The sequence below is a fragment of the Peromyscus californicus genome, unplaced genomic scaffold, assembly GCF_007827085.1.
Source record: "Peromyscus californicus insignis strain IS unplaced genomic scaffold, ASM782708v3 Scaffold_10__1_contigs__length_136768540, whole genome shotgun sequence".
In the NCBI taxonomy this organism is placed as follows: Eukaryota; Metazoa; Chordata; class Mammalia; order Rodentia; family Cricetidae; genus Peromyscus; species Peromyscus californicus.
In genome coordinates, this window is record NW_026294391.1 from 93645497 (window position 1) to 94798929 (window position 1153433).

Here is a 1153433-nt window from a genome sequence, read left to right on the forward strand (position 1 = left end):
GGCGTGGGGGGAGGAAGAAAGAAACAAAGAGAAACATGGTGTCTTTGGGTTATTTATTTATTAGAGGCACTATGGATGGACCCTAGAGTCTCCCGCATGCTAGACTCCCACATCTATCAGATAACACGCTATGTTCTCTAACAATCTCTTTGCACTTACAGTGAGACCTGCCCCCAGCCTTCTCTTTTTATTTATTCATTTTTATTTTGAAACAATGTCTTGCTAAAAGGATGAAGCAGACCTTGAACTTATAATCCCTCTGTGTCACTCTCCTGCCACCGTCTCCTAGCCTGCGAGGCTGTAGAAAGTTTTTACAAAGAATAGATTTTTGTCAAGTCATTTTCATTGACTGAAATCATAAAGTGAAGTCAATACAATGTTGGGATGAGTTATAATAGATTTTAATAATCTATTCTTTTAAACTTAAAAGTATAACACAGATTGTAGTGATTCATACAAGAGTGGATATATTATAAGCCACTGAACTATAACTTTAATTGTTATTGTATGACATATACACAGGAACAATATCTTAGTAGTCAGTCCTGAAAACATATACATACAAGTAACATCATACAGACTGAGTAGTTTTTACAATTGTGGTTGAATTTATATGTTTAGGTAAATAACATATATGTATGTAACAACAGTTAATGAAAAAAGAGGCCATGAATTTGAAAGAGAGCAAGGACAGGCATATGGGAGGGTTTGAAGGGAAGGGGAAAATGATACAATTATATTATGATCACAAAAAAAAAACTGCAAAAGAAAAACTTGGGACCTGGAAGATGGCTTAGCAGGTAAATAGGTAAACCAATGACTAATGACTGGAGTTCAGTCCCCAGAATCCACGCAGAAAGACAAATTCAGGGGCTTGCATCTGTAACCCCAGCAATCCTATAGCACAAAGGGAGGCAGATACAGGAAAATCCTCAGGGCCAGCAAGCACAGATCATGCAGTGCAATGGCAGAAACAAGAGACTCAGCCTCACCAAAGAGGAAAGAAATAACTGACTCCCAAAACTTGTCCTCTGACTTCCAAATGTATTCCGGGGGTTAGGAATTTAGCTCAGTGGTAGAGCACTTGCCTAGCAAGTGCAAGGCCCTGGGTTCGGTCCTCAGCTCTGAAAAAAAAGAAAAGAAAAGGGTCATGCCTCTGTTTGCCGCTAGCACTGAGCCTACCCGAGAGATCACAGTCACCAGGCAGCCGTGTTTGACTCCATGTTCCAAATGTATTCCGTAGCACATGGGCACCCATAATCACGTAAAAACATATAAATCGAATTAATTCATAATTAAAATAAATAAATAAAGTAAATAAGATGAATCCATGGAATTACTAAGCTCTGGGACCAGCAACATGGTATGGTATCAGTTGGAACTGATTTTGTTGGTTTTATGAAACTGGGAGCGCCTCAGTATGTAACTCTGGCTGTTCTGGAACTCACTCTTTAGACCAGGTTGGCCTTGAACTCACAGAGATCTACCTGTCTCTGCCTTCTGAGTTATAGAATTAAAGGCATGTGTCACCACACCTGGTTTGGGACCGAATTCTAAAGCACCCACTTTTAAAGGAATTAGATTCTAATTCTCTGGATAAAATGAAGAATGACAGTGGGAGTATTGAGCTTGGCCTTCATCTTTTTGCTGATAAATCTGATGCAGCCCAGATATACAACCAGTAAGCACCTGGTAAGAAAGTGGTCACAACTCTACCATAGAATACAACACAGTCAAGGTCTACACTGAAATGGAGCAGGTATTCTCTTATAAAAATTGTCAAGGGATCCTACATATGAGTTGAGTTTAAATCTGGAACCTTGGGTTTCTGGTGGCATAAACCCCCAAATTTTACATTTGTAATGATAGGCGTGATAGAGGCTTTCAACACACAAAAAGAAATTGTGTCATGAGAGGTACATAATACATGGAAACAAGAGAATATTCTAAAACTATTTGGTGATCTTCAAGGGAATATAGCTTGGAATTATATTCATTAAAAAGAGTAACATACTTTGAAATAAAACAAGGCCACATAGCAAGACTAATCTCAATGTCATCACAGGTTTAATGGCTTAAAACAATAGAAATGTATTCTCTCAAAACTAGGGAGCCTGCATGGGGCTGACCTAGACTCTCTGCATATATGCTACAGTTGTGTAACTTGGTCATCTTGTGGGACTCCTAATAGTGGGAGCAGGGGCTGTCTATGGCTCTGTTGCCTACTTTGGGGATCCATTCCTCATACTGGGTTTCCTCATCCAGCTTTAATATAAAGGGAGGTGCCTAGTCTCACTACAACTTGATATGCCATGGCTGGCTGATATCCATAGGAGGCCTGCCCTTTTCTGAAGAGAAACAGAGGAGAAGTAGATGGGAGAGGAAGAGGAGAGGTGGGGTGTGGCGAGCCACAGGAATAGGAAATAGAAGTCCAGCTGTATATTATAAGCTATACCTTGATAAGGCCAAGGTCAGTCGAGTGGGAAGCCAATCAGCAAGGTCTAGTGGTGTTATGCGGCTTAATATTCAGTTATGCCTTGCTATGAATTCCTTGTGCTCATAATTCTCCTAAAATGTGTTTGTGTGTGTGAACCTCCATTTCAAATAGTCAGGTAGACAGAACCTTCTGCCTCTGAGCTCCAGGCCCCCTCTTTAGCATTTGTTTTGGGTGTCTACCATTTGCAAATACCCTCCTTGAGCTACTTCCTAAGATAGAGTCAACCCCAAACAAAGCCTTAAAAGACAAGCAAGGAACAGACAGCTACCAGGCCATCTGTTAGCCGCCTGAAAACTCCCCGAACTAAGATAAAATGTCCTTTCTGAGACTGCTTGTCTCACAGGCCAAATGCCTACCAACTTGAGGAACAAGCTTTGTTTCTTGTGCAAATCAAGGCCTTCCCTTTCTCTCTCTCACCGCCCCAAAGAATCTCTTAGATCAAAAAGGGCTTTCCTCTTACCAGGTGTTTCAAGCTGTGATGCAGATTGACTAGCTATCAGTACTCTTCCCCCGCCCTGTCAGGAAACTGGCGACAGAGGAAAAAAGTGACAGTTTTAACTTTTAGTGACCTACAGACTTTTCCTACCTTATCACCTGTAAGTTTCTAGTTGAACACTTTTATGATAGACTCATAATATCTTTCACCCAACCACAATAAGGATATATTTCTAGCACACAAATTCCTTTTCTGATTTATTTCAACTGCTAACTGACTCCACTCTTATCTCTCCCCTTTTGGGTTGCAAATAAAATTGCCAGGAAGCCTCAAGTGGGGACCTAGGAGAATTGGAATTAGGGAAACTAAGAGAATTGGAACTAAGGGAATTTAGAGAAATCAGGAACAGAAGGGAACTAAGGAAATGAAGAGATCTGAGAGAGCTGAACTGGTGACTGAATGATGGCGACTGAGGAATAAACGAATTGAACTAAAGAGCTCCAAGCAACTGGATTCATTCCCGCGCCAATGGTAGTGTCTCTCCTGGGCCCCGGATTTGTATAAATTTAAGGCTGGGCCCTTAAATATCATACAAAAGTGGAGGAGGGACTGCGATGAGAGAAGGGAAGGGAAACATTGATTGGAAGGTTAAAAAAAAAAGTATGGGCTCAGCTGGGCAGTGGTAGCACACACCTTTAATCCCAGCACTCAGAAAGCAGAGGCAAGCAGATTTCTGTGAGTTCAAGGCCAGCCTGGTCTACAGAGTGACCAAGATAGGGCTACACAGAGAACAGTTGTCTCAAAAAAAAAAAAAAAGTGTGGGCCCATAGTTGAAAACGAGGCATTAGAAACATTGTTAAAGCTTGTTAAAATCATGAGAGTACCTTGCCTTGCCTCTTCTGGTTTCAGAGTTCCTTGGCTTATAGCTGCATAACTCTGCTTTCCATCACTGTCTTCCATTGGCCTTTTTCCCCTTACCTGGGCCTGTATCTCTCCTGTAGGTGTCTCTTAAATGACTTTTCTTATTGGAAATAGGGCACACCCAGATAACCTGGGATGGTCTTCAGAGATATGATTTCTAAATATGATCATGTTCATAGGTTCTATGTACTGGGACAAGAACATATCTCTGGGAACCACTCTGTAATCCATTACAAGAAGAGACCAAAGAGATAGCACAGAGGAAATATACTTTTAAACAGTATATTTAAATAATATATAATATATTTATGCAAATGTATAATCATATATAATTATCATAATATATAATATATTTACTTAAATACATTTAAATAAAAAGTATTTTTAAAGAGTGGCCATAATTTTTAAGACAAGAAGAAGAAAAAGAAGAAGAAGAAGAGTCCTCATATTGAACGTGCACATCAAGAGGCAAAATGAATAAATTAAAGAATCCTACATCCAGGCACATTGCAGTTAAAATGAAGTAATGTAATAGATTCTTCTTGAAAGAAACAGCCTGCTGGCAGAGGAATAATTAGACTGACAGTAAATTATCACCAGCTATGCCAACTGTAAGATAATACCCTCAAACTGTGAGAGAAAAGAGCTGCCGGCATAGAATTGACATGGAAGAGAAAAGCAATCAGTTTTTGATGTAGAGAAAGTTACCAGTATTTGAACTCTACAGTATTCTTAAAGCATATCAAAATAGGAAGCTGTAGAGGTGGCAGAGTTTAAAAGCACCTATTGGTCTTGCAAAGGATCTGAATTAAGTTCCCAGAACCCATGTCAGGTGGTTTACAACTCAGACTCAAACTCTAGTGGATCCATTACTCTCTTCTGGACTCCATAGATACCTTTGTTCATGCACACACACACACACACACACACACACACACACACACACACACACACACACTTAAAAGATAAAATAAATCTTTTAGGGCTATACAGATGGCTCAATGGTTTGGTTCCCAACACCCTTGTGGCAGCTCACAAAGATCTGTAACTCCAGTTCCAGGGGATCTGATGCCTTCTTCTGACCTCAGCAGGCACTCATATGGTGTACATACATACTTATAGGCAAAATCACATGCATACTTAAAGAAATGTTCAACATCCTTAGCCATGAGGGAAATGCAAATCAAAACAACTTTAAGATCAAAACCACAAGTGACAGCTCGTGCTAGTGAGGATATGGAACAAGGGGAACACTCTTCCACTGTTGGTGGGGTGCAAACTTGTACAGCCACTATGGAAATCAGTATGGTGGTTCCTCAAAAATTTGGGAATCAATCTACCTAAGATTTAGCTACACCACTCTTGGGCATATACTCAAAGGATACTTCATCCTACCACAAGGACGCTTATTCAGCCACATTCACTGCCACTCTATTCATAATAGCCAGAAACAGGAAATAACCTAGATGCCTCCCAATAGAATGGATAAAGAAAATGTAGTACATTTACACAATGGAATATTACTCAGATGTTAAAAGAAACTGATATCATGAAATTTGCAGGCAAATGGTTGGAACTAGAAAAAATCATTTTGAGTGAGGTAACTCTGACACAGAAAGATAAATATGGTATGTATTTGCTTATATGTGGTTATTAGCCATTAAATAAATTATAACCAAGCTACAATCCTTAGTCCCAGAGAGGTCAGGTATAGAGGAAGGGACTAGTAGGGGCACATGAATCTCCCTGCGACGGGGAAATAGGATAGATTCTATGGGTGGACTAGGGACAAGAGGGAATGAGAACAGGAGGATTAGGTGGGAAGGGGGAGGGGAGATAGGGTTGAGGGAGGGGATATAAAGAGAGACAGCTAGAATTAAGGTGCATTTGAAGGGTGGTATGGAAACCTAGTGCAGTGGAAATGCCCTAAAATATATGAAGGCAATCCTAACAAATCCTGTTGCCAAATAATAAGAGAGTCCCAATTTGTGGTGATATTGTATTCCCCAAAATATTGTGCACCCTAATAAACTTATCTGGGGGCAGAGAACAGAACAGCCATAATATTAAACATAGAGGTTAGGCAGTGGTAGCACACGCCTTTAATCCTAGCATTTCAGAGGCAGAGATCTGCCTGGATCTCTGTGAGTTTAAAGCCACACTGGAAACAGCCAGGCATGGTGACTCACGCCTTTAATCCCAGAAAGTGAGCCTTTAATCCCAGGAAGTGATGGCAGAAAGCAGAAAGGTATTTAAGACTTGAGGACCAGGAACTAGAGGCGGTTAAGCTTTTGACTGGTTAAGCTTTCAGGCTTTCGAGAAGCAGTTCAGCTGAGATCCATTTGGATAAGGACACAGAGGCTTCCAGTCTGAGGAAACAGGATCAGCTGAGGAATTTGCTAGGAGGGGAAGCTGTGGCTTGCTCTGCTTATCTGATCTTCCAGCATTCACCCCAATACCTGGTCCAGGTTTGTTTTTATTAATAAGACCTGCTAAGATTCCTGCTACACCAACTGGCCATATCTTGTCACCAGTCAAAGCTTCGAGTACCAGGTCCTGGTTATATTCATTTGAGTTTTTGTCCCAAAGGGATCCCATGGAAATCTCCAAACAACCCAGGCTGTTGCCAAGACAATAGGTTGTTCTCCACAAACTGACAACAAGGCCCTATTTCTGAATACATCACACACACACACACACACACACACACACACACACACACACACACACTCATTGAACATGGAGAGGTTGAGCTTGTGCCTGCATAGAGACTTCACTCCTATGTTCTAGTGTTTTTAGTTTGGGAAGATACTCCATAGCCTACCAAAAGAGAAACATAAACAACCCAGCTTTAAAACCTTTGATCTACAATCTGTTCTGCCTGAAAAATATGCTAGGACAATGGTGGCACAAAGCTTGTGGGAGTAGCCAACCACTGTTTAATTTGATTAAAGGCAATTACTTCCACGAGATGTAACCATCTGACACTGCTTAGGTGACCAAGAACCAGGGATTAGATAGCCCAGAGACCTAGGATAAAACCAAATACTGTAACATGAATCTTAAATGGTCTTATTAATAAAAACTTCTGAGCCAGATATTGGGGTGAAAGCTGAAAGATCAGAGAAGCAGAACAAGCCACAGCCAACTTCACCTCACCAACTCCTCAGCCGATCCTGTTTCCAGGAATCCTCAGACTGAAAGTCTCTGAGTCTTCACCCCTGAGGGTCTCAGTTGAACTGCTGCTAAAAAGCTTCTAGTTCCTAATCCTCATGCCTTATATATCTTTCTGCTTCCTGCCATCACTTCCTGGGATTAAAGCCATGTGTGAAGGGTTCACAACACGCCCCCACGGTTTGGCGTGTTTGCGCATGCCCGGCAGACCTAGACACCTCCGCCTAGCCAGTTCCAGGTCAAGATAGCCATTTCTGGGTCAAGGCGTCTCACGTGACCAGGATCCGTGACTTTGCATGTTTACGTAAGCGCGCAGCGTAGCCATGTGATCTACGCATGAGAGTAGTTATGTCGACCTGTCCATGCCCAGCCTTTATAAGCCGGCACCATATTCCTGGTTCCTTCTTCTCTACACACGTGTCTCCCACAGGCCTGAGCACTCTCTGTCCCTTTTATCTCAATAAAACTCTTATTAGCGGATTCTGTCGTGTTTCGTGACATTTCCTTGCAGGGTAAGAACACAGCGCCGCAAAATAACTAACAATGTGTCCTTCCCAAGCAAAGACAAGAGATCTCAAATCTGAAAGGTATGTGCCACTACTGCCTGGTTCTATTTCCAGTGTGACCTTGAACTCACAGAGATCCAGATGGATCTCTGCCTTCCAAGTGATAGGATTAAGGGTGTATGCCACCACTGTCTGGCCTCTATGTCTATTCTAGTGGCTGGCTCTGTCCTCTGATCCCCAGATAAGTTTTATTGGGGTGCACAAATAAAATATCACCACAAAATACTACTGGTCTAAAAAAATTAACAATAAATGACTCCTAATGATATTCTGTTGTACTCATAGATCAGTGCCTTATTCAGCCATCATCAGAGAAGCTTCCTCTTACAGCAGATAGGAACAAATACAGAGAGCCACAGCCAAACATTGTAGAGAGAGAGAGAGAGAGAGAGAGAGAGAGAGAGAGAGAGAGAGAGAGAGAGAGAGAGAGAGAGAGGAGAGAGACACCTTGGAAAACACAGCTCTAAATGAGATGTCTCCATCAAATCCCTCCCCTAGGAGCTCAGGGCACCCCATGGAGGAGGAGGTGGAAAGAGTGTAAGAGCCAGAAGGGACTGAGGATGTGAGAAGAAGCTCCTCTACATCAGCTGAGTAAAGCTCCTATGAACTCACAGAGACTGGAGCCACAAGCACAGGGCCTGCAGGGGTCTGCATGTCTGCACCAGGTCCTCTGCATATATGTTAAGGCTTTCAGTTTAGTGGTATTATGGGACTCCTGAATATGTAAATGAATGGGTCTCTGATTCGAGTGCCTCCACTTGGGCTCTTTTCCCTTTTTTTTTTTTTTTTTTGGTTTGCTTTGTCCAACTTTGATGTGATGGTTTTTGTTTTATCTTATTTTATTTTATTTTGCCATTATCTCTCAGAAGCCTGTTTTTTTCTAATGAGAGACAGAAAGGGACTGGATCTGGACAGGAGAGGAGGTGGAGAGGAATAAGTTGAGGGAGGGGAAACTGTAATCAGGATATATTTCATGAGAAAAAATCTATTTTATTAAAAGGGAAAAAATAAAATAAAATGAATAATAAATCTTTAAAAATGGTAACAAAATAAAATGATTTATCTATTCATATTATGCCTTCTGTGCTCAATAAATATTATCTTAGCATCCACTATGGACCAGGCACTGTTCTAGGACTAAGTGTCATTAGCAGACAAAAGTGATCATGTTACATGAAAAACAGACAAAGCTGCTATGAAATCCTACAAGGATGTGCCTTTCTATGATTACCAAATTTTCTTTTTCCATTTTTTATGTGTGTGGTGTGCATCTGTGTATCTGTGTTTATACAGATTCTAGCATGTGTATAGGAACATGTGTGTGGGTACAGGTGTACTTGTGCATGTGGAAACCAGAGATCCTGTCAGGAATCATCCTCAGTGGCTCTTCCACCTTATTCATCGAGGCAGGGACTCTCAGTCACACTCAGATCTCGAAGCTATGGCTAGTCTTGCTAGGTAGCTTGCTCTGTGGAATCCCTTGTCTCTGCTTTCCAAACTTGGAATTAAAAAGACAGGTCTCCAGGCCCACCTCACATTTCTCTGGATTTCTGGAGGCCTCAACTCCAGTCCTCATGTTTGAGTAGCAAACAGCTTAACTTCTCCCCAGCTTCTTGTTTCCAAATTTTCCAAAAGGAACATATAATCCTTTTAAAATATAAGACAAATATGAAAACAAAAAAAAATCATACATGTTCCTTTCAAAGATCCTTATTTTCTTTATTCAAGTAGAGGAGAGTCACCTATTAGTCAAAATATACCTAACCAAGATTTCAAATAATTCTTGTGTATTTTGTTGCTTTTCTTATTTATTTGTCTACCAACCTACCCATTTATTTATAGGAGGGAATTATTCTTAGAGCCAAGGAGGGTACAACAGTATTCTATAGGAACATGCCATAAATTTAGCAGCTTAACAAAAAAAAATCTGGTGATTTTCTTGGATTAGTAGCATAGGCATGGGTTAAGTGGGTTTTCTGACCATCGTTTTCTTTAGCTAAAATCCATGCACTCACCAGGACAGTTACCTTTCCCGGGCACTGGTCTTTCTTCCAAGATTAGAAAGAATGATAGAATGGAGCAGAATCAACTACTTTGCAATTTTTGGATACATGCCATCCACCTAATATGCCAGCGTGTCTACCTGGTTTCTCTTTAAAAGACTTTCCTGCTTAAAGCAGACTCACCCAGGATAGTCTCTCCTCTGTCTAATTCAAAAGTAACTGGATGGAAGCTTAATTGCACTAACAGAAGCCTCTTCGCCATCTCACCCACTGCCATAATTTTAAGTGTTGGTCCTCTAACTAAGATTCTCTATGTGGACAATGGGAGAGTTTCAGTTTTCCTCATGAGTTTATTTTCTTCAAATAGGCCTCCGTAACTGACCCCCAATTCTTTTTTCATCTCATAATTCTTGGTGTGGAGAATCTAGCTGTCTGAACTGTTTGTTTATTTATTTACTGAGGCTGAAAGCTAAATTGCCAGGAGAAAGAAATTAAACCAGGTCTATTTTGTTAAGCTGATGCATCCTCACAGGAAAAGAGCAAAGCACTTACAGCTTATAAAATTGGCTGAGCACTTGATTTTTTCAAAAGACCCTGGACCACTTCCTGGCTGACCTCTCTCCTAGCATAATGTAATACTAAATTACAGCGCCATCTGAGTAATACTAATGTACACACCCTTGCCATATACAAGTCACAATCAAAATGTTTCATGTAGTGTTTATTACGGTTTTATGCAGCCGGAAATGTGCATAATATACAGTCACAAATGAAATTGAATATGCTGTTATTTTTTCCAAAATTGATTTGGTTAGTGGAAAGTAACTACAATGTTCCCTAGAAACAATAACATGGCGTGATTTATGAACCGCAGCGTTAGCCAACAACAGAATCAAACAAAGCAGTCCTAATGAAACGTAAGCTGACATAACACCACATTGGTGTGCATCACATTACGAGGATCAAGTAAACAGGACTCATCAAACCATCTATTTTTTCCTAGATGGCTTTTCTTTTTCTTTCATTAGTGGCTGACACTCTGAAACAAAGAACTGAATTAAATTTGGAGTTGCTCTATTTTCAAGGAAGTCTAGCAATGCTTTGAAAACACTTGTCTAGTTATCAACAGCAATTATTCGGGTGTTTATATGTTTAGTTCTTCATTGCTCACAGAAAGTAACTGAAGATATAAAGCTGGATTATGTCCTGTGGATAGAGATGTCTGTGTATCAAATCATGGCCACTTGCCTGAAAAACACACACACACACACACACACACACACACACACACACACACACATCAAACCACCATTTCCATTTGGGAAAGTTTACAATGTATAGAGAAAACAGATGTTTATCAATTTAATTATCCTATAAAATATATAATGCAGACACACAAAATACTTCAGAACAGCAAAGGGCTAATTATGATAAAACAAAGAAAGAGAATGGAAGTTAGAAGAAGGTCTGAGATGATTGTGGGGAGACACAATTTGCTTGTCAGAAAAGGATGGAAGGGGTGTTTCTCCAGAGGAAAGTAGTATAGCTAAATGAATGGCCATCCTCTTTTATGAAGTAGAAAATATGCAAATTTTTTCACTGGCACCCCTTGAGATAAAGTGATGAATTAATTTTTACTTTAGCAGATATGTAAGATGCTACTCTATTTCTGTCTCTCTGTCTCTGTTTCTCTCTCTCTTCCCCCCTCTCTCTCCCTCCCTCCTTCCTTCCCCCACTCTCCACCCTGTGTGTGTGTGGGGGGGGGGGGGAATGCTTAAGTGATTTACATCCTTTGTTTTGTTTTGTTGAAGTGGGGACTCACTTTGCAGTCCAGGCTGGCCTTGACCTTACGGACAATCCTCTTACATAATCCCCCCAAATACTGATATTATAAGCATGAGCCATTATCCTAATTAGCTTTAATTGTCAACCTGATAAAACCTAGAGTCACCTGAGAAGGGAGTTTCAATTGTGGGATTGTTCATATCAGATTGGCAAAAAGGTTGTATCTGTGGTAGACTGTCTTGCTGGGTCATTGATGGAGAAGGGACCAGCACACTTCAGGAAGCATAATTCACCGGACAGGTAGTCCCGGACTATAAAGGAAAGGTAGCTTAGCACTAGCCTGAGTAAACCAACAAGCAGTATTCCTCCATGCTTTCTGTCCATTCAAGTTTCTGCTGGAATTCGTGCCCTGACTTCCCTCAGTGATTGGCTAGGATCTGAAAAGTTTAGCCCAACAAATCCTTTATGCCCTTAAGTTGATTTTTGTCAGAATATTTTATCACATCAACAGAAAGGAAGCTAAAATAGCCACCATGTCTTAGAGGATTGTATTTTGAATATAAGCAAGTAAAGTATTCCAAACCACATCTAATCACAGCTGCCATTAATATTTTGTATACATTGTATAATGTTACATACAGGTTACATACAACAAACCATCACATTACTTCACAAACATGTATGGTGATATTTTATTTGTATTAAAATGTTATTTGTATGTTAATAAAGTTGCCCGGGGGTCAGAGCTATTAGCAAGCCATAGGAAAGCAGGGCAGTGGTGGCGTACGCTTGTAATTCCAGCACTTGGTAGGCAGAGCTGGGTAAGTCTCTGTGTGTTCAGGGATACAGCCATTATTGGATACACATGCCTTTAATCTTAATACCAATCATGGAAAACCTGGAGGCCTATACAGACAGGCCGTGAGGAAGTGGTCATGTGGTTGGGTTTACAACCAATGAGAAGGCAGGACAGGAACTCTATATAAAGACTTTAACACAGGGGTAGCTCTGGTTCGGAGAGGTAGGACCACCGCAGGAGGAAGGGTAAGGTTTTAGCTCTTAGCTCTGACCTCTTGGCTTTCTTCTTTGCATTGGTTCTGTGTTTCCTATTTAATAAGAAGGTTGGATACATCTACAAACGTACAATTTTTGTCTCTCTATACCAATTAGAATGCATTTAAAACATTCATAAATATTCCAAAGTAATATGGCAAGTGTTTACTTTTCCAAAATATTAATCATACACAAACTAATCTGGTATTTCAAGAGGGCATCAAGGAAGGTATAACAAGATGACTTTAAGCCAGTATGACACTAAACACCTAAATCCCTAGCACTTGAGAGGTGAAGTTAGAAAACTCAGAAGTTCAAGGTCATGCTTGGCTACATAGTGAATTTGACAATGCCAGCCTGGGCTACCTCAGACTCTGTCACACACACACACACACACACACACACACACACACACACACACACACGAAGAAAAAAAGACAAATTTAAATTAAGAGATTAGTTTTACTTTCTGAAAGTCTTATCTAAATATATTTAAGATATTTTGGAATTTTACGAACTCACCTGGACCCATAGGGGCTCATAGAGACTGAACCGACAACCAGGGAGCCTTCATGAGGTCGACCAAAGCCCTCTGCATATATGTGACAGTTGTGTAGCTTGGTCTTCTTGTAGGATTCCTAACAGTGAGAGCAGGGGCTGTCTATTGCCTGCTTTTGGACTCTATTGCCTGCTTTTGGAACCCTTTCCTCCTACCGGATTACCCCATCCAGGCTTAATAGAAGAAAAGGTGCCTAGTCTCATTGCAACTGGATATCCCATGACTGGCTGGCTGATAGCCATGGGAGGCCCACCCTTATCCCCCAAGAGAACCAGAGGAGGAGCAGTGGATGGAGTGGGGGTGGGTGGGAGGGACCGAAAGGAAAGGAGGGAGGGAAAACTTCAGTTGCAATGTAAAAAAAAATAAGAAAGATATTTTGAATTTTTAATATGGCTTTTGTAAAGTGTAGCATGTTTAAATCTCACACTTAGGGCAAAAATTTATGCTTGCTGAATTAGAAATGGAAAAGGAAGTAACATTTAGCTATTAACATTTGTATTTAGTTCGGATTCTCTAGATGAACAGAAGTAATAGAATGAAATATATATATATATATATATATATATATATATATATATATATATATATATATATGAAATCCATATAATAGAAGGAATAAAGGGCATTTATTAGATTGGCTTACATGCTACCATCTGGCCAGTCCAACAATCTCTCTCTTTACAGTTGAGATCCTGAAAACCTGATAAGTGTAAATTTAGTTCACAAGGCTGGATGCTTTAAGACTTCCAACCTCGTGTTGAAGGCCTGGAGGATTCACAATTTTCAGTCCAATTGGAAGACAGCAGAATCTGGGTTCTGATGGCAGCAAAGAATGGCAACGGCAAGAAGAGTGTAGATGAACTTGTAAATATGCTCTTTCCATACCTGTACTTACATCTATAGGGAATTTGTAGATAAACTCATCTATAGCTATAACTACAGGTATGGAAAGAGTTAAAACAGGAAAACGTTCACACTTGTTTTATTCTAATTTGTATAAGCATAAAAGCTCACAAGTGTGTACTTACTCAGAACTGCTTATCAAAATTTGCCAATGCAATAGTAGGAAACAGCAGGTTAAAATTATCAGGGATGAAAAGGTTTTGCTTCACCCTCTTGTGTTCAGTCACTGGAAGCAAATGAATAAAATAACAAGCAGATCAGCAGGAGAAAGTAGCTTTTAGTTACATCACAATACACATCTATGTAGGGCTATTTGGTAATGAGTAACTCAAAGGGGGTACAAAGGTACAGCCTATACACCTAACTCCTGAAGAAAAGACGAGGGAGAAGGACTTCTATGGGGAGAAAAAAATTAGGGTTTGGGTTCTTTGTTCTTTGGTTTTTGGTTTTGTTTTGTTTTGTTTGTTGGTTTGTTTGTTTTGAAAACCCAAATGGGGTTCTAGAAGAAAACAATGAGAGACTGAATGATCTGTGACATTGGTTTATTCAGGTGTAAGTAGTCTTCTGCCTCCTGATCATGAAATTCCCTCAAAGAGGTGATTTCTGCTAGGTTTAAGTCTCCTGAGAGTAGAAATCACCTCAAAGACAAAGCTTATGGCAGTCCTCATTTCTCAGAAAGGTCTGTTTTTAGACAGATGAGGGAAGATCCAAGGAGACTTCTTTCTGCATCTGTTCAATCTCAAATATCATCAGCATAAAACAATCCGTAAGCAGCCCTCGGGTTCTCAGTGGAAGCCATTTTGGAATGGAGTGTGTTCAGGTATTGAAAGTTCCAGCATTATCAATTATATATCATTAAAGCTGCAAAAAAAAATTAGATTTTTTTTCCAGAAATTAGGCAAACAGAGCAAGCTATAGAAACAGCTAGGTATGGCACACTGCTTAACAAGAACATAATAGCATAATTTCCTCTTCTTGCATTAAGCATTTCTGAGAACAGCATATTTTTTGAGATGGGATCACATGTAGTCTAGGCTGATCTTAGCCTCAAATTCCTGATCCTCCTTCATCTTCTCCCAAGTGCTAGGCTTACCGATGTATGCCACCACACCAGCAGAATAGGTATGCTTCCCTGTTTCATTTTTAAAATAATACTGACATCAAGCACAGCTTCTTTTTCTTAGACTTGCACTAGGCTTAAATTTTTAGCCACTCTAAGTAATCCTTTCTCTTGAAGAACCAATCAACTAATCAAGATTAATATACTTCAAGATCATTATTGTTACCATGCTCAGCAACCCAAAACTATTATATCATAAACCCTACCCAATCTGTAGCAAGTCCCAGCCTAAAAATCATCTATGCAAGCTCTAACTCCTCCCCAAATGTCCTGTAAACATCCTTTCTCAAATTTCCCAGTTTGAGGCAGTTCAGCACTGTCTTGCCAGAGAATGTTTAATAAACTCAGCATTACTCTAATATCTGTATTAGATATCAACAGATTGCTCTAATGTCTATACAAATTATGAAACACTGAATAGTAGATAAAAGGATACTGGATGTCTTTTTAAAGGCATACTAGATGTTGCTAAGTAGACCCTTCAGGATTCTCTGCTTTTATGAATCTCTATCCTTTTCACTGTCTTTGGGATTTCCTGTATGTTGTTACAAAAATCTGATATATTGCAAAATATTGTATCCACCAATTCATATTTTTTTCCTGATTAAGAATCCAGTCAATTGAAGAAAAGATAATTCCAACATTACATTTTATTTCCTTATTGGTATCTATCAACTGAGCATCTGTGAGGAAGAGGAAATTTGTTTTCTGTGCAGGGTAGGGGGAGGTAACTCAGGCTGGTGGATAATTTGCTATGTAGTGGAGGGATATGGGAGATCTTATCTTTTAAAAAAATTAACTGTCATACAAAGAAACAATAAATGTTTAAAGACATATGTAGCTGAAGTTTTCTCTGGTCCTGCCCAGCCCCACAGACCCCAAAGCTGCTTATAAAATAATCACTCAGAAGCTTATATTAATTAAAACTGCTCAGCCATTAGCTCAGGCCTACCACTGACTAGCTCTTACATTTAAACTAACCCATAATTCTTATTTAGCCATGTTTAGCCATGTGGCTTGGTACCTTTTCTCAGTTCTGCCTTCACATCTTGCTTCCTCTGTGTCTGGCTGGCAACTCCTGACTCAGAATTCTCCTCTCTGCTTATCCTGCCTATACTCTACTTCCTGCCTGGATACTGTCTAATCAGCGTTTTATTTATCAACAAAATCAGAGCAACACACATTCACAGCATACAGAAAGACCTCCCCAGCAGACATAGAAATTCTAATTATCTTTGTTTTTGTTTTTGGAACAGGGTCTCACATAGCCCAGGCTACTCTTAAACTCAATATATAGTTGAAGATGATCTTGACCTTCCTTCTGATCCTGCTGAGATTCTAGATGTATACCTGGATTTGAAATGTTAATTGTATTTATCTGATTATTACATATAATATACATGTATTGAAAAACACACTATAGCATAAATATAAAATAAGTTATAAAAATAAAATATTCCATAGCCCAGAGGGGTTTATGTACATATAGTCGAGGGAAGAAACAGTAACATTCTTGCCAGCATGTGAGACTTTGGTTTGATCCCAAGTACTGCAAAAGAAAAAACCAAATAAACAAAAAGGACAATGTTTTTAGACTAGCATAGTGGTGCATTCCTGTAATTCCAGCAATAGGAAGGTTTAGGCTTAGGCTTAGACTTAGACTTAGGCTTAAAAATGAGTTGGAGGAAAGCCTGGGCTTTCACAGTGAGTTTAAGGTCAGCATGGGATATAATGTGAGGCTTGAGGTTGGACATAACCTATCTCAAATGATACCAATGATATTGGTACTTGGACCATTGTAGATGTATCCAACCTTCCCATCAAACAATAAACACAGAACCAATGCAAAGAAGAAAGCCAAGAGGTCAGAGCCAAGAGCCAAAACCTTACCCTTCCTCCTGCGGTGGTCCTACCTCTCCGAACCAGAGCTACCCCTGTGTTAAAGTCTTTATATAGAGTTCCTGTCCTGCCTTCTCATTGGTTGTAAACCCAACCACATGACCGCCTCCTCACAGCCTGTCTGTATAGCCCTCCAGGTTTTCCATGATTGGTATTAAGATTAAAGGCATGTGTATCCAATAATGGCTGTATCCCTGAACACACAGAGACTTACCTAGCTCTGCCTACTAAGTGCTGGAATTACAAGCGTACGCTACCACTGCCCTGCTTTCCTATGGCTTGCTAATAGCTCTGACCCCCGGGCAACTTTATTTATTAACATACAAATAACATTTTAATACAAATAAAATATCACCATATTTCCCCTTTTCTATTTTAATAAAAAGGAAAAAAAAGAAAAAGCTTATAACTAATATAAGAAAAACTATATACAAAAGGACAATAACTATATACAATATATACAAGTAATAAATACCTAAACAATGTCTAGTCCATTTGTATTTGACAAATTCAGAGAAAATAATTTCATTATCTATCCTATTTTGGTAAGTCCAAAATGTATCCTAATTAATCTTCAACTATAACTAACTAACCTTCAACTATAACTAACTAATCTTCAACTCCCTCAGAGACCCAAGAAGGAAATAATATTAGCTAACAAAAATAAAAACAGGAAGTGCACATAAGCAACCTCCAAAAAATTTGTGAGTTGACAGAAACAGACAGCTGTCTGGACAGTCACCTGAGGTTTCTCCGAAGTGCTGGGGCATCATCTTCAGCCTATAGGCCCAGCATATCCGACAGACTCATTTGTGAAGCAGGATGTACACAAGGTCAACAGTTCAACCTCACATTGAGTGAGAGTAGTCCATGTACCAGAAACACCTGAATTCCACCAGTGTCATGTCATGATTCAGGATTTCAAATTCTGGAAATTGCTGATGGTTTTCCAACTCAGCTGTCCATTCTTCCTGGCTGTGTATATATGGCTTCATCTCAGCATCCCATTCTTCTCCATATCCCTCCATCAAATGCCAGTCTACTATTGAGAGGCGTGAGCTTAGTTACTCTTCAAGAATAACTGTTTCAGCTGCTGTTCCATTGCACATCAGAGGCCATCGGCCCACTGCCTGTTCAGCTGCCTTCGAAGAAAAGGGCACTGTACCTTTTTCGAATTGCGAAGGCCACTTCAGGGATGGTGCCATATTGTCCTGGCCTCTGAAGATGCCTTTTGATAAAGCCATAACCACACTTGTTTTGGCAAGAATCAGTAATCCTTTGTTTTATGTCCTGTTTGTCCATTTTGTCCTGTTGATTCGAGGATACTTTGTTGTCCAGTAGCTAACTTTTGCCACAATGAAAGTTAACTCCATATGCAGTTTCTTCAATGCCCATATTTTCTCTGAAGTAGATTGGTACTGCCAGGAGCCGACATGTCTCATAGTCATAACAAAAAAGAAAAATTTTCTAAGTTATTAAAACATTTTAAATGCCATATTCTGTAGATCTCTGAAGGGTTTGAAGATAACCTGTCTATCTAAAATATATCTACTCAATCTTGAAAACATACCTAATATAACTACAAGTTCTATTATAATATCTAACTACTAACTTTCATTTCTTTATATCCTAATAGTTGGTAATAACATTCAAGGATCAGAAAATTGCATTACATTGTTAGATGAACGGTACAATTAGAAAAATATATATAACATTTTCTAACAATATCAATTTCAATATATATAATTTGTATACAATATAAAACAATCCAATCCAATGTAAAGTATTTACATTTTTCTTTTCTTTCTTTCTTTTTTTTTTTTAAATAAGAACCTTAAATCTAATCTCCTTTGCTTAGCCTTTTTCCTAACCCTTGACAACAACTTGTAACCAACCCCCCTAATCAATGAAAATTATCCCAGACCCAAAACCCATTAAAAGACCAAAAAAACCAACCGCCCCACACCACCTCTTTGGGAATGTGGGCGTCGTATTCTTGAAATTGCTTCCTGCTGGGTATGGGCGAAGGTATCTTTATCCTGAAAGAAAAATTTTAGGTTAATTGTCAAATTCTAGGAAAGGTAAATATATCCTTCGTTATCCAGTCTGTGTATAATGCCAAAATTCAGGGTTTATCTCAAATCCTTATTCAAGTAGTCTTTGAGACTGGATCATCTCAGCTAGCTCTTCTCAAAATTGCTCTGAGCACTTTGTAGTTCAAAGCTGATCTGTAGATGATGTTTGTCAGCTTAGTGATGTTATTATTGTCCACGTGGAATTGTTGTTGTTGTGGGGCCCCATCTTCTTCCTGGAGACTTCAGTTGATGTTAGGCCTAACCGTGATTTCCTGCAAAAAACTGATAAGAGACTCGAACACAAAGACTATATATGCGACTTTTTAGAATTAGTTAGTACTCTATATGACCATTTATATCTTAACAAAGTTTAAAATGTATATATATCTATATATATTGATCTTGTAAATTTTGATATAAAATTCATACTTTAAGAAAAGTTTAAAGAATCAGAATAGAATCAAAGAGTTGAGATTCGTAATAGAATAGTCCCTTAATTAATTTGGCTTTTCTCCTGTCCCATAGCAGAAGATGGCTCTTTTCCTCTGGCATGATACAGGGAGTTTGCATTTTCCTTTTAACAACATGCTTGAGTTTAAAGAAGGAGAGAGCCATTCTCCAACTCCAAAGTCAGCTTTAAATTTTAATTGAACTGGGACTATTAGAAGTTAAATAGTGTTAAATCTTTAAAGAAAAGCAGAAACAAACATTTAGGAAGACATAAAATTTTTTTTAGATAACATACCCATACGCCATTTCACTCTGTTTCTTAGGATAGATGATTTGTTCCTTTTCTTCAGTTGTCTCATTTGTCCAGTGTTCTTCAAATTCGTTGACCTTCATTCTCCTAAAAGACAAAAACAAAAACCTTTCCCCAAGGTTTTTTGGGGATGTTCCTTTTTGACAAGTTATCTGATTAAATGAAAAGGCATGTGTTACTGGTGTAAGTTAGTTTAAATTGGATGTTTACGATAGTTGATGAACTATCACCTCCTCTAATTAAGAGGTCTCTCTTGTTCAAATCGAACCTTTATCAATTTTGATGGTACCCACAGCTTATCTTCTCCTGTAGAAATAAAAGCAAAACCTCGTCCCCAACGTAACACATACCCTGGTTTCCATTCTGAGGTCAGCACATCCTTAAAGTATATAGGTTGATTTAATTCTGTAGTTTTTTCTATTATCCAATGTCTCTCTGCAGCTGTTGTTCCTTTCTCATTGGCATTGAGAAAATTCAAAGTTAATAGAGCATTATGTAGTCTATTTCTGGGGGTTTTTGTTACTCCTTTTTGTTTATTTAGCATATCCTTTAGAGTTCTGTTTGATCTTTCTATAACTGCTTGACCTGTAGGATTATGTGGTATACCTGTAACATGGTTTATATTATAATAAGCAAAAAACTGTTTCATTTTAACAGAGACATATGATGGAGCATTATCAGTTTTGATTTGTGCAGGTATACCCATAATGGCCATAACTTCTAGCAAATGAGTGATTACAGAATCAGCTTTTTCAGAACTCAAAGCAGTTGCCCATTGAAATCCTGAATAAGTATCGATAGTGTGGTGTACATATTTCAGTTTTCCAAATTCTGTAAAGTGAAACACGTCCATCTGCCAGATTTCATTCCTCTGAGTACCCTTTGGGTTACATCCTGCTGGTAATGGTGTTTGATTGTAGAAGGAACAAGTAGGACATTTCTTTACTATTTCTTTGGCTTGTTGCCAGGTTATGGAAAAATCCTTTTTTAAACCTTTACTATTTACATGATGTTTTTTATGAAATTCTGAGGCCTCCAGCACATTTCCTATCAATAATTTATCAATCTCATCATTGCCTTGTGCTAGAGGGCCTGGCAGACCAGTATGGGATCGGATGTGAGTTATATATAAAGGATGACTCCGTTTTCTGATTGTATCTTGTAATTGAATAAATAATGAAGTTAATTCTGAAGCATCGTGGATAAATTCTGCAGTCTCAATATGTAATACTACTCTTTCAGCATACTGAGAGTCAGTTACTATATTGAGAGGTTCTGAAAAATCCATTAATACCAACAGAATAGCATACAATTCTGATTTTTGAACTGAATTATAAGGACTTTGAACCACTTTACTTAAATTTTCTGATTTGTAACCTGCCTTTCCTTGTTTGTTGGCATCTGTATAAAATGTACGAACTCCAGATATGGGTTTTTTCCTCACAATTTGAGGCAAGATCCAATCAGCTCTCTTTATAAGATCAATTCTATTGCTTTTGGGATATTTGCTGTTAATTTCTCCCAAAAAATTACTACAAGCTTTTTGCCAAGCTTCATTTTCTATCCATAATTTTTCAATGTCCTCCTTAGTTAAAGGTACGACAATTTCTGCTGGGTCTATTCCTGCTAATTGACGAAGTCTCAATTTTCCTTTCCAAATCAAGTCAGAGATTTTTTCCACATAAGTTTTTAATTTTTTATTTGGTTTATTTGGTAAAAATATCCATTCCAATATAATATCTTCCCTTTGCATTAATATTCCTGTTGGGGAATGCCTAGAAGGTAAAATAACCAAAATGCAATCCAGCTTTGGATCAATACGATCTACGTGCCCTTCATGTACTTTCTTTTCTACCAAGGCCAATTCTTTCTCAGCTTCAGGTGATAATTCTCTTGGACTATTTAAGTCCTTATCACCTTCTAAGGTTTTAAACAAATTATTCAGTTCATCATTTTTTACCCCAACAATAGTTCTTAGATGAGAAATGTCTCCAAATAATCTTTGAAAGTCATTAAGAGTCTGTAGTCGATCTCTCCTAATTTGCACTTTTTGAGGTCTAATTTTTTGAAGTTCTATTTTATATCCTAAATAATTAATAGAATCTCCTCTTTGTACCTTTTCTAAAGCAATTTGTAATCCCCAGCAAGGCAAAATTTTCTTTACTTTTTCAAACATTCTTTCTAAAGTATCTGCATTTGAATCAGCTAATAAAATGTCATCCATATAATGATAAATTATAGATTTAGGAAATTTTTTACGTACCACTTCTAATGGCTGTTTTACAAAATATTGGCACAAAGTTGGGCTATTCAACATTCCCTGTGGGAGAACCCTCCATTGAAATCTTTTAACCGGTTGAGAATTATTATAAGTAGGCACTGTGAAAGCAAATCTTTCTCTGTCTTTTTCTTGTAAGGGTATTGAAAAGAAACAGTCTTTTAAATCAATAACTATGAGAGGCCAGCCTTTTGGTAACAGAGTAGGTAAAGGAATTCCAGATTGTAAAGAGCCCATTGGCTGAATTACTTTGTTAATTGCTCTAAGGTCTGTTACCATTCTCCATTTACCAGATTTTTTTTTTATAACAAATACAGGAGAATTCCAAGGGCTGGTTGATTCTTCAATATGATGAGCATTTAACTGTTCTTCCACCAGCTCTTGTAAAGCCTGGAGTTTCTCTGTTGTTAAAGGCCATTGCTGAACCCATACAGGCTTGTCTGTTGACCATTTTAAAGGTAGAGCTGTTAATGTTTTTGGAAGATTATCAGTTGTTGTGCCCTGTTCTTGTATGACATGGATGGCTGGTGAGCACTCATTAGAATAATATCTTTTAATATTTCTCTCAGAAACATGTACTAATTTATGATTTGTTTCTGAGATTGGAGGGATATTAATCTGAGTATTCCACTGTTGTAACAAGTCTCGACCCCACAGGTTCATAGCTATGTTAGCCATATATGGTTTTAATTTTCCTTTCTGTCCTTCTGGACCTATACATTCAAGCCATCTTACACTTTGTTTCACTCTAGATAATGTCCCAATTCCTAAGAGTTGAATGTTTACCTCCTGAAGAGGCCAAGTTGGATGCCAAAATTCTGGTGCAATTATGGTAATGTCAGCACCTGTGTCTACCAGACCAGACAACAAAACACCATTTATTTTTATTGTTAGTTTTGGTCTTTGTTCATTAATAGAAGTTTGCCAAAAAATTTTCTTTATGTTTTTTCCTGTATTTCCTATTTTCTCTGTTTCATCATCTCGACTAACATGATTTATTCCAATAGACATTTGGTTATTTAGTTGCTTTGAGTAGGGGTTTCCTCTACAACTGCAGGAAAGGTTTGAACTGGATTTACTGTGGGGGCCTGCCTGAGGCCCCTCTGGGAGTTTCCCGAAGCTCGAGGCAGAGGGTTACCCTGTCTGTCCCTTGTTGATCTACATTCGTTGGTCCAGTGTTTTCCCTTACCACACCTTCTGCATACTCCAGAAGGAAGGGGCATTCTGTTGCCAGTGTTCCTTGAATAAACATTATTTCTAGGAATGACCTGTTTACAATCCCTTTTCAAATGTCCTTGCTTTCCACATCCAAAACATCTAACATTGCTCAAACTTTTTGAAATTGCTTTTCCTACCCACATATCATCATGGTCATAAGCCTCTACATTAACTGTATCTCTAATCCAATCTTCCAAAGGTGCAGATCTTGCCTTTAACGGCCTAATTATTCTTTTGCACGCTGCATTTGCATTCTCAAAGGCTAAAGATTCAATTATTATCTGACTAGCCTCTGAATTCGGGACCATTTTTTGTACTGCTGAAGTCAATCTTTGTAAGAAGTCTGTGAAAGATTCTTTGGGGCCCTGTATAACCTTTGTAAATGACTCAGTTTTTTTTCCTGGTTCTTCAACTCTGTCCCATGCATTCAAAGCTGCCGTTTTACATAGAAGTAGGGTTTGGACATCATATGAACATTGTGTTTGTACTGAAGCATATTGGCCTTCGCCAATAAGCTGATCCTGGCAGACTTGTATTCCGCTATCCCTCCATTGTCTTTCTATATTTTTAGCCTCATTACTGAACCACATTTTCCACTGGAGATTTTGTCCGGGTTCAAGAACAGCCTGTGCCAATTCCCGCCAGTCCTTTGGTATAATCCTATTACAAGTTGACCAGGTGTTTAACATTTGCTTTACATATGGGGAGTGCATGCCATAAGATGCTATTGCCTCCTTAAATCTTCGTAAGTCTAACATTTCAACTGGAACCCAAGTATTTTGTTCATTCTCTTCATCAGGTAGCTGCTGTACGGCTACTGGATAAATTAAGGGTGATTGTGTGAAAACTGGCTTTCTTTCTGTAACCTTACGATCCAATTTTGAAACAACTTCACTATTTATTTCTTCTGTCTGAATTTGAATTTCTCTATAATTCATTTTTACCGGTTTAACAAGTTTTTCTAAGACTGTTATCCTGGCACTTAAGTTGACTATCTTTTTAAATAGTAAAATGAGGATAAGAAAAGTAATAAACTGAATAATTCGATCAATATTAATCTTTTCATATAGTTGTTCCATTGTCAGAGTGCCTAAAATTTCAAACAAAGCCCAATTTTCTTCCAATGTACACATAAAGCCCATTTTTTTTTAATGTAGAAAAAAATTCTCTTTTAAATAGATATGTTAATTGACTTACCAAGTCTGGGTAGAACAGTAGAATCCCAGGGAATTTCACAGCCACCTGGTGTTCGAGGTGTGAATCCAGCGAGAGAGAGAGAGAGAGAGAGAGAGAGAGAGAGAGAGAGAGAGAGAAAGTGTAGCCGCACAGGCAGGGGCCCTGTTCAGCGGGGCAGGTCTGAGTTGTTTGTAGCAGTTCCAGCTGCGGGTCAGTCAGGCCTGGGCCCAAGCTAGGCAGCCGGGCTGCCCAGGCTGGAAACCGGACCTGCCGCCAAGCCAAGCCAATCGGTTTTTAATGAATTCTTCCCCACGTTGGGCGCCAAATGTAGATGTATCCAACCTTCCCATCAAACAATAAACACAGAACCAATGCAAAGAAGAAAGCCAAGAGGTCAGAGCCAAGAGCCAAAACCTTACCCTTCCTCCTGCGGTGGTCCTACCTCTCCGAACCAGAGCTACCCCTGTGTTAAAGTCTTTATATAGAGTTCCTGTCCTGCCTTCTCATTGGTTGTAAACCCAACCACATGACCGCCTCCTCACAGCCTGTCTGTATAGGCCTCCAGGTTTTCCATGATTGGTATTAAGATTAAGGCATGTGTATCCAATAATGGCTGTATCCCTGAACACACAGAGACTTACCTAGCTCTGCCTACTAAGTGCTGGAATTACAAGCGTATGCTACCACTGCCCTGCTTTCCTATGGCTTGCTAATAGCTCTGACCCCCGGGCAACTTTATTTATTAACATACAAATAACATTTTAATACAAATAAAATATCACCATAGACCATGGTTTTGCACAGCAAGGACCTAAAACAAGCACAATAGAATTATTACACAAGCCACAAATACAAACCACATGAGTAATTTTAAATTTTCAGTGGCTACATTACAACTGTGAAAATAAGTGAAACTGATTTTAATGTTATTTAACCCAAAATATAAAAATAGTAACTGTACAGTATTGTAACTAATACAAAGATAATTTAGATTCCTTTTCCTTATAACACATTTTCAGAACCTGTTGTGTATTTTATACATCCACCTTATTTTATACTAGCCACATTTCATGTATTCAATAGCTACATTTATCTAGTGACTTTTATATTAGACAGTGAAGGACTGACCCTTTCACATAGAAGCCATAAAGCAGTGTTTGCTCAAATATTTGAGATATTCAGGTCATGCTTGCCAATAAGCATCCCTACCCATTAGGTCATTTCATCAGCCCAGGTGTCTTCTTTTTTTCCCCCTTGGTGTCTTCTTAAAAATTATTTCCTTTTTTATGACTTCTGAGATTATAATATACTCATACTATTTCTCCCTTCCTTGTCCCTCCCCAAACCCTCCTATATAACCCTTCTTACTTGCTTTCAAATTTGTGGCCTCCTTTTTCATCAATTGCTGTTATATGGTACTTTGGCAATTAATTTAACACTTTAGGAATATTTTCTTGATTTATATGATATTTATAAGTTTCTTCACACTTGTGATAGCATTAAATTAAATATTTGTGAATATCTAGTAATTAGCAGATCCTCAATAAATTATTTTGTCCTCCTTTTGAAATGTTCATAAGTAGAAGAAATTAGTAACACTGGGAAAGCAGGCTCTAAAATATGGATTTTTACACCTTTTTGAGATGGAGACTACTTAAAGATTAAAGATAAATTTCTTTTTCTTTCCTTTCACCTTTCTGTCTTTCTTTCCTTCATTCTTTCTTTTCTTCTTTCTTTCCTCCTTTCTTCCTTTCTTCCTTTCTTTCCTCCTTTCTTTCTCTCTTTCTTTCTTTCTTTCTTTCTTTCTTTCTTTCTTTCTTTCTTTCTTTCTTTCTTCCTTTCAACACAGCGTTTCTCTGTGTGATCCCTGGCAGTCCTGGAACTCACTTTGTAGACCAGGTTGGCCTCGAACTCACAGAGATCCACCTGCCTCTGCCTTCTGAGTGCTGGGATTAAAGGCATGCACCACCACCACCCTGAAAACTTTAAAATAGATTTCATAAAACAAATGTACCACATTCTCAGTTAATGCTAAAAAAATCATATGCCATGTCTAAATGAATGAGATGAATTTATTATTGAGATCAATTCATTTCAGCCAACTAATTTTTATAAATCACAATGGAAACAATCAAGGTATTGTCATCAGCATAAATGAAATGGCCTTATTAATATCTAGTTAAATCATAACATGCTAGTTTTGACAATAGCCTAGGAACTACAGATTATGTTGTCATCTAAATTGTATCAGGAGCAGTCAAATGTTTTCATATAGACAGCAGACTAATGAAAAAAAATAAAAGTGTATTACTCTTTATAAAATAAAGTTCATTTGATCTGCCCAGTACAGAAAATAGATTTTTAAAGATTTCAATTGTGTGCAGCAAAAGCAAGACTCTGCAATGAAACACATCCCTTCATATACTCATCAGTGCTTTTTACTTGCTTCCAGTGTACTTTATCTTTCCCTTAGCCACTATCATGTTAATGTCCTGAATGATGCCTGCTGCATCATATATACATTGAGAAATGTATATATAATAACTAACTGACACTACAAGATACAAAATTTCTATTGGGAAATACTTCTTTATAGATGGAGGGTTCTTTTTCCATTGAGGGAATTATGCCATAATTAGAAAAATGGTGGCCTAAACCCTAGTGGAAAGATTTTACTTTAATTGGTATACATCAGTGACAGACGAGTCCACAGAGAAACATAGGAGCTGGTTTTTATTGAAGTTAAATTGCTAACTGCAGAATGAACAAAATTGCATTCTCACTTAAATATCTGAGATGACATGTCCATTTAATTAAGTTTTTTTAAAAAAAACCATCCGACAATAAGTGAACAAACCATTAGTACAAAAAATTAAAACCCTTCAGATAAAAATACAGGCTCACAAAGTCATTATGAAGCCCACCATATTGCACAATAAATATGTTAATAAAATTTTTGAAAAGGGAAAATATAGGTTCAGGTAAATCTGAAAATGTTAGAGAATAATTTATGAACAGTTCAAATTATGTTCTTCTTGAAAAAATGTATACGTGTAATAACCATAAAACCACAGCAAGCTAAAAAAGAAAAAAATGTATTCACAGTAACCTGAATTTTTGTGTTTAAGCATTTGCTCTTGACCTGTGGTGGAAAAAAAACTACATTCATAGAAAATGAATCAGACAGTTCTATATCATATAGGAAATAATTTTCTACCTGTGATTATGACTACAAAGATCAGTTGTGAGTTTTATGCTCACCTATATAAATCTAATATCTGTATGTAATAAAGAACAAACTGTAAACAAACTTGGTACATTATACATTTGTAAAATACTTATAGGAATATTACCTCAGAAACATCCTTAGAGGACATTCCAGGTTAAATCAATACCAATAGTTAGTGGAACAGCTAGACCATTTCTTAAAAAAACATTTGATTTATTATTACTGTGTATGTGTGTGTAATGGGGTAGGTTGTGCACATGCCATTGTGACTGGGCAACTTTGTGGAGTCTATTCTTTCTTTCAACCTTTATGTAGCACCTGGGAATCAAACTTTGGTTGTCATGCTTGCATCTTTGGATAGCAGGGTGCCTTTACCTGCTCAGACATCTCACCAACTGAAATTACTAGAGTTTGTGAGATGGGATGCAGAGAAAAATTGTGAAGAATAATTTCAAACTTATATCCACTTATTCCTTCTTGTTTCATTTCAATGAAGTATCTATGTCCTTGGTCTTGTGGATGGGAATGGTTTTTGACACTTTAAGGTATACATTGGTGTAGATGTAACCAACCGTCTTATTAAATAAGAAACACAGAGCTGATTCATAGATGAAAGCCAAGAGGTCAGAGCGATATCTAAGAGCTGAGATTAAAAACCTTACCCTTCCTGCCGCTGCTGTCCTACCTCTCCACAAGAGACCTACTTCCTGTGTGTCTGTCTTTATAAAGACTTTCTGTTCTGCCTTCTCATTGGTTGTAAACCCAACCACATGACTGCCTTGTCACTGCCTATCTGTACAGACCTCCAGGTCTTCTATGGTTGGTATTGAGATTAAAGGCATGTGTCTCCATGCTGGCTGTATCCTTGAACACACAGAGATCTACCTAGCTCTGCCTACCAAGTGCTGGGATTAAAGGCGTGCACCACCAACTTTCGCTATGGCTTGCTAATAGCTCTGACCCCCAGGCAACTTTATTTATTAACATACAAATAAAATCACATTTCAGTACAAATAAAATATCACCATACATTGGGGCTGGGAAGACAGATCAGTGAGTAAAGTTCTTCTCACGCAGTAGTGAGTGAAGACCTGAGTGTCATCTGCAGTAGTATCTGGAGGTGGAGACAGGAGATCCCCAAGAGCAAGGTCACTGGCTAGACTAGCTGGATCATTGAGTTCTGGGTTCAACTGAGAGACCCTCCCTCCATAAATAAAGTGAAGAGAGAATGAAGAAGACACCCACCATTAATCTTTGGTCTCCATACACACATATGCATGTAAATGTTCTTATTCACACACCACACACACACACACAAAAGGTATACAAAAGAAGTGTGAAAGTGTATGAAATTGTATTTTGCTACCAAAATAACTAACTTCTGTTTTATGGGGGGAAAAAACCTGGTAGGCAAACAGACTAACGACTACAGCAGGCCAGGCAGTGGTGGTGCACGCCCTTAATCCCAGCACTCAGGAGGCAGAGGCAGGAGGATCTTTGTGAGTTTGAGGCCAGCCTGGGCTACAGAGCGAGATCCAGGACAGGCACCAAAGCTACACAGAAAAACCCTGTCTCGAAAAAACAAAAAAACAAAAAACAAACAAACAAAAAAGAAACCCTACAACAGAAACAATAATAGAGATGAAATAAACCTGCACATGGAAGCTAATGATTTTCTGTTTATGAAGGTGAGAAGACTTTTGTCTTTACAGTTCACAGCATCTGATTATTCCAACATATAGGGGGAAAAGGGAAAGGGATTTTACAAAGGGTTATAGTTGGGGTTTTTTGGTTGTTTTTTTTTGGTGGGGGTTGTTTTGGTTTTTCGAGACAGGGTTTCTCTGTGTAGCTTTGGAGCCTGTCCTGGAACTCACTCTATAGCCCAGGCTGGCTTCGAACTCAGAGATCCTCCTGCCTCCACCTCCCAAGTGCTGGGATTAAAGGCATGAACCACCACTGCTTGGCTGGTTATAGATTTTTTTTAAGGCAATTTGCCAGCGAAGGAGAAGTGGATGACATCTACATGAGCGGACTGGGTGTGTGTGGGGGGGGGTGGCAGAGGGCGAGGAGTCGGGGATGAGAACATAGGGAAATGGGAGGGTCGAGCTGGAACAGGGACAGAGTGGGAGGGCAGGGAGGGAGATACCATGATAGATGAAGACATCATGGGAATAGGAAGAGGCAGGGTGCTGGGGAGGCTCTCAGGAATCCACAAGGATGACCCCACCTTGGAGTGCTGGCAGTGGTCCAGAGGGTGACTGGACTGGTCTACTCTGGTGACTGGTCTAGCAAATAACCTAGCTGTCATCATAGAGCCTTAGTCCAGTGACAGGTGGAGGTGGATGCAGAGATCCATGGCCAGGCACCAGCTGAGCTCCGGGAATCCAACTGATGAGAGAGAAGAGAGATTCTGCAGGCGAAGGATGTTGAGATCATGATGGGAGGACGTGCAGAGATGACTGGCCACATTAGTGGAAGCCCATGAACTGTGGACTGGTGGCTGTGGTGCCCCCATGGGACTGAACTAGGCCCTCTGGATACAGAAGACGGTTATTTGGCTCGAACTGTTTTGGGGGCACCCAAGCAGAGGGATTGGGATCCATCCCTGGTGCGTGGGCAGGCTTTTGGGAATCCAGTGCCTGTGGTGTGACACCTTGTGCAGCCTTGGTGCAGTGGGAAGGGGCTTGGACCTGCCTAGGCTCAGTGTGCTGGGCTCTGCTGACTCCCCATGGGAGACCTTGATTTGGGGGAGGTGGGGATGTGGGGTGGCCTGGGAGAGAGGGCTGGGGGGTGGGAGGAGGGAGGAGGTGGGATCTGTAGGTGGTATGTGGAGTGAGTAGAAAATTTCTTAATAAAGAAAAATGAGCCAGGCGGTGGTTGCACACGCCTTTAATCCCAGCACTCGAGAGGCAGAGCCAGGCGGAAATCTGTGAGTTCGAGGCCAGCCTGGGCTACAAAGCAAGTTCCAGGAAAGGCGCAAAGCTATACAGAGAAACCCTGTCTCGAAAAACCAAAAAAAAAAAAAAAAAAAAAAAAAAAAGGAGAAAGAAAAAGAAAAATGAAAAAAAGGCAATTTTCACTTGCCATTGATTATAATACTAAATCTCAAAAGAAGTAATGAAATGAGCTAATATTTTGCTCAAGTTGCAGCCCCTTCTTATGGAATATTGTCTATAATTTTTAAATGCTTATAAAATTTTACTGCCAATATTATATTAATTCAAAGTTAAAATTCATCTCTCTCTATTAAAATGATAACTTCCAGAGGAATAGACAGATATTTGATCAATGGAATAAAATATAAAATCCCAAAACAGATCTCCATAAACATATACAATTTATTTTTGTCCAAGTTGCAAAAGTAACCTGATAGAGGAAAGACAGCCTTTCAATACATGGTGCTGGATGCTGCAGGCCGCAGGAATATATCCTAAGAACTCAGCTGGTTATGGCAAAGTCACTACCTGGAGGGATCAAGGATGTCCTCCAGAGGAAGCCAAATTCCAAGGAGCTTTTGGGTTATTTGGCTTGTTATATATCAGCTGTATTCTGTTATGAAAATCATGTGTGCCTTTATAGTTTTCCCAATTGACTTTTCCCCAAGAAGGGCCAACAGTGTGGACTGATCACTCTCTGGACATACACATTCCAGGACTTTGGAGAACAGCCTCAGGAAAGGCTTTCTCTGGAATCAGATATCTCCCGTAGCCACTTTCAAGGACTAACAGGAGACAACGCCCAAGTGGGCGCCCAACTTTCAATGATTAACAGTGATAGCAGCCCACACGCAAGTCTCCTGACTTAAGGTAAATTCCACAAGGAAACACCGCCTAGGTCAGGTAGATGTTAAGTAATAGCTTTACACAATTTAGCTCGGACCCTCCCTTCTTATACCGGGACTTCCAGGGCACAGGGGGACAGAGAAGAGAAAAGATTATGGAGGAACTAGATGGGTAAGAACTTGAGAGGAACAAACTGAGATGGGGAAGAACTAGACTGAAGGGCTAAAAGAGAGGACTAGAGGAACGAGATGGAAGATGAGGAAGAGCCAGATGGGGAAGAACAAGATGAGCAAGATGAGAGAGAAGGAGATGGGAGAGGAGCTGATATGGGAAAGAACCTTAAGATAGAACCTAGAAAGGACAGCAGATAAATGTAAGAGAATTTGGGCAAGAAAGGAGCTAAAAATGAAAGCAGAGTATAAGCTTGTAGAGAGAGAACTGACAGAATAATAAAGTGTATGGACTAAGGAATTTTGTGTACATAGATTCATTTCTTTTCTTCAAAGATTAATTATCAGCTGGTTGTAGTTTCTTCCTGGACCCTGGGAGGGGACTGTCGAGGGGCTGGACCCCCACATAGTCCCTGATAGTTGGATAAGTTGGATATCCATCTGCCAAAATATGGACCTTAACCTATATAAATGTCATATACCTAACATAAAAATTAACTAAAAATGGATAGTGAACATGAGTGTAATATGTGAAACTATAAAACTTATAGAAAAAAAGCTTAAGAAAAAGTAATCTCTAGGTAAGATTAGACAAAGCTCTTACAATTGGTATAAAATGAAATGAATGAAGAAATTAAAAGTTGATAAACTACTTCACTAAAATGAGAAAGTTTCTGTTAGGGGAATTAGGAAAATAAATAGCAGTGTGAGGGGGCAATATCCACAATTATATCTCCAAAAAGGCTTTGTAGATATACATAGCTATCAAAATTCAAAACAAAAACAATCCCATTAAAAATGGGACAAGCAGCCTGAAGAAAGGGCTCAGTGGCTAAGAACGCTAACTGCTCTTCCAGAGGTCCTAGATTCAATTCCCAGCACTTTCATGGTACTTCACAGACATCTGTAACTCCAGTTCCAGGCAATCTGACACCATCTTTTGGTCTCCAAGAACACCAGGCTCAGACATGGTACATAGGTAAAACACCAATACACACAAAACAAAACAAAACAAAACAAAACAAATTATATTAGAAAAGAATGAGACAAGCAAGGAAAGATATGATGTCATCTACATGTAGTTTCAGCCCATTTGTAGGCTGAGGTAGGAGCATCATGAGTTCAAGGTCAGCCTCGGCTACATAGTAAGATACCAGAACCCAACTCAAGGGAACAAAAAGTACAAACAAAACAGTACACATAAACATGTCATCAAAGACTCTATACAGATGGCAAGTATATGAAAAGAGGGTGACTAGCATTAGCCATGAAATAAATGCAATGCAGAATTACAATGAGATAGTACTACACATTTATCAAAATTGTTAATGAAAGTGGTGAGAATATTAAATGTACTAAATGCTAGTGAGAATGTGGGGAGACTGAATTCTTTATACATTGCTAGTGGGAATATAAAATGGCACAGCCACCTTGGAAAATAGTTTGACAGTTCCTTTCAAATCTAAAAATAGTTTTAGCCATATGATCAAACAGTTGAAATTTTGGCATTTACTCCATATAGATGAAGACATATTTCAAACAGGAACTTGTACATGAATGCTCACAACCACTTTATTCATAACAGTCAAAAACTGGAAATTAGGGCGGTGGTGGCACATGCCTTTAATCCCAGCACTGGGAGGCAGAGCCAGGCAGATCCCTGTGAGTTCAAGGCCAGCCTGGTCTACAGAGCGGGATCCAGGACAGGCACCAAAACGACACAGAGAAACCCTGTCTCAAAAAAAAAAAAAAATGGAAATTACCCTAATGCCTTTCAATGGGTAGATGGTTGAATTACTCGGAACCAAAAAAAAAAAGAAGAAATTAGTGATATTTAAAACAACATGAGCAGATTTCTAGGGGTTATATTGAGTGAAAAAATAACAATCTGAAAGCTCACATATCACATGATTTTATTTGTGCAGTTTTCATAAAATACAAGATTCATTATTGCTAGGCATTAAGAATGGGAGAGAAGGAGAGTGGACCTGGTGTGAGTACAGATAAGTAACCACAACAGGTCTTTCAATGTGTCGCTGATTAAGTCAATTGCAGTGGTGTGCAAGCCTACACATGTGCAAACACACAGTGTGCATTATTGAAATCTGAATGATTTTATGGCTTATACCAACATCAGTATGTTGGTTTTGATACTGTTCTGAAATTGGGTACATTGTTAATATTGGAGAAGGCTACGAAAGAGTAGCTATGTTTCTTTCTTTATTTGCCATTTCCCGTGAATCCATAATTATATCTAACCTAAAAAATGAGAATTTCAACTTATAAAGGGATAATACAGTATTGTATGTATCTTCTGAACAATTTGCCTAGTAACAGGTTTCACACATCCCAATAATCATTTTTACTGCATGATATTACCTTTATCATGTCCTTAACTCCAAAAACTATATGCATTCCAAGACGCAAGGAACATAGGTGAATAATTAAATTACTTTGTGGCATTTTTGCTTTCCTCTGGTTATTTGAAAACATTTAAGTTGGGCTAGTGATGTAGCTCAGCTGGTAGAATGCTTGCGTAGTATGCACAGGCCCTTAGGTTCCATCCTCAGCACCACATAAACAGGCATGCTGGCACACACCTGTAATCTGTGCACCTACAAGAGAGAGCAAGAGGACTTGAAGTTCAACATTATCCTTGACTACACAGAGAGTTTGAAACCAGCCTGGGCTACATAAGACCCTGTCCAGGGAGAAATGTTTTATTTAAAGTTACTATGGCTATGATGAAACATCATTGCCAGAGGAGCAGCAGAGAGTGGCCGTTGAGGTTCAGGGTGTTAGTCCACTGGGAGGCAGCCCTCTGGAATCTCGGTTGGGCGGGGCTCTGGAACTACAGAACTCGGAATGTCTTTTGACCTGTGGGTTGTTATTGTGAGGATGGCTTTCTCCCTAAGCTGTCCCGCCTGATTGATAGTGGTGGTGGTGGTGGCTTATAGAGAGTTTCCCTGAGTGAAGGTGGAAACAGGGAGGTGTTGCACAGCTGGGACCTATGAGCTTCACTTAGGGAGCTGCATGGATCGTAGCTCAAGTTAATGATTAGGAGAAACAGTTGAGTCCCGGGAGCCAGGCTGGCTCAAATTCCTTTAATCTTAGTGTTGAAAGACACAGTCACAGATTTTGGTGTGCATCATTATCTAAAACAAAGCCTTGTAAGAACTTCAGGTAAAATCAGATGTTTTGACAATAGTCTTAAGATGAAAAACCCCAGAAAAAAAATCTAAAGTTCACCAAGGACACACAGCTGAGAAAAAAATACAAAGCAGCCCAACTGTTACTAGCTAACATATTTTCTTCCTAGGGTTGGTTGATGATCAAAGATGATGATTAATTCCTTGTGCCCATTTCTGCGCTCATTCTCCTGATATTAAAAAGCTATTGATGAATGGCTATGCACCCTAAAGATCTAAAAGGACAGCTGACTGATTATTTTTTATGTCTGAAAGTTTAGGTTTGTGATTCCTTTAAGATTCCTTACAAGATTAACTTTCAAGATAAATAGTAAAATGATTGATTCTTTCTTTATAACTGCAATATGCAGGCTGCCAACAAGAGTTGGATATGAAAAATTACATGTTTTTACATGTACTCTGTGGGAATTTAGCAGAATCACTGCATGAGGTAGATATTAAAATGAACAGCTGTTTTTTAGAAGTACTTTGACCTTGAAGAATCCTTGTGGAAAACAGTGATTGTTTTGCTGAAGGGGCTCTGCAGCCATCCCATGATCATGGTCACAAGACACCTCAGGCACACGATACACAATAAAGGACTAGAGTCATGGAGGCATGTGATGCTCTTCTTCAGTAAGACATATAAATTAAGGTTAGGGACCTTGGTTATGAGGAAATACTTTGTCTAACAATCAATAAATATGCCTTTGTATGGCTGTTCAGGGTCCAGTCCAGTTCAGTTCATTAGAAGAGGCTAGACCTTCCTACTGTCACATGGGTCTTAAAATTTCATCTTGGAGTGCCTTTCTTCTTCAATCAACAATGAAAGAACACAGAAGAATAGAGAATAAAGAAGGAAATCATCAAGAGAGAGTGTTGAGTGTCTTTTTCCCTAACCCCCAAATAGAAAAGTCTCAGTAAGTACTGAGCTGCGGATTCCTTTCGAGCCCTGTGCTACTGGAGGCTGGCCCTCCAGGCAATGATACTTCATGAACAAAAGCAACTTGGGAAGGAAAGGGTTTATTTCGCTTATCATCAAAAGCAGTGAGAGCAGGAGCTCTGAAGCAAGGCAGGAACCTGGAGGCAGGTGCTGATGTGGAGACTGTTATGTCCAGATCATGGAGACTCCAAAAAGACCACCACAGAGACCGAATCCCATATGTAAAAGCAAAGAGCCTTTATTTCAAGTTCAGAGTTTGGAGTCTCTGTGATGCAGCCTTAAGAGCAGAGAGGCCCGAGCCCAGGCAGGGTGGGGTTTTTTATCATAGCAGAGGTTGGGGTGAAGGGATTTCCAGGGTTTAGGACCCTGACTGGCTGACATTTGTCTAGGTGCTGGGAATGTTCGGAATGTCAGGTATTTCCCCTTAGATGCAGGCACTCCCTGAGTGGGGTCAGCTCATGGCTTCTCCTGGATCCAGATGTTGCCTACCAGTAAGCCTGTCACAGAAGCTGTGTTTGGGCCTCTAAGCCTGTCACGGCAGTTGTGTGGTCAAGCTGTTTTGTCCCCCGCCCCTCACCCCAAGAGACCATGGAGGGGTGCTGCTTACTGGCTTGTTTGACATGGCTTGCTTAGCCTGCTTTCTTACAGAACCCAGGAAAATCAGCCAAGGGATGGTCCCACCTACAATGGCCTAGGCCCTCTTACATCAATCACTGATTATGAAAGTGTCCTAAACGTTTGCCTACAGTCCTATCTTATGGAGACATTTTCACAACTGAGGCTCCCTCTTCTCTGATGACACTAGCTTGTTGATGTAAAACTAGCCAGTACAAAAATCATGTCATGTTAGTAAAATAAACATATTTTTCTTTTTTTTATTGAAAATAGATTTTTTTCATACAATATATTCGGATCATTGTCCCCCCCCCCCAACTTCTCCCAGATTCTCCTTACTTCTCCATCCACCCAAATCCACATCCTTTCTTTCTCTTTCTCAGTAGAAAACAAACAGGCAGCCTGCAAGGTGATTCAGCAAACAAACTAGAACAGACCAAAACAAAGTAACAGGAAAAAAAGAGCCAAAGAAAAAGCACGAGAAAGACATACAGACATGGAAACATAGAGACACACATTTGCTCACACAGAAATCCCATAAAAACACAAAATTGGAAACCATAATACATAAAAAAAAAAAGCCAAGGATGACATTGAGTTCATTTTGTTCTTTTGTGTTGGCTATCTACTGCTGGGCATGGGCCTGCCCTTAAGTGTGGTTTGTATGGCCAGTGAGAATCCATTGGAGAAATCTAATTTTTCCTTTGTGAGTGGTTATCAATTGGACACAGCTTCTGAATTTAGGAATAGGGGTGTGCGTCCACTTCTCTCAGAAATGGGACCCCATCTGGCTTAGACCTGAGCAGGCGCTGCACATGCTGCCACAGTCTTTGTGAGTTCATATGTGTGTGAGTTCTGTTGTATCTAGAAGGCCTTGTTTCCTTGGTGTCCTCCATCCCCTCTGGCTCTTACAATCGTTCTGCCTCCTCCTCCACATAGTTCCTTGAGCCCCAAGGGGAAGGGTTTAATGAAGACATCCCATTTAGGACTGAGTGTCCCAAAGTTTCTCACTCTCTGCACATTGTCTGACTGTGGGTCTCTGTATTTGTTTGCATCTACTGCAGGAGGAAGCTACTTTGATGGTGGCTGAACAAGATACTGATCTGTGAGTATAGCAGAATATCATTAGGAGTCAATTTTATTGGTATGTTCCTTTAGCAGAACAACAATGTTAATATTCTGATCCCACTCGTTAGTGCTACCTTGTGTCCTGACCTAAAAGTCTCCTGACCTAAAAGTCTCTTTTTAAGGAAAAACTACGCCCATTTCTCTCTCTCTCTCTCTCTCTCTCTCTCTCTCTCTCTCTCTCTCTCTCTCCCTCTCCCCTCCCCCTTCTGTTCCTCCCCCTCTCTCCTTGTCCACTTCACTCCCACAAGGTGTGCTTGCCTTGAGTCCTCCCCCGGTTCCCTCTTTCTGTCTCTCTGACTCTTTATCCCTGGCCCTCTCTCTATTATAATAAACTCTCCACATGGATGCATCCTCTGGGTTGTATATCTCTGGCCGCCACCGCCGCCATGCCTTGCATGGTGTGCATCTATCTGCCCAGCCCACTGCTGCGTCTGCCCAGCATGTTTCCCTGCACGCGCGGGATACTGCGCCCCCCCATGTAATAATAAATCATAACAAACAGTATTTGGTTTTCCCCTAGGTCCATGGTCTAGTCTCAGGTTCTTGGCCACCTGAACAGTATCAGACACGGGTTCCATCAGGTATTATTTTTTACTCGTTATTCTATCCTCGACTTCTCTTACAAGTTGTTTTTCTTTTTTGTTTGTTTTTACATCCCAATCAAAGCTTCCCCTTCCTCTCCTCTTCCCAGTTCCTTCACCACCACCACCCCCAGTATCCCCCTTATAAGTTGTTTTTGTTAGATCTCAAACTCCAGACAACAGGCTAATTGAGGTACCATTAACATATCAAAGCTGACCTGGCCGCCAGGTTGGGCCAGCATCCTGTTACAGAGTATGGCTGGCATACCTCGCCCACCTGGACTCTAAACTTCTCCAGCCCAGGGGCTGGGCTGCCCTTCCCTCAGCTGCCCTTCCCTATATAATGTAACCATTTTGGTTACTTGGCCCTTTCATCTATCCTGTACCTTCCTGGCCTCTTGGTCTGGCTCTCGCCTTTCCTCTACCCACTCTCCTCAATGTCCTGTCTCAGTCTGGTCATGTCCACTCTGGACTCTCCCAGATGTCCCTGCCTCTGACTGTGCTCTCCCTTTTATCTACAATAAACTTTCTCCTCTACCATAATTAGGAGCAGTCATGTCCTGTCCTTTATTTATTATTTTTTTCCAAGCTAGGATTCCTCAATGCAGAAAAACAGAATAAAATTCAGCATATCTTCATAGTTCATAATAACTCAATATATATGGATGAATGGGAAAAACTGTTAGTTCAGTAGAGACATTGAAAGGACCAAGCAGATGCCATAACAGGCTGCTCAGTCTTCTCTCAGAGATCAGGCCTCAATTTCAGTTTCCTGAGACTTGAGCAAGCAGTTTCTGGGAGGGCCATGAACAAAAGACTGCTCAAAGTTTAGCCAGATGTTTACTTTCTGGGGCCCCTCACCAACTTAGAGTTATGTGCAGTACGTGCTTGACCAGCCAGCCCCCATGGTGGCTCAAGGACAAAGCCTGGGACTTGTGCTGGACTGCCCCCAAAGTAATAAATTGTAACCATCAACCAGTAAATTCAAAGGTTACATACCCTCACCCAATTAAAAGAGAACAGAGATAAAGATAAACCAATCCGAGTTGCACCCGTGCAAAACTCCCCCAACCCCCCTGAAGGGCTTGTGGATTTTGCCTTTAAAAAGCTAGCCACACAAAGAAAAAGCAAGTTCCTCCTGGCCTCACCACTACGAGTGAGTGCTTTGGATCGAGCTTCCCTGTCCGCAGCTTGTAAACAGAAATAAACCATGCTAATTGCATTCTGAACCTAAGGTCTGTGGTGGTTTGTCTTTGGGGTCCCAATCTGGGCATAACAACATTTGCCCATTCCCAGGTCAAATTTGTGTAAATAGCATGGTATTCAGGCAAATACTTCACAAATTACACAATTTGTGGTAAATCGTCAGAAACTTGCCAATGGCTTCATTGGGGAAAACACTGATGAAACTGTTAAGAAATAGTTCTTTGCTGTAGCCAATAGAGGATTTTACTTTGTGCCACTCTAACATTGGTGAGTACAATTATTTAACCATACTTCTTATTCTCATCAAATAGGTATGTGTTTTTTTTTTCTTCTTATTGGTGCATGCCTAAAGTCTCTACTACAAGGAAGGTATTGCCTGAAATTTCTGTTTCCAACAAGGAGGACCAAAGTTGGAGAATATGACTCAGTTGGTTATGAGTACTTGCTGCTCTTGCAGAGGAACTAGCAACCACAGTATGGCTAACGACCGGCTAACTCCAGTTTCATGGAATCTGATGCCATCTTCTGATCTCCACGGGCACCATGCACATAAGTGGTGCACATATGAACATGCAGGTAAAACACTTATACATATAAAAACTCAAAGTAAATAAATCTTTAAAAAAGAGATACTTAAAAAAAAAAGAGATACTTAACTGTGGAGCCAAATCCATGTATTTGTGGCCAGTGAATCCAGATTAAGTTTTCCCTAAATTCTATATTCCAATGGGGTAGTGGTTTCATGAAGTTTTTAATTGCAATAGAAAAAAGAAAGTCAGCCGGGCGGTGGTGGCACACGCCTTTAATCTCAGCACTCGGGAGGCAGAGCCAGGCGGATCTCTGTGAGTTCGAGGCCAGCCTGGACTACCAAGTGAGTTCCAGAAAAGGCGCAAAGCTACACAGAGAAACCCTGTCTCGAAAAACCAGGAAAAAAAAATGTTTCACATAATAGTCACAAGGACATTGGGTCACATATAGAGGTGGGCAATGAATGGCTATTAAAGAAGCTAAAGATGGCCCATGATAACTTGGTCCTGCGTCATTTCAGCTCCTCCATATCACTGAAGTTCTGATCAGTCCACCATGCTTCGGTAGTTGTAGATTTTTTTTATTTTATTATTTACTTTTTTTTTCCGAGACAGGGTTTCTCTGTGTAGTTTGGAGCCTGTCCTGGAACTCACTCTGTAGAACAGGCTGGCCTCGATCTCACGGAGATCCGCCTGCCTCTGCCTCCCCAGTGCTGGGATTAAAGGTGTGCGCCAGGCCTAGTTTTGGGTTTTTTGAGACGGGGTTTCTGTGGGAGCCCACAAAGGTTCCCTAGTGAAATCTGAGCTTGCTTTACCCAGCAGGGCTGCATTAGAGGATTGCTTGACCACGTGCATGGTCACCAGGTGATTGAAAAGGGCATGCACTCAGGGTTGAACAACAATTTGGCAAAGTCGGTTTTCTCCTGCCACCATGTGGATTTCAGGGACAGAACTCAGATCACAGGCCTGGCAGCAAGTGCCCTTACCCACTGAACCATCTTGTCAGCCCTCATTCTTTTCTTCTCTTGATGAATAGCCATTATAACTCATCTACTCTTCGTGCTTGGATCGTTTCTTCGAATGACTTTGTAATTCCTGAAGGAATTTGAAAATACATTTTTATGTGCTATAAAATGGTTCCATAGAATGTCAGTGTTGTATATGTATTAAATTAAAATAATATTTACTAACTCTTATAACATGAGCAACATTGAAGGTTAGATTTGTTAATTTTATTTGAGAAGTTAAATTTTCAACACGCAGTGTAGTGTGAGTCTGTAATCTGTCTAATTCACAAGCAAACCAAAAAAAGTGAGAACAGTATTTTACAATAGGCACATTAGGAACCAAAAATAGATGAGCTACCAAAATTGAGAGCAGCTTTATGTAATGAGGAAAAACATTTAAGCCTAGGTATAACATTCGATTTATTTCATGAGAGGAGAAAGAAATGTTCTTTTGAGTGAGGCCACATCATGCCCATGCATACATATGGAGGTCAAAGGGCAACTTTGAGGTATTGGTTCTCTCCTCGTTCCATGGGTTACAGGGATTGAACTCAGGTCATCGGGCAAGTGCCATTACCAATTGTGGCAACTTGCTGGCCTGAAGCTATACTATTTTAAATATACCCAGTGAACTTTAATTTACTAAAATTCGTTGATTTACACAGTGTTAGAACCCATCCGTTAAAAGCTGCTCCAAGAAGTTGAGAGGCAACTTCCGACCCCTGTAGCCTTTCTCCACTCCCAGCTATCAGGAAAAACCAAATCCTCTCTACCCCACCCTGCATGCTAACAGGGATGTGAGGTGGCCTGCCTGAAGTTACATAGCACAGGTCATATATTAACTAAGCCTGCTTTCTTATGATGCAGGACCTCCCCATTCGTCAGAAACGGCTAAGTGTAGACACCTCACTTTGTCCAGAAGATCTGTCTAACTTCAGATCCCCACCACACTTCCTACTGCAACACGAATAACTTTTCCTGAAGGACAGTCTGACTCAATGTCCAATCTCCATTTCTTGTCTCCCTCTCCCAAACCTAACATACAGCAAATGAATGAATTGTGATATACAATACATGTCTCAATGAAATTATTGTAAAACATACAATACATATCTCAATGAAATTATTGTAAAATATGTAGGAAACAGAAATAGTTGATTTTCCAGTTACAGGAATTTTTAGAAAATGTATACACTCTTCTACTTATGATACTTCAACCTGTGATTTTTGCTTTTGAGATGGGGGTCTCACATAGCAGAATAATCTCCAACTTGCTATGTAGCTAAGGAAGACCTTAAATTTCTAATTATCCTGTCTCCACCTCTCAACTGCTAGGATTACAGGTATGTGCCACCACTCTCAACTTTGGAAATATCAGATATCATTGCAACTAAAGCTACCAAGGAATAGATGTCAACAAACCCATTATTTTTTTTTCTGAAATATTTACTATTACATATACATCTAGTAAAATGCAGCTCATAATAATTTCAGCAATAACTTTTGTCTTGGCCACAAATTTATTTGTGTGGAACAACGCAACACTATTTGATAAATATATGCAATATCTTCCACCTAATTAGTACCTGAGGGCAGGTTGTTTATAAACAGAAAACAAGAAGGGACACATTAAATATCCCCAGCAGTACTCTCTACATACTATCAAGCTCTGACACTAGGAAGCTGGTTTGCTCCTTAAGCAGAGAGCCAGATAACCTTCAGAATACCATTAAGTTCAGCAAGTAACTAGACTAACTGGAGACCCATGAGCTAATAATATTGTCTGCAGCCTCAAACAAGGGAGAAATGAATTTGGTTCGTTTTAGCTTCAAGTTAGAGATGTACTTAGAAGGCAGTAGTAAAATAGAAACTGTATTTTTGCTTTTAGTATTAATAAGAAATATTATTTCACCCTTAGTAACATGTACTAACTGGATCCCTCCTCCACCTTCCAACAATCACTCCCAAGTGACTCCCAGGTATCCATTTACTAGGATCGCTATAGAAATCAACCACTAATCAGGGAATATTTGCCTCAGAGGACCAGTAATAGGTTACCAAGGACTGCATATCACATCATGCTTCAAGTGTAGATGAGGTTGCCATCTGGTGGATTTTCTCTTAACTAAAATCAAAATAACATTTATAAACACAAACACAGCAATCTTTATGGAGATCAGGAAAAAAAACAAAACCTTCCTTTTACCAATAACATAAATTTTTAGAAAACACTTATTGAGTGTTTATTTTATTATTGGTCCTGAATGAGTGTCTGTTGGAAATGAAGTAAGAGAAAAATACCAGGAAAGTATAAGCAGACTGAAGCTTCAGGATCTATAAAAGAAAATAAATGCGATGGATTTTCGCCATGGGGACTCAGGGTTGAATAAGTACAGGAACTATAAACAGTTTAGTCCATAATCTATGACTCATCATTCAACTATCACCACCTACCTTGTCTTCTTCCTTTTCTCTGAACAAGGAAAACAATCGTTAATTCTGTGCTTCCATGCTGACCTCTCACTTAACTGTGTTCCATGGCCATCTCATAACTACCATTTGTTTGTTAATCAGGAAAGGCCGCAAGGAGGGCTGGGGATACTACTTAGGACTAGAGTACTTACTTGCCTGGCTTGTTAAAGGGCCTAGGTTTGATTCCTCGTACCACAAAAATCAGTAATTGAAACAAATACAATCAAGTTTTTTTTTTTTTTTAAAGCATGAAGCTTGAATTACCCTTGAAATAAAATCTTACCTCTCGGGCTAGGAGAATGGTTAAGTAAGTAGCTAAAATCACTTGCCAGACAAGCCTGAAGACTGGAGTTCATTCCCCAGAACCCATATTAAAACAACAACAACAACAACAACCACAACCACAACAAGTAGCTAGAGGAGAGATGACTCAGTGGTTAAGAGCATTGACTGCACTGGAGAGTGGTGGTGTACGCCTTTAATCCCAGGACTCTGGAGGCAGACAATTGGATCTCTGTGAGTTTGAGGCCAGCCTGTTCTACAGAGTGAGTTCCAGGACAGTTTCCAAAGCTACACAGAGAATCCCTGTCTTGAAAAAACAACAAAAAAAGCACTAACTGCTCAACAAGAGGACTCAGGTTCAAATCCCAGGACCCACATAGCAGCTATCATCTGTAATTTCAGTCCATGTGGATCACTGCAAGCATGTGGTACAGACATGTATACAAGTAAAACACCCCTGTACATAAAATAAAAAGAAAATCTTAAAAAAGAAGAAGTTGGATGCTGCAGCACCAATCTCTAATCCCAGCACTCCTACAGCAAGATGGAAGGTGGAGACAGAAGAATCTCTAGAAATAGGCCAGCTATTCTGGAGTGTACACCATCACAGTAATAAACAATGAGGAAGACTCTGCCTCAAGAAACAAGGTGGAAAGCCAAAACAGATTCCCAAAAAACTATTCTCTGACCTCCAAACACCCAGTGCTCATGCCCTGCACAAAATAAATGAATGAATGAATGAATGAATGAATGAATGAATAAATAACAATATTACATATCCTATATTTGCTGCCTTGGGGTTCCTTCTTCATAAGTAAGCATTTTGGGACTCATGTTCTGGCTTTAAGGAAAAGTGGGGAAAATGATAGTATAGATTTGGTGCTTGGCTGATATAAGAATGACAGAACCTATTAAGTTGTAGGGTTTAACCCATATTAGTTAGATGTGAGGAATTTCTTTTGAAAATGATAGATTTTGCTGCATTTATATGGTTGTCATATCAGTTTTTTACTTTTATAAAAATTGGAGCTCTGACTACTTCCTTGTTGTTGCTAGTTTTTTGGATACACCATCATATTTGCATAACATAACTAACACCAAGTCTTATTTACAAATAAATAAACGAGCAAATACATAAAAATACCAACTTTATACAAGCATAGTAAGTATTCTTAGGAGAATGAAATCACAACTGCAAATATGATGTTATACGAATGGTTATTTCTGACCTGTGATTAAATTATTTATTTATGTGTATGTGTGTGCACCTGAGTTTGTGTATGCACACCATATGCATGTAGTTACCAAAGGAGGCCAGCAGAGGGAAACAGATTCCACTGGCTCTGGAGTTACAGGCCCTTGTAAGCTGCCTAATGTGAATATAAGGAACAGAATGTGGGTCCTCTGCAAGTGCTCTTAACTGCTCAGCCATCTCTCTGGCCACAAATTTGTTTTTTAAAGATTTTATAATTTTTAAAAAATATGTGTATATGCAATGGAGTACTACTCAGCAGTAAAAAACAATGACATCATGAAATTTGAAGGCAAATGGATGGAACTAGGAAATATCTTCCTGAGTTAGGTAACCCAGACTCAGGACAAACACAGTATGTACTCACTCATAGTGGATACAAGATGTGAGGGAAGGGATGGCCAGACTGCAATCCACAGCTCCAGAGAGGCTAGCTAACAGGGAAAGAAACTAGGAGGGACACATGGATGGTCCAGTGAAAGAGAAATGGATGAGAACTACATGAGCGGACTGGGAGTGGGAGGGGATCTGGGAGGGCGAGGAGTGGGGCATGAAAACATAGGGAAATGGGAGGGTCGAGCTGGAACAGGGACAGAGTGGGAGGGTAGGGAGGGAGACACCATGATAGATATGGACATCATGGGAATAGGAAGAGGCAGGGTGCTGGGGAGGCTCTCAGGAATCCACAAGGATGACCCCACCTTGGAGTGCTGGCAGTGGTCTAGAGGGTGCCAGGACTGGTCTAATCTGGTGACCAGTCTAGTGAATACCCTAACTGTCATCACAGAGCCTTTGTCCAGTGACTGATGGAGGCAGATACAGAGATCCACAGCCAGGCACCAGCTGAGCTCCGGGAATCCAACTGATGAGAGAGAAGAGAGATTCTGCAGGCGAAGGATGTTGAGATCATGATGGGAGGACGTGCAGAGATGACCGGCCGTACTAGTGGAAGCCCATGAACTGTGGACTGGTGGCTGTGGAGCCTCCATGGGACTGGACTAGGCCCTCTGGATATGGATGATGGTTGTTTGGCTTGAACTGTTTGGGGGGCACCCAGGCAGGGAGATTGGGATCCATCCCTGGTGCGTGGGCAGGCTTTTGGGAATCCAGTGCCTGTGGTGTGACACCTTGTGTAGCCTTGGTGCAGTGGGAAGGGGCTTGGACCTGCCTAGGCTCAGTGTGCTGGGCTCTGCTGACTCCCCATGGGAGATATTGATTTGGGGGAGGTGGGGATGTGGGGTGGCTTGCCCCGAGGAGCAGTGCACTGTTTAACCAACAGGTGGTATGTGGAGTGAGTAGAAAATTTCTTAATAAAGAAAAATGAAAAAAAATGTGTATATGTGTGTATCTGTATACGCTTATGTGAAGATGAGTGCATGTGCCCAAAGAGGCCCAAGAGGGTGTCTATATCCTGGTGCTGGAGGTACAGGCACTTGTGAGCTGTTTGAGTGGATGATAGGAAATGAACTAAGGGTACTTTGCAAGAGCAGCAAGCATTCTTTTTTTAATGAATTAATTTTTAAAATTCATTTTACATACCAACCACAGTTCCTCCTCCTTCCCCTCCTCCTGCTCCCCCCCCCACACCTCCCCAAACCTACCCCCATCCACTCTTCAAAAAGGGTAAGGCCTCCCATAGGGTGTCAACAAGGCCTGGCATGTTCAGTTGAGGCAGGACTCCCCCTCCCAGCATCATGGCTGAGCAAGGTGTCCTACCATATGGAATGGGATTCAAAAAGCCAGCTCATGCACCAGAGATAGATCCTGATCCCACTGTCAGGGGGCCCACAAACAGGTCAGGCTACAAAACTGTCACCTACAAGCAGAGGTCCTAGTTTGGTCCCATGCCAGCTCCCCAACTGTGGGTCTAGTGTCCCTGAGCTCCCACTGAAAGGAGCAAGCAGATGCTGTAACAGGCTGCTCACTCAGTCTTCTCCCAGAGAGCAGGCCTCAGTGTCAGTTTCCTGAGACTTGAGCAAGCAGTTTCTGGGAGGGCCATGAACAAAATACATAGTCCTTGCAGTAGCTCCCTTTCTGCACGTACTCTGACTGTTCAAGGTTCAGCCAGTTGTTTACTGTCTGGGACCCCTCACCAACTTAGAGTGACATGCATGAGTCAAGGACAGAGCCTGCGTCACTGAGCCAGCCCCCACAGTCAGTACGTGCTAGGACAGTGAGCCTCCTCCATGGCAGCTCAGGAACAGAGCCTGGGTCACTGAGCCAGCCCCCACAGTCAGTACGTGCTAGGACAGCCAGCCTCCACAGCAGCTCAAGGACAAAGCCTGGGACTTATCCAGGCCTGCCCCCAAATGGTAACTGTAATCCCCAACTAACCCTAGCCAATTAAAAATTACTAACATGATTGCCACTCGCATAAACCAATCCTGAGTCTGTTCCTATGTAGTCTGTAGACCCCAAGCCCCCTTTGCTTTAAAAACCCTGCCCCATTGCTACTCAGGGTCTCTCCTGCTCTGCCGCTGGGTCAGATGGATGAAGAGTCAGTCCCAAGTTAACTTGTAGTAAAAAGACTGCTTTTGCATCAGATTCCATCTCTTGGTGGTCTTTGGGGGACTCTGGGTCCAACACCACAAGTTTGGGTCATCTGTCTCTGTGGGCTTCCCCATCATAATCTTGAGCCCCCCTTCTCCTATAATCTCTCTTCCCCCTCTTCGACAGGACCCCCCGGAGCTCAGCCTGGTGCTTGGCTATTGATCACTGCATCTGCTTCCTTAGTTACTGGATGAAGAAGGCTCTATGATAAATAGTTAAGGTAGTCACCAATCTGATTACCTGGGTAGGCCAGTTCAGGCACCCTCTTCTGTAGTGGGTGGAATCTTAGCTGGGGTCATCCTTGTGGATTCCTGGGAGTTTCCCTAGCGCCAGGTTTTTTCTCCCTAGCCCCCTAATGGCTCCCTATATGGAGGTATCTCTTTCATTGCTCTCCCACACCAACCCTCCCTCAACACGACCATCCCATGTCCCTCATGTTCTCATTCCCCATACCTTCCCCATTGCCCCCCGACTCCCAGTTTACCCAGAAGATCTCATCTCTTTCCCCTTCCCAGGGTGATCCACGCATCCCTCTTAGGGTCCTCCCTGTTAACTAGCTTCTCTGGACCACAGGTTGTAGTCTGGCTATCCTTTGCTTTACATACAGTATCCACTTATGAGTGAGTACATACCATGTTGTCTTCCTGGGCCTGGGTTACCTCACTCAGGATGTTTTTTTTCTAGTTCCATCCATTGCAGCAAGCACTCTTAATTACTGAGCCATTTCTCTAACCCAAGAATGAATTTCTTTTGACAGAAAGGATTTTCAAATAGTTTTATATGTACCAAAAAAACCCCCAACCCTTAGGAATGTGAACATTGAGCTTGGAAAGACTGTTAGGGAATAGAAATAGAACCTAGTGATGATGCAGATACTTATGCAGAAAAAGTCAACAATGCAATGGAAACTTCTAGGAAGTGGGAAAAAGCAATACAACTATATATAATTAGATAACATCTTACTAAACATTTTACTAAACTAAAAATTTCAATATTGTAGTTAGGTATTAGACTTATTTTTCTATATCCTTTAATATAATCTTTAATAAACAGCTGGGTGTGGTGGCACATACCTTTAGTCCCAGCACTCAGGAGGCCAAGGCAGGCAGATCTATGCGAGTTTGAGCCTAGCTTGGTCTACAGAATGAGTTTCAGGATAGCCAGGGCTACATAGAGAAACCCTGTTGCAACTACATTGTATATACCCAAAAGACACAAAAATAATGTTGTAGATGTAATTCTGAATGGTTTTATTACATAAGAAACACAGAGCCAAATGCAGAGTTAAAAGCCCCAGAGGTCAGGGAGCAGTAGCTAAGAGCTGAGACCAAGACCGCCTTCTTACCACCCACTGCTGTCCTTCCACTGAGAAAGAGACCTACTTCCTGTGTGTCTGTCTTTTTATTGACTTTCTGTTCTGCCTTCTCATTGGTTGTAAACCCAACCACATGACCTCCTTGTCACTGCCTGTCTATACAGACCTCCAGGTTTCTATGGTTGGTATTGAGATTAAAGGCGTGTGTCTCCATGCTGGTGGTATCCTTGAACACATAGAGATCTGCCTGTCATGTGATCGGGATTAAGGGCATGTGCTACCACTGCCAGACTTCTGCTAAATGGCTTGCTATTAGCTCTGACCCCTAGGCACTTTTATTTATTAACATACAAATAAAATCACATTTCAGCACAAATAAAATATCACCATATAATGTTCTATCCTTGATGACCTCTGCTTGAAGAATTAGTCTTGGTTGTTCCCTCATCATTAAAGCCTCAAATTAAGTGTCTACAAAGAAGCTTTCCAGGACTCTACAACATCTGCTATTCTCTTTGCATGCCAGTGATCTATCTTGTACTTTATCACAATTTGGAAATCATACATATAGTATGAAGGACATATACATAGTGAGTGCTTAATGAGTATTTCTGAATTGTTTTTTTCTTACTAATTGTCTTGGGGTTTCTATTGCTGTGAAGAGACATCATGACCCTTTGCAACTCTTATAAAGGAAATCATTTAATTGGATGGCTTACAGTTTCAAAAGTTTAGTCCATTATCATCATGGTGGGACATGGTAGTGGTTGTGCAGGCAATATGGTGCAGAGAAGGATCTGAGAGTTCTACAGCTTGCAGGCAACAGGAAGTGAACGGAGACACTGGGTGTGGCTTGAGCATATATGAGACCTCAAAGCCCACCGCCACAGTGACACACTTCTTCCAACAAGGCCATACCTACTCCAACAAAGCCACACCTCCTAATGAGCTTATGGGGGCCAATTACATTCAAACTACCACATTTAAGTGACACATTCAAGTCTCCAACATTTATAAATAATGATATAAGGTGAAAGTTTTTCTTTTTGATATGGTCACATGTATATCAATCTGCTGTCCATGTATGTAGCTAAGGATGAAGCTGAACTTCTGATCTCCTTTTTGCTGTAGAACATGTGTTTAATGATGTAAAGATGTGTTGCACTCTTCTAGGTTGCATTTGTTTAATCCTGTGAAGCTGTGTTACTTTGCCTGTCTAAAACACCTGATGGTCTAATAAATGGCCAATAGTGAGGCAGAAAGAGGATAGGCTGGTCTGGCAGGCAGAGAGAATAAACAGAAGGAGAAATCTGGGAGGAAAAGAAGAAAGAGCATGAGAACAAGGAGATAAGGATGCTAGGGGCCAGCCACCCAGCCAGCTATGCAGTAAGAGTGAAAATAAGATTACAGAAGTAAGAGAAAGGTAAAAAGCCCAGAGGCAAAAGATAGATGGGATAATTTAAATTTCAGAAAAGCTGACCAGAAACAAGCCAAGCTAAGGCCGGGCATCATTCATAATTAAGAACAAGCCTCCGTGTGTGTGTGTGTGTGTGTGTGTGTGTGTGTGTGTGTGTGTGTATTTATTTGGGAGCAGGATGGTGGGCCCCCCAAAAGAGTGAAAAACAACTAACAACACCCTTTATCTCATAACTGCTGGGATTTGTACCCATTCATTTGGTAGGAATGAAAATATTCTAAAAAGATACTTATGCCTCTCCCTCTAACTATTAGACAATTGAAACATTGGTCCCCAAGGAATTAGAATTCCCTCCAAGAAATCTCATCCTGGGAGAAGGAGAAAGCTGAAGCCTGATGTCAGCCTGAGATGGGATTTGTCTCTCGGGAGGAGATTTAACACAGTTCTAACAACTTGTCAGACCACTGGAGTCTAGACAATGATGGGTCAATGACAGGCTGGATCACAATTGATCAGAACTGCTTAGTTATACATGCCTCTTCCCCTCTATTTAAACCTAAACCTCATGTCAGGCTCCGGAAAGACGAACTTTGTGGGAATGGGGAATCACTGGACCTCCTCGTTCCTCTGATCCGCTTTCTCTGCCACCTGCTTTTATCTCCCCCCACCCCCACCCACCCCAGTCTCCAGAAGCAAACAAGTCAGGCTTCCAGGGGCAGCCTTGGCATCCCTGCCTAAGGGCAATGCTATGGCCACAGGGCTTCAGGCACCAGGGAGCCAGGCCTGATTGCTAGGGCCCCATTGACCCAGTCCCCAGAGCTGGTGACACTCTGAAATTGAGAGAAGGAAGGGGAGTAAATGCTGGTCAGTGGGGATGGAGGAAGAGCTTCCGAAGTGTCCCGGTCACACGAACAGAAAGTGTCTATGATGGGGCATTGCCACACTTTGCACAGCTTGTAATTGACCTGACTGGGACAGTGAGGGAATGAAGAAAAACACAAGGACACACGCAAAATCTGGGATCAGATAGTCTGGGCTCTCTAGCACCATGGAAACTGCATTTATTATGTACAGTTGAACAGGGAGGCAGGGTTATTAGAAAGAGATAAGCAAGGAGGCAAGTTTAGCTAATCTCTGTAGGGGAGTAGACTTCTGACCTTAAATATCTGGGGGAAGAAAGCCACAGTGGACATTTTCTGCACTCACTATCAACAGTCACACTTGGACCAAAGGAAGACTTTGCCATTCCTCTGAGCCTCAAGGGCTGAGGCACTTTTCCCACGGGTTTGAGGTTTTGGTCCTTGACATGGGCCGCTCTTGTCAACAATACACACCCACACAGAACTTCACATACTCAGAGCTTCCTCTTTTCCCCTGGGTGGCAGGGTGCGGGTACTACACTGGATGCTGATGGGGCTCCATATGTCCTACTTTCTGGTTATTTCAAGGCCAAAGCCAGCCAGTACAAACATCCCTCTTCATTTTGAAGTGGCCAGGGAAAGGGAAATTGGGGACTTTCCGTGGCAAGAGAGGGCAGAATCGTTTGGGATCATGGTCCCAAGATGCAGTTGGTTAGGGGAAAATGACAAAGGCATTTCCTCCTCTCCCAGTAACAGGAGCAGTTGACAGTTTGAGATTCCGGGAGAGGAAAGGAGGGAGCCTCAGGTATGACTCCTACTGGCTTTGGGTTTTCCTGCTAGCTAGAGCACACTCCACTGTCTGTGTCCCTAGAGCAAAGCCTCAGGAGGAAACCAGCATTACGTGCATGCGGATCTGGGGTGCCAGAAGAGGGGCGCCAGACACTCTAAGGGCTTCTGGGCATCCTACATGTTTCACAGCTTCATCTGGGTCAGGCCAATGGGCTTGAAGGTTTTCAGGCTGGGGTTGGAGACCTTCTCCAGCCACTCTTTTGCTTGGCTGACATGTCTGCATAGGTCTCACTCCACACTCTGGCAGGCTTTGTGAATGACACCACCTTCTCTTCTTGGGTGGCCATGAAGAGCTCACTGCTGTTGGTGGGAAAGTGGGGATTGCTTCTCCTCTTACCCTTGTAGACAACTCTGAAGAAAGTGGAGCTGCTCATCTTGGGGGTGTGCAATCATACTGCCCTGCCACCAGATGCCTCAGCGACTTTTGGGTCCAGTCTACTCGGCTTTGTAATTGACTTACTGAATACAGGTGGCTTAGCTTAGTTGTTCTGGCCACTGGGCCTGGCCTCTTACCCTACCTTGGGTAACACGATTACAGGTGTGTGCTACCTCACTGAACTGATAAGGAGTAATTTAAAACAAATGCATTACATTTATTTATTTGCGCCTGTATGGGGGTGGGGGTGCACATGCTATGGCAATTGTATTCCAAACGTGGAAGACAGCTTACAGAAGCTGGTTCCTCACTCCTATCATGTGGGCCCTGGGGATTGAACTAAGGTCAGGAGGCTTGGAGGCTGGTGCTTTTACCCAGTCAGCCATCTCCCTGACTCACAAAGTATAATCTTTGGCATGCTAGCAAAATTCGAAGCAGATTGGATAAAAGAAAAATAATACAATTTAAACATTTCTGAAATCTTGAGGTATTATAAAACATCAAAGTTATGACACCTAGGTTCATCTAAACATTAGCCCTTCATAACAGTGGCAAAACAATGTCTGGTAAAATGAGACCAGATTTATCTGCCATAAAACTTGGCCTATTAGAAGTATTAAGTAAAAAAAAAAAATCATTTTTCCTAGCCTTTGATGACCCAAGTAGTGCTACAGCTAGTTATATATTTACTATAATCTATTAAAACACCAATCCCAAAAACTCATAGTTATGACGCAGTACTGTAATCCCAGCATATCAATTCAAGGTCATTCTCAGCTCTATAGGGAGTTCTAAGCCAGCCTAGGCTAGCCAAGATTCTCTCTTTAAAAAAATCAACAACAACAAAAAACAAACCCCCAAATTAACCTGTCAAACAAAACTTCAGTTCCTTACTTGTACAGCAAGGATAAAACAAAAACCAAAAGACTAATGCATCGATTTTTGACATCATTTACTGTAGCTGATTGTTTCTATTGTTTCATTATCTTTTACCCTCTCCAAATCTTGATTATGTTAGAGTTTTTGTGAACTGTTGGTACATGAATCTACCACTATGATCTTGAGGAAACAGCATACAGCCTGGCGGTAAGGCCTCGCATGTGAAAGGCCCTGGGTTTGATCCCATGCACCACAAAAACAGAAAACTTATCCTGAACATTTTGAACATCACTGAAATACAATATAAATTAAGCCACTTTTTTTTTCTCTATGGTTCTCCACCAAAGTAACTCAACTACAGTACTATTTGAACTCAGACTTGACTATTGCAACTAGAAAACAATCATTTTGTTATTGTTAAAAGCAAAAAAATAAAAGTCATCTAAGATAGGCATTTGGAGGAGGAGAAGAGAAATAGCTTGTCCGCTTGTGGCAAGTTGACAAGAACACAAAGATCCACAAAGCTCAGCTGAAAAGCAAATGTGTTAGAATTCACAACTTTTCATCTTTAACAATGCATTTACTGTAGTAACACAGAACAGATACACTGAAAATGGACAAAAAAATCTAAAGGCACCTCATTGATTCTGTTAGGAGCTCTGTTTAAAAGACTAACACGAAACATTTTTGGTTTATCATTGTTTAAAACTTATTTTGCTGTTACTGCTTTATATTATAACCTAGGATCTCACACAAGTGCTTGGCTACTGAGCTATATCCCCTCAGCTCTTACTAATTTTCAACTCAATAAAGATGTATTGAATACCTGGAAAAGTACTCAATACTGGGAGTTAGAGATGCTCTAGTTATACTTTCTAGCTTTGAAGATTTCATAGTCCAAAAGAGAAGAAAAGCATGCAGGAGCGTTAAATACCAAGAATTATGACAAAAAAGAAAGTGATTTTGGGGACCACTCCTTGGTGTTATTCTACTTCTCAATGAAACCTTGCTTGCCCTTCAAAAATTATACCAAAAAGCCATATGTGCACATTATGGTGACACATGCTTATAATTGCTGGCACTCAGATGCTCAGATGCTCGAATCATGAGTTCAAGACCAGCCTACTTAGCAAGACTTTGTATAAGAAAAAGTTACAGTCGAGGCCAGCCTGTTCTCCAGAGTGAGTTCCAGGAAAGGCGCAAAGCTACACAGAGAAACCCTGTCTCGAAAAATCAAAAAAAAAAAAAAAAAAAAAGAAAGGAAAAAAGAAAAGAAAAGGTTACAGAAATATATATATAAAAAACAACCCAAGAACCTAAAATATTAATATAAAACAGAATATTGATGTTTACAATCTAGAATTCGGGGGCTGGAGAGATGGTTCAAGATGTAAGAATGTTTGCTGCACAAGCACAACGACTTGACTTTTTGCACCCCTAGAAGCTGAGTTAAAATTCATGGCCTCCAGCACTTGTAAACAGAGACTTGAAGATCACTGGGGCTTGCTGGGCAGCCAGCCTAGCTCCAGGTTCAGTGAGAGACCACGTCTCCAGGGAGTAGGGCAAAGAGTGATACGAACAGATCCTTGGTATCCTCCTCTGGCTTCCACACTGGCACTTCCACATTTCTCTTCCGGTACATACACCACACTCACACACGCCACAAACATTTAATACCTTAGAATTCCTTCTCTTCCTCCTCTCAACAAGTTTTTGGTGTAGTATTGATGAAACTCAAAAGATTTGTTCACCATTTGAGTAAACTGAAAAATAAAAACCAAACCAAACCAAATAACGGAGGGAAACAGATCCTCTGTGCCTTGTGCTGTTTTGTTGTTATTTCCTTTGCTTGGGAAAAAGTCTTGTCTGGAAGTTATTTTATTATTAATAATAATAGTATTTTGGGTTTTCTCCAGACAGGTTTTCTGTGTAGCTCTGGTTGTCATCGAACTGGCTGTAGACCAGGCTGGCCTCAAACTCATAGAGATGCACATGCCTCTGCCTCCTGAGTGCTGGGATTAAAGGCATGTGCCATCATGCCTGTATAAAAAAAAATTTAATCAACTCGATTATACATGAAATTCACTCAAAACTGTTTAAAACCTTTTCTTTTTTGAGGCAAGGTTTCTCTGTGTAGCCCTGGCTGTCCTGGAACTCACTCTGTAGACCAGGCTGGCTAAAAACATGTACCACCATAGCCCAACCTGTTTCAAACTTTCAATTTTTTTTTTTGAAACAAACTTTAAATAAGCTCTGAACTAGGTCTGGGGCCAAAGTCAGTAGCACAGCAAATGACTCCCTTTCATACCACGCAAACTTTAAAATAAGACATAAAAACTCTAAACTAGAAAAATATTGTTTCTTCTCTAGTAAAAGTCATAACCCTTTTATTTCAAATAAATACTTTATTTTTCATGTATATTTGGCATAGTTATCTTAATTTGAGTAGTTTTATTCAGCTTTTAGAATTTTAGTTCAACATTTCTGAGCCAGAATTCTGTTGGATTCACATGGTGTTTCTATAGGCAGGTGGTGTTGCTCATATCTTTAATCTCAGAAATTGGGAGGTAAGGGCAGGTGGATAGTTTTTTTTCCTTTCCTTTTTAGTTCAAACTATAATACTGATGGTTTTAAAACAACTGCTAGAGACGAAACATATGTAATGTTAATAGATATATTTATTTTAATTGAACCAAAAAATGTATTGAACAAAGTTTACTGAAATCACATAAATTTTGGTCATCGAGATGGCTCAGTGGGTAAAAGCCTGACAACCTAAGCTGTATTTCCTGAACCTATATGGTATAAGAGCACATCTGACTTCTACAGGTTGTCCCTGGGGTTCCACATGTGCACCCCCCACAATAAATAAATAAATAAATAAGTAAAATGTAACAAAATCACATACATTTTAAGACATGTGTTACTTATTGTAAGTGCTTTTAGTTAATTTGGTACCATACAGACAAAACACAAACACCAGTATGGCTATAAATATACATGTTGACACAATAGCACACAAGTTCCTATGTATATATAAATACAACAATAAAACTCAGGTATGTGGTGGTCTGAATGAGCCTATCCCAATAGGCTCATATGTTTGAATGCTTGGTCCCCAGTTAGTGGAGCTGTTTAGGAACCGTTAGGAGGTGAGGCCTTATTGCAGCAGGTATGGCATTGGTGGAGGAGGTGTGTCACTACGGGTAGGCTTCGAGGGTTTAAGCTCATGCCAGGCCCAGTGTCTAATCAAATTGTACTCAAACTACATAAAAATTCCCAAGAAATCACACCACCAAAAATATAGTATATAGAAATGTGAGAAAACAGAAACAAGCACAACTACTACCACCACCACCACCAAAGCAAAACAAACCTCACTAAACCAAATGAAAAAAATCTAATGCCCTTAAAATGCTATCTCAGCAAAATATTTAGTAGCTGCAAATTGGGCTGGTTACTACCCACATTTTTGTTTGGTAATATTTTGAGCCATCTGCTTAAAAATGTTTCATAACCTAGATAATTCCTTAGAGAAATAATAAAAAAAAATTGTCCCGAGTCCAAATAGGACACGAAGAGAAAGCTGTCTGTGTGAGAATAATTACCAATGGGAACTGCAAATTCAAGCATTATACAGATGATTTGAAAATATGTATTTCTCTCTCTCTTTTTGTTTGTTTGTTTGTTTGTTTGTTTTTCGAGACAGAGTTTCTCTGTGTAGCTTTGGAGCCTGTCCTGGAACTCACTGTGTAGCCCAGGCTGGCCTCGAACTCACAGAGATCCGCCTGCCTCAGCCTCCCAGTGCTGGGATTAAAGGCGTGTGCCACCACTCCTGGCATATTTCTCTTTTGAGCCAAAGGGAATTTACTGATTAATGATGGGTTTTAGTAAACACTTTAGTTGTGCACATACTAAATTTAGAATGAAGGAGATTTGTGATGGGTCTATTTACTTGGTTTTGGAAACAGGGCCTCATGAAGCCCAGGCTGACCTGGAAATCCTGATCCTTCTGCCTCAGCTTCCCAAGTGCTGGGATAATGGGGATGAACCACCACCTGATGTTTATTACAGTCTTAAATAAAAGTACGCGCTTTATTTTTATTTACTTATTTAGAGGCAGGATCTCACTATATATCCCATGCTGACTTGGAGTTCCCAACAATCCTTTTGCCTCTTATGAGCTATTATGCCAGGACTAAAAGAAAAGTGCACCTCAAAGATATGGTGAGGTTTGCCTGAGAAAAGCTGTTCTTTCCTAAATGCAAAAGGCATGCATGAACAAAGGGCAGTGGACGTTTATGGTATTACACGAAAATCTCAATCCTATCATGGAAAGATTGGTGGTACTCAAAACAATGCCTTCAGCACAACGTTTAGTTAGGTGTTCAGGTTTTTCTTTTTCTCAGTAGACCCCAATTCCACTTGGCAAGTTCCCACCCCCTTATGGGGGGGGTCCAACCTTTTGATAGAGCCTAAGGGTGTTATCATCTGCAAACGTGTAAACCATTTACAGCTCTGCAGGGAGGTAGCTGGTCCTCAGGACGTAGGCCAGACTCGTCCAGAACGCCGGCGGCAAGGAGGGAACACCCCGCCTACTTGACTTCCCCGGCCCACCCACCCGGAGCCACACCACCCACTGGCCCGATGGACTTCCGCCTCCCTCCGCCCTCCCTGTGGCGTCAGCGTGAACGGCCGACGTCACATCCGCTCACCAATTCGGACTCCGGAGCCCGCGCGATGAAGAGCGCATTTGTGACTGTGGGGACCACCAGCTTCGACGACCTCATTGCGTGTGTGGCCGCTGAAGACAGCCTTCGGGTGAGTGCGCCCGGGCGCCCCTGCCGTCTGAGCTCGGCTGTCCTTCCCCGGCCGCCATGGGCGGGAAGGACGCGTGGCAGCTGCTCGGTCCGTGAGGACCGCGGCGGCCTGCCCGCCTCTCCCCCGTCCCTTCGCCTTCCTTCGCCCTCAGTGCCCTCCCAGCCTCCCTCCGCAACTGCCATGCCCCTCCCAGCCTCTCTCTGCAACCGCCGTGCCTCCCTTTGCTGTCTCCTGTCTCCTCGCAGCCTCTCCGCAACCGCCATACCCCACCCCCTCCGCAGCCTCCCCTCTCGCCCTCCACCCGGTGCTCAGCACCTGTGCAATCTTCCTCACCCCCCCCCACCCCGTGCCCACCCCCTCCGCAGTCTCCCCTCGCCCTCCACCCGGTGCTCAGCACCTGTGCAGTCTTCCTCACCCCCCCCACCCCGTGCCCACCCCCTCCGCAGTCTCCCCTCGCCCCCCACCCCGTGCCCACCCCCTCCGCAATCTCCCCTCGCCCCCCACCCCGTGCCCACCCCCTCCGCAGTCTCCCCTCGCCCTCCACCCGGTGCTCAGCACCTGTGCAGTCTTCCTCACCCCCCCCACCCCGTGCCCACCCCCTCTGCAATCTCCCCTCGCCCCCCACCCCGTGCCCACCCCCTCCGCAATCTCCCCTCGCCCCCCACCCCGTGCCCACCCCCTCCGCAGTTTCCCCTCGCCCTCCACCCAGTGCTCAGCACCTGTGTGCAGTCTTCCTCACCCCCCCCACCCCGTGCCCACCCCCTCCGCAGTCTCCCCTCGCCCCCCACCCCGTGCCCACCCCCTCCGCAGTTTCCCCTCGCCCTCCACCCGGTGCTCAGCACCTGTGTGCAGTCTTCCTCACCCCCCCCCCACCCCGTGCCCACCCCCTCCGCAGTCTCCCCCTCGCCCCCCCTCCATCCCCCACCCCCTCCGCAGTCTCCCCTAGCCCCCCCCCTCCATCCCCCACCCCCATGCCTTCTCTCAGTCCCTCCTTCCCGGCCTTATCTCCTCCACTGTGCAGTCTCTACCAGCATGCCCGCATGGCTTGGGTCCCTCCCCGAAGCCCTATCTGGTCCCTGCCAACGCCTGGGGCCATGACCCCTCACCCCTTCCAAAGGCTTTTCCCTGGGCTCCTCTGTCCGCGGACGCCACGCCCCCACCCTTCAGTCTGGGAACAGGTTGCCCTGAGGCGCCTGGGGCAGCCACCCCTCTTAGGCGGGAGACGCTTTGGGGGTGGGGGTGGGGGATATGGTTTTCTCCGCGGCGTCTCAGTCCTTGATCCGCCCCCCCCCCCCCGCTGGGAATGGTTCCGTCTCAACAGCTCAGTCGGCGACCCCTCCCCCCGCAACGGGTTGCCCTGGCGCCTGGGACCCAGACCCCACCCGACTCCTTGTACAGGTGGAGTGGGTCTTGCCCTCGGGGTGGCGCCCTCAGCCTAGGGCCTCCCGTGGTGCCCCTACTGCTTTGCTGGGTCCCAGCTCAACTGGTGAGACAGAAACAGGCTCTTCCTTTGGTTCCCGCCTAGTTTTCGACTCCTCATACCAGGTATGTTTGTGTCTTCCGGCAGACAGTGAGGTTCCTTGGCGGGACCTGGCCCTTGGCGGGGTGGGTTGGGAAAGGGTTCTTTTTTGAAACAGGCAGGGGTCAGATAGCGCGCCCTTCATCTGAGCAGCGGCTTGGAGGTTGGCTCACTGATTTTCTTGAAGGACTTCATTTAAAAGGACCGCGTTTTCTTATTTCCTGTTTTAGATCCTCAAGAGTCTCGGTTACAACCGACTTGTCCTCCAAATTGGTAGAGGCACAGTGGTCCCTGAACCATTCAGTACTGAGTCATTCACTCTGGATGTTTACAGGTATAAGGATTCTTTGAAAGAAGACCTTCAGCAAGCAGACCTTGTCATCAGCCACGCAGGTAAAGTGTCTCCGGTTTCTGTCTTTGATTTTAAAAAAAAAATTGACACTTTAACCTTTTCAGACTGAATTTACAAGGACTACAGGTATAACTCAGGGTACATGCATGGCATGTGAAAAGCCCTGTGACCAGTTCTTACCACTACAAAAAATAAAGCCAGGCTCCATGTCTCATACCTGTAGTTCTAGCACTTGAGAGGGAGAGGTGGCGGCCAGCTTGGGCTACCTGAGACCTGTCTTAAAAATCTGTAAGTTGCTGGGCGGTGATGGCACACACCTTTAATCCCAGTGCTTGGGAGGCAGAGGCAGGCTGATCTCTGTGAGTTCAAGGCCAGCCTGGTCTACAGGACAGGCACCAAAACTACAGAGACACCCTGTCTCGAAAAACCAACAAAACAAAACAAAACTAAGTTAATTACACAGAATAAATTCATCGCAGCTCTGTTTTAATGTAATTATTTGACTTGAATATATCCATTGAGAATTTTAGTGGAGAGAAGGATATTTCTGGGCAAGAGAAGGATATGAAGTTATTTTAGCCCAGTTTCTATAAGAAACTAAACACAGGGGGAAAGATAATGTATGCAATTATCGTAACAAATTGTGAATTTGAAATTAGTATTTGGGTGTATATCTAAAGGACATTAAGCCTTTTCAGTGGTAGGAGTGGGGTTGTAGAAACTGCCATTTAAAGATTGTCTTTTTAGCATTTCTGTTGAATTTATGTAAAATAGATGCAATAAAATATTTTTATATAGCATATATGGTAAGAAAATTAAAATTTTAGATTTGTAAATTGTATATTCAGAAACATAAACTAATATATTTAGAAAATATATCTTATGTTTTAAATATTTTATATTCATATTTTTAGTAATTTGTAGCCTTGAGAGAATCAAACTAATGGAGTTCCTGAGATTTCTAGTACTTTTTTTTTTTTTAGATTTATTTATTATGTATACAGTGTTCTGTCTGCACATATCCCTGCAGGCCAGAAGAGGGCACCAGATCTCCTTACAGATGGTTGTGAGCCACCATGTGGTTGCTGGGAATTGAACTCAGGACCTTTGGAAGAACAAGCAGTGCTCTTAACCTCTGAGCTATCTCTCCAGCCCTGATTTCTAGTACTTTTATAAAAGCTGTTTTTGGGGAGCAGTGCAGTTTTGACTGCTATGGGTATTGTGGGGGACATGCTGGTTTTTTTCCCCCCGAAGACTAGTTTGAGGAGAGAAGATTCATTAGAAATAGTCATTATTGGCCATGTGGCGGTGGCGCAGGCCTTTAATTCCAGTACTTGGGAGGCAGAAGCAGGCAGGTCTCTGGGAGTTCAAGGCCAGCCTGGTCTACAGAGTGAGATCCAGGACAGGCACCAAAAGTACACGGAGAAACCTTGTTTCGAAAAATATTACTGCTGGGCAGTACTAATGCACTCCTTTAATCCCAGCACAGAGAGATCTCTTGAGTTTAAGACCAGCCTACACAGTGGGTTCTGGGCTAGCCAGGGCTACACAGAGAAATCCTGTCTCCAAAACCAGAAAAACAAGAAAAGGAATAGACATTACTAAAATGTATAGCATAATCTTTATTATATAGTATGTTTATGTGTATGGCATTAGTCTTACTTTGAATTCTTTCTGAATGTTGCTTAATCCTCCTAAACTTGTGAGCAAAGTTATTAACATCTGTCCCCATCTTGTAGGTGAGGTAACTGAGACACATGGATGTTCAGTAATTCATAGTTGTAGATACATAACAATTTGGCAATAGAATTTGTCTTCTTAATTACTGCCCTATCACATTTCAAAAAGGATTTATTTACTCTTAACAGTCCTAAATGCCATTTAAAATATTTGGAGATTAAAAATATTTTTTAGATTTACTTGCCTATGTGTATGGATGCGAGTGTGCCATGGCATGTATGTGACAGTTAGAAGGCAGCTTGTGGGAATTGGTTCTCTTTACCATGTGGTTTCCATGGTGGACATTCAGGTTGTCAGGCTTGGTGACAAGTATCTGCTAAGCCTCCCCAACCCTCTAGGGGATTTCAAATTGCAAAGTTGAAGTGATCATAATGTATATCTGCATATCCATGGTGATCTAGGCTTGGCTATTTTGGGCATGGCACTTTAGGGGTAAATACGGAAGAACTGTTTTCCTGTATTAGTGCCTGTCACTATTATAGGCTAGCCTTTAAAAATTAAAAAAAAAATTCGTGCGTTTATTTGTTCTCTTCCCTCACCCTCCTTTCCTGTGTGTGTGTGTGTGTGTGTGTGTGTGTGTGTGTGTCTGTCTGTCTGTCTGTCAGCCTGTGTCTCTTGTCTTCTACCTTGTGGGCTCTGGGGCCATCTTGAAAACTCTGAAATGTTTTTCTTAAACCACCTCTACTTTTTTTTATGCGTTTCTGATCTGTGCATGTGCATCTATGTGAGCATGTGTGTATGTGTGAGTGATGCATCTGTGTGTGTTGAGGCTAGAGGTAGACGATGGGTGTTTTTTAAGGATCTCACTATGTTGTCTTGGCTTGCCTAGAATTCAGTATGTAGACCAGGCTGGCTTTGAGCTCACAAGGACCTGTCAGCTTCTGCCTCCTGAGTGCTGGCATTAAAGGTATGCTTCACTGTGCTCCCACTATTTTTTAATATTTATTTTTTTAGTTTTGTACATCCTGGAGCTGGAGTTATAGGCAGGTATGAGTGACCCGGTCAAACTTAGGTCCTCTGCATGAAAGCAGTATATGCTCTTGAATTCTAAGCCATCTCTAAGCCTTCTACAATATTTTTTGAAACAGGGTCTCACTGAACCTGGAGTTCATCATTATTCAGTTAAGCTCACCTGACAGGTTAATGAACTCCAGGGATTTCCTGTCTCCCTCCTCCCCTAATTGGTGTTACAGACTGAACTCAGCTTTTAATGTGGGTGTCTTAATTCCTGCAGGGCATAAACCTGTCTTTTCTGTTTGTATTTGGATAGAAGTGAAGTTGTTCAGTGGTGTCAACTAGGGATTTGGTAATCTCAGGGCTCTGGAGGTTGAAACAGGACAATAATGATAATGAGTTCAAGGTCATTCTGAGCTTTGTAGCAAGTATCAGGCAAGATTAGGCTGTAGACCTTCTATCCCCATCCCCCACAAAAACCTGTCAGAGAAAAATAGTTGGTATGGTTTTGTCTTTTTTGTTGTTGATACAGAGTCTGCCTGTGTAACCCATGATCCTTCTGCTTTAATCTCCCACATGATGGGATTTGGGGCATGTGCTACTAAACTTGACCTATGTTTGTCATTTTGAACTTATTATTAAAAGGTTTAGTTTTATATAGTTTTATTGACTAAATTATTCAGTTTTCTTTTTCTTTTTTTCGAGACAGGGTTTCTCTGTGTAGCTTTGCGCCTATCCTGGAACTCACTTTGTAGTCCAGGCTGGCCTCGAACTCACAGAGATCCGCCTCTGCCTCCCAAGTGCTGGGATTAAAGGCGTGCGCCACCACTGCCGGGATCATTATTCAATTTTAGAAATCAAACTATAATGATAGAGTACAATAAGTTTAAAAAAATTGAATTAATAAATACTATTTTTGTAGGTGCAGGAAGCTGTTTGGAGAGTTTGGAAAAAGGCAAGCCACTTGTGGTAGTTGTAAATGAAAAGTTAATGAACAATCATCAATTGGAGTTGGCAAAGCAGTTGCACAAAGAAGGACATCTCTTCTATTGTACCTGCAGGTATACTAGAGACTGACCGGTTGATCTCTTGTCTTAAATTCCTCCCCAGCTGTTATTACTCACCTGCCTAACCTTATGATTTTTACGTTTTTCACACTCATCAATTATACTTTGATTTTTCTCAACTGTAACCTCTAATTTGTCTTTAGCTTTGACTCTGTTCTGTGTTGTGTATTTCCTGTATTATGTATTATATGGGAATTTGAATGTATGAATGTGCATACAGGTGTGCGGATTTCCAAGAATCTTAGGTTTTCAGTATTGGAAGAAGGTGTATGCTTATATTAAGAAATAATTTAGTTTTTTTAAGAGTTCCGTATATGTATATAATGAATTTTAGTTGTTAAAGATTGACTTTTAGTAAATCCATTGGAAGCTCTAAATTAAATATATTCATTTATATATTCTCTTCTACCTATTATAAAGTGCTTGGGTTACAGTAGTAAGCATTGTGTTTATGGTGGTAGAATTTCACATGGTGAACTATGCTACAAATAAAAAGACAGGACACTGTTATAGCTAGACTAAGGAAGAATTAGGTAGACTTCAGGAGAGGCTTGACAGAGGACCTGATTTTGAGGTGGGTCCTGAATTAGAAGGAAGAACCAGACATATGAAGTTTAGAGACAAGGGAACTTGAGTTACAAAAGCCTTAACTTAGGAGTGAACTTGGAGTTTGGAATGCTTGAGGAACAGGGAAGACTGGTATGGTAAAAGCACAGTGACCAGGGAAGAGTGACTGTTAAGCCAGGAGGGCATAGCTCACTTAAGAGTTCTAATTTTATTTTATGTTTAATGAGAAGCCACTGGAGCACTTTAAGCAAAGGGATCTTTGGTAAGGAATATTGTTTTTATCAGCATCGCAGTAGAAGCTTGAAGAAAAATGCTGTTTTTCTGTTAGTTCTTCTTGCCAAAGAAGCTTGCCAAAGGGCCAGGTCAGTAATTCCCAGTTGCTTGATTCTAAAAACTTCTCTAATTTGATATTTTAAAAAACTAAGTAACCTCATAAAGAAATTAATTGTATGTCTATATCTGTATCTTATTGACGTTAAAACATGGGGTGTCTTTGGGTTTTTATTTTATTTTTTGTTTCTTTCAGGCATTTGGTATATACTTGTGTGCATTCATTAAATATGGAACACTTTTGTTATATGCCATGATTCTTTAGGCATTTGGTATACACACACACACACGCACACGCACACACGCACAGAGACAGATATGTGTGTACAAAGCTTGATGTTCCCATTGGGAGAAGACAGATTCAGCCAGTCACTATTCCAACAGTAAAATTGATGGTGTGCTCATCTCTATGATGGAGGAAAGGGAATGTTGTCTTGGTACAGTGACTCAGAAGAAAAGCTAGAAATTATGAATGGTTCAAATAACTGCCCTTAGGTAGTTGATACTGTTAAGTTGACAATACCACTTTAAAACAGGAACAGATCTTATCTTCCTAACTACTATATGCAAGTTAATATTTCTAGGGGCTATTGAAAAGGATTTTCATTCAAAATGTATTTACTTTTATTTTTTTGAAGATGGTCTCTATGTAGCCTAGGCTCATCTTGAACTCCTGATCCTTCAGAGTTTTTGAGATTATAGATAGATAGGTATGGGTCACTGTACCCAGCTATTTAGCTGCTCTGATTTTTTTGTTTTTGTTGTTAGTATTATAAAAGAGAAAACACTGTTTTTTTTGTTTGTTTTTTTATAAAGACATCCTAACTTTTTGTGTAGGATGAAATGACCTGTGTCTCCCTTTTGAAAAAAAATCATTTATGTATATATGTGTGCTATGTTGTGGGCCTAAAAGACAGAGGACAACTTTCACGTGTTCTTCCTCCATGTGGGTTCTTGGGATTGATTTCACTGTTTTCAGGCTTGGTGGCAATCACCTTTACCCTCTGAGCAATTTCTTTTTCCCTCCCCCCCTTTTTAAAACAGTTTCATAAACTATTAATTTCAGAAAAGTCACTCAAATGAAAGTATCAAGGATTGATTATATTTTTCCCAAACCTAGGCTGAACGGTCATCTGTCTTTTTGACTTGTTTAATTAAGTTTCCAAAGTACAGTTATGCTGTTGTTTAGAACCTTATTTCCAACATGCATGGTGACCACGTATTGATTAGTTTTGGATAATTTCCAGTAAAAAAGTTTTCTCACAATCTGCATGCATGATGTATTTAGTGTAGTTATCATAGTATACTTTCTTGTCTGATACCTATTGTTTTGGCTTCATTTATTCTGTTTTCATAAATTAACTTGATTTTATTTTATATTTGTGTGGTACTGAATAGTATTCAAAAGCAGTGTAAACACATTTTCCTTGAAATGACATTTCCAAAACACTTCATTTGACTGAGATAACAATGGCTATTCAATTCATATGACATTTTATAGTACTCCATGTGTTGGCAATAATACTAGTGTATATAACCCCATAATATTAAAATATACAAAAATTCAGTTCATTCATCAAATGGGCATCAAATTCTATGGAATTTTCTCTCATGTTACCTGATATTTTTCTTCTTCTGTTTTAGCACGCTTCCTGGGCTGTTACAGTCAATGGATTTATCAACACTGAAATGTTATCCTCCTGGCCAGCCAGAAAAATTTTCTGCATTTTTGGATAAAGTTGTTGGATTAAAAAAATAAACTCTCAACACTTTAAAATACCCCTAAATCCAGTTTATGGGATGTGATTAAATCAAAATAAATTTATGGCATGTATTTGTAGAGCATTACAGATTAATATCTTTACTATAAAAATAGAATATATAAGGAACTTTGTGGCATAAACATTGCAGTTGGGTCCAAATCCTAATTTCACTAAATTTATGAGATTTCCCTGACATTGAATATGTAGTGAGTCCCTAACATTGAAAATGTAGTCTTCAGTTTTGTCCTAAAATCTTAAATGGTTGATCCCTTAAAAAACAACAACAACAAAAAAAAAACCAAAAACCAAAAAACAAAACAAAGCAAAAAAAACCCAAGCCTGGCAGTGGTGGTGTACACCATTAATTCCAGCCCTTAGGAGGCTGAGGCTTGAGTTCAAGGCCAGCCTGGTCTACAGGGCGAGTTCTAGGACAGCCAGGGCTACAGAGAGAAACCCTGTTTCCAAAAACCTAAGCAAAACAAAAACACAAAACCAAAACAATTTGAAAATGTTACTAAAAATCAGATATTACTTTAGATGTTCCTTTGAAGAAAAAAAAAATGAAATGCTAACAATGTGACATTTGGTGAGAAAGTCAGCATCTGTAGGTTTATAATCTTAAGAGACAGCTTTTTCTGTATTAAGCAGGAAAAAATGGGTTTGCTTTGTGGAAGCTAGTAGTTTTCTGAAAAAGATGATCAAAGTAATTAATCTACTGTACTTGGAGTAACTTTTATCTTGAAGAATAAAGTTCACCTTTTGAACTTCTGATCTTTCAAGTGCTGGGATTACAGGCACATTCTACCATGCCTGGTAATATTTGTTCCTCTGAGAAGGGCTAGAGAGATGGCTCAGTGAAGGAAGTGTACTTGTTGTACAAGTGTGAGGACCTGAGTTTGCATCTTCATAATCAACGTTAATCAGGCATGGTAGTGTGTATGTAGAATCCCTTTGCCTATGATGAGATGGTAGAGACAGAGTCCCTGGAACACAGTGGGTTAGGTAGCCTGCTGTTCACAATAGTGAATGGCAAGAGATCCTGTATCAAACAAGGTAGAAAGTAAAGATTGAGCCTGAGGTTTTCCTCTTAATCTCCTCCAGCTCACCATGGCACACATGCCTACATTCAAATGAATGCATACACACATGTAAGTAGAATGTGATAATCTTTAACAATGCTTTAAAGAATAGAGAATAAATCCAAAGATATAACAGTATGACTTGGTTGTTATTTTTTTGCATTTTTAATTATTTTTTTGCATTTTTAATTTTTGTGTATGTGTGGATATGTGCATGTGGATAGTCAGAAGACAATTGGGATCATTTCTCTCCTTCGGCCATGTTAGTCCCTGGGATCAAATGTGGGTCTCTAGGCTTGCTTGGCAGCAGGACATTTGCTGGTGATCAGTTTCACTAGTCCATTTGTTTGGATAGAGGTAGTGGGGTTTAAACCTAGGACCATGCACATACTAGGTATACGCTCTACCGCTGAGCTACATCCTCTGCCTGCTGTCAGTTTTTACAGTGGCCATCTGGGGCCTAGAGAGCTCAGTGGTTGAGTTGTATTTCAGAGGACATAAATTTGGTTCTTAGAATCTATGTTAACTGCTTGTAACTCCCATCTCCAGGATATCAAATGCTCTCGTCTGGTCTCTGCACATTTATACTCACAGATAAACATAAAAAATAAATCATCTTAAAAAGTTATTAGAAATTGCACCTGAAGCTGGAGAGATGGTTCTGTTTAAGAGTACTTGATGCTCTTTTAGAGGGCCCGGGTTTGATTATCAATATCCATATCGCAGAGTATCTTACCCACTCTGACCTTTGTGGATACCAAGCTTGTGTATGGTGTACAGATACACAGATAAAACACCACACACAGAATTTGGCAGTTTGTGTTCATAAAAATTACTTTTACAAATGTGTCAAATGATATGTATAGTTGCTTAAATACATGATTTTTAAATTACAAGAACTCAATACATTGTGAAATTTCTGAGTTTGGTCTCAGAACTTTTAAGATGTAATAGTTCTTTGGTAGAAATTTTAGATATAGTTTATCCATAAAAGAAATTTAAGAGCTCGGCATTATGGCTGTAATCCCAGCATTCAGGAGAAGTCAGCTGTGCTACATAATGAGTTTCAGGTTATCCTGAGCCTACAGTGCTAAGAAAAAAAAAAAAAAGACATCAGTCAATAGATGGTGACAGTACAGGCATACCTTGTTTCAAACATTTTACTTGTGACGAATTTACATACTTTAGATTTATTTTCCTGATTGTCCTTTACTTGGACTGATGTTAAATTTTTATTGGTGGTAAAAATGAGTTCCTGAGAAAGTACTCTGTAATCAGGAAGAAGCCACTTTGGATTAAAATTTTGGTGAGAATTAGATCTAAGTGTGAGTAGTCCACATCTCCATAGGTGAGAATTAATAGGAAATGTGCCTTTATTGTATTTACTTAATGTTTTAACATGTTTTTTTTATTTTTAATTTTTATTTATGTTTTGGTTTTTTGAGACAGGGTTTTTCTGTGTAACTGTCCTAGCTGTCCTGGAACTCACTGTGTAGACCAGGCTGCCCTCGAACTCACTGAGATCTGCCTGCCTCTGCTTCCAAGTGCTAGGATTAAAGGTATGTGCCACTACTGCCTGGCAGCATTTTTTTTTAATGTTTATTCCGATTTGTATGCATGCCTGTGCCCGAGGACAAACTCGGGGTTTATCCTCAAATACCATCCACCTCTAGGATGGTCTCTCACTGGCCAGTTCATTAACTAGTCTAGAGTGGCTGGCCAGTGAGCCACGGTGATCCTCTTGTTTCCACCTCCTCAGTTCTGAGTTTATAATCTCATTGTACCATGTATAGCATATTTATGTGTTTGGTGGGACACTAACTCAAGTCCTTGCAAGGCAAACACTACTAAGTCATATTCCCAGCCTTTCACCAGCTCTACACTAATATTTTAGAAAAGGTGTTATTCACATCCAGAGATAGAGTTCTAATGTTTAATGTTTCTTTTAAACCACCTTTCTCATTTGAGAAAAAATTGTGATGTAAAGTTTATGTTGGTTACTTAGCCTTTTAAATGACTGTGGCTTGAAGGACCATAGAGAATCAGAAATAGTCTATTCAAATATCATACCTGGAAAAGCACCAGGCTTCCAATTATTTAATACTTAACTGCTAGATCACATAATGTAGACCTAGTTACTCAAAAATTAATCGTTTGTTGTATGTGGTAATATTTCTCACTATACCTTTGTGATTTTATTTTTATTGTGAGGTTTTAAGTCAAGATAGTTTGAATTTTACTTGACAAGGGTTTCTCAAAATTTGTCTAAGTCTTGTAGTTTCTTAACTGAGGAAAGGCAGCAGAGGTGACATTTTGCTTAAGAAAACAACCTTTTGCCAGAAATACTATTAGAAACCTTGAGTAAGTCCTGCATTTTTTCTTACCATACCATAATATTTTTTAAGACTTTTATTTTTGTTTTATAGTTTCTCCACTTACTTTAACCCAGGGACATTTTTTAATTTTTTCTACAGTTGTGCTTTTTTTTCAACAGTAGTAATTTTACACCTGAAGTTTCCTTGGTGTTTGACAACCCTACTTAGAACTCAAACTTGTGATTCGAGTTTTGGAATTTATAAAAAATGCTCTGAACAGGATCAATGCTAGAGGACTGTCTTAATTGACTTAATTCACTTTAATAAGATAATTATATAGACTATTAGAGATAGAAGAGATTTTGAAAATAGTACCATTGTATAAACAGGCAGAAAGGTTTACATGTTACTAGTTCTTATGAAAAAACAATTTTATTTGAAATATTTCTGAATAAAGTTAAGTGTAGTTTAAAGTCACTGGGTAGGCAAAATGCTGTTTCATACTTTTTTATTAGTGTTATTTAGATTTTCAGATATAAGGAGGCAAAAAAAATGGATTGTTGGAAATTGATACCATGGACAGATTCAGAAGTGACTTGACGAATCCTAGAACATTTATAGTGTTTGAGTATCTGAGAGGTGATGTTATAAGATGACATTGGGAATTGGAAATTTTAGATTTGATGCCTATAATTGGGAGAGAGTGAGCTGGAATGGTTGGAAGGTATTGCAATTCTAACCAATGAACTTGTTACAAGGTTCTGGGACATAAAAAAGTAGTCAGGTGTTTGATTTTGATTTTAGATACTTAAAGACTTAAGTCATTGGCACAAAGGACAATGTAAAAAAAGACTAAAGTCAGGAATGACTAAAGGTCCTGTAGGCATTTTCTTTTGTTGTTAGTGTGGTATTAGCATTCAGTCCATGTTGGTCATGTAACAGTTTGCAGAGATGACTATAAAGCTGCATATGGTCTGGTAAATGAGGTATGGGCAGAGTACTTGAAATTGGCTTGTGGAAAATATTTGGAACGGTTAATGGTGATAATCACGTGGCAAGCCAATTTGTGGTGTATAAAATGATACCATATTTTTCTGAGGAGACAAGGGAAGGAAAAACAACAGTTGTGATTAACACTTGCTAAGTGCTGATGTATTGGTACTTATTCAGTGTACTTTACATATGAATGTTTAATCTCTGTAGTAATCTTAGAAAATAGTTTAATATTGTCCCATTTTGTAGATGAAGAAATGAGTCTTTTATCTAAGGGTCCAAGCAATGGAGAATAATCCGGGAATGGTAATTGGAGCACTGAATTCTTAGTGTGTGTTCCTCATTAATTGATATAATAAGAATTAAATTATATCACTATCTCCTAAATTGCACATTTATATTAGTCATAGATACAGGGCCTTGTTGGGGTGTTTTACAGTGTTATTTTAAAGCATCCTGTTATTCATAGAATCCATGGGAAGAAATTCTCCCAATTGGTTTACCTGATTACAAGTAAGTTATATGCTGTTATTTTCCTTAAATATTTGTGTTTTAAAGTTATCTTTTGGTACTATTTCCTTTACACGGTTTTTCTGGGCATTTTCATAATTCCCGGCATTTTCATCATTCCCAGAGTCTTTACTATTATGTATCTTATGACAGCTCACCAAGCATTCCTCAGGAGCCTTTAATATTGCTTAATAGGCATTATGAATCTTAAAGATGGCAGTGTTTATTAAAATTTTGGATTTGCCTTGTAATAACCTTTTAAAGAGTAATAACTTATAGAACACCTTGATTTAGAATGGTGGTTTTTAAAATGAGCTCTGTGGACTAGTAGCCTTAGCATCACGTGTCATCTGGGAACGTCTTAAAAATAACAAATACAAGTCCTCTCCTTGAAGAACCACTATTCTAGAAATATACAGGACAGTAGTTTGTTGTGGAAAACAGCCAGCTGAGATTTCAAGTGCAATATAGTTCAAGGACGGTATACATTTATACCTTGAAGTTGTTTTCTGTTACATGCAAATGAAGTTAAAGACTATAACCTATACTTTACCATTTCTGAGCCTTCCATATCTCTTGTGCTTTATATGCAATTTTTACAATTACACAAATGTGTTAGTTTTAGTTTTCTAGTATTAACTGATTAGATGTGAAAATTGAATAAGTCTTGCAGTTATTCAGAACCCAGTCATCTATAAAGCAAATGGTCTCTTTTTTTTTTTTTTTCTTTAATGGAACGCTTCACGAATTTGCGTGTCATCCTTGCGCAGGGGCCATGCTAATCTTCTCTGTATCGTTCCAATTTTAGTATATGTGCTGCCGAAGCGAGCACGCAAATGGTCTCTTGTGGCTGTAAAATTCTTATTTATTTCTTTACTGAAATTACTGGGCTATTCTGTTTTCTGTTCACTAATGTTTTAAGCTTGACTGTGGTGATATTTTGTTTGTACTCTAACAAAGTTTGCCTGAAGATCAAAGGGCAGAGCCAGCCACTAGATTAACCATAGAGGCTAAGCAGTGGCAGCACACACCTTTAAACCCAGCACTTGGGAAGAGGAAGCAGGAAGATCAGGAGTTCAAGGCCACTCTGGGCTACACAAGATTGAATCTATCTAAAAGAGAGACAGAACCAAGCAGTGGTGGTGGCTCATACCTTTAATCCCAACACTCGGGGAGCTGGAGACAGGAACATAAGGTGAGAGTAGAGACAGAATCTCAGAGCCATTCAGTCTGAGGATTCGGTAGAGGTAAGAAGTCTTTCTAGTGGCTGGCTGCTCTGCTTCTGTGATCTTTCAGCATTTACCCTGATAACTGGCTCTGGGTTTTATTAAGACCAATTAGGATTCATGCTACACTTGACTTTTGTAATTAGGATAATACTTGTAAATCCAAGAACTAAGTAGTTTCTTGGAAACATCATAAGAAATGTATTGTTATGTTCTTCTCCAGTATGCCTGATTCTGCATCTTATATTTTGTGTGTTTTATAAATAGTATGCTCAAGTTTTTACTTTTGAACTTAAATATTGTCTATAGGCCTAAATGGAGAAACTATTAAAATTAATATTCTTAATTGACAAGTTATAATTTATACATTTATAGAGTATAGTGTCATATATTGACCTGCATGCATTGTGGGATGATTAAATCAAGCTAGCATATCCTTTCTTTTACCTATCATTTTATGGTGAAATATTTGAAATGTAATGGTGATAATTTGAAATATATATATATATTATTGACTGTGCTCATCCTGATGTTTACTAAATCTCAGACATGCCTCTTATCTAAAATTTTGTAGCATTTTAATCAACTTCCTAGTCTCCATTAACCACTCAAGGTGCAAGCTCTTTTAACTATTGCTTTACTTCTGTGATTTTATCTTTTTATAGATTCTAGATAGGTCATATGGTAGTGGATTTTCTGTGCCGAATTCTACACTTAAGGTGGATGTTAGAAATTAACCAGGTGTCTTTCCTTCCCCCCCGCCCCAGTTTCTTTGTGTAGCCCTGGTTGTCCTGGAACTAGCTCTGTAGACCAGGCTGGCCTAGAACTGACAGAGGTACACCTGCCTCTGCCTTCCAGTGCTGGGATTAAAGGCGTGTGCCACCACCACCTGGGCAAAATTAACCAGTTTTTAAAGAGAATAATTCAGTAGTTTTTAGTGAAGCCATTAGGAAAGATTTTCAGATTTTTATCTTTCTAAAAAGATTGTTTGTGCTTGTTTGTTGCCAATACCTGTTCCCACCACAGCCCCAGGTAACTAGTAGTCTGATTTTTATCTAGATTTGCCTTTTTGGCATATTTCATATCACACACCTTTGCATCTGGCTTTTTTAGGGCTAGTTTTTTCACACTCGTGTTCACACTTGTATAACCTTCCCAGTAGGTATGTAATTGTCTTATTGTGATTTTAATTTGCATTTTCCTATTGGCTAATCATATTAAACATCATCTAACTACTTATCAGCCGTTTTTACTCTCTTCCTCCCTTTTCAGACAGAGACTCTAGCCCAGCCTGGCTTCAAACTCTGTTTAGTAGAGAATATTCTTAAACATCCCGATCTTCTTGGAGCTAGCTCCTAAAGCTAGGATATTATACACAGCATGTATAATTATACCAACTTAACTACATTGATAACTCTCCCTTCATTTACCTTTAGTAAAACACTGAAATATTTTGCTCATTTAAAAAACTGGATTGTTCATTGCTAACTTTATTTGTGTAGTAGAGACCAACCTCAAACTTACTATGTAGCCACAGGTGGTTGGGAATGTCTGAAAACCTGCCTCTACTCCTGGAGATCATGCCAGATTTGTGTTTTCCTGAGGATTGAACTTAGGGTCGCTAGCATGCTAGGTAAGCACAGTAGCAGCTGAGTTACAGGCTCAGTCCACTTTTAATAGTTTTTCAATACAAATATTTTTTTGTTAGATATGTGAAATGCATGTATTTTACCCTAGTTTGTAACTTCTATTATCACTTGCCTGACAGTTTCATTTGAAGAGCAAAAGTTACTTTTTGTGAAAGTCCAACCTGTATGCCCTTTAACAGCTTTGCCTAACCCAAGGTCTTGAATGTTTTCTCTTAAAACATTTTAGGAACTTTAATTTTATGCATGGATTTCCAAATATTTGTAGTTCAGAAGCTAAAATATACAATACAAAAGGGCACAGGGAGGCTCCCTTGCAGCTTTTCTCTTGCTGCCTTAACCTTCCCTTGGGAGGCAGCTGCTATCAGGATAACACAGAAACTTTTTAGATCTGGTCTGCTTTGCATTAACTAACGAAGTGTGAGATTCAGGTCTAGGGTTAATTTTTGCATTATGAATGGCCAATCCTTGCACTATTTGATATACTTTATTGTATTGCCTTTATTGTATTGCCTTTGTTGCTTTGTCAAAAATAAATTGACTTTTTTATATTTGTCTGTTGCTTGTTTACCTAGTATGTACTTTTCTTTCTCTTCTTGTCTTACTGTTAAGGATTTTTTGGATCTTTCTTTCTTGGTTTCCCCTATATTTTGGTTGTCTTCCTGGCTCCTTCGCTTCCAATTCTTTTCTCAATGGAAGTATATGAATAGGATTTGTTGAGGGTTTTTTTTTTTTTTTTTTTTTTTTTTTTGATTTTTCGAGACAGGGTTTCTCTATGTAGCTTTGCGCCTTTCCTGGAACTCACTCTGTAGCCCAGGCTGGCCTCGAACTCACAGAGATCCGCCTGCCTCTGCCTCCTGAGTGCTGGGATTAAAGGCGTGCGACACCACCGCCTGGATTTGTTGAGGTTTTATACCCATGTTTAATTTAAAGTTCAGTAGATGTAAAGAATTTGTATTTTAGGGGTTGGGGATTTAGCTCAGCGGTAGAGCGCTTGCCTAGCAAGCACAAGGCCCTGGGTTCGGTCCTCAGCTCCGGAAAAAAAAAAAAAAAAGAATTTGTATTTTACCTTTACTTGTAGAATATGACAAAATAAATCAACTTTTTAAATTGTAATCCTTAAGTCTTTCTTAGTAAATTAGTGATCTTAAAAAATGATGGTCCTTTCTATAACCAAACAGTACAGTTCAGAACTTATACAAAGTTCCTGTATTATGGTTTCTTTAGAAAAGAAACAAGGTAATATGTACTTGGTGTGGTAAGGAAAATCAAAATTTCATTTCCTGTCTACCATGATTTTATTTCATACTTAAATTGTAAGTGATGGTCCCTGTTTTTCCTATAGATAGTAGTCATAATTACTGTTGACTCACATATAGAAGAATAACAGTTTTGGTAGCTGTCTTATATTGCAAAGCCTCTAAAGTCAACTCTTTTTTATTTAGAGTACCCATGTAGATAAGACCTTACATATTTAATTTAGTGTGTTACCACTGTACAAATGGGAAAAGTACAACTTTAACATTTCTAGACCAATAGGAAAATGAAGCTTTTGACTTATTTATTCATTTGTTTATTTGTGGTGCTGGTTTTGAATCTAGTGTACAAGAACCTAGTATACAAGGTTTATCATTGAGCTATATGTCCCTAAAACTTACTTTTTAACACTTTGAGTAAGAGGAGGGTTGTATTTTGGCATTTACGTAAAAATAAGATACTTGATGCCAGAATGAAATAATAGAAATGGTGTCCCCCCACCACCCTCAGGATTGGAGTACTTTTTTTTTTCTGGCAAAGTACCCTAATAACATGTTAAAACATGTAATAACATGTCAAACATCAATAATGTGCCATTAAATCTTAAATGTACATTTTTAAAAGTCTCTATGTAAGATATTCATTTTATACTGCTTCCATTGTTTCCACTTGTTAAAGATTTATTTATATTTTTTTTAATTTTTTTAAATTTTTTATTTTTTATTTATTTATTTTTTTTTTGCTTTTTCGAGACAGGGTTTCTCTGTGTAGCTTTGTGCCTTTTCCTGGAACTCACTTGGTAGCCCAGGCTGGCCTCGAACTCACAGAGATCCGCCTGGCTCTGCCTCCCGAGTGCTGGGATTAAAGGCGTGCGCCACCACCGCCCGGCTTTATTTTTATTTTTAATTAAATATATTTGATTGTGTGGGTCTGTGCACTGTGCATGTGAGTGCAGATGCTCATGGATACCAGGGGAATTACAGGTGGTTGTGACCCACTGGGCATGGGTGCTGGGAGTTGAACCCTAGTTCTTTGCAGCATCTGCTTTTAACTGTGAGCCATCTCTAGCTCTCACTGTTTTCAGTTAAATGCTTCTCCGTGTTCTGTTAGTACTATGCAGCAACTTGACATTCCTCAAGAATTATATCGTGATTTCCTAGCATTATTAGTGGATTTATTTTCAGTGGTCGTAGTAGATAATTTTTTATCTTGAATTAAATGAGTTGACTATTCTCATACTTGAAACAATTGCTTTGCATTTTTACTTTGCATGAAGTGTGATGTTCGTCCCAGCAGATGGAGGTCCCTCCCCTTTTCTTTGTCTTTTAAAAAAGTTGTTTTTAATAATAAAGAGAATTAGTTAAATACCCCACCCCTACTTCTCTCAAACTCTGGAGGGCTTCTGAAGGCTAGAAGCTATTTGGAGATTCTGGGCGTGATCTCAAAACTTCGTCGTCCTGGAGTAGGCTGTTTGACACACGTGAGCCTTTTTGTAATCTTTGCAGCCTCCTGAAGTAGCTTCCCCATGCTTAATTGCAGATGAGTTTTCTTTAGATCCCCAGAGTTGCAGCTGCTTAGTCACTTTTTATTCCTTTAGCTGATTTGATAGTCCCAACTTTCTGTAACTGTTTAACTTCTTCTGCCCTTGTCTCTTCAAGTTTCTTACTCTTTGGAGCATCTGCTCTTCGTTTTTGTTTTTCCACAGGGTCCTGTCTTGTCCTGCACCAGTCAGCCTCTTGCTTCTGCTTCTGGGAAGTGCCAAGATTCTGCAGCCCTGCCTCAACTGCCTTCTGCCTAGACCTTGAGCTGTTTGGGATACCTGCCTACACAAGCTCCAGTACTTGCCGCCACTGCCTGTTCCTCCCTGCATTCTGTGTTTTCTTCTTTTTCACCCCTCTGTTCCTTTCTCCTCACCCCATGCACAATGCATAAAGGATGGAAAAAGTACTGCGGCCAGAAGTCTTTGAATGAGGCATCAATGGATGAATATTTAGGCAGTTTAGGGCTGTTTCGAAAGGTGATTGCCAAGGATGCCTCTTGCCTTTTTCGGGCTATTTCCGAGCAGGTAAATATAAGCGTGACAAATGGATAATGTCTTGTTTTTTAAGTTTTCAGAGTAAGATGTGGCATGTTCCAGTTAGTTCAATCTGTAGTATACTGAAAGAAACAGAAATGTTACCTTTTCTGTTTTGTCAGTGATAATACCCAGGCCTGCCTGAAAAGCACAGACAGTGAAATAATGCACTCTTGCTGATTAGAGCAAATACTGTTCTCCTGTGGTTACTTTTCTGCTTTTCATTGCCAGTTTGTAATAGGGGAAGGGTACATTAATGTGGGGTTAAAGAAAACTTTGAAATGAATCTCTCAGTCGTTTGTAAACATGCCCTACTCCCTTTTGTTTTATGCATAAGAGGATTTATAGCTTTTGCCCTTACAGAGTTGAAAGTCCTGGAGAGAGTCATTAATCCTCAATCTCACTAAAGATGACCATATTTAAGATAAGGCCTGGCTTCTTCGCCTTTGGCTAAGATCAGGTGTAGTAGCAGATAGACTTAATTTTACTGCTTCCAACATGTGTTCTAGATTAGGAAACTAAATGTCTTATTCATCTTCTTAATTTAGAAGCTTCTATTTCAAATAACCCGACAGTGAGCTAGTCTTTTCTCTTACAGTTGTTTTACAGCCAGATCCATCATTTGCACATCAGGAGAGTTTGTGTCTCATATATGAAGGAAAATCAACAAGCTTTTGAGTCTGTAAGTAGAATATATGCACTGAAGAGAGTTAATTGGTAATGTATATAGTAAGTAAGCAAATTTCTTAGTACCTAGTACGAAGCCTGAATTGTCATACAGTCTATTTTCTCTATAGCAACTATATAATTCTCAGCTGACTTTCTAGAAATAGCATGCTTTTGTACCGCCTTCACAAATTGAATTTTTTTTATGCTGATTAAAAACTAAGAGACTGGCCTGTTGGTGCATGCTGTAATCCAGCACTGATTTCTCATCCCAGTACTCTGCATGCTGAGTCAGTAGAATCCTGAATCCAGCCAGGCCAGTCTGAGCAATATAAGGAAACAGAACAATGATGACTAAAAGAAGTAACAATCAGTGTCCTTCTCACTTATTCCTCCACAAACAAACAAACAAAAACCCCCAAAACTCTCAATACCATAAAATTTATATTTTTACCACAGTTTTGTATCATTCATACCACTGCTTTCTTGAACAATTTCATGACAGATTTGACTCTGTAATATTGTAGTGTCCATTTTAATCTATACTCAGTAATTCTCAGCCAATTTTTGAATGGTCTTGTAAAAACTCGATTATAAGGAAATGCTTGCTAATCGTAATGTGGCAAATTATGAATATTGAAACTCTACCCCTGTAGTTGACTTTAAAACAACCTTTAGAAAAACGTCTGTACATTCAGTAGTCTAGTTTTTGTTAAAATGAAGTGTTATCAAGGTCTGATCTGAAGCATGCCTTTTCATGTGACTTTTTACTGCTTGCATTCTTTCGACTGTATATTGAGTATTTGCCTTCCTGCCCTTGGAGGTTTGTTTTTGATTTCCTCAACAGTTTTCAGTGAATTGTAAAATACTGTAAAGACGTCCTTAAATCTTGTTGATTATAGTCTTCTCCACACCTGGGAGAAATACTGTTCCTGACATTGAAATGCAAGACCATGGTCTCATGCAGCATATCTCAAGTATTTTGTGCATACACATAACACTGGGGCTTTTGTTAAACTATACATTCTGATGCAGTAGGTTTGAGCTGAGCCTTCAGATTTCTGCATTTTAAACAAACTTGTAAATTAAGGGTGTAGTTGCTTCCTAGACCACATTTTGACTAACAAAAGATGTGTAAAACACTGTTAGAAGCTTGATCTTCCCTCCTCCCCACCTCCTGGAAAAGTTTATACTGTATTTACTTGCTTTTTCAGCGAAAACTAGAAAAAATACCAACCAGTCTTAAGGGCACAAAGACACCTATGAGTGTTGTAGATAAATTCATTATTTTAAATGTCAATTATACATTGGTCAAAATTTGCACTATTTAAATTAACTGTTTAGTATATGCTAATTATGTCAGAATTGTAGAGAAAGTGAATTTAATTCAGTTTTTATGGAGGTGTATTTTACTTACAATGAGATTTTTCATTTTAAGATTAACAGTTTTAATTCTGGCCGTGATAAAAGTCATTGTAGCTGCCATCAAAATCAGGGTGGATCACATTCACCACCTGCAAAAGTTTGTGCTCAGGGCTGTTTTGATATCAGTGAAATCCTTTTTATAAAAACTTCCAGCCGGGCGGTGGTGGCGCACGCCTTTAAACCCAGCACTCGGGAGGCAGAGGCCGGCGGATCTCTGTGAGTTCGAGGCCAGCCTGGGCTACCAAGTGAGTTCCAGGAAAGGTGCAAAGCTACACAGAGAAACCCTGTCTCGAAAAACCAAAAAAAAACAAAAAAAACAAAAAAAACAAAAAAAAAAAAAACAAAAAACTTCCTTAGCTTAACTTTGTATATATGTCTCCTATCAAATTTTTATCCTTAATGATTATTGGTTTTGCTTCATTGATTAAAATTGTCAAGTTAAGTTGACATTTTAAAAGAAACTGGAAGGTGTTAGCATTTGTTGAAATCCACTGGTGGACAGCTTTGAGATACTTTTTTCCACGCAAGACTTCTGTGTAGGTGTAGATCTTAAGGTGCTGTGTGGACTAGTCATTTAATCCCACATACCAACTGAGGAGGTTATACTTAGGAATATATATATCTACATATATAGACCTATATGAATGTGACAACAATTAATGAAAAAAGAGACCATGAATTTGAAAAAAAGAGGGAGGGAGGTATATTAGAGGGTTTGGAGAAAGGAAAGGGAAGGGAGAAATGATGGAAGTATATTATAATCTCAAGAAAAAGCTCATTAGATGCTGATAACTGTAGAATATAATCAAATTGCAATAATGTCATATATTTGGCTAAGTCAAGTTTGTTTTATTTTTTGAAGTATGTGGAAGGATCTTTCGAGAAATATCTGGAACGGTTGGGGGATCCCAAAGTAAGTGCAAATATGAGGATATCATCTTTTCATAGTTGTTTGTAATAGTAACTCAAACATACTTGTGTCTCTATAATTATTCAAAATATTTTAAGTATCTGTGTTTAATGAACCAATTATTAGGCAAGAAGCAATGGCCTGTTTTGTGTTGAATGTTGAGTGTTGTGTTGACAGTTTCTGTAGTCTGCTGAGAGTACACAGTGCTTGGGAAAAGGACAGTGTTGGGGAATACTTAAAGCCTTTTCACCTTAATGGGAAAGAAGGATGGGAAAGTTTATTATTTTTTAAAAATTAAAATTTTCCTGATTGGTAGTTACCTGTTTTGTGGTAGTAAAATCCATAATAATTTAGAAATAATTTTATTTGGTAATAATCAATTTTTACTTAAACATTTACTAAACACCCTGCCACCTTTTTCAAAATAGTAGTTACACTTTTATACATTTTAAATTGTGTAGTTGTTACCTAATGGCTAAGAACTTTGGATCTACTATTTTGATTTGTTTATATTATAGAGTACCCATCTTGATTTTCTCATATTTAGAACAAATCACAGTATGTTATACAAATAATTTACCTGAAACATTAAATAGCTGAAAAATGTTGTAAGCACTACTTAATAGTTCTGAAATGTTTGTCAAAACTCTGTGTTATTTATATTTAGGAGAGTGCTGGCCAACTGGAACTAAGAGCTCTTTCTCTAATTTATAAGTAAGTTGTATCAAAGGGAAAATGAAAGAGGGAATATATGAATATGAGTGAGAAGGACTGCGTATAAGTAAGATTTCTGTCAGAGTCCCTTTAGGACTGGTTAAATTTGAGCATTGGTAAGTTAATAATGTAGAGGAAAACGCCTGAGCAAAGTCCATTTGTTACAGTTCTTGAGTGAAGAACCTTATTACTATTTCTGTCCTACAATTTGTGTCTCTTTGGAAGGAAGAGAAAGGAAGATTAAATGGAAGCCAGGTGTCCTGGGACATGCCTATAATACTAGAACTGAGCAAGGGAGGCTAAGGCAAGACAATCTTGAGTTCAAGATCACCTTAGGATATACAACAAGATCCTGTCTCAAGACAAACTAAGAGACTGAACTGGTAATATTTCCAGTAGGAAATCAGGATAGCTATCTTTTTTTAAAACTTCTAAGTGCTTAACATTTTTGTTATATATTGTCATTAGGGCAATGTCATTTCTATTGTAAAATTATAGCAAATTTTTAGATGCTTCAGTAGTTGGATGATCCTTCAAATGGTCACATTATATTTTAATATTAAAACTTTATGGGGAAGTTAGGAAGAGTCTTAAAGGCTACTTAAGGGCCTTATAGTTATAGCTGTCTTATGTATATACTAAATAATCTCTTCCCACCTACGTTTGTTTTCTACCTGTAGTCGAGATTTCATTCTTTATCGATATCCTGGAAAGCCACCAACACATGTCACAGATAATGGCTTTGAAGACAAGGTAAGAAAATGAAGTTTAATGATGCTGCTGGTTTACCACATTATTAAGAAATAATCCTTTTGACCTAATTATTTGAAACAGTAAACCTAGTCTTGAAGCCCAATGTGGTACCATTGTGCTACTGAGTCACCTAATAAACATTGTATAACTGGTAATTTATGCTGGCATCCTTTTCTTCTCTAGTCTGTCATCCTCATTGATATTAGCTACCTTTTAAACAGATTGTTCTTATCACTCCATAATAAGAGATGTGTCCCACAAGTGGATCAAGCTACACAACTGTCACTTATGTGTAGAGGGCTTAGGTTAATCCCAGGGAGCTGTTCTTATCACTCCATAATAAGAGATGTGTCCCACAAGACCATCAAGCTACACAGCTGTCACTTATGTGTAGAGGGCCTAGGTTAGGTTAGTCCCATGCGGGCTCTCTGGTTGTCAGGTTAGTCTCTGTGAGCCCCTATGAGCCCAGGTTAGTTGTTTCTGTGGGTTTTTTTGTAGTGTCCTTGACTTCTCTGGCTCCTATAATCCATCCTCCCTCCTTTCAGCAGGATTCCCTGAGTTCTGCCCAGTGTTTAGCTGTGGGTCTCTGCATCTGTTTCCTTCACTTTGCTGGATCAAGCCTCTCTGACAATTGGACAAGGCATCAATCTATGATCTAGTGACTATTTTTAACACGTCAAAAATTTGATAGCTGTACCATTGTGGGTTTATTTCTGGGTCTTTTAATCCATCAAGCTATTTATCTTTGTGCCAGTACCATAGAATTTGTGTTATTATGGCTCAGTGTTATATTTTGAGACAAGGAATTGGGGTGAACATTTCCTGTGGTGAACAGGAACAAAGTAAAACACTGCCTTGCTTTCTGTTTTTCTTTTTTCTTTTTCTCTTTTTTTGGATGTGTGTCTGGGAGAAAATGAGAATCATACCTAAGGTCTTACGTATTCTAGTTATGCTGACACTCTAAATTTATTTACTTATTCTTGTGGTTCTGTAGTTGCCAGGTCATCCTACATGGTCAGCAAGAACTGTCCATTTGAGAGACACCTTTAGCCCCAGACTCTGTAAGATTTGTATTTGAGCTTCTTGAGTTTTCCAAAATGAGTTTATTAGAGTTGGGCATTATTTAGGTTTTCTGTTTAGTTTGTTTGTTTATGAGAAAGGATCTCTGTATGTTGCCCTGACTATCCTGGAGCTCAATATGTGGACAAGGTTGGCCTCGAACTCACTGAGATCCTCCTGCCTTTACCTTCTTAGTGTTAGATTATTTAGTTTTCATTTTTTTAAATTTATTATTATTGTGTGTGGTGTGTGTATGTTTGTGAGTGCCGGGGTGTGCGTATATGTGTATTGCATGTTAAGGGGGGGCAGCCTTAAAGGTCAGAGGGCAACTTTTGAGAATCAGTTCAACATCATGGGTTCTAGAGATTGAACTTACATCGTCAAGCTTGCTCTATAAGCACATTTAAACTTTGAGCCATCTCACAGGCACCATAAGGTGGTTTTTGTTTTTGGTTTTTTTTGTTTGTTTTTGGTAGGGTCTCACAGATTTCAAATTCACTATATAGTTGAAGATTGAAGATGACCTTGAACTTCTGATTCTCTTGCCCCCACCTTCCACCTTCTGGGAGTATAGGTATATGTCTTTATACCTGGTCAGTTTTTGTAGTGCTGAGGATCAAACTCAGCTTCATGCATGATTGACATGTATTATACTGACTGAACCACATCCCTAGTCCTGCTAATGGATGTTATTAATGAACCCTTCAAGATATAATTAAGAGCAAACTTTCAAAGATGCCCACTGTTGTTCACCTATATTTTTACCTTTTATGTTGACCTACCTCTGGATTCTATATATTTATTTTCCTTTTCCTAAATGTTCAATATCAAGGTGAATGCTTCTAAAAAGTATCCATGATCACTGACCACACAAGCTCTTTCTAGAAAAAGTAGAATGGCATATATTGAAAACAAAGTAAAATATATCTAGAATATATAGACTTCATTCTTACTCTTCAAATATTAAGTGTATGTATCTTTTTTATCATTCTCTTTGCATTTACATTAATTTTCTACATTTTTCTTTTTGAGACAGGGTCTCTCTGAAGTCCTGACTATCCTTGGACTCACTGTGTAGACCAGGCTGGCCTTGAACTCACAGGTTTGCCTGCCTCTGCCTCTCATGTACTGGGATTAAAGGCATGTGCCACTATGCTAGTTAGGCTCATTTTTAAGATTATTTTTCTTTTCAGTCATGTATTACCAGTAATAGAGATTTATCCTATGCTTTCACTGATTTAAACCAACACATCCTACCTACCCACTCAAAAAACCATACACTATCCAGAAGGCTTATTACGTGAATTGTTTCATTTTGGCCTACAGACCACCAAGAATACAAAAGCTGTCATGACTAGTTTTGTAATAGAAAAATTGGAATCTTCTTTCTATTAGAACTTCTGTTTATTCATCATCAGTTTTTGTTGTCTAGGTTCCTTTACTCCTTAATTGCTTCCAATTATTAACCTTTCTTAGTTGAAAATCTGAGTATTTGTAGACCAAAGTACAAAGGACTTCTGTTAATAAACCTCTTAAATGTATAAATATCCTCTCTGGTCAGTGAACCCATATTCGTAATTCTTTATTGTTACGTTAGCTTGATAGTTGCCCTCAATACCCTGAAATAAATTATACTGACATAGTTGGTATTCTGAGCAAGGAAAAAAAAAAGTATAGGAAAGGCAAATGGCCCTGGGTTCAGAGAACTTACTTATTGGTAGAAGTTATATCAGGGTAGTGTAGCAAGGTAGAAAAACAAAAAGTGCTTAAGAAATTTTTTAAGGAAGCTTGGTGGCAACATTCTCAAAACGTCACAAAATCATCTTTAGTAACTCAGGTTATTTCAGATATGGCTGTGAAAAGAATTACTAAGGATTATATTCATTGTACAAAGTGATGGCTTCAGTAATGTCAATTTTTTTGGTTTTTCTCTGTGTAGCTTTGCACCTTTCCTGAAACTCACTCTGTAGCCCAGGCTGGCCTTGAACTCACAGAGATCCACCTGGCTCTGCCTCCTGAGTGCTGGGACTAAAGTCGTGTGCCACCCCCGCCCAGCTCAATAATGACATTTTTATTTAAGAATATCATCTACATTGACCATTTTTACCTTCATTACTTTCTCTTGCCTTCCCTTTTACTTCCTAAGTAGTCTGTCTATTTTTATGTGCATATATTCATATATGTATATAAACCAGATTCTACATGTAAAAGAGAACATGCGATAATTAGAGTAAGGTTTATTTCACCTAATATCACATCCTATTTTTATCCTTTTTCTTAAAATGATAGTAAATTTGTTCTCTATGGTTGAATAAAAATTGTGTATGTACCACAAGGATGCTTAGATGCAACTAGTTGCAGTAATCATGGATGTACACATATCTCTATTTATGCTTACCTAGATCCCTTCAGGTCTATTCCCAGTAGTGCTAATCTGGTTCATGCTGTGTTTCTTGAAGAGCCTCCATAGTGATTACTGTCTACACTAGTTTACATTCCCACCAATGTTGAGTATAAGGGATCCCTATTCCATCTTGGTCTGTCATCTCTCCTTTTCAGTTTTCTCCATGATTTGTTGTTCGTTCTTTTTAATTACAATTTTATAGACAGACAGACAGACAGACAGACACACACACACAACACACACACACACACACACACACACACACACACACACACACACACACACGGAGAGGGAAGGCGGTAGGGAGAGAGAAACATACACAGACTGACACAGGCTTCTTTTCCTACTGTGTGGATTCTGGGGATTGAACTTGGGTTTGACAGCAAGAGCCTTGTTAAAGATTTATTTATTTATTATGTATATAATGTTCTGCTTGCATGTATGCCTGCAAGCCAGAAGAGGGTACCAGATCTCACTGCAGATGGTTTTGAGCCACCATGTGGTTGGTTGCTGGGATTTGAACTCAGGACTTTGAGCATGCTAGACAAGTGATATAAGACTAAACTGCATCCCTACATGAGATAGTTTTTGGTTTTCACTTGGAATTGCTCTTTCACCAGTGCTTGATTCAAAACAGATTTATGTTTGTTTTTGTTTTGTTTTTCGAGACAGGGTTTCTTTGTAACAGACTTGGCTATCCTGGAACTCACTCTGTAGACCAGTCTGGCCTCAAACTCACAGAGATCCATCTGCCTCTGCCTTCTGAGTGCTGGGATTAAAGCTGCCACAGCCCAGCTGAAAACAGATTTTTGAGCAAAAATTTTAAAAATGTTTATAGCTGTTAAGTGAACAAATTCCATCAAAGGAAATATTTACTGAAAAGTTTTAGTTAATAAACATGGCCCTGAAATTGTTTTCTAAAACACTAAGTTTTTAAGGAATCGGCTAAGAAGTTAACCCTTTGTTTCTGTAGCACTATGCCCTTTCTACATAGTATAGTCTTATATTTCTATTCACCGAAGTGATTTTTTTTTTTTTTAGCCTTTTGAACAAATTGTCTGATATCTGCCCTTTTTCTCCCTCTGTCTAAGTTTTGGATATTTGGATTGCGGGATATTTTATATAATTTCTCCAGTCATTCTGAGACATTAAGATCAGACTTCCAACATTTGTTAGGTTTTCTGTTGTGTTCAGCAATTGAATTTGTGAATGTTCCTATCTTAATACAAATCCATCAGTCAGGACTTATTTAGTGAATTTCAGGGATGTGATTGAGGCTCACAGTGTAACCATAGGTATTTTCAATCTTCATATAGAAAAGTCATAGTTAAAATTTCTGTTTGAGCTACGTAGCTTCTTAATTCTAGATTTGTTAAATGTCTTTTAATAATAAAATTCCCTTCAGTCTATCAACTGCTGATTGCCAACTTAATTTTATGACTGTAAGATATGTTAACAATAACATAATTATTCTATTTGTTTTTCTTCAGATCCTTCTCTGTTATTCAAATAATGGCCATTATGATTCTGTGTACTCAAAAGAATTTCAATCAACTGCAGGAATTTGCCAAGGTATATGAAGGACTTTATAAATGTATGGTTGTGATTTCAGAAGATTTGTTACCTGTCTTTAAACTGCTGGGTTATGAATGTTTTCACATTGTTATGAAGAGTCTTATTTTGACAATTGGGATTTTGGTTCTTTTTCTTCTTTCAGCTATATTATATGAAATTCTTTATAAAGATGTATTTGTTGTGGATGAAGAAACATTGAAAACTGCAGTTAGTTTGTTTCGAAGTGGTTCCAGGAGAAACAGAAACAACGCTTTGACTGGAATTGTAGAAGGGAGCACTGATCAGAAGAGCTCAACTCAGGATAGGTACTCAAAGAAAAGGGTTGTCAACTCTATGATTTTCATATGTCTTTGAGTTTGCATCTGAAAGTAGAAATAGCCGGATTACATATAGGCACATACATGTATGTTAGGGATATATTGTTTTTAATTGGAAGATAAAAGTTTTACCAAATTGTATTGTGAAATGCTCAGACTTAATAGAGTTCAGTTAAAGTTGGAATCTTCTTTTTATTTTCTTTTTTTTTTTTTGGTTTTTCGAGACAGGGTTTCTCTGTGTAGCTTTGCGCCTTTCCTGGAACTCCCTTTGGAGACCAGGCTGGCCTCGAACTCACAGAGATCCGCCTGCCTCTGCCTCCCGAGTGCTGGGATTAAAGGCGTGCGCCACCACCGCCCGGCTTCTTCTTTTTATTTTCTAGAGGAGACTTTAGAATTCACATTTCTCAAAATTTAGTTGTATCTAAGTTAATCATTTTGATTAGACAGATTTCTGGGCCTCCTGTCATAAAATTTGAGGTCAGATTGGGTTTAAGAATCTGCTTTAAGAAGACAATAACACCCAGGTATCAGGCTTAGCAGCTAGTACCTGCACCCACTGAACCATCAGAAGAATATTTTTAAAGCTTATTTGGGAGTATGAGGAGTAGCAACAGTTTTTTCAAAGTTACGATTGCATTCATTCTTTGCTGATTCCTTAAGGGTTTGGGTTTATGGAAGCTACAGTAGTTGAAAGGCAATATACTACAAAATTGCCAGCTTAAAACAACATATTGAAATTATAGTTCATATGGTTTAGAAAACATGCCATGGCTTAGCTTATACTTCTGTTAAGTCTGTTAAGTACGTCACAAGACTGTAATGAAGGAGCTGGTCAAGACTGAGTTCTTAACTGGAACTTTGGGACATACATATTCAAGGTTCATAGCATTTAATTCTTTCCAACTAGCTGGCTGATAGCTTTACTTTTGTTGTTTTGTTGTTGGTTAGTGGGAGGAGTGACCTAACCTCAGCTTGGTAAAAAATGTCTACTTAGCATTCCTACTGGCAGCAGGAGAAAGAGACCATCAAGATGGGTGGGCACTATGGGGTGTGTGCATGTGCGGATATGTTTGTAATGTAATTATATAAGTTCTCTATGATTTAAAGCAATCTCATGGCAGAGGAATCAGAAGCAGAGAAATCAGAAACTGTGAACATTGAGTTAGGATCACAGGACCTTCTTAATAGGAAATGATCTGCTAAGTACTTTTTAACACATACTTAACACAGAAACCCAATGAGGATGTGTTGAAAACTTAACTTGCTTGATTTTTCAGAATTGAGCTACTTAACCACTGAGTGGTGTGACTAGTTGTGAGACATGAGACAAGTAACTGCTGCATTTATATAATGTTATTTTCTCTGAATCTTTCAAATTTAGAATCGAAGAGTTTGGTGCCTGCTCCAGTGTTGAAAGTACACCAGAAGGCAGTAAGCAAGGAACAGAAGAACTAAAGGTTTGATATTTTCTTAGGCAGAAAATGTTCATACACTTTGTCTTAGAGCATCATAATTTAAAATAATTAAAACCAGATAGTCCATTCTCCTTATATAGAGCTGGGAAAGAAGTTCATGTTTTCCTTTGTGGAAATCCTACTTGTCTAAAATGTAAAATATTGTATTTTGTGAGAATTTTTATTCTTTTTTTGGTTTTTCGAGACAGAGTTTCTCTGTGTAGCTTTGCGCCTTTCCTGGATCTTGCTGTGTAGACCAGGCTGGCCTTGAACTCACAAAGATCTATGTGGCTCTGCCTCCCAGTGCTGGGATTAAAGGCGTGTACTACCACCGCCCGGCAAGAATTTTTATTCTTAAGAAGTAATAGAATTTTCAAAACTAACTGTGAACACTTAAGGCATTTGAGAAGCTTTTATTTGAAATTAAAGTAATAATACAAATTTAATAAATATTTAATTTGTAGCCAATATTCTGATGTTGCTTTGTTTTTATCAAGTGGCCTGTAATTATGAAATTTAGTGCTAAATGTCATCTCTTAAAGTTGAAGAAATAGGGGAAATATTTCTATATGTAAAGTCTACTTGATTTTACATCAGTGTTCTTTTAGTCCCTTGATTGTATTTAATAACAAAAGAAAGGGGGAATTACGTACAAGTTTTAAAAGAAAAGAGTTTATAGCATGACTGTTTCAGTTTCCAGAAAATCCATCGAAGATGCTCTTTCCTTATAAAGTGCTGAAAGCTCTGGATCCAGAAATCTATCGCAATATAGAATTTGATGCTTGGTTGGACAGTAGAAAAGGTAATAAAATATCAGCAGGATACCACTGAATCCTGATAGATAAAGGAGATCATATTTTAAGTTATTTCTTAGAAGACATGCTTTCATCAAACAGTTTGTCTTAGGGTTTCTATTGCTGTGAGGAGAAACCATGACCACTGCAACTCCTATAAAGGAAAACATTTAATTGGCATGGCTCACAGTTTATAGATTTAGTCCATTATTGTCATGGTGGTGTGCAGGCAAACATGGTACTGGAGAAGGAGCTGCTACATCTTGATCCAGCAGGCAACAACAGGAAGTGATCTGTCTCACTGGGTGTGCTTTGAGCATATATGAGAACTCAAACCCGCCTCCAACAAGACCACACCTACTCCAACAAGACCACACCTCCTAATAGTGCCACTCCCTATGTGATTATGGGGTCCAATTACATTTCAAACTACCACACTATTGTTTAAAAAAAAATGAGACCAAAGGAACTTACTATTTGCTTTCCTATATGTGATATAATCTGATGAAAAGTAGATTTTAAATGGAGCTACATGTTTACCTGGGACTAAAACTGCAATGATATAGAGAGAGAGTCTGTAGATAACTTCAAGAGTACAGTGGATGTTTAATGAGTAGAATAAACTCATTTGAAATTTAAGTATTATGGTTATGTTGATTGATAAATTGGTCAGAACAATGCATGCAATCTGACTCCTCACCTATTTTTGTTTGGTCCGTGAGCTGAGAATGATCTTTGCATTTTTATTTTTATTATTTATTTATTTTTTAAGAGACAGGTTTTCTCTGTGTTACATCCCTGGCTGTCCTGGAACTCACTCTGTAGACCAGGCTGGCCTTGAACTCAGAGCGATCTGCCTGCCTCTGCCTCCTGAGTGCTGAGTGCACCACCACCTCCACCTGGCAGGTCTTTGCATTTTTAAGTTGCAGGGACAATTACATAATTCAAACCTCAGTGTTCCTTAAATTTTTTAAGAGAATGGAATACTTTTATTAATTACATTTGTTCATTTTTTGTGTCCATATCTGTATACTCTGGTGCTGCGGTGCATTGTGTGGAAAGACAAATTTTGTTCACACTTTTTTTTTGCTTTTTCGAGACAGGGTGTTTCTGTGCAGCCTGGCTGTCCTGAAACTTGCTTTGTACACCAGGCTGGCCTTGAACTCAGAGATTCCCAGCCTCTACCTCAAGAGTGTTGGAACTAAAGGCGTGTACAACCACCACCTAGTCTAGAGGACAAATTTTGAGTGTTCAGTGACAAGTGCCCTCATCTGCTTTTACCTGTGGAGAACTGATTAATTTAGAAAGTTTGGCTCACAGTATCTAAAATTTACTGTTTGGCTCTTTATAGAATATATTTGTAAAAATCACTCTTAGTGTGGATTATTGTTTTTTGTAGATTGTATAACTAAATTCAGCAAGCTAGACTTTAATATACTGCCCACAGGGGATAATGTCTCATATTCAACTCCTTGAACTTTGATGAATTCAGTATAGTTAATTAGAATGAAGTTAAGACCTTGTATAACATAAGTAAAAGAAATACTTATAAATGTATACACACATGTGCATGAGCCTTCTTGGTATTAAATTCAAATTATGACTTTTGTGTTTAACGAAATCTAAAACTACAAATTTCTATTTAACTGTGCTTTAAAGTGCAGAACTATTCTGACAGGTCTGTTTAATAAATTGACCATGGTAAAATATCCCATCAAGGGTGTTAGAATGGCCCTTTGGGACATTTCTTTCTTCTACTGATAGCATCATCAAATACACTGTGTTAAAGTAAATGAGGTAATCAAATAACGTGCAGTAAGAAAGGATTCAATTAAATGAAGCTTTAATCATCTGTTTCTTTTAATAGAACTTCAGAAATCAGAGTGCATGGAGTATGCTGGAAGACATTACTATTTAGGGGACAAGTGTCAGGTTAGTTCCTTCTTTAAAGATGATACTTTGTTTACTTTGTTTCTCCAAGATTGTACTTTTAATCAATTAACATGAGTTGATCATCCTGGGCATAGTGATATGTGTCTGTTATCCTAGCGCTCAGGAAGCTTAGGAGGGAGAATTATACATTCTGGGTTGGCTGAGCTTTTAGCTATACCAAGACCTTGTCTGAATAAAACAAGGGTTGAGGACTCAGTGATAAAATACTTGGCCAGCATGTCTAATGTTCTCCATTGGATACCAACACAACAAAAAAATGCTAAAATAAAGATTTCACAGTTTTTATTGTGTTAAATTTTAATTACAGACTTTGTGATAATTAGATGTAAGCTGATATAGGCCTTACAGACTAGCCATGATCTCAGTTACTTTAAAAAAGTAGACATTGAAATACATTTGGAGAAAAATGGTTGTTTGCCTAAACACAGATTTGTCAGTGGACAAGACCAGATGAATTAATATATGACTATTATTTCCTGTCTTTTAGGTTTGCTTGGAGCCAGATGGAAAATATTATAATGCTCACATTCAAGAAATTGAAAATGATAAAAACTCAGTAATAGTTTTCATTGAGGAATTGGCAGAAAGGTAAGACTGTATAGTAATTAAATTTGATAGATGCTTACTCATAAAATTGGGATTTACCAGGATGCTAGTTGAAGCGAACCAGAATTGTATCTGCTGATCTAATTATATTGATTAATAAAAGTAAATGTTGAAGAGTAAAATATCAAAGCAAAGTCAAGGAATTGGCCAGTTTATTTGATATATCAAGTCCACCAGAATTTTGATATAAAAGTGTTCATGATAATTTGAAAGGTCATTTGTTGGTTTCTGCCCATATGTCTTAGAGTTTCTATTGCTGTGAAGACCACCATGACCGCGGCAACTCTTATAAAGGAAAACATTTAATTGAGGTTGCAGCTTACATTTCAGAGGTTCAGTCCATTATCTTAATGGTGGGGAACATGGCGGCATGCAGACTGACATGATGCTGGAAAAGGACTGCTACATCTTGATCTAGTAGGCAACAGGAAGTGATCAGTGTCACTAAGCTTGACCTGAACATATATGAGACATCAAAGCCCACCTCCACAGTGACACACTTCCAACAAAGACCACACCTACTCAACAAGTCCACACCTCCTAATAGTGCCACTCCATATGAGATTATGGGAGCCAGTTACATTCAAACTACCACACAGTTATTCCGTTCCTTTTCATGATTTGCATCAAAAGCTTTGCAAACAAACTGAGCCCACTCCCGTGTATTTCTCATTTAATAATTTTAAGGTACTGCCTAAGAATTTGAGTTTTCCACTAGCCTCCATGTTACGCTAATGCTAGTGGTTTGGTTTAAGACACATAACTATGGTAAATTGACCTAGCAACAAAATCTCAGCTACTTGAAACAATAAAGTTAATTTCTCCCTCATTTAGCATGTCTGTAATATGTCAGTCAGGTAAGAAAACATAAACCAACCAGTCTTTGCTTTTTGTTTGTTTTGGTACTGTGGATTAAACGTGGGAGCTTGGACTTGCTAGACAAGTACTTTAACTGGCTGTCTTCCCCAGCCCTTGCTATTACTTAAAAAAAAAATTTTTTTTGAGATGACAATATAATTACATAATTTCCCCTTCCCTTTTCTCCCTCTAAACCTTCTCATATACTTTCTCTGCACCTTTTTTCATTAATTGTTGCATGCACATGTGTGTATATATTCCTAAATTTATTACCTGTTCAATATTTGTATGTTACTACTTTTTATTTTGAGACAGAGTCTAACTAGTTGTGCAAGCTGGCCTTCAACTTGTAGTCAGAGTGAGGCTAAAGGCTTTGTTTTGAAACATGCTTTCATGATCACAGATTAGGAAAAACTGAGACCATGACATAATATTTGATACTCGTAATTCACTTTTTAGTTGGTCAAAGTAAGTGTAATTTTTATGTTGAAATCTTATATGAGTCTGGTTAGGAAATACTCTCTTTCATGGAAAGGAAGCAGATTTTTGTGAGTTAATACAATCTACTATAATATTTCTTCTGGATGTGATAGACACTATAAACAGCTGTGAAATTATATAAACTACATTTAGATTATCTAAGCTAAAGGGGAAAAAAACAAATGTATAGGAAGGTAGTGTAACAGATTTAAGGAAAATGCACTTGAGTCAGTGGTGGTGGCACATGTCTTATTTTTAACACTCAGGAGGCTGAAGAGGCAAATCTCTGAGTTTGAAGCCAGCCTGGTCTATGTAGTGAGTTCCAAGCCAGCCAAGGCTACATATTGAGACCTTGTCTCCAAGAAAAACAGAAAAAAGAAATGTGCTTAAAACTGAAATAGGAAGGCTACATTTGTTTACTGAATGAGAGCTAAGTAAGTGTGTGTTATAATGGCTTCATGATACCTTTTACTTCAAGGCATACAATTCCACTGGCTAATGTAAAACCAGTCAACCAAGTGGCACTTCTTCCTTCCTGGAATACTATGCCAACTCGTAAAGGAAGAGGAGGTTACCAGGCTATACGTGGAGGCTATTTCCCGGAAATGGGTTTGTATCCTGAATGTTTTTCTTTCTTTTTTTTTCTATTATAGTTCATTTATATACAGTGTACTTTTTAAAGGTATACCATATGTCCTGTTGTAAAGTAGCATTTCTTGCACACTACTGTATTAGGACAGTTAATGCCTTAATGGAGAGGAGAGGGCTATTCTGTATACTTATTCTAGGTTGATCCTTGGTGCATGCACCATAGATGCTAATAGCCTCTTTTGCCTAGTTGTAACAATAAAATTGTCTTTGGACATTAATAGATGTACTCTGTAGGAGGGAGGTGACAAAATTGTCTTTGATTGTGAAACCACTTTCTAGATGACCCCATATAAATTTAAGCTTAAACAGATTTTAAATATTTTCAAAGAACTAGGAAGACATCTCTTAAGAGCAACCAGATGTATTGAATATAATTTTTTAGAGAAAAATAATGTAGGTGACTAGATAACTCAATTTTTTGATGACCAAGTCTGCCAGTACTAAAGAGAGGGTTGAAATACTGAGTATTTAACACCCATCAATGTAGAAATGAACTGTTTCTTTGGCACTTCCAGTTGGTAGATGAAGTATTCTACCTTATACTTGAAAGTATCTGACAGTTTCAAGGTATGATGAGGGTAAAGGAACATAGCCTTCTACTTTGGTTATAATGGTTATTTACTGTATCTTTTTTCTGAAAGTTATGACAGAGATGACCATGAAGCAACGGAAGAAGATGTTCAAAAAAGTTCGAGGGAAAGAGGTTTATATGACCATGGCTTATAGCAGAGGAGACCCACTTGTCCCACCCAGGATTCAGCACAGTATGCATTTTGGGCATGACCCACTATTGTACTACTCACAGACAGCTGGCCATATTATGTCTAGTGAACATTTCCACCCTCAGCATTCATCTCAAAGACAAGGTCGGGGATATGGGATGCCCAGGTAAGAATTAACTGATTTTTCATGATAATGTATGTCTTTGTTTTGGTTTTTAGAAATAACTCCTATACTGAATTATAGTATAATTGGCAAATACAACTTCTATAGTTTTTGCCAAAAGAGATCATAGAGCTGATACATACGTATCCTTGTCATCTATTGGCGTAATTATATTTTCATTGTCTACAGAAATGTGAAATGCTGAAGAGATGCTTAAGGATAGAATGCCATCAGAAGCAAGTGTCTGTATGAAATATGCCTCTGTCTCCATTAATATTGGATAGGCCCAACACCATTGCAAAAGTCTTTCTAGTGGATTGTTTTCAGAGAACTATGTTAATTCTACTTAATTATTGAGACTTTCAAGAGTTAAATAATTGTTTGTTTTTTTTTATTCTTAGGGATTCGTCTCACTTAATAAACAGGCAAAACATGCCAAATCCTAAAGTTGGGTTTTACCCTGGCCCGGGTAGAAGGTGCTGCCAGAGCTATGATAATGTCTCCTATAGGTCTCGGTAAATATTTGAAGTATTAAAAGTTGAGGAAAATATTGGTGTGTGTGGTTTTATTGCTTAGCAATGATAATGTGCACCATCTTTCTCAAACCTCAGTTTGGGGGCTGGAGAGATAGCTTAGGGAATAAAAACATTGGCTACTCTTTTGAAGAACAGATTTAAGTTCCCAGGACCCACTTGGTAGCTTACAGCCATCTGTAATTCTAGTTCTGGGGGATCTTCTGGTCTCTCGGCAGGCACCAGACACCCACAGTGTACAGACATACATGCAAGCAAAATACCCATGCATGTAAATTAAACCCGAAAACATTTGTTTTGAGATAATTGTCACTGGGAAATTAGAAGCACATTATTGCCATATTTTAACTTATTTCCCCATTTTGATTTCCAAACTTAAGATCTTTTAGGCGTAGCCACCGTCAGATGCATTGCATGAATAAGGAATGCCAGTATGGTTTTGCTCCAGAGAATGGAGTAGAAGAAACTGTTACATTTTATGCACTTGAAGAAGGGAATGAGACTGCTTATTCAACTTTACCTGTAAGTGGGTGAAATGGTCACTGAAAAAGTTGTTTCTTTTTTTTTAAAGGCTGTATGGAGGAATGTTATATATATGATTTCCACCTCAATCCCGCCCCAAGGATTAAAACTAGACCTTGATATGTAAAGTATTCTACCTCTATACTACATCCTCAGCCCTAATTTTAACATCCTCAGAAAATATGAAAGCCATCACCTTGGAGCCTTAAAGTTAAGAAGAGATGTTTTGGAGCTGCTACTGAGAAGATTGATTTATTAGACAGTTTGGTTTATATGTGAACTAACGTTTTCTCTTATTGTTGCACTTGTTTTGGATTCTACAGTATTAAAATAGCCACATAGAGTATTAACTCATAATTTAGTTTTGTTAACTGACTTTCAGAACATCCTTCCAAACTTATCTCTGACTAATAGAGGAAGAATTCCATGTATATGTCTTTCTTTGGTACAGAACAATGGTGTTCCCCCTACAATGGTTCCTGTTACTTCAGGATACTGTGTTGCAAATCAGGGCTATAACTCATGTAAACCAACCTTGAATTCAGAAGACAGCAATGACCAGTGTGAGCATGGTGAGTCCATTAGTGCTTAGTAATATTGGAAAAGATGATTGTTGTGGCATTTGTATATCAGAACTTGGAAATACAATTTTTGTTGTTTCACACCTTTCTGGTAACTTGAAAAAAAGGATAAGATTAGGGATGGTGAGATGCTTCAATCAAACTCGAGGACCTGTGCTCAAATCCCAGAGCCCACATAACCCAAAGAGTTCTTACTTGAATTGAAAACATTTTAAAATTTATTGAATGCTATATAATCCATTCTAGTAAATGATTATAATTTAACAGCAGTCTTTATGGTATTATGGGAAATACAGCATCCCTGTGTTATGTGCAAGGAAATTGAGGTTCAAAATCTGATAATGTGGCAAAGACTATACTCTTGATAATGGCACAGACACATATTTAATGGAGAAAAGTTACATACCAAAATATTTTTTTACTCAAAGTGTACAATTCAGTGTTTCTTTGTGTGTGTGCATTCACATAATGAGTTCTATAATTTCAACATCCCCCAAAGACACCCCATTCCTCATATATACCCAAACTAAGATTTGTCTCTGAAGCTGTCTATACTTAATATAGCTACTTTTCTTGAGCATTTGTTTACTTTTACTGTTTACCAGTCAATGATTCATTATTATTGAAACAATTCTGAACGATTATGTAGGAAGGAAGTGTGAGGCATTTTGAGTGACTTTATTAATAAGATACTTCTAATATTGTCTCTGCTACTTATGGATAGAGGGAAATAGTCTTCACCCCTAAGGGAGTTTTGAGCAGAAATTTGTACTGTTGACAGCTTACCTTGTCCTCTGTTGCCTACTAGGAAGACTCAAATCACTTTCAATCATGTATGCATTTTAGTTTTGAAAAAAGAAAATGCAGTTACCAGCCCTTTTGCTGTGCCAGGTTAAAAAGATATGTGTATATACATTTCTCTTTTCTAGGAGGATATGGAGATTATCTTTATTCTTCAGGTCAGTGAGATTGAGATTTAATTTGATATTCTTCATTGTTTATGGAATATCAGACTAAAATAATGCTCATTTTTTTTTTTTTTTACTTTGGCTATATCCTCTAGAACAAGGCTATGAAACTTCAAGTGTATATACAACAACTGTATCTACAGCAAACCTGGTAGGTAACATACTGTATAGTTTGGGCACAGTGGAGGCCTGTGGGAGGGCTTGCTTAGGGACTCTGATGGGGCCTGCATTCATGACTGCAAGATACTAAGTGATATACTGGCACTGGAGAGGACACTTAACCATTTTCCTTTTCATTTCACTTACCAGAGCAGATCCCACTAGAGCCTGTCTGTGTCTAGAAAGCAGAAAGTTGGAAATACTTTGATAGGACTAAGAATAAGAACTGTGTTCAGTGTTGTTTCCTCCTTTTACTCCAAAAGAGGCAACCTATAAGTGCCACTCATTGAAACCAAATGCAAAGCCCATTATTTCTGGATAATAAGTACATACTGTGTCCATTATATATAAAATCATCTTGGAAGTCTAAAACTAAAAATAAAGTCTTTATACCATGCCTGCAGTCCAGTTTAGTCATGGAGTAGATAAAAAATTGTAATAAAATTCCTGATAAGAATAGGAATATACAAGAAAAAAATTACTGATCTGTAGCATTTCTGAGATTTTGAGGCAATACGTTGTATTGTTGGCCTTTATGCTACATATGGAGACTACCCTGGGACTCTTAATGATTCCAAAGTTTTCTTTCCCTTGGCCATATTTGAAGTAGGAATTGATTGGAAGTCAGAATTGAAGTTTTCCTTAGAAAGTGAGTGGCTTTTGCATCCTACATTGTTTTTGGTTTTCTTATTTGTTTTGAGACAGGGTCTTAATATATAGCTCTGGTGACTTGAAACTCACTGTGTAAAACAGGCTGGCCTGGAACTCACGGAGATCTGTCTGCCTTTGCCTCCTGAGTGCTGGGATTAAAGGCAAGTGATACCATACCTGGTATACATCCTATATCCTAAAGAAAATTGGAGATGCGAGAATTACTAATTTTTTATTTTTGTATTTTTTTAGTTTTTTTGAGCCAGTGTTTCTCTGTGTAGACTTGGCTGTTCAGGAACTCACTCTGTAGAACAGGCTGGGCTCGAACTCACAGAGATCCGCCTGGCTCCGCCTCCCAAGTGCTGGGATTAAAGGCATATGTGCCACCACTGGTTGACCTAAGAATTATTTTATTTACTTGCACAAATTTAGTTTTTGGCTCATGATTTTTTTTCAGCTGAGAGATTATTTAGATTTTGTATATCAGGAGCCATAGTGATTATTCTTTTTTATAGATTAGATGCACTACTTAGATTTGCTTTGCTTTATTCATCTCCTACTTGATTCCAAGTACTTTTTTTTGGGTTTTTCGAGACAAGGTTTCTCTGTGCAGCTTTGCGCCTTTCCTGGAACTCACTTTGGAGACCAGGCTGGCCTCGAACTCACAGAGATCCGCCTGCCTCTGCCTCCCGAGTGCTGAGATTAAAGGCGTGCGCCACCACCGCCCGGCCCAAGTACTTTTAATATATCAAGTCCTGGTGAAGGATCCATAAACTTTTCCATGAAATAATTTCATTCAAACGTGAGATTTAATGCGTTCTATCATTTCAACTCTTGTTTTGAGACATACATCACATATGCACAGATCTTAATTATTCTTATAACAAAGTTAATAAAATCATTTAAAGGAATCTTAATTGATTCATACTATGGAGCGGAATTGTGACTGTTTTTGTCATTCAAAGCTTTTTGTCTTCTGTTGCCGAGGTTTGAAATAGCTGTTTCTTCAACCTTATGATTCCTATATGCAAGAACTGAGCTCTTACTCCCTTTCATTGCAGTCTACACACTGCTAATGTTGGCCTTCATAATTCTGTTAAAACAAAAATCAGAACACTACTGACACTCATTTTTTAAACCACTGTCGCTAATCATAATCTCCTTCCCACTTAGTTTTGCAATACTGCAGCATCCTATTTCTAGTTACCAGTTTCAGTTTTAGTTGAGTTAAATTATGCTTCAGGATTACTCTTCCCCAAATCTCAGTGCACACCTAACTTTTATTTTTCTTTTCATTTTCTTACGATTGTTGCATGTTATTTGTACACATTAATGAGTTTCATTATTATCTTTCTATGCATGGAAGTATCATTTATTGCTTATGTTCATTCTTTCCCATCTCATCCTTTCTTGCCTAGCCCTTTCTTAGTCCCTAATCATCTGTCTTCTACACCCAGGTCTTTTTTATTTTATTTAAAAAATTCGTTTCTTCAGTTTCTATATATGAGAGAGAAAAAGTAATTTTTTTCTGCATATGGCTTTTGTTGTATAATGTGATGTAGGAACAAAACGAGCATTCCTACTATGTATCTTGAAGAACTTGATATTTGAAGAACTTAGATAACAACTATGTTTTTGAATTATTATTAATCTTAACTGGTAGTTTCATGTACTAAATGTTTACTTTTATGTTTTAGGAAATACATCTTAGGAAGGGAATGAAAACCCTATTATTTATATATGTGTGTGTATATATATATATATATATATATATATATATATATATATATATATACTTTTATCCTTTTGCTTTGCTTTCTCCCTTTTAATTAAAAGCTTTCTCCCATCATAAGTATTTGTATATCATAAGCTTTTAAAAATATGATGTCTTGAAATAGCTGAAATGAAAAGGAAATAAAATCCAGCATTGTAGATGACAAGAGTGAGCACTTTCTGTTATTTTAAATTCGATTCTCATGTTCCTTTTTGTTCAGTGTTTATTTTATCACATACCCCCATAGCTGTCAGTGTCTCCATGATATGTTCCACTCTACTTTTTAGTCACCTTGTTTCATACATGAGTCAGAGCCTTTCAGAATTCTCTCTTACAAAGTCAAGATCTTGTGTCAGAGAGCAAGACTATTTGATCTTATTCAATCTGTTACATCCTTCCTGCTTTATCTGATACAAGTGAACAACCAGTCTACACAGTCTTGTTCCAAGCTATAATCTTTAGGTAAAAGCCTTTAATGTTACTGTTTGTCATAGTTTGTTTTTGAAGGTCTTTTTGTTTTGTGGCCAGAAAGGCCACTGAAAAAGTGTTTACATTTCAATCTTGATTTACATTTTAGTACTTAATTATTCTGCAGGAGAATGTAATGACTATAGATTCGAGATCAGCACCTAAATCAGGGGCTAGTATGATCACTTTTGTATTATTTATATTAGTCATTTCCAAACTTGAGTGATTTTATGACAGGTCACTTTTATTTAGTTTTTGACATTGAAACAAATGAGATTTCACTTACATTATTTTTTACCTAAAATATCTACCTCTTTAGAAAACAAGTGGGCAAATAAAAAAAGAATAAAAAAGAAAAGCACGGGCAACACAAATACACACACACACACACACACACACACACACACACACACACACACCCCACTCATAAAAACACAAAAATTAGGAACTACGATAACATAAGGAAAAGACCAGCAAAGTAAATAATGGCCAAACAAAGCAATATGAGAAACCCACCCCCCCCCCAAAGGAAAAAAAAAACTCCAAAAATACCAATGAGTTTGTTCTGTGTTGTGGCAATCTACTAGGGCCTGCCCTTAAATGTGCTTTGCATACCAAGTGAGATTCTATTAGAGAAAATACATGCTTTCTGTGCAAGTAGTTGTCAGTTGGCAGTAGCTTCTGAGTTAGGGGTGGGAGCTCATATCTACTTTCTCACTCAGCACTGAGACCCCATCTGGCTTGGATCTGTGTAGGCCATGTGAGTGCATGTTGCCATTGTCTCTGGTTATATGGATTGTAGCATGCCTATCAAACAAAGGCTAAAGACTAACAGCCAAATATACAAGAATATATACCATACTTACCTTTTTGGGTTTCAGATACCTTTTATTCAGGATAAATTTTTTCTACCTCCATCCATTTTTACCTGCAAATTTCATGATTTTGTGGTTTTTTCTAAATTGCTGAATAATAGTCCATTGTTTAAATATGGCACATTTCCATTATCCATTCATCTGTTGGTGGACATCTAGTCTATTTCTAATTTCTGGGTACTATGACTAGTGCAGCAATGAACATGAATGGCTAAGTGTCTATGTAGTAGGATATAGAGTTCCTTGGGTCTATGCCCCAGAGTGGTATAGCTGGATCTTAAGATAGATTGATTCCCAACTTACTGAGGAACCACCACATTGGTTTCCATAGTAGCTGTACAAGTTTGCAGTCCCAGCAGTGGACTTCATCTTCCCCAACATGAGCTGTCATTTGTTTTATTGATTACAGCCATTTTGACTGGCATACAGTGAAATCTCAAAGTAGTTTTGATTTGCATTTCTGTGATGGCTAAAGATGTTGAACATTTCTTTATGTGATTCTCAGCCATTTGTATTTCATCTTTTGAAACTGTTTAGTTCTGTACCCCATTTTAATGGTGGTGTTTTATTGATGTTCAATTTTTTAAATTCTTCATAATTTTTCGATATTAGCCCTTTATCACATGATAGTTGATGAAGGTCTTTTCCCATTCTGTAGCCTGCTGCTTTGTCTGAATGATGGTGTCCTTTACCGTACAGAGGCTTCTAGGTTTCATGAGATCCCATTTATTAATTGTTCTTAATGTCTGCTAATTGTGTTCTGTTCAGAAAATCTTTTCCTGTACTAATGAGCTCAAGGCTATTCCTCTTATCAGTGCAGGTGTATTTGACTTTATGTTGAGGTGCTTGATCTACTTGGAGTTGTCTTGTGCAGGGTGATAAATATGGACGTATTTGTAATCTTATACATGTAGCCATCCAGTTTGACCAGCACCATTTGTTGAAGATGTCTTTTTCCATTGTGTGTATATTTCTGGCTGCTTTATCAAAAATCAGGTGTCCATAGGTGTGTGGACTTATGTCTGGGTCTGTTTTGTGCCAGTGCTACTCTGTCCTTCTTAGTACAGCTCTGTAATACAATTTGAGATCAGGTATGGTGTGATACTTCCAGCAGTTCTTTTATTATTTAGGATTGTGTTAACTATCCTGGTTTGTTTGTTTGTTTTTGTTTTTGCTTTAAAGATTTATTTATTATGTATACAGTGTTCTGTCTGCATGTATGTCTGCACATCAGAATAGGGCACAGATGTCATTACAGGTGGTTAAGAGCTACCATGTGGTTGCTGGGAATTGAAATCAGGATCTCTGGAAGAGCAGTCAGTGCTCTTAACCTTTGAGCCATCTCTCCAGCCCATTTTTTTTTATGTTTCCATATGAAGCTGAAAATTGCACTTTTGATTTCTGTGAAGAATTGTGTTGGAATTTTGATGAGGATTGTATTGAATCTATAGATTGCTTTTGGTGGGACAGCTATTTTCTCTTAGTCCCACAGATTCATTTTCATAGGAGATCTTTCCATCTTCCGTTGTCATTTTCTTTCCTTAATGTCTTTATTATATGAGTGTTTCATTTGTTTGATTAGAGTTACACCAAGATTTTTTTCTTTTTGAGGCCAGTGTGACAGATACTACTTCCCTGATTTCCCAGTCTGTTTGTCATAGCAAGACTACTGATTTTTCTGTGATAATTTTGTATCCTGCTACTTTGCTTATTATTTATCCCCTATAGAAGTTTTGTGCAGTTTTTAATGCCATTTATGTATAAAATCATATTACCTGTAAATAAAGATGCTTTGACTTCTTCCTTTCCTATTTGTGTCCCCTTGATTTTCAGTTTTATTGCTCTAGCTAAGACTTCAAGTTCTATATTGAATAGATATGGAAAGAGTGAAAATCTTGTTCCAGATTTTAGTGGAATGGCTTTGAGTAGTTCTCCAATTAGGTTGCTTTTGGCTATGGGCTTGCTATAAATTTCTTTTATGTTGAGGTCCCTTGTATTTCTAGTCTCTCAAAGATTTTTACCATAGAAAGGAGTGTTGGAGTTTTTTCAAAGGCCTTTTAATAAGATGATCATGTGGGTTTTTGTCTGAGTCTATATGGTGAATTCCATTTATCTTGACCAGTTTTTATTCAGTAGTAAATTGTTATATTTCTGGTCCATTCTGGATTTCTACAACAACAGAAATTTTTGGTTGCTGAAATCCAGCTTTAAGTTTTGTTTTGTTTTGTTTTTTGAGACAGAGTTTCTCTGTGAATCTCTGGCTATCCTAGAACTCGCTTTGTAGACCAGGCTGGCCTCCAATTCAGAGATCCACCTGCCTCAGCCTCCTGAGTGTTGGGATTAAAGTCATGAGCCAACACCACTTGGTGAAATCTAGCTTTAGTCCAGATTGGATGTAAGATGTTATTTCAGTTTTCACGTATCTATTAAGAGTTGGCTTTGTGTCCAAGTATGTTGTCTATTTTGCTGAGAAGATGGTATATTCTTTTGTGTTTGGGTAAATTTGATTTATGACATTATTTAACTCCAGCATTTCTGTTTAGATTATGTCTGTCTGTTGGTGAGAGTGACGTAATAAAATCTCTTGTTCTCACTGTGTTGAGGGTCAGTATGTGATTAAGCGGTAGCAGTGTTACTATTATGAACTTGGTTGCCCTAGTGTTTATTGCTTAGATGTTAAGAATATCCTCTTGGTTGATCTCCCCCCCCTTGAGTATGTAGTGTCCTTCCCTGTCTCTTCACATTAATTTTAGTTTGATGTCTAATTTGTCAGCTATTTAAATGTTGACACCAGCTTACTTCTTATTTCCATTTGCTTGGAATATCTTTTTCCATCCTTTTACCCTTTTCCTTTATGTTAAGGTGTGTTTCTTGGATGCATCAGAAAGATCCTGTTTTCTAATCAATTCTGTTAGTTGGTGTCTTTAGGGATGTTAGGAGAGTAAGACCATGATGTTGGGCAGTTATCTGTGAGCAGTGTTTGTTGATTACTGTTATTTTCTTGTTATGTTTTTTTCTCCCTCTATTTTTCTGGTCTGGAATTATTTATTCCCTGTGTTTTCTTGACCTCTTTAGGTTGTAGTTTTCCTTCTGGTGCCTTCACAAGAGCTTGATTGGTAGACAGATGCTGCTTAACTTTGGTTTTATTATGGAATGTTTTATTTTGTCTGTGTATTGTGATTGATAGTTTTGCTGAGTATAGTACTCTGGGTTGGCATGTGGTATATGTGTTTGTAGAACATCAGTCCAGATAGGTAGGCCCTTCTGACTTTTAGAGTCTTCATTGGGTGTTATTCTCATGGGTCTGCCTTTATATGTTACTTGTTCTTTTTCCTTGTAGCTTTTAATATTCTTCTGTTTGTTTAGTGTTTTGATTATTATGTGCCATTCAGTAAATTTTTCCTGGTCCAGTCTATTTGTTGTTTTGTATGTTTAAATGGTTTTGTTTGAAGTATTTTCTGTGCCTTTGACCTGCTTCTCTTCTTCCTCTATTCCCAGTTGGTGAAGCTTACCTGTAGCTGGAAGATTTCCTATGTCCCAGCTGGCCGCGACAAATCTTTCCCACTTGCGTCCCCCAGTTAAGCACACAGAGGCTTATATGAATTATAACTGCTTGGCCATTAGTTCAGCCTTATTATTGCCTAGCTCTTAGACTTAATTTAACCTATGATTCTTATCTATGTTTAGCCACGTGGGTTGGTACCTTTTCTTAGTGCTGCCTTGTCACCTTGCTTCCTCTGTGTCCCCCTGGCGATTCTTGATTCAGCCCTTCTTCCCAGAAGTCTCCTTGTGTGCTTGCCCCGCCTATACTTCCTGCGTGGCTACTGGCCAATCAGCATTTTATTCATCAACCAATCAGAACAACACACATTCATAGCATACAGAATGATATCCCATAGCACTTAACCTCTGAGGTTTTGTTTAATTTGCAAAATTTTTATTTCCAGTTTTATCTCAGTTTGGGTTTTTCTTAGTGATTCTATTTTTTACTTTCATTTCTCTTGAACTTTTTCCCACAGACTTCATTAAGGGATTTAGTCATATCCTCTTTGTTCTTGAACATAATAGCTGTTGTGTTTATAATAGCTGTTTTGAAGTCCTTGTTAATGGTTGTGCTTGTGTCTAGTCATCTGGCATTGGCATGATTGAGGTGATTCTAGGTGTTAATATCATGTCTTGTCTTTGTTGGGTGGTTTTTCCATTCCTTGTTTTCTTTGGCCTTCTCTGGGTATCAGAAAAGGGTGGTAGCTGTGGGTTGTCTGCTATTGGGTGCTTTTGCAAGTTGATGGGTGACTGAGAGGAATGGAGGGTTGACTGGGAGAAAAGGCTGAGAGGGAGGGGCTTCAGGAAAGAGAAAAGTATCCTGTCCACATCAAGAGATGGGGTTTCTAGGGAGTTAGTTGGAAGTGTGGTGGGAAGAGATGATCCTGCAAGAAGGTTGAAGACAGACAAAGAATAATGTGGAGAGACAGGGATGAAAGGGTTAGGAGGACCTTGGGTCTGAATTGGAGTCTCCAGTGAATGGAGTTGAGGTGGGAGGAGAGGCATCTGTAAGCAACCTGGCTGAGGATGAGAATGGAATATGGAGATGGTAATGGAGGACAGGAAGGGAAGGTTAGTGTAAATCACCTACTTCGGTCTGCCAGGTATACCTATTTGGAGGAACTGGGTAGAGAGTGTTCCTAAGGTTGAGGCTGACAGAAAAGAATGGGGTTAGGCTGGGGATGGGTGAGAGGGTCCACAAGAAGGAAGAAAGCTGAGTCTGCATCAAGTCCTTGTGTATTCCCCCAGGGATGGGGTTAGTGGGGGAGAGGAGCCACCTGTAAGCAGGCTGATACAGGGCTGGGGATGAGCCTAGAGAGACTATAATGGAAGATAGGAAGGAAAGTGAAAATTGCCTTTGATTTCTTTGTTTCCCTTTATTCAATTATATTTCTGTATTTATTAAAGTCTCTTCAGGACAGTGGACCATGTTCTGTGCCTCAAGACACAGTTACCTCATACAACTATCCCCAGAAGGTAATCTTCATAGTAATACCAAACAGTCATTTACAGTAAGCTAAATATAAGAAAATAAATTCTTTGCCTTCAACATAATTCTGAGCAGCTGCTTATATTCCATTAAGTATTATTGTGCCTTCTGTTCAACCTGTCACAGTGATTGATACATTTATTTAACAAGTCACTTAAATGTCTACTGTTTCAGACACTGTTGTGTGGTCTACTGTGAACTTCTTATGAATAAGTCAATGATAAATTACTTTTCAAGTCTCTTTATTTACTGAAATATAAATTGGAAGTTGGCATTTACAAAGGTAGCTGAATCTGTAGTGCTGAAAAGGAGAGTATGATCCAGTAGATCATCCAGTAGATCACCAAATTTTTGAAATGAGTAGAGAAGAAACGGTTGAAGACAGAGCAAAAGTAGAAGAATGTATGGAGACTCTGGAATGAGAACATTTCCAGGAACAGCAAATATGGCTGTTTCCAAAGAGGTCAATTAATGTAAAGATTAACCAGACTCTAGTAGGCTTTGATTGATGACTTCGTCATTTTAGATGATCTGACTGGGTTAGAGCCATTTTGTGGTACTCAGAAATGGAGACTGCCAGTGAATACAGTGTTTAAGAGGCTGTTATTTTTATTTTATTTTTCCAAGAGAGAGTTTCTCTGAGTAGCCCTGGCTGTTTTGGAATTCACTCTGTAGACCAGGCTGGCCTTGAACTTGGAGATCCTCCTGACTCTGCCTCTCAAGTTCTAGGATTAAAGGCATGCACCATCACTGCTCAGCCTGTTATTTGTTTATTATATTTATACACATTTCTGTATACCATATGTCCTGGGAAAATAGTATGTTCTCTTAAAGAATTTGGCACCCAGATCGGAAAATAAATTAGTTTAAGTCGTCCAGTTAAACTGAAACATCTTTTCTACTTAAATGTTTATGTGGCTAAATATGTGTACATAAATGAAAATGAATATATTGTACAAATCTGTGGAGGAAGAGAAGTTATTGTTTTAGGAAGATGGCAACTAGGCAGATAGAGAATAGGAGTTGGAAGGAAACTTTCCACCATCCCCAACTTTTGGCCTTATTGTTTGATATTAATGTATTATCTTTACAAAAAGAAAGATAGCTCTCAACGTAATCAGAGATCCTGCAAAAGAAGTAACTATATATGGTTTGCATACAGATTGGTTTCTCAATGTTGTGTCACCAGGAAAATTGCAATTTCTTGAAGTTAGGTTCAGAGATGAAACAAATATGATTTGAGAAACCAAACTTAAGAATTTTAATCTTTCTTTCCCTTAATAGATGTTAGAAAAAGAGAAACCAAACTTAAGAATTTTAATCTTTCTTTCCCTTAATAGATGTTAGAAAATTCTACAGCAATTAGAGTTTCCTGGGCCAGCCATGTTCCAGTTCCAGTCTTACCTAACTGTACAGCAGGAGATAATCAAACTATTAGTACCTCTGATGTTTCCTCACAGAATGCCATACAGCCTGTCTTTGTACCTCCACCTGCACAAGACAGTCAAGGTAGGCTATTAGTGTTTATTTGCTTTGGAAACCTTTTTATACTCACAAATATGTACATACTGTTATTCTAGTTATTAGATGGTATTGTAATTTCAGGAAATTATGTTAATTAAAAAGGTGTTATATTACCAAGGAATCTATGAGATTTGAGAATAGGTTTAAATTCTGGTGGTTTTGTTTTTTGTAATAGGGCTCTAATAAGATTTTGCACGTGCCATTTGCTATTCAGTGGATAGTTAGAACTATTGTATTTTCTACAACTTTGAGTTGTTTTGTAAATTTTTCTTAATGTGTACACACACACACACACACACACGCACACACACACACACACGCACACGCACACATATATGGGTCAGGGATGAACGTCTTGAGGTTGGAGGAAACTAATGAAGTAATTCTTTCCTTTCCACTTTTATGTGAATTTCAGGAATCAAACTTGGGTCATTAGCAATTTATTGTACACACTGAGTCATCTTGCTAACCCTATGAGTTATGTTTTATTACTTGAGGATTGACATAGAGATAGTTATTTTATACTATAAATTTTCTAAAAGTTTATTATAAAACCTATACCCATGTAATAACTCCTTGTCCTGTGACTGTCATAATAGATACTAAACTCTGGAATTTAAGAAATTCTAAGAATTTAAGAAATTGAGATACTATAATACTGGTTTTACTACTCACTAGCTGTGTAATTTTAGACAGGTTATGGACACAATTACTGTGACCTTCGGAATGCCAACAGCACCTGTTTATGGAGTAGTAGCTAAATTTTAATGAAGTAATATAATTTAAATTTTTAGAGTTTTAGGAAAGTGGTAGCAACAGCTTACCATCTGAGTCCCTGTATATAAAAATGGAAAAATAAAATCCAGAGCCATAAACAGCTTCTGCAAAAAAAACCCTTAATGACCTGGTTTCCTTAACAGAGTTCTAAAAGAGCTAATAATTCACTTAGAGCCAGATGTGGTGGCTGCATACCTTTAATCCTATCACTAGGGAGGCAGAGGCAGATGGATCTCTGAGTTCCGAGCCATCCTAGTCCACAGAGTGAGTTCCAGACAGCCAGTGACTATACAGAGAAACCTTGTCTCAACAAAATAAAAAGAAGGAAAGCAAAACAACAATAAACTTTCCTTAGAAGGTAGAATGGTCAATTTGGAAGCGTAGGGAGAGGTTTGATCTGTTACTAAGTGAGGTGCATATGGCACTGTGTAGATAGGATTAGAGCAGTTTAGCTTCTAAGAACCCACAGAATGGATTCTATAGGGTTCCCTTTCAAGGGCGCACTTCTCAAAGAAGAGTGCTGCTGGGAGTGGAAGGGTGAAATGCATCCGGATGGGGGAGATTGGCTCTATTCCCAGGGCATTCTGGAAAACATGGTTTTTGAACACTGCACAAAAAAGAAAACTCGAGAGAATTGGGAAAGCCACCTTGTACCTTACCTCATTCTCAATTTTATGAAGAGATATTTCACACAAATGTCAGCATAACTAAAACAAAACATTTCGGTATAAAGTAAAATGATGGAATTTGTAGAATGAGAAGGAGATCATATCAATAATGAAAACTATAAAGAGCTTAGGGAGATAAGTACAGTTAGACAATGCTTCAAGATGAATGAGGATATAAGAAAGGAATCTATAATTAAATAATATCCAGGTGTGGCGGGACACGCCTTTAATCCCAGCACTCAGGAGGCAGAAGCAGCGGTATCTCTGTGAGTTTGAGGCCAGTCTGTTTTAGAAGGTGAGTTCCATGAGAGGGCTGTCTCAAAAATGCCAACAAAACAAAACAAAAAAGGTAATGATTCAAAAGTGACATGTTGCAGTTAGATAAAAGAGATGAAATAATGATAGAAATCCCTGAAGGAGAATACTGAAGGGAACGGAACAAATACTAAAATGTATAATTCAGAAAACTTTGTTGAAACAAACATGAAAACTTTGAAACATGTATAATAGCACCTTGCAGAGAAGAGAATATCAACACAGAACATCCAACATTAGGATAGTCCAGTAAGATTAATTTTCTAGCACCCATATGGCAGCTCACAACTGTCTGTATGTAACTCCAGTTCCAGGGACATCCTCACACTAACATACATGTAGGCAAAACATCAGCAATGAACATAAAATAAAAATAAATCATTAAAGAGAAATTTGCACTAAAATCGCTAGACTTTAAAGAAAAAAATAGTCTTTTGAGAATCTATGTAAAGAGCCTGTGGAATATAAGGAAATACTACAATCAACAAACTTTGACAGTAATACTTTATGTAGGAAGAAAATGAAATGAAATTTATAATACACAAAAAAGGATGACAAGATGGTTCAAACACTTGCTACTAATGCTGATGACCTGAGCTCAATCTCAGGAAACCACATGATAGAAGTGGAGGTCAGACTCCTGAAAATTGTCCCCTGATCTCACCACATGGTATGTATGGCATGTCCATCCTACCTTCCCACCAAAACAAGTAAATGTAAAAGAAAGTCAAAGAACTTGTGAACCAAGACTTTCTAACCTGCTAAAGTAAAAGTTATTTTTCAAACATAAAGGATAGCATGTTAGAATAAAAATATTTTTCCTTTATACCCTTGTTGAAGAATCTTCTGGAGGTGTGTAGTGAAACAAGGTAATGATAAGTTTCATGTGACAATTAGAATTAGTTGGCATTAAATAAACCTTTGGTTCTTCAGTTAGTAGCACCAGTAAGTTGTCAGTAGTTACTGAACTCAACAGCATAGAGAATATTTGTATTATCAAACAATTTTACTGGGGAGCTAGAGAGATGGCTTAGTGGTTAAGGATACTTACTGCTCTTCCAGAGGATCTGGTTTTGATTCCCAGCACCCACACGATGACTACAAGCATTTGTAACTCCAAGGAGATCTGATGCTCTTCTGGCCTTCAAGGGCACTAGGCACACATGTGGTGCACAGACCATGTAGGCAAACACCGATACACATAAAATAATTTTTCAAAAAATTTGGCAATAGTATACTAGAAAATGATGTTTGAGCTTTAGTCTACAAAAAATAAAATATTAGAAGCATTGGTATATGACCTAAGTATTGACTATGTAGTTCCATATAGAATAAAAACAAAATGAAAGCCAGGAGATTGAGAATAGATGTATGCAGAAGCCTTATTTAGCCAAGATATATATAACTTTTTTAAAATGGGAAAATTTTTAATGCTGTCAGTAATTATATCGGGTTCTTTTATCTAGAAACATTAGATTGAACAATTATGCTATATCTAGTTTTATCTATATTTAGGATTCTCAAGCTAAAAGAAAGGTAACAGACTTATGAAAGGCTAATAAATAGAAAGTTTTTATAGTCTTGAACCTGAATCAGAAGCATCAGTATGAACTTTGCTATTGTACTTTTTAAATATACATTTACATTTCCTGATCTGTTCAGTGAAAGTCCTGAAAGTAGTAAATATCCTTAGCACTGAATTTTGGTAGTCTTTTAAAATATTTTTTTTTTTTGGTTTTTCGAGACAGGGTTTCTCTGTGTAGTTTTGGTATCTGCCCTTGATTTCGCTCTGTAGACCAGGCTGGCCTCGAACTCACAGAGATCCAGCTGCCTCTGCCTCCCGAGTGCTGGAATTAAAGGTGTGTGCCACCACTGCCCGGCAATACTTCTTATTTTGAAAAGATAATGTTTTGTAGAGAAATAGCTGCCTCCAGATCTGGACAGTAAATATTCAAGATATGCCTAGAATTTCCTGTAAGAAATAGCAAGAAAGCTATTAAAGAGATCTTAAGGACATGCCAAAGGATCAGGTGCTTGTTTGAGTTGGTTTTCTTTTTTTAAATTTATTTATTAATTATATATACAGTGTTCAGCCTGCATGTGTGCCTGCAGGCTAGAAGAGGGCACCAGATCTCATTAAAGATGGTTGTGAACCACCATGTGGTTGCTGGGAATTGAACTCAGGACCTCTGGATGAACAGCTACTGCTCTTAACCTCTGAGCCATCTCTCCAGCCCCTGAGTTGGTTTTCAATGGCAAAGATGATTTGAATTTCAGTGATAATAACTGTGGTAGTTTGTAATGTAATACGTGAAAATGTCCAGGTTCCTAATAATGCTTTAAAACTTACCTAAAGAAGAGGATGGTATGAAACCAATCTGTTTACTTGAAAATGAGAAAATATGGTGAAAGAATTAAGTATGTATTTTGCCATACTCATGAACTATACCACTAGGTAACCAAATAGTGGATTTGGAGATAAAGTAGGGAATTTGTGCCATTACTATTATATTATATATAACTAGTCAATGAAAGAAAAATGGCAAAATATTTTCCAGTGCCTATTGGATGGATGATAGGCATTAAACATTATTGGATATTAAAATTGCTATAGTTTGAAACTTGAGTATCTCCCAGTTCGTGTGTTGAAGGCTTGTTGGGAAATAATGTCCTAGTGGAATATCTTAGGTTATTATAGCCTACCCTTGAAGGGGATAGCGGCATGCTATCACCTTATCTTTGCTTGTTTTTTATTCCAATCTGCCATAAGATGAACCACTTCCTTTGCCACGTAGTTTGACAACATGCTGCTTCTACCACATGCCCCAAAATTAATGGTACCCTTAGTTTATGGACTGAAACCTCTAAAAGTGTTAATCATAATCAACCTCCTTACAGGAAGCTGACACTAACACAGTGCAAAGACACACTACCTACAGATAACGTCAAAGAAATCATTCCTAAGTTTGATCCAGTTTGCCAGATAAGCTGCCCATTTGCAGGAAGTACCTGAGAGCATGTTGTGCTATATCCTCAGTATGTAATCAACAAAATGTAGACTCTGTGAAGTTTGGAAGGTCAAAGGGCCCAAGTTCTTCAAAAGAAAAACTGTAAGGAAATGGGAAAGGAAAGAGGAAGGAGAAATAGATTGAAATTAAAGTCATAATAAACTTTTAAAGATGAGTAAGATTTTTAAAGTTGTCTGTAGGTGCACATTGGGTAGGAATATTAAGGGGAAAACCATACTGAAGTGATAGTGTTAGAGTCAGAATTATTGTTAATCATGTGAATGAAAGGGCCTGTAACATGGGGTATTTGGAAATGGCTGACAGTTTTACTTCTCAATCTAGGTAGTATATCATCTTAAATCATTAAGCCAAACATTAAATTTATTTTCTCTCAGTCTCATTTGTAAAAAACAAGTAGATGCAATAAATGTTTATGATAGAACTCTTTCTTTCATTGGAAATGTTACTGTGGTACCTTCACTTTACTACTTGCTGCTAAATTTGGAAAAGCATTGCCTGTTTGCCTCCAGCAGAGGTCTGAGCTTAAAGAATTGAAATCATACCTAAGTAAAGGCTTTTATTGCTTTATATAGATGGAATCATACAAAACTTACCCTTGGGGTTAGCAAGATTGCTCAGTGACTAAAGGTATTTGCTACTATGCCTGGTGAACTGAATGGGATCCTTTGGATCCACATGGTGGGAGGAGAGAACTGATTCTTTTTTTTTTTTTTTTTTTAAATATTTATTTATTATGTATACAGTATTCTGCCTGCATGTATCCCTGCAGGCCAGAAGAGGGCACCAGATCTCATTACAGGTGGTTGTGAGCCACCATGTGGTTGCTGGGAATTGAACTCAGGACCTCTGGAAGAGCAGTCAGTGCTCTTAACCTCTGAGCCATCTCTCCAGCCCGAGAACTGATTCTTTAAAGTTGTTAGAGGATTGATCCCCACATGCAAGATGTGTCATGTACTCTCACTGTACACATAACACACACACACACACACACACACACACACACACACACACACACACACACACACACACTCCTCTAAGTTTGAGGCTAGCTAGTCTATATAGCAAGTTGCAGTTCATCCAGGACTGCATAGTAGAGGGAAAAATGGGTGCTTATTGTAGTATTACACATTTATAAGGGATGTCAGTTATGGCAGACTAACACCCTAGTTTCTTTAAACTTGATTGTCTCAGGTTTCTGACAGTTTATTTTGCTACTTCTAGGTCTAGTAGTTGGTTTGTACCCAGTGATCATGAATCACATTTTTGTTTTCAAGTAATTGGCCTTACTTCATTTTCTTGGTAATGGCCATTAAACCTAGAGCCTTGTGCATGCTAGGCAAGCACTTAGTTACCCATCCCTAGCTCTGTTTTCACATTTTATTCTGCTACAAAGTCTCACAAAATTGCTTAGGCAGGCCTTGAATTTGAAATCATTCTGCCTTATCCTCCCAAGTAGCTGAGATTACAAGTTTGTTCTGCCAGACCCATATTCCATTTGCTTTTACAAAAACATAGTATGATTTGTTTTGAGTACTTGTTTAAAAGAGACAAGGAAAGAATTTTGTTGGAAAACCCATTTTATAAATGCATTCAAACATTAGTAGATATTCTAATAATCAAATTACTTTTCTAAAGCTATAAAAGTAGACATTTCTAAATTTATCAAACAACTCCAAAAGACTTATATAAGTTGTTAAAAGTGGCTGTGTAGTTTAGCTTTAATAAAATTCACTTCCTATTGTCCAGTTCTTTGAATTTTTCACAAATGCATTGTTATGTAAGCAACACCACAATCAAGAGGATTGTTTCTTCACCTCCTCCTCCAAAAATTGCTTATGAATTTTTTGCTTTGATGTCATCTGTAGATACATTTCTATTACTGTTAACTGTATAAAAGGTATGAATGTATTATTAGCATTGCCAGTGAATGGAGGTAAAGTAGATCCTTTCTTGCAAAACTTTCAGAGTAAAAAATTCAGCTTGTGGATTGTTTTTAAGCTAAACTCCGTGTCTTAGAGCTCTGAATTTAATCCTTTATTGAATATCGAGATGAAACTTTCTATGCCTTCTAGTGTTAAAAATATTATGTATCTAGCACAGCTTTGTAGTTTGATATCAAATAAATTTGAAGGATTATGTCATTTAGCATTGATCAAAATAACAGATTTTTAACTAGTATATTACATATATGTAGGTATTTTAACTATTTTGGAAACATACTGTTTATCATCATAGAGGTTTAATATGCAAACAATTATATTTCCACTTTGTATTAAAGGTAAAACTCCTAGATGAATCTTTTTAAACTATAGTAATAGATATAGAATGTTACAAGGATAGAATATTGTATCTAGTCCATTTTTAAGGTCTGTGTCTCCTCAGAACTGGAACTTGATAATTTAAAGTTCCCTACATTCTTCTGAGGCTGCCTGGAGAATTTGTGAGGTTGCTAAAATCTCTACTGTGTGCATTTTTTCTTTTGACTTTTGTGTCTTATTATTTGACCAACAGTGACAGGTTACTGGAAACATCTTTCAATTTGCATCCAAGTGTCTCTTTTTAAGTCAACCCATGAGAATGCAGAGTTCTATGATTATATGGGGTGGGGACAAAAAAGCAGGTCAGCTACTGCTTTATAAGGGGCAACAGTGTGCATTGCTATTTCACATTTTATTTCTTTGTTATTGCTGTCTTGTCTGTAGTAATTCTCTGATTTCTACTGCTGCAGCCTATCTTCAGCCTCCAGCAGAAGCGGCAGCGGCAGCGGCAGCGGCAGTGGCAGTGGCAACACCATTACCACAGCTGCCTCCTCCACTTCCTCCTCCTCCAGCTCCTCTTGAAGCAGGAGATGCTTCAGGCTTGTCTCTACCCCCATCACTGCCACCTTATTCCTGTGATCCAAGTGGAAGTGATCTGCCCCAAGGTAGGGTATTTGGAGATGTGGTACAGGTTATTTAGGTTTGAGATCGTTTTTTAATCTAGAATATTTTCTGGATGATTGATGGGTGCAGAACCAAATGAGAGCAATTTGAGCATATAATTCTAGGTGGCTAACAAGGAGCAACTGCAAGTATCTTCTACGGAGTTAACTATAACAGATAATTGGATTGAATCATGACTCTTCCTCTGCTGCCCTCTTGTAGCTCCATGTCCTTCCTGAAATAGATTCACATGGATAGCTTTGTTTTTTTTTTCCCTCAAATATTTTATTTTAAATTGGGAGGTAATAGTAAAAGCTTTCTTGTATTTAAGTTCTTTCCCTAGCTGTATGAAATTGTTAACTTTTTGATACTTGGTATACCAACTGAATTTTGAGGATGTGGAGAAAGCTTCTATTCATCTGATCTGCTTTGAGTATCAACCATGTATTTCTGCTTCCTTCAACAACCAGCAGTGATTTTTTCCATTGGAAATTCTTTGTTACCCTTGAGTTTGGTAGTATTACTCAAAGAGACTTTTAGTTGAAAGTTGTTAGCAACTGGCTTATACTTCTTGCTTACAACATTTTTCTAATTTTTTTCTAGCTGCCGCTTTTTTTTTTTTTCTGAGTTCTTTCTAGCCCTGAACTAGTCAACAGGATTATCTCCAACTCTGTTCTGTTCTTTTTCCATACAGTATGTCTTTGTAGTCTATTCTAAATCTAATTAGCCTTGTGATCAGAAATTTTGGTTACTTACTAGACATTGTCACTTAGCTTTTTAACTGTCCAACTTCAATGGTCTCTAATGAAATTCCTCATCTTTTCCCTCTTGTCTTTCACCAGTCAACACAAAACATTTATTCCTCTTCTTGGTTTCATATTTTGTAAGTATTATTGTTGTTTCTACCTAATTTAACCCAATATCTAAATCCTGACTACTTTATTCTGTTCACCTTTGGTGCCCAAGTAGTATTCAACCATCACATAATGCTGATTTTCTATTTTTCTAGCATTTTATTGGGAAGGTAGATAAACATTATTGATTTTTTTCATTGATAATATAATTGCCAGCAAGATTATGTTGTTGATGTTCGACTGTGTTGTTTTTATCACATGTTGTTTTTATCACATATTTGCTCACTGTTCCTTTTGTCCGTCTGACGGGAAATTAACCCATCTTGTTTTTGATGGCTTTAAAGGTAAATTGTATTTATCAGTAGACCTCCCCAACCATAAAGGATAATGAAAATGAGTATATATACACAATGTACATAAAAGACAAAATCCTATAATTTGTGGATTAATCTAGAAGACATGCATAGTATTTGGTAAAATAAGCCAGGTACAAAATGACAAATACTGCATGTCTCAACTTATTTGTAACGTGTGAAAACATACTTCTTATTTCATAGAAATATAGAGTAGGATAGTAATTCCTAGAAGTTGAGAAGAATATACGAGGGTAAATTAATGAAGACTGATTATTAGGTACAGAATTACATATTATTATATGTGAGGACTGTGTTTTGGTGTTGTATTTGCACAGTTGGATATATATACTATATATTTCAAAATAACTAAGAAAAGATTTTAAATGTTTTCATCACAAGAAAGTGGTGAATATTTGTAGTAAAGAATGTTTATTTAAACATTTCATTATTGTACCATGATTTAATTATTGTATTCATGTATTGAAAGATTCTATAATTTGTTAATATGTGTAGTTATGTATTCATTACAACACACAAAATCAAAAGTTACCTATGTAGCCCATTACCAATTAAATTATAAATATTGTCATTGTCTCAACACTTTGGTTTTTTAATTAAAAAATTTTTTTGTTAACAAATTTTTTCCTGCATGTGCATATTCATATATGTGTAGGAACAACTTCTGTGCTTCCTCACATACTCCTTTTGTTTTTCTTGAGATGAGATATCATTGCCCAAGAAGTTAGCAAGTAGGCTTAGGCTATTCGGCCAGTTAATCCCATTCCTGCCCCAGTTTTTCCAGTGCTGAGGTGACAAGTGTGCATTGCCATGCCCAGTGTTTTTTGCATGAGTTCTAGGGCTTGGATTTATGTCTGCATGACAGATACTTACCTCCCCAGTCCTGTCCCACAGTTTTATGTCACCTCCTTGTCATTTTCCCCTAGATATCATCATTTCTCTGCTCTTTAGTTTTCTACCATGGGTTAGTTTTACATATAAATGTAATCAGTATAGTGTGTAATTTGCTTCTTAAACTGGGCGTGAGTGTTCATCAGTGTTCTTTAAAATTAGTGATTCACTTGTTTTTTTCCCTATGGTTAGTATTTAATTGAATATTCCTTATAAATTCTTACTTCATAAAATGTCTTTTGAACATATTCACCCCACTCAGGTTCTCTCCTTAGCACCTCTCAACTTTCCATCCATTTCCAAACACTCTTGAGATTTCTTTTTTCTTCATTGCTCACAGAATCCAGTTTATGTTACCCAGCTATCCTGGGATTGGGGGCTGCTCTGATGTGTGGTTATCCTCCCAGGGGTCACATCATTACAGGAAAACTGACTGTCCCCCTCCTAGAAGCTATTAGTGCTAATGTTCCTAAATTGGTGGTGGGATTATGTAAATCTACTTTCTCCCTTCTGTGCTGGGATTTTGTAAGGATAGAACTATGAGCTTTTGTATCATCATACCCTATAATATAATGGATTTCATTATGACATTTTTGTACTGTATATCATATTTTGACCATATTCACATTCCCACTATCATCTCCCATACTTGGTGCCTCCACTGGTTCCCTTTTTTCTAGATAGTTCCCTTCTGCTTTCATGTCTTTTTATATATTTATATGTAGTTGTATGTAGCTGAATCTATATTCACATGAGACAAAACATGTGGTAATTGGTTATTCCCAATGCATTACTCTTTATCTTTTTCTTCTTGCCCCGCTTTTAGATCCCTTCTGTCATAGTCATTCCTCTGCTACTTTGATGTTTCATTTTCTAATTTGTTCTTTTAGTGCATCAAATACAGTTGGTATTAGGGTGTTAACCTTGGCATGGATAAATAAAGAGTTCTGGGTTGGGTGTGGTGGTACATGCCTTTAATCCCAGGGAGGCAGAAGCAGGTGAATCTCTTGAGTTTGAGGTCAGCCTGGTCTACAAGAGAGTTGCAGAACCAGGGCTACACAGAGAAACCCTGTCTTGAAACCCCCGCCCCCCAAAAAAGAGTTCTTACAAAAAAAAAAAAAAAACAAAAAACAAAAAAACCTTTAAAACTAGAGTCTTCATATGAAAAGAAACATTTGTCTAAGTCTGGCTTATTTCACATGCTATCTGTAGTGCCATCTATTTTCCAATAGATGTCATGACTTTATTCTTTATTGCTGAATAAGACTATTGTGTATATATACCACTTTTTCTTTATCCATTCATCTATCAATAGGTATTTAGGCTAGTTCCAGATTTTGGCCTTTGTGAATAATAGCGTGTTTGTAAGGTTCATCATTCTTGTATATAGGTACCAATAATTCACACTATGTATAGTTTAATAATGCTCATTGTATGGTTATGCCACATTTATTGTCTATCAGTTGATGGGGATTTGGGTTGTTTCTACCTTTTGACCTTTGATGATAGATACTACCATAAACATTGGTGTGCAGGTTTTTGTATTGATGTTTGTGTGAGCCAGAGATTTAGTTTCTGTTCTTCTCATATTCTTTAGCTTGAGCATCTGGCTTTATATCCCTGTATGTTAGTCAAAATACATACTGATTCTTTTAAAATGGCAATAAATGGATTTCCATAGGGAAGCTTTAGCTTATGAAAGGGACATTTTCCACAAATTCATCTTGTTACTGGAACTTGGGCTATATTAATAATAAAAATATGTGTGGATGCAGGTCAGCCAGGTAAGTGCACTTACGGATACAATTAACATACTCAGAATAGAGATGTTTTTCAGTGGTAGAATTTCTATTTAGTGTTTTCAAGGCCTTCGGTGTCCATTCCAGACATTAAAATAATACAGACAAAAACAAGAATACTGTGAACATTCCCTCTTCTGCTGTACATCTAGTTTTGGCTAATTTATGAACTATTTGAGTTCTATACTTGGAGAAGTTTTATCATTTTAGGCTTTAATTCATTTATGCCTGCCTTGGTTACTGTCTCCTCTCTTTGGAGTTCTGGCGGTGGTGTATTATAGTGTGTTATGATAAATCAAAACAAGATGAATATGCTAAGTTTCTTCCGTGGGCATCACTGCTCAGCATTAGTAGAGCACTTTATACTATGTAGTAGTGCGAGTAACTGAGGTACAGGTGCATAATTTTCATCTTAAGACAAGCAAGAAAATGTCTTTTCTAGCTATTTTCTTAGTAACAGAATGGCATTACAGTAGCATCTGTCTAATACTAAGCAGAAATGAAATTTGTATTGGGTGATTAAACCTTGTGTCACAAAATGATCATAGCTATGCCAAGTGAAAAAATAGTCCTTTAAAGCAGAATTGAGAGTTGTGGTAGTGTGTGAGATGGCTATGACTATATCTACTTTAATAATTTGCAGGGAAAAGCTGTTAAGTAATCTAAATTGCTTATGTCAGTCTTATAAAAGTCTTTTTTTTTTGTTTTAGATACAAAAGTTTTGCAGTACTATTTCAATCTAGGATTGCAGGTAGGAATAATACTAAAATTATTTTTGTTAAGTCCTGTGTTCAAATAATAATCTGTTTTGAGAAATCAGACTCTTGAACTTTTAAAAGCCAGGAATACCGTGAATGTCTCTTATTTTCTCAAGAAATCTCTGAAGCTGATGTTGGTCAGTTTTCTACTTTAGCTTGGCTCAGTGTATTACTATGAAATAGTGTTAAGTTGAAGAGAGTGGTGGCTGGTCTCTAAGCACAACTTCATATATATTAGGTTATGCTTCATACTTTACTATATACCAGCCCTTCAGTGGTATATATCCGGAATGTGAATTATTTGTTTACTTATATCTTAGGGAAATTTCTGTATTCTATGTGAAAATCAGACTTAGTTCAATGACATTTAAATAACTTTTTAAAGCACTAATTTTAGATTCTTGCTAAACACTTCCCTGAGTTTGAAAGGTGTACATACTAGCATACATCTTGTTATCACTGATAGATGTTTTGGTGTGTGAAGCCAGAGATCATTTTTCCACTTTAAATACACTTCACTTATAACTAATATAACCTATAACCAGATAGCATATTTCCTGAAAAAGAATGGTACAGATGAATATTTAGGAAATGATATTAAACTAATAGTCTCTTAGAGATGGCTCAGGTAATTCATAGCCCCTTGCAGTAATTTCCCTGAGATGTTAGATATCAGCAGAAAACCTTTTTCCTCATATAGCACACATCTAAGTTAAGGGTAGTAGGGTAGGTATTTGTTCTTTGATATTATCTTTTTAAATGTAGTTTTAAGAATTGATAATTACTTGTCCCTTCAGTTATTACACTCATGTGGAAACTTGGATATACAATCCACAAGGCTGAGGCATTTAAAAATAATTCTCCTAGCCAGGCATTATGGTACATGTCTGTCGTCCTACCGACTCAAGAAGCTGAGGTGGAAGGATCACTTCAACTCAGGAGTGCAAAAGTAGATTGAATAACATATAGAAACCCCTTCTCAAAAACAAACAAACAAACAACCAAACCTGGCGGTTGTGGCGTACACCTTTAAACCCAGGACAGGGGTAGGTGGATCTCTGAGTTACAGGACAGCCAGGACTACACAGAGAAGCCCTTTCTCGAACCCCCTCTCAAAAACTTAACCTGGACTTTACATTACAGGAAAACTAGGAGATGAATGATAGATAGCTTAACACTTTTTTCCTTTTTTATATTGAAGACAATAGTGTTATATAGTGTTCATTGTAGTATATTTGGGAACTTGTAAGGTATTCAGAATTAGCAGTTTTGATATCTTATAGGTTTTGAATTTTTATTTATTAAAAATCTGTATCACATCTAATTTTCTAATCATTTAACTTAGCATGAGTAGCTTTTATGTCGTTTTTTTTTTTGAAAGATTTATTTATGTATGTATTTTATGTATATGAGTACTCTGTATATCTGTACACCAGAGGAGGGCATCAGATCCCATTATAGGTGATTGTGAGCCACCATTTGGTTGCTGGGAATTGAACTAAGGACCTCTGGAAGAGTGCTCTCAACTGCTGAGTCATCTCCAGCCTGCTTTTTTTTTTTGTCTTTAAATATTTGATAGTATGACTTTTTGCCTGTGTGGTAGTCTGCCATGGATACATAACAATTGTCTCAGCTCCATATTGTTGAATACTTAGGTTTTTCAGTACTTTTTACTTTAAAAAGTAAGGCTACACGTGACATTTTTGTGTACAATTCTGTTTATAACTTTGATTTTTTAAATATATCCCTAGGTGTAAATATGCGCTATAGGTTGTATAAAAGATCTTAAAGTTATCTTTAAAAAAAAATCTTTGTACATATCAGATGTTACAACACCTGATTTTTTTAAGCTAGGAATTAAGAATAGAGAACAATAAGGATTTGCAGGTTTTTACTTGTACTTTTTCTTGCTCCAGTGCTATCATCACAACTACTTGCACCCCATGGTCTATGTGCCACATGGGCAGCAGCAGCAGCAGCAGCAGCAGCAGCAGCAGCAGCAACAACAACAACAACAACAGCAGCAGCAGCAGCAGCAGCAACAGCAACAGCAACAGCTTCATGGAGAGAGTTATTCAGATTGTGCTGAGCAACCTCTTGTAGACCAAAGTGCTCCTCATTTTTACAGTGATGTAGTGAGAGCAGATGACACACAGGCAGAAGTATCAACAAATGGTGAGTATGTAATGAGATTGCTAGTAAGAAAGTCAGTTGGATTTTATTGTGTATAATTTAGTTAGTCTGCAGATAGTTCATTAAATTCATATGCTTTTAGATTATCAGTTCTCAAAATGTATGTAGATGCCTTGTGATCCTTTGGACTCTTTGAAAGGACCCATGCATGAGGCCAGTAGTATTTACAAACAATACTAAGATTTTATTTGTTCTTTCTTTTTGTGGTACTCCAGATTGAACACAGGGCTTCGTGCATTCCAAGCAAGAGTTCTACCACTGAGTTGTAGGCCCATCTCATTCTTTGACTTTCTTAGTTACTTTTCTGTTGCTGTGAAGAGACACCAGAACCAAGGCAACTTAGAGAAGAAAGAATTTGAGAGCTTGCTTAAAATTCCAGAGCATTAGTCTGTGATCATCATGGTTTGGGAAGCATGGTGGCAGGCATTTATGCATGACACTGGAACAGTAGCTAAGGGCTTACATCTGATCCACAAGCACGAGACTCTGTGTGTGTGTGTGTGTGTGTGTGTGTGTAAGTGTGAGAGAGAGAGAGAGAGAGAGAGAGTGTGTGTGTGTGTGTGTGTGTGCGCGCGCGCGCAAGCTTGCACTGACTGGGAATGGCCTGGCCTTTGAAATCTCAAAGCCCAGCCTTCAGAGAAACTCCTCCTTCAACAAGACCACATCCTTCCTAAACAGTTCTACCAACTACTAAGGGGGGCCATTTTCATTCAAACCACCACATCGACTTTGTGGAATTTGCATTCTCGGTACTAAAATCAACAATGAATAAAACTACTGGTACCATATCATGGCAGTGGCATCAAGCTATGCTAATAAACCAGTATGTTTATCACTGCTATACTTTGTATAGAATTGTGGATTTTTTTTGTTTCTTTCTTCAGAGAGGTTCATTTAAAAAAAACAAACAAACTCTAAGTCTTCATTCTTGCTAATTGTATTTAGTTTTCTTCATGATAAATATAGGAACCAGTCATGAAACACTTCTATAAACTGAAGTTTGTTTTTATTTTTAAGATTTATGTATTTTATGTATATGAGTGTTTTGTCTGCATGTATACCAGTACACCAGAATAAGGCACTGGATCCCATTATAGAAAGTTGTAAGGCAACATGTGGTTGCTGGGACATCTAGAAGAGCAGAGCAGCCAGTGCTCTTTACTGCTGAGCCATCTCTCCAGTCTCTCTTTAATTTGTAGCCCAGGATATTTATTCCTTTTTGGTTTTTTGAGACAGGGTTTCACTGTGTAGCTCTAGCTGTCCTGGAACTCACTCTGTAGACCAAGTTGGCCTTGAACTCACAGAGGTCCGACTGCCTCTGCCTCCTGAGTGCTAGGATTAAAGGCATGCGCCACCACCATCTGGCGTCCAGGACTTTAAATGTGGTCTTGAACTCATGATCCTCCTGCTTCCTTCTCCTTTGGCAGATTCTACCTGTGTGTGTGTCAGTCACCACAATCGGCAAGTTTGATTATTAACTTAAGGTATTTATTAGCTGACTGTTAACATGGAACATATTTTTCACCTTGAAAGAATGATAGACAAACATGGTTGGCCTGAGCCACGTTTTCTCAAATGAAAATGTAGGCCTGTCAATTTAGGGAAAAACGCAACTTGTTGAATTTACAGTGAGAGAAAATTCTATGTTTGAAATAAAAATTAGAGGTTTTGCAAACTTGAACTTGTCATTTTAAGTTTAACAGCTTCGCAGTAATTTAAAACTCCTTTAGTAAGCTAGTTGGAGCTATTAGTGAATGTAGTTTCTTAAAAAGTATAAAGAAGTGTGTCTGTGTTTGCAAGATCTTTGTAACTTGGTAAAAGTACTGGATTCCCAGTTACAAACAGATGTTGTTTCCATTCCCGATTTATTTGTATGTATAAGCTCGTGTATATGCAACTTTTTAATACAGAAGATTTCAGACACTCTTTTGGTAACCTTGTAGAAATCATTATTCATCTCTAAAATCTTCCTGCCAGGTATGGTGCACTCCTTTAATCCCAGAACTCAGGAGGCAGAGGCAGGCAGATCTCTTCCAGGCTAGCCTGGTCTACATAGCAAGTTCCAGGACAGCCAAGGCTATGTAGAGAGACATTGTCTCAAAAGAACAATAGAATAAAAATGTTCCTACTTGCAGTTGCTGTAATCTTATCATGTATGATGTTTTTCCTGAGGAGTTCAGAAGAGGGTGTCATGGATCATCTAGAACTGGAGTTATAGATGGTTATGAGCTACCATGTGGGTGTTGACCCTCTGGAAGAGCAGCAAATGGCACTGAAGCACTGAGCCATCTCTCTAGCCTCTGTGGTCTTTAAAAAATGTTTTAATTACAGTGTGTGTGTGTGTGTGTGTGTGTGTGTGTGTGTGTGTGAATGTGTATGTCTGTGCCTTTGTGTATGTGTGCATGCCATGGTTCACATGCAGCACTCAAAGGACAACCCAAGAAAGGAGTCAGCTTTCAACCCTCCAGCATGTGGGTCACTAGAAATGTCAGGCTTGGCAGCAAGCATCCCTACCCACTGAGCAGCCTTGCTGACAGGCCCTGTGTTGTTTCTTATAATTAGTACTATATTTAATTTTTCTTGCATGAGTATTCATTTGCATCTAGTGAGTTTTTACAATTGAGTGTATATATATATGTGTGTGTATATATATTTATCTTTTTCATTTCAGATACTTTCCCCATTGCTGATGCTGTACCTGTCCCTCATGGAGCAGTCTATTATCCAATAATGTCAGATCCCTATGGGTCACCTTTGCCAGGTTTTGATTCCTGCATTCCTGTTGCATCAGATTATCCCAGTGTTGCCATGTGGCATCCAGTTGGCGCAGCATATGGTGGTTCTGCCCAAATCCATGGTGCTATAAATTCTGGGCCAGTTGGCTATATGCTTCTACCTAATTCACCTCATTATACACCTCAGAATTAAGATTTGGCAATATAAAATATTCTTTGCTGCCATTTTTACTTTTATGGTTGATAAATGTCTTATTACTTAAGTGGTTTAGATGATAAGAATGTTCACTATTGTATGTCTTTAAAATTACTTTTGAAGTAAACTATTTCTTTAAAACAAGGGCATATCACTTATGTTATGAATAAGAAAATTGCAATGAATGTACATCTAGTCCGTCCCTATAATGAGCAAGTTCATTGTAGGGAGTTTCCTGTTAGCCAGCTTGTGAACATTGTACTAACTGATGGTGCCAACTGATCAAAGAAGGAAAACATACAAGCTGTTTTCTTACAATGTAATGCATATTAATCAACTATTTAAAATTAATATGATTTCCACTTTTCAAGAAATTTAAGAGAGAGAAAGCTATGCTCCTAGCCATATGTTTATATTAAATGAGACTTCAGGTTTCTTTAAGAATGGTCAGAACTGAATTGCAGTCTGATATTTAGTTTTGAAGTTACATGGTGTTCTGCTTTACATTTGCCACATATGGTATTGTTTAATACTGGATTCACATAAGTGTCCTGCTGCACAGTATTATAGTGTCCTTTGCACAATTTGCAGTAAATAAAAACTAGCATTTAAAATTGCCAAAATGAGTGGAGTTTTCTTTTTGCAACAAAGAGGGTACCAGATGTTTGATTGTTTCAACATGTTTCTCTTGACATTCTGGTTACAAAAGAATGAATTTATAGCTTGAATTGGTGAGGCCACTTGAAATATTATTTGATTTCAGCCCCACTGCAGTGAATACTAGCACTCTTGTTATTTTCTCCTGAGAATGTTCTATTCAGGTTGTATTTTTGTTTTCAATTAAAGTTATTTTAGTTAGCCTACAAAGTATTGTGTTTCCTTATAACGTTTTAAAACATAATTTGTTTTTGTTGGTCCTTCTGTTCCCGTCTTCTCTTCTGTCCCCTCCTGTCTCTCTGGCCCCTTGTACACTCCCACCTCAATAGTCTGCGTTTTGCTTTCACAGCACATACATTCTTTTGTCTTTCTTCCCTTCCTCAACACTGCTAATGTTCTTAAAGCCCAGCCAAGATTTATTGAAGGTATTTTTTTTTTTTTTTTTTTGGTTTTTCGAGACAGGGTTTCTCTGTGCAGCTTTGCACCTTTCCTGGGACTCACTTGGTAGCCCAGGCTGGCCTCGAACTCACAGAGATCCGCCTGGCTCTGCCTCCCGAGTGCTGGGATTAAAGGCGTGCGCCACCACCGCCCGGCTATTGAAGGTATTTTAAAACAGATTTTAAGCGTATGGTCTAAGAGAAAGAGAACAGTGGACATACCTCAGAGCATGGATATGAGTTAGCATATTTCTGTTAACCTCCTTATAAAACTTAGGTTACTTGTTTTATTTTCTGTAAGTCAACATTTGTCATGTCTTGGTACTTTGTATTTTCAGTTGTGTACTATATCTCAAAGCATGCTTGTCTCTGACTATGTGACATACTCCATCATCCCTTTTAGCTTTCTGCCTTTCGTATATCCAAACAAGTTTCCTATTGACCCGGGGCTTAAATTGTTCCAAGTACTTTGTTCACCAGATAAATGGCAACAAAAAAAATCCTTCGTTTACTATAGAACTTATTTACAAATAGTATCTTTTAATTTTTAAGTTTTCTTTAAATTATGCTTACTTTGTGTGTGTGTGTGTGTGTGTGTGTGTGTGTGTGTGTGTGTGTGTGTGTGTTGGGTGAGTGTTGTGCTTGCAGTTGTTGCTATATACATGTGTAGGTTAGAGGATAACTTGTGGGAGTTCTTTTCTTCTAATCTGTGAGTTCCTGGGTTTGAACTCATGGAGACAAATTTGGCAGCAAGTGTTTATCCAGAGTCAACTAATTGGCTCCAAATAACATCTTATTTTTAAGGTTAATTTTGCTTCTGAATAAGTCTTAATCATCCCAGACCCAAACCAAATCAAACAAACAGAACAGCAAAACATTTGAGACATGAAGACGTGAGGTGTGCTAGAATGGGATCCATTACAAAGAAAATACCTTGCCCTAAGTGTCCTGTTCTCAGGATGATGGAAATAATGAGTTCCAAATGGACCCAGTAGTAGTTGGGGGTTTTGATTTAGTTTCTGTAAGAAATAAATCACTTTGGCCAATTTTCAATATGAGGTGTGCTTAGGGCTCATTATAGAGTTACAGATAAGCAGAAGGCATTAGACTCCTCTTCCCCCTTGCTGGCAACTGGCACCTGCTTGTCTGGGAACTCTGAGAGTTGGAAAATTGCAGATGGTCTTCTATGTGTCCAAGCCTCCAATCAGAAAAGGGGGCAATCTCAAGTCCCAGGATATTCATTAGATAAAGCTTTGCTTAAACAATAGGATGGGGAATGTGGGAAGAGGATTATGCTAGAAGAGTGCAAAGGTTGCCACTCTGGACTAGAGTAGCAGTCTATGGAAAAAGGGGCCAGCATTTCTCACAACTGTTGATTTTAAAAACCACTATCTCAGGCCAAATCACTACACCATCCACTTTTGCCTTTGCTCTATGCTGATATCCTTTTCTGTGGAATTGTATTTTAAAAACACTTTCCTGGTCAGGACTGGTCCCTGCATCTTTGAGTGACTGGGTGAGAAATTTCTCACTTTTTTATTCTCAGATACTTAATATGTAACAGGCACCCAGGCCTTAGCACAACTGATGCCATGTTAGAGGCACCAATGCACCATTATGACCTAAGAGCCCAGCACATGGACCTCAACACCTGCCAAAATGAGATCAAAGACCTAATCCATCATAGTCCCTAGTTCTGGTGAAGTCCCTAAATGTACCAATCTTCCTGTTTTGGCTTCTGTATCTCTGTTTATTGCTAACTGTTCTTGCTAATTGAAGTTTGTCAACTTCAACTTCAGGACATGGGTTTTTTTTTTTTTGTGTGTGTGTGTGTGTGTGTGCATAAAAAGCCAAGAATGATAAAGGCTACATGATTTGGGCAAGTTTCCTGTATAGCCTGCTGGCCAGGGAATAAAGACTTTTCTATTGACTTCAAAAAACTTAGGTTTTGCTAATCTCTTGAATTTATTTCAGAGTTTTTGTACTCGATCTTGGTAAAACTATGCATCTGAAACCTTCAGTAAAGAAAATTGAATGAGAACTAAGCAAGGTTGTACACACCTGCAATTCTAGCACTTGGCAAGTGCAGGAGAAAAAATCAGGAGTTTATAGGCCAGACTCAGTTACATAGTTTTAGTCCAGCGTGGACTACACGAGACCCTAAAACAAATCAAAGTCAATTTTTCTGTCATTGGTTCACTAAGGAGCTTCTAAAGAGTATTTTAGAATGTATTAATGTATTTTGAGAACATGGGTCTGGGATTTACTTGGTTATGAGGTAATCACTTCTGCCATAGGATTTTTTTTAATTTAAGATTTTTTTATTTTATTATTTGATTTAATTTTACATAACAGCCACAGATTCCCCTGTCCTCCCTCCCCCCACCCCACCCCCCAGCCCTTCCCCCAGTCCGCTCCCCATTCCCATCTCCTCCAGGGCAAGGACTCCCCTGGGGATTCAGCTCAACCTGGTAGATTCAGTCCAGGCAGGTCCAGTTCCCTCCTCCCGTCACCCAGGGTGAGCAAAGTGTCCCTGCATAGGCCCCAGGTTCCAAACCGCCAGCTCATGCACTAAGGACAGGTCCTGGTCCCACTGCCTGGGTGCCTCCCAAACAGTTCAAGCTAATCAACTGTCTCACTTTTCCAGAGGGCCTGATCCAGTTGGGGGCTCCTCAGCTATTGGTTCATAGTTCATGTGTTTTCCATCCGTTTGGCTATTTGTCCCTGTGCTTTTTCCAATCTTGGTTTCAACAATTCTCGCTCATACAATCCTTCCTCTTTCTCGCCTGTTGGATTCCTGGAGCTCCACCTGGGGCCTGGCTGTGGATCTCTGCATCCGCTTCCATCAGTCACTGGATTAGAGTTCTACCACAACAGGGTGTTTGGCCATCCTATCACCAGAGTAGGTCATTTCAGGCTTTTTCTTGACCATTGCCAGTAGTCTATTGTGGAGGTGTCTTTGTGGATTTCTGGGGACCTCTCTAGCACTTTACTTCTTCCTATTCCCTTCTTCATTTATCATGGTCTCTCTTTCCTTGTTCTCCCTCTCTGTTCTTGATCCAGCTGGGATCTCCTGTTTCTTGACCCTTGCCCTTCATTACCCCACCTCACATCTAATTTGCTTATGTAGATCTCATCCATTTCTCTGTCATTGGGCGATCCCTGTGTCTTTCTTAGTGTCCCGTTTTCTAGGTAGCCTCCCTCGAGTTGTGAGTAGCAGTCTAGTCATCCTTTGTTTTACATCTAGTATCTTCCTATGAGTGAGTACTGTATGCTTTTATTTCAAACTTTAAGTTGTTGCCTTGCCTTAAATTCCATTACCAGTTGATGCAGCATAATTTGATAATTGCCCTTGAAAATTTAAATTTGTTTACTTTAAGCCACATTGCTTACATACTCCAGTCAGGTTTTTTTTCCTTGTTATGGGTGCAGTAGGGTTAGAGTAACCTGTATTGCTGCCAAGTCTGGAGTAATTATTGAAGATAACTACCAGAAAGGAAGCAAGTAACTTGTTAATTAAAAAATTCCAAGACAACAATAGAAACACTGGCAAGACTGCCTCTTTTTTTAGTGGGTTAATAGGTATATATATCCATGGCTGTGCATGCATGTGCAGGCTTAGAGTACAACTTCTAGTAGTAGGCTTCGGAAGCAATCACCTTATTTTCTTTTGAGACAGAGTCTTTAGGACCTGGGACTCAACAATTAGGCTAGGCTGGCTGGCTGGCCAGCAAGCCCCAGGGATCCATCTGTCTCCATCTTCCTGGAAATAGAAATGTACACACAACCATGTCTGGCTCTTTACATGGGTGCTTAAGACTCCAGGTCAGATCCTCAAGCTTCTCTGGCAAGCACTTTGCTGATGGAGCTTTCCCCAGTCTTTTAACATTTTACCTCTTTAGTTGTCCTTGACATTACAAAAGCTAATCCTCTCTTCATTATTAACCAAGTAGCCATTTTGAATTATTAGGAGGAGATAAAATGGTTCTGTGATTGGTTTGGATTCCTTTCCTGATAAAATCTGGTATACTAAAAAAAAAAAAAAAAAAAAATCTGGTATACTAAAGGTAGAAATTGAAGTAATTTCCATAGCAAGAAAAAGAATTCATTGTAAGTTGTGTATATTTATTCTCAAAACTAATTGTGACTCTCTGCCTTAATTAAGAGCAGATAAAAATACTGAGTCTATTTTACTGTTGAAATTTAAGACTTGTGAATTTAATATTATTTTACTGTTGAAATTTAAGACTTGTGAATTTAAAGCATGTTGGAGTCTATAATCAAGTCTATAATCAAGGCATAACCATTTAATTATCTTTGGAAATAAAATGTAAACAAAACAAATCATTTTAATGTGAATACTAGACTTTCAAAACTTAATTCAGATGTAAATCTACATGAATAACAAAATGGTCTGTTGGGGAGGGTGGTAGAGCTTAATCTGAATCTAGGCTTTTCTAAATGTGGGACAGATGTAGTCCATTGTACATGATACATTCTTGAAGCATTTTATATTAACTCTTACAATAAAAGTTTAAGAATGTAAGAGAACTACTGCAGCAAAAGACAAATCTAGTTTCCACCCCCTCCATCTTATAGAATAATGAATTTTGATAGAAGCAACTTGATTTAGAATACATGTCTTAGCTGAAACATCAAAGAGTTTTCCTTATAGGACTTGTCAGGAACATGTGGAAAATATAGTTTCAGGAAAAGATCCACTCAAGTTTAGGTAACTACTATTTGATTAAACTATTTTGGAGTGATTAATCCTTAAAGCTTAGGTCCACTATACTATTTTCTAATTTTACCTTGTGCTAGAAAAAATTCATAATAAAATAAAATGGCTTGGTAACTGGAGAAGGTGTTTGTTTCTGAAGTTAGTAAGAGTTCAGGGCTTTAATGTTTCTCTTTTTGTTGTCTTGTGTGGTTTACAGAGAGAAAGAACAAAGTTGGGTAGGATCCTAGGAAGGATATAGGAGGAATCAGGATAGAGGGAAACGTGATCAAAATATATGTATGAAAAAATTTTTTTTAATGAAATAGTTTTAAATATTGAAAATAACTAAATATATAAGATTTTAGAGTAGTTATCATAAGGTCCAGGCAGATCTTGCCAAGACATCTAGGAGGTTGGGGAAGCCTATCAATAGTTAATTGAGTATTTAAAATTTTATACTTCTCAAGAATATTCACTAGCTCTGTATAAAACTACTTTTGTGAAGTACATAGTCAAAATTTGTAGTTGAAATTGATTGAGGTGAATGAACCATTTTAGGTTTTACTATTTCAGCACTTAATAATGGCTTTTTACATAAGAACTATAAAATTTAAATGATATTGATTCTCAGTCATACTTTTCAAAATATTTTGGACTACAGTTGTCTCCTGTTAGTATTTCTGCTGGTTAAATTATAGTGTGAAACCCAAAGCAGTCCATCAACATTTATTAATAGGTATAAATGATTACATTGGAAAAGGAACAAAACATCTTTATTTCTAAGTAGCCATACATTTTGTGGGAGGGGAAATAAATGCTTTATTTTTCTTTATACTGAAGCTAAAAACACAAAATTATTATACAAGATTGTTTTTCACACATTTCAGGTTGACACTAACTTACAGAAAATATCTAAATAAAAGTAATTACTCAGAGGTTTTAGCTTTTAAAGTAATATGCAGAGCCAAAATGCCATTTACACAAACACTGAAATTTTCCCTTTCATAAATTAAACTCAGGAGATACAACCTTAATTTTGATACAAACATTTTCTGTATGATGATGTGCGAGGGACCACTGACTAGGCTGAGAAAATTTAAGCATAGCGTCTGTTTTCTAGTTGTTCTCTCTTCTGCTATCAGTTGTTAAGTCTATAGCTCCAAATTGCATTCACTGTTTTGACTAGGAAGAAATTCCCTATCCCCATTTTGTAAAACGTTGAAGAAATGGAATCTGTAAGCAGTTAAAATATTTCTCTCTTCTTGAATAGTACCTCTAATATGCACATGAGAAGAAATCAACTTCTCCATGTATTTTCCCTTGGAAAGGCTGTAATTAGTCTTATCTGAATTGAAATGATCTGGACAAGGTCTGTTACTGTTGTGCAATTGAAACAAGAGAAAATGGCCATATTGTATTTAAAGGGAGAATTCAAACAGTTACATCTAAGGTTAGTACTTTATGAAATTATATTCCCTTTAACATTAAGTAAACTAATGTGGTTGATGGCCTGGGTTTGGAACTCTCCTTGTGAACCCACACTGACGTTGATTTTAGTGCCATTGGTTCTAGAAAAACACTTGAATTCTGACTGCCTCTCCTTCCTAAATATGCCAGGTACAGTTGTCACTTGTTCGACTCCAGGCAACTGCCTTGCTTGTTGAAGTATAGTGCTGTTGATGAAGCTGTATTTTAAATAAAACGATTAGATCTCCTATGGAAACATCTACATTGGACATTAGATTTTCAGCTGCTCCGAGCTAGCTGCTTTCGTCTTTCCATTTGAGCCTGGTCTCACTACATCTGCCACTATGAATGTTCAGTCCAAAAGGCTCCCATTATTCTGTAGTATCTTCAGGGGGTTTTGTTTTTCCGGTTACTCCTTGCTAACAACCCACTTGCCATAACCTGTACATAATAAAATGTTTCTTTTGGATCACCTAAGATGTAGAAAGACAGTTGTCAGTTTGTTTAGATCTTAGGCCACAGGAACTCTTCATGTACCTTGTTTAAACACCAGGATTTCAGGGGTTAAATCTTGATTGTTCCTTAATCCGTGGAAGTTCTCTACTTATATATCTTGTCCTTTAAATTTTTCTTAGGAGGCACTATATTTTTGTAAAGCTGCCACTACTCCCAAGAATGTTGAAAGTTGATTTTAAGTTGCAAAGGGAAACAAGTTATCTTTGGGAAATAATAGGATACATTTTGACTAAGTGGTTCTAGGACTGACAACTCACCAATGTGCCTGTTACAGTACTTGAAAATGTTTGCTTTTTAAAAAAAAAAAAACTAAGTAAGTACGTGGGTTGGTTACCCTTCATTTGACCATTTTTGAACCACAACTTATTTTTGAACATTTATAAAAATTTAAATCTTGTAGAATCATGATTTTGTGTTATTAGGTTATTCAGAGAGTGTATTTTAGGTATTGAAAGACTTACAAAGTAGAGGTCTAAAATATGGTAACTAATGGTGGCATCATTAGAATATGGGTGTAGTGTAGGTTCTTTTCTTTCTTTTCTTTTTATTTTTTTTTCCCCTCAAGACACAGTTTCTCTGTGTAGCTCTAGCTGTCCTTGAACTCGCTGTATAGATCAGTCAGGCCTCGCTGGGATTAAAGGTATGTATGTGCCCTACCACACAGCAGGTGCAGATATTTAAGATGATTTGCTTGATGGATGTCATTCATTTTGAAGTATAAGTTCTGGCAAATTTATAGAACTCATTTGTAATCATAGGTTATATACTTAAAACTGTAAATTTATGGGACTAAATATGACAGATGTGTAATCTGGTTTTCTTTCCATATGTACCACCCCCTAGTTTAGCTCTTCTCTTTCATAAAGTTGTAGCAGACTCATTTCTTAGGTAAAATTTAGAGCCAGTCCTCCTCCATATTTGGAAAGGCAATCTTTGACACTGCACAGTTTAAAATAATAATCTTAATATGGATCTTGCCTGATGACTTTATGAATACAGTGATCCTACATGAGAAACTACTGCTTTTTGAAATTCTGCTCTAATATCCAAAATTTGAAAAGAGATTTCCAGAGTTTTTAGAGCTAGTTTTCACACATAAGTTGCATTTCTAGATTTTGTTGGAGAAAAGAGTGATGTAAAATGATCTTTTGGGGGATCAAACCTAGGATCTTGCTTATGTTAGGCGAGGGCTCTTATTAACCACTCACCCAGCCATAAGAAACTACACTACTGTGTGTGTGTGTGTGTTTCTCACATAAGGTCTTACTATCTAGTCCAGGCTGGCCTCAAATTTATCAATGGTTTTCAGTTTAGAATCGTCCCCTTTTTTGCACTTCACTGGGCTTTAACAATGATGTAATTTCTGATATAATTCAGACTTTTGTGTATGCTTACCTTAATATTAAGAAGACTTTAATTATTGTATCAAACAAATGGACCCAAGGTACCTAGAAGTTATAAGAGTTGATTGTAATAGAAGGAAGTCATGGTGTTATATAATGAACAAGTGCTTCTTGTATTTATAGTTATTTTTACTTGGCAGCAGTACATTTTAAATTTACATTTGAGTTCAGCTTTGGAGTTCACAGTATTTTAGACAAATGAAAACAATGGGCACCTGTATAGAGGGCATTTTATTTGAACATCTATATATAACATATGCTAGGTAATGTTTCTATAATCCAGAAATTTTGTGTTTAATGACCAGCTTGGTGCCCTTCTCTGGATACCATGATGCTACCTTTTTAAAAAAAAACAACTTTATGAGGTTGGAATCCAGTTGGTCCTCTCTACAGTTCTCTCTCTCTCTGGCTTACAAATGTACTCTCAAGTTACCTTTGTACCTTCTCAGCAGTGAAAAGACATGCTTAAGAATTTTTATTTCAAATCCTCTCCCTTTAAAAAAAGACTTGCCGGGCGGTGGTGGCGCACGCCTTTAATCCCAGCACTCGGGAGGCAGAGCCAGGCGGATCTCTGTGAGTTCGAGGCCAGCCTGGGCTACCAAGTGAGTTCCAGGACAGGCGCAAAGCTACACAGAGAAACCCTGTCTCGAAAAACCAAAAAAAAATAAATAAAAAATAAATAAAAAATAAATAAAAAAAGACTTATTCACTTTTATGTGTGTAAATGTTTTGCCTGCATATATGTCTGTGTATTACATGTGTGCGTGGTGCCTGGGGAATCTGGAAGAGGGTATTAGATGCCCTGGAACTGGAGTTACAGACAGATTGAGCTGCCCTGTGGGTGCTGGGAATAGAATCTGGTTCATCTGTTAGAGTGAGTGCTTTTAAGCACTGAGCCATCTTTCCAACCTTCCACCCTTTTAAAATTGTACCAGGAACAGAACTCAGGGCTGACTGTCAGGAAAGTTCTCCATCCCTGAAATGTTTGTAAACAGTGGCTGATTGACAGGGTAGAAAGATGTCTTTCTCGTTTCTGCTTGGCATTATCTTAGACTTAATAAAAATGTTGCTATCACCAACATGGAACTTAGGACAATCGCTGTTTAGTTTCAACATTTATCCTAAATGAGGCATCAGCATAGCTAGTGAAATCTTAAGCCCAAGTCACACAGATGATAACCCTAAGGAGATCTGGTATGGAATGTGTTCCCAAGAAATACGGCACTGCTGTCTTTAGATGGCAGAGAATGGCTGTTGTAATGTCTTTCCTCTCTCTTCAGAACGTTACTGAGAGAAGACTGCTTTAGACCATGACTTCGGGGCTTCCTACTGTTTTCTGATCTTTACAACAGTCACACCTAGATTACTAATACTCTGTATATTGGTGAGAAAGATGTTTTGACTATATGGTTATATGTTGGCTTTGGTGGTGGTGGTGTGAGTTAGGGTTGTAGTCTAGGTTGATTTATTAGTAAGAATAAGTTTTACAGTTGGGAAAGTTGAAATTGTGACTTTAGAACTCTTCCTTTTAGAAAGGAATCTGTCCCAGTGTCAGAGGTATTTGTGATGGTCCCTCAGTAGGGCAGCAGTTGGATTTGAACAAATGAGCACTTCAGATAAGACTATTTGGGAACAAACCCTTGCCAAATGCGTGTTGATTCATCTTACTCTCGTCATTCCCTTTTCTGTGTACGGAGTTGTATTCAGCACTACTTCCTGCCTGCCTTGCCCCCAATTTGGCTCCTTTCCACATGAAACACTTTTACCATCATTCACCAATGCTAGGGATAGAGGTGGAAAGTCAGTTTAACATAAACTACACTGTCCAAAGCAAGTTTACAGACACATGTACATTGTTGAACAATTCCTTTCACGTCCAGCAGACTGCACACAAGAATGTAGACGGATTCTTGTTGCTGCTGACACTTAAAAAGAACAGGTGATGTCTAACGAACTTTTTTACTTTTCTGCCATATAAATTGTTAATCTCCACAAGCCAAGCATATGTTGATAAAACTATGCTTGCTCAGCAGGCTATTGTTTGGTGGTTGTCAGTCCTAAAATGATTACCATATGCATCCTAACTTTGTTTTTAACTTGTGTTCTGATTAAGTACTCCTGGGCTATGGGAAAGAGTTTGAATGCATAAATGCAGCTTTCTTTGAAGGCAGAATTTAGTTCTATGAATCCACTAGGATTATTACATTATATATCTAACAGTTCACACATGCAGTTTCCCCTGTCTCCCAGGGGATATTACAGCTGCAACCTGAATTAGGTTATCTGCTAGGTTTTCTTTCCAGAAAGCAATTCATTAAATTAAGGTGCTCTTTTCCCCCTAAATTTAAATACCTCAGTAAAATGTCATTTTTTCTGATAAAAAATATTTCAAATCCAGTCTTTAGGCGTAGAAATGCCTTTATATCAATGATGATTAAAACTATCCACAGTAGATAGGACCCTATAAATATGCCAGCTAATTATATTTTTTTCTTGCCAATGTATGAGATGTAGTAACTATTGGTTAAAGTGCAGTAGAAGATGTTTTGGAAAAAAGTACACATCCTAAATACTAATTTTGATACTCTCAAATTTTAAAATATGTAAGTTAACTGAAATATACAAACACAGGAAAGGAAATCAGCTAACTTATTATATATGACACGCACTGTAGAGTAAATATCTCATTGGCACACGTTAAGAAACTAACACATCTTCAAGAAACGAAACCTCAACAGTCCCCACAATTAGAAGTTATAGTGTTTTAAAACAAAACAGAAAGGCTAGTTCTACCTAGAAACCACAAGCTGCCAATTCTTTGGAGTCTAGTCTCCCTTTCATGCTGTTCATTGAACCAGCATGGGCAGCGTGTAGCACTGAAGAGCAACAAAGACAGGCAGGTTGATTTGCCTTATCTGGTAGCTGGTAGGGACTGCTGACCATATCCCTCAGCTCTGTGGGGAGATGGGTGTGAGATCCCGAGGGAAGTCAGGAATCTGTGCGGCAGCTATGGTAGCAAAGTGGCACCTGGAGCGTCAACGAGGCAAGGGTAAGAACAGCAAAGCAAAGGGGTTAAGCACCCGACTGCACCTCTGCTGACTAGGGGCAATGCCCCTTCAGTTGGTTTCGAGATGGATTTAAGTATTTCGAGATATCAAAAGGCAAATTATAATAACAATAAAACAAAGCATGAGGAATGTGGCTATAAAAGACTGAAGACAATAGGAGTTTCACTCCTTGGAGGGGGGACCGTGAGGGAACCAAAATTGGGGTCACCTCTGAGAATGAGGACATTACAAATTTTCTCTTGAATTCCAGAATAGATGATGGGGATTTGACTTAGAGCCGAGTTGTAACTTGTTCTTCCTGTCCATCACCCCATTTGTGCATGAGCAAGTCACAAGCCTCTCCCCAAGTTTCAAATACATCCTCTGATGAGTCTAAAAGTTTAGAATTTGAGGAGCAAATGCCGGATGCACAGTGAAGAGAGCTGGAACAGGCTAGGGGGCATTCACTGCTCCCAGCAGCACCCCGGATTTCACCTAACTCTACCTCACTGAGGTTCATTTCACTTTGAGAACAGGCCTCTGCCTTGCCTTTCTCCATCTGAGAATATCTGATGTCCTGCCACATATAATGCTGCTGTGCGATCCCATCGGAGATTGTGTACATGGGCTCTGAAGTAGGTTCAGAGGTCTGACCATTAAACTTGGAGAACAGGAGACCCAGTTTCTTGAGAGAGGGACCCATGAAGGACCGTTTGCTTGATGACTCAGCTTTTGACTTTCCTTGAGCATCACTGGCTCTTGGCATGGTTCTGATGAGAGGTGCCCCGTGACAGGCCTTTTTCTTGCAGCCTAAATTGAAAGAGACACTCTTCGATTTGGCCCGAGCCCCACCACTGCCATCATTGGTATCATCTCTTTGAGAGAGTTCAGCGCTGCTAGTGGAAAAGCTTCTTCTCGGATGTTTTCTGTTTCCCAAGAGGTCAAGCACTTCATATCGAAAGCTGGAGATGTCCTGCTTTAATTCCTAGAGAAAGAAAGGAGACATGTTTTGTCAGAAAAATGGTCTTTAGTTTAAAGAAGACATTTGGAATTTTGGATAAGCTAAGTTTTACATAGTAATAAATCATGAAGCACACATTGTACTTTAAAAATCTTTCATTAGTTCAAGCACAGAAAGACTGTTTGTTCTGTGACCAATGGAAAAACTGCAATGGTAAGCTTGATTTCAGAACCTGTGGATCAGAAACATAAGAAACTAATCTCTAAGTGAAAACTAGACTGGAGAAATGGCTTAGGAGTTAGGAACAATGGCTCCTCTCCCAGATGACCTGGGTTCAATTCCCAGCACCCACATGGCATCTCACAACCATCTGTAACTCCAGTTCCAGGGGATCTGACACCCTCTTCTGGCTTTTACCTGCACCAGGCATACACATTGTGCACATACATATATGCAGGCAAATATACATATAGGTAAAACACCCCTCCCCCCAGCACAAAATGTTAAAAATGAAGTGGTAGCTGACAAGCTCTCTGGTTGTAGTACTGGCTCTCATGAGTGTAAATAAAAGGACAACTGAAGAAGACAAGACCTTTAGGACCCAGGAAGGAAATGGAAGAAATGAAGTATCAGGTGATATATCAGACTGCTGCTTTGGGATGGGGCATGGGGTCATTCAACTACATATGACTTGCCTTCTCTCCAGCTGCTTGGATACCATTCACTTGTTCCTTTACAAGTTTTTAAAGCTTAAATCTGATCATGTCATCGTCCTGCTTAAAATGTCTTAGTAATGTCTCTGTCTTAGGAAACACTATAAATGTTGTATCATGGACTACAGGGCTTTTCTGTACCTGCTACCTCTCCATCTCCTTTTTCCTTTCTGCCAACTCTCCCAGCCCCCAGATGCTCCCTGTACCCATGAACTGACACACAATAATAACTTAGCAAAGTGATTGGGACAATGGTCCTCAACAAATAAGTTCCATCTGTGGATTAAGATAATAGAATTCCTGTGTGCCTTATAGGGGTGTGTTATTTATTGTGTGTCTGTGCATGCATCATGCATCCTGGGATAGGGTTTCTTCTTCTAGGCTCTACTGACAGGTCAGGCAGGATAGTTTTTTATGATGGAAAGCTGTCTTGGTAATTGTGGGATGGTTAGTAGCAATGCTCTTTGTACCCACTAGATGCCAGTATGATAACTTAAAACATTTCCAGACAGCCAAATCCCTGTGTGAGAATCACTCTTTTAGGCTGATACCAACAGTGGAAAAATTCTACTATTTAATTGTAGTTTCTTTAGACTTGAAATTTAATATTATATATTTGGGACTTTATTGTCCATCTTTTAAAGAAGGCCTTTAAAGTCTTCAGGCATTTTCTGTTTGCTGCCTTACCCCTTCCCATGCATTGGTGCTACATCAGTTAAGCATGCTATTCTCACACTGGTAATATCAAAGGAAATGATATGCAGGAATGTTCATTTTGGTCATAAGACTGATTGTGACAGACATTGATAAAAACCTCTCAACCCAAAGTTTCATGGGGCCCCAACCCGACACACAGAATTATATATAGGCAATAGTAACTGCTGGTAGGAGAGTAAAGGTTTCCCAGGGATAAGTCCCCCAATTGCTTGTCCAGTGCAAAGTAGTCAGCCCTGAAACCATATAAACAAACGCAAACAGCAAAAACTCAAAAAGTTGTATTTTTATATATTTGTGCACGCACACACACGTATGAGACAGTACAAAATCAAAGAAAAAGAAGTTATCAGCTTGAGAGTTGGGAGATATGGGAGAGATATGAGGGAGTGTAGCTGGAGCAGTAGGAGGAAGGAAGAAAGTCATTTTCTATTTCAATTACAAGCATTATTTTTTTAGAAAAGGAAAAAAATTCCCTCCACCTACTGGATGACAGATAATTCTAAGACAGAATAAGAGTTGCAGGGGGCTAGAGAGATGACTTAGTGGTTAATAGAACTGTGCTCTTCCAGAGGTCCTGCGTTCAGTTCCCACTACCCACATGTTGGATCACAACCACCTGTAACTCCACTCCCAGGAGGATCTGACACCTGCAGGCAACAAACGTGCAGGCAAAACACCCATACACACAAAATAAAGATAGGGGCTGGAGAGATGGCTCAGACATTAAGAGCACTGGCTGCTCTTCCAGAGGTCCTGAGTTCAATTCCCAGCAACCACGTGGTGGTTCACAGCCATCTGTAATGAGAACTGGTGCTCTCTTCTGGCATGGAGGCACACATGCAGGAAGAACACTGTATATATAATAAATCTTAAAAAAAAGATAAACTCAATTTTTTTTAAAACTTTATAAAGAATACTTTTTTTTAAAGAATAAGAAAGAATTGTAATTCATTTTTTTCTGTACTATAGAAAGGTGGAATTCCATAATCAGGATTCTCAGACTCTATGAAGATTAAATTATACCAAGAAATTAGAGCTTGAATGTAGGTTCTGTGGACAGGGGAAAACACAGAGGGGGGAGAGATAGAGAAGGAGAGAGAGAGAGAGAGAGACAGAGAGACAGAGAGACAGAGAGAGAGATTTATCTGCTTCATGATTAAATTACCTTAAAATTTTCTTCTGTTAGCCCCTCATTTGTTTTAGAGTTTCTTATCATTGCAGCCACATATCTCTTGACTAAATTTCTGATAACTTCCTGGAATTGAAAAACCATGAAAAGGTATTCAGTTTCCTTTTCAGACTATCAGGTAAATAAGGAACTTGCTCAGAAAACTCACTTAAATTATCTTTGCAATAGGAAATCCTCACAGTATCTAGCAGTTTGCTGCCCCCCAAAATTAAAGTTCATTGGATTAATAAGTCATTGCATCTCTGAATTTTGGTGGCAGAGTATGCAATACCATTAAATTTACCCCAAAGGAAGAATTTCTATTGAAGCATAAGGTAAGCATGTATTGTGTGTGTGTGTGTGTGTGTGTGTGTGTGTGTGTGTGTGTGTGTGTGTGTGTGTGTGTGTGTGTGTGATGAGAGTACAATAGCCCTTGAATGCTCATATTCAATATCTATTCTTTGGGGATGGATTCATCTTTAGCACTTTTAGTGAAATAAAGGATTTTTCTCTTTATGAAGTTGACTGTCACTAAATGAGCTAGGAATTTTTTTGGTTTGTTTTGTTTTTCGAGACGGGGTCTCTCTGTGTAGCCCTGGCTGTCCTGCAACTCATTCTGTACACCAGGCTGGCCTGGAACTCAAAGAGATCTGCCTGCCTCTGCCTCCCAACTGCCAGGATTAAAGGTGTGCACCATCACCACCCATCATGAGCTAGTAATTTTGTGATCCAGACATTTTTCATAAACTCAATCTACGCTTCACCTTTAGAGGGAATGCCTCTATTAGCCTCAGGAGCGATGAAACATGGAACTGTTGCAAGGTTGGTGTTGATGATCACCGCCACTTACTGCAATGTGTCAGGCAGTGTGCTGGGCACCATCCCCACTGAATTTCCACTACACTGTAATTGAACTTTTACTATTCTTCCTAGTGTACACATGAAGAAGTTGAGGCTTCGTGTTGTTAACTGCCTTCTTCAGGGTCACACTGCCAGGAAATGTAAAGATTAGACTTCAGTTCTCCTTCAAGCTGATTCCAAAGCCTATCGTAACAGCAATGCTGCAGCTACTACTTTTGCTACTCGATGAACTTCTGTCAGTCACTGAGATGCTCAGAGACTGCCTTTTCCTTTTGTTAGGATGTTTGAAGCAGAAGATAAAGATGATGAATCTTGCCTAGGTTTCACCATTTTCTAAAATTATTAGAGTTGGAGGTAGGCGTAGTGAGGGAAGGGTCATTCAGAATATGAAATACTCCAAAAAAAAAAAAAAACAAAAAACAAAAAACAAAGGCCGGGCGGTGGTGGCGCACGCCTTTAATCCCAGCACTCGGGAGGCAGAGCCAGGCGGATCTCTGTGAGTTCGAGGCCAGCCTGGACTACCAAGTGAGTTCCAGGAAAGGCGCAAAGCTACACAGAGAAACCCTGTCTCGAAAAACCAAAAAAAAAAAAAAAAAAAAAAACCAGAATATGAAATACTGTGCTTTGTGTTCCTCTTTGTTATTTACACCTAAGAGGAACAAAATCAGGGAAGCTATTTGTGGAGTAGGGTTGAGTTTCCTTTCCTTTAAACCTTGTAGAATGTTTTTCTGTCTGGGTTTCTTTAGACAAAGTATTGTGTAACCCAAACTGCCCTTTGAACTTGTTACATAGTTGAGGATAACCTTGAACTCTCGACTCTGGCCTCCATTGCATTCAGTTTATGTGGTGTTGGGGATCATACCCAGAACTTCATGTATAGTTTTGAGCACCCTACCAACTGAGATACATCCCCTACTCTGCATTGATTTTGATCTAGAAGGTTAAATATAGTCTCTTATCTGTGATTTTCAATGATTACTTTCAGTTAAAATCTCACATATTTGTGTTTGGCTGTCTTCTGGCTGGTCCCATAAGAAGCACATATCTGCTCCTTTGATTAAAGTCATGTTCATAATTTAAAGAGACCTGTGTCCTGACAGAAGATTTTACTACTACAGAGGAAAGGCGCAAATCTACACAGAGAAACCCTGTCTCAAAAAAACAAAAACAGGGGCTGGAGAGATGGCTCAGTGGTTAAGAGCACCAACTGCTCTTCCAGAGGTCCTGAGTTCAATTTCCAGCAACCACATGGTGGCTCACAACCACCTGTAATGAGATCTGGTGCCCTCTTCTGGCCTGCAGGGACACATGCAGGCAGAATACTGTATACATAACAAATAAATAAATCTTTAAAAAAAAAAGTTCTGGTTTAAAAAAAAAAAACAAAAAAAAAAAAACAAAAAAAAAAACAACAAAAAAAAGATTTTACTTCACTGAAGTTACTGATGACTTCCTCTTATTCTGTATTTGCTATTTATTATGTATTCCCATTGCTGTATGTGCTTTTTTCACAGCAAGTTTTACCCTTCTAACCAGTTAATTTTATTAGTTTTAATGATGTAATATCTCCCATCCCTGAGAGATAATAAGCTTCTAAGGTGTACAAACATTATGTCTTGCTTTTCCATAATGATTTCTCTAATGTGTATCTTAGTGCCTGGTGTGCAGTAGGCACTCATTTACTTGTTGACTGAACAACTGCATGTCTGCTACTGAATTTCAAGGAAGATGGCTTTCTAAGGTATGGATGGCTTACATCCAGATGAGATAGTGTTAAAGGGATATGAACAGGGTTATAGGGTAGGTGACTCTACCCTGATGAATTACTTCACGTCTTGAGTGGATTACAGTCTTTCCAGAGCTCCTACCCAAGTTAAGTCCAGACATAGCTAAAGTAGAGTGTGCTTCTCTACTCCACAGAACTGGCCAAGAACTATTGTGTTTAGCCCCACCCCAGTGCGTAAGCAGTACCTGATAATGTTGATTTTGTATCAGGCTATCAGCATGGCGTTCCTGTAATTCAAAATGGACAGAGAGATTACATCAGTTGACCAGCACCCTACCCATTCACCCACCCTAAGGATTTGGTAAATATTAGGAATGTAGTGAGGCAGTGGCTTCTGACTGACAGATAACAAGAGCATTTAGTTGGAATGATTTTACAGAGTTTAAGATAGGAACTGTCATGAAGAAGGGAAAGGAGCAAACCAGTTTTGTGTAAAGAGAAACAGATTTTTTTTGGTCTTACTGTGAAGCTTCTCAAGTTGTGCCTCCTTCGTCTTCCATCAGGGTCTCTTTTGGGACAGAAGGTGTTGTTGAACCAGTTGCCAAGATAGAGGAATGATTTGGGGCTGGGGATAATGTTGAAAGGAGGTGGCAAGGTACCACCTTCATCAAAGTAACTCATCCAGAGCTTCGTTCTCGCAAACTTCCACTCAATGTCAGCGTGATCCTGTGAAAGACACAAGTGCAAGGTGGGAGAGGCAGGAAACTAGAAAATACAGCTAGATCTCATTTTAGCCCTGTAATAGCTATATAAACTCAAATTACATATACCCTATAAGTGTCAATTACATAGATCTGACAATCCACTTTGAGAAAAAAAATCTTACTGGGTTTCGTGGTGCCTGCCTCTAAACCCAGCTACTCAGGAAGTTGAGGCAGGAGGATCATGAGTTTGAGACTGGCTTGAGCTATGTAGCAAGATCCTACCTTAAAATACAAGAAAAGGTGGTGGGGGTGTGGTTCAGTGGTAGAGCACTTGCTTAGCATGTATGAAACCCTGGGTTCAATAACCAGAACTGAAAAATCAAAAAAACAAGAAGGGGAATGAATGGAAGGAGGCATAGAAGGAGGGGTTTGCAGAAAGATAATACACAGGGCTCTTCACTATAGTATAATAATAACAAATGACTGTAAACAATCTAAATATTCAATAGTAGAAGGCTACTTAAATAAATGTTGTCCCAACAACAAAATGGCATACAATCTAACTTTGACATATGTCATACTTTATGTATAGAATATATATGAATATTTACATCTGTTGGAGACCCTGAGTGTGAAAATAATACAATATGTATTGTGTGCGAAGATCTCACTTAATTCAACTGAAAAAAATCATGTATTTACATGTTCTAGGCAGGTATATACTAAACTATAAATCATGATTATTTCCTTTCTTTATTAGGAGATTTTTTTATTCATTTTACATACCAATCACAGATCCCCCTCTTCCCTCCTCCAGCCCCTCCCGCATTGCCTCCCAAACTATTCCGCATTCCCTCTTACAAGAAGGTAAGGCCTCCCATGTGGAGTCAGCAGAGCCTGGTACATTCAGTAGAGGCAGGTCCAAGCCCCTCCCCACTGCCTCAAGGCTGTGCGAGGTGTCCCCCCATAGGTAGCCTGCTCATGCACCAGGGATGGATCCTGATCCTACTGCCAGGGGGCCCCTTAAGCAGATCAAGCTACACCACTGTCTTGCTTATGCAGGGGGCCTAGTCCAGTCCCATGGAGGCTCCATAGATGTTGGTTTCCACTAGTTTGGTTCGGTTGTCTCTATAGGTTTCCCCATCATGATCTTGATGCCCCTTGCTCATAGAATCCCTTTTCTCTCTCTTCGACTGGATTCCTGGAACTCAGCCTGGTGTTTGGCTGTGGATCTCTGCATCTGCTTCTACTCATGATTATTTTCAAGAGGTAGAGATGGGGTTAAGGAAGTTTTTTAAATTTATATTTTTGGGAGGTTCACGAGAGAGCTGTATGTTTTTATTATTCACCATCTAAAATTATGAGCAAACAGAAAAAAAAAACATTTTTTTTCATCTCCAACTGAAAGTTCTGTAAGTTCTTTGGGGCAACAAGGTATCTGTATGTTATTTTTCCCCAAACCTAATTCTCCACCATTGCATTCTACAACCAACCTCAAGTTGACAGTCACGTGCATGTTGTAGAGTGTGTGCATGTGCTTTTCTTGCACATGTGTGTGCACATGCACGAACAACCCCCACATGCCCTTAAATAAATGGATGTACAAAACAAAATTTCTGTAAATAGATATTTTCCAAGGAGCTGCTGGACATATCAAATGAATTATCTGAAGAGGGCATGGGCAGGAATCCCAAACCTATTTCACCCCCTCCAGTGGCTTCCAGGATATTGTTTTACATATATCATGGACTGCTTGCTTTCAAGGCTAGGGGATAATCTGTGCTAGTAACAGCAAAAGGGCAGCATGACTTTGAATTTAAAACAATGTAAAATGACATGATGGTCAAATGCAATAAGTGATACTTGATTATCTGTAAAGGACATGCTTGAGATAGGAAGGGAATTCTGACAAAGAGGGACTCTAAATTAGTAATTACCAATGTTAAATTTCTCAGCTGTGTTATGGTAATAGAATATGTGCCACAGCATTTTTGAACAAAATGTCATGATATTTGCAACTTTGGAATATTCAAAAAATAATTTAAGGCCTTTCCATTTATTCATTATGTAAAGCTTTATTTATTTCAAGAGCCATGATAGTTTATAATTGATGATTCATACCCATTTACTTTTTTTAATCTTAAAATAATGTTAGATAAAGAGTTCCTATTGTGGGGGTTGGGGTATAGCTCAGTAATAGCAAACATTCTTAACTTCTAAAGGCCTTGCATTCCAGCATTCCTACCAAAACAAAACAAGACAAAAACATGGTTTGTCTGGTATATGGAATAATGGCTTCTTTAAAGTCAGTTTTTTTTTGAGGTAGGGGCTCACTTGCTGTGGAATATTATTTTAAGATGTGTTACATTCATTTATGCTATGGAACATTTGTTTAATGATGCAAAGATGTGTTGCATTCTTTTATGTTGCATTTGTTTAATTCTATGAAGCTGTGTTGCTTTGTCTGTCTAAAACACCTGATTGGTCTAATAAAGAGCTAAATGGCCCATAGTGAGGCAGGAGAAAGGATAGGTGGGGCTGGCAGGCAGAGAGAATACATTGGAGGAGAAATCTGGGAAGAGAAGATCGAGGAGCAAGAAAAGGAGAAGGAGAGGAGGACATCAGGGGCCAGCCACCCAGCTCCACAGCAAGCCATGGAGTAAGAAGTAAAGAAAAGTATATGGAATGGAGAAAGATAAAAGCCCAGAGGCAAAAGATAGATGGATAGTTAGAAAGCTGTCTAGAAACAAGCCAAGCTAAGGCAGGGTATTCATAAGAAAGAAAAACTCTCTGTGTGGTTATTTGAGAGCTGGGTGACGAGCCCCCCTAAGAATAAAGAGTGAAAAAAAAACATAAAAAAAAACCAACTACACTCACTAAATAGCCCTGGCTGCCCTGGAACTCTCTATGCAAACCAGGCTATCCTTGAACTCATAGAGATATTCCTGCCTCTGCCTCTTGGTGCTGGGATTAATTCACGCACCTCCACACCAAGCTTAACATCAGCTTTCAAAATGTTTAATTAACAAATAGGAGTTCTCTATTTTTCTGGAATACAGCATGATGTTTTGATATATGTGTGCATTGTGAACTGATTTAATTAAACTAATTAGCACATCCATCATATCACATAGTCAACAACTGTGGTGAGAACATTTAAGATGCCCCAATTTAAACTTTGGAAACTGTGAATACGCTATAGCACACAAAAAGGGGAAAATTAAAGTTGCCTATGAAATTAAGGCTGCTACTTAAATGACGCTTGAAGAGATTTTTTTCCCGAGATCATCTAGCTAGGTGGGCCAAACATAAACACAAGATTGCTTTTTAGTAAAAGGAGACAGAGAGGGGGTGAAAAATTGACATGATAAGAGAGACTCAGCTAGCTATTCTTGCCTTTGAAGGAAGAAGGATGGTGTTAACCAAAGAATTCAAGAAGTTTCTAGAGGCTGAAAAAGAGACATGGACATGGATTTTCTTCTAGAGCCTTCAGAAAGTTCAGCCAACACCTTGATTTTAGTGGTGGGAAGTGACGGCTGGTAGGCTTCACCTTGCTCACTTGCGTAGTTATCTGCAGTGTTCAGTGTTCCATTGTTGAAGGACTTAGTTGCTTGTTGACTGTTGACTGGACAATTCTCTGTTCCCGGTCACATGTTCCGGGGCAGCTCATAGCATTGTAAGTGTCTTTAACCAGTGAGAGAAGAAAAAAGCCAGTATGTTCATAGCCTAATCTTGCTAATTCTTTTTTTTCTCAATTATACCCAGATTTTGAAGGGTATAATTGACAATTAAATGTTGCATGTTTTTATGGTGTGCAGCATCTTTGAGGTACACATGCACTGTTAAATGAGTTAATTAATCTAATTAATACATCTCTCACTTCATACATCTAAGAGAGAGCACTGAAGATGTACTCTGAGTGACTTCAAACATCCAATCTAGTAATATTACTTGTAGTCACCATACTGTACATCTTAAATGTAATTCCTTAGATCCAGCCCATGCTCAAGGAAAGAAAATTGCATAAGGAAGTGATAGTCAGGGGATTCATCTCTGACACTACCAAACACACACAGGATCATTTCCATAAAGCAAGAAACCAAATGACTGTGATACTAGATAACAAATCCTTTTCTTTTGTTCTCTCTCTCTCTCTCTCTCTCTCTCTCTCTCTCTCTCTCTCTCTCTCTCTCTCTCTCTCTCTCTCTCTGTTTCATGTGGACATCTGTGCATGCATGTGGAGAGTAGAGGTTGATGTTTGGTGTCTTCCTCAATAACCTTATTTTTTGAGACAAAAATCTCTCTGGGCCCTGGAGCTGCCTGGTTTGGCTATGTTGGCTGGACAGCAAGCCCCAGAGATCCTCCTCTTTTGATCTCCCTATCTCTAGTACAGACCATCATGACTTTTATGTGGGTGTTGAAGATTAAACACAGGTTCTCATGCCTGCATGGCAAGAACTTTACCCACCGAGTCATCCTCCTTGGCCTCAACAAATCTTTTCTAAGTCAGATAGTTTCTAAATCTTTTTTTTTATTCTTCTCACATATGTTACATTCCAACCACAGTATCCTCTTTCTCCCCTCCTTCCAATAGGAAGATGGAAAGGCTCCTATGCTCATGGATTGGTAGGATTAACAATAAAAATGACCATTTTACCAAAAGCAATCTACAGATTCAATGCAATCCCCATCAAAATCCCCACACAATTCTTCACAGACCTTGAAAGAACAATACTCAAGTTCATATGAAAAAACAAAAAACCCAGGATAGCTAAAACAATCCTGTACAATAAAGAACCTCCAGAGGTATCACCTTCCCTGATCCTAAGCTGTGCTACAGAGTTGTGGTGATAAAAACTGCATGGTTTCTAATTACCTTTGTTAAAGATTTGAAGCCAACCCAGTCAAGTTGTCAGACGACAGACTGCTAAAAACACTATTTTATGAAAAATTTATTATATGACAATTTGACACAAAACTCTGAATGAATTGACAGTAACATTATAAAACTATCTTACAGATATAAAAACTGTTTCTTAGCATTTACTTTTATTAAAATGAAAGTATAATTGATGCTGACTCCTCTTCCTGAATATTATTCAGTATTCATCCATGAATATAACAACTAGTTGGAATAAAAGCCCCATTTATATCTTTAAGAAATTCATTTTCAATAAAAATATAATTTTTATGTCTAGTGGTTATCAAAATTTATATAATATTTGTGTTTCTTTGAACAGTTTCACATTACTTGAATGATAACTAAATTCAGAAGAATAATTTTAACATTACCTTATGATTACAAGGAGTAAAAGTTAAATTTTAGTTCATATTTTTATTTCATAAAAATAAGAGCCTCTAAATGTAATAAATGTTGTGGTTATATATAATGTAAGTAAGAATTCAAGGAGAAGGGTAATGGAAATTTTTAAACATGTAGTTGATTATGCATAACAAATAACTATGGCATTCTGATTCCACTAGAAATACTTAAATGAGGGATTAAAGAGTTTTATTTTAAATTTGAGTCTACCATATTCCATAATTTATATCCCATATTACTGTTTAAAGTTATTATATAAGGTTTAGATATCAACCCTCAGATTTAAAGGAGATATGTGGTTTTTTTCTTCACATTCATGAATGAGATGAATGTCTGAGAGCTCTTCAGCTGTAACAAACAAAACAACACAAAACAACCTGAAATCATTACATTTGGGGGTGTATAATCTTAAGACTGAGGTGATCAAGTCTCAGAAAGATTAAAAAAAAACCCTCATGCTCTCTCATATGTGGATCCTAACTTACAGTGTTTTGAATACGTAAGTAAGGGGCAGTGAGAGTAAGAGATGGACTGTAAAACTAGATAGTCCATGAAAGGGGGACAAAAGAGGTTAAGATTGGGGAGAGATCACATGTGACATACAAGTAGAAAGGAAATCTACTGGAATTAGAGTACTCAATGCTGCGTGGGAGATGGGAAGAACAAGGAGGAAGAGAAACAACAAAAACTTTTTGAAAATGCTATCATAAAGCCTGATTCTTTCTTAACTAATAAAAAGTGCAAAACAACACACAAACAAGTGCTCCTTATGAGAATTTGAACTGAGAGAGCTTCAATAAATAGACTGTGCATGTACACATGTGCGTGCGCACATGCACTCCCGCACACACACACACACAGAGACACAGACACATACAGACACACACACACACACACACACACACACACACACACACACACACACACCACGACTGTGATAAAATGTGGCTATGGGAGGCTGTGTTAGTGTAGGCACTTTGGGACGCAAAGACAGGAGATAGCAGCAGGATAACAATGAGAAGAACCCTGCTATTGTGAAGTGAGCAAGAGCTTGAGAACCAAACTAGGGTTTGGAATAAAGCTCTGCTACTAACTAGCTGTGTGCTTTCAGACCAATAAACTTAAGTCTTTGAGTTATGGTCTTCTCAACCATTAAAATGGTAGGGAAGAGGTACTAAGCTAGAATGTTGTGGAAGTCAATGTAAAATCCATATGCTACTTACTACCTGGTATGAAGGAAGAGCCATGTCATGTGTTAGTTCTGAGCATCTAACACCAGGAACAAACCTTAAGTTATCATTGTACATTTTGATATCCTGGATTAGAGACCCTGCCAACCTTGGAAAAACATTTATGTATCTGGCATAATTCTTCAAATGAAGAAGGCATTCAATAAGGGTTTCTTCAAGTGAACTGAGTTGTATTTTCAAATGCAAAATTCTATCCCTAGACATCTTCAAAATGGGAGAATATGAGGTGTTGTGGAGATGGCTTAGTGGGTAAAGTGCCTGCCGTACAAGCATGCGGACCCAAGTTTGGATCCCCAGCATTAAAAACTGTGTCATTCCTGTTTGCAATCCCAGTGCTGGATGAGTGGAGACAGGTAGGCCCTGGAGTTCAACGGCTGGGCCAGTCTAGCAGACTCAGTGAGTTGTGTGAGTGACTTTGTCTCAAAAAATAGATGGAGAATGATCAAGAGCTATAGTTGACAGCAACCTCTGGCCTCCACATGTGCTTGTGTACTTTACCTACACATGTGTGCATACACATGAACATATATATTTAAATATATATTTATCACATGTGAGGACAAGAAAGAATGATGCTATGATTCCTGTGCATGTTCAGTTACTTTTTGATATAGTTTGGCTAAACATTCTGATATCTGAAAATCATCTGTTTTACTATTTGTTTGTTTTTATAATTCCCATGTGAGTTCAGCTTTCTTTGGGGGGGGTAGGTGTTTTCTTTTTGTTTATTTATGTGTGTTTTTGTTTTTGTTTTAGTTTGTTTGAAACAGAGTGTCTCTTTGTACCTCAGGATGGCCTCAAACTCCTGATCCAGTACTCTCAGCCTCCTGGGTTTTTGTACATGTTTGAAAATATAAGCAGCTATGTCCTTTAAAAAGTAATTTGCTTAATGAAAAAAGAGGCCATGAATTTGAAAAAGGAGCAAGGAGAATTACATTGGAGGGTTTGGAGGGAGAAGAGGGAAGAGATAAATGATGTAATTATATTATAATCTCAAAATTAAATAGAAAATGTAAAAAAGCAATTTGCTACAGGTCTAGGGAGAAATATATTTGCTTTTGGCAAAGAATGCAAATATGCAACGGACCAAGTTATAAGCCACAGTCAACTTCTCTTGAGTTTTGGAGGCTTTCTGATGTTCCTCATTGTAGCTACTCTTACAATTTTAGCTAAGCATTTTGAAGAAACATCACAGAAGCCCACTCTTATCACTGTCATTCCATTCCCCTAGTGCTTAGGCAAACTCACGCTGGGAATTACCAAAGAAGTTGGGAAGTAGTAGAGAAGTTATTGCAAATAATCCTTGCACTAGTATTTTTCTCATTCATTTATTATAAACCAATTCATACATGTCCACCTAGTCAGTTTTCAGTTCCTGTACTGAGCAAGTAGCATGTGCAGGGCACACTGCTAGGGGTTGTTGGGTAGCCCCTGAATGCTAAATACCGGCAAATAATAGACCATATGGTATGAGCCACTGGTTAATAAGAAGGTGAGTATTCACATACTGATTTTGTGAACAATCTGGGGTATAGATGCTGATTTCATTTCCAACCTTGCTATAAATTGAATTGCAGGATTCTAGATATGGCTTTTGTTGACACTTTTATTTAAACCTTCCCTAAGTATATGATGCCCAAGAGTTTCTCCTTTGATCAGCACAGGACTAGTCTTTCACTTATATGATAGACTAATCATATATTGAGTCTCATCTTACTTACTTCAAGTATCTATTGGTCATGCCCCCTCCTCTCTGCCTTACTCTCTCAACATCACCTCTAAATTTGGAACATTTTGAAAAATCAGCCACACAACCACAAACTTTTTAGGATGTTTGTACTACCATCATGTGGACCCCATGATACTTAACTTTAATAGTGTATTCTAATCCATGTGTGTGCCCTGCTTTCTCTTTGAGATCATGATCTCCTGCAGAGCAGACCAGCATTTCTATTTGCTTTAGCTCCTTTTGCTATGTGCATCCACCATACTCTGACTATAGAACACACCGTCTGAGGTTGCTGACTCACTCAGAGTATAAGCTCATGGAGCTTGGTGGAATGAACATATCCGTTCAATTTCACATTTCTCAGTAAATGCAAGCTCAAAGTTAATTTTCTTACAATCAAAACTATGGGGCCAATTTCTTTACAAGTTCTCGACAGTCTTAAGCACTTCCTCAGATCTCTTGCTAGCAGCCATCTTGCTTAGCAAATTGGAAAAATTTCTAACATAATACAGAGGGAGAAAACCAGCACAAACCTAGGGAGAGCAGAACTAATAATAACCCTTAAAGAGAAAGGCTGTCCCCAGGAATCTTTGGCCCTAGAGACAACTCATCAGAGGGATATTTTGGCATGCTTTGCACTAATTATCAATTGCTTCCTTCATTTGAACATAGGACAAGCTCTGTTTCCCCTTGATGGAAAAAGCAACAAAAATCACTGTGACACACACATCCTAAACAGAAGTGAGAATATTCATTTTCTCTGCTTTCTCAAGGGATGTCATTCTTACTTGGGATGCCTTTTTCTCCTGGTAGAATTGGGGGTTTGTGTCTTAAGTATTGCTGTTCATCAGAATCATGTGGGGCAACTGTTAAAAATGCAAATTGGTAGAACTTAGCAAAAGTTATTTATACATTGCATCATATAGGGTAAAAATGCAATTTAAAAGGTATTTTAAAGATATTGTAATTTTAAATCTCTCCCCCTCTCTATACCTCCTCAGTTCCTTTCTTTTTTTCTGAGATGGAGTCTCCATAACCTAGGCTGGCCTGGAACATAATATGTAGCCCAGGCTGACTTCAAATTTACAGAAATCTTTCTGTCTTAAGTCTTTCAAGTGGTGAGATTACTAGCATGGTGGCCCATGCTGGATTTCCATTTTTGTTTTAATTCATTAAAAGATACTATAATCTTCAAAAATATGGTGTTCAGTATCTTTTAAGCCCAGACTCCCTCCCTTAACTTATCACATGTGTGTAGTAGTCTAGGAAGGGCTTGATTTCTTGTTCCTCAACACTAAGCCAGCCTGTCCTGTCTGGGTTTCTAGGCGGTTAGAATGAACTGTTCATTGTGAAGCCTGCTGGGAATAGTTTGAATGGTTTATTGACCTCAGATGAAGTGCCCATACCCAGCTGCAAAGGTTCAGGGGCAGAAAGCTTTCCAGCTCTCCACTTACTGGTCACTCATTGCCCACAACATCCTTTGCAGTCTAGTACTGATGCACTGTGATAGCCTAGTTTATCCTTTCAAACTACAGGAGTGGTTGTAGCAATGGGTCTAATGGTCTAATAAGTGGCCACTGTGTCTGTGCCTAGACCCCATGAAACTACTGGTGAGCATGTTCCCCAGCTGTCGCCACTAGGTTGTTTTGAGAAAGACTGTCTTGATACATAACTCAGGATGATCTTGAACTCACCTTCCACCCCATTTCACCTCCCTAGTGCTGGGGTTACAGTCATGTGCCATCATGCCCAGAAAGGAGATTTTTAAAAACTAATTGATTCTTTGACAAATTCACTTGTGTGTGTGTGTGTGTGTGTGTGTGTGTGTGTGTGTGTGTGTGTGTATGTGTGTGTGTAATATGTTCTGGTCACAATCATCCCTCCACCCCGTCTTGTTCTTCTCTCACCTCCCACCAAGTTCCCATCCCACTTTCATATCTTTTGTCTTGGTTTTGATTTTTCTTTTGCTTTGCGAGCAAATGGATTTAACTAGAGCTACTTATGTGTGAATGGGCGTGAAGTTATCTAATGGAGCATGGCTAACTCGCCAATGGCCACATCACCAAAGACAACGACTTCTGCTTCATTGGCCCTCATGTGCAATTGTGTGAAGAAGGAAGGAATGAACAAATTTGCCACATGAGCTCAGGCATGTCTCAACATTTACAAGAAGCTTGTTTATCTGAAAGATGAAGATAACATTGCCAAAGACATATGCAAGTGTGTAAGACGAATTGCTAAACGGTCTTATTAGTAAAAAACCTAGAGCCAGATATGGGTGTTAAAACTGAGAGATCAGGGAAGCAGAAAGAAGCCAGCCAAGTTCTTACCACTAGCAAATCCTCAGCCAAAGAGAGACCTACTTCCTGTATACCCACACCTATATGCCTTTCTGTCCTTGCCCTCTTACTTCCTCTCTCTGCTCAGCTATATCACCTCCTGTCTGTCTGAATAGACCTCCAGACCTCCATGGTTAGTGCTGGGATTAAGGGCCTGTGCCACTACCACACCTGGCTCTGTTCCCATTGTGGTCTTGAACTCACAGAGATCTGGATGGATCTCTGCCTCCCGAGTGATAGGATTAAAGGCATATGCTACCATTGCCTGACTTCTATGTTTAATATAGTGGCTGGTTTTTCCTCTGATCTTCAGATAAGCTTTATTGGGGTGCACAAAGAAAATATCACCACACAAGGGTGCTTCACAAAGTGTGCATCATTGTATTAAGTATATATGATTTGTGTATTATTGATGCCAGGGATTAAAAACAGGGATTGTATTAATTATTATCATGAAATCTAAAATTGAGGCAGATTTTTTTCTAGTTAGATAATTCCCCTACCATTGCCATAGGAATTCACTGATCTCCAAGCATGAAACACTTGTAAGGCATATAAATCCACTTACCTATTTTTTAAACAGGGTTGAAAAATTATAAATCAGAGATTGCTCAAAGCATTTTTATATCAATTCAAGAAATGTATTTACTTAGGACCTATTACATGTCCTATTTTTCCTAGGCAGCAGTGGAATATGAAGAAAACATAAACCACAACCTCTAGTCATGGAGCTTTCTTTGGTCTACAAAGGTTGAAAAGACATGTATTTTGAAATCAGCCATGTAGTTGGAAAACTGGCTACTTAGTTTTTGTATATTTCACAAGCTAAGAATATTTGTCTTACATTTTTTTTTTTTCGAGACAGGGATTTTCTGTGTAGTTTTGGTGGCTGTCCTGGATCTTGCTCTGTAGACCAGGCTGGCTTCGAGCTCACAGAGATCCTCTTGGCTCTGCCTCATGAGTGCTGGGATTAAAGGTGTGTGCCACCACTGCCCAGCTGTCTTACATTTTTAATGTAATCAAAAATCAAAAGAATAATGATTTGCCACTGGAGATTTACAGAAATTTCCATGTCCATAAATAAAAATCTACTGACACACAGTCATCCCATTACTTTATGTATTGCCTTTGGCTGCTTTTTGTTATAACAGAAGAACTGAGTAGCTGAGACAGAACTTATGGTCCAGAAAGCTTAAAATATTTACTCACTGGCCCTTTACAGGAACGTTCACTGCAATGGTTAACATTGTCTATTTGATAGGACATAAAGTTATCGATGATACAAGCCTCTGGGTTTGTCTGTAAAAGAATATCTTAGATTAGGTTAATTAAGATGAGAAGACCCAGTTTAATATGGGAAGCACCACTCCTTGGGCTGGGGTCCTAGACTAAATAAAAGGCAAAAGTGAGCTGAGTACCAGCATTCATTGTTCTCTGCTTAGTGACTACAGGTACAGTGTGACTAGCTACCTTAAGTCCCTGTCTCCATGATGGATCCCAAATAAATACTTCCTTAAGTTACTTTTATCAGGTGTGGTAGTTTGAAAGAAAATGGCCCCCAAATGGAGTGGCGCTATTAGGAGATGTGGCCTTATTGAAGTAGGTATGGCATTGTTGGAAGAAGTGTGTCACTGTGGGGGTGGGTTTTGAGGTCTCCTTTGTTCAAGCTTCATTCAGTGTGACACTTAGTCTACTTCTTGTTGCCTGCAAGATGTAGGACTCTCAGCTACTTCTCTAGCACCATGTCTGCCTGCACACTGCCATGCTCTGCCATGATGATAATGGACTGACCCTCTGAACTGTAAGTCAACCCCAATAAAATGTTTTTCTTTATAAGAGTTGCCAGGGTCACAATATCTCTTCACAACAATAGAAACCAGGTATTTTGTCAAAAAATATGGCAAGTAATTAATACAGTCACTAACCCCTGTCAAGAGGATAATGAGTTTTGATTAGCTTTGTCCAAAATGTTCCATGCTTCAAAATATTCTGCTTCTCTATGCACTAAAGTCATTCATTTAGTCATGTTTCAAATACATTTAAATTCTGTTAAGTTTATTTTTATGTGTATTTGAGTGTTTTGCCTGCCATGTGTGTCTGTACACCATGTGAATGCCTGGTGCCTGTGGAGCCCAGACAAGGAGGTCAGATCCCCTGAGACTGGAGTTACAAAAGGTTGTGAGCTGCCATGTGGGTGCTGGGAATTGAACCCAGATCCTCTGGAAGAGCAGTCAGTGTTCTTAACTGCTAAGCCATCTTTCCAGTGCTCAAACACATTTAAAAATGAGAGCCTACAATATTCTAGAACATGTGTTCTGTTTAGAATGGAGACTCTCCACCTTAAAATATCTCTGAAACAATTAGTTTGCCTGTATGAAATGTATGAAAGAGGTATTATGAGCAAAACCCCATTGCATTATCTTCTAGAAGATTCACCAGGCCATCCTCTTTAGATTCAGGCCATGGACACTGGATGTAGTTAGTTGAGAGTGTTTTAAACCCATTCATTCAAATCTTCTTTAATAACTGTTGATTCCTTAATGAATGAAGAAACCTACAACGCTTTCTTTTCTTCCGTTCTTCGAGATTTCTGATGTGCTACAATTATGAGGAGAGACTTTGAGATAACTATGTTTCTCATCGAGTCTTTTTTTCCTAGGGAAATGTGGGAAGGAGAGCAAAAGACAATAGAACTTTGTGATGAAAACAAAGGTATAAAGGGAGAGAGAAGGCTGGGAATGTAGGGGAGAGGGAGACAGGGAGAGAGAGAGACAGAGACAGAGACAGAGACAGAGAGAGGTGTTAGTTTAGTATTCTTTTCTTATTTTGCCCTGATATTTTTCCTAGTTGCTCTTTAAAAGAGCAGATTTATCTTGTGCTATGCTCAGTTCATGTCCCTGGGAGGCCTGCTCTTTTCTTGGAGGAAACAGCGGGTGGAGTGGATCTGGGGGAGAGAGGAGATGAGGGGAGAGACTGAGAAGAGAGGAGGGAGGGGAAGCTGTAGTCGGGATGTATTGTATGAGAGAAGAAGAAATAAAAACAATAAAAAAGTCCAGCAGATTTACCATAACAACTGAGGCAATATAAATCTGTTATATCTTAAGTAAAAGGCAAACAACATCCCTGATGCTCCTCTGGATATTTTGGCTTCTGTGTTGTCAACACCCCCTGCCCGTTTTACTGCCTATGTTGAGGAAGGCTATGTCACTGGCCTCTGGTGACCACAGGAAGAGAAAGACTCTTTTTTTCTGCTTTTTTTTTTTTTCACAATGAGGTTTCTCTATATAGCTTTGACTGTCCTGGAACTCACTCTGTAGACCAGGCTGGCCTTGAACTCACAGAGATCCACCTGCCTCTGCCTCCCAAGTGCTGGGATTAAAGGCATACACCACCACTGCCTGGGCCTGAGAAAGGTTTTCTTAACGTTAACTCAGAACTCACATTTAATGCTTTCTAAATCTGTTTTAAAGAGTGTCTATCCACGGAGGTCAGAAGAGGGCATCATATTCTCTGGAGCTGGAGTCACAGGCCAAAGCAGCAAGACTCCTAGAACTGCTGAACCATGTCTCCAACACCACATTGGCTGTTTAAATCCCAAACAGAAGCTGGATTTGTGACCGCATACCTGTAACCTGAGCACATGGCGGCATACATAGGCAGAGAAGATGAAATGTTCAAGGCCTGTCTGTAGGAGCAACACAGTGAATTCCTGTCTCAGAAATCGAAACAAAAAGCGAGTGGACAAAACAACAACAACAACAACCCCAAAAAACTCAGACCAATCAGAAATAAAAGAATATTTGTATCATTTGTTGTTCTAGTCAAAAGATTTGTGGCATCCAAAACAAGGACTGTGGGAATAGGGGAGAATCTACGAAGAGTTGCACTCCGTGGCAATGGCACTCAGTTTATAACTTATGAAGGGAACATCCTGAGACCAATCTTCAGGGAGGTCTGCTTTTCAACAAGGACCACTTCTTTTAGCCCGGAACTCGTTTGAAATGCCTACTAGTACTTGTTAATTTACATGGAGGCTGCTGGCATCTTTGGCTTGGGAACTGGTGATATTTCCTGCGTCTCCAATCATTTTTTCTTGCTGGTGTCCCTCCCTGTGCTTCCTCCGGCACTCAGGGAGAGGCACTGGGGCTAACTGGTGACTGGCATAGTCAGTCCTCTTTCTGTTAGTTGGACCCAAGATGGAATCTTTCTGAGAACTATTTATGCTTCTGATGAACCGCCCCCGGGACAGGCAACCTATGGGATAATGGAGAAGCAGCTCTGGTATCTACCCTGTTAGGTTGGTTGCCTTTTAACAGCAGGAAAGAAAATGACCTCTGTTGGTGTGTATTCTTCCCATTCCTCCTTGTCCCTCCGTCAGTCACTAAAACCCTTAGCACGCAGCAGCAAGCATCACAGCTTACAACTACAGTTGGAAATGGAGTTTGGAGCTCAACAGAGTCCTGCTACTATGCACTGCGTGAATTTCAAGGTGAATTGCTCTGGTCCCCATGAGATACTCACCCTCCAACTGTTAGCAGACAAAACCTGAAGCCAGGGAGCAGTCAGGGCAAAGAAAATGTTGTTCCTAAGTTCGACCACCAGGGGGAGAGCCAAACCAGGCCCAGGCAGAGAGTGGCAATCGGAGCAGTGAGCCGCTGCTAACTGTACAAACTTTGCGGCAGCAGGTTGGACAGTTCATTGACTAGTGTGGGTATAATTTAAGAGAGACTTTAGGCATGCATGATCTGTTTGGGAAAGAAACAGGCAGAGGGCTGAGGTGTTCCAAGGTAAGATGTGTGAGATAATGAGTCCTTGTCATGAGTTGGTGGTCTGTTTATTTTCTGTGGCTGTAGGCTGTTTTTCTGACAGAATATTTTTTTGAGACAAGGTCTCACTATGCAGCCTTGGTTGGCCAGGAAATTGCTGTGTTGACCAAGTTGGCCTTGAACTCACCAAGATCTGACTGTCTCTGCCACCCGAGGGCTGGGATTAATGGTTTGAGCCACAGACTGGAGAGGCTCAGTCACTACACTAGCAGCAGCACTTCTTGTTTTTTCAGAGGACCCAGGTTCTATTCCTGGCAGTTAACAACTGTCTGTAACTCCACTAACTCCTTTTCCAACCTCTGAGGGCACCAGACATGCATATACTGCACATACATGCATACAGGCAAAACCCATACCCACAAAACCAAAAGAATGTTTCTAAAAAAATAAAGATGCGAGCCATCATAGCTGGCCAGTTGTCTGACAGAAATAAGGACAGAGTGGAAGGGGAAAGTATTTGTTTGACATCTTGCAGATACCTTAAAGGAGAAAAAGAAAGCCAGGGGTGTAGGTGTGGTGCTGAGTATATAGGGGTAGCAAAGATGGCACAGTTTGCAGAAACAAGGCAAGTCTCCCTACAGGATCCCTTTGGTTAGAAGCCTGTAAACAGCGAGTCAGTCAGCCAAGGGGAAAGTGGGGTGAGGTTACATAGAAGCTGAGTGTCCTGTGAGCTCCAGGGTCTTTGAATTAGGATGCAGGCCAAAAGGTGGAGGTATGATATTGTTGTTACTTTGGATCAAGAGACCTTACTGAGAATTTGTCCTTGGCTATTATCAAAATGGAAACTAAAGACAAGAAATAACAAATGCTGGTGTGAAAAAAAGAATTCCCATGCACTGTTGATAGGAATGAAAATTAGCATAGCCATTATGGAGAACAATATGGAGGCTCTTCAACAAAAGAAAAATAGAATTTGTAATATCCAGCTGTCTCACTTCTGGACATACACAAAAAAGAAATGAAATCAGCATACCAAAGGGATATGTGCATCCAGATGTTCATTGTGGCATTATCACAATAGCTGAAATACAGAATCAGCCTAGGTGCCTATCAGCACATGAATGGGTAAGGAAAATGTGGTGAATATGTACAATGGAGTATTATTCTGCCATCAAGAAAATGGAAACCTTTTCTTTCGCAACAAAATGGATGGAAATGTGGAACATTATGTTAGGTGAAATACGGCAGATTCAGAAATACAAGTAGAACATATTCTCTTTCACAAGTGCATGCTTTTAAAGAAAGGTTGACCTAAATGCAGACTAGGGATTGCTAGAGTTGGAGGAAGGGCAGGTTAGATAGAGAGAGGCTGGATTTGTATAGTACATGCTATCTGCATGTAATGAAATATCACCTGAAACTCACTCATGTGTATAACTTAAGCATGTTAATCAGAAATGAAACAGAGTGTGCCTCCTTAGACAAGTTACCTTAGTCTCTTTGCCTCAGTTTCATTTACAAAATGAAATTAATAATAACACCTCATAAAGTGAATGTGATGGTTTAATGAGATAGTGTGCACTGAATGTATTTATATAATGTGTGGTTCATAGGTGAATGGTGGTCATTAGTAATAGTTGTAGTGATAACAGAAAATAATTGGTTCAATGCCTGACAATTGATAAAGGCATGTCCATATGCCAGTTATTCTTATTTATTATATGGTAACTACTGAGTTTTGACATCTTAGAAAAACTCCAACCTCTTAGCTTTGGCTAAAGATGGAAAAATGGGACTAGTTCAGGTCAGGCAGTTAGCTCAGTGTTCTGGGCAGAGTCCCCATAGATGGTAGTAATAGGGCCCAGAAGGAGGGTGTAAAGAGCCAGACAAAGCAAGCTCATCTCCCTTTATTATTGTTGTACAAACAGGACCAAGAGCTTTGATGTAGCCCCTAGGTACATCGCTCCGTGTTTCTCTGCAGTGTGCCAGGATATTCCCTAATGGGGAGAAGAGGACTTCATTCGTGTTTGAAAGATTTCACAGGGAATCAAAGCATGAAGGGCAGAAAGGAGTAAATAAACATCGTGCCACTTTCTGCTGGTATACAAGCTATTTCCTTGCCAGAGAGGAGAGCTCAACCCTGCAGTCACTTTTCTGTCTTTGCAAATTTGAGCCATACTTCAAAGTCAGATTGACATATGCCTTCTGAATATACCTTGTAACAGTGCAGTCACATAGTACTGGCTGGACTACAACGGAACGAATGGCTACCACTCTAAAGTCTTTCAAACCCTGAAGACATATTACAAGTACTGGTTATGCAGCAGATGGAAGAGGTGAGAAGCCAGCTGAACGTGGGACACTGAGGCAAGTCAGTGTTGAGCAACTTCTGCCTCTTGTTCTAGAGTTTGAAGGGCATTCTGAAGAGGTAATGTTAGCAGAGTCTGGGGACTGGGGCTCCTTGACAAGACCTAGATGAAAATGAGGCCAAGGAGAGTGGTGATGCCCTGGAAATCTCTGGGTGTGAGTCCCACAGAAGACACAGCAGTTTCTAGAAGCACCACTGAAAGCGCCACCACCTACTTTTTCATTTGTCAAATCTATCTAAAAGACAAATGGAAAGACATTGTATTTCCTTGATATTTCTCTTGGTGCAGGAAATGGATCAGAATAAGAAGAAAATGAAAAGATGTGTGTGTATATGCATGTGCATATGTGTGTGTGTGTGCGTGTTTCAAGTATTAGAGATTGCCCAAAGCCTCAACTATGCTAGCCAAATGCTCTACTATGACACTATATCCCATGTGAAAAGCCTATATTTTATAAAAGCCAAATGAGGAAGAAAGAGGTCAAATCGGCCTAAGCCACAATACATGGCTGTTCATGTTTCAAACCCAGGTAGTCTGACTATTGTTGGGCCCATGCTTTGGGTACTAACTAATGATATACTCATGATGATAGTTCCATTGTTCTTTTACTTATGTCAGATTTTCCATTCTGAACTCTAGTTCAAGCTCTCCGATGGCATGGACTGTATTTTATGTACCATCTCCAGAACCAACCAGAAAAAATAAATTTCTAATGGAAATGGATTACTAACAGGTATTTACACATTCCACATTACCCAAGGGAGAGAACATTTCCTATGTATTTGATAGATGGGCATATTTGTTTTCTCCTTCACGAAATGTGGCAGTCTCTGATCAGGTCCCTCAGGGTGGTTTGGCGTCATAGGAAAGCAGAAACCAAGGTGAGAAAAAGTCAGTCTTTAGACTGCTTGAGGGCCTCCCAAAGGGAAGAGCCAGCTAGTGCTATCTGAAGTGGCTCTGCCACAACCTCATGCACTTCCTAATGCATTTTGAAATGAACAAGTCCTTCACCTGGAGAAGGGCTACACCGTAGCTGCTTAGATTCAGTCCAGCTCTCAGAGTTGGGACTGTTGGTGGGACTGAAGGCTGGTGGGGAGTATAGTGTCTTCTGCTTTCTTAAGAAACAACTCTTTGGAAGCTGAGCCAGATACAGGATTTTTATCCTGGAAGAAGTCAGGCCAAATAGTAGGTCTTCCATCCCCTGAAGATGACAACAAAAGCTTTTCACTACTGTAACTGGTTAGGCTGAGGAGATTGGATAGTTTGGAGCTGTGATACAATTAGGTAAAAAATGATATTGTGCTATAGTTCTATTTTTTTACATTTCGGATTTATTTATGTGTATGAATGCTTTGCCTACATATATGTATGTGCACCACATGTGTGCCTGGTGCTTATAGTAGTCAGGAGAGGGCATTGGATCTTCTGAAACTGGAATTACAGGCAGATGTCAGTCACTCTGTAGGTGCTGGGAACTCAACTGGACTCCTCTGCGAGAGCAGCCAGTGCTCTTCACCACTCAGCCATTTCTTCAGCCCCAACATGATGCTTCTTGTAGAGCACATGCATCTCAAGGAAGGGACAAGGTGACAGTGTGGTGGATCTAGGTGTGGATTTTAGCGTTTACACTGTCCTAATTAAATTCCAGACTGGCCCAATGACTAGACTACTGTGAACAATGACTGAAAGAATAAGGCAGAAACCAAAATAATCACATTTCTTTATATGACTTCTGGGCCATGGGCACTTGAATTATCCAGAAATACAGTTTCTATCTATAAAGAGAACATCCTGAGACCAATCTTCAGCAAGGCCTAGTTTTCAACAAGGGGCAATTCTTTCTGAATCTCAGCCCAGAAACCTTTAAAAACACAAATATAGCCATTTTAAAAAAAACCTCTAGAATGTCCACTGGTAGTTGTTATTTTATATGGAGGCTGCTGGTATCTTTGACTTGGGAACTGTTGCCCAGATCTGAGCCTTTGCAAAACCATAATGATGGCGACATTTTCTGTGCCTTTAATCTCTTTTTCTTGTTGGTGTTCCTTCTGACTCTTCCTCAGACACACACATTGCTCTCATGGAACCTCTCATTGTTTACTTGGTCTCAGGAAGAGACAGGACCTATACATTTAAACTGTCATAGGTTGCTAACAGCTCAAATCACATTTCTTTTAGAACTGGGAACACAATATTAAGGGAAGAAATGCATGGACCTCATGGCAAAAACTGACCCTGAACGCTGGCATTTTATGATAACTTTATGTATGTTTTCTCATTTGTGCATTTCTTTCTTGTTGAGATTCAACTGTCTATGAAAGCAGACCATCTTGTCAGCATCGCTTAATCCTTCTTGAAGCACTGATAAAGAGCTCAACTTTTCCTGGGATAGCTCTTGGTGCTGCTCTTAACCTTTGAACTAGAATAAACATTGAATAATTTCCCACTGATATTTGCTGACAACCAAATTCCTACCAAGGCTGAGGCATCCTGTGACACCTTTTGAAGGAGAAATGTGTCTCCAGTGATTCCTCTTTCTGAAGCCTTTCCCTGTCTAGCAGAGGCCTTCTAAAGGGACACTTCTGAAGTAGAGATTTTTCTTTTTGTCAGACATGGTTTCTATGTATCCCTGACTGTCCTGGAACAGTCGCTCTAAACCAGGCTGGCCTCGGACTTAGAGTTCCTCTTGCCTCTGCTTCCTGAATGCTGAGGTGAAATATGCGTGCCACCATCACCTGGTTGAAGTAGAAATATTACAAATGGAATGAAATCTACTTTCTATTCTTTATCACTTACAAAAACTCAGGTATTTGTACAATCAGTTTGCCCATTAATAACATCCAACTGGATCCATTTCCAAAGGGTGTAGATATATAACCAGGAAATTCCAGAACAGCAGGAGAATTCAGACTGGTTTGCTCTGACTCCAGACATGTGAGATGGTGTAGGCCCCATTCAGGCCATCTACTCAGACCCTTAGTGACAGGAATCAAGGTATTTTCTTCAGGTGCAGAAGTAGGTAGTATTAAAACTAAACCTGCTACCAGCAGGTGGTGTCAAAAAGAGCTAATGATTCTCCTTCTTGCTAGAAAATGTCGCCCAGCTCAGTGGGGCACACTGAAACCCTATATTAGATGACAAGAAAATTTTACCTTTTTTTTCTGTTGCTAGGAATAGTCAACTGCTAGATACTTAGTGAAAAAACTACAACTGCCTTAGCAGGCAGAAAAAGAAACCTTTTAGATTCCATGTGTGTTTTACCCCTTGTAGAGAACAGACTAGGTGTGAGCATAAATCATCTCAAAGTTCTTTGTCTAGTTGGGTTTGAATGAAGGTGGGGTTGGAGGAGAGAAAGGGAAGAAGGGAGAAGAGGAGAGAGAGAGAGAGAGAGAGAGAGAGAGAGAGAGAGAGAGAGAGAGAGAGAGAGAGAGAGAATGAGAGGCAAGAAATGAAGCTGAACTATATTGTATTATTGTATTTCAACACAACAATGGAATAGAATTTCAGAGCTAGGAAGGACCTTGCTGTGCTATCCTGATCTGTAGGCACGCGATCTATATTAGTCACCACATCACTTTTGGGATGAAGAAACAGAGGCCCAAGAAGGGGAAATAAGTTACCCAAGCTGACTCCATGATAAAAGCCAGTCCCGGGATTAGAGTCCTTGGTTTTTAAATTTTTCTACTATACTTCCATTCCCTTTATAGTCAGTCTCTTAAGCATCTATGACCTAAAGCACTCTAGCAGACAATTTTACATCTTAACAAAATCCCTAATGACAGAAATTCTACAAATTCACCTTTGTGTCACTGTGAGAAAGTACAGGAGGAAAATCAAATTATGAGGAGAAAGATTCATTTTGGTTCATGGCTTCAGTCAATGGTCGCTTGAGTGTTGCTCTCAGCCTGTGGAAGGCCAGCACAGCATGGCAGGCAAGCACGGGAGTGAAGGAGCAAAGAGGAAGAGAAAGGGGGATAGGATCCTATAATCTTTTTCAAGCGTATACTCGCCATGACCTAACTTCCCATTAGGCCCCACCTACTAAAGGTTTCATTACTTCCCAGTAGCACCATGGGCTGGAGACGAAACTTCTAACACATGGGCCTTGGTGGGTACATTTTAGATCTAAGCTATAGCACCCCTTGTGCAAATATGTTCCATTTATGGTTAGAAAGTACTATAGAATAAATAATTCAAAGATCTCTTCCTAGAACATATACTCATTACTGTTTGGTTCTCTCCCTAGTGGAAATGAATATGTTCATTATTACCTACAATATTTGAGAAATGTGGACAGTCTGTGTGTGAGCACATATATCACATATATATGCATATGTAGCCAATAATTTAAGCTCAGATAGGCTAAATGACTCCTCATGACAAACCATACCAGAGAAATAGCATATAGGAGACAGAAAAGACTTAGGTTTTATCTTTGTTTGCCTTGTGCGTGATAGCAACAGACTGGTTCATACATAGAGGCAATCTAGCAACTAAATGTCCAAATCCAGAGATACTCAACTTACGTAGTTCTCAGTTAGCCAGACTCTGTTGCTAATACTCTTCCTAGAAGTGATAATCAGGATATGAGAATATAAGTCAAAACTGGATATTTACTTTGGCAGAGAGAGAGAGATTGAGATAGAGAGATAGAGTGACAGAGAGATAGGAGAGAGGAAGATAAAGGAGAGAGAGAGAGAGAGAGAGAGAGAGAGAGGCAGGCCACAACTAATCCTGTATTCTCTACCTTCATCATTTCTAGTCTAGTGTAACAAGCACTGATGATTGAAATGGTAATATGATGGACAAAAAAAATCAGCAATGCAAGGTTCAAGGTGTCATGGTGTATGCCTACAACTCCAGTACTCTGGAGGCTGAGACAAGAGGATTAAGAATTTGAGGCCAGCCTGGTCTATACAATGAGACTTGTCTTAAAAACAATGAGCTAAAAACAAAACAAAATAATAATGAGCTCAGTCTAAGAAGATCTGGTGGTAGAGTACAGTTACTCATCTCTACTTTAGCAAAAAAATAGCTTCTCATATAAACTGAGCATTATAGTGCACTTCTGTAATTCCAGGACCTGAGATATGAAGACAAGAAGATCAGAAGTTCAGGGTCATTTCTCAGCTACACAGTGAATTTAAGGCCAACTTTGGATACTATGAGACATTGTACAAAAAAACAAAAGAGCCCCTCTCCTTCTCAAAAGCTCATTTTTTCAATGGAATTTCAAATTTAGGGTGGAAGATGTTTGCAGTGTTATCCCTAGAGAAACAGATCGACTGGATTTATCCAGAATGTAAGTGAGGTGCCAAATTGAGTAGACAACTGTGCATATATCCCCTGAGGTTTCCATACCGAGGCAAAAATATTGGCTCAAATATTTTAAAACATTTTCAACAGATAGCAAGAAAGTTATGAAATCCAGTAACCAAATCTAGATTACCGGCTTTCTGTAGACTAAGACTGCAATCAGAATTGTTCTGGAAATAAGTCAGTTGAATAACTGACTAATGTATATTCATTGAGGCAATCAGACTGTTTCGTTGAACTTGCAATGGGCTGCACATCACCGTGACTTCTCCAGAAACCCAGGGAAGCCCCATGGTAAAGCAGTTACTCACGGCAATAAGCTGGTAGGAGTTGTTCATCATGGCAATGAGCATGTTCAGCAGCACTACCAGGGAGATCACGTTGTATGTCCCAAACATAGTAGCTCCCACAAACTCGGTGAACTCGTGTCTGGCCTTCACATTAGTGACGTAGAGATTTAAAAGGCCAAATACAGACCAGAAGAGTGACTGAAGGGTTTCAAAGAGCCTAAAAGAGACGCAGGAGCACGTTAGTTCTCTGAATAGGAGTGTAAGAGAGCAAACAGGAGGTAGTCGATAAGAGGGCAGTCAGGTTTGGGACAGGTAGACTGGCATGCTTGTGCATTTTAGTCTCTTAACACAACAGCATAGCCAGGACATTTCATTTGGACACGTTGCTTCTTCTTCCTTGGATATTATCTCTCCCCTCTCAGTGTGCTGGTAACCTAAAAATGCTCAGAGCCTATTTCATAGGCCACTTCCTCTATTAAACCATCTTCCCCACCTTCAGACCATGTTATCTACTACTTTCCTAATTATTTGGGGTCAGCAAATTCAGAGCTTAAGAATATGGAGCTTTGCAAGTTGGAGGGAGGAGGGCTGGAGAGATAGTTCAGTGGTTAAGAGCACTTGCTGCTTTTCCAGAGGACCCAAATCAGTTCCTAGGACCACACCACAATTGTCTGTAACTCCAACTCCAGGGAATCTGTCTCCTCTGGCCTCCTTAGGCACTTGCACTCATATGCCCACACCGCCATAAAGACACACACACTCTTACATGTAATTAACACGATAAAAAATCTTTTTAAAAAGTAATATAGACCTTGGGCTATACTGCACTATGTTGAAATCTCAACTGACACTTGCTTTCTTTCTTTTTTTTTTTTTTTTGCAAGTTGTCTTCCTTCTCTACCTTTCTTTTGATCCTGGGCATGGAATTTAGGGCCCCATATATGCTAAATATGATCTCTACCACTGAGTTGTAGTCCAGACCAAAATTGCTACTTTGTGATTCTCACAGGGCTCAGATGGTACTAAGCTCAGTGGAAGAGATTGAAGAATCTCAAAATAAGTTATAATTTTTAATGATATATACATTAAGTATTAATAAGAACTCTCTCTATAAGCATATTTTACACGTTCTTTTTAAAAATCTTGACAACACCTCCTGGCTCACCTGGAACTTACTGTACAGACTGGCCTCAAACTCAGAGTTTTGCCTGCCTCTGCCTCCTCATTGCTGGGATCAAAAGTGTGCGCCACCACACCCTGGCATGTTTTCCATTTTTGTGAATAATTGTTCTCACGACTCATAAAACTTTACTGTAAAAAGCAGTGGCTTTCATGTTAGAATATGAGTTACTAATGTATAAAGTGATGTGGCACTGCAAATAAATGGGAAAAACAGGTGATGGGGACCTTGGGGACAAATTCAAGAGAAGATTTTTATATGATAACTAGAGGATTCAAAATCTGTGGAGGAAATATTGACTTTTTAATGAATAAGAAACCAATAAATTAAAGAAAAAGTTTATTATTATTGATGATGTTGCATTCAGAGATTGATTGGCTCAAGGACACTCAGCTAGTAAGTGCTGAGCCAGAATTCAAGGGCAGGTCTTTGTGACCTCGCCAAGCCATTACATCAGTCTCTATTAGATGGCTTTGCAAATTATTGCTTCCTGTTTTAGTTTCCATATCCAAACATGGAACTTCGTAATGATATACTTTTGGCACCTGGGGTTTCATCTATCTTGCATTCAGAAATCTGCCTACAGCAATATGGTGCAGTTAGCTCATGGGTGGCACATAAGTCATTTCCCAAGCACAAAGAATTGTAGATCATAAGAAACACTACTCTAAGAATGAACATAATTTTTCAGTTTGCTCAAAATGTATTGTTCTTCATTTGCAAGGTGGAATCAGGAGTATCAGGAGTTCAATGTTATCCTTGACTACATAGATATTTGGAGGCCAGCCTGGTCTACATGAGATTGTCTCAAATTGGAAAAAGAGAAGTTAGCCCCACACATCTTTTTTGCAGTGCTGAAGATGGAACTTGTACATGTTATGTGAGTGCTTTAACACTGAACTATACCCCTAGCCTAAGAATTTGATTTCTTTGAAAAAAAGGGCTTATCTCTTCGGATTGCTTTAGTTCATTTGTAATATGCATATAATAATTACATAAATTTGTGGGGTAAAGTTTTGGTCCAGGTAGATTCTGTGTGATGACCAAATCAGGTTAATCACCATCTTTACTGCCTCTAGGATCTGCCATTTCTTTGTGGTGAAACATTAAAGTCTGCTCTTCTAGCCAGTTTGGAATATATATTGTCTTTACCTAGAGTCACCCTACTGAGGACAAGAACTCCAGGGCTTTTTGCTCCTATCCTAGTGCAACACTGTTCTCATTGGCCAAGCTTTCCCATGTGTCCCTCCTCCTTTCCTGACCTTTGATAGGTGCCACTCTGTTCTAGTACTAGACTTCTAGAAGCTTACTTTTATCCCCATTTCAAAGCTTACATTTTGTTTGATGCAAGTAAATACTAAAGGATGGGACATTTGAGACTCAACAGTAAGATGGGAGTCTAACGTTCAGGGGCCAGGACATGAGAAGCACAAAGTATGGCAAGCACTGGGATTCCAGGTCTGTGCCACTGTACTGACTTACACAATGCTGGGGAGAGAAGAGAGGGCTTTGTCCTTAGGAGGCACACACTCTACCAACTGAGCCTCATTCTTATCACGTCTTCTGAAATCCCAGGAGACTGGAAGTCAGAGCTAAGCAATACGATGCATCACACAGCCCAGCAGAAGGCTAAATAATAGGGAAGATGGGAGGGGCAGCAATCTAGTTCTGCTAAGAGGGCACAGCTCAAGTGTTTTTTACACATTTGAAGCCAGGACCATCAGGACACCAGTAAGGGAGCAAAAATCTAGCTCAGCAGTTGGATGCTATAAGTTAAGGCAACTAGGGCTCGGAAAAGAAAAGGGAAAGAGCTGTGGTAAATAGAAATGACATCCTGAAGCGCCAAAGCTTATTAGAGACTGAATATACTCAAATACAGAAAACATTGAAGAGCAGATAACAATGCCATGAACAAGGCAAGTATGTTGATAGGGTCTGAGTTATTTGCATCTCCTGCATGGACTATGTTAAATTCCTTCACCCACTTCCATATCTGCAACAAATAAAACATCAGTGGTTAATGTTGATACAGAATTCACTGCCACTTGTTCCATTGGCTCATACAAAGATTCCCTAAAAGTGTACAACTGGGAATTTAAAATCAACCTTATGCATGAAGTTGTACAAGAGGAGGAAAAGGAGGATAGTGAGGAATGTTATTCCTCAATGGTGGAGATCAAGAACTCCCTCAACACGGCACACAAATTGTTTTATTATTCCATAATAAAATCATCCCAGGAATGGGTAAACTCATTAACCAAGTTTTAGAGTTCTAATACCAGTAGGACAGCCTTTCAATTTTAAAGAGATTCTTTTGGAGAGGCCAGTCAGCTCATTTTTATTTAGCAGCAAACAAACGTACAAACAAACGTATGGAAGGAGCTAGCTCAAGAAGGGGCACAGGCTGAGGATACAGAGTCTCTAGGAGACTTGACTGTAGCGTCTACACACCTGATAGTGAAGGAATGGAAGGCAAACCCACACCAGGTGCTTGAGGCAGAAAACTAACATGTGGGGAGCCATCCACAATTAGATCACACAGCTAAGAGGGGCACAGGCAAACAGGGATGGGGGCTGCAGTTCTCTGGACATAGGGAGCAAATCTTAACCTCCTGAGAAGCAAATAATCTTCCAAAGGGAAGGAGTATGGAGAAAATTTACCGGTCTGGACCTAATTCAGACCCGAGAAGAAAAACTAGAAGGTGAACTGGAATAGAATGGCTGCTTGGGAGAAAGAAATGACACCCTCTCATGTTTCACAATTAAACTGGATTTTGCTAGTCCTAATAGAGGAAAGGACGGTTGAGGCCCGTTGTCGTCATCCTTATCCATTCTTCAGTTTGTGGGACCTACTCTTTCTCACTCTCCCATGCCCCTGATAAGCTTCTCTCTCTCTGGAAAGAATGTGCTTTTCCTGTGTTCCACTTGGTCCAACTTTTGTTTGACTTTCTGGGCTTGGATAAAGCCTCATCGCCTTTGAATGACTGCTTTAACTACTTTCCTACAAGGTAGGCTTAGCTGTCCTTCTTTTGTGCTTCAAAGTACTCTAGTATTAGCCTGCAGAGGGACACAACAGAGTGGAGAGCCAGTAGAGGGGAGTGACTAAGGTCAAACTTTACAGCTCTCTACTTACTGGCCATATAACTTTGCTAAAGTTACAGAACCTTTGTAAATGTTAGTTATCCCTAAAATGCTCACTGATTGCTAACATTTGTTGCACTCATCCTGCTATAGCTAATCTTTCTTTTCTTTCCTTTGTTTTTATTTTGAGACAGTGTCTCATTTATCCCAAGCTGATCTCACATTTACGATGTAGCCAAGAATTACCTTGACCTTCTCTATCAGCCTTCTGTCTCCACTTCTCCCATGCTGAGATTACAAGTGTGGATCACTACACCCAGTTGACGTAGTGCTTGGGTAGCAAGCAGTCTACCAATTCAGCGGTATCCCCAGGCCCTCTTGTTAATTTTAAAAGTAGCATAGAAAGTAGTGGGGATCATTATGACATTTTCATACATACACACAATACTTTATACTTATTTGTGTAGTGGTTAATACTGATTATATTGAGAAGCACCTACCAGACCGGTAAGGCACTTGTCTTCTGTGTCTGTATTTTCAGATAGGATTAACTAAGTTGGAAAAGATCTGTCCTGAATGTGGGGAGCACTATCTCATAGGTTGGAGGCTCAAATACAATAAAAGAGGGACGAGGAGAACGCCTGTAAGCACAGATACTCCTTTTCTCTGCTTCTTTGTCTCCATGGTATGGGCTGCTATGCTTATCATGCCCTCCCTGCCATGATGTACTGAAACTATAAGCCCAAAGAAATCTTGCCTCTAGTTGTTTGCCAGATCATTTTCCACAGTGATGGAAAGCTAATGAGTGTACTGTATGCCAAGCATCTTGCTATGTGTTTTGCATATACTAAAGTATTCTATTGTAACCTTATGAAATACTGTCATTCTTCATTGGCCAGCTAAGAAACTGAATACCAAAGAGACCACATGTGTACCAAGAAGCAGAGGTAGAAGATATAACCATCTTCTTTGACTCAGGCCCCAACATTTAATCACCTTACTCTAGTCCCTTTGAGGTTTTATGGAACGCCCTCATCACAATGTTTAGCATATGGTAAATGTGAAAGATGCCATTGACTGGGGTTGGGGTTGTCGCTCAGTCATAGGACACTTGACTAGCATGTGGGAAGCCTTGAGTTCAATACTCAGCAACACACACACACACACACACACACACACACACACACACACACACACACACAAATATGGTAGGTAGTCTAGTTGCTTACTTTTGTTCTCCATTACACTATAAACTTCTTTACTAGAATGAGTCCATCTTATTTAATATCCTCATTGCCTGGTTCATAGCAGTGACTGAATATACATTTTCATAAAATAATTTATAAAAGATTACAGAATGGCATAACCAATGCAAGTTCAAATGAGTGACACCATCTATAACAACAGGAGCTGGGACCATGGGAGGAAAGCAGGGGACAACTAGTAAGAACCCTTAAAACATGATCAGAACAAGAGAAGAGCCTTCAGTCAAGACTAAGTTTGTATCTAGGTGAAGAAGGTGGGAAAATACATGCTAAATGGAGAAATTACCACAGATTAAGTAGGTATAGATGCCAATAAGTGGTCACTTTCTGGTGGAAGGAAGGTGGGACTGGCCTGTAGGTAATATACCTTTATCCTCTTTAGCACCATATCTACCAATGATTATTCTTTGTGTGATGAAACTTTGTCTTTCTTTCTGTTTTTTTTTTTTTTGAAACAGAGACTCAGGATATCACTCAGGATAGCATGGAATGAGTTAGGAAGTCCAGGGTGGTCTTAAACTCACTATCCTCCTGCCAAGCTTTCTAAGTGCTGGGATTAAAAGTGTGCACCACTTTGATGCTCCACAACCAACCTTATATAACTCCATAGAACCAGTTAGATCCCATATCTCTGGACACAAATGCAGATTGCAGCCTGTATGTCTGGATTGGTATCATGGCTCTGCCACTTAGGGTTTATGCATCTGGAAGCAGCCTGCTTAATTGCTTTGGACCCTAGTTTCTTCATCCATAAAATGGGTAAAACTGACTACCTCAGGGCTAGTGTAGGAACCAAGTGTATTTGTTCATGTAAACCTGATTTATAAGAGTAGCTGAGGGCTGGAGAGATGACTCAGAGGTTAAGAGCACTGGCTACTCTTCCAGAAGTCCTGAGTTCAATTCCCAGCAACCACATGACGACTCACAACCATCTATAATGGGATATGATACCCACTTCTGGTGTGTGTACACATAATAAATAAAATTTAAAAAAAAGAGTAGCTGAACCTCAGAGTACTTGGTAAATGTTAGCTATTTTTATTACTATTGTTAATCTCTCTATCTTAATGCTCCTGTGCTCCTTGTAGCTTTTTGGGTCGTTATAGATTATTATTCATTTGTGTCTCTAGTGCTTCATAGTTGTGACCACAGCACAACCATTTTTTTATGTTTTAAAGTTTTTATACTGGCCAATGAGATGGCTCAGCAAGTAAAGGTGCTTGCCGTCAACCCTGATGACCTGAGTTTGACCCTCGGAACACACATGGTGGAGAAAGAGAAGCCACTCCTGTGAGTTATCCTCTGATTTACACACACACACACACACACACACACACACACACACACACACTAAGGTAATCCTCATCCCCCCACATTCGAATAATAAATAGATAAAAAAGAATAAAATAAACTTTACAAATTTTGGATATAGACACCTTTTATGTACAATCTTCATATGTATCATTTATATAGCTGCCCAATAATCCACCTAGCAAAGACAAAGGCTGACAAGATTACCAATGCTTTGGGTGAAAATCAATGGCATGCTTCATAGATTTTCAGATGACACAGGACATTAAAATGAAGAATCAAGATTAAGAAAGAAAGTCATCCTCTGACTTCTACATTCATGCTGTGGCACACGTGCCCCCCTGCAAAATGTAATAAAAAAGATTCAGAAGCATTTCATCAGCTTGAAGCAATGGGCTGAAACTAACAGATGGAATATAATAGAAATCCATGTATCGCTTTGCTCTTAAGCCAAGTGTCCAAGTGCTGGATGAGAGCAACAGGGAATAATGCCAAGGGGTTTTTGCTGAAAGCAATCTTAAAGCAATCAGTAGAGTGACAGAGTTGGACAGACAACTACCCAAGGGGTAGAAATAGAAGCAAGTGATCTACAGTTAATAATAGGATAGCTTCATGTCCATCCATGTTGTAAATGGCGTCCTTGTAGAACTGGTGACTCTAAATAAGGTCACTAGACTCACCAATGTTTATTTTCTGGTTATAGTGTATAATATTTACATGAGATGTTACCACTGGGGAACATCAGATAAAAGCTCCACAGGTTTCTCTTATATTATTTATTATGGTTGCATGCATGTAAATCTATAATTATCTCCAGATTAAAAATGATAGTTATTACCAGTCTTCATTGTTTCAATTATTTGATGCACATTTTGAATACCTTTGTGTTCTGGGCCCCTGTATGGTAAGTACAAGCCTGGTTACGATGGGAATTTCAGTTTGGTGGAGACAGAGACAGATGACTAAAATACAGAAGGTTACATATTACAGCAGATATGTGTTTATAATGCTGTAGGGCAACAGAAGAAATCCACAGCTGAAAGGGGGTAAGAAAAGGTTTTAGAACAGGTTACACTGTTAGATTCTAGAAGGCTGGAAAAGAGTTTGCCAAATTGGCTAGGTGGGTGTGATGGCTAATCTTGGTTGTCCACTTGACACACCTGGGACGAGGGAACCTCAACTGAAGAATTGCCTCCATCAAATTGGCCTGTGGGCTTTTCTGTGAGGACATTTTATTGATTGCTAATGAATGTAGGAGATTCTAGCCCACTGTGTGCAGTATCATCCCACATGAGTGTGGAACCAAGCCAGTAAGTAGCATTCCTCCATAGACCCTGCTTCAGTTCCTGCCTCCAGGTTACTGCCTTGACTTCCTGTCCTGACTTCCCACAATGATGAACTATGTCTTGAAAGTATTAGATGATATAAAGCTTTCCTTCCCCAAGCTGCTTTTGGTCAGAGCCGCTTATTACAGCAGCAGAAATCTAACTTGGACAGTGGGGACAGGCCTTCCAGGCAGAGGGACAAAACCCATGCAACTGAGACAAAAAGCCTTTGTGTATCCAGGGAGCAGAAAATATTGACCATGAAGGAGAAGAGTCAAAGCATGTGGAGACCTGCTGCAAATTTCTAAGACCCTGTATATTATGGTACAGAGGTTGGATTTACAGAGGAGAATAGCATATACTGGATAGGCATGGAGCCAGGGCGTGCTGAGATGATACTGGGATTTAGAAAGAAATTTCCACATGGTGTGTGCAGGCAGGGAGAATAGTTAAGAGGCTGTTGCTGGAGTTCTTAGGATTTAGGCTTGAACCTAAACAGTGTTTCTCTCTGTCTATTCTCTGTCTCTCTGTCTCTGTCTCTGTCTCTCTCTGTCTCTCTGTCTCTGTCTCTGTCTCTCTGTCTCTGTCTCTCTCTCTCTCTCTCTCTCTCTCTCTGTGTGTGTGTGTGTGTGTGTGTGTGTGTGTGTGTGTGTGTGTGTGTGTGTCTGTGTGTGTGTTTTGCAGGAGCTTTAGAAAGTACAACTGACCGGGGTGAGTTGACACACTAGATTCTGGCTGGTGTCATGAATGAGCTGAGGAATTAAAGGGAAAATGAGTTAGAGTGACAACATGGAGATAAGTGTTTTAGTTGTGGACATTCAGTGTCTTGAGTGTCCTGTGGAATAAAGAGGTAGGGGTAGATGAGTGCCTCAACCATTGAAAACAGATGCAGGACTTTCAGGTTAATACCTTTACACTATTACTCTGTAACCTTCACAAATCCTATGCCCACAGAGTGATGATACCTTCGATGATGCCTTCCCAACTGCCTCTTCCAAGAGCAGATGAAGGCCCAGAACTCCCAATGTGGAATGTGGAGCTCAAGTCAACAACAGTGTTGTCACGTTGTTGTCAACAAGTATATCGTGTTCCTCACAAAACACATTTCAAGGAGAAAAGAACTTTTACCCCATTTTAAATAACAATAGCAATGGCATTCCTGGAGAATCATATGGAAGAGGAAAAGTTGTGTATACACCAAACTTTTCATGAGATATCTAAACAACCTCACATTCCCCTTCTGTAAACATCTGTCTTTCTGATGATCTAGCTGAGCAGCATGCGTTTTAATAGGTATTATTATCAATGCCAAAGTTAAAGTGTTTAAAAGAAAACAAATTTGAATCAGGCTTCTATGGAGGCAAGCAATCCAAAGATAGAGGGGAAGTTGAAGTGACATTACTGCTAATTCAGGTCCAACATGACAATGTGTCTTCTTACCTGATACCTCAATGGTACAATTTCATGTATGGCAGATGCCCATTCTTGTTGACAGTCTCTGCTAAGCAAATGATGGGAGCAACATGCCCATTGGCTTCAGGGGTATTAATAATGATTATAAACTTTCAGGGAGGCATTTCATACACTTCCTTGGCAGAGCTCACATGGATGGGGAATTGGTAAGGACCTGGCCTCCTGGAAAGCACCTTGCTTTCAATTGTTCCATCCTTTGGAACACTTTCATGGGAATGATGATGTCTCTTGGTGAAAATGACACTGCAGAATTGCTTTCTTTCTTTCTTTCTTTCTTTCTTTCTTTCTTTCTTTCTTTCTTTCTTTCTTTCTTTCTTTCTTTTTGTTTGGTTTTTTGAGACAGGGTTTCTCTGTGTAGCTTTGGTGCCTGTCCTGGATCTCACTCTGTAGACCAGGTTGGCCTCGAACTCACTGCAATCCGCCTGGCTCTGCCTCCTGAGTGCTGGGATTAAAGGCGTGCGCCACCACCGCCCAGCCAGAATTGCTCTTTCTAATGAACCTAGGTTGATATGAGTCCTGTCTCCAGAGTCATGCTGGAGAAGAAGGCAAAGTTCCTAGTGAAGAGGCATCAGCAAGGTGCTAAGTTACTGTTCGGCACTTGGCTTGGCTTAACAACATAGTGCTAACTCTTGAGCAAGCCATTCTGGACCTTTATCCTCTCACTTTTCTCATCCAAGATTTTGCTCTGACCTATGGGAGGAGAGATGGGTTATCCTTTGGTGGAGGTGAAGAGTGCTGCAGTGTGCGATGGAATGAGCCAACATGCTTCACTCCAACATGTTCACTGGAGAGATCATTTGAAAGATAAGAGGGAGGAAGAATGTCTAGAGACAACACATTTAGGAAGACCTCTTCCTCTTTCTATGATGGAGAGTTACAGCGGAAAGGACTCTGAAACTTCCCACATTTAAGAGAACTTTCAAAATTTTTCCAAACATTTCTGCAACATATCTCACCTCAGACTCTATTTTCATGCCTATTATCAATTCATTGAATTGTGGGATTTATATAACTCACTTTAGGAAATACAACTAGGGTAACTCACATGGGAAGGAAAGAAGGCATTGATTTTTCCTGTGAGTCTGTTTGATCAAGTTAAAATACCTTTGCAAAACTGGGTATGATGGTGAAAACCTGTAATTCTAGCACTTGGGAGGTGGAGACAGGAATCCAAGAATTCAAGGTCATTCTCAGCTACAAAGGGAGTTCAAAGCCATCCTGGAATGATATGAAACCTTGTCCCCAAACAGCAGCAGTAGCAGTAGCAGCAGCAACAGACATCCTTTGTCACTGGCCTTTTGTTGTTCTTCTTGAGATAGAGTGTTGCTATGTAATCTAGACTGGGCTCAAACTTGTAATCTTCCTACCTCATCCTGGGAGTGCTGAGATATTAGGCATAAGCTACCACCCTTGACCTAGCCTTAGTTACTAAAGAATTTTCTAGAATGTCAAAGTACACTGTACTGACTTATTGAGATAAGAAAAAAAAAGTAATTCAGTGAAAGGGCCAGTAAGATGTCTCACTGAGTAAAAGTGCTTGTCACCAAGCCTGATGACCTGAGTTTGAGCCCCAGAACTCGCATAGTGGAAGGAGAGAACCAATGTCTAGAATTATGCAGTGTCATACATGTGATCTCTCTCTCTCTCTCTCTCTCTCTCTCTCTCTCTCTCTCTCTCTCTCTCTCTCACACACACACACACACACACACACACACACACACACACACACACACAAATACATGTTTAAAGGACCCATAAATCCACTGAACTGTTATTTGGCTATAAAATATTGAAATTCTGACATCTGTAGAAACATAAACTAATGCAAAGGACATTTAATGTTAAGTGAAATAAGCTCCATACAAAGACTGCATCATCTCACCAGTATATGGAATGTAAAGGAATTGATATTGTAGAAGTACAGAATGGAATGGTAGTTATTGGAGGTGGAAAGTAGGAGGGATGGGAGAGGTTGGCCAACAAAAACAATGTTGCAGTTAGTTGGATAGGAGCAAGAAGTTCTGGTGATCTGTTATACAATAGGGAGACTACAGATGAGAATAGCACATTGTAAATTTTAAACTGGCTAGAACAGATTCTGCATGTTTCACCACAAAGGAATGAGAAATACTTGAGTTGATGAGGATGCTAATTATCCAGATTTGATCATTGTACTGTGTGTTCATATATCATAACTTAACTTTACACCTCCAAGATTTGTATAATTTTTGTATGTGAAATTATTTTTTTAAAAAAAATTCTAATAGATGAATTCTTAGTTTAATGACTGAGAATCATGAACAAGCTTTGGGTCTCTGTAATGGATCTTGAGACGGACAAAGTAAAGAACACTGATGCCCAATGCAGCTTCTAACCTAAGAAAATTGCATGAATTAATTTATTCTTCCTTCCTTCCTTCCTTCCTTCCTTCCTTCCTTCCTTCCTTCCTTCCTTCCTTCCTTCTTCCTTCCTTCCTTCCCTCCTTCCTTCCTTCTGCCCTTCCTCCGTCCTCTCCCATCCCCTCCCTCCCTTTTGCTTTTGCTCTTTTTAGACAGGGTTTCACTGTGTAGCCAAGGCTATTCTCAAGCTCATGAACCTCCTGCCTAGGCCTCCTGAGTGTGTCACAATATCTAGCTGCTTCTTTTTTTCCTCTTCTCTATTTCCACTATCATTCTAAAGCCATTTAGGGAGTGAAAAAATTCCAAAGAAGGTCTTCACAGTAGGAAGGAAAGGCACAGGCATTACCTGCCCAGAGGCTGTGAACCTCTCATAGGCTTCTTTCTACACCCAAAATTGGAGCAGAGACATTTCCAATCAATCCCCACCTCAATCCCAAAATTGGTCTAGTAGGCCAGCTGACTGTAATCTTGCCTGAAGCCCGTCTACTCTATCCTAGTGTATCCATGTATTAAGACACCTTTGTTGGGCTGGAGAGATGGCTCAGAGGTTAAGAGCACTGATTGCTCTTCTAGAGGACCCGGGTTCAATTCCCAGCAACTGCATGATGGCTCAACAGTTTGTAACTCCAGTTCTAGGGGACCTGACATCTCATACAGACAAAACACCACTGCACATAAAAATAAATAAGTTTTTTAAAAAGACTTTAAAATAAATAAAGAAATCTTAAAAAAAAGACACCTTTGTCTCCTTTGCTTTGAGCGTGACTTACAGTAGTCAAGTTAATTTTGTGGTCATGAGTTCCTAGGAATAGTCACGGGCTTTTACATCCTTTGTGGCTGCCACTCTTTTGAATGCTACAAAAAGTACTGAGAACTACCTTTTTTTCCCCGCAGTCACTGCAAAGCTCTCTCTGTTTCTGTGTCCCTGGTAAATCTTTTTCTCTTTGAATGCTACTTTCCTAGTACTCTATGTTGAAGGAAGAACTTTCTTGTACCCCAGACCCTTTGGGTAGATCTGTAGAGAGCTTTGCTATCCCATCAAGAGATACTGATGAAGCTGTGCATGGAAAATAGAACAAAAAGGAAGGCAGAGAGAAGGTAAAAGAAAGAGAACTGTGAGTCTTACGTGGAGAAGGCATTGTTCTGTTTTTCACACCGGATCCCCTTGCAGTTGTTAGGTTCATCGATAGCTCTGGTCTCATAGTAAAAATAAAGCTGGTTCAGTCCATTGGCAAAAGCCAGCAGTACTAGGCAGTAGATAAAGAGGAATTTGAGGATATCAAGCAGCATGCGTCCCAAAGAGATCTGCAGAGGCCCTAAGTGGGAGTTGGCTGTGAACAAGGATATGAGACGCAAGGAACTTAAAATGTTGGATATTGCGAAGAGTGCCTCTGCAATCAGAGTCGGGTGCCACATTTCCCATTCCTCCCTTGGACGAGAACCATTATACTGAAAAAGAAAAAGAAAAAAACAACAGAAGTGTACAATATGAGAAGTACAGTGAGCATTTCCAAATTTTCCCCTTTGTACCCTTCCACACACAAATTATTCACCCGACACTCAGCTTACATAAAATTCACCGTACATGGTACTATTTGTTTGTCTTTTTGCCCCATTCAATCAGTACACAGTGCTAATAACTGTCTCCCTCCCACTCTTATCCAAATATATACCAAGCATATATACATAGCAGAAGGAATTTCAGAGGCATCATCTGCAGCAGCCACCTGGGGTTTATCAACAGACATTTCTAACTGTGAGTTTACCAGATTGTTGCTGAGTGTTGCTGAAAAGGAGCCATTGGGGTGCTCAAGCTAGTAGGGACCAATTTTTCCACTTCTTGATGAGATTTCAATTCAGATCTATGATCCCTCCACATTGCCTTGAAACACATGGTCGATTTGTAGTTACTGAAGGACTAGACAGCAACCTCCTCAGTGTTCACTCTCCAGGCTCTGCTGCCTACAGTTTAGGGCTGATAGAGAGTCCTTAGGGAGCCTTTCTTAAGAGCTTTCTGCTGCATTTTTAGCAGTTTGTAATATATTCTACACCATTGCAAATGGCATGTCAACCTTCCAGGTAGCAAATTTAGTACTTCTCCACACAGCGGCATATGGATGTATTTTACTGTTTCTTTAACAACCTTACAAGTTAGAAAGGCCTTCCAGTGCAAATGAAGAACCAGGAAGTTGAAGGAGAGGGAATAGCAAGTATTTATAGGGTTTGTTGCCCATTTCCAGCCTCTTTAAGGCCTCTATCTTCTGGAATGTGAGGATTAGCCTCATAGGAAAATGTGAGATGGAGAGGTTTGGACTCCAGTTTGGAAACTTTCACTTAAAACTGCCCATAACTTTTACATTCACAATAAAAGAAGGATAAGGCTATTCCTACCTACTGTATTGTTTGTGATTCTGTATTTAAGTGCAAGAGTCTCTGTACTCCATAAGGGAGGATGGTATGGAAATATAAGGGATTGATTGTTAACCTTCCCAAGATCAGAAGTAGATTTTGCCTGGAATTCAATCTGAAGCACCATTACGTTATACTCTCATTTAAATATCTCAAATTTCTGAGGACTAAATGTAGATGACTTTCCTGAGAAAATGTGTTGGGGTCCAAATGATCTTGCAAGCATTTCTCAAGTGTGCTTCACTTCCAACAACCAATAGAACTGATGGTGTTAAAATCACTTATGTGTGGCCAATATTCTTCATTGTCAGAGGAATCAGAGAGACTGTGCCACATGTATGCTTCTATTTCACATAGATTTTTTTGGTGGCTGATCAATTTTGTGTAATCTTAGCCAAATTTCCCACATTTCCCACATTTTCCTTCAACGAAAAAAGTAAACCAAAAACAGTTCTTGCACATGCCAGTCTCACAAATGAAGGAACTGAAATCCAGAGAGGCAGAGTGACTTGCTAAAGATCACACAGCAAATTTGGTGGTAGAGCCAGAACTCCAGATCTCTCGACATTAAGTCTAGCACAGTTTCAATGAAATGTCACTCACATGGGGGTTGATCTCACAACACATGTTACAAAGGTTGTTACACACTTTGAGATCTATGTGAGTGATGGAGATTCTTTGCTGACAACCAAACAGAACCTATGTTTTAAAATGAGAAATAATCAGATGACATATGTACAGTCTAATTTATTTCACTTTTATTCTGTCTCTCCACCACAGGAAAGCCTGTTACCCACAGGATGGCGAATCTGGATGTGCAGAATACTCAGAAGCATGAAAGACAATTCTCCTGGGACATCTCTAGTTTGCGTCTTATACCTCTGGAGAACAGCACCTCAGCAGGTGGGTGATGGGGAATTAGCTCAGATGACATCTAGCATAGATGTCAACAGTATTTTTCTGTCAAGTGTCAGATAGTGCATAGTTTTGGCTTTGTCAGCTGTGGGTCTCTGTCACAGCTTCTTAACACTCACTTCCTTTGTAGCACTAAAGTGGTCAAAGACAGTACATGGACAAATGTGTGTGACAGTAAGCCAGATTTTGTCCATAGACCATAGCTTAATAATCTATGATCTAATCTTGTAAATTTTAAATTCTATTTTTTAGACCCTCGGGGTTTAATGGAGGCATCTAACAGCTATTGTGCGGTCCAAAGAAGACTAGATGATACATTCCTTACACCAAACTTAGCCCTTTGGGGTATTTTATATACTGCAGTTCTGGGTAAGTCTCTGCTCGATGATGTGTTTCCATGGAATGCAGAGCTTGAAAACCACTAATGAAGTTTAATTTGCTTATTTATCAGCGGCAGTACTGAGGCTCTGAAAGGAAGAGGGATTGGCTGGTTGTGATCTAGCTCACAAGTGTGAGTAAGGCTCAAATCCATGTGTCCAGAAGCTAGATTACTGATACTGGAAAGTAAATGACTTTTTAAAAATATTCTTTGAAATGGATTGTAGTTTGAAACTTGGCCTCACTTTTTTGAAAGAGGTGTGGATTACATTCTGTTAACCTCAAAGCAAAACCTGAAGAGGAATAGTCTAACATGGGGATTATTGATGATGGTATGAACATGAAGAGGTGATTGTATCTATAGTAAAGTAAATGTTGAAGAAATGCCCAGTAAAGTCCAGAATCAGTTTGTGCATGGATCAGGGTGTAGGAGGCATAGACCTAAGTAATATGCTAGAAGATGAAATGCTGACTATTCTCCATTTGAAGGCTTGTCTGTGGACACTGAGGGTCAATCATAAGTATAGCTGTTCTTTTGGGTTATTTTGGTGAATGTCTTCTGGTTCTTGTTGTTTTAAAACCTGTGGGGTGAAGTATGTATTGTTAATGAATTTTTTCACTCCAATAAATAAAGATCTGCATCTGGGGAAATGGTTTAGTGGGTAAAATGCTTACTGTGAAAGCAAGAGAACCAGAGTTCAGATCCCTAGCACCTATGTAAAAGTCAAGTGCAGTGGTACAAGCCCACTGCTTGGGAGGAGGGTAGAAATAGGTAGAACCCAGGGGCTTGCTGGCCAACCTGCTAATTGAAATGGTGAGCTCCAGGGTCAGTGAGACACCCTGTCTCAAAAAACAAGGTAGAGAGCCATTGAGGAAGACGTTCAACAGCACCCTCCCATCTGCCTGCCTCTACCTCCCAAGTGCTGGGATTAAAGGCATGTACCACCACTATCGCGGGTGACTTCAGGCTTAATGGTTGTCTCATTCTGCTCAGGGAATGTCTAACTGGTTGCATTTTTGTGGATGAGAGGACCACACTCTTCCCACTTACAAGTTCTCATTTAAAACATGCAAATTCTGGGGGCTGGAGAGATGGATCAGTGGTTGAGACTGTTTGCTGCTCTTGTAGAGGACTTGCGTTCAATTCCCAACACTCACATTGTGGCTCATAACTAACTGCCTGTAACTCCAAGTTTAAGGAATGGGACCACCTCTTTTGGCCTTTATGGCCACTAAGCATATGCAAAAAATGCCCAAACACATAAATATGATTTAAAAATCCAAATTCTGGCCAGGCATGGTGGCACACGACTTTAATCCAGCATTCAGGAGGCAGAGGCAGATCACTGTGATTCAAGGCCAGCCTGGTCCACGAAGCGAATTCTGGGGCAGCTAGGACTGTTACATAGAAAAAAACCCTGTCTCAAAAAAAAAATACAAATTCTGAATGTGACATGTCTTATTTATGTTTCCTAAGAGTGGTAAGACGCAGAATTTATGATCTTAGCAGAGTGGGTTTATTAAACTTTGTGATGGAGAAGTATTTAGCTCTTTGGAAGCCTCACCAGTGAAATTGGGAAGATCATGTGATTAACTGATGTTAAGTATCTGTAGACACATTTTAATACCCCCAGATAGAAATACTTGTTTTTCATCGTGTATTCTAAACTTTCCTGGCTAAACAAAACCCAGTAACTTCAAGACTGATAAGTTATGGTTTCTCTACTTCTAGGGGAGATTTAAAAAATGTAATATTTTTTCTTAATTTTATACATGCATACAATGCATTTTTAAGGAAAACTGTGTTACTTAACTAGCAGAGTACCCAAGTGCCATGGAGTTAACCCAGGCAGTTTAACCAGAGTCAGACATTTTCTTCACCAGGCTTTTCTTCTAAGAAAGTTGTAAGTTTGTGTTAAACGATCACCACACACATAAGGCATACTCTTGGGCTCCTTTCAAAAATGTTTCATGAATGCATTCAATATTCATGCTCTATATAACTCTCAAGGTCTTGCAATTTATGCAATATGCATATTAGGGATATAAAAATAAACTAAGTTGTTGGAGACTTGGGGGACAGCCATATTCCCATTCTAAAAGTCCTCAAAGTGAAATTTAGTACCAAAAGCATGACTGACTAGACATCTTGGGAAATGAATTGTCAGCCTTTCCTTGTGGGGGGAAAAACTCAACTCTGGGTTTAAGGAGCACAGCCACAAATTCTATTATTATGTACCAGACCTGAACTCAGACCTGTGATTACCCCCAAACACAGGGGCCTGTGAAGAGGTGCCTGGAACTTTCCTTCACACTTGTTTCTTTGGCCTGGGGAAGGTCATCTTACATGGGTTGTATGTCTGTGGATGAGTGAACCAGACTCTACCCACTTATAGATCTCATTAAAACATTGGAAATTGTGCACATTTTAAAATGATTTCCAGGATAATTTAAGGTGCTTGCGCATGGGGAAAGGATCAAAGTGATGGGGGTATGCACCGTGTATACATTTTCTGAATTAATGGAGAGACATAGGTTGAGTGATACTGAAAACTTGGGGTTTTAACTAAATGGTTATCCTGACAGAAGAAGTAACGAAGAAAGCAGAGGTTACTGTAGCCCTACATGCCACACAGCGTCTGGAGTTCTGCTGCTTGTCATATGAAGAACAGTGAGGGAAGTGGTGACGTTTGGCTTTGCGAAACAATGACTCAGACGGTAATGGAGCGCCGATGCTACCTATACCAGAAGAACTACTACAGAGAGGAAATAGTTTTGTTCTATAGACAGGGAGGAGGGGTTGCCAATGGATATGGCATGGGAAAATATTAATCAAATATACAAGAAACGATTTTGCTAAAGTGATAACCGTGAAGATTCTCTTTGGAAGTAATGAATTTAGTGAATTTCCTGTCCCTACTCTGTACTGCATCAGAGCACCATCTTCTTCAAAAGAACATTATTGATGTTTAAGCGCTGAAGGGTGAAGACACCTCTACCATGTAGGTCTGAGAAGCTTAGGGATTCATCTGAAAAAAATGTTCCATTCTCCACTGGCTTTGCTTAAGTAGACACTGCTTACAGACTATTGAAAGGATCTCTGTAGGTAGTATTTTCTAACGTCGATGGAACACTCATTCATTTTTCCCATAAACTTTTCCTGCTCCCAGTTCAAAAGTTTATTGGCATAACCCATCCAAAATAATTGAGGAAGAAAAATGCTGCACATTCCATTTTACCTTGACATAGGCCACAATCTTCAAGGAAATAGTTGCCAGGTAGAGGGAGTTCATTGCGAAATCCATTAAGTTCCACCAATCATGGATGTATTCAGTGAATCCACCATCCCACATTTCCTTTATCTCCCCCCAAATGAAACCTGAAGAATGGAGGCAGTAAGTTCATTACTATATCAAGGCAGCATTGAACATTACAACAGGAGTCCCCCGAATGAATAAAGAGACTCTAGGAACTGGAGATCACTTACCTCTCTTTTTTTTTGGCTACCTAACTACCCAATTTTTAATTTGTCAAACCTAGTATGCTTTTCATTTTTCTTGGCACTCTTCAGTTCTACTTTTCAAAATTTACATACAAAGTATTAGGGTTCATTATGGCATTTTGAAACATAAAGCAGATTTTGTTTCTGTTGTTCCTAACCCCTCTTCTCACCCACCTCTCTTTTTCCTCCTTTACCCTTGTACTCCTGGTAACCTCCTTTCTGCTTTCATGTCACATATTGTATTTCTTTTTCCTCAACACCCCACTCTCTGTCTTCTTTCTATTTTATCACCTATATATTCACACTCATATTTATCTGAGCATTAAAAATAAGGATCTGCATATAAAAGAATATGAGGTATTTATCTTTCTTACTTTAGGTAACCTCATTCAATATAATATTTTATGGATCCACCCATTTTCCTGTATGTTTTACAATTTTATTATTCTTTACAACTGAATAAACTTGCATTGTGTGTATGTACCCTGTTTTCTTATCCATTCATTGGTTGATGGGCATCTAAGCTGGTTCCATTTCCTTGTTATTGTCAAGAGCGCAGCAATAAACATAGAGGTGCAAGTGTCTCTATGGCAGGATAGTGGGTCCTTTGGGTACCTGAGCCAGGAATAGTATAGTTTTATGAGAAACTACCACACTGATTTCCACATTGCCTGCTTAATTCTCTCACCAGCAGCCAATGAGGCTTCTTCTTTTCCCACACCCTTGCCAGTACATGGCATCATGTTCTTTCTTGCCGATAGCCATTATGACTAGGATGAGAGAAAATTTCAAAGTAGTTTTAATTTTCATTTCCCTGATGGCTGAGGATGATGACTACTTCTTAAAATACTTATTGTCCACTTTGTCCTCCTTCTTAATTGGATGCTATTGCAATTTTGTCTTAAATTTTATTTTAGCTACTGAAATTTTAGGCACTGTATTCTACATTTTTCCCATTTTGGAGTGTAATAAATTGACTTCATCAGTATTATTCCATGGTCCTTACTTTCCACGTGGTGCTAAGGAGAAAAGCTCTCCATGGGTTTTGAGGTGAGTAAGCTGAGCAGGGAGCAAATTGCCAAATGTAAGTAGGCATTGTGGCCCAAAATAAATTAGGATACTATTTTCTCTATTTTCCTCTCATTATATTGGGCTTTTGTGGAATTTTGCCCGATGACAGAGATGTTTCAGTTAAAATGTGTGGCTTTGGTCAAGGTCATCCCTTCCCAGACTTTACATGCAAACTGCTTAGGGAATGCTGCTAACTTCTAGACCTAGGGTAGCACTTAAAATGTCTCTGATAAAATCCCAAGTAATGCTCATAATAGTAGCTTTGGGTTCATAGTTTGAGTGATACTTAGAAGATGGCATGTATTGGAGAGTCTAGTGACCTCTAATTATGCCTAGAGACCACAGGTAGATCAATTTTACTACAGCCAGTGTGAATTTCCCAGGTTTTTCTGCTGACTGTGGGATCAGTATCGAAATAGAACATGGAACCTGGACAGGTGCTAGGATTATATGAAGTAGACACAAACACAAGAAATCAGCAGAATCCATGTACCTCCTGGTTATAGGAAAGGGTGCTTTAAAGAGAATGCTCAGTGCTTGCTCTGTCTAGTTTACCGGAAGCCTATGTGGACTGACACAAAGCTTTCTCCCCTAAACTAACTAACAGCCATTTTTTCTTCCATCCTAGAAGCTGTTATGTGAGCAGATGCAAACCCTGACAGCATGCCTGGTTTACAGTGGCCCATGCGTAACTGAATGATCCATACCTAGGATAGAAGGAACCACATTTCTTAGATTATTCTCAACAAAAGGCCTACTGGAGGGGTCCTAGTTCAGAGCTAGCTACTCTGAGTACATGTCCCAGTATTTTTTTTAAAGGAGGACTAGAAGACAGCCCAGTCATTGTTGTTGTTCTGTTTTACACACCTAGAACCCAAGGCAGTATCATCCATTCCACAACAGTTGGGGGAGGTCCTTGTACATGAAGGTCTGTCCTGACAATATGCTGAGAAGCCAGGAGAAGCATGAAGAGGAAGGTCAGATAGGAAGCTGTATGGCAGATGAACTTGATAAAGGGCTTCTTGATGAACAGCCCAAGGTTGCTTCTGGGTGAGATCAGATAGGCTATAGACAGCATAGGAAACAGGAAGCCAATGGTCATGCAGGTCAGAAGCTTGACTACCCAGTGTTTTCTCCGCCATCCAGGGAAGCCATCATACCACAAGGTGGCAAGCAATTGTTGGCAGTTTGGCTGAGCGACAAACTGGGAAAAGAAAAGAACACATTAGGCACCTAAGATGTCCAGGAAAAAGTCAATGTTCATAATACTTCTATTCACAGTCTTCTCCAGCAGAAGACTGTATAACTAATTGACACAGGAGGCTGAGAATCGTTAAAAGTATATTGAAAAATCTAGGTTCCTAGGTACATTCCTGATGGACAGGCTCCTTAAGGTATGGAGGGATAAAGCCCAGACACCAGCTTTCTAATTTTTCCTGAGAATATACATGCCTCTCAGCTGAGAATCATGAGGATTTTCATTTCAGACTGATTTGCTTCTACTCATTCCCTTTGCCTACATGCGGTCACCATCAAGTGTACAGTTGGTTTGGGGAAACACAAACTGCCAGAGAATAAACCGTGCCTGTGGCTACGGTTTGAAATGGAAATTAGTCCTCTTTTTGATTTTGCCTTTTTCCCATTTTGTTTTGAGTATCACTTGGCTGGTTTGCAGTAAATCATGTTGCTACTTTGCTATCTATTTAATACCCTTTCTAGCCTAGACAAACAACACAGGAAAATATTTGGGGGCCAACACTATAATATTGTATACTAACCCAGCTGGGATTTGACTTAAGGCAATTTACAAAGTGTCAGTGATTAATAATTAAGGAATAATCAGCAATGCAAGTCACCCTCCAGCTGCTACTTCCTGGTAAGTGGCTCAATGGGGAGCTCAGCTGTCAACCATGATTTGAAATACTGCCTACATTTGACTACTCAAGCTTCCCGGGGGACAGATTAACATAGCTGCACCATGTAGCATACTAGTTAGAAAGGACAGAAACCTGTTCCATCATTTATCCAACACCTAAGGCAAACTATCCCATCTTTACTATTACATTTACAACGACCAGAAATTCTCAACTGAATCATTCTTTTCCTTGAGCACATGGTCAGACCATTTCTCAGCATCCCTGGCCATGTGACTAAGTTCTCATTAATGGAATGGGAGTGGAAATGATGTGCAACAGTTGAAGGATTGTCCTACAGAAGTTTTTCCATGTGTTCCTCTGTGGTTTTACTGCATTTGGGGGTCTTTTGTGAGCCATGTCCCTCAATATCCATAAGGAAGAGAACTATCCTGCTAACCAGGAATACTTATATTGAAACATTACATGTATGAGAAAATGCTATTCTGTTTAAGCTACCATATGTTTCAGGTTTAAAGTATATGAAAACTATGAAACTATGAAAAATAATCTCTATGACTGAAGAGATGGCTCAGTTAAGCACTTGTTCAGAGGACTTGCTACTCTTGCGGAGGACCTGGGTTCAGGTCCAAGCATCGACATGGCAGCTCACAACCATTTGTAACACTCCAGTTCCAGGGGATCCAATGTCCTCTTCTCACCTCTATTGGCAGCACCCACACATACATACACAAAGGCAAACACTCACACACACAAACTATACCAAATGCTTTCTAATTTCCAAAATATTTTTATCCTCTGACCTCATTTCACCCAAATATGTTCATAATTTCTATTATGTACTCAGAACTCCTTTCCACAAATTCATATATGAAATCATATAGATCACTTTTATTTTTCTAGGCATCATAGACTATGCCAAAGAAGTCCAAGAAGATAGAGGAAAGCTGAAGGGTGAAGCTAGAGCTTCAGATGCAATGGAAAAAACCCACTGAGGGTTTTTAGTCTAGTGAGGAGCACAGACGCATGAAAAGAGTGGGATGCCTTTTTACAGTTTATTAGTCTTCTCCTTAGAAATGTGCCTCATCATAGCAGATTAAATCACCCCAGACTCCTTCGTCATCTTGCTTTTTGCTAGCTCTGATGTTAGCCTTTACAAGCACCCCACCCACAACCTTTTTCAATATGATCTTGTGTGCCTTTCAGTTTTTTTCTTCTTAAATAGACCATGTCTTACAAGTCTGCATTTGGGCACAGTCTACTTGCACAATTAAAGGAATCAATCATGCCAAAGCCAGTTGTCTTGCCATCACCATAATGGGTTCTGAATCCAAATGCAACAATGGCATCTGGTATGGCCTTATGTATTTTGTCTAACTGTAGTCAAATTTCTGTCTTCAGTGCTGTTGCTTTCTCAGAGTGAAGGGCATAGATGACCATTTGTTTCTTCTGAGGTAGATGGTTGGTCATGGATTTCCTGGTCTTGAAAATTATGGTGTCATTCATGATGGTGGCTATCCTCAAGCAGCCAAGGACTTTCTGATGGATAACAATATAAATGTGCAAGGAAAGACCCTGCCCCTAAGACAATTTTACAACTGTGCAGTACAGGAACTGGAAAAGGTGTGAACAAGGCATTAAAGGGAACACAAATGAGCTTACTGGGTGGCGAAATACCTGAGTGGAGTATTAAAGGATGTGTAGATGATGGCTAGATGCAGGAGAAGAGAGGGGATGGAAGTAAACAACACAAGCAAAGAGGATGACATAACTAAAGGTGAGGTGAAGAAGAACATGGTTCATCTTGGGAGCAGTCTTGGTGTGGCTGCAGCTTGTACTATGAGGCTGTAAATGACAAGACATGAGACTAGAGGTAGGAAGGGGTTAAAAGCATATCAAATCATCTAACTTGCAACACCATAAAATAATCCAGACTAGTATTAAAGGGCAATGGAGAAACATAGCAGTATAAGTATGTGTATGTACACACAGGCACGCATGTTTCTATAACAGTTTGTAGAACAGAATACTGGTATTGTATTCATTTTGCAGATGATGTCAATGACACCAAGGTACATTTGTTGGTAGAGGGTAGAACCAGAACTGATACCCTAGTCTGGCTGACTTTATGGGCTAAACTCACAAACACTGTGTTCTCTGACAATCCTTGGGTCTGAAAAACAGAAAACTGGATTTCTTCCCATCTTGCTTGTAGACCTTGCCACACTGATTGAAATGCCCATATCACTTACTGCTGTGGGAGAAGCATTAAAATTTTACTCACATATTTAGGAAGTGGAGTATATGAAGCTATGTAAATACTGTTAACAGTTTCCAGTTAGCATATTGTATTAGCCAGTTAAGGGACCAGCCTGTCAGTAAAGCCCAGAGATGAGTGTAAAGTACAGATAACAGTAGTTTAATATGATAGTATTTATGATAGTGTCCTATAAACTATATTGGTTCAACTCCTGGCTCTGCTATTTATTAGTTGTATAATTTTGAACTTTACTATATTTTTAAGTTAATCAGTATGGAATATCTTTCCATTTATTTGGTTGTTATTTTCTTCCAATAATGTCTTATAGTTTTGAGTTTACAGGGCTTACACTTAATTCTTTAATTCTATTGGTTACTACTTTATTAATTTTGATGCTATTTTCTTTCAAATATAATTTTGGATTTTTTTAGTGATACTGCATAAAAACTATCAAGAGATAAAATTTTAACAAATTTAGTTAAAGCACCGATGAGGTTTTAGTCATGATTCATAAATTGGGACAATCTGTATTGTACAAAATAAAATGAAAGGCTCCCAGTAGACAATAACAGAACAATGAGTTACATAAAGGAGGGAGAAGAAAACAAAACAAGAAGAGAAAACAGCTAATTGTTAACATCAAGTTACTTCTAGTTACCTTTTGTGGGAAGTATCAAAGTAGTGAGAACTTCCAAAATGCTCATCTACTTTGAGTACTATCCAGATCCTTAAAGTGTTGATTTGATTATGTGACAGTCAGTGTAAGTGGCTGTTTTGTTTTGGTCTGGTCTGTTGAAGGCTAGTTTCCGAGCTTAGTTCAAAACAATGTCTCCCCCACAGTTATTGTTTACTGATTTTGCATGTTTCAGTCATTCCCATCTCATTTATTAGAACTAATAGTTTTTGTTTATTCCTTAGGATTTTTTTCTATACAAGATTATGTCATCCATGAGTAGAGTTTTAATTCTTCCTTTCTGAACTGGATGCTGGTTTGTTCTTACCTAACTGAACTCATGATTATCTCTAGTAAAGTGATGAACTGAAGTATTGAGAGTGAACCTATTCGTCTTTTTTACATCTTAGGGCAAAAAGCCTTTTATATTTTTCCATAGTTAGCTTTTATCTGGTTCTCTTCTAGTTACACTTCTCACATGTTTTGATCATGGAAGATTGTCGGATTTTATGAAGTGCTTTTTCTGTGTCAATCAAATGATCTTATGGGTTTTACTCTTCCCTCCACAATTACATTACATCGATTGATTTTATGTTGAATTACTTTCACATTCCTGGGATACATTCCATTTGGTTAGATGTGTGATCCTTTTTATACATTGTTGGGATCAGATTGCTTTTGTTGTTTATTCTATTATTTTCTCCAACTATTATGGTCTGCCTCAGGCAACTTAGATATTAAACAACTGTTGCTTATGCTTTCCAAAATGCCCTTGGAAAAGGGCTGTTGGTGTAGGAAGACAAGGGCTGTGACTGACACTTTTCTTTTTAGAGAGTTGCCTGACAGTCATATACTGACAGTTCTCTGAGGATAGGTTTATTTAGAGTGATCTACAATCATTCTGCTCACTCCGGTGGATGCCAGGTGCTGACTTTTCACAGATACTGTAGCAACAGGGATTTTGGCCTTCAGTGTTGCTGTGGGCTGGGTAAGCAAGATAGGAATAGGATAAAGTTAAAATGCTGCAAAACTTGCTAGTCTTCCTGATATTCAGCTGGTTTACTTGGATAAATTCTTCTCTGATTGTTGGACACTTTTGGTTCATCTCTAGAGTTTTGAAAAAAAAAGTTGATTTTAAGGAAATTCTCAAGGTCTTGGTGCTATTTTGTAAGAGCAGATTTTCAGAAGTCCAGACTCTGTCATTTTGAAAGTGTTTTAGAACTTTTTAACTTGTCATGTGTGAGAATGGGGAAGTGGCACAATTCTTTCCCAAGTCTTCTGCTTGGGTACATCAAAAGAAATAAACCCCAATAATTCTAAGCAGAATGAAGTTTAAGGAACACAGGAGCTTCTGGATAGCTTGTTGGATTTAGAACATATTTTATTCTTCATTAGATTCCCAATATTTCATAAAATGCCTGACATAAGGATGATGCTAAATACGTATTTTAAAATATTCTCTTTTTTTTCTTTGACAATTTCATACACATACACAATGTATTTTGTTTTTATGTGTTCCCTACTTCCCCCCACACACAAATTCTCCTCCCACTTCATGTTCTTTTGTTTTTTTCTCTTTCTTTTAAATTACTGAGCCCAATTAGTGCTGCATGAATGTCCATGGGTTTGAGGTCACCCACATTACCATGTGGAGCATGGGTAACTCACCAGGAGCCAAAGTACTGACGAAAACTGACTCTCCCTTCCCCCAGTTGCCAACAGTTCCTCAGCTAGGGGTGGGGTCATATGAATCCCTCCTCAGTTTATGCTGGAATGTTCACTGGTTTGATTTTGTGCATGTCTTACAAGGCAACCACAGCTGCTGTGATCTTAAGAATACACTTTTTAGAAAAAATAAATGATTGAGTAAATATCTGTGTTGCCAGACCCATCATAGAACCCTCTTTCCAAAGTCGTCATTCCTTAGAATATGAAGGAAGCCATGCTAGGTAGCTAAGATAATTCTCCTAGGAATCACAACTAGGAACAACTCTTAGCATTGGGGTATTACCAAATGCCAGCTCTTATAAAGTGCAAGATACTGAGATTTGTCACACACATCAACTCACAGTAACAGCAGATATTGGTATCACACTCATTTTACAGATGATGCCAATGGTGCTAAGGTACATTTGTTGATAGGTGGTAGAGCCAGAACAGATAGATACCCTAGTCTGGCTGACTCCCTGAGCTAAGCTCACAAACACTGTGTTCTCTGACAATCAATGGGTAGTATGGTCTGAGAAAGACAGAAAGATGAGTTTCTTCACATCTTGCTTGGAAATTTTGTCACACTGATTGAAATGCCCATATCACTTACTGCTGTGAGAGAAGCATCAACGTTTTACTGACATATATAGATAGTATAGATAGTGATCATATATGAGGAATTTAAACAGTGTCAAACATTTCCAGTTAGCATATTATATTAGTCAGTTAAGGGACCCGCCTGCCAGTAAAGCCCAGAAGTGATCAGGCCCCTGAGTATCTTGTAGGAAAGGTGAAAACAGAGGGGCCTACCTAAGGACATAGAAAAGGTACCAAAGAGCTGAGTCACCTCACTTAGCTTGGTGCCAGATTTGCATGCCATCCATCTTTCCAAACGGTGCAAATTTTTTCAGCACAAATATTTTTGGCCTTCACTGCCATTGTCCTCCTGCCCCTTTGGAATGCCTTGTTCCCCAACAAGTTTAGGCAATGGTTGCAATTTATTATACATGTGTCTGATATACTACCACAGAACTCTTAGAAAGTCTTGGCTTTCCCCCTTTGACATTAAGCTCCTCTTGTTCGATTACATTTCTGAGACAGGGTCTCAATATGGAGCTCAAGCCAGCTGGAACTCACCATGGTGACTTTCCTGCCTCTGCTTCTCCCATGCTGGGATTACAGTTGTGAACCATCATGCCTGGCTTAAGTTTGCTTGCTTGCTTCCTTCTTTTTAAAATTTAATTTTACTAGCATACATGTGCAGTCAGTGTCTCCTTACACCTTTACATGGGTTCTGGAGAGCAAACCCAGATGGTCAGGCTTACATGACCAGGGAGCGCTTTGCCAGCTGAGCCATCTCAGCAGCCCTTAGGCTCTGCTTAAGCCAGTGCTTCTCAACCTTCCTGGTGCTTTGACCCTTGAATACAGTTCCTCCTGTTGTGTGACCCCAACCCTACCATGGTTTTCATTGCTACTTCATAATTGTGATTTTGCTACTGTTATGAATTGTAATGTAAATATCTGGGTTTGCCAATCATTTTAGACGACTCCTGAGGAAGGGTCCTTTAACCCACAAAGGGATCACTATCACCAGGTTGAGAACTGCTGCTCTAAGTGGAGTGATGTGATTACTTTTTGCCTTTTGCAGGGGTACTCCTTGGCAGGAAGGATGCAAAATTGGATTGGCAAGAGTTTATCCCTTGCTCAGACAACTGGAAAGTTTCCTGGCTTTCTTTTTAGCAGAATTCCAACTTCGTTTATGAAGGGAGAACCATCTCCCTAGCCCCTTACCAAGCCTCTCGTCTTTGACTTTTGTTTCTCCAGCTGTCTAAATAGTCAGTTGGCTTTAATCGCTCATTTACCTGCTGACCCCATGACACAACAGAATTTGACTTGCTTATTGCAAGAGGTGCATATGGGACTCTCAACAAGTAAATAAACCCGCTCCAGCCCACTGCTGACTAGTGCTTGTGGGAGAAGCATGACCTGGGAGACTTGGGGTGATTTCCAGCCTGCAAGAGCCTAATTACTAGGAGACTATTAACAGGGCAAACACCTGTGTGTTAAGATGCTTGCAGAAGCCACACAGAGGGTAGACAGTCTAGATCCCCAGATGGCTGGCTCTTATAGATCATTAAGGCCTCTCTCCTCTCCAAATTCAAGGATTATTTTGCCAAGTAAAGGTTAGAGAAAAGCTCTTGCATATTTTATCTCCTATTACCATTTTATAAGAGAAAGGGCTAAAATGAAAGACACTTGTTCAATGTGGATCCATATAATGGCTTTGGGAAAATCTCACAGATTTGTCATGGGAACTTAGGACATTCATTAGAAAGGGGAAGATTTATGTAGTATGAATAGGAAACAGTATAGGATATTCCGAAGCAGGAAAAATCAGCAGGCACCAAAGTCCCAAGGAAGGGCTGGAGAAAATCATGAAATTAGAGTATGGCACTTCCTTCTGGAAGCCTTCCTTGATTTCTCCAGCCACATTCCTCCTTAAGCCCAGATCACTTCGCTTCTTCCTGCTGGTCCCCATGCTGTACTTGTTCTGTGACTTGGTCTTTCTATTTGACTGGTAAGCTGCTGAGGGAAGGAGCACTGTCGCATGTGCCATTTCAATCTCAGCATGCTTTGTGGCACTTACGGCACTTGACAATGTGAGGCAGTTTCCCCCCTCTTCTCCCTGTTAAAATTCCGACTCAAATGATCAGAAGGCTTTTCCCCTTGGCCACTCAAGCACATAACTCATAAAGCACATGCCCCTGCCAAGTCCTCCAAAATGCAGACACCATTTCTCTTTTCATCTCAATTCTGTAGTCCCTCAAGGCATTTCTCTATCAGTAGTCATAATAGTCGGAGACAAAACATGCACAGCATTTCCTGTGCTTTGGGTACTTTTAAAAACTCTTTATATGGGCAGATGGTCCCTGATTCATGATGCTTGGACTTCTCATGCTGCAAAAGCAATATGCACTCAGTATAAATTGTACTTCAAATTTAAAACTTTGTTGCTGTGCATTTGAGGCCAGTCTCAGTTAGATTAGCGAAGCAGTTCTCAACCTGTGGGTCGTGACCCCTTTGGGAAGTCAAACAACCCTTTCACAGGGGTCCCATATCAGATATCCTGCATATCAGATGTTTATATCATGATTCATAACAGTAGCAAAATTACAGTGATGAAGTAGCAATGAAAATAATTTTATGGTTGGGGGTCACCACATGATGAACTGTATTAAAGGGTTGCAACATTAGGAAGGTTGAGGACCACTGTGTTAGTGACTTCCATGCCAGTTAGGACCAATGAGTGAGACATTTCCTCACAGAACCAAAATAAATAAAAGAATGAATAAAATGAACTTCAAATCTGAACTTTTTCTTGGGCTAGGCATATGCTATCTGATTCCCTTTGGTGCTAATGGGCAGTGACAGTACCATGAAGGGAAACAATGATTCTCTACAGTGGATGAGGTTGCTAAACTAGGGTGTACAGAAGTTCCAAATACAAGATATTTGCAGTGTACAGCAGACTCACGAGCATGTAAGCCCATTGGAAGTGGAGGCAAAGCTACTATTATACACCTAGGAAGTTGGTACTATTATAACAGCCAGTTACAGATAAGGTAACTGAGGCCCAGAGAGGTGAAATAATAATAATAATAATAATAATAATAGCCATAACTAACATGTCAATGCCTACTGTGCACCACAATGTAGCAAGTGCTGGTTGAAGAAGAAAAGGTTAGGGACAGACTTCTCTGGGTATTCAGTTTCCACCATCTGAAGAGGCAATGGAAAGTGAGGGGAATTTCCTTGTAGAGCAGAGGACCTGGCCTCAGTGGGCTTTTGAGAGGTGAGCCAGGTTGTGAGACAGAACAAGTCAGCAGGCATGGAGCTTACACGGGCTCTGTCAGGAATAGACAGTAACTCCTCAGTCCATCCTGTGGCCTGCCTGCCACAGAGCCTGTAAGAAAGCAAAGAAGAAAGACAAAAGGAAGGAAGGAAGGAAGGAAGGAAGGAAGGAAGGAAGGAAGGAAGGAAGGAAGGAAGGAAAGAAGGAAGGAAAGAAGGAAGGAAGGAAGGAAGGACCAAACCTCTATCTGGATAAAAAATGTTAGTCTCACATTGAACCATCTCACTGGCTGTTTTCAAATGACTTTAAATCATTGGTGATGTACATAAAATGCAATAGAAGAGACTGGAAGGAAGGTTTCTTTGACATGTGTTGAACAGCCAGAAGTTTGTGTAGTGCAGTTGGTATTCCTTGATTCATCTATAAACTGTTTTCTCTTGTTATTCCCTAAACAATTTGGCCTAACAACTATTAAGTAGCACTTACATTGTATTCAGTATGTTTAGCAAACTGAGGATGACTTAAAGTATATATGATATCATGCAAATACTGGAGAACTTTTTGTAGGAGACTTGAACACCCGAGGGGTTGGGTCTCCGAGGAGGATCAGTTGCTAAACAGAGCTCCCTGTTCTCTGCAGTTACTGCGATGAATTGTCTTTGACTGCTTATAAAACAAATGAACCAAGCTGGAAACTTTATAGCAGATACAAATATTTCTTTCTTTACTTTGAAAATAGTAAGATTTGAGAGGGGAGAATTAGTGATCCTCTTCTCCAGGGGGGAAGATGAAGGTCAGCTAGGCGGTGATGGTGCACACCTTTAATCTCAGCACTCAGGAGGCAGAAGCAGACAGATCTCTGAGATTGAGACCAGCCTGGTCTACAGAGCAAGTTCCAGGACAGCCAGAGCTACACATAGAAACCCTGTCTTTTAAAACAAAAACAAACAAACAAACAAACAACAAGAAGAGTAACCTCTTTTTCATCAGTAATTGGCTACATACTAAAATGGGCCAGACTTCCACTGTATCAGAGATCAGCTCTGCAAAAGACAGTTTGTGAACAATGGGGGTGTTTGAAAACCGGCCCAGTGGAAATGATCCAAGATGCAATGACTTTTGTTTGCTTTGTGGCTCCCAACCAAGCTGTGCTCAGGAAGGCAATCAATGACAATGCAAATTGAGAAATACATTCTAGGGCAGTGATTCTCAACCTTCCTAATCCTGTGACCCTATAATACAGTTCTTCATGTTGTGGTGACCCCCAACCATAAAATTCTTTTGTTACTACATCATAACTGTATTTTTGCTACTGTTACGAATCATAACATAAATATCTGTGTTTTCCAATGGTTTTAGGCTACCCTGGGACAGGGTCTTTTTTTAGCTCAGGGGTCATAACCCCCGGGTAGAGAACCACAACTCTAGAACTTTCTTTAACCACAGCAGTGAGCTTACTTAGCTGTATCTTCATTAAACATGGCCCTTCTATCTCCACCAAGGCAGCAGGCATCTGATACCAACAAATACATTTAGTAGGGAGTTTTGGCCCAGCATATGATTGGAAGTCGTCCTTACATTGTACATGTGGTCTCCTTTTAAGGGCATTTTAAAATATTTATTCAGCTACATCCCACATTCTTGGTACATTTTATGCAAAATGGAGATGCCTTCTTATCTCAGCAATGCTGAGATATTTTGTACAAAGCTGGCTGTGTTGTTGCCATTAGCCTGCAGAGTTGATCCTGGATCTGGGCTGCTAGTTTAAAGGGAAAAACAGATGCAGGCTCATAAGAGACATCAATAGGAAAATACACTTCCCATATCAACCTAGAACTGAACCCCACTAATGGAAGAAAGTGGGGTTAGAAGCTGAAAACTATATCCAAACATATTTTTAAGTATATTTTTTGTTTGAAAATAATTACACACAGTGGTCAGTATTAGCTCAATGGCATTCTCTTACAGATACTCTAATTCTCTTGTGTTGGGTATGATAGATGGACTTCGAAAGGAATTGTAACAGCTGGATTACATCCTATACATGGTTTCTGCTAGATATGAGATGGCAAGCAGGGGGTGGTGGGAGTAAATTCCTTCTCTGAAAGGGCCTTCTGAAATGAAAGGGGAGCCTGTATTGGAAAGTTTCTCAGCAGGGAGGGAGTGGGTGACAGTATATGAAAACCAGGGAAGAGGAGAGCCTCACAGTTGAGTAAAGCCATGCAAGAATTCATATAGGGCACATGGTCAGGGTCAGGGTCACCTGGGAATTGCAACCCTACTGGCTTAAGTCGGGAAGCTGGAAGGAGAAATCCTTTGAAGAATAAACATACCAAAGCAGAGAACTGTAAACCAGCGGTCAAGCTAATACCACAGACCCAGCAGGGAGCTGGGAATTGATGAGAACCAAAGTCATAACCGATCCTGGTGGCATGTCTTAGACAGCTGGCTGTTCTTTGAGGACTGCAGCACCAAGCCCAATGCTGGGAGGATACAAGGGCGTCGAGTGCTGAGAAGCCCCATTTCAGTCCCGTTTCTGCCTCTCCCCCAGGACCAGATGCGTTTTAGAACTCTAAAGACTGTTAACTTTTAGAACAATAACATGTTGTTTGTACCATAGGTCAGCTAATTTCCAGTGGTAAGACAGCACTCATCATTACATTTGCCAAGCTTAACATATGCAAATCAGGATGCCCAGTTAAATACAAATTTCAGATGACTGAAAAATAATGATCTTTAATAAATGTATTGATAGTCCTCAATTTATAACTCTCCAAGCCAGGTGTGATGATCTACTCTATAATTCCAGCACCCAGGAGATTGAGGCAGGAAGATTGCCAGGAGTTCAAGGCCAGCCTGGGCTACTTATGAGTTCGAGGTTAGCCTGGCCTACCGACTGAGGCCTTGTATCAACACAAACTCTACAAAACTTCATGTCTAATTTATGAATTTTTACCTATAGGATAGTGTGAAGGCTGTACACATTCAATGGGAAGCATATTTTGAATTTGAAAATTCTGTCTTTCTGGGGCATTCCCTATGTGGTCTGAAACTTTTATGATGCTGAAGAGTAGTGGAACCACAGCTGCCAAGTGATGTTGCTAAGCTGGGATGGGCTACAGGTTAGCTGTAGTAAGTAAATGTAGCTTTGACTTACACTTTGAACTGGCCATGGATTTATCAGGACAACCTATCCTAAGTGGAGGGGCATCTATAGTGAACTTTTAGTCTGACTTGACCTCTGATTTGTAGTAGAACTCAAAAACAAGTCTTTGGGTTTGAGTCTTTTTCTGTGTAACAGTGTTGCCTTCCTCAGAGGACTGTTAGGACAGTCATATAGATTATGGGTGGGAAGCACTTTACAATGTTCTCAGCGTTGGACAGATGGATGCATCTTTGCTCACGTGACAGAATAATACAAGATGCTGGCCTAAAGCATGCTTCTAGTGATACTGTTGCAAAGTTACGGCCATAGTCTTTACTTTACAATCAGATGGAAAGACCTGGGGTTCAAATGATAGCCTCTTTGCAGAATGACCTGGGGCAATTTACTTACTGTTTCTGGCCTTCAGTTTCCCTATCTGCAAAATGAGGATTATAAAGCCACCCATATTAAGAGAGTTAATTCAATTGCCAGGCAGGTAAGAAACAAGTATTTTTTTTTTAAATCATGGATTATTATGAGGATTAAACGAGCCTTTCACTCAATACAGGGTAGTTATTTTCATCATTATGGTTACTGTGAAATAGATGGAGAATTTTTGCTTCCTATATATACATATATACATATATAGTATTGAGGTGATGAGATGTATGATTTAACCAAGTCATGCTTAGACATAATTTGTATGCGCCATGTTTGCTTCCATTATCAGTCCCTCTGTACATTCTGTGGATGTGTCCTCTTATGCTAATTATCGGCTTTGAATTCTGGAAAGGAGTTTTGTGGGGATGGCAAAAGAGAGAAGAGATGGCGAGGTACAAGAGTGCTATTGTACTGGAAAAGTACATCCAATTGGAGTCAGCACACTCCTTATTGTAGTCAGATCCTATGAAAACCCTCTAATAATTGAATTCTGGAATGGAAAGCTGGATTGTTATGCAAGACGCATCATAGAGGATGGCGGCTAACTTGGTAGCTAACAGAGGGAAATTTTTTTGTTGTGAGAGACTGGGAAATCAGGCCGGCAGAAAGGATGGCTTGACAAGCTGGGGTATCTCAGGGCTGATTTAAAGCTGGGATGAAGGACTGCGTGAGTAGGTTTTCCACTCAAAGTAAAAACTAGAGGGCATCTGTCTCTTGGAACCCTTCTTTCTCTTAGGAGTTTTCCTTCCCCTCATTTTTCTTTAACAAATCTAAGTATTCCCTGCTTAAGCAAACCAACAACTTGCAGGGTGGACGGGGTCATCCGTTCAGACTCCTATGGCAGCAGTGGACTGTGGCTCCTGTGTGTTTAGTGCAACCCGGAAACAGCAGGACCTTTGCTCTTTTGTCCTCCCAGCCATCCCACTCACTTCTCCACCGTTTCAGTCACAGTCTCCTTCTCTGCTACAGATAGGAGGGATTTTTTTTTAATTTAAGAAATTTTTTATTCATTTCACATACCAACCACAGATCCCCCTCTCATCCCTCCTCTTACTCCCCCTTAGCCTTACCACCTCCAATCCACCCTCCATGCCCTCCTCTGAAAAGGTAAGGCCTCCCGTGGGGAGTCAGCAAAGCCTGGTACATTCAGTTGAGGCAGGTCCAAGCCCCTTCCCCTTACATCAAGGCTGAGCAAGGTGTCCCACCATAGGTAATGGGCTCCAGAAAGCCAGGTTATGCGCCAGGGAGAGATTCTGTTCACACTGCCAGGGGTTCCACAAACAGATCAAGCTACACAACTGTCTCCTGTATGCAGGCTCCACAGCTGTCGGTCTAAAGTTTGTGAGTTCCTGCGAGCTTGGTTCAGTTGTCACTGTAGATTCAGCTAGGAGAGATTTTTAATGCTTGGAAGGCTTCTGAGAAGCCACTTTCCAGTTTGGAGATGTGGCTGAGGAGTAGTAGTATGCACAAGGCCTTGATTCCAGTCCTCAGCACTGGAAAAAAATAACCTTCCAGTCTGCTTTCTGTCTATGCTATACCAAAAACAGTTCACTTAAGCAAGCAACCTTTATTAAGAACCTACATCACCGAAAACCTATAGTATCCTAATTGCGACACAGTCATCATGACTCATGCGGCCAGAATCTAATTCCTGAAGCAGAGTCCTAACATTGTAACAATCAGACTCCTGCCTCCCAGGATGGGATTCCAGGGGAGGGACAGCACTACAAGGAAGCCAGGAAACTTTCTAACGATTGAAGCAGAAAGGTAAACTCAGCAGAGCCCATTGTCTCTGCAGCTGAAAAGAGAATCCAGTTTTCTGAAATTCCATGGGAGTGATCATTTCTGCTGAGTATGGGGACCATGAGGTCCTTGGTGGCTTGACTTTTTTTTTAAACAGAAAAGAAAGTATCCTAGTCTATGCCTTTTTTCTTCCTTTTAGGGACCTACCTTGTGGTGGGCTTCCTCCTTCCTCCTTCCCTTTTCCCCTTCAGGGCTGATGAATTCTTGAATGCTAGGCTAATGCTCTACCAATCACTTAATTCTCCAGCCTCAGTAGTGGACTTTAAGTAGTAGTGAATTACTGAGAACTTTACCGTGGGCCAGGCGCTTTACAATTATTCACTCCTTTCATTCCTAATTCTCCCAATGATGACTCCAAGAGGACCCATTATTTTAGTTGTTCTAATGAAGAAATTGTGACAGAAACATGTGGCTTGTCTAAGTGCTGAGAACTGAGTCTTTAAACCAAAATTGGCCTCATCACATCATTAATACTCTAACTTAGGGTCATCTGAATATAAGAAGAGCCTGTGGACCAAATCCAGCCTGTTATGATTACTTCTTTTTAAAAGTAAAGTTTGCAGAAGTAAAGCCATGCTCATTTCATTACATTATACCTAAGGTTTCTTTTGTATTATGGTGGCAGAGGTGAGGATCACAAGAGAAAATGTGGCCTACAACATCAAAAATATACTTGTTTTCTGGTCGTGTGATAACCACTATACTACACAGTCTCTAGTGTGTAGGCTCTGAGTGAGACAGACCTGAAGTTAAATTCGGGTTTTGCCCCTTCTTAACAGTATGTGCTTGACATATTCTTTTACATTTTCATGTCTCAGTTTCCTTATTTGTATAATTGTCTCTGAGTTGCTGTATGAGAGTCTACATATGAAAGTTCCTAAGATCCTGCCTGGTTGCCTGGCACATAGTAAATTCTTTCAAATTGACAGTTAAAGTATTTTCAGTAGCAATGAGGACAGATAGAATATAGTTCTGTCCCTGGCACATAATGAATGTTCACTTGAATACCAGTTATCTGTATTTGTCTTTTTCTTGTTAGTGTTTGCTTTTCTAGGGCTGTGGGTTGCTGAGGAAAAGACTGAAGTTTTTTTACAGTTAGAAGTAGAAGTGGAAGAGCAGGGAAGGTAATGGGAGTTTGGTCTGGGTAGGAAATTAGCAGCAGGAATCCTACTGTGGACCAAGCTTTTGAATGCTTTGAGCCTGAGATATATAGGATGGAGGTGTGGTATATATGGGAGGACAGACTCTTCAGCTCAAAGTTCATCATTTTCTTTATTCTTCAGTCCTTGTGTGGCACATGAATGGACTCTGACTCCATCTTGAAAGATGTGAACATTTCAGAAACATTCCAGTGTATGCTGATGTCTCTGCATTCTCTAAGTTCCTGTAGCAACTGCAGAGAACAAATGAGTGGGTTATTTTTGTTCCTAGTTGTGCTTGGTTGGTTTCCCTAATGAGACTCCAGATTTCTTTAGGCTGAGATGCCCTCTATCCCCTCCTGTTTAGAAGAGCTTTACTGGTATTAAATAATATTAAAGAGGGCTAGGAGGGTAACTGAGTGGTGGAGCATGTGTGTGCAAGAAGGCTGTGGGGCTTGATGTCCCGCACCCAAACAAACATTGAAGGGGTGCATGGTTATTTGTGATATGTATTTAGGTGGGTTTCTGTCTGTCAGGGGGGTTACCTAAAATAAAGAGATAATACGTTTGAGAAGTAAGGTCTTTCTGAAATAAAGAGAGTAATTTGATTAAATGACAGAAAAAGCGAGGAAAAGAAAAAAAATACCAAGAGGGAAAAAATGGCAGGACACCGGATAGGGGAGCCTTCTGTGGGGAGGGGGTGTACCTCTTAATTGTTTAGATGGAATGAGCATGATGAAAATCCCCACTGTTATGGAGGCAAATCTTTGGGTGACAGCTATGCTGCTAACAATCCTTTTCTCCTGTCTCTGTGGAAGTCGGCCTTCTAATTTCAAGATGAGTTACTTCACAAACAACTCAATTATTGTCAGTGTCTGAGAAGAGATGGTTTGCTTTTTATTTTATTATATTTGGAGCTCTCCTATATCCAAATGGGGTACGTACTTCCTGTGAGAGAGAACAATGACCCTCAAGTAAACTCTTGGCTTTCCTGACGCTCTGGTATGGAAAGCCTATGGTCTTGCAACAGGAATTCTTGGCAAGTAAGGCTACAAGAGAGTTAAGACCAAGCAACCAAAGGGAGTGAGTGAATTTTCTCTGAAGTTAGCTTTGCTCTGCAGGATGTAACATTGAGTTGAATTTGTTTCAGATGAATATCAGAGGTGTATAAATAACTGCTCTGTACCACCTGGAGTTCCTTGGCATTTGCCTCTTGCCTTGACTGAGGTTGTCCTCTATGACTCTGAAGATGAAATAAGAAGACAGGCAGCTGTACCTGACAAACTTAAAATTCCTGGCTTCTTCGAGGTATTGTATCCCCCCTCCCATTTTGCTTACAGCCCAGATAATTTATTTGGTACATTAAGTCAGTTGTAATGATATTTCTTAATTAGCATGCCATGTAGTCATTGTGCTCAAAGCCTTTAGAAACTTACTTTAATACTGTTCTTGGGGTTCCATCTACATGACCCCCATATTAATGAAATGGTGATCAGCAATGCAGCAGGATCAGATTAGTGTATCAGAAGGCTCACTCTTTAGAGCCTGGAAAATAGGTTGGCCAAACAAGTGAGAGTGAGGTGATGAAGCACCTGGAGGCAGGAGGACTGAGTTCCTTTCAACTGTCCAGGTGACAACCGGGGCTCAAAAGAAGGGATGGGAATGCAATATTGGGAAGTAGAAGATGAAGAGTGGAAGTTTATTCAGAAAGATGATACCTCTGTTAATAAATGATACAGGGGAATCTGGAGATTTGGGAGGCTGAGTTTCAGACTGATATGGATGAGTTCATTTTAGTTATGATGACCTACTGTCCTGAGTAAACTGATATTTAGAGTGCATTCCCAGAACATTGGAATTTCAGCTCTAAAACTTGGAATAACCTGGGAAAAACAGGATGAGCTGGTCATGTAAGCTGAGTACATGTTGAATTTGAGATGTCTCCAGACAGTGCCCATCAGGTGGTCGGGCATATAGATGTGGTGTGTAGGTAGAGGGGACAACAGAGTCGGAGAGGCAGTTTGAGAGTTGCTTGCATAGAGATGGTAGTTGAGACCCCAGAGCTGGGTACCATAATTATGGGAAAATGTGTAATATGACATTGTAACTACCTCAGATCCTTTGTGAAATGAAAAATGGTGCAAAGGAATGAATAAAGTAAGAGGAAAACATAAATGGAAAAACAAGCAGTAGGATGGAGTTTGAGGAATGCCTACCTAGACAGAGGACAAACGGGTAATAGAAAAATGAGAACAGGAGAGGGGCAGTTGAGGGAGGAAAGAAAACAGCAGGAGAGGAACAGAGGCTTGGGGGAGGGGAGTGGGGCAAGCCAACCAACAAAACAATGCATGAAAACTGCATAATGGAATCTATCACTTTGTATATTGACTTATAAAAACTAATTAAAAAAATAAATCTTGTACTGCAGCAGAAGAAATCGAAACAGTTAGGTGCCTGAAAATATAGCTTGGGCTGGAGTGCTATCCTAAGTTTTGGGGCTTTGGGTTTAATCCCCAGCACCATAAACAACAAAGAGAACAATGTATTAGAATATGACGATGTGTCATATTAGTAAGTTTGGGGGTTGATACTGAGGATTGGTGACAGGTTGTTGTGATTAAGAAAATAATATTCTATAGCTTGGGAAGATGGCATAGTTCTATAATCATAAAAATCAGTCTGGGACAGGAAGATGTAGAGTTCAAGAGTGTCTTCAGCTACATAGTAAATTTGAAGGCAGCTTGAGCTATATGAGACCTTGTCTCAAAAAATGTGAAAGCACTGGGGAGGCAAAGGAAGGTGGATCTCTGAGTTCAAGATCTGCCTGTCTATAGAGTGAGTTCCAAGGCAGCCAGAGCCAAACCAACCAACCAACCAACCAACCAACCAAACAAACAAACAAACAAAAAACAAAGAACCATAAAAACAAAGCAATGTATCCAGAGGCTTGACCAAACCACATAGAAGAAAAGATGTAGAAAAAAATATACAGAGAACATAGAGTCCTTGGTACTCATTCATCTGGTTGAACCTGAAATATGAACATTGCAGAAAGGAACAAAAAGAATCAAGGACAGAGGGGGGCTCTGAAATGTGTCCCCGAGACTTTAATATGTCATCTTGCTGGGGGCCTGTGGTTTTCTAAGGTGTTTCTTTGTTATGGCCACAGAGAATGAATGCAAACAAACTGAGCTGGCTTGGGACAAGGACTAGAAAACCCCCAGATCTCCTGTCCTGTTGCATCACATTTTGCAGGCTTTACAAATTCCTTGTTGTTTCCTTGTGAGTCTTCCTACTGCTCTGTGCTAAAGTCCAATAAATCAGTCAACAGCTAAAGAGATTCATGAAAGAAAACATGTGTTTACCTAAAAAGTAAATACAGAAAAACACTCCTAAACCAAATAGTACAGTGGGGATTTGGAACAAATTATCAGTCTTTTATCACTAAGAATCCATGAAACCATTAGATATGGATGACTGCTCATGCTCTGGTCTGGTTTTTATCATCTTGTTCCTTCGAGATCAACAAAAAACTTCAATATCCTATAATAAGCCAAGGCTGTACACATCAGACCGCCCACTTCCTTACAGTGGGACTGATACGCTAACTTCACAGGGTTCATAGGGTTCACAAATCCTAGAGCTTAGCCTTGTAAAAAGTACAGAAACCCCTTTACTGCAATTCTAGTTTATCAGTTATCTTTCTTCTTAACTATGAATTGCACATCCAAGCTGTAGCTAAGTCCTGCATCGATGGGAACACTTCCTTCCATATCTGTTACAAAGTTATTACAAAGTATAAGTGCCTTTGAAGAAGTACAGACCACGTGACTGGACAGGACAAAAATATACTTCCAGGTTGAGTGTCGCAAAGGAAACACATCCCTTGGTTTCTTGAGGGATATCATAACCATAACTGTTTCCTGTGTCGCACTACAATCATGGCTGGGTGCAGTGGAGCTGGATGCAGTCTTCTTTCCTGCGGCAGTGGGGTAAGATGGGGGTTATATTCTTCTTGGCTTTTCTATGATTCCGAGAGCAGCCTGAAACTTCAGACTTGTGGAGGTAAAAGCAGATAAAAATTGTGGGAGTGCAGGGCTAGAAGAAGTGTGGAACTGAATTTATTTTTAATGAAAAGTGACTGCAAGTTAGTCAAAGCCTAAGCAGACTTGAATTAAGGCAAGTTCTCAAACTTGGAAACTCAAAGTACTTAAGCCTAATTAAGGTCTATTTAGCTTACTTAAGAATAAAGTCAAACTGTACTTAAGGTGTAGATATCACAGTTTAAAGTTTAGTTGCCTAGTTTAGTTCTAAATGGATTCTACAATATAGTTAACATTTTAAAAGGTCATAGGGTGAAGCTGGAATGTCAGTGTAATCAAAATATATTTAAATATTATTAATCTGTAGTCAAGATCTATATTTAGTTAAACTGTTTAGCCAGGTGTGGTTTCACACACTTCTGCAATTCCAGCCCCTGGGAGGCTGACAGGGTAAGACTGCTGGAGTCCCATCTAGGATACATACCTAGAACCGGCCAGCCAGGGCTATATAGCAAGATCCTACCTCAAAAACAAAGAGAGAGAGAGAGAAGTTCTCAAGTGTTAGTTCAGTGGTAAATTATCTGCCTAACATATACAAGACTCCGAGTTCCATCTCCAGTACCGCAAAGAGGGGTGGGGGGCACATGCCTTTAATCTCAGCGCAGGGGCAGGGACAGGCAGATCTGTGTTTGAGTCTGGTTTAAGTAGTGAATTCTAGTCTAGAAAGAGCTACATAATGAACCCCTTTCCCAAATGGACAAACAAAAATAAAACAAAAAACCTGAGCGGGGCAGTGGAATGTGCCTTCAATCTGAGCATGCAGGAGGCAGAGGCAGGCAGTTTTTTTTTTTTGGTGTGTGTGTGTGTGTGTGTGTGAGTGTTTGAGCCTGGTCTAGTCCAGCCAGGACTACATAGTGGAATTCTGACACTCCCCGCAAAAATAACAACAACAAAAACAACAAAAGGTGGCCTTTGACTTTAATCTCAGTACTGAGGAGGCTGAGGGAGAGGCAGAAGCAGAATGGGTAGATCTGAATTTGAGCCTGATCTACACAGTGAGCTCTTGTTCACCCCGGGCTACATACGAAAACCCTGTCTCAAAAAGCAAATAAAGCCTGAAAAAAGTAAATCTTAGAGTTTAGATTTTAAGATTGGTTTAGAGCTATTCAGTGCCAATACTAGGGAAGTCTTAGCCAGTGCTTGTTAACTGTCTAGGTAAGTCCTTGCTAGAGTCTTAATGTGATAAGTCTCAGCAAGTTCATAAACATAGTCATAGCTTAGTTAAGACTTGGCTAAGACCCAAGTTGATTAAGATATAATAGAGTCTAGTTAAGGTGTAGCTGGGGATATTGTTGATACCACTACCATATTTTTGATAGTATTTGTTTTATATTTTTAAGTGTGTGTGTGTGTGTGTGTGTGTGTGTGTGTGTGTGTGTGTGTGTGTGTGTAGGCATGTGCACATGTATGCAGAGGCCAGAAAATGGCATTGTATCTCCTGCAGCTAAAGTTACAGGCAGTTGTGAGCCATCTGATGTGGATTCTAGGAACCCAAATTGGGTCCTCTCTAAGAACACAAAGGAATCTTAAGCTCAAGCTGTCACTCCAGCCACTGACTTTATTATATCCTAGTAAAGCTTGGGCGTTCTTTGCAGACCTTATCTAGTCTTAAGGCTTAATAGAGCTCTGGATAGACCTAAACTAGGCTTATGTATTACCTTGACCTTAAATGGACTCTAATACTCTAATTCTAGGTCCAGGTCATGCCTATAATTCAATCAGACTTGATTACATCTTAACCAAGCTTAGGCTTTTATAAGTATTAACAAAGCTTATCATTGCTGTTAGTAAGATTCCTGTTAAGCACTAGTCAGGCTGGTCAGAGCCCAGCTAAACTCTAGCTAATATCTAAGTCGATTTTAGCTTCATTCGGAGTCTAGCTGAGCTCTCATCAGGGTCCAATCCTGGTTCCACACACAGTACAGCCGAATCCTTGCAATGTCATAAGCATGGTAAACTCTAATTAGACTCTAAGACTATGTTGGGTCTAGTAAGAGCCTCATTGCTTCTAGCCAGGCTGGAAGCATAGCTAAACTCAAATGAGTCCATAAAAATCCTAGTTAGGGCCTAAGATTAATTAAGTCTGAGGGACAGTGTACTTAACTCCTAGCAATGATATAAACATTGTTTAGTTCTATTATATATGGCTAAGAGTCAGCAAAGGCCTCAGACTAGTTAATATATAATAAAATCTTGTTGAAGTCTAGGCAGGGCCTAAGCCTATGTACGTATTGTTGATCAGAGCCCCAAAGAATGTCTAGCTAGTACCTAAGTCTAGTTTAGGTTATAGATCACAGTTAAGCCCTGGCCTGGGTCTAAGCCTTATTTAGGTATAGAGAGAGACTGGTTAAACTCTATGCAGGAAATAAGCTTGGTTCAGGTTTATGAATATCTTAGTTAAGACATAGCTTGGGCTTCAGCCTCATTCAGATATAATTAAGTCTAACTTTGGTCTTGGCAGAGACTAAGACTAGTTAAGGGTTGGTTAGAGCACATTTAGCTATTGTAAAGGTTTCATTTGGTCCTAGTTGGAGCCTAGTTCAGATCTTCCCAGGATCTAATCCTGTTTTAGATTCTGTTAAAACACAAGTAGTTCAGGTTTAGTTAGAATGGACATAAGCTCTTTTGTCCATTAGGCTAATTAGGTTTAGCAAGAGCGGAGACAAACCCTCTCCCAGGGAGTAAACCTATCAGTGTTATTCATAGTATAATTAAAGAGCTACAAATTCATAAATGTTCAAGTGTGAATTAGAGTCCTCCTTAGAACCTAGCTGATATTTCAGCCTAGTTTAAACATAATTAGATGCCAGTTATAACAAAAGCAGGACCTAAACTCTGTTCGGTCTAAGTCAGAGCCAAGATAAGCCCTCACCAAAGCCTAAGCCTAGTTAATTTCTAGTTTGAACCAAATTATGTCCTATGAAAGTCACATAGTATTATTGAACTTACTTTAGACTTAACCAGGGTGTAGGTGTAGCTAAGTCTAGTTAATTCCTCAGTATAGTTAAATGTTAGATTTTACTTAACATTTTACTTAAAGCCTAGCTAATGACTGAGCTCAGGTTAAGTCTGGTTAGAGCCCAGTTAAGGCCCACTGAGAGACCAAACCTGGATCAGGCCTAGTCACCTCAGTTAAGACCTAGGCAGAACATTTGCTTACTTAAGTACTGATTAGCTTGGCTGAAATCTTGTCAATGCCACTAAGGCACAGTTGAGACCCTAAACTTCCTTTCAACGTAGTCACTGTATAATTAGCAGGGCCCCAGCACAGTTGAGATCTGTCAAAGCCCTATTAGGGCGTAGTCAAAGCCTTGTTCTAGTTAAAAGCAAACTAGTTTGGTTTAAGACTCAAATTATTTAAGTATTAAAGTTTATTTGTCAACTTTTAGTGTAGTTGAGTCTTGGGTAGCTCCAAATAAATGTCTAGTTTAGTTCAAGCCCAGGCTTGCTGAAGGATTATTTATGGCCTACACTTAGTTTATGTATAGTCAAATCCTAGTAGTGCTTGCATAATTGGAGACTGGTTAAAGACTAAATCTTAAGTTTTAAACAGAAACTATTTATGGCAGGGCCCACACCCATGCCTATCATGAAGACATAGAACACAGTTAAGTCCTATGCAAATCTTTTTTAAGGTACACCCAAAACTTAAGATTACTTCAAGATTATCCATCTTGATAAAGGTCTCTCTGAGTTATGGTTAAATTGTAACATTATTCCTGCCCAACTAAAACCTCAACAGTCCAGTTAAAGCCTAGCCAGGGCCAAAGCCCAGTTAATACCTCCATAGGGACTGAAGCTAAAGTCTAGTCAGAATCTCAGTTTAAATGAAGCCTTGTCACAGTCTTGCTAGAATATAGAAACGATCTAAAACTATTTCAAGAGCTAGTTAAGTAAATTAAGGCCTAGTCAGGCCCCTGAGGGTCTAGTCAGCGCCAAAGTCCAGTAAAAGCATCACAGGTTCTGTTAAGGTCTGGTCAGGCTCAGCTGAAGCTTAATCAGCATTCAGTTTTGTTCTAATCAGAACCTAAGACATTTAAAGCCCTGGCCAGCCCTATTAAAGTTTGACTAGGATGTAAACATAGTTTCGACCTATTCAAAACCCACTTTAATCCCACCCAGGTCTAAATCTCAGTTGAGATCTTGTGAAAAGCTTGTTAGTCCCCAGCTGGGCTATAAATCTAGAGAAGGTGTTGCGGGCATCTCTCTGGAGTAAGCACTCCGCCACCCAATGGGAGTGGAAGAGAGGAGCCGTCTTCACCGGTGAACTGAAGCCAGGATAGTTCCAGAACGGCTTCCGTGCCAGGTCTGTTTGCGTTCTTATTTTATTTTCTAAAGCCACAAGATGGGGTGAGCAAGCAATTGCTATTTTACAGAAGCTGACGTGGCGGTCAGCCTCTTGTTTTTAAGGGCAAATTTTCAAGCTGACAGGTGTAAGCTGTTGTGGCCAGGTTGTTAAGGGCAACAACTCATTGTTTCAGCTATTTCTTCAGGTCATTCTGTTCTAGGTAGCAAGTGAAATCATGCTTGCAAATAAGCAGTACAAATAGTGCTTTAAGTAAATCCAATAATTGGTCTTTTCTGCCTTATTCTACTTCATTTCCGTCTCCGCGGCTTCATAAAGCCTTATGAATCTATCTTGAAGAAATGGGTTGGTACTCCTGATGTATTATTTGTAGTTTTTTTTTTTTAATTTTGCTTTTTTTTTTTTTTTGTTTTCGATTTCGTTCTAGTTCTGATGAACCCGGATGGAAAGGGTGTTCAAGATGCATGGTCCTAATAGACATTCTAGCATTATTCTTATAAGAAGCGCTATTACCAGAGCCAGCCTGGGTCACCATGTTAAAAACCACGGTCCTCATTTAAAACCATGCATATGCCTCCCTTTTCAGTGGTAATCAAATCTAATCCTCTCCAGTGTTGGAGGGTCATTGCTGTCAGCAAATCTACCCGATTTTGAACAGTGACTATGCTTTTCTGAACAAGAGGTAAATCTTCTTTGATCTGACTCGAAAGCTGGCTATGTTGCACTTGATGGATGCCTATTGCAGCAGCTCCGGTGGTCACGGACCCTGTCAGAGCCATTCCCAGCAGGACACATAAAAGTACAGGAGGAATTCTCTTACTGTTTGAATCTAAGGGATGTAAGCATCACTGAACCTTGCTTCCTGGGAACACATCTAAGTCAGGGGCCAGGAATAGCTGCCTGCAACTGTCTTATGCAGAGCAGATGTAAATATTCTAGGAGTCAAAAAGTGTGTACAATCAGGAGCTTCTGCTCTATTAACTAGTCTGGTACAGCCGTTTGTTTGTTTGTTTATTTAGTTTTTTCGAGACAGGGTTTCTCTGTGTAGCCCTGGCTGCTCTGGAACTCTCTCTGCAGACCAGGCTGGCCTTGAGTTCACAGAGATCCGCCTGGCTCTGCCTCCTGAGTGCTGGAATGAAAGGCGTGGACCACCACCGCCCAAGCCCTTTTCATTTTCCACAGATTGGGCTTTTCCTACGACTCGAACAGGTTGTCCTGTTAACATGTCCCATTTGGGTTGTTAGTCGGACTTTGGTAAGTCATTCCTATTCCAGTATAGGCAGCCTGTCCCGCACAAATCATACACAGCAGTCCTGACCTAAAGACGGCTCTGTCAGGCAGAGTAGCTCATGGCTGGCATTTACTATAGTCAGCATTTTGAGAAGGGGTGTATTGGGACAGAATTAGCTGGCTTTGTCCTGTTTACAGATCTGTTCAAGGGCCATGAGGAGGCCCAGGGGCTTAGAATCTGAACTCTGTGAACCTGTACCATCACAATGACTGGTGTAATAACCAACCATAGAGTCCTTACGGTGTTCTTATGCCTATGTCAGACCAACCCATTCTGAGGTCTCCACACAAAGGGCTTTTCTATAGTCAATTTCTGTATTATTCCTCCCAGGTTGTCCCCCTCAAGGCCCTTTACAGCTTTAACTACTTGTTCCTCTATGGGAGTTCCTTTCCAGGCCTAGTGAAGTTAGGTGTAGCTAAGCCAAGCCAAGGTAAGTCCTAATAGAACCCAGTTAGCCTAGTCATAGGTTATGCCTGGTTAACATCTATTCATAGTATTCTTAACATCTTGCCAGGATACGAACCAGAGAGAGACAGCCTATTCAGAATCTAGTTTCAGATACAGAATGTTTGAGCCTGCATAGTGGTTTCTTTTTCTTTTGTTTTATTTTACTTTATTTATTTATTTATTTATTTTTTTGCCAAGAGCTATTCTTAGTTAAACTCTAATTGGAGGCTAGTTAAGGTCTAGCAAGAGTCCAAGAATAGTAAAGGCCTACTCAGGGACAAGGTAAGGCAAAACTAGGACCTATTAAGGCCAGTTACATCCTATCCACAGTCTCAGTCATGTTAAGGTCTAGTGAAGACTAAAGTGTTGAAATTATTCCAGATTGCTCAAGACTTTCTTCATTAAATGACAAGAATCTTGAGTCCTGCAAAAGCTTTAATCCCTGGAAAACCAGATGGAGTTTGTTTTTATTTTTGCCTTGAACTTCCTAACTTACAAAAGATCTCTCAAAAATGATCTCACTTGATGGTGCCCTCACCATCTTCAGTATATAGAAGACAAAACACAAGTTTACAGAAACGAAATTCTTTCCTCAACGAATGTCAGAGAGAAAACGTTTAAGTCTATATCTGAACTGAGATCACACACTTGCATGTTTTCCCTAAATTGTTAGGCTCTCTTCCCACAATTAAAGATTGTCTAAATTAAAAGGATTATAATTGCCCAAAGTGTTATCATCATATTTATTTCTGATAAGCACTGAGAGTCATGGTGAACTTAAGTAAACTGTTAAGGAAACATTTAGGTTTGAACCTAAGTCTCTCTGTCTACCGTGTCCGGATTCCTTAAAAACAAAGTCTTCTTTCTCCACCCTTCCTTCTTCCCCAGTGTCAATGCCTGTGGGACTGAGGGAGTCATGCCTTCATGGCTCAATGATGTTTCTATCTCTGTATTATTAGAAGTCTATCGAGCATTCATCAGTTTGTATTTATATTGATACCTCTAACCTCAGTGTGAGGTTTATAAATGGAACTTCGCTGTTTCACAATGGACATCAGAACTGACATGGCAGTAGACAGAACTTTCAGCCATTTGATTTACTGTGGTTTGGGAAGGGACACAGAAGACAAATCTGGCCTAGTTCAGTAATTCTTGGGACAGTTACTGTATACCTCCCTGTATAGTAATGTTCTGGGACCCAAGAAAAAGATCCAGGCCTTCTTCTATGGATTTAGCTGCCAGAAGGCACTAAAGACTTGGCCTGCCTTTTCCTGGCTGTGCCATTTCTGTCACCTCCTGTGAGCTCACCAGGGGTGACAGGCATTTCTATTAAAGTCTGTACACAAATATAGCTGTATCTTCCACTATGTTATCCCGAGGACAAAATAGTTGCCACCCCTGCAGAATGCAGCCGCTTCTGGATTCGATGCCAATGGTAGCAGTATGCCAAGCATGAAGTATCCTGTTCTCCTCCTGCCAAGTAAATACCAGTTTCCCCCTTTGTGATGCATTTCAAAGGACAGTTTCCACTCTTCTTGTGTGGCAGTGGCAATGGGAAAAGCTTTCAACATGAGCAATTAGTGGCACAGTGGAAGAGGCCGTTGGGATTTCCTTTAGGTCACAGTTACTTAGCTGTACTATAATTTTCTTATTTGTGTTATTGTGTTCCTGTAGAGAACTGTTTGATGTAATGTATCATGCAAGAGGAAGGCAGAGTGGCTTGGAAGAAACAATTGACTCATTCCACTGGATAGCCTGGATACTCAAATCCTATTTTCTTTCTTGGAGAGAGTGACGATGGGAATCCCAGCCTCTGATACTCACTTGGCAGTTCTCTGTATAGGGTCTATAGATGATTTTATGGTTTGATCCCCAGATATTAGTGGAATACATTATTAGATTTTGAAGCATTAGGTAATGGCATACTCAAGGTATGTAATCTGTCCTAACAAGGAATTTGGAAGACTTTTCCTCAAGGATTAGGGACTTTGCAGTATATTATTGGAAGCTATGGGAAGAGCAGCAAATCAGGTTCTAGTTTATGGCACTTTCCAGCCATGCACCATGGACCATTTGGCTTGTGAGGATTTTGATTTTCATAAATACATAGTGGAGACATAGCCCCATGCTACCCTATCAACTTCACAGTAATTTGAAAATCCAATGAGATGTGATGTGAAAGAAGTTTGGGTTTCCATTCCCTCAGTTGTGCAATAAGAATCTTTGTCAGATAGGACTCTTGTAGGTTAATATTTGTGAATGTGCTTGAGGATACGGTTTCCAGAAGGAAGAAACTGTAAAACCCTGGGATGAGCTACTGAGTGGAGTTAGGGAATCACAGTTCAAAGCCACTAAAACCAGAAAGGTGCATTCTTTGGCAGGCGGTGTAAGCACAGTTTCAGGCATAGAGGAGGACTGTATTATCTCTGATCATTCCTGTTGGGTGTGCCCCCTCTTGGCCACCTGGCATTTGCAGAAAGAGAAAGAAGGCCAGAACTCCAGGGCTCAGTCTTGCACTTGAAGCTCAGAACAAACCCCAGACCAGGATGGTAAGGGTAAGAGGTATTGTGTTTCTTCCTCTTGTTACTTAAATGGGCCACTAGTACTAGCCAGGATGCCCCACACATTACTTCCTGGAATTCCCCTAGCACAACTATACAGCTAGCATTTATAAAGTACTTAATAAACTGGGAACCATTTTAAACTCATTCATGAAATAACTCATGCAATTTTCCTGCTATCCCTTTTCTACAGGTAAGGAAATTAAGGCAAAAGTAGCTTAGAAACGTTCTTATTAGTAAAGTTAGAATGAAAATATAAGTCTGCTTGCTACAATATACAACCCTCTTAGTCACTACCATCATTTTGGTGTTTCTCCTAAAGAGACTATTTTTTCCCATCAACTCCCGCCCCCCCCAACTTTTCTTTTTCCCCTCTCAGAAATCTGAGGGGAAAATTAGGAACAGAACCTTTTTTCCTATCACCCTCAGTTATGTTTTTTTTCCTTTCCCTCATTTTCAGCCTTTCTTCTGTACTTGCTACTCTTTCTGGAAGTGTTAACATTTTTTTTTCTGGGCTCTCTGGGAGACTCTTATAGCAGCTAAGCTTCAGGGACAAGCCTGTTTATGTCCCCCCAAGCCAAGATAGGGTGGCTGACCCCATGGTTGGATAGCATTCTGAAAAACTGTGTGCCTAAGAAAATAACTAAGAGACATTTTCAAAATATCATTTCCCAGCGCTGATGAAGTTGGTTTTCTGAAGGGTAAGCGAGAGTTGAAGACCATCTCTTCAGCACCGAACAAATCAGAAAGAGGAGGGGAGAGAGTCAGAAGAACTTGCTTTAAATTGACTGTAAGGGCATTCTACTCCCCCTTGTCTTGTTTTTTTTTGGAATTTTTCATGTAGTTTTCAAGAAGGGGCCATGTTTAGCTCTTCAGCTGCACACTTCTTTCCCTCTTTCTTAATAAATTAAAGATGGTCCATGGACGTTTCAAATGTCAGGTCCTATAGCAGGCAAATGCCTTATTGCGTGCAATTTTTGTAAAGGCAACACTTTCTAACTTTAAAACGTAAGTGTAAGGGGCACAGGGCAGCAACGGGATGTCCAGGAAGAGCCCCAGTGAGGTCCCAGCATTGATAGTGCAGCAGAGCCCAGGGGCCTCACCCCAGACCAACGATTCTTTGCAATGAATGCCTCCTTGTAAAATTGTATGGATAAAGGGATTTACCGAGTGACTCACTGTGTCACACTGCAGCTCCCATGACAAGACTTTCCGCTTCTTCCTCCTCCCTTTTCTCTTACATTTTACCTTGGTTTTTTTTTGGGGGGGGGGAGGGATGGGTGGGATTGGGAGGCATGATGTGAAAGACAAAAAGTCAAAAAATAGGTGTAAGGATAAATCCTGTTGATAATTTTCATTATATCTCCCTAGAGATTCTCCTACTAAATAAAAATGATGGGATCGGTCTTTTTGATGTTTCCCTGGAGGTGGAGAGGGCAAAGAGAAGTTATGCATGTCTAGAAGTGTTTTTTTTAAATAATTTCTTATTCATTCTTTGAGAATTTCATACAATGTATTTTGAACCTATTTACCCTCTTGACTGCTCCCCTTACCACATTCAAAAGCCTCTCCTCCTTTCCTATCCAACTTTGAGATTATTTATTTACTCTCCTTCTTTCCCTACCGAGTGCAGTTTGTGTTGCACAAAACCTGCGTGGACTTTAGATAAAAATCCCAACCCAGAGGGCAGGAGGTGTAATCCCAGCACCAGCTGAGGAACCATTAACACACATGTTGTTTGTTTCAACATTTAAATTAAATGCTTGTATCCAAATGGCACTGCAGCACTACAGAAGGGAGCACAATTAAAAAAAAAATCCTATTTGTGAATGCAGAACTGGCATCTGTACTCACCAAAGGCACGTTTAATCACTCCCATTCCCTTTGGATATGAAGTAATTTACCTTGCCCGATGCAGGGAAGCTTATCGACTATAAACACGGGCCCAGTGGCTTTGGATTCCTTAGCTCCTTTTCTGCCCCACTGTTAGATACTTATTGCCAGATTTCCAGTTGGAAGCAGTGCCAAATAACAGGCTAAGACTTTCAGTTAGAAGGAAATGGTGGGTTTTCCTTAGTCATGTTGACAAAAAGTGAGACAGATGCGAAGAGTCAAGTTATCAGTTAGACAGCATCACCTGTAATCTAGCTCTCTCAGCTGCTTATGAGAGGCAGAATATGTCACGTTGCATCAATTAAAAACTGTCTGGCAATCAAGACCTCTTGCCTTTGCATTGACATGAAGTAGAGATCTACACTGGGCAAAGGGAGGCCTCCTTGAATGTTTACACTTCATTTCCTTAGCGTTAATGACAGGCTGGTCGAACAATGCTGATGACACTCATCGTTATCCTAAATTTCATCTAAATGGAATGATGGGACGTATAATACACTTTTATACTTCTGGTTTCTGTTGACATTCTTTTACATGTATTCTAGTAGATGTTCACACTCTGTAATTTGGATATGTACTTACTAGTAAAACTACAGGTTCATGAGATAGACATAGACTTAGCTTTAGTAGTTACTGTCTAGTATTTTCCAAAGTAGTTGTAACGAGCCAGTACTTTCACCTGCAATGTATGTGAGTTCCAGTGGATCCATTGTTCTGTTTCTTATTATCAGTCCTTTCAGATATACTGTTCTGGTGGGGTTTGATATATCTCAGTGTGGACTGGATTTGCATTTCTCTGATGAGTAATACTGATAAATGCCTATTTGTGTACTTGTAGGTCATATAGATAGCCTCTTCTCTGAAATAGTAGTTAATTTCTTTTGTCTTTTCTTGGCATTTGCATTGTCTTGTTCTTATTGATTTATAGGAATTTAAAATATATGCCTAGAGTGGGTAGGTATAAACCTTCTATTGGGAATACTTTCTGAATATTTTCCTACTCTATTATTGATCTTTTTACTCTCAAGTTATCTTTTGATAGATAAAAGCTCCTATTTTAATGAAAATAATAATTAGCTAATTTGGGGCATATGTGGTAAATCTTTGCTTTTCTAAGATCATGAAGGTTTTCTCTTATGGTTTGAGCTACATATTTGCTTTATCTTTCAGATTTAAGTCTACTATCCATTTCAAATTAGTTTTTAGTATTTGATGTATGATCACGGTCATGGTTCCATTGGTTTGTCTGTCTGCATATCAGTACTATGTCTGTAGCCATAAATTTAGCCTTGATATTTAAAATTTTTTATTTATGTTAACATGTAATACACATATTCATGGTATATGGCATAGTATTTCTGTAATTGCATACAATATGCACTAATAGAATCAGGGTAATTAACATGTGTTTCTTTAAGATTGGCATCTTTGAGTTCCTATCTTCTAGTTACTAAGAAAATATACAGTTTGTTATTGTGAACCTACTGTGTCATAGAAATCCAGAACATAGTCCTCCTATTTAACTTCATTTTGGTACCTATTATCAAACCTCCCTTTATCCTCCTTCCATGTGGCCCTTCCAAGTTTCTAGTAGTCAGTATTCTGCACTCAAATTGACAAATTTTAGCTTCCACATATGAGAGAGAATGTGCAACGTTTGCCTTCCTATGCTTCAGGTTTGATATCTGGTAGTATACATCTTCTAGTCTTGTTCCTTATGAGTTCCGGTTCTTTATATATGTTTATATGTTTTAGAATAATTTTGCTCAACGTGTCCTTCAAAAGTAGTATGGAGCTTATTGATTCATTGGCCTCTTCTATGTCCCTCTAACCTCAAAATCTAGGTGTCTTTTTGAGGAGGAGACCAGCAGTGTGTTTGTGGCAATACCCAGCCCTGTTGTGAGAACTTCCTGCCTAGGGGTCAGCCTGGATCTCAACCAATTTCAGGTAAGAAAAACTGGCCCTGCATACCTCAAGTTTCCATTCCATTCTGTTAATCTCCTACAGCTTCTAACAGCTATGCTGGCATTTCTCATTCCCTGGTAGAGACCTTCTGCCTTTGGACTAGGTTTATTGTCAACCTGTGCCCAGAATTAGCAAATGCCACAGAAAATGCATGCTACCATCAGGTCACATTAGGAAGGTCTCTTTGCATTTTGTTTCCACCCCTTTTTGATATCCTTAAACCTACTGATTTTGTAATTTATCTCCTTTTTCTTTTCTCTGTGTGTACGAATTATATTTTTTTGGTTGTTGCAGGATCATCTGCAGTCTATTTGAAAGCAGAACTTCAGAAATCATTTTCTAGGCACAGCTGTAACCCTTTGGTTCATCTTGGCTCTCTTACAGGTGAGTAGCTTTCAATAGTTTAGATAAATTCAGCACATCAGAGGAGGGGGAGCAAATGGACACATCTCTGAACCTCCATGAAACAATTGATAATGGCATGGGCCCCATAGGAGACTGATCCACTTCTCTCCATCAGTTTGTGTTAGCCACATTCAATTAACAGTTTAACCAGTTTCTAGGGATATCAAGTGTAAGGAACATTCTCAGTTCTATTCCTATTTCGGAGAATGAGATGTCAGCTCTGGACCCATTGAAGCAAACATGTTAGTATAGACACCCAAATGTGTGTCCTTTGACATAGATCTTTGGAAGTTAGTTCTGGGCTGACTTCTATTCTGCACCATGTGGCTGGTCATAAGTAAAATAGTTAATACCTATGATTCTCAATGTTCCCAATCATAACTTCATATAGTTATTTTATTGTAAGTATTAAACACTAAAATGTAAAGTTGATTTCTTGATGTTTTGTATGTAATAGGCCTTCCTTCCACAAATTTGAGAATTTTTTACAATACTAGGGGCATGCCATCTCATCTACTATGTGCTTTTCAGGTAGGGGATTGATTATGTTTGGTTACTTTAGGAGGGGTGACACACAGTGAAAAGCACACTAGTGATCAATGGGATTCAGCAATTTCATATTATTAAATAACCTAAAACTCTGTAAAATGTAACTATTAACACCACCCTAGAGAGTTCACTTATGATTCTCTTAATTACTTCTCATTTCTCTTATTTTTTTTACCATAGATTTTCTAGAATTGTATTTGAATAGTATACCATATATATTCTTTTATGTCTAATTTTTTCACTAAGTATACTATTTTTATATTAATACATGTCTCTATTAGTAGAAAACTTATTTTATATTTATGGTTAGTATCCTACTGTGTCAATAGTCAATAGCTATATAAAGTTTGGCACTTAACACAATTCCCAAATATCATCAATTTTGTAGAACCACTGGCCTCATGCTATAATTGGTCATCATCATAATCAAATTAACATCTTGATTTCTCATCTAAATCAACGAAGTAACCATTGTCAGCTCAACAGGATTCATTATCATCAAGAGACCATTTGCTCTAGCTTTTTAGTAATATTTTATCTATTGAGAAGTCCACTGAGATGTGTAGCCTAATCAATAAAAAAAAAGAAGAGCTTTTACAATTTATTGCACAGTAACATCTGTCCCCAGGATGCAGGACAATTGGAAACTTTAATGAATTAATAACTAAAAACACCAGATATAAATGGCAATGAGGCAAAGATGCTAATATAAACAGTTAAAAACTGAGTGATGGTGTATCTTTTCTCAATGGAGATGTTCAGGAGAGATATGCAAACTACCTATGCTGATTTTATTCTGAAATCCCTGAGCAAAAATATCATGAGACATACAAAGAATAGGTTTTCAAAAAGGAAAAACAGTAGCTAGAGATCTTGTAGCTATAATCTGCAGTATGGATAAAAGGTCAAGGATGCTGATCTTTGTATTTGTCTTTTTCCATTATTAGATCTGATTTGCTGTGTTGTCTTGGATGTGACAATCTGGTGGTGATTATCATAGTAATTCACTACTAGTACAGACATTTTGTGAGAGGTTAAGCAACTAGACTCATTCCATACTTGATCACCATTATAATCACACCAACTACCTCATTTCTCCTTCAAGCCAACAGAAGGACCATTAATCTTCTCCACAAGATCCACTGTTATCAAGAACTCATTTGCTTTTAGTAATATTTTATCTCTTGAGAAGAGGATTAAGCCATGGAGTCTGTGTCAATCCCTTCACTAGTTACTGGCCTTATTGATTGCGTAGCCCAGTTAATAAGAATAGCGGAGGAGCTGTTGCATTTTATCTCACAGGAACAAGCTGCTTTGGCACAACAGAATGGTATGGTGGAGGAGGCAGCAGCAGTTGTGCCTCCTCCTGAGGAAGATTCCTTGCCGGATCTTGCTGATCTTTCCGATTTAGAATCAATACTTTCAGTGAAAGGAGACGAAGACCTAATCCTTGATATGGATGAAGCTATGATAGATGTGAATGACATCTATGAGGAGATACTCCCCGCAATAAAGGATGATACAGAAAGTGAGTAAGATTCAGCATGGGAAGATCATCATTTTTCTATTTCAAATACGTTGTTTTTTCTAGGCTTTAGCAATAAGTGTTTTCTTCTAGTTCTGCATAGTTTCATTATTAAAAACACATAGAATAGGTAAGCCTTGATTTCTTTTTGGCAAAACCATTTTGTTTCTAAGTTTTAATTCAAAGGCTGACTTGAGTTATGTAGTTCTTCCTTTCCTTGTACTATTAGGATTCTTCATAAGATCAAATAATAGCAAAGAAAAGAATCTTCCTAAGAATAGAATGAAGAACTGATGAACTCTGCCACATACAAACACCAATGTCACATTCTGGCATAAGTGGAAATTCTAAGGGTAGTATTCTCTGGCAGGGTATTACAGTGACTATTTTCACATGGACAGTACAATGTTGAGACATTGCATATTAAAGAGAGAGATTTCTATGGCAGAGTAAGACAAATAATTCTGAAAGTGCCACATCTACCAGACAATAAAAGTATGGAATGGTTTTCCAGATTTACTGGGGACAAACCTTTGAGAATTCTGGGGCCAAGATACTCCAATGAAAGACTGCTTCCACAAATGCTGATGCATACTGGAACTCTTTGCAATATTGTTCTCTGAGGAAACTGAAGCTTGTACCAGAAATGAAAGAAAGAAGTTCTAGAACGGCAAGACAAGGCCCACAACAGAAAGTCAAAATCTTATGTCATGGCCTGGAGGTTATGGTCTACAAGGGGAAGTGGACAGTGCATATCTTCTTGTGTCTAACTGAGTTTAAGACAGATAGAAAGCTTATTGTAGTAGGATGGCTACAATATTAACCTAGCAATATTTGTTATTAAGAGGTAAAATATACAAGATGTGGACTTGTATTGAGACACAGTAATCTTCTATGTGTCAGAAGGGTAAAACACAATAGTTTAAGGACCCTCATGCCGAAACAGAGAGCAACTGAGTAAATATGCAAGAAATTCACTGATTATACTAACCTATGGCATACAATCCTTTTACTTCCATGGACATACAGTATGGGCTTCTTACCAATTTATGTAGAGTCCTAAAGCATGTCATAGTTAAAGAGATTAATAGGACATTTAGTACAGATGATTTCAGAACTAACATGACAGATGCGCAGCAAACATACAAGTAGAATAAATGAAAATTATGTTAAAATGCAGTTACCAGGGTTAGTTACATATTATAGTAGGCAGTATAGTGTAAACCTATTGCTACAATACCTTTTTTAAATAAAAAAATTGAATCTTATCTTCCCAATATAAAAAAGATTCTAGGTACGCAAGTACAGCCAAAGAAGCAAATAGGTGATGCACTGAAAAATTAACCTAGACAGATTGGAGAAAGGATGAAGAAATAGTGTAATTTTCTATGCCAGGAGGAAACGTTAATGAATAATTCTAATAATTAGTGAAACAGTTAAGATTCTTTTCACATTTAATAAAATATTTACAAATAATGATAAAAAGAATTGTAGGAAAGTTAGAAAACATAATCTACACTTTAAATAAGGGGCTAGGGACAACTAGGGGAAATATATATTGCCATCAAGAAATTTGCATCTGTAGGATATGGGGTATATTTTCTGTCAAAATAAAACTCAAATCATAAATAACTGAACAAACTCTGGAAACATCCAGAGAGAGGCCATCAGTCTACTATAAATTTTATTTGGTGAGTAATTTACCTGAGAAAGAGCAAACTTGTTGCTCTACAAACATCGTAGACACACTAAAGGGTAGATAGCAATCCAAGTAGAACCCTAGAGTATGGACTAACAATTCGCAATTGATTAATAAAGCACCAATCAACTCAAGCAGGCTATAACAAGAGAAACCTGTAAGGCTACTCTAGACTTTGCAGTAAGACAAAGCCTTATACAAGACTGAACAATAATGAATGGACAGTGTGATTCTTAGATGTCAGAACAAGGAGATGCTGCAAGCTCATAATATGTGGATCTGTTTAGCCCCTTGTTTACCTGTAACACCTGGAAAGATGGAAATACAATGACACCTAAGAACTAAATACGTATTTCAGTATTTGCCTTGATTGTATAATCATATACATTTAGGAACCATTAAGATGTAACTCTATTTCAAGAAATGGACTGTTGTATCAAGTACGTTTGCTATATGGGACAGTATTAGAAACAGAGAGGTGATAAGGAGCAAGGTTAGCAGAAAAAAATATTTAAGAACAAGATCTAGTGGGGAAGGTATTTTCAGTACAGAGAACATTTTAAATTGCCAAGAGTTACACAGTTGTTTGAGATGGGGTTACTTCCTGAGTTTTTAGTTTATCTGTGCCTTATGAAAATTAGCCAACCCTAAGATAGTGCTAGAAGCAGCTAGACAGTAGGTGATATAGATTAAGTAGATAGTTACATTAAAAGGAGAAATACTAATAATATGCTTGTTGGATGCCTCCTATTGAGATGTTGAATCTCCTCCATGAGAGTGGAGTGAGTGGCTGGTCCATTATCCAAGTAGCTTTGTTTTGGATCTTTTTGAGGTTAATGCCCAAATGAGATTTTGTATGGCATAGAGAAATGGAAAGGGAGCAAGGCTATATATTTTGGGACAAATTTAAAGGTGTTAAAATCAAGAGAGATAGGCTGGTAGATGGCACTGAAGTAGACAGTACAAATCTCAATGCTTTAGCTAAAGTAGGAAAGCTGCTGAAACTATATGCCTGCATCCTTATATGTAATGATTTTTTCAAGTTATTATTGTTATAATTGCTTCTGATCTCTATTGACTATTTTTCCAAACTGCTTGCTTTTAACTAATAAACTTTGATTTATAAACCAAAGAACTTGTAGTCTCCTTAAATTACCTAGTAGTAAATTTCTAGGCTACCAAACTGCCATAAAAGGACTTTGTTAAGCAGAAGGCCATGGACTATAATCAATGAGAATGTTGTACCAAGAGCCTGACTGTCTACTTCTGACTTGTCACGTGATCTCTGAGAAGTGAATGAACATGGTGCTTCATCATTTGTAAAATGAAGATTACATTTTTTTCTGCTTACTTTTAATGATAAAAAGGAACAAATGAAAAAATACAGTTTTTAAAGTGTTTGATGTAACTGACAATGGACTAGAATACATGAAATTGTGACATTTCATAAGTCATTCCATACCAACAAATGTCAATATGAAAATACCTGGAGATTTAATTGACATGTAAGGACAATCCAACAGTTTGCACCTGTTACTAAGAGACAAATGTTTCCTCATTCTACTATTTTATGTAAAAAATTATAATTTGGAATTGGCTTTTGTTTAATTCTTTGAAGCACAGTTTTTCACCAAATTAAATTCTTTTGAAGAGCCTATTTGAATCCTAGTAGGAATAATTATGAGAAAAAGCTGCAGTGAAAAAGCCCTTTAGGGAATAATGAATTATCTTCCACTTTATGCTAAGATTTTGTTCCTGAGGGCAATACTGTACTGGTTTCTTTTCTTTTTGCTGTTTCAAAATACATGGCAGAAACATCTTAAGGGATGAAAGGTTTCTATTGGCTCATGGCTCATGGTTTCAGAGGGTTGCAGTTAACCATAATAAGGAAGGCATGATGATAGGAGCAGCTCTGTTTATGGTGTTGGGTGCTCAAATTCCTGGGGACCAAGAAGCAGTGACATGACCAGGATAAGTGGTAAGTAGAACCTCCTAAGGCCTGCTCCTAGTGACAATTAACACTAAGCCCTATTGCCTAAAGGCTCTACAACACTTCAAATAATGTCATGAGCTGGGGACAAAGCACTCAAAACATGATCCTGTGGGGGGAATATATCACCTTCAAGTCATAACATCTGTCTCTGTCTCTCATAGTCTCATGGCCATTTGATAATGCAAAATGCATTAACTCCAAGAGTCCTCATAGTTTTAACAGTTTTAACGATGTTCAAAACATCAAGTTCAGAATCTGCTCTCATATTCAAGATAGTCTTCTAACTATGATCCAATATCAAATAAAATAAAAAAAAATACAGAAGTCCACACTTAAACCCAAAGCCACCGAATGATCATTTCTTAAAAGGAGAAATGTGGACATACCAAGTACAGATCGGAACTGCATTTACAGACATGTACCACCATGCCCAGCTGACTGTTACCTAGTTTTTCCTTTATCTCATTCTTATGTAGAGTCTGTTGCTCTTTGAATACCTTTGGCCTGTGAGATTTTTGCCCATTCTTTCACTAGCCTTCTTTGGGGGTCTTAAGGTTATTAGTAAAGTTATCTTTTAAAAATGTCTCCAAATTGTTTATTGGCTCTCAACACGTGACTCTCAGATTGAATTTCTTCCATCAGATCATGGGATAGGACCCACTTAAATTAATAATTAGGCTGGGGAGGTGGCTCAGTATGTAGGAGCACTTGCTTGTAAGTATGAGGAGCTGAGTGCAAATCTCACAAACACTGGGTATGGTTGTACATGTCTGTAACCACAGTGCTGTGTGTAGAGGGGAGGATATGATAAGTAGGATGATTATCAGAGTTTCTTGGTCACCCACCTAACTTGAAGTTCAGTGGAAGACCCTGTCTCAAGAGTATAAAGCAGACAGTGATGGAGTAGAACACCTATTGTCCTTCTCTGCCACTCGGGCATATGAATGAATGGCTACACCTATAAATACATGTGTATACATCATATATCACAGTTGGGTATACACAAACTCAGAGAGTTATGTGCACACATAAAAATACTACTAAATGTGTAGAAGGGGAAAGGAAGGAACACAAGGGACAAAATAAAAATGAGGTCTAGGCTGGGCAGTGGTAGCACACCCTTTAATCTCAGAACTCAGGAGGCAGAGGCAAGAGGATCTCTGTGGGTTCAAGGCCAGCCTGGGCTACTGAGTGAGTTCCAAGACAAGCCAAGGCTACACAGAGAAAGCCTGTCTCAAAAATGCCCCTCCCCCCAAAATACAACAACAAAACAAGACAAAACAAAAAAGGAACTGCTGAAACTACTGAGCCAGAAGTGGTAGAACGTGTCTGTAAACTTAGTACTTGGGAAGAGGATCAGGTGTCCAAAGAGCTTCCTTCATGAGACCCTGTCTCAAACACTGCAAATGCGTGCTTATATGTGCATGCACACACCACCACCACCACCACAACTAAGGAAAAGAAAATGAATATAAGAATAATAAACCGAAAATCAATACATCTTTTTCTTTAGCTTATTAAGACACATAAACCATATGTCTTTAAGGAATTTTTTTTAAAGTTTTTGAAAGATTTATTTTATGTGTATGGGTGCTTTGCCTGTATATATGAATATGTACCACATGTGTGTTTCGTGTCCACAGAGGTCAGAATCATTAGATCTTCTGGAACTGGAGGTACAGACGGTTGTGAGCTACCACATGGGCACTGGGAACCAAACCTGGGTCCTCTGTAAGAGCAACAAGTGCTCTTAATCATTGAGCCATTTCTCTAGTCCCATTTCCAAGGAATTTAGGAGATTTTGTTTACCATGAAAATGCTAAATTCACTTTCCATAGGTAATACAGTAAAGATAAAGTTAGGCTTCATTTACTTATTTATGTCCAAACTAGAAATTAGCTGTACTGTTTCATAATATCCTACATGAAGGGAGATTTTAATGGTTAAATAATCGGTGATCAAGTGTATTCACATTATAATATAAATTTTGAATATCATTATCTTGACAAATTTTGTCTCCAAACACACTAAATTTAAACTTGTAAAACATCTCCAAACAAGGAGGATCACTATTTATCCTCTGTATTCCAAACACCAAGAACAGTACTTGACAAGTATTTGTTGAATGATAAAATGCTTTCCTTGCAAAGAATAAGGTGACTACTTTTTTGGTCACAAAGGAAATACACAGGAGCTGTCTGCAGATGAATGGGCCTAAGTGTTCTTAAGGCTTATCCAACCACATATGTTTGAAGTCTTAAGTGGTAGAAAAATACTGAGGCTTGCTTTGATGCTGTGGACACTGAGAGCGTTAAGCTTCCCCGGGATTCAGAGATGATCTCAGCTTACCTCTTTCTGGTGATATTTGATTGCCACCTTCAGCTTGGCCAGGTCGTGGTACTTCTGTGGGTCAAGTTCTTCACTGTGGTCGTCTCGATGGTTGAGGATGATCTCCAGTTCTCGGGAGCTCCGAGCTTGGTCCAGCAGGTCCTTGGCAAAGAGCTTACATTGTTGGGAGAGCTCCTCATACTCAGCCTTAAACTCATTTTCCACCTTGCTTAGCTCCTTGAGTTCCCAGCCCAGCCGGAAGGCAGTGAGGATGGGGTCCTCGCTTGATAAGGCAATGAGTGAGGGGCTTGCCAGAGCTTTGTAGATGTTCAGTCGGGACCTTGAATGACGCAGGCTGTCTACCTCTGAACTGGACACACACTCTACGCAGTTGCAGCGGATTTGGTGGGGCCGTGGGATAGTGACCCGCTTTTGGACAAGCAATTTGATGATTTCATAGTTGTTGGTGTGGGCGGCCAACATAATGGGAGTGATATCTGGTGTGAACTCAGAGAACTGGGTGTCCATCATCAGGGTGGGAACCTACACAAGAAATGAGAAGCACAGAGGGGCAGGGTTATAGTTAGGAGCACAAAGGAGCATCCATTGTTAATTCAGAAACTGAAATTTCCATTCTCTTGTGACTTCTCACCCAAACAGGTAATGTTTGTGGGCTGCTGTGTGGCACTTCCCCAAGCACTTTACTTGTATGTACTTATTTAATATTCACAACAACCCTAGTTGGTAAAGTTGGTAAATACTCTTCCCATGGGAAGAAGCTGTGAGAGGCTAGTGGACACACCTGGTTAATGGACACACCTAAGAGTATGCAGTTTTCAGTAGTAGAAGCAAAATTCTGCCCAGGTAGTGCAACTGTGGAACTCAGCAATTAAAATTATCTTACCATTATATGTCTAGTTCTGTCTAACAGAATAAGGGAAACAAAGAAGTAGATGATGTTGTTCTTGGCCTTCTGGCTGAGTTGCACAGATCATAAAGTCCCTAACAGTTCATGGTGGTATATGTTTAGCTTTAATTGAGCTGTTGAGACTGCTGGAATATTGGCTTGAAAGGCCAAAGACAAGCAATCACTTTGAAGACCATGCAACTAAATAAAGTCATAATGACAAAGAAAAGACTCTTCCAAATGTTATTGACTTTGTATGCATACAGGACTTTAGCAGACTAAAGGGCAGACCTGATTAATGCAATTTCTTCTAAGTCCAGGAAGGTAGAAAAAAGTTAGGTATTGTCAGGGAGAAGTAATATTGTAAATGAGGAAGTCCAAGCTTGGGGCAGCATTGCTAATGACAAGGAGGTATTTGATAAAACTGCTGTGTCTAGGATATGATGTATTGTGGAAATGATATCTATAGCTAGAATGTGCAGAGTTCATTATGTATTCAGGAGCACACCTGGAGAAAAGCATAGAACCTGATCAATGAATTAAAGCAGTCTTCCAACTTGAAAATAAATCTTTGGGGACTTAGTCTGTTTTCAGTCCAATAAAGAAAGCGAGAGGGTCTGGGGTCACAGTTGAGTTAGTAGAGTGTTTGTCTAGCATGCACAAGACTTTGGTTTCAATTCCAAGAACCATATAAACTAGACAGGGTTGTGCACACCTGTAATCTTAGCACCTTGGAGGTGGGAAGGCAGGAACATCAGAAGTTCAAGGATATTCTTGGTTCTCTCTCTCTCTTTCCCTATCTATCTATCTATCTATCTATCTATCTATCTATCTATCTATCTATCTCAAGGACACTAGGGATACAGGAGATTCTGTCTCAAAAATGAAAATAAAACAGAAAACTAGGGAGCTCACTAAACTCACATGAAACCTATAAGATGGAGGAGGACAGGGACAGTGAGGGGAAGGGTTTTGGAAGGGAAATCTGTGTGAAGCATGGGTAGCATCCCAGCAGATGGGGAAAATATTGATCTTATTTTATTTGAGGAAAAGAAGAGCACAGTGTCAAAGCTCATTTTTCAATGGGCAGAAAAGAACAGGGACAGTTGGGAGTCTCATAAAATAGAAAAAATATTGTTTTAATCAATACTTTCTTTTTATTTTTTAAAGACAACAACAATAACAATCTGCAGTTACTGGAGACCTTACAAAAGCACGAGTTACTGGTTTTCATCATTTTTACCTCCTTTTAAAAAAATCTCACCTTGTATAAGGGATTTCTAACACAGGGACGTGGCCAGAAAAAGGGGAGAGGGAGGAAAGCTAAGGGGAACAGACAGCAAGAAATCTGCTTTCCTCACTGAGGACCTTCATTGGCCTATGAAGGCTGTCAGTCATCAATTGCTAGGCTAGAGAAGAGAGTAAACATTGTGAAACACTGGGAAAGAGAAGCTACAAACAAAACAGTGGAAAGTGAACAACTTGACTCATAAAATAAATTGGACATAGCAAAGAACCATCTCAGAAATTAACATAAGCCTACAGGCTTAGGAAGAAATAGGTCTGAGTGGGCCTGGAAATGAACATAAACACAACTGGCATAAAGCCGTGGAGTGGGGAGAGATGGCAAGTGAGCAACTTGTCATAGTCTGCCCAGGAAGAAGGGAGCTCAGATCCGGAAAATCTGTCCTCTCCCTAGGTAGGGACATTTTCCCATCTTTGTCATTCTCTAAAATGGTGAGGAGAAGGTGGAGTGGGTGTCAACCTGTTGGACAGTTTTCTCTGGGTGAGGGTGGAGGTACGGTCTGCTTTGTAACATGCTGCTCAGCTTGTCCTCACACCCACTCCTTCCTCGCTCTTTATACTTTTCAGCCTCCTTTCCTTTCCTTTTCTTCTTTTCAGTGCTGACAGGCCTGTCCAAGACCCACAGAAGTACACAAGATTGTTGTTTAACCCTACTTATGTCATGGAGCTGATAGGAGACTGTATGCTTGAAATAGGAAAAGCTCTCTGGAGCTATTTGATTCCCATAAGGAGTATTCTGACACTCCACTTGGTTTTTTGGTTACTTGAGCCCAGAGAGGAAAACTTTTCCAAAGAGTGTAGTCTTCAGTGACCACGTCTTCCCCCAACTGCCTATTCAAATATTGTAGGCTCTAGGTTTCATCTGAGATAGCTACTTTTCTGATGCTCCTTTACATTGTTCTCTATCTCACAATATGCTTCTTTGCAGCCTTGTGAGAATTAGTGTTAATTGTCAACTTGATGGAATCTAGGATCAACTGGGAGGTGGGCCCCTGGGCATGACAAAATAATAAATCATCTAATAAAAATGGACAAATTAGCTGAACAGACAGCTCTCAGAAGAAGTACAAAAGAGCACTGCACAAGTGGCCCAGTGGTCAACACAACTTGCCATTCAATCATGAGGGCTAGCGTTCAGGTCCTAACATTCATGTTGGGTGACTCACAACCACCCGTAACTCCAGCTACAAAGATTCAGTGCCATTTTTTGGCCTCTGTGGGTGTACACACACATGTGCATATACACTCACACAAGACACATATACTCAGACACATACACACACAAAAAAAATAAAATTTACAGAAAATAAGTACAAAGGAGCCAGTGAACACATAGAAAGTTCAAAATGTTTAGCCATCAAGGACATGCAAACCAACACTACTTTGAGATGGTGGGTATAGTGACACATACTTCTAATTCCAGCACTTTGGAGATAGAGGCAGGGGAATCATGCGTTCAGGGTCAACCTGGGATACAAAGACTCTTGAAATATCTACCTTCTCAACTGGGATTGGAGAAAAGGCCTGAAAGAAATGAACTTGTTTGTATCCAAGTTGTGGAAGTCAGGTTTGCAAACAAAAGAGTTCAAGTCTTAATTTTAGAATAGGCTATTTTAATTCCTTTTTGCTAAAGACTGCTGTGTGTCTAGCACTGTGCTCTGTGCTGTTGGGCAACAGAGCAGACTAGGGAAAATCTTCCATACTTACTGAGGAGTGTTAGTTCCTTTTTTGTTGCTGTGACAAAATACAACAACTTAAGGAAGGAAGGGTTTGTTTTAGCTCACAGCTTAGGCACAAGCCATCATTATCATCATTATAGGGCAGCCAAAGCAGGAAGAGCCTGAAGCAGTTGGTCACATGATATCTTTAGTAAGAAGACACTATTAAATGCATGCTGGTGTTCACTACCCTTGGTCTAAGTATATACTCCAGGATCCCTGCCAGGGAATGACACCACTATGAGTGGACATGTCATCCCACATCAGTTAAATAACATCATCAAGATAATCCTCCATAGTCATGCCCAGAGGCCCATCTCCCAGTTGACCCGCTCATTGGAAGTGGCACAATTTCATATGTAGAAGATTCTGAACTGCATAAAAGCAGAGAGCATGCTGAGTACTCTTAAGCATGCATGCACCTATTGCTGTCTCGATCTCTGCTCTTGACTGTGGATGTGATGCAACTTTTCCATGTCCGTACTCCTTGCTTTCTCGACACTTATGAACTGACTGTAACCTGGAATTGTGAAGTAAAAAATCTCTCCTTCCCTAAGTTGATTTTGTTTTCTCAGAGCATTTTATCATAATAAATTGAAATCAAAGAATGAAAGAAATCAGCCTCTGTGAGCTCCTCCACTCCCCCAAGCCCAATGGTTTACCCCAAGAACTCTGCCCAGCCCTACTTTTCAGAGCAGATAAGGAATGAGGGAGGAAAAGTGCAAATCACCATTGTCACCCTCCTCCACTCAAAATCCCAACCGTTGGGGTTTTGCATTAGGGCATCATCTTTATTTTATTAGTGTCTGAATTGACATATCCATACCTGTGCCATAGTGTGTAATAAAAGACTTCACTCTGGATTCGTAGCCTGATATTTTTGGTGAATACACCAGTTAAGAAGCACAAATGTGTCTGTGAAAGGAATGGGATGAAGCTGCAACATGATCATTTTGACTGGGAGCAGGGACCAGGGAGGGTGAGACATTCCAAATAAAGGAAAGTAGGGACTTGTGAATAGTTCAAGGTGCCTGAGGTGATGAGCAGATGGGGTCCAGAACAAAGGATGATCAATGTGTATTTTTAACTTGATCAAGCTGGAAAGTCTAGGAATTTAGTAAAGCACATCTTTGGATATCTATGATGGTGTTTCCAGAGATGGCTAGGGCTCTGAAATATTAAAGAATTAGTCCTTCGATGGATTCATAATATGAGGACATTATTGAGAGATGGTGAAATATGGGGTGGGACCTAGTTTGAGGTAAGTAGGTGGGGAAGAACATTTCTTAGGGACTATGTCTTGCTCTGTCCCCTTTCTGTAAGCCCTTGATCTGATTCCTGGCTGACATGAAGCGAACAACTGTGTTCCACCACACCCCATGCCCCGGCCTTGAACTGAGTTTTCTGAAACTGTGAGCCCTAATAAATCCTGCCTCACTTATGTTATTTGTGTCTGGTATTTTGTAACATGGTTAAAAATATAACTAAAACAGCTGGGTGCAGTATAAATAGAGATTGTGTATATGTGTACTGCTTATGTAGGAACATATGAAGTTTTCAGCAAATGTGGTCTCTGTAACTATCACAACAGATACAAGTATACCAATGAAAACACTCCCCAGAAAAGTAATTTTTAAAAATAAAAAAACTCTATATCTTAATTTTTCGAGAAATGGTTTCACTTTGTAGCCCAGGTTAGCCTCAAAGACAAAATCTTCCTGCCTTGTCCCCATAAATGTTAAGATCACATGTCTGCACCATTATACCTGGTTTATAATTATTTTTCATGTTGTCCTTGGTGTTCTGGATAAAACTTTGATATATGCAAAACTTTAACGATAATCTCATTCTTTTATATATACTTTTACTGATCTTCTTGCTTAATGCAAGTTAACCTAGAGCTTTCATCTCTGCTTTTGTCTGATAACACATCCCTGCCATGTTCAGCAAGCATCACCAGTACTGTCTTCTTGGAGCTGTTCTTATATTTTAGAGTATTTCTGTGCAGGTTTTATTAACCAAAGTTAATACAATTTTCATGGAGGTCCTTAGACCTTGGAATCATTATAGGTGGCTGACTGATCAGCTGGTCTTTGGAGGGAAAAGTCAATATGAAGTCATTAATTATTGACAAACATATCTGGATCATCCCTGATAGAGGTTATTTACATTTTAATTGATAACATTGAGAAAGAACACCTCAGTCTTGTCTGAAAGTTGCAGTTTTCCAGAAATGAGTCATTGGTGTCGTAAGTGTAACTGTGTATTTTCCCAATGCCTTCCAAGTCACAATAGAGTATTTATCCTCCTCATTTATAGATAGAGTAAACTTTGGTACCCATATTAGTTTCTTAGCAATTGGTAAAGGAAGTTGAGAACAACTTTGCATTGTGAAAAACAAGAAACTGGAAGTCCTGCCTACTACATTCTTTTGGATTATTTATGCCTTTAATTAAAAAAAAACATACTGCTCTATAAATTATAAAGCAAATATTTCTTATCTGGTGAGATACATATAATTGTACAGATAATTGATGCTTTGCATACATATATGAATTTATTTCCAGGTTCTTAGCCGTCTATAATAATTTTTTTTCTGTGAAAGACTAGAGAGTGAGTGTTTCAACAATGTGGGACCTTACCATGCTTCCATTGTAGCACAAAAATAGCCATAGGCAATGCTTAAAATGATTGGATGTGGCTGTGCTCCAACAAAATATTACTTGAAAAAGCAGGCAATGACCACAGGATTTCGTTTATGAGCCACAATTTGCAGGGTCCTGTTTACAACTTTCCTTGTGAAATTGATAAATAAGATAAACTCTTTGACATATGTTAATTTTAAATTTGTGTGAGGATCAGAATTTGTTATTGTCCTTTTAAATATCCTGTAACTGCTGTTTTTGTTCAGATAGAGGTCAGGTGCAAAATTCAATTTTATTTTTTCTTACCTAAACTTGCCTTCTCTTTGAACTACAAAATCAGGCTGAATGATCTTAGGCTTCCAGTTAAAAATCATATCTTTTTTTAATGAAATAAAAAAGAAGCTGGCAGGGATTTTGGAAGAAGAGAGGGAAATCATCAGGCTAATAAATTAAATTTGGCTTATATTATCTGCAAGAAACCTGGTACATCAGCCGACTTGATTGAATTTGAGAATTTGCAATGACGTGTGCTAAGGACATGGCCACTAAAGAAGTTACATTGCCTGCCTTCCTCTGAGGTTTTGCGTTTAGACCCTACTGACTTTGTTCCTACCATCCCCCAAGGAATCCTTGTTGAAAGCTAAGTATTATATATTGGGATCCTTCTAGACTAGTCAGCATAGGATAGAATTGCTCAGCTAAGAGCTCATGCCAGCAGTGCAGTGAACAGAGTACGATAAAGTCACCTTTCTTAAAATTTCACCTAAATTTAATGACAAAGGATGGCACAGAGGGATAGGTGATGGTGTAGTCTCCCCACTTCTACGGTTAGCTCAAGCTTTTATAAAGCTACTGTTCACAAGGGACCCATGTGACACATCAACTTCCTCTAATCTCATCCCTGAATAGACTACTTGGCAATTTTCTGAACCTTATTTTTCCAGACTTAGGCAGACATTCTTGGTAGAATTTACCATAGCTTTCTGAAATTTGAATCATCCGTTTGCAATTAATAGGAAGACCCGTTTCAGTAGCCACTTCATTCATACCCACAATACCATCTGTTCACAGACTCACTCTCTCTGATGGCCATTTCCTCACAGAACTAGCCTGATAGCATCATGTTGGAAATTAATCTCCTGCCTTATGCCTAGATTGATCGAAATTGCAATCCCCTCTTTCCACCTGCTATGTCCCCCATCCTAACATGTCAGAGAAAATCAATGTTCAACCTTTTTCAGAAACCATTAGAAAAGAAATGTCATTTTTCCGTATTACACAGAAATGGAGAACACCAATATCTAATCACATCCATTACTATTCTCCTCTGGCTATCAGGAAGGTTAGGTAGCAGTAGTTGTGATGCATGAGCTACCTTGGAGACAGGCATTGGCATCAGGTGGGGAAGAATATGTTTTCCAGATTTGAAAAAACAGAACCATCAAAATTAAAATTTGCTGAATTAGGTCAGCTGATTTTAAGGCTAATGTGTGTAATGATTTGAGGTTGGTAATTTAGATTAGACAACTACAATGGACAAAACAAGAGTCCATCACTCAGATTCATGTTACTACAAAAAATATATGAGATCATTCATTCATAAAGGGAAAAGATTTAGCTAATAGTTTGGAGGCCCAAATCCAGGATCAGATGGCAAATTGGTTTGGCCCCTGGAGAAGGTGACAGATGGCAATGGTATGAGTCCATGTTGGAGCAAGAGAGATAGAGAGTTCTGGTTGTGATGTCAAAACCCCTTTAAAGCATATACCCAATCATGTGAGGACTCCAATTCAACCTCATCACCTAAAGGTTCACAGCACCTCCCATCTTAGAGGTCGATTTTCTAACTTATGGGACTAGGGAGAACGTGCCCTATATTCAAACCACAGCAAGGAAAATGCTACAGAACTCACCTAATTTTTAAAGTGCTAAATAAAAAATCAATAATGTGGGGCTGGAGAGATGGCTCAGTGGGTAAAACAGACTCTGTGGAAACATGAGGAATGGAGTTTGAATAGCTAGTGCCCATGTAAAAAGCTGGTCATAAAGACATGTGCCTGTAACCGCAGTGCTGGTGGGTAGAGACCGGAAGTTCCTTGGACTTCACTGGCTTGCCAACCTAGCCTAACTGGTTCATGGAGAGACCTTGTCTCAAAAAAAAAAATAAGGTAAAGAGTGATAGAAGAAGACACCAGACATCAACACATCTTCTCTACATGGCACGTGCACCCCAAGTACACACATACACACTTGTGCACTCATGTGTGAACATAAATAAAATATAATTAATTAATTCAACAGAGTTAAAACAGATCAACAACATACATAATAGTGGTAAGCATCACCTTAACAAGTATAAGTCTGACATTAATGGTTACCATTTATTGAGCACTTTCTGCATACAATGAACATGCTGAGGAATATAATTAGTCTTCATGATGACTCTATGCTATAGGTATAATAAAGTCTTCATGTTACATCTGAGAACACTCAGCCGAAGACAAGGTAAATGCCTTGAACAAGGTTACATTACTAGAAAGCAGTGAAGTCAGAATTTGAACCCAGGCAACCTGTGATGGGGAAAATTTCAGGAGTGAAAGTCTCACCAATGTATTTCTTGTACTTCAGAATATAATGAAACCATATTTTGCCAGTCTGACTTGAGTTTTAGTTACCAATGCAAGAGGGCTTGGAGCTGAGTTTGATACAAACAGCCTTTCAGGAAGGCCATGGTTCTTGGTTCATTTTCTATAGGTCTCTGTGATTTTTTTTTTTTAAATTAAATCTCTTTGTAGATTCTTTGTGAGAAAGAGGATGGTATTGATCCCTTCTCAGTCTTCTAGTGCAAACTGATTATTTCACATCACTACTCATCACATGGCTTGTGTTAGTAGATTACATAGCAATGGTTTCTGGATAAGGTGGAGAACTCTGGTATAGACATGGGACTATGGTAACCAGTTTGCCATCAACTATATGATAGGATTCAGTATAAATAACCTTTTATTATTTTACAAGTGGTTTTGGCTACAGATCTTGATAAGAACATGCTTGCCAGCAAAATAAAATGAGAATTGAATGGCAAGAGGAGCTTTTGTGTGAATAGAGGAACTAGGAATCTCTATTTTGCTTAGGCAGCTAAGAGGCATACAGTTGAAAGATGGAAATTATCACCAGGTATTCCAGTTCAGGCTTAGAAGAGCTTGGATGATAAACAAAATGAACTATTTGGATGATAGTGTGTGAAAGGAAAGTTATAAAACTATAGTGTTCTCATGATCACTCTCAAAAGCAATGAATAAAGAAAACAAACTAAAATAAACTGTTACTGCCTGTAAGTTATTCTCCTTTCAGAGGGGAGAAACAATTGAAAAGAAAGTAGTTAACCAGCCCCACACATGTCTCAACCACCACAGGATAAATCACAGTCTTAAATGCTAGAATAATCACCATTGACTCCACGTACTCATTCCTGGACATATTGATTAGGGGTTAGACCCTCAAGGCCTTGGAAAGTCACCCCTCACTATAGCGCTACCAGATTGGAGTTGCACCTTGGTAGCCCTGAAGTTCTAGGGTCTCAGTGGCAGCCTTACTTCAGCACCAGTAAGCACTGTCTTCATGGGCTATCTCTGTGACAGCTTTAACCCCACATTCCTGCTCAATATTTATCTAATCAAGGATGTCTGTAATGGCTCTGAATGTGCAACAGTTCTCAGACTGCTTTTCCAAGTTGTCTGAAATATGCTTTGGAATCTAGATGGAGCTCTCTGTGTCTCTGTCCATTGGATTCTGTGCAGCGGCAGAATTAGCACAAGGTAGACGTTGCCAAATACAGCTTGCTCTTTTACAGAAGAAGGTTGAGCCACACCTTGTCCTGCTTGACTCTTAGCTAAGGTGGCTGAGTGTGCATTTCTTCCTTTATTTTGATGGTCCCTCTGTCCTATTTGTATTAATTTCTCCATCAAACAGTTTATCTGTTATGCTCTTGGTTTCTTTTGAAATGTTCTTTTAGTCTCTACCAAATGGCTGGGCTGTGAATTTTCTAAATCTTTCTGCTGTTTCCCTTTTAATTATAAGTTCTATTTTAAGTTATTTCTTTGCTATCCCATTTCACTGCAAACAGTTAAAAGTAGCCATGAATGCTGTAAAAAGCTGTTCTTAGAAGCTGTGGGTTATTAAACAAAATTCTCAGTGCTAGAGGTAGTATATACCTCCTTACGAGTTGTTGTTGCTCAGGGAAGTCCTAGAGCCCTCCCCACAAACAATACACATTCTTTCTATTCCTCTTGATTGTCCATCAGAACTAGATGATAGGACCCTGATGTTGAGAACACACGTCTTAGTTACAAGATAGAGAAATCAAATCAAAGCTGAGCTGGAAGCTTCCTCCCTGCTGACTTTTGTCATCCCAGGAGGTGTTTGGAAAGATAAACGGCACCAACAGTCTTTCCCAGCTGTGAACCCTATGAACTAAGAGATTACTCTGCCATGGGAGCTGTACCCTTTTGTGTAGTAATAGCACTACTGTTATGAGGGTATTCAAATGCTCCCTGATTGGATTTGAGGCCCATTCCATAGGAAGGAATTTCTGTTTAGTACTGTAAACCAAGTCAAAAACCCATGGCATGGGTGGTCATAGGTCTTAGGGAGAAACTAAATGCTGTCATTAAGTTAAATTGATACAGCATCAAACTGCATTCTAAATAATTATGTTTGTACCCATGGACGAAAGATACTCATAGCCTTCATCAGTGAAGCCTCTCTTCTCAGTGAACATTAATGAATGCATAGAGTCATGGCTACAAGTGGTGGATGAGTACTCAGCCCTAAACAAGACGTTTATACCATCTCCAATAAGGTTCAGGGAACACTGTGTGTGAGAGAGGGCAGAAAGAATGTAAGAGACAGATGTTAGAAGGATGGCTGGGAAACGGCATGCTCTGGGCAAGACATATCCATTGCAGTCATAAACTTGGCAGCTGTGAATGCCCACACGCATTGAGTCTGTGTAAGAATGGGCCTGTCAACAGTCAGGCATGGATGGAGGAGAGGCTCAGGGTCTCTACTTCTCACTGCTGCACATTTACTATCAGTAGATCAAAGAGAAGGGGAGTCATTGCCTTGAGTTGTGTACCCACTGGTGACTCCACCAGGCTCCAGTGGATAGTGCTAATCCAATGGTCACATTTAACTAGATGGTCCTTCCTGGTTAAACTAAATGGGTCACACAACAAAACTAAAAGTCATGAACATAAAGGGACTGGTGGCAATGAAGGATCAGAGGGAGATATGAAAGGGTGGGTGGGGGGGGAGAGTAGTCAGAATACATTATATATCTATGTGAAGTTGTCAAAGAACAAAATTAATTAATAATAATAATTTTAAGAGCTCACAAAATGTAGTCATTCACTATCCTGAATGCTTCACTGCTTAGAACTTTCTTCTTTCAGCCTCATTCATTGCTCATTGCTTTAAAAGTCTACATTCCATATAGTCCTAGCCAGTGACATACCATTTTTTAAAAATTGTATAACAACTACAGGCTTTACTCCAGTTTCCAATATTTCCCCCCAGTTCCATCTAGGACCTCGTCAAAATAGCATTTACATTCTATATTTCTATCAGCTTGCATCTCACATTTGTGTTTGATATTGCTTTCATTGGGAGCTCTCTCTGACGGCTCTGACCCTTAGTAGTTCATCAATACTTAATCTCTAGGAAGTTACAGAATTTTCTTATTCTTGTTTTCTGAGCCTTCACCAGAATTACCCTTAATGTTCTGTCTATAGCAATATAGTTCTTTTTCTAGTCTGGATCTTCAAATTCTTCCAGCTTCTGCACATGACCCTGTTCCAAAGCTACATCTATATTCTCAGGTATTCATTGTTAGCAATGGCCTCACTTTTCTATGGCATTTTCTCTCTTAGTGCATTTTAAGTTGCTATAACTGAAAACCACGGAAATTTAGAAATAGTTGTATTTGTCTCTCCATTCTAGAAGCTGAAAAATCCAAGTGCATGGTGCCAGCACCTGCACAACATCTCATGGGACCCCTTTACTGCATAAGATTGTGAAAGATATGACATATCTGTGCAGATAGAACAAGCAAGTCAGAAAGAGTTTGCTTCTATAACAAAGTAAACACAGCATTTGCTTCTACAATAAACCCACTAGTCTATCAATCCATGCATAGGCCAATCCATTGGTGAGGGTAGATCCCTTATGACTCAACCACTCCCCAAGGATCCTACCTTTTAAATACCATTAATACATGACTCCAGGGATTAAGTTTCCAACACATGAAATTTGGGGAGGGGTGCATATTTAAACCATAGCACTAAATACCCCACTGGATGAGGCTAAAATTGCATGTCATTTAGTACATTGAATAGAGTAAAATAAAAACAACACACAAAAAATCAAACAAACAAATAAATAAATAAACTAGAGATTTGATCACACACCAACAAGGTAAGGACTCAGGCATTGGTACCCAAACCTAAGATTCAAAAGAGACTGGAGTCCATGTGGTGCTTCTTGCCTATAGTCCTACAATGTGCGAAGTGGAGACAAGAGGATCAGCTCAAGAGTTCAAGATTATCCTCCACTACAGAGCAAATTAGAGGCCGACCTTGTTGATATGAGACCCTGCCTCAGAAGGGACCAGAAGTTGCTGTCTTGCTGAGCTACTTGTCTCTAGTTCTGATAGTCCTCAAGACTAGGAACAGGACTGGTTCTTTATTATTTATTTATTTGTTTGTTTTTTGAGACAGGGTTTCTCTGTGGAGCCATGGCTGTCCTGGAACTAACTCTGTAGACCAGGCTGGCCTCAAACTCAGGGATCGGCATGCTTCTGCCTCCTGAGTGTTGCGATTAAGGAAGGGCATTTGCTACCACCACCTGGCTACAAGACTGGTTCTTGATCCTGGATCACAAGTGTCATTTCGTGAGAATAGGAGTACGAGTCACTCTCTGGAACTGAAGTGTTTTTGCTGGAGGATAGGGGAAGACTTGGGGCTACAGAGCAATGAGGAGGTCATAATGGAGGTTGCTTTTCTGTGCCAGGATGGTGTTCTCTTCAACCACCATGCAAAGGAGGCAATGGATATGTCAAATACTTCCGTCAACACCTTGTCATTGATTGTCATGTTGGAAACTCCATTCTGGGAAAATCTGAGCCAAAGCTACAATGGCACTGTTAGTGGCAAGAAACATTTTTTGAAATTTATTTTTATTGATTCTTTGGGAATTTCACATCAGGCACCCTGATCATTCTCATTTCCCAGTCCTTCCATGTCCTCCCTGCAGGAAACTTTTTTATTTGTTGGTACCGCCAGAGTCACTTTGGAGCAATTTCGTAAACAGGATCTTTGTGATTTAAGTCTTATCTCAGATATTTCCAAGGGTCTTTTTCTTGTAAAATGTTCCTGGAACTGTAAATTCTTCTCTCTGTAGCAAGACTTGACTAGAGTGAGGAAGTCTTTGAGGAAAGACTCAAGAGCCTGAGCGACGCCAAGAAGCTTAACTCCTTAGCAAGATGTCTCAGTGGGACACATTTCAGAAATATTTGTTTCTTCAGCAGAAATGTGAGAGTTAAACATCTCTGTTTGATGGCCATGACAGCATACATCATGGAAAGTAGCTTGGATTTTGTGAATGTTTCACTGATAAATCAGAATCCCTTTAAAGAACATGTAACTCTGGTGTGTGTGTTTAATTAACTTATTTTTTTTATTTAAAATTGTCTCTATATTTTGATCATATTCTTTCCCTTCCTCCAACTCCTCCCAGATAGTTCCCACATCCCTGACCCTCCAACTTCATTCATTTAGTTTATTTTTTTGTTTTGATTTTTTCTTGTTTATTCTTTTGAGAGAAAGAGCATAGAACTTTTGATGAACAGGAAAAAGTTGTTTAAGTCATTTTGTGATTGAACTGCTGTCTATCCTGTTGACATTATGCGATTGTAAGAAGTCCTTTCTAATCACAGTCATTGACAAGCTAAAGTTTTCTATACTCTGATCACGCATTACCTTTACTTATTATTGGTCAAATATGAAACGTTCCCCCAGAGGATCATATGCTGAATACCTTGTCTCTAACCAGTGATTCTGTTTTGGGAAGTGGTGGTTGAAACGGTAGGAAATATGACATAGCTTGAAAAACTATGTCACTAGAGACATGACTTTGAAAGTTTCATCTGTTCTTCAGTCCTTTCTCTCCCTGATTCCTGTCTTTCCTGAAATGGAGATGCTACTCAGTCACATGCTCCAACACCATGTTTTGTCCTAGTACATGGAGTCAACAACTGTGGACTAAAGCTTCTGAAAACTTGAGGCAAAGTAAATCCTCCCTTGTTTTCTCAGGTGTTTTCTATCACAGCTATGCAAAAAGAACCGATAGCCTTGTGTATATATTGTGTATGTATGTATGTGTGTGTGTGTGTGTGTGTGTGTGTGTTCCTTTATCACAATTTGAGAGGGAATAACACAAAAGTGTCCCTGCCTCATAATCTCTCCCTCTCCCTCCTTTGCCCCCTCTCCCTCCACATTCACTCTCTACCTCCCTCACTCCCTCTTTCTCCCCCCTTCTTTCCCTCTCATCACTTTTAGATGCATCATTGACACTCCTCTCCCAAATTCCAAACACAATGCCTTGATGCCTTCTGTTCTTGTCAGAACCGACTAAGTGTTAAAGGATCAGGAGCTTGTATGGCTCTGGTTAGGGATGGAGAAAGAAAGCTACACTGGCTTCTAACTGATGCTACTGCCTGCTGTGTTTTTCTTCCTCTACACTCCCCACAAGGGGTGTGGGATCCTGTCTCCACCAAGCAAAGGAAGCAAGCTAGGTACCGATTATGACTGAATCAAGAAATTATCAGATGTCTTGCTTGTCCTTATTTCTCTGAAGTCAAACGTGTCCCAATTTGAAACTTGCAAAGGCAAAGTATTTTAAATGCAATGATGACATTTTAGTCACTTGTGAAACATATGCCTCTATCTGAACGGCACATGTATTTAGATACCATACAGCTCAGTGTGCTCTTTCACTCGGCAGCAACGTCTTAGCAATGTAGACCAGTGCTAAGCCAAGGGAGGCCTTCAAAGGGAATTGGGTTCAAAATTAAAAGTACTTAGTGTTTTCTCGGGTTCAAAATTAAACGTACTTAGTGTTTTCTTCTGTTTTCTGTTAATACTGGATAAAGACCATAAAGATGGATGAAAAGTGGGGCTTGAAATACAGCACCCAGTTCTTGGATGGCTTCTTAGCCACAAGGATAGTTTTTCTTTTGTCAGAAAAGGACAGCAAAGGAAGTCAGGTGTATAAGAAAGAAGTTCAGCTTCCTCTGTGGTCATATTCACAAACCTGAGACCCCACGGAGGCCCCAGATATGCATGTGAGAATTCTGAGCAACTGACAGTTGGTACAGAATTGTTGTGCGATTTATTTCACACTCTGCCAAGGTTCTGTTCCATGAAATCAGCATCGGGGTGTCTTCTAAGTCTTTCAGAGGTTAGAGGCCAACATCTTAAAGCGGACTGCAGTGACAGAAGAGACTGCTGGTTTCAGTAGCCAAGCCCCAGGTGTCCCTTGGGCTCTGAAACACGCAAGGAATCCCAGGTGCGTGTCCAGCAGGCTGTCCTGTGGTGCCCGAGTCCTCCAAAAGGATGTTGTGCAGGCCTCCAGAGGATGCATCACGTACCTCTGAGGGGTCAGCTAGAGTTAAGCCTCCTCCCAAGGCTGCTTTGGCGCCTGCTACTGCCAGGCTTTGGGCCCCCCGCTGAGCAGTGCTCTCCTGCCTAGAGACGCTGCTGCTCGGTTCCCACCGCACTAATATTCTGAAGGAGCCCGTGGGCTTAGAAGGAGGTGAACACATCTCTTGTAGTGACTGTAGAAGTGACTGTGTTGGACCAGGATGTTCAGTGCGTTACTCCGCAGCCTGGATCCTAGACCTCAAGACAAACAGACACCTGGACAGCATGATCCAGCTGTATAGTAAGCTTCAAATTTTGCTAGGTGACAATAAACTTTCAGATCCAAAAGAAGACACGTCTAGGGCACATGTATTTGGTTATTCAGAAGGGAAGATGAATTCAATAGAAATGTGGTTTAGTCCACTAAGTCAGGTATGTGGTGAATCAAGTGTCAGTACAAATCCAGCCTCAAAAGGCAAAGGATGGCAAAGTCTGGCAATCCTCAATGTATGAATTTGTTTCACAAGTCTCCATGAAGTTGTTTCTAAGATGGCTAAAACAGCTTCAAGAACATCTGCCAAAGAGCAGCAGAAGAGATCTTCAGCTGAGCTCAACCAGGAGAGGAATTTAATGCCAGAAACAGAAGACAGTAGTTTTGATACCATGGAGGAACTGAAGGAGGAGAGACTTGTCTCCTTCCATAGCTAACTATCACATTGGTAAATGATGAAAACAGCTTATTAACCAGTGGTTCTGTTTCAGAACTGGAATGTTCTGGAAGCTTGATTGAAGTCTCTTTAGCATTGGCTGAGCATATAGTGCCTTCTGACATTGTGAGCAAGTGTGAAGACTTCTGGGAAGAAGGTCTGTGTAAAACCTCTTTGTTCGGTAGGGAAATCATGGAGGCTGCAGGAGGCCTCCCAAGGCAGGTTTCAAGCCCAACATTCCAAGCACTTGCAGAGGTTTAGTTAAACAAACAGTGCTTGCTGAAAACATATTGTTCGTCGACTGTCCTTCCCTGCCTTCTGGCTCATTGCTGCATCAGGGGCCAAGGTCCTCAGGAGATAGCCCAAGAGAAACGTGACATGCCTCAGACCATCAACCCAGGTGCATACCACGCTAAGCCTGATTCCGATCAGCGCTTCTGTACACAATACATCATCTATGAAGATCTGTTTGTCACCCAGGAAGGGTACGGCAGGGCAAAGTCTGGATGGCTCTTTCCACCTAGCTTATCAGCTGTGTAATGGCCTTTGAATTACTTCTTCTTGACAGCTGAATGTCATACCAGGTGAACATTTTAAGTTGAACAGGCATGGTTTGAGAGAACCTAGACACTGTGACATGTTTGATCATTCACATTTTTATAGCTAGGTAGAACCAATCACATTTCCCTCCTTTGAATTGCAAAATAAAATAATTTGTGCTAGATTAGGAATTCATTTAGATGCCTAAACTGTCTTTAAGATTTTTTTTCTTCTCTTGAGGGTGGGGCTATAACTCACTGGTAGAGTCTTCATGAACCATGCATGAGGCACAGGGTTCCACACTGGAAACTGCAAGAAAATTTTCATTTTACAAGTGGCCTGTGGTTTTTGATTGATCCTATCAGTTTTATCATCATCTATCAAAGATTAGCGTGAGATGGCATCAGAACTACTTGTTAAATCTGTAAATGACTTATTAACTTAGCATTCTTTACTAACAGAATCTCATCATGTAATTTGTTCTGCCTTTGTTATGATAATAATCTATCTAAATGTGACACTAAGGTGAAAAGTTCTCTCTGTAATCATCTTTTTCTTACATTGTATTTTGGATGCTTATATTTTCTTGGCCTTCCTTCTTGTTTATTCATTTTTACAATCTTATGTATGCATTAGGAAATCATGATTTGAACCAATGGGTACTTGTGTGCATGCTTTTATTGTGCATATTTGCTATCTGTCTGCTGTGTATCAGTGCACACTTCTGTTTTCTGTAACATATTTTAGTGTCATCATAATCTGAGAAGGTCTTACCAGTTTACAAAGTTGTCAAATTTCAGTTCATTAGATTAGATTGGAAGCAAACTATTTGCGGTAAATATTTCTGGGAATTATTAAAAACAAGTCTCTGTAAGGATTTAATCCCTTCTGCATTCCTTTTTCTCTTTCTTCTTTCCCTCCCTTTTTCCTTTTATTCATGATCCTGGGTATGGAAGTCAGGGTCTTGTGCATGCTAGGCAGATACCCACCACAGAATTATAACCCCAGCCCAGTTTTGATTGTGTGTGTGTGTGTGTGTGTGTGTGTGTGTGTGTGTGTGTGTGTGTGTGTTTTGGGGGAGCCTTGTACATGCCCAGCAACTGAGCCACGTTCCCAAACCTGAGACAGTCTTGCTGAGTTATCCAGGTTGGCCTTGGACTCACTCAGTTTTAATTTCTTTATAAAGTTTTTAGGTTGGTGGGTAGGCAAAAGTTTCTCAGTTGATAACATGTTCACCATATCTTACACAAAGGCCACATCAGTAAATATGGAGGTATGAGTGAGAAGAGCTTCCTCTTGCTATGGGAGCATCCAATGCAGAGAAGTCGGAAGAACACTGACTCAGCATGCCCACCCTGGCAGCTTAGCCTGTCTATCTTGCATGTTCTCACTGTGAATGGACAGGGTCTATACTGTTAAAAACGCTTTTAAAGAAGAGAATTCTTTGATGAGTCTTCCCAGAAATCAAGGTGTTTGAAGCCCTACGGTTTGCAGAAGAAGTTGCTGAAATAACAATCGGTTTTACTGTCAGAAGCGAAGCAGGACAGCTTGACAAACACTGGGTGGAACGGCCCCAGCTCCTTACACCAGGACAGCTTGACAAACACTGGGTGGAACGGCCCCAGCTCCTTACACCAGGACGCTGTGAAGTTCATCATTTCAAGACCCATTTACTAAGAAAGTCTGAGATTCTGCTGATCATTTGAAAAACCGATAAACCCTCCATTGACATACTGCTTTTTCATGTCAACAGGTAAATTATGTGAACAAAATATATGTTCCTGACACTGGCTTTCCAGGATGAACAGTTCTGAAAGTCTTACAGGTCTTACCTGTGTTTGACTTACTTGTCATTCTGAAGCTGGGGGTTGTGGGGAAGCAGATGGATTAAGCCCTTTAAGATCTGGTTGCAGATTTTTTAAAATTTCGATTAGGGTTGCTTTCTATTGCATCTAGGGTCTCATTCCTGGTGAGGTTTGTGTCTGTTTCTTGCTGTAATTCCTGTTTTTAAAAATGCATTTGAGGGTCCCTGTTTATATTTCATTTCTTGTCTTACCCCTCTCTTATTTTTCCCTTTTCCCTATTAGTATTGCCATTTCAGAGTGCTCTAAATGCTGATTTTTATGCAATTGGATTATGTTAAGCTTTTAACACTTGAGATTCTACTTCCTTCTATAGAAATACTTGTAATTTTAATTTTTCCCTAATGGATTTGACGTCACTCTTATTTGCCACAAATCTTTAAAATTATTTGTGCTTGTAAGGAATAGACTGCCACTATTTTCATTAAATCCTAATGATTCTGTAATTAGGTATACTACCGGCAAATAGATATCCCCCAGAATGCTGGAGGTTCTACCCTAGAAAAATGTGTCAAGGCATTTCTGTGTATAGGATTTTAGTGAACTACCAAGAAGGTTTTTATTTAATGTGGCTTTGTACTCTTGCTTCTTTATTAAGACAATTATGTCAGTCAGACCTCTTTATTGGGGGGTTTATCAAGTACATTTAGAGTAATTTGGAAGTCTGCTCATGTTCTCATAGCATTCTTATGAGATCATTTAGCATTATCCTTTAACTTTTCAAACGGAAGAGGTGAAGCTATAGAGAGGTTGAGTAATTTGCTTCTTGCTCCCTAAGGCTTGGAGGAGTAAACATGGAAACACCACCGCTGACTTTGCTCATCATGTCATGTGTCACAGCCTACAAACACATTGCAAAACGGGTTTGAAGAGTCTTCGAGATGACATGGTCTTATCTTATAGTGGATGACTTACCCTTTCGATAACATTCCTAGCCGTAACCACTCTGCCTCTGATATGTTCCTCCATTTCTCGTGCGTTGTGAGATTATTGTTTTGAACGTGTGCAGGCAAGCACACTTCATTTTCCCTATCAAATTCAACACTCTCAGATTCCCCCTCCCATTATAGAACTCTTTTGAAGGAATATTTTCTTAGCAGATATGTTGATGCATGCCTGTATTCACAGTACTTTGGATGTAGAAGCAGGCAGGAGGATTGCAGGTTCAAGACCAGCCTGGGCTACCTACAGAGACACTGTCTTAAAAAGAAACAGAGAGAGGGGTAGGAGGAGGAAGAAGGAGGAGAAGGAAAGAAAAGGAATTTTCTGATCACTACAAATATGTGGTCAGTGCTTAGAGGTAAATGTTATGGTTTTCTGGCTTGTGCTGGGAAAGTGAGAAGTCAGGCTAATAAACTGTCCAAATAGGAAAACAGAGAGGTCGAGGAAATGATAGATGTATCAAGAACTAGGTGCTGTTGCATTACTTCATCAACATTGTATCCACCTTTAATAAGAAGCTCCCCAGTGTTAATTCTTGAGTGCTTTGTAATCGTGAATTTTTATAATAAAGTCAAACCACTTAGTATAGTCTCCTAAATAGTGATAAAGCTTTCCTATCTTGACATTCATTCCCTCTAGGCATGGGATAGCTTCATGCTTTTTAGTTTCTCAGCCTGTGGGATGCTAGGCTCAAGGGTCTTTGAAGAAATAGTTCAGCCTGGTTGAAAGGAAAGAGCTTAGACATTGACTACTAGTTCTGTATTTTATTAGGCCACACATTTTGCCTGTTGTATTCTCTAATCTTGAAGACAAATGGGCTAGAAATGATGATTCCTTTCATTCAGTCTTGCTCCTGGGTGGTTTAAGCAAAAAAGTGGTAGAAATGGCTAAATAATAATTTCCACTGAAGTTTAGCTTCACTCATTTTCTTCAAATTACGTTCCAGGATCCAGAAAACCCTTTCCCCTGATCTGACAAGCAACTATCCAGATGAAGCTCAGCATTGACACTAGAAACTGCAAGCCTACCTCGTGCCATCCCCTGGTTTGTAGATAGGGAATAGATACTTTGGAAATAATGACACTCTGACCTAAGTAAGATAATTTAATGAAGGGAGAAATAAATCATTCTCTCTACAGGGAAGGCAGAAAGATAAAGACACAAAGGCAAAACCACAGCTCCCCACTAGGTACTTCTTTACTAGTTTCAGTCGAAGGAAGGCTGCCTGGTTAGCAAACAATCTGAACTATGAATACTTCTGCACCGTAAATGAAGGACTCTAATTCAATGACAGGAGACATTGGCTATAAATCGAATGGACTTGGCTTTTAAACTTTACAAATGTTTCCTTATTAGAGTACATGTTTTTAATAGTCTTCTGCCCAGACTTCAGTACTGTGGAATCAGCTATATTGTCACTTACATGGCCTTCTAATCGTATGTCCCTAGATCCCTGCCATGTGATTAGAGACTGATTTTACGATGTTGATATCTTTTAGGGCACCATGGAGACCAAAATCTTGCTTTCAGTTTTATTTAAATAAAGTATAAAAATACTGTATTAAAGTAAGGTTTATATATATTTAGAGTGTTTTCTCCTTAAGTACTGAAATAGAGAATATAGTTTAGTTTAGTTTGTAAGATGTAGGATTTGGAGCTGGAGAGATGGCTTAGTGGCTAAGAACACTTGCTGCTCTTAGAGAGTCTGATCCTCTTATAGAAGACCTACTTGATGACTCACAATTGTCTGTAACTCCAGTTCCAGGGGATCCGTCTCCCTCTTCTGGCCCCCAATGGACAGTGCATGCCTGTAGTGCACATTCATAAGGCAAAACATCCATATGCATAAAATAATCTTTTAAAAAAGATGTAGGTTTTAGGTTAGAAACAAGGAAATTATTCGAAGTGATGAGGAGGATGGCATAGACTTCATTCAGAATGGATTTAATTGTACAATAATTTAATTTCAATGTCATGGATATAATACTCAATTCGAAGTCAGAAGTTCTGTATTTCTTCACTCTGCTATAGAAGTTACCACACTGAACCTCGACAGATCACTTATTATCTGTCACCTTTCACAATAGAATTAAGAGATGGGCTAGACAATATTTCCAGGTCTGACATTCTATTAATATCACTTATTCATTCACTCAAAAATGATTTATGGAAAGCCTACCATGTTCTGAAAACTACTGTGGGCACTGGGCGCTCCAAAGTGAAAACAACAGATAAAGAACCTTTGACAGAAGGTGACGCAGGCAGCATATGCCTGGATGTCAGGTGATGACAAAGCCAAGAAGAGCCCTGAAGTACAGCATGATGGTGGGAAGAGAAGGGCGTGTCTGTCTTGTAAGTTACTATTGGAATGCAAATCTAAAGGAGAATGAAGTGCTAGCCTTGCAACTACCTGGATGTGAGCCATTTAATAAAAAACACTTGAGCTACACAATTCCTGAAACAAGTGAGTGTGGCAACTGAGTGGGTAGCTCCATGGTAGATTATTTTCCTAGCATGGAAGTAGCCCTGTGTTCAATTTCCAGAACAACAAATCAACGACAACAACAACAAAAAAATGATTTGTAGAAGTTCTCTGGATATAGTTTACAGGTGGAGCATTTACCTAGCACACATAAGGTTCTAGGTTCCATCTAAATAAAACAAGAACCCAAAGAAGTGAGAATGCTAGACTAAGTTGAGCAAGAGCAAGGCTAGGGAATGGAAGCAGACGATAACAGGTCAAATCATGCAGGGTTTCTTAAGCACTGAAGAACTCTGGTGATCTTTGAGCAGAATGACAGGTTTTCTTATATTTGTGTTGGTACTGGAAGGTACTCTGCATGCTACCTGGGGAGAAAGGTAAACACCAACCCAACTATAAAACCTGCAGTCTACAATGGTGATCTGCCTTCATGATATGCTGGTGCAATTGTAGTATCAAAGTTGTGGGAGTAACCAATCAGTCTCTGCTTGGATTTAAGATCCATTCCACAAGATGAAACCAATGCCTGACACTGCTTGGGTGGCCAAGAACCTGAGACTACATAGGCCATGGGCCTAGGGGAAAAACAAATACTATTATTCTGCTAAAGGACTATAGCAATAAAGTGACCCCTAATAACATTCTGCTATACCCATAGATTAGTGTCTTGTTCAGCCAGCATCAGAAAAACTTCATTCAGTAGATGGAAACTAACACAAAGACCCACAACTGGACAATGTATGGAGAATGAGATATTTTGGAGTACTCATTCCTAAATGGGATGTCTTCATTAAACCCTTTCCCTTGGGGCTCAAGGAACTATTCGGAAGAGGAGGCAGATATAAGAGCCAGAGGGAATGGATAACACTTTGAAAACTGTCATCCAGACACAAGAGGACTGATGCAGATATGAATTTACAGAGATTGTGCCAGGATGCACAGGGTCTGCACAAGTTGAAGCCAGATGGGGCTTCAGCATTGAGAGGGGGAAGTGGACATGCACTCCCATCCCTAAGCAAGAAGCTATCTCCAATTGACCATCTGCTTGCAAAGAAAAAATTATGTTTCTCCAATGGAGTCCCATTGGGTATATTAACCACACTTAAGTGTACTCCCCATGCCCAGCAATACACAGCCAACATAAAATGAACTCAATGGTATTGCTGTAGACTTTTTGTCTCATATTGCTTTGTTTGGGCATTGTTTGTCTTACTGCTGTTTTGCTTGTGGATTATGGTTTCTGATTTTGTGTTTTTACTTGTTTTTTGTGTGTTTCTTGTGCTTTTTCTTTGTCTTGTAAATTTTTATTCTTTTTTTTGTTTACATGTTTGTTCTCTAAAGAGAGAAAGAAGATGTGGAATTGGAAGAGGGGGAGGGGGAGGATCTGGGAGGAGTTGGAGGAGGGGAACTATAATTAGAGTATATTGAATAAAATTCTTTTCAATAAAAATATATATTAAAATGATAAGTGGTTACAGGTTATGGGGAAAACACAGTATGTGAGGGTCGAGTGAAGCAAACAAACAAAAAACCCATTTAGGAGGCTCCTTCACTTTATCAAGTGTGTTGATGATGGTAGTGGTCAGTGGGGAGTGGTGTGAAGTGGTCAGATTCTTAGGCTTTCCTGAATGACTGAAGATCTAAAGATTTTTTGTCATGAATAGCTCATGAATTCCTCCATTCTTTGAGTTCCGTTCAGACTTTATGATTCTATAATTGCTGTTTCTACACTCAAACATAGGGAGCACAATTTATTCCTCTTGTGAATTTCCTAAGTTTCCAAAAGCTCCCCTCAAATCAAAGTAGGAAAAAATAATGATAGTAATAAACAATTGAGGCTGTTGGTAGCATCAATCTAGAGATGACTTCCTCTCTCGAACTTGTTGTGTGCTGTGGCCAAATATTGACTACTGGAGAAAACCTCTCTGTATCACAAAGAATGTTTATAGCCTATTATTAGTCAGGATGTCATGACTGCCCATTTTGACACTGGTGTTGATATACCATCCTAGTGTCCCAAACATCTTATCAGGAAGTACTAAAGATGGAGCCCAGGTATTTGTACATGCTAGGAATGCACCTTACCACTGAACTATATCCCCAGCCTCCAAATGCATTCTTCCTAAATTTTTAAAAGTGTTTTTGTCCTCTTTTTAGGATGTGGATCTTAGTTTCGAATCTTTAGATTTTTGTGTTGAACTTGGAGGACCAGTAGAAGACAGAGTGTTTGAAGACAGAAACTGGTACATTGCCAAGCATTCTTCATCTTGATGATGTATATTTGCATGACATCAAACAAAGAAGGAATTTGGAAATTATCATTTTTATGTGATCAATGCAGACAACTGAAGAACTGAAATGATCTGTCACATCACACACTTTCTCACTCATAAATTTCTCCACTATTCAATATATCAAGGAAAGCCTTTTTTTCTTCAAATTTTCTATCCCTTGACAGCTTTTCTGTTTTTGAAGTAGCAACTGTGCTCCTAATGAAGACAGGAAAAACAATGAGTGAAATGGATTTTTGCTATGCCATTTTGTTAGAACCCATTCTTATACTAAAGACCAACCTCTCTATATATTTCCATGTCATTTTACTTCCCTTTGCCTGAGCATGCAGGCTTATTTGGTCCCCTTCTTTCTTTTGAATCAAGATACTAAAGCACTAAACTGGCAACTTAAAAATAAATGAGCTATTATGCATGAATACTTTTATCCTAGAGAGATATTAAGACATTTTAAATGTCATTTAAGATAGTCTTGCATTTATATGCAGCAAAGTTACACGTCCTAGAATATAATTAGCTTTGCTCTTTGCTCCAGACTTGCTGTGGAACTTGGTTTAAATTCCTGATCTTTAATAAATGAAGGTGAACAGTTTTACAAAATTAGTAAGCTTAATGAGTCTAATATAAAAAGAACTTAGACAAGTCAAAAAATATGACGACTCTAGTAGAAAAAGAGGTAAAACATATAATCAGATGTTCACGGAAGAATAAAACAAATGGCTTATGATATTAAAATACGTTAAATCTTGCTTACAAAAAATAAAATGTAGGGCTGGTGAGATGGCTTGGTGCTGACCAATCAATCACAGGACTGAATGAAGTTCTGATCCTAGCACTCAATAAGAAGCTGGGCTTCCTACAAATCCATGCCATACCAGTTCTGAGGGATCCAATCACAGGACTGAAGTTCTGATCCTAGCACTCAATAAGAAGCTGGGCTTCCTACAAATCCATGCCATGCCAGTTCCGAGGGATCCAATCACCTCTTTTGACCTTTAAATTAAATCTTCAAAAAGTCAAAAGTGAAATTATATTAAGATACTATTTCTTTTTGCCTGTCAGAATGAAAATATAGTTTCTAATGCTGTTTTGATCCATGGTGACAAAAATGTAAGCAACAGCCATGTCTTTGGACTGCAGGTATCCAAATTAAACAACACATATGTTCTATGATTCTATAATCTCATTACTAGGAATTTACTTTATAGATGATAATTTCACAGCTGTTCAGAGAGCTCCTTAAAAAGAGATCCATCACAGCATTGTTTCAAAAAAATAATTTATCCAAACTTGAAAGCACCTAGCTGCTCACTTAATAAAATGTGGGGCAGTAAGCACGACACATTTGTATAAGGCAATATTGATTGAAATAGTGCAGTATGGATTCTCACAGAGAAAGATAGCCAAAATGTACTATTAGAGGTAAATCTTTTTGTAAAGCATTTGTTTAAGAAAGTCTCTCTGTGTTTCTGTTTAAATAAGTCCTAACAATATCCAGGAGGACCCACATAAATTGTTCCTAGTCATGACTTCTAGGAAGTTAACTTTGGGAATGAGAAAAAGGGAATGTTTTCCTTCTTATACTATTATATTGTTATACTTCTTATACTTAACATGTATTACTTTTACACCAAAAGCTCAAATATAAGCAAATGAGGTACACAAGGGTGCTAGGGACCATGAAGCCTGGTAGGTGAAAAGGTTAACATCTTGTATCAGACAGTTAAGAAATCAGGGTGTGGAAGGAGATCTTGAGTAAATTAAATACGATACACATTCATTTTGTTTGAGCGGACAAAGCACAAATTGTTCGAGGCTTTGGCTGTTGGTCTAAGATATTATGTGGTGGAGACACATTGTCTGCTTGGTGGTTGAAGGAGAAAACCCTTTTGATGATAAGGGGATGCATTGGAGTGTCTGCTCATAATTTTTAACCCAGAGTTCCGCCCACTGTTCTGAGATGGACAATGGAGCTCTGATAGTGGCTTCAAAGCTGCCTTGGAAAAGCAGAAAGGGATTTAGAGTTTGTTCTCTCCAGCTTCAGAAAGTTCCAAGTCATCACTCCACATTCCTCGGAGAGAAAGGGAAAGGGAGGAGAGAAGGGAGAGGTGATCTGTCACTGGTACCACCTTTATCTTCCTTCTATTATTCCATTATTTGACTCTCTTTGCTTTAGATGGCCCTTTCTGTATATTTATTTATACTAAAACAGTATTTTATTTATTATTTCAGAATTTCATACACTGTATTTTGATCTTGTTCATTCTCTTTCTCTAACTCCCTACCCACCCAACTCCATACCCTTCCCTTTCTCCGCCTCTCTTTCCCCTCTCTCTCCTCTCTGTCTTCTTCAAAGCTACTGAGTCCGGTTTGCATGGCTGACTCCTCCTGGGAATGGGGCCTGCCCTGGAGTTTGGTCGACAGGCCAGGTGTCGCTCCACTGAGGAAAACTGATTTTTCCTCACCCAGCAGCAATCTAATGCCAATAGTTCCTCAGTTAAGTGGAACTTTGGGCCCACCTCCTGTCTTCCATGCTGGGGTGAGACACGGTCTCATGTAGCCCAGGCTGTTTCCAAATTCACCTATAGCTAAGACTAACCTTTGACTTTTGATATTCCCTGCTTCATCTCATGTGCAGCCACATTCAGTGCTGTTTTCTTTTCTTTTTCCTTTTTGCATTCTTATTATTTGGTGCTTGTTGCCTGACAATACAGGCCTGGTGACATGAGTTCAATCCCCAGAACTTCACAAGGAAGTAACTGACTCTGCAAAATAATATTGTCTCAGTGGGCTTACGGCCCCCTTTCACTAATAAATGGGTGACAAGAATCCTTTGAGAGCAGAGTGAAATAGGAAGCCTTCCTTCATCAAAGCTCCTTGTAATCATGTTTCCTTCATTCTACTGGTGCCTTCACAGAGCTGACATACTCCTCAGACAGAGACCACTTTGTGAATTGGACTAACTTCATCTTGCTTGAGTTTATCAGTAGGAACCAGAATGCAAGGAGTAAATAGTGGTCAGAGAAGTAGAGCTGGGTAGGCATCATGGCAGGAAGCCGGGAGATGAAAACAGGACATAGTCAGAAAAGAGGAGGCAATAGGCAATGTTCTGAAGTGACAGAGTTGTTTATTATGCTTATGTCCAGATTCACCAAACAAGATTCATTAAATATACCAAGCTTTATGTATTAATTTTGTCTCATTTCGGCTGCCGAATGTGCTAAAATATGGTCCAGAGACACTGAACTGCGGGGTCAGAGAGAGTGGTGACTGGAGAATAGGAAAGAAGAAGGAAGGGTGAGAGTGCTAAAGGAATAACGTGGAAATGAAAGTAAATAATAAAATAACAACATGGCCTTCAGATTAATAAAAAGATAACAACTCATTCCTCCAACCCAGGGAAATTTAGGTAACCCAATTGGGATATCAATATTAGCTGATGGTTAATATTGACTATACTTGACAGGATCTAGACTCAGGGTAGGAGACAACTCTGTAGTCATGTCTGTGAAGGAGTTTCTAGACTGGACTAATTGAGGTGGGAAAACCCACCCTAAATATGGACAGCATCATTCCGCTGCCAGAAATCCTAGACTGAATAAAGAACCACCAGCATTTGCCTCTTTCTGCTTCTTGAGTGCAGATGCAATTTGACCAGCTATGTAAGCACATGCTCCATGGTTCCCCTGTCCTAACGGACTGTGCCAAACTGTGAGCCCAAATCAAGTCTTTCAGCCCTCAGTTGCCTTTTCAGATAATTTGTCATGGAAAATTATTATTTCAAAGCTTTAATGTAATGATCATTTTGATAACTCCTCTACCAGTAAGCCAGTGTGTGTGTGTGTGTGTCTGTGTCTGTGTGTGTGTGTGTGTGTGTGTGTGTGTGAGAGAGAGAGAGAGAGAGAGAGAGAGAGAGAGAGAGAGAGAGAGAGAGAGAGAGAGCATGTGTGGGTTTGTGCACATGGGTACACTACCCACAGAGGGCAGGAGAGAGTGACAGAATCCCTGAAGCTAGCATTACAGGCAGTTGTGAGTTTCTTGATGTGGGTGCTGGGAACCAAACTCAGGTCCTCTGCAAGAGATGTAAGTGCACTTAACTGCTGAGCCATCTTTCCAGCTCCTCAGATTGAACCTTTAACCACCGTGTACAATGAGTACTTAATGTGCATGCATGTGTTCCCTCGTCTCTGTGTGTAGTGTTTTCAACTTGTTCATGGGTGTGCAGGTGTGCGTGTGGGTGCATATGTTTGGCAACCAGAGGTTAACTTTAGGTATCTTAACTCAATGGGTCTTCACCTTACTTTTGGAGACAGAGTCTCTTATTGAGCCTGGAGTTCATTGATTTGGCAAGGATGGCTGGATAGTAAGCTTTGGGGATTCACTTGTCTCTTTGCCTTCACCCAGTGCTGGGTTACAGATGCATGGTCCTAAGTCCAGCTTTTCCATGGGTGCTGAGGATCAGAACTCAGGTCCTTTTCATTCTTGCACAGGAGACACTTTGCAAATTTAGCCATCTCTCAGCTTCACTTGAGAAAACAGGTGGCATTAACCAGTAGATGACATCAGCATGACTTTAACTAGTCAGAGTGGGAGCAATACTAGCTGTTGTTTCAGTGAGTGCTTAGTACATGCCAGGGACCACTGGAGTTAATGCTTCCATATTTCATTCCACTCTTACTATATAACTCTATAAAGTAGATTCCCTCATTGTTCTGATTCACAGATGAAAAGACTGAAGTACAGAGACACTAAGTGACTTGTCCAAGGAAACACATTTAGTAAGGGGCTGACTCCAAAGTATAGACCATCTATAAATAGAAAGGACTTTTTTTTTTTTTTTTTTACAATCTCTCCTTTACTTTCTGATCTATCTCACTGTGAGTTAAATTGATGGACTAGGGTCTTTAGGTCCTGTGTTCCAGTAACCTTTGTGCAGGTCTTCAGTGTCTGTCCTCCATACTGGACAATCTCATCCTGAGATCAAGAGCCAGATAGAGGCAGGGAAAAAAAAATCCAGTGTCCTGTTGCTGATTTTCTATAACCTCAACACAAACACTTCTCAGTGTTGTTGAGATTTAATCTCTGTAGCTCATCTGTGAGACTGATTTTAATTTGGAGCCATCTGCCACAGACAAATGAGTAATTATGGCAGAGCCCAGAGGGGCGGGCCACAGGGAAAAGGTTGGCTTAGCCTCTTTCTGGATGTCTGCAGTGATGCAAGTGACCAAGAAAGAAAATCACTTGGGTGGGCTGTTGATACAATGACCAGAAACTTGACCTATCCATTGTTCAAACCTTTAAACTCTTGTGAAAAAGGAAGAAAGCCTTTGAGGTCATTCAGTTTCTTTGGTAACAGAAGGTAGATTGCCGCCATCTAGGCCAGACAGGGGGAGGTGATCTGTGAACCCTCCCACATACTGTACTCATGGTGCCTTGTGACCAGGGCCACAGGCCATCTGGTCTCTTCACACAATATGGCAAGCTTAAGCAAACTGACATAGTAAATCAGAAAATGATCACCACTGACCTCGGTCTAACATTTAGAATTTTTCCAGAGTCTTTCACATATTTCAATCTTAATTCTTCCTCAAAACAGACCTCTAGGTTAGGCAGCAGTTAAGTATTATTAGCATCATTTTTTGATGAAATTGTGCTGGCTATGACTGTGAAGAGTTAGTTAGACTCTGCTGTCTGTCCTCTCCACTGGTGGTATTCAAGTTCTCCTGACTCATCAAAGGTCAAGGAAAAACAAGAGTGAGAGTGAATGAATGGAAGTTTGGGGGCCAACTTGCAGTTAGTTGGATGAAGGAAGTTCTGTTTGGGTTGTTTCTAATCTCAGTGGGATTTTATGAATGGCCCTACCGCTAGAAAAAGGTGAAAGCCACTTATTTGGACCAGTATGTCTCACTGAGTGTGAAATGTGCACCCCCAGTGCTATGTTCAAGTTATACTAACCTTGAGTGTGATCTTATTTGGGAAAAGGGTCTTTGTAGACACAAGTACACAAAGATGGGATCATCCATTTAGGAAGAAGGCAATTTGGATGAACACAGAGGGAAGACAAAGAAAGAACACTGCATCTACAGAGGTAGAGACTGAAGTGATACAAATGTAAGAAGCAACCCACACATCTTAGCAGACACTCCCCAGAGAAGGAATCAGTCTTACTATTACCTTCATTCCTTATTGCCTCCTACCTTGTGAAACAATACCTTTACTTTGTTTTAAGCCATCCAGTTTATGGTAATTTTTAATGGCAACCATAGAATATAAATACAGAGAGGCATATAGCTCTCTTACTTAGACACTGGTGGAGATGAGATTTTTAAGGTGTTTGTTTTAGGCCTAAACCCTGAGATTCTAATCCTGTAAGCATGTACTGAGACTCACGAACCTGTATTTGGACAAGTTTCCCATATGCTGCACAACAAGTCACTCAGAGTTGGTTTTGTACATTCACACAAATACCAGTCTCTTCTCTGAATTGTAGCTGAACCTGCCTTTCCTGTTGACAAGGCTCCTTTAAGGGTTCCCAAAGCTCATGGCCAGAAGATAATAGACAGAATAGGTAAGAAGTAGGCTGGCATCAGATCTTTCATTGTCCCCAAATTTTGAATTCTGTGACTAAATCTAAGAATGCTTATCTGCAAAAACAAAAACAAAAACAAAAACCAACCAAACAAAAAACCCCACAAAGTCTCTAAGTTGCCAAATTTTACTCCCAAAGAACACACACACACACACACACACACACACACACACACACACACACACACACCACTACACCTTTTGGGTGTGGATAGTCTACCTGACATGATGTCACAATTTTTATTTTAAGATTTGGTTCCTATTGAAAATTCAGTTCTCCATGTGAGTGCTGGTTCTAGAAGCCAATAACAGCCATAAACGCTGGGCCTCTGAACTTTATTGTAAAGTAGCTTTAATATGGCTGAGTAGGGGGCGGAGCAAGGGGGAATGGGGTAAAGGAGGAGCAGAGAGAATTTTGCTGTCAGTCTGGAACTTAAAACCTTGCCTACTAATGCAAAAGATGGCCCTGCTTTATCTTCCCAGGATTGATGGAAGTCTGCTGTACCTCATTTTCTAGTGAGATGAAGTGCAGGTGGTAAAGGTGGTAGAGGTGGTGGTGGTGGTGGTGGTGGTGATGGTGGAGGTGGTAGTGGTGGTGGTGGTGGTGGCGGTAGTGCTCTGTGAAAAAGGTTTGGTGTTTAGATTGTGTGTGGAAGGGCTTCCTGCAAATGGTCTGCCCAGCTGAACTCAAAGTCCTTTAGGAGGCCTGTTTTGCTCACATTCCTGATTGCTTCCAGGTAAACAAATCTTGTTTTTATCTCAAAGAAAGACAGAGCTCTCTAGCACTGTGACAGCCTGTTGTCACAGTTACTCACATATCATAGTCATGGTCAGAATAATGGAAGGCAATGAAATAGTAGAGGCTCATAGTCAGGCCTGGAGCAGAGAGAACAAAGCTACTGAAGAGACTTGAAGATGGAGTTGATGGCTTTGTGGGGTTTAAACTATGGTACTTTTTTTGTGATAGTGGAGTATTGAAGAGGAGGGATTGTAATGGTAGTGTGTGACAAAAGGGCCTAGTGAAACTCGGGCTGCACTAGTAGCCTATCCTAGTTTCATATATCTGATTTTGTTCCATGAGCAGTTTGTTTCTATGAGCTAAGTTTTGCTTCTGCCAAGGAGAGGTGACATCAACTTGTACTTTAGTATAAGTTTACATAGTGCCTTCCTTCCTGACTGGCAGATTCCCAGCATTTACTAGAGCACAGGGAGATGCTGTGGGATGTTCTGTATGGCAAATGTGTTGCTCTGATTGGTTAGTAAATAAAACACTGATTGGTCAGTAGTCAGGCAGGAGGCAGTATAGGCTGGACAAGGAGGAGAAGAATTCTGGGAAGTGGAAGGCTGAGTCAGAGACACTGCCAGCTGCCACCATGACTAGCAGCATGTGATGATGCTGGTAAGCCATGAGCCACATGGCAAGGTATAGATTTATAGAAATGGATTAATTTAAGATATAAGAACTGTTAGCAAGAAGCCTGCCACGGCCATACAGTTTGTAAGCAATATAAGTCTCTGTGTTTACTTGGTTGGGTCTGAGCGGCTGTGGGACTGGCGGGTGTCAGAGATTTGTCCTGACTGTGGGCCAGGCAGGAAAACTCTAGCTACACGGAGATAAGAAAAATGGAACCCACTGAACATGGACTCAGTCTACACTCACTACCCAGCTAGGAATTTTTTCTGTGCCCTCTTCTTCCTCTAAACAGTTATGAGGCTAAATGTGATTGATTACAAAACCCCCAAAAGTCTTGTTTGAAAGAAAGTCTTGTGATTTTTCTGGAAGATATCTTTAACTCCTTCATGCTCCTCAGCAAATATTTATACATCACCCCTTATCTGTGTGCACTGGTTCAGTATGGAGAGGGTAAGCATGTGTGGTGGTTTGAAAGAAAACGGCCCCCAAAGGGAATGGCACTATTAGGAAGTTGAAGTAGGTGCGGCCTTGTTGGAAGAAGTGTGTCATTGTGGGGGTGGGCTTTGAGGTCTCCTCTGTTCAAGCTATATCCACTGACACAGTTCACTTCCTGTTGCCTGTGGATCAAGATGTATGTAGCTCCTTCTCCAGCATTATATCCACCTGTATGCCTCTGTGTCCCACCATGATGGTAATGGACTAAACTTCTGGAACTGTAAGCCACTCCAATGAAATGTTTTGTTTTATAAGTTGCCATAGTCATGGTGTCTCTTCACAGCAATAGAAACCCTAACTAAGACAGCATGGAAAGAAGTGGGCATTAGGCTTATAGTGCATATTAAGAGGAGTAGGTATTCTTACAAATGGGGGGGGGGGACCACTAGTACAAGGTGGCATGAGATTGGTTTCAAATAAAGGAAAGATCCAGTGTGGTACAGGAACCTAGAGGTTTGGAGCTGAGAAAGCCTTCAGAAGCCTCCCAGGTGCTTAGCTGGGGAGAATGGGATACAGAACAGATCAGTTTTGATGAGTTTCGTAAGATGGACTGAGTAAGAACCAAACTCAACTTCTTTTCTAAATCTCTTAGGCCTGTTGTTTCTGGGGAGTTCATCTATCTTCTATTCATTTGACCCATCTCATAATCCCTGTGCTAGGATCCTAAGATTTCCAGAGAAGCAATGTGGCCTAGTGTACAGCTTTTAAAATTTTATCCATTTACAACCCCCTTTCACTAAGGAAATTTTTCTCCAACCTAGGTGTACAGGCATACAAGATAGGTATACATATGTTAAACATTTGCTAATACTAAATCATGAATAAATTTAGTCTGAAACAATTATTAGATCTACTTTATTAAAGGTGAGAGCAAATTTGCATACTAATGAGATGAATGTACTTGTTTATATTTTTATAAAGAATTAAATCTTGACTGAATATTTGATGCTGCAAAACATAGATCATTTTCAGTGATCTTCAGAGTTGAACAATATTTTAATTTTATAATCATCAGAGCTGAGAATGAAGCTATATATAGCCATATAGTATGAAATAGCAGAATTATGTTTAGGACTATTTAAGAAGTTGTTGGACATTCTGTGCTAATCCCAAGCTAAAATACACTAACTGATTTTTTTAATGAAATAACTCAGTGAATAGGTTTTAAAATCAAACACTCTAACAATCTAATCCCAAGATATATTAATTTAATGCTTAACACAATGAAGGATTATGAGAAAAATATTATTAAGACTATTTGTTTTCCATAATTATACCATTATGTTTCTGTAATACCATAACTCCTGGTATGTAAAATAAAGACACTGCAGTTCACATCAGTCAATAGTCTCTGAGCTGAGAAGCATCGTTGACACTGTATACAGTGTTAGTGTATGTAATGTAAAGGGTGCATATTGTGTGTTCAGAACAAAGGCCACAATAAGGTTGTGTGATAGATAGATATATCATGAATGAGCACTGCCAGAAACACATGAGATTCACTGCATGATGAGTCTGAATCAATTTTAGATTGTTGTGCATTCAGATACCTTTTAACGCTGCTCTTCCAGAGGTCCTGAGTTCAACTACATGGTGGCTTGTAATACATGTTCTTAACGAGCCTTTTTTGGCTAACTTTTTGCAATGGCCTGATTCAGTTGTATGATCAGAGTCTAGTGATTAAAAAGGATTAGGAGCTTGAATTCCAGCTCTGATAGTTAATGTGATCTTAAACGATTGACTTAATAATCCTGTTTCTCACTGGCAAACAGGGATGATGATGATGATGATGATGATGATGATGATGATGATGATGATAGTAATAAACAATAATAATACTGTCTAGCTTATAGAGTTCCCTGGAGGATTACACAGAATAAGTCATGTTAAGATGTTAAGCTCAGTGCTGGTTGTATATTACTCATTCATTAATCCTTACTTCTTGGGGGTATTGTAAATGCTGATGGGAAAGAGGATTTACTTTTACTTACTGTCAGTTCCAGATTTTTACTCCATTTTTCTACTCTGAAAAATTCCAGTACTGTGTGAGTTGTCACTTAGCTTATTTTCATGGCTCTTTTCCTAACTGAGTCAGTATTAAAAGCTATGGATTTCCTTCAAACCCAGCTTTGGCCCTATCTCATAATACTTGGGGATGACTGTTTTCATTTCATGTTCATCAAGGTGCTGATTTGTCTCCTCCTCTAGTTGATCAGTTTCCTTTCCATCTTCTTCACCATGCCTATAATGCAAGCAAGGAGGCCCTCATCAGAGGCTTATCAGATAAGCCACCTTATCTTGGACATTCAGCCTCTGCTTTATAAAATCCGTCGCCTCAAGCATTTTCTCCTAACAATGGAGGACAAAACTAATAGAAGACATTGGATTATTAAAGGCGTGGACTGGAATAATAAGATCATTTTCCTAATTTAGAAAGGATAAGCCAGCCAGACTCTTCAGGATGGCTGCAGAGCTGCATAAAGAATTGATGCAGGGAGACTAATAAGAAAAATCTTCATGTTATTGTAAGACAGTGATTCTCAAACCCGAGCATCCATCAGAATCCCCTGGAGGGCCTGTTAAGGCAGAGCTTGTTGGGCAGCATCCCAGAGCTTATGATTTAGTACCCTTGTAGTTGGGATCTAAGGCTTTGCATTTTTCTTGAGTTCTCAGGAGATGCTGCTGCTGCCAGTCTAGGGGCCACACTTCGAGAACCTCTTATTTGGGACAGTGATGGCACAACAGGCAGTCCTAGTGGGAAGGAGGAAGAGACCATGGGGCTTAGGAATGGAACATGGGGCAACATTTGGCTGAGAAATCAAAGACAACTACAAAGATACCAAGTTTCGGTGACTTAGCACCTATGAGACTCATAGACGCAAACTCACAAAAACCTATCAGTACGTATAGCATGTACTAGGAAAATAAATGAGGTTTCTAGTTTTTGTTTGCACTATGGCACTCAAAGCTAAAGTCTTCTTGTCTTGTCTGTGGAAGGAAAGCCTCTTGGGAGAAAGCACGGGTCTGGGTTTGGTCTCTTTTCTAGAATGCAACATTTGAGTAAAGGAAGGAAATTAAGGTATAGTGGGAGGTGGAAAAGAAAATGGAAAGACTTTACATACTCTAGACATGAAGAACATGCCTTTGCACTGTTAAGTATTGACTATGTATGGGTAACTAAGAACAAAAGACAAAGCAAAGGCATAAAACAGCAGGGACCACCCAGGGCAGCTCTGGGAGCAGATCCTGAGACAACTGGTAACAGTCTCTAAGACAGGACTTCTCAATTCCAGACTGCTGAACCTTTTCTTTGGACTCTGATGCCCTGATGTGCTGGTTGGTTCCAGCCTATTGGGAATTCTCTTACCTGCTTCTCTCCACTGGGCTTCCTGTAGCTTAGCAGAAGCTCCACAGCGCCCACCACTTCCTTGCGGATGGCATAGAGCAGTGCATCGCCCACATACACACTGTGATTCAGCAGTAGCTCCATGATCTCCAAGTTCTCATTCTCAATGGCAATGAGCAGGGCACTCCTGCCCAAAGGATCCATGCAGTTGATGTTGACATTGTAGTAGATCTCGGCCTCCTGTAGTGCCTGCTTCACAGTGGCATAGTCTCCCTTCTCCACAGCATTAAGGAAGGCCTTCTCTTCAGCAGAGAGCTCAGTCTCAGCCCTCACGATTTGGAGGGGGATTCGGTCTCTGTATGGTGAGTAATTGACCTTCTTGTAGTACAGCTGGGCCATGGTTCATAGCAATTGAGAAAGCTAAGTGTGGAGAGAGAGAAAGAGGAAGATGAAAGATAGTTTTAGTTACCTGAAGGTTTCAAAGGGCCACTTATTAATCCCTTTAATGGGATTTTAAGATCCCAAAGTGTTTACATGATATCAATGTTTCCTTGTTGCCGAGAAGCAGAGCCACAAAAAAACCAGGCTTTGTCAGAAAGACTTGGGCTCAAACAGTCATTTAACACTTACCAGCTCTGTGATATTGGATAAGTTACTCAAACCTTCTACCACATTTGTTCCTAAGGTTATCTGTATTAACATTATTAGAAGTTATCTAGTGCTTACCAAGTCTCATGCTAGAGAATAACTCCTACCTTGAAAAGTTACTCTGATAGTTAAAGTAGTTACATATTACCACATCTCCTAAGACATAGCATAACTTGCACTGTCCTTTCCTTCCCTTCCACCTCTGAGAACATCCATGGTACTTCTGCTCAGTGGTGCTAAGTTGCTGTTCACTTAGGGCCAGTTTCTTTTGATCTCTGGAGTCTGTAGGTCCTTTTTGTAATCTAATTTTTAAGGTTACATTTGCCACTATTCCAGATGCACATTTCAGACTGAAATACTGTTTTAGGAGCTGGGAATACAGTTCAGTTAGTAGAATGCTTGTCTAGCATCCACAAAATCCTATGTTCGATCCTTAGCTCCACATGAGCTGGATGTGTGCATATCTGCGATCCCAAAACTCAGAGGGTAGAAGAAGGTGAATTAGAAGTTCAGGGCCATCCTTGGCCACATAGTGGGTTCAAGGCGGTCCTAGGATACATGACACCATGTATTTAAAAAAAGACAAAAAAAAGTATATATATATTGTTTAGTGTTAAGTGCAGCTCTGCTCCTTGATGATGGTCATTGCAGAAGTATTGACTTCAACAGACCAAAGCCATCTGGAAAAGAGTAAGCATGGACTCACTCTAAAGCCACCCCAAACTCTTTCTGCCACTTCTCCAAACTCTGAAGCTAACAGACTGGAGAATCAATTTGATTTAATTCCGAGAAATGAATGGTCTGTTTTGTTTGTGCCCAATCTAAGGTCAGATCACACTTAATAGAACTGATTGTAGAGTGAAACTAAATAGGTTTTCACTGAGCTCCTGCAATGTGTTTAAATTTTCTCTGGAAGACCAAGAAAATAAAGGCACCTTTGCCTGTAACCGCAGGGATTGAATCACAGGGTAGAGCTCTTGCTTTGCAATTTACAGATCAAATTCACTCACATTCCTCATTGACTACTTGTACTGTCTCTGTGAGGTGAGACTGATGATCCTGTTCAGGGGAGAAAATGAGATTAGATCTATTAGCTGATTGGCTGTTCTCCCCCCAAGGTCTCCAAGCCCCTCTGGAGTTAAGATGGCCTTATTTTAGTACTTTTCATTAAGGGACCGTTTCAGTAGAGGGAGGAAATGGAAGTGTGATAAAGAGCCCCTTGTCTCATCTCCTGGATGTAAGAGAAGGCATGAAACTTCCACAAACATTTACCTCACTCTTTCAGGTAATTACATCTCTGCTTTGGCAGGGTGAGAAGCATATATTATATCAAGTAGCATTTGCAATTCATATCCTTGTGATCTTCTGGGAAGTTAGCATTTGAAGATGACTGTTGGCTGCCTTTTGCCCTGAACAGGCCCAAATGATGAATTCTTTTTTTGTCTAGCTCTCAGAAGATCAGGTGCTGTTTGACTCCCTAGAGAAACTCTGCTGTGTCTTTCATGACTGTGCTGATTGGTTTTTGTCAACTAGATACAGATTCTAGTCACCTGGAGGGGGAGGGAGCCTTAATTGAGGACTGGTCTCTATCACGTTGGCTTGATTGCTGGTTAATGTAGGCTCACTGTGGGTGATGCCATCTCTAGGCAGTTGAGCCCAGACTGCATAAGAAAAGTAGCTGAACCCAGGCGGTGGTGGTGCACACCTTTAATCTCAGCACTCAGGAGGCAGAGGCAGGCAGATCTCTGTGAGTTCCAGGCCAGTCTGGTCTACAGAGTGAGTTCCAAGACAGCCAGGGCTACATAGAGAAACCCTGTCTAGAAAAAAAAGAAAAGAAAGAAAAAGAGAGAAAGAAAGGTAGGAAGAAAGGAAGGAAGGAAGGAAGGAAGAAAGAAAAGAAAGAAAGAAAGAAGGAAAGAAAGAAAGAAGGAAAAGTAGCTGAGCAAATCGTGGGGAGCAAGCCAGTAATCAGTTTCTTCCATGGTTCCTGCTTCTGCATCTGCTTGAGTTCCTGCCCTGACTGATGGACAGTGATCAGGAAGTGTAAGACAAATAAATCATTCTTCTCCAAGTTCTTTTTAATCATGGTGTTTATCACAGCAGAAAGAAAACGAACAACTACTTTCAAAGAATTTGCAGAGTCCGAAGGCACTTAGAGGAAGAAGCACTTGCCTCTATGTTGTCAACAGAAAGTGGGAGCGGAGAAGAGTGAGAGCCCCTGAAGAGAGACTCAAGAGCTCTCAGGCTTCTGTTACATCAACTTACTTGACTGAAACACACAGCACTTCCAGTGTGCCCAGGATTCTGATAATCACTGTGTGTGTGGGGGGGGGGGGAGGGGATGGTACCTGTACGGCTGCCACATGTTAGACTTCCTAATCAGCCTGATTCCATTCTTTCCCCCTCCACTTCTAGTCTGCCACTAATTTATTCTATGAAGCACAAGTCTCATTCCATTTTGCATATCTTTCATGATTTCTTGATGGAGCGTGTGTGTGTGTGTGTGTGTGTGTGTGTGTGTGTGTGTGTGTGTATGTGTGTGTGTGTGTGTGTGTGTGTGTGTGTACACGTGTGCATATGGAGGCCCAAGATTAATATCAGATGTGTCACTCTATGGCTGTACACCTTATCTTTTGAGACAGGATATCTCACTGAACTTTGAACTCACTAATTTGACAAGACTTTTCCCATCAGCCAGTTCCAGGGATCCTCTTGTCTTTGCCTCCGGAGTGCTGGGATTATACACGTGGATTCTCATGCTCAGCTTTTTTTAAGTGGGTGCCTGGGGATCTCAACTCAGGTGCCCACGCTTGTATGGCAAGCACTTTACTTTCTGAGCCATCTCCCCAGCCCCTCCTGCTAGTCTTGTAATGGAATCAACACTCTTTATAAGGCCTGCAGAGTCTTGGCTCTTGTTTACTTTTTCGACTGCTTCTTAAGCTATCCATCCTATCACCAATGTTTAACCTCACGATGATTCTTTTGATTCTTCTGTGATTCCAAGATTTTTCCAATCTCAAGACCTTTGATCCCAAATTCAACCTTTTTTTTTTTTTACCATCTCTATCTTTTAGTTCCCCCAGAGCTGCCCTTTAATCCTCTTTAAATTAGTCCCTTTACAGTCTTCTCTCTAGGGGCCTGTCTTCTTCCTCTGTAATTCTTACCAAAATTTCTACTCATTTGTCTTATCAGTTAATTGTTCCTTCCAAATAGCCTTAAAGCTCAAGAGCAAGAATAGTACCAGGTCCTGTTTTTCTGGCGCCCACTCCCTATCCATTGACTGGCACAACCTGGCCATTAGATCGATACTCAATGAGTAAATGAGCCAACCTTATAGGTTGTTTCCTTATCTCTTTCCATCCCATCTCGAGTTCTAGCCATGTTGAATTGTGTTCTGAACTTGTCCTTTTCTGATGAGTTCTTTGCACTGGGCATTACCCCATTCTCTCCACTTAGCCAACTTCTCCTCATGTTTCAATACCTTCTCAATCATTAGTTCTGTTCTCTGCAAAACTTTTGCCCAGTGCCTGCAGGAATTCAGCCAGTTTTCCCATTCTACTGGTACGTCGATCACATTTCTTCAGTGATGCTGACTGCATATTTGTCTTCCTACAACTAGGGTAGCAGAGCTTAGATATCTGTATCCCCAGCACTCACACAGGTCTAGAATATGGCAGGTAGTGGTTATAGGCATTTAAGGAACAAAACCAATTGGCTGTTAGCAGAGTTAAGAACTAAGTAGGTGGCACTAATTTAATGCTTTGTGATCTCAGCAAGGATTGGAGGCCTCAGAAAAGGTTTCATGGAGCAACTCTCAAGCTAATCTTCAGAGGATAAATTAAATATACAAATGTGAAGGCCATTCTGCTCCAGAGAAGGGAAGACTGTAAGTGATGAGACTGATCAAGGCTTGGCTGAAAGATTGTTGGGGAGAGCAGGGAGGGCTATTTTTCAAGCTGCAGCAAGATACATGAATTAGAGGTGTAGTTCATAACCTCAGTTTTCCCAACTGAGTAATGACATTAAACATTTTCCACTTGCCTCTTAAGAGGCCACAATAGAAGGAAAGGCTGGGTAAGCATTTTTGGGAGCTCTGTGACCATCTCGCCAAGGTACCACTGTGGAGGAAACAGAAGATACATGTATCCTAGGCAAAAATGAAAACGAAGGAAAAAAAAACCGCATTCAGTTCCCTATTATGTGCCAGGCATTATGCTGGAAGCTGGGGCAATAAAGATATAAAAATAATTATTATAGTTTTGAATAGTTAATGTTTCCTGGGCACTGTGCCAGGTGCTGGGGCTGCACCATCACTAACGATAGTGCTTCTAATAGTAATGAATGCAGCAAGCAGTGTCATTCATTACATTCTTACTATGTGCCAGATGCTAGGTACGTGGGTTAAAAATCATAAAGGAAGATGACACTAAACTCATGAAAATTTGAGGCTTGAAGCAAGCATAATTGGATGATACATAGTCAAACTATAGTCTGGCTTTACGTTTTGTCTGTTACATTTGAACTAATCTGCTGTTTTATCTGCAGTAAGCTGCATTAGGAGAGCCCTCATAGAATCCTTATGTTGAAAAACTTGCCTCCAGAGTTTTGCTTGAGATTATGATATCACAGAATGATTCTTTTGCATTAAGCCGAAGGGGCAGGCCTCCCATGGTTATCAACAAAGCATGACATATCAAATTGCAGTATGACCAAGCACCTCCCCTTGTATTAAGGCTGGGGAAGGCAATCCAGTGTGAGGAATAGGTTCCCAAGCCTTAGGGACAGTCCCACAAATAGACCAAGCTACACAATTGTCACATATATGCAGAGTGCCCAGGTCAGTCCCATGCAGGCTCCCTGGTTGTTGGTTCAGTCTCTGTGAGTTCCTATGAGCCCAGGTTAGTTGATTCTGTGGGTTTTCTTGTGATGTCCTTGACCTTTGGCTCCTACAATCCTTCCTCCCCCTCTTCAGCAGGATTCCCTGAGTGGGCTAATGTTTGGCTGTGGGTCTCTCCATCTGTTCTTAGGAACCTCTCTTAAGTAGCCACACCTATGGGCTAGAGAGATGGCTCAGTGGTTAAGAGCACTGGCTGCTCTTACAGAGGTTCAGTTCCTAGCAAGTATGTGGTGGTTCCCACCATCCATAATGAGATCTGGTGCCCTCTTCTGGCCTGCAGGCATACATGCAGGCAGAACACTATACATAATAACTAAATAAATCTTTTAAGTAGCCACACCTAGGCACACTATGTGCTGAGAATGAAACAAATGTCTCTTTCCTGTGTTACCTGTTGCTATACAGGTCCATGCTGATGTTTAAAGACTTGCTACGTTCTTTGAACTCTTCTAGATCCCACAATCGGAGCCACCTGACTCTCAAAGCTTTTACCTCACTTCAGATAGATAATGTTCTCGTCTCCATATGCTTGCTACTAGTCTCTCTTCACCCTTATTCAGGTGATGATGGGAGTGTCTGGAGTCTCTTGAGGATCTGTTATCAGGAAGATTCCTTCCTGTTGCCCTTTACCTTAAGACTTGCCAGATTGCTCTTCATTAACCTAAGGCAAATGTTGGGGTCTGTTCTTAAGTAAAGAAAACAAAATCAACCTGTATTTCATGCCATTCTGCCAGTAAGCCCCATTGCCAGTGGAGTCCCCCAAGCATGAAAGATTAAGACTTCTCTAACAAGCTGTCTCAGAGGGCTTATCATGTTCCCTCTTTCCTTTGATGCTGGCCAGAGGAGTTTGTCTAATGGCATCTGTGACATTTGTGGGCTTAAATCATGTGATTTAAGGAGCTAAATCGATGGACTGGGCAGAAGGCCAGAGTACAAAGTCGACTTGCCAAATCCCAGCCCAGATCACTGTCCAGTACAGGGCTTTTTCTGTGAAGAAGACAGTCTGGCTTTCCACCTAACTAAAAAATGTGCTTTGTCAGAGGAATCCGGTATCTGCACACTGGTTAGACGGTGGCCAGATGAATTGGGGCTTTACTCTGTGACCTCTCACCATTATCGATGCTAAGTGTCCAATAGTATATGCCTTCACTGACATTCTGGTGCAAAGAAATTTAATCTTACACATTTTTGCCACCTAAGGTATGGATACCTGACAATGAATCTTATTATATGTCAAACACTGTAATGTCTATAGTGCAAATTTCATCGGTCAAAGCCCTATTGTGAAGTAGTCAGAGGAAGGTTGTGGGGTGTTGATTGTCAGAGCATGTTGGCTTCTTTCCAACTACCATTTTGCTCAATTCCTAGCTTGATTTGATTGATGTACTCTTGGATTTTTGAGACAGGACCTCACTTGCAGCTCGGGTAGACCTTTGACTCACTGTGCTGCCTTAGCCCCTCGAATGGTAAAATTGTAGATAGACTCACCACTCTCACTTCAAACTTCCTAAACATTAAAGTAGTAACACGAGTCTTTCTCTATCAAGTTCATGGGACAACTTTTCTGCAAAATGTTCTACAGGTCATCTATAATATGCTCCAGCCAAATGAAAAGATTCCTATGACAATGTCCTTGTTTTTGACTGTGTGGTTAATGAGCACCTGTACTGATAGAAAACTAATCTCTCTCTCTCTCTCTCTCTCTCTCTCTCTCTCTGAAACCACATTCCTACAATTTTCAGTTCCCAGCACTAGTTCTCTCTAGAGCAATGTCCAAAAAACCCATTTTTTTTCTTCGACTGATGGCCTGGAAATATTTGATGTCAGTAATCATGCTTTCCTCTGTCCAATTATTTCCTTACCTGGAATTAATAGTCTGTTTCTTAACGTTATGGTAGTAACCAATCATTTTTGATTACGTTTAAGGTCTACTTCATGAGATGGAACCCATACCTGACATAGCCTAAGTGGACAAGAACCTATGACTAGATAGATCATGGGCCCTAGTGGAAAACCCAATAATATTATTCTGCTAAAGAAACATAGCAATAAGTGATTCCCAATGACATATTTCTATACCAATAGATCAGAGCATCTCTGGCTCCTCATTGGAGAAGCCAATGGCCACATATTGTTTGTTTACTATTTAAGCACTTAGCTCTTTCAGTCTAAATATAAATACCATATGAACAATAACTTTACAATCATGTTTATTTGACTATTCTCAGAAGCTGATACATAGTAGGTTCTCAATAAATATGCATGAAAATGTTACAGAACATTGTGGTAGGGATAAAGATGGGGAAATGCTCTGTTGGCAGAACCTTGCTTTTGTTTGTATATATATCCCCACCATAAAGCCATGCCCTTATGCAAGAAGCAACTCCTTTACCATATGCAGAGTCTTAATTACTATAAAGCTAAACCAATATTGGTATTTTTTTCTTTGGAGAGGGATAAAGCTAGATTTGGGAAATTAATGTAATTCTGGCCAATGAGAAGATCTGAAAGCTTATTTCCTTTTTTTTCTTCCCAAATGTTGTCATTTGCATGTGATACCAAAGACTTCAGCAGCCATTATGTGCAGAAAGCCAAACATTAAGGGGTGCAGCCCACATGGTAAGGACGCATAAGTTAGGCCTTTGAACTAGTCCCCAGGAGTCCTCAACTTCTGCACTTTCAGATGTTCAAGATGATAGCTCCCTTTTGCTAATCTGCTTTTATTCAATTTTGTTAAAAGAACTAAAAAAAAAAACCCACTCAAATGATATCATTTTCTCAAATAAAAATTACCAAAATGAAACCTCTTAGAGATAGAAAATCTAAACAATAGTTCTATTAAAATACTCTGAAATATCTACCTATTAAAAGATGATTTTATATCTGTGTATAGAACCTAAAAAAATACACCTGATTTTCTTGATATTAAGAATATTTTAAAAAAGAATATTTCAGATCACAAAAAGAATGAGCAATCTCAAATTAATTCTGTGGGCCAGAATAAATTAATGTTCAAACTTAATAAAAATGCCCTTAAATAAAAACTATATACCAATTTTAATCATGACAAGAACCATCAAGAATTCTAAATAAAATATTAAGAGTCAGTACTCATTTACTTAAAGAACCTAAGTAAAATTATAAAGAAAGTAAAATAATTTTATGAAATTTATTATTCCAAATGAATAATAAATCCAACAATTTATGAAATATTAAACTCATAGCCATTAAAATCCAACAACAACATAAAGATGGTACTGTAAGTACTGATATTCAATTTTTAAATTCTAAGTAATATATTGGGAAGCACATGAAACTATTATGAATATTTGGACAGAAATAAAAAGTATATTTATATACACAGAATATACATATATAAGAAAATATCCAAGAACCTAACAAAAATCTGTTGGTAAGGTGACAAAATACAAGAAAATTATTACTATCATTTAGAAATTTACATGAAAACATCCAGTTCATCATAGGAACATCATGTCAGGATTCTTGAGAATAAATTTAATAAAAAGGGATACTACTCAGGTAACAAAGTTATTGGAGAGTATAAAATAAGGTCTAAGGGAATAGGGAAATACATTATTGAATAGACAGATTTTTATCTACAAAATACAATTTCTATATTAGGGTATACATTTAAAAAGGTATCAATATTCAGGATTTATACAGAACTGGGCAAAAGTGATGTTTAAATGGAATGATAAATGTATAAAAAATTATATGAAAATTTTGAGCAAAGTGAAGAAAAGATACCATCAAAAATAGCACAATAAGGAATTCCAATTGCCGTTCCACTAAACATCAAGCAGCCTGACAGAAATGTCCCTGTGTTACACTCCCAGACCTAGCTCTGTTCACCCAGCACAAACATTGGCCTAGTCTGGTGAGTTCCCTAGAACCTTGCTTGCTAGCACCCTTCCCAGTCTGCTAGGCTTCACTCTGCTCATGCACTTTGCGAACTAGTTTAGCCATGGCTGCCCCAGATTCCCACCCACCTGCACCATCCCCACATTACCAGAAGGCCCAGTTTGAGCTGATCATGCAGCCCAGCCTGGTGACCAACTTGGCTTTCTTCCTGCCTTCTCACTTCTCACATTTCCCAGGCCTACCTCGGAAAGCACAGCTAGCTCAGCACCCAGGCAGATCCAGCAAGAAGTCACATTTGCATGTTTCCTTGGTTACTGCTGAATTGGAATCACACCCTCTCCCTCCAATCAAAAATCAACACTGAGTCTCTGAAGGATTGACCTATCAACATTTGATAAATAAAATGAATCTATACATTTGAGAAGTACTCAAAGATACTAACTGTAACTTCTAAGGTAAACATTAAGAAAATAACAAAAGCCAGGCATGGTAGCCCACACCTTTAATCCCGGAACACTGGAGGCAGAGGCAGCAGATTTCTGTGGTTTTGAGGCCAGCCTGGTCTACATAGTGAATTCCAAGACAGTGAGAGCTACATAGTGAGACCCTGACTTAAAAAATGAGAGGGACAGAGACAGAGAAATAGAGAGACAGAGAGGAACAGAGACAGAGAGAGAGAGAGAAGTAGAGAAAGGAGGGAGGGAGAAAATAGTCAAAAAATACCCAGGAAAGGAAATGAGAAAAGCAGGCCATGCTGAATTGGGGAAGAAAGACTATGGAAAACAAATGGAAAATAAGTATTAGATATGCAGAAGGCCAGTGATTACAACTTAAAGGATTTGGACAAGGAAAATGAAAGATGAGTTTTAGGATGTTAGGAGGAGAAATCTAGTCAGCATTTGGAACTAAGCACTGAGAACTACAGAGATAGAATCCCCAGCAAGCAGTATATTGTTCAAAGGTTCTTAGCTTTTGCTGTACATTAGAACCACTTTAAGAGTGTTAAAAAGTGCCCATGCCTAGGTCACCCACCCCTTATATTAACATTTTAAATTAGCTCCCCAAGTGAGTGTAATATGCATCTGAGACTGGTCACTATCATTATACATGGTACCTAGTGCTGTTGGTAGTGAATGTAGTCATCATAGAAAACAGAAAGGATTAGAACTGTTGAGAAATTTTCTATAGAGGATGGAGAAAGGCCCAGATCTCTATTTTCAAGCACAGTACCCATGAACCACATATGATTATTTAAATTTAAAGAAATAATTCAGTCCCTCAGTTGTATGGCCACATTTCATTTCACTTTTTTATTTTATTTTTGTTACTAGTTAAAAATTTTCATTTATTTTACATCCCGATCACAGTTTTTCCTCCCTCCTCTCTTCCCATCCCCTCCACCTCTCTTCAACACCCCCCCCCCCCCCCCCCCCCGCCCCATCCACTTGTCCTCTGCCTCTTTCAGAAAAGTACAGGCCTGGCATGGGTGTCAACTAAGCATAGCACATCAAGCTGAGGCAGGACTAAGCTCCTCCCCCTGCATCACACTGGGAGGGGCAATTCAGCTTCAGGAATAGGTTCCCAAAAGCCAGCTTAAGCTCCAGGGACAGATCCTGATCCCACTGCTAGGAGCCCCACCAACATACCAAGCTACACAACTGTCACACACATGCAGAGGGAACAGGTTGGTCCCATGCAGGCTTCCTAGTACCAGCCACATTTTAAACACATAATAGCCACATGTAGCTCCTGATACTATACTGGATGCTGAAGAAATAGAACGTTTTTATGCTTGTTGACCTAAATGCTTCTTTCACTTCTGAAATGTCTATAGCAAAGAAGACTTTTTCAATTCTAGGAAAAACGCACAGTGTATATGATCAAATTTGGGTCCTTTAATTTGTATAACACATTTTTATGGCTTTGGGTGTGTATATACTACATGTACTCACGTAGGATATTTCTTCTACTTGGTAATGTCCAGGAAAGTTTTGTCACACCACTGGCAGCTGGATTAGATCAGTACTATTCACTTTCACTAGAGTGAACACGTGAGCAAAAATATTTATTTTCTCCCTCAAGTCACTCAGCTGCACAGGGGACTTTAAATCTGTTGCTCAAAACTCATTATTACTATGTCTTCATGCTGTTCTTTGAAACAGGGCAAAGACAGAAAGCAATGACACCATTGTAGATAATAAAAGGCAGTGTAATTGGTTCAAAGTCTTGCATCTGGTTATTAGCTTGCGAGCTGCTTTTATCCTTGATTGTGTAGGTCATGACAAATCAGTGTCTGTCTTCTTTCGCTGACCCCTTAACTTCGAAATCTGAAGTGACAATGTTCACACAAGAGTATATTGGCAACATCTCTTTAAATGGTGCAGAGAGACTTCTTAAAAATTGTAATAACAATTCAAGAATATGGGCAAAAGGTACATGGGAGTTCTTTAGATATTTTTTGCAACTTCTCTACATCTATGAAATGATTTCAAAATAAAAAATTAGAAAAATGTATGCATATGATCAAATTGTGAACACTTTCTCAAAAAAAAAAATCAAATGATATTTAAAATAACCCTTTCTCTTTCCCCTCTGTGTGTTGTTAATGTGTTCATTCTTAACACAGGTTTTCCTACGCAGTGTTTTTACTTAATATTTTGTAGGAACTTTTCATACATTGCTTTCTACATTAACATTTCTGTATCTCCATCCTTCTCAGCACCATTTTCCCTTGTAGGAGAGTGGCCTCGATTTAAGACTGAGATAATGTGTTTCATACTGTCACATACTAACACTAAAATATCATGTTAAGTGGCTGTATGATAGTTCATTAGTCTTACACATGATTATTCTCCATTTTGAAGACACTTAAGGTTGCATCCATTTATGTCCATTATTATAAATTAGCATTTGATACATAGATACATTTATAAGATCTTTACATATATTCACAATTTTTTCAATATAGCTTCCCAGAAGTCGAATTACTAGGGTAATTTTTTAAAAACTCTTACTTCATACTGATGAATGTCCTAATACTGGTTTCCTTTATCAACAATGGCTTCTAAGAGGGGAGAAAACACAAGAAATCCCAGGAAACAGCTTAACCCTGTTTTTTTTTTTCATGTTCAATATGAATGATAGTTCAAAGTTCTATCTTTCTCAAATGTTCCAGGACTCCGTGCTGCTTTAACAAATGGACACTTTGTCATGAATGAAATACATTTGAGAGTTTTCAACATATGTCACTTTCATCTCATGAAGATGAAACATTTCAAGCCCTTCAGCTGATGGCCTAGACTAGAGCCTGGGTTGAATGTTTAAGGTTGGGTAGTATTTAAATAGACAGCTGTAGGAGCTGTGAGAATATCTATTGTATCAGAAGTTCAGGATAGGAATTTACATTGTCTTGGATAAGACTACATTTGAAAAGAAAGGAAATAATATAGGAATAGGTGAGATGCATCCAGCTATGTGTTGGAAGATATTGAAAATCTAGTTGAGAAGCTAGGCATTGGGAAGCCCTCTTAAGTTCTTAAAGAAAAAGAGATCAAGAAAGATGTATAAAGTGATTCCAATAGCTGTACCGATGGAGAACTAAGTTGTGAGAGAATAGGACTTTTGCTACAAATGAAGGGAACCCATCTAGAATGAATGACAATTTTAGAGTTACTTCAAAGGAAGAATAAAACAGGACTTGATAACAGACTAGAGGACATGAGACATAGGAAGAAGCACAAGATAAAATCGAAGTCTAGTCTTAGGATTGAGAGGATTGCTTTCTGAGTAACTAAAAAAGGCCACACAGTAGGCTGATTACCAGGTTCCTAACACTGTCAAGGTAAACTGAGTTTCTGTTAAAGAGATTCTATTTCTTCCTGACTTCCATTATTACTTCAAAGATGCTTGTTTCATTCTTTTGGCCTTCATTTGGCAGTGGATCTTTACATTTCTCTTTGTTTCTCTGTCCTGAAGGGTTCTGCTGAGTAATGATCTTAAATGCTTAAATGTACACAGGAAGTTCTGCTGATTGCTCCCTCACAAATGCAATCGCCTTCCATGTAACTGCTTTGTAACTTTCTCATTTTGCATATTGGATTCTCTAAAACCAGGTCAACCTTGTTCTTACTCAAAGAAGTTTAGTTTCATACAAGATTATGTTTCTCACAAAACGGTTTACTTCTTTCCTTCCTTGCCTGGCCCAACACGCAACATTTGAATTTGGGGTGTCACAATAGTATAGCATCAAAACCAAAAGATAAAAACACATCACAGTGACTTAGATGGAAAGATTAGTGTATGCTGCTATGTGCCAAATCATGCAAATAAAGAGTACATTCTAGAAATGGTTCTAGTCTCAGCTCTTCACTCACTTGAAGGATGAATTCAGCTAAGACTTATGTCTCCATTGTCTTCACTATAATTTGAAGAAGATAAAGAAAACACTTGTTAAGATCAATGCCAGGCCTAAAGTCAACTACTCATTAATGTAATAAATGTTTTCAAGGCATTAGCAACATTTATAGTACTTTGAGTGCACTGGGTTATATGCAGCACCAAGTGAGGGCATAATTGTCAGTCATTTACATACTTGATATAGAATGGCAAACAAGATAATTCAACCCAAAAGATATGCAGCTTGAAGGCCAAACTATCAATCAGTGTATGCCTTTCTTACTGATTAAATATACTAGATAATCCAGATAGAATTCCCATTCTCCTGCACTGAGTTCAGTCAAATATCATGAGCCTTGTGCAAAAGTTAGAACAGAACTAGTCTAAAAGAAGGGGTTACTCTGATTTTCTGTGGTTTGTGACTATAGCCTTTCAGTGCTGACTTCCAGAAATAGCAGTCATTTTGCTCAGAGCCATCTTTTTTTTTTTTTTGCTCAGAGCCATCTTAATGGATCATTGTGACCTTTGATTTGCATCATAAAGGGAGCCAGACAAGGTCTTTCTTCTAGTTGAGTCTAAGTATTATTTTGTTGAAGAGATATTTCCCTCCTTTGTCCCTTTCAAGATTGAATATTATGCCTATTATCTCTATTATTAATGTAACTTATGTCGCTGGCTGTTATCCAGCAATAACTTCAGCATTTCTCACATGTGGATGGCAGATCACGTGTGAGTCAGAATGCTCTCTATAGGCCCCATATAATTACTGCTGTAGGCTTCTTCCATTTTTGGAGCATTTCACTTAGTTCTTCAATATGCACTCAACCTTATATACTCAACCTTATATAAATAGAAGAAATCAGCATGTACAATAGCCTGCTTACCAAGCGTTTTATATCCTGGCTCCTCCTCCTCCTCTTCTTCTTCTCGTGTTATATTTCTAGTTAGCTATCTAGTCTGTACCCTTTTCTCTTCATTAAATGATGACATAACTGTTCTTATTGGCTGCAAACTTTGGATTCTTTTCAGTTTCTTTCCCTCTCTCATGAACTGTTTCAGGTTACAGTTACCTTGTCTTGTATCTCCTGTCCTTTATTCCACCTCTTTCCTGTAGGGAAGTATCTTTTGTAGGTGAGATTGAGTCAATATGTAATATACTCTGATATGACTATAGGAAATTTTTACTATCACTTTAAAATACAAGTACAAGTATAAGACCATGATAAAAAGCAAGCCAAGTCACCAATGACATAAGTATATGCTAGTAGTCACTAAAGGACTAGGAGAAATTTATAATTAAAAACCCCAAAATAGGCAAAATTCTAGCCATGAGCTAAATTATTTTCCATTTGTGTACATAAATTAATGACTTCTGCATATTTCTTTCCTGACAGACAGCTTGGCGTACTCTGAACATCACCAGTGATTCATGGAGCTGTCACTTGACTAATGTCAGTTGACCTGAATCTCAAGCAGCGTTTAGTTAGTCACACTGTGCTACTACTTTTTGTAGTAAGCAGTTCAGCAAATGAAATTCTGTAGGTTTTGTAATGTACTGTGCACCATGGGACTTTTATTTATTTTCAGATTTTCTTGAATACTACTATCTTGGGATTTTGTGTCTCTCATTAGAAAAGTCCCTCTTGGCCACTTGCACTCCCAGTTGAAATGTCTCTAGAGTTGGCAGGTTTTTAATTCTCTTGGAGGTTTATAGTTACCAGTTTCTTTTGCATACATTGTCTCATTAATTCTTTCACTTATCTTTGCCTACGTCACAGAATCATCATCTGCCATGAGTATTTTTAGCATCACAGAAATAAATGACTCCAAGACTTCAGCACTAATAAGTGGCAGAATCAGGATCATAACCAAAATTTCCAGATTCCACATTTCAGGCTTTTTTCACCTACTGGAAGATTTTTTAAAAATGAAATACAGTGATTGAAACAGAAGCCTTTTTTGTGAGTTTTCTCTGCAGACATTCCAAGGCTCCACTTCATGTTGTGTTTGGAGAGTCACCAGTACGTCATTTAAGATCCAGAGAGGTTTTTGCCCTTGTGGATTTTTACTAAGTTCCATGATGCTTACACAATACATACACTCATACTCTCTTATTTCTGTAGAAGAGACCTTCTCCATTTTAGATTTCTTTACAGTTTAGAAAAACTGAGAAATTCAGAGGATGGGAACAAGTTTATTCATCCATTCCTTTCTAGAATAATAGAATTGATGTCAGAAACCTCTACCTATGGTAGGCAATAAGAAGTTGGCTCAGGTTTGGAGTTAGGAGGGGTAAGAAGGAGCTGGCAGTTATGAGGTCTGTGACATGGGTGATGGGAACCAAACCTGGGTCCTCTGGGATAGCAGCAGTGATCTTAACTGCAGCATCATCTCTCCAACCCTGTCATTCACTTTCTTCATGACTGCTGCTATGACTTGCTTGACTTTAGAATTGACCTGACTTGGGTGAAGGGTAGACATGACAGACACTCATTCAGAAAACCTGGGATTGAATGGGTCCTGTGCTCTGATGGAGATGCAGCGACAGCCTGGAAACTCAGCTTATTATATGCAGCGGTGTGAGGACACGGGCTAACTGACACTGGTAGGATTCGCAGTAGCGGAGCAACTCAGGCTGCAATCATGTGAAAGGAGGAAGCAGTGGTTGATAATTTTCCCACACACTGTCAACATCCATACTCAGACCAGGGGAGGGCCATTCTCTCCATTTAACTTGATGTTGGCTGTTAGCTTGCTGTAATTGCCTTTATTATGTTTAGGTATTTTCCCTGTATTCCTGATCTCTGTAGGACCTTTATCATGAAGGGGTGTTGGATTTTGTCAAAGGCCTTTTCTGCATCTAGTCAAATTATCATGTGGTTTTTTTCTTTCAGTTTGTTTATATGGTGTATTACATTGACAGCCTTTTTTCATATGTTGAACCAAACTTGCATCTCTGGGATGAAGCCTACTTGATCATGGTGGATAATTTTTTTGATGTGTTCTTAGAGTCTGTTTGCCAATATTTTATTGAGTATTTTTGCATCAGTATTCATGAGGTTTTGATGAAATTACACTGAATTTGTAGGTTGCTTATGGTAGAATACAGCCACCTTCACAATGCTAATTGTTTCAATTGAGGAGTGTGAGAGGTCCTTCCGTGTTCTAGTATTTTCTTCCATGTTTTAGTATCTTCTTCAATTTTATTCCTCATTGTTTTAAAGTTTTTTTTTCTGTAAGGTCTTTCATTTCCTTGGGTAGGTTTGTTCTAATGTATTTTCAGGGAAATATGAATGAGATTGCTTTCCTGATTTCTTTCTCAGTATTACAAACCCAAATTTCCTTATCAAGTCAATCATCCATACTTTCCTTTGGCTTTTCACTATGAGTTTCCTATTGTTGTATGAACTACTGTATATCCTTCACTTTTTAATTTTTTTTAGTTTTGCTACTATTGTAAACGTACCGTAAACTCATAAGGTTCTTAATGGTCTTATTATGGTTTTCTTCCTTCAAATTCTCTTCCTAAAATTAGTATGTTATCAAGAAGACAGGTAAGACAGATAGCCATCAGATCATGTGACCTTCCCCACTAGTGAGCCTGATACCAGAAGACACAGTTATTGTCTTGCATTCTGTAACATATTCTGATATATGAATATTTCAGAACTGACTTTCTGAAATAAAATATAAGAGATACATTTTCATTTGAGTATTTCTACTTTTCATTTTTAGTTTTGATTCTCCATTTGTATCTAATATATCTTCCAAGCACATACACTCTGGGCCAATGCTATTCTTATTTAGCTGCTTAATATTTGTAAAGGTGTTAGGTGACTAAAAGGCTTAATGTATTGCCGCTCACAGGAAATACTTTAGCGTCTTTAGAAGTGACTCTTAGAAATCAAATAAAAAAAAGACATCAAGATCTGTCTTAATGAACTTTGATTTCAAAAGTTTTAGTATAGATTTTGTTTTTGTAGAGTGAAATGCTTACGTGTGTATTTGTCATGATAGCCAAACACCCTGGTGAATACGGAGTGAGGGTAAATTAATTCTCTTCCTTACTTACTGACTTCTACAGTGATTCTAATTGCCAGACATAGAGGCAGTTGTATGATACAGATGGCTAAGTAGTTGATTTTTAAGTTTGTAAAGATGATTTTTCAATATAGTTACTATTGAAATTAAATTATATCAACTTACACTTAAATATGTAAAAACAGAGTGGTAACTTAAATATCAGATCCTATTTCTTTTTTGCTACATTTTAATGTTATTTATGCTTCTGAGGTTAATTTTTTATCATATCTCTGTAGCAGAAACATTACATATTTTTAATAGTTTAAAATTGGTCATGGGAAAAGATATTTGGGATTCTTTTATACCTTATGGCTTGGCAAATGCTTCAAGTCAAGGCTAGATTTATTATTTTTTTTTTGGTTGTCTAGAAGAAAGAAGTGGTGGAATGTTAACAATGAAGATTTAATCTTAAAAGAGTGTCTAGAAAATATTTATGCTTCTGGTCCAAATGAAGTAACAAGAGTTGTATTGAACCTTCTGCTTGAAACAAACAAACAAAAATAAGACAGAGCATATCAGTCAACGAAAGTGGCCACTGAGAGATGCGGGGGAAAAGGTGAGGAGAATTCTATAATTGTCCAAGCTTGCCCCCTTCAGGTTTCAGGCCAGGGTTCATGGAAAGGGAACAAAATCAGAGACTGCTGTTCTCTTTGTGATGAACAAACAGAGACGAAATGAAAAGGAAGACAACTGGAGGTCACAGGACAGACCAACGGGCTGAGGAAAAAAGAGCTCTGGCTATCTGCATAAGATTTCATGTCGGCATTAAGGAGGACAATGATCACAACATGTATGTGACAACACAACACACAACTAGAGAAAAAAAACAGCTTAGAGATTAAAAATAACATTACCCAGTCCTCATACAGAACAAAGAGTATAGATTTTCTGATTACTGTCTAGACTGGAAATTTCATGAATAATGGGTGTGAGTTGATAGATAAGTCTTGCCTTGGTAGCCTTCAAACTAAATCAGTCTCTGGGCTCATCTGAAAAATTTTACTCACAAGGTTAAAGTTTTGTTTCCAAGTGTCTTGCCTCTATGACAGACAAAGATGAATATTTTTAGGAATGTAAAAATGCTCAGCACATGAGACTAATTTCTTACATACCAGTATATAAGAAGTCACATGAATCTGATCCCCCACAAAAGCTATGAAAATTCTGGGAAAACCTGGCAAAAATGTTAAAAATTCTTTTCAGAATTCTGGAAATTAAGCAAAGCGTTGTAACTATCCAAGAAGCATTTATTTAAGAAAAATAACTCAATCTTGATAGAAATAGGAAAATTGTACATTCCCCAATCCTGTAACACACTCTAGATTTATGGTAGCCTTGAAATGCCGTAGACCTAGAAATACAATAATTGAAAAGTTCTGAATCCTTGTAGTAACTAGAGAGAACAGAATGGGTTTCAACCTCTACAAAGACCCACCCAAAACAGTTGTGTTTGTCCTGCCTGAAAAAAATCTCTAGGAAAACTCTAGTCCCCTGACGTATGTCCATTTTAATACTACTCCAGAGGTTTTTTAAATTGAGAAATTCTCTTAACATTTATTTTATTTTTATGTGTGTGTTTTACCTATGTGTATGTCTGTGCACCACATTCATGTAGTGCTCTCAGAGGCAGGAAGAGGGCATTGCACCAGATTCTCTGGGAATTGAAGTTAAAGAGGGTTGTAAGCAGCCATGTGGGTGCTGGGAACAGAACCCAGATCCTCTGCAAGAGCAGCAAGTGCTCTTAACCACTGAGTCATCTTTCCAACCCCATGAATTAGGAAGTTTTTATTTCTATGTTGTCTATTAAAAATTAGTGTCTGGCCGGGCGGTGGTGGCGCACGCCTTTAATCCCAGCACTCGGGAGGCAGAGCCAGGCGGATCTCTGTGAGTTCGAGGCCAGCCTGGGCTACCAAGTGAGTTCCAGGACAGGCGCAAAGCTACACAGAGAAACCCTGTCTCGAAAAAAAAAAAAAAAACCAAAAAAAAAAAAAAACCAAAAAAAAAAAAAAAAAAAAAAAATTAGTGTCGCTTAAGGAAATGCTATTCCTTTATGTATCACCTTGTGAGTATGGCATGAAAAATGAGTCAAATGTGGAATTTCGACACAGAATTTTTATCAAAAGATGTATAGTCTAAGACACACACATGCATATACGTGTGTATGTGAGCATGTGTATGTATATCTTAACGGAAGTTAACTCACTTGGGCTGACACTGCTTCATATGAGAACCACTGAATACCAAAAACCCCAGTAGCTAATCCAAGAAACATCCTTTCAAAGGGTTGGTCAGGGTAGTCCAAGTGATTCTCAAAACAATATAAGTTATCAATGTAGCCTGTGGTTGCCTCTCAGCGGATGAGGGTGGGCCCCTATTGCTGAAGACACCACCCTTTCAGGACACATGACCCAGATGACTTGAGCTGGATCTGATCTGAAAGCTTCTTTCCTGAGGTCTAGCTTCCATGGTTCCAGGAAATACTATGCAAATTGCCAAGTGAGGGAAGGAATTCCACAGTTCTATCTAGCTGCACTACCCAGGAACCTCGACAATTACCAGCATAGCAAGATATGCATGCATGAAGGGGCAATAAGTGGCAATCACATGTTGGTGGCAGACAACAGCTATCTAATTCCTGGTACTAGAAACTTGAAAAGTTTCCTGAGGCTAGTAAGGTCATGGACCTTAGAAAAGAATCTACTACCACTACTTTTTCTAGACTAACAGAATTCCTTATTGCATTCTAAATCTTATCCTTAAACCCAGAGGTAAGTGTGGTTACCACACCTTATCAAAGAAGCTTCTTTCTACAACAAATGGAGACCATCACAGAAAAGCTGCGACTGGACACAGTGCAGAGATCAACAGACCGTGAGGATCCTAGCCCCAACAGATACATCTACATCACAGCTCCTGCATCTATGGCTTAGGGAACATCTGGAAAGAAAGGGTAGAAGGATTATAAGAACCAGAATATTAGGAAGTCTGCTATGAAAGAGCCTTTCCTAGAAATGCCTGCATAAACAAGACTTGGACAATCACAATATCAATATTTATGTTGAAGGGGGAAATTTTCATGGTGTCCTGCCCCTAGCCAATTAATGACAGACACCTTTTGACTGCTGAGAAAAGGAGAGTTAACCTCTTCTGGGGTGAGCCCCTTTACTGGTTGTCCAATGTGGAGTGGTCAGTATTGAAACCATATGTACACAAACAAAAATAAAAAACAGACTCAGTAAGTTCTGTTTACACATATTTGCACATACACGCACATATAAAACAAATATAATTAAAGATAAAAAGGCTATCAACTTGAGTAGTAGGCAGTTACTGCAGTGCTGTGTGGAGGGAGATAGAGGAGGGGAAAAGGGGTATAATTCTATTTCAATTAAAACTTTAAAAATAAAATAAAACTTAAATGATATATATATATACACCCTTATAAACAATTTATTTTCGTAATATAAAATTACCCATACTAAAACAAAACAAACCAACCAACTAAACAAACAATCTAAACCTTTGTGGTACTAGATGTTCAACCCAGGTCATGTACTTGTAGGTTGCCAAGGCTAGCCTTGAAGTCATTCTGCAGCTCAGTCAGGCCTTTAACTCATCTGTGATCCTTCTACCTCAGACTGTGCCATCAGCCCCAGTCCAAATTGAATATGGGTACTGTGAATATATATAAAGTTATCTCAGAATGCATGTTCAATAACAAAATGTACACATTTGCATTATATTGGTGCTTTCTGCCAGACCAAGAAACCATGTAATTATACCTTCATAAACTCTGAAAAAAAACCCCACAAACACAACAACAAAAACACTAGAGAGAGCTGGGCGGTGGTGGCGCATGCCTTTAATCCCAGCACTTGGGAGGCAGAGGCAGGCGGATCTCTGTGAGTTCTAGGCCAGCCTGGTCTACAGAGCAAGATCCAGGAAAGGCGCAAAGCTACACAGAGAAACCCTGTCTCGAAAAACCAAACCAAACCAAACCAAACAAAACAAAAACCACTGGAGAAAAGACAGTGTTTTCATTAAATGATGGTAGAAAAACTGGATATCTACATATAGAAGAATGAAATTAAACTCATGTTTCACCCTGCACAGAAATCAACTGCAAATGGATCAAAGGCCTTAATGTGAAACTTGAAATGCTGAAACTTCTGAAAGAAAACATAGGTAGTACCCTACAGATATAGGCCCAGAAAAGGACTTTCTGAATAGGATACCATTTACTCAGTAATTAGTATCAACTATTGATAACGGGACCTCATGAAATTAAACGAATTCTATACAGCAAAGTAAAAAAATACAGCAAAGGAAGAGGAAGCACACAGAATGGGAGAGAATCTTTGCTAGCCATTCACCTGGCAGAGGATTAATATCCATAACACATGACGAACTCATCAAGCAAAGAATAAAGAAAACAAAGGACCCAATAAAAAATGGACTATGGATCTGAGCAGAGAGTTCTTAAGAGAAGAAATAAAAATAATTAAGAAATATCTCAAAAAGTCATCACCCTTAGCAATTACGGTAATGCAAATTAAAACAACTTGGAGATTTCATCTCATGCCAATCAGAATGGCTAAGAACAAGAAAAGAACTGATAACAAATATTGGTGGCGATGTGGGGGAAGAGGAACCCTTATCACTTTGGGAGGATTACAAACTGGTGTAGCCACTTTGGAAACCAGTGTACAGAAGTCTCAGCAGGCTAAAAAATAAATCTACCATAAAACCCAGCGATACTATTGGCATATGCCCAAAGGTCTCAACATCCTACTCCAAAGACAACTGTTCAGCCATGCTCATTGCTTCTCTATTTACAATAGCCAGGAAATGGAATCAGCATAAATGTCCATCCAGTGCTAAATGGAAAATAAAAATGTGCTGTGTGCACACTATGGAATACTATTTAGTAGTGAAGAGAAATGAGATTCACAGATAAATGGATGGAAATAGAAAATATTATAATGATTGAAATAATCCAGGCATAGAAAGACAAACACTGTTTTATCTCTCATTCTGTGTTTTCCCAGAAATGGCCTGAGAAGGCCTTACTGGCCTATGTAAGAATGACATTGAGTCTCAACACAATAGGAAGTGGAGGCTAATACATAAATGTTAATTGCTTGCCAGAATACTGATGCTTGTTTCAATACACAAAGACTCACAGACAAAGGCAGGAAGACTATTAGTTCAAGACATTTAATGATATCTCTTTAACATTTGTCCATAAAGTTAAGTGAACAGACTTTTGTGGCTGCAAAAGACAAAGAATACTGACATCACAGAGCTAGCCTGAAAAGTCATAAAATAAACAACAGTAATAAAAATAGCAAAACAAGTATTAATAGCAACAAATAATGGAAAACAAGTATAATACGACTTACTTAGGCACCACATTTAACTACTTAAAATACATAACTTCAAAAAAATTGCTAGATGTATCTAAGCAACAGGACAATTTGGTCTAACAGGAGTTGAAATAGGATTGTGGATGGATGTGATCCTATGCTCACCTCAGCATTATTTGTAATTGCCCAAACATGAAGACAACCTAAATGTCGATTGACAACAAATGAATAAGGAAAATTCAACCTATACAACTGAATATTATTTGGCTTAGAACCTAAAATAATTCCTCACCCTTATTAAGAACTTCTACAACAATCCTATAGCCAACATTTTGCTTTATGGTGTGACATTTAAAGCATTCTCTTTTTGTATCACAAGGCAGGGAAGTCTATTTGACTACTGCTTTTGACTGTCATACTAGAACTCCTAATTAATGCAACAAAAAAGGAAATGAAGTGTATGCAAATTAGAAAGGAAGACAAAAAAGTCTTTGTTCTCAAAAAACACAATTATCTATGTAGGAAATCTGGAAGAATCAGGGGGAGAAAACATAAAACTAAAGTCAAGGTTACAGGAAACAGTGTTAATAATATATATCTGGTCACCTTCCTATATACCCATAATAAATATGCAGCATTGCAAATTAAATACACTGCAATTTGCACTCCCTCCACTAACAAATGAAGAATAAAGGAATAAGTCTAAGAAAATACATATAAGAAGACTATACAATTCTGTTAAGATAACCTTAAAATAATGGAAGATATCCATGAGAATGGATAAGAAGACTAAATGTTTTTGAGATATTAGTTCTCAGTTAGATCTATAAATTCAACACAAGCAAGGTTAGTTTTCTTTTTTGGATACTGGGAAGATGGCTGTAGTGTTTATATAAAGAAATGAAATACCTAGAATAGCCAACTCAGAATTGAAGGGGAAGAATGAATTGAGAGGACTGACACTATTCAACTTGAAAAGATTTACTTAAAGCTACAGTGATTGAGACAGTATGGGGTTGCCAGTAGAATAGACAAACAGATCAATAGAATAGATGAGAGAGCCAAGGAGTAGAGCTTTGGAAACACCAACTATTTGTCTTTGACAAAGCAACAAAGGCAACACAGTAGAGCAGAGGTTATCTTTCCATTAAACAGTACTGGAACAACTGGAGATCTACTTTCAAAAATTTATCTAGACAGACCTCATACCATGTATAAACACTAGTTCAGGATGACCATAGACCAAAATAAAAAATTTCATATATTCTAAAGGTAAAAGAAACTCTAGATGAACATGGATATACTGGTAGTTTTATAGCTATAACACTGAAGGCTTGATCCATAAAGGGATGCACTGATACACTGTATTTCATTGACCTTAAAATCTTGTGCTATGTGAAAGACCATGTCAAGAAAACAGCAAGAAAATTTACACACAGGGAGAAATTACTTATAAAGATCAAAATATACTGTATGAAAAATGTTTAAATAAAAAATACATAGCTTCTGATGAACTTATCAAAGATATTCAAAGATCTCTTAAAATTTAATATTAATAAAATGAATATTCCAAAGTAAAAATGAGGATTATCTTATTTAGGGTTTCTATTGCTGTGAAGAAGTACTATGACCATGACAAATCTTATACAGGAAAACATTTACATGACAAATCTTATACAGGAAAACATTTAATTGAGATGGTGGCTTACAGTTTTAGAGGTTCAGACCATTATCATCATGGTGGGATATGGCGGTGTGCAGGCAGACATGGTACTGAAGAAGTAGCTGAGACTCCTACATCTTGCAGGCAACAGGAAGTGGTCTCCAACACTGGGTGGTATCTTGAGCATATGTTCGACCTCAAAGCCCACCTATACCGTGACATATTTCCTCCAATAAGACTATACCTACTCCAACAAAGCCACACCTTCTAATAATGCCACTCCCTTTGGAGGCCATTTTCTTTCAAACCACCACAAGGATAAGGCCAGTGAGCCACTGCTGTGGTTACCTGTACAAGACCTGCAGGTTGGGTATGTCAATATTTCATCATTGAAGAAGGAAGGGATCATGAGGCTCCAACCCTCACTGAGAGACTATTAGTAGTTAATTGTGTCTGGAGTAAAAGTGTCACTTTATTCATTGGTGTTTTTATTGGTGACATTTATTCATGTCAACTAATAAGTTGCTCATGCTCCAAATAATCTCACATCTGTGCTCATACAGGGAATCCTAAATAATCTTGGTGGGTTATACATGCAGAGAAAAAACATGAAAGCAGGAAGGGGAACATGTTGGGAAGAAGGAAGAACTTAGGAGAGAAAGGAGGGGGATAAGACAGAGTATTAGGGAGTGAAAGGGACAAAAATCCACCCACATACATGCACAAAACTGTCAAAGAATAGAAAATATTTTTAAATGGGAAAAGGACTTAAAATTATTATTTCTCCTTCATATGTACTATAATGGCTATAATAAAAAAGAAAATAGCAGGTGTTGCTGAGGATATGAAGATATTAGAATCATCGTACACTACTTTTGACAATGAAAAATGGATTATCCACCTTGGAAATCAGTCTACTAAATCCCCAACAGAGTTGTCATTTGATACAGCAATTCCACTCTTAGGCATACACTCAAGGGAGGTGAAAACAGATCCCTACACAAGAACTGGCACATAAATGTGCATAGCATTTTTATAACTAAAAATCAAAAACAACCTGCATGCTCACTAACTGATGAGAAGACAAAATTTGGTTCATGTATAGCTTGAAATATTACTTGGCCACAAAAGAAACTGTGGTACAAGGATATATATATCTCAACATGGATAAATCTTGAAAACAATGTGCTAAGTAAAAAGTCAATTATTAATACCCCACAATGTCTGATCTCATTTTATGTGATGTTTAGAATAGGCAAATTTTTAGAGATAAAAAAATATATTACTACCAGTGGTTCTCAACCTGGGTCCTGACCCCTTGTGTGTGTGTGTGTGTGTGTGTGTGTGTGTGTGTGTGTGTGTGTGTGTGTGTGTTGAACAACTCTTTCACAGGGGTGACATATTTGATATCCTGCATATCAGATATTTTCATTATAATTCATAACAGTAGCAAAATTACAGTTATGAGGTAGCAATGAAAATAATTTTATGGTTGGGGATCAGGACAACATGAGGGTTGAATTAAAGGGTTGCAGCATTTGGAATGTTGGGAACCACTGTGCTAGAGAAAGATGAACAAGCAATAGCAATAGTAAGTGGCTGTTGAGTAGAAAAAAATGTTCTAAAATTTGCTGTAGTGATTTTTGCACAGATACATAATAATCATACAGGATTTCATTGTGACATTTTCACACACTCATCACACTGTGTCTGTACACATGATAGCCATTGTTCTCTCCTGTCCCTTTTCTTCCCTCCTTCTGTTCCCAAATGAATCCCCTTCTGTTTTTCACATCTCTTTGTTAAAATCTCTATTCGGCATGTAAGAGACAACAATATTTATTTTTTTGCAGCTGGTGTATTTCACTAATAAGATTTCTAGTTCCAAACATTTCCCTGCAAGCAACGTGATTTCATTCATCTTTATGTCTAAATAATACTCCACTGTGTATTGATGCCACATTTTCTTTATGCATTCATTTCCTGCTGGGGGCTTAAGGTGATTCTGTAACTTGGCTGTTATGAATACTGTCACAATAAACATGGCGTGTAGGATCTTTAATGCATGCTGACTTTGGTTCCTTTGGATATATACACAGGGATAGTGCAGCAAGATCATATTAGATTGTAGTTTCAGTTTTTTTTTTAGAAACATCTATACTGATTTCCACAGTGGTTACATTAATTTGCATTCCTACATCAGTGTCTAGAGGTTCTTCCTTCCCACACGTCCTCACTAGCATTTACTCATTTTTTTTTTTTTGACGGTGGCCATTCTGACTGGGATGCTATAGAATCTCAAAGTAGTTTCAATTTACATTTTTCTGATGCCTAAAGATGTATAACACTTTTCCATGTTTTTGTCCATTTGTACTTGCTTGAATTCTAATTGTTTCACAGACCTATGAGTATACTAAAAGACGCTGAAATACATTCTTTAATTGGGCAATTGTGTGTGTGCCGTATGTGAATCATATACCAGTATACAGCTATAAGACACAATTAAACAGACACATCGAAGGTATAAATGATACAAGTTAAACATTTAGAGATGAAAAGTACAATATCTGATTTGATTGCACTACAGAAGACCAAAGGCAATTACACAACAAAGAAGAACACATAAATACATAGCAATCACTATTTAAAATGATACACAGAAACAAATGACAAAGATGTATCAGCAAATTGAAGGATATCTTTGAAAGAGACTGAAATCTCTATATTAAAAGGAAAAATAGGGCTGGCAAAGAAAGTGTTTGAAATATAGTGGCTGGAGTACATACCAATTTTATGAAATAAACATATATATATATATATATATATATATATATATATATATATATATATATATATATAGATCATGAACCTGAAGTATAAGGAACATGAAGGGAATCATGATGTAAAGACACATCAGAATCAAATTATTCATTATTGATAAACATAAATTTGACAGCAGTCAGAGAAACAGAAAACTTAAGTTCTCAGCTACAAGGAAAATTGGACTGAAGAGTTCTCAGAAGTTATGTAACCAGAAGGAAGTAAGGCAACACTAATGAAAGACAATTAGGTAAGCTAGAATCCTATACTCAAAAATACCTTTCAGAAATGAAGATGAAATAAATAAGTTCTTTGGACTGAAAAAATCTGAAAGATGTCGCAAACAACAGACCCACACTAGGAAAAGATAATATAAAAATATGGAATTGTAAAAGGAAATGATGAAGACTAAAATTGAAAACTACACTGGTATATCAGACATCTAATATCGACTGTCAACTTGACAGGATCCACGACTATTGAAGAGACAAGGTCCTGAGCACATCTGTGAGCAATTAGGTTAATAATTGATTTGGGATGACCAACCATAAATATGGATGAATAAAAAGAGAATAAAAGGTGAGCACTAGCAATTACCACCCTGGCTCCTGACTGGATGTGATATGATCAGCTGCAATTAGCTCCTGCTTCCATTATTTCCCTGCCATGATGGACTGTATCCTTGAAATGTGAGCCAAAATAAATAATTTCTTCTTAAATTGCTTTTGTTAGGATTTTTTTCACAGCAACAGGGAAAGTAGCAGATACAGTATATAGAAAGAAATGTAGTTTTCCTATTTCAATCTCTTCAAATGTAATGGGCTATTTAAGCAAAGACTTCAGGCATATAAACACAAAACCTTTGCCATTAATATAACAAAGCTTGGAATATGAAAAATGCAAGCATTGTATTTTTATTTCCTATGCAACACATGAAAGGGTACAATTTCAATCTAAGGTAAAAGGTCATGAGTTTAAATGTGCACAATAAGCTATAAATTAAACAGAAAATAACAGAGATAATAAAGAAACAAAAGAGAGATATTGAAATTATAGAAAATATTTTATTCCATTTAATGTAAGCAAATAAATGAAAAAGACAACAAACAACAGATAAGATAAATAGAAGGCATATCAAGAGGACAAGTACAAACCCAACTATATTAGTAGCCACATGACTGACAGTCATTTTCGAATGAGATGTAAAAAGAAGACTCAACTTTATTCTGTTTATAGTAAAGTTACCTAAAATATAATGCTGTGGGATGTTCTGTATGGCAAATGTGTTGCTCATTAGTCAATGATTAAAGCACTGATTGGCCATTGGCTAGGCAGGAAGTGTAGGCGGGACAAGGAGGAGAATAAAGCTGGGAAGTGGAAGGCTGAGTCAGAGAGACACTGTCAGCCGCCACGATGACAAACAGCATGTGAAGATGCCGGTAAGCCACGAGCCATGTGGCAAGGTATAGATTAATGGAAATGGATTAATTTAAGCTGTAAGAGCAGTTAGCAAGAAGCCTGCCACGGCCATACAGTTTGTAACCAATATAAGTCTCTGTGTTTACTTGGTTGGGTCTGAGGGGCTGTGGGACTGGCAGGTGATAGAGATTTGTCCTGACTGTGGGCCAGGCAGGAAAACTTAAGCTACAATATAAAGACACAATTGGATAAAAATAGAGGGATGGTTGAGATAATGCCATTTTAAGATTAGGAAAAGGAAAATGGAGTGAGTATATTAATATCATACAAAGTAAAGTAAAGGACATGGGACATAATCAGTGATAAAGAAGGTCATTTCATGATGATAAAGCATTTAATTCCTCCAGAAGTTACAACAACTTCAAACACCACCACCAGTCAACTTGACCTAAATAACATTCACAGACTATTCCATTCAATCACAGCACAGCACACATTTTCCCAAGTTCCCAATGGAACATTTACAAATTCATTCTAAGGTACAAAAAATTACCAGAACAACTCAAAAGGTTCAAATCAAGCAAGGTATGTTTTCTTATCACGAATAAATTAGAATAGAAATTAATAGCATAAATATGATTTAGTAAACCCAAATACTTGAAACCTAACACTCCTTTAAGAAAATTTATATTTCAAAGGTGAAATCAAAGAGAAATTGTTTTGAGCTGATCAGTGTATTAAAATTTTGGGGTTGTTATTAGGAAGAAATTCACAACAGATGCACATGCTAGACAAAAATTTTTTTAAAAACCTATAAATTTTATTCTTTATAGGTGTATATTTCTTATATTAAAAATTGGATTTCTGTAAAAATAAGAAAATACTCTTAACATGAAAAATTCTGAATTAATCAAAGAATGCATTTATGTTACTGATTGATGAACAAAATTCTTACATGTAGTTTTGTTATTAATGCAAGTAAAACTTTCAAAGCTATACACAAAATTCAAAATAAATAGTCTTATACATTTATTGTTTACCAAGTGTATCAAGAAATGTGTAATAAAGTTATGTATCACTCAATGGATGAAAAGAGCTCTGGTGATGTTTTATCCACGTAGATGGAGAATATCCACGTGCAAATCAGTAGTTGCATCCCAGTGACAATGATGTGATGGTTCCTGTCTCAACTTGAGAGAATCTGGAATTGCCTGGGAGAAGGGTATCTATGTATGCCTATGGGGGAATTACCTCGATTACATTTAATGTGACCAGACTTGCTCACTGTTAGTAGTAGATCCCTGGCTTGGGTGTTTGACTGTGTAAACAGAGAAAGGGAGTTGAGCAGCAATGTATATTAATCATTCTCTGCTTCCTGGTTGAGGATGTCATGTGACCAGCTGCTTTAAGCTCCTGCCTCTTTGACCTCCTCACTGTGGTGGACTATGCCTTGAACTGGGAGCCACAATTAACCTCTTATCCCTCAAGTTGCCTTTGTCAACTGCATCAGAGAAAGTAACTAAGAGGGGGTATGCTAATTTGTTTGTGAAATGAAACTACATCTAATACAGCAGCTGGAATTGGAGTCAATACCTGGTTCAATTTACAACAATTCACCATTGTTCTCCATGATCCATCTACCATCTACATATGCAAAGAGAATGGTTTGAATTGTGATTTGGTAAGAATCACTATCTTTCAATTCCTTGTTAGCCAAACTCTATACTTGTTAATCAAGAAAGATGAGTATAGAATTTGCTGATGGACTGAGATCCTTTATCAAGACCTGGCCTCTTGATAATGAAGATTCAGGGTGTCCTGGGTCTGTAAAATGATGGAAGTAAAGGAGTTCACCAGCTCTGCTTTATGAGTCTGGTTAGACCTTATTGCTCATTTGACATGGGTCTTTTTCAGTTATGCATATCAAACTATTGATTAGGCTTTCTGTGGATTTCACTTTTCAGGATTTCCATAATCAGCTGGTTTGCATACCACCATATTGATTGCTGCTTTGGTTCTGTTGTCCTTTATATTAACTACACTTATGTTTTGGTGGTGGTTGAGCATTACACTTCTCTCTGGCACCCGATTATGTTAATCACATTTACAGTTTGAAAGTGTGGGACTACAGTTCCTAGCTTAAGGTCTGTCCCACACAGAAAAGCCATCATAAAACTTGTCAGTGACACTGATAATAGACCTACAAATTACTTTTCACAGTCATGGAGAACCATGTTTTCTGGACTTTTCAAGAATTGCTGAGGTGATCTTAAATGATAAATCCATGCAAAAATTCTCTTCTCACTGTGCTTTTGAATCTCTTTCTTCATTAAAGTAAGGTAGGTCTAACACTTCTAATTTATTCACTAGGAATCTTTTGGTCCTTGTTTTACCTCCCCAACCAACTTTTCAAATATTTTCAAGCTCTACAAGGTATGACATTAAATGTAGAATCTCTCATAGCAAGCTAATATAAATGGACTTCTCCAGTCTTCCATCTCCATCCTATACCTTTAGTGTACATTGCCATACATGTTCCATGGATACTGACTCTAGTTACTAGTTGAGAAGCATGAGGGTTTTTTTGGGGTGGATATTGAGGCAATTCAGCACTGTCCCCCCATATAACAGATGCCACAAGAAAGTCCATTATATAATAGTTTTTTTTTTAAGGACATGAAAGATTCACTTGAAACAGGGATAGACAGGCTGTTCCCACTGGGAGTGAACAAGTCTTTCCTACCACTGAAGACTCATCAGAATTTAGAGATTCTTTGTACTCAGCGTCATCAGTGTCTTTCCACATATTTGCATTGGAAAATTCAGGATCCAATTTCTACCTAATCAATGGGAAATAAATAAATGTTTTCTGTTTTAGTTCTTTTAAATGATTTTTTGTTTCCTAGACTTCTGCATGAATTATAGCCTGCCTTCAGTGGAGAAATTGGGGATTGGAAGTACTTGGCTATCGGATAGCCTACCACGTAGAGGATGGCAATTGTCCTATGGAACATTTCTCTACTTTCACAGGAGAAGAAAGGGGGAGTATTTTATCTGCAGACTTTCTTTCCCCCAGTTAATTTTTCTTGGCCACTTCTGTTGCCCACAGTAGCTGCTCTAAGCAGGATTGCTTTATTTCTGATGGGTAGACAAAGACGCGTCTGAAATGAAAAGACCCAGAAATTTGACTGGCATTAAATACGGTAGAAAGACAGAAGAACTAATTGGAACGATTGTCTCACTCTCACCAGTTGTCTCTCGCTTTCCTTTTTTCTTCTTTCTTTCTTTTTGTTTTGGTGGGAGGGATGCCTATCTCTTTTAGGTCGGTAATAAAGTGCCCTCAGAGACGTCTAATGCTGGAAATGCTTCTTTCCCCTCCATACACATTGCAGTTGCTACTCTCATTTGTAGTGCTATCCCTGGTGGCTACATGGCATTTGCAATGCCTCTCCTTCTTCTATGGTCATGTATCCAGCACCTCCTTAAGAATGCTTCCCCATCCATATTAGTACATGGAACTTGCTCTTTTCATCTTAATGCTAGACTGCATTAAACAATATTAATCTTCTTTTCCCACCATCAGATTTCATGAACAAGATTGTAAATCAAACGGGTGGGTAAAAGTGGCCCAGGGCAGTGGTTTGCCACAGTCCAGATGTTCATACAGTCCTTCTTCAACTTCAGTTTTCCTCTCCATTTAGAGTGAAAATGTTATAGTGATATGGGAGGTGCAGGCTGTACTTGAGCAAAGGTGATTGATAAATCAATTTGATAAAGAAAAACCCTTCAGGGCCCCTGTGCATAATTTTCTAAGAACTTGGTGGTAATCTATCACTACTAGGTAATTCATCAAGTAAACAGGTGTGTAGATTTTTTTCTTTCTCTCTCTTCCCCTCTCTCTGTCTTTTTCTTTTAAATGAGTTTAGCTGCTGTCTGGCTTTGCCACTTTTGTCATAGACTGAAAATGTCTTTGCTAGGTAATGTAAAGATTTCTCAAAAGCTTATAAACACCAAGCCCATATTTCCTCATATATAAGAGTCCAAAAGGATCACTAAGGTTTCATTTTAACTGATAAATAATCCACATATTTTATTTCTAAAAAGAAGAAATCAATCAGCCTCGGTGACTCCTTGGACTGATTTTCTAATTCAGAATTTATCATTCTGATTACTGTACTTAGCTTGGATATCAACCTGAAATTGAAGTTTAGCATTGAAAATCTCAACTACAGATTGGCAAACTGTGACATTAATCAAATGAATAAGTGTGTTAAGGATAGAGTTGGTATGATTAGTTGAGACTCTTGTAAGTTATTGCTTTGTATACTAAGAAAATACTTCGTTCTGGGTGGAGGAGTGCACACCTGGAATTCCAGCACTTTGGAGGTAGAGGCACAAGATTCACAGCTTGCCAGTCTGGTCTGTAAACAGTAGTCTTGTCTGTACGGTGAATTCCAGGCCAGCCAGGACTATACAATGAGACCTTGTGTTTTAAAGCTAAAAAAATGTAAACCAAAAATATCCAACTTTGAGCTAGGAACTTTCGCAGGTGATCAATTCATCTTTATCTTGATCATGATGATGAGTTCATAGGTGCATACATGTCATAACTTATTAAGTCACACTTAAAATATGCAATGTTTATTGTACATATGTTTATATAAATATATATTATATACTTTATAAAGCTATTTCAGAGAGAATTTGAAAGTAACATTTTTTAACTGCATTTGTTCATTAAGACAAACTGGGGGGTCAAATGACCCTTTCACAGGGGTTACATATCAGATATTTTGCATATCAGATATCTATATTATGATTCATAACAGTAATGAAATTACAGTTATGAAGTAGCTATGAAATAATTTTATGATTGTGGGTCACCACAACATTAGATACTGTATTAAAGGGTCACAGCATTAGCAAAGTTGAGAACCACTGCTCTAAATCATGCAGTGTAGCAACTGTTAATAAGGCACTTACATTTTATTGGGGATTATAAGTAATGTAGAAATGATTGAAGGCATTTAGGAAGATATGCATGTGCTTCATACAAATATTATATAATGTTATATGAATTTCAATGACAAGTCTTGAGTGTCATTGGTGTTTGGTTTCTGGGTCCTGGAACATATCTTCCTTAGATACCGAGGAACAACCATACGTGTAGTTGAATAGTACTTGATTGTGAACATAAATTGGTAGGCTTGTTACAGATTTGGCCCAGTAAGTACTTTCTAAACTGTCCTGCAGTGTGTGTGTGTGTGTGTGTGTGTGTGTGTGTGTGTGTGTGTGTGTGTGTATGTGTGTGTGTGTGTGTGTGTGTGTGTGTGTGTGTGTGTGTGTGTGTGTGATAGTACCATGCTCCAGTTAGCTTTGTATCTACAAAGGTGGTTATTAAGTGCATATCAAAAGGGAGGAAGCATACTAGGCCTTTTGAAAACCTGACACATGGACAGCCAACTCTGGGAGCTTTGCACACTAAGAGATTCTTCTGTGAAAATTTCCATCATACAGCAAAAAGAAATATGTAGAACAAAAGTGGAAAAAGAACCCAGAGAGGTGCTCTGCTGTAGAAATAATGGTGTGGCAAAAAGGCAGTCATGGGGCAGAGTGGCTTGTTCTTGGACATCAAGTTGAATTTCTTGAGTTTCTATTTATCAAGTTGTAAGCGGTCAAGGAACAAATTGTCCTCTGTACTACCTTAATTTCATCATCTTTAAAAAAAAGGCATTTATTTCTTTTTATTCCATGGGTGTGGGTGTTTTCCCTGCATGTATGTCTGTATGTTCACACCACTTGCATGCCTGCAACACCAGAAGAGGGTGTTGGATTCCCTAGAACTGGAGTTGCAGACAGTTGTGAGCCGCCATTTTGGTGCTGAGAATTGAACCCAGGCTCTCTGGAAGGTCAGCCCAGAGGTCTTCACCATTAAGCCACCTCACCAGTCCCAATTTCATCATCTTGAAGTGAGGATAATAGCCATATATACTTAGATGGTTGGGTTGTGCAGACCAAGTGAGTTAAGAAAGCGAAGCACTTGGAACACAGGAAACAGTCAAAAACTGGTAGATGTTATTATTTAATAGAAGCAAGCTCTATGAAGAGATTACTGTTTGTTTTGTTCAGTGCTGTATCCAAACACACAGATCAGTGCCTGCTATATAAAAGACATTCAGGATATTTCAAAATGTCCCTAGAACCTGACCAGTTTTTATTGCCTTTTCTGCTATCACCTGGTCTATAGTGTCCATCTCCCTTCATTGGAGATATCAAGATAACCTCCTACCTTTCCTGGCTGTGTATGTCCTTTATCCCTTGCAACCTGCAAAGCTTCTCCATCTTATCTTCAGACAATACCCAAAGTGACCTTGAAAGGGCATAAGTTATGTCATGCTCTTTATCTGTTCAAAGACCTTCCATGATTCCACTTACAGGAATGGGGATTTTTTCAAAATCTGCTCTTAGCAATCTTCCTGATCTCATTTTTCTGTTGCTTTTCTCTTTGCTTATTATAATCTCATCATCACAATCACTGGATCAGAATCAGCTTGTATTTTTAGTATTCCTAGTTGATCATGGTGTTGCATGCCTGCAATTTCCTAGTACTTGGGAGACTGAGGCAGTAGGATCCCAAGTTCAAGGGCTACCTAATCTACACAGTAAAAACTCTGTCTCAAAAAACCAAGAGCTGAACTTTGAATATCAGTTTGGAAGTTACTAAAATGAAACAAATCAAAACAAAAACTTAAAATAGAACTGCCATAGGACCCCCCTTGGACACACTTCTGGAAGACTCCAAGTCAATATACCACAGAGAAACATACTCATCCATGTTTATTGATATATTATTTACAACAACCAGGAAATAGAAATGGCCTAGAGCCGGGCGGTAGTGGCGCACGCTTTTAATCCCAGCACTTGGGAGGCAGAGCCAGGCGGATCTCTGTGAGTTCGAGGCCAGCCTGGTCTACAGAGCGAGATCCAGGAAAGGTGCAAAGCTACACAGAGAAATCCTGTCTCCAAAAAAAAAAAAAAAAAAAAAAAAAAAAAGAAATGGCCTAGATGTCCAGCAACATATGAAGATAATAGGTTAATATACACAATGGAATTTTATTCAGTTTTAAACAAAAATTAAATCATGCATTTGTGCAAAAATGGATGGAATTTGAAATTATTATGTTAAGTGAAATAAGCCAAACTCAGAAAAACAAATGCTACATAGTTCTTTCATATACAGAACCCAGGTTTAAATTTTTATTTATTTATATATGTGTATTTATATATACTTGTGTGTGTTATGAAACTATATGAGGAATTATGACATAACAGTATGTAGACATAATATATGAATATGAATAGTTGACATCTATATAAACATTTTTTTGTAATTTGCTATGTAATAAAACAGACTATAGCTGGAGATGTAGCTCCGTTTATAGAGGTTCCATAGCTTGAGGTTGCAGGTTCAATCCTCAGCACAGTAAATAGGCTACAGGATTAGGGGAGAGCAACCTCACATTTTCAGTGTATTTATGGGAAGAAAACTGAAAGGTCTGGCCAGGATAGGTTGCATTTTTGTGTGCAAAACTATATGACATTTCCTATGTTAAAATATTTTTAAAAATGAAACTAGAAAGATGACTTAATGATTAAAAGCACTGGCAACTCTTCCGGAGGATCTAGGTTCAATTCCTAGAACCCACATGGTCTGTTACTCAAGTTCCAAGGATCTCATGCCCTTTTCTGGACTCAAAAGGTACCAAGCACAGACATACATGCAGGCAAAACACCTATATACATAAAATAAAACAACTTTTAAAAATTAAAAAGGGGATAATAAAAGAGGAGGAAGAGATCTTACGGAGGGACAAGAGTAATAGTGTACATGTGCCATGAAAGCAGATGAGGGAAAGGAAGAGAAATAGTCATTGGGCTGCTAGGGGAATGAGGGACAGTGGAGAAGGTGAAAATAATAAAATACAATGACACACAGGTATTAAAATATGAAAATGCTATAGTCAAACCCATTACTTAGTATGGTAACCTAAGTATTAGTTGAAAAGCAAACAAAAAACCCAGAAGGGCTTTGGATATAGCTCAGTGATAGTGTACGTGCTTGTATGCTGTGTTTGATCTTCAGCATAAAAAACATACCATCCCTCATTAGTATCTTCTGACTCTAAGAAACAACAATTGTTCTAACATAATGCCATTCCAAGGATGGCTATATTTGGCTTTGATTACTCAAGAGTTGGAAAACAATTTTTTTTCACATAATCATTTTGGCAACAAATTATGAGATACCTAAGGTTTTGTAGGGGGAATTTTTTTAAATTAACATATAATTACATCATTTTACCCTCTCTCTCTTTCATCTAACTCCTTTCATATCTCCTTTTGTTCCCTCTCAAATTCATGGCCTCTTTTTCATTGATTACTATTGTTGGACACACACACACACACACACACACACACACACACACACACACACACACAAAACCTGCTGAATGTGTTTAGTGTTGCTTGTACATATTTGAGTTCAGGCTAACCACTGGTACTGGATAACCAATTAGGCGGCTAATCTATGGGAAAGACTAATTCTCTATCTCAGCATTCCTTACTTGCTTGTAGTTCTTTGTCTAGTGGTGGGGCCCTGTGAGATTTCCCCATTACATGTTAATATATCTGTTCATGTTGTCATTGTTCATGTCTTGTTTATGCAGCCATATTGTTTAAGTATCATGTGTAGTAGATCACTCTGGGAGACACAGTCTCACAGCAGACTTCCTGGTCCTCTGACACTTACAGTCTTTTCTCCTATAGTAGGAAATATTGACAAAAGGCTTTGGGAGATGAAAACACAGAGGGCTGATAGCCTTTCAGTGTAGCATGACTCTTAGAGGAACTAACAAATCCTCCTAATCTGAGATGCTGCCTAATGAGGGCCATCTCTTTCTGGCTATGACTCTTCACTCAGAAGAGACTATCCTATCATTTTTATTTAAGTAACATTTTCCCGAAAGATTCAAATTGCTAATAGTCTTCTGAGAAACATGTTCGTTTTTTTGGGGGGTGGGGTGGGGAATGTTGAGAGTGATGGAAGCAGGTGAAAGGAAAGTAGACCTTTTGTTGTGGTTCTGTATTATTAATTTGTATATACATGAAGGGTTATCTTTCCAATAAAATGATTTATTCTTGTATTTTTATTTTTCTTCTTTTCAAGGATACATGAAAAATAAAAATCAGTGATAACTCTTTCTAATTACTAAATCAGGACAGGATGTTCTAACATTAAAAATCCTTCATAGTAGACAAGTGGTAGCAAAATTTAGAAAATCTAAAGCTGTTGCTAACCATGTTGACGCTTTGGATTATTTAAGTTTGTGAACTTACAGCTCCAAATAAAGTGGAATTCATAGATATTTGCATAGATATAAGAATTTATAGCCTGACTCGGCCTGGGAGGAGGGGACTGGACCTACCTGGACTGAGTCTACCAGGTTGATCTCAGTCTGTGGGGAAGGCTTTGCCCTGGAGGAGATGGGAATGGCGGGGGGGCTGGGGGGAAGGTGAGGGGGATGGGAGGGGGGAGAACAAGGGAATCCGTGGCTGATATGTAGAACTGAATTGTATTGCAAAATAAATAAAAAAAAAGAATTTATAGGCTGAAAGGGACTAGAAACTAGGAAGGCTCTAGCTTTCCCATTTGTGTTAAATCCCTATAAGCACATGAGTCACAATGAGATTTAGTGGGAAAAAGTTCTCTGTTTTTACAAAGCACAAGTTCTTTAGAACTCCAGTCTGGGAGCCGTGCTAAAATACTCGAGTACTCAAATCTTAGCAAAACTCATGGGAGGAGGAGCAGGGAGCAACTGATGTCTGGGAGGAGAAAGCAGAAAGCAAGTGAGGCTCAGCAGTTCCTAAATTCAGCTAAAGCTATGTTCTAGAGGTGTAGAAAATATCCTGCAGTAGACAGTAGATATCTCAGTGGTGATACCATCACACAAATGCAGCCTCCCACCATCTGAGTGATGGAGTCCAGCAGGGTGAGATCTTCCATGCTATATGGCACTATATTCTCTCCTCATTGGCACTATTGTCTCCAAGGAAGTGTGTTTTTGCTTGTCTCAGTGGCTCCTCTCTCTTTGTTCTTATCTCATATTATTTCTATTTCTCATTCTTCCTGGTCACCTAGACTGTGGTATTAGAAAGACAATTCAATTCCATGCCACTTAGAGCTTAAGCAACCTATTGGTTGGAATTTGGATGCAGAACTCATGAGATCTGAGATTTAATGATGTCCACCATATGCAGTACCATGTCCCAAGACTGTTAGACTCTTGACAGTGTATTTTTCAAATTTTCCAAAAATTGGACTGTTGTCTTCTTATATGCCTGAGAAACATTAAAATAACGAAGGGACAATGTGCTTTAAACAATTCATTTGTTTTAGTATAATTCAGATTGAGAGTAAGCAATCAGTCAGTGTCTCAGTGTAGCATTTTGGAATCAGGGAGAAATTGGAAACATGTATTGTGACCAACCCTTGCATGCTAATGTGCTTGAAAACAAAATAATTAAAGGGAAGAATCATTCTACTCTATCTAATTCCCCATTTCACCTCAGAGAGTTCAATGAGAGCCTCCAAAACCAATCAAGTTGATAGTTGTTCACTCTCCTTTGCAACTTAGTAAGACTCAGTTCTCATTGCACATGCTGGCATTCATTTCAACGAAGACCAGAGGCCTACCAGAAGACAAGTGTGGGGCTAGGTGCTCCACACACAATGGTGAGAAAAAACAGATGTGGTTCCTGCTTTCCTGGAGGCTCTGATCTCATGGGTGAAACTGGCATTAATTAAATAATTACAGAAATGAATATATAATTATAAAATGACATAAATACACTGAAGGAAAGACACACAGTTTGACAAAAGTATATGCAATAATAGTATATTAGTTACTTTCCTTGTTACTTCGATAAAACACTTAGCAAAAGCAACTGAAGGGAGAAATAGTTTTTGTTGGCTCACATTTCAAGGGTACTGTGCACCATGGCAAGAAGTCATTGTGGAGTAGCTGGATACATTGAATCCATAGTCAGGAGTCAGAGAGTGTTCGCTTATGTTCTCCTTTTTATTCAGCCGAGGACCTCAGCCTACATAATGGTACCACTCACTGTAGCTAGAGTTTTTCTGCCTGGCCCACAGTCAGGACAAATCTCTCTTACCCGCCAGGCCCGCAGCTGTTCAAACCTAATCAAATAAACACACAGAGACTCATATTGCTTGCAAACTGTATGACCGTGGCAGGCTTCTTGCTATCTAATTCTTCTATCTTAAATTAACCCATGTCTATTAGTCTTTAAGTTGCCACATGGCTTGTGGCCTTCCGGTACCTTACTTCTCCCTTGTCATGGCGGCGGCTGGCAGTGTCTCTCTGCCTCAGCCTTCCACTTCCCCCAATTCTCTTCTCTGCTTGTCCCGCCTATACTTCGTGCCTGGCTATTTGCCAATCAGTGTTTTATTTATTAACCAATCAGAGCAACACATTTGACATACAGAATATCCCACAGCAACTCACATTTTAGGTGGGTCATCGAGGTCAATTATTAATTAACCTAATTTAGATAATCCCTCACAGACACTCCCAGAGACTGGTTTCCATGGTGATTCTAAAATCCTGTGAAATTGATGATCAAAATTAACCATCACAACTAGGGAATTAATGAAGGCCTCCACAGAGAAATATTACTTAAGGCAAGATTTGTGTGGCCCATAAGACTTAAAGGAATTCTCAGAAGGAATTGTCTAAAAAAGGATAGCAGGTCCAAGGTGCTGTGGAGGGATAGAGACAAGGCCAGGGCAGCTGAGTGCAGAGGGCAAAGGAGAGATGAGATTTGGTTATAGTCTGACAAGTGTGTTCCTTAACGGGAACAGCACTGGCTTTGGAGTATGACAATTCTGGTTGAGGGTAGAGAGTGCTGTTTTGCACAGGCAAGGTTGCAGGCCCTGGCCCACTAAATGCCTCTTTATCATTTATGATAGCCAAAAAGTTCCTAAATTCCCAGTACTCTCAAATAATAGCTGTTGAAAGCAAAACCACAGAGAGCAAAGAATTTAGAGTTGTCTTTGAAGCAAGAGCATCAATAAGAAATAGTTTAAGTGAAAGAAGATAGCGACTCAGTTCATAATCTGAAAAGATCATTCCATAGTGAAAAAAGAAAGCTCCCTCAGAGACTCTTCCTGATGACAGGTGGTGACGCAGACCTGAAATCGCAGCACTCGAGAAGTGGCAGAAGAACTGTGAGTTCTAAGTCAGCCTGAGCTACATAGTACTACCTTGACAAACTAATGACAAAAAATGCCAGTTCTACGGAAAGCAACAGGAGTGCAGGGGGTAACTGGACAAGCTCTCAGCAAATATTGAAAGTTTTAATGGATTTGTAATGGCAACTACTTTAGCTCTTCATGTGAATAGGTTATGTGGTATGTGCTTTATAGATGTTACTTTCTTAGGCATTATAACTTATGATGAAATATATAAAATACCATCACATGACAGATGAACGAATGTAGAATTAGAGTTTTATGTGTTCCTACCGTCATGTCCTGGAACAATGGTGTATCTACCAGACTTATTTGATCCTAGAATCCATGCTCTTAACAATTATGGGTTATGTTTAACTGTTATGCTACCAGTAGATCACCTTAATAAAGGGCAGAGATTGGAGGACACATCAGAGGAGCAGAAAAGTCTGCTAGAGTACAAGAATCTTTGTTGTGAAACATTTTGAACAACTAACACAACAAGTATGAAAATCCTGACTGAGGAGCTGGAGATATGGCGCAGTGGATAAGAGCACTTGTTCTGCAAACATGAGGACCTTAGTTCAGATTCAAGTGCTCACATGAAAAAGCCAAGCATGGCAACATGAGCACCTGCAACCCCAACACTGCAGGAGGGGGATTGAGGCTTGCTGGAACCAGCCACATTTCTGTTTCAGTGAGAGACCCTGTTTCAAGAGAATAAGGCAGAAAGTCACACACACACACACACACACACACACACACACACACACACACACAAGCAGAGAGAGAGGGAGAAAAACCACACACACATACACAAGCAGAGAGAGAGAGAGAGAGAGAGAGAGAGAGAGACAGACAGACAGACAGACAGACAGACAGACAGAAACACCACAGATACACACATGTGCATGCACACACACACACACACACACACACACACACACACACACACAGGCACACACCCTTTAGGGCTGGCACGATAACTCAGCAGTTAAAGGCACTTACCCCTAAACCTAATGAACCGAGTTCAGTTCTGAAGAGCAACATAATGGAAAGAGAGAACCAGCGCCTACAAGTTGGCCTCTGACCTCCACATGCACACTGGCACATTTTGTTCTCCCAAACAAATAAATGGAATAAAGAATTTTAAAGTTTGGAGTCCTTAGGAATATGAGGGTGGGAATCAGAAGACAGTGGAGAGAGATGGGAGGTTGATGAAGACAAACTTGTTCCCTTAATATTCTACTTACGGAGGTATGGTAGTATATACCTGCAATAGTAGCCCTTGGGAAGCTGAGGCAGAAAGGTCATTAGCTTGAGGCAAGCTTGGACAACACAGAGAGAGCCTATCTCAAAAATAATACAAAGCTAAGACAAAAATAAAGAATAAAAGGACATATATGAAAGTGTCACAATGAAACCCATGACTTTGAATTTAAAACATTAACTTACGAAGCAGGCTAGAACTCAGCACCTTCTTGGCATGAGCCAAGTATATTCAATCACAGGTGCTTCATGAGGAAACCCCAACAAGAGCAGATCCTGCTAGAATCATTTCTTCCTGGAACTGCACTGTCTAGAATCATTTCTTCCTGGAATTTTACCATCAATTTCGAAGAAGCTTTTTGGAAAATCAAGGAGAGGAGAGCATCTGCTTATTCTATGCATTCAGTTGTGTAACTTTAGTCTCATGACAAGGAATGATGAGATAAACCGAATTAAGAGGCGTCCTCCGCAGTGACTGGCCTGGGATCTTCACGAAGGCTGCAGCCAACATAATCACCCAATAAAAGTAATGTTTCAGATGGAAGATTATAGAAGTGTGACTATTAAGCACAATCTGTGATCTGTAACTGGACTCTCTCTCTTTCTCCTTCCCACTCTCTCTTTGATTTTTCATGCCTTCCTGGGAATTGAACCTGAGGCCTGTGCACATGAGCTGAATGTTCTACTATTGAACTACATTCCTAACCCTTGAACTCTTGCATCAAGGTCACTGCTGAGATCACTGGGAGAACATGAAAGAGCTCTCTGTGGAAAGGTTGTAGGGGTATTTATTTGTATGCTTCTTAAACATTCTTCAGAAATTTGATAAGTTTTCTATAAAATGAATATAATAAATGATATTAACATAGTATTGTCATCACCCACTATCCTTTATATACATGGGGCTATAAAGTAGGAATGCTCACCCTTACCTGGGGAAAGGAGGTGGGAAGTAAGGGAAGTCATTGTCCTGAAAGGGGACAGGTCAAGCTTTGTAAGGGTTCCCCCCGCCCCCAGGCAACTTGTTTTTCATACATGCCGTTTTGACCAGCAGCAAGAGGCAGCAAGAGCAGCGGCCAGCACTTGGGGATTTGTTAGTAACTTGAATCTCAGGTCCACCTTAGCTGTACTCAGTCAGAAAATCTGGGATGGAACTCAGCACAGCCAGCGTGCTGTGCTTTAACAAGTTCTCCAGGGAATTCTGCTGCGGTGTGCTCACATTTGAGCCCCTGTTAGCAAAGAGGAGGGGCCATTCTAGGTTAGGGAAACAGTATGAGAACTTTCTATGAGGTGAAGGTAGGGGGCGCCTTTGTGGACAGATAAAGATCCATAGAGGTCAGAGTAAGGGGCATGGGTAAATGAGACACGAAAATGACCAGAGTGTTACCGGGGACTTAGGAACTTTATTTTTCCAGTTTCCAGTGCTAGGTGACACAGGGGTGTTTAAAGACGAGGGTGACATGGAGACCAGGATACTGGCTTCGAAGCTATTATTCTCATCTTACTTTTTGGTGATTTTCCCTCCGGAAACATGGACACACAAATGGCAAAAATGGACTCAACAGGTTATATTCATAATTTGTGCATATGCATACACACATATTTATGTGTGCAACAATAGTAATCAAAGAAGAAGAGGCGATCATTTTGAGAGGGGGTGCATGGGGCAAGTTGGAGGGGGGAGACCTGGGAGGTGCTGGGGAGGAAGAAAGGGGAGGAGGAAAGTGATATAATTCTGTTTAATTAAAAATGTATTGAAATGTAAACAAATGTGTGGGGACTTGATATTACCAATTCTAAGGATCCTCTTCTAAACCCCATATCCTCAGCTTTAATCAGTTTTGAAGGCGTCTCAGCAACAGTGCGTTTCTGATTTCTGCAGATTATTCTGCATTATAAGATGGGGGGAGACTTTCTTTTCTGAGAGAAGGATAAAGCACATTTGTACGTGGGAGAAAGGAGTAGGAGTCCATTTGGGGGGAGGCAGACCACTTTATAAGAGCTTTAGTTCAGCTCTAAGAGCACAAGGTCTAGAGACCGCCTGTGGTATTGAACTTGGTGGCAGATTCCCTTGATTATCCAGGGTATCCCTATGGTAAGACACACAGAATACATATGTGTTCTGATTTTTATTCTTCTTTTACAAGGCTACCAGTATTCATCACAGAGGCTTCCACCCTGATGAACTGACCTAATCTTCACTTCTGAAAGGGCTCCACTTCTAAACACCTGGTCCTATAAGTTTCTGTCCTCTTACTACTAACTAGGACTTTGGTAATTAAAGTCTTTCATGAGTTGGGGGTAAGAACAAATATTCTAGTCCCATCAAGGAGTGCTGCTGCTGGCTGTTGTTCTCTTCACGGCCACTAGGGTGTGGCAAAGGACTCATGGAGAAAGCTAAAGCTCTGGGGCAGTTCTATTTCATAGGCTGTGAACCATTTCTTCCTTGACTATGAGTGAGTTCAGCAGTTCAGGATAAGCCTTTGCTGTAAGATTAGAGTTGATCTGATACAACTGAGGTGGGGCATCCCAGAGCTATTTCCCACAGATGCCTAGACCATGCTCATCTGAAATCCATGTTGTCCTCAAAGCCTTCTAGCAGGTACAGCAGGAGAATGAATGACCTTGCAAGGGAGGAGCAAAGCTCAAACCCTGAACACAGGTTCCCAAAGTGTCTTTCCTCAGAAGACCAACTTGGCAAATATGTTGTCCCCTCTTCATGGCTGCCTCTGCAGCTTCTGCCGGCCCGTGAGTTTTCTCCCACGCTATCAGAGAAAGACAAGAGGGAGCTGAACACAGCCAGACAGCCTACAAATTATGGCCATCTGCAAGCAGAGAAAGTTACCCACCATGTACAGGAGAGGAAAGTGCAAAGATACAACAGGCCACTATGTGGTATACAAATTCAGCCTGTGATGTGGCAAATTAGATTGAACAAAGACAAGTGACTTCTAGAGTGAGTCAGCTCTGTAACTACGATAGCAACAAGCAATAATATTAGTATTGAATATTCTCTGAGCATTTATCAGGAGTCAGGCACTGTATTTAGAGATTTTTGTGGGGGCTGATCATCTCATTTAACCTTAGGCGATAGATACTATTGATATTCTTTTTGGGAAGAAGTAGGTTCATGAAGGTTAAGGATTTTGTCAAGAGGTATATAGCCAGGAAGCAGAAAACCAGGCTTTAAAAGATATCTGTTTAACTCCAGAGTGTAAGCTATTAATGGCTTTGCAGTTGTTAGTTATGACAAAAAGGATCCACAATTGTAGAATGGATAGAACCTGTGTGGAATGTACAGATGATTACATAAAGGTCAGGTAACAGAGGGCCTTAAAGGTCTCCCTGGGGGTTGTAGTTCTATTGTAGAGATACTAAAGAGCCATTAGACATGCGAAGGTATTATTTTCAGCATTAGCAACAAAATAAAATGGGCTCAAATGGGGAGAGTCAAGCACTGCTACCTATATAACTTGCAGGACCCAGTGTGAAATGAAAAAAACAAAAAACTAGGGCCTCTGAAAAATATTAAGACTTTCATAGTGATACAGAGAGAGCTTTAAACCAAAGGCAAGTGCTCCCATGAGGTGACTCAGAGAAAATGCCCATGCAGCCAGTCCTAGAGACAGGAAGCCAATGAAGAAGTGAGTACAGGGAGGTGGGAGTGGAGGGAGTTCTGGGGATGGGACAGTGGAATGATGCTACGAAGAAGAGGAAGTGAAACTAGAATCAACAGCATTTTGTGAATGCCCCTGTCTCACTTCCCATGCACGGTGACTTCTCTAAGGTCAGGTCTGCATGACCAAATGGAAGGACTGGAAGAGGTACTGGTTTGAGAAGCACACATTTGCTTTGGAAACTTTTACATGCTTTCTCCTGCACACTTGGTATTCAGATGATTGTGAATGTGGTTAGTTCACGCTGGAGACTACCCTGAAAGTGATCTAATCTCTTGCTTTGTCATAAAGCTATGCTTTATTTCTTCCATCCAAGGAGAAAGATTTATTTAAAGATTGTTCATAGGTGCCAGAGGTGGACATTCTTTTTGAACTAGAATGCAAACCCCTACATGGGCTTCATTTAGAGAACACAGCATTAACTTCTTCCTACCCGCAGGTCTAATAGTTTGTGTGGATGCTGCCAATTATTTCAGCTACAAGAGAGTAGGGTGGCATAGCAGAGAAATGATGTTGATTTACCTTATCCATGGTATCACCAGCAATTCTTTGATTCTGCTCTCCCTCATCTACCCCCTAGGGCACAAGGGCACCCTAACATGTCATTGAATAGGTTCAAAGCAGACAGCCTTGTTTTCTCTTTAGGTCACTCTGAGGAAGGAACAATTTGAACTCATGGGAATAAGGGAGTTTCAGTGCATCCTGGCAGATGTATTTGCCAACCAGCATTATTGCAACTTCTTATGTAAGAACTCGAATCTACAAGTCTACCAACCATGACCCAACCATCTGTGCAGTAAAGAAATTTAAAGAGAGAAGAGAGTCACCAGATAGCCTCTCTATATCCTATATTTGTCTTATATTTATGAAGTATCCTACTCTACTCCAAATGACAACTGAAGAAAAAATGGCCCCTCTATTCCATCCACAGTGAAAGTTATCAAAAAATATGCCTATAATTTAGTCTCCTGGTAAGGGAGCCTAGGATTAAGCATAAATGAGGGGATGGATACTATTGTGATCTAGATGAGAAATGTACCTCAGAGGCTATTTTTTTTAAACACTTGGTTCCCAGTTGGTGATACTGTTATGGATACCTTTGGACTGGCAGCTGTATTGGAGGAAGTACGGCACTGGGGGCAGGGCAGGCTTTGAGGGTTTATATTGTCTGCCCCACTTCCTGCTATAACTCCTTGTGTCCTATGTGTGGTTGAGATCTCTTGGTGTCCTCCTCTGGACGTTTGCTGCTTTGCCTTCCTCAATATTGTGGTATTTAATTCCATTCCTCTGGAACCATAAGTCAAAATAAATTTTTCTATAAGATGCTTTTGATTACAGTGTGTTATCATAGCAACGGAAAAGTAACTAATGCAGATACATTAGGTGATCTGACACTGGCCCACCTCTTCCCTGATTCCCAAACTACTAGGTTTTTGGTATGCCACAGACCACAGAATATTCTATACTTCCAAATAAGAGATGAAAGGTTGATAGATCCTGAAGCAGGACACATCCTTTTGCATATTGTATTTGTTTTAAAGCATCTTTTATATTGTATTTATTTTTATTTGTGCCATGAGATGTGTGGAAGTCAGAGGACAACACATAGGAGTAAGTTCTCTCTTTCCACCATGTGTAGAACCTGAGTTCAATTTTAGGGATCAAACTCAGGTTGTTAGGTTTCGTGGAAGGTGCTTTTCACCACTGAGCCATTTCTCTGGCTGTGTGTTTTGTATTTTAGAAGCAGAGAAAGTCACTTTGGAGACAGAAAGCTTTCAATTTACCAATGATTAACTATGCAACCTTTGACCGTTTACTTCCCAAAACCTGTTTGCTGTGCATAATAATAATTAGTCAATAAACTATTGTGATGATTAAATGAACTAAGACTTGCTTGATTTTGTTTTGTGTATTTCTGAGACAAGGTTTCACTAACTAGTCCAAGATATGCTGGAACTAGTTATGTAGCTCAGGTTGTCATTGAACTCACAATACTCCTGCCTCAGCTCCGCAAGTACTGGTATTATAGGTGTGTCATACCATGCCTGGCTTTGAATGAATGAATGAATGCTTATAATTACTACAATAGTGTCTAACATAGCAAATGACTCATAAATGGGATATTAATCATAATCTCAAGCATAGAGAGAGAAGCCAAAGTTAGGTAAGTAAGGGTTGGGCAGCTTTTCTGGGAGACTGATCACTTTTAGAGTCTATAGCTTTAGCTTCTATAGTCTATGGAAGGGCCTGAATTCTTTGCATGTAACCTTGTTCTGTATGGCCCTAGGATCAGTGTACTGGACTCAGGCTTCACTGAGGAGTGGCTGTTTTGCTACAGCCAAGAAGAAGGTGCCTCTGTGTTTGGGCTAGACTGTGTCCACCACCAGGAGCCTTCTTTGTTACCTTGGGAGCCTTTCCCACTGAGAACACCCTTTCCTGTCACCTGTCATGTTTGTGTTAGTGCTAGCTTATGGCATAACCTCTGATGCCAGAGGAGGGTGGAGTCACAGGTTTCTTTGGTGGAGTTTTACTTCTGTTTATGGGGGCTTGCCTTCTAGATATCTAATACTTTCATGAAATTTCAGGCTGCTTAGGGATGCTCAGGGTGACCACCCTGAAGCCTTTGCCACCTAGACAAGTCTGCCAGCCATTAGCATTTCCCGAACACTGCTTTTCTTCTTCACAACTTGCCTGCTCAGGGACCCAAGTCCTAATCATTTGGTACTCTGCAGGGCTGTGGATATAATAATGTGCATTTATGACCAATGCTAGTTGAATTACTCACGCCAAATTTTATTCTCCATTCAAGAAGGGCTTCAGGTGCTTCTGAAGAGGGAATAGAATGTGAACTCAGATTCTGCAATATGAGGAAGAGGGATTTCATACTTGGAGTCCACATTTTTGAGTCACATTTTAAACATTAAGTATTTTTCTGTCAGCACCACTTCATACTATCAGTCACACCATCTTACACTTTTTTTGTGGAACTTCCCAGTAAGCAAGCTGTGTCCTTGGTGGAGATAAGTGTGGATCTACGTGCAGGTAACATTTCAAATGGGGGCTATCTTACCCTAGGAAACGGTCTTGTGATATCATACAAGATATCATATATACATATGACAGAGCAATATCTGCTACTCAGAGCAGGCCCTTTAAGCCACGTTACAGCAAGCACCTTTAAGGCCTCTCAACTCAAGCCCTGGTGAAAATGGGCTTTACTACTGGAAAAGGCAAAGGCACTCTAGTTATTTCGAGAACAGGCTCTGGATTCATATTTCTGGGTCAAAATCCAGCTGCCCTGTTAACTCTACCTTTTACTGTAGGCATGTTATTCCATTCTTTCTGCATCAGCTTGCTTCTTCATGTGTGAAATGGGCTTAATAATTGTACATCTATCTCAAAGTTGTCATGAGAATAAGAAATGACCTAGAATATTATATGAGTTCATTTTATGACTGAAATGAAATACTAGAGTTAGGTACTCATAAAAACAAAAGATATATTTAGTTCCCAATTTGGGGAATTTAGGGTCTGAAATTAGGCCACTTCATGTATTTGGCCTTTGACAAGTCCCCATTGTGCTATGGCTTCATGTTGGAAGCATGCGAAGGGGAGAGATAACATGACAAGACAAGAGCCTAGAATCACAGGCCAGCCCTGCTCTTTGTAACACTCCTTGTATGAGAACTAATAGGACCTCAAGAGAATCACATGGATTCTTTTCAAGAGCAGTGCTCCAATGACCTAATCACTTTGCACTATGCTCAGTCTCTTAAAGGCCTTATCACACGGTTCTAAGACATTAACTATTGAAGGACAAACAACAACCAAACCATTGCAGTAACTGCTACATAAATGTTAAATAAATGCACAACCACAGATATGTGCCTGTGAGAGGACCAGCTAGACAGTTACCAGCTTGCATCAAGGGAGAAGGGAATTAGTATTCAGGCTGGAATTGGCATGGTCTTAATTCTCTATGGAAGGGTTTCCAGTTCTTCCCAATGTGACATGGGGGAAGAGCAGGCTAAGTCTAAGACAGCTGTAGAGGAAAGGATTAGGTAGATTCTGTGTGCATGGAAGAATGGCTCATCAACTGGGATTTGGCCGTTTTTGAGAAACCTTTCCCCAGGAAAGCATCTCTCCCTCTCCTTAGGTTTAGAAGGACTTAATCTCTATGGTTGATTTTGTTGTTTCCAGGATAGAGAGACCTGTATTGGCAGTGCTTGAGCAAATCAGAATGTGTCTAATCTGGTGGTTAAAGCCCAGTGCCCACCCAAAGAGGAGTTGGCAGAATGTGTATAGAATTTTTTTTAACGATGGAAAGGTTACAGGCATCATAATGACTGAAACTTAGAATCATCTGCTGCCTTTTAGCAGAAACTGGCTCCATGAAACAGCTTGTTCCCATTGGAGGGAGGCTCACACAATCTCAAGGATCAAAGTCTGTTACCCATCTCAACTCACTCTGACTGGGCTGAGCACTTCTGCCTGAATGGTGGGGCTCTCCAATAGTACCCGCAGCATGCCAGGACATCTGCAGTAGGAACTGAGCATTCCATTGCTCTTATATCCCTGAGGAGGTAGGAAAGGAAGGGAGTGGAGCCATACGTGTGGCCAAAACAAAGGGATTTTGAAAAAGCAGTTAAAAAAAGTCATGATGGGGGAGAGAGAGAGCGAGAGCGAGAGCGAGAGCGAGAGCGAGAGCGAGAGAGAGAGAGAGAGAGAGAGAGAGAGAGAGAGAGAGAGAGAGAGAGAGAGAGGCACTGTTTGCCTCTAATACTACCCAATTGGCTCCCCATATAGAACATTTTGTAATATATTCAGTTTAGCACCCAAACATTGTTTTCCTGTGCATCAATCATTTCTCAATAGGTTCAGGCTTTAGAAGAAGTAGAGCACTGATTCATATTTTATGTTGAACCAAGTAACACTTGTGTGCTTGTCATTAAAATAGTCAAATAGTGCAATTCTGTGGTTGTACCTGTGGTTTCTTAGCTATGCCCCATGGCACTCTGCATGAACCTCAGTGCTTGTTAAGCCCTTTTTGCTTTCACATGCAAAGGCAATTTAAAATAATAATACCATTCTCACTAATGGAGCACTTAAGATGTGTGTGTGTATGTCTGTGTTTGTGTGTGTGTGTGTGTGTGTGTGTGTGTGTGTGTGTGTGTGTGTGAATGCACACACAAGGTCTATCCCATAGTCCATTTTTCTAGATAGTTTATCTTCAAAACTTTGTGAGACAGATGTTATTACTTCCTCTTCGAAGATGATTATGCAACTCAGAGATGCCAAATGGTATGTTGAAGTTCACACAGCTACTGAGCAATAGGAATTTTAATGCAGATCTAGCTGTTCTCCGTTGTCCTAGCTCTCCTCACTATTTGAATTTCTTCTGATGATGTGATTTTAGGGTTTTCTGTGACTCTTTTGAAATATTTTTCAGCTTCTAATGTTGAGGAGTTGTCCATCCATGCCTGTAATCCTGATAAGCATATACAGCTGGCCCCAGCCATCTGTGTATAATGTTTCCCACCTACTCTAAACTGCTTCCTCCTGTAAAGAGACTCCAGTGTACTATGTAGACAGCAGAAAGCTCTAATTATTAAATGGGTCAGTACAGTGTTTAATCAGGTGGTTTCAGATGGTTGCTAGCTACACATTAATGATTAAACAACCTCCAGTAGTAGTAGTACAGTAGTTGGAGCAATTTTCTGCCTGCTAGGAACTGATCATGTATACAGAATATATTCTGAGACATCATCAGATTGTTTTATGTATATATCCCTATATTTATAAAGACTGTCTGGGCCACTAAAATTTTCTCAGTATTGCTGGATAGATTTTGAAACAAAGCAGCTTAGATGCCAAAAACCCCATTGGGTATTATATTGGTTATTTCTTATCCCTTTGTGTCCTCTGTATTCCCTCTGTGTGTACATGTATACATGGAGGCCTAAGTCTAACACTGTGCTACTTCTTTGATTGCTCTCTATCATATTTTTGTGAGACATAGTATCTCAGTGAACCTAGAACTCAAATTTCATCATCCCTAAATTTATCTGAGCTATCTCAAAATTTTTAGAGAGAATGGTTTCCAGAAACAGTAGCTCAGTTTTGGCCATCATTTTCAAGTGAGAAACAGTTTCCAACCCATTCCTATCACTACACTTTTTCATAACATTTTAGAAGAAATTTGGGGGACATATGAGATTATTTATTCATGCTTTCTGGGATGTAAGCCATCCCAAATGTATGATTGGCTCCCTTCTCTTTTCCCACCATGCATTCCTTCATGGATTGTGGTGAGCACCTTCTCTGGGTATGCTCCTGTTAACTATCTTATCCCAATTGCTTCCATGGAATGCTCCACAGTGATTTGTCTCAGTTGACTTATCCACTCAGGGAAATGTGGGCATAGTGCTTGGCATAGAGATTGGCACATAGTAGGTAGTCAGTGCCTGCCATCTTCCTTATCTAGTTGGTAATACCTCCCAAATTTCCCATGAGCCACTCTGGCAATCCCTGGATCTAAACAAGGACATGTATCAGTTGCTAACTAAAGAGGTAAAGGTCTCTATTCTATAGTCCTCTAAATAGTAGTTCTCAGTCTAGGTTGCATATTAGAAACACCTAGGGAACTTTTAAGACATAAGCCTAGGCCCATGTCAGATCTACTGAGTGTCTTTGTGGGTGGGGTCTTGGTGTAGGTATTTTCAGAGCTCTCCTGGAAATTCTGATGTGAGTCCATAGTTGAGGACCACTCTGAAAACCAAAGCCCCTTCTTTCCCCTTGTTTCCTCCTGTCATTTAGCCAGGTTCCCTCTCACTCCAGGCTTTATGCTAAGGACGACTCTGTAAGGCAATGGCACTGGAGTGTTGATTCACCTGAATCTCGTAGCTTATCCCAGCCTCAGAATTTCTAATTAATGAGTACTGTGGCTGGTCTGGATTGCTAGTAAGTTCTCAGGTAGTATGATGCTGTAATTCAAGGTACTGCACTTTGCAAACTACTGTCTTGAGGGAAGAAATACTGTTCCCTTCATCCAGGACTCCTTTCAAAAAGCTGTGATGGCTGACTTTGTAAGCCCAATTCTCATGAGAGGTTTTAAGCACTGTAAGCAATGTAAGGTCCATGAGATATGCTGGGGAGCACTTTGTCAAAATTTCCAAGTGTCCATTTGCAAAGACAAGTGAAAGACAAAGAGCAAAGGATGGAACCAAGCAAATGTTCCCCTAATAGGAGGCAGAAGACAGTGAGGGAAAGAGTTAAATAATTAGGTTGTTTATCTTGATCTGGTGTCTGCAAGGTTTGGGTGATTTTGTTTTCATCTCCATGTGCAATGCTTAGAGCTGTCATCTTACCATTTGAAGAGGAGCGGGCTTATTGTTAAAGCACAAGGCAAATTAGAGATCACAGGCTCCAAGAAAACAGAACAAAACAAATCAAAGCTAGCCCCAATCTAGAGCAACAGATCAGGCAGAAGAATGTTTTGAATTGTTTTTGAATCTCATAGTCAGCTTTAGCAAACACTGCCCAGTCCTTGAAAGCTTAATTATTCTCTACAGAGACAGAAGTTGGAGACAAGCAGACAGAGATGTAAAGGTTGGGAGGGAAATGGTTAGTCATCCTGTTTGCTCAGGTTGAGTGTCGATGCCGCTCCTGCATGATGTTACCCAATCTCCCCTCTCTAGAGGATCAAAGGCAAGAGCAGAAGTGATAAGTGAGCCAAGCAGTCCTGAGACATTGAACGCTATACATTTTGCAGTTTTGGGAGGTTGGCCTATGTGTGTGTGCAAGTGTATGTATGAAGAAACAAGTTTAGTTATCAAGATTTTATTAGCTATTTAGTCTCTCTTAAATGTACTCATGTTTCTTTTGGATAATCTATGGTAGAGATGAGATGACATCAGTGCAGACCTGCATGAGCAGACTCACAAACCATGAGTGGCAGCTCAGTGATGCTTTCTTGCCAATGCCTTACATGCTGGTACTCCTTCACCATCTACTCAGATTCTCACTCTCTCTCAGAGTGACCACCATCTCACCTTCTTGAAAGTTTCACCTTTGTTGAAATTATCCATCTATTTCTCATGAGTAAACTTTTGCTACGTGTGTGTTTGTGTAATATCTGTGAAGGGAGGGAGGGAACTGTGCAACGGCAGCCAAATGTTAACTCTCCAAATTCGGAATGCTTGGGTCTCCATTGCATCTGTACCTCCCATTTGCCACACTACCTTGAATAAAACATGTCACCACCTGAAACCTTGATTTTTTGTATGTGGAGAGCAACAAAGGAGTCCAAAACAGGACTGTAGTTAGAGCTAAAAAATGATAATTGGGACTGAGCACCACAGGATCTCTTCTCTCCATTCAGATCAGTTATGGCTTTCTGGAATCATCTCTGTTGGTTACAAAGAGAAGTTTCTTTGAAGAGGGGTGAGGACTACACTCATCCATGGGTGGGTATATGGGTGTAAAGATAAATGTTTAGAATGTAGTTAGGAAGTGTGCTGGTTCAGTAAAATGGTGGTTGCAGGCTCTTCTCAAATGTCCATGACTTTACTAGCCCCAGGTAGTTAAGTTTCCATTACCAGGCATTGTTTTCCTCTTGTTGAGCAAGACCCTTCAAACCAATTAGAGTCAAAAATGATATAGCTAAAACACAATTTCTGCACCCAAAGGCTCAGGGATCATTGCTGAGAAAGGGTAGACAGACGGTAAGGGCAAAAGTAACGTGAAAGTTTGTTGTTAGATTGTGTCTCCTAGAAATGTCAGAGAGGCTATGCTCATGAAGTCTCATCAACATGGCTGCCTAAACAAGACCTGATCAGTGATGTCACCAATGGACATGCTTACATAGAAATGGGGAAGCTTGCAGGACCTCAATCTTAGACAAAAAATTATGACAACAGATGAATTCTGAGAGTGAGAGAAATGGTGTTTCCCAGGGATGAACCCCCTAATTGGTTATTCAATACCAAATGGTCAGCCTTGAGATTATATACATACATGTAGCATTGCATAGACTAAACTGGTTATATTTATATATTTAAAAATACATATGAATATATGTAATATGTGTGTATTTATGTAACAACAACTAAAGAAAAAGAGGCCATGGATTTGAGAGAAAAAGAACAGGAAGGGTACATGGGAGGGGCTGGAGGGAGGAAAGAGAAGGGGGAAATGATGCAATAATATAATTTCAAAAATAAAAAAAAAATATGAAGTGGTAATTCATGAAAAGCACCTAGCATGGCATATTGTAAGTTATGAAGCATGCTACTATTATTATCATTACTTTTACAGAGAAAGAGACTGCTGGGACAGGCTGAGGAGGCCAGTGTGATAACAATATAAAGTGTACAGATCTGTGAGAAACCCCTAATTTGGGTTCCAAGGACAATTTTCCTTGGTTGATTGGCACTAACATTGCAGAGGATTTTAAAATCTACCAAGCCAGAGGGTTTGAGGTGTAAGATACTTGCAGAAAAAAAAATTTAGAGAGTAACATTTCCAAACAGAGGAAGATTTGCTTATGAGAGATTCTAAGTAGCAAGTCCTTGGATTGGGAGAGATACTGACTCCTCAGGAGGATACCAAACCTGTTCTTTCTCCATCCATGTTCTGATAGTGTCTGAAGTCTTGTACATGCTCTGCTCTTCTGCTCTATTTCCTCAGTCTTTTGCACAAACTAAACTTTGTATCTTGCATGGTCAATTTGCAGCTTCGGTTATTTCCTTATTCTGGGGCATCCTTCCCTTCACTATTCACCTGATTCACACATACACAGCTTTTCTTGTTTTCTACATTCCTTAGTTGAAATGCCTTGCCATCATGTTCCCATGGTCCTTGGCAGTTCTTAGAGCATCACAGAGCATCACAGTGTGCTGCAGTGTCAGGTAGACTGGTGCTGTCTAGACAGTGACCACAAGCTGTACACTGGTATTGAGCCCTTCGAATGTGGCTAGTTCAAAATGAGATGCACGATAAGTGTAAAATGCAGAACACAGTTGAAGACTTCTTACAAACAAAGCATAGAAAATACATCATTAAGAATTCTGTGTGAGAGCTACCTCTTTACACGATATATTTTATATTGCTCTTTTTGAGCACACATCATAGAAAGTTGAAAATAACAAATAGAATTTTCATTACATTTCCCCAGAACGTGTTTTATTATACTGTCAATTCCACAAGGGTAGATATTGTTTATGCCTTATTCACTATGATAGCCCTGTTATCTGACATGCATTAATGCTCCACTAACTATAGTTAAATGAAGGAATTGATATTCCTTATGGACTTGTATTGAATCCTCAAACTTGTTAAACAATACGTGAAATCATTTTGGATTCTATGTAAGTGGGTATTTAATTCATATCTTTTAATTTTTAAAAATTCATTTAATGTATACATGCATGTGCGAATATACATATGAACATGCCAGGTCTCCTATGTGTAGGTTAGAAGTCAACTTGTGTGAACCGGTTCTCTCATACCATGTAAGTTCCAGGGATCAAGCCCAGGTCATCAGGCTTTGGAGCAAGTGTCTTTACTCACTGGGCCACCTCACTCGCCTCTTATTGCATGTCTTTAATATTACTCATGAGAGGAGATTGTAGCTGTGGCTAAGTGATATAATGCTGTTCCACTTAAAATTTTATTATCTGTAAAGTCTTCAGGTTTCTGTTCAGAGAAGTGATGTGAACAAGAGAAAACAATTCCCAAGTTAAGGGAAATTTAAAGCAACAAAAGAGGAGAGAGACCTGGGATTTGGTGACTGAAAGGACCTCTATTAGCTTTTTATGGCTTCATAAATATGACTACAGATTTAATGGCTTCAACTAACATAAATTTAGATAGCTTTTATACTTTCTGTAGGTGAGAAGTCTGCACATCGTATGCTTGGATTTTCTGGTCATAGTCTCACTAAGCTGAACTCAAGGTGTCTAGCTAGGACTGTATACTTGGGCAGGAATTAGGGTCTTTTCTAATTTTGTGTAGGTTATTGGCAGAAATGGATTTTTGCTATCATCAGTGGTCTAGGGCTCACTTGGGATTTGCACTGTTTCTTGTCTTGGGGCCCCCAAGGGTAGCTCACAGATAGAGCATGTCTCTGTAACTTCTTTCTTACAAGTCGTAGAAAACACCCTATTTTAAAAGTATGTATGCTGTTAGACGTGTCTAACCAAAACAATCACTCTATTTTATGGTCAATTTATTTAGGCCTTTAATTACATCTGTAATACCTTTAAAACTGTATCTGCATTGGCGTTATGTTAAAAACCTAGGGGAAGGGAAATCTGGGTCCCGTTTTAAATTCTGATGCTTACAGAACATCAGTCATCTTTCCAGTGAGATGAAATTATGAACAGAAACTTTGAGCCTATAGAAGTCAGCTCAGATCAACTGAGCCTAGCAAGGAACTATCCCCAGAAACTGTAGAGGGGACTGTGAACCAAGGCATTTAAGGATATTACAAAAGAACTCTCCCCATTTTCAGAAGAGGAAATTGAGGTCTAGAAAGAGAGAGCCTTCTGTGGGTGGTGACTGCAGCCATCTCATTATGCCCTTTTTGTAGAATCTGTTGACAGAACATGTTACAGTTTGAATGTGAAATGTCTCACACAGGCTCATATGTTTAAATGCTTGGCTTCCAGCTGGTAACTTGGGAAAGTATGCCTTTAGGACAGTAGTTATCAAACTTCCTAATGCTATGACCCCCAACCATAAAATTATTTTTGTGGTTGCTTCATAGCTGTAGTTTTGCTACTGATACAAATAGTGATATAAATATCTGTTATGCAGGAAATCCAATATGCCCACTCTGTGAAAGGGTCCTTTGGCTGCTGTGGGATGTCGCTCTGTATGCTGTGAATATGTGTTGCTCTGATTGGTTGATAAACAAAACACTGATTAGCCACTAGCCAGGCAGGAAGTATAGGTGGAACAAGCAGACTGAAAGAATTCTGGGAAGAGGAAGGTCTGAGTCAGGAGTCGCCAGCCAGACACAGAAGAAGCAAGATGACAAGGAAGAACTGAGAAAAGGTACCAAACAATATGGCTAAACATAAATAAGAATTATGGGTTAATTTAAATGTAAGAGCTAGTCAGTAATAAGCCTGAACTAATTCCTGAGCAATTATAGTTAATATAAGCCTCTGTTTACTTGGGGGATGAAAATGGGAGAGATTTGTCCCGACCGCTGGCTGGCTGGGACACAGGAAAACTTCCAGCTACATTTGGCCCCAAAGGGGTTGCAACCCACAGCTTGAGAGCCACTGCTTTAGAATGTGAGGCCAGGTGGAGAAAGTGATTCATGGGGAATGGAGGAGTCAAGCTCTGCTCTGCTTCTTCCCCAAACTCTCTATGCTTCCTGGTTACATGTCAGAAGATGCCTATATGAGTTCCTGACACCACAAAACAATCCATTCAAGCTGCCATGTCGTCCTTGCCTCTGCAACCACCTTAGTTTTGTTTACTTTTGCTGTGCCAAATACCCTGACAAAAACAACTTTAATGGAGAAAGGGTTTATTTGGCTTAGAATTCCAGGTTACTGTCCTGTCCACCATTGTGAGGAAGTTGAGGAGGCAGGAATTTGAAGTAGCTTGTCATGTCCACAGTCAAGAGCAGAGTGAGAATAAATGCACACATGCTCACTACTGAGCTCACTTTCTCCATTCTTATATAGTTCAGGACCCAAACCCAGAGAATAGTGCTGCCTACAGTGGACTGGGTGTTCCCTACATCAGTTAACAAAATCAAGATCTCCCCACAGACATGTTCACAGGCCAACCCAGTCTAGACAATTCCATATGAGACTTTCTTTCCAAGGGGATGTTAGACTGTGTTAAGCTGTCAATTTTTTTTTTAGGTTTGACAATTAAAACTATCATAAGGTGCTTCTGCTATGGATTTGGTGATAAGAAAATAATTAACACAGAATAGCCAGTAGAATGGACTTTAGAAATATGGTGAGATTAAAACCTCCCATCACATGAACTTTCTCATCTACTCTGTTCCTTATCTGCACTCTGAACTAAGTTTTAGCCTCAAAATGCCTATTCTTTGAGATTTAGACTAATAAAAATAATTTGCATGTAACATTGAATTTGTCTTCTCATTCATATCTAACATACTGAATTGCTGACTGTCAAATCATGAATTGTGCTTAATTTCTCAGTTTTTAAATGTCTTATTTTTCTTTAAAGCAATTACTTAAGAAGAGAGAAACTTGGGCAAAGATGTGCCCCATTTTTCTTCATTGACCTAGTAGTGGCAGGATTATTTGAGAGCAAAAGTTTAGACTCTTCATCTTTTGGAAAGGGAGTTAGAAGTCTAGGTGAGGCAAGGATGCTTTGCATGGAAATAACATTTGTGTATCTTTGTTTAAACTCCCTTCATCAAAAGCTCCAGCAATGAGGAACACAGAAGGAAATGTAACACTCTGAGGTCCCAAAGAATATTACCTGAGTGGCATGCTTAGACCTGAATTTGAAAAGCACACAGTTTGTTCCCCCAGTGCTGACATTACATTATCAATGTGATGAGATGAGCAAGTATTATTTTTTGCAGAGGCAGAAAAAATAAAAATGGAATCTCTGGGGCCTGACTGGCAACAATCACATTTGACTTTGTCAACGGTTAAATTTAAAGGCACAGCTGCCTCCAGTGTTCTTTACCTTTCAGGTTGGACCGGCACCTCATTTGGATCTCTGTCAGATCAGTTTAGCTTATTTTTTTTGAAAAGGTTTTATTTTTCATTGTTCATGGTTCCACGGTTTCAGGCATGGAGGATAATTTTTCAACAACCAAATAATCAATACCCTGACTGAAACTGACTTTTCTCACTCACAACAGCAATCAATTTTCAACTCTTCTGGGGGATGTTTATCTACTTGCCTGATGCGTCAGGCTGCTTGAGAACTTCCATTTACTGCTGGTCTTTGAGATCTTTATCCTTCTCATTACCAGTTCCACCACAGGGTCACAGGAGAATAGAGGTAATTGGCATAAAATCAGTTTACTTTCTTATTGTTAGAATCTTTGGAGAAAGGTCTGATGAGAGCTGGGGTAGAGACAATTTATTCTACCAAGTCATAAAGAATCACCTGCCACTTTTCCATTGTTTTGTTTGGTTTTTCTGCTCCATCCTTAACTATAACTTAGAATTGACGATGCAGGATACTCTCCACATTTGCAATCTAAGATGACTCCATTGTGTCAGCCCTCAAAACAAAGGGAAGAAGAAAGCAATAAACAATAAGAAGGAGGCAAACAAACAGAAATAGAATATAGAAAAGCCTCCAGATAGTAAGAGACAACTTCTTTCTACTCAGCTCCTGTAGTTAAGTCAAAACTGAAGACTTTTCTTTATCACCCAGGTGTGCCATGAAATAATAATTTCACAATTAATTCGAATGTCTGAGACTGTGGCACTGTCCTTACCTTTATGTCCATTACAAAACTTCTCAGACCTACCTCAGATTTCCCACTGCCAAACTGGGGACAGAAATTTAGATTCTTTATCTTCTTCTATTGAATATCATTTCATTACCAACACTATCTCCTCTCATTTTCTGTTGGCATTCCCATGCAAAGGGAACAATAATCACTGAACAGGAAAGATGTTTGAATATGGCTGTTGTAAGACCAAGGCTATTGTGTGTGTTATACTAGAGTGCATAACACATGTGCTCGGAGGAACTGATAAGAAAAAAAGTACTTCCAAATGACACTAGAGGGCAGGATTTATGAAGTTAATGGAACAGTTTGCACATGACCTTGGATAAGTCATTGCCACATCTTACTTTGAAAAACAAAGCCTAGGAAGGGTAATAACATTTGGTTGTATGTGCCCCAAACTACAGCACTAAGGAACCTGAGGTAGGAGGATTATAAGTTTAAGGTCAGCTTATAACTGGGCTACTTCTAAACCCTATCTCAAGAAAAACAAGAACTTGGAATAGAACTCAGTGGTAGAGCAATTTCTTAACATACACAAGGCCCTCGATACTATACATAGCACAGAAAAATTAAGAGTATCTATTCTTTATACCTGTCAGAGTGGAATTGAAGAATGGATAATATGAGCAATTGTCACTAAATGTCAACTGTGTACCACTTAATGGTTAGTTAGTATCTGTAGGCTTTGAATGAGAGTTCCTAAAGTGTTTAGCTTCAAGATCTTCAAGAAGCTCAGGAGCTTGATGATCAGGTATGGGTCTACATTTCATTTCAAGAGATAAGTGGGTAAAGATGCAACATTTCTATTGTAAGAACTGGATGCTCGAAATCACACCCAGACTCCTTTTTATCCCAGGCGTTTGCCATTTTTATGGAGAATGGGAAGCAGGCAATCAGATACATAACCGTGGGAGTCATTTCACATTCACCATACCATATTCTAACTGTCAACAGATGCTACAGTAGGAGCATGATGAGATGGCTACAAAGAGGAATGAAACTGCTGTTTGAAAGGAAAGACTGCTCTTTCCCATGTATGCCAGGAGAGGTCAAATGCTTTGCTTATCAGATCCTCTGAGGTGCACATTCAAAAGTTCACAAGAACGTAAGCTATACGAAATAGGGGAATTTGCATGACATTTCCATGGCTATATCTTTGGCGCTTTGAATGATGAATGCTTGGTCCATAGCAGGAGCTAAATACGCATGTTAAATGAGTAAGTGCTTTCAATCAGCATTACAAACGGTGAATTGTACTGTGATTGTCATGAAGTGGGAGTATAAAAATCACGACAAGGCACAGTTAGAACTGGGACAGAAGTTTACAGCATTTCGGAAATTATAACCACAGAAAGAAAACAAAGTGGGTAAGGCTTTCCAGCTTGGCTCAAATTCAAGGAAACAAAGAAACATGCTAATCACCATGAGATTTACTGTGAGTAGCATTTTACTCAGGTAAGATGAACTGATATGGGGTTTACTGATAAGACAATTTTCTACTTTGGCATTATTTAGCATTTGTATGCTCTGATCCTAATAGAGTCCTGGTAGACCTGTTCTTGGGCACGGAGTGAGTTCTGTTTAATTTGTCTTTCAAACACGACTGAGGCCCTTTAACATTCTTTCTGCTCTCCTTTCTTCTTGGCCTTTCCCTTTGTAATTCGACCACCTGCTACTGAAATCTGTTCTCAGCCTTCCAGCCTCTTGTGAGTTTCTCACAGTCCTTGGCAGAATTTTCTGAGGAAGATACTGATAAAGGAACTTGAAGTCATGTTTGTCCTGAACTGGCCAGATCTTGGCAAGCAGATCTCACAATACTATGGAAAAGTCTAAAAGGCCTCCTGCCTGAGACAGAGAGGTTGCCTGATTTATGAGTCTTCTTGTCTCTATAGTCTCATGTGAACCTTTACTATTATGCTGCTTTCTTTGGGTTTCTTTGCCTTCTACCTCCTAGAGTTTCTGTATTTACATGCTAAGTTTCAATCTATGATTATGTCTAATTCCTTTTAAAAATGTTATTGTATCTAGTTTCTAGAACTCCCTATATCTGAATTACCTCCTTGATATATTCCTATATTCTGCTTGTATAATCTTCTTCTTCTTCTCCTCCTTCTCCTTCTTCTTCTGATTATTATTACTATTATTATTTTACATACTGACTGCAGTTTCCCCTCCCTCCTCTCCTCTGTGCCCCCCAATCTACTCCTCCCCCATTTCTCTTCAGGAAAGGGCAGGCCTCCCATGGAAATCAAACAAATATGGCATATGAAGTCAATGAAATGATTCCTAATGATATTCTGCTATACTCATAGATTGATGCCTAGTCCAATTGTCATCAATGAGGCTTCCTCTGTCAGCTGATGGGAGCAGATGCAGAGGCCCACAGGCAAACCTTAGGCGGAGCTCAGTGAGTCCTGTGGAAAAAGGGTTGGAAGGATTGTAGGAGCCAGAGGGGTCAAGGATACGGTAAGAAAACCACTAATCTGGGCTCATTGAGGCTCACAGAGACTGAACTGACAACCAGGGAGCCTGTATAATCTGTTTTTATCTACACTCATACTTTCATGTTTTGCCGAAGCTCATAGTTTCCTTGCTAATACCCTTGCATACTACCAAACCTGGCCAAAGTCTCAGAGTTGTACGGCAGGGGTTGGGTGGAGTGGATAGGTAATGAAGTTTTATCAATCCAAATAAAAGAAAATCTGCAAAGGTCATTCTAACTAGTAATCTCGTATCCTTTCTAAGTCTCTGAAACTCCCTTCTATAGGAGTCTGGTTTTATAAGATTCATCTTCTTCACAATAAACCCCACCTTCTTAGAGATGCTAAATCCTGCTTGTGTGGAAAGAGGGAACTAATGACCTCTCAAGTCCAATCTGCCCAGAGAAAGAGGTAAGACTTCACTCCTTCTGTGATTAATAATTTTATATGTCAACTTGACAGGGCTACTAGATGGGATACCAAAATAGTTGGCCAAACATTATTATGGATGTGTCCATTTTCTTCATGCCTTCCCACCTCACTTGACTCCAAAATCCTGACAATTACTGACAACTACATTCTGTCTCGGTATGTATTACTTATCTATTATGCATGCTTCATATGAATGGAAACATATAAACTATGATCTCTTGTGTCTGTTTTTGTTCCCCTAGCACAATATTAATACTTCAGGCTCATCCAAGTTATAGCATGTATTTCATCCCATTGTATAGCTGTTCCCAAATTTATGAGATCTATCACAATAAATGTGAAAACACTGAAAGATATTTTTTTTTACTGTAAAACAGTATTTCTTTTAAAATCAGCAACTAATGTATTTTACAGCATTCAATTTTTTGGTTAAGTTTAGTAAAACAGCTTCAGGATAAAATAATTTCAAAGAAGTAAACAATTAAATGAACTTACAGCAACCAACTGCCAACATATCTATGCCAATACATTGCAAAAGTAGATGAAAAATACATAAATTACTGCATGCATATTAACAGAAAACATCAAGTTCTTACGCTTTTTCTTTGTGTTTTTTACTGTTTGTTTTCTAAAGAAAGAGAAAAAATATGGAGTTGAATACATAGGGATATGGGAAAGTCTGGGAGAATGAATAACTTGATTGGATTATACAGTTTGAAAAAAATATTTTCAATAAAAACAAGTTTATGTACATAATTGTAGTATGCTTTGTTTCATTATTGAATAAAAATGAAGTTGAAAATGTATTCAATATGCTTAATGAACTAAACATCATAGCTAAACTACATAGTACATCCCAATGTGGGTTGTTTCCCTTGTGATGGTATGGCTTCCTGGGCACTCTGGCTTGTTGTTGCTGATTAGCACTGGGACAGAGTATCCTGCCATATCTAGTTAGGGTAGTTTGAATAAGAATGCCCCTCAGAGGCTCATATATTTGAATGCTTAAGTCACCAGGGAGAGGAACTGTTTGAAAGCATTAGAAGAACTAGGAGGTATGACCTTGTTGGAGTAGGTATGCCCTTGTTGGAGGAAGTGTGTTACTGGGGTAGGCTTTGAGGTTTCAAAAGCCCACACCAGGCCCAGGCCTGCCACTGTGATTCCCATCATGATTATAATGGACTGAGCTTCTGAAACTGTAAGCAAGTCCCAATTAAATGTTTTCCGTTATAGGAGTTGCTGTGGTCATGGTGTCTAACCACAGCAATAGAAAATGCAAAATTAGAAGTGTGGCTTTTACTGAATCTGTGTCATGGTCACATCATCATAAGGTAAAAATAAAAATAAGAAAATCATAAATTGTGATCTCTCTCTCTCTCTCTCTCTCTCTCTCTCTCTCTCTCTCTCTCTCTCTCTCTCTCCATGTATGTACCAGACCTATTCCAGAGATGCATGCTAGCTTTATCATTTTATATGCCCACCAACAATGAACAAGAAATTAAATTTCTCCATAAAATCCCTAACATTTATTATTGTCATTATTGTCTGTTTTTAAATTACAAGACCATCCATTGGGGGTAAACATTCTCACTTTAGTTTTAATTTTCATTTCCTAATGACTAATGATGTTAAATATCTTTTCCTATGCTTGCTGGGCATTTATATATTATCTTATATGGAGAAGTGAATATTGAAGTTTTATGCCCATTTCAAATTAGGATTTATCTGTTTTTATTCAATTACAAGACATGCCTTATTTTATTTTATTTTTGAGTTGTGATTTTATACTTTGTAGCCCAGGCAACTCTGGTTCACTATACCCAGCAAAAGTTTTCTTGTTTTTCCTTTAAATATAATGGGTTCTAAACCTTTATGTGATATGAAAATGTTTTCATTCATTTTTTATCTTTCTCAACTTTCTCTTTCTCCCTTTATCTCTGATTCTTTCTTTGCAGAGCAAATGATGTAGATTTAATTAATGAAAAATGATAATTGGAAGGCTTCCAAGAAAAGAACACTCTTATTTCACCTTCTTGGCAATAAGTTTAGATGTATAAATTTTTTATTTTGGCCGGGCGGTGGTGGCGCACGCCTTTAATCCCAGCACTTGGGAGGCAGAGCCAGGCGGATCTCTGTGAGTTCGAGTATCTCTGTGAGTTCGAGGCCAGCCTAGGCTACCAAGTGAGTCCCAGGAAAGGCGCAAAGCTACACAGAGAAACCCTGTCTCGAAAAACCAAAAAAAAAAAAAAAAAAAAAAAAATTTATTTTGATGGAGTCTAATTGATTTTTTTCTTTTGTTGTTTATGGTAGTGATATCATATCTAAGTACTTATTGTGGAACCCAATGTCACAGAGATTTACCTTCATGTTTTTTCCTGTGATAGTTTCAAGTTAAAATCTTATTTTATGTCACATCCATGGCCATAGTACCCTTACACATAGGCCCCAAAGCTGTTTTCCATTTCTTAGAGCCCCTCTTTGACCCCACCCATCCTTGAGCTCTTATTTCACAGGTTCATTCCTTCTGCTAGACGCGTGCCAAGGCCAATCCACAGGAGGCCCTCCAGATACGTCAGCCTCTGCACCAGCTTCGAGACATCAACCAGGCAAGGATTGGCAGGTTGATTTTACTCACATGCTAACACATAAAAAACTCTGTTACCTCCTAACTATGGTTGACACCTTTATAAGATGGATAGAAGGCTTCCCCATCTCCAGGGAAACAGCAGATGTTGTGGCCCAAGCAATCCTGGACCACATCATCCCTAGATTTGGCCTGCCACAGACCACACAAAAGAACAACAGACAACGGGCCTGCCTTCACTTCCAGGGTCATGGAGCTCATGTTGGAAGCTCTCAACATTTCCTGGAAGCTCCACATTCCCTGTTGTCCATAGTTCTCAAGAAAGGTTGAGAAGGCCAATGGACTCATCAAACAACAGCTCACCAAGCTCTCCTTTGAACTCAGGTTGTCTTGGCCTTCCCTTCTTCCCATTGCCCTTACCCGCTTCTGGGCCACCCCACACTCTCCTACAGGCCTGAGCCCTTTTGAGCTCCTTTACAGAAGGCCCTTCCTCCCCAGTCACCACCTCCCAGCCCAAACTCCCCCACTGGCCAGGTACCTCCTCTACCTCTCTCTTCTGAGGTCCCTTCTCTGTTCACATGCTGACAGCTATCTCCCTGCCCCCACACCAACAGACCCAACTGCCCCTCAGCCTGCCCCACTCTCCCCAGGGGACAGAGCACTCCTCAAACAGCTAACTCCTAAGTTTCCTGATCCCCAATGGACAAGACCCTACACCATAGTCCTCACCACCCCTTCAGCTGCCAAGCTCCTGGGACGTCTGTGCTGGTACCATCTCTCTAGGCTCAAGCAGGCACCTATTCAGGATGGATGATCTGTCCAGCAGCTGGGACCCCCCACCCTCTGGTTTTCGAGGATGTCCCAGTGAAGGGCCTCTCTACTCTTCTGCCTAGCTCATTCATCTTTGTCAGTACAACTAGGGCAGGTGTTAATAATCTATTTTTTTTCCCTAGCAACTTGCCTTCTCTGATTCCTCAAGAAACAGATGCCTGAGGTCTTCAGGATGAAAACTGGATGCGTTTCCACTCACACCTCCTGCTGAATGTGAGTCCACTGACTCCTGACTCCCCCCTCCCACACACTGCCCCATGCCCTCAGGAAGCAACCAGACATGAACCAGCATCCATATACCCAAAGAGTCTGGAATGTTCTGGTGGAAGCTCCACCCCAGCGCCCTCCCCAGCTCTCTCTCCTCAAACCTTGCCTCATTTCAGAAAGCCTGCCAAACACGGCTGCTCCTCCAGAGATGCTCAAGACCATTCCCACAGGGTATTTAAACTGCTCCCAGAAAACACACATAAGGTCTCTCTTCTCCATCTCCTCTCTGGGGGCCCAGAAGATCATTGGGGAGCACTTTACCCATTAAACCTAGACTTTTACCAGTTCAGTTTGATTTGGTCTGATTTAGATTGCTTCATTGGTGGACAGGCTTATCGGGGTGCAGAGACTTTTCATAACTGACATTATCTGTCCTCATTTTCCAAGATTACTTTGGCTACTTGTGGACCCTCAGTTCCATTCAAATTTAAAACCAGCTTTCTCATTGTTGTAAAATATACAATGAGCTTTTGATAGGGATTGTATTAACTCCCTAGATTACTCTTGGCAGTACTAGTATCTTAACTCTGTTAATTTTTGCAGTCTATAATGACAAAATAGCTATTGAGGTTTTCTTTAATTTAATTTCTTCCAGCCAGATTTTAGTCTGTAAACTTATTTCTAAATGTCTTATTCTTTTGGATACTAGGGCTAATTGACTTATTCTCACTATCTTCCTTTTGGAAACTCCATTACTGATTATATATCCTGATTTTGTGCATTGATTTTTATATCTTGAACCTATTGGCTTCACTTATCAGCTTTTTTTTGGTATGGATTGAGGTGATGGTCTAGTTTGTTATTTTTAAATTTAATTTATTTTATATTTGAGATTACATTTCCATCATCTCCCCGTTCCCTTTTCTCCTTCCTTTGATCTTTCTTTTCCTTTTTTTTGGGGGGGGCGGTGATAGGGTTTCTCTATGTAGCCCTGACTGTTCTGAAACTCATTCTGTAGCCCAGGCTGGCCTCCAACTCAGAGATCTGCCAGCCTCTGCCTCCTGAGTGCTGGGATTAAAGGCATGCACCACCACCATCTGGCTCTAATTCTTTTTTTAATGTGATGTATTACATTGATATATTTTCTTATGCTGAATCCACTCATATTGCTAGGGTAAATATCACCTGGTCAGGATTTATAGTCATTTTGTATAGAGTCTGATTCTTTACTAGTACTTTGTTGCTAAAGATTTTTGCATGCACTCTAGTAAGGTGCATGGTTTATAGTTTTCTCATGCTATCTTTATCTATTTTTGATAGTGAGGGTATAATAATGTAATTCAATGAGCTGAACAGTGTCCATTCCTCCTTTACATTTTAAAACAATTTGGAAAGAAAACCCTAAGTTTAATTATCCTCTGACTGATAAGATTCATCAGTGAAGCCATCACATTCTGAAATTCTCTTTGTTGAGAATTATTTTCAAATTTATTTTTATTTTATTTATGTTATTGATGCTATCTCTTTGTAGTTTAGACTTTTTATTGATTTTAAGGTAATTCTAAAAATTTGTATATGTGTAGCAATTTTCTCTTTACATCTAAGTTGTCTAATGTGTTGCCACACAATTGTTTATAGACAGTCTCTTTTTATGTCTCTTTATTATGTGTGTGTAAGCATGTTTATATACATGTGGGAGCCCATACCTGCGAGTGTGTGTACATGTGTGCACACATGATAGATGTCTTCTTCCAGTCAGTCTCCACTTTATTTACTGAGTCAAGGTTTCTTGTTGAACCTGGGACTTGCCCATTTGGCTACACTAGCTATCCAGCATGCTTTGGGTATCCTCTGTCTCTGCTTCCTGAGCACTGGAATTATGGGTTGGCCACCATGCCACTGACTTTTATGTGAGTGCTGGGTATCTGAACTCAGGTGCTCATACTGGTGAGGTATGAGCTTTTATCTAATGAGCCATCTCCTCAGCCCTATGATATTCTCTTATAATCTTTGTATCTTCTGTAATATTGGTAGAAATTATTCTATTTTTTTTTTTTTTTTTTTTTTTTTTGGTTTTTCGAGACAGGGTTTCTCTGTGTAGCTTTGCGCCTTTCCTGGTACTCACTTGGTAGTCCAGGCTGGCCTCGAACTCACAGAGATCCGCCTGGCTCTGCCTCCCGAGTGCTGGGATTAAAGGCGTGCGCCACCACCGCCCGGCTATTCTATTTTTTATGTTACTTATTTGGATCTTCTTTTATTTATTTATCAGTCTACTTATGAGCTTGTCAATATTGCTGATCTTATCAGAATCTGTTTTCAATGATTCTGTTATTTGCAATCTCAGTTTTGTTTATCGTTGCTTAAACATTCCTTTTTCTGTTTTAAGTTTACTTTGCTCCTCTTTTTCTAGTTCTTTAAAGTGTAAAGTTACAATGTTGATTGGAAAATTATCTTCTCTGTCTCTCTCTTTTCTTTAAGAATATATTTTTTTACCCATTTTTTAATTTTGCCAAGAATATTTTTAAATCTTAAAAACCCTGTACAGATACTATTATATTCTGTCAGTACCATAATTTCATATAAGAAAGATACTCCTAAATCTTTTTTGTTGTTTTTGAGACTGGGTTTCTCTGTGTAGCCCTGGTTGTCCTAGAACATGCTCTGTAGAACAAGATGATCTCAAACTCACAGAGACCTGCATGCCTCTGCCTTCCAAGTTCTGTGCTTAAAGGCATGCACCACCATGCCCTGGTAAATCTTTTCATTTTTTTTTAATGTGTAGCTGTAAATTTTATTTTAACAATGAACTTTATCAGGAAGCAGTTTCTATTCCTCCCCAATGTGGGCCATACTTTCCTATTCCTTCTTATGTCTTTTTAATTATTATTGAAACATATATGTTAATGTTCTAATGTGATACTTTGAGGTTTATATTTCCGTCCTTCTAAGATTTTCTGTTTTCAATGATGGGAAACTTTCATTGTCCATTTATTTATCGACATTTCCCAACTGTTTTTCCAGATTGTGGTCCTTGTCATGTTTGGTTATTGAAGTCTCTGTTCCTTTAGATTGTGATCAGCAAGTATTTTGACAGAGATTTCCTTAAACTCTTCCTTACATATTTGATTGGTTTAGTTCTGGCACCCTCTGTTAACAGCTAGGCTATTTATAATTTTGCTTTAGCCTTCAATTATTGCTTGTATGAAGCCAAGAGATAAGCCATCAGTAAGAGCTTAAGGTCTTCATAGGTCTTTTCTGAACATATGCCCTGCCTTGAGCATGTGCATGGCTTTCTGCACTGTATAGTATACATGAATGATTTTAATTATTTTCCTTTCCTAAAGAAATTATTTCTCTAGAGTGTCCCTGCAGGCTTTAGGTGGCATATTCCCTTCCCCAACCATAATATTTTGCCTAAGATGGATATGTCTGTCATCCACCTTACAGTGTTTTTGAGCAATACCTGCCACTGTTATATGCTGAGAGATTTCTGAGTTAGGTGAAATGGAGGCGAATACTCTGCATAAGTCCTCCAGGAAGCCCCAAGACAGTTTTGAACAGACCTACACAACTATTTGATGCAATCTACTCCACTTGCTCTGAAATCAGGAGCCCCAGTGTCTAACACAGGGAACATAGGTTGCCAACTTCAAGACCATTGCCAAACTGGGAAAAAGGTGAGGTCAGAGGAGGAGTAAGAACTACTAAAGCCTTTCAATTATGTGGGAGTTGCATTTTTCTTGATTCATCACTTGCTGGGTTTCTATAAATCTTTGACCATTTTCCAGATTTCTGACAGAGTTTGTTCTGACAGTTCTTGCTTGTTTTCCAATGTGTCTGTGAAGGAATGGGAGTTTGGTACTCTCTGTTCTGCCATTCTACTGATGTCAATCTTGACACAAGGTCCCCCCTCCCCCCCGGCCACTGAATCCAGAGCTTATTCTGAAAGGATTGGCTGAAGAATGCTGTAAATCCTTCTCACTACAACCCTTCTCTCTACAGAAACCCTTAAAAACGAAATCTGGTCATCTTCTTGCTCATTTGGGAATTCTAAGGTTTACATGATATCCTTAGGCATTTAAGTGTTGTAGAGCAGTGGGAAGATTTTCCTAGTGATCAACACAACGAGAAGGTAAATCATACAATGCTTCAAAGTCTTGTGACCCAGTTATAATCTTCCTTCCAAATGTATCCACACAATAACTTTGCTGAAGCATTTGTTCTCTCTTTGGGCTCTTTTGCCCTGATACCTCTTCCTTCCTTCCTTCCTTCCTTCCTTCCTTCCTTCCTTCCTTCCTTCCTTCCTTCCTTCCTTCCTTCCTTCCTTCCTTCCTTTCCTTCCTTCCTTTCCTTCCTTCCTTCCTTCCTTCCTTCCTTCCTTCCTTTCTTCCTCCCTCCCTCCCTCCCTCCCACCCTCCCTCCTTCCCTCCCTCCCTCCCTCCCTCCCTCCCTCCCTCCCTCCCTCCCTCCCTTCTTTCTTTCTTTCTTTCTTTCTTTCTTTCTTTCTTTCTTTCTTTCTTCTCTCTGAATCTTCTGTCTGTCTATACTTAGCACTTTACACAACTCATCTACCTTTCTGAGCCTTCACTCTTAATACTAAAGACTGCCATCCAGTTAAAGATTAGGCCTCTAACTCTTTACCCACAAACGCCACTGAAGTAGCGTTTATAAGATTTTCTCTGTCTTCTTCATACTGATGACTTCCCCTGAAATCTTATTATTTAGTTACTGGAAATATTTTAACAATTTTGTTTTGTCAGCTTAGTTTTATCACCTTTCCCCAACCTTTCTTGTAGTATGACTACTGTTTAGAGAGACAGTTTTAGCCCTCTAGGAGTTCTGAACAAAGGCACAAAATTTCCTCTTCAGCTTGATTGTGTTTCCTTCTACTCTGGGTCCATTATGCTTACCCGCTCTCAAAATCTGTGAACTGCTCCTCACAAACACAATGTTTCTTTGACATTTTCAGAAAATGTAGGTTACAGACCTGTCAGTCTCTGCAGGTGAAATGGAAACTAAGTGCTGAGGATATAAGCAAGAAATCACACTAGTTGCCTTAGAATCTAATTGCACCAATATTTTTCTGCAACGTTGTGTTATAGACAATTATCCTTCACTTCCAGACTATCTTAATTTGCACTAGATTTTTTGATTGGAAATTCATGGTTAATATAAGAATAAGAATAATCTGTGATTCACAAGAAAAAGAGAAAATTTTTTTAAAAATCCCCCTTTCTTCCAAGAGTAGAAAAACTTGGAAAAGTCATGCTTGTATTTTTGCACTGGAAAAAGTATGGAAATTCATCTTCTTTAACTAAGAGGTGACCCAGACTGTAAAGGATATGGTCAAAATGATGGGAGAGAAACCTCAGCAACAGATGGAGCTCTGAAAAAGGAATATTTCTGGGGAGCAGAATTTTCTGGAGTTTAAATTTGCTTCTTTGCATGCAATAATTTTTAATTTCACAACTCAGGTTAGAACATTTTCTAATATGTCCTGCACATTTCCTTGCCTCTTTAGGCAGAATATATGGAATATAATTTCATCTTCTCTTGATGACTCATGGTCCATGTTATGATTTTCAGCTTCTCAGTGTACTGTATCTAGCGATGCCCTCAGGACCCATTACAGGGTATAAGAATCAATCGAGGCAGGTCCAGTCCCCTCCTCCCTTCACCCAGGCTGAGCAAAGTGTCCCAGCATAGGCCCCAGACTCCAAACAGCCAGCTCATGCACTAAGGACAGGTCCCCGTCCCACTGCCTGGGGACCTCCCAAACAGTTCAGGCTAATCAACTGTCTCACTTATCCAGAGGGCCTTATCCAGTGGGGAGCTCCTCAGCTATTGGTTCATAGTTCATGTGTTTCCAATGGTTTGGCTATTTGTCCCTGTGCTTTTTCCAATCTTGGTCTCAACAATTCTTGCTCAGACAATCCCTCCTCTTTCTCGCCGATTGGATTCCTGGAGCTCCACCTGGGGCTTGGCTGTGGATCTCTGCATCCGCTTCCATCAGTCACTGGACTAGAGTTCTACCACAACATTTAGGGTGTTTGGCCATCCTATCACCAGAGTAGGTCATTTCGGGCTTTCTCTTGACCATTGCCAGTAGTCTATTGTGGAGGTATCTTTGTGGATTTCTGTGGACCTCTCTAGCACTTTGCTTGTTCCTATTCCCATGGGGTCTTCATTTATCATGGTCTCTTTTTCCTTGTTCTCCCTCTCTGTTCTTGATCCAGCTGGGATATCCCGCTCCCCCAAGCTCTCTTTCCCTCAACCCTCACCTTTCACTGCCCCGACTCATGTCCAGGCTGTTCATGTAGATCTCTTCCATTTCTCCGTCATTGGGCGATCCCCGTGTCTTTCTTGGGGTCCTGTTTTCTAGGTAGCCTCCCTGGTGATATGAGTAGCAGTCCAGTCATCCTTGTTCCACATCTAGTATCCTCCTATGAGTGAGTACATACCATGTTTGTCTTTCTGAGTCTGGGTTACCTCACTCAGGATGATTTTTTCTAGATCCATCCATTTGCCTGCAAACCTCATGATGTCGGGGGAGGGGGGAAGGGAGGACAGGGGAACCCATGGCTGATGTGTAAAATTAAATTAAATTATAAAATTAAAATAATAATAATAAAAAAGAATGTTTACTCCACCACTAAACAGTCCCCAAGTGCAGAGTTGTTTTGTCAGTTTTCATTCTCTCTACTTGTTATATATTTTTAATCTTTAAAAAAATCCACTCTATGGCTTTAAAACATGATATTTTTCTAAACTTTAAAATAGATTGAGATGATAATATAATTATATAATTTCCTCCTTCCTTTCCTCCTCTAAATCCCCCACTTCCTATATACCTCTTTTTGGTCTCTTTCAAATTCATGACTTCTTTTTTCATTAGTTTTTGTTACATGCATATATGTATATGTATATACATATATATATATATATATATACATAATAAGTATAGCCTGCTTACTCTGTATAATGTAAATTATATGTATGTTTTCAGGGCTGACCCTTTGGTATTGGATAACCAGTTGGTGTGCTCTTCCCTGGGGAAGATTATTTCTCCCACAATGCAGCATTCCTCAGTCCTGTAGTTATTTTTGTAAGGTTGAGGACTTGTGGGCTTCTCCCCATTCACTTTAGTATGCCCATTGATGTCATCCTTGTTCAATAATTTCTTGCAGGGTTTTCAACATGAATAATTGATTAGAATTATGCACAAAATGTAAGTGTCGATTCTGAGCTATGCCCAATAGGGCATCACTTTGAAGAAATTCCATAAATTTAAGTGCATGGGGTTGGTACTCAGGTGACTATTTTTCTTAACTCTGGATCCTTAGCTACGTTGCATGCCTGTAATGCTGTTGACTTTACAAACTAAAGGTTCGGTGAAGGGTCTTGTTTTTTTTTAATAGTAAATTCAGGTTACTGTAAAGTCTGGAGTTACTCAATAGATACTTCATATTGCTCTTTTCTTCTTAAGTGATTCCCATAATTTGACCTCTTTCAGAGAAATACATTATAGCTCTAGCTAAATGCTATAGTTTAAACATATCAGTGGGTTGTACCCTTTTTCAGTAACCCATTTCTGATTTCATTCTCTATCACCAAGTGGGACTGATAAAGGTGTTTACCTAGAGGTATTGCAGATAACAAGGAATAGGATACACAGAGCCTCTCTTGTTCTTATTATTTTTAACAATCCTAGAAAAAATCCTGTGTTGCTCACCATCCCATATTTGAATATTGCACCAGAGATAATTTCAAACTCAGCAGATACCATTTGGGAGCTTCGGTCAAGAACACTCCTTTGATTCTTAAGTAACTGATAGTAACTTACTCTTAGGTGTATTGGGAAAAAGACAAGTCTACACATATTTGACAAAGCCATGGGTCTTGTTCAGTTCCTTCATCTAGCCCAAAGTGGCAAGAAAATCCTATTACTGTCATGCAGAACCAAAAATCAACTGGAACAAAAAGTGAAAGTGAGAGATCTGTACTGAATCAGATTTACTAAGGGGATTCAGATGTTAGTAAGGTTTGTGTCTGCCACATAATTTAGTCAGTGATTTGTTTAACCCCATCTTCTGGATCCAAATCATTTTTATGAAAAATAAAAATAACCCAATGTGCCCTTGGCATTCACCTGAGTACTGAGTATCCTGGAGGGAAGGAACAGGCAGGCAAGGTTTTCACTGTTCATGTGTTCACTGCTCCTTCATGGCTACTTTAATTACAGTCTTTCCTAGGAGGCCAGATGGCTACTAATTAAGGACTCTCTTAAAATGAGAGAACCCAATGGACGTAACCTTCTTGTAATCTACATTTAGCAGATGCTCAGTATAACTAGCCTTGCAGTTATGGTACCCAAGACTATAAGGGTACCTCCCTTTTGGGTGAGAGATACAGAATATAAAGCCATGAAATGATGGTGTCTCATATTTAAAAATATTATTGCCCATTGTTATTAATCAGCCAACTTTCATCATCCAGTTGTTATGTACATCTTCCTACGTAATGAGAACTGATGGTACACACATGACCCTGAGGTCCCTTGGATATTCAACTGCCTGAAAAATTATCAAAGGGACCTTATGTTGTGTTTAATGCAATCAGTGCTCTAAGCATTAGTTTAAAAGATCAGTTGCCACTAATTCAGAATTTCTGTGTTAGAGTCCTGATGAATCTCAACAATCCATTTACAGACTCTGACAGATAACTTAGTGCTCATTAGGTAGATGGCTAGTTAGAATCAGATATTTAAAGAACAAACTCATAAATATGCATGCAACACATGGAGAAGTCTAATGATATGTGTCAGCTACAGTGTGACCCTTCCTGCCTGGTCCAGAAAAGACTTAGGAAATCAACTGATACACAATGAGGAAGAAGACATTGGGGATTTCCTGACATTATTAGTTGGTGTATGCCTGGGAAAAGGTTTGAAATATACTCGTTAACAACAGCAAATACAGGAGCTTAAGAGACGTGAGTTCTAGGTGTAATGCTTCTTTTACTCATATGATATACAGTTCAGTTTCCTTGTGGCAAAAGAATGATGCTTGTCCCAGTTTTCTCATATAGGTTTGTGAGAAGAGCTTGGTTTTTGGTTCCCTGAGAAATTGATCCTGAGACAACCAAAGAAATTATTAAGTAGTTTCTTTGTGAGTTGAAAAAAATACTGGTGCCAGAATGAGGTGGTTAAATGTAAAATAAAATAAAGGAAGTTGCTACCATAGAGAATGACTGGAGTTTAAGGATTTAGATGACATTCTAGGAGGTAGCATTAATACATCTGCAACTTATTATAGATACATTGACTCTCACTATTCTTTGGTTGAGAACTATTACTCTTTTGGTTATGTTCACTGCACCACTGGGGACTGAAAAAGTGGACTCCGGAATCCAGAGAAAGCCAGCAAAAGAAATGGCAATGATGAGAGTAGAAATTTGAGGTATCGTGCACTGAAGTGGTAAGGGTGAAGAGGTACAGGTTTGACTGTATAAGCATGTAAGTGAATATATTTTGTATAAATTTATTAATAATTCTAAGCATTAGCGTTGTAGTTTGTTTCTTGCTAATACCTATGAAGCTGATGTCAGAGAGCCATGTGGCTTGGAAGAAATTCAAACCACTTTTGTAACTTCTTTTGAATGCTTACTGTGTGTCAGATACCATGTTATGTGTTTTAAATACATTGATTCATGCAGTCCTCTCTGTGAGCTAATATAGTGCTATTATCTCCAGCTTACAGAGACCACACAGGCTTAGAGAGCTGAAATAACTTTCTTAAGGTCATGCAGCTCCTAGTTGACAGATCTGAGATTTGAGTCCCGGTAGCAAGACTCTCCAATCTACTCCTATCAGATCATTATATTCCAGTCCTTCATTATCTGCAGGAACTATGTTCCTAGACTGTACAATGATGCCTTATTATAGATAGTACTGAATTCTATATGTATACTTTTTTCTACACATGAATACTTATTAGGTTGAATGTAAAAATGTAACTAACAAGGGTTTAACAATAATACTAAAATGGAATAATAATAATGACAATATACTGTAAAAAGTTATGTGGATTTGGTCTCTCTCAAAGTATCTTATTGTACTTTAACCTTTCATTTTTGAGAGACACTCTATGGTTACTCTGTGGCATATCCAAATAATGTTACCATTCTTGCACTTTGAGGTTGCTATTACGTAAAACAAAGGTTAGTTGATCACAAGTGCTGTGATACTATAAGAATAAGTCTGATAACAGAGAAGATAATAGATGACTATCAGATGGGCAGTACATGCAGTGTGGATACAGTAGACAAGTGGATAAGTCGTATCCCAGTTGGGACAAAATGAGTTGGTGTAAGACTTCGTCATGCTACTTATGATAGTGAACAATTTAAAAGTTGTGAATGGTTTATATCTAGACTTTTCATTTAACAGTTTTGGACCACCATTGACCATAGGTAACTGATATCTCAGAAAGGGAAAAGGAGACTATTGTATTTACTAACAATCAGTGGAGTAAGAAGCTGGCATAATCTCCTCGGTAACTGAATTCCTGTCTCTTTAATTTTTTTTAATGTACAACTGACAATCTCAGCTAGTAAAGGGGATTTAAGATATCTTGCTGGGGTTTTGTTTGCTAATTTCTGGACCAGAGCCTTGAAAATGACAGAAATCTGTGATCTAATTTTCCCCATGGATTATATTGCTCCATAGCTGGAGAGACACCAACATATTTTATGTATGTAGTTCCTTTTATTTGCTGAAAGGCATTTTATAACCTTGTCTATCTTGTTCTCAACAGTCTTAGGTAAGCTGGTCAATCTGAAAAAAATTTTTCACTTACTTTATGGACAGTAGGCCAGTGATGACTCAAATGCCCATCAAATAAACTAGATTTAATTTGCATGTCTCAGTCTACTCAGGAGAAGCAGCATGAGAAAGTCAGAGTGTTAAGGATTAGAAGGCATTTCTCTCTGTGTAGCTCACAAGGAAGCTGACAGATGCTCTTTGCAGATATAACAAGTGCATATCTTATCTGAAAATTATCTTCCTCCGCAAGGACTGTAGTATAAGTCTTCTCACTGGTATCCATGAAATGACAGTGTTGCGGTCAAGTTTCTTGAGCCATATGACAGCCACTAAATATAGGATCACTTGGAAGGGAAGATGAATGGTGCTGAACATTTGAGAGAAAAATAGAAGGTGCCACATTAGGCACAGAAGGACCCTGATGTTATTAATGGGTCATGCTCAGTTAATCCAAAAGCAAAGAATGTTCTTTCTTGAAACTCTCTTCCTCTATCTTGGATTGCCTCTTTAGCTGTCTCTTAATGGCATCTATACCATTACTCTTCAAGTTTCACCATCCCAAATACAGCATCCCACCTTTCTCCACTTAGACTTCTAGTAGTATTGATGATTTGTGCTCTTGCTTTGTGGATTACCATCTCAAGGTCAAGTTTTCTCCCTCTGCTTCTCATCTCAGGGGTAGGCCATCTTCATTTCACTACATCTAAGTTCCTCTTCTGTCACTAGTTGTAGCTACAGACCTTCCCTGGAAAAATTTTTATTCTTAACTTTTATAACTCAGTCACAATAAAGAAGCAGATGGTAATGTTTAGAAATCCATAATCAGGGCTGGAGAGATGGCTTAGCATTTAAGAGCACTGGCTGTTCTTACAGAGGACTTGGGTTCAATTCCCAGCACCAACATGGCAGCCTACAACTCCCTATAACTCTACCTCCAGGAGATCCAACACCCTCACACAGACATACATGCAGGCAAAACACCAATGCACATAAATAAATAAATCATTAAAAAAAGAAATTGATCATCATTCCTTAACTCTCTAACTTGTAGATAATCTATAATATGACTTGACTGTATTTCTCCACCCTGATTTTTGCTTTTCCTAGGCATAACTGCATTTGACCTACAATCCTACCAGATTTTTTCTCACCTCTTTATCGTTGTGAGATAATTCTTCTCTTTTGTTATGTATTATGTACCTAACCTTTTAGTTCTCTCCTATGAAACCATCCTTTGTACTACAATTCACTGTACTTCATACTATCTCTACTCATTCTTTTGAATGTATACTGATGTACATATTACAATGATATAGAAATCCTTCATTTAGGAATCTCATCTCTTCAATTGCCTTGCAAATCCCTTGAGGCAGGAACTGTGGCTTACATTTCTTCTGAGTTATCATAGTCTCTAACACAGTGCCAAGCCTAGAAAGTAACAACTTTGTTTTCAACTGAGAATATGGGCTATGTTTACTATAATGTACCAGTTCATCTCTTACACAGCAATTATATCTCTATCTATAAAAGTGCACACATGTGTATTTTATATATATATTTATATATGCATATATAAATAGGTAGGTTTCTTGGATTTGGTATTATGGTGTGAGCTTAGGTTTATAACCATTAACTTGGACAAAAGAAGTGTATCTGTGGGAAAAGGCACTCTGAAAGTTGCAGGTAGTTAAGGATTTGCTAGAGAACTTCACAACATGGACAGTTTATGATACACTGAGCCAGGAGCTACCTTTGTAGATCCTTGAAAGGAAGATGAATGGTTTTATCTTTTTAGGTCTTAGAAAAAACAAAAATTACTCCATACTAATACCAAAATGTAGGCCTCCACTTTCAGTAATACCACATTGCCATTTGATAGGTTCTCTGCTGAGGAGAGGTAGAAGTGCTAGAAGTAGGCAACTGCAAAGGAGAGCTAGCCTCATGTACTCCTTTTGAAATTCTTTCCCTGAAAGCTTTGAGAGAAACCAGGGAAGGAAAAAAAAAAAGGAAAACCTTTGTCCCACTTGGCTCTTTTGTTGTTAAGTTAAACAGAACTCTTATAGTCGTGTACTACACAGTAAGGGATTTGACCCCAACAGAGTGAAGTAGAAATGGCATTTCACTTATAGACTGAGGAAAAGACCAAGCTTTGGTGAAATTGCAGTTAATAGAAGATTATTTTGAAATACAATATGTTATATATTTTTATTTTCTTGATACAGTTTTATGTCCATGACTTTTAAACATAGCTGAAAATATTACTTAAAATACAATGGACTAGCAAAGTATACTTTTTTTACATCATAAAATCCTGGAAATCTAAACTGTAGTCATAATCTAAGGGAAACAGCGATTTAAGGTAGAGCATTCAAGCTGCTTACTCCAGGGACTTACTGCCACCTTTTGTTCATGTATCTGAATTACATGAAAAGTGAGTGAGTGTTGAACATATAACTGAACAAATAAAGGGACATTTGTCATGTCAAATAAAGGGACATGTAATACTGACACCTCAGTAGGCATGGCTTATAATTTTATGAGGCATGTTTCTATGCCATTTTTAAATGAGACACATTATTTGGAAGGGACGATGAATACAAAGAAAGTTTGGAATTTATTCTGCCTAGAGAAAATTCAGTCCTGAAATTTTTGTTTTCTCACCTGTGAAATAGAATGATGATAATAGCTGCCCTTCATATAGAGATGTCATGAGAAGCCAATCTAGAGATTATTTTGTGAAAGAGATTTGTAAAATGATACATGGCATATGCCTACTCTGTATTGCCAATGTGAAATGCTGATGAGTGTGTGAAACAGCATGCTGTCATAGACTCAATGAATATTAAAAGGCAATAGTTTGCTTGCTTTTTGTGCTATATTAAGTCTCTTTTCATTTCCCTGGTACTATTCCAACGCCTTGTGCAACTATGTATGGTTTCTCATCCTTAACCCTCTCGGTATGATATGAAACTTTCTAGAACCTTCCCAAGCTTAAAAAGTCCATCTTCTCATTCGTGATTATACTAATTTCACAGTGCCCTATGTCTTTGAATAAGGGGGAGTAGGTCTATATCCTCCTGGGCCATGATTAATTGAAAAGGGGTGTTTGAAGCCCTGGATTCTCGGTTCATTTCTACAGAGGTGATTATTACAGAAAAGTTGTAGAGGGTTTTTTTTTTTTTGTGTGTGTGAATTTGAGGGGCAGGTAGAATGAGTAGACAACTAAGGGATGCTAGATGCAGAAGAAATAGTCTGCCTCAGGGAAGAGAACACCAGTTGGTTATCTAATACTGAACAATCAGTCCTGTAAAGCATATGCATACAAGTAACATTATATAGACTGAGCAGGTTGCAGTTATGTATTTAGGAACACACACACACCACCACCACCAACACCACAGTCAAATAAAAAGATGCCATGGGTTTGAGAGAGGACAATGAGGAGTATACGGGAGGGTTTAGAGGAAGAAAAGAAAGGGGTAAATGATGTAATCATATTATAATCTCTAAAACCAAATAACCTTCCAGACAAACATGGAGTGAAAACATGCTCAACAGCAGAGCATCATGTCCACTGTTTTGTCCTTAGCGTTTGGTGCAATAGTAAATGTATACTGCATGAGTAATGAGTTCAGAACCTCAAGTTGGGAAAGGCCCAAGGTGAATCTGCCAAACAGTGACTGGCAAGTAGGGAGGTTCCCAAAGGTAGTTGATGAGGGGAATTCTTAGAGTCATTTAACTTTGTCGAGCCTTTGTATAGATTCATCTATAAAGCATACACAATCTTTTATTTATATAATCCAAATAGGCAGTATGGTAACGGGGTGATAATAACACTCCTAAAGTATCCATGTCACTGGAATCTTTGACTGTTACAGGACACAGCAAAACAAAAGTGGTGGCATTTATTTCAATGGTGTAATCGAATGAATTATGAGATGGGAAGATCATTCTAGATTACCCAGTGTATCATAATGGCACATGAGGATCCTTTTAAAAGGAAGGCAGGGGAGATGCAACAAGAAACAGAGTGGGGAATGTGACTGTGGAGGAGAGAGTAAACATGGTCACAAGGCAAAAGAATGTGTCAGTAGTTACAGGAGACTGAGACAAGGGGCAGAGTTTACCTCAGAGCCTCTGATGGCAGTGTGACCTTGATTCTATCCCAGTGGAACTAATTTCAAGTTTCTCACCTTCAAAACTGTGAGAGGATGAGTTTCTGTTGTTTTCGGTCACAAAGTTTGAGCATCCACACAAAATTAATATAACTGGTAGAAGACGAAAGGCTCCTGGGGCATAGAAAATAACTCGTGAGTAATAAGCTGCAGGGAAAGAGGAGGATATGTGCCATGCACCTGTATGGAGTCATCATTATTACTTGCTTCTGAGATCTGTAATTGTTGGCTCTTAGGAATTCATTTTTAGAGATTAAAATATTTTTCTGATAACATTGTTATACCACATGAGGCAGTTAAGGACTTATAGGTAGGAGGGAGTTAACTACTCAAATTATTTATATGTACCTTCAAATATTGTCATTCTCATTATTATTATTATTATTATTATTATTATTGGTGAGAAATCATGTTCAGGGTCTTGATCATGCTAGGCAAGCACTTTAGAGGTTGAGCCATAACTCTAGCCTATATCTTCCTTTAGAATGCCTTGATCCATCAAATTTGAAAGTATTATGTATATGGCTTCCTGGAGGTTAATGTCTAGGATTTCTAAACATCCTTGTTTGTAGATCAGTATTTCTCAACTTTATTTGATCACTGTTTTGCCCTGGCGATTTTGCTGATGCCTACATATACTGTGACATTTGTTGGCATGTAGTGGGTAGAGTCCATAGATGTCCCTAATAACACACAGGAGAGCCCTGCAGTAAAGAATTACCAAGCCTATAGTGTTATGAATGAGGTTGAGAACCCCTGCCGTACGTTGGCAGAAAACCATGGGCATCTAAACTATCCACCACTTTGTGTAATTTCTTCTGCATTAGAAAAGAAGACAGTAGAGTTTGTACAGACTTGAGGGATTTGGTGGGACTGCAAACTCATCACAAAGTCATCAGGTCCCTTCTCTGGTAGGGTTTTGTTTTTCCTTTTGGTTTTTTGTTTTCTTTTATTTTTTGACTGTTTGTTCCCCAGAAGGAAAAATTCTGGGGCTTTTTCAAAAGCTTTTTACTTCAATGCCCACTTCTCTTGGGCAGCAGAACAGAGCCAAAATATGGTGCTCCCCTCTCTACCAAGGTTCAGTGCAGGAGCTTGATTCTCAACCCGCTGCCGGTTGTCATGCTCCCATAGTCAGCAGGTCCCCTGACATATTATTTCGAATGAGTGTTTGTTTACATGCCTAGACAAAATGGGTCTGGCACTTCTGTTGCACTGCAGCAAGAATGTTAGAGCTTACATAAGCCAGATAAATGTAAAGTCAAGGTGACTCTCTTTTATGTATTACATTAACATAGAGCTACAAATCCCTGGGGCATGCTTCAGGAATCCATGGAAGTCAGGTCTGTGCTGTCTGGAAAGGGAAAGGACACATACAATTCAGAGTATTAACAGGGTTTATGAGAATCATGTAGAGCCATGGCATTTTTCCTATCTGGAGTCTACGGATGTTCTGGAGTAGTCTATATATAGCTCAGTCTCAGTAGAATCAAGTCCAATGACACCCCTGCTCATTTCTCTCCTTTACTTTTGATGTTCTGTCCTCAATTTACATTATCAGTGTTACATTATTCTTGCTCTTTAAGAATTACAAATTTAGCCGGGCAGTGGTGGCACACACCTTTAATCCAAGCACTTGGGAGGCAGAGGCAGGTGGATCTCTGAGATTGAGGCCAGCCTGGTCTACAGAGTGAGATCCAGCACAGCCAGGGCTACACTGAGAAACCCTGTCTCAAAAAACAAAAACAAAAACAAAAAAAACCAAAACCAACAACAAAAAACCCACCCAAACAAAACAAAACAAAACAATGAATTTACAAATGTGTATGCAAGAACCCAGTCTCACAACTCTTCACTCTACTAGACAATTTTTGTAAAGATAACCACTCTTGTCCTATTTCTTTATTGAATTATAAGTATTTAGTGCAGCATTTGGTGCATAGTAGGTATTTAAAAACAGTTATTGCATGGGTGGATAATTGAATTCTTAAGGCTTTGTTGCTCTTCAACTGAGACCCATATTCTCTGGTTTGTATATTTGGTGAAGGTGTTAATCAGACGACCTACATCTATCCACAAACAGACATTGTGTGTCCCCTTGAAAGTGTTTTTCAAGTTATCAGAATCATGTGAAGGATTTGTTAAAACCCAGATTTTCAGGCCCCTACCTTCAGAGTTTCCAATTCAGTTAGCCTGTTCTGGAGCCTGAGAATGCATTTCTAACAGTTTTCCAGACAAGAAGCACATACTCAAAAGTTTCCAGAGGGTATCCACTCAGGGAACCCACCATCTTAACTTTTCCCTATGGTTATTACTGGTAGACATGATTTGATTACAGTAGGGTGATACTAGCTCTTCTGGTGGAGAGGAAATACCAAAGTGAAAAGAAATGTTCAATCATTGTATTTCTGGAAAGAGGATTTTGCTATATAACCCAGGCTGGCCTGAAACTCATCCTGTAATCCAGGTGGGCCTTAACTTTGCAAGAATCTTCCTGTCTTCGCCACTACCCTTCTATCCCCAGTGATGAGATTATAAAAGGTTGGCCACAAAACACCCCAACTGTCTTGGTAGAACTCTCATCCAATGACTGATGGAAGCGGATGCAGAGATCCACAGCCAGGCCCCAGGTGGAGCTCTGGGAGTCCAATCGGTGAGAAAGAGGAGGGATTGTATGAGCGAGAATTGTTGAGACCATGATTGGAAAAAGCACAGGGACAAATAGCCAAACTAGTGGAAACACATGAACTATGAACCAATAGTTGAGGAGCTCCCCACTGGATCAGGCCCTCTGGATAAATGAGACAGTCGATTAGCTTGAACTGTTTGGGAGGCTCCCAGGCAGTAGGACCAGGACCTGTCCTTAGTGCATGAGCTGGCTGTTTGGAGCCTGGGGCTTATGCTGGGACACTTTGCTCAGCCTGGGTGAAGGGAGGAGGGGACTGGACCTGCCTGGACTGAATCTACCAGGTTGAGCTGACTCCCCAGGGGAGTCCTTGCCCTGGAGGAGATGGGAATGGGGGGTGGGGTGAGGGGAAGGTGGGGTGGGGGGAGGGAGGACAGGGGAATCCGTGGCTGATATGTAAAATTAAATTAAATTATAAAATAAAAAAAGAAGAAGAAAAAAGTTTGGCAACAATATCTGACTCAATATTATAAATAATTTAAAATGCTGTTTAAAACAAGAATTGTGTTTATTCTCCACCATGCAGCCTGATTGAAAAATAGAACACTGTTCCAGATTGGAAAGAAACAGACTATTTTTCCCTCTACTGTGGTGTAGACATTGTAGCTTTCCCCGTCTTTCAGATCTCAGCTTCTTTAGAAAGGCCTTCTTTGACTACCTAAGGAAGCATTTTCTCATTATTCACAGTCTGATCATTCCTAAATCTCTGTGAGAATATAGCCACACGCTTGCTTGCTTAATGTCTGCAGTTCTTACTAAGTACCCATGGAAGGTTGGGTCCACGTCTGGTCTGTTCATTGCTCTATTTTAAGCACCCAGAACAACGTCTGGCACATAGTATGTTCTTATTTCTTAACTGATCATGAGTTCTTGGAGTGCTATTTGCAGTAAGAGAAAGTGGAAAGCATTTTAAAATGCCCATAAATTGGTGTTTATTTTAAAAAATGCAGTTGACCCAATCAGTGGATGTGTTTTATGGAGTGACAGAAGCAGGTTTCAAACCAACAATCCAGCATAATTTGGGGGGAAAATGTAAGATCTCTCACTGGACCTGAGATGGTATAATTTTACGATGTATCCTCATGCCTAACCATCTTCATGGGGAGAACACTAGGGCATCAGCTGTGAACATCAGTTTTAAAACAGTATAACTCCAGTAATGCTAGAATATGAAAGAAAATGTAGTTTATTCTAAGGTGCATAGAAAAGGCTTTGTTACATTCTATGCCAAAGTGTCCAAAGTCTTCTGGATAGATAGTTATGGGTGCTTATTGTTTCTTTAATTCTTTTCATTTTGTTTATTTGCAGCTTCTGGGCTTTCCGTAATGAGCAGCATGATTAACTTTGGGGAGTAGAAAGGAAATCCAAGAAAACCTTTAAAAATACTCCTCTCTCCTTTTCTCCTTGCCTCCTGGTCTGGCAGTGGAATGCTTACTACTAGGTCTCGATGGGTTTTGGTTATCATAAAGCTGAGGCTGAGATAATTTTTCTTCTTTTAGCCTTAGTACACTAAAGGACACACTGGAATTGGAATGTGTAGACCCCTTTAAAGTCTTACCTGTGATGATGAACAATTTTTGAGAAATGTCTGATCTTGCTAAGTTTTATCTATAAATTGGAGATGGCCATACTGATCATAATTATTAAGAAATGAGATGGTGCACATGAAAGCTCTTAGAAATTGCCACGATTAGAGTTGCATCTCATTCTGCTTACATAACATCAGCTATCATGAGGATGCCTTTTCTTTTCTTTTTTTTTTTTTTTTTGGTTTTTCGAGACAGGGTTTCTCTGTGTAGCTTTGCGCCTTTCCTGGAACTCACTTGGTAGCCCAGGCTGGCCTTGAACTCACAGAGATCCGCCTGGCTCTGCCTCCCGAGTGCTGGGATTAAAGGCGTGCGCCACCACCGCCCGGCGAGGATGCCTTTTCTTAAAGGCATTCTGAATTGCCTTATCTCCAGTTTGGGTAGGAAATAACGTCTCTTCTACCATTTCCTCCCCCAGACCCATCTGGAATCATAGTCAACTACAGGGGGTCACCAGTTCAGAAAGGGAGATGCACAGCATGTGTGATGGGGTAAAATATATTTTAATGTATAAATATTGCATATTTGTGACTGAAATAAAAATGTACAGAAAAGCTTTCTGAGTGTAGGACATGGTTCAGTGATTTAGCTTGTTCCAAAAAAAACCTTGAGGTGTCACAGGCAGGACTGTAGGAGGGCTCCACAGTCAAATAACTTTGGCAAATAAAATCCCACAATAGACTTTACTATCCTCTCAGAGCTATGCAGTGTGTATTAGGATATTAAAGACCATGACTTTAAAGTCTTTAATATTTAAAGACTGTCTACATTGCCAAAATGGACCTATTTTTTTCACAACTTGTCGCAGTATCCTCCATGCTGAATTGACACTTCCACTTAACATTCTTGAGGAACACGTGCTAGGAAATGGTGTCTTCAGTTATTATCTCAAAGGACATGGCCTCTGTGGTATGATGTAAAAGACAGAACAATAGTTAATATCCCAGTCCCTACTCTCATGGGTAGTGGCACTGGTGTTTACTTTTTTTCTTTTTTTATAGTATTGGGATTGAATCTAGGACTTCATGCATGTTAGACAAGCACTCTCCCACTGAGTGACATCCTGACTCTCCTTGCCTCCACTTTTAATTTTGAGACAAGATCTCATTAACTTGCCCAGGCTGATGTTTAACTTACTCTGTAGCTAAGGAAGACCTCCAACTTGCTAATACTCTTGGCATGTGTGGTAGTTTGAAAGAAAATAGCCCCAAAGGGAGTGGCACTATTAAGAGGTATAGCCTTGTTGGAGTAGGTGTGGTCTTGTTGGAGGAAGTGTGTCACTGTGGAGGCTTACTTTGAGGTCACATATATGCTTAAGCCATGCCCAGTGAGACAGTTTACTTCCTGTTGCCTTTGGTTCAATATGTAGAATTCTCTAGCACTGTGTCTGACTGCACACAGCCATGCTCCCTGCCATGATGATAATGGAGCAAACCTTTGAAACTGTAAGCCACTTCAATTAAATGTTTTCCTTTACAAGAGTTGCTGTGGTCATGGTGTCTCTTCCCAGCAATAGAAATTCTAACTAGGATATCATAAAATGCCTGAGACACCAGACTTTGCTGGTAGTATCAGTTTGAAAACATAATGAAATAGTTTTAGACAGGTTATATAGATGTGACTTGTTTGTTTGACACACACACACACACACACACACACACACACACACACACACACACACCTTGTTGACTTACACTCCCATCAGAAAGTCCTTGGAATTAAGAGGGGGAATTGAGGAGGACAAAAATCATAGTAAAAGAGACCTGGCTGAGCTGGTATTTGGTAATACTTAGTGAGTCACTAGTTTAGGTAGATATATACATTTAAAAATCCCAGAAACTGTGTCTTCTTCAAGTATTATTTTTTTCATTCACTAGATTATTTAACTGATCTAACACAAATGAGGTTTGGTTATGGCACACAGAGGTACAATATTTTGATGTCATGTGAGATCAGAAGGTAAACCTAATGAGGCAGAGGAGAATAGAGAGAATCCTGGGACAATGATTTCTGAGCTAGGCATTGTAGAATGATGTGGATTGGTATAGGAAGGAGAATATAACTCTTAAGGAAGAGACTGTCACATGTGAAAAAATAATAAAAGGAGGAGATACGTTGTGTTCAGAGGGCCTCAAAATCATCTTAACAAGGTGTTGAAGTTTGGACTGCGGTGCTTAGATTTAACTCAGTAGGCAACAGGGAACCACTGTGCAATTCTGTAATAGAGAGGGGGATCTCATTCAGTGAAAATCACCATTCTCCCAATGAGCTTTATTTAGGGAATATTTATAGTGCAGTAGTTAGCTGTGAGATTCCAGTTTAATCACGCTCTCTTCCTGAGCCTCAAAGTTTTTGGAAATCAAGTGAAAAGACTTGAAATATATGATTTCCAAGGACTTTTCACAGCTATGTATTATATATACTTTGCTTCTTAGCCATGCATGAAAAGTTATTGATGGTCTCTCACTCATTTTCCTGAGGAGGTGCTAAGCACATACTCACTCTGCTTCTGGAGGGGGGCGTCATTTTTACCATTAATGGTGCTTTCTTCCCCATGGTAGTGCCTGCCAGCATCGCTAGCCAGGAGAAGTGAGACATGTTGCATTTATAGCCAGCAACTTCAGTTGTTTGGTTATTCTTCTTAAGTGCGTACAATTCATTTCATATAAAATTACCCATATATCTTATAAGATATTTTAAAAGTTTGCTTTTCTGACTGTTACTACAGAGAGCTGTAACACCTGAAGTTTAGTTCCAGTACTTTGAAGGCCTGATGAGAGCACTCAAGCGTCTGTGAACAGGAGTTTTTGAATCTTTTTGCTTTCACATTCACTATAAGCAAAGCACTATTGGAGCTCTTTTCAGGAACCTGCACAAACGTGTAGAAGAGGTTTTATTTTAGCCAGCAAGCACTAACTCTTCATCAGTATAGATCTAGCCAAAGGAATATAGTGAGGGTCAAAGAGATGGCTCCTGTCATGTCTGATGATGTGTGTTCAAACCCCACACTGGAAGGAGAGAACTAACCAAGTTGTACTCTGACCTCCACATACCTGACGTAACCCATGTCACCCCAAATAAATGTAATTTTAAATAAATAAATGTATTGGGATGAATAGAAACACATGAACTATGAACCAATGGCTGAGGGGTCCCCACTGGATCAGGCCCTCCGAATGGGTGAGACAGTTGATTGGCTTGATCTGTTTGGGAGGCATCCAGGCAGTGGGACCAGATCTTGTGCTCATTGCATGAGTTGGCTGTTTGAAACCTGGGGCCTATGCAGGATTGTTTGGCTCGGCCTGGGAGGAGGGGACTAGACCTACCTGGACTGAGTCTACCAGGTTGACCTCAGTCTGTGGGGAAGGCTTTGCCCTGGAGGAGATGGGAATGGGGGGGGGGTTGGGGGGAAGGTGAGGGGGACGGGAGGGGGGAGAACAAGGGAATCCGTGGCTGATATGTAGAACTGAATTGTATTGCAAAATAAATTAAAATAAATTAAAAAAAATTAAAAAAAATTTTAGAGGGATGAGGGAAATAGGGGCAGAGAAGCAAATAAACCAAATAACTTTCTTCTTCTCATCAATAACTGCTATGATTTATAACCAACCAACTAGCTGTGTGACCTTGGAAAAATGGGTTTGCTTCTCTAAGACTTCTCTATTTCCTTGGCTATAAAATAAGTTATATTTCATAGTTTATTGAGGTAAAAATTTATAGTGCACTTTTAAGGGAACATTTCCACTTATATTTTTATTATTATTTCTGGAGACAAAAGTATGAGTCTCTTTCGGGCAGTTGGGGCTTCAAAGAGTACAGGATATTTCTCTGAACTATCAAGCCTAATTGCTTCTTTTTTAAAGATGGGAATATGTACTTAGAGTTTCTATGGCTTCTACTGGTTTATTATTCTGGCGTAAAATACTGCTCTTGACTCAATTCTATTGTCTCCATCTACATTTGACATCCATATCTTGTCAATAGATAACTGATCCATAACTGACTTTATCCCTAAAACTGATCAATCTCTCAAGCTGGATTCAAGAAGCTGATGACTATCAGATCAAATTCATAGCAGACAAATGAATCCTAAGGCGAGGACACTAAATTCAAATTTTTGTACTCTACTCCTGCCGAGGCAGATTCAGTGAGGATTAAAAATCTAGTATCTTTACAAGCTCTCCAGATGATTTCATTTCTGATGGCCAATGGTCTCCTTTTTTTTTTTTTTGGCAATACCACATTTGAAAGGTTTGAAATGTAAAAAAGGCACCTATGCTAGTTTCTGCTTGCCATTCCTGTCGGCTTGAGCTTTCCGTGCAGTAGCTTGTGAGAAAACTCAGGGCAGTGATTAAAAACAAAATTCTGTTTTTTTTTTAACCAGCTTTAAAAAAACCAAGTGACATCTGCACAGCCCCCTCCCAGGGAAGAAAGAACAATGTTACAATTTCCTCTCCTAGCTTGGAGCTGGTCTGCCAGACTGGACTCTTTTTGGAGCAGTCTAAGACTGACACTCAACATAACAGCCTAAGATGACAAGCAAGCCATGGCATTAACTGTGGTGCTTTTTCCTACCAGCTGGTCCGTGTGATTCCATTGACCAATGTCAGGTTTGATGGGGAACAAAGGGAGACAAGTGATAAATAACACATTGTCCTTAGATTCATGTTGCAGCTTTCGCTGCTGGAAGATGGGCTGTACTGTTTGCTAACAGCTGCTGTAAGCAGATGAGCTGGGGGCAGCCTTGGATTCTGTGTGTCTTATGTCACACAATTAAAGAACCAAGAAACAGCAGAGTAGAAAGGCCCACCCTCTGTCTTGGGGACTAACAGGACCTGGGGGACATGCATGATATTCTCTTTTGCCAAGATTTAGGCAAAAGGCGACATTAGCAGATCTCCAATAGAAGTGTGCACTATCAAAAAAAAAAAACCCCTGCAAAATCTTTGATACAGTGCTACCATTTTATTTTATAAAGGAAGAAACTAAGACCTTGGGAAGACATATTATTTTACTTAAGGTCCCTTTAGATCTTAAAATAGTGAACATTGATTTTAATTTCTACCCTTAAAAGTGGTTAAGAAAATGTATTAATAATAGCAAAATTTTGAGTACTCATTACATACTAGACACCGATCTATATGCTTCATATTTAATCTCTACAATAACCCTATAGGGCAAAATATTATTATCCTCACATTACAGATAAAAAGAATTTGATACAAAAAAGTTACATAAAATTGCCAAGACTTCACAGTTAATCATGGAGCTAGGATTCAAGCACAGGGTGACTAGCTTCAGAACCTATCACCTTAACCACACCATATATTCTCTCTCCAATACAAGGAGCAGGATTATCAAGATAACCTTTACCAAAAGCTAACAATTCTGTTAACTTTCCATTCAAAATCCACATAGGATGCCCAAACATGGTAAAAGGAGAATCACAACTCACCAACCATACATTGCATCACTGCGTGGTGTCATTAAGTCTCTTCTGCCCCCTCAGAAGGCTACTCAGCAATGATAATATAGGATTAGTACTATTGCACGTATAATACATGGAATTCTCCCTGCCTCCTCTTTCCATGAAATTTTAAAGTAGCTCAACAGTTGCACCTTTGTCTATTAATTTTCAGTTGTTACAGTTTCTGCCATATGATGCAGTTCCATTTTTGGACCCCAAATTCAGATCATTGGCACAGAATCTATTCAAGGAGTCTAGTTCAGGATAGACACTCAGTGGATAAAGCAGTTTTCTGGAACTTTCAGTTGTTTTTAGTAGAAGGGATGGAAAGTTAGGAAAGTATAGAAAAGATGGTTCTAAAACCTGCTGTGCCCCTTCCTCCCAACAGCATCCATTTAACTTAGTGTTTCTATCTCAGTTTCACCTGTGTCCATCTTAGAACAAGACTGAGGGGGAACATCAGCTCCATATTCTACAATATGCAAGAGTACCTCTCACGGGGAACATGCATGGACAATGCTGATGGCTAGCTAAAGAAATGCTGCACATTTGTTTAAATCAAAGGCGAACTATGCCAAAAATATTAAGGGTGTGAAATAAGGACAGCAATATTAAGGTAGAAGGAAAGGGACTTTTGCGGAATTTTATTTGGAATGTGACCCTTAAGGTATTCTGATCAATCTACAATATGAAAAAGAAAATAACAAAATCTTTGAGCTGAAAGACACCCTAACAAATGCAGTCATCTTCTCTTCCAGTCCTAGTTAGTGTTAGAAAGGAAATTTGATACTCAAAAGTTGATTTCCAAACTTCAAAATATATAGTTGGTAAGCATGCGGATTTAAAAAGTTTCAAATTTAAATCTCATTGGGTGGAAAGAGTGTGGGTAGGAATAATAAGGATGTACTGCATACATGTATGGAATTGTCAAAGAGCAAATTTAACAGGAGAATATAAAAAACCAATAAATTTAGATAAAAATATCCACCTGGTATGTCTTCTTTTAACCACTGTTGTTTTTGCTACACTCACATGTCCCTTACCCAGTAATTTTCACATATCTCTGTTATATGTCTGGATACATTTATCTTTGCTGAACTAGCTCAGAGTGATGGTATTTTGTGATAATATAGGGAGAGGTAGTCACCTAGGGCCACATGCAGCCAGCTACTCAGAACTGGAAGGAGAGGAGAGAACAAAACATATTGTCCTTACAAGTTAAAGTGAGGTTGTCAATAATAACAATATGCCCTGTGAAGAATTTAATATACAATGTTCTCCATTACTGATACATGTAACAGTTCTTATCTGTATGATGACATATTATTAATGTAATAAAGTATATGCTGATATTAACATATTTGAAATAAAGAACCTTATTGAGATTCTCTATCAAAATCCTTGGTCTTTCCTGCTTCTTGTTCCTAGATGGACTGGTCACCCTAATTTAGATCAGTGTTTCTTCACTAGGAGAACACATGAACATACCCGAACTTCCCAGCAGAAATTCCCATTGTAAATCAGAATTCTCTGCAGAAAGATATGCAACTGATTACATTGTGCTACTTATATAAATGGCCCCTAAATAATTGAGAATCATCAACAGAGCCTATTTTGAAAGAATTTCCAAAGAAGGTTGGTTTGTTAGTTGCAATTTGCTTTTTCTTTAAACACATGCCTCTTCAGATGCCCTGTGTGTTGGAGAAAATGGAAGTTGTCTTTCTTGGTTTTCATATTTTCTGGACTCCTAGTTGAAAATGCCTGCTAGGTTAATCTTAGCTTTCCTCTGGACCCTACTACAATTGGCCATTTCTTAAACCTTAATTCTATATTTCACCTTTGGAAACTCTCTTCTAATATTGAGGAAAACACTCCCTGGGTTGCCTGTGTTCTGATTTGTGTCTGATTCAGTCTGTAGGCTGTTAGAGCTGGTCACAAGTGTTTATTAATTAAACACCCACAGGATTTCTTGAATTGCACCAAGCTGTTTCTACTCTATGGCCAAGTTCAATTTTGATAAAATCCACAATGAAAAATACAGGGCAGATTGTGAAAAGAGAAAGGCGCTAACAGGTATCTTCACCACCTACTGAACACCAGCACTCAAGCTGACTCTAGGGAGTTTATGTTGGGATGATCCTTAGGTATGAAAACAGGTTTGCTGCATCACAAGGCCAAGTACAACCTGAAACTAAAAGAGAATGCAACACCATATGTGAAGAAGAACATGAGAGGGAAAACAATGACTGTACTCATCTTTGAGATGAGGGTGAGTCCTACAGGAGAGTGAAGTAAAGGAAGAACTGGGTGAAAACAGAATACGACAGGAAACAGGCTCCTTGAAAGTCTCTGGCATCTGGTTTGGAGTTATGACTGTGGCCACATAACGATTAGAATTCTCCAATAACGCTGTGTGTGTTAATTACTTTTGTGTTGCAAATACCTGACAGAAGCTACTTCTGGGAGGAAGGATTTACTTTGGATCCTGATTTCAGAGAAATTTCAGTCTATTACAGTGATGAAAACCCGGTGACCTTTATGGTGGCGGGAGCATGTGGTGGGCAACCCTTACTTCACAATGGACCAGGAAACAGAACAACCAGAACTAGAGCCCAGGCCAATAACCTTCAGAGGCTTGCCCCTGCTAATCAATAAATCAGTGTAAACACTGGCCATGCTCTAGCTCTAGCTCTCAAAGGCTCCATAGTCTGCCCACCTACATAATGTCACCAGCTGGGGACAAGCTCCAAAATATGAATTTGAGCTAGCATTTCATGTTCAAATTATAACAGACAGGGAAGAGCAACCTCTACCAAGGCAGCTAATGAGCTTGTGTTTTTACACAGGTACAGACACAGACACACACACAGGCATACACACAGACACACACACAGGCATACACACAGACACACAGAGACACAGACGCAACCCCAATATGAGAGAGGTGAGGAATTCTAGGGGCTTATGGAACAGACAATCAGTGAAAGGGAGTGAAAGAGAACAAAGGAAAAAGAGAAGTCCAGAAACAAGTTCTTCTGGTACAGCCACCTCTGTTCATTATTCATAGCAATTCACAAAAGTGAGCTTGCAAACTGCAAATCTTTGAGAGCTTTGAATTAGTTCTGTCTAAAACCAGGAACAAATCATTCCAATGATATGATTTTATTTTCCATTATGAGTTATTGTCATATTTCTCTCTCCTACACATTTTAAGAATTCATTATTACTTCAGGCTATTCCATTTAATTAGCACCAGTGTGTTTTCCTTCTCGATGTGGAATTCAATTGTATTGTACTGAGACAGCCGGCTTATTTTACTTTTGCCCTGCTTCCTATAGATGCTTTAGAAACCGCCAGCCAGTAGTCTCCCAAGGAAATAGAATTTCTGACTAGAAATATGCTGTTATAAAAATAATTGAAAAATATTTATTTCTTTCCTACTATATGCAAGGCAGTATGTTATTTGCAGGGAGTGGAGTGAAGAGTGAAGATAAAGAAACATAGTCTCTCTAGAATTGTAAAGTCTACCTGGGAAGAAAAATTGTCTGGACACAATACAGTGGCTGATAATGTTACAAGAAAATGATTAAAAAGAGCAATTGCAATCTTTAGACACTGTATAATGGACTCAGAGGAGGGAACAATCATAAAAACATATGAAAACTAGTAATGACTTTAGATACTAGATATAGTTTATATTATTTGCCGGTGTTGTGGTTTTGAAGTGGGGTGGAAAGGATAGACAATATTTAAGAAGTCATTTTAGAGCAAAACCAAATGTTCTTTCCTGACATGGTGCATGCCTACAATTTTAGCATGGGGGATGTTGAGGCAGGAGGATTAGAAGTTTGAGGTCAACCAGTGCTATATAGTTACACTCAGGACTGTCAACTAAAATAACAACCACAGACACACCAAACACACACACACACACACACACACACACACACACACACACACACACACGTGCACGCACACACACAAAATAAAAAAACCAAACCAAGTCAACCAAACAAACAAAAAAAGTCCTCTATTCTTGATAGCATATATTATATAAGCAAATGCAGAGAAGGCAAAAGTTATGTTGGGATACACTGCAAACAGTGGGTGTTCTAGAGCAGAGGGTTTTGGGGGAATATGGTAGTATCCCCCCCTACTCACTGTCTATGTAGTAAAGGCTTATTCCTCAGGGTGGCATTGCTGGTAGATGCTATGGACCTTCAGAGGACAGGGAAGTTCTTAGGTTCCAGGGATTTTGTCCTCAAACACGGTTTGCTCTTATTTATTCCCTGATTTGATCTGCCACATGGCCTTCTCTGAACATGAAGCTGTGCTGGAAGCCCAAAGCAGTGAACACCCTGATCTTTGTCTAAACCATTAAGAGCATTTCAGAACTACTAGCCACAATTTGACAGAATGCTGATTAATACAGAGATTACACTGAAAATGTGGTTTGTGGCAGATAGCACAAGGCCTGTGGTCTGCGGGGAATGGAGTGTGAGCGTTATCCTTTAGGTTGAGAGGAAACATTTAAAGGTTTTCAGCACAGGGTAAAATCAAGAGAAAATCTGCTGACAGGAAGAAGCTAAAGTGAGGTAGACTAGCTTGCAGGTTGAGGGGTGCAGTTAGGGTAGCAGAAATGAAGAAATGAAGTGAAATGGTCAGTAATAAAACCCAGAAGAGAAATGAATGAGGCACCAAGTCACTTGACTGCACATATTGGTGAAAGGAAGAAGCTAAGATCACTCAAACAGGCAGTGCATGAGACTGAAGAATGGTGGTGGCATCCCCGGAAGTTTTCCCTCTTGTGCTTTAATGCTATTCGACAATGTGCTTGACCAAGGCTTGTTTTGGTTTATTTCCATGTTGTGTCTATGGGTGATTTGCCTATATGTATGTCTGTGCACCATGTGCGTGCAGTGCCCACAGAGGCCAGAAATGTGCACTGGGTCTCCTAGAACTGGAGCTACAGACAGTTGTGAGCCACCATGTGGGTGTTAGGAATTGAGCCTGGGTTCTCTGGAAGGGCAGCCAGTGCTCTTAACCACTGGGCAATATCTCTATCACCTGACTAAGGCTTCTTTAATTTTTTGAGCTCATGACTCCTCTTTACCTGAAATATTTTTACATGATCCTGGATATTAGGTATATAATCCAATCATTTACTGGCAATAAGTTTTAAAGAAATTTATTTTAAAATAACTTTTGGTATACATAAATTTTTATCATATTGAAGATGAAGAAAATTTTGCACACTGATGAATGGGTGTGTTTGTCTATTTTCACATAAAGAATTAAAATCTTGACTGAATAATTGGTGTTACAACCTGCAGAGCATTTTCAGAATTTCTCAGAGTTTATAATGGTCAATGTTTAGAATGCCATTTTGCATAAATTCATAGCATAAAACAGCAGAAGTATGCTTAGGGTCATTTCATAAATTGCTATAAATTATGCCCTAATCTCAAATAAAATTCATTTAGTGATTTTAGGTATACATGTATATATATATATATATATATATATATATATATATATATATATATATATATATATATATATATATGTGTGTGTGTGTGTGTGTGTGTGTGTGTGTGTATGCATGTGCATGCATATGTAGGCCAGAATATAACATTGGGTGTCATTTTCAGGCATCGTTAATTAAAAAAAAAAGTGCCTCTTGTTAGCCTCAAACTCACCACATAGGCTAACCAGATCTATTTCCTATCTGCCTGTCTCCATCTTCCCACTAATCAAATTACAAGTGCACATTCCTAGTTTTTTTTTTAAATAGTGGCTGTGGTGGTTTGAAAAGGTATGGCCCCCATAGACTCATGTGTTCAAACATGTTTGGACCACAGAGAGTGGCACTATCAGAAAGTGTGACCTTGTTAGAAGAAGTGTGTCTATATTGGAGGCTGGCTTTGAGGTTATATATGCTCAAGCTAGGCCTAGGATACAGTGTCTCTTGTTGCCTGCAGACCAAGATGTAGAACTCTCAGCTCCTTCTCCAGCACCATGTCTGTCTGCTTGCCTCCATGTCTTGCCATGATGATAATGGGCTAAACTCTGAAATTTTAAGCCAGCCCCAATTAAATGTTTTCCTTTAGAAGAGTTGCTCTGATCATCGTGTCTCTTCACAGCAATAGAAACCCTAACTAAGCCAAGAGTCTGTGGCTTAAACTCAGGACTTATGCTTGCAAGGAAAACACATTGCCAAGAGAGTTATCTCACGATTCTCCATTTAACAATTCCTGTGAAGCTCAAGCCAGTCACTCAAATAATAGTTTTTAAAATCAAACATTCTAATACAATACAGTGCAAAGACATACTAATTTATATGTAGAGGACTCATGGTAGGAAAATATGAAAAGTCTTTGTTTCTCATTATTGAACCTGTATGTTTTCATAAGAGATGAAAAGTCCACAAATACAGCAAAGCCACACAACTCATTCTTGAATCTGGGCTGTGGTTTTTAGGAATTGATTATTAGCATTGTGTTTTGTGATGACATGTGATGTAGAGTGCATATGCTGTTTGTTTAGATGCAAGGCTACAGTGAAGTTGTGCTGTATAACACAGGTTGAGTGCTGTCCAAAATGCCTCAATTCCTTCTAGTTCATCTTTATTAATGTTGGGTTGTCATGTGTTCAGAAATCTTTTATCATTTTAAAAACTTTAGATGAATGACATATTCAATTATTTAACTTTACATGGGGTCACACGTCACAGTTTGAGAAGCTAGGCCTTGGGGCTAGAAAGACAGCTCAGCAGTTAAGAGCATTTGCTGCTCTTGCAGAGGACCTGGGCTCCATTCCCAGCACCCACAAGGTAGCACAGAAACACTTCCATTTCCTGAGGATTCAACAGGCTTTTTGGTCTCTCTGAAAACAAGTACCAGGATAGTCCATAGATATACTTGCATGTACTCACACATGCACAGAAAATAAAAATAAATATAATTTTTAAAAATACAAAAAGAAAGAAGTCCCGAGTTCTAGTCAATCTCCAATACTGTATAAACTAGATGTAGTGGTCAATGCCTATAAACCCAGCACTCTTGATCTTCAGCTACATGAGGTCATGTCTAAAAATAAAGGTAGGTCTTAGAGAGGTTTGGGAAAGGATGTTCTCAGATCCATTTGTTATCACCGGATCTTGAGACACAGAGACTTGATTGAATCTACCGATACCAGTCTTCTTTGAACTCTGGACTATAGCCAAGCCAACTGTGTCCTACATTCTAATTTACCTGGCGTTATTTCATTCCTTGTGTATCTGTTAGTCTCCTCATCATACTTTCTAAACATTCTATTCAGAAGCTGCACAACTCATTTCCTTACAGTGCTCCTTACTGCCCTTTACAGCACTGTCTCTGCCTGATTTTCTTGCATGTTTTTCATGCTTCCTTGTGGCCTATGAGAACTAAAGACACTACAGGGATTGATGTTTGCTGCTGTCCTGTTTCTTAATGCTCTTGAAGGCCTCAAGCCTAGATAACTAATGATTCCTTGATCTTTGTATTGATTTAAATAAAGTATTCTCTTTGCTTAGAGAATAGGAAACAGAGATTTTCTTTGGAAATGTATCAGGAGTAATCTGCCTAAGAAGATGTTTGGAGACTGGGTCATAAAAAAGCAATTTATCTCTTTTTATCTGAAAACCTGGAGAGTTCTCATTCAATAGGGATGAATCAAATCACGATCGGTGCGATTATTAATAAAAATACCAATCTCTCTCACATATGTGATTTCAGTGAATGGTTTGTATAGCAATGAGATAAAAATCTAATTTCCTTTTGTCTTTCTTGAGCCTGAGAGCTGTCGAGCTGCCTTCTGAACACCACCACTACTGCATAATACGTGTACACATGCTTTAAACTCAACGTATTCAACGTAAAAACCTCAACACTCCGATTGTAACTTACCTCACGTATTTCATAACTGTTTTGGGCAATGCCATCTACCCAGCTTGTCAAGCCAGAAACCTTAGGGTCATTTCTGAATCTTCCTTTTCTATTACCTTTCTATTCTATCCTACTGCCAAGAGTTATCAATGTAGTCTTTAAAACATTTCTCATATCTAGTCCTATTGGCTGAGTTTAATGACTTACCATCCCTTTAGAGAACTACAGCAGCCACCTCTTCCTCGGGCTCCACGTTTTCATGTTTTCCTCTGTCTTCATTACAACACTGACAAGTCTGACAGTCTCTTTGTCCATCTGAGAGTGTGTAGATGTCCTCTTTTGGATATAAGGTTTCAATTGACCCTCAAGCTCCAACCTACCTCATCAAATCTCTTCTGTGTCCTTTCTCAGGTATGCTGGATTCCAGCCACCCTTAACTGCCTGTCCTCAACACAGGCTCACTTTCTTCAGGCCTTTCTCCTAGCCAGGATGTTTCTGCTTGATGCCTGTTTTCTGAGAAAATCTTCTCATTAAAGCCCTAGGTCTAGTTCTACATTCTTTCTATATAGTTCTTCTGACTTTCTCAAGTAGGAAAAAAAAAAAACCCTTTCTGCTTCCATGTTCCCATCATGGTCCCATAGGCATCTATAGTTCTGGACATCTTTTGAAAATACCCCAAATCTCAAGGCATTGCAATTATTTGTCTCACAAATAAAGCAAGCTTGGAGTTGGGAGTCGGCGCTTATGCAACCCTGTTTTATCCTAAATACACCATGCATTCAGCACTTAGCTGTTTCACTGAATATTCATTGAATCTGAATTTCATTAATGAAATCACTTAGTAATTCAGCCTTTGAATTAAGCTCTAGGATTTGATAGTGAACTGTCCAGATTTGGTCCTGGATCCCATGCAGTCTACTATCCATTCTTAGATTAGTATAGGATGCCAACAAATACTTCACTTCAATAGAACATGATCAGTGTAATTTGAACTTAAGTTGTTAGGTAGTATAGCTTAGTGGTAAAGACCAGGGTCTCTTCTGTAGAATCGGGCTAGGCTGTGTTTGAATCCTGGTTTCACAACTTACTTCATTTTTCCCTTTTATTTTTAAGATGATAATATAATTACATCACTTTCCCCTTCCCTTTCCTCTCTTCAAACCCTCTTATATATCCTTTCTTTCTCTCTTACAAATTCATGATCTCTTTTTTCATTAACTGTTGTTTTATATATATATGATGTATATGTATATATATATATATATATATATTCTTAAATATATTCTGCTCAGTCTGTATAATGTTGCTTGTATGTATGTTTTCATGAATGACTATTTGATATTAGATAATGAACTGGTGTGCTCTTCTCTAGAGAAGACGATTTCTCTCCGTCTCAGAGTTTCTTAGTTGCCTGTAGTTTTTATCTATGGTTGAAGTCCCATGGTCTGTCCCCTGTTGACTTTGGCATATATATTGTTATTGTCCTTGTTCAGCTCATGTTTAGGCAAGTCATGTTGGTGAGAAAAATCACAGCTATTACTGGAAACCTAGTCAACCACCCAGGGCTAATGAAGTCATGAATCTTGGAACAGTCACTGCTTTACTAAAGCAGCATAATCCCTAACCACACTCTAAACATTTGTCCTGATACCCACAGATAAGTGAAGTCCTCACCCCTTATCAATAGAACTTCTCTTTGCAACAGGCAGAGACTATTACAGAAAACCACAACCAATCAAAATGCAGAGTTGTGGAGCCCCATTCCAATGGATAAATCCATAAAACAAGTTCCACAGCTAAAGCTCAGGGAATGTTGTGGAAGAGGAGGTGGGGGATTGTAAGAGCCAGAGGATCAGGGAGTTTGCTGTGAGACTGTGTCTCCTTGTAATCTCAGAAGCCAGCTCTGTTGTTCTGGGTAATTTATCCAATGTTCTTGTGATGTGTTTCATGTCATCTCTAAAGTGGGGATTATTATGGTCATTATCTCAGAGGGCTGTGATGAAGATTATATGATTCAGCATCTATGAAACAATGTCTGGTTCATAAAACTTGTTTGATAAAACAAAGGAAATCTAGGGGAGTACACACAGAAGCTTAACTTGAATTCCTTGAGTGATAAAGTGATTGGTCTTGTTTCTTCCTTACAACCCTAAATTTCCATCTTCCTAAATATTCTTTTCCATTCTTGTTACTTTAGAGACAGGATTTATTTGGGGATATGATGGGGTCTTTCTTCAGGATTATTTCACAGTCCAGCACCCTATAATTAATTCTCCCTACCTCCTTCACATACCTGGGGAAACAGCCTTGCTCAAAGTTCTGTGTGGCTAAAGTGTCATAGTGCCCTGATAAGCAGGTCTGAAGTACCCATCTCTTTTATTAATATTCCCATTTCTCTTCTCTCTCTCGCTAGGATGGATCTCATTGCATCCTTTCTGTGTCCATCAGAGATGATTGTGGGGGATCCTAAGACATGTATGCAGACATTTTTACAAAACCTCTGACCACCTACAACCTATATGTGTCCTTGCTTCTGGCCAATGCTTCCCTTGCCACCTGTGCTATTCTGACTACACCCCTGTGGCTCCCCTGGTTCAAGTAGGATCAGGGAAGGGGAAATAGAGAGGAGAGAAGAAGAATAGCCTTGGTAATTATTTGTGCATTGCTTTCTTTCCCAAGAGAACTGTTTTTCCATATTGCTGGAATGTGGTCTATCATTTCAGGTCTGACAGGATGATTATGTCCCTGTGTTAGTAACCCCAGACCTATGTTCCCAAGACCTTACACAAACGCTGTTCTTCCCATCCCAGTTTGGAACTAGAGATCCACTGTATGTTGAAAGGGAGTGGCTGGCTAGGAGAAGATATTCAGCCTCAGAAACAATTTATCTTCTCCCATTGCCAAATTTTGTTGCTTTCAGGCCACAGTTCTTGAGGCCTGGGAAGAATTGGGAAACTCTTCCACTTTTTCCAGAGACAGGAAGAGAGATGAAGCATGGCAGGTGCAAGAGCTGCTCCACTTAATGGTTGAGGGGCCAGGAGGAATGCCAGGTGCATCTCACCTGGCCATCTAATGGTCAAGGGCACTGAATCCTGGAACCTGTTCAAAGTTAAATAGATCTTTAATGATCCTGTAGACAGGGACAGGGATTTATAAGTAGGTCATACATTTTTTGTCTTACTCTGCAGTGAGGTAGATAGCATGATTACTTCATTTTACAGGTGAAGAAAATGAGGCAGAGAAAGGATTTCAAAATCTGTTTATAATATTGGACTGTGACCTTTCCATTTCTAGCTCATCTAGAGATGGTTCATTCACCTGCCCTTTGCTGCCCTCTATCCCAAGAAAGGGTAGAGGCTGCTTCTGCAGGCTTTCCTTTCTATGCAGTTGTCTATTCATACTGTCTTTCCTGCTGTCTCCAGTGCCTTCTAGCATATAGGAAGCCAAAAAAGGATCATACACTTGAAATTTCTCCTTTTCCCCCCGTTAAACAACAAAGAACTAACAAACCTCATCCATACTGTTGTGCTGATGAACGGCTCCTTGATAAAAGGTATCATTGTATGTTTAAGGGAGTTCACCTTTTGAATAAGGACTGAGGCATAATGGAACAAAACCAGAATGATGAGGAGTCAGACCCCAATGTCAGGAGGAAGTGGGGAGAACAGAGCATTTTGAGTATGGGTATAGCTGGTATACTCTACAAATGGTGTGAGATTCTGTCTTCTGATGTCAGCCTGCAGCATGTGGCCCAGTCAGTAATACTGCCATTCTGGCTTATAGGCATCAAGGAAACACACACCTCCACAAAGTCCCCACTCTGGGTATCAAACGAACAAAGGGCCATATTAAAAACATGTTTGTGCATATATGTGTGAGGATACCCAAGAAGGCCAGAAGAGGGCACTAGATACTCTGGGGCTGGAGTTACAGGCTGTCTGATGTGGGAGCTGGGAACCAAATTTGGAGTCTCTCTGAGAATACCAAATGCTCTTAAATGCTGAGCTGTCCCTCCAGAGGACCAAGTGTTTTTTTGGAGAATCTAAGTAGGCAGAGCCCCAGGTGAGGAGTAGAGGCTTAGTTCCCATCCCAGGATTAGCATTTACTTTATTGGGAACTTGCCTTTACTTCTCTACCTTTAAAAAGAGGCAAAGCTTTCTCAAGAGAAAAATGAATGCAAACATTGCATATTGTTCTTTACTTTTCACACATCATATCTTTTTTTAATTAGCAATTCTGATTTCAACTAGGAGTGAGGTTCATGGAGGTTATACATCTTGTGCAAGGCCTTACATTTGCAAGCAGATAAGCAGCAGAGCCAGGTTTCAAGCTGAATTTAATGGAAGTCTTGCTTTAAGGTCTCTATATGTTAAATGGGGATGGGAATGACAGTTAATGAATATTTACCATGATTGAGGCTGAGTTCTAGGCACTATTATTTAATCCTCCCAACAACTATCCAAGGGCATTGCTGTTATCTTCATTTAACAAATCATAGGAGCTGAGGCTTAGAGTGATTCAATATCTTCATTAAAGCCATACCCCCAGTAAGTAGCAGATCTAGGGATTAAGCATAGAACTCCTGAATGCTAGGTATGGTGCTCATGATGTTGGACTAGTGTACTTACAGTAATATGTGGGAATGGGCTTTGGCGTGTGAAGTATTATGTGAATACAAACTGACCTTCTCCATCATTTTATTACACTTTTGCTTGTACCTGGAACACTCTAAGTGGAATACATGCTTGTCTTCTCTATAAGCTGGAAGGTCAGGGAAAGATGAGGAAATACTGCAGGAGACCGATATTACCCAGCTGGAGGCTCAGAGACTCTGGGTGAGTCCTGTGTGGAGTATTCACTCACGGTCTTGGTTAAGTATCCACTGGGCTGCAAGTCCAGTCTCCAAGAGTCTCAGTAGGCACCTCTGGCAGAATATTTGCTCCATTTTTTCTTTGTCATCTTAACTCTCAGTGGAAGCATTGACTCTCTGAGTCTGTGGGCATCTCTGAAAATATCTGCTTCCCCCTTCCCTACTCTGACTTTAGATTGCTCAAACAAGAGTCGGACTGCTAGCCCTCTGATTTTACCCCTGCAGTCTCAAAGGAGAAAACCTAATATACCAGCTGTTGTTGCATTTTATTTGGATCGGTGCCGAACATCATAAAATTCTAGTCCTGCATCTCACAAATTAAAAGGGATTTTATTGTTTGGCTCATGGCATTCCGAAAGGTACTCAAACAGTCTCTAGTACCGGTCTCCATCCTTCAGAAGTATTAGTCTTTCTCCATCAAAGTCACAATTTATGTTTTCCCTTGGAGCTTTGGAATGCACTCTCTGTCTTTGTTATGCTGCAGGGAGATTTCAGGGGAAAAAAAATGGAGAAATGTCTGGGAAGGTAGTGCCAGTGTGAAAAGCACACAGCATATGAGGCAGGGTAAAGATTAGCTAGTTACAGAGCCTGCCGACAAGGCCACAGGCCCGGAGCCAGTGGGTCCCTGGACAGGTTGATAAGGAATCTTCTGGTTGTGGTAGTGGCACTGCTTTTGCTACATTTTTCAGCACAACTACCAAGTCCTAATTCCACTCACTACTCCATTTCCTGGACTTTCGTCTCCTTTGAGATTTCCTAGTACCTATAGAGAAAGTTGTGTGGCTTCTTATTTTTCAAGCTCTGCAAGCCCACCTGGGCCTCCTACATACTCTTCTGTTTTGAATCTCCTGGATCAACTTCCTTGTGAAAGTCCCATGACCCATAATTAGTGTGCCATCAAATCCCCATACTCCTGCCTCGCAGCAGAAAAGCTTATTCATGAACTCACAGAGGAAATAGACCTTGCTATCTAAACTACATACAGCTTATCAAATCTTTTTCCTTCCTTCCTTCCTTCCTTCCTTCCTTCCTTCCTTCCTTCCTTCCTTCCTTCCTTCCTTCCTTTCTTTCTTTTTTTTTTCAGGACGGGGGTTCTCTGTGCAGTCCTGGCTGTCCTGGAACTCACTCTGTAGATCAGGCTGGCCTCAAACTCACAGAGATCCTCCTGTCTGTGCCTCCCAAGTGCTGGGATTAAAGGTGTGTGCCAATGCCTGGCCATCAAATCTTATAGTTGTATGTAACACTTTTATTTTAAAAGGAAGAGTTGTTTCTCTTCCTTTCTAAGGCTGACCCTGCCACCCTGCTCATGATCTTCTTCATCCCACCCCCTCAGACCTATTGTTCCACTTCCTGTCCTCCCAGGTGCTCAGTCTTTACTCATTTATACCATTTTCTTAGCCCTTGAATGTGCTTGAGTCTTGTTATTAAAAATAAAATTTCTCCCTTTCTTGGAGTTTTTATCTGCCCTCCTCAACTCCACTGTGAAAAATCTTTAGGATAGTTCCATTTTGGTAGTATTCATCTCCAATTCCCCTTGCCAATCATAGAAATTTGGCCTTCTATCTGTCTCCATCACCCATTTTACAACATCAGAGCATTAATAACAGTTACCATTTATTAAGTTCTTCCTATGCACAAGGTACTATGCTATGCACTCATTTGATATTTATAATGATCCTTTAAAATCAAGTCCCGTTTTAATCTCCATGATACAGATGGTGGTCACTAGAGCATTTTAGTGACTTACTCAAAGTCTAATAAATGTGTGAATAGCAGAATTAGGACTTTAACTGAGGTGCCCTTGTCTGAAAATCCAGTCTAAGCCAGTAACTGGAAATCATGTACTATGAGAGGCTGGATGAGGAAAATTTTGGACTTAGCATACCATATGCTCTCTGTTGCTCAGTTCTGCCACTGTAGTAGAAAAACCGCCACAGTCAATACATAAATAAATGAGAGGGATTCTGTTCCAATAAAACTTTATTTATGGACACTGAATTTTAAGTTTTACATGATTTTCATATAATGAAATACATTCTTTTGAATTTTTCAGGCGTTTGAAAATGTAAAGAACATGTTGAGTTGTACAAAAATAGGCAGCAGAGTCAGTTACACTCCTTGGTTGTGGTTTCCTTGCATCTGCTCGTTATTCAAGGCCTCTGCAATAGCCAATGGCTAAAGCTCTTGATGCTCATGATATAATCCTTTCTTGGGGACATTCTTTCTGCTCATGATTTTGATGCCACCACTCACTCCTAGTTTTCCTTCTACCTATATTGCTGTATCTGTTTGAGTGGTTCATTTCTCCCATCTACCTCTCAAACATTATGTTCAAGGACCAACAGTTGGCCTAGTTCTTTAAGTTTTTCTTTTCTTTTTGAGATAATATAATTACATCACTTTGCCTTCCCTTTCCTCACTCCAAACCCTCCCATATACCTCTCCTTGCTCTCTCTCAAATCCATGATCTCTTTTTTCTTTAAATTAACTTTCATTACACACATAAATGTATATACATATATTTTCCTAAATACAACCCGCTCAATATATATATATATATATATATATATATATATATATATACACATACACATACACACACACAAGTAATATATATATATATATATATATATATATATATATATATATATAACTTGTATATATTTTTTCAGGGCTGACCATTTGGTATTGAATAACCAATTGCTCTTTCTTGGGGAAGACAATTTCTCCCATTCTCAGCATACCTTAGTCACCTGTAGTTGTTTGTGTAGGGTTGAGTTCTTGTGGTCTTTCTTCCGGCCACTTTGGCATGTCTATTGTCCTTATTCAGCTCATGTTTAGACAGTCATATTGGTGAAACTTTATGGGTGTAGCTTCTGGCATTACTAGGAGACATCATCTCACAGCCATATTCTGTTCTGCTATAGTGATTCTACTTGCATGACTAACACCCACCACTGATGTGACCAGGAGCACAGGTTTTTGAGCTGTACATACCTGGGTTAAATTATGACTTTATTTGTGTGATCTTGAGTACACAGCCTGTCTAGGTACCACTTTCAATCCCTTTTGTTAAATGGGGATAAAAATAGCAATATATTCATAGGATTATTGTGATGTTTAAATGCCTTATCATTTTAAAACTCTCAGACTTGTATATTTAATATAGTATATACTTAATAAATATTTATTATTATACTATTGTTATTAGATCATTGCTGCCTAATGCACATTTCCAGCTCATATTTTGCTCTGAGTTTTAGGGACATCTATCTAACTGTTTATTAATATGTGTAACATCTTATTTAATGCACCATTGGCATCTGAACTTCAGTGTGACCCAAATCAAATTCATCATCCTTTCCTCACCCACATGTATCCTCACCCTAACCTGTTCTTCTACTTCAATCATCATTCATGATTATTTTTAACAGCTTTGCTGTTGTTTTCTCAGTCACTTAACTTAGAAGCCTGGGGGTCCAGTTTCATGTGAAAAAAATTTGCATGAAACATTCAGCCTTAAATATATGATAACAATGAACATTGTAAATCTTCAGTTGGAACTCGAGATTTGCATTGTGATTGATTTGAAAAAAAACTTTCTCTTCTTTTTGCTTGTCTTTTCCCCCTTCTTCATGTTATATCACTCTTTCCTTGAATTTTATGTACCTATTTCTGACTCCTCACATTTGATTAAAACAATTATTCTTATCTGAATAGTACTCCTAATATATCTCCAAATAGCATCCGTCATTCAAGTTCTAAAACATGCCTGAAGCCTTCCTGATTTCTCTAGTCAATAAAATAACATATATCTTTTTTTTTAAAAAAAAAGATGTCTTTTTTATTTTACGTGTGTGAATTTTTGCCTGCATGTATATATGTGCAGCACATGTAAGCAGTGACAAAGGAAGCCAGAAATGGTAGTCAGACCCTCTAGAACTGCAGTTATGAAAGGGTAGAAGCTATTATGTGGGTACTAGGAATCGAACCCAGGTCCTCTGCAAGAACTGCAAGTGCTCATAACCACCGAGCCATTTCTCTATGCCCTATTCACACTGAGGACTTACATTTAAAGAATGAATGTCATTATTGCACATTGCCTACTTTACAATGCATCTGTCACAAATTTGTAAACCACACATGGAATGCTCTTCCGAAGTGCCTTGTACATATCTCCTTTGGCTTTCAGCCACTCTTTTTCGGGCCCTTTCTCTAGTAAACACTGAAGTTAAGTTGTGTTTGCTTCTTTCATTCTACTGAATTTCTTCCTTGGATATTTTTAGTTTCTTTTCCAAAGATAAAATTTTATATACTACTATATATGACCTCCCAAAATTTCTTCTCAATTCCTTAACCTTTCCCTCAAATTCCAATGCCATATCTCAAAAGTTTCTGTGGCCATTTTCAGTAGGATGTCGCCCCCTCTCCAAACTTAATGCTAAACTGAAACCTTGGCTCCTTATCTTCTTGTTCCATCACACCTTCACGTTTTCTTGGACATAGTTTCTTTGTCATCTGGTGTTGCTGTGATGAAGGTGATCATGTGGTTCTTAGGCCTGTGGAACTGGTTTGCAGGAAGAAAGTAGACAAAATTGGAACTTCGGGCTGAAAAAGTTCCTGCTACATAAGCTGAGCATCATTAGACTGTTCTGGTGGGAGTTTGGTATACCAGAATGGTGAACTATATACTGAAAGTGGTCTCGGGAAGTTTCTGGGGAATGAACTCTATGAGGAAGCGGGCTAGAAGCCATTCATGAGGCTGAATAAAACGTAATGATCTCAAATTTTGGTGGAGGACGTTTCAAGATAGCTCTTACTCAGAACTGTAGTGAAAGGGAACAAAAAGATATAAAAGACACGAAGCTTGTTGAGAAATTTGAGAGCAAGTTTAAAATAGCAGACAAGTAGAATAATGATGATAAAGCAAAACATCTGCAATTATTAAAGGGAAACTGCACTTTCTTCACTGGGACAATAGAAACGGTCCTGAAAGCAAAAAGATTTCACCCATCAAAGGCTCCAATTTGTGCAAATGGGTATTTATTTAAAAGGATGAACACTTGAATAAAGGATGCCTTTGAAGTGATACCCTGCTCCAAAACAACTGCCTGGGCAAATAGAAGCCACTGCAACTTTAGTCTAAGGGACAGCCTATACCTCAAGCTACCAGCAGAATGTGGCAGTGCTGTCCACATAAAAGATACAGTATTGAGGGATCATGGGATCTTAGTCCAAGATTGTAGCTGCCAAACCAAGGCAATGTGTAGTAGGATCAGGGTCACTACAAGAAAGACCTGAGAGGCTATTTTGGGATGCTGTGAAAGTGAAGTCTAAGTTCTAGCAGACAACCCAGGACATTGACGATGCCAGAACCAAGGGACATTTGTTTAAAAACAAATCTGCAGGCATGAACTGGAATAAACCCAAGAGAGAGAGAGACTATATGTCCTGCAGCTGATGGAACAAGAGGGGTGGGGCTGCACAATGACTTTGGAGCCCATAAAAGTCTATCATAAAACCCAGATGATGGACATAGAGCTGCAGGATTTGTTGGTGGCCTTGCTGGGTTTCAGGCTTGCCTTGGTTTGATATTTTCTTTCTATGCCCCCCATTCCTTTGTTTTATAATATGAATATTTACTCTGTGAAATTGTTTATTGGAACTATGTAACGTTTTTATTTTGTTGGTGCTTTTATTTTAGACATTACCTTGAGTCCTAAAAGAGACATTGGACTTTTGAACAGTGTTTGGACTGTTAAGGATTATGGGGTCATTTAAAATCAAATTGAATACATTTTGTATGAAGACACGGCCATAAGTATATGGAAATAAGGGGTGGAATATTATGTCTTAAAATGATATGCATGTTTGGGTATCAAGTTGACAAGGAGGTGGACTTATGATAGTTAATACTGACTATCAACTCGACAGCATCTAAAATCATCTTTGAGGGAATATCCTCTCTCTAAGCCTGCTTGTGAGGGATTATCTAGATTAGATTAATTGAAGCAAGAAAACCCATGCTGAATGTGAGTGGAAACATTACATGGACTAGGTTCAAAACTGCATAAAAAGAAGGAAGTTGGCTCAGCATAAGTGTTCCTCACTCTCTGATACCTGACTGTGGATTTCTGTGACCAGTATCCTCAAGCTTTTGACACCATGACCCCTTTGCTAAGATGGACTGTCCTCTTGAACTTTGAGCCAAAAATAAACTCCTCATTTCTTAAGTTTGTTTAAATCTGAGTAATTTATCACAGAAATGAGGAAAAGGTAATACATGGAAACTAAAAATTACAGAAATATTTGACTAAGTTTATCTTATACATACAATCATTTATTACAATATATCTACTCCTTATAGTATCTTTCATTTCTACATACCAACAATATCAATTTTAACAAATAAAATTGGTAGGTAATGGGCTGAATACCTTGTACATATAAACTCATGACCACCTATAGCATTCCAGTATTATCTTTTCATAGATAAAAAGGCAACAGAGCCAGAATCAACCTGATAGGTTTGTTTCCTGATTCCCCACTTAACTACTGTCCTAACATTTGTGTCTAGACTTCTGTAATTTCTTCCTAGTTGGTATGCTTGCTTTTTGTTCATTATTTCTGAAATACTGTTTTAGAATATCTTTCCTGAACATTGTTATCATTAGTTCACCTCCCATCTCCAAATCATTTTGTATCTCCCATCTATCCACTAAACTATATCCTACCTCAGCTTTATACATAAATTCCTCCACAATTTTACCACAGCAAATGTCATAACTGTATCTTCTGGAATTATAACTGCATTAATTTCCACAAAGAGCTTAAACTGCAATGCCATACATAAGCATATTAGTATTTCATTTCATGTTTTCTCCTGTCATCTGGCTCACTTTTGAGCATTTGGTAGGCTTCTAGAGGAAAAAAGACGAGCGTGCATGCTTGTTTTTCACAGGGTACCCTTTTAGGCACGAGTCTACACTGAGTGTAAAACTTGTCCTTTGGTTAAAAATAGGGTATCAATAACCCCTTGGAAGACTAAAATTTTAATTACTTTTAGCTACTGTCCTCTCTTTCTGCTAGTCTTTTCCTTTTTCTCTTCCCTGACACAATTGCAGTACAATGAGTATGGGAAAGCCTCTCTTCAGCACACCAAAATCTCAGGATAATTTTCTTGACCATGTTGCCAGTCCCTTTCTTTCCCCACGATATTATTTTATCTTCTTGTTGTCAATCTTTTGTCATCGCTTGGTGTTGAACATCAGACTAAAAGTTTCTAATTCTGGAAAAGTTTCTGAAGACGACCACTGAAGCTGACAGCAGAGTCCAAAGCTCTTGAGTTTAAATATTTCATGTAAGCTTCAGACTTTCAGCCCACATTCAGCACTAGCTAGGGTCCCCTGAGCACTGTATCCATGAGATGCCAATGAAAGTGACAACTTGGAAGTACAGGTCCAAATTATGATGTGGAACAAATCTCAAGACGTCCATGCATCACAGAAAGAAACAAGGCCAGTTTCTGTTGGGCTTCTTAGTTTTTCTTTGGATATTTGTTGCTTTCTGAACATTTCCCCAACAGCAAGAATAGGAACTACTATATTAAGGGACAGTATGGAATCCTCGTCTACTTAGAAGACTATGTTCAGAAAGGTCAAGTTTTCAAGATGAAGGAAAGGGATTCATTTATTTATGAGGATTTAGAATATTTATAACATCTGCCTAATGGTTTCAAGCATTTTAAACAATGTTGATCAAGTTTTCTGCCAGTAACCAACATTATACAAAAAAAAAAAAAAGGTCTTACACTGGGCCCAGTATATCTACAAATGTGGTCATGCATGTACACACACACACACACATACATGCACATTTTATTGATATATGTATGTTACTGAAAAAGAAAAGGTTTCACATGGTAGTATTTACTCTTACCATTTGGTGTTCATATTATTATCTTTTGTTTTGTTTTATTTAAAACACTCGTTATTGACTACTAAACAGAATATTAACAAATCATTGCCAATAGCTTGAAAAACATTAGTTTGAAGGACAGAAACAAGCAGAAAAAACATAATAGAATGTTGCTTTGTGTTAGTAGAAGATATATGTACATCGCCTTCTACTAACATCGGGAGGAAAAGATTCTGAAGTTACAGTTAAAAACAAATATTCACAGTAAGACTAGAAATGCAATTACCTCTGGTACATTGATTTTGCTATCAGATATTTAAGCCAAACTTGTTGGCTTTCCTTTTGCTACTATTTCCCTATAAGATGCTACCTAGCTATGTGATAGGCTGTTCCAATGCTGACAATTATGTAACTGTTGTATGTTCTCCTACAAGATAAGAGAGAGCTATGTCATGTTTTCAAAGACAATTTACAAATTAAGTATTGCGCCGGGTGGTGGTGGCGCATGCCTTTAATCCCAGCACTCGGGAGGCAGAGGCAGGCGGATCTCTGTGAGTTCGAGGTCAGCCTGCTCTACAGAGCGAGATCCAGGAAAGGCGCAAAGCTACACAGAGAAAACCTGTCTCGGAAAACCAAAAAAACAAACAACAACAGCAACAACAACAACAACAACAAAAAAAAAAACAAAAAAAACCCAAGAAAACAAACCAAAAACAAAAACAAATTAAGTATTGGACTTCATTGTATCATGACCACCTCATTACTTTATATAGTAACAAAACTATACGTAATGACCTTTTCAGAGTTCTTCCTCTACTGTGCATTGTGGACCTTCTGCTCATCCTCTCTTCCTGTTCTCCTTCCTCATCTCATTGTCTGCAACCTCATCCTTACCTTTCTTCTCTTCTTCCTTCTTCTCCTATTTTTCTCCACCTTAATTTGTGATTTCTGAAATTATGAGACTTTGAAATGACGTACATAAAAATTGACAGAAAACAAAAAAAAATTGAGACATTATGATTATACGATACTTGGTCTATTCAGGTGACTATCGTGGATCTAAAGGGGATATAACAAATTTTAGAAACTTAGTGAAATCACCGGTTGGTTGGATAAACTGATTGACCTAATTCTTTGTCACTTAACATTGATGATAGTTCTTCTGAAATTGCAGTCTTGTGGCGTTGCAACAAAAGGATAAAATGGACTGGAGCTTCAGTTTGTTATGGCATAAAATCTGTCTATTCATAGTTGATCATATTTTCATTCAGAAGTTTTACACGAAAAAAAAAAGGATAGGGGTGATGGCAGCTACACTGATGGAAAATAGAGTGGGAATATAGTTTTCATTGAATACTCTTTTATATATTTTGATTTTTGAACCACAGGCATAAATTACCTATTCAAAAATTTTAATAAGAAAAATAAAAAGCTGGAGATGTGGTTCCATGTAGAGCTTTGCATAGCATACATAAAACCCCAGGGTTCATCCCTAGCTCAGTGGAACAGAAAGAAGAGAAAACAGGAAACCAAATATAGTAGCCCCGCCCCCATGGTTACTGTTCATTGTCAACTTGACTGAATTTAGAATTACCTGCAAGACACACTTCTAGGCATGGCTTGGAGGGCACTTCCAGAGGTTTAACCCCGGAGGGAAAAACTACCCTAAATGCAGGTGCAGTGTTCCAGGTGTTGGGGGCCCTGACTGAATAAGAAAAGAAAAAGAAGAAAGCCTGATGTTTTCTAGCATCTATGTCTTTCTCTTTCCAGGCTACCAACAACAGCTGTCACATGCTCCTGTTTCTACATAGCCACAGTGCCTTACTCACCGTAACATATCTCAACTCATGAGCCCAGATAAATGTCTTTTTCCTTCAGCTGTGTCCTGTTAGGGAGCTAGCCACAGTGTTGCAGAAACTAATTAACCCCTATCCCCCATGGAGCGATATACTCTAAGACATTTAGGACCTGAAAATGTAAGCAGAACTAAACTATATTTATACCTACACATTTATGATAAAATTAAACTTATAATGTAGAGGTTGCTGGAGAGCTGGCTCAGTGGTTAAGAATACTTGTTGCTCTTGTAGAGAGGACCCAGGTTCAATTCCTTTTCCAGAACCCAATGGTGGCTTGCAACCATCTGTAACTCTTGTATCAGGGAATCTGATGCTCTCTTCTAACTTATTATGGCATCAGAAACACCTGCAGTGCATATACATAAATGTAGGCTAAATTATTCATGTACATAAAATAATAAAACAAACGAATCTTTAACATTTTTAAAGAAGTAAACTCATCCTTTTTGCCTTCTTAAAAACACAATTTAAGCAATTAAGAGACTGATATCAACAGTGAATAATAAAATAGAATAATTATAATGTCTATAATATTCTACAATGTCCTATAATGGAAATTATGTGTATACTGTCTCTCTCTTTCTCAAAATATTTTGTTGTAGTGTATTCATCTTTCTTCTTGTGATGCTGTGAGATAATAAAATTTCTATGTGATAATACAAAATGTGGTGACTGTCATAGGGATTGTGAGGTAATGTTAGGCCAATATGTAAATGTTGCTTATACACAAGCACTATGATAAATCTGGTAATGTGATGGGCACCAAATGACTAATGAATGGATAGTGTATGTAGTATTAATTTGTTAGACAGAAGGATGATTCAGATCCTGGTCAGAATGGAACAGGACAGCATAGAATTTCATTATACAACTCAGAATGGTACATCATTGAATTTTTATGAATTATTTACTTTTGGAATTTTCCAGCTAATTTTTTTAGACTGAAGTTGGTCATTGGTAACTGAAACTATGGAAAGTTAAAGTATAATTAAAGCATGACCCCAAATAACAACAGAGCAGACAATCATAACAATCAAAGAGCGTTTTGATAACAAAAAGGCAGTATAATGTAGGCCAAAGGGGAAAATTCAGCAACCCTTACTCTCAGAACCTGTAAGTGTGTTATTTTACATGGCGAGGAGATGTCAGACAGCATTAAATTACTAAATAGTTGACTTTAAAATATGGAGGTTATCCTGAATTTTCTGCATAGATAGGATGTAACACTCCTAACTCAACTCAAGGTAGATTGGAGAAACTGTAATGCGTCATACATATTAAAATAGTTAGAAAAGATTAACTTGAGTGTACTCACCATACAATTGTGATAGTAATCACCTTCAGTTGATCCATTCCCAATGTATGCAAAAAAAACCCCATCACATTTTACCTCCTATATTTAGATAAATGTCTTTTGTAAATAAATTTTAAAATAAAACAGAAGAGGAAAGAGAAGAGTCAGGGAGAGATGTAAATGAAGAAGAGGGAGAGATTACAAATGTGATGGTGTTCATCTTGCTCAGGCTGGGTTTAAAGGAGACTGAGGAATGTGAATGGGCTCCAGCAGCTAGAAAGGACTTCCCCTGAATGCCATCAAAGCACTCTGGGTCTTAGTCCTACACTCATGGAAGTGAACTGTGCCAAGAAAACCTGGATAAGCAAGGGAATTGATTTCCCCCTCGAACTTCTGGAAGAGAATATTGTCCTGCTGACCCCTTGATTTTAGTCCAGTGAGCTTCATAGCAGATTTCTGCTATACTGAATTATAAAATGACATGAACAATAATAAATCTGACCTGTTTAAAATTAATAATGAGTACTAGATTAGTAAGTGTATGCTAAATTGTCATAGCAGAAATAGAAAGCCAATACAAAGATGTTCAATAATTGATAAAATGTGTATTGTTTATTATTGTGGCCATAGAAATCTTAGAAATTAGCTGTCTGTATGGTCTAAGATGACTAATGTCATAAGAATCTGATCTACTTGAAAAGTCAAAGCATGTTGGGCAACCTCAGTTCCAACAGCAGTTGGATATCTTACACATTAAAAGACCGATACTCAGAGATTGTGGTTTGCCTCTGTGTCTCTACAATTAGGCTATCCAGATTACATATGCCAATTGAGTCTTTAGAGATTCAAGTGCATAGTGACTTTACTGGAGTTTACATATATTATACCAATCATATTTTACAGGTGAGCAAAATGACCACGTAGGTGTTACTACCAGTAGGGATGAAATGGAAGTCACTATTATTAATCTATAAAATAATGACAGGTATAGTACACACTTAAGTCATTAAACTATATAAAATGGACATATTACATCATTCCTTTGAGCTTCAGCTACTGTTTCATCTATAAAATAAGAATGAAGATGTAGTTATTTCATAATGTTTTTGAGAAAATTTGAGATACTGCATGGGGAATGGCAAATAACTAAGTACTGTGTAGGTATTAATTCTTGCTGTTGCACTCACCTTTATAAAATATATTGATGAAGCAATGCATTTTTCATTTTCATTTTATGTCAAATGTTTGCTCTTTGAAGAAATCACCATCAAAGCCTAGATAGAGATTTATATATGATGTGTTTGCCCCATTGAGGGGGTTTACAGGGTCATTGGTTCAGATTAAAAACGTATATTTATTTCATCTACATAATTTATTTTACGCAAATCATCTTCCACTTATCCAATGAAGTGTTATAATTCTCTCATTTTGCAGATTATTTGGCTATAAACCTCTCAATGCTATGTCAGCCTTGATCTCCTGAATAATAGTTGTGGGTATTTGCCATATTTTCTTCACTATCAAGACAAGACTGACTCTTTCTCTGTTTATCTCTCTCTCTGTCTCTCTCTCTGTCTCTGTCTCTCTGTCTCTGTCTTTCTGTCTCTGTCTCAGTCTCTCTCTCTCTCTCTGTGTGATTTAGATTTGTTTACTTTTTGTATTGGGAGGTTCATACCCTACTGCATGGGTGTAGAGGTCAGAGAAGAACTACCATGTGTGTCCCTGGAATTGAACTTGAGTTGTCAGGCTTGTTGACAAGTACCTTTAACAGCTGAAACATCTTAACAGTCCCTGTGTGTGTTTACAAGAGAGGTGATAAGTGAGAAGATAAGTTGCAGCTATCTGTTACAGAAAGAATGCCTGGGATCCCTGTACCAATGAGGTTGAGGAAGGAGGGTTGAGAGTTCAAGGTCACACTAGGCTACACCTTGAGACTTTGTCTCAAACCAAACAAACCAGACAATATATAATACAAAACATATAACTGTAAATATGGGAAGGAAGTAGAATATAATTGTAGTAAATTTGGTTTTAGAATCCAGTCAATTGCTTGGAAAGATCTCCGGAGATCTTTATTGAAGTTATTCAGTCTAAGAAGGTAGTCCTGAGTTCTTGTTTTGGGATCTAAACAAGCTATTTCTACTTCCTGAGTACCACTTTCTCTATAAGAAAAATGAGGGATTTGCACCTGTCTCTTTCTCATCATCATTTTAATCTTGTTTTTGCTAAGTAAAATGGCTGGGGGGTAATTTCACTGGTTGTCAGATTCCAAGGGACAATTCTGCAATAAGTGAAGAAGAACCAAACCCGAGGCACTTCTAAAATCCCCTTGACCCAGTGAACTGTAATTTTTTCTGAGCCCCACCAGCTTTTATCCTTTAAACAATCTGTTCTCACTCAGTTGAGGATGATGTCAAATGCATGTTTGTTTATGAGACCACAGCTGAATCATCCAGGAATCATTCCTTCCTGGCAGAATGGGTCTGCTAGTCTCATTGGACAAAGAGCTTTAGGGGCCCATCAACAGAGGAAAGTGATGTGACTTTTAGAGAAGACCGTGTGAAGGATGATCAGCACCTACTCTCTAGAAATAAGGGCTGCTTCACTGTAGTCCTCCTCCAGGGTTGATCAGCTTCTGCCCAAACTGGCATAATTTCTGAATCTAGGCTGCAAAATTTGTCATACCTGTCCCTAAAATCATGGAAAATGACTGGGCAGGATTAAGTTGGTGGCATCTTGGGGCACAGGGCACTTCTTGAAGTATGATGAGGGTCCCACAAGCTAGAAGGAGGCATCTGAACAGCTTTGTGTTTTCAGCTGCAAACAGAAGTCTCTGCAGAAGTAAATCAGTCAGAAATTGTCTGTTTCCTTCTCTACAGCAATGGAGCCAGGCAAAAGGCAAATTAGAAGATTTGGAACCAGGCAGGCTGGAAGTAGCATGACACGTTTGAAATATTCATTTGTTAATTAAACACTGGAGTGGCTAGTAGATTGGAGTTTAGTATGCTAAGGAGTGAAATGAGATGACAACGCTGGAAATGTTCTCCAAGGTCCCCAATCCCCTGGTTCTAAGGAATTTTGTTGCTGTTTACTCAGTGTTTGCAAGTCGAATTGCAGGCAGTTTTATAGTACTTCACATCTGAGGTGATTTTCTGAACTAATTCCATTTCAAGCCAAAGCAAACACCTGGATACTTTTCTTTCCATGTGTTTCCAAACGTCTTTGGCTCCCCTACTCCTCTTTTCCCCGTTCCGAGTCTCTGATTTCCTGGCCCTGCCTTCTGTGATTCTGTGTGCCACTCTTGTTTTAGTTGTTGGTTCTAGAATGAATAGAATCAGAATTACAGATCTGGTATCTGGAAAGGATGGCTGCTATCACCTGATCCATGTCTGTTCTTGAAGCTTATGCTAAAGCCAGGGTGAATCTGTATCAAGGAAGCTGGGTCTATATTGGTTCTGACTCCTTGCAGCTGCCTGTCTCCTTGTGCCTTGAATAATCACAGGTCAGGACCATTTCAGCAATCCGATACTGACATACGCAAGAATAGAGCAAATACCCAACACCTTAGGCTCCATCCTTGTTGATACTTTGAGTTCTTCTCTAATTATGAAGCTGTTGGTTCTTTTCTACCCATCTGCAATCTTGTCCTTGCTGTTCTAACCCATCCAGGAGGAGATTTGTATCAAATGGAAAATATAACAGCATGGGCACCTTTTCAGGTTGTACCTGAGTAATCCTCATTCTGTGTCTCTCGGCAGTATGCATTAGAACAAATTATCTGATGCAACATAAACAGTTCCACTTAATGCAGAATCTGTTTCCCTTGTTTGCCGAGTTGAAAGGAGGTAGTTCATTATATTTCAGTAACGTCTAATAAATAGAAAGTTCAATTAAAGAGCTTGGATGCTTTTCAAAGCACACTTTCAGCACCCTCCCTTCTACAGAAACAGGGCCCAGACTGTATAGGGTTGATTGGAGTCCATGAAAAACTATATGTACCCACAAAAGAACCAAATAACTGCATCTGTATACACATATAGAACCCCATACATATAGTTTATGGATGTAGATACACAGTTTATGAAAACAGCACCACCCTGAAACTAAGACATGGACTTCAAGGGCCACTCAGTTCTTTGTTCAACCTCTCAGACTTTTATTGTTCCCACTTTCTCAGGCTAAACATTTGCTTTAAAACTAACTTGGCACTGTATGAATATACTATCATGCCTTTTAATTTAGTAGATTTTCGAGATTAGTGAAAGGCACTATTTGACATCATTTAAATCTCAGCTTTTAAGACTTGATGGGAAACGAGAAATGATACAGATCATCTGTAGAATACCCCCCAATCCAAGAAACAAACAAACAAAAATAGGCGATTGGGAATACTGATTTGTCAACATGTCATTCCAGCTAAAACCAAGAAGATAACTGTGTAGCAATAGACAAGTGGGTCTGGGTACCATGTGAGTATAGTAATTATTACTCATTTGAAGCCAGGGAAAACACACACCATCTTTAAGTAGAGCACGATTGATTAGTCTTTGCCTCTCCTACTCATAGAATAAACTCAGGTAAAGTTCAGGGATTCTGTCGTCTAGGCCGGTTTCCCGGCTCCAGGCTTTTCATGAGGGAGTGATAATATTGCTACACTTGGCTATCACCAGGTGCGTGGCTGTGGTCCAAACATCCTATCTTGGCAATAGGAAAAAAGACCTCCTCTCAGTCTTTCTCATAGACCGAGCAGGAGCAGAAAGACCAGGATCTGTGAATTCAGCTCAGAACCTAAGTATGTAGAAGAACATGGTTGTGACTGCTTGTTCCAGTCATGGCATATGGTGCAGGGAAGTGTCCACTTTAGAGCATAGATCTGACCTGGTACCCCCATTTTGCATTTCTGGGTTTCTAAAAGGAAGTTTGAAGGTTAACAAAACCAGCAAGGTAAATGGGAACTCTGGTCCCTGAGCCCTCATGGAACATCTTTTGGGTTCTCTGCAGTTGGAGGCTGTCCTTGAAGCTTGAGTATCTTTATTCTTACACTCATCCCAGGACCATTTTGAAGAGACCTGGGATCAGGTTGTCTAGGGGTAGGGTGGGGTGGGAGTATAATATTTACCCCAGGAAATCATAATAAATCACTATCCAGGCTCTGATCCAGGAGAACAGTGCTAATGAAAATGACGCTTTTCGTAGGTGCCAACAGTATCTTGTCCTAAATCTCCTCAGGCTCCCTCCTCCATTACATGGCTCTCCCAGGTGTCCCAAAACAATCTGTTGCTGGTCTCCATTTGCATCCCACCACCCCAGCCCACAGTCAGCCAGCCAGGAAGCCAGCCAGCACCTTTCCAGCCCACAACAGCTCAGCACCTTCATTCAAGCCTCATTTCACTGCTGCTCCTCAGCAACAAATAGGACAGCACCCGCGCCGCTTATCAACTTACCCCAGGCCAGGAGCTTTCTTCAGATGTGTGCTGTCTGGAGTCCGTGCACCGGGGCGCGTGGTGCGACAGCCTTACCGGACTCGTCTTCCGCTGCGCGCAAAAGGCAGCCGCCTGGGACAGTCCCGGGCCTGGAGGCTGCCGAGTGGGTGGATGGTTGAGCACAGGCAAAGGGATCAGGGTGCTGAGAGGGGCCCAAGGACTGACTCCTACCTGGGCTTCCCTCTTTGCTCTTCAGTTATTGCCAAACTTCCCTCTGACTGGCCAGACCTCCTCACCTTTCCCCTTCGCCAGTGCCCGAAACTCTTCTCCACCGGTGCTCTTGTCCTGCTCCCGCTCGCCCTATCTCGGCTCTTTCTCCCAACCTGAGCCCCTTCAAACACACGCACCCCTTTCACGCGGCAAGCCACAAACAATAAGAGCAAGCGGAGAAGCCAACACCGGGAAATTGAGGATAGCTGACACCCGGGTATGAAGAGGAGCGTGTGTGGAGGGGTGTGTGTGTGTGTGGAGGGGAACCGCATTCACACTCTTACAGGCACCCTCAAGCTAGGTAGCTGATGGGAGATCCAGCCACCTCTCCAACCCCCCTTTCTAGACTAAAGGTTTCTGTCCTCTACTGCTGCTGCTTCAGGAAAATCCTATACCAGCCAAGGGGAGAGAAAAGCAAAGAGGGGTGGGCAGGGGAAAATCAAGGAGGCGCGCTCCCTTTCTCCTCCCCACCCCTAGATCCCAAAATGTCCAACCCTGAGCTCTTCTTTTCCCTTCTATCTGCTCCAGGTTCTCATCTGCTGCTCGTCTCCCTCTCTGTTTTGGGGGGTGGCTGAGAGCTGTGGAGAACCCGTCGCGGTTGAGTGTGTGTGTGTGTGTGTGTGTGTGTGTGTGTGTGTGTGTGTGTGAGAGAGAGAGAGAGAGAGAGAGGGGGGGGGTGAGGAGAGAGAGAGAAGAGAGAGGAACAGTGGTTGGCGAAAGCACCTCTCACCTCCCCAGCCCCTGGCCAAAGCCTAGCTGGCGGTCGCCTCACAGCAGAGGCGGGCGGGGCGGGGAAGGCGGGCAGGGGGGAGGGCAAGCAGGAGGACGGGGCAGCCTGCAGGGGCAGCCGCTCCTCCCTGCTCTGTAGCTCGGTGGCCAGGGGTGGAAAGAAGCCGCAAGCCGCAGCCGCAGCCCCAAGTCAGCCCCCGCTGCCCCGTCCCACCGTCTCATCTCTTCCCCCCTCGGTACGGAATTTTCTGTTTCGTTCGTTTGGTTCCCCCAAGACTCCCCCTCCCCTGGGTGGTGGCAGAGACCCGAGGGGCGAGGGGAGGCTGAGCGCGGGTGAGGGGAGCGGGTACAGGAGCGCCTCTGGCGCCTGGTTTACAGAATCTTCCTTTTACCCATTTATCCAAGTGTCTCCTGTTTTGGGCAGTGACCCCTACCCGTCCATCTCAACTAGGGCTCTGCGTTAGTGGCGCCTGGACTGTGCGGGTCATCCTGGAGGAAGAGGAGTTGATCAGTTTGGAGCGAGGGCCTGTGGCCCGCGGGACAGCGGAACAGGGGGCTCTGTGTGGTCAGGCTGGCATCTTCTAGAGCCGGTTTTATCTGTCCGATCCAGTTTTACCTGGTGCCGGCAGCCCCGGAGCGCAAGATCCAGGCTAGACTGAAGCAGAGGGTGATAGCCTTGTTGTAGGATTTGGAAGCAAGTTGCTTAGTTTTGGTCTCAGTGGCTGGGGAGGGCAGTGGGGGAAGGGTGGTATCACTGGGCACTTGGTCGACTCTTAGATCTTTATGTCTTCAGGTCACTTGACACACCTCTCTGTTCACTCCGCAACCCCTTTGCACCTTTTACCCTGTTCTGAAGGTCTCCACATGCTAACCCTTTAAAATCCGTCTGTAACCTGCGGAATGGCCCCACCCCCACCACAAACCTGAGACTTCTACTTGAACCTACAGGCACTTTTGGTCTCTGCCTGCAGTATTTCAAGACCCTTCCCACCGGATGCCCAGATCTCTGCTCTGTCTCCTTTCCCAGCTCTCTCTGGAAAATGGAATGCATGCAAAGCGCCGCTTTTCTGGATGCCAAGCTGGTACCCCAGGCTTCACGGTTTTTCCCGTGCCCGCGTTCTCAGAACAACCCCAGCTTTAAAAAAGCTCAGCTGTACTTCTCGCTGTTGCCGAGAACACACACCGTGAGCCTGAGCAGACTTTCTGAAAAAGCCCGAACTGCTTCCCTTGCCTAAACAGCCGAGGGGTTCCATTATAGTTCCTCTTTAGCTGGGATTGCTGGTGTTCGGTGGGAGAACTAGCCACTTTCCTCTTGGGTCACTAAGAAAGACGCTTTCCTGTTGTCCTTTGATCTCCTAGCAAGGACGTGGTCCAGTATCTTGGAGTAGTAAGCTTTTGTGTGGAAGGCAGACATCGAAGAAGAAAGATATTAATTACTTTGAGGCATTTAAGAGTCCGGAGCCTGGCAAGGGTGAGTGTAGAACTTTACTGTTTAAACACTCCAGGACGTGTTTCTAAAAACTGATTCAGGGGATAGGTTTTAAAAAGTGCTTGATTCTGAGACTTTTCTGCCTTTTCCCCCTGTTCTTAGGCAGTTTTACTGTGACCCAGTAAACTCTAACATTCAGTTTTCTATCCAAGAAATACATATGTCGTAATTAAGAGACTCTTTCCTTTGGTTTGCAGGGTAAGTAGAATATTCTGGCTATGGACAAGAGTTTGGGGGTTCCAACTTGCCTTGGCAGCTTCCCTGCAGCTGAGGCTTAGTCTCCAAGCCCAGCATACTCAGTCAGAAGGAAAATCCTGTTCTTGAGAGCTGTTTTCTTCAAAGGTCCTCTACACACATTGATTGTTTTTAACATATAGGAATTATGTGTGCTTCCAAATTTTCCAATTTCGCCGTAGACTGTGGTTAAAACCAAAATTTCTCTATTTGAGCCTGCCTCATTCAGCTTCTACACCATCCTCTAAACTCTTCCAGATTAAAAAAATACATGAGCAAAATGATACGCCAACAACAATTCAAAGCTCTAGAATCTCCGAATGAATTCTAGAACAAACTTAGTGGGTGCTCTCCTAGTGTGAAGCTATTTTAAGCAGATGCCCAAGGCTTTGTTGGAGCTTCTCCTCAGCCCTGGGGCTGCTTGGCTTGTAGTCTATGTAGGTAGGATAATATTTCACCTTTCTACTTTTGGTGGCTGTGAGCATGTGTCTGTTAAAATATCCCAGGGTTGTTTACAACAAAAGGCCATATCTACAAGAGAGGTCCAAAGCCAAACTGAAAGCAGCTGTGTAACTCACCGAAGCCCACATCTAGCCAACTTATAGACTAATTTCCCTCCATGGCTTGTTGTATTCAAATTTCTTGACAGTTATGGCTGTCATATCGTAGCTGTGACTTAACAATTCGGGTAACTTTTCTTTTCTTCTCACAGCCTTGGTTACAGTGGTAAATGGCATATGTAGATCCAAATTTAGTGTAGGATCATGGACAAAAAGAGATTGATGTGAGGAACCCAAAAGATTGATGTGAGGTTTCCCAACTTTTATTAAGAGTTTCTTAGCTTTGATACTACTCACATTTGGGGCCCACTGATTCCTTGTTGTGGAGATGTGTTGTTCATTGTGGGATGGTTAGCAGTGCCATTATGCTTTATTGTCTATTTCACAATAGCAATCTGGTCCCTTCGCCCTTCATGATAAAGGAAACGTCTCTATACAGCAGCATATCACTTCCATGTTGACAACTGTTCTCATTTAAGGTAGTGTCCTACTTTAAAGAACGTATTTATCTCACTTCAACCTACATGGCATGCCTACACCTTGTGTTGTAGAGAGTCTTAGAAAATATTGGATATTTGTGAGAGAAACAAATTAATCAATTTTGGCAAATGATTGAACTCATTGATTTCAGCATTGCTACCTTCACATTATCATTTAACTTTTGGTAAGGGTACACTACCACTAGTGTGTTGATTATAGCAAAGATCTTTAAGGAATAACACCAGCATAATGCTTTCTTTTCCCTGCAAAACAAAAGGTTACGGATTTTCATAGATAACCAGTTTCTGGACTGAATTTAGTCTAGATTTCTCATTAATTTGCTATCTGTCTCCAAACTGTGACTTTTTCATTCAGATTCTGACCTAGAGATGTAGATCTTTGTCTTGTTATTTACCATAACCCTACATGAAATTTCTTATGACTGCTCTAGATATGGTGCTTGTATCTTAACAAGGTGCCTAGCATCAAAATGAGCAGAGCATTATGAAGACTGTCATCAGTTGAACACTTTGAAAGCAGACGTTTATTTTCAAGGAAGCAGATCCTAGCTATGTGCCTGTTAGTGAAAAATCTCACCAATGACAAAAGCAGAGGGGACAGAACAGAATGTAAGAAGAGGTTATTCTTAAAATACTGTGGAGTGGTGAAAAAGTATCTTGGTGTGATTGTAGGTTTTAACACCCAGCACTATGTCTGCCCCAGGAAGTCAAACAACACTAAAGTGAATTGTGGGATTCTGATGAGAAATTCTGCAAAGCCAAGTGCAGGAGGAAGTGTGGAATGTCTGTTTTAATCATGAGCAAGCTATTGCTTTACAAAATAAGGTTCTGGTGAGTCAGGCTTGCATTTCTTGCTTTGGACAACTCCTAGTCAATAACATATAAATATGTAGAAATGTGTCACTTGTAAAGACCAACACATGGAATAATTACCACATTTAAACTGCATATTCATAAGACATAATCCTCTTGCTGAGGCTAATTATTTATTTAATGAAAATTTTCCTTGAATTGGGGCCATGAATGACAGTAATTGAAAATATATTTTATTTTCAAAGGTATATTCAAGCTTGTATCAGAGCAGGAATCCTGTAATCAAGGAATGAGGACTTCAGTTAAATAGTCATTAAGATGAACAAAAGAAATGTAAATAGAAACACAGTTAATGGTTTAGCTAAGGACTTCCTTGTGCTCAGCATTAAAAAGAATGCAAGAGGAACTGCCCTGAGCAAATCTGGAACATGGAATCCGAGAATCACAGATTCTAACCAAACTTTAGTCACTGAAAAGGGCTTTTCCTGAGGTTGGATGGCAGTAACTATTGAAAAGGCAAACTCTAATCAGGTCTTGTTGCTCTGTTACTGTTTACTGAGTAGCTTTGGAAATGGCATGTATGGCCTTCACTTTAACTGCCCCTACTATTGGGTAAGAAATACGGATCCAATTTCATTCTTTTGCTTGTAGATATATAGTCATTTCTGAATTGTTTGCTCAAGAAACTACTCTTTCTCCCCTTTGAATGATCTTGGTACCATGTCAAAAAAATTAATTGGACTCATTTCTCTTCTGATTACACCTTCTTGAGTAAAGTTTGTCCTATCCAGACATTTCAAAAAAATAAAAATAAATTGGTCATAAACATGTTGCTTTTTTTTTTCTGAATCCTTGATTCTATTCCACTGGTCTCTATAAATATCTTTATACCATTGACAAACTCTTTTGATTACTAAAGCTTGCATGAAATTTTGAAATAGGGAAGTCTGAATCCTCCAACTTTAGTCTTTTTTTGATGGGTTGTCTCTTTGGGTATCTCCCAATTCCATATAAATTTGAAGGTCAGGATTTTTATTTCTTAAAAAATTCATTAAATTTTTAGTATTTATGACACATTCTTAGATAGTTTTGGGAACTATTTCTTTTTTTTTTTTTTTTTTTTTTTTTGGTTTTTCGAGACAGGGTTTCTCTGTGTAGCTTTGCGCCTTTCCTGGAACTCGCTTTGGAGACCAGGCTGGCCTCGAACTCACAGAGATCCGCCTGGCTCTGCCTCCCGAGTGCTGGGATTAAAGGCGTGCGCCACCACCGCCCGGCCGGGAACTATTTCTATCCTAAGAATTATTTCAATCTATTGTTATGTTATCTCTTTTCATCTATTTAAACTTTCGTTTCTTTTAGTAGTGTGTAAATATTATACCTTCTTGGTTTAACTTATTATTAATATTACATTCTTTTGATAGTATGGCAAATGAAGTTTTTTTTTAGTTTTATTTTGAGATTGCTCATTACTAGCATATAGAAACATAACTGGTACTTGCATATTTGACCTTACATGCTGTAACTTTGCCAACTTATCCATTCCCTCTAGTTTGTATTTGGTGGACTTTTTAAAGATGTTCTTTATATAGATCTTGTTATCTATAAGTTTTAGTTTTTCTTTTTCTTGCTGAATTGTTCTGGTTAGAACTTCTAATATAGTGTTCCACAGAACTAGAAAGATAGGGAACCTCAGTTTGCTCATGATATTGAGGGAAATCTTTCAGCGTTTCACTACCGAGTTTGATGCTATTGCAGGCTTTCCCTAGAACTTTGAAGAAATTCTTTTCTATTCCCAGTTTGTTGAATGTTTCTGTCATGAAAATAGTACTTAGTTTTGTTGAATTCTTTCTTTCTTATATCAATTTTGACAGTACTACTTTTTTTTTTATAATTCTACCAATTTCCATGTTAGATCTGAAACAGACACACATTTAAAAGACAAATCCCACTAAGTCATAATATGTAATAGGACTTGTATGATGTTGTTGGGTTTAGCTTACTAGTATTTCTGCATTTACATTTACAAGGGGTATAAAGCTATCATTGTACGTTTTTATTATGTCTTGGTCTGACTTTGGTATCAGACTAAGACTGATCTTATTAGTTGAATAAGGAAGTATTTCTTCCCTTTATACTTTTGTTACATTTATCTATTTAGTGTGTGTGTGTGTGTGTGTGTGTGTGTGTGTATGAGAGAGAGAGAGAGAGAGAGAGAGAGAGAGAGAGAGAGAGAGAGAGAGAGAGAGAGAGAGAGAGGAGAGAGAGAGAGAGAGAGAGAGAGAGAACACATGTGGCAGTCAGAAGATAGGAATTTCTGTTTATTATCTGGGACCCAGGGATTGAATCTAAGCTGTCAAACTGGGAGGCAGGTGCTTTTATCCACTGAGCCATTATGTAGGGCCCCATTGTTTAGCAAGGGGTGTTGTTAATTCTTTCAGGGATGTATCTTAGTCCATATTCTAATGCTGTAAAGAGAGACACATGATCAAGGTAACTCATAAAGGAAAACATTTAATTGGGGTTTACTTACAGTTTCAGAAGTTTAGTTTATTATTATCGTGGTGGGGAGCATAGTGGCACCCAGGCAGACATGGCACTAGAGAAGTAGTTGAGATCTATATCCTGGTTTACAGGCAGAGGGGAAGAGACTGGGCCTGGGGTGGGGTTTTGAAACTGCAAAGTTCACCCCCAATGACATACTTCCCCCAACAAGACTACACCTCCTAATCCTTCTCAAGAAGTGCCACTCTCGATGACCAGGTATTAAAATATATGAGCCTGTGGGGGGCATTCTTATTCAAACCACAACAGGATGCTTTAGGGGGTAAAAATTTTGATTAGGTTCAACATTTGTGACAGGTCTTTTTAGAATTTCTGTGTCTTCTTCATTTTTGACAGTTTGCAATTTTCTAGAAGTTTTTCTTTTCAACTTACATTATCTAATTTCTGGTCTGTAATTATTCATTATTATTCTTATAGTTATTTTTATTTCTTTATAGGTGCCAGTAATGTACCCTATTTCATTTTACCAATTTTAGTTATTTGAATATTTCCTTTTTTTCTCTTAGTGCATCTAGCTAAATTCTATTGGTCTTTTTTTTTTCCAAGACAGGTCCATGGAATTGGCTAGCCTAGAGCTTGCTATGTAGACCATTTTTTAAGTTAACTAAAGCTAATTGTTTTTCTACCTTCATTTTTTCTCATATTTTCTTTTATTAAGAAACCCTAAGCAAAGCTCCAAGGCTTCAGAAAGACCATCCTAACTTTATATAAGTTCACTGAGTTATACATACTTTAGGATGGGCAAATGTTTATTTGAGTGGCTACCTTAATCTAGCTGCGTGATGGTTTTATCTGAGTTCATTGCAATATAATGATTAAATCTTTGTAAAGAATTAACTTTGGCTTTTGTTGGTTTTCCTTAATGTTAATTCAGTTAACTGTTTTGCTTATGTTTAGCCCAGTCTTTATTATTTTCTTCTTTCTGCTTCTCTTAGATTTAGTTTATTCTTTTTTCTAGTTCCTTACACATAAATTAGCTAATCAATTTGAGTTCTTTTTAATGCACATTTGCAATGTAAGTATTACTTGGAGTGTTGCTTTCAGTGTGTCACATAAATTGTGTTATGTTATATTTTTATCTTCATTGGTCTCTCAAGGCATTTTAAAATTTTCCTGTATGATTTGTTCTTTAATTTATTTGTTGTTTATGTTCCATTTATTTCCAAACTCTCCTGTAACCTTCTTATTATTGATTTCTATTCATGGGCTCATTTTGTTGTGGTCAGAGAAAATACTGTGTATGATTTCTGTCTTTTTAATTTAATTGAACCTTCTAACATATGTATTATTGAAAAATGTTCCATGTGCACTTAAGAAAGTTACTTGTGCTCATTCAGTAGGTGGCATGTGTCTTTAATCCCAGCACTTGGGAAATAAAGGCAGGTGGATCTTTGTGATCTTAAGGGCATTCTGGTCAATAAAGTGGATTCCAGGCTGGAAGTATATAGTGGGACCTTATTTCAAAAAAAAAAAATCTCATTTTACTGAACTTCACTCTTGCACCTAACACTCATTATTATACTTACATTTTCCAGATACTGTATTTTTCTCATGTTGCAGTTCTGTGGCAACCATGCATTGATAATACATCAGCAGCACTTTCTCCAAACTATGTGCTTACTTCATATCTTTGCACCATATTTTTGTGGTTCTTGCAATATTTCAACTTTTTCATTGTTATACATTTATGGTGATCTGTGATCAAAGATGTTTAATGTTACTGTTGTTTTTGGAGGTCATAACCATGCCCACATCAAATACTGTATTGAATGAATATATGTTGTGTGTGGTCTGATTACTCTACTAATCAGCTATTCTCCCATTTCCTATTCTTGGTATAGAATTATCAAATTAGGCCAATAAGCCCATTAATGGCCTCTAAGTGTTCACATGCATATCACTTAAAATTTAAAAAAAAATCTACAATTGCTAAACGTAATGAGAAAGATTTGTAAAAAGTTGTGAAAGGATCTGGGTATGGTGATATATGCTTGTAATTCTAGTACTCAAGAAACTGAGGCAGGAGGACTGAACTATGAGTTTGAAATCAGCCCAAGCTATGTGAGTTTAAGGTCCACCCAGGTTGCACAGTGACTCACTATCTCCTTCCCATCACCAAATCAGGTATAGTGGCACATATCTATAATCCTAGAACTTGGCCAACTGAGGCAGGATGATGGTGTATTTGAGACTGACCATCTATGTAGTGAATTTAAGTTCAGCTTGGAGTACTCCAGGAGACCCTATCTCAAAAATAAAACAAAACAAAAGACAATCCGGCCCCAAATTTCTGAACTTACATGAGCTAAAAGGTAGAACTCTTGTGCCAAATAGGTAGTCACATTGTGAATACAAAGAAAACGTTCATAAAGGAAATGAGAAGTGAAAATCCAGTAAACTCATGCTTGATAAGAAAGTGAAATAGCTTTATTGGTAGCTGTTGTATGCAAAGTAAAATGGCTATAGGTAATGAATAATGTAGTATATTTTCTTTGAAAGCTAGAAAAAATGATTCTTTTTTTTATGTTTAGGAACATATATTTTTTAAGAAAAGTTTCCCATTCATTTCATACATCAATCAAAGATCCCCTTCTTCCCTCCTCCTGTCCCCTCAGTCTTCCCCTCCCAACCCACACCCAACTCCTCCCCACAAGAAGGGAGGGCCTCCCATGGGGAGGCACATCCAGTAGAGGCAAATCCAAGGCTCTCCTCCTGCCTCAAGGCTGCAGGAGGTGTTCCATCATAGGTAGTGAGCTCCAAAAACCCTGCTCATGCACCGGGGATGGATTATGATCCTACTGCCAGGGGCCCCCCCAAGCAGATCAGGCTACACAACTGTTTCACCATGCAGATGGCCTAGTCCATGATCGCAGCTTTGACTACTAGAAGTAATGGAGAGGGTGCCTGAACTGAACTGGCTTACCCCAGTGACCAGATCGGTGAATACCCTAACTGTCATCACAGAGCTTTTCTCCAGTGACTGATAAAAGCAGATGCAGAGATCCACAGCCAAACACCAGGCCAAGCTCCAGGAGTCCAGTCAAAGAGAGAGAGAGAAGAGGGATTCTATGAGCAAGTGCACCAAGATCATGATGGGGAAACCTGAAGAGACAACCAAACCAAACTAGTGGGAACTCATGAAAGTTGGGTCAATGGCTAAGGATTCTTAATATATGAGGAGGGAGAACATTTGCCCTTATTTGAACATTATGATATTTATCATATATATTTCATAACATTATGTTGTACCCAATTCTAAGATTTTTATGTGTCAGCTAGAGACTTTAAAGAAATCATCATTTACGAGAGAAAGTCAAAATATCAACAATAACAAGAATTTGATAGACATTTATTCCATCCTTCATAGATGACTTGCCAAGGGTCAATATTTCAGTTGGGGAGGTACTTACAAATGTGGTAGCAATATCAACAAAGCTAAAATTAGAAGTGGAGCCTAAACATTGTGAATTGCTGCAATCCCATGATAAGTCTTTGATGTGGATGAAGAACTGTTTCTTATGGATGAGCATAGAACATAATTTATTGTAATGGAATCTACAAGTGAGAATGCTGTATACACTGTTTCCAAAACCATGCAAAAATAGAGTATTGTGTGAACCAAGTTGACAAAGCTGTGGCAGAGTTTGTGAGTAGTGACTCCAAGTTTTGAAATTTTTCCCTTGAGTAAAATCAAATAGCGTCACAGACTGTAGAGAAATCTTCATGAAAGCAATAGTTAACTGACAAGGCATACTTTGTTGTCTTATGTTAAAACACGACCTCAGCAACTACATTGTCATTTGTGAGCCATAAACTCTAAGCATCGTCTTCCACTAACAACAAAACATCATGACATGTTAAATGCTTGGGCAATCATTAGCACTTTTAGTAATGAAGAATTTTTGAATTGAAATATGTCCATTTTTAAAGACATAATGAATCACACACTTACTAGACTACAGTATTCTATAATATCACTTTTATGTGCAGTGGAAAACAAAACAATTCATGTGACTTGCTTTATTGTGTTTTTTTTTTTTCTGCTATAACCTGAACCAGCTCTGCAATATCTCTGAGGTCTGTCTGTATATCTTTTATATTTGACTTAGAATGTTTATTCAAGTCCTTTATTTTCCTATTGATTTTTCATCTTATTTTATACATACTGAAAGTGTAACATTGAAGTTTCCAACTATTATTATCTAGATACATATTTACCCTTAAATTGTTGTTTTGTAGTTGTTATCTCCATTGTCTATAATTTTTGTGTTTTCTTGGTGTTTCTCTTATAAATATATAATATTCTTTTTTGTCTCTTGTGACTATTTTACATCATTTGAAGTCCATTTTGTCTGGTGTTAGTATTACTTCCTAGGCTAAATTTTATTGGCTATTTATATGGAATATTTTTTCTAACATTTGGATCTAAATAGTACACACTTGAATCATATTTTTAAAATATGTTCTATTAATCTCTGCTTTTTAATTGGAGAACATTATTAACTTGTATTCAAGTCAATTATTGGTATAAAATAGCTTATTGCTGCCAGGTGGCTATTATATTTCTTGTATTCAAGTCAATTATTGGTATAAAATAGCTTATTGCTGCCAGGTGGCTATTATATTTCTATATCATTTTTTTATTCCTTAGCTTCTCCATTTTGGTCATTTGTGTGTTATTGGTTTACTTTTCTATATATGATTCTACTTGGTTAATAATCAGTACAGGAAAACTATGAAGTTACTCTTTTATATATTTATATAACTATGAAATAGAAAACTCCTACTTCCTAATTTTGCCTTGTGGACATGCAAATAAACACCTTTTAATCCCATCTAATACCTGGTCTCTTAAATGTTAAACCATCAGTTAAAACTCAGTGATTTTTAATGTTTTCATATTCTAACACCCTACCTTTAAATATAAGTATAATGAATTAAATATAAATAAGACTTTTCTTATCCTAGACCTTTAGGCTTGAGTCTATTGTGGGCTTTTCCCTATCCCTTAGGTTGGGTATCCTATAAAGTCACTAAGGTCTATTGACAATTCTGAATCACTTAGATTTGATTTTCTCTCTCCATTTCCACTACTACCTTCATTTTCCATACCAGGATAATTATAAGAGATTTTGGAATGATTTTTCCTTGAAGTTCTACATGCTACTACCTTTATCTGGAATATTGCTCCAAACCTTCTTCACTTGGTTAATGTCTACATATTACTTATATTGCACATTTACTCACTAATGTATGTTCTAGAAAGCTGGAAAAAAAGGCAATGGCTGTGTAGATTCCAAGAAGGAAGAATAACCACAAGAATTAGGACTGTGTTACACAATTATGTGAAAGAGTGCAAAGACTTATTGCCATGCTAGGAACTTTTAACTTCACATGAAAAAATACTGAGATGTTATTGAAGAAGAGGTAACAACAATAAAATAATGTTAGATGAACCTGGTTATAGAGAATGAATTGTAGAGGCAGAAAAATAGAGACCTGCTAAGGTGACTCTAAAATAATGAAGGAAAGAAGCAATACTGGTATCTAAGCAGGTAGTGACAGTGAGATGCAAAGAAGATGACTGAATTATGAAATAGTTATGGAACAGAATTAGCCAAACTTAATGATGAATTCTGGAATGACGTGCCAAAGGTGACTTTTAAGTTTTCTGGCTTGACCCACTAGGTGAATCATGATACCGCTTCAATTATGTACATAAATTGATGGATCTGCATATTTTAGAGATGGGACATAAATTCAGTTTAGGAGATGGAAAGTTAAAGATGGCTTTACGACATCCAAAGGGAGAAGAAAGAAAGTTGGACATATGTCTCAAGCCGCACAAAAGTGAGGTCAAGGTCAGTAGCAAGATTTGGAAGTTGTCAGCATACAAATGTTATTTAAAGCCATGCATTAGAATGATATCACCTAGGGAGAGAATATAAATAGGAGAGAGAAGAGAGACAAATTGTGGAGGCTGAGTGAATTTCGATGCTTAAAGATCAAGTCCTTAAGTAAAGGCCATCAAAGACAACTGAGAATACTGGAGTGCGGACATTGAGAAGAGAACGATATGCTGAGGACAATTGAGGATGATGACCAAGGAAAAATGTCTCCAAGAAGAAAGGATTAACAGTGTTTGATGTTGCTAAGCAATCTAGTGAAATAAGGACAAAAATGTAACTACCTGTGATAATGGAGTGTTGGATGCTCATTGATTCTTCGATTTTCGTGACAATTTTCTGGATTGAGCATTGAATTGCAGATGAGGAGATAGAAGTAGTCAGCATGTGGATAGCGTGTTCAGACTGCAGAAAAGATGAAGAGGGGAACCCAGCAGGTGTGGCACATGAAGTCAGTGTGGTTGGGACCTTTGCTTATTTATGTTGAAAGGATTTTGAGGTGTTTAAATGCTGACAACATAACCAGTAGGGAAGGTGAGACAAAGAGAGGAGATAATCTATATTATTTATATCGTATTTTTAGAATTAGAGGAAGCATTCCATGGAAAACTAGGAAAGGGCTAGAATTAGTCATGTTAGAGAAGGACCAGAAACTGGTACTCACAAAAATCAAGAATGTATTTGTGAGAGTGGGAGAAATAGTCTTCCTCAGAGAAGAGGGCACCCATTGCTTATCCAACACAAAATAGTGTTGGACAGTTTCAGCCCTGAAAACACAGACATATGAGTAACACTATACAGAATGAGCAGGTTATATTTAGAAATATATGTATATACATATATGCATGTAACAGCCATTAATGACAAAAGAGGTCATGAATTTGGTAGAAAGCAAGAGGGCAGTTATGTGGAAGGGTTTGGAGGGAGGAACGGGAAAGGGAAATGATTTAATTATATTAATATTAAAAAAGAAAAAAAATATTTAAAGAGAGCATTGTTTTGAGAGTGAGTGGCCGAAGTACAGTCTTTGAGGAAGAGATATTTGGAAATATAATTGAAGGCTCAGTGCACTGGTTGGAAAACAAATCTATATTACCATAGAAGTTACCAGAAATGATGGCAGGAGTTAGTGTGTAGTGGAAGACAAATCCTTCAAGTTTGTACTAAAGGACAGAAGGTAGAGATAGCAGAGTGGTAGTGAGAAAGTGACTGGGTGATTGGAGAATAGGAGTGACGGAAAGGATGGGAAGGCGATTTAGCTGAGTGCAATGACTTTCAAATTGTCAGATGATAGATGGAATCTGCAGTTAAACCTTTTGAGTTTGAATATTCACTCCAGTACAAGTGATGACTGTCTGTGCCTCATTTTTCAACTTGTAAAATGGATGTAAAAGTTGCATTTACCTTAATCTTGTTAAGAAGATTAAGTGAATTAATAGTTGAAGATATTTACAATAGTATGAGGCTGCAGACCATAGCAAATGCTATGCAAGTATCAACTTTAATGTAGTAGTTTACTATAAAGGAATCTGAGAATTGAGTTTTGATTATATTCAAGTAGGTCTCAACCAACTATAGACATCTCATTTGTCAGTTTGGTGAGTTTGAGATCTGACACATGCAGTACAACCTCTTATGATCAAAGATCTGATTACATCAGCTTTGACATACTCAGAGCCAGCCAGGTTACCAGTAGGAAAACAATGCTTTCTGAGGCTAGTCTTTGTTGAGCAAGAAACTGGTGGGTAATACATCAGTAGTACCATCAAATTGTATATTGAAAGCAATATTTGATTTTACAAGCAGAATGGCCTGGAAGAGATTCACCAACACCCCCACAGGGTTATTAAACAACGTTTTATAGCTGTTCCTATTGACAATTCACAGATCAGCTATCCATTCCTACACTGTGAGGATTCTGTGATGTATAGTGTATAGATACACATATAGTTGGGTAGGAGGATGAAGCTACTTGTTATGCCTTGGCTCTGATCATGTGTTTGAATGCTTGCTCCTTAGCTGGTGGCAATTTTTTTGGGGGGGGGCTTGGAACCCACAAGAGTAAGTAACTGGGGAATGAGTCTTATAGCCTGGCCTCCCTCTGGCCCTCCGGATACTTTCTGTTCTTCTAAGATGTGAAAGTGTACTATTCCCCATATTGGGTTTCCTTGTCCAGCCTTAATATGACAGGGGGTGTGCTTAGTCTTACTGCGACTTGATTTGATATGTTTTATTGATACCCATGGGAGGCCTGCCCTTTTCTGCATAGAAACAGAGGAGGAGTGGATGGGGGTGGGGGTCGTGGGGGATAGGGGCTGTGAGGAGAGGAGGAGGGAGGGGAAATTGCAGCCAGGATGTAAAAAGATGAAATTAAAACAAATAAATAAAGGACAAAAATATGTGAGGGTGCAAGGAGTCCCAACTCCATGTTCTACTGCTTATTAGAGCCATCTGCCATTATGCTGCTCTACCACGACAGACTATGAACCAAAATGAATCCTCGCCCCCTTAAGTTTCTTCTTGGCAGGCATTTGGTCAAAAGTAATGGACACCCCCAGGAAGGTGCTCTGCGAGTGCTAATAGTAATCTTACAGGGTATGATTAGAGTATGCTCTCATGATGGGATATTTAGGGCATACTTCAAAGTAAGCATTTGTTCTCCATTGCTCCTGACAGATGCCATGGTCAGATGATTCCAATAATAGAATAACAGACTGTGAACTGCAAGAGGTCTTGAATGTGGAGGTATGCCTTGAAGCAAAAGGTTTTATAGTTGACTCAGGGTTTTGCATTGTCCTTGATTAATGAGGGGGGGTAGGAGCTCTGAAACAAAAAATAATTTAGCTATCCTTATCCTTTCTTTTTAAAACTAAAGATCCAATATTTTTGTGTGTATGTGTGTGACACACTTATATGAGTACTTTCAGAGATGAGAAGATGACATGGAATTATAGGTGATTGTGAGCTGCCTGATATAGGGCCTGGGAACTAACTTGGATCTTCTGCAAGAGCAGTATGTGTTGTTAACCCCTGAGTCAACTGTCTTAGCTTCCCTGTTTATGTATACACGCACATACACATACACAGTTTCATTACTCATTCATGCACAAAATAGGTGTTGTAGTGGTATTTGCTCTGCCCATGGCCTTGGGCTTTACAACCCAAAGGAGGTGTTGCTTCCTGCCATTGTAAGTGACCTCTTATAATGTCACTTGGAGAAGGGTCACATTTCAACTCCAAAGCCAGCTTGATTTATAATTGAATTGGGACCACAACTATTCTAGAGTTAAAGAGATGTTGAGATATTACCCTGTAGAGTATATTGGTTCTTCTCTTCTGCTGTAGATTTCTGGGTGTCCAAGGCCTTATGATTTCTTGAAGATGGGTGTTCCTATTATCCTGTAAAGACAGAAAACACAACCCTGCCACAACTCCTGTCTGTAATTTTTTTCTTACAACTTGCAGAGATGTCACATGATGAGCTTTAATTCTCCTCATCAAGGGTTTCTCCTGTTTAATCAAAGTTTTATTAATTTTGTTGGTATCCACAGCTTTTCTTCTCCCGCAGAAACAAAAGCAAAACCCCTTCCCCAATGTAGGACATATCCTGGTTTCCATTCTGAGGTCAACACATCTTTGAAATAAACCGGTTGGTTTAGCCCAGAAGTTTTGTCTGTCATCCAATGTCTCTCTGAAGCTGTTGTTCCTTTCTCATCAGCATTGAGAAAATTCAAGGTTAATAAAGCATTATGCAGTCTATTTCTAGGAGTCATTGTTACCTGTTGCTGTTTATTTAGCAACAATGCTGAGACTTTAGGTGACTGTCCAGGCTGCCAGCTCCTCTGTCTACTCTCACAAGATACCCGAAAGTTGGATCTCCTGTTTTCTCAGGTATTATTATGTTCCTTCTCAGGTCTTTGATGAAGTTGAAGACTAGATGGTTACAGTTACAATCTTCTCATGTCTTAGCTAGAACATATATGTCAGAATCTTCAAGATAGGACAGCAATTGGAATAATCTTGGTAATTTGTCATTTATGTTCTAGACATTTCTGGACATTTAGCATGTTTTTCTTGTTTGATGTTATTCTTGTTGGTTGTAGTTCCACTTTTGTTTATGTTATTACCCTTTGTTTTTCCTGGACAATACTTGATAATCATTCTTACTGTATATAGTTTGCATTAATATTAGAACCTTCTTATTTAGACAAAAAAGGGAAATGTAGTGGTATTTGCTCTGTACATGACCTTGAGCTTTTAGACAAAAAAGGGAAATGTAGTGGTATTTGCTCTGTCCATGACCTTGAGCTTTATGGCCTAAAGGAGGCGCTGCTTCCTGCCATTATATGTGACCTTTTATAAGGAGTTGGAGAAGAGTCACATGCCCCTTCTCCCTGCTCCTGCCTGTGAGGTGGACTGTTCCCGATCAGATCAGAGAATGACTTCAGATCAGATTTCTCCGTTCTGTAATCGTGAGTGTATTTCCTCAATTTATTTCTTAATAAATTCTGTTACCCATTTAACAGACTTACATGAATTGATCATAATAAGGTATTGATTGGGGTTTCTTAGGGAACAATCCAAAATCTCTGTCGTCATGGAATATACAATGTAGTCAGTAGGTAAAGAAGGGAATATATGGCAATATGTTCAACCAAAAGAAGCATGGTTATTAAAAAAACAATGAATTGTTCATTTTTAACAACTAAAATGACACAAATCTTTGTTAGAAAAGAAACAGTTTTTGTCAATGGAATAGGTTATGTATCTTGCCCCATAGCATTGAAAATTCATGATTTCATACTATTTCAGGTAAGGTATGGTAAAATAATCATGAATACTTTTGGCCCATTCTAGAAACATATTTAGATAATGTTGAGTACTGTAAGATAAATGTGGAGATGGAGAATTTTAGGCATTACTGATCTGGGAGGGCATAAGTATATAGAAAACCAAGAATCTTTTATTGAATCTGATTCTGGCTTCTAGTCTTTTATTGAGGTAGACTCTGCTAGATTTAACAATAAATTACACAGTTCCTGGTTCTCATAGAACTTATTCCATACAGGAGGGAAATGGGCCCTGAACAAGAGAGTAGCAATTTGATTAATGCTATAGCAACAGTGTCAGCAAAAATACTGGTAGTCTTAAGGAGCAACAGCAACTGATTCCTAACTGTGAGAGTCAGGGAAGCTTTATTGAAAGAGGTGACATTTTAACTAGGGTTTGACTGATGAATATGAGTGTGCCATAAAAAGAATATAAAGGAGATATTCTATTAAAAGAAAACAGGCATCAACCTATGAAGCTGTGAAAAGATGTACATCTGGCATGTTTTCTAGTGGTATGAGAAATCTGTTCCTAGAGCATAGGTATTATGTGATGAGTTTTGAGAGTCATAAAGATTTTCTACAAGGAAGGCACAAAGAAGTTTAACAACGAAGAATCAATGGAGGTTTTGAAGCAAAGTGAATGTGTGATCATATATGTTTAATATGGGTAGCTTTATGAAAGGTGAGGGAGAGACTAGAAGCATGAAGGTAGAAGTTGCAATAGTCTAAGACAAAGTCAATGGGGTGAATGCCTGTAACTCAATGGTAAAGTGCCAGCCTAGCATGCCCTAGGTTTCAACATCAGCAATGGAAAAAATTGAGTGGGGTATCTGAACTAATACATTATCTAGGACACAATTTAAGAGGTATTTGTGAGGTATGCTTTGATAGATAGTGGGAAATGCAGTTAAGTAGGAAGAAAAAGAAGGATGTTATCAAGTTAGGCTGTGTAAACATTAACTAATGGAAGCAGGTTTAAGGGGACACAAGATCCATTAAGTTTTTGATGTAACTGTGGAACATTCAGCTTAGAAGTCAGAAATATGGCTCTGAGCTTCTGGAAGAATGCCAGGAGAAAATTTTATCATGTAAAACAAGAGTATGAAATGTTCTAGAAAGACAAAGTTTAATAATGATTAGAAACTGTACCTTCGAAATTAGCAACAAAAGGACATTAGCAAGGACAATTTCAGTGCAATGGTATGAACAGAAAAAGACTGCTGTGTATTTCAAAGTTTGAGTTTGGATCTTTTCCTAGTCTAGCAATATACAGTGTGAGCCCCCAGTGATACTAGACAGTAGCAGTAAACCACAACTCCTATTCAAACGTCTTTTTTTTTTTTTTTCCGAGAACGGGTTTCTCTGTGTAGCTTTGTTCCTTTCCTAGATCTTGCTCTGTAGACCAGGCTGGCCTCGAACTCACAAAGATCTGCCTGCCTCTGCCTCCCGCATGCTGGGATTAAAGGTGTGCGCCACCACTGCCCGGCTTTCAGGGATCATTTCTATAGTTCCTCACAACTCCCTTTCAGCTTTATGAGCATGAGAGGAAATGACCTACACTTTACAATGGGCTGTGGTGTTAAGTTATGATGGTATATAAGTTGTATTAGATGCAGTTTTTGACTTACAATACTTTCAATTTATGATGGTTTTATGTGGTCATAAGTCCATTATAAGTTGAGGGTCATCTGTAGCACTTTTATAGTCTGAACTGGCTTTTCTGATTCCAGCCTATCAATTCTATTTTCCAGTAGGGGGAAGAAGAAGATGAGCTGTCACTTTCACACCTACATATACCACAACAGCCAGAATCTAGTTACATGGTAGCCATGAGGGAGGCTGGAAACATACTATTTTATGTTGAGTGACAACAAATCCATTTAATAATCAGGCAAGTTTCTGTTACCAAAAAGAAAGATAAGATAAACAGTTTTGTTTATAAGTAGCAGTTTCTGCACTATAAGTACTCAAAAAAGTAAGATAGAGAGAAACATGTCAATTTAATAAGGTATTTAACTCTATGAAAATGCCTATATCTGCATATTTGTGCCTGCAAGATTAATGGTTTAACTAAATGTTGTTCATGAAATATTTAAAAATACTGTATCTTTAATATCAAAAAGGAAAAAGTATATAATAAACTAGGAATTTAGGCCATAATCTCATAATTTATGATCATGATTCAATGAGTCCATATATTAAAAACCACAGGTAAATAACCAAACCAAACCATGTTCAATATAGGAACTATATCATGCTAAATAATTTGGCATTGAAGATAAAATAAAAGATTCAATGATATTATTTTGATAAGAATGATGGATGAGGCACAAGAGTTAAGAGAATAAATCTAGTGGTTAATTCAAAAACAAATTCATATAATTTTTGCCAAATTAAAAAAAAGGGAAAAGTAAATCATGAAGATAGATATGAAAACATAAAAAAAATCAGGAAGGAAAGAAAATTTTATATATCAAAGAAAAAATGAAACAGAAAAGAAAAGCACAAAGAGACAGAAATAAATACAAGCCAGTTTTCAAAATGAACCATAAGTGACAGATCCATGGTAATCAATAATATAAGAAGAAAAAGTGATAAGGAAAGAAAACATATTAGAAGTGTCTGAGCTGTATCCTCCTAATATTCATGTCCACTCCTGATCTCAGAATGTGACCTTATTGAAAATTGGGTCTTTGCAGATATAATTAAGCTAAGGTGAGGTCATTCTGGATTAGAATGGGCCCTAAATACAATGACAATATCCTTACCAATATATAGGAACATAAATTCAGAGGAAGAAGAACAAAGGCCGCCTGAAGACGATGGTAGAAATTGGAGTTATGCTGGCACATGAAATGCCTGGACGTCCCAGAGAATGGCTGTAGCTTTTCAAGAGAGCATTGTCCTGTACCCTTTTTAGACTACAGGCCTCCCAAACTGAGAGAACACGTCTGTGTGGCTTTAAGTATTCCACTTGGCTGTATTTTGTATGGTAGACCCAGGAAACTAATAATAATTGAAGGCTAAACATATTTAAGAGACAGTTTTGTTTTGCACATTTATAGAATTAACTACTTTTATCATTGCATCAGCACAGTCAAGAAGCTGCTGAAGCAGGTCCTATTTGAAATTGAGAATTTCTGAGAATGTAAGTAAACTGGCAAGGAAAGAATTCAAACCTAGGTAGGCTGACTTCAGAGCCTGCAGTATAGATAACCACATTTTGCTTCCCCTTATGGATTGTATACACAGAGTTAGAGAGAGTGACAGAAAATGACAATGTCATAAATCTAAAGCTCTGTGAAAATTATAAGAAACAAATTAAGAAAGATAGAAAAGTAATAACTATAAAATGCCCAGATTTGCTAGACATCCTGTAATCACAACACTCAGGAGACCAAAGCAGGAGTATTGTGAATTTCAGGCAGCTTGAGCAACAGAGAAAGGAAGAACCCGTCTCAAAAGACAAAAACAAAACTTATGAAAAAGCTGTTAAATAACTAGCAAGTCTTTCAACAACAAAAATATACAAGTGATACCTTCTATACTTAAATAAGAGAATTTTTCTGAACATTTACAGTACAGATACTTTCTGTGAGATTTTAGTTTTTCATAAACAAGAGATACTTCTCATTTTTAAAAACAACTTTGGTTCTCAAAATCTTGTATGACAAAGACAGAACCAAAAGGAAAACCTCACATATGAATATGGATTCAAAATTTTCAGTGATATGGTACAAAAAATATAGAAGTGATGGAAAAAGTAATATTCCCTGTCCCAGAAAGACTCAGTTTAAGAATGCACAGCTGGTTTTCTAGAGGATCTTTCATTTTTATGTTTAAAAATTTACACATTACATTAAATTATTATGAATAACACAATGTTTTGAAATGCATATCTACACATACTGTGGTCTGACTGAATCCCACAGTTATAATTTTATGTTTAAAATGTTTAAAACCTGCTCTCTAATAATTTATTAATACTACAGTGTGCTGTTGACAATAGTCCCCATGTTGTATGATATATGTCTTGAATTTATTCTTCTTGACTAGTTGAAATTTCCACAACCATCTCTCCATCACCAGATCCTGGTGACCTGGTTCTGTCTCATTAACCTTTTTCTTCCTCTAGTCTACATATATCTTCCCATGACTGTGCATCCAATTCTCCAGAAACTTGTTGAAGATGCTCTCTTCCTTCCAGTATGTATTTTTGCCATCTTTGTAAAATATCAGCTAGTTGTCTTTATGTGCACACAAGTTTGGGTCTTACATTTCATTTCATTGAGCTATGTGTTGGATTTTTGTGCCCATATCAAGCTGTTTTTATTACTATGGCTCCATAATATGACTTGAAATCTGTGTGGTAATTGCTTCAGGATTGCTTCGGCTATCTGGGTTCTCCTTTTTATTTTTATTTTTTATTTATTCTTCTATCATACAATACATCCCAACTGCAGCATCCCCTCCCTCCACTCCTCCCACTGTTCCCCCCCCCACACCTCCCCTCTCCCCCAGATTGTTTGATTTTTGAAGATTATTATTGATTGGTTAAATTTATTCTTTGGTCATTTCATGAATGTGTACAATACATTCATTTACTCTCACCCCACCTCATCTTATCTCCCTCTCATCCTTGTCAACCCCGCTCCTTTCTAAAGGTCCCTTTCCCACAATTATGCATTTTTGTTTTACTTTCTGATTTTAAACAAGACCACCTGCGCCTTCGGAGGTTTTGAAGTATTCATTTAAACCTGGTAGTCTTGCCATGGAATACACTAGTTGAAGATTCTTGCATTTATGTTCACCAAAAATGTTATTATGTTTTCAATGATCTATTTTTACTTTTTGTTATCAGGGCAACACAATGCTAGCCTCATGAAATGAGTTTGATACTATTCCTTTCTCTCTGTTTTTTGAAAGAAACTTTGGGAAATATTGACGTGAACTCTTTAAATGTTTGATATAATTCAGTAATGGAAGCTGTTACATTCTGGCTTTTCTTTGACAGGACATTTTTTTTTATTAGTGATTAAATCTTGCGCATTGGTCTATTCATTTTATACTTTGTTGCTATTCAACCCAGGCAAGTTTATCTGAGTAGAAATGTATCGATTTTTTTTTTTTATTAATTTATTTTGCAATACAATTCAGTTCTACATATCAGCCACGGATTCCCTTGTTCTCCCCCCTCCCGTCCCCCTCACCTTCCCCCCAACCCCCCCCCCCATTCCCATCTCCTCCAGGGCAAAGCCTTCCCCACAGACTGAGGTCAACCTGGTAGACTCAGTCCAGGTAGGTCTAGTCCCCTCCTCCCAGGCCGAGCCAAACAATCCTGCATAGGCCCCAGGTTTCAAACAGCCAACTCATGCAATGAGCACAAGATCTGGTCCCACTGCCTGGATGCCTCCCAAACAGATCAAGCCAATCAACTGTCTCATCCATTCAGAGGGCCTGATCCAGTGGGGACCCCTCAGCCATTGGTTCATAGTTCATGTGTTTCCATTCATTTGGCTATTTGTCCCTGTGCTTTATCCAATCTTGGTCTCAACAATTCTCGCTCATATAAACCCTCCTCATTCTCGCTAATTGGACTCCCAGAGATCCACCCAGGGCCTAGTCATGGATCTCTGCATCCAGATCCCTCAGTAGTTGGATGAGGTTTCTAGCACAACAATTAGGGTGTTTGGCCATCCCATCACCAGAGTAGGTCAGTTCGGGCTGTCTCTCGACCACTGCCAGCAGTCTGTTGTGTGGGTATCTTTGTGGATTTCTGTGGGCCTCTCTAGCACTTTGCTTCTTCCTATTCTCATGTGGTCTTTATTTACCATGGTCTCCTATTCCTTGTTCTCCCTCTCTGTTGTTGATCCAGCTGGGATCTCCCGCTCCCCCAAGCTCTCTTTCCCTCAACCCTCGCCTTTCATTACCGCCACTCATGTCCAGGCTGTTCATGTAGATCTCATTCCATTTCTCTGTCATTGGGTGATCCCTGTGTCTTTCTTGGGGTCCTGTTTTCCAGGTAGCCTCCCTGGTGATGTGAGTAGCAGACAAGTCATCCTTGTTTCATGTCTAGTATCTTGCTATGAGTGAGTACATACCATGTTTGTCTTTCTGAGTCTGGGTTACCTCACTCAGGATGATTTTTTCTAGATCCATCCATTTGTCTGTAAACCTCATGATGCCATTGTTTTTCTCTGCTGAGTAGTATTCCATTGTGTATATGTACCACATTTTGTTTATCCATTCTTCAGTTGAAGGGCATCTGGGTTGTTTCCATGTTCTGGCTATTACAAACAATGCTGATATGAACATAACTGAACAAGTGCTCTTATGGTGTGGTTGAGCATTTCTTGGGTATATGCCCAAGAGTGGTATAGCTGGATCTTGGGGGAGATTGATTCCCAATTTTCTAAGAAAGCGCCATATTGATTTCCAAAGTGGTTGTACAAGCTTGCATTCCCACCAGCAGTGGAGGAGAGTTCCCCTAGCTCCACATCCTCTCCAGCATAAGGTGTCTTCAGTGTTTTTGATCTTAGCCATTCTGACAGGCGTAAGGTGGTATCTCAGAGTTGTTTTGATTTGCATTTCCCTGATGATTAGGGATGTTGAGCAGTTCCTTAAATGTCTTTCGGCCATTTGAGTTTCCTCTGTTGAGAATTCTCTGTTTAGCTCTATAGCCCATTTCTTAATTGGACTGTTGGGCATTTTGATGTCTAATTTCTTGAATTCCTTATATATTCTGGATATCAGTCCTCTGTCAGATGTGGGGTTGGTGAAGATCTTTTCCCATTCTGTAGGCTGTCGCTTTGCCTTGTTGACCGTATCCTTTGCTCTACAAAAGCTTCTCAGTTTCAAGAGGTCCCATTGATTGATTGTTTGTCTCAGAGTCTGTGCTACTGGTGTTCTATTTAGGAAGTAGTCTCCTATGCCAATGCGTTCCAGACTACTTCCTACTTTCTCTTCTAGCAGGTTCAGAGTAGCTGGATTTATGTTGAGGTCCTTGATCCACTTGGACTTAAGTTTTGTGCACGGTGATAGATATGGATCTATTTGCAGCCTTCTACATGTTGATATCCAGTTTTGCCAGCACCATTTGTTGAAGATGCTTTCTTTTTTCCATTGTGCACTTTTGGCTTCTTTGTCAAAAATTATATGTTCATAGGTGTGTGGATTAATGTCAGGGTCTTCAATTCGATTCCATTGGTCCACATGTCGGTTTTTATGCCAGTACCAAGCTGTTTTTATTACTGTAGCTCTATAGTAGAACTTGAAGTCAGGGATCGTGATGCCTCCAGAAGTTGTGTTATTGTACAGGATTCCTTTGGCTATCCTGGGTTTTTTGTTTTTCCATATGAAGTTGAGTATTATTTTTTCCAGGTCTGTGAAGAATTGTGTTGGTATTTTGATGGGGATTGCATTGAATCTGTAGATTGCTTTTGGTAGGATTGCCATTTTTACTATGTTAGTCCTGCCTATCCATGAGCATGGGAGATCTTTCCATTTTCTGACATCTTCTTCAATTTCTTTTTTCAGGGACTTAAAGTTCTTGTCATATAGGTCCTTCACTTGCTTGGTTAGTGTTACCCCAAGGAATTTTATGTCATTTGTGGCTATAGTAAAGGGTGATGTATCTCTGATTTCCTTCTCCGCTTCTTTGTCCATTGTATATAGGAGGGCTACTGATTTTTTTGAGTTGATCTTGTATCCTGCTATGTTGCTGAAGGTGTTTATAAGCTGTATCAGTTCCTTGGTGGAATCTTTGGGGTCGCTCAAGTATACTATCATGTCATCTGCAAATGGGGAAAGCTTGACTTCTTCCTTTCCAATTTGTATCCCCTTAATCTCCTTATGTTGTCTTATTGCTCTGGCTAGAACTTCAAGTACTATATTGAATAAGTATGGGGAGAGTGGACAGCCTTGCCTCGTTCCTGATTTTAGTGGAATTGCTTTGAGTTTCTCTCCATTTAATTTGATGTTGGCTGTTGGCTTGCTGTAAATTGCCTTTATTATGTTTAGGTATGTTCCCTGTATTCCTGATCGCTCCAATACCTTTATCATGAAGGGGTGTTGGATTTTGTCAAATGCCTTTTCTGCATCCAGTGAGATGATCATATGGTTTTTTTCTTTGAGTTTGTTTATATGGTGTATTACATTGACGGACTTTCGTATGTTGAACCACCCTTGCATCCCTGGAATGAATCCTACTTGATCATGGTGGATAATTGTTTTGATGTGTTCTTGGAGTCTGTTTGCCAGTATTTTATTGAGTATTTTTGCATCAATGTTCATGAGGGAGATCGGTCTGTAGTTCTCTTTCTTTGTTGTATCCTTGTTTGGTTTAGGAATTAGGGTAATTGTAGCCTCGAAGAAGGAGTTTGGTAATGTTCCTTCTGTTTCTATTGTGTGGAACAATTTAGAGAGTATTGGTATTAACTCTTCTTTGAAGATCTGGTAGAATTCTGCGCTGAAACCATCTGGTCCTGGGCTTTTTTTGGTTGGGAGACTTTTAATGACTGTTTCTATTTCGTTAGGGGTTATTGGACTATTTAAATAGTTTATCTGGTCTTGATTTAACTTAGGTATGTGGTACCTATCCAGAAAGTTATCCATTTCTTTTAGGTTTTCCAGTTTTGTCGAATAGAGGTTTTTGAAGTATGACCTGATAATTCTCTGGATTTCCTCAATGTCTGTTGTTATGTCCCCCTTTTCATTTCTGATTTTGTTGATTTGGATGCTCTCTCTCTGTCTTTTGGTTAGTTTGGATAAGGGCTTGTCTATCTTGTTGATTTTCTCAAAGAACCAACTCTTTGTTTCATTAATTTTTTGTATTGTTCTCTTTGTTTCTATTTTATTGATTTCAGCTCTCACTTTGATAATTTCCTGGCGTCTATTTTTCCTGGGAGACTGTGCTTCTTCTTGTTCTAGAGCTTTCAGGTATGCTGTTAAGTCTCTAGTGTGAGATTTCTCCAACTTATTTATGTGGGCATTTAGTGCTATGAATTTCCCTCTTAGTACTGCTTTCATAGTGTCCCATAAATTTGGATATGTGGTGTCTTCATTTTCATTGGTCTCTAGGAAGTCTTTAATTTCTTTCTTTATTTCTTCCTTAACCCATTGGTGATTCATTTGGGTATTATTCAGTTTCCATGAGATTGCAGGTTTTCTGTAGTTTTTGTTGTTGTTGAAATCCAACTTTAGACCATGGTGGTCTGATAGAACACAGGAGGTTATTCCAATTGTTTTGTATCTGTTTAGATTTGTTTTGTGGCCAAGTATGTGGTCAATTTTAGAGAAGGTTCCATGGGGTGCTGAGAAGAAGGTATATTCTTTTTTGTTAGGATGGAATGTTCTGTAGATATCGATTAAGTCCATTTGAGTCATGACATCAGTTAAGTCCTTTATTTCTCTGTTAAGTTTCAATTTGGGAGATCTGTCCAGTGGTGAAAGTGGGGTGTTGAGGTCTCCCACTATTAATGTGTGGGGTTTTATATGTGATTTAAGCTTTAGTAATGTTTCTTTTACATATGTGGGTGCCCTTGTGTTTGGGGCATAAATATTCAGAATTGAGACTTCATCTTGGTGGATCTTTCCTGTGATGAGTATGTAATGCCCTTCTTGATCTCTTTTGATTGATTTTAGTTTGAAGTCTATTTTGCTGGATATCAGGATGGCTACACCCGCTTGTTTCTTAAGACCGTTTGATTGGAAAGTCTTTTCCCAGCCTTTTATTTTTAGGTAGTGTCTATCTTTGAATTTGAGATGTGTTTCTTGTATGCAGCAGAAAGATGGGTCCTGCTTTCGTATCCATTCTGTAAGCCTATGTCTTTTTATAGGTGAATTAAGTCCATTGATATTGAGGGAAATTAATGACCAGTGATTGTTCATTCCTGTTATTTTTTGGTGGTGATGTGTGGGTACTTCTATACGTTGGGGTTTACTGCTGTGGCTTTATCTGTTGCCTGTGTTTTCGAGGGTGTATCTGACTTCCTTAGGTTGGAATTTTCCTTCTAGTGCTTTCTGTAGGGCTGGGTTTGTGGATAAGTATTGTTTAAATCTGGCTTTGTCATGGAATGTCTTGTTCACTCCATCTATGGTGATTGAAAGTTTTGCTGGGTATATTAGTCTAGGTTGACATCCATGGTCTCTTAGTGTCTGCATTACATCTGTCCAGGTTCTTCTGGCTTTCAAAGTCTTCATTGAGAAATCGGGTGTTATTCTGATGGGTTTGCCTTTATATGTCACTTGGCCTTTTTCCTTTGCTGCTCTTAATATTCTTTCTTTATTCTGTACGTTTAGTTGTTTAACTATTATGTGGCGAGGGGACTTTTTTTGGGGGTCTAGTCTGTTTGGTGTTCTATAAGCTTCTTGTATCTTCATAGGCATTTCCTTCTTTAAGTTGGGAAAGTTTTCTTCTATGATCTTGTTGAATATATTTTCTGTGCCCTTGAGTTGGTATTCTTCTCCTTCTTCGACCCCTATTATTCTTAGGTTTGGTCTTTTCATGGTGTCCCAAATTTCTTGGACATTTTGGTTCATGACTTTGTTGGCTTTAGTGTTTTCTTTGACTGATGAATGTATTTCTTCTACTGTATCTTCAACGCTAGAGATCCTCTCTTCCATCTCTTGCATTCTGTTGATTATACTTGCATCTGAAGTTCCCAATCGTTTTCTCAGATTTTCTATTTCCAGCATTCCCTCTGTTTGTGTCTTCTTCATTTTTTCTATTTCCCTTTTCAGGTCTTGGACTGTTTCCTTCATTTGTTTCATTGATTTTTCTTGATTTTCTCTCAGTATTTTATTGTTTTCTTCCAGGACTTTATTGATTTCTTCTAATTTGTTTGCCCTTTCCTCTAGTTGTTTACAGCGTTCTTCACATTTTTTTGTCTTTTCCTCTACGCAAGCCTCTAGCTTCTTCATGATGTCATTCATAAGGCTGTTTTCTTCTGCTTCTTCCAATTTCTGATGTTCAGGTCTAGGTGTTGGAGGAGGGCTAGGGCCAGGTGATGCTGTATTGCTATTCATTTTGTTGTATATATTTCTGCCTTGACGTCTGCCCATCTCCTTGTGGTTCGTTCTTGGCCTTATCCGCACACTTGGTTCAGACAGACCAGTGTTCCAAAAGGGAAGTCAGTGTTCCAAAAGGGAAGTCCGGAGCAAGATGGGAGCTGGGGGCCGGCCTCTGAGTCTCAGGAAGAGGCTTGGGGCTCAGGCGGATGGGCGTGGGGGCAGGGCGTGGAGACTGCAGGGTCTGCCAGGGGTCTTGGAGAAGGGGATCCTTCCCGGTGGGGCTAGCAGGGAACCTGCCCGGTGGCCAGAACCTGGGGCCGAGTTGGGCAGGTCTTCCCTGGAGTGGCTGGTGCCCAGGGATGGGGTCTGGGGCAAGGAAGGGTACTCACCAGTATTCCAAAAGGGAAGTCCGGAGCAAGATGGGAGCTGGGGGCCGGCCTCTGAGTCTCAGGAAGAGGCTTGGGGCTCAGGCGGATGGGCGTGGGGGCAGGGCGTGGAGACTGCAGGGTCTGCCAGGGGTCTTGGAGAAGGGGATCCTTCCCGGTGGGGCTAGCAGGGAGCCTGCCTGGTGGCCAGAACCTGGGGCCGAGTTGGGCAGGTCTTCCCTGGAGTGGCTGGTGCCCAGGGATGGGGTCTGGGGCAAGGAAGGGTACTCACGAGTGTTCCAAAAGGGAAGTCCAGAGCAAGATGGGAGCTGGGGGCCGGCCTCTAAGTCTCAGGAAGAGGCTTGGGGCTCAGGCGGATGGGCATGGGGGCAGGGCGTGGAGACTGCAGGGTCTGCCAGGGGTCTTGGAGAAGGGGATCCTTCCCGGTGCAGCTAGCAGGGAACCTGCCTGGTGGCCAGAACCTGGGGCCAAGTTGGGCAGGTCTTCCCTGGAGTGGCTGGTGCCCAGGGATGGGGTCTGGGGCCTCGATTTTTTTTTTAGATTAGCCTTTTTGATAGTGAAAAACTTCTCACACCAGTGATCCTTTATAAATGTTATCTGTTTTTTAATCTACTTTTCAATTTGTGTCAGTGAGCCATCAATTGTCCAGGAATATGTTGTTTGGTTTATATATAGTTCTGATTTTTCCAAGACCTTCCTGTTAATGTTGTCTAGTTTTATACAATCGTGGTCAGAAAATGTATTTGATTTGATAATTTTTGAATTTCTTTAAACCTGTTCAAATATTATGGCCTACTGTGTAATCTGTCTTGGACAATGTTCAGGTAAGCTTGAGAAGAATGTACATTATGCAGTTTGAGGGTAGCATTCTGTATTTGGCATAGCTAAAGCATAGTTTAAATTCAATATTTCTGTATGAATTTTGTACCTACATAGTCTGTCTATTGATGAAATTGGGATAGTAATGTTCCTAATGTTATGGATGTCTATCTTTTCCTCCCAGACTATTAATACTAGTTTTATCTATTTAGGTACTCCACTATGTACTAGGAAGTATTACTTTATTTTACTGAGTTTTCTACCTTAAAATTATATGCATTTTTAAAAATAATTTTTGGCTTAATGTCAATTTTCTCTAAGTATTTCTACACCGACTTATTTTTGGCTTCCATTTGCATAAAATACATTTCTTTCATCACTTGACTTTCAGTATATATGTGTCCTTCCATGTGAAGGGAATCTGGTAGGAAGTGTATCATTGTATTCGGTGTTTTTCCACTCTACCACAAAGTCTTTTAATTATAGAGTTTATTTACATTCAAATATTTACTGATGGGAATGACTTACTGGTGGCAATCTTCTCATTGTTTTCTAGATACTTTGAAGATTCTTTGTTTAGTTTTCCTTGCATTGCTCTCTTCATTTGGAATGAAGTAGTTTTTAAGTTTTTGTTTTTATTTATTTATTTTTGTTTTTACATCCCAAACAGCTTCTCATTCCTCCTCTCCTCCAAGTTCCTCCTCCCACCCATCCATTCCTCCTCCTCTGTTTCTCTTTGGGGATAAGGGTGGGTACCACCACCCAGCCACGATATATCAAGTTGCAGTGAAACTAGGCCCCTCCTCTTTTCTATTAAGGCTGGATGAGACAATCCTGTAGGAGCAAGGAGTCCCCAAAGCAGGTTAACAAGTCAGAGACATTCTCTGTTCTCATTGTTAGGAGTCCCACAGAAGATCAAGCAACACAACTGTAACATATGTGCAGAGTGCCTAGGTCAGTCCCATGCAGGCTTCCTGGTTGTTGGTTCAGTCTCTTGTGGGAGCCCATTTTTAGGTTTCCTAATGGCTTTACCCAGCAGGTCTGCATAGAGAGGATGATTGGACCACGGGCCTAAGTGCAGGTGTTTTGTAACTAGTAAGAGGGAGGTCTTTTGCTCCACCCCTTGGCATTGTTATAAATAGACTTTGGAATAAAGTTCTGGGCCGGTGGATAAGGATCCAGACCCACTCGAGTCTCTCCTGTGTTTCTCTCTGTGTTCTCTCCCCTCTTTATTTCTAAGTCTCTTATGCTACATTCCTCAAGAGTCCCTGGGGTAAGTAAGTGTGGGAGCTGGTCCCCCACAGTCTCTGTGAGTTCCTATGAGCCCAGGTTACTCGGTTCTGTGGTTTTGCTTGCGCTGTCCTTGACACCTCTGGCTCTTAAATCCTTCCTCCCTCTCTTCCACAGGATTCCCCAAGCTCTGCCTAATGTTTGGCTGTGGGTCTCTCATCTATTTCCAGGAATGAAATACTTTTATCTGTTGGTATGCTTTTATTTCTTATTTGTTTTTACTTTTCTACTGTAGGTTTTTCGCTTTATAGTTACTGTGAGACTTACAAAATCATATAATTGATTACTTTAAACCAATAACAATTTAAGTACAGAAAGAGAATAACAGAAAACAACACTTTTATTACTCTTTCCACTTTGAATTTCAACATCACCATTTACTTCTTTTTTATTACTTCTTTTATTTTTTGAGATAGTATTACTACATCATCTCCCCCATTCCTTCCCTTTCTCCAAACACTCCTATATACCCCTCCTTGATCTCTTTCACATTTATGGCCTCTTTTTTCATTAGTTGTTACGCATAAATATATTTATATATGTATATTCCTAAATATAACATGCTCAGTCTGTATGTTACTCATATATATACTTTTCAGGACTGACCATTTGGTATTGGATAAACAATTTGTGTGCTCTCAGCATTCCTTAGCTGCTTGCAGGTTTTTGTGTAGGGTTGAGGCCTCGTGATCCTTCCTCAGTCCGCTTTAGTATATCTATTGTTGTCCTTGTTCAGCTCAAGTTTAGGCAGTCATGTTAGTGACACTTTATGGATTTTAAGGAGACACAGTCTCATAGCAAATTTCCTAATGATCTGACTCTTCTCTTAAGTATTTCTACCCCTTTTCACAATGTTCCCCGATTCTCAGGTGTGGGACTTGTTTTATTGATACATACATTGAGACTGGACTCCACACTCTGCATTTTGATTGGTTGTGGTTTTCTGTAACGGTTTCCTGTAACGGTCATCATCTGTTAAAAAGATGAGGGTGAGGACTTTCCTTATCTGTGGATATAAGGACAAATATTTAGAATGTAGTTAGGGACTATGCTGCTTTAGTAAAGTGGTGGGTGTAGGTTCTCTAAGATCCATGACTTAAATAGCTCTGGATAGTTGGCTAGGTTTCTAGTGCCAGCCATGATTTCCATCTTGTTTGGTGGTCTTAAGTCCAACTCGAGAGCTATGTGTGCCACTGCTGCGCCCTTAAGATTATCATAACATACTGGTTGTTGTGCTTCATAGGCTTCATAGCTGCATAGGATAGTAAATGGTAAATACAAAAGGAGAGATGAGGATAAAACGGCAGTAAGGATGTCTGAAAAGTTAATTTGTTTAACCTTACATATCCTTTAGCAAATTATTGTGGACATTTAAAAAAATCTTTTGACATTCACACTAAAGACATAAATGGTTTAAATGCCACAATTACAGTACCAAATCATTCTAAATCTAAATGCTTATTTTTACGAGTGTGCTTTATATATTACTCAATAGCATTATTTTTTTCAGCTTGAAGGATTTTGTTATGTTCTTATATTATAAGCCTGGTGATAAACTTCCTCACCTTTTGTTTCTTCCTGAAGAAACACTTTATTGAGGATAGTATTCTTATGTGGAGACAATTTTTTTTCCTTCTGTACTTAGACTATCGTTTTACTTTCTCTTGGCTTGTAAGTGTTCTGCTAAGAAATAACTACTAGCCATATTAAAACACTATTACATATTATTTTTTCCTCTGACTGGGCTCAGGATATTCTTTTTTTATTAAGAAATTTTTTATTCATTTTACATACCAATCACAGATCCCCCTCTCCTCACTCCTCCCACCCCTTCTGTCTCCCCCCAACCCCACCAACCCATTCCCTCCTCCAACAAGGCAAGGTCTGCCATGGGGAGTTGGCAGAGCCTGGTGCATTCAGTAGAGGCAGGTCCCAGCCCCTCCCCCTGTATCAAGATTGTGCAAGGTGTCCCACCATAGGTAGTCAGCTTCAAAACAGCAGTTCATGCACCAGGGATGGATCTTGATTCTCCTGCCAGGGGGTCCCTTAAGCAGATCAAGCTACACAACTGTCTCACTTATGCAGAGGGCCTAGTCCAGTCCCATGGAGGCTCCACAGCTGTTGCTCTAAAGTTCATGAATTCCCACTAGTTTGGTTTGGTTGTCTCTGTAGGTTTCCCCATCATGATCTTGATGCCCCTTGCTCATAGAATCCCTCTTCTCTGTCTTCAACTGGACTCCTGGAACTCTGCCTAGTGTTTGACTGTGGATCTCTGCACCTGCTTCCATCAGTTACTGGATGAAGGCTCTATGATGATAGTTAGGGTACTCACTGATCTGATTACTGGGGTAGGCCAGTTCAGGCACCCTCTCCATTATTGCTAGTAGTCTAAGCTGGGGTCATCCTTGTGGATTCCTGGGAACCTCCCCAGTGCCTGGCCTCTCCCCATCCCCATGACGTCTCCCTCCATCATGGTATCTCCCTCACTGCTCTCCCACTCCATCCCTGCTCCAGTTTGACCATCCCATTCACTCATGTTCCCATCCCCCATCCCCTACTCTCTATTGCCCCCCATCCCCAATTTACTCATGGAGATCTCCTCTATTTCCCCTTCCCAGGGCAATGCATTTGTCCCTCTTAGAGTCTTCCTTTTTAGCTAGCTTCTCTGTAGCTGTGGGTTGTAACTGGTTATCAGGACATTCTTCTTAAAATTTAGTTTTAAGTAGATTGCTTATTGTTTAAGTCATTTGCTGATTGGACCTTGAACCTATATTTACACTTATTGATTGGGTCCTCTGTTGTGGATATGGAGCATGTAGCCCTTCAGGCTGGGATGAAACATGTGCCCACTGTGCTGGCCGTGAAGGACTGCTGGAGCTGCTATGGCACTAGGGTGAGCCTGAAACCTCTGGGAGATGGCCTACTAGTGAGGACTTTGTGGTGGCAAGGGCAGCTGAAGTCCTCTCAGAAGTGATGCAGAATACAGATCATATCCACTGTACGTTGTGAAACCCAGACACTTGGTCTATGGCATTGGCGTAGAGTTTGGGATATGTACTTGCTCATTTCTGAGTTTCATTCTGATGAGCCTTCTGTTAGGGTTCCAGGAAAATTTCTGTGTTCATTTCTCCGTCTTACCCTTCTCAATCAGATAATACCTCTCTCTAGGCTGTAAATGATACCTCTGAGATAATCTCTGTCTCAAGGTTGAGAGAATGATAATTCAAATAATATAATGCTTTACTTATTACCTTTTTAAGTATATTTTATTTTTGTGCTGTACACCTGTGTTACATGTTTGCTTTAATACTTATGAAGATGTTTTCATATGTGGATAGTTATTTAAATTTATGTTTCTGCCAGGAGGCAATCTCTGGAGAGTCCTATTCATTCATTTCACCTGGATTTCAGTCACAAAATAATTTAATGAAATTAATTATGTTAATAGTTCAAAGAAAAACTCAAAGGATTACCTTGATTGATAGATACCAAAAGAGTACTTAAGGAAAGTTAACATTCAATCTGATAAAAGCATTTAATTATAGTAGAGGAATACTTCCATTACATGAAAAAAATAACAATAACAGACAATATTATAATTATGGTGATACAAAGAATACTTATTAAAATCAATAACAAGACAGGATTGCTTCTAATAACCACTGTTATCAACATCATTATGAAAGTCATAGACTGAACACAAGAAAACTAACTAAGGGACATGTTTATTCAAAAGGATGAGAAAGAAATAGCCATGTAGTATAATGTGATTGCCTATCTGAGAATCTCAGTAAAATTAACTTAATACCTTTTAGAACTAATAAGAGTTTACCACTGTGGCATAAGCCAATGGATTGTCTTTGATACTGGTTTAGAGTTTAAAAGATGGGTGGCTGCTGGGTTATAAGTTTTATTATGGTAGATATTCTATTATGGTTCAAGGAAGATTTCTATGATCATTTCCCCATGTTTCCCTCAATCAGTGGATACCTGTTTTCAAGTTGTGTTACTTGAGGTTGAGGGAGTGACAGATCAGGTAATATTTGGCTATTATAATAGGGGAAAAAACCTAGTGAGGATATGTATAAGATGTGCTTAATTCATATTACTGTGAAAACAAAATTAGCTAAGATTAAAAGTGCCATATACACACAAACAATAAAATGAATAAAGCAGGTTGAATTTATATGTCTGTGCATACATATTCATAAATGTATGTATGCGATAATAATAAAGAAAAAGAAGATATCAATATGACACATGAGAGGTTGAAGGGAGGCGTAAAAAGAAAGGATGAATGTGATGTAATTCTATTTTAATTGCAATGTATTTTTTAAAAAGTGCGTAGAGATTTCATAAAGAAAAATGTCACAAAGCTTCACAGAAGACAATCTGAGAGTTTTACTTACATAAAAAATGAAACCATAATGTATCACATATATTTGACTATATAAATTTTTATAAAATTACATGACAAAACATATTAAAAATAATAATTATAAAACTCAGGAAAATATTTATAACATATAGGCAGAAATGAGATTAAATTTATTTAACACATAATAAAGTTTTATAAGCCTATAAAATGATGTAAAATAAGGAAATGGGTAAACACTATTAGCAAGTAATTTACAAAGAAGTAAACAAGTCCAAATAGCTAGTGATGTTATAAAGGTTCAACTGCACCTGAAATTAAGGAAATATAATTTTAAAACTAGATTAAAGAAAATAGCAAAACCTAATGTATAGGAGATCAATTCATATAGCCTTTGGTGAATTTGAATATATATAAAGCTTGAAAACATTATGGATTTAAAGGAACAATTCCACTTTCAGTAATTTATTCCAAGGAAAAAATTCAATAAATGTACATTGTTTAATGGGCAGACATTATTTGTAACCATAATATTGTTTGTAACAGCAAGCATGTGAAAACAACCTTATTGTGAATAGTGATTTGCAAATTGTGATACTTATTTTATAGTATAATATAACCAATTACTGAAATAATAATACAGAGCTCATATTTATGAGATATAAATATGTTATTGATGTAATATTGAGAGAATAAAGTCATAGAATACTATTTTATTATCTATCACTGTGTAAATGATTAAATTGAAACATAGAAGCTAAAATACAGGTATTGATTATGTCATATAGTTTGTGAAGGTGAGCGATGTGAGATGGTGTTAGCTGTATATTTAAAGCTTACATTTCTTCATGGGTTTTCAGACATGTCAGCCACAGTCAGCTAAATATGTACTGTGATTGAAGAATCTACTTCTAGGTTCATTCAGATGATTGTTGGTAGACTTCAGATTCTCTGTGGCTCTTGGCCAGGGGCCTCTTTTTCTCGTCATGAATTAAGAAATTGTCTACGTTCATGTCCTAATAGCTGCTGGCTTCCCCCAAAGCAAGGAACCAAAGAATAATGTTTTCTATAAATTAATCTCATAAAGATCGTGTATGATTTATGTCATTTGATATTTGTCACATAGACCATCCATGTTACAGTCCAGTCAGGAATTATGTAAGAATATGAATGCCTGGAGATGGGCATGTCATCCTGGAAGCTGGCTAGGACAAGTATATATGATATAGTACACATTTACATAAAAAGTGCATATGTTGTAAATATAATAAAACAAGACATCATAGTATATCAGTAATGCTTACCTCTTTATGGTGAGATTATTAGTATTTGTAAAACTCATGTTTTGAAAATCTGTTTTATAAGTTCCATTATGACATTTGATAAGATTATCATCCACAAATCAATAAGAAAAGAATGAATGAGAGTTGAAGAAATAAATATATTTTTGCAGGTAAAATGTTTTAAAATTGAGTTAGTTCTCCACAATTTCATCTATGCATATACATATGCATATAGATATAGATAACTACACACACATATACAATGGTCTTTGATCATGTTTATCCCTATTATCCTCTCTTATCCTCACTCTCTTCCCACTAATTTAGCTCTTCAAGAACAGAAATCAGAGAGGATCACGTCAGTAGATACAGAAAATTTCCTTGACATATTACATATTGACTGTTTTTTCAACAAGTTGCTTACTCATGGGAAATTGCAGACACACATGTTAAAATTTTAAGAGTAGTTATTGGACAGTGTACTTTGCTTTTAATGGGAGAATACATTTATAACCCATGGAGAGGGATCTGTAAGAGGGCTCAAGGTCAGAGTCACAAATGTGGGAATGTGTCATTGATGGGGTGGTGGTGGACTTGAGGGAGAGAATATCCCCATATAGAAGAGGTGACAAAGGATGTGACTACAGTGAGAAGGAATGAAAGTATAGGTATGTGAAGCTGTTGCTCTTAGCTGGGAGAATGTATAAAGTCCTGAATAAGATTTATTAGCTTTGAAAAAAATGTTAGACCTAATTTGGAAGGAGGTACATTTTCTTTGAAATGAATGAGGAAAATGATGAGTGCTATTGTTTGAAATATTAGAATACGAAGGCAGGAAGGTGATGGTGTTCACGCTTAATTGTATCCTTTTCAATTATGAAAAAGACAGCAAGACATAGGTTGGAGATAGGTGTGCTTAAAAGCCTGAAAAGAGTTGTGAGAACTTAAAATATCTGTTGCCAGAATAAGAAAGGAAACCAACCAAAGAGAATAATTGAGAACACATATGATAATGGTTGTGGTCTTTCACACCATCTTTAAACTCAACATCATTATCAGCTCAATGTCTATCAATGTTCATATGTTGATCATGAAAATGGTGGCTATCTTTCATGTTATTAGCAAGCCTCTGGGGGGTATAATATCATTTTATAAGTATGAAGATTTAATTAAGTACATTTTAATAACATTTCCCTTTATGTCTTCCTAAATTGGTTTTCTTGGGTTATGTTTATAAAAATACATGATGCAGCTAACTTAAGTTATAGGGTAGTAGTCATCAATCTCTAAGTGGAACTAAATAAAAAGCAAAAATATTTTATCATCTTTTGCAGGGGGTCATCAATATAGAATCTTTTGCAAAAGTATTTTTATAGGTAGCATAAATTAGTTTTAGGTAGAAAAGACTTCATAGGTCAAGGCTTTTCATGTGCATATCTTAAAATTGTTTGGCACTTGGAAGTTTATTGAATATTTAACACAATTCCCAAAACCAGTAATTTTCCTTTTTCTGGAGAAAGCACAAAAAGTATCACATTACTAGAAACTCAGAGACAACTACATATCTGAACATGAAGATTGAAAAGCACACTTAAAATGCTTTACAGAAAGCCAAAGCAATTGTTTTCCTCCTGCATAAATACAAGAAATTTGATTTGCAATGAACATTCCACATTCCAATCTCTCTAAAAACCTATGAGCATGCCAATTCTTTCAGCTAATAGGTGCATCTTTTTAAAGCTGGAATAATATCACCAGAGCAGTTGAGAATTGAGTGAACATTCAGTTGTATTTACTCCCACTGCATTTTAAGCCAATTGAACCTTTTCTTGCAATTTGGTTATTTAATTTTAATATTATGACAAGTAATGGAACATGACTACAAAAATAAAATTATTATTTATATGAAAACTCAGTTGAATGAACAATGTAAGAATAAATCAAATAAGTGACTTGACTAATGATACAGAAAAGAATAATAAAAGAATATTGTGAAATACTCTATGCTAATGCATTGAAAACTGTTTTTGAAATGAACCAGTTTCTAGATAGTATAATTTAGCAAAGGTGACTCAATAAAAGCAGTTTGTTTAATTATGATTATATTCAAGGAACATAATCCTTTATTGAAAATCTCACTATTTTGAAAATAGCAGATCCAGACAGTATATGATCATATACAAGAATTTTTCAATAAAACAAAAAGAGACAATAGTGCCCAAATTGTCTTATAACACCAATCAGAGAAAGAATTATAGGCTAAGTTCATTTATTAATATTGACAAAATGTAAAAATATTTTGCATTTTAAAAGCTTTAAAAAAAGATTCATTGAAATTCATATGAATTTACATTCACATTCACATGAGTTTTACAGTTAAAAAAATTAAAGATGTCATTGAAATTCATGTGAGTTTATTTTAACTCTATAAAGGGTTTATTTCAGAAATTCTAAGAAAATGCCTTCTTTGGTCCTACATGAGAGTTCTTATATCTAGTGATCCTCTTCCATCAACCTTTCAAATACTAGAATTCTTGGAGTGCAATACCATACCATGTTTGGGGCACTACCACATCATGTTTGGAAATGATAATTTATTGGAAAAGTTCTCCATTTAAAGAACTAATCATTGTGACTGGGGTGTAGCTCAGTGGCAAATTTCTTTGCCAAGCAGCTAACATGCTCAACATCCTGGGTTCAATTTCTAGCACCTTAAAATAAAAATAAAACTAAGAACAGTTGTGAATAAAATATGGCTTAAATTATTTAAAAGCAACTAAGAAATGGCTAAAAATTAATGTATTGCTGTGCCCAAATCTAAGATGATACTGAAAGATGAGTTATAGCTAAGCTCCAAGGCCATATTTGTACTTAGGGCCTGTGTCAAACAAACTGAATGAAATTTATCATTTTGATACTCTTAAGTGGGCAGATGGGACAGAAGTTATTATCTAGTGTCAGCCTAAGGTAAAGAGCTTTTAAAGACAATTTTCCTAAAAAATCTGAACCCCATGAAATAAAAGTGAACCAATTTTTAGCAACTCTGGAGTCTCAGAAGACAGCATGAAAACTTGTCTTGCCATGAAAAAAATATGGGAGCCATATTACCAATCCCTAAGAAGTTGTGAAGGCAAGCTAGTCCTCACCCATATTTGAATTTAAGATGTATGCAAATTTGAAGTTAAAACCTTTAAGAATGAATGTCTATGGGCTGGAGAGGTGGCTCAGTGGTGAAGAGCACTGGCTGCTCTTCCAGAGGACCCAGGTTCAGTTCCCAGAACCCACATGGCACCTCACAACTGTCTGTAATTCCAGTTCCAGAGCACATGACACCCTAATACAAATAAAACACTGATGTACATAAAATAAATAAACTATTTTAGCCAGGTGGTGGTGACATACACCTTTAATCCCAGCACTTGGGAGGCAGAGACAGGCAGATCTCTGTGACCAGCTTGGTCTACAGAGCGAGATCCAGGACAGGCACCAAGACTACACAGAGGAACCCTGTCTTGAAAAACCAAAAAAAAAAAGTGAATGTATAAACAATGAAATAGTATATACAAATTAATATAATTTAAAGTGGTATTTGCAGGTTGGTAGCTGCTTGACAGAGGACATGTAAATATTCTATGGAGGTAAATAATTTTATCCTGAGACTAAAAGGTGTGTTCAAATAAAAATGCAATATAATCAAACTTACAAAGTGCAAAAAAAATAGTGCTAATGAGAAGTATCACTATAAATACCTCTAGTAGAAATAAAGAGATATCTCAAATCCATAACCTAACTTTAGGACTTGAATTGTACCTCAGTGGTTAAATACTTACAAAGAGCATGAGCTCCTGGGCTCAATCTCGAGTATAGTACCAAGTAATAAGGAACAACAATAAAATGATAAAGCCCTAGGCATATACAGCAAGAAACTAGAGGAAGGACAGCAAACTCAACAAAAAACTTATAGAGAGAAGGAAATAATAAGGATTATTTATTAGATAAAGCAGAGAATAGAAAAGCAAATGATCAATGATGCCAAAAGTTGATTTTTGACAAGATCAAGAAAACTGAAAAATATTTAACTTGACTGACAAAGATAATACACATAACTAAAATCGGAAATAATAGTGAAGACAATCATAATGACATTGAAAAAAATACAAAGTATCATAACATAGTGCTCTGGTGAATTATATGCCCAAAGATGACTGAAATATAAAGGACATATTTGTGGAAACACAGAAATGAGAACTCTGGCTGAGGAAGAAATAAAAGTCCTAAGTAGACTTACCATTTAGGAAAATTATAAAAATATTGAAGTAGTGATGAAGAAACATCAAAAAAGAAAAGTCCAAGACTAAATGCTTTTACTGCTGAACTACACAAGAATTTTGAAGAAAAGTGAACACCAATTTTTTTTACTAAACTATTCAAAATCATAGAAGAGGAGGGAGTAATTCTGAAACGAAAGAAAATACAACCAGTAGCACTTACTAATTTGCACTGATGCTAAAATCCCAAGAAAAATGATAGCAGACTAAATCTAATGATTCAAAATTATTATATGCTATTATTCTGAGTGAGTTTTTTTATGAATGCAAAACAGTCAATGTACAATACCAGATGAACAGAATGAAAGGTAAAAGTACATGAGTACCTCAATGCAGGAAAAGTACTTGTCAAATTCCATTCATTATAAACAATACCATATGGTTTGCTAGCAATAAGAGAGAATTTCCCCAACATGATTAGTAGTATTTATAAAAACGCACAATTCACCCTATATTCAATGACAGATGACTGGGATGAATGAAAGCTTTTTTCATTCTGGTTATTCACAAGAGCAATTAGGCAACATTCAGTAGAAGGCACTCAAATTGCATGGGAAAACATAAAGCTACCTGTATTTGTAGATGTCGTGATCACATTTTGAGAAAACCTGAAAGAATCCTCTTGTCTACAGAGCTACTAGAATTAATAAATTCAACAAAATTGGCATGACACATGATCAGCTCACAAATCAGTATGTTGCTGTATAGTACCAAGGAACGAGATGAAAAGTGGTTTAATAAAATGATGTATAGCATCATCCAAAGGAATAAAATATGGAGGAACAAATGTTCAAGAAAATAAAAGATGTGAATACTAAAATGTACAAAATATTATTTAAAAATTGCAGAATAATTAAATCAATGGAAAGATATTTTCATGCTTATGAATCAGAAGACAGAATTATTAAGATAGTGATATAAGTAAAAGCAGTCTATATATACAATGTAATACATATCAAAACTGCATTGGCTTATTTTAAAAAATGGGAAAAAAATTTGGTCTTCTGATTTTAAAGGACCTGAGTTAGCTTAAGTATATTTAAAATGAAGAAAAATGTTAAAACTCACTGTGTCACATTTTAAATCTTAGTGCAAAATTACAATAATTAAGTGTGTGGTACTGGCATAAGGACAGATGTATGGTTTCAGTATAACCAAAGTGACAGTCCAAAAATAACCCCATATATCCTGGCTTTTGCAAAGGGTTCCCCTGCCACTCAATAAACAGAGAGGACTCTATTTAATAATTAGCCCTGACCCAACTGTATATCAAATTCTAAGAATAAGTTTTGTTTTTAATATCACGTCACATAAGTTAGCTAAAAACTGATCAAACCTAAGTATTAGAACTGAAGTTCTGAAAAATCTTAAACCTTACATGACACTTAAAGCATGAACAAAAAAAAGTAGATAAATTTAAAGAAGATAAATTTGACATCACAATATTAAAGTTATTTGTACATTTAGATGATGCTTTTAAAAATGAAAGATAAACCTACTCAATGTGAGAAAATATTTATAAACCAGGTAAGTTATATATGTCTAATATGAAACACATATAAAGACCTCAGTATTTCAATAACAAAATGACTTGAAAACAGGCAAAGGATTTGAATAGTAATTTCTCCAAGAAGATATATGGAAGCACAAGGAAATGAAATATTGGTAAACATCATTAGTTATTACATAAATTAAAGTCAAACTATAATGAGGACAGGAATAGCTCAGTCAGTAATATGGTCGCTTTGAAAGCACAAAAAACAGGTTCAATCTTCAGAATGCATTTAAAAATAAGTCAGGTATGGTGGCACGTGCTTTTGTCTCTGTACTGAGTTAGAAAACAGGTGCATTCCTGGAAGTTCCTGAACAGCCTGCCTATCCTACTTAGGGAGTTCCAGACCAATGAGACCCTATCTACAAAAAAAAGAAGGTGGATGGTTCCCAGGGAATGGCACTTACAGTGGTCTTCTGGCATATACACATGCTCACATTTGAACACACATGCATACACATGCATGTCATGAGATTTGCTGTTACAGAGATGACTCATGGGAAATCAAAAGTGTGGCAGGGCTAAAGGGAACTGGGGACCTTTGACATTGCTGATAGGAACATAAAATGGTTTAGGCATTTTAGAAGAGAGCCTGGCTGTCCATCAAATTATTAAGTAAGAGGTAATATTAAGTGAGCGAGGGGAGGAAGAGAGGTCCAGGGAGGGTGAGTGGCACTAAGACTTGGACCTTCCCTGAGACCACATTGTTACACGGAGAGGTAAGAGTACAGTCAAGTAAGGGACCAGAGAGATGAATCAGTTATTGAAAGTACACACTGCTCTTCAATAGGACCTGAATTTGACTCCCAGTACAGAATTACCTGATAAGGCAGCAATTCTACTTGTCAGACTATATCCATGAAAACTGAAAACATGTATCTACACAAAAAGAAATGGATGCCTATGGTAACAGTATATATAATAACCAGAGGGTAGAAATAATTCAAATGTTCTTTAATGAATGAATGGGTCAACAAAATGTAATATATCCCCAGACCAGAAATGGCGTTCAGCAATAAAAGTAAGTAAAATACTGACATATGCTGCAACATAGTCTGACCTTAAAACCCCTATGTAAGTGAGAGGAACCAGACTCAAAATGTCAAATATCACATGAGTCTATTCATATTAAATATAAAAAATAGTAAACTTACTAATGTTGAGGAGAGATTGGTGGTTGCCAGAAGATTGTTCAGTGGATGTTGTGGCCAATTTTGGTTAATAAAAATATTTAGGGATTAGGTAGATGTCATTGAATACCATTGTGAATATATTAAGTATCACTAAATTATTCATTTCTAAAGCTATGTTAATTTTACCTCAATCAAAATGAATTTACAAATGTTCTAGAAATGGGGCTGGAGAGATGACTCATTGGTTAAAAGCTCTTGCTGTTCTTGTGGAGGACCTGTGTTAGATTGGAAGCACCCACATGGTGTACACAACCATTTGTTACTCCAGTCCCAGGGGAATCAGTCACCCTTTTCTGGACTTCTACATGGCTCAGGCATGCATATGGTACACATTCATACATGCAGACAAAATACTAATGCGTAAAAAAGTGGGTAAACCTAATTTAAAAAAGAATGTCCACAGATATGCAAGCAGGCAAAACACCCGTATACATAAAAAATAAAATTTAAAATGTGTTCTAGAAATAAATTTCTAATTATTTATAAATTAACAAAGAATGAATAGTGTATTGTCCAAATGACTGTACAAAGTATGTAGCAGGAGAAATTGTCAAAGTCAGTTAAAATGATCCAAATTGCGTCTGGGGTTGAATTTGTGAATTATCAACTATTTACAGCACAGATTTAGAAATAGTACCTTTGCTATATTTAAATAAGTAAGAAATGATGTTAAAATATACTTAAGGATCAGAAAATTATAAAGGATTTGAACTATAACTATATATAATCCCTAGAAATAAAAGTATTATGAACAATATATTCAGCAGATTAAAACAGATTACAGAAAAATGGGTAATAAAAATATCTCTAACTAAAGGCATTCATTGAATTTCTACTTAAAAGCCTTTGAAGATATAAGTCCTAAATGGTTTTGCTGGTGAATCCTACTAAAATTTTGAGAAAAATATTATACTAGTCTTACAAAATAAAAGAGAAGGGGTCATGCTTTTTGAGATCAGCATTCTGATATGGAATCCAGAAAATCACATGTAAATCAAGGAGTCCAATACTGTAATACTAATACTATTTGAAAGAATGCAAAATTTTCTAACACTCAGGAAGGTACAACTCACCATATCTGAGTGCACTAGAAAATTATCTATTATCTCTTCAAAGGCAACAAGACAGCAAGACACCAAATAAGGAGAAAAAACAAGTCACAAGTGACACAGGGAAAAGTTTTAATCAAAAAGGATATTAAAATACTGTCACATTTCCTCTGTTTGGAAGCTAGAAGAAAGATGGAAGTTGTTAAGGAGATATATGAGACTCCCTCCCCTTTCTACATACGAAATCACAAATAGGAATTTTGGAGAATAGCAAAATGTCTAACGAGTTCTCAAAAGAGTAGAGGAGAGAATGGAAAACTGTATGCACAGTTGTTGAATGTTTTTTTTTTAATTTCAAAGAAAATAATACTGTAAATGAAATTGAACCCTAATACAAGAGACACAAAATTTATATCTAGGTACTTAAGAAGACACAAGTTACCAAATCTCATTCCAGAAGAAGTAAATAAAACACAAATTAAACATTTTAATTAGCCATATGTAGTGGCTCATGCCTGCAATACTAGCCTTCTGGGGGTTTGAAATAGAAGAATTATGAATGAGGCTTCAGATACATAGCAAGACATTTGGAGACATAAAAAGGGAATAGAAGAAGAATAGGAAAAGGAAAAGAAATTAAGTACATATTCCTCGAAAGAAAATTATAAGGCTAACTGATTTCCTTGATCTTTTCTGCCAATAATTTAAATAAGAAATGAGATCAATCCTAAATGAACTTTTCACTAAACTGAAGAGGAAAGGAAGGAGTACTTCTTAATTCATCCTGTATGCCAGCAGTACTGCAATATCAAAAATACACAAAAGTTTGCAGGGAAGGAAAATTACAAATCAATGTATTTCATGTGACGGAGTGTAGAAATTATGGACAAAGTATTGATGAATTGTTTCCAAAATATATAAAATGATAAGACACAGTGAGAGAACAAATGCACGATCTGTTTACCAATATGTCTATCAATCTAATTCACCATGCTGGCACATGAAAGAAAAATAATATCATCACAGTAGATATATAAGTATTTGCCAAAGTCTAGCATCTAGTGTCTAGTCCTGATAACAATTCTCAGCAACAGGAATAAAAGGGAATTTTCTTAACCTGATAAATTGTATTAACCAAAAAAACTACATTTACCATCAAATTTCAAAGGTACAAAGTCAATGCTTTTGTCCTGGGATGAACAATGAATAATGCAAAAATGTTATCTTTTCTCATTAACATTAAACAGGATAAACAAAGCAATACCATTAAAAATTGCATCAAAATGTTAAATTCTCAGCTATTGGTTAATATGATATGCACAAATCTAATTAAGAAAATTTATTTCATTGATGGGAAAAATTAAATAAGTAGAGATATATTGTATCTATGAGTCAGAATATAGGCTTAACGTTAATGCCAGTATGATTTTCTTGCTTTTTTGGAGGGGACCATTTTTTCTTTATTTTCACACAGGAGTATAAGAGACTTAGAGTAGCTGAAATAATCTCAAAAAAAAAGCACTTGGGCCAGCTCATTCCTCATGCCTCATTATGTTCCACCACAAAAGTGTGCTATTGGCACAGAGATAAAAAACTAGACTGATTTTTGACAGCATCCATGCAACTGTGACAGCTTTCAATGAGTGATGATATATTTGTTCAATTGGGGTATGAGTACATGGGTGTTCATTTAATGATTATGCTATATGTTTTATATCTACATTTCACTTTATGTATGATATGCTTCACAGTGAAAACTAAGTTAAGTGATATAAAAAAATTCCAGCAAATTTATGTCACCAACAACACTACTGTTCAGTGGAAGTCTAACTGACACAAATTGAGAACAAAATCATGAAACTTAGGGGTTTTCATTCAATTTGCTTAAAAATATGTGTAGGTTTTTAACTCCCTAATCTCTTTGTGAACCTCATCTCTTAACAGGAAGAATGACATACCTTTCTTTGTCGTGTTGCAATAAGGATTAAATGAGTTAATATAAATAAAGTACTTAAAAAAAGAAATAAAAAAATTTGAAATCATTGATGATACTTACAGGGCCATTTTATCCAGAAAAATTGATTGTGTAGGCTTAGATCCTGCATTAGAATACTGCAAAGTGAGTACAGATTCACATTTTCAATTAGAAACATATCTAAGGCATATATATATATATATATATATATATATATATATATATATATTACTTTTTACTGTTTACTGCTTCAAAGGTGACTTCAATAATCTGGACATCTATTTGTCTTGATTCCATTGGTAAGAGGGCTTATGCTGTATTTCAATTAAGGCACCAAACAAATCCCTGAGTAAATATTGCTTGGATGTTTGGATTTTCATTTAAGTAAAAGCTCAGAAGCTCTTGGGAGAACTTCAAATCTCCATGACACCCAGGGATTCATTTTCAGTTCTGAGTACAACAGGAAACCTATCATGGGTTTTGGCTGAGGTAGAAGCCATTCAGAGGACAGGGTAAATTTAGAGGTAATTGCATATTTTTATATAAGATTTCATGCGAAGAAGATGTTGCATTCCAATAATGAGATCTGGTATATTCCTTAAGTTTTACTTAGCAAGTGCCTTGTCTTTTTCCTTGACTATTCTTGCCTTAGAATTTTTCGAGTTGCTTCATATTTCCTTCTTTCCTGACAGTAGACTAGCAGGATTGTGTGTGAAGGAAAGACAGATGAGAAAGAGATAGGAAGGTACTGGCAAAGAAAGACAGAGAAATGAACAGAGAAAGGAGGGACCATGCAGCATAATAGATAACAAGATAGAAAGAAAGGAGGAACAAAACCCAGGAAATAATTTCAGGTGAGAATAGAGGATTCTAATAATTTCTCCCAATTAGCACGATCCTCATATTACCAAGCAGTTTGGCTTGCAATATTTTATCTGCACAATATGAACAGGCACTTATCATTCCCATTTTGGAAACAAAGAAAAGCTTCCCTCGCCCTCACAAAATTGAAACTTGTTCCAGGATGGTGGAGTTTGGTTTGAAGCCGTGTTTAGCTTACCTCAAGAAGTCCATGCCTTTTCCACTGTATTGGCCACCTGTATATGCATCAGAAGACAAAATGTTCAGTTAGACAAGTTATTTGGCGTCATAAAAACAGAACACACAACACCAAATAATCTGCTGTTACCCCTAGCTTTTGTTTCCCTCCATTACCTCTCCTCATGTGCCCCACTACTTTGAGAGATTCAATTTGGTTAATGTGCTTTGCAAGGCAGATAACCAGGCAGGCAGAAAAAATAAAGCCCCAGCCTTAGTTTTTACTTCTAGAGTTTTCAGGCCATGCAGTGGGTTACCCCTGATCTCACAACAGGCTCAATGCCAAACTTACTCACAGAAACTAGGTCCAGATCAGTATTTTCTAATCTTTTGGAGGTAAGGACTTCTTTGAGATTCTAGACAGTGTTAAAGATTCTTTTCCCAGAATAATGCATACACATGCAAATTTTGCGTAACAAGTCAGGAGTGTCAGAAACTTCTTGGAATCCCCAGGTCTGAATCTAAGATGGAAATCTTAAAATCTGGATCTGGAATGGAAGAGAGTAAGAGTGAAATCTGAGACAGAATTTTCACATAGCAAAGGATCCTGGCTTTGCTAGGACTAGTAATCCTGAGTCTTTTCAATACATGCTTGAAATATACTGAAACGATTAACATGATTATCTTCTCTCCCATCTTAAGATATATTCCTAGGGGGAAAATTTTGTCCAAATATTCTACTTATATTCCTATTAGACCCACATGTGGTAATTGATTCACACTAAAATACACGGTAAACTCCATTTCAGTATCAAATACTTTGTACACATTGGTGCCTACTCACTGGTGTTCAAGGGAAAATATTTTGAGTATTTGGTAGATGAAGCTTACTCTCTAGTCGCTGATTATGTTCAATTGCATTTAAAAAAAGAACTGTGTGTCTCTTTAGAAATAAATTAGCAAACAGGCAAAAAAAAAGCCAGAATTAAAACAAAACAAACAAACAAAATAACCCAAAACAAAACTTATGTGCTTCACCAGGAGGCCTTGTTCTAGTTTGTGGTTCATGTATGTGCTTTCAGTGGTTTCATGGGCACCACGAAGGGATTGTCCTGCTCTCAGTGCTTTTCAGATCTCTTGAAACAAAATGTCAGTAGTTAAAACACTTGTCCATATATAAAGATAGAAGTAGAGACGCTATGATTCAAAGTCATGAAATGATGGCAGTATTCCACTGTATGGCTATACCACAATGTTTTTGATTTATTTGCATACAGATGGACAGTTGAATTGTTTCTAGTGTTTGTGAATATTCATGTTTGAGTCTTTGAAAGAAAACACGCTCCAATTTCTCCTGTATAAATACTCAAGGATAGAATAACTAAATTGTGTCATATTTGTGTTTAAGTTTTAACATTTTAAGAAACTGTGAAATTATTTTCTAAAGTGAAAGTATTACTTTCCATTTCTAAAAAGACTGTATGAGAGTTCCAGTTGTTTTATATTCTTGCCAACATTTACTTAATATTAATCCATTGAATTTTAGTCATTTGAAAAGTGATATAGTAGTATATTACTAAGGCTTCCATTCACACTTAACTAAGGACTAATGATACTGAATATCTTTTGCATGTTTATGGTGATTTGTATATTTTCTCTTATTCAATTCTTTTTTGTTTGCTTGCTTTTTGAGACAGGGTTCTCCATGTAACAGACCTAACTGTACTGTCCTGGGACTTGATTTGTAGACCAGGTTGGCCTCAAACTCACAGAGATCCATCTGCCTCTGAGTGCTGGGATTAAAGGTGTGCACCACCATGCCCAGCTCACCTATTGAATTCTTACCACTAAAAACCAAATCAGTGTTTTCTATAATAAGGTTTGAGAGATATTCATCACATAAGCTTGGTAATGATTTTCTCACTGTATTTCATAAAGTACAGGCTATCTTCAAACTTGCTCTGTAGCCCAGCCAGGCATTGATATATTTTGTATATTTATTTATTCATCATATCTATTTATTTGTGTGCTTCTATGTATGCACATGCATACAAGCCTTGTAATGTATGTGGAGGACAGAGGACAACTTGCAGGAGTCAGTACACTCCTTCCACTGTGAATCTCTCCATTGTTCTTGTGTATCCCTGTGGTGATATATTGTGTACCCTAATAAACTTGCCTGAGGATCAGAGGACAGAACCCGTGACTAGATTAGACACAGAGGTCAAGCAGTGGTGGCACACACCTTTAGTTCCATCACTTGAGATCTCATGCCTTTGCCTGGGAAACATATACACATTTAATCCCAGGAAATAATATGGCAGGGCAGAGAAAGGTATATAAGGCATGAGAAAACAGGAACTCACTCTCTTTAGGCTGAGAATTTAGTAGAGGTAAGAACCAGTGGCTGACTGCTCTGCTTCTCTGATCTTTCAGCTTTCACCCTGATATCTGGCTCTGTTTTTTTTTAATTAAAAGACCATCTAAGATTTGAACAACACATGCCAGGGATTGAACTAAGGTCATTGTTTATAGTGGCAAGCATCTTTCCTCATGATCCATTCTATTGCTCCAACACTGAATTCTTGATCCTCACGTTTCCACCTCCCTAGAGCTGGAATTACAGGTGTGTGTCACCATGCGAGTGCTCACAGTCTTTAGACTGTCCTTTCCTTCTCCTACTAGCATCTTTCTTTCAAGAAAAGAATTAAAATATTGCTGAAGACTTATTTATTAATTACTTTAGATGGAGTTTTTTCTTCACATCTTTATCCAAGGAATCTTTTACCTAAAAGTATTCTTCTATGTTTTCTTCTAGAAGTTCTAAAATTTTGAGGTTTACTTTTAAGTATATAATCAACTTTCAGTTTACTCTTTTCTATGTTGTGAGATGAATTTCAGTTTTTATATGACTAATTTTAAGAGCACTTTATATTGAGAATCCTATTATTTTCCTATTAAATTTGCTGTTGATTTATCACTAAAATGTCAATTCAGCATGTACATAAAGTTGTATTTCTTGGGTCTATATTCTGTTCCATTTATCCATTCTTAAATGAATGGCATACTGTTTTAATTATTTAGCCTTGTAAAATATCCTGAGTATCCTTTAGTTTTCAGTGTCCATATCTGTAAACTCCTTCATTAATAACTTTACTACTAAGGATTCATTCTTTTTAATTCTATTGTTAATGGGATTATTTTATTCATTTCTTTTTTGGATAGTTTGTTAGTGTGTAGATTGTTAGTTTGTATGTTGGTAATTTTGTATTCTTCAGCTTTGCAGAATTTATTAGGCATAATTATTTTATAACACATTTAGGATTGTGTTGTATAAAATCATGTCACCTGCATACAGAGATAATTGGTTTTTTCCTTTCCAATTTTTATGCATTTTTCTCACATATACAGTTCATTGATGTTTAACAAGTGTGATGAAAATACAAAGTGAGAAAAATCTGAATTTCAATGAATGGTGTTTAGAAAACTGGAAATACACACAGAAGAATGAAACTAGATATGACCCATAGTCAACTAAAGTGACTTAAAGTAAGACCTGAGGCCACGGAGGGGTGCTGTTAATGGCTTGCTCCCCATGGATTTCTCAGACTGCTTCCTTTTAGAACCCAGGAATACCAGCCCAGTGGTGGCACCACCCACAATGGGTTGGGCCCTCCCCCACCATTCACTAAGTAAGAAAATACCCTATAGGCCTGCCTATAGCCAAATCTTATTAAGGCATTTTCTCAAATGAGGCCCCTTCCTCTCCAGTAGCTCTAGCTTGTATCAAAGTGACATGAAACAAGCCCGCACACCTGCTAAGATGGCTAGCATGAAAAAAAAAAAAGATACTAAACATTGACAAGGATGTGGCTATAGGCAACTCTTGTACACTGTTGGTGGTAATGTAAATTGATACAGGCACAATTGATGATAGCATGGAGATTCTGGGGAAAAAAGGTCATTGAGAAGACTTGGTGAGTAAAGGAACTTGCTTCCAATCCTGATTAATTTGATCTCTGGAACCCATATGGTAGATGGTGAGATCCATGCAGCACATGCACCCATCTTCCCAGATAGACAAATAAATATAATAAAACGTAGAATAGATTTAAAAATAGCACTATCATGTGATATAGCAATGACATTGCTGTGTATAGAGCTTTGTGGAGATACGCTCTGGAAAATGCATTGTTAAACTATTTTGCCTTTGTGTAAACAACTATGTGTGCTTATATAAACCTATGTGCTTACTATACATCTAGTGTTTATGGTATAATATGCTCTATAGTACAGTTGATTGCTCCTGGAGTTGTGGTGAACTAAGAAACATATGTTCAAACCATGCACAAGAGAAAAGGATGCAATTAAGAGATGTGGTAAATGTGAGATTTGTGGTCTAATGTGACATACAGTTTTACACTAAAGTGCTTTAAATAAGTGGGAACACAGTAAAAAATAACCATAAAGGTATAGTTCAACAAACATAGAAAAACAGTCATTTTCTTATCATTTACTATAGCAAATTGGACAATGCTATACTTTTATAAGACTGGCAAAACAGCAAGTTAGTCAATCCTAGTGCCATTATAAACATGTGAGTAACAAATTGTGATACAACATGAAGATAGCTAAGATGTCGTTAGGTGATAGGAATTTTTTTTTTTTTTTTTTTTTGGTTTTTCGAGACAGGGTTTCTCTGTGTAGCTTTGCGCCTTTCCTGGGACTCGCTTGGTAGCCCAGGCTGGCCTCGAACTCACAGAGATCCGCCTGGCTCTGCCTCCCGAGTGCTGGGATTAAAGGCGTGCGCCACCACCGCCCGGCGGTGATAGGAATTTTTAAAATCCATTACTATCTTATAGCACCACCATTATACTTGTAGCCCATCATTGACTAGAATACCAATGTGTGACATATAACTATAATCCAGGGAAGTGACATCAGGACTTTGATGAGGGTCATTCATTGGAAATAATATTCATATTATCCAAAATACATCAGCAATCTAAACATCTATTGATGGATGGAAAATAAAAATGTCACATATATACACAGTTGCATACTAGTCAGTCTTTAAAATAGGAAGACGCCCTGCCATGTGTGACAACATGGATGAACGTGGGAGATATTATTTTGAGGAAGTAATTCAGACTAGGACAAATCCTATATGGTACTACTTATTAAAGTAGCTAAATTCATAAAAACAAATTAAAATGGTGTGCCAGGAGCTGAATTTACTAGTATGATGCTTCAATTATGCAAACTGAGGCAGTGCTAGGGATGACCTGTACAGCAAGTGCCTATAGCGAGCAATACTCTATTATATACTTCAATATTTTCTAACAGAGGAGGTCTTAAGTTCAATGTTCTTATGACAAGATAACAACAACACTATGGAAAGAGGGAGAAAACTTTTAGGGGCAAACATTTTTATGGAATTGATTTTTGTTATGGTTTCATGGGTGCATATTCATCTTCAAACTTACAAATTGATCTATAATACCTAGATGCAGCATTTTACATGGAATGTTATTTCAATAAAGAGCTTTTTGAAATCTTGAAATTTCATAATTTGTCTCCCAGTTTTATTATACTTTCCAAAGTGTTTTTGGCTGTTCTAGATCATTTGCATTTGCAACTGAATTTTAGAATCACTTTGCCAAATTTTAGAATTGGCATTGTCTACAAAAAATCTTGCAGGGAGTTTTTAAGCATTTGAAAAAGTCATTTCAGAGCTACAGATAAGTTGAAAAATAGTATATGTTTTCTATCTACACTATTTTTAAGTTCTTCTAATGCCCATATCTCACGTAAAATGATGCAATAATAAAAATCAGTAAATTGATTCTGGTATACTATTTGACCATAGATTTTAATCAGATTTCTTGTACTTGCATTTTTCTGACTTCAAAACTATTAAAGTCATCACATAATAGAGGTAGGTAAGTGATTATCATGAGTGATATTGAACTTGATCACTTGGTTCAGGTATTATTAGCTGGATTTCTTCCCAGTAAAGTTATTGTTTTTCTGTGTTCATGGTTTATTCTCTAAGACAAAAATGACCAAGTCCAGTTTAAGGGGAGATGAATTAATTTATATCAGTCTCCAGGAAGAAGGATTATTAAGAAAATGTGTGGGTATATGTTAAAGTCACCACAGTAATTAATAAAAATTTTGGAAAATATATTTAGAGGTTATGTAACTACCCTATTTCTTCTTAAGGCTGGATGAAGTAGTGTTAGCATTTATCAGTGTATTTTGCCTGTAGCAACTGTTACTATGGTGCTTGAATAGCTATTTTCCTTTTACTTATTCAGTTTGCATTTATTAATTAGAATTATTGAGTAAGGAGAGGTTGTTTATTGAAGAATTTATTTAAGTAGGAGTGTTCTCAGATATTTATTTTGTTAATTGGCTTGTAATCCCACAGTATCAAGTTTTAAAAACAATATATATATATTTTATTATTTAAACCAATTTTTAAATTCAAATGTATTAGATCATATTCTTTCCCTTCCCCCAAGTCCTTCTAGATTATCTGTACCTCCTTATCTCCTCACCTTTAAATTCTTTCTGAAAAAAGTCAAACAAAACCACAATACAACAACAAAACCAAGAAAACAAAATAAAACCACACCCCCAAAGAAAAACAAACAAACAAACAAACTGTAAACAAATAAAACACACACAAATCTGTGGAGTTCATTATATGTTGGTCAACTACTACTAAGCATGAAGCCTGTCCAAGAGTGGTTGATATATTTAGTGTCACTCTATTGGAGAAAACTGATTTTTCCCTCCCAGCAGGCATAAGTGACAGTTCAGTTGTTAACCTTTACCCTAGTGACCAGGTTTTGATTCATTCATTCATTTTTTTTAAAAAATTAACAAAATAAAATATAATAAGATAAGACAAAACTACCACATTGAAGTTGGACAGAGCCCAAGAGAAGGCACAAGGATTAGAGCCCCACTCATTTGCACACTTGGGAATCCCATAAAAACACTTAATGGAAGCCCTAATATATACACTGAGGACCTGGCACAGATCTATGCAGGCCCTGTGCATGCTACCTCAGTCTCTGTGAATTCATATAAGCTTTTCTCATGTTGATTTTGAGGGTCTTGTTTTCTTACCATTCTCATCCCCTCTGCCTCTTAAATTTTTTCTACCTCCTCTTCCTAGGAGTTATCTAAGCTCTGAGAGGAGGTATATGATGGACATATCCCATTAACTGTTGAGTGCTGAGCATTCCAAGATCTATCACTCTATGTGTAATGTCTGGCTGTGGGTCTCCATATGTGTTCCCACCTGCTGCAGGAGGAAGCTTTTCTCTGAGGATGGCTAAATAAGGCACTGGTCTATGAGTATAGCAGAATATCATTAGGAATCATTTTACCACTACATCCCTCCCCCTTTTTTAGAGCAGTATTATTTGGTTTTTCCCTAGGTCCCTGTGGTCTCAGGTGCTTGTTCACCCAAGCAGTGTCGGGTATGGGTGTGATCTCATGGAGTGGGCCTTATGTCAAATCAGTAATTGGTTGGTTACTTCTACAAGTTTTGTGCCACCATTGCCCTAGTATATCTTGAATGTAACACACCATTGTAGACACAGGATTTGTGGCTGGCTTTGTGCTGTCGTTTCTCTTTTGATAGTGTGCAGAGTACCTTCCTGTACCAAAGATGCTGGAATTTAGGGGTGAAGGCTCTATGTAGGCACTGGCTCAACATCTCCATGTTCAATGAGTGTGTAGGTGTTGTCTTCAGCAATGGGCCCTTAGTTCCACAACATCATTGTATAGCTCAAGTCGATCCCATTTTGGCCATTCAAAGCTCGTTCAGGTTGGTTATGTAACCCTTCGACAAGTTCCTCTCTTCTGTTTTAAAAAGCACTTGACTTCAAGATACTCCAAGCCTGCACTGTGTTTTCCTTGTCCTATACTCGCACACTTCTCCAATTGAATTGAATACCTTTCCTTGGAGAATGGCAGTAGAACTGAATATCTGGACTCTAGGTGGGTTGATTACTGCACTGTTGTTACCATCTCTAATTTTTATTTGTAGATAGAAATAGGAAATCTATGTGCTTTTGTGATGCTACAGTGAAATGACCCAGACTGAGAAAGTTGTAAACAATGGAAATTCACTGTATACAATTCTGGAGTCTGAGAAATTCAAGACCCTGGTATCTATAGGCTGTGTCTACTGAGAGTTTAATCACTGCTTTCTAGGCTGTGTAATATGGAAATGATAAACATGTTCCCTCAAGCTTCTTTTGTAAAGGTACTGATGAAACTCTCAAAGGACCTTCTCTCATCATCCATTCATCCCTTAAAGGTCCCACCTTTTAACACTACACTGGAGATTAAGTTCCAAAATATACAAAGGAGAGTGGGCACCATATTCAGAGGGCAGAAGTATATTAATTTGTCTGCATACTAATCCATTTAAAATTTTATCTTACAGACAGGAACGGTGTGGTGATTGCCAGTTATCGCAGAACTTGGGAGGCAAAGGTAAATGGATTAAGAATTTGAGGCCAGCCTGTGTTAAATATTGAGACCTTGTCTCAAAAAATTGTTCATACAAAAAAAAAACCTCAGTTCAGTGTGGTTTGATATATGTCTGCATGATATATAACAGTTATAGCACAGTCTTTTGTCCTAGTAGCAAATTCCTACTCTCTAACTGTAATTCATGCCAGAAATTTGAATGTCGTCCTATTAAATTCAGAGATCAGTTTATAGAGAAATGACAATGATATTGAATCTCTTAACTCATAAACACAGTATATTTTATTTCACTATTCAATTTATGTCAGCAATGGTGTATAGGTTTCAGTGCACAGATCTTGAATGAGCTCTGTCAGATTTATCCCTAAATTCATCATTTTTGATGCTTTTGTAAGAAATTCTCACTTTATTACTTTATAAAGCTTTATTGCTGATCTATATGAATGCAATTAGTTTTCTTTTCTTTTGAGACAGGGTTTCTCTGTATAACAGTCCTGGCTGTCCTGGAATTCACTTTGTAGACCAGGTTGGCCTTGAACTCACAGGGCATGTGACACCACCACCTGGCTTGCAATTAGTTTTTATATTGATATTTATGTTTATTCTTTTCTGAGTCTAATGTTAGTTTCAATTGCTTGTTTTGTGGATTGCATTGATTTTTCTACATATTTTGTACATGTTATTCACAAAGAAAAAGTAGTTTAACATCTTTCTTTCTGATCTAAATAACATTTTTTTGCCTTTCCTTGCCTAACTCATATCTGCTAAATAAAATCTGTAAGTTTGAATGAAAATGTTGAGAATGAATACCCTTTTCTTGTTTCTGATCCCAAGGGAAAAGAAACAATATTTCATCATTAAGTATTAATTACATGGAGATTTATATTGCCATTCTTACAAAATTGAAGAGTCGAGGAAGTGCCCTTTCATTCCAAATGTGGCAAGACTAACCAATCTTGGATTTTTACATTTTTACATTTATTAAGATCATTGTGCAATTTTCCTTTTAAAAATGTTTTCTTATACAGTATTGCTGTGATGGTCAGTAGTAATTGTAAACTTGGAAGAATTGAGAATCACTTGGGAGTCAGACTTCTGGGCACACATGTGTGTGGGGGGGAGTGAGGGGAGAGGGGGAGAGATGGATGGAGAAAGCAAGGGAGAGAACGAGGGAGGGGAGAGAGGAGACAGAGAAAGAGAGAGAGTGAATGTGTGTGTGTGTGAGAAGAGAGAGAGAGAGAGAGAGAGAGAGAGAGAGAGAGAGAGAGAGAGAGAGAGAGAAAGATCTTCTTTGCATTAATTGAGGTGGGAAGATCTGTCCACTGTGGATGCTACAATTCCCTGGTTCAGATTCTGGACAGTGTAAGCAGAAAAAGGGGCTGAGCAGCAGCATCTATTCATCACTCTCGGCTTCCTAATTGTGAATGTGATATGATGTGATATGACTAACTACTTCAAGCTCCCCTGATACCTTGACTTTTCCAACATGATGAGCCAGAATAAACTCATTGTCTCGTAAGCTGTGTTGTCACAGTATTTTTTCATAGCAATAAGAAAAGAGACTAATAGCCATCCCAACTATGTTTGACTAATGTCTACAAAGTGTATTTTTTTAAAAATTCACTTTTCTTCAACATATTTATGTCTGTCTTGTTCGAAGAGTGTTTTACTGAGCCATTATACAGATGTATATTATTATGTTCAAACTGACAATATATGCCTTTGAATTGAGCTGTTTGAACAACAGCAACACTAATGTGTTTATGATTTGGCTGAAACCTTTTCTCTATTCTTTTTTCATTTGTCATATGTATCACTTCTTCTCTTTTTTGTTTTAGTATTTGTTGCAGAGTAACTGAATTTTTATAATTAAATTTAATCTCCTTTATTGGCTTATAAGCTTTAACTGTTTTTAGATATGTTTACTACATCTATGAGAGTGTATAAGAAATATCTTTAAATAAAATATTACACTATTTTCCGTAGAGCATGTGTGCCTTACAATAACACTTCTGTTTCTTTCTCTTAAGCCTTTTTGCTACTATGGTCATAAATTTCATTTTACACATCTTTCTAGTTATTATTTTTGTTGAAATATACCTTAATAATGTTTAAATGATAAAAATTATTTTATCCTTATGTATGCATGTACCAATTTTGCTCTCCTTCATTCTTTCTCTTTTTATTCCATTGATGTTGAAAGTTTTTTTAAGCTTTATTATACTTATTTTCCTAAATGCAATTGTAGAGAGGGTTTTTATGTTAAGTGGTCTGTATATATCTGCTATATGAAACAATTCAAAATCTGGAGTACTATGAGGATGTTATGAAGGGGTGTGGGGAAATGTACTGAGAGAAAGAACAGAAATGATGGAAACTGATTGGGAGGATCAGCAATACAGTAGTTGACTTTCATATTGCTTGTGTTTAGTAACTTCTATTATTTGGAAACTGATTATTGATATATAATATCTTTAAAGTTCTTGAGGGTTTTGGAATCATTATCCCTGGTGATCTTTAGAAAGAGAATGGATTTTATTTCTGAAGGTCTGTCAGGATATGTCTTTAGAAAACAAGGAAGTGTGAAAACAGTTTCTGGTATTCTGTCCTTGTACTACAGTACTGTGATCTATATTTGCCAACACTAAACATGGAAGCTGAAAGAAGCTATGTGAAGTAGGATAGCCAAATTAAGATTGCAACCTGGTCTGTAGTACAAGTATGTAGAGCTCTCAAAGAGAAGCAATCAAATGGAAACTTTGAAGGCAAGGCAAGGCAGCCACTATCACCAGACTGCCTGCTAGGTAGTCTTGCTCTTGGAGGATGAAACGTATAGAGGAGGGAGGGAGGGAGGGAAGAAGGGAAGGAAGAAGGGATAGAGGGAGAAATGGAGGGAGGGAGACACTGCACAATAGGTTCCTAACCTATATTGTGTTTATCTTCATTAACTTAAAGTTGTTTCAAGTTTATCTTCAAGGAAGAAATTGTATACCCCTCCCCATAACTGTAATCAAAGAGGCAATATAGTCCTCTATCCTGATAGGTGGAAGAATTTAAAATTTTGGATGTTTGACTCTAAGATTTCTCATTAGTATGGATCTTTAAAACTGTTCCTTTCTTCTGCAATACTTTTTTTCCTGATGTAGTATACCAAGTGAAACAGAGTGTAGGTAAATGCCTGTATTGGCTATGCCCAAGGCACTTTCCTAAGCAGACTAAACAATAACCCTATCCTTTGATAATGTGTTGTCCTTGCTCTAATCAGTTCAACAAGGTCATGGGAAACTACAAAGCTATATGTAGTTTGTAAATCGGCCCAGGATATATTGCATTCTCTTAATTGATGAACCATCTCTTCAAGCCCACATGCTAATAATTTTTAAATACTTTTAGAAAATTGGTTTTTCATATCTTCCCTCAGTTTTATTAACAAATAAATGATGAATTAAAATTGTATATATTTGCAATGCCCAACATATTTTGATTCATATATTCATTGTGAAGTACTTAAATTAATAACATATTCCTCACCTCATTATTACATTTGTGTGTGTATGTGTGTGTATGAGAGAGAGACAGACTGGTGGAGATGTCTTTCTGTATGCTGTGAATGTGTGTTGCTCTGATTTGGTTAATAAATAAAACGCTGATTGGCCAGTAGCCAGGCAGGAAGTATAGTACAGGTGGGATAAGAGAGAGGAGAATTCTGTGAATAGGAAGGCTGAGTCAGGAGTTGTCAGCCAGACACAGAGGAAGCAAGATGTGAAGGTAGAACTGAGAAAAGGTACCAAGCCATGTGGCTAAATATAAATAAGAATTATGGGTTAATTTAAATGTAAGAACTAGTCAGTAGTTAGCCTGAGCTAATGGCCAAGCAGTTTTAATTAATATAAGCCTCTGTGTGTTTACTTGGGTCCAAGTGGCCTCAGGGTTGCAGGAGCCAGGCAGAACCAGAGAAAACTTCAGCTACAGACAGACCAAGAGAGACGGAGTCAGAGAGAGAAAAAGTGAATGTACAGGTACATATGTGTGTGGTGACCAGAGAACAACTGTAGGTGTTGTCCCTCGGGAGGGATCTACCTTGCTTTTTGAGATGGGGCCTCTTACTCAACTGAAACTCACCAAGAAGTCTAGGCTCCAGGGATCTTACTGTTTCTGCCATGTCTGGCTTTTTTATTTCCGTTTTAACATGGCTTTTTGGGATTCAGTTAAAGTCCTTATACTTAGGTTGTATGCAATATACTGACTGAGCTAGCCCTCATTTACCACAGCCCAAGTTCTTCCTTTTGTTTAAAGGAAAGAATCTTCTAGATACAAATCAGTATTTGTCTTTCTAATTCTTACTTTGTCTTGAGTTAGGGTCTTTCTGTGTAGTCCAAAGTAGTTCAAAACTCACCATGTGACCCAGGCTGCCTTATAACTTGTGATTCTCTGGCGTTATATCCCAAGTGCTGGGGTTACAGGCATTGCTAATTACTTTCTTAGTTTTACTTATTTATTATTTATTTTATACTTGGAGAATTTAATACTATATATTTGTGTGTAGAGTATACTATAATGTGTATATGTATACATATATATGTATTCTTAAATAAACTTTCTCTGTCTGTATAATGTTACTTGAATGTATATGACTTCAGGGCTGACTATTTGGTGTTGGATAACCAAATGGGGCTCTTCCCCAGAGGAGACCATTCCTCTTAATCTCAGTATTCTTTAATTGCCTGTAGTTCTTTGTCTAGGATTGAGACACCATGAGCTCTCCCTCTTAGCATCTCTATTGGTATCACTATTGCTCCAGTCTTATTTAGGCAACCATGTTGATGAGGCCTCATATGTGTAGCTTCTTTTACACTTATAGGACACACAGCCACATAGCAAACTGCCTGATCCTCTAGCTCTTACAATTTTTCTGTCCCATCTTCCACAATGTCCCCTGAGCTTTAGATGCAGAAATTGTGTTTTTTGGAGGGCTGAATACAACATGATCTCTTTCTCTCTGCATTTTTGACCATTTATGTTTTCTGTAGGTCCCCATTTCTTGTACAGGGGAGCTTTTTTGATGAGGAGTGAGAGCTATATTTACCTGTGGGTATATATAAGGATGAATGCTTAGAACATAGTTAGAAATTGTGACAGTTTAGAAAAGTGGCAGTTGTAGGTTTTCTTTCAAAATCCACTACTTCACTAGCCGCAGCTCAGTTTCTGATACCAGTCATGGTTTCTGTCTTGTTAAGCGGGCCATATGCCCAGTTAGAGAGTTGTTGTTAATTGCTAAAGTATATATGCCACTATAGCACCCTTATGGTTATCCTGTCATGCTGGTATTTGTTGAAGTTCATAAGCCTCATAGTTGGATAGGACTGTTGGTTGCTTCACTCCTTTGGAAGCTTGCATGTTGCCTTCTGGTACCATGAAAGCTAGTCCACAGGGAAGAGGCTTTCAGATTCATTCCAGCTCAGAGGCCATTTGTCCCTGTGTCTAAAGTACCTGGCACCAACAATATCCTATAATGTTTTGGGAGTCTCTTGGGCAGTTACAGTTCTTTTATTTTTTGTTAGATAGTTAATATTCTTATGATGCTTGGGGGGTACCATTGTCATACCACTTCATTTCAACTATGTATATATGTACATGCAGACTTATGTGCATTTTATGTAATTATAGGTAGCTAGTATGATTCCTTTTGACCTTTTCAGACACCCTTACCATTATTTTACCATCCCTCTTCCTTTTTCTGTATTTATCTCTGTCCTCCCTCACACATGAAAGTTCTTCCCAATTTTTCCCACTTTCCCCTTTAGATCACTTGTTCCCTGTTACTCCCCCCTCTATTCCTCCTCCCCACCACATGATCTCCTTTTACTTTACTGGTTTCTTCAGTTGATCCAGATATGTGGTTACATCTGAAGACTTGTGTTTAGGAGCCTCAATTGAGAGAAAGCATATGATGTTTGTCTTTTTGTGTCTGGGTTACCTCACTCATATGATCTTTTCTAGTTAAATCAATCTGCCTTCAAATTTCATTATTTCATTTTTCTTTACAGCTGAATAGTATTCCATAGTGTATATGTACCACATTTATATTACCCATGTGTCAAGTGAAAGGCATTTAGGTTGTTTCCATTTCCTAGCTATTGTGAATAGAGCAGCAATGAAAATGACTGAGCAAGTATCTGTGGAGTAGGATGTTGAGTCCTTTGGGCATAGGTTTAAGAGTTGTATAGACTACTGTAGATTTATTTTTAGCTTTTTGAGGATTTTCCACACTGATTTTCAGAGTGGCTGGACCAGTTTGCAATCTCAGTAACAGTAAATGAGCGTTTCTCCACATCAATAGCCTTTCATAAATGGAAGTTTTTCTCCTGTCTGCCAGTTCCTGAATAACCATTCAGAGGCTTAATATTAATTATAAATGCTTGGCCTACTGCTCAGGCTTATTACTAACTAAATGTTACAACTTAAATTAACCCATTTCTATTAATCTATTATTGCCACATGACTGTAGTGTTATCGGTCTGCTGGCATCTTGCTCCTTGGGTGCCTGGATGGCATCTACCTCAATTCTGCCCTTCTTTCTCCCTGTATTTTGTTTGGCTTTCTGGCCTAGCTGTATTTTACCTGGCTATGGGCCAAATCAGCTTTATTTATCAACCAATGAGAGCAACACATATTCACAGCATACAGAAAGACCGTCCCACATCATTCTTTGTTGTCAATTTTCTCAGTCACTGTGCATCCCTATGTGCATCAGTTCTGCTGTGCTTGGAAGAAGCTATTTCTTTGGAGTCATCCACCACCTCTGGCTCTTATAATTTTGTAGTTTCTCTTCTGAATAGATCTTTGAGTCTTGAGGGGAGGAGTTTGTTGAAGACATTCCATTTAGACCTGAGCACTCCAAAATCTCTCACTCTGTGTGTATTGTCTAGTTGTGGGGTCTTTGTGCTAATTGCCATCTACTGAACAAAGAAGCTTCTCTGAGGAGGGTTGAGTGATGCAGTAATCTGTAGGTGTAGCAGTATGTTAATAGTACTCATTTGATTGCTATGCTCCTTTAGCAGAATAATAGTATTGGGTTTTTCTCCTAGGGCCCATGAACTATCTAGTCTCAGGTTCTTGGCCAGTTTAGCAGTATCATGTATGTGTTTCATCTCATGCAGTGGGCCTTAAGTCCAATAAACAAGTAGTTTGTTACTCCCATAATGTTTATGCTACTATTGCACTAGTAGGCATATCTTGCAGGCAGCTCATTATTATGACTCAAAGAGTTTGAAGCTGCATGAGTTTTATGATGACTTGCCTCCTTTGCTAGTCTCTATAGCACCTTCTAGCATTATGAACAGTAGCAAGTAGGCATGAAACTTCCTGTTGTGTACTAGCAAGATTTCTTCATGTTCTATGTCATAAGTATGTGGAGTTTTAGCAATGGAGTTTTACTGTCAAGTTGTGGAGGCAAACAATAGCATAGGTAATAGCTTGTGATGTTTGGGGGAGGTGCTCTATGGGAGTGGTTTGGCCAATAACTCAAAAATATATAATTAATGGTACAGCCATTATGGAAATCAGTGTGGAGTTTACTTGGAAGCTGAAAATACATCTACCACAACATTTAGCTATGCCATTTTAGGAAATAAATACCCAAAGGACTCTCCATTACTACAGAGATACCTATTCATCTCTGTTCATTGTTACTGTATTCAGACTTCCTGATTGTCAGTTCAGTCTCTGTGAGCTCCCATGAGCCCAGGTTAGTTGATTCAGTGGGTTTTCTTGTTGTGTCCTTGACTCCTCTGACTCCTACAATCCTTCTTCCCTCTCTTCCACAGGATTCCCTGAGCTTTACCTAATATTTGGCTGTGAGTCTCTGCATCTGTTTTCATCAGTTGCTGGATGAAGCCTCTCTGATGATGATTATGCTAGGCTCCTGTTGGTCACATTTGGTTCTATCCTAGGTCTCTGGGCTATCTAGCCTCTGGTTCTTGGTCCTCTTGGCAGAGTCAGGGTGGGCTCCCTCTCATGGCAATGGTCTCAAGCTGGACCAGTCATTTGTTGGCCACTCCCATTTCTGCACTACCTTTACCCCAGCAGAACTTGTAGGTCAGACAAATTGTGGGTCGAAAGGTTTGTAGCTGGCTTGGAGTCCTAATCCCTTCATTGCAAGTCTTGTCTGGTTATAGGAGATGGCCAGTTCAGGATCTGTATCCCCCATTACTAGGAGTTTTAGCTAGGGTCACCCTCATTGATTTCTGGGGGTTTCCATTGCACTAGATTTCTAACTTATCCCCAAGATACCCCCCAATTTCAGTTGTCTTCCCCAGTACTCTCTCCCTCCATCATCCCCACACCTGATCCTTTCTATTCCCATCCCTACCTGCCCCTAGTCCACTGTCAATATCTATTCTATTTACCCTTCTCAGGGAGATTCATTCATTCCCCCCATTGTCTTAGGGTTTTGATTACTGTGAAGAAACACCATGACCATGGCAACTCTTACAAAAAGAAAACATTTATTTGGGGTGGCTCACATTTGCAGAGATTTAGTCCATTATCATCATGGTGTGACATAGTGGCAGACATGGTGCTGGAGAAGTAGCTGAGAGTTCTATATCTTGACTCACAGGCAACAGGAAGTGGTCTCAGATATTGGGTGTAGCTTCAGAGTATTTGAGACCTCAAAGCCCAGCCCCACAGTGACACACTTCCTCCAACAAGGCCATACCCACTCCAACAAAACCATGCCCTTTGGGGGCCATTTTCTTCCAAACCACTACATTCCACTCTCTGCCTCCCCTCCAAGACTTGTAGCCATATCGTATTGCAAAAGTGCATTTAGTCCAACTTCAAAAGTCCCCATAATATATAACAGTCTCAAATTTATTTAAAAGTTTAAAGTTCAAAGTCTCTACTGAAATTCATGGAATCTTTTAATTGTAATCCACTGTAAAATTAAATTAAAAAGCAGACCACACACTTCCAACACATAATGGTACAGGATATACATTACCATTCCAAAATATAGTGAAGGGAGTATAATATAGAAATACTGTACCAAGGCAAAACCAAAAACCAGCTGGGCAAACTCCAAATTCTGCATCTTCATGTCTGATATCAAAACGCTCTGCAGATCTCCAACTCCTTTCAGTTTTGTTGACTGCAACACAATTCTCTCTCTTGGGCTGGTCCCATACTCTGTTATCACCTTTCCTCAGTAGATATCTCATGGCTCTGGCATCTCCAACATCTCAGGATCTCTAAGGCAATCCAAGCTTCAACTTCACAGCTTCACCCAATGACCTCTCTAGGCCTCCATTCAGGGACACTCCTGATGTACGACTGGTCTCAGTGACATTCTTTAGTCACCAAGGAATATTCCATAGCTCCTTTCTTCTGTCCTTAACTCCAGAACCATGTGGCTGAAGCTACCACATTCTGCTGCTTACTGGGGCTGGAACATGAACCCCTCATTCAATTACATCTTTACCAAACTTCTGTTTTCAATGGTTTCCTTTACTGCCTAAGCTTGGCTGTACTGAAATTAAATCTGTAGACCAGGATGGTCTTGAACTTAGAGATCTTTCAATTACATCTTCATCAGCTTTGTGTTTTTGATTGTTACCTTTACTGTCTAAGGTTGGCTGTTCTGGAACTTGTTCTATCTGGGGGTCAGAGAACAGAGCAGCTAAAATATTAAACATAGAGGTTAAGCAGTGGTAGCACACGCCTTTAATCTTAGCATTCCAGAGGCAGAGATCCATCTGGATCTCTGTGAGTTTAAAGCTACACTGCAAAGAGCCAGGCATGGCGACTCACGCCTTTAATCTCAGGAAGTGAGCCTTTTATTCCAGGAAGTGATGGCGGAAAGCCGAAAGGTATTTAAGGTGTGAGGACCAGGAACTAGAGCTGGTTAAGCTTTTAGGCTTTTGAGAAGCAGTTCAGCTGAGATCCATTTGGATAAGGACTCAGTCTGAGGAAACAGGATCAGCTGAGGAACTGGTGAAGCGAGGTGGCTGTGGCTTGTTCTGCTTCTCTGATCTTCCAGCATTCACTCTAATACCTGGCCCTGGGTTTGTTTTATTAATAAGACCCTTTAAGATTCCTGCTGCACACCACCATACCTGGCTCTAAGTTTTTAATTACTTTTTACAAGTTGGAAACTTGGCTGGGTGGGATCTTGCCCTGAGGTCATCACTCCCTTTATTCCATTTCTTAATCTGTTTATCTCCTTGAACACAGGCTTCCACTTCATTCCACTTGCTGGTGCTCCTTTTCACCTCAAATTTTACATTTTGTAATTTATCCTGCTCAGCTTGTTACTTTTTATTATAAATCTTCATTAGAGTTACCACTAATAACCAGGTGACAGAATCTATACTAGGCTGTTTTGAGATTTCTTCTGCCAATGGAATTAGTCCAAAATGCTTCACTTTAGCCTCTGGCAGCCTCTTCAGTCAAGGGCCAAAGGCAGCCACATTCTTCACCAAAGTATCACAAGAATGATCTCGAGGCAACACAGTGAAATTCTTCATCTCTTGATCCAGGCACTCACAGTTCAAATCACATTCAGTACCTCTGTCTTCCACATTCCTAATAGGATGACCCATTAAGCAACACTCAAAGCCTTCAACTGCTTGTCTAATCCAGAGTCCCAAGGTCTGTATTTCTTCAAACAAGAGCATGGTCAGGCCTATCACAGCAATACCCCAGTCCCTGGTACCAACTTCTGTCTTAGTGTTTATATTGCTGTGATGAGGCACCATGACCATGACAACTCTTTTTTTATATAATTTTTTATTAAAAATTTTTTCTTTCCTTTTACATACCATCCCTTATTCCCCCTCCATCCTCTTCTCCTGCTCCCCACCCCCACCCTACCTCCATCCTACCCCTATCCCCTCCTCATAGAGTGTAAGGCCTCCCTTGGGTAGTCAACACAAGTTGTCATACCATGTTGGGGACAGAACTAGTCCCTCCCCCTGCATCAAGGCTGAGTAAGGCATCACACTGTAGGGATTGGGGTCTAAAAAGCCAGTTCATGTACCAGGTCTCATAAAGGAAAAACATTTAATTGGAATGGCTTACATTTTCAGTGGTTTAGTCTATTATCATCGTTGTACAACATGGTGGTGTGCAGGCACACATGGTGTTGGAAAAGTAGCTGATAGTCCTACATCTTGACCTGCAGGCAAGAGGAAGTGGTCTCAGACACGGGGTATGGTTTGAGCACATACGAGACCTCAAAGGCCACCCCCACAATGACATACTTCCTCCAATAGGCCATACTTACTTCAAAAAAGCCACACCTTCTAATATTGCCACTTCCTTTGGGGGCCATTTTTTTCAAACCACTACACCCCTGAAGCCCTCCTTGTTACTTAGCCACCTTGGGTGTATGAATTGCAGCATGATTATCCTTACTTTTTGGAGTATTACTCAGCTGTAAAAAATAACATTATGAAGTTTATAGGCAAATGGATGGAACTAGAAAAAAAATCATCCTAAGGGAGGTAACCCAGACCCAGAAAGACAAGCATGGAATGTATTCACTTATAAGTTGATATTAGCTTTAAAGTAAAGTGATACCCATTCTTAAGTTACTAGTATCTTCTCTTGTTTCCTGCAACAAGCCAGAGTGCCTATAGTTGTTCTTATTGCAGAGTAGATAGGTTCATTTCATGTCACTGCTGGCTAAATCTGGTGGTTATCACCTAGATAGCTTGTTTAAACTTATTGCTAGGCTTTATCCCCAGAGTGTTTGGTTCAGTAGATCTGAAATGGGGGTCCCAAGAGGTGGGTGTCTAATAGATTCTAGATTGCTATTTTTATTTTTTGGAGACCAGCCACTGACTAATAGGGACAAAATTAGGCTGCCTGCTTATGATCAAGATCAGTGAAAAAGTATACTAACATCTGACTGCATGTTGAAATCATCTTGGAAGCTTCATCAGTATTCCAGGCTCTGGGACTTGCTCCAGATTAATTACATCAGAATCACTGGGATTTCAGTCTAGGTGTGTGTGTCTTTTAATATTCCCATGTGATTCAAATGGGAATTCAATGTTTCATTCCACTTTGATGCTAGTTCCAGAACAAGATCCATTTTGTACCTCCATATCTTCTTTCTCATGTAGGTGAATAATGAAGTAAGATGGCAAAAATCTTCGTTATTTGTACTTCTTAATTCCTCCAATGAACAACTTTCTACATTCTGCCATGCTGCATGTGGCCATTCTGACTTTTAAACCCTGACTATGATCTGATTTCAAGGCTTCTGACGCTGGCTGAAAGTAAATGTACATTTAGTATACTCTTTGTCCCCTTCTCCTTGTCTATGGCTGTACATGTCAATTTCTTTCCATAGCAGCAAGCCATTCATCATTAGAATTATCACCCTAAAGTGTTCTGTACAGGAGTACTTTTCCTATAGAATGTTTGCAAGAGATAATGCTCTTAACCACTTTAGAGCGTCATCCTTAATTGGAGGTGCCAAGTAAATGACACAAACAGGTCCAGAAACTCAATCTATAAAGTATCAGAATGATACTTTTCAAGATTTCCATACTGTAAGTGTTACAGCTCTGGAGGGAAAGGTATTCTGGCTGTCAGAAGCCAGGCTATAACTACAGCTCTGGAGGGAAAGATATCCTGGTTGTCAGAAACCAGGCTATACCTATAGCTCAGAAGGGAAAGGTATCCTGGCTATCTGAAGCCAAGCTATACCTATAGCTGTGAAGGGAAAGGTATCCTGCTGCTGGGAGCCAAGGAATATCACAAAATCACACTGCACAACAGGATACTTATTGGGAGAGAAAAAAAGGAGGGTGGCTGCCTCTGCTTGGGTGAGAAAACAGGATAAAGGGCTTATATAGAGTTCTTTGGGAAGGGGGTGGAACTTTTCAGGGTGGAGCTTCCAGGGTGGAAATTGGTGGGATTTCATGTCCAGAGGTTGGGCTTTTTATTCTGTAGGGTTGGGACAGGGTCCAGCACTTAGTACAGTTAGAGTATTCTGTGGGTGGAACCTGGCAGTTAGAGGTACTGGGGGGGGGGGCTTGGCCACTAGCATGGCTCAAGGTGCTTACACATACAATTCTAATCCCACCTCACTGCCCTGTAGCTTACAAACCACTCTACTGGGGGCAGGGGGAGAATTTTACATTTATTTCTGCTTTCAAAATTCCAGAATTTAGATTTTCACTTGACTTCTGCCTTATGACTAGGTCAGAATTGTGGATTTGTTGGCCAGTGCTGGGAATTTCTGTGCTTTTGAAGCATCTATCATAGAACCACCAAGTCGTAAGGGACAGAATCCTGGGCATTGCAGTTCAGTGTACTGGCCATGATGTAAGCTTCTTGCTGATGCCATTTGGAAGTAAACATGTGAATGAATGAAGTCCACTACTGTATCTTGGAAAATGTGGCTGATAAATAAGTATTTGGCTGATGAAATTAATATTAGTTGTGTAAGTTTTTGCCTCTTTAAGAAAACTTCTTCTATATCCTCCAGAAAGTGTTGGAGCAGTGGGAGGAGTCTGTATGCTCTGCATTTTCCTCTCATTCCCACCATGGTATTTGCCACATTGTGTAGTCATTTGTCGAGTTACACGTTTCTTTTCCATACCACATAAACGTATATTGTCCTTTCTGTCATTTTCACTGACCACAGGACCTGACCGTTCTCTTCTATCAGTATGTATCAAATGAATAACAGATTACTTTTTGTCATAAGGTAATATAGCAACAATTTTTAATAGACCTCAAGAACCCTGGTTCTTCCCACTCATTTTCTGCTTGATGGGACATTTTTGTCTCTCGGAACTTGCTTGTACAGTGCCATAGGCTTGTGATTCATTAGTTCTTGTTAGCATGCCCCAAACAAGGAATAATAGATGTATTAGGCTGTTGTCAGAATGGTCAGACTGAAAGGGACTGAGTGTAAAATCCCGGTCCTTTGCTCTTTGAGCTCCAGCAATGCTAATAGGATGAAATATAGTCAAGCAAATTTGGTCAATAGTCTGCAAGGGAAAAGACTGATATTCATTGTTATGTACTGCAGGGGGTGAAGCAGGGCAGCAATTCAGTCCTGTCATTATAGAGGCATTTTGTAGTTGGAAATTGAAAATGTTCCTACAAATGCCATGTAAGGTCAAGACTGATGACTTTGACCTACAGATTAGAATTAACAAAACAAAAGTCCTTGTATAAGGCTATGCTCCCTTGCTCCACCTAGAACAGGGTGGTACAGTAAGAGAAGAATCTCTGGGTGCTAGTGACACATTTTATAGAAACTCACCTCTCTGCTTGTCAAAAGACTTCTATCAAGTTACTCAGTTTCTCTTGAGTCTTGGTTTGCTATTGTACAAAATGAGGGCAATTCTATCTAACCTCCTCTGTATGCATTTTATGTGTTCATATAAAAGACCTGGTATACAATACTTCTCAGTTTATGATAGCTTAAGGAATTGAACTTAAGCCATAAGTAGGCATACATATTATCCTATTATGTGTTTTTCACTGAGTACTTTGGATGAAGACTGGCTGCCTCTGAGATATTGCCTTTAAGGTAGAAATGGAATGAGGGAATGCCATATCTTAGCTCTCAAGGACTCAAGTCTCTCCTGAAACTGTCTGCAGAAGGAGACATATCTATGTAAACACTTACGCCATTCATGCATTCCCTTCTCTTGGAAATAAAAAACCCTCAGCTGATTGTTACTTTGTATATTTGATCTTACAGGATAAATCTCATTCATTCATTTCCAGGTATATATATATATATATGTATATATATATATATACATATATATATCCAGGTATTTATTATATTTCTAGGTATTTATTATATATTTTATATATAATGTATAAGTATATATAAGTATATATGTAATATAGATCCTTTATTTAATAGGTACATTCTCTGAATGAGGACATACAGAGACATTTCTAGGTGCTAGTGACCCCTATGAAAAGACAGCAGCTCTTACCTTAGTAAAACTTAAAATCCTTTTGAAAGAGCAAAGTACTAAGGAGGAGAACTAAAAGATCCCATTGTATGTTAGATGATCATGAGAACTATGTGGACATAGAAAACAGAGAAAGGTGATAGGATATATGAAGAGCATCCCAAGTGACAGGACTGTAGTTTTAGAGACTAACTAGGAAAGGATGGCTGGTAATGTCACATGTGAGTAAAAGTTAAAGGACATGGCGATAAGTCCGGAAGAGTATTCAAGGCAGAGTGTAGAAAGCAAGCATAAACGTCTTCAATCAGGACAATGGCTGGCACATGTACAAGATAGAAAAGGGGCATGATGAAAGCTGAGTGAAAGAAAGTGGATTGGATCTAAAATGGGAAATGAAGCCAGAGGAGTAACTGGGGCATCACAGGGCACATGATCAAAGGCTTTTCTATTTACCTACTATTTGGTGGGGTGCTCTGGAGAGCTAAAAAGAATCTTCATGGCTGCTGTATGAAGAGGAGCAAGAGTAAGGACAAGATCCCAATTTTCTGTTTTGCCCTCTATCTTTAGCAATACAGGTAGTGGGATGGGTTTTCTGTGAGGCACTTGGCCTGTCAGTTTGAGATGTTCATTAGTTGAAGGTGTAGAGGGGAGCATCAACATGAAAGTAGATCTATTGTGATGACTGTGTAGTAAATTCAGTATTACCAGGTTTTACCTGCCAGTGAATGGGGAGGGGATTGCCCACCTTAAAAGTATTACTTCAGTTCAGCTCTCATGGTCAGTGTGACAGCAGCCTCATTGTGGGTCTCATTCTGGCTCGGGTAGAAATATCAAACTCATAATGAAATGCCAAACTGCAAATGCTTTTTTCCGTTTTTTTTTCCATCATGTGTTTCTTTTCTCAGATTTAATCTTAGATTTTGCCACCAATGCACCAGCAGATTTCTTAGTATAAACAACCGGCTGTTTCAGAGATGAATTTCTTACATATGTCATTTCCTCTCTGGATAAAGAAACTGTGGGTTACATGCTCTTCAAGGTTCAAGACTTTAATATTATTCATTTTCCTAAATTGCATTTGTTTTGAGTATCTATAAACATGAGCATGGGGCTATTTCTAAGTTTCCTGCCTTCTGAGAAGTGGTCTAGACACTAACTAGGATGTCACATCCTGCTTGTTGCTAATTACACCCAGAGGCAGGGAACACATTTGGCAAATTTCATAAATAAGTAAATAGGATTCAAGAAGGATGAAAAAATGCTATGTGGCTAGCCATTAGGTGGCCATAATGAAAACAAACTAAGGTTGTACCTGTGCTGGCCAAATGATGGGACCATGACAGAGCTAATCTGTTCATTTCTACTGCTTTAATTATCAGTTGCTCACCTCTCAGAGAACTGCTGAGCATAGAAACAGCTGGAAAGAACCAAGCCATCCTACCACAAAGCACATAAGATGCTGGGCTTGTTGTCACTTCCACACTTTTCTAATGGAACATTGCTAATGGACCCAGCCATTCTATACATATTTAATTTCATCATTGTGGGATGAGCAGAAGGCAAGGGTCTTGCTTGAAATCAAAGCGTAGAGAACCCCTTACCTACCTTGACTTAGGCAGTCCTCTAATCTCAAATTTCCTGCTTCTTCCTGGCCACAAATCACATTGTCCATCACAGAAGGATTAAATAGTCTTGAGTAAATGTTTATTTACATCAGATTCTATATTTGCCACAAACAAAATTATGTATAGTCTTGTTTTCCTCAAATCTTTGTTGTCTGTATGTAGCAGATATGTATATGGTAAATTATTAAATTAAGTGACATTCGATTGAGTTGAGAGATAGCTACGGTAGAGAAGAAGGGAGGGTGAATGAGATTGTACCTCTGGTCTGGATAGACACTAGGGTGATTACCCAAGTTTGCTCGAGATGGAGGGAGTTCATGGGACAGAAGACTTTCGTCACTAAAACCAAGAAATACCATCTAAGGACAAAGTGTTTACCTACACAACAAAATTTCCCTGTGTGCAAAATATGAAGTCCACAAGGTATAAAAAGAGTACTTGACTAGGAGCTAAATATTAGGTTAAAATCCTGACTCGACATATGCCAAGTGTGTAACCTAGAGAATGCCATTTTTTCCTCTCTAGATCACAGATTTCTTATATGGAAATCTTATATGAAAAATAGTGATGTCAATAATACCCATCTCCCCAAACGATATTAAATAAAATAATCCACATAGGAAAAATAGAAAACTAAAAATGACACAAATGTAAGGTTTTATTTTATTTGATGATAGCTTCAAAGAAGATAGCATGTCATTAATTAATCTTATGGATTTGATCTATTTTGAAAATAAACCAAGTTTCAACAAGCCTTGAATGATTTGAAAAGTCAAGTCAATTAACAGAATTGTCAAATCCACAATAACACTTTTGGGGCTGAACTGCCTGTCGGGTTTTTTTTTTTTTTCATATATCTGAAGAACTGAACATTGACAATTATAAATGTTACTTATTTTTCTCTCTTACCAAATCACCTATGAGAAAATATTTTCCAATTGCCTTTTGATAATTACCTGTGACCAGATTTTACATGAGTAGCAACTACATGCTGTCATCATGTCCCTCACTTAATCAAAACCCTCACATGGTAGTGTTTTGGGGATGTACCTATTTTTAAATCATATTCCTTAGGACATTGTTACGAAGAAGAAGGAGAATTTAATTTCTGTAAAGACTTGTTCAGTGGCTCATTTGTTTATTTGACTCATATTCATTTCAAGTTCACCAGATCACCATTAGCATATTTGGCACAGACAATACAAGCAACGAGCAAAACAGGCCGGGCCCCAATTCCATGAGCTTCTATTCTAGTGGGAGGAAGTATGTATTAAACATATACAAAACCTTGGCAGTTACATACTGTGAATAATACTATGAGAGACAGGGGTAGAGAGGGTTGATAAAGAACAGTAGTCATTTTTTACTTGGATGGGAGTAGTTAGCAATCAATGTATACTTCAACATCTCATTGTCTCATCTGGATTTAGAATAGAATGAAATGCATGTTTCATGAATTTTTTTCTCCCTTTCCCAGAATTACTAGTGAGACACTCAATTCAGGAGATCTTTGCTCATCATTTTCTGATCCTTGTTTACTCATCAAAGGCACCAGGAGCCATGCTAGGTGCTAGGATAAAGTAAAGAAAACAAAGCTGATGAACTGCCTACAATCATGGGAATTATATTCTGCTGTAGGCAGGAGAGAAACATGATACATGGTAAGACATGCTAAAGTGAAAGTGAAGACGAACAAGGAAGGCCTTTCTGAAAAACTGGTATCAGAATAGAGAACATAAGAAAACCATGGAGCATGCTGTGAGGATTTCTGATAGATCTTTTCTAGACAAAGGGAAAAATAAGATAAACATAAAAGTGGAATGTATCTGTATTTTTTAAGATTTATTTTAAAATTATAGATGGTTGTGAGTGCAGGTAGGTACCAAGGATGCCAGAGGTAGGCACTGGATCTTCTGGAGCTGGAGTTACAGGTTGTTGTGAGCCCCTACATGGGTGCTGTGAACTTAACTTAGGTCATCTGGTGAAGCAGAAAGTGCTCTTAACTGCTAAGCCACTTGTCCAGCTGGTGAATTTGTATTTTTGATGAAAAGTTTAAGAGGCCACTGTGAATGGAGGAAGGCGAAGGGAAGGTAATAATGCCAAATTATGAGGCCAGGTGCTTCTGGGGAACGGAGGGACTAAGAAAGTTCTTTCACGTTCTTTTAGTCCTACGGAAAAAATGATTTTAAAAGAGACTCGAAAGGAAACTCGAAGACAATTTTATTGGAGTTTGGGAAAACTCCAAGAAACCAAACACACATACAAGCACAGTGAAGGCAATTTAGATATCTGATTATAGGGAGAGAGCTAGGTAAGAGGAAGAAAGAAAAATATTTCTGAGTTAGAGGTCAAGAAAGCAGGCAGGTTCAGCAATGGAATTCTGTGAGTAACTATGTGGGAGTGGAGGATGGGGTGAGAGTTTGAGGGTTTTCAGAGAGAGTGATAATATTAAGGCAAGAAGACTTAGGGTTTTAGCCAGTGTCTCAAAAAGGGTTATTAGAAAGAGGGGAAAATGTTAACAGTGGGGATCTGTAATTAACTGCCCTGAGGAAGTGACTTCTGGGCCGTATGATCACATACCTCATTAAGGAGCTAGTCATTCTTCCTCTCTTAACATGTTTGCAGGTGTATCTTCTTTCTTTTCAGCTTCTAACTCTAGGTTGTTTTGCGAAATGGGATTTCCTCATTATCACAGGAGGCCTTCGGCCTTGCCTGGGCAAGCAAAGGTAGTTCTTGTTGTCATTATCAAATGGTATTTTCAGTCTTTGAGGAAGCCATTTGTAAAGGGTGTTACCAATGATTAACCATGGCATTTCAAATTCTAAAGTGAGACAATTGTGACATATCCTCTTTCCTCCAAATTAGTATATAACAGGGATATAGAAGGTAGATTGCAAAGCTGATTAAGGGAGAGAATCCACCCTCAATGAACTTCAAACCTGGCTAGTTATATATCAACCTGACACAAGCTAGCATCATCTGAGAGGAGGGAACCTCAACTGAGAAAATGCCTCCATGAGATTCGGCTGTAAGGCATTTTCTTAATTAGTGATTGATGCAGGAGGGCCCAGTCCATTGCAGGCCATGCCGTTCCTCGGCTGGTGGTCTTGGGTTCTATAAGAAACCAGGCTGGGCAAGCCAGGGAGAACAAGCCAGTAAGCGGCACCCTATATGGCCTCTGTATCACGTCCTCCCTTCAGGTTTCTGCCCTGCTTGAGTTCCTATCCTCTCTGCTTTTGATGATGAACTGTTACATAGAACTGTGAGTGAAATAAACCCTTTCCTCTCCCACTTGCTTTTGGTCACAGGGTTCCATCATAGCAATAGTAACCCTAACTGAGACAAAACCTGACTATCTATCTATCTAGCTGTCTGTCTGTTTGTCTGACTGTCTGTCTATGTGTAAGTTACCTAAAACAGGGATGGAGTTAGGAAGGAGCCATGTAAACCCTGGGAGCCCATTGTAAGAAGTTTGGTTATATTTATCTGCTTGAAAGAGACAATGATGACTCTTGAAGAACATTGCCTTCTAAAATGTGGTAGGACAATTCTGCTGTTCCTATGAACCAAGGGATAGGTACTCTCATTGGAAGGTGGCATGAGACTGGTCTAGAACCAGTAGAGGCACCATGTTTTAGAAATGGGTAGAATGTAGCTGGGTAATGTTTCTTAGACATAGAAAATTCAAGCTGGCACATGGAAAAGAGTATAAAGATCACATGATGGCAAGAATTCCACATGTGGGCAGTACACTTGGGTTCTTAGAACGGATGTTACTCAGGTAGTATTTTCTAAATTGGAGTTTAAACTTCCCAGGAGTAGAGGTAATAGAGAAAATAGGAATCTTAAAGAGAATAAAGGACATAGCAAAGACATAGATAGTGGAGTAGCTCTTAGCTATCCAGACAATTGTTCCTAACTGAGATGTGTTGTCTCTCCTCTGCCTAACTTGCCTGCCCAGATACAGCCATTATGGAAAAACTGTCAATTCCTTTTTCTCTTCCTCCCCTCTCCTAAATCTGTGTCAATTAAAGAGGGAGAACATACAAGTAGTAGCTGATTGTGAACTTAGCATTTGTAGAGTAAAGAGACACTGAAAACACAATAATAGACACAAAATCTCTATTCATAAAAATACTGATGAGCAAATTCATGTGAACTGTTGCATATTATTTCCATAGATTTATAGACCCTTAAGGCCAATATATGATTGCTATAGGGGAACATAGAATTAAGTCACTTTGTCTTAAATGACCAACAATGCTTTTTGCATCAGTAGAAGCACGTGGAGAACTGAGAAGTTGTCATATGCTATTTTTAAAAAGCATTAATTAAGGTGAATTTTTTCAGTTACCCACTTTTTTTCTGGACCCTGAAAAGCTCTTTTGTTTCCAGTCTTCTTAGTGCTGACTATTGAACTTCCACAAGGTAATTGTAGAGCAAGGTTAGGCAGAAGCTGCTGAGGACTCTTCTGTTTGCTCATTCCCCCGCCCCCACCACGGGGAAGGGATCTGGGCACATTCTCTGAAATACTGCTGAGTGTTCGGGATGTAGCTCAGTGGTAGAGCAGTTGTTTCATATGGATTCAACCTCCATTACTGAAAAACAAAAGAAAACAAAAGCGGATGAAATTTTGCCAGATGTGGTGCTATAGGTGGGAGGCATGGCAAGAGAGTTGCCCTGAGTTTGCATACTCCCTGGTCTACATAATAAGACCTTGTCTAGAAGGAAATTAGAACAACCAGGGTATATCAATGTATCTAAATTTCTCTCCCATGTTTAACTCTTCTGAAAGGAAGAATACAGTTCTCAATCAGGTTAAGACATGCAAATCAACTGTAAATGCTGAGAGTGAGTGGTTTTACAGGCCACAGATTGTAACTTCTTTATCTAGATGCTTCATTTTCCATCTTGTTTTTTAAGTTATTTAGCAAATACTCAATGGAAAACAGCTCAGGGCTGAGCCAAAAGCAATTATAAAGCACTTAGAGAGTTGGAGTCACCCAAATGCTAATTATTTGCAGGTGCTTGTCTTCCTGCCCTTTCTACTGTGCTCTCCAGTCCTGCCTCACAACCTGGGGAGGACTACCTGTTGAGTTTCTTCTGGCTCCTCACCAAAATTCGTCTTTATCACTTATGTGTTATACAGAGAAATATCAGTAAGGAAATTATTTGTGCCACTTCTCCAGTGCTGGACTTAGCTGGAGGTCTGATGATTTCTTATCATTGCCAAATGTCATTTTACTCTTTCCTTCATTGAGTCCCTATGAAAACAAAGATTTAATGTATTCAGTATACTCTATATATTCTCCTGGATACAAAATGAGTTTAACTCCATTTTGTAGTCCTCTTTCTTGTCCTCTCAGCCTGGTAGATGTATGTGCTGTCTTCCTCCATTCAAAGTAAAGATTGCTCAATCAAGCTATTTCACAACAATCCTGACCCAAGATGTGATCCTCTGATCACAAAATATGCATGTTGACACTTACGCATGGTTACAAATGGCATGTTAGAGGGAAGCAATAGAGGAGAAAGCATCTTTTGTAGTTCAGCACAGTTGAGTGTTGGAAAAAAAATCTATGAAATAAGCCATTTGCAAAGGGCATGATTCTTCCTCTCAGGTCTCCCCCAAACACGTAAAAATAATAAGATAAAGGTCTTTTGCTCAAGGTATTTTCTTCTCTGCTCAAAATGAGAATGCTGTCTTCAGACTGGACATATGAGGAACTAAGAAAATTAAACATGTCATCTTGTCCCTTAAAACTTTTCAGCATAGAGAGTTATTGGTGAAATTATTAAGGCCACTCCACGTAGTTAAAAGGAGATTTATTTAATGGCGTAACTTACAAATTAAGGAATAGGTAGGTCGCGGAGTCTGGGGAAGGTGTATCACAGTCCAGCGGTGTTCTCTGGAGCTCTGCTCAGTCCACCTCTCCAGTCCAGGGTCCCGCCACAGAGAGAGCGCCCGCCGATCCAGATCTCGGGTCCCCCGGCACCTCCCTTGGCCCCGCCTTGTAGGCGTGACAGTTGCCGAAGTCTCAATGGGGGTTGGAACTTCCAGATCAAAGCTGGAATGGCTACCCACTACATCTCCCCCTTTTTGTCTAAATAAGAAAGTTCTAACCTAATACAAGACTATATACAAAGGAATGGTTATCAAATATTGTCCAGGAATAATGAGGGATAATGACCTAGATAAGATGGAAGTACAACCAATGCAAACAATATCAAGCAAGAAACACATACTAAAGTCCAGAGAAGTATAGAGCATAGGTAAATGGCATGTTACAAAGATCCTTCCAAAAGGTGTCCTATCCTAAAGAACCTGAATCTAATACTTAATATGTTCTATCTACTAAGTTGTAACTATAACTGCTAGTCTTCAATCCCACCAAAGACCTGAGAAGGAATATAATGGTACCTGAGAAATGGTACATGGATGCAAACAACTTTCGGGAATCTTGCGAGAGTAGACGGAGACAGCTGGCAGCCTGGACAGTCACCTAATGTTTCTCAGCATTGTTGGTGCATTCAAATTGGCTACAGGCCTAAAGTATCTGACAGACCATTTTCAGAAGCAGGAATTCTGAAAGACCATCTTACCCTGTCTTGGCAGAGTACAGTGGTTGCTTTCCTTGTGTCCCACTTGTCCAGAAAGGATAGCATTGCATTAGTACTGTCAGCCGTCGAGGCAAGGGCAGTTCTTTGCCCAGTAGGCCATTTTGTGCCAAGAAGACAAACTTCCAAATGGAAATGTCTTAGAAGCCCAACATTCTCTCGGGATCAAATTGGTGCAGCCAGGAGCAATTGTGTCTCACATCAACAGAATTCTAAGTTATTTAAATGCCATATTCTCTAGGTGTATGAAGTGTTTGAAGATTACCTGTCCATCTGACCTATGTATCTGTAAATCTGGATAACCTAACTAACGTAACTATAGAGATGACAAGCATAGGTGACTATAAATCTATAAGTCTTATCTATCGAAATAACCTAAGGACTAAGGCTTCACGTAAACAAGGTAAACAGTCTATAAGCAAGTGCATGGTAAAGAACGATGACTTTAAAATTGTGACAATATACAAGATGTTATAACAGAGGTAGGAGTATATAGTGCGATATGCAATATGACAATAATCTTAAATATATATCAATATACCGAATATCCTAAACAGAAGTAGAACCTACATAAGTATGACAGATATAAATTAAATTCCCAAATATACCAAGCTGACTTTGGAGATGTGTAAAGGTTAAAACCTTCCTTTTTAAGAAAAGAAAAGGGGAAGTACTGTGGGATGGTCTGTATGTCAAATGTGTTGCTGATTGGTCAATAAATAAATCACTGATTGGCCATTGGCTAGGCAGGAAGTATAGGTGGGACAAGGAGGAGAATAGAGCGGGGAAGTGGAAGGCTGAGAGGGGACACTGCCAGCCGCCATGAAGAGAAACAACATGTAAAGATGCCGGTAAGCCACGAGCCATGTGGCAAGGTATAGATTAATGGAAATGGATTAATTTAAGCTGTAAGAACAGTTAGCAAGAAGCCTGCCACGGCCATACAGTTTGTAACCAATATAAGTGTCTGTGTTTACTTGATCGGGTTTGAGCGGCTTGGGACTGGCGGGTGAGAGAGATTTGCCCTGACTGTGGGCCAGGCAGGAAAACTCTAGCTACAGAGAGTACTTTGGGACTTTCAATGGCCTCAGTTAAGGTTGTAGGATTCCAGTTTTTGTCAGATGTTCTACTGTTCTACAGTGTGAAATGTGTTGATGCCACTCTTTAGCTCCAACTCTCAGTGTCTGATAGTCAACACAGGTTTGAAATAGTATGTGGAATGTAGTTAGGAAAACTTTCTGTTCTATTTAACTATATTTTATTGGGGTAGAATCTCAGTTTGCAGTACAGACTGGCTTCAAATTGTGATTCTCCTGTCTCAGCCTCCAAAGTGCTAGGATTAGCACCTGGGTTTATGCCACTAGAATTAAATTAGTGCCCATTCGGATTTAAGAAACACTTTTGGGTGTGCTGTGTTTATGCACACATGTGTGTGCTGGTATGCATGCATGCATATATGTTTTCATGTAGAGGCCAGAAGTCAACCATGATTGTTGTTCTTCAAGAGCCATTGGCCTTGATTTTTGAGACAGGGTCTCTCACCAAACCTGGAACTCAAAAATTATAGGGTACATACCTCCATAGCCAGTGAGGCCCAGGGATCCATGTATCTTCATCTCCCCATGTAGAAATGTATAGCATCACCCCTGTTTTGTTTTCTTAAATATGGATTTCTGCTGGCCTTAAACTTAGGTTCTCATGCTTCTATGACAAGCATGTTACTGACTGATCTATCTCTTAGTCTCTGAATTTATGGAATTATTAAAGGAAGTTTGTATGATTGAGGACTTAAAAGAAGGATAATTAGCTATTAGAAAATAACCTCCACATGGATGGAAATGGTGTCTGTTTTGTTCACAGGACCATGCTCATTGTAGCTTTCTCCTACATAATGTTGAATGAATAAATAACTTACTTCCCTGCTAACAAATTATCTCTTATATTTAAGGAACTAAGCTACTGATTGTGTTCTAGACTAATACAAGTACGTAAATAGTCATGGTAAAGACTTTTGGAAGAAATAGCTTCCATCCCCTTATGTCCTGAAAACTTTCTGCTAACATTTCCTCAACAGGTCTAAACTACTGTATTTCTACTCTAGGCATAGGCTTGATACAAATAAGACCATGGCTTCATTTTATTTTTCTTGAATCAACCATAATACTCAAATTTCTTTAAAACCATTTTAAATAGATTCTTCTGTTGTACCAAAGTTTCACTAGCTTTAATCTTTACTAAAGTTGAAAGTCGGATGAACTTACTCATATCTCAAGTAGTCCTTAGAGATCTTAAGCAAAAACCTACCTAACATTGCCCTAGTTACCTGAAATCATTCCAGAGTACTTAATTTACAACCAGACATAGCAATTTTATTTCATTTCAGAATGATTAATTTATACTCAGGTTGCACAATTTCTTATATATCAGAAGTCCAACTCATGGAAAAGGTCAAATAAATGAAGATCTTTGGCATTTTCTACCCTGTTGATTGTTAAGAAAGAATATACAACCTGACATCAGGAATATGATTATTTTTAAAGCAACACAATGGTTGGCAAAACACAGTGCACATTCATCTGAAGTGTCTAAAAGTAGTTACAATGTTGCTACTGGATAATGAGAAATCATGTTCTTCATAGAGACATTAAAGCTACAAACAAGGTTCAATCAATGAAGAAAAGAATGTTCATTCTCAGTAGATTTTCTATTTTCCATTTAATTATTATACCTGATTGTTTAAAAAAGGGCAGTTTGCCAGGCAGTGGTGGCGCATGCCTTTAATCTCAGCATTGGGGAGGCAGAGCCAGGTGGATCTCTGTGAGTTCGAGGCCAGCCTGGGCTACAGAATGAGTTACAGGAAAGGTGCAAAGCTACACAGAGAAACCCTGTCTCAAAAAACTTAAAAAAAGTCAGTTTATGTAAAGTAGACAGATCTGGGAGCCTATAGTTACCAAGTGACTAAGAAACATACCATTTCCTAATCAAGCTGAATAGATGGAATTTGATTTTTGTGATATTTCTGTCATGGTTTTTATATTTTGATTTACTTACTATTCAATGTTTTCTCCTCTGTCTAAGATAATTTGCCAAAAAATATTTTGATTACGGCTCAAACAAGCTTTCTGTAAATTCATATAACAACAGAGAAAAACATGTACACTTTGCATCCAAGTTGAATTTGTTACTTTTTTATGGCTGTAATAAAACACCATGGCCAATGCAACCTATAGGAAAACAAGAGTTTCTTTGGGCTTATGTTTCTTGAGGGATTTAGTATCACCATAGGAAAGCTTGGCAACAGGTGATAAGCATGGCAGCAGGAGCAGTAAGCTGAGAGTTCATATCTTGAACCTCATGCATGAAGCAGAGGGAGCCAACTGAAGGTAGGATGAGGCTTAAAGTTCTCAAAGTTTTCCCCCAGTCACATACTTCTTCCAGCAAGTCTATACCTGCTAAACAGTGCCACCAACTGGAGACCAAGTGTACAAATACCCAAGACTATGAGGGACATTTCTCATTCAAATTACTATACACTATTCATTTCCATGAAAGTGAAACTCTGGCTAAGCATGATGATCATGCCTGTAATCCCAGTACTTGACAGGCTGAGGCAGTAGGATGGCAAGTTTGCAGCCACATGAGGTTCATTGCAAAAGCTTGTCTCAAATACAAAGCAAACAACAGACAAAAAGATAATAAAGTTTGTATTTGTCTGTTTAGATAACTTACAATGCATACATATTTAAGTCAAAAGTACATAGGTAGAAATGGATATCTTTCAATGTTTCCTTTCAGATTCACTTCGAATAAATTAGTTATGATTTGTCTATGAGTTGATCTCTTTGAGTTTATCCTGCTTAGAATTATTTAATCTTCTAGAATATGTAGAATTAAGGCTTTCTATCAGATTAAGAAAAATTTTAGTTACATTTCCTTCAAAGAGTTTATATGTCCTTTTTTCTGTTCTTGTGGAATTAACATTATAATAATTTTTGTGATTGATAGCACCAACCAGTCTCTTGTTCTCTATTTTTCTTTCATTATTTATTTTCCTATTATTCAAGGTTTGCAACTTATTTGCTCTGTTTTCAGGTTTAGTAATTCTTTTGCCCTCTCAGATTTGGTGATAAGCCCTTCTAGTGAAATTATAATTTTAATTATTATGCTTTTCAATACCATAATTTTTATCTGATTCCTTTTATCACATCTGTTGTTTATTGTTATGCTTCTTTAGTTCTTTCAGCATATTTAAAATAACTTTGGCCCAGGCAGTAGTGGCACATGCCTTTAATTCCAACACTCAGGATCTCTGTGAGTTGGAGGCCAGCCTGGTCTACAGAGTGAGATCCAGGACAGCCAAGTCTGTTACACAGAGAAACCCTGTCTCGAAAAACCAAAACAACAACAACAACAACAACAACAACAAGAAGATAGTTTTGTCTTTGTCTTATTAATCTAACATCTGAGCTTCCTTGGGGACAATTTCTACTGACCATTTCTTTTCATATGTATAAGTTATAATTTCTTATTTCGCTGCATGCATTGTAAACTTATATGAAAACTGTACATTTAAAATAATACCATGTAGTAATTCTGGAAATGGTCCCAGCAGGATTTTTTTATACTTGCATTTATTTTATTGCCTCTGCTATTTATTTAGTGACTTGTTTGGACCAATTTGTAGTCTTAGTTTTTTTTTTTTAAGTGTTTCTTCTTTTTTTTTAAATGAAACAAATCAGAAAGTTATATAGTCAGGCTGATATTGTGCAGTTCACAAGCATGGAAAAAAATAAAATAAAAGGACAGAGCTCTAACAGAAGCAAACCCAAGACCAGGCTGTTTTTTTCCAGGATAGAACCAGGATCAAGCCTAGGCCACCATGTGGGCGTAGGAGCAGCCTTACTGGCTTATTTTCCATTACTCCCAGGTTGGCTTGGAAGTCTATGTCCACATTGTCATGCGTAGCGCCTTCTCCCTTGAGGTCTAAGACTTTTCTAGAGTTTGCTTCAGAGCAGTTACTTCTCAGTGTTCCAGGTAACTCCAAATCTTTCCTGCCACCACTGTACTTGGCACCCACTGACTTAGCCCAAGATGGAGGATTTTCTTCAAGTGTTCCCAATGTGTTAGAGGACATTTTGCTCTTCCTCACAGGCTGTTCTGTTGCTTCATCAAAACTTAATGAAAAATTGGACCCACCACTTGGAGGCAAAGCCTGGGAGCTCTAACTGCTGTTGAGGTCCACACTCTTGAAGGCAGTGGTAGTGGTTATGGTGCCAACAGGTGAGGAAGGCTGACCAAGGGAGAACTCCAAGGGGGCTGGAACCAAGCAGACAGCCCCACACTCATGACCCACAGGGCTCCACGAGCCACACTGCCCAGTCTTACTCTTTATCGAACATGATTATTGAAACCTCTGCTCCATTTTTCCATAAGGTAAGCTAATGGTGGTGAGAGACCAGCTCCCACCTTTTCCAGGGTTCCTATTAGGAGGAAACAGGGATAAGAAAATATTAGATAGAATGATAGTGAAGAGGAGAAAGACAGAAACACAGGATAGCTTCAGAAGGATCTGAGTCAATACCCAACAGCCTTTTCCGTTTATTCAAAAGGGCTTTTTATAACAATGTCAAGGGGTGGGGCAAAAGACCTCCCCCTTGCTAGATCAAAGCACACCACACAGCCAAGTATAGAACTTTCCAAACACCTGGTAAACCACACCCCTGGTCAAATCATTCTCTTATGCATCCCTGCTGGGTAAAGCAAGCTCAGATTCTCTGACCCTGAGTAAGTTCTCACTAGGAAACCTTTGTGAGTCTCTACAAATGATCAGAGATTTCTTTATATTATTTTAACCAAAATGTTTTCTAGTCTTTACATAGAAATTCTCTCAGTTAGTGTGTAATTGCTGGACATGTCTTTAGCCATCTAGCAGTTTAAGCTAGCTCCTCTTTATCCTTTACCTCCCACTTCAAAATACAAAACTTCAAGGTCCTTTAATGTGAGATGATAGCTGTTTCCTGACAACTGTAGAGTTTACCCATTTACATGACTGCCATGGTGTAAATATAGTCCCTAGCTCATGTTTGAAATCTTTTAAAATTGAAAATAGATTCTTCCCTCATACAATGCATCCTGACCACAATTTCTCCTTCTTCCACTCCTCCTAGCCCCCCCCCAACTTCTCCTCTCCCCAGGACCCATCCCCTCCATTTCTTCTTCAGAAAAGAGCAGGCCTCTAAGAGATCACAACCAAACACAGCAAAACAAGATACAATAAGACAATGTAAAAGCTCTCACATCAAGAATGAACAACACAATTCAATAGGTGGAAAAGAGTCCCAAGAGCAGGCAAAAAAATCAGAGACATGCTCTCTCCCACTGTTGGGAGTCCCACAAGAACACTTAAGCTAACACTCATAATGTATACACAGAGGACCTGATGCAGACCCTTGCAGGCCCTGCTTGTCAATGTGATACTAATAAATAGGTGTGGCATTTATGAGGTGATTGTAATGACTGCAAAGTTCTCATGGAAGTAAGTTCTGCAAACACCCTTCATGTATCAGATGAAGTGACTAGTTTTTCTCTTTCATTATTCTGATATCCTAAGACATGCAGATTTCCCTTTTTACCTTCTTACCTTCTGCTGTATTTTGATGCTACTGGAAAAGATGCCATTGATGGAGCAGGATCAACATCACACTAGATATAAGTCCTAAGCCATTTAGTTGTGGACTGTACTTTAGGCTGAAAGGTGTTTATGGATATTGAAAATTAAATACCTGCTAAGCATAGAGGCGGGTTCATTGATTGATCTTATTTCAATTGATATTTGAAAACTAACAGTTAAAATTTAAGGTACTTACATCTGAAAAAGGATATTCAATGAAACCAATAATTAGTCAATGGCAGATCAGATGAAATAAAATTGTAAAAAGATAATGGTTTTGAAATAAGTATGTATTGAGCTGGGATATAGCTCAGTTGGTAGACTGCTTGCCTAGTATGTGTGAAGCTCTGGGTTTATTCCAGCATTGCATAAATTGGGCTACTATAATCCCAGCACTCAGCAAGTGGAGGCATGAGGATCAGGTTCATCCTTGGCTACATAGGGAGTTCAAGGCCATCCTTGGCTTGAGAACCTGTCACAAAGTATAATAAACTCATTAAAAATTTTCAGGTATATATAGGCATCACTTAAAAATATCAACCATGCAGAAATAAAAGAAAAATACATATCTTTGGAAATAAAAATACAGAAATTGAATTTTTAATTAAAATATATACATATAATGAGATGCTGATAGTAATAGAAGGGATTTTATTCAAAATACTGTGGGAATGTATCTATCAATCTAAAGTTATTGAGTTGGTTCCATTTAGGAGTGTGGGACAAATAAATACATTTTTGTAACTAAGATAATTTATCACACACAAAAAAATCTTTACAAAGGAGTACATCTGCTTTTATTTTAACAAAATAGAAAACCAGAATGAAAAAAAGATTATGAGAAATAGTAGTGAGTATTATAGGGGCAATAAAATATGCTTAATATTTAATTAATTATGAACCATATAAAATAATGACAGACATTTTTAACAGAAATCTAAATTCTAGAAAATAACCACAAGAAATATGATATTCAATGATATTGAACATATTAAAGCCTTTGTCTTGTTTGAAAGGAGGAAAGAGATATTAGATATCTTCAGACTCCCTTACAAAATCATAGAATTAAGTCACATCCTTTCTTTCATGTGAAATCTAACCAAAAACTGACATGAAAATAGAAATAGCGTAATTAGGGGTTAGGGATCATGAAGGTGACCAGCATTAGGGTAGAAGGTTATAAGTGTGGGTAGTGGTAAGTGAACATGATCAAAGTACCTTATTACATGTATGAAGATGTCATCACTAATTGCACTATTTTATAAAATTAGCATATAAGAAATAATGCAAGGATACTAAAATATACAGAAAATTATAGCTACTTATCTACATGGATTTATAGTTTGCTACTAGTAGAAGAAAGTGCACAGGAGTGCTAACAGGAGTCTAGGAGGTAGACATGTTGGTAAAATGCTTGTCATGCAAGTATAAAAATATCAGCATCCACAAAAATTATCAAAACTCTTGGCATGGTGGTGCGCACTTATAAACTCAGATCTGGGCATGTGGATATAGGATGATCTCTCATTGTAAATGGAATAAAATGCAATTGTATGAGCAATAAGGGAGACATCTAAAAGAAAGAAGGCTGTCAAGATATCTCAGTGGTACATGTATGCAAGTGCAATAAATAAATTTAAGAAAAAACCATAAGAAAAACACAGTGGAAAAAACCCTAAATCTGGTGTGTACACTAGGGGAAAAATGTCATCACAAAATTCACTTCAGATACAAGCCATACTTAAGTCAAATAACATTAATGGAGGTAAAGGAATCACTACCCATGAAAAGAATACCACTCTACAGCTAAACTGTAATTAGTTGTAAGATAATTCAGTTATTTATATACAAGATAAATATTTGTAAATATTTATTTTTTCTATGTGTATATTTTGTGTCTATGTGTTGGCTTGTTCATGTGATGTCAGGTGCCCCTGAATGGCAGAGTAATGCATCAGATGCCACGGAACTGGAATTACAGGGAGCTGAGCATGTGTCCACCAACATGGGAAGTGAACTTGGGTCCTGTGCAAATCCAGCACATGCTCTTAACCCCTGAGCCATCTCTCCAGCTCCAAGAGAAATATCTTTAAAATCCGGGTCATAGTTATATACCAGCAATTAAATGCAGAAAAATATGTTGTTAAAACACCATGCACAACAGTAACAAGGTTGCATAAATTTATAAAGCAATCAATAAAGCTAATAAAAGTAGACCTGAAGAAAAGAGAGGATTTGACGTATTAAATACCTAAGTGGTAAAGAAAAGCTTTAAATTTTTTCTAGAGTAGAATGCATGGCCTCAAGTCAAGCAAAGATTTCATAAATATGACATAAGAAGGACAAAGCTTAGAGGGAACAATTGATTAATGTATAAAAGGAAAAGCTTCTGAGAAGCAGAGGACAGCTCACACAATAGGAGATTTTGCGGTGCATTTATCTGGGAAATAATTCCCAATACTTTAGGAACATATCCACATAAACAAGAAAAAGGATGGCAGCTAAGTTAGAAACATTGAAAATGGATAAGCAAGCACATCACACAATCAAAAATCTGAATGGTTATGAAACGTACCAACTTCAGAGCTAGGGAAATGCAGATTAATGCAATTTGATCCCACTTTTCTTCTCCTGTCGCATTGGAAATATGGAAAGTCTGACTATTCCCAATCTTACTGTGCCTGTGGAGAAAGTGAGAGTCAGAAAATGCGACTTGATAACAGACATTTCAAGTGATTAAGTTGTCAATATTGGGTTATACTGAAGATATCTGTCTTACCATGCTGTTGCTGGGCCACACTTCTTCCACACTGGAAGATTCTTCTCTGATTCTTCCACACTGGAAGGAGTCCATCGGTAAGACGAATTTCAAGCCTTTTTTTCTGCTCCTTAATTCACTCCTCCTCGGGCAGCAAAAGTGGCTGATTTTAAGTTTGGAGTGAGAAACCTAGTTCCTGAAGTCTAGCTCCTTTATCTTTATTTCCTCTTAGTTCAGGTCAAGGCTGAACGCATTTCTTCCTGTACTCTATGTTTGTGTGTTACTTTCCAGTGTTCCCTGTGACACCTGTTGGGAAGGGGAACATGATAATTTTGATTTTAGAATTGCAGGGCATACCTGGCTACAAATGTAAACATTTCTTCTAGTATGAATTCTATCCATTAATAATAATCCTACTAAGGCTTAAGATGAAAAAAAAATTCAGTCTTTTGATTACCTGAGGGGGAAGGAGAAATTCTATGAATTTGAAGCTTCTCAGTGCCCAATACTCAAAATTCTCCTTGTATGTATGTGTACTAGAGAATCTCTCATCTGCATTCAATAAAGACAAAGATATTTGTAAGAATATTCATGGCAGATGTGTTTCTAGAGTGAAATAGAAAGCACTAATTTTCTCTGAGGGAGAGAGTAAATAAACACAATAAATGTGACATATATGTGTGGTGTATGTGTAGTTTATGAGACCATTTACATACATTTTCAAATATTTAAATAGCAAACACATACGAAGGGAAAAGCACAAGGGAACATTTGTGAATGATTATACTAGTTTAATAATATGGTCACAGCCTGTGGGACGGGGTAGAAAAGAAGATGAAGTTTACATTCAACTGTGTATGTAAAGCTTTATTTTAAAAATCAGAAACTTTAAGAGCAGTAAAATCTGTTAGATTGGGGGCAAATCCATGGTTGTCTATTTCATTCGTTTCTGTTTTTTTGTACCCCAGGACAATAATGTTAATGAATCAACCTCAATTTCTCTCTGAAAATATGTAAAAATGCCTTTTATCCCTGAATGTAGGACATGGGACAGTTGCATATACTTGATTATTTTCTTCCTGATATTTTTTGTTAAATAAACCCTTAAGTAAATTGATGACTTTTTCTGGGCCAGAATAAATATCCTAATAGCATAGGGCAGGTTGGGTTAAGTGACCTTTAAGTACAGTTGTAGCTCTGATATTCTGTAAGATTGTAATGTTTTCTTCAGAGTAGAAGTTGAGACAGAAAAGTCCGACCACTTTAGCCTAAAGTCTCTGGTTCTTGGGGAAATCTGTAACACTCATACTCATGTCAAGATTTCTCAGGTGGTCTACTCTTATCTACTTCATCCGTCCTCTCCATTCTTAGTTGGCTTAACACCCCCAGCTGCTCCACATAACGAAAAGTGTGGTGTATTACCTGACCAGCAGTTATCTCGAATATGTGCAATTTGTGAGTGCTGCATGCCTCAGGCAACTAAGACACATCTGCCAACCTTTTCCTGTCAAGGAATGATATTGGGGGTTGCTGTGTGCTTCAAAAGAACTGAAAGCTTCAAAGGTCAAGCCTTCCTGTGCTGCAGCTGCAACAGACCTGCTATTCTTTCCGACTGATATCTGATCTACATCTATGAAACTTTGATCTTAGTCTTCCTGTTTTCTTTTCCTCCTCTTCTTTTGGAGATAGGTTCTCATGTAGACAACACTGGCCTCAAACTTCCTATGTAACTGAGAGTTATCTTGAACTTCAGATCCTCCTGACTATTTCCTGAGTACTGGGATTACAGATATGCATATCATGCATTACTGGAGATGAAACTCAGGGACTTGTGTCTTACATATGTGTGTGTTTGTGTGTATATGTTTGTGTGTGTGCGTGTGCGTGTGCGTGTGTGTGTGTGTGTGTGTGTGTGTGTGTGTTCATGAAAATATAAGGGAGACCACAAGGGAGGAGCAAGGATCTGAAGAAATGAAGGGAAGAGAGGTTAATTGGACACATATGACATGAAGGCAAAAGAGGGGTGTTGTGGAATATTACTTTAACTGTGTAGAGATGTTACATTTGTTTATGCTGCATTTAATTATGTAAAGAAGGTTACCGGGTCCCTTGCCTGTCTAAGGCATCTGATTGGTCTAATAAAAAGCTGAACAGCCAATAGCTAGGCAGAAGAGGGATAGGTGGGCCTGTCAGGCAGAGAGAATAAAAAGGAGAAGGAATCTAGGCTGGGGGGAAGAGGGAGAGAGAGAGAGAGAGGAGAGTACAAGGGCCAGCCAGACACAGAAGAAGCAGGAAAATAGGACATACAGAATGAAAGAAAGGTAAAAAGCCTTGAGGCAAAATGTAGATGAAGATAAACAGGTTAAAATAAGTTACAGGAGCTAGTGGGACAAGCATAAGATAAGGTCGAGCATTCATAACTAATAATAAATCTTTGTGTCATGATTTGAGAGCTGGTTGGTGGCCCAAAAGAAAGCCTGTTACAGAGGGGATATTGGGGGAAGTGAAATAAAGACAGAGGGAGGACAGATGGTGAGGGTAATACGGAGTAGATAAATAAGAACTACATATAAAGTATATCTAAATATGAAAATGCTAAAATGAAGGTTATTACTTCGTATGCTAATTAAAATGATAGCAAACAAAGAAAAAGAAAGTTAAATGCAAACAGCCTTCCCTTAGTTTTCTTTTATGAGACAAGGTATTGCTGTGGTACACTGCCTGCTCTTGAACGCCTAGGCTTAAGTGGTCCCTCCTGTGTCAGTTTCCTGACTAGCTGGTAATACAAGCAGACCTCCATGGCAGACTGAGATTACATGTCTTAGGTACCTAGGTTGCATGTGCACATAAAAGGATGTTAGCGAACTTGAAAATCTTGAAGCTGCATTATTTTGTTGCTCAAGTAGCGAACACTTTTCTCTGTTTCCAAAGTGAAATCCTCTTCTGGATTTTGTATTCATCAGAATGGTATCATTTCCCCACAAAGGATGAATTCTTTTGGGAAAAAAATCACTCCTTTTCCCTACTATTTTCTCCTCAAAATACCAATAGCTCTACTGGCAGTAAGCCCTTCAGTGGGAATAAGTTTAGTTATTTATCTTAGAGAGAGACAGAGACAGAGACAGAGGCAGAGACAGACAGAGAGACAGAGACAGAGAGACAGAGAGAGAGAGAGAGAGAGAGAGAGAGAGAGAGAGAGAGAGAGAGAGAGAGAGAGAGAGACTGAGAGAGACTATGAATCCTGGAGAATATAGAACCTGAAGCTGCCCTGCTGGAGAGGTAGATGGGAAAAGGCAGTATCCCTAGCATTAGTAACAGTGAATAGCACCTTTACTGTGTTCTGTGACTATTATGCATCAGAAACTTGTGTAATAAACATATGTAATTTAATCTTTTACAAGCACAGACTGTCATGCCTGCTCTTTTCCAGGACTAGTCTTATAGTTTTCTCTTTGTCTTTGAGAAAACTATGCTCCATTGTCCCCTCTGCATTCTGATCAATGTCTTTTCCATATACAATTACATAACGTAGTGGTGATCTAATATCCAGGAACTTAGTATTTTCTTCAACTGTATGCATTTTCAGAAATAATATTGGCTCCAACTAAACATAATTACATTTTCTATTTACAAGAGAGAGTTTTAGGAAAAAAATGGACAGTTTTATCCCAGGAAATATTGATATATGGTCCATGGATAACCAAATCATCCTGATGTAAGAACGAACAATAGCAATGAAAAACAATAATAAAACCATGGGAGGACATCTGTTACACTTGAGTCAATCTTGCCTGATATAAACTTCTGTAAGGGAACAAACTGCCCTCCAAAGAGGGAAGATTATTTTTCTCTTCTCAGTTAGAAAACAATTTTTCCTCACTCTTCCTGTTGGACTTTAATGTTTTTTTGTTTTGACATAGATGTGGCAGGGACAGTGTTTACATTATTGGTTATAAAGCCAAATAAATCACATCAGATTTTTTTTCAGCAGCAGCTTAAAGGATCTTACTTAGCCTTGTACGTATTTCCACAAATGAACTCAGAAATGATTCATCTGACATCATTAGTGATAGGAATTGGTTTAGAACCGCTTGCTCATAGTACTTTTTGTTGTGCTGTATTTCCTAGCAGTGTTGACCTGTCTCAATTAAACTGAAATGACTCTTCAGATAAAAATCAGATGGAGGAGAATAAGCCTTAGGGCAAAATGTGACGTGAGCACTAAGCCACTGGGAGATTTTTGTTATGGTTAATTATCATTAACTCTATCACAGAAATTCATGGGTCTACTTCATGCTCTTTGTCATTCCAAGAAGAAAAGCCTCCCCAAAGTGCAGATTATTGAGGAATTTCTAGTATGAGTTTGTTTTCTCCCATTTTGAGTGTTATTATCAGCTTCAGAGCCTGCAAGGAGGTATAGCCCTGTCTTGAAAATTCAGGAGAATTTATTACTATTGCTGTCATACCAGGGAAAGGAGATGAATTTCTTTAGCGGCATCTGAAAATAGAATTGTCTCAACGTTGACGCCTGCTGCTGATGCTAAATTATGAATACTAAGCACCTGGCACACAATTTGCACTTCCCTTCATTTATCTGTTCTTCGTATTCGGCGCTTGAAGATGCAAAGATCACATTTGCATTGTGTCCTCCTCCTGATTTGGAGTCAGGCAGTAGATGTCATTGATTATTTGTTGAGCATTCATATCACATGGGCAACAGTAGAATGCATAAGTTGTAGAAAGAACTCAAATGCATAGAATCCAGTCAGAAACCCTATTATCTAAATGTTGGTACTGTCAAGTTCCTAACCTCATAACTTGGGGCATGTTATTTGACTTTCTTAAGACTCACTACACTAATTTTGAAAAAGGCAGTAAAAATAACAGCCTTGAGTATTTTCAAGGCTCAATGTGGAACTCCAATGCATATTCCTTGATTCGGGATTCTGTAAGCTGTGAAATGCAGGTGGTAGTATTGTTTTCCAATCTTGTCTCTATATGCTTTGCCATAGGTATACTGAGTAGCAACTTTCTTGCTTCAGAAAGCACTTTTAATGGGATCCTCCTACATTTCTTTTGGCTGAAGATAAAGACTTTTGTTACACAAATAGAAACTTGACTTCACATGGTTGTAATATTTGTAATAACAAGTATACATGCGTGTGCGTGTGTGTGTGTGTGTGTGTGTGTGTGTGTGTGTGAACTTTGGAGTAAAACCCAGTCATGCTCTTGGCAAAAATCACAGAATATTTCTATGCTTCAATTTCTTGTATTTCAAATGAAGAAAAATAGTACCAGTATGGGGTTGTGAGGGGTTTGAATGAGATGATGTATCTAAGGTTCCTAGCAGAGCACAAGCTCTCACTAAGTTGCAGTTCCTTTGAAAATGGACTGAGTCTCTATGAGACTCTCTCACTCCTAGACTCCAGTATGTTCTCTCAAGGTGAGCAGGAATTGCATGAGTCTCTGGCAACTAGTTTTCTCTCCCCAAAGTCAGCCATAGACAGTTTGGTGAAGGATTACAGGAAGAACATACATTTTATTTTGAAACCTCAACTGTCTATCTCATCAATAAAATGGAGCTAATTTTACAGTTATGAAATCTCACTTGCAGAGGAGGGGGGTAATTTTTCTTTGATGAGCTAAATATTGAGTGATAGTTCTGAGATTAAGCTCCGGTAGTCTGACTTCAAATCTCATGTTATTTTCACAGAACTCAAAGCAGTCTCTCTGAGCTGGAGCCTCACATTTTTTGGGGGTTGATGAAGAGTACGCAAGTGGTTCCCCCAAAGGTATCTTAGCCTTGCTCTCTCAGGTCTGCCCTTTCTTATGGATGCTTTCTGGAAAGGCTATGTTTGCTTTAGCAACTCATTTATTTTCTTATAGCCTTATCAATTAGGAAACAAGTTTATTTTATTAACTTATTTCTAGAAGAAAATATTAGTTAAGTCAAATCCCTCTGTCTTAGTCAAGAGCTAAAACCAAGACCTTGCAGGGACAGAATAGATAAATCCTATTCCTCTCCAAGTTCTGCTTATACTCATTTGGCAGACTTTGACTTTCAGATAGCCCAATAGGTCATGGGAATATGTGTGCTGTGGTAGTGCTGCTGGCTATGCCAATTGCCTACCAAGGATTAAAGGTCTCTATCTTTCTCACTCCTGTATTTTGTTTATCCAGATCCAAGAATCAGTTTCTAACTGTGTGGTGGTGGTGCACACCTTTAATCCCAACACTCAGGAGGCAGAGGTAGGCAGATCTCTGTGAGTCTGAGACCAGCCTGGTCTACAAAGCAAGTTGCAGGACAGGCTCCAAAGCTACACAGAGAAACCCTGATTAAAAAGAAAAAAAAGAATCAGTTTCTACAACACACCTTTGGCTTCCTCATTTTTATTGGTTTAGAACCCATAAATTCAGACTCTGGCCCATTTATTAGGTTTCCATTTTACTTCCTTAGAGATACATAGGGTTTCAAAGCCTTGCCTTTCTGGCTCCCCTCAGTGTATCTGTCAATCTTCTCAGTTCCTCATCATGGCTATTTGGTTATAGTAGACTTCATATTTAAGAGCTCCTCGAACGAGCAGGGCATACCTGCTTTCCCTGCTTGATGTGTTAGTAACATTGCCAGCAATATCAGCTTGAGCCAGACATCCCTACCTTTTGTTAGACTCCGGTCATTTCTGTGCCTGGCATTCTTCACTCCATTTCTTTATCCTTTTCAATGATCTACACCCGAGGAGTTCACCCTGCTCTTCTGATATCATCATAATGCATTCATTTTTTTTCAGGTTCCTGATCAGATACTGCTTCCTACGTATTATTGTATATAGAAACGAAAAACGATTCCAATTTCTGAGAGTCAGGACTAGTATAGGCTATGTTCACCATAAGTTGCTCCATTGCTTTTTAGAATGCCTTCTCAGAAAGCAAAGTAAAACACAGAAGCAGTACATGAAACATATACAACAACTGTAAGATTGTCATTCTCAGAGCTGTGAAAATAATAATATTTATCTTGGTTCTGAGACTAGAGTGCACAGTCTTAATAGCCACTAAAAGATTAAGATGCACTATCCAAGGTCAGTGTGTCTTTTCTTTAGCGTTGTGGAGCATTTTTGAAGAAATGAACTTTGCACACACCCCCCGACACACACACATTTGAATCCTCCCTTTAGATCCCACCTGGGCTCTTCCTTTTTGCTTTAGTGACACAGTAAACCCTCCAATTCATGGACTGACTAAAACAAATCACGTTGAATCACCGAACTCCTGCAACACCAAAGCCAGTACAAAACCTTATTCCCTGTATTCCTCTTGCTCACTCACTCCTGTTGGAAATACTGTTTCTCTATTTATTCGTGGTACTTTTTGTGACATTAAATTTGTATTCACATCACTCCTGTACAGACAGATAAAACCCAGAAAGGGCCTTGCTTAGAACAGTATGAGTGAGTAGCCTATGTAGCATCTCTTTTCTTTATTCTTCCAGCTCTGGGATGATGGGGTCTTGTGGGTATATTTTCAAGGTCTCTAAAAAAGTTTCTTAAGGTTTCTTTCCTGACTTAGAGTGCCTGCATCTTAGCATTTTGCCTTTCATTTAAATGCATAGTAAGCATAGTCATTAGAAATGGAGCATGTGTTGAGAAAAAGCAATTCATGTTGAAAAATTCAATAGTCATCAGGAATAAGGTGATTAAGGAGATTTCCAACCTAAGGAATAATTGACTTATTGAAACTTTCTCCATCCAAAAGATCAGCCCCTTCTTTAGAACTCAGATGAGTAATTCATATGATGTTCCTGACAAAGATTAGTGAAGGCCCAAGGATTCGTATTATTCAGAATGTCTTTCAGAGGTTTTGTCAAATGCTGACTGCTGACGTAGCCTCTGTGTCTGCTAATAGGGGTATAAACACAGGATGCAGTGCATTCTTTAATTCCTTCTGTTTCAATTTTCATTTCTAATGGAGACCATCTTCTTGAATAACCTGAGTGGGCAGGAAGAAGGGGAGCGGGAGGTATTCAGGGCACATAAGCCTTTCCTATTAAGAACCACTAAACTCAGAAGATCAAAAAGCAAAGAAACTATAAAAGACTCAATTTTAAGGACTTGCTGTGACAATGCTTTGCCAATGTTCTGAGTGTCAGTGAATGTAAAGAGTGCAAGTAAGGTAAAAGGTGAATGTTTGGAGAGAAGAAAATGCCCAGAGAAACTGAGATGGAATACTGACAGGGGCTTTCCTTTATTCAGTGTTACTGTGGCTTGTGCATGGGACTACCTTGTTTCCGAGAGAAGTAATGGAGTGAATAGTTGTGGCAAAGACCCTAGAATCAGCTCTTCAGCTATAACACTTGCTGAATCACTTGAGTGAATCCATACCTCATTTTCTCCCTCTCCCTCTTCCTTCCCTTCCCTCCCTCCTTTCCTCTTCTCCTTTCTGTGTTTTAAAATATACAGTCCTGATATGATTCAAATTTGTGGTGACCCACCCCTCCATCTCTGCCTCCTGAGTACTTTTACAACCAAAACCTAGTATTTCAGTTTGTTTATCTGTAATGTGGAATAGTGAAAGAACCTCCTAAGGCTGTGTGATGATGAAATGAATTGATGTGTGTGAAATCTTATTTTTTATTCTTCTCTCCATATATCCCAACTGCAGTTTCCCCTCCTGCCTCTCCTGCCCCCCCAACTTCCCTTTTCCCCCAGATCCATACCTCTCTGCCTCCCCTCAGAAAAGGGCAGGCCTCCCAGGGACTTCAAACAAACATGGCATAATATGCTACTATAAGACTAGGCACATACCATCACAACACAGATGGACAAGACAACCCAGTAGGAAGGAAAGGGTCCCACAAGCAGGCAAAGGAGTCAGAGACAGCCCTAGCTCCCACTGTTAGGAATCTCACATGAATACCAAGCTATACAGCCATAATATATATGCAGAGGACCTAGATCAGACCCCTACAGGCTCCCTGATCTTTGCAAGCCCCCATGAATACCATTCAGTTGATTCTGTGGGCCACGTTCTCATGGTGTCCCTGACCTTTCTGGTCCTCTGATTCTTCCTTCCCCTCCTATTCAAGACTCCCCAAGCTCTGCCTGATGTTTTGGCTGTGGGACTCTGCATCTTTTACTTTACAGCTAATATCTACTTGTAAGTCTTCAGTTGAGGGACATCTAGGTTGTTTCCAGTTTCTGGCTATTATAAATAAAGCTGCTATGAACATAGTTGAGCAAGTGTCCTTATGATAGATGGAACATTCTTCTACATACTAACATCCAGTAAGACCAGTGCCATTTGTTGAGGATGCTTTATTATTTCCATTGTATAATTTTGGCTTCTTTGTCAAAAATCAGATGTCCATAGGTGTTTGGAACTACTTCTGGGTCTTTTATTCAATTCCATTGATCGACATGTCTGTTTTTATGCTGATACCATGCACTTTTTATTACTACAGCTCTTTAGTACTGGGATGGGGATACCTCCAGAAGTTCTTTATTGTTCAGGACTGTTTTAATTCTCCTAGGTTTTTTGATTTTCCATATGAAGTTGAGTATTATTCTTTTAAGGTCTGTAAAGAATTGTATTGGAATTTTGATGGGGTTTGCATTGAATCTGTAGATCCATGAACATGGAAGATCTTTCCATCTTCTGATATCTTTTTCAATTTCCTTCTTCAAAGACTTACAGTTATTATTGTACAGGTTTTTCACTCGCATGGTTAGAGCTGCCGCAAGATACTTTATATTATCCGAAGCTATAGTGAAGGGTGTTGCTTCCCTGATTGCTTTCTCACTCCATTTGTCATTTGTATATAGGAGGGCTACTGATTTTTTTAGTTAATCTTGTGTCCTGCCATATTACTGAAGGTGTTTATCAACTGTAGGAGTTCCCTGGTAGAGATTTTGGGTCACTTATGTATACTATCACTTGCAAATAGCAATATTTTGACTTCTTCCTTTCCAATTTGTGTCCGCTTGATCTCCTTTAGTTGTCTTATTGCTCTAGCTAGAACTTCAAGTACTATATTGAATAAATATGGGGAGGGTGGACAGCATTGTCTTGTTCCTTATTTTAGTGGAATCACTTTGTGTTTCTCTCCAATTACTTTGATGTTGGCTGAAGACTTGTTGTAAATTGCCTTTCTTGTGTTTAGGTAGATCCTTGTATCCCTGATCTCTCCAAGACTTTTATCATGAAGGGGTGTTGGATTTTGTCAAAGGCTTTTTCAGGAACTAATGAGATGATCATGTGTTTTTTTTCTATCAGTTTGTTTATATGGTGGATTGCATTGACAGATTTTTGTGTGTGTGTTGAACCATTCATGAATCTCTGGAATGAAGCCTACTTGATCATGGTGGATGATCTTTTTGATGTGTTCTTGGATTTGGTTTACCAGTACTTTATTGAGTATTTTTGCATCAATATTCATTAAGGAAATTGATCTGTAATTCTCTTGCTTTGCTGAATCTGTGTGGTTTGGGTATCAGAGTAACTGTGGCCTCACAAAATGAATTTGGCAATGTTCTTTCTGTTTCTATTTTGTGGAATAATTTGAGGAGTATTTGTATTAGCTCTTCTTTGAAGGTCTGGTAGAATTCTGTGCTAAAACCATCTGGTCCTGGGCTTCTTTGTTTGGGAGACTTTTAATAACTGCTTCTATTTCCATAGGGATTATAGGTTTATTTAGATTGTTTATCTGATCTTGATTTAACTTTGTTAAGTGTTATCTATCAAGAAAATTGTTCATTTCTTTTAGATTTTCCAATTTTATGGAGTACAGGTTTTTTGAAGTATGACCTAATGATTCTTTGGATTTCCCTGGTGTCTGTTGTTATGTCCCCATTTCATTTCTGATTTTGTTAATTTGGATGCTCTCTCTCTCTCTCTGCCTTTTGGTTAGTCTGGATAAGGGCTTGTCTATCTTGTTGATTTTCTCAAAGAACCAACTCTTTGTTTCACTGATCCTTTGTATTGTTCTCTTTATTTCTATTTTACTGATTTCAGCCCCCAGTTTATTTCCTGCTGTCTACTCCTCTTAGGTTTGTCTGCTTTTTTTGTTCTAGAGCTTTCAGGTCTGCTGTTAAATTGCTAGTATGAGATCTCTACAAATTCTTCATGAAGGCACTTAATTCTGTGAACGTTCCTCTTAGCACTGCTTTCATAGTGTCCCATAAGTTTGGCTATGTAGTACATTCCTTTTTCATTGAATTCTAGGAAGTCCTTAATTTCTTTATTTCTGCCTTAGTAGTTGTTCAGTTTCCATGAGTTTGTAGGCTTTCTGTCATTTCTATTGTTGTTTATATCCATCTTTAATCCATGGTAGTTTGATAGGATACAGGAGGTTATTCTAACTTTTTTGTATCTGTTGAGACTTGGTTTGCTAACGAGTATGTGATCAGTTTTGGAGAATGTTCCCTGAGGTGCTGAGAATAAGGTATTTCTTTTGTGTTTGGGTGAAATGTTCTATAGATATCTGTTAAGTCCATTTGATTCATAACATCTGTTGGATCCATTATTTCTCTCTTTAGTTTTTGTCTGGATGACCTGTCCATTGATAAGAGTGGAGTACTGAAGTCTCTCACTATTAATGTGTAATTTCTGATGTGTGATTTAAGCTTTAGTATTGTTTCTTTTACAAATGTGGGTGCTCTTACATTTGGGTCATAGATGTTAAGAATTGAAACATCATCTTGGTGGATTTTTCCTTTGATGGGTATGAAATATCCTTCTCCTCTGTCTCTTTTGATTAATTTTGTTTTGAAGTCTATTTGTTAGATATTAGAATAGATATACCAGCTTGCTTCTTGGGTCCATTTGCTTGGAAAGTTTCTTTCTAAGCCTTTACTCTGAGGTAATGACTATCGTTGATGTTGAGATATGTTTCTTTTATGCAGCAGAAGGATAGATCCTGTTTCACTTCCATTCTGTTAGCCTGTGTCTTTTTATTGGGGAATTGAGTCCATTGCTACTGAGTGATATAATGGCCAACGATTGTTAATTCCTGTTGTTTTGTTGTTGTTGGGTGGTGGTGCTATTGTGTGTGTGTGTGTGTGTGTGTGTGTGTGTGTGTGTGTGTGTGTGTGTGTGTCTGTCTGTCTGTATTTTTCCCTTCCTTGGGTTTTGCTGGCATGAGATTATTGCCTGTGTTTTCATGGGTGTAGTTAACCTCCTTGGGATGGAGTTTTCCTTCTGGTACCTTCTGTATGGCCAGGTTTGTGGATAGATACTGTTTAAGTTTGACTTTGTTAAGAAATATCTTGTTTTCTCCATCTATGGTGATTGATAGTTTTTATAGATATAGTAGTCAGGCTGATATCTATGGTCTTTTAGAGTCTTTAAGACTTCTGTCCAAGCCCATTTGGCTTTTAGTGTCTCTACTGAGAAGTTAGGTGTAATCCTAATAGGTTTGCCTTCATATGTTACTTGGTGTTTTTCCCTTGAAGCTTTTAATATTCTTTCTTTCTTCTGTATGTTTAATGTTTTGATTATTATGTAGTGAGGGGACTTTTTTTCTGGTCTAATCTATTTGGTGTTCTGTAAGCTTCTTGTACCTTTATAGACATGTCCTTCTTTAGGTTAGGGAAATTTTCTTCTATGATTTTGTTAAACATATTTTCTGGGCTTTTGAACTGGGATTCTTCTCCTCCTATCCCTATTATTCTTAGGTTTGATCTTTTCATACTGTCCCAGATTTCCTAGATGTTTTCTGTTACAAATTTTTTAGATTTAGCATTTTCTTTGACTTCTATTGTATCTTCAATGCCTGAGACTCTCTCTTCTATGTCTTGTATTCTGTAGTTCCTGTTCACTTAGTAGGATTTTCCATTTCCAGAATTTCTCAGTTTGTGTTTTCTGTATTGCTTCTGTTTCAATATTCAGGTTTTGAACACTTTTCTTCACTTGTTTGTTAGTTTTTTTTCTTGCTTTTCTGGCATTCTTTAAGGGATTTATTAATTTCTTCCAATTTGTTGTTTGTCTTTTTCTTGATTTCTTTAAGGGACTTTTAAATAAATTTTTCTCTTTAAGGACCCTTATCATCTTCATAAAGTTGGTTTTAAGGTTGTTTCCTTGTGCTTCAGCTACCTTGGAATATTCAGGTCTTGCTGTTGTAGGATAGCTGGGTTCTGGTGGTGTCATACTGCCCTGGCTGTTTTTGGTTGTGTTCTTATACTGGCGCTTAGGCAACTGGGTCTGGGATGATTATGCTGTGGGATGTTCTGTATGGCAAATGTGTTGCTAATTAGTCAATAAATAAAACACTGATTGGCCATTGGCTAGGCAGGAAGTGTAGGCGGGACAAGGAGGAGAATAAAGCTGGGAAGTGGAAGGCTGAGTCAGAGAGACACTGCCAGCCGCCACGATGAGAAACAGCATGTGAAGATGCCGGTAAGCCACGAGCCATGTGGCAAGGTATAGATTAATGGAAATGGATTAATTTAAGCTGTAAGAACAGTTAGCAAGAAGCCTGCCACGGCCATACAGTTTGTAACTAATATAAGTCTCTGTGTTTACTTGGTCGGGTTTGAGCGGCTGTGGGACTGGCAGGTGAGAGAGATTTGTCCTGACTGTGGGCCAGGCAGGAAAACTCTAGCTACATGATTATAGGTCTACGTGCTGATTTCTGAGTTTCTTTGTTGGATGGGTGTTTTGTCCCTTGGTTTCTGTTTCCTCTTTGGTCTTTTGGTCTCTGTGGCCTGGATTTCTGGCAGCTGCCATGACCTCTGATCCAGTAAGGAGTCTCTGTCTAAGTTAGGGGCTGGACTTCTGTAGGCTAACTTGGCTTTTGGTGCAGCAGGGGGTTTCTGCCCGACTTGTAGGGGTGATATATGGTAATGAGGAAGTGAGTGAGGATTGGGGGCACTGAGTGAGTGGAGGAAGTCCACTGATGGGTTGCCTATCTGTGGTTCTGGTGGCAGGTGTGGTCTCTGATCCAGCAGGGAGTCTCTGCCTGAGTTCGCCTAACCGTTTTGCTGGTTTCCTTGGCTTGCACCGGTTCTTCTGACTGGTGTGGCCTGTACCTGTTCTTCTTCTGACTGGCGTGGCCTGCACCTGTTCTGACTGGTGTGGCCTGCACCAGTTCTTCTCACTAGCATGGCCTGCACCTGAGCAGGGCAAGTTTACTGGAGTTGGTGGCAGGGACACAGCAGTGGGAACGGTGTGGAATGTGTCTTTGGGATCCAAATCCAGGGTGTGGGGGCACTTCAGCTGACATGTGGACCACTTACCTGTTCTTCTGACTGGTGTGGCCTGCACCTTGTGTGTGAAATCTTATGAACAGGGCCTGGTACACAGAAACAAGTACTTTAGTAATTTAGATTGACTACTTGAGTTTCTTGTGTGGTCACCCATCTTATGCTTTTGACTTTGAAAATTTTCCATACTGTGTCCCCATTTTTGATTTCTTCTATTTAAGGGTAAACACACTTTTGTCTTTGTGCATCTGACTGGAAATAATGAAATACGACAAAAATTCCCCGAGAATAAAAAATACACCATGCTTCTGCAAGTGAAAAAGGTCTTAGTAACTGTAGTCAAACTCTACAATCCACGTAAGAGTCTCAAATTACTATGCTTAGTGAAAAAAAGAAGTAATGCCCCATCTACATGTCAGATGTGCATTTCACAAGGTGAATCATTCAGTATCCTATCTGGGGGACTTTGTTGGGTTCATTAATTCCTTTATATCAGTAAGGAAAGGAAAAACAGGAGAACAACAGAGAGATGAGAAGAATCAGTGGTGCAGCAAGTTCTTTTTAGCAGCATTTGGGTAAATTTCCTCCTTAGGGGAATGCAAATGCATCTACACTTTAGTTAACTTCCTTCCTCTGCTGCCTTTTTCTGATGGGAGCTCAAACAATCTCACCTGAAACTCAAGAGCTTCTACTTGTTTCATTTTGTTCTTCATTTTTCTTGCACAGACAATCTATGTGACTGAAGCGATCCAGTCAGAAGATCCCCCACCTTTTTTTTTTAAAGAAGTGCTTATTGACTTCCTGCTTTGACTACTACTGTTGCTCTTGATGTTTATGACAACTTTCAAAATGCGATATCCCTGTCTTATGAATCTGTGATTTGAATATGTCCCCCAAATTCTGTGCATTGGGAAGTAATTAGGATTAAAAATGTCTGTCAGTGAGTAGCCTTCATGATGAACTGATGGCTTTGAAGGAAGGGGGAGAACCCTGAACTGACAATTATCCCTTGTACTCACCAAGTGGTACTTTCTGCCATGCTATGATGTAGCCTGAAGGTCTTCACCAGTTGCTGGCATAACACTCTTGGACTTCTGTGCCACCAGAACTTTGACACAAATAAATCCCGAGTCTTTATAGGTTACCTGTCTTATGATGTTCACAAATAAGGTATGGATCAATAGTAAGTTTACAAATTTCTACAAGGTTCTTTCATTTATTTCTCTTTACATTGATAATATTAATTAAATTATTCAATCATACATATCATTTCTTAAAGGATATTTGCTCGAATTTGCCACCGTATTTGAACATTTCACAATATATGCAATGTTCTATGATCATAGTCACCCAATTACCCTTTTGTCCTTGCTGAACCACCCTTCCTCCTCAACTCTTCTCTATACTTTTACAATATTTATTATTATTATTATTATTGTTATTGTTGTTCTGAGACAGGTTTTTGTGTATATGTTTGTAACAGCTCTGGTGTCCTGGAACTCACAATGACCAGGCTGGCCTCTAACTCACAGAGATCCACCTGCCTCTGTTTCCTGAGTGCTGGCATTAAAGGCATGTGTCATCACCCCCCAGTTATTTATTTTTAACACCATGCTTGTGTAAGTATGGATGGGAGTTATTTATTACACCTTGGAAAACTTATCAGTGGATAAACCACTGAAAAAATGACATCCCCTAGCAACCAAAAAACTGGTAGTAGATCCTTAAGGAGAGGTGGATCCTAATGAAGCCCTCACCAATCCATGATGGAATGTTGAAATGCCCAATCTTGTGCAGGTAACCAAAGCAGCTGTGTAATAATGATTACAATGATCATGCCACTCTTTTCCATCCTTTTGTTCTTAATGCTTTCTATACCCTCTTCTACAATGTTCCACAAGCCTTGAAGGGAGTTACAAAGTTGTACTTTTTTTAGGGCAAACACTCACTTATCATCTCTTTTCAGCACCTTGACCAATTGTGAGTTTCTGCATTAGCTGCTAACTGCTACAAAGAAATGTTTTTTTCTGACCAAGGTTGAAAGCAGGACTACTCTGTGGGTATATACATAAATATTTAGGAGATAGTTTAAAAATATGTCCCTTTAACAAGACAACAGTAGTAAGCTATCCACTAGGGGTTATGATATCCCTAGCCATGGACTCTTGACCAGGCTCATAATAAAAGACATGAATTATCTCCTGTGAAGCTGGCCTCAAATCCAATGAGAAAGTATTTGGTTAACCTTATAACCATCATGCTGTTATTGTACTAAAGGGCACATTTGCCTTTAAAATCATTATTATAGCTCTCAGAATTCACAGCTAGGTAAGATTATTGATTACTTTTGTGTCTCAGCAGCCTGCACAAAACCTTTTGCTACTATGAAGTTTATGTGGTAAGGAAGAAATTTGCAACTCAGTTCTTATCTATGCCTGGTAACCAAAGTGTGCAGTGTTTTCAGCAATACAGGCTTACCGTCAAGTTCTTGTGGGCAACCAAGAGCAATGGCAAGAAGCTGTAGTGTGTGGACGATCTCTGGGGACTGACTAATAAGTAACTTATAAGTGCCTTCATGTGGCACTAAGAATATCATTTAATAGTCCATGTCTTCTGGAGGAAGCATTGTGTACCCATGTAGGGTGCTTCTACTCAAGCTCCTTCTTTAAAAAAAAGATTTTGCAGCTACTTATTCTTCTTTGGGGAATTCTCTGCTTAGTTCCATAGCCCATTTTTGATTGGATTGGTTGTTTTCTTGATATTTAGTTTTTGGGTTCTTTGTATATTCTTGATAATAATCCTCTACCAAATATTTTCTTTCTCTTATCATGTAGGGTAACTCTTCACTCCGCTGACAGTTTCTTTTATGGTACAGAGCTTTATAATTTCATGAAGTCTCATTTATCAGTTGTTATCCTTAATTACCAAGAGCCTGGAGAAATTTTGAAAGTTTTTACCGATGTCTGTACTATGATGTACACTTCCTACTTTTTCTTCTAGCTGTTTTAGAGGAGAAACTGAATTTCAATGTTACTTTGAAGTATTTAAGACAACATTTGTGCTTTATTTTTGTGATGGTATTTTCTACCTGTGAAGTCTCTCCTGCTCCCACAGAACAAATAAGCAGTTGCATCATGTACCTATTTTCCAAAAATGGGAATACCTTCATTGCTATTTTTAGTATAGGACAAATGCATGCTCAGTACTAAAATAAATAGACACAGAAATGCATGGGATAAACACTATCAACACTTTGGTGTATAGCCTTCTAAGACTGTATATGTTCTCATTACTTCATTTGAAGAATCCAAAAATATCAGTCTGTACCTAATCAAGGATGATCTGACTGACATAAACACTGTGGAGATATTCATTTATTTGCTGTTTATTCATCTCCCTTGCAGGCTGAGCAAAGAGTTTGCCAAGACAGAAGAATTGTTTTAAAAGACTAGGTACAAGCCTACCTTGTATGCCATCAGAGCATCTCATTCTGGGTGGATGCTGATCCTATTTTACATTTTTTTCATACCCTGCTTTGATGGTTAACCTTCACTGTGTGTTTTACTGTATTGAGAATAATCTAATATACACATCTTTGGGCATGTTTGTAAAGGCATTTACAAGGAGCTTTAATTAGTATTGAAAAGCCATTTTAAATGTTGATGGCATCATATTGCATGCTGGAGTTCCAGAATGAATACTAAGCAATGGCATTCATCTCTCTGTGTTGCTTGCCCGTGGATACAATGTGACAAGATCCCTCATGCTCCGACAACTATGTCTTCATACCATAATAGAGTTTATCCCATTATTATAATGATTATCTTCTTAAACAGGGTCCCACTCTATTTTCCATGCTGGCCTCTAACTTCTTATAGGGCCTTGACCTTACTATATGGCTGAGTATGCCCTTGAACTCCAGCCTCCCCTTTCTCTACCTCTCAGGTACTAGGAATACAGGTGAGTACCATAGTACCTGACTTGTATCTCCTTTCCAACTAGGAACCAAAAGAAATTCTATGTCCTTATATTGCTTTGTATGTGCTATTTTGTCACAGCAACAATAAAATAACTAATATTCTACTCTTTCAAATGCTTTGAAAAAACACTCAGAGCTTCTAACATAACAGTAGATCAGGAGGAAAGGAGTTATACACTTTAAGAAGATAATCATTATAATAATGGGATACACTCTATTATGGCATGGTATCTTTGCTACCTGGAATATCAGTCCAATTGTCTTTAGTATCAGTGATTCTTAACTCTCTGTATGAGAACTGTAATATTAGTAGATAGTATTTCTATGGACCCCCTAGTATAAAAAGATGAACATTAGAGCCTTGAGTCTGAAGGAATAATATATCATCCACATATTAGCAAATGTTTAACTCATTTACAGTATACCAGAGTTCTGGGAAAAAATGATTTGAAAACATTTTTGGTTAACAGAATCCTCCTAAATACACCCCACTTAGTTCTCTTTTTATTTATCCTGGTTCCAACTTGCACCTGGCGTCTTACGGTTGTCCTATTAAATAAGAACTGCCCAAAAGGTTATAATTAAAGTTCTTTCTGTAATGCCTTTCCTTTACAAAAGAAGAGAAGATAGGTTACAGACCATCAAAAAAGGCTAGGAAATCTCTTTTTCCTGTATGGAGATAGCATTACGTTGTATCAGGTATGGAAGTACCTGATCCTAAAAATATTTTTGAAGCACTATTCATTGGTTGTTTCAGTTTTACCAATAAACAATAATGGGAGCTCATCAAAGTTCTAAAAGTCTGGCTAGCATGTTCATAAAGACTCTAATCATTTCCATGTGTCCTCACCCTAGTCTTTGCTGCCTGTCAGCTGTACGACCAAGTTTCTTAAGCGTTGTCAAACATTGGGTTTCTCATCACTAAAATGAGTAGTAGTAAGATTTTTGAAGTATAGGAGAATGAAACAGCCTGCTCTCAAGAGAGCTGGAAAGGAAACGGTTCTTTTAGAGCGATAATTCAGTTAATCAAAGAGTTATTGTGGGAAGTGGTCTTAAGTATTTTGGAGAGTTTGCTTGTCTTAGAATGGAGATTACATAGCAGCACAGTGGAAAATTTGGATGGATATTCCAGGGAGAAGAAATGAAGAACTGTCTTATGAGTGTGAGGAGATTGGGGCTATGTGGACATACTTAGATGTTTTGGGTACTCCCTACATTGTTGAGTACATCTCTTTCTCATTTAAATCATAGATTATATCTCCTATTTGTAATCACACAAACCATGCATGTATTAAGTATTCAATAACTATTTAGGTGATATAAACTTTCATCCAATGGCAGCATGAGGTATCTTGGCAAAAGTATACAGATATTTAAATAAGTTGCTTTTCTTTCATTTTATTTCTTATATTATCTTGTTTCTGCAAAGAACTCTCAGAGAATTAGTAAAGAACAATTCAGTTCTTTCAATAATCAGTTATCCTTTCCATGGATTAATGATTTATCCTTAATTAGAGGTTCTAGGACATAGGGTCTGGGGTAGCAAGCAAATTCAACAATCTGACATTTCTTGAGATTCTAGGAAGCTCCCCACACCATTGAGTATGTGAGCAGTCATGTACCAGATCTCTATCTGAGTTTGCATATATTGGCTGACAGTTGTATAGATTCCACAGGTAGAACCCATGTAGGCTTCTATTTCTCTAGTTGTTAATGAAATCTATGAAGAGCTGGATAGTGTATCTTTTAGGCATTGCAAGTCATTAGTAGTCTCAGTTTCAACTATTAAATTCTGTCTTTGTCATGCAAAAGTAGCCATAGGAAATATATAGATGAATAGAAGCAGCTAAGTGCTCCCTTCCATAGACCTTTATACAAGTAATCAGAAGACAAGATTTGGCCTGTAGGGCTGCAATTTCCTAACCCCTGGTCTGTAGTGCCCCATGAGTTTGATACACATTAATTTAGTGACCCTTACATGTCTATTTCATAATATAGGGCTATCATTCTTTATAGAATGGAAGGCAGGGAATTGATTCTGTGTATGCATAGTGCCTTTTCATGCTTGAGCATACTTCTGCCATTCCCTTCATTAGTTAGTGAGTTGTATTCAATTATTTTTTCCTTGATGAATTCTTGAAACCTCTTGACTTTGGAACCTCTGGCAAAATGGCCATCAAATTTCCTTTTTTAAATATGCTTGATCTCTATTTGACACCTGATATTTTAGCTTGTTTTTCTCTCCTGCCTTTCTATATGTGAATGATGTCCTTCTTGAAAAGTATCCTTTGCATACCATTTAGCTAAGCTTTCCTTAGCAAGCATAACACAGTACAGACTATGTAGTATTTAGAGTCAGGAAAAAGGACCAAGCACAAGCTAATCCCCTCTCATGAGCGAGGGCCTCTTCCTGGCTGCTGGATTAGTGATCATGTTATACCAAAAAGTTATCTTTTACATGTAATGTGTAATCTTGGATTAGACCTGGAAACAGTGAAAGTAAAATTAGTGTAAAAACTAGTGAAATTTCATAGTTTAGGAAATAGGACTGCACCAGTGTTAATTTCTTTATCTTTAATGATTGCCAACACTAGGGGAAATTGAGTGAGAAGCACCGAGAGGCTTTCTATGCAGTCTTTGTAACTTTTCTGTGACTTTAAAGTTTTTCTAAAATATTTAGTTTTATCTACTAAATAAAAGCCTGTATGGGCACTGAAAGATGGCTCACTGAGCAATACGCTTGCTGGATAAGTTTAGGGATCTGGGTTTGAATCTTTAGCCTCCACAAAAATGCTGAGGCTGGCAAGGAATGCCTATAACCCCCATACTGGAGGAAGGCTATGTGTGAAGACAAGCAAATCTATAGACCTCACTGGACAGTCAGTCTAGGTGAACTGTTGAGCTACCAGTTCAGTGAGAGACCCTGTCTCAAAGATGAAGTGAAGAGGAACTGGGGAAGGTGATTGGTGTTGACCTCTGGCCTCCACACACATAAACACACATGTACATGCACACACATGTGTGTATATATGTATTAAACCATATATAAACATGGTAAACACAAATACACAGATGAACACACACACACACACACACACACACACACACACACACACACACACTTGTCCTCGTCCTCTTAGTCTTCTACCCTTAAGCCTCCCATTTAATTGTCAGAGATCATAGAGATGTGGTGATACTTTATTTGTGCTGAAATGTGATATTTTATTTGTGTGTTAATAAATAAAGTTTGCCTGGAGATCAGAGTTTAGTGAGCCATAAACAGAAGTCAGGCAGTAGTAGCCCATGTCTTTAATCCGATCACATGGCAGGCAGAGTCTCTGTGTGGTCAAGTACACAGCCAAGCGTGGTGATACTAGCCTTTAATCCCAGTACCAACCATAGAGACCTGGAGGTCTGTATAGACAGGTAGTGACGAGGAAGTCATGTGGCTGGGCTTAGAGCCAATGAGAAGGCAGAACAGGAAGGCAATAAAAGCACAGGTCAGACAGGAGGAAACTCTCTCTCTGTGATAGGCTAAGGCTAGTCATGGCTATTCACTTTGATCTCTTTGGCTATTTCCTCTGTATTTGGCTCTGTGTGTTTCTTATATAAGACTGTTTAGAAATTCACCTACAGTAGAGAGCTCCTCTCTCTTCATCTCATCTCTTAGAGTTCATCCAACTTGCAACTCTCTCCACTCCTACATTGCTTCCTTAGAATCATATAGCTTTTGCTGGGCACATGTCTCAAGTAGACAGCAATTCAGTTCTTGCTGAGTTTCTCTCATTTGACTGCACACACTTTTAGATAATTGAACTGTAACACAGAGTGAGCAAAGAGAGTGTGAAGAGTCTCTTGAATTATCAATGGGGAAAAAAACTGTTCTTGGTATGTTCTTTGCATAGAGGATATAATTATGGCAATTGTCAAGGAAAAAGCAGTGGCTTAAATTGAATACTCTTGGAAATCAAGTCCTAGCACTTAATTATTTCCCTTTTCATATACCCTGTCTACTCTAGAGGTGAGATAGTGGGGCAGAATGTCTTGTAAGGGAGTAACAAAGTCCTCAGTTTCCAGTGTCCTCTAATTAATGTAGAGCTGAAGTTTTCATTTCTGGGAGTTAGTCTTTGAGGCTAGTAAAGTGCTACTATGACCTATGACAGAGAATAACTCTAGTAAGGCGACAAAGCCTGGATGAAGGGTATAAATCTTGTGGTAGGTGGTGAACGACAACGTTTCAGGTTCCTATGATAAGATCAAAAGCATCAGATATGAGTGGTCTGCCTGCAGTATCTGTTATGCTATTGATTGCTAGTGTCAATTCAGCTGATCTGACTGGGTAGAGGGATGTTCTCTTCCTCCCTCACCATTCCACATGCATACCTCCTGAAGCTGCATGCTTAGTTGAAGAGGACAGCCTTCTCAGATAGTGGAGGACCTCTCTGTAGTCAGTGGTATATGCATACCCTGCTAGAGCATCTAAAGGAACTTTCAAAATCAAAAACATTTTACTCATTCAAATATAGTAACATAAGAAGATAAATTCAGGAAGAAAAAAATGAAATACATGTTGTTTTGAGGGTGGGCCCGTTGTTTGCAAAAGTCTTTGGAAGTGGCTATTTTTCTTACTGGGTAATATATGGGTCCAGTTCACTAATCAGAATCTTGTGTTAGGTACTGGCAAACAAGACAGAGGGACGGGAGGATTAGATTAGGACTGTAGATCTCACAGGGTCAGATACAGTAAAATGGCTAAACAGATGTTGTTCATTCATTTATTCAACATACTCTTGAGGGCTTACCTATGTGCAAAGCACTATTACAGGTACTAATATAGTTCAGACTTGTCTGAACAAGACAGACAAAAGCAGCCATCATCAACATGTGGCTTACAAAGATGATAGATAAATATGTAATATATTAAGATGCTCTGAAATAAAGCAATCCAGGATAGCAGAACTGATAGGGATGCTGATTGGGTGGTGTTACTATTTCAGAGCTAGTTAATGAGAGTTTAAGAGACTGAAAATTCCTTCATAACAGAAAACTAACAACCATAAACCTGCAATGATAAACACAAATGCTACTGTAAGGTAGATGCATACTCTGTTTACTCTTCAATATGGATCATAATAACTTACAAGACTTGACATTTGAAACTTCTTTCTATATGCTAGATATGTCTTATCCTTATGATATTTTGTGTGACACGCCTCCCTTATCTTTTTCTAATACAGTATAATATGAATCTAGGAGATGGGTTGGAATAAAGCCAAAACATGCAGGGAAGTTCAAGGCAAACTGGAAAACATGAAAATTTGGGTTGAAGTTCTGATTCTCAACATCTATGAGGAATTCTTAAAAGCCAAAGAGCCACAAGAATAAAGAGTTGAGGGAGGAGAAACCATAATCTGAAAGAAAATCTATTTTCAATTACAATAAAACTTAAAAAGAATATGATGATGCTTTCTTTTCATAGTACCTGACACAAAACCAACTCTTAATAGAATTTGAATGAACCCATTAATTGAATGAGCACATATGTCACAAGGAAAGGAACAACTATAAATAAGAAAGAAATGAAAAATGGATTCTCATGATGTGACTTTTATTCCAAACACAAAGCTCACTTCGTATTTTTCATCTTTTGAACTACTATCATTTATTAGCAATTAATTAAGCTCTTTTTTCCCATTGGGGGAAAAGACTATCCCAATTAAATGATATTAGTTCATTTATCTTAAAGAGCTACCTTCCTTATTGACTTTGTGCCAAAGCAATGTGCTGTCATTCCATCCATACACTTTCAGGACATAACACTTCCCAGTGCTAACAACAATCTTTTTAGAATTGCCTCATTCTCTTTAAAAATAAGAAGAAAACATTTATCCTCAATTTTTCAGTTAGACATAGAACCTTCAGGATAGTAGAAAAATCCGAAGCTGTTATCATAGTTATTTGAGATAACTGTCTGATACCTAAAATATTTATTTGGTTTCAAATTCCAACTCAATATCATTATAAAATATATTCAGATCCAGTTACAAAAACCGATCATTGAGCAAAAGAAGCATTTTATTTTACTCAAATCCAATATGTCAAGAAAAGAAGAAAATCTGAATGCAGACTCCATAAAATAGGATCTCTAGTTCCTTTGGTCTCACTTTTTTTCTCAAGAAAATAGAGCAAATCAATTCTAGTTCATGTTTTTCTTCCTGACCAAGGCAGAAAGGATTCATCATTCTCTGGGCAGAAGGTCATGTGGTTTGCTTGAATCATGCTTTGCTTTCACATTCTTCTATTTGATAAAACTCACCCTGGAGAATTTTTGGATGAAGAGATCATCTCTCCAAATTGAATTTGTTTGTCTTTTTATTGTAACTCAAGAATTCACATTAGATCTGGGCATGAGAAATGGCTTATAAATCATAACGACTTCAAGAGCTGCTTATGAACATGTCAACTGTCCCCTCCACGCCTTGCTTCTTTTATGACCATGTAAATTATCCCTTCCATATCTTGATTCTTTTCAGAAGTTCAGCAAAACCACCTGAATGTCAGCTTAACCTTTTTTCACCCTATTCAGTCAGCAAATACTCAATCACCTGAGATTCTCAGGTTCTTTCTTGACTGAGCTGAAAATTGGACTGGTCTTAATTTAATAGGCTGCTTGCTATAGAATGCTCTAAGAGGTGATTTAGAGAACATTCAGTCCAATTGTTTCATCTTCTAAAGATGAAATGAGGGTCAGATAAAAGAAGGTGCATAGAGAGTTATATAGAAAATCAGTCGTAGAACAAGGATTGTGAGACATGTTTCTTGAGTCACATTCTGGTGCACGTTATACCATCTCTCCATTGATTCTTAGTGCTGAAATCAACTTCTACATGGCTATGCTCTTCCAGGTTAGTTTCTCTGTTGTAAAATTAGCATCCGCTGTATCCCACTTTTGTTTCCCCTTCACTGAATTCAGACAAGTGAGCCTCTTCCTTCTTCATCAGCTATTTTATTAAATTTTATTATATTAAAGATATATAATCTTTTGGATATTTTAGGATCAATAAGCATGCAAATAAATTCAGCATCATATTCTGGCTCCTATCTGATATTGTTGTGTTATCAAAAGATTGTATTTCTTGCAGTACATATTTGCTTCCCTATGCACAATTATAAGCTAACGTTTCACAGGCAGATTGTTAAATCATACACACACTCTTATGCTAAACTGCTTGAGTTCAAAACTGTTTCCTGTGCCTATTATTTGACTTTTGACAATTGACCTAATCTTTCTGTGTCTTTGTTGTCTCATCTTCAAGATAGGGATAGTAATGATACTTACCTATGTCTCAACTAAAATTTCCTCAGACAAGTAGAACCACTACAGAGAACAGAGAATAAAGTGTTTTAATAGATGGATTAGCCATTGTGCAATTGCAGGACTGAGTTAGTTTCTATAAGTTTCTGTTGTAGAATATTATTTTAACTAGGCAAAGATGTGTTACATTTTTTTTTTTGTTTTTTTCAAGACAGGGTTTCTCTGTGTAATAGTCCTGACTGTCCTGGATCTCACTTTGTAGACCAGGCTGGCCTTGAACTCACTGAGATCCACCTGCCTCTGCTTCCCAAGTGCTGAGATTAAAGGTGTGTGCCACTACTGCCCGGCTTGTGTTACATTTTTTTTTATGCTGCAGAATATTACTTTAACTGTGTAAAGGTGTGATACTTTTGTTTCTGCTGCTTTTGTTTGATTATGAAAAGTTGTGTTGCATTTGTTTCACCTTGCCTCCTGCCTGAGGCACCTGATTGGTCTAATAAAGGGCTGAATGGCCAATAGCTAGGTAGAGAGAGGGATAGGTGGAGCCACCAGGCACAAAGGATAAATAGGAGGAGAAATCTAGGCTTAGGAGAAAGAAAGAAGAAGAAGAGAAGAAGGAGGAGAGAATGAGGGACATGCCTGGGGCACGAAGCCAGGCAGACACCAGCCAGACACAGAGAAGCAGTGAAAGTAAGAGACACAGAAGAAAGGTTCTAAGCCCTGGGGCAAGAGGTAGATAAAGAGAAACAGGTTAATTTATGTTAAAAGGGCTAGCCAGAAACCTGCCTAAGCTATGCCGAGCATTCAAAACTAATCAAGTATCTTGATTTGGGAGCTGGTTGGTGGCCCGAAAGAAAAAGGCTGGTACAAGTTTCATTTTAGCATTTGGTGTTAAGCTCAAGGTCAGCATGGAGAGTGAAAGGGCACAAACACAAACTGGAAGTATGGAAGATTAAACTGGATCCTATGAGGATACCTGGAATTTGTGTCCATCGTTCATCGCCTCTAGCTTTAATGATGTGGGAGGCATGCAGGAGTAGCTAGCTCCCTTCCGTACAGAGCTTTACACTCACCTGATCCTGGATTTAGAGAAGCTGAAGGAGCTAAAGTCTTCAACTTCTTTTCAAAGATAATTGGATGGGTCATCAAATTAAGTAATCACAATTATTACATGAAATGGCAATTTGTCCCACAATGACCTTTAGGGTATTAAAAATGGATTCTCTCATTTTTAATCATTCAGATTTTAAGTTAATTTCTCTTGTGGACAGCTTTGACTTGGCACAATATAGGGGAAGATTTGGGGAGCATGCTGTAGATTGTAACTGAGTTAGCACAAAATGATTGAAGAGTGGTATCAAATAGAAGTATCTACTTGTACTGAATAACTTCTGTTTGTCCCTCTAGACTTAGTCCTTGCCCTTTGGAATTCTGTTGGACACTCAGGATGTGTCAATTCAGCTATTTTTGGCTTTTGACATCCCAGATGGGAACAGCCAATTTGAAACAATGGTAATAGATGAGAAGAGATAGAGTTCTGAGTACTTATTCTTTATAGTTTATCCTTGGTTGTTAGTAGCTGAATTACTCCACCAAAGACCACAAGTGGGAGAGTGTGATGATTCATTTTGATTGTCAACTTGACTGGCCTAAGAAATGCTTAGAACACCAGTGAAGTACACATTTGGGTCTGTCTGTGAGGTCCTTTCTAGAACGGATTAATTGAGGTGGAAAGCCTTACTCTGAAAGTAGGTGGCACCATCCCATGAGATGAGGTCTCTCACTGAATTATAAAGAAGTTAGGAGAAGGCCTGAGGAACATAGCTATTATCCTTTCTCTGCTTCTTGGTTGATACCATTGACCTAGCTGCTCTGTCACCATCCATTTGTCATCATCTATTCCTCTGAACCATGAGCCATAATAAACCCTTCCTTCATTAAATTGCTTTTTTCAAGCATTTGTTTGCAGCAATGACAATATTAATGCATGCATGGAGAGTCCATATAATTGATCTATTTCGTCTGGGGTGGTAAATGTCTGGGAACTTCACCTTTTTTTGTTGTTTTATCTCAATCCTTCCCAGATAAATTAAAAATCCCATTAATTAAACTTTTCTCACTTGTTCACTTTGAGTGGAACGTCTATGTCCTGCTGTAAACCTGATAGAAACATCATCAGTACAATGCAGTATTCTCAAGAATGTCTTAGAGTTTCAAAGTCATGTTAGTGAGAGACTCCCACTGAAAGATAACACTCAAGGTTTGTTATGGGATGGTATTTTGGTTCTCAGTCATGTGATAAAAGTCCCATCCATTGTGGGAGATGCCTTGCGACAGTGCCTCAATGTCTGAATAAGAAATAATTGGTTAGATCTAGGCAGACAGGCAAGAAGAACCTTAATTCTTACTAGGAAGCTGAGGTGAATCTCTGTCAACCTGAGTTAGTGAAGAGACATGCCACTGGCTTGTTACACTAGGCTTCATGAGTACCATGCACAAGGAAGATCAGCTGACACATACACTCTCTGGAGACTAGAAAACTGACATCCTACTCCAGTGATGGTTAGACATTATAGGACAGTTGGACAGTCCTGATCATGGAAGTGAATGGCTTCAATGGCAAGTGATATGAAAGAGTCTGGGTGAAGCCAATTGTAGAAAGCATAGGAACTAATGAGGTATTGACATGTTCAAAGCACTTGACCTCTGGCAAGTCATCTGTAATAATAAGTTAAAAATGTCCTTGCCATTAATATGGGGAGAAGTTCATTGTTAGGATGATGGTAACATGATGCTAACAATCTGTTTGTTGAGTGTCTACTAGGTGCCAGGTACATAACCTACCCTTTGTACACAACATTATATTTCTTTAGCAATCTTTATAGTATTTATTATTATTATTATTATTATTATTATTATTATTATTATTATAACTTCGCTTATAAGATAGTTGAGGTGGGATGAATATTTCAAAACTGTCTAAGGCGCTTTAGCTATAGTTGAACAGTACTGAATGACTCCATGTTCATAATCACTGACCAACTCCATTACCTAATCTGTTGTATTCTTCTCAGCTCCAGCCTGTGTATGACCTTTTGTCTTGTAGTTGACATTGTCCCCTCAGCAGCATTACAAAGGTTTTACCAGTCTTATTCATGAGTAACAAAACACAGTCTTCATTCTCAGGCAGATGCTGGGCACTTTGCCAAAATAATGGCCCTGACAGGAACCATCTTCCAATCCTTCAGCATTTAGACAATAGATGATGAAAAAAGAGAGCCTGAAAACTTAAAATCTGACTTTGGAGTTGCCCTCTACATATTCCCTGAGGAGGTCTTAGAATGAGTCATTGGCTTTCCTGACTGCATTTAGTGATCCTTAGAGAGAAAATGTTCCTTAGTCTTGGCATTGAACTTTCACAGCACTCCACTTCCAGTGACCCCAATGCCTTGAGAAGATACCTCTGTTCTGGGCATAAAAAATGTGTTCTTCAAATAACAGCAAGAAGAGCAACAGCAAAACTAAACAATAAAACCTGAGCTAGCTGCCTTTATTGTGATATATTAAACCATGTCTGTATTTTTATATACTCTTAGTTTTAAGTAAATGTCAAAGTTGGAAAGGCTTTTAAGGATATAGTTCATTCTTCATAGCTTCAAATGACAAAAAGCAGGTTCATCAAGTAGAAAAGACATCTTCAGACTCGGTTATTGCCAAAGTCTTTTCACTATTAATTCATGTGTTTTATAGCTAGTATATAAGCTCCTGAAGACAAGAACTTGTCCTGTATTTCTTTTGTATGCCTATGAAATTCTTAGGGGTGCTTGGCATGCAGTGTATTGTCTATGAAAATGCAAAATAGATCTACCATATGAGTCAGCTTTACCACTCCTGGGAATGTACCCAAAGTAATCAATGTTATCATACAATAAAGACACCTGCATATAAATGTTTATAGTGGTAATACTCAGAGCTGCCTAATCATGGAATCAGCTTAGGTGTCCACTAACATATAAACTGATTAAAAATGGATTGTATAAACATGTTATATATTATATATATTTCATTTACCATGAGGAAGTTTAATTCAGTCATAAAGAAGAGTGAAAATTATTTAATTCTTTCTTCGAGAGTTCAGAGTTAGTAAAATCTTTGTTCTCATAGATGGTAGACTGCAGGAATATCTTGTGATTTTTCCTTTTCCTATGGGAAATTCATGGATAACTTTATATCATGACTTTACTGTTTTGTTTAATGATCTCCAATCAGGTGCTTTCCTTAGATATAATATCAGTTTGTTTTTCCTCTCTGGACTAGGAAGTCTGAGAGTCCTCTAGAAGCCCTGACAGCATCACAAATGAAATAGCTGTGTTGAATAGGCAGAACTTCTTATTCTGTTTTGAAGTCAATTTTCTGCCCAGGGCTACAGCTTTTATGTACTGATCTGAATAGACTGCTGAAGTAGAGGTTCACAATTCCCCTTTTCCCCAAATAGGGAAATCTTTATTCCCATACTTAAAGAATGAATTTCTATAACTACCCAGAGCAGGAATTCCAAAATGTCATCATGCTCAATCCCTGGATTAGAGAGTGAATGTGGGACTTGGAAAATAAGGATGATACAAAATGATGAGCCAAAGTAGAGCAGACTTGCACAAATCTTAGTGGTGTGTAGCCTTCCATGCTTTCCAACTCTACTTTCTCCCTCCATACTACTTTTGCTTCAGTGAAATATAATTGCCATTGTAACAGGATTAAGAGGTGATTAGAAAATAAGGGCTCTGACTTCATGCATGTATTAATGATATTGTCCCCAGAGTAGCTTCATTCCTTTAGGAGTGAGTTCCAGATAAAATAGGATGGTCCTGCCTGATTTCCCTTCTGCCTTGTAATGCCCATCTGCACTTCTGCCATGTTTTAACGCAGAGTGAAGTCTCTCTCTAGACTTTGACACGTTGGCATTGGACTCCAGAAATGTAAGAAACAAATCTGCTTCTATATAAATAACCTAGCCTGTAATATTCAGTTATTCCAGCATAAAACACACTAAAGCTACCAGCCATTTCCACGGATTTTGCTGTATTTCTTAGGAAGAAGGAGCTGAGAAAGCAAGTTGTTATTACTTTTATAGTTGGCTCACTGATCATATAATTTCGTGCCTTCTACTCAAGTTTTTAATATTAAATTAGTGGTACATATCCCACATCTAGATACACTTACCCTTTCACTTCCTGCTTCTACCATCCCCTTCTACTAAGTTCAAAGGTCCCTGTTCATTCCTAATTGTCAAGATGCTAAAAAGGAAAAGAAAAAAGTAAATAAAAAGAAAAGAAAATGAAGAAGCTGTAGGCTTGGGCTTCAGTGTGAAGACCCCAAAGTTGTCTCTGAAGTCTGAAGTATTGAAAATCAGCACTCTAACTACAAATGCTTTGCTATGACTTACTATATCGATGATGGGGGATAAGTGTGTTGAATTTTCTGCATGAGATTTATACTTTACTTGAGTATCTTATGTATAATTTTAACTTCTAGAGTTTAGAAGTGTCCACAGTCTCAGCATTAATTAGCAAGTATTGTTAATGCTTAGTTTTCTATGTTGCACTCTTTTCTGAAAGGCAGTTTTTTTTTGGGGGGGGTCTTGAGACAGGGTTTCTCTATGTAACAGCCCTAGCTGTCCTGGTACTTACTCTGTAGACCAGACTGGCCTCAAACCTAGAAATCCACCTGCCTCTGCCTCCTGAGTGCTGTACCACCACCACCGCCTGGAGGTAGTTTTTTTTAAAATAATAAAACCTTTACTATTATAAAGAACTTTTAAATAAAAAACCATCCTGAGTAGGATAACCCAGACTTCAAAAGACGAATATGGCATGTATTCACTTATATGTGGATGTTAGCTGTTAAGTATTTGACAAGCAGGCTGCAATCCATGTAACCACAGATGCTAGCTACAGAACAACCAAATAAAGAGGAAGGAAGGATTTCCCTAGGAAGGGTGTGGGAGTCTGCTGGAGTGTAGCTTTGACCTGTTGAAGGGTTCTTGGGTGAAGGAGAAAGGAATGAGGAAATATTAGATAGAAAGAAAGAGACAATAAGAAAGACAGAGACACAGGATAACTTTGAGAGGGCCCTGAGTCAATACCCAATCACCTCGAGGTTTATTCCAAAGGGCTCTTTATACAATGCCAAGGGATGAGACAAAATTCCTCCCCCGTCAAGATCAAAGCACAATGTACAACCAAGTGTAGACCCTTCTAAATACCTGGTAACCACGCCCATGGCCAAATCATCCCATTATGCAGCCCTGCTGGGTAAAGCAAGCTCAGATTCTCTGACCTTGAGTAATTTGGGCCCCCACAAAAGGGGAATTAGAATAGATATTTCTGGATAGACAGGGTTTGGAGGCTGGGATGAGAGGATCATAAAGGAAAGGGGAAGAGAGAGGGGGGTCCAGGGACAGAATACAGGGAGGGACAGCTACAACTAAGGGTCAATTGCAGAGTTGTATGGAAACATAATGCAGTAGAATCTTTTTAAAATATATACATATATGAAATAAATCAAAATGGAATCACCAAATAATGGGTGAGACAAAGCCCCAACTAGACATCACTTGTCACCAAATGAAACCTTCATTGCCGGAAATGGGTTGCATCAAATCTAGTTGTTGGCCTAAAGGGCCCCATGGAAACTACCCAAAAAACCCAGACTATTGCTAAAGCTATTGGTTGCCCTCCACAAACTGATTGTAGAATCATATTGCTGAAGAAAACACCTACATAACTCACTAAACTCAGAGAAGCCAAGCTGGTGTCTACCTAGAGCCTTCACCCCTACTGACTAGTGTTCATAGTACTGGGAAGTACTCCGCACATCACCAGAGGAGAAAGATAAACACCAACCCAGCTACAAACCCTGCAATATATAGTGATGATTTGCCTGCAGGGTATGTTGGTGAAAGAGTGACACAAAAGTGGTAGGAATAACCAACCAGTATCTGATTGGAATTACGGCCCGCCCCATGAGATGGAACCTATGCTGGATACCATCTGGGTGGCCAACAGCCTGAGACTAGATAGGCCAGAGACATAGGGGAAAACCAAATACTACTGTTCTGCAAATGGAACTTAGCAAGAAAATGACTCCTCATGGCATTCTGCTGTACTCAAAAATCAGTATCTTGCTAAGCCATCATCAAAGAAGCTTCCTTCTGCAGCAGATGGGAATAAATACAGAGACCCACACCCAGACAATGTGCAGAGAGTGAGAGACCTTGGAACACTCAGTCCTAAATGGGATATCTCCATCAAACCCTCAGAGCTCAGGGATCTCTACAGAAGAGGAGGCTGGAGGATTATAAGAGTCAGTGGGTATGGAAGATACCAAGGAAACAGGTCTTCTAGGCACAACAGGACTGGTTCACATACGAACTCACAGAGAGAGTGTAAGAGACACATATCCTGCATGTGTCTAAGCCAAATGGGGTCCCAGTGCTGAGAGGGGAAGTACACACAAGCCTCCATCTCTTGCCCAGAAGCTACCTCCATTTGATAAACACATTTAAGGGCAGGCCTTATGCCCAGCAGTAGATAGCAATACAAAATGAACTTGATCCTACTTTTGGAGTTTTTTTTCTCCCACAGTACTTTGGGCATTTTTCATTCATTCTTTTTTAACATTATAGATCGTTTGCTTACATATTATGATTTCTGATTTTGTTCTGATGGGTTTTCCGTGTGTGCAAATGTGTGTTTCTCAGCATCTGTGTGTGTTTCTTCTGCTTTTTATTTGTTTCTTTTTTCTGTTTGTGTTGTCTTATTCTGGTTTGTTTGTTTTTATTTAATTTTATTGTTTTTATTATGATTTTCGATGCCTGTTTGTATTCTAATGAGAAAGAAAAAGGAAGGGTGTGGATTTGGTGGGTAAAGAAGTAGGGAGGACCTGGTAGGAGTTGGTGAGGGGAAACTGTAATCAGAATATAGTGCATGGAAAAAAATCAAGTTTAATTAAAAATGATGCTATCAGGCAAAAAATTATGTGAGAAAATTAAGGATACCCAAATTTTACTAAGTGAACTTCTGTACAGTTAAAATAGCCATTCTTAAGCTATAGAGCTTTGCAGTAAAATTTAAACTTTCAATATCAAATATATTTTTATGCAATTGTCCACCACAACTAATCCCTAACAGAGTTAAAACTAGTAAAAACAACTAGCTTTATATCATTTTTATAACTCGTGTTCCATTACCTGCATTCAGTCGTTACTCATTATCTAATATTTAATATTTACCTTTGTTCTCCTTTCTACATGCGGTATTGCACTCACAGGTATGTTTGTTCACACACACACACTCCTAACTATATGATTATAATCTGCTCAGTCCATACAATCTTGCATCTATCTTTCTATCTGTATGTCTGTCTATTTACCTAACTATCTATGAATGAACAGTTTCAGAGCTGACCACTTAGTACTAGATAACTAATTAGGAGGCTCTTTCTAATGGAAGACTATTTCTGCCAGTTTCAGTGTTCTTTAGTTGCTTATAGTTCTTTGTTTAGGGGTTGAGGCCCTTTGAAGTTTCCCCTATTAGTATCATCTTTGTTTAGGTCTTATAATTAAGGAGAGAGGAAAGAGAAGAATGCAGATAAAGGAGAAGGAAGGAGGGGTGTAAAATAACAGTAAGGATGTATGAAAAAGTCATAAGAATCATTTATTAACCTAATATTACAGGTAATGTATATAAGTTTGTCTGTACACATACATATATCTTTTTGTATTCAATAAACTTTTTTTTTTTTTTTTTGGTTTTTCGAGACAGGGTTTCTCTGTGTAGCTTTGCGCCTTTCCTGGATCTCGCTTTGTAGACCAGGCTGGCCTTGAACTCACAAAGATCCACCTGCCTCTGCCTCCCGAGTACTGGGATTAAAGGCGTGCGCCACCACCGCCCGGCTCAATAAACTTTTATTTGAAAAACAAGCAGGGAGTTAGATTTGGCCCAGGGGTCAAAGTCCCTTCCTCTGTGTTTTAAGTATCACATCTGATTTTGAAACATCTACAGTTTATCTATTCATGAATGAGTAATCAAGCCATAGTAAAATATCATATCAGTTGGTAAAAGCTACTTCCATTCTATCAAATGCATATGCATTTATGAATAAGAAAATTAAGTCATTATCTCTTTTCTTTTATTGAAAATAGGTATTTCTCACATGATACATCCTGATTATGGTCTCCCCTCCCTCTACTCCTCTCAGGTCCTCCCCTGTAACTGAAAGTTTTCCTGTGTCCCACCTGGCCTGTGGTTGGGACAAATCTCTCACCCACAGTCCTGCAGCCTTTTATAAAATAATCACACAGAGGCTTAATATGAATTATAACTGCTTGGCCATTTGCTCAGGCTTATTACTGGCTAGCTCTTATACTTAACCAATAATTCTTATCTATGTTTAGCCATGTGGCTTGGTACCTTTTTTCAGTTCTGCCTTCACATATTGCTTCCTCTGTGTCCGGCTGGTAACTCCTGACTCAGCCTTCCTCTTCCCAGAGTTCTCCTTATCTGCTTATCCTGCCTATACTTCCTGCCTGGCTACTGGCCAATTAGCATTTTATTTATCAACCAATCATAACAACACATATCCACAGCATACAGAGCGACATCACCCACCACTCCCTACATCCCCTCCTACCTGGATCCATCCCCTTTCTGTCTCTCATTAGAAAACAAACAGGCTTCTATAGGATACTAATAATAAAATAATATATTATTCAAAGTCTAACACATTAGAATTGGACAAAACAAACAGAAGGAAAAGAGTCTAAGAGAAGTTACAAGAAACAGAGCCCTATTCGTATGCACATTCATAGACTATTTTAAAAATTAGTTATTGACCTTTTGTGTTTCTTTTTGGAAAACTATCTATTCAATTAATTAGCCCATTTGTTGATTGGTGATTTTATTTCCATAATGTTTAATTTCTGTAGTTCTCTGTATATTCTGGATGAATTGTCTGAAGTTTAGCTGGTAAAAACAGTCTCCCATTCTGTGGGCTGTGGGCTCTCCTTACATAGTTTCCTTCGGTATACACAAATTTTTATTCTCATGTAGTCTGATCTGTTGATGTTTTTGGCTAATTCCTATGGTACTGAAGTGATACCATGACCATGGCAACTCTTATAAAAGAAAGCATTTAATTGAGGGCTTATAGTTTCGGAGGCTTATCATCATGGCAGTGGGCATGGTAGCACACTGGCTGACAAGGTGCTGGAGTAGTTGCTGAGTTCTACATACTAATCAGCAACTTCAGCAAAGAGAGAGAGAAAGAGAGAGAGACAGAGACAGAGACAGAGAGACAGAGAGCAGAGAGACAGAGAGAGACAGAGAGAGATAGAGAAGAGACAGAGAGAGGGCCTTGTGAGGGCTTTTGAAACCTGAAATCAGAACTCCAGTGAGGCACTTCCTCTAACAAGGCCACACCTCCCAGTCCTTCTGATCCTATCAAAGAGTTCCTTCACCTACCTGCTCACTAAGCATTCAAATATATGAGCCTGTGGAGGCTATTCTTATTCAAACCACCAGAGGTAGGGTTTCTGGCTCTAGTGGAGGCATAATGTCCTGGCTCTTACTGTTTTTATCCTGGCATCTAGGCATCTGGTTTCCAGGGAGTACATTTAATGATTTGTCAATACTAAATAAGTCATGTATCTCTGACACAAATGCTACTGTGTCATGATTTTAATTCTAGGTGTTAATATCTACTCTTTCTTTGTTGGGTGGGTCTTGTGTTCATTGGTTTCTGTTGCCCTCTCTGGTTCTTAGGAGAATGTACTGGCTGTGAGTTGCCTGGTAAGCAATGCTTCTGAGATCCTGTTAAGTGTGGCCACTGGGTGTCTGGTAGAACTGTTTCTAGGTATTCAGAGCTGACAGTAAGGAATGGGGATGGGCTGTAAGGGGAACTTAGAACATTCACAGGAGGGAGGAAAGCTTGGTGTGCCACTAAGACCCTTGTACATCCCTGGGACTGGGGGCAAAGAGGAAGGAGAAGCCACAGTGGGTGGTCTGCTACACAGATGGGAATAAGAGTGTGGGATTGGAATTGGAGGACATGAGGGAGAGTGAAGAGAGCCTACTAGATCTACTGGCAGGTGTGGCCAGTGGGTTTTCAGGGAGTGCCTCAGGTGCTGATAGCTGAGACAAAGGGATGGGTTGGTGGGGAAGGCTGTAGGAGAATATCTGGGTGATTCCCTGGAAATGGAGGCAGGAAAGAAGAGGCTACAGCATGTGGTCTGCTACGATGCTGGGGATGAAACTGGGGAACTGGAATTGTGGAACAGGAGGGAGTGTGAAGATTGCCTACAAGATTTCCTGGTTGGTATGCCCAGTGGATTTCCAGAGTCCATTTAATGATTTTTCAATACTGAATCAGTCATGTACCTCTGACATAAACACTACTGTGTCTTGATTTATACTGATTGCTTTATATATTTAAAATGAAACTGCGAACATTTTTGGAAGTCTTATTTTATCTGCATTTGTGAGGTATATTGGCTGCAAATTTTTGTTTCTCTGGTTGGATAGGATAATATCTGCTTCTTAAAATAAAATGATAATTTTCTATTTTCACAAGAAATTAAGTGGAGTTGGCTTTAGCTTTTCTTTTAAATGCTTGTACTTATTTTGTGTTTTAAAATTAAGATTTAAGATTAAATCATACGTATTTATGGAGAGTTGTCATACTTTAGGATTTCTGTGCAGTAATGATCAAATCAGTATAATTAGCATTTCTGTTTTCTTAGCAATTCATCCTTTCTTTGTGTTGAGAATCTTTAAGCTCCACTAGCTCTTTATAAAGCATGTAATAAACTACTGTAGGTACAGAATTAGAATAGATACTTCTTAAAGGAAGATTTTCAAATAGGCAACAGCTTTAAGAAAGGAAGATCAACTTCATTAGCAGTCATGGAAATGCAGTTTAAGACCATCATAAAATATAATCATCTCAGAAACGTTTATGACAAAAAAGGACAAAAATAACAGATGTTTGTGAGGATTTGGAGAATAAGTATCCTTCATTCACTGTTGTAGAAATTAGTAGAGACATTACAGAAATCAGTATGGCAATTTTTCAAAAAAAAAAAAAGAAAAGTAAATTTTTCATATTACCTAGCTATCTCACATTTGAGCATATATCTTTAAGGAAAAATTACTAGTGCTTTATTTCCATGTCCATGTTGTAGCTGTAGTCAGAAGATTTCCTGTGTTCCAGCCTACCGGCAGTTGGGACAAATCTCTCCTACTTCTGTCCCCCAAGTAAACACAAAGAGGTTTATATTAATTATAACTGCATGGCCATGGCTCAAGCTTTTTGCTAGCTAGCTCTACATCTTAAATTAGCCCATAACTATTAATCTATGTATCGCCACATGTTCCGTGGCTTTACCTGCATCTCATTACATGTTGCTCCTTGGGCAGCTTGCTGGAGTCTACTCCCCCCCCCCCCAACTTCTTCCTATCTCTCTCTTTGAATTTCCTGCCTGCCTCTAAGCTGCCTTGCCATAAGCCAAATGGCTTTATTTATCAACCAATCAGAGCAACACATATTCACAGCATACAAAAAGGTATCTCCCCATCACCATGTTATTGAGATACTCTTCACTGTAGCAGGAGTCTTAACAAGTTCTTATTAATAAGATCAAACCTGAGCCAGGTATTGGGGTGAACACTGGAAGATCAGAGAACCAGAACAAGCCACAGCGAACCTCACCTGGCCAACTTCTCAGCTGGTCTTGTTTCCTCAGACTGGAAGCTTCTGTGTCCTCATCCCAATGGCTCTCAGCTGAACTGCTGCTTGAAAGCCTGAAAGCTTAACCAGCCAAATGTTTAACCAGCCAAATGCTTCTAGTTTCTGGTCTTTATGCCTTATATACCTTTCTGCTTTCTACTACCACTCCCTGGGATTAAAGGCTCGCTTTCTGGGATTAAAGGTGTGTGCCACCATTTTCTAGCCTTTGTATCTAGTGGCTGTTGTGTCTCTGACCCCAGATAAGTTTATAAGGGTGCACAATATTTTGGGGAACACAATACCACCACACTTCACCATAACTAAGATATTTAATCCACATATATGCTCATCAGGTAATGAATGATTAAATGAAATATGGCATATGCACACAATGGGTAGTTCATAACAAGGATTGCTAGGTATAATGAGGAAACGGATGGGTTTTTGTTAATGCTAAGGAAATAGATGTATAAGTTCCACATTTGTCCTGTGATGGCAGTATTCCTGGATACCCAGTAATGAAAGTCTTAGTTTTTTATGTGGTCTTACCTAGTACCACCCTAGCAAAGTAACTTATTACAACCCTATGCATATGGAAATTGAAGCTTTACTTTCAACATGCATTGGTGGGAAGTAGGTTCCTGGTCCCCCATACTCACATTATGTGTAGCTAGAATAGAACCTTATAGTCTAAAGCTTCATCTCTTCTTAAAATTATCTCCTAGTTCTCTAAGTAGTAAAACTTAGATTTCTTTCCCTTCATCTGTACCATAGACAATATTGAGCTATTAGTTCTTTGCTTACAACTCTGAGTTATACAAGGGGAGATAAGAATGCATAAGTAATTCATTTTGAGCTTGGTGTTGAGATTTGGTGCTTTCTTTTCTATATTCTTCAGAATCTTTTATTTGTTTGTAGTGTAGTTTCCAGCATTGTAGTTGTGCTTAATGGTGACATAGAGAAAAAGTATTTGGTGAATCGTTCTGGAAGCAGAAGTTTTGAATTAGTTTTTGTTAGCATCACTTTTATGATCTTTTCTCCCCAGGCTTGTAAATAGCTAATCAATTACCATTTTTCATCACACAAGGAGACAGAAGACAAGCTCAGAGCAGAAGGCCTTACAGGAGAACCTGATGCTGAGCACATGGTAGGAGATTAGGGCTCAGCTAAAAATGTGACTTAGTAGAAATTGGAGCACTGAGATGGAGCTTGTGAAGCTCTACAGAGAGGAGAACATGCTCTCCGGATTATAGCCATGTGTATATAAATGAGACTAGGGGAAAGAGCCTGGGACATGCTACTCTTTAATACATGATGTACCCACCAATATTGTTTACCATTTTTCTCCCCTCACAACTATGTAAGACACATGAGGGTAAGACATTTTGTCTGACTTGTTTACTAACACATCTCTGAAGCCTAGAATAGTGCCTGACATTTACTGGGTTCTCAATAAACAGTTGTTGAAGGGTTGGCTTAGAATTTGTAGACCCTGTAGAAAGTATAACCTGGAAGAAAAATTTTGTTATTCGAGGTCTCCTATATAATAACTGGAAAACCAATAATTAAAAATTTTAAATTCTCTCTGGATAGGCGAGACAGTCATTTAGCTTGAACTGTTTAGGCGGCCCCCAGGTAGTGGGATCAGGACCCGTCCCTGGTGCATGAGCTGGCTTTTTGGCGCCTAGTGCCTATGGTGGGACACTTTGTACAGCCTTGGTGCAGGGCGGAGGGGCTTGGACCTGCCTCAGCTGAATGTACCAGGCTTTGCTGACTCCCCATGGGAGACCTTGCCTTGGAGAAGGTGGGAATGGGTGGGATTGGGGAGGAAGGCTAGGGGTGGGAGGAGGGAGGTGAGGGGATCTGTGGTTGGTATGTAAAATGAATAGAAAATATAATAATAATAATAATAAATAAAAAATTTAAATTCTAGTGCCAGGGGTTTGGATCTCAACTTCTTGTCTGTGCAGCGGCCCAAGTCTACGTTCTCCTCTATGCTCTAATGCAAGAACAAAGGAATCAAATTGACAGGTAGACATCAGTCTACTTAGTAGTAAATTATGAGTTTGCAAGTTGGACATGCTTAAGTTCTGTGATCAATTACTCACTCTAGCTAATTTGAGCACCAATCCTGTGGATTTATCTCATTAAAAGTCAACAACAGTAAACCCGAAGTGGTAGTCAAAGCATCATTGTCATCTACGAGTCCTCAGTCACTCTGGCTACTCTAGTGGCATTCCGTTTGAAATCCCAGTATTGTTATCTACTACAATCCCCAATGAAAAGGCAGACATGTGTATTCACCAGGGGCGGTGTAGTAAACAAGGGTGGTAGAATACAGCCAGAAGAAGAAAGAGTCAAGAAGCATCTTCCTATAACTTTTATTTGGGTCTTGCCTTCTCCACAGTCTACCATTATATTCTTTCTTTTTTATTTTCTTTTTTATTTCCATTATTCTCCTCCAGGACAGCATAGGTATTATGCTGGGCCCTCTCACTTGGTCCATGGTTATGGATGTGCATGTGCCAGAGGAGCAGCATTGGAATAACCATCTCTGAATTTGTTTTATTTTTCTTTATTAAGAAAAATTTTATTCATTTTACATACCAACCACAGATCCCCCTCTTTTTCCTCCTCCTGCCCCCCCCCACCTGCCTTCTCCCCCCAGTTACCCCCTAGTCCCTCTTCCGAAAAGGTAAGGCCTCCCATGTGGAGTTAGAGCCTGGTACATTCAGTTGAGGCAGGTCCGAGCCCATTTTGTTATTTCAAATATATATACACGTATCACTTTTAGTCCTATATTTCCCAAAGGGAATTTTCCCCCACTTGCCTTTCAATGGCAGTTACAGTGCTCTTGAAACTTGTCAAGAACCAGGCAAAGAAAAGCAATACACAAAAAGGAGAGAGGACCAAAATGTACCTATCTCACTGAGAACATACTTGAGAATCAGATAAGAGAGCAAAAGAGCCTCTGAGAAACCAAATTCCACTCAGATGAAAGCCTACATAAGAGCTTCCTTCTACACGAGAAATATATCCATTTCCAGATATATACTTTTTATTATCAGTTTCCTTTTAAATGTTCATTGATTTATAATACTTTATTTTTACTATACCTTCATTTACATGCAAGCCAGGCATGGTGGGGCACACCTATAATCCCAACACTCAGGAGATAGCAGAAGGGCAATTGTGAGTTCAAGGCCACTCTAGGTTACTTAAAATGAGACCCTGTCACAAAAGAAGAAAGAAAGAGAGGGAAGAAGCAGGGAGGAGAGGAATAAAGGGAAAATAAGAGAAGGGAGGAGAGAAGAAAAGTAAAAGGATTAAAACAAAGATATTATTGAGGGTCACTGAGGTGGTTCAGTGGGTAGAGGTGTTTGCCATTAAATCTGACCCTAGATGACTTGAATTCAATCTCTAGATCTCACGTGGTGGAAGAAGAGAACAAACTCCCACAAGTTATTCTGTGACTTACATGTGAATGCTGCAGTATGTGTACAAACATAAAAACACACAATAAATAAATGAAAACATTTAGGTTATCATCAATATACTGTAGTTTCTATCCATGATATTATTTTACACAGGTATAAACATCACAGGAAGTTTATATTGATACAATTTACCATACCTATCATATTTATTTACTATATGTATATGCTGTTCAGTGAAATGTACCATTATGTCTTTTCCTCATATTCTATTTAGATTATTTGATTCTTTTTGGCTATTCAGTGCTGGGAATTCTTTTTATATTCAAGATACTAGCCCTGTGATGAACATATGGGTTGCAACTATTTCCCACCCCTCAGTGTCTGTAACTTGTCTCTTAATAGGGCATGTCAAAGACCTTTATTAAAAAATTATTATAATAGAGTTTATCAAGTTATCCTTTTATGGACTATGCCTTTGTGAATGGTCAGGACTAAAAAATCTTTTCTCATTACTGGAACCTGAGGACTTTTATCTTACCTTTTCTTAAATATTATAGTTTTTGCTTTTGAATTTAAGTTCATGATCTACTTCTAGACATTTTGTATAAGGCGGGAGGTTCAGATCAAGTTTCAGTTTTATGCTCCAAAGCACTCAATAGTTCCAAGACGATTTGTTGAAGAGGGTGCCTATCTCTACCAAATATTTTTTAAATTTTTTGTTCAAAATCCTTTGAGCATATCTGCATGAATTCACTTCTGTAGTCTCTCTTCTAGTAATTGATTTAAATGTCCAAACTTCCTCTATTGTAATACTTTCTGGAATGGATATGAGCTTTCTTATAAAGTAGAATGAGTACTTACACTTCAGTTATTCTTCAGCCCATGCTTTTTTTTCATATACATTTTAGAGGAAGCTTATCTATGTCTGAAACAACACTCCCATGAGTTATTTTATTTTATTTTTTAATGTTTTTAATTGAATGAAATGATAACTTTTCCCCTTCGCTTTCCTCTCTCCAGCCTCCGCAAGCTATCCATCTATAAACCCCTCCCATATCCCCCACTGTCAAGTTGATAGTCTTGTTTTCTTTATTATCATTGCATAAATATATGTGTATATGTGTATGTACACAGATAAAGCTTGCTGAATTCATTTTGTTATTATTGTGTATATGATCTTAATGCTGACTGCTCTGCCTTGGATAACCAATAAAGGGATTTATCTCCTTTTCTCAGCAGTATTTCTTGCACGTAGCTCTTTCTCTAGAGGTGGGACTCCACGACATTTTCCCCTTTCCACATTAACTTGTCCAGTAATATTGCCATTATGATGGTCTTGTTTATGTCGATATTTCTAGGAGAAACTGTTTCACAACAGACTTTCTGGTATTCTGGCTCTGACAATCTTTGTGTCTCCTCTTCAACAATGTTGCCTGAGCCATACATACATACATAGCAGCTGCTGTGATGTAGATGTGTCTATTGGGGCTGGGCTTCCCACAGTCTGTTGGTCTCTGCATTGTGTTTAGTTGTGGGTTTTCTATGATGCTCTTCATTTACTGTAAAAGGAATCTTTATTTTATAATGAGGGACAGTACCTATCTTATGTGTGGGTATAAGCATAAGATTTAGAATGTAGTCAAGACTTATAATGGTCTATTAAAGTTATAGTAGATTTTTTCTAAGATCTATTATTACCTCACAAGTCCAAGGGACCTAACTAGGTTTCCAATTCCAGGCACGTTTTCCTGCCTGTTCTGTGGGCCTTAAGTCCAATTAGACAGTGGTTGGTTGCCACCAACACATGAGTGCCACTTATTGCACGTCTGTGCATATCTTGCTATGCTGGTAATTGTTGTGGTTCATAGGTGTTGTAGCTGAGTAGGACTAGTTAATCTCTCTCTTCCTTTGGTAGCTCGTATAGTATATTCTAGAGCCATAAAAATTAGACTGAAAGAAAGAGAATTGCAGGTCATATTCAGCCCTAATGATTGATACCTGTGTCCTAAGTGTCTGGTGTCTTCACCAATAAGGGCCCATCCTCATCCCCTGAAAGGCAAACAAGGGCTACGTTGATAACCTGTATTATTTTGGGAGTCATTTGGACCACTCTGACCAACTATTTGAAAGGAAATTTCTTGTGCCTGGTACTGTTTTTTTAATTAATTGATTGGTTAATTAATTTATTTTAGTTTATGGTTCTTGTTGGGAGTACTACCAGCACAAGTGGCTTAACTTCCTTTAAGGTACATATGTATACATATACTTATATATTGTGTATAATTTTATGAATGTATAAATTAAGATTCCTTGAGAATTTATCAAACAACCTTGGTGCTATTTGTCATTTAGCCCTCATTTTCATTCTGTATTGACCTCTTTCCCTCCTTCTAGTTGGAGCCACTTCATATCACATATAATCCTGCCATTGTCCTCCTAAGACCCCCTCTGTGGTCCTTTAATATTTTCCTAGTTCCTGTGGTTATTCTGTGTTTTGTAGTCACATCTAAGGATTTGAATGTTTGGGTATTACCTCACTGAATATAATCTTTTCTAGGTCCATCCATTTGCCTGAAAATTTCATTTCATTCTTCTTGACAGTTGAATGGTATTCCATAGTGTATATGCACCACATTTTCATTATTCATTAGTTTGTTGAAGGGCATTTAGTTTGTTTCCATTCTCTGGCTATTGTGAATACATTCAAAATGAACATTGATGAGCAAGTGTTGGTTCAGTAGGATGTTGAGTTCTTTGGGCATTTGCCAAGGAGTGGTATAGCTGAACCATATAGTAGATTTATTTTTAGTTTTTTGAGGATGCTTCACATTGATTTTTAGAGCCCCAAGTTGCATTACCAACAACAGTAAATGAGCATTTCTCTTTCTCTTCGACCTCTTCAGTGTTTGTTGTCAGTTGTTTTGTTGATCTTGGCCATTCTGATTAGAGTGTGATGAAATCTCAAAATTGTTTTAATTTACATTTTCCTAATTGATAAGGATGATGAACACTTTTAAAAGTACTTAGCCATTTTTATTTCTTCTCTTGAAAACTATATGTTACGATCCCAAGCCCATTTTTTAATTGGATCATTTGTTTCTTTGGTTTTGACTTTTGCATTCTTTGTATATTCTGGATATTCATCCTCTGTCAGACATTCTCTCCTCCCATTCTGTGGGTTTCTTTACTCAATTGTTTCCTAAGCTGCTCAGAAGCTCTTTAGTTTATGAAGTCCCAACTGTCCATTGTTGGCCTTAATTCCTTGGTGCACGGATTCCTATTCAGAAAGTCCTTTCTGACAACTATATATCTTGTAGTGCCCTTCCTATACTTTCTTCTATCATTTTCATTGTTCCATGTTTAAAATTGTGTTCTTTAATCCACTTGGACATATTTTTTTGTACAGGGTGATAGATATGGATTTAATTTCACACTTCTGCATGTGGGCATCACATTTTCTCTGCACCATTTGTTGAAGTTGCTGGTTTTTTTCCCAGTATATATTCCTGCTTCTTTGTCAGATATTAGATGGCTGTAACTACAAGTACTCATGGCTAGCTCTTCTGTTTGATTCCATTGGTCTACATAGCTGTTTTGAGGCCAGGATTATGTTGTTTTATATCTTGAAGTCTGGAATAGCAATCCTTAAAGTATTCTTTTTGTTCATGATTGCTTTTTCTGTTGTGGGTCTTTTTTGGTTCCTTAGGAATTTTAGATTTTTTTCTGTAAAGAATGTTATAGATATTTTTATTTGGACTACATTGAATCTATACATTGCTTTTAGTTAGATGGCTATTTTCACAATGTTAATTCTACTAATCCATGAACACTGGATGTGTTTCCATTTTGGAATTGCTTCAACTCAACCTAGATCAATTTGGGTAAATCTGACATTTTGAATTATACAATCCATGTACATGGTATGCTGCTTTATTTATTTAGAACTTTGATTTTTTTATATGCATTTTGTAGATTTCAATATATAAGTATAGATTAATAATTAAATTTTGTTGGAACAAGTATAAATTTTATTGTAGGGCTTTTTTGTTACATGTATTGATTGTTTAAATATAAAACTATGATTGACTCTTCTATGGGGATTACATATCATGTTACCTTGCCTGTATCTCTGTTTTTGTCTTTAATGTTGTTAATTCTAAGCCTTTTAAACCTTCAGATAATTATCAGCACAAAGAATTGCTTCAGGCTAATACACTTACAGCACCTCCATATGAAAGTTGATAATGAAAGAGTGGGATACAATTTCATCACATTGAAATAAAACCTCCCCAAAACATCAGTGGTGTTTTTTTGTGACCAAAGGGCATATCCATTATATTGTCTCCCAAACATTCTTGTATATAATTCAGGGTCTTGTACAAAGTCATTAAGGTCACCTTGTAGCTGAGTGAGATAGCACACGTATACTTTCATAATTTGAGAGGCAGAGAGAATAGGATTACAAGTTTAAGGGCAGCCTTGACTACACAATGAGATCCAGGCTAGCTTAGGCTATGCAAAGAGAACTTTTGTTTGTTTGTTTGTTTGTTTGTTTGTTTGTTTTTCGAGACAGAGTTTCTCTGTGTAGCTTTGGAGCCTGTCTTGGAACTCATTCTATAGAGCAGGCTGGCCTTGAACTCACAGAGATCCACCTGCCTCTGCCTCCCGAGTCCTGGGACTAAAGGCGTGTGCCACCACTGCCTGGTGAGAACTTTTCTTTTAAAAAAATCAAGAAATATCAATCTTGTGAAGGAGTTGTTTATGCCTTAAGAACTCATACAACTAATGTTATAAATAGACTTATGGGAAAAACTGTTGAAACTATACAAAATCTAGTTAATTAATACAAATGTATAACTATTTTACCTTTAAAATGAGAGCATAAGATTATTTTAGAAAAGTATCTATAAAACAAAGTTGGACACAAATTCATCATTATTAATATAGGAAAGTATATAATCGAGCATCATGCAATTTTATTTCTCAAAAGTATAGTGTACTTAGATCTTAGAGTGGGTTTGTTGAGAACAAGCTTATATACACAGAAATAGCAATGAATAAAGTATTCTACATTAATTTCAGCATAAAAGAGTTATATTCACACTTGTAGAAACACTCTTTACTTTAAAATGAGTCAGTACTGAATGCTTAGATGTAATTACAAGTATATTCTGTCTGTTTTGATCAGAAGTCCATCTCCAACATTTGCTAGAAGATATATACTTGGGAAACACACAAATCAGTGGTAAATGAGCTGGCTTACCATTGGCCAGAAAGATTGAGGAAGGTGAGGTGATTGTTTGTTGCAATATTACAAAGGGGTAAGGATTCTAGCATATCCTTTGTAGATGTACATCATGATTTTTTTCTTTCTTCTTTTTTTAAAAATTTATTTTATTTTTATGTGCATTGGTGTTTTGTCTGCATGTATGTCTGTGTGAGGATGCTGGATCTTGGAATTACAGACAGTAGTTAGTTGCCTTGTGAATGTGGGGAATTGAACCCATGTCCTCAGGAAGAAGAGTCAGTGCTCTCAACTGCTGAGCCATCTCTCTAGCCTCTTTCCCTTTTTTTTTTCTTTTCCTGTAGGTCATGGTTTTAAATTGCCTCTGCATCTTTCTGCTACAATGATTTGAATGTTGTCTGCACAGGATTAATATTGACATTTCCCTGTACACATTTTGAATCTTTATTGACTTGTTCTGTTCTCCTGGGGTGGCACGGGATACATGTCTTTCTTTAGGAACATCTGTTGTGAGGTTATTTCCTTTAGCCCTTCAGAAATCAAAGACTTCATCTGTTAAAGTTGACCAGTGACAGTACTATATAAAAATGGAAAAGTAAACATTTGTTTGTGCTGTTTACTCTTCACAATTTTCTCTCTCGGTTTTTTTATGCCATTCATTGTTCTGCATGACTGTTCTTATTTCTGAATATCCACGTGGCTAGATAAGCAACAGAAAGAGTTGAAAAACTCTAATTACTACTTCCTTCCTAAAACTTCTTACTTCTGTGTTAAATCATGAAATTCTATTATCACTTCTGGTTTCAATTTATTTGATCTTTCAGCAGTTGCTGACAAAGATGACTACATTATCCTTCCTGAAATACTCTCCTCTATAACGTCATGGTACTACATCCTAATCCTGCTGTGTCTCTCCTTTTCTGACAAGGATTGTTCTCTGGAACTTGGTTGCTCCCCTCTTTTCCTGGCCTCTCATCATTGGGGTTGTCTAGGATTTAGTTGTGGCCTAATTTCTCCCCATCTGTCATCATTGACATAGACAATCTAAGTCAGGTTTCTAGCTTTTGTGTCATTTCTCTGTGATGATCCCTCAATTGATTGTTGTTCTTGTTCTCCAGATACCTGTGTCTCACTGCCCCCACTCTCTTTCGGCTACATACCAGAAATTTACATAATTTGCTTTATCTTGGCTCTCTACTCCTCTTTTGACCTTGGTCAATCCTAATTGTGATGATGTTCTATTTTTTTAATCTAATTTCATTGGTCCAGTTACAGATCCAAGTTCTTAATACTAAATCTAAAGAATAGTTTTCAATTTCTCTTTTTTCTTTCAGAATTCATGTTTAATCCGTCATCAGACATCTTCCACTTTACCTCAGGATATGTTTCTTTTCTTTTTTTATTAAGAATTTTTTTTATTCATTTTACACACCAACTGCAGATTCCCCTCTCATCCCTCCTCCTGCTCGCCCCCAGCTTTTCTGCCCCCGAACCTTCTCCATCCCCTCCTCCAAAAGGGTAAGGCCTCCCATCAGAAGTGAGCAGAGCCTGATACACTCAGTTGAGGCAGGACCAAGCCCCTCCCCCTGCACCAAGGCTATGCAAGGCATCCCACCATAGGTAATGGGTTCCAAAAAGGAGGAACCCTAGTCTATACTGAGAACACTAGTTTAAGCTACCATCATTATTCACTTAAATTATATAACTCAAACTTCTTGATGCTTTCTTAGTTCTCATTTTTTTCTACAAACAGCCTCAGGACTAGGCTTTTTCTCTTCCTTCCTTCCTTCCTTCCTTCCTTCCTTCCTTCCTTCCTTCCTTCCTTCCTTCCTTCTTTCCTCTATTTCTTTCTTTTCTTCTGAATACCAAACCAAATTTTATTAATGCTATGGAGCAGACAATACAAGAAAGAGGCATACTCTATGTAATACATGGAAACTGTATACAATTTAAGGGCTGGTGAAGTGGCTCATTAGGTAGTCGGCTGGCTATGCAAGCCTGATTACCTGAAACTGATGCCTGAATCCAGGCTGGGCTTGTCAATGCAAGCTCAATCATGTTTCAACTTATCTAATGCTGCACAATTGTCTCTCTAGAGCCAGAGACATCACCCTATATCTCTTTCACTGTTCCACTGAGTTCTAGCTTCATCTTTCCTCTCCATACCATCTCACCTTAAATAGTACATCCTTGGAGGCCTTTCTTGATTCTCACCCTATCAATTTTTTTCTTTTAACCACTACTCTCCTCATTCAATCCCATTATTTTGTTTTATGTTCTTCTTTGTTATTATAGTACCTGGTAACGTTTAACTATACTTTGGGACTGAAAAATATTTAAAAAGTGGATGTGATAATTTAAGGGATAGCAAATGTAACCATGTATTTTTGAGAAAGAAGCTTTCTTTGTTACTCTAAATTCCTTATTTGGAGATTACATAAATGCTCATGCTTAATGATGGCTGCATAGGCTACAGTAATGACTCATGAAATATTGATATTTTACTCACAGGATTTTTTCAAGTCAAAGAGTATATTAATCTTGATATATTAAACATAAAAATTGCTTTTGTTAAAGAGGTATTAAGGATCAGTCATGAGACTGTTAAGTCAATATTTTCCCTTATAACTTCTCTAGAGACTGTTAAGACTCAGCTAAAACATTGCTTGATCTATTGCATTCCAGATTTCATAAAACCGAATGCACAATCACTATACTGGACTCTACTTGTGTGGCTCATACACAGACTAACAATAATGGATACCAGAGATGCTATATAATTTGACCCCATTTACTTGCATAGCCTGAGAACATGCCCTACGGAGAAAGTTATTAGACTAAGATGTTGTTCATTTTGCCAAGAACGTGAACTTGTGGCCTTAACGTCAAAGGTTACATCAGAGCATCTATTGCAAAGCCAGGGGAAATTATCCTTGAAATGGATGGATGATACCCTAACTCTAAATCACTGTTAGTTAAGGAAAGGTTCAGTGGAGAAGGTCACCAAGTAATTGTTTGTGTATAAAGGATGTTCATGTTCCTCTCTTTCTTAATAAATCATTGGTGTTTTTAACAGATGATGATTCTGCAGTATTGAGAACATGGACTATTGGAAGTGGACTAATTCAAGTGACATGTTTGATCTGAACAGCCTCATTAATCATTAATTATAAGGTCAGACATATTTGTGTGTGTAATGTCCGTCTTTTCTAATAATTGGTAGTGATAAAATCTATGTCTCTGATTGCTCCCACTTTATCATTAAGCAAGGAATAAAATATGAAATCCTTAGGGCTGGGGATATAGGTCCATGGTAGGCAGCTTGCCTAGAATGTACAAAGCCTTGTGTTTACTTAGCAACACTAAAATATATTAAAAGGAAGAGGTTAGATTAAAAGTAAAAGTAAGATTATTTCCAGGGATCAGGATAATATTCAGTAAAAACGATCATTTAGAGAGACTGAAAAATAAGACTAGTTATCTTCCTATGGGACCAATTAAATGGGGATCCTAACCAAGTGAGAAAGTCAGATTCAATAAACTGCTGAAAAATGAACCAAGGTTTATTGGAAATGCTGAATATATACTCTATGAAGACTTAAGTATAAGCACTTGAGTCATTTTCAGGCCAGAGACTGACAAATGGAGCATAGTGCAATTGCATTAGGAAGTCTTTGTTTAAAGGACTAGTTTTCAACTCATTGAAGAACCTTCAAGATGTGCTATGTAGCCAGGCTCCACTGCCTGAAGGTCTATACTGTGTTCTGTCTAGGCCCTGATATCTTTTGTTATCAGATCTCAGAATACTGTTCTTGGGTTTCTGGTGACAATGACATAACTCTTCCTTATCTACCATCCCCCAGATTGGTGTACTAATCATGTTTCCACAAACAGAACTGAATTAGGTATAACTTCAGTCTGATTTCAAAAAAGAAGATTCAGTGTAGCTATGCACTCTTGTCCCCACCCACTCTGGAAACCAAGCACAGATGTCCAGAGGAGGCACAGCATGTAGACAGGCAATGATGCTATCTTCAAAATTTCCAGACAATTTCAGTAAGAGGTCTCCTGGTATGTTCAGAAAGGTACAGAATAAATTACTTTAAACATCTAATCATTTTATATCTTTCTGAAGCATGTTTCTGTTAGTATGCTTTTAAGGTTTCTAATTTCATCCTTACCGTTTTTGTTGTTTTATTAAACATCTTTATTAAAATATAATTGACATACCACACAAACACAATTATACATTTTTTAAAAGAATACTCAGGTATACAGCCATCACTATGATCTTGTTTTCATCATTCCCAAGACCCATTTCTCTTTTGGCAGTCACTTTCCATTACCTCCTCCTCCTCAGAGGGTTTCTGTCTATGTAAACTTCTGTCATCTGTACATCTTCCTCTTTTTAGTTATATTCTTTTTCTGAAAGTTTTTCTTACATGTTAGAATGTCACTTTCTAAATCACCTTTTCATATTTGGATTCTTTGAATTTGCTTTACTATGGAAACAAGCTAACAATTGTTTCATTTTTTTTCACCTAGCCCTCTTATATCATGACTTATGGTCTCCCTGAAAGGCATTATAAGGTAGTGTGTAGACTGAATGGCACATCCTCCATAATCTCTGTTTAGGTAGGTTTAGGAGGTGTTCTGTACTTCTCTGAACATTTGAGTACTTGGTCCTTTCTGGGTAAGTTTGGGAATTGTGGCCTTGCTGGAGAAAATATGTCACTGGGGGAAGACTTTGAGGTTTTAAAGCCCGAGACCACTCCCATTGTACTCTCTGTGCTTTCTTCTGGTGGTTCCTGTTGTGAGCTTCTACCTTACTACACCAGCTACTATGCCTGGGACTTTCCTGCCATGATAGACTCATCCCCCTGGAACCTTAAGTCCAAATAAATGTTTCATTCTATAAGTTGCCTTGGTTATGGTGTTTTATCACAGCAATAGAAAAGTAACTAAGATAGGAAGATATTAAAAGTATGATGTTTGGAGTCAGATGAACATAATATAGTCTCAACTTTCACTTACAAGTTTTGATCCTCTAGTAAGTTATTTTGCCACTCTATAGTTTGGTTCCCTCATGTATTGAATGGAAGTGGTAATAGTACCAACTTCAAGAGTTGCCAGGAACACTAACAACTGGATAAATGGGAAAACACATAACTAGTGCCTGAAATATATTAATTGTTTAATGACAATTTTAAATATTTACTTATTCCTCTCTCTCTCTCTCTCTCTCTCTCTCTCTCTCTCTCTCTCTCTCTGTGTGTGTGTGTGTGTGTGTGTGTGTGTGTGTGATTGTAATCTCTGGATATGATAAACCTATGGTTGTCAGAAGAAAGCTCGAAGAGTCAGATCTCTCCTGCCACCTTATGGGATCTGAGGATGGAGCTCAGATCATCAAGTCTTCATAAAAGCACATGTACCTACTGAGTAATCTCACTAGCCTCTTAATGGTAATTTTTGTAATGTCTTCATCAATAGAATGTAGCTTTTCTTGAATGATAACACAGTCATGGTAGGTTGTCTATTGCTTAGTCATTGTCAATAAGAAAAACATTGAAGACCGTGAATCATGGCATGCATATTTGAGTTTCTTGTAAGTTATTGCCTTGCCTTTTGCACTTGGAGTTTACAAAGTCCCAGAGAACATAAAATTTTCCCCAGAGGAAAGAGATTTCTTTGAGAACCATATTATGGTATACACATCCGCTGTTCACCATTAGAATCCAGTAATAGGAATGGCAGGAACAGAAGGGAACTATTCCTTTGAGACAGTTGGTTTCTGTGCTCCAAAACTCTGTAAGAAAGAATAGTAAGGCATTCAAAATGAGACTTCACCCCCTTCAGAAAATGACACCACATGGAATGCTGAATACATCTCTCTCTGCATGAGATGATATTAGTGGCCTAGAAATAGAACTCAGAAAAATGAAGCACACAGTCATAAATAGACAACTGATGGCTTAGAAGTGCAAGGAGGGGATTGAATCTGGAAAATGTTCTTTTAATTTTAACAGTTTTTCAAAGCAGAGCCACCAACAAACTTAGAAAAAGGACTAATTAGAACAGAGGGCCAGAGGGTGGAGTAGACATTGTGTGTGTGTGTGTGTGTGTGTAAACCCCTAGCCAGTCCTGCTCTGTGTGATTAGATGCTTTGGAAGAGTGTATATACCAGTTGGAACCATGCCGCCTAGAATTAGACAGTAGAGGAGGCAGACTAGAAGACAACATCTAATAGAGTGTTTTTTTTTTTTAGGATAACTGTCTGTTATTTCTCTACCTCTTTTGACACAGATCATGGAATTGGATTTGTTGTGGAATGTTACAAAGGACTAATCTGAGGTGCTAACCAAAATGCAGTACTGGAAGTTCAGAGCACTATGACAGTGTAGTTTAGTGGGTAAGGACAGAGGCCTGTAGTTAGACCCTCCTTCAATTAGGTCCTTTTCCCCACAAGTGGTTAACTATATGTGTTATAATTATATATATATATATATATATATATATATATATATATATATATCATGCCAGTGTTGGACTTTTAATGCAAAACAAAGTTAAGGATAGTTCCTGTTCCCCTTGAAGTCTGAAGTCTAGTTTAAGGAATGAGCAAAAATATGGTAAATATAAACTGTGAGGATTGTCATGGAAGAACTGAAAACAAGGCTTCAGAAGAGGGTGAATGAAGAGTGTATAATTTAGTAGTATTGTAACATCTACTATCTGCCCCTACAAATAACAGTAGTATTGTGATTATTTTCTTATTTAAATAAGTAATGCCTATGTAGGTTGTGGGTTGATTCTTGGCACCTAGCATGACCACTGATGCTGATGTTATGGCACTGAACAAAACATCTGGTTTTCCTTTAACCACACTTCTAAAATGCTATGCTGATCACTTGCTATTTTGGCTATCTGCTTGTCAGATAGAGAAGCTGAGGTTTTGAGTCACTGTTACCATAGTCTTATAGGATAGAACTGGAAGAACACATGCCTGTGGGCCTAACAAAGGGTTACTATTAATACCAATAGCAATTTAAAGAGCATATGTATTCGCAGGTGATACTAATGCAAAATCCTAGGAAGGCAATCTGAGCTCAGTATTTCCCTCCTCACCTTTCAGCATATCTCAATTTATCAGTGGGTATTTTCTTGTCCAAGTTCAATCAACACTGCCTCTACTTATGAAAAGGTATTCTCACAGGAACTTCTGTATTTAATTACAGTGATGTATGAATGCAAATGCTGACTTACAATGTGGCTTAACCAGGCTCACTTTCCTGTCTTTCCTACTACCCACTGTTGGCTTTAGGTATCAAATAATCCTGGAGTAGATATAGTTGTATATCATATGAGCAGAAATATTTATTCTCCTCAACACATTTGTCCAAAAGAAGACCTTACAAACTTACTTTTATTTTTTGTATTCCAATTGAGGGGGTCTAGTCAGTAAAATAAATAACAAAAGTCAGTCACAGCGATGGAGTACAACTAAGTGGGCAACTGCTTGTGAGAAAGAATTAACATGTGGGATTTATAGTAGAGTTTACTATGCATCAACATTTTAAAAGTCACATACTGCTGTAGGATTTTCATGCTCTATTATCTTCTGTGAAATAAGGCTAATGCTATTAATTTACTCTACAAGATTATAGAAAGGATTAAACAAATTAATAAGTAAGAGGGTCTTAGAGAAGTACTTAGAATAGTCTAAGTATTCAGAAAGTATCACTGTTTCAACAGAAGATTAAACCAGTACTTGTTCCAATTTTTCATCTAGATTGAAATTCTAACAATGTCTACTGTAGTTGGTGCTGCCTAGCACAATTAAGAACTGAATGTGCTTTCTGTCTGTTTGCACATTCTCTTTCTTGAATTAATTTTTATTCTTTGAATATTTTGTACATATATACAAAAAATATGACCATATATACCCTCACTCCACATTTCTACCCTTCAGCTCCCCCCATGACTCCAAAATGTCTCCCTGCTGCTTCATATCTTCCTTCTTGTCCTTCTTTCTCATCCTTTGCCATTTCCTGGCAACTCACAAAGTCTATGAAGTACTACCCATATATATGTAGGTGTAGGGCAACCCACTGGAGCATGAAGAATCACAGTGGAATTAAATCAAAAGAGGAATAATTCTCCTTCTTTCAGCAGCCATCAACTGATAATAGTGTCTCAGTAAGAACTGAGGCCTGGAGACCATCTCCTCCATTAATGTAGAAATTTTGGTTGGCTTGATTTTGTGTAGGTCTTGTGCAAATAACCACAGCTGATGTGAGTTCTTGTGTACAATGACAATGTCATGTTCAGAAGACAGTATTTCACAGTACTCATCCTCATCCCACCAACTCTTGCATTGTTTCCACCCCGCTCTTCCTTGGTGCTCACTGAGCTTTAGTGGGGAGTGGAGGGTGATAAAGATGGCCTGTTTAGAGGTGAGCATTAAGTCTTGGCTTCTTAGGCCATTGTCCAGCTATAAGTCTCTGCATTGAATGCTGCCCACTGCAAAAAGAAGACTCTCTGACCAAGGTTGAGGGCAGCCCTTGTCTATGGGTATAAACATAAATATTTAGAAGGCAAATTGACAACAGTTTTTGGTGATGCATAGACATGGATATTTTTGTGCCATTAAAAGTTTCCTGTTGTTAGTTTTTCAATTGTGATAAAATATGCAAAACAAAGTTTTGCATTTTAGCCATTTTCAAGTAACCAGTTGAATGGCATTTGGTCTATCCTTACTGTTACACTAACATAAGCTTCTTACATGTCTGAAAAATCTTCTTATTGCTCAGCTGAAACTCTGAACACATTAAATAATAATCTCTCATGATCCCCTTCCAAATCCACTGGAAATCATTGTTTTACTTTGGACAAAAGCACAAAAAATGCTATAAACATTTAATATATACAACTTTATAAGTATATGTTTATGAAACTATCACTATAATCTGTGCCATAAACTTATCCCTTTTCTTTAAATGTATCCTTTCACACTATTTTTATTTCTTCAATTTATTATTTGGGAGTAAGAACATTTAACATGTTTTATCCTCAGAGCAAAATACTAAGTATAAAAGGCAGTATTATTTATTATAGGAAATATGTTGTACACAGAACCCCAAGACTTAATCATTTTGAATTACTGAAACTTTGCTCCCTTCAGGTAATACCTCCTGTTCATCCTTTTGCTGTGGAATGTCATTCTGTATGCTGTGAATATGTATTGCTCTGATTGGTTAATAAATAAAGCTATTTGGCCAATGGTGAGGCAGAATAAGTTTAGGTGGGACATTCCAACTAGAGAGAGCAAAAGGAGAAAGGCAGAGCTGAGTGACTCTGCTAGCTGCCGCCAGAAGAAGCAAGTTGTAAAGTACCAGTAAGCCACAAGCCACGTGGCAAAGTATACATTTATAGAAATGAGTTAATTTAAGATATAAGAGCTAGCTAGTGAGAAGCCTGAGCCATTAGGCCATATAGTTTGAAAACAATATAAGCCTCTGTGTGTTTATTTGGGTCTGAGCAGCTGCAGGACTGGGCAGGACACAGGAAAACTTCCAGCTACATCTTTTTACCATGATTTCTTTTTTTATTCATTTTACATACCAACCACAGATCCCGCTCTTATCCCACAACCCGTTACCCCCCCTGCCTCCCCTCTCTGACCCACCTCACATCCCCTCCTTCAAAAAGGTACATTCTCCCATGGGGGGACAGCTAAGCCTGGTACATTCAGTTGAGGCAGGACCACACCCCTCCCCACCCTGCATCAAGGGTGAGCAAGATGTCCCACCATAGGTAATGGGATCCAGAAAGACAGCTCATGCACTAGGGATAAATCCCGATCCCACTGCTAGGGGTCCCTCAAACAGACCAAGCTACACAACTGTCTCCTGCATGCAGGGGGCCTAGCCCAGTCCCATGCAGATTTCACAGTTGTTGGTCTAAGGTTCCTGCGTTCCTATATGAGCTTGGTTCAGTTGTCTCTGTAGCTTTCTCCATCATGATCTTGACCACCCTTTCTCATATAATCCCTCTTCCCTCTCTTAGACTGGACTCCTGGAGCTTGGCCTGGTGCTTGGTTGTGTATCTCTGCATCTGCTTCAATCAATTACTGGATGAAGGATCTGTGATGACAGTTAGGGTATTCACCAATCTGTTACCAGGGTAGGCCAGTTCAGGTACCCTCACCACTATTGCTAGTAGTCTAATCTGGGGTCATCCTTGTGGATTCCTGAGGATTTCCCAAGCACCAGGTTTCTCCCTAATCCCATAATGTCTCCCTCTATCAAGGTATCTTTGATTGCTCTCCCACTCTCCCCCAGCTTGACCATTGTGTTCCCTTATGTTCTCATCCCCCATCCCCTACCCTCTATTGCACCCCCTCATCCACAGTTACTCATTGGGATCTCCTCTGTTTCCCCTTCCCAAGGTGATCCACACATCCTCTTAGGGTTCTGTTTGTTTCCTAGCTTCTCTGGAGCTGTGGGTTGTAGTCTGATTATCCTTTGCTTTACATCTAGTATCCACTTATGAGTGAGTACATACCAAGCTTGTCTTTCTGAGTCTGGGTTACCTCACTCAGGTTGATATTTTCTAGTTCTATCCATTTGCCTGCAAATTTCATGATGTCATTACTTGTTAGAGCTGAATAATACTCCATTGTGTATATGTACCACATTTTCTTTATCCATTCTTTGGTTGAGGGGCATCTAGGTTGCTTCCAGGTTCTGGCTATTACAAATAATGCTGCTATGAACACAATTGAGCAAATGTCATTGTGGTATGATTGAGTATCCTTTGGGTATATGCCCAAGAGTGGTATCATTGGGCCTTGAGGTAAATTGATTCCCAATATTCTGAGAAACAGATATACTGATTTCCAAAGTGGCTGTACAAGTTTGCACTCCCACCAACAGTGGGGGAGTGTTCCTCTTGCTCCACATCCTCTCCAACATAAGCTGTCATCAGTGTTTTTGATCTTAGCCATTCTGACAGGTGTAAGATGGTATCTCAGAGTCATTTTGATTTGCATTTCCCTGATGACTAAGGATGTTGAGCAATTCCTTAAATTTTTTTTTGGCCATTTGGGATGCCTCTGTTGAGAATTCTCTGTTTAAATCTGTAGTTCATTTTTTAATTGGATTGTTTGGTATTTTGCTGTCTAGCTTCTTTGTATATTTTGGAGATCATCCCTTTGTCAGATGTGGGGTTGGTGAAGATCCTTTCTCATTCTGTAGGCTGTCATTTTGTCTTATTGACATGTCCTTTGCCTTACAGAAGCTTCTGTTTCAGGAGGTCCTATTATTTAATTGTTGCTCCCAGTGTCTGTGTTACTGGTGTTACATTTAGGAAGTGTTCTCCTGTGCCAATTGCCATGACTTCTGCACTTGCCTTTTTATTCTCTGCTCCTATGAGTTTGATATTTTATATTAATCATTGAATTGCTATCATAAAGCATTTGTCTTCTGTATCTAACTTATTTTAGTAAGCATAACATCCTCCATGTTGATCCTTATTTTAGTAAGTATAACATCCTCCATATTTTCAAATTTTAAAGACTAAATAGCATCCCATTTTAGATGCATTCTTTATCTATTCATCTGTGTATAGAAACTTGGACTAACTCAGTGCCTTGACTATTGTGAATAACACTGTAAGGGATATCAGCATAGAGCCATCAGATCCAGACCCTGACTTCGATTATAGATACAGTGAGATTACCATCATGAGATAGTTTTATTTGTAATTTTTGTTTAGCTCAAGTGTTAATTTAATTAAATTTACACAATATAAGACACAGTGTAAAAAATGATTATAAATGTGCATGATAAACCAGCCATCCAGGCATTACTGGTCAGGCTTCAAGGTCTCCATTACTGTTTATTGGTTATTTGTCATTTCTATCTTTTTAAAAATTAGTCTTTTTACTTTTTGGAATTTTAGGGTTTTTGGGGGGGGGCCTTCTACAATGTATTCCAGTGGATACTGAACCAGCTCACATTCTTTTACTTCTGCTTTGTTTTCTTTCTCTTTTTTATGTTGCTTGGCCTGCTTGTGGGGCTTAGGTGTAGGGGTTACGCTATATGTGTAGCAATTGGTAATGCGTACCCCATGATCAGGTATTCTCTGCAGTTTGACTACTTGTGGGTTTCTGTAGTAGTCTCTGTCTGCTTTTATAAAGAAGCTTCCTTGATGAGGGGTGACAGCCACACAGATAAGTATTTAGCATAGTTAGAAGCTATGTTGACTGGAGGAAATGGTAGTTATATACTCTCTAGTCTATGACCTCTACAGCCATAGGTAGTTGGCTAGGTTTATGGTACCAACATGAGTTCCTTCATATTGAGCTAGCCTCAAGTCTAACTAGACAGCTGTTGGTTACCCTCAAGATAAAGGTGCCACTGTTGCACCATTGGAGATACATTGTCTGAACAGTCATTTTGTGGTTAATAGGTTTTACAGATAAATAGGACTACTCATCACTTTCATCCATTGACAACTTGCAGAGCACCTTCCAATACTATGGGAATTAGCTCTCAGGAAGAAGTGTCTAGGTCACCTCCACTTAAAATACTTCAAATGTTAGGTCCAAAGTCTATGACATCTTCAGTAATATGGTCTTACATTCGAGTTCTGGTCAGTAATGAAGAGTAATGACTATAGCCTATATTGATTTGGGAGTCTTTTGGACTCCCAACCAATAGCTTGAATGGAAGTTTCCCATGTCTGGCACTAAAGTTTTGTTAGTAAATAGCTCTTGGGGGAAGTATTATCAACTCATGTGGTGTAACTCCATTAATATATACATCTATATGTATATAGGTGTTTTAAGTAAGCTTATGGAATAACATTTACTTATGGAATTTTCAAAAATCCTTCATGTTTTTCTCCTTTATCTCTTCTCCCCCAGTTAAAGTCACCCTCCCCATTTTTCTCTTTATCTTCTCAAAGCAATTGTGTCCTACTACTCCCCTCTCTATAGCCCCCATTGTTGCCCCCTTTCTACTGTATTGTCTTCTGTGGTTACTTCAGGTTATACACGCATGTCTACACAGTCAGAACTAAGATCTACAAATAAGAGAGAATATGATGTGGTGTTTATCCTCAGGCTGGGTTACCTCACTTAGTATAGCGTTTTTGAGTTCCATTTATTTACCTGCAGATGAAATGATATTATACCCAAGAGAGCCCCAAAATTCCAACAGAACACTTCTAGAAATGATTAATACATTTAGTGAAGTGACAGGATGAAAAATTAGCTTATAAAAATCAGTGGCCTTCTTATATACCAGTAGTTCTCAACCTGTGGGTCATGACCCCTTTGGGGTCACATAGCAGATATCCTGCATATCAAATACTTACATTATGCTTTATAACAGTAGCAAAGTTATAGTTATGAAGTAGCAATGAAATAATTGTATTGTTGGGAGTCAACACAACATGAGGAACTGTATTAAAGGGTCGCAGCATTAGGAAGGTTGAGAACCACTGCTATATATCAATAATAAGCATTCTAAGAAGGCGATTATGGAAACACTCCATTCAAAGAAGCCCCAAAACAGTAAAGTAACTAGGAATAAACCCAATCCAGAATGTGAAAGACCTCCAGAATGAAAACTTAGTTTTTGATCACTCACCATAGTGTTTGCCACAGTGACTGCAATATTTTATTCTCCTCTACCAGAAATACAGAGGCTCTAATGACTTACCACAAAGCAGTTTTAAAGGCTTTAAATATAGCTGCTAGCATATTAAGATAAAGAAATTGTATATCGTTCCACAATATTCAAGGGCTAAAGAGAGAATATCATTTGCTTAAAGTCTCGATTGTTACTATGGGGAGACAGCACCAAGGCCAAAGAGTAAAGGTTTTGGGGGCATCAATCCAGATGCAATTTGAAAAGGATGCAGCACTGTAGTCATCATAGAAAGGAGCCTTCAGTGCTCTCTTGAGGCTCTGTTTCTCTGTCAGGTACACAGCAGAGAAAATTAGTAAGCTAAGATGAAGCCTGAAACAGAGGTCCTCTTTGGCTTCATCAAAATAAAGTATTCTGTCATATTAAACATGAACACTATAATTAAATAGCAAAAGTAGTTTCCATAAAATGTTTTTAGAATATTATGAATTTATAATAACCATACCTCTAAACATAGAATGCTTATATATTAATAATCACCATAGCCTGAAGCTCCCAACAATGAATCCATTTTTCTAAAGGAAGACTTTGTTTTAGGATTCATAACTGGGCACTGAAGAAATATTTTGTCTGTTGACTATTTGACTATGAATTCTAGTTGCAGAAACTTATGTGAAAGCAACTTAAAATTCTAGGTTATATTTGGGTTCTGTGTTCTTCCCTTCCCCAACTTCATTTACCTCTCTGTGAAAATCTATCCTACAGTAATGGATACCTCCTCCTTCGTTTTAATGGATTTGCAAATTAAAATATATTATTGGCTTAGAGAGCCCTGGGATAGAATAGTCTCCTTAAGCATGTTTATTTTAGTCAAGAGGGACAGGAAGTTTGTTCCAGCATCCTTAGGGTGAGGAATTGGCTCATTTATTCCAATAGCAGTGGAAAAGCTCTATCCAAAAATTGAGGTCATTATGTTGCTTATTTTAAAATCTTTGGACTCTGCACACTTAATGAGAAATTTAATCCAATAATTTCTCACTAGCTGTGTGAAGATCTAATGATCCATTCCTGACAACAGTGATCCCCCAGAATGTTATGAGTCTTAAAATCAATAGCTTTCATTAAACATTAGAAAAATTGACATTTTTTGGCCAGAGGTTAGACCTCGTCAATGTTCCCATATGTGAATGGAAATTAAACAATGAACATAGAGATTAGATACATGGTTTTCACTGCTCCTGGTGATAGGAAAGCAGGCCCGTGTGGGGATGTATGTTACAGAGCCATCCTGTACTCTTACCCTCCTATGGGCTCTGAAATAATGGAATGGGCTGTGTTCTTAGAAATTCGAGGCTCAGAAAATGCCCTGAATCAATGGAGCCTATGAATATATGTAGTGTCTAGATAAGGTGTAATACTTTATGAACACAAGGATGATCCTGCTCTTTCTGTTGTGATTGATTTTACATCAGCAACACTGACAATTCTTATACACTTCCCTCTAATTCTCAATAGACCGCAGAGATCAGTTTTAGAGACATGGGTAGATCTCAGAAGTCACCTCCTTTCCAGTGTTGGTTATGCCAGGTATTATCTGTATGCTGTCATTCAATTCTTTAACCTCATTGGATTTTAATTTACTCATTTGCTAGTTGGGTGGATCATAACAGTAGACCATATGATGTTGTTGAGTTCAATATGCTGATGCATGTTATAACAATCAAATGTTGGTAAAAGGAAAGAACAGAATATTTTCTGCCAATAGTATAATGCACAATAAATGGCAGACTTCTCTATGTAACACAGAATTGGGTTTAAAGGAGACTAGGTAGTGTTGTTCAAATAGTTAGCATCTCTGATTGTAACTTTTCCCTCTATATCATAGTGTCTGAAATTTTATTAAGACTTCATCCTCTTGTCTGTAAGAGATTTTCTAGTCTCTAGTAGTGCCTTGCAAATATGGAATATAAAAAGAAAAGAATTCTCTGAGAAATAGAACACTATAAGCCAATATTTGACAACTCATCAACTAATTAATATACCTTATTGGAAGTTAGTTGACATCTGGCTAGAATTGACCTCTGGGAATAACATCTAAGTAGTGTAGTTTAGTACTCCAGGAAAAAAGTAATGTTAGTTAAAAGGAAACCAAGGAACACTAAGAAGTTTAGCCAATGACCATGTTTTTCACTTCATAAGTTCAGGATACTTATGAAATAAGATAATGTTTGTAGGGACCAAAGTGAGGAACAAAAAATACATAAGCAATGGTCACAAACTCTGGCCTTGTGTCAGCTCTACCTTGGCTGACATGAACTAAGTTCTCAGTGTCTCTGGTTCTTGTTCCCATCAGGCCATCTACCAATTTGCTAAGCCAAGCCCTGTGTTTATAGCTGGTGCCAAAATTCAGAACCAGTTCCCCAGTAGCCAGGCTGAGGGGTTCTCTCAGTACTCTTTCTCCTTGGGAATACCATTGCATTTTATTTATTCTCCACATTGGGCACCAGATATTGCAGGAAATCCATGGATTACTGAGAAAAGGACTCTTTATTAAAAGATTATATGGGGGAACAAATCACTGATATAGGATAAGGCAAATTCAGTCCCAGAGTCCCTGGAAGTTTGAGAACTGATCCGATGTAGCTTCACGATGCCTGACTCAGTCTTCACCATCCAAGAGCTGGGGAGAGAAGGGAACTGTGTAAGTGCTCCCTGGATCTTAAGATAGCAAAGAGGCCATGCCATAGGGACTGATACCCCAAGGCCATAGGTGGAATGAACACCCACTACATTCCCCAGTTTTCAATTATCTGCCTAGTAGTGACTGGCATCCCTGAAAACCAAGTAGATAAAGCCATTTATTTTTTCATTATACCTCTTCAATTAGCTGATGCTCCCTACCATACTCTGACACAACTCTAAGTATAGTATGACTAGTGTTTCTGATTTGTGATTTCAGATTATGGCTCTGTATTTGATTTCTTAGCAATCCATGAGATTATTGGTTTCTATGTAGGCATTTCATGTGCATCTTAAGGCTTTATGGTCATTAGTGCTGCTTGCCTATCACCTACGGTGCGCAGATCTGAGAATCATACCTACAAGTGACAACAGTCACTCTTGCCATAGCCATTTCAGAGAAACCATGTTAAAAGTTTATATTACTTCTTGCACAATTTATATTTTATGGCCTTTATCAATGAAGAGATCTAATTTGCCTTTAAATGCCTTTAGTATTCAAAAAGGCTATAAAGTATTTGGGGGTTTAAGAAATAGACAGGGCAGCTGATAGTTGTTGAAGGGTGAATCATTGCTTTTGGAACATGTGGTTGTGTGTAGGATCCCCATGCTTTAGTGGATGACCTTACACCCACGCACATATGGGTACCATTGACTGGACTAAGTCATGGAGTTGGAAGGACTAGGTGTTGGGAGGTGTGTGGGGGAACTGAACAGGAAAATGTAGAGTAGATATAATTATGTTTCATTGAATGCCTATATTAAATTCTTGAGAGTAAATAAAAAAACTAAAATCATCAGGGTAGTATACAATACCACAATACACCTATCCAGTGGATAGTACAACACACATGACTTAGGTCTATAATGGTGAATTTCTATTTGTTATCTGTAGAGAGTTCAAAATAAATGGTTTCCAAACTGGGATGCCAGAAGAAAAATACTAGAAATTATAATATTTTGCCTTTTTAAGGTGAAGGAATTAAGATGTACTTAATATTTAATGCCCACACTGGCACTGGCACCCTTCAGGATCTATGTCAGAGGGTCTTATGCCACCTGAGACCCATAAGGCATTTCAAAGGAAGGCTATTGTTTTAGTTACCTTTCTGTTGATATAATAAACCATAATGAGGGAGATTGACAAATCGCCAAACTAGCAGAACCACATGAACTGTGAACCAATAGCTGAGGAGCCCCCATAGAACTGGACCAGGCCCTCTGGATAAGTGAGACAGTTGATTAACTTGAACTGTTTAGGAGGCCCCCAGGCAGTGGGACCAGGACCTGTCCTTGTGCGTGAAGTGGCCTTTTGGAACCTGGGGCCTATGCAGGGACACTTTGTTCAGCCTTGGTGCAGGGAGGAGGGAATTGAACCCACCTCAACTGAATCTACCAAGCTGGGCTGACTCCCCAGGGGAGACCTTACCTTGGAGGAGGTGGGAATGGGGGGTGGATTAGGAAGAAGCCTGGGGAGTGGGAGGAAGGAGGACAGGGGCATCTGTGGCTGATATGTAAAATGACTAGAAAAATCTCTTATATAAAATAAAAAATTGAAACCTAAAAAAATAAGAATCACAAATCCAATCTTAAAAAAAATAGATGGCAGTAACACCAAGTTTAATCAGAAAAAAAAAACCCTATGAACTTTTTCGATATGACAACTGCATACTTACATTTGTATATACTGGATTCAAAACTTACCTTTTAAAAATATTCAAAACTGCCGGGCGGTGGTGGCGCACGCCTTTAATCCCAGCACTCGGGAGGCAGAGCCAGGCGGATCTCTGTGAGTTCGAGGCCAGCCTGGTCTCCAAAGCGAGTTCCAGGAAAGGCGCAAAGCTACACAGAGAAACCCTGTCTCGAAAAACCAAAAAAAAAAAAAAAAATATTCAAAACTGTCAACAATCTGCATTCTGATTATTGAAACAAGTCTCTTATGTGCTGGGCTCTACACTTTATTATTTTATTTACCCTAGTTATTTTTCATTTGTTTCCCATTAAAAATATGTTCTTTATTATTATTATTTGTGGGGGGGTGTCACAGGGTTCCACCATATATCACTGATTGGCCCTAAACTTGCAATAAAGAACAGGCACCCTGGAACTGGAACAGAAAAAAATTTAAAAAAATAAACCATAATGAGCAGAAGAAACACTTAGAAGGAACAGTTAAGTTGGATTTATGGTTCCAGGTGTTTAAGAGTCCACCATGGTGGGGAGGCCTGGCAATAAGCATCAGACATGGCAACAGAAACAGAAAGCTGAGAGTGTACATCTTCAAATGCAAGTTTGCGGGGGGGGGGGGGGGGGGGGGGGGGCAGATCTAGATGTGACAAGAGACTTTTAATTTCAAAGCCAGCCCACAATGACATACTTCCTCTAGAAAGGCTGTATCTCCTAAACTTTCCTAAACAATGCCACTAACTAGAGACCAAGTATTCAAATATTCAAATACCTGAGCCTATGGTGAATATTTTGCCTTTAAACCACCACATTTATGAATTTCAGAACTATAGACTCATTTATTAATTTTCAAAACTCTGATGCACAGAAGTTTATATATGCTCAGATTAATATACTTATGTCATTAATTAAACAAAAATTCACAAAATAAACATGTGGCTTAAACAAATATTTCTTTAAACTGACATTGGTCTAAAGATCATATTAATAATGTTAGTGGAAATGAACAGCAATAAATAACAGAGTTGGCACTTCTGCTTCTAATACAAGATTTTCATCAGCCATTGATTTATAAGGTGAAAACTGTGGTGACCTTATTAACTTGGAAAAACAGTAGTCAAAAATAAAGCCAAAGAAGAAAAAACAGATCAAGAATACTATTTGAAAATAATACCCTATATTTATGTCTATTATCCTCAATGATAAAATCTTAGCCTAAGAATACAGTTTGCTTTGAGATATTAATGAATTACAATGAAATTTACATATCATTAACAGACAAGTGAACTTACATATATTAGGATATATCTTCCAAAATGTTTCTGTAGTGGAGGGCATGATCAAATAATTTGCAGCTACAAGTCTAGAGTCTGTGTACCTTGTCTTGGGTGTGACTTTGCTTAGGCTTTTGAAGACTTAACTATAAAGATTTCCATGTATAGAATTCTTCCCCGACACCTTCGCATACTCTGTTCTTTGCCATTATAACTCCCAGTCTCTGACTGTTCTTTAGATCCAAGCAAGTCTAATATTCCTTTCAGTCGTCTTTATAGAAGAGTTTTATAGTTTGGCTCTTGATACAAATACATCTCCTCAAAGGAGCTCTGTCTCTTTTTGTCTAGAATGTAATTGGATTTTGGATAATTCCATAAAAGAGAGACCTCTTTAAGATTCATGTCAAGTTGTTTTGTTAGTCTAGTTGTATTTTCTGTTTTGAAAAATATTTGCTTTTGTGGACTCATGTCATCATAGTTTTTCAAAGGTTTCTAGTAATGTTGAATTCTACCCAGATCAAAACAATGGCAAGGCTATTATCAGTAAATGAAATAAACATTCAATTAATTTGATTAAAAAAAAAAAACTCTGAAGTGTCTTCCAAACAACAGACACCATAGGTTGATTATTTGTGAGCTGGAACTTCATTTGTGAACAATAATAAAAAAAATAACTCAATGTGGTTTTCCAAGACAAAAGTAACCCAACTACTGACCAGTTTGGGGGCTGATTTTGTATATAGTTAAGGTATTTCATCCAGCCAGGTGATTAGAAGTCTTCCTGTCTCTTGTTTCTTTCTTTTTGTTGGTAGTGTTCTCAACAGAGCTCCTCTTAACCACTAGAAAATGTGGGAGGCAACATCTCTAGGCATTTGTCTTATAATTACACATCATGGCTGGATGTTCTTCAGTCTTATGGGTCAGGCCCAGGTCATGGGTTTCTATGAGATCAGAGCGATGGTGTGTTAATGTCATCAAACCCATCTAAATCCCGAATGGTGGGGGGTTTGCTTCCTAGAGGCAATTCAATGTGTTATTAGTAGAGGAGATGACAATGAAATGAGTTTCAAAAGCAAACATGAGGCTCCTTTATTAGGAAGTAGTTTGAGCTAACTGTGGGTAAGCTCCAAGCCAGGGGCGGGGGGGGGGGGGGTGGTGGTGGGGTGTGCTGATAAATTGCTCTGATTGCACGGTTTTGTTATCCTCAGTTTTACTAGTAAAGAGGGCCTTGCTATTTGTTCTACACAACGGATATAATGAATATGAAAAGGTAAAATATCTTGAGCTCATCTCAAGTGCATTTGGTGCCCCTCATTTCTTTGCCCTTTCATAGTCAACATGGAAGGCAAGATCCCCTTTCTAATATGGATTGTGAATTCTGAGAGTTTACCAAAGGAGCTGTGTATCACACTAAAAATTAAGAACATACATTTTGCTTTAATATATAGAGGTTTCTATATCCATGGGATCTATTCATAATTATAAAAAAGGACTGGAAGGTACTTCTCTATGTGTAATGCCTTGAGGATAAAAGTTAAGTTTTTACCAGAAATCTCCTCTTTTTTCTACATTCTCCATTATATTTGTGGGTCCTTACATAATGATGAACAGGAAATTCATTTTACAATATGGGCCATCCAATTGAACTGCTAAATTGGAAAGAGGCTGAGCTCTAGTAGCCACAATGAGAAAAATATACATTTTGTATTATCTGAAACACTGAAGATATTTCTTTTATAGAAGGATTCAAAGAAATGCTGAATGGGGCTGATGGCACATAGTTGCTAAGACAATCCCTTGACCCTGGAGTATGTAATGCTGACAACTGTCTTGGGCTTTCTAGATGGTTACCAGTGAAAGGAGTGTAGACGGAGGAAGGAAAATCATTACTAATGTTTTCACCCTCATTTAGTACAGATTGAGCATATTATGATACAAATGTTAATGCATCATGAAGACAGAATTATTGACAATTCTCAGCAGTAGCTGAAGCATGCACAGGATGCTTAGCATGGCTCCTTGGGGGAACATTTTGCAAATAGTATGAACTGGATGTGGGAAGAGAAAGAAGGGTTAGGATATGAGATTATTATCACAGGGATTTTTCCAGCCTGTTCAAGCTCTTGTTAATTGTATTCAGTTCTTGTCACTGTTGGTAAAGTTGGGGGTGACTGAAATTACGAATATGAGGCTTTCCAGCTTTCTCATTCATTTGTAACCAGAGTCTGATTGACTGACACAACTGAGTTTGCATTTTAAATGGCTTTTTGGCCTCCTTCCACCACCCAATACAATGCAGATAATTCCCTGACAGTGTGCCAGAAATAATGCAATTATCATTGAGTTTCCTTACACATGTTCTGTATTATCTACTTAAAAGAATTTTATTTTCTTCCTGCAATCTATTCTAACTTGGACCTGAATATCTTAAAAGAGACAGGTAGTTTCAAGACAAAAGGATAAGCTGGCCATGGGCTAAGTAAGGTGTTCGTTACCTCTTCCACTCCTGTGGGACAACGCCTTCCTCCATATGTGTTAAGAAGGGGGCCAGGGAAGTCTAAACTACCTTCAAGGAATTTATGTGGTTATTTGCAGTTAGTATCTTCACAGGAAGGTACCTTGAAGGAATTTTTTTTGGGGGGGGGTTTCGAGACAGGGTTTCTCCTTGAATTAATTTTTAATTAATATACTTCCCCTTAGGAGAAGATACACTAGGAATATTCCAGCATATTATAGCAGACCCTGTGGAATATTTAAGAAGTCTGCACAATAGATGCCTTTATTCTCCTTGCCTCACCCAATAAAGAACACTTCCCCTGGAAGTTTATTTACTTGAAACAAGGTCTTGTTATGTATCCCAACCTGGTAATCTTCCTGCTTCAACTTTCCCAGTGCTGACATTACAGGTACATACCACCTCACTTAGTGAAGAAAGTTCTTTATCACTTAAAGATGTTATAGACAATATAACTTAACACTCATTTTTCTCAGTGGGATTTTATGGTGCTGCCTTCCTATCATATAGTGATGTCTTCCGATTCCTAGAAACCTTCTGGTTTCCTCCCTGGCAAAACTATTAGCTTTCCCCCAATTTTTCCCCTTGTAGGCCTTAATACTGAATACATGTTAATAAGCTATGTGCCCACCTTGGCCCACACATGGTTAGATACATGCTCTGAATTTTGTAGTCTAGGATTAGTCTTAATAGTATGACTGGGACAGGGCAAATTCAGAGAGCTAGAGAAAGATGGATAGGCAGTTAGTTTAAGAATCATTTCAATATGTCAATGTGGATAGAGGAAATCTGATAGGGCCCCACCCCTAGATGGAGAGATACAGGAAGTTAACTACTGCTGAGAAAGGGAGAATTAGTCTTTCCCAAGAATGAGCTCTCTAATTGATTATCCAATACAAATGGTCAGACTAAAACAGTACACATGTAAGCAATGCTAAATGGACTCAGCAGGTTGTATTTATGTATTTATAAATAATAATAATTGAAGAAAAATAGATAATGAATTTAAGAGGGAGTAAGGATAGAAAGATGAGACCTGACATGGGTTGTAGGGAGGAAAGAGAAGATGTAAGTGGTGTGGTTATATTCTAATTAAAATATAAACAGTAAAACTAGAACTACTCAAACAAAATATAAATATTTTAAAAAGAATGATCTTAATAGAAGAATATCAAGAAAAGAAAAATAGTGCAATATGATGTTTGGGGAAACATAAAATGAGCTTTGATAAATACATTTATTTCTACCTTGAGTAATCAAGTTAGTCAGACATCTCCTACATAGTGGAGGAGGAAGCATTACTTGACTTTCCCATTTACTCCATGCCACAAAAAGCAGGAAAACTCTCATATTGTTCACATGAACAACTACATTGGCTTCCACCACTATGCAGGTGAGCATTTGATAGAGGATGAGAGTTCAATGTTGCAGACCACACTAATTTGATTTTCATCGAACAGTTAGGCAGACTACAACATAATACAATTAAAACAGTATCTAACCTGTAGCCCTCAGGAATGTTTTCTTTCCTGACTAGCCAATTTGTTTTAAAAACCACAGATAATGCTTTTTGTATGCCAGGCACTCATTTAAGCATTTCATAAATATGAACTCGTTCAATCTTCATGTCAATCCCAGCATGTGGTTACTAATTATGGCCTCATTTTATGGATAAGAAATGTGAGGTACAGAGTTATTAAATAACGTGCCAGAGGTGACACCACTAATAAATGGAAGGACAGATTTTTGAAACCCAAGCAGTTTAACTTTAGAGCCTGCTTGCATAACTACCAAACTTTTCTTCCTTTCTTTGCTTTCTCCATTTCCCTATCTAAACTCACCTCTCTTCCAGCACCAGACCTCATCCTTCCCTAGGTGGTCTCTGGCTTTTATAGTAATTTTCTTTGGTGTATTTTGGATTGCAAAGTGCACAATGTGAGGAAGAGGATAAATAAGAGTAAATACCTCTGATTGGTTATAGCTCTTTCACTTCATTTCATTCCTCAGCCTCCACCCACCCATGTTCATTTTGATGAAAGTCTGTACTCCAGATACTCCATCAATTGCTTGTCCCATGGAAAAATTGAAAGTCAGAGAAAAATTTGGGTGATGAGGCTCATTTTTAGCATGTTAGTTTCTTTCCTCATTGCTGTGACAAAATCATTTGAACCCAATTGACTGAAGAATTAGAGCACTAGCATTTGAAAACAAATGCAGATTCCTTGGATGTACTACTGGAGAATTTGTTCAGTCGTGTGCAGGTAATGGTCTGTTATACATATCTTTGAAAGGAAAGCAGAAAATCAAGAAAGAAATAAAATTATATCTATCACCTATCATGTTTATAGTGTAAATAACTATCACGGCTTATTAAATGGTATATATGTGGAGGCATTGAATTCATAGTTGCAAAAACCATGCACATTTAGGTCCTTCAAGACTAATATAGGCTGAATATGAGAGGCTGTAGATAGGAAATTGGCAGTGATGAGAAAGAGGTGGGACATCAAATGCCTCTATAGTGTTCAAAGCCATCTCTCACTCAAAAGATGTTTTTGCACACATTGTTTTCTGGTTCAGTATTATTCTTTTCTTCTAGCCCTCTCTGTAAACATTTAGTACCTTCCCATGGAGACACAGTTTAGTATTCTCCTCCATGAAGCCCTCCTAGTGTCATGTCCCATTGTTGGAGGCATGCCCCTTAAACAAACAACTCAGGAGCATGGTACTAAAAAACACTGGGACATAATGACAAGAGTATGATGGGTTTGGAGGCAGTGAATACAGGAACCCACACTCTAGTTCCAATATTAATTAGCTATGTATAGAGGTAGACTTCTACAAGTCTCAGTTTCCATAGATGTAAAATGGTGTTATGACTGACACTTTAGGGTCACTGAAAAGTTTGGCAACAATTTATAGGAAGCACTAGACAGGCATTAAGTGCCTAATTAATGATAGTGTTTTTCATATATTTGTCTTTTACCAAATGGCACTTGTGCTTTGAATACTGAAATATTTGATATTTTACTTCATAAAGGTTCTCATTGTATCCCAGGTTGGCCTTGAACTTGCTAGATAGCTAAGAATGACCTGGAACTTTGAATCCTCCTGCCTCAACCTCATGAGTACTAAGAAATAGGGATACACCACCTCTCCTGGTTGTATGCAATATTAGGGATTGAGCCCGGTCCTCCATGTGTGGTAGACAAGTACTCTACTAACTAAGCTATATTTCCAGCCCCCACCCCATTGTTCAGTCATCAATTCCTCTTCCTACCAACATTTCAATTTGTCTTTGGTGACAGTCATGTTCCAAACATTGTTCATGAGTGTCAACCCATGCAGAGTTTGTGTTTAGTTGTCCTGCAACTTATATGGTTGGAAACGCTTGTTTCACTTGATACTCAATCACAATATCTTTCTTATCTTCTAGATTATACACCTGGGATATGAGTAGATAAGAAGGTATTTGGGATTAATATGAGGCTCATGTACTCCATAATACCAGTGTATAAAAACCTTAACTTTCCATGCATGGCAATAGTCAGGCACAGTAGTTGATGAAGTGATTAAGAGATTCTCAGAGAAGCAGCCAAAACCAATCCATGAACTGAACCTTTAGTCTATAAGCAGAAGATGTGTTTGACATTCACAAGACTAGGCCTGGTTCCTTCAAAGCCATTACTGTCTGTGTGTCATGAAGAGGAATATGAACCTTACTTAACTTTGTGGTGTCCAAAGATTTCTTTTTTTTCTCTTTTTGAGTCAGTGTTTCACTATGTAGCCCTGGATGACCTAGAACTAACTCACTATGTAGAGCAAGATGGCCTTGAACTCAGAATGATCTGCTTCCTGAGTCCTGGGATAAAAGATATGCAACATCATGCTTGGGGTAATTGAAGTTTTCCAGCAATGTTATACTTTAAGGCATTATTGAAGGCTGCTTTACCAAATTCCTAATTGTAGGAAAATACCTGTGCAAAAATGAGCTTATCAAGGTGGTCAGTTTTATTTAGTAATAAATACTGTGGAAGTCATATGCAAATGAAGTATATAATTGTGGCCAAGATGGTTAAGTGGGGCCTGTTGAGTATCAGGACCGGCAAAGTTCAGCACAGTACCTAAACAGTAGAGTATGATAGGAGGGAAATTATTTGAGGATGACTGAAAAGAAACTTAGCCATTCATAAATGAGAATGTTGTATGTAGTTCAGAAAGTCTCATCTTACCACAGACTCATTCTGAATCTTAGTCTCAAACCAGCCTCCTGAATTTCCAAGCATCAAGTGACTTCACTCGCTGTTGGCCTTCACTGAAAAAGGCACATAATGATGTGACAATATTTGGACACACTTGTGTGCACTTACTGACAGCCCAGGGCCTGGAGAGTTGCAGAGCTGTATTTCAAGAGCCTTTTGCAATGCATCCTTCTCTACCTGTGAAAGTTAGTGTTTATATCTGAGTCGACAAGCATTTGAGCCATACTGAGGAAAATCAGGGCTTACTCCTTTCTCTGGAAGCCTCCTAGTTGAGGAGATTGGTAGCTGATGAAAGCCAGAACTTAGGACTTCTTCTCTGTAATACCTATGAATTAAAAATCAACAAACAAATGGTTTCTCATTTTCATCTAAGCACAGTATTTTTCTTTGTACTCCTTTAAAATTTGAAATATTTCATTAACAAAATGAGGATTTAGTATTGTATAGTTTGTGAAATGATTGTTGTAGTTAAATTAATGAATACAACCATCACTACTGTTAAATACTCTTTTCATTTGTAGTCCATATGCATAGATTCTGCTCTCTCATTTGATATCAAGAATTCAATAAGCTATTGGTAACTACTGTCACCATGTTTCATGTTAGCTTCTCCCCCAATTTATTTATACTATAACTAAAAGTTCATATTCATATCATTGTCACTAACACCTTCCATTTTTTCTTCCATCCCTATCCTCTGGCAACCAGAATGCCTCAAACTCTGCTCTTATGGGTATGGCTTTTGTGTTATATTCCACATATATGTGAGATCTTGCAATCTTTTTGTGTCTGGATTGTTTCACTTAGCAAGATCTCTCTCTCTCTCTCTCTCTCTCTCTCTCTCTATATATATATATATATATATATATATATATATATATATATATATATCACTTTATCTCATCAATATCTGATTATCTAGACATTATCTTAAAAGAAGATTTCAAATCAGTTTACTAAAACCAAGCCACTAAGCACTAGACATTCAAAGCCTTCAGGGGGTGAGTGAAGCTTGACATTTATAACAAAAAGGTATCCCCTCCAGAAAAGAATTCAACATCATTAATTTTCATTTAGCCAACTAATTATCTTGTCTACTCCTATCCAGTCTCTCTAGGGGTGATATTTTATTATGTACCTCTTGTTGAAGATGCTAGGTTGTTTGCTTCCAACTCAATAAATATTTACCAAACGTCTATTATATGTCAGGCACTGTGCCAAGTATGAAGACTAAAAACCCAATGATTATAATAGTTACAATTTATTGACTGTGTGCCAGGCACTTAGATACATTATGTCTTAAATTCTCACAGCATCTCTAAGCCCCTTGCCATTTCACAACTAATGAAACTGATGCTCAGAGAGGTTAAGTAATATGCTCACAGTAACATGTAGTAGAAGTAGAACTTTCACATAATTTTCTGTGACTGCAGTACACACACACACACACACACACACACACACATATATATATATATCCCTGATCATCTAACTATGTTTTGCTGCTTCCATGGGAGTAATCAATGATTAATACACAAAGATAAAGAGGTAAAGAAAATGTGAAGTTATAAAAACAGAACATATTAGGACCAAGTAAATGAGATTGGGGCTGGTTCTGGTACTAAAAGTTGGGTGGATCAATGGAATTTTAAGTAAGGTCATCTGAGATGAGGAGTAATAAGCACTTGAAGTTCAGATGTAAGAGGGAAAGGCCCAAAATGTCAAATAAGGCATATAGCGGCATGGATCTATTCAGCAAAGCATGTGTCTGTTATCCTCATAGAAGACAGTAAATCCCCTTTCCTGTGATTTCTCTTTCAAGTTAGGTCACCACTTTAAGCCTAATTATGGAGTCATAATTAGTGTCATTGTTCTGTTTATCTTACGGAGGTATTGTACATGTAGGATAGTAGTTACCAAAGTGCTGTTGAAATGTTTTAACTTCTATTAAGTATGTTTTGGGGGACTTAATGGACTTTTTGGCACGGCATAAGCACAGTCCAGATTTCTTTGTCCCTTCATGATTAACTGACCCATATGGACACGACAGGTGTCTTTAGACATATCTGGAAACGACAGTCAATTTTTATTCATCAGGTTTTGCTCTAGGACCTCATGCTGAGTGTTCTGAGCATAGGGTAAAGATGATACTCAGCCCCCTTTTCTATTTATTAGTTTGTCAATTTGATCACCTGGGTAAGGTAAAGGAGACTGGAAGAGCCTTCGCTGAACTAGACAGAAAATCTACTTTTTCTTTGTCAATGTGGTAGATGTGATTTTTCTGGATTCCCACCTAGGTAGAGCATTCTTTTTTTACCTAATTTTTAATTCCCTATTCTAACCACCACTCCTCCTGTTCCTTGAGAGGAGCTCAAAGAAGGCTTGAAACTGTCACCATTTTTGGACCTGATTCTCTGTAAATGAGTATGTAAATGATGTTAAACCTTTATTACTATTTTTCATAAAGTAACACAAAGGGTGGTCACCTAATTAGGCATCCATTAACTTCTTTGAGACCAAGAAGCAGGAACAGAGCTGTAGAGATGTGTCACTCTTTTGAATTCAGAAGACATGATTGCATTCTATTAGGCAAAGAGAAAACAGACTTCTTTTCTTCTAACTCCTTACCTTAATGACTGTTCAATTATGTGCCTGGTAACAGAGCAAGGGCTCATAGAAGGGTAACAATGAACATAATTTAGCATGTGATAGAAATAAACCTAAGCAAATATCTAACATTAATCTAGTTCAGATTCATTAGTTTATTTATCCTTTGGTCGTTTCATTGGATCTGTCTTTCAGAATGTGATGTTTCCATGATGGTGAGGGTTCAGAAGAAGCCCAAACACCATTGTAATGGCCCAGAGTCAGTGACTTTGGGGCAGGACAGTAATAGCTCCTTGAAAAATGGACAATCTTCTGCTCTCAGTCTAGACTCAAGGAACCCTTGGATATCTTGCAGGGAGTCAAGCTGGTAGACTTTTCAGTCCTTTTAATTTGAATTACAGAACATCAATTTTATTTATTAGAAGATTTTATTGGGAATTCTAATAATCTATTGCTTGTGACTTTGAAGTTAGATAAAATGCTCATTTGTGCCATTGGGTAATTCATTGAAACCTTTTGAACTATGGTGTTTCTTTTTTTGTAATAAGGTTAATGATGCCCCCTGCTATAGTTTGGTTCTCAGGTTTCTCTTCAGTACTTATATGTAAAAGGCTTAGTCCCTAAGATAGCACTAATGGAAGGAATAGAATCTGCCAGAGGTAGTGCCTAGTGGGAAGTCCTTAAGCTGTTGTCTCTATCTTTCTCTTCTTTTTCTCCCTGCCTTAGTTAAGATTTGCTGTGAAGAGACACCATGACCACAGCAACTCTTTTTTTCTTGTTTTCTTATTAAGAAATTTCTGTTCATTTTACATACCAACCACACATGCCCCTCTCCTCCCTCCTCCTGCCTCCCATCCTTCCCCCAAAACCCATTCCTCATTCCCACCTCCTCCAAAGCAAAGCCTCCCATGGCGAGTCAGCAGAGCCTGATACATTCAGCTGAGGCAGGTCTAAGCCCCGCCCCCTGAACTAAGGCTATGTAAGGTGTCCCACCATAGGCACTGGGCTCCAAAACACCTGTTCATGGACTAGGGACAGACCCTGATCCCACTGCCATGGGCCCCTTAAGCAGGTCAAGATAAACAACTGTCTCACCTATGCAGAGGGCTAAGTCCAGTCCCATTGAGGCTTCACAGCTATTGGTCCACAGTTCATGAGTTCCCACTAGTTTGGTTTGGTTGTCTCTGTACATTTCCCCATCATGGTATTGATGCCCCTTGTTCATAAAATCCCTCTATTCTCTCTTCGACTGGACTCCTGGAGATCAGCCTGGAGCTTGGTTGTGGATCTCTGCATCTGCTTCCATCAGTTACTGGATAGAGGCTCTATGATGACAATTAGGGTATTCACCAATCTGATTACTGGAGTAGGCCAGTTCAGGCACACTCTCCACTATTGCTAGTAGTCTAAGGTAGGGTTATCCTTGTGGATTCCTGGGAACTTCCCTAGCACTGTGTTTCTCCCTGTTCCCATGGTGTCTCCCTCTATCATGGTATCTCTTTCCTTGCTCTCCCACTCTGTTCCTGTTCTAGCTCGATCATTCCATTCCCTTATGTTCTCATCCTCCATTCCCTACCGTCCATTACCCTCCCCACTCCCAGTTTACTCATGGAGATCTCATTTATTTCCCCTTCCCAGGGCAATCCATGCATTTCTCTTAGAGTCTTCCTTGTTGGCTTGCTTCTCTGGAGCCGTGGGTTGTAGTCTGGTTATCCTTTGAGTGAGTACATGTCATGTTTGTCCTTCTGAGTCTGGGTTACCTCACTCAGGATCATATTTTCTAGTTCCATCCATTTGCCTGCAAATTTCATGATGTCCTTGTTTTTTACTGCTGAGTAGTACTCCATTATGTATATGTGCCACATTTTCATTATCCATTCTTCAGTTGAGGGACATCTAGGTTGTTTCCAGGTTCTGGATATTACAAATAGTGCTGCTATGAACATAGTTGAGCATGTGTTCTTGTGGTATTATTGAACATTCCATGGGTGTATGCCCAAAATGGTATAGCTGGGTCTTGAGGTAGATTGATTCCCAATTTTCTGAGAAACCACCATACTGATTTCCAAAGTGGCTGTACCAGTTTGCACTTCCACCAACAGTGGAGGAATGTTCCCCTTGCTCTGCAACCTCTCTAACATAAGTGACCACATCAACTCTTACAAAGGAAAACATTTAATTGAGGTGGCAGCTTAGGGTTTCAGGGGTTTAGTCCATTATCATCATGGTGGGGAGCATGTAGGTTGGGAGTATGATAACTTTCAGGCAGACATGGTGCTGGAGAATACTATGTCTTTGATCCACAGACAACAGGAAGTGAGCTGAGTACTGGGTGTGGTTTGAGCATATATGAGACCTCAAAGTCTTACCCCACAGTGACACACTTCCTCCAACAAGGCCACACCTCCTAATAGTGCCCCTTTCTTTGGGGGCTATTTTCTTTCAAAGCACCACCCTTCCTTCTTCCTTTCTCTTTTCTCCCTATCCTTTGCTCTCTTGTCATGAATAAAGCAGTTTTGCACCACTATGTACTCAGACAATGATGTACTACAGCCTCAAACAATGAGACCAACACATCATGTTCTTAAATGTCCAAAATTATAATCTAAATAAATCTATTTTATAAGGTTTTACCTCACATATTTGTCACACAGATGTAAAGCTAATATGCTTCATTTGCAGATATGGAATAAGGACTAAGTGTATATATAAGTCATCAGCATAATGCCTTATCACAGAATAGACATGCAACAAGTGCCAATCCCCTTGTACTCAGTGTTTTAGCATTATTTTTCAAGATAAGATGAATACTTATTTGCTGTAAAATGAAAGCAAAACAAAAAAAATCTTTCTGTGCTCCATAGTAAATGATTGGCTTGGTAATCAACATGCTTTCTCTTCTGAACCTTAAAGGCATACTATTACTTTATATATTCTTATATCCCTGTTTAACTCAGGGAAATATAGACAGAAAGATTGAAAACAAAAATCAATATATCTGAAAATAATAGCCTGTGATCTTGTGAAATAATGGGATATTCCTGGCAACTAGGTCGAACCCTTCCACTGTGATGGCATTATCCTCAACACTGTATTACTGGGGTCTGACAGTCCCTGGGTTTTAGCCTAAATACTAAAATGCTGTCGCCATATTTCTGGTCTGCTTTATAACTACTGGTCAATATAGAAGTGCCTTTGATTTTTACAAGATACATATAGACCAAAGGTTGCAAGCCATGACCCATTTTTGAATTCTACCTACCCATATTATACTTACTACTCCTTCCCTCCGTCTTTGTTTGAGCAAATGAGTGACTGGTGAGAGGCCAAGTTGATGGACTCTTTTTTGTACTAAAAGTAATCTGATTCTCGAGCCTTATTTCAAGCAGGTGGATCAACAGTATTCCCTCCAGTAAGGTAAAAGCCTGAATGACTTGATTTATTACTCTCAAACAATTTCATTATGATTGATTTGAAGTTAATGGAGCAAAAAAAAAAAAAGGACAAAGTGCACAGTGGAACATTTATGATTCTGGTCTAGTGAGTGCCTGTATTCACAGTTAGCTTTCAGATTTGGATAGTATTTATCAAGTGGGAAGTGGTTTCTTCAATATGTTCTATAATTTTACTCTTAGAGCTTACAATTCAGACTTTCCCATTTTCAGAATGCGTGTACTTTACCCTTCCATTTTCTATCTCAAACTGCTTCTAGGAACAGAACTGAGAAACAACAAAAACCCACTCAAAAATCATTTGTCACAGATAATGTCAAACTTGGATGAATAGATACTTCATTTTGGCTTAAGAGTCACATGCTATCCTCTCCCACCAACTGATATCAATGAATTCCATCAAGGACACTTGGAAACATAACCATCATAGTCTAGAATACAGCTTCTACCATATCAAGTGGCATGATAGTAAATGTGAGTCAAACTGGAGCCTGCAGTCAACTCAATTAGGTAGTGGACTCCATTGCCTCAGCCCGACATGCTGTGCTCCCTCTTCATCTAAGAATTCTGTAGTGCTTCATAATGGTCATATTCTTTTAGTTTGAGCCCCAAACCAACCTCTCTCATTGACTTCACAGACAGGATTATTTTTTAATAGGCAGCATGAAAAAGTATTGTCTGTGAAGACAGAGTTCAAACACAAACTATGGAATGGAATTGATTCTCAAGTCTCAACATTTCTTCTCAAATTACTAGACAATACTGTTTTAGTTAGTGTTCGTGACTTAAGTAAAAGTGTTAATGCTAGTCTGTTATTCAGTAAATAAACCCTGCTACCAGCATTCTGTAAGGTATAGGCAAGGCCTCCCAGAATCCTTGATCTGTCACATTACCCAGAAGGTAAACAGACTGGCTTTGTTGGTACATCAAGAGAGGAGCCATTCCTAAGATAAGGATTCTGACTTTGATCCTGTTCCGTCCTTGGCTGTTTAAATCTGGGAAATATTACAATGTGCATATAAGGAAATATCAGTTCCCAAGAGGCTACTTAGAACAAGGCTGAAGGAATGATCCATTTTCAATCTGGGAACATGGAAATAGTTCCTTATGTGTATTGACATAGAGTCATGGAGCCCAGACTTTACCAAGTATTTTCATCTTTGGAGACAGACTGGAAATGAATGAAAATAAGAAGGAAGCTCTGAAACAATGGGACTACCAAGTTATCCATGGAGAACAGAGGGCCTTGTACGGCCCAGACACTCTGTGGAAGCCTATTGGCAGCTGATGGGTTCTCAGAAAAGTGGAGTCATTGTCTTCAGTGCTATAGTCACTGATGAGTTCTCCATATAGCTGATATTGCCGGACCCACACAACTATGAAAGCAGAGCTGGTAACATCAGTGAGTTACAAAACAGAAACATTGTAAAAAAAAAAAAAAAAACAGCAAAAACAAAAACATATTAGTAGAAGGGACATTTGGGGAGGTGAGAAGAGTTTGGTGGCAGGGAAGGGAATGAGAGTGTGGGGTGGTGAGCATGCCAGAATGTATTTATGTGAAATTTTGAAACAACACATTAATTTGCAAATTAAATTAAAATTAAAAAAATAAAGGCAAGTTGTCTCAAGATCCAGGGAGGAAAGAAAAATGTTTGTATGAACCCAGAGGGTCACCTAGCAGTTTATTTTTGTCTAATATTGATAAACTGGTTCTGAGAACCTAACATTATAACATTTTCTCAGATATGGTTTGCTGTTTCCTATCTGTGCAGTCTAGATAAGTGAAGGCGCCTTTGTATGGCCCAATTTGTAAAATGGAGATAATAGTATTTATCTTACAAGGTCATTATGAGGAATGAATGCCCTTCCTTTTCCTTCTCCATATAGTGTGTATGTGTGTTCTTTCAGAGAAACAGAGAAATTCAAAATATCCAGACAGAAACCATGGTCAGCATAAAAAATCAGTAGTTAGTACAGATACCATAAGCCAATCATGCCAGTTATGAATCAAGAGATTTGGGACTCTGAGATAAATAAACAGCAACAGTAGTACTGTGGTGGTTTGAATGAGAATGCCCTCATAGGCTCATATATTTGAATGTTTGGTTTCCAGGAGATGGTTCCTTTAGGAAGGATTAGGAGGTTTGGCCTTGTAGGAGGATATATATCATTGGGATGGGCTTTAAGATTTCAAAAGCTCACACCCTGCCCAATCTCTTTACCCCCATCTTGTGGATCAGATGTAATCTCTCATCTACTAGTCTACTCCAGGACCATGCCTGCTTTCATGCTGTCATGCTTCTCACCATAAAGGAAATGGACTCATTCTCTAAAGCAGTATACAAGCCTCCAGTTAATTTTTTTTTTATAAGTTGCATTGGACTTGTGTCTTTACAGCAACAGAACAGTAACTATGACACTCAATACAGTAGGCATCCTCAGTCTCTGCAAGTGTTCATATCCTAATCCCTGGAACCTGTCAATGTGTTACCTTACATGAAAAGGGGGAATTTTTTTTCATGCAAATAAGAAGACTTTTGAGATGGAGGCATTATCCTAGATTGCCAGTATAAAGCCTGATTTAATTACAAGGATCTTTATATAAAAGAGCCAAAGATCAAAGGAAACAAACAAGAGAAGCAGCAGTTCGAATGTTGCAACCACTATCTTAACAGATGAACACCCATAAAAACAGGCTCTAGACACTGAAAAAATAGCTAGAAAAAGTTTGTTTGTTCCCTACGTCTTATGGGAAGGAAAGAAAGAGCCCCTAAATTAAATGGCTTTTTTTTAAAAAAGTACTTAATTATTTTACATCCTGACCACAGTTTCCCCTCCCTCCTCTCCTACCAATCTTCCCCCCACCTCCTCTCTGCTGCTCCAACTACTCCTCTGTTTCTTTTCAGAAAAGGGCAGACCTTGAATAGATATCGACACAACATGGCATATCAAGTTGCAGTAAGACTAAGCACCTCCCCATATATTAAGGCTGGATAAGTCGACCCAGTATGAGGAGTAGGGTCCCAAAAGCCAGCAAAAGAGTCAGAAACAACTCCTGATCCTACTGTTAGGAGTCCCACAAGAAGACCAAGCTACACAACTGTCACATATATGTAGAGGGCCTAGGTCAGTCCCATGCAGGCTCCCTCGTTGTTGGTTCAGTCTCTGTGAGTTCCCATTAACTCAGGTTAATTGTTTCTGTGGGTCTTCTTGTGATGTTCTTGGCCCTTCTGGCTCCTACAATCCTTCCTCCCTATTGTAGCAGAATTCCCTGAGGTTGACCTAATGTTTGACTGTGGGTCTCTGCATCTGTTTCCACTAGTTGCTGGATGAAGCCTAACTGATGAGTATTGGGCTAGGAACCAATCTATGAGTGTAATTGGAGGCAGAGCCTTTTGTCTAGAATGCTCGGTCCCAAATAAACACACAGAAGCTTATATTAATTATAAATGATTGGCTGGAAGCTCAGGCTTATTACTAAAAAGTTCTTACACTTGAATTAACCCATAATTCTTATCCATGTTTAGCCATGTAGCTTGGTACCTTATCTCAATACTACATTCTCATCTTGCTTCCTCTGCATCTGGCTGGCAACTCCTGACTCTGCCCTTCCTCTTTCCAGTGTCCTCTGTGTCTGGATATCCCGACTATACTTCCTGCCCAGCTAACAACCTATCAGCTTTTTATTAACCAGTGAGAGCAATACATATTCACAATGTACAGAAGGATTATTCCACATCATATGAGTATAGAAGAATATTGTTAGGCATCATTACATTGTAATTTTTTTTCTCTAATCCTCTTTGATTATATTCTACTTCTCTGGGATATCCAGCCTCTGGGTCCTGGTGCTCCAGGCAGTGTCAAGGATGGGCTCACTCTCATTGCATGGATCTCACGCTGGCTGAGTCATTGTTTGTCCACTTTCACAATCTCTATGCCACCCTTACCCCAGCACATCCCATAGACAGGACAGACTGTTGAAGGTTTTGTGGCTGGGTTGGTGTCCCAGTCCCTTCACTCGTAGTCTTGCCTGATCACAGGAGATGGCCAGTTCAGGCTACATATCCCCTGTTACTAGGAGTCCTAGCTGGGATCATCCTTGTAGTTTCCTGGTAGTTTCCACTGCACCAGGTTTCTACCTGACCCTGAAATGAACCCCTTTCCAGTCACCTTTTTCAATATTCTCCCCTACCCCACCCCCATCCGATCCCTCAGGTTCCCAATCCTATCCACCCCAGTCCATCCACAAAATCATTTCTATTTCCCCTTCCCAGGGATATCCGAGTGTCCTTCTTGAGCCTGCCTTGTTACCTAGCCTCTCTTGGCCTGTGGATTGTAGCTTGATCATCCTTTATTTTACAGAAAATATCCACTTATATGTGAGTACATACCATGTTTGTCGTTCTGTGTCTGTGTTCCCTCACTCAGGATGAGTTTTTCTAGTTCCATCCATTTACTGTCAAATATCATGACATCATTGTTTTCAACAGCTGTGTAATACTCCATTGTGTAAATGTACCACATTTTCTTTATCCATTCTTTGGTTGAGGGGCATCTAGGTTGTTTTCTGGTTCTGGCTATTACAAATAAAGCTGCTATGAACATAGTTGAGCAAGTGTCCCTGTGGTATGATTGAGCATTGTTTGGGTATATTCCCAAGAGTGGTATAACTGGGTCTTGAGGTTGATTGATTTCCAAAATCAAAACAACACTGAGATTCTATCTTACACCTGTCAGGATGGCTAAGATCAAAAACACAAATGACAGCACATGTGGGAGAGGATGTGGAACAAGGGGAACATTCCTCCATTGTTGATGCAAGTTCAAACTCATACACTTTGGAAATTCATATGGCTGTTTCTCAGAAAATTAAATGGCTTTTAGTAAAGTAAAGTGACACTGTTTTTCCAAACAGTCTCATCTTCATTAGTTTGAGGTTAGATAACATGATGGTTTTCTTTCTTTATATTTTTATTTTACTCACTATCATTAATGTGTATTAATGCAGGTGTGTTTGTGTCTGACATGCCTATAGAGGTCAGAGGACAACATTTGATCATTGGTCCTATTCTTCCACTGGGTTCTGGGGATAAAACTCAAGTTCTTTTACCCTCAGTCATATTATTGGCCTCTGATTTTACTTCAGCAGTAATAAAAAGGGTTGCCTTATCTATGATCATACCACACTAAATGCACCTGATTTTGCCTGAAAAAAAGGTTGTTTTGCTCTGGAAGGGAGACTTTGATGGTTTGGGTGGGTGGCAGTATGTCAATTAGTGACCTGTAAGAGCAGAACAGATGGCTTCATATCTATTTCATCCCTATAATTCACAGTGTACATAAGGGTCATACTTTTGTCATAGAATTTCTACTAGGCCAGTGACCTTCATCTTGATATGCCTTGAATCTGAGTGGCCTCTGAAGGGCAAGTTCATAAGGAAAGAATTGCATTCATTAGCGGGGCAGATGGCTACTAACTGCTAATTGGCAATTTCCTCAGGGTTTAGCTCCTGCATTATTCTAGTGTAAGTATACTATAATGGAAGGAAACAGTTTTTTACCTTTAAGTCTTTATAACCTAATTGTTAATAGCCTATCAAACATTAAAGTAAAATTACTATGAGTATTTCAGTAATGGAGGTACACATTCTGTACACATTTCTATTACATTTCCTTCTGAATATATTATACTATTAAACAATGCCTGTGTCTTATTCAACAGCTCTGTACCTAGAATAGAAAAGGATACTCGCCACATTGTTTGTCACTGAATCAAGAGCTATTTTATCAGACTACTAGGTGATGCTGAATGAATACAAATAAAGTTGGGATGTAGTGAAGGCTAAAAGCCATGATGTATTGAAGGAATATGTCACATTATTCCATAATGAGGAAGGGGGCCCACTATGAAATGACTACTTCAGAGAAAATTCTATTTCAGTAATATGGTCTTTATTAGGAAATAAATGTGACTTTGCCTTCTATTGAGATATTTTATGAAAGATATGTATAAGGGATCTGGGGAGAAGATTCAGTGGTTAAAACACTTGCTATGCAACCCTGATGACCTGGGTTTGGATCTTCTGGCCCTATATTCCAGTATTACTGTGTTATGAAGGAAGGTGGAGACAGGAGAGTTATCAGGAATTTCATGACCCAGCTATCCTGAAATACATGGAGAAGTAGCATAAACAAGAGAAGCCCTTGCTTTAAACAAGGTAAAAGGCAAGAGTGGACTCCAGCTCTCTCTCTCTCTCTCTCTCTCTCTCTCTCTCTCTCTCTCTCTCTCTCTCTCTCTCTCTCTCACACACACACACACACACACACACACACACTGATTAAAAAGATACATGTATCAGACTATTGTATTGTACCCATGTCAGTCAGTCAGTTTGTCTTCTGCTATGTGCCTATTTCTGAGGAGAGACCTTGTGTATCTTATACTTTTCTGAGCCTTGTAAATTTTGTTAGCTCCTTAGATTTATGAGCCTCAGTCCTCTCTCCAGGAGGGAAGTTTTTGTTTTGGAGGTGTTTCACAGCACCATAAATATTAGAGAATACCAGAGATAAAATATTTGTAAGGGGAAGAGATTTAGTTTTGTCCCATTATTTTGAAAGTTTCAGTCAATGGTCAAGAGGCCCTGTTGCATTAAACCTGTGGTAAAACAGACAAACAATCAAACAAACAAACAGCAGTGTAACAGAATTAATAAAGCAAAGTTGCTTAATCTGGAACAGCTAGGAAATAGAAACAGAAAGAGAAAAGGAGAGAAGAGGTCTGGGAGTCCAATACTGCTTTCAAGTGCATTTCCTCAATTACCTGATTTCTTCCCTCCGAAATATTCTGCTTTCCAGTAATACGGTAGCCTGCAACCAAACTTTTAACTCATAACATTTATTGGATATTTAAGATCTATACCAGAGGGGCTGGAGAGGTGGCTCAATGTTTAAGAGTATGTAGTGCTCTTGGAGATCACTGTTCTGAGAGTACATGTTGGGTGGATGACAACACTCTGTAATTTCAGTTCAAGGGAAACCCAAGGTCTCTGACCTCCGTGGTCATTTGTAATGTCGTGCACATAACTCACACAGACACAAATGCTGTGGCAGCTTGAATGAGAAAGTCTTCCACAGATGAATATATTTGAACATTTGTTATACTGTTGGTTGTGCTGATGGGGGAATGGCAGATTGTCCCCTGAGGTGAATTTCCAAGGAAAAGAACAATGAGAACAAAAGGTAACATCATCAAATCAGCACTCACAATTTCCAGAAGAAACAGAGCAGGACATTGAGGCTGCCAACTGAAGTTCCCAAATGAGCTTCCCCTCTGCAGCTGGTCTTCCCCAGGCTGAACTTTGCAAGGATACATTTCTAGATTTCCTTTCGCACTGCAGGCTGAGCTTCCATCTTACCATCTACAATGGAGCAGAGTATTGTTACCTTCACTTTTTCCAGGATGGTATTACTAGATCCAAGCAAAAACTAAATAAACACTCCCTCTCACACTGACAAACCACACTTGAACATCATGACACTCTGTGATAAAGGTTAAATAGGATCTAGAGCAGTGGTTCTCAACACGTGGGTCGTGACACGTTGGGGGTCACATCTCAGATGTCCTGCATATCAAATATTTACATTGTGATTCATAACAGTAGCAAAATTACAGTGATGAAGTAGCAATGGAAATAATTTTATGGTTGTGAGTCACTACAACATGAGGAACTGTACTAAAGGGTTGCTGCTTTAGGAAGGATGAGAATCACTCGTGTAGAGACTCACAGTCTTAACGTCTAAATACTTAAGAAAATTGAAAGTTACTTGTACTAAGAGCAAACAAAACCATAACTTGAATAAGAGGAGAAAATTAGTAGATAGTAACACTGAGAAAGCTCAGATGCTAGAAATATCTAATAAGGATATAAAAATATTAACCATAAGAAAGTGATTCAATTAACAATGATAAAAATATACCTCAGCAAAGAAATACAAAACTATAAAACAGCCAAATAATGGAGTGGATTTGAGAAAGAGTGGGGACATGGGAAGACTGGAAATGATGTAAATACGGTGTTCATATATGAAGTTCTCAAATTTTTTAAATTATAAAAAAGAATCAATGAAATAATGGAAATCGCACAGTCTGAGTAACAGAAAAAATACACTGAAAAGTAATTGAGATGAATAGGATCTCATGGATGATGGACAGTAACAAAAGATCTCATATTCCTCTTGTCAGTAGTGTTAAAAGGACATGAGAAAAATGAGTTCTGAAAACTATTGCCTGATGAAACAGAATATAAAAGCTTCCCAGATGTGGCAGAATATACCCACCTATAAAATAAACTATATGGTACACAGTGGGATGGAATTAGATCAATATCCCTTACTCTGAAAATTAAAAAGTATTTAAAGATTTTAGTATATAAGTCATGTAACACTGAAATGACTAGAAAAAATGCAAAACATAAGCTTTCTAAGAGAACAACATTAGCATATGAAATTGTGTTAAGAACTGCCAGGTAAGATTGCATATTATTTCTGCACAGCTAAGGAAATGATCAGCAAATAGAAGAGAAAACATACAGAATGGGAGAAAATCTTTTCCAACTATACATCAGACAGAGGATTAATACCTAGAATATATAAATAACTGCAGAAAAAAATAAATAAAAAGAACTGCATAACTTCAATAAAGAAACATACCATCTCATAGTGAGATTTAAATGTTAATCTGATAGCCTAGAGTCACCTAAAAAGGGATTCAGTGAGGGATCCTGAGATCAGATTGGCCTGCCAGCATGTCTGTGGGGGAGCTCTCTTGATTGTTAATTGATACATAAGAGTCAAGCCCATTCCTTGGGCAGGTGTTCCTAACCAATATAAGAAAGCTAGCTAATCATGAACCTGAGAACAAACCAGCAAGCAGCATTCTTTCATGGTTAACTGCGCTATATTCTTGCCCTGACATCCTTCAAGAGCAGATTGCACCCTGTAAGGGTAGGCCAAATAAATCCTTTCCTCCCCTGAGCTATTTGTTGTCAGAGTGTTTTCTACAGCAACAGACAGGAAACTAGAACATCATCTAATCAATAAATGGCTTAATGAACTGAATAGACAGTCCTCAAAAGACACATTACCAACACATATTTTTGAAAATGGTGCCTGGAGAGAATAGCTCAGTGGCTGAGTGGGTGCTGCTCTTCCAGAAGACTAGAGTTTGATTCTCAACACCTATACTAGAGATCTGACACCCTTTTCTATCCTCTTCAGGAACCTGCATGCACATATGAAATCTCTCTCTCTCCCTCTCCCTCCCTCCTTCTCCCTCTCTCTCTCTCTCTCTCTCTCTCTCTCTCTCTCTCTCTCTCTCTCTCTCTCTCTCTCTCTCACACACACACACACACACACACACACACATATATATATAACTAAAATATTTTTAAGATTTTAAAATGTTTTAGGATGTTTTCAACAGCTTAGCTACCAAGGGAATAGTGCTTAAAGCTACTTTGCGATGGCATCTCAACTAAGTCAGAATGGCTGTCATGAGGAATGTAAATGACAGCAGACATTGGAGAGAATCAGGGGGAAAGAAATGCTTGCCACCTGCTGCTGCGGATATAAATTTGTGAAGCAACTATGGAAATCAGAATTGATATTCCTCAAAAAGTCAAAACTTGAAATGCTGTATAACACAGCTGTATCACTCTCGGGTTTATACCCCACGACATGTAAGTCAGCACATCACAGAATATCTGTATGCTCATGTTTGTTATAGCACTATTCACAATAGCCAGGAAATGGAGGCAGCCTCAATATTCATTAAAATGAGAACAGATTTTAAAAATGTAGTCCATATACACAATAGACTTTCATTCAGCAATAAAGAGGCACAAATGAAATCATGACATTTTAAAGATCAGAATTGGAACTTGTTATATTAGTTGAAATAAGCCAGACTAAAAAGAAAATTATCATGTTTCTCATACAAGTATTCTAAATTTTAATTTGTATATAGGTATATATATGCATGCATTCATACACATACACATACATTAGAGGGCGAAAAATGGTACATTAAGAAGGGAAGAAAGAATCTGAAGAATAAAGAAATTAGTGGAATACACATGACCTGAAAGCTGAAGCGGGGAAGGATGGGGATCACTAAGGAGGGGGAAGGCAATGGGGGAAGGAAGTGGCATAGGAAACCAATAAGAAATTGTCATAGCTAATTCCATTACTTTATATGCTAACTTAAATTACTCATCAAAAATTACAGAGACCTGTAATTAGGTAGAAAAGAACTCAAAATTTAAAGCAATATCAATACATTATTTCTGACAAAAAAGAATTTGTGTGACCCACCCCAAATGTGATAAATACAAAGGAACTCATAATAGTATCTCATAATAATCAAAATTTTGAAAAATAAGCAAATGTGAAGGAAGCCAGAGTAAAAAAGCAAACTATAGTGTGTTAGTTGGGGTTCTCTAGAGGAATAGGAGAAATAGAATAATATAATTTATAAAAGTTAAAGACAAATGTCATGTGTGACATGAAAATAGAAAGGAAGATGCTCGAGGTGAGAAAGCAGAAGGGATGGAGAGGGAATGGGGAAGAAGAGGGTATGGGAAACAAAAATACCTTATTTGAAAAAAATGCCTCAATGAAACCTAAATTGTTGTAAGCTAACAAAAATCAATTTGTTTACATGGTAAGGATTGGCAGTCTATTTGCTGCAGAGGCTGAGAACATAGGAGTTGCTCAGTCGGTGAGGCTGGATGTCTCAGCAACCCTAATTTGGTAGAATTTCTGGAGATGTGCTGGTCTTTGGGTCCATACAGGAAGACTGAAGAAGCTGGGTTCTGATGGCAGTGAAGGGTGGAAGTGGGGATGGTAATAGTAATACGAGAATAGACACACTCAACAGCAAGATGTTTAGTTAGGGTTTCTATTGCTGTGATAAAACACCATGACTGAGGCAATTTATAGAAGGGAGAGTCCATCACCACCACAACAGGGAAGCAATGCTGCAAGAACCGGGCATGGCAGCAGGAACAGTTAGAGCTTGCAACTTGAACCACAGGCGGGAAACAGAGCAAACATAAAATAGGACAAGTCTTTAAGTACTCAAAACCCACCTCCATTGTCATACTTCCTGGGCAAGGCCATGCCTCCTAAGCCTCCCCAAACAGAGCCACCAACTGGGGATGAAATATTCAAATGCCAAAGACTATGGGGGACAGTTTTCCTTCAAACTACCACATTCCACTCCCTGGTCCTATTGTTCTCATGGCCAAATCATAATGCAAAATGCATTTTTTGAAGTACAACTTTAAAAGGCTCCATAATATTTCAGTCTCAACATTGTTCAAATGTTCAAAGTCTACTATCTCTTCTGAGACTCAAGGCAATCTCTTAATTATAACCCCCTGTAAAATCAAAAAGCAAACTACATACTTCTAATATGCAATGGCACAGAATCTATATTACCATTCCAAATGGAAGAACAAGGACATAGTGAGGAAATAATGGGCCATAGCAAGACTGGAACCCAGCAGGACAAACTCCAAATCCTGTAGTTTCATGTCTGATGTCAAAGATTTAGATGGCTCTGCCCCTCCAGCTTTTCTGTTTGCAGGATACATCTCTCTTTCTCTGTCTCTCTGACTTGTTCATACCCTGTCTGCGGCTGTCCTTGGAAGATTTCCCACAGCTCTGGCATCTCCAACATCTTGAGGTCTCCACCATAATACAGACTTTACTTCCACAGCTTCATGCAATGGCTTCTCAGGAGTCACATGCCTGGCCTGAATCCCTAGTATCCTTCATGACTTTAAAGCTAGCACCATGTGTGAGGCATTACCAAGTTTGGTTACCAACTTAGAATGGACATGACTCTATACCCTTAATCACAATTATAGTAACTTTTGTTTGTTTGTTGTTACTTTCTGGGGGCAGAATATTTCTAGGCCTCTTCTTTTCACAAGTTCGAAGCTTATCTGGGTGGGGTCTTGTCCTGCAGGCATCCACAATTTATTGCCTTTCAGATCAGGCCTCTCCTTAATCTCTTTATCTCTTTCAGCACAAGCCTTGACTCCACCATTAAATTTCCTGGTGCTATTTTTCTCTTCAAACTGTACATGTTTTTTGTATCATTCTAACTTTTTCATTGTATGCCTGCATAAGAATGACTGCTTAAACAAACAAACAAATAAACTCATGACAGAGTCAATATTAGGCTGTCTTGAAGTCTCCTCAGCCAAGAAAGTCAACCCACTATTTTTCAATTTAGTCTCTGGCAGATTTCTAAAACAAGGGTAAAAATCAGGCACATTCTTTGCCAAAATATCACAAGAATGGTCTCTAGCCCAGTTGCTAATGCTATTCCCCTCTTCTTGAGATTGGCTTCCTCCATAGTTCACATTGCTCTCATCAATATTGTCTTCGAACCTCCTACTAGAATGGCCATTAAGCTGTGTTTATAGCATTCAACTGCTTTCCTAGTTCAAAATTCTGAAATCTTCCACATTTCTTCAAACCCAGCATGATCAAGCCTTTACAATAGCCCACTGCCTGGTACCAACTTCTGTATTAGTTACTTTTCTATTGCTACGATAAAACACCATTACTAAAGCAACTTAAAAAAGAAAGCATTTATTTGGGGCTTATAGTTTCAGAGGGTTAGAGTTCATGACCATCAGGGTGGGGAGCATGGCACCAGGCAAACAGACATGGTACTGGAGAAGCTGAAAGCTTAAATCTTGATCCACAAGTGTGAGGGAGAGAGAGAGAGAGAGAGAGAGAGAGAGAGAGAGAGAGAGAGAGAGAGAGAGAGAGAGAGAACTGGAATGGCATGAGTACCAATTTGACAAAATGACTAATCATAAATAAGGAACTGAATATTAATATGTTTCTCATCTGAAGCTTTAGAAGCCATAAAGAATAGGACAGAAGCAAATCTAAACACTGTATCTTATAAGCAATAGAAATATCATTCAAAAAGTAAAAGAGAGGTATAGGGGTATGGTATAGTGGTATAGCAATATTTATTATTCCTGAGGAACCAGACTCAAAATACTAAATGCAAAAAAAAGTTAGAAGACGAGTAGAAGGGTAAGAAAAATAGTATTAAATTTAAAACTTCATCATTGTTGTACCTACTTAAAGAAAATCAACTCTTGGGATAGAAATGGAATAACTATAAGAAATGAAATAGAACTTATGAAAGAAAACATGGGAATCAATAAAACTGGAGGCAGATATAATTACTAACCACCTTGTCAGATTTAAGCGAAATTTAAACAAAAATCATAGCATCCTTTGATTAGGTGCCCAAAGTATCGAGAAGAAATATTTTAATTGTTTATATTTAAAATCTGAAAAGAGAAAAGTAGCTAATACACATAAAATCTAACTTCACTGAAACTGGCATGACATTGGTAAAAGTAGAATATGTTATTTCTCATATCTATCTGCGTCTTTATATAATATGTCACCTATCTATAGCTCTACACAGTAATAAACAGACAACTACTCAAAACTATGTACGAATATATCATAAATTATAAAAATTTAAATACCTTAGAATGAATTTGTATCAAATTGTATTGAAGTAACTGAATAAAAGACATGAAAAGGAAAGGGAGAGGAAGAAAGAAAGAAAACAAGTAACAAAATCACACACTTCAGATTCACCCATTTTAATTATTACTGCATATATAAATAGTCTAAATATAACATCTAAAAGACGAAGATTTAAATCAGCCCCCAAAGAAACCCATATGCATTAACAATCTTTCCCTTATTCAACCCTTACCAGATTGCTAACAACCACTAATTAATTGCTTTATCTCTATAGGTTTGTCTACTTTGGGTATTTCACATGAATTAAATTCAATAATATGTATCCCATCCTAAATGTTCTTTTTCAATTTAGCATTATGTTTATAATGTTCACCCATGTGGCACATCCCTTAGTTTTAAGCGATACCTTATTAGAAGTACAAAGTGGTGCCAGTAATTGTAATGGGATCATCATATGCTTCAAAAAACTTGTTTATCAAAACTAAATTTTGGAGGTAAATTCAATTATTTACATTTTAGATCAGGAAAATGAAACTCAGAAAGATTCAGTTATTTGTTGAACATATCACAACTAGTAAACAACTGAGCCAAGAATTAAACCTAGGTCTGATGCCAAAGCTCATGTTCTTTCCAGTATGCTTCATTTCAATTTATTGTCCAAAATAGAGTGGAACTACTCCAGAAGACAATTTGGAATCTTCCCAATGACTAGTGATAATTATTTTTTGGCCAGAGCAGTAATATTTGAAGATGCTATTGGCCTTAACTGAAGTCAGTTGTTTTGTGAACCGGAAGAATTGACTGCCTCCAACCATGAAAACTGGCCTCACAAAACTGTGCCCCTCATATTTTTCAATTGTTGCCAAATCTGCTGTATTTAAACAGATTTGGCCCACAGTTTTCTCCATATACAACAAAGGGAATAAATGTCTATAAACTCTTCAGGTTTTAGATGCAAGGAACATGGTTACATTATACTAAAGTTGGCAGTGACTTGTCGACATTTTCAGGCTTAATCAACACAAATGAAAGACACCATTTGTTATAGGCAGCTATAATTATTTCTGAGAGGAACATGTATATTCCCAGAGAAATGTGGTGTTTCATCCTGTAGACTCTAGAGTCTCCCTTTAAAAATCTATTTTTCTTTAGTGATGAAAAGAACATGTTAAAAATTTCTTCTCAGATATGTGAGAACAGAAAATCTGTTGAACAAATAATATGCATTTACAAGAAGCAGCGTAGGAAGCCATATTTTCAGTGGATAGTTTGATATTCTTAGATTGTCAGATAGAGTAAGCCATCTAGGTAATTTACTGTTTTGAACCAAAACAAAATTGTCTCCCCTCGCCCCTACAAACTATTTTTCTTGTTCAAAATATTGCCTAACAATAGCTTTCTCCCTTCAATTCCCAAGTTTTGCACCATCTGTTAAGAGAGTACCTATTCTGAATGCAGTGTCTCATGTACCCTAACATCCTTATAGCTCCTGCAGGAGCCAACGTATTGGGAAAATGGATCCTGGCATTAGGAAAGGAAAGGAGGAAAGATTGAACCCAAGATTTTGTGTGTTTCTATAAAGTTTTTGTGGTGATATTGTGTTCCCCAATATATCTGCACCCTAGTAAATTTATCTGGGGTCAGAGAACAGAACAGGCACTAGATATAGAGGCCAAAAAATGGTGGCACACACACCTTTAATCCTATCACTTGGGAGGCAGAGATCCCTCTGGATCTCTGTGAGTTTAAAGCCACACTGGAAACAGCCATGCATGGTGACTCATACCTTTAATCCCAGGAACTGAGCCTTTAATCCCAGGAAGTGATGGCAGAAAGCAGAAACGTTTATAAGGCATGAGGACCAGAAACTAGAGCTGGTTAAGCTTTCCGGCTTGCAAGAAGCAGTTCAGCTGAGATTCATTCCAGTTGAGGACACAGAGGCTTCCAGTCTGAGGAAACAGGATCAGCTGGGGAATTGGCGAGGTGAGGAAGCTGTGGCTTGTTCTGTTTCTCTGATCATTCAGCGTTCACCCCAATACCTGGCTCTGGGATTGTTTTTATTAATAAGAACTTTTAAGATTCATGCTACAGTTTTCTTCTGTAACATCCTAACTGTCCCTTGATGGTCCATCCTTTCAACTCTAATACTGGCCCCTTAAGTCCTATCAGCATCTTTTGTACACTGACTTGTAGTTTGTCTTTAAGGCAGACTCTAATATTATCAAGTGGCTAGTGAGAAAAAATAAAAGTAAGATATTCAACACTTTTGAAGGAAGCCTAGCTAATTAGAAAAGTTTGTAAGTGGATTAAGGAAAAAGTCTTACGTTTTTACCATGTTACCATCAAATAATCCCATTATGGACACTTGGTAGAGAAAGTGGGAAATACTGAGAGGTAACATTGGGTTGTATTGATACTAATTAATAAGGATTTAGAGGGACAGGAGTAGAGACCAATATATGAACAAGTAGGCAGATTATGTTTTGATCTGGACATTCTTTTTATCAACATTTAGTTACAAAGTATGCATCTCTGAGTACCTGCTATAGTTAATTGTATGTGTTAACTTGACTGAACCAGGGAGCACACTGAAGTAGTTAATCATTGGGGTGTGTCTGTGTGCTTCTGGATAAGATTAATGATGAATTGGCAGACCTGGTAAAACACCCATAGATAGGCCATATCCCTAATGGAAATAGGCTTTATCTAATCTGCTTGACTTAACAGAATAAAAGGTTGAGTAAGAAAAACTGCTTTCTTACTGCTTGATTTTCTTTGGGATAGTCTTCTATCTTTAGACTCATACTGAAGCTACAATTTATACTGTTGATTCTCCTTATTCCTAAACCTTCAGATTAGAACTGAATTATATAATTAACTCTTTTCTGTCTGAACATCTCAGCTTCTAGAAGTGCATGAGACAAATATACAAACATACTCACATACATGCAGATACAAATAAATGTACATATGCATATTTTTTCTGTTTCTTAGCAATTATTCTTAACCACTGAGCCATCTCTTAGTTCCCAGTCTTTCCTTTTCTTTCTCTTTACTTTCTCTTCAGTGGTCAAATATACAACGATGAAAGATATTCTCTATCTTTGGTATTGCCCTTGTTTATATTGCTTATATTCTGCATAAGACAACACCATATAGCAAGTATTGGAAAGTTCAGTTACTAAGGAAATTGTCCATTTTTACAACCTTACAGCATTTAGAGTGAATAAAGAAGATCTAGATCTCATCATGGGTTACATCAGATTACTTCCAATTGTCTTTCACTCTTAGATGTTATTGTATTTGTTATAATTTAGGTGGAGGATTAAAAGTGATCTTTTATTGACTTTATCAATCAGCACTCCTCTTCTAATATTTTTCCAACCACGATGTACAGTTATATTCCAAAATTCCTGATGATGATAAGCCAGGATGAAGTAGTAGTATTTTCATTTTAAAGTAGATATATTGCTTTATTTAAAAATGTATCTAAATGCCTGGTTATCCCTTGAAACAAAGGATTTTTAAAGATTTTATTTTTATGCTATTGCTTATTTGTATGTATGTATGCTTTTGTGTGAACATGTGCCCATGTGTGAAAGCACCCTTAAAGGTCAGAAGTGAGCACTGTGTCCTGAGGAGATGGGGTTATGGACAGTTGTGAGGCACCTGACACGGGTGCTAGGAAGTAATCTCTGGTCTTCTGAAAGAGCTGGAAGCACTCTTAAGTACTGAGCCATATCTCCAATCCCTTCCCAAAGAACTTAGATGGTAAAGTTATAAGCATTCTAATAAAAAAGGAACTGTTTAACCTTATGAACATGAAATGCCATGGTGAATGGAAAGCAAGTTTCACCCACGGGACACCAGAAGAGAAAGAGTCATCTCTGATCCCTCTGCTTTCTGAGCTCTAGGAGATAATTTGGGTGGAAACATCTTTAAATGAACAACTTCTGCCATTCTTGTTATCAAAAACATAAATATGAGAAAATGAAAATGGGCTCAAATGAACCTATTTAAGGTAAAATTTGATTTGAGTTTTCTTACTCTGAAACAAATTATTACAGGTAACTCATCTCTTCAGTCTGACTCTTTCCTGATTTTTTTCCTTTTCTTTCTATTCACTCTCTTTTTAGTGGTCAAATATACAATGATATATTTATCAAATAAAAGAAAGCAATAAAAACACCTTTTTTGTGACTCGAGAGATGGATCAGTCAGTGAAGTGCTTAATTTGCAAGCACAAGGACCAGAATTTGATCCCTGGAATTCACATAAAAACAAACAAAAAACTGATCATGGTGGTGTTTATAGTACCAGCAGTGAGTAGGCAGAGATCAGGTGATCCCTGGGGCTTTCTGGCCAGCCAGTCTAGCCTATTTGTTGAGCACTAGGTCAGTCATATTTGTCTCAGATTAAAAGGAAGATAACACCAGAGGAATGACACCGGAAGTTGTCTTCTGGTCTCCACATACATGTGCATTCTTGTGAACCTTCACACACATGAATAGGCACACATATCCACACACACACATACATACATACATACATGCATACAAATCCTTTCTTCTTAATCTGTGATTTCACCCGTTTCATATAACAACTACTTGGGAACTTGTTTGTCTGACAACTTCTAACGCCAGATTGATTACTGAAATAAAACCTAGTGTTCCATGCAGAATTGTGGAGCCCAGTTTCCACTGATATATCTATAATACAAGCCCTGAACCTGAAGGCTCAGGGATCATTGTGCAAGAGGGAGTGGAAAGAGCATAAGAGACAGAGAAACAGGCAGTTTGCTGTGAGAGTCTGTCTTTTAAAGTCTCACTCACAAAACTTCCCCAACATGAGATGAAAAGGGATGACTCCAAAATACATGCCAAAGTTGACAAGGAAAAGTCTACAAGACCTCAATCCTGAACAAAACCTATGGACACCTAAGGAGTGTTGCACATCGGAGAAATAGTCTTCCTCAACAAAGAGCACACTGATTGGTCATCCAGTATCAATCAGTCATCCCTGAAAACAATACATACACATAACATTATGCAGATTGAGAATGTTATATTTATTTATTTAGGAACACACACATATGTATGTAGCAACAATTTATAAAAAAAGAGGCCATGAATTTGAAAGAGAGTAAGAAGGGATTCATGGGAGGGTTTGGAGGAAGAAAAGGGAAAGGGGAAATGATGTAATTATGGTATAATCTCAAAAATAAAAAGTAATAAATACATATTTTAAACTTGAAAAATAGTTTATTATAAATAAGAGAGACTTGTACATATATAAGTGTAAATTTGGGGAATGTAACTTTAGAAGTCCAAAAGTTAAGAACTAAATAAAGTCTGTCATTAAAATGCCATGAGCTCTGTAAACTGTGTCCTCTAATCTTCCTGCTGGCTGGGTGCTGTAGTTTCACAAATCTGATTCAGAGCCCCTGTTGGGCTGGAATCCATACTATGACAACTGGCTTGGTAATTTCTCTCCTTTTCTCATTGTACTCGACTATAATTTGTTCTGAAATCTTTTGACTAAGTGACTTTTGGTAATTGATAAAGAATTGTTTCCTAGGTTGGAAAAGACAGATGTCCAGAAAATCTAAGTTGGAGGAGTTTGGTCCAAGCTCCTCCTTTTATATGTTTATGTCAAAACCACTTTAATAAAAACCACAGAGCTTGTCTATGTAGTCTAGAAAGTTACCTCCTTCTGTGGACCATTTTCAATGTAACCATCTCATTTTAATGCTCTAGCCCAGCTGAGTGACTCTGAAGTTGAGATTACTCCAGACATGGAGTGTAATAATAGGTATGAGAGTTTTGAGCCATGTTTAGGGTTTTAATGAAAAGTCTCTCCCTCTTTTCTGCCTCCTGAGGTGCAAAGGAGAGAAGCATGAGACCCCATGATTAGTTTGTACCTGTCAAATAACTAGGTTGTTCAAGCTGTTTACCTTAAGTGTTACCTCTGGCACTCTCAGATAGAAGTCAAAAAAGTGCCTATCTGGGAAGAGATATGTCTATTGCAAGCTGTTTGCACCATTTCATTGAGCTCATTTCAATTCCCTCTTTAGCAAATCACTGGTGTGACTTGCCCACACAGAAAGAAGCAGCCTCAATTAAATCTATACAGGGAAGTTCACTAAGAAATTCACAACAGGAGTCCATCCAGGAACACCCTAGAAAACACATCCATCTTTATGCTTTGATTCCTAGATTTTACTTCGAACTTAATATACCCAAACCCGAAAGGCCATTTCAGCTGCTATAACGAACCTGTGGGTGATTCACAGAGATGAAGCTCATTTCATTCTGAGTTCTCCCTTTCATTCAGCACTCATAGAAATGTGATGCATAGCTTGGCACCTAGATCACATTTCCATCACTTTAGAGTTGAGACTGACCATGTAGATCTCTAATTCCATGGTATCTCTTCACAGTCTTCTTGCCTGAACTTTAGTGAAAGTCCTCTGCACTCTCCTCAGCTAAGTCTCTGTCCTGCATTTGGATTTTGAAGCCCAGTTTAAGTGATCCTACTGTGTTATCTCCATACCTTTGCTATTTGATCAGTTTTCTTGCCCTTTACTCTTGCTATCTAAAGCTTTCACCTGCCTTTATCCTATTGAGTGAGTTTGCCTACACTGAAGACTTCTCTTAGAAAAATTTCCCCATCATGATCCTGATGCACTTGCACATAGAATCCCTCTTCTCTCTCCTTGACTGGACTTGTGGAGCTCTGCCTGGTGTGGGAGGCCTTGCCTTCTTGTGGGGGGAGTGGAGGGTGGGTTGGGAGGGGGAGGCTGGGGGGGCGGGAGGAGGGAAAGGGGGGATCTTTGATCGGTGTGTAAAACAAATGAAAAAAATGTTCTCAATATAAAACAGTAAAAAGAAAAATTTCTGTTCACTGATCTCCATTTATACTCTTTTCCTTGGTAAATTGTCATGCATGTTTATAATATTCAGAGTTAAAATCTGTCTCTCTTCCTTTATGTAAGTCTTGGATGTTCTTTTTCATTTTTCTAGATAGGGTCTCATGTAGCTGGGTGGCCTCAAAGTCACTCTGTAACTGAGAATGACCTCAAACTTCAGTACCTCTTGCCTCTAGCTCTACAGTGCTGGGATTACAGGAGCACACCACCATTCCCAGTCTTATATAGTTCTAGAGATTAAATTTAGGGCATTTTGCACACTGTACAAGCACTCTACCAACTAAGGGACAGCCCCAGTCCCTCTCAAGTGGTCTTCCCTTACCATTTTAACAAGGATCAAAACATTGTTAACTACAATTACAAATAATTGCAAACCAGATCAAAGACAACATATAAGACCAGATTATGATAATGTAGGAAAATTTACTATACAGGATGCATATTTTCCCACTGAAACACCATTTTTTCTATATGTATCTGGATAATTAAAAAACAATCTCTATGGCCACAAGTGATGAGTGACAACAGAAATATAACCAAGGACCAGATTATGAAGGATTTGATAAACTGAGTTAAGTCATTTATGTGGGAAAGTAAGTAAAGATAATCAGATTTATGCTTTATAAAGAACATTTTATCTGTATCGTTATTGGAGGGGCAAAAGAGAATGCATGGAGGACATTGTGGCAAACAATATTTAAACCCTCGTCCTAGCTAGTGATGGAGCTCAATAGTTGAGGGTGTGCTTAGCATACATAGGACCCTAGATTTGATATCCAGAATGCAGAAAATGGAGGCAGAGAAGGGAAAGAAGAGAAGAGGAGAGAAGAAAAGGAAGAGAAGGGAGAGCAGGAGGAGAACGGAAGAAAGGAGGGGAGGGAGGGAGGGAGAATGGGAAGATGGAAGGATGGATGATGGAAAGAAGGAAGGGTGGGCTTTAGGTAAAAATCATTATTGATCTTTCATTTTCTTCTGTGGAAAATGTATAACACTTTCCTTGCAGTGTTGCTGTGAGAGCATTATTCATGCAGGGAATATGGCATTAAGATAGACTAAATATTTTCCCCTTTCTACTTCTCCCTGACCAGCAGATTGTTAAAACATTCTTATACTGATCCAAGGCTTGTTACCTTCAGCTCCTGTGATCATAGAGGATTTAGCAATGCTATTTGGAAGAATGTTAAAATAAGTTTAACCCCATAGTCTTCACATATTTGGAGATAGTTTTCTAATTTTTCTTACTTTTTGTTTAGAAATTAATCCTTGAAAGAAAGAAAGGAAGGGAGGGAGGGAGAGAGAGAGGAGAAAGAGAGAGGAGAGGAGAGGAGAGGAGAGAGAGAGAGAGAGAGAGAGAGAGAGAGAGAGAGAGAGAGAGAGAGAGAGAGAGAGAGAGGCAGGAAGGAAGGAAGGAAGGAAGGAAGGAAAGAAGGAACAAATAATGACAACATGCCGGTAATCCCAGCATTCTGGGAGATACAGCAGGAAAATGAGGAGATGAAGGTCATTGTTGGGTATATGATGTGCCTGGAATGAATGAGAACTCGTCTCATATGAAAGCCATATATGAAATTCTCAAAATATTAAAATGTTAAATATATATTAATCACGAAATAAATAGCAGAGAAACTAAACATTCTCAGTTTTTTCTTCAGGTCATCTTACTCTTGGATACTTTTCCTAGAATATCTTTCCTAATTTATGAAATGAACATAATATTGGAGCAATCAGTTCTCTTGATCTGGATAATACAGTTCTACTCTAGTTAGTAAAATTGCTTTAACCCTTTTATCAGTCACATCGTATAATTGGTGCAATTTTAGCCTTTAATTAACAGCAACATGCAAGTATTTTTCATATGGGCACCTGTTTGAGTTCTCCATTATTCAAAACATGTATAGCAGTACTTTAATTTTAAATTAAGATTTTTGTTTTGCTCGCTAAATTTCACTTTTATTTTGGATCGTTTTCTTGGCCTTACATATGCAATATATAGGATATATTCATTTGAACATCACAAATTAGTATAATAATGAAGAGTAATTTCTCTCTATCTTAGTCCAGTTTTCCTGAAGGAATAATTGTAAATTTTTTTGTAAATACTTTCAAACACATTCTACTGTAATGAGATGGAATGAACTATAAAATACAAACAATGGCATGTAATACATACTAGCCTACACTTTATTCATTATATTTAATATAGTTGATTTTAAGATTATAATGTAATTCAATTTCTCCCTTCCTTTTCCTACCTCCCAAACTCCCATATACCCCTCCTTGCTCTCTTTCAAATTCATGATCCCTTTCTTCATTTATTGTTGTTGTATGCATGCAATATGTATACATATATATATATACAATATGCAAATGCGTATATGTGGGAGACTATTTTCAGGTTTCCTAGTAACTTTACTCAGGTCTGCATAGAGAGGATAGGACCATGGGCCTGAGTGCAGGTGTCTGAGATGGTCTGCACTTGGCTATGCTAGGGGGAGGTCTTTTGCTCCACCCCTTGGCATTCCTATAAATACCCTAGGGCACAGACAGTTGGAGCCCAATGGAATAGGTTCCAGGCCCTCTTGAGGCTATCCTGTATTTTCTATCTTCATCTCCCCTCTCTATTCCTTCTAACTAATATTTCCTGCTGCTCCTACTCAAGAGCACTCTGGGGAAATGTGGTGGTGGTGGGTAGTTCCCCCCATATATATTTCTAAATTTAAACTGTTCAATCCATATAATGTTAGCTGTATATATGTTTTCAAGGCTCACCATTTGGTACTAAATAATCAATTGATGTGCTCTTTCCTGGGGAAGACCACTTTCCCCATTCCCAGCTCTCCTTAGTTACCTATACTTTGCCTATATGTGTATTACTGAGGTCTTGTGAGCTTTTTCTTGTCAAATTTGGCATGCTCATTGGTGTCGTCCTTCTTCAGTTCACATTTGGGCAACTACACCCATAAACTCTCACCAGCATGACTATGTACTCTGTTGACCCCTTTTTGTCCCTACTAGCCATCCTGCTCTGTTGTAATTACCATTGCTTTATGCTTCTCAGTTTTCTGGCTGTTATTGCATGCATGCTTCTGTTCTTGCATGTTTAAATTCAAAACGTTCTGTTGAGATAGCCATTTGGGTCACAATTAAATTAATACAGTAAACTTCAGATTAACACATGAATCATCATCTTATAATATTGAATTTGAATATTCAAGAGTAGTACATCTTTGTATTTATGCAAGTGTTACTTTATACTTTTTGATGATACTTTGAAGTTTAAAATGATCTTCAAATAAACCTTATACATTTTTATTTAGTACTGTTCTAAATGGAGTCTATCTCCATCAACACATTTTGGTACTGGGGATTTAACTTAGGGCCTCACATATGTTTGGCAAACATTCGCTCTTCCACTGAGTTATATCTCCAGCATTTTATCAGCATTTCTAATTATGGGAAAGATGATACTTTACATTTTTTTTGTAAATTGGGGTGTAATTGAAAGGTAGAGTGCTATGGGATGTTCTGTATGGCAAATGTGTTGCTAATTAGTCAATAAATAAAACACTGATTGGCCATTGGCTAGGCAGGAAGTGTAGGCGGGACAAGGAGGAGAATAAAGCTGGGAAGTGGAAGGCTGAGTCAGAGAGACACTGCCAGCCGCCATGATGATAAACAGCATGTGAAGATGCCGGTAAGCCACGAGCCATGTGGCAAGGTATAGATTAATGGAAATGGATTAATTTAAGCTGTAAGAACAGTTAGCAAGAAGCCTGCCACGGCCATACAGTTTGTAACCAATATAAGTCTCTGTGTTTACTTGGTCGGGTTTGAGCGGCTGTGGGGCTGGCAGGTGAGAGAGATTTATCCTGACTGTGGGCCACTGCCATGTTGGGAAGCTGAGGTGGGCGGAGCCAGCAGCCACGGCTGCTGCAGTTTAAGGCAATAGATTCACAATAAGACAGAATCAGATTGCCGTTTCAGTCTTACAAATGCTGCAGTTTAAAGCAATAGATTCACAATAAGACAGATTCAGATGTAATAGTTTACAATGTGTGTAAAATATACGTAGGCTTGAAAGAGACAAAAAAAAAGTGATATATACAGTTATATAAACAAATACATAGTTTTAAAAAATAAAGTCTTTAAAGAGACAGTAAAATTAATATAAAAAATAAGCCATGTGAAGATGAATATTACACAGAGAATCTGGATTGTGTTGTCTTTGGGACTTTTAACTGCAGAAAAATATTTGATTGTAAAAGCTGTTGAGTTATGTCAAAATGTATATTTTAAAGGTACCTTGACTTCAAAATTTGGATGTAAGGATATGTTGCTTTGGAAAAGAGTCTCTGCTTTTGTTCCCACAGAAAGCCAAAGGCTATGGATTTGTTCCAGATTAAGATACATCAGGTTTGACCAGCCAAGACCCCCTGAAAGGTGACACCAAGGCCCAGATGATCTAACATCCAGAATGGTTTCAAGGCATCTGGCTCAGATGATACAGCCTCATGGACTATTCCATAATCCTAAAATTTTCTTTGTTTCCCCATAAGATACAGCGCCCCCCTCCAGCAGGAAGTAGTAAGAGAAGCTACGCCCAAATTCCCAAATTATATGTAATTTTACTTTGTTAAGGTTAAAACCTTCCTTTTTGAAAAAAAAAAAAAAGGGAAGTGCTGTGGGATGTTCTGTATGGCAAATGTGTTGCTAATTAGTCAATAAATAAAACACTGATTGGCCATTGGCTAGGCAGGAAGTGTAGGCGGGACAAGGAGGAGAATAAAGCTGGGAAGTGGAAGGCTGAGTCAGAGAGACACTGCCAGCCGCCATGATGATAAACAGCATGTGAAGATGCCGGTAAGCCACGAGCCATGTGGCAAGGTATAGATTAATGGAAATGGATTAATTTAAGCTGTAAGAACAGTTAGCAAGAAGCCTGCCACGGCCATACAGTTTGTAAGCAGTATAAGTCTCTGTGTTTACTTGGTCGGGTCTGAGCGGCTGTGGGGCTGGCAGGTGAGAGAGATTTATCCTGACTGTGGGCCAGGCAGGAAAACTCCAGCTACAGTAGAATCCTTGCCTATCTTGTGTGAGGCTTCATGTCAGTTCCAGGCCCAGAACAACACAACACAACACACACACACACACACACACACACACACACACACACACACACACACACTAACACTAATCTGGGTGTAGTACTCCATATATATGTAGTGCTAGTACTTCGAAGACTAAGATAAAAAGAATACTTGAGTCCAGGAGTTCAAGATCAGCTTGAGTAACAGAGGAAGATCTTACCTCAACAAAAAGAACGTAAAATTATTGATGTTTCCATTAGTAAACTAGTGATGACAATAATTGTTAGCTCTTGGAAATATAAGTAACACTTGACATAGTGCTGGCACATAATAGCCGTTCAACATTTGTTTGAGTATTTAGTCCTTTTCTTGTATAATAACCTACCACAGGTCTATAATCAAGTGCTGTCTAGATGTCTATTTCTTTGTCATAGCTTCCACATTTTTTAGTATTCTTTTTGGTGTATGTAACATGCAATTCTAGTCACTTTATAAGCAAAAGTGGTGGTTAGTAATGTGAGCAGCTCATTGTCCAACCATTAGCAATCAAAGCAATTTTCAGAAACCTGCATTTCTACTCTTCTCTCCAGGTTGCCTTCAACATAACCAGGTAATAGTATATTTTTCCATAACTCCCCAGTACTTTATTATTTTGAAGAAACAAAGAAACAGAATTTCTAGCTATGTCTACAATTGTTTTCCAGGGGAGCTAGCATTATGTAATAGAAGGGATTTTAGGGAGCTTACTGCTTTAGAAACCCATATCAGTCATTTCCAGTGACCTCCAATTTTGGTTCAGAACAAAGACTAATCTTTGAATCTTGAAATAATGGAAATTTCATTTTTTGATTTCTTTTGGAGTTATTGGAGTGGTAGCCTATTTTTTGTTTTGTTTTAATTTGAAAGTAGGGTACAAAACCATGGTTGGCTGTAAAGCAGAGTCATTTACAAAAGGCTAATACTGGCTGCTACCTCAGTCAGTTCTGTATATCAGCTCTAGTTCACAGAAGTCTGATGACAATGGGCAGAGCTCTTGGAACAAGTACAGCTTATAGAGTATCCTCAAAGTCTGTGGCATTTCAGTCTTTAAGAAAGCTGTCCCTTCCTTTTGTAGTTCTTCTGTCAGCTGACATGAGTTTTTCACTCTGCAAATGGTACCTCGTTTCATGGGTAAAGAACTGTAGGAAGTGAGGTTAATTTAGAATAAAGCAGTAGACAGCAGGAGATAAGCCAACTCAGGGATGAAATCACTACAGTAGAAATAAACAAAAATACAAAGGATCAAGAACAAAGAGTCGGTTCTTTGAGAAGATCATAATGTTTGACAAAACCTTATCTAAATTAGCTAAAAATAGAAATGAACAAGAGGACATAAAAAAGGACACTGAATAAATCCAGAGACTCATAAGGACATACTTTAAAAATCCATATTTTAACAAATTGGAAAATCTAAAAGAAATGGATAATTTTCTCTACACATACCACTTACCAAAGTTAAATCATGATCAGATGAGCAATTTAAACAGATATAACTCCTAGTGAAATAGAAGCAAAACATATACAGATATAGAGGAGATCTAAATGAAATCACCTAATAATGGAGGAGACAGAGTCCCAACTGGACCCCTCTTGCCTCCAAATGAAACTTCTAGTACCAAGAATAGGTTATATCTAATAGAGTTTTTTGCCAAAGGGGTCCCATGAGAACCTTGAAACAACCTAGGCTGTTGCCAAGACTATAGGTTGCTCTCTACTAACTGATGGTAAGGCCTCATTGCTGAAGACAATACTAACACAACTCACTGAATATGGAGAAGTTGACATGGTGTTTTTATAGAGCCTTCACACCTTCTAGTGTCTTTGGCATGGGAAGGTACTTTGCACACTACCAAAGGAGAAATGTAAACAGCAACCTAGCCACAAACCCTTTGATCTACAATGGTGTCCTGCCTGCAAAATATGCTAGGGAAATGGTGGTACAAGTTTGTGGGAATAACCAACCAATATCTGATTTGACTAAAGGCCTATTCCACAAGATGGAACCCATATCTGATGTTGACCAAGGACCTGGGACTAATAGCTCAGGGACCTAGGGCAAAACCCAAAACTATTATTCTAAAAATACAAAACAAAACAAAGAACATAGCAATAAAATTACTTCTAATGACATTCTGTATACTCATAGATCAGTGCCTTCCTCAGCCATCATCAGAGAAACTTCTACAGCAGATAGGAATAAATACCTAGACCCATACCATAGCCAGACATTATGCAGAATGTGAGAGACTTTGAAAAACTCAACCCTAAATAGAATGTCTTCACCAAATCCATCCCTCAGGGTTCAGGGAGCCCTGCAGAGGCAGAGGTAGAAAGAGTATAAGAGCTGGAAGAGATGGAGGACACCAAGGGAACAAGGCCTTCTAAGTTAACAGAAGTGATGCACACGTAAACTCACAGAGACTGAAGCAGCATACAAAGGGCCTACATAGGTATGCACCAGATGGTGTCCTAGAGGTGACACACACCCCCATCCCTAACCCAGATGCAATCTCCAATTGATAGACATTTGCAAATGAAATTTTAGTTTCTTCTAAGGGAGTCTAACTGGGGAAACTACTCTTAAGGGTAGGGAGAATACCTAGTGGTAGATGGTCAACAGAAAATGAAGTCTTCCGAAATAAGGTTGTGGTTGTCTAAGGTCTCGCTTTATGGTGCAAAATGACTGAGTCTTAGGCATTTGTAGACAGCCAGGTGGGGGCAGGTGTTTGGTCTGAACTAAAGAGTTTGGGAGGGAAAATAAACTTAACAAGTAATATTATTACTGTCATTATTAACAAATAGTTATAAAACTCAATTTTGGAAAAAAAAATCTATCCTCTTTAAAAATTCTTTTTTATTTTTTAAATTTTATTTATTTATTTTACATACCGACCACAGTTCCACCCCCCACCCCCCTGCTGCCTACCCTCTGTGCCCCATCCTCTCCTCCATTTCTACTCAGAAGAGGGCAGGCCTCCCATGGATGTAAATAAAGCATGGCATATTATTTTGTTATTTTTATGTGTATGGGTGTTTTGCCTGTGCTTGCATGTCTAGTAACCCTGGAAGCCAGAAGAGAGTTTTGGATCTACTGGAACTAGAGTCACAGAAGGTTATGATTTGCCATGTGAGTCCTCTTGAAGAGCATCCAATGCTCTTAAAAATTGAACCATCTGACCAGCCCCTGAAAAATCAATTTAACAACTATAATACTTTGAGATTTTTAGACTAGTATGTACCACTCTCCTAATTAGGGTTCCTATCTTTTTGATACAACATCATGGCCAAAAGCAACTTGGAGATGGAAGAGTTTATTTCAGCTTACTGTTCCACATTACAATCCACCACTGAAGGGAACTCAAGGCAGGAACTAAAGTACAGCAGGAACCTGGAAACAGGAACTGATGTAGAAGCCATGGAGGAGAGCTGCTTACTGGCTTACATTTTATGGCTTCTTTAACCGACTTTGTTATAGCACACAGGACCACTAGCCCAGGGCTGGGCCCACACACAATGGGCTGTACCCTCCTCCATTAATCACTAATTTTAAAAATGCTTTACACACTTGCCTATAGCCTGCTCTTATGGAGGCATTTTCTCAATTTTTGTTTCCTTTTCTTAGATGACTCTAGCTTGTGTAAAGTTGACATAAAAACTAGATAGGATAATGCACACACTCAACATCTTCTTTAGAACCCAAGGTCCTGCTGTGTTATTAAGATTGATAATTATCACATTTAGAATTTTCTTACCTTTCTTTCCAAATAGCTCCCCACATGTTGTGGGTGCCAAACTTTAAAATATGTCCAGTAACAGTGGTGATGATGATGATGATGATGATGATGATGATGGCAATGTCAATGATGATAAAAAGAGAGAATAATTAAGATTCAATGCTTTCTAAGTATTGTACAATTTTCTCAGCTCTTACATAACAAAAGTCAGCTGACTGAATAAATCAATGGAAAATACCTGAGTATGTGTGTAAGAAAAATAAACATAACATGGATGTCATATTTTTCATATACATATTGTACAATGCCTGATGTTTATCTGAACTCAGTTTTACTTTCTTTCATCAATGTTTTCATCTTTTATTGTTATCTCTGCCTAGCCATCCTCTCATCTGCTTCTCCCTCACCGAGAGCTAGGATAGATGAATTCACAAGAAATCTCCATGTTATTGTCATTAATGTTGACACAAAAACCACATCTTTTTTCTTAAAGGAAATAAGAGATAGTTTATTCTGGAGCCATTTTGAATGACCGTGACCTGGGAACATAGATTTAAGTTACCTCGAATTCTATGTTCCAAACTGGGAGAAGTTTCATAAAGTTTTTATAGTTTTACAGAACAACGAAAGTCATAAATCAAGGCAAATAAAAAATTCGTTGGAGGGTATATCAGAGAGGCAGGTATAGAGAGATCAGGAAGTTTTCTATAGACTCAAAATGCTATCTGATGACATTCTTAGCTTTTGGATTGGTGGAAGCTAGTTGCCTACTAAGTTAATGGATTTCAAAGGGTTTTTACCTATTTGCCATAAGATATTAGTTCTGACAGAGATGGACAAGGAATGGCTATTCTGGAAGGCTATACCTATTCCAAGATAAGGCAATTAACCTCTGGATTTGCAGCATTCCAAACTCTCCACAGTACTGAAATTCTAATCAGTCAGTAGACACAGCATCTTTTCATGAGTTTTTCTTCAGACTAATTACAAACAGGATAGTCTAAGAATGTAAAACTCTGTTGAAACATCCTTTGAACTTTATATACTATTCAGAATACTTGTCTAAGGACAGGGGCCTCTATATTGCGGTCTATATGAGCATTGTCACTGTGGTGAGCACATGACAAACATCAGAGAAGCTCTTACAGAGTGAAATTGACTTTGGGAGTCTTGACTATGAGTACCACCATCAGTTTCTTCAATTACTGAAGCAGGTTTTGGAGCCACATGTTACAGATTCTTCTGAACTCATATGAACCTACTACATAATGATCCTGTTTTGCAACATTTTACTGGGATAATAGCTGTAGGAAAAGACATAGAGCACCTGCATCCCACAGACATCCTGGACACTGGTTCAAATGGCCCTATATAAATCTCTCCATTTCCTTGGGCCTCAGGGAACTCACCTGTAAAACAAAGGTTGTATTTCTTACTTTGCCTGCTTCACAAAGGCTTTTTTAAAAACTCAGTTTGGATAAGAGTCATGAAAATTCATTGCAAAGGTAAATACATGTAGCTGTGGAATCAGGATAACCCAAGGCGAGAGCTTGATTCAAAAGTCAGGGAGTGAGTCCTTGTTTAACCTTGGACATATGGGGGTTTTAATTTGTTTTTCTCATTTTAACTAACATCCGTGTTTCAAGCTGGTAGTACATGTGGAACACTCTGTCCTTTGATATCCTCAGGGATAGGAGAATTTGTAAAGCAGTGAGAAAGCAGCCGGCTCATAAAATAGTAAAATTAAATGAAATAAGGTGAGGTTTATACTTATGCTTCTTCAAACATGTCCTGAGTGAAACTAGCGCTTCTTATGCAGAACGAATCCTTCTTTCTGCTGGTCTCATAATGGAGTTAGGCTGTGGAGTTCTGCTCCACTCTTCCATTCCTGTCGTTCATTTACTTTACCTTTATTCTTCTCTTCCTACATAGCTTGACCTGTTCCCTGATTCTCATGTAAATACTTCCCAATTATTTACCTATAACTAGAGCTCTGTTGTGAACCCTGTACCTCAAACTGTATCCAGATGCTCCAAGGGTACCCCAATCTTACTTACACGGAAACTTAAACTCATCCTCATTTCCAAAAGGCTGACTTCTTACTGACAATCACTGGCTGAATTCTTTACTGATGCCTTTAACATAGCACATGTAAAATGAACTCATTGTATTCTCCGAGGCTTTTATTAGTCCATTCCAATACCTGTTACTAGCTGGGAATGTGGCTCAGTTGTGGAGTTTGTGCCTAGTGTGCTTAAGACCATAGGGTTCATCTCCAACATCTATCTCTCTGTCTCTGTCTCTGTCTCTGTCTCTGTCTCTGTCTCTGTCTCTCTCTCTCTCACACACACACACACACACACACACAAACACACACACACACGTATACATGCATGCATGCTCAAACATGCACGCATGTACACACACACAATTCTATTAATAGCCCAGTAGTGTTTCCAGTTGTTCAAGCTTAAATCTAAGGTGTCTCCCGCTCATTCCTTCTTACCACTTTAAGGCAGGTTTTCAGATTTTGTCGGTTTCATCCCCATAGCATTTCTTTTCTTTGGCCCCTTGATTCTTTTGTCTGCTTTGATTATAACCACATCCCAAGCAATTCTCAGAGCTGTTTAGCACATAACTATAGAATTTATGGGCTGTAGATTGATGATTGTCCATTTAAAATGTCAAGCTGACTTAAATATGAGTCCTAGAAAAACACCAGATAAAGAATTCTTTCTGTCTGTGGTCCTTATCTGGTAAGGAACAGCAAGTACAGAAAATTACAGGCATCCTCAGAATACTGGAGTGTGAACTCAGAGCCACACTCCCATGTAACAGATCAGGCCAGTTAGATACACCCCACTTGCTGAATTTTTCTGGTGTCATCTGTAAAAGTGAAGCCATTGAACTAGAAGAAGTCTCCGTTTCTTCTTGTTAGGGTAGTCCATGATTTGTCCAAAATCCCAGCTGAAATTCAAGGAAAAGAAAAAAGGGAATTAATCCTTCCTAAAGAACTCATGTATATCAGACTCTGCATCTGTGGTATAAGTTATTACTCCAGACAACTCAGCGAGGAAAATATATTTGTGGCTGTCTTTCAGTTAGTAAACTGATGTGCAAGTGAGTTGAATGAATAGTTTTAAGGTAATATACTTGATAAGCACACCAGGCTTATCCCCACAAATCTCTCTGCCTTGAAAGCCTGTATCCCAAACTAGATATAGAACTTTTTCTTATGATTTTCCCCCCATAGTTGATCTTTCTTTTTCGATACAAAACCACAGATAATCCATTTCAAATAAAGTGTTCAGAAGCAATTTTTTAAGCATTGCTTATAATCATTTGAACCTTGGAGTTCACTTTCCCTTCTTGTTGTCTAATTTACTCCTAGCCACATGTCACAGTAGCCTTGAGGTGTAGTGTTCACTCTATGGAAAGACATAATTTGTCATTGCTTTGTGGCATGAGCAAGATTAATTATGGTAAACGATAATTAAATTGCTAGGTAATATTTATATTATTCAAGTGAAATCATTGTTAGCATCTTGAGAGGGCCACCTTTCCTCTTTTCTGTTGTAATAAAGGCAACCTCCATTCTCTGTATCTTGGATAAACCACTGGAAATGTTCAGAAAGTTTAATTCCCCACAAACAGTTCACAACTACTAGTTAGGTCATGAGCTAATTAACCTGTTTTCCAGTCATTTTGAAATCTTTTTATATCCCGTGATTATTAGGGATAATTGTTTCAACTACCAGTGGGTTGATTAAAGATGTTCCACCATACTGAAAAACTAGAAAATATTGACATGTGAAAAATGTAACCAGGGGGACTGGAGAGATGGCTCAGTGGGTAAGAGTGCTGACTGCTCTTCCAGAGGACCTGGGTTCAATTCCCAGCACCCACATGGTGGCTCACGACTGTCTATAACTCCAAGATCTGACACCCTTACACAGACACACATGCAGGCAAAATACCAATGCAAATAAAAAAATGTAGTCAGATACCTAGATTTCCATTTTGTGATTCCATGGCAACAAATAACCATTTTAGTTACCATAATGAGGAGTGAGGCACTTTGAGGGAGCACTAATCATTTATGCCTTTCCTGAGATTCATTTTTATGATAGTAACATTATTGAGCAAGATTCTTAAGAGGCAAGATATAGGGCAGGTGAATTTTGATGAGAAAAAATGAAAGGTTATGGAGCTGACAACAGTTGCGGTTTCTATATTCAAACTAGTCTATTATTTCATGCTGTTTTCTGTCCTTCTCAGGCCATGTCTTCAGTAGATAGGTGCAGAAAGGCTTGTGCCAATCACTGAAAGAGAAATGGGTTAGCCATTAGGCCTTAGCATGATGATGCCAATAACCTGGTAACAGACACGTATTCTTGGTGAAAGAGAGTATACTAAAAAAGAATGGGGTTCTCTTGAACTTGTATCTACAAAAATGAGTAATTTCATATGCTTCATTTCAACTACATCCCAAGTGTCAGGAAGGGACATTTGAAAACTGGTGGGCTTTATTTTAAGGCTTTTAATAACACAGAAATAATTGATGCCTACACCAACTGTGCCTGTAGCGATCATAGCCTTTTCAGAGTAAAGAAACAGAACCAAGAATCAATGGTCGAGCCACCTAAGCTGAGGGAATACTGTGAAATTTTTGGTTCTGGAGAGAATGAAAACCACAATAGAACAACAATAGTCCACCTCACTTAAAGTTTGCAAGAAAGAGATAAGAACAGCACAATGGGAACTCAGTTCATACTCTTTGATAGGATTTAAAGAGAACAAGAACGGCTTTCAGAGACAAAAGGGTAAGGTGGGGAATTGAACATTTCGTATACAAGACAAGATATGAGATTAATAGTGACTTAAAAATGAATGAAAACTTGAGCTCAATTTTGAAAGAAACAAAATAAAAAAAATAAACTGCTGGCACTGTGAAGATATTATGGCTTAGTCATACATAAAACTAGTTACATTCTGTTCTTTTACATGGAACTAGTATATATAACACATCTATTCATTAAGCATTTGATAAAAACATAATATACCTAAGACTGAAGATGAAGGTATAAGACCACCAAAACCTGAACACATGCATGTTCCATGCCCTTAAGTTTATGATATTGCCTTCAGCTCAAGAAATTTATTATTTTAAGATATTTTATTTTAGTATAATTAAGTGACAATTGGTGTATAATTTTTACATTATGATATTTCAATATTTAATATTGTGAACTGATTACCACAATTAAGCTAATTACTATATTAATCCCTTCCTATAGTTAATAGTTTTTAGCTTGAGAAAGAACATTTAACACTTATTGCATTAGTGAATTTTAAATGTATATTAAAATGTGACTTACCATAGTCCCTATGCTGTTTGTCAGAGCTCTAGAAATTATTCCTCCTATAAAACTGAAACTCGGTACCCTTTCATGACAATCCCCCCAGAACGTTTTTTACTTAACAACTTAAGAATCCTGATGCTGGACAGCCTCTTCCTACCTTTCTGACTTCCTTCTCACTTTTGCTCTCTCTCTAGCTTTTGAAGTAAAGTCTCATTGTATATTTTGGGGTAACCATGAACTTTAAGCAATCCCCCTTCCCACAGAGCTTCAAATGTTTGAGTTGTGAGCGTGATCTACCATGCCAGGCATGAGAACTTTTCTTTTTGTTTTAACATTTATTTTTTAAGTAGAAGAATGTCAAGGTCAGTTTCATATTCTCTTTGGTCATTTTAAAGTATAGCTTGTCCATTTTACCCACAATGTAAGTTTTGAGAAGAATGGATATTAATTAAGTTGGAATGAATGAGTATTCTGGCTAGTTTTATGTCAACTTGATGTAAGCTAGAGTTTTCTGAAAGGGGAGAACCTCAGTTGAGAAAATGCCTCCTTAAGATCTAGCTGCAGGGCATTAACTTAATTAGAAATTGATGGAGGATGGCCCAGTCCATTGTGGGTAGTGTCATCCTTGGCTTGGTGGTCCTGGGTTCTATAAGAAAGCAGGCTGAGCAAGCCACGAGGAATAAGCCAGTAAGCAGCACTCCCCCATGGCCTCTGCATCAGCTCCTGTCTTCAGGTTCCTGTCCTGACTTCTTTCAATGATGAACAGTGCTGTAGAAGTGTAAGACAAATAAACCCTTTCCTCCCAAACTTGGTTTTGGTCATGGTGCTTCATCACAGCAACAGTAACCCTAATTAAGATAACAGGAATACAGAAATGAGGTGTATTTTCAATTTTTTTCAGTTGAAGGCATTAGTGACTCCTCTTGACCTAAGTGTGCTATCCTGTCATCTCTATATCTAGATGGAATCTTATGACAAAAGCTTTCTGTTTAACATAGCAATTTTCACCTTCTGTAGACAATCACCATCTGGTTGTAATGAACTACAGAATAACCTTAAAAATAGGAACATTATTTTCTTCTATCATATGAGGAAAGAATATTCAGGTAGGTGACTAGTAATCCCAGTAACATCACACTGATGTGTGATTCAAATTCTGCTTTTTCATTTACTTGCTTGATCACTTTCAACAAATTGCTTTATATCTCTGGACCTTAATTTCTTCACCTGTAGATTGGGGAGACACAATCCTTAGCTCATGTAGTTTAGGATTAACAAACCTCATGCATGAAAACATTCAGCAGAGTCTGGTATGTACTAATTGCAAATAAATTCTCATCCTTTGTTGAAAGTGTGTTGACAATTTGAGTACATAATGCATGGAAGATACCAAAGCAAGGTGATGAAGAGCATGACCTATGGAGTTTAGATACCAACTGTAATTTGTGACCTTGATCAAGTAGAATAACCTTTCGTGCAGAAATCTGTTCATTCACAAAATGCAGATAATAATTGTACTTATGTGGTTGACTTGGTTTGAAGTAAGTAAATAAATATATACAAAGTGTTCTAGAACACTGCTTACCATAGAGTAAACCCCAGTGTTAACTACTGTTATGGTCTAGGAGCAATGCTGACAGATTTATGTGCTGCCTCTCATTTGATACTCAAAAACCCTATGAGGTAGGTATTAGCATTGTTCCCATTTCATATGAAGGAAAATTGATTCTCAGATAAGTTGTATACCGATTAATAGCATGTCTAAGGTCACTAGCAAATAGCTCCAATCCATATCTGTCTGACTCTAAAGACCTCAAGGTTTTTAGCCACTACCCCAGTAAAATCTGCTTGCTACAGAAAAGTAGTTTTGGGTGGAACATTACGGGCAGCTGGTCCAGAGAGAAAGGACGTTTTGGTACATTTAGTTTAAGAACATAGAGGGAAGTTTCAAGGGCAAGGGCTACCTGGCTATTTCTTTGGGAAAGTTGTATTCCCTTTATAAGTAAGTGTGTTGCAAACCCATTCTATAAACACTTCAGGGAATTTTCAAGGCTTAATTAGAAAACTTGGACAGTTTTTTAAAATAGCACTAACACAGAATTATACATAAAAGAGGAGAAAACCCGCTAATGAAGAGAAGTGGTAGAAAGATGTCTTCTGACAGAGATAGGTCAACGGCCTGGGCAACACAAATAAAACAAAAACAATAATTAAGAAGCAGGCATGAAGTAAGTTTAGAAACACAAACGGGTGGGGATAGGTAGCGCTGGAAAACTCTCCGGGGTCTTATGGACAGCTTCAGAGTAGAATCCAAAAGATGGTACTGGCAGGGAAGAAAGACTTTATGATTTCAAGCACTTGGCATTACTTGACTAGTGTCTTTGTTTCCACAGACTCTTGGCTCAGGTTGCTTTTAGCTTTCTGCTTTCTCTTAGTGCTTACACTATAAAATGCTACTCTTTATTTATTTGGGTCTAGAAAGTATCCATAACCAAATAAGAATAGGCCTCATATCGGGACAATAATCCTAACTCAAACTAGTAAACTGCTTATCATGAACTAGACCTGTTCGAAAGGCTTTTGGTATGGTCACTAATTTAATCTTAACACATACTCACAGGCATGTAAACTGAGGCACTGAAACTACAGAATTTACCCAGATCATAGTGGATAAATGGCAGATTCAGGCTTAAATCCTTCAATAATGAATTGTATTATACTGCCTTATTGGGCCACTATCTGTCAGTGACATTTTAACCCTAGTTCTTTGTCCGGTGTGATTGGTAGCTCAGAGCTCAGCTTTTGGTAGAGAAAATTTTGCACTCACCAAAGTCACATTTAGGAAACAGTGATCAAACTGAATAAACTTCTGGGCCTCCATCCAAAGGAGGAATTCTTGGGTCTAGAAGTGAGAGCATGCCAGTTAGACCTGCTTTGCACTAGCCATCCAGCTAACTCTAGTCCTTTCCCCAGGACGGTCATGCAGACTCTTTGAACAGATTTTCTTGGAAAGGTAATTGTACACAGTATTTAAGAACACCAGCTACCGAGACAAACAAAGTAGAGTACAAAAGCAGTTCTGAAACTTGCTAATTGGGTGACCTTGCGTGAGATATTTAGACTCTGTATCATTAACACTGACAAAATGATGAGAAACTCATGCCAATCTCACAGCAATGTTGAAGGGGAAAATGAAACAAATGAGTATTGGGGAAAAAAAAGGCCTTGCAGTGAGTAAGCATGGTCCATTTTGCTGTTATTTCTTCTGGAGAGACTTGCGGAGGCTTAGCAGTTAATTTCTGAGTCTGATTCGTTAGCCATTCTTCACTCTTCCTGCCATCTTTTTGGAGGTCTCTAGGTCTCCATTCATTTGTCTCCATGGATTTTCTTTCCTCTATATACATTTGGCTTTCAATGTAAAGAAAGCATTTATTCAGACCAGTCAACCTTTTGACAGCCTCCACCATATTCTTTTCTAAAATGTGTCAGTAAATCCATTCATGTTGCTCAAAGGCATAAGTTCTAGGAAGGAAACACAAACTATTGATATTGAAAGGATACCAAGATAGTGGTATCTATTTTCTTTTTAAAAAAATTATACTAAATTAGCTTTTTTAAGTTTTGAGACTATGATATAATTAAGCATTTCTCCCTTCCCTTTCCTTCCTTAGATCATCCCTTATACTCCTTGCTCTCTTTCAAATTTGTGGCCTCTATTCTCATCAACTTATCAAATACATACATGTATTTGTATGTGCATATATCTTCCTAAACGTAACTTGTTAAGTCCACATAATGTTACTTGTATGTATGTTTTCAAGGCTGACTCTTTGACACTGGACAACCAATTGGTATGCTCTTTCATGGGTAGGGCCAGCTTTCCTCAGTTGCCTGTAGTTCCATGTATAGGGTTGAGGTCTTGGGGGCTTTACATCATTCACTTTGGCATGTCTGTTGTTGTCCTTGTTCAGCTTATGTTTAGGTAGCCATGTTGGTGAGACTTTATGGGTTGTTCCCATAGTGTGTTCTGTAGGACATTAGTCTCACATGATACTCTGGAGCTGCAGCACCAGATTTACAACATTCTAAAGGTTGGGAAATGGACCATCCTCTGTATTGTTCTTAGAGAGCTAGTCTGTTAAAAGTGTTAGATAGTTCTGTAGCTCACAACCTGTTTGAAAATGACAGAAATAGAGAAGGTAGGTGACTATGCTGTCTCAAAAGATAGAAAGTGCAGGGTTACATATGGGAGTTTAAAGGGACACTGAGATAAATTACTGGGGTTAAAGTGTCTATTGGAAGAATTTTTAATGCCATGGATAGATAGACAGATCAAAAACAGTGTGGAAGGGATTATTATGAGAGTTCAAGTCCCAATACCAGAGACAAACAGCATAGTGGGTTCTCTGAAGAGAAGAATCAGAACCCTTGTGGCAGAAGTAGGAATCTCTTATATGTTCCTGATGACAGAGAAGATTTAACATAAGCCTGCAGCCAAAGGGGTGGCTAGCAGGATAGGTGGCCATAATATCTGCTTTTGTATAAGCTTGCTCCCCCAGGTGAGCGATCCTGACACTTGCCAGGAACACAAGGACCATGTCTCAGGAGGGTGCCTGTCAGTTTGTTTGAAAGAGTGAAAGGCTAGTGCAGGAGCTGTGGCCAGAATATTACATTCTTACAGGAAGCACATAGACCAAGGTTAATTGTCTTAACAAAATTGAGAAAGGTGAATTCTGGATTGTTAGTGGGGAACTGTGAGTGTGAATGTGTTTTACCCCATAGCCTTGTTAAAGAACCACACTGGAAATATCATGTACCTTGGGAAAGAAGGGCAAAATGGAAGCTTTGATGAAGAGGAATGATTGAAAGTGGTTTAGGAAGCAGACTCTGAGATACTTTCTCCCAGTTTATACTTCTATGCGGCAGACTCTCTTCACCTCAATAGAAAACTACACGTCTGGGATGTAACTGACTAGCATGCCCAAGACCCTGGATTTCATCTCCAGTACCACAATCAGGCAAAACAAACAAACAAATGAGGTAATCCTAAACTTCCCTATCATGGAGAGCAACAAGAAAAACTACAGTTATATTCTCTAGAGATGATCCAATGAGGAATCTTTCAATTATGAGAACATGAATAGCAGACATCTTGAGTACTGTAAGAAACTTGAGATCAAGAGAAATGAATTCTGGTTGCTAAATCCCAGCCTTTTCTTCCTCTAGGCTATGTTTAGAAAAATTATCCAGATGCTGGAAATAATACTAAAAGAGCGTGCCATGTCCTTTTGATATGGAAAGATGTTTAATTATCTAGGGAAATACACCTTTACTTGACTTTATTATTTATATTAAAGGCTCAGACTTAGTGAAGTTTTCTATTAACTTGTACATTTCCCCCCTTGAGTGATGCAAATGACTCTTGTCCAGTAAAAAAAATACAATTCCAAAATTAGTGTTTCTCATTGTCTTGCTGAAATTAATTCACAGCGTTTCTAAACTAGAATTTTATTCTAAAATAATTTCTAGTTCCTTTAACAATCCTTTGATTATACTTGAGCCTTGATTTGTGTGTCATGTTTTTAACTCTGTACCATTTTATTTGGCAGTTTCTAGACTATTAACCCTTACCTCTAGGAAGGAATTTGCAAGAGTGTTCCTCATGACATTTGACCAGGCAATTGAAGAAACTAGAGCTATTGGCATCTAAGATTCTGAGCAGCATACTAAAGAAAGTCTCTGTGCATTTTTGATGATCACATAATTTATCCTATAGAATAGAACTTTCTAAAATAAAATAAAGCTTTTAAAATAAGTATGTTTAGACTATCAGTGTAACTATTGTCCTACTAATATTAAGACTTGTAGTTGCACTACCACAGTCAGAAATTCCATTTGTGTTCTCAGACTTTCCAATCTGTCAAATATATGTGTATGTGATAAGAATGCCAAGCACTACAAAGAGTTGATTTAAAAACAAAACACTGCAACTTGAGAAACAGAAATAAAAAAGTAATATAAATTGTCTCTTATTTACAATGGTCCAATTTCTGGTTGTTTGACTTGATAATGGTTCAAAAGCAAGACACATTCAATATAAAGCATATGTCAAATTTTGAATTCCATATCTTTGTTATTATGAATAATATGGCAGTGAACATATGATATGCAGATGCCTCTTTAACATACAGTTTTCATTTCTTTTGGTTATTTACTTTGAAGTGGGATTTCTGGGTCATATAATTCTATTTTTATCTTTTTAAATAATAATCTACTTGCTATTTTCTGTAATATCTGTTTAACAGTGTAGGGTTTCTGTTTTTTTTCATAACATCACCAAGACTTGCCTCTCATTTTTTTACTATAATAATGAGTAGGTTTACTTTTTGTTTACATCTTTCTAGTATGCATGAGGTTCTGATATGCTCTTGTTGTTTTGATTTGCATTTCAATGATGATTGGTGTGGCTGAATACATTTTAGTATACTTGTAAGTCAGTTCCATGTCTTCATTTAACAAATGTCTATCCCAAGCTTTAGCTTATGCTTACATTTGAATTGGGCTAGTAGCTGTGTTATTGAGTTGTTTGAGTTCCTTATACATGTTAGACATGAAACTCTTAAATGTATGATTTTTTTGTGTTGTTGCATCAAAAAAATGTTATTTCCTGGACCAGTGTCCTGAAGCATTTCTTTTACAGTTTAGGCACACTTAAAAACATAATCTCTGTTTTTATTTTACACACACACACACACACACACACACACACACACACACACACACACACACCTAGCTATGCACAGTGCCTGGGCTGCTGGGCTAGTTTTTTTCATATGCATATATGTGTGGTATGTAGGCATGTGTGCAGGCATATTTGCAAGTGTGTAGGAGCACACATGTGTGCAGGAGTATGTACTTCTATGCTTTTGGAGGAGGTCTTGAAGTTGATATTGAAAAGCTTCCTCTATTGCTCTTTTACCATATTCTTTTAGGGAGGGTCTGTTAATCCAGCCTAGGGCTCACTGGTTCATCTAGTCTTCCTAGTCACCTTGCTCTGGACATCCTCTGTCTCTACCGCCCAACATTGGAGTTACAAGTGGGCTGTCATGACTACCTAGTATTTAGTGGTTTCTGGGAATTTGAACTCTGTTCCTCTTGCTGTATGGAAAATGCTTTAACTGCGATGCCATTTCCTATCCCTGGGCAAGTTTTTGGTGGAAGGGTCCTTTTTAAAAAAAGAAAAACTGAAAACTATAAATATGCACTTTGGCATATATGGAAGAATATTTTTTTAATTCGAATACCACTTCCATACCATATAGATTGTATAAATACAAGTAATCTACTTAACTCTCTCTGAGCATCAGTTTACCAGTTGTACCATCCTCTGCTAGGGCAAAGAAAAACTAGAGGGTGTATCATTTCCATTCCTTTCTCCCACTTCCCCCAACCCTAAATCTATCTCTCTCTTTATGTTTAGGATTTACGTCAGGGCCTTGTACATTGTAAACAAGTACTCTAACATTGGGTTGCACCCTTCATACATTTTAAATTTTTCCTAAGCTATATCATCTTAACATTTTAGGTGATTGTAACTATCAACAATCTACCATTCAGATTATACTAAGTTTAATGTTTTGTGGGTGCTATTGTTTGGATATGACTTGAGTGTGTCCCCCAAAGATTCATGTGCTGGAAAATTGGCCCTCAGTATGTTAGTATAAAAGTGGAATAACCTTTAAGGGGTGGGGCTTAGTGAAAGGTAGTTAAGTCACTGGGGTGCTACTCTTACAAAGGATTTACATAGCTCTCCCAGGAGACTGACTACTTCCTGAAAGAGAAGATTGTCATACATATAGCAGATCTGCCCCCTCCCACAATTCTTTTGGCTTTCTTATTATTTGTGTAAACTCATTTGCATGCATCCCTACCCTGAAGCATCTACCATGCTGTCATGCAGCCAGAAGGTGCTCACGCTCTTAGTTGACCAGATACAGGCATCATGCTCCTGAACCTCTAGAACTGTGACTTACGTCAAATTCCTTTTCAAATAAAGTACCCAACCTCTTATATTTTCAAAAATGAATGAAGGCAGTAGGCAGGGTTCTCCAAACTAAGAAGTCCAAGAGCCGTTCTATGGCCTTGGCCGCCTATGCAGTCTGAAAGAATGTTTTGCCTTGCCCAGATTGTAAGCATTCTGTAATTGAAAGGTGTCCCTCATCCTTGTCACTTTAGGGCATGATTCACAAGCATCTGGCTGCCCCTGCTCACATTGTTTAATTCCTGACAACTCATTGAGCCCCTGACACAAAAGAGGCATACTGTCCCAGGCATCATCAATTTAGCATGTATCACTTGCCCACTCTCCTCTCAGAGTTACTCAAGAGCTTTAATTCTTAACTGTTGAAAATTAATCTGACACTGTGTGCACTGCTAGATGGAAACAAATGGACCCTGAATAATTTAAAGGACAATTTCTCAAAGCATCCAACAGAGTTGAAGGCTCCTGTTTTTTTTTCACTACCGCTACATTCTAAGCCAAGCTAGCAAAATGACCAATGTTTATGCTTCCCTTCCCTTTTAAAAACAGTGTCTCAGTGCACATTCTCTGTGATCATAATGCCTTTGTTGATCAAAGTTGAAAATCCATTTTGAGGGGCTTGCATCTTTGATATGCCTCGAGCTAGATTCATGACACTGAAGTATGTGCAGGCATCTGGCTTTTGCTAAGCTGTTTCAAGTGTTCTGGAGTTAAATCTTTAAAAAGAAGTTGAAACAAGTATGACAAGCAGATTTAGTGAAGGTCAAAAATAATCTAATGGTTACACTGACATACTTGAGTTTTAATATTAATGGAATTCTCAAAACAATTGCCTTAATAGATTTCTTTTCTTTTTTTTTTTTTTTTTTGATTTTTTGAGACAGAGTTTCTCTGTGTAGCTTTGGAGCCTATCCTGAAACTCACTCTGTAGACCAGTCTGGCCTCAAACTCACAGAGATCCACCTGCCTCGGCCTTCTGAGTGCTGGGATTAAAGACGTGCACCACCATGTCTGGCCTTAATAGATTTCTTAAGGAACTGGACATCATACAACAATAGAAATCACTCAGGCATATTTTCAGTAGCTGGATCTTTTATCAATGTGGCTCATAGCTTAGAAGGTTCAGAAAATAATCACTTTCTGAAGGTTGATTTTGTTTTCCATACTTATTAATATTTGCCTCTTTTTAATATGTTATTGCCCTAAACCAGGGCAAACCCCCTCAAAATGGTCATTGAGGGTAATGAGGGAAGCAAATGAAAAAATGAACTAAGGATGGTTGTTTTTGATCACTGATATTTAAGAAGAGTGTCTGCTCTGAACTAATCCCGAGACTTCTCTTCTTCAGCTACACACACCTTTCTAGGTTCCTTCATTAAGTTTTTTCAGTTAGATAAAAAGAAGAGACTTGGTCTCCTTTCAAATTTTAACTTTAAATATGTGTTGATCATATTTTCCCCTCCCCCAAGTCCTTCCAGATTCTCTCTCCCTCCCTAAAGTTCTTTCTAAAAAAAAAACCACACAAATACAACACAACTCCCCCAAACAAAGTAAAACCACACCCCAAATGGAAAACAAAATGAACAAACAAAAATTATCAAACTGTTACCAAAGTGCACGTACACACACACACATACACAAACACACAATCTGTGGAGTCCATTATATGTTGGTCAACTACTCCTGAACATGAGACCTGCTCTGGAGTGTTGTATATATTCAGTGTCATTCCATTGGAGAAAACTGATTTTCCTTCTCCCAGCAAATATAAATGACAGACAGTTCAGTTAACATTTAACTTAGTGTCTCGGTTTTCATTCATTCATTCATTTAAAACATATAACAAAATATAGTAAGACAATACAAAAACTATCACATCCATGTTGGACAAGACAAACCAACAGAAGCAAAAGACCCAAGAGAAGGTACATGAATCAAAGACCCTAAAACACTAAACTGGCGGCCATAGTATATACACAAAGGACCTGGTGCAGACCTATACAGGCCTTGTGTTTGCTGCTTCAGTCTCTGTGAAGCAGCTTTGCTCAGTTGATTTAAAGGGCCTTGTTTTCTTGGTGACTTCCATTCCCTCTGCCTCTGATAATATTTCTACTTTCTCTTCCTAGGAGTTTCCTGAGCTCTGAGGGGAGGGATTTAATTGGGACATCCCATTTAGAGCTGTGTGTTCCAAGGTCTCTCACTCTCTGTAATGTCTAGGTCTCTATATTCGTTCCTATATGATGCAGGAGGAAGCTTCTCTGACAATAGATGAACAAAGCACTGAGCTATGAGTATATCAGAATATCATTAGGAATTTATTTTATCATTTTATATATATATATATATATATATATATATATATATATGGTTTATTTAGACAATATTATTTGGTTTTACCTTAGGTCTCTGGGCTATGTAGTCTCAGGTTCTTGGTCACCCAAGCAGTGTTGGGTATGGGTTCCATCTTGTGGAGTGGGCCTTAAATCAAATCAGTTATTGTTTGATTACTCCCATAAGCTTTGTATCACCATTACCCTAACATGTCTTTTGGATAGTACACCATTGTAGATAAAGAATTTGTGGCCTGCTTTGTGTTTATGTATCTCTTCTGATATCATGGAGAGTACCTTCCTGTACCAAAGATGGTGGAATGTAGGGGTGAAGGCTCTATGTAGGCACCAACTCAACATCTCTATGCTCAATGAATTGTGTAGATGTTATCTTCAGCAATAAGGTTTGCCCCCTGTTTCAGCTAGATCATTTCTACTTTTAAGCACCATCTTTCTGATCATGATCTTCAAACTTTTATAACAAGCCTCATCTGATGTCCTTACTGAGTCTTCCAGCCTGCAAGGCTCAAAGTCAACTTTAAATCTTCATATTTAGAGACAAATTCATTGTTTTTTCTTATTCTTGCTCAACTCACATAATATTAAATAGTATTTCTTGGCAATAGAACTATAGCAGTAAAGAGATTTCCAGTTTTGAGGCTTACATTTTAGTGGTAGAGAATAAGATATAAAAACAGCTGTAACATATGACTGAGATTTACCACTCTTAGATATATTGGAAGTATGAGAGAGACTCCATGTAAACAGTTCACAGAGATACTTGCACATGTTTATTATTGCAGTATTCCTTATTAATAATTTATGAAACCAACCTCTTGGTCCATCAACAGAAGACTGGATAAAGAAAATGTGGTACATGGACACATTGACATTTTTTTCTTTCAAAAACAATCCAACTGTCTTTATTTGACATGAAAGTATTTTTGTTTGAAATAGAATGAGTAGCAATATTAAATGTGCCAGAGAGGTGATGGAAACCTTGATAATAGAGCATAAACATTTACTTTGTAATCAAACAAGAACATTGTATGTGTGATAAAATTAGATAATTTAGCATAATTAATTATAGTCAGAAGTTTTCCTGTGTCCTTCCCCATTCTGCGGCCGCTCCGACCCAAGTAAACACACCGAGGCCTACACTATTTTTAAACTGTGGCCATGGCCAATTTCTTGCTAGCTAGCTCCTATATCTTTTTTCTTTTCTTTTTTTAAATTATTTTATTTTATTTTACAATACAATTCAGTTCTATATATCAGCCACGGATTCTCTTGTTCTCCCCCCTCTGGCCCCCCTCACCTCCCCCCCAGCCCACCCCCCATTCCCACCTCCTCCAGGGCAAAGCCTCCCCCGCGGACTGAGATCAACCTGGTAGACTCAGTCCAGGTAGGTCCAGTCCCCTCCTTCCAGGCCGAGCCAAGCGATCCTGCTTAGGCCCCAGGTTTCAAACAGCCAACTCATGCAATGAGTACAGGACCCGGTCCCACTGCCTGGATGCCTCCCAAACAGATCAAGCCAATCAACTGTCTCACCCATTCAGAGGGTCTGATCCATCCAATTACTGAGGGATCTGGATGCAGAGATCCATGGCTAGGCCCCAGATGGATCTCTGGGAGTCCAATTAGCAAGAATGAGGAGGGTTTATATGAGTGAGAATTGTTGAGACCAAGGTTGGATAAAGCACAGGGACAAATAGTGAAACGAATGGAAACACATGAACTAGCTCCTATATCTTAAATTAACCCATTTTTATAAATCTATATTTTGCCATGTGGCCTCTGGCCTACTGGTACCCCACATCTTGCCTCTCCTGGTGGTGGCTAGCAGTGTCTCCCCCACCCTCCATTGACATTTTGTTTAATCATAAAAAGAATAAAATTATTCTGTGTACAGGAAAATGTATTCAACTGGAGATTGTCATATCAAGTGAGTCAAATAAACACCAAATAAATACTATGTATTTCCTCACACTTATGGTTGCCAGATTTTATATACACACCTAAAATTATGTATGTATATGTGACACAAAATTGGAAACACACCTGACTAGGGAAACAAATGGACCAAGGGGAAGGAAGACAGAGAAAAATGGCAGGTAGGGGGTAAGGAAAAAATAGTTGAAATGCATATTGTGCTCAAATGAAAATGCCATTATGAAATCCATTGCTCTATACAACAAATATAGGCCAACAGAGAGGAAAAACAAATCTAACAAGTTTTTTTTTTTTTCATGAAGTACATATTAAGTATATGGAAATATAGTAGACTGTAGAGATAGTAATAAGGATCACCAGATGATAATAGTAGGTTTCTACTTGAAGACACTGAGAAAATACCTAAATGTGTTTTCATCAAAAATTAAACAATGTACATACCTGGAAAAGAATTTTTCATACAATGAGAACAACAAGTGTGATGCTCTAAGGTAGTATATGTCTCATTTGTTGGAGTGAAAGAAAAATGGCTATGGAGAAACAAGCAAGAAGAAAGATTGTAAGTAATGAGTTAGGGAGATAACCAAGAATCTGGTCACACAGGGACATGATAAGGAAAATTTGGGTTTTGGTTCTAAGCATAATGAAAAACCATAATAAGGTTTTCAGAAGAAAAGTGATATAATTAGATTTAAACTTTCAAAGGATCTTTTGAGGCTATCAGGAGAATATAATATAGAGGGCCAGAATGGAAGCAGAGCAATCAACCTGGATGCTATTGCCAAAGTCCATGGGAAATGATGGTGGCTGGGACTGCGATTGTGGCAGTGGATATGGTAAGAAATTGTTACATGTGTTGTACATTTTGTTGGTATAATCAACTGGATTTACCAAAGAATGGGAGCAATGCCGTCTATTCAGTCTCAATCAAGAAACCTTGAAGTCATGGTTAACTCTTGTCCTTTACTTCCCATGGCAACTTCATTTTTAGAGTCTGCTAGTCTCTCCCTCGTGGAGATTGGGAAAAAAAAACATTTCTTCAAGAAAGATACATATGAAATGAATAAAATTTTTAGTCAGAGCTCAGACTAATTCTCAATGAAACAGTAACATCTAGGATTAAATTCTACCCCTTGAGATGACCTGGCCTGACTGCCCACCCACAACCTAAGTTCCATTAATTCTATTTAGTTCTCACAGACTTTTTTATTATTTCCCTTCATAGCCTTTATCATAAGTTTTAGATGTATACTTACTATACTGCATGCTTAGGTGAAAGCAGGGACCAAGTCTTACTTTCTATCTTGAGCACATAAATGGTACTTGGCTTATAGAAGGTACTCAAATATTTGACAAGTGAGTATATGACTGATCAAATATAAATATAAGAATGCTTTTTGTAAAAAGAGTGTTGAGAACCCACAAGTGACATATGGAACTAAGAATGATATTGAGCCTAAGAAAAATACCTTTTTTGAAAATATTATGCTTCTTTTTTATTGAAAATAGATTTTTATACAGTGTATTTTGATCCTGTTTCCCCATTATTTCCTCCTCCCAGTTCCTCTACATCTCCTGTCCCATCTGGATATCTTCCTTTTCTGTCACTTGTTAGAAAACAAACAGGCTTCTAAGAAATAATAATAAAATAAATTATAATATAATAAGGTTAAAAAAACTAATCAGAATAGGACAAAACAGACAAACAGAAGGAGAAGAGCCCAAAGACAAGGCACAAGAAACAGATGTAGGTGCAGAGGCACACTTGTTCACACATTTAGAAATTCCATAAAAACACAAAACTGGAAGCCATAATATACCTGTAGGGTAAAACAAAATAATAGTAAAAACAAAAACAACAACAACAAAAAAACCAAAACCTGACATGCCTTTATGAGACAAGGAACCTTCAAAGTTGACTTTGCGTTTGTATCCTGTTGGCCATCTACTACTGGGCATGTAGTTGACCCATAAGATTAGTTTGTTTTCCAAGTGGTTATCAACTGGAGATAGCTCCTGAGTTAGGGATGGGGACACATGTCCACTTCTCCTTTAGAATCTAGGGCTCCATCTGGAGCAGAATTGTGCAGACCCTGTGAATACTGCCTCAGTCTCTATGAATTCATATGTGCTTTGGTCCTGCTGTGTTTGGAAGGCCTGTTTCCTTGCTCTCCTCCATCTCATCTATTTATTATGCTCTTTCTGCCTTCTCTTCTAGAGAGTTCTCTGAGCCCTAAGAGGAGAGATTTGATGGAGACTTTCTGTTTAGGGCTGAGTATTCCAAGGTGTCTTACTCTCTGTATATTACACTGTGAGTCTCTGTATTTGTTCTCATCTGCTGTAGAAGGAAGCTTCTCTGATGATGGCTGAGCAAGGCACTGATTTATGAGAATAGCACCATGTCATTAGGAGTGATTTTATTGGTACATATCTTTTATAGAACAGTAGTATTTGGTTTTTTTATCCTAATTGGTCTTATAATAAAAACCCAGAGCCAGATATTAGGGTAAATACTGAAAGATCAGAGGAAACAAGCCACAGCCACTTCTCACCTTGCCAACTCCTCAGCTGAAAGGGAAAGAGGATCCTGTCTCCACGAATCCTCAGACTGAATGCCACTGTGTCCTTAGCCAGAAGGGCCCTGAACTCGTCTTCTTCTGCCTTATATTCATTTCTTTGCTCAGCCACATCACTTCCTGTCTCAACCTTCCTAGTGCTGGGATAAAAGGCGTGTAACTCTCAAGTATTAGGATTAAAGGTGTATACCACCACTGCATGGCTCTGTTTTTCTTTTAGACTGGATTAATCTCATTTAGTCCAGGGTGGCTTTGAACTCACAGAGATCCAGACAGATCTCTGCCTCCCGAGTACTAGGATTAAAGGTGTGTGCCACCACTGCTTGGCCTCTATTTTTAATCTAGTGGCTGGTTCTGTCCTCTGATCTTCAGGCAAATTTTATTTGTTAGAGTACAAACGAAGTATCGCCTCAGGTTCTATCCTAGGTCCATGCACTATTTAGTCTCAGATTCTTGGCCACCCAAGCAGCATAGGATATGGGTTCTACCTCATGGAGTGGGCCTTAAATCAAATCAGATGTTGGCTTCTTGTTCCCACAAGCTTTGTGCCACCATTGCACTAGTGTATCATGCAGGCAAGACACCATTGGAGGTTGAAGGATTTGTAGCTGGATTGAGGTTTACATTTCTCACTTAGTAGCATGAAGAGTACCTTTCTGTAACAAGAACACTAGCCAGTGGGTGAAGGTCTAGGGAGGCACTGATTCTACTTCATATTCAGTGAATTGTGTCAGTATTATTTTCAGTAATCGGTTCTTGCTGTCAGTTTTTGGACAGCCACCTATAGGCTTTGCAACAACTTGTGTTGTTTGGGGTTCCCACAGGACCTCTTTAACCAACAACTTGTGTAGCTGGAGAATTTTTCTCCAGCTCCCACCACCAAGTCCCGCCAGTCCCAGAGCCCACTTATAAAATAGACACACAGACTCTTACATTATTTAAACTGCTTGGCCATTAGCTCAGGCCTATCATTGTCTAGCTCTCACTCTTACATTCAGCCCATTTCTATTAATCTTTACTTTGCCACGTGGCTCGTGGCTTACCGGTACTTTACATCTTCCTTGTCTTGGCGGTGACTCCTGCCGGACTCTCTTTCCTTCCTCCTTCCTCAATTCTCCTTTCTCCTTGTCCCGCCTATACTTCCTGCCTGGTCACTGGCCAATCAGTGCTTTATTTGTATAGAGCGATATCCACAGCAAACTTGATTAGATGTAACCCAATCCCTGTACTGAAATGAAGCTTCATTTGTGATGAGAGATGTCTTGCTGGGCTGTCTCCCTGTTATTTGGCTATTTCATTTAGATCGTCTTCATATATGTATATACAATTTAGGAAGTTTCTATTGTATTAGGTTTCCATGTGACCCCTCAAATGGCCCTTAATTTTGGCTGTTTCTCCCTGTATTCCCTCCCTTGTCCCCTCTTTACCTCCCCTTCCCTGGATGACCCTCCCATTCCAGTCCATGAGGTGCTGAGAAGATGGTATATTTTTTTGTGTTTGAGTGAAATGTCCTGTAAATATCTGTTAGGTCCATTTGTTTTATGACATCAGATCCAGCATTTCCCTATTTAGTTTTTGTCTGGATGACCAGTCTATTGGCAAGAGTGGAGCACTGATGTTTCTCACTATCAGTATGTGAGGGCCAATGTGTGATTTAAGCTGTAGTAGAGTTTCTTTTATAAACTTAGGTGCCCTTGCACTTTGGTGCATAGATGGTAAGAATTATAATGTACTCTTGGTAGGTATTCCCTTTGAATAATTATGTAGTGTCTTTCTGATTAGTTTTGTTTTGAAGTCTATCTTGTCCAATATTAAAATTGGCACACTGGTCCATTTGCTAAGAATATCTTTTTCTTTTATCCTGAGGTGATATCTATTTTTAATGTTAAGGTGTGTTTTTGGATGCAGCAGAAGAAGAGATTCAATTTTAACATCCATTCTGTTTTATTGGTGAACTGAGATCTGATATTGAGAGTTATCAAGGAGTGAGGGAGTTCCTGCAGGTGTCATATAGGGAAGCGAACCACGTGAGGGGATAAGAATGAAAACCCGGTATAGATTGACTTCATCAACCTACATCAGATTTTGCGGAGTCTAATAACAGGCAATTTATTCCCAATGTATTGAAACCCAATACAATTTGAAAAAAAAAGTTTCCTGGTATAATAACAAATCCCTGGTGCACAAAGAAGCATAATTACATTGAAACTCAACTCAGGGTACATGTCATTTTCTCTAAGAAGATGGGCTCTTGAGATAGGCTACTTGTACTAGCTTAAGTGCCTAAGGGTCTGGCCTGGTCTATTACAGATAGTATAGAGGTAATTTGGGCTATTAGCCAGCTCTGGTCCTGGTTGTGGGAGCTTGGAGGAGCCTCTGGCTATAAGGGTCATTTAGATTACAAGCAACTTCTGGTCCTGGTTGTAGGAGCTTGATATGACCTGGCCTAACAGATAATATAGATCACCAGGCAGTTAATCATTTCCAATTCTCAGCTTCTGGATAGAAGAGCAGGTTTTTCATCTTTCCCATTAGAAAGTACAATCCTGTGTACTTAACATCCCTGGTTTCTCTGGAGATCTGTGGGCACAAGTACCTTTGTGCTATGCTCCCAACAAATGAGCAGTTCTTGTTGATTACTGCTTTTGTTTTTGTGGTGTGTGTTCCACCCCTTTTGATTTGCTGGCCTAGGATTATTTATTTCTTCTGTATTCGTGTGTGTGGTTAACTTCTTTAGGTTGAAGTTTTCCTTGTGCCTTCTATAGGTCTGTATTTGTAGATGGATACTGCTTAAATTTGGTTTTATTAATATTACACATTCCTGCTTATACAGCCCAGTATTATATTATAAAAGGACCAATGGCTTGAACCAGTGGATGTAGGTTCATACATATCTTAGTTTATTTTTGGCTGCTAAGACACAATAGTCCAGAACTGGGAATGATAAGAGAAATACATTAATTTTGGCTCGCAGTTTTAGTTCAAGATCACAAGTTTACATCAAATAATGGTCTTTTGGAGACAGAGTCCCCAGAGGGTCTCTGTCATGAAAGATATGGATTTCACAAGACATAGCCAAGCTGGCTTAATGTACTTTTGGATTTTTTTTTGCCTTTGTTTTCAGGCAGAATTTTTCTGTGTAGCCTAACCTGGCATGAAACTTGTCCAAGCTGGACTGGTACTTTATGGCTTTTGTAGCGCACCCACTTTCCAGAGAATATATTATTAGGTTGTTATAACTGAAACTAAAACTTCCCCAATTGGATTATAAGCTACAAGCTTAGTCGCTCATTACTGTAAGGTACAACAGAGCCTGTAGGAGGTAGGATCTAAAGGAAGACATTAGGTCATTTGAAGTGTGCATTTGAAGGAGATGAGGATCTCTCTCTCTCTCTCTCTCTCTCTCTCTCTCTCTCTCTCTCTCTCTCTGTCTTTGTCTCTCTGTCTCTGTCTCTCTGTGTCTATCTTCTTTCTCTCTTCCTCCATCTCATTCCCTAAATAGATCTTGCCTCCTTTTTAGTTGATTATTTGAGGCATCTTGTCAAATAACTGAAAAGCCGATTAACACATCTATCAATTCCTTAATAGAATGAAAAGATTTAGTGCATTTATGATGACAAATCACAAAGCATGTCTGAAAAATATCACCTGGTCTCACCTCTTAAAGTCTTGTAATAACTGTTAAATTATAGCGTGGATTTCATAAAAGACAAAGCCCACTAGAGTCACAGTAATGCAGTACTGCTGATGGATTCAAGCTCATAACCTTGGACACAGAGTTGATCTTTACTAATACTCAATTTTTCAACTTATGCTGTGAATAGAAAAGCACAATAATTATTTTCTGTACCTGGATTAATTAACTTAATAGTTCTTTTTTAAAAATTCTTTTTTTTTAGTTTTTGAGATTAAAATGTAATTACATTATTTCCCCCTTCCCCCTCTTCACTTCAGATTCTCCCATATACCCCTTCCTTTCTTTCAAATTCATGACTTCCTTTTGCTTTGTTACATGAATATATGTATTCTTATATTCATATATGCTTTAGTTAATTTTCTATTTCTGTGACAAAATAGCATGACCAAGGAAACTTATAAAAGAAAGCATTTAATTTGGGAGCTCACAGTTCCAGAGATTTACAGTCCATGATCACTATGACTGGCATATGGCAGCAGGAAGGCTGGCATCACACTGGAGCAGTAGCCCAGAGCTTACATCTGATCCAGAAGCATGAGGCAGAGAGAGTGAGAGAGAGGGGAGGAGAAAGGGAGAGGAGAGAGAGAAAGAGAAAGAGACAGATCTAACAGGGAATGATCTGGGCTTTTGGAACCTTGAAGCCCATTCCCAGTGATATACCTTTTCCAACAAGGAGACACCTCATAATCCTTCACAAATAGTTCCATCAACTACAGACCAAGCATTCAAATATATGAGCCTATGGAATCATTCTCATTCAAACCACCACAATATGTATTCCTAAACACATAAATACAACCTGTTCAGTCTGTATAATATTACTCATATGCGTGTTTTCAGTTGTAGCCATTAGTATTGGATAACCAATTGGTGTGCTCTTCCCAAGAAGACTATTTCTCCCACTCTCAGCCCTGCTCAGTTGCTTGTGTTTCTTTTTATAGAGTTGAAGCCTTTCATCCAGACGAGCATGTCTATTGGTATTGTCCTTGTCCATGTCATGATTAGGTAGTCATATTTAAGAGGTTCATGGGTATAGCTTTTGACATTTCTAGGAGACACAATCTCACAGCAAACTTCCAGTTCCTCTGGCTCTTAACAATCTTCTCCCCCCTCCTCCTCTGCAATGGTCCATTAGCCTTAGGTATACAAGTTGTATTGAAGATGTATCTATTGTGACTAGGCTCCATGTCTATGCATTTTAGTTGGCTGGTAGCAGAATATTTAACACAGAATTATTTCAGAATCAGAAAATAGGTATGAAATAGTGAAAGCACTCTGCAAGTATTTGTTCTTTTCTTTTACATCTCACTGTATCTTCCTGTGAAGTAGAAGGTACAAATTGTGTTAATGAATTAGTATTTTCAGAGACAAAAAATGACATTCAGAGGAATTGACATTTGAGGAAATCAAATGCTTTGGCACAAAAAAAAAATATGACCATTGAGAGGTCTAGGCTCATTCTGACTTCAGTATAAAGTACAGTGCTTTGTCATTGTCCTTCTAGTATGACAGCGAGGGCATAGCAGAAGTTTGTGGGACTAGGACCCAAGCTAGAAATGTTCCACATAAAGAAGAGGGTGACCATCTCTGAGCATGTCTGCCTCTGGGAGCAAAGAAGTGGAAACATTGGAAATGTGCCCTAAGTAACCCTTAGGCAGGTGGCATGATGGTGCTAGTGGTAGATTGTGACCCCAATAGCACGGTGAAGCAAGTGTGGGAATTATCACAGAACAGTGTTTCCCTGCTTTCAGTTTAATCAGGAGTAGTTTGGCCAGAATGACAAATAGAATATACATATTGAAGAGGACTGGAACTAAATTCATGCATACATAAGTATATTTGTATATAAAAACACATACTGGAGCTATGGTCAGGAGAAAAAAAAAAGGAAGTGATGGTCATTTTAAAAATTCTTTTAAACAGAAACCTTGACCTGCAAATCAATTGACATACAGATCAATATGAAACATCACAAAGTGAAAACCAGAATAAATGCCACCCGGCCCTACGTGCTTGAACTAATTAGAAACTGTCTAGTTCCTCCAACCACCTCTCCTCCCTCTCTCCTCTCCACCCTCCTAAGAGCAGAATTGCCTCCTCCCCCTACTGCTCCTACACTCCCCAGTTGCAGCAGGGCAATTTCTGGAGAAATTGAATTTATTAGGAGTTTTATGGATAATTATAGTTGCAATATGCTTGAAGTCATTTTATTAAAGTAGTTATGAGGCAATTAATCTTGTCAATATGCTCTGGAGTGAATGTGGTTTTTCCCTGGATTCTCCATGCTCTTTCTCCTGTTCAAGTCTCTGAAAATATCCGAATCTGCATGTCAGTTCTGATGCCTCCACACTCTGCCAAGTAAAGATCCAGGGAGGTGTCCACAGCAGAATTATTTTCTCACCCAAGGAAGCCAAAACGGTAGAAGAGTCTTCTCTATCCTCTGCTTTTGTACTGTTTCTTACCATTTAAGAAGAGAAAGTATGTGTAGTCCACTATTCAGTTACCTTCTCATAGAAAAACTTTCTCCAAGTTAGGAGACATGACAGTGCTGGGTAACCACTAGGAGAGCAAGGTTTTTTTTTTCTCTTCTTCCCCACATTGAATATCTGTGTGCCTCCATTTCCAAGAATACCTGAAAAAATACTGAATTGACCACTCCATGAAATGTGGTGATTACTATTAGAAAGATCAAAACATGATGTCTTGTCTACATATTTCCTTTTAAAAGGGTTTAATAGAAAATCTGATTTATAAAACCAAATAAGTTGAAATTTTCCTGAACTGAAATTTTAGAAAATGCTATCAAAACCTCATAAGAATGTGGTGTTTGTTTTCTTAATGAGTTGTGAAGGAACTTAAATACTTCTTCACAAATCTGTAGTAAAATAGCTCAGTCCATCTTTGTGCATGTAAGAGGGGATATGTGTATGGAGTGGTTGCTAAAAAAATATAAACATATAAAATATGTTACTCCTTGTTCCCATGATGTCTTCATTTATCATGATATCTCTTTCCTTGCTTTCCTACTCTGTCCCTGTTCAGCTTGAACCTCCCGTTCCCTTATGTTCTCATCCCCTATCACTTGCCCTCCATTACTCCCCCCACCCCCCAACCCCCCGACTCCCAGTTTGCTCATGTGGATATCTTCCACTTCTCCTTCATTGGGCAATCTGTGAATCCCTCTTAGGGTCTTCTTTGTTAGCTAGCTTCTCTGGAGCTGTGGGTTGTAGTCTGGTTATCCTTTGCTCTACATCTAGTATCCACTTATGAGTGAGTACATACCATGTTTGTCCTTCTGAGTCTGGGTTACCTCACTCAGGATATTTTCTAGTTCCATCCATTTGCCTGCAAATTTCATGCTGTCATTGTTTTTCTCTGCTGAGTAGTACTCCATTGTGTATATGTGCCACATTTTCTTTACCCATTCTTCAGTTGAGGGGCATCTAGATTGTTTCCAGGTTCTGGCTATTATAAATAAATGCTGCTATGAGCATTCCTTGGGCATATGCCCAAGATTGGTATAGCTGAGTCTTGAGGTAGATTGATTCCCAATTTTCTGAGAAACCACCATACTGATTTCCAAAGTGGCTGCACAAGTTTGCACTCCCACCAAAAGTGGAGGAGTGTTCCCCTTGCTCCACATCCTCTCCAACATAAGCTGTCATCAGTGTTTTTGATCTTAGCCATTCTGACAGATGTAAGATGGTATCTCAGAGTCATTTTGATTTGCATTTCCCTGATGACTAAGGATGTTGAAAAATTCCTTAAATGTCTTTTGGCCATTTGATATTCTTCTGTTGAGAATTCTCTGTTTATCTCTATAGCCCATTTTTTAATTGGACTGTTTTCTATTTTGCTGTCTAGTTTATTGAATTCTTTATATATTTTGGAGATTAGCCCTCTGTCAGATATGGGGTTGGTGAAGATTGTTTTCCCATTCTGTAGGTTATGAGCAAGGGACATCGAGATAATGATGGGAAAATGTACAGAGACAACTACCCAAACTAGTGGAAACTCATGAACTGTGGACCAATAGCTGTAGAGCCCCCATGAGACTGGACTAGGCCCTCTGGATAGGTGAGACAGTTGTTTAGCTTGAACTGTTTAGGGATGTCCCCAGGCAGTGGGATTGGAATCTGTCCCTGGTACAGGAGCGAGCTTTTTGGAGCCCAGTGCCTATGGTGGGACACCTTGCTCAGCCTTGGTGCAGGGAGGAGGGGCTTGGACCTACCTCAGCTGAATGTACCAGGCTCTGTTGACTTACCTTGGAGGAGATGGGAATGGGGGGTGGGTGGGGAGGAAGGTTGGGGGTAGGAGGAGGGAAGAGAGGAGGATCTGTGGTTGGTATGTAAAATGGATAGAAAATTTCTTAATAAATAAAATAAATAAAAATAAAATAAAAAATAAAAAAGACAAAAAATTAAATAAAATATGTTACATAGTTTCTGTGAACATGGTTTTTTAAAAGAGCCATACTGATAGATGTAAACATTCTTTTAGCAGAACTGACTGCACTACTCCCTGGCTTTTAGTCTGTGACTTACATGTAACTTCCCAAGAACATATCCACTGTGTAAAGAGAGCCCTTTGCTCTTCCTACTGTGCTTATGAAAGCATCTGTCCAAAGAATTGCTTAAAGCAACACAGACACACTGCAGAGATTCAAAGGACAAGGCACTGTGGACCTCAGGCAGGTCTTTAATCTTCTTCTTAGGGATCACATTCTCTGGAATTCAAAGGTAATGTCAAAGATGGCCATTATTCTCTATGCGGACAAAATGGTTGGAAAGATAGATGTGCCAAGCCAGGCCTTCTCTTAGGAGTGCTTTCATCTTCATTTCTATGGCTGGCTGAGTCAGATGGGGATCTCCATTATGGACCTTGATTCTCTAGATATACAGCCAATTCTGAAAACATTAGATCTACTAGTAGACACATGTTCCTCATTTATTCCATTTTGGCTTCTGCATAATTCTTGCCCTTTAGCTGCCAACTCTACTGAAGGCAATATCCATTATCCATTTGGATATTTAAAGGATCCATAATCTTTTAGTGAGCTATTGAAAAGATATAATTACCTGCCATCTTTATCTGCTATAAACTATTTGTTGATGCCTGAATCTAAGAATGAGAAACACTTTTCCAAGGTATCATCTAAACATTAGGTCACCTGTAAGAATCATGCCTGCTTTGGGGCATGCAGTTAATTATATTACACAGCTATGAATGCCAATGTTTTGAATTAGTCTTAATTTTCCAAGAACATGTAGTATGTTCCTTTTCTTTTAAATTTTTTAAGATTATAATATAGTTTCACAATTTTTCCTTTTCCTTTCTTCCCTCCAAACCCTCATACACCCTCTCTTGCTGTCTCTCAAATATTTGTTACATATAAAATTATATATTCCTATATATAAGTGTATCCTGCTTAGTCTATGTAATGTTACTTGGAGATATGTTTTGGGGATGACTATCTGGTAATGGATCATCAACTGGTATGCTATACTCTTCCATGGGGAAGACCATTTCTCCTGTTCTCAGTATTTCTTAGTGGTTTGTAGCACTCTGTTTAGGATTAAGGCCTTATGAGCTTTCCTCTGTCAACATTAGCATGTCTATTGCTGTCATTCTTGTTCAAGTCATGTTTAGTCAGCCATGTTGGTGAGAGTCCTGGGTGTAGCTTCTGACATTTCTGGATATACATTGTCAGAGCAAACTCCCTGTTTCTCTACCTCTTACAGTATTTCTGTCTGCTCTTTTGTAACGTTCCTTGAGCCTTAGGTATGTAGTTATATGGTAGATTAATTAGTTGAGACTGGACTCCACAACTCTGTGTTTTGATTGGTTGTTTTTTTTCTGTAATGGTTTCCATCTGTTGTAAAGATAGTTTCCATGATGAGGGATGTGGACTACACTTTATGGTATTAGGGATAAGAACAAATGTTTAGAATGTAGTTAGGGATTATGCTGATTTAGTAACGTGGTTGTTGTAGGTTCTTCTCCAAGACCCATGACTTCCCTAGACCCATGAGGGGAATTGCCTCAGTTTCCAGTACCATGCATGATTTCCTTCTTGTCAATCAGGTCTTGAGTCTAATTAGAGAGTTTTTGGGTACCTTCATGGTGTTCATACCATTACTGCATGCTTAGGTTTATCATGCCACCATCTTGGCTAATAATGCTCCCTCCAAGAGCCATAGACCGTCTAACAAAAAAGCCCTAACACCAAGTGTGAGAAGTCCTCTTTTGTTGGTCCAAGAGAGTCCCAAAAGATTATAGGCTATTGCGATTTCTTTTGTTTACAAGCCCCTTCCCCTGCAGATATGGAAGTCCAGTCCCTACTGCTGAAAACATCACACACTTTCAGACACAGGGTCTAAAGGTCTTCTAGCCTGCATCTGACCTGAAAGACTCCTCACTGAGGACTAGCATTCATGATACTAGAAGGTGCCATAAAAGCATCTGAAGGAAGGAAGAAATCAACAGTCCAACCTACCCTGTGTCTTTTGATTGGAGAATTGAGGCAATCACTATTTAAAGTTAATGAAAGGTTTGTGTTGAGTTCAATCACTGTGTTGTTTGATTTTGAAAATGTTTATGTTCTTGGTCGTACTTTGTGTTTTAAGCATTATGGGTTTTTTTTTCCTTTTCTTTTCTGCAGATATTTGCTCTAACTCATTTCTCTCTTTAGACACAAATATTGTTTCATGCATTTTATGTAGAATTGGGTTGTTGTATATAAATTTTTTAGGCTGTTTATATTGTGAAAAGTTGTTTTTTCATTCCCAAACTGTGTCAGATAATTTTTCTGGGTATATTAGTCTAGGTTGACCATCATAGTCTTTTACAACTTGGAATGCATTGTCCTACGCTCTTCTGGCTTTCCAGGTTTCCAGTGAGAAATCAGCTGTTATTCTCACAAGTTTTCCTTTGTATATGATGTGTGGTTTTTCTCTTACAGTTTTTAATACTCATTTTGTTGTTCTGTATACTTAGTGCTTTACCAATAATATGCCATGGGCAGTTTCTATTCTGATCTTGTTTATTTTGTGTTCCATGTGCTTCTTGTATCTGTATGAATATGTCTTTCCTTAGTCTGGGAAATTTTCTTCTATGATCTTGTTGAAGATATGGTCTACATCATTGATGTGAGATTCTTCTCCCTCATCTATGCCTATAACTTGAAAGTTTGGATTTTTCATGATGTCTCACATTTCCCATATGTTCTGTTCCTGTGTTTCAAATTTTATTTCATATTCTTTGCTTATTTGGTCTAGACCCCTCTACTTTATCTTCAAATTCTGATATTGATCTTCTGCTTTATCATTCTACTTACAAGGCTTTCCTTTGAGTTTTCTAATTGGGTTGTTGGGTTTTTCAATTCTATTTTCTCTTCAGTTTGAATCCTTTTAAATGCTTCTATTCATTGAATTTAATCTTGAGCTCCTTAATTGTCTTTGTCATTTACATAAGCCTTATGTGTGATTTATTGGACATCACTCACTCGGGTCTTTTACTCTCTTTCTCAAGTTCACTGAGCTTTTTCTTCATGTCTTCTTTAATTTATTTGAATTCTTTGATGTAGTTTATGATTGCTCTTTTAAATTCTGTGTTCTGGAATTCATCTAGGTAATTCTGATTGGCAAACAATTCTACAGGATTGGTGAGTTTTGAGGTTGGAGATATTGTCTTGATTTCTCCTGTTTGTATTTTTGTGACAAGATCTGGGCCAGAAAGAATGTGTGGTAGGTTGGGTAGGTCTCAGATGGACATAGGGTAATGGGTCAATTGGCAGGGTGTTCATCCTTGTCCATACTTGGAGTTTGGGGATAGACCTGGGGGTTTGAAATTGTATGTGAAGCATAGGGCTAGGTGGAGTCCTCATCTAGACCCTGGAGAAGGATGTGCAAGATCTGTCTGGGTGGAGAGGTTAGATGAGGCATGGGATGAACCTGTGGGTCTGGGTCCGGAGCAGGCAGAGCAGTTACTGTTGGAAGACTGGAGGTTGATTGTGGTGCAGACAGGGTTGGCCAGACTAGGCCAGAACACTGTGTATGGGATCCAGGCTAGATTCTAGGGGCAATGAAAAGAATATGTGAAGTTGGGGGATGATCATATGGACTCATCTGGCTAGACACTGGAGAAACTAGCATATTCACTTAAAATTTTCTGTTTTTTTTTTTTAATGTAGCTGCCTTTCTTATAACTGTGATAAAATAAGTACACACACACACACACAAAAATAACAAACCAAGAGGGAAACTATTTATTTTGGCTCATAGTTTGAGAGGGCATATTCCAATATGGTGGGGAAGGTGTGACAGTATGCATGCTGTTTATAGCTATGGCAGTAGGAAAAAAGCTGCTTACTTATGTCCTGGCCAGTCAGAAAACAGTGAATTTGGGCCAGAACCAGGTTGGGCTATAAATCGCAAGACCCTGTATCCCACTCCCTCCGGTAAGACCCTATTTCCTAAGTAGTCCCACAATGTCCTAAAACATTACCCTCAGCTGAGGACCAAGTTTTCGAGCAGACAAGCCTATAAGGAATTTTGCACTTCCAAACCCTAACAGTTTAGAAAGTCATTTATTTCATCAGTAATTAGCAAGCTGGATGCCTGGTCTTCACTCTTCAAATGCTGCAGTTTAGTGAATATTTTAATTAGTCCCACAATACTGAACCAGCTAAAGATAGGGGAGATGAATCTCCGACTGAAGGGCCATTGTTTCTCTAACACAATCAGGTATTTCTGCAAAAACATTTTCTTGTAGTTCAACTTTTGTAGCACTTCGTGTTTCCAAAGTCTGCCTCCTAAGACTGAGAATGTTGAGTCACAGTGCCGTGTGTCTGACAGCTTCTCTACTTGGGGCCTTTTTGGATGCAACGTAAGAGCTACTTGTTCCTTGAAGATGACTTTATTTCCTCTAAGTGTATCAAAGTTTCTTTGCTCTTTGCATAGTCCTTATAGTAAAGCTCTCCAGAGAAGTGCTGACATGGTCTTTCAGCTCCCTTTTCATAGTCTTTTGCTCTTAGTTGATCTTGTTGCCTTGCCCATTCTTTTAACATCTTCCTCCTCTCTGGCTTCCAGAGCACTCTGCTTTTCAGTTTGTAATCCTAAGCTCCCTTTCTTCATTCCTCCTTGAAGTGTATACTTCTTGCCTTGTCAGTCCTTGCTCTCAAGTGGTTTCAGTAAGTCTCTCTCTGCAAAGGCCCATTCCGGTTGCTTCTGTCACTTTCTTTTCAGTTAACTGCCTGCTTGCACAAATCAGAGGCAACAAGAGAGTGAAACCTGACAGCATCCCACATGAGGGACACCTTACCTGTTCTCCATGCCATTATCCAAGTCCAACCTCATAGAAAACTTCTGTGCTGAGAGCTTCCATGTCTTCTGGCCAATTGTTTTCATTCACAGCTGATGGGAGGAATTTCAGAGAAAAGGAGCATAATGGATATTTTCCATTTGTTTCTTTATTGTCTATTATGTCAGGTTCATCATACAGCTCATTAAATTTGCATAGTTTTTTATTCTTTTGGAATCACTGTGTAATTTAGATAGAATGTACTCTGCATGATGGCTCCACCCCCAATATTTCAATTCCAAATTTAAGTAAGTGACAATAATCTGTTATATTCATGTTGTTAAAATATAGTGCTGAAAAATATTGTTGAAATGTATTCAGGAATACTGAAATTAGTGCTGGCTACCTCGTTCCTTTTCCTCTATAACATTGCAGGTTGGAGAAAAGATTCAAAGTGCTTTTCCTTCAGTAGAGTTGAGATTTCATGAGGAGGAGCACGGGCTGAGGTTTCATGAGCAGCAGGGGCCAAGGCCTACCTTACAGTCCATAAAACCTCCTTTTATTGCACCCGGCCCTTACTTGCTCTTTACCAAGTCTCGTTGCTCATCATTCCCGTGTGTCCCCAAACTCCAGCTGTATTGAAAGACCTGAAATCAATCAATTTGAGTTATGGCGGTATTGTGTTCCCCAAAATATTGTGTACCCTAATAAACTCATCTGGGGTCAGAGACAGAACAGTAGCAATATTAAACATAGAAGTTAGGCAGTGGTAGCACACGCCTTTAATCCTAGCATTCCAGAGGCAGAAATCCATGTGTTCAAGGATACAGCCAAGCATGGTGACTCACGCCTTTAATCCCAGAAAGCAAGCCTTTAATCCCAGGGAGTGGTGGTAGAAAGCAGAAAGATATATAAGGCGTGAGGACCAGAAACTTGAAGCATTTGGCTGGTTAAGTTTTCAGGCTTCTAGCAGCATAGCAGTTCAGCTGAAAGCTATTGGGATGAGGACACAGAAGCTTCCATTCTGAGGAAACAAGAGCAGCTGAGAAGTTGGCCAGGTGAGGTTAGCTGTGGCTTGTTCTGTCTCTCTGATCTTCCAGTGTTCACCTGATAACTGGCCCCGGGTTTGATTTTATTAATAAGAACTTTTAAGATTCCTGCTACATTGAGTACTATTTTGGTTGTCTTATAGTTTCATAGTTCTTTCTATTAGTCCATTTTCTCTTCATAATACTAATTATTATGGGGTGTGTGTGTGTGTGTGTGTGTGTGTGTGTGTGTGTGTGTGTGTGCAAGTTTTGTGTCTGCTTTAGAATTCCCGGAGTGTTCCAGGAACTATGGGGAATCAAGTCCTTTTTAAGTGCTTTGTATAGTTTGATCACTTCTTCAGAGTCACAGAGATATTAAACACAGACACACATAGACACAGAAACACACACACATGCATGCACGCACGCATGCACACACACACACACGCACGCCCGCATGCATGCATGCACATACACACACTTCTGCCCCATAGAAACTCAGTAAGTGGTTATTCTCATTGACAGTTCAAAATAGAATTTCTTTGTTTATTTTTCTTTTCTGTGTTTATCCCTTATGAAAATCCATTTTTGTTTTTATTTCTCTTTCATGGCTTTTTCCCTCCACATGTTATTCTTAGTTTCAAAAGATGGGACACAGTGAAAATGGAAAAACTGTGTCCTTGCTATCTCTTCATATATCAAGGATAACTGCCTTTCTCTGCCTTCCAATAAGATCTGTCTAATCTGATACAATGTATTGGAATAGAAGGTAATATCATTCACACTACCTACTCCTATTCTCTTCCTTCAATCCCAAGTAGAATTATAGTACAGTCTTCAGGCCTTAGTATAGGCACTGTTTTCTAGATCTGTTACTCAAACAGAGAGTGTCTATCAACTATTTTTATGATACAATGTGTATGTTAATTTATGCTAGATTTCTCATGAGGCTGCTTGAATTGAATTAATAGAGATATGGCACAGAAAAGTGTATTGGATGTTTTGGGACATACTTATAGCTGTAGTTCCAGCTCTAACTCTAGATCATTTCCTATATGCTATTTATTGAGAACTGTTAGTTTAGACAAGAGGGATTTTGAGTACAGAGTCTGAGACCTAGTCAAGCCTGTATTTAAAATGTTTAAAAGGAATAGGTGCTGACACACATGACCACACTCATCCATTGATGGTTTAGCTTGATGGTGGTAATGATATGATAACTGTATAATTATTTGGGATCAAAATACCTATGTCCCAGGTTTACCGTTAACCCTTGAATTCAGCATTTAGAAATCATTTCACCTGTCTGCGCATCAATTGACCTGAATGTTGAGCATTAATTATAGCCTCAGATATTTTTGTCTGGTTTGCCTCATAGTTATTGTATGTCTTCTATGTATTCGATACTGACTGTGTTGCTTTATATGGCTTAACTTATTTGATCCTCTAGATTAAAGGAAATAAAGCATGTAAAAGTCCTAACACACAGTAAATGCTCAATAAAGAAAAGAGAGGGGAAGAAAGGAAGGAAGGCATGAAAGAAGGAAAAGCAGAGAGAGAAGCGGAGAAGGAGGAGAGAGAACAGAGGGAAGGAGAGGGAGGGAGGGAGACTGAGGAATGATTACAGAGCCTTCAAATCTTTAGGGGCTCAGTCTGGCTCCGACTTTTCAATGTTATAAATCTAGCCTTCTATTTTCCTTGGCTTACTGTTTATAGACGATTTTCTTCAGGGTCATCTTCTAAATTCCTTATTTTCTAAGAAACTTAGTATTTGGAAAGAAGGATATGTAGTCTGATACTTAATAATTGCTTCTGTGATAATTGATTGGCTTAGTACCTTCAAAAGTGATCACACTTATTTAGTGAGACTATAATTACATCATTTCCCCTTTCCCTTTTCTCCCTCAAAAGCCTCCCATATACCCCTCCTTGCGTTTTTTCAAATTCACAGGCTCTTTTCCCATTAATTGTTGTTCTATACCTCTATGTATATCTCCGCTGTCCTCAACCCTACACAATGAACTACAGACGACTAAGGAATGCTGAAAGTGGGAGAAAACGGAAAGAAAACCCCAACTGGTTACCCAATGTCAAGTGCTCAGTACGTTTGATTACATCCTTTTCCTGACTCGAATGAACCAACTACTCATAAACAGACAGGTGTCATCCTTTAAGGAGAAATGAGATTCTTCAGCGACCTAATTTTGGGCTCAAACCCAGAAACACTTGTATCTTGACTCAAATGCATGAAAGCAAAGGTAGATGAAGATTTTAAATTAGGTTTTACTCAAACTAACATGCTGGATCAGACAGCCTACTGTAAAACATAGTGGCCAATGCCCATGTACCTGTCTTCTGATTGAGTTGTGTAAGGAACTTCTAGCTGTCTTTCCATCAGTTCCTAAGGCTCTTTATGCCCTTCTCCTTTTCCTGCTTTTGCCAATCACAAGTCATTTATGATAGGGTACTCATGCTGGCATTTTTATTTTAACTTTTGCTTGGGGAGTTGGTTCCTTTATTTCTTTGAACTAGGCTTTCCAGCTGAGCGACTATGGCATACTGATGTGCTCTCAGAGCTAGTTACAGATGTGCGGAGCTCTTGATCTTTCTAGGTGGTCTGGTAGCTACTGGGGCAGCTAGAGTCCGTGAACAGTCTTTGCTTCTGGCCATGAGTAAACTTACAATTTGACTGCAGTATGCCACATAAACATTATCGCTTTCCATCTGCCATGTCCTAGGAAAGTCAGGAAGTACTGTGTTGAGATCACTAGTTATCAAATGTCTTTTAACTCTGGAGCTATGACATATAAATCAAGTTAAAAGTGAATCTTTTTTGTTGATACCAGTGAACTATATAATTATGAATGATTATGATGTTTTTACATATATTTTGACCATGATTTCATTTTTGAAGGGAATCTGCTTTGAGTAACATGACAGTCAAACTCTCAGTGCCTTGATGTCCTTTCATCTACCTTTAAGTATGTTAGAAAGCACAGCTGAGAAACCACTGTGTCTAGAAAAAGAATTGAAACCCTTTTTCTCATCTTCAGCTCTCTAGTTTGCAATAGGTCATTTCTGGAGACACCGCCTTCAGCAACTGTGCACTAGGGTAGCCAGCTTGTCTTTTAGACCTCCCCATGGGGACTTGACTCCCCATTGGACTTTTCCTGACACAATGTTATCTATCACCATTGCTGACATTAAGTTTCAGGGTAACATCACCCTGGCTTTCCTTCTCCAACATGGTGAAAAGTCACCTACCATCAATATGAAAAATACTAGTGACAAGTTTTTTTTTAAAATCTCCATAGTGTTTATATGTGTATATATTGCATCAGGCAAAATATTCCATCATTTCAATGGGTATAAAATACAAAAAAAACTTACCCCTATCACTTGTTTTATATTTCCCTAAGTAAACAATTGCTTACAGTTTGGTATTTTGTATACACACACAAACACACACATACATATATGTATGCACATATGTATGTATATATATATGCTTCCAGAAAAGTCTTTGCATACATAATTACATGTATATAATATACCCAAGTACTTTCTTTTTTTCTTTTGTTTATTTGTTTTTTCGATTTTACATCTCAACCAAAGTTTCCCTTCTCTCCTCTCCTTTTAGTTCCCCCACTCCATCCACTCCTCCTCTTGTTTCTTTTCAGATACAGGTGGACCTCCCATGGGTACCACCCAACCATGGTATATCAAGTTGCAATGAGACTAGGCACCTCCTCTTCTATTAAGGCTGGATGAGGCACTCCTTAGGAGGAATTGGTCCCCAAAGTAGGCAACAGAATCAGAGTCAGCCCCTGCTCTCACTGTTAGGAGTCCCACAAGAAGACCAAGTTACACAACTGTAACACACATATGCAGAGGGCCTAGGTCAGTCCCATGTAGGCTCCCTGGTTGTCAGTTCAGTCTCTGTGAGCTCCTATGAGTCCAGGTTAGTTGGCTCTACAGGTTTTCTTGTGGAACCCTTGACCCCATTGGTTCCTACAATCCTTCCTCCCCCTATTGCACAGGATTCCATGGGCTCTGCCTAATGTTTGGTTGTGGGTCTCTGCTTCCACTGATCTGTTTCTATCAGTTGCTGGATGAAGCCTCTCTGATGACAGTTGGGCTAGGCACCAATCTATGAGTATAGCAGAAAGCTTTAGGAATCATTTCATTGCCTTTTTTGCCATTCGTGTTTGGTTGTTCTATCATAGGTCTCTGGGGTATCCTGCCTCTGGCTCCTGGCCCTCAGGTTAGTTTCCTCTCAGGGTACGGGCCTCCAGGTGGGCCAGTCATTAATTGGTCACAGTCACAATTTTTGTGCCATCTTTACCCCAGCACATATTGTAGGTTGGAGGGTTTGTGGCTGGGTTAGTGTCCTAGACCCTCCCCTGGAAGTCTTTCCAGGTTACAGGAGATGGCTGGTTCAGGCTCCATATCCCCTATCACTAGGAGTCTTAGCTAGGGTCACCCTCAGAGATTCCTGGGAGTTTCCATTGTTCTAGGTTTCTAGCTCATCCCAGAGGTGCCCCAGATTCCAGTTGTCTTCCCAGTACTCTCTCCCTCCATCCTCCTGAAACTTGGTTCCATCTCCACCCCCTCGCCCATCCCCCCCATCCACTAGCAATGTCCATTTTATTTCTCCTTCACAGTGGGATTCACACATTCCCCACTTGAGCCCTTCTTGTTATTTAGCTTCTCTGGGTCTGTGGATTGTAGCATGATTATCCTTTACTTTATGGCTAATATCCACTTATGAGTGAGTACATACCATGTTTGTCTTTCTGGATCTGGGTTGCCTCACTCAGAATGATATTTTCTAGTTCCATCCATTTGCCTGCAAATTTCCTGATGTCATTGTTTTTAACAGCTGAGTAATACTCCATTGTGTAAATGAACCATATTTTCTTTATCCATTCCTTGGTTGAGGGGCGTCTAGGTTGTTTCTAGGTTCTGGCTATTATGAATAATACAGAGCAAACATTTTACAACTGCACTGAATATGTTCTTAGACAATTATAAAATGACTCCATCATAGTATATCATAAAATACAGTTGACTTATATTGAACATTTAAATAGTTTCAGTGCTTTACTAACATAGTAAGTACTCACTCATAAGTGGATACTAGATGTAAAGCAAAGGATAACCAGACTGCAACCCACAGCTCCAGGGAGGCTAGCTAGCAGAGAAGACCCTAGGAAGGACACGTGGATCACCTAGCAAAGGAGAAATAGATGAGCTCTACATGAGAAAACTGGGGGTGAGGAGAGTAGTGGAGGGCAAGGGATGGGAGATGAGAACACAGGGGAGTGAGAGTTTCAAGCTGGAACAGGGACAGAGTGGGAGAGCAAGGAAAGAGATACCACGATAAATGAAGACATCATGGGAATAGGGAGAAACAGAGTGCTAGGGAAGTTCCCAAGAATCCACAAAAATGACCCCACCTTAGACTACTGGCAATAGTTGAGAAGGTGCCTGAACTAGCCTACTCTGGTGATCAGATGGCTGAATACCCTGTCATCATAGAGCCCTCATCCAGTGACTCTTGGAAGCAGATTCAGAGATCCACGGCCAGGTGCCAGGTCAAGCTCCAGGAGTAGAGTAGATGAGAGAGAGGAGGCATTCTGTGAGCAAGCGGCATGGAGATCATGATGGGAAAATGTACAGAGATGGCCAGCCAAACTAGTGGAAATGCATGAACTGTGGACCAATTATGTGGAGCCCCCATGGTACTGGACTAGGCCCTCTGGATAGGTGAGACAGTTGTTTAGCTTGAACTGTCTGGGGGGCCCCCAGGCAGTGGGATCAGGATCTAACCCTGGTGCATGAGCTGGCTTTTTGGAGCCCAGTGCCTATGGTGAGACCTTGTGCAGCCTTGGTGCAGGGAGGAGGGGCTTTGATCTGCCTCAACTGAATGTACCAGGCTCTGCTGACTCCCCATGGGAGACCTTGCCTTGCAGGAGGTGGGAATGGGGGGTGGGTTGGGGGAGAAGGCTGGTGGGGGGAGGGAGGAGAGAAGGATCTGTGATTGGCATGTAAAATGAATAGAAAATTTAATAAAAAAATGTTTGCTCTGCATTTTCCCAAGAAAGGCAGTTTACAAATTACTTTGAACAGTTTGAGCCTTAATGGATAGGGAATAAAAGCCTGTATACTTAGAACATGTCTGAAAGGAAGTGCACTGAACTGTTAAACTGTCATCAAAGGTTCTCTCTAGGTAGCTGAATGATGAAATTTCACTTTTTGTCCATTTTGCTTATGTGCATTTTCTAATCTCTCACCACTAAATGTACGCTGTGTTTAGTAGTTAGAAAAGCAAAAGAATAAAGGTTAAGTTTTTAAAAGCAGTGCCCTTCCTGTGTCACTGCAGCCACACTACAGTTCCAGCAGAGATCAAAGCCAAAGCCAGTGCACCTAAGCATGTCACTATGGGAGCCTCTAGTCTAGTCAAACAGAATGGGGAACATTGTATCAGAAAAGCCCGAGACCAGTGCGGGACTTCAGATTAACAACCCTTTCCAGATTCCATGGATGACACTGAGAACTGCATCAAAGGATATATTCCTTTTTGTGTGTGTGTGTGTGTGTGTGTGTGTGTGTGTGTGTGTGTGTGTGTGTGTAAAAATCAGAGGGAGTAGAGATTGGATTGAATGTGGAAGCAAAGTCAGAATTGCAGAGCCCAAGGAGAGAGTTATATTTGTGCAGGCCCTGGATGGTACTTGCTAAGGTGGGAGGAAGTTCTCTTAGGTCAATTTGCCTGGTTTGTCACTAAAGTGAACTTTTGAATGAGTCATACCATGGGCGCTGGACAAGACAAGTGTAGGTTCAGAACTTATTTCTGTCACCTGCTGAAAATTTGCTAAGGTAAGTTACTTCACTATTTCAAACCTTAATTTTCTCATCTGCAAAATAAAAATTACAGTAACACCTACTTCATTTTCATAGTGCTGCAAAAATTAACTAAAATAACAAAAATCCTGCAGAGTACAGTGCCTGATAGGCTCATGGTAAACTATTAATGCTAATAGAACAAAATGTGTCACTGCTTTAAAGGCATAGTTTATTAATGACTATAAAAATATCGTGTGTATAGGATTCAAAATGCTCAGATAAATAAATGTGTTGTTTATTTAAAGGTCTGGTATGAGGTGTCAGAAATGCTTGTAGTGTATAGAACTCAAACAGGTATCTAGATTTCTAAGTGGAAGAAAATACGAAGGTAAATTATACTAGAATATTAGCTTTGGACTCAAGATGCCAAGAGTTTAAGTCCCTGACTTAATATATACTTTATAATGTTCATTAAATACCTCTGTAATATTAGACATTGTTTTCCTAATCTGAAAAATGTGGATAATGAAACAAGGTAGTTCCTAGAATTTTTAATATTAAAATAAAATGAAATAAATCAATTGCTTAGTGCCCAATATTTAGTTAGTGCTCAGCTCATTCACTGAAAACTGTTGATTGAGCATCTACAATTTGTTAGGTTTTGTGCTTGGATGATGAGAGTACATTGAGAGATGAGACAGTTATCTTGCTCTTAAGTAGCTTAATTTTTCAACCAATGTAAAGCACAACTACCTCTGTTTAAAAGATACCCTTTCCTATCTGAATTCTCACTCTCTAGATATTCATTAAAATTATGAACATAGTCCCTTAAAATGCACACTTGAAGTTAAAAGGCTTCAGGTCAAAATATTTGAGTTATGTCTGAGTCCCATTTAAAGGATATAGAATGACTCCTGTTCCTATGGAATGAAGTTTCTTCCAGATGCACTATTCATCATTGTTATCATCCTCCACACCGTTTTCCTATGGTGTCATCTTTTCATGTTTCCTAGTGTTTGTTTGTGTCAATCAACTTGGGGTCGTTCTAGACCATTTCCTTAGAATAATTTAAATATTATTTTTGTGTATAATATAGCATATGCAATTTACAGAGAATATATAATTTCCTGAGATTTTAAATTATTCTATCATTCAGTGCAAAACAATTATGTATTGGCATCTAAAATGTTATCTATTCTTCATAAATCCTCCACAGCTTGATTTGTATTTGCTTAAGATTGTTTGAATAATACCTGGGAAAATGGCTTAGGGTTTTGAACAGACTTGGAATGTATTGTCATTTTTTTACATTTTTAATAACCAAATATAGGCATTGTTCGACTTTATGTTCATTAACTATATAACGTGTTATTGGTTTTATCTTGTATTTGAACATAACAGTTATTATATTACTATCATGTAGTATTTAGAACTTTCACACTAAATAACTATCAGCTAGCTTCTACTAACTACTAACCCTCAGTGTTGCATTCTGTCTTTATGGATGCTAATGCAGGTTCCTTTCTGTTTAAACTAGAGTGTGATTGTGTGAATGGGTGCAGAGGTCTAAATCTTTGGGGTAAAAGTTCTAGACTTTGCTGTGACTGATGCCCAAGCAAAGCTGCCTAATGATTAAGAACTTGAGTCATTTCTTTTTGTGGTTCCTAAGTCCCCACCAACAAGTCAGAGATCTTCAAAGCCAAAGGTGTTGAGAATGGCAGAGACTTCATTTAGAAGTGTGGACAACAGAGCCCTTCTCCAAAGGACAAGCTACTGCTGCATGCAAGTGTGTATGACAGTATGGCAGATCAGGGGAACTGCACAAGAACTTGATTGTTTGAGCAGATATTCATAAACACCTGGATAAATAGACTATCTATAGAACTGTAGTTTTATTGTTGATTAATTTGTATAAAGGAACTGTTCCTGATAGAAAAGTCCAAGAACATGTTTCCTGGTCAAGGAAATTTGCAGAAACACATTACTTGTCTTCTGGGCATGTGAAAACACATAAAAGGTACCCAGCAGCCCTACAATAGAGCAAGCTGATGACACTATTTCCAGGAATATCCTCATGTAACTATGCATATAATACTAGGTGCTACATGATAGTAATATAATGATTGTTGTGAAACAGGCTTCTCTCCATATTATATAAGTTTTTTTATGTGGCAGCCCACTGAACACCATTCTACCATAAATTTTTGTGCAACATTATTGTTTATTGTTCTAGAATAAGGGGCGATAAGCTTTAATATACTTCCTGAGCCACCCATTAAACTCCTACTTCCTCCTGCTCCCTTTCCTTATGCTTCCTTTTTCCCATAATACTCTTCCTTTTTTCTTTCCCTGTATCTCCTGTTTTTATTTTGCTATTCATTATTACTTAGAGACCTGCCATTATTAAAAGCGTCTCAATCCCTTTTGCTCCAGGAACAATAGGAAGTGATTTGAAAAGATGAAAACAATATCCTTTGTCTTTGCCCATTAGGAGCTATCAACTGTTTTATAGATCTGGATTGGGTATATAGTCTGATTATTGCTAACATGAGCAATCTACATGCAAGCAAATGGCTGAACACATTGCATGCTCACAGAAGGGAGAGTGAGTACTCAGTGAATTACAGCTACTCCATTTTCAGTACCAACAATGTGCCAAACAGAGCTTAGCAAAGGGAGAAGAAACACAATTGTTAGTCCCTGAATAATATATGCCATTGTACAGCCAGTGCTGTACTACTGGGAGGATATTGCACAATTTTCAGCATTTTCACTTACTACCTTCTTTGCAAAGCTGTACAAGAATTAGGAGGTTTGGATTTAGCTCCCCACTCAGCCACTGACTTTCTGTGGGACTTGAAATAAGTCACTTCACTTATTTTAGTCCACAGAGATTTCACTGTGTGATCTAGAATGGCCTTTTATGCTCAGCCTGAAATTCTGCTATCTGTCTAACAGGATTGCTGTCCTTTGATGGTGGCTTGGGCATGATAGGAGCCAGGAGGTCTAGAAGATAGACCTTATTTCAAAACCTATTGCTGGTTTTTAGAAAGCTTTGCCAAATGTTGCTTGGGAGTAGGAAGAATGACAGATTTGCAAATTGAAACTGATTGCAAGTGGGTGTTTTTGCGTCCATTTCCATACTTTGCCCCTTCCTCCAAGCTCCAGCATCGCTCTGCTCAATGAATATTTGATTTTGAAGCATATTTGTTCAGCGTCTGTTTACATTCCGGGAGTAGGCTTTGGTGTGCTAGTCAAGAGAACAATGTGTGAAAACAGAAAAACCACAGCGTTGATCATGCAACTGGAACTTACACATGCCCTTAGCTCCACTTATACCTCACAGTGGTTATGCAGACAGTTACTTTACATATGAAAAAGGAAAAAGAACAAGGCTTAGAGAGATCCCATAGTACACTTAGGATTACATAAATAACTGGAAGAGCCAGTCTTCAAATCCACTACCCAGGGTGACTCCAGAATACGTAATGAGCAAGGCTTCCTTTAACTTGAAATTAAAAAAAAAAGATGCAATCCATATGGAAAGCAGTCTCTCACCACAACCAGATGAGCATTTGCTTGGCAGTTCTCTCTGCCTCACAATAGTATTATGTGGAAGCAGTGGGTGCAGACTCCTAGCCAACTAAGAGTCATCTCCAGTTAATACTTACCATTATCTATGACTTTCTTTGGAAACTGTATTTACTGGGTAGCTTGTAGGAACAAAGTAGGAGAGTTTCTTCAATGGCAGGAGCAGGTAGCTTATTCCAGAACAATCAGTGTAAGTAACAGTCAAAAAGCTAAATCCTGAAAGCTGAGGAACTTGCCCTTGGCACTTCCTCACCCCATTTCAGGTCTCTTGCCTCCTCTCTCAGGATTTGTGAGGAAAACTCATGGACATATGCCACCTCTGAGATCTCAGGGAACTTTATGCTGGCACCTCTCTATGGACTTGCCATCCTCAGAAGTTCCAAGTGCTTCTGATCTTTTCCTTTCCTACTCTACCTGTTAACACCTCCTGACCCTCTCTCTAATTTACTACTCTGTAAATAGCAAATCATTATCAATAGCTATCATTTTTATACTGATGAGGATCCCTCCTACATATTTGCAAACAGTGTGACATTTAATCCAGGACCCTTAGCCTTAAACAATCACTACATAAGAAAGAACAATCTTACCAGGCAAACTGGAAACCCTGGCTATAGGCACAATAATGGATACATACATGAGCACGGAGTTTTCAATTATAATTTCACCACTACAGATGATCACTTGTCAGCATCCTCACAACTGTTGTAAAAGCCCCAGAAGGGCATACATTATAAGAACCTAAAAGACTTTCATTGTTGTTATTGTTCTTGCTAGGAATTGAACCTAGGAGCTCACCTGTGCTAGGCAAGTGCTCTACCATGGAGTTATATTTCTAGCTCATTCCCAAGAGTTCTTTCTAATCTCTCCCATTTGCCATTTGATTTCTTCTTTCCTCTCCTCTTACTCAGGTTAAATATATTTTCTTGTTGCTTCCAGAGTTTACATTTACATATGAGCCTCACTTTATCTATGCTTGACTGATTGTGACTTTGAATATACTGCTAAGAGTCTCAATCTTGCTATGTAATTCCTTCTGTGTTGCTCTTCTTTGCCTATCAACAAAGACTGTGTTGTATAGCTATTTCTTCCTAATTGAAACAATCTCTCTTCTGGAGGGAGGAGGGAGACTCATAAGGCTCAGGAAGCTGTAGAAACTTACAAGGCTCTAGAAGTAGAGAAATAGGCAAGATTCATAAGGTCCATCACCAAGCTTATGTAAGCAGTAAAGCCGAGAGAAGACTCATTGGTGGAGCTGCCTGCCAGTCTTTCAAGGAGCTGAAAGACTGACTTCTATGAGTCTTCACCCATGCTGGGTGGGTGATGCCTCTTGACTGATCCATGCTCCTGTAACAAACTTTTCACTCATGTTCCTGTAAATCACCCCAATCACCTCACTGGTTCACTGAGTTAGGCTCCTGTAGGATTATTGTTTTCCTTAGTCTATCACCAGTGACTTATCTAGGATGAACAGATGTTTATTCATGACTCCCCAGGAAAAGTCACATAACAGACTGCTTGCCATCTGCCCTCACTTTGCTTTCACTGTCTTCTCTACCTCCTCCTTATCATTCTCTCACAGGAGGGACGCATTGTTTGTCATACCATCTGGGTAAGACAGCTAGCACTGACTGTGTTGACCTTACCTAATCGATGAGGAAACTGAAGATCAAGTCCCCTAAGTGACTGACATGTAACTATATAGTCATTTCTCCAATAGACCGACATCGTTCTAGTGCGCTACTAGAACAGATAAAAGTAAGGGTTGAGAGTTCCTATGGTATGTGGGGCGGCTTCAAGAATATGATTTTGACATACGACATGATTTTATAGTTGTTTTTCTAAAGGAACAGGACCAAAATGAAGTGAGCTGGATTAGGAAGGTCTCAAAGAGAAACCTCTAACGGAGCTCAAATCTATGTCCAAAATGAAAAAAATGAACTCTGTACTATATAATTCAAATGTAACAAAGAAAATCACCTACCATGCTGAGATAAGTCTATGTTGAGGTAATTTTTCTTTCAACAGTTCTCTTGTTTATGGGATAGACATTTCTAATAAAAATTGAATGAAAAAAAGGAAATCACATGATGACAAACAGGGGTTAGAAGTTAGGGTTATGAAGAATGAGCTACTGTTGACAGATCTCGACCTTAGTCTCAATACTTGGCTTTATAATCTATAATCAGTGTATAAATAGCAATTCTGCACTTTGACTTGCCTACTGCTTGACACATAGTACAAATCAATGAATGGTTTTAGACAGCTATTGTATTTCATTGATTTATTCTGAATATTCATTCAATGCAGTAGTCTGGTGCTGTAATTGTTAGATACCTGAAAGGCAGTATTTCTCAAGATCTAGATGGAGTAAGCCACTACCCATATTAAGCAAAAATAAGGGTTTTAGATGATTCCACAATTAATCTTACTAATTATGCTATCCAGCGTCCTTCAAATTAGCACATTGTTTTTTGTTCAAACATAAATGCTTCTAGACTGTATAAAGTATGGAATTAGGGGATGTGTATACCTGTGCTTCTCATCTTGATTCCAGAAGTGAGGGACACAGAAAAATAAGGTGAAATAAGAACTTTCCTTTGGGATTGCCAATATTTGTTCCATAATTTGGGCAAAGAGATGGTGTAAATTTTAGACAATTAAATCACCATTTATGTATTGATGCAAGCTTTGCTGTTACCAATTATGGGTGACCAAAACAAATACTATAGGCTGTGTGACATAGACAGCAGGGAGTGGACAGTTATGGAAGCTGTGAAGTCCATGATCAAGGTGCTAGATTGTGTGGTTCTCTGGAGAGTGCTTTCTTCATGGCTTGGAGATGGAGACCTTTCCCTTTGTCAGAGAGGAAAGAGGAAGGAAAGACAAGGGGTAAAACAGAACCAGGAATAGTATAGGTGAGAGGGAGTGGGAGGAAGGAGGAGAGAGATAAATGGACAGAGAGGGAGACATTGAGCCAGGGGCACATTCTGTTGGTGGTTCTTTTGAGGCTCTTACTACATTGTGAGGGCTCCATGAGGGTGGATCTATGTCTTGATCCATGTTTCATTCAGTAGTGAGTTGTTCAGTTTTCATGAGTTTGTAAGCTTTCTGTTGTTGTTGATATTCAGCATTAATTAATGGTGGCCAGATGGGACGTGAGATTTTATTTCAATTTTCTTGTGTCTGTTGAGACTTGCTTTGTGTCTGAGTATGAGGTCAATTTTGGAGAAAGTTCCATGAGCCACTGAGAAGAATGTATATTCTTTTGTGTTTGGGTGAAATGTTCTGTAAGTATATTAGATCCATTTGGTTTATGATGTCCTTTAGATCCATCATTTCTCTGTTTAGATCATATTTTTGCATCCCTTCTGTTCTATGGTTTGGGGAATTGAGACCATTGATATTGAGAGTTATCAATAAGCAGTGTTTGTTGAATCTTTTTATTCTATTGGTATTGTCATTGGTGGTGGTAATGGTGGTGGTAGTGGTGGTGATGGTAGTAATGGTGGCTGTGGTGGTGGTAATGGTGGTGGTGGTGGCGGTGATGGTAGTAATAATGGTGGCTGTGGTGGTGGTAATGGTGGTGGTGGTGGTGGTGGTGGTGGCAGCAGCAGTGGTGTATGTATTTGTTCTTCCTTTTGATTTGCGTGTCAAGGATTGTTTATTGCTTGTGTTTTCTTGTGTCTGGTTAACTTCATTAAGCTGAAGTTTTCCTTCTAATGCCCTCTGTAGGGCTGCATTTTGTCAGGTCCTAAGAAATTATCTTTCTCAAAGTCTGGCATTTATACAAAAGTCATCACTTCCTCAGAGACTTGAGAATCTAGTTTTCACTTGCTAAAAGAAGTCATTCTCTTTATCTCTGGCAAAAGGTACATATGGCTCTTCCATTAACATATGCCTGTGGTGCCTACCAATATATCAAGGTCTATGGTAGCCTCTAGGCCCCTCAGTCCCCACTCACAAGTACTTGTTATATATTTCAGCACCCTCCACCCCAGCTCACAGGCTCCCTTCCTCCCAGGTACCCATTCCCTTATAACCCGGAGATGCACACACACATTGTCCACCATGCTTCCCTATGCTTTTCCAAGAGACAGCTTTGGCAGTTTGGAATAAAGTTTCTTCTTTTTACCTGGGGAGCAGCTATTTTTCTTTCTTTTCTGTGCCCCTCACATCTGTTGCTGAAACCCAGGAAGAGTCCAGAGTAGGGAGAGAAAGTAGTAGACTGAACATGGGCAGCAGACTGAACCAGGCCGTAAGAGGAGGGGGAGAGTGACGAAGAGTGAGGATAGAGGGAGCCAAAAGGAGAGAGAGAGAGAGAGAGAGAGAGAGAGAGAGAGAGAGAGAGAGAGAGAGAGAGAGAGAGAGAACTCCAAGAGTAGAGCCAAAAGAACACATGGCCAGGATGACAGGGTTATATAGGAATAAGATGCTGCAGGAAGGGAGTCAAAGCCCCTGGGCTGGAGAGGTATAGGGTAAGGGCAGGGTGAGAAGTACAGATACTAAGTGAGCCTAGAGGCCAGTTTGCACTTTCCGATGCTAATAGGTACCTTAGTCAGCCATTTTGTCCTGAGTTTCTTTGAGACCTGGCATACTTGTAGATAGATAGTGCTTAAATTAGGTTTTATCATGGGATATTTTATTTTCTCCATCTATTGTGATTGAAAATTTTTCTGAGTATAGTAGTCTTGGCTGGCATCTGTCATCTCTTAGAGACTGTAGAACATCTGTCTAGGCCCTTCTGGCTTTTAGAGTCTCCATTGAGAAATCAGATGTTACTCTAATAGGTCTGCCTTTGTATGTTACTTGGTCTTTTTCAATTTGCAGCTTTTAATATTCTTTGTTTATTGTCTACATTTAGTGTTTCTCAGGTCCCACCTGGCCCCTGAAGTCCAGACAAATCTTTCTCACAGCTGCTTGGGCCCAAGTAAACATACAGAGACTTATATTACTTACAAACTGTGTGGCCTATGGCAGGCTTCTTGCTAGCTAGCTCTTATAACTTAACCCATTTCTATTTATCTATAAGTTGCCGTGTGGACATGGCTTACCAGTATGTTCACATCTTGCTTCTCCTGGTGGTGCTGTTGTCTCTCTAGACTCTACCTCTCTCTTTCCTGTCTCTCTCCTTGGATTTCCCACCTGCCCCTCAGCTGCCTTACCATAGGCCAAAGCAGCTTATTTATTAACCAATGGGAACAACAAATATTCACAGCATAGAGAAAGACATCCCCCAGCATTTTGATTATTATATGCTATGGGGAACTTCTTTTCTGTTCTGATCTATTTGGTGTTCTCTCTACTTCTTGTACCTTGATAGGCATCTCTTTGTTTAGGTTATGAAAAATTTCCGTGCGTGATTTTGTGGAAAATATTTTCTGTACCTTTGATCTGGGTTTCTTTTCTTTCCACTATTCCCATAATTCTTAGATTTGGTCTTTTGATAATGTCTTGGGTGTCCTGTGTGTTCTGTGCCAGGATATTTTTTAGATTTAACATTTTCTTTAACCAAGGTATCCATTTCTTCTATCATGTCTTCAATGCCTGAGATTCTCTCTTCCATCTCTTGTATTCTATTGAAGCTTGCCTCTGAGGTTCCTGTTAGAATGCCTAAAATTTTCATTTCCAGATTTCCCTCAGTTTGGGTTTTCTTCATTGATTCCATTTCCACTTTCATGTCTTGAACTGTTTTATTCATTTCCTTCCACTGTTTGTTTGTATTTTCATAGCTCTCTTTAAGCGATTTTTTTATTTCCTTTTTAAGGACTTCCATCGTATTCATAAAGGCTCTTTTGAGGTCTTTGTCTTGTGCTTCAGTTATGTTACAGTTCACAGGGCCTGCTGTGGTAGGGTTTCTGGGCTCTATGGAAACATTTTTCTTAGCTGTTATTGATTGCATTTTCAAACTGGTGTCTAGGCATCTGGGTTTGGGAAGATTGTCATTCTAGGTGCTGATATATGGCCCTATTTTTGTTGGGTGTATGTTTTGTTCCTTGTTTTCTATTGCCCTCTATGGTTCTTAGGGGAGTGTAATGACTGTGTGTTGTCTGGTAGGGAGTTTTTCTGGACCTGCTAGGTGTGAACACTGGGCGTTCCAAGTAAAATGTGTTTCTAGGTATTTAGGGCTTTCACTTAGAAATGGGGATGAACTTGGAGAGCTGAGGGGTCCCACAGATGGGAAGAAAACAGGGTGTTTCACCAGGATCTGTTTAGTCCTCTGAGAATGAGGTCAGAGAGTAAGGAGAGGCCATAACAGATAGTCTACTACAGTGGTGAGGATGAGACTGGCAGATTAGATTTGTAGGAGAGGAGGTAAAATGAAGTCCTGAAGCTTGCATACATGCTTCCTTGGGTTACTTGCTTCTCTAGCAGATTAGGCTGGAGGGCTCCCAAGGAATGCCTATTGGAGTTGGGAGCTGGGACAACAGGATGAGTGTAGCGTAAGGTTGGAGGAGATCTGCAATGATCCCCTGGAGATGTGGACCAGATAGGAGGGGGAGGCTGCAGCAAGTGACCTGATACAGAGCTGGGGATGAGACTGGGGGATTGGATTTGGAGGAGAGAAAGGAGTGGTGAAGATCTGAGGTTAGACTACCTGCTTCCCTAGTCTTCTCTCTTATAGAACCAAGATCACCAGCCCATAGGTAGCACTACCCACAATAGACTATGCACTCCCCTATGGGTCACTATTTAGGAAAAAGTCCTACAAGGTTGCCTACAATTTGATCTTATGGAGGCATCTTCTCAGTTGATGTTTCCACCTCTTTGATGACTCTGGTTTGTGTCAAGTAGACATAAAACTAGCCAGCACAGTCAGAATGCTACCGTTAGCCTCTTTCAAGGAAGCAATGAGCAGTAGTTGAAAGTAATACCCTTGGATAGATTTGGGGTTGAATTGTGGTTCTGCTGAGTGACCTTGGAAAAGTCACTTCAATCTTCTGGATGTGTTTCTTTACCTATAAAATGAAGATGGTAATTCTCATGTACAAGAGTTATTATAAGAACTAAATGAGATGATATCTGAAAAGTACTAACAGATAAATGACAGCTTGTCATTAATAATCTGAGATTCAGACTGGAAGTGATGCATAATTTTCCTAATAAGGAACAGAGCTTGACTCTCAAGTACAGAAGAAATTAATATATTTTGGAGAAAGTACCTCAGGACTCCTGGGGCAACTTTGGAAAGATTTTGCATTTAAAACATTTTTTATTTCTTTAGGGAATGAGAGAGTAAATTTCTAAAATAATTTGAGATGGTATAAGAGGTATTGCTACATAATATGAATAAAACACAGTGTCTTCATGTTGAGCTCAAAGGAACACCAGTCATATGTTCAAACTGATTGGATAGTAGTTAAAATCTTCACTGCACTACCCTCGGGAAGGCTGTTTCTCCTGGTCTCTGCTTTCCTTAGTTACCAATTGCCTGATACCAAATGGTCAGAAAACCAGGCCATGGATTTGAATGAGGGTATGACAGGTACATGAAGGACTTGGAGGAAGGAAAGGGAAGGGGGAATGATATAATGTCTTAGTCAAGGTCACTGTTGCTGTAATGAAACACCATGACCAAAGCAACTTGGGGAGGAAAGAATTTATTTGGCCTACATTTCCACATCGTAGTAGACCACTGAAGGAAGTCAGGACAGGAACTCAAACAGGGCCAGAACCTGAAGGTAGGAGCTGATGCAGAGGCCATGGAGGGGTGCTGCTTACTGACTTGTTCCTCATGGTTTGCTCGGCCTGCTTTCTTCTAGAACCCAGGACCACCAGCCCAGGGGTCCTCACAATTGCCCGGGCCTTTTCCTATCAATCACTAAGAAAATGCCCTACAGGTTTGTCTGTAGCCCGATCTTCTGGAGGCATTTTCTTAATTGAGGTTCCCACCTCTCAGATGATTTTAGGTTGACATAAAACTATCCAGCAAATATAATTATATTATATCAAAAATTTGAAAATTTAAGAAAATCTTCAATATATGCCTTCTGTAGAGTGCAAAAGACACTGTACATTTGGTCCTGTAGCTTTGCAGCTTTGAACTTCCACAAACTAAAAATATTAAGAAAAAATATTGGCACTGGGCATATACTGTCTTTTGCTTTTATCATTTCCTAACAGTTTTACATAGTAACTACTTACATAGCATAACACTATATTCTACGTTTTATGTGATGGTATGAGTATTTGATTTCCGTATACAAGAAGGTTCCCAGAACCAACATATCCAAGGATATCAAGCGCTAACTGTATATTCCTAAGTAACAGAAGGAATTTTTAAAAAATCCCCTTTTCTGTACCCTACACTCTCTGGAAATGTTCTGCATATGAGAGGTGCTTCCTGGTTTGGGCTCTTTTCAACTCTACTCTTCAAAGTTTCCTCACAAATAGGAAATGCTGAGACTCTTGACTTTTTTCCCCACCCATTTTTCTTAGATCAACTCTGTATTTTTTATGTGTATTTCTATAAACTGTACATCAAGACACAGAATTACCACTATACTATAGATCTCCTGACCTCTGTCAGAGAGTTGAAGTGTGTGTTGAGTTAGAGTTGGAGTTGACTGGAAGATAGATTGCAAATGCATATCATTTGACAGCTTTTCTAGACTTGGAGTAATTAAACTAATTAGGGATTATTCAAAATATTGTTATCCAGACCAAGAATACCTTTTTAAATTGTCTTTGGGTAGAAGTTTAGCAATTCAGATATAATACTGATTTGCAGATTATTCTAATTGGAAGCTTTTAAAGAAAGGAATAGTTCCATGGTATACTTTAGTAAGAAATTTCCCAAGTCCAGATTTCTAAAGCAGTGATTGGAAGAAATAGTAAAATGAACTGTTATTGCTGGAACTATTAGAATTCTCTGCTGCAGTGCTTCATGATCTATGCACGATCTTATTTCATTGTCACAGCGTCCTGTGAGATGAATGCCCTTATTTCTTTCTTGTACATGAGGCAACTGGGATTTACAGAAATGAAGTCTCTTGCCTAATGTTACTCAGCTGTCAAGGGATGAAGTTATGGTTCATCCCAGACATGATACATGATTGGGTTGAAATTCTCTGTCTCTGTCTCTGTCTCTGTCTCTGTCTCTCTCTCTCCTTAGATGAGAAGATAAATGTAAAAGCGATGCTAGGCTGTTACAAAGAGCTCATAGTTACAGTGCTTTCATGAGATACTGTTTTGGCAAGTGTGGATGAAGGGATGGAGTGATTAGGGTCCATAAGAATGAGCAAAAGTCAGTCAGATAACAGAATCATAAAACTTGGTGCTCTATGAGAAAGTGATAGAGAAGAGAAACAGTTGAACTTTTATATTTAGAGGACAAAAAAATTACAAAAGCAAGCCAGCAAATTTGAAATTCTGCCCATATAGGAAGCACTCTACTTTCTGTATGAAAGTGGAGACTGCTCTACTGGTTTATTTACACAGTGCCTAACTCAAAGAACAATGCTCTGAGAAAGTTCTGGTGTGGTCATTGTACAGATTTGCATTCTGTTCTCTACATACCTAGCACTAGCTGGTCCAAAGAAAGAAAGTCAGGAAGATTAGATTAGGCTTTTAAACCTACTCCCTGGAAAACTGACAGGCTAAGTCTGTTGGAAATTGTGTTATGTGTAGCAACTAGACAGATTCTGAATAGGAAAATCAGCTGCTAACTTGACACTACTTCCACATCTCTTCCCTAACAGGAGTCTCATAGTGTTGTCTTTGTTTCTCCATAAATGTACCTATAGCAGTTGTCCCAAAGAACCTATCCCACCACCTCTCCATCTTTCTCACTCCCCTATTTATTTTTAGGCCTTCTTAAGCTATTTTTCTCTTCCACGTGTGCTAGATATCTGCCCAAGCTCCTCGGAGTGATCTTCAAGTATAGGAGGCTCTGTCTTCTTTGTCTTCCTTGGGTGCCCTCAGATCCCTAATTTTATTTTTAATTATGGAAATGGTACTACAGATTTTGTTTTTAGTTTTTTCTTACTAATACTATATATACAAGAGCCACCTTGCTTTTTGCATACATTTACCTCCATGCAACTGGGAAATAGTGTATTGCGTATTTATTGGATTTTACCCATCCACCTTTTGAAGGTTAAAAATCTAGATGGTCACCTACCCCAGGCAGAGATGCAGGGAGTATATCTGTATATACCCCATATGGAACCAAGCGCATATGTCTTTGGAATATATATTAAGAAGAGATTTGCTGGGCCGTAGGATATGTGTCCTCTTCATGAAGTTATTTCATGCCAGGTTGCTCTCTAGAATGGTTATACCAGATTTGATCTCCATCAGCAGTAGAGTGCTTATTTGTCCCTATTTTTCATTGCTTTCAATCCTTGGAATGGTGCAATTTTTTATTTTATCCATGTTGAAATTTGTATAAGTATTAGGCCAGTGAGTATTTCAAGTTTCTTGTCTCTGATTATGAATGATTCATGCAAATTTTAAAAAAACAGTCTATAATAAAATTGATATATCAAGAAACAAGAATAAGGGGCTGGAAATGTGTCTCAGTGTAGAGTACTTGCCTAACATACACAAGAAATTAGTTCCATTGCAGCACCACAAAAATTACTCAAGAATGGTCAATTGACCTCGTTGTATTTGTTTTCCTTAATACAGCTCAGTCTGCACTCAAGGTTAGACATGTATCATTTTGAGAATGTATAGTAGTAGTTGTTTGATATTAGGAATGTTGATTTCCTACTCTGGACCTCTATTTTGTCATCTATAAAACAGCATTAGATTATACACTTTTTAAGAGCCCTAGAAGAGATCTTAACTTTCTGTAATTCAAATGATATCATATTTAGCCATCAAATACTGTGTTTCCTCTTCCATGCCAACCTCCACTTTAACAAACAAACACCATTCAGCTCATATTTAAGCCATAGTTGTGGCAATTTACTCTTCATTAACAGTCAACATCTCCCTCCCCCCTTTTCTGAGCAGAGAAGTAAACTGCCTTTTGACACTTTTTCTCTAGCAAGTGAACAGAATGATGCCAAATTTTCCTGCTGTTCTTTAGTCTCTGCACAGCTAAATTACAGACCTATCAAAATTTTCTGCCTCCAATCAGAACAAGCGGAAGATTAAAAGACAAGCTTACACTTAGCCACATGCCACCATAAATATGAAATGCAAAAGAGACTAATAATATGACATTATAATCTGACAATCACATAGTACTGATTCTTTTTTTTTTTTTTTTTTTTTACCAAATCAAAGCTACTTATGCCCCTTTTCTGTAGAGGAGGGAACAAGTAATTTCTAAGCATACCCTGATTCATTCTTTAAGGGAAGAAAATAAACAATCAACAAAAAACCTAAACAAAGTCCTTTAACAATTTAAAATTTCATCAGTGGTTTATTTGGTTGAATCAGGTGAAATTATAGTTTTTACAGCTAAGAAAACAATAAAATATCAGCAAATTCATGTAATTCAACTTAATGGATGTGACATTGCCAAATAGTTCCTGAACATTCCCAAGGAGGTAACTATTTACCAGTTACTTCATTGATACTATTCCTGAGCCTTTCCAAATGGGACCAATGATTATTCTTTGCCTCATAGTCAAGCCTTGCAAGGAAAACAGTAGCTTTTATTGAGATCAGGTGGTTGAAGCTGGATATTAAGCTGCACAGTACAGTAATTACTTAGTGCATGTGAGACCCTCAGCATAATCATGTAATCATCAATACCATGCAAACATTTCTCTTTCATATTGATGTTCTTGATGCTGAATAAGTTTTAAAGCAAAACCATTTTCTCCTGACCTAGCTTGATTATTCTCCTTCCTTGAGTATTTTCAGTGTTAGCTACTTACTGTAACTCTGCCCTCATCCTCAAGGGCTGTCATATGAAACAAATACAACAATGTCACATAAATATGTTTCTACTTTCAAGTATCAGGTATGTGCTAAGAGTAAAGAGGAACTCCTATTTATCCTACTTATCAAGCATGTGTCAGACACTATGTTCAACATTTCATGTTTACCATCTAGTATAATCATCTGGGCTCTATAAGGAAACTACTTTGATAACCAACTACCTTATAGAGGCAGAGACTGGGATATAGAAGTTAAAAAAGTTTCACATGTAGTAAGTGGTAGGTTTAGGACTCAAAGGTCTATGTATCTCCGAAGCTAGTGATCTCCTGACTGATTCATTCTGCTTCATCTCAGTTTTAAATATTTTCTAACTTTGTTTGTAGGTGGTACAGAACAGGAAGCAAATAAAGCTCAGTAGCTCCTGTATCTGCCTAAGGTACCCATGTGGTGCCCATGACAATTAGAGAAAACATTAGTTTTGGAAATATTTACTGGGGATGTTGTGTCTCAAGCAACATAATACCACCCAGGCCTCTATAAACAGCCCTCGTTCATGAAAGCAGTCGTACGTGTCCTTCACTCTGCCTCTACCTCTGGAGTTGCTTTCTGCTATGTATGCACAAACTTAGAAGTCGTTCTCAATCCTAAACCTCAGGAACTTAGAAATTGCTTTTATGTCTATCTGTAATGTTTCTATCCTCAAGACATTGCCAGTTTATCAGTATGACCTTTTTGAATTAAATAATTAGCTAATTAATTTTACATCCTAGCCGCAGTCTCCCCTCCCTCCTCTCCTCTTAGTCTCTCCCCACCCCACTCTGTTCCCACCCCTCAATCCACTCCTCCACCATTTATGTTTAGGAAAGGGCAGGTCTCCCATGAGTATCAACAAAACAGGCATATCAATTTGCAGTAAGACTAAGCACCTCCCCATGTATTAAGGCTGGGCAAGGCAACCCAGTATGAGTAGAGCAGTATGACCTTCCTTAACCATATGCTCCAATAAAAAAACCAAAACCAAGCAAACAAACAAAACTTTGGCTTCCTGTCTGCTTCCCCTTTAACTTCTTCATTGCACTTATCACCATCATATTTGTAGAATGTTCTAATTATGCTTATGGATTCCCAGATATTAATAACATACTATGTTCTCAATGTTTGTTATGTGAACCGATTTTCTCAGTTGAAGGATATTACATATGTACATATTAATTGTGCCTTTATTTTGTTTTGGCTTTTGAAAGAGGATCTTACAATGTAGTCTTTGCTGGCCTACAATTCTTGATGTATACCACACTTAACCTCAAACTTGCAACAATTCCCGACCTCTGCATCTTGAGTAGTGGAATTATAGGCCTATGCTACCATGACAGGCCTTCACATCATCATTTTAGTGAGTGAAAAGCCATAGTTGTGGGTGGGGGAGATGGCTCAATAGTTAAAGAGCATGCCAGACAGTGGTGGCACACGCCTTTAATCCCAGCACTTGGGAGGCAGAGGTAGGCAGATCTCTGTGAGTTCAGGGCCAGCTTAGTCTACAAAGTTAGTTCCAGGACAGCTAGAGCTGTTACAGAGAAACCCTGTCTTGAAAAACCAAGAAAAAATAGTTAAAGAGCATTTGCTGCCCTTCTAGAAGAACTGACTTCAATTCCCAGCACCCATACTGGAGAGGCTGACAACTGCTTATAACTCCAGCTCCAGGGAATCTGATGCCTTCCTATGGTATCTGCAGATACCCACATACACATCTTCTCTCTCTCTCTCTCTCTCTCTCTCTCTCTCTCTCTCTCTCTCTCTCTCTGCCATACACATCTTCTCTCTCTCTCTCCCCCCCCCTCACATACACACATGCACAGAGGCACACATACACACAGACACATAATAATAAATACTTTTAAAAGGTAAGCTTTTGTTCTAATGTTACTAGTAATAATATCAAGTCACTTTTATTAGGAATTTTAAATCTCTGAATTGTCTATATTCCATTTTCTACTTAGGTTCCATGTGGTTTACTTGCCTCTCTAAAGAACAGCCTTTAATTGTTTTGAGGAATTATTTTAGCTGATAGAATCTTAACTTTCCCTCTGATTCAGAAACCATTGCCTTAATTACTCTTTATAAAAAGCTTGGATTTTAACATCTATAAAAGAGACCTTTTTTTCAGAAACTTTTGAGCCCTGATTTATTGATTACTGACAGCCAGACTTCATAACAACCTATAAATAGGGAACTGTGTGAACTTAATATACCTATAATCAACCCAAGAGCTAAAGATGAAAGGAATAGAAAGAATGCTCTAAAGTCTTTTTGCTTTTTTCAAGGTCAGATCTATAGAGCAAAACTAACTGTGGTAGTTTGGATGAGAGTAGCTTCATCAGGCTCCTATGTTTAAACACTTGATCCCCAGCCAGTGGAACTGTTTGGGAAGAATTAAGAGGTGTAGCCTTAGGGGCTGGAGAGATGGCTCAGAGGTTAAGAGCACTGACTGCTCTTCCAGAGGTCCTGAGTTCAATTCCCAGCACCCACATGGTGGCTCACAACCATCTGTAATGAGATCTGGTGCCCTCTTCTGTGTACATAATAAATAAAAAAAAAGAGGTGTAGCCTTGTTGGAGGAGATATGTCTTGGGGTGGGCTTTGAGGTTTCAGAAGTTTGCATCACTGCCGTCAGCTGTCTTTGCTTCATGCTTCTGGCGCGCACACGCGTGTGTGTGTGTGTGTGTGTGTGTGTGTGTGTGTGTGTGTGTGTGTGTGTGTGTGTGTGTGTGTGTGTTGTGTGTTGTGAGTTTGTGTAGAGGACAGAGGAAACTCTCATGTGCTGTTTCCATTCAGACACCATCTACATTTTCTTTTTCCTTTTGAGAGTCAATATCTCTCACAAGTATGAGGCCTGCTGATTAGTTTGGGTTGGCTGACCGTAATGCCCAAGGACCCAACTGTCTTAGCCTCCCTGGTACTGGGACAGCACTTGCCACTTGGCCCAACATTTTACGTAGATGCTGGAATCAAATTCGGGTCCTCAAGCTTGTACAGAAAGCACCTCACTGTCTGAACTCTCTCCTCCACCCTAGATTTGTTATTCCTAATCCATGAAGATAAATATATGGAAATAGATATCATACAGTGTTTGTGCATCTATAATATTTTATTAGACATGACTTTGAAATTCATGTGATATACATTGTTCATTTGTGTTCTATTGATGAAAAGTATCTCTTGCAAGGAATAACTAGGAATTATTACAGTGTGATACTACATTCTGTGTTTTGTTTCTCTATGTTCTTTCTGATATGTTCTTTACAGAGACATATCAAAAGAGCTAGAATTGAAGCATGGGGAAAGAATTTGGAGCTTCAAAATGAGATAGAAGTGGTGCATGACAACAAAAGTAGAATATTTTGTCACTAAGGTGGTGTTTGAGGGCCTTAAAATTTCAGAATATGCTGAGCTGGAATCAGTATATGAGATTACCTGCACAAGCTGAGGATACTGTAAATTGCCATTAAAGAATCTTTGGTGTGAGTCTACATTTCTCTTGGAAGGACTAGTTTTGATGCATGCTTTTGAGTTTCTCTTTTTGCTAAAAATGCTTGTATTTTTGTTGTCTTGCATTTTGAGCCACTTTCACTTGAACCAAATCTGAAACTTTTGGATCTGTGACCATTTTAAAGGCCATTCTGTCAGGATGTCTGGGTATGGATTCTTAAATGAACAAGACACTAAAATTGGTCAGTTGTTTCTCAGAGGTTTGTATTTTATATAAATGCTGATGCTTGCCTTGATGAGTATGCTCTAAGACTAAAGTTATCTAATCTAGATGGCTTTCTATATTCAGGACCAATGATAAGAAGTATGATGTCTAATCTTAGTTGCTAACTTCACACACCAGGAAAGAAGAAACCTCAATTGAGAATTGCCTCCATCAGATTGGCCTGTAGACATATCTATGGAGGTATTTCCTTGATTAATGATGGGTATGTAATGACCCACCTTTTTGTGGGTGGTGACATAACTGTGCAGGTGGGCCTACTTCATGAAAGAAAGTTAAGCCATGAGAGAAAGTCAGTAAGAAACATTCTTCCATGGTCTCTGGTTCATTTTCTGTCTCCAGGTTCCTGCCCTGACTTTCCTCAAGTGATGGACTGTAACCTGTAAGCAGAAATAAACTCTTTGATCCCCCCAAGTTGGTTTAATTATTTATTTATTTGTCACTGTCAACTAAAAACAAACTACAACAAGAAACCAGCAAAACCTTGGAAGATTTATTAAGAAATTCACTTGGTTGAGGACATGATGATATATTGGAATGATAACGTAGACAATGTGACTAATTGAATTAGTGATAAAGAAACAGGAAGTTAGAGGGTTAGGTGATACTCAAAGCTTTAGCTGAGCCATGCTTCCACAGCTGAAGTTTAAAATAAGCAGTCCCTTGACTCTGTATTGGATTTGTAATAGCTACTTTTTTTGGAGCTACTTATTTCCTTCTATGCTAGACAACACTTTTCTGCATGGCATTTTCTCTTTCGTTGGTGAATAAACTCACAGACTGAGCACTGAAACTTCCCTAAGTGTAATTAAAAAAAATAGAGATGACTAGTATACATTGCCACTCACCTGAACATTTTTAGGCTCCTGCCTCTGTAACAGTTTTTTTTAAATAAAATAAAAAGTAAACCAACCCTTACCAAAGGCCTATATAGAGAAAGGAAATGGCAGCCTGCTTCAACCTATCACATCTCACTAAATATTCTAATAACCTGAGGGTATTTTATTAGACACAATTTTGGATGAGGAAACTAATGAATAGTGAGATTACCCAATTGTCAATGTTGAACAGCTGGAAAATAGTACGGTGGAGACTGGACTCAGATATTTTGAGTGTAACTCTCACCCTTCTTCATTCCCCTGACGCAACTATTTTAAGAAATTGAACATTTCAAACCTGATTTTGATAAATTAAATACTCCATGATCAGAAAGTGTATCATTAATTTAGCATTGACTGTATCATCCAACTATGTGTTTTCTTTCAAACTAGACTATAAATGTCTTCTACCACTTAATTTTATGATCATATACAGTATTTTGGAAGACTGTTAAGCAATTTGAAATAAAATATTCTGTAAAGCTGCATAGCTTTCCCAAGGAGATAGGGTTAGGGAGTAAAGGAGGAAAAGTTATCAAAATGAAGTGTGTAGTGAAGATGCCACATGGAAACCTGATGATTTCTAAGGTCATTAAAATTAAAGTATTAAAACGTGAGAAAGTTGGAGTCCTTACGTTAATGTTTCAGGTAACAAATAGTGTAGTTTTCCCCACCTAGGCTTTGTCACATTTGTAATGATTATATAAGATTTACAGTTGCTAGATGAGCCCTGTATGAAGTTTCTTTTTTATGGCTAAATTGAGATTTATTTATTAATTAAAAGTTTTTATTTCTTTTACATCCTGATCAGAGTTTCCCCTCCCTCCTCTCCTCCTGTTCACTTCCCATGCCTCCTCTCTACTTCCCCCATCCACTCCTCCTCCCTCTCCATTCAGAAAGGGGCAGGCCTCCCCTAGGCTTCAACAAAGCATGACACATCAAGTTGAGGCAGGACCAAGCTCCTCCTCCTGCATCAAGGCTGGGTGAGGCAACCCAGCATTGGGAATAGGTTTCCAAAAGCCAGCTCAAGTGCCAGGGACAGGTCTTGTTCCCACTGCTAGAAGTCCCACAAACAGACCAAGCTACACAACTGTCACACACATGCAGAGGGCCTAGGATGGTACTATGCAGGTTCCCTAGCTGTAGGTCTAGAGTCCGTGAGCTCCTATGAGCTCAGGTCAGCTGTCTTTGTGGGTTCCCTTGTGATGCCCTTGACCCCTCTGGCTCATGCAATCCCTCTTCCCTCTCTTCAACAGAACTTCTGGAGCTGGCCTAGTGCTTGGCTTTGGATCTCTGCATCTGCTTCCATCAGTTTGCTGTGGGATGTTCTGTATGTTAAATGTGTTGCTCTGATTGGTTCATAAATAAAACACTGATTGGCCAGTAGCCAGGCAGGAAGTATAGGCAGGACAAGCAGAGAGGAGAATTTAGGGAAGTGGAAGGCTGAGAGGGAGAGAGTTGCCAGCTACTGCCATGAGAAGATGTTAGGATACCAGTAAACCACAAGCCACGTGGCAAAGTATGGACTAATAGAAATGGGTTAATTTAAGATATAAGAACAGCTAGCAAGAAGCCTGCCACAGCCATACAGTTTATAAGTAATATAAGTCTCTATGTGTTTACTTGGTTGGGTCTGAGCGGCTACAGGACTGGCAGGTGAGAGAGATTTGTCCTGACTGTGGCCCGGGCAGGACCAAAAAGCTCTAGCTACATCAGTTACTGGATGAAGGCTCTCTGATGACAATCAGGGTAATCACCAATCTGATTACAGGAGAAGGCCAGTTCAGGCACCCTTTCCACTATTGCTGGGGGTCTCAACTAGGGTCATCTTTGTGGGTTCCTGGGAGTTTCCCTGGTACCAGGTTTCTCCCTAACCTCGAAATGCTCCCCTCATCAAGACATCACTTTCATTATTCTCTTCTTCAATCCTGCCCCTAATCCTCCCAACCTGATCCCTCATGTTACCATCCCCCCAGCCCCTCCCCACCTCCACCCCAGTTTACCCAGGAGATCTCTTTTATTTCCCGAAGTTTCTTATTGTCTCTACAACCCCATCAAAAATATTTATCCCCAGGCAATTTCAGTGTCATTTACCAAAGAAAAGTAGTGATATTTCCATTAATGGTTTGCCTGGAGTTAGGCTATTTTGAGTTTTATATTGAAGGAACTTTAATTGTTACATATATATTAGTACTCTAATCTTGTATAATAATGATGTTTATTACTTATTTGACTTTTCCAATTCACAAAAAGCACATCTAGATAAACTTTCTTATTCCATCCCTACTATAATTTTATATAATATTAATATTATTTCATGTGTTATATATAGATGAATACCTAATTTTACATAGCCCAAACTGTACAATAGAAAAAAAGAAAACATCTTCAACAAATGGTGCAGGCATAACTGGATGTTATGTTATGTTCAACATGTAGAAGATTGCAAATAGACCCATATCTATCGTCATGCACAAAACTCAAGTCCAAATGGATCAAAGACCTCAATATAAAACTAGTTACACTGAACCTGATAGAAGAGAAAGTAGGAAGTAGTCTTGAACACATTGGCATAGGAGACTACTTCCTAAATATAATACCAGTAGTACAGACACTGAGAGCAACAATTAATAAATGGGATCTCCTGAAACTGAAAAGCTTCTGAAAGGCAAAGGATACAGTAAATAAGACAAAATGACAGCCTACAGAATGGGAAAAGGTCTTCACCAAGCCCACATCTGACAGAGGGATGATCTCCCAAATATATAAAGTATGCAAGAAACTAGACATCAAAATACTGAATAATCCAATTAAAAAATTTGCTACAGAGCTAAACAGAGAATTCTCAACAGAAGAATCTCAAATGGCCAAAAGACATTTAAGGAATTGCTCAACATCTTTAGTCATCAGGGAAATGCAAATCAAAATAACTCTGAGATACCATCTTACACCTGTCAGAATGGCTAAGATCAAAAACACTGATAACAGCTTATGTTGGAGAGGATGTGAAGCAAGGGGAACATTCTTCCACTGTAGTTGGGAGTGTAAACTTGAACAACTACTTTAGAAATCAATATGGCGGTTTCTCGGAAAATTGGGAATCAATCTACCTCAAGACCCAGCTGTACCACTCTTGGGCATATACCCAAGGAATGCTCAATCATTCCACAAGGACACATGCTCAACTATGCTCATAGCAGCATTATTTGTAATATCCAGAACCTGGAAACAACCTAGATGCCCCTCAACTGAAGAATGGATAAAGTAAATGTGGCACATATACACAATGGAGTACTACTCAGCAGTAAAAAACAATGACAGCATGAAATTGCAGACAAATGGATGGAACTAGAAAATATCATCCTGAGTGAGGTAACCCAGACTCAGAAGGACAAACATGGTATGTACTCACTCATAAGTGGATACTAGATGTAAAGCAAAGGATAACCAGACTACAACCCACAGCTCCAGAGAAGTTAGCTAACAAGGAAGACCCTAAGAGAGATACATCGATAACCCTGGGAAGGAGAAATAGATGAAAGCTCCATGAGTAAACTGGGGGTGGCGGGACAATGGAGGGTAGGTGATGGAGGATGACAACATAAGGGAATGGGATGGTTGAGCTGGAACAGGGATAGAGTGGGAGAGCAAGGAAAGAGACACCATGATAGAGGGAGAAATAATGGAGATAGGGAGAAACCAGATGCTAAGGAAGTTCTCAGGAATCCACAAGCATGACCCCAGCTTAGACTACTAGCAATAGTGGAGAGCGTGCCTGAACTGGCTTACCCCAGTAATCAGATCAGTGAATACCCTAACTGTCATCATAGAACTTTTCTCCAGTAACTGATGGAAACTGATGCAGAGATCCACAGCCAAACACCAGGCCAAGCTCCAGGAGTCCAGTCAAAGAGAGAAGAGAGATTCTATGAGCAAGGCGCATCAAGATTATGGTGGGGAAACCTACAGAGACAACCAAACCAAACTAGTGGGAACTCATGAACTGTGAACCAACAGCTGTGGAGCCTCCATGGGAGTGGCCTAGGCCCTCTGCATAAGCAAGACAGTTGTGTAGCTTGATCTGCTTTAGGGGCCCCCTGGCAGTAGGATCAGGATCCATCCCTGGTGCATGAGCTGGCTCTTTGGAGCCCACTACCTATGGTGGGACAACTTGCACAGCCTTGAGGCAGGGGCAGGGGCTTGGACCTACCTCTACTGAATGTACCAGGCTTGCTGACTCCCCATGGGAAGCCTTACCTTCTCATAGGAGGGAATGGGCAGTAGGTTGGGGGGAAAAGCTGTAGGGGTGGGAGGAGGGAAGAGGTGGATCTGTGATTGGTATGTAAAATGAATAAAAATTCTTAATTAAAAAAAGCACACCTAGATAAACTTTCTTATTCCATCCCTACTATAATTTTATATAATATTAATATTATTTCAAGTTTTATATACAGATGGGTACCTAATTTTACATAGACATTTACATAATCTACATACATATTTCATTTTCATTTGCCTTTGCTTTCTCCTCTTTTTTCTACTGTCATATAACTCACAATAACTCATGTTTATCCTTAATACTCCATATTTTTATTATGCTTTTGTAAATATACAGGTAGGCCCTTGTGCATTTGTCTTTATTTTCAATGTGATTATGTTATATGTGATTTTTGTATCTTGCTTTTATAAATCAAAACTACCTTTTCAAACTATTTCTATAAATCCTGGACAAAAGTGATATGTTAATGCTAATTGCTAGATAATATTCTATTAAGTGAATATATGATAATTTATTCAGCCTTTTCTCAATAGAGAGCACTCTCCAGCTTGTTCCAGGCTTTTGTTTTTATTTTGATCACCATAAAGAATTCTGAAGTAGACATGTTTGCGTGTGTAGTTTTTAATCACTATGGCATTAGCTGTAAGAAATGGAACTGCTAACTTGAATAGATTAATGTTTTATTTCAATAGGTGTTTGCAGTTTGCTTTGCAAAAGAGCTGTAAATTTCCATCAGCAATATCTGCTTGCTACTTGATTTGAACTTTGCCAGTCAAAAGGATTTAAAATATCACTTCATTTTTACTTTAACTTGCCCATCCGTGGCTGCTAGTGAATCTTTTGGATTTACTGTTTTGTGAATTTCTTCTTCTTTACCTCTTCCTACTTCTTATTGCATTGTCATATGCTCTCTAGTTTATATTTCTTGAAGAGTTTATTATCATTTTCTATTATTATATTTCATGTATCAGCATGTCTTTTTAACTTTGAAATGAATTCCATTTTGACTGATTTCCTAGGTGCTAGTAATCTATGTGATTGAGACTATTCATGTACTTTGTATGTTTTTAAATTTGATTATAATAGAATCTTATAATACAGGCAATTTTGTATCTTTTCACGGAACATAATCATCATCATCAATATTTATAGCATATACAAGTATTACATTTATTTATGTTTTTAAATGATATGCCATTACATGGTTTTGGCTCACTATTCATTCATTGATCAATATTGTGTTATTTCTACTTTGAGGCTATTATGAACAGCACTTCTATAATCTTTATCTACATATTTTTCTATGAACATATTATTATTAATTTTCTTGGATAGATATAGGTACTGGAATGCTGGGTCATGTGTCAACTCCTTTTTAATTTCTAGAGAACTGTAAGACTAGTTAAAACATAACTGAGTTTATTGTACAAATTCAGTAATCAGAAGTACACGAGGGTTCCTTTGTTTTCTTTACATAGTTATGGCCCATGTTAAATTGTATTATTAATTTTGAGAAGTCTGTGTGAAGGGATGTGTTGGCGGAGGGAAACATTTTCAAAATGTATTTCTTGAAAATGTTTTTAATAAAAAATATCAAAATTCCATTCTCTAAGTTTTAAAATGTATTTCTTTTATTTTTTGAGATTATAATGTAATTACATCATTTCTCACTTGTCTTTCTTCACTCTGAACCCTCTCACATACCCCAACTTGTTTTTTCACATTTATAACCTGTTTTTCATCAGTTGTTGATATGTGTGTGTGTGTGTGTGTGTGTGTGTGTGTGTACGTGTACATATCCCTAAATATATAAGTACAACCTGCCACTTGCTGTTATTGACAGTACTTCTAATAGCACAGAAAAAGGATATTAGTTAATAGCTCATCATGTTTGCTTTGCATTTATCCCATGGTATATTTGTGATATTAAACATATTTTTATGTCTTTGTTATTCCTGTATATTCATTGAACATATACATATATTCAAATCCTTAATTTATTTTTAATTATCTTATTTGTACTATTGCTGAGTTTAGAGATATTACTACACAATCTGATTAATAGAATCTTATCAGAATTATGTATTGAAAGTATTCTCCCAACTGTAAAGTATCTTTTCCCGTTTCTTGATATTATTTCATAATAATATCGATAATAAGAGGAAACATATATTGCTTGTGGGAATTTATACAAGTCAACAGTATAGAAGTGAGAATGGAGGTTGCTCAAAAAAAAAAAACTAAACATAAAACTACCATATAATATAACTATAACCCTTCCATGTATACAGGAAAGGAATCTAAGTCAACATACAACAGACATATCTGCACATAATATAGATGAATAGATACAATGAAGTATATTCACAGAATAGAATTTTGTTCAGCCATAAAAAGAATGAAATTATGTTATTTGTAGATATGTTAATGTATCTGGCTAACATCATGTTAAGTGAAATAAGCCAGACACAGAAAACTAAACAACACAGGTACTAATATACAGATTCTAGATTAAAATGCATATATACATATATATTACTAAATTAGAATTGGGACGATGTCGAATGGAGAAGAGACTTAGAGGGAGGAGAAAAGAGTGAGGATAATGTGAGTGAAAAAGGCACATATTACATATCTTTCTCATGTACAGAACCAAGATTAATTTTCTCCATATGACAAGAAAGCAGAAGGAGTGGTAGCTGCACTAATCTGTGGGTGGAGAGATACAAATTTAAAGGGCAGTTTGATACTCTTATCTATTTAGCTGAATAATAGTAGAAGATTCAACCTGGTTGCCTGGGGGGTCCCCGACTGTGATAGGGTTAACTCTCCTTATACAATGCATATGCAAATATTACAGGAGTAGGTCTGCATATGGCATTTTCAAAAGTGTTTGTTACTTATCCCTATACTTTACCCTTTTATCCCTCAGCCTACCTAATCCTTTCTGTTCCATTGTTTTTCTTTCTCCCTATGCAACACCATTCTGTACCCTTTCCCTTGAATCTCCCTCCACCATTCCTGGCTTCATACTTGCTTCCTGCCTTCTATAAATACTCTAATTTTCACACACATCACATCTGAAGTTTCAAATCTCGCATCTATATATGAGAGAGAACATGCCCTGCTCATCTTCTGAGCCTGGGTTATCTTAATCAGAATGAACTTTTTTCTAGCTTCATTCATTTTTTCTGTGAATTTCATAATTTCTTTACAGCTGAACAATATTTCATTTTGTGTATGAATCACATTTTCCTTACCCATTTATTGGTTATTCCTTCCAGGAGGCAGCTTTCATTGATCACATATTCAGTGCTCTGCTTTCTCTTTTTCCTACTAGCTGCTAGGTATTTGGAGTTGAGTATGCCACTCTCTGTTTTCAGCTCTTCAGGATTCTGGTAGGTGACATACCTCATGTGTCAGTTATTCTGTAGAGAATGTGATGTACTCTCTATCCCTGTAAGACTATGAATTAGGTAGAGTGCCTCTTTCCTATTGAAGTATGGGAACATTTTCTTTACATGTTTTCTTAATTTTCTTGCCTCATCTAGGAAAGGTTTGGGTCACTTCTTCAATTTCTTCTTGGATTTTTATGAGTCCCAGTCAATTGGCAGTCATGATCTATTCAAGCATAGTAGCCCATACCTAAATTGCCTTCACTCAGAATGCAGAGAGGCTTGATGATCATGAGTTCAAGGCAACTCTAGGCATCATAAATTTAAACTTTTTGAAGTGAAACTGTATTTCAATCCTAACCTCCCCAAATTTCAATATGTTATCCATTTACATTTTTTCATTTGAAGGTCTATAACATAAGCTTCATACACCTGCAGTATACAAGGGAAGGAGAAAGTTCCATGTTAGGCCATTCTTGAATCCAGATACACATGAGCATAAGTACTCATTTAGGTTAGGAAAAACAAGTATCACGTAATTGAGAGCTAAGAGGAAAAGAAATTTACTGTATTCTCAGAATCTCCCCTTCCCCAAATTCCATTAACCAGATAAGTTCATTAATGGAACATATGTGTTTATTATGCACAGTCTCACACACTCTAAATAAATTCTCTCTGTCTCAGACACAACATTTGGAGTAATTAAACAAAAAGTGGTTAGGAAAATCAATTTGAGGCTGATAAATTAATTGCAGATGGACTCACGTAATTCTATGGCATGTATTAGTTATCCAGATCCATGTTGTGAAAGTTATCTGCTTGTTACATTAATTAATTAATTATTTCAGTATTGTAACTTTTAGCTCTTGTATATAACCTAGTATAAACTTGTTTCTCTGACTGATAAGGAAATGAATGCCTGGAGAGTTGAAGAAGTAGTGTTGGAATCAAAATTTGAAATACCAATCTTGTGATTCCTATGGCAACACTCTTCCTACTCTTCCACTCTGAGAATGAAAATGGTCAAGCCACAAAAGCTGAATACAGGATTATCAAAAATCATTCAAAAAATTAAAGACTTGCCAGTAATGTCAGAAAGAAATTAACAGCTACCTAAACTATTATCACTTTAGATTATAAATATAAATCCATCTAAGATGCATTTCCTATGTATGTCATGGTTGCATATAGTTGTGTTTAAGTTGACTAATAAAGGCACATAACTCAGTTGACATATGTGAAAAAATATCTAAGTGATAAACAGGTATAAATTTATGGCATGCCTCCAATCTGAAGAGTTCTTATATTCTAATTGAATGTCATTATTACAGAAGTAAAAGTCTGTTTCTCTGATCTAAGACTCAGTAGTATACATATCATTAGTGTTTTAGATATTAAGAAAAAGCTACATATGCTGGTACCATCATGTAATCCCAGAACTTACGAGGTTAAACATGAAGTTTTCCATTAGTTTGAGGCCATCATAGACTATACAGTACCAGGTCATCCAAGATTACCTAGACAGATCCCATTGTTGGAAAGAAAGTAGATACTAAAAGCTTGAAAGGGAATTCTAGTTTGATTCTTGTTGATGTGATAAAAACATCATCACCAAATCACTTTGTGGATGAAAGTAATTATTTGATTCATACTTCCAAGTCACAGTCCATCATTGAGAGAAGTCAGGACAGGAATGCAAGGCAGGAACCTGAAGGAGAAAACACAGAAGAATTGTGCTGGCTGGCTTCCTCCTAGAACTGTGCTTATCTTGTCTTCTCAGATATTCTAGGACTTCCTGCCAAGGGAATGATGTTGCCTACAGTGGACTGAGCCATTCTACATCATTACTAATAAAGAAAATCCCCCACAGACATATCTAGACTCCCTTCTCAGTTTACTCTAGGCTGTGTCAATTTGACAGTCAAACTAACAGAGAAAGATTGAAAGCACTCTTTGGGTTTCATCCATCAAAGGCTTACTTGGATTAGAACAGTTTAAAGTAGCTCTTGAAGGTTGAATATAATTCATAACTAAGATACCTGTATATTTTGTTTGTTCAATTTAGGAAAATTTGGGGACTGAAATTAGGTGGTATTGATAATCACATTTGGGCAGCAGGTAAAAGGGAGAGTGTCCCAGTTAAGAAGAAAGAGAATTTTCATATTCAAGAAAGTGAAGAAGAGGGTTCAGAGGGTTCCAAATTAGGTCAATGATTATAGATATGTTATTGATACAGAAAAATAATTATTCCTATGTGGAACAGTTAAAAACATGGATAAGAAAAGGCCTTGGGTATTAGGCTAAGGAGTTTGCTTCTATTTCTATGAAACAAAAGCCATTGAAGCAAGGATGAATTTCAAAATATTTTTTAAAAGACAATGCATTCTGGATACTGACAATGAGAAGAGTAAGCCCATAGCAGCATATACTGGCTGCATACCAATTGTATATTTAAGGTTTTTGTACAGGAATGGGACATGATGAAAGTGCTATTTCAGAAGAGTGAATGTAGCAGCGATGTACAAAATCAATGAAGAAGAGAAAAGACAGGGACCAAGAACTTTTATTCATGTGCACGCAAAAAGATAAGTAATAAATATTTCAGGTTGTGTAGGAAACACAGTTTCTGTTCTAACTCTCCAGTTCTCCTACTATAGCCTCAAAGCAGCATTAGTCAGTGTGTGAACAAATGAGTATGGCTGTGTGCCAACAATGCTTCATTTATAAACACAGACCAAGGAAATGATTTGTGCTGTGGGTAAGAGTTTTCTTATTCCTGATATAGAGTTTAGGGGAATGATAACATGGTAAATATAGTAGACCAGACCATTAGGCTGGGTATGCTTGTAACAGAAAATAATGACAATATATGCATGTAATCTAAAAAATGTTAAGGAGTTAAAGTTGTCTGAATAATTTTGACAGAAATCCATCTGTACCTTTCTGAAAGAGCCAAATATTTAAGATAATGTATTTTGCCTGTGTTATGCAGATCACTTCCCCTCTTTGTTTTCTGTGAATACAGTCTTAGCCCTTGAAAGAACATGTCAGTGCACATAAAGAAGAATATTAACATGAATTAAAGCACAAAATAAGCTCAGTAACTTAAACAGATGTTATGTAATCAGTTTAGTGGAAATTTTTCCTGAATTGTTTTATGACTCTAATGAGTGTTTATGAAGACCATGCCATGAATGAAATCAATCAATGTATTCAGAAGGCTTATGAAGTATATAAAATTATCCATAGAACGTAGATGAAATATCCAAGAATTGAGGAAATTACTGAAACCAATACTCCAAAGTACATTAATGCTATCTTTTTAGGGTGGAAATCATCGCAGGAGGATGTTAAGGGGAAAAAGCTTTTATGAATCCTTTGATGTGTTGTGTATACAGAGCATATTCCCTCTCTCAAGGAGCAAGTAAAAGCATTTTGAACAAGGACTTATTGAGCATTATATAACAGCAAATGAACCAAAGGGGAAAAGGGATTTAGGAAAACTTGCTGATACCAAATGTAGTAGAGGTTGAAAATCAGATATCATTAAGGCTTGGCTATGTCCAAAAGTGGTATCATCAAATGTCAATCAAGTGTGGCTCACAAAATTGTGAGTAGGAAGGAGGGATGATACAGAAACTGAAAGTCCTGGCCACTGAAGTCTAACAACCTAAGTTTGACTCCTGCAACATATACAATGGTAAAAGATGAGACCTGCTTCCCAAACATTGGGCTCAGACCTCCTAGCAAGCCCTGTAGCACATATGCCTTCAAACACACACACACACACACACACACACACACACACACACACACACACATGTTGCTTGAATGTTAAATATGTCTAATAATAAAAAAAAACTGGTACCAGATATTGGGGTAAATGCTGAAAGATCAGAGAGACAAAGGAACAAGCCACTGCCACGTCTCACCTCACCAATTCCACGAATTCTCTGACTGAAATCCTGAGTCCTCACCTGAAAGGCTCCAGCTGAAAAAGCCTCTATCTGAAAAGGATGCTTCTGCCGAAAAGCCTTTAGTTCCTGTCTCCTCATGCCTTATATACCTTTCTCCGCCCAGCCATCACTTCCTGGGATTAAAGGCATATGCTTCCCAGTATTGGGATTAAAGGTGTGTGCCACCACTGCTTAGCTCTATTTCTCTCCTAGACTGAGTCGATCTCATGTAGTCCAAGGGTGGCTTTGAACTCACAGAGATCCAGATGGATCTCTGCCTCCTGAGTGCTAGGATTAAAGGTGTGTGCCACCACCACCTGGCCTCTATGTTTAATCTAGTGGCTTGTTCTGTTCTCTGATCTTCAGGTAAATTTTATTAGGGTACACAATATATCACCACATTTACCCTTTTTGTCTAAAATAATAAAAGGTTATAACTAATATAAGAAAAATTATATACAATAAGTACAATAAGTATATACAGTATATACATTAACAATGTCCAGTCCATAAACATTTGACAAATTCAGAGAAAATACTCCATTATCTATCCTATTTTGGTGAGGGCAAAATGTTGTAACTAATTCACTTTCTATCCTAACTGTATTACCAACCAAATTCTATCATTTGATGTCTTTCAACTCATACACTTTACACCTCTTTATTGAGTTTCTTTTCTGAATTTGTTAACAAGGAAAACTACATGTAGTCACACACACACCCAAATAATTTCTTTTAAAAGTAAAACGTTAAGTCTCCATAATGTTGTTCAGCCCATGAGCAAACAATGGGTAGAAAAGTCAATGAATTTGTATAAACAGTACTGGGCACTCTAGTCAGTGTGATTGGATTCTCCAAAGAGCTCAGTTTTTGATGTCTTTCAGAATCTGTTAAAGCCAATGTGAGGGATGCTAGGTGCTGGTGTTGTAGTTCTTGCTCATTTTCATCTAATTTACATCTCATTTACATCATCTGTACCAGTGTGCTTTTTTTTGTTTTGGGTTTGCTGTTGTTGTTGCTTTATTTTATTTTTTAAAAGTGATACTGGGGAAAGAAATTGTGTGTGTGTGTGTGTGTGTGTGTGTGTGTGTGTGTGTGTGTGTGTGTGTGTGTGTGCGTGTGCTCAAGCTCACCAGGTTCATCTCATTACGTTGGAGGACTACATCACCAGTTTCAGCTGGGTAGTTTGAAGGTCTGTGTAGAATCAACCTGCCATTATCTGATATTTTAACAGCATTGTTTAGTGGAAGCGATTACTGAAAAGCATTATTAACATAAAAAATAGCTCTCTTACTCCATTTCCTTATGGGATACCAAATACATTTTCACCATCAGCAACAAAATGCATAAAAATGGCTCAATTAGTTTACAGCAGCAAGTGTAGAGAAGGTCAGATGAGTAATCTTCATAATGAAATGGGAGGGTGATAGAGGAGTACAAGGAAGGAAGACAGTAAGCTTTTGATGCAATTCTTGGCACATCTATGTAAGTAATGTTTCTTTTCCTGTATCCTCCCTAGTCCCTCCTGGCCTTGTTAGGTGACAAGCTAATACATTATACTACACAGTGCCAGTGGCTAATAAAAGCTTTAATGTTCTTTTACTCTAGAGAATATTTGCATTAAGAGGGGCCTTTGGGGGGTGGAGGCTAATATAAAATAACATCTCTAAAAGAAACATTTCTAGAATTTTGTTAGCCAACGGAAATTAGAAATATAAGGAGGGTAAATCTATTGAATGCCTCTCCAACTCATCCTTTGCTGTCTGTTACCTAATCTGCATATGTGTAAATTCAGCATAGAATAATTGAATCAATAGCTCTGCTATACTAGAAGCATCACTTTATTAGCATATATCCATTGTATAAAATAGTGGCTTTCAGTATAACTCTTTCATACATATATATAATATATTTGTTCATATTCATTCCACATTATTCTCTCTAGTCTCATCCACCTCCCACTAGATCCCTTCCTTTTCCTAAATATAATAGCTTCCCCTATACTTTGACGTATAATTTTTAATCTAGTAGAACCATGACTTTTAGTCAAGGGTTAAAATCATAACTCTCTACTGTGAACTATGACTACATATTGAATCACTTGTGATCCTTTACATGATAAGATAATTGGCACTCATCTACAGAAATTCTGATTATGTTGCTTTTGAGTGGACCCTGAGCACTGATGTTTTCCACATTCCTTCATGAGATTTAATGTTTTAGATGACTGAGGACCTTTAGTCTAATTTTAGACTCCCAGGTTTTGAAGATGTCTTCCAACACATAAAATCAAAGCTTTTAATTCTCTCTCTCTCTCTCTCTCTCTCTCTCTCTCTCTCTCTCTCTCTCTCTCTCTCTCTCTCTCTCTCTCCCTCCCTCCCTCCCTCCCTCCCTCCCTCCCTTCCTCCCTACCCCCTCTCTAAGTGTATGAGTGTGGGTACAACCTCCTGAATTCACTTTTGTTGTTAGTAGGTATACAGTTCCCAGCCTGGCCATTCTGATTTGGACAAACAGTAAGGGGGCTCATCCTTGGGAAAGGCAAATTCTTCTCCCAGCAGTCATTAGTTCCCTGTAGTTTTTTTGTCTGGGGGTGGACCATAGAAGAACAAAACCTCCAGTACCAGGTTGGTAAGAGTAGAACAAGTGACTCCCTAAACAATATAGATTATTGATGGAGCCTTTCATTGCTTCTCAGGAGTTGAGGGTGGGTCCCTATTGCTGAAGACACTGGATTCATAAAACACAGGACTCAGGTAACTCAAGCTGGATCTGACATGAAAGCATCTTTCCTGTGATCTAGCTTCCAGAGTTCTAGAAAATACTCTGCCAGCTGCCCAAGGAGGGAAGCAACTAAACAGCTACAATACCTGTGAACCTCAGCAAGTGCCGGCATGGAAAGATATGTATAAAAGTACAATAAGTGGAATTCCCATGTTGGTGGTAACCAACAGCTGTCTAATTGGACTTATGGCCCACTCATCAGGAGGGAAATCATGCCGGCTCCTGAAAATCTAGCCAGTTTCTTCGGGCTAGTAAGGTCACAGATCTTAGAAAAGAGTCTGCTACTGACATTTTACTAGATCAGTATAATTCCTTACTAGGTTCTAAATCTTATACTTATACCCACAGATAAGTGTAGCTACAATCCTTCATCAAAGAAGCTTCTCTTTACAGCAAATGCAGACTATCTTATTTATGCAGCCATTTTTAGGAAAGATTTTTACATCAGGCTTCCAGTTATTCTGGGCCTCATAATCTTTCACAATGTTTCCTGAGCTATAGATGCAGGAGCTATGATGTAGATGTATTCATTGGGGCTGGGATCCACACAATCTCTTGATCTCTGCATTGTTTCTGGTTGTAATGAGATAGACTGCTTTGAAATGTTCTGTGCCTATTTCTTCTCTATTTACTGACAGCTTTTAGTGACTGATTACTGGATTATTTCCTGTTTCCTGTTTCATTATTCCTATTATTATTATTTTGATAAGTTAAATTGTTTATTATCCTATATTAGTGTCTTTTTAAATGTCCTTTCTAAACCTTAGGATTAGTTTCATTGAATGTTTGTAAGAATTCTTTAAAAAGAGTTTCTATGATCAAATTGTTTTGAGAATTGCAAAGATATAAATGATTTCTTTATTTAATGGAAGACTTTTCAAAGAATGCAATGTACTAATTATATACAGTTAATATCCGAGGACATCACAGTCTTTTCCGACTTTGACTAGGATATTTTTTAAAATGGAGTATCCTAGGACAAGTGTATTGTAGAACATACTTCAACATGGTTGATATTGATAACTTGCTCACTACCATAACCGAAAGACTAACAAGTGTAGTTTGGAAATCATTATACTAAGTGGTATGAAATTGGGTGATGAGAAGTATCTTTTCATTTTGCTTGTGTTTAGTATCCAAAACTTTCCTATTTGTTTTCCTTTATATCTTAATCTCTTGCTATGGTTTGGATGTTGTATATCTTCTAATGGCTCAAGTATGAAAGGATTGGCTACCAGGGTGGTGATTCCGGTAGAAAGATTCTGGTAGTAGATAAGGCCTTATGAAAGATCCTTAAGTTGTTAGGGAAGAAAACTTGAGAATGATTGTGAGATCATGGCATCTAACAATAACAAATTCTCTTGAGGATGTGGAAGTAAAAAAAGGATCTTATATATTGTTGGTGGGAATGAAACAGTGCATAACACCCTATCTCAAAATAAATAAAAATTAAAAAATAAATTAATAGAGTACTTTTGTTTCTGTGTTTAATGCTCCAAATCAGTTAGTTATTGCTATTCTTTTAATATGTTTTATTTATGTTTTGTCTACAAGAATAGAATCCAAAATCAACAAATAAATCAACAAGCAACTTACATATCACATAGAAAGTGTAGCATAAGCCAACCATAGCTGGATGGTTACTATTGTAAAATGGAATTTCCCCATTTTTCAGGTAGAACCAGGATTTGACTATGTTGTACTCCCAAACAATGTCTTAAAATAGATAAATATGGCAATATTGTATGCACTTGAATTGACTCCTGATTATAAGGCTATTTTCTTTTTTCTATTTAATCACTGATGATATGACAGAGACTTTTATCTCTCTTGTATGAACAACATTTTCCATGCTATTTTTTGAAAATCTTGACTTTACGTCATATCTAACTGCTTCTAATAATCTATTTCTTAATTTAGAGGTCAGAAAATACTAGTGATCCAGGGTGAGGGGCTTTCAAGGGAGGAGAGATAGAATACTCTGGTATGAAGGGTTTAAAAGGAAATTCTAGAGCAGGAAAGGTTAAACTGGGATGGGAGAGGGGAGAACAAGGTAGAGGAATAAATACTGGGATGGATAATTAACAATAACGACTTCAAAAAGTCATATGGAACCAACTACTGTAGAAGTTTCCTAAAATATATACACACATACATATAAAAAGTTAAAATGGAACTGCTGTGTAGTGAGACAAAAATATTCCTACTAGACATCACAGGATAACAAATAAAATGCCTAATATTAGAAACTGAATGACTTCTCTTAAAGTTGTTGGCCAGTGTGGTCCCAAAGACCCCCATCTAGTGATAAGACCCTATTGCTAAAGCCATCACACACTTGAGTTATAGAATATGGAGAAATTAAGCTGGTACTGACTTGGAAACTTCATCTCTACTGTCTAGCTTTCAGAAAGATTGAAGGTATTGTATAGGCCAGCAAAGTAGGAAAGTAATTATCAATCTTACTCAGCTGTGAATCCTGTTGCCTACAATAATTATTGGCTTTGCAAGATATACAATATAGGCATAAACATCATGGGAGTAACTAACTACTTTTTGCTTAGATTTAACTTCTACTCCACAAGATAAAACCCATACATGGCACCATTATTGATCCAATAAATTATAACTAGACAGGCCATAGGGCCCTAGGGAAGGACATGCTACTATTACTCTGCTAAATGGATATAGTATTAAGCCAACTCCTAATGTGTTATTGCTATGCATATAGATGAATGCATATCTCAACTCTCATCAGAGAAGCTCTTATATGCAGTGATTAACACAACAGGCTAGTGATTAACACAAAATTCACAACTGGCCAAGGTACAAAGAATAAGAGATTGCAGAACACTAAGTCCTAAATGGAGTATATATACCACACTTCCTTCCCCCAAGATTCAAGTACCATTGCAGAATAAGGTGCAAAAAGACTGTAAAAATCAGAGTTGTATATGACTACAAGGAAGTAGTATCTTCTAGACATAGCAGGACAGTTCATATATGTGTACACGAACTCACAGTGGCTGTGAAACCATGTACCAGGCCTGTGCAAGTCTAAGGTAAACAAAAACTCATCATGGACAGAGGAGTTGGGCATGAAGTCCTATTCCTAGCTGAGGAGCTATTGACCAAGAAAGGATCAATTTTTTCTTAAGAGTGTATTCCCTGGTAAGTCAATCATTCTCCAGTGGAAGGCTACATACACATCCAAGAATATTTGAGTAACAAAAGTTGGCCTTGATAGGAACACAAAAAAAAACGGACACAAAGTTAGGTGGGTAGGTGATGGGGGAGGATCTGAGTAAGGGAGGGTGAATATAATCAACATACAATGTACTAAATTCTCAAAGAATTATATATATATATATATATATATATATATATATATATATATATATATATATATATATATACAAGAAACACATGGCTGGGCTCATAGGTCCTGCTCTTGTAGAGGACCAGAGTTTCAATATCCACTTTACACAGCAGACAACCTTCTGTAACTCCAGCTCCAATGTATTTACCTCCTTTTTGGCCTTGACAGGTAGTTGTGTGCACAAACCTGCCCCCTTACATACACATAATTAAAAATAAAATACTTTTAAAGAGAGAGAGAGAATCAGCCATTAAACACCCAAAATCATTCAGCCTCACTACCTATCAAAGTAATAAAAATTAAGACTACCTTGGGATTCAGTCTCACCCCAGTCAGAATAGCACACATTCAGAAATCAGATAAAAATACTGGCAAGGATATGGATAAAAATGAACCTTTCCTGCTGTAAACTAGTCCAGTCATGAAGGAAGTCAGTCCAGATGTTTCTAAATCAACTAACACACACACACACACACACACACACACACACACACACACATACACACACACACATACACACACACACACACATATATATGTATATATATATATATATATATATATGAGCAATTCTCAATGAACTCAGTATATATTATGTATTTTATATATGTATATACTATATACACATTATACACACATATATATTTAACATATATAATAAATAAGGACTAATAAGCCCCAAGTTTTAGAAGGAAGAGGGAGATATGGGAATAGTTAGAGGGAAGGAGAGTAAGGGGATATAATGTAAATACATTACTCATATATAAAATTGTCAAAAATAAAAACTGAGCTAGATCTGCCATATAACCCAGCTATACCATTGCTGAGTATGTTCCCAAAGGACTCCAAGTCAACATATTCCAGAGATATTTGCACATCAATGTTTACTGTAGCACTATATACAATAACTAAGTTAGGGAACCAACCTAGGTATCCAACAACAAAGCAGCAAATAAAGAAAATCTAATATGTCTACACAGTAGAATTTCTTTCAGCCATAAAGAAAGATGTTACATCATTCCCAGGTAAAGAGATGATTCTGACAATAATCATATTAAATGAATAAGCCAATCTCAGAAAGCCAGACATCACATATTTTCTTTCATTTAGGGGTCCTATGTTGTATATAGATACATAAAACCACAGATGTATAGATAACATGAAAGCTAAAACAAAGTCAACTAGGGTAGCAAAGGGGATTTACTAGGAGAAGCAGAGGGAAAGGGGGAGGTGATAGAGCATGTTTTGAGAATATGCTCAAAATATATTATATACAAGCATGAAAATGGCCTTATATTACAAAGTATAGTGAAAAAAGTTGTCTTCACTTGTAAATATAAAAGAAAATCTTTGTGTCTCACTAGTTTTTCAAAAGAAATTAATGTTTTAAAGGGAACATCCTATGCCTTAGAATTTTCTTCCTTCAGTGGTAATGGGTAATGGGAAGACAGCAACACTTTACAATGTAGCTATTTGAGCTAGAAAACAGTAGGGGTTCTTTGAACTTCCAGTTACAAACCCAACCTTGTATCAGAGGAAAAGGTGAGGTTTAAAACAATAGAAGGAGGGCTAACTTACCTTACCCTGTTGGAGGAGGGGATGGGGGGCAGACAGGGGAGGAGCTGGAGAAGGGATGAGAGAGGGATCTGTGGTTGGTATGCAAAATGAATTAAAAAAATTTGCCCAAGTAACAACAACCACAACAAAACCCAACTCTAACCAAAAAACAAGACAGACAAACAAACAAACAAAAACCATACTAAAAACAATAGAAGGCGTTGAGAAAGGTTAATGGGCCTGAGCATCCATAGTGAAACCCTCTCATAGATTCACCCTCAGGAAAATCGTAGCTCCCAGGGGACAGGTATCCTGTCAGAAGTGCAGATGAGAGTCAGGAAGACGACTGGCGCTGCTGCTGTAAATGACTAACCCCTGCTGTGTCCTTACATTCACCAGGAATGCATTAGGGGTTCACATCCATTATGTCATGTAAATGTTGCTTGACTGTTGACTGTTCTGTCTCTAACAACTAGCCTTGCCACTTCCTCAGCCAGGAGAAAACAACCAAGGCTGCACAAAAGAAAATACAGCTGACAATCGATGGAAAAATCACTCATCTCCTCCTCTAATTCTAAGTTGTTTAAACAGGCTTTGGATGATTATTAATTTCTCATGTAACCATGGCAGAGTGGGGATTTTTAATAAAAACAACCTCATTTTAGTAACTTCACTAATACAAAAAGGTGTTCTCAACGCAATGGAAGGAAGGGAAGGAGAAGAAGTGAACAAAAGCTAAGAGGCAGGAACAGAATATAAAGACATACAAATCTCTGCCCAAAGGAGGAGAATTATAAGTTGAAGCACGGTATGGCTATGGAGGACATAAACGTTTTCTTTGTTATTTAGACTTGAAAGAGGGAGAGAAGAAAATGACAGAGGTTTTGACCACAGTGTGTAGTCAAGAGGAAAGCCTAGCACGCTTATTTCAAAGCTACAAAAGCCATCCTGCTATACGCTGTTCAGGTTCATTATCTGCCACCGTACATCCTCTTGATTCTAAAGGAAACATGAAAACTGAAACTGGTAAAGAATACTTACTTATTTACTATTTGACCAAGGAAGGGAGGAAAACCTATTTCCTACCTACTGTACTTATTGAAACTTAACAATGTATCTGAAAGCCTGAAGATAATACAGATTTAGCTGCCAGACATTTGGAACACTCTTTCTGGGGAGGAAACTGTTGGACCTCGGGTTGCTGCTTCTGTCTCTGTTTTTAGGTTTTCTCAGTTCTCAGCAGGGAGAGGCATATGTTTCTGTTTAGAATCTAAACTGTCCCCTGTGTTCTGTGCATGCCCCAGCCCATTCCCTGTCAGCAAAGGATCATGGCTTAACTGTTTTGGAGCCTGTGATACTTCTCTAAGAGTTGAACTTCCAGGGAATCCTATAGACATTGAAGTTTCTTCTTATTTCCAAACAGTCCCTTGCTGGTCTAAAGAGCTGACTTAGAAAACAATTAGAGTTAATGGGCATAATGTTGTCAGAACTGCAAGAAGTTTAGTATTTTTCTCCACCAGCGTGGGATTCTCCTAAGCCTTAATTGGCTATTTGTTTTGAGGCAGTAGAATAAGCTGGAGAAGAAGGTCCTAAAGGCCTTGCCCTAAAGCCATACAAAATTAACATAAAAAATCCAATCAACCAAAAGGAACGCTACAATTTAGTTGCCCAGATTGCCTAAATGCCACTGGTACTCCTGAGTGTTTGAAGGTGACCCATGTCTCATTATAATACTGAAATACACAGCCTTGGGTAGAAATTTCAGGTGCTAAAAATATGCCATGTATAACTGTCTAAAACTACATGGAATAGAACATGCTAAATGCCTATGCTTTGCAAATGAGCCAAAAAGTCCATGTAAAGTGATAGAAAAAAACCCTAACTCTGTACAGCATGGTATTTGAGCTGTTGATCTCTTCTGTTGATTCGGCCTGGTTCCTACCAAGGGACTGTATCTTCAGCAAAACTGGCCTGCTTCAGTTGCAACTGTGTGTCCCTTCTCAGCTCCTTCCTCAGGCCTGTAAGAACCTTTACCTCCTCTGGAGGAATCCTTTGAACTCAAATGTCAGTCAATATCTGTCTGGCATACTAGAATATAAGCTCTAATTAGTCCAATGAATGCACCTTCCACCAAGAAGCCTGCCTGCTTTGGCCATGTGGTCCAGTCCCTCCATGTACCTCTGGGGTAATTTTTCTTTGCAGGAACAATTTGTTCTACTCATTCTGGGCAGCCACAGAACAGACCAGAAAGAGAATAAGGCCACATTTTAAAGCACCCATTTTCAGACTATTTAAATTTACCATGAGAATCATCTGTTCTCTCTTCCATCTCAGACATAATCCACTAAGCCATCTACAATTAACCTGGCAAGTGCCATGCCAGATGAAGACTGGATCTCATGTTGATGTTATCACAGCATCCTTATGAAAACATGGAGTTCATTTATTGATATGAGAAGAGTCCCTTGATGTGTACACAAAGAGTAATTTTGAGATGATAAGTTAAACATTGTTATGAACACTTGTGGCAGAGATCTTCCTTAGTTCCATGCACAACTAAACCAGGCCACAGATTTCAGGCTCCAAACTGAGAGCTGAGGAATGAAGTCATAGCAGACAGTCTATTCTATGTTCAAAATCCATACTACATACCAAGCCAAAATGTTCAGCTTTTCATTGTTTTTTTTTCTCATCCAGAAGGATTTATAGTGAAGTTGTTTTGTCCTTGGTATGTCCCAAGGATTAAGTCAATTAGTTAAAAAGTAGAACTACATTCAGATTCGTTCAGATCATAAACAGGAATATTCATTATATTAGAAAGATGAATGGGGAAAGAAAGATTCTAGTAGAAGTGAAATGGAAATATGCTATATGTAGAAAATAATCCTGCAGTTATCTCTTCCATTTCTTTTGTGTATGTGCTATATCATATATATGTTCATTCCATTAGACATTATATTGCACATTGAGGAAATTTATTGCAGCTGTAGAAATTTACAATTTACATGGAACTGTGAGACGAAACTCTGAAGATAACATAGAAAAAATATAGATTATAATTAACATTCTCTGTTTTATGCATGTTTTCTCATATCTTTGGCTTGTAAGTACATATATTGACATGCTACTAACTATAGCATAATTCTAGGTAATTTTATAACTATTTAATTTAGCCACTGAATTCTTACTTAGAAACTGATAACTCATTGAGCTATGAATTTATCACAATCTAAACATGACCATTATCCATTACAGGGACCAAGATAATATTAACAATTTATTAAAGGTTTCTTAGGATTTTTATTGCTGCCATAAAACACATGACAAAGCAACATGTCATACTCCATCACTGACAGAAGTCAGGGCAGGACCTCAAGGCAGTAACCTGGAGGCAGGAACTAAAGCAGAGACCATGGAGGGGTGCTGCTTACTGGCTTACTCAGCCTGCTTTCTTATAGTACCCAGGTGGCACCATCTACAGTGAACTTGGCCCTCCCACATCAGCCACTAAGAAAATGCATTATAGACTTGCCTGTGGGCCCATCTGGTGGGAGCATTTTCTCAATTGAGGTTCTCTCTTCCAGAACAGCTCTAGCCTGTGTCAAATTGACATAACAACTGGCCAGAACATATTATGAGTGCCACTTATCAACGTCAGGGCTTCTTGAATGGCAGAACAATCCAAACTGCTTGAGGAAAGAAGGGTGACTGTATCAAACCAGGAATGTGAAAAGTTCAGGAATTTAACTGAGTGGTGTGGAGACTCCAAATGCTAACTTTAAATATCTCTATCCTCTCAGTTCAGTTGTTATTTGTGCTAGAAACTAATCCTTGAAATATAATAGAAAAGACATCCTGCATCTCTAATGTTATTACATTCTACTATATTGACAACTGCAGAAAATAACAGGCTCCTCATCTTTAGTTATTCTCATATGTATCTTAGGAGTTTCTCTGGCTCAACCAGTTGGATAGTGATCTCACTCTCAAGCCAGTCACTGTGGCTAAGAGGATATTGTACTTCTATTGACCAATCTTGAATCACTTGCCCATTTTGGAACCTCAGGGTATGGTTCTATCAAAAGGAAGGGATTTGTTCTTTAATCAGATGTGGTAGTTGGAATGTAATTGGCCCCCATAATCTCATCAGGAGTGGCACTATTAGGAGGTGTGTCTCTATTGTAGTGGGTATGGCTTTATTGGAGGAAGTGCATCGCTATGGGGGTGGGCTTTGTGGTTTCCTATGCTGTGCCCAGTGTCTCAGTCGACTTCCTGTTGCCTGCAAAATGTAGACTCTCACCTATTCCTCCAGCACCATGTCTGCCTGCACGCTGCCATGCTCCCTGTCATGATGATAAAGGACTGACTGAATCTCTGAAACTGTAAGCAAGCCCCCTCAATTAAATGTTTTCCTTATAGGAGTTGCCTTGGTCATGCTGTCTCTTCACAGCAATAGAAATCCTAACTAAGACACCAGACTAAAAGGATATTTAAGAAACAAAAATAACCAATATATGCTTCCTTGGTATAAATAATATGATTTAAATCATGTCTTAACCTCATTTGTACTGTGCTCATGCTGTCATTGAGGTTCAAATGCAGCACACAAGTTATGACATCAAAGTTATTGGCTGCTACAACATTCCCAATTCCTCACCTAGTTATGAAAGGACATTACTGTACAAACAATGCTGATATAGCCAGTATATGGTGTTTGGCTACTAACATACTACTAGCATCTTCCCTCTAGACATGCCCATTTGTAAATTGAATAGCAATACTGGACAAACTTTCTAGTGATATCTTAAACTCAAGGGCCTAGATGACAACCACCAGAAACAATTAAGGCAAGCTTTTAAACAGGAACTGATTTATATGCTCCAGACTTAGAGAAAATAATGTTATCTTTGCTTATAAAATTAATACTGTTTATATACCACAAACATGGTTTTTGTGGTTTTATTTTTCTCTATAATTATAGTATTGAGTATTCAATGAGTTATACAAACTCACTTCTAACCCATCCTAGCATGCATCTGTAAATTAATGGTCACCTGTAGGTGATAGACACACTCAAACCTAACTGGCTCATTTTGCAGAAAACAACAAACAAAAACCAAGGCAGAATTAAGTTACTCATTAGTATTTTGTTTTCAGTGATTAAAAAAAACCAATCAAATTAATTTGTATAATTTAGTTTTGGGGAATAATAGCATTTAAAATTCCATGGATGTTGAATAACATGACAACCCAGTCTTTCTGTCTGCATCTTTGTATCCTGCCAGATGTACTGGCTTCATCTTTATACTTCACATGGTGCTTTCTTGGTGGTTCTTAACCTCTATCATTACACAGTAGTGAAGTGACTGCCACAGTTTCATCCCTCCCATTCCCACGATACATAGAGGAAGGCAGAATTTTGTCCCACTAGTTTCTGTAGAAGTCTTATCTACTCTCCTTTGTTGGCATGAATTAGGTCAAGTGCTTATGCTTAAACTAATACTTTGGTCAAGGAAATTATATTTTATGATTCATCTAGATCAATGACTGCTCATATGTGATTTTAGAAAGTGGGTTTAACAAAATCTAAACAATGTTGAATCAAAGTCAAAGAATAATAGTTTCTTCAGTATTTTTAACTTCATTTTAATTTTTTCTGAGAATTCATACATGAGTGCTGTATTTACATCATTTCCACACCTCCCTCACCTGCCTCCAACTCCTCCTATGTTAGCCCAACTCCTTCTCGAGAACACTATAGATATTTAAAAAAGACACAGGGAAGTGTAGTAGTTTATGTTTTCTTAAGTGTGTATGAGCGCGCATGTGCATTCATATATGCATGTATAAATAAGTTAAATGATGTTACACCTCTTGGGCTAATAATTCTTCCCCCAAGAGGCATAAAAATCTAACAAAATTCTCAGTGCCAGGCATGGGAACCCTCCCTTTGAGCTATTGTTCAGAGAGGTCCGAGAGACTCCCAGAACAATGTAGACTCCTGCAATTGTCATTGGTTGATTTCTCTAACTTGAGTAAGAGCTTATAAGATACCCCACACTGGACACAAGACTTTGAAGAATCAAAGCTGGAACTGACCAAAATAAATTTCTCAGCAATCTATGTATTGTTGTTGGAGTATGACTGCTAGCCTGCCAATATAAACAACAGGTCTCTGAGACACTGAACCTTTATAACTGTAAAGTTTAGTTAAACAAATATCTTATTTGTCTATGATCATGATTAGACTACAAAAGCAGTTAATAAAAAATAACTGGGCCTTGAACATCAACTAGGGCTTGGGGTTTTTCCCCCGTTTCTTGTCTTACAATGACTCTTGAGAAAATTCTGTAGTTAATTGAGTACTTTCAGTTAGAAGAATGATTTCATTTTGAACATCATGACTTTTTCAGTTAATACAAACCCCAGTGATATGTTCAAACTTCCTTTATGTGTTCTCATGTTCCTTAGTGCACAGGCCTGCATCCAGAATGGTAATATTCTCTTCATCTGTTCTTACTATTACTGCTTTCCCTTCCATTCCCCATCTCTTTGGACTGAGGGAGAATAAAGCAAGCCTTTTTTTCTTAATTGATGCTTCTGACAGTCCTCTTAGAGCTAATGCTGACTGCCCATTATGACTGACATTGAAATCCAGGCTCCTTAATATAGCACGTTTATGAGTTCTGAATCCACTTTTCCAGGTGCCACAACACTGCACAGCATCCCGAGGCAGGCAATGTATGCCTCCACCCCCACCACTAACCAGGACTAATGCACATTTTGAAAGCTACAATTTTTCAAATGGGAGCAGTAATTTACTAAATCAGACTGATGTTCTGGTAGGAATATGGAAAGGCTCACAGGCTCTTATACAATGTTAATGTGGAATAATCATACTAATAGCAATTGTGAGCAATAAACGTTGGTTTTGTAAGAATAATGTTTTAGCTTTTTCCTCCACATGTGTTGTATACATTAAGCCCCTTTTACATGAACTTTGAGCAGGAGCCCATTCTGTGGCTTTTCTGATTTCCTGTCCCCCGGCCACTATTTTGACTATTCTACTGTTGATCCTTTCTCCTTTGACATCTGCTAATAGTAACATGACCTCCACTCCTTCTGGGTCCCTTTTCATGAAGCTATGTATTGGGAACACAAGAATTCCTCGCGATCTTGGTTCACCTCTCTGTACTTGTTTTAGGTCTCAAGTGCTAGTTTCCATTGATGGAGATGTTATCCAGAACCAAATCCACAGCACAGGGGTTCACATGGAGAACACGGTATGTTTAAAACGAACAGAATGGAGCCCCGATGAGATACTTCAGAAAGCATAAAGCAACAATCCCCAGGAAGCCACTGTTTTTGTTACTCACCAAAAGACCCACTTAACAGAATACTGTTAAGAAAAGAGCAAGGCAATTCTTTCCCATTCATTCCTGCTTATTTTCGTTTGAAAGTTCTTTGACTTTATGTCCTCATCCAATCATCTATATTGCTAAGTTGCTACATACTTTTCTGGTTTTTGTCCTTTCCTAAACTAACTTCAGCATTTGTCTTTGGCCTTTTCTTCACAAGAATGTTATGGCAAGTGAACTCATTAGTCAAAAATCTTGCTTAAAAATTGTATAACCTTTTCCTACTGTATATTATTTAAAAACTCATAAAAGCATGTGATTAATCCTAATAGGCACAATGAGTTATTGAAGATAGTCATGGAACCCAACTCATAATAGTATATCTTCTGACAGGGTACCTGGAGTTACATATGGTATAGGAAGGCAGAGGAGAAAAAGACGCTCAAAGATAAAAATGCTTAGTTCATTTAAATAAAGTCAACTTTAAGTTAGCCAGCACACATGACAGAAAACATTCACAATACATACACACATACACATTCATCATCTTATACAAAAGTTCAGCTTAAAATTTGCTTAACATTATCTTGCCAATTGCACAGCTGGCCTTCCCTCTTGAAGGCAAAAAAAAATTTCCCCAGCTGAGTTGCTGCTGCACTTGGTAAACAAGATAATATGGTATGTGCTAAAGCAGACAAGTACACGCACACATATACACACCCACACATCCCAATTAGCAATAGTTTATTTCAATAGATTTAGAAGAATTCAACTATCGATCTTTCTAGTCTCATTCTTGTCCCTCGAGCCTATGTTTTTAGCTATATCTTGTTTTTTTCCTGTCTCACTGCCTCTGATTCCTGTCCTTGGGGAAAGACAATTACTACAATTTAGTTTTTTGCTCCAGTTCTCTAAAACATTTTCTTAAACTCTATAATTTCCTTTTTATCCTCTTTATTTCCAGACTAGCAATTCTGAGCTTTGTCATGATTCCGACAGGGCACTCCTGTAGAGACAGCTCTAATATGTTTGCTGTAAGGGAAACCACAGACTCCGTCATGCACATCCTTTTCTCCTTCTACCTTGTAAAGCAATCCCTACAAATCCCTCTTTTTCCATCCAAGGCAGGGCTTCTCTTGATATGTCTGGGAAAACAAGTAGTGTAGTTTGAATTGCTAAATGGTCTTTTAATGAAAAACCCAGAGCCAGATATTGGGGTAAATGCTGAAAGATCAGAGAGACAAGGGAACAAGCCACTGCCACATCTCACCTTGCCAACTCCACGAACCCTCTGACTGAATGCCTCTGAGTCCTCAGCTGAAAGCTCTCCAGCTGAAAAGCTTTAGTTCCTGTTTTCTCACTCCTTATATACCTTTCTCTACCCAGCCGTATCACTTCCTTCTTAGTGCTGGGATTACAGGCGTGTGTACTTCCCAAGCAAAGGCATGAGATCTCAAGTGCTGGGATTAAAGGTGTGTGCCATCACTGCCTGGCTCTGTTTCTCTCCTAGACTGAGTCAATCTCATGTAGTCCAGGGCAGCTTTGAACTCACAGAGATCCAGATGGATCTCTGCCTCCCAAGTGCTAGGATTAAACGTGTGTGCCACCACTGCCTGGCATCTATGTTTAATCTAATGGCTTGTTCCGTTCTCAGATCTTCAGGCAAATTTTATTAGGGTACACAATATATCACCACAATGTTGTATATCTTCCATGAGCTCGAGCCTTAAAACTACATGAATAAGACACATTTAAGTTGCCAATACTCACCTGCCTCTCAGCCCCTTCTTTTTACCCTTCTCCCTGCCTCCTTCTCATTATCTCTTTTTTACCTTTAATGATAGCATTCATTTTGGTTAATTATAATTTCTGCTATAAGGAAGCTTTATTTTGAAATCCATTCATTTTTCCTTTCTTTACAGCCACTAACCACTCAGCTGAAGAGGCCAGCTCCAGGCTGGCTCTTTGATTGGAATAGTAATCTAAGGTCTCTTTTTCTCTTTCATACCTTTAATATCATATTTTTGTCAACAATGTATGCCACTTCGAAATGATTATAGGCTCCCTTTCCTCTCTGTCTGCTATCACTGATCCAGAGAATATTTGTAATACACGTATGTATTGAGATCTCTTTTGTGTAGATATCTGTCTAGGAAGTTGTATATGTATGACCCTGAAACTACAACTAGAATATTTCAGCTAATACTTTTTTGATGTATATATGCAAGACGGTATAAAAGCTTTCGCATTTGTTTATTCAATCAATAGTCAGATGGTGAACTCTTACTACTGTTCCCTGTGCTCGTGACAGAGCATCAAATGAGAAACATGGCTCTAGTCAGTATAGATCTCACACGTAGCAGTTGATTCACATAATGTACAAGTTAAGGAAGCCCCAGACTACAGCTTCTTTTATGATCTTCTCTGCAGCAGATTCAGTTCCTTACTCACATATTGGGTAAAATAAGCATACAAGATTTCCTGGGGACTGTACTGATGTTCACACTGAATGTCTGTGTCCTAAGAACAGTCTTGAGAAAATTGAGACTGTTAGTCACACTATTAAATTTTAGTTCTTTTGTCTCTATCTTACAGCAATATCATTCAAGAGACTTATCTCTATCCTTCCCAAGGGTTCACAATAAAAACCACGTATTCTCTGCAGTTCATCTTGTCCCACTCTTCTTTCATTTCAAACCTCAATTCCTCTTTTCCTCTTCCTGAGGAAAAGACAAAATAATCTTCTCAGGCATCAGGTAGAAGAGAAGAAAGGTTAAGATTTACAAAGACATCATTTCTAAGTCAGCCTTTGTTAGGAGAACACTTGGAATTCAATGGCAAAGAATAGGAGGATGACAATTTGGCAGCAAAGACCCAGGTGGGCAATGCTAGGAACACGACTTGGCAGTAGACCAGCTCAGCAAGCTTCTCTGACCTTTCCAGTTTGCTGAAAAACCAAGGGATAGATACATTATCAACATTTTTTTTACTATTAAATGCTTGGAGTATCTGTCTCTAGGGGAAAGTGCTATCTTCATAGAAATTAACTTTTAAGTCAAAGATAAGAGGGGAAAGCACTAGAAAATGGTAGGTTTATCTATGATAAACTTGCCTTTGGTTGTGAAATAATCTCTGAGAATCCATCTGTAGAAGTTTGTTAGTTGACCACAGTTTTAGGGAGCCATGCTACCCCCATGCTAAAGAAAGTTCAATCATTAGAAAGCTTCTAATTTTTGCATGTGAATGATAACCATTGGAGAGATACAAACAAAAGACAGAAGTTAAGTCATAGCTTTTCTGCAAAAATAGACATTTGTTCTCTGCTTAACTACATTTTGTGACATGTCCTTTAATTTAAGATGTTCCTGTGTGTGTTACTATATTTTTAGTAAAAGCTCATTATCTGAAGCACCATTAACCTTCATTGACATAAACATGATGCACTCTCCATATTAAACACAAACTGTTCAGCAGCTTGAGGACTGACCCATAAACAGGAACTTAAATAAGTGACCAGAGTGAGATGTACAGCCAGAGTGAGCAAGAAGCACTGATGGGAAGGGATTTTTTAGGTGGTAACTAAGGACAAAGTGAAGCAAAATCATTTCTGATAAGTTTGTTTTAATTATTATATAAGCAAATTATTATTTTATAGACATTAATAACAATCCAAGTATTACCAGCACTCAGTACCTTGGATGTTACAGGCAGGTTCATTCAAGACTTATTGAATCAAATAGACTAGGAAGGACAGGTGCAGTAGAAATATACTTTATTAAATACCCACAAAATTAATGTGAGCAGAGCTTCCATATACCTCATAAAGAAATCAATATTACTGGCTTGAATTTTCTCTTCTATGCCTTCCCTAGCCCAAGATTATGATTTCAGTGCTACCATAGAATCTGTTGCTTGTGTTGTGTGCATTGGAAAGTACCTAATACAGCTACCGTCCCATGGTCTTTACTGGGATCCATTCTTAAACATGAAGTTGAACTGAGATTTTAATACCTCAGATTTATTTCTATGGATGTATGGCACTAAAATGTCTGGAATTGATTATATTTGACCATTCTGAAAATTATAAGCCCCAAAGGAATTGCTTGATTGATCAGCATTTCTGTACAAGGCAGTAACTTGAAACATCCTTTATATAAGACATTTTACTGCTCTATAGGGAATACAGATGGAGCTTAGAGAACATTGTTTTTTATTAGGTATGTGTGTATATGTGTGCACACAGGTGTGAGGTATTTGTGTGTGAATACAGGTCCCCTCATGGCAAAGCCCTTCTGTGGAGGTCAGAGGATAACGTTCTGTTGTTTATTCTCTCCTTTCGTCATGAGTTCTGGTGATTGGACTCATGCATAACCCACTGAGCCATCTTGCCTGTCTCAGTAGCTTTTTTCTTGATGAGGTAGTTATACCATAACTTTACAGGCCATAAAACAAACCTCAAAGTGTGCAGTATTGTTGGAAAGAGCAGTATGACTAGTGGGAATTTCTCTGAGTGGGTGTAATTCTATAGGTTGGGAAACAGTAAAAAGAGAAAGTGGTATTGAAAATTGAAACATAAAGAATGAAATGGTGAGCACATGGGAAAAAGAAAATGTATGAAGTTAAACAAAATCCATTGCTTAAACTAATAACACACTATCATAGATACTTTATGATCCAGTACATCCTTTGAAATAAAATCATCATTGATATTAATTGAATTTAATAAATATTTTCTGCATAAAGCAACATATTGCATTAGGCAGATTTATATAAAAGTGTCAATCCCTTTATGGAACTCAAAATCTGGTAATAGTCACTTATAATTTTAGCCAGCATAGTAGAATAAAGGTAAGGCTTTCATTCTATGAAAGAGTACGGAAGAGCTGCTGCCTAATCCAGTCTTGGATGGGGGGTAGGAGAAGTTTCCCAGAGGAGTTTATTTCCATGTTGATGCCAGAAGCATCAGTAGAAGTATGTCAATGGGGACACTATACGTGAAAGAACAAGTCCAAGGCAAGAGAAACAGCAAATATAGAAATCCAGAGGCAAAAAAGAGGTTGGTGCTTACAAGGAACTGAAAAGAAAATAAGTCTGCTGGGGACACAGTGCCAAGGAACAAAAGATGAACCTAAGTTGGAGAAATATGGAGACTAAGTCCTCAAAGATGCATGTGTATTTTATTTTAAAAGCTGTAAGACTCAGACATTCTGTATCATACAGCTGTCCCAGATCAGTTTGAGTGAGACACTAAACTTATTTCTGTAAGTGTCATTATTGCTATGAGAGACTCTTTTATGTAAGTCTCAGATATATGTATTAGGGCTTGCAAACTACCAGTGTGATGTAGTTTTTGAAAACTCATTTCAGTATAAGATATTCATATATATCCTGGAGAGTCACTTGATTCAAGCTGAAAAAAAAAAAACTACCAAGGGGGCTTCATGTCGAGACCAGAGATATTTAACCTGAACATAGGACCCTTAATATCTCTTCTGATTTGAGTGCTTCTGATTTCTGGCTTTGATAGTCTGTCTTTCACCTTTATGCTGTTTGTTTACCCCATGCCTGCCTAAGTATGAGGGTATTAGATATGTATAAACTACAGCCACATAGGCAAGCGGTCTAATTTTGTTTGCTGGTTTTATTCTCTTCTATTACTCCTAGCTGTCTCTTTCTACCCAACTGAACCCAAGTCAAAATCCTCTTATCCTTCTTCTTCATGGAAGATGTCGCTGCTGATAGAGTTAATGTTTCTGGCCAGTTTATTCTGGTTGTTCTTGAATAATCTCTTTTCTCTGGTATGGGTTAGATGCTAGATTCTACTACTTTTCTTCACTTCTGATGCCTCCCTGGAATTTAGTATTGACTTTGAATTGTTGCTTATAGTAGAACACAGGCATTTGAAAGAACCGTAGAGGCACATCTCATTCTTCCATTAAATAACAGCAATAAGTTGTGATGTCTGAAGCTGTGTGATTGAATGGGAAACAAATAAGCACCAGCAAACCTGAGTTTTCGGTCAGTTCTTCTCTACCCTGGTCATGGTATCTTGAACAAGTCACTTATTTTTTTGTGTCTTGGCGTTGCCTTGGTAATTAGAAATAAAAGCTGTCAAAGTACTCTGAAAAGAAAGATGTTCAGAAAAGACAACATGATAATTACTATAAGCAGCATACCACTACATTCATCATATACAAGTCTGGCATAAACTATACAGATCATATACTCAAGTGTATGCACTGGGATATACCTGATGATGACCTCTGGCAGCATCAGAGCTCCTTTCATGTCCCGTGGCTGCCTCTGGGGAAAGATGTAGGAAATTGCTGACGGTTGTAGCCAAGTACACTATAATTCAGATCCTTTACCAAGATAACTGTTCTACTCTTCAAGATAAAGATCTCTTAATCTTTAGTAGATTCCATGGTTTATTTCATTAGTATGCTCGGCTGCCTTCCAAAGATGTGTGACACACATTTCTCATGGACCTCAGTCTGTCAAATGCCTCTTTTAAAGTTAGGTTCCTTCTTCAGTTATAGCTGTGTACCACAATTTTGTGCAAGCTCCATATGTATTTCTGATAGCAGCATTTGCAAATAGTATCTAATCCTTTTTTCTGTGAAGGTACTGTAGATTCCCATAGTGTCAAATGTCAAGTCTGGAGGCCTAGTCTGTGGCAGATTTAGTCTATACTGCAACAGAATCCTGGGAGGTATATTTTGACCTGAGGAAGCAGGGCATGGATTCTCATCTGAGGATGTAATGGAAAGGAACAGGTTGTTTCCTTTCTGGCAGCTACTTCCTCCTGGAGTGCAGCCAAGGAGCAGAAAAGGTATACAAAATACTACTAATGGTCCAAATAGCTGCTAGATGCCTAGCTGCTGTATGACCTAACACTTATATTTATTGCACAGGAAGACATCTACTCCATTATCAACCTATGACAATTCAGTTTCATTTTTCTATATACAGTTGTAGCATAACTGGCCCCTTTCTTTCTCTGTATATAGCAAGTTCAAAACAGCAAAATAGAAAGGGAACAGAGCCCGGGGCTCCCCTGCTCCTATTCCTAAGTGATTTGCATCAATCATCCTGAGAGTTGTAAGAAATGACAGGTGAGTGGAAACTGATAAGTAAAAAGACCCAGGGGAAGAAATCAGTTCTTTGGGACTTTCAAATGCCAAGTAGAGTAATAACACCTCTCCTTCTAGCTCCTAAAACATCACCACATGAAAACACCATATTGTGTTTAATGATGACAGTTAAGTCACCAGGAAAAATCTCTTAAATTATATTAAGTATCTTCTATTTAGGGAAGTGTAGATGTACAACACAAGTTTTTCTCTGAGCTTTCGATATGAAGGGGAGGCAGCATGTTGTAGTAACAGCTACATTAAGACTCATGCCCCAAATTTCTTCCATTGATTCAGCATCAAATATAAGAAAGCACTCTCCTATGTGCTCATCACTAAAGATAGATGGGCAAAGAAGACATAGTTTTTGTTATCTGAAGATCACATTCTCATTGGAGAAAGAGAGGCAAGTGACATTGCAGAGCAGGATGCCAACGATGAATGGTAAATGCTATAGTAAAATGAACCAATCTTTACAATTTTAAATATTGAGTCTAGTCATGGTGGTGTGAACAGATTTGAGAGGGGGCAAGACTAGACTCAGGGAATGTGTTTAATTAGATTTTTAAATAATCCATGGGAAAGAAAGCAACAGCATCTAGAACAATGACTGTTGTAGGAGAGAAGATGGATTTTAAAAAGATTTTGAACATAGTGCAGGCAGGACATTGTATATTTTATGTGAGATGCATGAAGAAACCAAGGGAACACCCCATTTTCTGGTGTGGGTAATAGTGTAGATGGTAATGTTTCCATTTCTTTTTGGAGTCACTATTTAGCTTCAAACTAGTTTAAAAATCAAATTTATTTCCCTCATTTATGAAATGAGGAACTCAGACTAAATCACTAGCTCTCAATACAGAGTATTACCCATCCAGACCCTGATCCAGAGTTCATTTGGCAATATTTGGAGTTACTTTGGTTCTCAGTCCCAAGAAAGCTGGGGGTTACCAGCATCCTGTGGGGAAAGGGTTCACATGCTGCTAATCTCTGTGACACACAGATCACCCTTTCCCATCAACAAAGCATTACTTGGGCTGGACTAGGTAATCTTAGCTAACACTGAGGTGTATTCAAAGCTTATGTGTTTACAAGTTTATTTACATTTTTGTTTATTTTGGGGACTGTATTTTCTTTACAACATTTCTCCTCTCCCTTTATTTAATAGAAACCCTCCCATACTCAACAGAAACCCTTCTCACTCTCCTTCAAATTCATGGTCTCTCTTTTTCATCATTATTTCAAGCAAGTATGTATTTGAATATACACACATATTCCCAATTATAACCTTTTAAGTCCATGTAATGTTACATATATATTCCCAAATATAACCTTTTGAGTCTGTATAAAGTTACTTGTGTGCATGTTTTCAGGGCTGACCATTTTGCCACTGGGCAACCAATTGGTATGCCCTTCCTTGTGGAGGGCTACCTCTCCCATTCCCAGATTTACTCAGTTGCCTCTAGTTCTTTGTGTACGGTTGAGGCCTCATGCTTGTTAATAATTTAGCAATAAAAGGATAAGCTTTAATGACCTAGATGATTCTTATTTTTAATCCAGTTGGATCAATGAAGAACTACTAAAATAATAATTAGTAGCAAACAAATGTGGGCATATATAATCCACGCAATCTAAACTTGTTTTCAGAGCTATTGAAGTAAGTAATGTGCTGCTAATGGTTCGATTATGCATTCACATGGCGCCTCGTGTGTGTCTTCAAAATAACTATGATGATTGGAGAGACCTTGGCTACCTCTTACCTTTGTTTATCTTTTTTTTCAACATACAATATGCCCAGAGTAACAGGAACTGAAAAAGCTGATGGGGATTTGAAGCAGCTAATGGCTGAAATACCTCTTGGAATCAACCTTGTTGCCAGAAGCTCTGTTTGTATAGGTTTGGAGTTGTGTATGGAAGCATACATTAAGAGAAACACAGAGTCTCTGCCTAAATCAGGGTATTTTTATAGTGTTTCTATCATAGGATTAATTTTGGTAGCTTACATTTGGTAGCAATTGCACACCTCAGTTTTGAGTTATCTAGGGGCCTCCAATTAGGGAATTAAAACTTGGGACATCTCTGTAAGAATATAGAGGTTCTCACTTAGAATTATCTACAACCATCTTGACAGTCAAGTCCTTTTCTTAGGTCTTCATAACAAAAAGTAGATATTTGACTATATGCTTGTTAAATGAATGAATGAGTGAAGCTCCTATATTTGGGGGGATGTAATTCCTTGATTCTTTGAGAAGGAACAAATCTGCCTTTGCTTAGCAAGTGAGATAGTCAACTTTCCTGAACTATATTAAATGCCTGAAATAATTAACCTAAAAGAGAATTTTGTTATGGCTTGTTTAAGATGTTCTAGTCCATGATCTACTGGCTTCACTGCCTTGAGGTCCTGTTAACATAATACACTATGGTTACAAAGGAGTGGGAGACCAGAATTGTTCTCCTCATGGCAGAACACAGAACTAGAGATGAAGATGAGATCTCAATACTCCTTTCTGGGCTATGTCTCCAATAACAGGAAGGCTTCATTCAAATGAAATATTTGTTGAATTGAAATACCTTAACTTCTTGTAACTAAGTGGTAAAGGTGTGAGTCTTTGGGAAATATGTAATACATAAACTTGCCCAGCAGATATTTACTGATAGTCTACTGTATGGAAGCAATGGTTGAGGTATTTAGAGATTTCCAATAGAGCAAGTAATCACTTATACTGTAATTTGATTCCTCTGAGAAGAAGGAGGATTATTATATAGGAGTCTATTATAGCAATTGAGGCAGGTATTGATAGTTGTGAAAAACCAGTGTGGTATCAATGACTTTGGTAAGAAACAAGTGGGTTCTGGATACATTTTGAAGGCAGACCACGGAAGGCTTTCCAGGTGTGGGGCCTGCAGTAGGAAGTACAGAGAAGCTAGCCATTGGGATGAGGGATGTTGAGGGTAGGTTGACAGTTCAGGTTTGAACTTAGTGAGCTTGAGAGGTGTGTACTAAACATCCAAGTGAGAATGTCAAGTCAGTTTTATGGATAATGTTTTGAGAGAGGTAGGGAGTAAATGTATGAAAGTCATGAGACTGGATAAGACCCCCCAAAACAAAGGCATACTGTGAGAGAAAAGTAGCGAAAAGTGTAACCTGAGGACTTTAATACTTGACCAGAGACAAAGCCTACTTATCTGCTTGCTGTGAGATAAACAGAGCGATTGGCCTGGGACTTTACTCTTAGCTTTCTGCACCATGTCCCATTGTGCATTCCCTTCATAGCACCAACCGCTAAATCCTCCGTGTGATATTTAAATCTCAAGAGGATATTTGCTTATAAATATTTATAATTTCCTGCAGGCAAATATAATGATTATTAATCCCAGCTGAATAAGAATCCATTATTACTAGGGTACGGAGCAGTTTTTCTCTGCATAATTCGTATGAAAATATTTTGAAAAGCAGTTTGAAAAGCAAGCTGCCACCTGTCAGTTTGCGTTTTTGCAAGGGAGGGAGTCTGGGAAGAACAAGTCCTGCCCTGCCCTGCTGTACGCATCACATCTTCAGCTTATTGCTTGTAGGCTGAAAGGCTCCTGTACCAGGGATTATTTTATGTAGCTCCATTCCCAAAGTTGTTGCCCAGTATTTATAACCTTTGAAAAGGATCCTCCCTCTCTCTCCCTCTTTCCTTCTCTCCCTCTCTCCCGCTTTCTGTGTGTGTCTCCTCCTCCTCTTTCTCCCTCTCTTTCTCTCTTCTCCTCTCCTCTCTCCCTCCTTTTCTGTCTCCTCTCCCTTCTCTCTTTTTCTCCCTCTCCCCCTCTCATATTTATTCCTCTTAAAGTACAACCACAAACTTAGAAATGTAGGTTTCAAAATGTTCAATGTGAGAAAGGAAAGCAACCAATATTGAGTCTGATGTATTACTCCATGTTCACTATGTTCCTTGTTCTGTCTCCTAGGTAGAACTGAACCCCCATTTTTATTAAGAGATTTTCTATTCATTTTACATACTAGCCACAGATTCCCCTATCCTCCCTCCTCCTGCCCCCCAACCCACCCCCCATTCCCACCTCCTCCAAGGCAAGGTCTCCCATGGGGAGTCAGCAGAGCCTGGTACACTCAGTTGAGGCGGGTTGAAGTCCCTCCTCCCTGCACCAAGGCTGTGCAATTTGTCTCATCATAGGCACTGGGCTCCAAAAAGCAGGCTCATGCACTAGGGACAGGTCCCGATCCCACTGCCTGGGGGCTCCCTAAACAGTTTGAGCTAAACAACTGTCTCACTTATCCAGAGGGCCTAGTCCAGTATCATGGGGGCTCCTCAGCTATTGGTCCACAGTTCATGTGTTTCCACTAGTTTGGCTAGTTGTCTGTACCTTTTCCAATCATGGTCTCAATATCTCTTACTCATAGAATCCCCCCACTCTCATTGATTGGACTCCTGGAGCTCTGGCTGTGGATCTCTGAATCTGCTTCCATCAGTCACTGCATGAAGTGAACCCCAAATTTTTAAAAAATTGTTTAGATGTAGTTTACTTTGCCCCTAGGTCTTCAGCTTCTGAATTAATCTTGATTTCTAAATTCTGTGGCTTTACTGACACTTGTTATTAATGCAACAGGGTCTCAGAGTGGACTTATACGTGCTTTCTAAGATAAAAGTCTCCAGAATGGAATACAAGTAACTTTAAGGGTACACAAAAACTTTCTAAGGGATAGTCAGGCACAGTTTAAAAAAAGATGGTTGCCAAATTCTCAATTTCCTTAAGTGTTATTTCCTAAAAATACATCAGTAGTTGAGTCTCCTGCTAGCTATCTTTTTGCATATCTCCTTTCAATGTCATCCTGCATCTGCTCTATGAAAGAAAAGTATATCCCTTACCCACCCCACATCTTACCACAATGCAATCCATCCTCTGAGTCTTGTTATAGAAGGCAGTATTCTAGGTAGAGGGTCTGCTAAGTATAGTTTAAGCACCTTAGCTTTAAAAATGCCTTTTGTAAGTTCTCAATTTACTGGTGGACTAGCACTTTATATTGTCTCATGATGATCTCTACAAAGTACATTAAACTGAATTCTTACAGCAAACAATAACTTATACAGAGAAGTAGGACAAATTTTTCCAAAATGTAGTCTACTAAACAATTATTTGAATTTTAAGATAACAATTTCATTCCACAAAGTTAATTTCTCCAGCACAAATATGTTCTGTGTATATTGAATTGTTTTTAACCACAAGAAGAAAACATTGATCTTGATGTACAGTAATTCTCAAATGTCTATCTATATTTCTCTGTCACTCTATTTAATGGCATTTCAAAACCTTCTATGTTGCAAGTTAATACTTGGCATATGGTTTAAATATGAAACGTCTGTCACAGGCTCATGTATTGAACACATGATTCTTTTATACTTGAACAACTTCAGAAAGTTGTGGAGGTGTTAAGAAGGAAATTTTCCTGAAAGAAATGAATAATTGGGGCATGTTTCCAGATGCTATATTTTCCCTTGCCTCCTTATATTCCCTTTCTCTGCTTCCTGACTGTCACAAGGTGAGTAGCTTCTACCATACATGCTCCCACCACTATGATGTATTATCTCACAAAGGGTTCAGATTCCACAGAGCCAAGGGGCTACAGACCCTATAAAAGCATGATTCAGAATAAGTCTTTCTTTTTTTAAATTGTTGTCTTGTATTTTTGGTTATAGTACCAATACACCCTTCTATGTTTAGATACTGGTTACTCAGTCTGCTGCACTGTGCTGGGGCTACTTTTAGTGCTGCCTGAAATTGAATGTAAAAATAATTGATTAATTTTTTCTATGAAGGAAAGGAGTCTGGGCAAGCTTAAAGTTCCAGATAAGAATGAAGACAAAAAAAGCAGCTGTAACTGTTAGAGATTAGTGCCATTAAAAATAAATCTGTCACTCTGCACTAAGTAATAAAAAGTGTTCCATCAACATATGGAAGCTGATACAGCTGTAGTCAAAGGGAGCCATACTATATATCAAGTTGGCAGGAGAATTTGGCAATATCATCCACATGGTACTGATTTTGAAGGTATAAATCATGCAAGAGTGAGGAGGTCATGGAGCACAGCTAAGGTCAGGTACTGTATGTCAGGGTTGGAGTACCTGTGGAGAAGTCCTTGGATATCAATGAATTAATCTAGGAATATGACACTTAAGATTCAGTGGAGACCCCAGCACATTGGTGATGCCAAGAACATGGGTATCTTCCAAGGGGGCTACAAGCATGGGGTGGAACTGGAATAAGACTAAGAATGAAGCTGTGTGCACTGTAGGTAGTGTAACTAGAGGGAGAGAGCTACCCAAACCCTTTGGAACCAAGACAGTTCCATCAAAACCCCTAGATACAGGACATGGAGCTATATGATTTGATGGTTTTTCCCCTTTTGAGTTTGGTCACAATTTGGTATCATTGTTTTATGCCCCAATAATTCCATATTGGAATAGGAATATTTGTTCTGTGACATTATATATTGGACTTATATACCATGTTTTTGTTTTTGTAGGGGATCACCGTAAAGAGACTTTGGAGTTTTAAAGTGTTGGAACTGTGATGAATATGAATATGCAAATGAATGAGTATGAGAACTTTTAAAGTTAGATTGGGTGTACTTTTATAGTATAAGGCAGACATGAGCTTATGGAGACAAGAGGTTATGGTGTTTATGATGTGCTTTTGTGTCAGGTTGACAAGGGGGGACTTGTGGGACTTGTGTTGGCTAGTTTTCTTTGTCAATGTAACATTATATAGAATTAGATCAGAAAATAACCTCAGAGAATATCAGAGATAATCTTAACTATGTTATTTGATGTGAGAGTACTGGGCAGCTCCATTTTTTGTGGGGTACTAGACTGTATAAGAGAGGAGAAAGAAAGCTAAGGAATATTATGAGTGAATTAATTAATTTCTACCTACTCTTGACTAGGGATGTGATGTGATTAGCTGTCAAATTCCTTCTGCCTTTCTTTGATGTTATAAATGACAAGAATAGAATTTGTCCTACAAATGAATGCAATAGTATTCCAATTTATATATGTGTCACATTTTTTATAATCAGTTAGTGGACAGTTATATTATTTCCATTTCTTGGCTATTGTGAATATTCCTGTAATGAATGCTAGCATCCAGATACTTTTGTTCAACATACTGAATTTATTTTTTCATATGTGTGTATTAGAACAGTTGAATCAGAATAGTTCTGTTTTAATTTTAGTGGCAAAAATAAGTCTATATTAATTTACATTCCCACCACAATTTGACAATGGTACCCATTTTCATATCCTAGGGAACACTTTTGTATTTCTAATAATATCAATGCTTCTTAAAATGAATTAATCATCTTCTTGTGGTTTGATTTGCATTTTCATTTTGACTAGTTTAGTGAACATTTTTTTCCATATATTTTTTGGCCATTTGTGAATCTTTTTTTTTTTTAAAAAAAATGTCTAATTCTGTTACCCATTTTTATTTTGGTTATTTGGTTTAATGCTACTGAATTTTCAGAGTTCTTTTATATTCTAGATATTAATCAAATTATGGTTTAAATAAAAAGTATCAACAAATGACTCATCTTGAAGGTTTCCTCTCCAGTGCATCAAAGTTCAGAGGTTTGATCTTGAGAGATGGTTGTATTAAGAGGGCTATAACCACTGAGAATGCATTGATGAATGGGATATTAGGAGGTGGGACATAGTTGAAAGCAGTAGATCACTAAGGTCATGACTGCTTTGTAGGATGTAATTTTGCCCATCCTCTTATAAGCTCTCTCATCTCTGGCTGCCATGAAGTGACTACATTTACTTTGCCACCCCTTTCTTCCCTGTACGCCTTGTCATAGACTCAGTAACAATACAGCCAGAAAACTATGAAATGAAGTCTCTAAAATGAGTCTCTTCTTCTTTCAAGAAACTTAAAATTATATTTATTTATGTGTGTGCACATGTATATACATATGCCATAATGTGTGTAGAAATCAGAGGACAATTTTCAGGATTTGGTTCTTTCCTTCGTTGTGTGAGTTTCAAGGCCTGAACTCAGGTTCTCAGGCTTGGCAAGCTACTTTACCCATTGGTGGCCCAGATCTTCCTTTTTAAGAAGTTAATTCTCTGTTAGTTTGTCACAGTAATGGAAAACTAATGAATACAAAACCTTTGCTGGATGAAACATTGCAAACATTTTGTCCATTGTGTAAGTTGTTTGTAGGCTCTGTTGAGTATTTCCTTTGCTGTACAGAACCCTTTATATTTATTGTATGTAATCACATTTTTCTGTATCTTTGTTCATTTTCTATGCTTTTGTGATATTGCACAAAACCTTTTTGCCCATTACAACTTCCTTGAAGCATTTTACCTTTGTACATTCTCATGGTTTCATGATTTCTGGTCTAACATCTTAGCTTTTAATCAATTTTGCCTGATTTCTATAATTGAAATAATTCAGTTGCCTAGTTTCATTCTTCTATATATGAATGTACAGTTTCTAAGGCTCATTTACTGAAAAGGCTTTCCTTTCTGTAAGGCATGTTCTTAGCAGTTTTGTCCAGGAAAGTTACCTGTTGATGCATGGACACACTTTTATCCTTCTTCTTCTGTTCTGTTGGCATATTTGACCTATTGGACCTTGCACTATGCTGTTTTCATGGGTGCAACACTGCAGTCTATTAGTGCTTCTTTTCTTGTAGTGGCAGTGCTACAGGATGAAACTCAGAACCACATGTATGCTAGGCAAGTGCAGTACTACCAAGCAATTGGAAAATGGTAATCATTTCCCCAGTCCATAACGTAGATTTTTGAAGTATATTCCAGCTTTTTTCCTTCTGCTCAAAATGGCCTTGTCTGTTTGATTTTGTGTGTGTGTCTGTGTGTGTGTGTGTTTGTGTGTGTGTGCGTTTATAAATTTTGGAATGGCTTTTATGTTTCTATGAAGAATGTCTGTGGTATTTTGATACAGATTGCATTTAATCTGTAGACCACTCTGGGTATTATAGATATTTAAACAGCTGTAATTTTCCCAGTCTGCTTTTGTGTTCTCTCTTTCTCTGTCCCCGCCTCTTCTTCCCCCCTGCCAAGATCTCATGTAGCTCAGGCTAGTAAGTGCATGTGGTTTATGTAGTACTGAAGATTGAGTCCAAAGCTTTATTCATGGTAGGCAATCATTCTACCAGTTGAACCACATACCCAGTGCTATTTTTTTCATAAGTTTTTAATTTTCATTGTACAGACCTTTCACTTCTTTGGTCATATGTATTTCTTGTTCTAACTATTACAAAGGGATTGCTTTCTGGATTTCTATTTCAGATAATTTTTTATTGTCATATAACAAGGCTACATATTGTTTTATCCTGCAGTTTTGTTTAATTCTTTTATTAGTTCTTACCATTTGGGGGCAAAGTCTTGTATGTTTTCTATTTATGACAAAATCATGTAATCTGCTCACTGTGATAGGCTATTGTATGGCTGTGACATCATTTATTAACATTTTCCAGTGTTGATGGATATTAAGACTGCTTTTATTTTGGAGCTTTCTTTTCTCCTAATTTTACCCTAGATGTACTTATTTTTTTACCATCAACATCTTAATCTTTATTTTACAGAAAAGAAGTATTCTGAAAAACAACCAGACTTCTTATCAGTCAGAGCCAGACAATCACACAACACATGGCCAGTGAAAGAGGCCTCTCTTGTTCTTGTATTCTAAGCTATTATATTCTGTCTCAAAAATAATGTAGAAGTCTTCCCAACCCAAAGAGTCATAGCTGCCAATTGTCTCAGGAAAGGGGGACAGTCTACACCATGAGGTCTGAAGAATTGGAGTTATAAGTGACTAGGCTATGAAAGGGACCCAAATTTTGGGTTACAGTTCCAAGTACTACCCCCTTTGCACATGTGCATATAGAGAAAAAGGTTTAATAAGATCCGGAACAGCTAAGGCTGGAGTGGAGCTAAGTGCCTCCAGGGTCTGGGCATTTTCAGAGATCCAATCTACTGGCTCTTTGGTTCCATTGAAGCCTTATGGGGATGTTGAATATCAGTTTGAAGTGGGGAAACCAGATCTTGCTATGCTTAAGAAGGTTCTTATTTGTTTTATAGCAGGCATTCTCGTGGATAAAATGAGGTCCTAGAAGTGACAGGAAAGGCTCCTTGTGCCTGGGATTATTGCAAATCCCAGGAACTAGACCTTTGAGAAAGAGATTTGGGTATTTGAAAGAGAAACTTTCTATTTACATGAGGTCAGTTCTTTAAGAACAGTGCTTTGGTCTGAAGTGGGTTTGATAGGAGGATGAGTATGATCAAAATCCATTGTATGAATTTCTCAAAGAATTAATAAAGCGTTATTTAAATGCAAATAAATAAACCGTGTACATTCTGAAGTAGGCTACTCCCAGAGAAAATTTTAGGAATGGAGAAGTCTTTGTCTAGGGCTTATCTAGAGAGGCTGGCGCTAGGCCAAAACCCTGGGGGTAAGTTAGTAAAGGAAAGCTACTGAGTAAACTGAGTGGAGAGGTCTTGCCGTTGGAAAACAAGTAGTAACTGAGAGTCATGGTGGACAGAAATACAGAAGAAAGCATCCTTAAGATCTGACACTGTGAGCCAGAAAGTGTTGGAGGGTGTATGCCCCAAGAGAGTATAAGGCCTTCTACTGGGGAGATCAGGACAACAGCCTAATTTATGGCCCTCAGATCCCAGGCCATCCTGTAAGATGCATTGTCACTGTAATATTTAAGTTAGACTAAAGTGATGCGCTTCACTCTAGTATTTTCAAGCACATGCATCCTTATACTTTATTCTCATTCAGCCTAACAATTGTGTTAATGTGACAAGGGAAATTATTGGTCAAAAGTAATAAAGTGGAACGTAACATGGAGAAATGCCAAAGTGAATGGGTAAGTTAAAATAATTTGTTCAAGTAGAGATAGAGAACCTAACTTACCAGTGACTTGATGGAAAAAGTTCTGGATTTCTTCAATGGCTGCCCATTTGCTCAGTTGCTTTTAAGATTGCCATGAGCTAACTGTGGTACATATGTGACCATGGACAAGTGCTTGTAAGTGATAACAATGATATGTAGACCAATTGTGTGAAGCTTGAGCTTTGGAGTCAGAGGTAGGTTCATGTCCCACTTACAGTTTCAAGCAATGATATCTTAAGTAATTTATTTTTCAGTCGTGTTTCAACTTCGTCACATTTAACGTTTAGCACTAAAGCACACATTTTATAGTAACATTGGATAATTAAATGAATAATACATATATGTGCTCAATACTACATATGACTTAATACTCAAAAATTTCAATCATTAATACTTAGATTCTGGCCTTTAAAAAATTATACAAACAAAAATGAAAAGAAATTTTAAATAACTAAATAATTGTGTATGCCTCTGTGATAGGAAGTATACTAACACAAAAGACAATGGCTGGGACTCTAAAAGGACTGGAGACTCTATCAATAAATAAAGGCTAAAGAAACACTATACAGTGTGTGAAAAATGAGTAAGATATAGTATCCATTCTGTAGATTCCTTTGTGCCTTTTCTGTGTGGTTCTCTTAGGACTAATCAAGGTCAAAGCATAGTGCGGAGGTTCTATGAGGCATATTATAGCACAATGTAAATAAGAAAAATGTTGCAACAAGAGTATCTAGTAGGATGCCTTTCAACACACACACACACACACACACACACACACACACACACACACACACACACACATATATAATCATGGAAGACAGAAGATAGTGGCAGTTTTCCATCAAGGCTGACAGCACGGAAATTTCTCTAACAGGTGAAGCTGGCTTGATGAATTCTGAGACCAGTCTGACTGTGAGATTTAACAATATTCAAGTTTGCAAGCAAGAACCTGTGAATCCCACCAGACCAAATAACATAAAGGATTCCGTATGTGCAAAGAACCTACTGTTGTACTCTATTAACTTCAGTGTCTGTCCTGTCTTTCTCTTGGTCCATCATAAAACCATTCCAGATCAAATCTTCAATTGGGTATGAAAGAACAAGCAAGGCACAGTGGCTCATGCCCACAGTTCCATTACTTTGGACTGAGTCAGGAGGATTGCCATGAATGTGAGGTCAGCCTAGGCTACATCACAAGTTTTAAAGCAGTCTAAGCTACAATGTGGAAGTCCTGTCTCAATTTTTAAAATATGAAAATAAAAGAACATCAGTTCACTGATACTCCATATGCAATCCTTTCCTACACTCTAAGAGGAGTGATTATAAACTCTATTATTATTTTCATTTTTCTTCTTTCTTGACTCTTGTTCTCTAGTATCTGTAACTATAGAGCAAATAAATGCCTTTAAAAGGAAAGAATAAGGGCATTTCTCGCCAACCAAAACCAAGAAATAATTAGTGAGGATAGGTCTGTCTGGATTTGCATCTGAACATCGAGAAGAGGGTGAGGCAAGAGGACCATCAGGGAGGTGAAACTACATAGCTCAGCAGTGATTAAGGGCAGCAATTGGATCACAACACAAAAATCTCTACTGAAATAGAGAAATAATACCCTCCGATAATAAAAAGTATCGTATCAGAAGTGGATCCCCTGGATAAAACAGCATAGCTACAAAAGGATGGCACAGCTAGTAGCCTATGGAAGATGCTGAAAGGTTGTAGCCTTGAAAGTTGAAATGGTATCTTACTGGTACATGGCCATATCCACCCATTTACCTATTATCTTTTGCTACTTCTGTCCAACAATGGCAGGTTTAAATATTTGCAGTAGAAAACAGGTAGCTCATGAAGTTTAAAATGCTTGCTATCTGGCTTTTTATGTAAAGGGCTTGCTGACTCAGGAATACAGCACTATTCTGCAAAATAGGGGAAACTGAAGGCATATATAAGACAATAAACAGGAATATGGAAGGAGTTCTAGGGTTTTCTTGATTTTTAAACTCATCTGTTTTTACTTCTATTTTGTGTATGCTTTGTATTGTACATCTGATAGCTCAACTTTTTCAATTTTAACACACTTGGAAAGAAGAACCCAAATTAGGAAATTATCTCCATCAGATGGGCCTGTAGGAATGCCTGGAGCATTTTCTTGATTGCTAATTTATGTGCCCATTGCTTTTCTCAGGCAGGTGTGGCTGAATGCTCTCAGAAAGATAGCTGGGTATGTCATGGAAAGTCAAGCCAGTAAGCAACCTTTTTCCATGGAATCTGTCTCCATTCCTGTCTTGAGTTTCTTGTCTGACTTCCTTTGATGATGGACTATAACCTGTAAGCTGAATAAATTCCATCCTCCCCAAGTTGCTTTTGGTCACTATTTTATCATGAAAACAGAAAACAAAATTAGAAGAGTTTATATTTATACTATCAGGCATCATTGTGGAAGAGGGAGTGGGAAGATTGTGAAATCTAGGAGTAGTAGATAACTACAAGGAAACATCCTCTGCACACAGCAGAGCAGCTACATATAAGAACTCATAGGAGTTCTGGCAGCATGCAGAAAACCTGTGCAAGCCCATGCCAAACTAAATACTGGCCTGAAGAGTGGGTGGGGTTGGGTACCCAATCCTACCCCCTAGCTATGGAGCCATCATTAATTGTTAAGTTTTCTCAAAGAGTGTAGCCCATGGTAAGTCTACTGCATTCAAGAGGAAGGCCACATAACCAAAAAAATTTGGGCCTCACAAATTGGTCTTGAGGGATTAAAAAAATGAAACAAAGTTGGTTGGGTAGAGGACAGGGGCTTGGATCGGAAAAGAGCTTGAGGATAGGGGTAAATATTATCAAAACATGTTGTATAAAACGCTGAAAGAACTAGTAAAAAAAACTGTTTATGATAGTGTTTGGAATAAATCCTGGTGCATATTATGCCTTTATAAATGTCAGTTAATTTTAATATGGACATTCATTTAACCAATTTAAATAATTTGATAGTCTCTGTAATTTGTTTGCCACTGGCATTGTTAGTAATTGAAAAATAATTCATGTGTGCATGCTAAAAATGTTCAAACAGCATATGAACAATCAAATATACATTCAAAGCCCAGGACTAATATTTAGCACGCACAGTATTGCCTTGGGCAAGTCACTTAACTTCTCTATTTCTTAGTTTCATTATCTGTAATATGAGTCATATCATCTCCATCTTTATAGGGTTGTTGTGGGACAGGACTACAATGTGGAAATCACTTAGAGCACTACTTTGTTCTAGGTTAAGTACTATGTAATTGTATTTGTTTTCACATACCTTTTGTATTTTCCTGTGAATTTTTTTTATTTCCTTTCCCCAGCTTTTATAGGGTATGATCCAGTTTTTGTATTTGTAAAAACCCTTTATTAAGAAAATTGCTAAGCCTAGCATGGTGATTCATTCCTAAAATCTCAGCACTGGGCATCTGAGGCAGGAGGATTACAAGTTCAAGACTATTCTGGAATACATAGTGAAACTGTGTGAGGAGAAGGGTCTTGCTTTGTCTGATGTAGTTTCATTAATATGGAAATTCCCGGTTGTGTCTAATTCTTTTCATAGCATTCGTTTTTTCTATGAAGAACTTCTAAATGATATAGTCTTGCCTTTAGGGCTTCAAGAACTTGAGTCGTGCTTAAAAAGACCTTCTGTATGTCAAAATATGTTTATTTTTAAGTTTCTTTGTTGTTGTTGTTGTTGTCTTTAAATCTATCCCCTTTGGTATATCTAGATTTTGTGGCATAAGAAGTAAAATAGCTCTCTACCTTTCTTTCCTTTACTAAGGTCTTGACAGCTGCTTTAGTGCTATTGATTGACTATTTCTCATAGGAGCTGAAACCCTTGCTATCCACCAGCTGACTGATGTTCTGTTGTTCGTCAGCCTCAAATACTGCATGGCCCAGCCCCAATTCATCTCACTCTCATATTTATTCTGCTTTTGACATGAACAGAAGGTGACTTGCGCAGGCACATTACTCAGGCAAGCTACTTTCCCTTGTGAATGGAAAACAGAGTCAGGAAAGTATGAAATTCAACTGATCTCTAAAATTATCATTAATGAATAGTCAATTGAAATTGATAAAACAACTTTCTATTGAAGAATGTATATGAAATACTTTCCTACCTAATAGTGATTGCATTATGTGGGCATATCCTATAGTTGATTTTCTTCTGAATTATAGTATATCCATGCTGACACTTCTCAGATATACATTTTATTTTCACTTAGGTGTAGATGTAACCAACCTTCTTATTAAATAAGAAACACAGAACCAATGCAAAGAAGAAAGCCAAGAAGTCAGAACTAAGAGCTAAAACCTTACCCTTCCTCCTGCAGTGGTCCTACCTCTCCGAACCAGAGCTATCCCTGTGTTAAAGTCTTTATATAGAGTTCCTGTTCTGCCTTCTCATTGGTTGTAAACCCAACCACATGACCGCCTTGTCACGGCCTGTCTGTATAGGCCTCCAGGTTTTCTATGATTGGTATTGAGATTAAAGGCATGTGTATCCAATACTGGCTGTATCCCTGAACACACAGAGACTTACCTAGCTCTGCCTACCAAGTGCTGGGATTACTAGCGTATGCCACCACTGCCCTGCTTTCCTATGGCTTGCTAATAGCTCTGACCCCCGGGCAACTTTATTTATTAACATACAAATAACATTTTAATACAAATAAAATATCACCATACTTAGGTAGAAGTTTTATATATGGAATTATTAAGTTGAGTGGTATAAATTTTTAAATTTGTCATTGAAATGTCATATATACAGCTTAAGACTTTTTCAAGGTGAAGGTGCCAAAGTAAGCAATCTCTGTATCTGGAAATAGTGTTACCAGCAGCTCAGAGGCTTTCCTAATGCTCCTTTTAACCATTGCTTCCTCTCAAGCATTTTCACCATTATGGTTTATATCACATATTACTTTAGCCTGAGTTTTAAATTTTATGTTTGTTCAGAGTCTATGTTATTGTTTTGTTTCTTGTCCTTTTCATTCATGATAGCATTAGAGATCTGCATCCTGTCTGTGGCAACTCCTTCTAATTGCTATGTAGCACTCAATGTATGAATATACCACAGTTATTTTTTCCTTTTAATGTTAACAGCCTTATGGTGTTTCAAAGTATTCTTTGTGTTGCTTCTGTTAACACTCTCACATACATGCATTTCTGTTGGGTATGTACTTAAGAGGAGGTGTGTACCTTAGAAATTGCTTTTGTGTATGTACTATAGAAATTTCTGGGTTCTGGTTCAAGCGTATGCAGGCATGAGACATTTATGTATCCTTAAACTAAACTGGGTTCTAGAAATACATGTTTATGATAATGGGAAAGTCATTGTTATTATGTGATAGACTTTCATCTTCAAAGTTAATGTTTATAATAATTGTATGGGCTCAAAATTGATGTTATTATTTTATTTATAAGAAAAGAGAGACTCTTAAGTCATCATCCAAAAGATATTAAATCATCATCTAAGATAAGAGTTAAAAAATAAAAAAGCCAGGGGTTTCTTGACTTCTAATAGTAGTCTGCTTCTATTCTACCTCCTAGATTGTTTGCCTAGAGCTGTGATAACAAAATACAGCATACAGAATGACTTGAAACAAGAAAAATGTATAGCCCTGTGGATATACAGGCTAGAAATCTGAAATAAGGATATTGGCAGGGTCAAGCTTTCTTCTCCCCTAGTTTCTAGCTCTTACTGACAAATTTTGATATTCTATGTATATCTATATCATGGCTGTCTTCTCTTTGTACATCTGTGCCTTTGCACAGTGGTCTTTCCCCTGTGTTTGTCTGTCTGTGTCTCTTCTTTCCGTAAGGATACTTAACACATTAGATTGTGCGGCTGTCATAACCCACTATGATCTCAGCTCAAGTTGATTACTTTGGCAAAGATTTTGGTATTATTTGAATGCTCCTTCCAAATTCATGCTGACAGTTATTCCCCATCATGACAATATTGGGAGGTGAGGCCTTTATGAGTTAATTAAGTCCTCAGGATTCCACTCTCATGAATGGATTGATGCCCTTATTATTGGGCACAAGAGTTAGATAGTTATTGTAGGAATAATTTCTTATAAAAATGAGCTTCTTTCTTGAGTGTTCTATTGCTTCTATCCCTCCTCTTGCATGTTCATTTGCCATGTGATATCCTCTGCCATGATTTGATGAAGCAAGAAGGCTCTCCTTAGAGGTGGTCATTAAATCTTTGACTTTCCAGCCTCCACAACTGTGAGAAAGAAATTTATTTTCTCTATAAATTGCCTAAGCTGTAGATTTGTCATAGCAGTAAAATAAATAAAATAGAGTAAGACTTTATTTCTTAAAATTGATCACATTCAAAGATATCATGGACTAGGAATTCAGTGTAGCTCTGGGGGCAGGGGATCACAATTTAGCCCATAATAACTTCCTATCTCATAGTCCTTCACAGTGACTAAAATGGGCACTATGCTGTCTAAAATGAACTTTCATTTTTGTAGTGCTCATGCCTATGGCATACATACCTATGAGGCTTTACATGACTTGCCAGAAGAATGCCATAAGTATGCTAAGTTTATTGCCTTCTACTTTGTAGAATTAGCAAAACAAATACCTATCATGCACATTGATAGTGTGACTGGAGGCATGCATTCTTGTATTCACTATGATGAAGGTGGCAAGCAAGGCCCAGATTGAGGGAGATTATAACTATTTGCTTATTTCTTCAGATGGGCTACATTATGTCAGAAACATTGCATTTCTATTATTGGCAAAGTAGGCCAGTCATATTCTGCTGTATTTCCTCTCACTGGGAGTCTATTTTTTTTATAACCCCCAGAAAACAGGTGATCAGTACTTGTATTTTTAATGACTACCTGCCAAGGGACACACACTATCTTAGAGATTTGGTACACATCATCTAATCCTTAGCACAACCTTTAAGGTGGGCAATCATACAAGTGCAACCTTTGAATTAGCCCCATTGGTGAAAGGTGAGCAACAGCACCTGGTAGGTAGTATAACTCGACAGAAGAGGCACATCAGCCCATCTCGATGTCAAGAATACAATTAGAGGCTGAGAAAGCTAAAAGACCTTTACTTTATACATTGAATTCGAGGGACAAACTAGAGTCTGGGTGTCAGATCTGACTTCTCAGTTAGATAAACTTGCTACAAGTAGTTAAAATCATAAATGATGTACCATCCAAATCTTTTTTCAGAGAGTGAGCACAGCTTAGAAATGAGCTAATATGAAATGAGGGCCCTCCAAAAGTTAGCTGGAAAGCAACATTCTTACTTTAGTCAAAAGCGTAGGCAACTTGAAGTCATAAAGCCAGATAACTCCAATTCCAATTATATAGATAGAAAAATGATAGGAAATGATAGCTCAACAAAATTGAGTCTTAGCATCCATACTTCTTGAATAGAGAGGTCACAAACTAGTGGCCAAGAATCTGAATCCAGACCACAGATATTCATTTATCCTATATACAATTAAATTTATGTTATATAATAAAAACCAGAGAATTTGTAAAATGAAAAGTCCATATTTTTGGATGACTTTAAAAATCAATTAGCTACATATTACAGCACAAATCAATTTCAACTACTCTTCAAAAAGCAGGATCTTTCTAATCTACAATTCTTTTTTGATGTTATTTGTGACATTTAATGTTTGATATTTTATGAATTTTTGACTGAAAAGAGTTGGATTCAGACCAGACCCTAGGCTCTACTACAAAACACCAGAGTAAAGATGTCATTTATGTAGCACTGAAATGATATATGCTAAAATTGATTATGATGACTACCTGATATGAATAAACCAGAAACCATTGAATATGTGGTTTGAATGGCTAAAGTATACAGTGTTTCATATTTCAAAAATCTGTTCACAATTCATACTTGACATCAGACTAGGGAAGCAAATGCATATAATGAATCAACTTCTCAGAATTTATTTCTATGTCTCCTAGAATTCCTCCATTATTGAACTATTAGGTAGACAGCATGTTTATATGGTGAAAAACACAAAACAATAAATAATAAAAGCAATTCATACTTACATAGGTTAAGAGAGAAAATGGAATAATTTCTGCAAACCATATAGTATACTTCCTGTGTCAGGGAAAGCTGTTGTTAACCATTAGGTATTATTGGTTGCTAGGTACAAAAGAGAATTAACCCTTAGCCTAAATACATTGATATTATGTGACTGACTGGTAACCTGAACCCTCAAGCAGTTCCTTTCAGGTCTTATCCAAATGTCCAATGAGGTATAAATCACTATTTACACTCAGACAAGGTTCTAGAGCCTCAGAGTCTTTGAAATGATTAAGAAGAAAAGTACTATACAACTACTGGAGTACCTAGTGCTGTAGGAGCAACATCTCTGTCTTGTTCAAACTGTGGCATGTATAGATTCTCTACAAGATGAGGAGATCTGGTTTTCAAATTTCCTTCCAGTTTAAAGAACATTATCATTTTTGAGATAGTTTTTATAACCCAAATTGATGTTGAATTCACTATGCATCTGAAGATGACCCTGAACTACTGATCATCCTACCTCCATCTACCAAGTGCTGACTTTATGGGGGGCATGCACCACTGCATCTGTTTTAAGACATTGTTTTTTATGTTTTAGTTTTTATCATATATGAAGGAAGAATAATGGAGTTTATATTGGCTACATTACAGACTAAATAAAAATTATAGCACAAAGACCTTATGGAATGAAACAAACTTCCATCAAAGGTACAATATGTTTATTGACAAATCTATGGCACTAACCAGGCAAAAGCTGTGTCCCTGTCAGAAATGCAGAGGGGGCTCGGACACTTCTTGTAACATGAGAGGGGTTAGTTGTAGTTTTAGACCCTTTGACCTTATGAAAACTCCCCAGAGAAAAGTCAAACCCTTGGTAATCAGAACAGATGTGGCCCTTGGCCCATATTTCTTGAAATAAAAGATCTTCTGGCAAAAAAATCATCAAACGAATGTCCTCACCCTATTAAAGGATGTAAAATGTAAGTTTCCTTGGATTACTGGGTAGGGCTCCAAAGAAGAGAAAATCACATTCATAGCTAGAAAGTGAGTGGGTGGCTATGACTTTTTTTTCTTCTTCTTCTGAAGTTCTTGATGACTCTACTAAAATTCTAAGGAAGGATTAGAAATGGACGAACTCTGCTATAGCTCTCTATACCCCAGAGCAGTCTAGATAATTTATTATAAGTGACTGGAGAGTATGGGATAATTAAGCCGTTATGGCTGACACATAGTTGACAACTGCTGTGAGTTGGGTATGTTACTTGAGGATTCATGTGCTAGAGATTTGGTCCCCGTGGTACTGTGGTACACAGTACATGTGGTACTGTCAGTAGATGTTCAAACCCAGTGGAAGATTATTAGATCATTGGACCACTGCTCTTAGGAATGGACTAGTTTAGTTCTTGTGGGACACTGTAAGGGTTGGCTGCTATGAAAAGTGTAAGACTACAACATTTCTGGTCTCTGGATTTCGTGCAGCTTGTTTTTAAAGTTTATTATTACCTGTAATTTGGCATATAAAATAATGAATTTCCTGATGATCTTTGTATATATACATACCATGTGACTTCGTTCTATTTCTCTCCATCTATCCCCACTCATCTTACAGGTCATCTTCTTCCTGAAGATTATCTCCCACTTTTGGCTTTCCTGTCACATGAACTCCAGTGCTAACTGTTTTATACCCTTTTCCCCCTTCACTTACTTGGGATGTCTTCCTTCTCTCTCATAAACCACTTTCTAATTTCAGGATCCACGTCTCACTTCATATATATGTTTATAAACATATATACAAATTTGAATGTATATACTGCATGAAAGAAAGCATGTAATATTTATTTGAGTCTCGCTTATTTTAGCATAATGATTTTCATTTTATTATACTTTTTACAAATATTATGATTTCATTTTTTCTTTACACCTAAATATAATTCAATCTTGTATATGTATAACATTTTCGTTATCCATTCTTCTGTTGATGGACACCTAGAATAGTTTAATTTTCTAGATATTGTGAATTAAACAGCAGCAATAAATATGGATATGCAAGTATTTCTGAGGCATGTTAGCTCTGAGTTCTTCACATACATGAACAAAAGCAGTTATGGTTGGGTAATATTGTTTCCTGAGAAGCCTCTGTACTGGTTTCCATACTGGTAACAGCAATTTGTAACTTCACCAGGAATTTACGAGGCTTTCCCACAGCTTTGCTAACATTTGTTTTCTGGATGTTAACTATTCTAAGTAGTATGGGATGAAATCACAAAGCAGTTTTAATGTACATTTTCCTGATGGCTAAATATGTAGAATTTTCCCGAGTATTTATTGGATATTTGTATTTCTTCTTTTGAAAACTGTCTATTCAAGTTATCTCATTTGCTGATTGGCTTTTTAATGTTCAATAAATACAGTCTTTATGTATTGTAGATATTGATCTCCTTTATGATATACAGATGATTAGATTTTTAAACAATATTTTTATTAATTCTCAGTGAATTTCATACAGTTTTATTTTAGGAGTATTTTGCTACCATGGTTAGTTTTATTCATAGATATTATTTTTAGCTATTGTGGATATTTCACTGATTTCTTTGCAAATTAATTACTGATACATTAAAAGCTACTGATTTTTGTCTTTGATTTTGTAGTCTGCTACATTACTGAAAATGTTTATCAGATTAAGGGCTTTCTGGTCGATATCTAAATGTATTTTAAGAATATAATCTTATTGCTTGAAAATAGGCGTACTTTCACTTCTTCCTGTGCTATCTGTACCCTTTGCGTTTCTGACTTTTGTTCTTTTGTCCAAGCTAAACTACACATTATATTGAATAAGAATTGCTCCTGATTTTGTAGGAAATACTTTCAAATTTTCCTTATTTAGTGTAAAGTTGGGTATAGATTTGTCACAAATGCTATTTATTATGTTTATGTATATTCTTTGATTCCTAGGATTTTCATAATTATTATCATGAAGTGATATTGAACTTCTGTTGAAAGCCTTTTCTACAAATATTAGTAAAATCATGTGATTTCTGTCCTTAAAGCAATTTGTGAGCTGCATTACATGTTTTGATTGATGTATGTTGAACCATATTTACATCACTGTAATGAAACTAACTTGATCATGATTATGGTTATGATAATAATCCTTCTTTCCATCCTTCCATCCTTTCATCCTTCTGTCCTTCCTTCCTCTTCCTACCTTCCTTCCTTCCTTCCTTCCTTCCTTCCTTCCTTCCTTCTTTCCTTCCTTTCTTTCTTTTCTTCTCTAATACATTATATCAACTGCCGTTTCCTGTAGCTGGAGAATTTTTCTCCAGCTTCCACCACCAAATCCTGCCAGTCCCGGAGCCCACTTATAAAATAAACACACAGACTCTTACATTATTTAAACTGCTTGGCCATTAGTTCAGGTCTATCATTGTCTAGCTCTCACTCTTATATTCAGCCCATTTCTATTAATCTTTACTTTGCCACGTGGCTCGTGGCTTACCGGTACTTTACATCTTCCTTGTCTTAGGCGGTGGCTCCAGCTGTACTCTCTTTCCTTCCTCCTTCCTCAATTCTCCTCTCTCCTTGTCCCGCCTATACTTCCTGCCTGATCACTGGCCAATCAGTGCTTTATTTATATAAAGCGATATCCACAGCACTTCCCCTTTTTTTCTTTTTCAAAAAGGAAGGTTTTAAATTCAACATAGTAATATTACATATAACAAAATAATTATCGAGTAAGAATTATAGTTATAATATAAAAGAAGATATCTATCTTATATTTGTGAGTTTAAGGTTTTATATCTAACTTATCTTTTATCATAACTAAGGAAAATTGTAAGTATCTAGTCTTTAACCACATCAAAGACCTCAGAAGGATATAATACTACCTGAGAAATGGGAAAAGGATGCAAGCAACTTTCAGGAGTCTTGTAGGGTAGACAGAGACAGCTGACAGCCTGGACAGTCATTCAAAGTTTTCTTGTAAAGTTGGGGCATTAGTCTTCAGCCCACAGGCCTAGGGTCTCTCATTCACTTTTTTTTGTGTCCTGTAGAATGTCTTGTAGTTTTCTCTGTAAATCAGGAACCTGAAGGACCATTTTGTCAAGCAAAGTTCAGTGGTTACCTTTCTATGGGTCCTGTATGTCAAGTTGATCAAGAAGTCCAGGCAAGAACAGTTTCTTGTCCAAATGGCTATTTTTGTCAAGGTGAAGATAAACTCCATATGGAGTGTCTTTGATGCCCATACTCTTCTCTGAAGTAAATTGGTGCTGTCATGAGCAGACATGTCTCACTGTCCAGAAAGTCTAAATTTTTAAAACATTTTAAATGCCATATTCTGTAGGTCTTTGAAGTGTTTGAAGACTACCTATCTATCTGAAATATATCTATGTATACCTAGAAGACTTAACTAACATGGCTACAAATATGATTATCATAGATGAATAATTATTAATCTATTTTTTAATTATCCATTAAATTTTAAATGAGTTACATAAACATAATACCTCACACAAGAATAGAAACATATATACAGTATAACAAAATTAAGTTTAAATTTGTGTCAATAAACTAAAATCTATAGCAATGTAAAGCATTTTAAACAAGTTGTTACTCTTTAAAAATAGGTTCATTAATCTATCCTTTTATCCTATCATATCTAAACTATCCCCTTTTTTTCTTTAGAAAGAGATTGTATTTATAATCAACCTGTTTTAAATAAAAATATTGGTTTTTCTCTGACCCACACCAGAGGGCTCTTCTGATTTGGGACACAAGAATCTCTTAACCATTTTTTTTAAAGTAATATGTCTGGGTTTAGAGGGGGAGTGAGCCAATTCCATCTCTAAAGCCAGCTTGATATATTTGGGAATTTGGGCATAGCTTCTCTTACTACTTCCTGCTGGAGGGGGGCGCTGTATCTATGGGGACACAAAGAAAATTTTAGGATTATGGAGTAGTCCATGAGGGTGTATTATCTGAGCCAGTTGCCTGAAACCGTTCCGGATGTTGGATCATCTGGGCCATGGTGTCACTGGAGACCTTTCAGGGGGTCTTGGCTGGTCAAACCTGATGTATCTTAATCTGGAACAAATCCATAGCCTCTGGCTTTCTGTGGAAACAAAAGCAGAGACTCTTTTCCAAAGCAACATATCCTTATATCCAAATTTTGAAGTCAAGGTACCTTTAAAATTTACATTTTGGCATAACTCAACAGCTTTTACAATCAAATGTTTTTCTTCAGTTACTAATATCAAAGACAACATAATCCAGATTCTCTGTGTGATAGCCATCTTTACGTGGCTTATTACCTTTATTGTTTCTTTAAAGACTTTACTTTTAAAAACTATTTGTTTATATAACTGTATATATTCCTTTTTATCTCTTTTTGAAGCCTATAGCACTGTGGCTGTTGGCTCTGCCCACTTTAGCTTCCCAACATGGCGGTTCCGCCAGCTCTGGGAGCCATCACATCTCAGAAATAGTGGGTCTACGCTTTCATCAAAGCAGCGTGTAGCCCAGAAACCTCAATCTCTCTCTCTCTCTCTCTCTCTCTCTCTCTCTCTCTCTCTCTCTCTCTCTCTCTCTCTCTTTAAATATTAGTAAAGACTAAATCTACCACACAGCGTAATGTGCCGCTGGCATAGGTCTCATTCCTGCCATACTGTAGGTCAAGTGCATACACCAGGAACCCTCCAGTAGCTCAAACCCGTGTTTTGCGGCGTCTAGCTGCCCATATGAGACATGAAGCAGGAACCTGGTTTTGGCTCTGTTTAGAATTGGTTATTAAATATTGTTAGGTTTAAGGTGGAAACTTGAGCCGTTGGGCGCCATTTGTAGCTGGAGAATTTTTCTCCAGCTCCCACCACCAAGGCCCGCCAGTCCTGGAGCCCACTTATAAAATAAACACAGACTCTTACATTATTTAAACTGCTTGGCCATTAGTTCAGGTCTATCATTGTCTAGCTCTCACTCTTATATTCAGCCCATTTCTATAAATCTTTACTTTGCCATGTGGCTCGTGGCTTACCGGTACTTTACATCTTCCTTGTCTTAGGCGGTGGCTCCAGCTGTACTCTCTTTCCTTCCTCTTTCCTCAATTCTCCTCTCTCCTTGTCCCGCCTATACTTCCTGCCTGGTCACTGGCCAATCAGTGCTTTATTTATATAAAGCAATATCCACAGCAGTTTCCCCTTCCTCCACTCCTCTCAGTTCAACCCCACCTCCCCTCTCCCACAGATCAACTCCTCCCCCACTTTCCTTCAGAAAAAAGCAGGCATCCCAGAGATAGCAACCACATAGGGCATAACAAGTTACAATAAGACTAGGCACAAGCCCTTATATCAAGGCTTGACAGGACAACTCAGTAGGAGGGAAAGGGTCCCAAAAGCAGGCAAAAGAGTCAGAGACAGTCCCCTGTTCCCACTGTTAGGAGTCCCACCAAGCTACCCAGCCATAAGATATATGCAGAGGACCTAGGTCAGACCCATACAGGCTCCCTGATTATCACTTCTGTCTCTGTGAGCTCCCATGAGCCCAACTAATTCTATAGTTTGGATTGTAAAAATTCTCTTTTTTATTGAGAATTTTTGTGCATGTTCATCAAGAAAATGGCTCTATAGTTTTCCTTTTTCATATACTTACCTGATTTTGATATCAGTCGAGTACTGGATTCCATATAATGAATTTATTTTATCCATTAATATATAGTTTCCTGTTTCATTTCAATTGACTAGTTTTATGTGAAGTTTATTTTACCAGATATTAGAATAGTTACACCACCTTGTTTATGGATTTTCTTACTTGATAAATATTTTTCCATCTTTTGACTCAGTCTCTGGCTGTGTTTACCAGTGAGGTATATTCTTGAAGCAAGAGTTATCTTTTCAATCCACTCACTGAGTCAGACTATTTCTCTTTATTGGCTATTTGAGGCCATCTACACCTGAGATTGCTACTGATTTCTGTAATTCTGTTGTTTTTCTGGTTGGTTGGATGATTGTTCCTTTCTTTTTCCCTATTAGCATTAAGAGTTTACTGGTTTACTGTGTTGGACATGATGGGTTCCTTTCTAGTTCTCCTTTGTTCACAGAGTCCTCTCATGAAATTGATTCTTTCCTGTGTTCATGACCTTAAGACTTTCTTTCCTCCTCCTTTGTGTATACTCTAGTATTCCCTTCAAAATTTTCTCTAGTGCTGGATTGGCGGTCTTGGCCTGTGTGAGTGCAGACTTGTTTTGAAGTGTCCTGTTTTTCTGTCATATTTATGATGTAGAGTTGCTGAATATAGCAAACAGAACGTACCAAAACTAATTCAGAATGTGCTATGGAGCTAAAAATTATTTATTGTTAACATAGTAAGTGAGCAAAATGAAGAAAGGATGCAGAGGAAGAGGAAAATAGGAGGAGAAGCAAAGGTAAATAAAAGAAATGCAAAGGGAGGTGTAAGTAATATTATAGAGAAAACAAGATACCAAAAGAAAAAACAAAACAACACAAAATATTTCCCAGTGAGAAGGTTCAAAACATTAGCTAAATGTAAGAACTCTATTAAAAATAAAACCATAAGCACTTTAAAACAAACCATTAATACAAAGAGAGATACTCCTGAAAGTAGAGTAGAATGAAAAAAGTGACACATATGGGGCAAAAACAGTATAAAAGTCAAATAAAATAAAATAAAATAAAAAAGAAAGAAAAGAAAATGACCAAATAATGAAAATGTGTGAGGAAAAATTTATAAATATATGAATTGCACTAAAATATGTATTTTAAAATATAGCTGTAGTTGGAGTTTCCTCCAGTCCTGCCTCGCCCACGGTCAGGACAAATCTCTCTCACCTGCCAGTCCCGCATCCACTCAGACCTAACCAAGTAAACACACAGACTTATATTACTTATAAACTGTATGGCCGTGGCAGGCTTCTTGCTAACTGTTCTTATATCTTAAATTAACCCACTTCTATTCATCTATAAGTTGCCACATGGCTCATGGCTTACCAGTACTTTACATCTTACTTCTCATGGTGGCTGGCAGCATCTCTCTTCCTCAACCTTCCTGTTCCCAGAATTCTCTTCTCTGCTTGTCCCACCTATACTTCCTGCCTGGCTACTGGCCAATCAGCATTTTATTTATACAGAGTGATATCCACAGCATATAGCTAAAAGTGTAATTAAAACATAAAAATTAGAAAGAAAAAAAGCCCAAGTGTTGAAGCAGCTTTTTCCTGGGTCCTTGTCAATTGATATTGCTGGCTATATGTAGAAGGGAGCATTTGTTGAACATGTAAACTCTTATTTTTTCTGTGGTTTACTCTGATGTTGAATCTATATTGGATTTTTGTCCATTTTCCTCTACAGTTGTCTTCATTTTAGTAACTTCCCTTCTTTGCATGCCATCTCCCTCTGTTAACCACACTTAGCTTTCCAAGTGTGGTTTAGGCAGCTTCTCTAGCCCTCCTGCTACTCCCAGGACCATATTTCCTGGCATGGCTAATGTTTTACCTGGGGGATGTTTCCTAGGTATATAGGAAGTATAGGAGTTAACTATAGACCTGAGAATTGTACCATGCTCATAGCATAACAATGGCATGGAAAACTGTACAAGTGGAGGACCTGTATCCATCCCTTCCAAATCCCTTCTTTCCCTTAGTACTTTTCACGTATTTCATTATCATCTTCACAGAATTAAGAAGCATTTCCTCTCGGAAACATAGTCTGTTTTGTCTTATTCTGACTCTTCTCCCTTACTGTGTTGTGTGGAAAGCACATCTTATCTGGAAGTTAGTCTCTCTCTCTCTCTTATCCAAAAATTATTCTCAAGAGCATCTTATCCAGAAATTAGTCCCATGAGCATCTCAAGATGTTCTTTCCATGATGTTATCTGCCATGTTGTAATACATTCAAAGGGGTCCTCACTAGAGACCAAAAAGAAGGATACTCCAACATTGGTTTTCCATACTCCAAAACTATGAGATAAATAAGCCCCTTTCCATTATAAAACATTCAGATATTTTTTAAGGTTTACTTGTTTATTTAAAGGTTTTTTTTCATTTTACATACCTCCCACTGTTGTCCCTCTCCCCTTCTCCCACTCCCCCCACCTCCCCACATCCCACCCCCACCCACTCCTCAAAGGGGGTAAGGCTTCCCTTGGGTATTCAACATAGGCTGGCCTATCAAGTTGGGGCAGGCCCAAGCCCCTCCCTCCTTCATCAAGGCTGAGTAATGCATGGCACCATGGGGAATGGGCTCTAAAAAAGTCAGTTCATGTACTTGGAATGAGTCCTGGTCCAATTGCCAGGAAACTCCAAACAGATCAAGCCACACATTTGTCATCCTCTATCAAAGGGCCTAGTGCAGCCCCATACAGGCTCCCCGGCTGTCAGTCCAGAGTCCAAGCTAACTTCCACTAGCTTGGGTCAGCTGTCTTGGTGGTTTTTCCCATCATGATCTTGTTCCTCCTGGCTCTTATAGTCCCTCTATTCAACTTTACTCCAGGAGCTTGGCCAAGTGTAAATGTAACAGTCTTGTTAAATAAGAAACATAGAACCGCCGGGCGGTGGTGGCGCACGCCTTTAATCCCAGCACTTGGGAGGCAGAGGCAGGCGGATCTTTGTGAGTTCGAGGCCAGCCTGGTCTCCAAAGCGAGATCCAGGAAAGGCGCAAAGCTACACAGAGAAACCCTGTCTCGAAAAACCAAAAAAAAAAAAAAAAAAAAAAAAAAAAGAAACATAGAGCCAAATGCAGAGTTAAAAGCCCAATAGGTCAGAGTAGTAGCAAAGAGCTGAGACTTAAAACCGCCTTCTTACCCTTCCTGCCACTGCTGTCCTTCCCCTCAGCAAGAGACCTACTTCCTGTGTATCTGTCTTTTTATTGACTTTCTGTTCTGCCTTCTCATTGGTTGTAAACCCAACCACATGACTTCCTTGTCACTGCTTGTCTATACAGACCTCCAGGTCTTCTATGGTTGGTATTGAGATTAAAGGCATGTGTCTCCATGCTGGCTATATATTTGAACACACAGAGATCTGCCTGCCATGTGATCAGGATTAAAGGTATGCACCACCACCGCCCGGCTCTTGCTATGGCTTGCTATTAGCTCTGACCCCCAGGCAACTTTATTTATTAACATACAAATAAAATCACATTTCAGTACAAATAAAATATCACCATAGCCAAGTGCTTGGCTGTAGCTTAAGTTTTCCTGCCTGGCCCACAGTCAGGACAAATCTCTCTCACCTGCCAGTCCCACAGTCGCTCGACCCGACCAAGTAAACACAGAGACTTATATTGGTTACAAACTGTATGGCCGTGGCAGGCTTCTTGCTAACTGTTCCTACAGCTCAAATTAATCCATCTCTATAAATCTATACTTTGCCACGTAGCTCGTGGCTTACCGGCATCTTCACACGCTGTTTGTCATCATGGCGGCTGGCAGTGTCTCTCTGACTCAGCCTTCCACTTCCCAGCTTTATTCTCCTCCTTGTCCCGCCTATACTTCCTGCCTAGCCAATGGCCAATCAGTGTTTTGTTTACCAACCAATCAGAGCAACACATTTGCCATACAGAACATCCCACAGCACTTGGCTGTGGGTCTCTGCATCAGCATTCATCAGTTGCTGGGTGTAGGTTCTATGATGACAGTTCGGGTAGTCAACAATCCACTCAGAATTTTTTATAGCAGTAGAAAATGAACTAATAAAAATGGATCATATATTTGAACTGGGGACATATTTATTTAGTTCAAGTTGAGTCTGTAAGTACTGAAGCTTGAGTGATAGCTGATTCCTAATGCTTGCCAATATTGTCTTCCATTAGAGCTGGAGAACTCTAAAACCTCTAACTGGAGACTAAAGAAACAGTCACCATAAATTTCTCCTGACCCATTTTGTTATGCCAAGAGGTGTTTCAATCTGTAGTGATCAAAGAAAGAAGTGGAAAGAGATGGAAGTATTATGAGACCAAACAGGAAGAGGTCCCCTTTCAATAAGAAGGTCATCCATTAGGTAGTAGAAGCAGAGTGCTGAAGAGCATGACTGTGGAATAAAACAGACCTGATTTACATTCTGGCTCTGCCATGGTATTTTGAGACAAATTTAAAGTGGGATGGAAACAAAACAAAACAAAAACTTGTCTAGTCTTTATAATAAGAAAATGAGAAAGAGCATATAGCACGTGATCTGATAGATAAGTAGACATAAAGTCTCTTCCTTTGTACTCCATTGCATTTTTATTACAGTGTCATAGATATCAAACCAAAATTTTCAAAAATTGTACATATTTTAGTAAGCTCATGACTTGTAAGAATTGTACCAATTTTTATACCACCAACACAAGAATAGACACATAGTAGGTATTCATTAAAGTGTATGGACTGGAACTCAGTTTGCCAAAGGACTTATCAACAGCCATTCTATTTCACAATATGAGGCCATGAGGAAAAAAATATGACTTACATAAAACTCTAAAATATGATGAATAGTTTTTTAAATGAATGCAACAGATTACTAATCCAGAATTAATACTGTAAAGCTTAAATAAAGAGTTATTCTCTCCACATACTATTGAACTTTTTCATTATTGACTGTGAAAGAAGATACAGTTAACATTTTATAGATGAAAACCCTGAGGCTTTGAGAGGTAAAGTTGTTTGCCCAAAATGATAGAGCAATATCAAAGGAAGACAACAGGATACTGAGTCAATGAGCTGAAAGGATATTCTTCCACATTGTAACCAACATTCTTTACATCCTGATTTTTAGAAAACTATTCAAGAATGTAAAAATATGAACTTGCAGTTGAATGTCCAAAGTAGCGAATTTTTTGATCCACAACTTCCAACCCAAAATGTAAGTGACATATTGAATCCAAAGCAGCAGCTCTGTGCTAGAATTTATATTCTTTGTTTGGTTTGGTGTATTTGTTTGGTTTGGTGTATTTGTGTGGTGTATTTGTTGGGTTTGGTGTATTTACTTTCTGTTATGAAAATTGTCAGCGGAGAATGGGTATTTGTGTGGAACTGAAGAGAAAAATGGAAAAACATCCCTAATGAGCTACATAATAAACAAGTTAAATCAAGAGGTCAAGACAGCACAGAATGGAGAGTTCAGTGATCAGTACGAAATTTCTAGAGTTTGATATTGTCAGTTCAATGCAATATGAACCTCACCTAAAGGTAACAGGATCTTATTATGAAAGTTCAAAATTTCCCTCTTTTGTTATTTATTTTTTAAAATACAGGTGTCAGGCAAACAAGACTAGCCTCAGACTTACTATACAGCCAAGCATGACCTTGAACATCTTTCTTTAAAAAAATCCCCTTTTATTAAACATATATTCTTTTCTCATGCAGTATAATCAGAATTTCTCAATAAAATGTATCAATCCACTATTCAAGGCAGCTCAACTCAACTAACTCTTCTTTAAATTGCCTTTTTGTCTGATCATTTTGCATTGGCTCCCTGCAAATACTTAGACTACCACTGCCCTTCCCTATTCCCGAGTCCATGGAAGACATTACCAATTGATTTCAGGATTTTCTTTGATGTTTGGAATCAGTTTTGGAGTTAATTCATGTAATAGTGCAGATATATTTATAAACTGAGGTATAATGAACCGCAGAGACCACAAAATCTAGTAGCAAGTACATCTGTAGTAATCTAATGTTACTCAGCTACAGAGATTTCCATCCCTAATCCAACCTTCCATTGATGTTCTGGCTAACCCCAACTTACCAAAAATACATTTTTTCCTCGTTAACAGAAAATAAAGAAGGTATAAAGCATAAAATACCTTTAAGGAGATCTCAGATCAAGATTGGTCCTACATGCTAACTTGTTGTTCATAAAAGGTCTTAGGAATATGGTGTTGAATATAACCTCCTAAGACTTTAGATTTTGTTTATAAAATGCTCATTTTAATTTCAGTCCCCTGCTGTGGAATGATGAACTGAATGAACTAAAAAACATTGTACTGTGGTTAAGGGGACGTATGTTTTTTCTGTCTGTACCCTTGTTTCTATTAATGTTCTCGGAGTTTCATCTTCCTATGTGTATCATATAGTAATACCTATATTAGCTATAAGTGGTTTGTTGAGGACATTTTGAATTATTCACCTGTTTGATTAATCTTTTATCACTATTATTTAATAATAATAAATAATACACTGCTGAGTAAAATTACATTTGACAAAAGTGTTATTCAGAATAGGCGATTATAGGCAAGCTTTTCTGTTGCTTTATTTTGCTGTTGGAGAGGTTATCTGATTTTTACCCTGAAAACTTTGCAAATAACAAAAGAATGGATTGATTCACTCTTCATCATGTGTCTGGTAGTCCAATCATAGAATAGTTGACTGGGCTTGATTATTGGATTTTAGTCTTACATGCATGAAAGCATAACAATTTATTGAATATCCCCAAGTCTTTAGTCCTGAATTCAGTCGAAACAGAGTGTCTTAAAATTAACAGAGTGGTTGAACTCTGTGTCAAGTGGTTTTCAAACTATAACCTTCATTTTCATAGAGTTACACATATATTCTCAAGGGATTCCTTAATTTTTTTCTTTGTTTTTTCAAGACAGGGTTTCTCTGTGTAACAGCCCTGGATGTTCTGGAACTCACTATGTAGACCAGGCTGGACTCGAACTCTCAAACTCAAAGAGATCCACCTGCCTCTGCCTCCCTGAGTGCTGGGATTAAAGGTGTGCACCACCACTGCCTTGCTAGGATTCTTTAATTTAAAAAAATGGTCTTGATATGAATGAATGAATGAAGTGAAGCAATAAATTGAAAAAGTACATGGCTTACGGTTTTTTTTCTTCATATTGCTCTTTCATTTAAACCAGTACAGATATTAATTGACTTCCTGCCCAAGTTCTGGTACACTGCTTATTTATTATCTCACTTTTGTAAAATCCCCAATGCCGCATCATGGCCTTGAGTTATATTGGTTCAATTTTTCCATACTTCTCTGCGCAGGTCCTTCTTCCAAATCTGAATGCTTAGTATCTATTGTTATAACCAATTGTTAGTGTATTTATCCAGTGCCTTGGATAATTTTACAAGCTTCCCCTCATGGATAAATGAGAATCTATCATAAAAATGCAAAAGGAATTATGTATCAAGTTGGGACTCCCTATTTGTAGATTTCTTATAAATGAAAGAATATAAATTTTCTCAAGTACAGTTATAACAATGCTAAGACACACTGTGGAGTGTGTTGATGCAATATCATTAATAAATACACTGTTGGCAAGGTAACAAATAACATGATCTCTATTAATATCTGTGGGGATCTGTGGCTTTAACAGGATTATTTCCATTTAGGCATTTTCCTTGATCTGTCTACACATAGTCTGATTTATCTTTTGACCTCAAGTTATAGAAAAGTTCATAGACATTGCAAAATCCTCATTGAAAACATAAAGGTTGCTTTTTATTGTGTGAGGAGGTTGCAAATAAATCTTTTGGCAGCTGCCACATGTGGGGTAGTGGCTAATGAACTTTTTGGATCCATGCCCAGGATGTGAATCTTCCATGTACACAGTTTTACTAAGATTGCAACCAGTCTGAAACAGGGTGGGTAGCAATTTAATCAAATGTCCCCATGTGAGAAGCAAGTTAAAAGCACTAATGTCATTATGCTCACCTAGAAACAGGCTTTCGACTGCTTTGGTTTTGTTTTCTCCTAGCATATTAAGCAATTAGGCAGAAAAAAATAAAATGACATTAAATATATATATATATATATATATATATATATATATATTCACTGTTTTTAAAAAATAATATATTTTATGTAATATGGATGTTTTAATTTTTTGTTGAGACATATAATTATACATGTGGATGGGATATAACATGGAATCATCAAATTAGGGTAACTTGTACTTCTTATCATTTTTGTTAGGAATCTCCAAATTTCTTTCCTGTAGTTCTATAAAATATAAAATATATTGCTGTAAACTCTAGTTATCTTAATATTCTGTGAATCACTGGAACTTGTTCCTTCCAACTGAATTTTATCACCTATTAATCAACTTCTATCTTTGTTCGCCCACCTGCTTCCTCTCCCAGCCTCTGATAATCACTGTATTCTCACCCACAGGATGAACCTTTTCAGCTTCCCGGTGAAGGAAAACATGCAGTGTTTGTGTCCTTGTACCCACTCAGTTTTGTATGCCAGGGTATCCTCCGGTTCTGTACTTTTTACCAAAACAACAAGATTTCCTTCGTTTTTCATGGCTCCATCCTTCTTCCCCCAATATACACGTCTAGTGATTCAATTAGAATGGAACGATAATCACTGCTGCAATGAACATGGTATGTAGGTAGATGTTTCTTCACCATGCTTCTCTTACTCTTTCGGATATATACTCAGAAGTAGGGCAACTGCTGAAGCAGTCATTCTATGTTTGTTTGTTTCTCCAGTGCTGAAGATCCAGCCTGTGGCTACACAGTCAGGCAAGCACCCCCCCACGGAGCTACACCTCCAGCTCCTGTTTGATTTGCATACTTTGTCCACTTTGTCCAATCATTGTGCACTTTTCATTTTGGCTGAACTAGTTCTCCTTTCTCCGCCCCATTACTAACTTTTGTTAATTTTTACCCTTTTGGCAGTAACTATTCTAAATGTGAAATGATATCTGATCGTGTTCTTTAAATCTGGATTTACCTAGTGATCACTTTAGTTTTCAAAATAGTTTGAGGTTCATAACAAAACTGATCAAGAAGTACAGGGACTTCCTATATCCACTCCCTCCAGGTATATCCTCCACTATCAGCATCCCCTGTTGCAGAAACATATTTGTTGTGATCATTAGACTTACATCATCATTATCACCCATACCTCCTACTTTTCATTAAGCTTCATTCCTGGTATTGAACACCATATGGGTTTTGATGAATTGGTAATGACATATGTATCAGTGTAATATTTAATTTATCATAGACTACTTTCACTGTCCTAAAAATCCTCTGTGGTCTATCTTTTCATTCCCTTTCTCCTGTCCCATTCCCTGACAACCATCAATATTTTTATTGTTGCCTCAGATTTCCCTTTTCCAGAATGTATCTAGTTGGAAACATGCAATATGTAGAATTTTTCAAATTGTCTTCTTTCACTATATACAAGTCTCCTTTATGTCTCTTAATGGCTTAATAGGTCATTTCTTTGAGTCCTGAATTATGTTACAGTATATGGATATATCAGTCAATTAATGTAATTATCTACTAGAGAGCATATTGATTGTCTCTAAGTCTGTGAAATTATGAATAAAATTTTCTAAAAATGCATGTGCATGTTTTTGTATAGACAGAATTTTAATTTCCCCAGAAAAATACCAAAGAAGACAGTTCTTAGTTCATATAGTAAAAGGATGTTGAGCTTTATTTTAAAGAAAGAAACTGCCAAACTGTCTTCAAAAGTGGCTCTGTTGTGCTTTCACATCCACAATGAACAATTGAGTTGCTGTTGGTCTGTTTCATAGCCAGCATTCTGCATTTCCAGTCATTTTTGTTCAACTCTTTAAGGCAGCATTCAGGAATATCTCAATGTTGTTTTCATATGCAATTCCCTAAGAAATTATATATACAATTCCTTTCTACTTTTCTATTGTATTATATTTTATGTGAATATTTCTTTTTAAATGATTTCTGTTTGTTTTAGTTTGTAGCTAGTATTTTTGTGAATCAAAGTCCATTTCAAGTTGCATTGAAGTATAACTTTAGTGCTTTATAATAAGAAAATATTGTAATTATCCCATGTAGAAGAATTTCTAAATGGTCTTATTAAATAAAAAGCATGGAGCCAAATATAGGGGTGAAAGCCTTAGAGATCAGGGAAATTGTGATAGCCACCAACCTTACCTCTCCAGCTCTGCATCTAGCAAAAGTGAGTTACTTTCTGTCTACCCACGCCTTTATTGCCTTGCTGTTCTACCCTCTCATTGGCTCTTAACCCAGATACCTCACATCCGTGTCACTGTCTGTCTGTCTGTACAGACCTCTAGGTCTCCATAGTTGGTACTGGGATTAAAGGTGTGTGTTACCACGCTTGGCTCTGTTCCCTAGTGTGACCTTCAACACACAGAGACCTTGCCTGCCAAGTGATCGCATTAAGGGCATGGGCTACCTTTGCCTGACTTTTGGGTTTACTTAATGGCTTGCTAGTTCCTCTGATCTCCAGGCAAGCTTTATTTATTAACATATAAATAAAATATCACCACAATCCCAATTGCTCCTTCCCATTCTTTCCATCATAGTTTTCATGCAAATGCACCTAAGTAAATACATGTACATAAGAAATTAAGTAAAAATTTTACCTTACTTTATCACTACTCATTCCTTCTGACTAATACTATTTTCCTTCGAAATATTTCTTGCCAAGCATGTCTACTGATAATATATTTTGTCATGTTCTCCTTCAGCTTAGAAAGATGCTTTTGTAGGGACTGTATTCTAGATTAGTGGAATTTTTCTCTTAACACTAAATATTTTATTCCATATCTTCTTGCTAGCATATTTTGTAAAAATACATATTATGACTCTTACCTTTGCCATTGTATGAGTATGAATTGCCGTTCTCATTTAAAAATATTTTATATCTAATTTTCTGAAGTTAGAAAATAATATTCCCTGCTATGTAGCTGGAGAGTTTCTCTCCAGCTCCCACCAAGCCCTAGCAGTCCCGCAGCCCACTTATAAAATAAACACACAGAAGCTTATATTACTTAAACTGTTTGGCCTAATGGCTCAGGCTTCTAGCTAGCTGTTCTTATATCTTAAATTAATCCATATCTATTAGTCTATAAGTTTCCACATGGCTTGTGGCTTACCGGTATCTTACATCTTGCTTGTCATGGTGGCAGCTGGCAGTGTCTCTCTGCCTCAGCCTTCCACTTCCCACACCTCTCCTCTCTCTTTGTCTGGCTTATATTTCCTGTCTGGCTACTGGCCAATCAGTGTTTTATTTATCAATCAGTCATCCACAGCACTGCTATCAGAAATTTGTTTTAATTTTGGAGGGAGGAATTTTTCCTGATTGATGATCCTTATGATTACTAGACCTTTATTTAATACCTGACATTAATTTGTAGAAAAATTCCCTATTGTTATTATTTGTTTCTTCCTACTCATCTTTCCATTTTATGTGTAGTTCTTGCATTGTCTGTTATGAGTTCTTATATTAATTTTTCTTTATTCTTGATAATTCCATACAAGGACACAATGAAACATGATCATATCCACCCTCATTTTCCCCTGTTCAGTTTCCTCTAACATGTCCCCCACCCAACTTCATATCTTCATTTTACTATTATTTTTGATAACCCAGTATGTCCAATTAGTGGTGCCCATATGTATGGGACCAACCACTGAAACAAAGGAAATCTGCTGATTCCTTTTCCTCTTTGTTTTATAATTTGGGAGTTTTCTATTGTCATATGAGCAAGCTCATAGACTCCTTCTGCAACCTTGCCTAGTGTATTCATTAGCCTAACAAAGATATTCTTCATCAAGGATGCAGTGTATTTTTCAATGATTTTTTGTTTCTGACATAAAATAGTATATATGTGTGTATAAACAATACATATAATTCTCCTTCACTTATTCTTTCTGTCATATACTATATATGTAGTGATATAGAACATGATATTTGAATGTGTCTATAAAATATATAAAAACCTGTTGTTGTTTGTTTTTGCTCTTTTGTGGGGCCCACCACTCAACTCCCAAATAAACATTTTCTATATCTTTCTATTAGGGCACTGGAGCTTTTGTCTACTAGCTATTTTCATATATTAAATTAGTTGTTATCAACCCTAATTAGTTCAATGTGCCACCAAACATTAGCAGTGTCCTATTCGACTGCACCACTCTACCTGTTAGGCATCTTATCTCCATCCTCCTGTCTGAAAACTCTTCTGACATTCTCATAGCCACTGTTTTATTTTCTAGCTGGATCAACTTACTCAGTTTACCCACTGACATGTATTTGAACATGAGTTACATTGTTGTCCTGTTTCCATGACCCATATGTTCTTGCTGTCATATGTCTCCTTTTCCAATAAAGTCTTTGGTCTATTAATCACAGTTTATTTTGTTTTGATTTTCAATTTTTAAAGATTTTTTTCATTAATGATCATTTTATAGTTTTCTGTAAGTAATAGATATAATCATAAAATATTATTCTAGATTCACTTTTGTTGCTATGATAAAAATACTCTAACAAGAATCAACCTAGGATATAAATGATTTATTGCAACTCACAATTCCGGGTCCATCATAACAGGGAGGTCAAGGCAGGAACCTGAAGCAGCTAACATGTCACATGCATAAACAGGAGCAGAATTTTATTCCATTTAGGCTTTTTTCTGAATGGTTCTGATTGTTTGGGACTTTCATGTTGCCTTTCTTGTTTTTTATTCTGCTTTGCACATGTATTCTGAAAGGGAAACAAAATCAGCTGAAACAGACAGCCCTTTTCTTTTTTTTATGGTTTTTCGAGACAGGGTTTCTCTATGTAGTTTTGGTGTCTGTCCTGGATCTCGCTCTGTAGACCAGGCTAGCCTCAAACTCGCAGAGATCTGCCTGGCTCTGCCTCCCGAGTGCTGGGATTAAAGTTGTGTGCCACCACCACCTGGTGATGGCCCTTTTCTAATGTTCTGATTAGGTATGAGGGGAGAAGAGGCATTCCATAGTTTAGTAAGTCATCCCCAGTTTTTGATAAGCATGTACCTATGGCAAGTGCTTCTCAAGTTTTTGTGTGAGAAAGAATAACTGGTAAGGGCTGCATTTGTATGTCTCTCTTCCTTTCCATTAAACATCTGGGGGGACCTCAATGCGATCTTTACAGAGAAGTCTGGAGAGGACTGGGTTTCTGAATGTCCAATAGCCCAGGAAGGTTAAATGCTGATAAAAATCTACTGAATTAGGTTTTGATTAAATATTTTCTTCCCAGGGCATGCCTTGTTAAGAAGAACAGAACGCTCTGCTGGATTTTATAATGGTTACTTTCCCCCTCCACATGCTGATAACAGCAGAGCATTTTTTTCTTTGATCTTCACTGTGAGATCCTGGAGGCATTGCTGGAGTGAAACTCACAAAAGGCTGTAAGCATGCTTATACTGAATGTCCCCTAAGTTCTTAACTTGTACTTATCCACCGTGACCCTCAGATAACTTATGAACTGGAACTCAAACTTTACTACCTTCCCATTGGAAGCTCGTGGAAGCTCTTGTGGAAGCTCGTGAGTTTCTCCTCTGGTAAGTTAGCTGGAATTATCTCTAGCTGCCTGTCAGACAAACCATTTAATTGGAGACTCAGAGGTTTGCTTGCCCTGGACCTTAATGCTCTGCTCTATTTTAAGAGCAGCTCTGGTTTTTCCATTTTGCTCAGGTGTGTACTTGCTTTGGGGATTGAGCAGCTGCTTTTAAGCTTGTTGCATGAGGACTATAACCAGAAGTTAAGTTTAGAATTTGAGAAACTTATTTATTGTCTGCTGGGCACTCTGTCATTACCATGAGTCACCTTATTTTTAGCGTGGGGAGATGGGGAAAATATCTCAGGATGGTCTCTAACATTCTATTTCATGACTTGGAAGTAAAACATGGCTAGGATTCCTAAGTGCTAGGATTGTTGGCTATAGCATCATGTCCAGAACCATGGTTCCTTTTTGCACCAGCTACAATATTCTTAAGCTATCACATCATCATCATCACCATTACCTAGCATCCCTCTATACTCATGATCCTTTGCACATTTTTGTGATATTCAGAAATTATTCAGATTGATTGTTAACTCTGCACACAGTCATTTTGAAAAGGAGAAAACTCAGTATTTATGAAGTGTCTGTGAGTGCTACAACTTTTGTGTAGTTACTATTCTTCTTAAGAGTTTTCATGCCGGGCGGTGGTGGCGCACGCCTTTAATCCCAGCACTCGGGAGGCAGAGCCAGGCGGATCTCTGTGAGTTCGAGGCCAGCCTGGACTACCAAGTGAGTTCCAGGAAAGGCGCAAAGCTACACAGAGAAACCCTGTCTCGAAAAACCAAAAAAAAAAAAAAAAAAAAAAAAAAAAAAAAGAGTTTTCATGAAATAGTATTACTGTCTTCATTGTAGGAAAATGTAATTTCAAAATATCATGAAGGAAGTGAATAGTGATTGTTAACAACTCCTGTGCCTTCATGACATATCATGAATAATTGGCTTCCTTTGTTTTTGAGCTCATTTTTGGTATGAGACAGGGAGCTAGAATGGAAGTTGGAAGTTCAGAGGGTGTCCATGGGAGAGAAGAAGGGCTGGCACCTTCAAATACTGAGATTGTTTTTGATACATACCTTGAGAATCATTGAAAAGGCATATACAAAGATTAAAAATTATTTCTTTAAACATTTCCCCCTAAGGGTAATTCATTAGGTTATTAAATCTAAACATGCATGCTCTGTTTCTCTCTTTTATCCATTTATCAGATGACCATGTTCAAATATTTGATTACTTTGCATATTTTTATTATAAGCATTGTACCAGAGGTTTCTTCTCCTTTTTAATGAATTTTATTCAATATCCTCTTTATGAAAACTAGAGATGTTTAATAATAAAACAGAAAAATGGAATAGAATGAATTGGAAGAGGCATAGATATTTGAGGGCATAAATTTCTCAGCCTACTCCTCACTATCAAAAACAATCTCAGTATTTGAAGGTGCCAGCCCTTCTTCTCTCCCATGGACACGGGAGCTCAAGCCTAAACCCTGTTACTTTAGAGAAATCAATAGGGCTCATAAAATTACCACTCTTCTCAGGAACACAAGACAGTGTTTCTGAAAGCAAATATGATTTGTTATTCTAGTCTACATGTGTATTTGTATAAATCAATAGGCTATCTGGAGTAACCAGAAAATTCCTTGGCAACCTTTAATAAAAACTTTTTCTCTGGTTTTAAGAGGTGACAGACAGTATTTAGTTTAAATTGTGAGATTTCTTGCACAAGTTTCTACTACTTCTCTAGGCCCCTAAAGCTGGCATACATGGCCAGTCCTGCTGTTTTGTGTAACTTTCAGCCTTCCCCTTTGGTCAGCTTGACCCAACATTAGGCATTTCCTCATGTCTCAGACAGAGGCAGCAATAAACAAAGAAGCTCACAGACAGACACAGGGTAGCTTATTAGCTATAAAATACAGGGTTGGCATTTAGGACATTTGACCTCCCTGGTGGATTCCTTTGCCTTTGTCATCTATAAATGGAGATTAATCTCTGTCTTTCACATATTAATTGTAGTATATGGAAATGATAAACAAGTTTCACAGGAAAATTTCCAAATTTACTAAATCCACTGCCTTAGTTACTATTCTACAGCTGTGAAGAGATAGCATGACTAAGAAAATTCTTATAAAAGAAAACCTTTAATTGGGAGTTTGCTTATAGTTTTGGATGGTTACTCCATCATCATCCTGGTGGGAAGTAGAGGGACATGATGCTTGAGAAGTAACTAAGGACTTTATATCCTGATCTGAATGCAGCAGGCAGAAGGAAACACTGAGCCTGGACTGAGCTTTTGAAACCTCAAAATCTACCCCAGTGGCACACTATTATGATAAATCCACATGAGTCTATTAAATGGGTAACAGAATTTATTAAAGTATAAATTGAGGAAATATTCTCATGAATACAGAATGGAGTAGACTGCCGAAGTTGTCCTCTGATCTGATAGGGAGTGAATCCACCTCACAGGCAGGAGCAGGGAGAAGGGGCATGTGACTATTCTCCAACTCCTTATAAGAGGTCACATACAATGGTAGGAAGCACCGCCTCCTTTGGGCCATATACTCCAAGATCATGGGCAGAGCAAATACCACTACATTTCACATTTTTGTCTAAATAAGAAGATTCTAATGTTAATGCAAACTATATACAATAAGAATAATTATCAAGCATTGTCCATGAAAAACAAAGGGTAATAACATAAACAAAAATGGAACTACAACCAACAAGAATAACATCAAACAAGAAAGACATGCTAAATGTCCAGAATATGGGTAAATGGCAAATTACTGAGATTACTCCAATAGCTGTCCTGTCTTGAAGATTCTAACTCTATACTAATATGTTCTAGCTAAGATATGAAAAGATTATAACTGTAACTATCTAGTCTTCAACTATACCGAAGACCTGAGAAGGAACATAATAATACCTGAGAAAATGAAAAATGTAAGCAAGCAATTTCTGAAATTCTTGTGAGAATAGACAGAGACAGCTGACAGCCTAGACAGTCACCTAAATTTTTTCAGCATCATTGGGGCATCCAGCTTGGCTACAGGCCTCAAATATCTGACAGACCATTTTCAGAAGCAGGAATTTTGAAAGAGCATCTTACCCTGTCTTGGCAAGTTTCAGTAGTCACTTTTCCTTGTGTCCCACTTGTCCTGAAAGGACAGTGTTCATACTGTCAGCAGTTGAGGCAAGGGCAGTTCTTTGCCCAGCAGGCCAATTTGTGCCAAGAAAAAGACAAATTTCCAAACGGAAATGTATTAGAAGCCCAACATTCTCTCGGGATCAGATCAGTGCTGCCAGGAGCAATCGTGTCTCACATCAACAGAATTCTAAGTTATTAAAACATTTAAATACCATATTCTCTAGGTCTAGGAAATGTTTGAAGATTATCTATCCATCTGACATATGTTTCTGTAAATCTGGACAACCTGACTAACATCACTATAGAAATGACAAGCATGGGTGACTATAATTCTGTAAGACTTATCTACCCAAATAACTTAAGGACTAAGGCTTCACATTAACAAGGTAAACAGTCTGTAAGCAGATGTACCATATAAGGACAATGATCTCAAAATTGTGACAATACACAAAATATCTTAAACAGAGGTAGAAATATGTAGTGCAATATGCAATATGACAATATCCTTAATATGTAATAAATATACAAAATATCCTAAACAGAGGTAGAACATACATATAGTATGATAAATATAATATTATACTTGTATCAATATATAAAATATTTCAAACAGGAGTAGAATATGTGTACAACAAATACAGTTTTGTATTTGTATCAATATACAAATTATCTTAAATAGGAATATAAGTAGAGTTTACATTTGTATCAGTATACAAGAATCCATATCAGTGCAAATTATCTAAGGATGATATTTTACTGAATTAGTTTACTAGTAAATATAATAATCTACCTTGGTATTCTATTCGTATACATTTTCTTTTCTAAAGGAGAATACTGAGTCCAAATTTTATTGTTTTACCCCCAACCCTATAACCATTCATCCATAACCCTGAGAAATATGAAAACGTTGGGAGAGGGGTGTCATTTTCTTAGAATTATTTCCTGCTCTTTAGGGGGTGATGGTATCTCTGTGGGACCTGTAAGAAAGCTTAAATAGTTAGGTTTCAATAGGGCTAGCCATAGAGTCTGTAGCCAGTCTTAGTAATGGATAATATTTCTGAGATTCTGGCTAGAAGTGCATTATGATGGACCATCTCATCTTAGAACTGTCCTGAAGAGTTTTCAGTCCAAAACTGATCACTGAGTAATGTTCTTAGGTACCATGGCATCTTTCTGGACCAAGCAGAGTCATTGTTGTGGGGCCCTATCTTCTTCCTGGAAACTTGAGATTCCTATTGGGAAGACTTATTTTCAATGGGAAAACTTGAATATTATTAATATCAAAATGGAAAGTTTGGATTTAAAGATGATGTGACATGTAAGGAAGGATTCTGAGAAATCAAGAATAAGCATGGAGAGAAATAGAATCTTGATAACAATGGTCCTTAGATTGTTGGTTTTCTTCTGTCTTACACCAGTTGGCTCTTCTGATATGAAACAGAATCTCTTATTTTTTTTTCTTTTAACAACATGTTTGGGTTTAGAGGAGGAGAGAGCCACATTCCAACTCCAAAGCCAGCTTGATTTATAATTGAATCGGGACCACAATTATTCTAGAGTTAAATAGATATTGATGTTAGGCAGCGAGATATTGCCTTTTAGAGTATATTGGTATTAATAGGTTCTTTCCTTCTGCTGTGGATGTCTTGGTGTCCAAGGCCTTATGATTTCTTGAAGATGGGTATTTCTATTATCCTGTAAAGACAAAAAACAGAACCCTGCCCTGACCCTTGTTTGTTGAGTTTTTCTGACAACTTGTAGAATTGTCACATTGGTGGATGAGCTATTACTTCTCCTTATCAAGGGTTTTTTCCTGTTCAAAGTGAATTTTTATTAATTTTGTTGGTATCCATAGCTTTTCTTATCCTTCAGAAACAAAAAGCAAAACCACTTCCCCAATGTAGGATGTATCTTGGTTTCCATTCCAAGGTTAACACATCTTTGAAGTAAACCGGTTGCTTTAGCTCAGAAGTTTTTTCTGTTGTCTAATGTCTCTCCACAGCTGTTGTCCCTTTCTCATCAGCATTGAGAAAATTCAAGGTTAATAAAGCACTATGTAATATATTTCTAGGAGTCATTGTTACCTGTTGCTGTCTGTTTAGCATGTCCTTTAAAGTTCGATTGGATCTTTCTATGACAGGCCTGTGAGATTGTGTGGTATACTTGGAACATGCTTTATATTGTAATAAGCAAAAAACTGTCTTATTTTATTTAAGACATACGCTGGAGCATTGTCAGTCTTAATTTTTACAAATATTCCCATAATGAACATAATTTCTAATAGGTGTGTAATCAAAGAGTCCACCTTTTCAGAACTCATAGGAGTTGCCCATTGAAATCCTGAATAGGTATCACATCCATCTGCCAAATTTCATTTCTTTGTATACCTTTTGTGTTGCTTCCTGCAGGTAATGGAGTTTGGTTATAGAAGGAACATGTAGGACATTTTTTTTCTTTACAATTTCCTTGGCCTGTTGCCAAGTGATGGAGAAATCCTTCTTCAAACTCTTGCTATTTACATGGTATTTCTTAGGAAATTCTGAGGCTTCTAGCATAGTACCTATTAATAACTGATCACTCTCATCATTACTTTGTGCTAGAGGACCTGGAAGACCCGTATGGGATCTGATGTGTGTTATATATATATAGGATGTTCCTTATTTCTGATAATTTCCTGTAATTGTATAAATACTGAAGTTAATTCTATATTATCAGGAATAAATTTAGCAGTTTCAATATGTAAAACAACTCTCTCTGCATATTGAGAGTCAGTAACTATATTGAGAGATTCTGTAAAGTTCATTACTACCATAAGAACGGTATACAGTTCTGCCTTTTGTATAGAATTGTAGTGGCTTTGAACCACTTTACTTAAATCTCCTGATTTATATCCTGCCTTTCCTGATTAATTTGCATCAGTATAGAATGTGGGGACTCCAGAGATTGGTTTTTGCCATACAGTGTGAGGAAGGACCCATTCAGTTTTCTTTATGAATTCTAGTCTCTTGCTTTTGGGATAACAGTTGTTAATCTCTCCCAAAAAGTTACTGCAGGCTCTTTTCCAGTATTCATTATCTTTCAATAATGAGGAAATGTACTTATTAGTTAAAGGTACTACAATTTCTGCTGGACCATTCCTGTCAACTGATAAAGTCTTAATTTTCCTTTTAAAATCAAATCAGATATCTTTTCTACATAAGTCCTTAACTTCTTACTCAGTTTACATGGTAGCAATATCCATTCCAATATAATATTTTCCCTCTGCATCAAAATCCTGGTGGGGGAGTGTCTGGAGGGGAGAATGACCAGAATGCAGTTAAGTTCCAGATTCACAGGATCCACATATACTTCTCATATTTTCTTTTCTACTAGAGCTACTTCCTTCTCAGCTTCAGCCGATAATTCTCTTGGACTATTTAAGTCCTTGTCCCTTTTTAGGGTATTAGCCAAATTTACTAGTCCATATTTAGGTATTCCAATGATAGACTGTAAGTTGGAAATGCTTCCTAACAATTTTTGAAAATCATTAAGAGTCGTCAATTAATCTCTCCTGAGTTGTACATTTTGGGGTCTAATTTTTTGTAGCTCTATCTTATATCCTAAGTAATAAGTAGAATTTCCTCTTTGTATCTTTCTCAGAAGCAATTTGTAGTCCTCAGTGAGGCAAAACTTTCTTTACTTCTTCAAACATGTTTTCATTATTTATGTATTAGTGATGGGCATTGAACCCTTGGCATTATTCCTGCTAAGCACATGATCTACCACTCAGTTAAATTCCAGCCCCAGATACTGGTTTTTGAGCTGTTACAAGTAAAATTTTAATGGGTTTTAGTTGGTTAATCCCACATCTTTGCCACTAATCAGGTATACTGTATGAGAAAATGAAATACAATTTTGCTGTAGGAACAGTTTATATTAATTGTGAGATCATGGTTTATTTTCAGTATTCCTTTGTCTTCTTCAGTAATGACAATACCTGTATAAGTCACTAAAAATCGCAACTTCTATCACTGTTAAATATATAATCTTTAGGGTTTATAATTGGATGACAAAAATTAGGAATAATATTTATTTTCTTTAGAATTAGTAAGACTCCATCAGTGTTTCATGGTCTTTATTGTCTTCCTGTAATGACATAAAACAAGTGGATTTCTTGTTTTGAGATGATACATGAGCTAGATAATTTTTCCTTTTGTCACTTTTTAATGTCAGTTCTTCCAGAAAGTACATATGAAGATGAAAATGATTGATTGAACATTGTATGAGACCCATAACTTTGTATGATACCTTTTAAAATAAAATGAGTCACTTGAGCAAAAGAAAGAATGGAAGATAGACGAACACAAGTGGCCTGTGTATCCTGCCACTATCAATGACAAATGCACTTGAGGGCACCTAGTACAGTACATTGCCTCTACTTTAACTGAAACCCATTTGATGGTTGGTGCAGTTAATCATCCCTAAGGATGCTGATTCCATGTTTTGTTTCTTGGATAATACAGGTTTATCTACAGACCAAAATTGAATTTTTTTTTTAATGAAAATAAGAGACCATGTGACTTGGAAAAAAGTCACTCTGGAATAACTTTCAAGACTCCCTGAAGACTGAATCCCTAAAGTCTAGTGGCATGCTACAACCAGTTTCCTTTACAGTGACACTTCCTCACAGGAGTTAGAATGACTTGACGTCTGACAGACACTTAAAGTGTGAAGATGAATTAAAGCTCTAGCACTCCTGATGGGTCTATTTAAAAAAAAGCTGTCAGTTGAAGTAAGCAGTATTCTAAAAACATACAGTACCATATCAAGGCTAGAGGGTGTGGGATAGAAAAAGCATTGGCAGATGGACAATTTTTGATAGGTCTTTGCAAATGTGAAAACCAAGCTGAGAAGGAGTTTGGAAGTCCTCATCTGTTGCCCTGCTTTGAAATACATATTTAGAAGCTTTGATTTCTTTCTCTTTGACTTTCCTCCAGTCTTCCATGATTACCTAGTTAGACTAGTTCATAAACTAATGCTATGTCTAATGGGAGTTGTGACAGGCAGAGAATTCTAGACAAAAATATCTTATTAACTGTTGTTTTTTGTCTGCAAGTCCACCACCTGAGCTTCTTGTTTAGGAAACATACTACAAGTCAGACAACTCAAAGAAAGAGAAACTCTTTATTTACTCTATGAAGAACAAGTAGTAGGGACTGGAGGGGAACCAAAGACAGAACAAAGTGCAGGGCAAATTAGAGAAATGCCAGAGGTTATATTTAACTATTACTTGTTTCATATTCTCATAGAAATAGTTCGAGACATCCATGCAGTCCTCATTTAATGCCTGGCTCTGCTTTAAAATATTCCCATCTGCAATGACTGAAAGCTCCGGTCTTATCAAAGATGTGCACAATAGTATTAGATAGTTCTCTGTAACATGAATTGCTAAACAGTCTTATTAATAGGAAACCCAGAGTCAGATATTGGGGTGAACGCTGAAAGATCAGAGAAGCAGAACAAGCTACAGCTAACTTAACCTTACCAACTCCTCAGCCTCCAGAGCAAGACTTCCTGTTTCCTCACACCTTGTATAGCTTTCTATGTCTTGTCATATTACTTCCTGGGATTAAAGGTGTGTGTCTTTCCCAAGCAAAGACATGAGATCTCAAATCCTGGGATTAAAGGTGTGTACCACCACTGCCTGGCTCTGTTCCCAGTGTGACCTTAAACTCACAGAGATCCAAACGAATCTCTGCCTCCCAAGTGATAGGATTAAAGGGCGTGTGCCACCACTGCCTGACTTCTTTGTCTAATTTAGTGGCTGGCTCTGTCCTCTGGTCACCAGGTAAGTTTACTAGGGTATATAATATATTGGGGTACACAATATATCACCACAGTTCTCAATGGCAGAAAATCCATCTTGTAGAATTCTAAACCTATTGCTTTGATTTATCCATGCTATTAATGTTTGTTGTTCACAGAATTGTTCACTTCTACCCCACAAATGCTTTCTGGATATGTAAATATAGTTTCACTCGTCCTTACTTCCCAGTATACCTTTTCTTATCATTCCTTACAGCATTTCATAAAAGATATATAGACCTTTATACCACATCCTTGTAAAACTAATTTTATTTATTTATTTATTTATTTATTTATTTATTTATTTATTTATTTATTTATTATTTCTTTTACTTTTGAGATTATGATATAATTACATAATTTCCTCCTTCCCTTTTTTTGCCCTATAAACCCTCCCATATACCTTCTGCTTGTTTATTTCAAATTCATGGCCTCTTTTTCATTGAGTATTGTTAATTTCATGTATGTGTGTATAAATATACATATATATTACTAAATATGTAAGCACAGCTTGTTCAGTCTGTAGATTAGATCTTATCTATAATCTTCCATTTCCCTATTCTCCATCTCTATCTCTCTCTGTATACATACTCATATATACATATGTAAATAAACATATGTGGATACAGTATAAAATGTATAAAGGAGAATGAGAAAGGATAAATATTAGGTAATGAGGAAGGATTTAAATCCAGGTAGCGAACACATCATTCATGAAAGAGGGTGTGAAGCTAATTATCCAGTTTTAACTCTGTAATTGACTTTTTGTTGTGGATAAATGCATAAAATATAATTAATATTTTTAGGTTTAAATGATACTAGGTTTAAATAAATATTTAAAGGTTTGAAAGCCAGTGTGAAGCTCTAGAACTTCTAGTTGTATAGAAGATCATGTATAGACTTCGGGTCTGACTAATCTCACTGCATAAAATTTTTTATTTGGAAGGTTTATACAATACAGTTTTAATTATAAAAAAGCAAAATAGATATAAAGGTAAATATTATAGAAAAAACAATAGGAGAAGGTACAAACAACTCCTGTCATTCAAAATTACCCATGACAGCAGATACACATAAAATGTAAAATATATAGGCTGAACATTTCAATGACAAGTATTGACAAGGTATATTATAGTAATAATAATAAACTGCTGTTGAGAATGCAAAATGGTACAGGCACTCTAGGAAACAGTTTGTAGTTTCTTAAGTTAAACATTGATTTATCTCATAAACATCTTCTATGTATTTAATCAAAAGAAATGATTTTAATAAGCATTTCACTGTGCATACATATATCAAAATATGATGTTACAATTTAAATACACAGCATTCTTATTTGTCAAATGTACTTTAATGAATTTGGAAACAAGAAATTATATGTATGCTCCCAGAACTCTATGCAAATGTTTCTAGTGGCTTTATTTGTATTTCCTTGAAATGAAAAACATCTCAGAAACTCCATCAGTAACATGAAATAAAATGTGTTATATGCATTCCCTGGAATAGTTTTGGCAAGTAAGGGGAATGAAATATTGAGACATACCACAACATGGGTGAACCTTTGAAAACATAAATGAAAGAAACCAGACACAAAAAGCGACATATTGTATAATACAACTTATATTAAACGTTGAGAAAAGGTCAACCTATCAGAACCAAAAGTAAATTGGTGGTGGCTTAGAACTAATGATGGGCAAACTAATTGAAAAATACCATGACTGAATCTGGGGTGATAGAAATCTTCTATACCTCATATGTGGCGGTGTTAAACAGATACATATATTTGCCAAAACCCATTAACTGAGGCTAGGTATGGTGCAGGCCTTTAATAGAAGCACTGTGAAGGCAAAGGCAGGTGGATCTCTATAGGTTCAAGGCCAGCCTGGTTCATAGTGAACTCCATGCCAGTTGGGGCTACATAGTATGACCTTGTCTCCAAAAACAAAAACAAAATCATTAACTAAGCTTTTCAAGTAAATTCATTTTATTTTTGTAAATTATATAGCCAATAAAACACATTTTAAGCCAGCTTTATACATAGAAAGTTAGATGTTATTTGGAATATGAATTATGAGAAAGAAAGTAGTAGTCATGGCCTTCCTTGAGTCTGGGGTTCCAAGTTTGCATTTTGAGCCCGTTATAGGGAAAGAGCATAAGTATAACAACAGTGTTTTCTCAACTGTGGTGAATTTTAAGCAGGGAGCTATTTAATTCCTACCTATGGAGTGTCAGTCTCTGTAATGTCTGTACACAGAATGTGGCCTGTTTCTGGTCTTTGTGACAATATTCTTTCATTTACATTCTTTTTTGCTTTAGCAAATTTCAATAAGTATGAGGTGCATTTTATTTTTGATCAGCCTAGACCAGTTTCAGACCAGAGTTACTGGCCTTTAGAAGGGATAAGTTGTATTCCCAAAACTTACAGAAAGTTATGACCATTATTAGTTTATAGGTGAAGAATTTTGGCACAAATGAAGTCTAAAACACACGTAAATTCTCAGAGCTGTTACATGGTGTTGATGTCATTAAACTAGAATTGAAATCCAGATCAAATTCTAAAGCTTTTGCTAATTAGTAATCCTCATATCTTAAATATTAAAACAGTAGGTATCTCTTATTAAGTGGATGTTATAAAACAGATGCTAAGTTAAGCAGTTTATATGCATGATTTCCATTGTTCTGGAATGCTTATGCTTCATGGGGGCTCATTACTGTTTCCTAGTGTCCAATATAGTGCCTGGCACAAAACAGGCATTCACTAAAGATTTATTAAATAAAATGATCAACCATCTGTGGTGAATAATAGAGGCCCCAATTATGAATAATGGAAATGAAGCTTAAGGACATTAACATGCCTAAGAAGAATGCCAGCGTCTAAGCAACTGGTATAGTCCACAGATGTACATAAACTGGTGTCTGTCTCAATGTCAAGGAGTTAAGGAAAGCCAACATATGGAAAGGGATTACTCTAGTAATAAGGATATAGAAATAGGATTGCTACTGGTGGTGGTCAAACACTGAGATAATCCAACCTGTTTCTACTTTATGTTTTCATATTCTCTAGAATCTCCCTGTTGCTCAACTCATTGCTCAACTTTGTGGCCTAATTATACATAGAGAACAATACGTGAGAGGTAAGTGGTTCTCTCCTCTGCACTAAAACTTAGCTTTAAATGCCATGTCTTTAAATAACTCTTGTTTTAATTCATTTGCATTTATTTTCTTTCCAAGTCTCTACACAATCTCAATTTAGGGCCTGGGATAGTGGGAAACTTTTCTAAGAGGGCAATAGACACAATCTAAATTACATACTCATCCAAACAAAACATATTTCTTCTCACTGCTCTCCAAATGTCACTGAGTAAGTATAAGGTTTGGACATCTGCTTCCTGAACATTAACCCGAATGCCAGAGTTCTTTACCTACGTTATGTCCATATGCATCTGAGGTATAAAAATATTAAGATACACTGGTACATGTATGGGTTATCTGCTCATATTAGCAAAGAATAAAAGATTATCTATATAGTGAGTAGGAACAGTAAAATTAGCTCTGCAATATCTAGTTGTGTCTGTGGCTGCTGTGGATAAATATTATAAATTCAAAGAAGAATTACTGAGTGCCTCTGTGTATACAAAGAATGATATTGTGTCCTGGGGATATAAAGATGAAGTTGGATTTTCCTTTTATTATCGCACAGATTAATAAGAGACATAGACATTTAATGATTCATTACAAGTGATACAAGTATTGCAATGGAGAAACATGTGGGCAGGTAACATATTAAATGACTTATACTGAGCCACCTCCTTGCTGCACATCTGGAGACTTTGGCACAAATACCTTTTCTAGAACAATACAGATCTCTAGATAGAAACAGATGCTGGTGACAAGGATTTTTGGACAGCAGCTTTCCAGTGTCTGCAGAAAATACAATGTTACAAATGGTCTCTAATGTTGATGTCTGCTAAATGCCAGTAATTGTGCATATGTTATTGCTTCAGTTATATGTAAACACATATGATTCTCTCAGCAACATAGATGTTACAGATGTGAAAACTAAGGCTCACAGAGGTAACTTGCTCAAGGTCTAACAGTCTGGATTAAGTGAGAATGGGATTTTGATTCAAAGTATCTCATTTCAAACTTCCAGATTTTTTTAAAAAAAAAAAAACACTATTTAAAACTGCTTCCAAGGGCACAGTTGTGTTAGATACACATTCTGAGGATTCCAGTTCCAAATCTAACATCAGGTCACAGTAATCTTTACACATTTTTCTTTTTTTATTTATTATTTGAAAATGTCATACATGTATATAATGTAACTTAATCATACCCACTTCTTGCTTTCCCGTCTAACTCCCATCAGAATCCTCCCATCACTTTCCTGCAAACTTCATGTTCTCCTTATTTTACCCAGTTGTACTGAATGTGGAAGTCATGCTTTACCTATGTCACAGCTTATCAAAGAGATAAATGAAATAGTAGGAAGACACTTAGAACACACAAAATACTCTACATATATGTGATATGTTACTAGCTACAGAATAACAGAGTGTCAGTTTCAGAGTGTCATGGAAAATATAATCTCTGCATTACTTACTCCCACCCAGTCAAAGTTTTTTGAGGAGAAAGAGACTAACCAGTAAGGGCCTGGGACTAGACCATACTATAGTGGCCCATAAATATGACTCAAACCAATTTCTGTTTCTTGAGCCTCACATCTCATCTATAAGATTTCTCTAATCAATTGGTCCTCAACCTTCCTAATACAGTTCCTCATGCTATGGTGACCCCCAACCACAAAATTATTTTTGATGCTACTTCACAACTCTGCTTCTGTTATGACTCATAAGGTAAATATCTGATCTGCAGGATATCTGATATGAGACCCCTGTGAAAGAGTCATGCAACCCCAAAGAGGTCGTGACCCAAAGAATGAGAACCACTACTAATATGAGGCTTTTACAAGATTTCTTGCAACCACAAAACATGATATATATACTTAGTTGTGTATATTAAGCTTTCTCTACCTTGAACAGAGCAGCAGGTAACCCATCACCACAGGGACCTGCAAATGCAAGAGAAGTTTGAACCTAAGTGGGCTAGGCTCTGTCAGCTCATCAGTTGCAAGTGGTGTTCAGTACTAAGTGAATTGCACTTAATGAATTAAAGATGAAAGAGACAGCAGGGAGCACAAATGCAGGAGAAGGCCTTTCATTTCAAATTTAAAGGGCTCATTTTATGACTATTTGCAATCTGTAGATCAGAATTTTTCCATTCTTTCTCTGTTTACTTGAAACAGCATGTACTGTTTGAAATGATGTGAGAATGGGGAACAGACAAAGAAACCAAACTAAGCCTTCAAATTGGTAAACAAGACCTGTGTATCTTAGCCATTAAGTCTCTTCTAGGAATAGGGACTGTAGTATGGGTTCACAGTGGGTAAAGTTTGGGTTAAGTGGTAGACATGCAGGTGAGAATCTAGATTGTATATCACTTAATAGCCATTTCCTCATATTTTATCTCTGTGTTCAGGCAAGTTATAGAATCTGTGGGTTTGAAAGAACAATATCACTTTTATGATGCCTCACTGTTTTCTGATTCTTGGAGTCTCTATTCTAATATCTCACCATGGAGGAATTCTAGTCCTGGTTATTCTCCAATGATATAGAACTCAGAACTTATATCACAAAGATAATCATCCCATCTCTATTCCCACCATCTCAATTTTATCTTTAAGTCGTATTTTCCTCATCTCAGAGAATAAAGCAGTCTACATGAGAGTCATTTGAAGAACATTGCTTATGTATCAAACTTCTCCCTTGCTCCCTCACTTAGACTTACCATCACAGTAGCTTGGTTTATGATGTGGAAAACAGCAAAATTGTTGCCAGGAAATGAAATAATAAACATGAAAGTGGTTATTGAGAGATATAAATCTTAGTGCATGTATATAGGGAAAGCTATGTAGCAGGAATCCTCATACAGCAAATGTGCCTCCTTGATAGACTTAAGAAACATTATAAAGGTAAACCAAGGAACTGGGACAGAATATGCATGGTACTTGTAACTTCATAAGCAGCTAAGCTATGGGTCCAGTTGAGGATGAAAGAAGATTGAAAAGTAAATGAAAGTCTGAAAGATCTGATTCATTGCAATGGCCAAAAGGACATAAATCATATCAGCTGGGATGCTGTAGTTATGATAGGGGGTATGTGGATGACTGTTCTGTTATTCATAGATAGAGAAGAGTAGAATGTCGTATTCCTTTGGACTAGAGTCACAAAGTCTCAAGAACAGGGTCAGCTCCATTGCTACCTATGGTCTTTTATCTCCAAGCTAGCCGAATGTCACATGCTCAGACCTGACCTGCACTGGAACACTGTTTCAGGAAGTCATGAAGGCTTAGAAAAAACAATTCACTTATTATACTTTGGGGGTGCTTTGGGAGACACATATTTTTTACTTCTCAAAATGATAAACTTAAGTATTGAGGTGGAATCCTGGCACTTAGGCTGATAAATTAGGAAGAACATTAGTTTGTGGCCAGCCCTGGCTACAGAGCAAGTTTCAATCCAGTCTAAGCTAAAAAGTGAAGATCAGTCTCGACCCTCCATCCAAAGATGTAGATAATGCTAAAATCAAATGTACCCTTAGAAAGCACTGAACCTAAAGTTTCTCAAAAGTATTAACTGAAATTTCTGCATCAGCATCACCTGTAGAGCTTATTTAATATTTATGCTACTAGGTTTCACCCCAGAGCCAATGCCCCATACTCTCCATATATGAAATAAAAAAATTCTATATGGTGAAATCCCAGGAGTTTCTGAGAACCTTGTAATTGTGTGTGTGTGTGTGTGTGTGTGTGTGTGTGTGTGTGTGTGTGTGTGTGTGTGCAATATTCCCAAGACCAAATCTGAGAACAAATTAAATCAATATTAGCAGGAATGTCTATAAAAACACTCCTGTGTTCCTCTGATAACCTTGTGAGTTATAATTTCTAGAGTATGCTAGAGTTTAATAAGCCCAGTACTCTTTAGTATTAAGATAAAGATACTTAGGTCCAGAGATAGAAAGAAAATGTCTTGTCAAAGTTATTCTTCTGAATGGTAGAAGAAGTAAGGACACACTCATATCTCCAGAGAAGTCCCAATACTATGCTCCTCTGCTCACCCTTATGAGAGGGATCAATGCCTCAATTTAGCACCTATAACCACATATTTTCTTTGACATTTTGAAGTTCAAGAGATAATTATAGCTTTTCTGGGTGGTTACATGATCTCAGACCTAAGAATAGCTTAAAAATAAAATAGTGCAAGGTCATACAGTTCTCTTATAGGCACTAGAGTGCTGCTGGCCTGAGATAGTCATTTTTCTGTTACTAGAACCAATCATGTTCAGGGAGAAGAAGATTAATTTGGCTCACTGGCTTGAAGGTTTTGATCTGTAGTCAGCCCTGTTGCTTTGGGGTTTGGGGCAAGTTGGAAGCACATTTTAATAAAGGCCAGGACATGAAAACAGAGTAATAAAGAATGGACCATGAACCCTGTATCCCCTTGAAAACTTGTGACTCAGACCTTTCATCAAGCCCTACTTCTTAACGGTCCCACCATCTTGTACTTCAGCCAAGGTGAAAGCCAAACAATTAATGCACGGTCTTTGGTGGGATATTCTAGATCTTATCTATAGCAAGGGATTTCTTCAAATGTGGTCTCAAAGGATTTTAGAGAAGAATTTTGTGTCCCAAGAAACTATTGTTTTTGAGCCAAGTGAATATAAGTAAAATGGCTCACAATGATTTATTAAAATTATTTGTTGTAATGGTTGTCATAGCTGAAACACATCCACATTAAGAAAAAGCTTATCATCTACACAGTTTTGTATCAGATTTGGTCCAGTCACACTAGTCTGATGCTCTAAAACATATGTATTTGAGGATGCTGCTTTGTTTCTGCTTTGTCTCTTTAAGGCTAGATCGTTCAGACTGGCAGTCTTTGCAATAGCAATAGAAGGTCAATGACCTCAGGAAAAATTAATTTCCCAACTGAAATGACCAGGTAGATTTTTCTCTGAGGGAATGCGTATTTGCCATTGACAACAGTGGCATTGTATGATTTGCATGTGGGCTAATGCTTTTAATTTTACCAAGTGTTTCACCCCTGCTATGTAATTAGGAAAATTAAATGCTAAACCACCTTGAATACATAATTCTGTATAGAATCAAGAGCCCTCACAAAGTTATGAAATCGCTAATGGTAGAAGGAAAGGGCAAAAGGCAAATACATAAAGGAAAAGTTATAATCATAACCTTCCAATTAAAAAAAAGAGTTTACTGGAGGTCCACAATCCCTTATTTCAATTCTGAAATCAAAGAGGTCTCTGAAATGTAAGTCACTTTTTCATTAATTTGTTGCTAAAACCAAGTTGGCAGCAAAACTTGACCTGATTTGACCTGAATTTTGTCTATATCCAATTCAGTATGAATATTCAGACATTTTTCCTGCTGAAATTTTAATGGCTTAATTATGGGATGTTTCCCCAGATACTGCAGGAAATGTTATATAATAAACAGTAATGCCCTGTGTTACCTTTCAAAAATCTGAAAAGGTGAAACTTGAATTATAAAACACAAATGCCACAACCATGGACCTGGAAAAATGATAGCTAACATTTATGGGGCCTTTGCCATCTGCATGAAGCTGTGCAGATCTCCTTTCATTTCAGTTAACCATCAAAACCACTATGAGGTAACTGTTAGGAACATTTCATTTTTTATGAATAGATTTGTTTATTATACTGGGAAAATGTTCTTGGTGAATATGAGAAACATTATACTTTGAGAACCGCATTTAGAACTGTTAAGACAAAAGACAAACTATAATTTGAAATTCATTCTTGACGTAGTCCAGAGGCTATACGTTACTGACTGGAATGCATTCAACACGAACAATGCCATAGGAGAAATGTTGTGATCCATACATATGAACATATACATACACATGCACACACATATACATGCATTTTATACATATACTATACATATAGAGAGAAATGCTATGCTTATAGTATATGAGAAATATTTTAAAGTTTGGACAGTGATTTTCAGAGAGATTACATAACTTGTCCAGACCATACAGCTTTTGGCTGAGCCAAGATTTGGGCCCAGGTCATTCTTTCTGTATAGCCCATTGTTTATTGCATTCTACTGCTGATTGAAAAATGGTGTTAGCTGTTTATGGCTTTATGCAAAAGTAGAATAGGGTGTCACCCCTGCCATATCACCCGAGCAGTTTCTTATTTTCAAATATAACTTCTTCCAATCCTTACTTCTCTGTGACACTACTAATACATCTTTATTCCTTGAGGCACTGTACTTTGCACAGGAACAAGTGAAGAGCAGGCCAGGTAGTAAAGGTATTGATTCCTGGAATCCACCCCAGACCCACTGAAGCAGGCTTTCTAGGCATTGGAACGGAGTTGATTGTTATATATATTGAGTAAAAAGTAATATCCTCAGATGAACTTATCATTAGTTCTTACTAACATCCTATTATCTTACTACTATTGAAACCTAGCAAGAATGGCAGGGATGCAGTCACAGATGGGCACCTAGAAAGGAGATATCTAGAAGGTAGAACAGAACTCCAGAATGCTAAGGTATGAAAAGGAAACAAGAAATGAGGCTATGGCTCCTGTCTTTTTCCTTTGGTGACACATGACAAATGTAGGCCTCAAGAGTAAGCATTCATTGCTCAACTATACTGAAATAATTTTGGAAGCAATCCTCCCAATTTTTGCCACCTAGAGTACCTATTTTATAGCACACCAACAGAACAATTCTCTGTCATAGATACAATAGTCATTTTCACTATATATTAAAAAGGAAACTGATACATAATGAGTTATTCATGGTCAAAATTAATTCCTACTAGTGTTTACCACAGAGTTTCTAGACCCAAATTTTACACTGTTTCAGTCTTACAATATTTTCCATTGGTCTAGAGCATAGGAATGTTCGATGAAACCTATGAAAAGTCTTCTTTACTTGCGTTTATTGATAACATCTCACTTTGTAGCTCTGGCTAGCCTGTATCTTGCCACAAACTCTTACTCCCCCTGCCTTGTACTCCCAAGTGCATCAAGTGCATGGTTTGCAGGTATTGATCTGTTTTATATATATATATATATATATATATATATATATATATATATATATATATATCCTCATCACACTTTCCCCTTCCTCAACTTTTCCTCAATCCTCCCCAACTTCACTCCATTTATCTCTCAATTTAGAAATCAAACAGGCAAACAAAAACAAACAAGCCAGGGGAACAAAAACAAAGAAAAATCTACAAGGAACATACACACACACACCAAAAACATCAAATCAGAAATAATTTGCCTATGGTGAGACACTGCTCAGCCTTGGTTCAGGGAGGAGGGGCTTGGACCTGCCTCATCTGAATGTACCAGGCTCTGCTGACTCCTCAAGGGAGACCTTGCCTTGGAGGAGGTGGGAAAGGGTGGTGGGTTGAGGGGAAAGCTGGGGGTGATAGGATGGAGGACAGGGGAATCTGTGGTTGGTATGTAAAATGAATAGAAAATTTCTTAAAAAAAAAAATAATAATAATAATAATAAAGATTATAAGTACAGCAATCATTAATATAAAAGCAAAATGTCTGTAAGACAAAAAAATACCCAAAGCAATTTGAGACAAAATGATCTACAAAAATACCACTGAGTTCATTTTGTGTTGGCCGTCTACTGCTGGGCATGGGCCCACTCTTAAGTGTGGTTAATATTTCCAATGAGACACCATTGAAGAAAACTAATTATTCCTTTGCAAGTGGATGTCAATTGGAGATAGCTTCTTGGCGGGGTATGGGAGTTGGTATCCACTTCCCCTCCAAGCACTGGGGCCCTGTCTGGCTTAAACTTGTGCAGGTCCTGTGGATGCTGCCACAGTCTATATGAGTTCATATATTCATCAGTCCTGCTGTGTCTGGAAGTTTTCCTTTGTTCCCACCATCCCTCTGGCTCTTAGAATCTCTCTGCCTCTTTTTCTACATAGCTTCCTGAATCCTTGGGGAAGAGAGGTTGATGAAGACTTCCCATTTAGGACTAACATCTCAATATTTCTCAGTATCTGTATATTGTCCAGTTATGGGTCTGGATTAGTTCTCATCTACCGCAGAAAGAAACTTCTCTGGCGATGGTTGATAAAGACACTGATCTACAGGTATAGCAGAATGTCATTAGGAGTTATTTTGTTGCTATGCCCCTATAGCATAACAATATAATTTGTTTTTCCCTAGATCCATAGCCTATCCATTTGAGAGACTGATAGTTTGAAAGATTCAGTGATTTACTTTTTTGCCCCCTAGTAGCCAATTTAAGTACATTTCAATTGTATGCTACACAAGGAAGGGCAATGGAAGGAAATGAATTAAAGAATAGTTCAATCTAACTGGCATATCACATGTTGGGGGATTATTTTTAATTTTTTGTTGGTTACTTCATCTTTCTTATCAGTGCTTGGAGGACTGTTGAACATTTTGAACTTTATACCTTTAAGAACATCCAGTTCTTATTTGTGAGGTTCCCAATCTTACATGCTCATCTTACTTGTGATGTCCTAATTATTTCCATGGCAACAAAAATTTGACCTCAGACAAGGACATGGTAGAAAAAAAAACAGATCAACTAACAACACTGCATTCAGATATCTGGCAGAAATACAGGCTTAAAGTAGTGAGCACAAAATACAGTCAGTGATTATTCCAATTTCAACAAAGTAATTCTCAAACCACAGTGCACACTCTAATCACATTGAAAATCTTGGCCAAGTGTGAAAAGTTATTCAGTGGGTCCTTGATGGGACTTGGTTTTCTGTATTCCTAAAAACCTCTCTGGTAAGATCCAGTGCTCTTGTCCCCATATCAGATTTTGAATGATCAGGAGCATGATGTATCATCACACTCAAGCTGAATATGAATAGCTGGAGGAAGTGCTATTTTGGATTGCTGCCCTGATGAGCATACCAAATCTGATATTAACTAGCTGGGTGACCTTGGACAAACATTTTTGTTTCTTTGACTCTCTGTTTTTTTATCTGTGAAATTATAAATTTTGTTGGTCTGGATGATCACCAATACTATTTGAACTCTAATCTAAAATCCTTTGACAATGATTATAAAAGACATTTTAGAAGAAAAGATTAGTATGAAGTTTAATGTCTACGTTTACAAAGAAAGAGAGCAAAAAAATACTGTGTCTATGATATTATACATTTATTAATTCAAATCTTCTCTTCTGTGTCCCAAGGTGATATGTGTCTTCTGGATGTGTAGAACACTGACATTGTCCATGAAGAAGAAGCAGTGATGAGTAGAAGATAACATTTCTGTGGCATCTCTATAGCTCCACCCTCAGCATTCTCTAGTGACATTGAACAGCTGTTTCCTGCTTGTACATGTCACTGTCTTTTCTGATCCTAAACCAAACTACTGCCTGTCTCTTGGTCTTGCGTGCTGACACTGAATTTCTATTCAGTTCTATATAATTCCAGGAGACACGAGACAATGGAGAAATGTACAGAATCCCCACCTACCTTAAAGGCAGGGCCTTCCTTTTTGAGAGGAGACAATCTGATTCTGCAGCCACAAATGCAGCATCCAACTGATGACAACCCCACTTTAAGAGGGCAAGTTGTGCCTGTCCCAGATACTCCCGTGATGTCTCTACCCTACTCAGGTGACCATCTCCCTCAATTTCATGATGAGTCAACCAGTGTCACAGGGTTTCTTGCTCGTGTGACTACCTATTTGACAGCTCTCAAGATTTCCAATCCTGCAGATGATGCCCGAGTCAAGCATTTTTTTGACTACCTATCCCAGCAGATGCAAAGTTGTGACATCGTATCCGAGTCCAACCAGAGTAATCTATTGAAACAATATGAAAACTTTGTTCTTGAGTTACAGCAGTCATGTGGTGAACCCATGAAACAAGAAATTATCCCTCCTATGAATGTTAAGGTTGCCAGTAGAGACAACTGTCAGCAGGATGCTACTACTTTCGAAGGGTTTGCTCAAAATCTGAGTGATAGTGAGACCAGTCAGAGTGACCAGTTCCAAAAGGGACAAGCTGACCTCACCCATGAAGAAGAAATCACAGATATAATGGGCAATCTACCAGATTTGATCACTCAGTGCATTCAGCTGGACAAAAACTACAAAGACAGGCCAGAACTCCTACAGTCAGAAAGTCAGGTTCCAGTATTTGCTTCCACAACCAAGCACCAATCCTTCTTCAGCCCCAAAGGTCCACTACGCAAGGATGAGCCCAAGCAATTTCAGGGAGCCCAACCGCCTGTCACCCCAGCCAAGAGAGCCCGCCAGCAAGAAACTCAGTTATGTCTCTACTGTAGCCAGGCCGGTCACTTTACAAGAGAATGCCTTGCTAAACGTTCTCGAACTCCAGCAAGGAGAAAAATGTAGCTCACTAGTAAGAGGAGGATAGGAAACCACTTTGTAAACTCATACCCCTTTCACCATTGGCCTTAGTGATATATAAACTTTTACAAACTTCAAAATACAAATGAGTTACTATGGCATCACCTTAAAAACAGGCATGAACATTTACATCTCCAGAAATTTAAACAACCAGAACTTGTTGGTTGGAAGATAGCCCACCACCAAACTTGACCCAACAACAATGGTGAAGATAATGAACAGAAACTTTATAGTTACAGCCAATTCCTTCAAGAATTCTGAAGGTTTGCAGATAGAAGTCTCTCCAGCCTGAGTCACACATACACAAAAACAACTCTGACAATGTATTGAGATTCACATTCCTACCAATGGATGAAATCTTGGTTGACTCTGATGGCCCAAGTCCTCTAGCTTGTGTGCCTAGGACTGAGCCCAAAGCTTTTATCCTCTTCTTTACTGATCTGTTTCTTAGTGACTTGTTTGTTCAGGTTCTTTGTTTGCAACCATAGTGGCATCATCATATCCTACCAATATTCTTGTAACTGAGAGACCAGAATCTGGATTCTGTTCTACCTATTAATCAGACTCTAGTGCTGATACAAGCCAATCTTCCTGGACCTGAATATCTACCACCCTTCCATGCAGCTATATATTTTGTTGCCATCTAAAGACACCTGCTTATCCAACATACTGAACTTCTTGGCTATTGGCAAACCAGATTGTATAGTCATTTGACTTGACCACTGCTTAATTACTGTCTCATTTCTTAGAGGATCAGTCTCTTTGGCAATTAACATACTTTATGCCTGCCAACCCAAGCTTAGTCATATCTACACTAATGTTTCTATTTTAGGTTTGAACATATATATGGATACATCTAATGGCTTAGGTTAATAACCAAGTAAGTTATTTAAGGACATTTGTTTAAGGTGTACTATCATAGTTACTTAACAGCAGCATATCCTTGCAACCTGAACAGAGACAAATCTCCACTAAGAACTGACTTTCCAGCTTGCAGTAGTTGTGATTCTCTAGGTTTCACCATTTAAAATCACTGCCAATTGCTACCCCACTATAATGGACCACCTTTGGGTGTCGTGGTCTAATTGAAGACTTCAGAAAGCAATGGGATGGCATAGAACTTTTGCAACCAACTCATGTGAAAAATCCTGTGCATATACATTATCACCATCTGTGCACAAAACTCAAGAACTGGGGTGTTCTTTTGCTTGTCTTGTACTCTTGGCACACATCAGCTCTATGTATAAATAGATGATGCTTCTGCAAAAATGGAATGGATGTGCTAGAAAGGCACAGCTTCTTAGAAATGTTAACATCTAGTGTTGCTCAGTATTTGCTGGTAATTATCAATTCTTTGTTCCTTGCTTCTTGGTGCTGATGTATTTCCCTGTAATGGATCTCCTGAAGATCAGTCATTGTATATACCTTAGTAGCCATCAAGGTCTCTCAGAACATGAAGTGCCATTGTACTTTGGTCTTGGTCCTGGAGAACTGTGCTTAGTTTTCTCTATAGAATCCCAGATAGGGCCTTACTGCTCTCATCTTGTAGCACCAAGAAATATCTCTTCATCCATCAGTGCCTCACTAGCCACTGTGCCAATCTCTACTTTCATTCACAAGCAGTTAGTTCTTTTGTCAGTAGCTTGCTGTATATCTACATTATTCCATAAACTTCAGAATAAGGAGATCTGAATGCACATACTCTGACTGTGTTAAGAAATCCCCACTGCAGTCCTGAGATTGTATGAGAAACTTTATCAAGTAGAGCTGTTTGAATGTTGATTGATTCTGGGATTTCCATAAATAATCCTCACCTATCCCTTCTAATTCTATAATAAAGGACTAGTCCAAATAACTTATAGTCATGTTCTTTTTCTTTTTTTATTTTCTGAGGGGAGGGCAGTGGAAGAAGGAAGAAATAAACCCATCTTTATTTGTAGGTGACATCATTTTCAGTGTAGAAATTCTTAAAGAACATGCAAATATATACCCAATGCAAAATTACTAGAAAACTTGTAAAGTCACAAGATAAAAGATCAATATATAAAACTTAATCATAATTGTGCAAACATTCAAAATGTAAATGTAAGAAAATTTATTTATATAAATGGAGCAGATCCAGATCTGTGACCACAATTTAAGAAAAAGAACTTAAGACTTATATAGCAAAACATATAAAGCATTGTTGAAAGTAATTAAAGAACATTTCCATGAACAGAGAGGCAATTTGGGCTTACAGATTAGAAGACTCAAGGATTTTTTTTTAAAGTTGACAAGACAGTCATGAAATCTAAATGGAAATGCAGTATATCAAAATAGTGTGGAATTTTCAGTAGAATAGCCATTTGGAGTCATGGACCTATTCAATTATAGAAATTAACCTTGTGTTTTAATCAAGGTGCCAAACTACCCAATCAGAAAAAATCTTTCAAGCAAATGATTGTACTAACATCATAAAGAAAAACCCTAAGAACGGATCATTTATATCAATGCAAACCAAAGTGAGAAATATTTTAAGACTTTTGGTTACATAGAATACATCTAGATATGATACCAAAAACAGAAGCCATAAGAGAAAAAAAGATAAATTTGCCTTTACAAAAATGAAGAGTATTTTCATAAACATTTAAAAAACGAAAACAATTGGTGCACACTGCAGTCTAAGTACCTGCAAAGCTGAGACAGGTGGATAGGTAATTTGGAGCAGGCTAGCCTAGGACATAGTAATACAGAACAAAATAAAGAATGGAAGGGAGGGAGGAAGGGATGGAGGGAGGGAGGGAGGAAGGAAGGATGGAAAGAAAGGCTGCATGTGGGTAAAAAGACTTGCATCCAGAATATAAAGAACTTTTTAAATACTTAATAATAAGACAGCCCAATTAAAAAGTAAGCAAAGTGATTTGCTAACCAGTGTATCTAGAAAGTATCTAATATCAGTTAGGCACTAGGAAAGCTAAAAAATCAAAAGGGAGTACCACCATTACCAACTCAAATGGCCTTTTAGTCAGTTTCTTACTGAGCATAATCCATGGCCTTGGATGTCAACAGGAATATTCAGCATGTAACTTGATTGGCTAGCCTTCTTTACCCTCAGGCCACCTATTTATCACTTTGGGCCATCTTTTTAAGATTCATAACATTATTTCCCTCTTAAACAACATTTATTGCAAGAAATCTTTGGATTTCACAGTGTCCAAGAATTAGGGCTAAGAATTTCAGCTCACTTTTCACTTCTGGAGGTCTCTCAATGAATTATTCTCAATAAATGACTTTTTTTTTACATGACCTCATTCAATTAAGTAACCTGGCAGAGTGAAGCAATGGAGATTTGTCATAATTCTGTACTTCTAAATATCAAGCATTTTTATCATTAAAAAATTTATAATAGTGGTATCATGCTCTATATAATGACAACTTCAACTGGAATGACAGATAAGTTAGCATAATGGAGTTATAAAACTAATTATAATTAATTGGACTTAATGAAACTAATTAGAATCCACAGACAAAAAATAATACATAACACACTCAAGGGTATAGTCTATTACTCTAAAAGGCTTTAGAAACCCCTCCATCAACTGGGCAGTGGCGGCGCACGCCTTTAATCCCAGCACTGGGGAGGCGGAGCCAGGCGGATCTCTGTGAGTTCGAGTCCAGCCTGGTCTACAGAGGGAGATCCAGCACAAGCACCAAAACGACACAGAGAAACCCTGTCTCGAAAAACCAAAAAAAAAAAAAAAAAAAAAAAAGAAAAGAAAAAAGAAACCTCTCCATCTAACCAAGGATGCAGTGTTAGGAAGATAAATCTGTTATGATTGATGTCATCCAGTGAGGTAGGTCCCAATCCTAAGTCTGAGGAAGAAATTAACAACAAAATGGTTTGTACAGTGTCTCTACATGAAGGAATGAAATACAAATAGAACACTGACCTCCTTAATCTCAGAGATGGGATACTGACCTGCACTCCATTCGATAGGTCAGTCCCTGAAATGGGATTATGTTACGAGGACATCCTATTCCCATCAGCTATCGTGCTGCTCCCCTCACTTTCTTCTCACTGTGTGGTCTCCTAGTACACGGATTATAGTTCCTTGCCTATTTAAACTTTGTTTTAGACATATTTGCTGGTCATCTGACGTGAGTCTTCCAGCCTGTTTGGCAGTTGCTTCTCATTGTAAGTGGAGAAAGTGGTGTTTGCCTTACACGTGAGTTTCCTGAGGGGATTACTAGAACCAATTTTTTATATTATCTCAGTCACCTCTGAGTACTCTGAGAAAAGCTAATGCTAGCCCTATGTAAAGTCAATACCACGGTGTAAATCACAGTGGGTGTACTGAATGTCAGTCTCCCTAGAAACCTTCCCTCAATATTAGCTGACTTCTCCCTTTATGTCTAGTATCGTCTAGAGATTTAAAAAAATTCCTGTTATACCTAAGGTTTTAACTTTCTAACCTACCTCCATGTATAACAGAAGCATGAGACTTGCAATAAGTAGTTGCTTTTTCCACTTCTACTGAATTCTAGTTCTGTCTGAGTATACTCCAATGGATGAAGAAATAACTAGACATTAGCCACTGATAAACACTATAGGAACAGAGAAGTTTACGATTGACCTTACTTATGCCATCTCCATTTTGTGCAAATTGTAAAATACTAAAACACAATATTACTTCTCTTGCTTTTACTCATGATGATCTAATTACTCACCCTTTCTTGAATTCTGGGTTATCATCACGCAGAACCTCTATTTTATTACAACAGTAGTGATTTCTGAAGAAAAACAGAGCCTATGGCCATAGCACCCTGAACATGCCCATTCTCATCTGATCTTGAAAACAAAGCATTTAAGATATATAGAATTTCTACCAGAATGTTGGCAAAATCAAACACCACCCACACTTAGGATTGGGTGTGGGAGCTTGTGTTACATCTGAAAAGCCCTCTGCATTGGTGGTCTCTTTTACTGTCTCTTTATGAAGGTTCAGAAACTACTTGGTCAGAAGAATGAAAAACGCTTCCCACAAAATCTTGTCTTATGTCTCTTCATTGTCCTTAAGGTTCAAAATTCACTGTCCACATTTAAAAATAGAAGTTTCAGAAGTGAGTTAGATCAATTAGAAGCCACAATCCTCTAATTAGTCTGTTAATGGGACAATTTTGGCAAATGTATCTTAGTATCCATCCCATGATGTCTAATCTTTGATCACTACTACAGTTTGTGCATCCACACACTAAATCACTGGTATTACTACCTAGTAGTTATTTTCATTATTAGGTGTGCTTGAACTTCTTTCCCCATGTATTGATTTCTAACACATAGATTAAATGGCTATGAGTGTTCTATCTATCCAGCTCAGTGAGAAGCCAGTTGTGGTTGTAGTCACTAATCCCATTCATTTCATAGGAACACAATGGAGGACTATGTAGACTTTGATTCACATAATGTAGTCTTTCATTCACTTGATATAAAATCTGGCTCCCATGACTGTTTAGGAAATGTGAAGTTAATTATTGGTTAACACCTACTTTATGCCAGACATTATAATGAGAACTTTGATTTGTTAATGGTTCTCAGTTAAGTCTCATATTACTAAAAGATGGAATATCCATTTCTAACATTTCATGCTCACTGCATATTGATGAAGTAGGTGTTATAAATTCAATTTAAAGATGATGAATAAAGATTTAGAGCAGCTGACTTATCTGCCCCAGCCATGGAGTTTGTAACTGAGATAAATAAGAAAGTACATCTCTTCCTTTCTCTTTTCATTCTAATATATTTGTTTTTACTGCTGGGATTTAGTCAAGGGTCTCACACATGCCAGGCAAGCACTCTACCACTAAGCCACATCATGATCCACAAAGCATATCTTTCTGTTGCTACAGATTTGTGCTATCTAAGACAGAGGGGAAATATGCTTAAGTCACGCCCCTCCTTATTAACCTAGCTGACTTAATTACACCTCCCACAGGCTCTATACACAGCAGCCACTCTAATAACTGGTATTCACATAGCAACTGGTTGACACTCATTTTCTAGACAGCAGTCTATAAAGGAAACACAGAACAAATCAGCTCCTTCTAGGACTTTGAAATTTCATTTGTGTTTCTAATGAGTTGGGGGAAAATTACTTGACACATCTAAAAATACACTGCATCTACATTATCTAACTGGGTAGGCTCTTATTTGTTGAGTCAGGATTCTAACAACAGTTTCTAACTAACAAAAGGCCTTCAGACTTCTATTGCCCTTCATTTAAAGCTATTGAGTCTTTTTTGAACAACATTGTTTGCAGTTATTGAATAATGCCAGGAGATGAGGACAAGTTTATTGTCTTCTTATGGTGGCTATATGCCACCATCATATAAAACTCAAGATTAAAATACATTTTGATTAATTCAGATACCAGTTAGCTATTTACACTTGAGAAGTGCTTTAATGTATCAGCCTCAGGGAATATCCAATCCAACAAATTGACTCTTAGGGGAATTCATAGGAAGAGAAGCTTGTTCTTTTTACATATTAACCCTACATTTGACAACGACTATCAAGTATGTTTCCCTTAGTTATTAATGATGATTCTTACATCCATGAATTCATTATTAAATCTACTTATTTTAATTTGCAGTGAATGTCTAATGATACAATGGAAACCATAGGGTTACACCCTGCCATTAAAATCAAACTTCTCTTTACATGGGTTAAATTCGGCTTATATATAATCTAAAGGCAGTACTCTCAATTCAATCATTTTAGAATATGAAAGAGTCTGTGTTGGTGCTGATTGTTGATGCTTGAAAAAGTGACCACAAAATCATATGCATCCTGTTCCTGACAGAGTATTTGTTCTCTTCTGAAACCTCATTAGCCATACTTCCATTTTCCATGTGTCTCTCGGCATTCTGCTTTTCGGAAATCTCATCAGAATGGCCCATTTATCTCTGCTTACAATGGTCAGGGACTTTTCTGGGCCAGAGTTTCAAACATTTCCATATTCTTCTGACAAATCAGTTCTTAAGGCCTAATCGCACATGAACTGGTTTACGAGGACAATAGCACCATTTCATATTTTCTGTGGTAGTTACTCTCCACCTTGCTGAGACAAAACTCCATGACAAAAGCAACTCAAGGAAGCAGGGATTTCTTTTGGCTCATAGTTCAAAGTCACAGTCTATCATGATAGAGGCATCATGGCAGCTGGGGCTGGAGGCAACTCGTCACCGAACATCCTCAGTTAGTAAGCAGGGGGGCAAAAAAAAAATGCTGCTGCTAGCATGTTTTCTTGTTTTTATTCAGTCCAGTCCCTCATGGTTTTAGACGCTGCTCGGTGCAACTAAGGCAGATGTCCCAACCCCAATTAACCTAGTCTAGATAATTGTTCATGAAGCTGACCAGAAGCTAACCTAAACTAAGTATCCCCTCAGAGCCCACATGCCTTGACATTTGTCTTCTACGTAATTCTAGATCCCGTCAGTTTCACAGGCAATATTATCCATCAGAACTCCACTGCTTTGCTTAATGTTAATGATTATCGTAATAGCAGCGACATTTTACTGACAATTTTCTCTATGCGCCTTTCCAGTTATGCCACATTTTCCTTTAATTCCCACAGCAGCCCTTTCAGATATCTGGAATTGTTATCCTTATTATGCAGAGGCAAAAATTGAGGTTTACAGTGGTTAAGGAAATGGACAAAAGGCATCAAGGTAGTAACATCAGCAGGTCTCAAATATATTTACATTTACATATTCCTACACTATATATTATTTTCCATGTATAGCAATATTCATCAAATTATCACCTATGAGGCAAGTCCAGCCTACAATTTGGATTGTAAATAAAATTTCACTGTAATTCAACCATACTCATTCTTTTACGTATTATCTATGACTGCTGTCCTGTGCCCAATAAACCAAAAACTATTCATTAACTGATCCTTTTTAGAAAAGTCTCCTGACCCCTTGTATTGGTTGACTTTCTGTTGCTGTGATAAAATAGCATGGGCAAGGGAAATTGGAGAAGAAAGTTCATGTTGGCCTACAGTTCTGGATGAAGAGAGTACATAATCGTGGGGGCAGCATGGCAGCAGGCAGCCAGAACAGAAAGCTGAGAGACCATGTCTTCAACCACAAAGACACAACAGAAAATGAACTAGAACTAGGATGAGGCTTTGAACACTCAAAGTCTCTTCACAGTGGCATACTTCCTCTAGCAAGGATGCAAATCCTCACAATTTCACCCAAGCAGTTCCACCAACAGAGGACCAAGTGTTCAAGTGCCTGAGCCTGTGGGCTCTATTTCCCTGGCCCCATAGACTCATAGCCCTGTCATAATGCATAATGCACTTCATCCAACTTCAAAAGTCCCAATTGTCTTTCATAGTCTCAATACTGCTCAAAAGCCCAATGTCTCTTTTAAGAATCAAGGCACGCTGGAGAGATGGCTCAGAGGTTAAGAGCACTGGCTGTTCTTCCAGAGGTCCTGAGTTCAATTCCCAGCAACCACATGTGGTGGCTCACAACCATCTGTAATGAGATCTGGTGCCCTCTTCTGGCCTGCAGGGATACATGCAGACATTACATTGTATATATAATAAATTAATAAATCTTTAAAAAAAAAAAAGAATCAAGGTACTCTCTAAACAGTAGCTCCTTCTAAAATCAAAAAGCAAATTACAGATTTCCAGCATAGAATGGTACAGAATGTACATTTCCTTTCTAAAAGGGGGCAAAGGGTCATAGTGAGGACATATTGCACCAAAGTAAGACAAATCTCAGAGAGGCAAGAGCCAAATCCTGTAGCTCCATGTCTAATGTCTGGGACTTTAGTTCTGGGACTTTAGTTTAAAAGATTAGAAGGTTCAGACCTCGGATCTACTACTGCCTGAAACATTCCTCTCTCTAATTCTCTCTTGGGCTGGTTCTACTCCCTGTTTGTAGCTCCCCTTGACAGATGTTTCACAGTGCTGGAATCTACAACATCTTGGGTTCTCCACAACAACCCAGGCTTCACTTCCACAGCTTCACACGATGGCATCTGTTAGCCTCTTGCTCTCTCAGCAACTTCCCTGACACACATTGCTTGGGCTCAGAAGCTATCTGAAACCACTGAGGAAGATCAACGAAACCCTTACTGTTGCATTTTTCATACCTCCGTCAGCTTGAACAACAGCCAAGCTTAGCTACCAGCTTGGGATGGATGCTGGTTCCCATTAAAGCAAACTAGCAGAAGGTGTTTTTATTCTATGTTTTCTAGGGTCAAAAAACTCCTTAGGCATTCTGCTTTTCACAAGGTAGTTGAGGTCTTGCTTTGAGGCATCTTTCTTGTTCTAGTGAAGGGCAGAAGGCCCCTCCTTAACTGTGCCAGTCTCCTTAATATTATGGCCACTCATTTAGTTCATGCCTTGGCTGCAGCATTAAGCTTCACAGTACTCTTTTTTTCTCCAAACTCTATATTTTCTATTTCTTTATGCTCTACTTGATCTTCTTCATTTTACACTCACATAAACATTAATAATAACAACATCAGAGATTCAATGCTATGCTATCTTGATATAACCTTTGCCAAAGAAATTAGTACATTGCTTTTCAATTTTGCCTCAGGCAATTTCTTAGGACAAAACAAGAAGGCATCCAGATACATTACCAAAATATCACAGGAATGCCCTCTAGCTCAGTTGCTCATGGGGTTCCCTCGGGAGCTTCTTGAGCTGGGCCTCCACAGTCAACATAGTTCTCACCACTGCTGTCCTCCAAGGTCCTACTGGGTTGGCCCATAAAGATACACTTAGAGCTTTCAACCACTTTTCTGGTCCAAAGTCCTAAGGTCTTCCACATTCCTCAAAAGCTCACATGGTCAGACTCTTTACAGCAATAGCCTACTTCTTTCTGTCTTAGTTACTTTTCTATTGCAGTGATTAGAAAAATGCCAGGAGGTAGTGGCACACACCTTTAATCCCAGCACACGGGAGGCAGAGGCAGGCAGATCTCTGTGAGTTCAAGGCCAGTCTGGTCTACAAAGTGAGTTCCAGGAAAGGTGCCAAAGCTACACAGAGAAACCCTGTCTCGAAAAACAAACAAACAAATGACCAAGGCAACTTACAGAAAAAAGGGTTTATTTTGGTTTACAGTTCCAAAGGGGTAGAGTCCACAATGTTGGGGACAACATGGCAGCAGGTAGCCAGAACAGGAAACTGAGGACAATTTTTCAACTACAAACATAAAGCTGAGAGTGAACTGGCTGTGTTATCAGGCTTGCACACTCCATGGCTACCCACAGTGGCATTATTCCTGCAGCAAGGCTGCAACTCTCTATAATCCCCTTAACCAGTGTCACTGATTGGAGACCAAGCATGCAAGTACCTTGAGCCTATCAGATATGTATTCAAACAACCACACTAACCTATAATAGTTTATTTTTATTTTTTCCTATTTTTAAGCATGTTATCATTTTTATCATGTATAACGATGAATTTCATTATGACAGTTGAGTACATGTACGTAATTTATTTTAATCATGATCATCCCCATTACTGTCTCTTGTCCCCTTCCCATTACTTACTGACTTCTTCTTTCCAAGTGGTCCTCTTTCTCTTTTCGTGTCTTTTGTTCTTGTGAATCATTGAATTTAAATATGGTTGCTTATCAGAGCATGAGTGAGGGATTATTTCTAGGAGGATGGGCAATTATCAGTAGCTACATTACTGAAGAAGAGTTTCTCTATCCCCTTCATAAAAGGTGCATACTTCTATCAAGGATAAACAGGATGTTTTGAAATATGTACATATTGCAAAATGGCTAAGCTAAGTTAGTTTGCATGAGCATTAACTCAGATTCCTGTAATTTATATATGATAAGAACACTTTAAATATCTATTTTCTTAGAAATTTTCAAAACTAGAGTACATTGTACTAATCATAGTCACCATATATGTCTACAATGATTTAAACTATTAAAGGACACCAATTATTGATGCCTCCCACTGTTAGGATTTCTCTTTATAAATGGTTCATTTTCTACTTTTCTTTGCTATGTGCTTCTCTATTAGTTCAACCTATATGACAAAAATGTGTAATTTAGTAGTCTTGGTATATCAGCTTATCACAAACATTTTGGTAGTCTAAACATTGGTTTAGTTTCCCTGGCATTTGTTGATCATACAATTTTTTCTTTCATCTTGCAAGATTTTTCTACAGTAAATAAAATTCTCTCAATTCTGATTATTTTTGATAAAATATTTCTCCTTTTTAAATTAAAATTGTTTTGAGAATTTCATATTTGAGTGTTCTATGTACATCATGTCTGTCCCTTCTTCTCCCCCTCCAACTGCTCTCATATCTTTCCATTCCTTCTTTTTTTTAATTTTTTTTGTTTTTTATTTTATAATTTAATTTAATTTTACATATCAGCTATGGATTTCCCCTGTCTTCCCTCCTCCAGCCCTCCCCCTAAACCACCCCCCCATTCCCATCTCTTCCAGGGCAAGAACTCCCCTGGGGAGTCAGCTCAGCCTAGTAGATTTAGTCCAGGCAGGTCCAGTCCCCTCCTCCCTTCACCCAGGTTGACCAAAGTGTCCCTGCATAGGCCCCAGGTTCCAAACAGCCAGCTCATGCACTAAGGACAGGTCCTGGTCCCACTGTCTGGGAGCCTCCCAAACAGTTCAAGCTAATCAACTGTCTCACTTATCCAGACGGCCTGATCCAGTTGGGGGCTCCTCAGCTATTGGTCCAAAACGACTCTGAGATACCACCTTACACCTGTCAGAATGGCTAAAATCAAAAACACTGAAAACAGCTTATGCTGGAGAGGATGTGGAGCAAGGGGAACTCTCCTCCACTGTTGGTGGGAATGCAAGCCTGTACAGCCACTTTGGAAATCAATATGGTGCTTTCTTAGAAAATTGGGAATCAATCTCCCCCAAGACCCAGCTATACCACTCTTGGGCATATTCCCAAGGAATGCTCAATCATACCACAAGGGCACATGCTCAGCTATGTTCATAGCAGCATTATTTGTAATAGCCAGAAACTGGAAACAACCTAGATGCCCTTCAACCAAAAAGTGGATAAATAAAATGTGGTACATATATACAATGGAGCACTACTCAGCAGAGAAAAACAATGACATCATGAGGTTTGCAGGCAAATGGATGGATCTAGAAAAAATCATCCTGAGTGAGGTAACTGAGACTCAGAAAGACAAACATGGTATGTACTCACTCATAGGTGGATACTAGATGTAAAACAAAGGATGACTAGACTGCTACTCACAACTCCAGGGAGGCTACCTAGAAAAGAGGACCCTAAGAAAGACACAGGGATTGCCTAACGACAGAGAAACGGATGAGATCTACATGAGCCAACTGGACGTGAGTGGGGGTAATGAAGGGCAAGGGTCGAGGGAAAGAGAGCTTAGGGAGCGGGAGATCCCAGCTGGATCAAGAACAGAGAGGGAGAATAAGGGAAAAGAGACCATGATAAATGAAGACCCCATGGGAATAGGAAGAAGCAAAGTGCTAGAGAGATCCCCAGAAATCCACAAAGATACCTCCACAATAGACTACTAGCAATGGTCGAGAAAAAGCCCGAACTAACCTACTCTGGTGATTGGATGGCCAAACATTCTAACTGTCATGGTAGAACTCTCATCCAATGACTGATGGAAGCGGATGCAGAGATCCATGGCCAGGCCCCAGGTGGAGCTCTGGGAGGCCAATTGGCGAGAAAGAGGGATTGTATGAGTGAAAATTGTTGAGTCCATGATTGGAAAAAGCACAGGGAAAAATAGCCAAACTAGTGGAAACACATGAACTATGAATCCATTCTTTCTTATATTCATGACTTCTTTAAATTTGTACACACACACACACACACACACACACACACACACACACACATTGGTTCATTTAATGTTGTGTGTGTGTGTGTGTGTGTGTGTGTGTGTGTGTGTGTGTGTGTGTGTGTGTACTTGGAGTTGACCAATTTGTATTGGATAATCAATCAGGAGGCTCATCCCTGGAGAAGACTGATTTTCCCTCTCTCCATAGGGATTAATTGCCTGTAGCTCTTCATCTAGGGTTGGGGCTTTTTACATTTCCCCATCCATATTCACGAGCATATTTTATTTATCAAAAAAGTAAAATATTGGACATATATGATTGCACCAGACATTTGCTGTTTGCCTTCCAGGCAATCATTCAGCTTTTGGCAATGGAGCCTGATTTTTAGGTGGAGATCTAACTTCCTGCTTTCTTCAGTCTACTTTCTTGAGTGGCATTCCACCTCCAGCCCTAGAAACCAGGCTTAAGTCTATCATCCAACATCTTTGCCTGAGCTTCTGTGCCTTCCCAGGAGGCTGGCTTCTATCCTGAACTTATGTACATATGAATTTTATGACTGTTCCTGAGAATGCTGTAAAGGTGCTCTCCTCCCCTGCTCCCTACTACTAATGGGCTGTAGAAGGTTGTACCTGACTGCTACTATCAGTTACCTTGTGATCAAAGGAAGAAAAGCTATTGCTTAAGACATGCTGCAGAAGCAGAGCTGAGAGGTAAAGATGAAACAAACAAATCCTAGTAATGTCTTAATGAATTACTGAGTCAGGATGTGCCTGTTCACTGTTAACCATATGAGCTAATGTGATCCTTTTAGGAAGGCATATTATGCAGTTCATTCTCTCCTGTGCAACCCCAAAGCTCCTGATACAATGATTTTTCTCAATTGAAACTGTACTATTTTTAGACCAACCACTTTTTCCAACTTGAAAAGCTACAGCAAATAGTTGTTAGTTGCCTGGTAACAGTAAGAAAATCTCCACATTGTAGTAATGGCATTGGAAAAAGAATATCAGTCTTAAGCATCTTATCCCACATTTAACTCTACTGAAGAAGTTTTTGGCTTCTCTGCCAGGAAAAATCTTTATATATTCTTCTGCATCCATGAGTTTTTCTCTGACAATGGGTGGATACAAGCTGACCCAGTTTAGACCAATCACCATGCTAAAGCACTGTAAGCTTAAACCACAAACTCCTCCCTTACCTGAAATGCAAATATCAACTAGCTTCTTAGGACTTCAAGAGCAGGTTGTGACTCAAACTATTTTTTGAAAGACTTATTTATTTTTATTTTGTGACTGTTTTACCTGTATGCATGTCTGTGCACCGTGTGTACAGTGCCCACAGAGGTCAGAAGATGGTATTGGTTTCTGTGGACCTAGAATCACAGGTGATTACTAGCCTCCATGTGAGTGCTGGGACCCAAACCAAGGTTCTCTGGAAGAGCAGCAATTAACTCTTAACTACTAAGCCATCTCTCCAGACCGTCATTTTTGTGTGTGTGTGTGTGTGTGTGTGTGTGTGTGTGTGTGTGTGTGTGTGTGTGTGTTTGGTTTTTCCAGACAGGGTTTCTCTGTGTAGTTTTGGTGCGTGTCCTGGATCTCGCTCTGTAGACCAGGCTCGCCTCAAACTCACAGAGATCTGCCTGGCTCTGCCTCCCGAGTGCTGGGATTAAAGGCATACACCACCACCACCCCGTCCCGTCAAAATATTTTTTTTATCATCAATGCCTGCTTCCTTTCCAAGTACAAGGTGAAATATTAAAGAATAGGGCCTAAAAGCTGGGAAATGTTGAAGCTGGATTGCCTGGATTAAAAGGCTACCTATATTGCTCACCTGTATCCTACTTTGTAGTTTCTCTAATATCTCCAAGCCCCCGTTTTCCATAAAGTACAGACTATGTTGCAAAGACTAAATAAAGTAATAAACACCCCTTAAAATTGTTCCTTGTACAATAAGCACTATAGAAAACTGGATCAGACCCTCTGGATAAGTGAGACAGTTGATAAGCTTGAACTGTTTGGGAGGCCCCCAGGCAGTGGGACCGGGACCTGTCCTTAGTGCATGAGCTGGCTTTCTGGAACCTGGGGCCTTTGCAGGGACACTTTGGTCAGCCTGGGTGAAGGGAGGAGGGGACTGGACCTGCCTGGACTGAATCTACCAGGCTGAGCTGAATCGTCAGGGGAGTCCTTGCCCTGGAGGAGATGGGAATGGGGGTTCGGCTGGGAGGAGGGTGGGGGGCGGGAGGAGGGAGGACAGGGGAATCCGTGGCTGATATGTAAAATTAAATTAAATTACAAAATAAAAAATAAAAAAAGAAAAAAGGTATCACAAAAATAATTTCTATTCTTGTACACAGAGGACATGTCAAACCATTAATGGTCTTACCCTTTGTAACACATGATAGAAATAATAAAATATATATTGGAAAATAAATACTTGGATATGAAAAATATTTCACTTGAAATACAAAGTAGCTTGATTTTGTCAAATTTCCACATCCATGGACTTTTATTTTGCTCATTAAGACTACTATAGAAGTGATCTTGCTTGTAGATTACACTAAGACAGAAGTCAATATGAGCCATACTTAATAGTTTCTCCTTTCCCCAATGGGAATATATTATGTTTCTCTCCCTTCTTTACAAAATATATGGATATCAATATGAGAGGTATATTTTTTGTTTTACATTACTATGTAAGAAGTTCTTTTTTTCCCTAAAATTTTTCTACAGCATAGAGTAGTTCCCTGATATGTGAAAGGAAGAGACTATACTCTCTATGCCTAAAAATAGCATTTTTGTGTAGATTGTCACATTCTTATTATCCATTCATTTGGTGCTAACATCTATGTTGGCTCCACAATTTAGCTGCTGTGAATGGTGTTGTAATAAACACTGATGTTCAATTATCTGTATCCTTTATAAGCTCACTTGGAGTCTTAGAATAAATAGGAGTGGTATAGTTGGGTCATACAAAGATCTGTCATTAGTACTTTGGAAAAATCTCTATAATGACCTCCCTAGTATCTGGACTAATCTACATTCCTACTAACAGTATGTAAGAGTACCATTTCACGAACACCTCTGATATCATTTGTTATTATCTGTATTCTTAATAACTGCCATTCTGATAGGGAAGGAAGGGAATCTCAGTGTGTTACTGTAGGTAGAGTTTTCCTGCCTGGCCTACGGTCAGGACAAATCTCTCTCACCTGTCAGTCCCACAGACGCTCAGACCCAACCAAGTAAACACAGAGACTTATATTGGTTACAAACTGTATAGCCATGGCAGGCTTCTTGCTAACTGTTCTTACAGCTTAAATTAATCCATTTCCATTAATCTATACCTTGCCACGTGGCTCGTGGCTTACCGGCATCTTCACATGCTGTTTCTCATCATGGCAGCTGGCAGTGTCTCTCTGACTCAGCCTTCCACTTCCCAGCTTTATTCTCCTCCCTGTCCCGCCTACACTTCCTGCCTAGCCAATGGCCAATCAGTGTTTTATTTATTGACCAATCAGCAACATGTTACTTTCAATTTCTCTGACAAATAGTGAAACTATACATTTTTCATGTGTTTAATGGCTGTTCTCCCTAATTTTATAGCAACTTGACACAGGCTGTGGTCATTTGAGAGGAAGGAACCCCAACTGAGAAAAATGCCTGCATAAGATTGGGCTTTAAGCAAGCCTGTAGAGCATTTTCTAAATTAGTGATTGATATGGGAGGACCCAGCCCATTGTGGGTGGGGTCATCCCTGGACTGGTGGTCCTGGGTTCTCCTGTAAGAAAGCAGTCTAAGCAAGCCACAGGGGAGAAAGCCAGTAAGCAACATTTGTCCTCCAGTGCTCTGCCCTGCTTGAGTTCCTTCCCTCGCTGCTGTTGATGATGAACTGTTACATGGAACTTTGAGTGAAATAAACCCTTTCCTCCTCAAGTTGCTTTTGGTCCTGGTGTCTCATCACAGCAATAGGAACCCTAACTAAAACAAATTTGGACTAGGATAGTGGGATATTGTGGTGACAGATCTATGTTGTTTTAGGAAGAATTGTGGAAGGACTTTGGAACATTGACTAGAAAGGCCATTGAGTGTTGAAAGCTCAGTGGACTGTTCTGTAAGAGCTTAGAAGATAAAACTTTTGAAGCAATACAGATGATGGAAGCCTGATGTTTGAAGTTTCAGGGGGAAGCAAAGACTTTATCATGCCGTTTGTGTGAAGAATCTGTGGTGTGTGGTCAGCTGGAGCTGAAGAACGGGCTGTGATTAACAAGAGACCAGAACTACTAAAGTGAAACCTTTGCTTTGCTGTGATTCTCGATGCTGCTTAGTTGGAGCTGAGAAACTAGAGGTGATTAAGACAAGACCAGCATTGTTGAGGTAAAATCTTCTGGGAAGTGTTTTCGGAGTGTCAGCACACAGAAGCTGTGTTCCAAGGTTGAAAATTGAGCTGACAGCCAAACTTGGTAGTGCAAAAGTCATCCAAGTGGTACTGGTTTTGAAGGCATGAAGAGGTCATGGAGAACAGCTGAGGCTTGGCACTGTGAGAGGCCATTGGTGAAGGTTCAGCCTCAGTGGCAGTGAGAGCCCCAGGACTGAGGTTGAGACTTTGTACCACAGAGAGCCCAGGAGGGGCTATTGGTGAATCACAGCCCAGTTGCAGTAGAGGACACCAGCATTTTGGAGATGTTAGTACCATGGATGACCATCAAGGACAGCAGCAGCTGTAGAGAGGAGCCTGCCAGAATCTGGAAGACAGGCTGGGTATGCTGCAGAGGGGAGAGCTGGAGAAGTGACCCAAACCCCTCGGAGGACCCCCAAAAATGGTGAGTGAAACCCAGATATTGGACATTTAATTATTTACACAGTTGGAGTGCGGTTTTGATTTGTTCAGATTGTGACTGTGTCTTGGTTATTCTCTCGAAGCAAGAAAGTATTGAACTTATTTTTGAATTTATAGGAGCCCACAGTTGAAAGACTGACTTTTTAAAAGAGATTTTGAATTTTAAAAGAGACTTTTTGGATTTTTTTATGGAGAACAAACTTTAAAGGGTTTGAATTGGTAAAGACTGCCTTTGACATTTGTAATATGTTTTATGTTTGTTGTACTTATTAATCTGAGACATTGGGAAATGATCCAAAAAGGAAAGGTGTGTCTTAAAAAGTGTTGTGTGTCAAGTTGACAAGGGGTAAATTGTGCTGTCTAACTTTGTGTCAAGTCATCAGAGAGGAGGGAACCTCAATTGGTGTTTCATCGCAGCAGTAGTAACTCTAACCAAGACAAGGGTGTTTGTGTTTCTTCTTTTGAAAACTGTCTCTTCATTTTATGAATCTAATTATTGAGTTGATTTTTTGATCGTTTGCTGTTTTGTTTTTAAAAACTATTTTCTATTCTAGATATTAATCATCTGTTGGATGCATAGCCGACAATAGTTTCTTACACTCTGAAGGCTCATTCTTCACTCTGTTAGCTGTTTCCTTTTTCATTTCATGAGGTCATATTCATGAAACCTTGGCTTTATATCCTGAGCAACTGGAATCTTATCCAAAAACTCCTTTCATATCCCTATATCTTGGAGCATTTCTCTTCTTTTTCTTCTAATAGTTTCAGAGATTCAGGTCCTACATTAAGATCTGTGGTTCATATTATTATTATTTTGTACGGAGTGAGATTTAGAGATCTGACTGAATGATTCTCCTACAGGCTAATATCCAATATTCCTGGCACTATTTCTCAAAGAGGCTGTTTTTTTCTCCAATGTGTATTTTTGGAATCTCTGCTTAAAAGCAGCTGGCTGGAGCTGCATGGATCTGTGTTTCTGTTGTTCTATAGTAGTAGCACACTGCATTTGTCACCAAGGCTCTGTCGTATAACTTTCAGTCAGGTATAGTAATAACTCCAGCTTTGTTTTTTTTTTTTGCATAGGATTTCTATGGTTATCCAGGGTCATTCATGTTTCCATAAGAATTTTAGCATGATTTTCTGTTTCTCTGAAGAATGTTGTTTTTTTTTTATTGGAACTGGATTAAATCTGTGGATTGCATTTGATAAGATGGACATTTCACAACAGTAATTCTTCCAATCCATGAGCATTAGATAGCTAGTGTCCTCCTCAATTTGTTTCTTTAGTGTTTTGAGGATTTTACTCTCGAGATCTTCTGCTTCTTTCACTATATTTATTCAAAGATTTTTTGAAACATTTATGAACGGAATTGTTTCTCTGATTTATTTTTCAGTATGTGTGTCACTGGTACATAGAAAGGCTACATTAATTTTTTTTTATTTTGCAATACAATTCAGTTCTACATATCAGCCACGGATTCCCTTGTTCTCCCCCCTCCCGTCCCCCTCACCTTCCCCCCAGCCCCCCCCCATTCCCATCTCCTCCAGGGCAACTTTGAGTTTTATGTTCATGGGAGTTTTGCCTGTGTGCATATATATGCAGGCTCTCTCTCTCTCTCTCTCTCTCTCTCTCTCTCTCTCTCTCTCTCTCTCTGTGTGTGTGTGTGTGTGTGTGTGTGTGTGTGTATGTGTGCACGCGCTCAGTGCTCACAGAAGACAAAAGGGCACATCAGATGCCCTGGGACTGGAATTACAGATGGTTTTGTGGATGCTGGGAATAGAACATGAGACCTTTGGAAGAACGGTCAGTAATCCTAATAGACCAACCATCTCTCCAGCCTTGTATGTTGATTTTGTATTCTGCCACTTTGCTGAAAATGTTTATCATCTTGAAGACTTTCCTTTAGGAGGCCTTTGCAGTGGTTCTCGACCTTCCTAATGCTATAACCCTTTAAGACAATTTCTCACATTGTGGTGACCCCCCAACCAAAAAAATATTTTATTGTTACTTCATAACTGTAATTTTGCTACTGTTATGAATTGTAATATTAATATCTCATATGCAGGATATCTGACATATGGCCCACAAAGGGGTCATGACCCACAAGTTGAGAACCACTGCTTTAGAATCTCCTACAAAGACTCATATCTAACAACGAGGATCATACCATCTAAAAATAAGAATATTTTCACTTTTTCCTTTCCTAATTGTGTATTTGTTTTTCTTTTGTGTTAATGCTCTACCTAAAATGTCAAGCACTATATTGAGTGAGCATAGAGCAAGTAGACAGGAATTTCTCTTTCGTGATCTTTGTGGAACTATTTATGAATTTTCTCCTTTTAGCATGCTATTGACTATCACCTTGTCATACAGAAACTTTAATTTGTTCAGACGTGTTTCCTCTGTTCCTACTTGCTTCAAGGCTTTTTATTGGTGAAATTATTAAGGCCACTCCACGTAGATAAAAGGAGATTTATTTAATGGCGTAACTTACAAATTAAGGGATAGGTAGGTCGCGGAGTCTGGGGAAGGTGTATCGCAGTCCAGCGGTGTTCTCTGGAGCTCTGCTTGGTACACCTCTCTAGTCCAGGGTCCCGCAACAGAGAGCGAGAGCCCGCCGATCCAGATCTCAGGTCCCCAGGCGCCTCCTTTCGCCCCGCCTTGTAGGCGTGACAGTTGCCGAAGTCTCAATGGGGGTTGGAACTTCCAGATCAAAGCTGGAATGGCTACCCACTACATCTCCCCCTTTTTGTCTAAATAAGAAAGTTCTAACCTAATACAAGACTATATACAAAGGAATGGTTATCAAATATAGTCCAGGAATAATGAGGGATAATGACCTAGATAAGATGGAACTACAACCAATGCAAACAATATCAAGCAAGAAACACATACTATAATCCAGAGAAGTATAGAGCATAGGTAAATGGCATGTTACAAAGATCATTCCAAAAGGTGTCCTATCCTAAAGAACCTGAATCTAATACTTAATATGTTCTATCTACTAGGTTGTAACTATAACTGCTAGTCTTCAATCCCATCAAAGACCTGAGAAGGAATATAATGGTACCTGAGAAATGGTAGATGGATGCAAGCAACTTTCGGGAATCTTGCGAGAGTAGACGGAGACAGCTGGCAGCCTGGACAGTCACCTAATGTTTCTCAGCATTGTTGGTGCATTCAAATTGGCTACAGGCCTAAAGTATCTGACAGACCATTTTCAGAAGCAGGAATTCTGAAAGACCATCTTACCCTGTCTTGGCAGAGTACAGTGGTCGCTTTCCTTGTGTCCCGCTTGTCCAGAAAGGATAGCATTGCATTAGTACTGTCAGCCGTCGAGGCAAGGGCAGTTCTTTGCCCAGTAGGCCATTTTGTGCCAAGAAGACAAACTTCCAAATGGAAATGTCTTAGAAGCCCAACATTCTCTCGAGATCCCGCAACAGAGAGCGAGAGCCCGCCGATCCAGATCTCAGGTCCCCAGGCGCCTCCTTTCGCCCCGCCTTGTAGGCGTGACAGTTGCCGAAGTCTCAATGGGGGTTGGAACTTCCAGATCAAAGCTGGAATGGCTACCCACTACAGCTTTTATCACGAAATTATGCTAGATTTTGTCAAAGATCCTTTCTGTGTCTATTGAGGTGATCACATGGTTTCTGCCTACTATTCAGGGATTACTGTGGTAAGGTTGTTGGGCTCTATTGGAGACCTTGTCTTGGCTGTTACTGATTTTAATTTTACACTGACATCTAGGCATCTGGGTTTGGGATGATCGTAATTCTAGGTGCTGATATCTGGTTTGGTCTTTGTTTGGGTAGGTAATTTGTTCTTTGGTTTCTGTTACACTCTCTGGTTTTTAGGAGAGTATGATGGAAGGAAGTTCTTCTAGAATTCTGACAGGTGTCTCCACTTGGGATTTCAGGTAGAATATTTTTCTAGATATTGGGAGCTGACTCTTAGGAACAGGAATAGGCTCAAAACCATAAGGGGACTGATGGAGTCCACAAAAGGACAGCAGGGTGTTCCACTAGGATTTGCTTAGTTCCCCTAGAATGGGTTAGAGACTGTGGAGGGGCCACTACATGTAGTCTTTTAAAAAGCTGTGGATGAAACTCTGGGATTGGACTTGGAGAAGAGGAGAGGGGGTAAAATCTGAAGCTGGCCTACCTGATTCACTGGCCTTCTTGCATCTCAGGCAGGCTTTGCAGGTGGGTTCCTTGGGTATGCCTGCTGCAGTTGGAACCTGGGACAATGTGATGAGTTGAGAAGGAAGGTTGTAGGAGAAGATCTGCATATTGCACTGGAAATGGGGACGGGGAGGGAGGGGAGGTCACATTAGGTGATTTGCTACAGTGCTGGGGGTGAGACTGATAGATTGAATTTGGAGGAGGGGAGGGAGAGGTGAAGATCTGTGTTAGCCTACCTGCTTCCCTCTTGTTGACTGATTGTGAGGGGAGTAGGGAAAGTGCTTTGCCTCTGCCTTTACCTAATACTGAAGTTCTTTTTGGTGGTATTTTTTTCTGTGCTGTTTAATGATAAATATTCTTGGACATAAGCATAAATATCAAGTGGGTGTAAGCCTTCACCAGTTCTTCAGAATCATTCCCTGAAGTAATATTCCTCCTACTGACACATACTATGCCCCATCTGAGGACAGCAAAGTCAGTCTCTTTCCACAGGACTGACATCTCAGCCCACAGTGAATAGTAATACCTCCAAAAGGTAGCATCATTTCCACAGTGGGAAGAGTTTGGTTCCTAATGGAGGAAGATTATAGGTTTACCTCCACGAAATCACCTGTCAAGAGTTCTGCAAAGATGCCACCTCAGGGTGGCATGCTTTTTACCAAGAAAACACATGTTCTTGAGTCTCCCTATGCCTCTGCCAGTAGTTCCCCAGTAAGAAATAAGAGAGGTACTAGTCACTGAGTAAGGATATAGAACTAGAGGCCAGGTGGAATACAGAGTATCCGGGAGCAGAGAAATCCTTCCTAGGGAGTTAGGAAGATCTAAAGAATCAAAAACCACATAAGCCAAAGCACATAACCCACTATAGCTTCACCCTCCCATCAGAGTCATTTATGAAACACAAGTTCAGTAATTAAGAACTGTAAGACCTAGAACTCATGATCCTCCTGCCTCTGCCTCCTTCAGCAAATCCTACCAGCATGTGCCATGCTGACTCCCCAAGGGATGCATTACCTTCTTGTAGGAGGGAATGGTGGGTGGATGGCGGGGGGAGGCTGGAGGGGCTGGAGAAGGAAAGAGGGGAAATCTGTGATTGGTATGTAAAATGAATAAAAATTTCTTACTACTAATAATAAAAAGAACTGTAAGACAACCACTCATTATTAAGTGTAAAGCAGGGGCCTCTTCATAGCATTCTTTGAGAATGCACTGGTTGCACACCACAGTACCAGCCTTACTGGCCCTGCATCCAGTGATGTTTCTTCACCTAACTTTTGTAAGGCCATTTTTATTTGTAGCGTCTTTTACTTCTCAGTGTTATAAATCAGAGCAGGAGGCCTGGAAACATCAGCATGTGACAAGTGCTTTCTTTGATTCTTCTGAAAGTTCTTAGTTTTATTTAATTGCTTCGCCTTAAAAATCACTGATAACTCATAGAATCTCACTATGTTTTCTAACAAGAGAAAATAAAATAGCGGTGAAGGAAGAATCTTGTCACAAAATTCTTGTCTTGTTGCCCCCAATTCTAAAAATGTCCTTTTGTCAGATTTTAATGAATTCTAGGTAAATCTTTTAGGTAATTGCCCATATTAAACTTTGTCATTCATTAATCCCATGTGATTGTTATGTGCATGGTAAAGTTTCCTAAGAGGACAGATGTCACACAAAGGAACACAGAGATACTTTAATTATACAAGTGTCTATTACCATAATTATGGTGATCTTTTTGCTATACAATTAGATATGAATGTGAGGCATATCTCAGTAAAGCTAGGCTCTGGTTTTTCTTTTTGCTATAAAGTGCTGAGTGTTAAATGCAGGACCATGTGCATGCTAGGCAAGCACTCTATCTTTGTGCTAATTCTCCATCCCAATAACATTTTAAAACATTCATTTTTATATTATACAAACAAATGTTAACTAAATACACATTTAAAGTAAAAGCACGTTGAAAGGGAAGTGCATTCCCTTGTGTTAGATTGGGTAGTAGCCAGGCAAAAGGCATGCAAAGAGCAGGCAGGATCTGGGGGAAATCAATTTTCTTAGGTTTTGCTATTTTGCCTTGAGTACTCAGGAAGCTAACCTTTAATCAGGATCTCAGATTTTGTGCTGATTGCTGTTGAACTGACAAGGGTTTTATCCTGCCCCACAGCCATATCTCACTGGTAGAAGTGCCTATTACAGTTATCCTCCCGAGGACAGTGTTAAATAAATCAGTGAAAGTAGCCATGTCCAGACATGCTGAAAGTCCCTGTACAGTGGTGTTTTATAAATATAAACAATTACATTTCCAAACCACAGTGAATTATTCCCAGGCTACATAGCAGTCCCTCAGTCCAATCCGATGTTGTATCAGGAAAAATGGATTCCAGCTGTAGAATGCCATTCTTATTCTTTTCTTTTCTGTGAAAGATTGAAAGTCTGTACTGTTGCATACCCTATGGATGTGAATTTAAGTACCATTCTGGAAATTTAAAACTGTTGAGACAAACACTTTAGAAGTACCACTGCAGTTGACAATTCCTTTCTCCACATAAAAATATATGTAACTACACAGGGGGAGATTTTGGTAGTTACTAATCATTTGCACAATTAATTTTATATAGCCCCAAGGCTGCTACACGTGTTATGTATGTCAGTGTCTATTTTTGATATATGGTCTTGATTAACACTCAGATGCTTTGGGATACAGGCAATGGAGAGTGTAAGGTGAGTTGGAGCTTGACATCAATGTCATGGGCTCCATTTAAGATGATGCAGTTCAAGCAATTAATATGTCCTGAGAGTCTCTTTATAAGGGGCAGGCAAAGAATGGATGCAAAAATGCGTGAGAGCTAGCCATTGCTTTGAAAAGGCTTTGTAATGGCAGGGAATACAAGTTGTCTGATGCTAATAATGAGAATAACAATAGCTCCCTTTAACTCAGTGTTTACTGTTTCCCCGGCACTGTGCTTAGTCTTTTGTGGGAATTGTCTCATGTATTCTGTCTAAAGACCTTATATGCTATGTACTGTTGTGACCATTTTGCAGCTGCAGAAATGGTGGGCTACCGTGCTAGGACTCTCACTCAGATATCCTTGACTCAAAACTTTGCACTTCAATATTTAAGGGCATGCCCCAGGCACAGCTCAGTGATATTTTTGGAGAATTTTTTGTCCCATATTACTTTGTTTGGGCATTTTCTGCCTTATTGGTATTTTTCTTGTATATTATGGCTTCTTATTTTTGTTTTTATGGTGTATGTGTATGTGTCTCATTACTTTTCTTTGTTTGTTTTTTGGCCTATTTTCTAAAGAGAAGAAAAAAGGAGGCATAGGATTGGATAGGTGGGGAGGTGGGGAGGATCTGGAAGGAAATGAGGAAGGGATACTGTGATCAGAATAAATTGTATGAAAATTATTGTTTTAAAATTCAAAAAAATAAATAAATTTTAGCTTTAAACCACTGTGCTATGATTTGGGTATAAAGCATCCTCCAGAAGGCTCATTTGTTAAATGAAGGCCTTGCTCTCAATGCAGCAGTGTTCACAGGTGGGATTCTTAGGAAGCGATTGGGTCATAAGGACTCTGGCTCTAGCAGTGAATTAATCAATTGGTAGATCCATAATTTGATGGCATTATTGGAAAGTAGTGAAAATTAAGAAGAAACGTTACTTCATTTTTCTCTGTCTATCTCTGTCTCTTTCTCCTACACATTCTCTATCCCCTTCTTTCTCCCTATTCTTTCCAGCCATCTTGAGCTGCACAGCTTTGCTTGGCTGCAGTCTGCTAAAATCTTCTGCCTTACAACATCCCCAAAACAATGGAGGCAGCTAATCAACAGAAGCCACTGAAACCTTGAGCTGAAATCAATCTTTCCTCTGTCTTAAATGTTTCTCTCAGGTAGTTTTTATTCTGACAGAAACAACTGAATCATGAAACAGCTAAGTAAGAGGAGGCAGGATATAACATGAATGTAAAATATGCAAGAGATCTCCAAAAATCACCCAGTTCATTTTTCAAACTAAATGGACTTGAATACGAGGAAAGCCAATTAAAGATCCTAAAACTGCACTATTCCAGATGGCTGTGGCAAGGAAGCTGGCACAGGGCTCTGACAGTCAACACAGGGAACAAAGCTAGCTAGCATCCATGACTTCATATGTTCACTCTTTGTCTTCTCTTAACCAGTTAGGAGACTGAGATTCTTTAAAAACCATTTAATGTCACAAGTACTGAAAAAAAAAAAAAAAAAACCCTTCAAACACTCTCTTTTTTATTTTTGTCTATTTTTTGAGCAATTTTTTTTTTTTTTTTTTTGGTTTTTTGAGACAGGGTTTCTCTGTGTAGCTTTGCGCCTTTCCTGGAACTCACTCTGTAGTCCAGGCTGGCCTCGAACTCACAGAGATCCGCCTGCCTCTGCCTCCCGAGTGCTGGGATTAAAGGCATGCACCACCACTGCCCGGCCATGAGCAATTTCTTAACAACAGTAAACCAAGTATGGTACATGGTGAGTGCAGGAAACTGAGAGATGTATATGACATGATCCTGTACCTAGATTATTTTCTAAGACCCAGGTCAACACATTTTTTTCTCTACAACTGTTCAAATGGCAAATGATGTTGAGCTCCAGTCATATAATTAGTTTGTGTGTGGTACTTACAAAGACAAATTACAGCTTGTTCTGATACACGGTATCTGCTACTGGCTGTTTAACTCTGATATTATAGGATAAAATTAACCACACATAAATATAAATGAAGTCAATTTGACCAATAGCACCTTATTTATAAAAACAAAGAATTGAATTTGACTTTTCAACCAGAGTTTCCCAACTTCTGCACTAAGGCCTAACATTGGCTATACATTAAAATCACCAGGAGAACCTAAAATGCTGATCCCTATATCTCAACATTAGAGGTTTCATTTAATTGCTATAGCAAAAAGCTTAGATTGGAACTTTTAAGGTTCCCAGCTGATTTTAGTGGGCTCATAATATTAAGAATCACTACTTTAAAAGCAAACAAACTTATTTTTAGCATGAAAACAGGCTAGAATGCAGATATGGATAGGTGTTGTGGGAATGTAGGGAAAATTAAGAATTGGCAAAAACCAACTGACTAAATGTAATATCCTAGATGAGATGATCATGATTTCAGAAAGAAAGAAAAAGACAGCTGAGGAAGCACAAGGATATTGCTACTACAAGCACTACTACTACTGTTCATATTCCAAGTGTTTCTTTAGGTGCTATGTATACAGCAAAGCACATGAGCCTCAGAAAATGCTCTGGGATAAGTATCATTGTTGTTATTTAATAGAAGACATAGGTAAGGTCCAGAGACATTAAGAAATTTTTTGTCTAGCTTTTTTTGTATTGATTCTGTGTGAATTTCACATCATGCATCTCGATCCCACTCTTCTCCCCATCCCTTTGCATCTGCTCTCTGCCCTTGCAACCTGTCCCCCAATATAAAACAAAATAAAATTTAAAAGAAAATAATCTCATTGTGGAAGCTGTGGGAAGTGAGTCACGCAATAAACCCCTTTGTCCATACATCTTTACTTGCAAGTGTAAGTGCAATGAGTCTGGTTCCAGGTCTCTGGTTTCTACTACACTATCAATGCTGGGCCCTCACTGGGACTTCTCTTGGATATCCTGTTGTTGTTCTGTGTCATGGAGATCCTGAAACTTTGGGAATGCAGGACCAGGCCCTTCACATGCTCCAGCAGATCATAGATGGGGTGAATGTTGGGGTGGGCCTGGTTCTGGGTCTGGGTGGTTGCTGAGTTGGTCTGCACACCTGCTCCCCCTCATCCTCAACACCAGGGTGAGCTCTCCAGCACCACCCTGACTAGCTCAACCTATGTAGTAAACAGCAAGGGACAAGGCTGGTTCTCCTGCTTTCACACCCTTGGGGGCTGGCTCACCTACATCTATACCATCAGGGCCAGCTCTACTGCACCTCCCAGGTGAGATGCAGGGCCTGCTCTCCCAAGTGCTGCAGCTGAGGGGGGCAGGATCAGCTCTCTTGCCTGTCACAGGTGCAATGGGCAAGGGGGGCATCTTTCCCTTGTCCTTACCACCACATGGCTTACGAGGAATGGGGGCCAGCACTCCTACTCTTGCCTTAGGGCAGGCTCACCTGTGCCCCTACCAGTAGGCTGGCACTACTGTGCTGCCCAGGCAAGGTGCACGGCCTGCTCTTCTGACTGCTGGAGCCAGTGAGGCTCCAGGCCAGCTCACTGATTCTCAAAAGAAATTTTCTTTTAACAACTTGCCAAAGTGCTCATACACACACACACACACATGCAGAGAGAGAGAGAGAGAGAGAGAGAGAGAGAGAGAGAGAGAGAGAGAGAGAGAGAGTAAATAAGTAAATCATGGGGACAATAAATACATAATACCAGACAGAGGGTGCAGGAATAACTCAAAGCAGGAGTACATGGGTAGATTTAAGTTTTGGTAATGTAATCTTTCTTACTAGTTGTTTATTGTATTTGGTTTATATACATTTAAATATGGTTGTGAGTCAGTCACGATAGTATGCCTCGAGGGTGTAAATAATCTAAATGTTTGCAGCAGTACGTGTGGAAAGAGAAAAGGCAGAGAGAAGAGGGGAGAGAGATAAGGAATACAGAACAAGGGCTGGAGCAATTGACAAGTGCTGTCTATTCATCTTGGGCCCCAATGGCTCTATATCAAGCTTCCTTGTCATACACAATCAACCCAACAATAGTAGTATGGGGACTCACTTGGGCTTTATGTTCTCAGGAGGATCTTTGTGCCTTGAAGAATTGGCATTAACTAGGCAGCTGTAACCATGGGGACAGAAAGAGGAATAACAGTGGGTGATGGACTGCTCTGATTTACGTGTACTTCCTATTTCCCACTAGCATCATCCAGAGCAGGTCCAGGAAATGTGAATAACAGCATGGTGCCACCAGATATCCAATTACTGGCTTTCTGCATGCTAGTTTGCCGTAAATGATTGGAGTTATCTGATTTCTTGGGAGAAAAAGAGATATACTGTGGTGGATCGTGACAAATTAACACAGACCCCCTACTCTACCTGCTAATCGGATCCCCATTTCTTTTCATTATTTCTCTTTTACCCTGACAGCAGAGCTATAACCAAGGGCTTTGAAACAAAAACTTTAAAGAAGCTACAGTTACTCATAGCTACATTTCCTTTTTTGTTTGTTTTTGTCTCATTTAAACACTGTATTGAGAATTTCATGAATGAATATAATGTGTTTTGATCAAGTCCACCCCAAGCTTTTTTCCCTCCAATTCCTCTCATACCCCATACCCCACTTTATGTACTTTTTTCTAAATTTAGTGCTGCTGTTGTGTTCACATGTGTAAGGGAACATGGGCAGCCTATCAGGGGCCATATATCATGAAAACTGACACTCTTTTCCCTAGAAGACATCAATTGCCAATAGTTCCCCACCTGGGGGCTATGAAACAGTTGTTTTCTGGATGTTGGCAGGACTGTTGCACACATGAGCTCAAATGACTATGACTACATACACAAGACTATCCTAAGTTTAAGCTGGCCCAAATTCCAACATAGATGGAAGGAAGGCCTCACAGAGTCCCACCTCTAGCTGAGGAGCTATTGGCCAGAGATGGCTGTAGACACACACACAAAAAAACAAAAACCCAGTACAATAGAGATAATACATGGAATTATTAGGAGGGTTCAGAGATAGAGGTAGGGTAACAGTGTGTGTGTGTGGGATATCATATGACGATGGAAGACTGATGATCAAAATATAAAATATATTGTATAATTATATGAAATAGTGTAATAAAACCAATCGCTCAGTAAAACTAGAAAGGGTAATAAAGTGGGATTAAAAAAAACAGACCATGGGAGTATCAAAAATATTTTTGGAAACATGAAATTGAAACTACAAATTGACCTTCATATAGGATTGTTTGGTGGAATATAGCAGACTGGGATTCAAAACTATATAAAAACAGACCACACTTGAAGTAACAGCTACCTTTCTTATTTCTTCCTTTGATTTAATACCCATAACAAACATAAAGGGAGGCAAGCTGACTCTTTGTCTGACAGCACTCCAGAAACTGAGTTGGGGTAACAGAGAGGAAGTCTCTCCCAATTCTCGGGACTCAAAACTTCCAGGACCCACTGCAGTGCCTGTCTCAGCAAGTTGGGCCATTGTACTTTCATGCCAGGTGTCTAAGTTGTTGGAATCCCAAACCCTGCCATCCACACACACAACCTTGACTCCTGGATTGTCAGCTTCCTACTTACCCACTGCTACATGAGAGTCTAAAAGGTTTATTTTTATTATAACGTTAGTTGTTTTATTCCTCTGTGTGTTTGTGCAGCTGATTTTGTCTTCCTTTTTCCTTTTTATCTCCTGAGATTTAGGATCTGCCAGTCTCTCTCTCTCCCTCCCCCTCTTCCGTCTATAGTTCCTCTCCTTTCCTAGCATTAAGCTGAGATTATTCAATAATAAGATATTATTATTGAAAATAGCATCCATGCAAACCCAACCTCATACAACTGGGGGATTTATAGCAATCAGCCTAGAATTTACCTCTACTGAAATTCCAATGGGAATATTTTTGCAAAAGTACATGAGTATATATATATATAGTGTGTTATGGTCACGTTGTATATGGAGAATACTGGCTTTCTTGGGCTTCCTATGCTTGTCATATCACCAGGCCTCAAATTATGGCTCCAAGTCTGTTTCTGGCCAAACATGGCCATTAAACAGATGTCCCTGAGATAGAGACATCTAGCAAGCCAAAGCAAAGGGTAAATTAATTCCCCCTAGGAATCATGGCAGAGAAAATTATCTTTTATGGCAGGGTTAGAGCAGGTCAGCTAGCTTAGCTGAAGAAAGAAATTGGCAGAGACAGAATACAGGTGGCCTCTGCTTCTCCGCAGAGCGAGAGAGTGCCAGGTGTGAAACCAGCTTAGGTTTAAAACCCATGGGCATATATCTCTCACAGAGATGCCTACAGATAGCCAGGAAAACAACAGGGAAGCAGTTTTGTGCTCAAGGGATGTGGAAGGTAGGAGTAAGAGAAGCACTCCTTTACCTTAGCGATTCCGAAAACAAACTTAATATTAAGAACCACTGCTCACTGAGGGTTAAGAAACAGATACTCTTCCGAAAAGAAAATTGAGGCTCAAGGAAGTCAATTTGATTCTGGCGACATCAAACTGGTTGCTAAACAAATGACCAGAAGTGGTCTGGGGCTGAAGAGATGGCTCAGTTGATAAAGTGTCTGCTACACAAGCATGAGGACCTGAGTTCAGATGCCCCAGCAGCCACCTTCAACATCTGATTGCCTCAGAGTTCACCTCTCATCCTAGCATTGAGAAACGAAGACAAGGAGGATACTGGTGTTTTCTGGCTAAATCAGTGAGCTCCAGGTATCCCTAAAATAAGGTGGAAATCAATTGAGGAAGACACTCAATATTAACCTCTGATCTCTGTGTGTATTTGCATTTATACACACAAGTGCATGAGCATAGAAGTACACACACACACACACACACACACACACACACACACACACACTCCACCACCCCCAAATTGCCGAGTTTAGTATTACTATCAAATAAGGCAGAGAACAGAGTGGCAATACCCTCAAGGCCCTGGCATGCAGGAATGAGATGCATGATGTAGGGAACCAAGTTTGTGGAGGCTCCCTTCTTGGGGCCTGCCAGCACTAGCATAAGGCTAAGAGTGACTGTGTCATAAAGCTGCAACCTCACTGACCTCATCCTAGCCATTTGGGTTTGCCAGTTTCTACAAATCGAGAGAGAAAAACCTGGGTTTGAAAGGAACTTTATACTTGAATGGGTGCATTTCAGCTGATTTCCCTTCTAATTTTAACTGACTAAGCGTTGAAGACACAAATTCAATAATTATATCATTCTTAAAGGTTAATTGCTTTTCAAAAAACAACCTCAACTTGTTAGAGACTTAATATAGTAAAAAAGTTAATTTCTCACTTACAATATAGTCCAACTAAGTGTTTAATAGGCAACTTTTCCTATGATGATCCTTAGACTAAACCCTCTTCCATCGTTTTCTAGGGGTTCCTGTCTTCTGAATATAAGCATAAGGTGAGTAAATTGGAATAGAAGGAGAAACCAAAGGAGAGATTTTACAGGAAATACCTGAAAATTAAGCATATTCTTATCCATGTTGAAGTTACCAGATGCAGCTAGTTATTTGGTCCTACCTAACCACAATGCAGTCTAATAGTTATACAAAAGACAACGTACTAGTTACAGATAGTCGTAAACAATCAATTGGTTTTCAGTTCACATTCCAGTGTGGATGGGGAAATCTCACAAGCCTCCACCTCTAAATAAGATCTGCAGACAATTATGACTGTTCAAAGAGGGATAATCCATCTACTCCAGGAGCAATTCTCTGATAGGTTATACAATCCCAAGTGGCCAACCCTAAAGAAATACATTCATATGGGCAACACTAAGTGGACTCAGTTTGTCTTGTGTGTGTGTGAACATATATATATGTATAGATATATATGTATAGATATATATGATCATGAATTTGAGAGGTATTGGGGTGGGACATGGGAGGAGTTGGATAGGGAGAAGTGGGATGGAAATGATGTAAATACAGCTTTCATGTATGAAATTCTCAAAAAAGTAGAATAAATATTAAAAATATTAATCATAATCATACATATGTGCATATACATATACATATAAATTCCTAAATATAACCTGCTCAGTCTGAAAAACTCACATGTATGTCTTCAGAGCTGACCATTTATTATTAGATGATCAATTGGTGTGCTCTTCCCTGGGGAAGACTATTTCTCCCATTCTTGGCATCCTTTGTGTATGATTGAGGCCTCATGGGCCTTCGTCCATCCACTTTGGCCTGTTGATTAGTGTCATCCTTTTTTCAGTTCATGTTTAGGCAATCATGCTGGTGAGACTTTATGGGTGTAGTTTCTGAAATTACTAGGGGAGGCAGTCTCAAAACAAACCTCCTGATCCTCTGGCTCTTGCAATCTTTCTGCTCTCTCTTGTGCAGAGGGTCTTAGGTATGGGATTTCTTTTGTGGATTTATGCGCTGTGATTGGGCTCCAGAATTCTGCGTTTGTGGTTTTCTGTAATGCTTTCCATATGTTGGAGGAAGAAGGTTCCTTGATGAGGGGTAAGGACTGCACTTATCTGTGGGTATAAAGACAAGTATTTAGAATGTAGTTATGAATTATGCTGGTCTAGCAAAGTAGTAGTTGTATGTTCTCCTCCAAGGTCCATGACTTCATTAGCCCCAAGGAGTTGGCTAGGTTTTCATGTAACAACAATTAAAAAAAAAATTAGAAAAAAATGCCGTGAATTTGAAAGATAGCAAGGAGGAATATATTGGAGGGCTTGAAGGGAGGAAAGTGAAGAGAAATTTGATATATTTGTATTATAATGCCAAGGCTGAAAAAAACGTATCAATCAGTTTTGTTACAATGATGCAACACAGGTGTCTGTCATGTCAGTACAAATGTGTTGTAAGAAGCAAATTTATTCTGAAACTAAATAGAGCAATAGCGACAGGAAGATAATAATAGAGCTGAGATTGTTTCTTGGCCTTTTGGCTAAGATCAAGTGTAATGATAGAGCTGAGATATTTTTAAATGTACATCATAGTGTATATATAAGATATAAAGCATGGTTTTGTTGGATTATTATGGTTTCTTTAAGGTTTGAGTGTATCCCATGAACTTTCACAGACTGGAAGGTTGGTTGTCAGGGTGGCATTGTTGAGAAGTAGCAGAGCATCTAGAGAGATTCGGATTGAACTAAGGAATGCTAGGAGTAAGAGAAATAGTATTCCTCAGGGATGAGCACCCTAATTGACTATCTAATTCCACATGGTCAGCTCTGACATCAATATAAGTAAAGCTAAATGGTCTGGATATATGTAATACTAAATGGACCAAATATAACGTTTAAAGAAAATGAGGCTGTGAATTAAGAGGTAACAAGAACAATAAGGGTACATGAGAGGCATTAGAAGGAAGAAAGGGAGGTGGGAATGAATAGTTTTTTAAAATAAAATAGAAATGAGACCTGGGGCCAAGTGAGCAGGTCACCAGTGGTAAAGTGTAACCCTCCAAAGATATTACCCGTGGTCTTGCACAGTGACTTACTTCTCATGGAACCAAGTTGTTGTTATAAAGGGGCAGGCTCAACCCCCAATCCCAGATTCCTGACTGTCTACACAACTCTTGCACTCAGCTACTTGCCTGTGTATTTCCTTCATATATTGTGTGGTTTCTTCACCAAAGGCCAAGTGGAAGAGAAATGATACTTGAGCAATAAAATCTTTTTCCCAAAACACTCAGTTTTAACTACTTTATTATAGCAATTAAACATGCATACACACATGCACACACAGATATGCATGAGTACACACATTAACATTAAGACTAATGATATAATTTACTTAATAGAGCACTTGCCTCATCTATCTTAAGTCCTGTGTTTCCGTCCTAGTATCATATAAAACTTGCATGGTTATGTATTCTATAATTAAAGCACTTGGGAGGCAAAAGCTGGAGAACCAGAAATAATGCATTCAAGGCCAATTTGGGATACAAGGCCCTATAACAAAATAAATAAAACACTAATATGAGGATAGATATAGATAGTAAAGAAGTTACCATTGGGAAGTAAATGAGTACATTGACTTCTCACATTACTCACTTCTTAAACATTTGTTTATTTTTATTATGTGTGTATGATTGTTTTGCCTGGGTGTAGTTGGAAATTTCTTTGGGGCACCAACCAGCTCTCAAACAAAGACAGAGAGACTTATTATTAATTTTGAATGCTCACCCTTTGCTAAGGCTTGTCCTACTAGTTCTTTTAACTTAATTTAACCTGTTCCTATTTATATACATTTTGCCTTGGGGCTTTTTACCTTTCTTTCATTATGTATATCCTACTTTTCTACTTCTTTCATGTCTGGTTGACTGGTCCCTGTCGTCTCCCTGTCATCTTGTTTTCTTTCTTCCCTGAGCCTAAATTAATCTCCCTCACTATTGGCCATTCAACTTTTATTAGCCCAATCAGATGCTAAGCTTATGCAGGCAAGGTAAAACAGCAGCGCATATTTGCATAGTTAAACAAATATTCTGCTAAATGTCCCCCTTTTTTTGTCTAAATAAAAAGAAAGGTTTAAGCTTTAACTAGTAAGACTATATACAATAAGAACAATTATCAAGTAATAGTTAAATTTACAATATGCAGTCCATTAGCATTTGGCAAATTCAGAGAACTCCATTATCCTATCTTTTTGAGTCCAAAGTTGTATACCAAATTTACATTCTATCCTAACTTGTATTGCCAACCCAAAATAATCATTTTAGACCTCAAAATATTTTCTCAGATAAACAAATTAAGCTTTTATGTTTCTCAACCTTATAAACTTTATAGCTCTTATGTAAGTTTCTTTTCTGAATTTTGTAACAAAGAAAACTATAACTATCTCATCTTCAACTCCATCAGAGACCTGAGAAGGCTATAATCCTGAGTATACAGGAAATGCAGAGCAAGCAACTTCAAAAACTATAGAAATGACAGAAGCAGCTGGCTGCCTAGACAGTCACCCAAGCTTCCTCTGCACCGTTGGGGTATCCATCTTTGACCTACAGGCCTAGAATATCTGACAGACTTTTCTGTGAAACAGGAATTTTGAAGGACTGTCCTACTTTGTCTTGGCAAAGTTCCCCAGTCTTTTTCCTTTGTGTCCTGCTTGTACAGTATACTGCCAGCAGGCAAGGCAAGGACAGTTTCTTGCCCAAATGGCTAGCTTTGCCACAGTGAAAGTGAATACCATATGGAGGTTTTTCGATGCCCATCATCCTTTTGTGAAGTAGAATGGTGCTGTCAGGAGCTGGTGCGTCTTTATCATGAGAAGCTTTTTTATCAAAATGCCATATTCTCAGATTTCTGAAGCATTTGAGGATCACGGTATAATTATCTGTTAGGTATATCCAAATTAATACAAATGTTGTTTAGGCTTAACTTTGAGAATATATATATGTATATATATATATATATATATGCTAAATCTGGACATATAGTTTATCCAATTAACTAAAGTTTATCCATGTAAGTAAAAGCAAGAAAATTAAGAAGGAATATCTCAGTCTATAGTGTTCAGCTGTGGTCCTAAGTCATAGAGTGTACTCATAATCTATGGGAGACAAAACCAAGTTTTAACATTGTAAACAATTTAATGTTTCTAAAATCAACAATAAAGGGAATACTCTCACATTACAAAATCTGGCTGTCAGCAAGATACATCCCTGTATATGAATGCATGGAGATGCAGCTTTAATACCTCAGTAAACCATCAGTGTTTTAAATCCTATCACTTATAAACCTTGCTTTTAGGACAGGAATTATCATATAAAATATATTGGAGACCTAACGTCTCCTTGGTGGACCCACTCCATGTGGTCACCTTTATTTAAGATGGTGGTGAAGTCATATGACCTCCCTTTTCTCCATCCTTAGTCAAAATGGTGGCTGCCCATATGTTGTACTTAATTAATATGGCAGCAGACCATGTGTTATTTCCCAGAACAATTCCAATTTGGAATTAAAAGTTTTAAGTTAACTATTTGTCATAGATTTTTAACCATATCCCATCTTTAGCTGTGTATTTTAGTAAGGTAGAAGAGCCTAAAGTATGAGTGGCCAGAGAGCCCAGAGGCAAATTCTGAGCCCAAGCTGCTAGCTGTAATAGCAACAGCTGAACTGCTACCAGGACACATAGAACATGTAAATGCAGGCATTCAAAACCAGTCAGAAATAAGCATTCAGTGGCCACATACATTTATACACAAGAAAATATACAGGCACAAACACATCCATACATACAAAGTAGACAGGGATTTTTTTTTTCACAGAAAGATAGACAAAACTTTCTATGGGGGTGGAAGCTCCCAGGCAGAGGGAGGATCTTACTGTGAGGCACACTAAGCCATAGCCGTGGTGGGAGGCAGCGGGAGACCAATGTGGTGGTATCCCCTTCCCCATGGCAAATTAATGAGTGCCACCCCTATACAGAGGGGAAAGCCATCCCTATATGAAGGGGAAAGCTGGGAGGGAAAGGGGGACACTCACAGGCTGCAGCATGGTACAGAGGAAGGGGCAAGAGACATGTGGACACTGTATGGTGGGAGAGCATGCAAAAACAGGGAGTGGGGAACAGGGGGGGACAGGAGTACAGAGCCCAAAAATCATGGATGAATTTGGATAAATTTTGTCAAAGATTCCCCAAGGGTGTTTGGGATCTGGCTTAGACATGCAGCTGTCCATTTCACAAGCCTGTGCCAGAACCTGAAGTCTAAAGAAATTCATCCATTGCAATAGGCTTTTTGGTTGTGTTTGTAGAGGAATATCCAAAACCTGAATGTCTTGGCATCCCAGGGATCCAGGGAGGATTGGATTGAGTGAGAATGGAGATTGAGGTTGCCCCTGGTATGGCCATGTCTTGGCAGGGTACCCCCAAATTGGGAGGAGTTCTGGACCCCTAGAGCTAGTGACTTGGAACAGGCAACTTACTGGACCAAAGGCTGATCTAGTTTGGTGGAGATCAAGTGTAAGGAGAACAGTGGTTTTCCCAGGTAGCCAGGGACTGTACTCCTGGCCAATGCACCAGATGAAAGGTTTCCATACCCCAATATTGGGCTTCTTCATGGATGCAATAAATCAGATCAGGCCCAATTAAAAGTCCAGATTTAATGAGCAAAGCAACTCCTGGGTGACTCTAGGGGAAAGAAAACAGGAGAGAAATCACATGGCAGGTCTAGAGATGTGTCTTAAATACCCTGTGGTCTTGAGTATCTCCAGAGGAGTAGACTCTTGGTGGGCTTTCTGAGGGGAGGGGTCTGGAATGGGAGGAGTGGGCCCAGAACAGGGATTCCCAACTCCAACATTAATCCATTCTGAGGGTAGTGCTCTCATGACATAATTAACTTCCATTAGGCCCCACCTCTTCAAGGTTTCACTTCTTCAGAACTACTATACTGAGGAATCAGCATTCTAGCACATGAGCCTTTGAGGGACACATTAAAACCATAGTTGTTGCTGCTCTAGTTGGTGGCATGAACCTGGGAGTGTGGGGCCTAAAAATGAGGTAGACTAAAGTTTTACTAAAGTCTCATGCAATAGCCAACTTTATTCAAGGCATCAGACAATTTATACTCTGAGGATTAAAAAGAGTCATATGATTAAAGTATGCAATCACAAGGACAAGCTGCATGTGGCAAAAACATTTTTCCATAGAAGCATATAAATTAATAATAGCCAGTTATAATGAAAAATCTAAGTAAACCCACTTCTATATACTCCACCTGGGAGGGGCACAAAAGTACATTTCAAGAACAACCCATGTTATGGAGGAATGAAGGTTACAAGACTCTTGTCTTGTTTACTTGGAGTTTTCTCACAAGCTCTCAGAAATCTTTTTACACAGTTCATTCATGGACTGTGTTCTGACAATAGAGTGATTATTCTGTTTGCATTTATTTCAGAACTTCTCAATATGTTCCTCTTATATGTTTTTAGCCCACTACTATGCCAGAACACAACTGTTTTGATTAACATAGCTTTGTAATATAATTTAAAATCAGGGACTATGATGCCTCCACCTGTTTTTCTTCTCAGAACTGTTTTGGCTATATGGATTTTACATGTTTCTTACCAATTTGGGGCTAATTTTTATGTTTGTGTGAAGAATACCACTGGGACTTTAGCAGGGATTATGTAAATCTGTATATTACTTTGGTGTACAGAATTCAGAAATAGTAATTATTTCAATCTATGGAAATAGTTATATCCATTTATTTGTATCTCCCAAATATGGGTTTTGAACCTGATCCTAAATGGCTCAGAAATTACTGGCACTAATAACAGCTTCTATTTTCCAACATCGGGTATAATTTTCTGTATTAAGCAATGAAGCTAATAATAGATACTAGATACAATCATAGGTAATAATGCATTATAATAGGCATTATGCTAAGTGTTTTGCATATGTATTAACTCATTTATTCTCATTTTAATGAATTAAATATCAAAATTAAACCAAGTTTGGGGATGAGGAAAACAAGACAAATTATTAAATGAAAAACTTGTCTACAGTTTTACAGTCCCTGAGTAATGAAGTCAGGAAGATTTGCAGTTCATGCTCTTACCAACTATTTTATAAGACACTAGCATATTTATATCTCTATAAACAGACAGCTCTGGCCCTAAAAGGACTTGACTCATGTAGAAAGAGATGTTGAGCACCCATGTATGAAATATTTATGTAAAAAATGAGATACACTATTTTTAGTGATCAGAATGTGTAGTGTATATTAACATTATAAGGAAATTTCATGGAATTGATAAGAGTAGCACAGAATTTAGAAGACACTGGTGTTGATATTCAAAGCGTTTAATATTGCTCTAAACTGTAGCTTACAGAATTAACCAATGAATGCATTATGTTGGGTTGTCAACTTAGTAGCAACTTGATGGAAGAACACAGAAATGTATACATTTTCCTGGCAGGGCATATAAGAAAATGTTCTTTAATAAAGTCTCATATCCTTTGGATATATAATATATTTAAAGCTGCTATTTAAACAAATGTTTCTACTGACATTCTTCATAAAATTCAAAGGGTGTTAAAAACCTAAATTTCCACCAAGTAATAAATTAGCATATTATCATATTTGTAAACAATGTAAAATAATTTTGCCTCAATAGATGGAACTAGAAAAATCATTCTGAGTGAGATAACCCAGCCCTAGAAAGACAAACATGGTATGTATTCACTCATAAATGGACATTAGGAGTAAAGTACAGGACAACCAACCTACAATCCACAGCCCCAGAGAGGCTAAATAACAAGGAAGGCCCAAAGATGGATGCATGCTTTTCTGTGGGAAGGGGAAATGGAAGAGATCTCCTTGGTAAACTGGGGGTAGATGTGGGAGGCAAGGGGAATGAGGGGATGTGAACATGATGAGTAGGCTGGGAGTGGGAGGTGGGTTGGGAGTGAGATGGAAGTGGGGAGTAATGAAAGAGATGGGGGTCAGGCATTTCAGGACTGGGAAGAAACCTGATGCCAGGGAAACTCCCAGGAATCTATAAGGATGACCCCAGCTAAGATCCTTAGCAATAGTGGAGAGGGTGCCTGAACTGACCTTCCCCTGTAATCAGATTGATGACTACCCTCATTGCTATCATAGAGCCTTTTTCTAGTAACTGATGGAAGCAGATGCAGAGATCCACAGCCAAGCACAGGGCCAAGCTCCAGGAGTCCTGATAAACAATGGAAGGAGGGATAGTAGGAGCCAGGGGAGTTGAGGTTATGAAGGAGGAACACACAGAGACAGTTGACCTGAGCTCTTGGGAGCTCATGTACTCAGGACTAATAGTTGGGGAGCCTGCATGGGACCAACCTAGGTCTTCTGCATGTGTGTGATAGTTGTGTAGCCTGGTCTGTCTGGGATGCTTCTAGCAGTGAGATCATGACCTGTCCCTGGAACGCTTAGCTGACTTTTAGGAACCTGTTCCCCATGCTGGATTACCTCATCCAGCCTTGATGCAGGGGGAAGGAACTTGGTCCTGCCTCAACTTGATGTGCCATGCTTTGTTCAAGCCCATGGGAGGCCTGTCCTTTTCTGAATAGAAGTGGATGAGGAATGAATGGGGAGGGGGATAAATAGGAGGTTTGGGGGTGGGGAGTGAGAACAGGAAGAGAGGAGGGAGGGGAAACTGGTCAGTATGTCAAAAAAATGAAAAAAATGCCTCAAAATTAAATTCTTATACATGCTGTAATATGCAGAAGCCTTGAAACATTATGGTAATTAAAAGAAACCAGATATCATATAAAATATCCTAATATCCTATACAAGTAAATCTATAGAACAGACAGCCCTTAGAGGTTGCCAGGGGCAAGGAGTATAAAAAATGAGGAAAGACTAGTAAAGATTTTTCTCATATCATAAGGGATTACATATTAGTGTATTGTCAACAATGGAGATTATGAATGTCCTAGTTACTGAAAGGAGAGAGAAGGAACCAGGGACCAGATAAACACCTTCAAAACCGTACCCCTACTTCCTCCAGTTAGACCCCACTACAAAACACTACCATTATCTCCAAAAAAAATGACCCAATGAAGGAAAAACATTCAACACATGATTCTGTTGGACAGATTCATTCTCAAACCCCAACAGAACTGTCTATCATCACAGGGTCCAAATTTTCTGTTAGGGATTACACTTTGTGGGATCATATTGAGAATGATATAACACAATAAACATAAAGTGCCTAGATAGATTCTAGCACATAGAAAATATGCAACAAATACTAGATATTTTCAATGTAAGAAGCCACTTTTGCTGCAAAAACATCAATTCAGAAACTATAATACAATTGATAAGTTTAAGTCAAATTAGATTTGTTCTATACTAGAACATTCAACATACACATTTACCTATGATGAAAGATGTTCTTAATCATTTCTCATTTTATTCTTTCCTTCTTTGTTTAGTAAACCCAAGATCTTGTTTACCATTAAATTCCAATGTGTGTGCATGTTCAGGCTTTAATTTCTTCCAAGCTGTCTCTCAATGTGACCAACATCAAGATTTCTTACACATTTTGCTTGTTCAATTCCATTCCTCATTTCATGCTTGTAAGGTGGGTTCTGCAGTTGACCACCTCCATGCAGTAAAAAGTTGGTACAAAATATCTCTGGGCATCATCTTCCCAAACAGATAATTATCCTCAGCTTGAAACATGTAAACCTTCCTCACACTCAATTTACCCAAGCCTCCAAATGATACAGAATGTTCTTTCTTTGCTTTAGTTTATTTGAGATCATATCTGCTTGCTTTTCCTGCAATTTATTGTGAAGTTATACTATCCACACATGTCGCTATCATTTGTCTAAATGGTAGGCACCTCAAGGGCAAACATCAGGACTGATCATTCATCCTTTCCAAAGATGTAAGACAGATAATGATATACAGAGTAAATCATCTTTAGAAAACATCTCTGTGAGCCAGTCAGTGTGTATTTCAGACAAGAAGCAAATGCTGATGCTAAACAACATTGATCTTACAGGCTGCCATTATTACCTAACAAAATCACTGTTACAGGATATGGGCAGATGACAGAGATGGAGACTCTCCCAAGTCATTGTCATCCTCCCAGGTTTAAGGCCAATGCACTAGGTACCAATGTCTATCAGTAGTCAAGGTAGGAGAATATATTTCTCCACTAAATAATTATGGGACCTCAAGTAAGACTTTTAGTCTTTCAACTCCCTCCCCAACACAATGAGAATGATAAAAATAGTACTTACTTTACTAGAGTCATTGAAAATTTTAAATTATTTGTAAATCAAGTATTATAGAATCTGGTAAATATATGTACTCAAAATGTTTGCTGCTCTCAGGATGATGACAATGATGATGATAATATTAATATGGTATCAGTTGAAGATTTTCTTCTTGTTTTTCATTTTACATACCAACCACAGTCCCATCTCTCCACTCCTCCCACTTCCCCCCACCTCCTCCATACCCCACCCCCTTCCACTCCTCAGAGAGGGTAAGGCCTCCCATGGGGAGCCAACAAAGCCTGGCCTGTCAAGTTGAGGACCAAGCCCCTGTATCAAGGCTGAGCAAGGTATCCATCCCTCCATAGGGAATAGGCTCCAAAAAGCCAGTTCATGCACTAGGGATAAATCCTGGTCTCATTGCCAGGGGCTCCACAAAAAGACCAAGCCACACAACTCACCCACATGCAGATTGCCTAGTTTGGTCTCATGCAGGCTCCCCAGCTGTCAGTCCAGAGTCCAGGAGCTCTCACTGGCTTGCTTCAGCTGTCTGTGGATTTCGCTATCATAAGCTTGATTCCCCCCCTTACTCATGTAATTCCTCCTCCCTCTTCGACTGGACTCCAGGAGCTCAACCCAGTGCTTGGTTGTGGATCTCTGCATCTGCTTCCATTAATCACTGGATGTAGATTCTATGATGACAATTAGGGTAGTCACCAATCTGATTACAGGAGAAGTCCAGTTCAGGCACCCTCTCCACTATTCCTAGGAGTCTTAGCTGGGGTCATCCTTGTGGATAACTGGGAATTTTCCTAGTAACCAGGTTTCTCCCTAACCCCATAGTGGCTCCCTCTATCAAGATATCTCTTTCATTGCTCTCCCTCTCTGTCCCTCCCCCAACTCAACCATCCTGTTCCGTCATGTTCTTATCCCCCATCCCCTTTACTAGTAGCATTATTTGTAATAACCAGAACCTGGAAACAATGTAGATGCCCCTCAACTGAAGAATGAATAAAGAAAATGCAGTACATTTGCACAATGGAGCATTACCTCAGTGGTAAAAACAAACAAACAAACAAACAAACAAACCCAATAACATCATGAAATTTGCAGGCAAATGGATGGAACTAGAAAAATTCATTCTAAGTGAGGTAACCCAGACCCAGGAAGACAAACACAATATGTACCCACTCATAAGTAGGTATTAGGTGTAAAGCAAAGGATAACCAGGCCACAAACCACAGCCCCAGGGAAACTAGATAACAAGGAGGACCCTAAGAGGGGCATGCACGGATCACCCTAGGACGGGAAAATAGATAAGATATTGTGGATAAATGGGAGGCAGGGGGAGGAGAGGGGAGAAAAAAAATTTTTCAGAAAAGAATAGCCATTGATACTTTAAAAATAACTGTCAATCATTTTACCTAGAAATATATACGAATTGTGAATTTCAGATTGGTTGAGAGAGAAAGAGAAAGGGGGTGAAGAGAGAAAGAAAGAGGAGAGGGAGCAAGATAAGCTATCTCCCAGGATCCCTTCTGAGGAATTGTAGCTGAAAGGCATTGCTAGAATTCTTGTTAGATTGGATATATAGAAATAAAAAGACAGGCTCACTATCTCTGGGGTAAGACGTTGGTCTTTCAAACCTTTGAATAGTTCCTCTGCTTCTCTCCTCTGGCTAGAGGCAGTACACAAATTGCCTTGGTAATTAGGTTCAGGAAACTTGCTTTGCCTCTCTGGATTTATTTCTGGAAAAAAATCTGAGTATAAAGAAAGATCTGTTACTGTTTCAGGAAAAGATACACTTCTAAAAATAAAAAAGGTAAACATAATGACTTAAGTGACTGTGCTGTTCCTTAGCATTGTTCTTATAGATAGAAACAGTTCTCTATCACCTTGGTTCTCTCTCTCTCTCTCTCTCTCTCTCTCTCTCTCTCTCTCTCTCTCTCTCTGTGTGTGTGTGTGTGTGTGTGTTATGTATGTGTGTCTAGATTCCTGTCTTTGCCTATCTCTCACTGCTATTTTTAAAGCAATAGGAGTGTTTAATTTATAGACATAAACATTTGCAAAACGTTAAAAATTGAGAGCCATAGCATGGTCTTCCTAATACTGTTTTGCTGTGTGCTCCCAGCAGCTTGATTTGCCTAAGATGTGTCCTTTTTTGTACTTTGTAATCATAACGTAATGGTACAATGTAGATGGAGGGAAATAGGTTTGAGGATCAGAAAAGTCAGGCTCAAGTCCTCCCTTTGACACTAGTGACTTGTTTGAGTTGACTCTGTTTTATTAAAATCTTTTGGATTGTGTTTCTTCACTTAGAAAATGAAGATAAATGATACCTATCTTACAACATTTATGAGAAAAATATATTTAAGATTGCTCATCACAGAAAATAGACCTTCTATATCATTTCATTTCCCACTGCTTGATGATGGATGCCTCATTCATTTTTTATTCAACCAGTCAATAGGTAGTTGAATGTTGAATGTCTACAATATGCATCTACTTAGTTTATTATAAAGATATATTTGAATGCTATTTTTGTTATTTATTTACTTATGTTTACAGATACCATCAGATGTTAACTGTTAGTCTTATATCTCTCACCTTGTCTAGCAGGGAACTTGATTCTTCTTTTCCTTATTCTTCCTTTCTATTATTGTCAGCTTATTATTGTGAATTAGCAATTAAGAATGTAATAATCTCTCTCTGTGTGTAATAATCTGTGATAAATGAACATCTTTATGTTCTTGCATAATCTTATTTCAATTTGTGTGAAAAATGCAGTAAAATGGTAAAGTATTCAGAGCCAGATTAAAATCTTTCCAATAACAATACCATTTGTCACAGAACTAGAAAATCAATTCTAAAATAAATGTTGGATGTAGCTTAATACCTGATTTAAACTATTCTGAAGAAAAGTAGTAAGAAAAACAGCATGATGCTGACTCAAAATTTTGTTTGCAGGAAAATGGAAAAATGGAAGATTATTATGTTAAGAAATAATCAAAACTCAGAAACAAAATTATTGCTTTTATGACCATATGTAAATTAAAAATAACTACACTAAGTTGAAATGAGTGAAAGAGTTAATATCAGAGAAGAGAAAGGGAACAAGGGGAAGGAAAGGAAGATTAAGAGAGGGCAAGGAGGGGTCAACATCTTCAAAATACATCATAGGCATGTACAAAATTGTCTTAGTAAACCCATTACTTTGTATAATAAATGTGTGTGAACAAAATACACTATTCAATACTATGGAGATTTCCTTCTTAACCCTGGCTAATCCAGATGAGATCCTAGGCCCCTTTCGCTCTCTAAGCAGCACCATAGCAGTTGGAAAAAACAAGCTCCTGATAGAAGGTGGCAAGAAGGCAGCCAGGAAAAAAGTGGTTGATCTATTTTATAAGAAAGATTGGTATGATGTAAAAGCTCTGGATATCTTCAGTAATAGAAAGATTGGAAAAACACTGGTCACAAGTACTCAAGGAAGCAAAATTGAATCTGATGACCTCAAGGGTCATGTGTTTGAAGTAGGCCTTGCTGATCCTCAGAATGACAAAGTTGCATTTAGAAAATTCAAGCTAATTACTGAGGAAGTCCTAACCTAGACTGGACTTCTGGCTGAATGGGAATTACAGATAGTACTTATTACAGTTTGAATGAGAAATATTTCCCCTCCCCCCAGATTTTGAGTACGTGTTCTGTAGCTTCTGGCACCACTTTGAAGGGTATGAAATTTTTATTACTTGGATGCTCACTGGTGGAAACAGGGCTTTGAATGTTATACCACTCTTGGTTCTAATTTATGTTTTGTGTTTTCTGGTCAGCCATGAGATGAGAAAGATCAGGCGCTGTATGCTCTCACCACCATGGCCTGAGCTGCTCCATTTTGCATAATGGACCAAAATCTGTCCAAGTTCATGAATTACAACAAATATTCCCTCCCTAATCTGTTTCTGGTATACCTGCATAGAGATGAGAACCATAACTAAAGCAAGAGAAGTGCCGTGCTTTGTGATTAATACGTTTATAGGATGAATGGGAAAGTATTTAGACATTCTGACTAGAAAATCCTTTGAACTGCTATAAGTGAATACTATCTAGAACATCCAGATGTGAGTTCAGGTGACCAGAGGATTAATAGGAATGTGCACGGTAATACTGTGTGCATGAGGTTTCAGATGAGAACACCAGCTCCATTGCGAATTGCATTAGAAGTCGTTCATATTATATTATGGCAGGGAGTCTGTCTATTTTCCACCATGTCCTGAAATTCTAAGCAATGCTGAAGGCATAAGAAATGGACTAATTTATCTGTTGAAAGAAATTTTAAGACAGAATAATATTCAAGATGTAACATAGTCACTACTGTCTTCTTTTAGCTACATTTATAGTGAGAACAAGGAGTGAAAATAGATTAATGGATTATTAAAATATACAGTAGGGTAAAGAAAGGAGGGTGAAATCATTTAAGGTTTCAAAGCAACTTTTGAAAAAGCAGTGCCACTTGTTAAAGAGATTGGCACCTCTTAATGCCATGCTATTCCCACTTTGACAATAAGGCAGTTTCTTGAGGGCATGACTCCTCCAATTGAAAATTCTAAGGTGTGAAATACACTTACATGGAAATATTTAACTTGAAAACAGAGTTTCCTAAAGAGAAAAAATCCATTAAAAATGGGTAATGGAACTGAACAGAGTTCTCAAAAGAATAAATAAAGAGGGTTATGAAATATCTCAAGAAAGTGTTCATTCATTGTCCCTAGCAAGTAGGAAAATGCAAATCAAAGCAACTTTGAGATTTCATCTTACTTCAGTCAGAATGGTCAAGATCAACAAAACAACCAACAACAATGCCAGAGAGGACATGGGACAAACAGACCCCTTCACTGCTGATGGGATTGCACCTGACCCAGCTACCCTCAGAAAGCTAAACATCAATCTATCATGAGTTCTATCTGTCCCAGTCCTTGGAATATATCCTAAGGGCTTGATATCCTACTCCATAGCCATGTTCATTGTTGCTCTGTTCACAATAACTAGGAAATGGCAACCACATAAATATCCTTCAACTGACAAATGGTTAATGAAAAGGTGGTACGTATATACTGTGGAATGCTATTTAGCTGTATAGAAATGTGAATTCATAAAATGTGTTGGGAAATGTATGGTACTAGAAATGATCATAATAAGTAAGGCAAGCCAGACCCAGAAAGACAAACATCACACGTTCTCTCTCATCTGAGGTCCTTAGCTCCAAACCTTCAGATGTGGGTACATAACCTGGAGTAACTGCGAAGATTAGGAAAGTAAAAAGGGAGCGTTGCGAAGAGGGAGCAAAAGTGAGGGGAACAGCAGGGTGAAAGCAATCTGAAGGAAGAAATGGGAAAATGGGTGTGCTTAATTGGGAGGGAGAAGGAGGGTAACAAAAAAGTAGAGAGGAAGAAAATGAAAAATTTCCTCCTGAATTGGCAATGGTTTTGCCAGAGAGTCACATACTATCTAACAAAAACCCAAACACCAGGCGCAAGAAGCCACTTTATCATTTATTGTCAGGGGAAATCCAAAAGACTATTGAAACATAGGTTATTGCTGTTGCCCGTGTTTATCTCCTATAGGTTTAAGGTAATCTCTATTACTGAAGACACCATTTACTTTGGTCACAGGACCAGGAGGATCAGGAATCTGACCAAAAGCCTCTTCCATGAAGACTAGCTTTCATGGTACCAGAACATGCCATGCAAGCTTCCAAAGGAAGATGACAACAATACTCCTACTAGCTATGATGTCTATGAAATATAAAATATAAAAATGACTGCCATGGCACAATAAGCCTGAGTATGCAATAGTGGCACTCATATCTTGATGGTAACCAAGAGCTCTCTAATTTGACATAAGGAACACTTGCTCAACAAGGGACAAATCATGCCTGATACCTAAAACCTAAGAAAATACCCAGAATTAATGAGGTCATGGTTCTTGGTGGAGAGCCTACAACCACCGCTTTATTAAACCAGCATAATTCTTAACTGTGTTCTAAATATTTACCATTACACTCACAGGTAATTGTAGTTCTTACCCCTCAACAAAGAAACTTCTCTTTTCAACAGATGGAAGCCATTAGAGAAAACCAAACATTATGTAGAGAACAAATGATAGTGTGATACCAAGTCCTCACTGATCAATCTACACTACAACTCCAGTACCCAAGGCTCAGGGAACATCATGGAAGAGGGGAAGGCTGATTGTAAGAACCAGAGGAACAGGATATCTGTTGTGATCACATCTGAAAATGTCAGGGAAGCTATACCCATGAAGTTTCAACAATATGGCTACCAAAACAAGACCTAAACAAGGACAACACCAACATACATGCCAACATGGAAGTGGAGAATCTTATAGAGCTCCAACTCTAGATAGAATTACAGACAACTTAGGAATTTGGAGAGCAAAGACAATAATTTTCCCCAGGGAAGAATCCCTTAACTGATGCCCCCAGGAAAGAGTCCCCAAATCCAACAGCAAGTGAGCAGCCTGAAATATCAAAAGAGTATCTGAAAAATGGCCATGGGTATGCCTTGATAAAAAATGACAACTTAGGGAAGTTTTTCTAAGTTCAGGCACTCAGAGGCTATAATCATGTTCCAATGAGCACAACAGCATATTAAGTTGACAGAAGAACTTGGCATCATTCATGTGGAGCCAGTTATATAGGCATGAAGAATATAGGAATTATGGGGTCATGGAGCCTGCACCTAAGTTAAAAAAAAAAAACTTATATCAGGCATTATGTATCAAGGCCAGTATTTCTGCATAATTCTATTCTATTAAGGTGAAGTGTGGTTTTTAATGCAGACCCTAGAAATGTTAATGTCTGCCAAGAAAAGGTTCAGGCACCAAGTGGAACCATCTTAAGAGAAAGATCACATGTACCACAAATATCAAGGCCATACGAGTGGAGATATTAAAGCCACAGCTTCCGTCAGATGCTAGCCATGATTTGCTACAGTATTTAATATTTATCCTCTTAGGTTTTCATATTACTTTCATATTATTCAATCTTTTCTTGCTATCATTCAGTCCTCTCACTTGGAATGAGAATGTTTGTTCATTGTTGCTGTGTATTAGAAGTATGTGGCATTCTTTTTGTTTTTCCCAGGCCTCCTGGTTAAGTCATGGCCTTGAGGTTCATGAAAGACTTTGAACTTTGGACATTTGTAGTGTTGGCACTATTAACTCTCTTAGTACTTCTGAAGTTGGACTGAAAGCATTTTGTATCATGAGAACATTGCCATGATCATTAGCATTTTGCATTGTGAGAACATTTGCCATGGCCATTAGCTGGGCAGGAGCAGAATGTTATGGTCTGAATCTGAAATGTCCCCCATATAGAATTATGTTTTTATTTTTTGGTCTCCAGCCTGTGGCACTAGTTAAAGTTCATGAAACATACAAGGAGGAAAGCCTGCCTAACATAAATAAGTCCCTTGGGGTGACCCTTTAAGGTAATACCTACTTCTGGTTCCAATCATGGTCTATGCTTCCTAATTAACACCCCCATGAAGATCTGCTGCTGCATATCCCTACCTGCTGTCAGATGGTGTATTTCTAATTGCCTTCCAGGCCATGATGGACCCTCTGAAATCTTTTCTCCATTAAGTTGTTTTTGTTGATATTTTGACAGAGCAAAAAGAAACGTGTTGAATATAATAGCAGAATGTGATCACAACCAAGACTAGAATATCCATGACATATAATTGGATATTGGGTTTTTTTATGTATAAAATCAGGGTGACAATTTCTGGTGCATGGGTTTACCATGAACACTAACTGAGTTGGTGAAAGGAAAGCTTATGACACCTACAAAGTACATAGCAAAGTATATCCAGTTAGGCACTGAAAGACTTGAACTACAAAGTTTGGTTATATGTGGAATGTAGAAAAAAATGTAAAACTTAGAGAACAGACTTATAAGGGAGCATACAGATTCTGTGGTATAGGATATGAGGTGATGTTGGTCAGTATGTTAAAAACTTGTAATTATAAGAGGAATAAATTCTGGAAACCTAATGTATAGCACTGTGGATATAGTTAATAATATCCTGTTGTCTAAGATGGTAAATATTTGTTTGTTTGTTTGTTTGTTTTGCATCCTGACCACAGTTTTCCCTCATCTCCTCCCAATCCCTCCCCAAACCTTCTCTCTGCCCTCCATCCATTCCTCCTCTGTTTCTGATCAGAAAGGGGCAGGCCTCCAATGAATCAACAAAGCATGGCATCTCAAGTTGCAGTAAGACTAAGCACCTCTCCTTGTATTAAGGCTGGGCAAGGCAATCCAGTATGAGGAATAGTTTCCCAAGAGCCAGCCCTAGCATTAAGGATAACCCCTTCTCCCATTGTTAGAAGTCCCACAAGTAGACCAAGCTACACAACTGTCATATATATGTAGAAAGCATAGACCAGTCCCATGCAGGCTCCCTGGTTGTTGAACTCTGTGAGTTCCTATGAGCCAGGTTAGTTTTTTCTGTGGGTTTTCCTGTGATGCCCTTGACCCCTCTGGCTCCTACAACCTTTCCTCTCTGTTTTCAACATGTTTCTACAAGCTCTGTCCACTGTTTGATTGCAGGTCTCTGCATCTGTTCCCATCAGTTACTGGATGAGGGCTCTCTAATGACAATTGGGATAGTTACCAATCTGATCACAGGAGTTGTCTAGTTCAGACTATGAATCCACTATTACTAGGAGTCTTAGCTGGGGTCATTCTTGTAGATTCGTGGGAGATTCCTTTGCATCAGTTTTCTGCCTGACCCCGAAATCCCCCCCTCTCCAATCATCTCTTTTAGTGCTCTCCCTGCTCAGCTATCCTCCAGCCCAATCAAGAAGGTAAATCTCAATTATTATTACCACATAAAAGAACTAACTTTGATTGTGATAATCACTTTGCATTTTAGTACTAAGCATGCTAATATAAACCTGTCATTCTAGCACTTACAGGCAAGGAAGAGGACAATGAATTTGTGAACATCTGTATGAATAGTGAGACCCTTTCTCAAAATATAATAATATGTTAATAATATGCTAATCATTAAAATAAATTTTAAGACTTCATCATATTTTATACCATGAATATACATGAATTCTGTGATTTTTGCTTCAAGGATGTTGAATAATAAACATTTTTCAATGAAAGCTGAATAAAAACCAACATGATTATGTATTTAACTCAAGTATTAAGTAAGCCACAGTCATACAGTTAATAAATGACCAATATGAGACCAAATCCAGATTTGTCTACCTCCTTTTAGCATATCATAGTGTATCTATAGGTTTCCAACTCTGAAAACAACAATAAAACAAGGAAGCTCTCTAGTAGGTAAAGAAAGGGTATCAGTTCATATAACAAACTTGACTGTGTTGTTTTTAAGTGCCTTATAGCTTATGATCTTACAAACTGATGCCATCTTCCAAGCCTTCTTATAGTGTAGAACTTACATTTATTTTATTGCTGTGTTCAAGGTGCTTGCAGTACAAATCCATGGGTGTTGAAATTGTATTCTAAGCTTAGTGCAAAGGACAGTCAGAAAGGATCTCCAGTGTCTTTTAAAATAATATATGACATCCTCATCATCTCCCATCGCTCTATGGAACCACATTAAAGCTTCCAGCCCTGACAACTAATGGCCAATCCCTTGGGGCTCTGTGGCTTGCTTCATGAGATTCATGATTGTCTGGGCTACAGAGCATAAAAGCAGAGTGAATGCAATTGAGAATTCTATTTTCCACACACAAAACCTGCAAAGTTGCTCTCTAATGACTCTTCACTGGATATAGTTGATGCTGCTTCTCAGAAATTTAATTTCAGGGAAGATCTAAAAAAAATGATACACATACCTCAAGTATAAGAGGCAGAGAGGAATGGGGTCAGTGGCAGGTAGGTAATAGAAGGTAGTCTCTTTTGGAAAAAATATCCTGCAGGCCATAAGCTAAGCCTGGGTGGAGACTTGAAAAATGAAGGAATAATCCACACTGTGTTATAAATTCCTCCAAGGAGAGACTGTGTCACCATCTGAATTCAGGCTCTGGATCTAAGGCAGCCTAAGTATGAATATTGGCTTTGCCCATTGACAGTTAATGGTCTTTGTTTTCACAAAGCTGATGCTGAAGGGCCTCCAACGTCCCTATTGTTTGGTCCATCATTCTCTGAAATCACCTTGAGGAATACATCAACAACACTCAGGAAATGACAGAACAAATGCTTACTTTTCACAGAGTGTAGCTGTGGAGATAGGCGTTGTATTTTTTATATTTTTTACTTTTATTTTTATAGGAACTAAAATGATAGACAAACCAACATTTTCACCCTGAGATACTTTTACCCCCATCTTCACTAATAGTATGCATCCTTTAAAAACTCAGATCAAACATCTCTTCTCCAGGATGATGAATTTATACTTTTCTTTGGAATACTTTGTGTTTCCCTTATCTACTAATGTTGTATCATAAAGGTGTATCAGTGTGGCAAAGAATTTTTAGAAGGTATGGGGATAGATTACTTGCATATCCCCACATTCATAGTCCTAAAGTAGAATATTTTTAAGTCATTTAAATTGATCCTCTATATGAGTTCATGGAACCAGAAGAATCATGTAGCCATATCACTTCAGAGATATATGTTAAGAAATGGGAGGGGGTGAGCTAGGTTTACAACTGCATAACTTCAGAACGGTGGTTTATTTGTCTCGAATACAAATAAAACTCTCTGTGGATTCCGGGTTATCTGCTCCAGTGATTTTTCAGAGACGTTGATCAAAGGAGCTACTAATCCAGAACATGTGGGCACGTGTTGCCCTCTCTGTTTACTCAGACTCAAAGAACAAAGCAGACAGCAGTGTGGGAAGAAGGATAACTAATGCTGATAGAAATACTTAGAGGCCGGAAGATAAACCATACCAGAGAAAATATAATTTACAGTTAACACAAAGGATTTTGCCCCCTCCCTAGTAAAGAACATCCAAAGTAAGCAACCTGCCTCAGTGTCTGCGTGGTTCCTCTGGATCATAGGGCCTACCTGTGTGGACTGGCTTTCTGTGGACTGCCACTATTGGTACTGTGGAAATTTGTCAGTAACAGCAGAATAAATAGCCTTGGTGAGGGGAAGTCTGTTTTTCTATTATGTTCATAATCTCTTTCTGCCCTCAATATATACTTTTGAATATTATTTTCATGGCTGTTATAACCTTCATAAAAATTCATTTTAGAGAGAAGCAAAATGATAGACCATTGCACATAGATATTCACTAATCTTACCCGTGAATTCCTGAACCATAAGTAAATACTCTAGTATAACAGTGCAATAGCCTATGTAAAATTAAAAACCAACCAACCAATCAAACAAACAAAAAGCAAACCAAAAACAACCCAGTCTCTAGGTATGAATACCTGAAAATTTAATTTGTTATCCTATATAGGAAATGGCATATGATCTGAATCAATGACCAAAAGATATTTCTGTCATAGAGAATATCCTAAGATCTAAGGTGGAAGATAGAATGGCTATATATGCATATATATACGTGTATATATATACATATATATACGTATATATATATATATATATATATATATATATATATACGTATATGTATATACACCCACTCACACAATTGTATGAGTCTGTTTAAAGGTTCTAGTACTCAAGAAAATTATGTCTCTTTTATGGCACTCAACACCATTTTTCCCTATAAGGTGAGATCTAAGAGACCCTCCAAAAAGTACAAGCTATATCCGTTAACCTTAGTTGCCCACTGGAACTTTATGATAAGAACCTGTATTAGGGTTATATTGCTGTGATGAAACATCATGACCAAAAGTAACTTGTGAAGGAAGGGTTTTATCTGACTTATACTTCCACATCACTGTTGGTCATGGAAGGAAATCAAGACAGGAACTCAAACAGGGCAGGAACCTGAAGGCAAGGACTGATAAAGAGGCCATGGAGGAGTGTGCTTACTGCCTTGCACATCATGGCTTGCTTAACCTGCTTTCTTATGGAACCTAGTACTACCAGCCCAGGGTTGGCCCTATCCACAATGGAGCAGACCCTCCCACATCAATCACTAATTAAGAAAATGGCCTACAGTCTTGATTTCAGCCCAATCTTATGAAGGTATTTTCTCAAAGGAGGTCTCCTCCTCTTAGATGACTATATTTGTGTCAAGTTCACATAGAACAACACACATAGCACAAACCCTATTGCTTCCTCCTTGTTGGCTAGGTTTTTTAGTATCCAAAGGTTCTATGCAGACTGCTAGAGGAGAAAAGTCTTCAACAATATTGCTAATCAGTGAATCCTGTGGGTTAAAACAATGACACCCCAGCCAAGACATCCCCATGGATGCAACGGTCGCACTTCTGCTATGGCGATAAACAATTGCTTTCCAATTAGATGAAAACCCACTCCTAAGGAGGAAATGCATGCCTGGTACTGTAAATCTGATCAAAAGCCCATGATTGGGAGTCTCATGTGCCCTAGAGATGAACTGACCACTATTTAGATAAATGTATGTAGTATCAAGGAACCTTGAACTCACAGAAATCCAGATGGCTCTCTGCCTCCCAAGTGATAGGATTAAGGGTGTATGCCACCACTGTCTGGCCTCTATGTCTAATCTAGTGTCTGACTCTGTCCTCTGATCCCCAGATAAGTTTATTAAGGGACACAGTATATCACTACATGTTACATATTCTTTTTTGGTTGTTATATTAGGGTTGATTCGCCATAGGAATTCTTTTATTACTTATATATGGGTGTATGTAAGTGTATAAATATGTGTGTCCATGTATGTGTAAGGATATGTGTGTGTACATATGCATGTGTGTACACATATACATGCATATGTGTGTGCCTATGGGTGTAGAAGTCAAAGCAAACCTTGGGTGTCATTTCTCAGGAGCTGTCCAGCCTGATTTTTGAGACAGACTCTCTCCCTGACTTGGAGTTCAAGTAGACTTAGGTGAGCTTGCCAACAGACCTCAGGAATCTGTCTGTCTCTGCATAAGCCTGAGTCGCCATGTTTTCTCTGTTGTGTAGGCTTTGAATATCAAACTCGGGTCCTCATGCTTGAAAGGCAGCTTAGCTGTCTTTATAGCCCTAGATTACTTTTTGATTAAATATATAATGAAAAACATGCTTTTTAAAAATATGTATATAATATAGAATGGTTACATTGAATTAATCAACATATGTTATCTCACATACTTATTTTTATGGTAAGAATATTTAAAATCTACTCACTAATTTTCAAAAATATAAGTTACTTATCTTTAGTCACTATGTTATAAAATAGGCCCCTTGAATTTATTTCTGCTATGCAACTGAAGTCTGCATCCCATCTCTCTAGTCTCATCCCACCCATTAGTCCCTGTTAACCACCACCCCATCCTTTGTTTCTATAAGGTAATCGTTTTTCGATTTTATGTGTAAGTCCTACCAGGCAATATTTGTCTTCTTTGCTTGTCTTATTTCACATAGCATAAGGAGCTGCTGGTTTCTCTGTGTTGTTGCAAATGCCAGAAATCCCTTTTACGTAAAAGCCAAATAGTTATTCATCGTGTATATATACTTACGTATGTATACATTTTCGTCATGGATTCACCTTATTGATTGGTACCTGGGATTATTCCATATCTTAGCTTCTCTGATTAATACCACAATGAATAAGAGACTGTTGACATCCCTTTGGCATGCTGATTTCATCTACTTCCAACAGTGGAACTGCTAGATGATGTGGTAGTTAAGTTTTTGAGTTTTCAGGGATTATCTATACTGTTTCTGCTTAACCGTTGTAATAATTTACATTCCCACCAGCAGTATGGAAGTGTTCTTCATCCTCAGTGTCTTCACCAAAATTTATCCTTTTTATAATTCTGTTAAAATGTATGAGTAAATGTCTCAGAGTTTTTTATTCACATTTATTTTATGACTGGTAATATGAAGCATGTTTTTATGTCTGCTGGCTGTTTATACCTTCTAAGATAAAATAAATCATTCACCCATAAAAAATAGGTTATTTGCTTCAGAATTAGTTTCATTTCTTGGAGAGTTAAAGTATTTGTCTCATGTCGAATTGTCTCTTTTCTTTGTAATTTCCTTTCAGTGTAATACCTTTTTAATTTGCTCTTCTCTGCTTTGTCTGATATTGTTTTTGTTGGCTGTGCTTTTGGGCTCATATAAAAATTTCATTACCCAGACTAATGTCATGTATATTTTCACCTGGTTTTTTTCCAGTAGTTTTACAATTTCAGGCATTATAGTTGAGTCTTTAATCCATTTTAAGTTTATTGGCCATTTTATTAAAAATAAAATTGTCACACAATGTATTCTGGTCATGGTTTCTTCTCCCTTATGTCCTTCCAGATCCTCCCCAACTCCTCATTCACTCAATATTATGCCTTCTTTCCCTTTCTCTTTAGAAAAAAAAAATGCCAGACAAATTAAAAGGAAAAAATACAAGAAACGCATGCAGAGATACACAGAGAAACACACACACACACACACACACACACACACACACACACACACACACACACACGCACACACGCACACACGCGCACACACACACACACACACACACACACACACACACACACACACACGAAAACATAAAATCAGAAACCATCATGTACAAGCAAAAGATCAGTAAGAAAAATTCCCAAGAAAACCAATATGTGACAAAACAGTCTACAAAAATACCATTGTTGTTTTGTGTTGACAGTCTACTGCTGGAGATGGTAGTGTGGTTAATATATTCAGTGATACTCCATTGGGGAAAACTATTTTTTCCTTTACAAGTGGATGTCCATTGGAGATAGCTTCTTGGCTAGAGATGATAGATTGTGTCCATTTCCCTCTCTCAGCTCCGGGGGCTTGGACCTGTGAAGGGCCTTAGCATGCTTGCATGGTGTATGTGAGTTCATATGTGCATCAATCCTATTGTGTCTGGAAGACACAGTTTCCTTGGAGTCATCCACCACCTCTGGCTCTTACAATCTTTCTGCCTCCTCTTCTGCATAGTTCCTTAGCCCTGAGGGGAAGGGTTTGATGACAACATTCCATGTAGGACTGAATATCCCAAGGTCTCTCACTCTCTGCACAGTTGTGTGTGTCTGCCTTTGTTCCCATCTACTACAGGAGGAAGCTTCTCTGATCAAGACACTATTCTATGGGTATAGCAGACCACTGTTAGGAGTCAATTTATTGCTATGTTCCTTTAGCAGAATAGTAGTAGTTGCTTTTCCCCTAAACCCATGGCCTATCTGGTCTCAGGTTCTTGGTCACTTGAGCAGTTCCAGAAATGAGATCCGTCTTGAGGAGTGGGTCTTAAATCCAATCAGATAGCTGTTCGTTACTCCCACAGTGTTTGTGTTTGTATCACTATTGCACCAGCATATCAGGCAGCCCAGCCACCATTGTAGAGCCAAGGGTTTGCTTTCTAAACTTTTGTATATGGTGTGAACTAACAAACTCTGTTTCTTGAACGTGAAAATATTCAATTTTCCAACAGCACTTATGGAAAAGACTGTTCTTAGTGTATTTTCTTGGCACCTTTGTCAAATCAGTTAGCCTGAAGTGTGTAGATTTATTTCTGAGTTTTAATTTTGTTCCATTTGTCTATGTGTTTCCTTTGCTGTCAGTACCATGGTGTTTTGGTTACTGTAGATTTTATCATATCTTAGCATCAAGGACTGTGATGCCTCTATCTCAGATCCTTTTGCTCAAGATTGTTTTGGCTATTTGGCGGTTTGATAGTTTCATATGATATTAGGATGTCTTTCTTATTCCTTTCAAAATGACATTGGACTTTTTGGAGGAATTGCATTGCATATGTAGATTGGTTTGAGCAATGCAGTCTTTACTTGTCATCATATTGCTATGACAGAAAACCTGACAGATGGAACATTAGGAATGAGAGCTTATTTTGGCTCAGTGTTTCAAGGTATGGCCAACCATGTCTGCGGAGGATTGGTGGCAGGGATATGAGGTAGCTGGTCGCATTGAATAACTATATCCCCAACCCTAGCTTACTTTTTAAGTGGCAAGTGCTCAGCTCATTTTCTCCATATCTATTAACCCAACCTAGAAAATACCTCACAGACATGCCCAGAGATTCATCATGAAGATTTTTCGAAATCTCATCTAGTTGGCAGGCAAAATTAACCATCACAGATATTATAGGCATTTTAACAATATTGATTCTCCCAATTGATGAACATGAAATAGTTTTCCACTTGCTTGTGTCTTTTTAAATTTCTTACATCAACATTTTATAGTTTCCAATGTATAGTTTTTGTTCTGGAGAAAATTTTATATAAGTGATTTATTAGTAAAATTTTCTGTGAGGTCAATCTGTGAAAGGAATGAGGAAAGCAAGAGAAGCAATCTAAGCAAAAGTGTAATTTAGGGTAAAATTTAGCCTTAAAATTAATTTCATATTGAACTCTTGGTGTATAAATTGCTCCAAAGGATCTTTCCTTCCTTGATACAAATGAATGGAGATGTCGTACCTCTTCCCTAATCAACCATTGGCTATAGACTCCCTTAGGAATTAAATACCTTCAGTAAAGCAGTTTCACTGACCCAGGGACAGTTCTATGAAGAGGTTATAGATGTACCCCTTTAGTATCAGTACTCACAAAAGCTGAATGAGGGCAACATACCAAATTATTAAAAGAGATTTTTGGAGACTGACACAGAAACTTAGTGTCTCCTGGAACTTCTAAGCAATTTTAAATATACACATAATATTTCAGGAATTCTTCCCATGAGAAGTTCCAGAGCCATCAAAGAAACTAGATTGCTTTCTGAAACTCTGTACGGGTAGAGAATATGCATTTTGCCTATGTCTCTTCAATTAAATACAAATTCCTCAAGCTTGAGTTGGAAGTTCTTGGTGCAGAATAGCAGATACTGTACGGTCTCTATTCTGGCTAAGACAGAGACAATGCCAGTTGAGTTTCAGAAGCAGCACTTCCAAAGGTTCTAGTGGTAGTCTCTCATGTACATGGAAATGATATGGGAAGTTAGTTCTCAGTGCCATCAAGCCACAGCTGTCAGAGACACATCTGGGTACACAGAAGAATTTGGGTTTAGCTCTCATTACTGCAAGAATTTGAGGACATTTTAGGTAATTTGGGGGAGTATTTAAAGAATTCAGCAGGGTTTACTCTGTATTATATAGTATCAGAAAGCAAATGTAATTGGATATCTTAATAAATCCTACCCATGACTCAAGACTACTAGCCTGAGACTAAATCTTTCTGTTACTTAGTAAGAAAATAGCAATTATATGGATTAGCTGTGGCAGAGGGATATCAGATTATCTCTGTGGTTTAGAAAAATATGTAGGTTTTAAATTGATCTGTCATCTTCACAGTGTGCCTGTGTCTCACATTGATGGCCTAAGATACTGTTCATGTGGAGACAGAGAAGCTTAAGATCTGGCTATTCATTCTAGACCATAGCATAGCACCAACAAGATCAGTGTGGTAGCCACAAGCCAGCTTCAAGTCACAGTCTGCCTTTCCTCCTCACACTTCAGGCTACAATCTAAATGCTTTGTAGTAGTGAGTAATACCTCCATTTCTGCCTTGTAATCTTGAGTGTTATTATTTTCTGTGTGCCTGTGTAAGGTGTGTAGTATATGCTGCATGCACTCCAAGGAATGTATCAGTGTACATTTCTGTATATGCATATGTGTAGGCCAGAGGAGGACTTTGGGTGTCTTCTTCTATCCATCTCTGCCTCCTTATTCCCTTGAGACAGACTCTCCCACTGGGTTTGAAGTACATCATTTTTGATAGGATAGCTGTCTAGCAAGTTCCTGGGTCTCTATTCCCCTAATGTTCAGGTTTAGGCACCCAAAGCCATGCCCCTTTTTTTCTGTTGGTTGCTAGGGATTCAAACTAAAATTCTCAGGCTTGTAGATTAGAGCAAGCATTCTCACCCAGTGAGTATTCTCTCCAGCTCTTGAATGTTATTTTTTTTTTATTATACTATCTCCAATTTTGGGTCTTTGGCTTTTTCAGAAATTATAGGAACCTCTAAAGAGCACCAAATAATATAGTCTAATGACTTATTTTTTCCTTAAGCTGCTCAAATTTGAAGACACCTTGCATTTGCTTCCTTTCCTGCCTCATTTCCTAGATTTAGGCTAAAAATCAGGCTTGTCTCTGTCTTTACCCTATTAGTTATGCCTACTTTCCAACAAGGATAAAGAGATGTTAGATATAGTGTGGTGGTATTGTGTTCCCCAAAATATTGTGTACCTTAATAAACTTATCTGGGGTCAGAGAACAGAAAAGCCACAAGATACTTAGGCTAGAAAATGTTAGCACACGCCTTTAATCCTAGCATTCCAGAGACAGAAATCCCTCTGGATCTCTGTGAGTTCAAGGCCACATTGGAAACAGCCAGGCATGGTGACTCACGCCTTTAATCCCAGAAAGCAGCCTTTAATCCCAGGGAGTGGTGGTAGAAAGCAGAAAGGTTTATAAGGTGTGAGGACCAGAAACTAGAAGCATTTGGCTGGTTAAGCATTTGGCTGGTTAAGCTTTCAGGCTTCTAGCAGCAGTTCAGCTGAGAGCCATTGGGATGAGGACACAGAAGCTTCCAGTCTGAGGAAACAAGACCAGCTGAGGAATTGGCAAGGTGAGATAGCTGTGGCTTGTTCTGGCTCTGATCTTCCAGTGTATACCCCCAATAACTGGCCTCGGGTTTAATTTTATTAATAAGACTCTTTAACATTCATGCTACAATATAGAAAAATTAATATGAAATGAGACTCAGCATAATAAAGTACAAAACTGTGTATTTAGAAGATAGGGGAAGATGTTGAGCAGTTGTTGTGGAGAAGACTTTGTGCAGGTAGTGCAATGGAAGAAGGCAGACTTTGATGAACAAGTCCGTTTTGACCCAGAAGCTGTGTAAATTGAAGTGTTTAGGTCAGTCTCCTAATTTAGATCTTGGCTGATAACTTTAGACCACTAGTTACTCCAGATTCATTGTGTATGTTGACTTCCACCGGTTATTGATCTATGGTCTAAATCACAGTATTCTGCATCAGATATTACTTCAACAAATATAAGTTCAATAAAAGCCAGAAACTTTTTGTTCATATTTCTGTTGCTGCTCCTTAAATAGTAGTTGACACAAAGTAGACAAACATTAAATATTCATTCAATGAAAGGATGGTTGATGAATGGATGAATTAAAACATGAGTCTTTTCCAATAAAAGACTTTCTCTGTATAGAGAAACAGCAAGACAAAAACAAAACAAATAAAACCTGGTTAACTTCATCAATTTTCTTCACATGTTATTCTGTTTCTTCCAAAAATGATCATCAACCTTTCAAGAATAGCTTTATTTCTTAGGCTCTTAGCTTGAGCTACAAGTTCTGTAGCTCAGTCAAATGTTAGTGTGCAGCAGCACTCAAAACACTGAACATGGGTCTGCCAATTACACTTAGCTGAACTGAAGTATCAGCTGGAATATAGACAGGAAGTGCCTCATTCAGACACTGCAATTAAGGAACATTTACTCTGAGTCAGGCCCTATTTCCAGGGAGCAGAGATGACATACACAGAGTTCCATTTAATGGACTCAAGTTCAATCTCATGGTCAATAAATGAGTTTGCCTCCAATTCGAGTGTGTGTGTGTGTGTGTGTGTGTGTGTGTGTGTGAGAGAGAGAGAGAGAGAGAGAGAGAGAGAGAGAGAGAGAGAGAGAGAAAGAGAGAGGCATTTTGCTTTAACCCACGTAAAAGTACTCCCAGATATCATTCACTCTAACAGTAATAAAGAACAGGCCATCTATTTTTCTTAAACGTGCCTATGTTTACCCAAAATATTTTATTTTGCTAATACCACCCACTTGCCTCAAAACACATACATACACCTAGTTATGTGCATGCATGTGCGTGCGCACACACACACAAGACTTGTCTACAAATCTGTTGCTCAGAAAAGTAGCTACTGTTGCTATAATTTTGAGAACAAGGAGGTTCTTGTTACTTACAGTCCCTAGAGATTTTAATAATATTGAGAAAACCAGATTGCTGATTTCATTGTTGGATATAAGAATGTTATAAGACAATATAGGAAACTGATTAAGCAATGGAAAAGTGTGGTGAGTTGGAAAAGTAGGTGATAAGGAAAATAAACTTTCAATTTCTCAGTTTTGTTCAGGTGCACTACCAGACACTACCATTTACATATTTCATTTTCTTTTTTATTAAGAATTTTTTTATTTATTTTAAATACTAACCACAAATCCCCCTCTCTTCCCTCCTCCCACTCCCACAGGCTTCCCCCTGCGTCAAGGCTGTGTGAGGTGTCCCATCATAGGTAGTAGGCTCCAAAAAAGCCTGCTCATGCACCAGGGATGGATTCTTATCCTACTGCCAGGGGGCCCCTTAAGCAGATCATGTTACACAACTGTCTCACTATGCACAGGGCCTAGTCCAGTCCCATGGAGGCTCCAAAGCTGTTGATTCAAATTTCATGAGTTCCCACTAGTTTGGTTTGGTCGTCTCTACAGGTTTCCCCTTCATGTCCTTGATGCCCTTGCTCATAGAACCCCTCTTCTCTCTCTTCGACTGGACTCCTGGAGCTCTGCCTGCTTTTTGGGTGTGGATCTCTGCATCTGCTTCCATCAGTTATGGGAGAAGGGCTCTATGATTGCAGTTAGGCTGTTCACCAATATGATTACTGGGGTAAGTCAGTTCAGACACCTTCTCCACTATTGTTAGTAGTCTAAGCTGGGGTCATTCTTGTGGATTCCTGCGAACTTCCCTAGCACCTGGTTTCTCCCTATCCCCATGATGTCTCCCTCTATCATGGTATCTCTTTCACTGCTCTCCTACTCCATCCCTGTTCCAGCTCAACCATCCCGTTGAACCTGCATATGTTCTCATCCACCATCCCCTACCCTCCATTGCCCACCCCTCATCACCAGTTTACTCATGGAAATCTCATCTATTTTCCCGTCCCAGGGTGATCCATGCATCCCTCTTTGGGTCCTCTTTTTTCTTAGTTTTGTTCAGGTGTACTACCAGACACTGCCATTTACATATTTCATTTTAAATGTCTAAATATATAAAACTCCCTGGCTCTGGCATTTGCTTACTATGTGATCTTGGGCAAGTCACTTCAAATCTTTGTATTTCAGTTTACTCATCCTGAAATGGTAATAATAGGATCTACCTTATTGTTTATTGTGAGATCAAAAGGGATTGACATATTTCAAAGTACCCACAGTTGTGCCTGATATAGAGGAAGTGCTAAATAAGTCATAGATACCATAATTTACTTTCACTTGAGAATAGTTTAAACCATTCATGTCATGTCCCTCTCCTTCCTGGTGTTACAGACCAGTTCTTTATGCATAGAAAAGGTGCTTGGAATTTGGGTTATCTATACTTGGGAAAGAGTCTCAGTACAGGGTCACAATTCTACTGAAGAATTCTAGGCTGTATGTTCACCAGGAAGGTGGAGCCACAAACAAGTCTATAATATCATATATAGGTATCACAAATGAATTATTTTGCTACCTCTTTCAATTTCAGTGTGTACCTGTGTTCCTGATATTCCTTCTCTGGGAGAGATGTGAATGTCTCCCTTTTCCTATTAAAGTCATAAGGATAAAAAATATTTGATTCTGCCAAAGTTCAACCTGGGGAACCAATGAGTTTATTGTGCCTAGTTACGGAACCCAGTGAAGGTTCTAACCATGACCTCAGAGCAACCACAATGGAGCCTTAACCCAACATCAATGATGGTTTCCCCATTACTGCATAGTGGATACCTCCTCCTTTAGTCTTCTCTAGCCTATATATGCTAGCCCCCAACCTCAAGACCCCCCAAGGCCTTAAAAATTTGGGCAAAATTACATCTAATAGACTGGTAGGAGTAGTTGAATACTCAGGTTGGCGTCTAATGACCCTCCCAACCCCTCCTTCTGAAAGGAGATGTCAACAGCAACAAGTCCTGCTGTGATGGTATTTTGCAAGCAGACACAGCTGGTCATATGAAGATGGTTGTGGTTTGGCTAGGATGATAGTGCTGTGCAGCAACCTATTAAATGTTTCTATGCCAGACATGACAAATTAGAATTAACAAGGGTAAGGCTCAAGAATATGAATTTTCAAAAAGTATCCATGTTGGGTTGTCAGATTTAGAGAACAACAGTACAAGATGTCCAATAAATTTGATGTTCCAATGAGTATTTTTATTATTGTGAGTGGCGTGCTAGTCTCATAACATTTGTTGTTTAACTCAAATTCAACACTTTTTGTCCTGCATTGTATTTGGCAGAGTACACCCAAATCTAATATCCTCTGAGGTTAGAAAGCCACCCTATTAGAGAGACTCTGCTTCTGGGAAAGCTGTCCGTATAAGAATCAGTGTCCCAGTGTCCGGGAATCTGGAAATGAGTGTAGTTATTGGAACTAAAGTGTGAAGCCACACCTTGGTCAGAGAAAGATCAAAGTACCTACTTCACTGTCACTGTAATATAATCATGGCAGACCACAAAGCAGAGCCAGACAACTTAAAGTCAACTGAAGAGGAATCATTTTTTATTTATTTATTTTTTATTATTTTGAGAATTTCAAACATGAGTGCTGCCTTGTATTTTTCCATCCCCTCTCTCTCGTCAAACTCCTGTGTCCTCTGCCAATCAGTCTCAAATTTATGACCTGTTCTACAATTTGTATTGTTTTACACACACACACACACACACACACACACACACACACACACACACACACACACACGGGCTGACCACTTGGGATTTGTTATTATATCAGAGGCTCGTCCCTGTAGAAAACTGATTCTTCACTTAGCTCCCATTGATTGCCTGTAATTTCTTCATGAAGTGGTGGGACCTTAGAGGACTTCATGCTCCATGTTGGCATGATAAATAGACCTGCTTAAACTAGGAATATTTAAACTAGCTCAATGATCTGGAATTTTTCCCATAGCAATTGTTCTTACTGTGCCTGCTAAGGGTAACTTTCCAAAAGTATATATTACAGGGCCTCAACAATTGAATCACTGTTGGAACATAGTCCAAGAATGGAGTCATTTGAGGAGAATTCTGAGTGCTTGTGAGAAAACTCCAAGAAAACAAAACAAAAGAGTTTTGTGAACTCAGTTTCTTCAAAAACAAGAAATTGTTCTTGGGATGTGTTTTAGTACCCCTCCCAGGTGTAGTAGATAGGAGTGAGTTTACTTCATATTATTCATTACAACTGGCTACTGTTATTTGTTTATATACCTCTATAGAAAAACATGCTTTTGCTGCATGTGGCTTGTCTATCATGCATGGCTTGCCCTTGTTATTGTACACTTTACTCATGTGACTCCTCTTAACACTCAGATGATAAATTGTCTGATGCTCTAAATAAAGCTGGCTATTGCATGAGACTTTAGCCTACCTCATTTATCAGCTCCATTCTCCCAGGTCCCACCTTCTAGAGCAGTGACAAATCATAAAAGAAGGATTCAGGAGTAAGTTTTTTTTTTTTCAAAAAGCATCTCATGTTTATTCAATTCCAATCTTTGTACCCATTATTAGAGCTACCATAAAAAAGTTCCTTATAACGGGCACTGGTTGTCTCTACCCTGACTCAGCAGATAGTACGTTTCTTTACTCCACTCCTACCCAACATGCTTTTCTCTGTATTTGTACAAACAGCAGGCAATTCTACAACCATTGTAGTCCTGTGACCATTCTGGTTCATCAGGACTATTGCCAGGGTTTCATTAGGCACTAGTGCCCCTAACCTGGGTAGTTATTAAAGCATGCTTACCAGTCTGAGAAGACTGGAGAGCTGAGTCCATTTGGCTGATAAGAATATATTCTGAAATTTCCTTTTTGTCATAATGCCAAGTGTGAGCTGTATTTGCAGGTCTTGTTTTCCAGAGCCACACATCATCAATTGTACTGCTCTGTTATCAACACAGTGCAGCCCAGCTCTGCTTCCTGGCTAGTGACTTATCACATTTTCATTATGACCTAAATGTCAGCACAGTAGAGTCTATTTTCTGATGGATTAAGAAGCTACTTACTCTGATGAGACTTCAATTCTCAGTCTTACAAGGGTAAAAGGAATGCCTTTTAATGAAAAGATTGACAGAACACTGGTGCCAAAGGTTTGGTTTAATTACTATTTCCCACCAATTGTACTGAACACAAATCCCAGGCATAGAGTCAGACATTCTGTGGTCAATAAGGACATTTTTGTCTGAGTTACTTTCCCAACTCCATCCTCCATCACAACCAAAGCCCTTTGGAGAATGGAACAGTCTACACCCTCAGCTTATGATGAAGTGACAATCCAAGCATTCCAGAAATTAATTGACTACTAGTAGTAAATAATGGAAGTAATGAAATCACTAAGCAGGATGAAAGCATACATAAAAAGAAATACAGGCAAGCACATTTTTAAATTTTAGAATGTGTGACAGAATAGAAGTCTACAAAATGCACAAGTAGAAAACATACATAACAAACATTTCTCACACTAAGGTGCTTTATAATTCTGCAGCATATTGACCAATTGGGCATGCATGAGTTATTGGTATACTCATCTTTGTCCTCACACCTTTGTGAACTCTGCACTCATTGAAGGCATGATCCATGTCTTATTCATCTCAGTTTCTAACTTACAGAAGTCAATATAAGGCTTTGTTTTAAAAGAATTTTACAAGTGCTTATAAAAGTACTGGCAGAATATTGAGAGATGAGTGTAGACAAATTTCTAAATGGTCTTATTAAATAAAAAACACAGAGTCAGAAATTTGGGTTAAAGCCTTAGAGAGATCAGGGAAATACAGAAAGCCACCAGATAATCTCACTTCACCAACTCGGCAGCTTCCAGGGAGTGTGACTTCCTGTCTACCGAGGCTTATATGCCTTGCTTTTCTGCCCTCTCATTGGCTCTTGGCCTAGCTACCTCACTTCCTCTTCCTACACAGCACTGTCACTGTCTGTCTGCCTGTACAGACCTCCAGGTCTCTATGGTTGGTACTGGGATTAAAGGCGTGTGTCGCCATGCTTGGTTCTATTCCTTGAACACACAGAGATCCTGCCTGCTAAGGGATTAAGGGTGTATGCTGCCTGACTTCTTTGTTTACTTAAAATGGTTGGCCTTTTCCCCCTGATCTTCAGGCAAGCTTTATTTATTAACACACAAATTAAATATCACATTTCAGCACAAATAAAATATCATTACATTTCCCCTTCTTTTGTCTAATAAAAATTAAAAAATAAAAAATTTATAACTAATATAAGAAAAACTATATACAACAAGTACAATAACTATAGACAGTATATACAAGCAATAAATACATCAACAATGTTGAGTTCATTTGTATTTGACAAATTCAGAGAAAATATTCCATTTTCTATCCTATTTTGAAGAGTCTAAAATGTACCTAATTCACTTTCTATCCTAACTTATATTACCAACAGAAAACTATCTTATGATTTCTTTCAAACTTATACACTTAACACCTCTTAGTGGATTTTTTTCTGAATTTTTTAACAAGTAAAACTGTAACTACGACTATCTAATCTTCAACTCCCTCAGAGACCTGAGAAGGAAATAATATTACCTAGTAAAACAGGAAGTGCAAACAAGTGTCTTCCAAAAAAATGAGTTATGAGAGAAAGAGCCAGCTGCCTGGACAGTCACCGAGGTTTCTCTGTCATTAACACATGTTTCTGAGAGAAATACCAGACATCTAGATTGTACAAGGAAAAGGCACAACAACTGCTTATCTTTCAAAGACACCAACAGCTTTACCTTTAAAATGGTTAACAGACGAGCCTGTATGGATTCAGCAATGGCCTTTAACAACAGACAAAAAAAAAAAATGACCGAGAGATTAGGCCTTGCAGAGTTGGTGAGGTGAGGTTAACTGGTGGTTTTCCATATTTCCATGATCTCTCTGAGGCTTTAACCCAAATTTCTGGCTTCGTGTTTTTTATTTAATAAGACTATTTAGAATTCATCTACAATTGGTGCCCAAACATGGTGGCAACAGTTTCTACCTAAAACCTGAGAAAGCTTTAAAAATAAAAAGATTCTAAAACAGAATCTTTTATTTTAAAAATAAAAACATTCTAAAAACAGCTTCCTAGTTGTGTCTCTCAGGCAAGCCCTGAGCTACAGTATGGTGGGTTCACAGCAGTGTGTGGGCTTGAACTGCAGCATGTCAGACTCCTGCTGCCAGTACACAGAGGCATCTCCAAGCTGTACAGTATGCTGCATGGTAGATTTAGCCTTTGCTAAAAAAAAAAAGAAAGAAAGAGGTTTCTGGGTTACAGGCTGCTTTGATAGAAGCATAGACCCACTGCTTCCCAGAGTCAACAGACAGCATGGCTCCCAGAGCTGGCAGTGAATTATCTCCACCATGTTGAAAAGCTGAGATGGGTGGAGTCAGCAGCGAAGGCTGTTGCTTCAGTACTAACCACTGCATTTTAAAGCATCAGATTCACAATAAGGCAAATTCAGATGGAATAAGACTTTAAATAATTTACAGTGTATGTAAAAATGTACATAGGTTTGGAAGAGAGAAGAAAATGAATATAGACAGTTACATAAAGAAATAGTTTTAAAAAATAAAGTCTTTAAAGAGACAGTAGAGGTAATATAAAAAATAAGCCACATAAAGATGTAAATCATACAGAGAGTCTGGATTATGTTGTCTTTGGAATTTTTAACTGCAGAGAGACATTTGATTGTAAAAACTGCTGATTTAAATCAATATGTATATTTTAAAGGTATCTTGACTTCAAAATTTGGATCTAAGGATATGTTGCTTTGGAAAGGAGGCTCTGCTTTTGTTTCCACAGGAAGCAAGAGGCTATGGATTTATTCCAGGTTAAAATGGATCAGATTTGATCAAGCCACACCTCCTGAACCTTAACAGATTGTACCTATCAACAAAGGTTACAGCCAGGTTTCCCAGGACTTAACCATTATCTCATATTTTCTCAGGATCCCCATAAGACTACCAGCACCCACAATCATCAGGGAGTAACCTAGAACACTACACCTCCAGTTCCTAAAAATGGCTTATGGTGTTTGTCTTTGTTTAGGTTGCTGGTTACAAATTGTTATTCATCGTAGTCAATGTCTTTCTAAAAGAAGAAAGGGAGCTATGATATGGAAATATAGGATATAGATATGATAGGATAAAAGGGTAGATTGTTGAACCTACTTTTAAAGAGAAACTTGTTTAAAATACTTTACTATGGTATAGATTTTAGTTTATTGATACAAATTTAAAGTTAATTTTGTTATACTTTATGTATATTTCTACTCTTGTTTAAGGTATTATGTTTATGCTACTCATTAAAATTGTAATGTATAATTAAGAAATGCAGATTAATTATTAGTCATCCATGATAATCAAACTTATAGTCATATTAGTTAAGTTTTCTAGGTATACACAGATATATTTCAGATAGATAGGTAATCTTCAAACATTTCAAAGACCTACAAAATATGGCATTTAAAAAGTTTTAAAAATTTAGACTCCTGGAGAGTGAGACATGCCTGCTCCTGGCAGCACCAATTTACTTCAAAGAGAAAGAGAGGCATCAAAGACACTCTATATGGAGTTTATCTTCTTATTGGCAAAAATAGCCATTTTGGAAAAGAAACTATTCTTGCTTGGACTGCTTGACAAAATGTTGTATCAACTGGACATGCAGAACCAATAGGAAGGTGACCACTGAACTTTGTAAGGCAAGATGGTACTTCAGGTTCCTTCTTCACAGAGGAGACTGCCAGATATTTTACAGAACACAGAAAGAAGCAACTGAAAGACTCTAGGCCTATGGACTGAAGACGGATGAATGCCCCAGTGTTGCTTTCAATGACTGTCCAGCCAGCCATCTATCTCAGTCATTCTAGGTTTTTGGAAGTTGCCTACAATGTACTTACTGTTTACTTAGGTTATAATATTATATCCTTCTGGGACCTTTGATGTACTTGAAGACTAGATAGTTTTAATTATGATTTTCCTTGGTTATGATAAAAGATAAATTACATATGAAACCTTAGACTCACAAATATAGGTTAGATTATTTTCTTTAATTTTACAAAATACAAATAGACTAGATGTTGTAACTGTAATTCTTGCTTGATAACTGTTTTATTATATGTAATTTTACTAGGTTAAAGTTAAAAACGTCTTTTTGTTTAGATAGAAAAGGGAAAGTGCTATGGAATGTGTATTGCTCTGATTGGTTGATAAAAAAATGTTGATTGGCCAGTAGCCAGGCAGGAAGTATAGGCAGGATAAGCAGACAAGGAGAATTCTGGGAAGTGAAAGGCTGAGTAAGTTGTCACCAGCCAGATACAGAGGAAGCAAGATGTGAAGACAGAACTGAAAAAAAGGTACCAAGCTACATGGATAAACATAGATAAGAATTGTGGGTTAATTTAAGTGTAAGAGCTAGTCAGTAATAAGCCTGAGCTAATGGCCAAGCAGTTAAAATTAATATAAGCCTCTGTGTGTTTACTTGGGGGATGTGAGTGGGATAGATTTGTCCCGACTGCCAGTCGGCTGGGACATAGGAAATCTCCCAACTACAGATGACCAGCAGCACAGGAAGCATAGGGCAAGTTTTAAATCTGTACTGGTAACAACAGTTAAATTCAAAACACATATACACTACATAAATGTCAACAAAAGAATATAAAATGAGTAGATTACAGATTTGGTCAATGTTTGAGCAGAAAGTAGACTTTCTGTACCAGTAAGAATCAGAAAAATTGAAACCCTTTTTGTTACCTTGCCAGTGAGAAGATTTGTTTTAAATAGAAAGACATTAGTAAAAATCAAGTGAAAAGGAAAATATTATTGGAATTCTTGTTTGGTTCTACATCTGCCTTTTTGCTATTTTCCCTTCTTTCTACCTTTGCTTATGAAATCATGTCTACAGAACTTAAGAGAAAAATTCCACAGGTATCGACAATCTGGCTGAAAGTTATGTCTTATGTTCTATCCATTAAAGTAAGCCTTATCTCCAGGAGCCACTGGCTACCAGGTCTCTGATAGCAATGCATTTCTTATTTCTCCAAAGACCTAGAATAATATTTGGCTCACTATAGAGACGTAACAGTATTAGTTGATTTTCTAATTTATGGTGACCAGAAAACCAACTTTTAGGATTAGAGAGATGACTCAGCAATCAGGAACACTGGCTATTTTTGCAGAGGACCTGGACTGAATTCTGAGCATCTACAGGCAGCTCAAACTCACTTGGGAAAACACACACACACACACACACACACACACACACACATAAATAAAAAATAAAATAAAATAACACACTGAAAAAAAAAAAGAACAAAAACTAACTCCACAGAATCCTGGAGATGATCCATTTCTTGAGGAAATCGTTTAAAATTGGCTTTTCAAAATACATAGCTAGGTCTGGCTCCTGTCAAATAGGCAAGTTACCCTTTGGGATAGTTTTTCACTGCCTGGTGGAAAAGTAAACATTTCATGATTAAAGAATAGAAAATGCATCAACTTCTGAAGTAAAAATTTGAAATGAGTGACATAAAACTCCTTTGTGAGCTGACTGTTTTTAAATCAATAATAACAAGCTATAGAGGAAACTTGAAATTCTCTATTCCTTGATTGTTAAGAAACAGTATCAGGAATCTGGAATATTTCAAAAATTGTAAAAGGCCACACATGATGGTGAGTTACTAGCAGATGGAAAGAAAGTAGAGAGTAGAACATATTCAGAGAGCAACTAATCAACAGTAGGGAAGAAGAATCTTGTAAAGGAAGTAGAGCTCAGAGGGTCAAAAATTGTGGACAGCAATATTAAAACTTCCAAATCCATAAATATCTGTGAATGCGGTAAATGGGATTGCTGTATTATTGACCTAAAAGGAAGTTGCTATTTAAAACAACAACAACAACAACAACAACAAATCCTAAGAAGCAGTAGGAAGAAATTCTCCTGAGATTTAGGTCCTTTTTCAAGAAGAAACTCCAAATTCCAGAATTTCCAAGATTTTCCAATTGCTCTTCTGATCCCTGCCTTCCACTGTTGATATCTTTGTGAGATCTCCTCTGAATAATTCAATAAATCTAGGCCACAAGTGAGATGACTAAATCACCAATCATTATACAGGGCAATGATTTGAATAGACAGTTAAAAGAAGAAATATAAAGAGTCAATAAATATTTTAAAATGTTCAACATTTCTAGCCACCAGAATGAAAATTAAGGGTAATTTCAAATTCCATCCCACTGCAGTCAAAATGGACACCATAAAGGAAACAAATGACAACAAATTCAAATGAGGATGTTAAAATGTTGGCAGTAGTGTAAACTAGTCCAACAAATACTGGCAAGGATGTTGGTGGGAGTACAAACTAGTACAGCCACTATGAAAATCAGTGTAGAAGCTTCTCAGCAAACTTGAAATAGAATTGCAATATGACCCAGCTATAGCCAAAGAACTGTACATCACAATATAGAGATACTTGCACATTCATGTGCTTTCACAAAAGCAAGAAAATGGAATCAGCCTAGATGTTCCTAAACAGAGAAATGGATAATGGAAGCATGATATATATATATTTCATTTGTAAGGGAAAGTTAAATTATTTGTAGAAAAATAATGGTACTGGAAAACATTATATTGAGGTAATTCAGACATCCAAAACAAATACTACATTTTTATCTCATTATATAGAGCCTATCTTCTGTTAAATATATATATTCTGCTATAAATGAATATAGGGAAAGACCAGGAAACAAGAAACAGACCTTCAAGACTGGACAAACGGCTTTTAGAGATGGGCTAAGGAAGATAATAGAAAAAGTAGAAGAGAGAATATAGGGGTCTATGGGTACAAGGGAGAAAGGGAAGGCACAGAGATAAGGAGGTAGCATGAGGGCCATGAGATTCAACAATTATTAAATAGGTATGAAAATTCCTTGGGAAATCTTTTACTTTTTAAGCTAATTTTAAAAATAAAAACATTTTTAATGTGACATTTTATTCATTAAATGTATAGTGGTCACAGACCAACTCACAGCTCCCCGCTTTCCAACATCGTGTCCTCTTTTTATTTCATAATTCAGCGACTCCAGTTTGAGTCGCCTGTGTACTCCTGGGTGTGGGGTGGCGGGCAATGCAGATGTCCTATTTGTGGTTGAGTATTCACAGACACTTATTCTTTGCACTTTGACCTGTTGTGATTTTTTTTTTAATATTAGACATTGTACACTGCAGAAAGAAACTTCTCTGTTGCAGTCTGAGAGCTGCATTAATCTACAAATGTTAAAGGACAGTTTTATATTATGTCCATTTACCTAAACAATGATAGTAGGGTCACCTCTGGGACCCGTGAGCTGCCCAACTACAGATTCTCGGCCAGATTTACAAAATAACATGGTTTTAAATAAAATTTAAGGAACAGCACTAAAAAGGTATATCATTTACAAATTTTATCTATTCAAATTTGTAATCTTTGGTACTTTTCTCTTTCACTTTCTCACACTGATGAAACTATCCTCCGTGTTCTATGGAGTGGTCCACATGGCAAGGACAAAGGCCTCTGTTCTACTGTTCTAGTTTGCTTTCTGTTGCTGTGTCAAACAACTTGACCAGGAGCAAACTTGAAGAGGAAAGAGATGATTTGGCTTACAGATTTCAGTCCAGCATCAAGGGAAGACAAAGCAGGAACTCAAGGCAGGAACTTGAAAACAGGAACTGAACAAGAGACCATGGTGCAATACTGCTTAGTGGCCTACTTCTTGTGGCTTAATTAACCTGCCCTTTTATACAACCCAAGACCACATGGCCAGGATGGTGCCTCTCAAAGGGGGCTGGGTCCTCCTATGTCAATTAATAAATAATGCCCCACAGACATGTCCACAGGCTAATCTGATGGAGGCAACTCATCAGCTGAGGTTCCCTCTTCCTAGGTTGCTGAGGGATGTCTTTCTGTATGCTGTGAATATATGTTGTTCCCATTGGTTAATAAATAAGCTGGTTTGGCCTATGGCAAGGCAGCTTAGAGGTAGGTGGGAAATCCGAGAGAGACAGGAAAGAGAAAAGTGGAGTGTAGGGAGAAGCTTGGAGCCACTGCCAGGAGAAGCAAGACGTAAAACTACCAGTAAGCCACATGGCAATGCATAGATTAATAGAAATGAGTTAATTTAAGATATAAGAGTTAGCTAGCAGGAGGCCTGCCATAGGCCATACAGTTTGTAAATTATATAAGCATCTGTGTTTTTACTTGGGTCCCATCAGCTGCAGGACCTTAGGCTGGGCGGGATCAGAGGAACGTTCTGGCTACACTAGGTGTATCAAACTAAAAACTAAAGTTAATTACAATAGCATCTTTTCCCCAACAATCTGTAGGGAGCTGAGCCCTTCTGTCCAATAAACCTCAAGAAGCTTAATTTTGTCAACAGCCAAATCTGGTTTCAATGGAACCTGGAAGTGACTGTGTTCATGGCTGTTACTTTGTTTGTAGATTTATGAGATATTATGAGCCAGAGAGCCAAACAATGGCATCCCCAGATATCTCAACCAATTGCACCATGCAAATAATGGTGTAATGTTGTGTGCCATTGACACTTGGGGTACCTTGATATGTATGATATACAGTTGATACAATAAAGTATATAACATCTGGGCTCACTGATGCCTCACAAGGGTAACAACAATGTGCAATGCATACTATTTTGAGAATACAAGTGACAGCAAGTATTAGATTATAATGATGACCATTACATGCCAGCAGAAAAGGGAAAACTGCTTTCAAAACAAGGTTTTAGAAAGGTCCTTTGCCCTATTGTTACCAAGGATACATAATTAAATAGTATCAAGGACAGAGAACAGATTTTCAACCAAGGGCCAGGGGTTAGAAACTCAACTGGCAGCCTTGTAGAATCTCTTAGTTTAATCAGCTAAGACATCTCTCTTTACCAGAGACCTACGGGGACATAAATCTCCTTTATGACCTCCTTTCAAAGCCTTCACTTGAATGATAAGAACTTGGATGGGAAGGGTAAAATGGATACATTCATGCTGGGTAATTTTTTTTTCTTTTTTTTGGTTTTTCGAGACAAGGTTTCTCTGTGCAGCTTTGCGTCTTTCCTGGAACTCACTTTGGAGGCCAAGCTGGCCTCGAACTCACAGAGATCCGCCTGCCTCTGCCTCCCGAGTGCTGGGATTAAAGGCGTGCGCCACCACCGCCCGGCGGGTAAATGTTAAACAAAATGTATGAGTAGTTTAGTATGGAGTATTAAAGTGAGCAGTGTGGTAATGGGAAGGCAGAATGATTGCAAAAGTTTGATGAGCTTGTTCTTTGTTTTCTGGACAAGAATTGTGGATGCTAACACTGAGTAGCATGATAATGAGAGCTGAGATATCAGGAATGCACTCCTTTACCCTGTGCTCTAGCTGGCCTAGGCTCTGAGCTTGTTCTGTCAAAATGGGAATGGGGAGACATTTGTGAAAATTGGGCTCTGATTTATATATTTCCTCACCCTTTCAAATAATGATGTCATGGTACAATGATTTTATGGTACATTTTTGAAGACTCTAGTACTATAACAGTCCTCTCCCTTTACTATTTGTAATAGTAACTAATCCTGTCACATTGTCGTTTGTGCCAAGGTATAAGTATCCTATGGATTTTTATTGTAGGAGCCTTACAATAGTGTCATGATATAGATAATACAGCCAGTCGTTGTCATTGCCACTTTATGGATGAAGAAACTGAGAGTTAAGGAATTTAATCAAGTAATATAAAGGCATAAAATCTAGTCAATGGCAGAGCTCTTGGGAAAACTGTCTCTTTGGACTCCTAATGCAATAGCCTTTAGAAAATTCATTCAGGATTACTTAGAGAAGAAAGTGTTAGAAATGTCACTATTAATTACTGCATACATATATGAGCTCTTTCAAAAATGAAAGGTTTACTTTTCCTTTCTGACCTATAGTAAAGATATAAATGGCCTCACATATACAATACAAATAACCCCTAAACACAAATGTTCTTTGGCATTGGTTCAAAGAACCTTTCACTAATAATTCAGTTTTTCAAAAAAAAATTTCAAATGGTGACCGAAAAGATATCACAAGATGTTCCTGTAAGAAAAAGTATCGTGCTCATACTGTTTGCATATGCTTGGTCTAACTAAGATAGGTGAACATTGAAAATATAGGACTTTCCAAATCCTTTAACAAGATTGTGTATAATAGAACCCTACAAGATGACTTAAAATATGCAGCTCCCTGAAATACATTTTACAATGGAATCCATTTGTCTAAAGGGGTTTTATAATATTAATATACATCAGAATATTGTTCATAAATCATAAAACGTTGGTCCATAAACCACAAATATAATAAATGTCTTACTACTAATATGTGTGTCTTCAGTTCAAGAGATTATATTGAAAATAAATTGACCCTAACATTTGTCAACTCTATTAGACTATGTGGGTTGCTGAGAGCAGTGGGAAAATGTATTTTGGAACTATTTTTGGCAATGCTTATTTATAATTTCCAATAATAATAAAAAAGCCATTCTAACTACAAGTAAAACAGTAGTGTTTTGGGAATGTGAGGTAAACAATTTGTTTCTCTACTGAACTGTCTTGTCTACCCCAAAATGTTATTTGAGTCCTCTGTGTAGCCCATAGACATTAATGCTAAATTGTGACCTATTATTTGCTCAGTAACTCCCTGAGTTCTAGACTCCAGTTAAAGTCTCCAGTTAAATGTACCTGCTAACCTTGGTACATTTTGAGAAGAGGGGGAGAACGGAGGGAGGGAAGGAGAGACAGGGACCTCTGCAAAGTCTCCATCAATTTCCTGGAACTCTGGGTTCATCTGAGTTTGGATACAAACATAATTCTACAGTGGTTTCTTTTTATTTAACTCTTATTTTTCTTTTTTCCTTATTAAGAGATTTTCTATTCATTTTACATACCAACCACAGATTCCCCTCTCCTCCCTCCTTCCACCCCCAACCAACCCCCATTCCCACCTCCTCCTTTAAGGCATGGGGAGTCAGCAGAGCCTGGTACATTCAGTTGAGGCAGGTCCAAGCCCCTTCTCCTTGCACCAAGGCTGTGCAAGATGTTCCACCATAGGCACTAGGTTCCAAAAAGCTGGCTCATGCACTCGGGACAGGTCCCGATCCCACTGCCTGGGGGCCCCTTAGACAGTTCAAGCTAAACAACTGTCTCACTTATCCAGAGGGCCTAGTCCAGTACCATGGGGGCTCCTCAGCTATTGGTCCACAGTTCATGTGTTTCCACTAGTTTGGCTAGTTGTCTCTGTACCTTTTCCAATCATGGTCTCAGTGTCTCTTGCTCATAGAATCCCACCTCTCTCTCATTGATTGGACTCCTGGAGCTCCACCTGGAGCTCCGGCTGTGGATCTCTGAATCTGCTTCCATCAGTCACTGGCTGAGGGTTCTATTATGACAGGTTATTCAGCCATCTGATCACCAGAGTAGGTCATCTCAGGCACCCTCCCGAACATTGCCAGTAGTCTATGGTGGAGTCATTCTTGTGGATTCCTGGGAACCTTCCTAGCACTCTGCTTCTCCCTATGCCCATGGTGTCTTCATTTATGATGGTATCTCTTTCCTTGCTCTCCCACTCTGTTCCTGTTCCAGCTCAAATGAGAGCTGAGGGAAGCGGGAGGCCCCAGTGGTTTCCGATGCAGCCAGCTGTACTTCTGCTTTCAGTTTCATCTTTTTGAAGAGATGTTCCAATTCCTTATAGCAATTGTCCCCCACACTTTCAATCACTCAAGTACAAAACTTCAAGTTACAAATATGATTTCCAGAATATTACAGCTCAGAGAGACTGCAGAAAACATACAACTTTGGTATGTCTCAATTTAAGCCCGGGAGGAATTGTTTTTAAAATTTAAGGGTAAGAGTGTGTGAGACAAGCTTGGACACTGAGTCTTCCTTCCTCTAAGAACTAATAATTTCTGCCAAATATGAAAATGGAAATACTTAAACTATAATGATAATACTCAGATGATTGCCTATGGGCCAACATCAGGATCAAAATGACTGTATAAAAATCAGCTGATGTAACTGTTGAAAGTACACATTCATGTTATCTCCCTTCCAAACCTTAAGTTCTTCCAGTAATTCAAATGTCTATCCAGGTTGGAGAACTAGTCAACCAAATGGATCAGAGGATCGCTTCTAGACCTTTAGAGACTCCTTTATTTTAAAAAGGGCAACATAGTTCTAATATGTGTACATTTATTTCACCTTGACACAAGCTAGAGTCATTTGAAATGAGAGAACCTTAACTGTGGGACATTTGTTTGACTAATGATGAGGTGAAAGGACCTAAACCACTCTACGAGATGCCACTCCTGGGCAAGCAGTACTGCACTGGATAAGAAATCAGGACAAGCAAGCTATGGGGAGCAAGTCAGTAAATAGTGTTCCTACATAGCATCTGCTTCAATTCTTGCCTCCAGATTCCTGCTTGGAGTTGTGCTCTGACTTGGCTTAATGATAGATTGTAAGGTATAAGTTGAAATAAACCTTTTATTCCCTAAGTTGCTTTAGGTCATGGTTTATCACAGCGATAGGAAGTAAACTAGGAAAACAATTCTCTCTATGTTCCTTTAAGGGCAGAATTTTGTTCCTGTTTGTGGAACTGAAAGTGATTGTGTTAAGCAAAGTAAGCAATACTCTGAAAGTCAATTATTGCTTTGTCTCTTTTTTCTTTTAATTTTTTTTATTTGAGGATTTGATACACTGCATTTTGATGATTTTATGCTCCCAGATTCAATCACCACTCCACACTATCCAATCTTGTGTCCTTAGTTATTTTTTAACCCACAGAATCCCATTAGTGCTGCTTGTACACAGGTGTGTGGCCATCCACTAGATTGGGAACTGACTAGGGACCACACCCTTAAAGAAAACCCACTCTCCCTTTTATGGAAGTTCTTGCTTTGTCTCTTACATACAGACTCTAGATGAAAAACAATCATGAATGTAGAAGGAATCTCTTTAGAAGGCAGTGAAGTAGAAGGTGGGGTGGAATATAAAAGAACATGATGGGGAGGAATATGATCAAACAATATTGTATGCACATATGGAAAGATCATATGAAACCAATTGTTTTGTTTAACTGGTAGCAAAACTAAGGGTTATCAGAGGCAAAAATAAACACACATTTAGCATCTATTATATGCTATGTACTTAGATTTTCATTCAATTAAGTTTTCTCACCTGAATCAAAGAACTAAAAAATGACTTCCTTGACAGTTTTATCAATATTTTGACTATGTTGCATAGCATACCTTTCTACATGTGTAAGACTGAAAGGCCTACACTATATGCAATGATTGCCTTGAGGTTTTAAGGTTTAGTTCTCTTGGTAGTTAATAAAGATTACTAATAGAAAATATTTTGTGAAGGACAGATGAATTATCTAAAAATTCAATATATCCAAATGTATCATGTCACTTCTCATTGAGATGTGAGCAAATGTCTACTCATATCAGATGGTGCACCTACAAATATATCATGTTACTTTTGTGAGCAAATTTCTACTCAGAGCAGATAGTGTACCAACAACAGACCAAAGTAATGATTCCCGCTAAGTCTAAGTTAGTGAACCAGTGAGTTTATTAGTGTTAGTGATGGGAGCATGAAGGCTTCAAGGCAGCAGCATCACTTAAAATCTCTACCTCAGCAAGGGTGAAGACTCTTGAACTCTGTGTCCCTGGATCTCCTTGTAAAACTTGAAGGGAGTTTGACATGTTGGAGAGTCACCCTCCTCCAGCAGTTCTTACTGATCATACAGCCTTGGGAAAGAACATTGTGAGTCTTGTCATTTTTAGGAACTCCCAGCCACTACTTATTTTTCACATGCTAAGCGTTTCAAGTTTCATTTATGTCCTGTATTTTAGGGAACCTCCCTCCAAGATGTAATGTTTGAATTTGTAATGTTGAATTTGAAGAAAATTCCTATACAAAAAAGCTACAAATGGCTTATCTCTAAGATAGTACCTTCAAAAGTCTACCAGGATAGTTTATGTCTGAGTCTGTATCAAACTGAATACATTGAATACACACACACACACACACACACACACACACACACACACACACACACACATTTGGAGATTAATATGTTTTTGTTTTTATTTTTATTATTTATTTATTTTATATACTGCATACTGCAGTTTTCCCTCCCTCTTCTCCTCCCGTTCCCGTCACACCAACCTACCCTCTGTCCTACCTCAACCAACTCCTCCTTTGTTTCTGTTCAAAAAGGGGCAGGCCTCCCAGGAGCATCAACAAAGGATGGCATATCAAATTGCAGTAAGAATAAGCACTGCCACTTGTATTCAGACTGGGCAAGGCCATCCAGAATGAGGAATAGGTTCCCAAAAGCCAGCCAAAGCATTAGGGACAGCCCCTGCTCCCACTGTTAGGAGTCCCACAAATAGACCATGCTACACAACTGTCAAATATATGTAGAGGGCTCGGGTTGGTCCCATTCAGGCTCCCTGGTTGTTGGTTCAGACTCTGTGAGTTCTTATGAGCCAGGTTAGTTTTTTCTGTGTGTTTTCTTGTGGTGTCCTTTGACCCCTCTGGATCCTACAATCCTTCCTCTCTCTCTCTCTCTCTACAGTAGGATTCCCTGAGCTTGGCCTAATGTTTGGCTGTGGGTCTCTGCATCTGTTTCCATCAGTTACTGGATAAAGACTCTCTGATGACAATTGGGGTAGTCACCAATCTGATGATGCTGATGGAGATGGCCAGTTCAAGCTACATATCCACTATTGCTTAGGAGTCTTAGCTTAGGTCATTCTTGTAGATTCGTGGGAGTTTCCCTTGTATCAGGTTTCTATCTGACTCCCCAATGTGCCCCCATTTCAGTCATCTCTATACAACCCCCCAACCCAGTCCCTCAATCTCCCATCCCCATCTGTTCCTAGTCTACCCAGGAGATCTCTTCTATTTCCCCTTCCCAGGGAGATCCATGTGTCCCCCCCACCTTGGGCTCTCCTTGTTACTTAGCCTCCCCGAGTATGTGAATTATAGCATGGTTATCCTTTACAGTTAATGTCCACTTATGAGTAAGTACATACTATGATTGTCTTTCTGGGTTTGTGTTACCTCACTCAGGATGGTTTTTTTTTTTTCTAATTCCCTCCATTTGCCTTCAAGTTTCCTGTTTTAACAGCTGAGTAGTACTCCATTGTGTAAAGGTACGTCATTTTCTTTATCCATTCTTTGGTTGAGGGGCATCTAAGTTGTTTCCTGGTTCTGACGATGACAAATAATTCTGCTATGAATATAGTTGAGCAAGTGTCATTGTGGTATGATTGGGCATCCTTTGGGTATATATCTGAGAGTAGTATAGCTGAGTCTTGAGGTAGATTGATTCCCAATTTTCTGAGAAGCCACTACACTGATTTCCAAAGTGGCTGTATAATTTTGCACTCCCATCAGCAGTGGAGGGGTGTTCTTTTACTCCATATCCTCTCCAACATAAGATGTCATCAGTGTTTTTGATCTTAGCCATTCTGAGAGGGGTAAGATAATATCTCAGAGTCATTTTGATTTGCATTTCCCTGATGACTAAAGATGTTGAGCAATTCCTTAAATGTCTTTCAGGCATTTGAGATTCCTTCATTGATAATTCTCTGTTTAGCTCTATAGCTCATTTTTTTAATTGGAATTGTTAGGTATTTTGATGTCTAGTTTCTTGAGTTCTTTATATATTTTGGATATAGCCCTCTGTCAGATGTGGGGTTAGTGAAGCTCTTTTCCCATTCTGTAGGCTGTCCTTTTGTCTTATTGCTGTGGAATAATGCTTTTGTACAGTGGTTTAATAAAGTGCTGATTGGCCAGTAACCAGGCAGGAAGTATAGGTGGGATAAGCAGACAAGGAGAATTCTGGGATGAGGAAGACTGAGTCGGGAGATGCCAGCCCACCATCCAGGGAGCAAAATGTAATGGCACACAGGTAAAGCCACGAAAATGTGGCGACATATAGATGAACAGAAATGGGCTGACTTTAAGTCTAAGAGTTAGTCAGTAGTTAGCCTGAGCTAATGGCCAAGCAGTTTTAATTAATATAAGCCTCCGTGTGTTTACTTGGGTCTGAGCAGCTGCAGACCTGGTGGGACACAGGAAAACTTTTGGCTACATCTTATTTACCATATCCTTTGCCTTACAGAAAGTTCTCAGTTTCAGGAGGTCCCATTTATTGATTATTGCTATTGGTGTTATATTTAGGAAATGGTCTCCTGTGCCAATGTGTTCTAGGCTACTTCCTGTTTTCTCTTCTATCAAGTTCAGTGTAGCTGGGTTTATGTTGAGGTCCTTGATCCACTTGGACTTGAGGTTTGTGCAGAGTGATAGGTATGTATCTACTTGCCTTCTTCTACATGCCAACATCCAGTTGTGCCAGCACCATTTGTTGAAGATGCTTTCTTTTTTCCATTGTATAATTTTGGCTTCTTTGTCAAAAATCAGGTGTGGTTAATTTGTTAGCACAGTACAACTTACTCTAGCAGAAGAAAATAAGTCACATTAAGAAATCTGAGGAGCTGGAGTGATGATTCAACAGTTATGAGCACTGGTTGCTTATCCAAAGGACCTGGGCTCAAATCCCAGAACCCATATAGCAGTTCACAACTGTCTGTGACTCTGGTTCCAGGGGATCTGGCTTCCTCACACAGATATACATGCAGGCAAAACCCCAAAACACATAAAAAATAAATCATAAAGAGGAAGAAATTTGAACTTCATTTAAATATAAAGCTTCTGAAGGACTTTTAGCAGGAAGAATGCCAGAATCAACTATACATTTTTCAAAGATCATTCTGACTCAGATATGACTGTATTGGAAGAAGTCAGCTTCAGGCAGAGAACTTGTCAATGAAATTAGAGCAAATGGATGCCTTCAATCAACAAATATTTTTTTTTCTAAATTTCTATGTAGCAAGTATTGGAGATATAAAAATAAATGGGAAAATATAGATGTTTTACATATTAGTAAAAAACCCATTTTGCTATGAATGAGAAAAACAAAACAAAATATTATACTATATAAAAACATGCTGTGCAACAGAAACATAATATACATGTATATTTTTCTAAGAATCATTCTAACAGATGTAGGCAGAGTTAAATGCAGAAAGACTGAACCTATGGAGTTTAGGTAAATGAGGCAGCTAGATCAAGAGAAGGAGACAGATCAAGCAACAGACACACCCTGAGATATATTTATTTTTATAGATAAATCAAAGCTTTGATTTAGAAGACCCTTAACACGTGAAGAATGATCCCAGGAGACCTGTGAAAGGGCACTCACTGAAAATTGGAGAAGCTGATAAATTTAATCCAACTTAGGTGTATACAATGTTTAATTCACAGAAGTAAAAATTAAGGGTCACTCATTTGATTGTGTATCAGTTCATCATAACAAATTGAAACAGTGCATTAGGACAATTTGTCTTAACCAATAGTACTATCCTGGGAGAAATAGGATGTGAACATGATAGTGTTCTACTAAAATTACAGTAGAAAAAATTTAACTTGGTTAAGGCTCAAGTTTGCTAAAGAGGTGTCAGTTATTCAGAAGTCAAAGGCAATGTGTGAAGTGTTTCTATCATGTCTGTTTGTTTACGTGTTCACGAGAGGTTTTGCAACTAAAATCTGTGTAACAACCCTTTAGTGATTCAAGTGCATTTTTGCAGACATCCAGATGGCTGTCAGACTATCAAACTGTATATAAATAATGGGCAAAATCTTTAACTAATATTAAAGAGAAGCCGAATAGGCTTTGCAAATGTGCCCAAACACAAGCAAACACACACACATACATACATAGACACTGCTTTCATCCAAACTAAAATGAGAAAAAAGTTCCAGCCTTTTGAGATCTTAAGGTCATTTGATCTGTATGCCAAGTCATATGTGTTTGCAACTTCCACCCATCTGTAAGCCTATTCTGTCACAATTATGGTTTAAATTCTCATTATCTACTTTTGAGTAGTGAAAACGATTTTTGTACCAGAAAAAAGAATCTGTTCATCAGAAAATTGCTCAGGATGTGTCCTTGGGTTCACCCAGTCTTCCACAATATTGTTAGTGGGAATTCAATTCAATTCAGTACCTATGATGTAGGAGTAACATATATTGCAGACCAAACCATGTAGCATCAGACTAAATGCCAAGTAGTAGAGAGTGACTGATACCTCATAGCTACTACCCCATCATTCCACAGAGTGAAAACAAATTTTCTAAAAAGAATGTGGATTATTTTCTTAGTGTCCTCTCCTGAGCTTCTTTTTTTTAAATTTTATAATTAATTTAATTTTACATATCAGCCACAGATTCCCCTGTCCTCCCTCCTCCCGCCCCCTCCCCGCCCTCCCGCCAGTCCACCCCCTATTCCCATCTTCTCCAGGGCAAGGACTCCCCTGGGGATTCAGCTCAGCCTGGTAGATTCAGTTGAGGCAGGTCCAGTCCCCTCCTCCCTTCACCCAGGCTGAACAAAGTGTCCCAGCATAGGCCCCAGGCTCCAAAAAGCCAGCTCATGCACTAAGGACAGGTCCCGGGCCCACTGTCTGGGGGCCTCCCAAACAGTTTAAGCTAATCGACTGTCTCACTTATCCAGAGGGCCTGATCCAATTCCATGGGGGCTCCTCAGCTATTGGAGCTGAGTTCATAGTTCATGTGTTTCCACTAGTTTGGCTATTTGTCCCTGTGCTTTTTCTAATCATGGTCTCAACATCTCTTGTTCATATTATCCCTCCTCTCTCTCACCGATTGGTCTCCCAGGAGCTCCACCTGGGGCCTGGCCATTAATCTCTGCATCTGCTTCCATCAATCACTGGATGAGGGTTCTGTCATGACAGTTAGGGTATTTGGCCATCTGATCACCAGAGTAGGTCAGTTCGGGCTGTCTCTCGACCATTGCCAGTAGTCTATAGTGGAGTCATCTTTGTGGATTTCTGGGGACCTCTCTAGCACTTTGCTTCTTCCTATTCCCATGGGGTCTTCATTTATCATGGTCTCTCTTTCCTTGTTCTCCCTCTCTGTTCTAGTTTCTATTTTATGTTTCTCTATCTTTACATATTGCTGTTTCCTCAGGTTTACATCTACTGCTATATAATCTTGGACTATCACATCAACTCATACAGCCCTAACTATTACAAATAAACTGAAAAGTCCTGAGTTGCATGAGTTCCTCAGATTTTTTCCCCCTGAATACAGTCACAACTATTTAACAGCTTATTGGACATTTGTACTTAAATATCTTTTTTGAAATGAGTTCAACAGTTCTGTAATTGAGCTCTTATTATTCTCTACTAACTTTATCTCAAATGTCGTTATCTTTTTAAATGATTTCTTTCTATTTTCATGACAGCAACTGTTCCCTAGTGGTGCAAGATGAGCAATCATTAGACCTAAACTTTCACTCCCTGCCATCTCATACTACCATTCAAATAATCTGCTACATTTTATCTATTCTGCTTTAAATGCCTGTTTATCTTTGCCCTGTACTCATTCTTAGCATTAGAGTTTAGGCCATTCATATCTTCCATCTGTTACTATCACCTGTAGACTTAGTTCTTCAGCCCATTATCCATGATTCAACAACCCGTATAAATATATCTTTATTTACTCATATCATTTCTCATTTTACTATGAGCCACTCAAGGGCAGAGGTCACACATATCTTATCTGAGTTTTTAATCACTAAAACTTTGCATAGGGTTTGGCATAGAATAAACCAGTCAAATGAATAAATGCATTCCAGGGAGGTCACTGCAATCGTCCCTTTCAATTTAATTCCTAAAAGATACCCAAGGTACATTAAATAATGAAATGGAAGTGAACTTACTTATTTTTTGTAGAGCCACATATTCACTATATTTGGTGACTTAATTTTCCTAAGGTCTCTTGTCTTTGGGCCTTTTGACCTTTGAATATTTAATTCTGTGCATGACAGTGATATGTTTAAGTGATTGCTCACATTTGGATATACAGTGTCACCTCCCCAAAGCTTGAGTATTTAAGGTTTATTCTTGATTTAAGTGTATTGAGAAGTGGTACTTGAGGGACATGATTAGATCATAAGGTTGTTCCTTTATTAATAAATTAATCTGTCAATAGATTCAAAATTAGAACTATGTAAGGTAGAACCTAGGTAGATGAACTAGGTCCCTGAGGGCATGTCTTTGAAGATAGTATCTTGTCCTGTCTCCTTCCTGTATTCTCTGTTCTTTCTACAGTATGAACACCTGCCATGTGGTGAATTGCTCTGTTCAACCAGTCCTTTCTGCCATCACGGCCTATCTCATCACAGGCCCAGATGCAATTAAACCAGTCATCCATGAACTGAAACTCCTATGAATCTTTCCTTCATTAATTTGTTGGCTTCTGATTTTTGTCAGAGCAGTAAAAAAAATAAAATAAAATGGAGTAATACAGCGAGTCTCTAACCAGCTGTACCTGTAAGTTATACAGTGGTAAGGGCCAGTAGTATTATCCTGTATATCATGTTCATGTATATATTTATAGTGTCTATTCCAGCGTTTCTTATATAATAGGTACTCCAAGCATGTTACATGAATAAATGAGGTAAGAAGCTCAGCTGCAAATCTCCTGTGGTTGAGTCATTCCTTCTGCAGTTACAAACTTCATTTCCATAGACAGGCAGCTCTGGAAGCTTCTATCTCCAGAGCTTGGCAAGGAACATTATGATCTGATATCACCCAAAGAATACTCCTGAGGTGGAGTGGAGCTTTGTATAGAGGCCCATGTATATCTTCTTAGCTTGTATATTTCTCATATGTACCTGGATAGACACATGGCACATGTAACCCTAGCTCCAGACTAATTGTTTGGAGTCTGCTTTGTCAAGAGTACAACCCAAATAAGGACTTCCGAAGTAGAGTCAAGCAGGTTGTCACTTTTTAATTTAGTGACATTAACCATTTAACATTACCATTTCCCTTTCTGGATAGGTGAACACGTTCCCTCTGTCAACATAGTTAAGTTTCACTCTTTCCTGGCGAAGATCCCAGGGCAGACTCTCAATGAATGTGTGATGATTGGAGAGAATATTCAGAAGAAACCTCCATCCCCCACCTCATCATTTGTCATTCAGATCTTTCTTAGGAACCTTAAATGATAGATTGGGGCTAAAATGGAAGCTCTTCTTCTCACACACTCCTTTTTAACTCTTTTCTTTCTTCCTTCGTCTGATATCTCCAACTCTGCAAACCACAAATACATTTTTTGAATGCTTATTTTGGGAGCTCAGCTAACAGATTGCAATTCAAGTGACGGCCTTTGTAAGTTGGAGAGACTCCCGAATTTTAAAGCTGGGCCTTCTTTTTAGAACTACCTTTGTGTAAATGGAAAGTTGGAGAAATGTGTCAGCATAGAATTCCCAGGTCAAGTGAAAGCCCACTGTTTTCTACCAAGCATGGTTTTAAAAACCCCACCCAGAGACACAGAAGATAGTTAATGCAATTATATGAAGAGGTTAACCTATGCCTGAGAAATTGTGGAAACCTCCCACCCTTTAATTCCATATTGCAACAACTGACTTGCTTATTTCCATGAATCCTAAGCAGAGTTGAACTTCCCTGTGATTAATACAAATCATCTGAATGTGATCTTGAGTCTCTCCTGTGCTTAAAGCACTTTATTTTTATTTTTATTTTGCAATACAATTCAGTTCTACATATCAGCCATGGATTCCCTTGTTCTCCCCCCTCCCGCCCCCCTCACCTTCCCCCCAGCCCACCCCCCATTCCCACCTCCTCCAGGGCAAAGCCTTCCCCACAGACTGAGTTCAACCTGGTAGACTCAGTCCAGGTAGGTCCAGTCCCCTCCTCCCAGGCTGAGCCAAGCAATCCTGCATAGGCCCCAGGTTTCAAACAGCCAACTCATGCAATGAGCACAGGACCCGGTCCCACTGCCTGGATGCCTCCCAAACAGATCAAGCCAATCAACTGTCTCACCCATTCAGAGGGCCTGATCCAGTTGGTGACCCCTCAGCCATTGGTTCATAGTTCATGTGTTTCCATTCGTAAAGCACTTTTGAGAGGGATTGGTAGCAAGAGTTGTCTGACACCAGAATACTCAAGCTAGTAGAAAATCATTCAAGCTTGGTTTTCCAAGGCCATTTTACTCAAAATTAAATGCTTTACTTAGAATTCTTTGAAATACTACATTTTTGTGTGTGAGTAATTGTATCAGTGGTCATCTCTTAATATAAAAAGGTTAGTGATATCTTATCTTTTTAAAGACTTTGATCTTTAAAGATATTAACCTCAGCCAAAGAGGAAAATACAATTGGCAAGAAACAAAACATGCTGGTTGGTGAGATATTTCAAGACCCAGGAAAATGGAGATCATGATGGAAAATTAGACTGGAAAGTTCCATCTAGGCAACAACTGAGATAAATCACCAGAAGCTTTTCTTGCCTGCGGATGTTAAAATAGGAACTGTGCAGTCCTATTTCAAACCATACGCACATACACACATTCATAAAATATACGCTGTGGGTTACAGAAATAAATATCATCTTGTCTCAAAAGATTTTCAGACAAGTGGATTTCCCATGAAAACTCGTTTTATATTCTCTGACTTGCCTCCTTCACCTCATTCTAGACCACTTTTCACTAGGGCACCTATCCTCATTCAGCTCATTGGGCACACTAAGTTTATCCTTTCCTTATTATCAGTGTGTTTTCTTTTACCTCCTTAGATTGTTTAAGTCAAATAAGATGAAGCTCAGAAAGAGCTTCTATAAGCATCCTACCTAAAGTACATTGTTTTTTTTTTCATGGTTTATGTATGTTTTCTCTTAAACAACAGTTTTCTACTTATCTATTCTTTTTGTTCACTTTTCATCAGCATTACAATATAAACATTATGAAGGCAGGCAATCAGTTCTCTTCACTGAGTCCCCAACAGCCATATAATGGCAAATAGTAAGTACTTAAAAATGTGTCCTGAGTGAATGAATGCTTTAAATAAGGCACTCACACAAATGACCACCATAATATGCAGTGCAGAATAAATACTGTGGGTACATTTTATGAACACTTTGTCCTGCAGGAATCATTTTTTCCTTAATTTTGACCATGATCCTGTTAAAAATGATCTCCTGGAGAGAGAGACACAGAGAGAGAGACAGAGAGACAGAGACAGAGAGACAGAGACAGAGAGAACAAGAACATGATATCAATCTTAATCCAACAGTGAGTCTGAAAGCTACATTAACACCTGGCCTGACAAAACATGCCCACTAATGCAATAGTGGCATGGATGTCAATGGAGTTGTAAACCACTTTCTGATTAGAATTAAGTCCAACTCTGATAAAACCCATAAGCAATACAATTGCCAGGGAAAGAATCTGTGGCTAGATAGGTCATTGGCCCTAGAAGAGAACCTACTAGTTATGATACTAATATATAGTATTGAACTGACTGCAAATGCATTATTGTTATACCAATAAGTAATGTCAGGTTTCATCAAAGAAGCTTCTATTTTCAGTAGATGCTGATTAACAGAGACCTACGATTGGTTAAAGTGTAGAGAATAAGGAGTTATGGAATGCTTAGCCCTAAATGAAACATCTTCATCAAGGTCCCCCTCCCAAGGTTCAAAAACAATTGCACAAGAGAGAAAAGAGTATAAGAGCCAGAAGTGATGGATGACTACAAGAACACAGCAATCTTCTGGGTAGAACAGATAAGCTACATATATGAAACCAGAGTGGCTGTGACAGCATACACAAGTCCTCTGCAACCCAAGTCAGACTAAATCTCACCATGGAGAGGGGAGTTGGATATGAAGTTCCGTGCCTCACCAAGGAGCTATAGGCAATTGATACCTGCTAGAAGGAGAGTCAGTTTTCTTTGAGAGTATAACCACTGCTTCAGTGAAAGAATATACATCCAAGAATGTATGGGTAGCACAAATTAGACTTGATGGATATTTTGAAAAGGATAGGGAAACTGTGGTAGCTCTGGAAAGATATAAGGAGGGGATAACATAATCAAAATGCACTATATGAAATTTTCATAGAACTAAGAAAAAATTTTGAAGATAATAAGAAAACTCAATCTCAGAAATATTTGTATAACTGTAAGAGCAACTAAAGTACTTTCACTTCTGTAAGTGGCTTTAATTCATATGATAGAACAGCAATATAACAAGCATATACTATTAAAGATGCCTCCGGTTAATTTTATTATAAATTTAAAAATTGCTTTTGTCAATTAATTTTATACACATATGCTCACTTATTCTTCCAGATTTGATATTTATTATAAAGAGGAAGGGAAAGTGAAAACTTAGCAATCAGTTGGTGTTTGGCTTTATTATTCCTCAGCTACTTCCATTTGAACATAGACTTCTCATTTCCCAAAAGGTAAATTAGATCCTTCTCCTGCTCTAGGTAGACAATCCTAAAGAAAACCACATCTAGAAAAAGCAAGATCACCCCATATATCATGAGTTTAAACAGAGGCATCCACTTACTTATTCTCCTTTGCTGGTATCCATCTTAGATATACCTCAAACTTCTGTCTCTGGACGTTCAGTTGAGAACACTGTCCATACAATCCCTGGTGGTACTGCCATTGAGAAAAAAGGGAACAAAAAGAATTCCGAGAAAATCTGAAACCCATTCAAGGAGTCACTCTCGGATCAAACCTTCCTTTAGGTGGTAATAGTGACATGATTCTTTGTGGCCCAACTTTTTTCTCATTTTTTTAAAAAACACATACACAAACATGCTCATATATTTTCTTGACCTCCATAGACAAGATGCTTGGGACAAAAAATAAAACATAGATGAAAGTAAGGATCCAAGTGGAAAGGTAACTGCAATAAATAGAATGAAGTAAAAGTAAATTCACAGATGAACATAATATGAATTTCCTTAGAACATCCTCACTTTATGCTGTTAGTAAACCAACTAATGACATCAACAGTTTTAGATATAATCCAATATTAAACTTATTTTCAAAGTAAATTATATAATTTGTATATTTTATGTATACAAACCTACATATAACACTGTATAACAATGTAAGCCCAATATTTTAAGATATAAACCTTGTATTTCCCTCTGTTTTTAGTATTGTTACTATTATTGTTGTGGTGTTGGTGCTGTGTATACATATATGTCTATGTGTGAGTATGTGGATATGGGGAGGGCATCTGCAGAGGCCAGAAGAGATCATCAGGTATTCTGGGGTTGGAGTTATAGGTTATTGTTAGGCTCCCAACATGGTGCTAGGAACTGAACTCAATCATCTGAAAGAGTAGCAAGTGCTCTTACCTGCCAAACCATCTCTCCAGCCCCAGAATACCTGATGATCACCATTATGTTCAGGCTTTATTGTCATTTATATTTCTTCTTAACAACAACTTTGTAGAATAAGCATAGCAGGTACTGTTGTGCCTTTTTAACAGATAAGAAAACTAAAGTCACAATTAATTGTTTCCTCTAGGCAAATAAATAGTAAAACAGAGCACTCTGATTCAAAGCTATGTGCTTTTTCCAATTCCTTTTGTTTACTATCTCCATTAGCTCTCAAAACATGTTCAACTTTAATATTCTGAGCAATCAACATAAGGTTACCATAGTTGACAGTGTACAATATTTAGCTCTTTGATTTCTGACCTATAATAAGAAACATGACTTACACATACCTGTGAATAGTAAAAATCAGATTCTCTATATTGTAAAATAAAGAGCGTGCATGAGGCTCCTATAGGCATACTGTCTACTATGCCTATGCCAGCTCTAATCAGTGTCCAAGCCTGTATGACAAAGTTCATGCCAAATATTTGGCCTGACATGCTGGTTCCTTGACTGAGTATAAGTAGATGCTCAGTAAAGTGTGAACAGTGAAGACTTTTCAGTAAAGTGTGAACAATGAAGACTTTGGCACCTTCTGTGAAAATACCCTTTTAAACTCACACTATCTTTGGATTCTATTCTCATCATGTTTCTGATTGTACTCCCAACATACCTCTCCAAACAAACAAGAACAAAAACAAAACCTATGATTCCTCTCATTAAGCATTGATTATCAAGGAAATCAAGATAATATAAGGCAGCAAATAAAAGGGACTTGTTTTGTAATTTAAGTTATTCACTGTTGTCTTAGTGTTCTATTGCTGTGAAGAGATATCATGACCACAGCAACTCTTATAATGAAACATTTAATTGGGGCTTGCTTACAGTTTCAGAGGTTTATTCCATTCTCATCATGACTGGAAGCATGCAGACACACATGGTACTAGAGAAATAGCTTAGAGTTCTGCATCCAGATCCATAGGCATCGGGAAGAGAGCCACTGGGACTGGCCTGAGCTTTTTAAAACCCAAAGTCCACCCCTGTGACTCACATCCTCCAACAAGGCCACATCTTCTAATCCCTGTCAAATAGTGCCACTTATATATGGACTAAATATTCAAGTATATGAGCCTATAGAGGCCAGTCTTATTCAAACTACCAAAACTATGGATGAAAAATGGCAAGTTGAGACTTCACCTACCCAGTGATACTTGTATCTAAAGAGAAGGTCCTGGAGCTTTTTTTGGTGTCTTTTTTGGGTTCCAACCACAAACATTTCATGTAACCATTTGCTACTTAAGAAACAAAGGCCCAGCAAATTCTTCTGTAAGCTTTATCATCTAAGCCCACCAAAGACACAGAACCAGAAGGATGAGGTCACATAGATTATCTGAAAGTAGGAGTTTTAGCTCATCCTTTGACCAGCCCCCAAGAACTGAAAGCATCTCATTGTTTTAGAGGATATTAATTAGGGATCATGACATATAGGAGATGAGTTGTAGCACTGGTCATTTGTACCATGAAGATGCTGAGAACCTTGTAGCTTCTCAGTCCATGATTCTCAATGCATTAGAAGTCCCAATCTGGCATTGAAAGCCTGAAAGATTCATAAAGAGTCCCTGCTCTTTAATCCATTGGAGCCTGAAAAGGCTGGTTTCTGATGTTCCTGAAGAATGACAGTAGCAGCAGCAGCAATGATATTCAGAATCCCCAGACAGAATCTAAGAAGGGTAAGCAAACAGCATTGCATTTTCCTTGGACCTCTTTACATCTAGGCCACTATGGAAGCTGCTGCCCACTGGGGAAGGGGCTTCCCTCTTTAGTTAGTCTTTCTTGGAAATACCATCACAGATGCACCAAGATGGGTGTCTCTTAATTACTTACAGATTCAATCAAGTTGACAATCAAAATTAAACATTCTAGGGAGCTGAAAAAATGGCTTGATGTTTAAGAGCACTGGCTACTCTTGCAGTACCTACAGGGCAGCTCCCAACCATCTGTAACTCCAGTTCCAGGAAATCTACCACCTACTCTTCTAGGCACCAGGCACACACATGGTTCACAGACATACCTGCAGGCTAAACCTGCATACATATAAAATAACAAAATAATTTTGTAAAAAGATTAAGCACCATAAAGAATTGTCTTATAGTTTCTTCAAGAAGTACAAAAAGAGTAACTGCCAGTTCTATTTTTCAATCTACTATATGTAGTCTGTAGATTTTATGCCAGTTTGTGTGCACTCAATCATTCAATAAATATTAAATGCATATTATATGTCAGGACCTGTCAAAGATACTGGTGATAAAGATATGAGCAAGGTATGTTTATGAGACTTTGATGAGCTCAAAATTTCAAGGGAAAAATGAGCAAGTAAATAATCAGCATACTATACTAGTGATTAATCCATTTTCAGCAAACAATGAGTATATATTATATACTGCATACTTCACTAGGATCTGAGGATATAATAGGAAACTTTAAACTCACACAGTGCCTGACACAAAGACAGCCCTTAGTGAATAAATGGCATGCTTAATTCCAAAGAAATTTGGAATTTTTAAAACATGGAAATTCAGGATCTGTCTTAGTCTCTGTTCTATTGCTGTGGAGAGACATCATGATCAAGGCTACTCTTATAAAAGAAAGCATTTAATTGGGAGCTTGCTTACAGTTTCAAAGGTTTATTCCATTATCGTGGTGGGCAGCATGGCAGCATGCATGGTGCTGGAGCAGAAGCTGAGAGCTACACCTTGATCCACAGGCTAAAAGAGAGAGAGAGATGCTGGACTTGGCTTTGGGCTTTTGAAACCACAGAGCCCACCCCCAGTGATACACTACTTCCAAAAAGGTCATACCTACTCCAGTAAGGCCACACCTAATTCTTCTAAAAAAGTGCCTCTCTCTAACGAGTAAGCATTCCAGTATGTGAGCTTGTGGGGAACATTGTTTTCCCTCCCCTTCTCCTGCTCCCCACCTCTTCCCTTTCCTACCCCCATCCATTCCTCAGACAGGTAAGGCCTCCCTTGGGGAGTCGACAAAGTCTGGCATACCAAGTTGAGGAAGGGCCTAGCCTCTCCTCCCTGCATCTAGGCTGAGCAAGGTATCCCACCATAGGGAATGGGCTTCAAAAAACCAATTCATGCACCTAGGATAAGTCCTGGTCCCACTGCCAGGTGCCCCACAAAGAGATCAAGCCACACAACTGTCACCCACATTCAGAGGTCCTAGTTCACTCCCATGCAGGTTCCCCAGCTGTCAGTCCAGAGTCCCATAGCTCCCACTGGCTCGGGTCAGCTGTCTCTGTGGTTTTCCTCATCATGATCTTTACTGCTCCCCCCCCCCCACCTTGCTTATATGGTCCCTCCTCACTCTCTTCAACTGATCTCCAGGAGCTTAGCCCTGTGCTTGGCTGTGGATCTCTGCATCTGTTTCCATCAGTTACTGGATGTAGGCTCTATGATGACAATTAGGGTAGTCACTAATCTGATTACAGGGGAAGGCTAGTTCAGGTACCCTCACCACTGTTGCTAGGAGTCTTAGCTGGAATCATCCTGGTGGATTCCTAGGAATTTCCATGGCACCAGGTTTCTCCCTTACCCCATAATGGCTCCCTCTATCAAGATACCTCTTTCATTGCTCTCCCTCTCTGTCCCTTCCCCAACTCGGCCACCTTGATCCCTCATGTTCTCATGCCCCATCCCCTCCCTTCTACCCCCTTCTCCCAGTTTACCCAGGAGATCTTGACTATTTCCCCTTCCTGGGGCCCTCCATGTGTGTCCCTCTTAGGGTCTTCCTTTTTATCTAGCTTCTCTGTAGTTGTGGATTATAGCCTGGTTATCCTTTGCTTTGCATCTACTATCCACTTATAAGTGAGTACATACTGTGTTTGTCTTTCAGGATCAAGGTTACCTTAGTCAGGATGATTTTTTTCTAGTTTCATCCATTTGCCTACAAATTTCATGATGTCATTTTGTTTTGTTTTGTTTTGTTTTTACCACTGAGTAATACTCAATTGTGTAAATGTACCACATTTTCTTTATCCATTCTTCAGCTGAGGGGCATCTAGGTTGATTCCAGGTTCTGGCTACTACAAATAATGCACTATGAACAGAGGTGAGCAAGTGTCCTGGTGGTGTGATTGAGCATCTTTTGGGTTCATGTCAAACCACCACAGGATCCTCTTAGAAGTTTCGGTGGTTAATCCAGAATTCACTATCACTGCTGCTGCTTTCTTTGATTACTTGCTTCCATTGCTCTCTGTCATTTATGCTGGAGCCTGTCTCGTCTATTATAGACCAGCTACACTTCTTGTACATGGCCCCTATGCTTATAGTCATTAGAATTCTGACTACCATAAAATGCTCTTTTCAACTTTTTGAAAAAACACAGGTACTCTCAGTTTTACGTAGAAGTATCTACTTCTAGGAATTGAATTGATAGGGATACCATGGCAGGGGCCTTGAGAAAAAGAATTTTAAAATGTCACTGATTGTTAACTTTGGACCAAAATTAAGTTTAGTATTAGACATAAATAGCATCTGGCATTTCTGCACTATAATTTTCATAACATGTAAATGAAACTTTAAGACCACCTAATCTAAAACTGTGATTCTCAGCCTAATCCCTTCCCCAGCAATATCTGTAGCCTTATCTTAAACCACTAAATCAGAATTGCTCAACTGAGGTCCAATTATCTATATTTTCCTTTGTGCCTTAATTGATCAATTTTATGACACACAGGGATCAATTACTTGAAAACCAATGCTCATGGTATAACATATGCACTCAATCAATATTTTACTCCAATGCAACATTCTAGATAATTTTCATGTATACCCAGAGTAAGATATACCAGTGAGTGATGTTCATAGGGAGAGTTACTCCTAATCCGGGAGCCATGGAGTTTTGGTTTTGTTCCTGAAATGGACTTCATACAGAACTTGGGATACCTTGCTTGTATTTTGACAGATGTTGCTTTGCATACTGCCCTTAGTCAGTGTTCTATTGTTCATGTGTTCTAGTTTTCATGTATTTTTGTTTGCATTTCTTGTTTGTTTTGTTTTTATGAGACCCACTGAGTTGAATTAGGGTGGCTTGCATGAATATCATGGCTGTAAGATGAATTGCTAAACGGTCTTATTAATAAAAAACCCAAAGCCAGGTATTGATGTGAAAACTGAGAGATGAGAGAAGCAGAAAGAAGCCAGCCACGTTCTTACCACTAGGAAATCCTCAGCCAAAGAGAGACCTGCTTCCTGTATACTCACACCTATATCCTTTCTCTGCCCTGCTATCTCACTTCCTCTTTCTGCCCAGCCCTATCACTTCCTTTCTGTCTGTACAGACCTCCAGACCTCTATGATTAACTAGTGCTGGAAATTAAAGGTGTGTGCCACCACACCTGGCTCTGTTCCCAGTGTGGCCTTGAACTCACAGAGATCCAGATGAATCTCAGTCTCCTGAATGCTAGGATTAAAGGCATTGCTACTATTGCCTGACTTCTATGTTTAATATAGTGGTTAGCTTTTTCCTCTGATCTCCAGATAAGCTTTATTGGGGTGCTCAAACAAAGTATGACCACATGGATATAACAGTGAAGACAATGACTCTTCATCCCATGGCAACTGTTAACTGACAACAGCTACTGGTCAAAAGCTCTTGGCTGGCTGGAGAAGTGATAGTCAAACCTCCTATGATCCCTTCACTAAAACTGACATGGTGTCAAACTGCTTTCTCACCCTCAGTCTGAAAAGCTTCTGTTTACAGAGGGTGACAGTTAATGCAGAAATTCAAAGCTGGTGAAATCACTATACCATTCCCTTCAAGACTTAGAGAATGTCACAGAAAATAAGAAGAAAGATGTAAGAACCAGAGGATGGGCAGAAGTGCTATGAAACTTGTCTTCTCAATGTGGCATGGCCATAGCACTCATGAACTCAGAGAAATTGTGGTCCCCTGCAGAAGATGGGACTAATCATCATTCCATCATGGATGGAGGAGTGACTCATGAGGTCAGGCCCCTGCCTGATAAGCAGTTGACAATCACAATAATCAAGTTTTAAAATGAGGTTCAACACTATGAGTTGGAGAATGAACAGCTGCATAAATAAGAATGGAAGAACAGGAAAATGATGATGTTTTTCAGTGAGGTGGGAGAATGGAGGATGGAGCGCGGAAGATGGTAATGACAGGGATGGAACAAAGACAGAGACAGAGACAGAGACAGAGAGGGAGAGAATCAGAGAGAAAATGAAACTGATTTGAGGTAGAGCCATGAGTTCACACTCTCTAAAAAGACACTGTGGCCTGGAGGGAAGGAATGAGAAAGTTAAAGAACATGGAGATGAGCACTGTGAACAGAGCTAACAAAAAGAGACAGAGCTGGGCTTAGAAAACCAGGTTTGTTGTGATCCCCAAACATTTGGTATCTACATCACCAAAGCTGGGTTATGAGGATCTGCTTCACTGCAAGGCTTCAGGGAGCTTAGTAAAATGAAGATTTCTAATCCAGTCATAGTGATTATTCTACTCTTATGTGAACTGAATGAAAATTATCAAATGGTTTATTTAAATGGATAGAATTAATATAATTATATTTCAGTAAATATTTTTAAAATGCAGATTCCTAGGTCCTGAAGCAGATCCACTACACCAAAAGCTCTTGACTTGAACCTCTGCACTCTGTGTCATCTTTGCTTCCTGTGAAATTTCCTATTCTCCCTGAAGGGGCATATCTGGCAGAGTACACGAGTCATGAAATGATGCAACTGAAGAGAAAGAGAAAACTAGTCAGATAGATAACATTTGTATAAGTCCAAAATCTACAAAGATTTTGTAAACATGTTCAGACAAAAGGTTAAATATTCCTTACCTTATGATGGTTGACTATAGTAAAAATATGAAGGACCGAAAAGGAGAAAGAAAAGGACCCTTGGGAACAGATTCTTGAGCAGGTCTCTAGCAAAGACCTGCCTTTGAACTCACCAAGAAGTGAAATGAATCTCTCTGCTGTTCCTCCAACTTCCCCTGTCTACTCTTAGAGTCAGCGGGGTTATGGTGTATACCAGTGGCAGGCAATGGCTTGCAAGGACTGTATTTCCTCTTCTACCTCAGACTTTGGTTCACAAAACCTCAGAATGAACCATTTACAACTGGCTGCTGCAGGAGAAATTAAAGACTTAGATCTCGCATTCAGTTGAGCTCATTCTCCACTGATTGTTTTGATGTCTCCAAAAAGTCTCAGAATTAAAAACTTTCAATTCCTGAGTTGTTTATAGAAAAAAATCAGGGCAATTAGCAAAAGGAAGCATATGTTAAGAATATGCAATTAAGTTCATTGGATTATTATTTATGTCTAGCCCTCCTGAGCACAAAACTTTAAATCTAGTGAATTATACCTTTTCATGAGCACTTAAAACTTTCACTATTGGTTCTCAAAGTGGGATCTTTGACCTAGCTACCTTGGTAAGTATCTGAAAACTTATAGATATGTAAATTTGGGACCTTTGTCCCAAACTTTCTAAAGAGAATCTCAGTAGATGGTGCTCATAGATCTTGTTATTAACACGTCCTCTGTGGGCTTCTGAACACTGAACTACTGACCCTTGCTCTTTGATTTAAAAAGTCAACCAACTCAGCCAATATTATTGCCTCACCCAGATGTTAGCTGGGGAGGTGAGTGACCTTTAAATGAATGGAGAAAGAAATGAAACCCATTGAGAGTTCCAAGAACGGAATGTTTTCCAAAAATCTGCCTTTATTTGAAAAAGGAAAAAAGACTGGCTACACTTACTTGTCCCTTGCATAAGCACCTACTACCACAGTTTCCCTGTGTTCTAACACTTTTCAAAATTCTTTCTCACAATGCACCACTGGTCCTTTAATTGGGAAGGGACTGCTTTCCATCAGTTAATATTAGTTCTGCATATTTGTTTCATGTAAAATTATACCAAGGTTATCAGTAACTACACAGTATTAAGGAGCTGTTAAGAAAAGCAATCCAAGGATTTTCCCTTTCTTATCCCCACAACCACTCACAACACTTACTTGCACACAAACACATTAGGACACATAAACATCCTCCCTCACCCTTTACTCCCCCTCCTCACTCCCATTTGTGTAAACAATTAGTAAATAATACTCTGAAAAGTATTGAGGTTATACATTTGATACAAAATCTTTTATATCAGGACACTAGTTTAATTATTACATGGACAAGACAAATGAGAATTTGAATCTGGCAACAGAAAACATGAAACCGAGCCTCCATGAGAGAGCAAAAAAATCTAGTAAGGCTGACTGATGCTTAGTTCCAGTGGACAATTGTTGCTAGAGTTTTCCTGCCTGGCCCACAGTCAGGACAAATCTCTCTCACCCGCCAGTCCCAAGCCGCTCAAACCCGATCAAGTAAACACAGAGACTTATATTGGTTACAAACTGTATGGCCGTGGCAGGCTTCTTGCTAACTGTTCTTACAGCTTAAATTAATCTATTTCTATTAATCTATACCTTGCCACGTGGCTTGTGGCTTACCGGTACTTTACATCTTCCTTGTCCTGATGGCGGCTGTCAGTGTCTCCCCCTCAGCCTTCCACTTCCCAGCTCTATTCTCCTCCTTGTCCCGCCTACACTTCCTGCCTGGCCACGGGCCAATCAGTGATTTATTTATTGACCAATCAGCAACACATTTGACATACAGACCATCCCACAGTACTTCCCCATTTCTTTTCTTAAAAAGGAAGGTTTTAACCTTTACACATCTCCAAAGTCAGCTTGGTATATTTGGGAATTTGGGCGTAGCTTCTCTTACTACTTCCTGCTGGAGGGGGGCGCTGTATCTTATGGGGACACAAAGAATATTTTAGGATTATGGAGTAGTCCATGAGGGTGTATCGTCTGAGCCAGTTGCCTTAAAATGGTTCTGGATGTTGGATCATCTGGGCCATGGTGTCATCGGAGACCTTTCAGGGGGTCTTGGCTGGTCAAACCTGATGTGTCTTAATCTGGAACAAATCCATAGCCTCTTGCTTTCTGTGGGAACAAAAGCAGAGTCTCCTTTCCAAAGCAACACATCCTTACATCCAAATTTTGAAGTCAAGGTATCTTTAAAATATACATATTGGTTTAACTCAACATCTTTTACGATCAAATGTTTTTCTGCAGTTAAAAATTCCAAAGACAACACAATCCAGATTCTCTGTGTAATATTCATCTTCACGTGGCTTATTTTTTATATCAATTTTACTGTCTCTTTAAAGACTTTATTTTTTAAAACTATGTATTTGTTTCTATACTGTATATATCACCTTTTTTTTTGTCTCTCTCAAGCCTACATATATTTTACACACATTTTAAACTATTACATCTGAATCTGTCTTATTGTGAATCTATTGCTTTAAGCTGCAGCAGCTGTGGCTGCTGGCTCCGCCCACCTCAGCTTCCCAACATGGCCTTTTTCACCAGCTCTGGGAGCTATCATGGGTCTATGCTTTTATCCAAGCAGCGTGTAGCCCAGAAACCTCTTTTTTTGTTTTGTACTAGCAAAGGCTAAATCCACCATGAAGCTTAATGTGCCACTTGCAGAGGCCTCATTCCCGCCATACTGCAGGTCAAGCGCGCACGCTAGGAACCCGCCAGTAGCTCAAACCGGCAGCTGCCGCTCATTTGAGAGAGACAATTAGGAAGCTGTTTTTAGCTCCGTTTTAGAATCTTTTTTCTCAGGTTTTAGGTGGAAACTCTTGCCACCACGTTGGACGCTTCCTTCTCAGGTCTTTGATGGGATTGAAGACTAGCAGTTATAGTTACAACTTAGTAGATAGAACATATTAAGTATTAGATTCAGGTTCTTTAGGATAGGACACCTTTTGGAATGATCTTTGTAGCATGCCATTTACCTATGCTCTATACTTCTCTGGACTTTAGTATGTGTTTCTTGCTTGATATTGTTTGCATTGGTTGTACTTCCATCTTATCTAGGTCATTATCCCTCATTATTCCTGGACAATATTTGATAACCATTCCTTTGTATATAGTCTTGTATTAGGTTAGAACTTTCTTATTTAGACAAAAAGGGGGAGATGTAGTGGGTAGTCATTCCAGCTTTGATCTGGAAGTTCCAACCCCCATTGAGACTTTGGCAACTGTCACGCCTACAAGGCGGGGCCAAGGGAGGCGCCGGGGGACCCGAGATCTGGATCGGCGGGCTCTCTCTCTGTTGCGGGACCCTGGATAGTGGAGGTGGACCGAGCAGAGCTCCAGAGAACACCGCTGGACTGTGATACACCTTCCCCAGACTCTGCGACCTACCTATTCCTTAATTTGTAAGTTACGCCATTAAATAAATCTCCTTTTAACTACGTGGAGTGGCCTTAATAATTTCACCAATAGACAATATATAGATGTAAATGATGTTTAGTGAAAGTTTTGTTTGTTTGTTTTTACAATTGTTTGCCTGACTTAAATCTACTATACAATAAAAGCAAAGCAAAATATTTCAGCTTGTGAGTCATCCAGTTTGGATTTCTGCTTTACACTGAGTGATACAGCTTCTGTTTCAAAACTTTGACTGTCTTCAGTCAAACCAACATGTATAGCTTACTTTCCAAACAATGCACATATCTTCAGCTATGTTGTGCAACCTACATTTCGAAGCTACCTATTAAAATACCTGTATAGTTGATAATGTAGCTCAGTGTTTGAGTGTTTGTTCAGAATGCAGGGATCCCTGCATTCAATCCCCAGCATTCTATTGAAAAAAAAATGCCTGTAAGAGGCTTAGATTTAGAAAGTGGTGGCGGTAGATGTTCTGTGTAGAATCTAACACTGTGATTTCCTCCCTTGGTGTCTGGTGGTAAAGTATTCATAACTCTATGAGAAGCAGGAGTAGGTAGTTACTTCTTCTTCAATTTCCTCCTCTCAGCCTAGTTTTTGCATAACTTCTCACACTCTGTTTTTTCTTGCATAGGGAAAATGCCACTAATTCTAAATTAGGTCATTTAACAAGTAAAGATACAAACAGGATGTTAAAAGATAACAGAGATAAATTAAAACTGCAGTGAAACACCATTATATATCCAACAGATAACTAAAATCCAGAAAGACAGACAAGATCAGTCATCAGCAAGATGCAGAACAACTGAAATTTCCATATTCTTCTGTTGGAATTGTAAATTACTTAAACTGCTCTGGAAACAGTTTGATATTCTCTGGTAAAGTACAAATTTGCCTATTGTAATGCACAGCCATTTTGATGGTAGATATTTACCCAAGAGAAATGAGCACATACATCTAGACTTGTACTGAATATTTATTTCCATTTTATTTATAAATGCTCAAAACTCAAAAATCTAGGCATACTTTGGTGAACAATGCATGTATATATATTAATATATATAGGGATATTATATAATATATATTCATACACAGTAAAAAACAGCAATTTTAAATAACTAATAAACATCAAACTGTGGAAGAACTTAAAAACATCATATGGAATGAAATGCATTACATAAAAGAGTGCACACTGAATGATTCTATTTATATAAAGATCAGGACCATGCTAAATTCAATTTGTGATTATAGAACTGAAAAGTCATGGTTGCAAGTTAGGGACAACATTGGCTCAAGGGAACCTTTTGGGGTGCTATCAGTGTTCTCTGTCTTGATTGGAGTAGTGGTTACAAGAGAGTACATATTTGTCAAAACTTATCCTAGAATGTGTTCATATTATGCCATTTAAATTATATCTCTAGAAAAGTAAGAGAATATAGGAAATAGCACCTAAGAAAAATGTTCAATACGTGTATTATATAAAAGGTTATATGTGGGACAGATAAGAAAGGCCTGCTTTAAAAGATAAAGTCCATCCATTGAAAAATGTCACTAGTAATAAGGTAATGTCAAAGAAAATAGAAAACTATACTATACTCATTTTAAACTCAAACTATTGTTGGTTTCATAGAAGAATGTTAACTGTTTAGTTTACCATGTTACAATAAGCACAAAATATTTTTAATTAAAAACTAGTAAGGTTACATATAAATTCCCCCCTAAAAATTAAACTGAAGTCTTACCATTTTCTATGGAGCTTCCACCACGTTGAAGTGTAAGTGCAGCCTCAAGACCAAGGACAAGTTAGTACTCCAGTTTGAGTGTGGGTAATGAAAAAAGCCTATACCTCAGTATAAAGCTAGTCAGATAAGAGAAATTTCCTAACTCAGGGGACACTCCACCTTTTTGTTATATATAGGCCTTCAGCTTATTGATGTAGACTACCAACATTAGGGAAAGCAATCTTTTCTACTACTTGTACCAATGAAAATATTCATTTGTAGGCACCCTCCTTGAAACACCAGACATATTATTTGACCAAATGTCTGGGTACTCCATGGTCCAGTCAAGTTGACACAAACGGTTAAACATAGAGCATGGAGCCACATTTGTAAAAAGTAGTTCATATTCTGAAGTCTATCTAGGAAAAATAGCATGAGTCAGACAAATAAGACATGATATTCATAATAAAAACTGTATAAAGGTCTTGGATAAGTTGCTGCAATGTTATAAAGTTCAGTTTTTGTCATCTATAAAATGGAGATGACACTGCTTTGTACTTTTCAGGACTATGGGAAGCATGAAAAGAGTTAATTTACATGAAGCCCTTAAAATGGGGCCTGGCATGCTAGCTACTATTTCCCTGTTAAATAATGTGTTAATAGTGATTATTAATTAAAATGTAAATTTCAAGAAAGCAGGAGTTTCGACCTATTTCCCCTGCAATAACTATCACAAGTACCTAAAGGCTTCCTAGTATATAGAAGGTATTGCAACATTTGTAGCATAAATTAAATTATATGGTAGTTTATGCATTTCAAAGAACAGCCATCTCTCATTTGAGGCACCTATATATTTTGCTCAAGTCCTCTCTCTCTAGAAATTCTCCTCTTAGTCTTATGAAAATGGGCAAGGGTAGTAATGCGTATTTTAATATCAGGGCAGCAATAAGTCTGACTGCAAACATACTAGATCTAAAATCAGAATGTAGACAGAACTAGGGGAAAGATTGAGAAGTCAAGTCTTGCTAGTATATGATCCTTGGGATGGCTTACTCACTATCACTTTACGCACATGTTCCTGCTAAAGCCAACCCATTCTTTCTATGGAAGCAGAGACTGGTGTTGATCTTGTGTGAGCTACTAGAGCTACTCAGGCTCTTATGCAGTGGCCAAGAGGAAAGTAGCTCCCTTTACAGGATCAGCTTTTGGATATGTGCAGTTAAAGAAGGGAATAAGAACAAAAGCTTCTAAAGAACAAAGTTACCACTGGGAAAGCCATCCACAAGCCAATGTCACAATATTTTCTCAAGATTTGGTAAAAGTTGTGGATCCCTAGGCACTGGCACAAGAAAACAAAGCAGTCCAGATATGCCACAAACCAACCACAATAGTTAGTTGGAGCCTTCATTCAATGCTGTTTACAAGCATGTCTATAAGCACATACTATATTACAAATCATTAGTGAATCTAATCACTTTGGGGAGGAAATGCATAACTCCAAGGCATGGCAAAATTTTAATCGTTTATAACAGACATTCTTATTTTTCATGAAATACCCAAATAATTTTTTTTAATGTACAACTTGGTACATGTTTAGACCCAGCATCCAATTTATAACATAAATTTACCTAGAAAGGATATCTTTGAAAGTGTACTGAAAATACTACATTTTTATGTAATGCTACTATTTTATACCCATAAATGGACTCAGTAGAATCCCTCAAAGAGATTTGCTGTCTACCTTCAGTCACAAATATGTGGAAGATCAGGAAGTGATGGAGTACAAGGTCCATTCCTCTCATTTCCCCTCAGAAATATCAGCTTATCAATTGTCCATGAAGGAGAAGGACTTTGTTATAGTAACATAGTAGAGTGCAAAAACTGAGAAAATTCACATTAAGAAAGGGAAAAGAGAGACCTTTTCTTTATTCACCTTGCCCTTCCCACAAACTGTCACAATACAATGCTGAACACAATACAATTGGCCTGCAATCTCTCCAGTGGGGGAAATAGAGAATAAGGTACGTATGCAACCTCTCTGGCATTTTTGGTAGACATTGCTCATGAGTCCTACTTCTGTCTCACCTCTTCAGGGAGACTAGAGGTACTAGGATGGACACACTTCTAAGATAACTAAGAACAGGAACAAAAAAAATGTGAGAAGTACTAGGAGTACAAGTGGCACTAGTGAAGGAAAATGCATAGGAAAACCTAAAATATCAAAATGCTGTCATAATGGCACATAAATCAACTTATTAAGTGTAATGATAATCACAAACATTTAATTAAAGTACAGGATGAGAAAAAATAAACAACACAAACTGTTGTGGCTAGAGAGACACAGAGTTTTCATATAGAATTGAAGTTCTGTAAATATAAGAAAATTCACAAGAGAAAACTTGTAATAAATACAGAAAGGATTAGCAAAAATAAAGTGTATCAATAATCAAACCACAAAGAAAGATTACATGGAAAGAGATATTAAAGAACGATACCAAAAAAAGAACTATAAAACAGACTTAAATTAACAAAATATAGTATCAAGTCTTTACCTAAAGGTAATTATGTTCAGTATGATTAGTTATACCCCCCAAATGAAAAGGTAGCTGAATGGTATAAAGAGCCCGAATTACACATTATTTACAACAAATTTCACCTTAAAGATAAGGACACACACAAAGGTGAAAGGATAGTAGAAATATTCCATTCATCAAGTAGGCAAGCGAGGCCTGGGGTAACTATATTTACATTATACAAAGCATAGTTAAAGTAAAAACTTATGACAAGATGTTGACAAATTATAATGTGTATAATGTGTCAACTGACCAAAATGTGTAACAATTATAAATGTATGTACACCCAGCATCAAGACAGCTAACTATATAAAACACACAGTGACACAATTAAAGGAGAAATAGTGATACAATAGTGGTAGAGATTTCCATACCCTAATATCAATAACGGAAAGTTTATCTAGAGAAAAATTAATAAGAAATAATATGTACAATACTTCATATCAATTGGTTCAAACATACAGAGAGAAAGCATTCTATAAATAAGTATAATACATACATTTCTTTGAAGAGTACACAAAGCATTCTGTGGAATAAATCACTTGTGATGATTAAAAATTTAACATTAAATTATTTCAATATAAAATTAATATATGAACAACTTCTCCTCTTGAGCTTTAATATCTATTCTATCATCATATTTTAACATTTATAAAAGTATTTCTCTGTTTACCCTATCACATATATGATTTTTCTTATTTCTTGTGTCTCTTAATAGTTGTTTTTGTACTTCTTAAGTAATTCACTATTACAGATATGAGTAGTATGTAACTTGTAAAATAGTGTAAACATGATGAGTAGTGGTGGCACATGCCTTTAATCTCAGTACTTGGGAGGCAGAGGCAGGTGAATCTCTGTGAGTTCGAGGCCAGCCTGATCTATAAAGCAAGTTCCACAATAGCCAGAACTGTTACACAGAGAAACCCTGTCTTAAAAAACCAAAAAAAATAGTATAAATATATAACATATTTTAAATAGCTTTTTGCCAGCAAACATGTTACTGAAAACTGCTAAATTGGTAGGATAGAGGAGGGGTAACAAACAGTAAAGGCCATTTGAAAAGCCATATGAAAATCTACTACTACAGAAGCTTCTGAAAATAATACACATATAAAAGCAGTTTAAATAAAGTTACCATATAGGGGTGGGGATAACTGTACCCTAATTAGACATCATATGCTACCAAATAAACCACGAGTACCAGGAATGGGTTACATCTTTTTGAGTCATTGGCCAAAGGGATCCCATAGACTTCCCCAAATATTATGGGCTATTGCTAATGCTGTTGGTTACCCTCTACAACAGTAAGATGCTATTCTTGCAGACATCACATTTTTAGAACACAGATATGTCTAGCTGATACTCAAGTGGAAGTTTTACATCTAATGACTAGAATTCATTGGACTGGAAAGTGCTATATATATTACCAGAGGAAAAAAAGCAATTATCAGTCTCACCCAACTATAATTGTTGAAAGCTACAATAATGATCTACCTGCAAGATATGCTCAATGGTGCAATAGTGAAACAATTATTATGGGAGTAGCCAACAAGCTTTTCATTGGACTTAAGGCTTGCCTCCATGAGATGGAACCTCTTCCTGGCTCTGTTAATGAGGCCAAGAAGAACCTGAGAGTAGATAAGTCATGGTCCCTACAGGAAAACCTAATATTACTCTGCTAAAGGAATGTAGCAATAAAATGACTCCTAATGACATGTTGCTATAACCATAAGTCAATACATAATTACTCAACTCTCATCAGAGAAGCTACTTACAGTAGATGGGAGTTAACACAGATAACTGCAGGGAGTTAACGCAGATAACTGCAAGGGAGCGCACAATGAAACTACTAAACTAGACCACTCTGTTGGTAGAAAGAAAGGTTTATTGGGAAATTCAAATAGCTAGAGCTGTGTCCGGAGTGGGTGGCTGGAAGGAAGCAGCAAAAGGGAAGTAACTTCTTGCCAGTTGTGAGGGTAGGTATGTTGCAGTGCATGGGGTTGTGGGGGTTGGCCTGTTAGCCACCCTGGAACGGCCTGGAAACTAGCATAGGGACTTTGATCTGTTGCAGGCTTGTTTGAATTAACAACGAAGTAGATGGCCCATTGGCAGAAGTAGCTAGCTATAGGGGGTAGATGAGGGAAGTAATGATTTTTCCTGACAAATGGAAACCCACTTCACAGTGTTTCTGAGGAATGCAGAGCTTAGGCTTTTGTTTATTTGATAGCAATGCTTCTGTTTACCTGGTCAGAATATAGCCTGAGCTGAGCCTAGAAGGTTATTTGGTACATTGTCAACAGCACTGCCATTTGGGGGTGATACACTTTCATTATTTAATACCATTCTGTATAGTTACACATTTGACATAATTAGTTCAGAGAATCAGTAGAGTGTGAAACTTTCCCATCCACCAATTAAACTGGTTTTCTAGAGTTCTGGGCACCACATTCTCAGTAGTATTTTAGAAACATTTTGCTACACTTTTACATAAATGCATGTTCTGCTCTTATGGCATTTGTTTTCTCTTTGGGGAAACTAACTACTCATGGAGAGAAGCTGCAGAGCCATTGGTATGTAAGAGGATGATAAAATTTAACAGTGCTCTCTGTGTTTTACTCTCATAGGATGCTTCCTCAGCAATATTGCTATTATTTTTAAATATTAGTATGTTGAATGAATGAAAGAATAAACATTGTAAAGTTCAGAATCCGTGTTCTGCTTTCTCTAATGTATCTGGTAGTATAACTGTAACAGAAATAGTGGAAAGGGAAACTGTAGAGGCCACCTTTGCTTCATCTGTGTACATGTGGAGAGAATTTTAAGAATTGATAGATGCAGAAATGAAAATAGTGTTAGCAATTAAGTCTCTTAGCTGCGCTCTATGCTTGAATTTTGCTGAGGAAATCCTGCACTCCTCTATGGAGAGGAATACTGTTGATGTATGGTTGATTTGGGGTCTCAGAATGCTCTGCCAATTTTTTCATCTTGTAATAGCTTCATTATAGATGTTAATTATGATTTTATAATTGTATGGGTACTACTAACATTATGTTAGTCGTAATAGTGCTTGCATTGAATAGCACTTTTTGGTTGTCAAATTCTCCTGTGTAACTTCTTATCATTCTGTCCTGGCTTTATTTATACCAAAAACAATACCTGAAGGAAAGGCTTGGATGCACATACTGTATTTCAGAAGTGATTCCAGGAAATAGGAGAATGGTTTAGCAAAACACAATGGGAAAAGAGGAAAATTAAATGCATCTAAGAAATTATTATGTTGAGAATCTCTATGGCTGGTTGAGATAGTGATAAACCTAAAGGAGCATGTCTCAGAACTATCAGCCCAGAGGGGAGTAAGAGGCATTTATGTATCAGTTTTGGCTTCCATTGACCAAGGGTTGGCTGAAAGACATCCAATTTGATGGTATTGCTGAAATCACAGGATCAACAGCTAGCTACAGAGAGTTTGAGGTGAAGCACTGTTAGCAAAATGGATGAAGTATGAAAGGAAGCAATTTATGCATTATTTGTTAGACAATGATATAAATTCTGTGATTTGAGGTGACTTGAGAACTATCTTATGCAACACTGTGAAACATGGAAAACATTATTAATCCCATTTGGGAAAGACAACTGTACAATAATCTATTGTACCACTGTTAATAAATAATTTGGCCACCCCCCCAGTTTCTTTGTATGGAAAAAAGTAGGGCTCAACACAATTTACCCCCTCCACTATGAAAATAATTGAATGCCTTCAAAATGTTTTGGTATCCCAGAAGAATGCAGCTATGTAAATAAAGTATGATGTTGAGCTTCGCGTTCCATTGCAAAACAAAATGAATCTTTTACCATTTTGAAACATTGAGTTCTACATCAAGAAAAGTTGAAAAATAAATGGAGGACCAATTTTATCTCTCATTCCTCATGCACATCTCCCACAACTTTAAAGAGTTTGGCACTCCTCATGTATGCATAATTACACAAAGTAATCATAAAATTCCATATTTCAGTACATGTATAATGAGCCTCGAAAGGCAACAATGAACTAAAAATATTCATAGAAAATATTATTTTCTAATTTTAAAATTAGTGATTCACAGCTACTTCTATTCATTTTGTGCATCAAGACAAACTGCTAGTCTGATTCCCTGTCAACATTCTTTGCCCCAACCCTATCAGGATACTGTATTTGTGGAACTCTTGAAGAAACCCATGTTGAAGCCTTACTTTTATCCTGAGCCATGTTGAGACTCTATGCTATGTCAATACATCTCCTTTGGCCTCACACTCTGGTAAGCAGAGCTTTCTAAAGTGACCAGTGTGGGTATGGATAGTGTGAAAATGCTGGGCTGGAAGGTTACTATTGGCTTATGATCTAGGCCTTGGGGAAGGTAATTTCCTTGAATGGTTTATTTTCTCCCAATGAATTGACTAGTTTTTGGTGTACCAACTGAGCAAAGGCCACAGTATTGAGAATGAAACCCCTGAAATCATGCCCAGATCATCACATTCATCTGAGAAATCAGGTTTGATGTTATAAATTCTGTATTTAGTCTTTGCCTTATTTTCATTTTTGTGTGTTTTGTTTTTACTCTCTCATTTATTGTATCCTGACCATGGTTTTCACTCCCTCCTCCCCTCTCAGGCCTTCCCCTCAGGTCACCTCTCCCTCAGATCCACTGCTCCTCTGTTTCACTTGAGGAAAGAACAGACTTCCAAGGGATATTGACTGAACATGACATAACAAGTTACAGTAAGACAAGCCACAAACCCTCCTATCAAGGCTGGATGAGGCCACCAATAGGAAAGGGGTCCCAAGAGCAGGCAAAAGAGTCAGAGAGAATAAGCCCCTTACTTAAATGTCTTCTTGTCATGTGTTTTGTTGTAGAAACAAGAAAAGTAATTAATAGAAAACCCAAAATATTGGAGTTCTGTTACCTCCAGATAGCTGAACATGTAGAGGTTCATAAAAGGGGGATCACCAGGAGAGGGCAAAGAAATTCGGTGCTTTGTCCTCATACATCAACCTTTGCTCAAACTGTATCCTTCATAATATGTTTTATTTTTATTAAGAAATTTTTTATTCATTTTACATAGCAACCAAAGATCACCCTCCCATACCTTCTCCCACTCCCCTCCCAGCTGTCCCCTCCCGAGCCCACCCCCATGTCCTCATCTGAAAAGTTAAGGCCTCCCATGGGGAGTCAGCAAAGCCTGGTATGTTCAGTTGAGGCAGATCCAAGCTGTAATGCCCTCTATAATGAAGCAGTAAACATAATTTCCTGCGTCCTAGGAACCATTACAACATATTAATCAAAACCAAGGGAAGGGATATAAGAACTCTGATTTATAATCAGTTAGTGAGAAGCACAGGTACTTCTCACAGGGTTTGTGATTGGTATGTAAAATGTGTGTGACATAGTCTAGGGGAACTAAGACCTCAATTTATGGGCTCCGATGTTATATCCAGTTAGACAGAGCTGAATTGAGTTAGAGAACTCAGCTGGTATCTACTGTAGAACTGATTGCTTACCTGCTGGCAGTAAAAAAAAAATCCTCATATCTCCTGAGGACACGAAAATGATCTGTGTTTTCAGAGTGTGAGAACAGAAGAAAAACTGTTTTGTCCTACACAGCAGGTCAAGGTAATCACACAGAGAGAAAGAGAGACAATCCTAAGACTGCATAAACCGTTGACAGCTCACTTCTTTTCTTTTTCTTTCTCCCTCTCTGTTTTCCTTTTCCTCTTATTCATCATACATGCATAGTGTGTGATAAGTTCTACTCAATACACAACATTATCATACACTTTACTGATGAGAACCCTCATAGTTGGATAGATAAAATAAATTGTCCAAATTCACCCAGTGTCTTTATGTTTCTATTGCTATGATAAAACACCATGACCAAATGCAACTTGTGGAGGAATGAGTTTATGTCTGCTTATATTCTGGTCATACCCGGTCACTGAGGGAAGTTGGGGCAGAGACTTAAGGCAAGAACCTGGGTGTAGAAACCTAAGCAGGGTCTATGGAGATATGATGCCGACTACCTTGTTCCTCATGGCTTGTGCAGCCTCCTATCTTGTACAACTCAGGACCAGTTGCCCAGGGGTGGCACCACCCCCAGGCTGGTCCAGACAACATCAATCATTAATCAAGAAAATGCCCTACAGACTTGCATATAAGCATTCTAATGGAAGCATTTTCTCAATTGAGGTTCCTCGTCCCAAGTAACTCTAGCCTGTGCCAATTTGACAAAAAACTAATTAGCATGCCCAGCTTTCAATGTTTCAGTGTTTGAGCTACATTCAAATCAAACATTTATTTTTACTCTTAGGTAGTATTCTGACTCTAATGAAGAAAACTGCATTGTTTCTTGTATTGAGGATTCCAATTTGTTCTTTAACATTTTTCTTATTGATCTGATACATACACATTACCATTCTGGTCCTCACTATATCTGGCTTTGACTCTGTCCTCAAAATTGGTGTCTAGCTCAATAGTCCTTGATATGGAGGTATAGAGTCCAGAAAATTCATAGTTAAAGTGTTTTTTAGAGCTACATCAAGAACCATTCTCTTCTTATTCATCCATTAAAACATTTTCCAGTTCGAACTAAAATGCTGGACACTAGAAATTCAGTAGCAAATTATTCAATATCTATTGCTCATACATTTGTGGAACTTGCAGTTTAATGGAAGAGATGAAACAAAAAAATGACAGTGTAGATTTGAGTTGTCTGTGTACTCCTGGGTATGGGGTGGCAGGATAAGGAGATGTCCTCTATTTATGGCTGAGTATTCTACACACATACACTGCCATTTTGTATATAGATAAGTGAGTGATTTCTAGTTGTGATAAGTATAGTAAATGAAACAAATAGAGTTTCAGGTGACAAATATATAAAGTAATTTAGACAGTGAGTCAAGACCTCTTCTATCCTTTGAATAAGTGTCTACCAAAAAGGCCTATGTGTTCTAGGTGTGATAACCACTTCTATGGGAAGCTGTAAACTCATTAGGAGATGGAGACCAGTAGGACACCCCTGGTCTTGGTGAGATTGGCATTGAAGGGGAAATTTGAACCACAGGTCCTTGCTCTCTCTCATTTTCATCTTTGTCGTGAGGTGAACAATTTTGTGACACAGTGCTTCACAAGGGCATTGTGCTGCCTTGCCACAGACCAAAGACAAAAGGACAAGCCGGCCATTGTCTGAAACTTTCCAAATTGTGAGCCCAAACAAAAATATTCTCTGAGATTGTTACAGTAGGAAGAGAGGTAGGAACAAACTATATGAAAAGCCAGAGAATTAATAATCCAGGCAGAGGTAGTAAAAGTGCCACAGATGGGGGAGGAGCTTGGTGAGATTTTGTTGGTCCAAGCAATGGAAAGACCAATGTACCTTGAGGTTAGCAATGGGGGTGGGAGAGCCTGGAAAGTCTGTGTCTGTTCTTGAAATTCTGTCTTCATTTAATTCACAGAGTCATGTAATCATGGAATTGGCTTGCATTTTAAATAGGGAAATGATGTGAGCTGACACACATTGTGTAAAGTTATTCTGGCTGCTGGTGGAAAACTGATTTCCACAAGGAAAGAGTAGAGGCAGGAAGATCAGTTAGAAGTGCCTGCGGTTTCCAATTAAGAGCTGATAAACTGGAATTATGGGGAAGAGGAGAGGCAGAAACAGTGTGTACTGTGATGGTGCAACTGATAAGATTTACTGAGAATGAAGACAGGAAAGGGAATCATCAAGGGTAATTCCTAGGCCTTGACCTGAGCAACTAAAGGAATTGGCTGCACTTAGCAAAAAATAAATGAAACAGTGAGTAAAACAATATAGACTTCGGCTTTGACATTTTATCTTACCCCGGTTAGAATGGTTGAGATTTAAAAAAAAAAAGAGAGAGAGAGCAAATGCTGGAGTGGATGTGGGGAAGGGGGTACATTTATTCACTGCCGGGGAGAATACAAAATCAGTATGGAGGTTCCTCAAAAATCTGAAAATAAATCTGTCACATGACCCAGCTATACCACTTGTGCTTATTTCCAAAGGACTTCATAGCCTAGTAAAGAAATAACTGCTTTTTCATGTTCATTGCTGTGAGATTCACAACAGGGAAGAAATGAAAAAAGTTTAGATATCTACCAGTTAATGAATAGATAATAAAATATGGTATAATTATACAATGTAAAATTGTTCAGATGTTTATGTAATTTGCATGTAAATTGATGAAACTGGAAACAGGAATTCTCAGTGAGGTAACTCAGACCCAGAAAGATAAACATCATATGCTTTCTTTCATTTTGGGATGTTAGCTTTGAATCTTTGACACCTGTGTTTCATTTGAAATACTCAGAGATCAGGAAATCACTAGAGGGCCATGAGGGGCAGCCTTCAAGGGAAGGGAGATAGAATGTACTGGTATAAAGGTTTAAGCGGGAATAAATGGAAAAGAATAGGTTAAATTTGGGTGGAGAGCAGGGCAAATGAGGGAATATGAGGAGACATAAATAACACTAAAAATCTTTTAAAATTAATATGGAAATCTACCTAAAATTTACTGTAGAAACTTCCTGAGATATATGGGGTGTGTGTGTGTGTGTGTGTGTGTGTGTGTGTGTGTGTGTGTGTGTGTGTCTGTCTGTCTGTCTGTCTGTCTGTCTGTGTATAATACATATATCAAAAGAATTAAAATTGAGTTACCCTATAACAGGGCAGTAATTTCCCTACTAGCACAACAGACTAACAAATACAAAGTCCACTATTAGAAATGCATTATTTCTTTTGGAGTTGTTGGCTACTGAAGATCCATAGACCCCCAAACATGACAGGCCATTGCCAGTGCTGTTAGTTACCATTAAGAATTAGGTGGTAAGATCCTACTGATGAAGACATCAAATAGTTGAGTCACATAAATTGAGAAATCAAGCAGATAATGACCTTAAAGGGCCATCACTTTTGCTGATCTTTCATAGTAATAGAAGGTGTGAAGAACGCTATCAAAGAAGGAAAGTAATCATCAGTGTAATCATCAATTTTAGCCAGCTGTGTACTCTGAACTACAATATTGACAGGCCTAGTCTGACATCCCCACTGGTACAATAATGACACGGACCTCATGGGAACAACCCATCAATTTTTGATTGAATTCAAGTCCTCATCCACAAGAAAAAGCCCATACCTGGCACCATTATCAGGCCAAGAACCTGTGGCAACACAAATCAGAGGCCCAGGGGAAAATGTACTACTACTATTATTTTGCTAAATAAGCATAGTAGTAAACGAATTCTTAATGATTTATCATTATACCCGTAGATTAATGTACCTCTTCATTCTCATCAAAGAATCTTCTATTTGTAGTAGATGGTCAGTAACAGAGACTCATAACTGAACACATAACTGGAAATAAGAGACTGGGGAATTCTCAGCCGTAATTAGAGCAAACATACTACACTCCCTCTTTCCAAGGCTCAGGGGTCATTATGGAAGAGGAAGATGAAAGAATCTAAGAGGTAAAGACATTGGATGACTATAAGGAAACAGTCTCTTTTAGGACACAGCAAGGCAGGTGCACCTATGAACTCATAGCATTCGTGACAGCATGTGTAAGACCTATGCAAACCCAATCCATACCAAATTCCAGCATGGACATGGGAATTGGGCATGAAATCTAACCTCTAGTTATGGAGCTGTTGGCAATTGTTAGCTGCTCAGAAGGGGAGAGATGGTTTTCTCTAAGAGTGTGGTCCTTGTTAACTCAACCACAATCCGGTGGTAGATTACATAATCAAGAACATATAGACAGCATAAATTGATCTTGGTGGATTTGAACAATAGGACAGAGTTGGGTGGATGGAGAAGTAGGGGTGGATCTGGGAAGAGTTGGGGAGATGAATGTGATCAAAACACATTGTACAATGTTACCAAAGAACATATAAAAATTAATGAAAAGAGTAATGTTCTGGTCACAATAAAACTAGGTACAAGTGGATAAAAAAGAGTGAGTGAATCCTGTGGAGACTTGGAGTTGGGGGTCTATAAATTTAGGGATCAGAACTTGCATAAGAGATAAAGCCATGAAGCTAAATGAGATCATTTTTCCTGTTTTTTTTTTTTAAATTAAAAGTGTGTGTGTGTGTGTGTGTGTGTGTGTGTGTGTGTGTGTGTGTGTGTGTCCAAGTTAGTGTAAGTACCCATGTCCTTGGAGGCTAGAAGAGGGTTTTGATCAAGCTGGAGTTATAGGCAATTATAAGCCAGCTGACACAAGTTCAGGGAACTGAGCTCCAATCCTCTGCAAGAGCAATAGATACTCTTAAGTGCTTAGACATTTCTCCAGTCCCTATACTTCTTTCTTTTTTTGCCCCAATATTTCTTATTTCAAGACTCTCTGTTGGCTCATGCCTAGAATGTAAGCTCTGTTATTATTCTATTAACTATCAATTCCTTGGTGCCTATTATTAATTGCACTTATTAAAAATTCATTTAATACGTACAGTAGAATCTTGTAAGTTTCTCATTAGTACATTTGTCTCTTGCTATTGTTAGGGGAATCCCCCATATCAAAGCCTACAGATACTCAAAACCCTTATATAAAATAGTAGAGTATTTGCATATAAACTGTACAATTCTCATCTATACTTCAAATCATCCTTAGATTACTCATACAAAATAAAACATAAGGCTATATAAACAATTTTATGCTATATTGTTTAGACACTTATCTTTATGCCCTTTATACTTTCTTGTTTATCTGGAAAAGAGGCATAGTCATTCAAAATAAATCTTCCATATTTTCAGGAGCCCATGAATCTTCTTAGCCTGTCACATCTGATTCACCTAATATGCTACTTTCTCTGTGCTTTTATTTTGGGGAGGGAGAAGGATATGCCTTTTAACCCTGCTGCTTGTGACCAACCTTACTACTTGTCCTAATATTATAAAGTAGACATGACAGTAAAAAATTTTCATGGGGATATATGAACCATGGTCAGGCTGAAAACTGCCAAAGATCACATATAGCACCGAAGAGACAAGGCAGAACGTATATGTGGACACCAAATTTGATCACGTTCCTTGAAGTAAATGCAACTCATTGCTTATGTACAAACTAAGACATTTAAAGCCATTTTCAAGGGCTTTGAATTCTAGGAAATGTACTCACAAACCTTCTAACCCAATTGTAATATATAAATTATGTTCACATAATTTAAAACAAGTACTCAATGCATGCAGAATTTTGGTGCCACCAACATGATACCACACTAAGTTGATGCCTTAAAGTGAGCCTATGTTGACTTAAGGCAATATTCAGTCACAGTGCCATTAGAAGATATATTTACTGAACTTTCTCTATACCAGAAATGTACTGATCTGCCTGGACCACTGGTGTTCCTGTAGAACAAGGCTACTGCTTTCTTTAACATTTGGTTGAATTTACACAGGACAGTCTGCCATGAAATACAAATAGCAATTTCCAACATGTTCTCTTAACCATTGGGCCATCTCTCAGTCCCAGACAAAAATTGTATTTTTCAATTGTATTTCAAGATAGTAGGTTTCTAGGTGGCTATTTAATATACCCTTTATTGTGGTTATTACTCCCTGAAATAACAACCTACCATGCAAATTGTGGCCATTGATGCAATACTGGCGTAACTACAATGGGTATAACCAATCGCTTTCTGATTAAATTTAAGGCCTGCTTTACAGGATGAAATTCATGCCTGGTGCTATAAACTTGGTGAAAATTTCATTACTTGGAGGGGGTTCATAGACACTAGGGAGAAATCCACTATTGTTTTGCTAATAAATGTCATCACATTGTCAAAGTGTCATCTAGATCTGTGCAATTCTGAACCGTGTTCAGAGAAGCTTCTTGCAGTGGGCAGCTTAATGCAGAGACTTATAATTGGTCAAAGTACTGAGAATAAATGACTGCTGATTACTCAGTTCTAAATTGTGCATCAAAATTACACACCTTTCCAAGGGGCAGGGAATACCATGAAAGATCATGCAGAATGTAGGAGCCAGAGGGTGAGAGGAAGTATTGCTAAATGCTGTCTTCTGGACAGACATGGCCATTGCATGTCTGAACTCAGGCAGCTGTGGCTACCTAAATAAGACCTACACGCAAGACAAAAATCCAACATGGAAGAGGAGAAGCTCACTAAGCCCTAATCCTAGCTGAGGAGTTATTGGCAATTGATGGATACTGGGGAAGGGAGAGTCATTTTTCTTTGGGTAGGTTGCCTATGCTCCAATGAATGTCCTCACACCCACATGCATACAGGCAGCACTAGATGGACTTAGTGAGTTTTACTATAACAATAAGAAGCCGTGTAGTTGAGAGAGGTCATATTCTAGTGTGTCTACTGGGAGTTTGTGGGAGGTACATTTGAACAAAATGCATTCTATACATGGGTGAAATTTTCCAGGAATAAATAGAAAATATTATTTTTAAAAGTTAGGTTCTGAGAACATCTGTGAAGAATCATCATGTCAATTGATATGGGAAGATCCATCTTAGGTAGGGCCATTCCCTAGACAGAGGAGCTGTATGAAATGGAAATGCTAAGTACTAGCATACATTAATTCACTTCTCTCTGCTCTTTGCTGTGAATGTAATGTGGCCATTTCTCTCAAGCTTCTACTGCCTTGACTTTGTCACCATGAAGGACTATAAATCGGAGTTGTGAGCCAAATAAACCCTTTCTCCTTCAAGTTGCTTTTGTCTGAGTGTTTTATCACAACAACAGAAAAAGAAATTAAGAAATGTCCCTTTTTCTATTTTGAAGTCAATTCCTGCTCCTTCCTAATTTTATGCTTTGGTTTATACACAGTTGTATCCTGGAGCCTATTTCCTGATTCTGTACTAAGAAATTTTGTATCATTGCTTCTCATATATGTATAATGTGATCATTTTATTGTCCACTTTCAACTCTGTCACCCCCACATTAAAGCTTTTACTCTCCTTTTAAGCCTTCAAGAATACTTACAAGGCTTTGAAATCATAATATTAGTAAATAGTTGTTGAAGGAATCTTAGAAATTTTGACTGCTTTCCCATATAAGCGAGACTGAGAGGCCTAACTCCTTAACACCCCCATTCCCACCTCCTGTCTCTAAAATAATCAGAGTTCTGCTCTGCTGAGTTTCAGATTAAAGTCATTCTTAAAAGAATTCTGTTGAGTTCTGAGCCATTAATGTAGACCGTTTGTTCCAACATTTGCTGAGCATGTATTATGTAGTCAGCACTCCACTCATCATCCCTGGGACTTGAGATTATTGAGGACTTTATACACGAAGAATTTGGATAGGTACACACAATGGGGAAGACCTTTCTGGTTATCAGAATAACTCATCACCTAGTATTAGATGCACTGAGATGATCAAGGACGTGGCTCTCCATCACTGTTCTCTCACAATGTGGAATACCAAGAGTGAAGGTAATACTGCCCTAGGCTGACCAGTGCTTCTCCTCTTAGCCATTCTTTACCATTATTGAGTCACTGGCTAGACTCTAGAATGATGGTCCTATTGTCTTGCCCCTTTAAATCATAGCAGACTAGAATTCCAAGCAGATTGTTTTCCTGTTAGTGCACCTGGCTCCCTTGTGGGTACTGTTGTATCTGTGTCTGCTAACAAAGTAGACTGTTTGCATAAAGTCTTCAATCTGACCCTCCAGAAATCTACCTAGAGGCTGAGCTGGTATCAGGAAGCTGTATTTTCCCATTTATATTTATGTAATCCGGAACACCAAGCACCTGAAGTGTCCTGCTGCCACCACCACCAGGCAATACTGACATCACTGCCCCAGGATGCTGGCTAAGAATAAGATAACCTCAAAATAGCCCACACTATCCCCAGTGGACCTTACTGCCTGTCAGCTCCCTACTTATTACTGCCTATGATTGGCTGAAAAGGCAAGTACACAACTGGTCCCTGAGCCCTGAAATAACATTAATAACAGAAATCAATCTCCTTGGTGGGTTAGAGTTCATCAAAGCAGAAGAACTGGGTGCTTATCACTCTGCCATTTAGTTATACACTAGTGCTCTGGTTTGAGCTGCCAAGCTTCAGGTGCATGGCACATTCATTTGAGTAATGGCAATGGGGAACAGGGCAGGAAAGATAGCTGGGCTTAGTAAGAAGGGCATGGCAAGGAGGACCATGCTGACAAACTGGGAACTCTGTTTTTATATTCAGATACCTGGTCCTTACACATACATAAATGTTTAAATGCTCTGAATGGACAACAGCCAAGACATGCATGCCTGAATATTGGGAAATAGAGAGCACTAAGGATCAGGGTTGTCTCTGACTATAAAAAGTATGACTCCATTCCACCTTCTCCTGAGATAGGGATGGTTCTTTACTATAAGTGAATCCAAAGAAGTAGGTGAAAATTGGCACTTGCTAAATCAACACTTTTCTGATAAATAATCTGAGATAGAACTGAAAGCCCCCACTGAGAACTACCTCAATCCTTCTCAATTTTCATCTCAGAAGAGGCATATACCTCTTAGCAACTGATGCTAGAAACACAGGATAAATTCAGTTCTTGTATCTATTTATGGAAAAGATATACGGTACTACTTTCCTCTCACCACTAGAAGAATTACTGATTACAGGGCATAGGGTATACTGGTGTGTAAGATTAGCAGACTTTCAGAATAATAGATTTTAAATGGCCTGCAACAGAAAAGCCAGCTTTTCTAGAGCTTGTTATTCTTAACAACTGACACTTTATAGCTCTTGATAAATAACTCTCCATTTCCCTCTCACCCCTGATAATAATCCTTCTAGTTTATTACTCAAGTTTGATTATTTTTGCTACCCCATATAAATAAAATTTCTGAGTCTGTTATATTTTACTTAGATTAAAATTTGTTCAGCTCTCACCCTGTTTTTTTCCCTACCATAATAAAACAACAAAATAAAAATACCAAGGATTCTCCACAGCAGCATGGAGCAAAGCAGAAGAGTATAGAAAAATTACCAAAGTTATAATTATCCCCACCTTGAACTTAATATCCTTAAATTAGCAAGTCATTCTTATTAATTTCCTAATTCACTGAAGAAGCAAAAATGGCCCAGATAAGTAACATGACCTACTAAAGGTCACCCAGCTGAGAGTCATGCCAGAATTTGCCAGGCTCCTCCAGTGCTAACACACCCATTACTTAGCCTACTTAATGCCTTGAGCAAGAGCATCCGTGATTTCAAGCCACCCAGCATAGGGCAGAAGCTTCTGTGTGGCTGTTGGTCTGCTCGAGCTGCTGCAGTACATTGGACTGCAGTCTAGGGGCTTGACCACCATCTAGCTGTCATGGCCTTGGCAGCTGGAAGTCCAAGAACAAGAAGCTGACACATCTCATTTCTCCTGTGGCTTTTCTCCTTGGCTTTCAGAGGGCTACCTTCTCACTGTGTCCTCATTTGGCCTTTCTCCGGGGCAACTATATCCCTGTCTCCCTCTCATTAACTTCTTTTAAGGATATCAGTCAATCATACTGAATTAGATCCTCACATTTATGTCATTTTTTTGGTCGGGGGTGTTCGAGACAGGGTTTCTCTGTATAGATTTAGAGCCTTTCCTGAATCTCGCTCTGTAGACCAGGCTGGCCTCGGACTCACAGAGATCCACCTGCCTCTGCCTAGCAAGTGCTGGGATTGAAGGCGTATGCCACCACCGCCAGGTTCATTTGTGTCATTTATTAACATTAGATAATTTTTTGTGTGGTTTGAAACTAGGACTCAAGCATGCTAAGCAAAGACTCCCCCACTGAGCTACACTCTCATCCCTGAGGTTAGTTACCTTGTTAAAGTCCTGTATCCAAAATGCATTCACATCCTGAGGTTGCAGGAGTCAGGATTTCAACATAAGAATTTGAGTGAGGGGTACAGTTTAGTCCATATCAATATGAAAACCATTATAAGTCTCAATAATGAATCCACAACACTGTCTGCGTCCACAGAACATTTCATTCTTCCCATCTTTGTGACATAAAGGATTTCCTCCCATACCCCTGATAAACTCCCACTAAGTCATGTGTCTTCTGGATTTTCCTCCAACCCTACTCCTCCCTGTCCCTGTAGGTTTTTTCAATGATCCTGTATCTACTCCTGTCTTCTTCATGCCTTTTTCATATGTGAATCTAACATCCTCCAGCAACCTTGTTACTCATTCAAAGGCAAAGAGAAAATCTTCCTAGGAACAGACAAAATGGATTAGGTACAATGGTACCTCTCCTGAAGCACCTTTATGCTGTTTAATGGCATGAAATGACAGAAAATGTCATGGTACTCCAGAACTGTTGACTGAGCACTGTCAAGGGACAGAAACAGGGTCACTTCATTCTCCTCTCTGTCCCCCTTTCATAGTCTTTTTCAAATACCGTGGAAAAGGTCTTGCTCCCTGTTTCTGTTAGACTGTTCTATTTTCTCCTCTTACACTCTAAGCAGTGAGAAACTCAAATAAGAATAAAGGGCATTTATCTCACTTTGAGAGGCTGGGCTTTTTTTTTTTCAGTGCTGCTCTGGAACTCTCACTCTCCAAACTAAACAGTTCTGAAAAGGTATAAAAAGGAAGCAATGAAATTAGGTTTAAAGAGGGAAAGAGCAGAAGGAGGAAGAAGGGAGGTGGAAGGAAAGCTTGAGCAAAGATGACAGAGACTGCTGGTGCCCTCCTTTGTGAGAACAGGAAGGAACCTGGCTACGTTTTGCAGAGCATACATAAAGATAGCCTTTCTGTGGACAAGGACCCTAATGGGAACTGAAAGAGGATCTTTTCTACTCTCATGGTTGTATTAAAAGTATAATTTCATCATCTGGCTCCTAATCAGCCCAAGAATGAGGTCAGCAAGTGCCTAGTGGTTTATTTTTATTTCTGATATCATCTTCCTGATCCCAGAGGGAGCCCAGCATGGCTTATTTAAGACCACACGATGTGACTGTTAAACTCGTGTGTGCCTGAGGGACCTTTGCTATCCATTGTAGGGGGAAGAGAGAAGCTAAGCCAAATACGGCATCTCCATGTCCCTCTTCCACATTGAGCAATTGCTTCTCACTCATTGATCATCATTTAACAGTCTGGAATACTAACTAAACACCAAAACTTTGAATAGGGGAACTGTATACCTATGCCACAGAGGACATAATATATCATTCCAAGATCTTCATGATCTTAGTACAAGACAAATCAAGAATGTATTTGATTGCTATTTAACACATGGTGACAAATGTGGCTCAAAATTCCATCCATGTATGAGCTCATAGATCTGTAGTTCAAAAGTGCAGGATGAAAGTCAGAAAACAACAGTATGATATAATTGTAAGTAAAACAGAAATTTTCAGAGAAACAAAAAGTGGAAAAACCTGGCCTCATAGGGGCTCGCAGGTAATGAACTAACAACCAAGGAGCCTGCATGGGACTGACCTAGGCACTCTAAATATATGTACAGTTGTTTAGCTTGGTCCTCATGTGGAACTCCTAACAGTGGGAGCAGAGGCTGTCTCAGACTCTTTTACATACTTTTGGGACCCTACTCCTCATACTGGGCCACCTTGCCCAGCCTTAGTACATGGGGAGATGCTTTGTCTTACTGCAACTTGATATGCCATGCTTTGTTGATACTCATGGGAGACCTGCCCTTTCCTGGCCAGAAACAGAGGAGGAGTAGATTGGTTAGTGGGAACAGAGAGATGGGGGGACTGGGAGGGGAGGAGGGAGGAAAAATTGGGGCCTGGTTGTAAAATTAATAAATAAATAAATTTATAAAAAATTAATGTAATATAAAATTATCACAACCAAAAGTGCAGGATGGTGTGAGCAGCATCTCTGTTTAGCTCTTAGAAGGCCAGAATCAAGTTGTCAGCTGAGCTGCATTTTCACTGGAAGACCTAGGGTTCTTTAAAGCTCAGAAGGGTAGGTGTGGGGGAATTCAGTTTCTTCCAGGTGTACGATTTCTTTGCTGGCTGTCAGCCAATAGGCCACTCTCAGTTCTCAGGGGCCAGCAGCATTCTTTTCTCATACAAACTCTTCCATATTCAAACTGATAACAGTACTTTATGTCCTTCCCAATTTGTAAAGTTGATTTACATATCTTCTTCCCCTTTCTGCGACCAGAAAGTGTTTTAGGGGTTTGTGTGATTAGATTAGACCACCTGGAATAATATTCCTATTTCAAAATTAACTGTGCTATGTGACATAACTATGGAAGTAATATTTTATCATATTGTAGAGTAACATTTGTCCAGGAGTATGAGGGTACATTTTTAGAATTTTGCCGCAACAAGTAATAAGAAGAAACTTGCATATATGCATGTATGTAAACTTGCATGATCTTTAACCTTTCCAAGTTAGAATTATCCCCAACCTCTCATTTTTTTTAATGATTCTGGAAATGTGCTAGGTCTTACTGTTCCCATCATTGCAGGAACAAGTGTTGCCCTTGAATTTGAGACATATGAGTGACTGCATTACAAGTGAGGCAGAACACTATTTTAAGAACACATTCTCCTTTATAGTTGTTCAAAATAATAAAAAAAATCATTTTCTTTGCTTGTTTTTTTTATGAAATTGTTCAACTGTACATAGTGCTGGTATGGAACTCATTCATGCATGATAAACTATCCGAAATCCCAAATCTCTTTCAGTTGCTGATATTTCTATTTATCAAAATGCTCATTGTTTCCTAGTAATTTAGGAATAAATTAGTTCTTGAGTATGGTCTCACTTGATAGTCTAAAATATCAATGTAAAAGATGACAGTATACATGGCTGAAGATCCCACTTAAGGTGGAGGAGAGGTAGTGGCGTGGCTGAAAATGACGTTATGTGGGGACTAAAATTTATCCACTGTGAATAAAAGGTATGGCTTATTCTTCAGAACCTAAGATGAAAAATAAATATGGTGATGATGCTTGTGTGGCAGTATGAAAATTGGGTTATAGGAGGAGAATCCTTGCCATTTCCTTTCCAAAAGCAAAGGAATAAATTACAGAATCTAACCTGTGTTATACTTCCACCCTATATTTACATTATGCTTTACACTTAGCACAGTTTGAGATAGGAAGATTGTGAGTTTCAGCCCAGTCTTCCTCAAAAAAAGATTGGGAGAGGGCCGAAGTGGAAGAGGAAAATCGAGAAGAGGAGGAGGAAGAAGAAGAAAGGTGAGGAGGAAGAGGTAGAACCAAAGGTAGAGGAGGATGTGTGCATTGTATGGAGTCCTTTGATCTTCTGCACTACCCTATGAAAAGAAAGCTAATGCAAATTTCAAACAGTCTCTTTCCAAATTTGCTAATTGAAAACAACCTAGTTTGGCAAGAGTTTAAAGTAAAGAAAGATAATTGCATTGTTAATGAGTTAATGTTCTACACATCCGCTGACTCAGACTTGAAAAGATAGCACTAGAAGACCATGTGCTGTTGCTGGCTGGGAATGCCGAAGTATGAAAGAGCTTGGAGACTTGAAGGGAAGCAGAGTGTCAGAGAAGAGGAAAGCTTGCATCACCATGGGAAAGGCCCCTTTTCCGAGGATGTGGGCCAAAGGTTCAGAGCTTGCTTCAGGATCCTGGAATGCTACCGAATCAGAATTCTGTACAAATAATGAGAGCATGTCTGACCTAGAAATGAAAGTGAATTACACAAAGTTCAGACAAAAGAGATTCTGCATTCACAGGACAATGTAGATGAGACAAGAGTTGGGAAGGGCACACAAGGAAATTAAAAAAAAAAAACAATGAAAACTGTTAGAATATTATCATATCTCAATCTACAGTAACCTAAGGACAAAATACTAATCAAGTGTCTTTAACTTCATTAATTGACATTTACCTTGGACATTCTTATTGAAAAGAGAAGTGTAATTTGAACCCTGGATAGTGGCACACACCTGCAGTTCCAGCATTTAGTGGAAGGCTGAAATGGGAGAATTTCTAGTTCTAGCTTAGACTGCCTCAAAGGAAAATAAAGACGGGAAGGAAGGAGGAAGGGAGGAAGGAGGAAGGAAGGAAGAGAAAGAAAGAAAGAAAGAAAGAAAGAAAGAAAGAAAGAAAGAAAGAAAGAAAGAAAGAAAAAAAGAAAAAAAGAAAGAAAGAAAAAGATGAGGGAGAAGGAAAGGAAAGGAAATGTGTGTACTCTGTGATAATCTGCCAGTTGCATGTCCTGGATTTTGGAATCCTTTGGAAATTTATTAAAATGCTGATTTCTAGGATGTGCTGTAGACCTAGGCGTCGGAACTCCACAAACATTCTTTAACAGAAACACCATAGCAACTGAGACAAGGGCTGAGCCCCAGAAGCATGGTTCTCCAAGAAGCAGAAAGCTGAGGAACATAGGAAATAAGCAGTACCTTAGAAGGGAGACTTTAAAGCAGTTCAGTGGAGGCCAGCTGGTCACTCATTTTCACAGCCAGGTATCATTGTTTTTCTTTTCAGGTAATAAAGCAAAGACAGAGATTGGTTAAAAAGCTTACCCAAAGCCACATCTAATTAGTGAGAACCAGAGTTGTTCACTGTCATTCTTGAAAGACATTTTCATTTGGAGACCCACTGTCTTGAGCATATTTTATTGTAAAGTATTGATGAATATTGCAATGATTGAGAACATTATAGGAAAAGGAAAGAGGCCCCTCCATTAAGTTTGTCAGATATACTACATGTAGGGGATGAATTAGTGAACCCAATCATTGGATATATTGAGCTTGGTAGTTTTGATGGGTGGTTGATATTGATTGTTAATTTGATCTGTACTCATCATGGAAACAAAACTCTAGTCATATATGAGAATTGTCTACACTGAGTTAATTGAGGTAGGAATATCCACCATAAATTTAGGTGGCACCAATCTATTGGCTGGATTCTAGGACTGGAATAAAAAGGAGAAAGCTAGATGGGCACCAGCATCCATCACTCTCTGTTTCCTGAATGTGGATGCAAGGTGACCAGCTGCCTCAAGCTCCTGACCCCATGACTTTCATCCTGTAGTGGATTATATCTGAAATGTAAGGGAAAATGCACCCTTCCTTAAGTTACTTTCGTCAGGTATTTTGTCTCAGCAGTATATAAAGTAACCAATACAGAAAATTGATACTGGAAGTGGTGCCTCTATTGTGATAAACCTAGATGTGTGATTCTTAGACTTTTGGACCCAGTTTATGGGAGGAATGTGGAAAAGCATGAAACTTCAGACTAAAATGCCCTTGAATACTGTAGCAGACCTTAATAGGCCATTCTGGTGGGAGATTGGAAGATCAGAATGCTAAAACAATAAAGGCCTGCCTCGTGAGGTTGTAGAGGGTAATGGAGACACTATTGTAAACTGAGATTGAGGCCATTTTGGCTACATTCTGGCAAAGAACCTGGTTGCAATCTGCTAGTATCCTTAGAAGACATATGAGGGTAAATGAAACATTAATGGACTATTTTCTTTAGGAATTAAAGTTTAAAGAAAACATAGCATTTATGCCGTGGCGAGGCTATAACCAGTGTTCTGATTCATATCTGTGGTAAAAACGGGCAAAATAAAATGAAAATGTGATGTTTAAAGAGGAAAGTTATGTGAGAAACTTTTAAATCTTAGACAAGGAGAGTGCAGAGGAAAAGTATCTGAGTGCTCCAATGTGTCTTACACTCTGCATGTTGTTCAGTTGTGTGGGACTCTGTGTTAGTTCTCATCTATTGTAAGAAGAAGCTTCTCTGATGGAGGTTGAGTCAGACACCACTCTGTAGGTATATCATTATATCATCGAGGGTCATTTTATTGAAATTGTTGAAAAGAAAATTCAGCCTTTTCATTGGGACAGTAGGAATGAAACCTTGAAGGCAAGAGGATGCTAATTAAAGGCTTGTGAAAACACAAATTTGTTTGAATGGAGAAATGCTGAACTTATAAAGTCACTGCAGAGGCTGCCTGCTTGAAAACAGCAGTTAAAACAGGAGAATTTCAGAATTACAACAAACCACAGACAATCAAAATGCAGAGTTGTGGAGGCCTGTCCCAATGGATACATGTACAAAGCACTCTTGCATCTGAGGCTCTAGGAATACAGCAGAAGAGGGGACAGAAAGACTGTAAGAGACAGAGGATCAAGGACTTTGCTATGAAGTTGTGCTGTGGGATTCTATTAACATCAGAAGCCATACTCATAAAATCTCACTAGTATAACTGCCCCAAAAGGAGCTGAACAAGGACACCACCAATAGACATGCCAAAGTGGATGGGGAAAAGCCTACAAAGCCTCAACTCTATACAAAACATTATAGGCAATTGAAGAGAGCTAAGAGGGGGAGAATTGGTCTTCCCAAGATATGAGCATACCAACTGCTTGTCCAGTGTTGGTCAGTCAGTGTAAACAGATAGTTCTCTCCTGCCCACCAATTCCCAAATAACCACTCAGAGGCTTAATATTACTGATAAGTGCTCAGCCTGTAGTTCGGGCTTATTACTAACTAGCTCTTATACTTAAATTAACTCATAATTCTTATCTGTGTTTAACCATGTGGCTTGATACCTTTTCTCAGTATGGCATTTTCATCTTGCTTTCTCTGCATCTGGCTGGTGACTCCTGACTCCATCCTTACTCTCCCCAGCATTCTCAGTTTGGCTTTCCTATTTAACTTCCTGCCCAACTACCAGCAATGAGAGCAATATACATTCACAGCATACAGAAGGGTCCTTCCACAGCAAGTCAACCTTGAAAACATACATCCAACGAACATTATATGGAATGATCATGTTATATTTAGTAATACATGTGTATATATATGCATATACATGTATGCATGCAATAACAATTAGTGAAAAGGGCAAAGAATTTGAAGGAGAGTGGAGAAGTTCATAAGGATGGATATGGAGGGAGGAAAGGGAAGGGGGAAATATTGTAATTAGAGTACAACCTCAAAAAGTTTTTAAAAAACAGAATTAAAGTATATATTTTTTCTTTTTATTTAAATTTTTATTATACAATGTACTTTTATCATATTCTTTCCCTTCTCCCAGCTTGTCCTAGATCTTCTGCATCTTCCTACCCACCCAATTTTATACTCCCTCTCTCTTAAAAATCACTCACAAAAATGAAAATCAAAAAGACAAAGAAATATACAAAAACAAAACACCCCCACAAAAACACATGGGATCCTTTTGGTGTTGGCTAACTATTCTTGGGCATGGGACCTGCATTGGCATGAGGCTGAAATACCCAGTGACACTTCATTGTAGAAAAAGGGTTTTCCTTTTCCCAGTAAATACCAATTACAAATAGATTCTGAGTTAGGAGTGGATTTTGTGTTCACTTCCTCCTCTTAGTGCTGGGATTTTGTCTGGTTTGAATCCATGCAGTCTTATAAGTGCTGTCACAGTCTATGTAAGTTCATATGTGGTTTTATTTTTTAAATCAACCATGAATGAGCATTCTTACAGACTTTTATAATGTTTATGAATCAGAGTTATTCTCAAATTCACCTCGAAGAATCCTAAGCAAAGGTCAAAAAATACGCAGCCTTATAATCATGAGAACTGTATTATAACATTCTCTACCCTAAAAACACATGATGCTAATTAATAGTACCTGTGTAACACTTGAGCTTGATATCATGGCAGGTCTACCAAGATTGGAAGAGATGATTGTGTCTAGAAGAGTTAAAGATAGGCCTCAGAACATGGAATACTGGGAGACCCTACCATGAAACACTTTTCAAAAATATCCAATCTCACTAACATAAGCAACAGTAAACAAGGCAAAAACTATAAACAAAGCATGACTAAAGCCATGCTTGAGGAAAATAGCTCAATATTGCCTTTGGAACTTATATTTTCACATTTCTTAACCCTATCTGGAGCTCTAAAGTTCGACATCTGCCTAGAACTAGAGACAAACATGAAAGCATGTAAAATTAGTCTCACTGAGCCCAACAGGAAGTGTACCAATGAAGTTGATTAGCATCTGAAATAGACAAGATATAAAGAGTAATTTAACAATTGTGACATTCAAAATCAAAACAACAAGCTAGTATCCAAGGTCCTATTTTACTAAAACAATCTTCAAATACTCTTCCATTTTCATGTGTTTTTTTGTCTGTATTCCCTCTTACATACATGTCTGTGGCTTCTTTTTTTCTGGATGTTAGGTTTCTCTATTGAACCAATATCAATAACATCATCAAATAATACACTCTGCTAAGTTTGATCATATTATTCCAATAAAAGTTGTGAAATATTTGATGCACAAATACTCTGAAAAAAAATCTATGACTAACAAACAGTATTTTTATATATTTCCAGACTTTGTGTAAAAGGTACACTGAGGCCATTCTTCAAGTTGCCTTGCTGAAAATAATGTTTAGAGCTACCCCAGCATGTGGCTCCAAGTTATTCACTTTTAACTTCCATCAAATACTGTATCAAATTTACTTTCCTATTTCTTTACCTATATATTTGATAAATCCATTTCAAAAATTAATGGCATTGCCAATCACTATTTCATGTGGTTTTGGCCTCTTCTACTAATTTTTCTACAGCATGTTCATGAAGATAAAATTTCCAGCTTTAGGTATATTTATAATACATTTTCAACTTACTCAATATTGACCTTTTTCCTGTTGAAGGTCTATAGCAATTGTTGTTAGCTTTTGCAATTAACTTGACACAGCCTAGAGTCATCTGAGAGGAAAGTATCTATTGAGGGATTTCCCAAATCAGTTTGGCCTGACACATATTCATGGAGGTTTTACTTGATCTTCCTCTAATGGAGAAGTGCCCAGCCCCACTGTAGGTGGTACCATTCCTTGGGCAGTTAGTCTTGGGCTGCATAAGGATAGCTATGCATGAGTCTGTAAGTAAGTCAACAAGCAGCCTTCCTTCAAAGCCTTTCTGCTTTGACTTCCATCACTGAATGACTTTGACCTGAGCAAGTAAGGCAAATAAACCCTTTCCTTCCCTAACTTGCTTTTGGTCACTGTATTTTGTCAAAGAACAGAAAAGCAAATAGAAAACCAATTTATATTCCAACTAACTTGGATAATTCTTATTTCTCACCAATAATATCACTATAGTTTCACTAATCTACCAAATGAGTGATTATAAAATAATGTTTCCTTTTGCAAATAAATCAGTTGTACTACTCACCGAATTACTGTTCCATTAATTTGAATTTCCTGAGTTTTAGACAGTTAAAACCTACAAGGGCTTCTCATCACTAAACTACTTGATCGTATATTTGCCTGTGCTTTTCATTGAATTGTTCATTTTTCCATCTTGATGTGTAGTTCTTTAAATAATTCAGGTAGATTAAACCCTTGTTGTATTTATCTTCTTTACAAATATCATTTCCAGTCTTCAGTTGGCCCTTTCTCTTTGTTTATGAATATGCAGTACTGGTTGGCTAGAAGCGCTCCTCTATCTCATCCTCATTGCCTCAGGCTGCCTGAAGTAGAATGCTGCCTAGCAACATTAGAGAATGGAAAGAAAGCTTTGCAAGGGCTCATACTGGCAAAATGCAAACACTTCAGTTTGGAAGTGGCGTGTGTCACAATTCCACACAGCACACTGGCCGCAGCTAATCACATTTCCCCCCTCAGCACAGTGGCCAGAAAAATCAATCAACCATTGTCACTTAAGGGACTTTTTATTTATTCATTTAACAGAATTAGGCACACTGTTCCTTAGCGCCTTTTATGTCTTATTTGGAAATCCCATTTTCTTTTTATTTAGTGATTTGTTTGTTTATGTACATATCTGTGTGCATTTTCCTTTTCCTGTATCTCTGTGTTTGTGTGTATGTACCCATGCACACATGTGCACTTGTGCATGGAGGTCAGGATTCTGAACATCGAGTGTCTCCCTTGATTGTTCTTAACCTCACTTTTGAGACAGAATCTCTTACTGAACCTGTAGTTTGCCCATTAAGTTAAACTGACTGACTAGCTGCCCTCTTGTTTCCAATTACCCAGCACTGGGATTGCAGGCACATACCACTATGCCCAAATTTTACATGTATGATGAGGATCTGAACTCAGAACCTCATAGTTTTCCAGCAAGCATTTTACCAACTAAACCATCTTCCAAGACCCTAACAAATGTGTTTTCTTACATTTTCTTTGTAAATTGAGGATTATTTGCAGAGTTGTTTAATTGTTAGAAGTGGTGATCATCATGTCAAACAAAATAAACCGGACTCTAAAAGACAAATAATCTGTTTTCTCATATGTGAAATTTAAAACACACACACACACACACACACACACACACACACACGCACATAAAGGTACACGCACATGCACATCTACTCACGCACACACCATGAAAGCAGGAGGAGCATGAATGCTAAAGGGTGATGGGGGGAAAAGACAAATATTCCTTTTCCTATCCATCTGGATTTGAAATTGTTATAAGTTGCTATGTTGTGGACATATATTTTTTATTTTATTGTCCAAATGAATAATATCCCAGTATTATTTGTTGATTTGTTTCTCCTTCCTTTGCTGATGTAAACAATTTTTCTCATAGATATATTTTCTGTAATCATGAGTCTGTTTCCTGATCCTCTAATCTCTTCATCTATTTGTTTATCTCTAGGTCAATATTACACTTGCTAATCATTAAAGCTTTATGTTGTCTTGATGTCTGAACACAGATGTGGAGATTAGAATGTAAATTACACGGAGAAAAAGGGTATTTACTGAAACTAGGTTTAATTTACAAATTCCTTTGAAAAATAACAAATATGCTTTAAGATGTCAAATCTTTCCATTTTGAAACCTCTTCTTTATCGTTAATGTTTTATAAGTTTTGCTGCATTTTGTATAAAATTTACTCTTCTGTGTCTTAAGGTTTTGGTAGCTATTATAAATGGAAACTTTTTATCATGCCTTTTCTCTTATTCAAATTAAAATGTTTCTAAAATTGTATTTTTTAGTCTGATGTTTCCTGAAGGCTTGAGAGATATGTTTTATCAGGATAGAATACTCCATTTGAGTCTGAGCTCAGCTAAGACCTCTTTTTATCACTCATGTCTTATGGTGGTAGTAGTACAGATAAGAGAAATAGGCAGATAAGAAGTATATCTTGAAAGAAAAATTGATAGACTTGCATGTGGATAGGAGGTAGGAGCCTAGGAAATGGAGGACTCATAAATTCCTCCAAGCACTTTTTTTTTTTTTTGTTTTTTCGAGACAGGGTTTCTCTGTGTAGCTTTGCGCCTTTTCCTGGAACTCACTTGATAGCCCAGGCTGGCCTTGAACTCACAGAGATCCGCCTGGCTCTGCCTCCCGAGTGCTGGGATTAAAGGCGTGCGCCACCACCGCCCGGCTCCTCCAAGCACTTTTAAATTGAGAATTTCATACATACACATAATAAGTTTTGATGAAATTCACCTTATTGACTCCATTATAATTCCTCTTCTATTCCACTGCGTTCCCATCCTTCATTTTCTTTCTTTCTGAATCAACTTAGAGCTTCTTGTACATGGATGGAGGGTAATCTACTGGAGCATGGGACTCACAGTCATCGAAGGGAACTTACCTTCTATCTTAGTTAGGTTCTATATTCCTGCAATGAACACTCTGACCAAAAGGTAAGTTGGAGAGGAAGGAGTTGTATTTGGATTACATTTCAGTATTATTGTTCATCACTGAAGGAAGTCAGGACATGAACCCAAGCAAGGCAGCAATCTGGAGGCAGGAGGTGATGTGGAGGCCATAGAGGGGTGCTGCTTACTAACTTGTACCCTATGGCTTGCTCAGCCTGCTTTCTTATAGAACCCAGGATCACCAGCCCAGGGATGGAATCACCCACAATGGGCTGGATCTTCCCATATCAATCACTAATTAAGAAAATGCCCTACAGCCATAATTTAGGGAGGCATTTTCTCAGTTGAGGTCCTCTCCTCTCAGACAACTGTAGTTTCTGTGTCATGTCAACATAAGACTAGCCAGTACAACTGACCCCTTGTCAGTTTGACACACAAGCACATACTATTAAGCTACAGCCTTTCCTTTCTTAGTCATCCCCATGATCTCACATTAAAAACACAGATAAGTTTAATAAAAGTCTCATAGTCTTTACAGATTCCAACACATTAAAATTTCAGTCTTTAAAATATCTGATCTCTCAAAATCCAAAATCTCTTGTCTTTCAGCTGTGGACTCGTGTAAAAAAATCAGAATTAAATTAAATACCTTCTCACTTTAAAAGGGAGAACCAGCCTGGACTACCAAGTGAGTTCCAGGAAAGGCGCAAAGCTACACAGAGAAACCCTGTCTCGAAAAACCAAAAAAAAAAAAAAAAAAAAAAAAAAGGGAGAACCAGGGCACAGTCATAATCTGATCCAAGCAAAACCAAACTCCAACAGTATAAATAACTGAATATCCAATGTCTGGGATTCACTCATGATCTTCTAGGCTCCTCCAAAGAGCTTGGGTCACTTCTCTGGCCCTGCTCTCTGCAGCACACACAGCTTGTCTTCTATGCTCTGGCTGGCTTCACACCACTGCTGTTGCTGTCCATGCTGGTCACCCCATAGTACAGGCATCTCCAAAACACTGGGGTCTTCCGCCACAACTGGGCTGAATTTTCAACAGTATCCTCTCATAGGCTCTCTTCATGGTGCCAAGCCTCAACTTCTTTGTATGATCCCTTCAGTTCTGGACCTTCAACTGCCACCGAGGCTGCACCTTCACCAATGGCCTTTCCTGGCCTCTCACAGTGCCAAGCCTCAGCTGCTCTCCATGACCCCTTCATGCCTTCAAAACCAGTACCACTTGGGTGACTCTTAGACTACCAAATTCAGCTGCCAGCTTGAGATACAACATTGGCTACCTCTGTAACACAGTGTCTGTGTGCTGACTCTCAGGAAATACTGCCCAGGTGGACTTTGAGGTTTCAGAAGCTCAAGTTCGGCCTAGTGGTTCACTGTCTCTTTCTGCTTGCCTGCAGATCTAGAGGTAGAGCTCTCAGCTACCTCTCCAGCACCATGTCTGCCTGCATGCCACCATGGTTCCTGCCATGATGATAATGGACTAAACCTCTGAATTGTAGGCCAGTCCCAATTAAATGTTTTACCTTTATAAGAGTTGCCATGATCATGGTGTCTCTTCACAGCAATAAAACACTAAGACAGAAGGCTTGGATCTTGTTTGTAAATACATGTAATTTACCAAGCCTACTAGGCATCCAAATAGTCATGTGGAGTAGGAAACTGGACACATTAGTCTGGAGTTCCAAGAAATTTTCCCTTGAGATGATAGTTTGGGCATCAATATTTTATTCAGTGGTTCTCATTTATGGGTGCACATTAAAGCACATAGCCTATTGCAGAGTCTGATGGCATGCCACTATGTGACTAGAACTTCCTAGAGCTGCTGGAATGAAGATCAAGATAGTTAATAGCAGGCCACATGTTTTAGAAAGTTTAGAAACTAAGAGAAGTTAAATAAAGTGACTACAGGGCACACAACTAAGAAATATTTTGGATTAGACCTATATCTGCCTGGCTATAAAACCTGAGCTACATTCACTCTGCTTTGTTGCCTAAGAGGACAGTCTTTTAACTGCACACAATAACAAGAGATACCTTATTAAGGAAAACTGCACCAAATGTGATTCTAGTAGACAAGAGTTGGAGGCAGCACTGTTTTTCTGAAAGGAAGATGTTTAGTTCTTCATTTACCCTATTTTATTGCTCTTGAATATTTTCCACTTCCTATCTGTAACTGCCCTGTACCTTTAAATAGTAGAGGGACTACATAAAAGTTGGCCAATACCAGGGTGCTGTCCATGTGCATGCAGCCTGGCATCAGTGTCCCTTTCCCAAGTACTGTTTCTAGGGCTTCCTTTTGGAGAAGGAGAAGTAGCAGCATATAGCACTGCAGTCAAAACCAGGCAAACATTTTTGTCTCCTCCTACTTTTGCCTCCTTACATATCAGCAGCTCCGTATAATGAAAGTTTAAATCATTTGTGTGCACACATAGCAACTGTTTATTTGCTGTTAGCTTTGAGGACTCAGTGGGGGTTTGATGCGTTTAGAAAAGAGATCAACCCTGGGAGAGTCTAATCTCATAAGTAGACAAAAAGAAAATTGAAGCTGAAAATGCTTCTCTCTACATCTGTGGGACAGGCCAGGGATAAATTATCCTTCGGCTCTACCCCCTCCAGTTTTGAAAATATTCTCAACCCAAGGACTTGGAGTGGAGATGACTCCTTGGAAGGATCCTGCTTACTGGGCCTGGTTGGAGATTGATTGTGAACTCTAGAAATAGCATACCTTTCCCCCAGGCCACCAAGTAGGATATCTTCCACCTCTTATAAAATACATCCACTATTACTTTCTTTGAAACTTGTTTTTCCCATCACTAAGCTGTCTTGGGATAAAATTATTCTTGAAACTGATACACATTTTTATTGCTATGGGGAGTGAATCCTAGACTCTAAAGAAAATATTTGCCATGGTTACAATGTGGTTTTTCTTTCAACCAAAGGCCCATGAATAGAAAACTTGGTTTACGGAGGGGGATCTTTTACTGGGTTGGATCTAGTGGGATGTTCTTGGATGTTGTGATATAAACTCTTGGAAGGGTTTTAAATGGTTCTCTTTCAGTTCCCAGGAGAATAAAATATTATAAAAACCTGAGTCCAAACTTTGAGTCTCTAGATCCTGTAACAAGGTACACTAAGTTTAATTGTTGCCATACATCTTCATATGATACCGCCAAGAGACCCTTGACTAGAGCTGAGCCAATGCAGGTATCATGACCTTGAACTTTGACAACTGTGAGATAAGTATCTTTCCTTAGCAAATAGGCTCAGACAGCTTGCTATAGACACAAAATGTTGACTACTACTATACCCCTGGAACATTCTGAAGGGATCAGCATCCTCTATAGTGAGGCTCCTTTGACAATTTTTAAAGTGTCTGTTTCACCGAAGCCTTCTTGCTCAAACAGTGGGGTCTCTGGGGTCCCCTTTTCACTCATTCAGAATCCCACCAGACCTATGGTTTCTTTTTCCTTTCTACACCATTGCAACCAGAAGACACAAATTTCATATTCAAGAGTATAATCCCGACCACAGGGGTAAGAGGTAGGGAGAAACAAGTTTAGTCCAACACTTATGACAAAACAAGGGTTGGTGGAATGGAACCAGGTATATGGAGGGAAATTTTAAATTCATGCTGAAAATGTAGTTGTTCAGGACTGATTGCTTCATAAGAGGAAAATCCTTTTCAAATATGGTTCCATTTTCCTAAAAACATATGGAAAAATTCTGTCTTCTACCTACAACTCATTTTTTTAAATTTTCTTTTCTTTCTTTCTTTTTTTTTTTGCAGTTTCCCCTCTCTCCATTCCTTGTAGTCCCCTTTCTCAAGGTTCTTTCAAATTAACATCCTCCTTCTTAGTGCTGCCACCCAATCCCTACCCCAGTCAGTGCGACTACTTCACTGTGTTCAGATAGCTGGGCTTAAAGTGAAGCTAAATAGATACGTCTTTGGAGGCAGTATAATAGGAAATGGTAGTTGGCAGAGTACAAACCACTCATGGAGTTGTTATTTTCAGTTTACCCACACATCACCAAAGGAAGTTGAGTTCCGTGGACAATAGCAAAGATTTCCTTGCCATTTAGCATCTGGCTGAGTCAGGCTAATGGTGAGCACTGGATGACTATCAGAACAGGAAGAGAGTGAGACATGTATTGATACCCTGTCTCCTTCCCTTTGTGTTTCATTTAGGTAGAAACTGCATTGTACTCTCTAAAGCCACAACTCCTATCAGGTGGCCTCTTCCTTTTCTTTCAATACAGTTATTGCTGGCTTTCAATAATGCCGTTTCCTCCCTTACTCCTTCGGTCTTAACAATGGGAATGGCTACCCTTCTATTCCTAAGATTTTTATGCCTGTCAATTTTTATTGCTTGTGGGTGCCCTTTACCTGACACATACCATCATGTGTTCTTCTGTTACACTTATCTAAACTCCTTATGTAATGCTGGTGATTTCCCCAGGATACTATTATATACATTCGCCTGCACAAGTTCTGTCCCATAGAATTCCAGAAATTTCCATATCCTAAAAAGTGAGATAATCTAGATGAATTGCCTTTTCCTGACCATTTAACGTGTTCTTCATAGACTGTGCCCTCTTAAATTAAGATTGCATTACAATGTTTACAAAATGAATGTGAGAATTGAGCTGTTTAAAGTTTTGTTTTAGCTATACTGAATCATCTTACTTGGGTAAGTTAATGCTATGAACTCAAGATACACTTGTTTCCAGAAAGTTTTGTCAACATGCTTTATTTTAAATATTTAATCAATCTGTGTTCTAGGAGGAATTCATATTCAACATGAATTTGAACATCAGTTGCTTATGATCTATAATCCCCATCTTGATATCACCCATATTCCAGAGTGATCATTCTAAACTTTTACTTGGCCTTACCTACATGTATTGACAAAGAATTGACTTTGTAGGAACATAACTGAGTATCTCTTATCCAAAATGCTTGCAACCGTAAGTGTTCCAATTTTTTTCAATTTAAAAAGTTATGTATTCAACAAGCTAAATCCCACTAAAAGTGTATTTAAAAGTCTAGCATTTTTGGATCCCCTTTGAAGTTTCTACTCTGACAACAAAAATTTAGTCTAATGTTTTAGTGACATTGGAAATCATAAAAAACACACAACAATATAAACTGTTGAAATATGAAACTAAAATACTGCACATATGTTTTAAGATGTTACCAGTTTACTTCGGTGAGAACCAAATTACCTATGTCCAAGCTAATAAACAACAAATAAATATACCTGTTTACATTATTGTATTTTGTTTTGCAGAGTAATTTTTGTTATTTTTCTTTTTTGAGGCAAGTTCTCATGTATCTCAGGCTGGTCTTGAACTCTCTATACAGCCAAGGCTGCCTTTGAATTTTCAGAATTGTTTAGATTTTGAATGTTGGCATGTATTATATAAATTGCTCATTCTTAATCCCCAAAAGAAACATAGAATGGGAAATGCTCTGGAACTTATTTTTGAGGACAACAATTTTAAATTACTTTAGATTTGGAAGGATTTTGAAGTGGAAAGGCTCAATCTATATCTTTTGTTGTATTCATTCCCCTTTTCCAACCTTTGTTCCCAATTTATTCATTTTGCACCTCCATTATGTAAATATCTCTAGCCTTTCCCTATCCTCTTTCATTATTTGCTGTAGATCTTTGGACGAACACAAAGGCACTCGTGTGTTTTCCTTTTCCCTGGCCATCCTTTAGGTTACAATTCGAACTCATTACCTTGGGTTACACAGAATATTGCTACTGTTCCCTTACAGTGCCATGTTGGTCAGTTTGTTTTTTTTTCTTTTTTGTATTAAGAAATTTTTTATTCATTCACAGATCCCCCTCCCTTCCCTCCTCCCACCCTGCTCCCAGCCTTTTCCCCCATCAAACCTCCAGTCCCTCCGGTGAAAAGGTAAGGCTCCATGGGGAGTCAGCAGAGCCTGGCACCTTCAGCTGAGGCAGGTCTGAGTGACAAGGAGCCCCTTCCTTATAGGGGCACCTTGTCAGTTTGTTTTGAAACTTGGCGTTCATCCTCACTCTGTCCCCAGGCTTTTGTTCCTGTGCGCCTTTCCCTTTGATGATTAGCTCCCTCTCTTCATTTTTCAAACCCATCTTAGTCATCACTTTAAAAAAAAAGACTTCCCTATCATCCCTTAAGCCACCAACTTAGTTTTGTGATCCTAACCCCCCCTCCACAACCTTAACTTTCCTAGCACTTAACACATTGACAATTATTTATTGACAAGCTGGTTGAGAACTCACCACTACTCATTTTAGGCTGAGAAACTATTTTCATCATTGAAGCCTAGTGCTTGTCACAGAGTGTTGAATATTTAAGAAATGTTTCCTAAATGAATGACTAAATGAATTAATTATGAATGACTGTGAATGGAGTATATATTTGAAATCAGTTACATGCATGAGGCAAACATAAGAACTCTGACTCTTTATGGTATGGTCTACAATTAATCAAGCCAGCTTTGTTAGGTTTTCCCTCTAGGAGGACCAAATCGATGGTGGAATGTTTAGGAGTAAAAACAGATGAGCTGGCCTTTTGAATTACAATCCTTCCCTTGTCCCTAAAGCTGGAGTTATGGAATAATAACACTGGCCTTAATGAGCTGAGGGAAGGGGTGAGACTAATTTCCCCTGGGGAGACACCAAATTCTCCATCATCCATCAGCCTTGATCACAGATGGGATAGAAGCCAGGCCTAAAAATACTTCAGCCCTAGGTGACATCATGGCTGTATTCTTTCATATCTAACTCATTCCAGATGGAAGCAAGATGATTTGAAGAGCAGTCATTAAAGCAGACAGAGAAACTTCTATCACACTACAGATGATCACTGGGACAAATGTCACTGCAGACTTCCTAGTCACATAATAAACTCTGGTAAAATTTTCAAGGAGAATACAGCGAAAACATCCTTGTCATCATCACTGAGACTGCATATTTATTGAACACCTCACTAATGTTAGCCTTGACTCAAAATAGTCAATGAACAACATTTCTGTATCTAGAAGGGTTTAGGGAATACTTTGCCATTATATTTTGATACCAATTGCCCAGAAAGAGTAGAAAATTCTATAAATAGTCTAAAGCATAATGTGAAAGGTGCCCAGACTATATGCAAGCAAATATGATTAATGTTTTCCCCTCTGAAGTTACCCTTCCACCAAGCTTTCCCATGCATGAGGAGAGAGAAAAACAGGACAAAGTAGAGACCTGAGAAAGTCACAAAAATTTTGCATAGTGATACTCGAGATATGTTTGTGGGTAACAATAAATATTGCAGGGAGAGCCATGCAAATGAATGGATGGGAACCAGCTTAGTCCAGCTCCTAGTGCCTCTCAGTACAACTGCTACTGAACAGCATCTAAGGTTTAAAGTAAGTGGGAAGGAAGTATTATAGAACTCTGAGCAGTTTCTTGCTTGTACAGTGACTTTTCAAGTAAGGATCTTGTTTTGCATAAATGGTCTCAATGGAACTTGTGTGGTCAGTGGAAACTCTTGTCAAATGCGTGAGAGAATCATTGTACTAGATGAATTGTATAGATTGGCATGGACTTAGAGTTCTATGGGAATGTGAAAATGAATGGCAAGTGGTTCCAAAGCATGCAAGCACTAAGCTACACTACTAGTAGGTGGCTGCCTCGGCTTAATACCTCTTTCCAAGGCTTGTTTCCCTCCCCTTCCCACCCTCTTCAGTAAATCTTCTTTCAAAGCTTAAGGTTTGAGGCAGTGATCAAGCTCCAAGGCATAAGAATTGGTATTCCTCATGATGCTCTCCACCAACATGACTGGCTTGGGATTTCTTCCAGCAAAGCAAGAGAGCCAGGTACAGATCAACATGGCTGCAGCGGCTCCGCCCCCAGCACAGTAATAGGCCCAGCCAAGTCTACAGGTTCCTGTGGAAACAGGGAAAGAGGCATAAAAGTTAACTTGTCTTCATATATATATATATATATATATATATATATATATATATATATATATATATATATATATTAATATATATATATCTCCTTTTGGGTAATAAACTGTAAATACAATCTCTGAAAGTAGATTTTTAATTAAAATGTAATCACACAATTTCCCTCTATTACCTATTACCTTTCCTTTCTCCCAAGCTCTGCTCGCCCCCTTCTTCCTGGCCTTTTCCCTAATTTCTACTGATGTGTGTGTAGGGGTGGGGTGGGGTGGGTGTGGGTGTTTGTGTGAGTGCTTGTGTGTACATGTATGTATGCATGTGTGTGTGCGTGTGTGCATGATTTCAGGGGTGACCACTTGGAATTGGATAACCAGCTAAGGGATTCCTCCATGGGAGAAGATTATTTCTCCCCTACTCTCAACATCCTTTAGTTTCTGTAGTTCTTTGTCTAGGAGTGTAGCCCCATGATTTTTTCCCCTTATAAAAGTATGTTCTTGACACACCTTCTTTGGGATATGATGGTTAAAGGAAGGACAGAAAATAGTGATGTAAACTAAGTTTCCTGTTTCCTCCTTTGCTGTTTGCAGGTCCATGATTTAGCAAGACCTTATAAAACTATATTTCTTATTAGAGTAGGAAGCTGGGACTGGTGCAGGTGGTGACATTGTAGCAATACTAATTGCAGTGATGACAGGAGAAAGAGAATGGAATATCAAACATTATGCTAAGTATTTTACACATATACCTCATTGATCATCACAGCAATCCCATGACCCAGATACTCTTGTTATAAATGATGTGGCAGACAAGGCACATGCTGTGAACACTTACACAGCTAGACAGTAGTAGAGTTGGACTATGGACCATGCCTAATGATGTTTCACAAGCACTACATTTTTAACCAAAGAGATATATTAACATACATATGCTTCTCTAAAAGATCCTCGTCCTGAATCATTAGGCAATGAAGCAGACAAAATCAAGTCCCTTCCTTCTTATCATATGTCTATATTTTAATTTAACCTTTTAGTACTTATTAGAAAGTATACATTGTAATCAAAGTTAAGTTTAAAATGGAGTAGTTTCCATTTGAAAGATAAGAAAAAAATGTCACATGCTTAAACACATCCACCTCACCTCCTGCCATTTTATAAAAGTAGGTCACCTTGTTTGACAGATCTATGCTTTTAAGAAAGAGCTATTATTTAATGAGTTATTAGAATGACTAACTGCTAAAATAAAGCACTTGAGCAAGTAGGACTCTAGAAACGGCAGTAGGTGCCTATTTATACAAATTTGTGGTATGGTCCTGAGGAGAGAAATAGGCAATGATCTTTCTGTATCCTACAGTCTTGCAGAAAGCTAGTGTGACTACATCAAGTCAAAGATGTGAATACTGATGTTTATAATAACTTGTATTTTCAAGCCTACATTTGAACAAATACCAATTATTTTTATTCCCATGGTACCCAGTAAACCTTAAGTTTCACATCAAAATTGCTGATGTGTCATGGAAAGAGTTTCAGATGGGTTCAAGTTATGATGCTTTGCTTTTCCATTCATGCCTTCTAGTTTCTACCAAATTTCTCACTTCAATAGCCTTTACGCTACCAAGTCATTGCTTATACTGGCTGGTTTTCTGTCAACGTGCCACAAGCTAGAGTCATTAGAGAGGAAGGAGAGCCAGCTGAAGAAATACCTCCATGAAATCCAGCTGTAAGACATTTTCTCAATTAGTGATCAATGGCAGAGGGCCCAGCCCTTGTTGGGTGGTGCCATCCCTGGGCTGGTGGCCCTGGGTTCTATAAGAAAGCAGGCTGAGCAAGCCAGGGGAAGTAAACCAGTAAGCAGCACCCCTCCATGGCCTCTGCATCATCTCCTGCCCTGTTTGAGTTCCTGTTCTGACTTCCTTCTATGATGAACAGTAGTATGGAAATATAAACCAAATAAATCCTTTCTTCCCCAACTTGCTTTTTGGTCATGATATTCCATCTTAGCAATAGAAACCCTAACTAAGACATTGCTCATACCATCTCTTCCTTAAAATGCCACCTTCTGTCCTCCTGTTCACTGATTCATATCTTATACAGAATACTGTTCAGGACTTGCCACCTACTAGAAGCCTTTTATTCATTACAGTAGGCCCAAGTTGTTCCAACCAATAAAGATAAAGATCTATGGATCCATCTGAGCATCTCATACATGGTTACTTCTATTGGAGAAAATATTGGGGAAAACTTTGCATTTCACATTGTTTGCAATCGGCCAGTTCCTCCCTTCATAGTAAAGGGGTCTTTGATCCTTTTTGGCTGATGATTCCAGTGTTGTTACCATAGTGAGTATAATTCCGCTATGTCAGATCTACTCTAACAGTGCTTTGAAGCTGGATGCACTTTCACTTTCACTTTCACACATCAACACAAAACATGCTCATCTAAATTTTCCAGGGATGTTGAAAACTCAAAGTAATATTCTATTAATGTCTTGAATGTCCCAAGGCCCTTTTACTATAAAGTCTGTGCACATTGTGTTCCCTCTGCCTAAAATGCTTCCTTCATGTGTATCTATATGTATATATACACTTCCCATTGCATTCTCTGTTTGGTCAATGTTCTGTAATTCTTAAGATCTCATTAATTACTTCCTACGAGTTTTTGTGACCTACCTAACTCAAATTCCCCCACAAGAAGGTATAATACTACCACCATTCCTTTCTTTTGTTCTAGAATAGCCATTCCCTTATCTCCTATCCTGACATGTGCCAAATGTCAGTCATTCCAAGGGGTAGTACCTTGCCAATAGACCTAGGGAGTCATGGAACTCTTCCTAAACCCATGTGGCCCAAACCAAAATAATAATGAAAGTCAGATTGCCAATGCTATCAGAGAGATGAGAAAGGATTTTTAAACACTTTTTTAAACTGCTATTTTAAATTAGCTATGGTGGTTTGAATGACATGGCCCCCATATGCTCATAGATTTGAATGTTTGGTCTGCAATTGGTGGAACTGTTTGAGAAGGATTAGGAAGTGTGAGCTTGTTGGAGGATGCTTATCACTGGGGGTTAGGCTTTGAGGTTTCAAAAGCCAGTGTCATTTTCAATTAACTCCCATGACTCATACCTGAGGATCAGGTGCAAGTTTTCAGCTACTGCTCCAGCACCATGCCTGCATGGCTATGCCCATGCTTCTCACTGTAATGGTCATAGACTTTAACCCTCTGGGATCATGAGCCTCCCACATTACATACTTTCTTTTATAAGTTACCTAATAACTAAGACACTAGCATACAAAATAATTGACTTCATTATGCATTATGATATTTTCATAAACATGTATCATTAATCTTTGTTCTAATTTGTGCACATGCCCCACTACCCTCCACAATGCTCCATGTCTTGACAGGGGATAGTTTTGATAGAGATGCCTCCTTAGAGAAAAGAATGTACCTATCTGTAAAGTGGCTTTAACATGAAAAAACAATGGTGGAGTGTGGATATGGCAGTCTACTTGAAGTCATCTGCCAATATCTCTATATTATTTCTTACCTTATTTTTCCATATATATGAGATGGGGATTTTCCCCAATTCATTCATACATTCTAAACAAATGCTTTGGAAATTCAGGGAAATCTGGAGCTGGGCAAACCTTCTTCAGCTAGCATAATATTATATATATATTGTTCTAACCATTTTCCATACTGGAATATAAGGCTTAGAAATAAACATAAGGCTTAGGAATTCTATCAAGTGCAGAGAGGCAGAGTCAGGAATTTAAACCAAATCTCTAATACTCAGTCTCATATTATGCTCCCTTATGGTTTTCTTAGCCTTATTCTTAATCTACCACAAGGTTACCTCTTATGGCTTGATCAGCTCTAAATAGGAGACCCTAGAACCTCTCTTCTAGCTTCTCCAATTAAAATCTGCTAACATTGCAGAATAGGCAGGAGCCATTGCTGAGATGACATCCCTGAGGTGTACCCATTGCTAAGCTACTTCATGCCCCTCAACATTTCTTTATCTACTATAGAAAGGACATCACACTTCTGTCTCTTCACTCTCCCATCAGGCCATCCCCTCATTAGAGCAGCAGGAATATTTTTATTAGGTACATGCACTCTGGGACCAGAAAAAGACTTGTTTCTGTAGATGAAAAGAATATATGCATAACATGCCTTACTCCAAAGCCCTAATCAGGAAGCAAATGGACAGTGTGAGCAGTTATACAGGGTAAATATATGTTAATAAAGGCCTCAATAAGCCTTTCAAAAAGAAGAACCAGTTACCACTGGGTGGTAAGCCAATGCCAAGGTCCTCCTATAGCCATCCCAAGTGCATTCTAAATTTCCTCTCACAAACACTCTAGTTAAGCCACTGAGTAATACTAAAGTCTCAGCCTTCTGCTGTACAGGAAGCTAAAGAGAAACAAAAGAAATAGATCTTTCATACCATACATGTTATCTGCTTGAGGAAACAGGGCAGCTGTATATCTGGTATTGCCAAAAGGAAACGAGCAAATATATATATTTTTAGAACCATTGTTCCACTTTAATAATCACTGTCAGGCACTCCAACAAGTGCTTGGACAATGATAGAAGAGTCTGACACGGAAAGATGGAGAAATGGGGAGCAATACCAATGGGATGCCACTCTTCACTTCTAACCACTTTTAAGGAAGTCCACCAGACTGTCAACTCTAAACCCTATTATTAGATGTACTGTTGATACTCGTGTTCTGCTAGCGACTACTTATCTAATAGCAACTATATATCAACTTTTTAAAGACATGGTCTCTCTCTTTGCTGCCTGGACTGGTTTCAAACCATTTATATAGACCAGTCTTGCTTCAAACTTACAAATCCTCTTCATCTATCACCCAAGTGCTGGATCGTAGGCATACACCATCAGTCCTAGATAGCACCCAATATGTTGAATATTGCAATTTCACTTGATACAGCTATCATGCTTATGTCTGTTCAAGTGAGTTTCAGGAAGTCAAATGACTTGGCCAACTTCAAAGTCTCAGAGGTAAGGTGTCAAGACCAGGCTTGATTTAAAGTTCAATAGATGCCTTTCATTTATACCAGGAGAAAAAAGTTAGGAGATACAAATTATTGTGATCTAAATTTTATGGGAAGGAGCAATCAATCATGTCATTTTCTGGGCTCCAGTACCCCATCCCTTGTGGGGTGTGTGCGTGCATGTGTGTGTGTGTGTGTGTGTGTGTGTGTGTGTGTGTGTGTGTGTGTGTGTAGGCATGTGTGTAGACACAAAAGTGAGCATGGAGGCCAGAAGTCAACATAGGTGTATTCCTCAATCACTTGCCATTGAACCTGGAGTTTGTCAGTTTGGAAAGATTTAGAGATCCTTCTGTTTCTGTCTCCTCCATCTAGTGGGAAATAGGCACTTTAGGCAGAGAGAACAAAGTAACATGAATGAGAAGGAATACAATGTGTTTAGAAGTAGTTTACCATTCAGACATAGGGTAAAATTGCAAATAACATGTAGCTTTGGATTACAACTGTAATATCCCTTACTGGCTTGGGTGTGTGTGCTCCCCCAAATTATGGTGCTATTTTGAAGAATGTGGAGTCCTCAGGAGGTAAGATCTGGCTGGCAAATTATCATTAATAGTGGAATTTTGGAGGCTAGCATACCTAGTTTCTGCCTGTTCTGCCTGGTTTCTGGGTCTTGGCAACAGCTGTCATAGGCATAGCAACTCTACTTTTCCAACATGATGGACTGAATCTGTGAGCCAAAGTCAGTATTTATCCCCTTAACTTATTTTGTCACATGTCTTGGGTCCAGCAAGGCAAAAGTAACTAATATGATAAGCCAAATCTACATTAGAAAAGAAGCTAGCTCTGACCTTTCTCACAAGCAGTGTGGAACAGTGGACTGGTTTTGTTGTTGTTGGTGGTGGTGTTTTGTTTTGTTTTGTTTTGTTAACCAAGGCATGATTAGATAGAGCAAGCTTTCTCAATTATATTTTATATTTATATTTCAGGATTAAAAATTCTTTTGTTTAGAGAAGTGATATTCAGAGAATAGTTTTTCTAGTCACTGCACCTCTCTGGCATCTACCAACTAGTTGTACACAATAGCTTTTACTTCCCCCACTTCAGCTTCAAAAATTAAATATATATACACATATATATATACATATATATATTTGTAAGTATATGAGCATAAATATATTTACATATGTATTTGTAAATATATATATTTGTACATACACACACGTATATATTTACAAATATAAGTGAGGTAGAACAGTGTTCCTTCCCATTGAGACACCTCATGTTCAAAGCATAGTTTGGGAACCTTAAAGCTATATGGAAAAGACTGAAAGTATGTGGCCGCTTCAGAAAATAACCATTGACCTGCAGTCAAGCACACAGTACACACGCATCTAACAACACACCAAGCCATTCCCTATGAGAAAATGGTCTAGCCAAAATATCAATGTTATCAAGACTGAAGAACCTTCATCTTGGCAAACAGCAGATGTTTATGATTTAAATTTTCTTCAAAGGGCATCTTGATGACTGAGGGATTAACCCAACAAGATGGGATGTTCTCAGTTCTGAATAGCTATGCTTGGCTCCTTCTTGATTAGGAAGTAAGTGCACAAGAAGGAATGCTGGAAAACATTAAGTTAAGAAATTTCTTAAGGTGTTCAGGGAAAAATACCAATTTCCTTGGAGCTAGGAGACTGTAGACTTAGGAAAATACCTTTTAAATCCACTGGGTCTAAACTCTCCATTAAGATGGGGAAAAGTAATTAAGTAGTTCCCTAAAGATAGGACACTGGAACCAGATCAGTTCTTAAAATCTCTTGAGAAACAGTGATGCTTACTGTTCCTTGCCCTTGAATCAAATGTGCTGCCTCTGAACCTCTGTTCTAAACTTGTTCCAGGCCTGTGTCCTCAGAAAATAACCCTAATGAGTCGGCATCACACCTAGAGGTTTTCTGCACATCCGTACATGGGTGTCTGCAAAGAGGAAGCTTGGGTGGCAGAATAGGGGAAGAGAATAGGCTCTTACTGCAAATTAGCTTTATATACAATTTCCGGATGAGCACTAAGATAAGTCTGTTCCTTTCTGTGTGCTCCTGCATCAGTACTAACACCCTTTCTGAGTCATTCTATTCCAGTGTTGAATTTGCTGTGACAGAAACCCTCATAAAAGTTATTAAATCATCACTCAACAGTGGGTCTGACATTTAAATCAAGACATGTTGCTTTTATTCCAAGTTGCAAATCAATTTGGATTGGAGTTTGAGACTGTTTCCTTTGATTCAGCATTAAGTTATTGCTGTCTGCTGTGAACAAGGGGGTGGGGAGGAGAAAAGGCAGTGATGCCACTTAAACTGTTCATCTTCTGTAAAGCTCCAATACTATGCTTTTTAGGAGAATGGTGCCTGACAGTGGCCAAGGAGTTGTTATGAGCCCCTGGGAGTAGTTAGCCCCAAACTAATGCTTGTACTATGGATCAGCAGTGGGTATTGTGAATTAGCAATAGGTATTGTGGATTAGCAGTAGGTATTGTGGTTTAGCAGTAGGTATCATGGATTAGCAATAAGTATTGTGGATTAGCAGTAGGTATTATAGATTAGCAATGGGTACTGTGGATTAGCAGTGGGTACTGTGGTTTAGCAATAGATACTGTAGAATAACAGTGGGTATTATGGATTAGCAGCAGGTGGTATAGATTAGCAGTGGGTACTGTGGATTAGCAATGGGTACTGTGGATTAGCAGTAGGTACTATAGATTAGCAGTGGGTACTGTAGATTAGCAGTGGGTACAGTGGATTAGCAGTGGGTAATATGGATTAGCCATGGGTACTGTAGATTAACAGTTGGTGTTGTGGGTTAATGGTGTGGGCATCAGACTTTGGAATCAGAACAGGACAGAGTATGCGAGAAAGTCTGCTCCTTCAAGGGGCCATATTCAGAATGCCAGTTTAGACGTTAAAAAAAAAAATTCTCAAGAGCGTGCTCAAAGAAAGATGTCCATAGAGGGAGAAGGGATGAGTGGTGATGGTGACAGACATACAAGTCGAGCAGGGTAAGTCTGTCTTTTGAGCTTTCTGTGTCTTCTCTTGTAGAAAATTATCTGATGCTATTTCAAGTCCCTGAAAGTCTGGAGGAATAGCTACAGCACTTAACAACAAACAGGTTGATTATGAATGCAATCTCTTTCTAAAGAAGAAAAGGGGATAGTATAGATATGATAGGATGAAAGGGAAGATTAATGAACCTACTTTTAAAGAGCAACAACTTGTTTAGAAATGTTTTGCATTGCTATGGATTTTAGTTTATTGATACAAGTTTAAACTTAATTTTGTTATACTATATATATATATTTCTACTCTTGTTTGAGGTATTATGTTTATGTAACTCATTTAGATTGTAATGGATAATGAAAAATACAGATTAATAATTAGTTTTCTATGATAGTCAAACTTATAGTCATATTAAGTTTTCCATACATAGATATCATTCAATTAAGTAGGTAATCTTCAAAGACCTACAGGATATGGCATTTAAAATGCTTTAAAAATTTAGACTTTCTGGACAGTGAGACATGTCTGCTCCTGGCAGCACCGATTTGCTTCAGAGAGGACAATGGGCATTGAAGACACTCTATATGGAGTTTATCTTCTTCTTGGCAAAAATAGCCATTTGGGCAAGAAACTGTTCTTGCCTGGACTGCTTGATCGACTGGACATGCAGGACCCATAGGAAGGTGACCACTAAACTTTGCTTGGCAAAATGGTCCTTCAGGTTCCTGCTTTGCAGAGGAAAATGCCAGAAATTCTACAGAACACAGAGAGAAATGACTGAGAGACTCTAGGCCTGTGGGCTGAAGACAGATACCCCAACTTTACAGAGGAGCTTTGGATGACTGTCCAGGCAGCCAGCTGTCTCTGTCATTCTAGATTTTTGAAAGTTGCTTATAATGTACTTCCTGTTTACTTAGGTAATATTATATCCTTCTGAGGTCTTTGATGTAGTTGAAAACTAGATAGTTATAATTTCCTTAGTTATGATAAGAGATAAGTTAGATATGAAACCTTAGACTCACAAATACAGGATAGATAGGATATCTTCTTTAATTTTGCCAAATACAAATAGACTAGATATTATAACTATAATTCTTGATTGATAATTGTTTTGTTATATGTAATTTTACTATGTTAAAGTTAAAACCTTCCTTTTTGGAAAAAAAGAGGAAGTGCTGTGGATGTGTTGCTCTGAATGGTTAATAAATAAATTGCTGATTGGCCAGTAGCCAGGCAGGAAGTATAGGTGGGACAAGCAGAGAGGAGAATTCTGGGAAGAGAAAGGCTGAGTCAGGAGTCACCAGCCAGACACAGAGGAAGCAAGATGTGAAGGCAGAACTGAGAAAAGGTACCAAGCCACATGGCTAAACATAAATAAGAATTATGGGTTAATTTAAGTGTAAGAGCTAGTCAGTAATAATTTTGATCTAATGGCTGAGCAGTTTTAATTAATATAAGTTTCTGAGTGATTATTTTATAAGCAACTGTGAGGTCCTTGGTGCTGGGCGAGCACAGGAAAACCTTCAGCTACAAATATTTTACAAACTGACGAGGGCTATGAGATATATGAAACTTTCAGGTAGATAAAAGTTTGACTTGATGTGTTACTAAGAGTAGAGCTCTGAGCAGGACTACTATATAGGGAAACCCATGATTGTGAGCAAGCATCAGTGATAAGATAGCCTGGATATCGCTGTGGTCTAGGAGAGGCTGGTAGGAAGGATAACATTGTAATGGAGATTGGAGACCCAGAATAGGACAAAAAGGCACAAAGCTGTTTGGAGAATGTGAATAATTCAGGAATATAAGGAGCAATCTGTGTTTCTGTACAGAGGAAATCCATCTTAGTGTGGTGACACATACCTTTAATCCCAGAAGTGGGGTAGCAGAAGTGGACAGATCTCTCTGAGTTTGAGGCTAAGACTGGTCTACACAGTGAAGTGAGTTCCAGGCCAGCCAAAGCTACATAGTGAGATCTTATATCAAAAATCAAAATAAAATAAAACAAAATGAAAAAAAAATGAAATCCAAATTGTAAGGATTCTTGGCATCAGAGGAATGAGGAAGCATTTCAGGTAGATGGCAGAGAACAAAATTGACATCTATTTTTCCCAAAGGACAGGAAAATGGAAGAGGTTGTGTTTCAGCTTGAGATGAACGAAAAAGTGGAAGAAAGTACACAATAAAAATTCACGTATCTTCTTCACCCTCATCTCCAGTATAAAGCAAGGAGACAGATGAACAGAGAATTTTATTTGTCAGCCAACTCAGGTAGCTTTAACAGTGTTCCCCATGTCAACTAGCCAAGCTAGTGGAAACACATGAACTGTGAACCAATAGCTGAGGAGCCCCCGTGGTACTGGACTAGGCCCTCTGGATAAGTGAGACAGTTGTTTAGCTTGAACTGTTTAGGGGGCCCTCAGGCAGTGGGAGCGGGACCTGTCCCTAGTACATGAGCCTGCTTTTTGGAGCCTAGTGCCTATGGTGAGACACTTTGCTCAGCGTTGGTACAGAGAGGAGGGGCTTGGACCTGCCTCAACTGAATGCACCAGGCTCTGCTGACTCCCCAGGGGAGAACTTGCCTTGGAAGAGGTGGGGATGGGGGGTGGGTTGGGAGAAAGGCTGGGGGTGGGAGTAGGGAGGACGGGGAATCCATGGTTGATATGTAAAATGAATAGAAAATCTCTTAATAAAAAAAACAAAAAAACAGTGTTCCCCATGTCAAACTAGGCTGTTGATATTGACACCAAGGGAAAGACTCCCTACAAAGAGACACCTAGACATCCCATAGAAATCAATGAAGTAGAAAGTGAGGAGAAGGATTCGGAAGGGATCAAAGACTAGAAAGAGAAAAAAAGAGGGCAAATGAGGCAAATCAAAGAGAGTTAGAACCCCATGACCATGGTACATGAGGACAAAGAAGGGAGAACTGAGCCCTGTACCAGACCTCTCCCTGATGAGGACATTCTTTTTCCAAAGCAAATTCAGCTCAGGAAAGCTAACGGCTCCTCCCATCTCTGTGGTTCACCTACATTTATGACACTTGGTCACAACCTCTCTTCCAAGCTGCTGTTTGGTGTGTAAAGTGGCGATGAGGAAGACAAAGGTTTGTCATTTTCTAATGTGGTATTCTTGTGCTACACAGGCCTGGCTCTTCTGGCTACAGAAGCAGGGGTTTTGGAAGAAGCCAGTGGTCTCATTTGTCCCATGATGACTTTAGATTTTAGACTTTCAGGGGTTCTATAGGAAGCAACACAAGGAGATTTTCAATGGAGCAAAAGCTAAATGAGCAGAGAACTTTCTCCACTAGGTTTGAGCAAACACAGATGAATGATCTTCAAAGAAAAAGCAAAGTCAACGACTTCAAGAACAACTGCCAAACATCTTACCTCTCCTACCCCAGCCCCCAGTGAAAAGATAGCCAAGACTAGGAAAACATCTCTTTACTCATACTCCAAAATGGGTATGCATGTCACCAGCAGCCCAGATTGGAGGCCCAGAACCCAGTGAATATTCCAGAATTCTGCCAAGCTCCCTTGGCAGAGGAAAAAAAAGAAATTTTCAGTTGTTTAGGTAAGCACGTTATTGTCGATAGTACTAACTTTAACCCAATCAGATCTGCTAAGGATTAAGACATTCTGGGCTCACAAACTCATCTTGGTCCAACCCAATGCTCTGAAGGGAAGAAAAGACCAGACTTGTGGCACTTACAAAGAAGCCAAATCCTCATGATGAAAGAAATGTCCTCGTTTGTCTGATTTTTCTCTCCCAGACACACATTTCAGCCAAGCAAATTGATTCCTATTGAAATCTCCCAGGCCAACCTGCATTTCCTTTTATTTGATTTCTTATATAGTTATCAGTTTTAGCGGTCTCTGCTCATCTTTTTCTTTAGTGGGGAGAAGTATGCCTCAGACCAATTTAAACTGTGTTTCTCTACCTTTCTTCAGACTGACCCCTATCCCCTGCTCCTTAAAAATTGCCCATATCATCCTGTTGCCCTTTGTACAGCTCATTAATTCTACCTAAAACAGCTTCTTAGAATAGCTTTGAACATCCTCCCTAAGGAGAGAAGTAAAAAACCAGCTAAGCAAATATTGGACTGCTTTCATTCAGCATGAGCTCTCTAGGACACTTGGCTTCTAAGCAATTGGTCCCTTTCCTCTCATATCTGCTCAATAGCCCTCTGCTTGCATCCACTTGAACTTTCTCAGCACAAGCCAGTAACTGAAACAGAAGTCATTAATATTGGTCAAATACTTCCACATGCCAGATTCTGTGGTAAGCTCTTTAAACAAGTTGTTCTCACATAGGTAAGATCAAAACCAGTGAGTACTGTGAGGAAATGTTCTACTTGCCATATTTGGCAAGTGCTATGATGCAGAGTCATTCAAGGATGCAGATGGGGAAATGAATCCAGTTTAAAGGGGACAAGGAGATTCTGAAGTAAATTAAGAAGCTAGCAAGGCCAGGAAGGGAAAGGAGACATTCTTATGAAACCAAGTGACAGCTGCAAAATTGCAGCAGTGGGAAGGAGCTGGTGTTTTCAGGCTAGCTAGGCAAGAGGAGATAGTGTGAATGGAAATCCTGGCTGTGGTCCAGGCAGGCCTTGCTGTGGAGTCTGGACTCCATCCTGAAAGTGATGTGGAAGGGACAGTTGGAAGAAGGAGAATGGCATTAGACTCGCATTGCATCAATGTCACTTGAACCAGAGAGTGAGAGCAATCTTTAGGAATCTGAAGACATAGGAGAAAAAGAGGAGGAGGAAGAAAGATGGAAGGAGGGAAGAAAGAGAGAGCTCCAGTAAGCCAAGTGAGAGTGTGTATTGTGAGAAGGAAGACAAGGTTCTAGAGTTCTCCTTGGGTGCCTTAGCATTGTCACAGCTACTGCTGTTGATGTTATACATTTGGATTAACATTGTCATCACTTAATTTTTTATATGCCTGTACAGTTTGTCTCCCCAAACAAACTACAAACTCTTTGGACTCCTCCTTTATAGTGATTTATTCAATATTTTATATATCGTGAATATGCAAGATGCAATGGGCATTATCTTTATTTTGATATATATATTTAATATTTTATATATATATATATATTTGATATATATATCCTTAAACACTAAGAATACTAAAGGACCAGACCTAGAAACTGGACCTATCCCAGGAATCAGAAATGAGTGAATTCTTATTCAAGCAATTTACTGAGACCTATTTTGGCAATTTCTATCCAGACTTCATCACCTAACAGATAAGCCCCAAACCCCTCAGTAATAACAAATTCCTCAAATTATACCATCCAATATGAGTATAGTGCTTCACAATTGACAGCATATCTTTTCCATCCACTACCCCAGTTAATCCTGTTTCCTGACTTTCATTCATTCACTGAGGCGCAGCTGTAGGCAGGAATATTATTCTACGCGAAGGAATTAACAGAGAGATGAAGTGGCTCTCCAAGTTCCTCAGGAAGTATGGTGACTGTGATTATGCAGGTATGGAGCTGAAAAGTCAGTGTGGTCCAGGGAGAAGAGCCCGGCATGACAGTTACAGGGAACTGCATTTGAAACCGGGTCCTGCCCCTTCCAAACTGGATCCCCAGGGACAAGTCATTTTAGCCTTTTTGAGCTGCTCTTCCTCATGTGGAAAACAGAAGTGGATCTACTTACTTTACAGTGCAGCTGAGGAGGTCAACTATGATGGCACATTTTTTTTAAAAGCACAAAAGAAACAAAAACAACATTCAGTGCAGAGCTTAGCATGTGTACTTTTCAGCTCTCTCTGTCACAGTCCCTATGGAAACTTGAGAGCCCTTTAAGATGCAGACTTCTAGGCTTCTCTACAGATCCTTTGCACCCAGAACTTTGGGGGAGAATCCCGTGGATTCTTAGGTCCAGCCCATTGGGGCCTGAAGTAGGGTGTATTATCAGCCCATTAGAGAAAATGTGGAAAGGAATCCACAGTTTATTTAGAATTTACCCTCTTCTTGGTGCTGTGCTAGGGGCTTTCCTCTGAGAGATAAATTTGTATCTTTCTCACCATTTTTTACAATTCACTTGGATAAGGTTTAGTGACAGTTGTACACAGGAAGTCGTACGACATAGCCCTAACATATCCTTTCCCTCCTGTAACTGTAACCGAGGATTTTCTCCTTTGCGACCCACTTCACTTTATACTCAAACCTCTGAATTAGTCTGGCCTATACAGTCACAGCAATGCCCATTGCCGTTCTCATATCCAGACTGTGGGCCCTGCACTGACCATATTTTATACACTATCTCACTCTATCCTCACTGTCAGAGCCCTGTGACCTGGGTGCTGCAGTGTTAACATCTGCTCTTAAAAATAGTCTGAGATTCTGCTTTCAAACAAAGGCTGAAGATACAGTATCATTCTACAGTAAAAGGGAAAAGACTAACACACAATAAAGGTGAAAGAGGGAGAGGAAATTGGCATTGATGCTTACAGAAGCAACTCCAGGGCAGGAAACGGAAGCAAAGAAATTGTGATTCACATTCTATAACTTGAAGACCACAAGTGCGTGCTAAACAAAATGAATTTGCCTTGCTTTACTGCCATCGTGTGGTTGTGTGCTGTATAGACAACCAGCTCATAAACCTCTATTTCTGTTACTGAGACTATGAGGCCCTCAACAAGTCAACAGGAAGAAAATAAGGCCAAGCAGAGGTTCTGCCCTTCGGGCCTTTGTAAGTGTCTTCTCTTCCTCTGGAGTTGCAGAACTGGAACTGTAACAAGCAACTAATTCAGGGCTGATCACCCTTTCTCATGCAGACCATTTCAGGAAGAAGAAAACCATTTATAAGCCCCATTGTTACTTTTCCTAGTCAAAATGAAAACAGCCTCATGTTCCCTGAGATAGGTAGAGGGTCGTTACTTTAAAGGCCTCATTATTTTAAATCTAGAAGGTAATCAGCAAGAAGATCTAACAGATTGGCTTTCTAATTTTCACCCCTCACTCACAAGGATATTGCTTCAGAACTTCTCTGCACACTTTGCCAATGCATGGCCAGAACCATTTCTGAAGGTAATTGATATCTTGCATTGCCTATAGGGAAACAGGCTTAAAGAGGTAAAATGAGTCATCTATGGCCCAGACAGTAAGATAGGGATACAGCCATTCCACAATGTAAAAGTTTGTTAGGCGCCAGAGATGTGCAGTCGAATGAAGTTGTTCCCTGACCCTTTGATTCCCTCCTGCCTCATCTAGCTTAGCCCATTTTCTTTTCTGGATGATGACACATCTCTGTGGTAGTTAGTGCACATAACAATGTGATTTTCAGCAATGTCTGAGCCCCAATGTCAAGGACTGTCAACATTCCAGCTAATGCTACCCCAAAGGAATGTGACTCTGGGCAATGCCCTTGGCTAAACCATCTCTCTCAAAGACAGCTACCAGCAGTGTCCTTGAAGTATCCAGGCTTACAAGATGATTATCCTAAGTGCAATGGCTTTTTTTTTTTTGCTTCATGTTTTGGTGTGTACAACATGATATTTTGATATATGTGTAATAAAATAATTATTTGTCAAACAAATAACATATTCATCTCCTACTATAGTTATATGTATACTAAACCCACTTGAAAATCTACTTTTTTCTTGGAGAACAAAAAAAGACAATTATGAAATTAATTATGATTAGTGGAAAGCAAATCATAACAGGGAGCTGAGGTATATAGGGCCTTTGATGTTCTGAAGGTGGAGAAACATTCAGACCCACAGCTAGGCTTTATTACTGGAGCTGATAACATGGCTGTCCACCCATCTAGTTCAGTGCTCTCTACTTAAAAAAAAAAAAAAAAACAGGGAAATCAGGTCTCCAAGTGGGAAAGTGATGTGCCCAAGCAAGCTTAGGAAAATTGAAAACAGAGTAAGGAGGTACCCTGGTGAGGCTGGCTTCTCCCACACTCTACTGCCCCACTGTGGACATGAGGATGGTTGCTAAGCTGCCTGACTGAGCTCTGGTGAGCACAAGACAACAGACTGTCCATGCCAACGGAAACTGACAGAAAGGCAAGGTAACGGGAAATGCCTGGAAACTGAACCTACAATGGTCAAACCCCAAGTCTCCATAAAAGGCTTTGAACTGGCAAGAATGAACGGAAATGTTGAGAGAGCAAAGGAAATGAACCCCAGAGAAAGGAAATGCAAGGAACATACACGTGGCCTTTGGTTAACCTCTGTGACAAGCCTTTGCCAAGTTGCATGGATCCTTCCTTGCTTCCCTCCTTTCTGAAAGCCAAGTCTAGGGCATCCCCTCCACAGGGACTCTGACAACTGGGCCGATTATCTACTAATAAGTTACATTAATGCAACATTGTGCTTTGTATGTAATTATTGCTTCCCTCTATCATCTCAATAATCCTCCAAGGATAAATACTATTACCAGTCTCCATGAAGTGAAATACTGAGAGGTTAAGGAGTGTGCCCAGATTTGCACAACTAGTAAGTGGTAGAATAAACCTATGTGTTTATTCTTCGTGTTATATAGGTCACAAATTCTAAAGCTGTTGGTCATCATCCTGCGGGGTCATGTAACAAACTATGGGAGGGTAATGAAAATCGTAGCAACAGCGAATTGTTTCTGAATGCACAATGAGCACAAATTAATTCAAAATCATACATGCAATGAATCTGAGGTGTTTCTGGCACCACTTTGCCCAAGCTGCATTGTGCAACTTCACTGCAGTCATGGTTCTGAATTTACAACACGGTACACTTAGCACTGTGCATGCCCTCACCTCACACCATTTGATGGCTATAAGCACAGACTGAAACATGGGCTTGGATTAATTGCTGTTGCTTGTTATAAAGCACAGGGATTTTACTATATAAGCAAAGTTCGCTGAGCTTGCAGAAACAGTGCTTTAATTAAGGAAAACAGAATCTTTTAATATTTTCCTACCATCATTCTTTAGCATATAACCACCAAAGTAGTGTATCTATGGATTATATTGTGTTAGTAAAGTGTGATTTTAAAAACTGCTGCTTCATACATGGGATCTACACAAATCCAAGCCAAATGAGGTTCCAGCATTGAGAGGGGAACTGGACATGAGGCCCCATCCCTAATCAAGAAGTTATTTAATTGACAACCGCTCACAAAGGAAAAAGCCGTTTTCTCCAATGGAGTCTCACTGACAAACCACTCCTAAGGCCAGGCCGCCTTCCCAGCCAACACAAAACAAACTCAATGGTATCTTTAGAGATGTTTTGTCTCATAATGTTTCGTTTGGGCATTTTCTTAACCCTACCCATCTTTTGTTTATCTATTATAGTTTCCAATTTTGTCTTTTTATGGATTTTGTGTGTGTGTGCATATGTGTGTCTACATGTGTATGTGTTTCTTTAGCTCTTCTTTTCCTGCTTCTTTGCTTTGTTTTAGTCTGGTTGGTTTGTTATTTTTTGTTTTTGTTTTTTTGGGTTATTTTTTTTTTTTTGGTTTTTTTCGAGACAGGGTTTCCCTGTGTAGCTTTGTGCCTTTCCTGGAACTCACTTGGTAGCCCAGGCTGGCCTCGAACTCACAGAGATCCACCTGGCTCTGCCTCCCGAGTGCTGGGATTAAAGGCGTGCGCCACCACCGCCCGGCGGTTTGTTATTTTTTATTGGCCTATTTGTTGTCTAAAGAGAGAAAGAAGATATGTATGGGTGGGATGGTGGGGAGAATCTAGAGTGAAATAAGGAGGGAGAAACCATGATCAGGATATACTGTATCAAAAATGTTTAAAATAAAAATTTGATATAACAAGAGAAATAAAAATAAAAACTGCTGCTTGAGTTGCTGAATTGAGTTTCATAAAAAGTCAGAGAGTTTTGGCTTGGCATTAGAACAGAATTCACAATGGCTTTTGAAATGGCCCTGAACACACGTTGCTATCTTGTGCTACATATTTATATGAAGTTGTACTCCAAGCACTGATAATTATAAAACCAAAATACAAATCAAATGAAAAATGTGGAAGATGCTATAAGTAGTTTCATATTTAATATTCAGCCACAACTTATTTTTTATGTGAAAGCAAGCATATCATTTCATTATTACACCAATTTGCTTTCATCTGTAATAAATGGTAAAATCATGATAAAAGTTGTTTTAAAATAAATCGATTTATTATTTATTATCAGTAGTTTGACTTACATATCTATTTTTATATCTAAATACTTGGGGTTGTATGAAAATTTCTTCAGGGAAATGGTTCATGAGTAGAGAATTTAAGAAGTCCTATAGATGTAGAATATCTCTTTCTTATAATTGATTATTTTTCTGAAAACTATAGCATGATACATTAGGTTCTTTAGTCATTGCTGTGGCCAAATACCCAAGAAAAAGTACTGCAGAGGAAGAAAGATGTCTTTTGGCTCATGGTTTAATGACTATATCCCCTCAGATCAGGGAAGGCATGGCAGCAGGAGGTTGTTCACAGCTAGGTAGATCAGGACACAGAAACAAGAATGATGCTATTCATCTGGCTTGCTCTTTTTTTTTTAAATTCTGGCCAGGACCTCAGTCTGTGGCACTGTTCTACTACATTCAGAGTGAGTTTTCCTCCCTCAGTTCAACTTCTCTGAAACACCCCCACAGATGTGTCTCCTAGGTGATTCTAAATCCAGTCAAGTTGGTAATAAGAGTTAACCACCACACGTGAGAATAATTTCCTTTTAAAATTGGTATCAATATAATGATAATGATGACATCACAAAGCAAATATTGACAGATTATTACACACTAAACACTGTACAGAGTATATTTCATAAGTGACTATATATAACCCTCACAAAACCTGTATAGTAACAAGCTCACAATTATGAATGATTTTTCCCATGTCACATATTTGTGTATTTCATTGTGCTAAAAACACACCCACTTAAAAAAAAACTATTTCTTTTTTCATGTTTGGTGTTTTGGGTACAGACATGTCTGTTTATCATATGTGTGCCTGGTACCCATGAAGGCCAGAAGAGGGCATTGGATCCCCAGAAACTAGAGTCATGGATGGTTGTGAGCCACCATGCAGGTACTAGGAATCAAACTTAGGTCCTCTGGAAGAGCAGCCAATGCTCTTATCCACGGAGCCGTTTGTCTAGCCACCCCCATTCCGAAAAGGTCACACTGCTAACTTTAAGCAATCTATGTTCAGTCATCTTCCGCATAGGTTCTGATCTTTTCCTGCTTCCTACTGCTTCTGATGTCAATTCAAGCAAGACTAGGAGAAGGATAGCTGCAGGGAGGGAGATAAATACATTATCTCAGCATTAGACTTTTTAGATATTCATCTTTGTGGAATCAGTTCCATGAACTCTTCATTTAATGGCAAGAGTCCAAATAACAGCAAACCAAACACTTTTCTCAGCTTTCATTTAATTGATAAAATTAAAGGCAGGGAAAGGCATTGTACTTGCCAAGGCTGTTGTTTGGAGCCTTTACCTGCCTTTCCTCTTCTTAGTGAATGAGTAATTTCCTCAACTCCCAGATACTGGATCACTGCTGAGCAGCATGACAGTGTGCAGCCTGGAAGCTAGTTTCAAGTCATTAGTCACCTAAAAAACTGTCATCTGCTTTTACTAGGACTCAATAGCTATAGCAATTGATCTGGAAGGTAGATTCTACCTTATGATTCAGTGCAAATTCATAGTTAATGTTTGTTGATTTGTTTTTTAAATATTTGATTATTTGTTTCATCTTTAATGAAGAAAAGAAGAAAGGAAGTTAGTTCCCTAAACTGCTTAACCAAAGGCATTTATGAGTAAGAGTCAGTAGAGTGAGTTTAGAGCAGATATTGGAGACGATTGGGACAGCAAGGATGCTGGTAGAATAGGAAACATTGCAAGATAAAATCTTAGAAGCAGGAAAGGCAGTGGGCAGGGCTCAAATGTAAATGAAGAGCTTTGACATTCCTTTGCATTTGTGTGGAGATTTTTGTTTCGTATTTTGTTTAGTTTGATTGATTTTTGAGATATTGTCTCCCTCTGTAATGCAGGACTACCTGGAATTCACAGTGTTCCTGCTCCTTCTACTCAAGTACTGGAATTGTATGTACACACCACTATACTTAGCTTGCAATCGCATGCTTTAGTCTTTGGGAGCTGTTCTTATACAACTCTTCTCTAATCGTTTATCAGAGCCACCCCTAAATCCATCCATCACTTTCTTTTAGGAAGGAAGACTGAGATAAGGAAGGCATAAGTAGATTTTCCAAAAGACCAGAGTAAGTTCCAGAAAGACTGTATTTGTAGTTATGTGGCTAGTAAATGCCACATAGGAGTTTGTATTTGCCAAGTTTATGTGTTGAGAATTTCCAAGACTTTAACGTAACCTTTCTTTTCACTCCTTTTCCATAGCTAAACAGAGCTTGTAAAAGTAACTCCACTTGTTTGTAAATCTCATCCTCAGAAGGTGGTAGTCATTATTATTATCGCAATTATTTATCCTTATAACTGTATTCTATATGTGCTAAGAGCTCCCACTTTCTAAACTTGAGACTGGACTCCTCAGTGAGGTGCAGACCACTTGCTGCCAGCATTAGGCTATACGGAGACATCTCCCGAACATCTGAACTGAGTTTCCGTTTCCCCTCTTCCCGTTCCAACCATAGCTCTTTCTCCTCTTGTCTTTCCGCTTCTTGTCTTCTTTTACCCACACCAAACCTAATACCTTCCACAACTGATTGAGCTTTTTAAAATACATAGCTGTCCCTCACTATCTACTGGAGATTGGGTCTATTATAGCTGCATAAGAATTATACATTCATTATGTATATTTCAGTCATTTTTAGATTGTTTATATAATACAATGACAATTTTATTTCATGTGAACAGTTGCTGTACTGCATTAGAGATAGATAAATGACCAAAAATGTACATTTGTTGTACAAGTGCAATTTTTATCAAATTTAATTTTCCATAGTTGGTTGAATCAAAAAATACAAAACTTAACCTGAGGATACAAGGGACAACTGTGTTTTTCATCTAAAAAAATTTCATATATGAGTACTGTATTTCTACCATCTCGCCCTCCCTCTCCTTCTTCTAAGTCTTCCTTCATACACTTCCCATCAAATTCATGATCTCCTTTTTAAATTTTATTGTTTCGTGCATGCTTATGTGTATACATACATACATACATACATGCATATATATGAATTAATATATAAACACAACCTCCCGAGTTCATTTAGCATTACTCATATATGTGTATTTTGGGGGCTGATTACCACTTGGGACTGGATAACCTATTTGAGGGCTCATCCTGAAAGAAGATGGATCCCCCCTCTTTCAGCAGCTGTTAATCACCTACAGCTCTTCATCTAGGGATAGGGCCTTGTGAGATCTCCTCTCTCTATGCCAGCATGTCAACTCTCTTTGTAACCAGTGGACTTTATTCCGAGAGCTGATACCTGTTCTTTTTTCTTCCTAGTCTGGCATTTTCCACTCTGCAACTCTGTCAGAAGAACTTTCTAGGATGGAAGTCACATCTTGTCTCTCTCCTTCACAAAATCCTGCAATGGCTTCCCAAAGCCCTGTAAAGTCAGATTGCTGCTCACAATCCTTCCGTTGTCTGTTATATTTCTTGTCACTCAGCTTCAGCAACATGGCTCTTGCAGTTCTCCACCAGCTAAGTCATCCCCACTTCATAGAATATTGTCTTTTTCTGTGTGTAGAACTCTCTTCTTCCTGAAATTACCCAGTTAATACTACTAATCTCTCAGTTTCCTTCTAAAGAAACCATACTTTGTTAGGGAGGTCTTCTGTAATCTTTCCTCAGTTGAAGTAAGAATGTTCTCTATTATTCTTTCTCACAGAAACTGTCTTTCTCATTACAGCATCGATCGACAACACTATCATTTGGCATCACAATAGTCCTTGTCCCTTTAAGAACAGATGCAATACATTTGGATCCTAGCCTGAGAACACAAGGGTGTGAGGTTAGGAAACTTGGACTAGGTGATCAGTTTCTGGGCCTTTGGTTCCTCGTCTTTGAATTGAAGAGGTGACACTAGATTTGTTCATACAAAAAGTATCATTTGATTATGAAAAAAAGATAAAGTCTCTTTTATCACAGAGCTTCCATTCTATTAAGGAAAACAGGTGATCAAATAAGAAGACCAAGTAACTACATGTTATGGGCTACAAAGGAAATCGATAAATAAACATATCGCAGTAAAGGACCTTCAAGGTTGTAGGGTATGTGTGTGTGTGTGTGTTTATGGTATACGCATGTGGAAAGGTGCATCCATGTAGGGGTGTAAATATGTGCTAATATGTGTTGTGTTCAGAAGTTGATGATTGGAGTGTCTTCCTCAATCATTCTCCACCTGATTTTTCTTGAAACAGTGTTTCTTCACTGAATCTGGAGCTCACCCATTAGCTGAGAACACTGCCCAGTGAGCTCAAAAGATCTGTTTGTCTCCATGTGTTCTCCACAGTACTGGAGTTGCAGATGTGCATGGCTATGCCCAGATTTCTACATGTTTGTTGTGGATCTGAACTTAGGTTCTCAGGCTTGCATGGCAAGCACATCATCCGTTGAGTCACCTCCTACATCAGTGGTTGTAGTATTTAATATAAAGGAGAAGGAGAATAAACAACAGCCTAAACCAAATAATATAGCTAAATCTCTTTTTGTTCGAATAGCCTATGATAGTCTATGATTCTATGTAAAAATATGCTAAATTTTCCAAGCACTATAAAGGGAGTTGATGCTTCATTAAAACTGATACTCAGGTCTTTGTTTATTTGATGAAAGGATATGAAAGTCTTTTTTTTTACATTTTTCTCAGAATAATACTAGTATATAAAAGCAAGCTCAGAGCTGTATGAAGAATAAAATATAATAATAAATATAAAGTTCATAGTACAATCACCATTTTGGGTACATATAACGTTTAAAACCTGTAAATTACAGATAATAGTTACCTCTGCTGGAGATATGGAAAGATGTAATTAGGGCAGGATATGTAAAAATAAAACAATTCTGTTTTAAGTGTTTTTCCTTTTATTATTATTTATTTATTATTTAAAGTAATAGGTTTCATTGTGACATTTTCTAATGCATATATGTCAATATACTTTGTACTGAATCTCCTCATCTGCTCTCTTCCTACCCCTTCCATCTGTGAGTCCTCCTCCCCTCTGCCAGGCATTCGGGCCCCTGCTTTCATGTTACAAACATCCCGTTATCTTTTCTTGTTCTTTTTTCATTCCTTGTAGACCTCCTTCTCTCCTCTCAAAATCCTCTTCTTAGTATTATGTTCTATTCACATAGACATTGCAACACCTCAATCTAAATCTAAGTTCTGCATGAGGGAAAAATATATGATATGTGTCTTTGTAAGTTTGGCTTATTCCACTTAACATAATTACCTCAGGTTTCATTCATTTTCCTGCAAAAGTCAAAATTTTGTTCTATTTTCATAGCTGAAAAATTCCATTGTTTTTCCATGTCATATTTTCTTGTTTTATTTTCTTTGTTTTGATCTACATATTCATTTTGTCCCTCATTTTCACTATTTATTCATATGTTGATGGATATTAGGCTGATGTCATTTCTTCTCTATTTCGAATAGTGCAATAATAAACATATATAGACTTGAATTAAATTGTGGTTCTATTAACTAAAAGCTCTATGCCCATGTGCAAGTTAAGAACTACCTTCACCTATTTCCTCTTTGCTGTCCCCACTGGTTATATAATAAATTCTCAAAAGCATTTTAATTGTTATTAACATTGCTTTTATTCTCCTCTACCCACACAAAGGTAAGCTAGAAAAGAATATGAATTCTGAGAATAAATTTCTCATTTTCTGTCTGATTCTTTTATATTCCTTCTCAGGCAAATGATAGAAAATAACACACACCAAAAATTTGTCTGTGTGCCAAATACATAAAAAATTTTTAGTAGTTAGTTTCTCTACACTGGCCAAAAGATGCTGGATAAAAATGTATAAAGGAAAAAATGTATAAAGGACATAGAGAGAGAATTAACGAAACAGAATTTTAAAGGCAATCCCTGTAAGTTTAAAGGTGCAAAGGAACTCAGACAAACCCATGGCCATCTATAAGCATGACAGATATAGTCAATTGCCATTAGTCACAGAGGACTCTCCAAGACATATACAGTTGAAGACAGTTTTCCCATAAACCATCAGTGCAATTCATGCCATACCACCTTACCTAACTGAAACTGATTGGAGACATTTCCACATGTTTGCATTACCTCCGGGCTGTTCCATCCTAAAGGATATAATGCACAGCCTGAGCTTATCAGCAGCCCTGGAAAGAAAAATACACACACACACAGGTAGGAAAATAGAGCAGTTTTCTGTCATCCTAACATCTTCCCTGGACTGCTTCACATTAAATTCTGCCTCCCCCATTCAAGCCTGACACTCACCTCTAAAATGCTGTATTTCTGTTATAGTGTCAGTTCACAGGAATACTGTGTCATTCCATAGGTAGTGGAGTGTGATAGATAGATAGAGAGAGAGAGAGAGAAAGAGAGAGAGAGAGAGAGAGAGAGAGAGAGAGAGAGAGAGAGAGAGAGAGAGAGAGAGAGAGAGAGAGAAGTGGACAATTCATAAAGAGAATGGTATATGAATTTAATTTAAGATAGGTCAATATTACTCTTACAGCCACTTTTTCTTTGTTGGTCACACACAAGGTCTCACTATGAGTCCTATTCTGGCACCAAACTCTCTCTGAAGCTACCCAGTGGAGCTACAAACTGCATACATGTTACAGATGCTTCACGTGGTAAACAGGGTACTATACTCTTCTTCAAAACAATTATTTCAACCAAAACCCAAGCCTTCTTTGGCTTCTATGCCACTGTAATAATTAACTTTGACTGTCAACTTGGTAGGATTTAGAGTCACCTAAAAGACACACCTTTGGGCATGTCTGTGTGACCCTTTCCAGGGAGGTTTAATTGAGATGGCAAGAACTATGTTGGATGTAGATCATGCTGGTAATTCTGTGCCTTGGAGTGCTGGATGGAACAAAGAGGAGAAAGTGTGGGCAGCCGCGTTCATTACCCTCTGCTTCCTGACTGCAGACACAATGTGACCTCACACTCCAGCCACCTCTTCTAGGGAAGTTCTCAGTGCCACAGCTTCTAATTGTGAGCTGAAATAAACTTCCTTAGGGTTTTGTAAGTTATTTCTTTACAGAAACAAGAAAAGGAATTAACAAAGCCCCATTCAGTCATTTCCCATTGGCTTAGGCCTTTTGGTCATTATAGGGAAATGCTGTGGAACTTTAATAAAAACCTTACTCTTCATATCACAGCTATAAGTCTGGGTTAACTTGCCACCATCATGTCCTAGGAACACCAGACTCACATTTTATAACCCACAACCCTACCAGGCCTTTGGCTGCAATAATTTGGCACAAACATTGGCACCTGACACTAAATGAAATCCAATTCATTGGCTGGCTAGTAATGTGTATCCCCATAGCCAGACCTCAAGAAATAAGCAGCACCAGATTTTGACTTCTGAAACTTGGAATTAACATATAGTGATGCATAGTGGTAATCTATGACCCTAAGGTAGGAGCATTATGGTTCAGGCTGGGTTACTTGGCACGTTCAAGGGACTAGCCTGACAACTTATGGAGATCCTGTCCTGAAATAAAAAGAAGGGACAAACAGGCAAGAAAAAAAACAAACCAAACATGACACTGTGTAGCACGAATCTTAAAAGGTCTTATTAATAAAAACAAACCCGGAGCCAGGTATTGGGGTGAACGCTGAAAGATCAGAAAAACAGAACAAGCCACATCCAACCTCACTTTGCCAATTCCTCAGCTGATCTTGTTTCCTCAAACTGGAAGCCTCCGTGTCCTCATCCAAATGGATCTCAGCTGAACTGCTGCTCAAATCCTAAAAGGTTAACAAGCCTCTAGTTCCTGGTCCTCATGCCTTATATACCTTTCTGCTTTCTGCCATTACTTCCTGGGATTAAAGGCATGTATCACCATGCCTGGCTGTTTCCAGTGTGGCTTTGAACTCACAGAGATCCTAATGGATCTCTGCCTTCAGAATACTAGGATTAAAGGCGTGTGTGCCACCATTTTCTGGCCTCCATGTCTGTCTTGTGGCTGTTCTGTTCTCTGACCCCAGATAAGTTTATTAGGGTGCACAATATATTGGGAAACACAATATCACCGCAGCACTGCTGACATAATTCACAGATAGCACAGACATTGGAACAAAACAAAGCCCAAGAGATGGGATCAAGTCTCTGTGGCACTAAAACCACAATTTATCATCGAAATCTGAGGAAGTTAAGCAAAGCAATTGGTAGAGCAAGTGACTAGGCAGAATAGTGACATGAATGAGATACATAATGAAACAAATGCCTTACTGTCCATAAAATTGAAAACATAGAAAGCAGAAGCTGTTTCCTTTTGATAGGTGTCTGCTCCCAATTTCCTAATGGTATGTATAGTCTCCTTTTCCACCGAGAAGACTCAAGTGAATCTGATTTCAAGAACATTATACTTGTATGCCACACCTAAGGGACAAGGAAAGGACACCTGTCAAGAACGTGCTGACAGGAAGCAGCAGACCTGTAGAACATGGGAACAGTGTGCCATCAGTGGTGAGTGAATGGTAAACTTGCAAGTTCTAAGGCCTGGTGTCAGCCAGACAGTGAAAGTAAGGCCATCCCAGGAACTTTTGCCCTGATTTTCACTTCTCATTCTTCGCTCATAAATACCCTAAGAAGTTCAAGAAGCCCACTTTCCCTGAAGAAGGTCTCAGTTTGAGCAAGTGAGTTTGTCAGACATCTGACAATCAGCTTTTCTCCATCCCCAGCGAGGCTACAGGAGAAATGAAGGATCTTAATTATAGCAAAAAGGGTTTAAATATGGAAAGAAGAACTTTCCTGACTGACAGTGAGAAGAAGTTTGGAAACTAAAGAAAGGCCCAATTAAGGCTTGAATCCCCCTTCAACGGAAAGCTTAAAATTAGAACGCATTCATATCTGTCTTGTAGTCTTCCAGGAAATGAAAGTGGTCACTCAGAGACTTTTCTAGACTTTTGAATTTATCCAGTAGCAATAGAACAATACCCTTCCTTTTCACCCTAGCTGAACTGAAATGCTGTAATATGAGACAGTTCAGAGTACCCACAATGGGTAGAGACAAAAGTGGAAAGGAAAATTGAGTCCTTTCTTGTTGCCATAGAAATAGTTACTAAAGACAGGAAAGTTGGGGGTAGTGGCTCTTGCTAATCCTAGCACTTTAGAGTCTGAGACAGGAAGGTCATCAAGACTATGTAGCTTGGGCTACACAGGAAGTTCCAGGCTAACCTTAGCTACAATATAAGGTTCTATCTCAAAGAAAACAGAGACAAAAAAGAAAGAAGAAGGGAGGAAGGGAAGGGAAGGGAAGGGAAGGGAAGGGAAGGGAAGGGAAGGGAAGGGAAGGGAAGGGAAGGGAAGGGAAGGGAAGGGAAGGGAAGGGAAGGGAAGGGAAGGGAAGGGAAGGGAAGGGAAGGGAAGGGAAGGGAAGGGAAGAAGGGAAGGGAAGGGAAGGGAAGGGAAGGGAAGAAGGGAAGGGAAGGGAAGAAGGGAAGGGAAGGGAAGGGAAGGGAAGGGAAGGGAAGGGAAGGGAAGGGAAGTGAAGGGAAGGGAAGGGAAGAAGGGACGGGAAGAAGGGACGGGAAGGGAAGGGAAGAAGGGAAGGGAAGGGAAGAAGGGAAGAAGGGAAGGGAAGGGAAGGGAAGGGAAGGGAAGGGAAGGGAAGGGAAGGGGAAGGGAAGGGAAGGGAAGGGAAGGGAAGGGAAGGGAAGGGAAGGGAAGGGAAGGGAAGGGAAGGGAAGGGAAGGGAAGGGAAGGGAATGAAGACAAGTAGACAGGAAGACAGGCAAACAAAGAGAGAAAAGAAAGACAAACTAGGTTTTCCCAAACTCTCTAAGGGTAGCCTTCTGAAGGAATTTCCTCAGCTGGGTTGGGAGATAATTCTGGATATCTGGTGTAGTCAGTAGCATCTTTTCTATTCTAAAACATTATGTTTACTTTTAAATTTACTCTGCATTTTTAATTTTGAGAATTTCATATATGAGCACTATATTGGCATGATCTCCCTCCTCACTCTCTACCCTCCAACTCCTCCTGTCATAGAATCCTGAATGGAAAAAGACCTTTAGATATTATGTCTGCATTCACAAGATTGTGCAGCTAGTCATTGGCAAGATGCTTCTAATCAAAAAATCATCAATCATTACAGGCTCTATTGTTCCAGAGTTCAGTTTTCAAGAGTGACTACCTTTTGGGAAGACAAGCTCTACCAGGCCTTAGGAATTTTGCAAGCATGAGGTCTGGACACACAGCCAAACATGACACCTTAAGAGAACGAGTTCTGGAATCTGTCTAGACCTCAGTTCAAAGTCCCGACCTCAGACAAGCTACTTGATGTCTCTCTCTGCCTCATTTCCCTCAATTTTAAAATGGAAATAATGACAGTACTATATCCTATGCAGATATTTCAATAGCCAACAAGATTAATAAATATCAAGTGACAGACATTTAAAATACTCAACTAAGATTTGTTATTATTAAACAGCTGCTTTTCTCCATGGCTCCTCTCCCAATTTCTGACCATATTCCTCTGTTAATTTCTCCCTCACTTTGTCTTCATAACAAACAGCTGAAAAGCCAAAAGTTGAACAGTAATCCATTCAAAAGCTGCCAAATTGAAATTATTATCTTGCGGTTTTGCAGAGGTACCTAGTGACAGACCAGGGGTCTCTGTGAGGCGTAGGTCCTGTCCCAACACACATACAAACATGCTCTACTCAAACTACTCCCCCAATGCCCATCTCTCATACTGTCTTTTAGATGGTAAGTACACGAGAGTGTAAACACACTTCATGTACATTTTGACTTGTGACTGACACTGTCTCAATACATTTTATTGTAGCTGGAAAATTTTGTCCCGGGGAGACACATTAAAAAGAAAAAATGAAATCACAGAGTAATTCTTCCTCAGTTAGATTTGTCCCCAACAGTTCTCCTTCTCTATTTGGGATTGTAACTAGCAACAGGGAAGTCATTTGCCAGTGCTGAAACCTGGAACTTTCCAAAATAGTGGCAACAGATGAAAAATGTACATTTGATAATTTTTGTTTTATTGTCTTTTTGTTTGTTTGTTTTGATTGGCTTTTTCTTTCTTTTGAGGTTTATTTGAGAGAGAGAGAGAAAAAGAACATGAAGTTGAGTGGGTAGGGAGTTGGGGAGGATCTAGGAGGCATTGGGAAAGGGGAAAGAATATGATCAAATTATGTTGTATGTAGATTTTAAAATAGTAATTTAAGTGAAAAAATTAAAAATAAATAATGTATAAAATGTGTAGTTGGATATATACATAAAGGACTCTAAATCAGCATACCACAGAGACACCTGCACACCCGTGGTTAGTTGCAGAACTTCACAGTAGCTACGATGTGAAACCAGTTTAGATGTTTATCAGTAGATGAATGGATGAAGAAAACATAGCACATATATACACAATGGGATTTTATCCGGTCATGAAGAAAAACAGAATCATGAGACTTGAATGAAAATGGAAGTGCATATCATTAGAGTAAGCCAAATGAACTAGACTCAGAAAGACAAATACAGTTTTTTCTTCATATGAGGTACCTAATTTTTTAAATGTATATGTAGGACAACATGTAGGTGGGCATCTATTTGGGGGAAGGAAAGAGTCTAAATATAGAGAGGAGACACAAGACAGGGAAGAGTATGAAAATCACCATAGGAGGAAACCCATTATTTTTCATGCTATTTTATATAAAGTAACATTAAAGTTATTAGCAGAAAAAAGTAGATTCTTGGGTTTTATCACCAGGTGTTTAGATGCAGCCTAGGAATATGTATTATTAAAACTCCCTGTGATGTAGATGTACCTGCTTCTGGTATCAACACTAAAGAAAAATGCAATCATAATTGCAAAAGCAGGTGATCTGATGGCAGGGGGAAAAACTAGTTTAAAATCCTATCCCTGCCACATACGAGTTGTAGCTCTGATTGGCATTACCACAGTGTGTTCTTATTAACTCCTACTTTTAGTGTCTTTCTAACCATTAGACATCTACCCCTACTAGTGGCTCACGCCTTTCATCCCAGAACTCAGTAGGCAGAGGCAAATGGATCTCTGTGAGTTCTAGGCCAGCCTGTTCTACATAGCAAGTTCCAGGTCAGTAAGGACTATGTACTGATAACCTATCAAAAAGAGGAAGGAGGAGGAAGAGGGAGGCAGGAAGAAGGAAGAAGGAAGAGGGAGGAAGAAGGAAGAAGGAAGAGGGAGGAAAGAGAAAGAAGGAGGAGACAGGACAAGGGAGGAAGGAGGAGGAAGAAAAAGGAAGAGGGAGGAAGAAGAAAGAGAGAGGAGGGAGGAAGAAGGAAGAGGGAGGAGGTAGGAAGAGGGAGAAGGGAAGAAGAAGGAGGAGGAAGGAAGAAGGAAAAGGGAGAAGGGAGGAAGAGGGAGGAGGGAGGAAGAAGGAAGAGGCAGGAGGGATGCAAAAGGAAGAGGGAGAAGGAAGGAAGAAGGAAGAGGGAAGAGGGAGGAGGGGGGAAGAAGGAAGAGGGAGGAGGGAGGAAAAAGGAAAAGGGAGGAGGGAGGAAGAAGGAAGAAGAAAGAAGTCATCTATTCCAACTTAATTTCACTTGCCACTACGAAGGCAAAGAACAGCTTTTGTTTTCCTTCCTGTCTCCTACTGGGAGAGCAAATGTCCAATGCACCACCATCACACCATCTCATGTCTCTTCAATGCACCGCCATCACACCATCTCATGTCTCTTCACCTGTTCCCCTTCTAATATAGCGGCTAACACAAAACCAAATGTGTTACTGTACATTTGTATTACTTTACAGTACTGTTTGAATTCCCTGCACTGACCACATAGAGACCTGGGCTGATCAGCTTCAGAAATTGTAGCAACCTCCACATCATAACAAACCCTCTAAGGAGGTAAATAATCTCAAACAACATGAAACCCTCCCTTTAACTTAGGTACTTCTGCCCTAGATCCTCAGTCACCCAGAATGATCATTTTCCATAGCCCAACAGCTGTACAACCCTCCCTCCAGCACATATCCCCAGTAGGTTTGTGCCTGGTATTTATTTATGGGCAGTATTAGCCTTCTCACTGGGTATTACAAACCTGCTTTCTCCCGCCTCCTCCTCATCCATAACTGAGCAGCCATTTTGTTAACTCACCACCGCCACCAGCCACCACCAAGTTCCCTGCCTTTCTAATCCCGATTGTTAGGTATGCTTGAATGTACTATCCTAAACAAAAGCATAGTGAGTGCTAAAGGTTTTTAACTTGTCAGCTCATTTCTCTCACAAAAATCTCAAGTGAAATGTAACTCTGAGAAATGTACAAGGCTGCACTCTGAGTATATCTGTTTCCCTTCTAGTTCGCCTCCATTCACTTGACCTGATATGCTTTCAGAGCGATGGGATAGTTTATATCTGCTAGAGATAGTGAAAAATCGATGGGAACTTCACACACAGACATTGAATTGGATCTGGCCTTTGAGCAATGAGTAAATAGTTACAGGCAGAGATAGTTACAGAAAGATGCAATTCCATGAACAGAAGTGAGACTGTTTCCTTAAACACTTTCAGTGGATTCTGGAGTCTTGCTCGGAACCTTTGCAGTGGAGACCTGGGAATGTGATTAGGGTGTGTAATACGCTTCAACTACACCATACTATTGTAGTTTGGGGTTGCGCATATGTTTGAAACATTTTGCAGTATATGTTTAAAAGTAAACCAGCCTGAGAGGCTGTGGCAAAAGCAGATAACCAGGGCCCTGGTCAGCACTGAAACAATCAGAAATCTGCATCAACAAACACTACAGGTACTTGGTATGCACATGGTTCATGGTCCACTCTGCAAATCAATATGCTAGCATTTATTTCTAAAATGGAAACAAGGAAAAATTAAAAATATCTGTGAACCCGTGAGATGGCTCAACAGGTAAAGACATTTGATGCCAGGCCTACCAACCTCAATTCAATGCCCAGGCCCCACATGGTGGAAGGAGAGAACGAAGGGAACTGACACCCACCCACCCATACACACACACACACACACACACACACACACACACACACACACACACACACAGTGAGAGAGAGAGAGAGAGAGAGAGAGAGAGAGAGAGAGAGAGAGAGAGAGAGAAAAGAGAGTGTAAAAAGTACTTTCAGAGCCCAAAGTGGAAGTTAAAAAAATCTAACTTAGTTTGCTGCCTGACTGTTGGCTGGTAGGTAAACCTCCTTGACTATTTATTCTTTTACAAACACAAGGCAACTTTTAAAATCCTTTCTCAGCATAGGAGGAATAAATTGCATGAAGTCTGGTAAAACATCAGAAGAAATTCATAATTTCAAGAAACAAAAGTGGCTTTTTTCCACTGATATAGAATCAGTTCAAAGATTTGCAGTTAGAATGTATTCTGGTGCACTATTTATAGTAGTGTGGCAATAAGGTAACAATAAATGTAGTAACTATACTGCATGTTTCAAAATAAGTAAAATAGTGAGATTGCAATGTTTTCAACCCCAGTAACTGATAAAATGTTTGAGATGATGGAAATGTTCATTGCCCTGATTTCGTCACTACACTCTGTACACATGTATTGAAAGATAACAGTTTTCAGAAAGACTGTATCGTTCCTGAGATCAAGTTCTCTGTTATCTCTCTTCAGTGCCAAAATGCATTCAGCAGGAGGCATCTAATGCTGTGGCCTTATACATAGAAATGCACTGGTGACTTGCATTTGTCTTGATGTGTAAAATTCTGTCCCTTTAACAAAAGGTATATGTCCTAGGCAATTGGTTGCTTTTGGGTTTGGGAAAGGCTCCACATTAGAGCCACTGGGGATATTTTTTAAAACACAGAGCTTTCCACCTGTTGCTGAATATATCAAAATGGGAACAAAACTGGAGAGCTGGAGAGTTCATGTTCCTTTAAGCATTCCAGGTGATTCCAATACATTTTCTGTTCTAGAAAGATTCTTGGCTTACCTCGAGTAACCTGATCCAACATCTTACACTTTTTTTCCTTCCAAGAAGTTCCCTATATTTACTTCTCGCCTATTTTTTCTTTGTTTAGTTCTCGCTGAAGAGAAAGGATAATTCACAAACATCTTACATATGTATACACAGGGGAATGTGAATAATGATCATTTTCTTGGGGATGGAGGCCCAGCTGGTTGGAAACCTCAACATCCCCAGTGTTGAAATAATCTCCTGGCCAGATGTTTCCTTCACTGGTTGGAACAGGGCACAGAGGTCCCAGTGGAAGACTCTCTGGACCCTAGCTTGGCCAGCTGGATTAGCTGCAGGTGGAGCAAATGGGCCCCATGGGCCCCATCAGGTCACCTTGCTGAGTATGAGTCAGGCCAGCAGCTCTTTATTTCTTCCTGTCTCCCCCACTTCCCACCGCTCATCTCTGTGGGCAGCTGCCAGACCAGGGAACAAGAGTCAGGCAGGGGGAGGAGGTATTTCTTAATGGATCCTCCATCTCTTCAGTGGTTTGGGGTCTGGCAGAGATAATCCAGACCTGAAACAAATTGGCTCCTCCCCTGATGTATTTCGGTTAATGCACTAGCTGCCGAGAAGCAGTCAGGCTTAGGGCAACAAAATCAATTTCCCCTAGCTGAACAAGAAGCGCAAATCGAACACCGACAGCTCTTTCTCTTCTTATTTATTTATTTATTTATTTATTTATTTATTTATTTATTTATTTATTTATTTATTTATCTGTCTGTCTGTCTGTTTGTTTGCTTGTTTGTTTATTCTTTTATCTGTCTACTAGCCACGGAGCTCTAAATGCGGCCCATAGTTGGCTTCCTGCCACTGACAAAGCCTCTCTCTCTCTCTCTCTCTCTCTCTCTCTCTCTCTCTCTCTCTCTCTCTCTCTCTCTCTCTCTCTCTCTGGGTCTGACCCAAGAGCTCTGAAGAGACATAGGAGTAGTCAAATGCCAAGTGAATCCTAGAAACTCTAGTAATCCAAAATACTCTTCCCTATCCCCTTGGAATACATGGAATACAACCTTAACTGTCATCAGTCTCTATAAAGGAAACCTGGATGGCTGCTACCTGTCTAGTTACAGACAGGGGAACTATAGAAGTCTAACAGTCTATTGTAATATCATTCCACTGTCAGGAGATAATCCTGATAACACACTCTTGCTCCTTTTCCCTTAAACTAGCATACAGCATATTCTGTTTCATTCTGTTGTCTTCCAATCTAATTCGTGTTGATCTTTTTAGACTATTCTCCTCCACCCCCTCCTAGCCTTAGACCCTTCCACCTCCAGTAGTCTGTTCACTCACATGGCACACATGTTCAATTGCTCTCCCTCCCTCTTTCAGCACCTCTTTCCCATTCTCTCCCTTCTTGTCATCTTCTTTCATGATATACATCTCATGATATCATTTCATGAGATCCATGTGTATGTGATGTGTGTGTGCATGCACACAAATGTGCATATGTGCATTAAAAGCTAGGATCTGCATATGAGAAAACATTCAGTATTTGTCTCTCTGAATTTGTGCTATCTAGGTTTAACATAAATTTAAGATCCATCTATTTTTCTGAAAATTTTATTATTTCATTTTTCTGTGCAGTGGGAACATTTTTGTGTTTACATACCCATATTTTCATTATGAATTCATCTGCTGATAAGAATCTGAGCTGATTTTTTTCTTGCTATCATGAAGACCAGCAACAAACAAGGATGGTTATGTGTTTCTGTGGTAGAAATATAGTCCTGTAGGTATATACTCAATAATAGTATACCTAGATCATATAGTATTTTTTATTACTAGTTTTTTTTTCGAGAAAACTCTAAGCTTATTTCCATAGTGGTCTCGGCAGTCTGAACACCTACTAACCGTGAATAGGAGTTATTTTCCCACATCTTCATCAGCATTTATTACCATATTTTTCTTGATGGTAGCCTTTGTCAATGGGGTGAGATTGACTCCCAAATCAATTTTAATTTGCATTTTCTGATGGCTAAGGATGCTGACTACTTTAAAATATTCATTGGCCATTTGTATTTCTTCTTTTGAGAACTTCCTGGTCATTTCATTAGGCCATTTATTGATTCACAGTTTATTTGTGTCTGTGCATGTGTTTTATTTTTTAGTAACTCCTTGTCTGAAGTATAACTGGCAAAGAATTTTCTCCCATCCTATAGGCTTTCTAATCACTCCAATGATAGTTAGTTTAGCTGTGCAGAAATTTTTTAAATTTCACCTAGTCCCATTTGCCCTTTCTAAGACTATTGTAGATGTCACTTTATTCTTGATTTTAAAGATACTCAACTAGATGTAAACACTGTAACTACATCCCTATGAACAAGGTCTTAGGGAATATAGGGTGGCAGAATCATTTGAGGTCCAAATGTGATTCACTTTTGACTTCCTTTCAAATGATACCTGTCACCTAGCCAAAGTTCTATTCCAGACATCTTGGGCATGTCAAAATCCCCATTATCATTCCACATCTTGCCACAAAATTTTTCTTCAAGTTTCTAGATCTCGTAGATGAGATCAATAAAGATGCATTATACAGAGAACCTTGAATGTTATAAAAGTCTCAGTTGGGCTCCAAAGAGGAAGCAAGCTTGGAGGAGAAGGAGCTAATAATGCAGTTTTGTAGAGGCTGTTGCTACCATCCTTCTGGTTTCTGCTACTTGCAGCCTCCTAATTTTGAGCAGGATGCTCTTAGGGATGCAAGTGGAGCTCAGTTGTCAGTCTCCTGTTAGAAGAGATGGTTGCTCAGGACATAATAGGCATAAATAAAAGTCTAGAAAACAGCCGGACAGTGGTGGCTCACGCCTTTAATCCCAGCACTCGAGAGGCAGAGGCAGGTGGGTCTCTGTGAGTTTGAGGCCAGCCTGGTCTATAGAGGTAATTCCAGGACAGCCAGGGCTACACAGAGAAACCCTGTCTCTAAAAACAAACACAAACAAACAAAAAATCTAGAAAAGAAGGAAAGATGGAAACTAACCCAAGTCTCACATGTTCACATTATCCCAGGAGAGAGCAATCACTCTCTCTCTTATCAGTCAACTTTCACTTGCTGAGGAAATATGTTCAAATGTTGGGTTAACTTTAGCATGCCCACAAATATAGGTTAAAAAGTGAGTCAAAGACTGATTTGTGATACTCATGGAACTCTCCAAGAGAAATCAAGTAACTTGTTTCTAGCAGTGTTAGCAATGTGTTTGGTACCATGGCATGCAAGAGGAATCAAATTCTATGTTTGATGTCTCTAGAAAACCTTTTAACTTAAAAAAAGTAAAAAAAAAAATTAAGACATATGAGCAAATAGAACTATAACACATATGTGAAAGGTTTATAGTGAGTCTGAGTCAAGAAGGAGCTAGAAAGCCAAGTGCTTCTCAGTGGCACTTTGTTCTGAATTTTAATAACCAAAATTTCTCCAGACATAACTAAATACCCTCTGTGGGAAAGATGAAGAACCAATTCATTCCCATCACTACTCCATTGAGAGTAACTGCTTAAATTCACTACCATCTAACTCCAAGACCACCTAAATGCAGTCAGTCATTGGAGAGAAGAATGAAATGCAGATATGAATTATATTTCCAGGGGATATATTCAATGGAAGTGAAACAGAAAAATTCATATCATTTGCTCCATGTCGTAAAGCAACTGGAATCTAAGCATCCTGACCTTTCTTACCACACTGTTATACTAATAGAAATGATGTTAATGGAGTGGATGAAGACTCCAAAACTTGTAACAACAAACTTCGGCAGTAGGTTCTACAGCAGTTTTTCCAGTGCTCCATGGAAACATATGAAATAATACAAATATTCATGTACATTTACCTATCTAAATTTGGTCTTTATTCTTGGTTCAAATTCAGCTAATCTCATCATCTTCTTGTAGTCTTCTAGCTCTGCATTTTGCTTTTTCTTAGAGCACTGTCCAGCTACCTGTATACCAGGATGACTGCACTAAAATTAAGAGGAGGCTGAATAAAGCAAGGAACAAAATAGGGTAGGTCAGAGCCATAAGAAATCTGGGTAAATTTATTTAATGGCTACCAGATGGGGCTAGCCTTGGATATAGACCAAAAAGTATTCATGTGTAGTCTGTTTGGAAAATAAATAGCCTTTTACTACTATTAGAGGTATATTTCTTTGGTGGGAATAATTGGTATTGAGCACTTGTGTATATGTTTATCTGATCATTGTCCTCTGAGATAACCACCAAAGAGAACAGTTTATATAGATCACCTTTATTCAGGAGCAGTAATATTATACTGGACAATTATGCTGTTATTGAAAGGCAGAATGGATAATAGTCTTTTAAATATTTCTACATTCAGAAGTGTTCTGTTGCATAGACTATAACTGTGCACTAAACTGTGAACTACGTAATTAAATACATTTTCTGCTTGGTATTATTTTATTGTTAATTGACATACAACTGGAAGGACTAAGGCTCTTCTCATTCTAGTTTGTAGATTTCGAATATATATAATGAAGTACTGTTGACTACAGTCTCCATATTTAGCTATAGAAACAGAATGTATTCCTCCTATGCAACTGTATTTTCGTGCCTATTATTCAATCTCTAGCACTCTACCTCTATTGATCACAGTTCTTTACTCTTCTACTTTGACTTCTATTTTAGACAATATTACTAAGTGGACAACCTGTAAGTGACAAAAGCAGACAAAGCTATTGATATCAGCTCTGTCTACTATCTTATTTTGCTGTGAATTCTCAATGAATTACAAAAAAAAATCTCATTCATAGCTTTGGACTCAGAGTAGAAGAGATGAGAGTGTATTTTCCCATACTGCCATATTCCCCACTTCCATCACCCCAAATCTCCATAACCTACTTAATCCCTGGGACAGTCTTACCTCCTACAAACTGTGCGGCTCCCATGCAACGCCCCATCATTCTAGAGATGAGTTCCTCCATGCAGCATCCTAGGACAGCAGCCAATGCCACCAGGAGCAGCAGAGCACAGCCGGCACCTGTCACCACTGTGCACATCTGCCATGCCAGGCTTGGTATGGCGGTGAAGCTGGCATAGCGCCCACATTCTTCCACCATGATCAGATTGTGCCCATCTCCCCTCACCGGATAGTTGCATCTCCTGAATGTGCTGAAAGATACTGGCTTTCCTAGCTGTGATCCAAACAGCCAATAAGGAAGGAAGTAACTGGCAGAACTGGCCACAGCAGTAACTAAGGACAGGAAGGCCCAGAAGGTGCCTACCAGGGTAAGGCTGCTCCTCATGGTTTCAGGTCTCTCTGAAAGGATGGGAAGATGAGATGGTTCACAGCAGCAAAAGCGACAAATTACGATGTAGGCTCCACTGGCCTGTTTTCATCAGGTTGGCAGGTACTGGGACTCACAGACGTGCCATGTGGCTCTTGCTTCTGGAGGAGATCATTCTCTCAAATGTCATTTGGGTCTTTGTGGGATATTGCTTTCCATCATCCTTTCCTTCTGCCTAGTTCAGAGTTCTATAGTCGCTAGGCTGCAGTGGAAGAGTCACAGAATTGAATTAGTGACTGCTATGGCAATCCAAATGGAGCCTGTTCAGTTGGCTTATTACTCTTGACACACAATATGGAACCAATCATGAGAAGAAAATCTGAGAGTTAGGCTATCCCAAGACTCCCTGGGGGTTCCAGTTGAATGACATTGTGACACAGTTGTTCAGCAAATGAAGAGGAATACAAGTCACAGGTCTGCCCCTATGTTAGAGGTAAGAGGACAGTGTAAGATGTTTCATTTTGACGTAGCGTGTCCAACAGAAATCTCAAAGTGAAACTGGTAGGATAAAATAAAAGTTGCTTAGTGTTGTACTGTATCTTTATTACTGGGTCACTGCCCACACACAAACTGAAGGGCGACTTGCTAACCAGCAGTGCTTATGCTTAGACTCTAACTACCAAGAAAAAATTGTCCACATCCTTTGCTGTGTCCAGTTAAAAAAAGTTTCTCATCTTCCAGAAACATAGAAAGATCAGGCTTTCTCTGGGGAAGGAACATATACAGAGCTGCGTGGGCCTTTCAAGATCCCCTTTGGAACAAGTAATCTCAGATTCAGGATACTGCCTTTCCAGTGCTAGTAGCCTCAGCCCAGCTCACAAATGGCTTTCCCAGACTCTGCTGTCAAAAATCAACCACTTCCTTTCCACTCCATTAACCTGCCATTGCTTTCTGGCTAGTTTCTCTACTAATGCAGCTAGAGACCACACTGTAGCTTGATGAAAGCATTGTAAATGTCTCTAGCAGGCAGATGGTGGAATGTTTCAGAAACTCCTCTCTGATTCACCACCACTGCTTAGAATTTTAAGTAGTGATATTGGAAAGAGGGGCCCAAAGCACGAGGAGTGTAGGGACTAGTTGTATGAAGCCACCATAATGCCACTTTGGGAGATCAACAGGAGAAAGCATGACCTGTATATGGTGGTCTCAGGATCTAGCTGTATGTGATTTTACAAGCATCATCAAATAGTGCTTGGCACAGGGTAGGCATTACAATTCATGTTTGCTTAGTGAACTTCTTTTTAAAAAAAATCATCCAATTCCCAGACTGGCAGAGACTTTAATGAATCACCTAATTCAGTCTTCTTGTTTTACATATGGGTGAGTTTGGCTAAGCAAAGCAGGAAGTGATTTTTTTTTTTTCCAGTCACAGTTAGTAACCAGACACACCGGAACCAGAAACTTGATCTGCAGATTACTACTCCAGAGTTTGGGGACCACTCAAGTGATAACCTGCCCTCCCCGTATCATTTTTACAGATGTGAGTGTGCGGAGGAAGTTCTTTAACCAAGAGTAAAAAGCTGGTGGGGTACATAGGACAAACTAGGGTCCAGTTATTGGTTTCCCAGTATTGTGCTGTCTTTTCACTCCATCACGATTCCCTTCTTGATGCATATGTGTTTTGTGCTGTGTGTTTTGGGCAGGAAGGGAACCGAGACCATAAATCGCAGGTGCTTACATTGGAATGTTAAGGTTTGAAAAGAAAGTACCACGATCTGGTCCCCTGAGGATGAGGCTTTCTGCCTGAGAGTTGGGAAAATGAAAGAAAGATGTGGTGAGGGATTGAAGGTCAACAGGGGAAAGAGTGGAACTGGTTTGAGTAATTGCTTTTATAAGGCAGGTATCCTTTACCACAATGAGGTAATGCCTCTGCTTGTTAATGTTGGAGTGTTTAAGAATATGAAAAGCACCATCAGTGCTCCACAGTGGACTTCTTGCCTAGGGCAGATGGGGAGAAAGAGAAAGCTAGTAAGCAGCTGGTGGCAGCATCATCAATACCTATTCTGGACCCATTATTTCATTTGCTGTGCTCAGAAATCTTCTCAGGTTTGTAAGTATTAGCCCTCCAATTATAAATAAGCAAACTGAGGGTCAGAAAGCCACATGATTTTCACAAGGATTCACAGAAATTCAATAACAAAGTTATCATTTCGTACTCTTCTACCTACAACCTTCTCTTCTTGCACAGTGTTACCCTGATGGAATTATAGCATCACCCTGTATTATTACACTTAAAGACTCCCTGGTGTCATATCCACAAAAGTAATTCAGAATGGGGGAAGAAATACAAGGCAAAACAGAAAAGTTAAGAGGAATGTCCATTCCTCAAGACATAGTATATAACAAGAACGTTGGCTTCTTCAAGCCCAGCACTTGTAGTCTGAACTAATGTCTCCCGTCAACGTCTTCACCTTGAGATAAAAAGTTCCAGCATGACAACTAGTAAGAATGGCAGAGAATATAAAGCAGAGGAAGACAGTAGCATCAGTAATGGTTAGACTGTGGCAGAAGAGAAACCTAGCATAATAGTCCATACCTAAACTCACAAGCACTGGAGATGGTAAGGCAGGGGGATTAAGAGTTTAAGGCCATCCTGGGCTACACAGATATATACAAATAGATGGGGGCAGGGAGATTCTAATGTAAAACTTACCTCATCTGTGAAAAATAATGCTGCTAATTGTAGTGTAACACTACCAAACATTGCCACCATGATTTCATTTCAAAAGTGGAATTGTGAAGTCAAGGTGTAGGAAGTCAGAACCTTAAATTTTAGTACGAATGTATTTAGCTAAAGAAAGCTCATTGTCTTTTAGAATTTAAATTAAGTACTTTAAACTTTGGAAAAAACAAATTTCCTCATTTCCACTAAAACTTACGTGAGCAACAAAAGCTGTCTGGGACTGAAGGGTTTTCTAGAATGTGGGATTGTCTGTGACAAATTCAGAAAACTCCAAAATCACTTGGGATGAGACAGTTACCATATTTAGAATTAGAGACGTAGTAAGTCAGCATCATCAATGGACAGCAGGTTGAGAATCACTGCCACCAATAACCCTCTATTGAGCTCTCTCCACGACTCAAATGATATGAAGTTTAAACTGACCACAAAACTTAACATTGGAAAGATGAAATGTATACATTTTGCCTCATGCCTGTCTGAATCATGGACTCTTGACCTTATCAGATCAATGCCTAGGTTTCAGGGGTTTGGTTGCTGATTATTTCTGGAGCACATAATAAAAGTGGGCCAAGATTTCCCATAGCTGGACAGAGAATCAGAAGTGCATGTGGAGTATGGACACCCACATTGCTACATGTTCCCAGCTGTTGAGCAGGGAAGCACAGTTTAGCAACTAATTTTGGTTACATCACCTGTAACAGGATAATCTCCTTTATGACGGCCTTCTAAAGCAATCCAAGTTCATTCCCAGAAGCTGGTTAAGTCATTTTATTCTCACTTCAATAAATATCACAAACAATGCCACTCTTCACTGTATCCTAATGCCCCACATGCTTCCTATATGCAATACCTCTGTTTCCTTGTCCTGAAATACCTAGCCATACAAACACACTGCATTTTAGAAATCCAGACATCACCACAGTGCTTCCATTGGCCAAGCATTGATATGATAGGCAGAGCATTCACTTTGGTATGACGTTTTCTTTTATTAATATGTTTTTCCATCCATCAAAATGAGTCCTCTCCCTATCTCTATAGCAACCATTATCATACATTTTTCTTATTTTCTGCTATCATATGTATCTACTATGATGTGATCACTTAATATCAATTAAACTAGAAACATTTTGTGCTTATATTTTGCATAGTGGGAAAGGTAAGGCTGTATCTTCATCCATCTCATCTCTTCTCCAGTCCTGATAAAAAGGCACAAAAATCTTTTCATTCCCACTGGAGCCCATTGTATAAATTCTGAGTTAAAAATAAATAAAACAGTTCCCAAGGGCAACAGGATTTGCACAAAAGAAACTCTGAGCTGCAGGTGCTGAGGCAATAATGGCTGCAAGCCTGCTTGTATGAGAAGTAGGTTTATTGGCATTAATGTGAGTAAAGGAATATGGAGAAGTCTTTCTCCTCAGCTCCTAGGCAGTGTGTACTGCCTACCTGCCAATCCTGCTACATGTACATCTTCTTCGGTGTTGACACATTCGTGGGAAATGAGTACAATGTGCAGACATATGTGTCTAATAGTTAAAGTTCTCTTGTATCAGGCTGAGTTTATAGCGAGTCTACACCTTCTAGAACTTTCTCATTTAAAGATACCCTCAAAAAAAATCTACCATGTCTCAATCATTTCCTGACTACCTTTTCTGTCACCTACATTCTTAGAAGTTTCTCTTCCACAATAACAACTGCTCCAAGGTCTCGCTCTCAAAATGATGTCACTCAGTGGGCTTTATTTTCTACATGTACCTTTGTGACTCTAAGAACATCTCACTATTTTTTACCTCAGTTTTCAAGATTGCTGAAACTTCCTCCGGGCCTCCTGCCTCACCCATTCCCTTTCTTTTTCTCTCACATAGAAAGAGTTGCAAAACCAGCTGTGTTGGCTTAGTTTTATTTGCTTATATATCATCATCCTCAGGTACAGATCTTTAGGAGAAAATTTGAGACTAAACCCAGAAGCAAGAGAGTAAATGGATTCAGAGAACCACCTGAGCAATTAAAAAAAAATCTGGAAATTTGAGGTGGTTGTTCTGATACAGCCATGCCCTCTGAACCTTTGCAGTGCACTCAACCAACTTAATAAAAAACCTAGAAGGTCACCTCTAAATAATAGAGTTAGCCATGCAGAGGTGGGGAGAGTTCACAAACAAACAAACAGAAAAACTCCACATTAAATACTAAGCCATTCTCTTTCTCAAGAGCTTGAGGTTGAAAATGTGAGTGCTAGGATGATATCCCCAAATTTCATATGAGCTTCTCTTGACTCTGAGATCTATTTCCTGAGCACCCATCTGTCTAATGCATTATCAACCAGCGAGGAATCTAGTTGGATAGACCAGTACCCCATCTTCAATGATCAGTTGGTTGCATAGGGAATCTTCCTCACACTAGCAGCTAGTTCAAAACTGCCCTCAACTGCTCTTTCAATTTAAACCCTAGTCACAAGGGAATGACTGGCAAAGCATGCGTTCTTCTTCCCCTTTAGGTTCATAACTGCAACCTGCTATTGCTGTACAATAAATCTTCTATTCTGTGTCCTCAGATAGAATAAAATGCCACAACCGCTGCAAAGAAGGCAGGCTAAATGCTTTTCCAATCAGTTCAGAGTTGGCGTGCAACCTGGTACATCAAAAAAATTCCTGATATTAGGGAGCACCAACTCCCCTGCATCAGAATCATTCTAGATGCTCTTTCAAAGTAGAAATTTTGAACACTCTCTCTCTCTCTCTCTCTCTCTCTCTCTCTCTCTCTCTCTCTCTCTCTCTCTCTCTCTCTCTCCCGCCCTCCCTCCAAGATTTACTGAATTCAAGTTAATGAGAATTTGCAATTTTTAAAATCCTCAGTTCATCCTGATGGAACTCATGACTGAGGAATACTCTGTTAGTGGAAATGAATGAGATTTTGGGGTCAAATTTGATGCAGACACCTGAGCTTTGCCTCTTAAAAGTGATGTGAGTATGGGGGAAATCACTTCAAACCTCTGAGGTTCTGTTTCATGTATACTGGAAATAATGGCACAAAGTTCAGGTGAAGCATAACATGCATGGTATAGCTGATACGAGGGTAGGTATTAACCATCCTTTGTGCTACCAAGGAAGACAGCATTGTTTCATACTAGAGAAACTTGATATTACCCAGAAGAAGAAAGTCTCCTCTACCTTCCCTTCACCCTCTCTCATTGAAACCTCTCTGACAGTTGTTGCCCCTGGGCTTCTCAACTTTTCCTTTCCCACTATAAAATGAAACCATTTGGCTGAGTGCTCTTTGTTAGCATGGATTAACAGTTAACTTCTTTCAGCTTCCTTGTAAATCATCACACTTGGCACATAGTAGGGACTCATAAACATTTTCTGAATGAATGCCATTATTTAACTCCAGCTCTACTGGTTTCAACATCTGTATTTCAGTTTAACCTGATTATTGTTTCAGTCCTGTAATTTCAATTGAAGCAAGTCTAAGACATTGCCCTACCACATTGGGAAATCAGATCCATTTTTACTTGGATGGACAAGTCAGAACAAAATCCCTCCCTCTGCTCCCAGAGAAAGTCTGCCTTTCCTCTCCTCAGGTTACCAACTCCCTTGGGGGAAAGCAGCTAGCTCTTAACCCTTAGGCCTTCAAACCTTGTCTATATGAAATAGGAATCCAGCACTGATCCCTCGTAGACTGTGCAAGCAACCAACTATGGGGAAGTAAAAATACACCAGGCTGCCCTTGCGAAGAAAAGCAGCTTCTCTGCGCTTTGTCAAGAAAGGACAGGAAGCCTGAGCAAGGAAGCGGCAGAAGAAGAAGGGCTGAGCAAGGGGGAAGCAAAGCGGGGTTTTCTGTCCAGCTGCTTCAGTTGCATTTGGCCAAGATGCATATTTACCTTCTAACCATGAAGGCTGATTGACTTGCTCCCTTTCTTCTGATTCAGATTTGAGAAGAAAGAAAGAAGAAAAAAAAAAAAAAAACTTCTCCTCACAGCTTGTCAGACAGGGATGGGAATCCCAGTTGCTCTTTGCAGTGATGCCTGCAAACCTAGCTTTACCTTTGGGAGAGAGGGGCGGAGTCAATGTAATGGGAATTAACTCCAACTCCGCTGGAGGCTGGAGGCTTCAAACTCAGCCTCTGACATGCAGGCACTTGAAGTAGAAACCAGCTCAGCGGGCACTGAGCTTTCACTTGCTCACCTCCCACCTCCCAGCTGCCATGTCAGCGACCTCTCTCTCTCTCTCTCTCTCTTCCCCCCTCGTGTGTGTGTGTGTGTGTGTGTGTGTGTGTGTGTGTGTGTGTGTGTGTGTGTCTGTCGCGCACTTGTGTCTACACCCACTTTAAAACTGCATTTCTATGGCTCATTTCCTTACCTGCTGAATGCCAGGTGAGGAACTGATGTTCTCCCTAACTTTTTCACCAAAATTCCAAATGATACCACAGGGATTAGGTAGCTGAAAAAATACTGAGAGAACACACTAACCCTTAAACATAATTTTCCTTCAAATTGATGTCTATTGTTTTGGGGAAAATAATACTCCAATAGAGAAATCTTTGACTCTGTAATGATGCAATGGAACCTTTAAGAAAAAACTGAGGACTGGAGAGATTAGTCCATGTATAAAAATGCTTTCTGCACTAGCCGAGGACTTATGTTTGATCCTCGGAACCTATTGTAGAGGGGGAGAACAGATTCTGAAAAGTTGACTTCCAAACTCCACATACATGCTATGGCACACATATGCATGCATTCACATTCCCGTAGCATCGACACAAACAGTAAGTATAATGCATAGAATTAAATTTTTGAAAGACAAATTTGTTTCAAGCCAGATGTGCTGGCACACAACTGTAATCCCAGTGTGCCAGAGACTGAGGCAGAGAGATCACAAGTTCAAGGCTAATGGGAATTTCACAGCTAGATTATCGTGAAAACAAACAAAACCAAAGAACATACTTAAGTCATACATTAAAAGCACAGTAATATCTTTTGAAATAGCAGTAGCACCAAACATCAGGGTCTAACTTATCTAAAGCACAAGGAACTTCTCTTTTCTCCTTGGGAAAAGAACTGAGTGGTTTGGAGATGAAAAATTTCCCTGAAGCCCTGCTCCGGCCTGATGCCATCTCTCTCATGTCGGAGGAACCCTGGCACACTGCATTTATTTTTGGAAACGTGTCATCGTCCCCTTTGAACACTTTTGCATATGGATCTTATTCCCCGTCTATTTAGATGCCTTGTGAACAAAGAGCTTGGCTCAAAATGAGTTATAAGGAGGAAGGCTTAACAGAGCATCCTTGACTGATCCAAAATAGTGGTGCTCTTACAATGACCCAATTACCTTCAAAGGGATGCTCTAAAAGCTGCCAGTCTTGTTTTTCTGCATTTTACAGCAAAAATACAAAAGGCAAAAGTAAATGAATTAGTAGCTTGATATATTCATTGTACTATAATTATTTAATGAGCCTACTAAACTTTCTAAACTGTCTGCCTGGATACATGCATAAATCCTGCCCTGTCTTTTATCATCTATATTCATGAACACATTCATTTATCAAGCTATTTTCCGTCAGCAATTTTTAACCATTTGTTTCTTTCCCAACCCACTGATAAACCACATTCCCAACTATAATAAGAGCTTACTGAGGCACTTCCTCCAGGGAAGGACAGCTGACTTCTTGCATAGAATGTCTGACTTTGGCAGTGTAAACTCATCTGAAATTTTCAACAATCTCTCAGTTGTTACCTGCTTGGGAGTCACTGCTTCAGATATAGGACTATGTAGAATAGCAGTTCTCAATCTGTGGGTGGGTTGAATGACCCTTTTACAGGGGTTTCATATCAGATATCCTACATATCAGATATTTGTATTACAATTCATAACAGTAGCAAAATTACAGTTATGAAGTAGCAACGCAAATAATTTTATACGTGTCACCACAGCATGAGGAACTGTATAAAAGGGTCAGAGCATTAGGACAGTTGAGAACTACTGGTGTAGCGAGAAGGGTTATACCTTCTTTCATGAAAAATAAGTCAATCACACAGAACCTGTGTGAGAGATATGACAAAAATCTTAGGCAAGTACAAAACAGGTGGTTCTACTCTGTGCTCTGGTATATTTTACCTTGCATTTAGTAACTACACTTGTCACTTGGGGAAATCATCACTATTGGAACTCTGAGAGGACTACCTTTTTTACTTCCCTCTTTCCAATCTCTTTTCATTGGGCCTCCAGTTCGCTTGAATAGGATAGTAGAGGTGCTTAGGTACATACTGAACAATGATATATTTTATTGGGAAAAATTTTATTTTTCTTATTTCCAATCTAATAGTTGAAAATTGTCTCAGAAAGAAGTAGTTTTGATCTTGTGGTGCTTGGTTTCTGTTCATTTAAGTATGCTGTTCAGCTGGCATGAAAGTTACGCTTATTATCCTAGAGCTCTGGAGCCTGAGGCAAGAAGATCCCAAGTTTCTTGCCAATCTGGACTACTCTATCTCAAAAACAAGGCCAAACAAATGGAAACAAAACAAATAATTTTAAGACATGCTTCCATAAGACATTTGACATAGATTGAGAAGTAGAGACTTCTTGTAACATATTTAAGTAATGGAATGATGTACAGTAGTTATAATATTAAAATTCCTACTGACCATGGAACATCTAAATCTTCTATTTAAAATATACAAAGAGAACACATGGATGATGGGTGATTCTAACTCCCATATCCATCTCTAGCCCTAGTTTCACAAACATTGCCTTATACATACAGTAGCATTTCTCAAGATAAAAGTAATACTCCCACAACACTTTGCTGTCTAGACAAGGAGTCAACAAGCCAGAGCTCGTACATGCCAAATCTAGTAGGCTGTCTGGTTTTTTTTTTAAAGTTTTATGGGCATGCAGTCACAGCATATATTCATTTCTGTATTATTTATGGATGTTTTCATGCTACTGTGCCAGAGTTGAGTAGTTGTAAAAGAGATCTTATGACCCATAGAGCCTGAAGATTGGTTATCTGGCCCTTTACTGAAAAAAGTGTGTTGAATCCTGGTATAGGCTCATTATCTATAGATTATAGCAGAGACACAGTGTTACAATTGTAAGGAGAAAGAGGTTAAAATGGAAGAGGGGAAATGCAAAAAGTAGAAATGCCACTTGGTTTCAGCTGTAGTATACTCCCAGCCAACCCATACCATTTTTTTAAATCCTACCAACTAAGAGTCAACAATACATTAGTGTTCACTAATAAGCCAGAAAGTTAGTAGCACTGTGAAACTTTCTCTGGTAACTTATCCTTTGAAGCAGTATTCATATTCCTCACATCTTAATTTTTGCTTTTTTTATCAGAGTTGCTTGTTCTTCTATGGTTGCTTCCTTGTTTGGGTTTTTATAAAATGTATTATATATATGTATGTATATATATATATATATATAAATTCCAAGAAGAATGCATTTATTGTAAAGTCATAATTAAGAGACCCATTGTCCATGAATTGTGAGAAGTTGGCATGTAAGTGCTTTCCAAATTAAAAACATAGACTCCATGACCTGTTGAATATAAGACAGTGAAAAAGTTTTAATTCTCGGGGCTGATAAACTGAATTGGTTGGTAAAGTGCTTGCCATACAAGCGTAAATACCTTGTCTGGATGCTAGAAGCCAAGTAAAAAGCCTGGTATGGTGATATGTGCTAAGGATGTGAAAACACATAAATCCCTGGAGCTTGCTGGCCACATAGCCTTATAAAATTTCCCCCAAAGTTTTAGCTCTACACTGAAAACCCAGAAATGAAACTTACATTTTTTTACATGAACATCAGAACTGGAGACTGTAGAGGTTGCTCAATGAGTAGAGGTTCTTGCCACAATGCTGACAACTTGAGTTCAATCCTTGGGACACATGTGCTGAAAGGAAAGAATTAATCCATGCAAGATGTCCTCTGATCTCTACTTGTATGCCGTGGTATATGTTTGTACATATATGTACACATACACAAATAAATAATAAATGTAAAAAAAAGTTAAAATCAGAAATAACTACTTTACTGAATTTCATTATCAGTTCAGTGGATGAATGGATAATATTAGTCGTAAGTTGAATCAGCTACTTGCTGTGACTAGATACATTTTATCACATATTTAATAACATGTATTTAGGTTGCCTTTATCGGCAACCTAAGAATGAAAGATTTATTTTGGTTTAGAGTTTGGCAGATACAATTGATTATGGTAGGGAGTGTATGGCCGATACAATCTATTGTGGTAGGAAGTGTATGGCAACAGGAACTTGCTTACACCTACATGTATCAAGAAACAGAGTGAAGAGAATTTAAGTGCTTATCTGATTTTCTTTATTTCTTTCTTTTTTCCATGTGTATGTGTGTGTGGTATGTGTTCATGTGTATGAGCATATATGTACAGAGACATGGAGTTGATACAAAGAGTCTTCTTTGATCACTCTCTCTCTCTACCTTATATATTGAGGTAGGGACTCTCAACTGAGCCCAGAACTTGCTGATACACAGATAGTCTGGCCAGTCAACTTGTTCCACTGATCCTTTTTCAACATTCTGAGTACCCGTCCATCCTTTACATGGGTTCTGAGTATCCAGACTCTGGTCCTTATGCTTGCACAACAGGACTTTAATCACTCATGGGATGGTACCAACCATATGCAAGGTATATCTCTCTTCAACTTAAACCTCTCTGGAAATGCCAACATAGACATGGCCAGAAGTGTATGTCTTGGTGATTCTACACACAGCCAAGTAAAGATGAACATTAACCATCACAGCAATGCATAGTATAGTAATAAATGTTTAATAACTGCCTTCAGAGTCTGAAGATGAGGTGCAACAAAGCCCCAAATTGTGACAATGATTCTTGTAGTCCAATGATATCAAATTTCAAGTTACTAGCTTGATGACAATGAAGATGATATTGGGAAGGGATAACGGTCAACTTTAACAAGCTAGTATAAATTAGCTCCAACATACCACTGGAGCTTACAGTTTAAAATAACCACACAAAACACATCTTGGCCTCTGTCAATTTATAAGCTGTATATACTATTAAAATGGGATAGCTATCACAGTTGTGTCATAAGGTATACATTGGTTTCTCCCCCACCATACAATGTATTAGCTAGCACCAAAACATTTTAAAGATGTTTTACTTGGGCACCAATTTTTAGCATGCAATTTGTGTGTTATTTGGAAGTAAATCAAAAATAAAATTGCTGATGCTTCTTGCTGCTTGTGTTTAACAGCCTTAGAAAGAAGGTATTTATTATATTTATAACAGATAAAAATAAACCAGAACTCATTTTCTAAAAACTTAACCCATGTACAAGATTTTTGGTTCAAATTATATAGAATAAGTTAAACTAAATTGCATTATATTAACTGCTATGAATGCATGTTTATGCTGAAATGTAATTTTAGAGAACATTTCCATTAGGCTGTTAAGTTCTCTAAAAATTCTTATATATCCTGCAAGGATTCATCACTCATGCTAATTGTTGCCAAAGGCAACCAGTGAACCATTACTTACTGCCTTCATTTGAATGTGTATGCTCCAAAATTCACGTGTTCCCAATGTGTTGGTATTATAAGGTGGAAGCCTTAGGAACTGATTATAAAGGTGGCTTCAAGTAGTATTAAGATCTCTAGCCTTTCCTTTTGGCAGTGTGAGGACACAAGGATCCTGCCTTGTAGCCCTTCCATCTTTGTCACGTGAAGACAGCATTCTCCTGCTCAATAACATACAGAAATAAGGGCCAATATCCAAAGCAGAGAGTAACCCTCACCAGAAGTTCAACCATCCAATGCTTTGTAGACATCTGATCCTCTAGAACTGTGAAGAAATGTATTTTGTTCATCACAAATAAGTAGGTGCAGAATTTTGTTATCGCAATCCAAACACATCAAGAAGCGTGCTATTCCTCAACTTGTGTTCAACACTGTAGGAACTTTAGGAAGCACAGAGTTAAGAAGATAGACAAGAACCCTGACCTTACAATATTTACTTTGCAATCAGGGATATGGAGAAGGTTAAACAGGAAAATAATTAACATAAGAATAGTAAGGAACTCTATGAGTGCCTAAAACAGTCATTTGATAATGTGAGGGTGAGAGGATGCCTCTCTAATGGAACCATCAGGAGAGGCTTTTCTGATGTGTCACAGAGATACAAACCCAAAGCATAAAATGGCTTGAATATGAAATGGTCCCACAAGCTTACGTTTTTAGAGTCTCATTGCCCTTGAATTTTGAGAAGTCTGCATGTAAATGCTTTCAAAACTTGAAAGCAATCTCCATGCTCCAGCACCCATGGACACTGAATATAGGAAGATTCTCAGGTCAATGGAAAACTTTAGTTCTAAGGGCTAGGAAAGTGACTCAGTTGTTAAAATGCTTGCCACACAAGCATGAGGACCTGAGTTTGAAACCTAGAAGTGGTGTGAAAAGTCTTTTGTGGCGGTGTATGTTTAGAATCCCATCACTGAGAATGTGTAGACACATGTACCCCTGAAACTTTCTGACCAAACACACCATATAAATTTTCTTTAAAAGTTTTATTTCTATTCTGTATACTTATAAATGAAACATATATTTTATATAAAAGTCAGAACTGGGAACTGGCAATATTTATTGATGAGTAAAGGCTCTTACCAACAAGTTACTATTGTCCATGACAGTTGGGATATATCCTGAGGTAGCCGCAGAACTTGGTGATATGGTCTACATGGTACTAATTTTTCAAGAATGAAAAAAAAAGATTGAGGAAGTAATGGAGTCTTATATCTTAGTTTTAGAGGATTGATAAGGCTGAGTAACAAGTGGCAGGGTAAGAGTCCCTGCAAGGAGACCACTGAGTGCCTGAGAGACCATTGTAGGAAGTTATGGAGGTGATACCTAAGTTCAGTGGACATCCTAAGATGCTGCAGTGTAGCATGAATTGTTAGAAGGTTTTATTAATAAAAACAAACTCAGGGCCAGGTATTGGGGTGAATGCTGGAAAATCAGAGAGACAGAACAGGCCACAGCTACTTCACCTCACCAATTCCTCAGCTGATCTTGTTTCCTCAGACTGGAAGCTTCTGTGTCCTCATCCCAATGGCTCTCAGCTGAATTGCTGCTAGAAGACTGAGAGCTTAACCAGCCAAATGCTTAACCAGCCAAATGCTTAACCAGCCAAATGCTTCTAGTTTCTGGTCTTCATGCCTTATATATCTTTCTGCTTTCTACCACCACTCCCTGGGATTAAAGGCTTGCTTTCTGGGATTAAAGGCTCTCTTTCTGGGATTTAAGGCGTGAGTAACCATGCTTGGCTGTATCCTTGAACACATGGTTTTCTGCCTCTGGAATGCTAGGATTAAAGGTGTGATTGCCACCATTTTCTAGCCTTTGTATCTAGTGGCTGTTCTGTCTCTGACCCCAGATAAGTTTATTAGGGTGCACAATATTTTGGGGAACACAATACTACCACATTTCCCCTTATTTTGTCTAAAATTAAAAAAGCTTATAACTAATACAAGAAAAACTATCCAATAAGTATATACAATATATACAGTCAAAAATTACATTAACAATGTCTAGTCCATTAACATTTGACAGATTCAGACAAAAACTCCATTATATATATTAACAATGTCCAGTCCAGTAACACTGCAGAGAATAGAACCATGGGGTGTCAAGGAAGGAAAGCTGTGTACCTGGTGCAGCTAAATCCCAAATGAGGCTATAAATACTACAAGCGGCTGAACTGAGTATCAGGGCTACTTATGTCCTTGGGAAATGAGATGATTCCATTATGGGTTCTACATGTCAGACATGGAACTTCATGAATTGATGTTTGTTCTGTTGGGTTTTTGGCCTTGTTTTTGATTGAATTTTTCCTTGATAATCACCCATTGGATTTGGAAAGTATATTTATACTACTGTATACAATTTTACATAGGTTCATGGTTAATAGATTCCATCATATCTCAGAAGAGCCTTTGGGATTTTGAATAGTGTTGGAACTGTTGAAGACTGTGAAGACTTTGGAAGTTCCACTGAATGCATTTTGTTTCAAAAGATAGCAATGAGTGTATGAAGGATCTCAAGTAGAATGTTATAGTTTGAGTGTGAAATGTTATCATAGGCTCAAATGTTTGAACACTTGGTCCCAACCTAATAACGCTATTGTTAAGATGGATGTAGAACCTTTAAGAGGTGGGAGCTCCTTGGAGTAGTTGGTCATTGGAGTGATCATTGAGACCTTATATATTGTTGCCACATAGAGGTTACTCACTGAAGGGCTCTAGAGGCCTAAGCATGACAAACATGGTACCAGCAGGCATTGCCCTTCCCACTTCCCTCTCCCTTGCTAAACTATTCGTGTTAGAATTCCTAGCCACTCCCCAGTTACATGACCAAAAGTGTGCTGTCCAGTTTTGTAACTGTAATTCTTGCTTGTTATGTATAATTTTACTATGTTAAAGTTAAAACCTTCCTTTTTAATTAAACAGAAAAGGGGAAATGCTGTGGAATAATGCATTTGTACACTAGTTTAATAAAATGCTGATTGGCCAGTAGCCAGGCAGGAAGTATAGGCAGGATAAGTAGACAAGGAGAATTCTGGGAAGAGAAAGGCTGAGTTAGGAGATGCCAGCCAACTGTCCAGGGAGCAGCATGTGATGACACACAGGTAAAGCCACAGAAAATGTGGCAACATATAGATTAACAGTAATGGGCTGAGTTTAAGTGTAAGAGTTAGTTAGTAGTAAGCCTGAGCTAATGACTGAGAAGTTTTAATTAATATAAGCCTTTGTGTATTTACTTGGATCTGAGCAGCTGTAGACCAGTTGGGACACAGGAAAACTTCAGCTATAGTCCAGTAGCCAGGCAAGATGCTTAGTCATCGTAGGACCTTATGTCCTCTATAATCTGCTTCGTGATCACGTAATCTGCTCACAGCATGGTCATGTAATCTGTGCATGCATGGCATAGCTAGGTAAGCCCATATGCCTATGTTGGGGGAACCTATAAAAGCGGGTTCGACCTATTCCTTCCCTCTCTTCCTGCATCCCATAGGCCTATGCATACCTCCTCTATTTCCTTCTATTAATAAACTCTTATAGTAGGTTTTGTTGTGCCTCGTGGCTTCTCTCACATGGTAAAACAGTGCCACTCAATAAATAACATTGCGCTGCTTAATAAATAACAATTAGATTCCCTTATTTAGGCACTTCCACATTCCCAAAGCTAGCCACCAAGATCCATTCCTTTTTTTTTTTTTTTTTTTTTTTTTTTTTTTTTTTTTTTTTGGCCACTTCCTTATACCTGACTCATTCCTGAGGCTGATCACCAAGATGAAACTATCAAAACACCATGGTCCATCAACCAAAATTCATTTTATGGCTACACTCACTAACATGTTCAATCAGAGCTTACCAACTCATCCTAGCACAGACTCCCCCTTTTCTCCTTAAAAACCTCTTCTGCAGAGACACCTGCTGCCTGATTCAGAGGCAGCCCCCAGTTTGTCCCCTCCAATGTAAATAATCTCCTTTGTGCTGAGAAGTTTGTGTCTTGGTGTATTCTGTGCTGACTCTGAGGCCCCTTTACTGTCTGCTTCTGAGAATGGATACCACTATGCCTTCTTTCCTAGGTTTCATGTCTCTCTCACCTTGATGGACTTTGTCCTTCTGAAACTGAAGGTGAAAATCAATCCTTTGTTCCTTAAGGTTTCTTATTTTGTTTTTTGTTGTTTGTTTTTTTGTTTGGGTCAGGGCTTGTTATCACAGCAATGAAAATGTAACTAAGACAGATCGGAAGCAATAAAGAGCTAAAAGAACCCAAGAGACAACTATAAATCTAAAGACTCAAAGAAGGGAAGGGTCTTGGCATGCTGAGAAATTACAAGGTCAGTGGGGTCATTCATGGTGAAATGAACACTGGTGCCACTGAGACTGGAAAGATGGGTGACAGATAAAGCAGACTGACAAGTTCTTCTTTTATACTGGATGCCTGTGGACAATTGCAGTGCGGCAAAAATAATTATGTTACAAATAAAGAGCTGTGTCTAAACAGGATAAACCCTAAGTTGCTGATGTCACTTGTCCCCTGCTCTAACCCTCAAAGGCTGACCACATGACCTCTGTTATACCTTTGTAGAAACTGGAGTAGCTACCGGAAACTATCAATTTATACTTTTATCTCAGGGATTTCTCTGGATTACTATTAATGTATTTGGTTAATAATGGAAGTCATTATCCTTGTCAGTGTTTGTTCCACCTGGCTTTCATGTATGGCGTAGCTCAGACTAAAGGGAAGGTACTGAGTGGTTTAAAATTGAAGGGTCCAGGAATATAGAAATATAAAATTGTGAACCTAAAAAATAAAAGCTGACAGTCATCACTCTAAAGGCTAACTTCTAACAATGACTCTCTGCTTATAGCCAGCTCCTCTGTCAACAGCCAAGGGTTAACTGTTAACCCTCTTGCCCCTTATAGCCAACAACTGCCTGGACCAAAATTAACTTTTAATGTATGTTTCTATGTGACTTCTAGCACGCATCCCATGCCGCATCCCATGCCTGATATTTCTACATGACTCCTAGCATGTACCCCATGCCTGATGCTTTCCCCCTTACTATAAAAAGGGGGGCAGAACCCGCCTCCATTGCCATAGCCTCAGAATCCTGAACACTGGCTATGGTGTCAGCTAGCTGACAAGCTTTTGTGCCACGTGGTAATTTTTTTCTTCTTTGTTGGTTTGTTTGTTTTCTCTAGAGTCAAGTTTGCTTCTGGTTAAATTGACTTTAGTGGTCTGTCCCCCATTATTGCATGACCCCTGACCCAACAAAAATATTCTCAAACATATTTGGAAGCTTTCTTTTTAGGAAAAAGCTGTAATATAGGTAATTCAAGGCTATAGTTTTTTATTTCTCAAAGTTTCCTTTTTTCTCTTAGTGATCATCTTGCATTTAGAACACCTAAACTTCAGTTTTCATATCTTTTTATTTCTGTTTTTATGGTACCCTATACTGAATTGGTTATGGGGTCAGTCTGCCTAGAAAATGTCTACCATCTCTTATGCTCCAGTCAGTAAACAATTCTGTAGAATTTTATTTCTAAAACAGTAACCAAAATCATAGTTCAGAACTGAAAAGAAATGGCCTCCCAACTTTCTCAACATTCTCCCTGTCATTCTTCCCCTCCCCAGGACACTAACTACAAAATCTTCATATTGTATCTTACCTTACCATTTTAAAACTTAGCATACAAAGTATTTGGTTTTATTATGGCATCTGTAGACACATATATCATTATATTTCATCATACTTTCTTCTGAAGCCTTTCTAACACTACCACACATGATAGCCAAATAATGGAGGAGAATATTTTTAGTTTCCAACCCACTCCAATTCATTTCCTACAGAATAATGTCATTTGGTTTCAGAAACTTCTATGAAACAAGAGATAGCATTCCAGAAACAATAAATCATTATTTTTACCTATATCTCCTGAGACAAGTCACAGAGCTTTGAGAACTGGGTGACCTGAATGACTCAGACTGATTTTTAGATATCCATATCAGTTTCTGACAACTTTGCTACACTTCTCCGTTTTTGTTGAATGGTATAGCTTGACAGATTAATACACAACCACAGAAGAATGCAGACGGGGAGGAAGAGGAATGGGGGAGGCAGGGATGGATGAATAGATAAGTGAAGGAGGGAAAATAATGAAGGAAGGGAGGGAGGGAGAAGAAGGAAAATAAAACAGATGACTATGTCTTCCATATCAAGAAGCATAGAGCAGCCTTTTCCACAGTGGTAATCTGATAGGACAGCTGGACAGCCAATGGAGACAGCACTACCAGTCAGATAATTTGTCCACAAAACACCATAAAGCAACAGCTGCTGGAAACAGACCACACAATAAGAAAAGCTCTGGCCAAAAGAATCTCACCTTTGAACTTTGGGTAAAGTTTTATGCGCCAGGGAACATTTGGGTAATTTGTCTAGTAACTTACAGTGTAGCTCATTTTTGTCTTGGCAATGGGAAGTTAAAAAAAAAAAAAAAGATAGTCAAAAACATCATTCACTTCTTCCTGGGGTGTATTTATTCTTTCTGGAGACATCATAGATCCACAACTGTTCTAAAAATGTTGTATCTAGAAAACCTTTCCAAGAGGCTGCCCCCGTGAATATTCACTGGGAATTTTCAGCAAATGTCATCTAATATTCATCAACAGGGCTTATGAGAGGAATCCTCTCAAATATGAATAGTAAACTTAATCCTCAAAACAACCTTGAAAAATAATTTTTTAGAACAAAAAACTTAGGTTTAGTAAAGTTTATTGCTTATTTGTATTTTTTCATTGTATGTGTGAGAGAGAATGAATGTGAAATTGGGTGGATAGAAAGTTAGAGAGGATTTAGGAATAGTTGGGTGGAAACATGATCAAAATATATTGCATAAAAATTAATAAAAGGAAAGGTTTCCCAAACCCATGGGATTCTTGGGTCTACTAAATGATGGGTTTGGAAAAGGACTCAGAGAAACACAGGCTGAGTGAGAACTTCAGGGAAGGGTCAAAATGGATATGAATGAAAGGGAGAAGTATGTATATAACCTACGTTGCTTTTAGAAAATGAGATCATAAGGATATCCCTTCTATAAGATATAATAAAACAGTACACAGCAGTGTCCCTGCCTCTCCATACCATCTTCTTGATGAGAAAGTAGGACCATGAGCAAATCATTGAGTTCATCATGGCTATTAGATTCAAATGTCTCTAAAGGTTCTCAGAAGATATATGTAGCACATATAAAGTGGCATGGGTCTAGAGATGAAACAAAGGTTCTGGGATAAAATTTCTTATGCAAGATGCTAATCCTAAAAGTAGATGATATGACCAAGGTGTCTATTAAATAAAAAGAGCCAATAGGCTAAGGATATAGTTCAGTTTGACAGAGTGCTTGCTTACTATGAATGAAGCTCTGGGTTCAGTGCCCAGGACCACATAAATGGGTTGTGGTGAGACATACATGTAATCCCAGGACTTGGAAGGTGGAGGCAAGTAGATGGGAAAGAAGTTCTTGGGGATCCTCAGCTACATGGCCAGTGAGACTAACCTGAGAGATACATGCAAGCCTCTCTCTTTCCAAAACAAACAAACAAAAATCTGTGAGGACCAAAGACAGAGGCAATTCTAAGAATAACCTACAATTAAGGAATGGGTAACGAGACAAGGACTTGTAGAGGAGAAAAATATTGTTCAGTGCTCTTTCCCACACACCACAGCCTCTTAAAGACAAGGGCTGGTCAGGAAGGACAGACTCAGGAAGGATGTGGTAATGTAGGGCAGTGGATTGGAGGAGGCGGAGTGGATAAAAATCCTCCCATTTTGAGGGCTTTATCGACCAGGTGTTATGCAGAGATAACCAAGGATGACCTAAGAAACCAGTCTCACTCAGAAGTGCAGCTATATTTCCAACTTGTGTAAAAGTATGTTTCATTTTTAAGAGTTTTAATTTACCACTCAAAATAGCTCAAACTTGCTCTTCCTTACATCCATCTATTAACTCTAACTCTCTCACCACCTGGTGTGTTGTCTCCTGCCCCTCTGGGACTTAGACAAATTTCCAGGAATGAATTGAAAACTAGAATCAAGTTCAACATCTTTCTTCTTGACTTTTGTGGGATACCACCAAGCTAAATTACTGCTATGGGAATCGCTATAAACCCAAGACTCCCTTTTTTATCTTAAGCAGTCACTTTCATCCAGAACTTAATTTTTTCATGTTTAAAAAAAAATTTATAACATTAAAAATCATTTTATTACACTGAGGGAACAGGCCATTCGTTTAGTTGAAAAGTCATTTAGAGAGTACTTTTTACTATTACTACTATTTATAGGACCACCAAATTTGTTCTTCAATGACTTGTTTAGAATCTAACTGTGGCAGGCACTGGGAAAAGGTAATAAAAGGCAAGCTCACATTCTAATAGTGAATACATGCAATAAAACAGATGGACTATTAGTGAAACAAAGTGGTACATTCTTTAGCAAAAACAAAATTTGATCTTAGAGTAGGATGCTGAGGGAGGGCTTTATATTAGAGGGAATATTTAAGAAACACTGTGAGGTAAAATTTGGCGTGAGACCTAAACATATCAGAAGGAGTTCACTGTACAAAGATTGGTGTGGTAAGGCAAGTCTGAATGGAAAAGAACTGCAAATAATGAGGCATCATGGTATTAAAAAACTAAAACCAATTTTAAACTGTTTTAAAAATGGACTCAACCTCTACCTAACCTTACTAATTCAAAAGACCAAATCATAAAATGCATAGAATAGAGGGACATAAACATTTGTGACATTGAATTAGTCAATATGTTTTAAATATGGCACCAAAGGCATAAGCAACAGAATAAAAAACAAGTTAGAATCCAGCAAATTTAAATCCTTTTGAATATCAAAGGATACTATCAGAAGAGGGAAGAAGACATGCACCACAAAATGAGAGAAATCCGTGCTAATCAATGGATGTGATAAGGGCCTGGTACAGAGAGTACATAAACAACAGAAATGCAACCAAACTTTGAAATGGAGAAAGAATCTGAGTAGATATTTTGTCAAATACAGTATGTTCAAAAATGTTCAAAAAATTTAGTCACTTGGATAGTATAGATAGATCTGTTCTCTCACAGACATGATTGTGTAATAGGTAAAGCTTCTTCAGGGATAAAGAAAACATTCTAACAGAAGCTAATGGCAGTGGTTGTGCAGTTCTGTAGGAAGAGTAAAATCCGATTGGACAAGTGAATTATATCCTGTGTGTATCATGTCTCGGTGATATTCTGTAACAGGTTGTAAACACTGCAAGAGAAAGGGAGGAAGGATGTCATCCTCCTAAAGTCACATGAAGTTCTGAATCTCATAATGATGCCCTTTCACTGAACAGCTAAATGTCTTCTCTGGTTTCTTTGAGCTAGGAACAGCTCTTTGTTTGCCCTTTAGAAACCGACTCTTCAAATCAAAGAGCAGAGAACCACAGCAACTCTGGGATAAGGAGAATATTTATTGCTACAGAGAAAGAAGGTGTGGAGTTATGTAGGTAGAGAGATGGAGAGAGGGAAAACTGATCAGAATGTGTTGTCTGGAAATTTTTATTTAAAATTTTTCATAAAAAAATAAACGCAGGTAGTAGGGACTACTACCTTCCCTAGTCATATGTAGGATAAGAATGTCTTCCATACTCCTGACTACAACTTTTCCTGATACGCAAAAGTTCTCCAAAAAGTAATGGAAGCAGCGTACAATGGAGAGAACATGTCTACACCAAATAGCATGGAGGTTTAATGGCTCCCTGTATTACATTAAAAGCCCTCTGTGCTCAGACTGTGATCCAAGCATTGCCTTGGCTAACATTAATACCTACATCTATTAAATGCTTAGTGCGAGCAAGGCATTATGTTATGTGAGTATGCATCAGTTATCTTATTTGATTTCTGTAACACTCCAGTAAGAACTTTTGCTCATTTTTCTAGCCAATTATACATCTGCACAAACTGTTGCAAAATTACGCTAAAATCTTAACTAAGATTTCAGACAAGAAGAACTATTATCTAAGTTCCATGTATTTAAACCTTCTTGGTGCCACAGAATACTAGCTTGTCCCTTCTGACCCAGAGGCGTGCTCTTTATAGAGATAGAAAAAAGAGCACTGAAATTTTGTGAGTTCAAAGTATGCATGGAAAGTCTTTATCTGCTACATTTGGTGGACTAAATGGTCATTTGCTTTATCCTTAGAGCTAATCAGGGTATCAGAAACATGTTCTGTGAACAATTTCATTAGACCACTTCTCTTACAGGGTAAGAATGAATTTCTTGCCAGGTGGTGGTGGCGCATGCCTTTAACCCCAGCACTCGGGAAGCAGAGGCAGTCAGATCTCTGTGAGTTCGAGGCCAGCCTGGTCTACAAAGTGAGTTCCAGGAAAGGCGCAAAGCTACACAGAGAAACCCTGTCTCGAAAAACCAAAAAAAAAAAAAAAAAAAAAAAGAATGAATTTCTCAGCACGGTTCCAGATTTAGTTGCTTCCCCCACTGTGGGAAAGATCATTACTCTAAGACTGTCTCCTAAGTGTGTCACTAGTGTTCATAGCTAACAAGTACAAGTCAAATATTTTGATGACAGGCCAATTTTATGAAGTTATTTTCTCAATTGAGGTTCCCTGCTTCAGATGACGCTAGCTTATGTCAAGCTGACGAAAAGAAGGAAGGAAGGAGGGAGGGAGGGAGGGAGGGAGGAAGGGAGGGAGGGAGGGAGGGAGGGAGGAAGGAAGGAAGGAAGGAAGGAAGGAGGAAGGAAGGAAGGAGGAAGGAAGGAGGAAGGAAGGGAGAGAGGGAGAGAGAAAGAAAGAGAAAATAGGTAGCACAGTAGTTTTCCACAGTGTAAAGCTAATTCACACTGTTACACGAATCGGAAACTCCATGCACAGTAAAAGATAGCTGCCACCTTTCTCCCCATCCTTGCTTCAGGCAACACCCACTATGACTCTGCTTTCTCTTCCTAAGAGTTTATATGAAAGTAGAGTCATGAAGGATTTGCTGTTTTGTGACTGAATCATCTTACGTCATCTTACCTCTTTGGGATATATTCCCAGAAGTAGGGTTACTGAATCATACAGTAGATTTTGAAACAATCTCAATATGTATTTCAGGTCTGCATTGAATCTTTAATCCTTTTGCTTCTACATTCTAAAAATTAGAACATCATAATGTTTTCCATAGTGCTTGCATTGTTCACAGTTCCAGTAAGAGTGCACAGTGGTTGCAATGACTCTTCATTTTTTTCAAAACTGTTCTTGCTAGACTTCTAATATCATATTGAATAATAATGATGAGAATTATCATCTTTTTCCTATTCTTTATACTTGAGGAAAACTTTCATCATGTCAGCAAATATGATGTTAGTATAGGTTTTTCTTTTGTGACCTTTATTGTGTTGAATAGATTCTGTCTATTCCCAGTTCGAGTGGCTTAAACACAAAAGAATATTGAATCTTATCAAATGCTTTGTCTGTATTACTTAAGATGATCATGTGTTTCTGCCATTAATTGTGTTAATGTGTTGTATTACATAGATTGAATTTTTATATATTTAATTATCCTTGCTTTCTCTAAAATAAATTTCACTTGGTCATGAGGTATGAATCTTTTTATGTTCTTTGTGTTCAGTTTGCTGATATCTCCTTAAGGATTCTTATATAGTAATTAATTAGGGATATTTTAAAAAGTATTTTTCATTATTGAACCATTCTCCATTCTTATTACTCAGTTCAGATTTCTTATTTCTTTATGAGTCACTTGTGGTGAATTGCACATTTCTTGGAAATCATCCATTTCGTTGAACTTATGAAATGGGAGGGGGCGTAAACAATTGTTTGTAGTATTCTATTCTATCCCCATTGTAGTTCTTCATATCACTTGTCTCTGATATTGCTTACCACCCAAAACTAAGCTGTGTGGAGGGAACTCCTAATTCCTCCAGTTGCCTTCTCATCTTTGGCCACTACTGTCCTGTAACTTTCATATTCTGAGGCAGTTTTACTCAAGACCAGTAGAGATTTTTTTTAAATTATTTCTTGTGAAGCTAAACAAAAAAAAAGTATAAAATGAGGATTAATTAGATCTATAAGCAACTTCTCTGTAAGTTGTTCCTTCTCAACAAACATTATTCTCTTTCTTCATAGGTCACTTTATTGCCTATGTTTAAGTGCATAGGTCCCAAGCCTGTAATTGGGTCTTTTATCAAGTGCCACATTTCAAAGTAATGTCTGGAATGTTGATCCCTCTTTGCAACAAGAATATGTTTGCCTTCCTTTTCCCTACAGTGGAGTGATAATGGTGTTTTTGTGTCTAAGCCTTTCCCAGTCCTGGACTGCACAGGCAGGGGAGTGGTTTCCTGACCAAATATAGACTAAGAGTACAGCCACTCATTGTCCTGAAGATGGGTATATTTAGAGAGGTCAGGAGGCCTGAGGTAAACCACGAGGAAATATAGAGCAGGTGGGCCACTAAGATACCACCACCATCTTAGGTTGCTTTCTGTTGCTGTGATAAACACTAGGACCAAAAAGCAACATGGGGAGGGAAGGGTTCATTTCATCTTTAGTCCATCATTAAACATGGTATGTTCTCACTCATAGCAGGATACTAGATGTAGAATAAGGATGACTGGACTGCTACTCACATCACCAAGGAGGCTACCTGGAAAACAGGACCCCAAGAAAGACACAGGGATCGCCCAGTGACGGAGAAATGGAAGAGATCTACATGAACAGCCTGGACATGAGTGGGGGTAGTGAAGGGCGAGGGTCGAGGGAAAGAGAGCTTGGGGGAGCAGGAGATCCCAGCTGGATCAACAACAGAGAGGGAGAACAAGGAATAGGAGACCATGGTAAATGAAGACCACATGAGAATAGGAAGAAGCAAAGTGCTAGAGAGGCCCACAGAAATCCACAAAGATACCCCCACAACAGACTGCTGGCAATGGTCGAGAGACAGCCCGAACTGACCTACTCTGGTGATGGGATGGCCAAACACCCTAATTGTCGTGCTAGAAACCTCATCCAACTACTGAGGGATCTGGATGCAGAGATCTATGGCTAGGCCCCAGGTGGAGCTCTGGGAGTCCAATTAGCAAGAATGAGGAGGGTTTATAAGATCGAGAATTGTTGAGACCAAGGTTGGATAAAAGCACAGGGACAAATAGCCAAACGAATGGAAACACATGAACTATGAACCAATGGCTGAGGGGTCCCCAACTGGATCAGGCCCTCTGAATGGGTGAGACAGTTGATTGGCTTGATCTGTTTGGGAGGCATCCAGGCAGTGGGACCAGGTCCTGTGCTCATTGCATGAGTTGGCTGTTTGAAACCTGGGGCCTATGCAGGATCACTTGGCTCGGCCTGGGAGGAGGGGACTGGACCTACCTGGACTGAGTCTACCAGGTTGATCTCAGTCTGCGGGGAAGGCTTTGCCCTGGAGGAGATGGGAATGGGGGGGGGGGGGGCTGGGGGGAAGGTGAGGGGGATGGGAGGGGGGAGAACAAGGGAATTCGTGGCTGATATGTAGAACTGAATTGTATTGCAAAATAAAAATAAAAATAAAAAAAAAGAGAAACTAAGGCAGCCACTGAAGATAGGAACCTGGAGAGAACTGAAGCAGAAACATGGAGGAACACTGCTTACTCATATGTTCCCTCTGGCTTGCTCAATTAATTTGCTTATATAGTTCCAGTCTCCATGTGTAGGTATGGCACTGTCCGCAGTGGGTTGGTCCTCCTACACCAATTAAGAAAATGCCCCACATGCCCACATGCCAATCTGATAAAAGTAATTTTTCAATTGATAGTCCCTCTTTCCAGGTGACTATAGTTTGTATCAACTCAGGAAAAACTAACCATCACAAGTACCTAGCATGGATAACAACAACTGACCTCCAGTATCCAAAGGAGAAAAAAAGCAAAAGTATTTTTATCAACCTCAGGCCAAAGTCAAGATGAGGTGAGCCAACCAGGGTCCTCCTGTACTTTCTATTAACTCCTCCTGCAACGTCTCCATCCTTGCATTGCACAAGCTGCTTCCAACCATACCCCAGTCCATCATGACCTTGTTTCCATCTTTTGTCTACCTTCCTTCCCCAAACCAATGCCTTTCTGTTGTCACAAAGTTGTCCGTCCAGGCATCCTCCTCCCAAAAGAAAATCACAATAAAAGTAAAAAGAACCATTTAAATGTGTTTTGATGAAGAAAGCTTCTCCCAAAGGTCAGACTCATTCATTTATACCAAGAAAGGGAGAAAACCAACACTGTTTTTTTCCATTATCACCAGCTACATGAGAAACTCAGTCACAAGAAGACAGACAAGGACCAAAATTTTAGCCTCAAGTTACATTGTAGACAGTGAGCTATAACAGACAATGACTTCTAGAAAGTGATTGACTGTGTGGACAACAAGTTTTATATTATCTGGTAAACAATGACTGAAAGAAAAGCAATGTATGAGGAGATGTGATAAGCCAGGGGCATGGCGCTTCAGAATGCTATGGAAGCTAAGTCTCTTCATCTGATAAACATGTCCACTTGTATTCCCATGCTACTTAGCCAGATGCAGTTCTCACTGGGTTCCCCACTGAATAAATCAGCATCTCCCTATAAATGCTAATGTTCAGGTTGGTTTGGCTTTGTGCCTGTCACTCTTTGAGAGAAGTAAGTCTAATAATAGAGTTTTGTGTAAATGGAGAGAGCAGGATGACATCAAATAATCATGAGGCATCCTGGTGATTAAAGAGCTAATTGTGTTGAAGGTCATCCGTCCTGAGCTTGGCTAGAAAACATCAAAATGTGGATTGTTACCCAAAGCGACAGCTGTTTCTTCAGAGCTTCCACTTAGCTCCGAACGAGATGACAATCACATTATTGACTCACAGATGGAGTATGCCTTTAATTACCACTTGCATCAGCTTTTCTTCATGTTTTCTGGAATGTCGGTGGATCCTTGATGTATATAATCTAATTTTGCCTTCTTTGTGATTCCCAAATGTCTAGTATCCAAAGAACATTCATTTCTATTCCAAACCATTTCTACAAAACTTGGTGTTTGTTATGCCCACATCATGAGACCCCAGAGATCACCAGGAGTCTGAGTTCGAATGCAAAAGCAAAGAGCCCTTATTTCAAGCTTAAGCTTGGGCTTCCTGTCCATTCCGACACAGCAGTTGAATCAGGGAGAGCATTGAGCTCAGTTATGGCAGGGGTTTTAAGGAGTAAAGGATGGGGGTGCAGGGGAATTCCAGATTCAGATGGGGCTTGAACTCCTGATTTGGCAGGAGTGAAGTAACAGAAGTCTTCTCAAATGGGGTTTGGTACTGTCATTCCTGCAAGAAAATTGGCAACCTATATACAAGTGATGTAAGCTATCCTTTATGTCTTGGATCATCTAGTACTTGTTTGTCTCAATTCTGATTGGTTCCCCACAGGGTACGGTTTGTGGCTTTTCCTGGTTATTGTAATGGTGAGGTCTAGTCTCAATATTATTAGTCTGCAGCCTGTCATGGCTGCACTAAATGTTAAGTTAGGCTCAGATTAAACACAGTAGTATAGGACTGATTGAAGTGGTTGGTTAAGTCCCTTGTGTGTCCCCTTGTCCTTTTGCCATTTGGTTTTGTTTGTTTCCTTTAACCAAGAGTGGGGAATCCCCAGTGCTTCCCTTGGCTTCTAAGGCTTAGAAGGAAAGAAAGAATGCTCCCAGTAAAAAAGCCATGTCATCAAAACAAACTATTGTTAAACTTGCCACAAGATAAACAGGAAAGAAAAAACATCTCGGGTAGATTTCAGTGTGTGAGCCTCCTTCTTGTTATCTTTTTAGGGAGTGCTGGCTGGGTGGATGTTGTTGTTTATGTTCAGTTACTTTCTTTCCTTTCCTTTTTGTAGTGAGAGGAAGCTTTTAATCTTTTAATAGAAAATATCCACTTCGACATTGCCTGAGCAGGCATTCAGGACAATCACAAAGGTCAAGAGACTTCCTCGTTATTGCTGGCTACTGACCCTGACCTAGGGCTAGCTACTGGATATTCTGGGGGGTTCTTTGTTTTGTTTTGTACAGTGCAAAGGTGGAGTTTGTTAAGACTAAAGTTCTTTAAATAACATTGCATTGATTCCTAGAGAATGTCATATGATGTATTTTGGTAGTATCCATCCCTAGTCCCTCAGTTCTTCCCAGATCTACTTCTGCCTCCCTCCCCACCCAAATTCTTATCTTCTCCTTTCTTAAATCTCAAGGAGGCCAATTTATACAGCCCAAATACTCTTGGGTGTGGAGCCATTCCCTGAAGTGTTATCAACTGTGAGAGATCACACCCTTAAAGGAAACTGACTCTCCCTCTCCCTGCAGCCAGCATTATCAGTAGTCCGTCAGCTAGGGGTAGGATGTTATGCCCACTGCCTCCTCCCTGTCTACGTGCTGGGATCTTGTCTTGCTGAAGCTTAAACACATGGGAAGAGACTGTGACAATATGCACAGAGCTGTACAAACTGAAACCAGACCAAATCTGAGCACAGAGCTTGACTAGAAAACATCAAAATGTGAATTGTTACCCAAAGCAACAGCTGTTTCTTCAGAGCTTCCACTTAGCTCAGAATAAGATGACAATCACATTATTGACTCACAGATGGAGTATGCCTCCAATTGCCACTTGCATCAGCTTTTCTTCATGTTTTATGGAAGGTCAGTGGATCCTTGATATATATAACCTGATTTTGCACTCTTTGTGGGATTCCCAAATGTCTAGTATCCAAAGGAAATTCATTTATATTCCAAATAATCTCAATGAAATTGTTTAAGCTTCCACAGATTCAGTTGTAATACGTATTTAAACCCTAGCATTGAAAGAAGAGGAGAGAATTATATAAGCAAAGTAGTATGTGATCTAGAGTCGGGGCACAGGCTTCTTGGGAATCGATTAACAAGGAAGATGCACATAAAAGTAACAGAGACTGTGACAGCATGCATAAGATCTTCAAAAGCATAAACTAGACCAAATCTGAGCACAGAGGAAATGGAGTGAACAGAAAGTCCCATGTGCAGCTAACAAACTATTTGCAATTGATAGCTGCTATGAGAGTGAATATCAGGTTTTTCTCCAGTGGAGTGACACTGGGTATATCAACCACACTCTAGGGCAGGTTTCATGCTCAGAAGTAGCTGGCCAACACAAACAAGACTCCGTGTGTGTGTGTGTGTGTGTGTGTGTGTGTGTGTGTGTGTCTGTCTGTCTGTCTGTCTGTCTCTGTGTCTTTATGTGTTTTTTTGTTTTGTTTGTATTTTTATTGTTGTTTTGGGTTTGGGTTAAGGTGATTTTTTTGTTTCTTTTTTGTTTAGAAAGAGAAAAAACAGGAAGTTGAATAGGTAGGGAAGGGAGTAAGGATCTGTTAGTGGTTGGGAGAAGGGAACGAATAAAATAAAAACATGAAATTCTCAAAACCAAATAAAAACATTTAAAAGGTGTGAATTACCATCAATGGACTTCAAATAGGAATTTGTCTATCCTGGGAGGTCATCTGTCTCTTAACTCCTTCCATCTTCTTAACTGATATTTCCCATGATCTTTCAACCACACAAACAGAAGATAGTGCTCCCAACCAACTCCCCAGATTTCACTGTGAGAAACACTAAAGCTATAAGCTTTTCTGGTAAATGTCCTGGCACAGCACAAAAAACAAACAAACAAACAAAAAACACCCTAGTGACCTTCTTCACATCCATTTCCTAGAATCAATAGTTTTGGTTTTGGTCGCTATGTTTTTTTTCTAGTTTTACATTTTTTTCCTTTAGATTAAGAGTTTCTTTTGTTCCATTAGCAATACTTGGTGTAATTGTGCAAGGTGAAGCCCTGTAGGATCTAGAAACTTGAACTTGAAAGGTTTTCCCACAGGTGTCTGCTTTCTCTTTAATCTTCAAGGAACTTCACTCTACTTCCTGGTTCAGCTCTTCAGGGCAGATGTGGTAGCTCTGTAATTTTTGGTATGAATAGTGGAGAGAACTGAATTTACTAGGTTCCCTTTCTATTCATTATTTACCCATTTTTGGTAGAGAAGTGGATGTCATACCTTGAAATCAGAGCAATACTCAGGAGTTACCTAGAATGGGTGTGCAACATGTGTTTCTGGTGCTTCCATTTGGACTACTATATATTCTTGAGCCTTAAATACTTTGCCTTGAACATTGTACTTTCACTTAACCCTAACCTTAAGTTTTGCCAATGAGCCTTCTAAAGATGAAGGGTATCCTCCCTGGAAGATGTCTGAATCTGGGCTTTTTTCTCTTTTATTACATTTTTTTCATTCTGTGTAGTACATGGGTACATACACATACACCATGCCATGTGTATGTGTCCAAGGATAGCTTGCAGGAATTACTTCTCTCTTTCTAACATGTAGGTCCTGAAGATCAAGGCTTCATGGCAAAAGCCTTTACCCTCTGAACCATTCCACCAGTTCAAGCTTGCTTGCTTGCTTGCTTGCTTCCTTCCTTCCTTCCTTCCTTCCTTCCTTCCTTCCTCCTTCCTTCCTTCCTTTCTTTCCTTTTTCTCTTCCTTTTCCCTCCCTCTCTCCTTTCCTCCCTCCATCCCTTGCTTTCTGAGACATGGTCTCTCCATTATTTATTATTGTTTTGCATGATTAGGGAAGCACATGATACATGGCACACATGTGGTAGTTAGAAGGCAATTGTGTGGAGTCAGTTCTCTACTTCCATTTTTAGGTGGGTTCTGGAAATTGAACACAGTTTGTCAGGTGGCAAGTGCTTTGAACTACTGAGCCTCCTCGCCAGTCCAATTTTGGCTTTTAAAGTGGCTGGTGTCCAGACCTTTGGCTGCCCTCTTTTTCATAACCTCACAAAAATATTCCTAACAGATTGCCCCGGCCTTACTCCATTACCCACTTAAGCCATAAAGACTTAGTTTAAATGTCCTAGCACTTCACAAAACCATCATGGCCTTCAAGTACCAACCCACAGAGGTAATCTATTTAAACTTGTGTTTCAGCAGCAAGAATGTGGTCATGTGATCGGCCAAAATGAATGAAAATATTGATTGTCATAAAAGTATCTTTTTCACCGATTTCCACCTGTTGTGTTATTTAAACAGAAGTGCATTGTTATCCCTGTGACCACCTTTCTGTTTCTAGACAATTCTCACCTCTGGACAAACATGTGGCTTAGCATATTCAAGTCCTGGAGAGTATATAAAGAGACACGGCTATAGCTTATCTGTCAAATCCTAAGACGAGGCATATATGAAGCTTGGGCTGCAGTGAGACTTTGGAGACCAAAGTTGCTCTCAAATACAAAGAAATTTAGCAGCACTTTGTACTGTCTCTCATTGCATGTCCATTAGCCCTAAAATCTCAAAATAAGCTCCTCTCTCCTGTGTTGAAAGACAGATCAGATTCCTTGTCCTAAACACAGAGGGAAATGGTCCCAAGAGCGAGGCTCCAAGGTTCCTAGAATCATACTGACTGGCAAGAAAACTTCTATCTAGTTGCTAGGAAAATGATGAGCTTCAAGATGCTGGCATACTACAGTATGAATAAGTTCCCTCAGAAGACCTGACTCCATAAACAGTGTAAGAAGAGCAAACGGATATAAAATGGAGGCAGTTAGGAAGCAAACAGAACACATGTGACATGAAAAGATAAAGGAAGCCGGGCAGTGGTGGCGCACGCCTTTTATCCCAGCACTCGGGAGGCAGAGCCAGGTGGATCTCTGTGAGTTTGAGGCCAGCCTGGGCTACCAAGTGAGTTCCAGGAAAGGTGCAAAGCTACACAGAGAAACCCTGTCTCCGAAAAAACCAAAAAAAAAAAAAAAAAAAAAAAAAAAAAAAAAAAAGATAAAGGAGCCTCCTAGAGGTAGAAGGGAACAAGAGGGGTCAGAGAGATGGGGAAACAAGTGGAGAGTCAACCAAAAAATGCCATAATGAAACCTAACACTTTATATGTTAATTAAAACAACTTTCACAAAAGAAGTTCCTAGTCTCTGAAGGTTCTAAGGTGGCATGTCACAGAAGATCCTTGCATACCCATTTTTATTGCAACACTAGTCACAGTATCCAACTTACAGTCTAGATGTTTGTCAGCAGATGAGTGGATAAAGAAAATGTGCTGCATATACACAATGGAGCTTTATTCAGCCATAAAGAAGAATGAAATGATTCCATTTCCTGGAGATAGATAAAACTAGTGATCATCATTTTAAGAGAAATAAGCTAAAGGTAAATATTTTTCTCTCATTTGTAGATCTTAACATTTTATAGACAAATAAAACCATTTATGTAATATATATATATATATATATATATATATAACATATATGACTATAAGATGAAGTGCTAAATGGTCTTATTAATAAAAAAAACCCTGGAGCCAGATATTGGAGTGAAAGCCAAGAGATCAGAGGAATAGAACAAGCCACAGCCACAAGTTCTTACCCTAGGAAATCCTCAGCCCAAGACAGAGACCTACTTCCTGTACACCCATGCCTATATCCTTTCTGTCCCTTTCATCTCACTTCCTTTTTCCACCCATCTACATCACTTTCTCTTTCTGCTAAGCTCTATCACTTCCTGCCTGTCTGTACAGACCTCCAGACCTCTATGGTAAACTAGCACTGAGAATAAAGGTATGTACCACCATGCCTGGTTCTGTTCTCAGTGTGGCCTTGAACTCATAGAGATCTGAATGGATCTCTGCCTCTCGAATGCTAGGATTAGGGGCCTGTGTTACCACTGCCTGACCTTTGTGTTTACTATAATGGCTGGATTTTTCCTCTGATCCTCAGATAAGATTTATTGGGATGCACAAACAAAATACCACCTCATATGACATATCATCACACATATGCATACATGTGACATGAAACAGGAAAGAGACTAGAGGGAGGAAAATTACTAGCAAAAGAGAGGAAGAGGAAGGAGGAGAAAGGGAAAATAGAAAAAAGGGTATGTTGTAGGAAGATTTCCTGTGTCCTGGCCTGCTGGCAGTCAGGACAAATCTCTCCCACTCACATCCCCCAAGTAAACACACAGAGGCTTATATTAATTGTAACTGCACGGCCATGGCCATTGGTCTTTAAAATTTTTATTAAAATAATTTACATCTGTGATCTTTTATGTAAATAATAGTCTCTATATTATATGATTAAATCATTGAACTTAGGTGGATCTTAGAGATCAAAAAAATACCTTGATCAACAACTCCCTGCTGTATAGTATATAAATAATACCTTTTTATAGATTTTTGAATGTATTTTTGTTTTCTCCTTCTATTTCATCAATAGCCCATTAAATCATGTGGTCTGCCAAGGTGATATGCTGTGGGTTCTGAAAGCTCAAGGGTATACTCACCAACATTAGCCAGTTCTGTTTTCTTTAAATAACAGTGTGTCCATCTTTTTCTGGGGTCAGAGCAATGAAACTCCTCTGGACATCCTTGTCACTCACAACATTTTGACTTAGGAGGCATCTCCAACAGAGAAGATAAAATTATTTCCTCAGTAAACTGTCTATGCAGTCAGCAGCATGGAGGGAGGTATAAATGGTTGCAAGGGCTCAGAGCGGTAGCACACCACTTATCTGGAGCCTATTTTAGTTCAACAAAAGAAATAGTATTTTCTGATAAAACATAGTATATTGTGATTTGGTAGTATAAGCATGGCATGTCTCTGTGTTTTTAGAAATTTTTTCTTGTTGGTCAATACACATTGTTCTGTAATAATTGTTACATTCTTCACAATCTCTAATAAACAGTAACCCTGTATGCCCAGGGTGTCTGCGTCATTAGGAACCAGCATTATTTCCACTCTCCTCTGTCTTTGAAATGTATCTAAAACCACATGCTTCCACAGTCACAGTCAACTCCATAGACCTGTTTCTATGAGCTACTTAAAACATTGTTTGCTATCAATTATCTGGATATCAAAGTAGACTATAGTCAGCTTCAGGATCTGTTCTTTGAGGGCAGTCCTATCCTAAGGAAAAAATAATGTGAATTGAAAATATGAGCAAAAATGTGAGCAAGTTTAAAATTTTCTGAGAATCACGTTTTATTTTATTGACAATAGATTTTTTTCATATGATATATTCTAATCACAGTTTCCCCTCCCCTAACTCCTCCCAGAAACTCCCCACTTCCTCATTCAGCCAAGTCCATACCCTTTCATTAGAATACAAACATCTAAAATAACAATAAGATAAAATAATATGAAAACAAACAAACCACAGTAGAATAAAACAATCAAATAAACAGAAGAAAAAGAGTCAAAGAAGAAACATAAGAATTGCATAAAGAGCCAATTAGCTGGGCAGTGGTGGTACAAACATTTAATCTCAGCACTTGGAAGGCAGTTCCAGGACAACCTGCCCTACAGAGTTCCAAGATAACCAGGGCTACACAGAGAAACCCTGTCTCAAAACCCACAAAGAATGACATATAGATGTGAAGACACATGTTTGCACACACAGAAATCCCATTAAAAAACACATGACACTGGGAACCAATATATATATATAATCTCCTGTAAGGTTAAAATTAAAACATGACAAAGCATGATGAAACCACGAACCTCTAAAAGTGACACTAAGTTTGTTTTGTGTTGGCCATCTACTGCCAGGTACAGGGGCTGGCCTTAACAGTGGATTGATTTTATAACCAATAAAACTCTGTTGGAGAAAACTAAATTTTCATTTGTCAGTGGTTATCAGTTAGAGATAGTTTCAGGTTAGGGGTGGGAGCTTGTGTCAACTTCCCCTCTCATCACTGGGACCCCACCTGACTTAGACCTATGCAGGCCCTGTGCATGCTACTGCAGTCTCTGGGAGTTCAAATGTGCATTGTTCCTGCTGTTTCTAGAAGGCCTTGTTCCCCTAGTATCCTCCATATTCTCTGGATCTTACAATCTTTCTTCCCCCACTTGTGCTGTGTTCCCTGACCCCTGAGGGGAGGGATTTGATGGAGACATCCCATTTAGGACTGAGTATCACCAAGTCTCCCACTTTCTGCACATTGTCCGGCTTTGGATCTCTATTTATTCCATATACTGAAGGAGGAAGCTTCTCTAATGATGGCTGAGCAAGATAGTATTTTGAAAGGTGAACTTTGGTTTAATTAATACCTTTTTTATTTCAACATACACATTAAAAGTGTTACCATTGCATCCTTTAATTAATATTGAAATACATAGTGGACATGGTTTAATTGGTTTCAAATTTGATATTCATTCTTTACTTGTAGCACGCTGAAGTTGAAATCCACCATATTTTTGGTGCTCAGCAATTACCAACCACTAATTACTATCATAGTGAACAGCCCAACTTAAAGTGATACTTCTTTGTTTGCTTTCCAGATATTTAAAAATATGATTTACATACCAAAACTTCATCTATTTGAAATATACTATCTGTAATTTTAGTAAATTCACAACACTAAACAACGAGCAGCATTATCTGAATCTAGCATGTTTTCATGAGCCTTTAAGAAATCCCATATCACACACTTACGGTCCTACTGCCCCGCTGGTTGTGGTTGGTTCATAGCCATCATAGAAGAGTAAGACTGTTGATTGTTTCCCTCCTTTGGAAGCTTGCATGACAACTGTTGGTGCCATAAAAGCTAGTTGTTAGAGAACAGGCATTCAGATCAGTTCCAGCTCAGGGGCTTCTTGTCCCTACATCTAAAGTGTATGGTGTCTTCAACAATAGGGACTTATCTTCCACATCTGTGGGACAAACAAAGACAATAGCAATAGCCTGTGTGTTTTGGAAGTGTCTTGGACAACCCTGACCAATAACGGCTTCTCATGCCTGGTCTTGGGATTTTTTTTAGGTGGTCTTTGGATCTGGGAAAAAACATTGGTAGTCCTTACAAGAACATCTCATTTAAACTATGTATGTGTATTTATACACAGACTTAAATGTATTATAGGGCTTTTAGGTAAATAATTAATTATGATTCCTTATGACTTCTTCAGTACTGTTATTTTACCTTCCTCCATCCTTGTGTATTTAACTTCCCCTCCCTAGAGACCATTTTCCCCATTTCTCCAATAAGAACACCTCTACCCTGCTATTCTGCTCTCTATTACTCCCCAACCACCCTTTTGACTTTCCTTATTTCTGAAGTCACTCTAAAATATGTACTCACATCTGAAGATTTGGAGCTAGGAGACTCCAATGAGAGAGAACACACATCATTTTTATTTTTCTCATTCTGTGTTTCCTCACTCAATATCATCTTTTTAGTTACATTCACTTACCTGAAATTTTGATGATTTCATCATCTATGATTTCCAGTGTATACTTATCCCATTTTCATTATCCATTCATTGGTTGAAGGACATTTAGATTGTTTCCATTTCATAGCTATTGTGAATAGGGTAGCAATGAACATGGATAAGCAAGTATCTGTGGAGTAGGATGTTGAGTCTTTTAGACATATACCAAGAGTGGTATAGATGGGTAATATGGTGGATTTATTTTTAGCTTTCTGAGATTTACACTGATTGTCATAGTGGATGCACCAGTTTGCAATGTAAGAGCCAGAGGATCAGGGAGTTTGCTCTAAAATGATTTCTTCTAGCAATGTCAGAAGCTACACTCATAAAGTATCACCAATATGAGCTGAACAAGGACATGTGTGTGTGTGTGTGTGTGTGTGTGTGTGTGTGTGTGTGTGTGTGTTAAAGTGGTCAGGGGAAAGAGCACAAGACCTCAACCCTAAGCAAAGAACCTCGGGCAATTAAGAAATGCTGAGTGTGCTGTCCAGGCAGAGTGCAGGGTCCACTCTACTGTGTGCTGTAGCTGGTATAGGGCAAGGCTAGTTCTCTCAATCTCATGACCAGAGCCAGCTCTCTCTCCTGCCACAGGGAGGAAGGGGCAGACCAAGGAAGACATCTTTCAGGACCCTGCTTTTGGGAACTCAGGTGAGCCAGCCCTGAGGGCATGATAGCAGGAGAGCTGACCCCGCCCTCTTCATATGCCCCCTACAGCAATCAGGACAGAGGGCCCTGCACCTTGCCTGGGCAAAACAGTAGAGCTGGCCCTGGGGTTATGAGTAAGGGAGATCCTAGATCTGAGGACCCAAGAGCAGGAGAACTGGCCCTGCTCCTTGAAGCAGGTTGCATTGGGAGGGCAATGCTAGAGAGCCGGCCCAAGAGAAAGCTGGCAGGCTGACCAACCCAGCTACCACCCAGGCTCAGCACCAGGGCTATGAGTTGGCCTACCCCAACATCCACCCCATCTATGAACTGTTGGAGCATGTGTGTGGGACAAACCTACAGATCCAAATCAGCAGTATCTCCATGACACAGGACAACAGGATATCCAAGAGGAGCCCCAGTGACAGCCCATTATTGATGGTGTAGCAGAGGCCAGAGACCTTGAACCAGACCAATGACTCCTGAAATAAACATGAGTAAAGATGAACAGACTAAAAGCTAAACTGTGTGTCTCAACAGGCCACACTGCAGCTTCCACAGCTTCCAAGACAAGATTCTTCTCCTTTTTTTTTTGTTTTGCTTTTTGCTTTTTTTTTTTTTTAAATTTTGTTTTGTTTTGGGGGGAGGTTGCAAGGGCAGAGGGCAGATGCAAGGGGACAGGGAGATAAGTGGGAACGGAATGCATGATGTGAAATTCCTTGAAGAATCAGCAAAAGTGAAAAAAAATGCTGAGAGCAAAAGAAATATTTGTCCCCAGGAAAGGCTATATCACTTGACTATTCAATACCAAATGATCAGCCCTGAATACATGTATACAAATAATATACAGACTGAGCAGGTTGTCTTTAGGAGTATATACATACAGATATGCATGTCATAAAAATTAATGAAAAAAGAGGCCGTGAACATGAAAGAGAGTGGAGGGGTATATGGGAGGGTTTGGGGGGAAGAAACAGAGAAATTATGTGGTTATATTATAAATTCAAAAATAAAATAATAATTCAAGGAAATCAGAGAACACAAAAAGCACTAGAGATGTAACTCTGTGTCAGAGTGCTTGCCTAGCATACATTAGGTCCTGCAGCCCCAGCACTATGAAAATTGAGAGGATGAGGAATCATTAGACCTCAATAGACATTTCTCAAAAGAAGCCATAAACATAGCCAACAAGTATATGAAAAATGCCTCGCATCACTAACCACTGGGGAAGTACAAATCAAAATGCAATGAATGTGACCTCATCCAAAAAACATTGGTCACTATGAAGCAGCGAAATAGCTCAGTGGGTAAAAGCACTGACCACACCAGCCTGACCACCCACGGGAGACCCTTGGAAACCAAAATGTAAGGAGAGAACTGACTCACAAGAGTTGTCTTCTGACCTCCGCATAACCAATATGGAATGCCAATGCCCACATTAATACATACTCATCATCTGTGTGTATGTGCACAGACACATATGCTGAATGATAATAAAAGCAAAAGTATAAAAAGACAAAAGATAACTATTGGTGAAGATGCAATGAAAAGGGAATCCAGGCCTATTGTTAGTGGAAAAAACAGTACTGGAGCTTATTAAAATATTGCCTGAAGAACCACACTCTGATCCAGCAATCCCATTACTGAGTATATAGTCAACAAGCATACAGCCTGTTTATTATAGCAGTATTCATAATAGTCAAGGTGTCAGAACAAAGATCAATAGTCAAAGGAGTAATTTCTTCTCTGTGTGTGTGTGTTTGTATGTAAAAATAAAAAAAATTAAGAGGACATGAATTTGAGAAGAAATGAGGGTAAGTACACAGGAGGTGTTGGAAGGAGGAGAAGGCAGGGGAAAATGATATAAATACAGTATTCATATATGAAATTCTCAAAAATACATAAAAATTTAAAAATAGACTTAAATGAGGCTTTATTAGTCACAATTTTACTTAATATCCAAGAGTGAAAATGGAGATTGTAGTATGTATGCTATATCTACACCACACACACACACACACACACACACACACACACACACACACACACACACACGAGGGGGAGAGAGAGAATTTCAAAACAAAGCATCATGCAGCTGCTAGACCCTCACTCCACATCTTTCTCACATTTACTTAAGTTTCTCCTGAGAACCTCATCACACCCCTTTCCTCCTGAGCCACGAAGAATAAATATGTTGAAATAAGGTAATTCAGAGAGACAGTGAGGGATGGAGAGATTGAATGATCTCCACCTTAAGTGAAAACTACTAAGATGGTTAACAGAAGCAAAGTCTCTTCCTTCTTAGGAAGAGATTCGGGATTATGAAACCCTGTGACCCTAGAAAGGAAATGGATATGGAGTGTATGTTCAACATATGACCACAAAAATCTCATAAAATAAACAAATATCCTAAATGCAAAATAGAGCAGAAAGACTACCCCAGGAGAAGCAGGTACTGCACAGCATGCTGTTTGGTCCTATTAGCCACCATTAGGAATAAAAGCAACAAGACAATGACAGGGAACACTATCTGATAGGAAAGATATGGAAGGCTCTATCTTTTTCATTCTTCTATGCCCTGGTGCTATGAAAGACCTCATGTGAAGGAGGTTCAGTTACTCAGGCTGCTTACTAGACAGAGGTACACTTAATAGAAACATCAAATATTTTAACTGGAAAATAATGAAGAGAAGAATGTAGCTGGCACTCTAGGCTCAGTTATCAAGAGGACTAGTGGGCTTGGGAAGGAAATGTATCAGGACCTAAGTTTTCTTCTTGGAAAAAATTCCATGAGAAGAATCAAGATAAGTGAATTTGATTCAATGCAAATAGATCAATTTTTAAGAAGTAGGAAAGCCTACTTGAAATATAGCATGATGTATATCTAGTTATGTTTTAGGCTGGTTTTGTCTGGAGAATAACCTGTGACAACTGTGCTTTCAGATCTGAATGAATACATTTATTAAGTACATAGCAAACAAAAGAACGTAAGTGCAAGCAGTAGATAAACAACAGAATATCAGAACAGGCATTGACATCATACAGCAGGACAACAAGAAAAAAATTTCATGAGAACAATCAGCTGGAAACCTCTGAACAATGAAGAGGGTCCCATGACAAATGCCTTAATCCTCAGGTGAGACTTCTGAATAAAGACAAATAGCGATAGATTATCATCATGAATTCAGGGCTTACAACAACCAACATGACCGGAGAGGCCTTCCTGAAAGTCATGCTGGAGTTCCTGATTGAGAAATTTCTGGGTAAAGCAGACAAGTTTCCCTGTGGCTCCACCTCCAATGCCCCATTGCATGGCAAGCATTTTTACACCATCAGTTAAACAAAATGAGATAAGCCTCTCTTAGGAATGGTTTACTGTCCAGGACACGGTCGTTTTATCCAATATACTCACTTTCTGTTCTCAGGGAGACAGTGTTTTCACAAGTGGACTGTCTTACTGTTCTTTTTTTCCTCTTTGTCATAGGTCTAGGTGACCAGCCAATCCACTCAAAGTGTCTGTATTAGTTACTTTTCTGTTGCTGTGACAAAATGCCATGACCAAAAGTACCTTGTGGAAAAAGAATTTATTTTGACTTATGGTTTCAGAGGGGATAAGAATCCATTATGGCAAGCATCATGGAAGCAAGTGGTAGGCATTGAGGAAGGAGCACGATTCTGAGAGATCATGTCCTCAAGCCCAAACAAAACCAGAGAGCAAACTGGAATTGGGGTAAGGCTTTGAACTGTCTACCCAGTAATGTACTTCCTCCAGCAAGGCTACAACTCCCTATCACTTCCTGTCAGTTGTCCCCCATTCCAAATACAGCCACCAAACTATAGACCAAGTGTTTAATTACACAAGGCTATGGGGGCCATTTCTCATTCAAACCACCACAGTTCTCTTCCTGACCTCCATAGGCTCATGGCCATATCATAATGAAAAATGCTTTAAATCCAGCTGCAAAAGGTCTCCTATTATTTTTATCATTTTCAACACTGTCCAAAGTCTCTTCTGAGATTCAAGGCCATTTCTTTTTAAAGATTTATTTATTTTTATATTATGTGCATGAGTATTTTTCTTGCATATGTTAAGTATATTGCATATGTACCCAGTGACCACAGAGGCCAGGAAAGGGTACTGGATCCCTTGGAACTGGAATTATGGATGTTTGCAAGTAGTTATATGGATGATGAGAACCAATCCTGTCCTCCACAAGTTCTCTTAACCACTGAGCCTTCTCTTCAGCCCCTCTAGGCAATCTCTTAACTGTGGCTCCCAATAAAATCAAACAGCAAATTATATACTTCCAACATACAGTGACACAGAACATACATTAACATTCCAAATGGGAGGGATGGGGACACAGTGAACAAATACTGGACCAAAGCAAGACCAAAACCCAGCTGAGAAAACATCAAATCCTTTAGCTCCATGACCAATGTCTGGGAATTTAGTTTCCAAGGGTTAGATGATGCAGCCCCTTAAGTGTTGCTGCCTGTGACATACATCACTCTCTTAGACTAGTTCAACTCACTGTATGCAGCTTCTCTTTCAGATGTCTCAGGGCTCTGGTATCTGCATCATCTTGGGATCTCCACTGCAACTTGGCCTTCATTCTCCACAGCTTCACAAATGACCTCTCAAGACCTCTTGCCCTCTCAGGTCCTTTACTCACGGACTCCCCTGCCACACATTGTCTAGTCTCAGTGGCTCTCTGAAACCGTAGAAGAATCCAAGAAACAATTCCACTCTTGCGTCTTTCAGGCCTCCAAAGGCAGACCCGTGTGAATACCTGCCAAATTCAGCAACCAGCTTGGGGTGGCAGCCAACTCCCCTGTATCATATCTGTAGCAGCATTTGTTTACTTTCTCAAAGCTGAAACCCCATTGGGCTCTTTCACAAGTTGGAAGCTTAGCTGGATGAGATCTTACTCTAAGGGTATCCTTCTTATTTTTCTAGTGTAGATCTGGAGGCCTCTCCTTGACTATAAGCCTCCTACTGCTGTTTTTCTCTCCAAACTACATTTTGTGTTTATTTCTGCCCCACTTGCTCTTTTTCATTGTATACCTTCATAAACATTGCTAGTATGGTTATTACTAATAACCAGTTCAAAGTTTTGCTGTCTTGAAATTTCCTCCATGAAGGAAATTAGTCCATTACTTTTAAGTTTAGGCTCAGGTAAGTTCTTAGGATATGGGAATAAGGCAGATTCTTTGTCAAAACATCACATGAATAGCCTTTTGACTAGTTGCTAGTGTTGTGACCTCCTGAAAATTCTTGAGGTTTGCCTCTACAGTCTTCATTGATCTCAGAACTACTATATTCCCAGATACTACTAGAATGGCCTGTTAAGCTCTCTTCATAGGAAGAGCCTATTCGCTGGTATCAACTTCTGTATTACTTTTCTATTGCTGGAATAAAATACCATGATTAAAAACATCTTGTGGAAGCCAGTTTATTTTAGCTTACAGCTCCAGAGAGATAAGAACCCACGGTAATGAGAAGGTCTGGGACCAAGCATTAGGTATGGTGGCATGAGCAGGAAGCTAGAGGAGTAGATCTTCAACCCCAACCATGAAGCAGAGTGAACTGGAAGTGGGGTGAGACTGTGATATTCCAAAGTCCACCCCCAGCAATATACTTTCTCTGAAGATGCTTTACCTACTCATAACCTCCCCAAACAGTGCCACCATCTGAGGACCAAGTATCCAAATACCTGGGCCTGTGAGGAATATTCATCATTCAAACCACCACACAGTTTTAAAGGACACTTTGAGACAAACATGCTTAAGTGGGTCTGAGATACAGGAGGATATTCCACTTCAGATCCAGCTTCTCAGTAGGCATGAATAGCACATGAGAATTTATCAATATAGTTTATATTACAGGGCCTGACATTGGAGACCTAAGTCTGAATCCTTTTGGCAAGCAGTCTGCAGTGAAAAGTGTAAATCTCCTAAAGATGTTGAAAGCCAAAGGATGAGCTGCACCAATGCCAATACCTTTGGCAATACTTTGATGCACTACTTTAATAAAGTATCAGTGCTCTAAGTGCGAGTGTCTGCAACACTGGAACAAGGAAGGATAAGCACCTACAATGTCGCCTGCCCCAACAAAAATTTAGATTTCTCTTAAAGAATCCATATCCTGAAGCCATTTGTAGAGAAGAGCAGCAATACACATTTTAAATTGGTTCAAAGGGGATTGTTTGGTGAGATATAAACTGGGTAAGCTAGTCAGGAAGCTCATAATGTTCTACTGGGCTAATTACAGTGGATTCCAACTACATTTCACCATTGTAGTCAATGCACTCAAGAAATGGAGTGAGGAGCCAGAGTATCAAGGAGTTTGTTACGAGAACCTGTCTCCTGGTAACATCAGAGACTATGCCTGTAAAGAGTCACCAGCAAGACTTTCCAAATATTACTTGTACGAAGAAGACACCAACAAACATGCCAAACTGCGTGGAGAAAAGCCCACCCTACACAAAGAACTAAGGCAACTGAGGAAAGCTGGGAACGGGAAAGCTGGCCCTCTCCAGGGAAGAACACAAGAATTGGTTGTTCAGTGCCAAAGAGTCAGCCCTGAAAACATACATACAAGTAACATCATAGGGAATCAACAGCTTATATTTAGGAATATACATGTATATACAAATAGGTATATGCATGCAATAACAACTGATGAAAAAGAGGCCATGATTTTGAAGGAGAATGGGGAGGGGTGTGGGAGAGTATTTGGAGCAGGGATTCTCAACCTTCCTAATGCTGTGGTTTAGTACATTTAAATTTAATAATTTAACCCTTAATACAGTTCCTCACGTTGTGGTGATTCCCACCTGTGAAACTATTTTCATTCCTACTTCATAACTGTAACTTCATTACTGTTATGAATCATATTGTAAATATCTAATATCCAGATGAATAGGTTGCACTACTGAGACTATTTTTTTCTGTGCCAAGAAGATTGTGAGTTCAAGGCCAGCCTGAGGTATGTAGGGAGACCCAGTCTTAAAATGCACACGTGCACACACACACACACACACACACACACACACACACACACACACACACACAGAGAGAGAGAGAGAGAGAGAGAGAGAGAGAATTTTTTGATTTGTTAATGTATATGAACATTCTTACACATGAATAGAAGTTAAGTTATATTTATTTATACATCCACATTTCCTTTCCATAAGACAAAATTGTAAAAATTGGGAAATAATGGGCCAGAGACATGGATCATGGGAAAAGGCAGTTGCCGGACAAGCCTGGCTACCTTAGTTTCATCACTGGAGCACACATAAAGGAAAAAGGAGAGGTCCAATGCCACAGAGTTATGCTTTGACCTTACACACGCATACATACATAATAATAAGAAATACATAAATTTTTAAAGAGAATGGAAAATACTTAAACCCCTACATATGTTTTAATTATGTGTTATATATTGATTATATATATTTGTTATATATTGATAACTATTTCAGCTATTTCGTCTCATCTTTCATTATTGCTTTGTAGTCTCTTTCCCATCCATATGTCAACACTCCTCCCCAGCTGTTCAAAGTTGTTTTATTTTTCATCAAAGGAAAATTAAAGGGAAGGACAAAGAATATTTTTAAAGGCATAACTCATGAAAAATTCGCTGAAATAAAATTTGAAACTGTATATTACAAGAGGAAATTAACTTTGCCACCTCAAACAAATTACTGAACAAGAGGAAAAACTCAATAAACTTACTAAAGTAATTTATGAAAGAGATGAAACCAGCCTGTCATAAACAATATTTATACCAACAGAAAGTGGTACAACATAGTCAATACCCACAAAGAAAAAATAGAAGCTAAATATTTTCCACATATCAGCCTGATTTCAAAGGAAAAGATCACAGACATTTGATGAATATGTGAAAATATAAGATCTATTATTTCAATAGCTTCGCCCTTTTTTTAGAGGTAGAGCATCTGTTACCTATAATATCTAGAAAGGCATCATCAGCATGCAAATGGATGCTATTGATCATTAGTGGCACCTTATGTCATAGCTAAAAAGAGGCAGTCAGACTTTATATATCTCCAAATAGAACACTTCACAACCTATGAGACTAAAAGATAGAAAAAAAATCAACACAAATCTGATCTTGCAGAACTAAGTGCCAATTTCCAGCAAGTGTAGGACAAAGTAGCACAAGAAATGACAATCGGAAATGCCAAATCTGGGAAGGTCTTGGAGGACAAACAATAGCATTGCTTAAACACATACATTATAAGTGAAAATAAATAAAATTTTCTAGATAAAAAGGGCCTTAGAGGTCAATGAAGTACCAAAAAACTGCTGCTTAATGGTGAGCATTTTGGTGATGAGATGATGAAGAAAATAAAAAGTGATTACTAAAATGGCTGGTACTATAATTAGTTACTTCTGAGGAGATAAAAAAATGATTGTGATTGTGACACATGCATGCCAATGTCTATTTTTTTCATGAGAGTATGAGAACTAGAGTTTGAACCATAAGAACCTATGCAAAACTGGATGCAGTAGAGTGCATCTGTAATCTTTTTACAGTGATGTGCGAGGGGGAAACAGAAATATTCTTGGAAGATCCCATGCCAAATATCCTCAAACAAGGTGGAAGATGATCATTGAGACTTGGGGTTGTCCTCTGATATCCACACACTTGCTGTGACATATGTATATTCATGCACACTTACATTCACACCCCCATATGCACACTGAACTCACAAAACATATACATCTTTCAAAAAGAGCTCAAGGTCATCATAGGGTCCACAGGTAGTTTGAAATCAGTCCAAGATCAAGATTTTGTCTCTAAAAATGTAAATGAATGAAATAATGCTGTTATGTTATTTCATGTTGGTTATCTTTTTATTTGTATAGCAGTTATACACTCATATGCAACCCAAATATGCATAGTTTCATAGCATGGATATAGATGGGTGTGTATAGAATAACTAATTACTTAGGGAAGAGTAGCTGAGAAATTTTCATAAATCTACAGGACAAGGGAGAAAGACAGTAGAAATAAAAAAAGACATCGAGAACCATTAACAGATTCCATTTCTTTTATTCAGTAAAGTATCATACTGTCATTGTTTCTATTTTAAGTGAACCTTTCCCACATTCTTTTGTCAAGGCTAAACAACAATCAAATGTCTGTCTAAGAAAAATGGTATATGCTGGGTGTAGTACCATATACCTGTATTTCCAGCACTCTGGAAATAGAGACAGGAGGATAAAGGCTATCCTCAGTTATATGTCAAATTCAAGGACAGCCTGAGTAACATTAAAAAAATGATTTCAACCAATAAAAAGGAGCAGTATTCAAAACTTCAGGGCCAGCAAGATAACTCTGTGGATACTTGGTACCAATCCGACGACTTGAGTTCAGTCTTCCACTTAGTTGAGGGAGAGAACCATCTCCTGCAATTTGTCCTCTGTTCTGCACATGTGCTCCCACAAACATACAAATAAGTTAATTAATTTTAAAAGAACAGTGTATAAAACATAAGCAAATACAGCCATTTAACACCATTGCATATAGAAGACCAAAGCAATCAAAGGCTAGATCTAGTGAACTTCTTAAATTTGGCTAAAGTTTCTTTCTAAACTTAATAGTTGTCCTTATATGACCAGTTGTCATCATAGCCCATAGAAGATCAATTTCAGCAAATCAACACCTCTGAAATTTTGTTTTCTTGCCAACCTTTAAGTTAGTGATATATCTAGACTTTAAAGTTTAACATGTAAGAATAACAGAAAGGAATAGACATTGCGGTGAAATTTATTCTAAACTTATCAACACTTTTAATCAAATCACTTAAAACTTTAAGCTTGACCACAGAGGATGACAGTGACATGAACATTTTCTTCAAGCTCTGCATTCCTGTATCTTTAATAAATGGTCTTTGAATATAGTTTCTTTCTATGGAATTATAAGATAAAGCATAAATGTTCTTCTCAATGAGCTAACTGTAGTTGAAAAATGCTCAAAGAACAATATTAGTAAGCATGAGAATTTTAGGAAATACATTAATGGCTAGAAGATGGCTCAGTAGGTAAAGGAGCTTGCTGCTAGACCTGATAAGAGCCCACTCTCACTCCTGAGAGTTGTTCTCTTACCTCCTGAGGCATGATATATGTGAACTCACAAACCTGCACATATGCATACAGAAAACAAATAAATAAAATGCAACAAATTATTTTAAGAAATATATTTAAATATTGGTTTTAGCTAAATATATAATCATGGGTGTTCCAATGATATATTTTCCCTGAGTTAATTGGTTTTGTAGCATAGTTACAGAGATACAATGAGATATTTTTCCCTTCTCTAAACACTGGAAAGCTTTTGACCTATGAACTGAACTGCTCTTAGAATTACACTAAAAATAATAAAATAAAATTAAGGTGCTATACCTATGCCTTAGACATTGTTCTATTGCTGTGAAGAGATACCATGTCCAAGGCAACTCGTATAAAAGAAAGTATTCAAATGGAGACTTGCTTATAGTTTCAGAGGTGAGTCCATTATCATCATCATGACAGGGAGCATAGCAGCAGGCAGGCAGGCAGGCAGGCAGGCAGGCATGGTGCTGTAGAACTCTTGAGAGCTTTGTGACCTGATCCACAGGCAGAGAGAGAGAGAGAGAGAGAGAGAGAGAGAGAGAGAGAGAGAGAGAGAGAGAGAGAGAGAGAGAGAGGTGACGGAGAGTGTTAGATTAGCATGGGCTTTTGAAACCTCAAAGATCCCCTCCCCCACACACAATGACACACTTCCTCCAACAAGGCCACACCTCCTAACACTTCCAATCCATCTCAAAAAGTTCTACTCCCTACTGACTAAGGATTCAAATATATGAGCCTATGGAAACCACTTTCATTCAAACCACCACAACCTGAATTCTCTCTTTTAAACATTTCTGACCTGCTCTTAACAAGACATTTACCCTAGTTTTCTTTCTGTTGTTGTGATAAAACACTGATGAAAACCAACTTGGGTAGGAAAAGAGTTTATTTTACCTTGTAGATTATAGTCATCCTTGAAGGAAGCCAAGGTAGCAGCTCAAGGATGGAGCTTGAAGCAGAAACCAATAAAGAAATGCTGCTTCAACTGCTTTTCTTATATAGCCAAAGCCACCTGCCCAAGGATGGCATTGCCTACAGAGGACTGGGCCTTCCTCCATCAACTAGCATTTAAGAAAATGTCCCAAAGACAGGCCCACAAGCCAATCTGATCTGGGCAATTCTTCAGGTGAGACTAGTCTTCCCTGGTGTCTCTATGTTTGTGTCAAGTTGGCAGGTAAAGTCAACTATGACACATCTCTAGAAATAATGTTTATACTCAAAATATAATTAGCACTCTCATCTCTCAAAAAGTTTTGAATGTGAAAAGAATTCCTAGTAGTATATAAAAAAATCTAAAGATTGAAAATTCTTACTAATATATAGTTGGAAATATTGGTGGTCCAAACACACACTTCTACCACCATGAGAAAACCCTAAAGCACTGCATGGTTGCAAGGCCCACTCTGAATTCTCTCTTTTCGTGCATTGCAACTTGTGTCTCATCAGTAAATACTTCTCCAAACAATGAAGTACAATTCCTAATTCCCCCTAGTGACTTGTTAAGGTCATCGGACTAAGTGCTAGAGAGATGTCTCAGTGGTTATGTGCACTGGCTTCTCTTCCAGAATACCTAGGTTTAATTCCCAGCACCATATGCCAGCTCACACTGATCTGTAACTCCAACTCTAGGGGATCTAATACCCTTTGCCAACCTCCATGAGCACTAGAAATGCATGTTGTGCACAGACATACATGCAGGCAAAATACCATACATAAAATAAATAAGCAAATTTAGAAATCACTGAAATAAATTCATCTTACTTTTGGATAATTTGTTCATACAGAGAAAGCCCTCAGTTGACAATTCAACTCCCAATCCTGTTACAGTTTTCAACAAAAGGCAGAGAATTGTAACGTTCACCAGCATTTCTTTTTCAAGTCCAGAAATTCAGCCTTGAATATTTCTACCTCTGGGATGCTAACTTTTTGTAGTAATTGGCTGAATACTATATGCATTTATCCCCATCTATTCCAAGACTTGATCAGTTATTCCTGACTTGACAGAATCTACTGCTTTCTCCTAGGCTGTCTTTCTACTTTCCTCTTTAAGTTGTTCAACCATAGTCTAGATTGTCTGTAAGTTGCCCACTCTCCTTCCCAGTAAGAAAGAATAGTTCCTAGCCACTGAAAGGTTTATTACCAGCTCTCCACTATTGTTGCAGTTTCCTATACACATTTGCTGTTCAGTATTTCCCCACTGTGATCCAGAGAAGTGGTTTTTGCTGCTATTTGGGAGTTTCTTACCCACCATTCCATGTCTCCAACTTGCTTCACTGTTTTTCTCACATTAGGTGTATTAGTCAGGGTTCTCTAGAGAAACAGAACTAATATAATGAATATATATTGTGGGGGTTTGAAAGAAAATGGCTGCTATAGGCTCATAAGGAGTGGTTTTATTAGGAGGTGTGGTGTTGTTGGAGGAAGCATGTTACTGGGGGTGGGCTTTGAGGTTTTAGATTGTCAAGCTAGGTCTAGTGTCTCATAGTCTCTTCCTGCTGCCTTTTGATCTAGATATAGAACTCTCAGCTACTTCTCAAGCACTATGTCTGCCTGCATATTACCATGCTTCCCACCATTACAATAATGGACTAAACCTCTGAACTATAAGCCAGCCCCAATTAAATGTTTTCTTTTATAAGAGTTGTAGTAGTCACGGTGTCTTTCATAGCAATAAAGCCCTAACTAGGACATATATTAAAAGAGTTTTGATTAAACTGACTTACATATAATCAGAGTCATAGAAGAAAATTTGTATCATACCAGATAACCCAAGAGTTGTGAACCCAATGTTGGCTCAGTCCACAAGTTGCAATTGGGTTGTGAAGGCCTAGAGGAGCCCTCGAGATCCACTGATTATCAGTCTATTTCAGAAGTCTGAAGAAGTGGTTGCAGTATCATTGAAGGAATGAGCAGGATCTTCAGTCTGCTTTAGAAACCTTAAAAATAATTGAAAGAATCAGCAGCAGCAGCAGCAGCAGCAGAAGCAACAACAGAATAGATGAGCTCCTCAACAAGAGTAAAGGACAAGCAACAACAAAAAGAATACACCGTGTTTTCCATCTTCCATGTCCTTTTTACCCGGGCAGCTACAAAAGGTACTGACCACTTTCAGGCTGGGTCTTCCTGCATCAATAATGACAATAAAGACAGTTTCCCACAGACATGCCAACAGGCCGACCTGATATAACCAATGTCTCAGTAAGACTCTCACCATGGGTGATTCTAGGTTGTGCCAAGTTGACAATTAAAGCTAAGCATCATGCTAACAAACTCTTTTACACTCCTACCTGTTTTTTTATAACAAAAACAAATGCCAATCACATCTAAATACCCTTTTCAATAAACCTATGATATACAGTGTGCTTATCTGGCCATTTACATCTATGAATCAGACAATACATGTTACCAGAAGTAACCAGCCTGGAAACAAGTATTACTGTACTTATTTTGGCAGGAGATGATTTTGTTTCCTTTTTCTTCAATCTAGCAGTTACTTATATAAATCAAACCCATGATAAACTTGCCCAGGGTCCTATATCACTAGAATTAATTTTGATGTCACCATTTGTTCCATACTTCCTTCGCATAAACATTTACTTCCTAGGATTAGATGATATAAACACCTAGTCTACAAACACATGTGTAATTTTAGAAGTGGCCATATCCTCCTCCTTCAAATAAAGGGTTAGTTATATGGATTAGATCCTCAGCTAATTTGTCTCAAATTCCACATCACTGCAACTAATTTGAGTGTTTTCTCCGTTTCTCTCTCAAATAAGCATTTATCGTTACGGAATAGACAGCTAGCGGAGAAAACAATTCGACTGGATGTAATTTCGGCAAGGGCTTTTTAATCCCATCTTCTTTGAGATAAGCATTTAATTATGTTAGCTGGACCTTACAGCTCTCTATTCTAGGATCAAATATCACTGAATTAAGTTCAGTGTTTGCCTAAAGTCATAGCCTTTCCCTGGGCTAAATACACAGATTCTTACTTTTAGTTACTTTGGAGTCTCTTTTTTGTCTGTTCTTTTCAGAGAGAAAAGAAAAGGCGTTCTTGATCGTATAGCATTCAGTTTAATCTTGTCTAAAAGAATCCCATCACTTTGGTGGGCTTCATTTTTTTTAACTGTAAAAGTAGATAGATTAGATGATTTAGTTTTTGGTTTAAAAAACATTTATTGAGGGCCTATTATGTAACAGATGCTGTGGTAGACTCTAGAGATGTGATGAGGAAGCCTACAAGTTCCTATTGAGCTAAAGAGTCCAGAGGAGAAAACAGACACATAGACTATAGTAACTTTACAGTTAGATCTATGCCCTAACAGTAATATGCACATAGTGTCACAGAGGAGAAAATGGCTGCTGCTAATATGGATGCTTCAAAAACAGCTCATGATTAAGCTGGAGGTCTTGAAGATGGCATAAGAGTTTATTAGATGTTGAATTTGAAATGTGCCATTCCAGGAAGGAGAAATAGCATTCACAGAGGTAGAAAGGCATCGGAATTCCTGGTAGGTTTGGACAACATCAAGAAATTTAAATGGATGAGAATTGAATGTCTACTGATGGTAGCAATTAACATTTATGGAGCATGTCATATGAGCAAGGAGCTGTACTGTGATTGACATAAAAACATTAAATCCTCCCCCCTTTTTAAATAGAATAAATATTCTATGTCTCAATTCAAACCAGCTACATTTCAGATGCTTAAAAGACACTTTCGGAGCTGGCAAGATTGCTCAGGGGGTAAATTCACTTGCCACCAAGTCTAGTGGTCTGGGTTAGATGCCTGGAGCCCATGTAGTGTAAGAAGAGAATCAATTTCTGCAAGTTGTACTCCAACCTCCACATGCCTGCTATGGTACAAGTTCTCTCTCTCTCTCTCTCTCTCTCTCTCTCTCTCTCTCTCTCTCTCTCTCTCTCTCTCTCACACACACACACACACACACACACACACACACACACACACACACACACACATACACACACACATATACACACACACACACACTTTTTTACAACTAGTTCTGCTGTAGAGGACAACCTAGCCTGAGTGAGTCCTTTTAGTCGAGGGACAAGGGGGTTCTTATTAATGTTTCCTTTGTTTTATTTTGTTTGTTTTCTGTCTTTCTCTCTTCTGTTTCAACACTGTTGGTGTTCAAATGCCCATTCATACTGACCTTCTGTGGACCCTGAAAACTCCAAGAATCTTTAAATGATGTATTTTGTAGTCTTAGTTTAGGCCTATGAACTTCTTCCGAACACATTTCACATTCTTATGTGAAAATGTACAAGAAAATTGGCATATTTACAACTTATGATAGACTTAATAGCAATAGATATGCATGATGAGTTATGAAACTAAAACTCAGGGATTGGATTAGATTAGTCAAGGAAACTGTGCAGAGAGATAAGAATAAGAATGGGAAGAAAGAGACCTGGGGGACTGGGGAAAATCTCCACACTGAAGGAGATAGGAAAGGAAAATAAATGATCAAAATATTAGGAGGCCATCCAAAGAATGCAATAGTTAAGAAGCCAAGAAATCCTTGAAAAAGAAAAGAAAGAAAGAAAAGGCCCCACACTGTTTGGATACCATATTAACTACTTTAAAGAGGTAGTGATTCCGGGGAAAGACGGTCACCTCTCTCCATGATGCAATTCCATGGCAATTTAACTAATATGGCTTAGGAGACAACAAAGTTAACATTTTCAATGAAAACTTTTAAAGACAGTAAAGCCTATATTAAACTTTTCATTTTTGGGTAAATGCTCCCTCTTGTGTCCGGAATGGGAATTTTCTTGACAATTGGCACAAAGACTTCAAGAACAGCCTATTTGCTGACCTGTGTGTGTGTGTGTGTGTGTGTGTGTGTGTGTGTGTGTGTGTGTGTGTGTGTGTGTGTATAGCCAATAAATGTTTATTAACTCTATAATAAATCAGAAAAACCATAGCACAAAATGAAATATATTTGTTTTCTCTTAGATGCATATACGATTTCTATAGGAAGAAAATTACCAAGTGAGACAGGTCATTCCATTGGGTATTATAGACCTTTCCCCGAAGTATAGAGAGAATTCCTTGATGCTCAGTAATGAGTAGCAATGGCTGATGTGTTTAATAATCAACAATGGTGATTCAGATTTACTCTCAAGTTTGGAAAATATCTCTGTATGGCCACAAGCTATCATGTCTTCACTGAAATAAAAAAAAAAAATACCCCTTTGAGGATTCTGTAGGCTCCCATTCTAGACACAGAGAGAAATAACAGTGGAAGGTGGCAGAAGAGGAAATCCTAAATAGATCATTCCACTAGTAGGGGCTGTGGAGAATTTGCAAAAGATCCATATCCTAGGAAGTTAGAGACCTAGGAGCTTGCATGTCATCTCTGGCACTAAATGCCTATGTGTGATCTTGAACAAACCCTTCTTTTTCTGACCCCAAGATTCTTTTTAATGATATAAATGTATGTCATGGTCTAAAAGTCACACCACAAGATAAGCGACACTATGAAGCAGTAGACACTCTCCAATCCTTCATCTTACCTGTTGTTGAGACTACCATTCCCACACCACAACAGCCCAAGGCCCTGATGTCCCCCTTCCTAAAATGTACTTCAGCACGGAGTCCATTTTTTCCTCACTATAACAGCATACCTGATGTAAGATAACTTTATAAGTAAAGAAGCTTAGTTAGCTCACAGTTTAGGAGGTTCAGTATTCAAGATTGGGTGGTTCTATGGGTTCAGCATCTGGTGTTGGAAATAGATTACAACATTTCTGCAGGTGTTTATGTGGGAACAAGTTACCACATCCAATACCAGGGAGCAGAAAGAGTGGGAAAGACCAGGAATGACTATTTTATAACTACCCCTTTAAAAAAGCTGTCAAGGAATCATAAAACTACCACACATTGCCAATGACATAACCCCTACACACACACACATACACACACACACACGGCTCCAGCTGTTAAAAGAGTATTCAATCTCTCAATAACCCTACTCTGTGAACTAAGCTTTCAGTCACATGGACCCTTGCAAAAGACTCTGGCAGCAACCTGTGGTGATATTTTGTGTATGTGCTAACAAATAAAGCTTGCATGAAGATCAGAGAGACAAAGGAACAAGCCACAGCAACCTCTCACCTCACCAACTCCCTTTCGGCTGAGGATTTCATAGAGGTAAGAACTAGTGACTGGCTGTTGTGCTTCTCTGATCTTTCAGCTTTTACCCCTATATCTGACTCCAGGTTTTTATTATTAAGACCAATTAGGATTCGTGTTATAGCAACCAATTACAGCAAGTAATCTGGGCAAAGAAGAAGTAACTTGCACCAACCTTGACTCCATGACAAAATGTAACTGTCAAACAAAGAATGATTAGTAGGAGTTCAGGAATTATATTTAAAACAAAAAGTAAGAGTTTTTGTGATGGTGTTATAAACATTTTATTGTACATTTTTCATTAGATTTGGATTCTTTACCAAATACACATTGCAAGAATATAAATAAGTGTTAAATGATAATATCTTCAACCATTGGCAGCCATTTTCCTCATAGCTGTAGATATTTGAGAAGAGTGACTTTTAGTGAGATATTACTGGCGTGATATGATGATAGAGTACTACATACATCTCAGAAGAATTGTTATCACTACAGCAAACTCAAATACACATTTCTTAGTAAAGGAGCCTATATTTCATTATGGGTCAGATATTTTGCTGATACTGGAATGAGAATCACTGGTGATGTAATTCCAAACCCTGTCTTGTCTTCATAACATATATTTTCCTTGACACCACAGCAGGGAAATATAAAAGCTGTGACTCAAGTTAAAGATCATTTATTTAATGCTTTCGTGAAAAAAGAAGTAAGGACAGCAAAGTCATTGAAGCATGGACCCTCGGAATATTTAGTTCAGGAGTTTTCTTTACTTCCTTTTCTTTCCTTTCCCTCTCCTTTCCCATCTGCCTTCCTGCCTTTTCTTTTCTTTACTTATTATGTCTCTGTATTTCCTTCGTTTTCCTGTCTTCTGCTGTCTCCAAAGACTATAAAAGAACAATGCCCTCTACCTTCATCCCGTAGACACAGAGATCAACAGAGTGACAGGAACATCAAGGACTTATTTGATCCTGATGTAGCCTGATGTGTTAGGTGTGGTGGCCTAAAGTCCAGCAAGTGGCTAATGAACAATATTACCACAAAATGTAGCCGTCTTGTAGGGGAAGCAATGAAGGGAAGATTTTTAGAACATGTGTTTGTTTTTAACTCTAACAATGGTATACTGAAGAATAAAGGTACATAGGAAGCAAAGGACTCTGTCTTCCGCTTATCAAAGTATTAAAGGTCTCAATTAGATGAGAACATTACCACTAGTCACTGAGAAGGCACTAGCTTCCTGAGGATTAGAACAAAGCTGGGAACTAATCACTGCAAACACAGTGTACCCCCAAATAAGTGTATGTCAGGGACAGTGCACTTTCAGGCCTCCCTGTCTGTGTGGCTCTTTAGTTTCTCTGCCTTTTCCCTCTCCTTCTTTGCTTTCCTCTCCTCAATCACTGCAGAGTCTCTTCTGAGATTTATTACAATGAAATTGAGGAAAAACAGAGTGCCTTGCTCTTCCCTATAAAACCCCATGCATGGACTGCAATTCAGCACTCACCAGGGAGTTCTCTGACTTCCCTTCTCCCTTAGGAGGGAGGGGATGTAAGCAGCTAGTCAAGTCTGCCTGCTGAATGAAGGCCAAATGTGGGGGGAATGACTGAGTGCTACTCCTGTGCTGTCAAATGGAGTTTGCCTCCAGAGCCAAGCCCACGAAAACAGGGTCTGGAAGCTATCAAAGAAGAAATTTGATGCATGTATGTTTTTACCCACAGTCGTCCATCATCAGGGATTTCTGTATTTGAGGTATGTTGCAGACTCAGGCAAGCTGCTGTATATCAACTATGATCAGTTTTTAACATGCTGTAATAATCTAAAGGGAAACAGCCTCCTTGGAATCCACATGCCAGTATTTTTTTTTTCGTTTTTGTAATTTTCCCTTTGGTACCAAATCATTAAAACAAAACCCTGAAAGGCAAGACAAATTGAGCAATTGTTATTTAAGAAAGCTCTAACATACTTGTATATATGTCTATAACTGCAGGCTAGGATGTGAATATTTAGATATAAACAATGAAGTCAGATGATGCCACTTAAAGTGTATGTGTACTGGCCACCCACAATGGCCTGGACCTGGACACTGTGCTTGGTCACTTATATATGTTAAACTGAAAGAAAGAAAGGGAAGAAAGAAAGAAAGAAAAAGAAAGAAAGAAAGAGAGAGAGAGAAAGAAAGAAAAAAGAGAAAGAAGGAAGGAAGGAAAGAAAGAGAGAAAGAGAGAGTGGGGTGGGAAGAAGGAAGGAAGGAAAGAAAGAAGGAAAGAAAGAAAGAGAAAGAAAGAAAGAAAGAAAAGAAAGAAAGAAAGAAAGAAAGAAAGAAAGAAAGAAAGAAAGAAAGAAAGAAAGAAAGTAGAGACAGCTCTTACTAGATATAATGTACTGAATATGCACCCCACCACACCACAGCAGAAAGGTATTTGGTAAATATTCCACAACATCCAAACTCTGAAACACTTCTGGTTTACAACACTTTAGAAATTATTTCAGAAAAGATATATTCAACATTTATCCTCAGTGATGTAGGACACACAGTAGTTTCAGAAACTTTCAAGATGAAAGACAGAAGCTGCTCTTTTGAGGTTTCTCATTAAACCCCACAGTTCTGCCCCTGGCATAGTGATATATGCCTTTAATCGTAGCACTCTGGAGGCAAAGGCAGAAGGATCTCTCAGTTCAAGGCCAGCCTGGTCTACAGAGTAAGTTCTAGGACAGCCAGGAATACACAGAGAGAAACCCTGTCTTGAAAAACAAAACAATCAAAGATCCCACAGTTCCCAAAGATGTAGTATAAGGCAAGTACCAACCTTTCGTAAATCCTCTTTTCTTCTACTTAAATGCTAGAAATTCTTTGAGACTTCATGTTGTGTTTCTCCAGGTCTCACTAAACATATTTCTTCTAGGAGATCTCATGTCCTGTGATGGTTTTTCACTGTCATATATATATATATATATATATTCTCCAATCATTTCATATGCATCATATACTGCCTTTATTTAGGCACTCACTGTCATTAATAACTTGTTGCAATCACTTCTTAGCAGATCTTCCTACTTCCGGTCTTCCCTCTCCTAATGTCAACCTCTCCAGTCGTACCATCCACACTGCTACCAGTCTAACAACAGGCATATCTATACATCTGGAAAGTCCACAAATTATTTCAATAGCTTCCTTCTCTCCATTAGAACTAGTCCAAACTCCTTGGTATGACATATAAAGGTCCTCTAAACTTATTCTCTATTTTCTCCCTAGCTTCATCCATCTACCATTCTATTACTGGTCCACTTTCTACTCCAATAATATGAAAACACCTGTAGCTCCTCCCACATCCTATACTTTTGCAGACTTGTGAATTTCTCTGTGTGATTCTTACTGTTGGGATTTCCACCTTGTTGCAATACGTGGTTTGTTTGGAAAACTCTTCTCCAGGGGTCCTTTTATAGATAGTCTTTCACGATCTCCAACCTTAAAGCAGTGTCCATTCTCTGCATTTCTCCCTTCTCTCTCACAGAATATACTATACTGGAATTGTTGATTGGTCTTTGAATTATTTATACAGTGCTGAGGATTAAACAAACATCCGTACTTGTGTGTGGTAGTCAAATGTGGTTTTTTAGAGACATTTTAATTATACACACACACATATACACACACGTATATAATGTGTGTGTGTGTGTGTGTGTGTGTGTGTGTGTGTGTGTGTGTGTGTGTGTGTGCGTGTGTGTGTGTGTATCTGCATATGAGGATGGAAGAAGAGTGTCAGTTTTCCTGGAGCTTGAGTTACAGGTAGTGATGAGCTACCTGATATCAGTGCTGGAAATTCTCTACAAGAACAATATGTGCTCTTAATCATTAATCCACCTCTCCAGCACAAGTGAAGTAGGTTTTACCACAGCTACATCCGCAGCCCAGAGTCATCTTTGATTTCGGTCTGACTTCTGCATTATATTGTGATATACTGGAGGGAGAGTAAAGACTACAACCCCCAAACACACATAGACTAAATATTGTATTTATTTCTAGGAAGGGAATAGAATACTTATTTTCCACCTCACCAGTTCAATTTAATACTGCCACTGTAATGAATGCTAAAGCGCTGTTGAGGGTCTATGGAATGGCATGGGACTATAGCAAGCTATGCCTCCCAACACTTTCCTTCACATGGGTTTGGTGCGGTGTTTATCACACAGCAAGCTCACATTTTGCTTTTGGGGGTTTTCTGAAATAAAAAAAAATCTAATCCATTTGGTTGAATCTGTAGATCTGGAATTCGCTTAATATAGAAAAGCCCAATGTGCCGGGCGGTGGTGGCGCACGCCTTTAATCCCAGCACTCGGGAGGCAGAGCCAGGCGGATCTCTGTGAGTTCGAGGCCAGCCTGGACTACCAAGTGAGTTCCAGGAAAAGGTGCAAAGCTACACAGAGAAACCCTGTCTCGAAAAACCAAAAAAAAAAAAAAAAAAAAAAAAAAAAAAAAAAAAGAAAAGCCCAATGACTTTCCCTCCATGTAGCCATTACCATTTGTATTTACATTTTCTATGTCTATGAAGCAAATTGGTGGACCTCATAAAGATTAAGAAATATTTTCTGAGGTGTGTTTGTAAGGCAAGCACACTTTTTATAAACTTATTTGAGACAACCTGATGAATTTGGTTCTCCAAACCAAATGTACTACCAGTGACAGTGGCTTTAAGGTTGCTTAGAGAGTCTTGGGTAAAACAAATTACAAGTTTTCATTCCTTGGCTTAAATTGCTGGGTGGGTTATAGAAAATTAAGTTCCCTCATCCTTTCCAGACATTTAGTAATTTGGGAGAAGATGAAACCCCTTAGCTGGTGAGAAATTCCAATTAGAGAGATAAGAGAGTCAAGCTGGGGAAGGAAGGAGTGGGGGTGGGGGATGGGACAGGAGCCAGGAAGAAGGAAATCACACCCACCCTGGAGTCAAGGCAAGGTTTGTAGTTTCCACTAAGAAACCTGAAAGCTCCAAACAGGAAGAAAGAGGTGAGGTGCAGTCCAAAAAGCAATCAGCTCACTGACATTTTATTTATTTTTACCTGGGGAAAAGGCTTGTGAGGAAGGGGGTTTAGACTCCCAGGCTGACCCAGCAGCTGCAGCTGCAATAAAGGAAGTGGGTGTCTGGAGAAGTGGAAGAGGGGCCCGGGATAGGGAGGGGGTATTAGCCTGTTTCTTGTTCTCAATAGAAATGCAGACATTCTGAAGAAAGGAACCAGAGACTGTGTGAAGCTCAAAATGGGAGAGATTTTCAAGCCTGGCCAAAAAGGAAGTTACTCTCCAAGGACACAAAATCTATCTCAGTAATTACCTAGAAACCTAGGTGAGATCTCCCTGCCCCCAGTACCTTTCAACTGCCCACTTTCACTGCAATGGAAATGGAAGAAGAAAGGAGAGAAAGACAGAAACCCTGGGAAAACATACAAAATTAAGAGAAAGGAAAACTTGTTGAGATTTTTCAATTGCTCTTATAGACTTGAACTTCGTTCCTCCTCCAGGAAGGATGGAAAGAAGAGAGAACTGAAGGGAGTATTCAGTGGTGTCCTATAGTGCACTCAGGAAGCTGGGAACTCATGCTGTGAGCTGAAACTCTTGTCACTGAAGGAGCCAGCAGTACCCTGTTAAGGGGTTCTAGAATAAGAAGATAGATACACTGAGTGGTCTCTAGAAAGCCTTTTCCATCTCCGTGCCAGCCTCTGCTTCACAGAATGGGTAGTGCTACTTAAAACAAAACTAGCAGGAGTGTGTACAGTAGAAGGTGCAACAGTCGAGCTAACAGTTCCTGGAAGCTTTACTGTGCATCACCTGCTAAACATTTCATTCCCCTAAAACTTGAGGAGGTTAAGCACCATTATTGCTTCCTTCAATAAATAGGAAAACTGGATTGAAAAGAGTCTGGTGTATGAAGGTCCAAGAAATCCACTAGCCAAAGGACCAAAACCAGCTCTGATCAAGTCTAGAACCTTTAACACTCGAACTCTAGAAGGTAAGATCATCTAAGTAGTTGTTAAATTGTGTATTCCATAGTGTCTACATTTTATTTGTAGGATGTTCAATAGATTGAATAGGAATATCTTAGAGATTAGGCTAAAAATGTTCCTTGACTGATGAAAGGGTTATATTCTGATAAACCTATTGTTAAGTTGAATATATCCTGAAGTCCAAAATGCATTTAATACAAACCGCCTACTAAATACCCCTGAGTAGTGGCACAGCACAAGGCTAAGTATTGCTTATTCGTTCTTGAAATCTTATGGGTGACTTGGAGCTTCAGATGACTGGTGCTGCCATGTATCTTTGAGAGATGTCCATACCCTTGGGGCAAGCTTAGGGAATTATTAATATTTAAAATTGGAAATATGATTTCTAAGGAATGCAAATCACCGTATGGTATCATGAAATATATATGAAATCATTATAAATATAAGGGACCCTCTGCACTGATTCCTTTAAGCAGGAATAAAGAAAGAGAATTTAGAGTCATTATCTGATTTCCAAATTTAGAGCTCAAGCAATATCTCCCCTTTGGGTATTCTGGACTCATTCATGTCAGGTGTGAGGAAAGGGGCTTCCTCACATTCCCTTGGAAGGCCGTGGATCCCACTATTTACTTAAAAAGAATTCTTTAAAGGAAGAAAAATTTTAAGATGCACAAAGATCTTTCTAACCGCAAAATCATGTTAGAATTATAAAATAAGTGACAAAAAAGAGGAATGAATGTAAACTACGCTGTGGTGGTATTGTGTTCCCCGAAATATTGTGCACCCTAATAAACTTATGTGGGGTCAGAGACAGAACAGCCACTAGATACAAAGGCTAGAAAATGGTGGCACTCATGCCTTTAATCCTAGCATTCCAGAGGCAGAGATCTACCTGGATCTCTGTGTGTTCAAGGATACAGCCAAGCATGGTGACTCATGCCTTTAATCCCAGAAAGTGAGCCTTTAATCCCAGGGAGTGATGGCAGAAAGCAGAAAGGTATAAGGCGTGAAGATCAGAAACTAGAAGCTTTTGGCCTGGTTAAGCTTTCAGGCTGTGAGTAGCAGTTCAGCTGAGATCCATTTGGACGAGGACTCAGAAGCTTCCAGTCTGAGGAAACAGGATCAGCTGAGGAATTGGCAAGGTGAGGTGGCTGGTGGCTTGTTCTGCTTCTCTGATCTTCCAGCGTTCACCCCAATACCTGCTCCAGGTTTGTTTTTATTAATAAGAACTTTTAAGATTCATGCTACACTATGCTGAGCTGTTCAAGGGGTACTCTGCTAAAAGACAAAGAAATGGACATGGTTGCCTTTTACTCTTTCACCCAATGCACCCACTCAGATGAAGCTGGCTAAGAAGAGACCTCAGAGGCTGCTGCAACCTACTCCACTAACACTAAAAAGATTTGCAAAACCACAGGACTCAGGAAGGTCTCCTTGAAAATGAACACTTTACATATATGGCATTATCTTGAGTGCCTTAATTGTTCCTTATTCCTCTAAGTGATATCTCCCGTCACTCATGAGTACCATCTACCATCTTTGTCACACAGCAGCCTCCTAACATCCAGACTCTCTTCAGGAAGGACTACAAGGGACTCCGGAAATAAGGAGGGGATGCCTGGGCTTGCTGTATCAGCATGAACTTCTGAGTTCAGATCCCCAGCCTTGTTTCTGTAGCAGCATGATTATGAGTAAGTCATTTGCCTGTCAGAGGGAAATTGGGGGGGGGGGGAGGTGGGGGGAGGGAGAGTTGGAGGGAAGGGGGGAGAAAGAGAGAGAAAGAGACCTTGATTATATTTTGCAATATCAAAAAGTATGGGGAACAAAACCATTCTCTCAAATTGAAAGTATTTAAAGAAAATAGAATTATTCTTTTTGCTGGTGTTTAATTTTTGACGTGAAGGGGTTAGGTTTCTTGGCTTTTTAGGCATAGAACAGCAGCGAGCTCTCTTTCCTTCGTAGGTTTTACACGGATGAGTTGCTGTTGAGAAAAGACAATGATCAGAAGTAATCACCGAAGGAGAATGTGACCAGTCAGGAAATCATCCAGAAAATTAAAATACAACTCCCATTTCTGGTGACGGCTTGGCAAGTAACTTTGAAGAGGAAGTGAGAGAAGTGCGAGAGAAAAACATCAGGGACCAGAGAAGCCTGGCCCCAGAGCTGAGGCTTCTGGGAGGAAGCCAGGGTAAAGGACAGGAGTTGAGGACATGGAGCTTAGAGTCTTGGGTTTTAACACATCCAGCAGATGGGTGACCCTGGAGGAGTCATGGAAGGGATATATAGGTTTTTCATTTCCTCCACAGAAAAGACAACATAAGAATTTGGCTAACATGAAGATAGCTTATGATTTTTTAGTCATTAATATGTGCTTCAGTACAGAATTCAATGTTTTTCTGCTGTGAACTAACTGTATTCCCATTACAAATCTTTCCCATTTCCTAATCTTTTGTCTTCTCAAAAAATATTGAAAGGGCTAAGGAGGTGACTCTGTGGGTGAAATGTCTGCTGTGTAAGCATGAGGTCCTGAGTTCAGATCCCCAGAAGCCATGTAAAGCCGGATGGAGTAGTGTGTGTCTGCAGACCCAGTGCTCTTTATGACAAGATGAGAAGCAGATAAGGGACTATCCCCAGAAGCTCATGGGCCAGACAGCCTGACATATGCAATGGCAAACACTAAGAAACCCTGGATCAAACAAAGTTGAAAGTGAAAAAATCAACACCTGATGTTGTCTTCTGACTTCTACATGTATTATGTATCTCCCAAATGCCCATATTCAAACATATCACACAGTCCTAATATTCACAAGTGCATGCACGTGTGTTCGTGTACGTGTACGTGCACACACACACACAATATTGGAAGTCAGGGAGGAGGGGATAGAAGCAAAGAGGAGGAAAAGAATTTAGAACAGAGGTGAGTTGGACGAAGCAGGGCTTCCTGGTCTGTACAGTAGTTCGCTGACCAGACAACAGAGCACGCAGAGCACAGTGGTGATATTAACCGGTACAGTACGTGGCAGCGTCTGGCCTTAAATCTGGTCCAGTCACTTACCAGACATGTGACCTTGAACTACTTACTTCCTTTCTCTACAACTCATTTTCCTAGCTGGAAACGCAAACATAATAGCCTCTATCTCTTCATGCCATTGTGAGGATTAAATGAGTTTGGGCAAATAAAAGGCATTCAATAAATGTTTGCCATTACAATAATAATTTGATACAAAAGAGGACTGTCCCTGGGCCATAGTTTGCAGAAATACTCTTTCTCATTCAGAGAAAATTGCTAGAATCAGACTATTGTGTGCTCTCCACACTTTTTCAAATATATTCTCAAGATACTGGAACGATTTTTCTTTTATCCATTTTAGTGCCTTCTCCAGCAGTCTCTCAACTTCTCTCCTATTCTCTCTGTCTCCCCATCCCCCTCTTCCATCATCACTAAAGAGGTTACCCATGTAGTAACTAGATAAAGCAAATATGGCAGTACACAGGCCTCACCCCACTGGAGCTATGTAAGTTTGCCCGAAGGGGATAACAATGCTAATTTTCTTTTTCAGTTACTAGAATCTCCCCCAAACCTTAAGTGCACATTCCAGTACCTCTTCAGTCTGCTCCCAGCTACTTCAACCCAGGCTCTCAAGACTCCAATAGTGCTGCTACCTTCAAGTCCTTTCTCACAAATCTGACACCTACATGCTGGGTACGATAGAAACTCTTTCCCACTATTCAATGTATATGATGTTGGGAAAATTGGAGGATGAATAGAAAAGGCCTAATAATAGTGCTAATGAAACTTTAGATATGGAAATGTATACCTTGACCATGGATGAGCTAAAAAATTACATGTGAGTGGCAGGAATGGACAAGTGGTATCCCAGCCCCCAGACGTACAATAAACGTAGAAATAATGAGCATAAGTACAAGAGAGTTATTTAGGAAATGTGTGGTGTTGAAAATTCAGGTAAGTATGTAAAAGAAGGAACAGAATGAGACAATAGGGGAGAAAGTCTAAGAGCTTCAAAAAACACACATACAAAGTTCATAAAAGCTAGAGAGGAGAGAGGAGGAGGGGGGAGGGGAGGGGAGGGGAGGGAAGAGGAGAGGAGAAGAAAGGAGAGGAGAGAAGGTTGGATAAGGAAATTCTGGGGCCTAGGACCCAAAAACTGTGGGTCCAGCCACCTTTGCTCAAAGAACTGTAGGAGAGAAGCTTCTAGGAGTCTTATCTGGTTAGACTTTCAAGTAGATTCAGAAAATGTTTAAACCTTGGGACCAAAGGACCCACCTAGGATCCAGGCCCCAGAACTCTTGACTCCTTTTGATACATTCTACTAGAAATCTGCAGGTTTCTTATCTGTGTAGCTTTTGGACCTTAGATGCATTCCCACAGTAATAATGTATTTCTAATAACTAGCTGGATGGCTCAGTAAAGAAGGCCAGATAATACTGGAAGGACCCAGATTTTACATCAAGCTGACTCTGATGTCTGATAGATCCCTTTCTCTTTAAAAATGTTTTTTCTGATTGCCTCCTAGAGAATAGTGTTCTTGTGTGAAACAAGAACATCAAAGTAGCTAGTTGATGAAAGTGGAATAAAATGAAATGGTCAATTCACCAAAACTGTCTTAAAAATCGGAAAGTGAAGGGATTGTATGTGCTCTCATAAATTTTGCTGAAACCACTATCCCTGCTACTACGTGACTATACTAGACTATAAAAGATAGCATCAGATTTAGCGAAGACTTACATGTGTAGATATTGTATGTTTACATATGAATATTTTAGGAGATTTTACCCCTACTTTCTTTCTGCCTCTGGTGTCATGCTGGAGACCATGTTATATGACATGTGAAAAAGACTTGTGTAGATATACTTAAGGTTAAGAATAAACTGACTTTATTTTTTTGTCTTTAACCTTTTTATTTATTTTTTTATTTACAAAATTTTTTATTCATTTTACATACCAACCACAGATCCCTCTCTCATCCCCTCTCCGCACTGCCTCCACCCCTGCCTTCCCCCCTCATCCTCTCCTCCAAAAGAATAAGTTCTCCCATGGGGGAACAGCAAAGCCTGGGACATTTAGTTGAGGTAGGACCAAGCCTCTCCCCTCTGCATCAAGGGTGAGCAAGGTGTCTGACCATAGGTAATGAGATCCAGAAAATCAGCTCATGCACCAGGGATATATCCTGATCACACTGCCAGGGGCCCCTCACACAGACCCAGCTACACAACTATCTCACTTATGCAGAGGGTCTAGTCCAGTCCCATGCAGGTTCCACAGCTGTCCGTCTAAAGTTTGTGAGTTCCTACTAGCTTGGTTCAGTTGTCTCTGTAGATTTCCCCATCATGATCTTACCCCTCCCTTGGTCATATAATCCCTCTTCCCTCTCTTCGACTGGACTCCTGGATCTTGGCCTGGCAGAATTATTCGTAATAGCCAGAACCTGGAAACAACCTAGATGCCCCTCAACCAAAGAATGGATAAAGAAAATGTGGTACATACATACAATGAAGTATTACTCAGCTGTAAAGAACAATGACATCATGAAATTTGCAGGCAAATGGATGAAACTAGAAAATGTCATCCTGAGTAAGGTAACCCAGACTTATAAACTGACTTTAAAATGGAAGACAGTCCTGGATTCTCCATATAGGCTCAAAGTCACTAGACCAGCGGTTCTCAATCTGTGGTTCACAACCCTTTTGGGGGGTTGAACAATCCTTTCACAGGGGTCTGTGGTGATATTTTACTTGTGCTTTGATAAATAAAGCTTACCTTGAGATCAGGGGGAAAAGGCCAGACATTTTAAGTAAACAAAGTCAGGCAGCACATGCCCTTAATCCGATCACTTATCAGGCAGGTCTCTGTGTGTTCAAGGTCACACTAGGGAACAGAGCCAAACGTGGTGATGCTCACCTTTAATTCCAGTACCAACCGTAGAGACCTGGAGGTCTGTACAAACAGGCAGTGACAAGGAAGTGAGATAGCTGGGCTAAGAGCCAATGAGAGGACAGAAAAGCAAGGCATATTAGGGCATGGGTAGACAGGAAGTAGCTCACAGTTTAGAAGCTGCAGAGCTGGTGAGGTAAAGTTGGCTGGTAGCTATTCCTATTTCCCTGATCTCTAAGGCTTTCACCCCTGTATTTGGCTCTGTGTTTTTTATTTAATAAGACCACTTAGAAATTCATCTATAGGGGTCACCTAAGACCATCAGAAAATACAGATATTTACATTACAATTCATAACAGTAGCAAAAGTACAGTTAGGAAGTAACAATGAAATAATTGTATGATAGGGGGTCAGCACAACATGAGGCTGTGTTAAAGGGTTGCAGCTTTCGGAAGGTTGAGAAGCACTGCAGTAGAGAAGAAAAATAAGTCAGAGATATTTGAAGCATGAGATTCTCTCTAGACAACCTTGCTGTCTTGGTGATGGAAGGACATGTAGAAAATGTATAAAAGACATGGGCTTGGAAGTGGATATTTCTTCAGAGACTTAAGTAGAGACTGTAGCCATGACTGTTCCTTGATGCTGACCCTAGAGGCCTTAAACAAAGAATCTACCTCAGGTGTACTGTACCGGTGTTGTTGATCCATGGAAACTGGAGATTATCAGTGCTGTTTGAATTCATTAAGTGTGAGGTAATTTAGTACAACAGGAATAGAAAGTGAGAACACCAGCCTTCACTTCTCATGATCATCGCCTTCTTCCAAATATCAGATCGAATGTCATTATGGCTGAAGGGCTTAGTATTAGCATCTCACTCAAAATCAGTACCTTCTTCCACATCCATATTGTTCTTCTTAGCCACCACTGTTTACTTCCTTAATGGTCTATCATAATTTAATTTCCTTCTTTGCTTTTTAACCACTGTCTGATCTATTCATGTTACCCAAGTACAAAAATCATGGGATCATGATTATGTTCTCCATCTTAGCATCATTGCCAGAATTGTGGCTCAGGTACTTTATATAAGTATGTTGAATGAATACTGACTGGGTAACATCATACAATATGGACTGACTGGTACAGAAGCCCCATGAGAGCATAGGTTTTATATCATGACTCTGACTCTGAGATGCAGAAGAGTAAATGTCATAACTAGGCACTCAATAAATATTTGTTGATGAGATTGATTTTTATTGAGCACATATTTTGTACCATGAACAATTATCTCTACCTAATTTCACTGGATGTCACATAGCACTTCAAGGTTTGACACCATTATTTTCTCCATTTTACAGATCACATTTGCAGTGATCATTGTTCAAACCCACTCTGCTGCTAAATGGTGGAAGTGGAAGTCAGGATTTTATAACAACCTATGCTTTCTACCTTTTCCTAGTAGGTTCTTAGTAGTAACACAATCTACTACAACCTCACTGGATAAGAAAAAGTCAATGTATTAAAAAAAATCCTTATGTTTGAATTACATAATAATGTGAATATACTTTCAAGGAATTCATAGAGCCTACCCATAATCCTCAATTCAACTTGAAATCTACTACTTGCATCAAAAGATGTTTCTAAGATTTTCTGGGTGGATCCAATAAGCTTCAGATGTCCTTCTAGGTTTCTTTCAGTTATTAGATAGGCATTGTTAAAGATAGAGAAAAAAATTCCTCAAGATTCAAAGATATTTAGGGCCAATGCTAAGATGACAGGTGTGGACAAGTCCAGTATTTTAGGAATACAGCTCTGTCTAGTTGCCCTGATGATTGAAAAACATGCTAGTTTCCTGTTTATAAAAGCTTCTCTGTCTGCTTCAGTTCTTCAGTGGTATTTCATCTCTCAAGTATTTGTACAGTCACCAGAGACTAGACTAGAGCATGAAACAAATGATCAATGAATGATAACTTCTCAAAGAACTAGAAACTTTGGGGTAGGGTCAGTTTCAAGCCCCCAGCTCCTACAGCTCCAGGTCCATGAGCATTTGAAATTTCCTTCTCACAGAAAGCCTCCACCAAGGGCTGGCTCTGGGGTGCTTGCCATTCCCTTGCTGAACACCATTTCATAGAAATCAACTATTTATGATCCCTCTCAGCCTTGTATAGCACTTTAAATTCCCACTAGATAAACAACAGGATGGTGGCCAAAAAGGAGCCAAGAAAGAAGTTAGATATATGACCCTAAAGCTTGATTTATCAAGTTGGGTTTCTAAAACTGCCTATACCTTCCACAACTATGGAACAGCTGGGTGATTTCTCTTTACCTTTGCTGCCACTACCTCATGACCTGCTGGAGCTGTTCGGTCACTTGAGCCTTGGAATACTGCTTTCCCTTATCTCTAGTCCACTTTCCTCAAAATGAGTCACTGTGACAGCTACCAACTCCCAGACTGAGCTTCCTGCATGCAACTGAAAGTGTTCAGGGGCAAACAGCAAGGAAAGCATAAGGCTACCGAAGACACCGGCAAGGCATTTCAACATGAACAAGAGCCACTACAAAACCTGGTTTCTTTTTTGTGTGTATGTTTGTCCATGTTACGCCTGTTTTAATGTGTGTATGCAAGTGCATGCATGTGTGTGAAAGCCAGAGACACTGTCTTGTGTCTCCCTCAATTGTTCTCCCCTTTGCTTTTTTGAGACAGTCTCTCACTAGGCTGGTCCCTAGACCTGAAGCTCAGTGATTGGTTGAGCTGATCAGCCAGCAACCCCTGGAACCTGCCTGTCTCTGCTCCTTCCCCCAGAGTGTCACTGCATCTGGGCTTTTTTACTTGGGTGCTAGGGATTCAAACTCAGGTCCTCAGGCTTGAGTGACAACTGAACCATTTCCTTAGCTCCTCCCTTAGTATTCTAAGTCCAGGAACCTTCCACTTAAATTACTTCTACTCTTTCAATGGCCTCCTTGCTCCAAAAAGGGATGTTGTCTTCTAATTTGCAAGGGACAGCAAATAATAGTTAAGAGCTCAGACTCTAGAGCCTCATTATCTGGCTCTGTTGTGATTTTTGTTGTTGTTTGTTTTGATTTTTGGTTCTGTGGTTTTTCTCTCTCTCTCTCTCTCTCTCTCTCTCTCTCTCTCTCTCTCTCTCTCTCTCTCTCTCAGACACACACACACACACACACACACACAGAAAACATAAAGAATGTTAGGTAGAGAGGTGTGGAAGATGTGGGAGGAGTTGAGGAAATATGATCAAAATATACTATGTGAAAAAAATTTAAATATAAATAAAAGTAACTAACTGAAAAGTGAATAAACTTATAATAAATAAGGTGTCTGTGGCTAACTGAGGCAATATGGGGAAGGATAACTAACTCTAAAGACTTTTTAAAAAATCAGTATACTACTTTAGAAGCTTCCTAAAATATAGACAGATATACACACATATGCACGCACACAAATATGTCACAGAAGTATGTTACAGCTCAACATTTTCAAGATTTTGACATAATGATGTAGTGCCTACACCATTTAGTATGTCACTCTCCCAGCGAGGTTCAGGATAACAATGATGCAAATTATAAATGTTCCATATTCATCAAACACGTGAAAATTTATGTAGCAAAGTGTTTGCTGGCACTGTGTGCGGTAATTGAAGATTATAAACAATCACATACCTGGCTTTTTCCCAAATGAGTTTGTGCCAGATTTTTAATGAAAAATGCTATGTTCAGAGATTTCAGGATGAAATAAATGCATGTGAGTTGTTGCTTTTATGTTCATATTTTATTTGCTTTTTCACTTTTCTCTACACATATGTACTTATATGTACACGTGGGCACAAGGGAGACATTATATACACTATTTTGGACTTGATTTTCTTTCCCAATAAATAGCATATACTAGAGATATTCCTTTAATCAATTGATATGGATCTAACTTATTCTTTCCAATATTACTTCTAATATCACAATGTAAATGTCTACCAGTGTGAATTTAACGGGTCCCTGGATGGTGCACATTTTCATAATTATTGGGTATTTGTTTCTGCCTTTTGTCCTTTTTGTTATTTCTTCTTTATTTTTTAATTTTCTCTTTGACTACAAACTTGCAGTGAGCCAATTCCTTTTTCATATCTCTTGATAGTATTTTGTAAGTTTACCTTTAGAGATTGTCTATGTCATAATTTGAACATCGTTTCTATTTTTTGAATCGTACCCACAAATGCTTAGGTGCTTTTTCATTGTAATCCTAGGGAAGAGTCACACTAGTTTTTCAGAAGAGAGCCAAAGAGGTTAAATTACAGAGTCAGCCTAGTTTGTTTCCCTCTCTGGTGTCAGTTTTCTTTTGGCTTATTAGTTTCAGATGATTGTCTTTTGTGAGTTCCTTATTCTCCCTACCTGTCTTAGGGTCTCTATTGCTGTGAAGAGACGCCATGACCATGGCAACTCTTATAAAGAAAAAACATTTAATTGAGGTAGCGGCTTGCAGTTTTAGAGGTTTAGTCTGTTATCATCATGGTGGGAAGCATGGTGGCATGCAGGCAAACATGGTGCTGGAGAAATAACTGAGAATTCTGCATCACAGAGGCTTCACTGGGCATGGCTTCAGCATATATGAGACCTCAAAACCCATACCCACAGTGACACACTTCTTGTCACAAGGCAACACCTCCTAATAGTGACATTCCCTTTGGGGGCCATTTTCTTTTAAACAACCACACTACCTTGTTCTGCTTCTTTGCTAAGAGGTTTATAGCTACAGTTCACATTTCACGTAGGTCATCCATTTAAACTACACCATTCAATGCTTTTGAGTTGTGCTATATTCAAAGTTATTCAGTCACCATGACAATCAACTTTAGGGAATTTTCATAATCTCAAAAAAGAAAACTGATACCCTTTAGTCCTTGTTTCCTAATCCCCTAGTGGCCCAGCCCTGTCCTTCGGAAATTCCGTATATAGTAGAGCTATTTGCAAACAAGTTCTTCCTGGTCTCCTACCCTTATCTGTTTGAAATGGCGTCTTCAGTCTAGCCTTGCTTTCTCAGAGTTATGTACTTTTTCAGATGTTACACACAATGACAAGTGCTAACTGGGGGCAGACCGTGTCTGAGCTACACACTACCTACCATGGTAAACATGCTGCTTCTCTCAGACTACATTGACAAGTTATAGTCCATGGGCCAGATCTGCTCAACAATCTATTTAAATATAGTCTGAGTTCAGAAAACATTATGAAACCCTAAAGCTTTTTTTTAAAAATCACATGTATATGCTACATTTCTGACTACTGTAACACTCTTCCTACTATCTCTTAATTTCCTCTCCATTTTATTATGCCTCCTTCTCCTTACAAATCCCTTTCCTACATTCATGTTTGCTCAATACAACAAGTACTTCTCAGGGATATTTGTATAAAATATAATGATAGTATTTCTATGGCAATTATTAAATAAGGGTTATGGATATGTAACAATTTATTGCATAACATTAGTATGCTTGACATTTTCCAAAATTAAAGCAAAGATGAGCTTTCAAATAAATCCCAACAAGGTGCTGATCTGGCTCAGTGGGTAGAAGTGCTTGCCATGTAAGTCTGACAGTCTTAATTTTGACCCCAAGAATCAAGTTGAAGGAGAGAACTAATTCCCAAAAGTTGTCTTCTGACCTCCACATTCATGCAGGAACATGTGTGCACCCAGACACACTCTCTCTCTCTCTCTCTCTCTCTCTCTCTCTCTCTCTCTCTCTCTCTCTCTCTCTCTCACACACACACACACACACACACACACACACACACACCACATATAACACACACATACAGTAGTAATAACTTTTTGATTACAGGAAGAAAGTCTTTGATGACCACAGCATTACATAAAATTTAAAACAAATTTTGGAGTTTATACACAATACTTTATTCACATATAACCATACACATTTCATTAAAAAATTTGTCTATAGTGCTTTCACACTACAATGACAGAGGTGATTAAGTGTGACCAGACTTTATGGTTCACAACACTTTTACAGAAAAACATGTGGATCTTTGCTGTAGCATAGTGATTCTCAACATTCTTAATCCTGCGACCCTTTAATACAGTTCCTCATGTTGTGGTGACCCTCGACCATAAAATTATTTTCATTGCTACTTCATAACTGTAATTTTGCTACTGTTATGAATAACAATGTAAATATCTGATATTCAGGCTATCTGATATGTAACCCCTGTGAAAGGGTCATTTGACCCCTAAAGGTGTCATGACCCACAGATTGAGAACCCCTGCTGTAGCACATACCAATAAATCCAGTGGTTATTAGTATTCTCTCAAACCACTCTGTTTGGTAAATGTTAGGCTAATGACAGAGTTAGAACAAGCAGCCTTGATTCCGCTCAACTGCTCCACCTCAATCTCCCTTACTATCCTCTCCTTCTGTTTCCCCCTTAAATGCGGCAGTAATTTGCTACTTTGCCCTTGTTCCCTTTCCCTTTATACATTGTGTACTCTTCCTGTGCAATAACAACAGTACTGTGCTCTTAAAGTTAACATACAAGTTGATGAACACAAAATCTTTATGTCCAGACTAGATTGCTTTGGGACTGACTCATGTATTTTTCTGCCTCTTTGACAGAAGCTTAGAGTTCCCAAATGGACCTAGAGGAGAACAAATCCAAACTCAATTCAGGAATTCCACTAGTCCCTCTCTGGGTTTCTTCTGGGTAGTCTTAGTGCATTGCACCTCTTCCCACTCTCAAGTCATCTAATCCAGAAAACATGGAAGTAACACTGGATTCCTGTTTCTACCTTTCCCTAACACAATTAACCATTTACCATGTTTTGTGAATGCTGTTTCTTAATTAGCTCCGAAATACATCCTGCATCCCTTCATTCCCACTGCTAATACTTGTCCTGGTTTAGCACTCATTTTTACTCGTTGAAATAGAAAAAAATCCCAGCTATTTTAACAAACTAGTTCAAATTTGATCTCTTTCAGCCTATCCTGTGTGCTTCTTCCAGAGTGATTTTTCTATAATACAAAGCTAGCCATACCATTGTCTTCCTTAAAGCCTTCTATTATCACTCTGCAGAGAGTCAAGTTGAAATCATTGTGTATGACATGGAAGACTCTATCTGACATGGAAGACTCTATCTGACATGGTTTTTAACTACATGCCTTATTTCTGCTTTGCACAATTTCCTTTTCAATTCTGTTCCTATCATCCTAAGTATGCTGCACTCACCATCTTCATATACTACACACACACACACACACACACACACACACACACACACACACACACATACTACTTATGACTTTCATGCCCCTAGCTGCAGTGTTCTTCTTCACAACTCTCCATGAACACAATTCCTATAATACATCTTGTCATAGTTTTGCTAGGTAATATAAAATAGACATTTATAACATATGTGATGATTCCTTTTTGTCATATGAAAAAATTATCCCAGTACTAAGCAATATTTATAGAATGTTACCATGTTGCCCGCATCCTGTTGTTTTCTTCTAGTAAGACATTTAATCTTCACAATAGCTCTGTAAGATAGATACTGTTATCATCTCTGCTTAATAGATGAGGATGCCAAGTCACAGTTGCCACTCTTCACCAATGGTAGAGTGAATTCACGCTCAGCTCCTAATCATTGCCCCCGACTCTTGCTCTTCTTTCATTGTACAAGTAGTTTGTGCAAAGCAATGTGATACAGCAAGTAATAGTATGGAATCCTCAGAAAGAACTTGTTCAAACTGAAGCTTTGACGCTCTGTAGATACCTGACTCTTAGCTTTCTATTTCTAAAATTGAGGTTGCTGAATATGGATTAAATGAGATAAGCAATACATGTTAAGGATATAGCACACGACCTGGTGCGTATTGAATTTTTCATAAATAATATCATTGTTGGCTATTAGAATGAATAAAAACAATGACTCTAATGTTGGGGATTTCAGACATCAAAGAGAAAAGAACAGAGCAAAGTAGTTAAGAAAAGGACTTCAAATCTTAGCTCTATCTCTTAAATAAATTAAGTGCTGTGGTTCTCACAGAAAACACAGAACAGAGCCTGACACTTAGTGCTACATAAATTTGCCTTATGATAACAAATATATTCCCTTGAGCCCTTTGACTCTTCTGCCTATATATCTAGTTTATCATAATACAACTTTGTTTTGAGAACATCTGTGACAGCCTGCTGCTTCTTGTTTTCATTTACTAGTCTCCTTAAAGGCAGGCTTGGCTTCTTTGTTCTACACATCCACAATCAGCAAACTCCAGAGTCCAGTATGCTGAATGGCTAGATGCATGCATATAGTCATCAGTAATGGATTAATGAGTGAGTCTGGGGTGAAACACAAATAAACAAACAAAAAGTAAAACATCACAGGGCTGGGGAAGTGGCTTTGTAGGCATGAGAACCTGAGTCTAGATCGACAAAAAAGCTGGACCCAGTGGCTTGTCTATAACCTCAGCACTGGGAATGGAAGGAGAGAGGCCAGGCAGGCTAGCTGAATCGGAGCTCCATGTTTACCAATCCTACATCAAGCTTGTCTCAAAAATTAAGGCAAAGAGTGGCTAAAGAGGACACCCAATGTCAGCCTCCCCTCTGTCCCCCACATGCACACTTACAGAAACATGTATATCACATACATAAGAGAAAAAGGATTAAGATTGAGGAAGTCCTATAGCTAGTATGGCATCTACCACTGGGGTCAGTTTTATTGACCAAAGAGTAAAATAGAAAACTCCTATCTACTTCTGTGAAGACATTAAGTATTTACTAAATGAGATTTAAATGTCAACAGGCAAAGGACATATTCATATTTCATTTAGTTCACTGTTCTACCCCATTATTCTTCCCTTCAGTATAATACATTTTGACTTTAATATCAATTATTAGCCTGAAACTACTTTTTTCCCCAAATATGGCAGCCTGTGGATCTGGAACTGATGTAAGGAAGACTGAGATGTGTATTTGTGCAGATATGCCTACCTCCCAATTATGGAAGCTATATAGAACACACAGGAATTTCTGATCCTGACTGTGTATCAGAATAATGTAGAGAGTTTATTAAATATGCAGATACCCAGGTTACATGTCGGGTTGTCTCCATCATGTTCAGAATGGAGAAGAAAGCCAAGGAATGTATATTTTTTAGATACTGTCCAATGACACCAACACAACATCTGGAAGATATACAAGGTTAATTAATAGACGTTACTGAATCCTTCCAAGCCTATATCACTCACCTGTCTTCTTGTCCTAGCCTTTACATATTTACCTGAAAACACTATGGAAATACATTCTTATAGTATCTCACATAGCACAAGGCGCATGTATGGACTCTGAGAAAGAACAAGGGTCCTGTCATATACAACATCTGGAAACCAAATGTTTTTCTAGACAGCTTGGTGAAGCAAGAGTGGCAAGCAATTTGGCCCATACAGGAAGCATCCCATAAGCCTGCGGTTTTTCATCCTGTCTTTGCACACTGGCTTGTAAGCTGATACAGCCTGAAGGAGCTCCTGTTCCTCTCAGTGCTTGGAAATAAATGTGTTCACTAAAGCACAGAATCAGAAACAGAAAAAAAAAACTTTTAAAATGAAGAAAATAAAGATATTTTAACTTTTAAATGGACGTAATTCTTAAATGTTACTTCTAGTTCTAGAGAGCAAAGCAAAAAAAAAAACGCACCAAGAGAAGACACAGAAATAAACCAGTCTGCTCCAGAAGGCCACCACAGAACTTGACCACTGAAAAAGGATACTGTTCTTGCCTCAGCAGTTAAGCTTCTCATGGTTCAGTGTAGCCAGCCTTACCATAGGAGTCAGCAAGCCAGCCGTTTGCACAGAGATGTGGGTTTACTTTAAAGCACAAATGGTCCTGCGCTATGCAACTGGTCTTAATTTGGCTGAGCTAACATTGAATTGCAGCAGTCCTTCACTGTGAATCTGACAGGCACCACTCAGTCATGCCGTCAACCATTCCTTCTCATGTTTAAGGACTTCAGACAGCAGGACGGATGAACCTATTTCACTGTGTACTGATTATCAATTAGTCTATCTGATGAATCAGAATACTCACATGTACAGCAAGTTACATGAAGCAGCTTTACTATTTACAGATGGGCAGCAAGGGATAACAGAAGTTGAGAATTCACTCTACGTCTTGGCCCAGAAAGCTTCTTGTGGTAGATAAAGACTTGACTGCTCCGACTTACACCAGATAAGAAGCTCCAGAAAGCAGCCTACACTGGATTTTCTGTCTCTATGGTCATATAACTGACTGTGAGAAAGTGGTGAAAAGCACCTTGTTTCTAGGAGAAGCTGAAACTGAGCCTAGAATGTTCTATGCAGCTCCCTCCTTACCTCAGAATGCTGCATTCTCAGAACATTCCACAGGTATTATGGAGAACAACAAGGAAGAGAAATAGAGAGGACTGGATGATTTTGATGCCACCTATTGAATAGTCCCTACAGGAAGGCACTGTGGGAACACTGAAAATAGAATCCTACAGCAACAAGTGGCTTCTAGAAAGACCCATAAAGAAACAGAAGCAAATATCAATGTGAGAGTGAATCAACTACCAGAGTGCCAAACAACCTTCTCCCCAGTAACCCTCATCTTCCATCCTATACCTACCCAGTTGACATATTCAATAGTAAGATGTGTCCCTTCTGCCAATGGATGCATTCTTTAACCCACATTTTAACAGGTACCTCAGTCAATATAATTATATGCTCTAAGGACCAATTATTTTACCTCTAGGGAAAAATACAAACTGGATAAAGCTGAGTGCCAACTACTGGCATAATAAAATAAATATTATCTATACATCAAAAGGACAGAAAAATGAACCATCTGTACAGTGATAATGACAACTCAGTTTGAAGAACCTGGTTTACATTATCTCAGCTGATCATAGAATTATAACAGAAGTTATTGTTCCTATTTGACAGATAATCAAAGAGATAGAAACCACCCATGACAGTACCTAATGTTATAAACCATGCTATTATTCAAGTGAATGCTGATGCCTTAACAAATGTCAGCAGTCAAATACACCAACCAAATAATAGAGTCAGATTGGCTACCTGGGAACCAGAAGAGTTCTTATGTACATGGGACCACATAGTATAGCTCTTGTTTTCCTTTTAATTACTTCAAATACATTTATTTGGTCCTCATGAGTTGTTAGTTTCTCAGAACCAAGAACCTAAGAATGTATATTATTGTTTTTCACAGAACACTAATGGTAAGTTTGAGATAAAAAGCATAAATTCCCTGAAAATGCTTAATGTTGGTAATAATATTCTTCAGTTAACAAAGTTCCTTTAAATCATCTTTACAACAGTCACAATACAACAGTACATTGGGAAAAGGTACTCTGTCATCTTTTACTCATGATGACCTTTTTATTTTTATTTTAATGCAATCATTTAATGAATTATTTATTGAGAAATTACCATTTTATTTAACATTTTTCCATTTATTTTATATACTAACCACAGTTTCCCCTCTGTCTTATCCTTCCATTTCCTCCCCCTCCCTCTACCTGCCTCCCCATCCACCCACTCCTCCTCCCTCTCCATTCAGAAAGATGCAAGCCTGCCATAGGCTTGAACAAAGCAAGGCACATCAAGTTGAGGTAGGACTGAGCTCCTCCCACTGCATAAAGGCTGGGAGAGGTCATCCAGCATGGGAAACAGGTTCCCAAAAATCAGATAAGCGACAGGGACAGGTCCTGATCCCACTGCTGGGAGCCCCACAAACAGACCAAGCTACACAACTGTCACACACATGCAGAGGGCCTAGGTTGATCCCATGCTGGCTCCCTAACTGTTGGTCTAGAGTTCATGTGCTCCCAGGAGCTCAGGTCAGCAGTCTCTGTGGATTTTCCCATCATGGCCTTGACACCCCCGGCTCTTACAATCCCTCCTCCCTTTCTTCAGGAGGACTCCTGGAGAACGCCCCAGTGCTTGGCTGTGAATCTCTGCATCTGCTTCCATCAGTTACTGGATAAAGGCTCTGTGATAACAATTAGGATAGTCATCATTCTGATTACAGGAGAAGGCCAGTTCAGGCACCCTCTCCATTACTGCTAGGAGTCTTAGCTGGAGTCATCCTTGTAGATTCCTAGGAGTTTCCCTGGTACCAGGTTTCTCCCTAACCTCGAAATGGTGCCCCCATCAAGACTTCTCTTTTGTTACTCTCCCCCTCCGTTCTGCCCCCAAACTGCCCCTCTCACACCCAGCTGGCCCAACCACCTCCCTCAAGTTACCATATCCCCACATCCCACATCCCCCTCACCCCGCCCCAGTTTACCCAGAGAGATTACCACTATTTCTCATCATTAATAACTAACTGTATGAATACCTACTACGTAGTAGGAATTAAGTCAGATACTGAAAATGTTGAGGGTACAGCTGCAACACAGTCAGCTGTGATCTGGAGAGCTGACTAGGGCAACAAGGGAATGACAAAATCATAGACACACATATGCACAGAGAGAAAAGATGGGGTCAGGTAGGCTGTGCAGTCTGATGGAACCACACCTATACCACCACCATTGGGCACTTCAGCATGTTTATTATGTACAGCACAGGGGAAGTGGTTAGCTAGTCGCACGAGGAGGTCTCTGTAGGCAAGCAGTGTATCCAGCTATAAACATCTTGGAGGAGGAAGCTGCAGATGCTATTTTTTGCATACACTGATCAATCAGCCTTAAACACTCATACTTGAACCAGAGGAAGAAGGCTTTGACAATTTTGAGCAGGACAGACCCATATGGGGAGAAAGGCTTTGCCAATTTCCCATGGGTTTGAGGCCTTGGTCTTTGTCATGGCTTTGCCTATGTCAACAATATACATTCACTCAGAACGTCATGCACTTAGTACTCCCTCCCTCCCTGCAGGGTACAAAATAAATCTCATGGTTCCCTTCATTGAAGGAAGAAGTCCTATGGCTAAATAGGGAATGTGCTCTAAGAATTACATAGTAAATGATTATTTGACTTCACGACTAAATTTCTTCAATGATAAAAATATAGCCATACTCTAGCTAAATCATTCCATTTTCAGATGGTTCTGATAGAAAATTCTTTCTCACCTTAACAGATATCTCTCTCTCTCCTTTCCTTCCACTTCTACACTATAGGCCCAGCCCGAGGATTTTTACTTAACATTTCAAGTATTTAAATGCAACTGTTATCATCAGCCACCCTCAGCTTCCCTGTCTCAGCCTCTGCTTGCTCTTTCTGTGTGAGGAGCTGACTAGTATACCCCACGGATTCTTCCCTGCCCCAGTTTCCAGAGTAACTGAAGTTTGTGGTAGGATGTGGAGAAGTGGCTGAATTCAGGCTCTACCATTTCAATTCCCAATTGCTTGTGCTTTGAATTAGGACACAGTCTGGGCTTGCTTCATTTCTGAATTGTAGCATCTTTGCCACCTGTGCCAACAGACCATCTCCCTGGACCTCTACTCTGACTTTCTGACATTACAACAGAAGCCTTGGTTAAGAAACTGAAATATGACTGGGTTGTGATGGTGCACGTCTTTAATCTCAGCACTCCCGAGACAGAAGTAGGTAGAACGCTGAGTTCAAAAACCACAGAGTTTCAGGAAAGCTGGGACTACACAGAGAAACCCTGGCTAGAAAAACCCAAAATTAAATAAATAAATAAATAAATAAATAAATAAATAAATAAATAAATAAATAAATAAATAAAAAGAAACTGAAATATGACTGAGCTGGGATGGCGCATGTCTTTAATCTCAGCACTCCCGAGGCAGAGGCAGGTGGAACTCTGAGTTCAAAGCCAGCCTGGTCTACAGAGTTCCAGGAAAGCTAGGACTACACAGAGAAACCCTGGCTAGAAAAACCCAAAATAAATAAATAAATAAATAAATAAATAAATAAATAAATAAATAAATAAAAAGAAACTGAAATATGGCTATCAAAGGAAAGCGAGGGAACTTCAATTAAGTATTTTAACAGACTAAGAGAGATGGAAGGGGATGAGGGAAATAGAGGTTCCATATAAAAGAATGAAGAGGCTTGTGGGTAATTACTTTATGGTGTCTAAGGAGAAGAAGAGATGAGATGTAGGGCAAGGATTAGAAAGGTTGAATTTGATGTTGCTTACAACGTTGCCTTATCAGCAAGCCGCAGATCTGAGTAAGAACTGAGTGGAACTGTAGATGAATGCACCTCTGGAGAGGGATGAAAGTTGAATTCCCTGATGTTAATTTTCATCTAGTTAAAAATAGCATGTCAAAAGCAATGATTTACACCTAAAGAGAATTCTGAGTGGATAATAACTATGCTTACACCCACCTATTTTTACATGTTTTTAACATAACTAAGGTTTCAAACTGAAAACTGCTTTCAAATTGAATCAGGAGTGAAGACTATCTGTGAGTAATGTAGGTAGATATTTATAGATTAAGTGAATAGAATACTGAAGGTGGATTATAATCATGAATTATTTTACAAAGGGCTACAAAATTTCTGATAAATTTGTTATATTATTTCATCATTTTGCAAATATCAGAATATGCTTACATACATAAAGATAGCTACAAAATTAATGGTATAATCACCTAGAACTGCTATCATATATGTGCACCATATCTGACCAAGCTGTCATGTGATATGTAATTATTCTTATTGAGGAAAACAGGAAACCAGTTCAACAAGGCGGCAGTACAAAAATTTCATTGCTCTCCCTTTCTGTCCCTCCCGCTACTCTACCATCCTGTTCCCTCATCCCCTTCCCTCTTCCCCCCTCTCAGTTTATCCAGGAGATCTTATCTATTTACCCCTCCCAGGGTGATTCATGCATGTCCTTCTTAGGGTACTCCTTGTTACCTAGTTTCTCTGAGGTTGTGGATTGTAGCCTGGTTATCCTTTGCTTTACATCTAATATTCACTTATGAGTGAGTACATAACCATGTTTGTGTTTCTGGGTCTGGGTTACCTGACTCAGGATGATATTTTCTAGTTCTATCCATTTGCCTACAAATTTCATGATCATTGTTTTTTACCACTGTGTAAATGTACCACATTTTCTTTATCCATTCTTTGGTTAAGGGACATCTAGGTTGTTTCCAGGTTCTGGCTAATAGGAATAATGCTGCTATGAACATAGTTGAGCAAGTATCCTTATGGTATAATTGAGCATCCTTTGAGTATATGCCCAAGAGTAGTATTGCTGAGTCTTGAGGTAGATCAATTCCCAATTTTTTGAGAAACCACCATACTGAATTCCAAAGTGGCTATACAAGTTTGCATTCCCACCAGCAGTGGAGGAGTTCCCCTTTTCCACATCCTCTCCAACATAAGCTGTTATCAGTGTTTGTGATCGTAACCATTCTGACAGGCATAAGATGGTATCTCAGAGTCGTTTTGATTTGCATTTCCCTGATAGCTAAGGATGTTGAGCAATTCCTTAAATGTCTTTTGGCCATTTGAGATTCTTCTGTCAAGAATTCTCTGTTTAGATCTGCACCCTATTTTTTAATTGGTTATTTGACATTTTGATGTCTAGTTTCTTGAGTTCTTTATATACTTTGGATATCAGCCCTCTGTCAGATGTGGGGTTGGTGAAGATCTTTCTCCATTCTGTAGGCTGCCATTTTGTCTGTCAAATTTATTTTGTGTAAAGTGCTTTAAATCAGATTATTAAGCAAGGAAGACTCTTGTCACAAATTTTCACTGGTGCTGCCTTTAAGTGGATATAGATTATGATACTCCAAACTGTCCAAAGATGGATAATTAAAATGAAACTGGCACAACACTGGATAAACATGTATTCTTTTTTATACATGAAACTGTGTGATAAAAACTCAAACAGTGCAAAGAATTTTGCCCCAGAATCAATAAATATTTTGTCCAAATATGCTTCCATAAAATTAGAAACAGGCAGGAGTAATCAGTTCTTTAAATCAAGAACACAAAGCAGAGATTAGTGCACTGTGTAAACAAATGATGGTACAACAGAAAAGACTGGATTTGAGCATTCACAACTCAAAAGAAATACACTGATCCTGGGTGTATTTGAAGATGATAGTAATGAGATTTGCTGATACATTAAATATGAAGTATGTGGCTTCACTAAAATCCTGTATGGGTCCATAGTAATGAGTTCACATGGCTATGTATTTCTATAAAAATTGAAAAAAATAGCAAATCTTAGTCTACTGGCTTAAATGGTTGTGGTTATTGACTTTATCCAATAACTGAGCTAAATCATTTCTTTTTCTCAATACAAGTCTTGGTGTGGTTACACAAATATTTCATAATGGAAGTGGGCTTCAGCTAATCACTTAAATGCCTTAATACCAAAGACAGGCTTCCTAAGTTAGAGAAAATCCAGCTCTAAGATTGCAACCTTCACTCTCACCTGAATTTCTGGACTGTCAGACTATTAGTCTACTCTACAGAGATACTAGATTTATCAGCCACAAATCATGAAAGTCAATTCCTTATGAAAGTCTCTTCTATACTATTGGTGAAATTATTAAGGCCACTCCACGTAGTTAAAAGGGAGGTTTATTTTGTGGGGTAACTTACAAGTGAATGGATAGTTTAGAGTCTGGGAAAGGCGTGGCGCAGTCCGGCAATGTTCTCTGGAGAACTCTGCTCGGTCCACCTCCAGCGTCCAGGGTCCAGGCACTAAGAGAGCCTGTGCATCTGGAACCTGGGTCTTCAGGGCCCTCTCTTGGCCCCGCCTTGTAGGCGTGACCATTACCGAAGCCTCAGTGGGGGTTGAAGCTTCCAGGTCAAAGCTGGAATGGCTACCCACTACACTATACCTTTTTCTTTCATATCTGTTACCCAGAAGAGGGAAGTTGGGTGGCACATATAGTAAGTGGTATTTAATCAGTTTTATCTTTGTGGTTCATGTAGTTTCTTGTCAGCCTTATGTATGTTATATAGATAAAGGAATTGATTCCCAACTTACCTCTGTTGCTGACTGCCCATTTACTCTGGTCAATGGCATAACCAGAGTTCTTATCACTATAGAAATGTATCTTATGGTACACAGCACTGAAAGCATATGGTACTGGAGGAGTAAAAGTGGAATTATGTCCATGAAGAGAACAGATTGTGGATCAGTGAGCTGGTTCAGGGGGAACGGTACTTGTGTCGCAAGCCTGGAGATATGAGTGTAGCAGGGGTCTTAAAAGTTCTTATTAATAAAATCAAACCTGAGGCCAGTTATTGGGGTGAACTCTGGAAGATCAGAGAGACAGAACAAGCCACAGCTAACCTCACCTGGCCAACTTCTCAGCTGATCTTGTTTCCTCAGACTGGAAGCCTCTGTGTCCTCATATCTGAATGGCTCTCAGCTGAACTGTGCTGCTCAAAACCTAAAAGCTTAACCAGCCAAATGTTTAACCAGGCCAAATGCTTCGAGTTTCTGGTCTCCACGCCTTATATATCTTTCTGTTTTTGCCATCACTCCCTGGGATTAAAGGCTCACTTCTAGGGATTAAAGGCGTGTGTCACCATGCCTGGCTGTTTCCAATGTGGCCTTGAACTCACAGAGATCCAGAGGGATTTCTGTCTCTGGAATGGTAGGCTTAAAGGTGTGAGTGCCACCATTTTCTAGCCTTTGTATCTAGTGGCGGTTCTGTCTCTGACCCCAGATAAGTTTATTAGGGTGCACAATATTTTGGGGAACACAATACCACCACATATGAGTTCTATCCCCTAAACTCACATGAGAGCAGAACAGAACTAACTCCTCAAATTTTCCTCTAACATGCACATGCATGCTTTGGAATACATGCTCATCCACACACATCATGTACACACACACACACACACACACACACACACACACACACGATAACAATAAATTAAAATGTTAAAGAGGGGCTGGAGAGATGGCTCAGAGGTTAAGAGCACTAGCTGTTCTTCCAGAGGTCCTGAGTTCAATTCCCAGCAACCACATGGTGGCTCACAACCATCTACAATGAGATCTGGTGCCCTCTTCTGGTCTGCAGGCTGAACACTCACTGTATACATGATAAATAAATAAAATCTTTAAAAAAAAAATGTTAAGCCGGGCGGTGGTGGCGCACGCCTTTAATCCCAGCACTTGGGAGGCAGAGGCAGGCGGATCTCTGTGAGTTCGAGGCCAGCCTGGTCTCCAAAGCGAGTTCCAGGAAAGGCGCAAAGCTACACAGAGAAACCCTGTCTCGAAAAAAACCAAAAAAAAAAAAAAAAAAATGTTAAAGAGGCTAGTTTTTAGAAACTTGTTTCAGTTACCTAGTACCTGGTATGTAAAATTTAAATGCAATACCACAGCAATATAAAGTAGCAAAAAAAAAATAGGATTAAATTCTATGCTGGCTAATATTGGTTTTCAACTTGACACACATAGGAAGAAAGAGCCTCAATTGAAGAAAACCCTTCATCCAATTGGCCTATGGGTGTGTCTATGTGGCATGTTCTAGGTTACTAATTGATGTAGGATGGCCCAGTCCACTGTGACCCATGTCATCCCTGGGCAGGTAGGCCTGGGCTGTACAAAAAAAATGTATCCTAGCAAGTCAAGGGGAAAAAAATCCAGTAAACAGTATACCCTCATGGTTTCTACTTCAAGCTCCTGCTTTTTATTTCCTTGATGACAGAATGGGAGAAGCAGTGCTGTGTGGACAGAAATAATAGAAAGAAATTGAAATTTAAAGGGTACATCTGCAGGTGTATGGAACACTTATAGTATATTCAGATTTGAGGATGTTTTTATGTGTGCCTCATAGTCAAGTTTGGATCTGTGTGAAAGAATGTATGACCTCAGAAGCAGTATTTAGTCTCATGGAATCATGTAGTGGAAGAGCCAGAAAGGACATTAGAGATCATAATCCAGTGACTTCATATTACAAAATGGTCACTGGCACTAAATGAGCTGGGCAAAATCACAAATGTGGTTGCAGTTGCCTCAAGGACTATAATCCATGTAAACTAATAACTAAAGTAACCAACAACATGCTCTGTTTGATAGTAGCAGTAAATCCAACTACTTAGAGTCATTGCTGTTGAGAAGTATGGGCAGCCATTTCCAATGATAAATGAAGAAAATAAAATATCCACTTAAATAGCAAAGTGTATTGTAGTTAACACTCAAATTGTATTTACGATTTAGTCATGTGAAGTTACCGGTCTATTGCATTGTGGGAGAACTTAAGAGAAGGGACTTAAGTAAAGTAAATAAAGTAAAATAAAGAACTTAAGTAAAATAAAATGCCAGGAAATCATTATGTTTCAAACTATGTGATGTCAGGAGTTACATCACTATTTTCTAGTGAGCTGCATAAAAATGAAAATTACAAAGTTTTACTTTAGAACTATAAGATCAGCATGTCTACGTGTAAGGCAAGGTAGTGGACACTCAATACATGTCTGAGATGGTGTTTAAAATGCAGCTTTTGATTTCAGTCAATATTAACATTAATATTAATAAAAATGATGTGGGTGACTGTAGACAAGAATGGTGTGCTATGAAGCTAGATGAAAGGACATCACATAGATTATTGAGGGAACAGACATGTTTGCTCTAATTTCAACATTTCAATATATGAATATATATTTATGCCTATCAACTTACTTGTATAATTTTTATGTGTTTATGTATCAGTTAAAATTCAAACCAAAGAATTAAATACTCTAAGTCAGCTTGGCTACAAACAAAGTCTGGTTATAAGGCAAGATCCTGTGTCAAAACAAACAAACTACAACACTGTTTAAAATTCATATCAGAAAAATAAAATGATAATATAAAGAATATCATACAATTAATGGATTTTGAACACAAGAAAAACAATATACAATGTGTGAGAATGACTCTGATGGAATAAGAACCCAAAATTTCTTTATCCTTGTTCTAAATACACCCACTTTCAAACTTTGGGTAAATGCTTATGCTTTGGGAGGCCCTATTTATTTTTATTTATATAACAATGATAAGCTGCTATAAGATTTTTAAGCAAGAAATGGTATTATATAAACTTTGTTGCTGAACAGTAACTAGAAAAGTGAAACAAGTGTGGGTATGGCAGATCAGTAAATTGGTTATTGTAGTAGTCCAAAGAAAAAGGTTCTTAGAAGAATGGGAACTAAATTGACTTATTTTGAGCTTTACTTTGAATAGGATCAGTAACAGATTGGATACAGGTGATGAGGGAGAGAAGTTTGTGAAGGATGACTTGAGTATCTGATATGTGGTGGATAGTTGAAATTTTAGTGGGTATGAATATATTGACAGTTCAGGCAATTGAACCTGAAGTCCAGATCAGGTAGGTAATGGCTGGGAACTTGGAAATAAATGTAGGAAACTGGGGCCTTGAGGTCTCTCCAAAGTCAATGGACACATAGAAGGAGTATTCTCAACTAGAAAATGTATGGTTGCCTAGAAGGTGTATGCTGGAAGACATGGTGTCCAGAGTGGAGCAATGGTGATAGCCAGCTCTTGTTTGGCCATAAGCAGAGTGTGCTGAAGTGGGATTGATATGGAAGAGTGCTGTGGGATGGTTTTTCTGTGCTCTGTGAATATATGTTGCTACCACTGGTTAATAAAGAAGTTGCTTTGACCTATGGCAAGACAGGAGACAACCAGGTGGGAAATCCAAGAGAGATACAGGAAGAAGAAAGGCAGGGTCAGAGGAGATGCTGCAAGCTGCTGCCTGAGAAGCAAGATGTAATGGAACTCAGGTAAAGCCACAAGACATGTGGTGATACATAGATAAATAGAAATGGGTTAATTTAAGATAAGTATGCTAGTTAATAATAAGTCTGGGCCATGGACCAAACAGCTTGTAATTAATGTAAGCCTCTGTGTGTTTATTTGGGACTGAATAGCTACAGGACACAGAAAAACTTTTGTCTACAGAAGTTAGTAGAGATGAAGAGGTCAAGGAGCTGACAGGATGCTGCTTAAATCATTTAGGAATGGAGATGTAATTGTCACCCAGGAACCAAGATCACCAGTCCACTTGCGATACTAACCAAATCAGTAGATAACAAACAAGGAATGCTCAACTGGATGACAGGAACATTATGAGTGAAAGATAGCTTGATATCTGTATTAGGGAGCCTTTGAATAAAATATCCTGTATTTTGAAATATGGGTCATCAGAGAATGAACACCCATGTCTTTAAAATAATATAAAAATTTACTTGTTTGTTTGTTTTTTTTCAAGACAAGGTTTCTCTGTGTTGTTTTGGTACCTGTCCTGGATCTTGCTCTGTAGACCAGGCTGTCCTCTAACTCACAGAGATCCGCCTGGCTCTGGCTCCCGAGTGCTGGGATTAAAGGTGTGCGCCACTGACGCCTGCGAACATTGTCATTTTTATTCAGTGGCTTATAAATTTTTGTTTCATGTATAAGGCATTAATTTTTTCATTGGTAAAAGTTTCTTTATGAGTATTATTTATGGGATAGCACTATGGTGTGTGGAATATGCTTCACAAGTAATACAAAGTAGATGAATAAGGGCCATTAGTGAAGTCAGCCTAGCCATGTGTTGGTAATTATCGATGCCCGGTAATGCATCCACAGAAGTGCCCTGGCTATTCTATTTTTGCATTGGATTTTTTTTTTTGTTTTTTCAAAACAGGGTTTCTCTGTGTAGTTTTGGTGCTTGTCCTGGATCTCACTCTGTAGACCAGGCTGGCCTCAAACTCACAGAGATCTGCCTGGTTCTGCCTCCTGAGTGCTGAGATTAAAGGCGTGTGCCACTACCAACTGGCTGCATTGAATTTTTCTTAGTTAAAAAGTCAAAGAAGCTACTTCTTTATATATTTACTGCCACATCCAGTATAGCTCCAGGGACAGACGCAAGTGGTGTGGAAATGGAATGAGGAAAAGACAAACATATCTGTCAGCAGCTGGGATCTCTGCTGGAGAAAGCACAGCACCCCAAAAGCTCAGCCTGTTCATTAAATAGAGTCAAACAGAGAAGAGGAATTATTTTATCTAGTACAGAAAAACAAACAAGGAGGCAGGGTTTATGCCATACAGCTTGATCAAGGAGACAAAATTACCTAATCTCACTAGGAGCAATCTATGTAGAGGGAGCAGTCTTTGGGCCATAGTCATCTGGGGGTGGCTATGGTGGACATTGTCTGCACACACTATCAACATCCACTCATGGACCAGAAGGGAAGGTTTTGCATTTCCCTGTGGGTCTGAGGTTAGGGCCCTTGACATGGCCATACCCATGCCAACAATACACATTAACTCAAGACCTCATGCTCAGAACTCCCTCTGCCCCCACATTTTAGTCTATTGCTTTGACTGTTATCTTTAATATTCTCTCTTGGTGTGGCTCTCATACCATTTTCTCATAAGGTACACAGGAACTAATTATTTAATCCATGTATTTGGCAGAGACAGTACTTAAACACAGTACTCTGTTGACTTACACACTAGCACTGTCTACCACATAATTGGGATTTTAAGTTTTTTTACTCAGGGGATATTCAACTGTCATAACAATTTTCTAGGACCTTTATGTTTGGAAACAGTCATTTGACATACTTTGCTCATACTGATCCTTTCTCCTGGAATGTTTTCTTGGTCCCTGGTCTGTCTGGTTAATGCCTAAATAGTTTCCCTCAATTCATCCCAACAACCATTCCTTCCTTTCCACTAGGAATTTTATAAGTATGCACTGTTCCCCTACAAGTTTGGTTTGTTTGCTCATATGCTTGCTCAATTGCTTTGGAAAAAAAATAATGTAAATGCTTCGATCTTAGAATGTTTTCTGCATTGACTAGTAAGCACCTGATATTTGAGGGGAGAGTCCTCAATGGTAGGGCCTACTCCTCATCACCTCCAAAAAAAAATGTTCCTTTCAACATCAACATTGCATAGCATAACACAAGTGCTCTTAGATGCACCAAATAACAAAGAACTATTTTGCTACCCATATATTGTCATTTACCAGTTACCTCTGAGTTAAGAATATGTAAATTTCTGAGTGCATACTTATTTGATGTTGGCATTTTGGAAAAAAAAACTGGAACACACAATTTTAAGTCCATGATGCTAGGAAATTAGGGAAAATTACAGATACACAAACATGGGCACACACAGTTGAAATTCATTGTGATAAAATTCCTAGTGGAAGGCTGATGTTCTGTATGACTTATATTGGTTACAAACTGTATGGCCGTGGCAGGCTTCTTGCTAACTGTTCTTACAGCTTAAATTAATCCATTTCTATTAATCTCTACCTTGCCACATGGCTCGTGGCTTACCGGCATCTTCACATGCTGTTTCTCATCGTGGTGGCTGGCAGTGTCTCTCTGACTCAGTCTTCCACTTCCCAGCTTTATTCTCCTCCTTGTCCCACCTACACTTCCTGCCTAGCCAATGGCCAATCAGTGTTTTATTCATTGACTAATCAGCAACACATTTGCCATACAGAACATCCCACAGCAATGAAGCACTGAGAAGATAGTGTAAAGGCAGCCTTATCATTTTTAGTGAGGACCCAACTCATGTGTTTTTTGCCCTTCTTGATTTATTTTTATTTATTATTTACATTCATATGTGACTATATGTTGTGATTAATCCACCTCCACTTCCTCCCTTCAACTCTTCCCATACCTCGCCACCACTTTTCCCTCCCTGTTTCATATGCTCCTGTTTAAACCCACTGACTCCTCTTGTGTTGGCAGTATGTGCATGGGTTTGACTTGCCTTTATAACAAGCCCCCTCAACTAAAACTGATGAATTGGCACAACAGTTACAAAAGGAATCCCAAAGTGTTTGTGTGGGATGCTTCCAAAATGTTAACCCCCAAATTAATTATCTGTTTTGTGTGGTCATCATTCTATCCCTCAGAACCAGGAAACAAAAAGGTGTAAAGCTTTTTACTGTATACTGTACTTGTAAATGAAAAGACTGATTAGAGAATGCTCCCTGTCACGTTGTCTGAAGATTTTTTAATCACTTCCCATACTTTGAGCAAATGCAAATTCTGTTGCTGGTGCAAGACAGTTTCACTGTGTACTGAATTAAAAGTAATTACTAATATCACAGAGAGCCTATATCCAGGAAACACATTTTCCACACAGTGCTGCGTTTTCAAACAGCTAACTTTATTGTCAGTGAAAAGATAGGCACAAAGTGGATTTAACCTGCTTAACTTTATTTGATCTAGCTCTCTTGATTACAGAATAAGATCACAATCAGTAAGAGATCACATATATTAAACCAAAAGTAATTCTTCTTGAACCATCTGCCAACCCCATCTAGCCATTTTATTAAATGCATGCCATTGATAACAAAGGCAGTCAGGAGATTTGAAAGTTTCTCGGAACCCACCCTTGCTACCAGAAGAAAATGTATATGCTTCCAACCCTTGTCCTGCTGTCAATTGTGGCACTTGGAAGAAGAATTTCTAAAGATTGTGGCAGGCAGCAATTGGTAACAATGAACCCATAGCCAATACCTTACTTTGAGAACATTTTCTGGAAAAAGGAACACATTTTAAGTAACACATTCCATGTATGAATGAGCATTTAAGATAACAGATTGTACGGCTAACAGACATCAGCATTTATTAAGTTAGCACATACATCTATACTTTAAGCTGCCACGTTATTTAGATTCTTCATAAAAAGTAGCTTGGGAATCAGTTTGTTAGACCCACTCAACAGTGCAAAAGTAAAAAGACAACACAACAGGGATCTTGCTAGATTTCCTGTCACAGATTATGGCAGATGTTTCAAGTTTCTTCTGCCCCATCACCCTGCCGCTCAAAAGCAACACTGACATTCAAACCTTCATTAAGACAACAGTCACAGTACGTAACTTTCAAAGGAAGTTTAAGCTGATTATACTTCCCCAACTATGTTAACAGTTTTCTATCAAGTATAGTTCAATCAAATGAAATTTTGCTGGACATGGGACATTGCAGGTAACAAATGAATTTTAAGATCCTCATAGACCACGAGACAGTAACAGTTAAGACAACAAGTGCTCCCTCCTCTTCTGGGGTGCCAGGAAAATGCATACATTTTACTGTAGATAGGAGGAAGTCCAGGAAGAGGCTCCAAATGTTACATCCACACAGCTGTGAAGAGGGGGAGGGACTAATTTGAGATTTATCCCATATAACCGAATTTTTAAACTGATAGCTAGTAGAAATTTTCTCAAAAGGTGGAATCTGTATGGTCCATAAACAGACTATATCAACATAGACTTCCTCCATCTCTTAGACATACAATGTTCTTCTAGCAAATTGCCTGCGACTAAAAGAGGCCTCTAGTGTGGCAGGCCAGAGAGGTTCTGGAAAGTTCAAAATAGTACTTCAGCAAGGACTTCCTTCTTTCCCCAAATGCATGATTCTACAGTACAGTAATGGTTGCCACACAGTGAGGAACATATCATATTTGTCACTTTCCAGAATGTGATTAGAATCATGGCTCCCAGAGTCAGCCCTAATCCTAGCAATGTGCTGTCATCAGGAGAGGACAGAAAAGGTTTCTTTCATTTTCATTCATTTGCTTGGACAGAAAATAGCTCTCCTGGTGCTTGCTGCCTGATTCTTCTACTGTCTGAAGGATTTTTCCTTGCAATAAAAATTGCTGTGAATGAGCATTATTAATGCTTTTAAATTTCTATTTGGCATTCACTGTTTAACTGAGGACCAATGTACTGGATGATCATTTTGTTATTAATAATGTGGAAAACTAGTTAAAAATTGTAGTATTGCCTTCCCTCATTTACACACACACACACACACACACACACACACACACACACACACACACACACACACACACAACACACACACGAATAAATCTGCTGGAAGGTAATTAGGAACTACACAAGAATACAGGTAAATATAGCACTCTTATACTCACAGAGGAATACATCAAATGACCCTAGACACCTGATTTCATAGTGAAAAACAGTTGAGTTGATTTCTTAGGGGTTCATTTCATGTAGCTCAATGATTAAATGGGATGAGGAAGGGAACAGCTCCATACAAGGCACTCCAGCAGAGACAAGAATTCAGAAACCCAAACAATCTAGTCAAACCAAGAAGATTTTCATAAAGTAGGCATACCCTAGACTAGAAAAGATGCCTTTTCTTCAAAACAGGCTCTTCTTTTTATATATATATATATAGATAATTATTTCCCAAAATGGGTATGTAATTGGCAGAGCAGATAGATGTGCTGTGTGATCTTGAAAAAGTCACTGAACTTTTCCAAGTCTCATATTCCTCATCACTAAAATGAGAAGGTAGAGCTACATTGCTAGATAAAGTTCCTTCCCAGCACTGAAGCCCATGGCATAATATACAGGCTTCCATCTATCAATCTGATTTCTAACTTAACCTATCACTAAACCTCTACCCCCTTTACCTAATAACCCCCCCACCCCCCGGGCCCCTTACCCTCCCTAGACCCCAGAAAACTGATCTTAATGATACTAGCTGCAGTTCTATCACCTTAATGAAGGGCAGAGACTAAGGACAAGGACCTGTGACAACGGACACCCTCTGTGTCCTTAGAGGCAGCCCTATGGCAAGGCTCCCTGTTTGGTCCCGCCCGTGTATACATTCCCAGCTGCTTCCCAAAGGGATTCCAAGATGGAGTCACTGGCAGTGAGAAGAGGTAGTTGAGGAGACTGCTGCAATCAACCTCTCTCCTGACTGCAGCCTGGTACTTTGGACTTCTTATGTTATTTCCATGGAGGTGATGGTTGCATATGCCTTTGAAAACACATGCTAAGAATTTGCGAAAGCAAAAATGAAATATTTCAAAGTACTACCCAGAAATTCAACACATTCAACCTGTCAAAAAGATGTTTCCTCATTTTGCAAATCGTTGGCAAACAAAGACTGGTGAACCAGCCACTGAATCTGCATTGGGGAAGACTAAATCAGTCAACTGGTCTAATGTAAGGTGACTGAGCCATGTTCATGACTATACCCAGATGACTAAAGTCCACATGCAGCATCTCATGAAGCCCTCCATCAAGGCTTCTAACATCTAAACCCCTAGGAGATGAGGAATTCATGCATCACTGTTCATTGACTCTCCTACCATCTGAAAGCAATATATTAATTATCCAAATGCATAAATTATTCCAGAGTATATATATGAATGTATGAGCCTCCAGGAGGGAACCAGAAGAATCCACTTCCAAAGCACCATTGAAATGGAGATAAATACCATCAATATGAGGGAGCAGGTAACTGGCAACTAGGAGAGAGAACTGGTGCCAGTACCCTTCTTAACCCCAATACTCTTCCTTTTCTCCAGCTTCCAAAGCTCCTAAAACATTTTCTTTTCTCAGCTCAAAGTAAGAACTCTCTGTGGCTGTTGTCTAGGCAGTTGCTAGACAAAGCAGCAAGTCTTCAAATTCTCTCTGGATTTCCACTTCTGAACTACGTGTTACAAACTGCCTTCCACACATACTGTATTCTTCAATGAAAAAAATGACCTCAAATTGGGAAATTTTAAAACAAATCAAATCAACGGACATTACTACCTATTAATAGTCCATGATTTGTATCAATCCCAACAATAAGCTTTAGAGCCCATCCTGCTTAACCTATCCTTTCGAGGTACTCCCTATGTATTTCAAAATAGACTGGAATTCTCATGGTATTAATTAAGCACTACAATAGTCCATAAAGAAGTCCCTTTAAAAAAATCATCCCCACCTCCCAACCCCATCATCACCCCAGATTAAACAAACAAAAGGAAAAAATGATTAAAAGAGCTCTTGCTGATAACTTCAGCTCTTGATTATGCTGTTTAGATGAGATATTCCACCATCTCTGCATCAGGCTCTTGACCCAGGATCTGAATGGGTGCTTTTCTTTCCAGAGTACTGGAGTGGAAAACAGGACCATCTAAAAGGAAATGAAAGGTTAGAAAAGACTTAGAGACAAAGTAAAAAAAAAGAACTTTTACCAAACAATGTTAAGAACCATCACAAAACTAATTTCTAAGTGTGACTTGCAACTAGGTATATCCTCATAATTTACTTTACTGGGAAAATGGCCACTCATGATCATTTCCATTTTAGTGAATGAGAAAGCATTTCCAGAAGCTCTTCTTTTTGCTCCTCTGACCAATCCCTATTAGACCATGAAACATTCAACTCTGTCAAAACGGCAGGCATCAACTAATTGATCTACACCTCAGAACCAAACCAGAAGATACCTGCTACAGAAAATTGGGATTACCTGACTTGTCTGGGTTGCACATCAGATTTGGTGTGGACAGACGGCGTGGTCCAGAACTGGTACCTGGACTTGCAGAACCCTCAGCCTGAACCAAAGCAGGAGTTGGAGTCGGAGATGGAGTAGGAACTGCATTCGGAGCTGGAGCTGATGCTTGAGTCGGAGTCGGAGCAGAAGCCTGAGCCATTGCTGGAGCCGGAATCGGGGCTGGAGCTGGAACCGGAGCCGAAGCAGCTGGAGCAACCTGAACAGCAGTAGCGGCAGCAGCAGCAGCAGCAGTAGCAGCAGCAGCAGCAGCAGTAGCAGCAGGAGTAGCAGAAACAGTAGCAGAAGTAAGAGATGAAGCAGCTGGAATCTGGACAGCCGCAGCTGGAGAGACAGCAGCAGCTGGAGAGACAGCAGCAGCTGGAGAGACAGCCGCAGCTGGAGAGACAGTCGCAGCTGGAGAGACAGCCGCAGCTGGAGAGACAGCAGCAGCAAGAGCAGCAGCATTTGCTGGAGATGGGGCAGTGGCGGCAGCAGCAGCAGTTGGAGCAGCAGCAGCAGCAACAGCAACTGGAGCAGCAGCTACCATGATAGTGGTGTTGTTGGCAGCTGGGGCAGTGTTGGTGGCAGCAGTTGCAGTGATGGCAGCAGCAGTGGCAGCAGCAGCAACTGGAACAGCCACTGGAACAGAGATGGGAGTGACAGCTGCGGTTTTGGATGGTTCCGATCCACGTTCGGTTTGGGTGCTGCAGTCTCGACTGCCTGTCTTCGAGTGAGCTGAGAGAAGGGGAGTAGATGGAGGCACAGGTGAAGGTGTGGATGGGACAGACTCAGCACGGTAGTCTCCACCCAGAAGAATGCCTACAGATGAAGCAAGGGATAAGAGAAAAGTAGGTGATTCCTATCTAGATACTGATTAACTATTCACCATTGTTGGAGTTCAGGAAAAGAAAATATTTGACATTTTTCTTTGAAAAGTATTTCTTTTGGCCTCTAGTGAACCTCTGGGATCAGACATCTCCCACCACAGCTAAAGGTTGATTTTGGACTTAGAGGATCCCTTCTCATCTTCATTATCCAATTCTCAACACAACGTATTAAACCTGTAAGTGTCCTTGGGACCTGGTAGACTTTTTCCCCCATTAGTGATTATGGCAGACAAACCTGTCAGAGTTCTTTTCTGTTCCAGTAATATTAATACCCCACATTACCAGAGAGCTGAAAAGAAGCCCTGGCTATGGGAAACCTGTAGATGGGTATCCATGAGGGTGCTTTTAGTTGTACACCCTACAGTGCCAAACATGACAATGGCCCCCAGAATGTTTACTCTAACTAAAGGATACTGCAAGAGCCAGAGGACCAAGGAAGGCATGACGAACAACAAAATACTTGAAATATATATTTGTTTGCTTCCTCAGGATCAAAACTGTGTCTCAGTATCTATGGGACTCTGAGGCTTTAATTAGAGAGGATGAAATGGACAGGAATTGAACAAAAAAGCACATTCTGTTCTCATATCAGAACATTCTGGTAACCAAAGCGGCCACCTGACCCCATTAGCTTAAAGAGAACTTTGGGTCCTCTTTCTGTAGGGGAGGAAATAACACAGGAGTGCTATAACTTTGAGTTTTGCCTGAGATGAAGTCCATTTGGGTTTTGAATAAAGTTCCTATGTGGCAAAAGCCAAATCAGAATTTTTTTTACATAAAATTCAAGTTATCTTCCCATCCCCAAAGACTTCAGGATTCTCATTTTTTTCAGGCTTTGGCCTCAGTTAACATTCTCATCATGAGACTTCAGAGCTCTTGGGCATGCAGCTAGTTCTATCGGGGAGTGGGGGGTGGGGTGGGGAGTAACCCCCAATTCTCCTTTCTAGAATCTGGACCATTGTCTCTTTTCCTTGCTATGTGTAACACGCCAAGACACGTTCTAAGCATGTCACCGTGCATGTCCCTTGTTGGCTTTTATTTTCCTTACCTAGGCTCCCCTTCCAGCTTTTGTCATCTCGCTTCTCCTCCATGATGGGGGTACCAGTCAGGGTAGACGAGTGGGCAAGTAAGCCTGAGCCAGCATTGGAAATGGACATCAGAGACTTGGCTGGCCTCATGGATGACAGCTGCTCTGTCTTGCTTGGCTCCTTTCTGGAGCGCTGCTGCAGCACTTTGATCATGGCATCCTTTTCAATAATCTGGGCATGGAGGGTCTTAATCCTAAAAGGCAATGAGAAAGCACACACAGAAACTTGGTTGTTACCTCTATATTCTCATCTCATTGCCTAAATGGATTTGCACTCCCATTATGTTTTCAAAGAAGTGTTGGTCTAGTTCATTCTGAGTCAGAGGGAAGGGTCAATATGTTAGAGCTTTAAAGAAAAAAATAATGGATCCTCTGGACTGCCAAGTAGATACAAGAGAGCATCTAAGAACTTCTGCAGACACATCAGAAAATCAAAGTCAAATATAGGCAAATGAAAGAAGTCATTCTTTGCTGAAGGAACTCTTCCATAGTAACAGTAAGTTCAGTGAGAAGATGGAATCTTCTACTAATAAGACATGACCTCCAGGTAATAAGTAAATGACGCTGAGTCTAAAAAAGACATTGGGTGCTGTATTTCCCAGTGTGAACAGATGTTTTGTTGAGAAGTCGACTGTATTATAGAATTGAACTGTAGTGCTATGAAGAATGCCTCAGAATACGAATGCCAAAAACTCAGATCTAGCAGAATGCAAATGGAAAACAATTACAAAATCCAGGAGAAAGCAACCCTACTTGGAGTTGTGTAGTTAGTAAGAATGTTCATTATAAAGGCCATCACATTGAACCTTAGGTAACCTTAGGCACATCCCATCAAACCTTAGGTAACCTTAGGCACATCCCATCAAACCTTAGGTAACCTTAGGCACATCGCATCAAACCTTAGGTAACCTTAGGCACATCGCATCAAACCTTAGGTAACCTTAGGCACATCACATCAAACCTGAAAACTGGGGGGGGGGGGGGGGGCAGGCTACAAAATCAAGTTCATCACTTATGAATAAACTTTCTTGTCCTTCTCTATTGATCTAGATGGTCTCAATATCAACTTCTCAACCCATCTGGGTCCACATCCAGATTTTACCTTCCCTCCATGTCCAAGCAACGCTTGTTGGCCATCAGGATTTCTTCCTCTTCCTTCTGGATGCGGGCCTCTAAGGCTGTGTCATAGCTGGTGTTAGGAGAGTGGCTAATGACTGTTGTGTCTCTGAGGAGGAAAATGGGTAGTGATAATGATGAGCAGGCATCAAAATCAATAGATGTTATTCTCTATCCTAAGTCAATGGAGATTTTGCTGAAAGGTTTTAAACTAAAATTAATCTCAAGAAGAATGCTTGGTTTCTGAGTGATTTACTGGAAAGAGCTTTCAGCAAATAAGATATCAGGATAGAAGATGCACTGGCATGGACGTGGCTGCCAAAGTTAGCATGGATTTGGTAAGACGTGTATACACTGCCTTCGCAGAATTGGTTAAGCATGTCTCCCCAAACCTTCTAACAGCTAGTCCCATTCAACATTTTAGGTCACCAAACAGCAAGAGCAATATGTACACTTTCCACTTTATTCTCCTAACAGTCACAAAGTGGAAAGATTAAAATTTGAAGGAAATCAGAGGATTGCTGACAGTTGAGTATCATTTACATATGAGGGCTAGAAACAAACAACAGACACATAAACACCTAAAAATCAGTTTGGGCACATGAACTAACAAAAAGGGCCTTTGATTCAGTGCTATTTGGTTCTTTATCTAATCGACATCAGAACCATTCTATCACTGAATGCATGAGCTTATACCAACTAAATGACTGTTCTCTTGCCAGAATCTGTGCAAGGAGTCATCATGTTCCACCTGAAATTGTCTCAGGCCATTAACTCAACAAGGAGAAATGTGTGTATCGGAGAGAATGGCAGAGGCACAGAGGGGAAGGGGAAGAGAGACAAAAGACAGGGAAATAGAGATGAGGACTGAGGGAAAGAGATAGGTATTACGATTAAGGGAAGACACATAGAATTGCAAAGGTTACACAGGAAATCAGGACAACAGAGTGGAGAAGGATGAACTGGCCCTGCTTCACTGTACTTCTTCCAGATCCTAGGCATATTATCTCCTGGAAGCTAGATAGCTGTGTTCTCTTAGCACTGAGATTATGATGAGTACATGTTGGATGTAATATAACAGGGGGATGAACAGGTGGTAAGTTAACGTTAAGACTGGGGAAGTTTGGTAGGCCTCCACAAAAACCACTGCTGTTCCGATACCTATAGCTCATTTGCAAAGTTGACACCATTTACTGGAATTGGCAAGAGGTGGGAAGGATACAGTTGCTCTCATCCTTTGCCAAATTCAAACTATTTTAGCATCCCAAAATTATGTATTCCTCCCGTGCAATAATCCACTTGTTCACAATCCTGCTGGACTGTCTGAGAGGAAACAGCATTGGATAGTACTTGACATCAAGGCCTTTACTCCAGACAGCCCCAGGATCAAGTCTCAGCTTCCACAAACACTCTGCCACTTACAACCTTTCTGATCTCCAAAAGTCAGTTACCTGCTTTATGCTTACTCTTCCTCATATGCAAAATGACAGATGAAGTGGCAGTTCCTTCCACTTTATGTAAAATAAAATTATTCACATAAAAACATATACCACCAGGCACAGTAAAGGCGTTCAATAATGCTCTTTAATACTGAGAAGTGCATAGGTAGAAAGAGAATAACAAAAAGCGGGTATGACTTTAAGACACTCTACCCCTTGGCGTAATCCTGGAGGCCATTCCTGCCCTAACAGAGTGCCAAGGGAAACTGAAGGCTAACCCTTGAGAGCCAAGCCTCTTGAAAAGTGCATGGTGTCTACAGACACTGGGGGCTTGAACGTACAGTTTGTCATTGGGGGAACTAGTGCTGGCCTACTGCCACTTTCATTGCATAAAAGACCAGTTTGGGTACACAGAGCCCTGCCAGCTAATTGATATGGACACTGTGAACTCCTCAGGAACGGAGCCTGAAAATGTGGGGCACTTTGTGAATTCCTCCAGGGCTGCCAGGACAGCCCTCAGCATCAATCTTCCTTGTAGAAGGCTAGGGCTATGAAGCCAATGGCTTTGCAAATACAAGCTAGCACAGCATTTGAAGGAACAAGTTCCAGTGCTCTGAGACTGCCCTCAAGAATATCAGGAGATCCTGGTTGCAGTCAGACAACAGTGTGCAAAGCCTAAGACACAGGCCCTGAATCTGATATACCATCATATCAAATTCTTAAATAAACAGATGTTTGTCAATAGCCCCCAAATTATCTCTTCTTCTTTTCTCTGATAATCCAAACTATAGTACTTTTGAGATTGTCACTCACAACTTCCTAATTAAAACGCCTTTTTTTGGCCGGGCGGTGGTGGCGCACGCCTTTAATCCCAGCACTTGGGAGGCAGAGCCAGATTGATCTTTGTGAGTTTGAGGCCAGCCTGGTCTACAGAGTGAGATCCAGGAAAGGCGCAAAGCTACACAGAGAAACCCTGTCTCGAAACCGCCCCCCCCCAAAAAAAAAGGCCTTTTTTTCCAGGAAAGGGTTTCTCTGTATGTAGCCCTGGTTCCTGGTTGTCCTGGAACTCGCTCTGTAGACTAGAGTGATCCACCTACCTGCCTCTGCCTTCTGAGTACTGGGATTAAAAGTGTGGGTCACCACAGCCTAGCCCTATTTAAAATACCTAGTGGCCTTTTAAACTTCACCTTGATTAGTGTGGTGATTCATGCCTGTAATCCTAGCAGTCAGGAGGCTGAGACAGGACACTACAAGCTCAAGACCAGCTCTATACAGCAAGTTTTAGGCAAGGCAAGATCACATAGTAAGGATCAAAAATAGTTTTTAAAAAATCAATCAATCAATATGCTTCATCTTTTCCTGTGGGTAGCACTCTGCTGCTTATTTAATACAAGAACTTCACCAGAAATAAGTAGAACGTTGTGGGAGGCCAGAGAGGAGAAACACGTGGAAGTGATTAGTCACTGGCTGCAGGAAACTTGCAAGGGAAGACAAAAGATAAATAATTAACCACTACAGGAATGAGTTTGGACTTTAGTCTAATAGGCACTGAAAATTACTAGAGCTTTTTGTGGGGCATGGAAGGACCTGTGCCAAGCTTTAGGACAATAGCACTATCTGTTGCTAAAATGTGATGGATGGACCAGAAGAGAGAGGCACTTGAATCAAGAAGACCAGTTAGGAAGGTGATTGCCATAAGCCCATGAGGTGATAATGAAAACACAAACCAGTAATGAAGGAAGGGAAATGGGAACCGGCTGTAGGAGGGAGATGTGATTGAACTTGGAGACCATGTGAAAGATAGCATTAGGGAGATGAAACAATAAATGAGAACTGTATTTGTAATTCAAATCCTGGAATACTGTTTGCTGTCATAGGGAACCAAGGAGAGAATTTTTGGAAAGTGCTGATGCCTTTACATGTCAGAGCTATTGGAATGACGTTGTCTTGAGAATAGCCGTAAGACAAGATGCCATAAGTTGCTGGAGATTTTCAGTTTAAGCCCAGAGATGTCAGAACTACTATTGCAGCATTTTTCTTATTTCAGAGAAGTCATGGTAGAAAACAAGGTAACCATAAGAGAATACAGACTAAGAGGCAGAATATGGAAGCTGAGAGAGGCTATTAGGGGAAGAACAAATAGCCATGTGTGGTATGTGTCTTCTTCCTGCCCTCTCTTACTTTACTTCCCCCTTTTCTGAATTCACATTTCCCAAAACAAAACAGAAACATTCCAAGTACAGTTAACAATCCAATTCAGTAAATCCAACCTAACAGACTACATGGTTGATGGGTTGTTATCATATTATCTTTTTGCTGCCCTTCAGGCATAAATTCACCGTTTATGAGCTCAAACTCAAAATCTGTATTGCCAAATCTGGTCTTTTGAGAATGAACAAGAACTTCTTGGTAGGGATTTCCATTCATCATATTAAGTACCTAGATTCTCTAGAGAAGCAGTAACTCAGAGCCTGAAGGCAGGAAATGATGGTGCAATTATTTATAATGCTTCCAGGTGCCTAAGTAATAAGCCTCAACTAATAATGCTTTATTGAACAGCTAATGATATCAAGTTCACCATCATTGAGCCACACCATATCTAGGGGACAGTTAAGGTGATAAAATGTTGATTTAAATTCTGGCTCTTGTGCCCTTCAGTATGGATTTATAGATGATATAATTCTTCTGTGCCTGAGAATAGATGACAGCACCTACTGGATAAGCAGTAAGTCCAAAGTTCTCAGAAGAGCACTGCCTGTTTTTGACAAACAAAGTAGATTTTCTAGTACCTTTTGGATAAGAATATTAAATGTCAAATACTACTTTATTTTATATAGGGTCTTGTATAGCCTAGGCTGGCTTTGAACTCACAGCCTTTCTCCCTGGCCCTCTTATGTACTGAGATAACAGGTCTGTGCCACTACCACCTCAAGTACTTATTTTAAATAAGAAAAAATTTAAGTAACTTTCTAGAGAAGCCAAAAGCCTTCACTATATTCTTTCTTTTCCCCCCTTTCCTTCCTGTTCACTGAACACAACTTACCTATGTGTACTACTGATCAGTATCACTGTCTACTCCCGGACACTTCTAGTCCCCTCTTCCTGAAATCATTGTGTCAACAGCTTTCTCTTAACAAACGATTGTCAGAATCAAAGTACTGCACAGGGTATAAAGGGACTATGCCTTCGAACCCAAGAAAATAAACTTTTTTTACTCTTATGTTAAAATTTGCATTTTATTATATCTAAAGGGCCCAAACTGGAAACAATCCAAATAGCCATCATCAGGTGGCTTATAAATAATCTATGATACACCCATTGCATGGCACATTACACAGGAAGAAAAGGGGCTATTAATGCATACATTGACTGGAAAGGCTCAAAATAATTATGCTGAGCACCGAAGGAAAACAAGAAGTGTGAACACAATTCAACTCCTTTTATATTGACACTCTAGGAAAGAAGTTAGTCCTTTTATGACAAGAACTAGATGAGTCATTGTCTAGGGAGAAAGCATCAAGTTTAAAGGACTCAAGGTCACGTGAGAGCGTGTCTTCTATTTTGGTTTGGGTAGTAGCTCCACTGTTGTCTTCGTTTCCCCAAATTCATCAAATTGTACACTGGAAGAGGTTAATTTTTCCTGTGTTGCCTCATATTTTAACTGAAACAGTACTCTGTCATCTGTAACTACTGCTGATATCACTCAAACAAGCTGACTTAATTGTGACACATGGTGCTTACCTATGAGCTACCTGTCATAGACCTGTGAGGTTTAGAATATTTTAAATTGAGATGCTGATAGGAGACACGGATACCAGGCAGAGTGTTAAAATGTAGTGCTAATTAAATTTGGGGATGTAAGTTACACATTCAGAAACAAAATCTTTCCCTCCCTGCCTCCTTTCCTTCCTTGCTTCCTTCCTTCCTTGCTTCCTTCCTTCCTTCTTTACTCCCTCATTTTTCTTCTTTCCTTCCTTAATCCAATTCTGAGCACTCTCCATCTGCAGCCAGTATTCCAGGCATTTAAAGATTGCATTGGATGAAAAAACATATACAGCGTTCCACCACGGAAAGGGGTCATGGGGCAGACTCTTCCTGTCTACCTTTAGGTTGGCTGGTGAGAGGTTAACAAATGAAGAAGGAATGTGAAGAGATTTTGGAAAGGTAGACAGAAAAGCCTGTAAGTGAAGAAATATTTTCTGGCTGTTACTCCCCAAATTTGTCATCTAATGAAGAATGAAGAAAGGAAACTACTCTCCATAGCAAAGGGTAATGATACTATTATCTTTGAAAATACAGCACCAAACCTTTAATAGAAGGAGCTGGAGGAATCATCTAGTCTAACTCACTTATGTTACAGGAGTTCCAGTATAATCTCTCTCTCATTCTCTCCTGTCGTCTGGATCAGTTTACAAACAGTCCAGATTTGGAATGTTTGCCTCTGGTAGAAGGTGTTCCTACTAGCTAGGAACACTGCGAACAGGCTGTGTTTTATCATACTAAATGATAATCGTACATATTTTGCTGAAAGCAGTAATTACGTGAACACTTATTACTTGGTGATATAAAGCAATTCAATTTAAACCAAATGCAATTTATAGAAGCCAGCATATTTTGGACATAGATCTGTAAGGGAATTCTCTCACTACGTAGTGCTTTCTAGAGAGGAGAGGAGGAATGGGTGTTCTGTCTTTATATAAGGTGCCCTCATACCAAGCACCTTTCTAGCTTTCCTGTACTTTGCCCTGGAGTCCACTCTGTGGTCAGCCTCAAGATACTGCCTTCAAACGTTGTCTCATACCCCGCACCATCACGTGTTATATCATTCAAGGCATCTGCATAAAGCTGACAGTTACCCTGCATCTCTCTGGCTCACCATTACTAGATTTTCAGCATCAGTCTTTCAAAAATGACTCTGAACAAATGCTGCACTTCTTTGGGAGCCTGGAGGTAATCTGACATGACATTCTGCTTCAGATCTGCCCCCAAGCCTTGTGACCATCTTCTGGCACAGCTGGAGTTTTCTTGGACACCATTATGGCATTGGCTTTTACTGAGCATGCTTTTCTCAGGAAAGAAAGCCAGGGAAGCTGTGAAGACCTCAGTCCATTAAGGATATAAGGTTATCTGGAGACAGGATGGTCACATGGAGGATGGAAAAAGTACTCCTGGAGAATCATGAGCAGGTTGAAAATGTGCTAGTCCATCTCTTACACTGATCCATTCCACACACGTATCACTGCCCAAAGTCTAGCAAGTGCTGGACTCTACTGATGTACCACATTTGGAAGAATGTAAAAAACACTGCTGTTTCTATTAACTTTCTGAATAGAAGCCTGTTTGGGAGCAGTATACTCTATACCACCTTCAATACTCAAGTCTATGTCCAGGTTCTGTCCATTATCACAACCTAAGTCATCACCTGAATATAACTGGGTTGTTTCTTTCCCAGCTAATAGTTATGAACAGTAGCAACATAGAAAAACTAGTGAAGAGTAATTGTTTCCTCTAAAAGCTAATAATTATTTTTTTATAATATACAAAGAAGGTGCCCAAGAAACCAGAAATAACACTCTTCTTGCCTTTTCTTCTCTCTGGTACCAGGTAGAATGATACTACTTATATGTGATGAGCTCAGGAATACAGAGAATGTAGCCTTCAAATATAGACCTTCTCAAAGGGCAGTGATGGACTCATGTTCGGCACATACCCAGGAAGAGCCAGAACTATCAAATGGCAGCAGCTACTCCTGAGTGACATTTACTTTCTGGGTGGGATTTCTATGCAGGGGATTTCACTTTGGTGCTGAGACTACACAGCATGCACATGTGGCTAATAGAGGACAAGGTGTCCGAATATTTAGCTAAGCCCACCTGCAATGCCCCAGCTCATTCCTACGGCAAATTCAATTATGATTCCAAAAAGTCCACAGAGCAGAATTTTTGAAGTCCTTAAACCTCTGTCCCCAAAGCCATCTAGTCCATGTATAATCAGAAGAAAGAAATATATTTGGGGAGAACCTGGAGGCGGGGGCGGGGGAGTGCTAAAGGAGACTAAACACTGGGAAGTCTCTGAATGAATTACCGTACCTGGTTTTTCCAATCTCATCTATCAACTAGCAGCCCTCCTATCAACAACTTACCTCTGCGCAGCCACAGTTGCAGCGGCATCCAGAGCAAAATGTCTCATCACATTCTCTTCTAAATACTTCTGCTCCCACTTTGTCATATCTGCTTCCAGGGCCAGAATTCTCTCCTCCTTTTCCCGAAGGAGCTCCATCAGGGTAGCGGCACTGTATTCTGAAGCATTGGCGGGCTGAGAGTTGCCCTGGCGCTGTGGAGGGAGATACCAGGACCCTTCAAGTTAGTGAAAGAACAACTACAGTGCCCGAAGTCCACTTGAAGATCATTGATTATTTATTTATATCTATTTATTTAATATTGATGATTTTCTAAGACAGGATCTCACTCTGTAGCTTTGGCTGGTCTTGAACTCAGGAATCCCCTGACACAGCTCCCCTACCAAATCCAATTTGAGCTTTCACTTTATATGGAAGAGATTGCCCAAGCTATTCTGTTCATCTGTCTGTCTGCATAGTGGTAGAGGTCGAATCTAGATTCAGGCATGCTAGGCAAACACTCTACCACTGAGCCATAGCTCCAGGCCTCAGGCTACCTGAGGTTCCTTTCTGAGTGCTATGAAGACTAGTGAAGGGTTCCATCACTGAGCTAATCCCAACCACAGCTCTTAGTTTGAATACTGATTCAAAACAAGGAAGACCGTAGATCTCCACAGGACTTGGGCTTGCAATATGAACCGCCCTTAACCAGAAAAAGAATCTACCTTATCAAATTGCTATGTTGTTAAGAAATTAATGAAATAAAAACTGCAATCTTTGATTGACAGTAAAGTCTACACAGGAAATGGAAATTTTTTAAATCTATGATTTGGTTCCAAAACTATTCCTAATTTATGAGATTTTTGGTGAGTTATACAACATTTTGTGGGGGAGGGTCTTGATTTTTTCCCTCCTCTAAACCCAATAAATAGTATGACCAGAAGATTTCTAAAGACCACTTCCAGATGGATGTGGTGGCATATACCTGCACAGACTGAGCTGGAGGACAGCCTGGACTACATGAGACCTGATCTCAAAATAAACAAAACAGAAAATCTGCCCAAGATCTCCAAATGGCTAAGAATCTCGGTTTGTAGCTGTTTCACTTCATATAGGGTCTTTTGTTCTCATTCCCGTGAAAAATCAAAGGTATAAGATACTATGATCATTCTGCTGGAATAGGAAGCTAAGGCAATAGGTAGTCTTTGTGTTTAAACTGGCAAAGCCTTCTGGAGCAACATGGGGAGATGGTGAAAATGTAAAAATGAGAAAGCATTTAAATGCCTTTAGTGTTTTTGCTAAACATCAACTAAAAAAATAAAAAAATAAACACCTAGGAACAATGGTATTTCTTTTCTTCCTTTTCTTCATTCCATACCTGGTAAGACTCAGGAAATAGATGAAACTCACAAGCCTCAAGAAGTAAGGAAGCAAACAATATTTCCAAGGTTAAGGTACCTAACACCTAAGTTCCCTCCCTGAGGTTATATAAGCAGTAACAATTGCCGGAGAGGAAAAAAAAAAAATCTGATTAATGGAGAAGCCTGCAAGTTGGGCAGGGACCTTTAGCGATTCAGCTGCAGTGAGTCATCACCAATGCTGGGGCAAGCTTTACAGCTGCATTTGAGTCACCTATACTTCTATAAGGAGCCCCTCACCAGTATTTCTATTAGTAACCCTAAAAGACAGAATGGTTCATCAAGATCCACTCGGGCAGAATCATTTCACTGCTCTATCATCTCTGCTCATCCCCAGGAAGCCAACACAGTACCTGCTGGATTCTAAGGGATTCCAGTTCCCTCTCCAAACGGGTCCGGAGTCGGTGCTCCAGCTGCTCGCGTTTCTCACAGGCCGCCTGGAGCTGCACTAGGGCCTGCTGCATCTTCTCCACCTTATCGACATACACTTGCTTCTTTTTCAGCTGGAAGTCCAGGTTGGCAGATTTGCAAATGGAAAGAAAAAAATGGCAACAGGATCAGTTATGAAACCCCCAAATCCAGCCTTGTACTGATATTTCCTCCTGTTTCAAAAAGAATGAAAAGTGAGATGGACCTTTGGGATGAGCAGCTGGTTGCCATGTATATCTCATACAAGCAATGTCAACAACAAGAAAGATAGGAGCCTCTCTTGAATCCTTCCTCCTTCCTAAAATCTATGTCTTTCCCAAGGCCAACTCCCCTCAAAACAATACCTCGGAATGCAAGATTGTCAGTTTCCCTCTTATGATTGTCCTCACCTCTGTTCTTTACTTTAAATGAGAATGTCTGCGGGGAAAGTATGCTTCATTTTAGTTCTCACAGCTGATGAGTGATAAAAGGGTGGGAGTAGAAGAAAGAGAAAGATTTCATTTGGTAAAGAAGCCTACCTCTTTAACTGTTTTTACATTGATTTTTGTGTGTGTGTGTGTGTGTGTGTGTGTGTGTGTGTGTGTGTGTGTGTGTAAGGGGGGGGGGGAGACACATGCTCATGCACACATATATGGTCACATGCCGCAATGGGCACATAGAAGTTAGAAGGCAACTTGTGAGACTTGGTTCTCTCCTTCTGCCATTTGCTTTCCAGGAATCCAACTGAGGTTGGCAGGTTTGGTGGCAAGCCCTTTAGCTACTGAGCCATTTCACCAGGCCACGTCCCTTTAAAGAAGTACTGTCTCTTTTCCCAGGTTGGGGCTGGAGAAAGCAGCTACTAACAATATAAAGCGGCTAGAAATGTCTTTCTGAAAATTGTCCCTGGTTATGATCCAAAACAACCTACATTGGTTCACTTGGAAAACTTCTTCTGCTTCTCCAATTAGAGAACTATCATCCAAGTGATTGCTGTGGGATGGTCTGTATGTCAAGTGTGTTGCTGATTGGTCAATAAATAAATCACTGATTGGCCCGTGGCCAGGCAGGAAGTATAGGAGGGACAAGGAGGAGAATAGAGCTGGGAAGTGGAAGGCTGAGTCAGAGAGACAGTGCCAGCCGCCATGATGAGAAACAGCATGTGAAGATGCCGGTAAGCCACGAGCCATGTGGCAAGGTATAGATTAATGGAAATGGATTAAATAAGCTGTAAGAACAGTTAGCAAGAAGCCTGCCACGGCCATACAGTTTGTAACCAATATAAGTCTCTGTGTTTACTTGGTTGGGTCTGAGTGGCTGTGGGACTGGCAAGTGAGAGAGATTTGTACTGACTGTGGGCCAGGCAGGAAAACTTTAGCTACAAGTGATGGTTGAAATACCTTTTGGTCTCCTCAGGACCATCAGTGTCTCACTTATTTTTTTTATTAAAAAACAACAAATTATTTGGGATTTTTATTTCCCAAGTTGGGGGTTAATGACTGTGGATTGTACACCCCTTACCTTTATTCTGGAGCCAAGTATCCCTAAATACTCAAATGAATCAATCTATATCTCAGTGAATGATTGGTCAAACATGATTCTCCACATTTGCAAGTCTATAAGCCATATATCCAAGCAAAAGTTGAGATAACTGGGAATAAGAATGTGAGTTCTTTGTATCCTTTTAACTTGCAAGCCAAATCCTGGCTCAGTATCAATCAGTGAGGAAGCGATTGGAGAGCCTTAAATAATCTATTCATACTTCAACATCCAAGAAGATTGGAAAATAGGCAGGCAGCCTTACCATCTTGCTTGCAAAAGAATAGACTCTGCTTCTCAAAATACTTGTACAGCATCAGCCAATGCTAGGAGATCAACTTGTACCCTCTTTCTAAAATAGAACTCCTCCCAAGTGAGGTACACCTGCCATTATCATTCCCCTCGAGGATAATCTTTACCACTAGGATTAAGAGTTAAAATATTATTGCTAACTTGTATTAAAAACTAAACTCAGGCATTTGACTGTGGGTAATTCCTAAGCCCTGAGTGACTTCAGTAGGTAGCTGCAACATAAGAAGTTGCTCATAGTACCAACATTGTCCACATAGCTTTGATGAAGCCAACAGGACCCATCAGAACTTCTCAGGACAGAAACCAGTTGTCTTCTTCATGGTAGTGAGTCAAAATCCCAATGCTGTTGGATTTTCATTTCAACAGCCCTGCCGCTTACTAGTGGGGGAAACAATATTTGTTTTGAATCCTCCTCTATCCACGTTAGACTTCCTGAGCTTTCTCCATGTGGTGGGAAATCTATCTTACATTTTCCTATCTCCAGACCGATGGCATCTCTTTTGGCCATGAGAAGGCAAACCTGTTAAACGGTTTCAATGTTTTGTTGACACTTCCTTTCAAGACAGACTTCACTCACTCTAGCACTGTAACCCAACAGTGGTAGCTTTAAATCTAGATGTTTTGCTAGCTAAGAGCATTTCCTAGGGCATACAATAAACAAATAAATCATGATATTCTACCTCTCATGAAGATTCAGCCTGTCTTTTCTGATTAGGACAAGCAAGACATTTGTTTCTGACTAGGACAAGTAAGACATTTAGGGCAGGGAAGTCTCTGCCTTGCTATGTGCTAAGATTTCGACTGGGAGGGAAAGAAGGAATCATTCTTTATCCTTCACCTTTGGGGTTCTATAATGTTCTGGAGCTATTTAGAGCTGAATGCATTTATTTGTGAATCACTTTGAAAACCCTAAGGGAGCAGTTCCATGTTAATGTAGAGAATGTGAACTATAATTACGAAGGCTTACAGCAGTTATACTTAAAGGCAATTAAACATAGACAGCATGCAGTTCTTGCCTTGATAGTGTAGTACAGCAGTGTAAGCTCTTAAAACTGAAAAGCAAGCAATCCAGTGTCATGCCAATCTTTCTACGTCCTGCCTTTCTCAAAAAGGAAAACTAAATATCCTATGACAAGCACTCCCAGAAAGAGGAGTCACTCAGCCAGCCCCCTGAATGAGAAAAACAACACGGGATGGGGACGTTCTCTGAGTTTGCTGAAAACAGGCACGGAGTTTAGACAAATTCTGCAGAACAAGTTAAGAAAATAATGACCATTATTGCTGTCATACCTGGCCTCTTTAAACGAAAGCTTATAGCTCACCCACAATCACAAGCACCTGGGAGGCACTTAACCCCAGGTATGTGACAATGGAAAGTGACAATTCTTGAATGCTGCCCATGCAGGGCTTTATGAGTGTAATTTGCAAACTCAGCCATCTTCTAAGTTACATACTCCACATTTTGTCGATCACCTCTAAGCACCACAATCCATGTGCTTTAACTTCACTACTATCCTAGATTTTATATGCTTGACTTTTCCCGTCATCATGGTGAACTCCCTTATCTTCTCGGTCTCTCCTTTACAGTTATCTATGCTGTTAAGCTCCTCCAATTTTAGATTACTGATTGCAACAGTAGGTCCCCAATTTTACCTTTCAAAGCCATTGGAAATAGTGCCGATTCTTTCTTATGTACACAACATATAGACAATAAAAATCTAATGTCCTAAGTTCTCATACTGCCTGAGTTCCTATCCTGGTGTTCTCACTTAAGAGCTATGCAACTTGAGGAACATTGCTTAAATCTCTCGGAACTTCAGTTTTGATTTCTCCCCTGAGTCTTTATTACTCACTACTCAATAACATAGACATGACAATAATGTGGTGTACCTCTATAAGGGTCAAATGAGATTACCACGGGAAGTGCTCAGAAGAGCATCCACTATAAAATGTCCTTGGCAGTTTGTTTTGTTTTATTTTTCTTCTTCTTTAGGGGAAAAAGTCATTGCCAAGTTAGACAGGTTCCAATGCTCTCACTTGTGAATGTTCTTTACAAATAATCTTAATGTGCTTCTCACTGTCTTAGTGACCCTCAGGAAAATAACATCGTTTCATAAAACATAACCAGGTAAACACTAGGCCTCAAATAGTCTATGCAAAGAAGGAGCTACGTATAAATGTATAGAGCAAAGCTGCGTGTTGAAGATACAGTTAGAAGGAACCACTGAGCATCTACAATGACAATATTTTCTTGAAAATGCTATAGTTTGGGGGTAAGTGTGTCTACGTTATGACAACGAAATACTTTGCCTCTCAAAAAGATCTTTAAATGAAGAAACAAAACACATTCTCACCTCTCTCTCCCCATCCCATTTACCTTCATAAATACACATGAAAATGTCTATTTGACAATGCATTGAAAGGTAAGGGAACATAGCGGCAATGAAGAGACTTTTAGTTCTAGTCCTTGGTTGGCTATGAACGACAACTTCCCCATTCTCTGCCTCCAAGTCTCCTTTTGTTAGCAAACGAATGCAGGGCAATAAGAGGGGACATTCAGGAATCAGCAAAGCGAAATGGCCAATACTATGGCAAGCCCACAGAGTGGTGACAGCTGCCTTCCAGCCATTTATGACTGAGTACAGCAGTTGCAACCAACACTACATTGGCCTCAAAAATCAAAACCATTTACTATTTACTGTCAGCATGGTATTTTAGGAAAAACAAACAGCAACAACAAAAACAAAACTCATCAATCTCTGAAGATTTTCAAAACTTCAAACTGCATTCCAGAGTTCTAATGTTTTGTAGAGACACTTAGAGAGCCACTCCCATGGACTGGTTGACTCACCTATCTCCTCCATTGTATATGAATGTATTAGGACTCTACATAAAACAGAGCTTTGTCTGTCTGTGTACTCACAGCCCTTCTTGTTTCTGATGTTGTTTTTCCTAGAGAACTGGCTGTCTACCTTATACCACTCAATCATCTTGTTTGTTTGAGACAGAGTTTTTCTAAACTGCCCAAGCTAACCTCAAACTTCAGATCCTCCTGACAGAATGCTGGGATTACAGGGATACTCTACGCCACCTAACTTGACTTCTATCTTTCCATAAAACTGATGCATCATTATTATATAATAATATTTAGGGTTCTTATATACCCTTCAATGTTTCACCCTTCACTGCTTAGGAACTCCTTCTCCACAAGGATTTAAGAAATTAAAAAAAATCCACTGAACTAGACAGATAATTTATGATGACTTCTATAGGTCTTTAAACTCCCATAGTTCACAAACCTAGGAGTTCCCAAAATATTCAACAATGAGCAATATCTAAAAGTGCTAAATAAAATAAGATCTTAAATAGGGTCCTAGAATATTGTATAGTCATAATCATGGAGGTTAAGAACTAAGTAAATGCTCTGTGTGTGTTTATGACAGATCACAAAAAATGTGTACTTTTCATAGAATCCTAGATGATTTATTTTTTGATGTCTTCAGTGTTCAAGGAAATGATGAGTTTCCAAATCCACAAGAGTGGCTCAGGTCTTCATGTGGAAAATGAGTTTTCAAAACCACAGATTAGTCATTCTGAGTTTCTAGTCAAGCCCTGTACCCATGAGTTCCTAGAAGAAGCCAAGTAAATCCATCATTCCAACCTAAATCCCTCTGGTTATCCAGTGAAAAGAAGAAATAATTCCATCCATTTAAGTTTTCTTAGCAAACACTAGTTCTCAAAACTTGTCGAAGATATTTCCCTTCCCTTCCCTTCCTCTAGCCCATATTCTCTCAATTTGTCTCCTTAACCCATTATTTCCCTTTGCATCATCTTCGATGAACCTTATTCTCACCCCATCCATGAACTACTGTATCCCAAAGGTTCAGTCTATGACATCTTCCATTTTTGTCTCTCTACCAATGTTTCTTAACTATTTGTTTGCTTGGCCAAGTCACTATAAGGGTTTCAAATCATTCCTATTCAGGACAGATTTTCAAAGGAGAATCTTATCTAAGTATCATGATGCAGGTCTGTCAAGACTGAGAGTGGAGGACCAGGTGTTAAAGACCTACCTCAACTATATGAGTCTGTCACTCTCTCACTCTCTCTCAAAATACACACACACACACACACACACACACACACACACACACACACACACACACACACACACACAGATTCACAGACCCATAAAGGGAATCATTAAAAATCATAAGAAATTGGAGAAAGAACAGCAGGAAAGTAATCTGATAAGGAACAGGGCAAATCCTCTTGAGCTAAAGCAATCATCTTTTCCACTGCTCTTCTGTAAGAATTTGAACCCATTCCCAAGAATTTGGCAGATACCATAACCTCTTCTGACTCAGGAAAATCTGATCCCCACAAATGAATACCACGTGATGGCATCTCTTCCTTCCTTCCAACAACTGTGGGTGTCTTTCAAACTGATTTTTTTAAGAGAGCTATATACAAAGTTAGTTTTAGAGCACCTCAAGCTAACCACTTGTCTCAGGCCTTCACAGGGAAGTTTCTTAATCCACCATTTTCCCATTTCTTTACAGGGAGAGGAGAAGCAGGGCTAGCAGTGTTGGCATTTTCTCTAGATTTCTCTCTGACTTTCCTGCCTAATCAGTGCTTTAATAGTCTCATCTGAGGTTCCTAGAGGATAGAAAACATGTCTGTTGTTTTATTTATTTTCTTTGTCTTTTGTTACTGGGGTTCAAACCCAGGCCTTGTACATACCAGGCAAGTGCTCTTCCACTGAGTTACATCAACAGTTCTCTGTAAATATTTTCAAAGATTAAAAACACAGATGTGTAGGTAGAGGGAACACATTATTTAATACTAGCTGAATGAACACTGACATATACAGGCACCCATTTTCTCAAAGACACTGAGGCTGATGCAGAACTAAATTCAGTGCCTTTTTTATCTGATTTGTCTCTTGTCTTCTATTGCCTACAAATAGTATTTTGTAAACATCATATCTACAGTATATTTTCTCTGTACTTATCCTTCACACAATGAGTTTTTATGTTGCTCTATGAGCTTTCAGTAGTTTTAGTTTGATCTGATTTAGTTTTACCCAGTGACCCTGCTCTAAGTCAGGGTTCACATTGAAGCAATTTGGTAACACTAGCCTGGTATTAGCAAGCTGCCTCTGTCCTTTGCCAAAAAGTCTGTGGTCTGCTGGTAGATATTAAAAGACTAAAAGAGTAAAACACCACCTCTGGAAACTTGCTGCCTTGGGAATAAAGAAACCTACAAGGCTTCTACCTTGGGAATTTAAAAAACCATAGACATAAAGGATGAGTAAAAGAAGTAAACTATGAGAGGTCACCCATTTCCATTTGGTGTGTGGACAACATTTCATATTTTTTAAAGAAGACTAAAACAACCAACACTTACTACAAAGAAACTGCACTGTCATAGGCATAAGAAATTTCATCCTTTGATGAAGTGCCTTTCAAATAAATCGATAGTTCATCAGCAGAATACCCTGGGAAATGCCTGGGTGCATGTGTACCTTATCCTATTAACCCCTAAGTGTATACATAATTCACACTCTTAGACTTCCACTCAAATGTGTAATGCATTTTAACTATTGTATAAGTTTAAACTTCACCAATGGAGTCCAACTGGTTAAAACTTATTGGAGAGTATTAAACATATTAATGTTTATATATAAGACATCTTCCTCTACTACTGGGAAGGAGGAATCTGGTGTATTACTTGGTGGAGAGATGATGTAGCAGAAATTATCTTTAGAACAAAACAAAACAAAAAGCCAAATACATTTAGTAGTGAGGGACCTAGGAAGACTGACAAATGTGAGCTCCTAACAATGCTGGTGGCAGGGGCACACAACCAGGTGCAGGTACATTTGAGAAGTGGATGAGGGGGCAACGGGACTTTGAGAACTACATCTTGACAAGAGTGACAAGTCTAAATCATCAGCAGCCACTCGAATGCCGAACGGGTTAACGCTCTGGCCCCTTCTTCCTCAAGCTGTATAGTATTCATTCTAGCCCCAATACATTCCGCTGGCTTGCTCTGCCAGTCCTCTCACCTGCTTCTTTATACACTCCTGTACACAGTGCTCACTACGCTCACCCTCAGCATCCTCCCGCTCTGATTTTGCCAAGTCCGTTTTTCCCACCATCCCTGAAACAATTACCCAAGCCACTGCTTCAACTCTGTATTCTCCTAATGTAGCAGCCGGCCAGAAGCCCTGGCTGCCTTGAGCCTTGTGAGAAGATATGCCAGACATCCATGGAAACTCCCCAGTGAGGTTAATTTAGAAAGGATGGGGAAGCTCTCCATGAATGTGAGACTATTGCACTTGCTTTAGGACACAGAGCTCTTTTGACACATTTAATTAGTGTCAACGTCAATAGGACCCATGTGTCTCAAAAGATAAGGGTAAGGAGGTCAGGAATGCATCATTTACCTCATCTGGCTGTCTGCTACTCAGGCTATAGACTGACTTTAAGGTCTGTATCACAGTGACTTGTCAGGGAAACAGATATATTCATCCCTGCCCTCGCAAAATAGCTCTGTGGATGTCATGAGAGCATGGTTTAGAGAGGAATAAGCATTGAACTTGTAAGCAATTGAAAGTTATGGCTTTAGGAAAACAGTTCTTGCCTGAGGTGGCCCTTCTGTGGAATGCTTAGAAGGGTGACTGCAGAGACCTACAGGCAGGAGGCACAGTGGATTAGAAAAATGAAATGAACGTCAAGGAATGTACCTACACGAGGGCTTTCAAGAGGTGAAGGTGTAAAAGAACCCAAGAATCCTTGAGTCAATACACTTCTAATTTTCCCTGCCATCTTGATGCAATGAAAACTAATTACCCAAGTGACCCTGAACTTCAAAAGCTGAGAAAATCTTCCCCTCCCAAAAGGCCTATTTTGAGAATGCTCTCGTAAATCTGATTTGCAAAATAGGCAAGAGAACTTTTCCCTGGAAAAACTCCACATTTCATAAAGCCAGACATGAGCCATACAATGTACGTTTACACAGGGCCCAGTCAGGTCTTTTGGTGTATCTCTCTGCTCTCCAACATGGCCTTCCTTAAGCCATGTCCACCAAGCATAAGAAAACCTTATCTACTCATGAATCAATCTCTGTCTCCCTCCCTCTCACTTTATGTTTTAAGACAAGGTCTCACTGTGTATCTCTGCCTGTCCTGGAACTCACTGTGTAGACCAAGCTGGCATTGGACTCACCAAAATCCACCTTCCTCTGCCTCCTAACTGCTGGGATCACAGGCATGTACCACCACATCCAGCACAAAAACCATGCATAAGACAGAAACAGTCACTGATTTTGTGAAGGGACTATACTAAAGACCCCATATCAAACAGTTACAGAGTTAGTGACTCCTAATATTCCATATTGAACAGGTTAATCCTGAATAACCAAGGCTTCCTAGGGAATCAGTCACATCAGGATGATGTGACGAGGCTTCAAGGCTCTGTTGTTTTCCATGAAGTAACATTATGTTTCTAAGCTACTTCCTGAAGAAGTAACACATTATTTTGATTTTCTACAACTTGAAGTTAACACTTCGGCAGTCAGGCTAAAGGTTATCATGGATTATATGGTATTATCTCCTAGTAAAGTAAACCCACAACCTAACTTCAACCAGTTTTTAATGCTCAGAAAGAACAACAGAGGAAATCTGTAAGTCTGGAGATCTCCAGCAACTAGGGCCATTCTTAGTGAGAGGCAGGAAGCAGGCAATTAATGGAGGCAGGGAAGACATTTCATATACAACAGTCACAATGTCATTTCATTGCTAAAACTACAATTTTATTTTGTTCCGGGTTCATAATGCTTTCAACTTGTAAGATAATGGAGGTATTACTATTGTTTTCAGAAAGGGTTTCACTGTATAACTTAGGCTGGCCTTACATTTGCTATGTAGCCCAAGTGGCTTCTTACTAGAGATCGATGACAGTTATTATTTCTCTTAAAATAATTCAAATTTCAAAATAGAATTGAACAAGATTTGAATTTCTTAGTCAATTTACACTTCACATCTTTGTTGGAATATGTTCATTCCCCAAAGTTCAAAACATTTAAGAGTTAATTTTACTCTAGTATAATCACAACCAACATCCAGGACTAATTAATTAATGACAGTACAGCAGCAAAGTTCTCTCTTTTTCAAAGGAACACAGTTCAGTGTTGCAATAGAGCAACTTCTACATGGATACTAATCAAATACATATTTAAATCATATTTTTATAGTTCAGGGGCCCTTGTATTTGTCAAGGGATGGCTCCATCCACTCACACAAAGAGCTGACAAATTCAGCCACACCACATAATAACATTCTTTAAAACTAGTCTCTAAGCCACAACAAAGATCTTTAGCAATGCATTCTCCTGACATAAACTATAAACTCTCCCTGGGTCTTATTTTGTGTTAGACCTCTGAAGACTGCTTCCATCTCCAAACCAAATTGTCAAATTCAATAGCAAAATATGTGGCCATAAAGATGCATTTCTGATTAAGACAAGGGACACGCTTGTCTTCCCATCAAGTATGGGAAGAATAGGACCATTCCAATTTCAGTATCATTGGAGTACTTTAAAATATCTGGAATCATTCTATGATTCTTCAAAAATGAAGCTTTAAAGCTGGGTAAGAAGAGGCTTAAGGCAGGGCAAGATATTAGGGAGAACTTAGGGTACGAAAAACATGTATTAAACGAATGAGAGAATGGAAATTGCCTCCTTTAAGTGTAATGATTTCATATTATGGAGCAAAAGAAAGGAACATGCAGAGAAGGAAAATGAAATCAAAATCAACACACTCGTCAGCACAACTGTAACCAGAAGCAAAAGATGGCCCTCTCTGGTGGAAGCTTGTGGAAGCTGACTATTCAAAAGGATGAGAAGCCCATGAGTCCCCCAGCTCTCCTATTCTCAGGCTCGTGCTTCCTGAGGACACCTACCTCTTCTTCCAGCTTTACCACCTTTGCCTGGGCGTTGCTCAATGCCTGGTCTCGGATTTCAATGTGTCGCCTTTGGTCTTCATTGGTAGAACGAGCAGTAGCCAGCTCTGCTTCAAGCTTCTCCTTCTCCCGCTGGCTTTCTTTATCTGTGAGGACATGGAATATCAATACTGTCATCCTGAAGCTGGGTCAAAGCCTTAAGTGAGCAAAATTAATGAGTCATATAAATTACATGACAGCATACATGCTTCTAGCACATGGCTGAAAGAATCAAAATTTACAACACTTAGATTTTATCACTGGATCAACTACTAACTTGTTGGGTAAATAAGAAGTAATGGATAAGTACATATAAAATGTCATAAAAAAAGAATTAAGTGCCGGGCGGTGGTGGCGCAAGCCTTTAATCCCAGCACTCGGGATGCAGAGGCAGGCAGATCTCTGTGAGTTCGAGGCCAACCTGGGCTACAGAGTGAGTTCCAGGAAAGGTGCAATGCTACACAGAGAAACCCTGTCTCGGAAAACCAAAAAAAAAAAAAAAAAAAAAAAAAAATTAAGCACTACACAACAACAAACATACATGTATGCATACATCCACATACAGCACAGAGTAAGTTCATTTCCTCCGTTTTCTTTTTATAAAATGTTCTTGTATTGGCAAAAGAGTAACTAAGCTGAGATCTAGAGAAAGCTCTCACAGAAGTGAAGTCCACAGGGCAAGCTTCTGTCCTCAAAGTGGGTGGACAGAGAATCACAATTTACCAAATTAGAATTTCGTGAGCAAAGACCATGGAAACCTGAAGCTGGTTAGGAAACCCTGCACGAGGATTGATTAATTGCTCGCAGCTCAGTATGTACAAATGTGAGCGCTAATTCCCGGGAGAGGTGCTCATACTGGAAGACCCACATTTTTGGAAGTTTTGCCACCAGGTGTTCATCCAGGGTCTCCCTGGAGATCAGAAAAAGGAATCTCCTTGCGTTATCAGCAGCAGGAGGGGAAAGAAAGCATTTTGAAATGTACCAGAGCATTTTGTTCTTCTCAACACAGCATGCCCTGAGGAGAAACTGTTTAACCAGAAACTAACTTGCTGAAATATTTTGGATAATAACCAGTCTGGACGAAGGATGATAACGTCCATTTTAACATGTTCCAGGCTGGAAAACAAGAAATACCTGACTCTAGGCCCCTCTGATCACATTGCAGTAAACAGAGGTGGGGACTGAGTCACCTTTGTAAGGTTTACAGTCCAAAAGCACAGACTCAATAAAACAAAAAAACCTAATCTTAGGGCTAGATACCATTTCACTTGCCACACACCTTATGCTACATCAGAAAGGAGTATTATGCTCAGAACAATACAGGGCAAGTATTATTCAAAGGCTTGTCTACTGCAGTTCTTCTTAGCCACTACATAATTCCTGCTATTCAACAACAATAACCAAAATAGCAGAACTGTTTTTAAACTAAAAGACAAAATGCACAGTTTTTTAAAAGACACAGCCTGCATCAGAACCTGACCCAGGTAAGTTAAGGACGTTGGAATGGTCAGATCATATCTTTGAAATGCCTTTGATTGATAAGCTTAAGTTTTTACTAAGAAAAAGTAGACAGCATGCGAAGACAGGAAAGGTATGTAAGTAGAAAGATGGACATTCTAAGAAAGGATAAAAACACTCCATCAATAAAAAGCACAGGTAACATTGACGTTTTCTTTAATCCATATTTGTTAAGAATTCAATGAGATAATTGTGATGTATTTAAATGAAAGAAACATGAAAAAGCACCAACAAAACTTAGTAAAGAGAATGACAATAACCATCCCCAGGATTCAATGATGGAAAAGAATCATATCGCTTCAAAATGTCTTTTATTAAGATGTGACTAATTCTTTTATATTAGTTTTTAAAATGTGAAGGCTAAGTCTCACCTGTAAAAGTAGCAATTTTGTTTCTGAATTTGATACTAAAATACAGCTACAAGGGACCTTGACATATAGTTATGTCTCATGTTTTTCCAGGTACTTCTGTTATCTAGGACAAACTTCATACCAGAAACTCAAAGAAATAGTTTAGATTTGGACCTTATCTTCATGATGCCAGCTTGGCCTCATTTCTCACTGTGACATTACATACATCGATCTGAATAGATGTACCTTGAAAAGCAGTGAACATTTGCTGAACACTCACCACGGATCAGGCATGGTGCTGGCTGAATCCTCAGAACAAGGATATGAGCTATTACTCTTCACTGCTCTATTTGCATATGAGGAAACAGGACTTGGAGAGCAAGCATGACTAACTTGCACTAGCTCCCACAACTGGAAAACGAGGGGTGAACTCCATACTGAGGCTCAGCCTATGGAAGCCCCTTCTACTGTACCCAACTGCCTTCTGGGTGAAATTGTTTCTGTCTCTCTGGGGTTGCTGGAGTACACTTCCAGAGAAGGCTTTTCAAAAGCGCTTTCTTTTTTCCTGCTACAGTTCCCACTGCAGGCCCCTTTGGATGCCCAAAGGCAAAAGAAAGGGGTCATAAGGCATGCTCTCTTCCCCACGTAGTTTTAGAATCACTGAGAGTGTTTCACTCTGCTGTTAGTGTCGTTTGGTTTAGTACATAAGTCCATTTTATAAACCCACAGCAGAGCTCTGCGAGCACCTGAAATAGCATTTCTTCACGGAGAGGAGTGCAAACAAGCAGAATCCATATGTTTTGTTTTACTCTGGGAGGCTGCCACCATCTTCCTGCCACTGAACTAGCTTCCAGGGTAACAGTGACACCACAAAAGCAACTTTACAATTTACCCCAGGTTCTGATGACACCGGAAAAACAACATTCCTTGCTCTTAGATGACTGACAAAGGACTGGGAGGCTCTGGGCAAAGAGGAAGAAAAACTGTTTGGAAGACAGAGCAACCCAGGCAGGGAAGGGAATATTGTAAAGGAAGATCAAACAGACTTGTAAAACGCTAACTGGAAACTGCACAGAATGACATGAAAGCATCATTGGGAGGCCCAGCAAAAATAGAAGAGACTGACAAGTCCCCACCAAGCAGGACGGCAGTGGGAGCTGCACTGAGGGTGGCTGGGGCAGGGCGAAGCCAAGCTTAAGCGGCTGCACGAACAAGGACGCTTCATCTGTTCTCAACCCAATTTCTTCTCCCAGTGGACTCAATCTACTATGAAGTTTTTATTGCTGCTTTTATTATAGCAATTGGAAAGAATTAGGCATTGTCTAGCTGGGTGGAGTCCATTAGGGGCCGATAAAGAAGGGGATTAACTCATTGTTACAGTCCTAGGAGTATTTCCAGACAAAGGAAACACTATGAGGAAAGCATAACTCTGCTCAGCCCTGTACCCTCTAACTCTGTGAGCAGAACCATGAATTCAGGTCATAGCAGAGGCCCTTCCTTCTCTGGCTATCTTCACAATCTGTCAGTGTGGAATGATAAGTGTTGAATAGGGAGTGCTGGTACAGGCTGGGGATTCCAAACATGAATCACTGTCCTGCATGTTCATCCCATCTACCAGAGCCAGTATATGGACTCACCTACAATAATACTTTTATCGTTATTAAGGACAATATTCCCTACCAATGACAGGGATCCTAATGGGCTTTTCTGACTTCATACAGAGAACAGTCCTTTGCTGTGACTAGAGGCTGTGGCAGCAGACTTCCTGGTATTTCACGCAGTAACAGGAACAAGATAGTCATTCTCTCCTGGTTGTTCTCAAAGGCTAAAGAGAGTCAGGCACCATTTTCATAAACTTTCCTTCCAGCCGTAGCAGCAGCGTTTTCAGACCTGTTACTGCCCGTGCATACATTCCTACCTGCCTGTGGACTTTCCAGACTTACTTTTGGCAAAGAGCTGAGAGATGGTTTTCCTGGTGTCCTCTGACCCCTCGTACTCCTTTTCTGCCAGCTGCTTATTGGCAGACTCTAGACGTTCTGTGGAATATGAAGACACTCAAATCACCAGGGCCGTCCATACACACTTGTAAGCACATGCTGGCAAAAGTCAGCATCTTTTTTGACAAACAGGACGGATGACATAGATCTGAGTTTGCAAATGTGAATCTCAAAACAATACAAGACCTTCTAAAGCAAGAGCCAGATGTAGGGACCCATGCTTTCATCCCCACTACTTGGGAGGGTAAAGCATGGGAATTCTGGAGTACAAGGCCAGCATGGACTACATAGTAAGTCCTGGGCTAGCCTGAACTATGTAGAGAGACGGTGTTTCGAAAAACAAGCAAGCAAACAAACAAACTACCAAGTTCGGTCCACTTGCCCCTCACCTCTCAGATCTCTGTTGAAGTCATGCATCCTTCGAATCTCACCCTCCAGCTTGTTCCTCATGGCTTTCTCCAGAGCCTCTCTTTTGGAAGATGACTTCACCAGATTCTCATATGCCTCTGAGACTCGCTGGATTTCTGTCTCCACCTTAACATTAAAAAGAAAGATGGTGTTGCCACTAGGAGTTTAAGGGGACAGACAGTTTAGAACCATATATGTATGCCACACTTTAGTGGCATCATTTTTCAGAGCTTACATATGGCCAGGAGGCAAGGGTAATACAGTTAAGAACTGGGTTTTTAAGAAAGACTCTCCAAGATCAACTGTAAGCTCAGAAAATGATTCAACTGCTTCATGGGATTTCCTTAGGGCAAAAGCAAAGTGTGTGTGTGTGTGTGTGTGTGTGTGTGTGTGTGCACATGTGTACGTGTGTGAGTCTGCATGTATTTCTGTTGGGGTGGAGTGGGGGTTGGGCAGTGTGATTTCTGCCTTCATGGAAGGCAGTAAGATAAAACAGACTTCACAGGATTTTAATTTCTGAATTTTTTTCTGATTTTGAAAATATTAATAAATACCGTATATTATATAGCAATAACTTTATTTTGAAGCCCTCAAAGGACTTCTGTGTGGTTCTCTCATTGTGTCCTGACATCTGCCCAGGTGATATAACTTGCCCCATGTTAGCAGAGAGAATAGTTAAATTACCTTTCCCAAGTACAAATCAGCACCATATACAAATCAGCAGCATGTATAACCCCTAAAAACCCAAATGGTCAGCAGCATAATTCAATTCACATTCACCACTATTCAATCAAGAGTCAGCTAGTTAACTGTGATGTGTGCAAACCTGAATGAGAACATCCACATTATCCTTGCCTTCAATATAATCAAGTCAGAGAATTTAGGGCACAACACAGATGTAAGGGAACAAGGAGCAAAAAGAAGTTATCCCTGGTTGGGGGAGGGGAGGAAAATCATTTCAGGGAGAGATGGCATTTAGAGTCAGATCCTGAAAGCTGGATTAGATTTCAATGGGCAGAGGTGAGGGGAAGGGTATTCTATTCTGAGTAAGCAAATGCATTCCCAGAATGACCAGGAGTCTAATTTGGCCGGGGACACTGTGTGGTAGCCACAGGGAAGCTAGAGGGATATGGCTGCGAAGATAACCGAAGTCAGGTCATAAAATGGCTTTAAATGCCAGGCATTTGGACTCTACCCTCTAATGACCATCGTCAGTGGGAAACTAGTACCGGTTCTGAACTGAAATTCATGATTTGTGTTGTTTTATGACACTTCTCTGCAAATCTTACAAAATGAGAAGAAAAGCCAAAGATTCTTGTCCAGAATTAGCCAGAATCAGGAAGAAAACAAGAAATTAGACTCCAGAGGTTTTCTGCGACCAGTACAGCTCCCATGCACGTGTACTAACCGCAAAGATTATTTGCATATAATTTGTATAAGACAAATAAAGCCCATGGCCTATTCAGCAATTTTCAAATGAAGGCTGACTCCTGCAAGTCACTCTGCATTTCTTCTCAGTTTTCCACTCTTCCTGAACAAAGCTCAGGGTGCTTTAGGGGGTGAAATAAACAGGCGCCCCAATTGAGGATGGGGGAGGAGCGGTGGGGTTACAATCAACTCCGAATCCAGCTGCCCCCATCTTCAGACTCTTGCTGGAGACAGGACTGCCTGCAAACAAATGAGGCTTACACCACTGAAAAGAGCAGACTTGAAAGTGTTTTTCTCCTTGCAGATGGCACCAAGATAGCAGCACAGAAGGTGAAAACTGGTGAATGGCATTTAGAGACAAGATCTGCAGGGCCTGCGCCTGGTGAAGCTTTTGCATGAAATTCAAGTGCTGGAGAGGAGAAAATAAACATTTCCATTTGAAAGAGCAGGCTTGGTGTTGGTCTGCAAGAGGCAGCCAAGAGAAAGGGAGTGAGGCTTCCTACTTACCACCCAGAAGGGCGCACCTAGAAAGACAGTCCCTTTCTCCATGTGCACAGCCTGCTCCTGAAGGATCTGGTGCTAATCCTTCCCCTTCCCCCTGTGGAGATACCGTCCTCTTGCACAGAGCAGTGCAATGGGGCCTTCTCAGAAAGGCCAGAGCCACTGACTTGGTGTGGGTGATGGATGGGGTGGTACAGAGGGAGAGGGGCTGTGGGTTTCAGGGCTTGCTCACTCTACTTTCTGTCCTCAGGAGCCTCCAGTGCGCTGGCAGTACATGCGCAAAGGCTCGCTCGCTCTCGCTCTCTCTCTCTCTCTCTCTCTCTCTCTCTCTCTCTCTCTCTCTCTCTCTCTCTCTCCTTCCTCCCTCTCTCCCTCCCTCCCTCCTTTCCAGCGCTACCATCTGGTGTGTATGGTCTTTCCCCCACTTTCATTTTCTTCTTCCCCGCTTCCTGTCACCTTTTCTCTACGTCAGCACTGTCTTGAACTCTGCTTCTCCAGACACTCAAGCTGGGACGATCGTGATTTTTCTGACGGGCGTCTACACAAGGGCCAAACAATAAGCGAAATTCCTATTTTGTTCCCTGCACTAGTCACACAAGCCCGCTCCCAGTGTCACCAGGGACCAGATTTGAACTCAGTAACCAGCGATTATGTCAAAGATGAGGCCAGGGCGAGTGAAATTAAAACTTAGAGGAGCTCTACTCAGCTAAACAGGGTTTCTAGGCAATGGACAAAATTCATGTGCAGCACTACTGCAATGTAAGAGAGGGATGTTGGCAAACTGGGAGGAAAGAAAATAGAAAATATAAAATCAAGACAAAGCAATGAATAGCTCCCAATTCACCCTGAGAGCCCTCGATTGGATTTGAAGACATAAAAAAAGGAGGCATCTTTTTCACTATACAACAAACACTTAACTATGGAAAAATAAGCTCTCTCCTCCTTTAGGTAAAAGATCTGGTGTTGGCTAACTCTTAGCTTCATGCAGGCCCCTGAAATTCCCATTCTGCTTCTCTGCTAGAGACAGAGTTGCTGAACAACATAAGGCAAATGTCCTTCCCTCCCCACCTTCAGCCTCAACTTCTTGAACAGTTTGCAAGAAGATCATGCCACATGAGCTCCTCACGGTTAAAAGCTACAAAGAAGCTGCCAAAGGCATAACTCTCGTCACTAATAGCCACTAAGGCAAGAGCTGAGCTTTGGGCCTCGAGGCAGTAAAAGCTAAAGTCCCAGCTGCGGCAAACAGTGCGGGTGGGGGGAACAGGGAAGAATGGGAACTGGGGACACATACTTCTTTTTCTATTTCCTCATTTCCTCTGCCTACGGCTGTCACCTGTCACCCAGCTGTGGCGCTAAGCCTCTTTTGTGTGTCCCCCTCCACGCGCGCACACGCGCAGACACACACACACACACACACACACACACACACACACACACACACACACACCACAGAAAGAGAGCAGATGTTGAAGTGGATCTGTAGAGAAAGACCAAAGCAGTGTCAAAGCCCTAGTGTGAAAGAATTAGGGAGAGAACTCCCACAAGGAAGAGCACTGTCAGCCTTTTCCTGAACCGTACAAAATCTCAGCTGCTGGGATCTTTCTAGAAACTATGAACTATGGCTTTATATTTCTGATTCAAAATCATATGGGGAAAATACAAGCAAGACAAAAAGCCTTTAAATGCTGGCAGGTTTTCCATGAGCACAGGCCTTACTAATACTCTTTATGAAGAAGTATATCTGCTAACTTTTAGAAGAGAACAATGAACCAAGTTTTCTTAAGGTTATAGCGCCTGGGACATCTATGGTATTTTTCTATTAGTATAAATGTAAAATGGTACTTCTATTAAAGACAAAGGGGGACAAAAGACAGTAGTGAGTGTGAATATGATGAAAGTACATGACATGCATGTGTGAAAATGTCATCATAAAGTCCACTGTTTTGTATCATTATGATAATAAAAAGAGAAAAAAGTTAGTGATCCTAGACCGACACAGCTTTTCTAAAGTTTGACCAACATCAGAAGAAGAATCTCAAAGATCTACCCATGCAAGATGGGAAACACGCACAGATGAAACCTTTCTATGGGTATTTAACAAGTCCCACTAGTAAGATCCAAAGAAATCTTTATGGACCCTCAAGGGAGCCCTACCTTCTGTAGTCTTGCCACTTTCTCATAACATCCTTCCAACTCATGCCGCAGGTTCCGATTCTCATCAGAGAGGATCTCAACCATCTGCTGGGCTCTAGAGACGATAGCAAAAGGGTCAGCTGGCATGGGCTGATAAGAAGCAGACTGCTGAGCCCGAGGCATAGCTGAGTAGGCTTCTCCTGGCTGCTGTGCTGGAGGAGGCAAGGCGGGCTGGGAGAGCCGGTGACTCTGATTAGGATGAAAATGCTGCTGCTGCCTTGGCAGGTGAGGAGCGTGGTCCCCTTGGTTTGAGACCAAGGCGTGTTGAGCAGAAGACAATCTAGTAGATTGTGGAGACTGCAGCAAGGCACCCCCGGATGTCAAGGAAGATGTTGGGCTGTGAGGCTGAGAATTCCTTGCTGACAAAGACAGCGAGATGTCCTGTGTTGTCCTGAAAAGCACATAAGGCAAGCTCTGGTTAAGTTCACTCCCAAGGCACAAGTAAATGACACAAGGAGATCCCCTAAAAACACAGGTAAAATGAGAAGCAAGCAGAATTAAATCCCCATCAAAGAACTCTCGAGTTCACTCTTACCGAGACATTTTGTGACTGTCCAAGAGCTACTGCTCACTAGCTATGATCCCCTTGGAGATGAAACCAGATAACCTCTGAGGTAAGTATGGAAATCTTAAGATGGCTATCTCCACATTCATTGCTCAGTCGTTTAAAATTCCTCTTGTACAATGTAATGCTCACGTTCTGACTGAAAACTGAACCTGTCTGAAAAACACTTTATGTATGCAAAGACTTCAGTTTAGGAAATATGTTTACTTGGTTACTTAAAACAGACGTTCAGTTGCCTTCCATCTTCCTATCTGTGACTACCTTTGATAATTCATACACTTAAGAATTACTCAGAGATATGAAGACATTTATTAAATTTAAAATACCAAATAATTATTGTTCATTTCAGTTATCAATTTAATAATACATATTAAGGAGCAATATGGAGGCTTGGAGAAGTTATAGACAACCCTTTTGTACTATTTATAATACACTAAATCACAAAATTTAGGAACTAGAAAGGCTTTAAAGAATTCTTTTCTTGGACAGGGTAAAACTAAAATCCAGATAAGAAAAGAGATGTGCTGAGGGCTTGGGATGCAGTGCAGGGCTGAAACACAAGCCAAGTCCCATCCTGAGTGAAACAAACAGAAAGAGAGAGATGGAGAAAGAGAGAGATTTGGGGAGAAGGAATTATGGTGGTAGTGGTACTGTCCCACTCCCATCTTCTGGCTCCATTAATTTCTAAGCAGTGCTGTACAAATCCCCAACTTATTGCTTATAAAATGTTTCAGAAAGAAAATCTTAGTATATTGTTTAATGTGGCTTTCTGATTTTTGGTACATAATTACTAGATACAAAATATTAATACCAAAGTACAAATGATTTATGCATAACTATTCACTAAAACAATCCAAGTATATGGATGTGTCACACCCCACCATCACCACTAACAGGAAGTGTATATGTCTGTGTATACTGAATGCAAAAAGGTAATTTACCATCCCCTAGCCCAGGCTGAACTCTGTCTGTTCCTGAATTTCTCCACTCAGGGAAGACAGATGGCTAAGAGCATGATTTAGAGCCCAACAATGGGACTCCAGGGACTTATGTTACTACTTACTAGCTCTGTGCAGCCTTGTTCAAATTACTTAGTATAGAAGTTGGAGAGTTGGCTCAGTGGTTAAGAACACTGGCTGCTCTTTCAGAGGACCCAGGTTTGATTCTGAGAACCCACATAACAGCCATGCTCCAGGAGATCTGATGCTGTCTTCTGGAGGGCATTAGGCATGCATGTAGAGCACAGACATACATGCAAGCAAATCATCCATACATATAAAATAAGTCCTTCTTAAAAAATTTATCTTACTGGGCATAATTGCATATGCCTTCAGTCCCAGCACTCACAAAGCAGAGGCAGGCAGATCTCTGTGAGTTCAAGAGAAGCCTGGTCTACATAGTGAGTTCCAAGACAGCCAGGGCCGCAAATGAACTGTAAAAATACTGAGATTGCCACATATTTTGACTCAATACAAAATATAGCTTTTTATCTACCAGTGAGATATGTTGACCTTGTTAGTATCTTCCCAATGGAATACCCTGTTAATCTTTGTGCTAATTTGCATAAAATTCTTGATAGAAATTGGACAAATGGCCAGAAGCAACTAACTTTTCACTAGCAATTCAGACACTTTAACACATTTCTCGCTCACACACTCCAGTTACCAGCATCCCCAAGAGCTCCTCCCTGTATAGGCTGTTGACAGCTACCAAATCATTCCAAATATTTGCTCATGGACACATCCAATGACCTTGATACTCACAAAAGTATTCTAACCTTTTCATACCCTGGGGTCTGACCTACCATCCCATACACGCCTCTAGCATACATACATTCTTCCAATTTTATACACGTCACTGGAAATAATTGTTAAATATTCAAGAAATCAGGTGAACTACTTGGGCATAAAAGAGATGGCACACTATTCAAGACTACAACTGGAAAACTGATGCCATATATACCCTTTCTTTCCAAGAGCTCAAAACACTCAGTTGTTCTAAAGCCTGGGGTAGTTTATGAACTGGTTTCCATTCTGTGGACCTTCACTTTCTTAACCACTGAGCCATCTCTCCAGCTCCGACCTTCACTTTCTATACATGTAAAAACAATTATGTGTTCCCTTTCTAAGAGCTGTTTCAATTAATGTGTAATACAGAGGTAGACTACTCTGTGATTTGGGAGGAGGGGGCCTTTGAATATCTTGAAGAGAAAGAGGGTCTTAAATTTCATATTCTCCAATCCTACTTCCAAAGTTTAAGGGAAAAAAATCACAACACTATCTTTTGCCCTCATTCTCAGGATTTTGAAGTCCACTGCCTGGGAGGTATTCGCTCTAAAAGACTGAACACAGAGTTTCAAACTGGGCTTCCTCTCCACAGCTCCCCTGGGAGCTTATCAAGCAAAGGGGGCCTTTTGCTCAAACAAACTTAGGCATCTGCTTCCCTCCCTCCCTAAAGGGTAAATGGCCTGTCAAAGGCCCTGGACAGTGCACAGCTTCTCGGGGGTCTAGAAAAGGATCCTGCAAGGTTTCCGGAAGGTCTCTGGGGTCAGATAAGCCCAGGATGAAGATAAGCGAAAACAAAGCAGCTGCCCCTTGACTCCCCAGGCTACAAAAGGAAGCAGAGGGTTGGAAAAACCAAGGCAGTCCCCGTCACTGGCAGATCTACAAACAAGTAAAGGCTTGGGTCGTCGAAAAAGTAGAGAAACGCTCCAGGCAAAGGAATTCCATCTGCGCTTCAACATCTGCCTGCCACCAAAAGGCAGGGCGACATTAACACTGGAATAAGGTTCCCTCTGAGAACAGGGGGCTCAGGGAAGAAGACACAGGTTGAAGAGAACTCTGGCATATGTCAGAGGAAACGAAAAACACACTGAAGATTAAATAATAAAAGAAAGAGTAATGATAGCAATAAATAAAGTGGCAGACGACGTGAAGGCAGTGCACTCTCCAGGTCCTTCCACCCCACAGCAGCTGGAAACACTCCCCACTGACATAACTAACTGGGAACAACAGGCCACCGGAGACAATAGAATCACATGATCCCATGGACAATCGGATCGGCCTCTCTGCCTCTTCTCCCCAATACCCTGCTCCTTCCTGAGACTCATGGGTTACTAGGTGCTCTGCAGAAGAGAGGACCTGGCTGTCTATGCAGGAGACCACTCACCAAAATTAGGCTCCTCCCCAAAGCTGCTTTGAGAGAGAGGATATATTCTCAAAGAGAACTTGTAAAGACAAAAGGAAAAGGAAAATACACACACACACACACACACACACACACACACACACACACACACACACACTTACCAAACACAGACCTTGCTACCCTGCTACCTCCATGACTAGGGTCCCCATTCTCTTTGGTCACGTTCACATGCACACCCACCTACCCACACAGAGTACAAGTACTCCCCCCACCTTTCACAAATAGCCTAGAGCCAGCTTCTCACCACCGAAATGGTGCCTCTCCCAGGCTCTGTCACAGTGAATGTGAGTCGTGGCGTAGCTTGTGAATAATTCCAGGCTGTTCCAATTGCACAAGTAACTCTGTTCTGAACTACAGATTTAGGTCACCCTGAGATTCTGTTCAACAAGCATTTCAAGAAACCTCAGATCTGGGCATGATTTCAATAATTGAAAGGGGGTGGCTGCTATATAAACAGAAATGATTTCATTTTTTAAAAGCACTTGATCAGTGTGTAAACCCAAGATGCAAAAGGGGGTTCAGTACTCAGAAAGACCAAGATTTAGACATTTAAAAATCCTTCCCATGGCTTGGCCTTATTTCCCATCTGGAGGTCTGAACATTCAAGCTATTTATTTTTTTAAGTAGGGAGGAGGGCATGGCGATGATGAAGTAATCAAAGGATTGTTTATAACATTTTGTTCGTTTTAACAGCAAATCTCCAACATTTCACTGAATCTCTGAAGGCAAATGAAAGTGGTGTTTTCTTTTTAACAGCAGTTTGTTAAAAAAAAAAAAAAACCTTACGTTTTATCCTGATCTGTCATTTGTGGTTTCAGAATTAAGAACATAGGCTTTCTATTTTTTTAAAGTTTTTTTTTTTTTTTTCTGTGAGCCGCAGCTACTTGGGAAGATATTCACAAGCCATACAGGAAATAAAGGAGGAAAACGTGTCAGCACTTAAAAGCAGTAGACTTCTGGAAGGCTGTTGGACTGCCTCTTTTTGCCAAGGATCTGTCGATAGGTGCCCCTCCTCCACACAGGGCATGCAAAAATGCTTTGAGACAGAATTTATCTGATGTATACCCAAACTTCCAATGGAACACCTCTAGCTTAGGCAACTTCGTTATTTGTCCAGCATATCAAGCACACTGTTCCTGTCCCATAGAGAAGCAACTGTTAGAGCATACCTGTGTGTTAAAGTACTGCTCAGGGGCTGGGGGTGGAGCTCAGTGGAAGGGCGCTTGCTTAGCATGCTGGAGGCCCTGGATTAGATGCCCAGCACGGCCAAAAACAAACAAACAAACAAACAAAAAACAAAAACAAACGTAGGTCAGCATGGGCTTTGTCGTTTCAAGGGACATAAATAGAGTGAGATCCAGAGATAATTTAAAAGGAAGGAGAAAAGATACATATCTTCCTATAAGATATATGCAGCCTAATTTCTCTGGTTGTTCAATCAGTATGGGAAGGAAAAAAAACCCTCTTTGTCTCATTATTTATTTAGGCAGATCAAAGAGCTTTTCCATCTAGCTTCAAACACTGTGGGAGTCATTTCAGATCACAAACAATACTGGTGACTGAGTTCTGAAAATAGCTTTCCTGGGAAGGCGGGCCATGTGCTGAGCTGGGGCTCGGGCTTCAGCTCCACACCCTAGCCAACACACTCTTCCACAAGGCAACCGATCAGACGTCCGCCCATCCACAGGCCAGAAGGGAGGCAGTGCCTCAGATGCTTCCATACTGATGGGAAATCCAAAACAAAAGCCCGAGGCTTCCTTGACATTTTTCCTAGCTTGAATGGATTTCCACTAAGCTGTGCAATCCAAGGGTGCAGGCCCTCCCTGGGTCTTCCATTTCACTGGGCAGTTGGGAACTGGCTTCTTGCAGTAGGTGAAAGCTGAATGGCCCTGTTCTGATCCCATTTCCTGTTCTGAGATGATTATCAAAAGTTAGGCTCCTGTCCTCTGAAAACTGCAGAGGAACTTGCAAAGGGTTAAGAAGTCACCCTGGGCTAAGGAGAAAAAAAAATCCTAAACCGGTAAGACAAGGGGAGGAGCCTAAAATGAATTGCCTCTGGATAAAAAAAAAAATCAGGACCTGGAGGGGAGAAAAGAAATACCAGGAAATGCTAGGTAACTTCTCTTACCTCCACCCTACTCCACCCCAAGTGCCTTACCTCCTGAGTCACCAATTTCAAGCCAGGAGGTTCTTTCCCAAATGAATGAATGGACAAGAGGCAAAGAGGAAGATACCAATGAGATCACAGTCTTGGACTGTGAGCCACCCAGGGCTTCAATGCTTATGGACACCCATCATTACCTAACACTGGAAAGAGGCCAGGACGCCACGCATAACTATTCCCATTGCTGTCATAGTTTAACCCTTCCCCTGTGCCATGGTCCTGAAAGTCTACCAAACAGTAATCATACAAATAATTAAAAAGAATCTTAGGATTGGGTAAATAATCCAAATGACAATGGGTGCTGAATGATTAAGAAACAGACTTAGGAAGAAGGAAACATACAACACAAGTGATAGAGTAGTTTTCCACCTGCATTTTAGCATCTGGAAGAACTTCTACAGAGATAGTGTGAATTTAACCTAGATGCTTATAAACATGAAAGGCAGCTGCCTAACAAACTCTCTCCAGAAGAACCAAGAAGCAGCTTAGGCATTTCCTGAAGCAGGACCTGAAGTTCAAGGCAAGGAACGTTCTGAATAGGTACATGTATATAATTCTTCTTCCACCAACAATCATATCTCCCTGGCTGTTTAGTATTGAAAAGTATCACAATAATTGTCTGAGAAAGTGTATCTAACAGGAAACAGATAGACCGGTTCACACATAAGAGTGATTTGTGAATTATGGAAGTGATAAGATTTTGCAGACTTATAAAAGTCCAAGAAAATTTGCTTCTGCTTTTTAAGAAAGGCCTTAAGAACTCGGAAGATTAGAAACATTGACCCTTCTTCCAGAATCCTAGGAGGCAAGAGCAAATCAACACTAAAATAAAGCATTTCTCTTCTTTTCAGCCACTGGGCAGCTTGTTATTATTAAACACCTGCCCATTCCTTCCCTTTCCCAACAGGCAGCAGAAGAGGCTGGTTGGGGATGAGGCCAGGAAATGACAGAAAGGGAACTCTTACCTGGCTGCCCCATACTCAGGGGGGTGCTGATACCTCATCAGTTGCCCCTCTGTTCTCCCTGGCTGGTTCAGGCGATGCTCACTATAGAAGTGCCCTGGCTCTTGGGACTTGCACACTACAGACTGGGATGGCATGCCCTTGAAAGGATATTCTGGTGGGGGGCCTCGGTGTTCCATGCCCTTCAGACTATGTTGGCTGGGAGGTGGCCCTTGAGCTTTGTAGAATTCACTGGAACTGGTGGGATTCTTGTAGAGGTCACTGGGTTGTGGTGGGGAGAGGGGAGCACTGGTAACAGGTGGATGGGCTTTAACTCCACTGGTGGCCAGTGACATCTGCATTAGTCTCTCACTCAGGGATCGGACATGCCCTTGCTTAAGATCTCTAAGTCCTTCATCTTGGTGCATCTTCCCAGGATTGAGTCGCTGAACTGATGGGCGTCCCTCGGTTCTCATCTTCTGGTTAGTGACTCCTGTGACATAGAAAGCAGCCCCAACACTGGCATGCTGTTGGCCCCTGAAGTATTGGGACTGGACCTTGGCTTCTTCATAGGTTGGGAGTTCCTCATTATTCTGCATTCGAGGGGACAGCTGCTTCTCCATGCTGATGTTTTCTGACTGGATTTCCTGGCCCTGGGGTTCTTGCCGAGCAGGGTGTGCCACGAGCTGCTGGTGGTGATCCTGGGGACTCAACACGTCACTCTGAGGGCCTGGGTTCCCACTGCCAGTGGAGAATGGAGGGCTATTCCCTGTGGCTTGCTGGTGTATGGCAAGCAGATTACGATTCTCACTAGGATTGCCATAGCGAAGCTGCTCTTGAAGCAGACGTTGCAATACCGTAGTTCCTCCGCTTGGTTGCTCTTCAGAATTTCTCATCTCTAGAGCTGGCGGTGCTTTGTGAAGAGAGAGAGAAATGGGGCACTTGGGCTGCCCTTGACCTGAGAAGGGGAAACAGGAAGCTTAACATCCAGCTGATGTATTAATCAGTCCTCTAAAGGGGAAGAAAATGTGTTTTTGAAGGGGAGGAATCCATTACAGAAACAAAACAGAGAATTGTATTCATAAATCATAGATTAATTCCATGCTTATTGTCTTTAGCAATGATATGTTGAGGAACATTTAGGCCAAAAAGTTGTTTCCTCTTTTACCATGATCTTAATTTCTAAAAGGAGTGGGCAACTTTCGAAGACCTTACAAGGTTCATCTCTCTGTACTCCATTTAAGTTAAAAAATACAAGTCTTATGCTATGGAGGTGAAGACAGAGAAGTGGGCAAAGTTACCCCCTAAACAGGATTTATGAATCAGTTCAGCATGTGATAGAAGAAATAAAATACAAAATAATAACTTAAACAAATAATGGGTAAAGAGAGCTTAGCTGGCACCAAGCATAAATGAACCCTGCCTCAATGTTATTTTTTCTCACATTGCCTATAACTCTGAAACATAATCTTAAAAAAAAATCTTTTCAGTATCCATTTTGGATCTTCCATGATTTAATAAGAAAATGGCTTTGAACAAGTATTACTGACACGTTTCTCTTTAAGGCCACCCAAGGATAGACACAAAGATAGTTTGCTGTTAGGTAGGACAAGCAGGTAGGGGGAAGTCCCTCTTCAATTTGAAATCTTCCTCTGGCAGCATTTAGAAACTGAAAAATCAAACAAGTCCGATGACCATGTCCCTGACTACCTCCTTCAGTTCTTCAAAAGAACTAATATGGATCTTGCAAAATAGATAGCAGCAGCACAAATTATGATTCACATCATAATCATACTACTGTATACAGGGTAACCTAACACAGTACTCTTTTTTTCATGACGTCTATTTTCTCATCTGAAAAACTGAATGGCAAGTCACATGCACCACCCCTTCTCTCCTGACACTCTATTGCCCGTATCAATTTATCAGACACTCAAAGACTCTTTGGAAAGAATCTGTCATGCTAAATACTACAAGTAAACGACAACGCTAAACAATGAAATTTTCACTGCATAGATCTGAAAGAACTTGGTGTGAATGGACATATCACACACAAAGTCACTGTAAGGGTCTACCTACTGAGTGTTGGGTTTCCGAATGAAAATTCTACAGGCTACCTACCAGGTCTCTATCTCTATGATATTAAGTCACCTCCAAGCTCTCTGTAAATCCCTTTCCTTAGTGCTGCAAGACATCCAGACTGTGTACAGCAGATGGACATGCTCAGCCTCTGGCTTTTTTTATTTCTTGATGGTTATCACTACTTGCCTTCCAACTGTTCTAAGGAATAATCTGACCCAACAGTTTCTCTTCCAAAAGCATATTTTATTATTTTTTATTTAGGTAAGTAATTATATTATTGATGGATTTGTTTTGTAATATTAGAAATGAAACTCAGGGTCATAGGCGTGCTAGGCAAGCACTCTACCTCTGAGCTACATTCCCAGGTCAAGAAGCTCTTTTTCTATCACATCCATATTTTGGGGGGAAGTGTAAGCTAACCACCAAAAGGCTAACTACCTTAGCCTTTTCTCTCCACTCCAGTGACATGCTTCGCTTCTTAGATTTGGACTCAAGACTCAAATGTAAAAACCTCTTCTGTTGCCTGAAATTGGACAGATGACTACCAAATTCTTTTCTTCTAGCAAAAAAAAAAAGGGTGGAAACAAGAATGTTCGTAGTTAAAACAAATATCACTTCCAACCCTCTCCCGCAAGGCAGGAGAATGTGGACATTGAGCTGTCCCAGACCCCATACCTTCAAAGGTATGCCACCCCCTCCCATGCCACACCCGTCCATCCAGCACGCACACAGACATGCGCTCATGTGGGTCAGCACACAGAAATGCAGGTCCCACGTGCTGAAGCTCAAGCACAGGCACACACACGCACATATATGCATACCAATGGTTCATACCTATTTCTGCTTTCTTTTAGGCTTAAAGCCTTGATCAGGATAGGGAACTCTTGCTTATGAGCAGCTCCAGAAACCGCAGCAGCAGATTCCCTCTCCCCTAACACTCAGGTTCAGGGTAAGCGCCGGCAAGAGTCCAACCACTGGTCACTCTGAAATGTTCAGGAAGGGTAGGGAGGGAGAAATAAAAATGTCGTTTCTAAGTTGCCACCAAGAGCCGGCCGTTAACCAAACTACTCCTTCCAAGGGAAAGTCTTGTCCCATGTTGCTTGGCTTTTAAATGAGGGGCAGAGTCTATCTCCACTAAGACAGAAAGCAAACCCCACTGGCCAGCAGGTGTGTGCAAGAGGTCATTCCAGTCTCCAAGAGACAGAAAGGCTAAGATGTAACCCTGGAAAGGGCTGCCATGTTCAAGTCTCACAGCCTTGGAAAGCCATGTCTATTGGAACCCTAGGTGGTGGTAAATAACCACAACCATTGTTACCTTGGGGACCAACATTCAGTTGATGTCAGTAGCAGGATAGATTCATGAGTTTAACTGACTTACAACCAAAAGGGAAGGCAGAAATCGTAAGTTAGATCCGGGGTCAAAAAAGACCACTAAATATCAAACTCCTGATTCTACTGCCTCAGTCTCGGATGGGCAGAAGAACAACAAAACTTCAGCCAAGTCATTTAATATTTATTGAATATTGACCATTCCAGACATTTGCCAGCCTCGTGCTAGGCACAATGAGTCATACAGAGATACACAAAACATAGATCCTGCTCTCGTGGAGCTTACAGTCTGATCAACAGCCTATCACCCTTGCAAGAATAGGAAAGCTGAACATCCTACCCAGTTCAAAACAGCAGCCTTTCTCCACGCAGCAGAATATGCCTCAGTTTGCTTTCTTAGCACTTCCTCTGACCCTGTATCTCAGCATGGATTCTATTCCATTTCATTGGAGATGAGATACAAATATCCCATAGATTTGGATTTGAGATCATCCTCATTCACAATTTCTGCTTTGAATCCCTCTACAAACTCCCTCTGTGTCCAACCAATGGTATTGTAAAATGTAAGAGTTTGTGTTTAGGTAAGGACCACATGGACCACATCCTGGTTTAGCCATGACTCATTCATATCACTTTAAAGGAGAAAAAAAACCCTTTAATCCACACCAGAGGCCCTGTGAGAAGCACGGCAATGCAGAAGAAACACATGAGCATCGTTGTATTTTGGGAGCTTTTCCAAAATTTTCAAGTTTAAAAAAATCCACAAAACCACACAGTGATTAATTTAACATTATTTCCTTGCAAGGTTGCCAAAAATAAACTGAGCAGATATAGAGTGAACAAACCCGGAAATTTGTCTTTCCATCTTGTTTTGGTCCAAAGTATAATCATGATCAAAAGCAAAACTGCCTCCAATCTGCAAGGTAATTATTTTAGGGTGTCTCCCCTCATTTCAAAGCAGAGAAACAAGTTTTAATTGGAATCAAAGTTAGACTGTGAATAGAACTATGGTAAATAACTACCACGCTTCTATTGTCCTATTCTGAAGAAAACAATTGTCTGTTTTTCAACTGAAATACTAGAAAAGGGCCCTAGGCTTTCAAATAGAAGCCCCTGGAGAGAAAGTGCCACAGGCTTCTCCAGAACTACTTAAATTCTTCATGCTGACTGAGACTGGCTTTCTTCTGACACCCTGATCTTCACTGGAGAAAACCTTACTTAGCCAAAATCTCTTCTCCCCTCAATTTTGTTCAAGTTTTTCCACATCTTTTTCAAAACCCAAATCACTTTAAAATACCAACTGGACACTGTGTTCACACACTTCCATACCATATCTTTTGGGTTTCCATTTAACAGGAAAGCAAATCAGCTCAGGAAAAAAACAAACAAACCAACCAACCCACAAAAAACTATACAGAGTTCTCCCCAGCTTATGGCTCTTTTTTATAGACCTCCTGTCCATTGGCACGCTAAGGAAAAACACGACACTATTATTAAAGAGAAGATCCTTTGCCTCATGCACAAGAACTGAAATAGGATGAACTCTGCAACCTTTCATTTGCCCACACTTTTAATCATGCCACTGCCAGGGATCTGACATCATCTTCAATCAATAAAATAACCTTGTTGCTCTTGGACACACAGAGAACCTTTGACATTAGTGGACCAGAGAAGAAAGGAAAGACCTAGCTCTGTCTTTACAAGTGCAGTATCAATCTATGTATCCACCTCTTCGGTAACAAGGCAGCAAGGTGAAGCTAAATTCTTGCTCCATTTGCAGCCATTAACCTCTCCCCATATACCTGGAAGTTGAGCCAAACACATTAGTGAGAGCTCAAATGTTTTCCAAGCCAAGACCCAGCAAAATCAACATGACGAGGTGGCCAGAACAAACCATATTTTTGCCCTTCAAATAAATTTTGCAATAAGCCTGTGAGGTCTTCTTTCTTACCCTTCTACTTCCTCCTTCCATTCTGCCCTTTACTACACAAACAAGGATGGAAAACCTAGTCTAGAAAACTGGTTTCTCTGTTAAATTCGGATGAATCTACTTCATACTTTATTTCCAAATAAGTGGAAATCATCCAGGTCAAAATTTCTGTGACTACGTCTTTGTAACTAAAATATCACTCACACACACACACACACACACACACACACACACACACACACACCTTCATTAAAAGCAAGAAGCCTGGACTAGAGAGATGGCTCAGTGGTTAATAGCACTGAATGCTCTTCCAAAGGACCAGGGTTCAATTTCCAGCACCCACAGGGCAGCTCACAACTGTAACTCCAGTTCCATGGTATTATACAACATCTCCTGGCCACCACAGGCACTGCATGCACATAATGCACAAATACAGGCCAAACACCCCTTCAAATAAATAAATCTAACAACAACAAAGCCAGGAAGCCCCAGTAGATTCACATGTGCTCTCAAGTTGGGCCACTTAATGGCCTGATCTCTCATAGACACTACCTTTCCCAAGAAACCTTGCAACACAAAGCACACATTCAGTTCTTTGCATAGAATATCACCGAGTTTCACAGGTAAAAGCACCACAGGCAAGGGCTCTCGAGTCTCACTTCTCAAGTTCAAATCCCAAATCAAGGTCTTCATTAATTGATCTCATCCATATTTTCTTTACCTCCATGTGTCTCTGTGACATCACCTACAAATTAGGATCAATGGTGTCCACATAACCTAAGATTGTTATTAAGATTAAGAGAAGTAGGGGTATTCCATATAAAGTATTAAGCATGAATCCTTACACACAGTAAAGACTCAAAAAAGTTAACTACTACTATACTTACGTTGATTTAGTGTTTTTTTTCTAGAATGCTTTAAAAAATTTATGAAAGTTGTTTGATTTAAAGTCCCTATTTGCATCTCAGTTATTGGTGCAGGGTTTCTTAAGCCATCAACGGCCAGAATTCGGAAGACTCTTGGGAGATCACTTAATGGCCCACAGTTCTGTAACTTGCATACCAGATAGGCACTTGCTCTTGCTTAGGAAATTTGTAAGTGAAGAAGGGCACTGATTCTTTTCTATGTCATTCATTGCCTATATCATGTTGGAAAATTACTGTAAGGCCTTGAAATTTTCAGCTCTTACTGAGCATCATGTGAGAAATCTGTTTCTAAAACATTTAATTCATTAAAAAAACTTATTACATTTTAATTTGTTTATTTTTTATTTATCAATCTATTTATTTATTTAGTTTGTGTGTGCGAGTGTGTGCACGTGCATGTATACACCAGTGTGTGGGCATGTACACCATGTTGTGCATGTGAAGATCAGACTTCAACTTGCTGGAGTTATTTGTCTTCTTCTACCGTGCAGATCCCGGAGAAGGAACTCAAGTCTTCTCAGAGGCAGGTGCCTTAACCTCTGAGTAATCATGCCCAGACCAGAATTGGCCATTTTTTTTTTATCCCACTTACACTTGCGTTTATCTTGCTCTGAAGCAACTGACTCAAACATATTAATGGGCAACAAAATTATGACGTAGACAGTGGAGGGGCCAGTGAAACCCAGTAGGGTGAATCCTGTCCCTGCCACTCTTTATCTTCTAATATATATTCATTTATAAAGAGGACTGTTAGATCATGTTACCCCATCTCGCCACTTAATACCTCAGGAAAACTATAAGGGATCCGTAAAATCAGGATGGACATAAAAGGAAGATTTAAGAATCTACCTAAATACCCGCTGCCTTAACAATCTCCTCCCCACTATGGTATTGTTATTTACACATTATTTTTATAAACAACATAAACATAGCATGCAAATATTTATAATAATGAAGATAAATCACTTATAAATCCAGTACTTCAGCATTGTTAATATTTTTGAACGTTCTATTTAGACCTTTGCAAAGCAATGAAAAACACTTGTTTTTGTTTTTGGAGACAGGGTCTCACTGTGTATCCCAGACCAACCTGGAACTCACTATGTAGTCCATGCTGGCCTTAAACTTGTGGCAATCATTCTACTCAGTTTACCCAGTGCTGGGATTACAGGTATGAACCACCACAACCAGCACAAAGAAATATTAATATACCCATAATATATAATAATACAAGCCTTTTACCCATGTTTTGGCATAGACATCATAACAAATATTGTAATGGTCATGTAAGAGTCCATTAAATGAGTATATCAAGATGCACTTACCCATTTTCCAATTAAGATAGTCAAATGGTTTCCAATTTTGTGCTAGTCTAAATAATGTTATAAAAACATCTTTGTGATTTAACCCTTTGCCATATTTTCGAAAAATATATTTTCTTAATGCTATTAATAAAATCTTAATCCTAATAAATATTGTTTCTTAATGATACAATAAATATTGTTTCTTAATGATATAATCCCACAAGTGAAATTAATGGGTCAAGGAGCACAAATGTTTGTGACAATCCATTAAAAATAAATAAACCAAGAAAAAGTAGCAGAACACCAAAGCCCATGAAATCTTTCTTTCACTTAATAGAATGTTCTTCTGCCCCCGTTTCTCCACCAGGTCAGAGCAGGGCTCTGGGGACACTGAGAAACTAAAGCCAAGAGAAGCAGTGGAGGACCTCAGTGACTTTTGAAATGGCAGAGAGTGGAATGTGGGCTCCCCGAGGAATCTAGCTTGCATGCACTTGCCCCAAATTGCCACTTGGCCAAGAAGCTAATTAGTAAGAACATCAGATGGGTGAGAACAGGTTCATGGCCTGTAATGGCTTATATCATCTTTCATTTTTGCCCTTGGAAAGGTCTGACAGTCAGCTTGAAGACATTCAGTTCTAGTGACCCAGCCTGTTACTTTCTGAGAACAGAATTTTTTAGTTTTGAGATCCCAATCTTCAATGTATCCTAATGGGTGTGTTGCTATATAAAACTAAATGTATATGAGCAAGGGATCTCTGTGCATGCCTCTATTTGCAGCTTCAGTGAAAGTAGCACCTTAAAGGGTGACCTGATTTAATATAATATGAATAAATGCCATCTGTTTAAATGGCCAATGTGTTATAGACACAAGATTATGTACATATTTGACCATTAAAAAACCACCTAGGTTTTAGGTAGGAAAGGAAGGCAGCAGACCAGAGATGTCCCTGGCTTCACATGATGGGTGTTTCTTTTTTTCACTTCTTTTCCAGAACTCTCAGAGAAGTGTAGTTCAGCCACTCCTTCAAAGATTTTCACTAATCCCTCTCCATTTCTTGCCTGCCCTGAATTCTGTCTGCTCAGTATAGAAAAATGAGTTCTGTTCTCTTTATGTTCCCATGGTCCTTTGTATACAGCTCAATTTTAGCACTAATCACAGTGTATTATTCACCAACATTTAGTGAGCATTTACTATAGCTAAAAGTGTTTAGATTTCACTTATACCAAGAAGACACTGGAGTAGAAAAAAATGACAAATAATCTGAGCTGGGGAAATAAGAGGTCTCAGGAAAGATGAGTCTAACCTAATAGTTTTATAGAACACAGAAGAACTATGAACTATTATCACTGACAATGCACAAAGAAAAAATCTCTGAGCTGAGTAGAAGGTACTGAATTTGGGGACCAACATGATTTCAAAGACATACTGAAATACATCTTTGGAAGTCATTGGTATATATTTCAGTGCTAAAGTCATAAGAGAGAGCTGGACCACAGAATAAGAACAGAATTCACCAAGGCCAAAAGAATTATGGACCCTTGAAGAAAATAGTCATTTGAGGATCATGTACGTTGGAAATGTGAAACCAATTCCTCTGTTTACTCTCAGGTCACCTCCTCTGTATAAATTCAATCAAGCAGACCTTGCTTCAGGGATGTAAGTCCTCAGTAGTAATTCAGAGACATAAAAGAAGGTAATTCTAGTCATTTGTGCTTCTCAGTGTCCAGGAAGAAGTCACAGCAAGTTGGGCCAGAAATGGACATGCAAGTTGCTCGAATATGAGATCTTGGAGAACATGGGATGAGTGTATGCTATTTCTATCCCAGTACCTAAACCAGTAACTCGTATATTCTGTGTGCTCAATAAGTGCATAAAGAGTGAACAATAACTTTCCAAAGGTTTTGATAGAAGCTACAACAGAAGAAAAGGTATAAAAGACATAGAATACTAACATTATTATTACCTTTAGTTTCTCAGCCTTCTTTCTAAAGAGTCGCTGGTTCTTTCACTTCTGTCAGCAGCTGTGGGTGGAAGTAAAGACAAATGTGACCAACTCCACTTTACAACTGGAGGAACCCAAGTCGCGAGCAGAGAGCTAATGTTAACTAACTGCATCAAGGTTTCACTGTTGCTCACCAGTAGGGTCAGGATCTTGTGAGTTCCTGCCCTATGTTCAGGTAAAAGAAAAACTTCTTGTCTGGTTTTGAACAAGACAGTTTACAACAGAAATTCTTTAATTACATTTTAATTTTAATTTAAAATAAGAGAAACTCATTCAAAGAGCCAAATCCCCTCAGCAGTCTAAGTAAGTTTGTTTCATCTACAATGAAGTATTAAGACATTTCCCCACGCGAACAGGACGACTGGCGCCATCTAACTTTTGTGAGTGTTGTGCTGACATAATTCGAGTCCCCCATTTTGCTGCACAACTTGGGAAAGAAGCCCCATTTGCCTTCAGTCAGGTTTTTTTGTGTCTGAGTGGGGCTCAGGTGCCGACTGCAGGTGTGGCATCCAGCAGGTGCATGGATAAGAGCCAGTGTTTTATATCTTCATGCCAAAGAACCTGAGTCACTCTCCTCCTCCTGCTGCTGATCTGCAAGAACCGCAAACCTAGTTCGACTGTGTTGCCTTGTAGAACCGAATCTAGACCCTGCCTTGTCAAAGAAGGACTAGAGTAAGATCAGTTATGCCACCCATCATATAGCCTAAGCAACTGCCCCACTAACAGAAACTAATGCAGGCATGGCCCGTGGGGAAAGCATCAGGGACTGTGTATAAAGAATGACTACAAGCTATGGAGGGAAGGGAGGCTCAAAGTAGACCTTATATTTGATCCCTCCATTAGAATATCTATACTTCTGCACATGGGCCTGAAATCTCAGAAGCCAATATCTATTTCCCTAATATAGAAACTATTAGGAAGCTTGTGCTTATGGTTAGCCCCACCCCAACCCTTCCCCTTCATGCTACCAAGGAAGAAGTGCTTAACCTGGTCACAGAAACAATCGGATCAGAAAACTTACCACACTGCCCTACACAATCCTAATTGGCAGCCTCTGGCAAAAAGAATGCTCTAGAGGGTAAAGCCGGTCATCAATATTTTTTTAGCTCCAAAAACTGTTTGCTTTAGAAAACAATCTGCTTCTCTCTCTCTCTCTCTCTCTCTCTCTCTCTCTCTCTCTCTCTCTCTCTCTCTCTCTCCCCCTCTCTCCCCATCTCCTACCCCTGACATATGCATGGACTCAGGCAAACACACACACACACACACACACACACACACACACACACACACACACGCATACACACACACACAGGTAGGGATAAACAGAAAAAGAGAGAAGAAAATCATAGAAGAAAAGAAGACAGACATGATCCATTGTATTTCCCCAATTCACACAGAGAACTCCCATTAGTAAGTTGTGGTTCACAGCTCATGAGCCACAAGGTAAAAGCAGATACTAAATTAAAATGGGATCACTGTGTAAATGAGTAAAACACAGATCTGAACAGAAAGCCCAAAGGTAACAGAGGGAATTCGATTTCTTCAAAATTGGCAGTCTAACTGATTTTCCTCATCTGCAACTTTTTTTTTTATCTTAATTCGCTATCACATGAGAGGGGATGTCACTAATTCAATGCAAATCAGCACATCTTGAAAACAACTAAAATGAGTAAAGGATGAGCTAATTAGCTTCCTAACGGGGAAGGTTTTAATTGAACTTTTCTCTAACAACCTTCATCAAAGTTTCCAGGACAACTTCAAAAAAGATGTCAAACCTGGCCCATATTTGTATCACCTTAAAATAATTCTCAATATACAGAAACACAGAAAGCTGATTTCTCTTCAATGCTGTTAACACTCAGGCCACTACATTTTCTGATGTCAGCAATCCCCTTCCCACAAATATTCCAAGTATGCACCACCGTCATTCCCCTCTCAATTATGTGGTTTCTCTGCTCCTTTACTGAGTGAGTCCAGGCCTCTCGGATAATGAGAAGCATGTGCTGGGAAAAAATGCTCTTAAAAATACATACATCAGTTTCATCTGCATCATAAAGTGGGGAGCCAATCACTTGTCCATATCAAAAGTATCAAAATGTAAAGTTTACTATGGGATATTATAAGAAGGGAAAAGATCAGCATCAGTGTGTAAAGGTGACTAGTTATTGTAATCTAAAACAACACCAATAAATATAAGGGAGATACCCCCCAAAATCCACCCTTTCTAGCTTGGCCACATTTATATTTCATGTTATCTTAATGTTGCCTTTGGGGGTATTTAAGTTCTGACATACACATGGAAATGAGCCACGGATTGTACAGCAAGCATAAATATTCCAGCATTAATAAAAAGCAGCTGTGCACAAAACACTACAATAGCTGGGTTTCAGTTACTGGCTATCGCCAGTATTTGTCACAGGCAAATACTACTCAAAACTTTCCCCCTTAAAACCGACACATCAAACTTGGCTTTACTCAAACAGTTTGAAGGTGCTTGCAAGAATTCACTGGTCACTAGGGTGCGTTCCAACTAATGTCTCTTTCTTAAACTATTTTCCTCATCCTGATAGTCACTACTGTCCTCCTATTTTACCTCAACCTATCACAGAGTATGAAAATGTTTAATGTTCTTAAACATTGAGAGGGTCAATAACACAAATGTAGGGTCAATCTTAATTATACTCAGTAAGGCTACAGGGCACCAAAAAGCACTGTATGCTCTCAGAGAGGAAAAGCGCATTAAACATGAACACCTGCTCAGGACCGTATACTAAGCCTGCTCTGCCATCATGCAAACACCTTTCATCCAATGACCTCAAAGCGTGTGCCCAATATGAAGCATGCCTAAACACCTCTGTGAAGTATTAATATCCTCTCTTCCCAGAAGGGTAACTGAAGCTTAGAGCAGCTAATTCAGCTCCCCTTGGTCACATGGCAAGTCAGAGAGGGGCTGGGCAGAGAATCCCAAATCCTGGCATCAAGTCACACAGACTAATGCCATTTCAGGCAGCCAGAGAAAGAGTGAAAGTGACTTCACAAATGTCAAGAGGTGGGGACAGAGAGACAGGGATTGATTTGCATTAGGAACTATTACCAAGTAAATCCACCTGCATTTCTTCTCCCAGAAGCACAAAGTATGAAACACGTGCCTGTACTTCACTTGGAAACTTCTACATGGATTTGACTTAGATTTCGCTATTTATATATTGGCTGAAAAAATTTCCATTCAATTTGTGAAGAGCCACTAGTTTACCAGGAATGAGTCTATCAAAAATCAGATATCACACACAGACTATATCTTATTTATTAAAAGATAATTAAAGGTCCATGAAACTTAGGTTTCTCTATGTACTGAAGGTCTCAAATAAAGTAACCCTTTGTGTGTGGACCACTCTACTGTACCTATATGTGGTGTGCTTAGTTGCCTACAAACTTTAGTTTTCTCGATTTTTTTCCCCAGTCTGAAAACACTATTTTTGAAGCTGTCAAACAGGCATCATATCAGGGCCTTCCTGCTCCCCTTTTCTCATTCTGGATCCTTCAGAGTCCACCCCCATTGATATTATCTTGAGATATCATGATGCAGCAATTTAAAACTAAATTTCCACTGCTTTAGACAAGTAGACATTGGGTTTTGGTTTGGTTTTTCTTTAAGTGGAAGAGTGTAAACAGAGGGCAGAAGAATAGCATTAATGGGCTTGCTACATACACAAATGAAGTATTTCTAAGTCCCAGAAAGTGTTTAGAGCTCACTTAAACCTATTTGTCCATCCTGGAATTCTGGGAACAAAATCAAAATGTATGAGATTCTTCACTTGTGCTCCCTTTGCTTCTTTTGTTTGTTTGCTTTTGTTGTTGTTGTTTTTCGAGACAAGGTTTCTCCGTGTAGTTTTGGTGACTGTCCTGGATCTCGCTCTGTAGGCCAGGCTGGCCTTGAACCCACAGAGATCCGCCTGGCTCTGCCTCCCGAGTGCTGGGATTAAAGGTGTGTGTCACCACTTCCCGGCCTTAGAAAATGTTTATGGTTCCTTTTGCTTCTTACTCCATTACTCTGCACCAGCTTACAAAGCTTTGTCTGTGACACAGTCTTACCTAAAGGCAACATTACATACTGCTATGATCCAAACTATGGAAAATTCACATTAGCAGAGGGACCAGGGAAAAACTTAATGGGATTCTTGAAGTTTCGTCCAGAGTCTTGAGTTTATTATTTGATACCGCTAAAATATAAAGCCCGTTTCTATAGATACATTATTACAGACTCATCCCCACCCCACCCCACCCCTCACCCACCCACACAGGGTGAGTACAGGATTGTAGTGAAGCCTCAAAAGACAATCATGAACTTTTGAGAAATGACAGTCAAAAATCACCCTGTCCAATCCCCACAATGTAAAGTGGAGGAGACCCTGCTAAAGCCCAGGTTCCTCTCCCCAAACGACTCACCTGGAAAACCTATCACAGACTCATATTTAAAATGATACCCGTGGCTGTTATTTGCAAAAACAATAAACAAACAAACAAACAAACAAAAAACAACGTTCTAGGTCCTTGGGCTAGTCAAATATAATAACTGGAAAGAAAATATTTTATCAAAATGAGGTGGAGAGTCTCATCCTTAGACATTCAAAATCTGAAAAGTTAGATTTGTTCCAGAAAGTAATGCTAACTGCTTCCTACAAGCATGTGTGGGCTGAGTCTAATGCAGCCAGCATTATTACAAGCCAGAATGATATAGACAATTAACTCCATACCGTATAACAAAAGGCTTCAAAAGCCCAATAATAGCCTCATTTAGTTCAGGCAATAATCAACACAGCAAATGCTAATGTAGTCCTTTATGCAATAAATATGGTCCTGAGAAAGCCCAGTTATATTGAGGTGTTCTTTTTTTTCTTTTAACCTAGCAAGTCATAGTTTAAAGACACTTAACTAGGAAAGCTAGTTCTGTTCAAGGGAGCCTGTGTAGATGCTTTTATAAAGCAAATGACCTTCTACTTTCTTTCATTTTCTTTCTTTCTTTCTTTTTTTGTTCAGATTGTGTGTGGTGTATGTGGAAGGGGCAACTTCCTTAGAAAGGGTCAGAAACCCACCATGGAGGAGAGTAATGCGGTATCTCAGCCTGTTTAATACCCCCTTAGTTCCTGCAACTAAATTCTAACCTTTGACTTGGGGGTGGGAACCTAGATTTTTGGACCAAAGTCCACAAAAGGCAACAAGGAATGAAAAGTAATGCTAAAGACAACACATCATAGTAAAACACCAACAAAAATTCCTGGGGACAGGAAATCAATAGATCACAATTCTAAACAAATTGGTTCAGTCCCCAGCTAATTAACTTGTCATGCAGATCTCTAAACCCACTGAATCCATGGGAGAAGGAGGTGATGTAATAGGAGATTTGGAAACATTTACCATCCTAAAAGGCTAGGCCCGACCACACACACCTCTCTCCACCCCTTTCAGTGGGTTTAAGCTGGGCTTAATGGGTGCAAAGGACAATTTCTACCAGACAGTCCTGAAGAATAGACTGTTCTCATGCATTCCAAATGTTCAGTCTCCATGGAGGAGGCTACCTGGCCACAAGCATTTCCCAAGAGGGACTATATCCTCTACTCCTCCTCACTGGTAACACTCCCTCTGTCCCAAACAAAACAAAACTGCAAACCATCCTGAGAACTTGGTGGTGGGGTGTGATTTTTCTGGGATAAAGGAAAAGAAATGTTAAGAGGGGAGCAGGAGGGTGTGAGAAACTCCTCTTGTCTCCAAATGGAAAATAAGCCTAAAAAACTGGATCAAAAGAAGTTGGGGGGAAGGGCTGCTTAATTACAAAGACACCCTTTTAAAGAAGGCACAGGCCCTGGGAGAGAGCTCTTCGGAGAGGCCCAGAAGCAGATGTACCCACTTAGAATGCTGGCACTCAATGGGACCTCAAAGTCAAAGTATCCATCCCTCGCTCTTCCTATTAGCATTCTGGAGTCTAGTTCATTCTATACAAATAGAGAATGAAGGAAAGACGACCTCAGAAAACTCCTTGAGTTAGTCATTAGTCTAATAAACCTTAGTTCATAAATGAAAAAGTACACTTTAAGGTCCAAATCTCAATGTCAAATATGAATTGCTAAAAATCTCTTTTTAAACTATTTTTCATCCAGGAAAGGAATTTACGATGCCCATGTAAAACTTACTGTACATACAGGTGGAGTTACAGGCTTACTTTGCACCTAGGCTGTGAATTAGAAAGAAGAAAAAAAAAACTTTCAATTTTACAGAGACACAAACTTTTCCAAAGAAAGAAGTAACTAACTTAAAATGAAGTATGATGTAGCGCCAGAAAGTGTCTGTAAATGACACCAGGCAAACCCATACAGAATAGTTGGAACCTGAGTTATCGTCTGTAAATAGATGCAACTACTCTACAACCACCTGGCTATTAAAATGTCCCAGGGCAGTTTTAAAATTTCGTCTGGTCAGGCCAGCCGTTTCCTCCCAGCTGATCTGAAACATGATAGCCTTTAAAATTGTCACCGTGTAACATTGTAACATCCCTTCTCTACCTTCCTAACTTCTCACCGGACCCTCACCCCAGTTAAAATCAACCATAGAAAATTAGTTTAAAATATATGTAAATGATTTGTTCCCTAAAGAATAAGCAATAGACTGGGGGCATCTCAGTAACAAGTCTTTCAACACAACCAGTCTCATAAGCTTGTGGGACTTGCCCAACCTAAGAGAGGTAGGAGATAGGTGACAATTTACCCCATGTCCAAAATGGCATTTCTGACTATTCTTAGCTACTGAATGAGGGTACTGAAAGGTCTGAGGAGGCTTCACAAAAGCTGACCCGAGAAAGAAAGTTTCACGTGGCCAAACCCAAGAAGACTTACATGTCCTTAGCCCTTCATCACTAGAGATTATGGTGATTATTTTTCTCTCTAAATGGGAAGAAAAGGATATAGTCATACAAGTTTTAAACTGTCTCCTGACATCGACTCTTCATGGAGGCAAGGGACATTAACAGAAAAGGCTTTCTCAAATCTTTCCCGTTCACCTTTCATTAATTTGTATTCAGTCTCTTGCTGAAAATTATTAGCATACTATTATTTATTAGTGGCAATCATCAGGGACTGCTCACAGTCTATAAAATCTGTCATTTTTCCTACTCCTGTCCCTTCTCTTCATTTTCACCTATCTATGAAGATAATCTTGCTGTTGGTGAACTGAAGTGCCCAAGGCTCGGACCTTAAAACAAACACCTGCGTGATCTTGCAAAACTACGTATTAAACTCTTCAGATCTTACGAAGCAAATAACGGCTGAATCCGCTTCCTGAACCTCACCACCACCACCACCACCACCACCACCACCACAGAAACACACATGCGTGCATAAAGCGTGCAGCTGTGTGGTACATTACTTCCACATTTTAAAACTTGAAGAATTCATGGCCCTGGGGTCAGGGAGGGTGAGCTCCCACCCCAAGCCTAAGCACTTAAAAGAAAGCTATCTAGCTATCTGAGATAAGGGGCAAGCCTGCAAGCAGGACTAAAGGCAGACCTCAGAGTCCCTAACTTAGTTAAGGTCTTTAGTTCCTTCAGTGACCAATTCAGTAGGGACCTACAAGAACCCGGGGAGGCAATAAAGGAGCGTCAGCCGTGGTACCTTCCAGCATCTTCTCCTAGAAGTAGAAGAGGAGTCCATACTTTTAAACTGTTTTAAACTTCTTGCACATCTCAGGAAACTCAAGGCCAACAGCAAAGAAAGTAGAACATACAGGCAATCCCCACAGGCACATATAAAAACCCACTCACAAATAAGGGCATGATCAAGTTCATAACACCACAGACTACTGCCCCAGTTCCCTGCAAAAAGTAACGACGTTTCTCCTACCCCTGAAGGCAATGAAGACAAGGTGACGACTCTCTCTGCTGGCTCAAGTGGGTTCGGTCCCGGGCCAGAGGCCGGGGATGGGGAGGGAGGAAGCCCCCGGTCCCGGCTACTCCCCACCTCGCTGCTCCCTCGGGTCTCTCCTTGGTCGCAGTGGACAGGCAAGCAGGATACCGGGCCGGAGGGTGGAGCAGCGGATAGTGGTAGGCGAGAAAGGCTGGAGGTGGTGGTGAGGGGGGGAAGGCAGTGAGAACTAAGAGAAGAGACGAAAGAGAACGGAGACAGAGACGGAGGAGTAATTCAGGGGTCTACCAGCGAACGCAGTCGGAACGCTCCTCGGAAGGAAGGGGCGTGACTGCGATGAAGGCAGCTCCTGAGCAAAGGATGGGAGGTAGAAGAGGGGAGGAACGGGTGCCTTTTCTTCTGGCGGTGAGCAGCTAGGACCGCCCAGAAGGAGGGAGGTGGAGGAGGGAATGGGCAGGGCCGAGGGCGGGGCCAGCAGGGCGGGAGGCGGGCGGGAGGCCTGCACGAGCCCGGCGGGCAAAGGGGAGGAGGCGGCGCCCCAGGCGGAGAGACGGCCTTTGGGCGGGGAACTTTCAAACAATTGATCAGCTACGTTTGGGAGTCCAGGAGAGAGCCGGGATAACTCGCTGGCTCTCGTCCTCCCACGCGCTGGACTCGACTTGGTGGCGGTAGTGCTGATAGTGTTTGCAGGAATTAAAGCGGGAGAAAGGCACGGGGTTTGTCTTTTTGTTTGTTTTCATTTTTTCCAAGACTTTAATCATCCAGGGCGACAGCGCAGCAGAGTAGCGTGGGAGAGTCAGCGAAGGTCCCCGCCCCATCGCGGGAGGAAGAAAAAATCGTAGAAATGCAGAAAAAGCAGCACGGAACCAAAGCCAGCTTCACAAAATTGAAGGAGCAGCTCTCCTTCGTACCCCCCCCCCATCCCCGCCCCACACCTCCCTGTTTCCTTTGACCAACTGGCAGCCCGCTCAAGTCAAAGTCCACAAGATCCCCCTCTTTACTTCCGCCACCCCTCCCCCCCCAGCCTCAACCTTCTTACACCTTCCCCTGCCTCCTGCCCCAAATCTCGACCCGGGTCCTTGCCCCCTCCTAGAGGCCGGCCACTGGGGCACGAGGGGTGGGCGGGGCTTGGAGGAAGCTCCGCCTCTTGGGCAAGCGGAGAGCGCTTGCCTCGGCAGAGCCGGCCCTGAGTAGGTTCCACCCACCATTCTTTTGCATCTATTCATTGGCCAGTCACGCCTGCTATTGGTCTACGATTGGTCCTTTCAGTCGCCAATCTCATACTTGGATCCCACCCGCCCTCAAAATTAATAAAACTAAACAAGAGACTATTGTCTAGCTCTCTGTGCTCCCCTAGCCTCTGAGAATAGATAGACGAGACGGTTGACTTCTCAGTCTGGTGAAAGGGGTGTTCGCCAACTGTGATATAACTTTTTATTTAAATCACTGTCCAACTCTCCGGGAATAGGTAACTTTTCCCTCTTAATTCATTAAACCAGGAAAGGGAAAGTACATGAAGTGTCAATGTGGTGCACACATTTCCTGGCTGCGGAAAATTCATATTGCTCGGAGAGTTGAGTACAACAACATCGTGGAACACGGGATGAGGGGTAGGGATCTACAATTTAACATCTGAGTAGAAGAAAACACAAGGAAGCAGTAAAGGGGAAATCTAAATAACAAGGAAGTTGAACCAAAGGAAGAATTCACTCTGGGCTCTGGCATATATTACTTAGCTGTGAGTTTTTAAAGGACTAATTTTCTTATCTATAAGAAAATCCTATAAGGCATGTACTAGGTTCTTAGTGGTACAGATGTGAAAATAAAATACAATGTATGTTTAAAAAAAAAAACCTCTATAAATCACTCCACACTTATGCGATTCACATGGTGGAGACTCCAGCTCATGTGTTTAAGCATTTATATCCAGGCTTGGAAGTTCTGTGGTTTTATTTTGAAAAGCCAACTCTTTTCCTATACTTTTGAGGGTGGATATGAAGTTGGCTCCCTGCAGTTAGAATAATAAATTACCCCTCTTCTAACCAGGGTGGGTGAGATTTCTTTTGCAAACAGTTTTGCAGTTTCACCAGGACCTAAAGCTATTGTGGTGCTGATGCTGAAAGAGGAAATCATGCTGTGTATCACTAAAGTGAACTTGACAAACAGATATGAGGAAAGATTTTCCATGGAAACCACCATTCTCTATACATCTGTACTTCTTAGAAAACATTTGAGTTGGAAACAAATAAAAGTATAAAGGCTCCCATCCATTCAGAGCTGTTATAATGAAGTCATGCCAATGAAAGTGGGGCATCCAATTCCAGCCTACCCAATGGGAGCCTTGGGAGGTGCCATGGATCAAGGCAACCCAAAGAAGGTATGCTCAAAAGAAACACTGTTTCATGACAAAAGTGTCCTAATATCCCTCTGGGTATATGAAAGGTAGCAGGTGGGTGGCTTGCTGCAGAGTGTACAGCCTGTTCTGCTAGGAGCTGCTGATTCAGAGGCTGGCATTGTAGCAAAATGGATTCTGAGTAGGATTCACTCTATGTGTGAAGAGAGGTTACTTGGGTGATTTTTTTCATGGGGAAAGTAATTTTTTTGTGTGTGTTTAATTGTCTAGAATTGTCTAGTTTATGAGGCAGGGTTGTTCTGTATTTAGAAGCATGGACACAGGAACTAAAGTGATGTGACTATCCGGAGGGATTGCTACTGATCATAACTATGAAAGGAAACTTGTTAACTCCACAATGCAGTTAAAATGGAAAAAGTAAAACATGCACATAGAAAGATGAAAGTAAAATGAGAAGGGATGTGACCAGTGGTGAGTTTTGGTTTTTGTTTGTTTGTTTTGTTTTGTTTTGTTTTCTCTCTTACAGATAGACTCACAGCATACCTGGGATTTGTTTATTCAATGATGTATCTTCAATGGCCTTCCAGATCAGGAACACTACCTTTACCTCCACTTTGTTCTGAACTCAACCAAAACCTTTTCACTCAGTTTTTTTTACTAAGAGGGCCCTTTCCAGTCTTGTGTCACCACAGAAAAATAAATTGCAGTAGCAAAAGCCTGTGGATTCAGTGTGATATGCCAGCTCCTATGCTTGAAGTTGCCGTCTAAAACATATCCAATATGCCTTCCCCACAGCTATTGGAGCCTTTAAATGTAAACCTTGGATCCTGACTCGCCAACAAATTGAAATTTTGCTGGTGAATCAGGAGATGTGTGAGTCATTTATGACTTAGCCTGGGGCAAACAATAGGTTTTTAGGTAAGTCTGTTTCCCCCTCTGGAGTCTTCCAAGTGTCTTTAAGGTCTTGGGCGATCCTCCTCTCCCACCATGCAAGACTTCCTCTGTGTTTTTACCCTGCAAACCTTTCAGTTTGTTTAAACTGAGTTTGAATTTATAAAGCTCTGCATTGCCTGCTCTACTTAAAAGGGAAGGAGAGGGCAACATCAACAAACATAGACTGAAGTGCTATTAGGGACAGGACTAAAAAAACAAAAAGGTACGAGACTTGGCTCCTGCCTTCCAGCAGATATACATAAAAAGACAACTAGCAAGTGTGTGCTAAGTGCTAAATGAGCGGTATTGAAGGTAAAAGCTGGGGACGTTAAGAGCAGGGAGTGACAACTAAGTTTCAGAGAGTGAGTTTATACAGCAAACTATGCCACACACATTTAACTAATCCCTACAGCATCCCTGTGTCTTCAAGACTTGCCTATAAAACATGGAAAGCCCTCTGGGGGATACCAGGAGAATTAGCCACTAGCTGTAAAACACCTGTGTAAAGACACTGGGTTACTGAAGTACTACACATTAAAAAGTGTCTTACTATATGGGGGGGGAGAGGACATTTTCATCTGAGAACTAAAGATTCCTCATTCCATGCTATGTACCCAGTTTGACCTTTTTCATAAAATGAAATTCCTCCTTTAGTGCAGAAAAAGAAAACAGTCCATCAAAAATAAATATCATCCTTGGAAATACTATATGAAATGAAGTTAGCCAACCACAAAAGGGTAAATGTGTGGTTGTACTTACATGAAGGAGGACCTACAAGGTGAAAATTCATAGAGAAAGCAAATAGAGGAGTAATAAAAGTGTGGTGGAGAAGATGGTGCTTTGTAGGAAGAGTTTCCATTTAGAAGCTTGAAGAAGTTTGGAAAAGATAGTGCTGATACGTGCACAATGTTTTAATTTTACATGTCCTTAAAATCAATACAATGATGTCCACTACCATGAATAGATGATGGGAGTCATGTAAGGGGGGCAGCTGTAACAGGACCATAGGTCACACAGACCCATCTTAGGACTTCTGTCTTTTCGAGAGAAATTAAAAGTCACATGTACCTCATGGAAAATTTCATTTTTAAAGTTTTGTCAACTAAGGATTGTCTTAATAAGAAGTCTGTCTTTCACATCTAAAGTTTTGTCTGACCTACAGGGCAAACAGAAAGTAGAGTGAGGTGTATAGTCTGTTCTTCAATGCCTGCCATGTTCTTGAAAGAAAGACCATAAAAGCACAGTGCTTTGCATTGAGTGACATTCTCCTCCACCCACAAAGTAACTGGGAGTGTGAAATGAGCACATCTTCCTCTAATTGCCTTGTGAACAACTACATCATTTCAACGCATTTAGGAACAAAAGCAGAAGCAAGCACATACACTACAGGCAAGTAAATCCTACGGATTGTATTTATCTCGTTACACACAGTTCTGCCCCTTTCCCCCCTCAACTCCTGGAAGAGAGCCTAAGACAAATTAGAAAAAATGCTGAAAATCTGCCTTCTCCAGGGCAGCCCCGTAAAGCTCGGGTTTCGAACATGCAGATGCCAGCTGACCACAAAAGAGTAGCCTTGTCTGAACAGGACAGGAACCAAAGGCGTGCATGCACATGCACATACACACACACATACACACACACACACACACGCACACACGCACGCATGCACGCACACAATCCAGACTCAGGAAGTTTGAAGCCTGATCCATGTGTAGAAAACAGCAATGTGGGAATTCAGGAAACAACAGCAGAACCAGGTCCAAGGCCAAGACCTGCTCAGCATTGGAGAGCCAAGTTACTCCTGGGGTACTTGTGAGCCTCAGGATTTTGGAAGTAAATCAAATGTAGAGAAATATAACTGCCTGCAAGTCTATTCCCCAAATACCTCCTAGGGTCTTGTTTGACTAACCTGGGTTCACCTCTTTATGATTTATGCAGGGCTTCACTTCAGTTTAACTAAATACCACATCTCCTTCAGCAGTTTGAATTTCTGCAAAAGTCCAGGCTGCCCCATACCTCGAAGTAGGGTTTGTTAGTAAATTCCTAGATTATGTGGACCAAGAGGGATGTGTGGAGTATGAAGAGCACACATTAAAGCCTGTACTGTAAAAGGTGGTAGGCTGTGTGTGGTGGGGTGTTATTTGAGTTAGTGATTAAAAAAAATATCTGTGAACCCGTCAGAAGTAAGTCAAACAGCTGAGCCAGTAAGCTTGTTAAATGTACCGAGTTAACAGGAAGTTCACCCTCTGACATTACCCTTTGCAAATAAACTCTTGATTGATTCTGCATTCTGTTTCTGTAGTTAACAGAGGGTGTGAGACTTGTTATCCCAGTTGGAGGGGAAGAAGGCTATGGCTGGAGTAGAGATTTATCTTCCCTGGCTTGCTGCTTTACTTTTGAAACTCCAGGAAAGGCAGGTCAGTGGCACTCCAGTGTGATTTAAGACAGGTCCATCTTGCAGGCCCCACTCAGCCTTCCTTTCAGGTCTACCACTGTCCTGTGAAATTCACACAGGAAGCCCATTGTTAAAATGTAAATGCCTAACCTAGGAAGGGTTAAAGAGTAAGCCATAATTGTGAGCTCCGGTGGAAAGGGCATAGAGACTTTCTCTAGTCACCCAAACCTGGATTCCAACACAGAGCCACAGTTTAATGAGGAGGTAAATTACTTAATCATCATGGACTTCAACTTCCTTACCTATAAAATCAAGGCACATTCTCTGCCATAAGGGGTTGTTATGAGGATTTAGTGAAATGAGGTCCTGTCATGAAGCCTGGCAGAGCAAAGTCACTTAACTCTCCTACATTCATTCCAGGAGGCATGGCGGATTTGGTCAGGAGCATCTAGGGAATAAGAGCTTCTAGCTATAAGCTTTGCCTCATTCACTGTTCTCTTTTAGCCCTGATCATCAGAGTAAGTGGATGTTTCAACATCCCAAAGATGTCATTTCCTTTGTCTTTGTTAGGCTCTTCACTATCTATGTGACTATGGGAAAGTTTTGGGTCCTCATTTCTTCAATTCTGAAATATGACTACCAGGTTGGGGAGATGGCTCCATTGTGAGAACACCTCCATGTTGAGCAAGTGTTAGCAACTGAGTTTGGACTCCTCTCCTTAAACCTATGTAAAACTAGGTATGTTGAATGCATCTGTAATCCCAGCACTCTTCTAGTGAGATGAAAGAAAATACATTCGGTTCTCATACACATAACACACACACACACACACACACACACACACACACACACACACACACACGATAAAAATAAAATAAAATGAGCTGGGGTGATGCCACATACCTTTAATCCTAGAATTCAGGAAGCAGAGAATGTGGATTGATATGAGTTCAAGACCAACTTGGTCTAAAAATACAATTCCAGGCCATCCAAGACTCTACAGTCAGAACTTGTCTCATACAAACAAACAAAACCAAACCAAATACAATAAAATATGGATGCCAGTACTGATTTGAGAGGATGGTGGCAAGGATAAAATGACATGGATATGAAAATATGAGTTCATACTGCTGTTTGTAATAATGTGAACTGCCAGTTATCCAGAGTGCTTGTGCTGTATGTATGTATGTATGTATGTATGTATGTATGTATGTATGTGTCATCTACTCCTCTCTTTCTCTCTCCTCTCCCTTTCTCTTCATGAGACAGGTTCTGGCTGTGTAGCCCAAGTGAGTCTGGACTATGCTATATAGGCTGTGCTGGCCTCAAACTCATGTTCGGCCTTATCTTCTGAGTGCTGTGAACTAAGGTATGAGCCACAAAGCCTGTCTTAGAGTTTTCTGTCTCTACCGAAGAGTTTTAAATCTAAAGCAGGGAATGGTTTTACTCAAAGTGTTGAAACTTGTTAAGCAGATGCCAACTCTAAGTTACTAGATTCCTGATTTGGCTACAAAATTTAAGGTGATGCTGGAGTACCTGTACAAATTTCATATCTAAATGGTAGGCCTCATCTCCACAAGCTTCACAGTGTGTTGCTAGGGCCTGAGTGCAAAGATGGAGTCTTGGGAGTAATAGGTGTTTCTGGCATATTAGAACACTTTTACTGTGAATAAACTGGGAGTAGGTGGTTCAGGGGGGCAACTTAATAAAATGGAAGAAACAAAGAGATTTTCAATCATCAGAACTAGATTAAGATCCACATATCCAACTGGCTGTGTGAAATTAGATCAATGTAATCTTTTAAGTTTCAATTTGCTAGCTTACTGGTTGGACAAATGTTTACTGAACATGCACTGTACACTACACATGGTTATGAGCCTTAGGATGTTTGGTGGGCACAACAACAAAATCTCTGTCTTTATGGAGCTTGCATCTTGAAGGGATGTTGGAATGGAAGGTAGGTATGTGAGGACTTGTAAGTAGGTATTCATGATTTTTTATAATACAGTGAATACTAGAATAGCCATATTCATAATAACAGTATTAGTATATATATATATATATAATTTTATTTATTTATTTTACCTGGATATAAGTCTGCACATATGAATGCCTGGTACTCATATAGGCCAGAAAAGGATATTGAATTCTTTGAAACTCTAGTTACAGACAGTTCCGAACTATGTGAGTGCTGGGAGTTGAACCCAGTTCCTCTAGAGCAGCAGCCAGTGTTCTTAACCACGGAGGAGTCATCTCTCTAGCCCCAGTATTACTATAATTTAATGGAGTAATAATTACCTGGCTAAAACTCAAGCAAATCCAGGAGGAAATGGCTAAAACCAAGCACCTGAGATTCTTGTAATATGTTCCATTCCATCCTGACTATCTGTATATTTGTTTGTTCCTACTGTGGTTTCCTCCTTAGCAACTACGTGCATGATAAAAATGTAGCCCAGGGTGGTCCTGAGCAATAGGCTTCACCTTTGTTCGGATGAACTTTCCTCACACCGTTTCTAGGATCAGAGAGCATGAATGTGGACTCTTGACATTCCAAACAACTCCTCTTGTCATGTTGTTAGCCAGGTGACGGTAACCCACCAAACATTCTCACCGGCATCGTGTCCCACCCCGCTGGGGTTCAAGATTCTATATATTCTTTTTAAATGTGTATTGATATGATGTATGTGTCATTTGTGGAAGCCAGAGGACAACGTGGTGGAGTGGATTTTCTCTTTCCATCTTTATCCGATGTCAGGTGATAAAACTCGGGGTGCCGGGCTTCTGGTGCAAGCAACTTTACCGGATCCACCATCTCACCAGGTCTAACCCTCTACTTACTAGTCTCTCTTCCAGCAGAGGTTGAGAGAAATGTAGTTCCTAATTCCTCGTGGTTCACTATTTCTAGTTTGATTGTTTCAAATGGCGAGTTTTACCTCCCTACAGAACAATAGAACCGTGACTGATGTTTCACGTGTGGCCTGCGCTATCATGTCTCCAGCATTTCTTTGGACTTTAGGTGAAGGTATCCAGAGAGCTAGAGCTGAGTGAGCAGCACGGGGGGCCTACCTTGCTTCCCTTTTCCATTGTCCTTCGAGTTCCTATCTCTATCAGATTACTTATCACATTGCTTTGGGACAATCTTTTTTTTTTTTGCGTAGCTAGCTCAACTGCAGGTTCCCCTAAGGTGCTGACAATGTGTGGTTACCGGCTGTGTCTGCTATACCTGGAACATGTTATAGGTATCGTATACTGAATAGTAAGGAAAGGTTTGGGGGGGCTATAGGAATTGCTTCATGACACCATTTTTGCTTTGTTGTGTTGTAGCGGAGTAATTTATAACCCTATTTTGCATTTAAATCAGATTTGAAGCAAGGACTCTTCCAATTCCTCTAGAGTGCTCTCTGCCTGAGATAAACTCCTCAAAGCTGTCCCGACTCCATCTTTGCAGTTTTCCCTGGTTGTCCTCAACAGTTTTGTAAATCTCAGGGCCCCGTCTCCTTGAAACACTGACGTTGGATTCGGAACTGTTTCAGTGTAAAAGTCCTTTCCACGTACAGTTCTCTGAAATGCTTGTTTTTCCTGACTTTTCCACCCGTCTTGTCTAGTTGGTCGGTTGTATTTCACCCATTCAACTTCCAGCTGGGTCACTTCTTCCAAGCATCTTCTTCTTCCTTTTTATTTATTTAGGTTTTTTAAGACAGGATATCCCTGTGTAGCCCTAGCTGTCCTGGAACCTGCTCTGTAGAGCAGGCTGGCCTCGAACTCAGAGATCTGCCTGCCTCTGCCTCCCCAGTACTGGGATTAAAGGCATACATCACCACTGCAGGACTTCCAAGCTTGTGCTTCTTTGCCAGCCATTTGCTTCCCTCGGGGAAAGTGGTTTTAGTTATGTTATTTGCAATCTGGGGAGATGTTGTTTATCACATACAAAGTTACATTTAGAGAGAAACTGGTTTGGGTGTTATATTGTACAGCAGGGTAATTGTAGTTAACAGTAATGCATTATATATTTCAAAATTTCTACAAGATTTTTAATGTGCTTACCACAAAGAAATGGTAAGTGTATGAGGTGATGACTGTGTTTAACAGCCGGATTTGATTATTAAACAATTTGAACACATGTGGAAAAAAATCACATTATATCCCATAAATATGTACAATTAGGATGTCAATTAAAAACAAAACTAAGCCGGGCGGTGGTGGCGCACGCCTTTAATCCCAGCACTCGGGAGGCAGAGCCAGGCGGATCTCTGTGAGTTCGAGGCCAGCCTGGGCTACAGAGTGAGATCCAGGACAGGTGCAAAGCTACACAGAGAAACCCTGTCTCGAAAAACCAAAAAAAAAAACCAAAAACTAAAGATGGGGTGGTTGTGCACACCTATGATCCTGGAACAAAGAAGATACAGAAGAAAAAAAGGGGGGGTGTTGAGGATTTAGCTCAGTGGTAGAGCGCTTGCCTAGCAAGGGCAAGGCCCTGGGTTCTGTCCTCAGCTTCGGAGAGAAAAAAAAAAAAAAAAGAAGGTACAGAAGGAGAATCTGGAGTTGAGGGCTATCCTGGCCTGCATTAGCAAGATCTTACCTCAAAAAAACAAAACAAAGCAAACTGAACTGAGAGAAAAGTAATCGGGGGACACAGACAGAGACAGAGGAGGGCAGAGAAAAAGAGAACTGACTCTGGTGATGTTACTTACATAAGCTGTGCAGACTTAAGCAAGTAGCTTAACTTTTCTGAGCCCCCCCCCCTTTTTTTTCTGGAAAAAAAACTGAGAAAATCACTGTCATGTCTTGGTATGGTACTGTCTTATTGTGAGCTTCAGATCAAACAACAGTTAAGAAAACACCTTGGAAAATGAACTCAATGGTTATTTTCAGGACACCTGTGGTTAGTGTGGTTACCACCCACGCCGCCCCTTGCCCCCCTCCCAGTTAGGCTCCAAGAATTGATCCTGTCTTAAACCCCCTAGCCTTGTGCTATTGCTGGGTGGGGGAAAGCATTGTTCTTCGTATCTTGACAAGTTGATCTTGGCTTAAGACTTGTTGCCCTCAGGTCTTTTCAGTCAGCATCTGGGGGAGCCCCTCCTTCGCATTCTCAAACGCTTATTATCAAGTGCCTTTCCATGCTGTGTTGCTTCTACCTTCCTAGTCTGCTTTGTCGTCCCAGGGAAAAGTGGTTCTTGTGGGGGGAAGGGAAAGGGCACATTGCCAACCTCTCCATCCTCTGCACCAGAACTCCCAGGGTCCCCAGACTCCAATTTCTCAGGCATAATTTCTTTACATTCACCAAGGTTTACCTTATGAGGTATTTTAGATGGATACCAGGCAGGTAAGTTACATTTTGCAGAGATTTCACTTATTCCCAAAGCTCTGCCTCCAATGCTTGGTAATTACAGTACAAAACCCAGAACTTTCTCTGCCTTTGTGGAAAAAAAAAAACCCTCAGCATTTGCCTTCCCTTGACCCCAGCTTCCAGACTGCACTTGGGTCTGTGCTCAAGGCTCCCGTGGGAATTCTCCAGCTTGAATTTGACCAGATGCTCAGTGTCCTGTTTAAATCACACTCACCAGTGTTTTTTTTTTTTTCCTCTTCACTTTGTATAGCTTTTGCACAGACCCTTAGATTTACTCAACATGTTCCCTCTCCAAATAGTTCTCTCTGGTGGGTAGGGCCACAGTACGTCTTTTTCTCCTTCTGAATCCTGTCTGTTTTTACTCTACACTCTAATGCCATTTTTGCCTTTTTAACCATAGCTGTTCAATAAGAATTCTTAATACAATAAGTTGAAATTGAATCAAGGTTTAAACAAGAGTGATTGTCTTGAACAAGGATGGCCCTAAGATTGTTTCTCAGTGGATGCTTTTTGGGCAACTCCATTCCAGATTGTTTAATTTAGTTCACGTTTTAAAAATCTGGATGAAATGAACACTAAATCATGACAGAGATTACTGAAAAGAAGTTCACAACGTCTAAAGTATTTAGTATCTGGCTCTTTCCAGAGAAAGTATTCCTTAATGTCTTCAAAGTGTTTTGAAGTGGTTGTGACCCTGTAACCTTCTCTTCCAAGGTTACAGGAAATTTCTGACTTATCACTCCCATTTTACTGTGTCATCTATCCCTTCCACTCACTTGCTAAGTCTATCCATGGAGAGTTTAAAAGGTTTCTGTTCCATGCTGCCCTGAACTCACGTTTCATTTCTTTCCCAGGGAATAAAACTAACTTCCTTTGCAGAGACCAGCTCCCTGCCTCCCTCCCTCCCTCCCTCGCTGCATCTAATTAATGTCCCTTTGGCTTCGGTGGACACTTTACAAAATGAGGGCTCCTTGCTCATGTTCACAGAATCTCAAAAAAATGCTCAGGGTAATTTGAAGACAGAGCAGATGTTAAATACAGGGAGATTTTTGCAGACAGCTAAACCACAGATACACTTAAAATCCCCTTGCAAACGAAGACTAACTCTGGTTCACCCACAAGGTGATTTATTTCCATAGCTCTTTGGAAGAAAGCAGGATCAGTTTCCTAGGGCTCAGCTTACTCAGCAGAAGGGCTAATCTCTGTTAAAATGTATTTTGGCTGAATCCAATCTTGCTCTCATTGGTTTTCCTTGTGTACTACCTTCAGTTACCAAGCATGGCCACACCTCACAAATGCCACCCAACTCTAAAGAACATTAGCCCTTAGTCTAAACATAAATACTGAAGGACTAGTAAATACTTAACATGAGATGGTGCCAGGAAGTCTCAACTTGGACCCAGTGTCCAGAACCCCTGATGTCACTAGTGAGACAAAATGCTTAGATAAACTACACAGGGGGCTCACTGAAGCAATACAGATGACCGAATCGCTTCCATTGTATATCATCTCTCTTGATCATCACATATCATTTTTACACTCATTTTTATTACGAATACATGGGCACAGGAACTCTGTTTCCCAAAGTAGGAAAACAACTGGAAATAGCTCTATGAACTCTGATTAGCAACAAGGATACACAGTAGGCATACACCGTGTTCAGTGAAGAGTTTGTGAATGGGTGGTTAGCTCACAGACTGTGTTGATGTTCAGAATATGGTATCACCAAGTGTGCTGCTTTAGCATACTGAGGCTGGGAATCTGCAGAAACTGAGTCTCAATCTCTCTCTCTCTCTCTCTCTCTCTCTCTCTCTCTCTCTCTCTCTCTCTCTCTCTCTCTCCTCTCCCTCCTCTCCTCTCCCTTTTCTTCCATCTTTCTGCCTTCCAGTTTTCTTGACCTCTCTTTCTCCTCAAAGTGAATCATGAAAACTTCAATTCTTCTTTCCCAACAGAACCACAGGAAAACTTCAGCCCCCTTTCTCCAAAGCAAGATATAAAATCTAGAAAGGTCATGTTCTCCTTTCTTCCATATTCACAAGGAAAGATGGCTACCTAAAAAGATAAAGAAAAATCCAAGTAGACAGGCCTTGCTGGGTTTCCCAGTCTATCTCTAGTACATATTTCCTTTTTGTCCAGTCTCATTTCTACATAAATATCCATCCTTCACCAAATCAGAGCAACAAAGAATTTTCCTTAGGTCCTTGGATCTTTATCACTGAAAAACCTGCCCACGTAAATTCTGGCTCAATGAATTGGTCATGTCTTTCCCTTGTTAATTTGTGGTGTAGCTGTCAGCTGTGTTGTTTATGATGAGTGAGGAAAGTTTCATACTTTTCTGCCTCTATAAATAATAACAGTCATTATTAAAGCTCTGTTGTAAAAGTAGCTGGCTCTTTTGCACTACAAGAAAGTAGACTGGCTTAATTGTAGCAGGCAGTGTCTATGTAAGTGTGCAAATTTGAGTTTGGTTATGTAAGGTTAGAAGAAATTATTGAGGAACTTGAATGCTACCCACAGCAACTGGAACTTGTTCCTTATGAAGTTTTGGAGGCCATCCAGTGTCCTTGGTGCATACATGGTATTTAGCTAGGGAACAAGACTGACAAGTACCAAGCTTGTTTTTCTTAGATTTTTTTTAACTACCATGTGAGGAATACCTTAACAGTAGTGTCTATCACAATTTGCAAATGATACCATGCACCTGTGCTCAGCTAAGAGTAGTTAGACTAGGCTACGAGGGCACACTCTATGAAAATGTTTCAAGAGGCCGGGCGGTGGTGGCGCACGCCTTTAATCCCAGCACTCGGGAGGCAGAGCCAGGCGGATCTCTGTGAGTTCGAGGCCAGCCTGGACTACCAAGTGAGTTCCAGGAAAGGCACAAAGCTACACAGAGAAACCCTGTCTCGAAAAACCAAAAAAAAAAAAAAAAAAAAGAAAATGTTTCAAGAATACTTGAAAGTTATTTTCATAGTCTTGAGCATTTAGAAGCCCAAGATACATATATGACAGAGTCTCATGTATTCCAGCCTGGCCTCAAACTTGCTTCGTAGCCAAAAATGATCTTGAATTTCAGATCCCCCTACCTCCATCTCTTGAGGGCTGAGATTACAGTTGTGCAGCACCACACATGTTTTATGCAGAGTTGGAGTCGACTGCAGAGTTCCATGCATGCTAAGCAATCACTCTACAACTGAGCTACATCTTCAACCCAGAAGCCAAGGATGTTTTATTGTCTCAAAAACTAACGAAGAACACTGTGAGTAGCAATGCCAAAAAATAATATCATGTCCTCAATTTCTTTTAAGAACCATGTATCAAATGACCTGCTGGAACAACAGAATGGATTACATCATTATCATATGCTTTCGCCTACATCTTCTATCACTGTGAATGATATCACCATTGATCTAATTGCCTAATTACCCAAGCCAGAATCACAACAGATCTATAAAACTCCACGAGTATTTCACTACTCATTTTCAATCAGTCATGCGAATAGCTCGTTACTATTCCATGCCCAGTGTCACTGTTTCATTTTCAGGCTCTCATTCCCCCTGACTTTCACTGCTTTATGATTTTCTCCAATCCCATCCTCTAGCCCATCACTCACATCATTGAATGAAAGATGCACTTTATAAATGCACAAATGTCATCTTTACACCATAAAAGTAGAAAGGTGCAATACCATAGCAAGGTTCTTGAATCCAGGTTTTATGTGACACCTGGGGCAGGGATGTAGTAGACTAGTAGCTTAATATGTACACACCCCAGAGTTTGACCCCTAGAACAAAAAGAATATAAAAAGTTTCATGTTACATACGAGCACTCAGTTATGAAGACCCAAAGGTCTCAGGAAATCTTTTTTGTTGTTGTTGTTGCTCAATTAAGAGTAGGCATATGTAAATGTGAGTGGACAAAATAATATGAACAAATGCTTTTAGACCTAGAGAAAAGGGAAGGAGACTTTCTTTTTGAAGAGGGATTCTAATTTCCACAACCCATCTTGAAGGATAGAAATCCTGCTCTCTGTAACTCACTTTGGGGGATAAATGATGAGAGAAATGGGGCAAATGGTGAGACTTGGTTTCTAGGGTTCGTTGAATCTTTTTTTTTTTATTTTTCAATACAGTTCAGTTCTACATATCAGCCATGGATTCCCTTGTTCTCCCCCCTCCCGCCCCCCTCACCTTCTCCCCAGCCCACCCCCTATTCCCACCTCCTCCAGGGCAAAGCCTCCCCCATCAACCTGGTAGACTCAGTCCAGGCAGGTCCAGTCCCCTCCTCCCAGGCCGAGCCAAGGGACCCTGCATAGGCCCCAGGTTTCAAACAGCCAACTCATGCAATGAGCACAGGACCCAGTCCCACTGCTTGGATGCCTCCCAAACAGATCAAGCCAATCAACTGTCTCACCCATTCAGAGGGCCTGATCCAGTTGGGGACCCCTCAGCCATTGGTTCATAGTTCATGTGTTTTCATTCATTTGGCTATTTGTCCCTGTGCTTTATCCAACCTTGGTCTCACTAATTGGACTCCCAGAGCTCCACCCGGGGCCTAGCCATGGATCTCTGCATCCAGATCATTGAATCTCTTTTAACGTAGTATTCAGTGTGCCAAGATGCCATACTTCCGGAGTATTATTTCTTGAGTTCTACCACCATTCTATTTCTAAGTGGTCTGTGGTCTTCCATATTCCTTTCAGGATAGAGCCCAAACTTGACTGACAGGCCTTGTATCCAGATTATTTCATTCTTCTCCTTACCTCGTGCCCTGTGCTCTATTGACATAGAGCAGGGTCTGTTCATATCTTAGTGCCCTGGAACATACTGTGGTCTCTCTATCTCCCCTTCCCCCTTTTCTTTTCCCTACTTGTAATTTCAGACAGCTTAGCCATTACCTCGTTGTGAAGCCTTTCTTTGATCTTCCTAGCACAGGCTAGATGCTCCTCAATGCCCCCATGGTATCCTGACCACACTTGGAATATAAAGCTAACAATGGTGTAATGGCCTGTGTGCTGCTGGACAGTTTAATGTCAACTTGACACACCTTAAAGTCTGAGAGGAAGGAACCTGCTCTCAGAGGAGGAAACCTCAATTAAGAAAATGCCTCCATAATATCCAGCTGCAGGGCATTAGCTCCTGCCTTCAGGTCCTTGCCCTGCTTGAGTTCCTGTCTTGGCCTCCTTTGATGATGAACTGTGGTATGGAAATGTAAGCCAAATAAACCCTTTCTACCCTCATTGCTTCGGTCATGGTGTTTCATCACAGCAAGAGTAACCCTAACTGAGACAGCCTGTCTGGGGATCCAAGCTAGTGGAAGCCCATGGACACTGGACTGACAACTGGGGAGTCTGCATGGGACCACACTAGGCCCTCTGAATGAGGGTGACAGTTGTGCAACTTGATCTGTTTGTGGGTCCCCTGGCAATGGGACCAGGACTCATCCCTAGTGCAAAAACTCGGCCCCAACTTGGTAAGCCAGCCTGTGTCGACTACACAAGGGAGACCTTACCCACTATGAGGAATGGGTGGGGGTGGGATGGGGGAGAGGTGGGGGGAGCAGGAGAAGGGGAGAGAGGGGGAACAGTGGGCAGTATATAAAATGAAAAAAAACTTTAAATAAGTAAACCTTAAAAAAAAATAAGACAGCCTGTCTAGCCTTATCTCTTACAATGAGTTCTTTGGGGGAAATGGCATGTGTCTTTTTTTCTGTGACTAATGTCTATGTACAGTATATCCTTCAAGTCTGTGTAATAGGAATATGTGGATGAATAATTTGAACATGTTTACGGTGACACATGAGGGGCTAATATCATATTCCCTTGTGGAGTGTGAGTTCATAGGTACAGAAAAGGAAAGCATGAAGTTTTCAGATGATCTAAAATTTGGAGATCTCAGAGTGTGGGATTTTAGGGATGCTATGAGTAAAGAGAAATTGCCTGATGTCCCTACAGAAGCACCTCATTGTTAGATAGGGCAAGATCTGGCAACACAGAGATTTCTTTTCCAACAAAGAAATAATACAACTGAATGAAACAGCCAACTTCCTGGGAAACTTAAGGATAACAGGATGCACAGAGTGAACAGAAGGCTACTGCTTTGGGAGGGAAAACAGACATTTGAAAGGAAATAGATCTCCAGACTTTCATTTACATGGAAGTATCAGAGTGAGAGCACCGCCAGCATCTCCTTCTCTCCAATCCTCATGAGTTTTGTTCCTTAGTACTGGGTATAACAACCTGGAAGATAGTCTGGGTCTGGCCATGCAGGTGAGGCAGTGACTACCTGATATGTTTCTATGAGAATAGAGTTTAAGTTCTTAGGGGACATGGCCATGCTATGCAGTAGTTACCCCTTATGCATGGTTCTGTTTTCCATGGCTTTAGCGCCACAAGGCCAATCAGAGTAAGAAAACAATAGAGTTTTCAATAAATAAAACTTAAATCTGATAATCTGGCTCACACTGTAATACCAACATTTGAGAGGCAAAGGCAAGAGGATCACTATATCTTTGAAGTCAGTGTGGAAAATTTAGTGAGTTGCAGGTCAGCATAAAGCATAAAATGAAATCCTAATAGATAAAAACAAATTTTTGAGCTTTAAATTGTATGATTTTGAGTAGCATAAGAAAGTTTCACATTGTCCTTCTTATTGCCCAGGACATGAATCATCCCTTTAGCCAATATACCCAGGCTGTAAATACTACCCATTTATAAGTAACTTAATAATTCTGGTTGTCATATCATCTATGCTTGTATTTAAGTGGTTTCCATTTTGCTTAACAAAGGCCTCCAAATGCAGAAGTAGTGGTGCTAGAGATTTTATTGTAGTACATTGTTATAATTGTTCTATTTGTTATTAAGTATCATTGTTAAATTCTTACTTAGTATATTAGTGACTTTTCTTATTGCTTTGACCAAATACATGACAGAAATAACTTAAGGGAGGAAATATTTATTTTGGCTTACAGTTCAATGGGCACAGTCCACCGTAGTGGAGAAGGCACACACAGTACCTGGGGCTCCTCCATCCATAGCTGTGGGAAGGTGAATTAGAAAGCAGGAAGCATTTATAAGTTTGCAGTCTCACCAGCAATGGAGGAGTGTTCCCCTTCCTCCACATCTTCTCTAGCATGAGTTGTTGCTTGTGTTTTTTTTTATCTTAGCCATTCTCACAGGTGTAAGATGGTATCTCAGAATCATTTTGATTTGCATTTCCCTGATGGCTAAGGATGTTGAACATCTCTTTAAGTGTTTCTTGGCCATTTGATATTCTTCTGTTGAAAATTCTGTTTTAATCTGTATCGCATTTTTAATTGGATTATTTGGTTTGTTGATATCTAGTTTCTTGAGTTCTTTATATATTTTGGAAATCAGCCCTTTGTCAGACATGGGGATGGTGAAGATCTTTTCCCATTCTGTAGACTGCCATTTTGTCCTATTGACAGCGTCTTTAATACATGAGGAGGTGCTTAGTCTTTTGTTAATACTCATGGGAGACCAGCCCTTTCCTAAACAGAAATGGAGGAGGAGAAACTGTAGCCAGGATGTAAAATAAATTTATTTTAAAAAAGAATAAGAGGAATAAAGAAAGAAAAGCAGAAAGCAAAGCATGGGTCAGAACCAAAATTGGGTATATCCTTCTAGTAATCTTGATACCTTTCCCACTTGACCCCCCCAAAAGTCTCATCTTCTAGGTAGCCCACAGTCTCAAAGGCTCCATAGCCTCCCTTCAAAATCAGTACCACTAGATGAGGACTAGTTATATAAAACATGGGCCTATGGGGCACACATTACATGTAAACCATAGTATTATGCCTAATTTATAAATTAAACTTTATGATAGTTATATGGGCATAGGAGAAAATCGAGAACATGTAGGGTTTGACATTATCATTGCATGAACATGTTGTATGTTGATTTTAGAATGTATTAAGGGAGTGTTAATGTATTTACTTCTGTATCATTCTATAAGAGTCTGAATGACCATTGCATGTAGGAGGCATTCTTTCCATATAGAACACATCGAATCAGACAGTGTGGTATTAAAGACAGATTATCAAACCGAGAAATAGAGAAGTATGAAAAATTTGACATCTTACTGCTGTCTGCCTATGGACAAGTTATTACCATTCTTTGACTCTCTGTTTCCTTCTATTCACAATTAGAATGCCAATATGTTTTTCAGGGGTTGTTATAAACCACATTAAAGAAAATATGTGACACATTAAGCAAAGAGTACATGCTCAACATATGTCAGTTGGAACCAAGGAAATGAACATGAAAGGACTCACAACATCTACCCCAAAGGATTCACCCACTGCATGCCAGTTAGTCACTCAGGTTAAATTCTAGTTAGTGTTAAGGGCTTATTATTACTATCACTACTACTACTACTACTACTACTACTATTACTATTATTTTACTTACCAACTACAGTTTCCCCTCCCTCCACTCCTCCCTGTTTCTGCCTCATCCCCCCTCTCCTCTAGATCCACTCCTCCTGCTGTTTCCCTTCAGAAAAGAGCAGGCCTCCCAAGGATACCAACTGAACACAGCATAACAAGTTACAATCAGACTAGGCACAAATCTTTATATTAAGGCTGGATGCAGCACCCCAATAGGAGGAAAAGGGTCTCAAGACTAGGCAAAAGAGTCAGAGATACCCCCTACTCCCACTGTTAGGGATCCCACAAGAAGGCTCAGGGAATCTCATGGAAAAGGGGGAGGAAAGAGTATATGAGCCAGAGGAGTTGAAGACACCACAAGAACATGGCCCATAGAATCAACTAAGCAGAGCTCATAGGGGCTCCTTGATACTGAAGTGATAGCAGGGACCTTGCATGGGACTGTACTAGGTCCTCTGTATATATGCTATGGTTGTGTTAAGGGCTTTTTAATCTCAGAGACATCTCCAACTGCTGGTTAGGCATAGTGATACATGTGTACAATGCTAGGGGTGCTGAGCCAGTACTTCTACAAGTACACTGCCAACTCAAGCTAGGTAGGAAGTTCTAGACCAGCCTATATTACTTAGTGAGACACTGGTGCAAAACACAAAATAGAATAAAAAAGCAAAGAGGGCATGGTGCCACACACATATCTGCTATTTCAAGGGGTCATACTTCAAGGTCATATACTTTTTATTAGTTAGTACTCCCAAGCTAAATTTTCATACTAATGAAAGCAAGAATGTGACAAGAATCAGAGAGCAAGTGATAGGAAGAGAAGTGATAGGAAGAGGAGAAAAGGCAGAACATGACAGAAAATGCGGTCTTGGACTGAGAATAGAGCACAGTGGTAGAGCTCCTGCTTAGCATATTCAAGGCCCTGGGTTTCATCCTTGAAGCCACACACAAAAAATAATTCTCTGTAATCATGAATATAGGAATGAAATAAAAACAATTAGCTCCTATTTTATAATTTGCTAAGGTCTTTACCACGTGGCAGCAAGGATCTAAAGCATAAGACCTAGTTTCTGTTACTAAGGTTGATTGTATGTGTGTTCCTGGAGATCAAAATTAGGACCTCCCATATGCTAGGCAAGTGCTTTACCATTGAACTATGTTCCAAGTCCTGAGATTAACATTTAATTGGCCTTACATGTGCATCACACACACACACACACACACACACTCACACACACCACACCAGACCATAAACCATGAGGTGAATGCTTTATATTGTGACATAAAATAAAATGTGCATTTTATTAAATTTTGGGAATGAAACAGTGCCACGGTGTGGTTCCTGCACTGAGTTTCATAAAGCATATGTGGAGCTCTTCATTTTAGCAGAGGAGATGTTATTGAAAATATGAATTAATTTACCAGGAAACACAAAGACAGGGAAGAAAATGAAAGCTGTCCATCTTGGTCATCTCAGATGGAGAAGGAGATGAGTGAATGACATTTCTGGATAAATGTGAAATAGTCAGAAATACATTCTACATATATGAACTAGTAAAAAATACAGATGGAGTTGGAAAGTCAGTGGTTGTGGAAAAGAATCTGTAGATCCTTAGGAATTTCCTATCTCATTATAGAAAACTGAATCCTGCTTGGGAGGAAGAAAAGGGCCCGTTTTGTCTTGGAATTTCCTCAGGGTCTAGAATAGTGTATGGCTATTAGTCGTTCAGTAAATGTCTTATGCAAAGCCCAAACAGTGTTTTAATTTTCTAGACGTGCTGTAACAAAAGAACAGACTATCTGGTTTAAAATAATCAAAAGATGCTATCTCACAGTTTTTCAGGCCAGAAGTTCAAACGCCAGCTGCTGTCAGGACCAGGCTTGCACTGGAGCTTCTAGAAGAAAACTCTTCCTTGATTTTTCCAGCTTCTGGTAGGCCCAGGTGTTCTTTGACTTGTGGTACCATTACTCCATCTGCCTGTATTATCACATGACCATCTGCCTTCTGGGTGTCTCCGTCTCCATATGGAGTTCTGTCTTATCATCTAAGAAGTACAGCAGCCATATTTAGGTGAGGGGATCACTGCAATGACTTCATCTTGAGTTAATGACCTGAAAGCTCCTATTTCCAAATGAGTTAATGGGGTTTAACGCTTCAACATATCTTTGTAAGGAACACAATTCAGCCCACATCAGGACCCAAATAATAGCATCTCCAGATTCCCAAGTTGGCAGAACAGAGACTTTCTCTAGACCTAGCTTCAAGCTTGGTGTTTACCATGGTAGTGCTCTTACTCAATCTCACTTACTTTATTTTTCTGAGAAAGATCTCTGTACAGTTGATCTTTTAAGTCATGTTTCCAAACTTTTAATCCACTTGTTCACTTGTGTGCCCACTACCTTCTGTAAGGCTTGTTTATGTTTTTAAACGTACCCTTTAAATTTTTTTCAAGGTGACTATGTTCTCTACTTTATAAATCTTTGAGTAAGGAAAAGTAGGGCTCTTGAAGAAGCAGGAAGGACTCCCGAGCTGATGGAGGGTAGGGAGAAATTTTTAGCCCTACCCACTTGATTTACAAGGCTCAGCTAGTAGATATGCGCTGCCTGAGATCCAGCTGTTTTTCATCTCACTAGTTTCTCTAGGGTGCGATCAACATCCCTCCTTCCACAAAGTCAAAATCTAACTATGGCTTCATCTGAGCCTCTGGTTCCAGATTACTGAGTGATGAGAGAGGATTAGAGCAATGTTTCTTCTCTACCTGGGCTCCATACTGACTGAAATCCACACATTGGAGAATGTCTGTTGGGCTTCTGTTAGTTTACTGTAATTCGAAACTTGACCACTAAGTTGGTGATTTGTAAAAATGGAGATGTTTTTCTCCCACAGGATTGAACACCAAAATCCAAAGCAAGGTTCTAGCGGAGTCAAGGTCTCTCAGGGAGCATTTATGTTCCTTGCCTCTTCCAGCTTGTGGTGGCTGCCAGCATTTCTTGATCTGTAGCTTTATCAGTTCCATCTCGGCCTCTTCCTTCATTGCCTCCTCCATGTCTGCTTTAACTATGTGATTAAGGACACTTGCTGTTTGCTTTAGAACCCACCTGGAAAACCCAAGACGAGCTCCTCATTTTAAGATTCAGAATTGATGACATCTGTGAAGGCTTTTTTTCCCCAGTTACATCATGTTCACAGATTCTGGGGATTATGCTGTGAATATACCTTTTGGGGAGCCATTATTCAATCCACTACAGTGTTGTTTTTCTTGGGGAGGTTCCATCAATTTTGCCAGATTCTCAAGATTCTGTAAATCAAAGAAAAATTTGGAATTATCTCTAAGTGCCTTCATTTAAAAAAATACTTTATTTATTTATTTATTTGTTTGTTCAAGGGAGAGTTGTATGAATGCCTCAGTACTCCTGTGGATTTGCCATAGCCAAAGATACTCCTGGAGTAACATTTAAAAAACATTGCTAATATCTATGTAGTGATTCCTTTAAATGTTTGTGAAACACACAATTAAAATATTGATAGAAATAGCTGAATTTAATCCACCTCAAAATGCCATGTGAGGCTTTCTTTGATTAGCATTCATTGAAATATTTAGGGACTGAATATTTTCAGCATGCTTTTACTGTGTAGCTCGACAAGAAATGGAAATGGCCCAGACAATCAGTCTATATCATGGGCCTGCCAGAGTGCAGACCTCACTGTGCTTCTCAGAAGATTTTAAAGTTTTCAACTTACAGTGTAGTACGACCTGAGACACTCTGCAGGTTTCTGAATCAGCTCATTATTTGTTTAGTGCCCTACCATTTGTTTGACATTATGTAGACACAAGGCTCTATTGAATGAGGGGAGTGTGTTAGCTGGTAGGTCATAACTGGGGGCTTGGAATTACAATCCAAACAACCTGTCACACATTTCAGTCACACGTAGCAGCAATATAATTCTGTTGCTTTGGAAATAGTTAAAAGCTAATTTTACAATAAGAAGACAAGCTATTGAAAACAGAGGGGGGTGGGGTTGTTGTGTGATTGACAGACTGTCATTAGTACTTGACAGATAGCCATGATTGTTTTTCTAACAGGAAAATGGGTGATTCTTAAAAGCAATTTTAGATTCCTTTCTACATTTTTTTTAAAGAAAGACTCTTGCATCAGCCTTTCTGTGTAGTGTCAGTGAATGAACTGTTTCCTCTAAAGTCCTACACACTGCCTTGCAACCTCCAATGGCAGAGCAATATATCACAAACATTTGGATGTGGAAAGGGAAATAGCCAGAAATAATCATTTAGGTCATATGGGATTTTCAATGCATCTGTTTATACAGCATGGGTCCTAGAGAAGAATGTTGCATTTTAGGGAATATTTTACCCTGATAATGAACTGTAAGACAGTGAGTCACTTTCATACTCTGACATTTCACTGTAAAAGTACTTGAGAGCAGGTGCATTACTTTTACAATCTGCTTATGTCATGAAGCAAGTCGGAGGTACCTTGTATGATAAAACATAGGATGTATTGGATAATGGGCTCTTTGTGGGACTACCTTAAAATGGAAACTTGCATTTTTCAACTTGTTATAGAATTTAGTGCAGTCACGATAATGGGCCGTTTGGGCACTAGAGAATGGGAATGACATAATCTAATTATAATGCCTATGGTATTACATCTACACAATGCCATAGTCACTTTTTCTACAATCAAAACTATTCACTTTCATGCATTACTATATTACCATTAAGGTTCACAGATTTGATTTTTTTTCCCAACTCAGAAACAAGTTTCCCATATAAACAATGTTATAAATTTTAAGCCTATCTGCAAGCCAGGGTACCTATGACTACTTTATCCATAATATGCTTAAAGTATGGCACAATAACATTTAAACACACACACAACTCAGTTTTGCATACGAGAAAACTATTACCATTTTTTCTTTCCTGTGTGATTTTCCCCACAGCTGTGCCATACTCCTACTTCCCATCCTTTTTCAGGCAAGCCTAGTCAAAACTATCACTCTGCTCTCAGAGTCAGAAGTGAGCTCTTCCATGTGTGTAAGGGAACAAGAAGTTAGGGTTCTTTTAAGGCATTAGAGGCTGGCAACGCCTTGTCTTGTCTTTTTCATCCTTGGATATCGGTCTGAGTTTTGCCAAGACAACACAGAACTTCATTTTTGTTGTTGTTGTCATGTTCTGCCTTTTTGAGGTAGAGTCTTGTTTGAGAGCCCAGGGTGGCCTTGAACTCATGATCCTCCTTCTTCTGTCTACTCAGGGCGAGGATTATAGGTATGTGCTACATGCCAGCAATGCATAGCTTCTTTAAGGCTTTTTATTGATGGCACTGGTGGAAATATAGGTATAAAAACTCTCTGGTCTATGCTACACTTTCTATATGTTCATTTACTTCCTCAAAGTACAGGCATAAATCCAGTTACTAGGTAGCTGGACTGTGCTCTGAACTTTTTCTTTTTTCCACAAACAAGAATGAGCCCTTCAGGTCCTTTCAGTCTACCAAAGGATTCAACCATATAAACAAACCTTTGCAATGTGACATGGTACCTACAGTGATGGAGTGCTTTAAACACATAGAGAGGTAGGACAAAAGAGTCAGTGTTCTGCTTAGTCAAAAAGCTCCTCAGAGCAGATACTAAAGCCTGATTATGAAGGATGAGGTGCTCGGAAGGCAGGGACTATGAGAAGACATTTTAGGCCGAGACAAGAATAATGAAATATCACATTCAGAAAAATAAGAGCTATTTGGTGTGGCTCGATAGAGGCTCAAAATAGGACAGTGTAAAAAGGTGAGGTTAGATAAGGGGTTTAGGGAAAGAGCCTTGCATGGCATGGTAGAAGACAGGTTTATCCTGTCGTTTTTAGGGAGAAATGTTGTGCTTAGATTCACCATGTTAGTTTCATTTGGAAAATAGATTGAATGGGAGGAGAGTGAAGAGAAAGCTCCTCAATAAAAGGATAAGAGAAAGAAATATAATTTACTAAAATATGCTTCACCATTTTTAGCTATTTCTAAATGTACAATTCAGTAATCTTGCACACAGCCGTTGTTGCACAATCCATCTCCAGAAGGCGTTTCATCTTGCAAAGGTAAGACTCTGTACCATTAAACATTAACTTCCCACTTCCTCCTCCTCACATTCCCTGACAACCACCATTCTACTTCCCGTTTCTGTGAATATTCTGTCTACCTCGTGAAAGTGGAATCATTTATTTTTGGCTGACTTATTTAGTTGTTTTTAATTTTTACATTAAAAGTAATTCATGCTTATAGATTAACAGTATCAAATAACACTCAAATGTGTAATATGGAAAAGTGAAATCACAGAATGGATGATAGATTTGTGAAAGACATTTCATTGCCTACTAATCCTTTGTTATATAATCACTGACGATTAGTTAATGTCATGAAGACTGAAACCTGGGAAGGTGCACCTGAATGAATGAGCAAACAGGAGTCTACTACAGGACCCTAGATGTCTAATCTTTGGCTCAGAATAAGGCAGTGGGATGCTTTAGCTTTGTGACTCCAAAGTTTACAGACTTTCCTTGATCGTACTCTTTCATGATGAGTACATGCTTATCAAGCTTTCCTTGAGGTAATTGAAGAAGTTTTGAGCTAAATGTAGTAGAGCACACCTTTAATCCCAGAACTTAGGAGGCAGAAGCATATAGATCTCTGTGAATTTCAGGGCAGTCAGGGCTACATAGACAGGCCTTGTCTAAAAAGAAAAAAAAAGAATTTCTTAGTTGCTAGAAGCATCTGACAGTGGCTTGATCCTCAAGTACGTATTGGTGGCACACTTATTCCTAAAGACAGCATTACACAGCACCCCCCCCCCCACACACACACACACATCTTCAGGCTCTTGCATTCTTCCTGCCTCCTCTTCTGAGATGCTCCCTGAGTTTTAATTGGTTTATGTGTGCATGGGGAGGATGTGAAGAGATACCTCCTGAAGGCTGTAATCTTAGATTTGCACCACCATGCCTGATTTTATGTGGTGCTAGGGATTGAACTTAGGGCTTTGTGCAAGTACCATGCCAACTGATCTCCATCCCCAACCTGTAATCATTATATTTCACAAAATGGCTTATCTCAATTCCAAATCAATAATTCCAAAATCTTTAAGACTATACACAAGACCAGCATTTCCATTTCTGTTTCTCAGTTCTGTCCCACAGTTCCATAACTATCACTGAGGCGTCGGTGTTTTCACTGGCCAGCATTGAGTAATATGTATTATCCATGACTCCCTAAACTTTGTTTCAGCTTTCCTTAGTGTCTGACAGAGACACAAATTGATACAAATTTGGAAGAAAAATAAGGAGAAAACTACCTTTCTGACTGAACAGACATAGTGACATTAGTTGTTGTATGAACTATTCCTGGGTAGATGTGAACAGGTCTCAGCTATGGCACCTACAACAGACCAAAGAAATTATTACACCCAAGTATAGCTTAGCAAACCAATAAGTTCAATTGGAGTTACTTACAAGAGGATGGATGAAGAGTTATCAACATAATAGGGGCAATTTATGGGTGATCAGCTACCCCACTATAAACAAGTCCTCCTACAGGAAACACTATCCTTGAAGAGTGGTGGGTCTCCATAAGCCTCCCCTTCCATGATGGACCATCAGTGGGCCCAATATCGTGCATATCTGCAGGTATTCAATGGCCATGTCATGCCCGGAGGTCAGCATTCCACTACACTAAGTCAGAAACTTTATGCTTTGTAATAGCCCTGAAGCTTCTTACTCATTTATGAAAATTGTATTTCATTAGATGGGAACAGCATGATATTTTTGAATGTACTTGGACAATAATGCAATTAAAAAATATTTCACTCCATTGAATAGAACATCACATTCTGTACAGATTTGCGGCAGCATCAATTCAACGAAGAGCTCTAAAAATACCCATTCAACCTTTTGACCATCAGATTTCTCATCTTATAAGTAATTCAGATTTTATCTACACAGGATCACACCATGCTCTCAAAAATATATTGAACATTACCCTGCCTTTCTAGTTTTCATGAATATTACCAACAGTAAAACTGAAACTTATTATATAATAGCAACACTACAAACCTTAGAATTAGATGTTAAGTATGCTTAAATTTCTTCTGCAAATTACCATTTGTCACATCTTAAAAATTTATTTAAAATAAAGTATTGATATCTATCTAAATAGGACTATTTTTAACAATACATATAAAGTACCCAAATAATACACTGTGCATATCATGACAATGATAGAATCATTGGCTGAATATTTTATATATGCTAATTATTTTAAGAACTTGATATGCATTACATAATTTGATATATTCAAAACTGTTTTGTATACAGACCTTCCTAATTCTGGATTTGATCACAGAAATCAGGGCTACACTGTCATCCTTGAAATTGGATTATCTCCAAACAGGAGCTATAAATATGCAATGTTGGGAAAATGGTTTTCTCCCTACTTTTCCTTTACTTCTATCTTAGTTATGGTTTCTATTGCTGTGAAGAGACACCATGATCATGGCAACTCTTACAAAGGAAAACATTTAATTGGGGCTGGCTTACAGATTTCAGAGGTTTAGTGCATTATCCTCATGGTGGGAAGCATGGTAGCATGCAGGCAGACATGGTGCTGGAGAAAGAGTTGAGAGTTCTACATCTTGATCGGTGGGCAAAAGGAAGAGAGAGTGAGCTACTGCACGTGCTTAGCTTGAGCTGCAGAAACTTCAAAGCTCAGTCCCAGTGGCACACTTCCTCCAACAAGGCCACACCTCCTAATAGTGTCACTCCCTATGAGTCTGTGGGGGCCATTTTTATTCAAACCACGGTATCTATTAACCCCCAAACTTGTGACTTATCTCCTGGATTAGGAAGGTTTACCTGTGATACTTTACTTATTCTTTACTTATTCATTTCTATATTTTTGAGCAATGACTGCATTTCCAGACCTGCCATGGCATATCATAGTCATTAGTTATTATATACCTAACAAGAACAATTTATTTTACATTGAATGTTCTTCACTTTTGAATCTCACAGTCTCAACCTTCATTGTAGATGATTTGATGACAAAGATTCTAACAGTATCAAATCCCTTCAGCAAGTGATATTCTGAAATAAACTTAGTTCTAGGTGATGCCAAATCCATGAAGAATATCTCAGTAGATATCTGAAACTAAATATTTTCACTGTGAAAATTATATTACAACACAAATTTATGGACCCTGCAGGTGATGATGTCTTGGTTTTCCTTTGGGAACTTGTAGTCAGAAGTTTTTCTGTGTCCCTCCCACCCTGCAGTTGCTCGAACAAGTAAACGCACAGAGGCTTATATTATTTACAAACTGTATGGCCTAATGGCTCAGGCTTCTCACTAGCTAGCTCTTATAACTTAAATTAACCAATTTCTATTAATCTATGTTTTGCCACATGTTCCGTGGCTTACTGGTCTGCTGGCATGTTGTTCTTGGTGGCAGACTGGCGTCTCTTCTCTGCCTCTCTTTTCTCCTTTCCCTATCTCTCTTGGATCTTCCTGCTTGGCCCCATCCTGCCCTGCCATAGGCCAATGCAGCTTTATTTATTAACCAGTGGCAGTAACACATATTTACAGTGTACAGAAGGACATCCCACTTTCTGTACTTCATCTTTTCAAATTGTGTGAGTCCAACAAGGCTCATCACAAAGGTCTACCTTACATGCTACAAGAATGTACTTCTCACCCAGGTCCTTCTAAAAATGGATCTCTATTTCTCTAACAACCTTGATAGTTCTGGACTAAGTCATTTGGCAAATCTTAGCAAGAACACAATCTTTCTTTGAAAATACTGATATTGAGTTAAAGGAAACAACCTTGCTTATTAGGACATAAATATAGATGAATAAAGGAAGCCATAAGTAGTTATCATTTCTTCCACAGGGAAGAACTATCTTAGTTGAGGGCAATTATCTCAGGAAATAGAATATTGGTGAAAGGAGGATAGTACAATTCAGAGCTATCTTGGACTACCTACTTAGATGAAGCACTTTCCCATTTGTCTCCAAGAGAACTTGATTTGGATTTCTGCCAATTTCAAACAGGCTTTCCATAACTGCCACTGTTTAACTGGTTACTTTCAATGTGATTGCCTGGTTCTCTCCTTGACTCAAGTAGGTTTTGTGTTCCAGCAACTTTTCTTCCTTTTAAGCAGGAAAATACATATGTCTTTTTATTGTCTACTACCAGTCGGTATTAATGTAGACTCCAAATGACAGTGGGATAGAAAGTTTTGAAACAATCCAGTGAGAAAATGGGTCTTCAACACCAGAGTAATTAGAAGGAAAGCAGATGAAGTCTATAATAAATCAGTAGGGCGGCCTAATAGGAGATATAACAGTAGGGACATCCAGAGGTGAATGGAATGATATTTACAAAGTAAGAATAAATAGATGAAGTTGAGAAGAATTTACAATAAAAAAATAGATTTTGAAGTCTCTCTAGCTAGTCTAGTTATGACTAGTCAATGATATCTTTATGAGTGGCTATATATAGTTAGTTAGTTACTGTTTTAGTTTCTTTTCCTCTTGCTGTGTTAAATACCTTGAAAGAAAAAAAAAGGGAGAAAGGATTTATTGAGCTCACAGTTCCAGGTTACAGTTTATCATGGCAGGGAAATCATGGTAGGTAGCTTGATGGAGCTGGTCACATTACATTCGTAATCACGATCAGAATACAATTAATTGAATGCATGCTAGTGCTTAACATGTCTTACCATTATGTATAATCCAAAATTCTTTCCACAGTCAAGACAACTCTACTAACATCAAATAATGCAGCCAAGAAAATCCCTCACAGACATTCTCAGAGCCTAAAGTTAATTTAAGCCATCCTTCGTAGGTGTGCCCATAGACTTGACTCCTAGTTTTTGAGTTCACAATGAATACTAAGCATCAAAATCATAGTAATTCAAATAAATAAACAAATGAGATAGATAAATAAATTAATTAATAAACAAATAAGACTTTAGTATTTCCTGTAATGTATGATTGTGATCAGTGATGAATACTCATTTTGTTTTAGTTTTGTTGTTAACTAGTTCTCAGTTAACTACATAAACTCTTTATCCATCTCTAGCTTTCTATAATTCTCACTTGCTATTTGTATGGACCCTCCAAAAGACTCAAGTGTTGACGACTTGGTTCCCAATGCATGAGCACTCAGAGGTGGGTTTCTGGGGAAGTGATTGAATTATGAATATTCTAGCTACATTGATGGTGGATTCAAAATTTGATGATATTCTTTGGAGGCTGCAGAATCAGAAAGTTGTTCCTAGTCAAAAAATGTAGTTCTTTGGGGCTTGCCCTCAGATGTAGTCCTTATCTGGGGTTTCTTCTTCTCTCACTCTCTTTTCCCTGGTTAGTGTCAATTGAGAAAATGTTCTTCTCTGTCTTTGTACCACAGTGTTATGCTTTACTGTGACCACAAAACAATACAGCCTGCCAATCATATAGACTGAGACCTCTGAAACCATGAGCCAAAATAAATCTTTCCCCCTTTCAAATAGTTCATCTCAAGAAGTGAGACTAAACAACTAGCTAGCATATTATTCCAACAGGAGATAAATAAAGTTTCAAAAGAATAAATATTTTCATATTTTAATTCACTCTGGTTATCCTAGTTATCTCTACTTAACAAAATAGAAAATCCTATTTATCAATAGTTAATCAAAAAAGAAGTGAAATCCTAGAGTTGAAATAAAAGTATCATGAGGTGAGTGTGTTAGCATATACCTGCAATCCTACCACTTAGGAGGAGGATGTAGGAAGATAAATGAGTTCAAGGTCAGCCTTAGCTACCTAGCAAGTGAGAGGCTAGCCTAGGCTACATGAAATCCTGTCTTTTACACACACACACACACACACACACACACACACACACACACACACACACACGCATTCATACACCCACACAAGCACAAAAAAGTCCCATCAAAAATCATTATGAACCTCTTCACTTATTGTTCTTATTCTGATTATGTGTTAGCAGCTTACTGATTACCTTGATCCTACATTATTGTACTTTTTTAATAATCACAATTCTAAAATAAAATGCTACATTTGAAATGAGTTTTAAAGTTTATTGCTTGGCTTTCTTATTGTCTATAGTCAACAAGTCATCTAGTGATCAGTTGTTGCCTCTAGTTATTAGTAATTGCTCACCAAGAGACAGCTGAATTACATGTGTCTTCATGTTGTTTTCCATAAGTGCATCTATAGGACTAGTTGTTCCTATCTTAGTTGCAGTATCTGAGCAGAAGTGATGTCTCTTCTTGGTTGAGGGAGGTAAGAATGGGTGTGGTTCATCCAGAGCTTCTCTTTCCTCTGTATAATGGTCTTGGACTCCATGTGTTGAAAGCAATGACACTCTAATGTAAAAGGAATTTGGCTTCCTAATGACTGGATCCTCTGCCTAACGCTTGACTACATTGGACAATGACTTGAATGAAAAAAAAATGTTTACTGTTTGAAGACACTGAAATATTGAGGGCTTTTTAAAAACAGCATTAATTTATCTTGACAAAAAACACCCTATCATGGAATACAACATACTTTATTGTTTATTGCATATTTTATTTCTGTCTCCTACATTTGACTCTGAGTTCTTTGAGCGCAAGTTTAGGGTTAATTTATTCATTAGTTTATTCCTACTACAGTAATCACATGACAATTACCATAATGGATAGTTTTGAGTGACTATTAAATATGTGTGTTCTGGCAGGCTCCTGCTGACTGTCTCACCAATAAGGAACACACTTTGCTAAAGAAACTCCAATTCTTTGCCCATGGAGGTTGCTCATTTGCCTCTCTTTTTAGTTTCGATTGTAGGTAAGGAAATGAGGTCAATACTGATTTTTATTTTTGCTAAGTGATGAAGTTCAAAGGTCAACCATGGCTCACACACAAGAGATCAGACGACTCTTATTCACATTTTAAGTTGCTTCTAAGTAGTCAAAACAATTGTTCTAAAAAACTGAATTTCTCCTGCAGAGTCCATAGATGTCAGTATAACATAGAATAAATATATTGCAAACTACCTACATGAGATATAAAGTTTTCATACCAAGGATATTTTGAAATTCATATATATATATATATATATATATATATATATATATATATATATATATATATATATGTGTGTGTGTGTGTGTGTGTGTGTGTGTGTGTGTTTGCATGTACACACATATATTCATATGCATGTGTATATAATACACACATGGCCCGTTGCATAGCAGTTTGATTAGTCATTCTGGATGAAAATTCAAATAAATATAGTTAGCCAAACTAGTATTTGGCAAAAGACAACAAAATAAAACTTGTTTATTCAAGAGAAGTTTTACTTTAGTAGACCAAGCAGTCATATGTACAAATGAGCTCAATATTTTTTAAAAATGAATGTTTATAGTTATAAGGAAAACTAGAATTTCATTGTTGTGTAACACATGTTTTTAACTTAGATAGGTATTTTATAAGTTGATATAAAGGAGAAATTTCAGTGTTGGGTGGAAACATTTTTTGTTAAGTCTTAAAGAAGTCATCAAAAAATTTTCTGAGAAATTTCTAGAACACTCAGGCTATGCCACTTCCTGAAGGGGTTTGTTCAGTTCGAAAGGAAACTGGATCCAACACAAAGTAAACCCAGGGAGTTATCTCAGGGACTACTTGGTGCCAAATAACCATTTGACTTTTGTTTTTAATTTTTCGACTTTTTTTTTTTTTTTTTTGCTTTGAGGCAACCACATGCCACTGAGCTACTCTGCTGTAATCTAATGCATGGGGCATACCTGTTTACACTGCTGTTCACATATTCCTATAACAGCTCTTCTAAGGAGAAAGTACAGGGTGACAAGCAGCTATTGTTCTTCTCAGAGACAATGCAGTAAGGTTGCAATTTTCAAAATGAAAGATTTTTGTTATAATTGCACATGTGACACATTCCTTAATCCACTTACACAGAATACATTCCCAATTACCTCTTGGAGTCAAAAGGGGACAATTAGGTCCATATTCAGATGCTAATAAGCATTGCATTATTTAAACCTGTTTTTCTCTTCAAACCAGGACAATTAGAACTGAGCAGTGGCAATGGAAACTTATAAAAGTAGCAATTACCTTTTTCGAGTTCAGCTTTTCACATAAACACATTTCACCTAGCAGCTTTAGCAGGTATTTTTCAAGAGTTAAGATTTGGTGAATGAATGTTTCTCCCCATAGAAATAGCCCTTGCAATACAGGGTATTCAGTTACCTTAAAAACGTATTTAGAGAATGTAAATTTTTGCTAAAAATGCTTCAAGCTCCGCCCCACCCCGCCCCGTTGCTTTTTAGACTGCCTATGTGGATTGTGCCTTAAACCTCCACTTCATCTTTCTTTTCCTTTGAAACAATTCAGCAGGAAGGGGATCAGAAGGTAGACCTGTGTTCTTGCTAATTGGTATTTGTTGTCAGACTACACAGAGGCTGGAGAACATGGCTGCTTTAGATCTTGGGATGCATTCCTAACTGATACTGCAGAATATTGCTGCTTTGAGATTTCTCACAGCTACACAGTAGCAGAAGCAGGCTATTTTTCCAACATTTTTTTGGGGGGAGAGCTGGCTATTGACAAATAGAAGAGCCATAACATAATTGCTCTCCGACTTACTTGAATGGAAGGTTCCCTTTCCTTTTGTTCTGCTTCATATTCTGTTTTCAGACGTCACCTTGCCCTGTTATCTGGGCTAACCTCAAACTACTGGGTCCAAATCACACAACTGTCTCAGCCTCTCAGGTAGCTAGGGCGGCACACATGGGCCATGAAGCCTCACTTGATGAGACGATTTGGGTTTTCCAAACTCATCAGGAAGCTGTAATGAAATTGAAGCAAGTTATCCAGTAGTTTTTGTGGTCATATGTAACATTGCACATTGTTTATGTGGCAAACAATATTGTCAATGTTAGCTTATTGTTGAACACGACATCTCACATCCCCGGCATGCCAGTTTCACTAAAGTAACCTGAGTCTCTATTTCTTCTGAACATTTAACTGTAAAGACTAGTCAGCATAAAGATAAGGATTCTTCCCTCTGCCTGAGATTTTCCTCACATGGGGCTGAGTTGTGAGTTCTTCAGATAGTCTCCATTCCTTCTTTTTTATCTAATGCAAAGGGGAATTGGGTTTTATGCACGCCAACTGACAGTACAACCTCAGGTAAGCCAGTTAGCATTTCTATGCCTGAAATTCTGCATTTGATAATTGCCTGTATTAATAAACATTTGTTCTACAGAATTGGTGTGATTGTCAAATTAGATAATGGTTGTAAGAAGGCTCTCTGAACTGGACGGGCTCTACAATTGCAGTCCATTAATAACTGTATTAATCTGTTTAAAATGGATATGGCTTTTGTTTCTATGACTGCCTTTTTGCCTTAGAAGCTAGACATTTGCCCTTTAAAAGGTCAGAGATTCTGAATCACTAGTCTATCTGCCTGTCCTGTGTTTATGAGAGTATTCCAAGGCAAACTGCCATTTAGCAAATTGCACAAACTGAAACCTTCAGTTCAAACTGAAATTAAGCTGAAAGGTATGTTCTTCTCTGAGGCATTTGAAGTGTGTTGAAAGTTCTCTCATCATGAGACAGGATAACACTGTCAGAGAAACACACATGCAGGTCCGGCTCCATAGTGTCATAGAAACAATAAAGCTCAACAAAGAAACAACCACAGTGTTTGAATCTAACGAGTAATGCAAGTGGACGGGAACCAACTACTTTTCATCTGTGCTTTTCTTTCTGACACAGGCTTTGATGTGTCTTGAATTTATGAAGTTTGTAATAAAACTCGATAGGAAAGAAACCCTTTTAGAGCTAGGCATAGTGACTTGTGTCTGTCCTGCTACTCGGGAGATTAGGGTGGAAGATCTGTTGAGCCTATGAGTTCAAGACCCGTCTAACCAACATAATGAAGCAGATAAAACAAAAGAAATCCCTTTTAATCAATGAACTAGTGAACCACAAACATATAAAAAATTGTAATTTCCAAAAGCTCAGTGTACAATATATTGTTAGGTCTATGTGAAAACACTGCTTGGGGAAACTGACTGTACTGCTGATCTAAACGCAAGAATTTCGTAAGTGCAGGAGTTTACTGCCTTGGGCAATATGTATCTGTGTGAGTCAGCTGCAACAGGAATGAATGATCTCCGTCACTTGGGGATTCATTCCAGAAGGTTATGAATTTTACTCTTTGCATTCTTTTTCTTAATAATATAGCCCAAATATTTGCATGTTATTGTAAATAATTATAAGACAAACTTATTTATAAATGTAAGTAGAAAGAAAAAGGAAGGTAGGAAGGAAGGAAGGAAGGAAGGAAGGAAGGGGGGAGGGAGGGAGGGAGGGAGGAAGGAAGGAAGGAAGGAGGGAAGGAAGGAAGGATGGAAGGAAAGAAAGAATGAATGTTTCTTCAAGCCAAATAGAAGTAATGATTTCAAGTCATTTACGGAAGCAGAAGGGAAACCCAGAAAGCCCGTGTGGAAAGAGTATGAGGGAGGTCCTGGTGGAATACGTAAAGGGAGGAGATCTCTGGAGAGGCCTTAGTGGCTTCAGCATTTTCCCTTGTAGACACTTTCAAAAGAGACATTTTATAACTGCAGCGACCTTGAAAGACAAGCTTGCACCACAGCTCCACACCTGTTACAGTGGCAGTCTTTAGAAGTTTGGCTCCTATCAGGCATCTGGCCAGCTTAAAAGAATTTTAATCAGGAAGAGGTTTATGAGGTAACAGTGCCTGGACTCTGGCCTCTCTGAAGCCCTTTTCATACTGAGCACAAGGTTGTTCAGTCAATCAGTTGCTTATCAGGCCTATCTTAATTAGACCTGGGAAATCAGTATGCAAAGCAAATTGTCCTTAAGCAGTTAGTACACTGCCTCAGAGAGGGTACACTCTCTTCATTTTTCTGAAAAGACATTTTCTTCATCTTGAGAGTCACAGCTGGAGTAGAACTAAAACCTACCACCAGCCAGAAAGCTTCCTGCTGGGTACATTTTCCTAGCTTTCAGCATAATTATGCAAATCCATCTCTGACATTAGAGAAAGGCCAATGACAATGTCAAGCAAATGTTATCCACTTTTCACTTAGTCCCATTTTAGATATTCATAGCGCTGGCGTTCAAGCGCTGCAGTTTATGAGGAATCATTTAAGTGTGTGAGGGAACGGCAGCTGAGTTCCTGCTCCTGGAGTAGCTGTTTAATTAACAGGAGAAAACCATCCACACAGAGGCCTCTCCACTTCGAGATCCTTTAATGGCAATGCTGCCTTTCGATTATTTGGCATTAGTATAGCCTCCATAGGTCGTTTCCACGACACTGACTACTGTTATCGCTGCTTTGCTGGAATTCCACTGTATCTAAGCATAAAACAGAAACACCTGAAGCCAGCCTTTTACTCTTGTCTATCTGTTTTGGAGAGCTCTAGACAAGCTCTCCAAAACAAGCAAGAATGGTCTGGGAAACCACGAACATTTGAAGGCTTTTCAGGCAAAATAAAATAGGCACAGAACTCTGTCTACCTCCTGGATTAAGAGGCTATGGAAATTGATTTCATTTGTAGACATCGTAAACAAGAAACAACCATACTGTTATCTAAAACGGCATTACCATCTTGCCTGTAAGTTACTTGAGGCCTGCTGTAAATGACTTGTCTTTATTCTGTAAGCGAATCAATGGCAGACTAAGGAAAACCTAGATTTCTTTGATATTGGATTCACCTTTCCTACGGTACATTTTAATATATAAAGAGGACATTGGAGGACTAGAGACAGTCTTCCACGGAGGCATTTTGGCCTCTTTATGACACAAAACTGAGACATTTGCAAAATCTTTTGGGGAGAGTCAGAAGCAGAAAAGCCTTGACATTCCAAACTCAGTAAGCTTAGGTGTTTGATCAGAAACAATGGTGACTGCGAAGAAGAAATGACCCAGAAAATGATGTTTTCTAGCAGTCTGACTACTGGAGAGAATTCCTACATTCCAGAAAAGATGAACAGGCTTTGAGGGACTTTGATGCTATCACTGATATAGGTTTCTCTGGTTGGGCAAGCTGGACTCCATAATAGGTCTGGCAGCCCTGGAATTCAGGAAGTCTGGAAAATATGCACAGTTCATTAAGAAACATATTTTTGAGGCTCAGTGATAGAGTGTTTGCCTGGTATGCGCAATGTCCTGGATTCCATATCCAGACTGGCAAAAAAAGATAAAAATACATTATGTGTTTTTAGGCTTTATCATAGAGTATCTTGGGAAATACCCAGAGTTTTAAAGGGTCCTGGATAAAGGTCAAAGAGGGTGAGCCAAGAAGAGTGAAAGGAGAAATGAAATCAATATGAAAGAGCAAGACAGAAAAATGGTCAATGTAACGGCAAGATTTTTCTAAAGGCAGAGGCATGGATTCGATTTCCACTGATGAGATAACAGCAGAAAAACCAGAAGAGTAGAATACTGTAGATATGAGAGAGGGTGCTAACGAAAGGACAGAGCATAAACCTAAAATTGGACTAAGCTCTGACGAGCATTTCAAGAAACAGCATCTCCGGGTCTCAGAAACAACAAACAAACCAAAAACAAAAGCTGAAAAGAAAAAATCTGATGTAAGAATCAGTAAAGTAGAAACAGGATGCTTCTCTTCTGATAAGGTTGTAGAGTCCTGAGATGGTAGTTGTTAAACACTGGCTGTTTGTGTCTCTCTAGAATTCATATGTTGAAAATTTAACTTCCAATGTGTTCGTATTAGAAGGTTGGTGTTTTCGTAGTAATTTGGTCATGGATTTAGAGGTATTTATGACATTATTGGTACCCTTGTAAGGAGAAATATAGACACTTACATGCTTTGTGTTGTGTTCTACATTATGAGGATACAATGAGGAAAACATGTAAACCAGCCCATGTTCAGGCCTTTCATCATTCACCAGAACTTAACCATGCTGGTACTTTTTTGTTTTGTTTTGTTTTGGTGAGAGGAATGGAACCCAGGCAAGTGCTCTACTATTCAACCATATACCCAGGTTGAAGCTGGAACTTGAATATTGGACTTCCAGCCTCCAACACTGTGAAAAGGAAATTCTTCTTGTTGAAAACACCCAGTCTTTGGTATTCTGCTAAGAGAGCAGTGAGAAAAGCTCCAGTCAAAGAAAGCACTCCATGTTTTTGCAACCAATTGCATACCCAGCACTTAACACAGTGAGTAGCATATAGTAGGGGTTAATGTTTCTTAGTGAATGAATGATCAAAATATGTTTTCTTTTAAAGAACTTTTCTTCGGAATTTGGCAGGGGGCCACAGGGACAGGAGAAAAAAAGAAGATACATAGAATAAGAAGAAAATGACAGAGGGGTTTGGGGTGATGCTTAAGGAAAGCCTGAATGGAAACCTAAATGATATAATTAGTTTGTTATTTTGCTGAAGGCAAAAAAAAAATTGCTGTGATGTCTCTTTGTGGGCATCCTTTGACATTTGGAGTGTCGCTGATTTGATTTGTCATCATTGTACATGATAGATGAATCAAGGTATGTTTGTTCGCCCTGATCTATTCCCTGAGGCTTTTGTTGGTACAGAAGGGGTGTGTGACATACATAGATTGGATAAAACTCAATGTGTTTCTTCTCTTGTTCCTATGAGAAAAAAGGCTCATGTCTTCATGTTTTTTGTTAGGCTCATGTGTCACTACTTGCATTGACACAGAGAAGAAAGACTTAATGCCCTTATGATCAAAGGGTACAAGTACAGACAGTGATTACCGTGCCAAAGTAGTTATTGGCCATGGAAATTCAAAAGCACCAACGGAGTATTCATGAAAGAGTTTCCAACTCTTCAATTGTTTGTTTCTCTGTCTTTATGACAAATTGCAGATTGAGCTTACATTTAGTTTTGTAAGAAGAATTTAAACAGATGTGTAGTATACAAATGAGTGCATGGATGAACTAACAGTAAGTAACCTTGTTCAATAAAGGAAGTATTTAGATAGCTTACCTAGTACCCATTAAAAAAGACAAGGGCCATAATTTTCCATCTCCCATCAAGTTTTCATAACTCTAGCCATTGGAGCATCATGGCCTTGACATTTAACAAAACAGACTAATGGAAAATGAATCATTATGGAGCATTAACTTTTGAAGCATTCACATTTCTGTGATTTTGATTACTGGTCATTAATATTTCTACCTTATATGTTTGAATTTAAAGCTTTTCTCCCTCATTTACCTTCTATTGATTTCATATAGATAACTATTTAGCTATTTTTTTTTTAGTGTTTCAGTTTTCTATTTTGTAAAATTTTGGTAATGATATCCATTCCATTAGGTTATCATGGAATATCTATGATATTAAACCTTTGAGATTTTATAATAATGGTGGGCTATAGTACACAATGAATAGTTTCATTACTACTTAAATTTTTGAAGATAGATGGAAGTCTGAAGAGATGTTTTGTTTATACTGACAGTAGTCTAATTTTTAAAATATATATATATATATATATATATATATATATATATATATGTACATATTCCCCAATGCACTTTCAGCTCTAATATTCCTCCTTCCACTTTATACCATGTATTCTATTATACTCCCCCGCCCCGTTCCATACAACTTCTTTTTTCCTTTTTCATGCACCCCTTTTGTATTTTCTGGCTGCTATACATAATCACTCCCTCATAAATGCACATACATAAAAATTAGAAGCTAGAATTTGCTACATGTATTTGTCTTTCTGATCCTTAATACAGTATTTTCCAGTTCCATCCATTTTCCTGCAAATTTCATTTTTAGGGTTAGATAAAATTCTGTTTTATATATATATATATATATATATATATATATATATATATATTACATTTTTATTATCTATTCATCTGTTAATGGATATCTAAGCTGATTCCACTTCTTAGTTTGTGACTAGAGCAGAAATGAACATGGATGTGCAAGTATCTCTTTGGTAAGCTATGATGTCCTTTGGACACATGCCCTGAAGTGGTAAAATCATGTAACAATCCTATTTAATTTTTTTTAAAGAACAACTCCACATTGATTTCCATGGTGGCTGCAGATGCTTATACTCCCACCAACAATCACATGCTTGTCAGCATTTGTTGCCATTTCTTTTTAAATTTGTATTTATTTCTTTTTAGACAAGTTACTACCAGGCATGGCTAAGAAACCATTGCTAGTTTTCAGGCATGCTATTTTTTTTTTTTGAGACAGTATCTTATCATGTAGCTCTGGATGGCTTGGACCTCAATATATAGACCAAACTGGCCTCAGACTCACAAGTGTTGTGATCGAAGCCATCCACTTCTTATTGTTTCATAACAAATCAGAAATGATACCTTAAAGTATGGATTTTTCTTTTCTTTATAAAAAGGAACCCCTTCAAGCATTCTTTAATTAAATTTCCAGTACATTTAGTTATGTATTCATGTGGGGAAAGGCACACGTCATAGTGTGGAGGTCCGAGGACCATGTGCAGGACTCCAGTTTCTCCTTTTTCCATGTGAGTCCTTAGGATTAAACTCTGCCCTCAGTCTTGGTAGTGGGCCTTTAGTCACTGAATCATATCTCCAGCCATTTATTTTCCTGATGGTAGCCATTCTGACTGGAATGAGATGAGTCTGGTTTTGATAGCCTAAATTTACTGGAGTGGTAACACATACTATGAAACTATCCAGTTTTAGCTTTTGCTCTTAAAATTTAAAATGAGATGTAGTATTTGTACATCTTTATAAGGTACACTACCATAATTTAGTAAATTTATATAATGTCTAAAAACCCAAATTGTCTAACAAACTGTGTTCATCAGCTTTCCCTTGCTATGACAGAATGTCTTAGAGAAATTGTGGTCCTTTGATACCATCACCATGGACCTGTGGTGAAGCCGAGCATCATGATGGGAGGGATATGACAGAGGAAAAATTACTTTATGGCATCCAGGAAGCAGGGAAGGGGCAAGGGAGATGGTAAGAGAGAGGAAAGGTGCATCAGGAACAAAATAAATCCTTCAAATACATACTCCAATGACCTACAGCTAGGGTACATCTCTAGAATGACATACAGTGTGAGCTTATCAGTGGTTCAGTTCATTGACAATATTAGTGTTCTCCTGATCAAATCAGCTATTAATAGTGTGAAAAGGTTGAGAATATGCTTTTCAACAAGTTAGCGTTTAGGAACATTTTATATCTACTTCATATTATAAACATTTTCTTGTCCTCAAACATCAATCACTTTCACATTAGGACTTGCTTGCTGTTCTGCATTCTTTATTGATTATTTTGAAATATGTTAATAGTTATTCTAAGCAACTGTCCTGTTGTGCTATAGGAAAAAAATACCAGAACTGATTCTTCTTAGGTGTTTTGTGCCTTTTACAAGCAATTTGTTTCAAATGTGTGTTGGCCTTTTAGGACAGTCATTGAATTGTAGAGTGAAGAAAATTGAGGAAAAATGCAGGCTAAAATCATAGGGCCACTTTAGGGAGACTGCAGAAAGAAAAAAAAATACCATGAGTCTGAATCTTAGAGAAAAATCACATTATGGAGTTAGAAAAAATAGCCAGAAGGGAAGGGTCATATAGATAAGACCAGACAAAATGGATTGGAGAGGCTCTTTTTAGAAGATTTTAGTAACTCTACCTTTTAAATAGTTCTACAGAGAAATCAAGGATGACTAGGTTGAGAAGTCTTTTTGGCAAAGATTTAGTTTTATCAATATGTGCATTCACATTCTCAGCACATAATCCAGCTCGTGGGAAGTAATCAATATATATTTGCTAATGAGTAAATGAATATGGCATCAGAAGGTCTAGAAAGATGGCTCAGTGTTGATCTTAGAGAAGTTAGTAAGATAAGAGAAATTAAAATAGCATTTGTTTGGGACCTAGTAATATTTAGGAGTCTGGTATTTCAATGTCAAATAGAATCTCTATGTATATTTGATTTCATTTAGTCATCAAAGCAGCAATACTTATATAGCTCCAGCATTCTATTCATACACCTTTCCTCTGACACTAGAGAAATTTGCCTTGCTTATTACAAAGTGGAACCTTTAGTGATTCCTGGAGTAGCAGTCTAGACTTGACATTACACAGTAGTGTATACAGGTATGGGAGTAGGCTAATGGGCAAAAAAGAGTTAACTGAATCTAAGCTGATCTAGAGTATGTGATGAATGTCAAAGTGTGCAAACTCTTTGCTGGAGACAAAGTCAGCCTTCTATAGCCTGTGTACTTTTGACTTCTCTCCTTTTTCACTTTTAAAAAATAACATTATTGATATTTCATGTCCTTGACACCTTGATTTCTGAAAAATCACAATTCCACACCCTAATGTCTATTTTCTTCTTACCCCCAAATAATATGACATCGTATATCAACACATATATTAAAAATATTTAACAACTAGAACAAAATGGTCACCAAAAGTCAAAGGCAAGATCACAAACCCTGAAAAATTTGAAGACTATAACTGCATATCAACTGAATTAAAGCCCTGACTATGATATCTTCATTGTATCAGTCTCAAAGCATTTTCCACACATTGAAAAAAATCCTTAAATTATTCTTTTATTTTCCAGCAATCAATACTATTATAAAGTACACTGTACTGCAGACTATGTAAAGTAGTAGTTATACATAAAGACCTATTACCTAAAGGGATTTAAAATATAGACTTAGAATTAAATGAGCTTCAGGAACTACCTGCAATTTCCTATCTAGAAAGATAAACACTGTGTGCTGATAATGAAGTCTGAGCCTGACAATTTGGACAATCATAAAAATGAGAAACATTTGGGTTTTCTTTGTTTAAGATCAGTAGAAGGATTTTTGGTCTATTTTATTTCCTTTGTTTTAGAGCTTCACAGAACTGAGCCGAACACCCTGAACTAAGAAGACAAAATATCTTCTGCTTCATCAAAAAAAAAGCAATTTATACAACCTCTGTATTTGTTCACTGATTTCCAGTACCATTATTTTGAATTTTTGTGAATGCTTTAACAATTGGTAAGCAGCTGAAATGACAGATAATAGAAGAGACAAGATGAGACTGATATTCAAGGTGATCACTCAGCAGATTTTGTATTCTCATGATTCCCAACAGTCCAGGAACCCTTCGTGTTGGGGGGAAGTGGCTCCAACCGGACTGGGGCTGAATATCTAAACATGATTGAAAGGTGTGGGAGTTAGTGCTCTGCAGGACATGAGCTTGATAAATGATAGTTCTCTTTAATGTGAGGCACAATAAACAGATATTCCTCTTAGGATTTTATTTTCACAGAAAAGTAAAAAAGAGGGACAATTCTAATACTCCTTGCTTCAAATCCAGGATGTCTTTTCCATAGATGAAACATGTACATAAATATCAGATGTTAGGAAACCCTGTGGAAGAGATAATTTAAATAATGTTCTGTTGTCATAAGGGCTTTGAACAGTGTTGAAAATTTATAACTTTCTAGGTACCCATCTGTTGTGGAATATTAGTTGAAGACATTCATTTATGCTGTGGAATATTTGTTTAATGGTGCAAAGGTATGTCAAATTCTTTTATGTTGTATTTATTTAGCTCTGTGAAGCTGTGCTGCTTTGCCTGTCTAAAACACCTAATGGTCTAGTAAAAAGCTGAACAGCCAATAGCTAGGCAGGAGAAAGGATAAGCAGGACTGGCAGGCAGGGGGAATAAACAGAAAAAGAAATTTGCGAAGAGAGGATCGAGGAGTGAGAAAAGAAGGAGAGGAGAACTCCAGGAGCCAAACACCCAGCTACCCAGCAAGTCACAGAGTAAGAAGAAAGGTATATATGTGTGTGTGTGTGTGTGTGTGTGTGTGTGTGTGTGTGTGTGTGTGTGTGTGTGTGTATGTGTGTGTGTGGGTGTGTGTGTGTAAAAACCCAGAGACCAAAAAAGATAGACGGGATAATTTAAGAAAAGCTGGCTAGTAACAAGCCAAGTTAAGGCTGGGCATTCATAAATAAGAATAAGACTCTGTGTATTTATTTGGGAGCACCCCCCCAAGAGTAAAGAGGTAAAAACAACCAACTACACCCATCTGTCTATAAATCATCTCAAAATACCAGTTTCATATGGCAGGTAAATAGTTCGTCGCTCACTAAATGATGCTGTAGCAACCAAGTATATGTAGCTAGATTGAGAGGACGCAGAAGTATATTAGAGGGGGTAGCAATAATCTTTTTTCTTGAAAGCAAACAAAATTGAGAACTGATATTTAGTTATTTACAGTGGAGATTGAACCTGGGGCTATAGCCATACCAGGCAAGCACTCTTCTAATGAGGTATATCTTGAAATCAGGAACTAGTATTTTAGTAGAATGTTCTATGTAGACACCTACACACAAAAAACCCTACATATTTAATGAAGGAAGTTGTCAAGTGTTTGTTGAAGGCAGAAACAATTTTGATCATTGTTTCTTTTTAATCATTAAATTATCTTCCTCTTTAGAGTGTATCAATGATGGATAAAAATATGTGAATTGTTTTTGTCTACTTTCCCTTTTGTGTAGGCACTATTTGCTAATGATAAGCCCTCTAAGGTCTGGTCGTAACAGTGGATTAGGTATAATCAAGTCTGCTGAATGCAAAAGGCTTCTTGTGGTGATATTGTATTCCCCAATACATTGTGCACCCTAATAAACTTATCTGGGGTCAGAGAACAGAACAGCCACTAGATAGACATAGAAGCCAGAAAATGATGGCATACACACCTTTAATCCTATCACTTGGGAGGTAGAGATCCATCCGGATCTCTGTGAATTCAAGGCCACACTGGAAACCTCCAGGCATGGTGACATACACCTTTAATCACAGGAAGTGATGGCAGGAAACAGAAAAGTATATAAGGTGTAAGGACCAGGAACTAGAGGCTTTTAAGCTTCTAGGCTTTTTAGCAGCTGCTCAGTAGAGACACTTTTGGTTGAGGACTCAGAGGCTTCCAGTCTGAGGAAACAGGATAAGCTGAGGAATTGGTGAGGTGAGGTTGACTGTGGCTTGTTCTGCTTCTCTGAACTTTCAGTATTCACCCCAATTTCTGGTTCTGGGTTTTTAACTAATAAGACCATTTAGAAATTTGTGTTACAGCTTCTTCTGTTGTTTAGATCATGCCTTTGTAAGCTTATCAATAAAGGAAACTCTACTTGTAGATGTAAATGTATTCCCAGTATTCAGCTACTCGACTATTTTGAATTTTGATCATGATCGCTCCTCAAAGGAAGAAACTCTTAAGGAAATGTAACAATCAGCATGTTTAGCCTGCTGATAGAAAAGTTATTTCTGACATTTCATAAGAATACTATAGTATGTTTCTTTTTGTGCTGGTGTTGTGTGTAACCATAATAATTAAAGAGGAAGATAACATGGATTTGTGAGGTAGTAGAGGAGAAGAAAGGTGAGTTGGCAAGGGGAGGTTGGAAATGAGGTTAATACAGTATCCAGGTATAAAATCTCTCCCCAAATAAAAATATTTAAACAAAATAGATAGTAAATTAATCAGAAACTTTAAATAAACAGTTGTTAGCCAGACATCATGGTCACACCTGTAATCGTAGACTTAGAAAGCTGAGGCAGGAGGATCAGGACTACATGAAACTTTGTGTTAAAAAAGAAAACAAATGAATAAGCAAACCTATATTAATTGAAAAGAAGAAAAATAGTGAAATCATTTCAAAATAGTTAATAATTAGCAATAATATTAATAATGAATCATAACAAATAGTTTAGCATATTGAGACTGCACATATTTGTAAAAACATGACTGTCTTAAGATAAAAACTACATGATAAACTTTAGAATGTTTCCAATATAGATCATATGCACAATGTTAATTTTTTTGAGACAGTGTCTCATTATGTATCCCAGGTTGGCCTAGAATTCATTATGTAGACCAGACTAGCCTCTAACTTACATAGATCCATCTGATTTTGCTTACAGAGTGCTAGGATTAAACGCATGCACCACTGTGCCTGACCTCTAATATTAATCTTAACTAACAAATTATGTACTTTAGTCCCAGATGTAATTACCTTAGTCTGAGGCCACTGATTCCATCTTCATATGTTGTGGCATCCACAAAGTGCTCATAGTGACTACATCTTGTCTCAACATATCTACAAGCTTCCCTTTCTGTGAAGAACAAGTAAATCCCGTTTTGAGTTCTTTGTATTTTCCTAGCCTGGAAAATAAATGTGGCTAAGATTGTGATTCTTCGGCGGAGGGATTCAAGGTAATTTAATTTTTTGTGTGTATACCAACTAATGGTTAAGTACTATGCCAAGGACCACATCTGGAACGGGAGATAAAAGGAGTAGCTTGCTACCCTGCTTATTTGGCAAGTGTGACTGTCTAGAATATTTGTAAACTGTAGTAAATAAAGAAGCCTCCAAGTGAATCTGTTCTTTTCTAAAATAACTGTGAAAATGCAGAATAAAGAAATTGTTCTATTTGATTGGTAATAATATACACAAGTCAATTAAAATCATAAAAATGATATAATATTCCAATTTTCAATTGCTAGAAACTAAAAATTAAGAAAATAAATTTTAAAATTAACCAATACTGGGTCAATATTCTCAGACCAAAATATTTAAAGAGATGAAAATGTCAAGGACTTCATGAATTTTTTCAAAAACTACTCTCTTACTCTCTCTAGGTTCAGATAGTTTCTTCCTTCTGCTGTGTCTATCCTGGTTTAGTTCTTGCTCATTTTCTCCTCATTTTCTTTTTGAGGTACGAAGGGATGAATGCAAGACTTCATGCCTACTTCCTGAGCTACTGAATGATTCCAAAAATTTCTATTTCCCTTTCCTGGTGCTTTTTTTCCCATTATGTTTTCTGACAATATCAAAAGTCAGCCATGAGATAGCCAACATAGATACCCAGCAAGCAAGAAGTCCCTGTTTGAGTAGGGACTAATTTTAAAGCAGTTCACTAGCAAATGATTTGTGTTGTGTGCCATTTGTTTCACTTCACAGTGTCTTAATGTCTGGCATGTGGGTAATGGACACTTGGATAATGACCACAAGCCAAAAACAAAACAAAACAACAACAACAAAAAGATCCAACAGGTCCTGAATACAAATGTGTTTTGTATCATTTCATTACATTGTTAAAATAAAGTATTTATCTTAATTAAGCCTTGAGTAACAGTTTTCGTTGTGAGAATAGTTTAAATGGTTAAACTCAGTCTCCCCTAGGTGATTGTGAGCATCTTATAGCAGCATATTATTATGATAGGGAGGCATGCTTCAAGGCAGCACTCAGCTCATAAGCTGTCATCTTCTTGTCCAAAATTGCCTATAATAATGTATCTAAACTATATCTTTTGTTGTTCTGATTTCCCCTAAATGTTAATAATTCTTCTAAGAGGAAAATGAAACTTTATGCTCAAATTTAATTCGTATCAGAGCAAAAAATAAACAAGAAAACAAAACAAAAAACCAAATAGTGGGATCATTACAGAAAAGAGCAGAAAGTCTCTCAAAAATACTAAAAGTCAAGGGTACAGAAAATTCCATTTTTGAGTGTGCATTCAACAGAATTGAAATCAGGACGTCAAAGACATATTAGTAAGCTCATGTACACGCCATCATTATTTATGCTAGCTAAGAGGAGGAAAGAAGGGTCTGTTTACTGCCACATGGATAAGAAACTATCCCATTGAAATAGTTTTTCAGCCTTAAAAAAATTCTGTTATATGTTGCATGTTTGTGAGTCTAGAAGACACAATGCTAAAGGAAACAAGTTAGACATAAAAGACAAACATCGGCCAGAGACGTGGCTCAACATGTAGTCGGACTTCCTGCAAAAGTCTATGAACCCGAGTTCTATCTCCAGACCCCACATAAAGTTGGCATATGTCATGGCACACATGAACCTATGTTTTCAGGCAATAGTAATAAAAGACATAATCATTTAAAAAATAAATATTGCGTGAGGAATCTAAACTAGTCTAACCCTTAGACTGAATAGAGGAATGACTGTCAGAGGCGAAGAGATCAAATGGAGATTTCCTGGTCAGTGTACAGATTTTCAGTCAGGCAAGATGCCAAAGTTCTAGACATCTGTTGTACAATGATACAAGGTTATAGTTAATATTATGCGATATTTAAATGGGATAAAATGATAAATTTATGTGTTTATACTGACAAAACCAAGCTAATTTTGAAATGTTGTGTACAAAAGGTTTTCTCATTTACCTTGAATATTCGCATATTATTAGCTTTGAGAATCACTCTATTAAGAAAACTTATTTATCTCTCTTTAGCTCACCATTTCTCATCTTCATTTGTCCACGGGATTCTTAGGACTATTAATGTAGTATGCTTACTAACATTCATAGGAACATCAGTGATACATGAATTAGAGTTAAAGAAATGCTATTTATGGAGATTATCCCTATCATCACCACAGAGTGTGGAGAAGAAATTATTTGCAAGCTTAGATAATAGATCCAGTCTGGGATATAACACACTGAAGAAAGCAGATGCTGGAAGAACCTCACCACTTTTAGTTTTTTGGGCCATTAATAAAAATTCATTGCATCAGTAAATGGAAAGCAAGGGCTGTGGAAATACATTGGATAAAATCTATACTCCTAAGCCTAGCTGATTCTCTTGGGTTACTTTCAAAACAGTTTAGAACTTGCTATCCAGAGATACAATTTAAAACATTTGAAGACCAGTCATGTTTGAGATCTGTTTTAAAAATTTCAGTTCTCAATTATCCCATACAGAGCCAGACGTGATGGTGCATGCCTTTAAACCTAGCACTCAGGAAGCAGAGGCAGGTGGATTTTTGTGAGTTCGAGGCCAGCCTGGTCTACAGAGTGAGTTCCAGGACAGGCCAGGGCTATACAGAAAATCCCTGTTTTGAAACACACACACACACACACACACACACACACACACACACACACACACACACACACCACATACAGAAAGTTTGAGAATTATTTGATTTTTATATTAGCTCCAATAAGAGAAAATGATGGCAAAGATTATGGATGAATCAGGATAACAAAAGGTAAAAATGACTTGGTCTGGAACAAAGGACAGAGCTTTTGGCTAAGGTTTCATGACTGGGTTGGAAATAAACTTGGGAGTAACTCAATCCATTATTAGCGGGGAATTATTAGCTGGAAATGATCCTTGCATAGTGGCATTGCAGTATAATTTATTTCTGTTGGGAATACACTGTCTACATGTGAGTTTACACTAGGAAAACGTCAGGGAATCAAGATAGAAAAACAAAACCAAGAAGAATAAAAATATGTATGTGAGAGAATATAGTATAAGATAACTTTAGTTTACAAACTCTTGGTGAATCAACATGAACTCATACCTTACCATATATATATATATATATATATATATATATATATATATATATATGCAAATCACAGCAAAACCAATAAAATTAATGTGGTTGATTTCAAAGGTCAAACCCAAATGGGCTGTCACAACCTAGACTTTTGTGATAGTATATACCCAACATGAGCAAGGTCCTGGAATACCAGTCCTCTTATACTCCTTGACTCATACTTGAAATTCATCCCAAAGGATTCTAGTTTATCCTAAGCATAAGAGCCAATTAAGCTCCCAGGTGCTTCAGATAGAATGTCAGGTTTCAGATACAAACCCTGTTGTTTATGTCAGTTTAGTTTCTTTGTATTTCCCAAGGTTTAGAATGTGAGATGCTCTCCATGCCTACCACATAGGATTGCACAGATGAAATAAGAGACTGCTTGTAATGAACTGTTACAACCACCTTGCCTATTTAAAGTAGTAAGCAGTATTGCCAGCATCAGACATCAGTGTCTTATAGCAGATATGCTTCTGACTCTTCTCTGACTCAGGATTGCTTGGAAGAAAAGCATGAAAGAGTAGGAAGTAGAACTTGGAGTTAGACAATAGTGAAGGACAAATTTCACTGAGGACTTACTTTTTTTTTCTGGAATTATACTATAGTCTTGAAGTTTTTTGTAGTTTCAATAAGTCTCATTAAAAATGAAGTTTATTTTACTACATCTATATATCACTTTGAATTTCTTATAATTTCCTTACTTGATTACATTGAGGGTAAAAATGACCTTGCTATGCTGATTTTAATTTTTGTGTAAGTAATGCTCCTAATGAATTATCATCTTTCTCTTTCAGTGGAAGTTAATATAGGTGAGATCTCATAAATGCAAAGGAATAGTTAGAACTCATTTTTCCAAGAAACTGCTATCAAAAGATAAGTCATTACTTAACACTGAACAGGTTTTGTTCTAATGACAGACACATTTATTGTCAAGAAGAAAAGCCACCAGTGTGGGGCATTGGGGCCTAAGTGTCTAACCAGTCACTCACCAGGCTGAATCAGTCACGTGACAAATAATGGCCTCTTTCATATGAAAGAAGTGCAGGGAACTCTAGAAATCTTTCTGACTGATGCATACATTCAAAAAAGTTTTCGTTTTATTCATTCATTTGTGAACGTGTGTGTGTGTGTGTGTGTGTGTGTGTGTGTGTGTGTGTGTGTGTGTGTGTGTGTGGTGTAGGTATACATGTACCATAATGCATGGGACCAAGCACTTTTACCTGCTGAGTCCCTAACCTTCTTAATGTATTTTATATACAAATTGTATGCTTGAAATACTAGAATTCACTGTGGCAAATTCTCTGTTTCATTTTGTCATGACTGTAGGATTGGAGAGGAATAGGAGGGTTTAGGTAAATGAAAAACTGTCTCAAGAGATAGCTTCAAACTTCCTTTGTCTACTTGTGACCTATATTAGCTTGTACTACTTCCCAACAGACACATTCCTTTTTCTTGATCCTTATCAGTCTAAATAGGTATCATGCTGTCTTGACCACGTTTTTGCTTTTTATCAAGTCATTTCAAAACTATATATTGAATACTTGTTTTGTTCTACAATATGTATAAGGAACTAAATTGGTAGTGAATAATATAAACACATCCTGGCTTGAAGTACTCACCGTCATCTTCTCTGTGTTTATAAATGCTTACCATCCTTCAAGTCCCAGCTCCAAGGCATCCTATTTGATATCCCTCTCCCCTATAAGGACTTCCCTCTTATTTTCCCTTCAGTTTTCAGTTATCAAAAAACAATTAACTTATTACAGCAAGGCATTACTTCTTAACACCAACATATTATGCTAAATATATACTTTTTTTTTTTTTTTTTGGTTTTTCGAGACAGGGTTTCTCAGTGTAGCTTTGCGCCTTTACTGGAACTCACTTGGTAGCCCAGGCTGGCCTCGAACTCACAGAGATCCGCCTGGCTCTGCCTCCCGAGTGCTGGGATTAAAGGCGTGCGCCACCACCGCCCGGCATATACTTTTATATATAGATCAGGATCTAGAATTGAACAGATATGACTTGGAACCCCACCTCCTTTTTATGTGTCTGATTTAGAACAAGTCTTTTATTCTGTCTGAGCTGGAGTATTTCAACTAAGTATGATTTAGTTAATTAAACTTACTGAAAATAGTAGCACTGACTTCATAGTGTTCAAAGCATTGTATACACACACACACACACACACACACACACACACACACACACACACATCCCTTAGAACCTATTATGGATCACAATATGTATGCCTAAATGTTTGGTTTTATTGTGGTTACTTATTAATATAAATTTTATTGAAATCATCTTATGACATGAAAATATCAGGGATGATTATTCTTACATTGCATTTAAAGAAAGGGATACATAGAGTTCAACTTATTCCCTTCAGTCTCCCAGGAGGTTAATGAAAGGGCCACAATCAGAAGCTAAGCTTCCAGTAGACAGTATAAAGAGTTGAAGTTATAGTAAGGAACTGATTCCTTTGTCTAGAGTAGACTTTCATTAAAATTTGTGTGGTCTTCCTGACTTCTTGACTGGTTCCTGCTGACATAATTAAGTTGATTAGTTACAGCTCTTTTGATAAAATAATTAAATTCCAACACTATTATTTTGTTAACATGTGATGTACACCACAAACATTACTGTCACATTGTCCATCCCTCACCACATCTTTTCAATTCAGGCTTAGGAAAACGGGAGCTCACACATGGATTGAGACTTTGTTGGTTTCCTTTACCATGTAAAGCCCAGTAAGAGAGCAAAGCCTAATACATGGCAGGTCCTTGATGGAACCTTACAAAATGATCAGAGTATTTTCTAAATTCTTAATTACTGACAATGCTACGTCCTCTATTTATTTGCCTTGGTTTGCGTAAAAATATCATCAACCTGCCTGATTTTTATAATCATGTAGCTTACTTAATATGCATCATATTCTAAAGACAGAACATAAGATTCAACTAGCTTGGCCGGGGTTTGAGTTTCCCTATGATGAGTCTGAAATGTGGACACGTTTTCATTTCATACAAGGTTGGACTTTAACGTTAGTCTCCACAAATCACTTCCTGCAATGAGAGGTAATTTTCTAAGAGAGTAGCAAAGCCCAGTCCTTGAGGGCAAACTCAGCTAATTTTTTCTAGTTTCTTTACAAATGAAACATTTAGGGAAGTTTCCCATTTTTCTTAAATCAAGAGCAGCAGAAATAGTGTATTGAAGAGTAAGTGAGCAGGAAAAGATGACAGTCTTTAGCACTGAGCAATGTGTAGTCATGATCATTGTTATTCTATCCATATATCTTGTTATGGTATTTGTATAGCATAGTATTTTCCTACATCCATATTCCTAAGAAAAGGCTTATTATTAGTTCTTTAGACTTTATCATAAACATAAATTTATTCATTTTAAAAATGCAATTCTTTGTGCTCGCTTCGGCAGCACATAGACTAAAATTGGAACGATACAGAGAAGATTAGCATGGCCCCTGAGCAAGGATGACACGCAAATTCGTGAAGTGTTCCATATTTTTTAATTTAAAAAAATGCAATTCTTTGCTATTTCCTTTACTGTTTCCTTTCTATCCAGGACTCACAAAAATCCTGAGGCATCAGAGATGAGTGAGGCATAGTCACTGCCCTCAAGGAATTCAGAGCCTTTGGGGGTAGACAAGGGCAAGCAGATGAATTATTAAGTAACATAGTTGCATGTTATTACTAAGATGGAAGCCAAATGCTGTGGGAGTCCAGTTCTTTCTCTCAAGAGTATCTGATTTATCATCTTTATCTCTGATTCAGAAAGGGAATGCAAAGTCCTCATTAAACGATTTCAAGCTTCAGAGAACAGGCCAGAGAGAGATTTTTGGCAAAGGTTGCCTTGCCACTGTCACGGAAGTAATATCAAGAGGCTGCCTACGCCATCTTTGTACAAGGCCAGTCTTGTTAATATTGCAGGTCTTCTAAAAGAATTAACAGCAAAATATGTAACTCAAAAGGAAGTATTCCCATTAATTAGCATCCCTATACATAGTAGATGGTCATTGGGAACATCTGTGGAGATGCAGATAGCTCACTATGGAGGTTGACCTATGTTTTGAGACTGCTTTCTAAAACAATCATCTTGCCCAGTGGGGCAAGTATAATGGAAACTAAGTGTCTAAAGGAAAAGAAAACAGTTTCTATAAGCACTCAAAACCCAAGAAGTTGCTGACTTTTTCCCACTACAAACGAAGTCATTCTGAAGTCGTGATTTTCGCTTGCAAAGACACATTTGTAGACAAGAAAAGCATGACTAAGGTGCAGCCAGTTTCTGTTGAACCGCAGAAAAGCCTCTTGGCTTAGGAAGTCTCATGCTTGTCCTACATAACAATCAAAACATGTGAACATTGGAGAGGCACATGTTGATGACACACATACCTGTAAGCCCAGTCCCGGGCAGGCTGAGACAGGAAGATCACAAGTTCAAAACTAGGCTGGACTATATAGCCAAACCTTATCTAAAAACAACAAGAAGTTAGTAACATTGTCTATTAACAAAATAACTGTTAAGTAACACAAAGGATCTCTAATGCATAAGAAAATGTGCAAAGGAATTGTGAATTGTTTACCAATGTGCTTCTTGAATGCTAGAGTTGTTTTCTCATGAATGTCAATATCATGTATGGAAAAAGACTTTACAACCCCATCAATAGTTCAAAAATAGTTGGAAGCAGTAATGTACAGTGGATTAGAACCCTATTTGTTTTAAGCTACTTATACGTATGTTAAAAATTTGGGGACTCTCCACTCTATCTAAATAAGAAGTAAAAAACTAAGAAAAAATAAAAGAATCAACAACTTTTTAGCTCCATTATAAAATTGAGGTCATAGGAAAAATTGCTGCTCCTCAAATTGGAGAGGCAGAGGTGGATGCAAGGAATTGAAATTCCCCAAATTTAAAACTTTTAGTTTCCACATGGAGAGTTAAAGTCTTCATGGGCAGCATTCACAGCAGGTACCTGCTTAGACTTTTTAATTTTTTTTCTCCCACAAAGCCAAATCATGTTCAGACAGTGAAGATCAAAGAAAGTTCCTTGATGTTCTCATCAGATGGAGAGGAAAATAATCATGTTAAAATATGCAGGAACATTGAGTTCTTATAGCAAAGCTCAACTTCAGGGGAAACAACATAATCTTAAAACCTAAGCTGCGGAGAAGGCTTAGTTAAGCATCAGGTAAGTGGAGCTCAACATGTAGAGGAAGGAGAATTCATATTTTTACCTCCGATAAAGGGTGGGAAAGAAGCACTGGAGAATGGAGAAGCACCTGAGTAGCTCACAAGGTAGAGGCACAAGATCCTCAATGGATGCAGTCAAATCCTAGGCCCACAATACTTCTCCTTTCCCAATTTTATCACCATGACATTGGAAAGCTCTTTATAGGAGCACCATTTATCTAGTATATCATGATTGCCTTTCAACAAAAATAAAAGACAAATAAGAAAGTCAAAAGATATAGTTGAAGTGTAGCAAGCACTAGAAACACACATAGATAAGGCAGTATTTTAGAGTCACCAGACTATGAATTTAAAATAGCTTTAATTTATGTTTTAAGGTGCCCTGGATCTCTATGTTGCTCAAGACTGTTCTTGAAATCACAATCCTTCATTCACTTCTCAAGTGTTGGGATTAAACGTAGGTACCACCAAGACCAGAAAAATGGTTACAATTCATTTACAGATAGCTCTGATAGACAAAGTAGCCTACGCGTAAGCAAAGATGTGCCGCGTTAGTACAGAGATAGAAACCTTAAGAAAGAGTGGAAATGAGAGAGGTACAAACCAAAAACTAAATGAAGAACACTTTTTCAGGCTTCTTAATGATGCAAACTGGACAGAGCTAACACAAGAGCTGCAAGTTTAAGGATATCACAACAGAAATATCCCAAACTTGAAAATAAAGGGAGAGTGACTAAAAAGGAAAATAGAGTATTAAAGAGCAAGAGACTAATATATACATATTGGAAGTATGAGAAAGAAAAGAACATAAGAGACATTTGTAATAATAATGGCAGAAATTTTTCCAAATTAATATAAAATACTAAACCACAGATGAAGGAAGTTCAAAGAGCATTAAATATGATGAATACAAGATTTATTCAAAATAATAGCAAAATATATTCAAATGCATATGGTCATACTTATAGAGATATGTATAAATATCTTTACATATTTATATTTACACCTCTGGTATGAGTGAAGATAATGATACAAAGGATGAGAAGAAGGAGGAAGGGACTAGGATTGTTTTATTATTTATTATAAGGTTGTCACACTGCACATACAAATTTATTACTCACTAAAAAGTGGGCAAAATGAACGGATGGCTGAAAGGAGAAAAAAATGGAAACTTAAAAGGATGCATCAAAATCTAGAAGGCAGAAAGGGGCAGAAGGTGAACAATACAAGCTATAACCTGCAAAAGCACATATAATACAATATGATAAACATTAATCCAACTTCATCAGTAACAACAAGATAATATACTGATTGGGAAACTATTTGAAAATATTTTGCAGAAAAAAAACACTTGACACATACAATGAATGGATTAAAAACTGAGCCTTGTAACCAGTGAGTGTCTGTATAGCTCTTTGGTTGACTATTTGAGTACTATGTACAAAGACAAGGTTCAGTCTTCAGCACCAGAACAAAGATGGGAGTCAAGCAGGGAGAGCAAGGACCTTAACTGCCCCTCATGAAGGAAAACATATACATAATATTATGAAAAGTTGTTGCCTGTCATATAGAATTCATAAATTATAAACTAAAACTAGAAGAATATTGAATACCACACACAACTTTCGGAATTCCAGACTCTGTAACACTGACAATATCAAATATTGATTACATTTTTTGAGCGGTAGGAGCTGACTCATTTAGTGCAGGTGGGTGTGCAAAATGGTAATCAGTTTGGAAGACACTTGGATAGTTTGTTATAAGATTAAACATTTCTTACCATGAAATCTAACAGTGGTGACTCCAGTGTTTACCTAAAGAGTTTCAAGCGTGTGTTCCTACTAAAACCTGCACATTGACTTTTAAAAAGCTGTATTTATTAATACTCATTTGGCAGCAAACAAGATGTCATTCAATTGGTGGATAAAAATAACATATTCAAATAATAAAAGTCAAGGTAGCAGGAACCTGAAGCACTTAGTCATATTCATTTGTAAGGGGTACAGAGAGAATGAATGCACACATGCTTAAAACACCTTCTCCATTCTTACACAGTCTAGGACTCAAACCTAGGAAATGGTGTCACCTACTATGTGCTGTTTGCCCACACCAATTAGCACAGTCAAGACACCCTCAACCAGACATGCTCATGTTTTCTGTGACCACAAAGAAGAGAGAAGCTATATATAACCAAGTTTTCTTTCTAGTTATGGCCTTTGTAGTTTTATTTTTACTCACAACTAAACTGTTTAAACAATACTCTATAGCTATCATCTGTTGAATGTCTCCAGTATGAACTTCATGAAGTCCTATCTATTCTTGTGTTATCGATCTTCAATTCACATAGTTTACTCATCCCTCTTCCTTGATGTCCTTTTCTTACTTACCTTCCACATTGCTGCTATGCTTGCTATAATTATCTTTAAAAAATAAAGTTCAGAAAGTATACTATAATACTTTTATATTTATGGAGAAATTGTGTAGATGGTACAGACAATTTCCATTTGCTTAATTTCTTCTCATTTTTAGAGTTTACAATGTATGGTTCATTTGTTACAAGTGATAAAATGATATTAGTAGATTTTAACTAATTCAGATTTTGTTCATTTTACCCAATGCTTGTTTTCATTCTGGGATTTTATATAGGATGCCACATTGAAATTTGTCATGTATCCTTAGGCTCCACTTGGCTGTGGCAAGTTAGTTGTCTTTTTATTTATTTCTTTTTTTCATGTAGTTCTGTTTAGAAGGAAGTCCTTCAATATAGCACAAGCCAAATGTGAGGAACGAGTAGTAAGTGGTACTCTAACTTCTTTTTGCACATACATAACATATTTGGAGTTATTTGATACTGGGTTCTTGACTCTCCCCTATTTATTTATTGTTATTTACTTATATCAGTTTAGAATCATGGGCATTATTCTATTTTTGGAGTTATGTTTTGTTTTAAATGTGCCAACCACTAGTTCATGTCTTGGAAACTTGGTCCTTAGGGTGGTGATTTTCTGTGATCTTGTGGACCGTTAGAGGTGGTACCTCGTGGGAAGTCCTTAAGCCATTAAGGATGTTGTCTTCAGAGATTAAGGTAGTTCTCATGGAACTCCTTGCTCAGCCTCTCAAAGGAATTATTACAAAAGCCTTGGCTTTGCTCCACTCAATCTCCCCAGTCTCTTCCTCTGGCTTCTTGTTTTGAGAAATTATCTCTTCCTTCCAGATATGCTCCCAACATTGCCTTTTACCATGAGGTGACACAGCCCAAGGAAGCTTTTTCCTGAACTCTGCTTAATGCTTTTTAGACTTTTGGTCTCCCAAACCATGAGCTAAAGAAACGATTCTTCAGAAATTAGCCTGTGTTGCCTGTGAGATGGCTCACCACTAAAGTGCTTGTCCCATGTGCCTGACAACCTGAGTTGGATGCACACAAAGGAGGACCAAGAGAACTGACCCCCAAAAGATGTCCTCTCACTTCTGCTTATACACCATGCCATGCACATGTTAAAAAAGAAATGTATATGTCGATTAAAAGAATTTGTCTATGTATTTCTACGAATGAAAACCACTCTAAGGCTAGTGCTATAGCTCAGTGGTAGAGCATTTGTTTAGCATATATGAGGCCATAGGTTTCATTTTGGTACTGACCCCACCCCTCAAAAGCATAATTCATATGATAATGTAATATAATACTTGCATTTTTTTTACTAGAATTCTAATCTTGGCCATTAAGATCTCTGTTAGTAAGCTTATATAATCCATTTGACATATCCCATTAGTGTGTGTGTGTGTGTGTGTGTGTGTGTGTGTGTGTGTGTGTGTGTGTGTGTGCCTCTATGCTAGCACTGCCTTCTTTTCTAGAGTCACCAGGGTTATTTGTCAGGTTGTTGTGTCCTAGAATCAACCACTTTTTTAATGCTTCCTGCTTTTCTTTGTTTAGGAGGTTGGGCTTTTAAGATTCAAGGTCTAGGTACTGATTATGTTCTGTGAGTATTATTATTTCTAATTTTTCTGTTTCTTCCCTCAAAATTTGAGTTTCTTAATCTCTGCGTTAGTGATATCTTAAGTCAGAGTTTTGCTGTTGGAGGGAACTGTTCTGTGCAATGTGTGTTGTTTAGCAACACTCCTAGCTTCCACCCACTAGGTGCTAGTAGTAACTTCTGCCAATTGTGACGAGTAACAATGTCTCTGGAAGTTTCTAAATGTTCCTTGGGAGGCAAAAAATCACTTGCAGTTGATAATGGCTACATTAGTTATTTTTTCCCCAATATTACACATTCTATCCCAGGTTTGTCTCTTTTCCTATTGTTAATAGTCTTGAGCAAACCTAGTCATCCTCTTTATTTTAATTATTTTTCCTGAATTTTCTTTCAGATTCATTTTTGTATCTTTGATTTCTTCCCCAAGAGAAGACAGATAAATCCCCACTTTCCTGCTTTATAGTCATTCCACTGGGTACTTCCAATTCAATGTATTTAAAGTATATTCCATATAGATATAGAAAAGAATTGCACTCTTATCGAAGACCTTACAGAATAACCAATGCCCAAAAGAACTGACAAGTCAAACAGACGCCTTGGCTTACTACAGTGCCAGAGTTGTCACAAGGAGACAATGTAGTTTAGCTTTTCAGAGGCAAGGTTGGAAAACTATACCCCTAAAAGAATCCAACCCACTCACTGTTTTCTTTCACTTAATAACAGTTTTTGTACTTTGTGCATGTGTGCATGTGGTGTGTGTGTGTGTGTGTGTGTGTGTGTGTGTGTGTGTGTGTGAGAGAGAGAGAGAGAGAGAGAGAGAGAGAGAGAGAGAGAGAGAGAGAGAGATTCATTTTGGCCAGGGAGCCTTTGGGATTATCCATCAGCCTCTGTCCGTCTTTCAACCCGTACACTCTGTGCTGAGATCACAGGAGCTTGCTGACACGACTGACTTTCTAATATGTGTTGGAGATATGAACTCAGCTTTTTATGCTTGTGGAGAAAGCACTTTCTATATTGAGCCATCTCCCCAGCCTGAGTTTTGCACATTTAATGTATAGAAAACGTTTAAAGAATATATCAGGACACATGAAAATTAGGTAATAGGCAATGTTCTGTGATATTAATAAAGTTCGATACTGACACATTCACGCTCACTTGTTTACGTGTTGTCTGTGGTTTGCTTTCATGTCACATTTTTAAAAGCCTATAAAACCTAAAACACTTGCATGTGTTCGTTTTGTAGAAAGTTTTCTGGCTCCTGGACGAGAGCATGGCCATTACTCACACACAACAATCAGAAAGTGACGTCATGTTGTTTCCTTGCTCAAAGTCTACTGTGACACCATAACAGGCCCTACTGGTAGCTACGTGTGCTGTAGACTGTGCTGCAATCTAGAAGACCTAGAACTAGGGGCCCAGTACCTTTGGTAGCACATAGTAAACAAGCTGGAATGTTGCTTCAGGATCAAACAGTGGCAGCTATGGGCTAGTCACACTTAATCTACTCCATTGTGTTTGTGATTGGCAACTAAAGCAAAGTCCAGAGTGAGGGAATGATTAGGAGTCGCAGTTTGATGTATTGGACAATGACCTGCAGGGACACTGGACCTCATGGCAGATACCCTTCAACTCCCAATGTTTTCCTTTTATTCCCGGTCCCTATAACTTTTGCTTCAGTTTTCACGGCATACAATGACTTTCTTCACCCTCTCAGCTAGCAGTTCTGGAAAATTATTATTTATCATAGGTCCTTCCATCTTTCTAATACCTATTCCATCACTAAGTCGTTTTTACATTCAACAACTCTCGTGTGCTATAATTTGGGTCTGTGATGAGCTCCCAAAGCACAAATATTAAAAGCCTCGTTACCCAGAGAGGCACTGCTGGGGGATAGTGAAACCTTCAAATGGTGAAGAGTTATGGGAGGTCTCTAGGTCATTAGGGACATGCCCCTCAGACGGCAATGTGAGATGATCCGTTTCCTCTTTCTGTCTCCTGGCATCCTCGTAAGACTCTGCTTCACCATGTGCTTCTACCATTATTCCCAACTGTTCACAAACTAGAACTTTTCAAATGGACCCAAATTAAACCCTTTCTTCTCATAAACTAATTCTCTCAGTTATTTTGCTATACTGCTAGAAACCTGACTAACATACACATTAATTTCACATTCTGATGCATTTCTATCACTGTAATCCACTACAGCCCACCTCAATTATTGCAAAACTCCCCTGAGTAGGTTTTCAGTTGAATCTATGAGTATTGTAGCTCATGCTTCTTATCACAATCATGCAGATCACTCAATAAGTAAAGTCGGTCAGGTATCACTAGGCAAAAATGGTTTTAATGGCATATTATTGTTGTGTTTCTCTTGAAAGAAAGAGATACAGCTAGAAATTCAATCCCATTTTTCTATTATTTACTACGATTTAGCAGTAATCAGAGTAACATGTGATATGTGCCAGAGGCCATGCTAAGTGATTGAAATGTACACTATGGGAGTCCTTGTAATCTTTCAAGCCAAACTCATTATTTTATCTATTTTTTTTTTACATGAAACTAAAGGTAGAGATACAGATAGGGAATGTAAAGCTAAGTCTGGAACCCAGGACTCTTTTAAGTCTTCATTATGCTTTTTAAGATGAATGTTGGAATTACTTGGATAAATGAAAAACCGGGATAGATACTGGGAATGAATAAAAGCTTCGTTTGAAAGAATCAGTTTCTGCCAGGCGCACTGTCTTGCACTGTCATTTTTCTTTTACTCTAGGCTTATGCTACATTCCACAAGAACAGGATGGCTCCTAGGTGTCAGCTGAAGCAGAAAAGCTAAGGAACCTAGTTAAGTTGAATGTAGGAAACCCTATGCCTTAGGTTTGTTTTTCTACCATAGCCTGGGTGACTTATAAAGATGCAAGATTTCTTTCCCACATTTCTGGAGGGAGGGAGGGACGCTGTCAACATATGGCATCTGTTTACAACTGCTGTCTGCTTCAGGGACAGTACCTTTATACTCGTCCAGCACTAGGAGATAGAAGGCAAAACTCTTTAATGAGCACTCACCAAACCTCCTGCTCTGCTCAAGGAAGTTCTGCAATGACAAGAAACATTTCATAGCTTATACAAGGCACGCTCCGTTGTCATAATCTTGTCTTTGTGACGATCTTTGGGTGGGCTTTTTATTCCTGCCCCAAAAGAGATTTTCCCTACAGCTAAGCTAAAATAGCAGCGTCCTAGTTAAAACAGTTCTATCTTTAGCAAATAAGACTTGCTACCTAAAGGGGTATTTGTGGTGGTCACTTCTCAGAGAAGCATAAACATGCCTTTTTCAGAAAAGAAAAAGGGATAATCAGGCTTATAAAAACAAAAGTCAACAGTTTAGTTTTAGCTTTGTTGTCTCAGACGGAGTCCCCCATTCTGCTTTCTTATTCCTCTGTAACCTAATATTTCTCAAGCTTGCTAAGCATATTTAATTAATGCTAAGCCTTGCTTTTTTCCCTGTCTCTTTCACCTTAATGCTGAGAAATGTGGAAAAGAAGACCCTGTTATCACATGGCAAAAGGTAGGACAAAACAGGGAACCAACCTAAGGACAACCTAAGACCCTGTTATCACATGGCAAAAGGTAGGACAAAACAGGGAACCAACCTACCTAAGGAGTGATTAGTATGCCTTCATGGCCTATTCATCTAGCCGAAGACCATCACTGAAAATGGAGAGAACACATTCAGATCAGAGCATGCCTCCTCTTGCTTCATCAGCATTCCAGTCCTCACTCACAAAATACACCCATCCCATCCCAGTAGCTTGAGTCTTAGCAGTCCCAAACCAACTTATCTCAATCAGATGTGAGTGAAACCCAAGGATTAATGTTTTCTAAGGCCACTTTCCTTCAAGTTCTAAGCCTATGAAGTCAAACAAGTTATGATCTTTGAAAACACGACGATGGGACAGTCATGAAATAGACATTTCTATTTTAAATGGAAGAAACAGAATAAACAAGTAACAGGCCCCATTTAAGTCCAAAGCCCAGCAAGACAAACAACATTAAATCTGGAGGCTTAACTATAATCCCTTTTGGCTCCAAGTCCTGCTTTCCAGACACTGGGCTGGGAGTTGAGTCCCAAAGGCCTCAGACAGCTCTGCCCCTGTGACTTGGAGGTAGAAACCATGTTGTAGCTATCAGGCATTGAAGTCACATGCCTACACCACACCCAGGCTCTTTCAAATGCCCTTTATCTGTCACTTAGTTGACTTGGGAAAAGGTCTGCTTCTCAAGAGACCTTAGTAAGGACTCTCTGTGGTGATAAGACACACAATTCTGCTGGCTATTGTCCTAATGAGGGCCTTCTCTCAGCTCCACTCCTGTGGCAGCTCTCTGCTTGGCCCGGAAGGCTCTGTAAAACATTCTTTGCAGGCAGCCATTTTTTGACAGCTGTTACATTGTGCACCGTGGTAAACACCGCGTGGACACCACCAAAATCCACAGCCAGTATTCTCCAAAGCAGGAGCCCGAACTGCATTGGAACCCACGTGACTCACATATAGGTTGGATAAGGAGACTTGTACTGGAATTCAGGAAGCAAAGACCTGAGTTAGCCCTGAGCAGTGATGCCACCCACACAACCCAGCCCATTTCTTCTGGAAACACTGACCTTCTCCTCAAAACCTTTTTTCTTTTAGGACCCTATCGCCCTGAACTTGAGATTGCTGTGGAGGTCTAAAGATCTCCAAAATGTCTTGTAAACACTCCTATATTTTCAATATAGAGTTTCTGCCTTCTTTATAGTCATATTAATTTCTTTATCAAATAGCAACATAATTAAACCCTTGGTTTTCTCTTCTCCTAACCATACTTTTTCTTTCTTCAGCCATGAGGGAGAAAGGGGAGACAGGTCTTATCATGTATTCCAAGCTGTGCTCTAACTCATGGTCCTTGCACAAGGCCTCCTGATCGCTGGAATTGCAGGTGTGTGCCAGGATGAGCCACTGCTTTTTTATTCTTTCATGCCTGTCCAAGATTTCTTATCAAATCTTGCAGGACTTTTGGCTCACTTCTTCAATTCCAGTACCTGGGTGATGGAAGCATGGGGATCAGAAGTTCAGGGCTAGGGCTAACAACTTGAACCTAACACGTGCGCCCGCGAGCACGCGCACACACACACGCACACACACACATGCACTAAAGGTACAAAACAGGAGCTAGAGAGATGGTTCAGGTATTAAGACCAGGTATTGCCCTCTAAAGAACTTCCAGCACCCACATCAGTAGGTTCACAACTACCTGCAACTCCGTCTCCTGGGAGACCTGCTGCTTCTGACCTGTGAGAGCACCTGTACATGTAGGCACAGGCGTGCATACACAACCACTCATAATTAAAAGCAAAACAAATCTACAAAGCAATTAATTTTTAATCTTATGCTTCTCTTTTCAGTGTAAATCCCATCCTTAAAGCATTTCTTTGTTCTCATATTTTCCTGTAAGTAGTTAAGAGCAGCCACATAGAATACTGGATATATAGTTGTTTAAGAATTTCTCTGCTAAATATCAATTTAGGCATTCTTAAGCTCGGTTCCCCACAAAATCGTAGCCCATGGCTATAATTCTAGGCACGTTTTTTTGTGCCAGTTTACAATCAAAAATTGCCCTTCCTCCAGTTTCTAATGCCTTGTTCCTCATTTGCATATAAAACTTCATTAAAGTAACCTTCACTGAGAAGCAAACTTTCCTCATAGCTTTATACTTTCTTTGAAAATTAATTCTCCACCCTCATCAGTCTTGGGAGACATCTCCTAAAGACCATACCTCTTAATAATACTATTGCATTGGGTTAATTTTCAATATGAATTTTGAATGAACAAAAACATTCAGACCAAAGCAACCTGGAAGAAAGGAAAGTTGTGCTTCAGTCCAGTGGACAGAGACAAGGGCTTTTGCATTTCTTGCCTCAGTTAGGTTTTAACAGCTAGAGGTTAAGAAGCACTCTATATGTATGCTCTCCTTTGTGTACTTTTAAAACTTTTGGTGAAGTCTGTTCTAAAATGTTTATCTTAAGTCAAATACAATGAAAAATGAATGTAGAGTGTAACTCTTTCCTCGGAGACTTTGGCGCTGAAAGTGTGGTCCTGGGACCAGAGGAGGCTATATTGTCTTGGATCTTGTTAAAAATTCAAGTTTTCATGTCCTACCACAATAGTCTGAAATTCTGTGTGCGGAACCAAACTGACTCTTTACCCACAAGAAATCCAGGTGATTTTTTTGGTGCCCACTAAGTTTGGAAACAAGTGATCTGAGATAGCCTCTTTATTTCTCCTCTGCTAAAGTCTGGAAATCACTAATTTAAGATGTTAGCTAACATTTACAATAGCTCATACAAGGTAGATGGTGTTAAATTTGGATTATAGGATTGGTACAATTATGTAAAGTGTACAGATAGGGCCAACTTCAAGCAGAAAATTTAAGAATTTAAGTACCATTGGCTTTTCTTCAAAGAATATTTCTATTACTGACCTTTGCTACATATGTGTAAAAAGATATCAGTTGTGTCATATAAAAGCAAATTGCAGAAAATCTGTATAGTTTGATCATATTAAATAGCAAAAATCACAACCCTTTTATTGATGTGTGTTTTCATATGCAAGAAACACATAGGAGAAAATCATTCTTAATGGTGGCTACTTGGAACTAATAGAGTTAGATGTGGCAGGCACAGCAGTATCCCTTATTCATGAGTTAACTTTATGACATTTTTGTTAGACATGGTCAAATATGGTTGAACAACATTAAACGGGTGTGTGTGTGTGTGTGTGTGTGTGTGTGTGTGTGTGTGTGTGTGTGTGGCTGGAGGGTTGGTTCTGCAGTTAAGAGCATGTATTACTCTTCCAGAGTATATGAATTTCATTCCCCAAACCCACATCTGCTAGCTCACAACTGCCAGGAACTCCAGCTCCAGGGAACCCAATGTCTCTGCACTCTGCAGTCACCTACACACACATATACACATGAATGAAAATAAAAAAATAAATCTTTAAAAATGAATGGAACAGTCAAGAAATACTTCATGATTTTTAAAATGTACAATCTTCTGGATACAACAATGAACTCAAATATTATACTCCTCTCTTTTGCATAGGATGTGAATTGTCTGGCATATCAGTGACCATTACCCATCTTTTAGTCACTTAGTAGCTGTCTCAAATACAGGACCCACTGTTACAATATTGCAGAGCTTGGGTTCAAGTAAACCTTGTTTTCATAATAGTAGCCACATAGCACAAAAGTACTGATGTATGTATAAAAGAGAAGCCATAAAGTATTTTCTTTAAGTGAAAAGATGAAGTTCTCAATTTAAGGGAAAAAGTCACATGCTGAAGTTGCTAGAGTCCTCAGTAGTAATGAATAGGGAAAACCAGACAATATATGTTGGATCCTATGCTATCTTTTGATTCAGTCATTCACGGGTGGGTGGGTGGGTGGGGCTTCTGTATATATCTGTTGTGGAATATTATTTTAACTAGGTAAAGATGTGTAGCATTTGTCTTTGCTGTGGATTATTACTTTAACTGTGCAAAGGTGTGTTACAGTTGTACTGCATTTGTTTACAATGTGTAAGGCTGTGTGTTTAATTACATAATGATGTGGTGCTTCTGTTTCACCTTACATGTCTAAGGCACCCGATTGGTCTAATAAAAAGCTGAATGGCCAATAGCTAGACAGGAGAGGAATATTCAGGGCTGCCAGGCAGAGAGAATGAATAGGAGAAGAAATCTAGGCTCAAGAAGAGATGGAAGAATGAGAGAAGAAGGAGGAGAGAACGAGGGGCAAGAAGCCAGGCAACAGCCAGCCAGTAAGACATGAGAAGTAGTGAAAGTAAGATATACAGAAGGAAAGAAAAGTAAAAATCTCCAAGACAAAAGTTAGATAAAGAGAAATGGGTTAATTTAAAAGAGCTAGCCAGAAATGAGCCTAAGCTAGGCTGAGCATTCAAATAATAATAAGTCTCTATGCCATAATTTGGGAGCTGGTTGGTGGTCCAAAAGAAAAATCCTGGTATATATATATCTTCTGTAGATAAGGGGAAACTACTGAATTTTCAAATTTTGCTTTTTGGACTTTCCTATTTTTTAATTTGTCACAATATATATTACTACTACTGCTATTATTTTTTATTATTCGAGATAAAACCCAGGGTTTCTAGCATGTAATGGAAGTGTTGTGCCATGGAATTACATTTAAACTCTTCTTTACTTCTTTTCAGAAATGATTCTACTGGCTAACTTTGAACTTGCTCTGGATGCCTTGAAATTGCTGTCTTCCTGACTCTGTCTTCCTAGTAGATAGGATAGCAAGTCTGTGCTACCAGGCCTGGCTATAAAATTCTAGTGAAAATGTAATGCCTACACAGTAAACAATTTGAATATTACAAAGAGGAAATAATTTCAGTACAGACCTTGAATTTTTTATTTAGATATTTAAAAATATTTATTTCATATACAGAGTCAGATAATTCTTTTATTTGTTTATTTATTTATTTACTTATTTATTTAGTGTGTGTGTGTTTGAAAGAGAGAGAGAGAGAGAGAGAGAGAGAGAGAGAGAGAGAGAGAGAGAGAGAGAGAGAGAGGATGCAGGGAGCTGGGTCACAGCGTTCATAGAGAGGTCAGAGAACAACTTGAGGGAGTTTATTCTCTCTTAGATCCCAAGCATCAAACTTAGCTTGCTAGGCGTGGAAGCAAGCACCATTACCCACTGAGATATCCTACCTTCTGCTGGCTCTGAGTTTCTTTGTTAGTTATTTGTCTATTTTTTTTGAGAGTCTCTCATTGTATAGGCCAGGTTGGCCTACCTAGAGTTCATTGAGTAACTCAGGCTGCTCTCAAACTCATGGCAATTGTACATCAGCCTTCTAAATACTGATTATAGACACAAGTATATCAAGCCCAGATGAGAAAAAGATTATAAACCCAAAATGTGTTCTAGAAATGTGAATAAAATCTTTCTACATGGAAGGAAAGGGGAGGGATAAATCTGCTTTATTTTTTAAAGCAGGTATTTGACTAGATACGTAACCCACACAAAATGAAATATTAACTACGTAGGCTCCCTCTTTCTTCATTAGGCTCAATTGTTAGTCACCTTAAATAAAGATTGTTATTTCTTTCAGTAGTCAAGTAAACCATTTTTGATTTTTAACTACGATAATTCCAGCCACTGAAAAGCTCTGGCTCTTGCTATCTCCACAGCATCCTGCCAGTGGCAGGCAGTTTTTATCTTACCTAACAATTATTAATGGCCAAACACCAAACACTATCTCTCTCTATTCTGTGTTTTTCAAAAGCTGTTCCTCTTTTTGGAAACAAGTCCCTTTCTTAATGCTACTAAATAGATTTGGAGAACAGTGGTAAATCTTTGCCAAATTTTCTCTTTAAATTTTATTTTATTTACTTCTTTAGAATGTGTATGAGCACTTTGCCTGCAAACCATGTACTCTCAGAGGTCAGAAGAGGGAGTTGGATTTCCTGGATCTGGAATTATGGATGGTTGTGAGCTATCCTGTGGATGCTGGTAGCTGAACCTGGGTCCTCTGCAAGAACAAGTGTTCTTAAACAATGAAACATCTCTCCAGCCCCTCTTTGTTTATTATTCATTAATAGTCAGGGCAAAAAAAGCCTTTTGATTCTTTTACTGTTGTGTTTATTTTCTTCCTAAATGTCAAGCTCCTGATCAATGAAATGTTCCTTGTACAACCAAGTTACCAATTCATTCACTTAACTGCTTTTCTGCATGAATGACTTCTATCCATAGAAAAATGTTCATTACCATACTGTTTCAAGCTGAATATTTTACAGTCTGCTATATTCTTCTCTAGCTCGGCTGTTAATGCAGATTCCTTTTCAACATTGATTGACCTGTCCCCTCAAAATGATTTAAGATTTTTTAAATATGACAGGCCAGTTTTATTTAAAGAGGAATGCACTTCTTTCTTCTGTCACACATGTGCTAAATTGGAAAAGATATGGAGAATATTCCAAGAACAGGAATGGCATGACAATTTACAAAGAAGACCATATATTCTTTAGTCCATTCTAGGATGAAAAATGTCTTTGTTAAATCAATCAGACAGCATCGTAGGGAGTGGTAAAATGCCAGAGGTATAGCCCCATGAAAATCCAGAACAAGATATAAAGACCTGCTAACACCATTAAAATTGAATTTTTTATTACATAGGCACTACAACAAAGTAAGAAACAGAAATAATGGAGATTAGGAGACACAATTAATATCTACAAATGGAATGATTTCCTAACTCAGGAGAATTTCAATGAAATACATTCACAATGAGAGTGTAAAAGATTACCTGCTTTCATAAACATTTCCATAACCATCTAGAGAATACTGTGGAGAACTCATTTATTATGACACAATAAAAGACAAAATATTTCACGTTTATTCCTTTTAAATATTTTTGGAGACTTTAATTTTAATTGTGTCCGTGTGTCTGCGCATGGTTATGTGTGCATGAGTGAAGATGCCTGCAGAGGCCAGAAAAGTGCCTTGTGTCCTTCAGAGCTAATTTTTTTAAATGGTTTTTCGAGACAGGGTTTCTCTCTGTAGCTTTGCGCCTTTCCTGGAACTTGCTTTGGAGACCAGGCTGGCCTTGAACTCACAGAGATCCGTCTGCCTTTGCCTCCCAAGTGCTGGGATTAAAGGCGTGTGCCACCAACGCCCTAGAGCTAAAGTTACAGGCAGTTGTGAGCTACTTAAAATGAGTACCAGGAACTTGAATTCATCTCTTCTGCAAGGGCAGTATACACTTGTAAGTGCTGAGCTATCTCTCCAGCCTCCTAAAATAGTTTTAATAGAATCTCCAAAATAAGGGCTTGGTGAAAGAGGAAGATCAGTGATAAGGTGCATGTTTAGCATGTGAAAGGCCATGGGTTCAAACCTCAACACCAAAAATCAAAGAAGAAAATAGCAGATATCATTTTCATATCTTGAGCAAATAATTTAAAACTCTACCCTAAAGATGATACAGCAAAGAACAGTAAAATTTTACAGGACAAAAGGTTAAGCTTGCAAACTTGCTCTAACAAATGATAAAAACTGGTTCAAAACTACAGTTATTAAAACAGTAAGTTAATAGCACATGAATGAAAAAAAAATGCAGAACATTCCAGAGGTCCCGAGAGCTTTATATATTTCCCAATAAGTTAGGGAAAGTTCCATTTGGGTCCTGCTTTAGCATAATGACAAAAAGATCTGAGTTGTGGAACCTCTGCTTTTCCTGCTAAATTCCTGGATTCTTTTGAATGGAAGCTTTTCCACATCCTCTGCAGCCCAGAAGCTCCTAGAAAAATTAGTAGATGTTGTTTTCCTCAGTTAAGAATTAATGTTTCTTTCTCCTTCTTTAGTGGCCGTATACAGCATGTGCTGATTTGCTTGTTTTGGCAGATGGCCAGCAGAATTTAAAAAGTATAATCTCTGGACTTTCTTTTTGTCAGAATTAGGCTAAAATAAATACCTTACCAGTCAAGATTCTATTTCCTTAAAGTAGTTCTTTCAGATAGTTTGCCTTTTAATGTAGCATCATGATTATCTTTTTTGTTTATTTACATTACCATATTTATTTTTATAAGGCAAAACTGCAGATAATATAACAATTCCAATTTTTGACATATTGTGACCTTTCTATACAGAAAAGAACATAACAGACTTTGTCCTCCAGATTCTTCCAGTCGTCCCCACATCAATCTGAGCCTTTCCAGTCAGAGCTCAAGTCTCTGTTTTAACATACCAACTGTTTTCCTCAGGGATCACTTCTCATGTTTCCATCAGTTTTTCCAGGATAGAATTATGGCTTTAAATGGAAACCAGGTGAACAGAAAATAGGCACAATCCACTTCCTGTCTAATGTAGAGGTGATCAAGTGTGGCTAGAAGTCCTTCATCATCTACTGGTACCATATTTTGATTTCCAAATACTTGGCTGAATTCAATTGTCTTGCAAGCTTTCAGTGATGCTGTCCCTGGATAGGATCTACCAAACAAGAACCTGTAGAAATCTGTTTGGTGCTGAAAATGGATGAAGGAATATGAACCCGATCTTAGGTGTTGTTTTTGTTGGTTTGTTTTTGTTTTTTGAGACAAGATTCCTTTGTGGAACAGGTTTTGGCTGTGCTGGAACTCACTCTGTAGAACTGGCTGCCATTGACCTCACAGAGAGCCACCTGTCTCTGTCTCCCAGTTACTGGGATTGAAGGTGTGTGCTGCCACCCCCGGAATCATGCTGGTCTTTCAGGAGGCTTCTCTTAGAAACAAAGGAGACAGAGTTCCCCTGTAGATCACTTGTATTACCCTATAACATATGTGAATCCAACTGATCTTCTTTCCCATTCTCCTTCAGAAACATTGTAAAGTTGAAAGCAGAGCCTTCTATATGTACCCCAACCTTATATATTCTTTTCTGAAGCTTCACTTATAATATGTCAAATTATAGCTGTATTTGAGCATATATAGGAATATTATCCTCAACCAGTAAGAACTGCACCAGAAATATTTGAAAAACACACTGATCAGATTTATTTTTTATTAATCAAAGGTATAAATAAATATTTGGTGAGAATACCAATCTAATATTTGTTTCTCTCAAAAACATTTTAGAACTGTCTTCAAAGTTACAATGATGCATTAAAGCAGGCCCTTCTTTTTGACTATTTTTTTCTGATCTCCTCTATTTAAACAAAACTGTATGTTTTGATAATAAATTTCCTACTTGTCATTTTTAAGTGTGTCAGTAATATAGTCATTTTCTACTCTCCCGAAGCCTTAGTAGAAAGACAAATATTAGAAAGCTAAATGGTCAAGTAAACTTATGACTGAAAATGGAAGAAACTTTGCATACAGTAAGAAAAGAACAGCACGAGCCTGACATGGAAGTGTTGGGTGGAAAGGTGTTCTGAAAGGTAAAAAACATTCTCTTTAAAGATACCAGGTAAGCTCAAATAGCTGCAAGTTCAGTATGGTTAAAGACTGAGAAGAGAGTTTGGTCATTACCTTAAACTGAAATGGTCATAGTAGGGAAGGAGAAGATTACACAGGAGCTTGAAATCCGTGTAAAATGTATGGCACAAAGGAAGGAAAAGTTCCTTTAGGTCAATGGGTGGAGTATATTGTGATAAAATTAGTTTTCATTGAATAATTTGGCTTGAGTGTGAACAGCATAGGGAGGGAGATCAGTGAGAATGGATTTGGACTCTAGTCAGCTATAATTTCTAAGAAGTAAGAAGTACACCCAAATAGTCAAATAAATTCTTGAAAGGCAAGTTTGATCTCAAAATATACTAGCCGATCTAGTCATATTGTACCCCTATTGTGGTGGTTTGAATGACAATAACCCCCATAGAATCATATAGTTGAATGTTTGGTTCCTGGTTGGTTAGACTGTTTGGGAAAGAATAGGGCGTGTGGTTCTGTTGGAGAACATATGTCACTAGGGGTGAGCTTTGAAGTTTCAGAAGCCCACACCATTCCTGGGTAGATCTGTCTTTTGGATCATATGTAAGCTCTCAGCTAGTGTTCTAATACCAGGTCTGCCTGCCTGTTGCCATGCTCTCTGCCGTGATATCCATGGTCTCTAGCTCTCTGAAACTGTAAGCAATCCTCCAGTAAACTCTCTCTTCTATAAGTTGAGTTGATCATGGTGTTTTGTCACAGGAATAGAAAATTAATAAAGAAATTTGTCAATTTAAACAATTATTTATGTATGTATTTTTATAATTTTATACAAGCTATTCAGCCGTGTTTCTTTATTCTTGCTTGAGAAATGTGTTAAATGTAATAATATTCTGACACAGGTTGAATGTATTAACTACTCAGCTTCTTTGAAGGTTAAGTCTTCACATTACTTATATATTGGTTATCCATACTTGTGACTAAGTAATGTGGGGTAACATAACTTCTTTCCAATTTACTCTTGATTAAGTACCTCAGAGTCTGTTAAAGAAAAGAATGGATATATGAGTTGAAATGTAGTTTGTATGAAATCTAACTAATACTAATGCACTCTCTGGCTCTCTTTTAGTAATCCAGTTAGCTTTGTGTTAACTCATTACATAGAATAGGCAAATACTTAGGCAAGAAGAGAATGTTTTGTTTAAAATTATTTGACTTAGTGGTGATATAAATAATTTGGGGTATCAAAAAAGGATAATGTGCTTAGCTCAGCAGGTAAAGGTGCTTGTTGCCAAATCTGACAACCTGAGTTTGATTCCCAGGACCCACAAGGTGGAAGGAGAGAACTGACTCTTCAAGTTGTTCTCTGACCTCCTCTTGGGTGCAATGGCAAGTGCATGCACACACACATACACACACACACACACACACACACACACACACACACACACACACACACACAGCAAAAACATTTTCTAATGATGGCAATGGCTTACAGGATATTGTCTCCTGTAGTTATAAAGAAGCCAGCATATCTGGCAACCTGGAATGTCTTGACTACCCAATAGGCTAATGGCTTGCCAGTCATCTCTGTTCTGAGAACAAGCTGAAGGCAAACAGAATTTAGGAAGTAGTCCTGAAGAGAGCTCAGGGCCCTCAAAAGGAACAGGTAAAAAGCCAAGGGATCAAACATGCCTAAAATATGAAGAAAAAGAATTTCATCGAGTTGCTAAATAGGGCCCAGTGAACTGAACAACCATGGAAGAAAAGAATCACAATAATAGGGTCAAAGACCTCTGAGATCCGTAAAATTGGTAACTGGAAGGTCAATAATTAGTAGGTAGCTTCTAGGTGAAGAATTAGCCTTCCGTTTGAAGCATGCCAACTACTGAGAAAGGGCTGAGTAAGGTTGGACTTAAAAGTTAAGACATCTGCCAAATGGAGACCTAAGACAATAGAGGGTCAGGGGAGGGTAAATCAGAAGACTGACACATGACCAGAAAGGATTCTGACTATCTTAAAACGGCATCACCTCAGCTGAGTTGAAAGTCTGAGTTTAAAGATGCTTTTGTTTTCCTAGAAAGCATGAGAGGAAGGAAAGGAAATTGCATTGTTTTGAAACTGCATTAGTCAAACTGAAGTGGCTTTAAGTTAGAACAAGTTTACTTTGAGATGCTATCATTCTTTATTTCTGTATGTTGTATTATCCTTTAGTTTATGTTTAAATTCTTTGGTTACAATGAGTTGTCAATCTTACCTTGACGGAACTCACAGTAAAGGATTTTCTGGGTATCAGTCAAGCTACATATCTGATCCATGTATGGGTGACAGAAGCCACCCAGAAGCAGCGAGTTGAGCTGGAGCAACGGGGGCGGGGGGGGGGGGGGACACAAAGACAATTGCAGAGTAAGGGTTTCCTTCCTATGTCAATGAGTTACCTCACTTAAAAACCAAGTAGGCCTCATGTAGAAAATCATGGTGGCTTTAAAAATGAAAGCCAAAATGTCTTATGCTTTATTACATAAATTTCATCTTTTTCACAATTAACTAAGGCATATACAAAGCATAATTCAAATTGTGAAGAAAATGTCAATTACTTTATTAATTCTCTTTTAAACTCCAGTATAAAATAAAAATCACAAGGCTTGCATCTACTAGGGACACATCTTGGACATTTTGTGAATTTGAGTGTAAAATCATGCCACTCCTTTGATTCTTGAATCCTGACTTAAAGATGAAAACATAGGTCCAAGGAAATAGCATAACAGGTAAATGTGCTTATTGTACAGTGTGAAGAACTGCTGTGGGATGGTCAGCAGATTTGTAGGAGAAAGCAAATCTTCAAGTATGTAACACATTTGCAAGTATCATATTCTCTGTGTCAAGAAACAAATTGTTGATTGTAGAAAAGTAAATTTCAACCCCCTGTTATTTCTTAATGCTTAAGGATATATTTATTCTACAAGTCTTAATGCTATCCTGTTATGAGGTTAATGAGAAGGCAAGTAGTAAAATAATTTAGTATATTGTGTAAATTTGATATAGAATATATATTATATTATATGTTATTGTAATTATATTATATAACAATATAGGATATATTAATGAGATAATATTATAATATATTATATTGGTTTATTAAATACTTGTAATATGTTAATTATTTTTAATTATGTTACATGATATATTATTTTATCTGTGTTATATATTTATATATTTTTATATGTACTACTTGCATATATTATTATTTATATACAACATACAATTATACATAAATGCATAAAATATAACATTATATTTTTTAATGTTAAAATATTGGTCTAATATTTTAAATAAATGTATGTGATGGTTTTAAAAAAAAAAAAATGAAAGCCAAAACCTCATATTAGAATGAGGACAACCATCTTTTAATTTGCTTATATTACATTGGAGGGGGGGTGCGTTGAGATAGAAGTATTGCTCTGAGTTGGAGACCACAGACTAGACTACCTAGTGAGTTCCTGGACAATAAAACGGACCTTCAAACAAACAAACAAAAAACCCAAAAGCAAAAGAAGAAAAATCAACGTATAGAGAAAAGTAATTCCTGTGGCTCCAAAACAGCTATTCATAGGCCAAGTTGGGATCAGTAAGAAGGAATAAAGCAAAAAGAAACTGCACACTGATGCTGTTTCTTAAGACATTGTTAACACTTAGGGATGGCAAGGGAGGAAACATATTCTTTAGATTTGATCTACTCCCACCTCTAGTCCGAAGTGAAATTCTGAGATTGTTTTGGTTCTTTTTTAAGATGGCCCAAGGCATGTTTGTGCGATATTTTGGTCTCTTCAAACAAAAGTACTTAGATGCAAGACTAAGGAGCTAAGTGTAAATAAATACTGAAAAGTTCACAGCTATGACACATTTTTATGTAGTTCACAGCTTGGGATATCCAAATACGCAAAACATACTTGGTCAACCAAGTAAGTTCCTAATAATGACTATTGTATATTTAAAAGGACAATATTTCTGTGTTTATATCATGACTTTTTATGAACATACCCTGCAATGCCAATTTACATATTAATCAGAGAAATGCAAGGCCAGGCATGGTGGCCCAAGTCTTTAATCCCAGCACTTGGAGGCTGAGATAGGTTGGATCTCTGTGATTTCAAGGCAAGCCTGGTCTACATAGTGAGTTTCAGGACATCCAGGGCTATGGAGAGAGACCTTGTCTCAAAACCAACAAATACAAACAAAAAAAATGCAAACATTTTTTGCTCTTTGAGTGCTTGCATGTTAGGTATCCAGTTCTACCATGCATATAAAAGTCAAGACTAAGAAGTGTCTCTCTCATACTTAAGACTGACCATACTAGTTATTTTTTTTTTATTGTGGATACTTCTTTGAAATAAGTGTCACTTCGGTATATGTATAATGTGTGTGTGTGTATGTGTGTGTGTGTGTGTGTGTGTGTGTGTGTGTGTGTGTGTGTGTGTGTGTGTGTGTGTTTAAAGATTTCACTTACAGCAAAAGTTCCTCTGATTTATTGGAACTTCTCATGAATTTTCAATAAAAATATCATGGCTTATAAGAGAAAGTAAGTAAGTCAGGATGGGGGAAAGTCCAGATTGGCACAAACTTACCCAACATGAACATCAATTTGAGATTTAGACATGTCATCGTCCAAGGCTGAGGTAAAGAATCCTAAAATTCCTTGGCGACTATGTAGAAATGACTGGTTGTTCAGAGAGAATCAGAGGGCTGCTCTAGATGGCTCCTTCGATTATAAAGTTATTTTGATTTGCTTAATAAACTGACATTGTGTTTAAGACCTAACTTGAAGTTTGACTTCTACGGGTCTTGCTGCTGCCTGGATATTTATGATCCTTCACCTTTGTAGGTTGAAATCCTCTCTCCTAAAGAAGGAGAATTCGGATTTAGGGAATTTTTTGGCAAGTGGTTTTGTGAAGAGAGTGGATCCCTCATTGATGAGATTACTGCCTATAAGAGAGATACAAGAACATTGTTAATTACTCCACGTGACGACAGAGGAAAAAGCAACCTATCACTTATCTTTTTCACCCGTCACCGAATGCTTTGAGACCTTGATTTTAGTCTTTTCAGCTTCCAGAATCATTACCAATAGATGCATATTGATTATTAGCTATAAGCTACTAAGTCTTTAATATTTTATTATAGCACCTGAAAGAGACTAAGTTCCTTTGTCCAAATCAATGGAGGAAGCGCCACAGTCACCCAGATCTTTTTGGGATTTACCAATGTAAAATTTTGTGTTTGTTATTACTGGATGCATATGCATGATGTGTGTGGGTATGTATGTCACTGTATGTGTGGAGGTTAGAGGACAAGTGTGTGAAGTAAGTTCTATTTTTTTTGTTCTTTTTCTTTTTAAATTTTTTTTAATTAAGAGATTTTTTTTATGCATTTTACATATCAACCACGGATTCCCCTGTCCTCCCTCCTCCCACCCCCAGCCTTCCCCCCAACCCACTCCCCATTCCCACCTCCTCCAAGGCATGGTCTTCCCTGGGTAGTCAGCCCAGCCTGGTACATTCAGTTGAGGCAGGTCCAAGCCCCTCCTCCCTGCACCAAGGCTGAGCAAAGTGTCTCAGCATAGGCCCTAGGTTCCAAAAAACCAGATCATGCACTAAGGACAGGTCCCAGTCTCACTGCCTGGGGGCCCCCTAAACAGTTCAAGCTAAACAACTGTCTCACTTATCCAGGGGGCCTAGTCCAGTATCATGGGGGCTCCTCAGCTATTGGTTCACAGTTCATGTGTTTCCACTAGTTTGGTTATTTGTCCCTGTGCTTTTTCCAATCATGGTCTGATATCTCTTGCTCATATAATCCCTCCTCTCTCTCTCGTCGATTGGACTCCTGGAGCTCTGCCTGGGGCTTGGCCGTGGATCTCTGCATCTGCTTCCATCAGTCACTGGATGAGGGTTCTATCATGACAGGGTGTTCGGCCATCCGATCACCAGAGTAGGTCAGCTCAGGCACTCTATCGACCATTGCCAGTAGTCTATCTATAGTGGAGTCATCTTTGTGGATTCCTGGGGACCTCTCTAGCATTCTGCTTCTTCCTATTCCCATGTTGTCTTCATTTCACCTATAAGTGGGTTCCAACAAGCAAACTCACGTTGCCAGGATTGTGTGGCAAGTGCCTGTTAAGCCACATCACTGGCCCTCTACCACCAATTTTGAGTACTTTAACTCAAATTTATCGCATACTACAATTTTAGGTTGTAGTCATCTGAATATTGAGACTACCCACTCCCTGAGGCCAGTAGAATATTTCTTGCCTTATCCCTTTGAGTTAGGAGTACATTAGTGATATGTATGACAATGAACTTCTTGCTTCTTACTTAGTAAGGTTAAGAGAGAGCCCCCTCTTCCCTCCTGAGTGCTTATGTAAGCTCTTTGCTTGGATCTAGAAAATCAGCATGTATAATAGCTGATTAACAAGACAAAACCATAAATGTTTAATTAAATATAAAAGACGTATTCCTTTTTATTTTATGAGTTTCTGCTTGCATGCATGTATGTTCACCAAATATGTTCCTGGTGTCCATAGAGGTCAGAAAAAAGCATCACAACACCTAGAACTAGAGTTACAATTGTGAACCATTTGGTGAGTGCTAGGACCCAAACACAGCTCTTCTGCAAGAACAGCAAATACTCTTAACCACTGAGCCATCTCTTTAACCCAAAGTTTTCTTAATGTTTACATGTGCATGGGCTCTTCACAAAATGGTAAAATCCAAAGAAACAACAAAAACATTGTAAATGTGTGAACAAATATGGGACAAATTGATATGTGGCCTACAGTAGTCAATTCTAACAATGTTACTAAGAGATATATAGAGATTGGCTATGATTTTAGTAGAAGATAACATTTTCTCAGAATTTGTTTATTTGGTTCCATTGTAGTCCCAATCACTGGTATTATCTAGTGATCCAAGCTATTGTCTCCCAGTCCTGGTATGTGAAATGTAGCCCATCAAAAAGAACTCTTATAGCCTGCTACACGTGGAGAAAAGCAGACCAAATAGCCCTTCATTCATTCATAGTTCCTTCAGTTATTTTTATCTTGTAGTGACCAAAACATCCATATGGCATATTTTGAGATGGCACACCTTTAACTCCTTCATCATCATTCAGTGATTTAATGCATACCATGTTCTTTACTACCGTCATCTTTCCCTCTCTCCTTTCCTGTCATTGTGAGTGACACACCAGCTGATACTGTTA

The 1153433-nt window shown here is 38.8% G+C and overlaps 7 protein-coding genes, 2 long non-coding RNA genes, 2 other non-coding genes and 1 pseudogene across 23 annotated transcripts; 6 read left to right on the plus strand and 6 right to left on the minus strand.

Annotated features, from left to right (window-relative positions):
• Positions 1–760: 760 nt before the first annotated feature.
• LOC128109970 (uncharacterized) lies at positions 761–57862 on the minus strand. The gene is made up of 3 exons (XR_008217996.1): positions 57767–57862; positions 14023–14123; positions 761–1124 (listed from the first exon to the last, which is right to left on the minus strand). It is a non-coding gene; the product is annotated as an uncharacterized LOC128109970 (long non-coding RNA).
• Positions 57765–125988, plus strand: Alg13 (ALG13 UDP-N-acetylglucosaminyltransferase subunit). The gene is given in 28 exon segments (XM_052737576.1): positions 57765–57872; positions 59622–59784; positions 63360–63498; positions 76896–76912; positions 76915–77255; positions 77863–77946; positions 80218–80268; positions 80933–80979; positions 81660–81732; positions 86686–86767; positions 86913–87075; positions 88469–88544; positions 89235–89343; positions 91203–91267; positions 91776–91876; positions 93711–93841; positions 94525–94771; positions 95170–95283; positions 95682–95823; positions 96275–96395; positions 97334–97363; positions 97468–97523; positions 106250–106318; positions 107672–107840; positions 115373–115567; positions 120194–120234; positions 122158–122416; positions 125106–125988. Coding segments are annotated over 28 exon segments (3423 nt in total). The 5' UTR covers positions 57765–57791; the 3' UTR covers positions 125363–125988.
• LOC128118423 (U6 spliceosomal RNA) lies at positions 71787–71893 on the minus strand. Its single transcript, XR_008221210.1, has one exon. It is a non-coding gene; the product is annotated as a U6 spliceosomal RNA (small nuclear RNA).
• Positions 125989–131935: 5947 nt separating the features above from the next.
• On the minus strand, positions 131936–389371 carry Trpc5 (transient receptor potential cation channel subfamily C member 5). 3 transcript variants are annotated; one of them, XM_052737595.1, is made up of 11 exons: positions 388520–389371; positions 267078–267476; positions 230138–230659; positions 189021–189357; positions 186820–186959; positions 181005–181327; positions 167866–168061; positions 144281–144484; positions 144004–144045; positions 141169–141258; positions 131936–138597 (listed from the first exon to the last, which is right to left on the minus strand). In XM_052737595.1, the coding sequence occupies exons 2-11, from the start codon at positions 267453–267455 to the stop codon at positions 137905–137907; spliced, it is 2925 nt and encodes a 974-aa protein (XP_052593555.1). In that variant the 5' UTR covers positions 267456–267476; positions 388520–389371; the 3' UTR covers positions 131936–137904. The 3 variants fall into 3 exon arrangements, with proteins under 3 accessions (XP_052593555.1, XP_052593573.1, XP_052593564.1); XM_052737613.1 differs by lacking the exon at positions 388520–389371 and adding an exon at positions 276726–276758; XM_052737604.1 differs by lacking the exon at positions 388520–389371 and adding an exon at positions 276632–276724.
• Trpc5os (TRPC5 opposite strand) lies at positions 223189–225485 on the plus strand. Its single transcript, XM_052737695.1, has one exon. It carries the CDS (start codon positions 223775–223777, stop codon positions 224105–224107), a length of 333 nt encoding a protein of 110 aa, XP_052593655.1. The 5' UTR covers positions 223189–223774; the 3' UTR covers positions 224108–225485.
• Positions 389372–389604: 233 nt separating the features above from the next.
• Rtl4 (retrotransposon Gag like 4) lies at positions 389605–745026 on the plus strand. Of its 7 annotated transcripts, none has more exons than XM_052737644.1 (6): positions 389605–389733; positions 390857–390968; positions 445162–445211; positions 527867–527964; positions 732712–732781; positions 741979–745026. In XM_052737644.1, exon 6 carries the CDS (start codon positions 742236–742238, stop codon positions 743148–743150), a length of 915 nt encoding a protein of 304 aa, XP_052593604.1. In that variant the 5' UTR covers positions 389605–389733; positions 390857–390968; positions 445162–445211; positions 527867–527964; positions 732712–732781; positions 741979–742235; the 3' UTR covers positions 743151–745026. The 7 variants fall into 7 exon arrangements, with proteins under 7 accessions (XP_052593604.1, XP_052593631.1, XP_052593594.1 ...); XM_052737634.1 differs by lacking the exon at positions 390857–390968 and adding an exon at positions 712158–712244 and having other exon boundaries at positions 389606–389733; XM_052737671.1 differs by lacking the exon at positions 527867–527964.
• On the minus strand, positions 473316–477932 carry LOC128117391 (jupiter microtubule associated homolog 1-like; annotated as a pseudogene).
• Positions 745027–788653: 43627 nt separating the features above from the next.
• Positions 788654–789007, plus strand: LOC128117401 (40S ribosomal protein S3a-like). Its single transcript, XM_052749297.1, has one exon. The coding sequence runs from the start codon at positions 788654–788656 to the stop codon at positions 789005–789007; it is 354 nt and encodes a 117-aa protein (XP_052605257.1).
• Positions 789008–882941: 93934 nt separating this feature from the next.
• Lhfpl1 (LHFPL tetraspan subfamily member 1) lies at positions 882942–923730 on the minus strand. Its single transcript, XM_052746536.1, has 3 exons — positions 923002–923730; positions 909240–909338; positions 882942–884962 (listed from the first exon to the last, which is right to left on the minus strand). Exons 1-3 carry the CDS (start codon positions 923381–923383, stop codon positions 884781–884783), a joined length of 663 nt encoding a protein of 220 aa, XP_052602496.1. The 5' UTR covers positions 923384–923730; the 3' UTR covers positions 882942–884780.
• Positions 923731–985480: 61750 nt separating this feature from the next.
• LOC128115651 (uncharacterized) lies at positions 985481–986651 on the plus strand. The gene is made up of 2 exons (XR_008220244.1): positions 985481–985615; positions 985887–986651. It is a non-coding gene; the product is annotated as an uncharacterized LOC128115651 (long non-coding RNA).
• Positions 986652–1013924: 27273 nt separating this feature from the next.
• Amot (angiomotin) lies at positions 1013925–1074581 on the minus strand. 5 transcript variants are annotated; one of them, XM_052737745.1, is made up of 16 exons: positions 1074145–1074581; positions 1066217–1066274; positions 1059598–1059746; positions 1056706–1057639; positions 1054746–1054820; positions 1049766–1050195; positions 1045664–1045808; positions 1045221–1045313; positions 1041371–1041516; positions 1030500–1030649; positions 1028753–1028943; positions 1021158–1021280; positions 1020017–1020249; positions 1018626–1018900; positions 1018058–1018267; positions 1017609–1017721 (listed from the first exon to the last, which is right to left on the minus strand). In XM_052737745.1, the coding sequence occupies exons 4-15, from the start codon at positions 1057575–1057577 to the stop codon at positions 1018079–1018081; spliced, it is 2922 nt and encodes a 973-aa protein (XP_052593705.1). In that variant the 5' UTR covers positions 1057578–1057639; positions 1059598–1059746; positions 1066217–1066274; positions 1074145–1074581; the 3' UTR covers positions 1017609–1017721; positions 1018058–1018078. The 5 variants fall into 5 exon arrangements, with proteins under 5 accessions (XP_052593694.1, XP_052593667.1, XP_052593675.1 ...); XM_052737734.1 differs by having other exon boundaries at positions 1013925–1017721; positions 1018058–1018816; XM_052737707.1 differs by having other exon boundaries at positions 1013925–1017721; positions 1018058–1018900.
• A 52888-nt stretch (positions 1074582–1127469) lies between these two features.
• On the plus strand, positions 1127470–1127576 carry LOC128118413 (U6 spliceosomal RNA). Its single transcript, XR_008221198.1, has one exon. It is a non-coding gene; the product is annotated as a U6 spliceosomal RNA (small nuclear RNA).
• Positions 1127577–1153433: the final 25857 nt, after the last annotated feature.

Bases quoted from the DNA above. Each gene is read 5' to 3' on its own strand.
- Rtl4 (XM_052737644.1), top strand. From the start codon at position 742,236: ATGGAGAAATGTACAGAATCCCCACCTACCTTAAAGGCAGGGCCTTCC.
- Lhfpl1 (XM_052746536.1), bottom strand. From the start codon at position 923,383: ATGAGGAGCAGCCTTACCCTGGTAGGCACCTTCTGGGCCTTCCTGTCC. The intron at 909,339-923,001 runs GTAAGACTGTCC...TTTTCTTTCCAG, and splicing joins AGCCGCACAGTTTGTAGGAG to GGCTGCTGATAAGCTCAGGC. The intron at 884,963-909,239 runs GTAAGGTGGTAT...CTGTTTCCACAG, and splicing joins CTCCAATCAGTTTCAGTTAG to GAACCTGTAGACTTGGCTGG.
- Amot (XM_052737715.1), bottom strand. From the start codon at position 1,057,577: ATGAGAAATTCTGAAGAGCAACCAAGCGGAGGAACTACGGTATTGCAA. The intron at 1,054,821-1,056,705 runs GTAAGAGTTCCC...CATCTAATCCAG, and splicing joins CCTGAGTATGGGGCAGCCAG to GGCCTCCAGCATGCTAAGCA. The intron at 1,030,650-1,041,370 runs GTAGGTGTCCTC...CTGGACTTCCAG, and splicing joins TGGTAAAGCTGGAAGAAGAG to CTGAAAAAGAAGCAAGTGTA.
- Trpc5 (XM_052737595.1), bottom strand. From the start codon at position 267,455: ATGGCCCAGCTGTACTACAAGAAGGTCAATTACTCACCATACAGAGAC. The intron at 230,660-267,077 runs GTAAGAGAATTC...TTTCTTGTGTAG, and splicing joins AGCCCAGTGGAGAGAAGCAG to GTTCCCACCCTGATGATGGA. The intron at 181,328-186,819 runs GTAAAATGGAAT...TTTCTTTTTCAG, and splicing joins AGATTGTGGCCTATGTCAAG to TATAATGGTTCTCGTCCAAG.
- LOC128117401 (XM_052749297.1), top strand. From the start codon at position 788,654: ATGGAGATTTCCTTCTTAACCCTGGCTAATCCAGATGAGATCCTAGGC.
- Trpc5os (XM_052737695.1), top strand. From the start codon at position 223,775: ATGGAGTCTGTGTCAATCCCTTCACTAGTTACTGGCCTTATTGATTGC.